General features: G+C 38.4%; 105 protein-coding genes, 10 long non-coding RNA genes and 1 other non-coding gene across 326 annotated transcripts; 58 read left to right on the plus strand and 58 right to left on the minus strand.

Moving 5' to 3' along the window:
- The first annotated feature begins 27,541 nt into the window (after positions 1–27,541).
- On the plus strand, positions 27,542–29,523 carry LOC107219163 (pyroglutamyl-peptidase 1). 2 transcript variants are annotated; one of them, XM_015657265.2, is made up of 3 exons: positions 27,542–27,608; positions 28,541–28,788; positions 29,027–29,523. In XM_015657265.2, exons 2-3 carry the CDS (start codon positions 28,564–28,566, stop codon positions 29,447–29,449), a joined length of 648 nt encoding a protein of 215 aa, XP_015512751.1. In that variant the 5' UTR covers positions 27,542–27,608; positions 28,541–28,563; the 3' UTR covers positions 29,450–29,523. The 2 variants fall into 2 exon arrangements, with proteins under 2 accessions (XP_015512751.1, XP_015512750.1); XM_015657264.2 differs by lacking the exon at positions 27,542–27,608 and adding an exon at positions 27,615–27,931.
- Positions 29,524–29,597: 74 nt separating this feature from the next.
- On the minus strand, positions 29,598–31,729 carry LOC107219205 (integrator complex subunit 14). Its single transcript, XM_015657357.2, has 6 exons — positions 31,553–31,729; positions 31,158–31,482; positions 30,824–31,035; positions 30,455–30,709; positions 30,024–30,359; positions 29,598–29,959 (listed from the first exon to the last, which is right to left on the minus strand). The coding sequence occupies exons 1-6, from the start codon at positions 31,727–31,729 to the stop codon at positions 29,738–29,740; spliced, it is 1,527 nt and encodes a 508-aa protein (XP_015512843.1). The 3' UTR covers positions 29,598–29,737.
- A 675-nt stretch (positions 31,730–32,404) lies between these two features.
- Positions 32,405–34,544, plus strand: LOC107219139. Its single transcript, XM_015657237.2, has 4 exons — positions 32,405–33,652; positions 33,806–34,110; positions 34,175–34,292; positions 34,371–34,544. The coding sequence occupies exons 1-4, from the start codon at positions 32,405–32,407 to the stop codon at positions 34,449–34,451; spliced, it is 1,752 nt and encodes a 583-aa protein (XP_015512723.2). The 3' UTR covers positions 34,452–34,544.
- LOC107219203 (TM2 domain-containing protein almondex) lies at positions 34,459–36,115 on the minus strand. Of its 2 annotated transcripts, none has more exons than XM_046741205.1 (5): positions 35,748–36,115; positions 35,414–35,607; positions 35,126–35,247; positions 34,839–34,937; positions 34,459–34,758 (listed from the first exon to the last, which is right to left on the minus strand). In XM_046741205.1, exons 1-5 carry the CDS (start codon positions 35,830–35,832, stop codon positions 34,623–34,625), a joined length of 636 nt encoding a protein of 211 aa, XP_046597161.1. In that variant the 5' UTR covers positions 35,833–36,115; the 3' UTR covers positions 34,459–34,622. The 2 variants fall into 2 exon arrangements, with proteins under 2 accessions (XP_046597161.1, XP_015512840.1); XM_015657354.2 differs by having other exon boundaries at positions 34,839–34,982; positions 35,748–36,111.
- A 247-nt stretch (positions 36,116–36,362) lies between these two features.
- LOC107219187 lies at positions 36,363–41,847 on the plus strand. Of its 3 annotated transcripts, XM_015657329.2 has the most exons (10): positions 36,367–37,611; positions 37,855–38,156; positions 38,217–38,471; positions 38,587–38,863; positions 39,077–39,363; positions 39,489–39,632; positions 39,718–39,961; positions 40,085–40,227; positions 40,392–40,527; positions 40,634–41,847. In XM_015657329.2, the coding sequence occupies exons 1-10, from the start codon at positions 37,437–37,439 to the stop codon at positions 40,813–40,815; spliced, it is 2,145 nt and encodes a 714-aa protein (XP_015512815.1). In that variant the 5' UTR covers positions 36,367–37,436; the 3' UTR covers positions 40,816–41,847. The 3 variants fall into 3 exon arrangements, with proteins under 3 accessions (XP_015512813.1, XP_015512814.1, XP_015512815.1); XM_015657327.2 differs by having other exon boundaries at positions 36,363–38,156; XM_015657328.2 differs by having other exon boundaries at positions 36,363–38,156; positions 39,077–39,267.
- Positions 41,274–43,722, minus strand: LOC107219153 (eukaryotic translation initiation factor 6). The gene is made up of 6 exons (XM_015657251.2): positions 43,363–43,722; positions 43,182–43,267; positions 42,815–42,990; positions 42,568–42,744; positions 42,265–42,446; positions 41,274–42,127 (listed from the first exon to the last, which is right to left on the minus strand). Exons 1-6 carry the CDS (start codon positions 43,467–43,469, stop codon positions 42,118–42,120), a joined length of 738 nt encoding a protein of 245 aa, XP_015512737.1. The 5' UTR covers positions 43,470–43,722; the 3' UTR covers positions 41,274–42,117.
- Positions 43,723–44,124: 402 nt separating this feature from the next.
- Positions 44,125–46,308, plus strand: LOC107219148 (protein CNPPD1). The gene is made up of 5 exons (XM_015657247.2): positions 44,125–44,353; positions 44,496–44,592; positions 44,717–44,922; positions 45,133–45,261; positions 45,350–46,308. Exons 1-5 carry the CDS (start codon positions 44,309–44,311, stop codon positions 46,100–46,102), a joined length of 1,230 nt encoding a protein of 409 aa, XP_015512733.1. The 5' UTR covers positions 44,125–44,308; the 3' UTR covers positions 46,103–46,308.
- Positions 46,309–46,360: 52 nt separating this feature from the next.
- On the minus strand, positions 46,361–57,470 carry LOC107219191 (transmembrane protein 65). 3 transcript variants are annotated; one of them, XM_015657341.2, is made up of 7 exons: positions 57,338–57,470; positions 56,736–57,031; positions 52,359–52,484; positions 48,076–48,117; positions 47,222–47,289; positions 46,933–47,136; positions 46,361–46,851 (listed from the first exon to the last, which is right to left on the minus strand). In XM_015657341.2, exons 2-7 carry the CDS (start codon positions 56,995–56,997, stop codon positions 46,720–46,722), a joined length of 834 nt encoding a protein of 277 aa, XP_015512827.2. In that variant the 5' UTR covers positions 56,998–57,031; positions 57,338–57,470; the 3' UTR covers positions 46,361–46,719. The 3 variants fall into 3 exon arrangements, with proteins under 3 accessions (XP_015512827.2, XP_046597158.1, XP_015512826.2); XM_046741202.1 differs by having other exon boundaries at positions 48,076–48,108; positions 56,736–57,159; positions 57,338–57,439; XM_015657340.2 differs by having other exon boundaries at positions 56,736–57,159; positions 57,338–57,439.
- A 795-nt stretch (positions 57,471–58,265) lies between these two features.
- Positions 58,266–60,933, plus strand: LOC107219149 (COP9 signalosome complex subunit 5). Of its 2 annotated transcripts, none has more exons than XM_015657248.2 (5): positions 58,266–58,400; positions 58,713–58,884; positions 59,055–59,289; positions 59,424–59,618; positions 59,711–60,933. In XM_015657248.2, the coding sequence occupies exons 2-5, from the start codon at positions 58,733–58,735 to the stop codon at positions 60,155–60,157; spliced, it is 1,029 nt and encodes a 342-aa protein (XP_015512734.1). In that variant the 5' UTR covers positions 58,266–58,400; positions 58,713–58,732; the 3' UTR covers positions 60,158–60,933. The 2 variants fall into 2 exon arrangements, with proteins under 2 accessions (XP_015512734.1, XP_046597160.1); XM_046741204.1 differs by having other exon boundaries at positions 58,301–58,338.
- Positions 60,934–62,623: 1,690 nt separating this feature from the next.
- On the minus strand, positions 62,624–73,511 carry LOC107219181 (AP-1 complex subunit gamma-1). Of its 12 annotated transcripts, none has more exons than XM_046741193.1 (15): positions 73,383–73,511; positions 68,825–68,886; positions 67,861–68,044; positions 67,634–67,780; positions 67,003–67,318; positions 66,718–66,735; positions 65,649–66,059; positions 65,339–65,569; positions 64,988–65,209; positions 64,748–64,875; positions 64,220–64,472; positions 63,868–64,129; positions 63,623–63,783; positions 63,459–63,551; positions 62,624–63,171 (listed from the first exon to the last, which is right to left on the minus strand). In XM_046741193.1, exons 1-15 carry the CDS (start codon positions 73,439–73,441, stop codon positions 63,070–63,072), a joined length of 2,649 nt encoding a protein of 882 aa, XP_046597149.1. In that variant the 5' UTR covers positions 73,442–73,511; the 3' UTR covers positions 62,624–63,069. The 12 variants fall into 12 exon arrangements, with proteins under 12 accessions (XP_046597149.1, XP_046597147.1, XP_046597155.1 ...); XM_046741191.1 differs by having other exon boundaries at positions 64,220–64,493; XM_046741199.1 differs by lacking the exon at positions 73,383–73,511 and adding an exon at positions 70,788–71,614 and having other exon boundaries at positions 64,220–64,493.
- A 440-nt stretch (positions 73,512–73,951) lies between these two features.
- LOC107219160 (ADP-ribosylation factor-related protein 1) lies at positions 73,952–75,758 on the minus strand. Its single transcript, XM_015657260.2, has 5 exons — positions 75,566–75,758; positions 75,303–75,473; positions 74,800–74,881; positions 74,291–74,462; positions 73,952–74,200 (listed from the first exon to the last, which is right to left on the minus strand). The coding sequence occupies exons 1-5, from the start codon at positions 75,656–75,658 to the stop codon at positions 74,101–74,103; spliced, it is 618 nt and encodes a 205-aa protein (XP_015512746.1). The 5' UTR covers positions 75,659–75,758; the 3' UTR covers positions 73,952–74,100.
- Positions 75,759–76,873: 1,115 nt separating this feature from the next.
- Positions 76,874–78,858, minus strand: LOC107219157. Its single transcript, XM_046740431.1, has 3 exons — positions 78,830–78,858; positions 78,476–78,583; positions 76,874–78,392 (listed from the first exon to the last, which is right to left on the minus strand). The coding sequence occupies exons 2-3, from the start codon at positions 78,572–78,574 to the stop codon at positions 77,004–77,006; spliced, it is 1,488 nt and encodes a 495-aa protein (XP_046596387.1). The 5' UTR covers positions 78,575–78,583; positions 78,830–78,858; the 3' UTR covers positions 76,874–77,003.
- Positions 78,859–81,745: 2,887 nt separating this feature from the next.
- Positions 81,746–83,848, plus strand: LOC124294428. Its single transcript, XM_046739407.1, has 7 exons — positions 81,746–81,875; positions 81,994–82,116; positions 82,202–82,371; positions 82,456–82,721; positions 82,944–83,203; positions 83,274–83,480; positions 83,548–83,848. The coding sequence occupies exons 1-7, from the start codon at positions 81,799–81,801 to the stop codon at positions 83,708–83,710; spliced, it is 1,266 nt and encodes a 421-aa protein (XP_046595363.1). The 5' UTR covers positions 81,746–81,798; the 3' UTR covers positions 83,711–83,848.
- Positions 83,849–84,169: 321 nt separating this feature from the next.
- LOC107219140 (tetracycline resistance protein, class D-like) lies at positions 84,170–88,262 on the minus strand. Of its 2 annotated transcripts, XM_046741253.1 has the most exons (7): positions 87,421–88,262; positions 86,760–87,020; positions 86,239–86,588; positions 85,877–86,156; positions 85,337–85,519; positions 84,419–84,566; positions 84,170–84,342 (listed from the first exon to the last, which is right to left on the minus strand). In XM_046741253.1, the coding sequence occupies exons 1-7, from the start codon at positions 87,515–87,517 to the stop codon at positions 84,321–84,323; spliced, it is 1,341 nt and encodes a 446-aa protein (XP_046597209.1). In that variant the 5' UTR covers positions 87,518–88,262; the 3' UTR covers positions 84,170–84,320. The 2 variants fall into 2 exon arrangements, with proteins under 2 accessions (XP_046597209.1, XP_015512724.1); XM_015657238.2 differs by lacking the exon at positions 84,170–84,342 and having other exon boundaries at positions 84,436–85,236.
- Trnav-aac lies at positions 87,938–88,010 on the plus strand. The gene has a single exon. It is a non-coding gene; the product is annotated as a tRNA-Val (tRNA).
- Positions 88,263–88,322: 60 nt separating the features above from the next.
- LOC124294698 lies at positions 88,323–88,983 on the plus strand. The gene is made up of 2 exons (XR_006904625.1): positions 88,323–88,533; positions 88,807–88,983. It is a non-coding gene; the product is annotated as an uncharacterized LOC124294698 (long non-coding RNA).
- A 138-nt stretch (positions 88,984–89,121) lies between these two features.
- LOC107219199 (protein dj-1beta) lies at positions 89,122–90,500 on the minus strand. Its single transcript, XM_015657351.2, has 4 exons — positions 90,202–90,500; positions 89,780–89,941; positions 89,445–89,634; positions 89,122–89,349 (listed from the first exon to the last, which is right to left on the minus strand). Exons 1-4 carry the CDS (start codon positions 90,286–90,288, stop codon positions 89,222–89,224), a joined length of 567 nt encoding a protein of 188 aa, XP_015512837.1. The 5' UTR covers positions 90,289–90,500; the 3' UTR covers positions 89,122–89,221.
- Positions 90,501–90,833: 333 nt separating this feature from the next.
- LOC107219154 (UNC93-like protein) lies at positions 90,834–94,106 on the minus strand. Of its 5 annotated transcripts, XM_015657253.2 has the most exons (8): positions 93,618–93,780; positions 93,141–93,535; positions 92,742–93,028; positions 92,460–92,682; positions 92,176–92,335; positions 91,807–92,074; positions 91,614–91,685; positions 90,834–91,532 (listed from the first exon to the last, which is right to left on the minus strand). In XM_015657253.2, exons 2-8 carry the CDS (start codon positions 93,401–93,403, stop codon positions 91,426–91,428), a joined length of 1,380 nt encoding a protein of 459 aa, XP_015512739.2. In that variant the 5' UTR covers positions 93,404–93,535; positions 93,618–93,780; the 3' UTR covers positions 90,834–91,425. The 5 variants fall into 5 exon arrangements, with proteins under 5 accessions (XP_015512739.2, XP_015512738.2, XP_046597207.1 ...); XM_015657252.2 differs by lacking the exon at positions 93,618–93,780 and adding an exon at positions 93,856–94,106 and having other exon boundaries at positions 90,834–91,685; positions 93,141–93,467; XM_046741251.1 differs by lacking the exon at positions 93,618–93,780 and adding an exon at positions 93,856–94,106 and having other exon boundaries at positions 90,834–91,685.
- LOC124294699 lies at positions 94,009–96,378 on the plus strand. The gene is made up of 3 exons (XR_006904626.1): positions 94,009–94,142; positions 94,289–94,350; positions 96,224–96,378. It is a non-coding gene; the product is annotated as an uncharacterized LOC124294699 (long non-coding RNA).
- A 1,030-nt stretch (positions 96,379–97,408) lies between these two features.
- On the minus strand, positions 97,409–119,476 carry LOC107219168 (E3 ubiquitin-protein ligase HUWE1). Of its 6 annotated transcripts, none has more exons than XM_046741243.1 (50): positions 119,257–119,476; positions 118,364–118,595; positions 116,936–117,014; positions 116,574–116,792; positions 115,923–116,162; positions 115,664–115,726; positions 115,187–115,483; positions 114,790–115,061; positions 114,421–114,697; positions 113,623–114,303; positions 113,272–113,541; positions 112,659–113,168; positions 112,135–112,578; positions 111,885–112,034; positions 111,549–111,683; positions 111,144–111,430; positions 110,820–111,057; positions 110,579–110,701; positions 110,202–110,465; positions 109,765–110,085; positions 109,549–109,680; positions 109,166–109,420; positions 108,703–109,070; positions 108,393–108,633; positions 108,146–108,299; positions 106,756–107,995; positions 106,390–106,525; positions 106,202–106,307; positions 105,829–106,107; positions 105,529–105,682; positions 105,274–105,415; positions 105,026–105,152; positions 104,766–104,915; positions 104,518–104,649; positions 104,183–104,395; positions 103,867–104,056; positions 103,575–103,751; positions 103,247–103,475; positions 102,817–102,997; positions 102,361–102,730; positions 102,094–102,270; positions 100,660–101,974; positions 100,308–100,548; positions 99,933–100,208; positions 99,631–99,819; positions 99,343–99,530; positions 99,077–99,210; positions 98,811–98,976; positions 98,545–98,735; positions 97,409–98,337 (listed from the first exon to the last, which is right to left on the minus strand). In XM_046741243.1, exons 3-50 carry the CDS (start codon positions 116,978–116,980, stop codon positions 98,235–98,237), a joined length of 12,792 nt encoding a protein of 4,263 aa, XP_046597199.1. In that variant the 5' UTR covers positions 116,981–117,014; positions 118,364–118,595; positions 119,257–119,476; the 3' UTR covers positions 97,409–98,234. The 6 variants fall into 6 exon arrangements, with proteins under 6 accessions (XP_046597199.1, XP_046597198.1, XP_046597203.1 ...); XM_046741242.1 differs by having other exon boundaries at positions 119,155–119,476; XM_046741247.1 differs by having other exon boundaries at positions 111,918–112,034; positions 119,139–119,476.
- A 348-nt stretch (positions 119,477–119,824) lies between these two features.
- LOC124294700 lies at positions 119,825–127,630 on the plus strand. Its single transcript, XR_006904627.1, has 3 exons — positions 119,825–120,311; positions 120,453–120,606; positions 127,503–127,630. It is a non-coding gene; the product is annotated as an uncharacterized LOC124294700 (long non-coding RNA).
- LOC107219198 (phenylalanine--tRNA ligase alpha subunit) lies at positions 122,308–126,097 on the minus strand. Of its 2 annotated transcripts, none has more exons than XM_015657350.2 (8): positions 125,785–126,097; positions 125,209–125,549; positions 124,912–125,133; positions 124,680–124,795; positions 124,382–124,566; positions 123,836–124,197; positions 123,449–123,550; positions 122,308–123,113 (listed from the first exon to the last, which is right to left on the minus strand). In XM_015657350.2, exons 1-8 carry the CDS (start codon positions 125,926–125,928, stop codon positions 122,453–122,455), a joined length of 2,133 nt encoding a protein of 710 aa, XP_015512836.2. In that variant the 5' UTR covers positions 125,929–126,097; the 3' UTR covers positions 122,308–122,452. The 2 variants fall into 2 exon arrangements, with proteins under 2 accessions (XP_015512836.2, XP_046597205.1); XM_046741249.1 differs by having other exon boundaries at positions 125,209–125,539; positions 125,785–125,893.
- LOC107219190 (girdin) lies at positions 126,274–134,161 on the minus strand. Of its 4 annotated transcripts, none has more exons than XM_015657338.2 (23): positions 133,488–134,154; positions 133,273–133,361; positions 132,860–133,169; positions 132,530–132,643; positions 132,269–132,456; positions 132,102–132,183; positions 131,674–131,852; positions 131,441–131,567; positions 131,232–131,358; positions 130,793–131,127; positions 130,436–130,717; positions 130,251–130,357; positions 129,971–130,162; positions 129,691–129,853; positions 129,301–129,483; positions 128,906–129,193; positions 128,618–128,818; positions 128,392–128,537; positions 128,141–128,233; positions 127,990–128,053; positions 127,779–127,890; positions 127,522–127,634; positions 126,274–127,428 (listed from the first exon to the last, which is right to left on the minus strand). In XM_015657338.2, exons 1-23 carry the CDS (start codon positions 133,536–133,538, stop codon positions 127,153–127,155), a joined length of 3,822 nt encoding a protein of 1,273 aa, XP_015512824.1. In that variant the 5' UTR covers positions 133,539–134,154; the 3' UTR covers positions 126,274–127,152. The 4 variants fall into 4 exon arrangements, with proteins under 4 accessions (XP_015512824.1, XP_015512822.1, XP_046597204.1 ...); XM_015657336.2 differs by having other exon boundaries at positions 127,770–127,890; positions 133,488–134,153; XM_046741248.1 differs by having other exon boundaries at positions 127,305–127,446; positions 133,488–134,161.
- Positions 134,162–134,586: 425 nt separating this feature from the next.
- On the plus strand, positions 134,587–145,293 carry LOC107219184 (transcription initiation factor TFIID subunit 3). Of its 6 annotated transcripts, XR_006904738.1 has the most exons (12): positions 134,587–134,899; positions 135,339–135,549; positions 135,667–135,909; positions 136,055–137,217; positions 137,311–137,868; positions 138,003–138,182; positions 138,354–138,451; positions 138,646–138,758; positions 141,349–141,443; positions 142,286–142,470; positions 142,759–142,859; positions 143,001–143,021. XR_006904738.1 is itself a non-coding variant. In XM_046742098.1 (11 exons), the coding sequence occupies exons 2-11, from the start codon at positions 135,384–135,386 to the stop codon at positions 143,134–143,136; spliced, it is 2,853 nt and encodes a 950-aa protein (XP_046598054.1). In that variant the 5' UTR covers positions 134,589–134,899; positions 135,339–135,383; the 3' UTR covers positions 143,137–145,293. The 6 variants fall into 6 exon arrangements, 3 of the variants coding, with proteins under 3 accessions (XP_046598054.1, XP_046598055.1, XP_015512808.1); XR_006904739.1 differs by lacking the exon at positions 141,349–141,443; XM_046742098.1 differs by lacking the exon at positions 142,286–142,470 and having other exon boundaries at positions 134,589–134,899; positions 143,001–145,293.
- On the minus strand, positions 143,855–148,955 carry LOC107219151 (CCR4-NOT transcription complex subunit 11). The gene has a single exon (XM_015657250.2). It carries the CDS (start codon positions 147,570–147,572, stop codon positions 146,205–146,207), a length of 1,368 nt encoding a protein of 455 aa, XP_015512736.1. The 5' UTR covers positions 147,573–148,955; the 3' UTR covers positions 143,855–146,204.
- Positions 148,956–149,099: 144 nt separating this feature from the next.
- LOC107219177 (protein MON2 homolog) lies at positions 149,100–159,772 on the plus strand. 3 transcript variants are annotated; one of them, XM_015657300.2, is made up of 25 exons: positions 149,100–149,573; positions 149,975–150,106; positions 150,498–150,680; positions 150,948–151,184; positions 151,278–151,403; positions 151,606–151,803; positions 151,949–152,201; positions 152,295–152,448; positions 152,613–152,855; positions 152,943–153,235; positions 153,456–153,826; positions 154,105–154,317; positions 154,453–154,628; positions 154,751–154,913; positions 155,035–155,182; positions 155,335–155,588; positions 155,734–155,868; positions 155,972–156,222; positions 156,306–156,468; positions 156,631–156,774; positions 156,885–157,198; positions 157,315–157,499; positions 157,584–157,827; positions 157,951–158,033; positions 158,165–159,772. In XM_015657300.2, the coding sequence occupies exons 1-25, from the start codon at positions 149,451–149,453 to the stop codon at positions 158,332–158,334; spliced, it is 4,956 nt and encodes a 1,651-aa protein (XP_015512786.2). In that variant the 5' UTR covers positions 149,100–149,450; the 3' UTR covers positions 158,335–159,772. The 3 variants fall into 3 exon arrangements, with proteins under 3 accessions (XP_015512786.2, XP_015512788.2, XP_015512787.2); XM_015657302.2 differs by having other exon boundaries at positions 157,957–158,033; XM_015657301.2 differs by having other exon boundaries at positions 152,946–153,235.
- LOC107219192 (1,4-alpha-glucan-branching enzyme) lies at positions 159,457–164,733 on the minus strand. The gene is made up of 10 exons (XM_015657342.2): positions 164,490–164,733; positions 163,265–163,434; positions 162,933–163,180; positions 162,552–162,761; positions 162,167–162,474; positions 161,783–161,983; positions 161,338–161,690; positions 161,041–161,225; positions 160,561–160,849; positions 159,457–160,464 (listed from the first exon to the last, which is right to left on the minus strand). Exons 1-10 carry the CDS (start codon positions 164,600–164,602, stop codon positions 160,457–160,459), a joined length of 2,085 nt encoding a protein of 694 aa, XP_015512828.2. The 5' UTR covers positions 164,603–164,733; the 3' UTR covers positions 159,457–160,456.
- Positions 164,734–166,167: 1,434 nt separating this feature from the next.
- LOC107219141 (cubilin) lies at positions 166,168–186,513 on the plus strand. Its single transcript, XM_015657239.2, has 53 exons — positions 166,168–166,330; positions 166,556–166,685; positions 166,792–166,980; positions 167,262–167,321; positions 167,456–167,596; positions 167,683–167,786; positions 168,005–168,152; positions 168,227–168,469; positions 168,553–168,871; positions 169,024–169,349; positions 169,429–169,782; positions 169,870–170,032; positions 170,149–170,339; positions 170,527–171,046; positions 171,139–171,364; positions 171,492–171,809; positions 171,973–172,133; positions 172,236–172,574; positions 172,663–173,013; positions 173,127–173,656; positions 173,801–174,071; positions 174,248–174,505; positions 174,605–175,119; positions 176,505–176,706; positions 176,798–177,151; positions 177,248–177,447; positions 177,518–177,672; positions 177,784–177,972; positions 178,084–178,262; positions 178,352–178,573; positions 178,755–178,910; positions 179,024–179,102; positions 179,185–179,302; positions 179,970–180,132; positions 180,218–180,442; positions 180,841–180,923; positions 181,163–181,410; positions 181,501–181,698; positions 181,811–181,946; positions 182,296–182,629; positions 182,715–182,903; positions 183,019–183,181; positions 183,358–183,532; positions 183,635–183,877; positions 183,965–184,127; positions 184,215–184,438; positions 184,524–184,604; positions 184,689–184,753; positions 184,882–185,131; positions 185,250–185,412; positions 185,503–185,747; positions 185,866–185,977; positions 186,062–186,513. The coding sequence occupies exons 1-53, from the start codon at positions 166,236–166,238 to the stop codon at positions 186,064–186,066; spliced, it is 11,271 nt and encodes a 3,756-aa protein (XP_015512725.2). The 5' UTR covers positions 166,168–166,235; the 3' UTR covers positions 186,067–186,513.
- Positions 186,514–191,370: 4,857 nt separating this feature from the next.
- LOC107219176 (WD repeat-containing protein 81) lies at positions 191,371–199,856 on the plus strand. 2 transcript variants are annotated; one of them, XM_046740001.1, is made up of 15 exons: positions 191,371–191,852; positions 192,087–192,246; positions 192,452–192,707; positions 192,839–193,001; positions 193,209–193,622; positions 194,010–194,210; positions 194,283–194,428; positions 194,556–194,743; positions 194,819–195,836; positions 195,985–196,281; positions 196,374–197,639; positions 197,721–198,756; positions 199,041–199,190; positions 199,310–199,416; positions 199,490–199,856. In XM_046740001.1, exons 1-15 carry the CDS (start codon positions 191,637–191,639, stop codon positions 199,719–199,721), a joined length of 5,850 nt encoding a protein of 1,949 aa, XP_046595957.1. In that variant the 5' UTR covers positions 191,371–191,636; the 3' UTR covers positions 199,722–199,856. The 2 variants fall into 2 exon arrangements, with proteins under 2 accessions (XP_046595957.1, XP_015512784.1); XM_015657298.2 differs by having other exon boundaries at positions 196,374–198,756.
- Positions 199,845–208,195, minus strand: LOC107219142. Its single transcript, XM_046740002.1, has 22 exons — positions 208,048–208,195; positions 207,502–207,664; positions 207,310–207,422; positions 206,056–207,185; positions 205,594–205,821; positions 205,441–205,482; positions 203,871–204,367; positions 203,350–203,435; positions 203,063–203,216; positions 202,833–202,864; positions 202,613–202,738; positions 202,425–202,499; positions 202,268–202,339; positions 201,932–202,100; positions 201,803–201,852; positions 201,388–201,459; positions 201,088–201,199; positions 200,977–201,008; positions 200,739–200,865; positions 200,570–200,598; positions 200,379–200,441; positions 199,845–200,277 (listed from the first exon to the last, which is right to left on the minus strand). The coding sequence occupies exons 7-22, from the start codon at positions 204,356–204,358 to the stop codon at positions 200,030–200,032; spliced, it is 1,935 nt and encodes a 644-aa protein (XP_046595958.1). The 5' UTR covers positions 204,359–204,367; positions 205,441–205,482; positions 205,594–205,821; positions 206,056–207,185; positions 207,310–207,422; positions 207,502–207,664; positions 208,048–208,195; the 3' UTR covers positions 199,845–200,029.
- On the minus strand, positions 206,135–206,503 carry LOC107219143 (glutaredoxin-C4-like). Its single transcript, XM_015657241.2, has one exon. It carries the CDS (start codon positions 206,501–206,503, stop codon positions 206,135–206,137), a length of 369 nt encoding a protein of 122 aa, XP_015512727.2.
- Positions 208,196–209,058: 863 nt separating the features above from the next.
- Positions 209,059–214,638, plus strand: LOC107219195. Its single transcript, XM_015657346.2, has 4 exons — positions 209,059–209,580; positions 210,139–210,273; positions 210,456–211,492; positions 211,633–214,638. Exons 1-4 carry the CDS (start codon positions 209,244–209,246, stop codon positions 213,481–213,483), a joined length of 3,360 nt encoding a protein of 1,119 aa, XP_015512832.1. The 5' UTR covers positions 209,059–209,243; the 3' UTR covers positions 213,484–214,638.
- LOC107219206 (serpin B6-like) lies at positions 214,464–218,666 on the minus strand. Of its 2 annotated transcripts, none has more exons than XM_015657358.2 (8): positions 217,785–218,666; positions 217,437–217,518; positions 217,035–217,217; positions 216,606–216,816; positions 216,262–216,476; positions 215,955–216,143; positions 215,549–215,684; positions 214,464–215,279 (listed from the first exon to the last, which is right to left on the minus strand). In XM_015657358.2, exons 2-8 carry the CDS (start codon positions 217,515–217,517, stop codon positions 215,155–215,157), a joined length of 1,140 nt encoding a protein of 379 aa, XP_015512844.2. In that variant the 5' UTR covers position 217,518; positions 217,785–218,666; the 3' UTR covers positions 214,464–215,154. The 2 variants fall into 2 exon arrangements, with proteins under 2 accessions (XP_015512844.2, XP_046597803.1); XM_046741847.1 differs by having other exon boundaries at positions 216,606–216,828.
- Positions 218,667–218,794: 128 nt separating this feature from the next.
- Positions 218,795–224,544, minus strand: LOC107219167 (antichymotrypsin-2). 3 transcript variants are annotated; one of them, XM_046741846.1, is made up of 9 exons: positions 222,753–222,909; positions 222,383–222,505; positions 221,973–222,155; positions 221,622–221,832; positions 221,284–221,498; positions 220,966–221,151; positions 220,614–220,749; positions 219,800–219,936; positions 219,051–219,188 (listed from the first exon to the last, which is right to left on the minus strand). In XM_046741846.1, exons 2-9 carry the CDS (start codon positions 222,449–222,451, stop codon positions 219,183–219,185), a joined length of 1,143 nt encoding a protein of 380 aa, XP_046597802.1. In that variant the 5' UTR covers positions 222,452–222,505; positions 222,753–222,909; the 3' UTR covers positions 219,051–219,182. The 3 variants fall into 3 exon arrangements, with proteins under 3 accessions (XP_015512766.1, XP_015512767.1, XP_046597802.1); XM_015657280.2 differs by lacking the exons at positions 219,800–219,936; positions 222,753–222,909 and adding an exon at positions 224,326–224,544 and having other exon boundaries at positions 218,795–219,188; XM_015657281.2 differs by lacking the exon at positions 219,800–219,936 and having other exon boundaries at positions 218,795–219,188; positions 222,753–222,908.
- Positions 224,545–225,371: 827 nt separating this feature from the next.
- On the minus strand, positions 225,372–246,364 carry LOC107219166 (antichymotrypsin-2). Of its 15 annotated transcripts, none has more exons than XM_046741830.1 (9): positions 242,997–243,126; positions 241,783–241,895; positions 241,454–241,636; positions 240,941–241,151; positions 240,654–240,868; positions 240,163–240,348; positions 239,886–240,021; positions 227,302–227,443; positions 226,702–226,962 (listed from the first exon to the last, which is right to left on the minus strand). In XM_046741830.1, exons 1-8 carry the CDS (start codon positions 243,067–243,069, stop codon positions 227,307–227,309), a joined length of 1,254 nt encoding a protein of 417 aa, XP_046597786.1. In that variant the 5' UTR covers positions 243,070–243,126; the 3' UTR covers positions 226,702–226,962; positions 227,302–227,306. The 15 variants fall into 15 exon arrangements, with proteins under 15 accessions (XP_046597777.1, XP_046597784.1, XP_046597786.1 ...); XM_046741820.1 differs by lacking the exons at positions 226,702–226,962; positions 227,302–227,443 and adding exons at positions 233,232–233,428; positions 234,123–234,234 and having other exon boundaries at positions 242,997–243,130; XM_046741827.1 differs by lacking the exons at positions 226,702–226,962; positions 227,302–227,443; positions 242,997–243,126 and adding exons at positions 233,238–233,428; positions 234,123–234,234; positions 246,208–246,364.
- A 2,213-nt stretch (positions 246,365–248,577) lies between these two features.
- On the minus strand, positions 248,578–252,274 carry LOC107219144 (sperm mitochondrial-associated cysteine-rich protein-like). 2 transcript variants are annotated; one of them, XM_015657242.2, is made up of 4 exons: positions 252,202–252,274; positions 251,840–252,063; positions 250,961–251,228; positions 248,578–250,461 (listed from the first exon to the last, which is right to left on the minus strand). In XM_015657242.2, the coding sequence occupies exons 1-3, from the start codon at positions 252,251–252,253 to the stop codon at positions 251,034–251,036; spliced, it is 471 nt and encodes a 156-aa protein (XP_015512728.1). In that variant the 5' UTR covers positions 252,254–252,274; the 3' UTR covers positions 248,578–250,461; positions 250,961–251,033. The 2 variants fall into 2 exon arrangements, with proteins under 2 accessions (XP_015512728.1, XP_046597804.1); XM_046741848.1 differs by lacking the exons at positions 251,840–252,063; positions 252,202–252,274 and having other exon boundaries at positions 248,578–249,701; positions 250,225–250,760; positions 250,961–251,032.
- Positions 252,275–252,512: 238 nt separating this feature from the next.
- LOC107219186 (ovalbumin-related protein X) lies at positions 252,513–255,859 on the minus strand. The gene is made up of 8 exons (XM_015657326.2): positions 255,672–255,859; positions 254,434–254,552; positions 254,146–254,328; positions 253,863–254,073; positions 253,522–253,736; positions 253,234–253,419; positions 252,963–253,098; positions 252,513–252,846 (listed from the first exon to the last, which is right to left on the minus strand). The coding sequence occupies exons 1-8, from the start codon at positions 255,679–255,681 to the stop codon at positions 252,710–252,712; spliced, it is 1,197 nt and encodes a 398-aa protein (XP_015512812.1). The 5' UTR covers positions 255,682–255,859; the 3' UTR covers positions 252,513–252,709.
- A 4,609-nt stretch (positions 255,860–260,468) lies between these two features.
- On the plus strand, positions 260,469–263,378 carry LOC107219146 (odorant receptor 4-like). 3 transcript variants are annotated; one of them, XM_046741838.1, is made up of 7 exons: positions 260,469–260,678; positions 260,784–261,867; positions 261,972–262,186; positions 262,289–262,394; positions 262,649–262,753; positions 262,893–263,048; positions 263,184–263,378. In XM_046741838.1, exons 2-7 carry the CDS (start codon positions 261,313–261,315, stop codon positions 263,232–263,234), a joined length of 1,188 nt encoding a protein of 395 aa, XP_046597794.1. In that variant the 5' UTR covers positions 260,469–260,678; positions 260,784–261,312; the 3' UTR covers positions 263,235–263,378. The 3 variants fall into 3 exon arrangements, with proteins under 3 accessions (XP_046597794.1, XP_046597792.1, XP_046597793.1); XM_046741836.1 differs by having other exon boundaries at positions 262,893–263,043; XM_046741837.1 differs by lacking the exon at positions 260,469–260,678 and having other exon boundaries at positions 260,766–261,867; positions 262,893–263,043.
- A 416-nt stretch (positions 263,379–263,794) lies between these two features.
- On the plus strand, positions 263,795–266,764 carry LOC124294779. Its single transcript, XM_046741818.1, has 4 exons — positions 263,795–264,049; positions 264,667–265,036; positions 265,145–265,433; positions 265,556–266,764. The coding sequence occupies exons 2-4, from the start codon at positions 264,692–264,694 to the stop codon at positions 266,419–266,421; spliced, it is 1,500 nt and encodes a 499-aa protein (XP_046597774.1). The 5' UTR covers positions 263,795–264,049; positions 264,667–264,691; the 3' UTR covers positions 266,422–266,764.
- A 1,881-nt stretch (positions 266,765–268,645) lies between these two features.
- LOC107219161 (farnesol dehydrogenase) lies at positions 268,646–270,085 on the minus strand. Its single transcript, XM_015657261.2, has 5 exons — positions 269,725–270,085; positions 269,477–269,603; positions 269,250–269,379; positions 268,989–269,138; positions 268,646–268,831 (listed from the first exon to the last, which is right to left on the minus strand). The coding sequence occupies exons 1-5, from the start codon at positions 270,080–270,082 to the stop codon at positions 268,790–268,792; spliced, it is 807 nt and encodes a 268-aa protein (XP_015512747.2). The 5' UTR covers positions 270,083–270,085; the 3' UTR covers positions 268,646–268,789.
- Positions 270,086–271,749: 1,664 nt separating this feature from the next.
- On the plus strand, positions 271,750–272,877 carry LOC124294780. The gene is made up of 2 exons (XM_046741853.1): positions 271,750–272,036; positions 272,230–272,877. Exons 1-2 carry the CDS (start codon positions 271,829–271,831, stop codon positions 272,349–272,351), a joined length of 330 nt encoding a protein of 109 aa, XP_046597809.1. The 5' UTR covers positions 271,750–271,828; the 3' UTR covers positions 272,352–272,877.
- Positions 272,878–273,246: 369 nt separating this feature from the next.
- On the plus strand, positions 273,247–277,375 carry LOC107219197 (alaserpin). 3 transcript variants are annotated; one of them, XM_046741839.1, is made up of 8 exons: positions 273,247–273,697; positions 274,242–274,334; positions 274,495–274,677; positions 274,882–275,092; positions 275,330–275,544; positions 275,628–275,807; positions 276,153–276,288; positions 276,469–277,375. In XM_046741839.1, exons 2-8 carry the CDS (start codon positions 274,251–274,253, stop codon positions 276,624–276,626), a joined length of 1,167 nt encoding a protein of 388 aa, XP_046597795.1. In that variant the 5' UTR covers positions 273,247–273,697; positions 274,242–274,250; the 3' UTR covers positions 276,627–277,375. The 3 variants fall into 3 exon arrangements, with proteins under 3 accessions (XP_046597795.1, XP_015512835.1, XP_015512834.1); XM_015657349.2 differs by having other exon boundaries at positions 273,248–273,697; positions 274,231–274,334; XM_015657348.2 differs by lacking the exon at positions 273,247–273,697 and having other exon boundaries at positions 273,744–274,334.
- A 717-nt stretch (positions 277,376–278,092) lies between these two features.
- LOC107219159 lies at positions 278,093–279,975 on the plus strand. The gene is made up of 2 exons (XM_015657259.2): positions 278,093–278,754; positions 279,026–279,975. Exons 1-2 carry the CDS (start codon positions 278,273–278,275, stop codon positions 279,822–279,824), a joined length of 1,281 nt encoding a protein of 426 aa, XP_015512745.2. The 5' UTR covers positions 278,093–278,272; the 3' UTR covers positions 279,825–279,975.
- Positions 279,976–281,125: 1,150 nt separating this feature from the next.
- Positions 281,126–282,877, plus strand: LOC107219150. Its single transcript, XM_046741835.1, has 3 exons — positions 281,126–281,142; positions 281,221–281,768; positions 281,946–282,877. Exons 2-3 carry the CDS (start codon positions 281,275–281,277, stop codon positions 282,748–282,750), a joined length of 1,299 nt encoding a protein of 432 aa, XP_046597791.1. The 5' UTR covers positions 281,126–281,142; positions 281,221–281,274; the 3' UTR covers positions 282,751–282,877.
- Positions 282,617–289,706, minus strand: LOC107219193 (X-ray repair cross-complementing protein 6). 3 transcript variants are annotated; one of them, XM_046741817.1, is made up of 11 exons: positions 289,475–289,706; positions 288,972–289,136; positions 286,999–287,145; positions 286,679–286,850; positions 285,981–286,422; positions 285,642–285,741; positions 285,168–285,414; positions 284,923–285,084; positions 284,596–284,826; positions 284,363–284,499; positions 282,617–284,182 (listed from the first exon to the last, which is right to left on the minus strand). In XM_046741817.1, exons 3-11 carry the CDS (start codon positions 287,050–287,052, stop codon positions 284,072–284,074), a joined length of 1,656 nt encoding a protein of 551 aa, XP_046597773.1. In that variant the 5' UTR covers positions 287,053–287,145; positions 288,972–289,136; positions 289,475–289,706; the 3' UTR covers positions 282,617–284,071. The 3 variants fall into 3 exon arrangements, with proteins under 3 accessions (XP_046597773.1, XP_015512829.2, XP_046597772.1); XM_015657343.2 differs by lacking the exons at positions 288,972–289,136; positions 289,475–289,706 and adding an exon at positions 288,335–288,434 and having other exon boundaries at positions 282,617–283,551; positions 284,064–284,182; XM_046741816.1 differs by lacking the exons at positions 288,972–289,136; positions 289,475–289,706 and adding an exon at positions 288,335–288,433.
- A 484-nt stretch (positions 289,707–290,190) lies between these two features.
- LOC107219175 lies at positions 290,191–291,500 on the plus strand. The gene is made up of 3 exons (XM_015657297.2): positions 290,191–290,347; positions 290,757–290,886; positions 291,169–291,500. Exons 1-3 carry the CDS (start codon positions 290,315–290,317, stop codon positions 291,309–291,311), a joined length of 306 nt encoding a protein of 101 aa, XP_015512783.1. The 5' UTR covers positions 290,191–290,314; the 3' UTR covers positions 291,312–291,500.
- Positions 291,501–293,066: 1,566 nt separating this feature from the next.
- LOC107219174 (farnesyl pyrophosphate synthase) lies at positions 293,067–303,937 on the plus strand. Of its 7 annotated transcripts, none has more exons than XM_015657295.2 (7): positions 293,067–293,575; positions 297,975–298,143; positions 298,367–298,507; positions 301,200–301,403; positions 301,586–301,750; positions 301,874–302,086; positions 302,201–303,937. In XM_015657295.2, the coding sequence occupies exons 1-7, from the start codon at positions 293,424–293,426 to the stop codon at positions 302,399–302,401; spliced, it is 1,245 nt and encodes a 414-aa protein (XP_015512781.1). In that variant the 5' UTR covers positions 293,067–293,423; the 3' UTR covers positions 302,402–303,937. The 7 variants fall into 7 exon arrangements, with proteins under 7 accessions (XP_015512781.1, XP_046597796.1, XP_046597798.1 ...); XM_046741840.1 differs by having other exon boundaries at positions 293,438–293,575; positions 298,262–298,547; XM_046741842.1 differs by lacking the exon at positions 293,067–293,575 and adding an exon at positions 296,873–297,017 and having other exon boundaries at positions 298,262–298,547.
- LOC107219147 (leptin receptor overlapping transcript-like 1) lies at positions 298,560–308,055 on the minus strand. 5 transcript variants are annotated; one of them, XM_046741850.1, is made up of 5 exons: positions 307,062–307,413; positions 306,885–306,959; positions 306,437–306,635; positions 306,145–306,290; positions 298,560–298,578 (listed from the first exon to the last, which is right to left on the minus strand). In XM_046741850.1, the coding sequence occupies exons 1-4, from the start codon at positions 307,094–307,096 to the stop codon at positions 306,177–306,179; spliced, it is 423 nt and encodes a 140-aa protein (XP_046597806.1). In that variant the 5' UTR covers positions 307,097–307,413; the 3' UTR covers positions 298,560–298,578; positions 306,145–306,176. The 5 variants fall into 5 exon arrangements, with proteins under 5 accessions (XP_046597806.1, XP_046597807.1, XP_046597808.1 ...); XM_046741851.1 differs by lacking the exons at positions 298,560–298,578; positions 307,062–307,413 and adding exons at positions 303,259–305,399; positions 307,907–308,055; XM_046741852.1 differs by lacking the exons at positions 298,560–298,578; positions 307,062–307,413 and adding exons at positions 303,259–305,399; positions 307,578–307,839.
- Positions 308,056–309,366: 1,311 nt separating this feature from the next.
- LOC107219179 (transitional endoplasmic reticulum ATPase TER94) lies at positions 309,367–317,130 on the plus strand. Its single transcript, XM_015657306.2, has 13 exons — positions 309,367–309,516; positions 311,043–311,402; positions 311,482–311,674; positions 311,886–312,120; positions 312,252–312,385; positions 312,939–313,187; positions 313,286–313,450; positions 313,588–313,710; positions 313,846–314,058; positions 314,175–314,483; positions 314,563–314,724; positions 314,813–314,967; positions 315,361–317,130. Exons 1-13 carry the CDS (start codon positions 309,500–309,502, stop codon positions 315,449–315,451), a joined length of 2,406 nt encoding a protein of 801 aa, XP_015512792.1. The 5' UTR covers positions 309,367–309,499; the 3' UTR covers positions 315,452–317,130.
- LOC107219178 (WD repeat domain phosphoinositide-interacting protein 2) lies at positions 316,361–327,910 on the minus strand. Of its 4 annotated transcripts, none has more exons than XM_015657304.2 (11): positions 327,641–327,910; positions 326,366–326,448; positions 326,116–326,282; positions 324,796–324,990; positions 324,594–324,710; positions 324,357–324,511; positions 323,980–324,147; positions 323,673–323,780; positions 323,343–323,443; positions 321,095–321,151; positions 316,361–318,995 (listed from the first exon to the last, which is right to left on the minus strand). In XM_015657304.2, exons 1-11 carry the CDS (start codon positions 327,775–327,777, stop codon positions 318,886–318,888), a joined length of 1,398 nt encoding a protein of 465 aa, XP_015512790.1. In that variant the 5' UTR covers positions 327,778–327,910; the 3' UTR covers positions 316,361–318,885. The 4 variants fall into 4 exon arrangements, with proteins under 4 accessions (XP_015512790.1, XP_015512789.1, XP_015512791.1 ...); XM_015657303.2 differs by having other exon boundaries at positions 321,089–321,151; XM_015657305.2 differs by lacking the exon at positions 321,095–321,151 and having other exon boundaries at positions 327,641–327,909.
- Positions 327,911–329,480: 1,570 nt separating this feature from the next.
- LOC107219180 (monocyte to macrophage differentiation factor) lies at positions 329,481–337,738 on the plus strand. 3 transcript variants are annotated; one of them, XM_046740980.1, is made up of 5 exons: positions 329,481–329,650; positions 330,851–331,067; positions 334,689–334,934; positions 335,027–335,279; positions 335,406–337,738. In XM_046740980.1, the coding sequence occupies exons 2-5, from the start codon at positions 330,982–330,984 to the stop codon at positions 335,652–335,654; spliced, it is 834 nt and encodes a 277-aa protein (XP_046596936.1). In that variant the 5' UTR covers positions 329,481–329,650; positions 330,851–330,981; the 3' UTR covers positions 335,655–337,738. The 3 variants fall into 3 exon arrangements, with proteins under 3 accessions (XP_046596936.1, XP_015512793.1, XP_046596935.1); XM_015657307.2 differs by lacking the exon at positions 329,481–329,650 and adding an exon at positions 329,674–329,824; XM_046740979.1 differs by lacking the exon at positions 329,481–329,650 and adding an exon at positions 330,147–330,224.
- Positions 337,739–339,031: 1,293 nt separating this feature from the next.
- On the plus strand, positions 339,032–345,477 carry LOC107219202 (katanin-interacting protein-like). Of its 4 annotated transcripts, XM_015657353.2 has the most exons (16): positions 339,032–339,792; positions 339,971–340,102; positions 340,236–340,756; positions 340,887–341,240; positions 341,670–341,824; positions 341,957–342,154; positions 342,266–342,403; positions 342,475–342,606; positions 342,684–342,816; positions 342,915–343,177; positions 343,373–343,556; positions 343,627–343,791; positions 343,892–344,031; positions 344,186–344,287; positions 344,380–344,495; positions 344,730–345,477. In XM_015657353.2, exons 1-16 carry the CDS (start codon positions 339,704–339,706, stop codon positions 344,875–344,877), a joined length of 2,970 nt encoding a protein of 989 aa, XP_015512839.2. In that variant the 5' UTR covers positions 339,032–339,703; the 3' UTR covers positions 344,878–345,477. The 4 variants fall into 4 exon arrangements, 3 of the variants coding, with proteins under 3 accessions (XP_015512839.2, XP_046596917.1, XP_046596918.1); XM_046740961.1 differs by having other exon boundaries at positions 341,957–342,403; XR_006904593.1 differs by lacking the exons at positions 344,380–344,495; positions 344,730–345,477 and having other exon boundaries at positions 341,957–342,403; positions 343,627–343,750.
- Positions 345,478–345,836: 359 nt separating this feature from the next.
- Positions 345,837–357,685, plus strand: LOC107219137 (glucose dehydrogenase [FAD, quinone]-like). Its single transcript, XM_015657234.2, has 13 exons — positions 345,837–346,371; positions 346,765–346,823; positions 353,327–353,398; positions 353,575–353,774; positions 353,944–354,055; positions 354,133–354,267; positions 354,360–354,472; positions 354,595–354,762; positions 355,042–355,195; positions 355,478–355,638; positions 355,723–355,900; positions 356,053–356,257; positions 356,362–357,685. Exons 1-13 carry the CDS (start codon positions 346,337–346,339, stop codon positions 356,564–356,566), a joined length of 1,797 nt encoding a protein of 598 aa, XP_015512720.2. The 5' UTR covers positions 345,837–346,336; the 3' UTR covers positions 356,567–357,685.
- On the minus strand, positions 348,949–353,123 carry LOC107219169 (RAD50-interacting protein 1). 2 transcript variants are annotated; one of them, XM_015657285.2, is made up of 13 exons: positions 352,980–353,123; positions 352,631–352,804; positions 352,259–352,497; positions 351,952–352,125; positions 351,654–351,788; positions 351,297–351,558; positions 350,953–351,178; positions 350,585–350,750; positions 350,346–350,511; positions 350,045–350,265; positions 349,804–349,969; positions 349,575–349,708; positions 348,949–349,297 (listed from the first exon to the last, which is right to left on the minus strand). In XM_015657285.2, the coding sequence occupies exons 2-13, from the start codon at positions 352,757–352,759 to the stop codon at positions 349,120–349,122; spliced, it is 2,196 nt and encodes a 731-aa protein (XP_015512771.2). In that variant the 5' UTR covers positions 352,760–352,804; positions 352,980–353,123; the 3' UTR covers positions 348,949–349,119. The 2 variants fall into 2 exon arrangements, with proteins under 2 accessions (XP_015512771.2, XP_015512772.2); XM_015657286.2 differs by lacking the exon at positions 352,980–353,123 and having other exon boundaries at positions 352,631–352,896.
- On the minus strand, positions 356,642–367,979 carry LOC107219171 (forkhead box protein J1-B). Of its 3 annotated transcripts, XM_046740982.1 has the most exons (5): positions 362,842–364,487; positions 362,724–362,776; positions 361,559–361,810; positions 360,703–360,881; positions 356,642–360,100 (listed from the first exon to the last, which is right to left on the minus strand). In XM_046740982.1, exons 3-5 carry the CDS (start codon positions 361,782–361,784, stop codon positions 359,723–359,725), a joined length of 783 nt encoding a protein of 260 aa, XP_046596938.1. In that variant the 5' UTR covers positions 361,785–361,810; positions 362,724–362,776; positions 362,842–364,487; the 3' UTR covers positions 356,642–359,722. The 3 variants fall into 3 exon arrangements, with proteins under 3 accessions (XP_046596938.1, XP_015512778.1, XP_046596937.1); XM_015657292.2 differs by lacking the exons at positions 362,724–362,776; positions 362,842–364,487 and adding an exon at positions 367,606–367,979; XM_046740981.1 differs by having other exon boundaries at positions 362,724–364,487.
- Positions 367,980–369,655: 1,676 nt separating this feature from the next.
- On the minus strand, positions 369,656–374,293 carry LOC107219170 (dual specificity mitogen-activated protein kinase kinase 4). 9 transcript variants are annotated; one of them, XM_046740974.1, is made up of 9 exons: positions 373,823–374,293; positions 373,080–373,148; positions 372,528–372,639; positions 372,092–372,169; positions 371,815–371,992; positions 371,402–371,521; positions 370,877–371,176; positions 370,435–370,661; positions 369,656–370,318 (listed from the first exon to the last, which is right to left on the minus strand). In XM_046740974.1, exons 1-9 carry the CDS (start codon positions 373,863–373,865, stop codon positions 370,153–370,155), a joined length of 1,293 nt encoding a protein of 430 aa, XP_046596930.1. In that variant the 5' UTR covers positions 373,866–374,293; the 3' UTR covers positions 369,656–370,152. The 9 variants fall into 9 exon arrangements, with proteins under 9 accessions (XP_046596930.1, XP_015512775.1, XP_046596928.1 ...); XM_015657289.2 differs by having other exon boundaries at positions 371,815–372,004; XM_046740972.1 differs by having other exon boundaries at positions 371,815–372,022.
- Positions 374,294–374,875: 582 nt separating this feature from the next.
- LOC107219172 (28S ribosomal protein S7, mitochondrial) lies at positions 374,876–377,164 on the plus strand. Its single transcript, XM_046740983.1, has 5 exons — positions 374,876–374,995; positions 375,752–375,940; positions 376,232–376,463; positions 376,778–376,915; positions 376,990–377,164. The coding sequence occupies exons 1-5, from the start codon at positions 374,922–374,924 to the stop codon at positions 377,134–377,136; spliced, it is 780 nt and encodes a 259-aa protein (XP_046596939.1). The 5' UTR covers positions 374,876–374,921; the 3' UTR covers positions 377,137–377,164.
- Positions 377,165–377,278: 114 nt separating this feature from the next.
- On the minus strand, positions 377,279–378,315 carry LOC107219173 (transmembrane protein 186). Its single transcript, XM_015657294.2, has 2 exons — positions 377,812–378,315; positions 377,279–377,663 (listed from the first exon to the last, which is right to left on the minus strand). The coding sequence occupies exons 1-2, from the start codon at positions 378,089–378,091 to the stop codon at positions 377,344–377,346; spliced, it is 600 nt and encodes a 199-aa protein (XP_015512780.1). The 5' UTR covers positions 378,092–378,315; the 3' UTR covers positions 377,279–377,343.
- Positions 378,316–384,548: 6,233 nt separating this feature from the next.
- LOC107219200 (transducin beta-like protein 3) lies at positions 384,549–392,466 on the plus strand. Its single transcript, XM_015657352.2, has 15 exons — positions 384,549–385,902; positions 386,200–386,251; positions 386,417–386,624; positions 386,920–387,094; positions 387,429–387,599; positions 387,990–388,162; positions 389,252–389,451; positions 389,654–389,857; positions 390,041–390,230; positions 390,317–390,438; positions 390,500–390,658; positions 390,735–390,900; positions 391,057–391,281; positions 391,610–391,737; positions 392,126–392,466. Exons 1-15 carry the CDS (start codon positions 385,877–385,879, stop codon positions 392,318–392,320), a joined length of 2,394 nt encoding a protein of 797 aa, XP_015512838.2. The 5' UTR covers positions 384,549–385,876; the 3' UTR covers positions 392,321–392,466.
- Positions 392,467–393,482: 1,016 nt separating this feature from the next.
- On the plus strand, positions 393,483–400,545 carry LOC107219207 (pH-sensitive chloride channel 2). Of its 2 annotated transcripts, none has more exons than XM_046740969.1 (9): positions 393,483–393,828; positions 397,183–397,375; positions 397,535–397,749; positions 398,070–398,152; positions 398,274–398,429; positions 398,539–398,694; positions 398,940–399,105; positions 399,189–399,375; positions 399,466–400,545. In XM_046740969.1, exons 1-9 carry the CDS (start codon positions 393,740–393,742, stop codon positions 399,736–399,738), a joined length of 1,518 nt encoding a protein of 505 aa, XP_046596925.1. In that variant the 5' UTR covers positions 393,483–393,739; the 3' UTR covers positions 399,739–400,545. The 2 variants fall into 2 exon arrangements, with proteins under 2 accessions (XP_046596925.1, XP_015512845.2); XM_015657359.2 differs by having other exon boundaries at positions 393,484–393,828; positions 397,520–397,749; positions 399,466–400,544.
- Positions 400,546–404,358: 3,813 nt separating this feature from the next.
- LOC107219155 (kinesin-like protein KIF19) lies at positions 404,359–412,894 on the plus strand. 5 transcript variants are annotated; one of them, XM_046740964.1, is made up of 14 exons: positions 404,359–405,091; positions 406,631–406,702; positions 406,827–406,937; positions 408,159–408,362; positions 408,932–409,081; positions 409,219–409,428; positions 409,675–410,138; positions 410,206–410,372; positions 410,439–410,593; positions 410,655–410,868; positions 410,927–411,077; positions 411,208–411,252; positions 411,406–411,550; positions 411,746–412,894. In XM_046740964.1, the coding sequence occupies exons 1-14, from the start codon at positions 404,990–404,992 to the stop codon at positions 411,770–411,772; spliced, it is 2,217 nt and encodes a 738-aa protein (XP_046596920.1). In that variant the 5' UTR covers positions 404,359–404,989; the 3' UTR covers positions 411,773–412,894. The 5 variants fall into 5 exon arrangements, with proteins under 5 accessions (XP_046596920.1, XP_046596919.1, XP_046596921.1 ...); XM_046740963.1 differs by having other exon boundaries at positions 404,368–405,091; positions 411,398–411,550; XM_046740965.1 differs by lacking the exon at positions 404,359–405,091 and adding an exon at positions 405,388–405,406 and having other exon boundaries at positions 411,398–411,550.
- On the minus strand, positions 412,653–415,204 carry LOC107219156 (elongator complex protein 6). Of its 2 annotated transcripts, none has more exons than XM_046740978.1 (3): positions 414,893–415,204; positions 414,596–414,715; positions 412,653–414,284 (listed from the first exon to the last, which is right to left on the minus strand). In XM_046740978.1, the coding sequence occupies exon 3, from the start codon at positions 414,266–414,268 to the stop codon at positions 413,414–413,416; it is 855 nt and encodes a 284-aa protein (XP_046596934.1). In that variant the 5' UTR covers positions 414,269–414,284; positions 414,596–414,715; positions 414,893–415,204; the 3' UTR covers positions 412,653–413,413. The 2 variants fall into 2 exon arrangements, with proteins under 2 accessions (XP_046596934.1, XP_015512742.1); XM_015657256.2 differs by having other exon boundaries at positions 414,648–414,715; positions 414,893–415,203.
- Positions 415,205–416,414: 1,210 nt separating this feature from the next.
- Positions 416,415–425,128, plus strand: LOC107219185 (mitochondrial dicarboxylate carrier). 10 transcript variants are annotated; one of them, XM_046739743.1, is made up of 9 exons: positions 416,415–416,559; positions 416,649–416,703; positions 419,217–419,373; positions 420,651–420,806; positions 420,975–421,141; positions 421,268–421,475; positions 421,603–421,683; positions 421,746–421,802; positions 421,896–425,128. In XM_046739743.1, exons 3-9 carry the CDS (start codon positions 419,278–419,280, stop codon positions 421,998–422,000), a joined length of 870 nt encoding a protein of 289 aa, XP_046595699.1. In that variant the 5' UTR covers positions 416,415–416,559; positions 416,649–416,703; positions 419,217–419,277; the 3' UTR covers positions 422,001–425,128. The 10 variants fall into 10 exon arrangements, with proteins under 10 accessions (XP_046595699.1, XP_046595703.1, XP_015512810.2 ...); XM_046739747.1 differs by having other exon boundaries at positions 419,276–419,373; XM_015657324.2 differs by having other exon boundaries at positions 416,430–416,575.
- Positions 422,111–429,582, minus strand: LOC107219194 (diacylglycerol kinase epsilon). Of its 5 annotated transcripts, none has more exons than XM_046739739.1 (11): positions 429,373–429,582; positions 428,643–428,817; positions 428,375–428,546; positions 427,717–427,847; positions 427,497–427,644; positions 426,731–426,948; positions 426,480–426,625; positions 426,220–426,388; positions 425,924–426,104; positions 425,520–425,656; positions 422,111–425,428 (listed from the first exon to the last, which is right to left on the minus strand). In XM_046739739.1, exons 2-11 carry the CDS (start codon positions 428,805–428,807, stop codon positions 425,309–425,311), a joined length of 1,587 nt encoding a protein of 528 aa, XP_046595695.1. In that variant the 5' UTR covers positions 428,808–428,817; positions 429,373–429,582; the 3' UTR covers positions 422,111–425,308. The 5 variants fall into 5 exon arrangements, with proteins under 5 accessions (XP_046595695.1, XP_046595693.1, XP_046595694.1 ...); XM_046739737.1 differs by having other exon boundaries at positions 428,643–429,040; XM_046739738.1 differs by lacking the exon at positions 429,373–429,582 and adding an exon at positions 429,212–429,264 and having other exon boundaries at positions 428,643–429,040.
- Positions 425,600–426,171, plus strand: LOC124294489. Its single transcript, XR_006904365.1, has 2 exons — positions 425,600–425,662; positions 425,787–426,171. It is a non-coding gene; the product is annotated as an uncharacterized LOC124294489 (long non-coding RNA).
- Positions 429,583–429,967: 385 nt separating the features above from the next.
- LOC107219204 (DNA topoisomerase 2-binding protein 1-B) lies at positions 429,968–439,285 on the minus strand. 3 transcript variants are annotated; one of them, XM_046739735.1, is made up of 26 exons: positions 438,807–439,285; positions 438,474–438,585; positions 438,113–438,252; positions 437,738–437,873; positions 437,282–437,389; positions 436,987–437,190; positions 436,097–436,313; positions 435,864–435,995; positions 435,576–435,652; positions 435,315–435,484; positions 435,082–435,223; positions 434,883–435,012; positions 434,563–434,757; positions 434,246–434,430; positions 434,010–434,176; positions 433,626–433,834; positions 433,196–433,329; positions 432,766–432,990; positions 432,624–432,692; positions 432,376–432,542; positions 431,505–431,626; positions 431,205–431,275; positions 430,992–431,111; positions 430,701–430,901; positions 430,316–430,545; positions 429,968–430,192 (listed from the first exon to the last, which is right to left on the minus strand). In XM_046739735.1, exons 2-26 carry the CDS (start codon positions 438,582–438,584, stop codon positions 429,970–429,972), a joined length of 3,885 nt encoding a protein of 1,294 aa, XP_046595691.1. In that variant the 5' UTR covers position 438,585; positions 438,807–439,285; the 3' UTR covers positions 429,968–429,969. The 3 variants fall into 3 exon arrangements, with proteins under 3 accessions (XP_046595691.1, XP_046595690.1, XP_046595689.1); XM_046739734.1 differs by having other exon boundaries at positions 437,738–437,870; positions 438,474–438,609; XM_046739733.1 differs by having other exon boundaries at positions 438,474–438,609.
- A 262-nt stretch (positions 439,286–439,547) lies between these two features.
- Positions 439,548–444,477, plus strand: LOC124294485. Its single transcript, XM_046739720.1, has 3 exons — positions 439,548–439,698; positions 439,881–440,028; positions 440,184–444,477. The coding sequence occupies exon 3, from the start codon at positions 440,263–440,265 to the stop codon at positions 441,502–441,504; it is 1,242 nt and encodes a 413-aa protein (XP_046595676.1). The 5' UTR covers positions 439,548–439,698; positions 439,881–440,028; positions 440,184–440,262; the 3' UTR covers positions 441,505–444,477.
- A 765-nt stretch (positions 444,478–445,242) lies between these two features.
- Positions 445,243–453,774, plus strand: LOC107219188 (DCN1-like protein 4). Of its 8 annotated transcripts, none has more exons than XM_015657330.2 (5): positions 445,243–445,404; positions 446,128–446,378; positions 451,641–452,007; positions 452,122–452,329; positions 452,675–453,774. In XM_015657330.2, the coding sequence occupies exons 1-5, from the start codon at positions 445,243–445,245 to the stop codon at positions 452,758–452,760; spliced, it is 1,074 nt and encodes a 357-aa protein (XP_015512816.1). In that variant the 3' UTR covers positions 452,761–453,774. The 8 variants fall into 8 exon arrangements, with proteins under 8 accessions (XP_015512816.1, XP_046595678.1, XP_015512817.1 ...); XM_046739722.1 differs by lacking the exon at positions 445,243–445,404 and adding an exon at positions 445,664–445,780; XM_015657331.2 differs by lacking the exon at positions 445,243–445,404 and adding an exon at positions 445,826–445,988.
- A 144-nt stretch (positions 453,775–453,918) lies between these two features.
- LOC107219158 (protein FRG1 homolog) lies at positions 453,919–456,998 on the minus strand. The gene is made up of 5 exons (XM_015657258.2): positions 456,815–456,998; positions 456,619–456,698; positions 456,153–456,445; positions 455,598–455,797; positions 453,919–455,473 (listed from the first exon to the last, which is right to left on the minus strand). Exons 1-5 carry the CDS (start codon positions 456,871–456,873, stop codon positions 455,326–455,328), a joined length of 780 nt encoding a protein of 259 aa, XP_015512744.1. The 5' UTR covers positions 456,874–456,998; the 3' UTR covers positions 453,919–455,325.
- Positions 456,999–466,232: 9,234 nt separating this feature from the next.
- On the minus strand, positions 466,233–529,820 carry LOC107226307 (serine/threonine-protein kinase MARK2). 23 transcript variants are annotated; one of them, XM_046741873.1, is made up of 18 exons: positions 506,785–506,931; positions 502,910–503,057; positions 501,027–502,247; positions 498,372–498,702; positions 493,144–493,368; positions 492,436–492,814; positions 491,766–492,001; positions 491,358–491,469; positions 489,990–490,102; positions 489,570–489,771; positions 489,233–489,433; positions 487,490–487,691; positions 485,492–485,659; positions 482,974–483,088; positions 482,608–482,696; positions 471,975–472,016; positions 471,169–471,280; positions 466,233–470,748 (listed from the first exon to the last, which is right to left on the minus strand). In XM_046741873.1, exons 3-18 carry the CDS (start codon positions 501,938–501,940, stop codon positions 470,530–470,532), a joined length of 3,660 nt encoding a protein of 1,219 aa, XP_046597829.1. In that variant the 5' UTR covers positions 501,941–502,247; positions 502,910–503,057; positions 506,785–506,931; the 3' UTR covers positions 466,233–470,529. The 23 variants fall into 23 exon arrangements, with proteins under 23 accessions (XP_046597829.1, XP_015522556.2, XP_015522562.2 ...); XM_015667070.2 differs by lacking the exon at positions 506,785–506,931 and having other exon boundaries at positions 502,910–503,302; XM_015667076.2 differs by lacking the exon at positions 506,785–506,931 and having other exon boundaries at positions 491,370–491,469; positions 491,781–492,001.
- Positions 529,821–552,990: 23,170 nt separating this feature from the next.
- LOC107218188 (macro domain-containing protein CT2219) lies at positions 552,991–555,899 on the minus strand. Of its 2 annotated transcripts, XM_015655975.2 has the most exons (6): positions 555,598–555,897; positions 555,372–555,507; positions 554,561–554,830; positions 554,290–554,406; positions 553,884–554,092; positions 552,991–553,705 (listed from the first exon to the last, which is right to left on the minus strand). In XM_015655975.2, the coding sequence occupies exons 1-6, from the start codon at positions 555,610–555,612 to the stop codon at positions 553,619–553,621; spliced, it is 834 nt and encodes a 277-aa protein (XP_015511461.1). In that variant the 5' UTR covers positions 555,613–555,897; the 3' UTR covers positions 552,991–553,618. The 2 variants fall into 2 exon arrangements, with proteins under 2 accessions (XP_015511461.1, XP_046597842.1); XM_046741886.1 differs by lacking the exon at positions 555,372–555,507 and having other exon boundaries at positions 555,598–555,899.
- A 3,014-nt stretch (positions 555,900–558,913) lies between these two features.
- Positions 558,914–636,811, minus strand: LOC107218191 (ensconsin). 20 transcript variants are annotated; one of them, XM_015655980.2, is made up of 17 exons: positions 610,022–610,866; positions 608,819–609,294; positions 578,337–578,405; positions 577,718–577,783; positions 577,215–577,404; positions 576,574–576,920; positions 575,133–575,342; positions 573,364–573,831; positions 569,091–569,270; positions 568,381–568,712; positions 567,869–568,187; positions 567,656–567,777; positions 567,236–567,477; positions 566,914–567,037; positions 566,383–566,816; positions 560,321–560,592; positions 558,914–560,003 (listed from the first exon to the last, which is right to left on the minus strand). In XM_015655980.2, the coding sequence occupies exons 2-17, from the start codon at positions 609,042–609,044 to the stop codon at positions 559,990–559,992; spliced, it is 3,615 nt and encodes a 1,204-aa protein (XP_015511466.1). In that variant the 5' UTR covers positions 609,045–609,294; positions 610,022–610,866; the 3' UTR covers positions 558,914–559,989. The 20 variants fall into 20 exon arrangements, with proteins under 20 accessions (XP_015511466.1, XP_046596057.1, XP_046596059.1 ...); XM_046740101.1 differs by having other exon boundaries at positions 609,955–610,866; XM_046740103.1 differs by lacking the exons at positions 608,819–609,294; positions 610,022–610,866 and adding exons at positions 590,875–591,365; positions 593,489–593,632.
- Positions 636,812–637,638: 827 nt separating this feature from the next.
- LOC107218204 (acetyl-CoA acetyltransferase, cytosolic) lies at positions 637,639–641,951 on the plus strand. Its single transcript, XM_015656002.2, has 8 exons — positions 637,639–637,913; positions 638,870–638,991; positions 639,266–639,378; positions 639,603–639,802; positions 639,981–640,210; positions 640,348–640,536; positions 640,679–640,841; positions 640,983–641,951. Exons 1-8 carry the CDS (start codon positions 637,865–637,867, stop codon positions 641,099–641,101), a joined length of 1,185 nt encoding a protein of 394 aa, XP_015511488.1. The 5' UTR covers positions 637,639–637,864; the 3' UTR covers positions 641,102–641,951.
- LOC107218199 (U7 snRNA-associated Sm-like protein LSm10) lies at positions 641,395–646,117 on the minus strand. Its single transcript, XM_015655995.2, has 3 exons — positions 645,969–646,117; positions 645,765–645,882; positions 641,395–642,278 (listed from the first exon to the last, which is right to left on the minus strand). The coding sequence occupies exons 1-3, from the start codon at positions 646,115–646,117 to the stop codon at positions 642,096–642,098; spliced, it is 450 nt and encodes a 149-aa protein (XP_015511481.1). The 3' UTR covers positions 641,395–642,095.
- On the minus strand, positions 642,478–645,466 carry LOC107218198 (5'-nucleotidase domain-containing protein 1). Its single transcript, XM_015655994.2, has 2 exons — positions 644,078–645,466; positions 642,478–643,622 (listed from the first exon to the last, which is right to left on the minus strand). Exons 1-2 carry the CDS (start codon positions 645,086–645,088, stop codon positions 642,957–642,959), a joined length of 1,677 nt encoding a protein of 558 aa, XP_015511480.2. The 5' UTR covers positions 645,089–645,466; the 3' UTR covers positions 642,478–642,956.
- A 233-nt stretch (positions 646,118–646,350) lies between the features above and the next one.
- Positions 646,351–650,418, minus strand: LOC107218206. Its single transcript, XM_015656006.2, has 8 exons — positions 650,240–650,418; positions 649,741–649,887; positions 648,951–649,576; positions 648,219–648,457; positions 647,782–647,923; positions 647,461–647,623; positions 646,861–647,334; positions 646,351–646,718 (listed from the first exon to the last, which is right to left on the minus strand). The coding sequence occupies exons 1-8, from the start codon at positions 650,248–650,250 to the stop codon at positions 646,556–646,558; spliced, it is 1,965 nt and encodes a 654-aa protein (XP_015511492.1). The 5' UTR covers positions 650,251–650,418; the 3' UTR covers positions 646,351–646,555.
- Positions 650,419–651,802: 1,384 nt separating this feature from the next.
- On the minus strand, positions 651,803–658,969 carry LOC107218189 (Golgi pH regulator A). 2 transcript variants are annotated; one of them, XM_015655976.2, is made up of 10 exons: positions 658,905–658,969; positions 655,340–655,469; positions 655,095–655,212; positions 654,344–654,507; positions 653,866–653,972; positions 653,356–653,766; positions 653,051–653,232; positions 652,684–652,869; positions 652,476–652,541; positions 651,803–652,364 (listed from the first exon to the last, which is right to left on the minus strand). In XM_015655976.2, exons 3-10 carry the CDS (start codon positions 655,134–655,136, stop codon positions 652,164–652,166), a joined length of 1,359 nt encoding a protein of 452 aa, XP_015511462.1. In that variant the 5' UTR covers positions 655,137–655,212; positions 655,340–655,469; positions 658,905–658,969; the 3' UTR covers positions 651,803–652,163. The 2 variants fall into 2 exon arrangements, with proteins under 2 accessions (XP_015511462.1, XP_046596078.1); XM_046740122.1 differs by lacking the exons at positions 655,095–655,212; positions 655,340–655,469; positions 658,905–658,969 and adding an exon at positions 654,628–654,957.
- Positions 654,771–659,686, plus strand: LOC107218190. The gene is made up of 11 exons (XM_015655977.2): positions 654,771–654,781; positions 656,065–656,190; positions 656,401–656,527; positions 656,659–656,803; positions 657,049–657,324; positions 657,699–657,873; positions 658,064–658,246; positions 658,451–658,652; positions 658,934–659,169; positions 659,287–659,472; positions 659,550–659,686. Exons 2-11 carry the CDS (start codon positions 656,073–656,075, stop codon positions 659,636–659,638), a joined length of 1,737 nt encoding a protein of 578 aa, XP_015511463.2. The 5' UTR covers positions 654,771–654,781; positions 656,065–656,072; the 3' UTR covers positions 659,639–659,686.
- Positions 659,687–662,893: 3,207 nt separating this feature from the next.
- On the plus strand, positions 662,894–684,496 carry LOC107218193. 2 transcript variants are annotated; one of them, XM_015655990.2, is made up of 4 exons: positions 662,894–663,645; positions 678,028–678,284; positions 678,375–678,525; positions 678,621–684,496. In XM_015655990.2, the coding sequence occupies exons 1-4, from the start codon at positions 663,504–663,506 to the stop codon at positions 681,794–681,796; spliced, it is 3,726 nt and encodes a 1,241-aa protein (XP_015511476.1). In that variant the 5' UTR covers positions 662,894–663,503; the 3' UTR covers positions 681,797–684,496. The 2 variants fall into 2 exon arrangements, with proteins under 2 accessions (XP_015511476.1, XP_046596071.1); XM_046740115.1 differs by lacking the exon at positions 662,894–663,645 and adding an exon at positions 677,518–677,661.
- LOC124294534 lies at positions 669,853–695,928 on the minus strand. Its single transcript, XR_006904418.1, has 4 exons — positions 695,764–695,928; positions 695,134–695,308; positions 669,986–670,112; positions 669,853–669,895 (listed from the first exon to the last, which is right to left on the minus strand). It is a non-coding gene; the product is annotated as an uncharacterized LOC124294534 (long non-coding RNA).
- LOC107218194 (cysteine-rich PDZ-binding protein) lies at positions 684,249–685,575 on the minus strand. Its single transcript, XM_015655991.2, has 2 exons — positions 685,390–685,575; positions 684,249–685,088 (listed from the first exon to the last, which is right to left on the minus strand). Exon 2 carries the CDS (start codon positions 685,072–685,074, stop codon positions 684,772–684,774), a length of 303 nt encoding a protein of 100 aa, XP_015511477.1. The 5' UTR covers positions 685,075–685,088; positions 685,390–685,575; the 3' UTR covers positions 684,249–684,771.
- Positions 685,123–690,951, plus strand: LOC107218174. 4 transcript variants are annotated; one of them, XM_046740116.1, is made up of 10 exons: positions 685,123–685,444; positions 685,603–685,796; positions 685,928–686,142; positions 686,392–686,535; positions 686,795–687,426; positions 687,518–687,744; positions 687,927–688,062; positions 688,197–688,356; positions 688,548–689,024; positions 689,218–690,951. In XM_046740116.1, exons 3-10 carry the CDS (start codon positions 686,132–686,134, stop codon positions 689,378–689,380), a joined length of 1,950 nt encoding a protein of 649 aa, XP_046596072.1. In that variant the 5' UTR covers positions 685,123–685,444; positions 685,603–685,796; positions 685,928–686,131; the 3' UTR covers positions 689,381–690,951. The 4 variants fall into 4 exon arrangements, with proteins under 4 accessions (XP_046596072.1, XP_046596074.1, XP_046596075.1 ...); XM_046740118.1 differs by having other exon boundaries at positions 685,603–685,722; XM_046740119.1 differs by lacking the exon at positions 686,392–686,535.
- On the plus strand, positions 691,140–695,042 carry LOC107218205. 2 transcript variants are annotated; one of them, XM_015656003.2, is made up of 8 exons: positions 691,140–691,353; positions 691,438–691,584; positions 691,788–692,422; positions 692,505–692,716; positions 692,976–693,117; positions 693,329–693,500; positions 693,589–694,068; positions 694,155–695,042. In XM_015656003.2, the coding sequence occupies exons 1-8, from the start codon at positions 691,343–691,345 to the stop codon at positions 694,285–694,287; spliced, it is 1,932 nt and encodes a 643-aa protein (XP_015511489.1). In that variant the 5' UTR covers positions 691,140–691,342; the 3' UTR covers positions 694,288–695,042. The 2 variants fall into 2 exon arrangements, with proteins under 2 accessions (XP_015511489.1, XP_015511491.1); XM_015656005.2 differs by having other exon boundaries at positions 691,788–692,254.
- Positions 695,929–696,078: 150 nt separating the features above from the next.
- Positions 696,079–697,148, plus strand: LOC124294532. The gene is made up of 2 exons (XR_006904416.1): positions 696,079–696,257; positions 696,350–697,148. It is a non-coding gene; the product is annotated as an uncharacterized LOC124294532 (long non-coding RNA).
- Positions 697,037–702,207, minus strand: LOC107218197 (neutral alpha-glucosidase AB). Its single transcript, XM_015655993.2, has 8 exons — positions 702,100–702,207; positions 700,805–700,900; positions 700,122–700,529; positions 699,705–700,031; positions 699,284–699,536; positions 698,550–699,148; positions 697,458–698,416; positions 697,037–697,334 (listed from the first exon to the last, which is right to left on the minus strand). Exons 1-8 carry the CDS (start codon positions 702,114–702,116, stop codon positions 697,222–697,224), a joined length of 2,772 nt encoding a protein of 923 aa, XP_015511479.1. The 5' UTR covers positions 702,117–702,207; the 3' UTR covers positions 697,037–697,221.
- Positions 702,208–702,411: 204 nt separating this feature from the next.
- LOC107218201 (KICSTOR complex protein ITFG2) lies at positions 702,412–707,265 on the plus strand. 2 transcript variants are annotated; one of them, XM_015655999.2, is made up of 8 exons: positions 702,412–702,694; positions 703,160–703,202; positions 703,861–704,239; positions 704,332–704,563; positions 704,655–704,974; positions 705,056–705,795; positions 705,944–706,178; positions 706,991–707,265. In XM_015655999.2, exons 3-8 carry the CDS (start codon positions 704,093–704,095, stop codon positions 707,174–707,176), a joined length of 1,860 nt encoding a protein of 619 aa, XP_015511485.1. In that variant the 5' UTR covers positions 702,412–702,694; positions 703,160–703,202; positions 703,861–704,092; the 3' UTR covers positions 707,177–707,265. The 2 variants fall into 2 exon arrangements, with proteins under 2 accessions (XP_015511485.1, XP_046596077.1); XM_046740121.1 differs by lacking the exons at positions 702,412–702,694; positions 703,160–703,202 and having other exon boundaries at positions 704,106–704,243.
- LOC107218202 (mitochondrial inner membrane protease subunit 2) lies at positions 703,358–704,061 on the plus strand. The gene is made up of 2 exons (XM_015656000.2): positions 703,358–703,663; positions 703,861–704,061. Exons 1-2 carry the CDS (start codon positions 703,358–703,360, stop codon positions 704,059–704,061), a joined length of 507 nt encoding a protein of 168 aa, XP_015511486.2.
- Positions 707,266–713,668: 6,403 nt separating the features above from the next.
- On the plus strand, positions 713,669–714,223 carry LOC124294429. The gene has a single exon (XM_046739409.1). It carries the CDS (start codon positions 713,669–713,671, stop codon positions 714,221–714,223), a length of 555 nt encoding a protein of 184 aa, XP_046595365.1.
- A 5,201-nt stretch (positions 714,224–719,424) lies between these two features.
- Positions 719,425–727,938, minus strand: LOC107218177 (alpha/beta hydrolase domain-containing protein 17B). Its single transcript, XM_015655957.2, has 3 exons — positions 726,159–727,938; positions 723,948–724,080; positions 719,425–721,365 (listed from the first exon to the last, which is right to left on the minus strand). Exons 1-3 carry the CDS (start codon positions 726,806–726,808, stop codon positions 721,282–721,284), a joined length of 867 nt encoding a protein of 288 aa, XP_015511443.1. The 5' UTR covers positions 726,809–727,938; the 3' UTR covers positions 719,425–721,281.
- On the plus strand, positions 724,076–725,090 carry LOC124294533. Its single transcript, XR_006904417.1, has 2 exons — positions 724,076–724,714; positions 724,816–725,090. It is a non-coding gene; the product is annotated as an uncharacterized LOC124294533 (long non-coding RNA).
- A 174-nt stretch (positions 727,939–728,112) lies between the features above and the next one.
- LOC107218178 lies at positions 728,113–734,575 on the plus strand. Of its 3 annotated transcripts, none has more exons than XM_046740124.1 (4): positions 728,113–728,158; positions 731,920–732,177; positions 732,521–732,922; positions 733,156–734,575. In XM_046740124.1, exons 2-4 carry the CDS (start codon positions 731,941–731,943, stop codon positions 733,867–733,869), a joined length of 1,353 nt encoding a protein of 450 aa, XP_046596080.1. In that variant the 5' UTR covers positions 728,113–728,158; positions 731,920–731,940; the 3' UTR covers positions 733,870–734,575. The 3 variants fall into 3 exon arrangements, with proteins under 3 accessions (XP_046596080.1, XP_046596079.1, XP_046596081.1); XM_046740123.1 differs by lacking the exon at positions 728,113–728,158 and adding an exon at positions 729,290–729,510; XM_046740125.1 differs by lacking the exon at positions 728,113–728,158 and adding an exon at positions 729,290–729,510 and having other exon boundaries at positions 731,920–732,165.
- On the minus strand, positions 734,319–736,319 carry LOC107218179 (mitochondrial thiamine pyrophosphate carrier). The gene is made up of 4 exons (XM_015655960.2): positions 736,004–736,319; positions 735,757–735,909; positions 735,490–735,692; positions 734,319–735,277 (listed from the first exon to the last, which is right to left on the minus strand). Exons 1-4 carry the CDS (start codon positions 736,145–736,147, stop codon positions 734,827–734,829), a joined length of 951 nt encoding a protein of 316 aa, XP_015511446.1. The 5' UTR covers positions 736,148–736,319; the 3' UTR covers positions 734,319–734,826.
- A 262-nt stretch (positions 736,320–736,581) lies between these two features.
- LOC107218180 (ATP-dependent RNA helicase p62) lies at positions 736,582–742,910 on the minus strand. 5 transcript variants are annotated; one of them, XM_015655961.2, is made up of 8 exons: positions 742,826–742,910; positions 742,556–742,670; positions 742,397–742,488; positions 740,291–741,340; positions 739,882–740,060; positions 739,602–739,661; positions 737,590–737,841; positions 736,582–737,479 (listed from the first exon to the last, which is right to left on the minus strand). In XM_015655961.2, exons 3-8 carry the CDS (start codon positions 742,468–742,470, stop codon positions 737,376–737,378), a joined length of 1,719 nt encoding a protein of 572 aa, XP_015511447.1. In that variant the 5' UTR covers positions 742,471–742,488; positions 742,556–742,670; positions 742,826–742,910; the 3' UTR covers positions 736,582–737,375. The 5 variants fall into 5 exon arrangements, 4 of the variants coding, with proteins under 4 accessions (XP_015511447.1, XP_046596082.1, XP_015511449.1 ...); XM_046740126.1 differs by having other exon boundaries at positions 742,397–742,501; XR_006904419.1 differs by lacking the exon at positions 736,582–737,479 and adding an exon at positions 738,273–738,746 and having other exon boundaries at positions 737,704–737,841.
- Positions 742,911–743,260: 350 nt separating this feature from the next.
- On the plus strand, positions 743,261–747,579 carry LOC107218181 (DIS3-like exonuclease 2). Of its 4 annotated transcripts, none has more exons than XM_015655965.2 (8): positions 743,264–743,928; positions 743,998–744,767; positions 745,060–745,321; positions 745,392–745,912; positions 745,996–746,287; positions 746,486–746,679; positions 746,889–747,171; positions 747,266–747,579. In XM_015655965.2, exons 1-8 carry the CDS (start codon positions 743,668–743,670, stop codon positions 747,386–747,388), a joined length of 2,706 nt encoding a protein of 901 aa, XP_015511451.2. In that variant the 5' UTR covers positions 743,264–743,667; the 3' UTR covers positions 747,389–747,579. The 4 variants fall into 4 exon arrangements, with proteins under 4 accessions (XP_015511452.2, XP_015511453.2, XP_015511451.2 ...); XM_046740129.1 differs by having other exon boundaries at positions 743,723–743,857; XM_015655966.2 differs by lacking the exon at positions 747,266–747,579 and having other exon boundaries at positions 743,261–743,928; positions 746,984–747,153.
- Positions 747,580–748,517: 938 nt separating this feature from the next.
- On the minus strand, positions 748,518–752,857 carry LOC107218183 (E3 ubiquitin-protein ligase MARCHF6). Its single transcript, XM_015655968.2, has 7 exons — positions 752,710–752,857; positions 751,813–752,244; positions 751,402–751,732; positions 750,908–751,302; positions 750,166–750,822; positions 749,598–750,051; positions 748,518–749,516 (listed from the first exon to the last, which is right to left on the minus strand). The coding sequence occupies exons 2-7, from the start codon at positions 752,197–752,199 to the stop codon at positions 748,768–748,770; spliced, it is 2,973 nt and encodes a 990-aa protein (XP_015511454.2). The 5' UTR covers positions 752,200–752,244; positions 752,710–752,857; the 3' UTR covers positions 748,518–748,767.
- Positions 752,270–754,087, plus strand: LOC107218185 (uncharacterized protein C7orf50 homolog). 2 transcript variants are annotated; one of them, XM_015655970.2, is made up of 4 exons: positions 752,270–752,512; positions 753,002–753,297; positions 753,400–753,577; positions 753,773–754,087. In XM_015655970.2, exons 2-4 carry the CDS (start codon positions 753,131–753,133, stop codon positions 754,058–754,060), a joined length of 633 nt encoding a protein of 210 aa, XP_015511456.1. In that variant the 5' UTR covers positions 752,270–752,512; positions 753,002–753,130; the 3' UTR covers positions 754,061–754,087. The 2 variants fall into 2 exon arrangements, with proteins under 2 accessions (XP_015511456.1, XP_015511457.1); XM_015655971.2 differs by lacking the exon at positions 752,270–752,512 and adding an exon at positions 752,544–752,684.
- A 151-nt stretch (positions 754,088–754,238) lies between these two features.
- Positions 754,239–755,624, minus strand: LOC107218186 (thioredoxin, mitochondrial). The gene is made up of 4 exons (XM_015655973.2): positions 755,496–755,624; positions 755,187–755,364; positions 754,643–754,766; positions 754,239–754,543 (listed from the first exon to the last, which is right to left on the minus strand). The coding sequence occupies exons 2-4, from the start codon at positions 755,354–755,356 to the stop codon at positions 754,424–754,426; spliced, it is 414 nt and encodes a 137-aa protein (XP_015511459.1). The 5' UTR covers positions 755,357–755,364; positions 755,496–755,624; the 3' UTR covers positions 754,239–754,423.
- A 581-nt stretch (positions 755,625–756,205) lies between these two features.
- LOC107218184 (adenosine 3'-phospho 5'-phosphosulfate transporter 2) lies at positions 756,206–758,217 on the minus strand. Its single transcript, XM_015655969.2, has 4 exons — positions 757,630–758,217; positions 757,344–757,559; positions 756,714–757,070; positions 756,206–756,624 (listed from the first exon to the last, which is right to left on the minus strand). Exons 1-4 carry the CDS (start codon positions 757,801–757,803, stop codon positions 756,280–756,282), a joined length of 1,092 nt encoding a protein of 363 aa, XP_015511455.1. The 5' UTR covers positions 757,804–758,217; the 3' UTR covers positions 756,206–756,279.
- Positions 758,218–758,682: 465 nt separating this feature from the next.
- On the plus strand, positions 758,683–764,859 carry LOC107218200 (cyclin-dependent kinase 14). 4 transcript variants are annotated; one of them, XM_046740131.1, is made up of 7 exons: positions 758,683–759,307; positions 760,510–760,599; positions 761,100–761,231; positions 762,322–762,518; positions 762,596–762,981; positions 763,598–764,142; positions 764,486–764,859. In XM_046740131.1, exons 2-7 carry the CDS (start codon positions 760,521–760,523, stop codon positions 764,554–764,556), a joined length of 1,410 nt encoding a protein of 469 aa, XP_046596087.1. In that variant the 5' UTR covers positions 758,683–759,307; positions 760,510–760,520; the 3' UTR covers positions 764,557–764,859. The 4 variants fall into 4 exon arrangements, with proteins under 4 accessions (XP_046596087.1, XP_046596088.1, XP_015511483.1 ...); XM_046740132.1 differs by having other exon boundaries at positions 758,683–758,869; XM_015655997.2 differs by having other exon boundaries at positions 758,684–759,596.
- Positions 764,860–766,928: 2,069 nt separating this feature from the next.
- On the plus strand, positions 766,929–772,493 carry LOC107218195 (puromycin-sensitive aminopeptidase). 2 transcript variants are annotated; one of them, XM_046740128.1, is made up of 5 exons: positions 766,929–767,479; positions 768,765–769,012; positions 769,072–769,222; positions 769,522–770,385; positions 770,707–772,493. In XM_046740128.1, the coding sequence occupies exons 1-5, from the start codon at positions 767,060–767,062 to the stop codon at positions 771,919–771,921; spliced, it is 2,898 nt and encodes a 965-aa protein (XP_046596084.1). In that variant the 5' UTR covers positions 766,929–767,059; the 3' UTR covers positions 771,922–772,493. The 2 variants fall into 2 exon arrangements, with proteins under 2 accessions (XP_046596084.1, XP_015511478.1); XM_015655992.2 differs by lacking the exon at positions 769,072–769,222 and adding an exon at positions 769,266–769,416.
- Positions 772,494–775,707: 3,214 nt separating this feature from the next.
- LOC107218187 (DNA-binding protein inhibitor ID-2) lies at positions 775,708–778,093 on the minus strand. Its single transcript, XM_046740167.1, has one exon. It carries the CDS (start codon positions 777,070–777,072, stop codon positions 776,626–776,628), a length of 447 nt encoding a protein of 148 aa, XP_046596123.1. The 5' UTR covers positions 777,073–778,093; the 3' UTR covers positions 775,708–776,625.
- Positions 778,094–789,773: 11,680 nt separating this feature from the next.
- Positions 789,774–816,990, plus strand: LOC107218203 (exonuclease 1). 3 transcript variants are annotated; one of them, XM_046742401.1, is made up of 5 exons: positions 789,774–789,887; positions 792,211–792,335; positions 811,050–811,445; positions 811,538–811,621; positions 811,739–816,990. In XM_046742401.1, exons 3-5 carry the CDS (start codon positions 811,104–811,106, stop codon positions 813,980–813,982), a joined length of 2,670 nt encoding a protein of 889 aa, XP_046598357.1. In that variant the 5' UTR covers positions 789,774–789,887; positions 792,211–792,335; positions 811,050–811,103; the 3' UTR covers positions 813,983–816,990. The 3 variants fall into 3 exon arrangements, with proteins under 3 accessions (XP_046598357.1, XP_015511487.1, XP_046598356.1); XM_015656001.2 differs by lacking the exons at positions 789,774–789,887; positions 792,211–792,335 and adding exons at positions 809,138–809,216; positions 809,374–809,634; XM_046742400.1 differs by lacking the exons at positions 789,774–789,887; positions 792,211–792,335 and adding exons at positions 809,153–809,206; positions 809,374–809,634.
- LOC124294850 lies at positions 797,679–800,499 on the minus strand. The gene is made up of 2 exons (XR_006904793.1): positions 800,233–800,499; positions 797,679–797,812 (listed from the first exon to the last, which is right to left on the minus strand). It is a non-coding gene; the product is annotated as an uncharacterized LOC124294850 (long non-coding RNA).
- Positions 816,991–817,967: 977 nt separating the features above from the next.
- Positions 817,968–839,906, plus strand: LOC107227550. 10 transcript variants are annotated; one of them, XM_015668735.2, is made up of 18 exons: positions 817,971–818,872; positions 820,101–821,230; positions 830,615–830,710; positions 830,838–831,017; positions 831,217–831,423; positions 831,851–832,098; positions 832,347–832,536; positions 832,728–832,923; positions 833,325–833,419; positions 833,543–833,566; positions 834,023–834,067; positions 834,230–834,305; positions 834,383–834,550; positions 835,753–835,897; positions 836,024–836,131; positions 836,245–836,397; positions 836,895–836,927; positions 837,800–839,906. In XM_015668735.2, exons 2-17 carry the CDS (start codon positions 820,529–820,531, stop codon positions 836,920–836,922), a joined length of 2,661 nt encoding a protein of 886 aa, XP_015524221.1. In that variant the 5' UTR covers positions 817,971–818,872; positions 820,101–820,528; the 3' UTR covers positions 836,923–836,927; positions 837,800–839,906. The 10 variants fall into 10 exon arrangements, with proteins under 10 accessions (XP_046598359.1, XP_015524221.1, XP_046598360.1 ...); XM_046742403.1 differs by lacking the exon at positions 836,895–836,927 and having other exon boundaries at positions 817,968–818,872; positions 835,771–835,897; XM_046742402.1 differs by lacking the exon at positions 836,895–836,927 and having other exon boundaries at positions 817,972–818,872; positions 820,049–821,230.
- A 21,879-nt stretch (positions 839,907–861,785) lies between these two features.
- Positions 861,786–870,538, plus strand: LOC107220346. Its single transcript, XM_015658909.2, has 28 exons — positions 861,786–862,031; positions 862,147–862,408; positions 862,517–862,760; positions 862,839–863,013; positions 863,216–863,377; positions 863,461–863,668; positions 863,746–863,965; positions 864,076–864,259; positions 864,368–864,500; positions 864,748–864,876; positions 864,991–865,157; positions 865,256–865,448; positions 865,518–865,709; positions 865,777–866,034; positions 866,098–866,441; positions 866,512–866,690; positions 866,753–867,091; positions 867,202–867,467; positions 867,564–867,849; positions 867,928–868,060; positions 868,125–868,321; positions 868,387–868,633; positions 868,727–869,010; positions 869,140–869,275; positions 869,341–869,579; positions 869,656–869,920; positions 869,997–870,297; positions 870,363–870,538. The coding sequence occupies exons 1-28, from the start codon at positions 861,786–861,788 to the stop codon at positions 870,536–870,538; spliced, it is 6,165 nt and encodes a 2,054-aa protein (XP_015514395.2).
- Positions 870,539–871,726: 1,188 nt separating this feature from the next.
- On the plus strand, positions 871,727–880,078 carry LOC107220347 (fork head domain-containing protein FD4-like). Its single transcript, XM_015658910.2, has 3 exons — positions 871,727–873,045; positions 876,929–877,512; positions 877,952–880,078. Exons 1-3 carry the CDS (start codon positions 872,827–872,829, stop codon positions 878,439–878,441), a joined length of 1,293 nt encoding a protein of 430 aa, XP_015514396.1. The 5' UTR covers positions 871,727–872,826; the 3' UTR covers positions 878,442–880,078.
- Positions 880,079–882,082: 2,004 nt separating this feature from the next.
- LOC124294505 lies at positions 882,083–884,017 on the minus strand. The gene is made up of 3 exons (XR_006904381.1): positions 883,787–884,017; positions 882,960–883,430; positions 882,083–882,422 (listed from the first exon to the last, which is right to left on the minus strand). It is a non-coding gene; the product is annotated as an uncharacterized LOC124294505 (long non-coding RNA).
- A 2,063-nt stretch (positions 884,018–886,080) lies between these two features.
- LOC107220352 (aspartate aminotransferase, mitochondrial) lies at positions 886,081–889,271 on the plus strand. Its single transcript, XM_015658914.2, has 8 exons — positions 886,081–886,189; positions 887,081–887,240; positions 887,323–887,451; positions 887,578–887,796; positions 887,888–888,044; positions 888,120–888,218; positions 888,287–888,603; positions 888,924–889,271. Exons 1-8 carry the CDS (start codon positions 886,173–886,175, stop codon positions 889,044–889,046), a joined length of 1,221 nt encoding a protein of 406 aa, XP_015514400.1. The 5' UTR covers positions 886,081–886,172; the 3' UTR covers positions 889,047–889,271.
- Positions 889,272–895,880: 6,609 nt separating this feature from the next.
- Positions 895,881–899,415, minus strand: LOC124294386. Its single transcript, XR_006904293.1, has 2 exons — positions 899,305–899,415; positions 895,881–896,678 (listed from the first exon to the last, which is right to left on the minus strand). It is a non-coding gene; the product is annotated as an uncharacterized LOC124294386 (long non-coding RNA).
- Positions 899,099–904,866, plus strand: LOC107220357 (aspartate aminotransferase, mitochondrial). 2 transcript variants are annotated; one of them, XM_046739337.1, is made up of 8 exons: positions 899,099–899,296; positions 900,825–900,984; positions 901,135–901,263; positions 902,094–902,312; positions 902,553–902,709; positions 902,802–902,900; positions 903,045–903,361; positions 903,552–904,866. In XM_046739337.1, the coding sequence occupies exons 2-8, from the start codon at positions 900,868–900,870 to the stop codon at positions 903,672–903,674; spliced, it is 1,161 nt and encodes a 386-aa protein (XP_046595293.1). In that variant the 5' UTR covers positions 899,099–899,296; positions 900,825–900,867; the 3' UTR covers positions 903,675–904,866. The 2 variants fall into 2 exon arrangements, with proteins under 2 accessions (XP_046595293.1, XP_015514408.1); XM_015658922.2 differs by lacking the exon at positions 899,099–899,296 and adding an exon at positions 899,393–899,588.
- A 12,643-nt stretch (positions 904,867–917,509) lies between these two features.
- Positions 917,510–919,990, minus strand: LOC107220353 (luciferin 4-monooxygenase). The gene is made up of 3 exons (XM_015658916.2): positions 919,649–919,990; positions 919,383–919,590; positions 917,510–919,309 (listed from the first exon to the last, which is right to left on the minus strand). Exons 1-3 carry the CDS (start codon positions 919,841–919,843, stop codon positions 918,045–918,047), a joined length of 1,668 nt encoding a protein of 555 aa, XP_015514402.1. The 5' UTR covers positions 919,844–919,990; the 3' UTR covers positions 917,510–918,044.
- Positions 919,991–938,876: 18,886 nt separating this feature from the next.
- On the minus strand, positions 938,877–944,392 carry LOC107220348 (hepatocyte nuclear factor 3-beta-like). 2 transcript variants are annotated; one of them, XM_046739336.1, is made up of 2 exons: positions 944,131–944,392; positions 938,877–941,300 (listed from the first exon to the last, which is right to left on the minus strand). In XM_046739336.1, the coding sequence occupies exons 1-2, from the start codon at positions 944,194–944,196 to the stop codon at positions 940,206–940,208; spliced, it is 1,161 nt and encodes a 386-aa protein (XP_046595292.1). In that variant the 5' UTR covers positions 944,197–944,392; the 3' UTR covers positions 938,877–940,205. The 2 variants fall into 2 exon arrangements, with proteins under 2 accessions (XP_046595292.1, XP_015514397.1); XM_015658911.2 differs by having other exon boundaries at positions 943,486–944,390.
- Positions 944,393–948,193: 3,801 nt separating this feature from the next.
- On the plus strand, positions 948,194–976,862 carry LOC107220355 (COP9 signalosome complex subunit 2). 4 transcript variants are annotated; one of them, XM_046739334.1, is made up of 9 exons: positions 948,194–948,633; positions 974,671–974,865; positions 974,947–975,072; positions 975,256–975,432; positions 975,579–975,753; positions 975,820–975,958; positions 976,068–976,284; positions 976,360–976,500; positions 976,568–976,862. In XM_046739334.1, the coding sequence occupies exons 1-9, from the start codon at positions 948,460–948,462 to the stop codon at positions 976,685–976,687; spliced, it is 1,464 nt and encodes a 487-aa protein (XP_046595290.1). In that variant the 5' UTR covers positions 948,194–948,459; the 3' UTR covers positions 976,688–976,862. The 4 variants fall into 4 exon arrangements, with proteins under 4 accessions (XP_046595290.1, XP_015514404.1, XP_046595291.1 ...); XM_015658918.2 differs by having other exon boundaries at positions 948,195–948,633; positions 975,256–975,423; XM_046739335.1 differs by lacking the exon at positions 948,194–948,633 and adding an exon at positions 974,112–974,326.
- On the minus strand, positions 948,848–964,906 carry LOC107220356. Of its 6 annotated transcripts, none has more exons than XM_046739331.1 (6): positions 960,528–960,824; positions 959,487–959,597; positions 954,908–959,349; positions 952,811–954,703; positions 952,608–952,708; positions 948,848–951,671 (listed from the first exon to the last, which is right to left on the minus strand). In XM_046739331.1, exons 3-5 carry the CDS (start codon positions 959,255–959,257, stop codon positions 952,616–952,618), a joined length of 6,336 nt encoding a protein of 2,111 aa, XP_046595287.1. In that variant the 5' UTR covers positions 959,258–959,349; positions 959,487–959,597; positions 960,528–960,824; the 3' UTR covers positions 948,848–951,671; positions 952,608–952,615. The 6 variants fall into 6 exon arrangements, with proteins under 6 accessions (XP_046595287.1, XP_015514407.2, XP_046595285.1 ...); XM_046739329.1 differs by lacking the exon at positions 960,528–960,824 and adding exons at positions 963,364–963,411; positions 964,274–964,906 and having other exon boundaries at positions 948,849–951,671; positions 952,608–954,703; XM_015658921.2 differs by having other exon boundaries at positions 952,608–953,532; positions 954,859–959,349.
- Positions 965,701–973,905, minus strand: LOC107220354 (neuroblastoma-amplified sequence). Of its 2 annotated transcripts, XM_046739332.1 has the most exons (19): positions 973,658–973,905; positions 973,158–973,395; positions 972,645–973,063; positions 972,064–972,447; positions 971,677–971,887; positions 971,368–971,588; positions 970,940–971,272; positions 970,644–970,849; positions 970,233–970,529; positions 969,828–970,164; positions 969,337–969,746; positions 968,964–969,263; positions 968,565–968,853; positions 968,180–968,482; positions 967,691–968,111; positions 966,688–967,577; positions 966,475–966,603; positions 966,015–966,339; positions 965,701–965,905 (listed from the first exon to the last, which is right to left on the minus strand). In XM_046739332.1, exons 1-18 carry the CDS (start codon positions 973,772–973,774, stop codon positions 966,064–966,066), a joined length of 5,781 nt encoding a protein of 1,926 aa, XP_046595288.1. In that variant the 5' UTR covers positions 973,775–973,905; the 3' UTR covers positions 965,701–965,905; positions 966,015–966,063. The 2 variants fall into 2 exon arrangements, with proteins under 2 accessions (XP_046595288.1, XP_015514403.2); XM_015658917.2 differs by lacking the exon at positions 965,701–965,905 and having other exon boundaries at positions 965,986–966,339.
- A 40,997-nt stretch (positions 976,863–1,017,859) lies between the features above and the next one.
- LOC124294487 lies at positions 1,017,860–1,025,413 on the plus strand. Of its 5 annotated transcripts, none has more exons than XM_046739726.1 (6): positions 1,017,860–1,018,476; positions 1,019,972–1,020,043; positions 1,022,734–1,022,950; positions 1,023,132–1,023,952; positions 1,024,627–1,024,796; positions 1,025,010–1,025,413. In XM_046739726.1, exons 3-6 carry the CDS (start codon positions 1,022,749–1,022,751, stop codon positions 1,025,050–1,025,052), a joined length of 1,236 nt encoding a protein of 411 aa, XP_046595682.1. In that variant the 5' UTR covers positions 1,017,860–1,018,476; positions 1,019,972–1,020,043; positions 1,022,734–1,022,748; the 3' UTR covers positions 1,025,053–1,025,413. The 5 variants fall into 5 exon arrangements, 4 of the variants coding, with proteins under 4 accessions (XP_046595682.1, XP_046595680.1, XP_046595681.1 ...); XM_046739724.1 differs by having other exon boundaries at positions 1,017,871–1,018,476; positions 1,024,640–1,024,796; XM_046739725.1 differs by lacking the exon at positions 1,019,972–1,020,043 and having other exon boundaries at positions 1,017,871–1,018,476; positions 1,024,640–1,024,796.
- Positions 1,025,414–1,025,807: the final 394 nt, after the last annotated feature.

The following is a 1,025,807-nucleotide window of genomic DNA, read 5'->3' on the forward strand; positions in this document are numbered from 1 at the left end:
GGTCGGATTTTCACGTTTCTGGGTCAATTTCAAGATAAGATCAGTCTTAAAGTAGCCTCAAAGTTTGAGCTCAGTCGGTTCAACGGTTAACGAAAAATCATTGTCTGAATTTTAAAAGGAGAGGCTCAAATTTCAGCAGTTTCTTCTTTTTTTTTTTTTTTGCAACGTTACTACTCAAGAGTTACCCTCTACCGAAAATCGTCAACGTGAAGTAGAAAACATGGTTTTTACGATATTTTATCGGTGAATTCAAACGCTCGTAATGCTAAGACAAGATGGCCGCTGGTAGACTCACTTGGAATTTAGTTTGAGCTCTAGGATTATTTCTGTCGGTCGTTCGCGGTGAACTGTCATTTTATGCCAAACAAGATGATGGCTAGACTTACTGGAGCCTTACTTGACCTTCGATTAATTCCAAACAACTGAGAATTCATTCCTCAAAATTTGCTCGTCCAAGCGACCCGTGTCACGTAGGCGGCTGAGAAACATCGCTTAGGTTATTACCGTTAGTCAGGATCGTAGATTAATCCGCATTTCTTATACCCTACAACTGTATATTCTAAGACAGTTGAAATATTCACTGCTTTGAAAATTACACCGGATAATGTTAAATCAACTCTATTACGGGATGATATGCTGGAATGATGCGTAAGTATATAAGCAGATAAGCTGACTGCCTTTCGAGTTAAGCTTCCGTCCGGTTTTCGAAAGACTGTAATAAAGTGTCCTGAAAATTCTGCTTCCGGTGTGCGAAGGTTTCTGCCTATAACAATAAAATCCACATTACACCAGGGAAATTCCCAAGCCACGAAAAAATTTCATAAGCACCTGACCGCGGGCAAACTCCACGAACATTGTCCCAAATTCGAAATAAGAACACGACTTGACGTCACGGTGCAGAATTTGAAAAAAAATCGTTAATCCAATTCCAAGCCTATACATATGTATGACGCATCAATGTATATCACGCGTATCATTTATCGTGGATAAATGACTGGAATTAAGTTGGCAAAGGAGGAGATTATAATACGGGAATCCTCGCAAGGCGAAGAGGGATCTGAAGTTGGCGCGGGAGGACGGAAAAGGTGGGGAGATCGAACGGGGACAAAGAAGGTGGGTAGATACAGTTCACAATAGATTCAGCGAACCAAATCAAAGATCAAACGGACCGAAGTGCGCATTCAACGCCCATAATTGACTGCCATGTTGGAATGCCACTTCGAACTTTGGAAATATTTCAAAAGCTGTAAGTGTATACGTCTACATATACGTCTGCGTGCGAAATACACGGATACACTTATACGTGGCCCGGTTGTGTCGGTTACAATACAATCGTATTCAGCGCGAGGAGGTTATACCTTTATTGTAATTTTCGCGAGGGTGACCCCGACGATAACAAAGCATCGCACCTATCTCCTCGGGGTGTGCAAATCGTGTGCTTCGTACCGGGTACGCGAATAATGGCTACCATAGCTACAGTCTCATTCCTGAGAATTTTCGACTCCGAGACTTGCTCGGAGAAACCGAAATCCTGTTTTTGCAAATTTAACACCCTTGAAGGTTCTAAATGTCAATCTTTGCCTACCAATGGCTCTCGATGCGCTCTCAGACCCCAGTTTTGAGCCCAGTATTCGATCTCACAATTATTTGTTATCGGGGGTTTTCAGTGAAACTGGTCAATCAAAGCTCGCAGACAGTCAACTGTGGCTACATTCCGCATTATCACTTATTCAAAATGTAGCTACGCTTGCTTTGTTACTGTCGTTGTACGGCAGATTTCACATAAAACTAGGTATCGGCGTTTTGGGTATGAGGTTGTGGCCATTGCAACATTCTTGGCCAACTTTGTAAAATGTTTTACTTGTTCGCGGTAATGTAAATTCATCCAGTTGCATTCGTTATGAAAACATACCTTTCGTATGATACTAACTTAAACTTGTTGAAAATAAATTTTAACAAAAGTAATGTCGGCAATAATCAAAGCTAATTGAAAAGTTTTATACCATTTGTGGCCATGTCCTCGTTTTACGTGGCCACAAATGGATCAATGGATTTGGCCACAGACCTTACTAAGGTGGCTAAAAGGGGTGCATATACGCTTCTCATTGGACCTCAGAAATAATTTTCTGTAATATTGTAAGGATGAAATGACGGTCCTTAGTTAAGGGTGCGAATAAAATTTGGGGGGTTCCGAGTCTCGGCGCTCCTCGCTTTAATCAGCATCTGTTTTCGCTGAAAATCAAGAGATACTCATTTCATTCACCCTCGGCACTTGAGGCGAGGTAACATCGGGAACTTCGCCGAGCAGTGAAAGAACTCTCAATCCTTTGTGTATAATATTTATACATCTCTTTCAGATGAGAATTTAACTCGCAAAAAAAAAAAAAAAAAATCACCCAACTGTAACGGACAGGATTAAAATTTATAAACTTTTTTACACGTTATTGCAGAAAATGTCTCTAAATGAAAACCAGATTGCTAAACAGTGACGAGAATCTATTTTCATCAAGAAATCCGTTCGACGGATCAAATCTTGCTGCAAATCGAATTTGTCACGCGAGGATGAAAAAACTTTCGCACTGTAATATCGGCACGTAAACTGTGACGTGTATGATAATTATACTCGAATAATTATTATCGCCTTGTTTACTTTTTCGGTAATTTACCAGCACTGGGATTATCGACGTTAAAATTTTGTTGACAATTTCCGAAAACGATATAAAACAAGCGGAACATATGAGATCGTTATTATCGGCAACAATTCGGTACATCCACACATGCTCGTGCGTAATTACGATTTTTCATTGCATCCAATCCGCTTGATTCGGATTTGTACCGCACGTCCTTCGCGGATTAATTTCCACGTATCCACGCCGTGTCAAACACGCCCAGTGTACGTACACGAATGAATTTATACACTCGTCGGGGGTTGAAATTACGGATAATATTTACGCCCCTCAATTCCCGCCGCTCGAAAACCACCCTGCATATCATGCACTCACTTGGATGTTTATATTTATTGTCAGATAGGGGCAGAATAGACGGAGACGAAGAGCTGCTGAGCTGCAGCTGAATTCGCGAGGAACAACCGCGGGTATTAGAATCGTTGTTATTGAGCCTTCGGGCGGCGCTTCGTGTCCCTCGGTGACTGTAGCCGTCCGTTGCGTGTCTCTCAGCTAGCTGGATAGATCTGTAGGTGCAGGAATTGTATACCATCCCCTGTTCTGCTTGCTGCATCGTTCGGGCCAGAAACCTTTTCCAAAGGTTATTTGAGTGCGGATGAAAAAGAAAAACAGGACGACGTAAAGAACGAACACAAGGCTACAGACGCTTTCATTATTACTGCAGGGTCGTTTTCGAAGCACAGGGAATAAGTATCTTAATACGAAAAGTTACAGGGAGTGATTAAATTATAACTTGAGAGAAGAATTTTCACTATGTTTGAAGAATGATGACAAGTGCAGTTCGATGTATGTAATATTCTGACAACTTTTTTTTACAATTTTATTGCTCGTCGATATACGTTATACACGACAATCGTGACTAAACTTTATTTCGTCTATGAAACCCTGCGAGGATTATCCGCGGTGGAAAAAGTTCGACAGCTTTAGTCGAAACCGGAAACTCAAGCTGACGATGAGTATTAGCGTAATTCGTATGGGGCGAGGCTCGGAAAGCAGATAGACCAGCAAATTAAATAATACGAACATCGAATTTCGAAAGATGCGAAAATATATATCACAGTGATATAAAACGTGAAAATGTAGAAATATGAAGTAAACAGAATATATCTAAAATCCGTAGAATTCTACCATTATTCTACGTTTTGACTATCTATATTTCTTATTCATTCTGAACTATGACGTTTCTATATTTTCGCTCTCTATTATAAACTTTAAAATTTTTAAATGTATTACTTTTCCATGCATCGCCTTTCTACTACCAAATCCTTATACAATATACATTAGTAATGGTAAAAAAAGAAAATTCTTCGTTTTTTTTTGCCCAGTCTAATATACATACAGATTTTTGATTCTCTGAAAATTCGATATTTTCACCCTTCTAATCATCTAACCATTTCACTTTCAGAGCCCCGCCATGAAACATTCGTAAAAAATAAAAAAAAAAAACGAAAACAGGTAACTGCTAATTCATGGTAACCTAACCCATCCCAACCAAAACACGAGACTTTCGGTTTGACAATTATAAAGGTAATGAAAAGCTAGATGTTAGTGGTTGACGCGGATTGCATCTAACGAGGGATTGGGCCGCGTCCTCGTCATTCGCGTGTACCCAGGGCAAAGAGAACGCGAGAGAGAGAGAGAGAGAGAGAGAGAGAGAGAGAGAGAGAGAGAGAGAGGGAGCCGGTTGGTAGCGAAAGTCGGAGGGACGAAGGACATACAGACAAACGGCCGCGGGCTAAGCGACGCTACCAGATGAGATTTTATTAACTTTTGTAGGAGGGGGTCAAGCCTTGGGGCCGAAGAGGGGCGGAGGAGTTGGGGGGGGGGGGGGGGGAGAAGAGAGACGGAGCGTGAATCAGCGGCCGCCTGCAGCCACCCGCCGCCCGCCCACCAGTCGACGAAAACCCGAGCCAAACGGCCAAATAAAGAGCTGGCAATTATTGTGTTTGCCGACGGTTTATTTCTCGGCATTTCACGACAACCGCGAAAGCCGTTGCATAAAGATTCAAGAGAATCGTACCGTTTTCATCGTTTGTACCTCATTTGCCCAGTTACGTCGTATACGAATATGAGAACGGGTTTTGTTCAACTTACGGCAATTCGAAAGCGTTGATACTGTTCGATATTTGAAACGCTGACGGCGATTAGCGCCTAGCTTCACGCCACTTCGGCATGAACTAAACCTAACCTAAAAAAAACGGCTTGCCGCAACCGACGCGCCAAAACGGCTACGAAGAGCTGGTGAACCGTATACGTTGCGACGAAGAGCATGTGCGCCAGGTTTTACGCTGCAATGAAATACATAAAAGCATTTCGAAGTCAATTAGACCCATTGGCTTTGATCCGTGTAACACGGCTGGAGGGAGAGGCGGGAGGACGCCACCCTCGTCGCACCGACGCACGTGCCTCCCCCCCCCCGCGCCTCTTCACTCACTCTCTCTCTCTCCCCGCTAGCCGGCATCCCCACCCGGGGATCAAGGCCCCCACCCCCCAACCCTGGAGCGACGAGACCGATTCAATAGGCGCTCCAAATGACGCCGAGATAACCGCTCACTTATATCAATTCAGCGGCGCTCGCCACCCTCTTCCTATTCCCCTTCACCTTCCCCTTTCCTCTGGAGCGTCGATGGTGTGGCGGGTCCTTTTTCACCGCTGTCGACGAGCATCGACGTGCGATTGATACGAACGCGCGTGCCTCACAACTCGACGTATACACGTATCATCTACCTCTGAACGCTATGAAGAGTGGAAGAGTCAACTACGCGAACGCCGGTTCGGTTTTGTATACCAGATAACGAAATTGACTTGATTCTAGGGAACGTTTTTTAGGTACCTACAGGAGATTGTAAGGTGATCTCGAAATTGACGATTTGTCGCAGGCTCAGGAACGAATTATTCGATTGTAGATTTTTTTTAATTCGAGCGGGTTGTTTTTTATCCTGCGAATTCGTAGGCCATGTTTGACGCAGTTTTGGATGACGAGAAACTACGATTTGGGATTTGATAATGTGTACTTTGGAATTTAGCCACGATAAATGACGAAGTTCGCAAGCATATTTGATTATTGTCATAAATTATGCAATTATTAGTATGTAAATGGGGCTAAGTGATTGGCACTTGTCAGACGAAACAATTATTAGAATATCATCAAATTCAGTTACCTCTTACAATTTCTTCAGAGCATATAGTATTTTCGATGAGTTTCACAAGTTCTATAACTTAGGCAATCCTTATTGTCAGTATATTTTCCATTTTTTGGAACCGAAAAGTTTTTACCGTAAAATCAATTTCACGTGTCTTATCCTACTATTTGGTACCACAGAAACCTAGACAAGCTACTTATAAAAGCATTCACCACACCTAGGGGGTTCAAACACTGCAAGCGGCTTGCATATAGGCATAATGAACTGCACATGGACCATTATAGCCGACGATCCAGGCGAAATTTTTCACTAATTGCATATTGTGCCAATTTAATATTTCAAGCACAACGTGTTTACTCAAACGATTAATGGGGCCAGCATGAATCGGCCCGAAAGGTTTTGTAACGGTAAAATTTGACACGTGGAGTTAATCCTTCAGACTAATGTCTTTTGATTTCAGGTTAACAGTTATTCCAACTGATTGAAATCCCGGTCAGGATAAGAATAAAATTTTTTTTTCCTGAATATTGAATGAAGCGATATTTGGTAGGGATTTCAGTGAATCGGACGCGTTATAATTATCATGTTATCCCGTATTTCCCGTCATCGCCCCTTGCGGATAGCTATGAGTGCGATTGACTTTCTATAAAGGTTTTCGAGGGTGGAGAAACACATGGTCCAACGCTGAGTACCTGATACGGGGCTAAGGTTCCACCAGCAATAACAATTCAAGGAAATGTTTTAACCATCCAGGACACAACTCGGTACAAATCATTTCACACGGTAAAGTTTATAGGGGCCTACCTACCTACAGTCTTAAACTCAGGTATTGTCCAAATATCTGAAACCCAACCCTATGTTTAGCGAGGTAGTCGAGTAGGGTAATTTTTCTCTGAAGTGATAATACTGATTGTTGAAAATTAACGACTGCTTGCGGAAGTACTTATTCATCGGAACAGGGAGCGATTACCACACCTGGATATCCAAGCAATTACCCCCGAAACGTGGAGTGTGTTCGGAACCTTCAAACATCGCCGGGGACCTCGATAAGCTTGATATTCAGGCACTTTGATGTGACTGAAAGTGAGAACTGTAATTTGGATTACTCGAGGTACGGGTAGTGAATGGGGCTGGAAGACTACTCGATGTGTATTGCAGCAAAACGCAAGCACGATAATTTCGCAGAAAACTCTTTCACTCTGATTATTCACAATGATTACTGATTGCAGTTGGAAAACGGCCACGCAGTCTCGTCCCCTCTCCTCGGTGATGGCAAATATTGCGGTAGCACACTTCCAGCTCAGAGTTTGCAATCAACTGGGAATTTTTTCCACCTTTCAAAAACTGGGAACCTTTCCACCTTTACAAAAATTTCAAATTTGGTATTTCCGTGGTTCAAACTGTAAATTGCGATTCGACTCACCTTTGGTCGCGAAACGTTCGTCGATTTCACTGCTTATTAGCTAGGCTTAATTAATCCTTGTGTTTCCTGACAGGACCCCTAAACTCCGTACCATTCCTCGAATTACAAAATATTGACGAAGTATAGGACATCGATAAATAACGGAGGTACGGGATGGATTAGTGAGTTCCAAGCACGTCATCATGGTGAGTAACAATGAAAATTTCTATATCATGATTTAGACTTCACTCTCCAACCCTAAGGCGTGGTTACTTAAAATGTGTCTGTGAATGAATTGCAGAGTAGAAAACCTGCGAGTACGTTGTACGCTCACGCTGAACAGTCCCTGCACATAGAGCAAGTCTTTGACACTTCGTGCTGATGAAAGCTCAACTAATCGAAGAGGAGCTGATGTACAATGAAGATGATTGAAGACTGCGAATAGATTCTTTAATTTAGAACATCGTGGGATCGATTAATGGAAAGCTGCGAACAAATTTTGCGAATTTACGAATGTAACTATCAATGCGTAGATGGCAGTGACTGTGAACTATACATGATCGTTTTCTTCAGTGAGATAACGTCGTTGTTGCGTCTGAATATTTTAATACTAGCATTTGTGAAAGCGACAAAAATTAAGATCAATAAATCCGAAAGAATAAACCTATCTTTTTTGCCACTTTTGGTGGAGTTGACTGTCCTCGTTTCGAGAGGGAAACTTTGCGTCTCAGAATGAATTCACAATGATTTGACCCTTGATACACTAATTAGACCCCTAAGAGTACAAAAAGGGTATTTGGTGCGTGGTAAAACTAACAGCGGAGAAAATGCGACAAAAATACAGTGGAAATTAATTATCTTTTATTTTATTCCAATTAACATAAAGTATTAACAATACAATATTATATACGTAGTATCCTGCAGAGGTGCATTCCATTGGGACGCGAGCCGCGACTTAAATACCACTGACTAACTACAATAATAATACCTCACGCAACATTGTTCATATTCTACTTAAAGTAGTGTTGATTGCGCTTGTGTTTTCTATGTATGACACAGACAATTATTGTATACAATTCGTTCATTTTTCTACAGTATTTTTTGACGTTTAGTTCAGTACTATTTGAACACTTCTTGAGGTAGTATACACTGACACTTGAACACTTGTACTATATTTAGGTCATATTGAATAAACTAGATGTGAAATTTTCTACTTTTGAGTTTTGTGATTTTCCTTGCCGAACTCTTCGAAAACCAAACGTAGATTCTGTGTTTTCCAGCCGGAGGTTTTGGTACATGGCTCGCAGCGACTGCAGTTTCGGCGCAAAAGATTCATCTCGCACGATTACGTCGATACGGCGCATCAATCGATTTGTTCCAGCACTTTTCAAGATCGCGAAAATTTTCGCCGAAAATACAAAGGGGTTAACCTTCCTTTTTTTTTGACCGAAAAATTTTCCGTCTCAGAATTGATTTGTATGACCCTTTCTTGACCAATTGGACCCCCAGGAACTCAGAAAACGCAGCGAAAAGAGCGTGGGACCAACAGGAGAGAAACTACGGAGGAAAAAGCACCTGCTGAAAAGTGTCAAAAATACAGGTTCTCGTTTTTTGGCTGTAACTTCTGATGCGTTGATCGCAGCGTCCTGGGACTGCGCCCAATCGATTTCTCTCGCAAAATTACGTCGGATTAGTGTCAGAAAGAATTCATTCCAGCACTTTTCAAAATCGCGAAAATTTTCGCCGAAAATACAAAGGGGTTAACCTTCCTTTTTTTTTGACCGAAAAATTTTCCGTCTCAGAATTGATTTGTATGACCCTTTCCCGACCAATTGGACCCCCAGGAACTCAGAAAACGCAGCGAAAGGAGCGTGGGACCAACAGGAGAGAAACTACGGAGGAAAAAGCACCTGCTGAAAAGTGTCAAAAATACAGGTTCTCGTTTTTTGGCTGTAACTTCTGATGCGTTGATCGCAGCGTCCTGGGACTGCGCCCAATCGATTTCTCTCGCAAAATTACGTCGGATTGGTGTCAGAAAGAATTTATTCCAGCACTTTTTAAAATCGCGAAAATTTTCGCCGAAAATACAAAGGGGTTGACCTTCCTTTTTTTTTGACCGAAAAATTTTCCGTCTCAGAATCGATTTGTATGACCCTTTCCCGACCAATTGGACCCCCAGGAACTCAGAAAACGCAGCGAAAAGAGCGTGGGACCAACAGGAGAGAAACTACGGAGGAAAAAGCACCTGCTGAAAAGTGTCAAAGATACAGGTTCTCGTTTTTTGGCTGTAACTTCTGATGCGTTGATCGCAGCGTCCTGGGACTGCGCCCAATCGATTTCTCTCGCAAAATTACGTCGGATTGGTGTCAGAAAGAATTCATTCCAGCTCTTTTCAAAATCGCGAAAATTTTCGCCGAAAATACAAAGGGGTTAACCTTCCTTTTTTTTTGACCGAAAAATTTTCCGTCTCAGAATTGATTTGTATGACCCTTTCTTGACCAATTGGACCCCCAGGAACTCAGAAAACGCAGCGAAAGGAGCGTGGGACCAACAGGAGAGAAACTACGGAGGAAAAAGCACCTGCTGAAAAGTGTCAAAAATACAGGTTCTCGTTTTTTGGCTGTAACTTCTGATGCGTTGATCGCAGCGTCCTGGGACTGCGCCCAATCGATTTCTCTCGCAAAATTACGTCGGATTAGTGTCAGAAAGAATTCATTCCAGCACTTTTCAAAATCGCGAAAATTTTCGCCGAAAATACAAAGGGGTTAACCTTCCTTTTTTTTTGACCGAAAAATTTTCCGTCTCAGAATTGATTTGTATGACCCTTTCCCGACCAATTGGACCCCCAGGAACTCAGAAAACGCAGCGAAAGGAGCGTGGGACCAACAGGAGAGAAACTACGGAGGAAAAAGCACCTGCTGAAAAGTGTCAAAAATACAGGTTCTCGTTTTTTGGCTGTAACTTCTGATGCGTTGATCGCAGCGTCCTGGGACTGCGCCCAATCGATTTCTCTCGCAAAATTACGTCGGATTAGTGTCACAAAGAATTCATTCTAGCACTTTTCAAAATCGCGAAAATTTTCGCCGAAAATACAAAGGGGTTAACCTTCCTTTTTTGTGGACCGAAAAATTTTCCGTCTCAGAATTGATTTGTATGACCCTTTCCCGACCAATTGGACCCCCAGGAACTCAGAAAACGCAGCGATAAGAGCGTGGGACCAACAGGAGAGAAACTACGGAGGAAAAAGCACCTGCTGAAAAGTGTCGAAAATACAGGTTCTCGTTTTTTGGCTGTAACTTCTGATGCGTTGATCGCAGCGTCCTGGGACTGCGCCCAATCGATTTCTCTCGCAAAATTACGTCGGATTGGTGTCAGAAAGAATTTATTCCAGCACTTTTTAAAATCGCGAAAATTTTCGCCGAAAATACAAAGGGGTTGACCTTCCTTTTTTTTTGACCGAAAAATTTTCCGTCTCAGAATCGATTTGTATGACCCTTTCCCGACCAATTGGACCCCCAGGAACTCAGAAAACGCAGCGAAAAGAGCGTGGGACCAACAGGAGAGAAACTACGGAGGAAAAAGCACCTGCTGAAAAGTGTCAAAGATACAGGTTCTCGTTTTTTGGCTGTAACTTCTGATGCGTTGATCGCAGCGTCCTGGGACTGCGCCCAATCGATTTCTCTCGCAAAATTACGTCGGATTGGTGTCAGAAAGAATTCATTCCAGCTCTTTTCAAAATCGCGAAAATTTTCGCCGAAAATACAAAGGGGTTAACCTTCCTTTTTTTTTGACCGAAAAATTTTCCGTCTCAGAATTGATTTGTATGACCCTTTCTTGACCAATTGGACCCCCAGGAACTCAGAAAACGCAGCGAAAGGAGCGTGGGACCAACAGGAGAGAAACTACGGAGGAAAAAGCACCTGCTGAAAAGTGTCAAAAATACAGGTTCTCGTTTTTTGGCTGTAACTTCTGATGCGTTGATCGCAGCGTCCTGGGACTGCGCCCAATCGATTTCTCTCGCAAAATTACGTCGGATTAGTGTCAGAAAGAATTCATTCCAGCACTTTTCAAAATCGCGAAAATTTTCGCCGAAAATACAAAGGGGTTAACCTTCCTTTTTTTTTGACCGAAAAATTTTCCGTCTCAGAATTGATTTGTATGACCCTTTCCCGACCAATTGGACCCCCAGGAACTCAGAAAACGCAGCGAAAGGAGCGTGGGACCAACAGGAGAGAAACTACGGAGGAAAAAGCACCTGCTGAAAAGTGTCGAAAATACAGGTTCTCGTTTTTTGGCTGTAACTTCTGATGCGTTGATCGCAGCGTCCTGGGACTACGCCCAATCGATTTCTCTCGCAAAATTACGTCGGATTAGTGTCAGAAAGAATTCATTCCAGCACTTTTCAAAATCGCGAAAATTTTCGCCGAAAATACAAAGGGGTTAACCTTCCTTTTTTTTTGACCGAAAAATTTTCCGTCTCAGAATTGATTTGTATGACCCTTTCCCGACCAATTGGACCCCCAGGAACTCAGAAAACGCAGCGAAAAGAGCGTGGGACCAACAGGAGAGAAACTACGGAGGAAAAAGCACCTGCTGAAAAGTGTCAAAAATACAGGTTCTCGTTTTTTGGCTGTAACTTCTGATGCGTTGATCGCAGCGTCCTGGGACTGCGCCCAATCGATTTCTCTCGCAAAATTACGTCGGATTAGTGTCACAAAGAATTCATTCTAGCACTTTTCAAAATCGCGAAAATTTTCGCCGAAAATACAAAGGGGTTAACCTTCCTTTTTTGTGGACCGAAAAATTTTCCGTCTCAGAATTGATTTGTATGACCCTTTCCCGACCAATTGGACCCCCAGGAACTCAGAAAACGCAGCGATAAGAGCGTGGGACCAACAGGAGAGAAACTACGGAGGAAAAAGCACCTGCTGAAAAGTGTCGAAAATACAGGTTCTCGTTTTTTGGCTGTAACTTCTGATGCGTTGATCGCAGCGTCCTGGGACTGCGCCCAATCGATTTCTCTCGCAAAATTACGTCGGATTGGTGTCAGAAAGAATTTATTCCAGCACTTTTTAAAATCGCGAAAATTTTCGCCGAAAATACAAAGGGGTTGACCTTCCTTTTTTTTTGACCGAAAAATTTTCCGTCTCAGAATCGATTTGTATGACCCTTTCCCGACCAATTGGACCCCCAGGAACTCAGAAAACGCAGCGAAAAGAGCGTGGGACCAACAGGAGAGAAACTACGGAGGAAAAAGCACCTGCTGAAAAGTGTCAAAGATACAGGTTCTCGTTTTTTGGCTGTAACTTCTGATGCGTTGATCGCAGCGTCCTGGGACTACGCCCAATCGATTTCTCTCGCAAAATTACGTCGGATTGGTGTCAGAAAGAATTCATTCCAGCTCTTTTCAAAATCGCGAAAATTTTCGCCGAAAATACAAAGGGGTTAACCTTCCTTTTTTTTTGACCGAAAAATTTTCCGTCTCAGAATTGATTTGTATGACCCTTTCTTGACCAATTGGACCCCCAGGAACTCAGAAAACGCAGCGAAAGGAGCGTGGGACCAACAGGAGAGAAACTACGGAGGAAAAAGCACCTGCTGAAAAGTGTCAAAAATACAGGTTCTCGTTTTTTGGCTGTAACTTCTGATGCGTTGATCGCAGCGTCCTGGGACTGCGCCCAATCGATTTCTCTCGCAAAATTACGTCGGATTAGTGTCAGAAAGAATTCATTCCAGCACTTTTCAAAATCGCGAAAATTTTCGCCGAAAATACAAAGGGGTTAACCTTCCTTTTTTTTTGACCGAAAAATTTTCCGTCTCAGAATTGATTTGTATGACCCTTTCCCGACCAATTGGACCCCCAGGAACTCAGAAAACGCAGCGAAAGGAGCGTGGGACCAACAGGAGAGAAACTACGGAGGAAAAAGCACCTGCCGAAAAGTGTCGAAAATACAGGTTCTCGTTTTTTGGCTGTAACTTCTGATGCGTTGATCGCAGCGTCCTGGGACTACGCCCAATCGATTTCTCTCGCAAAATTACGTCGGATTAGTGTCAGAAAGAATTCATTCCAGCACTTTTCAAAATCGCGAAAATTTTCGCCGAAAATACAAAGGGGTTAACCTTCCTTTTTTTTTGACCGAAAAATTTTCCGTCTCAGAATTGATTTGTATGACCCTTTCCCGACCAATTGGACCCCCAGGAACTCAGAAAACGCAGCGAAAAGAGCGTGGGACCAACAGGAGAGAAACTACGGAGGAAAAAGCACCTGCTGAAAAGTGTCAAAAATACAGGTTCTCGTTTTTTGGCTGTAACTTCTGATGCGTTGATCGCAGCGTCCTGGGACTGCGCCCAATCGATTTCTCTCGCAAAATTACGTCGGATTAGTGTCACAAAGAATTCATTCTAGCACTTTTCAAAATCGCGAAAATTTTCGCCGAAAATACAAAGGGGTTAACCTTCCTTTTTTGTGGACCGAAAAATTTTCCGTCTCAGAATTGATTTGTATGACCCTTTCCCGACCAATTGGACCCCCAGGAACTCAGAAAACGCAGCGATAAGAGCGTGGGACCAACAGGAGAGAAACTACGGAGGAAAAAGCACCTGCTGAAAAGTGTCGAAAATACAGGTTCTCGTTTTTTGGCTGTAACTTCTGATGCGTTGATCGCAGCGTCCTGGGACTGCGCCCAATCGATTTCTCTCGCAAAATTACGTCGGATTGGTGTCAGAAAGAATTCATTCCAGCACTTTTCAAAATCGCGAAAATTTTCGCCGAAAATACAAAGGGGTTAACCTTCCTTTTTTTTTGACCGAAAAATTTTCCGTCTCAGAATTGATTTGTATGACCCTTTCTTGACCAATTGGACCCCCAGGAACTCAGAAAACGCAGCGAAAGGAGCGTGGGACCAACAGGAGAGAAACTACGGAGGAAAAAGCACCTGCTGAAAAGTGTCAAAAATACAGGTTCTCGTTTTTTGGCTGTAACTTCTGATGCGTTGATCGCAGCGTCCTGGGACTGCGCCCAATCGATTTCTCTCGCAAAATTACGTCGGATTAGTGTCAGAAAGAATTCATTCCAGCACTTTTCAAAATCGCGAAAATTTTCGCCGAAAATACAAAGGGGTTAACCTTCCTTTTTTTTTGACCGAAAAATTTTCCGTCTCAGAATTGATTTGTATGACCCTTTCCCGACCAATTGGACCCCCAGGAACTCAGAAAACGCAGCGAAAGGAGCGTGGGACCAACAGGAGAGAAACTACGGAGGAAAAAGCACCTGCTGAAAAGTGTCGAAAATACAGGTTCTCGTTTTTTGGCTGTAACTTCTGATGCGTTGATCGCAGCGTCCTGGGACTGCGCCCAATCGATTTCTCTCGCAAAATTACGTCGGATTAGTGTCACAAAGAATTCATTCTAGCACTTTTCAAAATCGCGAAAATTTTCGCCGAAAATACAAAGGGGTTAACCTTCCTTTTTTGTGGACCGAAAAATTTTCCGTCTCAGAATTGATTTGTATGACCCTTTCCCGACCAATTGGACCCCCAGGAACTCAGAAAACGCAGCGATAAGAGCGTGGGACCAACAGGAGAGAAACTACGGAGGAAAAAGCACCTGCTGAAAAGTGTCGAAAATACAGGTTCTCGTTTTTTGGCTGTAACTTCTGATGCGTTGATCGCAGCGTCCTGGGACTGCGCCCAATCGATTTCTCTCGCAAAATTACGTCGGATTGGTGTCAGAAAGAATTCATTCCAGCACTTTTCAAAATCGCGAAAATTTTCGCCGAAAATACAAAGGGGTTAACCTTCCTTTTTTTTTGACCGAAAAATTTTCCGTCTCAGAATTGATTTGTATGACCCTTTCTTGACCAATTGGACCCCCAGGAACTCAGAAAACGCAGCGAAAGGAGCGTGGGACCAACAGGAGAGAAACTACGGAGGAAAAAGCACCTGCTGAAAAGTGTCAAAAATACAGGTTCTCGTTTTTTGGCTGTAACTTCTGATGCGTTGATCGCAGCGTCCTGGGACTGCGCCCAATCGATTTCTCTCGCAAAATTACGTCGGATTAGTGTCAGAAAGAATTCATTCCAGCACTTTTCAAAATCGCGAAAATTTTCGCCGAAAATACAAAGGGGTTAACCTTCCTTTTTTTTTGACCGAAAAATTTTCCGTCTCAGAATTGATTTGTATGACCCTTTCCCGACCAATTGGACCCCCAGGAACTCAGAAAACGCAGCGAAAGGAGCGTGGGACCAACAGGAGAGAAACTACGGAGGAAAAAGCACCTGCTGAAAAGTGTCGAAAATACAGGTTCTCGTTTTTTGGCTGTAACTTCTGATGCGTTGATCGCAGCGTCCTGGGACAGCGCCCAATCGATTTCTCTCGCAAAATTACGTCGGATTAGTGTCACAAAGAATTCATTCCAGCACTTTTCAAAATCGCGAAAATTTTCGCCGAAAATACAAAGGGGTTAACCTTCCTTTTTTTTTGACCGAAAAATTTTCTGTCTCAGAATTGATTTGTATGACCCTTTCTTGACCAATTGGACCCCCAGGAACTCAGAAAACGCAGCGAGAGGAGCGTGGGACCAACAGGAGAGAAACTACGGAGGAAAAAGCACCTGCTGAAAAGTGTCAAAAATACAGGTTCTCGTTTTTTGGCTGTAACTTCTGATGCGTTGATCGCAGCGTCCTGGGACTGCGCCCAATCGATTTCTCTCGCAAAATTACGTCGGATTAGTGTCAGAAAGAATTCATTCCAGCACTTTTCAAAATCGCGAAAATTTTCGCCGAAAATACAAAGGGGTTAACCTTCCTTTTTTTTTGACCGAAAAATTTTCCGTCTCAGAATTGATTTGTATGACCCTTTCCCGACCAATTGGACCCCCAGGAACTCAGAAAACGCAGCGAAAAGAGCGTGGGACCAACAGGAGAGAAACTACGGAGGAAAAAGCACCTGCTGAAAAGTGTCAAAAATACAGGTTCTCGTTTTTTGGCTGTAACTTCTGATGCGTTGATCGCAGCGTCCTGGGACTGCGCCCAATCGATTTCTCTCGCAAAATTACGTCGGATTAGTGTCAGAAAGAATTCATTCCAGCACTTTTCAAAATCGCGAAAATTTTCGCCGAAAATACAAAGGGGTTAACCTTCCTTTTTTTTTGACCGAAAAATTTTCCGTCTCAGAATTGATTTGTATGACCCTTTCTTGACCAATTGGACCCCCAGGAACTCAGAAAACGCAGCGAAAGGAGCGTGGGACCAACAGGAGAGAAACTACGGAGGAAAAAGCACCTGCTGAAAAGTGTCAAAAATACAGGTTCTCGTTTTTTGGCTGTAACTTCTGATGCGTTGATGGCAGCGTCCTGGGACTGCGCCCAATCGATTTCTCTCGCAAAATTACGTCGGATTAGTGTCAGAAAGAATCCATTCCAGCACTTTTCAAGATCGCGAAAATTTTCGCCGAAAATACAAAGGGGTTAACCTTCCTTTTTTTTTGACCGAAAAATTTTCCGTCTCAGAATTGATTTGTATGACCCTTTCTTGACCAATTGGACCCCCAGGAACTCAGAAAACGCAGCGAAAGGAGCGTGGGACCAACAGGAGAGAAACTACGGAGGAAAAAGCACCTGCTGAAAAGTGTCAAAAATACAGGTTCTCGTTTTTTGGCTGTAACTTCTGATGCGTTGATGGCAGCGTCCTGGGACTGCGCCCAATCGATTTCTCTCGCAAAATTACGTTGGATTAGTGTCAGAAAGAATCCATTCCAGCACTTTTTAAAATCGCGAAAATTTTCGCCTACAATACAAAAGGGGTTAACCTTCCTTTTTCTCTTTTTTCTCTCCTTTTCGTCTCAGGATCAATACACAATAATTCAACCCTTTATACACTAATCGGACCCCTGAAAGTACAAAAAGGGTATTTGGTGCGTGGTAAAACTAACAGCGAAGGAAATGCGATAAAAATACAGTGGAATTTATTTATCCTTTATTTTATTCCATTCAACATAAAGTATTAATATTATATTATATAATACAATATTATATACGTAGTATCCTGCAGAGGTGCTTTCCATTGGGACGCGAGCCGCGACTTAAATACCACTGGCTAACTACAATAATAATACCTCACGCAACATTGTTCATATTCTACTTAAAGTAGTGTTGATTGCGCTTGTGTTTTCTATGTATGACACAGACAATTATTGTATACAATTCGTTCATTTTTCTACAGTATTTTTTGACGTTTAGTTCAGTACTATTTGAACACTTCTTGAGGTAGTATACACTGACACTTGAACACTTGTACTATATTTAGGTCATATTGAATAAACTAGATGTGAAATTTTCTACTTTTAAGTTTTGTGATTTTCCTTGCCGAACTCTTCGAAAACCAAACGTAGATTCTGTGTTTTCCAGCCGGAGGTTTTGGTACATGGCTCGCAGCGACTGCAGTTTCGGCGCAAAAGATTCATCTCGCACGATTACGTCGATACGGGGCATCAATCGATTTATTCCAGCACTTTTGAAAATCGCGAAAATTTTCGCCAAAAATACAACGGGGTTAGCCTTACTTTTTTTTCATTTTTCGACCAAAGAATTTTTGGTTTCAGATTCGATTTGTATGGCCCTTTCCTGACTAATTTGACCTCCAGGAACACAGAAAACGCTACGAAAAGAGCGTAGGATCAACAGGAGAGAACCTAGGGAGGAAACCGCACCTGCTGAAAAATGCCAAAAATACAGGTTCTCGTTTTTTGGCTGTAACTTTTGATGCGTTGATCGCAGCGTGTTGGGACTGCGAGCGATCAATTTCTCTTGTAAAATCACTCATGAACAGCGTGTTAAGAAATTTATAGACACTATCTCGAAAATCGGCTAATTTCAACTGAAAACATGCCCCGCTCTCACTTCGATTCTCAGAGCTCGGAAACTTTTCGTCACTGAATCAACTTGGGCTTTGCTCTCACAATACTTGAACGTCTGGGAGCGCAGAAGGACTCGTCAGGAACGTCATAGGATCAATGGCCCCAATAATATCACAAATTCCTACGTTTTGTGCCCTAAAGTTTGGAACCGTTCATCATAGCGATCTAAGCCTACACGCAAGCATTTAGAGTCCCAGAGCGACGTCGACACTGCTTATCGAACAATAAGTTTTATTTGTTCCGTAACGGTTTCAAGTCTCTGAAAATTAAACGTATTTCAAAGAATCGATTCTAGCTATTTCTAATCTGCTCAAATATCTCCAAGCCAGTGTAGCGGAAATCAATTTTTAATACACCTTTTCTCCCAGCCAGATTCTTGCCAATTACTTCTCAACAGCCATCTTACACTCCAATGTGCCCTGTCAACGTATTAAATAGTTTCATCCATTAATTCCTATCCAGCCGAATTGATTCACAGAATCCAATCTGAAACTATCATTTGTAACATATAAGTTACAACGTTCTGAAGACTGATTCAGCATCACTTATGTATTCAAAAATATGCAATACTCCTAACCCTACTTAAATGGCCAGAGCAAACGAATAATCGGGGATGATGGTAAGAACGGCGATGGATAAAAAAAAGTTTCATGAAAACGTGAGGTGGACTGAGACACTGTGGTGCCAACAGTACGTACGGTATACACATAATTGACCAATATCAGATAATAAAGAGCTTCCGTCACAAATCGTAGTTATTTCCCTGTATAGAATGAGAATTACCTGCGGAACGATACAAGCGTGAGATGAAAAGGTCCGATCATCTCCTTGTGGAAAGAGAGTGGATTGTCGATACTCGAGAAAAGTGGTGTGGAAACTTGCACGACGCGGAAAGCTTCGATGTCCGCACGTTATCGCTGATATCGATACTTTCAATATCTTCTGTGAGCAGTGAAACAAAAAAAAGCTTACGTTTCAACCAGATCCCGAAACCATTTCACGCGCAATTAGCCCATAGCCATTGTTTACGCGTTCACATCCTACTGTTTCACGATCATTCGCCACAAACCATCAAACCATTGTACGACTACATCACGATGTCATTAATGACGTCACTCAATTGGACTTCTCCTCAATTCCTATTCGCCAGGTGAATAATGATTGTATAAATTTTCTTCACGAATGTTAGTTTTCTTGCATACGTCGAAAGAAACGGCGACGTGTGGCTAAGTTTTCAGGCACCGTTGAAAATGGCGAAGAAGTCGATGCGCGGGGTGACTTAAGTTCGACTGTGCTTGAAAGTTTTCAAGTTGAGTGTAATGGAGCCTATGTACTAGCTCCCTCGATTGGGGGTGCGCGCTCTGCACGAGTGTTACTTAGCAACAAAAGGCACTCCAATCGTTGCGCCTTTTAAAGTTTTATTCCTCGTTTTAGCCTCGTCTCGCACACCGATAAGCACCCGTTAACGCATATCGGCGACGACTTATGCATATACACCTGCGCTTAATGGAAAAAATGAGGTAAATGCGTGATTGAAAAACCTTTTTATTATCGGGTCAATACGGAGTATTGATTCTCATTGTGTATTCTATTCTTGAAATTAATTTATCATACGCGGATTCGTAATACTTCGGTTAAAGAATCGTTGTCAGCACAAATGATGTACCGAAAGCTGTACAAATTTCACCTGTAAGAACAGAATGACTACGAGAATCAGTTTTATCATAATATCACTTTGAGAGTTCAAAGTGGGCCAAATTCACTTGCAATCTTTATCGCTGTTTTTGAAAACTTGATGACGCCGTATAGGAGAGCTGAAAGTGTAAGAAGCACGTGAAAGAAGATTCAATAACACCGCGCCAAGGGAGTAATCGCTTGTTGAAATCGTACACCACTTTAGAAACCAGTCAGTTTTAAAACGCTTGAAATTACTTGATATCAGTTGAAATGACATTTAATCACGTGAAATCATGTGAAATCAAGTAAAATCACTTAACATCGCATGAAATCGCATGAAATCACGTGAAATTGCATGAAATCGCACGTATATCTACTTGTTAAAATCGCAAACCACTTTGAAAAGCAGTCAGTCATTTTTAAATCACTCGAAATGATGTGAAATCGGTTAAAATTACTTAAAATCTCATGAAATCGTTTGAAATCACTTGAAATGCCTTGACATTGCTTGAAATCGTTCGAAATCATTAATTTTATTCATGTATCAATTAGTTTAATTTCAATCGCTTGTCAGCCGATCTATGATCGAATACCGCCTCGCGCCGCACGATACTTGTTGGAATAAGGACGGGTACCTATTTAGAACTTGGAGGTCTGCAAGAGCGACACAGCAGCGTAGCTTTTGCTGCTGATGACACATTGGTAATGATACATCCCCGCAGCTATTCATCGGCGAGTAACATTGTTAACTTGCTAATAAAGGGGGCGAAGAGTGGTGAGATGGAGAGAGAGAGAGAGAGAGAGAGAGAGAGAGAGAGAGAGAGAGAGAGAGAGAGAGAGAGAGAGAGCGGAAAGAGAAGGGCGGTTAAGCACCGGGGTGGCGAAGAGGTGAAAGGAAGCTAAAGCGAGATGCAAAATGGAGGACGACGGGTGATCGAGGCTCGGCCACAGCCGCCAAGCCTCCGCGACACCGCGCCGCATCTCGGGATGATAATGACTTGACATCTGCACTCGGACCCCCGCTGAGAGGAAACGCAATTAATATTCGTAATTACGCCATTCCCGACCTTGCTCGAAGATCCACATTTAATGAGGAGAAAAAACTTACTTTTATTATACAGCAACGGCTCTTTCATGACCGTAATAGTTATACAGTTAGTATGTATTGGGATGTTTCGAATTTTTTTTTATTTTCACAATTTTACAAGCGGTTAAAGATAATCCTTGCTTCCTGATCTAAAAGGAAGCCTCAAAAATACTGAGCAATGTATAGCACCAATTTTAAGGTGCGATGAAAACGATTTTTGAGGAAGGAGAGAAATCGATATTAACACCCCTTTAACACCTATCGTCTCTTTTATACTATACAAAGAAATCCGGTAATTTGACAGAAAAGATTATCTAAAACGCATTGCAGAGAAACGCTGATATCGAAGGAACGTCAAAAAAATTTTACTTTCATTTTTATAACATTATTTCTTTTATATTTCATGAAGAAATGCATTGTGGCATTTTTTGCGAGCCATCTGTATCATCATTCCTCTGTAATGCGCTTTTGATAATTTTTTTGGGACTACTTTTAGACTATGGTCACCCCCTGCAGCTAAAATCTGTCAGGAACAGCATGCAAAGTTCAACGGACACTGGTTTCGTGTTTCATGTATAATTACATAATTACCGTCTAAACATGGAATACAGCAAAAATATTTATACCGATAACAATCACAGATATATCGCGCAAGTTATTTTCACTGCAGTCGGATTAATTCTGTAACAGAAAGTTCTTTTCACTAGCGAACGCTACTTCCAATGCCCTTTCTTACTTCGAAACTCTGCAATATCTATTTAACAAAGGATGAAACAGTAAATGAATAAATCACGACCAAGGAAACTCGACAAAAGTCACTACAGATTAGACTTATCAAAAATTCTCAGCCATTTGCCGAGGTTGCATTGGACGTGAAAGTCTCTAAAATTGTCTGGATAGAAACTACGTGTTGAATTCTAAATTTGACTACTGTAAGTGAAAAAAAAACCAGAAAAAAAAAATTTATACTGATATTTCTCGCGTTGGACGTTTATTTTAAATTATCAGTCGGGTATATTATTGAAAATAAATTTTCTCTTAACTTTACATCCTTCCCTAGATCGATTTATAAATATATATACCTACAAGGATAGTAACACCGTTAAACCCGCTTTTGGAAATGAGAAAATAGAAGAGAGCCTGCAACGATGCACGCGAATTGCACAAAGCGCGTTGCTGCGAGCGTTAACGTGTATAGACATTTCGCTACATGTCGTACTTATAGATGGAGAGGGTCGAGTCAAAAGGAAGGGACGCGTAGCGGCGTATCCGCGCGGGGAAGTTCTCAAAGCCGGTATGATGATCGGTGAGATATTATCGGTAAATGGTGGCAATTATGATAATGGGGGGTAATTCCCTGCGAAATTCGTCCTGTGCGGAATCACCACTTCACGGGCGAAGAAGGGAAGAACGGGGACATGGGAATTGGGATTGGGGGTGGGAATGGGGGCGGGGGGGTGGGTACCCGTACGTACGAACCGAGCACCGAGTAGACTCCTAATAAAGGAAACAGTTAGATTCAAACGAGCTCTTCGATAATTATTCTCGTGCCCGTTCTTCCACCCCTCAAATACCCCTGACATCTCACCCCGCTGCAACAGGGTACCTACAACCTCTGACAATGCGACAAATTGTTCACACTTCCCTCTTTCGGGGCCACAACGATTAGCTCAAGCCAATCACCGCGCAACTTTGGGTTATAAATCTCTCACGGAATGGATTAATATACCTTCTTGGTTGTCTTGCACTTAATCCTGACGAGAATAAAGAGATTTATTTCGGGTGGTTCGAGTACTTACTCGTTATGTGGCTGAGGGGGTTCTGAAGTCGGCGATCAATTTTTTTTTGTTTACAATTTTATCACAGTTTTGTCGAAACCAATAATAGGATTATAAATCAACTATTGTTCACCTTGAACTAACCTTTGGTGAACGGTGAAAATTCTGGTGCATTCATTCCATTTCATTCTTGTTAATGATGGATTATTATTGTTCGGAAGACCATTGTTTACAATGCTACCACGGCAATTTTAGATTATAATTATTCAGGATTGCAATGATTTTGATTTTAATCAACACATATACCACTTTGAATTCATTAATTGATAGAAAAAAAAAACAAAAAACTTCTATCACTGAGAATTTTCTGAAGAAACTTTTCCGAACAATATAATTAGTCACCGTGACAGTGAAATCGGACGAATCTACCAAATTTTCGTTGTAACGAGATATTCGAAAGAATATTGATTCTCAATGATACAACCTTCAGCCTAACGAGAAAACAAATATTGGTAAATGATCGACAGTTTAGGTATTAGATTCGCTAATAAATTCTGTATGCAATAACAAACCATTTGTTCATCGGCTTGCAGTTTGTTGCTTTGCGTATCTATATATATATATATATATATATATGTAAATAGGTAGGAAAGTATACATATATATAAATAGGTAGGAGTATATAAAAAAATTGGTAGGAAATTATATTATATAAATTATATTAGTTTGGAATAATATAATTTCCTACCAATTTTACAGCGTATTAACGCATACCCAATTAGAGTGAAAACAAGAAGAACTTTTATGTCTGAAATTATAGGCGTACATCGACGAATGAGAGGTGTTACAGCGGAAAATTCGTCAAGTTGAAAAGAAAAAAAAAAAGTTTTTCACGGACGCCGGTGTCTGTTAGAGGATTTTTTTTCCGCACCCGAGTTCGGCTGTAATGAAGCTACGTTATTAAAAAATTCATTTCAGGCACACCGTGGCGTGGTACGGGTCCTTCAAAAATACAACCCCGTAACCCTTGACCGTGGAGTAAATATATAACTCCGTGCACGTATGAGTTTCGATAAATAAGGGACCAAGAAACGGTTTCGACAGTAAAAATCTTTACTTACAATTTTTTTTACCAATAATGACACTGTTTTACAAAATCATGTTCCCCCGTCACGCGTCTGCAATTATTCATTCGTAGCGACTGTATAGCGGCAGCAGCTGCACTTGCAACAGCCATGCATGCGGTATAAGTATTAGCTCAACTAATTTGATGGTTTAATCAATTTCCACCACGACCCGTCGAGAGTTTAATAGTGACGTCATCATTTCCAACGGGCACAATAGGGTTAATCTCGCTAGGACGGGTTAATATTCGGTGAGTTAACAGAGTTTCAAATCCAGACAGGGCCGTACGTCCCACACTCGGAACTATAAGCCCCCCTCCCCCCCTCTCCGTTCTCCCGCATACCCGGTGAAAACGCGAATGCAACGCATGTTCCTTCGCAACTCCGGCTACTTGCTGGATTTCTACGTGGGACACAATTGAGGATTTGGAAAAAAAAGTATAACACGTCAACTGAAATAATGAAAAATGTATTAAATCTCATGACTATTACGGCGGTACTGTTATTACCAATGATCGAAAGATTACGTAAACAAAGACGTGATTACGACGAGGAAGAAGCCAGGAAGAGGGGCTGAAAAATCAGGACTCGAATAACGGAGGAAAAGTTGGAATTTGGGATTTTTGGTGTTTCGTTTAGTTCGTCCCTGAATGCAGATTTCGAGCTCGCGTATTAGGTAGGTACGCAGTTAGGCAATAACCGCTGTCAATAAAGGAGGAACCCCGCGGAACGGTAAAGCGGCGGCGGGACCGAGAAGAGCGACGAGCGAAGAGGGATGATGGCGAGAGGCGAGGAGGGAGGATGAGGAGCAGAGGCTGGCTGCCGCTTGGAGTGGTCCGCGCACTCGAAAATGCTACTCGCTAAATTAGGTGGGTTATATATGGGTTTCGTTTCATTTGCGAGCAAACTTTAATAAACGCTAAAATTGCGTAAAAGAGCAAGGTTTTCAAACGGTGAATTGAGGGCGCTGATTTCACTGATCCGGACTATATTGAGTTTCTGTAGCTATGCGGCTACGTAGACTGCATACACACGGACGTTACGTACTCTATGCCTCACCCACGCCTCAACTTTTAGTGTTACTGTAATAATGTAGAATTGTTTCTTGACCTCGATTAAGATATGGAAGTCCGTGAGGCGAACAATTTTTTAAGCTCACGTTTCGACCCACCTCAGAAAGATTGTTTTATTTGTTTCACATCCGTTACAACTAACTGTAATAATATACTACGTAATAGATATTTTTTATGGGACAGATGGCAGGGCAACCGCGTAATGTTTCGTTTAATGCACCAGGATGATGTTCTTTGTAAGTAGTCGATGAGCGTACTCCAAAGACAATAAAGAGCAAAATGGCGGACGTTGACACGCTTCAGATTTCTTTTACCTTATAAAATCGTTTTTAGCACTCGCTAGATACCTAGCGCTACTTCACTTCGCACATAAAAATGGCAAGAATAGGTCGATTATGGTTCCAACTTTGACCACGGCATAAATCGCCAATATTTATCTCGCGAAATTTTTGCTAGAAAGTGTACGGATGCAGACTGTTTAAATTAATTATTCATTCAAACATTCAAGCGTACATTACTCTTATACTCACAATAAGAAGTCCATAAACGGCTCAAAGGTAAATTTACAATAACCGCGATTGTGGTGAATTTGAACATTGTCCAGGGTTTTTTAATAACGCAACTATTTTATGGTCGTGCAATAAAACAATTGAAGACTCCTGTGGACGGTTGAATACAGTCCTAATAGCTCGATAATCACCCAAAAGACTAATAATCCGCTGCAGCGATTTTAAGTCCTACTAACTTATACCATCGGTATGAGCGGATTCCACTAATTGTTTGCCAGAAGCGTTTAAGCTTATCGTGAAACAAATGAACGCGGCCTCGTTAAAACCATTTCGAAGATTATCTCTCAACATTTATTATTTAGATTTCAACACATCCTTGGAATAAGTGTCCAGAAGTTTTGTCTTTCACGTAATGCGTGACTGGATTACTAATAACTCAGAATTACTAAGTACTTTCCTTAAAAGTATCTAGTTTGTACCTACATATAAATTGCAAATTTTTGAATGTTGGTGAAGGAACGGCGTTTAGGCAAAGAATGTTTCGTGGGTTCGTCTGAAACAGATTTGCAGGCAATAACCATTCTCCGACATATCGTGATTTGACTCACCCAGAATAAGGCAGATAATATGTGTAGAGAAATTCATGAAATTCAGGGTCTATATCTTCGTATAGATAGAACGTATGTATACAGGCGGAATAAAATGCCTCATTCAAACGGAAACATCAAAGAGCTCAGTTTTCACATAGGAATGGAAATTATTAAATTCATGGAATTAAATCAGAGTTGAAAAATATTCTCAATTGTGACTATTGGAAACGTGCCCGACAAAGGAATCGAACGTGCCGCTGCTGCCTCTATACATTCTACCAAAGTGGCGACTGCTGTCTGCTCCCAACATTCCCAAGTCGTCTGCAGCATCGATTTAATATAATGTAAAAAAAAATCAAACTCCTCCGACTGAGTGCCTAGACATTTTTATTCCCCTCTTAGATTTGATATAAAAAACTCTTCTTCTTTTTTCTCATCGTTTTTGAAAGGATTTTAAAGAAAATTTCCACCACAGTGGACAGCCGCGATTACTCATACTTGAAACTGAAACTGAACAAAATTTGAGATTCGAGCAACATTTCCTTTCATATAGTAAGAGCAAGAACGAGTGAAAATTATTACCGACTTAAATTTGGCGTAAGAATATAATTCTGCAATCGTATGATTCCAGGATACACCAATAATGTTATGAAAATACGATTAATCCGAAGTAGTAGAACTTGGATTAAAATAACATTCCATTATACAGCTGACGGACCACTAAAATGCTTTTTTTTATAAGTATACTCGGGTTCCAAACTTGACTATCTCACTTTAATAGTGAATGGGTCCCACAGTCTGAATCAAAAGATAGGAAACGAAAAAAATCACCTTTTGAAAAATGTCCTGCCAAATCATTGGCACCAACGATAGTCAAGATCTATTAATCGACATCCTACTATGTAACAGAAATGAATTTCAGCAGCTTTGAATAGCAGAAGTTAAAATATTAACAATTTAAGAATGTTTTTCATAATTAGAACGTTCAAAATAATTATACTCTAGTGTTTTTTAATCCAATCTTAATGAGTTTGCGAACATTTTGACCGCTGATTAGATTCCCACAGATACTTTGAAAAGCATCCCAGACGTCTTACAGTATAGTATAGTTATAACGCGCAAATATAATTGTAACCAACTCTGTTGCACAATGTTTACACGAATCTATTTTTATCCACTCTGGGAATTAACTATTTGTAAAGAAAATGAGCCGAAAAACGATTAAACCGAACCAAAATCACCAAAGTATAATAATTGTAAACGTCCTAACTTAAACACTTTATCTGCAATTGTCGATATCTCAGCCTTGCTCATTCAAATATGCGCAATTCATTGGCGCAAATATTAATGCTAAATAATTTTAAGAGTTTCTTTTTTTCCAATTTTTCATTCAGACTGTAGTGTCCATTCGTCCCTAAAGTTTGCCATTTCATTGAAAGAGGCGGCCCCAGAGTCTGGAAAATCGAATCGAGCGCTAGGCGTAGAAAATTATGTATAGGTCAGACATACCTCGGAGCGTCAGAAGCGCTCATACGGAATAAAAGGGAAGTTGATTGGACGAACAGGACGCGTTAAGTCCGCTACTACTTGCCGCGATGGTCAGACCACTGAGTGGCAGATAATAAGTAGTAAGTATCGGTTGTTGATAGACGGACCTTAGTTTTCAAGCACGCGCCGAAACGTTGCATTAGGCGAATGGCCACGTGGCGCAAGCTGCAGCGAATCGCGAGTTAATCAGCGATCATGTAGTGGAATTTCCTCGTAGATCGTGGAACTCGTCTGATCACACGCCCCGTTGAACGTAAAGGGATAATCGGACGCGGGTGTTTCTCAGTATCCGATATAACTGTAATATATGCATACGTTGTCGGTCGTAATCGGATTTTTTTAAAGCTTGTCTTTTTCGGCGCTGCTTCCCAACAATAAACTGAATTACCATCGAAGCAAAAAGGTGGGTAGTCGAAGATTCAGATATTTTCCGTCATCGATAAGTGAAGATTCTTGCAGGGTAAAAATTTTAGTGCAAAATTTCGAAATTTCTTATCGAATTTCTTCGTTAACCTTCTGCAAAGAGATGCGATTCACGAAATTGGATCGACTTTGTTAGAGGAAGTATTTGGAGAATGTTTTAATAGAGTTGCAGAGAATAACTCCCGCCAAAAATATAAGAGGAATGATGGAACGGATAAACGCTGCTTAGTATACTTTTCAAATATTGCAATTCTTTCTATTCGTGTCACAACTCCTGTATCCAGTCTAACGTAGCTAAGGAGTGCTTCTGATTTGTTGAAATACAATTAAAGTTTATTTCGCGGTTTTGGATTTTGATCGCGGTATCTTAGTTTCGGGAAAAACGTACGGGAATGGCAAGCGATCGAAATTGATCCAAAATCATTATAACTGTCATGATTTTCGAAAATTAATAAACAAAATGTCACGAAGTAAACGATCGTTGCGTCCATCGAATCGACTGCAAGTCGCCTGAAGATTTAATAACGGTAGAATCAAAGGAGAGAAGATATCGAATGAAGTATCAAAAACATTGAAATATACGTTTCAGGGAATAATCATCAGGAGAAAATCATGACTGACAATGGGAATAATAAGGGAAATCGCGTTGTTTTAGTAACGGGATTTGGCCCGTTCGCAGGGCATCCGAAAAATGCGAGCTGGGAAGCGGTTAAGGAACTCAAAAATTCGGATCTGGAGGATGTCTGCAACGTGACCATGGTCACAATGGAAGTTCCGGTAGCTTATGAGAGTGTCTCACATCTGATACCGAAACTATGGTTGGAGCACAAACCCATGGTAATCACATGATCAAACACCGTGTAATCTAATCTCTGCGGAGTTATTTGCACGGAAAATTTCTGAACTTTGACCAAATTTTATTCAATAAAGTAGATAAACCGAATCTTCTTTTTTCATTCCTTTCAAGAGACAAAAGTTACCGAGCGGAAACTTATTTGATTTTTGGTTTTTAATCCTTTTCTTCGTTTCACTGATTAATCTATCTTATCTATTTTTCCCTATTTTTTTTCTGTAGCTTGTGGTGCACATTGGTGTTTCCGGCATGGCGAATTGTCTGGAGTTGGAATGCCGAGCGCACGGAAGTGGCTACAATAAATTGGACGTGTTTCAAAGCCTTCCGACTGCGGAAAACGAATTACTAGAGGATCCCGGGGAAGTTATAGAGACCGGTATAAACGTAAAGAGAATTTGCGACGAGCTGAATTGCCGCGATGATTCGATATCTTCCAACGACGAGGGCTGCAGAGCCGTTTTGTCAAAAGACGCAGGCTTGTATCTCTGCGAATACATATTTCGCAAGTCTCTTGAGATACGATCTGACAATACGATTTTCGTTCATGTACCCGACCTAAATGTCTACCCCGCAACTAAAAGCGCCAAGGGATTGTACCACGTGATACGACTGGCTCTCGAAGAGCTTGACGCTGCTAAAAATTGATCTAATCTTAGTAAAAAAAAAAAAACGATCGAGACAAAGGGAAAAGTTTGTTTCGCATTGAATTTAAAATAATCGGCGAAAGGAGATAGTAGAAATAATCGAGTAAACCCAACGTGCATCACGTTGATAAAAAGATTTTAAGTATTATCCTCTTGCATGTAATAAAATATTTTTTATAAAAATGTTTAATGATTATAATTAAATTAAAATTCACCAAGTTACTCGTGCATTCTTTGTATGGAACAAAAGAAATGATAAATTGGATATAGGTTTCTTTGAACGTATGATCTAGTCGGGATGAAATTTTGTTCGAACAGGAGTTATATTGTTCTTCAGTTCTCGAGAATACGGCTTTTTCAGCATCTCGGCAACGTGTCCCATCTGTATCGTGCAGTCCGGATTCAAGTTGGCGGGAAGAAGTGTGCACTCTCTTTCGAATATAGACGCCAGGCCATCCAAAAGTTCGACAAATCCCATCGACAACGCAGCTCTTCTTAATCTGTTCAATTCCTAGATGAAGAAAGAACATAACTAATAGATATATTCTAATCCCAATCCACAGTCGAATACCCACCTTATAAAAATTCTGTGTCTTCTCAGGCAACTTTCTGGCATGCCTCAAGATCTTTTGAATATCCGACTGTAGTCCGACCTGGCGTATCCAAGAGGGCGCGTTCTGGGAGTAGCTCCTTTTCTCAGTCGGTTTTACAGGAAATCCGCTTTCTCCGTCTTTCAAGATGCTCGCATCGACTGGTCCCAAATTATTCAAATTTCCTAGCCAAGGTATAACGTCCGAACCCGGCTCTAGCACAGTCAGCATTAAGTTAGACTTCTTCTTGGTGTCTGCCCAGGAGTAGATGAAACCATACCAGTCGCTATTCAGCAAACACAGAGCTGCCATGTTTTCGACCTTCGACCACAACGGAAAGAAGAGAGAACGAGATGCAGTGTTCGCTCTGTGTCCAGAGTGTTTCCGGAATATGTAAGATCATTCGATTCATTTACCTTTAGCGCGCCATGCAGCAGGACACAGAACGAAGGCGTTTTTCCCTCATCCCCGTTGTCGTCTGTGTCAGAGTCTTCCTCGAGGTTTATTCCCTGCATACTCGTTGTTCTTTCGGTAGGAAGCGGCAGGACCAAATGCCTCGATATCGCGTTTGGGCTTCCGACATCGACCACGGATATGAAGCCGCAAATTTCAAGAGTTTTTGATATCGTTTGACCAGTCAGTATCTCAAAATCAGTCTTTTTCGTGTAGGGCTGCAAAATTGTTAAGAAGCTTAAAATTTTTTTAATATAACAACTTATAAAGATTTCTGCCAAATATTATGGGGCTCTTTTTAAAACTCTTTAAGGTGAAAGGTATATAGATACCAGAGGTGGTGGAGACAGGAGAATGCGAGAACCCAATTGTCCACATTTCAAGTACCCTTGAAAAGAGACGTAATTAACCTCAGCCAACTTTTGAAAACAGTTTGTCACTGAGTTCCTCGTCAATGGTCCCTCAGGAACTAAGACTATGCTGTTGCCTCCCGCCAACTCGACTAGTCGCTGATACAGCGGCATTCCAATAGCCAGTCCCGGATCTAGAGCACAAATTAAATCGAAAATAACTAGAGGAAAAATTACATAAATGTAAAAGCGGCCGCATAAAAGTCAGAAGAGTTAATACATCGTTTTACAAAGGAATTTTTTGAACTATATATACCTTGTTGTGACGAAATGCAAACAACGGTCAATTTCCCAGGGTAAGGAAACGGTAGAGGAAACAGATTCGAGTCCCGTTTAACGGTCAGCGAGTTCAGAGAGTCTCCCAGTGACATTGGGCCAACTCCAGGGTTGCCGTCAGTGACAAGAACTACCTGACAAGCCGTTGTGTTGCCCCATTCTGCCATAACTACGGTATTAACGCCATGCAACGCAGTCTCGACACAGGTCTTGTCGCACTCTTCGATATTCTGCAGCTTTGCTCTGATGCTATCATAGTCTCTGGTGAACGGACAGATGACCTCGTACAGCGAGGAGAATACAACCTTGTGGAATAAGCGGTGTTATTCTCTTCACTTTTCCATCTCAATAGTGTCAATGAACAGAGATACTCACCAGTGCAACAAACTCCAATTTAGAGTTAACTTGTAGATAATCGATGAGAGCGTTTATTCCAGCAATGGCGAGGTGATGCCGGGTGAGTTGTTCGCTCTGCGTTCCGTCTGGTGTGACCGAACCAACGACAGGGCGTCGCATAGACAGGGAAACATCGAGGGCTATTACAGTTGGCATCTTTGGCTTCCTGTCTAGCTCATAGTTTTAGTAGATCGACTAAATGGCCCTGTCGAATTCTGTTTACCAAGCAGGGGAATAGACAGTTAGACAGTTAGGTTAGGTTTCAAGTAACTCAACGATCTCGTGGTTTTCACGCTCACCAAATTGACGAGTGTGTTTTTTTAAGTCGCAACGTTTTCTCTTGACAAAGATTCACCTCACTGATATTTGTCTGCGATGGGTGAGCAGTTTTCAACCGAAACTACGCGTTTCGTTACTTGCCAATGAGACAACGGTTAGAAGGTTGACGTTTGTTTTCGATTTTATAGGTTATAGGCGATGATTACATCCGGAGAAGATGATGAGAGAGGATGAAACCCAGACCAAACTTCACACATTGAACAAATGATTGTTTCGCTGACTGGAAGTTGCACCTGATTTTACAATGAATACTTCTATACAAGTCAACTTTCCTTCCAAACGATCACAGAATGCAGTCGAATAGTTGTCACAATTATTGGCAGTCTCATGATTGAATCATTTAATTTTCTATATTTTTGGATCAATCGATTCCTGAAACCGTTTGGCGATTTGTTTTAGTTTTTTGAGATAATTTCTTTCCCCACCAACTTAAATTCATACCTATACACATATTTCAGATATACATCGTATATTTCATTTCCAGAATTCGAAATGCAGTCTTGTTTATACAGGAAATTATTCTGCTATTTTGTAAATAGAAATAATAGAATTACAGCCAGTTTGTATCATGCGAAGGAACGATCGATTGACGAATACAAAGAAGATGGTCAAAGAGTAGAAAACTTGCACAACACATTTTTGAATTATCTTCAAGTAAACATTATGTCGAAATCAAATTTGAAAAAGTATATGATGAGTTTGAACATAAAAACACCAGAACGAGAAAGTTTCATAGCCAGTGAATTGAGAAAGAATCAACTTACACCGCTTGATGACATCAAACAAAGCCCAAATAATACCTCAGTTACACAAACTGCGTCAAAATTGCTTCCCATACTAATCATCATAGACATACTGGATAAGGAACCTAATAATGCGCAATTCCTGTTCCTGCTTAAGAGAGTGGATGAAACTTGTAGTCGCATGTTGTGCGATTTGTCTTTTGATGAAACTCTAATTCTTTTAAATGAACTCGCCCGAACAGCACCAACTAAAGTGATGTTGCTGGGCTTTTACTTGGAATCGATTAAAACACTGCGCTTACGCCTGTCCGAAAACAAACAAAGCTCCCTTCAAATCATGAACTTGTTGTTTCTCATGAGCCTAAGAAAGACGGAGGCATTGTTGGACGTTAGATACACGCTGAAGTATCTCTCAGACTTTGAAAAACTCTCTATAATCGAACAATGTATCGTATCAATAGCTGCCTTTAAATGCGGAGTCAAACTTGACCGACAAATAATTCACATCATAGAAGGAACGGTGCAAAGAAATGTTGAGAAATTGCTAAAGAATCAAAAGCTGTTTGTACCCCTATTAAAGGCTATGCGGCATGCCGGTCCATCGCGCGAATTTTCGTTAGATCATTTGAGTAAAAGAATCCTCGAGCATAAGGAAAAATACAAAATGTCACTCGCAGTACCAATTTTGGCGCTATACGCAGAAATCCTGCAGGCTGACTCCAAGGTGATAAACCGACTAGTCGGAGACGCTTTCTTGCAAATGCGTAAAAGCGGATCAATATTAGAAGATAATATCGCAGCCGAAGATGCGATCAGAGTAAAAGATATTGATAGATTACTGTGGGCCGTCAGCACCCTGAACCATAAATTAACCCACAGTCAACTCTTATATGTGGAGAAATTTTTGTCAGATAATTTAGACGCGTTTTCCAGGTATCCCAAAGCATTCTGTGGCTCACTTTTGGCCCTCTGGATACTGGGATCCAAATGTCGTCAGGTGTGTATACTGAGTTAGTCTGAAAGCCAGAATCATAAATGAAAATCTAAATGCTTTCAGAACATAGGGAGAATATAATAATTGCGCAATAACTTTCAGGCGTGTTTCATGGATGACTACATATTCAAATTCGATGCAACCATTTTGTTACAGATCATAGAATACTGCTTTCGCGTTAAAATTTTCCACCGACTACTCCAGAACTCTTCAGAAGATTCTGGGAGACTGGTCGTGCTATTGGCATGCATAAAAATTGAGGCACCCACAGTGGTAATTCCATCCAACCTCATCTGGGACACAAACAAGGAACCATTGTTAAATGAATACAGCGAGCTTGAATGCATCAGTAGCATATTGAAGTGTTTGGAAAGTCAATTGGAATTGAGCGAGATTAATGTTGACTGCCCAGTTAATGAGATACGAATATATGGGATCAGCGCAAAGCACGAAACACTAGGGTAGGGATAACAAGTTGTTATAGATCTACGGTTCCGTTAAGAACAGATGACTTTTTGTTTCTAGATGGCTTCACGTCGATTTGTTGAACAATTACACGTGTTTGTGTAAACCTCGGAAACCACATGGATTAATGAACTTGAAACTTAGGCTAATCAAGACACTGGGATACACTTCTATACTAGTAAGTAAACATTATGTCTTTTCACGAGTAGTTATCAAATTTCTGCTGTACATGTATCCCGTATATTTATTTTGCCAGGTTGACAATATTGGACCGTTGAAGGTGGAAAAAGTGGTCACAACTATCGGGGAAGCTATTGATGAACTTATGAGAAAATAACACAAACGAATTGTGATCATATATTGCTAATAATAAATAATAATGTCAATACAGTGTATAATGAAATGGCTTAATTAAAAATTAACAATCAAATCTTCCTTAAACATTATTCCACATGGCGATGATGAATTTAAGCATGAGTTCTTGAAATTCATGGAATCTATTCGTGATTCAAATGTACAACGAACCATCGGCAGGACCCAAATAACGCATGGAAATAAGTACTACGTCAATTAATGTCCAAACTCCAAGACCCCCAAAGCTGAACAGCTTTCCCGTTCCTTCCTGCCAGTGACCCAAATAAAACCTGCGAATATTTACCCCAACATTATTAATAATAGAAAGACAACTAATCAGAAATGCGAGCAAGTGAGAAATCCATCTTACCTATCAGCTCCAAATCCTCCCAAAGTAATACTCAGTATAAGCGCGGTTGACCATCTATATCCGCCTATCCAATTGCAAGGCAAGTTTTTCATGAATCTTCTGTGACCCAAACAGACAATGTCGCTATTGACTGTGCAATTTGTACTTAAACATGAAATAATTAATCAGATGTACTGTAGTAGTATCAATACTATCATAATTGCAGATTTTCATATTCCCAGTTCAACCTTTTACTCAATCCGAATTAATTAAGAATAACAGTAACTAAGAGGTGCTTTAATACGTACCGATAAAACTGTTGAGGAGAGGCAACTGAGCTGCAAGTAGCTTTTTGATGACATTTATGCTCCCAGTGCTCAGTCTGATAACAGTAGCGGCAAATGTAGTCTTTTTTAAAAGTTTGTTCACCCTGATGGATAAGAAATTGAATAAAGTGACGAGTAATTCTATAGTAAGTTATCGTGATGCTGTAAAAAAGTGAAGAAAATAAGTGACAAAAAAAAACCATAATATCATAAGTTGTTGTCATCTGTCCTACTGACTTGATTTTTAATTTTAATCACAAATCAACATACCACACATTTGACCTCATTGCGAACTGTACACGTCGATGTAATAGTCTTGCCATAGATGCACCCCGGATCTGTGGTACAGTTGAGGCATTCCACGCTTAATTCTGAGCATTGTTTATCAGCCGGGCAATCTTCTTGGAGGGTAGAATTTGTGTTCCTCTTTTCTCTTTCATGCTTCACGAAGTCTGCCATTCCACCTGAAATGTTTGTAATCGGAACTCTGACAATAAGTCCAGTGCAATAATCGTAGCAAGTACATTGTCAAAGCAATGCCGCTTATTCGGTTACGAGTTAGACTGGGTTAAGTTAAACAAATGTGAGTAAACAATGCACCCACCCATTTGTGCCTCTTTGACAGTACTCAGTAGCAGTGCAAATATTATGTAAAATACATTTTTCTTATTTATCCTAACGATATTCATGCCTGCTCGACAAAATTTCACCACTTATCGGCCTTCGGAAGACACGAAAAATTCCAACCAAATTGTTTATTATGATTTACTGGGAGTTGACACTTGACACCCAGTTTGTTTCACAAACGTCATGTACCACGTTTCAATTATAGAAGCATTGAATTTGTCAGGTCACGTGCTTAACATGGTTTGGTACCGATTATTTTCAAGATCTCTACTAGATGGCGCCACTGACTATTTATTCTCATGAGTTAAAAATCACAGTAATGAAGCCTCAGATATAAAATACCCCCGAGTACAGGACACCTGCAAAAAAATATTCCATGGATAAAAAAAAAAAATACTTTTTCCTATCCATTATCATACAGACTTCAGCTTTATTCAGATAATAATTTAGGCGCATTTTTTCTAACTTTACAATAACATGCCTCAGGCATGAACGATTAGTTCCGCATCACCTGCGTACAGACGTACAATACAGTTGAAAATCATTGAAAATTCAACCACCAGGTGGTCATGTAAGCAGTGAGTATAATCAGCTGATTCGAATGAGGCTTGATGTTATTTGAACGAGCTATACGTTGTTTCGATGTTGAGTTTTGTGACAGTAGAGTAGGGTATGTGTTATGATTGAAAAAGAGAGAAAGAAAGAAAGAAGAAAGAAAGAATAAAAAGGAGGAACAGCAATTTAACCAGTTTGCAGTGGTTATATAAAAGGGAATTCCTCTCGTCGGATCGGCTATTTAACAACCCCGCGATAATTTCGTGGCGGTGTTAAAATAACGTCAAGGTCCCGGGATGCGTTGCGGATCGAAAAAGAAGATGAAAAGAAAGGGATAGAATAGAAGGCGGTAAGAAACAACGAAACACGGTTAACTCGAAGCCACACATCGCACGGTGTGTGTGTCACGAACCGCGACCACGGTGTGTGTATCAGTCTCTCTTATGTATATATATAACAACGTACATGCGTACAGTACACGATGCCATGCATCTAATCGTAAGTACCGTGGATGCGGTGCTGTTGGTAATATAAAAAAGTATAATCAGTAACAGCAGCAGTAGTTCGATCTGTATTGATAACTGTGATCGGATTTTCGGTACATACAAAAGCAATTGGACACAGAAATCAGGTGATAATCGGGACGATATTAATCTTGCGGATGAAACGGACAGGCGAAACGGGAAAAGAAAGAAAGGTCGGAAGACCTCTCGCAGTGTTTCCTTCTTCAACCCCAGTTTAACCTTAGCCAAGATTTTATAACACATCACTTTGCTACGGCATTTATTTATCCCCTTGTTATTTCGTCCGTATGAGGAATTGGAGATTTGTAGACTGTTTTAAGCCCATCAAGATCGCTTTTCTGAACTCCTAGTTTTGTCTTCTCTTCTTTTGGTAATCTGAAAATAAAAATACAATACTCGTCTGTCACTATTGCGACGGCCAACGACGAGATTCGCGATATATTTACTCAGATTTGGGAGAGTTTCAAAATCACCTAGAGGATTAGAAGACATCGGTCATCAAATCACAACTACGATGACAATGATCAAAATTGTAACATTGACACCAGCGTGACAAGCTTTAGGAGCCTGAATCACACGTTGACAAAATGAACTCGAAGGAAGACAGCAACGGGCAAAGTCGCCCTAACGGCGACACAAGAATCGAGGGTCAACAGGAGGCAAACGAGAACAGATCTTCGCAGTGTGAGGGGGGCTCACATCAGGCAGCGAAGATCCCGAACAGACTGACCAATGATCAGTTTAAAATGAATAATAACATAGGTGAGGAAAATGAGGACTTGCATCTCTCCCCACAATCATCCTGCACCTTTGCCAACGGTCCCCAGAACCCACAGACCAATAATTCAAGCAGCAATATGGGTCCCGATCATTTAAACACAAATTCGACCTGCACTGCTTATTTAGATACCTCTCAAAGTAACGCACATACTAATATGACCAGTCCGTACATCCTCGTCTATCCTAAGTCGACCCCTAGCTACTCGAACTCGGTCTTTCCGTCAGCCCAAACCAACGTCGCCAATGTGTCGACAAGCATGGCTGAAAACGGATCCAAGGAAGACACCGACATCAGAAACAATGTAGATTATGGATCTGGGATTGAGAAATGTCCACCTAAAGTTGCCTGTAGTGCAGAATCTAGTGCCGACGGCAATCCCATTTGGAACTCTACCTCTTTCGTGCCTAATCGAGGCATGAACAACTTTGGAAGCAGCATCGGTTCGACCAGCCAAGGAACGTGCTGCTTTTTAAGGCCCAATATCAACGGCAGCAGAGAAGCCGCCGGACCCAGCGGATTGCAGAGAGTAAGTTCTGTGCTCTGTGTCAATGCATTTATTCACTTGTTTATATTGCTCTTTTAATAGATGTCTCCAAGGGAAGGCGACAGACGAGATTCCAGTTCTGGAAATGAGGGGGACATGTCGGATGGCGAGGATTGCTGCTTTTATACTTACAAAGGAATGGATGATCCTACGCAATTGGATTTCAGGCAGCAGTTGGGGCCTATAGAAGGACAGAGAGAGGAGAGAGAGGCTGAACCCCAATATCACAGTGGGAGTTCAAGTCCAGAAATGGACTTTTTGGAAATGGATTTCGATCCTGGTCCTTCTTGTGAGCAGGTACTGCAGGGCTATTCGTCTTTCTGATATGGTTTATACGTCTTTTCTTCCTAGCAATAACAATTTTTTTACATACATAGCAAATTCTTAATTCTAATCTGATTTTCTCCCACAGGATACTGGAGACAGCGATATGGCATCGATTAACGAGGATATTCAGAATATCGCGTTAGATAGCGTTGAGCCTGATCCTGTGCCACTGAATGATCTTAGCAGTGGAAGAGTCGCCTCCAGGCTTGACAATGTACCATCAAATCAACAACCTACTCAGAATTCTGAAATATTGAACCAGAGAGCTACTCAGTCCTGTTCTAATCAAGAATGTTCCTTCAATCAAATTCCAAACCAGCCTAGTTCATCACACTGGATGCCGAGTACCAGCAGTAGAATAGGTACAATGTTTTCCATGCTAAAAATGGCTCTTCATTGTTATCCAAGTTGTACCAGAAAACCAGTAATCGAGTATTTGATTGAGGTTTTTGACAAAAACTTGTACATAGTTAAACGAAAAGTTCTGATCGACAGAATGTTTACCATGAGAAATCACGTGAGACTAAATTTCAAAAAAGTAAATTATGACAAAGTGTATTCTCCCAATTTTGCAGATAAGTGGGAGGCAACAGGACTGCATCGCGCAACGCTATGTCCATTGCAGGAGTCTTATGGACATCACAATACAAACGGTGATTTGATATCGCCTGGAGATAGCAGAGATACGGATGCTGAGTTATGGTCTCAAGACACAACAGGGATCGGAGGTTCAATACCTGAGAGTTCTAATTTGGATTCTAGAAAAGTAAATCTCAGTTCTACCCTTTACCACCGCATGATGGCTAAGAAACTAATGCTCAACAAACAAACTGCTTTTAATCAAAGTGGCGACTCAAATCTCGTAAGTATTCCATTGCGCTAACTCAATACAATCGCGAGGAAACTTTTAGAGAATGATACAAAGTGAGTAAAGAATTTTTACCGATATGAGATTTTCGTTTTCACTAAATTGCCCCTCATCCACAGGAAAGTGAACTTGGCTCGGAGAGATCTCAAGATCTATTGCCTGTAGAGAAAATTATGCTTTGGAGCGAACAGGAAGCTACAGTGAAGCAAGTTACTCAAATTGCAACATCGGCTTGCGGAGCAACCGCAGCTATCAACGCGCTTGTAAGTGTACAGAATAAACATCAACAAAAAGAACTCTGGCATGAAACTTACAAGTTACAAAACCGAAACCTTCTTTTTCCTATAGCTCGCTTTGGATGTAGCATTTTCCCTCGAAGTATTGGTTCGTGGCGTAGCCACCAGGCTCAGAGAGCCAGGCACACCTTTACCAATGTATTTAATGAGCCGTTCAATGGCTGGAGCAACTCACAAAGATCTAGCCCGAGGAATGTCTTTGGCTACCAGTGGGGCAGTGGTAACGAAATTCTTTGCGTTATACCCAGAAAGGAAGATCTCGTTTTCGCACTGGTTGCACTACTGGATATCTAAGGGTGAGAAGTTGGCCGACAAAATCACACTAGAATTTTCAGTAAAACCACTGCCTGTCCTCGATATCCATCAATAAACTCGGATATGCACGAGAATTGGGTACATTTGTGCTATAAATGTTTCAGGAGCAGTGCCGATTGCCACTCTGAATCTCCAACACTGTGGGGAAGGAGCAAATATCCCTGATGCGTGGCATCATCAAATGATTTTCGGCGTCGGACCCGCTGGAATATATTTGTCCAATCCCTTGCAGTGTTTATCTGAACAGGTTGGTCCCAGTACTCTTACCTTCTGTAAAAACATACATTAGTATTCTGCCAAAGCATACCCGCCTCATTGCAAATTTTCAATTCTACTTTCTTCACATTTCAATATTTTTCCGTGAAAACAAATTTCATTAAAGAATTCAATATTACCAAATATTAACTACAGGCAGTCTGGCATCAACTGGTCAGTCCGAGTATTTTGTTAATAAGAAGACAAGACGTCTTGGCACACTGGAGTACAAACACAGATCTAAGGCCACTTAGCCAATTAGGACAGCGTTGGCGAAAATTGAACGTCCTGGGTAAGATTCTTGAAGCAACAAACTAAAATTAATTGAACTTTCGGAAGTAGTTTTGATAAACCGTTGAAATTGTCTGGTTTTTCAAGAAATGTCTTTTTTTTGACAGGACAAATAGTGAACCTGGTAAGAGAAACGATGGGCCAAAGGAGGCAGAGTTCTGGAATAACAACGAGCATAACGCACATCCGTATCCCAGCTTCATACAGAGCTGGAATAACTCTGGTTATGCGATCAGACGCCGCCGGAGCAGCAGAGTTGCTGCAAACAGAACAGTTACCTGTTCTCTAGTCTAAATAATCAAAATTATGAAAACAGAAGAGCAATGAGCGAACTACGACAAGATATATCAACTTTACTCAAACTTTTGTCACATTTTGACAAACTCCTGTTCGGAAAGAAAGGCAGGTTTATCCGCGAAAATGCTTCAAACTGCCTACTTGCAGCACGCAGCATACCTCGAGTGGGATTTGTAATAAAATATAGCTATAATTCTAACAATTGATCACAAGAATAAAGAATTATTCTGTATTCAGTTACTGTGCAAAAACTTCAGTTTAAGTATGGCTAACGTTGCTCTGCTCGTTGAATGGTGATTGAAGAGGGCTTAATAATTGCGTATTAGGTATATACATATGAGTACATATCTTGAGATATTTCACGACAATTAAAAATATAATAATGATTTGAATTTTATTATACCTTCTTGTTTCTTATTCGAATATATATTTATTTATTTTTTTTTTTTCGAAAATTTTGCACTATATTTTTGAGAAACAGATAGAGCATACCAATTTATGTAACGACTAGAATCGCAATTGTCTCAAAAGTGCGTAAAAAATATTCACTGTGTTGCGTACCCACCTAGACTGCTTTGTACAGAAGAGCCACCCCCTAACTTTCATGCAATTCAGGCTTCTCAGGCATGCCTATGCACGATACATATTGTACAGCCAGAGTATAAAATTCACTCGGGTGCATTGGTCTGATTTATTATATCATTGGACTGTTGTGCCTTGCATTACTACAGGAATAAAAATGCTCTAAGAATTAATCAATCTCCGTTAGTCTCGCACATTGTATTTATTTGAATAGAATAATAATAATAATAATCTACGAAAATCAAGTGAAAATAATGATAATTTGAAGATGTATTTCTTTTTTTTTTCTTTTATGTTTTCATTATCTTCCAAGTTGTACTTGTTCCCTTTCAATTATATTTCTATTTTCATGTATCCTGTACAGACCAACAATAGCTATACATAAAAAATAATTAGACTATTTTTTAGTCTGGGTAAAAATAAAAACCAACTGGGAACCAAAGTGTCTTTCTTCATTTAGTTATATAAATTTTCAATATACCGAATTATACTTCACAATTCTGAGAGACGAACACCATGCAATTTTTCATATGAAAACTATCAACTGCTATAGTCATCGTGCCCAACAGAATTAGAATGATAAGTCTATTTTGAACGAGAAGTTTTAGTATCCTTGTTGATCAATTCCCACGGTCCACGTATCCGAAACAGTACGGAACATATGCACCGTACAGTCATTTACGCAACTCGCTTCTCTTCATCACAATGTCATTTAGGACATACTGAAACAGTTGAAAATGATGTTCAATCTCATATTTTCTTGAATCTCAAAAAATTCTGCCCTTGGTAATAAAAAAAAAAAAACAAATAACTAAATTTAGACAAGAAGAATCCAATATAATTATCAGTAATTGTAAACCTTTCTATCAATGAGGCACGCATTGTGGATGCAATTGCAGCTGGTGTAGATTCGTTCAGCTTAAAAACGCTCTCTATCACCGAGAGTTCGGTCGAGGTTGTGTCTGTGCCACAAAAGGATGCCCAATCATTGACAACCATTCCTGCAGCAATAACTTCGCTTCCTCTGTTTATCGTACCTGCCTGAAATACAGATGAAAAGCTGTTGGTGCAATGTATACAGTGTAACTTTTTCAAATATTGCCTTTTACGTGTTTCATTTTAAACTAAAACACCACAAAAGTACTCTTTCCACAAGACTTACAACTAACGGTACTTGTAGCAGCGATGAGAGCTCGTCTTGGTCCTGGATCGAAGTTTGTGGATGTACAAGGCCACCTTGATTGGAGAGAACGCAGTAAGATCCAACAAGTACATTACTTGCAACTGTCTGCCTGAATACTTCGACATTCAAGGTATCAGCTAAGATCTCTTCAGTTTCCTATGTAATAAATTCAATAAGACAAGGTCCATTTGACAATATCTTTTGGATATAGGGTGAAAAATATTACTCTGTCCAAATCTGGGTGAACCAGAGCCACATAATCATTGCATGCTATAACGTTGCCCAGGGCAGAAAGCCTCTCCTCAACTCGCTGGAGCTTCACATTGTCGGGTAACGAGTTACGTATGTGTTGCAATTCCGTGTCTGTCGTACTGCTTGGCACCAGCATTCCATTCTTGTTACCTGGTCAATGGGGAAAAACAAGTAACAATTTTGACAGATTTACCTTTTATGGCCCTGTCAAAGTGTCCGACTACAAGAAGCCAACTTGTACTATCAACCTGGACGTATTATCACAGTTGTACAGTTGTAAGTAGTATGCAAAGCGTTTCGACTAGTCCATTCGAATTGCACATATGAACGTAACAACTTACCGACGCACAATCGTCCGATGATTCGACACCCCGCGATCGACGTGTGGACGACCGGTATTGTTTCGGCCAATTCAGCTTCGAATACGCTGTTGACACGAGGATGTATTAAGGTTGTTAGTCGTTTCAAGAATAAGGAAGAATTAAAACGAGCGGAAAAAGGAGATTGAAGGAAGCAACATACCTATAGAAATTCTCGGAACCGCCGATAGCGACGAGACAGTATGAATTTGTCAATTTTGAAAATACACCGACCTCATTGTTGTTTTCAAATTGCACGCGTACCGCCATTTTTGACACTTTACAATCACATAAGACAATAAAGAGCGAGCCTCAATTAAATATCCACTTCTCGTTTATTAGATGATATTCTTCTTAATGTACGATTGTCGATTGCACGGAAGCTAACCAAACTTCAATGCACGAGCCACGAGGTACTCAACACGAACGGGCGAATAACAGACTCGAGATACACGAAAAGAGAAGTTTGGAGGGATTCTGGTCAGTGAAAAATGGACGTCGCAAGGGAATGCAGATGTTTAGATTACCGACGCGTCGGTGAGAAGAAATCGAAACTGTTCGAGGCAACCATAATGTATGAAAATAAATAAGGCGTGCTTTTCTGGCGGATGCATTTTCATCTCATTCTGCGCAGCCCATATAAGTCCTAGACATATTTTATTAATAAGAATCAAAATATAACCCCTTCGTTCTTGTCTGGCATGCGCGACTAGACAACGACATGGATGAAACATGTGGATTTTCACACTTTAAAATGTGCGCTAAATTATCTCGAATGCGATTGGTTTAAAATCCAAGACGGCCTTCCATGGTCCGGACAGGCGATTAGTTCGTAAATACGCCTGCGCAGTAATACCTTATCGTTCTTACATCTTGGAGGCAACGCCTTTCGCCCTCTCTTCATCTTCCCTACATCCTTCTATATACGTTTGCTACTCTATGCTAAAAAGGGTCATTTCGTGTCTCGGTCAGGCACCTTGATCTCTCGTAAAATTAGGTTACTTTTTTTTAAACTTATATTTCAAAGATTCGAAAAGTTTTCATTATTTGACTTGGCAACTTGACTGCTGATATTGGTTCGGTTGACTTGTTGCAATAATCGGTCAACCATGACTAACATCTCAAAGCGTAGAAAATCATCTGCGAAGTTGAAGGTGAGCCATCTGTTAATTAATTGCTATGCATTATTCACGGTATAAGATGAGCAATTACGGGCATTCCAAGGACAATTTTTATCACCTCTCGCATCTTCTTCAAACGACATTCGTATCATTAATAAATTATTGATATTTACAGACTATGGGCGATCACGACGAGTTCCTTAGTCGAATAACGAAATCACTTTACTATTCGAAATTGCCAATGACCGACTGCCTCAGCCTCCCTGTGACAGGTGAGTTACACCAATTGTACCCATTCCAAAAAGCGGCACATTTTCGCCCATGACTAAGTTTCAGAAAATTTAGTACTGGAGCTATTTTCAAATTTATTACATGCGAGTTTTTGATGAATTATAGAATTAGCTGCCGAACTTTTCACGGAAGTGAAAAGTGGTCGGACACTGGAACGCCTCGACGTTGAGGAAGCAAGCCGCATATCTCGGAATGCTTGTGTCTCTCCTTGTTCTCTTGTCTTGGCACTGCTCTATTTGGAACGTCTCAAAGATTGCAATCCAGAGTACTTGCAACGTGTGGCCCCATCTGAATTATTCCTTGTTTCTCTGGTCAGTAAATATTATTCTATTAAAATTTTATAAAAATGATGTAATTATTGTACTGAGACATAACGATGATAAAGTATATCATAGCCTGGTCCCAATTAAATAAATCTTTGCTGTGATAAATTCATACTGGTCTTTTATCTAGCTGTGCAAACAATCAAAATTGACAATTAATCACTTAACAGCATATGATAATGACTGCCCTACTTTCAGATGGTTGCCAGTAAATTTTTACACGATGACGGGGAAGAGGATGAAGTGTTCAACACAGAATGGGCAGAGTCAGCAGGCTTAACATTATCTGAAATAAATAGTTTGGAAAAGGATTTTCTTGTCTCAATTGTAAGTTCATCGTCGTTACAGTTCACAGCAATAATATCAATGAGAACCAAAATGAGTCCTTATATATTCTTTTTTCTTACTCCAACAGGATTGGACTATATTCGTTTGCAACAACGATTTCTGGGACCGTTTACAGAGATTAGAGAGAGACATAGCTTACAAAGAAGGTCAGAAGAGAGGTTGGTTCTCCTATACAGACCTTAATTTTCTCATGGACTCGACACAGCTGATGGCAGTGATTCAGACAGTGATGAGTGTGTCTTCCATCTGCCTTGCAACTTACGCTGCAGGGATAGCAACGCTTTTGGGATCAGCCTTAGTAGCGAGTCAGATGCCAGGAACGTCTCTGACACCTAGACAACCGGTCGTTTCGTCTAAAAATACATTAGAGACAAGCCAACTTCTCGTACCTGATCCTGGACCCATTCCAGACGACATATCGTCAGTCAATGTTCTCACGAGCGAATTTGTAATAAATTCTTTGAGCTGCAATCGGTCCTATTTAAATTTTGAGCAAACTGAAAATAGAAACAGAACGAGCAACGATATCGCAGGGTGGGAATGGTGGCTGAGCTCGCTCATGACTTGGCTCCCCGATTACTCAGGTTTAAAGTCAAAGTTAAGTCCAATCAGCGAGCAAAACATGGAAGAGCAGACCAGGAATTTCGTGACAAACACAAAATCAGTATTCGATATCGGCTCACATCCTCAAACCAATCGCCACCAAGTGACTGAAATTAACTGGAAGGAAACGTTGAGTCTAGATTTGGAATTTGAATTGCAAGATTGGAGACGTTACGCGGGATACATCGCTAAAGTAACACTCGGTCACAGACACTGATTAGGAGTATAATGACTGACGATTTGTCTACCCAGTCGAAACGGCGAAGATTTAGTCCATCGATATCTTTATTAATTAATATATAGTAGAAAATTTGTCAAATATATTTTTTGTACTAACTCCTTACCGTGTAAACCTTAGTATTTCACTGCTAATCATCAACAGAGTAATTTTATACAATAAAATTAACCATATCCACGCCGTTATCGAGGTGCTCGCAAAATTCACTTACCCTTCAATGACAAAATATACCCGTAATACTTTAAGATCCGCTAATTCGGTTTAATATCGTTTCACATCTCTATATACATACATACATTAAATACATACATATATGCATAGGTTGTAATAATTTAAAAAGAAACCTGTGCTGTTTTTAAGTGGTTGATAGCGATACCAAAATTGTATATAATACAATTATTTCGAATTATCGTAATTTCTTCATAAATAATAATCTACACATACTTGAATCACCAGTTGATCGCTAAAATCGTTGCTTTCTTTCGTCACGCGATCTCTTTTTGTACAATAATCATATTACAAAGTAGTGCTGCGCTAATTTGAAAAAAGAGAAGAAAAAAAAAAATACCGAAAACCCGAGAATCGGGTTGAATCTTCTAAGCTATCGCCACTACCGGCTCTTTCCCGGCTATCGACGTTTTGGCCTCCTTATCTTTTCCTCCCTTGTGAAGTATGAGCAAAGGCGACATCCCCAGCAGGCAACCGATCGTCACTCCGAGAACACGACCCTGAAAAAGAGATCAAAATCAATTATTCAAAGGACTCGGACGACGTTTTGTTTATTCATTTTTTATTTCGGATCAATTCACCAAATTTGCGGCTCTCCTCGACTTGGGCATGTCCATTTGAATTGGCGTCAATTTCGGCGCCTTGAAGCCGATCTTCTGGACGAGACGTTCGACGTAGAATGCCGAACCTATTCCAAGGATATCGGAAATTGTGTTTCCGAATGCCGCCGCTGCCATGGTCGAAAGTGATATAAAGGCTCCGAGACTCGTTTCAATTTGATCGCCCTGTAATTTCGATGTTGATTTACAGAATTCATGGGGAAATTACAATATACGTCAAAATACGCGTATTGATTGAATCTATACATACGGCTATGATCATGAAGAAGTTGTCGAGGAAACCAAATCCGATGAACGGAATAGCGTTCGTTATCGACACTGAAATTATTCACATTTTTAAACACCTACCAGCAATTGCTTTGTAGCTAGTCATCTCTTAAATCGTTCAAATAATACACCCAAAGTAGTGCTGGGCGATTAATCGGCAGTTTCGATTAATCGTTCTTTCGATTAATCGACCCTTTGAATCAACAGTTTTTTCCAATTAATCGATTAATCGACGGTTTCGATTCATATACCGATTGACCTGCCGAATTATTACGAGGCGATCGATCAATCGATTAATCGAGACCGTCGATTAATCGATTAATTGGGAAAAACAAATACCCGAAATCGTTGATTAATCGCATAGCACTAATACAACGTATTATAGATGATAGAAGCGAAGATCGGAGTAAACGAATCAATTGCTGTAATGATCGTAAAATTTATTCGCACGAATTAATAGAGTTTGTAAAACATTCGCAAGAAATGATTTGTTGAAAAGATTTATCCAGAGTTAAAATATTGATTCGTTTATCCCGATATTGCTTGTACAAATGCACTTTGTATTTTATTATTTCAGCCAATTTTGTATAGTCAGTAAAATCGTTTTCGGGGATCAAGAAACGCAGAACCTTTAATGATTAGAAAGATTCTTGTCGCTGCGAAGAGTAATTTGAAAATTGTAGATCATGAGCGTTCGATTATTAATTAAATAAATAGATAAATAAACGAACGAATGAATACAGTGGATTAGAAGATTAGATAGTCGTTCGAGACGCTTAAATTAAACAGTATATACCAAAATATCCAAAGCGCCTCGCTGTTTTGCAAGTTACATACCTCGAATCAAGTCCTTTCTGGTCGGTTGCGGTACTGTTTCAGCTGTAAAATAAGATTATTCAAATAAAAAATTTCCAATTTTTTAATCAATCTCTACAAGTCTCTACGCTAAATCACCCATGTGTTTAAAATATTTCTAATTACTTACTGCTTAATTCTCAGAGAAATTAGTATCATGCAAACATTTCCATGCAAGTTGCCGAGTGAGTTTTGCAAATTTTCAGATATACGGTAGCTCCGTGCTGTAGAGTTAAAGTTATTTTCACTAAGTATACATGTTTATATTATCTAACGAACAGTCGCAAGCAAAATCATAGCACGAGGGTAAGTGTACAACAAAGATAACCCTTGTAGAATTAGCTTCGACCTCAAACGCAAATAGCATTGTGGGTGGCCGTAAGATAATCAATTACCCACTTTCCGATAGTCGGAAAGTCAATTGTTCAATCAGTTTTTCAATGATACCGAAAGAGAGACCAACCATGCAAATTTTTAAAAACTATATAAAATCAGAAATGCATAAATTTTTATTTTTATTATTCTCGTGACGTTGTATCCGAAATGTTTAGAAAGAGTAATTAAATACGGCAAATACAATTCGCATGCATTATTCACCATAGATTCATTCTTCTTTGCATACCCATAACAAACTTATTAAGGGGGGGGTAACGTATTAAATTTTTTTTTTTTTCAATTTTTTTTTATTTTTCTAATTGATTGCACAATATGTCAAGAATATTGTGTTTAAATTTCAAGTCGATTGAAGCAAAATTGAGGAAGTTATGAGTAAGCGTCCGTTGCTCCGGGATGAGGTTTTATACCTGACCGACAGTTACGCGACGCGCTCACCCGGCCCAATTAAAACCGAACGGGTCTGTTCAGGTAGAGTCAAGAATATTCGAGGCATGGTATATACATCAGTTAAACACTGTACGCCGTGCTGAGCAGTAACAAGTGACGCTAAAATTTTGACTCTGTTTTCCTTCAATTCGTACATCGAAAGTGTTACTTTGTTATCGTTCGTGTTCGTACATCGAAAAATGCCCCGAAAAATTAGCCAAAGTCTGTCAGTGGCACCGCTACAATCGTTGAAATTGCAGCTCATGTAGCTGCATGTACTTTCAATGAAGGTTCTTTTGCGTTGCTGGCCTTTATGCAAGAGATGCACATCCCGACAGGGCCAAGTTCTCACGAATGGGCACGACAAGCTGACGAGTTGCGAATTAGTAAAGCAGAGGAGCAAGCAGCGCGTGACAGTAAAGAAGAAAGAGTTTTGCGTAGACAAATGCAAAAAGATGCTCTAGACCATCTTGATGGAAGCCTTTTGCTCTACGGACCTGGCATCGACGACTCTGTGGGAGTATAGAAAAATTATCGAATTTTATGTTGAATTTTTCAGTACGCAAAACTCTAAAGCGTTTTTCTGAGACTTGTCATTTTTGAAGTCCGTGCCCACCATAACTAAAAATCTACTGGACCAATCGTTTTGAAATTTTGCACAGTGTTTTTTCACATTATTCACCAGGTATTGTCGGGAGCTTTTTTTTTTTTTTCAATAATTATCAATTTTACAACAACAAATTAGACGTTTTTTTTAGCGAAAATCTGGTTTTTGGCTTCCAAGTGCTACGAAAAATCGAAAAATCGAAAAAAAAAAAAAATCCTCCCGTGAATACCTCGACAAAGATCTCCTTTAACAAATGCATTTTGATTTTTTCGTTTCACATGATTTGGTTGCGAGTTATGATGGGCACCGCAAAACAACTTTTTCTCGAGGCGCCTCCGGAGATTCATCGTCAGTCGCTCAATTTTTGATATTTTGCAATGAAAATTTAGGGAAATATTGTTCAGATGTTACATTATCATGTATGGATTGCCTGAATAAACTAACACCATCCGTATTGCCAAAAAAAAATCTTAAAAACATGCTTTTTTTTCACCGAATTAACCTTACCCCCCCCTTAAATAAATCCTTATTTCATGGTATTATTGAGTATTGTGAAAATGATTTATTGAACTCGGTATTTGTTGCGTAAATATTATTCTTGGATATGAAGATCAGAACAAAACGGTTTTCTGTGTTAACGTTTCAGCCCGGATGGGGGCGCTCCTCAGAACAAATATATTTAGGAACATCTTTCACGAACAGAAAATTATGTAATACAAGTTAGTTATTACAAAATTAATATGTAAGAGGCTTATGTGATAAGCAAGGCTAATTAAGCTGATATAATTAAATGAGAATTACCTGATGATGACATGGAACTTGCAATTTCGAAGAAAAAACAACACGTGGAAGTAATAAACAAAGGGTAGAATTTATAAGCCTCTTACATATTAATTTTGTAATAACTAACTTGTATTACATAATTTTCTGTTCGTGAAAGATGTTATTAAATATATTTGTTCTGAGGAGGGGCCCCCATCCGGGCTGAAACGTTAACACAAAAAACTGTTTTGTTCTGACCTTTATATCCAAGATTAATATTTACGCAACATTATTAAGTATTGTTGGTAGGTGATGAAAAGGCCAATTTTCGAAAACAATCTTTTCCCTGCTGGAAAAGAAACAAACGATAACGGTGATTGTTTAGATGCGTATAATAATAGAATACGAAGTGTCGCGTTAGTAGCGATAAATAAATGATAATATATTAACATAATAAAATTGCATGCCAGGGTAAAATTTTCTTGAAAAAAAAAAAATCATATTCGTCTTTCACAAAACAATAAAATAAAATAAGAAGAAATTACTCAATTATAATCATGCGATAGTTCGTATATTCGTTGCTTAATAATGGTTAGAAAACTTACAGGATATCGAAATTTTCCAGGGAAAGAGAAAGCCAGTAAGAGAAAAAAAAAATCATCACAAGTAATTATTACATATGATTTAAAGAATGACGAAATATCGAATTACTTACAGAGAATACAAATAATAATTGTATTGAAATAATTGCGAGAAACCCAGCTGAAATGATTCTATAAAAATTATTATAATTATTTTTTTTTTCAAGTAATATAAACATATACCAATTACGTTTTTATGTCTAATGCCACGTTTTAATATTCGTTTATTTCTATTTAGAAACGGCAGCTTTTATAAAAACAATTACTACTCTAATTTTTCTCTATAACAGAGCCAATTCCCGATTAGTTCGCTATTTTACCTAACAGGCTAACAGTCACGAATGCGCATTATCAAATGACTATACATAATGCATGGTATCAAATATATATATATATTTATAAAATTTTCACAGTCTACCCCATGCATTTCGTTTATTATATGCCCATAATATTCTTACGTAATGCTTTCATCTGAAGTTCCACTGTGCAGTAGAGCGTGATAAAAAATAAATCAGTAATAAGTAATACGTTAAAATAAAACGTAATTTAAATTATTCTCAAACTGACCGAATAAAAATGATCGATCTGCGCCGAATTGAAAGACGGTTGATTACAATTTAAAAAAGAATTTCCTACTTTCTCAGATTTTTTTTATAGATTCGACGCAAGTTAATACCTTACTATATTATCTACGCGCATTTAATTGAACAATTACTCTACATTCTAGCTGCTATAACAGACATTCAGAGAATTATTAAAAATTAGCCAATGTTTGAATATGATAGGCGACTATTAATGAATGACTGAATGAACAAAAAAAAAATAACATACAAGCAACTAAACAAAGTGTTGACAGAACAACATTAAACTTCATGATCTCCTTTTCACCGTCACCCAATTTTCATTTCCATTCACAGCATTAAATCCCGATCTCCTTGTCATGCTGTTAATTCTGTTAATCTTGTGTTAAGCTGCGGAATCGATTAATTAAACGGGTATAACAAGCAACGCGATATAATTCAATCACCTCAACAAGAAGCTGTACTATATAACGCATACAAGATGAAAATCGCGCGATACGTGTAATTGTAAAATTTTTTTTTGCCAATAATCCCTCATTTATTTCACTCTAGTGAAAATTTTTTCAATTTTAAAAAATTCCCCAAATATCCAAATTTACGACCGTTAAAATATGATTTCCGATATAAATATAGGAACATAAATCGAAAAAAAAAAAGAAATTTTCACCATCGAGCAAAATAATTATCAGCTGCCGAAATGTGGAAGCGGGGAAATTGGATTTATGGATCGAAGAACACGAACTGGCAGACAAGCGGAAAAAAAAACAAGCAACCTTTGCTGGGCTCTGTAAAATTCAGTATGTTATATATCATGTATATATCTGGTTTCCGTATCTGAAGTCATGCGCGTACCATACTTTCGCAGTAACCAATCCTCTGGCACAGCGCAGTAAGTTCCTGTGGGATCGACGTCTCCCAGGCTGGGTACTCGGCTGGGTCGTCCAAATTTGCTCCTCCAACGAAACGCCGCCAGTTGACCTGTGCCGTGCGACAAAAAGAGCAATAAAAATGCTTGACATTGAAACGATCGTATATAACAAACATGCAATATGACGATAATAATTAATATACAGGCATATGACGTAAAACGAACGTATAATGATGACGATTTTTCGTGTTATTGTATTTGTAGAATACGTTAAATACACAGCTATAATAAACCTAAATCTGCAAGTCTGATTATCGCTCATGTCCACACATTCCATTTCCGTCTTGTTTAATCCGTATGTGTACATATAGATATTGCATAATGGCACCGATTTAACAGGATATATAAGACTTGGATGAACGTTCCTGGTATTGACCCAAAGGCTCCGCAAAATGGGCTTGAATATTCATGAAATTCATGGCCTACCAAGTATCCATGTACGTTGTTAAACGACATTTCAATTCTCGCGTTTTTTTCACATCATTATTACCTAATGTTATTGATAATTGACGAATTTTCCAAGCTTGAAAACGTGCGCTAATTTTAATTAATCTTCGTGATAAAACAAAAAAAAAAATTTTTAAATAAAAAATTGTTCAGGAAACTCAAATCTAAGACCGTCGGCAGAATTAGTACAAAATGTACGGTAGTGATCCTAATCTGGTAAAAATATCTCTTTAAATATATCACTCGTAACTCAAACATTGCCGTAGAGAGTTTCTAGACTACTTTCGCGCTCAGAGAACAAATAAATCCTGCAAGCTCTGGCGTGTATTGTGAAATATTTCACGGATATCGAATCACTTTGAAGTTAGTGACGTTATTGTAAACGGTGCGTTTTGAGGAAAACCGTTATTTCGGGAATTTTTAACTGTTTAAAATTCAGTAATTCGTATAATAAAGCAAGTCACGCTCATATTTTTTAAATTCCGTTCCTTCGGTCATTATAAAATTGGAAAACAACGATTTTTTTTGTCCGATAATAACGTTACTAACTTCAACCTCGTGATATCCAGGCATTTGATCTTATAAAGAATAAGAGAAGAAAAAAAAACACAAAATGGTATCGGAATATCATGTTGAAGTTAGTAACGTTATCTTAACGATCCATGCTGAGGAAAAATCGTTATTTCGCGATTTTGGAACTGTTACCGTAACAAAACAAAAGATACTCAAATTTTACAATCTTAGTTCCTTCAAAATCATTATAAAAATAAGAATATAGTGATTTTCCCCCAACGTTTCGTTACGTCAGTAACTTCAGCGTCGTGTTGAGATAAGAATCTTTAAATATTTACACTGTATTATACGTGCACACGGTTGAAATTTCAGGGGTTTGAAGTTAGTAACGTTATCGTAACGAAACATTGAGGAAAAAAATCACTATTTTCTTAATTTTACAATGATTTTTAAGGAACTAAGATTTCGAAATATGACTATTTTGCGTTACATCACGTTTCACTGAATTTCCAACAATTCTAAAATGACGGAATAACGGTTTTTCCTCAGTACGAATCGGCACGTTAACGTGACTAACTTCAATGCGATGAAACCTCATATTTTTTTCTCCCACTCGATCTGATAATGTTAAAATTTTGATACGTAAAAGCATATTATCCAAAACATGATTTCACAAACGATTATAGGAAAAATAATATATTTACAGAGGATCTGATAATCGTCTAAATTATCCGTGTTACAGCAATCTTACTTCTTCTTCTTCGGAAGCTAATAAATTCTCTCGTATAAGGTATTAGATAGGTACATATAAACAGATAAATGTATACTACATTCACGTGTTACGATTACGTTATTCCAGGGGATTCTGCCGGGGAGCGAGTTGCAGCTTTACGATCGTCCCAAGTCCTACGTGCCCAACGTCACGTTGCTTTAGGTTAGAAAGGGCTTTTTAAATACTGCGAATGGTTTCATGGCCGCAGTAAAACCGTTGCGCCATTGAACCCTTCGGAGTACAGTTCAGGTAAATTGGGGTTTTACTTTAAGGCTACGCAGTTACGCTGCAACAAGCGTGCAGATGTACGGAGAGATACCTTCGAGTGTGTCTGTCCTTGTACGAAATTCACACGTTCGTAAAATATACACAAGATTTCTCGACGAAACGAAACGACACGACCTACCGCATTGTCATCATCGCGTCGCGCAGGTATTGCATCATCTTATTTGTGAAGACAACGTCTGGACCAACGAATTCTTTATTACAGAAACAAGTGCAATGTCTCTTGACACACAACGTCAGAGAATTAACTTGCAATACTACTATACACCGGAAATCCTCTTACAGCTATAAATATTCGAATGATCGTATAATTACACGCGGTAACGATTGTTCGAGTAATATTCATCATCTCTTCGTCAAATTAACGTTATCTTAAGATAATTTTCTCGGCTAAGAAAAATATTCTCAACCATGAATGAAAGTTCAAATGCATTGATTGAAGTAAATTCGCAATTTACGCGTAGATAGATCATTGAACGAAATTTGACATGAAACCGTGTTTTCCATTAAATCTTGTGGCGAATGGATTTTATAGTTGTAATAAAAGCTGAGAAGCCGATATAATCCGACTGTTAATCAAAAACGTATACGTACACGCAATCTTAGCTTTGAATCAACGTACACGCGTATCGATTCAGTTCTTAAGAACCTCGATGAATAGGCATTATTTATTATATGTTACATCGGTAACTCGACTTTATCGCTAATTCTGAGAGGATTTCCATTATCCAATATCAATAAAGGTTCGGACCTGATTCAGACGGAAGTTCATTATCGAAACAGGCATCGACCGATCTATAATCATCAGTCCGACGAACGTAGTCAAAACGCTATGAACGACTAGTCACGTGTATGACACGTATGTATAATATGTGTACGTAAATCAGCCAGCATGGCAAGGAAAGCTATTAATTATAGAAACTGTGACGAAAAGAATGCCAAGGACAAATATTTAACCCATCACGGTCGCGGTATTGGACTGAGGTTACTGTCACAGTGCCAAGTATAATTATTATATATACGAGTAACGCATAATACGATGGACGCGTGAATTATTTCATTTGTACGCTTTGTATTAACCAATTTTTTCCCCAGTACAGCCTTTAATCCGATTACGCAGGGGAGTGTGTTTCAACCCGTACGAACCAGCCAGCTCATAATTACCCGCGATTTCGGTTCATAAAAGATAATTAATACGTGTAACGTGTAATTAAATTAAACACGCTGCATCGTGTATAACAAATTTTTAAACTACAATTCTACCAATTTGTGTTGTGCAAACAGTTACAAGTCTAACGAAGGCGGCAGGTGTGTTTATGATGTCATAAATGCGATAAACGTTAAGTGAACTGACTAACTCTCAAGTATGACAAGCTAACTACACCTCCTTAGGTAAATGGTTAACTTGACACACATTTTTTCCCTTCAAAGAGAAATAAAATTAAATATTATCAAGTTTAATTCAATAATTTCGATCTTTTGCACATTCCGAGAAACTAACAGCGATTTACCGCCAATCAATGACGACATCGACTGTCTATAGATGTTTGGTTTACTTTCACCCTCCGCAAGGGTTCTTGGGTATACTTTGAAATTCTCTATGTCAGACTGCAAACATTTGGCTCGACTTTGGATACACTCAAATAATTAGCGGCAACTCCAATCTTTTTAGACGCCAGTTTATTTTCATTACGATGTCACTTTCCGTGACGTATGTTGTGACTAAATTGAAGATAGACAAACTGTACAGTAAAATTACGAAAGTCCGGGCGGTATTGGCGTCAATGACGCGTCAGTGAGGTCATATCCACCTGGCTACCCATCCGGGAATTACACCTCGCTTCGGACCTGACATGACTTTTCTATATGCCTGAGTACACACGCACGCACGTGTTAAAGCCGCGCGTAACGTAGCAACGGTGATTTTTCGACACGTGAGAAAATTAGGAATATCCATAATACTGATCTACTATTACGTATCTTTGTTGTGAATTTTTTTTTACATCTGCGGAGTCATTAACAATACCAAATTACTCAGGGTATCAATTTATAGGATTTAGAACAACAATACAGACATATTATCGTAAATGAGTGAACACGGAACGGGTAAATCGCTTCGACATTAGAAAGAAAGAAAGAAAGAAAGAAAATGAAAGAAACGCATGTTTTATGTATAACGAGGTCGCCTCTCTTTCTCCCCGATTCGTCTTGGCAAGCTACGCACTACATTTATCACAGGGGGCAAATACATCCAGTGACATCGTCGAATCGGTATCATTCGTACCTTCATACTCTGCTTTTACTTTTTGAGACTGAGTTTCCTGCAGTGCCGATATGAGCACGTCCCTCTCCTCGGGTGTCAGGCGTACAGCGAGATCCCTCGCCTGTTGCTTAGATAAAATCGGCGGGGTCTCGGGGGTCTCGACGTTCCGTGGAGCACCAGCAGTAGCAGTACTTGTGGTAGCTGTAGTAGCCGAGGGGGAAACCCCCGTTGTCATAGATGCCCGCAATCGGAGGTCCGTTGACCCCCGTGACGTCGGTAACATGCGCTTATTCGGAGTCCTGCAGCACGACGACGAGCTGCTCGAGGATTTTTTAGACATTAAATATAATTCACTGCCACAGCACATGGTATGGGAATAATTGTCATATATCGACAGTTTTCTCAACGTTGATGCACCGATTCCGGGCCCAAACTTCGCCAAACACTGCAATGACGTCACAGGTCCACTCATTCTCGTTTCGAAACTTTTTACTCTACTCTTTTGATTTTACAACCAATAATATATTCATTCGCTTTTCAATACTATCTATGCGGCACCTATTTATATCTATGGCACTCTTTATCGACTGAACATTTACGTTGCACGCTCGAACACAACTCACCGACTCTGCGAATCTGGGCTCACTGACTGACTGACTGACTGACCGGAGTCTAGATCCCCTGCGGTGACCTACGCTCTCTACCGGCATCAGCCGCTCGCGTCGATGCGACGACTCCTCCCCCTCCCCCTCCCCCCACCCCTGCCCTACCCATTCTGATTCGTCGGTGATGTATACATATTCAAATTTCCTGGATGTATGTCCACGGAGTTGATCCAATTCCCTGTTCTGCGATCCCTTCATTTCTCGGATGAGTACGTGGGATTTTCGATTCTTCCTTATGTATTATTAGTATATAATAAATTTCTGTCTTCGGTTTTCCCTATTCTTCGTAGTTTAATGCCGTAAGGCGGGATCCAAGTAAACCAAAATGAATTGAATAGAATTGAGTACGTCCAAAAACGCAGTTAATTAGAATTAATGCAAATTGAAATGTTTTATGGGCTAATTCTTTTGAATTTGTTATAATTCATGTTAATTCCTATTTTACCGTGTGCAATTCGATTTAGTTTACTGGGATAACACAACTCCGGCTATGCTTCCATATTTGCCGTATTTGACGAAATGGCAATAAAAAAATTAACGTGTATGAAATATCCAATCTGCAATGATATCGTTCAAACGAATTTTAATTACAACTGCGATAACTGATACAACGAATTAAAACCTTTTTAATTAATTCTCAGTCACGAATGATTCACGCAAAAGCAAATCGCGCAATGATAAAATTTCATTCATGATTCCGTTAAAGAAATGAATTGTAAAAGGGAGTAATAAAATTTAGAGTACGCAATATAAGTACAACACTGATCAGTAATCTCTGCACAGAAAATACACAATGAGATGACTAATTTCATGATGAGTCTCATTTGTTTTTCAATTTGATTTACAGCGCCCTCAGAGCGAGCAATTCGTGACGGATTTTTTTTGAACTAAGCATCGACAACAGTGACCCCTACTGCAAAACTAGTGGATATGCGAATTCGAGAAGATATTTAAGTTAGGTTTGTTTACGACCGTCGAAGAGTTTCTTTTCGAAAAGATTATTTTCAAGAAGTATATACGGGTATGGATTTTAGTCAACTGTTCTGATCCATAGTTTTCTACAGTTTGGCTAACTACTCTGTCGATATTTGATACGAATTTTTATAATAAGTTTACTTTACATAAACTCAACTGCCGCACCGTATTTCTGTTCGATATTCACATTTCACGTTTTTGCGAATTATTTTCCGTTAAGTTCTCCACAAATAATAAAAGCGATCAATTTATAGTCATCCATCCATCCATCCATCCATCCATCCATCCATTTATCCAGCGGTATTAGGCAGATAGAAAAATCCGTTTATGTTCATCAAATGTCAATTTCTGTTTCCAGGATAAAGAAGATCGTTAATAATGGCAAGCACGTCGAGCGATCAGTCGTCCACGGCACAGAAAACATGGGAAATGACAAATAACGTTGAGACCATAAGCACAGCAGATGAAATCTATCGATACGATCGTCAGGAGCAGCTTGATATACTCGCTGCGAAACCATGGGAAAAAGAGTATGAACTATGCCTGCTCAGTTATTTCAATATCCGAGAGAAAATCCACTCATCAATCTATACTGAACACGTCTGCAATTTTTTTTTCGTGTTTTTACCATATCCGTCTCTAATTTAGTAATAACTATCAAGTAACTGATCTATTATTGACTAAAATTTGATCTTTTCAGTCCTCACTTCTTCAAAGACATCAAAATATCGGCGCTAGCTTTGCTGAAGATGGTTATGCATGCCCGATCCGGCGGAACTCTTGAGGTCATGGGATTACTCTTGGGAAAAGTAACGGCGAATACTATGCTCGTCATGGATTCGTTCGCTCTTCCCGTTGAGGGTACTGAAACTCGAGTCAATGCCCAGGCCCAAGCATACGAATATATGACCGCTTACATCGAGGCTGCTAAACAGGTAATGGTGAATCAATATTTTTGGGTTGTAAAATGTGCCAAGACTTTCACCTCCATTGGCTGAATCAATACTGATACATTCTACAACTGTATTACAGAGTAGACAAAAAAATGGGACTGACGACATTTTTTCAGGTTGCCCGTCACGAAAATGCCATCGGTTGGTATCACAGTCACCCGGGTTACGGATGCTGGTTATCAGGAATTGACGTCTCCACTCAGATGTTGAATCAAAATTTTCAAGAACCATTCGTAGCGATTGTAATTGACCCTGTTAGAACTATTTCAGCTGGAAAAGTATGCCTTGGAGCTTTCAGAACATATCCCAAGGTTAATATAATAAATGATTTGAACACAATTACTAGGAAATTATACCTGAATTTTTTTGATTTAATTATTTTCGTGCCGTTTAATTCCCACAGGGTTATAAACCACCCAACGACGAGCCATCAGAGTACCAAACAATACCGTTGAATAAAATCGAAGACTTTGGAGTACACTGCAAGCAGTACTATTCCTTGGAAGTAACGTATTTCAAATCCTCCCTTGATCGTCGACTGCTTGATTCTCTCTGGAATAAGTACTGGGTTAACACGTTGAGCTCGTCCAGTTTGTTGACGAATGCCGACTACACGACTGGACAGATATTTGATCTTTCCGACAAACTGGAACAGTCTGAAGCAGCACTTGGTCGAGGAAACATGCTCGCCGGATCTAATGATCCTTACGACCGTCGGAGCGAGGACAAACTCGTCAAAACGACAAGAGATAGCTGTAAAACTACAATTGAAGTTATACATGGTCTTATGGCTCAAGTTATCAAAGATAGACTTTTCAATCAATTTGGAACCGGCAAAAAAGACTCTTAAGCTTATTTTCTCTTACAGTGCAGTTTTTCTATTGTATACCTATTATTAAAAAGATAAATAAATAATAATATTGTGATTTGCAACAAATTTACTATGTTCAATACGAAAATCATTCCAATCATAATGAGAATATTACAAATCAGAGGTGATAATGTAACTGGTTACCAAATCGTAACTACTTCTGTCCCTATACATTATTTTATTTAAAAATGCAAAGTTTACTAGATGTCAAAATTTTTATAAGAATCTGTTATGACTTTGTAGTATCCTACTCCACATATATTCCAATGAATTATGACTTGTACAGTTGAAGCTGCTGAGTTGCAGTAGTATATTCATGAATTCACACACAGGCACAAACTTCCCAATAAATTCATTTTGTCTTTCAGCGCAGTGCTTTTAAACAGTAATTACAGTAACAAGTCAAAGTTTTATGTAATACAAAGTAACAGTATTCAATTATTGTGGAATAAAAATACGTTTTATTTTCACACCTTGACTCACTAAAAAGTATATACAGCATCTTTATCATTATCCATTATCATTGTAACCGATAAATATACACACATTTACACATAGGTATGTATATACATATATTTATAAATGCGTATATATTTATATAAAACTCAAATAATTATGAGAACAAGTAGGCAGGGTTCATCCCTATTGGAGGGCTGAAACTTCTTTGTCAACATAATCATGCATACACTCAGTTACACGTATCCTGCAGATTAACTGCAATCACCCGTTACGAACACAATTCACAAGGGACGGACCTAATATACGAAAAATCCTAACTACCGATAAAATCGGTGCAATAGTGCATGTCCACAATCCTTTGTAACCAAGCAGTAACTTAAAGTTACAAGATTAATATGTTTTTTTTTTGTAAATTTATCTTTACAATACTTTAAGTACAACCTTGCCATTAATATTTAATTGCCAATTTCCAGGCACATATATGATTTCTTTCAACTACAGCTCAACTGACATCATAATTACCTCTCTCTGCCTTTCGATAAACAACACTTAAGCAAATATTGAAGCAAAATCTTTTTTTTTTGAATTTGCAAAAGTGCCTAACGCAACGATGTAAGCATACAACAGCGATAAAATAAATATTATACGTATTCATACATTATATTAAACGCGTGAATTAGCGATTCATTGGTGCAGCTAAATGAATATATAATAACAAATATTAAAAATTATAGTCCAAATACAGTAATAGTGGAGACGAGGTACGATAGAATTTAAATGTAGCAGAATCCAGAGAGAGGAAAAACTTGGGATTGTCAGGGGGATTCGGTACAATACAATGCTGTAATTTATAAAGGGAATCCTCGGTCTTCAAGACCTTAATAGTTCCCGCATTTGTTACGTACATACGTATAATTTGGGATGTAAAATTATGACATGAGTAGCAAATGTTTTAATATTCAGTCCTCAGCCCTCCAATGATAATAATTAATCAAGGATTCTACGTCTAACAAGGATTCTAGCAACTCATTCCTATTAGTTGGGTGAATCGCATTAAATCATTTTATCCAACATAACTTGATAGATAGTTATAATTGTACATAAAACGATTGTAGCAATGTTATTTACGATAATTAACAAAATTATCATACACGTAGTACTACAAATATCCCTCCCCCCTGGCCCCCTGCCAAAAATTAAAAATAAACAAAAAAAAAAAAACAATGTTCATGAGCCCCAATTATTTATTGTATATAATATAGTCACGTTTGGCATGACAATTTCTATCTAATATGTACAAAGTAATTGAGTTCATTTTCAATCAAAACGAAGAAGGGAAAACCGAGTCAAGTATCAAATCAACAGAGCGGGGCAATATATTGTGGATGGTTGTGAGAGTAGTAAAAGATATTATAAAAACAAGCACCCTTCACCCGCACTTTCCAATCGACTCGTCTTCGCAGATAATAATATTTTTTTCTCTTCTTCTCTAAATGTTTCACCATTTTGATTCCCTTACTTGATGTGGCAACTTAAAGCGAATTGTATCGACGATTCCTCTGCGAGTTTAATCGTCACCGAAGTTTATAGTTAAACTACTATAATTTGCAGTGATTTAACTGTGTGCACCTGTACGTGTTATCATTAATCATGGCGACAATACACTTAATTTCAATGGTCAAATCGTATATGAAAGTAATCGATGTCCAAATATAAAAATTCAATTTTTACGTTTTCTTTTTGCAATTTTGTTTTGTATCATCAATAATAAATAGCTAATGCAAGTCATGAGATAAATATTCAAAAATTTTATTGTAATGAATTTACTGCGTTATTTTGATTTTTGATGTTTCATCTTATAAATACATGCTTGCATAGCGTAACATAATCCATGTTTTGTATTGCTTTCAAAAAATTCATAAGGGAATAAATCCGGTATCACAGTAATAATACTAATGATAATAATAATAATAATTTTACACGTTATTATTAATATAGTGGTATCTTATATTGATTTTTATAGTACATACACAACGGTTCTTCTTGCGTACACGTGGAGAGTTAGAGCGACCAATCCTGTAAAAATTCTTGAAATTTTTTTTACAAATATTATTTTGAATCTTCTTTCTCCGCAGGCTTTGTTGTCAGATTCACTCGTATCACATTTCACAGATTTTTCTTATTATTATCATTTGTTTTTTGTTGCTTTTTTTCCTTTCATTGTTTTATAACCAACGATCAGGTATAATTTGAGAATATAAATTTCTTATATGTATATCTATATACCATGAGCCTTTTGTTACACTCGTCCAGTTCAATTTGATTGTTAGGTGATCGTGGAGGTGAGACGGTGTGGGGAGGGGTTCTTCAGTCTGATCAGACTTGTATGATTAGGCAGACATATGTACAATTGGTTTTTCTATAGTGTCTTGTCACTGCCATGCCAGCGGCGGAAAGTTGTTCACCTCCGTTTGTTCCAATACGGGCCCCGAATCTCCCGTATACGAAATACGCAATCGCATCCTAAGCGCTGCCTGTAGTTTGACATAGTTGAAGGAAAAAACGTTTATCAGATAGTCCTAGTATCGATTAGAATTACCACACGAGTCACTAAAAAGTACAGTTTCTTCTGTCACGCATTAAAATACACGGAAATGTATTTCAGATGTGATTTTCATTTACTCAACAGTTAAATAATTACTAGATTATCATGTTCGTGAATTATTCTGATTGGAACAGCAATGCGTCTTGGAAAAATAGACTACTTTTTATGAGACTCGTTTGAAGCAATAAATTTCTCTGAACGATACTGCAGACTTACTTTGTTGATGTTTGTTACTTTCATAACTTGAGTTACTTGACCCGATGGAGGTATGACGGTGCCTGAAGGTGACAGCATTTGTAATTGGAATGTCTAAAAAAGTTTTAGGGAATTGATTTACCATTTCTTTCAGAATCTAAATAAGGTTTACAATGAATTTATACCTTGGGAACTGCGGCTTGGAATAAGAATTCGGTCAGTTCCATAGAACCAACATTTTGAGCCAACATGTTGATCACCAACAAGTCTGGAGTCTCTGATGGTCGCTCTAATTTGAGTACGATTTTAAGGCCTAATTTATCAAAGGCAACCAGACTTGGTATTTCTGTAAAGAAAAAAATTACTTATTTTCCATCGATAATAAAAAGTCTTAATTTAAAGAAATATACTCATGCTTCAAGTTACGAACCATTTTGAACCGGGGACGAGTTGAGAAGGCCATCGACAAGGAAATTGGACGTATTGGTTGGGCTAAAGATTTGTGGAGTCGATTGGACCTGTGGAAAAGAAGGCGGAGCTGAAATAGGTGTGCTCAGATCTAACCCTCCAAGTAGATCGAGAAGGTCATTGTTATTAATGACTGGCGCCGCAGTAACTGGAATATTGTTATCCACCACAGCTGGGATTTCAGTATCAAAGTCCGAACTTCCAAGCAAATCCAGCAGAGCGCTCTGTAAAAGAAATGCAAAATGAATACATAATTACAATCTTCATCCTGAATAAGGTTCATTGATGTCTACAGTAGGAATAATTCAACTTACCGAGTCTGATGGAGCAGCAACAGGTAGCTGTTCCAAAATCATAGTTTTATCTTCCTCGATTTCAGACTCTCCGTTAACTAATCCGATGATTCCATTTGCCTGTGGTTTGGCAGTCTCCATAGGAGGCATTCTTTCCAGTAATGCGGTCCTCAAGTGTTCATATTTTCTAAATAACTGCGAGAATTCAACTCCGCGTTGCTGAAGCTCAATGTGTAAATTGCTCCCAAACGTATCAATAATTTGTCGAATTTTTCTGTAAAATGAAAGTGGCATACTGCATCGTGTTACTTTGGTAGTAAAATAAAAACCATAACTGGGACATACATAACGATAAAATTAGATTTTTAAGAGAAAAAAAATAAAAATAAGAAAAGAAAAGAAACAACCATAGTTCGCCACATCAGCTGTAATAACTCGCGAGATTACTCTGTTCTAATGATTAAAAATCGTGTGTCTGAGATTAAATTTACTCTTGCCTTGAGCACTTTCAAAGTGGCTGAATACAAAAGAATAAGCAACTATACTTACTCGTTGCCTTGTTGGAAACGAGTGCTGAGTTTCGTGAGTGACAGTAAAGTGTACTGTTTCGTAACTACGGTATTTTGTGGACTCCACAGTAACCTTTGATAGACATCAATGACTTCATCTTCAGTTAGCTGGCAAACACGTAGACAGGTATAAATGTTAGCCATGAATTCCACGCCTTCTGGGTCAAATCAATAAGTATGACCATTAACCTGATCTTAATTCCCTCTAAATTTAACTCACATTTACAGGTGCTTCGACGTCTTCACTTGGCGGACCATAAAGTAACAAATCACCGTACTCCCCGATGCACCAAGTCGCCACTTGAGCCAATGGCTGCTTATCGGCAGTATCCCTTTCCAAAGCGCGCCAAAGTGCACAAACCGCATATCCTTGCTGTGCCTGTGCCTCCGATATCAACTGAATTGTACAAGCGACGACGTCATCTCTCACGTAATTGCCGGCCTGAGAACAAACGAGTTCTATAATAGAGCATCGATAATTTATTAAAAAACAGTTCTGATGAGTTAAAAATCTTTCAAATCTCATAGTAACTTCACGTCCACTCATTACTTTGGAACACTATTCACTCACTGCGACTAAAACTTTGAAGAGCGTTTCAAGGTGCCAACGTTTGTTAGGAGCAAATCTTTCCGCCGACATGACGATGTTGCTACTACATTGAGCTTTGAATTCAGGATCGGCTCGTTCTAGAAAGAGCAATAATTCTTTCATCATAGTTCTTATGTTGTTTGAGTTCACTAGAGCGAAGCTAAGCTCCATTGCACGCCGCCTTATCGAAACATCAGGATCCTTTAGGCACTCCTGCAAATTTATTTTATGTTGTGAAATAAAAGCATGTCTCGTATGGATATTTAGGATAAAGGAACGAAAATCGACATACCAAAATTGTGGAACGGTGTCTCTGCACAGCACTCGTATCAACATACACAGTCTTCAAAAGGGTGTTTAACGCGACGTAACGAATATTTTTATCGTTATTCAATAAAAATCTACCGAGAATATTGACGGCCAGAACTCTCAAGCCGCTCTCTGACTTTATATCCATAATAGACAGAACCGTTTCGTACAATATCGTATTTCCAACGTTCTTACTGGTTTCCGTGTTTGTTGCCACTTGCGCCAGGATATCATTCATAGCTTCCGATGCATCGACATCGTTTCTTCCCAAAATTCGTAAAAGTCGCAGAATTTTCACTTGAAGGAAAGGATCTGATACTCCAGATACGTCGTGCTCTGGAGAATATCCAGCAAGTATTAAATTCTTTAAAATCCGTACGAGGTTGGGAACAATCTGAAATAAACAGATTTTTTTTCCTCACAATTTGTATACATAAATGTGTATTAAAACAGTAATATATAATGTAAAACACTATTTTTTAACATTATTTGCGACACATATTGACATATATTTTACATACCTAAAAAGTAAACAGCAATAGAAATGAAAGGTAATTGAAGCAGATGATCTTTGCTTTAACAGATCATATTTAAATTTATAACAAAATTTTGCTATAATTGATTAAATGAGACGATCAATCAACCGTTCAATCAAGTTCATTTGCTGTTCAATATTACCTAGTAATGTTTTACTATTTGATTACTTATAGCAGCGTTTTGCAATGCATATAAAAACATATAACCGGAAGTTTTCGCAGTGTACAACCGCCGAATACCAGGAAGTTATAAAGAGTCTGCTTTGATTAGATCACTTTGAATTCTCGGTTGCGGATCAAAATGGAAAGCAACTGGCTCACGACAGTTAACTGTTGATCGTTAGTATACACTATTTGTATTTAAAGTATGAAAATAATTCTTACAGTAAAGTAAGAACTTCGGTTCAGGATCATAGCAAGATAACATAAAATTCAAACTATGTACGAGGATAAACCAAGAGAGAAACTGTGCCATGCCTAACATGCACTAACACAGTATATTTCAAAATAATTTACCTCTCGATGGCCGCATTCCTAAATAGGACAAAACTTAATTTAAGGATCATTGAAGTAGTGAAACTAGTCAGTTATTCATTACTATACTCACAGCTGACGATAATGATAGGTAACACAACATTCAATGCATGCTTGATTGGTTCAGATAACATTAGAAATCAGGAATTACAGAATAATGACCTCGGACAGAAATCGTGTATTGTCAACGCAAAAATACTTTGTAGGGTAGTCTTTTTCACGCCGAGAATTCTACTATTCGATCAGTAAAAATCACATTTTCCTCACCTTTTTGAAATGATTCAAAGTGTCAATGCTGTTTTCACACATTTCCGTAATCAGAGTAACTCCAGTGATTAAAACACCGTGATTCTTTTCCGTAAGTAGACTGCGAGTGGCTGGTAAAAACATTTCCATCAATTCGGGGACACGTCTGATTATTCTGAACGCGCACAGGGCTGCTTTTTTTCTAATATATGCATTGGGCGATTTCATAAGCCTCTCGACTTCAGCTGCCAGATCTCTTGCCATCTCTGGTGATGCGATTGCACCTAGAGTGCACAGGGCAAGCCCAATTACGAACTGTGTAGAACTGTTCAAATCGCTGTAAGAACGTCGAGATATTATTTTCATCGTTCGCATCTCGTAATGCTAAGAGAGTGAAAAATGTTGTATTGCTCAGGTGCGACAGGTGTTTGTTAGATTCTGGTTTTCATTTCAAGTTTGCTATTGAAGCAACAAGTTCTATGATGTTTATAGAATGAAATGCAGCTTCCTCAATAATGAGAGAAAGAAAAAGACGAATGTTATAAATAAAAACTCATTCAAGAGTTGAGAGAATGATATTTCATCCTCTCAACGCACAATCAAAATCTGGTAAAATATATTTTCTGCCGTAATGATCACTTCTTATACTTGCTTTTTCAGACAGTTGGTAATCAAAAGGTGAACATCTTGTCGCTCGTCGAGCAGCAGCATAGCCCCAAGATAGCCGATTCTTTTGTCTGTAAACCTCGGCGACGCTATCAGCTTCAAACATTCGAGCTGTCCAAAATGCGCCGGATATCTGTGAATTTGATTGAAGCAAATTTTCAGCTTCAGAAGTTATTCCGATTTTCTTATAACGAAGAATAAATTTTTACAGACCCCAACATGTGAATGTAAAGCAGTTTAGCAATGTTGCGACACCTCCAGACGCTGTCCTCCTCCCTGAACGTCGATCGAATGTATGCGCATTCTTTGTTGACGACTGTACGTTCTTCAGCGGCAGTTCTTGCCGCTCGTATTTGTCTGATCAAATCGCGGAGGCGTGTAGGAGCTGGCATTCTCACTGTCGAAACTTTTAAATTAACATTATGTTATCAGTGCACTGTGTTAGCTGGGCGGCGGTGCGTTAGTGTAAAAAGCTAAGCACTGCACTGGACGAACTAATCGCTGCATTACAGGGACGTGATTGGACACATAAAATCTGTGCGATATATTCAATTTTAAAATAGTGGCGACTATAGGACTGTGCGAATAAGTGTCATAAACTTCTGAAACGATCGTTGACTTTATTCAGAGCTTTGCCAAGTTCCAGAGCTACAAAAGCCTGAATGAATCAGGCGTGTGGCAGTAATTGAAGATTTAAAGGATGAATCATTTTTCGAAAAGAAAATACCTGCATATTTCATTGAAAATATCTGGTACAAGCCTTGACAAAGCTCTGCATTCGATTTACCAAAAGAAATCCTCTGGCACTTTAAAATTTGTAAAAGAGCTACAAACCGAAGCAAAGATTGAACGGACTGAAAAAGCTTGAAAGAAGTTCTCTGTAAGCTCAGAATAAGCAGGATATAAAAAATCAAATACCACACTCTGAATTCCAATTTCACAGTCACTATAAATATAAGCGCATAGTACAGAAGCTGATGACATCGAGGAAGAGAAAATAGATCATACATTACGCAGATGTAAAAGAAATTGATGGGAATTATAAATCTAGTTAGCGAGTGTGACGCCGAAGCTCATCTTTAGGTTCTTTTGCTTTTTTCTCTATTCTAATTGCAACCTGGGGACGTGTGTAAAAAGCTAGGGAAGGATGATCAATCGCACAATCCGGGATACCCACCTCGCTCAACAGCCTCGTTGATAGCCTGCTTTATGGAGGCCATATTGAAGGCTGGGTTAAACCTGAAAAAGTCACACCATGCTGGTTTAGAAAGCACACCATAAATGTCTTTTAGTTCAACTTAGTAATATCTATCTACATGCATTGACACCTTTAGTACCCAATCGTTTTTTGATCGCATTAGAACTTGACACAGTTTTTTTTTAATTTGAGGAATTGGAAAAGGAAGATAACAATCCGATGCAAAATGAAAACCTCCAAGTAGTGATAAGAAATAATCGATTGTTAGATAAATTATCTAAGTTTAAAATCAATGTCAACGAGTCGAGATTTTATCTATAACACAGTATTTCATCTGTTATAATAATATGATAACGTATTCAGGTTGTCCTATTTAATCCCCACTGCTCTCTATTTTTAGATTCTCTTATAGAAGAATGGTTCAATTGTTCTTGAAATTCAAAAAATATGTCGACTGTAACAAATTTTTGCAATTATAAACAAGATCAATAAAATAAAGTCACAGCTTCTTCCGAAAAATTTATTTCAGTAATTATCCGTAGAACTCTCTTTTTGCAATCGAGTGCAGAAAAGTGTCCGAATTGAATACAATAGGATTAAGAACAACAAAAAAAACACAAGAAGAAAATTAAAAGAATCATTTTCAAATCAACCAACAAATTTGAAAAGAAATCTACTCTTTCCAAAACTTTTGAAATAAATAAAATCAATTAAAGATAGAAAAATGTTGACTATTGTAAAAATAAATTGGCATATAATTTGCTCTACTTATTTTATACCATTGAAAAAACTTTTAGACAGTAAATATACGTTATTTCAATAAGAAAATAGTAGTAGTCTTATTACAGACTATGTTAAAAATTTTTCAACAGAGATTAAAGGAAGGACTGTACGCAAGGGCTGAATACAATAAAATTCGAATCAAACAAACATTTGTACGGAACGAAATACTGAAATGAACAAAAAAATAAATAAAATTACCCATGTTCTGAGGCATTCATGATTTCTCAACACCGTTTAGAAATTTTGTGTTTTTTTTTTTGTTTTCGGCTGGCAGCTATAGCAACAAACTGGATTACTGCAGCAGGCTGTTAACCACTCGACACACACACTCTTTACTCCTTTGTATCGCCGCTATGCTCCTGTTAGACATATCGTATTTGTTTTTTTTATGGTTACATCGGCGTTATTCCTTTTGATATCAAACTCAGGGACAGGGCATGGGGGTTACAATCCTAATTATACGTTAAACGCAAGCTTTGTATGTACCTATTCACATGTCTCTATAACAATAAACAGAGTCGACATACATTTGTGTGAGTTTATATGCGTACGTGTCTGTATTACATAACAGAAACATTCGCATCTTCCAAGATTAATTTCCCGACAAATATATCACACGATTTACACTGCCATTTCTGTCAACATAATATTATTTGTTTACAGTAAATACTTGTCAGTTTTAGATTTTTCATTCTACGCAAGAAATTGGCAATGTTTTGAAAGGCTTGAAAATTATGTTTAATGTAAGATGCTGATGAGTTACTCGAGTTTACTATGTTTTATGATTTGCAGGTGTAAAATGTCGGAAAATAAGAGTGGCTAAAAACAAACTCAAACTGTATGAAACTAATCTTGTATTGTAGGAAAAAAAAATGAAAAAATAAAAAAAAAAGATACCGCCGAGAAGAGTGAAAGATAATAGAAGAAAAGAATTGACTAACTTTGACGCTAATCGATGCTGAATAATGCGAGTGTGGTATGTAAAGAGTAGTGGGCGTTAGATGCGAAGGTTAGCTTTTGGTAAGCTGTCAAATGTGTGCGTAGAATTGGTAAATCACATCGAATAAACTACGGTGGAAAAAGAATCGGGCGAAACCGAAGGTTGCAGGTGTACAAGATCGTTGAAAAGCGAGGTTGAGCATGTAAAATACATACATACGGCAGTTATAAGCAGGCAGGTGAGAAGAGTTTTTGTCCAGATGCACACGGTGGTGTCAAACGACGGAAACGTGTCAATCGCCACCGTGTCACCTAACTTCACCTGACGAATGAGATTTTTAGGTGAGAAAAAAGACAGGAACAAACCGATGCACGGATCCGAATGAAAGACACACCACTCAAAGAGAAACACGGGAGGACGGAAAGGCACTGATCGGCAACTCCTCTCGATTCTCGAGCCGTGTATAACTTGGAATTGGAACTGCGAGTAGGTACAAACGCGAGTTTAGTGAACCACTCGTCGAACAATGCCGCACCTGCCCTGCCGAAACTCTGTTCCACTTTCCAGCTCACTAGTCAACTTTGATCACTGGATAATGTATTCAATCGAGGTTTTCTAACGTTGATACCTACCGCCTACCACAGAGTTCGAGACCAGAATCGTATTGTTGTGGGCGAAGGGTGGTGTGTTGTTTTAAATCATTAGAGGAGGAAAGAAAGGGACGATAAAGGAAAGAGAAAATTTGACGAAAAGAAAAAAATGGCAAACAATAGTGGAACAGGGGTATTTATCACGAATCGATTATCGGCGCATCAAGGCGATCATTATTAATCGCGCATATGTTAAATTACGCCGCCGACCCACCCCGAACGTACGACAAAACACTCGCTTGTCTGCAATTCACCAATCTACACTAAACCAACGAACTAATCTCCGCCGTCAGCCATACGTGCAGTGTTGCCAGATTAGCAGAATTCCTACTAAATTTATGAGGAATTGGAAGCTTCCGGAGAAAAAATATCTAGGAGTTTTTTCAGGACGAATTTCAAGAATTTTCAGATTTATGCTTCGCTCGTCGACTGTTACAATTTTTACTGACTTTATTTGTTATTTTTCTATGCGACAAGTACGGTGAGCGAAAGGCGACCACTTGCGTGGGGGATGAGATTCTATCGGTAAAGCAAATTCCAGAATTGCTGGTAGGGTCTAAGCTGAATTTCAGATATTATAGGAACAGCTTATTGTGAAAGGTGAATATTATTTCTACGTGTCAATTATATGCATGATATCGTGCAAACTTGATTCAAGGTCATTCTGTCCTTTAAAAATTTTAGGAGGAAATTTGGGAAGATTTTCTTTGTGGGTTAGGAGATTCTAGGAGAATTTCAAAGTTACCCTAGGAGGTTTCTGCAACAGTCATCTGGCAACACTGCATACACCAAAACTAAGATGGCGGGACGGCCTCAATTGACGTTGGCGGTCGGCGGTACATCGCTTATTTAACAAAATTGGGCACATGCTTTACAGGTTATACGTTCGCACCGTTATTAAAGCGACACGCTTCACTTGATACTGCATTTTTTTAATAAATATACCCTATCATTCGACCCTTGATACATCGCTGGAGGGTAATAAAGGTGTCATTGCACAACGTAGTTGACTTGCTCTGGTATTTCATACCTATATGCGGTTGTCGTTTGAAGGATATGAAAAAACTGAAAAGATCACTTAATGAATTCCTGTAGTTTTGTTAATAAATTTTGCTCCCCGGGTAATTGCATGTACTAATTGTGCACAATGGTATCTCTAACGAAACGATCGTAGAAACTATTAAAAACCGATCACGCTTCGAACCGACCATCAATATGTTCGTACAAGTAAAAACTAGACTGTAAGTTGGTACATTGCATCGCAATGCATGTTTTGCATATTTCATTTCGTCAATCAGCTTCATCAATACGCGATATTTTTCGTTATCTTGTACCGTATCACCAACGATTGGATGTATCGAGCATCTGTGATTCATGCAGACGCGTCACACCTTTGCATTCATACTTCTCTCCCATTTATCTCGACGCGTGTATTTTATCATTGCTTCTTTTTTTCTCCTCCCTGAATTTTTTTCCCTTCTCCCCATATCGGCTTACCTGATTGCGGGTTCGCGTCACGTTACAATACTATAACTCGTTTGAAATTTTCCCTACCCGAGTTATAACGAGATACATATTACACAAGCACATCTCCGTATGTGTGCATACAATGTAATTTATACGAACGACATATATTGTACATACATATATATATATGTACATAAAAAATGCGTATTTGCCGATCGTAATTATACTCGCAAATAACAGCTTCACACCACAGGCTTATCAACACTGTGAATTTGCGACCGGCAGCAACTTAAATCTGCAACGTGGACGCTTATCACCGCGCCGATAATATTTTACACAAGAATATATTAATTCGATCACTGCATTATGCATGATGCACCGTACATTTTTCACTAAATACTATCTGCAGCTGATGTAATCTTATACTGTATACCCACTTCGTTTTTTCGTTACCAACAATTGTGAAAAAAGAATGAAAAAAAGAACCAAAAAAGAAACGCGTCTTAAACCTTCGAAAATAAATTATGGACCATCACCTATCGAATCAACTATAAGAACGGACAGTTTTGAATTTACATTATTCTACTTCATTTACGGATATTTTAGGAATAGAAAATCGGTAATGGAGTGAATAGCGAAATAAGGAGCTTTTAGAGGTCGCATACAATGTTAAGCTGTTATATGTAGTTAAGATTACCTTCTGTTCAGCTCGGGCGGGAGAACACTCCAATCTTCGGTCTCATAATAGGGCCACATGATGCGTAATCTCACCAAACAGTAGGATTTTGCAATTTAAACGAAGCACCGTTAATTCATTGGCGGTATATCATGTGCTATGGTGGCTAGCAGCTAGTATGGCGAACGATATTTATCACTAGCATTATAGAGCGCCAGAAGGTGTGAGGTGTTGCCTTTATCTCTTATCTCACTCTGTGACTCCGCTATCAGCTGACACTGAGCAAGAGCTACCATTCTAATCAACCATCAGATTCAATTTTACTATCTATTTTCTGACGCTTTTTCATTGCATTAAAAACACATTTACCGGTTGGCCGCGAAGAATAATTAATCGTGATTAATTTGAGGATATTTACGGATACAGATTTTACACAATATCAGTGACTTCGATATTGTTCTGCTAATATTATCGTTATTATTTCACCTGTCTTACAAATATTGATCAATCGATATTTCTCCTCGAAGATTATCGATACAGTGGAATGTATTTCCTTTTATTACCGTAATAGTTCAGAAATACGATTAATATTGAAATAAAAATAATTTATTTATATAAATAATAATAAAAATATTAATAATAATATTAACAACGAATTGTCGCATTGGAAAATGTACAAAATATCTATTCTTAAAATTTAACTTATGTTTTACCGTTATTGAAGACAGGAATGTATTTGCTACGACAGACAATTATCGTCCTGATTACGAGGCGGACGGATGTCGTTATTTCTTTTGATGCAATCGACCAGCCAGTGAATTCCTTCGTCTACACCGTCGCTATAAATAACAACAATTATTAGGCCGTTTTGAGCGATCAAATTCAATGAGTTTATCCCTGAGTAACCCCTGCGAAATTATTCTTTTTACCCATTTAGCGCGGAAACCGGCATCACCATGCAATCTCTCCTTCCAATGAGATGGGCATTCTGATTGAAAATCGGCTTCACATCTCTGACTCCCATACAGTCTGGTATATCTTGTTTATTAGCGAGAACCAGCAGAGGTACTCCCATCAAATGCTCCGAAGATATCATCCTGTCTACATAAATCTGTTATAAGCACACTTATTCATCTTTGAAATTTGTCAGGCTGTTCCATGCGAACATACTTTGAATAAGCATATTTTTTGTTCTAAAGAAATCGATAATTTCGACCATGGTAAAACTAGAAGCGTTTTAGACAAATTTACTACTTTCTGAGGATCTTGAGGCACCCTTCAAGTAATACATGTGTTTTAGGTAGCTCAAGATACTTTTAAACTCGCACTGCAAAACTTTATTTTAAGACTATTGTTGGATTTCGAAAAGTAAAATGCACATTGACAGGTTGATGTAACAATAGAACATCCTGCACTTAGGCCAATGGTACTGTCTTACCAAAAGTCTCTTTGGAATCTGGTATTCTGTCTCTGTCCGAAGAATCAACAATGTAAATGACTGCGTGCGACTCTGCGTAATACTGCAAAATATGTTATGTTTTACAAAATGTAATAGCGTTTTCATTGCAAATGATTTAACTTTATTTATAATGAGATGAATGATTGTGATCAGGCTTCAGGCTCGCCTTAGTAACCTTTAAAGGGCCAGCCTGGCTCTTTTAGGGGTCAGCAGATAATTCGGAAACTCCACCATGCGCGTTGACTATTTACATACATAAATCATACCTCTAAAAAAATATCCAATTTCAAGGGAAAAATGCCAGCCCTCTAAGGTTAAACAGAATATTGCCATTGTTGTATAATGAACGTCAGATTGTCAAGCGAATCTTGGTTTATAAAATTTGAAATAAGAATTATGACTTGGGATTTTTTTACAAAAAATGTGAGATATTCTAGGTCGACTGAAGTGAGTGAAAGATGAAATCAGGTTCGACATAAAACCTTATCCCAGAGAGACTGAAGTTCCTCCTGTCCTCCGAGATCCCAGAAGTTTAACCGCACGCCCGCGTGATCAATTTTTCCAATATTAAGGCCGACTGTTGTAGTAATTTTGCTGGGATTCATGCCTTTGTAGTTTTTCGTGAACTTCGTTTTAGCTGCCTCTAAGTAAGTCTGTGAAATAGTTAAACTAGCGTTTAGAAAACTCACAATGTCTCTTCGTACAGAACATAACCTAAGACAACAATGTGTAATGATACTCTTACCGTCTTCCCTGCATTGTCTAAGCCCAGTATCAGTACGTAATATTCGTCTTTTTGCATGAGGTACTTATAAAGACCGTTTAATAATGTATACATTTCAATATTGTTCACTCTTTGACAAGTTTACTTCCGTGTCATAGTAAATTCAATATGAGCCAAGTGGTTGGGTATTTGTCAATGACGACGATTTGTAAGTCGGTATTGCACGAACTCGACATTATCGGTAACAACTTGATGTATCTGGAAATACGTGTAACATCCCGTCGGTATTGTGGAATACCGAACGACCGATGATATATTCGGGACGCAAATTTTACTTACCAGATTGCGGAGTTATAGGACATAAGAAACATGATACACGGTAACTATCGTACACTGAAATAGAATGTCCTATGAATGTTATATCTGTGCTAAAACTATGGCAGTCGAAGATAATTACTAACGAAACGAAAAAAATTACCGCCGTTCCAGGCGACGCCGCGACGATAAGGTTAATCATTTTCAAATTTTCCGTCGGAATACACTGTTCGTTAGTGACATAATTCAATAATGTATTCTAAATTCGTCTTCAACCACTGTTCACTATTTTCAAATAGTTTTTTTGTTTATTTTATTGTCGTTAATTCTGTCAATCTTGCGATGCGTTTAACGCGCCTTGGAAAGGCAACCCAACATACGTCGCAGCAAGTGAGAGCCTGAATGCTCTAACCGGGCGCTCGCTTTACACAAATCAACACTTACAATATAGTTGCGCACCTTATCGCATTTATACAGCCGCCAATAGGATTAGCACTGGCATTGTATTTGCAGTTGGTCCTGATTCACTTTTCGATGTACCTATCGAATAGATCAAATTCCACGAACGCGTCTTGTCACGTCATGTCATCGTAACTACTCCATACATCCGCAGATCCGCAATCAGGAAAGTAACAAAAGACAAGGGCTCTGTCCAATAAATCGCTATGTCGAATCAGTCAGTGTCCAATTAATCTAGCGCTCCATATAGCTTCCGATTATTTTTGCTGTCCAATAACGCTGATGTCCTATAGGATGGTGTCCAAGAAATCACGTAACAGTTGACTATATGATTTTGCTTGCTCTGTATAGATGACTATATGATATTTGATCCAGTATATCTGATAATTCGTGCTTTTGTTTTTCATTACGTGATTTCTCATACATTTTATCGAATTTAGAAGATGAATCATGTAATAAATTACATGCTGAATTCTTTCAAAACACTTTATGATTTAACAAATGAACATTTACAGTAGGGTGGTAATACTGTTGATATTAAAATGATATAAAAGGTTATTTTATAGAGAAGAAATCAAGTATTATTTATTCAAACATATATTAGGTAATTTGAATGAAATTTGGTGGTAAAGTGGCAAATATACATAAGACAAGTATAAGTCAATTAGACATAAACGACTCAATTTTAATTTTGTTGAACGATCTTTTCTTCGGATTCTGACTCCGCTGCTCTCCGGAACCGGAATGATCCTTGTATTCCAACAGTTGGTTCCCACCTTTGGCCCGGGTACTTCTGAGCTCCGCCTGTCGCGCTGATCGAACCATGTTTATTCTCAAAAAGCTTGTGCTGGTAATCGACGTTGTAAGAAGGTCGGCGTTCTGGACCACTGAGATTCTTCTGCCAAGTGGCACGTACGGATCCTTGGGGTTCCGGCTGTGGTTCCGGCGATCTACGGAATCGGAAAGACCCTTGTACTCCAACAGTTGGTTCCCACCTTTGGCCCGGGTACTTCTGAGCTCCGCCTGTCGCGCTGATCGAACCATGTTTATTCTCAAAAAGCTTGTGCTGGTAGTCGACGTTGTAAGAAGGTCGGCGTTCTGGACCACTGAGATTCTTTTGCGCTGTAACGCTCACAGATCCTTGAGGTTCCGGCTGTGGTTCCGGCGATCTACGGAATCGGAAAGACCCTTGCACTCCAACAGTAGGTTGCACTCTCTGTCCTGGATTCTTCTGAGCTCCTGCTGTGGCGCTGATCGAACCATGCTTATTCTCAAAAAGCTTGTGCTGGTAATCGACGTTGTAAGAAGGTCGGCGTTCTGGACCACTGAGATTCTTTTGCGCTGTAACGCTCACAGATCCTTGAGGTTCCGGCTGTGGTTCCGGCGATCTACGGAATCGGAAGGATCCTTGTAGTCCGACAGTCGGTTCCCACCTTTGACCTGGGTACTTCTGAGCTCCGCCTGTCGCGCTGATCGAACCATGTTTATTCTCAAAAAGCTTGTGCTGGTAGTCGACGTTGTAAGAAGGTCGGCGTTCTGGACCACTGAGATTCTTTTGCGCTGTAACGCTCACAGATCCTTGAGGTTCCGGCTGTGGTTCCGGCGATCTACGGAATCGGAAAGACCCTTGCACTCCAACAGTAGGTTGCACTCTCTGTCCTGGATTCTTCTGAGCTCCTGCTGTGGCGCTGATCGAACCATGCTTATTCTCAAAAAGCTTGTGCTGGTAGTCGACGTTGTAAGAAGGTCGGCGTTCTGGACCACTGAGATTCTTTTGCGCTGTAACGCTCACAGATCCTTGAGGTTCCGGCTGTGGTTCCGGCGATCTACGGAATCGGAAGGATCCTTGTAGTCCGACAGTTGGTTCCCACCTTTGACCTGGGTACTTCTGAGCTCCGCCTGTCGCGCTAATCGAACCATGTTTGTTCTCGAAGAGCTTCTGCTGATAGTCGACGTTGTAAGAAGGTCGACGTTCTGGACCATCGAGATTCTTCTGCCAAGTGGCACTTACGGATCCTTGGGGTTCCGGATCGGCTGATCTTCGAAACCGTGGTTTTGGTGGTGGCAGACGATTCTGAAGTAATAAAACGCGGCCATTATACAAACAGTTGGTAATTGTTCCATGAACATCACGATTCTGATGATAATTATACTCACGACATAAGGGGCGGGTCGCCTCGTGTCTCCTATACCTGGAGACGATTCTACTAGTGCCGTTAAGGCGATTGCTAAAATGATTAAAACGGCAGCCCTCATTTTGATCAACTATCTGAAACGAATTACAATCAGTCAAAATTCTGCTTATGACATGTCGTGTAGCATTATCTATTCATCAAAATTTTCAACGGATTTGAATTTAAATACGACTTAACGAATTTAATCCTCATGCTATTGATATTCAAGAGCAAACGTGTTACTTGATAATTGAATAGCTGTTACATCGACAACAAAGTCTACAACACCAAAAAGCACACAAAATAGTAGAGAATCGTAAAGAAATGTTCATCTTACCTGTTCCAACTGAGTATGTCTCTGGACTGCAACTGTGCTGGCTGGTTGTAAGTTATTCGCTTTTATAGGTAGCCAAATGCATGTATGATAAACTCTGGGAAAAACCTCCATCTCTACAATCACTCACACGGTTGAAACTTCCGCGGATTCCCCTTCGGTAGCTTGATAGCTCCGTGCAATCGTGCGTTGTTGTTTACTTCTTATTATTATAATCAAGATTAAAATATGTGCCCAAGGGTTACTCCATGCGAAATTGTACGCTATTTGGAGCATGTTATCGTATTCGTTATAATCGATCTGGGGTCAGATTTTTTCCTCAGTTATTAAAAAATGCTGAAACTGTTTAAATTTTAAATTAAGCGCAGGATGTTCAACACTATTTTTGAAAAATATAAAAGGTACTATTATTAATCAGAAGCTGCTTCCATAAGTGCAAAAAAAAAAGAATTTCCAATTGAACATCATTATTATTCGTAAGATTATCGGATGCTGCCAGAAAATATTTGACATTATTTCAATAATCACGAATTACTCTAAGGAATATGCAATGATTTTTTATCGGACAGTTTTAGAATAAAAAATTTTACGACCACAGTTGCATCATGATGATAAAATCTCCAGATGTCAAGCATATGGGGAATTCCATGCCAACCCAACTAACATTTGAACCTTATCATTTTTGATTTTGATTCAAATTTTTTCTCTAATTGTCCCAACGCTGAATTTTTTCAAATTTTTTATTCAACTATTAAAATTGATATATTATGTTATACAAGCACATGTATAGTGCTTTAGCTGTCGTAGTCGAATACGGCTGTGACCCTGGCTTACGCAGTGCAAAGATCGGGCGTTATTTTTTTCGCTTACGTGTATTGAGAATTGGCACATGCAGAAGTCAGATACACGCGCGGTTGATTACCGATATCGTAACGTATATAACTGCCTGCTGGCAGTTCTTCCCCGCGTCTTGGATTTCCCTCGACAAAAATAAATACTAAGAAACGACGAGTATTTCCAGGCATTTCGCACTCAACTCTATTTGTCATGCTCTATACCAATCAGATTCTTCTTTATTCACTCCGATTTTGTCAGAGTCATTTTTGCATTGTTAATGAGGAGAGAGGGTCCAAGACCATACACAAAGGGCGAAGCACGTAATTGATTAATGTCACTGGGAAAATCTTTCGAAACATAGATCCTTTGAACCCTTTAGTGTCATCAATTTGAGGCTTGCGAGATCCTTTGTACTGAGGGAAAGTCTTGAGAAAATATATACAAGTCCTCAAACAACTCGTAGTTCGGTAGACTTTCATTCGAGAATGTTATTTCGCTTTACGGTGAAATTTCACAACGAATTCGGACATTCGTATTACTAGTCCTCCTCAAATTGTTCCTGACAATTCATGTTGTCTCGATTGAATATAGCTTAGCTGACAATCAATTCATCAGCCGTCACTGCCGTAGGGAGTGGCAAGTAAATTCATAAGTGTCACAATCAGAATCGTGAAACCGTTTTCCATTTTCAGAGTAGACTTGGCACGAATAATACTGAGCAGATGCTGCATGAATTGAACCTGTGAAGCAAAGGTAAACGGACGCAAATCTAGACCAGAGACATTTTCTGTTGACGTTGTTAATCGATGAAAAAACTATGCAAAATGAAAGAGGTATCATTCACTGTGAGTACCTTATACCACAGAGTCTTGAACCTCACAATCAGTCATGCCAAATACTATCGAATCATCAATCGCAGGTGAGGAAGAATCACTTTGTACATTCAATTCTTTTTCCAGAGCAAATCCGTTGTAGTTACTACTTTTCCTTGTTTTCATTCAATTCTCTTTGTTCGCGACTTCACTTCTAACATCATTAGCATTCATCCGATTATCCGGTGTAGCCAAAATAGCCCCGATATTTCAATGCTGATAAATTATGTGAAATGATATAACGATAATTTCTTACCAATCATTCGGACTATATTATTTTTAAACTCATATTGCGATATGTTATTTATACGCACGTGTCAGCTAGCCGATAACAGCAGTGACCCTTGAACCAGCAGCTTGTAATGATCTGTAGGCGTTCCTTTTTTTGGTAGCATATAATTTGGCACATGTAGTAAGTCGGAGACGCGATTTATAACCGATAGTTTGATGTATACGTGTAACACGAACTACACGTACTTGCTGGGAGTTCTTCCCCGCATCTGCAATACCCTAACGCATAAATAAATACTAATGAATAACGAGTGCAGTTGCATTTTTAGGAATTTCACACTCCACTATATTTGTCACGCAATACCAGCCACGTTTTTTTTTATTCACTTTCTCAGAGTCATTATTGCATTGTTAATGAGAAAAAAGGGGCGGCGGCAATCCAACAAAGGATATATTTGATTATAATGATGAAAAAAATTCTCGCATCCTTCGACTCTTTGTACCAAATGTCATCAATTTCAAGCTTGCAAGATTCTTTGTGCTCAGAAGAAGTCGTAATAAAAAATACACAACTGCCCCAAGATTTATTACAAACAACGCGTAATGCGGTAAACTTCCACTGTGGAATGTTATTTCATTTCGTAAGTTGTTGCAGATGTCATGGCAAGACATGAGTTTCATAGGTCATTCCACGTACTTACGTTTTTGATAAATTATATCACCTCGATTAATTGCGTGCCTGATTGAATTCATCAGCAGTAATTGCAGGGAAGACTGACAATTAGTAAATTAACGGGTCTCGTCATCAGAATCCCAACCCTGTTTTTAATTTGCCAAATACACTTGGCTTGAATGAGACGTTGAATAGATGGGTAAACGAACGTAAAGTTGACTCAAGCCCTATCCGTAGAGATTATAGACGCCCACTCCAACCTGATGTTCGAGGTATCGATTCGTATAAAGACTGGATAGCTGAAAAACTTCCCAACGAGTACCCGAAGGATCTTCTCCACTTGCATAAGCATCGCTATCATGCACTTTAAGAGTTCTGCTTATTCCACCTACGACAAGGAGGTTGTGAAACTTCTTCTCCACGTATTGGAATCGAAGTTAGTGTGCGGAATAGTTTCGGTCACATATATTGTGTATAATAATATGGAATATAAACGTATTTTTGTATTCAAAACCCAGGGATTAATTATCACCGGAAATCATTTCAATTTCCAGCTATGACCTGCGAGTAAATTCCTCGATACTGGGACTGGCGAACGGTAACGGAACTGTGGAAGTTACGGGACCCGGTTTAATCGGCAGCGGCGAACACCGAACGTTTCCAATTTTCATTCACCAGTCAGCATAGTCCACCAGTAGTTAATTAAGACTCGACATTATTAGGCCAATGGTAGGTAAAATTGCATGGTCTGTAATATTTCAGGCCAACAATTTATCACAAAATCAACATCGTCAAACGGTCGAAGATAATCTTCCTGGCGCCATTTGCAAATGACGTTTGGTTCGTGCTGGCACTTCTTCTCCTGGGAGTCACCGTCGCCCTGACTTATGTCCTGGCAAGGGAAGTCCGACTGAGCGATTCTGAGACGGCTGGTATTTAACGCTGAGAAAAATTGAGCTTATATCAGTGATTGGCCGAAGCGTCACGGCTGTGATAACGGTTACTTCCGTTTCTAGGATGTCGGCGGAAGGTTCGATGGGAGCTGAGCGAAGTTCTCCTCGTTTCGGTCGGTGCACTTTGCCAGCAAGGCACAACGCTGAACCCGCAAGCTCCCTCGTCCAGGACCCTCTTCCTTGCGATATTCGTAATGGCAGCCCTCGTCTACACGGCTTACAACGCGAGTATCATCGCCATCACGGAATCGTTCGTCAATTCAGGGACAGTCGTCTCCGCACCTTCGCTTTACGCCAGTGATTCGCCCTATTTTGTACTCGACAAGCAAGTGAGTTTATAATTATGCAGTATTTCTACCCTTACCGACCGAGTAGACTCAGAAAATAACATTCCTGAATTTCGCTGCATCGTCGAAATTTGAATCCTTTCCGTTCGTTCATGTATTTCATATGGGTAGAAAAAGGATGAGTTTACTCGGTCGGTAAAGGTAGGAGTACTCCTTACTCCGGTCCTTACCTTAACGGTCGCCTAACGAGTCTTTGATGCGCAGGACACGGAAAAACTGAAACCTCTTTACGGCGCAGCAAGACTTAAGATAACGCGAATCGTTCCATCTCAAGTACTGCTCAATGTTCTCGATGGTTCAGCCGTTTTACTGGCCGACCGAACATCGACCAGAGACATTTTCCATCGACGTTGTCGGTCGATGAAAAGACTGTGCAAAGTTAAAGAGGCGCCATTCGCTGCGGGTACTTATCACAGAGTCCTGAACCTAAGTCACGACAAGTACAAAAGAATTATTAATCGCAGGTAAGGGGGAATCGCTTTTTAGGTACTGTTTCTCCTTGTTTTCGTTCAATTCTCTTTGTTCGCGGTTCAGCCTATTGCGCCTTCGGGAATTCGGACTACTCGAACGGACCAGAAGGTTTCTCTTCAAGACGTGGCCCTTATGCGAGTCCCACGGAGCTTGTTGCAGCGAGGCTATCAGCATCTACCTGGACGACGTTTATCCAGCATTTTACCTACTCGGCGCAGGAGTTGGACTTTCACTTACACTTCTGTCGATCGAGCTACTATTCTTCCAATGGTGATCGCAATGCGCTTCTGATGTAATACAATTGGCCTAAGCATTTTGATAATAAATTTTCCATTAGTTCTAAGTGGTTCAGGAGGAGACGAATGGGCTTTCCAAAATCTCAATCGAGTCCGGATGGATGGTTGCGGTTAAGAGATGCTATACTCTGCATGACCCCTCCAGCAGAAGAAAGTGCTGAAGATATCATAGATCTGCAAAATCGAGCTCGAACAATGTGCTGATTACAAAAAGCAAACATCGTGTTTGCTTTAATGTCGGACAAATATTGAACAAAAGTAGGTGTAATACACAATACTTATAAGTAAGTGTTTCGAATAATCGATGTAATCAGGATAATAGTACGCTATATCTGGATTTATTTGTATGCGAAATAAAGAATAACAGATCAGGCAGAAAAGTTGAGAGTAAAACGATATTTTATTGCAATGCATTACGATAGATATAAGATATGATGAGACAGTATTTCGGTTTTCAGCAGTGGGTCGGTCGTAGTTCTTTTAAAAATCAAAAATTTCTGATCATTCAACGTCGGGTCTCCATTCAATCTTCATTTTTAAAGTATTCGGCGGAACGTCGTCCACGATGCTGAAAAAACGAAGAATAATTTTAGAACGGACGAGTCGGGTTGAATTAAATTTTTATGCATAAATTCGATCACTGAATTACTTACATAAGCGTCCGGCCATCTTGGTTTTGGATTGAAGGGTCCTGTTCCAGGAAACGTGGGAAAGGTTCCACCTGGTCTTGGCCGTCCAATACTGGGTTTATGGATATAGGCCTGGGTCAGCATGACTGAGCCGAGGATCAGCAAAAATAGCACTAGAGCTGTTTTCATCTCGAATTTATTGCAGATCTATTTAGAAGGGAAAACCTCTGTATAAACTATAGCAATATATAGTAAGTATGCAAATCGGTACGATAATTATTACCTGCAGTTATTGCCACGTCTGATCTGGAACTGCGAGTGACGATTCTCGACTCTCCGACAGCTTTTATGGACGCTGATAGCGAAGAGATTTGTTATGTATTCCTCGAGGTAGAAGGGAAATCCCCGGGTCACAATGTAGCTCTTCGCAGCTACCAGGGATTATGGATATGTGAGGTACTGGTATACATTTGCACTTTACAGATAACCCGTTTATTCCGCGTATTTCGGTCTCGGGGATTTACCAATATCGTATTGCGTGATTTACCGACACGTGGCTGCTCAATCATTAATAAAAATTTATGACAAATCAGCAATCTAAATACATATTATATAGGACATACATGTAATACGCAGTTAGTTGGTGTAATGATATTTTTAATAATCATATATGCAAGTATATCAACTTTGCAGATTGTCCCAAGTGGAATTACGGCGAAATGAGAGTTTAAAGCGGCTGTTTAACTTTATTTTGCGTTATGATAAAAAATTATTTAAATTATAGAATGGCTTGTTTGAACATCGAATCTCGCTATTGTTTTACAGGAATGAAACCATAGACATGGTTGAATCTTAACTACCACCGTGAACTTTAATTATCCTCTACAACGACAGGAACGTAACTTATATCGCGAGACTTTCGGATTAGTATTCCTATACCCACTGTGACAAGTATCAACACGGCGAAGAAACTTGTGGAAAGGAGGTAAACGGGCGATGGATAAATCGGTGGTAAATAATGGGAATAAATTAATGTGTAGAGTGGAGCTCCGGCCAACGGACTTAACGTTTCGAGTGATTTGGTGAGGGATAATACTTTGCCTGAAAATTTAGAAATTTATTTTTCTCTAAAACCTAAGATTTCATTTTTCGTTAAACTCGTCGCGTTAATTAATAATATTCAAGCGATGCGTAAACTCACCAATGTCTTTTGCAGGTACGGACTTTGATATTACAGATCGCATGACAGGTTCCACAGCTCCACCAAAAAATCCGATACTAGCCGCGAGATAAATGTGCCAACTTTTCGTCGCGAGAGCTTCTGTGAGCGAACCGCCCAGACACGCTGCGAATGCTATGCCACTTATAAGAGTATCTGAGAAGCCTAAAATTGAGATGAAATTAAATTCATTGCAGGTAATCCAAAAAGTCGTAAAATATATTCGGACTTTTTTCGCATAGGTTTCTTTTTTTCAAATCCTGCTGCTTACTTGAAAAAAAAAAAAAATAAACAAAGAAAAGAAAATAAGGAAACTAATAATTACAAATAAACGTGAAAGTTGAAAGTTGAGTTTTCACTAAATCTCCATGTTTTGAAGCCTAGAGAATCACATTCGATCGTACTTTGCTAGACGTCTGGATGCGTGTTGCTTCAGCTGTGACGAATTTTCGTCCGACGATACGTCAGTTTGCTCGGGCGATAAAGGTAGGACTACTACGTACCCTTAATCTTGGACTTTACCTAAAACGCGACTGAATAATGTGACTCCAATGACCATGCATGGCATACTCAGCATGTAACCAATGCCGCTGTAATAAGAATAATGTTGGACATCCCAGCCCAGCCGCGCTCTTGTAAATAAAAATTCAATGCTGATTTCTCCTTGGAAAACCAATCCAGTCAGAGTAAGGGCGAAAATGGCGAACCAGACAACAGATCGATGAAAACCATCTCGCTTCTGCAAGGAGCTGATAAGAAGTTCTCGAATGGAAGAGATCCTAAATACTTCACGTATCGATTCCTGTTGAAATATCGTCGACATTCAATGATGAATTATGTATAGATAATACGTATCACCGTTTAACGGCGTATCGGATATTCACCTTAGAGGCATCTCTCACTGTTTCTGGGACAATGAAGTAAGTGTAAGTTAAAGCCAATATGCAGCATACCGCCGATGCGCCGAATACAGCTGTATAACCATAGTGTTCGAAAATCCAAGGCGTGATAAATCTGCCGAGTATAATTCCGAGAAACACCGATGCCTGAAGCCAAGTCATGAGCATCGTTCTCTCCTTTTCCGCAGTAATATCAGAGATATGACACATCGCTGCTATCATCACGGCACAAACTCCACCAAAGCTAAATGCTGGGACCGAAGGGATCACCAAGTACCAAGGATTCGTGTCCCAAATTGAAATCAGAGTGTGTGATACGTGCAGTATGGTAAAACCTGTGAAGGTGCAAGTTTGACAATCACACGCTGCATTACTATTGGTTATTATTATTAAGGGAATATAAGGCGAGACGATGCGTTGTTCGGTACTGTTCGCTGTTTAAATAGTAGCCGAGGCAATAATGCACCTACAATTAGACAAAGCTTAGAGAAAAAGACAAAACTCGCCTGCTAACGATAATAAAAAAAGCGGTCTTCTTCCAGCTCGATCGCTCCAAGAACCAAGAAACAGAGAAGCGACTGCTGGCAATAAATTTTCTATCAACGACTTCGCCAACAGGATCATACTTGCGTACGGCTGAACTTCCGCCTCCAACTTGATTGCTTCCGGGCTACTGGCATTGGTTCGAAGGATATTGCACTCGGTGCGATTGATATTCAGTGAGAATAGACAGGTGCGGTACAAAATTAAGTCAGTCAGGACCGTTCCTGCAAATTCGAGTACTGTTTTTTTTTTTAAATTCTACATAATACGGTGTGTATTAGTCTTTAACGATCGAGGAAAAGTGTCATTCTAAAATCTAAAATCTAAATTCTAAAATCTTTTTCTTACAATTAGTGGTAATCAATTACAGATATACATTGTCTGCCATTGTTGTTAACGTTGCAATAAAAACATTTTTGCCGAATGTTGGTCTTCGGCATTATGCAGGTAGAATTAAGCCAACTGTGACTTCTTTGAATCATTAATACTTAAACTTTGAGAATAGTCAAAATAAGTGACAGTTTACAGGGCCGCTCAATCACAGCTGTAAAATTGTGAACTCGAAACTGATGAATCATCGTATGTATATGACAAATAAAAAATAATAAAATTATATTTTTGAACCTGTCAATGCTTGTCCAAACAGTAGTAACGTCACTGGAGGAGCCAGGATGAAAAAACGTACTTTGAATGGTTCCAGTGCGATTTCTGTATCCGTCATTCTTTATTTCATCTCCCGACGGACCGTTTGAAACAAAGAATTAAATACGAGCCTAGAGAATGTACTGCAACCGCTGAACGACTGAACAATAAATGAGCAAAAAAATTCTCTGCAAACACAAAGGACATGAAATTCGTGTAGTTGATGCGCATACAACTCTGCGGTTTGTTTCTTATCTATACATCCGGCGATTATAAAATAAGCAGTATAGATATGTTTCATCTAGGTATAAATATCACATTTTCGAACTGACTATCGCGATGAGAAACTGTAGATTTCTCGTCCCCTCGATTCTGCTATCATTGAAACGTATAATAAAATTCAATAAAATGATATACGGGAGAAAATTCTGGGTTAAATTTAACTGTTCGAGTTGCGAAACTGAAGTGATTTATTTAACCAAAACATTACGAGTATATAGTTTCCGTGGTGTAGTGGTTATCACATCCGCCTAACACGCGGAAGGTCCCCGGTTCGATCCCGGGCGGAAACATTATTTTTTTAAATGGCGTGGACCATTCACGGTTTCTAAAAAGCTAAATTAATCCGATATCAATTTCAGAAGATAGTTAAAATCTATTTATCGTGCCGTGTTACCGTAACTTCCTTGGATTAGGGTAGATTATTTATATACCTTATACAGTTGGAATATCTGCTGCAAGATAATAATGCAAAAATTTTCACAATCTGTAAAATTCTATTTCCATTATCGCAGACGCAATTATCTTTTGTTTATTATTGCATTACGCACGTCGCGGGTATGAATTTCCGCGAATGCAAAGCGACGGGGATCCACGCACTGGTATTTACTCTTGCAAATGTCGAACCCGCATGTGTCAGCTGTGAATGCTGAATTTTCTTTTATTCAATGTCCTTAAAGACTGTGATAACCCGTGCAATAGCACATCTATGGTCGCGAATCCATATATAAACGGACCCCAATACGCTGCATTCAACATTCTGAGCACTGCGGTCAACAAGCATCTGAACGATAAGATACGCAATTCACAGTCAAAGTCTGTAAAGAATAATACATTTTAAATGATTTAGCCAATTTTTGATATCATGTCTGTAGTTAAGTGATAGAACAGTTTGAAATTGTGTAAGATACGAATTAGAAACAAATAATTCTTCAGTACAGTGTTCTAGTGCTCCTAATTTCTGTGAATATAACATACACGCACGTATTTAGAATTGCCTGGTTCAAGAAGTTTTGATAATATTTTTTCTACTCAAAAGTTGTTATAGATGTGAATTTCACCAGTCATAGATATTTATTCTGATTTCAGAATTTACAAAAATGAAGTTCCTCAACGTTGTATTTGTGTTGGCGGCAGCTTTGGTGCTGGCACTGGCGGGATGTGAAGCACAGAGGTTCGATTTTCACATTCCACCATTCAACCCAAAAGACAAAGTCAAGCTTCCTCCAATTAGATTTTAAGCCGTGCTGCAGTAGGATGAAATAATGTAATATGTGAAAAATACAATCGATCTTGTTTAAGAGTTTTCTGAAAACGTTACTTTCTTGTTTCTCTGTCACTATTGCAATTCTTAAGTATAGGAGAGAATCTAATCTTAATAATAATAAAAGAAGTACACGTAAATCTTATAGAAGTAATGTTATTTATTAAAAACTGTCATTCGTCATCCTGGCCAGCCTTCTGGAAAACTTTCTCTTACGTCGCTTCGTCTTGTAGTACCAAATTACTTGTACTCATCACAAAGCATGCCTCGGGCAACTGTAGTTGCTTCTGGTTTTCCTATCAAGGCTTCAACGATTGCCAATCCAAACAAGTATGCAGTCGAAGGTCCCTGGCTTGTGATGAAATTGCCTAAATCATAAGTAAAAATGCATCAATTTACTCTTTATGCATCAAGTTAGCAGTAGGTAATAAATAAGTTTGATGTTCATTGTGCAGTTTCTCACCATCAATCACCACCTTCTCATCTATATACGTATAGTCATCTTGTAACTGATCCTTCATCGATGGGTAGGCAGTGATTTTCTTGCCCTTGGCAAGTCCGTGGGCTTTCAATGCAGTTGGCGCTGCACAAATAGCTGCCACTAGTCGATTTTCACTCGCTTGTTTTTGGAGGATGGCGCCAACTTTGTCCGACTGTGATAAAAAGTACATTGTGTTCAGATAGCAGACAGAAATTTCAATTCAGGTAGGCAAGATTTAGAGGGTTTTTTTTCTTCCGTTTTAGGCTGAAACTATCCATGTATACCTGTAGGTAAACGGAATGTATACATGACCTTACTTTAGCCAAGGCTTGAGAGCCAGCAAGTCCACCGGGCATTATAACAACGTCGTAAGCTTTATCCTTGTGTTCATCCGTCAGTTGTTCATCGGGGCAAATTTTCACACCTCTGCTACATGTGACGACATTGCTGCCGTCGAGACTGGCTACAGTTACTGCAATCTGAAAAAAAATGGAGACGTAGTAATATCCATGCAGCTATTTTCTCATTTTTTCTAGCACTATAGAAGCTTAAAAACGTAGCTCAGGCACTCATCACATTGGTTTCTTTTTATATCATACTTGTCCCAGTTTAATCTTGGAATTTAAGGTTTGAGGTAGATCATTAAGAGGACGAAATATTAAAGTTAAAAAAAATAACAATACCGGTATATCGACGTAGAATCTTGTTGCATACTGTCAAAATAAATGTGCATTCGTACCCCAGCACGTCGAAGAACATCGATGGTGATAACCGCTTCCATTTCCTCCGCGCCTTCGGCCAGGAGTAAAATCGCTGTTTTTGGCATTTTAAATTAGATTTTTGATTCCTCTTCTCCGTGTACTTGTATTCTATACTCGGCTTTAATCTTTAATAGAATTCTAAGCCAAGGTCATCTACGCGCCGCACCGCAACAGCTGATCGCTTGACGAACGTAGAGCGTGAATATAATTGAGATTGTCACTTTGCAATGCGTCATCTAGTAGAAAAAAATCAAACTAATGCAACCAGGTAGCTGAGACATACTGCTGATCGTTGACCGTGTTTTTTCACGTGTGGATAGTAGAACACATATATTACTGGTCGTGTTTAATTAATTTATGTGATACGAGTAATTTCAAACCCCAAGAATTACGATTTGCCTCCATTAAAATTAAAAACTTTGGTTATGTGGTGATAAAATGGCGCTGATAACCAGGCTCTGACGTCATGTGGACAATTTCCAGTAGAAACAGGCGCGCAACGATTCGAGCGAGGATTCGAGAAGCGATTTGAAATACTCCCCGTGTTGCGCGCCGCAGCGCTGCTGCTCTGAAATGCTAAATAAACACGCTTCATAAATAATCAGGAGAATTCAAAAAGACTGGGGCGATTTATTTTAGGACAAAAGTACAAGGAGACGCGTGACGTTTGAAGTCCGTTCCAGGAATCCAGAAAGATACTCGTTGATTCCAAAAGACGTTCGTTGATTTTTGACTAATTAAATAAATACATGCATATTCGAAAGGGGAAACCGTAACAATATTTTGAAAAATGCTTCTGGTTTTTTTTCAGCCGGTTTCAAATGGCACCATTGAATACACTTACACCTTTCACAATTTTACCAGAATACAATTTTCTTTACATACACAATACAACTGATGAAAAAATTGAATTATTTCTACAATTACTTCATGATGATACGGGTTCATGATATATTGGTTCTAGCTAAAATATCGCCAAGTGTTTTCAAATCATTTTTCACCTGTGGCGTACCGCTTTTTAGAGCCATATAACTAGTGTCCGGAACCAATTAATATCACTTTAAGATCGACACTCTCTTAACTATTAAAACATTATACTTTCCTGGATATGCTTCCACCCTTAGTCTCGCCATGCATTTAATATCATATTCAATTTATCACGTGCAAGTCGTACCGATCCTACACTGCTAGTACGGAGTTAATTAGCTAGAAGCTTCTCTAGTTGCAACGAGCTCGAAGTTCTTTCTTTCATCTGTAATGGTCCGACTGGCTCTACCCTTCCGAATGATAATCACGTACCCAGTAACTCCTATACAAAGAATAGCCAACAAAATGTACAACTTTATGTTTGTGCATAAGTAGGGGCTGTAAGCATAGGCTAATACTGAACCGGTTGCTTCCCAAAGTCGGAAGTTTGAATAAGCAGCTTCTTCCTTGCCAGGGAAAAGAATGCCACTCAATGCTGAAAAAGAATAATAAGCGGTATTTCTTCATCCATAAATTAAGATGCGTAAAAATAATAAGATCCGGATAGCAAGTTAACTGATTCTAAATTTAACAAGTCAACTACAATTGTCACTCACCATTAACTTGAACAAGCCAAATAGCATCGCAGACTCCCCACAATCCCGACATCATAAAAAATATGATTCCCTGTTCCGGTGTCGGCTTCCAGAGCAATAGTGCTACTATTATTGCAACATGAAGAATGAATGCGAAAACCATTACCGGAGTTCGTCCAGTGAGTTTTACCACGGACCCCGTGCTTATAGCAGCAATCGCATTTGCCACTCCGTAGCAAATCATCACGTAACCGATATTACTAATACCCCATGCGCAGGAGACGAACGCCTGCGATTAGTAAATAATAAGCGGTTGTGAGTTGCTAGAAGTGGCAGGAAACAAGCAAATTTCATTGGCCATGTTCTCGACTCATTCCTTGGATTACTTACGGCGTTGAAATCGGCAAAAAGGAAAGCTTGCTCAGCCCCGATGAACAGTGTTATCGGTAAAATGAGCAGCTGTCTCTTTTCTTTCAGTAACTTCAAAGTAACAGCGAGTAATTTAAGACCAGACTTCCCAGTAGTTGATCCGGAACGGCCCCTGTCGTACCTGAAATAAAAATTCACGTCACGTTGTAGTGACAGTTGGAAGATCACCGTCATTTCCATGGCGAAAAGATCGGTAGTGGTTTGTCCTTTCACACGGTCCGGACATAGCGTGAGATCCGTATTACCTAGTCAGAGAGTCTACTCCGAAAGCAACAACGAGAATAGCGAAGACCATGCATCCTAGGTAAATACCAGAGATCAGTTGAATTCGTTCAGCAGGGGGTGGTTTTAGATTTGGATTTTCTTCATCGGTCTGTGCTGCGCAGAAATTTGCCCCACAAATTTCAGCGACGAGGGTGCTGTTTATAGTGTTGTTTACTGGCGTGGCATCCAATCCGTAGGACAATACTGCAACAGGTTTTTAAATTTAGCATTAAATCTCACATGTTCCTAAATATTTTTCTTACCTGCCGACGAGATCAGGTTCCCCCAAACCTGCGCCATTTGGTAAAACATGAAGAAGAGGCCGAAGAACCTTGTGACCAAAACGTCCGCGCTCAGTTCCGATACAGAGGCATAAGCTTCGGACACAACCGTGAGATAAGTACATTTTGCACACCAAAGTGGTCCGCCACCCAAGCCAACGGCAAGTCCCGCCGGAATCATGGTGAAAAACTTGGGGTAGAACTGGGCTGCGATGAAAGGCATGTACGAGATAAACGTCAGGGATATGGTCCACTTGCATCCAAGCCAGCTGTGAGATAAAGCAGTGGGTGATCGGTCATTGATCGGGCCTATAGTTGAGGAAATTGTATTACGCTACAAAATGTGGTTTTTTAACCGTCAATTATCACTGTCGATGTTACCTTATCATGAGTACGGGTAGAAAAATGTTGCTCAGGATCAAACTGCCGTATATTGAAGCCAAGGTAAACGTGCCCAGAGATTTGTCCGCGTTAACGGAACTTTGCAGATTGCTGGCGCCCATGAAAGCCGTGAAATGTACCATAAAAGCGAAGCTGATCATCAATATGTTTTTCATGATTCGCCATCTTTCCGATGGCAGGAAATTTGACCTTCCATCTTTGACTTCAATGAAATTTCCTCCCACATTTTCCTTGGATGGCATGCTGTAGGTGGGTTTTTTCGTCTTTTATTTACAGGACACGAAAACCTTTTCTATCCACAGCTTCCTAGGTTTCCAAAATTCATCACATATCATAAAATTTTGTTTATTTAATCGCCAGTGTTGATTGTTTCTCTGAAATTGTACAAAGAGTGATTCACGTCGAGATTTGACATGTTTATTGGAATATATTATTAATATGGACAGAAATTCTCACTATATTTCAAGTCAACTGGAATTAGGCATATTATGAGCCCTTTGTTAACTGTACACTGGTTAAGAGTGCGCGAATGTCCTTTGAAATGTCATCGTGAAGGCAACACTCGATGTCAACTACTATTAAATTTTCAGTTGACTATGAGCAATCAAGACATAAGGACCAATAATTTGCAATACTGCATATCAACTTTAAGGCCAGATTTTTGACGATCTATCGCCATTCAAAAATAGCCCACCTTTGTCTATTTTTTGCCAAGAATGTGTTGAAATTTTTTTTATTGGACAAAACGTCGACTTTTTCTAGTCGAATGATAGTTGGCCTCTGGATAAGAGTGCTAACTGGGTACCAAGATTCGCGAAAGTTTAAGAAATTGCAGTTAGTTTTAAATAACGAGATTACGCGATTAATGTATCTAAAAATAGAAGAATCACGGTTCGTGTTGTGTGAAATTTTAGACACAGGGCAATTAATCGACTAGCACGATTCGACTACTTCAAGACTCGTGATCCGACTAACTAGAAGGTAAGAAAACCTGATCTGTAAATCCGTTCCGGCATGATTTCATATTATTCTGTACTCAAGATCGTCCATTTTTTTCTTCACGCATCAATTCCTGAAACGTCAGCATTACGTAATACATGTATAATAGAATCGCTAATGGTTTAAAGGGATCGCCAAGCTAAGGAATTTGGAATGGGTCAAGGCACTTCTGGACAGCCGAATAATATGTGTAAGATGGCCTTGAATTTGGCATGGACATTTACTAATTATCGATTTGATTAATTGCTGGGCAATCGAGAAAGTCGTATGATCATTGACGTGAGATAGGCTGGATGCTATGGAGGGATACCAAAGTTTAGAGATGAAATTATAAATTGTGTCTAACCGACGATCGGATTAGAATTCAATTCTTGAATCACTCTATGCTGTTATTGGAATATGACATGAATGATGAATAACTATACTGTAATCAAACTATAATAATCACTGTATCGTGCTAAATTGTGTGACTTTCATTCCACTCGGCGATTCAAGTGTGCTATAATAATTATGGATATTATAAGACGGTGAAATAAACAACGCGAAACTTAATGCGTTCTAAAGAGAATTATGTTAAACCATCTCTGTCATAAGATCTTCATTCATTAATAAACATTTCGTATTGAATGTATACCTATGCAAATGTGTATGTTACCAAAAAAGGGAAAGTCTGAGCAACAGCTACAACGTTCATCTATCGGATAGTTAAAGTGGAGGCGTGATAGGTTTAGAAAAATTGGATGTACAACTTGAGACGTCCTTATGTACATAACATCAGAATTGTAGAATACACGCCCAAAATTTAGATTTGAGTCACGTAAATGGTACGTGGCAAAGCGCGGAGGTAAATAACTTCCTTAACGTAAGTCCTATACGATTCGTGTACACTAGAAACGCTTCTCTTAGCTGGATGTAGATTATACCTGCAATATAGCGAACATCGATAAACGACTTTGCCGCAAGCATCAGCATCAAACCATACATGCGAAACAAAGCGAGAGCATCGCTAATAAACTCTAGCGATAAACCAAAACTGCCCGGATTTCGCGGTGATTTGATAAGGTCGATAAGGAGAAGAATTAGGGATACTAAATTTGATACGCTGGAATCATTTATTCGAAAAACGGTTCCCCATGTGTGTCGATGCATTGTGAAAGGAGAGTTACTCACGATCAGAAAGAAAACGTATCACCGGCAGTTCGAGGCCGAGGCCGATGCTTTACATGCCTCTTTATACAGCCATCAGATTATGAATTTCAACATCGTAAACGGCTAATATGGGAACCTGTCGTGGGTGCCCTCCACATCATTACTTTTGCCTGAGAGGCAGAAATACCGATAAACAAAGCTAAAGTGAGAGGCTGCATTCTCAGACTGACAATCGACGATGTTTTCAATACACTTGCTAAAGAAAAGATCGAGACCATCCAAAATCGTCATGGTCGGACACGTAATTAATTTTCGTGTTCGTGAGGAGAAAAAATGCCGCTTCTTCGCTTGTGTCCATGAATTTATATAAATACCAAACGGCTTGCTCGTCAAGCGTGAACAGCTTCAAAATTGTACAGCGGAATTAAGCACTTGTTCCCCACTATATTTAATCGCACATGACATCCTGCAGAGTTATTGAAACCTATCATCGTACAGTACGTGAAATATTCCGGACGATTCGGTAGATTCGGTTACATGTTTACTTGAGCATATTACTGACTGGTTCTTACAGTCTTACCTCACGTAAACAGGCGCAAAATTATCTAAAAAGTTGCGTATTATTGCCTTTGACGAATTTTTCGCCGTGGTTCACTATACATTTCGCTTCCCGCAGTAAATTGAACTGTACCAATCGATTCAAAGTTTTTGAGACTGCAAATAAGAAAGAATGGAATTGGGTGCGAAATAAATAACTTTTGATTAATTCCAACTGGTTTTAATCCGAAACATTTATAAAACTTCGAATTGATCGATTCGTTGTTCCGTTCATTGTCGGTAGCGAGATTATATTTCCCAGATTTTGCCAGCTCAATTCTCATACGCAAATTAATTTTATTTACAAATTATTGCAGAACTGCACTTTACCGTGATACAACTTTTGCTCATTCATCGTCAACATGGAACGGAGGAATAATTGGATCACAGATGCATGCAATAAATAAACTTATACATGAAAATTAAATCAATGCAATTATGTTTAATCTAAACAAGAATGTTTAATACAGATGTTTCAACTCACTGTTTTTTGTTTCTTTATTTATTTACGAATTTTTTTTGTTTTGTCATTCAATCCCGGTGTCACATTACGAATTTAAAATTGCAAAATCCACGGTGCGATCCGCACTATATTACTTTCAATGTATCTTAATTCAATAAGATAACGCAGAGTCTCATGTGTTCAGTAGCAGCTACTACCTTGTCTACTAGTCACAGTCAATGAACTGCCACTTGTTCGAAAAATGCGTTTGACCATGCGGTCGAACTCGAAAGTAATGCCCCACTACCTAAACGCATGGTGAAAAGAATGCCGAGAAAGTTGTCCAAAACACAGTTTCCAGTACTTTGTTTTCAAAAGCGACATTTATTCGTAGAAGTTGGGCTTACCTCATTTTTCACAATTTTAAAGCTACAGTGTCCCTTACATTATGATACAAGTTTTTTTTTCTTAGTCCGGTATTTGCGTATGAAAAAACACAGAACCCCGTAAATTCAAATTAAAGGGGTTTATAGTCGGATTAATTAATAAATAGACACAACGATATTATAAGAAATACAACACGTTTATTTCAGCAAATCCTAAGCAATAATTCCCTAACAATTTGAAAAGGAGCCTGATATAGTTGATTTAATTATTGTTGGTATGTGCACTAATGATATAACGTATGAATTTTGTGTATTTATAGACATACGCGTTACAAAAACATATTAGTTTCAGTCGCAAGCTTCTTCGAGAGTTCCTCGTTGCTACTCAAATTCAAGCAAGAAAAAAAAGGAAACAACAAAACTAAAAAATACAAAAGAACAAATATAAATTATCTCAACATCACATTTGATTTCGAATGATTTTGCTAGTTTAAAATAATCTCCTGAACGATAGAATGAATTAAAAGTTATTGATGTTTTTTTTCTTTCCATTTTTGTTTTTTATTATTTTTAATAATAGTGTACAACCATAAAACTTCTTTGACTGCATCATCGCAAATTAAATAATCAATAATTCAATCGTTATTAGGCTCTTGCTCGTATTTTCCACTTCCTCAACTTTTACCACTTTTAATACCTCGCACGATTTTCTTTCTACCTTTTATTCATTTTTTTCGTTCCCTCAATTTCGTTTTTTTTTCTCACATTTTTTCCGGTTCTTTCTTTATCTTTTTTCGGTTATCGAGTCGGTTACAGAATGCATCCAATTAATTACAGTATATTATAATACAATTTCCATTCTATTTGACCCTTACAACGTACTTAGTGTCCTATCTAATACACTTACATATCAATCTTAATGGCTACGCTTATAGGTAAACTTACTTAACATATTTCTTTTTCATTTATTTTATTCGAATCGTTTTCTTCTTCTTTTAAATCAGTTACTTAATTATTTTCATTAACTTTCCCCGTATCTCGCTTTGCTGGGAATTATCGTTAAGCTCTGTATCTTCTCCCAAGATCTTTCTCAACAAAATAAACTCTAACGTTGGTAGCAATCAAAATATTTACCTTAATAATTACAAGTTATCATTTTATAATTATGGTGTAATATAATATATACATATACGAAATGTTTATACATATATGTATATATTCTGTTTTGTTAATTCATTTATTTATAGTATATAGATCTTGATTGAAGATCAAGCGCGTATTTCCGGTTTTATTACACGTCTTGATTTGTTGTACATACTCATACGATTTTATTCCGTTATAGTTACGTTATGCATAGGTGCAAATAGAGAATCCAGAGACAAAATCACATATAGTCTCGAATCGAGATATTTTTTTGCGACAACAAAAGGCAAACAGACACGAGCGTGTTTACACAGAAAACTTACGTTATGCGCCGTCAGTTACTCGATATTAACAAATCTAAGCGAATCCAAAACCTTCGCTACACTCGTGAATAGCTTTCAACAGATTACTGCGCAGCTTGTCGTACGTTTCGTAAACCGGTAGATCGAGTTGATTGAAGCTGTAGATTAAACGAACATAGGAAAATTAGTTTCAAGGTCACTACTGTCGAGTTATATGTATATTCATGACACCATTCAATTCAGTTTCATTTCACAAATTGCGCGTTCTCAGTTAGTAAGTGTCAGATATTTGATCACTTTCCTATTTCAATGAATCTTTTTCAGTAATAATATTTGTACATGAACTAAATGAAACCAATAATTACCATGTGTGCGCTGAAGGTAATCTGTCTGTTGATCTGTCGTCTCGATGAATTTGGAACTTTTGCACGCCATTCATACCTTCTAAAGCACCGAAGCCTTGTAACGGTACTTTTGAAGTCCCAGTAACAAATTGAAGGAATTTCGCTCTGTCAGCTTGATCGAAACCGCGTAAAGCACGCCAGAACCATTGAATCTGTCCAAAGTATGAAGAATAATCGTTTATAGAACATTCGTTGTAAATTATTAGTGAACAGAAGACAAAACTTACCTGTAACGAAGTTGGACTGTATTTATGATATTCAGTGTTCGATTTGAGATCTTCGATGTCCACGTTAGGTAAACCACTAATTAACAGCTCAAGTTCCTGTTCGTTGAAGATAGATATGAGTCGTTTGGGAATTATGTCATAAAATCCCTCCAAAAACGCGTTCAATCTGAAGAAAAAACAATAAAAATGTAGTAGAACACTTGAATTAAGTTTCTTGATGTGCATTCTGACACGGTCATAAAAAGGAGGTGCACAAAAACACTCACTGTTTACGAATCGCTCCAGTCATTTTCATCTGACAGACCAAACGAATGTATTCTAGTTTAGTTTCCTCTGTAACAACGATATTTCGACCGTTTGGAATCAAGTCTCGTACGTCATTGACCCCAAATTCATTGACCTATGAAGAGCATTAAAGAAAAATTTAACGACTTGAGATATCTCTTCTTCTTAAATCTAATTGCACTTGTTCGTGATTCCCGAAGGAGAAAATTTGAGACAAACAGCTGAATGGAATTGGTGTTTCAGTTACCTCTGCGGAAAACGTGAGTTCGTATCCAAGATCGGAAACGTTATGTTCGGTGAGGTATACCAGTCCTTTGTAAAAGCTATAATCTTCGCTTTCCATATCGGTATGTTTAACAAGAATACCCAAAATGTGTTTATAAAAGCTACGTGTAAAGTAGCATTCCAATAGTTTGTTGTCATAAATAGCCTTAGCTGTAAAGACAAAGTAATAAGTGATTAAGTAAATAATAAAACGAATATCGTTACACAATGGTTTTTCGCAACTATGACTAACTGAAAAATAATTACTCACCAATTACTCTGCCAACAAATTTGTAGTAGCAAAGATGATTTGGATTGCAGTGCGAAGACGAATTAATCATGTAAGTTACTCGATCACCGGGACTCACGGTAAATAAGGCATACATTGGATTGAAGATCTCTCGCGATATAATCACGTACCATTCTCTGAGCAGTCCTCCAGCATCTTGGCCCTCCTCGCCTAAATTAGTCAAAGTTTAATTGCGATATACGTGAATAAAAAAAATATATATATAAAAAAAAAATCAGATCAAATTATTCAAATAAATAAAGCACAGGAATTTCACTGCATACCTTCAAAGACAATGTAGAAGCGATTTTTCCATTCGTCCGCATTTCTACGGTGTAACTCTCTAAAAGAATCTTCAAATATGTGACTTCTGCGTACATGAACAGCTAGTTCTTCTCTTCGTATGCCTTCGTCCATTCGTTCAAGCTCTGTTCTAAAGTAACGCCTCTTTACATCGAAATCTAAAACCCTAGTGTGATCTACAAGGACTGAGAAAGGTCCGTCAGCTAGGTGGGTTGTGGTTTGTCTAAGAATTTGATTCAGAACTGTCCTATGTGTTTCTGTAAAAACGAAGATTACAAATGAATAATTCAAAACTTACATATGCCAAGAATAATCGGGAATCTATAGCGATGAAACACAAAACATCAAAAACGTACCAGCAAATTTCAAGAATTTCAATTGATCCGACGGCAATGTGACTTGTGGTGCCGGAGCCATATCCCAGGAACTACTGATAACAGCCTCGGGCTGTGAAGTACCTTCGTTATCTGAATATATGGGTGAGACAGGTGCCAAATCTGGAACAACGTCTCGTGCCTCAGTTGTTGTATCATTGTTACGTTCGCGAGTCGGTGTGCTGGATGATGAATGAACTAGGAAGAAGGCTTCAACGGCAGGCTATAGTGACAAAGAAATAAAGATCATGTTAGTCGAGGGAAATTCAAATTTGAAATACAACGTTTCAACAACCCCCCTTAATAGTCAATCGATAAAAATGATTGTCCTTACTTGTAAGACTAGGACGGCGTGATGATCAGGTGTATGTTCAAGTTCGAGTAGACAAGCGCTCAAAGTTTCCCAAAGGTTGTCAAGCACCAAGCTCTCGCTCAACAATGGTAATATCGATTTGTCTTCCTCGTCGCGTGCGGTCGAAGCCGAAGGTTCAGTACTGCCGATCGAAGCTTTAGGAGTTTCTGTATTAGAAACGTTAGGCTGCGTTGTATCCATAGCAACAGCCTCGACATATTCCTCCGCTACTGCGACAGGTGGTTGTTGACTCGTGGTACCAGTGTCCATAGCAGTTTCGGCGGTTTGACTAACTTCGGTTTTTTTCTTATGAGCCAAACGAACCGCTTCCCTTATCTGCACGATAACTTTTAGTATACGTAAAAAGAATGCTTGACTAGATGTTTTGCTGACAAGTGCACCCATCGACGGAAGCTGGAGATCGCTGCCTGCTTTAACTTTGCTAGGTGCCGTCACAATGACGTTGTCATTAGTGAATCGATCGTGCAGAATGCCACGACCACCGCTTCCCGAGCTAGTTGATGGTTGTTCTTCAATGGAATATCGTCGGTTTATTTCCCTATTCAATACCTTTAGCTCCATCATGAGATCGTTGATATGTTCGCAAACCATGTTTGCCAGTTCCATGGCACCTTCCAGAAGCAGTTTTAATATCAATTGTCTGGTAGGATCAGGGCAGTGAGAAAGATTGAGAAGCAGTGCAGTAGCATCCTCCAATCCTTCTTCCGAGCAGCTTTTGCTTGTCAGAACTTGGACCGCCAGTCGAAGGTGTCCTTCAGGGGCCGCGACGCTCTGTTCCTTGCCTACGTCAACTTTTTTATTCTTGGCTCCTTCTTGTCGACGGTACGGATTAACTTCTGTGAGACCGATGGATATAAGGGACAGAAGTCTGAGCAATTTATCAGTGAGTTGGCTACTTCTTTTAACCACTGACCAATTCAGCATTGAGATCAATTGTCCGAATGCGGAAACCTCGAATGATGTCGTACTCTGTTCAGGTTCTGATCCTAGGTTTGAATAAGAGTGAGTACGAGCAACAGATTTTCCCTTCTTGGAAGCGCAAGAGTCTAGTCGCAACAGCATGTCCCAGAAATCTGGGAAATCACTCTTTCCAGGTTTAGAAGTAGACTTTGCTTTTGTTCCAGTTTCGTCTTTCACTATATTTGTCTCTTTCTCTTTTTCTTTGTTCTCTTTTGATTCTTTCTCCTTTTCTTTTTCTTCAGCCTCTTTGGATTTCAGGGGTACAAAATATCCCGGGAAACTTTTCGCCAACGATATCAACAGCTCTAGGGTATGTCTGTTGAAAAGGAAGTTTTACGAAATCAGTACAACGATATTTTATGGTAATTTTATCGCAGTAATTCTCCGCCATTAATATTGCCACGAAACTGAAGAATTATCAACTGAATAACTGACCTGCATACGGTTGGCGCTGCTTGTGGATGTATCGCGATAACGTTGCACTGTCTTTCGGATCTCTTACCGCCATGTCTTGTTATATGAAAAACATTTGCTCTGCAACCGAGCGCAGCATCCATGCTGATATTAAGCCAAGACTGAGCACTGTTACGTGTTTCAGCGACCTTCGGCAACCTGTACGGACAAGATATACAAACATCAACGTGAGAAAAAGAGATTATTAATCGCAAAAATTGCGAATAGAACGCGATGACTAACGCCTACCCAAAGTCTATCATCGGATACAATCCTTTTCTTTTAAATTTCCCACCAAAATCAGCTGCAGCATCTTTGTTTTCATCGTTGCTTCGTTCCATAATTGAAAGTAGGGCCCTAACGACCCATTCTCTGGTACTGCCGTGGTAGCACAAGTTTCTTATTACCCTGTGAAGCCGTAACGTGTTGATTTTTGGCTCATCGACAAACAACAATACCAAGAGACAAGCCATAGATTCATGATCTAGAAGTTGACGTCCCCTCAGTCGTAATCCAGCGCCCTGGTGGTTGATTCCACCTTCGCCTCTAGGGTTCCAAGAACTCCACTGCGCTCGCTGAGGCACCGTATGAATTGCATAACGAGCGCCTCCTCCTCTGCCTACACATTATTAATCAATTAATCAAAGTAATGCCTCGAATTTTGGAAATGAGTGGAAAAAATAAATGATGTCATTAGAAACCGACCTCGTCCAGAATTCCTCAATATGCTAGACAACGCAGGATTGCTCTGAGTAACATGACTCAGGATTCTCTCTTGCATCATTCGTCGATTACGAGCTTCCCAATCTCTTCTTAGACTTTGCGCTTCTTGAGCAAGATCTGGGGGTAGTACAGATATTTGTGATTCCTCCATATCGGTGAGTATCTGTTATAAACATTGAAAACAATTGGTTAAATCAGTATTCAAAACCAAAACAAGTCGTCTAATAACAAACAAATCAGTATAATAATCTGTCAGAGTTCAACAACAAGACAAAGTTGCAATTCTGAGTGTACAATTTGCTGATATAATCTCATCAGACTCAACATTCTGAACCGTCATAAAACTGGTCGAAAACTTCGTATTCATTGACCTAAGTTACTTTTAACAAGATTAATCTTTCGATTATCTTACAGCTTGTCGCAGGGAAGGTTGCAAGTTCTGGAAGAACGCTGCAGCGTCAACAGGATCCTCTGGGTTTGCAGATGCAGCAGCATGGCGCTGCTGTTCAAGCCGTTGTTGAGCAAGAACCTCTTCTTGTATAGCAGGTGGCAATGCAGCTAAAAATTCTGGGTTTACTTCCACTGGACCAGTTGGCTCTTCGACGACCGTAGCTTGCGCACGTTGTCTGATACGCTGAAGCCTATGCATGGATAAAAGATGATTGGTAAGAAAAATATCAAGTCCAATAATTAACGTCGTTGCCAAAATATTAATCTAAAAATGAAAAAAATAAACGTACCTGAGCTGTTCTGCTATAACTTCTTCGCGCATATCTTCAGGTAAGGCAGCAAGGAAAGATGGATCGACCCCGTCAGGTAGTTGTTGCTCTTGCTGTTGAGGTGGTTGTTGATTTTCAGACTCTTGTGGATTGTTTTCAGCAGAAGACGAACTTGGACCTTGGCTGACGACATTGGCACTAACATAGCAATAAGAAATATGTTAGAAAGTTGATGAAAAAAAATATATGAATTAACAAAGTAACGAACCAAGTGAGACAAGAAAGATCTCACAAGTTGATTACTGCGACTTACTTTCGCTCAACGTTTAATTGAGTGTCATCAGTCAGTAGTCTTCTAATCCAATCTGTGGGATTACCGCTGCTCTCGATGTCTGTTGGAAGATCATGGTAGACCTCTTGATTGAAGTCAACAAGTATCGGTGTTGCACCACGATTTCTTAGATTTATGGGCGACAAGTCTTCGGGGTTTCTTATGTTTTGCCCTGTATCAAAAATCGCGTATAAACTTTTACGATTTGAAATTTTACAATCAATAGATCAAGTTGATTGAGGTAAACAGCTTTTGAGATATCAAGTTGCCGTGTACGAAACAGAAAATTTCAACTCACGTTGCAGTCTAGTAGCTTCAGATGCGCTTGGTCGTAGAACCGAGTCCACAATACTTTCAGCGAGTTCAAGAGTTGCATTACGAGTTACTGTCCTAGGATCTCTTACTTCGGAAGAACGTTGTTCGGCTTGAGGAGTAGGTGGGGCACGATCCTCATCTTCTTGAACAGTGACTTCCATTTCTCCTGTTACTTCTGAGTAGGGCAAGGAGTTTTCTTTTCAAATTATACAAATATAATTTTACATTATATTATACTTATTATTTCAATATTATTTCAATCATATTTTCGTAGATTTTTACGGAAAGGAAATGAAATGAAACAGCTTCAAATCTTACCGATAATATCGTCTACTGCTTCTACTGCAGCTTCAACAGCCGCAACTAATTGCCTTGTATCTTCTCTCAGTGTGCTGGTACTGGCTGATGTTATTTGTTCATCGGTGGCCACAGTAGTAGTAGCTCCCTCGGCTGCGGAAAGAATTATAGTGATTGTCAAACAAGAAAGAGAAAAATATTAGGTGTGAAAAAGTTTTAAAGGACCATGAAAGATTGATAATAAACATTAATTAAAATGATATACGTACATTCGGTATTACTTGGTTGTTCCTTTTCTGATTTTTCCTCTTTTTCTGGCTCCTTGTCGCCAGTGTTGTGCTTTTTACGCTTTTCTTTCCTTTCTGCTAATTCTATATTTCTGTACTTCTCAAGCCCGGGTATAAGCTTCTGTACAACTCCTGCATCAAAAAATAATTCATGTCATAGATTTCGTGATAAAACTTGGAGAGAAAACAATGCAAAGGTTTGATGCCGTGAGCATCGAGGTAATGATATAAAATATGCTTACCAACGCAACAATCAGGCTGTGAATCTCCATCGAGTAGTTTACTCTCTTCTATCCACCAGTGTAAGGCCGTAGGAATATTGTTTAGAGTTGCGGCGAGACCTGGGCCGAACAAATATCCGGCTTGATCCTGACAGAATTAGTAAATAATACAGATAATGTTTTAGATCGATTCGTTTTGCATTCTATTAGAACGCATGAGTTTTATTTCTCACCATTTAGCTAGGAGACAATATTATAAATGTACTCACAACGAAATCGATTTGTTCTTCTTCCTGATTTGTGAATATTCCAAGCCCATTGTCCATAACAACAACTCGGGTATCTCTAAAACTCGATGCTAATACTTGACTCGTGGCTAACGGCAATGTTTGAGCTGTTGGTCCAAGAAGTCTGAAAGGTTCAAGCGATAAAAAAATTTTGTTTCATTTTAAGCCTAACAGAATTCATTAAAAACCTACTTAATAATTTTGTAAGAACAGAAAAACACAACACAAACAACATACCTCTGTAGAATTACAGGCGGATTGGTATTGCGAGGATTCGCCAACTGGAGGTACTGATAACGACGTTGACGAAGGGTACGTTGAGCTCTGGAAGCTGGCAACGATGCAGCCTCCAAATTATTTCGTGCCATCAGTAAAGGATGTGAATTGATTCCTATTCAAGACAATATTACGTATGAGTATCGATGAGTACAAATGACGGATCTGAACGACTTAAATTTACGAAACAGAATATTCAGTATTAAAATTGGGAGAAATATTAAAACATAAATGAAAAGTAAATTCAGCCATTTTTATTACCGTTACTTTCAACTGCGGTCGGATCGTCAAAGATTCCAAAAGGTAATGGAAAATTGGTATTCCAAGGAAGACTTGGACCCGTCGATGCCGGAGTTGATGATCCATTGTCGTGATTATCGTAACTGTGTTGAATCATGACTACATTCCCGCTGTCCCGATCAGCTGATGGCAGCATGCGGAAAACGCCTTCTCCGACGTCGTCGTAAAACTCCATGCCATCTTCTTCGTAATTTGAGGAACCTTCTTCCTCTTCCTCTTCCTCCTCTTCGTTCTCTTCAGCTATTAAGTCGAATTAAAATTACAGTACAGACAGGAGATTGCTAAGTAAAAATGCTGAAATGCTGAATTCAAATTAGCTTTTTGAAATATTTACCGTCGTCTTCTTCTTCCTCTTCATCGTCATCATCGTCTTGAACTTCATCCTCGTTATCGTCGGATGGATTGCTGTCAGAGTCGGAATCAGAGCTCATCAGGTCCTCCTATGGTTTTAAAAAATTATTTAACATCAAGGCTAAACATTGAGGGAATAGACCAACATTACAGAAAGGATGTTAATCTTACTGTTGTGTCACGTGCAGGATCGAATTCACCTTCTGCTTCTCGCATCGCTAAACTTTCCTCATCAATATCCATTGGTCTGTGAGGCCGAGAGGGCGGCTCCTCCGTGATGGCCGAGCCGTCCCTAGGGAAAAGTACACTACTTGATTATAAATACTGTACTAAAGCAAAGAGAATATATTTTTAAACAGACGAATGTGTAAAAATTCTGAACATCGATTCAAAGTTGTATTTCATATAGGATAAAAACAATGGTTGGATTGATAAGTGCTTTTAAAACAATAAATACGACATCAATAGGCCTAAAGTAAATGGAAACAACTGAGGCATTGAAATTAGAGAATTATAATCGTCGAGACACAATTTTACCTCTCCAAAAGTTGGTCCATAATATCATCCAACGCAGCTTCGTCACCTTCTTCGTGAACATGACTTTCAGAAGTGGGTTCCAAGCTCTCGGCAGTTACAGAGATATCGTGTTCTGTGTTTTCGGCGTCTTCGTTCGGCTCTTCGCCAACGGCATGAGTAGCCTCAGAATTTGTGGTCCCAGTTTGTTCACCGATTCCAGTTTCCTCTTGAGCATTTCTATTGTTCTTTGGTTTGCTGAATTTTGAACTAACAGCGCCAGGCATGGGCTGATTTATAATTCTGGATAGAGTTTCGAGCGGCTTTAAGGCGGCGTTAATAGTCCCAGCCATATTCGGACTAGAAAGATCGAGACTGTGAGGTATTTTTGCCAAATCAGTGACTATGCCCTTCTTCAGCATAATTCTAACAATGTTGTTGACGTTGCTGTACTGACTAAGTTTCAATGATGCTCTAAGATGAGTGTGAGCTGTAGGTGGACAGTTATCGATCATAGTCGATATAAGCCCTATCAAAAGCTGAAGCTGAGCATGTTTCTCGGAGCTCTCAGGAAGCGCCAGAGATCGCGTAAGGGCGGCCTTCACCTCTGTTACAAGCGTGGTTTGCGCATCTGGCGAATGATTACATGAAGCTAGAGCAGCGATGAGCATTCGTGCCATGCTGCTGCACTGTCTGTCACAAGTATTTTCCGGGAGCATTGGTAGCAGTTTGTCGAGAAGAAAAGCGAGGGCTGTCGTATCCTCGACGACGAGTTCGCTTTGTCCCGCGCGATACGTGTGCTCGGTGATGAGATTTGCAACCGCACCGTATGAGCGTACAGCTTCGGCGAGCATTTTCAGTATTGCGGATTTTGGCAGTAGTGGTTTTTTCGCTTCCTCAGGCTCAACTTTACCGTTGTTACTGATATCCGCGTATATTTTCAATGGTGTTAATTGCGACACTTGGTCGTCGTCGTCCAGAGCATCACAGTTAGCCGGTGTAGCACTACTGTTGCGAAGTATGTCTCGACGGGATGTCGAGGCTACACTCGTTGACGATGAGGTCGAATGAGGGGTTGTTTTTTTCTCCGGACTTCCGATTGGTGTCGACGACATAGCCTCGTCCGCTAGCACAGGCATTGGTTTGATCAGCGCGTTCAAAAGGTCTTGGATAACGCCGACCGAAACTTCTTCAACCATTGGCATAGCTGGTGAATGAGTAGGTGGGAGCGCTTTGACGAGTAATCTGTTATCGACATCGTCACCTGGTGAGGAAACGCAAATTCATCATAATTTTTTTATCCCTCTGAACATGCAATTAAGTTGATCAAATATTCCTAATTCAATTGTGGATAACTTATTATTGGTGTGGTTGAAAATTAATTTTTTTTTTCAAACGGAATTACCGAACTTACGTTTCAAGACATTGATATCGACTCTGAGAATATTCTCGCATACTTCTCTGTAGACTTCTGGATTACGACAGACGGCACTGCTGATTTGCCTCGTCATGTATAATATTTCTTTATAAGCAGGTGGAATGTTGGTTAAAGTACGAGCTCGAACAACCTGAAACAATAAGATTTACCACTCGTTAGGCAAAGGATTTATTCTTTGAAAATTCACAGATTTTCAAGTTATCGTGATGCAATTTTTCCTCACCTTTTCCATTGCAAGACAGAGCGTTCGCGGTTCTTCCAAAGTGTGTCTAATCAGTAGAGTACTGAGGCTAATACAGCCGATAAAACTGCTTCCTTGTGTCATGTCGAGTAACAGTTTCACGCCACCTTCTCGGGCGAATACCTCAGCATTTCTATAATCTCTAGTTAAACGTAGGCAGACTTTCATCAAGGCGTGCAAAGCGTCTCGATCGACCGGTATTGCCAGGAGTTTAACACACGCGCTGTAAATGAGTTCAATTAGTTATTATTTGTCTTCCGGTTTGTTTTGAATAAAAGAAACTGGCACATACCGAACAATGTTTGGCGCAACTGCAGGGTCTAATCCCTGAACGACGGCGTTACGTTTATCTTCTTCAGGACTGATAGCGGGACTTGGACAACCCTCGGTATCCATGTTTGATTCGGTAGTGGGATTGCCATCTTCTCCAGTGGAATTTTTCAGTTTGAATTCCATCGTTATGGGTCTTCTGTTGTCGCTGTCTTCGTTCACTTGTGTCATGCATGAAAAAGTGATGAGATAACGACGCCTACCGCAAGTTATTCTAACGTTGGATTCTCCTGCCCGATAAGCATCGTTAATAGCACGGTTATTGATGGCTGAGTACGGTGTCCACTTTCCGGTACTCAGGTCGAACCATTTCCACGTTCGGTTTGTCACCTAACAAGTGAGGTGATGCGGTCAAACATCATGAAGTCTATTTCGAAGTAACTGAGGTATATGAAAAGCGTTACAAAAGCAAGTGTATTGCTTACCTTGTGCATGAGTTGTTTTCTCTGTGTAAGAACAGCGACTTTTTCAAGACGATCTATGAGTAGAAGTAGCGGCGCCAGCCATTTTGGTGTCTTTATATTTGCTGCAGCAGCGTCCTTGTTTTCTTTGGAATTTTTATTTGATTTTGATTCGGTAAGCGGTCCTTCGCTGACTACCAATAGCTTCACAAGTTTCTCTGTGATGCCACATTCTGCCACTATTTGTGCGCAAGGTACGCGCATCTCTTGGAACGGTCCCTACAAGAAATGGAATTCAATCAAAATGATCTAGAAGATAATTTGCAAAAACAAAAGCAGAAAAAGTGTAGAGAATTTTTCTCTGTTTCTATCTTGATTAATAAAGTGATCTGTCGTTTCAAACCTACCTCAAAGAATAAAGTATACAGGTATATGCGACCGGCAACCTTGCTAGCTTCTTCGCACTCAATTAGTCGCGTTCCATTATTTTCCCCACCATTTTCGGCGATATCGATCAGGAAGTCAACCAAATCTGCGATCTAGAGAGAACATAAACCGTAAAAAAATGTATCCAAAATTATGCAAGTTATATTTGTTAGAAATTTGATGTTTATTAAACTTACTTCTCTAATCAGTTGACGTAGAGTGCCATCGCGCCATTCATCACCGTTTCGTTTCGTAATGGTAACCAGGAGATCACAGATCCGATAGACAGTGTCTGGCATGAGATCCAGTAAGTTTAAGCACTGTTCCAGTGTGCTGTGAGTAAATTCGTCGATACTTTTACTCGGTGATGATTCTTTCACAGGTTCTTCTGGGCCGACATATTTTCGAGGATCTGTATCCCCGAGAGACATTGCTATAGCATGCATTATTTGGTCGTCATCCACTAATTCTAGATCCATTATCAAACCTTGTCCACTAGCATCTCCAGCAGGAGCGTCCTGAAAATATAGGATATCAGTTAAGGCGATAGTCGTATAATCGTGAAAAGGCAAAAGCAGAATCCTTCTAGTTTTCTACTTATAATTGTTAATTTAATTACGTGAAATCAACTCACCGTTCTACGCAAAGTCGCCGGATTTGTGAGAAGGTAATCTGTGGCTTGTTCGACATTAAGAGTATGCAACAAGGCCTCGATGCAGTGAGCTCTGCTGAATCCCATATCCATCAGTTGACGCAAGTGTTGAGGATTAACATCTGCTTCAGGCTCTTCTCGACGCTCCGTTGTTGAAGCTGTTACAGTGTTTACAGAACTACTGGCTCCAGTGGTGCCTGCTGCAGTCGAGGTACTCTCTACACCTTCTTCTTTTTCAGCACGTTCCTGTGCGAGATGTTGAGAATGATATGAATTCGAAAACCAGATATTTAACAATTTTTTCCTTTTGGCAACCAATATTACAGAGAACTGATCAATACAGTTGCAAAAGAACTTACCTTGATGATTTTTTCGCCACGAAGAATGTGACGAAGAATAGAAAGAATCGATTCGGTCATGCGTGCTCCATAATTTTTCAATGGTTTCTTACCCCACATAAGCATTACAGCTTCGAATGCTTTCTGTAAATGGAGGTAGAAAAAATGATGGAATTAGATACTCGTTGGAATGAAACGAACAGGTGCTAGTCACGTTAAGTGAAATACCAAATAAAATAGTCTGATAGTATTATAATAGTACCTTGTGGATGTCGGTGAGATATTTTATAGGATCGAACGTTTCGTAAACTCTGTAAACTCCAATATTTTTGGAGGAAACTGCATGTGGTGAATCTAGTATGGCTTTTGGGTTGACCATTTTTTCCAGGAGCATCAGCCAGGCGTCTAAAAATTCGCCAGTTCCATCAGGGAGATTGGGATGCTCCAATCCTTCAGACAAGGGAAATTGCCCTCCGCCCGACAATGCCCAATGAAATGTACTGTGAGTGGATGAAAATTACAAAACAATACAATATCGACGAAAAAACTAATACATTCAAGTATCGTATAAAATTCCATAACGTACGCAAAGAACGCTGCCTGGCCTCCAGAGTGAACAAACGTTTGAAGCATCAAATGATATGGATGTCTTTTTTCATCGAATAACATCGGCGAAGTAAATCCGACGGAACAAATGAGAAATGTAAGCCGAAATTTGGGAATTGGAGAAGGTGGAAGCTTGTCCCATGATAATCCACGAGTCAGCAAGCCATTCAGCGCTTTAGCGACACTGCGAGCTGCTTGAGACGGCAGAGATGGAGTCATGGGAAGCTGCTGACCCCTTCGTTGTCTTATCGGTGATCCAACGCACAGCTAGAAATCAATTCCACGATGTTGTAAATTAAAAAAACAGAAAATTTCAGGAACTAAAATTAAAAATAGAATTCAGCTCTCAAGTAAAAAATAATCGTCTAATTGAACGCTGCCGCACCTTTACAAGAAGGCCAAATAACTCGGCTAAGGCTCTTCCAAGACGTGATGAAGCCCCGAGCAAAGGTTTGATGTACTTTAATTGATGAGTACTTGGTGACGTTCTGCCAGTTACGCTGCTTGGCTTGTCGTCGACCTGTTAGATTTTTAGAACAAGAGAATACAGATATAGATTACTTTATTTCAATGCAAATGCTTCGTAAAATTATTGAAATCCTTGATTTTTTTCTTAATTTTAATGAAGTAATTATTATTTCACAATTATTCTAGTAGTCGAATAACGAGCAAAAAAACAGCTCAAGGATAAAAATTCAGAACCTATTATCAATCAACGAACCCTTAGCGCAATTAATTCCTGAGTTTTGATTACCTCCATCGATACTGGCGGTGGATCTGTACTCAATGCTTCCATAGCGGTCGTCATTCCGTTGCTACCCATATCAGACGAGGTAGTGGCAGCCCATGAGGACGATGGTTCGCCCTCAGTCTGTTTAACAAGTGAATGGAAAATTACATCAATAACAATTATTGAATGAACGATGTGTAACTTGACCAAATTTTATACTCCTAGATTCAAAATATCTCACCCTAAGTTCCAGGGGTACTAATTTGTCCATATCTTCTTTCCCAAAATCACAACCTGCAGGAATGATGTCGTCACTGCAGAGTGCCAATAGGAGTGTACTTTCCCATACAAGTGAGGTATATAATTCGGACAGGCCTTTGAGGACAGTCAACCCAAGATCAGATCCCCAATGATTCATTGAAAGGTTGCGTATTTCACTTTGGCCGGTTCGGCAGACGTGAACAAACATGACAACGTAGCCGTGAGCCGCGTTCATGGCGTGAAGTAGAGGCGTAGCCTGATCGCTGGTAAAAGCAGTCTCTAAATTAGGAGCTGAAGCTAATTCGTGTAGAAGAACCGACCCTCCAGGGGATTCCATGTGACAATGAAGCGGTTTTAGAAGATTCAAGACTTCATTGAGTTGGGACAATCCTGTTTTGAGTACCAAAGGCTCGTGTGCCAAATTCTGTAAAACAAAAATCAATTGAACATAGTTCTAAGTTTGTAACGTCACTGTAAAAGAATTTACCAAATCTTGGAACTAACCAGAATGCTTTTGCAAACCGAAGCCACAGCCTGCGCCGCCTGAGCAACTGGATAGTCGACTGGAAGATTTGGCAATCCCAGGATAGACAGAAGTGGGACCAGTCCTTTTTGGGCTACGAATTCTCGGCAGTGATCGTCAGTCGAGTTGTTGCTCAGTATGGCATCGACGAATTTCATCACATTGTGAATATAGTCGACTAAAGCTATCGGTGTTTTTTCCCGTGGTTGAGGTGGTGGTCCAGGCTGAGCGGGAGACGGAGATGGCTGCTCTTCGCGTTGAGGATGCGAACTAGTGCTTGCTTCTTCCTCATCTTCGTCTTCTTCGTCGCTGCTACTTCCACCCCCTCCTCCGGCGCCGCCACTTCCATCGCCGACACCAACACCGACAGATTGTCCTGAGGACTGACGATTGCTCGAACTCGAGCTCGACGGTGAGTTTTCGGACTTGCTTGCCGCACGCCAACAAACGTAGCGAGGATCACAACCCAAAAGGCAAAGTTCTTCTAGAAGCTGGTGATTTTTAAGGGACATAAATACATGAGTCAGAAAGTTATGCTCGATCCAAAGTGTTACATTTCGTGATGAAAAGTATTTGAAATTACGTGTGTAATACCTTGATAATCGCAGCCGTAGCGTCGACTTTGAGACTAGGCTGATGCCTCATCAATTCATCCATAGCATTACCGAGATTGGAAGCTGTGTCACCGAGCGGATCGGCGCTTCGTCTACGTCGCATTGCAGAGAGATAAACAGGGGAAAGAAGGACTTTGAACAGACGTTCAAACGGCCGACACTTTACGAAAGACTCTAATCCTCGTTGATTTAAACATAATGCACTAAACACATTGGGCAAAGATCCCAATACTTCTCTGGTTGCAGGTACCTGTTGATACAAGTAAAATGTAAGAGCGAAATTCAAAGACAAGGGAAAGTATGAAGTGTATCGAACAATAAATTCACTTACATCTTTGATTAGCAGAGCATGCAGAACGACATCAGTAAGGCCGTTGTCCTGCAGGGAAGACAGTAGCGAAGGTTCTTGAAAAACGTAAACTGTAACAACATCCGTAGCAAGTAAAAATAGGGAAGGTCCGTAGTAGTCGGAGTTGCTAATAATGTGTTTCAATGAGGCTGGCAAAGTCCCTTCCATTACGTGACGTATACTGTCAGTGAATGCTGGATCTTGAATAGCTTTCTTCAGAAAATTGAGCATAGACTTGAGAAGTGCTGCCCTTTGTGGAAGGCAGGTTTTCCCTGTCTTAGCTCCCGAGTAATCGGGCAAAGGTTCACGTTTGTCCTCTACTTTCGAGGCAGCATTTTCATCCTCGGAAAATTCCATCAGGTTCAACGATTCCTCACGGTCATCGAAGGTCTCGTTCATTTGGGGGGCTGTGGGAGGGTTTGAGTCATCGTCCACCTCTGCAGGCCTATCGGCAGGCGATTGCTGCTGTTGCTGCTGTTGTTGCTGTTGATTTTCTTGATTCGATTGCTGCTGAGGTTCAATTTCGAAAGGCTGTTCCTTTCTGCAGACGTTCACTTCCATATCCAATCGATTTATAAAACTAACCAGGCCTCCGTGGGCTTGGAACCCTTGCATGTCGATGTTTGTTATCAAATCTATAACTCGCACAGCTCGTGTGACGAACTGTAAATAGAGAAAATAATGGAACAGTAAATCATTAAAGGCTTTTATTTGGGTAGAAAAGTAGAGAGAAGCTTTCCGTGCCATTAAATTCGTTAAACCTTTTGCTTTAACACTCACTGTAATGTGTTCAAGCTCGCTTCCCGGCCAGTTGATAACTTTCAGAAGACTTTCCATCATTCCGCAACTGACCAAAGCTTCTCCACCAGCTTCATAACTGGCAAGATGATAAAGAAAGCTGAACAAAGCTGTGGCTAGGGGAAGTGGAAAGGGTTGTCCATCGGGTTGTGGCGATGTCAAAGTAGAAATACAAGTTCGCACGAGCACAGGTAGAAAACCATGATACGAACTTGCACCGGTAACATCTATTATCATGTTCAAACGAGAACCTGGTTTCCTTCATTCAAGAAAAACAAAAAAAAACGATGTTTAGTACCACAGTGGATAATTCGTAAAAGATAACAAACCAAAAGACACAAAGGTACTCACTTTGGGAAATGTGGATTACGATCTAGATGTATAATGCTAGTTAATGTCCGTAGGGCTGCGGCACGAATTTCTACAAGGTGAGCATGAGGGAGCTCCAGAAGTTCGACCAGCTCTTCTAACAAGCCAGCGTGCAATAAACTGTGAGCATTTTCTTGGAGAGCGTTACTATATACAAGTACAGAGAGCGCTTGTAATCTTGCCTGAACACATTGCAGACGTCTTCGATAATCTGAGAAACTGTGTGCCAATCTGATATGAGTTAACAAGGCCATCTGAAAAGTGAACACATGAATTTTGTGAAACTTTATTGACATAAAAAGCGAGCACAAAATTATTGAAGAAGTATATAAGTGATCGATAAGTTAAAATGATACAAGTAGTTTAAGTAAATACCAACCTGTCGTTCTTGAGGAACATTGTACGATTTTAATAAATCGTTCATTATTTGTGCCGGAGTTTTACGGAGTTTGTCGACACCCTCGATATGGATATAAGTGACCAAATTTGTCTGACCACTCTTCTTGTTACTTGATCCTCCGCTGGCACTTCCGCTACTTGACATGGCTGGTTCTGTTGCCATCGTTGTTGTTGTTGTTGTTGTCGTTGCTGTCGTTGTTGCTGACGTTGTTGTAAATACGATTGGATTTTCGGCGTAAAACTCAAAGTGCAGAGTAGTCGCACTAGCAGGAAATGGCTGTTTTTCAATTTGAAAATATTATTATATCAGCTTTATAAATAGCAAGTTGAATTGGAGTTTGAGATAATTCGATTAAATTTGGAGTTGGTGATATTTGAATTTCTCTCATAAATGTTATCTTCTACAACTATGAATGAAAAAAATCCGAATGAAAATTCAAATGAAAAACTGTTTTACCTTCTCCGGCTGTTCTTTGCAGCAGTCAGCAAGGCCAAATCCATTCTCTTTTCCACCCCAGCTCTGAAAGGTTATAATATAACACTAAATAACGAACCAGTTCAATACATACGTGTTAAAATGCTAGAAAGAATGTTAAAAAATTACTCAAAACCTACAGAACCAATTTGTATAAATCCATACCTTACATGAATTATATATTTATAAAACAAACTTGAATTTCGCAGCAAATAAAAATAGAAAAAGTAATGTTTCTTACCTCAGCCAAGTGATTCAAACGGCTGAGTAAAGCTTGACGTTTGTCGCTATTTAAACGAGTAATAAAATTACTACGTTTACTAAACATGTAGAGAAGATTCAACACGCCGAGGACAACATGCATGTCGCAACTCGACAATAATGTAACTAGATGTTCCATACTATTGTACAAATGTCGTGAAAAAGAGTGCTCGATCAGGAGGGTGGTGAAGTGTAGTACCCAGAGAAGCAGTTCTTTTGCCTGTAAAAGAAGAGCAATTTGTAATTTTACATGTTACTTAAATATAGCATGAAAACCGTACATGCCTTTTATTATATGTGAGTAATAATTATGCAGATTTCAAACTCCTAGGAAAACCACGCCTTAATTCGGATTATAACTTGTAAAAAAAAATAAAACAATTTCTTATACTTGAAGGATTTAAATTCGAATCAAATAATTTAAATCTATATCAAGCTTCAGGCAAATTATTCCAAATTTTGTTTCAAATCAGACATGAATAAATACTAAAATCTGTAAGTTATCAAGACGTTCCTTTTGCAGTGCATGTATTTATTCACTTACTCATCTATTTAATTTTTTATGAAAACCCGCTGACCGTATCAATATTCGATCTGTATTAGTAGATTTTATTGTTTCTGTTCTTCATACCTCTCTGTTTTGAGGAAGATCACATGCGAGTTCCCATTGGTTATCGGGTGATCTAGCTGCGGCTTCTTCAAGAATACTGTCACTCAGGTCTAATACATCGATCCAATGGAACAATTCGCACTTTCCGAATGTCCAGGCATCTATTTGCTTCAGTTCTTCTAGCAATTCGGCGTGCGAACACGAACGCAACTTGCTTATCAGCGCCTGACATTCGGCAGGCTGAAAATATCCAAGAATATTCATATGATTTCAAAAAAGGTTACATTGATCAGTCGCCTAAGTAAGTCAAAATTCTTTTGTACAAAAGAATTAGAGGTCGTCAGAGTTTTTCAAGTTCATTTCATAATTAATCCATTGCTTACCACTTCGGAAGTGCATTTTTTCAATCTACAACGATCAATCTTCATTTTGAAAGATGTTTTCCGTGTGAATGTTATTTATCTGGAAATAAAGACAAGCAGTTTATTAAAAACCTAGCTCGTCGTTGACAAAAAATAAATCCACTCCCAAATCATCGTCACTTTATTTCTCCGATGTAAAAATAGCTGTCTAAATGCAGCAAAGCCTTACTTTAAAAATTACGACTTTATTAGTAGCTAAAGAATCGTATCCAGCTTTTTGCTCAAGAATGCTATCCTGCATAAATTTGTAAAAAATATTCACACTACAACAAAAAATTTTCGTCGAAACAAACTTTCTTTTCGATAATCAGAGTTGATATCACTGTACTCTTGCTTCCATGTTTCATTGTCATCAAAGGTTAAAATTATTTTTAAATCATAAGATGATGAAACAAACCGTTGCGCATTAATCAGAAAAACTTAAGAAACAGACTTTTGCAATTTACTATGACTTCCAGTAGCATGTTTGAACTCTTATTCATTGCCACAGACTAAAGATGAAAAAGAAAGTTCCTGAACATTCTACAAGCCAGATAAAATTCAAACAAAGCACAATTCTTTAGTGTAACCTAGAGCACCCCTCAAGGCCGTTCTTCATTGTATAAATACTTAAAATAACATGTAATAAGAATGACAAAAGCTACAAAAGTAATCACACAAACCGATCACCGTCACTGACCGAAAAGTTTGACGTTGCGGTTATGCTGAATCGGTGTTCCGTCTGGAGAGGCGTCGAAAGAAAAGAGTTTGATTAAAAAAATGGTTGAAAAATGGTTGCAAGGGGGTTGAAATGGCAGTGAGCCTAATTTACGGTACTTGATTCTGCACAGTCATTGATTATCGAATCATAACCTATCAGGAAAGTGAGCTGTTCACAGTCAAGATAGATAGCATACATAAGGACACGTACAACAACAAAGGTATAAGAATAGCCAAAATTTGAAAGCTTCATCACCCAGTATTAAAAATTTGAAAGTAATAGTCTCAAGTTACGAGCATCGATAACGAAAACTAACTCATTGTCCACTGCAATGAAAATATAGGCGATAAATAAAGACGCGGGGCACATGCAGCAGGCTAAAAAATGCACATATGTACGCGAACGATAGCACACAACACGCAAAAATACACACTCACACATAGAACGCAGATAACGGACGAGAATGAAGTGAGCAACGAGGAAACGACAAACAAATGTTGTAGAAGGAAAGTTCGTTTTCGATTTACTAAAAAAACAAAGAAAAGAATAGTAGAGTGAAGAGAAAGAGAATAAAGGGGGCAAAGATGTAATCGTAATATGGAATGATCAGCGTTCAGAACGGAGGACAAGAAATATACGCGAGGCAAAGGCAGTGAGGCAAGTAGCGGATAATCGTCGCATTTACTTACTTATTGTAGATTATCGTGCGAATTCTGAATCAGTATGTTCAAAGTTTTGGAACGATGGTGTTTAACGATCTTCTTCGAAATGTTTTCACCGATGGCAGTGCTGCACTTGTCGAGAATAGGTTGACGATACGGTGCAGCAGGCATCGCGCCGCTACCGCATTGGTTATAACGTAGGTTTGTGTGTATTAAATGTGAAAATCACTTTTCTTTTATCTCTGTCTTTTCCTTCCTTCTGAAAATAATCGGTAAATACCAGTTATATATCGTCGATTAATATCAAATTGTTGGTACGGACGAAGTAACAGGCGACTTCGCCTCTTTGTAGGGAATAAATTTTTTTTTTTCCGTCCTCTTCTATTCCCTCCGCATTTTTTACTCTCTCACTCTCTCGCCCTCTCTCTCTCTCTCTGTTTCTCTCCACAGATCGTTTATTATAAACAAATGTTACCAACACAAAATCACGCAAGGATTGTCTATTAATCCTTGAACGAACTCTCCATGGATTAAAAACGAATGAAAACAGATATATTTTTAGTGCGCGAAATAGCAGGCGAGTTTATTGTAGTTATTCGATTGTTCGCTCTGCTACTAGTCCGCGGATGTGTTGCTCAGCGCCAATCGTACTACTAGCGCCAGTCGCCGCCATTTTGGTTACGAACTGGAGCCAAAAAGAGAGAGAGAACGACATGGATGAGAAAAAAAAAATAATAATAATGAAAGGAACGAGGGAAGAAAAGAAAGGAGGGAAGAAAAGCAGGTAGTATGTATGTACAACCTCGCGGATTAATTACTATTTGACTCTCTGTGACTTCAATCTCTGTATTACAAAGAGATTATTATTTGTTTGTTGTATATTTCTGTAGATTTAGCCTCGTAATGCTCTTGGTATTTACTTTTCTTTTATTATTCAGTATACCGTCAGGGTATGCGATTATTACGGTATCACCTGGGCGAAGCAAGTGCACCCAGGTATACATTCACTGCACTGGTTCTTCTTGGTTGTATTTTGTTTTTCTTTTATTATTACTTGTTTATTTTTTTTATATACTTTTTACGGAAGATCACCTACGCGACATCATTGTCGTTGAAATCTACGCCACACCACTGCGATTCACGAAACACACATTACACATACGACGAACACGTCGCGCCGAAATCCTCGAACGCCACGGAGTATAAAGCCAGATATATAGATACGCAATAGCAGCCGCTGCAAGTCACGCACACGATTGCAAACAGTTGAAATTTCGACCTTTCCGACCGTTCTAAAAAGCAATTTACACGCGGTACGTGGAATACGGATTGTTTCGATTTATGTCGACCTTGTGTCTGTACGGTAATTGTCAATCCTTCTTTTCGCCTTAGATTTCTAAAAAAATTACGGTTGCCATATCGACAGACTTATCCAGCGATTGATCAGAATAAACCGTTGCTTTTTACGGTAAATTTATTTTATAAGAAATTACTTTGACAGCGGGAGTAGGGAGGAATTGTGGCGCGGTACTGACGAATGAGTCACTGCTTGCTCTCGCGGCGGCGGCCAATCAAACAACGGATAACAAACTGAACTGTACATGATAATAATAAATATTGGGCCAACAAAAATAGGACAATCGTTGCTGGTAGTTGCTTGATGCTCCTTGTGTATTTACGTATATTTTTTCATCGATTGCATGACGATAGGATGATGATTCAAATTACTTCGTGATTCAAATCTTTGTTCCTAATTTTTTTACACCCACCACGACATTGAGCTGAAAAATATAAAGACTGCCAACATTGGTACCAAATTTACGATTCTCTGGGTATTGCTGCAGCTTCCCACAGTACCGACTCATTTAACCGGTGTGTTTAACGGCGGTAGTGGCTTCGAAGGCGCAACTAAGCGCTAAAAAATCAGGGCAACTTCTTTTCATGGAGACTATACGAGGAGTACGAACTCAAATGGGTGAATTAACATAACTTTCCACAGTAATCGTACAAATTAGGTTTATTTTTTGTACCATTAACGTCATTAGTGTTCCTTGCGCACCGAAGTGTCATTGGTTGCAGCGTTGACTGAAGACTATAAAGACAGTTACCCTTACAGGCTTTCGTGTGACAACCGAAATTCGTCGCGCGCCTGTACCCTCTGCGGTGTTTCAGCGGCAGAGTTGGGAACTTATTGCAGAGCATCAGAGGGTTACCGGTCACGACAAGATGTCGGTTGCAATAACCTTCCGAGTAACACAGTCGTCGTAACGGTAAGCTCAAGTCAATATTTAGCTTGTGCGTACTTACCAAGTTATAACGTTACCGAATCGTCAGCGATTCAAGAAATTGATAATGAGAATCAATTTGTTCCAAAATTCGTAGCAAAAACGTGATTCAATTAATGTATAGGTACCCGGGAAAAGTGTGTATACATGGATGATAAATAATGATAGATCAGATGTCATAATGATGCAGAGATCAAAAAGTATATATGTATATGTCCATGTACGATATTGATATATGTGGTCCATACGTGATGCATACTACAAAGTTTATAATTTTCCAGGAGACAAACTAGATTATCTACAATAATACGTTTATAATGAGAAATTAGAACAATTTTTCATTTCGAAATGGGATTCTTTTCGACACACGCTCGATCTATTCCATGACATTAATATTCGTAATTGTCTAACTTCGTTAGTTTTGGCGTATCTATCACCGTTCTCGAGATATTCGCGATTTAAGGTTTGAAAATTAAAATTAAAATCGAAATAAAATTGAGGGATCCAGGGGAGTTCTTACGATGGGCTGATTACCTGCCCGATTCTATTTCCCCTCTGGGGTACCTCCAAAATTTTGTTAGTTTTGCCGTATCTATCACCGTTCTCGAGACATTCGCGATTTAAGGTTTGAAAATTAAAATTGAAATCGAAATAAAATTGAGGGATCCAGGGGAGTTCTTACGATGGGCTAATTACCTGCCCGATTCTATTTCCCCTTTAGGACACCTCCAAAATTTCGTTAGTTTTGCCGTATCTATCACCGTTCTCGAGATATTCGCGATTTTAGATTTCTGTCATCGAAATTCTGTGAATTAATCAGAGTTGTTGATAAAATTAGATGCTATCAGACCAGCAGATCCCGAATTATTGCTATTTTTGCGCTATCTATCACCGTTCTCGAGATATTCGCGATTTAAGGTTTGAAAATTAAAATTAAAATCGAAATAAAATTGAGGGATCCAGGGGAGTTCTTACGATGGGCTGATTACCTGCCCGATTCTATTTCCCCTTTAGGACACCTCCAAAATTTCGTTAGTTTTGCCGTATCTATCACCGTTCTCGAGATATTCGCGATTTTAGATTTTTGTCATCGAAATTCTGCGAATCAATTGGAGTTGTTGTTAAATTTAGATGCTATCAGACCAGCAGATCCCGAATTATTGCTATTTTTGCGCTATCTATCACCGTTCTCGAGATATTCGCGATTTAAGGTTTGAAAATTAAAATTAAAATCGAAATAAAATTAAGGGATCCAGGGGAGTTCTTACGATGGGCTAATTACCTGCCCGATTCTATTTCCCCTTTAGGAAACCGAGATATTCGCGATTTTAAATCGGAATTCAGTAAATTTATGGGAGTTTTGAATTAAATTAGAAAATGGAATTCTGTAAATTAATAGGAGTTTTGAATTAAATTAGAAAATACAAGTACACAAAAATTTACCTACGGGTAACTATCTTTATAAGTCTTCGGTCAACGGTTGCAGGGATGCACAAGATCGACTGACTAATTGATGATCTAGCAATGTGATTCATTGAAAGTACGGGCTTAGTAGAAATTGTACATACACTACCACCTTAATACTCGCACGAGTCGCGGTCTTTGCTCCAGGCTTCTTATATTCGAAATTCGAACATGGAGTATCAGTTAGGGTTTGTTTAGAAGGGAAAAGAAAAAATAGGAATATTAAAATGGTGAAATAATTTATATGTTCAATTTGATAAATCACAATAAAATGCTGTAGAAAAGAAATAATCATTTATAATTATCAATAGTAATAAAATATTTTTTTGTTTCGTTTTATAGAATCCAGAAATATTTACATATAAAACTATTTAGTGTGATGTTTTTTTACAGAGTTCCAAACGATGTCAACAATTGAAAGTTTGCTACCAATTATATATCCGGTTTTTGATTTAATTTGCATAGTGTCTAGTTTGTGCCTTGTAGCACCGTGTATGATGCCATGTATTTTGTCTAATGCCGAGTCTATTTTATCAGCGTAAGCAGCCGAGGTACTTTCGTATTCCAAGATGTTTCTGCATTCAGCTTCAATGAACCGATTCAAATACCGAGCTATGTTGACTTCGCCAACAATTTCATGATTCTGATTAAGTTTTAAAATTGGGTCGACACCAACGATCTTCCAAACGATCGTTACAGTGATGTCAGCGGTATCAGCATTTGTAGATTTCTTAAACTTTGAACAGAAATCTCTCAACTCTTGAGGAAATACCGCAACGTTAGAATGGGTATACGTAGAAACGAATACGCTATGAAATTCATTGATCAAACTCAGTAGAGTTTCTAAAGAATACATTGGTCGACTAGGATCGCAGAATATGACTAAATTTTTTTTTTCAAACGTTGTTGTTGAGCGCCCAACTCTTGGCAATTCCTTCTGTAACTGTTCTAGTTCCAAGAGAATTTTATCCAAACGTTCCTCCAACTGTTCTGCCGTATATTTTGACTTCAATATCCGCGGTCCATTCCTAGGAAAACAAGCCACACCCTATTTTATCTGCATTTGTGACCATTTCTTATCAAGCTTATAACTTATGCATGTAGAAACATCCATGTGATGCACAAATGATTCTGAATGAAGCTAAGGATAGACACTTTTCTCTGAACATAATTCCTGTAATACAAAAACTACAAAGGCGAGGAAACACGTTGTAGGAGATATACGTTATTTGCGGGACTGAAAAAACACAACGGATATTATAAAATGGACAGGATAATAAATGAAACAATCTACGCTCAATAGACGATTTATTTTAAACATGCATTAAATAATGTAGAATGAATAAATGAAATTGATAATTACTTCTCAAGACGACATATGGGATTGTTATGTACCATTTGCAGGTCCACTTTTGGTCCAACTAGATCACGGATATTATTCAATCCATACTTGATCATCGTAGGCCTGTAGGGAAAACAAAATATCATACAGATCAATACCTACTTTCTATCCTCTTTTATGAATGATCTACCAACTACTGGATTAAATAATTGTAATATTTGATGTGAATGATGCGTAAGAATTGCTTAATAAGTTAATTGAAATCCTGAGTCTGAACCAATCTGAATTCTGATCAATATGACTAATGACTGACATTACTAGGAAACCAGTAGTTCTGATGGCGCAACTTCCTTCTTCCCTTGCCTTAGTCGCGAGAAAATTGCTCCAACACTTGAAAAATGGTTTTACCTTTCCAAAGACAGACCCCATGCAATAACATTAACATTTTCGGGCAACCCCATCGGCAGCAGCATCTCAGGTCTGAAAATTCCACTGTTTCCGATCTCTATCCACTTTCCCAAGCCATTATGGAAGCAAAATATCTCCATGCTCGGTTCGGTGTATGGATTGTATGCTGGCTTGAATTCCAGCTGAATGATGCCGAGTTTTTTGAAGAATTCATAGAGTGTTCCTATCAGATCGCCCAGTGTGAGATTGTAGTCTGCAACTACGCCTTCGACCTGATGAAACTCAGCCAAGTGTGTGGCATCGAGTGTCTCGTTCCTGAATACTCTGTCGATACTAAAGTATCGCACAGGCTTAAATTCACCCTAAAATTCACAAAGCTGCAGATTAAGATGCTTCTCAGCTAGATTTCAACAGGATTTACTAGAAAAAATCCTTGGTTTCGTATTTTATCACAACATCAATGCAAAATTTGTTAAATGCATATAGCGTGGCAGCTCATGAACCATTTATTTTCTTTGTAGTCAATACTGAACACATGCAGCTTACCTGCTGCATAAGATTGTAGAGCATTCTGGCGCTAACAGCTGTTGTGTGAGTCCTGAGTAAATTTTTCTGAGCTTCCTCAATTTTCCACTCGTAACGATATCCTTGCGATCCATAGCCGCCTTCGCTGTGCACTTTCTTTACCTTCTCCAAGTAATCCTTAGGAAAATTTGAGCTAGTTCTTGGTTCTGAAGAATTTACAAAAATTAAGTGAGGATCGCTGAGTTTGGACGATTAATGTCGAATGTAAAAAGCATACAAAAGGGGATCCGATGATTTGAAAATAGTAATAATTCCTTACCAGATATGAAAAAAGTATCATGCGCATCTCGCGCAGGGTGTTGTTGTGGCTGAAACAACGCATCGAAATTCCAGAATGAACTCTCAACAAAATTGTTTGTAGGCATTTCGGAGAATCTATAAGAATGAGTGAAGAGGACAAAAGAAAGATGAGTTTCTTTTCAAAGTCAAAGAATTGCATCGCCTGTTGTCAATGGTTAAAAATTGGCATATGCTCAAAAAATGTATCTTACCCCATTTCAAGGAAAATCTTTCTGAATTCAGCTCTGACTTTAAGAAGAGGGTGCAGATGACCGATGTCAAGCGCCACACCGAGAGCATCGAAATTATAAGGCTTGAACTTCTTTTGCTTCCAAGAGTCGTTTGTCAATAAATCTGCCGTAAGATCTGTTTCTAGTTTCTCAATTTTAGTCACAAATTGTAGTCCTTTTGACAACACCATTATCTTTGTTACCCTGCGAAGACAAGTAATTAACTAATGAAAAACTATCAAAATAACAAGTACCGAAAATTCTATCATTGCAGCTTACACTTCCTGCAGGAGTTTTCTCTTCTTGTAATCATTTTTAACATTGTCCGGGATGTTGGCAACATTTTTCAAATGTAACTGAATTGTGTCCGTTATAGAGGGTACTTTTCTCCTAACGATCGGAGTCCCGCTGCTCTTGTCCAGCTCGATCCAGCCAGCTACCAATGCCTTGGAAAATCCCACCTTAGCGTTTGGTACAGTCTTCATAATCTCTGTTTGCGCCACACCACCGTCTGGCACAGCTTTAAAGACCGCAGCCTCGTGGCTCCCATTTTCAGCGACTTGCTGACCCTCTTGCGTCAGTGCCCAACTCTTCTTATTCAATTGTTCAACTGAAATAACCTGTGGTGAATCAGACTCTGGTTTAGAGTAAATAATCAATTTTAATCGTAGCAGTACATTCATAATAATTCGATCACGATCTGACAGTGTAGAACATTGAATAATATTCGAAAATAGTTACAGCTGTTGCGTCATTCTTACTTTGTTTATGTCAAGTTTACATGCAAAAAAGTGATGAACAATTGAATACGGCTCTGAGTATTATTGGAAGGAAACGATAGAGTGCAAAAGTTACATTTTCGAGGGTTTGAAGACTTTTGACAGCGCCGATCACTTTCTGATGATCTTCAACGAATAGCTCAGCCAGATCCAGAGTGCTCACTCCATCGCCACGCTTTGATAAATGTTCAAGTATTTTCTCCGCTAACTCGCTAGCCATGTTGACAAGATTTTATTAACTGTCTCACATCCGATGATAAATCTTTTTTCAATAGTAATTCTTTTCAACCTTTGCTAACCGCCGTTAATTGTGATGAACCGCACTGCGTGTCATGCCACGGCTCAATCCTAACCTAGAATTTTAGAAAATTACGCTGAATCGATCCCTTCATTATCGACAATCAATGTCGAAATTTACATTCAAAGGATAGCTGCTGATTGGCTTTTGTTTATCGAATGCCAGTGATTCAAACCAAACTCATCAAACAGAAAAACGGGATCACATTCCTCAATTCTTCTCTTCTCATAGTTTTTTGTTTGTTAAATATAAGGAACAATGGAAAACATAAAAAATTGGTGGCAGTTGTTTAAATAAAAATTTCGCCGATTTTTATTGTTAAATAACAATATTGTGTAGGAAAGTTTTAATTACACCATTCATATTGCGACTATGCCCGAATTCTAGAACGTAACAAATTCTATTTCTACCAAAGCTGCCGATGGAATTTAACAATGTGTGACCTCTTGAGAGTGTCTGATGACTTCAAGGTGAGAAGATTGATGGAATAGATTCTGTTACGATCTCGATAAATCGGTCTTAGGCTCTAATGATAACATAATTGGTGTTTTTTAGCCTTATCCTAGTTGCATAAAACAGCATTCAATTGATACAGCTGTACAGCTGATCAAGTCTTTGACTCTCACACTTAAAAAAAAAAGAACATTCATCAAAAATAAGCTGAGTAATACTATGAAAGGTGCACTGTTATTATTGCCCCAATTATTTGCGAGGCAAGTAAATTCGTTAAAACACCAGTCTTTTGGAAAATACTACATTGGTAAAACTACGCATGGAAGAGAATTTTTTAAAAAGCAGCAATAGAAATAAATAATAATTTCTACACTCATTCATTAAACAGTCATTTTGTCGCATTATGTAAAAACCGCATACCTTTTACCCCTGTTTACTAACTATCCACATATCAATAGTATTTCAGTTAATTCTATATTCGGTAACTAAAATCAATAAGGTAGGAATCCTCTATTTTTTTTTCTCAACTGAAAGAAAAACAAACAACCAGAACGGTTACCTCTAATCTTGACCAAGTCTAAATTACAAATATCTTGTAAAGAGAACAAAATTAGGTAAGCGCTAATATTTACAATTTGTACTTGTAACGCGATCGGTATAACTTGATTAATTAGTAACTATTCGTTGATTAAATTATACACATCCGTATTCGTACCAAACGGAAGCCGCTTTGGCATCTTTTTCGGATGATCTTTCACCGACGGTTTCAGGAATATTGGCTGGAATATCTTTCTCCGTTGTAGAGATATTTTTCGATTCGTTTATCACCGCTGATACTTTGTTGTAAATCAATACTGGATGTTTACTGTTCTGCGCGTCTAAATCTGGATTTGTGTTCGAATCGATTTGGCCGTTTCTGTTTCTCTCATCTCCTTCTAACATCTTCGCTGGATCAGCTACTCGTTGATCCTGTTTAATGGAAAATCACTATCCTTAAGAATAATGTAATTTTTCATTGGAGTAAAAGAAGTTTCCTATTTCAGATTCATGACACAGACTTACATCCAGAGTCGTTTTGCTCGATGGAATTTCGTCTGTATAGTAAACTGTTCTCCGAGTGCCTGGGTAGCCTAGCGATAAGGGATCGCTTCTCAGCTCCGTGATATCTGGCTGTTCTGAATTGATGAGAAAAAAGAGAAAAAACACTAAATGTTAATATATGGAACAGTTTCGCACCAAACTTGCACCACTCGTTCACTCATTTCTTCAGCTCTTTACTAAGGATCCAAACAGTAACTAAAGCTATGTACCTTTTTTACCTCTTATCGGTCTAATATCTTCTGCACTGGCGTCGGAATCGTTTCCACCAGATTCGGACTCGTATGTTTTGCCATCCAACTGTTTGGTGTCCTCGGCCCAGGATCTACGATTCTGTTAATCGGAAATTAAAGTTTTAGAAACCTGAATTGTAGGATTCACTGGAGGTAGTAACTTCGGCATCTTACATTTGCATATTTTGATTTTTCTTACCTTGTTCAAGAGCTCAGAGCCGGCCTTTCTCACTCTCCTGACAAAACTAGCACCGAATCCTTTTCTAAAGCAGAAATGAATGAATAAATGAATACATGCATAAGCAGAATAGGGTACAATATCAATTTTGGGAATCACAGTCTGTTCATACTTTTTCATCGAACAACTTTCAAGTTTGCGGTAATGCTCCATTATTTTTTCTTCTAGTTTCTCTTTCTGTCGGCAAAGATTGTTTACTTTGTCCCTGTGAATAACAAAATTGTACTTTTTCAATTAAATCAAATAACTACAGCAACAACAACAGATATAACACGGTTAAAACCTTAATTGTAGAGATCAAATAATTAAGTCAAGACAATTTTGATTGATTGTGAGTAAGAGTGATCATGGGTATATACTAACGTGAACAATTTTTCTTCCATATGATAATGTTCCTTATCATCCAAAGAATGGGTCAGCAGCTCGTGATATTGGCTCAGAAGCAAACTGACATGATCCATGAGTGAACGCCTGTCATTATCTAATCCTGAATTCATTTGCAACAGCATCTAAAGAAAGGATAGAAGAAACAGTGGTCAAATTTGTTTTAAAAACGAACCACTAGCTCATAATAATCATTAATACACACTTCGCAGCGCTGGTTCAACTTGCTCAGTTCAAACTCTAGATAAGCACACCTCTCGTCTTTAAGGACTAACTCTCCATTGGTTTCCGTTTGCTTAAGACTCAGCCGATTAGTTTCCATCTTGTTATTCTTGTAATCCTCCTGCAAATTCCTGTATTCGGATTTAAGCTTTTCCGTAGCGGTGAAAAGATTTCTGAAGTCATCCTATGGACAAAAGGAATTTATTTCGTATAGATAGTTTCTAGATTAAAAACGGTGGGAGGCTAAGATTTGATCGAGGTTGTCATTTACCTTAAGTTTCGAATGTTCTCCTCGAAGATTGCTTAAGCTCTTAGTATTACCAATAAGCGTTTCCCTTTCTGCTTGCAAGGCTTTATTCTTCGCTTCAAGACTTTGGCAGGTCTCTCTTAATGCCCTGGCCTCATTTTTAACATCCCGAAGAGTTGACTTCACCACTTCACGCTCAACTAGCAGCTTCTCATACTCATTGTTGAGCCCTTCGTGGAGGATCTGCAGAGCTATTTGATCATTGACCAATTGAGAGTGAATGCTCTCCTGGGATGCACGTTCTTTCAATAACTGTCAAGTAACCATTCAATCAATAGACTCGTAAATATGTGAATGTTAGTTATTTTCAGTTACTCAATATTTCACAGCAAAAAAAAAAATCGATCAAATAAACAAACCTCTTCTTTCTCAGCGACAAGTTGTGAGTTAGCTAATTGCAACGCCGTATGCTGAGTCGTCAGTGAAGTGTTCTGAGACTGTAGTGTCGTTATATTTACTTGAAGCTTAGCCTTCTCTGCTAAAAGATTATCCGACATTGCGTGCGAGGCTGTCAACTCAGCACGTAGTTTTTTACTCTCGATCTAAAGTAATTAAGGTGAATTTATGGTGTTGAAAAATGAAAACAACCTGACTACGCAAGTTTCTCAACAAATGGTGTTAAACAATTATAATATGGATTATTTTAGTACTGTCCGGTTTTCCCCTTGTTCTTCAATCGCTCTCTTTAATATGAAAAAAATTATTGCGGGGCTTTTAGAGAATTAAATGAAAAAAGAATATATTAATACCTTTAATGTCTCCACTGTATTTTGCAACCGATTTTGCTCGGTGATTGTGTTGATATCAGTTGAATTGGAAGACTTATTACTGACTGAGTTATTATCAAGCGGTGGAATTTCGATAGTGACGAATTTTTTAACACTGTTTATAACTTCTGGAACTTGTGCGATTCTGGAATGAATGTGGTGATAATAATTTTAGGACTCGTTCTCGTTTGCCTATTACTTATTTTTAAAGCGACGGCATTAGCTCACTTCAAGGCAAGTTTTTGCAACACTGTATACATACGTTTCTATTATAGTGTCTGTAGGCAGAGATAATAGCATGTTGATGCTAACTCCGAACTTTTCTAAGACAGTTGATAGATGCTGGGTGTTTAATTTTTCTGCAACCAAGTCAGATTGCAATGCTTCCAGAGTTTCCCTATCAATTGCAGCTCTGGAATCCAATTCTTTGCTGGATCTTTCGATATCCCGTAGCCTGTGTCGAATAACACAAGTGTGAAAATTAAATGACAAATTTTCATGTGCAATATGAAAAATTAAAAAATGAATGTATATCATCATACCTGGAAATTTGAGAATTATAATCGTCAACTTCTTGCTTTAATTCATCGATTGTTTTGTTCGCAATTTCAATCTCATTCGCAGCTTTGTCGAGTGCGATGTCTTTGTCCTGCAAGAAATGAGCACGATTATACAATTTCTCTGAAATTGTTTCAAACAATAACTGATTTCTCTATCAGTTGCTTACTTCTATGGTTAGGCGGAACTTGTTGACGTCACGCTGAGCATTTTCTTTTTCTCTTTCCAAGTTTAGAAGCTTAGTTTCAAGTTCGGTACATCTTAGCACCATATCTGATAATTTGCTCTCAGTTTTCTTCAGCTCCTCCAATTTTTGATTTACTAAATCCAGAGATCGCTCTAAGTCTTCAGCTCGCCTTTGTGCGCTTTCTTGGAGTGATTGAATACGCTGTTTTTCTTTCACCACCGACTCATAATTCCTTTCTAAATCCGAGATTTTCGTAGACAGGGACTGTTGAGAAGGATCCTTTTTTTAACACCGTTTAAAGGCTTTACAAGTAAAATGGATGAAACGGGAATAACGTACCTGATTTTCAAGTTGCTGTTTGTCGAACAGCGCACGTTTGTTATTTAAAGAGTCTTGGAGTTTTTTATTCTCCTCCAGAGCATCTCTGCATATTCTTTCAAGGTCCGCATTCTGTTGGGTTAGTCGTTCGCAGTTATCGTTTAACGAATTTATTTTCAGAGTCAATTTTTTCTTGTCTTTTTCCAACTCTAAAACCCTCGTAGAACTCTCGTGGAATGAATTCTCTTGAAGCGAGTCAATCAGTGTTACCAAACGCCGATTTTCCAACTCTAATTTCAAGGCTCGAGTTTGGGCATTGTTTGTTAGTTGCTCAGAGAGGCTGTTGTCTGCTGTTGCTGAAAAAACAAGGTACAAGAATTAGTTATCCGATTGTAAAAATTTCCGTGGCATATAGTTATGTATGTGACTCAAATACAATTTGATACTTGAACAATCTTACCTGGCTCCTCCGAGTCACTCATAGATGGTGATAGTGAAGTTTCCGCCAGATTTCCTTTTGTTATACAGCGTAGCTGCGCGTTTTCATCGCAAATTTCTAGGTACCTCTCCTTGTCGGCCTCTCGTTCCTGCAATATCCATTCTTTAGCATATGATAAGGAGGCAAATTGTAACGGAAATTTCTTAGAGAAATGAGAAATGAGTATTTACCAAAGAAGCATCATTGAGAAGCTGCTTGTACTTTATTATTTCTGATTCTAACTCCGGGACTTTGTCTGAACGCCTTCGTGTCGTCATCAACTGCTCCTCCAGCATTTCTCTGGTCTCCATTAATACCCTGAAGAATAAAAAATTTTGTCGACATGTAAAGTAGAAGAAGAACGTAAATATTGAACTTTTAATCAATATTGTAATATTACAACAGAATTAGACACGTTTATTACCTATTATCTTCACGTATCTCTTCGATTCTAGTTTTGTAAAATTCAATGTCTGCTAATTTCTCCTTGTATCTGGCTACCTCAATTTCAAGCCGATCAGCTCGCTCAGCCCGTTCGATAACTGCATCTAACTCGTCTCTGTATGATTTTGCAGTTCGTGCCTCATGCATGAGTTCTTGATTCTGGAAGAAAATGTTAATGTATCAATCTAACTTTCTTTATTGGGATATTGTAAAAATTCTGCAAATCAAGCTCTGTTGTAGATGTATTGCAAACTGGTTTTTTGTTTCGATTATTATCTTGTAGCGACAGAAAATTCTTTATAGCAGTTCACCACGAGATTCTTTATCTGTATTGGTAAGATAAAAAGCTTATGTAAATCATATATTGTTTCAAATACATTAGGATGGATAAATAAATATGTAGTTTACCTCTTGCCTGAGTTTTGCTAGTGCAGCTTTTGTGTGTTCTAATTCTTCTCTACACTCAAGCAAGCCCTCTGTCTTTTCTTCCCTGTAAATAAAGAAGATAAATCATATATTTATTTATCTTTCCTGAAAAGGTAAATGTTTGGGTACTTTAATTCGTGTTTGCTCACAATTCTTGTCGCTGCTTTCTAACTTTTGATTTCCAATCGGCCAATTCAACAGCGTGATGATGGTTGTTGCTTCTCTCAGATTTTACGATACTGTTTACTTGATGCAGTTTGTTCATTTCTTCAATTTCAATGCTTATGGCTGATTCACTGTTGTCTGCACTTTCAGTTGTTGTTGAGGTTTTCCATTTCTATGAAACATCCAAAAAAGCATAAGTAAATCAGTACAATCATGATCGGCAGAGTTATAAATAAATAACTCACCTCGTAATATAGATCTCGATCGTGAACCAACCTCTTAATTTGATTAAACAAAACACCCATGTTAACATTCTCCATCGACTCTTGAGTGATCACGATATTCTGATCATCTGTTACCTGTGAAAGTATAACAATCAGTGAAGTCATTCGTAAGTACCAGGGAAAATAATATTTCCACTGTAAATGCATTACGAAACTAGGACGTAACGTATCAGGTTTTGGGTTTACAAATTAAATGAAAAACCATTATTCATATGGTAAATTATTTAGTAATTCATAGATTTATGTCATTTGTAGGATTGTTTGGTTTTCAGAAAAAAGTTAGTGGTGAACCTGTTTTATGCAGTCGACAATGGCGAGTTGAACATCTACAGCCATGTCTTTGATTTTAGTGATGAATTTTTCTTTGTTGGGGCATTGAACTGCGCATCCCAGTAGAAGTAACAGAAGTAACTTGATTTCTCCAATAGCAGTTTCGGGCTCTTTTCCCAACTTGACAGTGTCAGGTAACACTAAAACAAGGTGACCCAATTCCTCTTCGTAAAATTGCTTAATGTTTCCAATGATAGCGTTTAAATTCTTTGTTCTCATCGCTGGATTTCTAACACTCGGTACGACCCTGTCATGCATAGGCTCTGGGTTTCTATAAAGGATTGAAAGAGAACATTCGATGAAAATCATTTTTAAAAGTCGAGAATCTAACACATGACAAAACAAAATAGAAGAAATTCTATGTTTGTGTTTACATTTGTAGGAAGACATCGTGCAGTGCAACTCCGTCAACCAAATCTTCATAGTTGACAAGGGCGTCAGGTTCCTTAAGGCAGCTTGTGAACTATAATGAGTAATAACATGTGAAGAAAAACTTACCAAATATTTGGAATGAGACTATTGTAATAGAGTTTATCTAATCTGAGGCTGAAGCCATACTTTGTGTTGAAGTTAGAAAAACAATAATTACCCAAGTGACGAGAGGGCCGGATAAAAAGTCTTCAACACTTGATGTTGCCATAATCGTTGTTTGTTTTCTTGATCAACCAGATAGTGAACGATCTTGGACGTCTATTCAACAAGTCGTTGGATTTTTTGGCAAATGGTAAACGAGTAAAGGGTACTCTTGTAAAAAAGTTCGGAAGACCCTTGATCGGCTCCAATAGCCTTAAAATAGCTCGAGGTATGTGTAAAAAAAATAGTGTCGGTCTATCATAATGAATACACACATATTCTAAATATATTAATCGTGAATGGGGTAGAAGATGCCGTTATCAAAACGGAGAAATGCCTCCCAACGGCACTGACAGTTCGCTGCGTCGCCGAATACAATCGACGGAAGTTATTTTGTTGTGCTAGGTCCCTGAGAGAGAAAGAGAGCCGATAGTTTCGCGATAGTTTCGCTAGGGGAGCAGTTTTGTATGTGTGTAACTCCGTGAGATCATCATGACTCACTCGGTTTTCTTTTTTTTCGCTTCACGGATTTGTCAGATATCAGTGGTATGGAGTAGAGACACGAGTATGGGGTATGATCTGTCCGGCGTTGCCAACCGTAAAAAAATTTCTTTCGGTTCAAGAATTTTGATGTCCGCCGATGAAACAAGAGGAAATTTTTTTCTCAAGAAATGTGGTATTTTTGCCTGAAAATGTAGCGAAATTTTATCACTTTTGAATAATTTTTTTCCCGTGTGGAGTGGATGGAAAGCACTCGGATACGCCATCTGGTGGCGATATTTAACATCTGAGCGAGTAGGTCGAATCGCACAGCTGACTATTGATTTATGTGCAAATTTAAAAAATATCTTGCAATGAAAGTTTCATATTATATTTTGAAATTACAAAAACAAAATGTATTCTTATAAAATTACCCTTATCTACATTTGTTTATGCACAACGTGACTTACTCAAACTAGTGCATATTTTCACCGCTAGGTGCAATTTCTAAGCCACGCCTCTGCCAGAGATCCTAATGGTTCCATTGGCTGGAATTCCGTATTCCGTACGATTAAGTTCGTGTGTACGGTATTGGTATTCCGCTGTTCCGTGGCTGTTTGTCCTCTCTGGTTTGTCGTTAGTCCTGTAAGTTTCGCGGAAAGAGGAACGACTGGGAATGATTTCATATATAATAGATAGTCTATGGCTTGGCAATAGCTACCAGGAATAGTAGAAGTCTATGGTTGACTGCTTGCCAAGACTAGAAATGGTGGCGAGGCGAGTGTTCCGGAGTGCGTTACGCTGTTCTTTTTGTCGTATTTTTGGCAGGTTCATGTATTACGTTTGTGAATAATTGTGCAAAACAATGCCGAGAACTAAGTCTAGGCGAATTTCTGTGATGTCAACGTAAAAATCCAAGTCTCTCAACGGCGGATAAAGTTTTATCAGGTAAGAAGTAATTTCTCGCGTTCACTTTCTGGGGTAGGTGAACTTTCCAACTTGTCTACTATGCAAAGATACGGAAGTCTTTCACCTGTGAAATAATTATTTTGAAAAAAGATATTAGTATTCGATTACTCCTCAGCATTTCGCAGGAGTATATTTCTGTACATCGGGTCACTGCTGCAATGTTGTGAACAAGTTAATTTCCATACATTTCATTTACACAGTTCCTTTGAATTATCGAGAAATTTCCTAAAAAAAATGTACTGACTTTTTTGCTAGGTTAGTTCTGTATTATCGTGCTAGTTTATCTGATTGAGAATATACCAAACTGAAGGTGGAATACCTCCGTAAAATTTTATCCTCACTCACAACGATCTAGTCTGAGTGAGTCACCTAGATTTATCTTTGTAGAAATAAAAGAGGGTTGATTATTGTTTTTCAGGTCATCAGTGTTGTCCTATGAGTAAAATTTTTGAATATTGTCAAAATGGCAGCAGAATACAGTAGAAACGTATTAAGAGTAGTGGTGGCTCAAATATGCCAAACGATCGGATGGCACTCAATAAATTCTACGCCGCTGGAATTCTTGGTCGATCTCATGCAAGAGTACCTAACGAGGACATCTAAATTGACTCACCAATATGCCGAAGTCTGTGAGTAGCCACTTTTGAACTATAAGAATCCTAAATTCAGAAACATAAGGTTTCATAAATAAAACCAAACATTTAATTGTACTGCAAGTGAATTGAAGCATATATGATTAATTTCAGTGGGAAAAACGGAACCGAACCTCGATGATCTTGGATTAGCCTTTCAGCACATGAATATAGACATTCAAGAACTAGCAGAATACGTTAAAAATGTTGATTCAGTCCCATGTGCCATCGAGGTACCTAAATTTCCTGTACCTCGCGAAAGTCATATGAATTTTTTGAAGCCAGGAAGCAGAGAGGTCGTTACTAGGCCTGTTCATGTTCACGAACACTTGCCAGCTATGTACCCTGACACAGAAGGTATGAGTTGATGAGAAATATGCGAGTTACGAAATGCACAAAAACTGATCATTGGATAAGTTTAAAAAAATTAATATTCCCTAACACGAAAACTCTTGATGATTTTGTTCCAATTAAAACTGGGAATCAATATTTCATATTGTAGATGAATATCCTCCAACTAAATCTGAAAACCCATCTGAAACAACTCCAGAAGTAACGCCTTTAAACGGCTCTCCACCTGACGGATCGGCGAACATATCGCCACAAAGTACGTCGCCACAAGTGGTTTTCAAACGCCCTGGAGATCCAGTGTCTCTTGAAAGTCCAATAGCTAAGCGACCAAGAGTAGTCGAGGAAGGTAGACCACTGCGTGAGATTCATAGTGTGATGATGACTACTTCAGGGTTTTTGTCCCCTGCCAGGGAGGGGAAACTTCCCGAAGCTCGAACACCTCAACAAGCTCGATCAGACTCTCCGTCGCCAAGCTCGTATCCAATGGTTCCCCCTGAATTGAATTCCGACAAAAAGCCAAAGAAAATTGTGAATAAAAAGAATGGAGAAGATAGGAAACTTGATAAAGAAAATAAGAAGAAGGACAGAGCGAAGGAGCTCTTTAAACCAGATAAAATTGATGATAGTAAAGTTAAAAAATTAGCTGGCATGAAGGAACTTGCCAAATTGAAAGCCCTAAAGCCAGGTGGTGGCAAGAGCCAAACAGGGATAGCTGGTCCTTCAGCAAGGCCTTCAACACCTAAACTTTCACCTCCAAAACCTGCCGGGAGTCCGAAGCCTCCTAAAGTAGTGCAGCCAAAAATGAAGCTAGAAAAATCTGAACCAACGAACAGTAGTTTGGTGCAAGAAAGGAAAGAAGAGAAGGTAGACAAGTTACCGTCCGAGCCCGACAAACAGAAGCTCAACATTTTCAAGAAAATCTCAAAGCCCCGGGACGATAAAGAAAAGGATACTCCAGAGAATAAACACAAGGATTTGGACTCGCGTGAAAGTTCGCCAGGTTTGATAATCGACGAGAATATCGAGAAGCTGAACAGAAAAATTGACTCAGAGGCGAAAACTGAGGAGAAGAAGACACCCCATACACCCGATGTACATGTACAACCTGATTCCGGGGATCCAACTGGTCTTCAAAGCCCATCCTCTGACATCTACATGTTCGATGATATGTCGCCACCAGGCACTCCTAGTACGCCTAAAACTCCAGAACTTAACGTACCTGTGGTTATAGATCAGAAAAAGAAACGGAAAGAGAAAGGAAAAAAGAAGGAAACCAAATTAAAAAGTCCCAAGCAATGCATTAGTCCCAAAAAGGTAAAAAATTGTCAATGATGTCAAGTAGTTTTTACAAATTACCACCGGTATCTCATCAACCCATAATGACGCTTTGGTTTCATGTTTCTTTAGATCAAAATGTCAAACGATTTGGTGGAGCCGGATACACCGGAGAGGCCAAAGACTCCGCAGGCACCAGAACCGCCACTTAGAGAATTAGGACTGCCTCCGACAATGCCGTTTCCATTCTTTCCAACTTTTCCACCAGCTCCTGGTCTCATTCCGCCTCCCATTGGTCACCCATTGTTTCCAAGGTTTCCTCTTCCACTGAGCAGAGGGGTGCCGCATCCTGCAATGCCTAATTTACCATTGCCCCCAAGATTCGTTGGACTGAACACTAAAGTAGACGACTTTCCACCTCCAAAATCTAAGCCTTCTGAACGGGAGAAACCGCTTCCTATACCAGCGGTGCCCAGCTTACCTATCCCACCAGCAAAGCCCGAAAAAGTGGAAAAAGAGAAACCCGAGAAGATCCCAAAAATCTCTAAACATGACAAGGAGTTTGTGGCGCAACCCATCACCCCAACCTTGCAACCTTCGAATTTAGTTTTACCAGTAATAAATAATAATTTTGTGACCAATTCCTCTTTGCTCACACCAAAGAGCCCGAAAGTTGATAAAATTGACAAGGTAATGTTGTTTTTTATGCTATGGAGTCGTATTGAGAGAAAGTTTGTAGTTTGAATAGAAAATGAACTGTTGTTATTTGCCGGCAATCAATTTTTACACATATTTAAACTATTGCTAACAATTACCTGTTGCAGAAATTGAAAGAGCACAAAAAAGAGAAGAAAGATAAGCTGAAAAAGAAGAAAGAGAAGAAGGAAAAACATAAAGAGAAGGGAGAAAAAAATAAGGAGAAAAAAGAAAAGGGCGAGAAAAAGGAAAAAGCTGAGAAGATTAAGGAAAAGCGAGAAAAGAAAGAAAAACGCAAAGACAAAGACGTAAATAATTTGCTTACACATTTGAATTCTAGATCCCGGTTCGCATCTTCACTCTGAATAAAAAAATACGCATAAATCAATTTTACGAACAAGTTATTGGCGTTTCAAAGAATCTCGGTCAGGTTTGTTATTTCAAACAGTGAACTAATAATTTGGTATCTGATATTTCAGAAAGAGGATAAAGCCGAAGGTGTGCCTAAAATCACGTTGAAACTTGGTCCAGCGTCTCCTAGACCACCAACACCTGATACGACACCTTTGACGAAAATGTGAGTATCCTGAATCCATAAGATACACTTAAATCTGGATATTGCTTACCATCCTGTTTTTCTAAGTGTCCTAGAAACCCTCCAGGCATTGCGATTCAGTGGTGCAGAATTTTCTTTTCAAAATGATGTCATCAAGTTTACAGTAATGGAAGTTGACCGTGACAAATATAATGAAACATTTTCAATTTTTACAGAACGATAAAACCACTGCTTAAGAAACCTGACGACGAAGTTAAACGCGAGCCGAGTCCTGAATTGGCTAAGATATCAGCGTTAATAACTAGGCCACCGAAGCAGAAGTCAACAAGTAAGAGAATGGAGGATGGGCTTTTAGACGTCAGCCCTACCTTTTCTTCTGATATCAATGTTACGGCCCATATTTCCTCAACTCCAACACCTCGGGCTAAAAAATCCCTATTCAAAACACTTCCGCCCAGAGAATCTTCAGTTTTATCCTATTCCAAAACACCCGATATTCCAAGCCCTATGTTACTTCAGCAGCAAGCATCGTTTTACTTCGTAAGTACGTTCGCTTATTATTTTAGCAGTGACAAAAGTTTTATTATTCACTTTTACTTAGTATACTAAACTTCAATTCCAAGCCCAAGTTCTCTGTTTTGCAAAAAATTACTGACACGTGTGTTAAATATAAAATAATACGGACAGAGCGGTTGAAAAACTTTGTCACTGCTTCAGAGATTGCGAGATCATATTTATTCCTTCATCTGCATTTTTTTACACTCAGATCAGTCGTGATTTTTTGATATTAGTCCACGATGTAAATGGATCCAGGAAGGCAGATCATTTTTACATTTTGATAAAATTACAATTCATTCATTCTGGTGGGCACCTCTGAACATTTACTTGTTGTGATCTCGCAGTCTTTTAATTTTCTTCTGCAACCTCATATGTAAATATTTGCATCGAACTCAGAATTTGTCGTCTGATCGTAGTACGAATATCTGTTTATTTTTTTTCCAAATTTTCTCTAAAAATAAAATCGTATCACGCTTATTTGTCGGTGAATGAGAAATTAGTTTGATCTTTCACGTGAGGTTGCAGAAGTATTACAGTTAATGAGTAACGGCCCAACCCATCCAATATAACAAAAACACAGGTTTCAAAACCTCACTTTATTATGTCTCGTCTTCGTTTGCTCTACGTTTTCTATGCATCTAGAACTTATGGTGGCGGTATAGTTTTCAGTTTTAGTTAACGCTTTAAAAAACGTTACTATATACAATTTTAGTTGACGCTTTACAAAACGTTACTATATACAATTTTGTACATATAATTACGTAGATGACATTGGCCAAAATATTTTTATACGTATTTAGAGTTTGCCAAGTAAAAATTATTGTTTTTCTTCTAATTGTTATTTTACACAGTTCTTTTTTTCTCACACTGAAATTCTTTGTGCTAGCTTCTATCAGCGTATTTTCTATCCTTGAAAAATTACCAGTTATCAACGGAAAGTCTTTGCAAATGTTTTTAAAAGGAATCATTGTTAAAAAATCTGTATCTCGTCTCCCGCTGAAAGTATTTGCATATTTATTTTGAATGACATCTTAACTTTGTTTTTCACTCTTATATTCTCGCCAATTTTCAGCGTTTCATTGGTGATTTATTTACTAATTCATTCGATCATTCAATCATTCATTCATTCATCCACGTAATGTTTTAATAACGTCGGTTGTACTTGTCTCTTCTTATTCTGAAATATAGGCAGCATCCCTGAAAGCGAACGTTAATTTACTAGCCGAAAGTAAAAAGTCAACTGCACTTATGTGAATCCGTAACTTTGTCTCTATCGATGCAGCTTTGTCTAAGACGAAGTACTTAACCCGTCTTCAGATATATGACTACGCTGTTTAATCAAATTTAGTTCATAAAATCATATTTGACACAGAAAGAAAAAAAAAACAAACTAATTTCGTGGACACTTTTAAATGGCTGTGACTTTATGTGAACTTCTTTCGGCTTCTTTGCGGTTTCTTCTGTACACCTCAGCGCTATGATGAATTATGATTATAACCATTTATCGTTAAACTCTGTTAGTGCGCACTCTGTAATTTAAAACGTAGCACATTTCTCTACTGCACAGTGTGTATATTTATTTATTTATTTAATTATTTATTTATTTTTTTATTTATCTATCTATCTATTTATTACTCAATCACTTGACTATCATTGTGCATTTTTTCAAGATTCGAATATTTTTTAAGCTAATGCTAGGTAAAAGATTCTTTCCTAGAATTAATATATTTCTTAATAACTGAGCCAATTTAGGTCCTATATAAGCATGAATATAGAAATTGAAAATTTCCCTGTAATTACTCTGAACTAAAAGTATTTATATCTATGTAAGTAAAATTGCACGCTTTTAATCATATATCAAATACGTTCCACTACATTTGCGAAATATGATTTTAACTTGACTGATATGATGGCGCAAAATAACAGTCAAAGTAACAGAAGATGCGCGAACTACGACTTATTTCGTATCCCTTTTGGTTTTGTGTTTTTCTTTCATGCCTCCTTAGAGTTTTTCATTTCTGTATTAAAGTTTCTTTTTACCACTCAATTCTAGCTTGTAGAAGTAAAATAGCTATAACGAAACAAACATCACATTTTTATCACAGATACCGTGAAAGCATGGTTTAAAAAAAAGCGACGTACTTTCTATCATCTTAAATTAAAAACTATTTCAGAATAATTCTAAACGCATTGAAATTTAGAGAAAAATATTTAATACATTGATGTTAGCAATAGCGTTTACAAGGTACTGGCGAAACGGTTTTTTGTAGTTCAAATTAAGCTGCATGCTGCTTGCATAGTGTAATGTGTTTAGCATGCGCGAAGAGTCAGCAATATAACCAAAGGTTTTGCCGGCACAGAGGTGAAAGCAGATGGGATTACGAAGAAAGAGGACATCAAGGAAGATAAAGAAAATGGGGTGAACACTGCGACACCAACAACCGCCACCACCGTGGTGAGTAAACGAGTAATTCACTCCCTACTTGAATGAGAGAGGAGTACGCGGCGATTATCACTCCGTTTTTAATGGGAACAAACGACCATAGATAAGGTACATTGCGTTCCGATATAATATCGTTCGATACAAATGTAAAGCTTTAGGCAGCGCTACGAAATGTTTGAAATACTAATAGGTTTGATGAAAAGTAAAATCTAGCAAAGATGTTCGCTCAAACAATTAATCCCTGTCTCCTCTTGCGGCTATTATCTAACAAAGGTTTATTTTTGCGAGGAGAGATTTGAAATCCACGTATTCTGATTCTGTTGAGACTTGCGCGATTTTTAAACTCACGGTTTGCGAGTTATTTGCGAGCGTGGTTCAATACAGGGATTGTTTAAAAGGCAGGATTAAAGGTGCCTGGTACTTTTAGTTTTATAAAAGTTAGAAAACGCTCAATAGTGTTTTAATTCTTAGGCTTTAGTATTACTTTATTATTACAAAGTTAAAGCTGGAAAATCGATAATACTGTGTGATGCATTCTGCCTCCTTTACAAACAAAACTCCTTTAAAAAAAAGAGCATTGTTGGCTGTTAACTTTGTATTCTGATGCGATATACCTACGTTGGAATGTCAAGGCAGTTTTTTAATCTAAAGAAGAGACAAGTATCGGAGACCAATCTTTATTCATCATATTATCATGTGCTGCGCTACTTTACAATTCGACCCTCATTCCTACAATCATCACTGCTTATTTCAAAAAATTTAAAAAAAAAAGAAAACACTTAAATTAATTCAGTCACACGACAATAATTATAATAACTTCGAAACACGCCATACCTTTTTGGGTATGTCAATAGAAAGACCCGCATTTGCACAGTGCACAAGGAAAACTGCAGAAAACCTTGTCCGGGTGCAGCCGGACCAAGTTCAAATTGTAGCTCGCTGATTCGGCGTCTGAACGAGAGGAGCTGTCTTACAATTTTTTGCAAATTGCCACTTCGGTCCTCCTCAAGAGGCTGGGCTCGCACGCTACGCTACTACAGTCAGTCATGAAAACCATTAAAATTTTTTTGCCTATTTCGACAACCTAGTCATTCATAAAAATCCGTGTTAGGGCGAGCCCAAATGATCTAATGTGACTTACAAATGATTTAATCAATGCTCGATCTTGGATATTCAAAGTTTTGATAAAATATTGTTACATTCGTTGACGCAATTCGAGTCAGTAAAGAAAAAAAAAGGTACACAGGAATAATTTCTTGCTAAATGGGTTGGGTTGTTCTCTAGTTTTTCAAAACGTACGGATTCCATTACTCTACGAGTTTTACAGGATCAAGAGGGAAGACAAGTATGGATATGTCCTGCTTGTGGAAACCAGGACGATGGTACTCCTATGATTGGATGCGACGATTGCGACGCTTGGTATCATTGGTAAGAATTTATTGATATGAATAAGTCATTGAGAAACGTAGAAAAAAAAACTACGACAATTTTCATCAGTCTAAAAACTCGTGAAACTGAGATTTTGCGTAAAGATTGCATCACTATTTAATTTCTTTATAAAAATTTCAGGGTTTGCGTAGGTATGCAAGTACCGCCTGCAAAGAACGAGGATTGGTATTGCCGTTTGTGCATAGCTAAAAAGCAAGAGCTTCATCATGACAAGAAGAAAAAGAAGCGTAAGAAAAAGGTGAAGGTGACTGCCTAGTATAAGCTAACCGGGCCTGGTGGAAGGCCCGGTTTACCCAGCCAATCTACAGCTAAGGTGAAGCTAAAGGGTGGCAACAAAATTAGCATGAAAGGGGTTGGTATGAAGGGAAAAAAGGTGTCCAAGAAGGAACTCAAAGTACAGATGAAAGGGTTTAAAACAAAAACTGCAAAGCCTAAAACAAAGGGTAAAAAGAGCGGATTGAAAATGCAAACAACAGTCAAGAAAGGAAAACGACTTAAAGACATTGCCGCATTGTAGAAAAGTACAAAGACGAAGAAGAAAAATAATGGTGTTGAATATTAGACATAGTTAGCTTAAATTTCAGAAGGATTGAACGTTATTGTTGGGTTCCGTTTAGGAAATAGATCGTAGCTGCACAACTTTGGCATCTTTGGTCTCTAGTTATTCAGAAAAGTTTGTTCTATCACCAGCCTATAATTTCCTAATATTGTGATGAGGTTGAAATCAGTAACGTTAATTTTATAATGAATGTTTAAGAAGAATAGTTTTTTCGCAACTTTAATTTCGTCCGAAATTGAGTAAATCGTAACGAGGCAGAAACGTTTTCATATTTTTAAAACTCAACTCTTTCAAAATCATTCTAAAATTGCAAAGTGATGATTTTTCTTCCTAACGTTTTATCAAGGCAACGTACTAACTTTAACCTCATATATCGGTAGGCGTTGTAATTAGAGTTAATTTTTTTTTTTTTTTAATTTGATATTTTTGAAAAGACTAACAATAAATTATGAATTCCATATGTTTAGTTCTCTGTTTTTTTAACTCAAAATTTACGAGTAGAACCATTTATATTAACCTGATAGAGGCATCTTTGCTGAGCGATCAGGGACCATAAGATTTAAAATCTCATCCGTAGTTGTACTTTCGCAATTTTATAATGTGCGAGGTAACGGCTAAGAGATTCCGACTGACCCGCATTGTTGCATCTGAGATAAATTGAATCGATGAAGTGATCAAATACTTCTCAAGATATCATCATAGTGATTAAGGATTTTTGTACATAAATTAAAGGTACTTGTTGATACCTTTCGTTGATTGAATGATTGAAAATTAGTTGAAGATTGTGAGATATTGTTGTGTTAGATGTTCAATCGAAATTTGATTGATTTACACCTAACCAGAGCGATGAAAAATTCTGAAATTGTTGTTAGTTGCACTTACGAAGAGGAGAAATCAAAAAATGTGCAAGTGCCTGCAACTGTAAAATTACTGCATAGTTATTTATCATTGGGAATTTAAAAGTAAAATTTTTAAATTAAAAAAAATATTAAAAATAAAATGGAATAAATAAATGGCACCGACAGCTTTTTTTAATTCTCCTCTTCATACGTGAATACGATTATTCTCTTTTTGATTTCTTTTCACACGATCTATTTACACAAGCTTTTGCGTCCGCTTGAGATTGCATCAGGATAAAGTATAGAATATTGTACAAATTCGCATAACAATTTAAAGGTGTAACGGTTTTACGTTTACGGTCATAGAAAACAACAGATATGTCACATGAATAAAATGGATCAAATCCAGTCTGACCAAGTTTGGTTTCTAATAAAAATTTTAAAGTCCATTTGCGGTCTCGTAACACTTAATGTAATGTTATACCTATACATGAATTAGAGTACAACTAATTTTCTCTTTAAAAGTCAAATTATATTCTACGTGTATATATTATAGTAGTAGTAGTAGTAATAATAATAACAATAATAATAATAACAATAATAATAATAATAATCATTATGATGATGATGATGACGTTGACAATGATTGTAACAATAGTAATTAAAGTAACACTGAGCTAATATAAATGATTGGAATTGGAAGATAATTTTTAAAAATGTTGTGTATAATAATAACAATCTTTATTTAAAAGATACACGTCTGAGGACGACTCGAATCATGTATCATAAAATATCATACTATAGGTTGAAAGTATAGTATAGGTATAGAAAGTATATGAAATATAAAGCAGTGTCGTAAGCTTATTAGAAAATCGACCAGCTTGAAACAAGACCTGTATTTTCTGTAGCCATACGATCCGTACTTTATGTGTATTGCCTGTAAAAAGACACATTTATGGCTTCAGTTATGCCTATGTCATATAAATATATTTAATATAACAATACAGAAAATTGACGGCACGAATATTTATATTCAATTATTTATGAATTCACTTGAGAAATCAATAGTCGATCAACTACTGATAAAATCATTATTCGCAATATGTTCAGACTATCATTGGTGATTAACACATGATGGTTTCTTGAATTGTTGAAATATAACATTGACGTATTACTTTGTTGCAAAAACTGAATTTTGTAGACTAAATTTTCGTTTCTACCTATGAATAAATACGGGATTTATATAAGTTTTAAATTTATTGCAGGACTTGTTCTAATCACTTTATAGGTGATTCGTTGTGTGCGATAATTTAAAGAGTCAATTTATCATTGGAAATTATTTCCTAAAACTGTTTAACCATAATATTTCATCTATCATATACGTATATAAATATATCTGCACGGGTTAATAACAGCCAGGAGAAACTAGTTAACTGTAAAGTATATATTTTATTGATATTACACTTTCGAATGAAGTCCTTGCCCAATTCTAAGATTGTGTATTAACGTAAGTAAACGTTTTACAGAAATATTAATTATGGAACAAAGAGTTCAAAATTATTGATTTGATGAATTTGTATAAAACAGAACTTATTATACGTATACTTGTAAAAAAAAAAAGAAAAAAAATAATAATATTGTCAAATTTAAACAAAGTTGACTTGAAAAAAAAAAAAAAAACTCATTACCTAGTTCTTCTGCTAAAAAATCGATTGAGTAACAGAATATTTCCTGATCAGTCAATACTTATTATTATTGAATGTTAAAAAAAAATTCGAATCCATGCGGCCCAGAAGATTTGGTTCAATATTTCCATGAAGAGTATACCAACTGAAGCATCTCAACTTTCCAATTGCAATACCACGATGATCCATTTCTTAACTATTTATTACAATCCAAGTTTTCCATTACTTGCAATAACTCTTTTCAGCAAGGATCGATCTTACTCTTAGCCGGCGGGGTATTGAGCCCACCGATATCACCAGATTCAAGTTGTTTAAGCAGCCGGAAGAGCGCAGCAGCTTCTCTAATCCTGCTAAATTCGATGCAAAAGGCTTGTACTTCGATGAAAAGTTCTTGAACATTGATTATCTTGTTTCTGATTAGAGACTGAAGGAACACGCAAACCAGACGGACTAAACGATTTTGCATATATCGATCTTTGATGGTTTCGCAAGTCGATATGCAATTACTGATGTAAAGGTGAACAAACTCTGTTGGTAGATCGACTGTGGTTGTCAATCTATTCACAACTTCCATCGAATGCAAGGACATCTCCATATTAACCAGCACGCTGAAGTACTCTGTTATTTGGCTGGACTGCATAAGCTTCAGCAGGACTTCAATAGCTATTAGCGGATTGTTTTCAACCAAGTCCGGAAGCTTTACGGGGGTCAAACCGATGTGGTAAACGAGTTTTGGGTCAGCGTCTAGCTCCATAAGCAAGTGCTGTTGCTGCTGGAGCGTCAAGGCACTCTTATACGCTCTGCCCATCAGTCTGCGTGCCTCGGCCCCTGCACAATTAGACACACACATGGAAGAATCGTACTCAACCGTGAACTGGCTCGGCTCCTCAACGTTCATCCATGCAAGTTCATCTGCGGAGTGATACAACGGTGGTGTGAGCCTCAGGAATTCTGGCCGATAGCTTTGGCTACAAAGAGGTGGCTCGCCGATCACAAGACTCTCCGCTATAGCTCTGCCAACTGTCTTGTCTATCTCGCCAGCTTTCGAGCGGTCCATATCCGGGAGGATTACTGGATTTCCACATTTGCTTACACTTGGTAGTTCCGACAGCCTTTCGGCTAGTTGAAGCTGCAGACTAGTGAGATCGACGAGAGGAGTAGCCGAGTGAGACATCTCTTCTATGATTTGTCTCGCTGTTTTTTTCATCGTCTCTTTGGCTCCATAGCCGAGTAGGTGGCTAAGCAGGTTCTTCTCGCATCTGGAGAGCGCCGGGATGTGTCCAGAGAAGTTTGGCCGAGACACCGAACCTGAAGCACTCTCATCCGAGGGCTTCAATACCTGGATGAACACTGTGGCAAACGGCGTAGACGCCAGTTGCTCGCCTCGATAAAGGTCGTAGAGAAGAGCGAGCGCCATTATTCGCTGAACATTGTTTGGCAGGAGATCGATGTGCTGAAGAAGCAGCAACAGGGTTGTTCCGACTTTGAAGAGATCCTCCTTTGCAAACGCCTGGTGTAACTGATTAGATAGTGATTCTAAACTGGTATCCAGGTTCTCCTCGTCCAGAATATCAAGCAGGTTTGATAATTGCTTTGGTGTTGCAGACATGACGAATTGCGGACTTTATCGATGAGTTTGTACAGAGTTTTTTGGAGTCAATATTCGGTGAAAGCGTCGAGATTTCATCCACCAATCAATTACAATACTTATCGCCAAAGGTTTCGTACAGCTTCGAAGGGTTTCGAAACACACTTCTAGGCAAATTCAATTTGAATGACTATGTTGTTGTTATTACGGTAACCTTCAGTTTCGGTGGGAAAAAATTTTCTTTGCCGAAGATTCCTACTGATGGAAATGAGTGAGCCCCAGAATTTTACACATATTAGATATTAGAAGGATTATGCACTTTAAATCTACAATATTTACATATTTATTCAATTACTTGAAGTCACTTCAATGTTTCTTAACCTCTCAGCAAAACATTTTTTTTCAAGTTGTCACGGACAAAGTAATTGGGAAGAAAAATGAGGCGTCAATATTTTACGGATCCTGTACCACGTGATGTCATCCAATGTTTGGCGGATAAATCGAGAAGCTTTGCAAAGTTGCATATTGGCTTCGATCATTTTTCGTTTTTGCATTTATTATTTCATAAAATCCATCATATTTTACTTCAAATGATCGAGAGTGTTTTCAAATTTTGTAGACTATACTTGAAAAGCTCGAAAACTGATCAATCGCCAATGTTTTGCTACTTTGAGTATTCGTATCAAGACGGAGTTAACAAAATTCATTCATTATTCATCAATTTTGACGGTAAACCGAAAGCGATACTTCATCATTTACTTAATTAAATTTTAACTCCTGTGCGCCAGCATAGAAGATAATTGTTTTCATCATCGTGGTCTGTAGAGTTACTTGGATTATAATCGTCACGCCAAAAGTAGGTATTTTTAGGTCATTATACTCAGCCTCTCTGCAGTTGAGTGAATTTTATTAGGGGCCATGGTAGTGTAGAATCACTTCGGGATGTCGGGTAAAATTGGTAAAAATGGGTACAGTAGGTTTCGTGTAGTTTTTTTTTTTTTTTATTGCCACCTGAATTTGAAAATTTCTCGAGGTCGCTCGTAGAATTTTAGGATTAGATCGCAAATTGCGGACTTGGGGTATGTTCCGATATACACTGCGAGCACTGTAAGGTGTGTCGTCAATTTAGTATACTGCGAAGCCGTTCCTGTATAGTTAGCTATACTGGTTACTGCTTAAAACGGAACGCAGTACAGTATACTGTGATCGACATTTTTTGGCGTTACTTTCATTTCATACATAATATTTGTTTCACATTGCAATAAAAACAATTTATTCAAATTTTCCATTTTTGTTTTTAACGGCCGATATTTTTAAATGACAATATTCAATAATAATAATTATCAATAGTGGAAGCTGTTAAATTTCTGAACGCTGTTGATCACGTGATCAAAGCACTGAGAGCACCTTACCCCGAAAGCACCAGTGTTCACAGTAGAAAAATGGCGACGATTTATGACGTCATATATTTCCCTATGATACTGCGACTGTATACTGTCGGAACGATTTTCTCCCCAGTAAGAGCACTGAACAGTGCTCGCAGTGTATATCGGAACATACCCTTGGTGTTATTCGAACTCGGCCGAGATGGTGTAGAGTGGGGGTGATACGAAAAGGGCGAGCCTATACGAAACGGTGGTTGGCTGATGGTTGGTTAGCTGACTGGTTGTCATCACGAACTAGCAATAACTTCGTGGTTGTCATTTCTGATAAACGGAGCGATCAGAATGCCAGCTCATCTGTTAATGCGGCATCTGTGATTACGCTTTCTGACGTTCGCTGCAAGGAAACTGTTAAGTGCGAGTGAAATTCATCGAAGTTTAACTGTCATGAAAGAATAATATCCGCCTCACCGAAGGCTCCACCTCGATTTTATCACAAATTACTGTAATCAACAAGATGATGGTAAATACAGCCGTCGGAGGCGGCCAGGAGAACGTTGCCAAATTCCTTGAGTCTTTGCAATCTGATTTAAAGGTTCTGTCATCGGAAACTAAAAAAAAGTATCCACAGATTAGAGAGGTATCGTATCTTATCCATACGCCATCAATTATTCACCATTTAATTGATTATTCTCATTTTAGGTTAGGTCAGGATGTTATTATCTGCTCGATCATAAGCATTCTTTTGATAATGACCTATAGCCTGTTTGCGACTTCAACATAACTTACAACAATTATTGTTCGCGCATCATGTCTTCTTGCTTTACTGTTGCTGAAGAACAAACAAGTCTTGACTCAGAACATTTTGACAGCTGTCAAAACGTTCTAATACGGTCTCAGTAATTTGTTTTCAAACTTTGTTAACCACGAAAAGCTCGCTTCTGAAATTATTTCTGTTTGCCTACCTTATCGAATAATTGACGATTGTACAATTCCATCTGCCTTGATGTGAAATTTTTAAATATTTCTTTTGTTTCACAGTCCTGCGAAGAAGGAATATCTAAGTTACGGACAGCTGCCAATAGTCCTGGAACACCGATATACTACATTGTCAATCAAATATTATATCCTTTGGTACAAGGATGCGAAAGTCGAGATGTAAAGATTATAAAGGTATCAAAAAGCATTACTGCTGGTGTTAGTCTTACAGGAAAAAATGTAATGGCTAGCTTATAAGTTGAAACGTTTATTCAAATTGTTAGTTTGTGATTAGTCTTTTGTGATTTCGTTTCAGCAGCATGAACAGAGGTTTTTTAATTTTAACATATTGTTCAATATGACTTAGACTATCTACTTTATCAATTCTTATCAAGTTGACTTAAAGTATGAATCAACGGACAAGGAACAAAAATAATGGGTGTACTAGAAATCTCAAAAATTAGATAAACTTTGGCACAAAATCGTAGAATTATGGAAGAATATGTACTGAAAAATTCACTGAAAACCAATTATCCAACTTATAGATTATGAAGTTAACTTTTAATTTATCCTGTTTTTATTTCAGTTTTGCTTAGGCATGATGCAAAGGCTCATAACACAGCAAGCGGTGGACACAAAAGGAGCCCGATACATTACAGATGCTCTATGGATGCTGATGGAATCTGGTACAGAGGAAGTGAAAATTCTTCAAAGTGTTACCCTGCTACTAACGAGTAACACTGTCGTTCACGGAGAGACTCTGGCCAGGGTAATTACTCAGTTTCATTTGAAGAAATCTTCTAAACTCTCAATCAGCTGCAATCAGTTATGAGTTGCTGCTCAAAGCAAACCAGGGATAATAATATTCCTAAATTTCTGGCTTTTCGTTATGATGTGATCAATTAATATTTATTCGGTTAATATGTATTTATTATTCAGCATACATGATACATAAGTGCTAGTGTACTTGTCGTCAATCAAGTAATTAGAACTATAGATACAACAAAAATGATTTTGATATTGTTTGTTTTTTCAGAATTTAGTTCTCTGTTTTCGGCTTCATTTTACTAAAGATTCCACAACGATTAATACTGCCGGAGCGACTGTGAGGCAATTAGTATCGCTTGTATTTGAGCGTGTAGTAGTTGAAGATGAAGAGTTTGCCGGCCGTGCCGAACCAGAGGATGTTAATTTAGAAGAATTAAAAGTACCTACAAATCAAGCACCCAAAGGTCTAAGACCATGCGCAGCAGATGCCTACCTCATGTTCCAGGTACCAAATCTGTTTGGTATTCTCTGTGGTCTTTTCCTTCGAATGAAATTTCAGTAACAATAATAAAATGACTCTTTTTGCTTATTTTTTCAGGACTTAGTACAGTTGGTAAATGCTGATCAACCTTATTGGCTGATAGGGATAACGGAAATGACCAGAACTTTTGGTCTGGAACTTCTAGAGTCTGTTTTAACAAACTTTTCATCAGTATTCTTCAAGGTACCCAATGTCTTTATATCAGAATCCGATCTCTTATCAAGGAAAGGGAAAAATTCTTAGTGAAAATAGATGTGCGGAAATGTGAAATGTTTGGCAAAGTGTGGGAAACAATGACGATATTATGAAATGCAAAACTTATTACATGTCAGATTACCGTCACGCCTTCAAATTGGTAAATATTTTAAATTTTCGCTTTTTGCAGCATCCAGAGTTCAGTTTCCTACTGAAAGAACGAGTATGTGCCTTGGTAATAAAACTGTTCTCCCCAAACATCAAATATCGGAACTCTGTGCCAGCATCGGTACAGCAAGCAACTCCACTGGATAAGCCATATTTTCCGATCAGCATGAGACTACTCCGAGTTGTTTCGATATTAGTTCAAAAATACCATTGTCTTTTGGTGAGTTACATCATCTCTTTCTATCATTTTTTACTTTTATTTTTTTAACCCAAATTGTTTCACCACGAATTTACATATTCTGAACGATCAATTGTAATAAAAGAGCTAATTGAGTTCGTAATTCCATTTAATTTTTGCATATTAGGTAACTGAATGTGAGATATTTTTGTCTCTGATCGTTAAATTCCTGGATCCTGACAAGCCTGCGTGGCAGCGTGCCTTGGCATTGGAAGTATTACACAAAATGACTGTTCAAGCCGATCTGCTAACAAGCTTTTGCGAATGCTACGACCTAAAACCTCACGCAACAAACATATTTCAAGACATAGTTAACAGTCTGGGAGCTTACGTGCAAAGTCTGTTCGTAAATCCCCAAATGATGGGACAAGCTGGAGGAGGTAAATTCAGCTTTCTCCTCACTTGAACGGGCGTATTTTGCTCGGCATTCTTTCTGTGAACGAATCACCGATGATTGCTTTCTCATCATTTAGGTACTGGAGTACCTGTTGCTCAAGGACAACCACCTGCATTATTGGCTGGAATGCCTGTCGGTCCTGGCGTATCTCCACAGCCTGGTTTCTATTCTCGAGGGATATGGTTGCCTGTTGTTGCCACTTTCACCAGTGGTCAAGCTAAATCAACGTAGTAAGTTAACTGGAAACTTTTAACAAGACGCGAATATTTCTTTGTTTTGCTCCGGGAACTTGTTAGATTTCACAATTTTGCATGTTTCTTGGAAAGTTCTTGGAAAATTCCTTTGAGTCTCGACGAAAACTTTAAGGAAATTAAAAGAAATAAATCTATTACAGTTTAGAAATGCTGGACAAGATTGAACCGCCCCAAATACCTGATGGCTATGGAATCAGCATTGCTTACGCTTGTTTGTTGGACATCATTCGGTCTGTGGCATTAGCTATCGAGGGTCCCCGTGAGGAAGGGAGAGAACAGAACCGCTATAAACCAACAGAAATTGAGCGCAAGTTGCACACTCAATTAATTATCTCGAGTTGGTGTGGTTTACTCGCAGCTCTCAGTCCATTGGTCGATGCCAGGTAACTGCATCTAAATTTGGTGAACGAAATGTTTAAAAGTTATTGAGGAATGAAGACGTCACACGTAAAGTGAAAAATTTTTGTCAGCAGTACCGACGAGTCAGCCTCTGAAAATGTCCTTAAAGCCATACAGACTTTTGCCTCGCTCTGTGGCTCCCTTGATCTACAGACACCGAGGGATGCTTTCATTACGGCAATTTGCAAGGCCTCTTTACCACCCCATTATGCCTTGACTGTATTATACAGCGCTCCACAAGGAATACCGAGTGCCAGACCTCAGGATCCTGTACAATATAATCCGGCTAATATCAGCGAACCTGACTACAGGCAGCAAGTCGTAGCTGTTGGTACTCCGTTGCCGACTGCGTCGCTACCGATTGGTAAGTTGGCAACTTCGTTTACTCTGATATTGCAATGAAACTTTGATAGTTTTTCTCACATCACATTGACTAATGTCGGAAAACAAATATTGTAACAGAGTTTCGAACAATGCATTACTTAAATGGAGCTAAAAACAGCTCAAATGTAACAGATTTTTTTCGATGATTTGGCGACCAAACAATTTAGCTTTTGTTGTATGATAATTTTTATTGTTTACAGGGGCTCAGCAAGGACCAGTTATGCTGACGGCAAAAAATCTGCAGTGTATGCGGGCGCTACTGTCACTTGCTCACTGTCACGGCAGCATCCTGGGCAGTGCCTGGCATCTTGTGTTAACAACTTTGCAGCACCTTGTTTGGATCTTAGGTCTTAAGCCATCCACAGGAGGGTCTTTGAAGGCTGGTAGAACTACCGCTGATTCAAACGCAGTTATAACTACTGCTGTGATGGCGGATTTGCCTGTTCTTAGCGCTATGCTTAGTAGGCTTTTTGAGAGCAGTCAGTATCTTGATGACGTTGCGTTACATCACTTAATCGATGCTTTATGCAAATTGAGCCACGAGGCTATGGAGCTGGCTTATTCTAATAGGGTAAGACTGAAAAAGCCTATGTTAATTAATTATTTCATTCGTTCTACAATGCCAAATTTGAAAATGATTCTTGGAAATTCTGGGTGTTACGATTTAAAAATCATTCTGAATGGCAACGACGATTATTCGTTGGCTTTGTTCAATTTCATGTGAACTAATCACTAATCTTAGCTGTTAGTTTTTAACATTCATTTTTCTACTTCGTTTCATCAACTAAAACAACTGATTTTTTCCTTGCACGTTGATATAGGTAAGAAATGAACTGATTTCTGTTTCAGGAACCGTCATTGTTCGCTGTAGCAAAACTGCTAGAAACTGGGCTTGTCAATTTACCACGTGTAGAGGTTCTTTGGAGGCCATTGACCAACCATCTTTTGGAAGTGTGTCAACATCCACACATTAGAATGCGAGAATGGGGAGTCGAGGCAATAACGTACCTCGTCAAAGCTGCCCTTCAACATAAATACCCCCAGCCACTCCGGGATAATCAGGTATCAATCGGTATCAATCAACAGCTTACCTCCAAAACTAAAAATAACATATCTAGAAGCTTTTTGATGTTTATGCTGCTCAGCCTTGCCATTTATATGCTTTTTATAAATACGTGCGTTTTCGTCCATTTATAGAAATTACAAACTCTGTTACTGGGACCATTGTCCGAGTTGTCATCGGTGCGTCACGGAGATGTGAGGCAGCGCCAGTTGGAATGTGTTCTACAAGTTTTACACGGAGCTGGAGAAACTTTGTCCCATGGATGGCCCTTAGTTCTTGGTATTATAGGAGCTGTTTCCAATCATCATGGGTAAATTTGACTATTTAAAAACTGCACACAGTACTTCTGTACATGTATTTTAAAGTAGTATTGCATTATGACAGGCTTATAAATATCAAGTTGCAATTACTTTTTTATTCTCTGATTACCAGGGAAGCTCTGGTTCGCATAGCTTTTCAATGCCTACAATTGGTGGTGACGGATTTTTTACCTGTAATGCCATGGAGATGCCTTCCGCTGTGCGTCGATACTGCTGCTAAATTTGGTTCGCAAACTCAGGAACTGAACATTTCCCTCACTGCAGTGGGACTCATGGTAAATCGAAAATAAAAATATAAATAAAACGCTTTTCTTTGGTTTGGGGATATTTATTCACCTATTGCGCTATAATAAATGGTCTATCTCTGCTTTTATAAATTAATTCCGTCTGTTATAGTGGAACATCAGCGATTACTTCTACCAAAATCAAGAAAAATTGTGCAGCTCTTTACAAGGCGATGCTACTTCCGTCTTTCCCGATTTTCCTGGTACCACAAATATGCCACCGTTTGACAAACTATGGATGTGTCTCTACGCGAGACTAGGTAAGATTTGTCATTTTTAAGCGCTATTCAAGAAAATTACTCCTTGCTCCACATGTTTAACTTCCTTCATTCTTTATTAGATTCTGCTTTCCGGTTTATTTTGTAATAAAATGCTAAATGGTATTCATACATAGAAAATTGTTATTTTCTAGGAGATTTGTGCGTGGATTCAAGGCCTGCAGTTCGAAAATCTGCAAGCCAAACATTATTTTCAACAATATCTGCGCACGGAGGATTGCTTCATCAACCAACCTGGCAAGCGGTGCTTTGGCAGGTGTTGTTCCCTTTGCTGGATAAAGTTAGAAGTTTATCCAGTTCTGCAAGTAGTGAAAAGGTCGATACCAGTGGAAATATTCTTATCCATCACAGCCGTAATACTGCTCAAAAGCAGTGGGCTGAAACCCAGGTCAGTTTACATAAAATATCGTGTACCACTCAGATTTTCCGCTCCAAAAATGTTCTAGTATTTGAGATAAAATTAAAATTGAACTGAAAACTGAAAATAAATGAAACTCATTTGAAACGAAAAACTCGAATCTGAACTTTTGCAGGTTTTAACACTGAGCGGAGTGGCTCGAGTCTTCAACACAAAAAGGCAGCTGTTACAATTATTGGGAGACTTTCCGCGGGCGTGGTCTCTGCTCTTAGAATTCATTGAAAACTCTGCATTGAGTAAAAATAACGAAGTGAGTATGGGTCTGAAAATATTGTGAGGTTTCTTTTTATCAAATACAAATATGTACTAAGTAAAAATTAATTCTACAAACTTACATTTAATTCAATGTTCAGGTCTCACTGGCAGCTCTAAAGTCTTTCCAAGAAATACTTTATCTTCAAAAAGGTGGAGATAGTGAGGAAGCTGGTCGATCTAGTGATTCGGAAGCATTGTGGTTGGTTGCATGGCGAGTTTGGCTTAGCATCGGTATGGAAAGTACGACACCACCGAGAGAAGGAGACACTGAACCCTACGTACCTTCGCAAGCCTTTTTGACGGCATTGGTTCATATTTTTCCAGCAGTATTTCAGCACATTAGAAATAAGTTAGTAGCATTTCTTTGCTTCTTTTCCTATTCATTTGTCCTGTAATCAATATCGATGACTGATGATCTATTTTATGCTCCAGGTTTACGGGTACGGACCTTCAAAAATTATGTATTGTCCTAAAAAACGCAGTCGCTGTTCCTGTACACGGAGAATCAACTCCTTACATCTTACCAACGTTGCCGGATATTGTTCTGACCCAGTTGCAAGATGGGGTTCTTCACTCCATGGAACTACTGCAAAAGGTTTGTTGTAAATTTTTGAAGTATGAAAAATTGTAATGAAATTCTACGGAGGATTTGAAAGACTAATGAATTCTTCTCGAAACCTTAGCGAGCCAAATTAATCATTGTTTACTGATGAATGATTCATTAGCAAATTCTTATTTTTGGTTATCATCTTGATAGGAAGTACTCAACGGAACAGACAATCTGAGAACGATGATTGGTTCGATATTCCTGCAGCTGTTAAGTTTTTCAAAGCTAGCTTGTCAAGCACCCACTTACGGAAAAATACCCACAAAGCATATATCCCAAGTCAGAGGAGTGTCTGTGAGTGTCCATTTTCTCTCTTGCCTTTTGTAAAACTTTGTTGAATGACTGAAATAATTTTTCGTGATCAATAATCCAATTGATTAATCCATTACATGTAAACACAATAGGCTGACTGGGTTACCATGAACTACGTACCCTTTGGGGAGAAGGCATTGTCAATGGTCGTAAATCTCTATCAAAAAACTGCTCACGAGGAATCGGTAATAGACGGAAAAGTGCTCGAGCACATAATAGAAGCTCTTCACGTTCCGTTATCCATGAAATACAATTGCCCATCACCTACAACTTGGAAACTAGCAGTCACCAGTCTCTTGGCTGTCCTACACACAGGTTTACCACTGGCAAGAACGTATCCTGAGCAGTTCTCCAGCATGTGGACAGAACTAGCGGATACTTTGGACGATTTTTTATTCCCTAAGAGGTAAATTAATAATAAGTAGTCCTATAATTTCCGCGACGCGAGTAGCACTGAAGAATTTCAGATAGAAGTTAATTTATCTATCGTATAAGTATTTGTTGTATTTTTTAATTAAATAGCGTGATAACTACGGAACGTGGCGCCGAAGAAGTGCAAGCGGATGAAGCGGTTGATTGCCAAGTAATGGAACTACTGAGAGATGAAGTACTGCCGCACTCACAGCACGTACCTCATCAATTTATACTTCGAGTCGTCATGCTGCTAAATAAAGGTTCCATTCATTCAGCAACAACTACAAGTATTGGTAAGGCGCACATTATTATTAAAATTTTTGCTACAGTTTGAGCGTGGCACAGAAACGAAACTTTTTCGATGTTTTGCATAATAGAAAATAGTAACGAGATTAAATTGAGGGAAGAATTTGCAAAGACTTGTTTCGAGACGCTTCTTCAGTTTTCGTTGCTCGATGGCTTGAGCAACGAAATTGAAACGACAACGACTGAAGCCTCGGAATCTGACGAAGGAGGGGTCGCTGGCCGACTAGCTGTTACAGCCCTGCTTCACAGGTTTCAAGAAGTATTGCGTCGCTACATAGAAGATGAAAGACGTAGCGGAAAATGCCCTCTGCCAAGGTAATGTAAACACGTTCGTCACGAGTCAATGAAAATTTAAAAAACCTTGTCCTTGTGTGTGACTGGCAGAATTGACTCGTTAAAGCGTTGTAAATAAGTGTTGAATATGAATCCATGTTCTAGATACAGATTGTCGGAGATATCCTTTGTATTAAAGGCTGTAGCGACTCTAGTTGTATCTTTGAAGAAAGCACCTGCTAACAAAGGTAAGTTAAATTATTTTGAAAAATTCTATTTTCACCTGTGTATTCGATTAAGATTTCGAATTTTTACAGCTGATGAAATATTATAAACGTTCCTTTTCATCTACAATTTCACATTTTATCTTTTATCGCAGTTGACCAATCGGTTTGGGAGCAGTTAATAGGCTTGTATCCATACCTAGTCGAATGTACAGTGGCCACTGCCTCTGGCCAGGTTTCACGATCGCTGCGCGAAGCTCTCCTCCAGTATCACGATTTGCTCAGATCACCGACAAGTAGTTTACCAACTTCCAACGGCGTTTGACCTATGCAAACAATTTCCGAGAAGACTACTAACCATTTTAATACGATACGTCTGAGTCGTGGCTAAACTGTATCTCCTACACTACGCAGATCACTTCCTTGGCTGAACTGCTCAACGATATATCCACTATGCATACCCATGCGGGTGATGTGTTTGGTATCCCTGATCAGTGAGTATTCCCTTTCCCTTAAACTTAAAGAAACAGAGACGGTACAAAATTGATTATAATATAATTCATTTTTCTTCAGACATAATTTAGTAGAGTGAATTTTTAATTCCGCTACCAAAACTATTTTCTCTGATTGTTATTAGGAATTTCTATTGTTTTTTTCGTCCTTTTATTTAGTTATATTCTTACTGAAAATTATCAGGTTATCTGGCTGTAATAATCTTGACTGAAATAGTATTCCTTATTTAACATACCTAAATTACATTGGCCTTGAATTTTCATTTATCAACCACAATAGGTGAGGTGAAAAAAAATCTTTGCACTTGAGATCTGTTATCACTAATGACAAGTTGATGAAAAAAGAAAACATATTTTATAATTATAACTATATTTAATGAGAATATGCAATGTTAAAATGCTGGTAGAATCGAGTAGTACAGTAAACATTAAACAAAGAGGTCAATATTATAATGGAAGATATTTTAGAAGAAATTGATTTCGAACGGTACTGAATTTTTATAACTGTCCAATAGGTTGGATACAATTTTTTATAACCGTTCAATGAAGTCAGGTTTCAAAAACCATACCAAGATATAGGGTAAACAGATTAATAAAAATTATATGGACTGGTGTAAAAATTTTAGCCAGGAAGATAAGAATATCAGTAAAAATTAATATTATGTCATAGTTTGTTTTTCTGTCTTGTTTTTTTTTTTATTACATAATCAACATGCAAAGTAACGTAATTAGTCGTGTTAAATCTTTCTTTAGACTACAACTTGAATCATGTGGAAAATATCTTTCATTAACTAACTGCAATGTTTGTAATGTTCAATTTTCACTGGCGGTATTTAAATTTTTAACATCGCCGTGCACATCAATTAACTATTTTTCCCGAGCGGGTGAATTATCCAGGTATTTCCGTACAAAAACGATCTTTTTTTTACTGACAGACGAGAGAAACACCAATTCTATACATATTGCAATTATCTGGTCTTTTGCGAAAGATTAACCCCCCCTACCCAGTGTAGATATCAATTATTTAATTTCAAAGTGTAGTAATTAACAATTACACAGTTAATTATATATTACTACATAATACCGGCGCTATTAGCATGTTACACGAGTTTCTAGATAATAGACAGTGTGCAATAAACGATTAATATTAAGTATTTGAACTGTAAATAATTAATTGCAGTGCAGGTTTATAAAAATAGAAGTAGTATGGCTTTGTAAAGTCTGATGTAAATATTACATTGATGATAATGATTTGCTAAAGAATTTAGTATACTAATATAAGTAGACAGTTTTGTATACTTAATAACATTGGATTATCCTGCAATCGTCAAATATTCATACATAATACTTACGGGAGCATAAAATTGGAATGATGTAAATAAAGTAGCAAACTTTCAATGCAATTTTGGGCGGTATTTATGTCAAGTTATCATACTTGCGAACTCGGCAATATTTTTTTTTTTTTTTTCATTATAGTAATTTTTGTATTGAAGGATATAGTATAGGTCATTTCATGCACATTATTTCCCAAAAATTTATTATCCTCTTAACAGTAACTTCTCGTATTATACAAGTTTTAAAAAATCGTTCGCAATTAATTTTTGTACAATAATTCTTTGTACATATACATCGAATTTACCATAAGACATGATGTTGTAAAAAACGTAAGTTTTGAAAACTTCGTTCAAGATTTCTTTATAACAGCAAAAAAGAAAACTAAGAAATTCCACGGTTTTGTACCAAGTTCTTTGTGTATTGTCTCTATTATATATTACAGACTCTTCATGCATGTATGCGCGATTGTCAAATACTTACAAAAGTAAGATGAAAAATGAAATTTATGCACATCATTATTTTGATTATTCAAACAAGCGTTACAACAGTTCTGTAATGCTACTCTCAAAATATGAAAGTATCTAATTCACGTAACTATAATCAGGATTCTGAAACATACAAATTAAATTGATCAATATCCCGAATGCGAAGTTTGCTCTTATCTTTTGAAGTCAAGTCAAATCTCTGAAAAATTGATCACTTACCTCGATTTAAAATTATAGCTGTACGACAGGGAACATAGGCATAAAGTCTGTGCGGACGGTTAGCAAATGGTTCTGGTTTACTGAAATGCTTGATGCTGGTATCGATGCGATTTTCGCCGCCAAATTGAGCGTCATCACTGCTCAGTAATATCTGATAAACTCCAGGTTCGTTCACGCCTATAGCGTAATCAGGGAATGACTTCGTCGGATGAAAATTAAAGACAAACACAAGTCCTGCTCGGTCAAATACTATCACTTTGTCATCTTCGTGTTTCCAGCTTACGTAGCCCTAAAGAAAAAAAAAACAATACCTTTTACTTTCAGGTGAAAAAACATAATTTTTGGTTTAGAATAAAGAAATACATTTCGTGTAAACTTTGTTTCACATTTCGATACATGTTGAATTATTCACTCAACATTCAATGTAAAATTGTTAGATATTATAACAACGAAAGTATTAAACTGATTCACATTGCTTACAGGGTTAGCATGCAGCCAGCCATATTTTTCTTCCAAAAGATTAATTTCTCGGTCCCAATTATTCATGTACTTATATTTAAGGATTGGGTCATCTACAAGGTTCCATTGCCGCCTTGCATAGTGGTAACTGTCTCCATTTCCTGCCCGAGGAAAATCTAGCCACTCAGGATGCCCAAACTCGTTACCTGAGAAAAAATGCGTAAAAATTAATTTTTTTTCTTCAATATGCGATTATCTCTTATGAATGGGGGATGAAGTCCCTTTGCTCTTTCCCTGAATTGAAACGCATATACCAACCAATGAAATTGAGATAAGCTTCACCGCCAAGTCCGTGAGTAATCAAAGTAATAAGATTGTGGAGAGCAATTCCACGCGAGACGAGGTTGTTGGGGGGGCTTAGCTCGCTCATGTGCGTGTACATTTCTTTGTCCATCAACCAAAAGGCGATTGTTTTGTCACCGACTAGCGCCTGGTCATGGGATTCGGAATAAGCCACAGTTTTCTCCATCCAGCGACGATTGCTCAATGTCCAACAGATGTCCCCCATATTCCAATCCTCATCTTTACACTCCTTCAACAATTTAATCCACTTGTCAGGAAGCGCCATTCCTAGGCGGTAATCAAAGCCTACTCCTCCCTCTGCAACTGGCCTGAATGGAACGAAAAATCACCGTGAATTATACCGCTCTGAAGGAAAGGTTTCTTGAAGAATGTTGTATGTATATTTTCACCAAGATAGTACCTGCAAATTGCCGGCATTCCACTAACGTCCTCGGCAATGGTTATCATTTCAGGATAAAGTTTATGCAGCATATGATTAGCCATCATTAGATAAACTACTCCTTCAACGTCTACATTGAGACCGTAATATTCGTCGTAATGACCACTGAATCCTTCTCCCATCCCTCTAGAATGGTACAACATGGACGTGACACCGTCAAACCTGTATAACATTGGTTCCACAAAGAATTAACAATCCAGTTTTTAATATTGTGAGTTTTGAGTTTCTAAGTATATCATCCTTCTTAATTTCTATAACCTTGAAAGATAGTAAAGCATCATCTAAGTTTTGTTGTTTTTTTTTTCAAATATTATCAAAGATAATCCAATGCTAGAAAATCGTTACCTGAATCCATCGAATGCAAACTCTTCAGCATACCAACGTAAATTTGATAGTAGGAATCTGACAACCTCGAATTCCGCGTAATTGAATAAGCGACTACCCCACAGAGGATGTTCGCCTCTGAAGCCTGAGTGAAAGAAGCAAGAATCTGTTCCATCGAACTCATTCAATCCATCCAAGGTGTTCTTTGAAGCGTGAGAATGGACTATGTCTAAAAGAACTACCAATCCGTGCTTGTGAGCTTCATCTATCAACTCCTTTAACTCTTCAGGTGTTCCATAACGCGAAGAGGTTGCGAAAAATGAAGTCACCTTGGAGATGCAAAAAGTGAAGAGGTGTAACAAAATTTTAATCATCGTTTGCATAAACATAACTTTTGTCAAGTTACCTGATATCCAAAACTGGCGTAATAAGCATGTTCCATGACCGCCATTAATTGGATGGAGTTATAACCCTGCTTAACAATTCTGGGTATGATATTTTTTGCAAACTCTAAGTATGTCCCGACTCGCAATTCCTGAGTCGCAATTCCGACGTGGCATTCGTATATCCTTAGACTCTTGGGTCGTTTTGGTTTTGGATATTTAAACTTGTAGATCTGCAAAAACATCGATTATAGTTTTAAATTCAACCTAGAATGGAAATGTTGTGCAGAATTATTTTTTCAGTTGAAAAAAGGACATATGCAAGTAATTTACTTTCGAACAAATTAACTGAGGCTCTTTTTATATTTTCAGGTAAGCGTAACTATCTTTTGGAGCAGTTTTACCTTGTCATCAGTTGGATGCCATAGTCTTTGCTTGAAAGTTGTCCCTTCAGAGCGGTTTGGCGGTTGAGTAACGTAAGATGCCCAAGGGCTCAGTCTTTCCAATAATTCGCCATTATTATTTCTCACAATAACTTTAACTTCTGACAAATGTTGAATGGGGCTGGAACCGTCAAGATTTGGCTCCAGTTTCAGCTCCCATTTTCCATAATCGAGTTTCTTGTATGGAGTTTTAGTGCGATCCCAACCATCTGTGTATCGAAACAGACTAAATTATGAACCTGTACAAAACTTATACTCAGAACTGATATTTAATTAGTAATGAAATTTCTTACTAAAGTCGCCGGTAAGAAAAAGTTCTCTAGCTCCCGGCGCCCATTCCAAAGCTGTTACACTGTTGTCTGGGTTAATATGCACTCCAAAGTGTTTATATGCCAGGGAAAATTGATCAAAATCCTTTTCCGCCACCTCAATTTTTTCCACGTAATCTTTGAATATCGCATATCTGTAAATAAACAAGATTGAATTCTTAGTGATATATTTGAAGAATTACAGCAAACACATCCAGATAAATCTGTATTTCAGTACTTTAAAGAAGAGGCTAATCTCGAGGTTGATATTAATTGACAAAATATCAGTAATTGTGATTAGCTATATCAAAGAACCTTTGACCTTCACATTGAATTGCGTTAATAGCGGTCTGATTTTCATTCATTATCCAAATTATATCTGTTAGTTTGCAGAAAACGCAAATGGACAGAGAATTACTTAGTGAAAACAGATGATGTAGTTCATTTTAATTTGGCTATTTCTTTTTTTTTTTTGTGTAAAATTCATCTATTATAAGAACAGTTATATAAGACTACTAAGTTTTATTTTAATGCCAAGAAAGTGCAGGAGTAGTCTGTTTTGAAATCATTTATTCCAGCCATTTTAGTTGGTCTTTTTATTTGCTCTAACATCTTAAATCAATGATTTCCCAATGCAGTTTAAACGTTGTTCAAAAGCAACGAAAAGAAATCCAATTTCATTCTTTCTTTCTTTTAATTTTTGATTTGCTTAAAAATTGCAATATAATATAAAAATAATACATTTATAAACAAACGAAGAATATGGTAGACAGAATGGAGAATAAAAGTTCAGCATGCTGATTTGAAATTGTTTGAATGAAACTCAAGTCACTGAGTTTTCATAATGTTTGGGATAGATTCGTCGGATACCTTATCTCAATTTACAGTTTGTTGTTACTGTCGATCTAATCATAATGTCGTAAAGAAATTTCAGTAACCAATCACCATCTAGTCCGAAATCCAGAATAACATGATCCTGCACGTGCATTGCATAAGTATACAAATATGCAGTATCGAATGAATGTCTGTGATGTAAAATAAGAAGGGAACTAGACGAAAACATTCACGGGTCACGGATCGAAAACAATGAAGGAAAGTGGCAATTTTCGTCGAGCAGGAAGTTGAGTTTTTCAAGAGCAAACGGCCAGTAAATGGGCAAAAAATCACTCAGTATTTTCGTGAGAAATAAAAGTAAAAATGATGATAGAACCTCTTCCGAATCTCCTTTTCGTACGGCGCCAAGTACGGATCCCTTTCTAGTAGAGTTTTCAGTTCAGGTACTTCGATCTGCATTGGATCCATTGAGGACCATTTTCCACCCATTGTTATGAAATTTGTTTATTGTATTATAAATTCACACAGATTCAAGATCGCGGAAATCACTGCTTCAACAATCGCGTGTAGCTGTAATGCCGGCTCAAATACGAATGACATGTCAAGGTGATTCCCCCCGCATCCCCTCAGACCGAAATCAGAATACACTTTCACCATCTGTCACGTTAAAAATGTCCCTAAATTGTGGGATGTTTAGTTTTATACCGAGTTCCATTCATTATAAATAGTTATTACGATAGTTATGAATAGACAGTAGTTATCGTCTGATGGTACGTCGTTGATGGAAAGTAAGATCTACTTCCCGTTGTTTGATAGTAATGGCGGTGTTTTCATTACCGACGTGATTATGACGTACTGGATCGATAATGAAAGTATTTACATTATTGATGACATTCGAGTGAAACAAAATTTACCCCTGATCGTAAGTATGCTGTAATAAGAATAATTTTAGAAATCACAATAAATCTTGAGAATATTTGAAGTAATACGTAGAATCACAATTATTTACGACAAGATCAAACAGCCTTTATTTGTTCGTTTATAATTTATCCCTCTTCTCATAAGAAAAAACTGCGATATCAGAAATGAGAATTTAAATTTTATATAAAATCCAGAATCCCTCGTGGAATCTGTTTATCATTTTTTCAAGGATTTATATCGGAATACATAATATTCCAGAGTTAATGCCTTGTGAAACTTGTAGGCAACTAAACTTACCGTGACCCACCTTGCAGGCAATTCATGTTACAATTTAGGTCTCGACTATTCGGCCCAAGTTTAGAATAATTTCACTTTCTGGATTTCTAACGTTCCAACAACATAAGCCGAATCGATAATGTGAATTTATATCCACTCTCGTATTTTATGATCGATACACATAGTGAACAGAGACAAGTAACTAAAATTCCCATGTTATTAATATAATACTGTTATAAATAAATATATGGCTGCATATACAGCATATATTTATTTATATCGAACTTTATTTAGAATACATTTTGTATTAATTGAACTAGCTAAGAATTTCATTTCTTGTTACTGGGCACTCAGGCTGGAAGGTGCAGACAATGTGTGATCTGTTACTGTCCACTAACGTTGTACCTGTTATCAGTATTACTATTTAATGCATTACGCTACAAACACCAAGCCATTTTTCGCTCGGTTTTAATCACGTACGTCGTAACGCACTGTACTTGTGAATATTGAAAAAAGGTGTTACAAAAATGTAGGTTTTAATTATTTTGAGATGAATATATGCCTTGTACACAGAATGAACCTACTATGTAGTCGAACCGATAGTACAGGAGCATGTTGAACATTGCAAAAAAAAAAAAAGAGGCAAAAACGATTATCCAAATATCTCACATTCTGCATGAGTGGGAATACGGTTTTGGCAATTCATTTGGAGATTCTGAGAATCATTCGGACATTTTATGGTTGTAATTTAATATTGGGTGTTATTGAAAACGCCCACCAAATTGTATGATATCGAGACACTGACGCCTCTCTCGCCTCAGTTAGCTAGCAACAGAGCCTGGGGAGAAATCTATTTATTCTGTAATGCTACCTATTTTGAATATTTATTAAGAGTGGTCGAGTGTTGAAAGGGATTTCGTACGAAATGACTGCAAGGACCCTCTTGCAGTCCCGATGGGTCGTGGCCTTTGCTTTGCTTATTACCTTTGTAAGCTTTTCCGAAACGTGGATGAATGATAGGTGAGGTTTTTATCCTGCAGTAAGAGAAAGCGAACTAATTAATTCGCAAATTTTGGATCAAAAGAAATTCACTTTGAAACAAATTTAAATGTTTACAGTTTGCTTGAATTCACCCCGTACCAGAATGATTGATGTATTGTATTGATACAAACTTTATTCAGTTTACAGACTTGTATTCACGTACCTTACGTAAAAATACATCGCTATAATTTCAAAATTTAACAGGCCGGTGCTGGAAGTTCGCGACGGAAATCTCTTCATCACTAGTGCCCAAGATAAGAACATCACTTTACAGACTCGTGGTACGAGCTACGTCACCGTAAACGGACTCAATCTGGTACAGGTCGCGTCATCGGTGAGTCAATGACTTGCAAATTTTCACTTTCCCATGTAGGAACGTGATGAGTATGATTTTACTCATTTTATCAAAACGTCATTTGAAAATTAAATTTCGATCACAGGCGTACAACGCTTCGCAATTGGTGGAAAGATGGAAATATGGAATTCTCGCAGATGTTGAGTCCAGTCTAAGGGAGATAAAAGGAACGATATACGACGATCGCGTTGGTCTAGTGAGCAGAATTAGCGCGATTGAAGTTGGCGCTGGACAGAACGATACCAATAGTATTCCTTCTGGAAATCAACGTACCGTAAGAATAAACGAAATCATTACGCTCTTCGTCTATTCGGCAGAAGAAACTCCAACTTAATCGTTTGAAGTAATTGCTCATCCAGGGTAAAGGGAACTGGTATGAGTCCCACACTTTCGTCGGGGTCTCGGTTTGCAATGAAATATTTTGAGCACTGCCAAAATTTCACGCATTTTTCATTCGTCGACTATTTCTTCTTTTATTCGTCTTTCATTCGATCAGTTCACCCGCTTCTCATTGACTTTCTTATGGTAAATCTAAGCTCACCTCTCATGTTCTAGGATGGAAGTGATAGTCTTGAAAATTTTGCACGAACTCGAATTCAGCGGCTCACCGTACGAGTAAGTATTATTACCTATTTGCTGTTCGATACAATAATTATTTTCAGCAAGTTTCAACAATTCTTTCGCTTCAATAATTTATATCTTATCACATACGGCTGACTAGCATTGATATGAGTACTTCCATAACCCAGGTACGTCGAACGGAACGCCAGATCAGAGATATCCTGAATAAGTTACAAACCGATGAATGTGCAAGTAATCCTTGCCAGAATGGCGGTACTTGCGAGGATTTGATAGACGGGTATAAATGCCGCTGCATAGAAGGCTGGGAGGTAATTTCTTTTTATTCTTCGCTGCAGCGATTGAGGTGCATTGATGATGTATTTAAAAAAATGAAATGCATTTATTGTTATTCCAGGGGCCGCAGTGCACTAAGGATGTTGATGAATGTGCCAGATACCTCGGAACTGATTTAGGATGTCAGAACAATGCTGTCTGTAGAAATCTCGCTGGAAGTTATCGGTGGGTTTCAAGGAGAAAACCATCTCTTAGTAGACATTTTGTTCGGTTTTACCATAATTTATTATGTATCACCGCGGTGGTGCAGAGGAGCACCATTTACGGAAAAACTGGTTTCACCAGATGCTCCTAACGCAAAACTTGTACATATACTGGATAAAACTGTTCTGGGCAATTGAAACATGATGCAACTGACGAAGATTTTATTTGTTAAACAACAGATGCGACTGTACATCAGGATGGTACGGTATACACTGCACTAAACAGACAAAAGTATGCAACAGAGAAAACTCAAACGAACTGTGTGGGCACGGTGTCTGCGTTGATAATAAGAATACATTACTTGGCTACTCTTGCTCGTGCGACGAGGTAAAAATCTAAAATCGATCGTTGTCGGTACCGGTTTTCTTTGCGCGAAGGTTTTTTAATTGTTCATTGTGTAGGGTTGGACTAGTACCAGTGCAAATCCGGCTTGTGTCGAAGACGTCGACGAGTGTGCTGCCAAGCATCCTCCATGCTCCGTCAGTCCCATGGTACCGTGCATCAACCTGCCTGGGAGCTTTCACTGCGGATCTTGTCCTCAGGGTTTTACAGGAAATGGATACTACTGCGCGGATATCGACGAGTGTCTTACTAACAACGGTGGCTGCAGTCTTTCACCCTTAGTGCAATGCTTCAATACAATGGTATTGCAAGAAACAAAATTATCGGAAACATTGATTCATGGGCGTTATGAATGGTTGACAGTGAAACTGCATCCTTTTTGTAGGGGTCAAGGATGTGCGCATCGTGTCCAACTGGTTATGAGGGCGATGGCGTGACCTGCAACTACGTCGGGCGTTGTAGAATAAATAACGGCGGTTGTCATCCGTTAGCCACATGCATCAATAGCCCAGGCATGGGCGACTGGTCCGTTCAATGTCGCTGTCCGGCCGGTTATCATGGTGATGGAATGGGACCAAACGGCTGCGAGGTGGGATCCGATGTTTTGGGTCCTTCGGCTTGCACCAGCAACCCCTGCAGCCACGGAACTTGTATTCCAAATGGGCTTCATGATTACACGTGTCGATGTCAATCTGGATATACCGGTGAGATATTCTGATACGTATATTGACCTTGATGATTCAAAAGGTTGGCGTTGAAAGCTACCGAAACTGCGTGTATTATATTCATCTTTGAAAAAGAGCTAGTGGATCAAAAGGACACTCAGCGAGCAAGTCGTGCATTTTTCAATGTTTAGGAAGAAACTGCGATACCCAAGCGAATCCTTGCGATCCTAATCCTTGTCAAAATCAGGGTATATGTACCGTTTCTGCAAGACAACGACCAACTTGCAAGTGCACCACAAGCTTTACTGGACCCCGGTGTGAAACTCCCAGAGAGGCCTGTGGAGGAAATATTGAGGAACCAGCAGGGATTTTGCAATTCCCCAGTGACGGTAGTCAGTATCCACATCGCTTGAGCTGCGCCTGGGTTCTTAAGGCCAATGAAAACAAAGTTTTGAATATTACCTTCACGGCTTTCGGCTTGGAATCTTCCACGAACTGTCAGAACGATTTCCTTCAGGTGAGTCATGGAAGACTACTTAAAAGACTAACACCATGTCCGTAGTACATCGGTTTCATTGTACCTAAACAATCCACAGATTCATGACGGCCGCACAGCTGCAGAACACTTCATCGGAAGATACTGTGGCACGAACTTACCCGGAAATGGAAGTATAATCTCATCTGATAGGTATGTGTACCTCTGGTTCCACTCGGACACAAGCAAATCTCATGACGGATTCAGCATCAACTGGACGTCGATAGAGCCTCAATGTGGAGGTGAGGTGAGCGCAGGTATTGGTATGATAAAGTCTCCGGGATGGTCGCGTAGATATCCGCCCAACAGAGACTGCCGGTGGCACGTTATCGTCAACCCTGGAAAGCGAATTCAATTCCACTTCTACACAATGATGCTGGAGGAGAATCCTACTTGCCAGAAAGATTATCTGAAGGTACAGTTATTCTGTTTCGTTCCATCAGTTTATCAAGTACGCTGCGGTACTGCAGTCAGTAAATGAACGTCTTATTCATTGTAACAGATTACGGATGGGCCAAGCGACAGAAGCCATCAGTTGGGACTTTTCTGTAACCACACCCATCCACCACAACTTGTTACATCTGGATCGGAAGCTTGGCTTCATTTTCACTCTGACGATTCGGGACAAGACCTCGGTTTTGAGATCGGTTTCTCGGCCATTGAAGGTGTCAAAAATATTTTAACTGTATCAGTGCTTTTTGCGTATTTAAAACAATAGAAACGCGGGTCACTGGTCTTGTGAGAGTTGTTTTTAGTGTTACTTGAAAAATGATTTCTTCAGGATCACCGGGATGCGGAGGCATTTATACTGCGTCTTCTGGCACCATCACTTCACCCAATTTCGAGACTCGGTACGATCCAAACTTGGATTGTGAGTGGAGAATTCAAATACCGGTTGGAGAACGAATCAAGCTAACATGGGTCAGCTTCGACCTCGAGGGTTCCTATAGTTGCAGGTGGGATTTTGTTGAGGTGCGTAAACTTTGCTGTACATATTTTTCACACTGTCGCCACGCACAGTGAATTTAAATGGCAGTACATGTTTTACAGATTTTCCACTAGCCTTTGTATTAATTTGAAGTTATTGAATTAATGGTGCGCTACATTTTACTCGTGTTTGGGCTACAAAATACCGAATGTATATATTTCTTTGCTACAGGTGCGGGAAGGTATGGACGTAAGAAGTCCATTGATTGGGCGGTATTGCGGCTCCACGCTGCCGCAGTCTATACGATCTGACTCAAATGTTGTACTGATAAGATTCAAAAGTGATCAGTCTTTTCATGGGAAAGGCTTTAAACTAAATTACGAGGTCGATTGCGGCGGAGAATTTGTAGAATCCACGGGCGTTTTGAAATCCCCTTACTATCCGAATCCTTATCCAGCGTCGAGGACATGCATCTACGAAATAATACAGCCACCTGGGAAAGCTATAAGATTGACGATCAATGATATGGATATTCAGGGTTCAGGGCGATCCTATTGCAACTACGATTACTTGGAAATCCACGATGGTCAAAGTGAGAAGGCGACAATGCTTGGAACCTACTGTGGCACTAACGTATCGATTCCCAATTTCCCCATTATGTCAACGCACAACAATATGTGGATCAAGTTTAATACAGACGCCCGTAATGAGACACGAGGGTTCATGGCTACCTACGACGTTATCGATATAAGTAAGCAGAATTTTCCTAATTCTCAATTATCCTTAGATTAAATCAAAGTCGTAACCCACGACTATTCATCATTCATCATTCTTCCCAACTAGGATGTGGAGGTAACTTTATAGCAACAACGGGTATAATTCAGTCCCCCTCTGACGACGGGAAATACGGTCATAACGAGGAATGCACCTGGAACATTCAGGCACCCTCAGGATTTATTGTGCGGCTTAGTTGGCACTCGTTTAATCTAGAATCACATCCAGCCTGCCACCACGATTATGTCAAAGTATACGATTATACTGAGATGGACGTGAAACAGGAAATGGGAACGTAAGTTATATCCGTTGACGAATTCACCACTTTTTTGAGTATATTTCCAAATTCTGCAGAAAAAAAGCTTTCCAAGATTGTGCCAACCGTATGTGTCAGTGTGTGGTAATTCTCTACCTCGTTTCAGGTTCTGCGGAACGGCGATACCTCACGTGATGACGACGCAATCGCAAAAGATGTCGATCAACTTTCATACAGATCATTCCGTAGCGAGGGACGGATTTATGGCTGCGTATACATTTATCGATGCTTCAAGATTCTGTGGCGGGCACTTATCCACGCTGACAGGCGTCATTAAGTCGCCAGGTTACCCCCAGCCCTACCCAACAAACAGAGTATGCGAATGGTTCATCTATGCTCCTAGCAAGCACCAAGTCGTATTGAATGTTAGGAATTTCAGCATCGAGTGGCACCCATCATGCATATCTGACAGTTTCGAAGTTAGGTAAAGTCCACATCCCCTGCTCATATTTTCGTATGCATGTAACGCAATTAGCGGTGCTCGAGCGCCACAAAGTATAAAAGTACCCTGCCACAAAATTCTACTTTCGGAGCCATGGAGATATAGTTGCGTGTTTACATGTTACACGAAATTCCACTGTCCTCAGAAACGGGGGCTCGGATTCATCTCCTCTGATTGGCAGATACTGCGGAACAGAAATACCGAGGCAAATTTCCAGCTTCGGCAATCAAATGTACCTGAAATTTACATCTGATTACTCAAGAAGTGGCGCCGGTTTCAATATAGAATGGGACAGCAACGTAGTTGGTTTGTAATTATTGCCTCATGTCGGGTCATGGACAACAAGGAGGATATACTTCATGATTGAATACATATATCCACTTTACAATATTTTTTAAATCTCAACAGGTTGCGGGGGTGTTTCAACAACCTCAAGTGGGTCGTTCACTTCTCCTAATTATCCTGAGCCGTATTATCACCAAGCTGAATGCAACTGGAAAATTACGGTTGCTCCCGGCAGCATTATTGAATTTATCATAGTGGACCTCCAGCTCGAAGAACATGACCAATGTCGATTTGATTTTGTCAAGATTACTGAAGGGGTTCCTGGACACATCAAAAGCTTGGGAAAATACTGCAGCAGCAACCATCCGGTCTACGTACAGACGACAACGAATGTAGCCAGCATTCGTTTCCATAGCGATTACAGCAACGCCGGTCGTGGTTTTCACATAAATTACCAAACTAGTGAGTGGTATTGGCTTCAATGAATACCATTAAAGTCAGATTATAAATTCAAAAAAATTATTGAAGGAGAGACTTTTAATTTTTACAGTATGCCACCGCATACTTAAGGGTTTCCGAGGAGTGATTGAATCGCCAAATTTCCCGAACAATTACCCACACCGAGAAAACTGTAGCTGGGTGATCGAGGCGCCCCTGGGTAACAAGATAAATGCGACCTTTTCTCACTTCGACCTAGAAGCAGGGCTCGACTACTCTTGCGATTACGATTACCTAACAGTAAGCGAAGGGGATTACAATGTGTCGAAGAAATTTATCAACAAATACTGTGGCATGGAACTTCCACCAAAGATAGTATCTACTCAACGTCAGGTCTTTCTTCAATTCTATTCCGACAGCTACATTGCAAGTAATGGCTTCCGGCTTGAATGGGTTGTAAACGGTTAGTTTATGAAGTCAAGCATATATTTTTTTCATGAAATCAATTCCGCATGTACGGAATTTCATCGAAGTTTTAGGGTAACAATAAATGCTAAAATGTTGATGAATTCATAGGTTGCGGTGGTCTCTTAACTAGACCACAAGGTACGATCACATCTCCAGGATGGCCCGGGCCGTACCCAGCAAATATTGAATGCAATTGGAACATCGAGGTGGACTATTCTCACAGTATAGAAATTCAGTTGGTTGAAGTCGACATAGAAAAGACGTCGAAATGCGGATTTGATAAATTGAGCGTGTACAATGGAGCCGATGATAATGCGATACAGCTAATAGAAACGTGCCACGTGTCCAGCCCGGTGACACTTACCAGTACAGGAAGGCAAATGTTCATCAAATTTCACGCCGACTCCTCTATCGAACGTTCGGGATTCAAAGCTACTTATAGAAGCGTTCCTATCGAATGCGGTGGTAAATTCACCACAGCTACGGGGGTCATACATTCCACAAACTACCCGTTGAACTATCAGAAAAATCAGAACTGTGAGTGGCTCATTCAAATTGCTGAAAACCACCTCGTCAATCTGACATTCCTGGACTTTGATGTTGAGAGGACAAGAAACTGTAAAGACGATTATGTCAAGGTATGTACTAAGTTCTCCTAGTTATTTTCCGTTCTGATTGTCATGAAAGAAAATAGCCCTGATGGCTAAATATTATAGGGCTGTATGAAAATGCACCATTTGCTACGACCATGTTAGATTAACAATGTCTGCATTTCGTAACAGATTTACGATGGTTCAACGCAAGATGCGCGCCTACTGGGAACTCATTGCGACAATGTACTCCCTCCGTCTTACATTTCCTCGAGCAACAGCCTTTTAGTAGTCATGAGAACAGACAGCCTCATCATGGCGAAGGGTTTCAAGGCAAGGTACGATATGGCATGCGGAGCACGCATTGTCACCCGTAGTGCCGGAACTATAACGATGAATTCTGCAATCGGCTTACATACAGATATAGAGAACTGCACATGGACCATTATAGCCGAAGATCCAGGTGAAAGTTTTCACTAATTGCATATTATTCCAACATATCAAGCACAACGTTTTTACTCACTGATTAAAATCCTGGTCAGGAGACAAATAAAATTTTTGATTGTTGAGCATTAAATGACGCGGAATTCGGTAAATCAGACGCGTTATAATTATCATGTTAACTCGTGTTTCATGCAGCGGATCATGTCACTTTAACGTTGACGGACATGAGACTACCGTCATCGCTTGTTGTGGGTAGCGATGAGTGCGATACATTTTCTATAAAGGTTTTTGAGGGCGAAGAAACAGGTGGACTATCGCTGGGTACCTGGTGTGGAACTAAAGTTCCACCGCCAATAACAAGTCAAGGAAATGTTTTATCCATCCATGCCACATCTCAGTACGGCATATTGTACGTGGGAAAGTTTACAGGGGCTTACTCTGTCCTGAACTCAGGTATCGTCCAAATATCTAAGACCCAATGTTTGGTGAAGTAGATAGGTAGGGCAATGTTTCTCTAAAGTGATAATACTGATTGTTAAAACATAATGACAGCTTGCGGAGGTACTTACACATCGGAACAGGGAGCGATTGCCACACCTGGATATCCAAGCAATTACCCCCGAAATGTGGAGTGTGTTTGGAACCTTCAAATATCGCCGGGGAACGCGATAAGCTTGTCATTCAGGGAGTTCGATGTGACTGAAAGTGAGAACTGTAATTTGGATTACGTCGAGGTACGGGAAGTGAATGGGGCTGGAAGACTACTCGATGTGTATTGCGGCAAAAACGCAAGCACGATAATTTCGCAGAAAAATTTGTGGGTCAAGTTCAGAAGTAGCGCGGAAGATACAAAAAAAGGATTCGTAGCTGATTATAGCATTGTACATGGAAATCTGGAGCTGTCAGGACCCAGTGGAGACATTGCGTCTCCGTTATATCCAAATGTATGCATACTGGACGGAGAATATTTCTGGCGTATTACCGTTGACAGCGGATTTACGATACAAATCACCTTCAAAGATTTCTATATCGAAAAATACGGAAGCGAATGTTACATAGCACTTGTTGTGAGTACCTCATAATAGAAGATAGAAAGTAATTTTCGTATTAACCCTAGATTGCCACACCTATTTTTTGTCTACGTCGTTGTCATACTAGAGTCTCGATCATTTAGATTTTTCTCCATAACTATAGTTAAAATTGACATATTTAAGTCTTTTTTTCAAATTGATTGAGAATCTATCAAGGAACAGCTCTATAACGAAAAAAAAAAAATTGATACGGGTTTAAAACGGAAAGAACATCCAGATACGCGAGAAAAATATCGATTTTACACTTTTTTTTTTTTAAATTCATATGTTCTCTCCCAGTAGCACGATTTTGAAACTTCTTTTAGCATTTTAAAAGGAACATTCTAAAGCATGGAACGAAAATTTGGCGACTTGATATTTCAATATTATCAACGAAACTGCATGTTGTCAACATAACAAATTTTTTCATTCTCACCATTCGGGTGACTTGCACGATAGTGTAGAAAACTTTATATCTGCACCTAAAACTTTCGCTTTCACCAATGTTTTCGCTTGTATGACATTCACTACCGGTTCTCTGAAAAATTCATTTACACGTGCATACGTAAAAACATTCAACAATTTCATAAATTAAACACAGGCTGGAAGGAAAAGGCGATATTACAAATATCCATGTGTAATGTGAAGTATTTATTAGTTTCATTTTTCATTCAATACAATGATAATCCATTTACGTTATTACTGGTATAAGTTTGAAGTATCAAAGCGCTCTCGTTGTAGCCGAGAATGAGGTAGCGCTTCTACCTCTTCGCAGCTACACGATTTACTCCGGGTTTGCATATTTTAGACTGTAAAATACGTTAGTGATATTTGCATGAGTTATTGTGTACAAATATTTACTCTGTAAATCTTCAGCTCGAATCTAGCAATAGACAAATTAATCAGTACAGAGCTCTAACCACGACGCATCAATCTCGATTTTTACGATGTTTTCAATTAAATAAAACAAGAAATCATAAAAACGTGGGACAAATATATAATGTTATAAACATAAAATAAATTGAATTAGAAGAAGTATTTGTCCTCAAAAAAGGTACGTTGTTACCACACTGAGGTCTCGGAGACCCCGGATTCACTTCAGACACTCGCTACTCAGCGGTTCGACGGTAATTGATCTCACCGACTTGTATCACTACTGAGGAGACCCCAAACTTTTTTTCACCACATGGTCCCAAGCTCTATTATGGTCCTTCCCATTATTCAAGAGCTAGCCTATGAAAATTACTGTGTGGTCTCGGGGACCCTCGTGTAGCAATCTAGGGTTAAATTATTTACACGGGGGGAAGTCGGGAAAAATCTTACAATAGCAATTCAGTACGATTTTTATAGTTGGTGATTAATTTTTGTTCTTTACGTCGTAGATTTATGATGGATATGACGCGGATGCTCCGGTTTTGATGAGAGAGTGTGGTATGATATTACCGAGTATGGTACGAACTTCCAGTAATGTAGTTTACATCAAGTTCAATTCGATAATATTACAAGAAGGTAGCAAATTTTTCTTAAGCTGGTTGGAAGTTCCCAGAAGTACCATTGGTCCTGAAGATCCTGTTTCGGGTGAAGGTAAGTGCTTGATAAGTAAAATTTGACTACCGGCATGCGCGTTACACATGCGTAAATTCTTTTTATTAAAAACGTGCATTATATGATACAGTAATCGTGTTGACTGCTCTGAGGAACAGCACCTACACTCTCATGTCACCTGGCTGGCCAAATGGTTACGAATCCGAACTCAAAAGCACCTGGACCATCGAGTCACTTCCTGGAACACACTTAGCAATAAAATTTATCAGTTTCGACCTGGAAGAAACCGAAGGTTGCATTGCTGATCAAGTTAAAATTTATACGGGAAATTCTTTGACATCTCAGCAACAGTGGACACAGATAGGAAACTTCTGCTATCGCAACACTACTGGCACGACTATAGAAGCATCAAATTTAATGAAAATCGAATTTAACACCGACTCGTATGGAAATAAAACCGGATTCAAGGCTGTAGTTCGGAGAGGTATCTTTTCAAAATTCTTCATCGATTAAGATCGTTGTGGAAATATTCAACTACCCTACCAGATCATGGCAACATCTAATTATTTTGTGTCACCAGTATGTGGTGGTGAGCTGTACGGACCGAACGGAGTTATAGAAGTTAATCGAACAACGGATTCTGACCCTGATAGTAGATGGTGGCATCATGTGTGTGAATGGAAGGTTACCGTAAGGCCGGGGAGAACTATAGAAGTCAAGTTTACCGAGTTGAACATACAGAGTAGCACTGATGTTTCATGTGCGGAAAACTATGTTATGGTAATTTCTAATTATTCGCATCCCAATAATGTCTTCCACTCTGATTATTCACAATGATTACTGATTGCAGTTGAAAAACGGCCACGCAGTCTCGTCCCCTCTCCTCGGTGATGGCAAATATTGCGGTAGCACACTTCCAGCTCAGAGTTTGCAAACAACTGGGAATTTACTCTATGTCAAGTTCACTGGCTCGAAGATGCGTAATCTCTTCAAACTCACGTACAGGTAAAATTGTCATTCCATTTCTCCGTTCTTTGCTCGTTTCCATTCTTTCGTGTTGCGTTATGGAAGATAATGGCATTTATCGATCCTCTAACCGAAATTAATATTCTTTAGGGAGGTGGGAATGAATTGTGGTGGTGAAATCCTTCTAACGCAGGAAAACCAAAGTTGGAACATAAGCAGTCCAAACTATCCAAACATTCCAGACCCATATACCGAGTGTACCTGGACAGTAATGGCACCGGGTGGAGAACTGATCTCGATTCATTTCCCTGAGAGATTCGATTTTACCTTCGATCCCGAGTAAGTAACTTTTACAACAACTCCGTCGACGATTCTCAATTACTGGATGCGTAGTTTATTTGACAATGTGAAAGATTTGATGATGTCACAAGTAATGCTATTACGTTTCAGTTGCAATAAAGAATATCTTGAAATCAGAGATGGAGGAACTGAGTTATCGACGTCCTTAGGACGATATTGTAACGCGAATCCACCCAGTTTGACCACGAGCGGAAATGTCATGTATCTTCATTTTTATACTGATGTACCCGAACCTAAAAATGGTTTCAAGGCTATAGTCAACACTGGCAGTGAGCGAGTTTTTGAAGATTTTGAAGCTAGTTGATTACATTATTTTTACTCGATTTTTGAATAATTCAATCGATTCTATGGTGCGTAGATCACTGTAACAGAGTTGTACGAGGCACACAAGGAGTGATACAATCACCTAATTATCCAGACCCTTATCCAACTGGGTATCATTGTAACTGGACCATCATCGGCACTTCTACTCACACAGTAAAGCTGCAATTTTTAGACCTCGATTTACCAAGCAGAATGAATTGCAGCCATACTGACTATGTCGAAATTAGTGATTATGTAAGACCTGGCTGGAACGAGCGTAAGTAGTTAAGCCTCATTCCAATTTATCGATATACAGGAGGAGAGTATCGAAAATTTTCTGCATTTCATAAGAATACAATATCAACTCTCTCATGTCGTGTTAAAATTACTAATACTAATAACCACGCGTATATTTTGGCTTAAGAAACAAACAAATAAATTCTTGTCTTTCCATTTAGCTGAGGTGAAGAACAGCATTGGTAAATATTGTGGATATTCGAAGCCTGGAGTGATTCAAACAGTGGGAAATAAAGCAGAGATTGTTTTCACAAGCAATCAAAGTCTGTCCACTAGGTTTAAAGGATTCAAAATCAGATTTACTATGTCTGAAGAAAGTAAGTGAGTTCTTTTGTACTACAGGATCTGCTGAGAATGAGTGGGAAGATTTAGATTCACTGCGAACATGGTACCACGTCAGTATATATTGCCATTAAACGAAACTTTGCAGCATGTGGCGGTGACCTCGTCGGCGAAGCTGGTGAATTCACATCACCCGGGTACCCTCGTGCTACGGTTATAAGACTGAGGTAATTTCATTCTGAATATAAACGAATCATTGACTACATTTTCTTTGTTCAACTAATATATATTAGTGTTTGTCTCTTACAGAGTTTGTCAGTGGAGAATAACAGTGCCAGAAGGATATCGTGTTCAATTCGATCTAATTGATTTTAACCCATCTGCATCGCTTGAAGACATATCACACTCCTTATCACCGGGGATTATAGTACGTGATATCAATGCAAGCTACTCTGTGCATCATATTTTTACAACGTTCGGTTCAACGGACGGGTTAATCACTCCTGAAATCTGTTGTACACCTTTCCGTGAATTTTGCGAAGTCTGTTAAAATCTTTGAAACCGTCTGAAACATTTTATAGTCGATAAAATCGCTTGAAATCACCTGAAATTTTCTGAATTCTCTTAAAATCCACTCAACTCCGCTGAAATCTTCTGTAATCTTTGAAATTTTCTGAAACCTTTAAAAATCTCTTGAATTCGTACACAACCTTTTAAAATTCTTAGAAATCCTCAGGAATCTCTTGAAATCATATGAAATCCTTTGAAATCCTCGAAATTTTGTATAAATTTTGAAATCTTCTGAAATCTCCTAAAATCATTAAAAGTCTTGTGAAACCACTTGCAATCCTTTGAGATCCTTAGAAATATCCTCAAATCGTCTGAGATGATTTGTAATCCGTGAAATCTTTTGAAACCTTTGTAATCTTGAAATCAGATGTACGTGAAATCGATAAGTGATTAAACCCTCGGTTACCATTCTACGATACTTTGAATTTAAATATTTGTATTAACTGTGTTGTTCTTGCCAAGCTCAACAGCTGAGTACTTCATACTTATATAACTCGACAATTCATACAGGTATTTCTTTTTAGTTTTTCAATTCTTTCGATTATGAAGGTGAGATTGGAACCGCGACGAGCACCGGCACGCAGAGGCAATTTCTCAGTAGCGGCAATACGATGCTTGTTCGGTACTGGACAAAACCTCGGTCCACCGGCGGTTTCAAAGCTCGTTACAGTAGCATCGCTCCTGCACGTGAGTTAGGCAATGCCATCAATATCGCTCGTTGTCACATTTAAACTACATAAACATTATTCACAAATTTATATCATTATCGCAGTGTGTGGTGGCAAACTAACAAGCGGTCAGGGTACTTTGATTTCCCATGACGATTCTATCTACAATCTGACGAACTTTTATTGTAAATGGACACTTCGTTCGCCTTTCGTCAATTCAACAGAACAAACCCTTGCATTGAGTGCGTCAGGAGTGCTTGGTGGAGCACTCACTCATTACAGAGGCTTCCAGTGTAGATATTTCGGCCCGAGTCTTATGGTAACTGATGGTAAGTTACGACAGTTAACACAAACTTGAGGCCCAGGTTAATCAATCGACATAGCTATTGTTTTGAAATCCATGTTTTATTCAGTTTCTATGAACTATACGATGAACGTGATAATATGCGAAATAGAGCTTACTTTTCATACAGGGTGTTGAATTTTTTACTCTACTTAAGGTTTTGAACAAATGAATCAGGTTCTTATCTGAAATTTTATAGTCTTTTTAATCTCGTTTTTGTGTTGACGTATAGAGATCCTACCGTATAGATAAGTTCGGAATAGTTACAGACGCAGATCGAATAGGACCAGCATTTTATGTATCCGACATTTTAAGCAGGGACAGTGAAATCTATTTCAGTTTTCTTGTTTTTCCTAAAGAGAAGAACTTTCATTTTTATTCAAGGTGTTGGACATCGACTCGGTCAAATTTGTGGAAATGTAGATGGTATTACCTTACGAAGTCCGTCGCCAAGTAATGTAATTATGGTGAGTAAATATTGACTGGAACGTATTGTACAACAGATAAAGATTGATGAATTTTGACGTCTGATACTTCGAGTGATATTATGGTCGAGAAAGCGATCAATGACTCATGAAAATAAATTTACTAAAAAATTCTTATACTAGCTGAATAACGTACCCGTGCATTCTGTTTCTCGTTATACTAATTACAGTGCACCGAATGAATCAATAATAACAAGGATTATGCATTAATCTGTCGGCAGTTAGATAAAGCAATCAGGTATCATTTAGGAGGAACAGTAGGTAAGGTAAATGCCACGATTAGCTACCGCTGGAATCTGTGCGGTGGATTACTGGGCGGCCCTTCTCAAACAATTACTGCACCAAAAAATCAGACGTACCCGATAGATTGCGTCTGGAAAATAGAGTATCCGGATGCACGAGGGAAATTTCTAATGACTTTTAAGAGATTGAATCTTACAGGATGCGAACGAAACTACCTTACTATAAGGTAAAATGTACGCTTAGCTTCATAAATATAGTATTATATATAAAATTTTTGTTTCTCTGTATTCTATAACTATTTACCCCTTTCAATCAGAAATGGCGGCTTCTCCTCGCCAATGTTGCCCAAATATTGCGGATCTATTGCACCAAATGCTACAACATCAAGATCTAACAAATTGTGGATTGAGTATCACGCCGAAGACCCGAGTGATTTTGAACTACAGTTGGATTCACATGATTCCGCTTGCGGTATAGTGCGCGCGAGAAACCGTGGAGAGATTTCCAGTCCTAAGTGTGCATTATTCAAATTATGCCAAGTTCTTTGACAGTTCATTAACGTTCAATCAATTGTTTTATTTTCGACCACTTTAGCACCGTATCTGTTATGTAGTATATTTTGACAGGTTCCCAACACAGTATCCGAATAATGCTGAGTGCTCATGGAACTTAACAGTAGACAACGGATATCACATAGGATTAGAGTTTGTAGACCGGTTCCAGCTGGAAGAAAGTGCCGACTGTGCCAAGGATTTCGTCCAGGTATCTATTAATGGTCTTACCTTAGACTAACGTATTCGAATCAAATACTGTGCACCAACAAGTAATGACGAGGTTGAAGCAAGTAATATTAACGTAATGCAACATTGAGAAGATAATTACTGTTTTGCAATGCTTAAGCGACTTTGAAGGAGTCAAGTTTTTAGAATTTGAGTAAATTTAAATAAGCCTAGATGTGCGAAATGACAATTTTTCCTTTATATGCTTTATCGTCAGTATAACGTTACTGACTTTACTACTATAATTAATTAGATTTTGTGGTTTCTTCACCAGCAACACACTGAGATCAGTTACCATTTATTATCACGAACAAGTGCAACTCTGATTACAGGTGTTCGATTGGCGCGAGGATCCTACAACCGGGGTTACTTCGTGGTATCCTTACCCAAAACTATGCGGTAGAACAATACCCCAGCCGTTGAACTCAACTTCAAATCGTATGAGAGTTCTGTTCCGGTCAAATGACAAAATTCAAGCGGATGGATTCCATGCAAAGTGGGGCACCAACTGTGGTGGGACCATAGTAGTAACGAAGCAAAGGAAGTATCTCACTTCGCCTGGATGGCCCCGAATATACGGAAGGAATCTGTTCTGTAACTATACGTTTTTAGCGCCGGGAATGAACTTCATTGTACGGTTTATTGAATTCAAGTTGGAACATTCAGGTAAATTGGTTTGTTAAGTATGAATTGCGTGCGAATAATTACGTTTGATGACCCACACCTAAAGTACTCACAATTTCTTCTGCAGACACGATCAGCAACTGTCAGTATGACAACCTAACTATAATAGAGACCAATAGGTATATGAGGGACACTACTACTTGGTGTGGTGATGATGGTCCGCCTACACAAAGAGTTGATTCACGATTGGAAATGCACTTTGCAACGGACCCATATATTCAACGTAGGGGATTCAAATTAGAGTACTACGTCGACGGTAAGTTTCTGAGATACTGCAGTGCGATTCCTTTTTCTAATTTTCCAATCATTTGTTAACGTTTCATCAAAACACCCGCACCTTTGCAACGCAATACTGTAAACAAATTTTACAGAATGCGGCGGCGTGATAACCAGCCCTGCGGACATAACTTCACCTGCGTTAGACGCTAGTGATACTTATTACGGAAGAATTAATTGTACTTGGATCGTAGAGGCCCCACCTGGAAAAACTATTGTTCTCAGAATTGAAAGCTTCGATCTTGAAACCAGTAGAAGGTTAGTAGTTATGTTCACCCTTTAAATTTGAAATATCATCTTCAAAACAAATGAAGAGGAGGAACTGGTAACATACCTATCTTAAAAACGTAAATTATGTTCGAAATATGGTGGAATTTGGTTTTCGTGTAAAATGATTGAAATCGCCAACTTCCTGTACCGTGATGTAATTTTAGGTGCCGGTTCGACTACGTAGCCGTGTACTCCACCCGGACTATGGAGAAAGAAAATAGGTTAATTTTACTGTGTGGTACGTCGATTGGAAACCCCGCGATCAGATCAACAACTGGTATCATGAATATAAACTTCGTTACGGACAATTCCGTTCACGGACGTGGCTTCAAAGCAAAGGCGAGTTGATGAGTCTATATTCGCCCTTTATACCACCGACAATAAAGTGAGAGTGACAAATGTACCTAGAAGGGGATGACATGTGATTTTCTCAATCCATAGGTTTTATTCACTACCGGTATCGCGAATGGATGTGGGGGTGATATCGATCTTTCAGGATCACAAACTTTCCGAACACAAACTAATGCGATTTACAATTCTCTGGAAGATTGTCACTGGTCTGTCCAAGCGGCGAGCGATCATTACATTAGACTGACGATGAATAGCATGGACTTGAAAAATGCAACGTCTCTAGCGGGTGAAAATCGGACAGCAAGCGTGTCATGCTCTGGTGACTATTTGGAGGTAAAAAGCATTCACGAATCTCAGACAATGATCCGATTTCAAAATTTTAGATAGTCGTTAAATATTTTCTTTGCCTCCTTCCCAAAGATACGTGATGGATTGGGTCCGTTTTCCGAACTGATCGGCATATACTGTGGAAATATTATTCCACCACCTATATCGTCAACAACAAATAGAATGTGGATCAGATTTGTGACCGATGGTACACTAAATGGTAATGGAGTGACGGCAACACTTGAAGCACTTCATTGTAAGAATTGTATATAGTTCTTGCGTAATTTCCGCATAAAAATAATACCGGCTACTTACAAGTATACGCAATTCTTCTACGTTACAGCTCCTTGCGGTAATAGAAGTCTGTTGATTGAAAATCATACTCAAAAATTGAAATCACCAAACTTTCCGGGCGTGTACGATGCTGGATTGAGATGTCGCTGGTTCCTCTCTTACCCCGATGGAAGGTTAAACTATTGGAAGAGTTTGACCATACACTTCAAGCACTTTGACTTAGAGAGTTCTGAGAATTGTAATAACGACAAGTTGACTATCTACGATAAAAATGTTTGTAGTTTTTGTACTGTGATTTGAGTTTCCAGATATACTTGTAGGAAATTTCATTACTGCATTGTGATATGTTCTTTATCAGGCTGATAACCACATCAGTGAAGGTTTTGGGGAAAACTTGGTTTACGGTGGTGCAGGAAGGCCAAATAGATACTTCTGGATGGTAATCAGACATTATAGAATATTCATATTTTACACAATAAATGTCTACGCTGATTTATACATAAGCTGTTAATTAATTTTTCAGAATAGCCGTCTGACACAGGAAACTTATTCATACTGTGGTAGTAATCTACCATTCGATTTTCATAGGTATAAATGCATACGTACATTATATTTCGATTAATCGTGTGTTGTTTTGTAATTTTGAGGACGTCTTACCTGTGAAGGCGTGAACGCATCGAGTATGAATATACCGTTAATAAACCGTTTTTTCACAGCTATGGACACGGTATTGAAATCATTTTTGAATCGTCCCCAAATCCAAAAGAAAGCCACACTGGATTTGAGCTCGAATACAGTGAGAGCGTGTGTAATAGGAATTTCACTCGTCCTCAAGGGCGCATTTTTCACCAAGGTTCGGACGAGTGTTTCTTCACGATAACAGCTCCAGTGAATTCCACGATTTCACTTTACTTTAACAGCTTTTCCCTGTCATCCAGTCGAAATTGTTCTAGCCAAGCGTTACAGGTTGGTGTGTTAAGAATGCATACGATGTGACCTTCAGTGTCACGCTATGCGGATAGACTGTGGAAGTTTTCAGTGTTTACGATGGTACAGTGTAAATTTGTAACAAATTTTATTGCAGATATATGATGGGAGTTTCAGCAATACCACCTTGGCTCAATTGTGTGGTTACAGCATACCAGAGCCTATCTTTAGTTCTGGGAACAAACTGAGCTTGCATTCGTGGTCTCAAGCTATTTCATCCTTTCAAAATTACGATATAACGTATACGACGACTGACAAAGGTACTAGGTTTTTGGAGATTGTGTTTATTATTACGTTGTACTTCTGTTCCATTGATTTTCTAATCTATATTCTATTTGATTTTGTTGCAGGAAGAGGCTGCGGAGGAAAGCTTTACAATAGCGAAGGTCGCTTCACATCCCCGCTATATCCGGGACCGTTCCGTAACGTAAGCGAATGCACTTGGGAAGTGACTGTGCCATCGGGTTTTGTTGTGGATTTGGACTTCAAAGTGTTTGACATTGGAGTGAAGGAAACCTGCCCGACAGATGTATTGAAAATTTATAATGTACAGCCCGATGGGCAGGAATTATTTGTGAAAAGTTACTGTGGCGAGGTCAGTATTGCAAACGTAAAAATTAAACTTTGAAAAAAATTGCAAATTCTTCAATTGCAAATCTTTCTATTTTACCACTTATTAGCGAGCTTTAACGAATCTTCGCGTTTTGTTGCAGGATCTTCCAACTCCGTACCGTTCCTCAAATTACAAGATATTGATAAAGTACATGACATCGATGAATAACGGGGGTATGGGCTGGATTATTGATTTCAAAGCACGTCGTCATGGTCAGTAGCAATGGAAAATTTTGAATTATGATTTACACTTCTATCTTAACGCGTAGTTTTTCAAATTATGTGAATAAATTGCAGAATAACGAACTGGCGCGGAACCGTCCGTGCACATTGAACAACCATTCGACAATTTGTGCTACAACGGGCTTGAAAGAAAAGGACCAGATTTACAATAAATGTAATTGCCAATTGCACACGGATACTTATGATTGCAGTTTACCTAAAGTACTTTTAGTGTCACAGCTGTGATGTTGTTGATGGAGTTGGGACAATCCCATCTGTATATTTATTTACATAACTGCGATATTTACGATATGAAAATGATTTTTCTTCTTTTTGAATTATGTGATTCAGCCTGTGAGGTTTTATTGGTTCGACATTGAGCCATCATTCCATGTCATCTTGTATTATGATAATTTCTTGAATCATTATACCCATTCTTCGATATAATTTTCATGTGTAGGTACTATACATCACGTCTGATTGTATCATGTTTGTATTTATAGAGGTGAGTCTTAATTAAAACTGCAATTGGTAAAAAAGCAACTGTGTATTTTGATTGAGTCTCTAGTACTATGAACTTTTCATGTTTTCCAAGCTGCACGATAAGTTATGGGGGAAAAAGTATGGTCGGGGTATACGACGTCAAGAGAGAGAAGCTACTTGGTAGCAGCAACGAAACCAGCAGTCTATATTTCTATATTTATAACAGTCAATGAGACTATAACTTGAAATGAGAGATTAGGGTGGGAATCAACGGCTCAGAGAATACTCCGGCGTTTCTCTCTTTTTTAGAGGTGCAATTCACAACAGTAATAGCAGCGACATGGGACTAGGTATCATAGTGGTCATTCCAAAAAGAAGTCAATAGAGCGAGACCTTGTTCTGACTTTAATACAAATTAGTTCAAATAATTCTACAAGGGAAAAAAGAAAGGCTGATTCTACACTTTTCGCAGATAACTGCATCCTCAAACTCGCAACCTCACATACGATAGTGAGAAGATTTGCCTGACTAACTAAACCCCTGGAAACTCAGAAAATGCACCAAAATGAGCGTGGGACCAACAGTAGAAAAGTTAGGACGGAAATCTATCGTTGTTCGGCTTTAACTTTTGATCCGTTGCTCGCAGCGTATTGAGACTGCGCCCAATCGATTCCTCTCGCAAAATTACGTCAGAATAGTGCACCAAAGAATTTATTTCAGCACTTTTCAAAATCGCGAAAATTTTTGCCAAAAATACAAAGGGGTTAGCCTTACTTATTTTTGGGCCGAAAAATTTTTGGTCTTAGATTCGATTTGCATGACCTTCTCTTGACTAATTAGACTCTCAGGAACTCAGAAAACGCAGCAAAAAGAGCGTGGGATTATCGGGAGAGAAATGACGACGAAATGATCACCAGCTGAAAAATGTGAAAAACGCAGGTTCTGGTTTTCTGCCTGTAACTTTTGATCCGTTGCTCGCAGCGTATTGGGACTGCGTCCAATCGATTTCTCTCGCAAAATTACGTCAGAATAGTGCACCGAAGAATTTATTCCAGCACTTTTCAAAATCGCGAAAATTTTTGCCAAAAATACAAAGGGGTTAGCCTTACTTATTTTTGGGCCGAAAAATTTTTGGTCTTAGATTCGATTTGGATGACCTTCTCTTGACTAATTAGACTCTCAGGAACTCAGAAAACGCAGCAAAAAGAGCGTGGGATTAACGGGAGAGAAATGACGACGAAATGATCACCAGCTGAAAAATGTGAAAAACGCAGGTTCTGGTTTTCTGCCTGTAACTTTTGATCCGTTGCTCGCAGCGTATTGGGACTGCGTCCAATCGATTTCTCTCGCAAAATTACGTCAGAATAGTGCACCGAAGAATTTATTCCAGCACTTTTCAAAATCGCAAAAATTTTTGCCAAAAATACAAAGGGGTTAGCCCTACTTATTTTTGGGCAGAAAAATTTTTGGTCTTAGATTCGATTTGGATGACCTTCTCTTGACTAATTAGACTCTCAGGAACTCAGAAAACGCAACAAAAAGAGCGTGGGATTAACGGGAGAGAAATGACGACGAAATGATCACCAGCTCAAAAATGTGAAAAACGCAGGTTCTGGTTTTCTGCCTGTAACTTTTGATCCGTTGCTCGCAGCGTATTGGGACTGCGCCCAATCGATTTCTCTCGCAAAATCACGTCAGAATAGTGCACCGAAGAATTTATTCCAGCACTTTTCAAAATCGCGAAAATTTTTGCCAAAAATACAAAGGGGTTAGCCTTACTTATTTTTGGGCAGAAAAATTTTTGGTCTTAGATTCGATTTGGATGACCTTCTCTTGACTAATTAGACTCTCAGGAACTCAGAAAACGCAACAAAAAGAGCGTGGGATTAACGGGAGAGAAATGACGACGAAATGATCACCAGCTGAAAAATGTGAAAAACGCAGGTTCTGGTTTTCTGCCTGTAACTTTTGATCCGTTGCTCGCAGCGTATTGGGACTGCGTCCAATCGATTTCTCTCGCAAAATTACGTCAGAATAGTGCACCGAAGAATTTATTCCAGCACTTTTCAAAATCGCAAAAATTTTTGCCAAAAATACAAAGGGGTTAGCCCTACTTATTTTTGGGCAGAAAAATTTTTGGTCTTAGATTCGATTTGGATGACCTTCTCTTGACTAATTAGACTCTCAGGAACTCAGAAAACGCAACAAAAAGAGCGTGGGATTAACGGGAGAGAAATGACGACGAAATGATCACCAGCTGAAAAATGTGAAAAACGCAGGTTCTGGTTTTCTGCCTGTAACTTTTGATCCGTTGCTCGCAGCGTATTGGGACTGCGCCCAATCGATTTCTCTCGCAAAATCACGTCAGAATAGTGCACCGAAGAATTTATTCCAGCACTTTTCAAAATCGCGAAAATTTTTGCCAAAAATACAAAGGGGTTAGCCTTACTTATTTTTGGGCAGAAAAATTTTTGGTCTTAGATTCGATTTGGATGACCTTCTCTTGACTAATTAGACTCTCAGGAACTCAGAAAACGCAACAAAAAGAGCGTGGGATTAACGGGAGAGAAATGACGACGAAATGATCACCAGCTGAAAAATGTGAAAAACGCAGGTTCTGGTTTTCTGCCTGTAACTTTTGATCCGTTGCTCGCAGCGTATTGGGACTGCGCCCAATCGATTTCTCTCGCAAAATCACGTCAGAATAGTGCACCGAAGAATTTATTCCAGCACTTTTCAAAATCGCGAAAATTTTTGCCAAAAATACAAAGGGGTTAGCCTTACTTATTTTTGGGCCGAAAAATTTTTGGTCTTAGATTCGATTTGGATGACCTTCTCTTGACTAATTAGACTCTCAGGAACTCAGAAAACGCAACAAAAAGAGCGTGGGATTAACGGGAGAGAAATGACGACGAAATGATCACCAGCTGAAAAATGTGAAAAACGCAGGTTCTGGTTTTCTGCCTGTAACTTTTGATCCGTTGCTCGCAGCGTATTGGGACTGCGCCCAATCGATTTCTCTCGCAAAATCACGTCAGAATAGTGCACCGAAGAATTTATTCCAGCACTTTTCAAAATCGCGAAAATTTTTGCCAAAAATACAAAGGGGTTAGCCTTACTTATTTTTGGGCCGAAAAATTTTTGGTCTCAGATTCGATTTGCATGACCTTCTCATGACTAATTAGACTCCCAGGAACTCAGAAAACGCAGCAAAAAGAGCGTGGGATTAACGGGAGAGAAATGACGACGAAATGATCACCAGCTGAAAAATGTGAAAAACGCAGGTTCTGGTTTTCTGCCTGTAACTTTTGATCCGTTGCTCGCAGCGTATTGAGACTGCGTCCAATCGATTTCTCTCGCAAAATTACGTCAGAATAGTGCACCAAAGAATTTATTTCAGCACTTTTCAAAATCGCGAAAATTTTTGCCAAAAATACAAAGGGGTTAGCCTTACTTATTTTTGGGCCGAAAAATTTTTGGACTTAGATTCGATTTGGATGACCTTCTCTTGACTAATTAGACTCTCAGGAACTCAGAAAACGCAGCAAAAAGAGCGTGGGATTAACGGGAGAGAAATGACGACGAAATGATCACCAGCTGAAAAATGTGAAAAACGCAGGTTCTGGTTTTCTGCCTGTAACTTTTGATCCGTTGCTCGCAGCGTATTGGGACTGCGTCCAATCGATTTCTCTCGCAAAATTACGTCAGAATAGTGCACCGAAGAATTTATTCCAGCACTTTTCAAAATCGCAAAAATTTTTGCCAAAAATACAAAGGGGTTAGCCTTACTTATTTTTGGGCTGAAAAATTTTTGGTCTTTGATTCGATTTGCATGACCTTCTCTTGACTAATTAGACTCTCAGGAACTCAGAAAACGCAGCAAAAAGAGCGTGGGATTAACGGGAGAGAAATGACGACGAAATGATCACCAGCTGAAAAATGTGAAAAACGCAGGTTCTGGTTTTCTGCCTGTAACTTTTGATCCGTTGCTCGCAGCGTATTGGGACTGCGCCCAATCGATTCCTCCCGCAAAATTACGTCGATATAGTGCACCAAAGAATTTATTTCAGGACTTTTCAAAATCGCGCAATTTTTCGCCAAAAATACAAATGGGTTAGCTTTACTTTCTACTTTTTTTTTGGAGCCTATAATCTTTGGACTCAGTTGACTTCTAGGTCCAATTCTTGACCAACCGAACCCCCCTTCGTCTTCTTCCTGATGGATATCACCAAATGAGGAATGTGCCAAAGTACTCTTTGCTTATGTTATTTATTTTTGATCTTCTTTTTGTTTACATTGATTCACATCTATATTCAGTAATTTAGTTCTTGAACGTTCTTTATACCTCAAATCACTGAGTGGGTATTAATTAAATCTGGACTATAGGTGACTTCCATTCACACCGAAAATATCAAAAATTAAAGTCAAATCACTCGATCATACTTATTTGTATTTGGTACGGTTTTGTATGATTCTGACGACTGTTAACATTAGTTGTTGATGATTTCACTACAACAGAAATTCTTCATTTAGAAGGGCAAAGATCAGCCATTTATGTAGACACCACGCAGTATTTTAAACTAGGAAACGAAACTAGGAAATGTCAACAAGCCGATATAAACTATCACATAGATCGAATTAATGCGTATTATCAATTTATGTGGAGGTTTTGATTTATCAAGAATCGCAATCCGTCGATAAGCTTGGAATGTTCACGATACAGTGTGTAAAAACAGTTAGTTTGCGAACAGTGCGAACTTTCACCTTACCGGCAAATGATGTTATATTTTGACAATTGTCGGTACTACAGCTATTTCTCTTATCTATTGCGGTCACACGAATTATTATACAGATGTCTTCTTTATCGGCGCAGGAAGCAACACACAATTTACGCGTGGCATAACGAATTTTGTGCCGTCCTTTTTACAGCAATTGACAGCTGTGTTTGACACATTGACACAGGCAGTCAGCGTGTCGCGTACTCAAAATATTGTCTGAAACGATAAACAGTGATGCTAAAATTCGCAATGAACGGAGAAAACAGAAATCGTCGATCTCGACACATTAATAAGAAATTACTGAAACCATTAACCTGCACGTTCTATTGAGTAGCGTCAGGTTACGTTTATGAATAAAAATTGGTCATTGAGATTACGCATAAATAAATATGGACATACTCCACGAGCAGCTTGGCATACCAAAAAAATACATTCGCCTTTTAAATGGGCGAATTTCAATTACGGTTCACCGAAGTTGGTTAGCTAATTTACTCAGTGTTGGGTCAGTCACTTTTATCACTCATGATCAGCTGTCTGCAGACGTAATTGCAGCACAACCTTCACTTGATGAATTGGGATCTAACTGGCTCCGAATCTACGCTCAGGCAAAAGACAATATTCACTTTCATAATTTACCAGTTCACTTCCGAGATTCATACTTTTGAAATTCTTGTCATGCGCTATGTATCGTTCAAGCTCTTGTAGTTTAGTATTTTATGTGAAATACAAAACGACTTGTAACTCATATGCGATGAATCACAGAATAACAATTACGTTCATAAAATAAGAATGCAGCTATTATCTGAAGACTTAATCGTCCTTAATTTTATATCCTATAGGTATATCAAAAACAACACAGAAATGCAATTCCCTTACCAAGAGCGAGAAACCTGGGGCATGGAAAGACAGAATCAGAATTAACATTTCCACAGCTATTGCATTATGTTATGGAAACTAATCACCACAATTTATGGAAAGAAGCTTATAAAAAATACTACAGTATGTCGAGCCATCCAATGGGCACAATTACTTATACATTTTTAATATTAGATCAAGTACATTTATTTGAAAATATCATTATTCTACAAATTAGGAATAATAGTTTTGAAATAATCTCAGAAAAGCTATTGAAGTTCCATAACTTTCTGGACCAAGTCTAAGATAAACAGATTTCTGATTTGATTGAATGATGAATCATGGGCAGGTAGATGGAATCCAGCCGAGCAAAGAGAACAGTCGAATATAACGGCAAGCAGCAACGATGTGGCTGTAATGAAAGATGTTATTACTCGCATGTATGGCTGTCCGATGATACAGCTGCAGGATGGCAATGTAGTAACTGTAACCCCAGGATCCACACGAGAGCTGCACTGTAATTTATTACCAGCGTTACTCACCATTGAAACAGAATCTTGTTTCATCACAATTCATGAACAAACTGCCAAATATTCCCTCCAAGAGTAAGCTATGCCATTTGTAACACAATGAAATCTTAGCAGTAAAATAAGCAGCGTGATGTAAACAATTCTAATTTTTATTTTTTTTTATTTTAATTGTTCTTTATTTATGTGCTTTTAATCATCAATTTCAGTTCTGTGACGTACAGTCCAGCAGCCTTATCTTCGAGCCATAGTAAACCTTTGTTCCTCATTTATCAGCTACTCCGTCTATTAAGAGATATGCATGATAGAGGATTAGTTCTTGGAGAAATAACTCTCGGGGATATATTACTCACTGATACTTTCACTATTCAGGTAACTTGGTGTAGTTTGGTTTATTTTTTAAATAAATCTGTATACAGCTTAATCTCAAGCTGAAGAGTAAATCACTTCATAAAATTGTATGCACTCAATTTTCAATTTAGACACATATGGACAATATATCGTTGATATGGATACATATTATTTATTTGAAACCGACAAACATCGAAATATACTAATAATATTTTTAATTTAACCTAGGTCTTACCAAAAATAACTGAGAATATACACTTGAAACCACAACACGAGTGTGGAAGTTCAGCTAGTATTCACGGTCACAGAAAATTAAAGTGTCACGATTACAACAAGGATATCAGCTTGAATTACGAGTATAGTAAAAACTCTGGTAGCCCTTTGTTTGGAATTAACGAAAACATTGATAAACTCTGTGAAATGTGGATTCAGGGGCAAATAAGTAATTTCGATTATTTGACTGCACTGAATAACGTAGCTGGCAGAAGATACGGGGATCCATCCTGCCATCATGTTATGCCTTGGGTGACAGATTTCACATCACGTTGCGGAGGAAATTGGAGAGACCTTACAAAATCGAAATTTCGACTTAATAAAGGTGACCGGCAATTGGATCTTACGTTTGACTCCCATGTAACTGAGGTTCGTTGAAGCTATGAATAAATCATGCATCAATTCTGCTCGTTATTGTCTAGAACCCCGTATTCGTAAAGAATAAATCATAATTTAGAATCAAGCCAGTTTCAATTTTTCCAAACTTTCCAGCCAAATAATATTTGCATTGTCTATAACGTGCATAATATTTTTTTTTGGAACTGAATAAGATGTACGCAGCTTTGTATTTGATCGGTTCTTGATTTTGTATATTACTTCGTATTAAAAAGTGTGATTTTTGTCTACAAACATCTTCAATTTCGCTCTGATCAATAACTTATAACACTCCAAAGTAATTGAGTAATTTGCAATTTGGAAGCTACGCTCATTCTTTCAAAATGATATATCCTTTACAAATATTTTTTTTTAATGCAGGTTGGTCATCATGTTTCGGATGTCCTTTCAGAAATCACTTACTACGTGTACCTTTCTCGTCGCTATGCTCGTTCTGTGCTATGCAAGCATGTGAGACCGCAGTGGGTTCCATGGGAGTATCCCGCGTCTATTCAAAGGCTGCATCATTGGAGTCCTGATGAATGTATTCCACAATTCTTCACCGATCCAAACGTCTTTAAGGTGATGAAATAATTGATGATATAATTCATGTTCTTATGACTTGTCAAGCTCTTTTTTCCTCTTTCTTTCTAGTCCATTCATGAAGACCTACAAGATCTGGAAATTCCAGCATGGGCAACGTCTCCCGAAGATTTTATAGAAAAGCATCGCGAGGCTTTGGAAAGTATATACGTTTCTGAAAGACTACATCACTGGATCGATCTCACTTTTGGTTACAAGTAAATTTACGAAACGTATTTACTAATTAACATCGTAACATTACTATCAATCTATGTTTCCCTTAAAACTGAATATATAGTGATATTCACATGCGTTCGGTATAATTTACATTCCTCTTCTCGACAGATTATCAGGCTCAGCAGCAGTGAAATCAAAAAATGTGTGCTTGCAGTTAGTCGATAATCACAAAGGGTTAACAAATTCTGGGATAGTGCAGGTGTTTACATTGCCACATCCGCAAAAGCTAGTGCCTTCACCTTACTGGAGTAAAAGTCCACCTCGTTTACAGAAACCAAACTTGAGGGAGAGAATAAGTATGTAAGATGAAAAAAAAAACTTATTTACCTCACGTATATTCGTGGAGTTATGACAGCTTATTTATCCCATAGAAAGTGATCGTTCTGGTGAAAGAATCAGTGAAGATGAAGGTCACAGTTCAGGCTTTGAAGAAGACGAATCTGCGGCCAATTCTAATCCTTCAAGGTCATCGCCACTAGCTTTGAGTCGTTTACTCAGTCGATCTCGGAGCTCCTTACTCGCTCCTGACGATATTCCAAAAACTGATAAATCGTCAATGCAAATTATTCTTCCCAAAGACTACAACCCAGTGGCGGCACTTGTGCAGGTTGAAACTACATATGCTTTTCTAAACAAAGCGACTCACCAGACTTATAAGTCAAATCCAATAGCCCATGACAGCTTGACTAACTACAAGCAAATTGTAGCCTCTAGTAGAATCAAGGAACAGCAAATACTTGGGTGTTTGATAGCCGAAATATTCCTTTCTGCAAGATTGAGAGCGTCAACGAAAGCTGCATACATGACATTTAATGAGAGATTCAGTGCCTGTGTCAATTTGTTAAAGGCATCACCGGATGCCCTACCAAGATGTGTGAGAAGCGCAGTAGCCTTGCTGCTTCAGGCTGACGTGATACCAAAGAGCTACAATTTCGAAAGTGTGGATAATAATGACCCTGCTTCAAGTTCGAACAATGTACAGTTTCGTTATCTGACAGTAACTAACGTTGGTCTACCTCCGCCCTCTGCCCATCAATTGCTGCAGTCGATTTTGTCTGGAAGCTTGTTTCCCTTTCCTAAATACTTCAAACGTTTGTTCGGGGTGGTCGAAATGCTGCAAGAATACAATAGCCTTGTTCAAAGTTTGAATCTAGTTACACATAGGGCTCAGGAAAGTGAATTAATGTCTGTTACACAAACTCAATACCTCTGCAAGATCAGCGAGTGTAAAGTCAAAACTGCAGCAAGAGACCTTGAACGACTTCTCCCTGAAATGGGTGATACTTCAGAAGCTTATCTCGAATTAATAGTACCCCATATTCGTCAAATAATGGAGGAACCTTACTGTGCTGTTTTAGCTGCTTGGTACTTATTTGATCCTATTGCCAAGTAAGTCTTCGTTAAATTTTACTCAGTTCTGACCTCTTGAAACCTGTTGATTTCGTTTTATGAACGAGCTCTGATATCTGCATTTGAGAAGAGTTTCCGATAAGGCATCTGAAATCTGTAATAAAAATTGTTTATTGTTTATTTACAGAGTTATAGGACCAAAACATTCCGCAATGGCTCTACTGGAACCAATTGTAAAGTTGTATGAAAATGGTTCCATAATGGATAGTGAATCTGAAATAGACGTTTTGTCTTCCATGTCACCTGCAAAGCACAGGACAGTGAGACTTTACCACCGTAGTTTTCTTTTAAAGCTTATGGTTAGACTTGGACTGCGCAAATTTTTAGACAACTTTATTACACCGTTAGTAGAGGCGGTTGGCGGCTACAGAGACAATTTACAAAACCCCTCTAACGTGAATTACTGTAGGAATGGAAACCTCAAGTACGTACAATCATTTTCACATTTCATAAACTGTAATCATGTCATCAATCAAAGTTTCAATACTCATATAGTTTAAAAAATTTTTGATCAAGGACATGTGATCTTGGCGGTAGCTGTAGCGACGCCGAAGCAATGCTATCACCCTTAGACGAGGATTCTTCTGGTGATTCTGATCGAAACGGTTCTACTTCTTTACGCCAATCAGCCAGCGATTCCAAAGTATTACTTTCAACTGATAACGAAATAGAAGACGTTTTCGTTCTCGAAACAGAGGAAAATTCTCCACCTTCCAATCCTAGTGTACCTTACAACATAGATGTTCATTTGGAGCTGAACTTGAGTTTGAACGATCTCTCTGATGAAGCAAATAAAACCTCACCACCAAGCAGTATGAAATCGCCGACTATTCCGATACCAAAAAGAGTCGAAGGTGGTAAACTAGTCACTGGTTTCAACAGCATCGGTTGTCACGTTGGTAGTAAAACATCCAGTGAAGACATACCGTTCAGCAATTCATACGTCGGGAATGTCACCACTGGAAGTAACAAAGCTGCGGACAGTACAAGCACAACAAATGTTGAAACTTTGAAGGAAGTTACTTTGCATTGTGAAAATGATGATCATCCTGAAAACGTTGACGTCAATGATGAAACAGTTTGCATGGATCTACCGCTACAGAAGTTAGTTCCTATTGATTGCAAAGTGTCTGAAATGAGCGCAGAGTCTGTCATTTGGTTGTCTCATCGTCTAGGACCAGTTCTGACTGCTCGTTATCTGTCACGGAATCTTCTCAGGATGTTAACGCTCTGCTACGCTGGAACAGAAAACTTGACCCCTATATCCAAGAATGAGACAGCAAGACCGGATGACCAGAGTAAATGGCCAAACACAATGCTTGTCGGAGATCGAAATGCATCCAAAGTTTTAGAATGCCTCACTGCTATCGCAGGCTTGTATGGTGAGCAAATAATTTTACTGCAATACTTGGGTCACATGGTGGAATTACTGGCTCTGTGTAAACGGAAGCTGACCCCAAATCTGGAGGGTGGTTTAGTTTCTTGCCTGGCACTCTTGACACACATCATAGGATTCCTCAGTGATTCTGCGCTCATGGATGCCCTTCACGAAACTATATTAAGATCAGTTCTGCATCCGGCTGTGAGGATACTTTCGACAACCCGTTATGCCTTTCCAAATGGTGTAGTGGCACGCAGCGCATTGGCTGACAAATATATTGCAGTGACATTCTGCTTGAGCCAAAGACTAGGATCGGAGATGAGTAAAACGCAGATAGCAGTTTCTATTCAGCGTTTTTTTTTAGCTTTTGACAAAGCGCATGGTCAAATTAGTAAAAATGTGTACGTTGGAGATATAGAGCGAAAAATCGTCAATTCTGCAAAGAAGATCAATCCTAACAAAAAAAATTCTACAACCAACAGTCTAGCTGCATCTTGCAATGAGAGCAGCTACTTCGAAGTGTTATCAGATGGTTCCACTCAGGAATGGGCTGTCAGAGAATTGTCTCCATGTATGCAACAAGTCCAGAACAGCACAAGCGACGAAATCGCCGAATCTTTCTCACCCCCTGTAATCGAAGATAATTGTTTGACGGATTCCAAACGAAACAAAGCACTCGATGAACTCAGAGCAGTCTTCACTATGGAGTTAGCACACAAATCGTATGTAACATTTTATCGTTACATCGGGGATGATGCTATGGAGCAAATTCTGAAAAATCATCAACTAATCAGAGATCTTTGTTACGAATATGAACAAGAAACTCGACCTTCTTGTTCTAACGTTGATTTTGTACCTGTAGATTTCGACTCTGATACAAGGGATGCAGAGAGTTTTGGAAAAATATCTGTTGTTGGAAATCGCATTGAAGTTCAAAGAAAGAGTCCATCCCCGCAAACACAGTCTTCAAGTGATAACGGGTTATCAGTAAGCAGAGAGATGATGTCTACCAGTCGGCACCTTAGAGGAAATTGGTTGGCATATTGGGAGCATGAAATCGGCAGACCCGATAAAGATACTAGATTTAACATTAAGCAAATAAAACTTCAAACATTCGTCGGTCACACTAGTAGCGTCAGATGTCTTCATGTCCTTGACAATGAGAATAGCTTTATGAGCGGAGGGCGAGACAAAAGTGTGAAACTTTGGAGCCTGAGAAGTCAGGGAGATGGTAGTGCGGTATCACAATGTCAATACACTTACACAGGACACAAAAAGTCAATACTTGCCTTAACGTTTCTGGAATCTCTGAGGTATGCGGTCACTTGCGATGGGTCCATTCACTGCTGGGATCCGTTCATGGGTTCACTGTTAGGATCTCCGGAATGCGTCCGTCCTGCACCTGTAAATACTCTGGCAGCTTGTCCTATTCCGTCTACAATGCTGCTTGCTGCTACTACAGATATGACATTAAGAGTTATTGACTGCAGAACATTTCAGTATGTTAATGAAATGAAGGTGAGCAACTAAAAGACGCATGACGTATTTAGTAATAGATGTTGTAACGCAAATACAGATGCCTCTAATAAAAGCATTCCGGTAATGTTTAATTAAATACAAACTGTGGAAGGAATTTCTGTATTATTTCCTTTAAGAACAAATTATGTACTATCAAGTCCCTTGATTGCTGCAGGTTAGAAGAATTGTAACACTACGGAATAATCTCAATTGTTCCGAGGTCTTTACCTTTAGAATATCTATTTCAGATGAGTTTTAATAGGTAGCTACTTCTTTAATTTCAGGTCTCTATGAATCCAACTGGTTTAATACGATGTATAGCGGTAGCTCCTAGTGGGCATTGGATTGCCATGGGTCAGGCATCTGGATTTCTTGCAATTTTAGACATTCGTACTGGACTAATTATAGCATCATGGAAAGGTCACGAATGTGAAGTATGTATTTCTCTCTACCTTACTGTTACTTTATGCTATCATGTAGTTATTTTAACGACTAATCACCTTGTGAACATGAATGTAGCAATACGTGATCAAATTTTAACTACTTATTCCAGGTGTTGCAGTTGGAAGCATTAAACGACACAACTATCATTAGCTCTTCCTTAGACCAGTCTATTGCAGTATGGAGTGCAGTTGACGGAAAATTGAAATTTCATTTGAAGTAAGTACCCAGTATTACAGAATCAACATCTGACTCAGAACCATCTCAATTTGTATTTTGATTGACGTTCCAGAGGGACAACAGAACCGGTACACTGTTTGTCCATCTACGATCAAGAGTTGATATCAGCCACAACTGCAAATCGCATCGGAGTTCACACCTCTGTAGAGGCAACAGCTTCATTTTCTTCGACTAAATTACGATCAGATACGTTTAAAGGTGATCTTACAGCCATGTCTGTACTTCCTCTGAATAGACTTCTTCTGCTAGGTGCTGACAACGGTGGAATTTCCCTACTATGTTAAAATAGGATAGTAACAATTAGATAAATCTACTATTATCCATCGGCATTCATCAGTATTGTCATTCGTTACTACAAAGTTTTCATACTATCCAATATTCATGTGGTAATTGGCAAATAAAAAAGAAGTACGGACTTATTTACACATTTTCTTTGTATGTTCACGCTATTACTCTCAGTATTTTAACATTTATAGTTCCATACACACAACGATTTGTGATGAATAACTTTTCACGGAAACTTGAATGCGTGTATCAGGTAAATTTAATGTGGAAAATTGTAACATGCAAATTATTAGTCAGGTGTTAATTTTTATTCATCTTCGTCAACATTCACATCAGGAGAATCAGTCTCTTCCATTTCTAGGATCCTCTGTTTCCGTTGACTCTGTTTGGAGAGCGGCATGATCACTCTTCCGGATGACGGTGGTGGTTTTGGCGGCCTCATTAATTTTTTTGAATATTGCAACATATCCCTGTCCATTGCTGGTCCACTAATACGATTATAATAACGTGGTTTTTCTATTTCTTCATCTTCATCTTCGCAGCAATAGTCGTGATCTATAATTTGCGATTGGGTACAGTTCTTCGAACATTTAGAACAAGCAAATAGACGTTCGATTTTTTTATAGACTACATCTAGGATCCAGTTGAAGGCTGACCTGATCTTACAGCTTCTATGTAATCCAAATACTCGGGATCAAAGCTTGACATTCTGTTGACATCTAGAAAATACGATTTAGATGTTGGATAGGATGTTGGTAAACTTATATGTAATAACATTTAGAAACAATCGAATCCATGATACGCAATTATCTGAAATATCATGCAACGAATAGCGCTTAATAAATACCTTTTGAACATAGAGACTCATTTCTGCTTCTGTAAATGAGAAATTCTTAATACTAATCGTCAAATTTTTACGAAAAGTCTTATTAATATTTCGTGGTATATAATTCGAAATAAAATATCTGCGTGGCAGATGAATTAATCATCATTATTCCAGGAATCTTTATAATTACGGTTCAGTTTCATCAACTATTTCTTTCCACCGGTACGTCTTTTCGTGTATTTCGGGACGGCGATTTGACGCTTCTCGAGATTTGGCGTATCTTCGTCTCACGACTGCGATTGACGGTTCAATGTCCTCTGTTCGAAAATATTAGCAAGTCAGAATACGGTCAGAAAGTTCTGTACTCAGTTCTCCAAATTCTTCTCAAATTCTCTACTGAGCTAATACCATCATTAAAATTCACTTGCCATTAATGTGGCTCAACCCCGTCTGCTGTTCCCTGTCCAACAGACGAAATATGCAATAATAAAGAGGTATCATAACTGCTTCTTCAATGGCAATTTATATTCTGTATTTACCAACTATCGTGACTGTAGGATCTGTTGTTAGGGTAACAAGATGAGGATCGACCCGGAGGTGACGAGGATCTCTGCGAATGATGTAATTTGGAGGAATGCATTCGCTCTGCAGCTATCGGGAATTTTATTAGTACACCAATTCGAGTCTTTAAAAAATATCTTTAATCGGAAAATTTCATATTTTAAATGCTGAAAGATTCAAAAATGCATCTTGTACATAGACAACTAGTATATTTATCAGGATAAAACCTGTCTACACACAGGGGGATTCATTCTATCGTAACTTAGAATTTTCCTTACCTCGAGGCATCAGTTCTTCAGGGTGTAGTTCCTCGTTTATCGGTGGCTCTTCATCAAAATCTGGACTTCCCCCTATTTATAAATGAACTATCAAGATTATACAAATCTGAGATAAACAAAATGTACAGCGGAGTGGCATTATCATCTCGCTGTTGGGATTGTGACACGACCGGAATAGCAATTCATACTCCTTGCCATTGCGAAGCTAGTGCAGCCCCTAGTAGTAGTTATATGGGAGAGTAGAGAGAGAGAGAAAGAAACATTTCTAAACGGATGGTTTGAAAATCACGAGACGGGGGCATTTGGCCCCTCTTAACCAAGGATACCCTTTAAATATAGTTTCTTGCGTAACTCGTTTCATTCATGGCCGACAAAGGTATAGTCAATATATTAGAAAACACAAATTTGAACCAACCGTTCATCGTCGTGTTTGAAGAAAATGACCTCATCCGTGCTCTCGAATCACTGTTGAAGTAAAAAAAAATTATAGAAGCTATGATTGGCGGTCACTAAACAATATTGCTGGTTCAAAAATTTTACTTACGACCCTGTGAAGGACATTTCTGTAGGATCAGAGAAAGTAACGTGTTCCATGTCCTCAAGCCATTTGAAATTGCCAGATTTTTCTGGATCCAAGTATCTGCTTGTCGTTGTGATATTGTGTATCGATGTATCAACGTCCAACGTACCATCGGTGTCATCGTTGATGGACCCTTAAAAAAAATCTGACACATTCATGCATGACTATCAGCATTTGCATCATTCCTGAATCGCCCGAATACTTAATTTTACACAAGTAGGCAATTAGAAGCTGGTACTCATATCACTAACTACGGAATTAAAAATAGGCGGATTCTTGTCTATTACAAAAAAAATTTACCATAACGAGTGGTATGATCGTTTCGTTGCTGTCGTGGAAATTGCGCTGCATAATATTGACGAGAGTTAATGTCTGAAAATAAAATACATTTTACCACATAAGTCAAGGTTTGTTTGTCAAGCCTACAGTGTCGACTACGGTTAGTAGTCTGTCTTACCATTGATCCTACTATTGCTTGATGTGCGGGATCTGGATCTCCGATTTTGAGAATTGCAACAACTTCCGCTGTCACCTGAAATAGCACGAAATGAGGAAACTGACGTTTGCGGTACTATGTTTTTGTTTGTACATCAATTTAAATACACTCACGGACATTGTTAATGTTTATAGAAAAATCTTACTTACTACCTCCTCGTAGGGACACGCTTGACCTTTCTTCACAAGGATAAAAATCCTGTTCGCTTAGACACATGTCGACACAGTGTGTGTCTATGACTGGTTCCCTTTTTGGACAACAGGTGTACGGTGAACCTTCACAGGAAATAGAAGTAAGGAAAATTTAAAGAAATTTGGGAATCAAATATTAGAAGTACTATTTGCCAGCGACATGATGTCATTGATGTACCTGGAGGTGGCATTGCTTCCCCTGGATCGAGTCTGAAAATTTACAAATCGAAAGATTATTGTCAGTAATTTGAATGCGAAATAAATCTGTCATAAAATTCATCCTACCAGACCAGTAGATAGATGAACTATTCATACATTTGCGTTAGTTTTTCACCGTGAAAATAAAACCAGTCTTGAGCATTTGAAACTTTTTCTATGAACGTAAGGGTATATTATAGACGTACTTACGCACAAGGAGGAAGGTCCATCATCCGTTCAACACGCCGTCTAGTTTCCGAGATAGCGCATGGTCCGTGATTTTCGGCTTTCTTGAAAGTCTTGTCACTTATCCCATGTAGCAACGCATCTGCCTGAGACACGTCAAGATCGGTTGGCAGGTGAGCTGAAAATCAGAGTCCATGTGTGTACAGCGTCTTAGGATATTCTCACTTTATCATACGAAATACTCTGGGTTTATGAACTTTTCAGCTTTCGAAGAAACTCTTTTCAAATGTTTATAAATTGGAAATACTAACGAGACTCGTCAATCAGTCTTTCAAAGTAGCGACTTCTGCCCCATGTTGGCCGGGACTCGAAACCCGCGATCTCCTTCCGATATGACCTAGAATATTTGATGGAAAATAAAAATTCCAACTCATATCACGTCGTTACAGCCTACCGAAACATAAAGAAATAGTATGCAATAGTTCGTAGATAGAAGGCAGCCTGTACATCATTGACTTTGAATACTGAACTCCATTGCAATTTTCGTGTTTAAAAGACTAACAACTAGTTAATGGAAGTTGAAAAAGTAATTTAAACGAAACTTTTCATCATTTTACGTTCAATAAACTATTAATTTGCTTATAGTTGTGTGATATGTGAAACATTAGACTAATGATTCCCTGATCTAAAGACGTGTTTATACTTCTAAAATAACAATTGAATGCATTTCTATACATACAGCGGTCTAGATTAATCGAACAGAGGACTGCACCCTATTTCAAAAGCAAACGTTACTAGAGAATCTTGTAAACTGTATCGAACATTTACTTACTGGTATGGGATTGGCGGGAATGGTACAAACTTAGGTGTTGGCCTTGAAATCCTCTCGCAGTCATTTGGTTGTTTTTTCTTATTTCCAGAACCAGCTTCCGCATTTTTAGGATCGACAAGTTCTTGGGAATTTTTATCAGCAGATTCCGGTAGCTGCTGCTGGGACGCCGGTTGTTGGGATGATGATAACGACGAAGAAGCCGGTTTGTCAGGCTTATTCTTTGAATGATAAGCCTCCTCGGCAAGTTTGCACGTGTCTTTAAAACAATCAGCGAAATGCTTGGGCTTCAGTTTCGCCTTCTTCGCCAAATTCGTACTGGCGTGTGACCACTTGGGCAGTGGCTCGATTGAAATAGCGTAGTAGCCGTGAAGCCCGAAATTTGGAATTTCTTGAACAGCCACAAACTGACAAAGATCACCTCCGACGGATGTGAATACCGGAGGATAAGCCAGCGCCGCTATTTTTCTCGGCTTGACTAAAGACAGCATTTCCGTAGCCTGACGAAGTTGGCAATAAAATGTATATACTGATTTCAACTCGAAGCATTTTTCCTTTTTTCATTTCGCATTTTTTTAATGGATATTCCTAATTTTTAAATAACGAAAACTAAGAGCTAAATGGACTCAGCGAAGTATCTCGATATTCCTCACAAATTATCGCATTTAACTACAATTGACCTGGGGACCTTGTAATTTGGAGGAAAAGCCTGCAGCGGTCCATCGGGTGGAGCTTTTTCAAATATTCCAGCGAGTTTGTTGCGCTGCATGACGAAGAGAAGAAGCTTAAGGTACTCGGTCCGCATGTTGGCTTCTGGTCCGTCAGATTCCATGTCGCGAAGTTTTTTCACCCATAGCGCGGCGATGGTTCGGTCTAATATCGAACAGAACCAACGCCACTTGCAATTTCAAGTTATCACGCGTGGGTATTGCAAAGACATATTTTCAAAATATTTTACTCCGTAAAAGTCAGGTGGCAATTGTATTTTACCTTTTGCATCTGGCAGGTTAAGTACCAAAGGTTTGGCGAATTTTAAATAAAAATTAAAGTCGTCCATGTCTCTAATTATTGCTGTGCAGTGCAACGGCCATCTGCTACGCTCAATTTAAAAGAGGATACCTCTACACACGATAGTTTACTTTTGAAAAACAGTTCCCATGAAATAATGTATGGTTATAAAGCGCAAAAGTTAATGAAACAGACGGGTGAAAAATTAACAATAGAAAACAGCTTTGATATTCTACCTTGTTCGCTCTCGATCGTGCAGTTAAAAGATTCGTACGCGCATGATATTTAACAGACGTATTTATCATATTTTTATAATTATTTATTCATACCAAGCTATGATACCGGGACGCTTACAATTTGTCATATATGTAGAAATTTTGATTAAAGTGCTTTGTAAACGAGTGCAAGATTACACTAAAGCGGAAGACTCTTCTTTTCTTCTCGGCTCTAATACCGAATTACTACTTGTAAGGTCCATCGATCATTAACGAAAACTATGACGTCCTACGATGAGTCACAATATTAGTTTAAATGTTCTGCCTACCCCTAAAACAAAGCTTCATACCTTTTTTGGACAGGTCCAACGTCGTCTTGATCTTCCTTATAGCTGTAACAGAATTTCAGGTACTTAGGTGTTTTTTCTTTTCTTGTTTTCTGCTTCACGTTTATTATCGATGCAAGCGGATAAGTTAATCCTAATAGATAAGCTATACTTTACCTTTGCGAAATGAAGAGCCACGTTTCGGAGAGGATGTAACTGACTTCAACAGATGCCCTTTCGACAGCTTTTGAAAAGCAAACGTCTCCTCGAGAGCTTCTAAAATGACAGTTGCATCAGAAACGTCCGAGAAGGCATCGTTTGGTTCGTACATATGATAAATGACTTTGCCAAGTTTCACCAAATCCGCAGTATCCTCGTTGCTATCTGATTGTGAGTCTCCACAGCCTGGTCCGCAATAATTACAACAAATATGTGTGAGACTACGCGTGAATTACAGCAAGACCAAATTTTTGTTTAATTTGTTCAAGAACTCGCGATCCTGCTTCTGAATATTTATTTCGACATTGCTTTTAAATTCTTTCAAAAAATTTACAGCAGAGGTTGAAAAAGTTGGTAAATCAAAAACTTTTCAAGTAAGAACCAGTCGGTTTTTTTTTTAATTTAAGGAGAGCTCAATACCAAAAGAATTGTACACTCTGCAAGAGGATACAATTTCCTTGGCACAGCGAAATAATTTCAAGAAATTCGTTATAGAATTTTATTCGCAGCCAAGCATTTCCTCAAGTTCGCCACTTTCGTATAATCTCTTGACATCATCGCCACCGCCGATAAACACGCCATTGACGAAAACCCTCGGGACAGATGTTCCCCCGGTTATGGTCCCCATGATTTCCTGAATATCTTCACCGTCGGCTCGCTTGTCCAATTCCAAAACGGTATACGGTTGGTCGAGGTCATCAAAAATATTTTTAGCAGTCTCACAGTACGGGCAGTAAGTCTTGGAGAAGATTATCACCTGTGTATTGTAGATCAACTTCTCCACCATCGACCTCAATCCTATGTTGCAAGTGTCAGACAGTTTGCTTTTGGGTTTTTGTGTTGCGTTCAAAACACTTTTTACAGTCATTACTCATTGTCATTCTCGCAACAACTTAATTACTTAAATCACAAAGTCTACCCTGTAAATGGTTTTCATGCATATTACAATAAACGGTAGACTTTTCACTGGAAAAGCCCGCAGCAGAGTGCACTAAATTGAATCAGATTATGGAGTTCTTTTCTGAAGACGTCCGAATCTCTAAATTTCCGTTTCAGTTTATGTTACATGAATTTTGCGACAAAAATATTCACTGCCGTAATGACTATCATCAATCAGTATAAGGTTTTCATGTTAGAGTGATAATGAAGATTTTTTAATATACCTCCGTATCGCGATGCTTGGGGGACTTGTCTCGATGGTTGCATTTGCTGCGAATGATAATCAGAGCAATAATTCTGATCGTCTAATGACACACTGATATTTTCTATTTCCTGATCGTCATATCCCGCGAAATCATGAAACTCATCGTCTAATTGTAAGGAAGAGTGAAAAGTTTGAAACAGTTCCAAGTGGTTTCGAAGATGTTACCAGAGAAGAACGTCTGCCTTGGTAATATTTATGATGACTTTTTTGGACAAACCATCGCCCCAAAAACTCGACGACTTGGTTCTTTCAAGAGCGGCCTGAATGAACCTCGGGGAATAACTTCCACGAGGATGTTCGTAATCTTCCGTCGATGCCAAATTCCTCATAACTCTTGTATCATATGCTGCAAGTGAACAAAGCATTAGCCTAGGTATTTTGAGTAATCGAAGATTAATTAGAATACCGATATCAACGTAAAGTAGACGTAAAGGAGTGCAGTTCAATTTGGGAGACAAAATTTAACATACCATTCCGATCCAGATAGCAATAATTATCTTTCAATTTCAAGCACGAATGTTGACCAGCAGCTACTGATTTCCCACTGGAATCGGGAATGAAGTATTGTTCGTAATTGCCTTGTCTGGGAAATCAGTTTGATAGTGATCATTTTGCACTAATTAATAAAATGTAATTTTTTATAAAAATGAAACAAAACAGACCCTTCGCAGTGTTGTTCATCGAAGTCATAATTTTCAGATTCAGATTCGTCTAGAGGCGGTGAGAGACAAGATTTATTTCTGTGATCGTGAAAATCATTATAATTCAAAGCAATATATTCGTCATTGTTGTCAAATTCATCCTCTTCGATGTAGTCATCGCAACCTGCATACGAACAGCCGTCATTTCCTGCGTGCATTTTTGGACAAAGAGGATTTAACGGACTTTCAAAAATTCATTTAATATTTTAAAATCATATGACTCTTGACATTGTGAAACACGGGCCACGAGAGCAGCCTCTCAAGTTATTTCCACGGGAAACAAAGAAACGCGCAAATTCGGTGCAACAACATTTTGCTCGCATTTTCTTTTCTATGACTTCAAGTATAAAATCAAATATGCAATGAATACTACCTTTAGCTTTTAGTTAAAGAATTTATAGTCGAACTCAAAAATTTATTTTTTAAATTTCCAATATGTAATGGAGTCCAGCGTAAAATGAGTCTAAATATTCTGTGATAGATTTATTTCTTGTACGTATCACAGACCGACGTAGTATTATTATCTATATTTATATCAGTCGGAAGAAAAATTATATCACAAGCTAAAAACTTTACTACGAAATCAGCTTAAGCCAAAGCACAATATCGTGCATTAGAATTATGAGATTCACGCATGTATTGACGTAATAATTATTTAGAGTCGGCACAGCTCATTCGCATACATTACTTAACGTGAAAGAAAAACACTTCGCATGTCCTTGAACGCTAAGAACGTTGTCATTAAACAACTACAACTGTTCATACATAAATCACTTATAATATTAGAATGGAATTATAACTAAGATTGGGGAACAGCTAATCTTGGTGAAGCAAAGCGTACGAAACTTGCTTAAATGGTGAAAATCAGGCAAAAATGAAAGAAAAGCTTGTAATTTTTTGTACCCATCACAAGCGGTCGGTATGCTCTTTGATGACGCATGATGTAAAGTGTGTTTTAATTTTCAGCAATATTTGCTTTGCATAACTTTTAAATAAATTATAAATTGACAAGTTCAGTCTTTGCGAAAAAGCAGTACAGATGTCATTTCATTGTGTTTGAGTGTAGTACCAAAGTAAAATCGACAGTTCCATTGATTGAAAATCAGGTGAATGTTTATTATTGTAAGCCTGGGTAAGTGTAGATTTTCGGATGCAACTTTGGAACAGCGGGAAATTTTCGGATTTCAGCGTGAAATTCAAGATCCGAAAGTTTTTGAATTTTGGCGGGAAATTCCCGGATCTCAGCAGGAAATTCAAGTTTCGAAAGTTTTTGAATTTTGGCGGGAAATTCGAAATCCGAAAATTTCCCGCTGTCCCAAAATTGCACCCCTAGTTCAAAGTTAACCCTGTTTACGGTATCCTTTCGTTTGTATTTCCGTGGTACGAGAGCTCGTTCAAAGGAAAGAAAAATACGCGAGGCGTACATGCGGGCCCGGACTGTTTGTACGTTCGCTCCTGAGAATACAGTCACAATGGATAGATACTGGGTATGTGGGGACACCAGTGTCAGTGGGAGGGGGCAACCTGTTGCTCTCCCCCACGGTCGAACTTGGACTCATCTTGTTTAAATCTCCGACGGTTGGGTTCAGTAAACGCTGAACGTGAAACGAACGGCGTGTGACGCGAGAGTGAGAGCGAATGAGAGTGGCGTCTTTGTGTTTGTATTTTTTTGTCGATATTTGGCGTACGATAACATAAAAAAGATGAGTGATTCGGGTGAGACTTTAAAGTACAAATGGACACCTGACAGCACGACGTTGTTGGTGTCGGTTTGGACGGACAAGCAGGTGCAAAAGCAGCTTGAATACGCGACGAAGCCGCAATTGATTTGGGATAGCGTCGCTCGTTACATGCAGAAGAAAGGCTACAACGTCTCAGGCAAACAATGCCGATCGAGAATGAAACAGGTCCTCGTTTGCTACCGGGAAGCAAAAAAAACCGGGACTCGCGCTGGCGTTGAACAGTATTACGAATCCATCGACAAAGTCCTGAAAGACAAACGACTGCTTCAATCGAACATCAACGGTGTTGATACCGTTGGTAAGCCTCACCACGTCGCTCTAACACTATTTATCGTTATCTAACGTATATACACACGCCTACCCCTTCCCGATGAAAGTTTAAACTTCGAAAGGGCCGTGGCGTAAGTTACACGCTGGGTCACGAAATGTTTTGTTGCTTTTATTTACTTTCTATACTCCGACCCTTCGTTATTTCTTTGCCCGATCGTAGGAACGTTTTGTACTTTACCATCAACTTGTTGCATGCTTACCATTAGAAATGCTAACGTTCGTAAAGATTGAGAAAAGCTAATTTGTTGCTCGTTTATTCCGATTATTTTTACGAGGCTGAAGTTAGAAATAAGTGTAGGAATAATCGTTATTTCGCACCTCTAGGGAAGTCTGAAATTTAGGAAACTATGATAAATAAAATATGCTCATATTTTGAAAAACCAATTCCTTGAAAGTCATTCTAAAATTGCACAATAACGATTTTTATCCCTCATGTTTCGTTACATTGGTTTTACTAATTTCAGCTTTATGTATTTTTACGTTATATTGGATGGATATATAACTGTGAATAATTTTTCCACGCCAGATGTAGGAGTTAATATAAAATCACCGCCGAAGGATGTCAAGACTAATAAAAACCTGCAAATGCGTTATCAGTATCGCGATCCTGTTGAAACTCTACTCCGTACAGAGGCTCTTTCTCCAATGTGGGAACTTGCACGTACGTAGATTCTCAGGTTTTTGAACAAACATAGGATAGTGGAGAAGCTACAACATGCATATTTTGCTACATTAAGATAATCCTCAATCAGAACTTTGTTTCGTTATTTGAACAAAATGTGTGAAAAATAGAATAGATAATAGAAAAGCATAAAACATATTTGTTTTTCGAATGATTTACAGATGATGAGGAATACCCAGATTCACCAGAATCAAATGAAACAGTTTTAGCGCAACCGTATCGTACTTTTTCGCCAGTTAGAGATGCAGCAACAAATACTATTCAACACTTGGCCCCAAACATGAAAAAATCACTGCGGCAAAATGCAGTTCCGGTTAAAGAAATACCGATACAACAAACATTTCGTCAAGCTTCAGTGCCGAATAATTGCTACAGTGAAATACCCTTTCAAAATACAGTGCAAAACGTGCAAAATCATATAATCCAAGAAAATATGCAACAAAATCAAGCCTTACTTCAACAAAACTTACTGCAGGCAGCTCACAATCACTTGATGCAGCAGAATATGCTGCAAAATAATCCTGCACTGCAGCAAAACTTGTTACATAATACAAATCAAATTTTGCAAAGTCAAATGCCGCCGAATTCGGTAAGAATATCAACTGAAGTACAGCCGAATATTATTTTGAACCAAAATCGTATCCCGCAAAATATCCAACGCACGCAAAATCAATTCCAGCAAAGCTCAGCAGCTATGAATAAACAGGCTATGCCACAGGAACCAAGAAAGGCTTCGTTCAGACAAAACTTAGCGGCTACATATAAACAATATCAGGATGCAATCCCAACTCAAAATTTCAACCATAATGTGAATCAAACAGCTGGCCAATTGTCTCCGAACATTTTTGGCGATATCGGACCAAATTTGAATGATGCATTCTGTGAAACTCCCAAACATGAAAAGCCTCAAAATTTAAACGAAACCTTCAACCAGGCGCTACCAATGTACAACCCGCTTTTTTTGCCAAGTCTTGACGCCACATCTTTAACAACAAATGCTACTTACAATGACGACACATTATCCATAGAGTTCTTGCAAGAATCACCGACACCTTCAGAAAAAGGTCTCAGTAAATCAAAAGACTCTGCTGTGAACACTGAATCAGCCCCCGATGCACCATTTAGGAAAAAAAAAGCACAGAAGCTGGAACAACTTATGATGAGCGCGCTAAGTTCACAGAACGAAGTTGTTAATAAGGTGAACATACTTAAATCATCTGCACTTTGGCTTATTAATGAAACTGGTCCTCCTTAGCAATCGACCTATTTCGGTAGCCTGAACATTCTGAAATTACAAATATTTCAATTATGCTAATAACATGTGACTTATGTTTTCAGATTCTGGCAGCCCAGAGCGATATGGTTACTCGTTTCTTAGACATAGATAGAGATCGTCAAAACAGATTGGAAAACCGGTTGGATCATCTGTTGAATGTAGTTCATGCCTCAGTCTTGAACCAAAGTCCGGAAAAGGAAGCAGAAATACCTCCTCCGCTTCCAGAGCCGAGGATAAGTCGTCTAGCCCCGCCGCCTAAACCAGGAGTTGTTCCACCGAAACTGGATCTAGTTCCACCAAAACCATGTCGTGTGCCATGTACATTACCTAATTCTAAAATAGAATTGGTCAATCAAAATCCTTTGTCGACCAGACCTGGGGTAGTAACTCCGATTACAAGTCCAAGTGGAAAGCCAGGAACCATATGGTCGAAACTTGGTCCAGTTTCGCAATCTCCTTTCGTAAGGGCACAAATGCAACTCGGATTTTACCCGATTACAAATACAGAAGTGAGAACACAGTCTTCTGCTGAAAGACGTATTGCCAAACAAGGCGGTCTGTTTATGGATACCAAAACGCTTATTTCTGAGACTATTACATTTCTTGATGCAGAAAGAAGAGTGGATGAGAAGGTAGAAAATGCAAGATGTCAAATTGAAACAGAGCAGGATACAACATCGGGAAAAAAATTATCCAACCGAATCGAAAATTATGCTGGATCGATTCTTAGTGCTGCATTTATCGAAACTGAAAAGCAAGTTGAAGAAATGATAGAAAATGCAACGCTAGCTTGCTCAGCCACTGTTAATAATCTGAATGTCGACCAGAAAGACAGAGCAGAAATTCTGGTCACAGGACAAGGTGAAGGGTACGAATATCTGCGGCAATTGAATAGCAAGCGACAGTATGAAAATGATCCTATCAAAAGCTCGACTCCGGCGAAAACTGTACTTCAATCAAGGGTAAATGATGGAAATCCACGAAATGCATACACCACGAGAAGGGAGCAAGAGCGACGAGTAAACTTTGATGATAATCAACAGGATAATACTAAGCAAACAATCCAACAGTTGGCTCAGCTTGTAATGAATAGCGCGCGGTGGCGCAATGCTGCAAATCAACATCAACAAGACAAAAACAATGTTCCAAGCGCTGGTTTTCAAAATATTGCAGCAAATGTTGGACCAAGATTCAATAAAAATCAAACGTGTACGAATATGAATGCACAAGGAGCAGGAAACACCTTGAATGATTATCTCCAATCCAGGTCTGGCACAATAAACAGGGACAGTAAACCATTGATACCGAATAAAGATAGGTATTCGTACGGAGGTCAGCCTGCGCATGTCAGACAAGCGATGGACAATAACGTTGGACTATCTTACAATGGACCTGTAATGACAACTCGACCACAGATGGGTTTTACCACCGATCTATTGGCCAGCGATGATAGCGATAACATACCCATGAATCAGTACAGTGATCAGGTCGGTTTTGTTGTTAATCCTCTATTGAACTACAAGCAGCCAAAACGGTTCTTTACAGATGTCGATAAAGATCAGTTTGTGTATGAACAGCAGCAGCAGCAGCAGCAACAACAACTTCGACACGCCTACAACAAAAATTTCACAGATAATAGACGGACCACTCAGAGCGGTCCTCCGTACATGACTAGCAATGGACAAATGGTCATGGCTCAAACTGAAAACATGATTCGCCAATACATTCATAGCAGGAAAGGTAAAGATGACAAGGATACCGATTCGGATAATGATGAGGTATTTCTTGACACCACAGCGAGCATGCCACCGTCATCCTCTCGTCGGAGTTCGCTTACCTCTATGGGAACTGCGGTCTCAGGGATATCTTCGAAGTCTGGAAAAGCAGACGGAGCTAACTGCATAGTTAGCTAGATATATCTATAACATTAATCATTGTATTTTTTTTTAAATTAAGCTTGGTTCGATTTTAACCCAGGTTTTATAGTTCTTCCTTTTTATAGATATGATAAATGTTTTTATTCCACATATAGCGTTAGTTTAAGAAGGTTATTCATCAATTATTATACGTGATACGATACCTGAAATACGGTCACTGTTAATTTTTGCATTCAGCTATTGAGGCTAATAGAATTGTAACATGTTTATTTACTCGTTTTCTCGGTAATCAAAGCCGAGGATTGAATAGAAAACTCAATGCTTGTACCTGCAATACAAATCTCACGTAAACATTGAAGATAGAACAAAACACAGAAAATATTTTTGAAACTTTAGGAAAATCCAGGCAGTACTTATTGTTGCTTTGCGCAATCAGACTTTACCACAGAGTATATGCAATATTTAGTTTTCAGAATTTTCATCTAAATTTTGGACAGTTAAAACATATCCCTAATTAGATATCGAAATTATTAATATCATTTAGTGCCTTGTGTCCTCATTTCAATTTTTGAAATGATTATTCAAGACTTTGTTGTATCGACGTATCTAATAAAACGTGTATTAATGGTTATAATCACAATACGGAGAAAAATAATTGTTAATTTGTTCGTGAAGATTTTCACGTGATGATTCTCACGTGATGTAGTGATCAACGCTTTTGTCCAGTGGTGTTCAATTTTCATGAAACCCAAACAATCTCAAGAGTTTTCAGACATATGCGAGTTCAAGTGAAAAGTTTCCAATATTAAATTACGATAAAAGTATTGTATGAATACGAAAAAAATAGAAATAAGACGAATACGTCTTAGAGTAGTAAAATATAATAATGAAGCTTCCACGTCTCGATTGATTATGAGTAGTGCAATACTTCATTGAATCAGAGATACATTACTCATTACATTGAAATATATCATAATTTTAACAACATTGTTAATTACATTTAAATTTTTATTGAAATAAAATATATTGGAATTATATCTATTGCAAAAATTCATTAATTTATCCATTATATTATCGTAAAAGAATAGATAATGATAGATGTATGTTAAAAAGGTATTTTTACGGATAGAAAGGTTGATAAGTACTTTCAATATAGATGACATCCATTGACTATAGCTTCAGGGGTTACATGGGTCTCAAAGGTTAAAAAAAAAACCATGTTTTTCTTATTTTTTTTCTATATAATAACAGAATTTTTTTATTCAAACTTAAGGCAAAGTTAGCTAGTGATCAGACGAAGGATTTTTTTTTCTTCGATCACAACTTAATTGACAATGAAATACATGGTGTAAATTGTACCGAAAATTGTACTTTTTTGCATAAAACTCTGTAGAAAATAGAAATTTCAATTTTTTTAAAATCCTCCGTCCAATCACTAGCTATACTCACCTGCTAACGGAACATATTTGGTTTTTTGACTTTAGATAAAGTTGGCATGAGTTACCGTGTCTATCGCGAAAATACTGGGTCTCAAATGTAGACAGTTAAAGCTGTTGACTCACAATCGGTAAAACGATTAGTCATATTTACAAGTATAAAGGAACAGGTAATGAAAATTCACCCAACTCATAAAAACTCTGGTGAAATCCTATAACAGAGTTAATTTTCAGTTCGATTTTTCGAACAATGCTCATGATTATATTGTACCTAGTTGGGCTGTTGAACAATGCCATTGAAGAGGGAAATTCCAGTGTTTCGATGATATATTGCATAGTAATAAGGCTGATTAACTTCGAATTCTCGTGGTCCACAACGCTTTGTGATTTGCATTTCTGAAAATCATACATGAACAATGAAGCCATATCCCTTCCATTATTCCAAACTTTGGTAAGCAGAAAATCGACGATGTACATGGACATCTGTTCAAATTGTATGACATAAGCTGGATTGTGTAGGATTTAATGGCTCATAATTTTCTGGGCATTGTTCAGAATTATTATGTACCTTAATTTGCTGTTGCAAAATCAACGGCTTGAACTGCACGAAAATCTTTTATATCTTTGTAATTAAAATAAAGTTATTCCAATGAATCTTCACTCACTTGTAACAGCAGCTGCCTCAGTACCTTCTTCATTAACCTCGATGAATGCCTTTTGAACGACTTTACTAACTTTGAGCGAAAACTCAGCTATACCAGAAAAATCCGCTCCATTTGTAAACATTTCAGTCATTCCCAACTAGAATAAAAATATGTAACAGATTTGAAGGGACAGGTGCTTGAGCCTACTCAGAAACAGAAATTCTACAAATTCTACGGATGCATAAAAATTTGACAACTATATAAAACAGATCATTACAAATTTTTTTTGGTTTTATTTCATTCACATTGTTTTATAAATGACAGTTTCGGATTTATTTGAAAGGAGTAGAATACTGAATGCAACTAAAATTCAATTTTTGACGAGTGAAATGGATGATAGCATATTTTGTAATAATTAAAACTGTACCTTTATCAAAGTATTCTGGAGGTCTAAACTGCATTCAATCTTAAATTTTGGTAAGTATACAACTACATCTCTCAGAGAAATTTGCTGCAATCTTTCTTTGAGATTCACTTCATGAAGATTATCTTCGATCGTTTTTAATCCATTTACAATTTTGTTTGGTAAAATTATAATCATGCTGAGCTCTCCACCCTAGGAAATACGGAATAATATATTGACCTTGTGAACCTTTTTACCCTTTGCACCACATCTGACATGAAATGTACAACGACAGTACATGCTAATTTGCATAAAAATTTACTTTTTATACCTGGTACGGTAATTCAATAAAGCTTGCGTCAAGCTCTGGAAGAGCCTGCATTCTGAATTTATGTTTGATACACATGGTAGGAACATGTTTAGTAGTTTTTTCATCAACATAGAACGGTCTGTCCTGAGTTCGAGAAGGATCAAACTTTCTCTCCCATTGACCTTTGAAGTACACTGCGTTCACCAATACCAACTTTGTGTCTGCACAAATACTGTCTGAAATTACACAAGGATAGAAACACGCAAGTAAAGTAGTAGCTGTAAATAAATTTCTCATGGCTTCTTCGGAATCCATATTCAACTTATAATTTACTTTAGTACACTAGGTACTACAATAATTATTACTTGGTGTAATAACGTCTTTTATGCGATTGTTTGTTTGCTCTTCGCACCAAGTATTTATAATTTTAGCGGCAGTCGATGCATCGCCAAAGTCTACTTCCTGACTCGAGGACAAGAATTTTGCAGTCATCAATTCCTTGTACGTAGATTTTACTGCGAATCCAGAAGCTGTAAATATTTTATTAGCGAGACGCAGTTCAACTCCTTCTGCACTCTGAAACATAAACTTCTTTGATATTCCAAACTTAGGATGAAGTTTGTGGAACGAAAACGAATAGCTATGACCATGGAGTATAATAATGTGAAAAGTAATTATGACATTAAAAATATTGGGTGCAACAGTATCTCCAGTGTAGAGCTTGAAGAGAGATCAAGTACCAATTCATACATACAAATTGATATTAGTGTACGGCGTCTCGATTTGCAACTCACATTCAGAAGTGTAATGAGGGAACGGTAGCCCGATTGGCCAAGACTGTCGTTATCGGGGAGAAGAAGAGCTGATCGCATTTGAGTAGCAGTCTTGCCGTTGGCCCCATAAGCAGCCATGGCCAGTACCACTTGAACACTCAATGGAGACATGATCAAGTTATTGGATTTATCACCTACCAGTACCTGAAAATGTGAAATTACAGTGAGAAAAATTATAAAAAAGAATTTAAATCTATACAAATGTATAAATGAGATCAAACAGTGGGACGATCGGTTCATGGTGTTATAATCAGTTGATTTATTCTTGACAGCTGCAATAAATAACAAGGTCTATTTATAGATAATTCTAATTAATAACGAGTTGTGTTGAATGTAATAATCAAATTACATTTATGCATCTACCTTTAGAAAACTAGTAGCAAAGTGATTGGCAGCCTCCGCAATGGCCTGAAGGCCGTTATTCTCATGTATTTCTTCACCCATACTGTAATAAAGAACGAATGGAAATGCTTTTACTGAAATATACCTAACGAAACAATATTAAACGATGCTTGTATAACAAATACAAGATAGTTCGTTCACTTTTATCAAATTATAGTACAATGCTATTTTTAGAAGAAAAGTTCTAATAACTTTTTAACAATAAGATCATTTCTCAACCAGTATCAATAATTGATCTGTACCAAATTTTACAAGTACGTAATGATGATATTTTTATCTATCATATGTAATTAACAACAAAGCAGTCACCTGTGTATTAAGTTTGTCTTCGTATAAGTGCCGATTTTTTCAGGAAATGCTAAAAGCCAATTCACTGTACTTGCAACGTACAATTCTCGCGAACTTATAGAAACTGATAGATCGAAGTATATAATATTGCGCTAGAGGTCTAAAAGTACGACTATGCGTAATGCATAACGATTCAGCTCACAAATAGATTCGTGTGCGAATACTGGACGACGTTCATTTTCAGAATATGAGAATACAATAAAATTCCGAGACGAGATTCATGCTCATTCACGGTGCGGTGCTTAAAATAAGATCTTTTGAAAACAATTGGTTCTCAATTCGACTGCTAGTTCAGCTGAAAATGTCATGCATCAAGCACGCAGTATTATTTCTGAAACAACTGTTATTTATTCCATATATAAATTGTAACTTGGTATTTTAAATGCGCGTTACAAACGAAGGATCTCGGAATCCTAGACGGCACCAAAAATGAGGGAAATCGCGGTAACATATGCAAATGGAATAGAAAGAGAACACCAGGACGAGGGTCATGCACCCGAAACTCTGAGAGGCTAGCGAGTTGAATATTTCTGGATTTTTTTTTACGAGTATAACGCGTTAACTGTTAAAATTAACTGTCAGAATCACTGCCCCTTGTGTACATAGGTATAAACACCAAGTGAAGTGAAAACACCGAAAGTCTAATTGTATTATTTACTGATATAATTAAGGGATGTTATACTCACCATTGTTTATTATGTTTACTGAGCTTAATTAATCGTTTTGTCAATTTATTTACGTACGTGATAATTCTCGGGACAACTATCCATTCAAATATACTTGTTTCAAAATTACAATTCTTTTCCAATTATTTCAGTGCCACTACTCACCAATTTTTGTAAAAATACATTTAACATTTTTGACTAACAGTTGAATCCTATAAAGACAATTGACAACGCTTTTGACTATCAATAACATGGGAATTACAAAACGAAAAATTACCACAGATTTTAAATTCAAAAAAACGAATATTTAAAAGATGTAAAATTTATTTATAAGCAATGTATTCAATTCAACACTGGTTCGCAGAAATTAATTAACGACGACGAGCACAAACATTAAAAATTATATTTGATGACACGTGGGAGGCATTCTAGCACAAATATCGGTTCGTCACTCATATAGAAATGAAGACGGTCATCTGTATTGCGTTATTAACACCAAAGTGATTTGGCCATCTGTACAAATATCTATGGGGTTATTTACACTACAATGATGGGTCTACCACATGGCCGCTAAACAACGATACGATGTCCCCGTCGTCATCAGAGCTGCTTTGCGTTAAAGATACAATCATGTAAACGAACGGGTGGTCGACGGCTAGTTCAGCTGAAAATATCATGCACCGAGCCTGCAGCATTATTCCTGAAACGTGAACGTTATTTACATATAGTTTGTAATAATGGATAATTAATTTTAATAGTGAGATTGATTTTGATGAATATTAATAAAATGTAGTATAATTTGATTTCAGTTTACAAACTCTGTATGTATCGTAACTACAATAGTTTCTGAACATTATCTATCATAGAATGAATTTTTTTTTTCTAAATCCTCTCACTTGGCTATAATTAACCAGTTTTATCTGTAGCTAATAATTACTTCGATCACAGGTCAGTAAAAATTAAAATCAGTATCTGAAGTTACGGGTAGTCTCATAAATGAAGACAATATCTCTAGTCTATCATATAACTTCATAATGCCATGTAGATAATATCTGTAAGTGAGTTACTCAAGATATCAAGATTTCACTCAATAACAGATAATACTTTATTGTAATACATTTTGTATTAAAGCTAGTTGTTTATATCGTAGTAAACACTATGCCTGTAGAAAAAGTTTCAAATCGCATATATGCACAAAAATGCGCGTGATAGTTTGCGATGCAGCTGAAAAAAAGATCATTTTTCCGAAACAAGCTGGAATGAAATTAAATTTCTATCACAATATTGAGGAATAAGATTAATTCACATTACGTTAGGTTCTCGAATAATTCCGGTGAATAAGGATATTCCAGTGCTGTGATGGTATATTGCATAATGATATGGTCGATCGACTTCAAATCTCAGCGGAGGTTCCTCGATATATGCGCACATTAAAACTAAGGCTACACCTAAACAAAAAAAAAAAAAAAAAATTGTCTTGAAATAGTACATTTCAATCAGTAAGTATTATTATTTATAAATCAAATAAGCAGTATACGCACAATTTAGAGTTTGAAAGACATTTTATAACTCATTTTGTTAATACGAAGATCCAGAAGATTAGTGGTGAATTATGATATTTTTGCACATAATTATATCTACGAAAATCAATTGAAGGCACATGCAAATTAAGTTTAATACATTGAAAATAAATAGTGATGTGTATAATAAAAAAGATGTAAAAATTGCCAAAGCTCTTAGCGTGGTATGAAAACGTACATAAATTATTCGCTAAAATATATTGTAAGAATATGCGATAAGAAATTGTGAACGGAACCAAAAAGTAGTGGTGAGAAAGTTGCATAGCTTACAGTGCAAATTCCCTTTTCTGTCTTCTAGAATTCAGCCTCAGTGGTGAATAAAAAGGAGGCTAAATTTACTGCTGGATCGTAAAACTCGATTGGTATATACAATATTGTTGTAAGACATTAAAACAACGTCTGAGAAAAATGTTCAAAAACTATTGCAGAAAATTAAATGACGCGAAGGCAGAGAGAAATGGTGATATGCGATTCAATGGAGGCAAAAGTACAGGATTAAATTAGGGTCAGTGCACTGCTGTGATGTTCGCAGAACTTTGACTTACCAGTAGCAGCAGCAGCTTCGCTACCTTCCTCGTTTACTTCGATGAATGCTTTTTGGATGACTTTGCTAACTTTGAGTGGAGTATCAGATATACCAGAGAAGTCAGCCTCTTCTCCAAACATGTCAGTCATTCCCAACTAAAAGTAGACGTGTACAGTGGATAGAAAAATAATCAGCAACTCAAACTTCTTATAGTTAGTTATTCTAGGACAGGACTTTTTGAAATTACATGAATTGGACAGAAATTTGGTAGTAAAAAAATTCCAGAAGTTATGTAATACACACAAGTTGTTTAGAGAAATTCCATCAGTTGCTATTTATAATGAAAAGTTGCAATTTACTTCGTATGTTACCTTTTCAAGTGTCTTTTGGAGATCTAAAGTACTTTCTATCTTGAATTTTGGCAAGAAGAGCTCGACGTCGCTGGGATACGATTTTTGCAAACTTTGTTTCAGATTCACTTGATAAAGATTATCCTGAATTTTTTGGAGGCCATCCACTTCGTACGGTACAATGATTATCATACTCAGCTCGTCCCCCTGAGAAATAGAAAAAAAATTAGAATATTTGTGAAGCAGATTATCCTATGAATCTCTGATAGTACATGACTAGACCGAATGATCGATTAACGTCAATATTCACATCTCCAATTGATTCTCAAGTCTCTATACCTGGTACGGGATCTCGATGAATCTTGCACTCAACTCTGGAAGATCGCCAAATCGCAGTTTGTGTTTTATGAACATGGTAGGTACACATTTTGTAGTGTGTTCATCGATGTGGAAAGGTCTATCCTTCGTCAAAGCGGGATTGAATTTTTTGTCCCATTGTCCCTTGAAATATACTGCGTTCACAAGTACCAATTTTGTGTCCGAGTTGAGGCAGTCTATGAACAGGGACTCAGTTAAATATCTTGAAAAGTTCTATAACTCCATAAGTGCTTCCAACTCGAAGAAGATTACAATTCCAACAAAACTTGCCAGATTCGATTGCAGACATAAGTATTTACCTTCAGTAATTAAATCCTTAATACGTTTGTTAGTTTTCTCCTCGCACCAAGTATTGATTGTTTTAGAAGCTTGTGTCGGGTCGTTGAAGTCAACTTCCTCACTCGAGGAGTAAAATTTTTTAGACGTCAACTCTTTGTACTCAGGTTTTACTTCAAACTGAGAAGCTGTGTATATTTTATTAGCAAGACGTAATTCCACTCCTTTCACAGCCTGAAAAAAATTCTGGTCAAATTTTTTTCAAAGTAAATCCGGAGCACACATTCTCACATGCAAGGATAAATAGAGCGGAACTGCTGTCGTGCAGCTTTTAGAAAGTACCAACACCAGAATAAATTATTTGCATTACTTACGTTCAATGTTTCGATAAGAGACTGATAACCCGATTGGCCTACTTCATTCTCAGTGGGAATGAATAAACAAGAGCGCATTTGAGTTGCGGTTCTGCCACCTGCTCCGTAGGCAGCCATCGCCAGCACTACCTGAGCGCTCAACGGCGACATGATTAAGTTGCCAGGTTTGTCATTACCGACGGTCTGAAATTTTCAAATATTGAAAAAACAGTCCATAGAAGCTTACAAAACTAATTAAAATCCCTGTAAGTTCTACCATTTATAAGTTTTGCAGTTCAAAGAGGCACAAAAAATGTAATGCATACGTAACATATAAATGGGTATCAGAGAAGTTTTGTCACCGAAAATAAACTATCATTTCTCACTGGATCATTAAAGAATCTAAGTAAAGTAATTGCGTTTAAACATACCTTTAAGAAATTGTTACCAAATTGGCCAGTAGTTTCAGCTACGGCATGAAGTCCAACGTTTCCAGCCATAATCGTTGGCTCAAACTGCTATCGCAGCAACAATATCGACAGGCGGTAATAATACTGAAACAAGAATCAGAGTTTTGCAGTAAATACATAAATGCCAAGCGAATTCTGTATATGAATTATTTCCGCTTCTTATCCTGCATTGTAAATCGACCAAAAGTTATGACTGCGACGAGTGATAAAAACGAAATTTCATAGATACAGTTACAAGATTCTGCATGCGGTAGCAAGCATAATTACGAATTAGACTGATTAAGCGATTCATGAAAGCGGGATTAAAACGGAGATTATTTTCATTTCTCACTTATCAAGCGTTAATTATCGAACGGTGCCTCAGGCCGAGTGCAAGATAGGCGCATTTATCGGTGATAAATAGGACACCGGTGTACGCCTACGAATCCTACAATCATACTAGGAATGTTTGTGCGCTGTAATTCCTGCGTACGCAGTAGGTTGTGAGTCATCCGGAAAAAACGCGACTCTTCGGCTAGACGGCTACGGAGATAGGAGGGGGAAAAGGCGTCGTTCGGATTCTAGTTGTCTTATATATTCGTTGCTCTACCGCGGAAGGACTTTCTTTACGTACCAGACGAAGATATCAAATCAGAGCGAAACGGGTTTATAGGATAAAAATAGACTAGTTCCTAAATACGTTGGACGGACAGATCGTGGTATAAGAGCAACTGATGATCGCCACTAAAAAAAACTTCTTTGACTTTATACCGGTGAAATTTTTCAACGTTTCATGTATTTTCCGTGCGTATCGCAAGTCGTAAGCGCAGTAACGTTACTTGAAATCGAAGAACCAATTTAACTAAGGTTTTTCCGCAAATAATATTAACTTAAACAAGTCTTAAAAAAGATGACAATGACGTTTATCATTTGTGTCCTGTCATTGAAACCAATAAATTTTTGTCCTTAGAACAATCTGTTCCAAATTTGAAAGGAAGAAACCTATTTGGAATGCAAATTCAAAAGTTTCACAAATCTACTGGAATGTATTGTGTTTCATCACAGCATGTATTCTATAATGCTGATTTAGGTATAGAAGAAGAAAAAATTATGGTGCTGAAATTCACTTGTATGCCAATAGTCTATACAGTTAGGAAAATTATTTTTACCGGCATAGCATTCTCACTGAATTGCGATAAGCCGATGCCAATTGTGTTGCTATTATACCGAATAATAAAAATAAAAATGAAACAAACGATTGTAAGAAAATTTTAATACATCCGCATTATTATTACATGTGCATGCAAACAGCATCACACGATTTCTGAATCAATCCGCGACATTTAGATCACAAAAACGTAGAAATTACGTATCACTAATTTCATTCATCATCTACAGTATACAATCCAGTTGGAATGTACATTTGAAATTGCATTTTTTCGATTCCACTATTTCCTTTTTGTACTCGTTGGGGGGGGGGGCATTGGTAGTCTAAATTCCGCATTTTGGTCAGATTTATTTTATAGAAGCTTCAGCCGCCATCTTGAAATTACGGAGGAATTTGTTTTTGTTAAATAACTCATCCTATTTCAACTTTTGACTGAAACAGTCAGACTAAACTTGTAAGGAACTTAATCGTCTACAACTTTGGTATGAACAAGATTTTGCCTACAATCGATGTTTTCCGACTCAAACCGTAAATTCAAGATGGCGGCTGAAGGCACTGCAGAATCTGGTGGAAATTCTGATTTTCTGTGCTGGATTTAGACTACCAATGCCCCCCCCCCCCCCCCCCCCCCCCGTCACTCCTTCGCCAAATGATTACGAAAAGAATAACGATATTGAAAAATTGTCATTTCAGTTTGTTTTATTTTTGTTTTTGTTTTTTTACAGAGCGGATATTATAATGACACATAACGGCTTACCGTTAGATGATATTCTGCGGTTGAAACAGAGGTGTGTAGAAACTTGCGAAAGGTAGATATCAGAAACAAGAACAGCTTGGCAAATAATAATCCTACGTCCGCAACGCACGGAATACAAAACTGAACTGAGAGCAAATAACGGACTGCTCCGTTAGGTAATCGGTGATTTCGGGTTTAGAACTGTCAGTTTCAATTTCACCGTTTAAGATAAACACGTTTACAGATTACCACACCTTTGATCGAAGATAACTGATCGTATGACGCATCAAAACACTTGAACGCTCTCATTGAAACACTTCTATACTTTGGCAACGACACCGAGTGGATCCATATATTAATTGCTTACACGTCTGCAGTTGAAGATTAGAACAATTCGTAGAGGTGTAAGAGCGTAATATAGAACACCTACGTACGAGAATATAAATACCTATACCAGTTACTGTTCTTTTCAGTACACAATAGATTAACCGGCTTAAAACTCACTCAATAATTTCATGTATCAGATGCGGGTCAGCGCTAACTACGCTTTTTAATTAAACCGTCACGCGTGGACGTTGAGCGTCCGTGTAATACTCGGACAAGAAGTTTTAATTTCTATGCAAATAACATTTTTCACGATCAATGCTAGTATTCGCGAGTAATGATGATATCGTTATGGAAATTTTTAGATATTTCTTTCAAAGAACGACTCTTTTCAAGTTCACTTCTTCCTGTTGGCTGTATGCTAGTGTGAAATGTGCCAAGATTTTCATGTCGTTGGAGTTAAAAACTACCGAATATAAATTCCTGCTATTCTACGCCTTGGCGGTTTTGTCCCCAAGTTTAGCGAAATTGCATTGTTTGATCGATAGATTGATGAAAGGGGTTTAAAATTTTGACAATTTCTCCAACACTTGCAGTCAAACTGTTCTTCAATTCTTTTCCACCTGTCGATCACCTATGATAATATTCATTATTCCAGGGTATAATGATTCGTGAAAATTACATGTTTGCATTTTTATTATACATATATTATAGTTTTATTGACCACAAATAATTGCATAAAATTTCGATCCACTTACGAGTTATATATTTTTCATTTACGGCACATAGTATACTAATAATATTAGCTTTAAATTGACACAACTATTTACTGGTAAAATTTAAGACTGTTCTTATAAGTATCTCGGGATTTCAAATCCCTTTACACTACATAAATTGTTGCTTTTATTCGCAACTATTATAGTCGAGACACAATTTGGCATGTATTGATTACTTATTCTCTAGAGTTTTATCGTTTGGCACGGTTGAGCTGCCGATTCAGGTTTGCAAGATAAAGCTACTGCATTTCTACAAACTTGATTTGGCATTAATAATCTACGTAAATATTCGATGAAAATTATGGCACTGGATTCGTCACACGGCCGGTGAACAATGGCACAATATTTTCTAGCTTGCCTTCGGTAGTTTTGTGCAATAGTACGATCGCATAAAGGAATGGACGGTCAACTGATATTTCATGTGGCATTATCATACACCGATCTTCTATGAACGTTGCTGAAACACAAATATCGTTATTCGTCTAATTAGTATATCGGTGAATCATTGTTTTTATTATTGTTATTTTTTTTTTTTTTTTCTTTCAACGGAAATATTTTTGATAGTAATAGATTTATCCCACTTACGATTAATGCATGCTTGTGAACAAGAAATATATTTTTTTTGTGTACCATAATGGAAGCCGGGTGTTTATTTTCTTCAATTCATTCGTGATTCATGAATGATAATTAGTAGAGAAATCCCAATGGCGTGAATTTTCGTTCGATCTCGCAGTTTTTAGAATTGCGATATCTCGATGTAAAAATTGTTTAATAGCGAATTGCGTGTTTTCTGGGAATTGAGGTGATTTAACACACACGATAGTTAGTCATGCGGTTGAATTTTATTCGTATGTTCAACGATGTATATACCACAAAGCGTAGCATACATCACAGTGGCTGACTTATTTTGTTAAAAATGATGTACTTGAAAACAAATGTGTATAAATATGTCGTATAAAAATTTCTATTGAAAGTGTTTACGACACTTTTATCACTTTTGTCGAGTGATTAGGGTCTGGTGAGCAGGCCAGTGACAATGATTGTTCCGCTTGAAGTATGCCTAATAGCGAACAGTGCCGAACGATCAACATGAAAAGATTCTGGCTGATTTCCTGTAACTCGTGCCATCTTGAAGGTAGCAGTGATACCTGCAAGTATAAGAAAAAAAAATTAATAACAAAGACCCATTTTCGAAGCATTTTTTAACACCCGGACGGCATGTAATAATTTGCGATAGCCTAAATCAGCTTTAGGTTTGTCGTATGAGTGAAAACGTTGATGATTGAATCACGTAAGCTTGTTATTTCGAGGAGTTTATTATTGGAATAATTATAAGCTTCTCCAGAGGTAGTACATAAAATCGATTTGTATAAATTTAAGAGTAGAGGCACGATTATTTATTTATCAGTTCAGCGTCCATGATGTCGCAAAGGAAATGTGACGACGTGAGAAACGAATATCAGAATCCCTCTCCACGTGATGATCGTTAAAAATGGACGATTTATCTTCAGGCGTTGAGTATTTTCGTCGAATAACGATCTGTAGCTCAATGTTTCCCCTAAAACAAATACAGTACACGTTTATCACAGTCTTAGGAGCTTATCGATCAATGCTCAATCGGCGCATTAATAGACTGAGTTGGGTATAAATTACTTTTTCCAAAAGGGAATAAGGAATGCTGACATTGTTGAGTAGACCGAAAATAAAGCCGATGGACGTATAAAAATTCGTAAAATAAGAACCATGAAATTGCAAAAAATTGTTCCTCCTGAAGCAAAACTATAACAAGAGGCCAATTGTCTTACAATTGGAAAAAATTTACCCATGGTTTTAGACGAAGCAACGCATTTCAAGTAAGTGATAAATATTAACTTATCTAATTATCGCATTGTCGTACCTTAATTACAGCCCCTTGTGGACTCCTGCGAAAATTGGTACATTGTGGGTTACAGATTTGATTTCGTAATAGAAGGGACGATCGACCTTGAATTCTGGAGGTTCGGACGGTACGTATAAACTGTAGGCCACTGCAAAACCAGCTGCAAAGTAGCAGATAAAAAAATTACTGTAATTTATTAATATAGGAGAAGAAGACGATAAGACTCACAAGGATAAAAAGGGCAATCAATGAGGAGTTTTGATTTGGTGAATTCTTATTTCCATTCTTCTAAACTCAGCATCTCTGTAGAAACTATGAAACATGCGAGTATAAACTGTTCAATTTCACCAAAAAAAAAAAAACCACGAGAAGCATAGCATTTTCGATAATCAAAAATCAACGCTTCGTGAAGAAAAAAAAGTCGCGGAAATTCGTACCGAGCGATTTTCGTGCAAAGAATTCCTGATCAATTTTAGAAAATATTTTTTCCACTCTGGGATTTTTATGCAAGTTACACGAAGCGGTAGTTTAAACATAAAAAAAAACAAACAAACAATGCTATAATTCATTTATTACGTCAATATATATTTCATGCTGATATCGTTTATGCATAATGAAACTAAAGGTATAACACACGTACAGATGTACCTATTACGTAAAAAAATAATAATAATAATAATAATAACTATATGCAGCTATGTTTCATGTCAACAGGCACATAAAACATTGTGTTATAATAAAGTCGTCGCGTAATTATTGTTGGTCTGGTGAAGTATGTATAGAATTAGCAATAATGAGTAATGAATTTTTAAATACGTTAATTTCTAAAACTTCTAAACTGATGAGTGATGTCGAGAAGTTTCCGCTTCGGATTAATTGGGCCGAGCGACCGAAGCCTCAAAGAGTACAATTCTTGTTCGCAGGTGAGTTATGAATGCTATAAATGGCCTGTCCACTGAGAAGGCATTTGAGTCAAGTGCAACCAACGACATGGGTCGGATGAAAGGTGCTGTAAAGGACAAAAAATGATAGATCTGAACGTGTTCCAATTCACAGAATAATTTTAAAAACACACGAAAACACAAGCGGACCGAAAAAAAATATTTCATCAATTAGCCGTGGAAATGATAAGCAAATGTGTTGTGTTATAATCAGATGAGAAAAAAAAATCAAATAATCACTCCGGAAGAAAGTACTCAAGTTATCGGTTCTTTTGTTTTCTTTCTCTGAGATAAGATATCGCCTCGTTCCAAAATGGGAATTGAGTGATACCTGCAAAATTTATAGCACGAACTCACTCAACGTGTGTATCATTTCATTGATAATACAATTAAAGTGGTAAATAAAACCCGCTACTCGTTGTACGCGTATTATTTTACGATATTTTATACCAATATGGTAAAAGGGTTTTTTAGTTATAAAAATGTGCGTCGGTAAAATTTGATAGAAAAGCTATTTATTAGATAATCATAAAAAGATTGATATACAAAAATTTCACAGGTCGTACAAAAATTTATCTCACATCACCGGTTTGATAATAAATCAATTCATGCTTCGTTCTACGATGCATAAAATCGATGTAATAATAATAGCAGTATTAATAATAATAATAATAGGAAACTTATATTAAGCTCGGTAGTTGAACGATGCCACTGAACAAGTCGGTTTTGTATGGCCGATGACATATCGCATAATAATAAGGTCGGTCGACCGTAAATATTTCCACCTGGTCAGGATTCCTAAATGCGCTTAATGTAAGAGCTTTCATAACTGGAAAAAAATCAAATCATAACAAAATCATCCTAGTACGTTACAATGAAACTAATTGTAATAACAATAACAATAACAACAACAATAATAATAATATCAATAGTAGTAGTAAAAAATTGTTACACCTACAATAAGGAGAAGCATAAGACCACACAGTCCATTTCCATGGCTTGCACAACAGTATGTGCGGTATACAGAGTGAATTCCTAACGATGCACGTTCCGTCGTCTGCTAAAATTCAATGCGCACGGGGTGTAGTCCGATAGCGGCTGTTTGCCAGGGCGACCAACCGTCATAAATTTAGACAACAGCTCGCCGCAATGTGTGTCACCTCAAAGTTTTTTACAACTGTGAATTGAGCAAAACTGCCAGCGAAAACTGTCAAAATTTTTGAGGTTAGCGACGGTTGGTCGCCCTGGTAAAGAGCTCGTATACAATACTCTCGTATTGTAGCGCGTGCGCACTAACCTTTAATAAACAACGAAGCATGCAGTCGTTAAGAATTCACTCCGTGCAACGAATATAACTAGACAAGCTTTGATGGAGCATCTTATCCGGAGTCATATAGATGTGTGTGTAATGTAATGTAATAGAAAGATTAGCGAAATATTTGCGCGAAGCATTGTAAGCATGGAAGCATCGTCAGATTATTGCGTATTAATTGTTCGTAAGAAGACATCGGTGAAAATTGTTAACCAGGCAATTTCAAAGGCATGATCCACGAAGAGATGTCGCGTCCTAAGCGAGGACGGGCCGATGAATGACGCCAGTGAACAAGATTGCGCCCAAATCGCTATGTTGTATTGCATAATAAGCCGGGTGATCAACCACGAATCTGTCTGGTTTCCGGGGCGGGTAACTTATGCTCAGCACTTGAGGTACGACGACCGCTGAAGTAAGAGAAAGAGAGAAAATAAAACTTAACAATAACGAGAAGAAATAATATGCAGGGTCGTAGAAGAAACGCACTAGTGTGAATAGACTGGATTTTTATGGTATCACCTTTCTGGAACTTTAAAAGTATTGTTTTAATAATGCGGAGTTTACAAAACCTCGCTGCAGTGTGTTTTGCTTAATTATACGGTTTATACTGAATTTCAGACATTTATAAAATAGCGAAATAACGGTTTTAACAAGTGAAAAAACCAACATCGTTGTGTTATAGAAAGTTACGATCTTTATTCTTGGACCTTTTTTTTGCTTTAAAAAGCATACATTTTGTCGTGAGAATTGACAATTTGCTGTTGTCATAATTTTAATCAAAGCATAATGGAGTATTATGGGCTGGGAAGCGATTCCGAAAAATCTCTTCAAGTCCGTGAGACGCATATATTTTTCATCTGATATATACTTGGTCACAATAATTCTAAGACGGTTAATTTTTCCGAAGAGTCGGTTACGTTGGCAATGCTGAATCAGTCCGCAGCGCCACCACCGGCCACAAGAGACTCAATTTTTTTTAAACATAACGTTACTGTCACCTGTCTGTATTTTTGTATTAGATTCGACAGTCATTGGTTATGTTACGTTTGACAAGATTGAACTTGTTTCTAGGCCAGCCGGCGATAGCGCTGCGATCTGATACTGCATTACCAATGTAACCGACTTAACGACTCATTTACACAATTATACATATCAGAATCATTGTTACCAAGTGTACATACATCTGAATCGAGATTCGAACAAAGTGCAATAATTGGTATACGCGATTCGATATCACGGCTTAAGCAATGACGGGCTGATGAACAGCGACAGTGAATAAGGGAACGTCCAAGTTACGATGATAAATCGCAAAGTGCGCTGGCCGATCGACGATAAATCTTTGTGGTTCCGGGGGTGGCCAAACGGCACTTGATGGCACGGCGAAGCCCACTAGAATAAGAAATATGTATGTACACATTAACATTCACGACCGATGTATCAAAATTATAACGTACACTTGGTCGCAGTGATTCTAAGACGGTTAATTTTCCCGATAAATCGGTTAGGTTGGCAATGCTGAATCAACCCGCAGCGCCACCGGCGGCCACAAGAGGCTCAATCTTGGTAAACACAACGCAACTGTCACTTGTTTATATTTTTTTTGTTAGATTCGACAGTCATGGATTATGTTACGTTTACAAAGATCGAGCCTGTTTCTAGACCGGCCGACGGTAGCGCTGCGGTCTGATACGGCATTACCAACGTAACCGACTTACCGATTCGCTTGGAAAATTATCCGTCTCAGAATCACTGCTACCAAGTGTACATGCATCTGAATGCAGAATCGAACAGAGTGCAACAATTGTTATACGCGATTGGATATAACGGCTTAAGCAATGGCGGGCTGGTGAACAGCGACAGTGAACAAGGGAAAGTCCAAGCTACGGTGATAGATCGCAAAGTGCGCTGACCGATCGACGATAAATCTTTATGGTTCCGAGGGTGGACAAACGGCACTTGCTGGCCCGCTGTTGCCCACCACTAGAATAAGAAATATGTATGTACATATTAATATTCACGAGCGGTGTATGAAAATACTGTCCATCACCTTGGACGGTGCAAGCAGCTACTGAGAGTATAATAATCACTGCACAGAGTAAATTCGAAAAAGAAAGTCTGTGTTCTGAAAAGCTTATCCAAAAAACGAGTCTTAATTTTTCAGCGCGCAGTGCGGGTGCCTAGATTCTATATACCTAGATATATACTGATTTTTTTTTCCTTTCTCTTTTTCTTTTCATTTTTACGGCTTAGGGGAGATTTCAAATAATTGATGTCCGATGATTATAAGTGATTTGCGATTTATTTGCGATTACGCTGTAGCGAATTAAGCGGCGATACAATAGGCGATAATGTGGATTAGTGCATGCGCAAAACGCTAATTAAAATGAGTTTGAAGTTTTGAACGTTGATATTGTAACGATTCATTTCGCAAAAAATATACGCAATTTTGGAACGATCTGACATTCGGTGAGACGTGACGAAGAAAAATTTGTAAATACATTGTAAATACTCAGCAACTTTGGATTCACTGTAAAGTTGCAAATTAGTGATTTCTTCCGCAATGTTTCATTGCGTTAACGTTACTGACTTCAGAAAGCACATTACAGGTATAACAAAAAATTTGTCAAGCAAATCTCGAAAAATTCATGCATCTTGTCCTGTGAGAAATAACGTTTCGATTAAATGCTGGGAAAAAATCATCGCTGTACAAAAGACTGGGTCGAGCTTTTGCAGAGTATTGTATATATTACACAATACAAAAGAGATGTCTGAAGGATTGCTTACAAGGTTTGACAAGGAAAACGATGATGGAAGAATCCAAAAGTTATTCCAAGTATTCGGTGTTATGGAAATGCATACAAATAAACGTTATTATTGAATGTATACACGAAAAAACGCAGTAAATTGTATAGATAATTATTAGCATCTAGTTTCTGAAAATTTCACACTATCTGTAGAGCGATTTAGTATTGGAGTGATCGTTGAAAATGAACGCGTTATGCAGAGATGGGAAAGTGAAGAACGCCTTTGAACAAGGGTAGGTCCAAGTCGCGATGATGTATCGCATAATACATTGGCCGATCAACCATAAATCTTTCTGGTGGTGGGGGTTGGTAATTGGCGCTTACTGGCAGGAGTATAAATCCTGGAAGAAAAATAATGTATTATGTAAGATACATAACCCAGCGCTGCGTTCATTCATTACACGATGCAATGCATGGCTATCAATGTTTTTTTTTTTTTTTTTTCAAATATGTACTTGTACAATAATAAACGGTGAGTAATAGAATTCTGGACTAATCCTAAATAGTTTGATGCTAGGGTAAAGCTTTTGAACGATTCAACTGACTTGATACGTTTCTGAACATTGGTCAAGAGATTTTTGACGTGAAATTTATACGCTCTGACTGAGAACAGCGGCATGGTAAAATCTTAAATTCCTATTCGATATCTGGGATAAAGATTGATCCAACGTACCTAGAAATTCGACCGAAAGCACGGACGAGATGAGACTTTGGACGAGCATAAATGCTCGGATTACAATTGCGTAGAAAAGCGTATATGTATAAGGCATAGAGAAAATGAATAGTGAGATAGGTTTATTAGTACAATGATTTACGAATGAATATATGCAAGAGATTTAAAAAAAAAATCTTGCATTACCCCGTACACTGAGTATTTGCTAGAATATAGGTATGTATAATTTTGACATAAATTTATCGTAAACTAAACCGTGGAAATACTCATGCGGTTTGAGACACAGGTTGATACAGATTTCCGATAAATAAGACTGCGTTAAAATTCCGATGGTATATCATGTAACAAGCTGGCTTGTCGACGAGGAATACTTGCTGAGGGTTCGGCAACGCCATGCCAGGAAGAACTTGGAGCTCTGGAAAAATCACCCATCATATCACACTGTTTTGTTTCATCGCACATAACATTGAATTTTTTGAAATACCCCTGTAGCGAAAGTCGATTTTGCAATAATTTTCAATGAACATCGGGAAAAAATTTGGCAAAGATAATCGCAAATCCAAGCACAAGTCAAGCGGACATTTGAAAATAGAAGCGCAATATTCGTACACTCATGAATACAAATGTGTATATTCGACACTTTAGGAATAAAATCGGGGTAATAAATTGGACCTAAAACGAATTTGGTGGAAAATTTTGGCCCCCTTCGAATATATTTAACGAGATTATTTTTATTATCTTATTCTAAAAACTTTACGCATGTTTTAGCCGTGCATTTGAAACCAATATCCGAAAACCAAAGAACTACTGATTAAAAATATTTTGTCGGATTTATAGTGATTTTTAGTGTATGGAGCATTCCTCGTCTGTTAAAATTTACGGTAACATATGACGACAAATTCGTGAAGCCCCCAAATTAAAAATATGAAATATGGTATCGGATTAAAAAAATGTCGCAGAAACGACAAGTTTCGTTTTGAAAATAAAAAAGAATAAAAACAATTTGTTAGAAGAGATGAAACGTCAACTGGTAAACAAAAAACGTTCGTCAGATTCATCTCACCGAGGCTCAATTCTTATGCGAATCATTTCTTGGGTCTCGTACTTGCCCTGCGATTATCGGCACGGTCTCTGCCTGACGAAGGAAAAGTATAAAAGGCCGGTTCACGTTCAAGACCGTTGTCTTTTTTGAGATATCGAAAGAACGCCGTCCGCTCAATCCTGTATTACATAAACGTGAGAATATATGTATGTGGTTCATCAGATAATAATCTTAAGAATTGCAACATTACCTAAAGTGTGGATTCCGTAAGTAAATCCCAAATTTCCCCCCCAAAAAAGAAACCGCTCAATAATATCGTAAAAAATGCATCCCTTATGAAATATTACCGATAAGCTTTGATTCAAAGAACTTGAAATGTTCACGATTTTGCTAATAGAAATGGTTAGATAATTTATGTATGTACATCTAATTACATTAATATAACTGAAAAACAAAAAGGATACTGCAAAATTGTTCAATTTTAATTATTCCATAAAATAAGACATCGTCAATTTACGTAAAATCACTGAAAAAATTAGACCCAATAGTCAATATGTTGAGAAAAAAAAATTGTTAACCTGTTGTTGACGAAATGAAGATGTTTCTCGCCAGAGTTGTTCTGTACCCAACGCGTTAAACCTTGTAATGAAAAGATGGGTAAGAAATTGTGAATATGGCTATAAAAAAGCAGTCACTCAATTTTGAACTTTCGAAAAACGTGGTAGTAACGTATTTTAATATAATACCGTAGCTAGCCAAACGTTGGTTTTACATTCCACAGGCCTTTAGTCAGAAAGTAAGAAAGTCGAAATTCGCTGACAACAAATTGAGTTTATAGAGCTGTATGTTTATTTTTCACTGGTTGCTTGATGCAATTAATTTACAGGCTATATACGTACATCATGTAAACACGTGTTGATAACTTTGTAACATGTAACAATTACGGATAACAAGTAATTCACGGTATTGCTGGGCTTGAAATGTGGCCAATAAATAACGGAGAATCCAATGCGCGATGGACGATCGATAACAGGAACGGTCGATCCACTTTCATTTCTTCTTCGGGTGATAGAGACTCGAGCGTGATTGTCAATTCTGTCACAGAAATATTGAAATTCTCAGACACGACTGACATCACGGGTGTGACGGATGCCATGATGAACGAGATATGAAACTAGCAAGCGTCCCAACACATATTTTTAATTCGCAAATATTTCCCACTTTTGCATTCCAGGGAAACCATTGCATTTGAATGCCAAGAGAAATTGGAAATCGATAATAACGAATTACTCTATCGGCAATGCGTTCAGAAATTCTTTTTATTTCTTACGACCTTAAACCATTCAGAGAGTATACACTATAACAATATTATTGAAATTTGACATCGTCTCGGACGGAAACATTGGATAAATTATGTCGTCGTTGGATTCGAGAGTTTTCCATGGAATATCGGAGAAGCCAATTCACGGTGCAGAATCAAGTGGAGGAACGGTCGATCCACTTTGATCTCTTCTGGCCACGACGCCAATGGAGGGATGTCATCAATTTCTACCGCAAACATAATTAAATGCGAAACTATCAGTAAAACGAGAATCGGCTTATGCGCGAACCAATGTGGAGGTCTTATAATAAACCGTGGGCGATTCGATTTCCGAGGGATTATCGATAACTGGAATGAACAGTCCATCATGATTTCATTTATTCCCTGGACTCCAAAAATTAGTTAGCGAAAACTCCCTGCGTAATTCATGCAAATACCAAACTACTACCAGAGCAGATTATCCACATGTTTTATGTCGTCGAAAGGATAAAAATGGAGAACCAGTGGGTGTTTTTTCTACTCGATTGATCGTATCGAAAATTTTGCAAAACAAACATAAGAAGATTTGCACGAATACTACTGAAATTTGATTTTTCACGTTCAAGCAGTTTCTTTATTGCAATACACACTATAAATTTCATTGGGTGTGACAAAAGTAATCTTCTTATATAATACAAAAATGCAGGTATACAAAAAAAAAAAAAAGAAAAAAATCATTTATACTGTGGTGGGATTCAGGACCTGACCGGCGAACAATGTAGTCTCCAATTCGTGATGGAATATCAAACAGAAATACGGTCGGTCCACTTTTACTGTGGTTTGCCAATGAAGTGCACTCAACAGTACATACTCCATCTCTGCAAGAACATGAGAAAATTGAAAAAACAATATTTGAAATGATACACGTATAATGGAAGCAGATTTTCTCTATCACGGCTTGAAACGCATGTCGAAATCACAATATGATAATTAGGGTACCAAATTGAATGGTAAGCTACATACGAATTTCATTTATGTGTCAAAATGACGGTGCTACTGTTACTCAAAGTTTCATGGTTACGCGAGTCAGTACAGATGCAATACTATAAAAATTAGTGAAATCGATGAAAAATATAGGGAAATTTGTCGTACTGCTGATGTGATAAAATGGTAGAAGGAAAATAGAATAGCTATGAGAGTTCTGGGCATAGATCCCTATTACCGACATTTACCGACATCACTCCAACACAACCGTTTTTCTAGAACTCGACTTACTATGTCCTGGAAAAAGATTTGTCGTGATGTCGGTAAGTGTCGGTAACAGGGATCTGTCCAGAACTCTTATAGATATTCTGCTGAGGGAATCTCGAACATTAAGTCAACATGAATGTGGTCCGGGACACGGGCGAGAAGAAACGATGCGATCATAAGACAGAAGATATCCCTGTTGAATAACGGAGATTCCAGTGCTGTATTCACAACCATGCAAAATCACGGTCAGTCTACATTGAATTTCTGCGGTCATAGAGGTGCGCTAATCAACCTCCTTTTCAGGATTGCGACAAAAAGGGTCGTTTGCAACGGCATGCAAGAAAAATTCAGACTAAATTTTGTAAAAAAGTACCGGGTCCCAGACATGGGCGCGAGGAAATCAGGCGATCATAGGACTGTTAAATCAGCTACGCTAAACCTCAAACTACGATGTTTAAAGGCACAACACAACATGATCATTACTGAATCAATACTGGCGATGTGATCCGAAGATGCAGAAGCATCATGACATATCAGACTGCCCGTAACTTCACAAGTACTTCAGATATAACTGTGTAGTTTGCTGATAATTTAGTAATTAGATGGACCACGATTCATGGATTAGTGTAGACAGAAGTCTCAGGGAAACGTTTTCGAACTACTTTCAGCAAATATTGTTTTTGATTTCCATAATTGCAAATTGATGAATTGAACTATTCTGTGAGAATTTCAGCAACGTCATTACCGCGTAGCCATGAAAACAAGTGTAGCAATGTGTGTATATTGAAACGGTAAATTTTTACGTCTGAAAATGACATAAATCATACAAAAACACACGCTTCTAAATTCCGCGATCCCTAAATACGAACCGATTTCAATGAAACCTCTTGAAACGGCTAGCATTATCTATTTTCCCTAACATATATTAAACGAGTTAATATAGTATCGACACCTTGATTGTTTTGGCACAGTGAAATTCATGCGCGTGGTAGGTCAGATATCAATGTACTATATTGTTTCCATTCAACAAATACACAAAATTATTGTCGTCTCAAGAATACAAATCACACTACAGTTGAACTGACAATTTGGCCGTTCAACAACGCAGATCCTACTACGCGGTGTACGATAGAGTAAAGAAATGATCGATACACTCTAATTTCAGTCGATGAGGAAGGTATACATAATTGGCATAAGGATTCTCCCCGTAATTTTGATCTCTGCCACATAAACAATTACTCGACACCAAATACTTGCAATAAATTCCAAAACGATCAACATCACCAACACTGAACAAAAAACTAAACATGGACTCTGCATACGTCTACAGACATGTTATAACAGAAACAAACTCGCACTACCTTCACACTGTTGACTTAATATATCCACAGCCGTGTTATTGGATGGTATCAATAAATCTTTTCAAGTATAGTTTTTCGTGTGACTTCACAGATGCTTTGGAAATTAACCAGAGCTGACGACAGTTGCACGAAAATTGTACACACGTATTGTGTGTCGCATGTGCTATGATATTGAGAGCACGTCTTGGATGACGAAACAAAATTAGCGATATCTGAAAACTACGAATGTCAATACCGTAGGGCTGAAAACTTTGCCAATGAAACATGAATGATCAAGTAAATGAGTGGTTGAACCACTTTGATTGCATATATCTGCGGACGTGAACGCTGCACGAATCCGAATCGTATTTCATAAACAGTCATTCATATGGGCATACAAGTATTTACACCAACATCTTGTTAGAAATGTCATACAAGACATAATAAATGGTCAGTTTTGATGAGATGGCAACTGTAAAATATGAACGTGTCAATTCAGTGTAATTTACAATTTTATTAAGCATGCATATTTAGACGCAGTCTTAAAACCGACAATGAGAATTGTCGAGCGCGATTTCAGTAGGAATAAAAAAAATTGTCGATATTAGATGGCTGTATAAAAAAGATACGGAGAGCGCTTCGTGGAAGATTTGTTTGTCGGTGTGAGGAATAGTGGAATAAAAAATATGTCAAGCGAACAGGGTCTGACGGATTTAAAATTTGAATACTAACTGAAAATTTAGTTTACGCAACGCCCTAACATTGTGCAGATTTTTTACTTTGTTTCAAAAACGATGAAATGCCAAAAAAAAATTACTGGTATGAATAAGGTTTAATGATTATAAGATCGAGGGTTAAATAAATAATACGATAAACCCAATAGCGTGTCTTCTGTCTGAAGAATGAATTTGCATCAAACGATGTCATTATTCTCTATTCGTAACAATCGAGCCGTGAATTGTTACCGATAGCAAAATGAGTTTTCTTTCGGATAGCAGAGTAGAGATTATTATTTCGCTCATTAATAAGCAGATACTTGGATTGATCAAGCGCTGGAAAGTTATATAGTATAAATTCTAGGAAAATTATCAGCAAAGAATCGTTTTGTAACTATGATAAGCAGGTAAAGATCAGAAAATTGTATAACTTACTTTGCAAATTCTTCATTATCTTCTGTCACAATATACGTGATATAGATATTATTCACTCACATAGAAATGGAAGAAAATGATCAAGATGCTGCTCGCACGACGTTGTGTTAATTAAATTTTAATTTACATTTCCACATCAATAATTGACACGTCAAATTTGCAAGTAAAATACCTTCAGTAAGTAGCATGAGATACTTGCAGTATTTCATCGCAATAATTACAGAGTTTAGTTGAGCAAGCAGATAATAATAATCAGATGTTTTTGATGAAATGAAAAATGAATAGATAAGATTTTCTGTTGCCAATTCTTTCAAACAATAGATTACTATGTACAGAAACATGCGATCTAATCCTGAAATTGTGAAGGATGCAAGTTCAACCCGTTCGTACGACGAATTTCTCCCGAGTAATTTGCTAAAAGTATGCATCATTGGTTACATTTAGTGGAAAGAGGTTCGACCTCCAATATTTTTTTTTTTTTTTAACAAGGTATTTCCTAAACGTGTGAAAATCGTTAAACTCGTTACGAACAAGTTGAACAGAGGAATAACATTTCCACCACATGTCTATTTCTGGTATACGTGGCAAGACAAAAATAGCTTCAAATAATTCCAATAGTTGTAAAATGTGTATCCAGAGATGATGGATTTGTAATGAAAATCAAAGCTCCCCATGTTGTTGCATGCGATAAAACGAAGAAAGGAAACAACAAAAGTTTAAAAATTACCGAACGGTAATCAGCTCGACCAAGATTCTCCACACTTTTAAAAAAGGTTCAATTGACTCACCAGTAACAGCGGCTGCCTCGCTACCTTCCTCGTTAACTTCGATGAACGCCTTCTGAATAACTTTGCTGATTTTGAGCGGTGCGTTAGCCATGCCAGAGAAGTCGGCGCCGTTTTGGAACATTTCAGACATACCCATCTGAAACGTAACTCAGTATATAAAAGCACTCGTGTAACCGTGAATAAAGAATAGAAAAAGAAATGAGTAAGAAACGCCACAAAAAAAAAATCAATCAACCTTGTTATATGAAAAAAAATTGTTGATATATTAAAGACATACCTTTTCCAAAGATGGCTTAAGGTCCAATGTTGTTTCGATCTTGAATTTCGGAAGGTACAACATAACTTCATTTGAATACGAGCGTTTCAAGTGGTCGGTTAAATTTACAGTATGGAGATTATCCTGTATTCGCTTCAGTCCGTCGATTTGATTCGGTCGAATGATGATCATGCTGAGTTCTTTACCCTGAAGATGAGAGAGAAATGCTATAGTGTCACGCCTTAAGAATGTATAAAATTTTTCATCTTCCCTAGCTTTACGCATTAGCGCACAATTCAAACTTGTGCAGATCCAGTTCGATTACAGAAATAGATTAGAGAAAATCTAAACGATCCTCTCGACGGTTGTGAAAAATACTTCGTACTGCTATCATGTTGCAAAATTTCGGAATCAAGAATGAAAGAAAGAAAAACGAGACACTTTTGGTTACGAGATAACTGTCTCGTAAAAATGTTGCCATTATCATTGTCTTTGCTGTTTGCAGAACGTACCTCATATGGTAGTTCGATGAATTTCGCATCGATTTCCGGAATATTTCCGAATCGGTAATTTCTCTTTATGTACATGGTAGGGACGTTAATGGTAGTTTTTGCGTCAACGTGGAAAGGTCTATCTTCAGTCTGGGCTGAGTCAAACTTCGTGGCCCAGTTACCCTTGAAGTAAACGGCGTTTACGAGAACCAACGCGGTATCAGGAGTGAGGCTGTCTGTGTAGGAAGAATTGAGAAACAGTAGCGAACATCTAACACGAGTTGATTTTATCTCGTAATCAAACATACCTGGAGTAACTACATCCTTGATACGATGGTTAGTCTGCTCGTCACACCAAGCGTTTATGCTAGCGGCGGCAGTTGCCGCACGACCAAAGTCAAGACTTTCGGTTTCCGCCAAGAATTTTACAGCAGTAATTTCCTTGTACGAAGCCTTTATGGGAACCATGTCTGAAGTGTAGATTTTATTGGCCATCTTCAGTTGAACTCCTTTCACAGCCTGAAACGATTAGTGTCCTTCATTAGCCGAAAGAGTCCAACACAATACTTGAAAGAAAACAGATTAGTTCAAGCAGCGGTGAGTTGCTGTTTCACTTAAATACACCGAGGGTCAAAACATTTTTCAGAACTCATCGATATACAATTAACGCTTACTAAATGCTGCTAACAATATTCTTTACGATTAGTGACCACATCGTCATTCTACCACTTTATACTTCTTTCGTGGAATATTATACAGCAAGTTCTTCCTATAATCATCAACTTGCTCAAATATTGAAATGAATCCCCGTCTCAGCTTACGTTCAACGTTTCAATCAGCGATTTGTAACCAGATTGACCTAATGCGTTGTTGGCTGGAATGCCGAGAGATGTTCGCATTTGAGTGGCAGTTGAACCACCAGCGCCATAGGCAGCCATGGCAAGAACAACCTGAGCACTCAACGGGGAAGAGATCAAGTTGCCCGGATTCGATTCCACGACAGTCTGCAATTTGAAAATACACCTTGCTGAATGTATGAGACATGAAGAAGATTGAATTCGAGCGTAGAAAAGAATACATGGCGAAACATTGATTTTTATTTTGTACTACGAAACCTTTACACTTTATACTAGAATTTTTTTACTCTTACTTTCAAAAATCTGTTGGAGAATCCACCAGTACTCCGGGCAATGATCCGGAGTGGATCGTTACTTGGGTCAGCCATGGCGCAAACAGCGAATGCCGCAGCGGAAAACAACAGTACTGAAACATACGAATATTTGTGAAGAAAATATATTGTATAGAAATGTTCACACGATTTCATCGACGGCATGAAAAGTTTCTGAAACTTTCTAAATTACACAAAACTAATTTGTCGGTGATCACGTGTTTCGGGTAGTGCAATGCATAACACATGGCTTGTGCAGTCAATCGGGTTCAGCTTAAAGATGAAGAAACGGTTTTGACGTTTCCCTTCAATCCCCTTCGACAAGGGCTGTTGAGTCAAAGTACTCAACTGTTTCTGTATAAGCCATTAAAACTTGTTTTGTTAATATTGAATCACTGAGTTTCAAATATGCACATGAAATTTGAGATTCATTTTGGATGGTAAAAAAACGCAAAAGAATTAGACTATTTCATTCTTTTTCCCTTCAAACTTGTTCAGAAGTAAAATCTCGGATAACCGATCACAGTTACTTTCAAATTTCGTATGTAAACACGCGGGATTCAATATCATCTCATTGGTACGCAGCACGATGTAAACAATTCAAATAAAGTTCGTTACATCGAAGTTGTTAAAGGTTTTATCGATGGTCCAACTTCCTTGATGGATGAAAAGACGACTGACATAACAAAATATTTCGAAATATCTTCAAAGATTAATGTGAAATGAATTTTTCTCTACAAATTCAACTACACCGGTTGCCGACCGAACTTTTACTGACCTTTCGATAACACAACTGGGTGTAGATTTCAGAAGTATGCCTGGCTACGACCACTAGACACCGAATGACATCGGACAACTTAGAGACTTTTAGTCTATGCGATGGTGGCTCTACGCGATCGCGCATGCCTGTATCAGACAGCGCCTAGCGGCATAGAGCATCGAAAATTCATCCTTACAATGGACGTGAAGGAGAATAAACACGGAGCATCCACCCATCCATTGGACTTGGGAATCAATATATAGTGTGCAAATTCCACCGTGACATTGCCGCTCCTCGATAACGAGGAAAAAATATCGTTACAAGTTCGTGATAGAAATATGGAACATACCTATAGTGTTGACGTCCAAGGATTTACAAAGCTAACTTAATTAAGTCTGGATGAAAATTGGTTAAACAACATGCTTTATAGTCTAACCTTTGCGAGAATGACGTGTGAACGAGGAAACACCTTTGACAAACCGGCCGGTAAATATCAACCGCTCGAACATGTGGCGACTGAAGCAAAGCTGAACTGACTGACAGAGAATACACTTTCACATTGACTTATACGAGCTGTATATGCGGTGATTTCACGGCAGGTAAACCTAATGGCTGAAAATCACACTCTTGGTTGCATCTGCAGCAGATAGTTCAGAAATTAGTCATCGTAGATAACGCGACTCGCAATCTATGTCGATAAACCGATGACGATTACTCACAGCCCGTACGACCAGAACAACAAGCTCATCATCGCTTGTGCATGAAAGTTGTACAGCATTATCAGTTTGCACGCGATATAATGATGATCGGGTTTCGCAGCCATTCGCCACTCTTCATAAATCAGAGCTGTGGCATGTTAATCGATGACGGCAACAGCGAGTTACTGTAGAGCGATCTTGTAATGCGCCAAGTGAAAAGGAAGGTGCATTTATCGAACGTGCAACCAGAGTCTGAAGGATTGTATGGAAATTGGTTGCTCTTCGTACATACTATACGATGAGCTTCTACAAGTTCGGACAATACGCGTTAACCTTGACTATAACCGTCACGAAATAAAATTGTCTTCCTTGAATATGTATGTATACGCATACATAGAGAGTCTAAACGGGTTTCTCATGAACCAGGTTTTTTTTTTAATTCATCGCTCCTAGGAGGTTACAACGTGTCTTCTTTCAAGCATTATACGTCAGTCGTGCGTTATGTAAATCAATAATGGAAATACCCATTATATACTCGTCTATTTCAGGTGACAGCCAATTTGTGAAGTTAATTAATAAACATCTTTAACGGCTGTATTAACCGGTAATCGTTATGTTATTACTCGGAGAGGAATGCACAATGAGTTAGTCGTGAAATTACTATTTCTACATTTCTAGATTTCCTGAGATACGTTTGTAACCGTCGTGCATCGATGGACGAAGACGCGAATCACCTAATACTTTACCACGAAACACAGCCATGTACGGAAATGTTACCGAGAGACGTTGTTCGTCATTTTTAGTATAATCGAAAGTAGTCACGATATTCGAATTCGATTAAAAATGAAGATGAGGAAAAAAATATCCCGTTATTTATAAAACGACGAATGATCTCACTTTGCACACTTGAAATATGCTGATCACTACGTACCACAAAGAGGATATTAAGACGTTTTATGGCTTGTACATTGGGTACGATCTTTCCTGGGAAGGAAGATTGCAATACGATTACAAACAGGATTTTACTTCCAACCCGTTTTTATCCAACAACTTTTTCTCAACTAGTTCATGGAATACTGTGGTAGCCGAGAGGTGTGGTAGGATCGAAATCACCGATGATTGAGATTCACATATGTACCGACATCGAATTATCATAAGACTTACGGCGATCCAGCGCGATGGGATTCAAAGCGATATATTCAACGAAAAAGTCTCATAGGTCTTCGACCATGAATATTTTTACAGACCGGAGCAACATCGTTCAAGGCTTTCGACGGAAAGTCAACGGAGTTCCGCTTAATCCGCGCACGCAAGCAAAAGTCTCACCTCATCGTTAATAAAACCGAGAGGAAAAAATCCCCGATTTCGTGATGTTTATATTGTCTGCATTCTGGGAAGAATACCAATAAACATTTCGTGTTAACGAGGCCATTACGTGACGTGCATTTACTCCTTGAATATCATGAAAACACTCATCTATACATCGCGGTGTGTTCATCAGTAGAAAAATGAAATTATTAGGTGAACTCACTGTCAACCGGGCAATAGACAGTGTGGAAAGTATGACTGCTTTTAGACAGTATTTCATACATATCTGAAAGCAGTGAAAACATCGCGACATTGCTGACGAAAGAAAGTTTGAGGGTTGAAGTGTATTCGCGAAAAGAAGCAGCTGTTTAGCGAAGATAATGATTCTTTGATAATGCTGAGTGAAAAATAAGGCCACACAACCATTGGCTGTTCGGCGAATTAGTTGTTTATACGCAGGCAAGTAAACGTGGTTCGATACGATATGTCTACATGCAAAGCAACAGGCGACAGTTGATAATAGTTCAAAGATTGCACAATACACGATTCAACAAGGTCGTTATGGTAGTTAAAACATCCCAGTGAAACAATACAAGTTACGTCAGAGGTTGCCGGATCGATTTGGGATGCATGGTGATAAGGGATTGGCATCGTACAAACTTGCTACAAGTTGAACGATGAAGAAATGGTGGTTGCATATATGTCCTAATTAGACATCTGTCAAACTCATAGGGTCCATTTTTTCCGCGAACCAAACAGTGGAAATTTTCACTCCAGTACCATCAGTGATCGACTGTTGTTTGGAAATGGATTCATTCACCAAGTCAAATGATAAAGTCTGGTAATAATAATTGTAAACAAGAATGGTCACGATGTTATCTCAAACCATAGACGTGACGAGCGTGATAAGTCGACGATTTTCAGAGAATATTCTTTTTCTTGTATTATAGATTAGAGCTGCAGCCTGGGTCAATTGAACGATGGGATTCCGTGAATTCATCTTCTACTGAGAAATCAGATATTACAGGCAACTTTGAGAGACCTCACCGATAGTAAGATCAATTACATAAAACAAGATACTCCATTATTTTACACCTGAAATTATCGTACGCAAATTTAAAACGTACAGCTGGTGGTATTAATAATAATTAGACTTTTTTGCCGTAGTAATATGAAGGTGAACAAATCACATATTTTGATCAAGAATAGAATCAATATTTGTGGTACACGTATTTAAGAAACAAAAGGGTAAAATTTTCCTTACAAAATCTGTGACAACTAATACATTTAAAATAGTTAAAATTATCACAGATTCGCCTCCGATGGTTTATCGACAAGTTTTAAACTCAAAGCTCTTAACCAGTGCAAACCATTGATTGGGATATGTTTTCGAGTCAAGTCTTATCAACTCGGTTAACGAAAATACAAATCAATTTGAAATCATTTCCATCGTCAACTTCGCATGGTTGACACCGTTGCAGCAGACGTTATGAGTGCACGTATATACAAGTGTACGGACAGATCATTAACCATTATCCATAACCAATGAATCGGGACGAATGTGACAAAACTTCACACCCAGTCACGTGTTCCTACAGCAAAGTAATGACACGTAGCGAGATATAAGGTGATGTTACTTACGGGTCCGCATCTTGAATTGAGTTGAGGTTCAGTTCAGCTCGGCAACAAGATGTAAACTGAAGCTCACCAGAAAGTGAATGCGCCTCATTATACATCCTCTCCTACCGCCGGTACGAGTATCAAAGTCCCGGCCGTTCCGACCGCGTCCCTCAACGTCTGTCTTGCCTCCCGTCTCATTTTTGTAACCATGCAAAGTTCTGCCTTCCTCTCCTCCTTTTCAAATAAAGAAATTGTACATGTTCGACGCACTTGGGAAATCCCCTCGATGAAGGTGAGCAAATGCTCCTTCCATTATTCGTTTTGTTTGCGCTAGAATATGCGAGCATGGGAGTGTAACTGGCTGTACCGGTCAAATGACATCAGGCTTGACAAGCCGCGTGAAAGGGAAATTCGATCGTTTTTATTCCATAGGCCAGTTTACAGTTCACGTAGCTAGTTAGCCAAAACTCGATATACTTTTTTTGAATTGCATTGCAAGTTAGTCGTACATCGAGAATTTGAATCAAATGTTTATAATGATCCTAAGCCGCAAACTTCTCTTTAAAAATTCAATAGTAGAAAATACTAGAATTATAAACAAAAGCTTGGATCTCGAAACTTCGTTTCATATCGCCTTAAATATTGTTAAGAATCTAGTAGATTCGTTCGAGTTCGCTCTACGATGACTCGTTTTATTTACAAAACCAATGGACCATTTTCTCCAAGGACACTGAAATACATAATAATATGTGTTCCATCAGCAGGCGATTAGATGTTACAATTTTTCAACTGCAAACATGAGCCACTTTAAATGCAACTCGGTCAATGGTCTGTCAGTGATATTTCGAGTGATAAAAATGCGGTGTTGACATTTTTACGACAACGGCTGACCCCAAGTTTTTGAATAACAATCGTACATCGTTACAGTTGGTATAATTATAACCGCAAGGCTGAAAATTAAAATGCAAATGATCATGGAAGCTGTGGTAACATATTCCAAGTCAACGGACGAGAAGTGTTGGACAATAATCAGCAACTACAAGACACCGGGTGGCATGTTGTGGATGGTGAAAGAGTGATAATCACGACTCCAGCCCCCTCGGACTCCTCGAAAAATCGTGAACCGAAACTTTGGGGGTGATAAGAACAAACCGATAAGGCATTTACGACGCGTACATAATGGGCTTCTAAATGTATTCCAAATTGCCGATTCGACAGAAATGTAACGACATGTTTGGGGCTAAGAAATGTTCGTAAACCTTTTTTGAGCTGGTCTTGGTCTCAAAATAAAAAAAAAAAATTTAGCGATTTGAATTGTTTAGGAGCAACGACTAATTGATTCCTAGACGCATCCGCGAAAATTCTCAGCTATGAATTTCGAATGTATCTTTGTTGTATCTTAATATAACCTGACGTCAAAAGGTCCATTGATATCTTTGCGTATGATAACAATCGTAAAAATAACTCTAAGTTGTGTGTGAATTAGATAATCGCAGGTTAAAGCTCCCGGAACATACATTTTGAGTTTCGCAAATTATCGTCCGTTCGTAGGCCTAAACAGTTGAATCGAAAATAAAATTTCATGACAAATTAAACAATCTTGAAAATACATTTTTTTAAACAGTTGAAACTTTTTGGATGATAACGGCATTCGTAAAAGCATGAATTTTTTATTTTATTTCTAATTTCAATTCAATGAAATCACTTCTATAAGTAATATATATTTAAACCTTCTCAGAGTTCTAAATTTTTCAGAACGCTTGAAAAGTTCTCCAAAATTTAATTTTTTTATTTGAATTACTTTATGATTGGTGTCATAATGGAATGGTTTTTGTCTGTTTGAAAAATTGAATAACATAAAAAATTTCCATCGAGCATAAACAATATTCAACATGTGAAAAAATTCATTTGAAATAAAACGAACCTTGTAATAAATTACTTTACTCATTAATCTATCGTTTGAAGCATCTTGATTATTTTCATCGATTAAAATCAAGTTTAGCGATTTATGGCTCTACAAAATTATGAATCAGTTATAAAATGTTAATTTCACCTCCTACAAGATTTTAAAGTGTTTTTTATAGAGAAATAAGTGATTTAGAATTTTCTTAATATTTCCAAAACATTAAATATCAATACTTGTCAAATATAAATTTTGAAATATTTAAAAAAATGGAAAACAAAACGCCTCATCATGAAACCATTCTTGGAATGATCGCAACAAAAAATAACATTTCTAGGAATTTTTATAGATTATTGAAAGGGATGGAACTTTAAAAAAGGTTGTAATAGTTGAAGATTCGAAGTGATGCCATGAATTTTTACTTTTTGTAAAAATATATATTAAATACATGTACAACAATGTCTAAAAACCCGTCAACATCATTGCAGCATCATTTCCAATTATTCCACTTTTCTTATTTATCGTAACTACATCATTTCCTGTGAATACAGTAATATCAATATTTTTCATTATTCCAGGTACGAGTATATATTTTATATAGTAACGAAACGGCATTACCATCGATTCATCGAATCCTCGTCAAATATGACCTTTAAATAAATATGTTTACCGTATATAGAGTGTCTCTTTATTTGCTGGAGCGAATTATCGTATTATTTTACATAGTACATAGTTTAATCACTTCAGATTTCTGGAAAAGCGTAATGTGAATGATTTAAAACGAATGTGGATAACCTGAAATATTCAATTGCAGATGAATAACTTCTCGCTGATGTAATGAGATAATTTTATTTCAAGATAAGCTTGTTGTTGTCTCTTCGAGTCGTCATTATCAAAGTTCCTGGCCCCCAGTGATGGGTGGGTATACATTATTTAGTCGGGCGAAATGTGATTCAACTTTGAAACCGAGTCTAATCATTATAGATAACATCAGGTCCGTTGGATGTTTGCCGGTCACAAGTTCAAACTCTCTTACGTGTTTATCGAACCTATCAAAGATCCAAGAGCCTGGAGAACCTGATTTTTATACTGCAATGTGAAAAAATTTAGCAACTTGCAACTCGTCTTTCTCCGATTTAACCAAAACTTTTATCTCACATAAACATCCTTAATCTCAAAATTGCTTTATTTCATCAGTGCGCCAGAGACGACACGGCAAAATCATTTTCCAAATTTTTCTCTCAAGTTCTCATACTCCTGCACAAAAAAAAACTTGGCAATTTTCACAATGTTAAGCTCTAATATACGCAATTTCCATCAGGAAAGTATCACCGCCAAGGAATGACAAACAGTTGCAACACATTGCATCAAGTCGGGAATCGATATAAAACTATTATTGATTAGTAGAAACCGATCAACAAATTGGCTTCTCCAAGGTGCGACGCACTCGACAAGGTCCACAATCACATATCCTCAAGTGGGAATTATTTTTCTCGTGCTTAGCACCCTCGGCTGTTTCTTTTTCCTTGGTCAATGGACCTTCGAGGATGCGTCTGATCCGACAGGGACTGCAATCACAGCCCGGATTTTCTTTGAAGTACTCAAATCCTTCCTGCAGAAGATGATTCGAAATTATGTGTAATGTAAGAATTTATGAGATGCCCGGTCCGAACAAAATATGAAAAACGTTCGAGCAGTAGACAAGGACAACACTTGAATGAAAAAAACAAATGAAAGAAATAAGTTCATTAAAAAGCAATTACCAACTGCTAAGGTCACGACAAAGTGACTACAAATAAACGGATTCTCGTAGTTATTACAGGACCAAATGTTTGCCAATAAGCACTAAAAACACCGCGATGAAAGCTTTTCAGATGAACCGATGATTAGGGTAAGCCGTTCGAACGATTAACACACGTTGACATACAGCTGTGTTCAGTGTGAACTAATCAATTCGTCTCCAAAGGCATTCGACGAGTCGTACGAAAGGTTTTTTTCCGTAATTAAAGAAAAGCTTGCTTATTGTTTGGTTTCTTTTCAGAAAGTACTGCGGTTGTTTTGACTGGTGCTCATCGGCAATCGTTCAATGATAACGAAATCACAAAAAATGTTTGAGAACGATGGTTGTTGCGAACCGTGTATTCACCGCAGAAGGTGAATTCGCCGTGTGATTTCTCAGGAGGATTTGTCTCTTCTTTCGAACCGCAAGGATTGCGAGAACGCGGACGAGGACAGGAGTCAAGGCTTGGCGAGAGTTGCGGCTGGCAACATTTCCTTTCGCACGAATGCATTACGGATGGTGTTGAGCTGCACGATTCTTCCTTGGATTTTGGGCTGCTGATATCATGCCACTCGAAATGCGGAATGGGGATCTGTGAATCCAACGGTAACAAAATGAAGACAAAATAACCGTGCCCGTTTGGAAAGTCCGATGGTGCGTTTAGGAATAATCCGGAATTTGGAACCTTCAGTGGTGTGCAGAGGAACCAGTCGAGGGGACGTTTGATTAGATCAAACAGCGAAGTTGTATTTCTTCTGCATCGACAAGGAGGGAGTGGTTCTTTGCACGGTATTTTAGGACGTGAAAAAATTTCGTACCCTCTCATTTCCGGGGGTACAATGAAACATTCGGCAGAAGTTTGCGATTCGGAGTTGCATCTACGCGTAGCGACTGCAAAAGGATGTGATTACGCGCTTTTCAATAATTCGATCGGGTAAAAATCCACTCCAAGAAAGTTTGCCGAGGTGTAAGATAATTTCCCTGACCTCAACTAAAACTCGGGTACTAATATTTTTGTTCATTGTCACCTCAAGGAAAAATCTGTGCTGAAAAAATAATGGTAGATTGTTCGGCTGTAGTACTTGACTCACTTATTCCGAGATACCAATTTTTCCAGTCCAGCTCAGTGACTTGTCATCTTTTACACGTCTAATCTCTGACCTCTCAAGCTTTCTCGAGGTTGTTCGGATCTTTGACACCTTTGTGGCAGCTCGGTTCTTTCGGACCGCAACATTTCCCATCTGGGCATTGTTTCTTCTTGCACAAATCGCAGCCGCAAATCGGATCCCTCTTTGGTCCGCGGTGACACTCATCTTCGCATTGCGGAGGAGGCGGACAGCAGCATGGCGCGCAAGGATCCTGATGATATTGAATGATGTGGTGGGTCTGGGTCAAACTTCGGAATGAAGCTGAAGCTAGCAGCCAATGTATTTCACAAAATTTTTATATTCGAACTTCACTTCCTTATGCGAATGAGTATTACAACGCTTGGCTGCTAATTCTGGCTGCTAGCTTCAAGCTCGTAACTTAAAAATGATCAAAGTTCAAACCGACCATTACACAGAATGGTCAGAATTCTGAATGGTCAAAACAAGAAATGGTCGATATTCCCAATGATCAGAACTACTAAAGGTCAAATACCTAAATGGTTATTCTGAATGTTACCAAGTATCATCATCAAGTATGCCATGAAGCGTTGAAAGCTATGTTTGAACGTTGGTACCTTTCGAAGTTTTAACCATCCAAAATTTTGACCGTGCGGTGTAATGGTCTGTCTGAACTTTGACATGACTTAGGAGAACTAAGGATCACATGCTACTTTAAGGATTTACTGAAAGCCAGTAGCATCCCATTGGCAGACCGAGCTTGGCCATTTGTTGTTGGGATCCTCCTTTAGGAGTTCAGCCAGCTGACAACGTGACGCTCGATTGGTACAATTCTTTCTGATAATGAAATCCAACGAATTCTACCTGCATACGGATAAAGCAGCACTCTGGCGGCTTCGGTTTGCCGATATCCGGGCAAAACTCTTCGGGCTGCAAAGGTCTCTTGGGCTCCGGACATCCAGGATGACACTGCGCCGCCGAACTTTTGTTGGATTCATGCTTGGCGTTGCCGTCCATTAACTTGGTAGTACAGCTCTTTCGGTCGTAGGGACAGGTACGTTTTTCACCACCAATGTTAAGCAAGTTGTCTGGCAGTTGTGGGATCGTGAATTTATTTATTTTTTATTTTAATTTATACTTTTAAGATTGCTTTCAGAGGTTTTACTGAACGACGCCGGGAATATTTTGCGGGTTCAAATGCGGTGTCAAGGAGTCGAATTTCTTACCGCTTCCTCCCTCCATTATCCTGGACCACAGACTTTTCGTTGTATCAACCATCCTTGCTTCGAAGTTGCCGAATCTCTTTTAGTTTCGTTGAAGTAAAATGGAAATTATTTTCTAAAAAATTTTGACGTTGACAATTTTGCTCGCATTGACCGAAAAAAGAAGAATGCTTCACTTCCGTTGGTTATTCCAATGTTTCTCTGCTCGAACAAAGGAACATAAAATTCAGACAGTGATAATACATACGAGTATTTTATACATATCAGGAGATTGTACAAAACGAATTTTTACCATCGAAATAAAGTGAACACCATTATCCAAAAATATAAATTTTATTGGATGCACAAACAAGTTTGTTTTTTATTTGATTCATTTGCGTGTACTTTACTACCTGAATGAAAGACATATAATGTGTATATTGGATCGAAGAATGAGTATTACGGATTGAAAAATTAAATTAAAATGATGAACCGTTAGACTTGTAGATATCTGAATGTCCTTATCGAATGATCAGGGCTCGACGAGAAGGCCGCTGAACAAAATTGCGTTGCTGGCAGTGTGACGAATAGCATACATCACTGGCCGATCAACTTCGAATCGAACCACGTTTGGCTCGATTCTAGCGCTTCTGAACATTACGTTGATACCTAAAATAGATAAAACAATTGCATGATGATGCATAACTGGTAATTAAGGTGATTGAATGATTCAGATTTGTAATTGTAACCTCAAGTTAAAAAAGGAAAACACTATTTCGACTCACTGGTAGCAACAGCAGCTTCGCTACCTTCTTCGTTCACTTCAATGAACGCCTTCTGAACAATTTTCTTGATTTTAATTGGAACGTCCGCTATGCCGGAAAAGTTGGCGGAATTTTCGAAGACCTCTGAGATCCCCAACTAAATTTTCGGAAGTAAGTAATAGGAGTAAAATTCCTAATAAACTTATTTACTTTACTGTATATTAATAAATAAAAGTGCTAAATAGGTAATAAGCATACGAAACTGATATAATTTGTAATATTGTTTTGATACCTTCTGCGCCGTCATTTTCAGATCGAATGTACTTTCTATCTTGAATTTCGGTAAAAATAATTCAACCGGACGCAAAGTATTTCGTCTCAACCTCTGGGTCAGATTTACTAGGCTCAGATTGCCCACGACTGTTTTTAGCCCGTTTATTTCATTCGGACGAATTATGATCATGCTCATCAAATTGTCCTGGAAAGAAACCACTTTTGTAAAAACTAACTAAGCTCACTCCGGTATATATATTTTTTTTATTGCTTTTTACTCTCTACGTTTATCAAAGTTGTATCATACTTTGTACGGTATTTCGATGAATCTTGCGTCAACTTCGGGAATATCACCGGTTACAAACTTGTGCTGAACATACATAGTCGAGACATTTTTGGTACGTTCTGCATCGAGATGAAAAGCTCTGCGTTTAGTTAGACGTGGAATAAATTTTCTGTTCCACTGCCCCTTGAAGTAGATCGCATTCACGATGATCAATACAGTATCCGGGGTCATATCATCTGTAAAAACACGTATATTATCGTCGCAGAAAATCCACGTTATAGATTACGACAATATTTATCTCTCGAATTAATCGACTGATGTTTTTGTTTCCGCTAACGCGCGTTAACACAGCCGGCCAATACCTGGAGCGACCAAATCCTTGATGCGATGCATGGTCTGTTCATCGCACCAAGAATTGATGGTGTTGGCAGCAGCATTTGCATGATCAAAGTCCACTTCTTGGTTGGCCGACCGGAATCTAGTGTCAGTCATTGCTTTGAAGTCAGCTTTTACCGGGATCCGAGCGGACGTGAATAACTTGTTAGCGAGACGTAGTTCGACCCCTTGAACAGCCTGAAAAGGACATAGTTCGTCAGTTGTATTCGTTGGTTACAAAACCATGACGATTCCGAAAGTTTTCAGTACGTTCAAAGTATCGATGAGCGACTGATAACCAGATTGGCCGAGCTCATTGTCGTCTGGAATAAAGAGGGCTGTTCGCATTTGGGTAGCAGTCGTACCACCGGCTCCGTATGCAGCCATGGCAAGTGATAGTTGAGCGCTCAAAGACGAGGATATCAGGTTGCCAGGATTGTCGGCAGCAATCACCTGAGAATCGGTCGAATTCGGGAAATATAAGAAAGTTGAAGGTTGATTTTCAGATTTGTGGAATTATGATCTTTTTTAAAGGTAAAGGGTACGTTAAATACTAACCTTTAAAAAGTTATCGGCAAACCTGCAGACATTCTCGGCCATGGCCTGAAGCGCAGCGCTATCGCCATTGGCGGTAACTTGTGCCGATATTGCGAATATTGCAACAAGGAATAACAATACTGAAAAAAGAAGGTGGCTACCATGAATTGTAATAATTTTTGGGAATGATTTGCCCACCTTTTATCGTGGAATCGATTGGACAACGGATTTCGTTAGTGATAATTCCCAACGTGATTCAGGACGTATTAACCGTGTGCAAGTAAAAACTACACACCAATCTTGGATTACCTTATAACTGGAAAATCTGTCTCTTTACGATAATTTGGATCGGATTTTTTGAAATTAGTTTGAGGATGTAATCTATATTTATTCTTAACTATTTTAATTTTGTTGACAAAAATTTTTCATTACTTGTTGACAGTGAGTTGCTGAACAATTACGAATGACATTAATTTAGTCAATTCACTAAATGTCGTAATAAAATAAGTCAAAAGATACTTTTTAAAAAAGTGCACTCTGGTGAGGTTATCAGCATCACGGATTGTCGTGTCAACAATGACCTGTTTGCGATACTCATGACCTTCTGCGAAGACCGATAAATAAATTGAAAAAATAACCGATGACTAGTCGACCAGCAAATCTCGAAAATTTAAAATTTTTCCTTCTCTTTTTCTACAGGGACAATTTTTTAAAATAACAAACAAAACTTGTAACGTCCAAAATGATTGCACATTAAAAAATTTAATATATTTAATGGCTGCTGATTTAATGGACAAAGAAAAAGTAATCTGATACGTGAGGTAAATTTTGAATAAACTAAACGTAACATATGGATGGCCACTCGTATGTCCGCAAATTGATTTTCTTTATATCTTCGATTCGAAACACGTTCGGCGTTCAGATTTCCGGATTAACAAAGCCGAAATTTATTATACGTTATGTAAATTCGGAATGATATTATACATATTTCATCAGATGGAGGACCTCGAGTTATCACTCACTCTCGTGCCGTTGGATAGAAAATATTTTCACCGGTAAACAAAATGCTATTTGGTGAAGCATTGAAGAAAATATTGTGCTTATCCGAATGCCTTACATATAATCTCGATAAAAATCGATTTTTCACACAGTAAAAGATCGTATCGACAATTGGAAGATATGTTACTTTGGGGAAGTTGAGTATAATTTGAAAGCCACACCGAGTTTTCAAATGATAAATACGTCAGTATTGTACTCACGTTTCCGCATGATGAGATCTTCTTATTGAGACGTGAATTCGAAGTGAGCAAAATGCGTTATGTATCCGCCTCTTGCCTGCATCAGCAATATATATAAGATTCAAAGTAATTTCCTCTACGTCTTCCGATTATCAACGAGTACGCGTCATTTTCCTATCAACAAATTTATGTTCCTACGCATCACGGTATTCAAGTGACTACATACTCGTAAGAATACTCAGAAACAAAATGCAGATCCCTACCTTTTTACGCAGTTCAAAAGTGGGGAGTTTCACCGCAGGGGAATGCCAGTTTCAATGGAAGACGTCATTACGTCATTACTTGGCACGTACTCATTACATGCGGAAAATGTATACCAAACAAAGCTGTACCTCACTTTAAGTTGTTCCCGGATTTCATTACGTCACTCAAGACTAACTGTCGACTAATTTATTGACATTGCTGCCTAATCCTTGACCATGGTCGATAAAATACATCGCAATTTACGGTTTTTTTCGCCGCTTTGAATGATCTTAGCGAATAGAACTGTTTCCATCCATACCAAGGTACGGTTCAGTGTACACTAGTCATCCAAGTGAACCAACTTACTCCGTACTGGTCAAATGTGAACTTGGAAAGAAACTGGATGAAAAGAAAAAGAAGAATCTTCTAAAACCTCGTAAGAATTTAAGCTGCGATATTCACTCTCACCATTCACCCATGATATTAATGTAGAGAATTGTGAGCTATGCAATGTCAGTGACATCTGCGGCGACAGCAGCGACGCAGTTTTCTCATACCCTTGCATTCGTCGCAGTAGCAACTGGATACTTTGGCCATTTCACGAGCCATCTGACGTCCCGAAGACGTGAGTTGATTAATGAGGCTGCCGGCCGGGTAAGAGACTTTGGATACGACGTTATCGTCGGTTTCACAGCGTGGCGTGTTGACTTGGGACGGTGATAGGAAAGTAACAAACGTTTGCCAGAGAGCTGATCACGAATGGTCGAGGAGACAAGAGGAACATATACGCTTACTTTGAAAGCCCCATACCTGACGCCAGGAGTTCCTCGGTCTTTTGACTCTGCGATATCATTGTAGAGGTTATTTTTGAACGACAGCAACGACGCCCTGCAGCAGCTGCCTTATTCGTTACTTGTTCTATTCCAGAGGCTTCGGAGTCTTTGACCACCGTGGCAAAGTCGACGGACATGATCGATTACCCCGAAATTATGCGTACATTAGACATTCGAGATTTGACTGGTACTTGTGAATTTTTAGACCACCTCTTGAAAAGCTTTGCACTGATATTTTTTCCTGTTTTTCCTCTTTGGACCAGTGTGACAAGATTCAGGACGGTGAGATTCCTACTGAAGTTAGGCGTAAAACGAGTATTCTAAGTAGATGCAGATAAAGTTTAAAGTGGAGATGAGACGAATATCAGCTGTTGGCTGAAACTTTGCGCCACAATTTCAAATTTAGTACCTTGACCAGGACATGGTGTAGCAATTCTTGAAACGAAAAATTATCCGATCTATTTGGTACTTCGTGTACACTACTCGAAAGTAGAGAGATTGTATACAGTCTTGGGTCTCGTGGCCTAGGTGAATAATGGGCACCTACCATAAATAACAATTCCTCGCGAAGCAAGTACGGAGCAGGATGTATGTACGCAGTTTAGGTATTGAAGGGTGAAACACGGGCGTAATAACGGTGTATGATACATCTGGAGCAACGGATAATTTTAAATAATTTTACATCGAACTCGTGAAATTGCGAAATTATTCACCTACCAGCGGGAAATAGAGACACTTTGAATGCAGCGCTAAAGAAATTCGCCTAATTGCATATTTTTCATCGACCGACCTGCACGACGTATCATTGAATGTTTTTGCCTTAGCGTTGGTCCTGTTCAGTTCTGCCAGTGCCATTTGGCTGACCGCGAGAAAAACTGTAGACAAGATTTAAAACAGGTAAACGATGTCGGTAACGAAAATGATTGATAATTACTAATAAGAAACTCGAACTTTGGACTGCAGGTAGAAGAATAATTGATCTCAGTTTACTTCGTGAACGTAGAGTTTTTCTACGGTTATAATTGAACCGTTGCGTGATCGGGTTCAAATTGGAGTGTAGTAATACCAAAACCGTTAAATCTACCACGATAGGAAATTGAGATCACTTCAGACTGTAAGAGAAGTTGTGATGGCACGATTCTTAACTGTAGAATCAACGCATCCTATTTGTATAACATAAAAATAACGATAGCGTGACCGAAAGACGTTACAAAGTTATGACACCTTGAGTTTTACCATGTTCTTTTACGGGGAGTTTCGGTCATTGGGTTAGCTGTGAAACAAAAGCTTTTTCCATATTTTGAACAAGCACCACTGTCAGGATGCGACTTCCATTCTTAGTCTAAGAACACTGGACTTAAAAAGAAACTAATCCGGCATAATTGCAACCATTTCAGCGGCGCATGATGGAGACTACATCGTGTAAAACAAGGGTGAACAGCATAAACGTCGACAGATATTTCCGAATAATTAATTTCGGTGCTCGCACACTGGGATGTCGTTTGCTAGATTCTGGTCCACTATCCGCAAGAAAGTTGGACAGGTTTTTACGTCTAATAACGTTAAGCATGATGTGCTTCGTTCTGATCCCGAGTTTAGTAGCAACGGCAGAATTCGCTACGGACCTTCAGTACCTCTGTGAAATAATTAGCAACGTATTATCTTTCATCGAAAGTTTCTATATCCTCATCAATTTCTACTACTACGAAGATAAGTACAGAAATCTCATTCGGAAGATACGCCGAGAATTTTGGTCAGAGCCGTTATCCCCGATATTTTTTCAGCATTTTCAAGGATTCGAACGCATTTTTATCAATATAAGCATGTTCGTGGCAATAGTTACATTGCCGGGGAACATTGGTTACTGTACTTTTCCTCTCTGGATTCATAACTTCAACATGTACGCAGATATCAACGCCAAACGACGAACACCTCTCATCGCTAAATATCATTATGACCATCGTGTAAGTCGGAAGATTGGTTGACTGCGTCAAGATTTTTTTAGAAAGGTTTTTACACTCCGTGATTCGCACTAAGACGCGACTTACTGACTGTGAGGCGGATTCAGAAAATTTAAAGTCAAAGTTGAAAGAAGTTCAAACGACTGTAGACAACTTAAAATCATCCACTCTTCGGGTGGACTTTGGCTCATTGTAAACTTTAAAGGTCTTTCATGCGGTTGATATAACCGAGACGAAAACTGTACAGATAATTCAATTAGTATACATTTTGAAATATTCAATGCAAAAGAAGGGAAGAATATTGAAGATTTCTCATGCGTAGGTGAGTCCTTATTACGAGATAACGTATCTGTGTCAGACACTCGGCTCATCTCTTGCCGTCATAATTTTTGTATTGGGAACATCGATCTACGCTTTTATTTGCATGCATTTTTGCGCTAAGCTTCGTCTGATGCAATTCAAATTAAATGATATTGGCGCCTCTACAAGTACCAAAGAGTTTACCGAAATCATCAGCGAGCATCGGTACCTTATCCGGTGCGTGGATATTCACCTTAGTATTGGGAACGAAAATATATAGCTGTGACACCTGGTGGCAAAATAATGCGTTAACGCGAGTGGGCCATATTTAGTGTTAAAAAACTTCCGTCATCGGATCTTTTACGGAATATCGATTCTTTGCGTAACAACTAAAGCTTCACAGCTTGCACGCAGTTTTCTGTACTTTTCTATCCGCGTGATTGACTTTTAAGTTTTAACACTTTGTCGATAGCCCAGTTCTCGCCGCCATATTCCTTAGCCACACCCCCATTTTCGTTCTCAATGCCATATGTGTACAGTCCAAAATCACAAGCGCCACTTTTGTATGTCGATGATGTTTTTTACGTAGATTTGCAAAAGACGTCGAAGATCTTTACAGTCCGATGCTACTTCTGCATATTCTTCTGAGTACACTGCTTATCTGCCTCACCATGTTCAAGATCACCAGCATGACGGTAAGTGACAATACCTTGCGAAGCGACGAATTTGCGTTAGCGATGAATATAATATTATCATTCGTTCCAACAGATACATGATGGCGCTATGGAGTTCACAGTTTCAGCTGTTTACTTTTCAGCCACGTTTTTCCAAATTTTTGTATTCTGTTGGATGGCCAACGAAGTCTTCGTAGTGGTAATAAGCATAATGATAAACTTGGCAGTATGATTATCGCCGTGAAAAGTAATAGGTTAAATTTAATAACGTTCATGAAACATCCGTATTTCGCAACTTCAACATTGTCGGAAATTCAGTAAACCGCGGTTGCGCAAAATATACTCATATTGTGAAAACTTGAGTTTTTCAAAGTCATTGTATAATTGCAAGTCGTTAAGTGCCCCTCATTGTTCAATTACATTAACGTTACTAACTTTGACCTCGTAAAATTGTAGTTTTCCCCAAGATCAGATTCATGGAATCCCGCGTAATAAAAAATTCTACGTACTCGTTTTTACAGAGTGACAACCTGGCTATAGCAGCGTACAATTCCCACTGGTACGAGGCTCCAATTCGTATTCGACGTGGGGTTTTTCTAATGTGCATGCGAGCTTATAAGCCAATCGTTTTGACGGCTGGAAAATTCTTTCCCGTTACCCTGGCCAGCTTTGGTTCCGTACGTAATTAGAACTTCTGAAAATTAGCCACGCTTTGCCTCTATTTATAAAATTTGTCATTCACGTTTGCTTCCAGGTATGTAGTACGGCTGTTTCTTACTACACTCTTCTAAGGTCGATTCAGTAACATATTGATTGGAAACATTCATTGGAAATAAAATACTCGACTGTGCGGAAAATTAATTTAATTTAGTCTAGACGTTTAAAACAAAATATCTAATGGCTGTGTTAAGTTCAGCACATTATCCAACGGCATGGATCAAGTCGCTCTTCTGTCTCGTTCATGTTCAATCCTTATTTCGATATGGCTCTGCTAAGATTATCCACGTAGTCTAACCCGTACGTGAAAGACTGCGGAATGGCGAACGCAGCAATGATACTTTGATGATACTACAAATAGCGTATACTTTTGCATAATTTTCTGTCTAACTCGTAAAATTGCAGAGTGAATAATGCATCGGACACCAGCGAACACGGATGAAAGGGCAGGCTGGTGATATTGGAGTAATTGTATACCTACGAGTAAATTTTTCAACGACCTGATGTGTTGCGCCTTGGGATAAAAGATTGATATCCTTTACTCCTGCAGGCAATTCTATTCAAGACAGCAAAAACAACTCGCCACCGATTGTCAGTATTCGTGCCTACAACAGCCTCATAATATCTATCTTCTTAAACGGCTAGCAACTTGACTCTAAATTTTCACATCAGTAAATAATACTACACAGACCTTGAAATATAGATATCCGTGTTGCAAAAGTGTTTTGTTTTTTGAAAAGTATCTACTTCTTTCACGATTCATTGAAGCTTCATACCAGTATCAAAGACCTTCATAAATGTTGGACTAAATTTCACGACGGAATCAGAGCAAAATAGTTGAGACCAAGTCTCCCTAGAGTATAAAATTTCAGGTGCGACTCGTAAAAATTAGATGATTCATTAAACGTAACGATCTTAGCGTCGCATCATTGAGATGACATCAACTGATAATACGAAATTCGAGAAGGTAAATGTTGATAGACATATTCGAGTGATTAATCTCGGCAGTCGTATGCTGGGTTGTCGTCTGCTAGACGCCAATCCAGTGACAGTGAAGAAGGTGGACGTACTTTTGCGGGTGTTCGTCATGGGCGGCATGTCCTACGTTCTGATCCCAGGTTTAATGGCAATGGTAGAATTTATCAACGATTTAGGTTACGTAGCTGAAATAGGCAGCAACGTGTTAGGCGTGGTTGAAAGCGTCTGTTTCCTCGGGAATAGTTACTATCAAGAATCGAAGTGCACAAATTTGGTGCAGAAAATCCATCGCGAGTTTTGGGCAAGCCCTTTACCTCCGGATCTCTTGAAACACGTCCAATGGTTCGAACGTATTTCCATCGGCATAGGCCTCTACGTTTTCACGGTTTCTCTATTAGCACTGACATTCTATAGTAGCATACCTCCAATCTTCCACAACTTCGATTTGTACGAAGACATCGATGCTATGCGACGGACTCCGCTAATCGGCAGATACTTTTACGACCAACGCGTAAGTCCACTCCGGTCGTAGATAAGGTTTTTCAAAAAACAAAATACACAGCTTGAAAATAACAATGACAACGATCCCAATGAATATCCTGAATTTCTGCCTAGGTGAGTCCCAACTACGAGATAACGTATGCCTGCCAGATGCTCGGATCGTTCCTTACGGTAACGAGTTACGTTATCCTTACTTCAATCTACGCTCTCATCTGCATGCATCTTTGTGCCAAACTTCGCTTACTTCAAGTGAGATTACGCAACATCGACGCTTCGATTAGCAACGAAGAGTTCGCCGAAATCGTGCACGAGCATCAGTACCTTATTCGGTACGTAGCCATGGAGTTCATGCGGTTGTTTCAAAAGATTTTCTCAGTATCTCGACACTTGGACTTTGAATTCTGATCGATTACTGTTCGACCTTGTCGCAGGTACGCCGACGACCTCGAAGATATTTACTCCCCGGTAATTCTGATACACTTTATTCTCAGTACTGGTCTCATCTGCCTTGGTGTGGTCAAGGTAACTGGATTGCCAGTAAGTAATAATCCGAACATTGAAAGGTCAAATAAAGGCATGTCTATGCAACCTAATCGTATCCTAATTTCTAAAAGATGATAAATCGTTACATCAATCAGCCGATCGGTACTTTCGTATACCGTTGTATTGAGTGTTAAATCGGAGTATCCACTGCATGAATGGTCATTGTAAACGGTCCGTTCAACGATTGTCTCATCTCCTGAACGAGGTAATTTGCATCGAGAATGACGAATTGTAATTTACTGCCACAGGTACAAGCGGGTATGATGGAACTCGTACTGTTCATAATGTACTTCGCCGCTTCTTTTTTTCAAATATTCGTATTCTGCTGGATGGCCAATGAAGTCTTCGTAGAGGTAATCTCCCAGATATTGATCCAGATCTATTTCAGTGATAAAAAAACAAACCTCAAAAACTTGATTACAAGAGCACTCTTTCGACCTTGACCATTCGACATATAATTTTGTAAACAATTAAAGGGTGTATTTTTGACAGAGCGATGATTTGGCCAGGGCAACCTACGATTCTCGGTGGTACGAAGGATCGAGGCATGTTCAACGCGGGATTCTTCTGATCCTCTTGCGTGCTCAAAAGCCAAGCGTTTTGACAGCCGGAAAATTTTTTCCCGTTACCATGTCGAGTTTTGGTACGGTACGTGGTGTGGGTGGATAAATTTAGACTCTCTGTAATCAGACCACGATCTAAATCGCAAATACTGTCGACGAAAATTAAATCACTCGAGTTATGATCTGATTAATAAATATGGACGCTACGATTTGCTTGCAGGTTTGCAGTACGGCTATTTCTTACTACACGCTTCTAATGTCAATCCAGTAAATTGTTAACATGCGAATGAACGATGATGACTCTTGCCTACTTGATCTGCACTATTGTAACAAGAAGTGACAAATTTACCGTGTAGCAAATATAGATTGATGTTCGTGGAAAAAAAAAAAAAACAACTGTCATTCGAAATAAAATTACCTCGATATTCGAGTCTAGCTTTATTAAATTCAAAATGAGTTCGATAGACTCTGGTGCGAGTTATATCAATGAGTAAATAAACAAATCGGTAAATTAATTATCTTCCTAGATATCCGATATTGCGTGGTTGCAATCCAACAGGGTTCGTTCTCGTCTCACGTTTCACGAATTAAACCTGCGTTTGCAAGGGCCATTTGTCTATGACCTAGATTTTCAACGCGATAATTAATAAATATGAAATATCGAAATAAAAACGTGTGATTCGCGCCTACCAATTTAATCTCTGGTCCCTACAATGAACAAAATTATACAAGATGAGGGGTACCGTTACAAGTTGTAATCATTACCGGAACTATAATATCATTGTGGTCCAATGAATTTCCCCCATCGAAGATGGGAAGACTCGTTCCATTTAAAATGGTCTAATCGAAGCTTGGCGAAGCCACAGATCGCAGTCAGAATTTCGCGCGAGATGATCGTCAGTGACTTGATCAACATCGCATTCTGAGTTTACGATACTGGAGGACAGGATATACATCGAGGAACTTTAGTGAATAAGTAATTCTTTGTAAACCTGATTAGTTTATCAAGTTACACAACCCCGGATTTTTCACCTCCAGGATTGGCAGAGAAAAAAGAAAAAGTTGTGCAATCGCCGTTAAGAGAATGTAAGTAAAACTATGAATGATTATCATGATTATGTTGTGAATGTTTACAACAAAACGCGGGAAAATATTGTCAATCTAACAATGCGACAACTATAAGTGTCTCAGATTTTCGATGTTGAAAACATCCATTCTTCCGGACCATAATAAACAAAAAATTTTACTCCAGCCTCAATTAATTGACGACCACTGTAATTCAATGTTGAGCTGTCACTGAATGAATCCCTAATTGCGCTTCCGTGTTTTTTTCCTTTATTTTTTCATCGATTCTTTGCACAACCGAAAGTGTGCGGTTTTTTCTCCTCGCTTCTTGTTCGGTAGTTATTTACTCAATCACCGCAATAACCGTTGCTCAAATAAACGCGAATCGAACACTCGAGTTACTTGTTCGTGGGAAAAGTTACTTAGCGTGACGAGGGGAGATGAGACCAGAACTAATCAACCAGAAAGTATCCTAGTATAGTAAAGCCAATCGTGACACGCGACATTACTTCACTTCTTCCGTGTCTGATATTATCCCTTTTAAGTCCATCCACTTAGCCAAATTATTTCGTAAAAAAAAATTGATTTCCATAAAAAGTTGTACTAACTGAACTATGAAAATGATGTTCCTGCAACAGAATCAAACTGCTCCGAATCGTCAAGATGAAGATCATGCTACTCATCCTTCTGATGTGTTGTCTGACTGTCATCTGCTGTTCCGAGATGATCGAAATCAAGAGCCCAATAGAAACGCGTCACCAAAACTCATCCGATCTACTAGACGATGTGATCCTTGGAAAGAATCCCCCAAGTCTTGACTTTGGCAAAATTCCCACCGACACTGGTGACCTGAACCCGACCTTCGTTCCTTGGCCCATCACTAGAAACACCCAAAACGAAAACCAATCGTCAAATTCTGATGACTTGAGGCCCGTAGCGAGAATCTCGAAAAGTCTTTACTCGTCTGCTGTTTTTCCCTCTGCAAGATCTTCTGACGAGCACCAGATTGTGAGTGAAGAAAAATTTGTGCGACATTGTTTTCCTTTCCAAACTAAGTTGGGCAGTAAAGATCAAGAAATAGCTATTGTAATAAATAATTTTCCATGTGACTTATAGATTCCTGTAAGGCAGTCATCCTGGGAGGAAACTTCTTCGATTATCGCTAACAGAACAAACAATTACAATACCGGAACGTCCGCTATCTCGCAACAAAATTTAGACCATAGAAGAACTCTGCGACGCGACAGAGAGCGAAGACGAAGGAACGAGGCGATCAATCATCAGTACCCCAATACAGGATACGGTGAGAACCCGGAGGATCTCGACGCGGACTATGCACCCCAAGAAAATCATTATTCTCCTTCAACGAGTTACGGAGCGGACTACACCGACTCATACTCACCAAGTACGATGCACAACACTCGATGAATTTAGTTGGAAAATTCGATCCAAGAATAAAGTAGATAGAATGGCAAAGTATTCATAAATTGGCGATTTATTAACGATTCGTTTGATTTTTGCTCGCAGGCTTTCCAGATCAAGTAATCGATCACCTACACGGTCCAGAGAAGTACAGTTCTTTCTCCACTGGTTCGGGCTACAGGAGCAACAGATACTACGAGAACAGCGAGGAGTCATCCTCGTACCCCGGAAGTCCGGAGTCCTGGCATCCTCATCACCATCATCATCATCCGCGACCGCCATTGGCCTACCAAAAATTGCCCGCCTACTCTTCGTGCGACAATCCAGGCCGCGGAGAACCGACTCCATCCTTGATCGGCTTGCTCTCAGCGATCGGTTCCAACCTACTGAACCTCTTCAAAATCGGCCTGGGCAGCAGCCTGTCGATAGCGATACCGCTGATAGCCCTCAAGTTCTTCCTGATCCCGTTGAAGATCTTCAAGTTGATTAAAATCGCGAAAATCCTGCTAAAACTCTTCTTCGTCGTACCGTTCATCCTGCGAGTATTCGCCCCGTCTATTTACTCGGCAATCACGCATCACGGGGTTGGATTTGCCGAGAGGATTGCCGAGGTTCGAACGGAGGAGAGCAGAGGCATCTTCGATCAGCCCGGCGATAATTCCACCCGGTGGAACGTCCTCGGAGTTAACTTGACCGAGGGCTTCTTGGCGGAAGCGACAAGTGCTCAAAAATGCCCCAGCAGAGTCGCCTGCGAGTTGGGCTCGTATTTGGCTAGCAGGAACAGGCTACCTGAAAATCTGAGCAGATTTCTTCTTCACGCAAACGATTCTGAGGCGGGCAAAGACTCCCGCATTAACACCGGTAACGAGAAAAAGGAAAGGGAAGAAGTTACCAGCGTTTTTATTACAGCCCTGATCCAACGCTGGACTTACGATCGGTGCAACGTTTATGCTTGTGGAATTTCTCTCTAATAATGATAAAATGCGATAGCGTCTCTATGCTCGGTATAATTATCTCAGCGAGAGAAACATTAATTGTTCTTATACTTGTTATATACATGGAGCATTCCATACCAATTCAACTAGGGTCTCACCCTCACGCCCTTATATTTGGTTCGCGATTTTTTATATTGCTGTTCCAACTCAAAAAAGCAACCCAAATTTTTTTCAGCTTCTTCTAGCCCCCCTGACGTCCCCATTGTGCTTCAAATCATAATATTTTGACAGCGATTGCGACATTTTTTAAAATTATGAATAAAAATGGCATACATTCTGTAGTGTGATAAAAATTTCAAGATAGTTGTTGTGTTAGGAAAGATAGATTGAACCCGGAAAATTAGAAAAAAAAATTGAAATTACTAAAATAGAATTATTATTTTATCAACAAATTTATAGAAAAATTACTGTTTTGCCTGCTCACATAGATTTTGGCATGGATATTTTTGATTTTGGCTACAGAAATTTTTGTAATTTTTTTCATCATTTTCAAAAATATCGCAATCACTATCTAAATATCATCAATTCAAAAGCTCTGGGGGCGTCTGGGGGTTAGAAAAATATAAAAAAAATTTCGATTGCTTATTAGAGTTGAAATAACAATAAAAAAAAACACGGACAAATATGCCCTACATACATATGCATAGGAATCTGCTCAGAACAGTTTAAACACTTTTTTATTATATTATATTTATTATAGCTTATAAGAAATTGTACCTATACAATATATTACGATATACCTATACACTGGCCAGCCCTAACATAACAAATATATTTATACTGTAGATAGACGAAAACAATAAAAACTAACGCTTCGAACTTTAGAATCCCTGAAAATCATGACATGGAAACGTCTGATCTGATGGTTCACGATTCTTGAGAAAAATAGAACAAAAATTGCAACAATATAATGGAATCTTCTCTTCTCTCTCTCACTCTCTCTCTCTCTCTCCCTGTGAATTTTTATAATCTCATAATATTCCATATCCGCAGAACCTCACCTACCAGGCAAAGATTGATCCGACTACCACGCAACTTGACAAAAACAGAAGCCGACTTGACGGTACGTATTATATTTTGCTCATTCGATTCTTTGATCACCTTTTCGTAAATTGACTGATCGTTCCTTCGTACTGGATAAGACCGTGAAGCTATGTTGATAAATTGTGAAGAAATAATATATAAATAAAAAGTATAATATACACGTTATTGATCGATATTTTAATGACCGGACTACGTTTTCTCTCCAATCTAGGTACAGTTTCCGAACGAATAACGAGATCAAGCAACGACGGTCAGTCGTTTCGACTAGACGAGGGTCGTCAGAAAAAGGAAGCGACTGAACAGTTCAGTCAGAAGAATTTGGGATATAATTAGCACGATGTTTCGTATCTGGAGTATTTATCGTGGCGGCAATACCACCGTGAAAATAACCGTCGACCGCGTCCGTTCGTAACACCGGCTTCAAAATCACCGACGGTTTTGACAAACCCCGTAAAGATGCTGCCCAGCCAAGAAACCGCGTAGCTTGTCCCAATTTACGTTGTGCAGAACAACAAATCCGGCGCAGCCGATAACTTTATGGCCTATGGCGAGAAAACTACGACGGTAGATGATAACAAGAACGTCTTGATTGACCTGTTGCACGATAATCAACAGCCGCCCGCATTTACAGGGTCGAGTACACTCAACAGCCTGGAATTTTTTCAGACGAATATTTTATTTTCCGATCCAATTTTTGCCACGTACTTGGCTGGATTTTCGGGCTTCTTCAAAGGCTTGCAAGTTCCCCACTTCGACAAAGATTGCTCCTTGTTAGTCAAAACTTTGCCTATTTTTCTAGTCAATAATTTCATCGACGCGTTGATCAAGATCGGTAAAATGCAACTGGTCAATAGTTTTACGGTAGTTTATAATTTTATACATATCTCTCAAGAGCCATACTAGTCGGGAATTGGCCAGGTTTTGCTAGTTACCCAATTCGATTTCCAAACGGGCTAAAGCAATAGATGATTGCACATTTCAGGTACTTCAAACTTTTGGAATTAGCGCGACTAAGTCCCCCCCCCCCCTTTTACTGGTCTCATACTCATCTCGTAAATCAACTATTCATATATGCCTATATATCTTGTTCTAGACGTGATAGAGAAGAGGTAATTGGGTATCGGATATAGGGATGTAGAGAATATGTTGAAAATGATTTCAGGCGAAATGCGATATAGTTTTTAGGAAAAATCTGTACATTTCCTAAGCGTAACAATGTAGTTTTATAAAATTTCTCTCTGTTCGTGACGAAACTGAAATACAGAGACATATCCTCAAAGTTGACTCATGGATCCATGTCTTACAACGCTTCGCCGACCGGGCGAATCGTCAATTCCGTAACCTGTAAGTTTATAAAATTGATCAAATTTAAAAAACAAAATGTGAGACACTGTTGAACACAGAGATGGAATGAACTATTATGCAGAGCGTAAAACGTGAAACTTGAAAATATACATATTTAAGAAGCAGCGAGGATGAAGCACGTTTTAAATCGTCACCTGAACATGTTCCGGGTTGCCCAATACGTAGATAACTGCCGCAGCTATGTTTTCCGGCTTGAGACATGGAAATTTGCTGAACAAACCCTCGGGGTCAGGAACACCAGCGGCCCGAGCGATGTCCGTCTTGACAACTCCGGGACTGATGCTCTGGAAAAATACCATGAGTCCAGCCTCGCTCCGATTTTTATAATCGTGGTAAGTCTTCCTGACAAAAGAACTACAATTAAGAATTGCTTCCTGACACTAAAGTCTTCTCACCGTAATTTTAATCTTGCTACCAACAGCCACGAGATCCCGTCTCACTGTTTCCGTCATGGCAGTAATTGCGTGTTTAGCGCTTGGACACAGACTGCAAGGGTTCTCGAAGGGGATCCAATGTCCTGCAACGCTGTGGAAACACAATAACATCGTTAATATTCTTTTCGTACTCGCATGTCATCGCTTCTTTATTCACAGAGATGAATCTCGCACGATTGATCGTTCACCTGTTGATGTTGATAATGTGACCCACTACGTTTCGCCTTCGCATTGAAGCCACAGCTTCTCTCACACCTACGGCAGGTGCCATGACATTGAGCTCGAGTGTCTTCCGAAAACCTTCAATATCGTCATCTAAATCAAACAATGACAAAACAATTAGGTACAAGGAATGAGCGATAAACACGTGCTTGGATGTCTGACAGTTATTAGCACAAGTCAAAAATAAAAAAAATCCTCAATTTTCATTGCCTACCAATGAATCGCTTGGGAGTCCAAAGACCAGCATTATTAACGAGGACGTGGACGCCTCCAAATTCGGTATCAACCCATTTAAAAACGCACTGAAATTTTTCCGTGTCGGTAACGTCGCACTGCTTCGGATAAAACTTTCCCTTGGCTCCCTCGAGCCGTTTTTCCAGTGCTTCCAAGTTCTCCAATCGCCTGGCAAGTCCGACGACCAACAATCCCTCCTTGACGAGAGCTTCGGCGATTTTTTCACCGATACCCGCACTGGAACCGGTCACAATTGCAGCTTTCCCGACCCAACGATCCATGTCTTCAGAGTGACTTGAACTACCATTAATGATACGCGTGCACATCTTTATATCCATGTAACTAAAGACTCCACCCCTGCGCAATCAGCGCGTAGACCCCTCTCGTCGCTCGTTTCGTTATCTTTTCGATAAAAAAATCGTCCCGGTAACTTGGAGCACGAATGCCACGAACCGCTGGTCCCAAAAGATCAAAAACCACGAAACGGAGGACCTGGACAGACCTGGGTCCGTCAAACTACGGAGCGCAGGATCTAGACGCCGAAAACCACGAAGCGGAACGACAAGACAAGAACGTCGAAAATTTATTTCAACATGCGTAGAGCTTCGTGTATAAATATATTGTAATTTCGACGAATATGGATCAAATACGAGCTTCTGATTTTCTACATACGGATTATATGCTACGCTCTTTATCTGTTGATTACCAGTCCTCTCTACTTTTTTTCCGTGGAAAGATGTTAAAGCTTGGTAATTAACGATACGTCTGATTCTATTTCAACAGGCGCAGTGTTTCGTGTACAAATGGGTTGTAATTTCAACGTGTATTGATCAAAAACGGTTTCCGGTGATGTGCTTATAACATCATAATAGCCATTTTCACCGTTGCCTGTATATTCAAGTGCAAATTTTTGATGATTTTCTCATCCATATGGATAATCCGAACGCTCAACTATTGGATGTATTTTTAAAAATTTCCCCTCCATTGTGGGATTGATATCTCGGTGTAGGGTTATCTCAGAATAAAAACAAAATTTTGTAAATATCGATACAAATGTAGTTATCGTTGCACACGGCTGTGCTGTACTGTACTGATTTTTTTATTATTATTATTATTATTATTATTATTATTATTATTATTATTATTATTATTATTATTATATGCAGAATGATGACGGCTAGAATAAAAAAAAAGGGGTCTTGTTAATGAAAGAAATTTTAATCCGTCGGCATTTCATGAGTGAAGAAAAAAAGAACAGCCCATATCTTGGTTAATTTTAAATATTTTGTAATCAAAATTTATGTAAAACAAGTTTAATATACACTTAATAAAATACCAACAATCCGATTACTTTAATAATTAGTTATCTCTGTGAAAAATATTCTTAAAAATCTGTCGTTTTTTTCGACCATCACAGTGGCCTTCCCTCTTAATAAATAAGATTAGTTTTTCATATTTTAAACTTATTATTACATATTATCCAATTGCCAATGTATACAGCAATATTAAAGTACCGGGAATAAAGGCTAACTTCGTATATTATGTTATAGCTTATAATAATTTGTACCTATACATTGTATTACGATACATGCACTGCCCAGCCTAAAAATAATAAATATATTTATACTATAGACAGGCGTAACAAAATAAAAACTACCGCTTCGAACTTGTGGAATCTCTGAAAATCATGACATGGAAACGTTCGATCTGATAGTTCGCAATTGTTGAGGGGAAGGGAAAAAAAAATTGCAACACTATAACGAAATCTTCTTTTCTCTCTCTCTCGCTCTCTCTTTCTTCCTCTCCGAATTTTTATAATCTCACAATATTCCGTATCCTCGATTATTTACGTATTGTATAATCTCAGAAAGAGAATTATTTCTCTGTATTGTACAGATGTGACTCGATGTCAGCTAAAATTTTTTACCTGGAATCGAGAGTCTGGCTCATCATAATTACACGGTGTACCAGCTACTACTCAGCAATGGGAGTTTCAGGTGCAGTGCATCATTCTGCCGGCGTATTTCCTACGTGAAGTTACGTTATGTGAAAACTCGGAATAATCTGTTACGATACGAATCGATATGACTTCACCGATCTCAAGCATTATTGTGCTACTCCTTATTACGGCAAATTCTTGTCTCCTATGGCCCCTGACACAAAACGATGTTCCGGAATCACCATCGAACCCGAAGCACCTCCTCGAAGAATTCGAAGCACAGAACCTCACCTACCAGGCAAAGATTGATCCCACTGCCTCGCGAGTTGATAAAAACAGAAACCGACTCGACGGCAAGTATAATATTTTGCTCATTCGATTCTTCGATCACCTTTTCGTAAATTTACTGATCGTTCCTTCGTACTGGATAAGACCGTGAACATATGTTGATAAATTTTGAGGAAATAATGGAGAACTGAAAAATATAATACAAAAATTATTGATCAATATTTTAATGACCGGACTTCCTTTTTTTCTCCAATCCAGGTACAGTTTCCGAACGAATAACGAGATCAGGCAACGACGGTCAGTCGTTTCGACTAGACGAGGGTCGTCAGAAAAAGGAAGCGACTGAACAGTTCAGTCAGAAGAATTTGGGATATAATTAGCACGATGTTTCGTCTCTGGAGTGTTTATCGTGGCGGCAATACCACCGTGAAAATAACCATCGACCGCGTCCGTTCGTAACACCGGCTTCAAAATCACCGACGGTTTTGACAAACCCCGTAAAGATGCTGTCCAGCCAAGAAACCGCGTAGCTTGTCCCAATTTACGTTGTGCAGAACAACAAATCCGGCGCAGCCGATAACTTTATGGCCTATGGCGAGAAAACTACGACGGTAGATGATAACAAGAACGTCTTGATTGACCTGTTGCACGATAATCAACAGCCGCCCGCATTTACAGGGTCGAGTACACTCAACAGCCTGGAATTTTTTCTGACGAATATTTTATTTTCCGATCCAATTTTTGCCGCGTACTTGGCTGGATTTTCGGGCTTCTTCAAAGGCTTGCAAGTGCCCCACCTCGACAAAGATTGCTCGATGTTAGTCCAAGTTTTGCCTATTTTTCTAGTCAATAATTTCATTGACGCGTTGGTCAAAATCGGCAAATTGCAACTGGCCAACAGTTTTACGGTGCCGTTTATCGTCTTGAGTGTGATTAATTTCATTGTGTATTTTTTATTCCTGGAAGAATACTGCCCCCCTACCTTATAATAATAAAGATGTTCAAAGTCTTTTGCGTTTTAAAGACCATTGTCAATGAATATTTCGATGATTAAAATTATCGCAAGTTTTAGTTTATTTAATTTACACAACCGACATTTTTTCCAGTTCAATTTTACTCTAGATGAATCGAAGCTTTTCTCTTGATGTATTTTCTAAATCACGCTTGATCCTGGAATGTTTTTGAAATGGAAAAAGCTTCCTCGGCCTAATTGTTTGGCACATTGATGCGATTTTCTTGATTTTTCAAATCAAGACATCTGCTGTTAGTGATGCCTACAGGCTGAGAAAATAAATCCTTAAATTCGGACCATTCATAACTTAATTCCGAAAATATCACGTGAGCAATGTGCGTCATTGTAAATGGAATATTTCCGTAGGTATTGAACAGCGGAGCATTGCTGAAATGTTATGACGAATGTTACGTAAGTCGAAGAGTGGGAAACTGTTTTGCATAAGACTAATCTTATACTGCAAGAATATAATTCGTTGTTGGCGCATAAAAAAAATGTTATAACGACCCTAATAAACCTGTGTTCACTTCAACCCATCATTATTACGCTGTCCCAAGTTTACTGTTACAATTCTTGGATTTCTCGAGCGGCCGGGACTCGTCGCTCGTCAGTAAATATTTTATATATCAAGATACCTCGCAGCTAGAGTCTGATCCTTCCAAAGAATCATCGACAGCTTTGTGATATTCGTATCGTCGCATATCGTAAAAAAAGGTAATCTAACCGCACCCTTGAAATCGTGTCGAGCACGTAAACCTAACGTTACGATCTGTGAAATTTACTCCGACACTTACGCATTGTAACCTTATTTAGAAAATGACATCTGTCATCTTGACATCCGTCAGCCCAGACTTGCCTCACTGAGCAACGCGATTCTAACCTAACACCTTAGAGCAAATCGAGCTGACCTAACCTGAAAATTCTTGATATTTGAAGAAAAAAAAAGAAAGAAACGCGTCGCGCCGGAAGGCCGATGATCAATCAAAATAATAAAATAGATTCTTATGACAATGCCAATCCTTAGTTTTATAGGTTGAACCATTTTATTGACCATTAGCAGAGTGATTATAACTTGAAGCAAACCGGGCTAACCTAACCTGGAAATTGTTAATATTTGAAACAAAACAAACGCGCTGCACGAGAAGACCAATGATCAATCATAATTATTAGATACACATTTATGACAATGCCAATGCTCGGTTTCGTCACTTTAACCCTTTTATTGACCAACTGTCTCTGTAATGTAGCGTCTTCACAGTTCGTCGAAATGGCATCTGACGAGGAGGACCAAGAAAATATATTTAACCAGATGTCCAAATCCAACGATAAATTTACCACTAGATTTTATTCGGTAAGTTGATAGTTTTATCCAGAATTTGTTCAGCTTTGTAATTTTTGTGGAATAATAATCCGACTTAAAATGCAAAAACTTGTTGAAGAATTGTCCAAATCGATTTGGCGCATTCTAAATTTGGAGGAAAAATGATGACCGATGTATATCAATATTTCAGATGGTTGCACCCAAAGTTGGAGGCAATACTGTCTGTTCTCCGCTAAGCGCTCACATGATTCTATCTATATTGACGTACGGAGCACGAGGGAAAACTGCGGAGGAATTGAGAAGCGCTCTTTACCTACTCAGCGACGACTCTCTGACCCAGAATGGATTCAAGTCCCTTCTACAGTCGTTGAATGTAATTCTTTTGCAATTCCGTAATATCCGAGAACAAAAGGAACGAAACAAACATTATATCCATAAACTGCTGTTCATCGCAATTCAATAGTCAAAAACCCTTCACCACAAATAACAATTGCATACTTTCTTGCCCAAGTTTTTTTAAGTTAAGTATACGATATTATGCAAATTAGTAAATATTTTTCATCATTTTTCTTTCCAGAATGCTACAGGGCTTGAAATCAGTTTGGCAAACGCAATTTATATTCAGGAGGGTATAACTCTGATGCCTGAATTTTTGTCTATGAATTCGAAATACTTTGATTCAGATACACCGAGGGTTGACTTCAAGAACAGTGTGGAGTCCACTCGACAGATAAATTCTTGGGTTGAAAATCAAACCAACAACAGAATCAAGAACTTATTGTCCGCTGGTAATTTGATGCAGTTGCTCAATTCCGATACAGAATTCGCCGGTGATACATAACTGGAATCAATTCGAAAATATTCAACTCATTCCTTTGAAATTTCAATATTCAAGAGTTATCACGCGTCAACTTGAAAAGTTTTAAAATCGTGACAATTATTTTCTGCATCAAGAAAAACTCAATTCTTCGTACACGTCAATTGAAAACCATGAACATCTGTATAAAAATCACATTTTCCATCAGATGCAGTGAATGAATGGACTAAAATAATAATGATAAACGCTGTGTACTTCAAAGGGAACTGGGCGAACAAATTTAACACCGAATACACAGAGAATAGACCATTTTATATAACAAAAGATACTAAAAGACACATTCCTACTATGTATACAAAGTCTGAGTATGCTTACGCAGAGTTAGAAGAATTGAATGCCAGAGCAATTCGACTTCCATACTCAGTGAGTGATCGATACTAAAAGAGCGGCCCTTGGACTGCGTAATTGACAGAGATTTTTTTATATTGATATTATATTTCTTTCAGAACGATGACTTCAGTATGCTCATTATACTGCCGAACGAAATTGAAGGGCTGCCGAATTTAGAACAAAATTTCAATCGAGGAAGTATTGAAAGTACTTATTGGAGATCGGGCAAAGTAGAGTTGTTCTTACCCAAGTTCAAAGTTGAATCCACAATAAATCTTGAAGAAATTTTACAAGAGGTGAGTCCGCAGTTGATTGGTATAAGAGTTCAAGTCTTGGTATTAAAGCCTTTAGGCAATACAATGTTATTTTGTTTTCATTATTTCTGTTCCACCTTAGTCACAATAGTAAAATTTTCTGCATCGAATGTGACATAATTTTCTTGCAATATAACTATTATTACGTAACCTATAGCACCATTACTGAATGACAAAGAATTAAACATAGCAAACAAGGTAAAGAAACTTTGTAAAAAATTTTGAATTTTTTTTATTCGCGCCACTGAGAATCATCTCGATTTGTTCGCATTAGGCATACTGTCTTTATCAAATCATTCAACAAAATTCTATTGCTTATCATTTCAGATGGGGATAAAGCAGGTATTTACCGATTTTGCAGACTTGAGTGGGATTTCACAAGCCCCATTAAAGGTTGGGCACGTCCTTCAGAAAGCATTTATTGAGGTCAACGAGGAGGGATCTGAAGCTGCCGCAGCTACTTGTATGTACTTTATACTAAATGCCAATTAATCTGGAATGGATTCTAGTCTGAAATTTCAAAATTGCTATAAAAATCAGATTATAACTTTTTGCCATACAGTCATTTTACTCTTCTAACACTTCTATCTCAATAATTGTCCAAATAAAATTATTGACATATACAATATTTTTTATTCCACAGTGGTTCAAATAAGATGCAGAAGAATGGCGAGTCCGCCGGAAGTCTTCGATGTCAACAGACCATTCATGTTCGCTATTCAACATAAGCCGAGTAAAATTCCGATATTCGTTGGCAGTATTAGAGATTTACAGATGCTTCCAACAAAAGACGAATTGTAACCAGATTCACTGTTTCTCAAGGGGACAACACGCTAATTGCAATGTTGGTCTTACTGTTAAACAATGCTGGCCTTCAAGTATATGTACTGTCTAATTACAAATCCTATCGCCTTCTGTGGTATTTTACGTATATGTATTCACTGTACATATTGTTACGTTTGAATTTAACAATTTATATCTCAAATTTCAGAAAAAACAACGAAACTCTATTGATCTATAATCAGTATTTACGTATAAACATCTAACATTGTATTTATGCAATTTGATGAATTGCGTTGCTGTATTTGAAATTATTTTTATCAAACTTGCACGACAGTCATAATTATCATGAAACATTCATAACTCCTACAATTGTTCGACAGCTTTTTTCTTTATATTTGTATTGTTATGTCACGTAATCATTTTCACTATCAAATTAAAATCCATATGAGTAATTTAATAATAAATTAGATCATATAGATGGATTGACAAACATTTCTGTATCAAGACAATACATTCCATATCTCTGCTCTATGTATTGATATTATTAACATTACTAATATTGATGTTATTATTATTATTATTATTATTATTGTTATTATTATTATTATTGTTATTATCATTAACTCGAAAAAGTATTCAAATATATTTATTGATCTTGTGTATGTGTCAGAAAAAGAAGCTGTTTGAAATAAAAGACACTCGATGTTTTAACGGCGTGTTGTGTGATCCCAGAATGTAGAACAATAAAATTTGAACAAGTAATTATACAAAATATTTTCATTACTCGGTTACAAAACGGAGTTATAACCACATTAAATTGTGAATTTTCACAAGACTTTCGTCCTCCAATTACAATATGCAATAAGTTGAATCGGAGTAAAAAAGAAATTATTATTGCTTATTAAACTGAATGAATAATAGTTCATCGTCGAAATTAGGAACATTTTAAAAACTTCACGGACCAAATGAGAATTCAATGTAACACATGTCACAGAAAGAGAAAGAATTTTGAAGGAATACATTTTTTCACCTGTCTAAACAGCTTCTCATGGTATAACTTAACTTGGAAAAATGTTTACAATATAACTGTTTTCATTAGTCTTCTAAAATATTATTGTATGAATTTATTTCGGATACTATCACAACGTGCCAAACTTCAGAGAACACCTGCACAAATAACGCAGTGAAGAGATGTATACAGTGAAGAGATACTGATACAGAGTGAAGCTCGATGAACAATTCAACCACTCAACAAAGTAATGGTTATTTAATTTTTTGAGATTTTATTAAAATCAAGCTTAGAGTTAATTTCGATTAAGCCTCGTCACAATCCAAATCACTTCGATTAAGCAATCGAAATACCAATAACGGAAGCCCTTTTGATTACATGATTCAGTGTTTGTTCACCGATCGTAATTAACAAACATTATTGCAGTTGTTTTGCAATTCTCGCGGCCGAGATACTCAAGGTTAACAAAATATAGTAAGAGTTGCTTCATCTTTTATCAGGAAACACTTTTGAATATGTAATGTTGTTTTCTTAACAGCGGGAAGGGTTTCGGCAGGTATGGACACCGTATACTTGCCGATATTTAAATACAAAGTTGCAAACCAAAAGCGTTGCTTGGTCAGTCGCACGTCAAGTATCAAACAACGATAATATCATGGAGGAATACATTCGCGTTGAAGTTGTGCCAGAAATATTGAAGTACTACAACAAAACCGATAGCAAAGTTGATAAATACGAGCTGCGATCTCTGCAAGGAGAGTTAAATAGTTTCAACTCATGTTTGTATGGTTTGAATTTAAGTATTTCAGGAAATGAAGATTATTCTTTCTTACTCAAAACTATAGTAGACGACTTGGAAAGACAAAAGTTATCAGAGAGTCGCATACGATTCACCAACGAAGCTCACATTTACAATGTCGTAGTGCCAATATTCAAAAAACTAATGTTTCAAAAAAATGTCAAGTTCGTACCAGACGTTCCTTACGCTCTGATCAAAGACGTGAGATCAAAAGAGAAACTGGACCCCCTAGATGGTATCATCGTCGTAGAAAATTTGGTAAAACAAGGATACAAAGTGGCGCCGGGGAAAACTCTTGGTATGGAACATTGTGTCGTTGCAGTGGAACAATTGGGAAGGTACGAAATTGAATCTTTCACATTTAATTCATGTAAAAATGTGGATAAAAAATACTCAAATTGAATTTTTATAAAAACATCTACGATTTTTTAGAAAGACTTAGCAAAACAATCCCCTGTCTTTTACAATCGAAAGAAATTATAATTCACCAACCTTTCAAAGGGAAAACAGATTCATATTCATAGCGCATAATCCAACAGCGTCACATTCATTGTTATCGGTATCAAACAAGATGCAATGATTAAAAAATTTGCATTTAACTTTTCACAGATGGCACGCGTTGTCTTTAGCCATGAAAGAGCTAAATTCAGAACAATTTCATCAAGAAGTATTATCTGGATTTGAAGAATCTACCTGGAGCAGGAAATCCGGTGTCCAAGTTCGTGAAACAATAACCATTTGTTTGAAAAGACTTTTCAAGTATGCAAATTATCCAAAAAATTCAAAGACTTACGAAGCAATGAAGACACTGGAGAGGGAGAACGAGGATCTTTTACAATACGTGGAGAAGCTCATTATGAGTAGCAGAAAGTCAAAATTGAGCGTTTTATGCCACGGTGAATACGCTCAAAGTAATCTGCTCTACAAGTACGGTAAAAATGAAACACCGATAAGCGTAATTCCAGTCGATTACCAGCTGACTCGTTTCGCATCACCAGCTTTCGACTTGTCACACTTCTTTTATCTGAATACCAGTCGCGAAATACAAGAAAAATATTTCCTCGACCTAATGAAAAAATATCACGCATCTTTGGTATCGACGATGAGCGAAATTCTGACATACAATAAATGGCCCAAGGATATATCTGCCGTACTTCCATCGCTGGACTCTATTTTAGAAGACTATCACCAGTACGGTGCCTACGGTTTGATTTATGCACTATTTTTTGTCCCATGGATGATGGGTACCGAAGAAGAATTTGTCAACATAAATAAGGCTGGTCAATCGGGCAACAGAATGAGCGCAGAATTTTCAAACGCTGTATGGGCTATTGGAGGTGAAGCTGGGACAAATGCGGTGCTTGAAATTTTTGACATAGCTGTAGCGTTGCACAAAGTAAACATATAACAGATTCACAGAGCAGAAAAATCCAATTTCTGGCATCCTAACAATTGGAGAAACTAAATTTTCCGCACTGTGAAATTTTGAAAGCAAATTTTTCCATTTCAATTTCAGAATGTTGTATATGATTTCGAAAATAAAAAAACTTTTAAGAGTTCATGGATTCTCACTTCACTTATATCCGTATTGTTATTAAAATATTGTTTCAAATGACTAAAAGAAAATGCTGTCAAAGTTCGAGCTCTTAATATTAATATTGAGAGGTGCATCGTCGGAAAAGTTATTTTATGTTGATATTAAGAGCTCAAAATTTTACAGCATTATTTTTTACTTGAATTTTGAAAAAAAAATAGTCAACTTTTTTTATAGAATCTAGTGTACACTCACATTCACAGATGTGAAAATCTTGCAAGTTTTATGTCTCTGGGCCTTACCATTTTCGAGAAATAATTTGATCCATTTAATAATTTTTTCAAATTGGATTTTTATCTGTGAATTTTTAGCACTTTCTGTTCTTGAAAAAAAGACACGACCCAAGGTGTCTCAGCATAAAAAAAAGTTTGATCTTTCCGAAGATGAAATTTATTTTGAGGTAAATCCTCAGGACGGGTCAAAGAACCCTTGGACAGAGTTTTCTCTCCGAATTCAATTCATTTTGAAATTTTTGTCCGCGATAATGGATCCGACAACTTCAATTTTTAAAATCCGATTACAGATTCGTATTCATCGATAACTTTCTCGGAAATGAATTATTCCGTTAATTTACACGATTTTTTTCAATCAATTCGTATCTAACAATAGTATTTTACATTATATCCCAATAATTACTCTCGAGTATTGAAAACCTATTGGTATACCATCAGAATTAGCAAAAAACCGCAAATAAGTACGTTGAAAAGTTCTCTAAATATACAAAAAATGGATATGAGAAAGCGATCGACGTTTACATTATGTTCTTGAATTAAAAATTCATGGTACATTTGTAAAAATAAAAATGACTCACTTTTCATTTAGTTGGCAAAAGTGATGTTTTTTCAGGTGTATTTGCATCGGATACTTTGTATCCCGTAATAAAACATTTTCAATAAGATCGTTTACTTTCTCAAAACTCTGGTCAAAAGTAAACCAAGACCTTTTGCAAGGTTTGGAAGTTCATTAACTATTTTAACACTCATCCATACATTAAGTAACTTATCTCTGATTCACAAAAACCGTAATTAGTAATTATCACGATTCAAGGAACTTTGTTTTAAAAGTAGAAAAAACGAAAAAGACAGTGTACACAGTTAAGTGTATACAGTGTATACAGTTAAAATTCTTAAAGGTGTTTTGGAACGTTTATTTAAACAGTCAATGTAAATTCTTAAGGTGTGATAAAATGTCCTAACGACATGTTTTTCAGATCAAGTTAAGTATAATGAGCCACTTGTGATTGTGCAGTTGAAGCGAACGCATCATGGAAGAATACATTCGCGTTGAGGTGCTGCCAGACATTTTTACATACTATGAAAAAACTGATTATAAACTTGTCAACTTTGAGCTACAGTCATTGGAATCGGATCTACACGGTTTCTCCTCAAATTTACTTGATTTGAACTTGAGTATCCTGGTGAAAAAAGATGGAATTCTGGCAGAAGAAGCTTACTCCCTGCTCGTAAAATGTATAAAGGACGATTGCATAAGGCAAAAACTAATGGAGAGTTGGACCCAATTCTCCAATGAAACCCAACTTTACCGTACCATCTGTCCAATATTCAAGAAACTGATTGATTTCAAGTTATTCCCAGATTGTCCTTACGCTGTGTTTAAAAAGGTTACGTCGAAAGAGAATATGGCTCCGACAGATGGTATTGTGATCCTTGAGAATTTGACGAAAGAAGGGTATAAATTAGCGCAGCAAAAAATTCTTGATATGGGACACTGTGTAAGCGCATTGGAACACCTGGGCAGGTGAGTGAAAACTAATCTTTACAATTTATTTTCGGAAGCAAAACAAATTAAGAAACCTTGTAAGTATGGTATTGTACTTAATCATTGAACACCAAGATAAAGATTACTATAATTAATCATCGTTCGATATTTTATGTAATATAAAATATTTCAAAAATTTCATGTCATTTATTGCAGATGGCACGCACTGTCTTTAATTAGTAAAGAACTGCATCCGGAACAGTTTAATGACCAAATACTGACTGGACTTAAAGAATGTACCTGGACTGAAAAATCAGGTGCCACAGTTCGTCAAATTATTGCCATGTGTGTAACGCGACTATTCAACAATGCGAAATATGAAGAAAATCCGCAAACCTACAAAGCAATGAAAATACTGGAAAGACATACAGAAAATATGAGAGAGTACATGGAAACACTTATAGCGAGAAGTAGCAAATCCAAATTGAGTGTCATATGCCACGGTGATTACTGCCGAAATAATATTCTCTTCAAATACGATGAAAATGAAAGACCAGCGAGCGCAATTGCAATTGACTATCAGTATCTACGTTTTGGATCAGTAGCTCTCGACTTGTCATATTTTATTTACATGAATGCGGATAAAGAAGTACGTGAAAATTCTTTGACGGAACTGATAAAGAAGTATCATGCGTCTTTAGTATCAACGATGAAAGAAGTTTTGATATCGGAAACAAAAAGAAACAATCCCAATGCGAAGTCTTTGGTACTACCATCGCTGGATTCAATTTTAGAAGACTTTCGCCAATTCGGTGTCTTTGGCTTGATTTATGGAATTTCTTTTATGCCAAGCACAATGGGTACTGAAGAAGAAATGAAACAATTAGTCGAATTAATTACGAACCCGAAAGGCACTGAATTTCGTAATGCGATTTATTCTGTCGGAGGTGACGCCGGCACAAACACGATAATTCAAATGTTCGAAACAGCTGTTACACTGGATCAAGTTATTATAGAATGAATTATAAACGTGAGGTTCTTATATAATGCATCTGTTTATATGTATGATGAATTATTGTTTTGTAACATAAGTAATCAAATTCAACTTTGAACATTTCAATCTGATAATAAAAATTCTAAGCTTGCAATCGCAAATCATTTTTTCACCAACTCAGTGTACACTGTTCGTTCATCCAATGATTGTATTTATTCAGGAATTCGCAATTTGCAATGAATAGGCTAAAAAGATAATTCGACCGCTATGACTCATAGCATAAGACAACAATATTCAAGTTGTTTTTGGAATACTTGCATTCAAATTAAGTACAACAAATTATTAACATATTATAATTATGTTACACGAGTGCGCTTATCAGTAAAACTGGAGAAAAACTGCAAACCGAAACTTCCTTCCTGCCAGTTAAACTGAGTATATCATGGAGGAATATATTCGCACTGAAATCGTACCAAAAGTTTTACAATATTCTAAGAAGAATGATTGCAAACTTACTAGATGTGAAGTCCGATCTTTGAAAAATAATGTGATTAATTTCAGTTCCATTTTGTTCGATTTGAATATGAGTATTTTGGTGGAAAATAGTCATACCTTAGTAGAAGAAAATTAATTGTTAATTATAAAAAGTATACTCAATGATCCCACAAAAAGGCAACAATATTCGAATTTAATTCAATTCAGCAACGAAATTCACATTTATAGAACCGTTTTTCAATATTCAAGAAACAACTGTGCCAAAGAAATTTTGAATTATTTCCAAACGTTCCTTACGCCACGATGAGCAAAATTGCCAGGTCAAAAGAGAATCTGAAACGAGACAGTATTGTGGTTCTGGAAAATCTAATGACAGAAAGATTTAAATTGGCGCCTGAATCTATTTTAGACATGTATCACTGTGTTATGGCATTAGAACAATTAGGAAGGTACGAAAGGAAAGCCTACAATCCAAAATACCTCATAAATATTGTATTAATAGAATCCAGGAAATACGTGAAAATTATTTTCTCAAGCTAATAAATAAATATCACGAATCCCTCATATCAACAATGAAGGAGCTTTCAATGAGAAATAAGAAATAAAAATTCCAATTTTTCATCTATCACCCTACCGTCGCTCGATTCTATTTTGGAAGAGTTTCGCCAATACGGTCTCTTCGGCATACTCCCTCGGAATACTCACAAAAGTAAGCTCATGTGATTTTATAAAAATGACAAATAATACAAGGGACATCTTAATTGAAAATGCTGTACATCATTGCCGAAATATATTTCTTCAAAATAAATGAAAAAAGGAAGCAGAAAAAAAATGTTCGTAATCACCTTTACATTTAAGTGAATAAACTGTACACCCGATCTACTAAGTCGTTCTTTCTACCAACTGGATTTTCACCAACGCTCTTCAGGTAGTCTTTCAGTTCCGCTACCGTACAACTCTTCACCTATAAATATGTTATAATACTTGTTAGGAACGATCAATTTACAGAACAGTTTTCCAAGATAAGAAAAATGTGTGTGCGCAGAATATGCAAACACAGGTTAAAATTATTTCAACTTTAGATCCAACAAAGTTTCAAATTCACGAAAGACTGCAACAGCTTACATAAAGATAATTTGCTTACTTGTTTAGCTTGTACAAGCTCTTCGAAATTTAATGTTCTCTTATTAGTATTCTTCGTTTCGCCATGGCTGTCCACTTCAATTTTAAAAAGATCTCTAAATTGACCCAACCTATGACTAGCAGCTTCTTTGTCAGGTACTAGGATGGAGAACAGGTTGTAAGAATTTTTAAATTCTGCAGGTGGTTAAATTGAATGAAAAGTCATTGTCAACGAGATAACTATCATTTACTCACTCGTGGTATCGAACGGGATCTTGCAGGAATCTTTGTCCATTGCCAATGATTCAATGTGAGCCAATTCTGTGTGCAACTTAGGATTTTTAAACATAACAGGATCGTATTTTATGGATGTTTTTTTGATAAAGTTATAACAAAGATCCACCGTTTCATTGTTTATTGGACATTTATTGTCTGTGTCATTATAGTAATACTGGGACAGTACTGAAGAAAAATCTCGTACATTCTCTGAAACATAAAATTTCAATTTCAATTTTAATTTTTAAAGTAATTTAGTCAAATATGTCACCAAATAAGCTATAAAAATTTATACTAAATTCAAACCTGCGAATGGTAATTTGTACGCATAAAAGCCGGTCAATGTGACAGACGGTATCAACGCATACAAGTAAGACGGTGATCGACTACGTAATGTTACCACACAAATAGCCATTACATGTTTGGTATCGCACTTTTGCAGCAATGCAGCAAACAAAGCTTTGCTACCTGAAATTAAGAATTTGATAAATCACAAGAGGATTTGTTAAATGTGGCATCAGTAGCCAGTCAAGTAACGTTTTATTGCTTACCTTGAAGTTGCGATTCATTGTAGGTGACAAAGTTTGGTGCTTCTAAATGATGCGAAAAATCCAATTTACTTATCGGTTTAAAACCAAGCAAAGTGATCCCTGGTTCACGTGAATTACTCAGTTTCGACGATTCTTGCAGTGAAAATCTGATAGATCGTCCACCGAACTGTTGGTAATTGTAGACATTTTCAGAAAGAACTACTTTCTCTCCGATAGACTCTTCATTTTCGTCTGTATCTTCCTCGTCCTAAGCATATTGAGGTTTATAGAAAAAGATTTGATACACCAATTAGCAGAAAAAAATAATAAACTGTAGTGCTGAATTTAATAAGAGAAACATTCACTACACTCAAGATATCTCACTTTCAAATAATGCAGCAATAACGGAACATTATAATCTACAAACTATGGTTCCGCTAAATGGGTATATTTTATGCCTTGGCGTGTTTAGGTAAAATATAAAATAATGCATACCTCTGAGTAACCTGCCTCAGCTTTTCTGTAATAGGAATATGCATCCAATGGCTCATTATTAACTTTACTCAATCGTATTTGCCTGGGAAATTTTGTTTTCCTGTAATAAAATTCTCGAATGGTTAATTGGTAACGAATTTGCCATAAGATTTAGTTAACTAACAGTACATCTTCTGCTCACTGTGAGTAAGAAATTGACTGGTTTATGATACAAAGGACGCACAGATGCTAAATTTTAATTCTCCACCAATCATATCACAACTCCGAGTCGTTAAATCCATAAGAAATACTATTTCCAATTAGAAATTTCCGAAAAACAAGGAATAAAATGCAACATACGCCGTGATAGTGCTGACAGATACTCCTAATTTGACACCATTTCCAAGAGTCCACTGAAGTTTAGCAGTAATTCTGGATGCGTGTTTAATTTCCTCTTCCAAATCAGTCAATAATGTTCTTTCGTAATCTTCAGCTTTGTCAAATTTCCCAGAGTGTACTTCTAATTCGTCAAAAAAATGTGACGGATTCCATTCCGTTCCCAATCCAACGACTGAGAGGCGTATATTCAGATTAGAACAATCATCCGCTTTTAATCTGATACGATGCTTTTCCATGTGATCATTGGCATACGGATTATCGGAACGTGTAAGCAGTACGATATGCCGGAATGGCATTGTAATTTTGACTGCATTAAAACATCGGGTAGCATACCACAATGCATCATAAAGTGGATATTCTGTTGAGGAGCCTACATCATCGTGAAACTTATCTACATTTAATACTGAAACAATAGTTTTAGATTATTTTTTCAACTTTGGCAAATTTTTGGATGAATTTCAAACAGTAACAGAGTTATGTTTACTAGATGAGTTTTTATCATTCAGATCTTATTCAAGTTATCATAGATTCAACAGAATAATTTTACCAAATGAAGTTCCTTACTTTGTTATCTTACTATAAAATGAAATAAACGGTGAAACAAATTATAAGTAGAAAATAATAAATATTATAAAATATATATGAAATAATTTGCTCACAAGCTTCATCGATCTTTATCATTTGATCTATAGAAACTTCCTTGAAAGTTAGCCAGGTGAAAACATGTTTGATTTCTGGATCCTGGTCCCACTTATTTGTACCCATCAATATAATACCCATCCAATCGGTTTTGTTCCATGACAATTTTTCTGCCAATATATTTTTGTATGCCTGCAAGAATAAATAATTTTATATGGATAGATTTGATGATTCGGAGCAAGGAAATACGACAAGTTACATTCTCCACTGGCAGAGACGATTTCCAAAATATATATTACGAAGTGATTTTAATAATTGTTTTGAATATAAACGTACTTACCTCGAGACACTGCGAAAAATACGATTTTTCATGTTCCGGATCAATTTCGAACATCTCTTTCGTAGCGTCGATGATGAATATAACCCCGTCTCGAGAACAATAATTTATTTTCGATTCTTCGGATTCCGGCAGATTGTCGATGTGCAACTGGAAATTGTCTACTTCCGTCATTTTATTTCACGCCAATAGCGACACAAAGTAAGTAGTTACGAAACACGTAGTAAAAGAAATTATTAAAATATTTAAAAAAGAACACAACTTCGTTCACCGCCTTCGCAGCAGCAGTTTGACAGCTGACGTAATCAACGAAATCCAAACAAGTCGCAACAGGTTAATCGTTCGACAGTGAGGTTAGCTCAAATTCGAGCAGTGTTACCAGCTATTGGACTGTCCAGGCCTGGTACAATCAGTTCGATTTCATTTTGTGCGGTAACAAAGATTCGGGGTGCGTTACGAAATTAACTTCCAGTGCCAATCTTTCATCTCTTTTACGCATTCAAATTCATAACTAGTTCTGCCTCTGCCATACAGAGCGCTGCCAGGAAATTCCGGAACGCAACCCCCGGTATCAAAACTAAAACGGCCACGATGTATAGAAAGTGTCAAGAGGGGTAAAACATTGTGGGGGGGAAAAATGTTCATTCAGTCTCGGAACCGCAGGGTATCAAGTTCATGTGAACAGAGCACAGTGAAGCTTGAAAAAACATATATACCTAAATCTTTCACATCATACTTTCGTTGGAAAGAATATGTATGACATCGACCCGTAAATGGCGTAAGAAAATTATTAAACATATCTTCAAAGTGTGCATATATCACATAAGATTCTTAAGCAAAAATTTGTGGCTATTGTGAAGTGAAATTTCAAAGTTTTATCACACCTGTGAATAAAAACAAATTTGAAACGTGTGTAAAAAATTCAATTTATTCACTGGCAATACTTGAAATTTCAAATTACAATACCATTGTATTTTACTCAATAACACATGCACACAGTAGAAAAAAAAAATTCGGAATATTCCCCATCTTTCAAGTCAAACATCATTAGTGTGGATAGAGAGAAGGAAAAAGAAAGAACAAAGCAAAAATAGGTTTGGTGGCATGACGGCCGGCGATCCTCTTCTTCGTAATGTCTCTTCAGGTGCAGCGCTATTGGATTGACGCTGTTGGATAATCAAATATACATATATGGTCTAAATGAATCTCACACTGCATTTCCTTGCCTACTCGGAAAACTCTAGCTATTTCTACCTGTTCACCTATATTTAGCCTACATTTTCCTGTTCTCACCAACACAATCATTCATCCACGATCATACCGTGGTTTGATGACTTACTTTGTTGTTGTATCTGTAGCGGTTAAACAGGTTAGTTTCACATCCTATATTGATTACCGAATACATCCTACAAGTTTTGACTTCAAGAAAAATTTCAAACAATGATTTTAAAGTGTAAAGTAATAGAGAATTTAGTGATCAAGTAATCGAGTTATTTGGTGAACTACGGAATTAAATTTGTGATAAGCAAACTGTGTTCATAGAAAATAATGATATACAGACACGTACGGACTTCAGTTTTAGAGTAAGATCTTAGCATTTACTATTTAGAAGAAAGTTTTACTTTGCACCAAAGTATAGCAACTAATGAAGCTGAATTTAACAGCCAATGCTTGCACTCAAAATTAGTTGACGTCTTTGAAACTAGAAAAATTCAGTAAAATTCTATGACTAACTATGAGTCATAAAATTTAAAAAAATTTTAATCTTTGGATATTTTACTCAATGCTGTAATAACAACGATTTGACTGTAGGCTAAAATATGCAGACATGAATATCGTTTCAATGTTGCCACCATGCCACACAAGCGACAGTAAGAGAGAAAAAGACGGATAAAAGTGTCACGCTCACTCTGCCAGTGTTGAAATATTACGTCAACTGGCAAAGTGTCGAGGAATGAACGACATGCGAGGCTTACCCATCGCCCACCACCTTAGAATGTCATTTCACTCGACCAGGTCATCCTCACAACAGAGAACCACAGCTTATCCATGCCGCTTCATGTCTCACTATGCTGCTACCAACTGATTTGAAATGCTTAACTCTTCTCCGAGTTCACTATCACTATCTCAATGTATATACTCTGAAACAAAAAGAAAGTTGATAATTATATTTGCGTTGCAATTTACAAATTACTCACTGACCAATTAATTATTTACATTAAAAAAAAAAGTTTCACACAAAGCATGAATAATTCCATACTTAAGTAACCTTATTATACCAAAATCAAAACTGCTTGCATCTCATGCAGTAATGTATACATACATCAGCGGACAAAATGGAATGGTCGTGAATTTGGAATAATCGTGTAAAATACAATAATACTACAAAGCATCGGTGAAAATACTGCGATTGTCAGAAACAGGCAGCATCATTACGACAATGTACATAGTTTTCTTTTAGTAAGACTGACATGAATACCTGATCGTCTTACGAAGTCTTCCCGGCCGCAAGCAAAAACAAAACACTGTTCGTGATGTGAAGATATGAAAAAGACGAGTATCATATTTTAGCAGATGTTGTACGTCGAATAATTAAGCACAAAACATATTCATGGGTAACTTCCAAGACGACTGGTTAGAAGAATTTTCGAAAAATCACCGAATCGAAATCTGTGCATTTACAACCGGACAACTCGAACGTGTGCAAGCCGGTTGACATTTGTCTGGCAATAATGCAAGATGGCCGCATATTTAAATGCAAAACCGTTTCTTTACGTCAATTAATCATAACAATAAATCACTTTTATCGTAAAATACGAAATCCTTGTATTCATATTTCTTAGATTCCAGATATTATATTCCAGCGGTTAAAAAAACTCCTTGCGTAAGAAAATTGAACCTGTGTAAAATTTAACACCACCGTTCATTCTGCAGTTCTGCAGAAAACAGGTACGCAAAAATCTGATTTTTGTTTCTACACAGTAGCATATGAGATGTAGTCGTAAAATACCGATATTTATGCCTCGACAACAAAGAGTTTTTTTTCACAACATCTGTGGATACAAGGCAAGATAACAGAACATGACAATTTGACAAAACGCGGACGAGTTGCATTTCGATTACCGATCTCTGAGGCGGCTACCTTCACTGGATATTACTGAAATCGTTGCTATGGTAACGCAATGCCACGAACAGTGCTGCCATATTGGGTAGCGTAGCACTAAGTTGAACTTCATTTCACTTTGCGAATTGTGTAACGAGTTAAACGAGTACTATTGACGTACAAGAGGTTTGCTTTTCTTTTAAGATTCTAGTCAAAATGATGCGGATTTTCGGAAAATCTACAATTCAGGTAGACACATACTAAAGTCATACAACTTATAATTATCGTAGCCATTTTGCTAAAAGAATTATTATGTCAATTGTGACTGCGTATGTATTTCTAACCTCAAATACTATTTCCAAAAATACAACGGCAATATGTTGTAAGAGAATTTGGAAAAGATCTCAAACCCAAAGTTTTAACATTTTTCGAAACTCTTGACGATGCTTCAAAAATTATGCTTGTATGTGAAGTCTGCGACACTTGATTTCAAACTAGAAACAATGAACCTTCTTGGTCAAAAATTGCGAAAATTAAATAGTGCGCTTTTTTCAACTATCTTAGCATCTGCCTCGGTCAAATATCGTTGGTAAAGTTCAGCCTCTAAATCAGAGGCTTCAAAGCTGCATCTCATTACATTGTTTTTTTCCTTCTATAGAAAGTTCAACGAACAATTCTGACTCGACCCTACAGTCCGCAGGCTGGGTCTCGGAGCAGTAGCAATCCATCCGCATCCGCGGCTAATGTACCTGGTCTTAGCAAAAACTGCGTAGATATTCCAAATAATCGTAAGTTCACTAGATTCAATACTTCGGATATTATCATCTTTATATCCAGTGAAAAAATAATTAGTGACTATAATAATGATGATAATAGTTGAAAGATCAAGTATTTGTTTGAATCTTGATTAAATATCTAACTTATAGCTTCACGGAAAATGAAAAATCTATATTTGGGCTGAATTATTGCAAACAATTGATTCTATAAATCGAATCGTCACAAGTTACTAATCAAAAACTAGAAATAATGTATCTGTAGCAACAAGTTCAAATTTCATTTCTCTGCTGCAGCGGTTGGACCAAATGCTTCAAAAAATGGTGAATACAAAAATCCTGAGTACTTCTGTTACAATGTGACCAGTTTTGCGGAGGCAGAAGTTGAAATGGCCAAATTTCGACTACCAGCTCCATCGAATAAGAAGAAGTCTAAGTAATGTCATTTGATGTCTAGCTCTTATCATAAGATACCAGTTTGTTGCATGGTAACTAAACCAGCTATGATGTTTGATGATACATGATTTACTAGGTAGCAAAGTTAGTAAATAATTTCTAATTTAACTGTACAAAAGGTGGATCGATGTTTACTATTCACAGATTAATAAATTTAAATTGTAAATATGAAACTATCCTTTGTCTTTTTCCCGTTATCGCAAAAAAGAATTCTGTTCTTCTAATCTATGGAACATGCATATCATCTTAACAGTAAAATATTCTGCAATACTACTACCATGACAATTAAGTCGGCTGAATTTTGTATATCCATCATTCGTTTTGTCGATCATTACACGAGGATTATGAGTACAGATTCAGTTTTAGATCGATTCAAAAAAATTTCTTTTATATTTTTCTAGCACATGCCTATAACTTTTTTAGGAAAGAAGTTTGTGACCGGGAGGTAGATTGAAAATGAAAGGTTCGTCGAAGTTCCGGTCAGGAAGAAGAATAATTTGTTCCAAATTATTAATAAGCTTTTTTCTGACAAATTTTCATTTCTCTTAAACCAATTTTTCATCTGATTAACCTATCTTCAAATTTTGACACGTAACCTAAAACTGTCACTTTGACAGCTGCGTTAAAACTGTTTAATTTTCACTTAATTCTGTAAAACAACAAATATTGTATTGTTAAACATATTCCATGCTCTCAACTCTGATTTGTTTTGTTGAAGCATCCTATTTTTTGTTAACTATTTAGATTTTATTTCCTGAGGATGGTCGGCAGGGCCCGGCCGAAACGTCGATTTTGTATATTCACGTTTTTCAACTATTAAATTCTTCTTCTTCCTGACCGGAACTTCGACGAACCTTTCATTTTCACATGCCTATAACTGCATATTTCAGCCTTAGTCCAAAATCACTACAATTTCCACTAAACTACCATAACTTATACAATTAATAAATATTTTATACGTTTTTATCCCTCTCTTCCTTGCCGTCAAAACATAATAAACAGTGCAAGTTGCTGTGGTGTAAGCTGTACATGCGTAATATCACCATGTATCAGTGTCCTGTACTTTAAACTGTTTATAGTTCCATTCCTTTATTTTACCACGTTTTTTTTTCAATTTAATCACTTCTACGTTACTTTGTTTCGTCTTCACTAACAGTTTATTCTATGACAAAAATGTGTTAATAGTATTTAGTAATCAACGATCTATTTATTCCGCGATCAGGGCTCGGATGAATAACATTTCCTAACAACGGGATAAAACACGTCCGTGGTTGAATGGCTCGAAACACACTCGAATCTATAGAGATAATGACAGAGTGGGCAAGTGGATAGAACGATAGCGAGTGAAAAATGATTTACCCCCATCTATCCTTACTGTTACTATTTTTGACGTGCACGAAAAGCAATGAGATTAAATTTCAGTCAATATTCATCTACATCTAGCCTTGTCTTTTGCATTTGTAAATTCATGTTCAAACAAGGATAGATTGAATAGCTCGATTTTCCCTTTCTTTCTATACGTACGACCTTCCCACTTATAACCTCTGCATCTTACCGTCTCCGTCGACCGAAGAATCCATCTATGCTGGAATCGCAGTTGAATAAACAATTTCGAATCAACAGCGTTTTCCCGCCATATTGAATATTAATAACGAAAGAAAGGCTGTGATTGGACGGCGTGAAGTTTACCTAATCAATCTATTTATAGAATCTTATTCCAATGCCTGTTCGTGGCTTACTCGTACCGACGGACCGAAGGAAATAGAAATTTGCGTCAGTAACATGCGAGTGCCCGCGGAGCGTACAAGTTACATATCACGTAAGAATATCTGCGTCGACAGTACCAGCAGCGATAAATACACGTCCGAAACAAACGAACGAAGCGCGCTCGCCGTGAAGATTGCAGCGAAGATAATTCTCTTCGACGTAACTGGCGTATCTTTTCACCGCTAATTGATTCAATCCTTAGACATTTTTGATCAGCGTCGTTGCCGCCTCCCGCGTATGTACTTACGAAGGGTGAAAGACAAGACATAACGAGAAATTAAGCATCCAAGATCCACGCCGCACGAGAAATCGTCTCGGTCACAAACGCGATGTCTTCATCCGTGCAACGGTGTTCCGCATTTTTGAACAATACGTTGAGAAAAAGTCTACAGCATTCCATAGGCAACAACTCCACTTCAGCTTCTCTAAACATCCGTAGCCGTATAAATGACGTGACTAAACATCTCATTCAACAATCCAGGTGAGCAATATCGGATGCTGTATAATTCGTACACTTCTCGCACAACAGGTTATAACTCTTTCCGTCTCTTGATCGACTCGATATTTATCTCTCCTTTTAACGCTACCCATTGTCATACGCATTCCTATCTCTATCGACTGTACGTGTTTTTTTTCCGGTATGTTAATCTCACGTCCGTCACGTACAATATCACCTTAGCTTATGCACACCGCCTTACTTACCTGCTTACCGATATTAAGAAACCTGCAAAAATTACGGCACAGCAACAATAGCGTACATTTTTCGCTCCTTACTCTCCTCGTTTTTCTTTTCCCACAATTTGACGTGACATTTTTGTGCGGTAATTCATAATGATACGAATATTCGCGTACGAACAATTGGTTATTATAAACGCAAAAAATAACCTACTCTACCAATTCGAAACAAAACACTGGCATGTATAATTTTTTCCACTAACGTCGCAACGCTGCTTAGGGATTAACTTAATACCACTCGAATACGCAGATTGTTGACTCGTTTTGCATGTTATGCGGATGTGAGCAAAGGTCCTTGAATATTACGCGTGGCACGTGTACAAACACCGGTACTCCGAAATCTCAAACGTGTCGAGAAATCTGCTATCCAACGGAAATTATTGTCTCTTGTAACGTAAACGCTGCGGATACTTTGTGACCTGTTGCTATGTACAGTATTTACCGACTGTTTATTTAGCTATTATTTTTATTTAATCACGCAACAGTCTCAATTGAATATCATCACACTTTCCTTCAATTTATATTAAATAATAACCGCAGTGAGATTAAATTTACTTTAAATTTAGTCATCGTATATCCGTTTTCTTTGTGTACATATTTCTTAAAGATCAAATCATAGTCTATGCCATGAATTATTAAAAATTTTTGGAATTTCGCCAATTCCCATTTAGTTTCAAACTTAAAAAATTACCTAATGAATATCAAATGACTGTAGAGTCCTCCAAATATCGAAAAAATAACTATATTATTCTTTGTAATCGCCGTGTTTATAAGCTAAATATTTATTCTTAAGGATTAAGACAATACAATTTCAGTTGCGAATTGAAATACTTTTGGCAATTTTAACTATCAAAAATTATTTTTAATCTCTATCTCCCATCACTCCATCTATTATTCTCAAGAGCAAAAATATTTAGTCACCCGAATGATAATTCCATTTCTTAGACATTACATTTGGAAGATCATCCTTCAATATTTATTTCTCAAGCCCCAAGGCATATCTTTCCGTTTTTATCAACTGTTGTACGTGAAGCCACGAACATGGATCGACTCTATCATAATTTTCTTGATCTTTGTACGTGTACAATCAATTGCGATTAATTTATTCTTTATAATTTTATTGCAATAGTAAATTTTTTTGCCTAAAATCAGACCTTTAGTTCTGTTTTTATCATTCATTTATTTCCATAGAAATGTTTTAGATGATTGATACAGACATTAAGGTTTGAAAGGTACAAGAATTGACGTTGAAATGCTTCTCTAATGATTAAAGGAAACCTGTGGTTTAAAAATGCCGAACATGCTGTATTTTATACAGAAAACAGGAGTAATTATTACTATAACTCCGTGCAATCGGATACTCAGGTATTATTTTATCCACCGAATTTATACAGAATCAGAAATGGAGAATATTAAATGTACCTGGTAAGAGACAAAACTGTCAGATAAGATTTGATATCGGTGCTCTTCTCTTACGATTAAAGAAGAGCAGTAAAATCATTCCAAACTAATCTACCGTATTATTTTTTTTTCGTCACCAAAAGTCGCACGCAGGCTATGTCAATACCCTCTCTTGATTGAACGTGTAAAAATAATATTTAATCAAAAGCTAATAAAAGAAAAGAGAAAAAGAGCTTAAATTATTATTTATCACTACTTAAGCTGCACGCCTTGCGCTCGTTGACATACAGTATCGAACGAAATATTTTGTGTTATCAGTATGATGTAATAAAACTACTGATTGTCTGTATCAGCTGAATTGTTCTGCTGCTGTTTGAGGATACATCATTTGACGAACAATCGTCTTTACGCATCGAGTTACTACTTGATTGTAGAAAACAATAATCATTGCATATCTGTTCATTCTTACCTTCTTTACGTTTACCATTTCTTTCTTTCGTTCAGCATTACCAATGCTTATTCACCTGATAACTTTAGTTTCGCAATCTTATGCAAATCATATAATATGTATGAATATCTATAACGAGACTCAATCGTTAAAATATGTATAAATTTGGGTATACTATGTATATATGACTACAGTAATTCAAACAGATATACTGAATAAATTACAAGTCTTTCCACCAGATGGTATTTGTGCGAGCTGGTTTTCTATACTTTTTACGATATGGTCTTACTTTAGATATACATAGAAAAAAGATGATGAGGTACTTTTGTATATTTGACCTTTCAATTTGCTAATTTGACCAAGAGAGCAAATTTGTAAAGTTATACAATTAGACACTATCAATAATAAAAATTGATAAAATTGAATTGAAATTTTAACTCGTAATACAGGATTAACAAATTTCTCTATTTGTTCGATATTGAAGCCTAACCCGTTGGTCACACATTATTGTGCTAACTTAACTTTTATAACGAGATAATATCCTATCGTTTTTAGTTCGCTGATTACAAATCTGCAATCAAATTTTACAAAATTCAAGATAGCGGATCCAATATAGTGGGGTGAAAATTAAAAATTTAGTTGAATACGGTAAAAAAACTCTATGCAGCAGTTTTCAGGGTCACTGATTGAATTCGCCATACTGAATTTTCAAGATCTAATATCAGATTCGTAATTAGCCACCTCAAAAACCCACGAACAGAGTTTTTTCTCCGGATTCAATCGAATTTAACGTGTTTGTCCACCATCTTGAATTTTCAAAATCTGATTTCAGATTCGTAATCAGTGATCCTGACTACGATCAATTTATTTCTAACAATAATAATTTACATTATATTGCCATAATTACTCTCCAGTATTGAAAACTTATTAGTATACTATCAAAAATAGCAAAAAACTGCAATGAAATATGTTGAAAAGTTGTCTAAATATACAAAAAATGGATATAAAATAGGTGGTACAAATACTTACCATTATGACTCAAAGGGTTAAATAAATGCGCATACGTGTGCTGACACCATAATTATTAAATTGTAAAACTTTTATCCGACTAGAACCAAATAATTTTCACTTACGTAAGTTGAAATTAACAAGCTTATCAAACTTATATTCTCGTTGTCATGATCATTTCGAGGAAATCATCTTGTGTTAAATTTGGATCGCATTGTATCTCCGTCTGAGTTCCTCTGTGAGTAACGTATTTCACTGCTACTGTCAACGATTTACTGATGTCAGGATCAAATGTCGCTGTATCATCCTGATCAATGGGTCATCGAATAAGGTGAATTACACACACGCCTACAATTTTTCTCAATAATATCGCACCTCTGACTTTTCAGCCACTTTTTCGTCATCTTCTATTTTTTCTCTCGACGATTCATTCATCGACGTAACCTTGTTATATTTTCCTTAAAAAAGCCAACTTATCTTTAACGAAGAAATAACCTCAAGTATTAGTTTACATTGTTATCCAACATTCCATTCATATGTTTCAACGCATACTGTAATCGGGCAAAATTTATTGTCGTTCAACTCTTTCCACTATATATACATGTGTACTTTTACAGTGGTTAGTGATATTGATATTATGATGCATTGGCTCAGGCTAATTGTAAAAATAGACTATGTTGAAATCGGTAAAGTTAATGCAACAAAACGTAAAATGAAGATCTCTGTTTTGTAAATACAGCGTTACGACAAATTTAGATTTGCGATGTAACGATTCTTCTGAAACATACTGTGTTACAATATTATCATAACAAACTTCATTCAGGTAAGAATAGGAACTTTACGTCTTTGTGTCGTTCACAAGGACCCCGAATTAACCTGCGCATTCTTACGGTGAACAAAACATTTTCAATACCAAGGATAAAGTCTGCTTTTACTACAGAAAAACATGCAGCATTACGTATTGAGAAATGTAGATATCACCCTGCCGACCTACTGACTTCGTCGAAATTACCCTACTGTCTATAATTAAAACGTTAGCCACGGTGGAGTTTATCCAACCATATCAGTTCCAAATATCGTTTGTTACGCTTATAACTTGTCTTCACCTAGTAGTGGTAGACAGTCTTTTGAAGAGCCTTGTTCGAAGAATACTTTTCTTGCTGTAAAATGAGCGAGTGAGAAGCGCAACAGGATTTTTCGTTTCGAGCTTTTTAAATTTCCGAATATAATTTGATAAATATTTCACTGCTCTCTGCGTATGTCATTATTTTATTTATTTATTTTTCAGACCTGCAAGTTCGCACTCGGTTAATACCGTCACTCAAGCCAGAAGTAGAACTGTCACCAGCAGGGATGAGAGTCGTGAAATGATGGCTGTGTGGCCGGACGTGGTGAGGGATTTGACGGATGCTGGACGTCACCTCGACGTTCCTCACGCCACTAAATGGATGGCGAAGGTAAATTTAACGAAACTCGTAACAGCAAAGAAATAAACTTTAAACAAATGTTGACCAGTTTTATTTTAATTTTGTCAATAATTGAAAAAGTAAGTCCCATAATTTGTACTAATTCCAGGTCACTGTTATTTTCTCAGCAGTACAATGTCACGGAAATTCTTGAAAATTTTTACTTTCTCATTAATTTCACCGAAGCAAGTTCATCTTATCCCATACTCTCAAGGTTCTGCAGTACAACGTTCCTAGTGGAAAGAAAAATAGAGGACTGGCCGTTGTCTACGCGTTCAAAAAGCTTGCGACCCATGATCAGCTCACTGAAGAGAACGTCAGACTGGCAAGAATTTTGGGCTGGTGCGTCGAGTTGGTATGTCGTGCACTCGTTCGTATATTGGCTATCTTCTAAGGTAAATCCGGCAGCTCAAACACAGTGGTGAGCTAAGACAAAAAGTAACAGCTCAACACCAGCACTATTATTTATGTGGTTCATGACTCACAACTTTGGCTATGCATGAATAACTGGCGTGGCTTATATATAATTACACATAATTCCCAGAGTTCTTAGCAATGGCGCAGTCATTGTATTAGTTTGTTTTATTTGACTTATTACACTGGTACAACATGCGAATTTCACGTGCATGATAGCATGTTAGTAATTACCTCATGGAAGATAATCGTAATACAAGGTAGCAGGTTCGGTGCGTTATTTCTAATATTTCTCTTGGTTCTTAAGACTTTAAAAACGAAGGGTAGAGTTGCAAAAGTTACACGTTCAATTTCTTTCAACGTTGTCATATATTTAAGACTATTAAATATTTATTACCATTAGCTAAAAATGTTGGAATCATTAGTCAGCAAGTATTTTTGAAATCTACTCTTCAATTTGTGATTACAAATAAACCGAATCGCATTTAAAAACTCAATAAATATATAACGTGTGGATTACTAATATTTGCTTGATTTGGGAAGCGAGAAATTAGTCATATTTACTCGATATGCTTCTGCTTCACATGTGATTGCATGCTTTTAATTTAACACAAATAATCTTGTAACGTTGGATGGCAGTTTTACATCTTGTTGAAAAAAAAATAAATAAATAAAAAAAAAAAGAAATTAACAAACAAATATTTTACATCTGTAAGTTGCAGAGGTGGAAATATTTTACGTGAGAATTCAACAGTTATTTGATCCGTTGGGGCAGTCTCAATTTATGTCAACGGATTTCATGCGTATACATTGATTTTACCAGCGTATACAATTTTTCAAAGGTGACTGAATACACGTATCATCGACTGTTTTCTACCAGGGCAAGTGACGGCACTGTCTCTCACACAATGTCACCAATCATTTTTATTTTTATTTTTTTTAAACTTACATTGTCGTTCAAATGAGAGATGCTAGCGGTGCCAATGTAATTCTGCATAAAATACTATATACCGTATTGTTCCGAATATAAATGATGGTTTTATTGTTGTTAACATGACCCCTACAAATCGTCATCAACTTATACGCTGGGTTGACTTGTATTCGGAATTTTCAGAAAATTTACCTTACAGACTGAAATTCTTTTTTATGAATAGTTCAATCATTAAATTAGACGAATGGAATTCACGCTTCGATATTTTTATCTACCTACGTCCCATTGATAAATATAACTCTTGAAAAAAAAAATTCAATTTACAAATTAATATGCAAATATACTGTTGCGATATCTTTTTTTTTTTTTCTTTTTTTTTCTTTACTAGTTTACTTATGTTCAGTACCTAAAAAACAGTCCTGAAATATGCAGTCCGAAAACTAGGAGTTGACTAATATTGGGAACAATACGATATTGATGGGGCTTTCCACGTGAACTCAGTAAACTCAGTTGATCATGACATTTTTTGATTTCATCAAGGATTTTTCCTATGCGACGTGCGGCGTGCGAAAACCTCTCCCAAAAGTTTTCAAATTATTTGAATCGCTTGACTTTAATCTATCAATTTTTAAACCCATCTCAACAACATCTGTTTTTTTTTTTTTTTAAATAAGCAATCGAGAATCGTAGATGCGTTAGGTTTTATAATAGATTTCGAACAGGTACGCAAATAAAAAAAGACTATCAAAGAAGCAGCAAAAATTATTTTAAAAAATATAAAAATCGTTCTTCCACTCTGAATCTTGGGTGTAAATGTTTTGTTGCGAAAATGGAATGTTTTTTTCTTCTTGTCTAAAACAAACCGATTTGGGTGTTTTTCAGATAGATTTAAAAATTCATAGGATAAATACGAGTGATTGAAAAAATTTGAAAAGATTTTCAGGGGTTGTACTAACAAAGGAAAAATTCTTGATGAAATCGAAAAATGTTACAATCAACCGTTAACTACGAGTTTACATGGAAAGCCCTTTAAATATTAAACCTGATCCGTATATTATTGGGAAAGGCTTTGCAGTGTGTGATTGTTCTATTTGCAAGTCCAAGAAATATCGATTTTCTCTTCATCGGCTTATCAATTATTTGGGTTCAGCTATCTTTGTTTATTGGAGCCAATCATGAATCACTATGTCATATGGTGTGTCATATATGTTGCTATTAGTTTTTTTTTCTTCACCGTGTCCTTACGAGTATTTTTATTCGTTCTTTCATTATAGTAATTATGATGATGTTATCGCTGAAGCTAAGAATCCACTACGTAGAGTTTATTTATACTTTACAATGTGTAGAGAATGTTATTTCATATTGTCACCGATGATAAGGCATCGATTACACTCTTACTTCAAATAACGCCACGCAAGTTTTTAAATTTAATTTTAGTTTCCTTTAGAATCATCGGGTTTTTCTGGTCAACTCGATAAGTGTGAGGGAAATAAATGTAATCATTTTAATGCCACGCGACAAGCCTCTCATGCATCATTTTATTCACAAAGTTTGTCTAAATACGAGTTTAAAAAAATAATAACATTGAACACAAGTGATGAAAAGAAGAAATTTTTTTATTCCATTTTTCTCTTGGCTGAAAAGCGGCAGTAAATTGTGACCCGATTGTTATGATGATTGGGGTCGTTGTGTGTCTGTCTAGTACCAAGCATTTTTCCTGGTGGAAGATGACATTATGGACGGTGCGACTACCAGACGTGGTCAACCCTGCTGGTACCGTCAAAACAACATAGGTTTGTCGGCGATCAACGACGGACTTTTACTGGAACAGTCTATATTCCAGCTGCTTCGTACACATTTCAAGGATAAAGCGTGCTATTTGAATCTAGTTGAGGTATTCCACGAGGTGAGTGAACCGTTTCTGCAGAATTATATCACTTCAGATTGAAGCAGCGGAACAAATCTTCGTCTTCCAGCAAACATGATTCGCCCTGCTTCACGGATGAACTTTTCCGATTTTTCAAGACTTTTTTCATATGTCGTACAATTTCAAAAATCATTAAATATGTAATTAATAACAAATTTCAGAATATATTGAAAACTACTATGGGTCAGACTCTCGATTTGATCTCAACCCATTTTGGCCAGAAGCCTAAGCTGGAGCTATTTACAATGGACCAATACAATGCGATAGTTAAATATAAAACTGCTTATTATTCTTTTGTCATGCCAGTTTCTCTCGCCATGTACTTTGTGAGTATTTTGGACTTTTATATTTGGTAAAGATTTTTTATTTGTTTTTTTCCATGGATTCTCAGTGTACTTAGCACCCACGTTAGCCATCTGAGCCTTTTTCTTTTTTCCTAAATATAACAGGCTGGTATTACGGATCCTGAAATGCACAGACAAGCGAAAACGATTCTGCTTGAAATGGGTCACTTTTTCCAAGTTCAAGATGACTTTTTAGACTGTTATGGAGATCCTGAGGTGACAGGAAAAATCGGCACTGATATACAGGACGGCAAATGTTCGTGGTTGGCGGTAGTTGCATTACAACGTGCGACGCCTGCTCAGAAAAAGATACTAGAAGTGAGTAATGAAAGAGAACAATTACACAACTTATGTATAAAGCGATTTTCAAAGTTTTTCTATGAATTCCAAAAGCAGCATATTAAAGGAGTATGAATTATTTTGCAATTTTAGGAATGCTATGGTTCAAGCGATCCAGCCAAAGTCGACAGAGTAAAACAATTGTATAACAGTTTGGGTTTACAAACTACGTACTCCGTATACGAAGAGGAAAGTTACAACTTGATGAATACTCATATTCAACAAATATCACGCGGTCTTCCGCACGACTTATTTTTCAAATTTCTCGAGAAAATATACCGCAGAGACAGTTAAATTGAGGTCCCAAATCTTACGGGCTCATTTTCATTTTAAATCTAATAATTTGCTGTTGCAAAGTATATGCTATACCAAATTGACTTATATATGTTATGTAAAATCATTAATTGATTACAGTGTTTACATGTTATCTTTAGTAGGTATTTATCAAAACTATTTTCACATTCGTAATTTAGTGCAGTAAAAAAAAAATCACGTGCTTTGGCTCTTGGCCCATATCAGTATTTTTGGTGATGAATTATCGATGGGAAAACAACAAATTATTGATATTGTTCCAAACGAAATTCTTAATCATTTTGCAACATTTCTGTTTTCAAAGTTTTGTACCTGCTGCTTTTCGAAGATAATTCTTAATCGAATTACCACAGATTAATATAAAGCCTACAAAGATTTCTTGTTTATTTTAACCGTCAAATTATGATTTTTCCGACTCATTTATTCAAAGAAGGCATTCGGAGAAAACATGGATTATGTGCCAAGAAGATTTAATCATTTTTTATACAAAAAATCGCAAGTGAAACGTGAAGCAGAAGAAACATGTTATCAATAGGAGAATTTGAAAGTTTAAAATACATTGATAATTTTATCATGGAAATATAATGTATGCGAGGATCAAATCCGATAAAATAAAATTTAATGATACACCAGCACCCGAGACACCTACGAGTGTTTAGTTTTGTTGTGGAAAATGAGAAAATATCTGATGTCTATATTTTATAGCTTTTTTAAATTCGTAGCAGCTTTTGACTTATAAATTGTAAACCCGTTCAATCAAACTCAACATTCCAACTCAAATTCCATTCATTAGCAAAGTACTTCCACTTACATGATGAATATTCCATTTTTTAAGGAACTTTTTATGGCACGCATACGTATGAATGAAGAATGAATAGATAAAACCATCAGAACACCGAGCATTATGCTAGACCTTCCCTTATTAAAATTAATCGTACATTCCACTTGTATTGAACGCATGCTATACTACGGGATGCGCATAATCCTAAATTGAACTTATGATACAAGTATTGAAAAACTTAATGATGTAATAATTAAAAAACAAGAAAACCAAAATCAAACGCCTTGCGCAATAATTTCATACAATTGATGGGGCGAATAATGCTACAACTATTAACAAAATTAATGATATATCGATTAAAAAAACAAGAAAAACAGGAACAAACAATCACAAAAATGATTTCACATAGTTTATAATGTGAATATTGATACAAGTATTGAAGACGTTTAACATGCAATGATTAAAAACAAGAGTAACAGGGACGAACAATTTGCAAAATGATTTCATGTAGTTTATAAAATGAATAATCATAAAAATATTGAAGAAATTTCAGGTACTATAATTAAAAGGCTAGAAAAACTGGAACAAACGATTTGCAAAACGGTTTCATAGAGTTTGTAAGGTGAACAATGTACTTTCACATATATTTTGATAGGTACCTATTGTAAATACAATACCATACGTGCAAATATCTTGAATGCGTTATGAGAACAAAATAAATCAAAATTATATAAGCATTCAGTCTTTGCAAACTATTATTCTATTTTCCCTAATATCATTTTTATTCGTTCAACTGAACGAAATTTTTTAATAATCCGTGACAGGCTTCTTAAGTCTTGTACGTATGTATTGATCATATTATTTGAATTTTTTGTAATCTGATGATGCTCTGTTTTCCTGTAATCACTATTTTCATGCGAGTTTGCTCAGTTTCTTTATTCGGTTGAAACAGGTGTTTCTTTCGTCGTATTTAAGGCATACAGTGACATTTTTTTTACCCCAAGAAACCCATGATACTGTTATTCCATCAAATAATAGGTGGTTAAATCGTATTTTCTTTGATGGAAAATTTGTTTGAACATCTGTTATACGTATTTATTTGTGCAAAGTCAGTACAAATGTTTATAGCATTAAGAAAAATGGACAAATTAACGGTTGAAAAATGAACCCACGAATACTGAAACATATTTTCAACCAGCAGCAATTCAAAAGTTCCAAAGTTACAAACATGAGGATATCATAGTAATTTTCTGTAACTGTACTAATATTAAGGTACGCATCACATTTTATGTATCAATGTTAATAACTAGCAGTTCTTTTTTGTAAAGTTTTAACAATAATTGCAACTTCCATGAATTTCTAAGACGTAAACACATAAGAGTTATTCGTTGAGGAATGAGAAAATATCATGTTTGTGATTAATTTAACTCATATCAATTTGTTTTTTTTTTTTTATCTTTTGTATTATAGTACAAAAGTGGACAGGCATGTGTATATATGTATATATGTTATCATTTTTTTTTTTTGAAAAAATGTACAAACAAATCTAATTAAATTACCTTACGATCAATACGACAATGTACCTACATTCTTATGTATCGGCATTAAGTTTGATTTTTGTATATAGTATTGCACGACATAGTACGTTACAAACAAGAGAGTTGAAGCTTTACACTGACCACAATTTCACACAAATAATCTATTTGAACTTAATTATTTTGCCGCGTGATAATTGATCATGTGTGAGTTTCACCGAACGTGAGATTTCTTATCATAAGTTTGTATTATTTTTTATACATGACTTTTACTCGTCATTAAATTCACAATATAGACTAGTTGCATTAAACTGATAAGGACAGATATACATAATACAGTTAATTGCTATTTGTGTTTAGCGATTAATAAAACGTTTATGTATAATTTCACGAATATGACTTGTTTCCGTCGTTATTTTTTTATTTAATTATGGTATTAGTACAAGTTTTACGTGAATCAGTGATACTGAATTTTGCAGTGATACCTTGCCTATACTTTTATGATAATTACCGTTATCAACACGCACAAAATTACACACGTTATACGTGGAAGTAATGTACAATAGCGGTTTTAAACAAAGTCAGAATTAAACGGCGGTCACACAATTCGTTATATTCCATTCTGATGGACCATCTTCGCAGATCTTGAGATAAAATCTGAAAACTATTAGGTACATAAATATGTATATTTTTGAGCCGTATAACTCAGTGGTATATTATTACTAGATAGCATCAATTGTTGTAAGCACTAAGCTGCAAATACACAGATAATTTTGCATAGAAAAACACTTATCACAATATTGAAGTGTTGAATTATAATCACACGCTTGCGAAAATTAGCAACAATAATCATTAGATTATAAATATTTTTAGTAATAATATGCAATACGTATATGTTTGTTATATTGCACTGCAACCATAAAACGTAACTGGAAAGATTTGAACGCGAACTTCTAGAACTAACATTCGTGTAACTTGTAAGTTTTCACGTTCACATGTCGTTGAATACTTAAAATTATGCCAATAATCTATTAAAATTTTTCCTTTATTTGGTTATTTATCAAAGCTCAGATGTATCGTTTACTAATTTTTACCGAAACTTTGCTCAAAGAATTTAAATATATGATTGATAAAAATATTGTAGGATAGTCGTACAAATGATTGCGACGAGATATCATTGCATACTCGCGGTTAACGATTTTACTGATTTTCAGTAATATATGATAAACAGAAAAATACATATCTATGCGTTAAATCTTAATCCAGAATTCAATGTCGCTCTAAAAATAATAAAACACATTTTGACACTGGGTTTTCTGGAACATTCTGTAATCACAGAGCTCCGTCTCGATATGTTATCAGACAATTAAAACCCTACCGCTAAGTAAACAGGTAAATTATTTATCTACCATTTTGGACAACGGCAAGGTATTCAAACAGATCACCACATGCTGTAGTCAGTATCGTCTTGGTCAAAGGTCATGAAGAAACCGAGCAGAGTTAAGTATACCACTACGTTTCCCACCAAGGTCAGGTAGCACGCGCCCCACTTTATCTGAAATAACAATTCACAGGCAAAAAATTTAGATGAATACATCTTACCTTGTAATTTTTTTTAAGCAGTTCAATAATCAGTTTTCTCTCAATACAAGCTTGGCGTTCGAGATATAATTATCAAGTGTTTTAAATTGGTAAACTTACCGTTGGGTCATTCTCTGGTGAACGTGCTAAGACAATAGGCAGAGCAAAGGATGATACAACGAATCCCATCGTAACGAAGATTGCCAATTCGAGGCAAGGATTGCTACTACTTCCGGAATCCTCTGTGTAACGTCTCGCTATCAATGTTGGAATTGGTGATAAGATGTAGAATAATACTACAAAGAGGGGCCACCATGCTCTGAAATATATTCAATGTAGATTCTATTTTTAAAGTATTTTGAATATTATTTTCCTGAGCTTTGAAAGTAACTCAATTTCGATAATTACTGTAAAGACTTATATTTTACATTTTCAACCAGGCATTTTCAACGAAATCTCGAATTATTTTTAAACAAGCTGTATTCACGAATGATGCTTGATTTCTGAAAATTTTGCCAGGTAACTAATAATGTATTAAAAGTATTGAAAACTTATTGGTTCAACTTACTGGTATGCTGGAAGTGCGCAGCCCAAGATAACAAATGTCATGCCGATTGAACCGGCAAATGCCAAAGTGATCAACCTGAGCCCCAATAATTTAAAAATTAATTTTACCTTAACATTTGACAGAGCCTTGAGACTGTATTCTTTAAATGATTATGGTAAAAATAGAATTAATACTTACGCTATTAACCAAATATACCATCGGGCAAAGTACATGAAACAGACATAAGAAAAATAGAATTTATTAATCTGAATACTTTGAAGTTAGGATTTTTGGGAATGGTCGGGGCATCAATTAATTCATTGCTACATTGGTCTATGTGATACGTGATATTGTCTCTTACAGTTAAATAGACTGAAAAAAATTAAGTTATCATAAGAAATAGGATTAACCGAGTATGGAAGATTTTTACACATTTTACGAGGTGTTGTCGAGACATCCTACATTTCAAAACGACAATGATATTGGCAAATAATTTTCTCTATTTGGAAGATATTTAAAATTCGCAAACCATTACTGATTGAAAATAGGTACAAAGTTCAACCAATAAAAGCTGGAATTAGTAGACTAAGAGGTTGAAAATAAAATAGTTCTGTTGCTAGTTGTAAGGATTAGAACTTAATGCGAGCAAAGATACGAGGCAAAGTGATTTTGGTTTCTTGTTGAATGAAAGGTCAAGATATAGGCAAAACCTACTTTTTATCATAGCACTTTTGTTAAATTGACGTAATATTACAACTTGTCGGAATTGATTAATGACGCATGGAGAGAAAAGTTCGAAGAAAAGGGAAGGACACGAAAATCAATGAGCTGCAATTTCTAATCCAGTTATGATTGTGTTAGAAAGGCAGCGAACAAAAGAGACGTGAATACACGGAGTCCGCTGACAAGTGTTGAGGTTATGTGTCAACCCAATGTTATTTACTCATGTTTATGATTAGTCGATTAGAATACGATTTCTGTACGTCATCTACTCGAAAGGAAGAAGATAATTGCATATATTTGATAATCGAGATATTTATCACCTTTGATTCCTGCCATTGTTTGACGCAATCCTTTTTTCAAATTATTGTTCTTGAAATCCTACTCCATTTAGGAATTATCAAGCAGCAAGATGACAGCCAAGCCCTGAATATGGCTGCAAATGACTCACCAGCTCATCCATTTTTTAAGATAACTGAAGATAAAACACTTTTGATTTGAAAACGTGGCCACATTTTTGATATTACGATGTGTTTGGGGTTTCTTATTAACAAGAATTTCTATAGTAAATTGGATCTCCTTTAGCAAGGAGTAATTCCCGCATAATATTATTTGAACACTATTATAATCCGCTGGATTAATTAATAAAATGCTTTTATAGCTCTGTTTGTAGTCGATGTGAATTTAAAAAAAATTGAAGAACAGGCTCCTCATTTCATTTACATGAAACCATCAAAATAAATCTTTGTTTATGGTGAAATTTGCTAGTATAAATTTCATACTCAAAATTTCTCGTATTTTATAGTTCTCAGATATCGGCAATTTCAAATTATAGTTATGTCAAGATTTAAGATTTTCTTGAATTTTGAATGGACGTCGGAAAGCCTCAGATTAGAATAATTTTTCGATCTATGTTCAAATTTCCAGCATTTCGATAAATCGCATCAGGTTTTACTGCAGATGTATGAGAACTGTTGAAGCTGTACCCAGTTTTCCAATATACAATAAATATGACCTGAATGGGTGCGTTTGTTTAGCTTCCCAACTAATACTTATAAAAAACGAAGCATTTAAATGACGGGTCGTTTATAAAACAACAATTGTAACCTAATGATCGTTTATGTACACACTTTACATATATACATAATACTTAGAGCATGTGTATGTATATAACACAGATACAATATGCTCATTGCTCTAACAATAAGGTATAAAATGACGTGCGGCATCAGTAACGACTGGTAATGACACTGAACTGCGTGGCTGTGACACGAAACGAGTTATAGCCAATGACTAATGATTTTTTTTTCTGTCCGCTAAGAAATTTAACGAAAGTCAACGAATGACTGATTACCGCCAGTAATTACCGCGAATTCGGTTTGCAGTCATTCCACGTATGAGACATAATAAATATGAATTTTTCTGAAGTGCTCCGGTGATTATTTGCACTGTTTTTCAGATTGTTCTATTTTTGATCAAGCACGCGTATAGGCAGATGTGTGCTTATTAAAGGTGGATATTACACGACTTATAAGATAAACCTATTAATCATATTCATCGGTTTTCAACCTCTCATGAACAGAATTACTCCGAATATGCAATATTCGATTACCGAATACTATGAAAAATGTTTAATCACAGTTTCTGAATAATCAGTTCGGGATTTCACCGGAGTAAAACAAATCCAAAAATTGCAATTGCGTTATAAAACTTGATGAAAGTTATATGACTGTGCAGAATCGAATATTGGAACAATTTGAGATGGGTTCGCGAACGCGAATAAGCGGCCATGACAGATGTGAGTGGAGGATGTTCATTGGGTTAGCTGGCTGTCTGTGACTCGTGTTAGTTGCGAAGGGGGATCGTGATTGTAACGTTTGCATTTTTTTCCCAAGTTTATTAAAAAAAAATAAGATATGAGTGATCCTAAGAGGTAAGCGTATTGAATAATACAATGGTATTAAGTCCGGTTTCAGCAGGTCGTATTTTCGATAATATGTACACGATATCATCCGATCGGTTACTATTTTTTCCAATACCCTCAATTCACGGCCTCTACGCTTCCAAATTTTACGTTGTCATCATGTCGACGCCGACTCAAGTTTAACGAATTTCTTATACTTTCTATTCTCCCAATTCGCCCGGCTCTTTGTAAAGGTATTCATTATTTCACAATACGGATTAAATTTTGGCTTATTTTCGTGCTGTTTTATACCCATTTATCTTATTTACACCTGCGGACCGTGCGGTCATGGCCGCACAGCAGGCGTAACATGACAAAGGATTTTTCGATGAAACAAAAATTTGACGTGACAAAAAATTAAGCTCAAGTGGACAGAGACTAACTAGGAAGTCATTAATACAGTTTTGGAATTCCTACGTATTTCTCATTGTCAAATTGCTCGTATATTCAATCCTGTTTCACAGTCATTATTGTTATTATTATTCCTGTTAATATTACTGTTATAATAACCTACGTTATCACAATTGCTGCAATTACTACTCGACGATCACTTTGATCATTTATTATGATAGTTAACATTTTTCAACCTTTCTGCAATTTGTCCTTAAAGGATGTATTGTATATTCACGTAGGAATAACTTTTTATTTAGTATCAAAATACCTAGAATCTTGTCTGTATATACTTGCCTTATTTCGTTTCCTACCCTGAAAGTAGAAAAGAAAAATAGACTCATATTGAATTTTTTTCTATTATCGCTCTTGGTCCCAAAATTTTTTATCTGACCTTATACTTATCTGTGTTACCATTGTGTGAGTCTCATCTCGATGATGACATGTTGTATTGAAAGTAATCAATTTTGAGTCCACTTTTTAGTCATTCTAAAATAAATTAAATTCTAAAGATCACAGAGCATCTGTTTCTCAAAACCTGTTAAAACTCGCCGATTTTGTAGTATGTTATTTAAAGTTTTTTTTTATGGCTTCAGCTATTTTCCCCACTTCTGACGCACTGATCGGAAGAAAAATCATTTCTATTTTAAACTCCATGACATGCATAAAGTATTTACTTTCAATTGCGCGATGGGATTGGAAATGTGTATTACTGATTGCTATATCTTACTGTAATTTATATTAATCATTAGAATTATTTTAGAACAATGTGCTCAAGGTAGAGAAATGAAATTCAGTTTCAAAAACTTAGAACCTATTAGGAATACAATCTCTTCATAACGGGCAGACACAAATTAAATAATAAATATACACATAATGAAATTTGATTGTAGACAAAAGTCTTAGAGTATTGAAGTATCTTGAGAATATAGTCAGTATTATGATCGGGACACCTTTCACATATTGCCATTTTTTATTCCAACTTCCAATTACGTCTGACTGTTGAAAACAATATTTGTAAAGTACGATAATATACCGAGCAATACTAAACAATCTACAAAGAATTGGCAATATTTACTTAATTTTTTACCTTACTATTATTCTAGTGGAGATGATCTCGCGACTGCGATTTTGCGCAAGAAGGACAGGCCAAACAGGCTTCTGGTGGCAGAGGCGATCAATGATGACAATTCAGTCGTCGGCCTCTCGCAGGAAAAAATGGATGAGCTACAATTGTTTCGCGGTGACACCGTACTTTTGAAAGGAAAAAGGCGCAAGGAAACCGTGTGCATCGTACTATCAGACGACACATGTCCAGATGAGAAGATACATATGAACCGTGTCGTCAGAAACAATCTGCGTGTCAGACTTAGCGACGTTGTATCCGTTCAAGCTTGCCCGGATGTTAAATATGGCAAACGTATCCATGTTCTACCCATGGACGACACTGTCGAAGGTCTTACTGGGTGAGATATTTGAAAACTTGTATACACACTTATTGGTCTGTTGGCATTCTTACTAACACAAATAATTTTTTCTTGCCAGAAATTTGTTCGAGGTGTATTTGAAACCATACTTCCTTGAGGCATATCGCCCAATCCATAAAGATGACAACTTCATCGTACGCGGAGGAATGCGCGCTGTAGAATTTAAAGTAGTTGAGACTGATCCAGGCCCGTATTGTATCGTTGCTCCAGATACAGTGATACATTGCGAGGGAGATCCAATCAAGCGAGAGGTGTGTACTTGATTTATAATTTGATTATAATGTTTTTATTGCAGATAAATTTAACTAGCTAAAGCATAATTCAATGTGTAAACATCAATGGCTACATAAAGCACTTTCTACACCCGAGTGACTTAACTTTCAATCGTCCAAGATGTTAATATTCGGTGTTAGTGCATCTTACAATGCTTCCAATTATTCTCCGTGCGCTGTCAATTCGCAGGAAGAAGAGGAAGCTCTCAATGCTGTTGGCTATGACGATATTGGTGGTGTTCGCAAGCAGTTGGCTCAAATTAAAGAAATGGTAGAGCTACCACTGCGGCACCCGTCCCTCTTCAAAGCAATCGGAGTCAAACCACCACGCGGTATATTGCTCTATGGACCACCGGGAACAGGAAAAACCCTCATTGCACGTGCAGTTGCAAACGAAACTGGCGCCTTTTTCTTCCTTATTAATGGTAATCATATTGCGAATTGGTTTATAAATGCTTTGATATAACTCTCAGCACTATTCTATGAGCATCTTTGAATGGGATTTAATGTTCAAGTCACATGCATAAAATTAAACCTTATATTCTCATATCGATAGGACCTGAGATTATGAGCAAACTTGCTGGTGAGTCCGAGAGCAATTTGCGAAAGGCGTTTGAAGAGGCTGAGAAAAATTCACCAGCCATCATATTTATCGATGAATTGGATGCTATCGCTCCCAAGCGTGAAAAGGTTAGTAAAATACTGTATTCAAACGTGATATGGACAGTTAGTGACTTTGCTCTTTTCCCTCTAAGTCTATAAATTTGGTGATGGTTCAAATACGTGTTATTGATCATAGACAAGGTGTCTACTGCTCCTGAAATATCCTTAAATCTTGGGATTATCCTGGAAAACACAAATTGCTCCTTTAGTTCTGGAAAAGTCATGAAATGTTTTGATTTATCTTGAAAAAGTTGACGTAATATATTTTTGTTTGTAACTGTGACATATCATTTGTAATACGTGTCCTGATGCGTTGAATTTTAGCCTATGACGGATTATGCAGTCGATAGCAACTCACTCTGTATATAAACTGCTATATAAATTTTATGATTCAACATGTAACCATCCTCTGTATCCTATCCTGAAAATTCATAATCCTATTGTCCCGGAACTAGTCGTGGAATCTGATTACTTGATTGCAGTAGACACATTGCATAGAAAAGAAAAAAAATTCAGCATTTTTCGCAGATTTATCATGTTACAATTTAGATTTATAATTTTTTGACATTTTATTTACCAGACCCATGGAGAGGTGGAGAGACGTATCGTCTCACAATTGCTGACGCTGATGGATGGTATGAAACAAAGTTCTCACGTTATTGTAATGGCTGCGACAAATCGACCAAACAGCATTGACGGAGCTCTTCGTCGTTTCGGACGATTTGACAGGGAAATTGATATAGGTATTCCCGACGCAACTGGACGTCTTGAAATTTTACGTATTCATACCAAAAATATGAAACTAGCCGACGATGTCGAATTAGAAGAGGTCAGTTATGTTAATTTGGATTTTTTTATCAAATAAAAATGACATTTTGTTTTATACCATTTGTTGACACTTATATTGACACTGTCATTTTCTTTCAGATTGCCGCTGAGACTCACGGTCATGTCGGTGCTGATCTAGCCTCATTGTGCTCTGAGGCTGCCCTTCAACAGATTCGAGAAAAGATGGATCTGATTGATTTAGAGGATGACCAGATCGATGCCGAGGTTCTCTCCTCTCTTGCTGTCACAATGGAAAACTTCAAGGTAAATGAATAAATACTATTTTCTCTAGGCTCGATTTACACGAAATTAGACACAGCAGTAATTTGTTTTCGACAACCTTTGAATAACTTAATTTCACTTGTAATTAATATTTTTTTTCCTTTTCCTACAATCTTCAGTATGCGATGAGCAAAAGTAGTCCCAGTGCATTACGTGAAACGATTGTGGAAGTACCTACAGTTACGTGGGAAGATATCGGCGGACTGCAAAACGTCAAACTGGAACTTCAAGAGTTGGTTCAGGTCAGTAATAAAGTCAATTAAATTCCCAAGTTATAAACACCTTATGAGCGTGCATCGAGTCATCTCATTTTAACAATTCGGTCACTGAAAGTCAATTCACTCATCAATAAAGTGCCTATTTTCTTCAAATTCCAGTATCCTGTTGAACATCCAGACAAGTTCTTGAAGTTTGGTATGCAGCCATCGAGGGGAGTTTTATTCTATGGACCACCTGGTTGTGGTAAAACACTTTTGGCCAAAGCTATTGCTAACGAGTGCCAGGCTAACTTCATTTCGGTTAAGGGACCAGAATTGTTAACCATGTGGTTTGGTGAATCTGAAGCAAACGTGCGAGATGTCTTCGACAAGGTACATCTGATTATTAACATTCGGTTAATAATTCTCAACTCAAGTTATGAGCAAATGGAAAAGCGCATGTTCCAAAATTCGAATTTATTTCAATACTTGATATCTTGCAACACTAGGCTAGATCAGCGGCTCCATGTGTATTGTTCTTCGATGAACTGGATTCAATCGCTAAGTCACGTGGCGGAACTGTCGGTGATGCTGGAGGTGCGGCTGACCGTGTGATAAATCAGATACTTACTGAAATGGACGGAATGGGTGCCAAGAAAAATGTATTCATCATCGGAGCAACAAATAGGCCTGACATCATTGACCCAGCTATTTTACGACCAGGTCGTCTCGATCAGTTGATCTACATCCCTCTACCGGACGAAAAGTCACGAGAAGCAATCTTCAAAGCTAATCTACGCAAGTCCCCTGTTGCCAAGGTGCGTCGATCACAGGATAAGAGGGCACTATGCGTGGACCATAGCCCTGCAAATTCTTATCCATGTTTCTCTGTACTAGGATGTCGACCTGACCTACATAGCTAAGGTAACGCACGGTTTCTCCGGTGCTGATCTTACCGAGGTTTGTCAAAGGGCTTGCAAATTGGCGATTAGGCAATGTATCGAGTCAGAAATACGTCGCGAACGAGAACGTGCTGCAAACCCGAATGTTTCCATGGACGTTAGTATTGTTAATATTGTTACAGGCTTCTGTTTCCCCTTGCATTTATCTATTTCATTCTTGTAAGAAAATATATCTCACATCACAGATGGACGAGGATGATCCCGTACCTGAAATCACCAGAGCTCACTTTGAAGAAGCTATGAGGTTTGCGCGTCGTTCAGTATCTGACAATGACATTCGTAAGTACGAAATGTTTGCTCAGACCCTTCAACAATCTCGAGGATTCGGAACGAACTTCAGGTGAGCAAGACCACTTAAGCTATATAGCTGAAGAGTTTTATTTTTGCCTAAACAATTTATCAAAGGTCCCAATAGTATATCTTTCTATTTAACTGTTTATTCGTGTAAAGATTTGACCAAATAATTTTACCCTTGCGTTAATTTTCTTCAACTCATAGTTTTTCCAACCGAAAATCAGGTAACTCGTGTCTTACAAAATTGATGTTATCAGATTGGTATATTAAACGCATAGGTGTTTTTCTTGACACAATCAATAATTATGGAATATTCTGTACATCTTTTGTGTTTATGACAAATTTTACACCGAATCATCAAACAATTTGCTACAGCTTATGTTTCATAGAAGAAATTACTTTCTCATAACCACTTAACTTGGTTTTGTTTTTCTCCTAGATTCCCGCAAAGCGGCACAGGAGGTACGCAGGACACGACGCAGGGAGACCCCACGTTCCAAGATGACGGTGATGATGATCTATATAGCTAAGTCTTCATTTAATCGTATCTCATCTCTCGTTGAGTACATGTGTAAAGGGTCTATATTTGCATACATCGATTACATACACATATATTAGCTCAAGGTAACATCTTTTTCCCATAGTTGGTGGAAAGCCTGAGTAAAAGATGAAGTTAATTAAAATTTGATTGGAATGGTTAAAATAAAAAACAAATAAAAAACTAAATTAATTGAAGCGAATAAAATTTTATGTAATGTATATCAGTAGGTTAAGATTTATTGTAATTGAAATATACATTATGAAAGATTTTATGTATTACATGGTAAAGAGAAAGAAGAACAAACATTGAAAGAAACTCAGAATTTTAATTGAATAATAAACATACAAAAACTTCCTCATATAGAGTTTGTAACGAAAGGAGGAATAATGTTACGCCATGCTACTTTACATCAGGTGTATCTAGTATCCGAAATCTTTTACAAAAGTGCGAATCATGACGATGTTCAAGAGTATTAAAAAATTTGCGAAAAAGAACAACGAAGACGAGAATTTCTAAGTTTTCACTCACATTCATCAAACGTTGGCAAATTTCTTACTCGCAGTTTTATTTTATTCGGAAATTGTACTAAATCATACCATAACTTGCAGTTTATGCTGGCTTACAATTAAACAAATGAGCAGGCGGACTACTTAAAATCGAAGTAAACGATAATTGATAGACCCTTTTTTCATGTACAACCACCACATTTGCTACTCTTGTTATAAGATGAATCATTTCCAAAATGAAATACCAGGGTTCAATTGTAACTGGCGTAGATTTTGCATTGCAATGTGGCTGAACTCTACACGAGAATCCTTTTGCCTCTGAGAGGAAGGAGATCCCTAAGTTTTTTTTTTTTGTTACCCCGAGTGAAACATCTTGGTTTTTTAAATGAAAGATAATTTCTTACACATCTCTATACCAATATTTTGTTGATAGCGCAAGTACCGCTTATCGGCAAATAAACAAAAAATCGAATGAATTCTTTTATTCGAGATTAAAAATTCACCGAGCTTTGTGATTCATACATGAATTGCATGAAAGATGAAATTACCTGCTACTCTGTGAATAGGAATAAGTCCACAATAACTTCGGCTTCTCGAGTATAGTTTGATCAAGAAACATAGACGTGAAATAAAAAAACTATGGAAAATTGGCAGCGTAAGATACAAAAGTATATTGATACTTTCATAGGTATATGATCATAAATGTTCCATCTTGTACACATACTTACACATGTTCTAGTATGTTTAAAACTTTTACATTATATTATTATAATTATTGATTAAAACTGAGATTACACTGAGAGTGTATTATCGTTGATATGTTTTCCATCTCGCTCTCTCTCTCATTCTTTTTCTCCTCCTCCGTGAGTGTTTTTTGAAGTAATTTCGTGTTACGGTGTAATAAAATAACAAAATTTTGAATAAGCGAGTTCCTTTTGTACTGCTGCATAAAATTAGAGGAAGCAAAATAAAAAATGGATGAAACAAAGTTATTTAAAAATGCACTTGTTTCCAATTATAACGGAGAAAAAATTATTATCCCACATTTCGTTCCAGTTCTCAGCAATCCGTATTGTCTTGTCGACTGTTATGTGTTGTATGATCCTCTGGAAGAGAAACAAAAATAAATCAATTCTGTAGCGAATTGTTGGTGGTGAACTAACGCTGTTGTTATGAATATTACCCATCTTATTAGTAATCTTATTCTCATATGAACACATTCATTATCATGTTATAATAACGACAACGATTAGAAGAAGACAAAAAACTGTCCTTCATCATTCGGATTCTTACATGTATTTCACATACAAATATCTTGACGAGATGCGTTTGAGATAATTTTTATTCAAAAATTGTTTTACTTAACGTTTAAATTTTATTCGCAGTGAAAAATAATTACATTACACGTGATTCGTTATAGTAGATATGAACAATGATAATATTAATATGCACATCCTCACAACAGCACTGAATATGGTAGATCCAAATACCATGATCCAGGATGAGAAAAAAAAATAAAAAATAGTTCATCACGATTATTATCATCACTATAATACTCAACTAATACATTAAATATGCCTAGATTTCTCTGATTAAAACCACAAGATACATAATGATATCCTATGTACCTATAGATGAGGTAATCTTAACAAGTAAAAATAAAAATTAGCTACAATTTGCTAGCGTGCTCATACATGTATTGGTACGAAATTATACATAACAGTATTAATACGTAAGCTTTTTTTTTTTGTATTTACAATCGTTATTCGTTTTTTCTTTTTTTTTTTAAACTCCTTTTTATTGTATATTTTTTGAATTAATTTAATCGTAATTATTTTTATAAAATTAAAACTACCAAACAAAACTTAAATTAGTATAAAACTGTCTCAAATTATCGTAGATCTTCCATTACACTGGCCTGGCAAATGACACACCGAATGCTCCCGTCTATTAACCACTAGATACAATAAATCGAGATGCATAGGTCCATCATTTCGTGACATACGGATATTACAGTTACACACAGTAAACACAGTGTTTCTACGTAATGATGTAAAATAAAATTAATAATCGAAAAATATGATCGACTTCATATCCCCAAGTAGGTCTACGATTGGCACCAATTTTTTATTTCTTATTTGTGATTTTTTTCGTTTTTATTGATTTATTCATTATTTATTTATTTATTTTTTTTTGCTTTAGAAAAAAAAAACTAAAATATAATAAACTAGAGAGAGAGAGAAAAATTGTATGTATGTGGAACCGATAGTAATTTTGATACACCTTAAAAACACATTTCTTTTTATGACCTTTACTATCTATTGACCTTTATCTCTCTTTACATATTACTGATAATGATTTAAATTATACTTTTTTAAGGTATGTATTTTTGATAAATTTTGTCTTTGTATTTTTGCTTCAACAGTTTTCAACGTATGTTTAAAAAGGCTTTTTTGTCGTTCGCCTGCGGTTTTAAAATATGAGAATGTGGTCCACTGTGCTCATTGTTTCTTTTTTCCTCATTTTCGTTATTATTTTCAATAGAGTAAATCTATGCCAATATACTCAGCCATTCTTCAATTTATAAAAAAAAAAAAACGTAAATACGTTTATAATCCGTAACCGAGAGACGGCGAAACCTTGTTCTTGTTTAACACAATCCACTGCACAAGAATATTTCATCGTTCATTAAATTTTCTCCAATGGTAAACAATTAGAGATGTAATATTGATTTACAAAAATATATCAGAAGAAAATAATGTGGCTTCTATTAATGGAGTAGCAAGACAAATTTAATCAAAGAAAAACCTGGAAAACTTTCAGAAAGCTGTATGTATCGACATAGACTTATCCATGTTCCACGTGTTGAATTATTTTATCATTACAAAATCCCTTAAAGATATGTCAAAGATAGTTTTCAATCAGTCCTTTGTGTGACCGGTGGAAACTCGGTGTCGTCATCCAAACGAAAACCGCCCTTGGGTGGACTTTCCGTAGCAGCTACCATCTCGTGAAACTTTTCTGAGTCTACAAACGATTATTATTAATTTATTTATTCTTTTTTCATGATCCAAGCTTCAGATATTTGCGACATGTGGATTAAATTGTGCGTGACGGTGTGATCATATAACATGTGCATGTGAGTAGGTTTAAAGACAAAAATATTGGAACAGACAATAATTTTGTCAATAATTATGGAGGTATTGTGTACATATGTGTTATATAATGATGTAGTACAATCGAAAGCATGTCAAGTACCACGTGGAACAAATGTATTGGCTGGATGGATGGACAAAAAAAAATAAATAAATAAATTAGTTGCAACAGTTTTAGAACTTTTTAATAAACGTGTAGACGGTTTTGCAGAATTCAATAATACAATTATCACAGTTCATGTATCCAGTACAATTGATGAAAACAGATAATTTTTTTTATTGTTTTGCATAAATCAGGGTGTATGAAAATCCAGGAAATGATATTTTTTCGAAAAATTAATAGCGCACATTGATGGAAAAATTGATCCCATGTTGTGAAACGAGGTCTCTCTCCCCTTTATCATTCACATACATTAGACACGATGCAGAAAAATATACAAGTACATAAATTAACTAAATAACCAATCATGCAATCGTGCAAAATTTTTATTATCAGTTTTTCACTTTGGTTGTTTTATCGTTATTCTTAATAATCGAATGAGAATTTTTCCTCAAATTTTCATCAGATATATCTATCGCAAAAATATTCGGATAATCGTATGCGGTTAATGTATTTTAATGTGAAAGGGAGAGAATATATGAAAATAATAAATCAAGATGACATGAAATAAAAATTTTATCTTTTGATGTAAAAAAAAACAAGATATCAACAAATACTCGGGGTAATGATACAATGTATATAATGATCAGATAAAATATAAATACCTTTAGAGTGAACATAAATTAGCTGTAATTAATATTTACTTATACAAAAATCTATATCTTTTACATTATAAAACTATAGAGTGTCTCTAATGAATGACAAGACATCTATAGGTGTTACTGCCTTTTTCGAAAATTTTTTTGTTTCTTACTGTTATCGTATGAACGTATATGATGTTTTGTTATCTGGTGTAAAATGTTGTTACATGTTGTATTATATGCGAGTGGTTTGTATCTCGATATGGGATTGATTCGTTTGAATTGGCTGGAGAAATGTTGTGAAGTATTTGCTGGTCCACACTTCGTCAGAATATCATTGAATGTAATTACGTAATTCCATGCAAAAAAAAAACTGGAACTGACATTAATAATAATTTAATCAGAAGCAACAACAATCTGAAAATTCTTCAAAGCTTTCAAACCGACAGTGTAGTGCATTTTTAATTCGATTTCGATTATGCGTTAGCAATTGAAAGAAAAGAAAAAGTGCAAGAGAAATTGAACAATTCATGGGTAGGAAAGAAATAATAGTAATAATAATAATAACAATAATAATTATAATAATATTGAGATACTTGATAGAATTCGTGATTACTCCATTGCATCCTCAATCAAAGAAAAGCATACAGGGACACAAAAAATCTTAATATTCTCCTAGACCAGTTATTTACTCAGAGTTTATACTTTCTACAGGTGGTTTCATTTTCTTTTACTACATTTTCTCATTTCTGTTTCAAAGCACAGCATTAAGCGATATTGTACATATAATATATCGTTAAAAAATCTATAACATTTAACGCAAAAATACAAGCAGCTAATAGTTTATTGTAGCCTAATAATTAAGGATAGTTTTTTTTTTTTGTCTCCTAATATTTGCAATATCAAATTGAAACTACATGCTATATTTCTCAAGTACAGGTGTAATTCTTAATACATCGTTATTCAGTGTTACTGTTGCAAAAATATTGTTCAGAACTTAACTAATCGTGAAATTTCAGCTTTCTCAGTTTAGTATTCGTCGGACGATATTCAAATATGTGTCACGGCTATGGGTTCGATGAGCACTTGGCCAAGGTAAGCATATCGAAGTATGAATGTACAGTGAGACGAAGAGAGAGGACACGAGGTGGTATGAATGATAATATTGATAACCATATTATAATGTAATAAGAAAGTGAGAAGTGGGGGAGAAAGAGGACATACCAGTACCTGACATGGCGTCTGGCGAGCGGCCGCGCAATGCACCCGCGTAGCTATTTATGCAGCCTTCCGTAGATAATAAAAAGAAAAAAAATATATATGTATATATACATCAAGTGTGGTAAACTGAAGTTCTCTATCCCCCAAGAGATCGTCTGTCTCGTAAGGGGGCTAGAAGGCTGTAGAATTTAACATTTCTCAATCGCTAAAAGATTATTCGCAATATAGAAGGTTATCGATTAGTAGCTTTTTGATCATCGTTGGAGGAAGCAACAAAATCCATACTAAGAATAAATATGTGAACATCAAAATTTCTCAAATCTACCAATTTTTAAATTCTAATTCTGTTGTATTCTATGTTCGCTGTACGTATATCTTTATACCAGTGAAATAATAACAACATGCTCGACTACGCCAATGTACGGTTCAAAATATCTTCACCTATACTAGATTAATTTTTGTTCAGGTGCTCAAAGATACCAAAAACTAATGATCATCAGTGGACAGAATGGAAAAATAGTCACCATTAGGATACTACAGACATACACAACTGTTAGATTCAATTACCTAATCTTAATATTATGAGCAATTCACTGAAGAAAATGTGAAACATTCTCAAGTTATGCATATCGAAAAACTTACATCACAGTTTTATTGCGGTTTTTTATCACTAAATAAATCATTAAATGACACGTTCATTACTATAAACTAAATAATAACTGACTATCCGTAAACGGAAGAAATTTATGCACGTTCTAATGATTCTCCTAGTTTTTTCTCTTCAGTAAAATGTTGGTGATAAAACACTGAAACTGCTCATTTGTGAAATCAACTTTACCAGGTATACAATTGATGGATGATAAATTAGTAAGCAAAAGACTTAAGGATTCGTAAATTTTACAGCTTAAATTATGAAGGAAAATTAAAATATATCAATTGAATTGGCAAGCATTTCCTATCAGTGATGCGACAAATAAATTGTTGCGATATTGCTATTTTTTTGTACAGAGGCAGCTAAAATTAAAAAAAATTGGTCAAATGATTATCAAATCACTGAATACAATAACGACAAATATTTTTCTTCGTGTCGTTATACCTCTGTGAGAAAATCAATGGTGCACTTGAAATAACTAGATGATTCATAAAAATAAAATAGCGAGAAAATGGTGACAAAGAAGCGTCAAACTACTTGGCTGGATTTCTAACTAATTGGAGAATAAGTGGGATAGGATATTGCTTCTTCTCTCTCCATCCATCACACTTGACCTTAAAGTTATGTGGTGCAAATATCAAATCAGTTTCATAACAGTGATAACACGTCCGAATTCATTACTAATAAAGGGCTGCTGTTTTTAATATTGATGTAGGTGTTTTTACTCAGGAACAATATCGACGGCCTAATAAATTAAACAGAAAACGTACCTTTCAAACTCTGACACATAAAATCACAATTTTTCAACTTCAGGACATTGTGTTGAGTCAAGTATCTGTGTATGATGAATATTAATTCGATTCGGTATTAGATAACGAACAGAAAAAATTCAACTCATAAATCTCACTAAATAAAGAAGTAAACAATAATGATGAACATCAAACGATAAGTTAGAAAATATTTTGAACCATAAAACAGTCATGCATAAAAGAATTAAAAAAAAAAAAATGAAAAGAAAAACAGAAAGAAACACGTTACTTCTCCAAGTTGTGTATATTTCGTATATATTGTATGGCAAAAAAATAACAGAAGAGGTTCGATTTACCTAATCTGTCTGTGCTTCTCTCACGTTGAATTCTTGACTGATTGCAAATCAGACATTTTCATTGTTACGCTGTAGGTACAGCAAATAACATAAAATGACTGATAGGGTATTTGATTCCTTCAATTTGCAGCATTTAAATCAATTGTCAACAAAGTAGGATGTGCTGCAATTGTATCGTATCTAATCCAAAGGAATAACACTTTTTCAGTACGACAATTAGTTTTAGACACATTTGTTATTGAATTCTCAGACCTTGCGTTGACCTGGTTTCCAGAAATGCCACAATATTAAAATTGATGACACATGTTATCTTGTATGTACACACCTAATCAGTCATCGAACTTTACGTGATTCAAGCATTTTACTATATGCCAGTTTTTACTGTTGGCAGTACAAGTAACTTTTGATTGTAAAATAATTTGAGGAAGTAGGACTTAACACTATATCATGCAGCTCGAGCTGTGAAGCATGAAATTCAGATTACATATAGTAAAAAATACCTGTGTTTTGTACTGTTTGAGCTGCCGCAGGTGTTTCTACAGTTGCAGATGCTGTTGTAGATACGGTTGGACCATCTATTTCATCCGGCTTGCCGTCCAGCCTGCACAAAATTGAAAGCATTTCATAGATGTAAAATTGAGCGTTGTATTTTACAAACGACTTATTTTTTTCTTGCCATCCCTTATTTTCATTTTTTTCTAGTTTATAATTTTTCGGATTTTACCTTCATGCTTTAAATTTTGACTTCCGACAAAGGAAATCAAATGAACAGAAATCCTAGATACAAGGTAACGGAAAAACAATGTTAAATGAATACAAGTACAACTTACCTGTGCTGTTTCAGTAGAGTGCAATCTCCCCCTTCTACCATATCAAGATTATAAACGTAGAGATATCCATCTGCACTGGCCACTAATAGCCTCAACACTTTCTGTATCCTATTTGCAAAAGTACGAATATATTTTTTGTTATTATTCTATAGATATATGTTAATTCCATTAATTTTCTCGCAATTTGCAGATGTTACATCGTTCTGAAAAATTGTACGTAGATAGAAAACTGGGAGAACCTGATGAACACATTTCATATTGTAGAAATGCGATAAGTTCCATCAGAGTCATTAACGTTAGAACTTACGTAGTGATGGCACAAACATTTCTCAGTCCCTGGAAAGGTAGATGTACGCTGGCAAAAGCACGTCCCTGATTGAAAACATCAGTTACCTGAGATGGCAAATAATTCGCTGATGCCGATACTGCTTTTGTAAAAAAGCCCATCCAACTTTGAACTTCCTCTGAAGCTGGTCTAGATTTCCAACAGGTAAAAATTGCAGTAATAATGATTTTACACCCGAGTTAGAAAATTCAGTGGAAAGGAGAGATTAATTGGTTTAAATAAAATGGTAATGTACAGACATTAAATCGACAAATCTTTGCACAAGTCTTTAAACGAATACTGTGACATAAAAAAAGTGAAACGACGATGTCAATGTAAAGAGGCAAATTAATACTTACGCTTCTTTTGGTTCTTCCAGTTTGAAAACGTGCACAGTTTCAGTGTTACTCGAACAGCAAAGAAACAGAGAGTCCATACTAAATGCAAGGCTGCTGATAGATACGCATCTCTTAACACCTCGTCGAAATTCGAATAATTTAGCACCATCGTGTACCTTAAAAATCGATAAATAAGAGAAATAAGACTGCAAGTAGGAACAAAAAATTACTGAAAAATGAAAGCTGTGAATTGCTTACATGGAAAACTCTGATAACAGTTCCTTTTTCTGAAGCCGTCGCTACTTTATTTCCTGATGGATTAAAGGCAAGAGCTGCCAAAGGGCTGTCATGTGCTGGTATCATCGTCTTGGCTTGCTGGAAAAGTAATTTAATGCAATTACAGAACGTGTGCAACATGAGGAGCAGGCATACGTGAATAAGATTTCAAAATTCCACTCACAAGGTTGATGGCATCGAATATCTGTACTTCTCCTATTGTGTTTGAGCCAGGATAGGCGAGGTAACAACTGTCGCTGTTTATGGAGAGCGTACAGAGTCCCGCGAGATTCGGAGGTGTGTCACGGATTGTATGAAGCACCTTCATATCCCTGATATTGTGAATGTAGAGTGATTCCTCGAGACATACCACCAGTCTCTGCATGCAAAAAAGGAATTCTGATAATTTTTCTACAGGTACATAGAAATTAACAAGAAAATAAAAAGTATCCATAAAAAATATTTTTTATCACACATGCGTCCAAAACGCGATTTTAGATACCTGTAACACGTGCCTAAAATGGCCGTTTGCAGCGCTGTTGCGTAGTTTGAATCATATAGAGCATTACGCACGTGCATTTTGTTGTATAGAGCACAGTAAAATCATTTTCGATGCATTTATGATAAAAAATATTGTATGCAATCAGTGACGAAACCAGTTTTCGTCAATTGTTGCATAAAGTACTATTTTTAACACATGTATGAAATAGGCCTTTCTTCTCACATGTAATGTGGACGGACAATTGCTCATTTCGAGTGCGGGCTTCACTTTCGTATCATTTTCTCAGGCAGATAGTGAGTAACGGATTTTCCTCCTCCTAATCGTAATCTTAATCCTAATCTTAAACCTCTTAATCGATTTTCCTCCTCCTAATCATAATCTTAATCCTAATCTTAAACCTCTTAATGGATATTACCTCCTCAGGGAGATAGTAACGGATTTTCCTCCTCCTAATCGTAATCTTAATCCTAATCTTAAACCTCTTAATGGATATTACCTCCCTAGGGAGGTAATGAGTCGATTACCTAATTATCTTCTTAGAAATGTAATGAGTTCATTACCTCATTATCTTCGTAAAGAGGTAATGAGTTCGATATATCCCTAAGAGAAGTAAGATCCATTATCTACCAAGGGAGGTAATCAGCAATCTAATAAAACTGAATGATTTTGTGTATCAATCATTATTCTTATGATTAATTCATATAAGTCAAATCAAATATAAAACATAAATATTTTATTGTATCCTACATGCAGAAAAAAGGACCTATACATGCACTAGTTGAAAAAAACATGTTGTGCAACAGGGAAGGGCAATTACTAGAAATAGACCATTTTCCCCTCCTTGTTGCAAAATTTACTATTCTCAAAGACACAGAATTTAGATTTCTTTTTATCCAGTATTAGAAATTTCAGATATAAAAGAAATTCTAGAAACATAATAATAAGATTACATAACAGAGTTACCCCAGATATTTACCGTTACTTTGGATAAAATTTACTAACCGCTCTATTCAATTTCACAGCCAAAATGGTATTGGAATAACTGTAGTTGCAGATTTCAGTCCCTTTACGAAAATGGCATACTTTCAGCTTACGGGGGGAGGAGAGGCTGACCACTGCCACAAGACTGCTGCTGAACAGCCGCTCGACAATGCATATGTCTTCAGAATCTGTACAGAATTACCGAACAGTTTCAACTGAATAAAATTTAGTTACTTCAACAACCTTTGATTGAAAAAAAGGTGTTACTTACCATTTTCATAAATTTTTTCCAGGTGATCAACAGAGTTGAGTGAGAAGATTTTGTGGCCAGACTTCGTGCCAACTGCGAGGGATCTAATAAATTGATAAAACAATTTAATTTACTTGTATATAACTTGAAAAGAATACATGAACAACTTTTTGTTTCCATTTATCGAAGTACTAATAATAGGTTGATGGAATTCGTACTGAAGATTGGCATATTGTTTGTATTTGACAATATAAAAATTAAGGCTACAAAATATTTACTTTTCTTTTATTTTGAATTTAATTTATCAATTATTATGTCAAAATTTACGACCATTACAAGGTCATAACTAGAAAAACTAATATACAATAAAATGTGTTTGTCAAGTGTTTAATTTGATACGTAATGAAGTTGAAAAATTGTATCAACTGTCATAATAATTGCAAGTAACAAATAACTAAACAGTGCAAGAAGTTCATCACTGTATTCGACATATGTTCAAAGCTCTGAGGTAAAGTACACAAAGGATCATTAGTATTCTGAGTCTGTCATGCCATTGGTCGATGGTATTTCGCAAGATTTGTGGCTGCAGCTTCAGCAATAACGAATGAACAGACACTGCATTTCTTTAATTATTCTTATGACAATTGATAAAAATGCAGATTAGTTATGCATGGGAAAGAAATTTAGATGCACAGCAATGAAAACAGGCAATAATAAATAGATCGAAAAAAAAATATAGATGAAATGAAAAAATTAGAAAGGATAAACAGATAGCCTCGAGCTTTGTGTATGTGCATACTACTACTAAGCATATTTCGTGTTTTTGCACTAAACTGTTGCATCATCGTGTTTCACGAATTACGGTTTTAAGCACTGTTGAACGATGATTGTACTTTGCAAATCAGGAAGATAATTCTTCATGACGTATAGAACGATTATTTTCGTCTCGCAAATTACAAAACAAAAATAAACTAATAAAAATATGACAGAAGTCGTGATGAATTATCACCTTTTTCCCCCAGTGTGCGTATTGTGATCTAATAATAATATTGCGAGGAAAAATGAAAATGATAAAGAAAAAATACACAATAGATATACATATATCTATACGCGCGTACGCGTTCTGTTTACGCGCTGTTAGTGGTCCAGGGAAGGCGAAATTTGGATGTTAATGATTTTCGAAGGCATTTCGTAATTCTTAAAGAAGGTGGATACGATGACGTGGGACTGTGACGAATATGGTATAAAATAATACGTAATAGGTTGGTCATTAGCATTTACGAGTTGTTTACTTACGTGCAATCTTGATTGAAATTAACAAAGAAAACACCACTCTGAGGATCCGAGGTTTGACTTGCAAGGTTCATGAGTCCAGATATTCCGTATTTAAATCCCTGTGTCAACACATCAACGTTGCGCGCTAGATTTTGCATAAATCAGACGACTGCCTTTTAGATATAACTTTCGTTGGATTATACGACCTTGGAAGAATTACCCTCCAAACACGTACGCTCGCTTGGTCGGACTGTTATTCCGTATCCATATTGAACCTGAAACAGCTGACATTCTTCGCTGACCATGGAACGACGAAATTGAAACATCAGATGGCGTTCCGTCGTTCCCTTAGCTGCTATCTCGCTTCTCCTCGTCTTACCGCGTTCTCTCTTTCATTGTCTTCCGCTGGCCTGCGCGCGCAACAGAGACCATGAAAAATATATATAGTAATACTAGAACGATCACTGCCGTGGTGGGGGACTGGGCTTCAGGAGAGAGAGATAGCGTGGTATGAACACTGATCTCTATATAATAGGTATGAAAGTGTCGTCTCCTTCTATCAACTACTGCGCATGCGTGGGAGAGTCTAAGCCAGGGGTGGGCAGTAAATTTTCGCGGTCCCTTTCGGTCCGCTAAATTCCAGGGGCCCTCTGAGAGCCCCGGCCGATTGCTTCGAGAAATCTGGTCGAACGCCAGACCTTCCACGAACAGAACGAAATCACAATAGCAAGCACTCCCTCGATACAGGAATTTTTCGGCTTAGGACTTAACTATTTTCTTTGTGAATCATAAATTTCGGGATTATATTGTTCCTTGGGACTGGGACGGTCACGTAGGTGCTTGTCGGCCTTCAACCTTTTTCCCCGGAATGGGTAGCCTGGCAGGACCAACTGCGTCAGCTGGCCACCCCAGGTCTAAACGAAACAAAGCCCGTGCGAAACATGTGCGAAAGGACACGGATGTCCGATGTAAACGCTTTTTCAAGACTGTACCGGTGCAAGAGAGACAGTATTTCACCACCGAGTGCCTCCGAGCTATCTCTCTCGGGAAAGCCAGCTGCATGTCTTGTAGCCATACAGCAAAGACCCCATCCTTTTTGCCAGCCAGCGACGGTTGCAGTAATATTATATTTTATTGTCAGTGCCGCAGCCTGACCCTGATGCTATCCATATCTGCCACTTATTTGCACAATAATTTTTTTCCCAGGGCAGTTAATGATGTTGAGATTATGTTTCTACAAATTCGAAATAAAACTACCTGATTATTGCTTGACTTCACAGAAAACCCTGCATAAAAACTGATCCCTTTCGATTTAAATGAGACTCGCAGAATTTTTTGATAGTTTGCAGGATCATCCACGGATTTTATACTCGATTGTTTTGTATTGAAAAATCAAACCTTCCCGCCTCAATAGATTTTGTAAGGTAAGATATAACGATGCCGTCTATTGGCCAACACACTGCCACTTCATGCGATGGACATTAATTCATACATATGGATACGTATGTGTAGTTGGTTTGTACGTAGCGCACACCTACATATGTCACAAATGATCTTCGCACGATATCGAATCATTGACATTCATGCGTATGATCGTTATCAGACACGTGTGCACGTATGTATATACACAATATGAGGAAGCACATCACGACTATCTCGTTATCGAATCAATGTATAAATATATTCCGACATCATTTGTTTTCGTACAAATTAATGCGTTCCAATTTCTATTGTTAGAATTCTTTTCCCATATTAGTATAACGCCAAAGCTTCACCCCGCTTGCACCTGCAAAATAATATCAGCTGGCAAGGGCTAAACCAAGGATAGACCACGGATTATTAGATCGGTTATGACGGTTCATTCGTTTTCTTTCTCCCTTTTTCCACCCCTCGACATTTTCTCCCAGTTTCTCTTCCAGCGTCGTTAGTTACAATTACGTTATTGTTCGTCAATTTATCGGACCCGTATCGGCATGAACGTCAACGAAGCGAAGGATGCAATGAAGGGGAGAGCGACATACTGTAGAGCATGTAAGTATAAACCGCGAGTTGAGGCTTCGAGACAAAAGCCGAGACGCTCGGAGCAAGCTCAGAGGTGCTCGCGTAGTCGTGCGGTGTGGAGTGCGTGTCGCGGGTATCAAAAGCCCCGCTGAGTGTCCTGAAAGGAAGGGGCTGCTAGTGTGACATCCGTCGCTAAATTTAATGGTAAAAATGAACCCCGTACACTGCAGATATTTTAATTGGACACGTTATTTCCTCCTTATCTATTGTACGTACATACATATGTATGTACGCGTGATATGTCATTTATTCACGCATTCATTTTGTACATACATAATTAGATCATGGAATAAGATCGACATGCAATTCATAATTATCACGCTTATCTCGATCCACCAGCGATCTGCGCGGCTGGATGTGTATGCACACATGCGATAATGGATTAAATTATAAATGAATACACGATTTGTCCTGCTTTTCAACGAGTGGAAAGTAAATTGTAGGAAAGAAAATTTAATCGCGTTGAGTATATTCACTTTCCTCGCAAACGGTAGACGTCCAGCTGTGCCAACAGCGGCTCACACCTATACTTTCAACATAAAACGTTCGTCTTGCATAGTTTGCACACAATCTATTTCTATTATTCAACAATGAAAAATCGAACGGATGTTTCCATTTTCACACCATACTGAAGTTAGCAATGTTTCGTTTCGTAACGATTCATGCTGAGGAAAAACTATTATTTCGCTATTTTGGAATTGTCTGAAATTCTGTAAACCGTAACAAAACAAAACACCCTCATATCTCGAAATCTTAGTTCCTTCAAGGTTATTGGAAAATTAAGAAAACAGTGATTTCTCACCCAATTTTTCGTTATCATAAAATTACTAACTTCCACCTCGTATTTTCACGCATTGATTTTGGCAACAACGCGATAACGATTTTTCATGCTAATATGTATACGTATATGTTATATGCATGCACGTAATGTGTGAAGAATACATCGCGACTTTTTTTTCTACATACAAAATTGATAATATCACTCTTTATTTCTTTACCAAGTCAGGGAAAAACCAAAAGCTTGAAATTTATGTTATTAATGAGTTATTGTTTACCAAGTCAGGGAAAAACCAAAAGCTTGAAATTTCTGTTATTAATGAGTTATTGTTACATTCATTATTTACTTAAACCTTCCACTATTTATTGACTATTTTTAATCCTTTTCTGCAGTGACGGTATCTTAATAAAACATAAAGCAAAAATGTCGGAGGGAAAGAGGCGGAGAGATGGAGCGTTAAATATGTCATAACGAGGAGATTTGGATTACTTCATCTTTAACATTGGTGTCCATTTGAATTATAATGAATCTCAACATGGATGGATTTCGTCTTCACCATCTGGTCTCTGGCCCTATAGCCAATCTATTGCAGTCAAAATGGATTAAAGAGTAAGACGTTACGTCACGAATTTACATTGGGGATAGTAAATTTTGTATGGTAGATTGACAAGTAAATTGTATACGCTATGTTATACGAATTACAATAAGTGCCCTGTAGGTTTTTGTCCTTCTTTGCTAACAGTGAGGTATTACTAACCAGTTTTGTAATTTTAACTACACATGTTAGAATTTTAGAATATTTCATCGGGTACTTGGACAACAATTCTCGTCTTTATTTTTTAATTTTACGGCTTTTGAAGATCAGATCCTATCCAAATATGTAATCAAATCTACTTAATGATTCAGGTCTTCCACTGAAATCATTGAAGGTCACTTCTTGCCTGCTGAATGTGTACAGAAGATTATAATACAGTATTTAAAGTAGATTTTCTATGCTTCATTTATTTATCAGGTTGAAGTTAGTAATGTTACTGTAACGATTAATACTTGGGAAACATCTTTATTTCGCAACTTTAGGATTGTCTGAGATTTAGTAAGCTGTAATAAAAAATACATACTTAAAACTTGAAAAACCAAATTCTGGATAGCCATTTTAAAATTACACGATAATGAACTTTTCTCTGATGTTTCGTTACGTCACTTACTTCAACCTCATGTTTATGTACATTTCTAACTTAAATCCGAGTAGTTATACCCTTGAGCAAATCGCCTATTCAAATACCATCCCATATTTATACTGGGCACAAAAAAAAACTTTTTTCTAATAGTGACTATAAAAGTTTGCTATTAATTTTTGCCCTTGGGATTTGTGACAAAAACTAATTTCAGTGTTTATTATACTTTAGTTTGGCATTAGGTTTGGTATATGATGTATAGGTATTTGTGATCAAAGACGTCGCTTGTGTAATAAACTCATCAGATTTAAGTTCCTTTTCGTAGTTGATGTAAGATTTATGTAACTTGGTAATATACATGTACCGTCATATCCTGCACAGTCAATCTAATTAGGGGGATAGTGCATGAAATAGGTTTCTTTGGCGCATGATTTTATTACCATTATTGTAATGCAATTCACGTAAATTAATTTAGCAACATGACATTATGTGTGGAAGTTTCAGTTACTGTGGTTAAAACATTTGTAGCTTTTCAGCTTTTAAATACGTTTAGAATTTAGTTTATGCGTGTTTCTTGCGTATGTGAATATCTGTAAATAATTATATTATCAAAGAGCCCTCGATCAGAAAGTTTTATCTCACTCAACAGAAGCTTTCATATGTATAATAATTCCAATTTGTATATGACTTTAGTGAGTAGGGAGAGATTCTGTGTAGTAGATAACGTCATGTATATACAATTCCCCCTCGCTTTTATACATTGATAAATATACATATTAAATTTAGTTAAGTAAATAAACGCATGATCAGCGGGATCATGGAAATACACAAGTTTTGTTTGATTTATTGAATGATTGGTATTATAAACATATGTAAATTTTCGTAAAAATTATTAACGAATATATAACAACACTAAAGCATGGGTGTATGTGTACTTTAAGGCATGCGCTTGCGAATGTACGATATTTCTTGATTTTAACATCCGTAAGCTGATACGTGCATCATAGTGCACAAGATGTATGAGAAAATGAACGTTGATTGAAATGTTTTGTAATCCCAGAGCCACAGTCTTCAGTATAGAATTAGACCGTGTCGCACACACTTTTGAAGATTTCCAAATCGACCAGAACTTGCGCTATTTAGCCCTGTAGTGATTGATTTCTACATAATTCAAATTATGTTGTAAAACATGCCAAATACTTGAAAAATTCTAATACACTATTGCATTTCTGGATCATATCTTTGTCAGATAATTAATCTGGTCCTTTGACCCGATCTTAAGATAATGTGTTCAACAAAAAAGTCTCCAAAAGCTTTTTGCGCTAGTCAACGAGCTCTAGCAAGATTCTTGAATGACAATTAAGTCAACGACCGCAAGGAAAAATATCTTAGTGGTTAGCAGAGGAAACTTGATATAAATACCTCCAGACCTCTTGCCCTGATTTATACAGACTTTAGACATTTATCATTTCCCTCATACGTCTAAGATCATATGATTTTCCGTTTCTACTGTTTTTATCATTATTACAATTATTATCTTTGTCGCTGTGATTATTTCGATTATCATTATCATCGTTGTTAGTGTTACTGTTGTTGTTTTATTTAAATCAAGATAAAATATATATGCTGAAAAGGAATATTGGATGTCAATTGACACATCGTTTATATCATGGCAGCTATTGACCACACATGTTTTCTCTTCGGGGCAATGAATTTACTCCAATTACAGGTAACGTGAGTACCGTTTTATTGTCAACTAATAAGGGATAAAGTTCTGCATTAGAAAGTCATAATATGACTGCCTGATCAGATAACTTCAATATGTATCGTGTTACATTGAGTAATATCTGATGACAAATCAGAACCAACTTGACAAGTAATTACGCAATAATTGTTGCAAATTTAGTGTAAACATCCATGCATTGCAGTACAAATATAAAAAAGAAAATTGTGCAACAAATAAACTGATGAGTAAATCAAAAAATAATTTTACAAATCATACGTAATTTATTAACAAAGATCAATGATGCAGTCAAAGTAATCAATTTCATATACATATACATGTATCTTTGCACTGTAATTCTCGAATAAATTTCAGACGAATAAGCAAATCGAATAGTTTTTCATCAACAAGTCGCGAGAAAAAAAAAAAACTAATAAATTTCAAACGTTAACAAGTAGTTATAAAACGCAAATGCAAGCGAATAAGGATTGCGGAGCGTAAATATACTATAAAGTGAGTATTATTGAATTCACTGATTGTACGAGAAAAAGAAAAAAGTTGAAAAAAAAAAAACAAATAAATATTTAGGTCATAGTTCAGTGTGAACCATTTCTACTGAATCGACAATGCCTCTTTGAACTATCAGCATATCGGAAGATTTTTCTTTTTCAAGCTTGGCGCATGTTTGATATTGTAACACGTGCATTGTGCTCAACATAAATTCTGCGAGAGTGAGGAAAAATGGGGATGAAAAAATGATCAGGCCATTCATACGCACGACATATACGCTAGATCAAGAGCGTGCTTGCATATTGCATGCAAGGTACACGAATGACCAAAAATAATCGATTTTCGATTAAACCTTTTCCCGATTAATCGAGTATAATCGATTATTTTTCCTCATAATCGGTTTTTGTTTTTTACTCCGATGTACGACGCAATACAATAGCAATTTATGTGATTAAAGGATCATTTATTATCATTGTCTTACTTAACAAGTACATATTTGATATATTAAGTAAAATATAAATTAATATTTTTACCTGAAATTGAAAAATACCTCGAATGAAATTATAAATTATCAAAAAACTTTTCTGTTATTAAGACTAAATACTGAAATTTACAAAATTTTGGTTTCAAATGCACCGTTTCACAAAAATGCAAAATAATCGATTAATCGAATAATTTTTAACAATACATTCGAGTCATGTTTGATCTTTATTTTTTACTCGATTAACCGATGCATTATAATAATGTTATAAAAATAACGGTTCTCTGCACTGACATTACGCATGCAACTAACAAAATCTATATTTGTACAATTTGCTCCAGAGTCAAATGGATGAATCCAAGAGCGACGACCAACGAGGCGTATCAACCAACCTCGGTTGAACACATAGCAAATGTCGTTACTCATGGGATGTGGGTAATACCTTCGCTTTTGGCTGGAGTAATGCTTGTCCAACGCTCCTCGACGCAAATGCAACTCATCTCTGCTCTGGTATACGGAACTGCGCTTCTTCTCGTCTTCACAATCTCTACGTTTTTTCATAGCGTACATTACTGCAATCATAACAGGTAACGCCGATGTTCGTTACTTGTGTAACAAGCGTTATTTTGAGCATTCCGCTCTTCGTTGCTTACTCCACCATTTTTACCATTATTTCCAGGCAACTTAAGGATGCGCTCCATCGATGCGATCGCGCAATGATATACGTCTTCATAGCGGCAACCTATTTCCCTTGGTTAACGGTTAAAGATTTTCCAGATGACGGATTATTGATAGCGATGCGTTATCTTGTTTGGATTATGGCGATGCTCGGTATTCTTTACCAACAAGTCTTTCACGAGCGTTTCAAAATGCTCGAGACCATCTTTTATCTAATCATGGGCATCGGACCCAGCATTGCGATCATCAATATTGTAAGCGTTATAAGTTATTTGGTGGAAAAAATTAAACTTTAATTTGTCCCTGTTTTCGAATCTCAAATTCGGACCAAAATTTTTTAAATCAAACAATTATACTACGATGCAATGCTTTTGTTACAGACAGAAATCAGCGGTATAAAAGAGCTCAAAGTTGGCGGACTGATTTACGTAGCAGGCGTTGTATTCTTCAAATCGGACGGACGTATACCATGTGCGCACGCTATATGGCATCTGTTCGTGGCTACGGCGGCAGCGTTCCACTACTACGCAATACTGAATTACCTTTATCCCAGTCCAGAGAACTTGAATCTCAATGTATCAACGGATTCACCTCATTCTGGTGTTTTGGAATCTCACTTGGAGCTTTAAGTTTGAAAATAAATTGTAAATAATAGATAGAAATCAACTATGCAGGATACGGTAAAACCAGATCTGTTAGTCAGCGAAAACGCAATAGTTGGATTATATTAAAAATGCACAGCCTGATCTTCTTGCCACATAGCTCTCTAATATTCGAGGATATAAACCTTGATAATATCATATACTATAGTGCTTACAACTTTGATTTAAAAGAAGCTTGTGTCACGTAAACCGTGAAAAACTATGCTTCAAGATTCCGAGAACTGTGCGTTCTCAATGTTTTTATTCGTATCGTTTCAAACAGTCCTCAAAATTTATTCGAAAACTAACCGACCGTTGACCAATGCCTTTAAAAAAATTACTTGATCGTAAATATCATATATTACAGGTGAAATTTCACGCTGTAAATATATAATAATGTTTTATATAATTGTAGAATTGTTTTCGTCAATACTCACAGGGTATATACCTTCTTAAATCGACAAAAGTTGATGAAGAATTCTCAATTAGATATCGAAGTTTGATATCCATATAGATTGATAATAAATTGCCAAATTTTTAGGATATTTCAGTATATCGAATCATTGCAAATTTCTCAAAGAATAGTAGCTAATACTTTGTTATCCTAGTGTAACTAGTAGAAATGAAAATGTGATTCTTTGCGATAAAATACGCATACTTGCAATCGTTCTATATTCTCTCACAAAAATACGTGAAAAATCATCACTCATTAGTGAAAAAGAAATATATATATATAGGTAGCTGAATTCAAATTTATTTAGTATGTTATCAAAAGCTTCATGCTCACACGATACTGAATCTATATCACTTATAAACTCTTATTTATTATTGGCTCGTCTAGTTAACACACTTCTATATGATTTTTTATTTCTTTTGCTCAATAATACGAAACATATTTACCATCGTCAATCTAGCAGTAAACATTTGTCCTCCATAATAATATACACATCCAAGCAGAAATATTTAATAAGGATCCAATAGTATACATGATAGTAATCTTGTGTTTATTATATTACTTATACTACTGACTTGTTAGATATCAATATTTGAAATGATTATTTTTTGATAAAAATTATTCGAACTTCGCGATTACAAAGGCTGTTTCTTCTGTTTGCCAAAAGTATTTGTTCAAAATCCAGTTAAAATATAGTTTAGAATAATAGATATCATTGTTGTATACTTTTATTTTTATTCTAGCTTATGAAGTTTAATTGCGTCAATTAAGCATATATTTACATATAATAGTCTATGTGAGTCGAATAGGTCAAACCTTACTAATATACTCTCAACGTATTACCAGATGTCCTTTATAGCATGAGCTGGTGTTATTATAGATTTTTTGATTCTTCCATCCGAATATAAATACTTGTAGCAATGTTATAAATACCAAAAAATTACAAACAAGTATAGTTAATGATACGTAATAGTTTGAAGAGCATAATATTTTAGAATAGAATAACTGATGAATTCTCCAATTAATCCATTTAATGGATATATTTGACATTTGTAAATTAATTATTATACATTTATAATTATTATCCAACTTTTAGTGCAATATTTAGCCTATGAGGCATATTCAAGATTCGTATGCTTATAAGTATGTATTCTTGTTTAGTATTGCAAGCCATGTCATTATTATTGCAATTTCAACAGTCAAATTCAGAACGGGAAACGTGAATTACATTGGTTTGGCCAGGCCAGTACATGATTCAAAATTCCTGAGAACTAAACAAAAGTTGCGATTTTCTGTATCGTAACATTTTCCCATATTGGTTAAAAAAAAAGGGGGGGGAGGGGAGGGAGGGGATGGAAACTAAAATGAAGTATATTATTATTTTCACATTGTGTTCATTGGCAGGGTTGTAAATAATTTTATTTTCTTAAGTACATGTTGATTCTACAAATTAGTTGTTAAATTAATATTATATCCATTTAAAAATTAATCAGACATCCATTCCTTTATAGAATCGTTATTTTTTAGTTGGAAAATTGAACAAGAAAAAAAAAAACCTTTAGAGATATAATTTATTTTCTACTTAATTAACTCGAAAAAACATAATTCTCGATAATATGCGACACGTATTTTTTTAGTTATTTCAGGGAAAAATCTTCGCTATGTATTGTATCAAAATGTTCACGAATAGAAGAATATCAAAAAATACGGATTGGCTTTGCAGATGTACTGCTGTATTGTTACAATTCAGTAAAGCGAATCGGAAAGCGAATCTCAAGTAATATTTAATTTTCATTCGCATGTGAGACACGAAATTCGGTTATTCTACATCGTACATCCTTGCGATGCATATATTTATAGGTATATATAAGTATAAATATAAATTTTAAATATAAATAGAAAATTGGGGAACATATTGATTAAGTAATTGATATCTGATAAAATTATGCTCATATTGAAAATAAAATAACCAGCAAAACTTCAAGCTTGTAAAGAACCGAGAGCTTGAAACACAAGCGTATGGTAAACGATGCGTAATCTATATGATTAATTCTATGCCAGAACCAATTTTTTTGACACACAATATGCATATGTAACCGGATACTCTTCGTAGGTACAGATGGATTATGAATTATAATTGAGTCATATGTCCTATATCGTATTGATTTCCATATTCTATATGTATACTGCGTTGACCCATGCGCCTATGAGTTCATTCAATTCTAATTAACAAATCTTGGTTCGAATTACATAGCAAATCGATGATATGAGAGTCATTTAATATTTCAATTGTATGTAAATTTTTTTGATCTAGTCGATGAGTCATTTCACAGAAACATAATAAATGTAGTAGGATAATTTTGAGTTGCGAGTGCCAGGCGTTCTAACGAATGTAATTCAAAATGATCGAATTGATGTTGAAATATCAATCAATATTAATATCGCAATTGGCAAAGTACGTTCAATTCTTTCGGAATTTCATATTCGATTTGCGGACGTTTTTTTGGACACACGTAACAATCCACACGAATGTATTCATGCAGATACACAAATGTGTTATGATTTGTACCAAACATGGAAAAAAAAAAAAAAATTAACAAATTTGTGCAAGTTACAGGGAAAGTAAATAAATGATAATGTAATTATTTATTCGTCTTCATTATTGTCGCAAATCTCAGCATATATATCTGTGTATAAGGGTGGTCCTTAACAGGGTTGTTTTTGAATTTGTATGCTTCCAGGGGCTTAAACGCTTTCAAATTAGTAAAAAAAAAAAATTCACTGAAAATTTGAGTTCTCTACATAAACTCTAAGATATTCCAGTTTTTTATCAAAGTATCTTGTGAAAATAACATGAGGAAATTTTTTTTTTTTTGACCCTTTGAAATTTTATAAGTCGCTGACTAATATACCGAAAATAATGATAAATTCATATTTTGGTAGCAAATTTAACGCTCTACAAAAAAGCTCTGATGCATAAAATTCGTAAATGAAAGCGTTCATGTGTTAATTAACGAATTGGATGTAGAGAGCTCAAATTTTCAGATTTTTTTAAGTTTTTTTTTTCAATTTAAAAACGTTTAAGCTCCTGGGAGAGTAAAAATTCAAAAAAAAACCCTGTTAATGATCACCTTAGCGTGCATAGATGTGTAATAGTGGCATATGACTTAACACTTCTCCATTTCAAATTCTTCATTAATGACCGCACGGTAACCTGGCAACGGATTTGCTTCTCGATGTAAACACACCTGTCACTATTACATTTCTAGAGGCCAAGGAATGCACCTATCTCACAAGCATGGCCGTGTTAGTCGAAAGCTCGATATACGTTTAAAGAAATGAAAAAAAATGTGCCATTTTTTACACACTATTTTCGTACATCTATTAGATTTTATATTCAAAGAAATCCGCCACAACGTTTATTTCTATAATCTTATTCCATCTTAAAATTTACCTGTAATAATAGTTACACGATTAAAATAAAAGTAAATAATGCTTCTAAAATCTGATGTGAAAATTACCTCGACACGTCTGAATAAATAAATAAATAAATAAATAAATTGATCTTCAATTACAATAAACAATGGAGAAAGTAACCAGTGACGATGCCTCGATTTCCGATTCAAATAGAATTTTCAACAAGTTGCCACCATGGCTTGTAGAAATGTCTGAGTATGTTCTGTTATTATAATAATTTTCATTAATTATTTCTCTCACCTCTATTTACCACCTCACGGTTTTGATTCAATCTGTATCAAACTGTTGACTTGATTATCTGCTGTATATGCATTTCCCAATTTGTGCACATTTTTTACTAATGTTAATTACAAAGATTTTGTTCCATTTTTAGGAGTGTGAAGAAACTAAAGACGCCAGAAGAAAGAGTGAATTTTCTTTCGTGCAAGCCATTTGCATCAGACGAATCTTCGATCAGTCCAGCTGTTTCTTCGATGATTACCGGTGTTACAGAAAAAAGCAACAGGTACTTATGATTATTTCTATATCGGTAAATGAATCTGAAACTAATTGCTGCGTTAAAAAATACTGCAATTAAACAGTGGGTAGTTTTTATTTTTTTCATTCAAAATTACAATGCATTCCACACTGTTATTCAGAACAAACGAAGAGCCGCGCCAACTACCATTTACAGTTGAAACTCCCGACGGAGTTGGCGGCTGTATTATCTTACAATCATCGACAACCGCTTCGCTTCCAAATACGCCGAAAGATGAACATGAATTTTCACGAGCCTACTCGGCACTCTCAGCCTTCAGTTTACCGGAGTCGAATGAAAACAAGTTCGCAATGTTGGATAAGTACCTGGAAAAAAAAGATGTCGAGAAAGCTACGGATTCTAAGAGTGGAGTAAAAAGTTGGGAACGCTTACATTCCCCTTTAGAGTCGAAACCATCTGCGGAAACCGAACAGCGGTTAGATCGTAGCGTGCTAGACAGAAAACCATTCGAGAGACTCGCGGCTAATCATTCGGCCATTGACGTTCAGATAAAGAAAACTAGAAGAACGACCCGACAGCAGCAGCAAATCACCGGAAAACCTTCGAGAATTCACATACCACCCTACAGACGTACGAGTACTGATTTATTGGAAGAGGAAACTGGTTTGAATTTACCCATCGGTGAGTATTCGTTAGTTATTACAGTTGAAGTTTGTTTTTCACCTTCCTCAAAATCATTATTTAAAATGTGAGAATTGCATTAATGGAATGAGAAAAGTTTATTTTTATGACGATGTTTCAATTTGCACAGGAGTAGTGAGAAGGAAGCAAGATTATTTAGCCGGAGTTGCGTCGAGAGGAGATATTCGAGTAGAAAGCAGCGACCCTGTTAGGAGCGATGAAAAAATGATAAACGGAAATAGACTAAGAATTGAAACGACAGTTTCCGCACCTGCGTCTATTTCACAGCAGAAAAATGTCAGTAAATTACCGATAACAGATAAAGTTGCAAAATTGAATCTACAAGCTTCTGGGAAACCAGCTCTCACCGAGGTTGTTAAAAAAAGTGTGCAAACAGATTTAAATCAAGCAGAAAGTAGTCCAAACTCACTCTTGTCCAATTGTAGGCGACCCTTGTATCACTACGAGCGATATCCACCAAAAGGTAGGTAATGCTCATTGTATAAAATGGTCCGATGCGTCGCATCAGACTGTTTGTTTCAAGCATGATGTACAATAAATTTACCTTCAAAACAATTAGTATCGCATTTTGATTTAGCTACCAATTAGAATTATGCTATTCAGTTTTTAATCTATCCCTGTGAAAATTCTTCTACGAAATTTTATCACCTGAGAAATTTTACAAGGTATTTGAGCATTGATCAATTTCAGTGAAATATTTTCACCAAGGAGCAGAAGAATTACGTGTATTAAATATAACGCTGCCGTACAAATCCATGTAACGCAAGAATCTTAATTTAAGCTTTGACTTGCGTTATACATAATAGAGAAAATGTTGCTTCGATTTTGGTAGGTAAAAGGATGCTTTGTAACAGTTGTGTAATAGCTACAGTACCTCGTAATTTGATTTCAGAAAACTCTATTGCTTATGATTTCATAATACCTGAACTGCCACGTGGAACAACGCTTGTCATAGATATTTTAACAACGTGGGGTGACAAACACTACGTAGGGCTCAACGGAATTGAGATATTTTCTGACATAGGTGAACCCGTATGCATAAGCAAGGTGAAATTCTCAGTATATCTGCATCCAAAATCATCCTTAGAAAAAAAACTTGCCCTCGCCTACTCCAAATTATGTCGCTATTTTATTTCTATTTTGTATTAAGAAGTGTAGATGATCTCTTTACATTTTCAGATATGGGCTGACCCTACGGATATAAACGTGTTACCGGAGTACAACAACGATCCACGTGTTGTCGGCAATTTAATTAACGGAATAAATCAAACTACAGACGACTACAACTTGTGGCTTGCTCCGTACACAAGCGGAAGCCATCACTACATTCACATGACGTTTGAGGCAGCGGTAAATGTTGCAATGATCAGAATTTGGGTAAGATTTCAATGTAATGGTACGATTGTTTTTCATTGTATTTTTCATATCGTTTCGATTGAGCTGAAAACGAGGAGTTATTGTCACTGCGCTGACTTATTTTCTTCCCAGAACTACAACAAATCCAGAATTCATTCTTACAGAGGAGTTAGAGATGTTAAAATTACACTTGACGATGTTGTTATATTTGATGGTGAAATTGCCAGGGCATCCGGAGGTGTATTTGGCAACATTAATTCGTTTGGAGATGTAAGTAATCGTGTATTGTCGTGTAAATCTTTCCAACATAGTCGATATTCACGATCGTCATTCAATTTTAGACGATCCTCTTCACAACGGAAGGAAACATTTTGGAGCTGATATCGAAACACGATGCGACGTATTCTTTCGGCGCGGGTGAAATAGAATCACCGACAAAGGAAACGGATCGACCAATAACAACTGATACAGGCGTTAGTAGGAAAATTTGATTAACAGTCACTATATTACTTTATGCATGAACATAAAAACTTCATCGCCTAATGAACAGGAAGGACGTCCGCTGACTTGTGCCAGCTCTAATCAATCAAACTCGTCTAACTACAGCAGTAATATATTTTCGTACATTTGCAAAGAGGTCGAATTAGTTCTTCTTTCCAATTGGGGACATTCCGGTCTCATCGGTAAGCTCTAATCTGACCCTATAATTGTTTTTTTTTTTTCTCATTTTATGAGCATTTTTTTTGTTACTTCCACTAATTAATTTTTCTGCGATTCACAGGGCTGACTGGAATAGAGTTGATAGGTGACCAGGATTCCACAATTCCTTTAACACAGGCCTCGTTATCCTGTAACGTTGGATGCAAGCATCTCAATCGATTGATAGATGGAAATAATTTGACTACAGAACCTAGCCACATGTGGGCCACTTATTTTTTACGAGGGGATAACCCGACTTTAACGATTACTTTTCAAACAGAGATATTTTTTACTGGAATAAGAATTTGGAACTACAATGCCTCCTTGGACCTTTCGTATTGCGGGGTCAGTTGTTTACGTCCTGTTTTTGCGCAAGGAACTTATCTCATGATTCATAACTTTTTTGTAATGTGTTATACTATTGTTGTTTTTTCATAGCTGTACAAAGTTATCTGAATAATTTACGTGACGTTATAAAACATTGAACAATAGTCATGAATCTTAACGTGATAAAACATACGGTAATTTATTCATATTCAGGTGAGGCAAATGCTTATTAAATTGGATGGGAAATCGGTGTGTAACGATTGTGATGGTTTTATGTTAAGAAGAGCACCGGGTAGTTGTCACTACGATTTTCTGCAAGAAATTAATTTTGCTAATCAGTCTGCGATATCAGAGCCATTGAAACATCGGATTACGTCAATTGATGCGTTTCTCAAAGGTAAGAATTTAATTACATAATTTGAAGAAACATTCGCCTCATTTCATAATCTTTCATCAAACTCTACCAGCTAATCACATGTGTGACAATGCCGACTACGAAGCTCCGATGATGCCGCAAGGATTCGTCTATCAAGTGATCATCTTTTCAACTTGGGGCGATTCTTATTACGTTGGCCTGACCGGTATCGAAATGTATGATTCTAGTGGATGCATGATTAAATTAACGAAAGACAGTGAGTTTTACACGGATGCAAACTTATGTTTGAACATGTAGTTATTGTTACCTTGTGAAATTTATATGCCTGTTCTTACTTCACACTTGTTGTTTTTTAGATATCACAGCCTACCCAGAAAGTGTGAACGTAATCGAGGGAGTAGACAACGATGTTCGCACTCCTGACAAATTAGTAGATGGTGTAAACGATACTACAGACGGTCATCACATGTGGCTGGCTCCAATTTTACCAAATCAGGTAAATGCTTTTTATTACTTTTCGCTCAAATGGTAACACACAACGTGGTATTTTATCCCCTTAAAGAATGTTGACTACCTCTACCAGTTACAAGTTTTAATATAAAATATATTCAATGTAAGATGTATAGATCAGTGAATATTTTCTTTTTTAGACCAACAGAATTTACATTATCTTTGACTCTCCGGTTATGGTATCTGCTATTAAAATGTGGAACTATAAAAAGACTCCACAGCGCGGAGTTAAAGAATTTGCTGTGAGTAAATTGAGCAGATGTCTTTATTTGAGAGAATTTTCTATTATCTGGATACGAAATCTATAATGCAATGAGAAAATTTTAATCTACAGATATTAGTGGACGATTTGTTGGTCTACAATGGTGTTCTACATAGCCACATTCCTTACGGTACCGTATTATTCAGTGGTAATAAGGATGATGCTTCTGAGAATCACAGTTTAATTCAGTAAGTATAGCTGTAAAACATAACGACATCATTCAAGTCTTGCGTGATGTAGATGGAGTAAAATATCTATATTAAATATGAACCACCGGATACTTCAAATCAATTTATTGCACAGAGAAAACTTGAGACGTCGATAACAAGTTATTTTTCAAACTGTTTGCCTACAAACTCGACATTTTCTTCAAATGCAAACGTGAATGAGTAGCTCTATGAACTTCTGAATGAACTTTTCAGAAGTGCACAAATTGGTCAGGACACCAAGCTTTTAAATTTGGAAAGACGAGCTACGTCAGGTGGCGACTGTTATGCAGATCCATTGCTGCGACCGCATACATCACTGATGCAAGCCAATGTACGCAATAATACAAAACCCAATATGTGATTGATGTTCAAAAAGCATGAAGGTTTGATACACTGCATCCTTTTTGGAACGATTGCGTGATAACGTTTTAACGAGTACGAGCTGTTCACACATATAATGTGTTGAATGGCTAGATGTGTCAGTATCTAAATTTATCCTCGAAACTTGGGACGCCAAATTCTGATGAAGTTACATAGACTTTGACTATCAAAGTCATTTTCTGATATGTATCGGAGGTTGGGGGCACGGTAGAAATATTTCTTTAACACTTGACTATGCAGCTATATCAAAATGTAAAATTACTGTGAATTAGGATTTTTGTATATTCGTAATAGATGCCAATACACACGTATACATGTAGGTATCGATATCAGCCTGGTACTAATCAGAAGTTATTCACTGCCATTACAAAAAATGTCTCCTGTAATAAGTCATATCCCATTGCGACTGAAATTAACATTGAACAATAGTTGAGCATAGATGCATAAGTTTGATTTTGACTTCATTATTTTATTCCATGCTTTTATTTGGGACCTATTACATTATTGGAATGGATCTTATCCACATAAAAGGAAAATGTCTCTCTGCAAATTGTACAAATGTTGTAATAGATAACAATAAATATTGGAGTACCTTGCATAGCCTCCGTTTTCCTCCCTTATGCACCAGCTATTATAGTTATATTACGCAGCTGTATGTACATACCAAAATTCAATCATTTTCCAACTATAAATTTGAATTTTATTCATAGATTTGCATTTACGTTTCAGTTTTATAGAATTCGCTAGAGTAGGTACTGTATTTATACGAATTTAGTTTATATACAACTTTTGACCTTGGGCAAACTGTAGTATATGACGTTGACAACGTATGTGAACGTGCTTCCATTTATTCACTGCATAGGTATGAGTAGTTATGCATCAGTGCATTTTTTATAGTATCGCTACCGAACAACGGAGGGTGACGTACCTCGAACCCAGTCACCTGATTGGCTACCCTCAACTGATGGCGGGCTACACGCGCAGCAACTTCACACGACTCAAATAATCGCCACATCTTTCAGCATTCGTCTGTCACCGATCAACTTTGAAAGTTCGTTCGAGCTCCGTAAATCTAGTGCGTGTGGTATTTGCTATACTGTGCAAGTGTAATTGGAGGCCCAAATCCTTTTACTATCGGATTAATCAAAATAGATATTGTGTCGAGGAATGTTGTATCCTGAACTGTGCAAATAGGTCTTTTCACCGTATCAAAAGACGAAATAAATTTTGGTTCAAAAAGAACGTTATTGTGTTTGGTGAAAAACTTTATTATTTGTACGTTTTGTAGTGCGAGGGGAGACATTTTTTGTACTTTTAACATGTCTTGTGTGTGAAGTGAGTGAACCACGGAGCGAACAACGATTTCCAAGCGACGGCCATCTTGCATAAGCTAAGAAACTAGTTTGGACCTGTTGAGACGTAAGGTGCAGGGACCTGTTATGTCGAGTTCGGCGGGTTCGACTTTGCAGGTCAGGTGATACAATGATTTATTTAAAATTTCTTTGACCGGTCAACTTATACGTTACGAATAGTCGTAATTTTTACTTACGTGAATTATGGTAAATACGGTACGTGTCGGTAAATGTAACTACTGGATAAAATTGCAAACTGTACACCTATGTATGCACTCGTATCTAGTATAGTCTTATGCTTTGCACGTCAAGTTTAAAATTGAGTCTTTGTGAAAATTTCATGATTATTTTATAGTCGAAAATTGTCAAACATTCCTACAATCCCAGTTTGAAGCATTTGTCAATGAAGCTAGCGATTAAAATTTACCAATATTAAATTATGCGTGCAATCATGAACATCAACAAGATTTCCAACTTGTCAATAGAGTCGAAACTGATACTAAGATTCTTTGCAGATTGAAGGACAAAAACCGATTGAAGGAACAACGAACATCCTACAAGTATTCTGCGATGGGTAAGTTTTTCCTGCTATAAAATATTTCGACACTCTGCCACTTGATGGACTGACGAAAGTAACAAATTAGTGAGTTTTTCTGAAAGTGCCGTGTCACATTGACGTCACAAACTTCAACCTGGCTAGTTTTTTATATATGATTAGATTTGCCTGCAACTAATGTATCCCAATACTTTGGAATATTGGTCTTTATAAAATGTGTATACCTATACACACACATATATCACGTATATATGTATATATATATCTGAAGTGACAAGAATCTGTACAAAATGGCTACCGTTCAATTGGCGTGATGGCACCACGGTTAATCCAATCCAGTGTATATATATATATATATATCAGTGGTCGTGTTGGTGTCCGCAGCGCCCACTGGTGGCCGCGAGCCAAACTTTTGAAAAGGGCTGAACTGTTTCAAATTTGATTGAATCTTTCACTCGTGAAAGCGGAGATGAGGGCCGTCTAGACCAATGAAAAGCCAGCTGTAAACGAAAAATCCTTTCACGGGTGAAAAGCGCCATCTAGACAAATCAGAAGGCAGCTTTAATCAGATATTTAACACGAAACTTGTAATGTCAAACATCTGTTGCTGCTTTTGCTGTACATACATGGATGAATATCGCGGTTGCCACGTCAGGCGAATATAATAATAAGTCGGGGAATCCCTTGTCAGACAATGTTGAATTGATTTGTTATGTTCGTATTATTTATAATTCAATTCACGAACTTGAATTTGTACGTGCTGACTGATTATAACTCATAGCATTTTTTTGCACTTACCAAGCATGTGTCGAAATTGTATTATTAGAACGAGATAAGATAAGAAAACAGATATTGTACATATTTTAGAAGAAACAATGTTTTCTCTACTTTCGTTCTTCAAAAAAAAAAAACGCATCGAGACAGTGACTGAAGTGTTGGATTACACAGTCGCCGAAGATGCTTTCGAAACATTGGTCGGGAGCAAAAATATCAAGCCGGTGAGATGCGCTCCAGTATTGAACTTGCCGTATTCATCATCTCAAAGTGAACCAGTAACGATAAGGCTAGTCCAAGGCTCATCAGATTCAAAATCTGCCAAGGAAAAAACAGGAACTTGCAGTCAGCCTCTAAAAAAATCAAGCAGCACAGAGGCGCGATATTCTGTTTCAAATGTAACATCACGGAAACAAGAAGCCATATCTGTTCCACAATTTCATGAGGCATCTTCCTTGCGTGCAGAACAATCGCTCAGAACTGATGTCGCTAGGTTGTATCCAGATTTGAAATCTACGGGTACAAAGGGATGTTCTCAAAACGTGCGAACCGATCCTGGGACTCTTTCAAAAAACAAAGAGAAATCCATACACGATATTGCTGATGAAATAAAGTGCGAGATTCAACAGAGAATCATTTTTTCCAGCGTGATAAAAAAAAATTTCGAACAATTCAAAAACAACACTATTAAAGATGTAACAATAATGATGTCAATACTCACCAACTCGTCGAAATTGGACTATAATTTTGACAAAGAATTGAAAGTGCAAAGTGATTATTCCCATGTTACAAAATACATCAAGTTGCAATCATTCAAAGATGTTCAAAAGCATCATGAGAAACTTAACGAACCTACAAAAAGACAACGGGATGATCCAGCGTTTCCTAGTTATTTTAAAAAATTACGCTGCTACAAGGGAAAAAAGAGTGATGTGGTTGACTGTGACTGACGAAACTTATCTGCTAAAAATTTGTTTACACAATTGTTCGTACTTAAAAAACACCACATGCCAAAATTATTCTCTGCCTTTTTATTGATGGTATGAAGTGTTCTGATAGTTTAGAAAAGACTGCAAATATTTAGTTTAAAATCAAGACAATGTATTATGAATTCGCAAAAAAAATTGCATTACTCTATATTTTAGATATTAGAGTGCAATTTTACTATTAGTTGATTCCATATGCGTGAGAGTCGTTTTTGATTTGGAATCTTGCGAACATATTGATTAAATTTGCGGCATACGACTTGCTATTCGAATGACAGAGAGAAAGCTTGATTGTCGTGTGGTCCGAAGTCGTACTATTGTTTGAATACGTTTACTTATGGATAATTGTATTATTTAATAATAGAAAGAAAAAAAAATGTATCTACGCAGAACTTGTTTTATTTTTTTAATGTTTAATATTCATATATAAAAGAAAAATTTTCAAGTTAAATCGCAATTATATTATTGTATACCCAAGGTGTGAGAATATCTAGGCTAAGCTTATTTTTCTTTATCTATTTACAGTGGAAAATTTATTTTCTCCATTTCGTTAGTTATTGCGAACTTATATCAGTTCTGTTTCGTAGTACTGTTATTGCTATGTCTTCTGTCATTTTATAAATTCCAACATCCGCTAGTACTTCAGCTGTATCTTCGTTACCCTCCAATGCTTCTAACAAGAGCATCGCTGAACCTAAAGCCATGTTTAAAAGAATCGTGGCCTCCTTGATCCTGTGCAATATTCATAAATTAATACAATCACAGAATAATACTAGCGCAAATAATAGATTAATAGATCAAAGATTGATGTTTGAAAAAAGTTCAAGTTAAGAATAAGTTTCAAAATAAGAATCTCTACCTTGGCGATTACAGACTATGTAGCTCGCACTTTCAGTATTTCATGGGGATTAAGATTATTAGGCTATTCGGGTCGTTAGCACGTACATCATTACTACAATCTACTGTTTTGGTTTCCGGACATAACTATTGATGGTTTGAGTATACTTACAGCGGAAAGTAAGCTTCTGGCTTGTTTGTATACAAACCAAAGAGCGGAAGGAGATTTCTGACAATATCATATTGTAATTGAGCAGCTCCCCCAGAGTTGAATTGATTGACCACAGCAATCTCCTCTAGCAAATACTGAAGAAAGAAAATGTCGATTACGTTAATCAATTTTGTCATCTTATAGAAAAATCGTGCACAATGTAGCATAATAAGCTAGGTTTGTAACCTACTTGATCGAGTTGCGCCGCAAGATTCTTCCAAGTCTTGTTAAACAACGGTAGTGCAAGAATGTCTTGAAGTGTGTTAAGACGAGCAGCCAGCTCTTGAAACATGGGACAACCACTCGGGGTTACGGATAACGACGCCAATTCTTTTTCTGATTGCATTGCAAACCATCTACAATCAGTAACTAGGATTAGATATTCAGGGTCAAAAACTTTTATTGTTGCAAGTTGATGTATTTGATATTACTTGTCAGTTCTGTACGGTCTGCTTTTAGCTTTCACATCCAGTGCCACAGAGTTGCTTATTTCGTTCACCAACTCGCGTTCCAACCTTTGTAGTAATGCGAGAGCTTCGTCGAATACAGAATCATCTTCGTCCCCAGGATTTTCAGAAGTTTCAGCCAATTTCTCTACAGACAATTCTGTTACATCTGATTGTTTTTTGAAATAGTGAAGCTGCAAGAAGTGCTGAGAACAGAAAAACAAAACTCAAGGTATTTTACTTGTCTGTTCTTGCACCGCTTGTTGCTTTTCACTTCTTCACTTACAACAGTGGCACCCCATTCTTTGAGAACACTAGATACATAGTGCAGTGTATTCAAAATTCGAGGCATGATAGAAGTCAGCGGATCTTCATAATCCTCGTGCAGCAATTGCAGCAATCGAACACGCCAATCGTCCACCAGTTCTAGCTGTAGTTCGAGAAATTGTAACCTATTGGGTGAAAAAATTGATGGATTGTTAAGGAGGATGTAACAAAGCAAGAAAGTTGATATTTATGACTCACCTGTGACCAGGTTGTGGCAGATGACTATATCTATCAGTGATAGTCATTAGAAGAGTGAGAAAAGCTTCCGCACACTCCGTTACTTTCATGTCGTCTATATCTGTACCCATTAATCTTTCCCATGCGGTCTCAGAGCTCAAAATAGCGTCCATTTTTTCCGTTGCATCTGCAATATAATATTCAAGTCACAATATACGTAATATTTAATTTTTAACACACTTTAGACATCTTGCAAGTCGATTCGTTTACACGAAAGTTACCCTGATTCAAATAATAGTACATTAAGAATTCGTTTTACATACTCCATGGAATATAAAAACGTCTAAGAGTAGAAAAATATTGCTCATTGTCGCTAGAGAAATGCTTACATTTCTTCTCCATATTAACCCATTTGACAAAAATCTGTGCTTGAGTTAGTACAAAAACGGTGGCTGGTTGACTAGCTGGATATAACAACGTGTCTCTTAACTCTCTTTCAAAGCCTAGAGCCTCGTCGATTAGATGTGCGAAGAGAGCATCGTCGTACTGCATGTTGGGTAATTCGGAATATAACTTTTCCACAGCAAGTTGGACCAGCCCTCGCATGAATTCGACCTGGATAAATTATTTATGAAAATGGAACAAAGAGAAAATTAACTGTGAGTTTTTTTTCTCACGAGAATCTAGCCTTTGTTTTGTTATTTAAACACATTTGAAGCGAACTTCTAAATACCTTAGCATTGATGTGATCAAGTCCCAAAGAATTTGCGATTGGTTGAACATTCATCCTCACCCATTCGGTGTGATCTCTGATCCATGTAAGTATCTGAGTGAAAAACCACTCAGGTTTGTCCAAACGGTTAGTTTGTTTTGCACCTGTGAAATGGTATATGAATCTACGTCTAAGGGGACGAATCAGCAGTAAGATTGGCAAGCTCACTGGTATAAAATCGGTTAGAAGCGACGAGGTAACCGCAGGTTTCGCTGTTTCTTCTCTATCCGTCAATCTGAGTTAAGGATCAATTTCAGAGTTCATAGGGAAGTTACATGATTTCGAGCTACATCAATTAATTCTTGATGCAAAGGATACGGTAGCTGCAGTTGCAGCAAGTATTCCGTAACTGTGCTGAACCTTGCCATTGCATCTAGCGAAGGAGTAGTCGACAAATTCAAATTGCTGCCACAAAATGGCCATTTCAGTGCCTTCAGAATTTCGTTGTATTCTCTGTAAAATTTCAAGGATTGTAGAAAAGTAAATACCAGGGAGCTGTGTTACCTTGATCGAATAATCGATGATGATTTTGCCTCGATTTTTTTGACCAAGGTAAACATTTAATAATAATAGGTATTCGTGCTGTTTATTCAAACAATAGCTCGCCTGTACTTACGCTGTAAATTTATCTTTGAGATAATTATGCCAAAAGTGGAGAGTGTCGTGTAGATAAGTTACAAGATGATGACAAGTGGACGATTGTAATTGTGAATTTCTTTCCGTCAAGTTAGCGTACAGAGTTATCGTCAGCTTGTCATCCTTTGCTAATAGAGAACCCTCTATTTCATCACTGTAAAATCAATGATTTTTTCAGTTAGTCGACTGTATAAAGTACAAGAATTTGGAAAAGTTGTATTAGTTTATCGAACGTCGAGTATTTTCTCATCGAGTCAGAGTGTTAAAGCTAAAGTATTGTTTTGTACCATATATCCTCGATGGATTTGACCAAGTACAAGTACGACAACGCTCTTTGTAGCTCTTCTATTTTATCAACATTTTCTCGAATCCCATCAATTTTGGAATCCTGCTGAAGCTGTTCAATGAGAACTTGTTCCAAATCATTGCTGATTTTTACCAATTCTTCTATTTCATTGTTTATCTTATCAACTCCTTCTATAGCTGCTTTAACCTTTGACGGAGCCTCCGTTGATGCCAGCGACAGCTTACACATGGCAAAAAAATAAATGAGAATATTAATCAGATATAATTAAATATGTAGCATTTTCTGTTGAATGATTATTTTTTGAATGATTTCGTGAATGAATATTGAAGTAAGATACTCAATTTTGACTCACCGATTTTTCGATGTTATTTCTCTCGTGTTGTAACCGCTCGTGTAGTTGAGGAATTTTTCCAAGGTTTTTTAAATCCGAACCCAATTCGGCGTTGAATTCTTGTATGACTTTGACCTTGATTGGATCCATGATTCTTATCCCAATTATTATCACGTATCATAGCTCGAACTTTGGCTGAAAACGGTATAATTTAGCTTTCGAAAATACCAAGTTACGGTATGTTCGACATATTGGCTTCGTTGACGTTTCACGCATCAGCGAAACATAACCTAACATAACCTAACCTCTGAACTTGAGTTTCATTCTACGTGTAATTAACCTAACCTAACCTAACATAACATAATCTAACCTCCAAATTTACATTCCGACCTATGCCTAATTTAACTTGAAATTTTGCGCTTCATCCAAATCCGTCGAATATCGATGATTAGTTCACATTGTTTTATACAGTTTTATTAAGCACCTTAAATGATGCGATGCAAATTTACTTTTAAAAATTTCACTCACGGTGACAGTTTTTAGGACATGCGTGCAAAGATTGGAGCCAATTATAACATATATTTACAGTTTATGGCGAGAGAGCATTGAACTGTTTTGACACTTGTTTTTTCGAAATGATTTTCATACTCAAGTACTCCGTTTTTATTATTTACGGAATTTTGATATTTTTTTTTGTAAATTATCTCAAATTTGCAGATATTTATGATAAATACTTCAACTGGTCCTACAATGATATGGAGAATTCAAAACTCTATGATTATGTTATCGGTAAGTTCTTTCTTTCTGCTGTTTCAATCAGAAAGGAATTCTGAAAACATTTATTTAGTTTCTTAGTTTACACAGAATATCTCCTCTTTTATTTATCACAATTTGATTATCCGTCCTCCCAGAGCTCGAGTTCTTTTGCCATATGCATTATTCCAACGATTCTTTAAACATTTCAGTCGGTGCTGGCAGTGCTGGGTCTGTAATAGCTGCCAGATTGTCCAAAGCTGGGGAGAAAACTTTGCTATTGGAAGCAGGTGGTGCAGTTCCTCCATTCTTGAATATCCCTGTACTAACTCCGTTATTGCAACAGTCTGTCTTTGACTGGCAGCATGTGACCGTTCCACAAAAACATGCTTGCAAAGGACTAATCAATAATGTACTCTTCCTTCAGTCGTGGTCAATTGATTCTTTCTCCTCTTCTCCTCGGAATACTTTATTCTGACACTTGGTTTACTTGTTATATATCATTCGATTCTTAAATATCGTGTTCAGAATTGTCAGAATATTTGTTAATTAAATATTGGATACATGGAATTATATTACAGCAAAGCAAGTGGCCGATGGGAAAAATCTTAGGAGGATCGGGTAGACTAAATTATATGGCTTACGTTCGTGGTCACATCGCTGATTACACTAATTGGTGCCCCGATCTTGAGGGTAAAAACTTATCACTGTGACTTTATTTTACGTGAAAAATAATTAAATAATCCTGATGAACTTTTCAATCACCGCAGAGTCCGTAGACAAAGAAACCAGTTCTTTGAATGTACATTGTGATAATTGGTATACTGATTTGTCGGACGCTATATTGAACGGAGCTGCAGAACTGGGACAAAACGTTGGAAATATAAACAGAGATCTAAACATTGGTTAGAACCGTTGAATACTAAAGAAAACAGAAAAGAAAATGGTGCTTATTCTACTTACTGGTTGCTTTTTTTTTTCTTCATCTTTAAATCAGGATTCATGAAAGTGGAATTGACCTCAAAGGATGGAGAGAGATGGAGTACCGACAGATTGTTACACAGGGATATTGAAAAATTAACTGTCATCGCTAATGCTCATGTTAATAAGGTGATGAGACACCATTTACATCAAACTAAAAAGTATCTTTGAACAGTTGATAGCCATTTTGCTCAATGTCAACATCCTAATCATCGATATCGCATGTAATCATTTAAATTTCATTCCTAAAGGTTTTATTGAAAGAAAAGAAAGCCGTTGGAGTTGAATTTGAGAAACTGGGTACTCAGCTAAAAGCCTTCGCCACAAAGGGGGTCATACTCTGCGCAGGAGCAGTTGGCACTCCAAAGCTATTGATGCTGTCTGGAATAGGTCCGAGAGACCATCTTAAAGGTCTAAAGGTTACCGTTGGTTCAATTGCTTGTCAAATTTATTCACTCATCTACTCCAAATGTAGTCAAATCAGATTTCTATTCTCTCAAATCACTTGATGTGAAAAACAATACAGCATTATTCGGTAACGCTGCTCTTCATCAAGCGAACAATTATCCACTTCAAATAGAGTACCTTATTCCCTACAATTTCCATGTTGATCCTTACTTAATGCTCTGGAGTATCTCATCATTGAGGAAATGTAGAGAATATTATTGCAAATACAATTTCAACCATTTGTAACACAGATCAAGGTAGTGCAAAATTTACCCGTGGGTCAGAATTTGGTGGATCATATTCTTACTGGTCTCGATTTGGTCGTGCTCAATACAACCTTACCACTGAACATATTGAATGTTCTAAATCCTCTGTCAGCATTCAACTACTTCTTTCACGGCAAAGGTATATATCAGTATGTGACATTGAAGTATTGCTTGTACATGTTAATTGAAACCATGCGCAAATGTTAATCGGTTTTTGAAAAACAAAGTCAGTAGCGTTTGTTTTCACATCTTCCACTCCAAAGGTCTCACCTGAGTATTGGAGTATGATAGAGGTAACAACTTATAATCAGAACTGATTTAAGTGGTGGAAGTTCTGAAAGTAAATAATCAGTTCGTTTCTCAAGCAGGACTGGAAGAGTCTCGTTTGCGTAGCAAATGAAACTGTGAACTATTCTTCCAGGGCCGTGGACATCAGCGGGTATCGAAGTTGTCGGTACATTGCACAGTACTAAATCAAATCGAAAACTAGATCCTCCAGATATACAATTGATGGTAATGCCAGTTGGAATATCTCAAGACGGTGGTATAGCATTGAGAAAAATCATGGGCATATCAGACGAGGTAAATTATCCCTGCGAGGTTATTCTTTCAATTTCTTGAGAAATATTTGTAGGGTTACAGCGCTGAAAAGTTTCTCTTGTTCAGGTATTTCGTGATTATTTTTCTCCACTGACTCACGAAACAGCTGTCAGCATATTACCGGTTTTATTACATCCAAAAAGTTCCGGGGAGATCAGATTACAAAGTTCTGATCCAGCTGCTCCCCCCATTATCGATCCAAAGTATCTTTCCGTTCAGGAAGACGTGGAAGTTCTAATAGACGGTGATTATAATATTTTTCAATCTTCGTGGATGCTGATTAAAGAATGATCTTCTAAGATTCTCGATTTTTTATCATTTCATAAGTCTCTTTAAACTATTTTTGTTTGTAGACATATGATTCCGATTGTGTCGAGATCTCTTGTGTCGTTTTAGGTATACAATTCGTGAAAAAATTGATCAGAACAAGAGCGATGCAAAAACTGGGCGCGACTCTTTACACAAAACATTACCCAAGCTGCAAGGAATTTTCATTTGACACTTCAGAATATTGGGAATGTTACGTCAGACATGTCACTTTGACATCTTATCATCCTGCAGGAACCTGTCGTATTGGTAGCGTTGTAGATGAATTTTTCAGGTGCGTTGAGGTTGAAGAAACTTTATTCATCAGGATCGATTAATCTTACTAATTATATGTCATTGAATGACAGTGCGTTAGTGAATCAAAGTTGTATTTTTCAGGGTCTATAGTACTGAAAATCTCTACGTAGTTGATGCGTCGGTACTTCCAGTATTACCAAGTGGCAATATCAATGCCGTAGTTGTAATGTGCGCCGAAAAAGCAGCTCGATTATTGATTAACAAAAAGTTTCTGAAGCAGAGATCGCAGTGTCATATGACAGATTTTATGCAATACTTATTCTACGCGTCTCAGGTCAAGAACTGAATCTTAGATAGTTTTATTAATTTTTAGGAATCAACATGCAACTGTAAATATTATAATAATGACAGCTATAATCAATTCACTTCTACATTTTGTATATTATATTCTCATCAGATACATGGTGGAAATTGTTAACATACCGCATTGAGCACTTTTACAATAATAATAATAATAATAATAATAATAATAATAATATTAATAATATTAATAATAATTCATTATCGTAAAATTACAACGTAAATATTACAACCTGCACCTTTAGTGGTGATTTCGTTATTTTTCTTCAATACACCTACACCCATAGTGTGTCTATTGTATTACGGAGACAAATGATTTGATTTATCGTGTTGCCAAACATCGAACTTGTCAAAGATTGAAACACGTTTGTGTCATTACGATAATACAATGCTTGCAGCATAATGACTTTTCTTTTGAGCGCAATATTTTCACTAGATTCCAAGACGGATTGCATATAGAATAGTTATTTTTGATAAATATAGTAAAAATTCTTATCCGAATCTCTTCATTAATATTGCTTTTTCAAGTGGGTTTAATACGATGATATTGAATATACAGTATTGCCTTTTTAAGAATTGAAGAAAATTATCGTACGTGATAATGGAGACTCAAGGAACGAGAGACAAATAAATTCCTCAAAAATATAAATCATGCAGGTGTTGAATACCCAAGGGTCGATAATCCACATACTATAATATATATATATATTAAAAATGTTTAGTATATTAAAAAGAAAATTCAGTTGACCAGAAATTAATTCTAAAATATTATACTACGCAATAATTATTATTACATTGTCAAATTGCTATATAGATTATAAGGCCACTAAGTAATTATTAAATGATTTCTTTCTATTCTTTTTCTTTTATTTTCTTTTTCTTTTTTCCTTCATTTGGTTCACATTATTTTCAAGGCATAAAATGGCACACGTTACATTGTAGGGATATACGTATAATATAGTATAATAGTAAAATGTACGTTAATTTATCCTGTTTGTTAATTAAGTACAATCTTTGATCTCAAATGACTGCAATATTATTCTTAAATATTAATTTATAAATATTTTTATCGCTGGACGGATTCTTAAAGGCGTGAACTAGAGCGCAAAAACACACACCAATTCAAATAATATCACACCAATGTTATCGCTTCAATGAAATTATTACCTATACATGTATATTATACATCTATAATTAAAAACATAAAATTCATTGTCATTATTATTCTTACTATTATTATTATTAATATATTGTATGTATGAAGGTATTTGTATATATTCTCTTATCTACAATAATTATTTGGATGTTGAAAATGATTATTGAGCAGATCTAGTTTGTATGACATGAAATTTCAATTCGAACGTGTTCAATCGTTAATTATTATCAATCTTCGTATTTTTCTTTTTCGCTTTCATTTTGCACTTGAATCTCAAACTTGAAAGAACAAAAAATTAATAAATTAAATCAAGTGATTAATTATATTCACTTTATCGAACAGGTTTACACATTTTACATATATACCAAGGTATGTGTATTGTGTATACATATACTGCTGGTTACATTAACAACGATCAAATATATTATCTAATAATACTTGATAATATGAGCTGGTTACACATTTTCAACATCCAACTCTATACATGTGATATATTCAAATTCTTTTGAAAATATTTTGCAAAAAATGGGAGGGGCTGAGATCCTACAAAATATTCAGACAACTTTTTCTTTTTCCCTCACTAGTTTTTTCTTCATCTTCTTCCACGTTGTCGAATAGTCGTTAATATTTGAGCATCATTTATCTGACATTACATTCCTATAGAAGCAAATCTTTTCTTTTTTTTACAAAACTAACACATCAACCACCTGTTATTAGCATATTTCTCTCACCAATCAATAATTCATTAATTTCAAATCTAACGTAAGTGATTAATATTAAAATCGTATTGAGCTTTTATTAATTAATTCATACTTTAGAGGGTTCTTTTTTAATTTCAATAACATAGAGTACACAGCGAATGTTCATTCCGATTATAAGGCATATTACACTTCTATGCTACATGCTATTTTAATAACTGTGATATCTACATAACAGTTATTCATGCAAGTGTAGCGAATTTCATTATATCTATATTGATAAATGCAAAAACCATGTCTTATCGTTTCTTGGACGGATTTCATTGCTTGAATTTGAGTTTTTTTTCCGCGTATTGTTTGGGTCAGTTCTACTGCAGTATGCCTAATTGTATGTACACTAATTAAAGTAAGAAAAAAATTCTATGGAAATAACTAAAGACTGTTGTTATTAAATTCTCTTTGCAAAATTTGTTAATATTTGATGAAAATAGTTTGAAATTTTCAGCTTCATCACCGGACATCACTTTAGATGTTACGCAATATTTAAGTATACACACCGGGACAATCTTTTGAAACTTGAAGATCAACCGCACATGCACCAAATAATTCAATCTCATTGGTCGGCAAAATCTTCCCGCAGCGATATTCTTGTCTACGATGCAGACGGGCCAACGTACGCAAAATATGAACATACGCTTGAATTTTCAAAGAGCATAAGCATTAAATTCCGACCGTTCTTCGAAAAATCAACTTTCCGACTCGACGTGAAATGCTTCGCAAACCTTTCTGAGTCACTACCACAATTATGTGAGATTCTAACCTCGAAAATTCGTATCAACTACATCGCCGCCAGAAACAGTTTGACGGCTGAATCTCGGGATGGCCAGCCTGCACGAACAAACTCGCGTATGCACATTTGATTTTCAAGTTTCAAGAGATTGTCGCGGTATAAAATGTACGTCGAAATTCCTCTCATTCGCGAATATACAATTTACCTGTGCAAATCACTCGAAGGATCGTCGTGCATATTAAAGTTGGATACAAAAAGGTTGTCTGAATATTTAATGCTATACATGAGCAAACGGTTATAATTAATGTTTTCAGCGTAAATTTACCGCGGGATATTTCTTGAACGATACATCGTATACACCGGGTTATTTCTCGGTAATTTCGAGGAGTCAATCCCCCTGCATTTCGGCAAGTGAGACAACCGTCAAGGAAATAACCCGATACAATAATTGTATGGAGAAGGAAAGAAGTAAGAGGCAAAGAAGAAGAAATATGATGCTTACAAGGAATCTAGTAGAGAGTCGAGAAGATCAAGCTGATTCTCGTCCCAGCCGACGGTTGCGATCAAAAGTCCTGTGAGGTCATCCTCGCTCAGACTGACTTGTGTCGATTCGGGGACTTCCGGCAGGCTGTCTGGAATTGGGGGTGAAACGCTGCTCGGTGGAGTTTCGTACAAGGCTACAGGTGTCAAATTTGTGGTTGGTGCCGCCGTTTTAGTCGTGCTATTTCGGCGGGACGAGACCCGCCTTCGGGAACGTCTTCCTTCCTCTAATCTCTCAAGATCCAATTTCCAAAAACCTCCTTTACCCGGCTCGTCCTTTGATCGTGGCAGCTTCACGAAACACTTGTTCAACGATAGATTATGGCGGATTGAGTTCTGCGAAAACAAACAACAAACTTTCAATTGCTCCAATATATCTTAATGTAGTTCTCTCATAGGTATGGTTATCTTAAGATGATGTTATCGTCAGTCTTTTCATATTCATAGTCAGGTTCATATATCGGTCGTTCTGACTGTTACTTACGCTTACGCATCACTGACGTAAAAAGACAATGATAGCGTCATTCTAACATACAGTGACGAATACGAATCTTTAAAAAAAGTTTTATTTTACGCAACAATTATGATGTCAGAAATTGTATTCCTGTAATTCGATCACCACTTATTTCAGAAATCCATTTCCTGCCGTTATCCTAGCATGGAAATAAAAGATTTTGGATGTTTTAGTTCGGCATTGCATGTAAAATTGCGCTATCAGCATCTTTTTTGCATTAGGGATGCGCAAGTATATTTAACAGTAAAAACAAGTGATATTTCACTTGGTCGGTAAACACTGACTGCAGCATCCTCTCAATAACAAGTTTTTCTCAATTTTGAACATTCTAGAAATCCGAGCAACTGCTTTCCGTCATCATTTGATTGGGATGAATTCCAGAAGCGAATGGACAAGATCGACAAGATAATATTGACATACGAACCTGCCACGCGGGATCGGCATGCTTGTAGTACGTGAAGTTTTCTCTTATCCATCTGTAGATACTCGATAGTGTCAGTTTGTTATTATTAGCCCTCATCGCCAAGCAAATTAATGTTGCGTATGAGAAGGGAGGTTTAGCATCCGAGTCGAGACGGTACTTTTCCGCATTTTCAGCCAGGTCTGAAACGAAACACATATATCTCTTCTATAGCGTGATGCATATTTCAGTTTCAACCTGAGTTGTACCAATTTTCGTCGAAACTCATAATCACGGATTATGAAGAGAAGTTAACACTATTGTTAAGATATATTTTATTGCGTTTTATGAGCGCATACAATTTCCATATGCACCCGTCAAGAGCGATTTTGAAGTTTCACAGGTTTAACGGTGACTTTCTGTACCACGTTTGTATGAGAATTCGAAATAGAGTCTTGTGGATTTATCTGGAAATTGCCAATTTCACAGTCTTGATACCGAGTTGAAGTTCGTGACCGTGTAGATACTATGATTTTTTGATTTCGTTGGATGGCGGTGAGGGTTGGAACGATGCACATTAAGCAATCAATTTTATTTTCTGCACGACGTTTCAAACTTAAAAAACACTGTAAAGTATTTAGATGCAATAGAGATAAATAATTACCTAGCTGTGCAATATTCTTAACGTGACAGTTAGTGAACAAGTGTAAGTCATATAACAATGTGTTATTATTTATGTTAAAGAAACCTGATGATGATAGGCGGGGCCTGCCGAAACACCGTACAGAAAATAAAATTGATTGCTTGAAGCGCATCATTCCAACCCTGACCGCCATCTCACGAAATCAAATATTCATAAGGCTTGATAATCTTTGCATACCTAGCTCAGCTTTAAGCAATGGTGACATTTTCTTTGGTGCATGCTGAGCGATCGGAGGAGGCGAAGGCGAGCATGGTGGAGTCGGTAGATTTGAGGCACTTGTGATGTCGAGTGATTGTAGCCAGGAAAGGCTCGTGAGCTCTGCCTCTACTCCGTAGCTCTCCGTATCCATATTTTCTGACAGTGATCCTTCATCCGAAAGGCCTTCGATAATGTCAATTCTCATTTTTACCGTGTCATATCAGTGTCGGCCTGTACAGACACACAAAATCTTCACATTAATCCCGGGCTCAGGTAGTGACGAAAGTACTGATGGTTAAATTATAACGATCTATACTTATGACACAAACTTTTTTTCTAGTTACATCTCGATGTTATTCCAAGCAGAGAGTGAAACCCCAGAAAAATCCGAAGCTTTTCGTATAGGATAAAGATAAAATAGGTACATTGTAAATTACTTTGCCGATTCGTTTAATATCTTTGAAGCTACGAATAAGAGGGCAATGATACCTCAGCCTGACCAACGTTCTTTATTCAGACTGATCAGGATCGTATGCTTGACGAGAAATTGAATGCGGTTAATTATCGTTAATTAATATCAAATTAACAACTAGATATCTAAAATCAACGTTATTACAGCTCTTTATCTTCGAACCTCCATTATATTTAGGTTTCTATTCGATCACGAGAGTGCATTCGCAATCGAGACGTAAACTATGCATAGATACATACAACGAATTTACAGAAAGTGTACCTTATACTTAGAACGGCAACGGATATTTAACCCCGTCAATAAAACGAGTTCTATTACGCGTACAGAACCGTCACAAAACGCATGCCCCGGTTACACGTAACACGTGAATTGAAATTAATTTTATATACTGTAGTACTGCGATTCTAACGTCGGTAGAATGGTCAATTATTCAATTCGAACTTAAAGTACCAACTCCTTGCACAGCGCAAAAAGACCCCGATCTCCTTTACACTCAATGTATTACCGGACTGTTACAATCGCATCACGTCTACAGAACGATATAATGCGTGTTTTCGAGCATTACAAGCATGTATCAAAATTAGAGAAACAGATCGCGATGCGGTCGACGCCTTTTTGCGAAGCGCGAAAACTACCATAAGAAAAAATAAAAAGAAAAAAAAACTTACTCACCGAATCAAAAGTCCTCGTCGGACTTGATCAGCACACCGTGATGAATGACCGATCTGAGAACCGATCTGACGAATAAAAACGCATCCGATTCTCCAGTGGTGACGTACGAGAGACTTACTTAGACGCGCAACTCGCGATGGACGCGGCTCCCAGATCACGCGGTATCGCCGACTCAAACGGAACTCCCGCGCGCAACCCTCACGGCTTCTACCGTTACCCGCACCTATTTGTGCGCGCGTGCGATGGACAGGTGCGCGAGACCAGGAGCTGCCCTAGCCCTGCCTTCCTGCTTTCGTCGCAGGTGGACCTTTCGCCATCCGACCACCCGTCACCCTCAGCCATAATTTCCCAACCCCGAGTTATCCCTACCGGAAGTTCCGTTGCTCGTGCCCCGATTCCGAGCGTAACGTTGAGCCTTAGTCCATTCTCAACGAGGTGAACGACGAATTCGAACTTCGAACGTTTTTGAATTTTATTTTTTCAAACAAAGACGGAAGGTATAGATGTTAATGCTTTCACTAAGATTTGAGAGTGACAAAGACAGGCACCAGGCTGAAGTTTGTAACGTTACTGTAATGATGCATGTTTAGTAAAAACTGTTATTTTGCAACTTTAGGATTACCTGAAGTTTAGCAAACTGTTAATCAACAAACTGAGATTTTGTAAACTAAACTTCTTCTGTTATTCCAAAGGTGAGAAACAGTAATTTTTTGTTTCAATGTTTCGATACGTTAACGTTACTAACTTCAGCCTCGAGATTAATCTGCCTGTCTTCGATCTGTGAACATTTTGGAGAAAACTGCAAAGTGTCTTTTACTTGCATTCACTCTTGGAATAAATTTTTCTACGATCATCACGAACCGGCTTTGAGTAGGTGACTAATTATAGTCGATATCACACATGCAGTCGAGTGTGCAATTAGCATTGCATGAGCTGAAAGTGTGCTTGAGGCAATTTGGAGGTCCGATTTCGAACTTGATCTTTAAAATCGTAGCTGTAAATGGTTTCGAGCTATATAAGATACCCTTAAACGATGTTATATCGTATGCAGATGGAAGTTGGATAAATCGAAGGTCGCGATGAAATTTGAATTTCGAACGTTGATTCTCTAGTCGTTTCTTCCAGATATATCAGGAGATCGATGAAAGAAGTGTCATTGAACCGTCTCTGCGGCATTTCTTATCTCAACGAACTCGGATAGGACTTAATAGCTTTAGTTTTTCCAAGATTCCCGATAAACTTGAGCATTATAAATTGCGCAGTAGGCATTTCTAATTTTTTACCCTAAAAAAATCTGGACTGATCCACTTTGATATTATCGCGTAAAAACAGCGAAACGAAACAGCCTGCGCAGCAGCAACTGCACGAATGGTGTTACAGCGTTCCAAATATAAAACAAAAGTACGTGAAAATGAGGGGGTGCATAACATAAAGTGTTAAAACAAGAAATCCTGCGTGCTGCGTTGATACGTCTTAAAGGTCGGCGCACAGGGTTGGCAAAGGTTGGCAGGGTTTGTTCAAGGGGTTGGCAGTATAGCGGAAAACTCCTCCTGTGGGTCGATGCCGGTACCGAAAGAAAGGAGTCAGGCAAGGCTGCTGACTGACAATGAGTTCCCCTTTGCTCTTCGTGTCCAATTTTCGTATTCCCATAATTTATTTGTCCTATTCAGAGTCATTCGAACGTTCAGCCGTCTCTCAGAAATAAAATAAAAAATGAAAATTACCGAATCACATCTTTTTTCAATTACAAAAAAGTGCAAAAGATGTGTGCAGAACAATCAATGATCAGGTTTAAAAATTTTCTACAGTTTTTCTAGCATTTTATTCTACCGCGTGAATTAATTTCGAATTATAAACTACTGACGCGTTTATCACGCGAAAAATCGTTTAAAAAGCGTTTCTATAATTGTACAATCAATTGGCCGAATCTCATTTTATCTGCACGTATGGGTACGCTTTTTTTGGATTTCACAAACTTTAGTAATCCTGCAGATCTTCGCAAAACGTGCGATTCGCCATCTGTTTTGACTGTGGTATCAAACCATGATTAGTAATGAGAAAAAAAAGGCATATCTCGGTTCACGGTACTGCGGCATTCATGCGTGCAAAACTCGGTAGAAAAAATTTGAATAACAAGTCTGCGAGACACTGTATAAGTCATACAAGTGAGAGTACATGGCAGTAGTAATAGTCATTTATTCTAGTATAATAATATGAACGTGCTGAACTGGCGTGTTTAAACTTGTCTCACAAATATAGACATGGTATTTACGATGTGCGAGTATGAAGGAAAAATGAACACGTTTTACTGATAAACATAACGACATTTTCGTCTGTTCTCAATGGTACAGAAGGAGAAAAAATAGTTCCTCAGCTCATGTATCATTCGGAAAAATGTAATATTTACTATGCGCTCATGAATTGGTATGCTGAATTGGTACTTTGCTCGGTATACTGTAATGATTATAATTTAGTAACGTTGGCATGACGAGATATCAGGGAAAAAATCATTATTGCGTAATTTTAAAATGACTTTCACGAAGTTGGTTTACTAAATTTCAGACATTCCTAGAGTTGCGTAGTAAAGATTTTTCCTCAACATGCATCGTTACAGTAACGATGCTAACTTCATCTTTATCATTGATGATGGTACATAGGTACTGTATAATCCCGGTATTCGTAGACGCGTGATTAATTTTCGGCAGTTTCATCGTACTCTTGATTCCATTTTACTTAACCTTCACATTTGCGCTTCTGCATTGATATTGATCAATTTCTCCATTTGATTATGTATTTTTGAATATGAAGTTGCCATTCATGCCTTTTTGGATACTTCTGAAACGGTGATCGAGAGGATCGAGAATATTGCGCGAAGAAAAGAACGTCGGTAAAATCGACTGGCGCTCAATCGATAAATTTTGAAAATTTCCACGGTACTTGAGAGCGTATTAAGGAAAGTCGATTAGGTAAAGCCGCTTAGTGCTGCAGCAGCAGCACAGGTGAAAAGGTACCATTTGGTACTGTGCAGGGGTCCCGGTATCTGTTTGTTCAAAGGGGTGCGAGGCATAAGGGCTCGAAGGCTTTGAGTCTTTGGGGGTGAGTGGCTATTTTGTCCGGCAGAAACGGCCGGATCGTTCGCGGGTTGGCCAGGCCGCGTGTCCGTCTGTCAGTTCGACACCAACACAACTTGACACACACTGCCGTCGAGGTATATATAGAGAACGATCAATAATCTCCTGGGAACATCCCCCTGTGCCCAGTTCTGTAGCACCTGCCAGGGTTGCGTCAGGTTGACTCATTGTGCCGGTAGTAATTGAACAGGTTCTTTTCAATCGGTTGCTATTTCTCATCCACTTATAAGGTACCATCGATTTATCGAAATGAGGATTTCACTACCCCCTTGAACTTTCAGCATGTTCGATCGTTTCCAGGCTTCGTCAAATTTTCGGATTCGTATTTCGATTCGATTCTCGGTTCGAGGATCGTTTGGGTAGGAAAAAAAAGCTCATTTTTTCTGGGGTTCAAGCGGCACATCTGGAGTATATGTACCTGCTTGCAAGCACGTCGAGGTGATCATCGGGGACCTGAGAACTGCTATAGGTCAAACTGACTCGGATACGTGGACGTATTTCACTGGGCTGTGAAGTCCACGTAGGTATATGCATGCATACCTCTACAGTCTCTGACGTATTACGTACGCATCACATATACTTAACCGTGCCAATGACGAACCGAATCGTAGGTAGGTACACGACGCAAGCTTCTGGGAAGTAGATTTGCAACGCGGCAAGGCCGGTCACGAGTTTTACGGTGATTAAAGGGTTGGCGGAATTGATAACGGTGGATGATTCAACCTTATTTTTAATCCGATCATTTCGAAGAAATTTTTAATTGATGGAAATTTATGACTAAACTATGGCGGGGAATTTCACAAACACGAACGATTGTGATCTGTTGCGAGTCGTTGAAAAAATATGATTAGATTTGAAATTTTACTACATCTTCATTAATTTTGTAATTTCATTACTTTTATAATAAACCATAGAATAGTTTTGTTTCCATATTCAAAACCAAATGAACAATTATAATTGTACAACTTTCTTGAGGTAAGGAAATTGAATTGTCTATGACGCAAATTAGGTATATGAAGCAACACCTTGACGGTGAAAAGTGGGTGCTGATTCTTCCTGAAATTTGGGAATATAGTTGATCCTTGATTCGTCAAAGCAATCCTTATACGAGCTTCGATGACTCGTCTTACCAAATTGATGAGAAATCATCGGTATTTTTACAAAATTGTAAATCGATACAAAAGATTTTCGTTTTTATCAGGCGGGGGATGAATTTCAAAATTGTTATTCTACATTTTCACTTTTCGTGTTCAGTGATTGTTGACTACATATCAACGACTTCTGTTATATAAATTTGCAAAGGTTTCTTACTCTGTACGCCCTTCAGAGCGTAATGGGTCTGTCTAACCGACCGATAATGGAGATATCGAGGTGATGAGAAAGTGTGCCGGACATTGAGGATGATTACAATTTATTTGTCTACTATATGACCTATTAGTGCGATAGTGTGATACCGGCATCGTTGAACACGAATGTGCAACAATTGATCATGCAAATGAATAAGTGGCGTCATTGATGTGCGAGGTTGACGTTGACGTCAACCGATTAAAAGATCAAGGACCCTTTGGAGCGGAAAGAAATGATCCGATCCCCCCATCGCGTGACGGTCGGTTGATCAAATCTCCCCTTCTTTATCCTCTCATCGTTAGAAATTGAAAGTAAAAAGTGCACAGCAACGAGCCGAGTAAGGCTGTTAATATGATCGAGTCGATGAAAAATCTAACGACTGTAATTTTCATCCGCTCACTCACCTTCGGACAGCGAGCGCGATCCTCGCGGAGCAAAACCAACACCCTCGGTGGTCTGACACACCAGCGGAATACCAAAGATGATCCTCTGGGTCCAGGATCGATATCTGTAAAGCGCGTAATTCACACGCACCACTTCTTCTTCACCCTCTGGGTGGTTTTAATCTATTCTTACTGCTAAGTTTTACTCTGTGCAGTTTGTTCTCACGCAGACAACGCGATAAGGGCGTTTTGCCTGCAGGCTGCTTATTCGACTCGCGAATACCGCGGCGAGCAACGGAACGACGACAGCGTTCTACGCTTCTTCTGGTTCACCGCTTCGCGCACCTCAATGAATCGGCGGGCGGCGGTCCCCTTGGGACCAGCGAACCTACCACCTCCTGCCTCCTGCCTCTCGTCCGGCCGCCATCTTCTTACTTGGCGGCGGTGGCGGCAGGTGTATAGCTACGGTGAATATTGATTGGAATTCTGTCACCCTGTTCGCCGGCGCTACCTGCAGCATACGCCGCGATCATGTCTCCTCCTCCAGCCTCGACGCAGCTGTACCCGCAGTTTTCCTCCTTTCCTTCCTTCCTTCCTTCCTACCTTCCTGTCTTCCTGTCTTCCTCCGATTCGTTTTTTTCCTTTTTCGTTCCCCCTGTCGCTCTGCCTCTCCTCTTCCTCCTCTTCTTTGCATTCAATTCTCCAGGTAATTGCTAATTCCACAGTGTCATTGTCATCCGCTATCTAGTCCTCCGATTGACTCCTGGTTGGTTTGTTGGTTGGTTGGTTGGTCAGTTGGTTCGTTCGTAGGTTGATCTAATACACCTTTGTTACGAGCGGCCGTCGACGCTATGCGGGTACGACGAGGCGTTCACCCTGCCTGCCTACCTCTCGCTTGCTTTGTTATTTTTTCGTCATATGGGTACATACATACGATCCGACGTAGTTCCGCACAGCATATCTGTACACATGAGTGCGATGCATGTATAATTCTAAATTTGAATATCACGAACAGCAACCGACGCTTGTATCTGTATCGAATGTGACATGAGATGGCTTGTAAATTATTGAAACGATTGATTATTTTCTACGCCTATATACCTCACGCTCGGCGGCGGTGGCGGGGATTTCCCAAGATTGAACCAAAGCGTCTCGCCGCCGATCCATCATTATATTTCGCTAAGTGCAGGGTATTGTTTTCAGTTCATTACGGGTATTGATACATTTTACGGATTTTTCTAAAAGATATCCTAGTATTTATTTTTCAAGAGGGTCGTTCGGCCATCTCTTTCGAAAAAATTATCAAAATACAATGGCATCGAGTGTTGAAATAATTTTATTACCATTTTTGACTATTCACTGAAAGAATTTATGTTAGTATTTAAGCATCGGCAAACTGAAGCATTTTTTTATGGCACTGAAGTTCTTTGTTTAGTTCCGAACTGACCACCAGGCTATGCATTATTCTCACTGATGAGAACCAACAGTATTTTGATCATAAATCAGTGTGACGGAATTCTGAAAATTTTTAGAGAGCTGTTGATTTTTACACAGTAAATGAGAAGTATCGATTTGATTTTTGAAAACAAAAACCTAGCGATAAATATCTGTGGTTTGCAGGTACATTTTTGAAATGTTTAGAAAGCTCATATAGGATTTTAATGTTTCATTTAAAAATCAAAATCCGATTGTGTGGATGGTGTTTTAGGTTAGAAACTGAAATTAAAAACAAGTTCGTGTTCGAAAACTGGTACTTAGTTCGCTAATATTTAATATAGAAATATTCCAGTTTCTAGTGCGTGACGTGTGAAGGTGATAGTACTTTTCGAAATTTAGGAATGTATTATCCATGTAATTATTCAACTCGTGTGTAGTTCTGAATCAATTATTATTATTATCATCATTCATTATTTATTATTCTTACAGTACAGTATTTTAACGTTGGTATAAGCTTGTTCCTAATAAAATCGCCAGAACGAGCAATTAGGTACTTTGTACTGTTTTGGCGAACTATTTCCAAGTCATATGCATATATAAAACATGGAATTAAAACATTAAACAATATATACAATTCACAACAATTTTCTTTTCGTGTATTTCTTTTTTTTTTACTATTTAGTTTTTACTCTCCGTTTTTTTTTACGTTTTTCTCGTCTTCTTTTTCGGTGATTGAAATTCGTAATATTACAAGAACTACGGATCGTTCTGGAGATGATATCTAATATATGTTTATTTTTACTTTATGTAAGAGGTACGCCACAGCTGTGTTTTGCGACAGTTCATTTTTCTGTTTGTTTCTCTCAAGATTCGTAGGAAATTATTTTCTATTATATGAATTATCTCCGCGATTGTTTTCCTCTTTTTTTTTCTTTCTCTACATATTAGATACAATTGAATGTCGTTCATTACCTCCTACTCGCTACGGAGTATCCTTGTTTCAAAAGTCCTTTATCAGGAGGGGCCTTTCCGTAATAAAATTATATTCCAAGGGGAACATAGTACATCTTCTACGTTACTTTTACGGAGGAGGTCCATGGAATGCATTTCTTTTCATACAATTTTTTTTTCTTAAGGCTGATTTGTGGTGAACGGCGTCACTCCATTGTTAGCCATACTGTCCAACACTCCGCTGACGTACGCGGCCACGTCTATTTTCGCTTCTTCACCTTTCCTTATGAACGGATGTTCCAAAAGTTTGTTGTATTTTGGACGCTGCGTCTCTTCCTTGATCAAACTGCAAGCAAAAACGGTAAAACAATTTAGAATCTATCTCCAACCCAACATCCTTCATGATCGCAAAGATTCAGCTAATTCTTAATTCGATTGAAGAACTCGCGTTTCAGTCATTACCATGTGTTTACGAAATTGACAAAATCCATTGTGAAACGATTTCCATTCTCGTTGGGTGACAAACGCGGCGGGTCTCCTTGTACCACCTGATATAGTTGTTCGAATACCGAATTCCATTTTGGATATGGAAAATACCCAGTCGCTACTTCCATCAGCGTTATGCCCAAAGACCATACGTCACTCCTGACGTCATATCCTCTTGCTCGTTGGGGATCTATCCTTTCGGGCTGTAAAATTTTTCTTTCTCATTACGTGGCAAAATTGAAAAAAGTAGATAATAAACTCAATGAAATTTCACACTTTTTTTAGTCTAGTACTTCCATTGATTTTAGATTAATATCTCTGCTGATTACAATTACGGTAAAATCGATCGTTTGCGAAAATGCTTTGAACTTACATTTGTACTTGGATCAAAGTTAGTATTTCTTTAGTTATTACTCACAGCCATATAAGGCCTGCATCCGGCGTCTCGTGTTCGGGCAATTGAATCGACCAGTTGTCCAGAAATGCCAAAATCGCACAGCTTGATGTTACCGCGACGGTCGAGAAGTATGTTGCTTGGCTTAACATCACGGTGAATAATTTTGAGCTTCTCCTTAAGATAATTTAATGCCTTAACTGTAGCTACTGTGATTTTTCCCAGTATACTTTCAGGTATCCTCTCGTTTAATCTCTCATATATAAATTTGTAGAATTTGTCTAAAGACGTGTCCATCAGTTCCATACAAATCCAACAGTCTCCCTGTGCAAGAAAAGAAGAGGAACCGTTGTAGCATCACTTTGGTTACAAATGTTACAACAAAATGAGGTCAAAGATATAATTTCAAGATGCAGGTATTATACAACTCGACCAACTCAAAATGTTGGATGAAGGGCTAGAATACCGTTTTTTTTCTACTTGATGGTTGCGAAATTTTCTATTAGCAAAAATTCTACATGTGAATATGTGAAACGAAAAATTATTCACCTCTTTAAATAAAGCTCCATAAAATTGCACGATGCAGGGACACTCGTTGGATTTCATAACAACTTCCAAATCCATTAAAAGTTGTTTCTGTTCTCTTTCATCCACTGTTGAGCGAATCCTCTATATAATGGAAAATAAAAAAGTTGCATTCATAAGGAATCGTGATGAGTTTGCGCAATATGTTTTGGTCTGAACTATTATTGGAAAGGATTTTTCATTGAAAATCAAGGTAAGTTATGGTGGAACACATAAATATATATCATCATTAATAAGACTCGAATGTTCTACGTTGAAGAGTATTTACGAAAATTTTTGTAGAAATACTTTTATTATTTAATTAATTATGATTCGTGACGAAAATTGTTTTTACATAATTACGAAACCTCTGGTCAAAGGGAAATTATTCTTCTCACCTTCACAGCCATGACGGTATTGCTTATCCTATGTATCATCTTATTTACAGTGCCAAATCCTCCGCGCCCGATCTCTCCCAAGTCTTGTAAATCCTCGCTGGTAAAATCATATATCGTGTCAGGAGATAACTGAAGTTTTCCCGTGCTCTGCATTGATTGACACATCCGTAATTTCTCCCTGGAATAATACCTCATATGCACAGAATTACTGCAGTATGAACATCGTCGTTACTTAATTCAGTATAATATATAATCATCTCGCATTCAAGCTTATTACCTTGCTTTATCTGGGAGAAATTCTTGTTGCGCCGCTGGCCGAGGCCTAATCGGCAACTTTGGCAGAGGTAAGGGCAAGCTAGGGCGAGACGACCTATTATTCATAGTAATGTCATTTAGAACTCAGTTTCTCATGCCTTTCTAAAGAATTTCGTTGTTGGTGGAAATCCGGTTGATCGTAAAATTGGGGTACTTATACATTACTACGTTCGTTAAACCTAATACCTCGAAATTCCTTGTAAATGTTCCCGAACCAAAAATTTATTCTCTCCATACACGATTGTACTAATATTTATTTAGAATATACAATTTGCTTGGCAGAATATGATTCGGAAGAACAGCTCTTGGAGTTGGTAAGGAATATTTTTACACATTATTCCACATTAAATTGAAGAAGGAAAAAGTGTTATTGTTTTGTGAGACCGTTGTTTACTTACGGCAATGGTGGGCATGATGACATACTGGTGGAATTGGAGTGGGTCGAGTTTGTGGAATTTGAAAAGGTTAGGCTACCAGATCCCAGATTCATCTTCAACGCCTGTCTTTTCTCTGTTGAATTCAACAAACAAATAAATTAAGGTAATGCGAAAATATGCTTAATGACAATAACAAATCAATTCAAAGGATGAATGAAACAAGAACCCAAGTTGATAAGAGACACGAATACAAACTCTGCCAGTTATTAACACAAAGAATGCCAAAGATAAGATAAAGATTTTAAAAATCCTAAAACTGAGAAACGCACTCCTTCAATTAACATCAAATGATGAAAGTCTTGTACGTAAGTAGGGAGATTTCAAAATATATTGTCATATGCCGTTACTGATCCACCACATTCACACCACATTCGAGTATTAAATTTTACATCGCAATAACTTGCTACATTTTTTCAATTTTCCTCTCATCTCTTGTTATGGATAAATCAGGTACTTGATCCATTGATCCATCAGCTGAATTAATTATTGATGGAGTGAAATCTAATCAGGTACCTGACACTTCATTCTGAATATCGCTATTGGACAGAAAATCCAAACGTGGAAAGAAGTTTCTGCCGGTTCCTGAAATGTTAGATAGACTTAAGAAAACAATTGTTGTTAATAAAAATTATTCACGGACGTTATGTCTGAGGTAGAACTCAGTGTGGTTAACGTTGCTAACCGCAGACATTTGTCTATGTTAAACTAACGACGATAATAACAACAACACTGACTATTACCGTATATCATTAAAGACGTCACAAAGTTGAATTATAAAATGTGCGTGTTCATTAATACGCTACTTTTTCGATTGCGGGGAAATGTCAAAACGCGTCAAAGACAGACGGATGCGAGAAAGAGAGGTAAGAAGGCAGGGGATAGGTGCATGTTTGTTGGGGATCGCGGATCCCGCTGATAAGACAATCCGTAGGCAACAACGTAGGTAGATTCGTCGTAAATCGTATAAAACATGCAAACGAAGGCGGTTAACGAGCAAGCGACGTTTCTGCAGACGATAAATAACAACTGGGTTGAATGAAATATCGGTTAGACCGATTGTTACGGGTTAGTCGAAACAGACGACTAACGATGTGACTGACGACTACCTGCATTTGCAACGACACGAGGACGGGGCATAGAACGAGTAGAGAACGGATTTGGAAGACAATTTTCCGTGGTAATAGATGCGGTGAAGATGAAGAAAGCGATGGGCAACACGTATAACGAGTCAATGAACGAGCGAAGGAAGGACGAACCTTGGTTTATTTGATGCGAAGAGTTTCCTTGATTCTCTGCCATTTTGATAATGTGGTGTTTTTAACGTCCCGTTTGGGTGCGGAAAATTCGTTTCTCCGCCGTATCTTCGATATAAACACAGATACGAAATTAATCCAACACCACCACTTGTCAAGGCTCTCCTTCGATACAAAGGGTTTAGGAGACCTTTTCACACGAACTTATCAATCTAACGGCGAACGTTGTTTTCAATGTACGAATCATTTGGGGGGTTATTTAACGTGTCGTTTTTTTTCCTCTCTCTCTCACTCCCTCTCTACCACTATCTATTTTATCAACGAATAACGATTTCAACGTTTTATTTGTTAACACGTATCGTTTATTTTCATTTCACTCCTCTGTTTTCCTCCTTTCTTTTCTTCCTTCTTTTTCTCGTCAACGCGATTGCTCCCAGGCTGGTTCCTCGAAACCACTACTACTTACTTTTCTATACCGTAAGTTGTGCTGGTTCATACCAATCGTACGATCAAACACCAGTTGGCCTCCCATTGGCTGAGACACCCCGTACACTTGCCCACAGTAATTCCGAGATGGCTAATTTTTCGGACAAGTCTGTTACGTTGGCAATCTAGAGAGGCTGGAAAACAGAATTTGTCATTATGTCATGTTAGGTGGCCGCGACACAAAACTTTGAAAAGGGCTAATACTTTGATTCAAATTCGATTGAATCGTAAAATAAATGATTGACGTACTATAATTATGGACGCATCTCGTAAAATACGAATAAGTAATTGTATTTTACCGGATTGTAAGGCTGAATTCATAAATAATAGTATTTTCCATGTTGGAACACGTCAATTATTTATCTCACGTTTCAATCAAATTTGAATCGAGTTTCAGCCCTTTTCAAAGTTTTGGCTCCCGGCCACTATCAAGGCGCTGTGGACACCTAACATGACGAATATATATCATATGCTATGGTAGCTAGGTTGACAGTTTACACTTTACCGGCGGTGTTGCTGCGGGTTCATTCTGCATTACCAATATAACCAACTTGTCCAAAAGATTAGCAGTTTCAGAATTATTGTGAATAAGTGTACCAACAGTAAGCCAACGAAAATGGCCGCACTTAAAATGTTTCACAGCAGACAATTCGCGGCTGCTACCGTTCGGTCTTTATTATCAATAAACAGGTGCGTCTTGTCAATTTGGGTATAATTTTTCGGTTGTATATATTCTATGGATTTTTTCCATGTCCATTTTTACTATAAGTCTTATAAGTCTACAGAATCATCTTCATTCTTGTCATTAATCGCATAACCTCAAAAGCACCGGGATGTGAGAAAAAAGTTTGATATTTATTTTGAAGAGTTGTAATTCAATGTTGACGAAAGAAATTCTCCTCGATATATGAAGCTGAAGCTAGTAACCAAAGTTAGCACACAAATCTGTTAAACTTTTTGGAAATAAAAAAAAGCAGTTCAGTTTTATCCTCATATTTCTCTTTTTCAAACGTACTGGAGGTTTAAGGTATTTTACAAAATTTTGATTTTCAGACTTGGCTTCACATTATTCAAATAAATATTAGAACTTTAATGCTGGCTTAGAAGGAGCAGTCTTGTTCTTGAAATGGGAATTGAAAATCTTTTTCATAAATATTCTTCGATGTCTTATAACATTCAAGGACCAGTTATCAAGCGCATTCTATTATTTTTTTGATCGTGTGGTATTATCGGAATGCAAATCAAATTTTGTCGTTTTGTATCAATGAATTTAACTGATTGTAAAACATTATTTAGAAAAAAATGAAGTGTACGTTTTTAAAAAGCTGGAGAACATGAGGAATTAAAAATATCATTTTTTAGATTCACTTTATTCAAAGAATTCTAATACACTTCAAATGTTTTTAAATATTTCCAACTCCAGTTTACCATTTTTACTTATTATAGATGGAGCGAAATCAACATCAAGAAAAATGACTACAGCGTTTATCCGCCATACTATGTTAGACCGGTTTATAAGAAGGAGCAGCAAGCTGCTCTCAAAGGAACTGAAGAGGCCGAACACCTAGCACATGCGCCGATTAAAGCAGCTAGAAACAATGAGACAAGTTCAGTTTTCCATGATGAGTTTCTAAGGTTGTGTGTTAATTTTTTATCCATCTCATCAATATAAGAGTTGAAAAAATTCACAATGTTTATATGAATGCAAATAAGGCAGTCTATTGAAATTCTGTGTCTCGATAGAATTGACAGTAAAAAAAAAACTTGTGGACAACTCCGAAAAATGAATGATTTTTTAAAATAATCATGATCGCAATTTTTTCTTTCTAATTTTGGTAGTATAAATTATCTATGAATTTATATGTACCGAAGAGATAAAAAGGCCTCTGCATAATTATAGTTTAAACATGCCTTCATTTTATGCAGACAATTTACCAACTACATTATGAAAAAGGGGAACAAGATATTGGCACGTAGATTACTGGAAAAATCATTAGAGAATGTGAAGAGGATACAGTTGGAACGATACCACAAAGCAGAGCCGCAAGATAAAGTAGGCATGGAACTAGATCCAAAAATAATCATGCACAAGGCTATTGCAAATTGTAAACCACTACTCAAACTGGAACGAATTAAAAGAGGTGGAGCCACATATCAGGTATATTAAATTCAGTTATTGCTGGATAAAATGTTTGAAATCCTAACTGGTTTCATTATATTTGACTAGGCTCGTGTATTTAAAAAGAAAAAACTTAAACCTTATGATCATTATTCTGGAATGTTGAACATGAAATTTGTGGATTTGGCTCCTTTTTTCACTTAGTACTTGATGAAACTATGCGAGTTTTAGTTATAAATAGCTTAATCCAACTCGTAGAGTTTTTGGCTACATTTGCCACTTCTTTTGAATATTCAACATTTTTCTTTAAAATGTTTATTGAACCTGAATTATTCGTTTCCTAACCCCTCAAGGTTCCAATACCAGTAACGGATAAAAATGCACAGTGGGTTGCTTCAAAGTGGATGCTTGAAGCTGCTAGAGACAAGGAAAGTAACGCGCATTTACCAGAAAAATTAGCATATGAACTTCTTGATGCATTTAATAATCAGGTTCTTATTCTTTTTTCAATCATTTCTAAGCCATCAAACCATTGCTTTCAGTTTCTCTCACACCTGTGACAAAGAATGGTCTGATTTTAGGGACGTGTTATCAAGAGGAAACAGGATTTACACAAGCAATGCGAAGCAAATCGAGCCTATGCTCATTACAGATGGAGCTAAATATTGACCATGTTAATTCCCTTCATCGTCAAGCTATTGTAAATTTTTAAACCCATAAAATAAATAATGTCATTCACATATGAGATATATATTGATAACGTTTTCTAATCACTGATGATATCTTTTGGGAATACACAATTGAAAATGATCACGTCAAGGATCAGCTAATTGACTGAATACATGTATATGACATTTGGCAAAAAATATTTATTTATTCTACATACATTTTAAATACTTAGGAATACTTATTTTTAATTCTAACTTTTCTTCGCTAGAGCATTATCACCAAATATTAGTTTAAATTTAGCAGGGTCTTCAATAATTGCATATTTCAAATTGAATTTGAGAGTATCCTTTGTAGAGTAACGTTGCAAGCTGTAATAAGGCAGGATGGGATTGGTAGATATCTCACTCAGAGGCAAAATATCATTTATATCCACCTCAATGTCGACTTTGGTTCCCCAAGTATTTGCATATGAAATTTTTACAGTTTTTTGATCATCCATTAAGTATATCATCCCAACTCGATTTTGACCAAGGAAACCAATCATAAAAAATCCCAAACACCACATGATTCCTATATAAAATATACATTATTGTTGTACAAAATATATTCCAAAGCATGGAAAGGCGAGAGCCATAATGTAAGAATTGAAAAAACTGTGCACATTGCGTTGAACTGTTACACTAAAGGAAACGAAGAAAAACAAAACCCAAGAAATTACCAGTTACTGCAAACACGACGGCAGTCTCTGTAGTGATGATATCTGAAATGGCAAGAACCACTGTACCAGGTATACCAGTAGCGGTTGCAATTGTTTGATACAACTTTAACCGGTTAACGATACTGGAAAGCCGTATCAACGGGTACTTGTAAATTAACTGATAATCGTGAAAACGAGTCAATGTGTTTGACTGAAAACGTACGGGTTGACTGATTTTAGCTATACAAGAAGTCACGCTCCTCAATTTATTGTATGCACCCAGTCTCAGAATGAAAATCATTTTTAGTAATTGTTTAACTGCTAACGTTTGATTTTGTCACTCATTAATTTAGCAATTTCGGTTCAGCTTATGCAATCAAACGTATCATTGTTATCTTGGATACATTTTCTCCTGCAACAAACTATTCGACCCGGCTGTTTAGGTTATGTTAAGTTAGGTTAGATTCTTCTTTCTTTAGACGCAGACTGTAGATGTATAGTATGTTCAGTCAACGATTCACAATGCTGTAAGGCTGGATAGGCTGGATACTTTTGGGCTGGATTTTCACGAGCGTGTGTAGAAACCACGTAGTTAGTTCAGTGGATCTCAATTACATTTTTATACTAAGAATTTAAAAATCTAGGATTCTTAATTGGAATTTGAAAAAATATATCAAATAAAGCAGCAAGGTGAAGTAGCTGATGGCGCAATCCAACTTAAGTATTCTTCAAAATTGGTCAAATTCGACTAAAAAAATCCGAAGGGGTGTAATCTTCCTTTGTTAGCGATTTTCAGAGCCCGGAAACTTTTGCATTTGAATCGTTTTGCTGGACTTTTTTTTACACTAATTGGACCCTCAGGAATGACTGAATATACCTTCGGCCAACGTATTTTATTCGGCTCGAAGTCGCTGGAAAATTTCAGTTGACGCCTGACGCCGCGTGTCATGGCAATTTTTCAAATATCCGACCGTGTTGTGCGCAACTCACATGAAACTTCCGACCGGTCGAAAATTGTTTCCCAGCCCAGCGCGATGTCAGTCGCTTCCGAGCAGCCGTAGTGAAACAACGCATTCCGCAAATCGAGAATTCAAATCGCCTTGTACAGGCTTCGACTGTTCGAGACATGGTCAAGCGCCGATACCTTATGGTTAAAAAAAAGGTTGTTAGCGTTATCCGATCAGTGTATTCCCACGAAACTCATTGTGATTAATATCCGAACAGCAGCGTATGGCCCATAAAAGAACCAAGTTACTGAATTAAAAACAGCCTGCGACATCGAAGGTGAGTTTCGTATCTCAAATTTTCATTATTTTGTGCAACTTCAGTCTTAAGCGATTTCGACCCTCGACTCTCTGCGTCGGCTGTCATTTGTTATTGTTTGCGCGGCTGATTTTCGGTAAGTGCGTAGTTGCATTGTTAGTAAGTTTGATTCAGTCCGTTTAGGCAGCTAGCTACAGCATAAAAAGTGCGAATGGGCTTGGAATCAAGTGTTATTATTACGCTGCATAGTCACAAGCGCTTTGTGACAACAAAATGCCCTGATAATCTTCCGTTGTGGTTTTTTTTTTTACATCATTCTGGAAAAACAGGCCTTGCAGGACGTGACCTTCGTGTGAGTTGTGTCTTGAATTTGGATTCGCAGATCGCGTCTCTCACGTGAACATACGTTCGTGAAATCAAAATTTTATTGCGTTGCGGATTTTGGCGTCGTTTCTTATGTAACAAAAAACTGTAAGCGATTACGTCTGATTCCGATTTTTTTCCTGAGGATCAATCGACAGAAGAATCCTGCGTTTCGTAATACTTTGTTACCATTTAAAAAAAGTTAACGCATCACGGCGTTAATAATCGTTTCGAAATTTCGATTGAATCTAAATCGTAAACTGTTATTGATTCCTCACACAGTTCTGTTCGTAAATTAGGAGTCATTTTTCGAATTTTCGATCGGGATAAAAAGTTTGATATTTTAACCGAAAAAGGCGTAGAGAAATGTTCCAGGTCGTATTGGAAAGTAGAAAAAATCCGATTCATTATCGGTATTTACAAAATTCTCTACAACGTTTTTAGCACTTACTACTTAATGTTGAACATGTTGTTTTTACACGATTTTTATACTTTAATAAAGTCGCCCGTAACTTTTTGGGAAATAGCAAAAGGAATTTTTTCTCACAAGGATTTTCAAAGGGGTGAGACTCAGTTTTGATTCATTTATTTTTTCTACGATTGCGATTTTTTTCCTCAAAGTTATGCAACTTTTTGTACAGTAGTTCAGTTTTTGGAAAATCCATCATAAATCAAGAACTACGGGATTTAAAATTCAATATCAAGGATGAAAAAAGTTCTATTATATTTTATGTTAAATGGGTCAGAATTTTCTTTGAATTCTGTTTTTTACGACAATTCCTGGCTGAAATTCCGTAAGTCGTCTTATCAATTCTATTGCTCAATAGCTACTCTTCATTAAATAAAAAGTTCGCAAGTTTCGATCATCATATTTTATTGATCAATAAACAATAATAACAATCAATAGACGATTGACTGAATTTCGACCAGGAATGTATATAAAAAAAATTTGAAAAAAACACTGAACTATTCAAAATAAAATAATACAACTTTTTTTCTCCCTTAAAATTTAATCTTAGACCTCACAGTTCTCGAATTATGATGGATTTTGCGGCAACTATACAAAAAGTTACATTAAAAAGAAAATCGAAATTGAAGCTGATTTTTGCCCGTTTGAAAGTCCTTCTCAGAAAAAATTCCTATGGCTATTTCCCAAAAAATTACGCGTGATTTTATGAAAGTATGAAAATCAAGAAAAAACAACATGTTTAACATCACCTAGTGAATGCTAAAATGGTAGTAAAGAATTTTGCACAAAATGATAATGAAGCTGATTCTTTCTACTTCCAAACGCGATCTGGAACATTTCTCTGAGCTTTTTCTTGGCTGAGACATCTAACTTTTTGTCCCGATCGATAATTGGGAAAGTGATCCCGAACTTATGAACGGTATTGTACCTAATATGTTCTGGATAACTATAGTGAACTATGAATGCTGTTCAAATCGTTATTAAAGATACATTAAGTACTAACAAAATATCGTGTTATCTTACCTGATTGCAGAAAGAAGCTTCAACAACTTTGATTGACATTAGTGATTACTTAGATTGCAAGTCTCTGTCAATAAATCTTGGAAGACGTCACTCGGTAGCGGAACTGACGAATTTATTACAGAAAAACAACAGGTATAAAACAATCCCAATCATTTCTCACTTGTTTGTGCATATAATCAATAAGATTTTCAAAGCTTGGCATAAATAATTAGCTACAAAATCAAGTATATGGTTGTTGACTTAAATCATATATTAACCAAAATGTTGTGGTTTTGTCCTTCACCTGATTACAGAATTGAACTACTGCAAGAATGATCGAGGTTAACTAGTATCCGCATTAAGTGACCTCAGTAATATACCTATGTTGTAAAACAAAATACAGAAGCTGGACAGGTTGCGATTTTGTAAAAGATTAGAAAACAGGTACATATTTGAGATTATTCTTTTTTACACTTTTCGGCTATTTTCAGTCTGAGAAATTTGTCAGTTAGTCAAATTTGATTGGTTTTAATCCTTCATTATATTTACACTATTATACTACATTATTAACCACAAAATGGTAATTTTTCAACATCTTGTATAATTATTTTGCAAAACAAATACTAATGAAATGTACTTATTTCCTACCTGTTTACAGGGGCACACTACATTCAAGCATTATTAACCACATTTAGCAGTGATTCGAGTGGCCTCACCAAATCAGTCGATCTCTGACAACAAACTAAACATTAAATCAGTCACTATGCAGTGAATAAAACTGAAAGGTACATATTTGATATCATTTTTAATTACCATGTCCTTTTTGATCGTAAATGATTTTAGCTGCTCACTAATTTTAGATATTTATTCAAAATCTGTGTATATTTTATTAGCCTTCTAGTATTAATTTCTGCACTTCATTTATAAATACATGAGAAATCACTGAAATATCATGCAAATAACTTATTTCCACATAGATAGTCTGTAGTGACATCAAATCTGATCCAAGTACATATTATTTTCTTATTTTAGTGTGAAAAGTGTATCACCACCATACAACCTGAGATGGTACGAGAGCTACTACATATACATGTAAAGTGTGGAGCAGCCCGGAGGAGGTAAGAAAACTTATTTTAGTGATTGTATAATAATTCAATGTGGTACATTACCTAATTCTTGTCCTTGCGTAACATTCAGCGAATGAATATGGAAGTAGACAACAGTAATAATTTACCTAAGAATTGAAATCCAGTTTGTTAAATAAATTTGAGCTTCCTTTTTTGTTTTTTCAGAGTTAAGCAGAGACATCCGAGTAACTTCTCCATTACTCAGCAACGTTGGTGAGTTTGCATGTGTTAGGTTACGGGTATTTCCCTGGGACTCCTTTATCATGTGGCGTGGCGGTAACAATTGTTACACAAATCTTCGATATTTTAGCTGCATGGATAGGCTCATTCATGATCGCAACGGTGCTTGACTTTAAGTTGAATAATTTTTTTTTTTTCGTTTGATCCAGCTGACTTACTTTACCATAGTCACTCAAAGTTAGAAATTTTACACGTTGCTGACAATGGAATGAGCATCGCGACAGTTTACCGTCACTTACTTGACATTCACGAGAACAAATTGTGTTCATCTAGAGCTATAATAATCTACCTGTATTTGAATTTTCCAATGATGTCGTTTAAGTGGTCGATAAATCTGAGGTTAGACATATTCCAATGGTTGTTTAATCAATAAGATTTCAAAGTCTGATAGAATGTAACGTAATCAATTTGCTTGATATATCTTGAATCACTTTCAATTTTTGAATACCCAGCAACTATCCAACAACTACAGGCTTAGCTCGCTTAGAAAAATGCTGATTAGCATTTAGGATGTTTCTAATCTGTCTTACAAAAGGTTGATGTACCGATAGTCAGCCGGCAATCACTAAAATAGTATCTTCGCTGACTATGGTACAAAAACATTTTACTCCCCACAGATAATCAACGAAAAAGTAAGTCACCGTGGCCACGGCGCAAATGAGGAAGAATGATGTGTGTTAAAAAGAATGGAGAATCGTTCAGAGCGAATATAGGTAATTGGGTAGGTAGGTGGTCGTTTTGGGATCCGTCGCGGGATTTAATTTGGATGTTCGTGTGAATCTCTTGAATATTTCCGTTGGGTGGTTTTGTTGGGAATTAGGCGAGGGTAAGAAGGTCACGATGTACCGCGATGTTACTAACTTTTATAATCCACAGCGTCAAATGATCACAGTGATTTTCCTCCAGAATCACGTAAAAGACTCGGTGTAAGAGTCTCCGAACTATTGGTAAGCTTTTAAATTTTAACGAGATTCAATTTCGTATTTTTTTTCACTCTGCAATCGTTTTCCAGTCGTTATTCAGTTTAATTATTCAGTCATTATCGATCATTATTTAATTCAATTGATCTCTGTGATTGTTTGAATGGGCAAAATGCATCTCTGGACCATCTATCGCGTTCCGTGGTACGCTAGATGGGGAGAGATGCTGAGCTCGAAGACGTCGCGTCGAAGAGGAACGCCGACCGTCACGCCACGCAATAATGCATGTCCTCCAACCTCCCTCCCGGACTTGACTCGCATCTGAGAACAACAATCTGCATCGCAATGTGTCGAATTTGAAAAGACGCAGATGCCCATTGGATTTCTACAGAATTTTGTGACAAGTCCTAGATATTTAAGGTTTTTTGACAGATTAATCGGTCGCGCTTTTTTGCGCGTAGATTAATCACAGAATTCAAACGCGCCTTTTGCGCGATGATTAATCACGTGATTCAAACTCGTCTTTTGCGCGATGATTGATAATCAGGGTGGTGACAGACCGGGAAAACCGGGAATTTTTTGACGGGAAAAGTTGGGGAAAAGTTATAGAATTATATTTGAGCAAAATTGTCACCACTCTGATAATGCGAATTGATCGATCGTGCTTTTTGCTATCGATTTGGTAAACGGTATATGAAAAAGTTAAGTACTTCCGATGTGTTAAGCCTTCAGCTTTTCAATCAATTCTCTTTTCAACAACTGAGTGTTCAAGTTTAAATTGACTGCGCCTTTTGCGCGTTGACTTGATACCCTTTGGTCCTAAGAGAAAGTGCGGCACTTGCAAGTGCTTGCAAGCCAACAGTCAATTCACGGGGTAAAAATCGCGGAGTGTATAGTGATAGTGAAGAACTTTGTAAGTATTTATAAAACATATATGAGGTGTACAAATATATTTTTTTTAGTGATTGTCTTATTTTTTGTTTCAGGGCGACGAACAATTTTTTTTTTTTTTTTCGTAAGCATACTGAGAAACATTGAGTCTTTACTCAAACAAAATATTTATTTCAATAATTCCAGGTAAAAGATTGATTTTGATTAAAAAATTTTGTAATTTTTTCTTCAATTGTAGAAATGATAGAGTAGAAGGCTGGTTTCACGAATGTTAACGTTGGGCTCGACATAGTTTTTGTCGATACACGCACTTTTGTCATTGTGCTAATCAAAACTTCTTTTAGCTAGTCTAACCTTTTGTCTGTTTCAGCTAATGAAACCTTTTGTCTGTTTCAGCTAATCAAACATTTTCTCTGTTTCAGTTAATTATACGTTTTGACTATTTCAGCTAATCAAAACTTTTGTCTGTTTCAGTTAATCAAACCTTTTGTCTGTTTCAGCTAATTAAACCTCTTGTCCGTTTCAGCTAATCAAACATTTTGTCTGTTCCAGCTAACCAAACTTTTTACCTGTCTCAGATACTCATACCATTTGACTGTTTCACCCAAGCAACCCTTTTGTCTGTTTCAGCTAACGAAACTTTTTGACTGTTTCAGCTAATCAAAGTTTTCAACTGTTCCAGGCTCATCAAATCTTTTGTATTTCTAATGATACTTTTTTCTAACCAACATTTGAAGCGATTCTTGCTACGATTTCTGGAATTGTCAATAAAGCCTTGATAAATCCTGCTAAAACCAAATTGAGGTGTGTAAAATTGCTCATCGGAGAAATATCTCGCCTCAGACTATGTTTTTTGCGGTCAAATATTTCCCCGATCATCAATTTTTTGTGGCACATGCTGATTCGAGTTTTGCAGAACGTATCAAGGGTCTGTTGACAGTTATGAGGATTGTAGCAGAAATTGATTTCGATGTTGTTAACAAAACTTACGTCAAAATTACTTCAGTTCGTATTTCCGATCCATCCCAAGTATTCAAATATTTCCCACGTAACTTCTGGTACCAACATTACTTTAGGTGTTTTGAGTAATTTTGTGTAAACAATAAAAATTTTGCCGTGCATTTTCTTCTCAATCATTCTTGCTGCAACACCATTTGTTAAAATATTCTCGAAGCGAGATGAAGCAGTGCTTGGAGATATAAGAAAATAATCTAATTCATTCTTATTATTCTGGAACCGTAATACCTGCAATGCATTGAAATGAATCAATTATTGATATATTTTCTACTATTGTCTATTGTTCATTGTTCAGAAGAAAGGCCCTAGACACACCGCAAAATTTTCAGTATTCCTATGTGGTAATAAAGTATGAAAAGGCATCTTAATCATGCACGATTCTGGAAGAATGAAAATGAAGTAGATTATTTTTTGAACTCGAGAAACTGCTGTCGTTCTATTCGATTTCCTTCTCACTTCTTCATTTTCTCAGTTTGTTCACACTTCCAAGTAACTATCCTAGATTTTTAAATAGACAAAAACGTAACTGAGAACCACTGACTCGATACGTAGTTTGGACTTGCGGCATTTTGACGTTGCGTTGATACCATGGCGCTGCAGCGTCAATTTGACGCTCGTGAACACTCGTGAAAATCCAGCTTAAGCAAAATTGTTGATGATGAATTAAGCCGCGTGCGTACTTTAGCGTAGCGTGCAAAGTTCCACGTGAGTTCAAAGCAAAGATTATTTATATTTCAAAGTGATTGGTGGCAGTTACTTCGCACGTTACATATTAAACTCCGTTATTTCAAAAAATGAATGGAAGCAGCCTCAAAGAATCGTAAGTTTTTATTATCAAATACATTCGAGCAGGCAAGAAATTATAAATTCAGTAGTATTTGAGGTTATAAAAGTCTACCGCCAATAGTTCAAACAACTGAAAGTTTCCTATTTTATATTGTAATTTTGTTTGCTTTCTGTCATTATTACCAGTTTTGCACTCAGTGATTGTTAACATTACTTTGTCTATTCCAATTAACTAAGAGGTTATGAAAATCTAGATGTACAAAAGATCTGAAATACAAAATTGATCCTCTATCCATTCGATACATTACGAATGTAAATACTGTTTTTCCAGGTATGAGCTTGAATCACAGTATGGACCATTTTTTACTGGAGGAAACATTGAGGTTTGTACTTTTGAGTGATCATCAAGTATCATTTATATCAATTACATTTCTTACATTCATATTGAACAGAAGTCTATTGCAATTGCATCTAGCACTAGCTGACGTCATAAACTAGTGCTCAGCAAAAGGATAGCAGAGCATAACTATGTCTCATATTTTCCACAGTGGAGTTCGGATGGACAGTATTTTTTTTGCCAGAATGGTGGGACGGTGCACGTTCTGTCGCTAGCTACTGGACATGTTGAAAGTATCTTAGGAGAAACTTCAACTGATCAAGATGAAGATACAGTAAACAGTTTTGCACTCGATCCCAGTGATGAGGATGTTATCACACATCATAAAAGTGGACTCTTCAAATTATGGAATTGGAAAGGTAAAGCTTGTTGACATCTTTTTAAGCTTTCTATTCAGATGATTCCTGGCTCTCAATATCCGGAGTGAAAGATGATTATGTATCAGTTCAAACCCTTGAGAATAAATCTTCAACTATGTAAATTTTTTGACGAATCTGAGATTAATTCCAAGTTTATGAACATAGAAAGAATTAATAGCCAATTTCTCATCAAAGGCGTATCAATTGATATTGTTACCGAATTTTGATACAGGCTTCTGTGAATTATATTTTATTGTCAGTTTATTAATATCTGATTTCTAATATTCCGTAACAGAGGTGAAACTCAAGAAAATGTGGAAGGCAATACATAATGGACCTGTCAGCAAAGTTGCTTTTTCTCGCAATAGCCAAACAATGGCAAGTGGTGGCAGCGATAGTAGCGTTAGATTATGGGACCTAGTACACCAAGCTTGCACGCACAATTTGAAGGGTGCTCAAGGAGTTGTGAGGCAAGTTACTTTGGTTGTAATAATCGTTTTACTGTCTTATTGTATTCATTATATCCGTCAGCAGGTTGGATCACTAATTCAAGCTTATAATGTCTTGAAAAGACAGAATTTTCCAGGGTTTAAACAGAATATTCTAACAACAGATTTTTAAGCTGTTAATTAACAGTGTAGATAAGTGTCATTATTACAGACACAATAGGCAAATGACGTACTTATTTATATCATTATGTCTTACATTCTTGCCAGAATAATTTGAAATCATAATTAAGTCTCTAAATTAGTTTCATTAAAAAGAGAAAACATTGTTATCCTAAAGTACACGCTTCTCTTTTAGTGTTTTGGCTTTTCATCCACGACCAGATAAAGAGTTAATATTTGCTGCTGGTGATGATACAAAAATATATGGATGGAATTCGATAACTGGTCAACAAAAAATTGTTCTCTCCGGACATTTCAGCAAGATCACCTCACTTTTGTTTCACGATGATGGGATTCATTTAGTCAGGTATTTGATGCATGTGTTAGAACAGTTTATTACTGTCTAATAACAGTAGAATTATCTGCAAGAATTTTTTGCTTCTAACATATAATCATACGGGTAAATATAACAAATATACTCCGTTTGAAATTCGTACAATCATGCATTCGATTCATCATATTTATGGTGTTTAAAATAGTTTTGTAAAATATTCCAAAAAAGTGTTTTATAAAATCGTTCCTTGCACTTAGTCGTTGAATTTTTGTTTTCAACAAACTCTACTAATAGTATTGCCACAACCTATGAATGTCATAGTAAAGATTAGAGTTTTATCTGGCAAATTGACTTCTGTTTGTTATTTAATTTTTTTAACACTGATCAGAGATATTAATTGTGATCAATGTCCTTTCCTTACAGTTCTGGAAGAGACAAAGTACTTATTCTGTGGGATATTTCCCAAGGAAGTATAGTACGCACTGTGCCAGTTTACGAAGGTGTTGAGGGTTCCTTCTTATTACCTACAAACAGTACAAAACTCATAACTTCTTATCAGTCTGATGGGATTTATGTCGCAGCTGCAGGAGAAAAAGGTATCTACAATTTCTTCGTGTCGTATCCATGCCTATTAGGGTTGTCCTAAAAAAGGTCATTTTTGAATTTCAGCTGTCCCACCCCCTAAATCGGCTCCAAATAATTCAAAAATATTTCCCCAATTATTTGGAGCCGATTTGGGGGGTGAGACAGTTAAAATTCAAAAATAGCCATTTTAAGGATCACCTTAATGCCTATTTAGAATTTATGTTTACACTGCGGCATTCAGAGGAAACTGGAAACTTTATCCTTTAATGACAAATTATTATGCGTTACAATTGATAGCAATGCTTACCAGCAATGCACAAATTAATGCAATGAGCGTTATATTCTTTTTCAATTCTCTTCTATAATTACTTTCTTTTCCTACTTGGAACAACGGCAAGTCGGGTTTCAACAGTTCTTAGTTTATTCAAAGAGAACTGTTTTGCATCTCAATAAGTAACGGCGTTGTAATATACAATAAGATTCGAATGAAAGTAGTTTGATGGGCTTTATGACAAATAAGACCTTCTTATTTGGTAATTGATCTCCTGAAAACAACTATATGATGAAATAAATATTACTATAAACTAATATGGACCTTGACGTTTATGTGAAGCTAAATTAACTCAACCTATTCTCAAAAATACCAATTACTTGGCATGTGAAATGATTTGAATCCTCACATATCGCCAACATAATTTACCGGTCACTTGTGTCGTGAAATTATTTTCATGTGCTTGTTCGTTACATTTTATTCAATTGTACATTTATTTCGGTTTTCACTTTAAACAACAATTGTCGTTGCTCTTTTAAGAATCCAGATGGCTTTGATCACATGCTTTATAGTATTACACTGTTACTTCAATAGTAAAAATAATAATTGTATTGGAACAATAACAATTGGTAATGCATTATCGAAGAATACGGATGATCAATAGCATGAGCATTTAGATTGACAAAAGCTGTTGGCTCATTGAAATTCTATTGAACGCAAATAACATTTTATGGTAATCAATATAATAAACTAAGATAAACGTTTCTCAGATTTCTGTTATTCAGTGTGCATTATTTCAACGCAACAATGATATTGTCTAAATTCTTAGGAGTTGTCAAAGTATGGGAAATGAGGTCTGGAAATAAGGTATACGAGCAGGAAAATTCTCTGGTTGCTTCAGCAAAAGAAGTTGGAGGACTGTCTATTACCCAGCTGTTATACAATCACGTCACTAATAGTTTTGCAGTGGTATCCACAGAGCATAACATTATTATTCATCAGTTAGACACCTTTGAATGCAAGAAACAGGTATGTTTCACACATTTAATGCTTTGGCACATTTTATATTGTACTCAAAAAACAGTGGGACTATTTCACGCTGTAAAAGTTTTACCGATTAAAATTTTTGCAAATCTATTTAGCATGTAGTGATTGAAAGAGAAAACAAATAGATATGTCGAGAACTTTGTATTTATCAATGGAAATTTCATGTATACCAAACTATTTTCAGCTAGTGGGATACAGCGATGAAATCTTGGATGTTGTATATTTTGGTACCAAAGATACTCATTTGGCGGTAGCGACAAACAGTTCTGATATAAAACTTTACGAATTGACGACAATGAACTGTCAACTCTTATGTGGTCACACAGATTTTATTTTATCTCTTGCTACTACGCCAGCCAACTTCAACCTATTACTTTCATCGGCAAAGGTACACACTCGACTGACATTTTTTTTATTTTATAATTTCATAATTATTGATGAAGGATTAAGATCATCAATATGTCACAAAAATCAGCGATCAAGCTAAGAGGCAACAAAATTGAGCAACGAAAAAATCAAAACCAACCGAAAATTATTAGCCAACTTCAATTTCTGCTCTGGTTTATTGTAGGACAATAGTGTTAGATTGTGGCTTATGGATCCGGAAACATTTCAAGTTTCTTGCGTTGCTCACGCAGTTAGACACACAGCGTCGGTGGGATCAGTTTCCTTATCTCACACAGCTGTGAAATTCTTCACATCAGTAAGTCAAGATTTGTGTCTAAAGATATGGGATTTGCCTGAGAAGATTTCATCCAACGGTAAATGATTTATCCAAATTCTATTCATTATCATAGTAAATAAATTGACACGAGTGGAAACAAATGTGCAACCGTATTTATTACAGAAACAGAAAACACGCTAACCGTTCGATGCACGGAATTGGCGCATCAGAAAGACATAAACGCTGTTGCAGTATCACCGAACGATAAACTCGTCGCTACTGGATCCCAAGATAAAACTGCCAAGGTATAATTTTTCAGAGCTACAGGAATGTAGCTATCTTCACATCACATAATTTTGTTTACAGTTATGGACTGCGGAGAGCTTACAACTCGTGGGTGTTTTGCGCGGCCATCGCAGGGGGGTTTGTTGTGTAAGATTTTCACCAATAGACCAAGTGCTGTTAACAACTTCGGCAGATTGTAATATCAAATTATGGTCACTGACCGATCTGTCTTGTTTAAAGGTACGATCGATCATCAGTATCTATGTTTTACTTGCCTGTTTTTAAAATAAACCCATTTTACCAACAATTTTTTCAGACATTAGAGGGGCACGAATCTTCTGTTTTGAGAGCAGAGTTCTTATCTCGAGGAATGCAGTTGGTCACGGCTGGAGCCGATGGGCTCCTCAAACTGTGGAGCGTTAAAACATCCGAATGTGTTGCTACACTTGAACACCATGAAAATCGAGTTTGGGCACTTGCAGGTTTCTAACTATATGTCCTCTTACTATTGCTTCTGTCGAAGGGATCTTGAATCGAAAATAGAACTATCAAAAATTTTACCTAGATGAATTCTTTCCCGCATTCTTGTTGTTTGATGGATCAACTTCTCTATTTTGAAGATTGATTTTTCATTACAGTATGTCGAAACGAAACTCACATTATCAGTGGTGGAAGTGATTCGATACTGGGTAAATGGCGAGATATTACCGAAGAGAAGAAAGCTGCAGCTGCTGCCGAGGCTGAACGCTTGGCGTTAGAAGAACAGAAACTTTCAAATTTATTAAAAGCTGATCAGCTATTAGCCGCTTTAAAGTTGGCTCTTAAACTGGAAAGACCTCTTCAAGTGTTGAAGATTATCGATAGTAAGTAGTTAATACCCTGTCAAATATTTACCAATGCCATTAAAATATATTTGCCAAACACAAATGTTCAATCTTTCATTGCGAATTCTAGATGTCCGTATACACAACTACATCAAACTCATAGCAAATATTACAACGGAACAGCTTAACTTCTTAGTTGATATACTTCATTAATTCTCTATTTGCTACGCTAATGATAGACATTTACTTTGCTACATAGGTCATTCATTATGAAAATTATTTTATCCCCCTATGATTATTTGGTGGTAAGGTTTAAAGGTAGCCAAAATTAATTACAAAAAATCATCCATGTTTAATATACCTCCAGGTGTTATAAGAAAGGGTGGAGATGGTCTGAGAGAAACGATACATCAGTTAAAGCAAACACAGAAAGAATCATTGCTCAGATGTGCAGTGACATGGAATACCAATAGTCGGAATGCTCAATCAGCTCAGGTATTATTTACAGAAAAATTAATACTGACGAATTTTTCGAAACCACAGTTTCTAGGTTTCTAGGTTTCTCAGTAATTTTTCGGGAGATCTAAAAAATGTTTTCTACATTAACTTTACCAAATTTTCGAAAACTTTTCTCCTAGATAATTTTCAATTGATTAGAATTATAGAAATACCTTTAACTTTAATTTGTAAAATTGATGTTACAAATTCTTTCCAAATTACCAGGCTATAGATCAATGTACCAAAATTTTCGTAATGTTCTTTACATTTTTTCTTTTTAATATCATTATCCTGATCTCAACTCCAAGAAATTAGACCAGACCATAAAATCTTTTACAGTCCTGTTGTTATTATCATGCTTATTATTATACTCCGCACATTTCAGCTGGTGATAAACGTCCTATTGGACGAGATTAGTAGTGGGGAACTCAAGGTACCTGGATTAGCCGCTTCATTGGAAGCTATGATTCCCTACACCGAAAGACACTTCAAGAGGCTGACTCAGCTCATGCAAGATCTTCACTTTATTTCTTACACCGTTACTTGTATGCAGCCCCATAACAAGATAAGTCCAACTTGACCCTTGTAAATACTTTTACCTTAAAGACAGACTTGCATCGAAACTATTAACATTGACTGTAATCGAGTATCACTGCTACTATTTGTACTGGGGAAAGAACGTCATTTGCAAAAAAAATGAATAATATACATAATTTATAATAATTATACTACAATGTATGTGAATCAGGAATCTGACGTCGGCTTGTTGAAAAAGTGGCCATTTTAGATAAAAATTCTGTCATCTGTACGAAAATCATTGCAAAAAGCATTCTTGCTATCGCCATTTATTGAAAATTAATTTTTGTTTTCTAATTGCAGTTCTTGTCTTGAAACTATTCTTGAACCATTGATGTTTACGGAAAATTTACTGTTCAATATTCCGAGGTTGGATAACTTCTTCACTGTTCTTAATCATGGCTTGTGAATTATTCTAATTTGTGTAAACGTGAAAAAAAGAGTTGCATTATTGTTTTCTTATCATTTCAGTCCAATTTTCACGAATTCATCAGTATATCTTTGCTGTTTAGCATAAATGAGTGACGCCTTGTCGCTGCTTATATATTAGTCAAACATTCCTATTGTCTTAAAAAAAAAAACATGTTATGTCAGTTCATTACTCTATGTATTAATTACCAATTTCGATTAATCATTTAATGAATCCGATATTTTTATAAAACTTCGTAACTCGCGCAACTGCTGGACAAATCGTTAAAGAAAAAAGCACGTTAAATTTCTTTTCATGGGATTGTTTTTGCAGCACGTGTTGCAATGTGAACGATATTACGTAAATGCGATTCATTTCACATGATTGAGCAATTGATAGTAATCACGTTTTCGAATCTCTTAACTTCTTCCGTTTCTTAAATTTGTTTTCTTCGTTTCGTCTACCTATTTACTAAAGTTTCTCAAATTGAAACTCGCAATTAACGTTTTGTACAAAAGCACGTCGGTCACGAAAATTAAGGCTTGATCAAAGAACACTTTGTCGCGATTTTCAACAACAAATTGTTGTAAGAATAATTGGTTTTTGTTTTTTCTTTTTTCTATCTAGCATTGTATTACTAACAATCCGGATCTTCCAAATTTGCATAACATTAAATGAAAATGTCCTCGATAATGGTGGGCAAAAAAAAAGTTGACTTTTTTTTTTTCATGTTTCTTGTTGTGTTTTTTTTTTTAATCGTATACATACTTACATTGTTGAAAATGATATGTGAAAACGTCTGCAGCTGGTAATCCTTGAGCATACCAAGCTGTTGTTACCCCAGCCTAGTCTTTCAGTATGATTGTGTACTCTAAGCAGAGCACTGTGCCAAGTGGGAGCCACTTCGTTTTGTTGATCATACACCTCTCCTGCAAGCTTTCCAGACTGAATACCAAGCGCCTCTGTGTTAAAAACTGGTCAGAGATAATCTGACTGTCGTTAAAGAAGCTCGAAATGGCTCGTTCGGACGGGTGCATCATCTTCCTTCTCTGGGGGATACTTCTTACATTGAAAGAAATTTGTTTGGTGGAAAGTGTCAATGCGTAAGTCCCTCTCTCACTCTGTTGTCGTTTGTTTTTATTCTTTTATTCCCCCCCCCATCAATTCTTTTATTCCTACAAATAATACTATTGGCACAATTGACTTGTCGGTTATTAAAAATAAATGCTTTGTATAATATTTATTTTATTGTTAAAGTCTCGCCGAGTGGGTAATATTCTTAATCTGTCATAACATATACTCGTGACATCCTACGTGTCAAATACCGAACGATCTTTGTTAAAACACACATTTTTGCACTCGGTTTATTAGTTTTTTAATTACACATAAAACATGTTTACTTGTTGCTATTTTCACATTTTTCAATTCGTCTACCATGGTGACAAATTCTTTTAGCGCGGTACTTCGTGACATTGAAATGAATTTATACTACCTTTGAGTTTGAGTCTGGTGTTGTTGCGCCAAATGTATCAACAATGGTGAACTTCCTGTTGCACGTGGTTAGTACCTAAAACCGAATTAGCGTACGTTTATTACAAAAGAATATTTTATCAAAGACCGAATATTATGTGTATGCATAACATGCACATATTATGGAGTACAAAGATTTGTTATGACCGGTTTGAGAACCTTTTTAGCTCGTCTAAATGAGTATTTCATTGATGGAATTTCACTGTATTTAAACGACTAGGTTCTGACCAATTTTTGAGAATAAGTCGCACGCAAAATTCACTCGTACTGTGGGTAATGATCGTGAAGTATTTGATTACGAAAGGACTGTGGAAAAAAAAGAAAATCTGCACGTGTATAGACTGTAAATTTTGTGCAATACTTTTGTATGATTTAGCAGTGTATTTATTGTTACTGAAGAACAATCGGATCTACTGACTTCCTTGTTACATTAATGACTGTTACGTTTATTGTATGTCCTCATGGCCGTACCAATTCATTGCACGTTACCAATTTCTACCACAATTCTCGATTAGGTACATTAAGCGTTATTGGGCATGGAGGAGCCATCGTATATATCTGTATAAATACCTTATCACCTAGCTAGCGTAAAAACATTTGTTTTATTGAAGTGTAAAACGACGGAAACTTTCAATGTTATTAGAGCGGAACATCCAGCCTTCGCTATGCTCTAAGAAAAGAATAGATTCATGATTCTTATACATGGTGACTATTGTAACAACAGAGTGGACAAACCGATTAATCGAACAATAGTTAATGTAAACTGCTGCACTAATGGTCAAAAAAGAAAAAGAGATAAAATCTCAATAAGATCTCTGTTTTCACAATAACAATGTGGTTACAGTTTTTACAGGCATTCTTTGCAATAATACTCTGAAAAGAAAAGTTTCCACTTTCTCATACCCGTTTTATCGAATTATTCAGGCATGAAGAAAATAAGGAGAAAAAAAAGTACACGGCTAGTTTTTGTCACTTGAGTAGCAATCTGATTCAAGTTTTAACAGGAAAATTATTACAGGATAAAATGTAGGAGAGGAATGATGAGGCGTTGATTGCAAAAAAAAAAAAAAATCAATAATTACTGAGCTTTTACTTTCTGAAATCAGGAATCGACAAGTAGATTTTTTGTCCTCTGTTACGTAGTAAAAATTTCTAAGGAATTATCAAAACAACTGTTGGGAAAAAAAAATAACATCTTTCACATATGCGGAGAACGTGCTCACAATCATTATTTCGTTGTCCTAATTATTAATAAAAAAAAGACATTGACGTGTATTTTAACAATGTCTGGTTATTGAAAAGAAACTGTATATTTGTCTACTAATTAACAAAATTTCTACCAACTGTAGGAATAATTAGGTAACATTCACCTGTGCAAATAAAACTGAATGACAATATTATCGTTGGAATTAACGTTATTTGAACATAGATCCTAATTTTCTAAAATGTTGATAGTTTCCTTAAGAGTTTTATACGAATTTAGAGTTGTTCAAATTTGATTAAACTCAATGAAAATAACGATCCCTATTCTTTCAACTTCTAGACAATTGTTATTTGTCTATTCTCTTTGTACAGGCTGATTTTCAACGTTTTACGGTTCCCAGGTTTACTTAGATAAATGCAGCTCTTAAAAAATTTTACATTATTAAGCCCCAGTTTAAACAGGGTGGTTACCATTGTAGACGCATTCAAGTTAAACAAATGTGACGCAAAGTGAAAACAGAGCTACGTCACAATGTGAGCGAATATTTAGCATGTATATACTATAAATTTCCGGGTGTAATAGATAACGGTTGAAAAAAATGTATCATTTGATGTTGGGCGGTTTTTTTTTTTTTTCTGTTTCTCAATTATTTATTACATTTTTTTTCTCTCTGCCCGACATGGTCACATGTGTTCTATTAAGTTTGTTTTATTTTATCACACGGAGAAAAATGTGTGTTCACTATAAATTATACTACACCATCAATATAAACAAATTGTAAATTTACACTATTGAGCACACACACTTCGTGCTGCGGATTCTCTGCCTCAATTTACTAGCTAGATCTCTAATTGTAAGGTGTACCTTTATGCCACATTTCACCACTGTTATCTTTCGATACACATGCTAAATTAAACAGGTTTGTTTACAGTACACAGGGATCCCGTGATGCACGCTGTTATTGTAGTAGAAAATAATGCGTTATATTTGAGATCTATGATGGCCTCCACTGTCAAATTGAAAATTTAATTCCGATGCATCTTTTGCTTCGCCTTATTTTGCTTTTTTTCATTTCACTTATTTGACATATTTAATTCTTTCTGTGAAATAGTGATTTGATTTTACTAAATTATCGTTGAAATGCGTGACGATGTTAATCCCGATTCAAATAACGTGTCGAAAGAAAAATTAGAATTGGGAATATAATATGATTGCAAATTTTTTCAATTGGTAATCATTCTTTCTTACCGTATCGATATACAGGACCCACACGTATATTTGTGTATATGCGTGCATCATATTCGCTTGTATTATTCAGTCATGTGCTGTAGTTTATGTAAACGACATTTATGTCATCTGGAAACTATACAATGCAACAAAGAACCATTATTTGTGAGAAGATACTTGCTGAATATTAATTTCAGTTTTAGTTCATGCATAGCATCTCATATTTTTCGTTACGCTATTTATTTCTAATTCTACTTTTTTTTTTCCCCCTCCTCAAACGATTTGCCCAGTAACATATGTACGAATATGTTTGGCGGATAAATCTGTTGACCTCTGGGGAAAATAAAATGAAAATGTTTCAAACATGCCTCACTGTCTTTGATTACCGACAGAGGTTTACAGGGAATTTGAGAATGATAATGTCGCCTAGAATTTCTGAAAATACGTGTGGATTGTCCTATGCTAAACATATTCATTGTTATTTTTATTGCTACAGAATGCAGGGGAGTTGTCCTGCGTTAAATGGTGCAAGCAGCTTTACACAGACTGAACTTTTAATTGAGCTAACAAATGATTGCCGCTACGATAAGATGGTTCGTCCACCGGGTGAAAAGAATGATACTGACCCAATCATAGTCGCTTCGAGAGCTTATATATATACGATACAATCGAACATGGCAAAAACACTGGTAATGTAGTTTAAAATTAACGTAAAATATTTTATAACGGCCGATCAGTATACTTATGATAAACAGGCCGACGAATAGATGTATAGATTCTTCCCATTTTGCGATAATAAATTTCTTTCTTCAAAGATAATTTTATAATTTCAGCAATTTGACATACAGATGATGCTGCAGTTCCGGTACCTTGACAAAAGGTTGAGGTTTGCCGAAATTGCTCCTCATTTGCCACAAATTATTGGAGGCAAATCAGCTCATGACCTTATATGGACTCCTTCGGTTTATGTTGCAAATGAACGAAGCTCCGTCATAATGGGTAACGGTGTGAAAGATCTACTTATATCTATCGATCCCAATGGTACGGTTCTCCTCACCTCCAGGTAAGTCAATCATGCTTGAGTAATTTTAATGTCGGATAATTGAGACAATTTATAAATTCATTTGCTGATGCGATAAGAACATCAAAGTTATTTCTTTGATAGATTCGTTGTATGCATTTCATTGTGATTTACTAACGCTGTGACATATTTATACTTTGCTGATAAATTGGTGTCAAAAGCACGAGCAAAATAGTTTAAAAATAGTCTTTCAGATCTCGTCTAACAAGACCGTTGTAAAAATTTCCAGAACAAATTCTGACTGAGTTTTAACAATTGATAACGATTTCCAATCTTTATCGGTAATTATATATGTTTTTCAGACTAGCGGCAACCCTCAACTGTGGCTTGCGACTGGAAAAATTTCCATTTGATGTTCAAGAGTGTCCGCTAAGTTTTGAGAGCTGTACGTTCGAATTATATGAATTCAACTTCAATCTCTTTTTTCTCGTTAGATAAAATTTTTATCCTGAATGTGTTTTAAATATGTTTAGAATCTGTTTTGAAATCATGATTTTTCTCTTCAGGGTCGAACAATGTTCATGAAATGAAATTGGTGTGGGATGACTCTCCAATACTGTTAGCCAAAGAGCTGCATTTAACTGAGTATAGTCTTGTTACTTATTGGGTGAATGAGTCTGACGTTTCGTACACAGTTGCCCAACAGCACTATGGTCATTTTGGTTTGTATTTTCTAAATACTTTAATTGGAAATTCCTTTCTCCTTTTACTATTTACAGCCGGCACATGGAATTATTTACAAATATCATTTTTCACTATGCAATGTTACAGCGGGAAACTTCAGCACCATAAGTATTACCTTCAAGCTTGCTCGCGAGATGGGATTCTTCATTATGGATTATTACATACCCTCGATTCTTATCGTCGTTATTTCATGGGTGTCGTTTTGGCTACACATGGACGCGAGTCCTCCAAGAATTGTATTAGGTATTTCTTCCCACATTATATTACTTTTCATTACTTTTCATTACTTGCATTCTTATGTCATAAATATTAATCAATAATAACTTTTGTGTGTCTAATTTATCATTTACTTTCGACTGTTTTTTATAGTATCAATTTGGATGATAATTAAATAGAATTTCGAAGTAGTATTTCCGTCTAGTCCGTATGCCTTTCCACGAATATTCTGACTTTGTACATTACTATAATTGAATAAATTTGCATTTCAGGAACGAATACAATTTTGGCATTCATGACACTTGCATCCAAAGTCGAAAACTCACTGCCTAAGGTGTCATATATAAAAGCAAGTGAAATCTGGTTTTTGGGCTGCACAATTTTCCTTTTTGCTGCCATGGTTGAATTTGCATTTGTTAATACAATCTACAGAAGAAAGTAATTATTATTATCACTATTAAACCGTATTCGTCACACGCGAGAAACAATTAAATATTTTTTTCACCTTTTTCTACCACCAGGAAAAATGTGCCCCTCAAAAAGGTGAACAGCAAGTATATTCTTAAGTCAACGTTGACACCAAGACTTGCTCGAAAGCAATTTCAGAAAAATACTACCGGTTTGGAACGATCGCGTTCGTGGTCTTCCCTGGATCATGAAAACGCAAATGATTCGGTTTACACAAGTCAAAATTACCTGACTGTGCACGTAAGTGAATCTCCAATAACAGTAGTTCTGGAAATAAGGTAAATTATTTATTTCAAATTTATAATCATACGAACTATATTTATTTCGCAGAGTTTTCCAAGCAGCATGAACATTCCTTCTGTTACAATTGAAGACGACAGAGAGCAAGACTCTGGTGGAAGTATCGTGACTTTGGATACCATAGCTGCACCAGTATCTCCACCAAAGCCACCAACACGACGAGCCACTCTCGCTAATCTAACAACTTTTACCACTATGACACCTCAAGAGATTGCTCAGTGGATAGACAAGCGTAGCAGAATAGTGTTCCCAGTCTCGTTTCTCATATTCAACGTTCTTTACTGGTCTTTTATCTGGATATGAGAACAGCTTTTCCAAACTTTCGTGCATGGTGAATTATTTTCGGAAGACATTCGTACCGGCATGAAATGTAAAAAAAAACCTAATGGACGAAACTGTGAAAGTTTTGAGAGGTTTTTATATTTAGTGATAATTGACAATTGAGTCGCAATCGTTTAGAGAATCTATTTCTCAGCAGCATTAATCAAATCGTAGAGTAATAGGTCTATGCTTATTCGGTACTGTAGCCCTTGGAACATATTCAAGTAGCAAGCAAGAATATTAGTATTTTTTTTCACTTTAGTATTAAATCTTTATTTATTCACGTTTTATCATCTTTACTTTCGATGCATCAAACTTGGTGTCAATGTTAAATTTTACTTATATTTTGACGAATTTTATTATAACATAGTGAGATCGTATTTTCGAATCTTACTTGTTTCTTATATCTGCAGCGTGTGCCACTAGCTTACGTGTGAATGCTTAGATTTAGCACAAATTATTTACACGTAAGAACAACAAAAAGCCAACTCAGAGACTATCGTTCTTTTAAATACTCTACTCATTCGTATAACAGATAACACCGCGATCTAGTATTACTATGCATTTTAAGTATACCCATACCAGTACGAAGTGGAGGAAAATTTCGTTAATTTTGCATATCAAGATCACTGTTGATCCATAACTACTGTAATGTAAGAGTTTAGTCATTGACTCCCACTGCTATTTAGAATAAGCATAAATAATTTATCTTCCGAGAAGATCAATAGTTGTGTAAAAGAAGAAAAAAAACAAATCAAAAGAAAGAAAAACAACGCGTTTGGCAATGTGTAACCCGCCCCATATTCAATTTTTATACCAGACAATCTTCTAACGTGCAAGTTTGAACAGGATTTATTTAAAAGTCTAATTTTATTTTCAAATTCGTCTATCGTTTCCTCATACCTGATAACATCGCGCGCGTGTTTACCTTCTTCGTGGTGAGGAATATTCGGAAATTTAAACAGACGTGTAACACGAAGATCGATAATGCAGACAATGGAATAGTTCCATACATATCTTACACATCACATAGCATATACGTATATATGTTTCAATGTATATACCATATGCATTTTTTTTCAGCCTATTGAGATACAGTTGAAACGTTTTCACGTATGGATGAATTTAAACGGTCTCTCGAATTATTAGAAACCTCAGATATCGTCAAAATACGAAATCATTCGTTTGCATTTGTCGTTGGTTGTTGCGTAAAACTAGGATCTATACCTACTAAGGTGTTGCAAAATTATCAGACAATATCAAAAGTATTCCGGCAGTGCAATTACATACAAAACTACGTAACGAGCAGCGGCATCAACCGCTATCACAAAACGTCTGACGTTATTTTATTGAATCAATTAACTGGAGATAACACAGATGGTATGAGCTAACAATTAAGTCATTTTATTCTCGTGACGTCAGCGCGCCATTTTTGCCCTCATCCAACACCGCCGACGCAATTTCGTTAATAACTAAATGTGGTTTCTTTTAAACTGGCCAATGCATATAAAAAAAATTGGATCATCACACCGTTCCAAGGTGAGAAGGTTTAACGTTTACGTGAATTAGGGCGCAATTAAGTACTCGAACACGCTACATTTTTAACAGCGTTATTCTAATTGTACACACATACAACCTCCGATGTAATCAATGTTTGAAAGTGTTTCATGGCTTCAAGACTTGGTCAAGATTTCGGTAAAATATAGTCTGCGTTGAAACGTGCAATCCTTTTAATAGCAAAATTCTTTAATCGATGATATAAAATTGATAATAATATATAGGATAGTTTCTCAGAGCGAAAAATATTACAATCTAATATAGATGCTGTTTGGATATATTAAACAAAAACAAATTGGCTGAATTCATTTTCAAATATTTCAAGTCCAACCGTGAATAAGAACTGAGATAGTATAAAATTGTTCCTCAATGCGAGGAATGTGTAATCATCTTTTTTCCGTACTCGTTCTTCTGACTCTAGTAGAGGAAAACGATTATATTGTTGAGTATGTGTAAGTACAGTAATGTTCATTAATGCCTTGGGCTTCTGGCTAACTTGTTTTCGATCCGAAACAAAATGCGAGTTCGATTCTGTACGAATTATGTGACATTGCCTGGCGATGCCGCCGGCATGAGATTGGGAGTCGTTGTCACATAATTCGCATAGAATCGAAGTCGCATCTTGTTTCGGACCGAAAACAAGTTAGCCGGAAGCCCAAGGCCTTAATGGACGTTACCGTACACTATCCACTAAGGGTACAAACCAAGAATATTGAGGTACCTGAAAAAACGTTCATATTGTTGCAGGTAATGCTGAAAGTCTGAGGTGATCCTAAATCCGGTGATTAATTGTTACAAACACTGAATTTTAGTCGGTGAGATAGCTCTACGTGTCGGACTATTACTGTAGTATACGAAATTTGAAAAAAAAAACCTGTCCGATATCGTTGAACCTTGGATCGCCCCAAACCGTCGCAATTAATCCCAGCAACGCGAATGTTAGTCTAAGTATATTCATATTATAGTGTACAGGGAACATTTGATGTTTGCGCGGCGGTTGAAGCCACTGAACTATATGGTTGAAACGTGCAGGATAATTGGACCTGCAATATGCACTCTGCCGCTCATTCATATTTCAGAATGTATCCTGTACATTCCCAACTGTTACACCCTAATCGTTGTACCTATAAAGCATTCGTTACATCACGGTACTTGCATTTTTTATCGATTGCCAAGGTGGTGCAAACTATATATAACGTGTTTCGTTTCATGAACAGAACTGGCCGCCAACGGTAACATCGATTATTTCGCGTGTCCCCCCACACATATATCTATGAATATACCTTTTATTTGATGTCCATGCAATGGTGTTAGATTGTCGATGTTTTTAATCATAGCGATAATCATTCTTTGCCGTTAGCAGCCCCTTTTTCCTTTTGCTTTCCTTCAGGCGTTTACTCACCTTTTCCACGACCGTCATCCGTTGCACCAAGGATTCGGTACATATTGGACTTTATTTGAATAATCTTGATCGATCAGTTATCCAAAAATTTTATGTTGTGTTCTAAGAATTGGCATCCCCGTGTCACCGAATCTCACATTAATTTTAAAGTTGACGAAAAATATAAATAATTAGCCACTAGGTAAAATAATAGCTTGTATTCCGAATTTACGAATATACCTGTGAATATTATACAGGTTTCTTTTTGTCAAGTTTACTTTGCCGCGATGTAATAATTAACGATTATATACGCATAATATTTTTCGACCTTCGTTTCGGCCATATGTTATGTATATTCGGACCGAAAGACTGACAGAAAATCAATCATTGATAAAATCGTATGTTCATTGTCAAGTTTAGCGTATAGATTATCATTATTATACTTATGATTTATAAGGAAATTGTACCCGTATACAGCGTTGCGGGTGTCATCATTTTCATAGAGCATATTACCAAAAACATTACACAGGTGGTAACGAAATCGATACTGAGTGTACAACGATTGGAGTGACAATGAGCATCGCTGCAATTTACATGGATAGGTAAATAATTGACCCAGACGTGATCAGAGCTACAAGGCATTTGACTATTTTTTGCTAGTTTTGTTGATATCGTAAGTATAGCTGGTAGGCGTATGTAATTTTACCGCGAGTCAAGTGCAAATATTGACCGCGCGACTACGTGAGGCTATTACTCGCGGAGGAGAAAAAAATATTTAATTTCTCTGCACGCATTTAGACGTGTAATAACATCTTTGCATAAAAGATGAATAGATATGATTTTGAATTCACCCTGTCGCTTAATTATTACAGGCATATGCGGACGCAGTATTACACGGGAGAAACGCGTAAGTGTTCTATTATGAATCGATATTATATACATGTACACGCGATCTGTGGTACATTGACTTGACCTTTCCCTTGGATGGGTATAGTTGTGTTTTTTTTTCCCCCATTTTTTAATTCCCATTTTTATATCGATCAAGGCCCACGTGGATTTTATTTCTTTTCAATGTTTTTTCGTACACGTTCACTTTGGAAATACATATTAAAATGAGTTATGCAATCGAAAAATGATTGTTTCTTTATATCCTTATATCTTTATCTCGAAAGAGATTATTGCGTCAAAAAATTAGGAAGGAAAAAACACGGCTAGGCATTTAAAAAACGAATCACTTGATACTGTGACAAAATGATTTATTATTAAGACGGTTTTGATGCGTGCAGTTTAATAGCAACCCCGTGAACGCATGCGATCCGAATATTATTCTTCTAACAACTATATGTAACAACCGACGCTTATTATTTACTTACAATATGCAAGCTTATACATGTTCACTATAAAATCTTGTACCACGTGAGAGGGGGGGTCACGAAAGAGAAATGCAGACTGGAAATATCGTAAGTTTCATTTTAATTTGTTTACCGATTTTGTCATCGAATCGCTGACACCCTAAATTACATTAATTTTTGCAATCGAAGCAATTTTTCAGTCGTTGAAACTCGATTGAAGGATGAGAATATTGTAAATTGTTGGAATCCCCTCAAGCACCTAGAATAACTAATGGAACAAACGAATTTAAAATGTGCCAGTTGGCCGTCGCGCAGGGCTGAAGTAAAAACCGCGGGTGTTTGGACACGCGGCCAGCACCCCGTGTCCTTGTGAATAACCTGGCAGGTACGCCGACTCGCCCAACCACCCAGTCGATGGGCGTCAAGACTAAGCGAAGCACGAAAAAATTTGCAAAAGTATCGGGGCCAACCTTCGTTGCCTTGAATCGGCCAAAAATTATTATTTTGATTACCGCTGCAATAAAAAGAAAAACTGTCATCGTTCAATTTCAATTATGTACTCCGTTTCGTTGGGATTCAATTTGAACACTGAGTACCTGTATCGAAAATAAACAGATGTATGGGAAAACGAATTGATTAAAATAAAAAAAAAAAAAAACAGAGAAAAGAAAATTAGGAAAAAATTATGTGACCAGTGAGGTGAAACAATTAATAAACAGTGCAAAGGGAAACATGGCGCGGAGTAGAGCGTGGATAAAGTTTGAGCATTAGAACTAGTTTGCGATTATAATGCATGCATGAACAGCACGTGTTGTGTACAGTTGATAAAAGTTTTGACACATTTTATTATTACATGTGATTACATACTTTGGTATAAATGATAGCTTAGGCTTGTCAGCAGTGGTTTAAAATTTTACACATATTGTCCGTATGTAATAAGAAAATGACGCAGTATAGCAGTGGAAGCGGTAGTAGTACCAGCAGCAGTGGTCAACATGACCTTATTAATCGACCACAAAGATCCATCACTGAGGAAAAGTTGATGGTAATTTCATGAGTTATAAGATTGAAGTTCTCGTCAAAGTTTTGTCCTTTTTTTTCCATCGAAATTTGTAGATTATAGGAATTTCAAATTGCCATGGATTGCAAATTGTTTGTAGTGTTCGAAATATTCGTGTGTCGAAAACGTTTTCTCAAATCTATAGAAATCAATGTTGCCATTGAGTTAATTCCTCGCAATTACCTATATATAGAATTTTGGAAGTTTTTTGTGAGAAACTTTTTCCAGATTTGCGTGCAAATTTACCAACGCGTGTTCGAGGTATCTGCACGTGATTGTCAATGAACAGCCTTGTAATCGGTATGTAATCATAAGAGGTGAAATTGATCAAACTATAGATGACGTGTAAAGTTTTCTAACTTACAATGTCAAATTTTCACACGATTAATTATATATATAACATTATCATGTTTGAGGGTATTCAATTTTTGTAAAAATACCGTGAAAATTATTTCATTGGTCCTGATAACGTGTTTCAATTACGGTTAGAGAAAAGGTCCTTGAAATAATCGCGCGTTTCACATTTACCCTTTGTAATAACGCGTTTATTAACGAAGATTTATCATGTCGTAAAGTGATAATATACGTATATATGTACGTGTAGGGAATTTTGAACACCTATAATTAATGTGGTACACATAATAATCGATAGTGAGGTAACGATAAATCGATAGTGAGTCGACAAAACAACAATATCGTCGTAAGTTTACCAAAATTTCCACATCCTGCTGAGCCCCGCGTACAATTTTTCTCAGGAAGTGGGGCTATATATAGTAGTATAGGTACATTATGTAAGCACGATAATAAAGTGAGATTAACGCGTCAAATAGGGGTAAAAAATGTCTCTAATTGCCCTTGTATAAAATCGATAAATTCACATTATACATAATTGATATGCGGGTTACGCATGTAATTGGCGTTAGCAAATATGGTCAGCGATCGCAAGTGCGACCACCATCAATCTTTCAATAATTACGTCGGTCTTCTGCTATGACGGGTATTAATTTGGGGTAGTACATCCGGTTTTGTTAATAATTAGTTATCCTCATTCCTCTTTTACACAATTTCCTATACACGCGTTATTTTGAAGAATACATTTACTGATCAAGTATTATGATTAAAATAAATAGTTCAAGCTTGCAATTTTGTATAAACTCTTTTGCTTTGTTTCACCATACATATCAAATGATGTATTTTTAAACTCAAAATGATTGGACGAGGATAATTCCTCACTACATAAAAATTAGTAGAATAGAAAATCGGGTTCCGAATGCAGACTTTTATTACCGACCCTTATCGACATTTCACCCAAGACTCAAACCCTTTTCAGCGATGACGTTACCACCTCAGTCAGCGCAGAAAAGAGTTTGAGTCTCGGGTGAAATATCGGTAAGTGTTGTTAGTAGGGATTTGTGTCCAAAACTTTCCTTGTATGTTTATTAAAATTATCGATTTTGGAATTCCCGTCGCTTCAAAAAATCGAAATCTTTTATCTAATTTTTAAATTGCCTATTATCGTTTTAGGTTGCAGTGCGCATCAGGCCGCTGAACTCCGAAGATGATGGGACGAGGGTATTGCATGCAATTAATGATAAGGTAGGGTTAAAGTAGGTTTAGGATTAATGGCAGTTATTGATAAAAAAAATAAAATAAATCAGCTCTTTTCTTGAAAGTTATTTCTTGAAAGTCTTGCATCATTTGTCTGTTTGATGGTATACAGATGGTTGTCATGGAGGAAGTCGACGGAGAGAAGGGAGATGTTCTCCGTCAGAAGCGCGGCGCTTCCCGCCAATATCTCTACGATATTGCGTTCGGCGAGGATTCAACTCAGGTAAAAAATATGTGTCGTACTTATATATACATATTTTTTTAAGTGTAAAGTTTCTAGTATTAAATCGGTGTACACATTAGCTTCAGGCTTTCGCCGGTAATGCCATTAGTAGTTTCTGTTTATAAATTCGTCGACAAACATTCACCATTATACCAGTACGGTCAAAAATTTATTTCTTCACAACCACCGTTGGTGTAAAATGCGTAAATATTCCACGTTATCTCGAGTACCGTAACTATTTTGTGTATACTGTATACTGTATACTGTATAACGGTATTGATTTTTTTCCATCAGGAATATTGGCTCGCACGTCAATATTTTCGCGTTATGTACTTGTAATGTGTACGTATGTACGTAACGAATGTAAAATGAAAACAATGGAAAACATCGATAGCAGAAATTTTATATTTCTCTAAGTTTTTTCTTAACTCGTTGTGAAACAGTAAAATTTAGTTAACTCGTTGTGAAACAGTAAAATTTAGAAAAAACTTATATGCGATATTGTGGAACAAGCTTACATGAGCAGATACAAATTTATAACGTATGAGCAATGTATGTCAAATTTTACCTTAAGAGAAGAAAAAAAAATCATCTGAGGATTTTGTATATTTGTTTCTTCCTTTTCGAGAGAAACTGCTTCAGATATATTGAAAAAAAAAAATCGTAATGTTTCCTCTTTTTCTTTTTAAATCCCTCACCGTATATCGAAATTTATATTCCTCACGTCCGGTGGTATTTCCCCATCTAGAACGCGTGTTTAATCGTAATTGTATCTAAACACGCAAAGATATAACGACCTGATTACTAAATTTAAATTCAAATGGATTGCATTGATCTGGGATCTGTTCAACTCCGTAAAGTAATACTGGGGGTCGAAAATTTTGAATTTTTTAAAATACACAGATATATCGCAGCGTAATAGAATAATTGTCACTTGCACGTTGATAATAAGTCACGTGTTCACCAGCGAGGGTGAAGGTCAGCCCCCAGGATGAAGTCAAGGTCGCGAACTCGCCCCGCGCTGTTCAAATTCCAGCATATCGTGCAAATTCTAAACTAACAGAAATCGCCAGATGGTTTATTCGCAAAATTTACAAATTTTATTTCCGATAATCGTCACAAAGTGTTTCGTAATTTTTGATGAATACGTTACTGACAGGATTTTTTATATTATAAACACAAAAACGAACCGTTAAATTTAGTAACACGGACGTTTTTTAGGAAGCAGTTTACGATGGAACAACCAAAGCTCTTGTTCAAGATGTTTTGAACGGCTATAATGCGACGGTGTTCGCTTACGGAGCTACAGGAGCTGGAAAAACTCATACGATGGTTGGAAGCCCATCTGAACCAGGAGTCATGGTCCGAGCTTTGAACGACATATTTCTCGCTGCTCAAAAACTTCCGACAAACGTAGAATTCGCGGTGAGTTAATTAACCCATTATCAACAATCAATTTCGATCACAGAATTGCTGTTTTTTTTTCAAAAAATTCACAATTGTAGCACAATTTTTCATTTGTCAAGTTTGAACCTTGTTCACAACTAACAGCAGCAGGTAGTGAAAATTTTACTTATAAATTCGATATAACTGTAATTGGCGAATATTGGTTATTTTAATTCCAACGGTAAAAGGATTCGCATTCGAATTAATCCTTTAATCAAAAGGTCTGAATTTCAGTAGACTAATTAAGATTTAACAAAATTGTAAATAATTTCATTATGGATTGATTGTGAGTGTGAGAACGAAATATGAAATCAATTTTGTTCGTTTTGCTCTTTCTTCACAAAGCAAAAATCTCGAACCCATTATCGAGTAAAGGTATGTTTTTCTACCGTCAGAAATTTGAAAAGATTTACAATCAGTCTCGCGTCAAGTCGAAAAGTATAAAGAAAAGTGAACTCTTTCGACCGGGAAATTCAAACTTATGTACATTTAAGACTTACAATTATACGGACATTTCTTATCATAATCTTTCGGTATTATTCGTACAGGTAACCATGTCCTACATGGAAATATACAACGAGAATATCAGAGATCTATTGAATCCTGGAACGGGATACTTGGAATTGCGAGAAGATTCGCGCGGCCGTAATATTCAGGTGTCTGGGCTTTCGGAAATCTCAACAAACTCAACTGAGGAGGTATATAACACTTTATTAAAATATTTAATCCTTTGAACTCTAACGGGTCGATAGTGTAATATAGTACACTGATTATTTCAACTGAACTGATCTAATAAGTGAATATTCATTTCCTTTTTTCTTTTCCTATCGTTCAGGTAATGCAGCTTTTGCACAAAGGAAATAGAGCACGAACCGTGGAACCAACTGCAGCTAACAAAACATCCTCTCGTAGTCATGCACTTCTCAGCGTGACAGTGAAACAAACCCATCCAATCCAGGAGGGTGATCGTGCTAGAACTCGCATTAAACAGGCGCGCCTTTTCATGATCGACTTGGCGGGGTCAGAAAGGGCGAAGCAAACAAAGGTGAGCTAGGGTAACGAATCTATTACAGAATTTTCCAATGAATTATTTTAATTGACTGATTAAACAATAATAATTTTTGGATGACCCAAGTCCCCGAAGTTTATTATTCATTCACTAACATTAACACTAAAATTGTGCTACGATGAAAACTTGGAACACATCCATAATTCAACTGTTTCATAAGTTGACTGTAAAGTATTAATTTATGCAACAAAGGAATAAGCCTGTTGAATCTACCTTCTTCAGAATCAAGGGAAACGTCTTCAAGAGGGAGCGCATATAAACCGGTCTCTGTTAGCGCTTGGTAATTGCATAAATGCACTGTCTGGTGGTGCACGATATGTGAACTATCGGGATTCGAAATTGACGAGGCTGTTGAAAGAGGCGCTAAGTGGTAACTGTCGTACAGTGATGATTGCCCATGTTTCACCATCAAGTAGCCACCGTGATGAGAGTAAAAATACCCTGGCCTACGCAGACAGAGCAAATCGGTTATCGAACAAAGTGGAGAGAAACGTTCTCGACGTTAGTTACCATGTTTCACAGTATCGCAATATCATCAGCGATCTCAAAAGCGAGATATCCAGGCTGCGTAATAAGATGCAGGATGACCGTCCCAGAAGTAATTCAGGTGTCGAAGAGCATGATGGTAATCTGAAAAATCTTAGGGAAAAAATCGTATCTACGTTCAGGGAGCAAATGAGATTAAGGTATGTGAATCGCTGAGCAATATATTTCATCACTTTCCTAATGCTTCTTTTTCTCACTCTTCATCAGACGAAAACTTATGGAATTGGATAGCCATCTCCTTGGATTGAAAATGGCAGCGGAACAACAGCATTCTATTATATCACAGTGGGAGTCACGAAATAATAAATTGTACAAAACCACAAGAGGGTCAACGTCGCGTCGCCTAGGAACAGAGAACTACGACGATGACAGAGGTCAGTTCCGTTTTGCGAACAAATTATCTTGTAGATTTATAACTTCTATTGTAAATTTGACAATAGACTTCCTCGAAGAAATTGAAAATGATGCAGCGATGCAACACGCGTGGGCCGAGCTTGCTGAAATTAACAAGGAACAAGAGCGCTACTCTGAATTGAGGGCAGCTGCAGATCAAGAGCTGGAAAACTGCCGTCAGCGTAGCCTACTTCTTGAAGATGTAAGTGAACGATTAGTGGTCAATTATTGTCTTTTATATTAGACGTATGATTTATTTTAAGGAGCTTCCATCCCGAATTAGTTCAGATGACGAACGAGAATTGTTGGCTCTTATGCTGCGAGTTCATGAACTTGAAGCAGATAAAATGATGCTGCAGAGTGAGAGATTGGTCAAACAACACGAGCTTAGAAGACGCGAATTATTAATCTTACGATATGATAGACAGCGCCAAATATCGGAGGAAATTATCACCAGACAGAGGCAACTGATGGAAGGTATTATTCGAACTCCCTTCATGTATTCAGCTTCAATTAGTTAGTTTCATTATTTCAGATGGCCAATTAACTCTACCTGCCGATTTGCAAGAACTGTATTCAATGTATCAGCAAGAAATCCATGCCGCTGCATATGCTGAGTCTAATCTGAGCGATTCGCCTGGCACAAATTCCAGTCTTGGAAGAAAATTACCTCCAATATCTACCAGGTTTACTTTTAGTCTATTCAAATTGTTCGAAGAAAGGTAAACTGTGAAACAAGACCAAAAAATTGTTCTTACAACAATGGTGCTTACACAAGATTTCTATTGAATCGAAAATTATGTGACATTTTTTCAGGTATGGCTATGAAACTACGAGCACCGATTTTCGAGGGAATAGTAGGTAGGTAATGCGGATACACATGTCATTGTAAATTTGCGACATACGCTTGATTGCAAATCGTAATTCTGTAATTTTGCAATGTGATCAAAGTGGTGGGGAATGTAAGGCTCTAGCAGATCGATGAGGTATTGATTAAATGTGATAGTTCAACAGACTCAGATTGGGAACCTTCGCCTTTACCACAAATCGGAGAGCCATCGACCGACGTCAACCAAATAATGGGGGCCCCTGTACATCCGTTAATATCAGCAGCAGGCCTGTTCCCACCAATTTCGGCAACTATTGGCAGCAGAAATTAGTACGTAAATAATATCGTCACTGTATGGTAGAACCTTTCAGATTTGAATTCTCCGTCACACAAACTCTTAAGTAAATTCATAGCAGGTTGCACGTTGCTTCAGTGCCAGAATTGGCAAAGGTGCGAGGAAGATTCTACGATACTTTACTAGCTTTTGAAATTAAAACCGATTGTTGGATTCTATCTTATTTACAGCGACAAAAATCTAAGACGAACAACTAGTGAAAATAGCATGGCTAATTATGGTACGAGCTTCCAAAAAAATAGCACCTGACGATCAAAATACGACCTGCAGTATCCCGGGCGATACGTGAAAACTGTCACAGCCGATTATGAGGACGAAGATGATGCGGAAGTCACAGTAGAATTAAGAGGAACGAATTTTAAACTACTGAACAGATAATGGGTTAGAGAATTCAGAGTATGAGGATATCGCACATGTTGGTAATTAATGAGAATGCAGAATACTACCAGAGATCGTTTCAGAGAATATTTACAAATAAGTGTACGAGCTGGTTTCGAAAAGTGCAGCTTAAGTCAGTCGCACAAAGCGTATGTATCTAACATACGTATACATACGTAGACTTCACTGACTTTATTATACCTAATTAGGCAACATATCATTTACCTTCATGCGTCAAAGCTGGTAGATTATCTTTTGACTATGTACCATAAATATATTGGAACAACAAGTAATTTAGTCCTTATTTGTAATGCAAGGTAAAGTATATCGAGTGGCAAACCAAATGCATACCTGAATATAATGCTATCATTATCGTGAGATTGTAGTATAACTCAACACTGAATACGATATAATAGGAAATTTAAATTTGCTAAGACAAAATTCTAGTTCGGTATAATCCAGAGTCAACGCTGCACTCTTCTTAGTGAAGAGATTGAAAAAAATCAGTAGTCTTCTCTTTTGTATCATAGTTTGAAACAAAATAATTCAATACCTACATACATGCAACGTACGAACTTCAAATGTATACATATCGACATTGCGCTCAATTACAGTTCATATTGCAGTATATCAGTACTGGGATTACTGTTTTGAATTTGTCATGACAATTACTACTTTCTCGTGTATTTTTTTGTTTCCATTGGTTTACCTATACCGGAAAATACCGACTAGCAACCATACCAGTTGATCTTTTATGAATCGGATAGAACGAGATGCTGTGATGATTATTGTTCTTACGTTCTTAAACGTCGACAAATTCGATGTGTTGAAACTTGAACTTCTTCTGACCAATTGTTTGCACATATTTTTGCAGGTCAAAAACGTGTGGAAGGAAATTTCAATATTATATAAAAATAAATAAAACGAAAGTGCATATGGCAGTTTAACGAGTTTTTCTTTTTCTTTTATACTTTTTCCTATATTTCAATAAATACATATAACGTAATAAGTCGGGTAAAAATGTTGAACGGAATTGTAATAAAAAAAAAAAACAAAAAAAAAACAAATCATTGACACTTGTATAATACATCGTTTTCTTCTGTTGTTTTCTCGCTCAAAAGTAACTGTTAAATTTGCAAATGAAAATGATTCTCACAATGCCTGTTGTCGCATTAATGTTTAAAAATACTCGTTACTCTTCTTTATAAATTGCACAACCGTCGCGATTAGAATAAAACGAATCTCAACAGAGCTTTTTATCCATAAAATAAAATGATGTTTAAACATTGTTCTGCGGTATATGAATAGGCGAAAATTTCAATCATTGGCGACGGTAGGCGAAAGAAGAGATGGAGGCGAAAAAAAAATAACATGGAAAAAACGTATGTAAAAGCAAAAAACCGCGACAAAGAACGCGAACAAAGTCAAGAAAATCTTTGACACGGTTCTTTTAATAAATACTACGATAGCGACGACGAACCAGGTGCGAACATTTTCACTTGACGATCTAGCAGCTTGTACAAATAAGTCGTTTTCTCAGCCCAGCGATACTTCCTCCTGACTTCGTCAACTTTCCATCGAATATTTATCTTCCCTGAAACGTCATTCGCATGCCCGGTACTCAGTGGTTCGACGCTCACTATTAAATCGGACATGTGCTTTAGGCCTATAGCTATCATGTCAGGCTGGCAAGTATCGGGATCAGCTTTATACGTGTGGGTCATAATGCAAACGGAAATCATTGGCTCAAATTCCATTAAGGATCTGAGATACCTAACGTAGAACCAGACATCTCTTAGGCTGAGGCTCATGTCAAACAAATGGCTCAGATCGTCGACTATAACATTGACAGATCCCATCGATTTGAGCATTTCGTGGACCTTGTTTCTAACGGGTGAAAAAAGCTGGCGCACAAGCATCGTGTCCAGCTTCATTATATCTGGGATACCGATGTCCTCGGTGTTTGTGATTTTTCGATCAGTTTTTGTCAGATCAACATTAGCTGCGTCCACAGAGTCGTGTCCCAGGTCCTCTACGTTACTCGCCGCTATTTTCATAGGCTCAACAACCGTCACCTGCCCTCTTTCTTTCAGAACCTTCATGTTGTAGCCAAGCTTCATTCCTACATTGTGGTAGTGGCCGAACGTGTTGTGGAAAAGGACCAAGCAGATTCCTTGGCTCTTTTGCAGGGAGCCAGAAACAACAGCGTTTACTATAAAATTTGCATCGCTTCCATGCTGCTCTTCTATCAGTATTGTTTTACCACACATGTCTACTCTGTCAATTCCCAGTGCGCTGCATACGGAGTCAGTCATTTTGTCGATTTTGTTTCTAGAAAAGTAGAAGATACTGAAATTAACTGACAAATTTAACGGGGAAAAGGTCATAGTTTGAAAAATATAATTTCCAAATTTTAACAACAAGCATACGCATCTTCGGAAATTTATTGACAAGTTACCTCTATCTTTTAATTAATTACAAGACAACGTGATGCAATTTGATTTGGTTATTATTTGTGAATTTATAGTTTTGCAAATATATTTGAATTCTATTGTATACAAAACTTATGAAACTGTTTTCACAGAAAAGAACAATTATAATTCAGATTCGTAACTTCGTAATATTTGTGGATTTATAATTACTTGAATTTGCGTGACCGCGTGTAGCCGGAAAAGAATCCAAAGTATTACGCACCTGTCTGCTTAGTTTTGTGATAGATACGCGAAGAACAGCTTCCAGTGTTTTTCTTCTGCCAATCGAATCTGTTCGAAAGTAATATTTGATTGTTAAACGCATTTAATTTCTACTCGATTTTGACAGTACGTCCCTAACCTAACTTAACAAAAATTCGAACGCGTGCACAGTTCAAACGAATTTGACAGTAAGTTATGAGTAAAGACATTAAAGTAAAAAATAACTATATTTCCAAATTTTGTCACCTTTCAATTTTTTCGAACGTTCGGATATTTCCTTCAGCGAAAATTAAATTTTCATTGAATAAGTTATATGCGGGGCAAAAAAAAATTAAAAAAAAAGTAAAACTCTCCGCTGATGAAGAGGTATTTCTTAGCTGTCCAACTTATTGATATGTATGTGTGCTTCTATACGTGTGATTACATGTGTGATTATACGTGTGTGTGTGCAGTTTTTTGACTCCTCGTGGTTGTGTACTCATCAGCCACACTCCACCTGCACGCTCCACGTTTCACGCGCAACGTGAAAGCGAACGTGAGCCGTGAACACGGCTGTAAATGTGCCCGCCATCAGCTGTTTTCAACGTTCGATATTCCTCTTACTATCAGCGTTGCCAATTTTGAAATAGGATTAATAATGAAATCATTCGTATTAATCTATTGTTTCCCCATTAGCATTATGTTCGCATACTATTCATCCGAATTCTGCAGATTAAAAACTTTTTCAAAGTCGTGTTGCGGTTTTCTCCCTCCAGCATTGTTGTGAAATTGATGTATTACATTGTTGATCATTGTTGTCCGAGTATTGCGTGTGATATATAACAAATGTGCAACGCATGCAAGGCAACTAGCTATATCGTACCGGCTGTCAAAAACTTTATAAAAATCTACGAAGAGTAGTTAAATACCGGTTAAACGTCAATCAGTAAAATTTAGACTTCAGATGAAAATATATTAAATTCATACCGGTAGAAAAGATTTTTTATTTTATATTAAATCACTTTTCTTCAAAATATTGAATTAACACTTTTCCATTGAAAAAAAAATTTTGGTGGACTTATTTTCAATTAGATATGTATTATAATTTGTAGACAGTCAGTTATGAGTTTGTGAATTTCGTACGATTCCTTATAGGTAATATATTTCTTTCATTTGTGATTTAAGATTTCTTACGGTGTGGAATGAAACGGAGGCGGTGAGACAAATCATTAAAATGTTTGATAAAAATATGTTGTTTTAAAAAATAGAGTCCTGGTCGATTTCAACGTTGACGTATATATCTCCAAATATCGAAGTCCACGTATTTCAAATGCGCAAACGGGCTTAATAGCCCCATTCTATACACAATTTTGAACAAAAATACTCGAATACAGTTTCATTTGACGCAAAAATAAGGAAATGGTACGGATCCTACGAAATCGCGATAGTAAATTTGTAGAATTCATGCTGTTTCTTTATTTCTGCGTGTCAAGAAAATGAAGTATAGATTTTTTGTTCAAAAATGTGTATACAATGGAACTGTTAAGCTCTTATTTGAGTTTGAGATACGGGGACTTCGATATTTGGAGATATCTAAGTCAGGATCGAACTCGACCAGGACACCCTCTTAAATTCAAAAGGCTTGTAGATTTGTGGATATAACTTCGTCCTGCGGTTGGCAGCGCTGGCTAGTAATCGTAGCAATATGGTTCGAGAGAACCATCGATTTAAATTCGAGATGTGGCGGGGATTTCGTCATTCTTCGGATTTTCTCGTTAAAGCTCCATATTTAAGCGAAGCTATGGCCAGTGATCTCCGTGACCTGGCCAGGCGAGTACGTCAGTGTCCGCTGAGGGAGAAATTCAGACCGGGCTGATCCGTAACTTTGATAAACAAAATATTTTGACGCAACCCAATAACTTGAATGTGCATGGGTGCGTATCTGTGTGTGTATGTCATTTGTTTCACACGTTTATCTAGTCATTACTCAACACCAACAATTCACGTGTCATTTGTTTCATAGGTTTATCAATTATCTGAGTTCGTTACCCGCTACAGGGAAGTTGTTATACCTAAATGTAAGTCTCTCTCTTTCTATATACGTTTTTCATTTTATGTAATTAATACATTGTCCGATTATACGTAGAGTGTCAATTAACGACAACTCCTTATTTCTCAATAATAATTGGCGTGTAATATTCATACATGAATTGAATGAATTTTTGAAATATGTATAATCAAGGTTACGGGAATAATTATCAATTACGATAATCACTCGCTCGGTCGGTTAATTTTACGTCTGCAAAATCTGATGTTTGCATATGATAGGATCGTGCGTATCTGATTTCAGTGTAAAAAAAAAACAAATCAGAATAAATAAAAAAAAAAAATTATATGAAACTCGCGTGGTAACCGTGTGGTAACACAACACATACACAAGTTATCGTGTTTGTGTAAGGCGCACGGCCCATGAAAGCATGAGAGACAAGGTCATAAATCGCTCGGTGCATAAAGTATGAGAAAATTATTATCACGTGCACCTAGCAAACTGGAAGTAGATCAGAGACTCGACACATTCAATGAGAATTCGTGTTCGCGAATAAGACAAAATTTATTTTTATTATAAGATGAATTATTACAGCTTTACATATTAATTAAATAAATCTACAGGCTTGAATTAAAAAATGTTTCTGAATTATCCTAAATCAGATTAAACATAATTGTTTAGAAATAATTGAATTTCACAGTCAGTCGAAGAACTTCTTTTATTTGATAATCATAAAAGTATGTATGACAAATGATTGTAACTACGCTTTGTTTATCCACCTGTATTACGTTGATATTTTACCATTGACTCAGATGTTGCTTCATTTATAATCCCTTTACGTCTTATATGTATTGTTATTTCTTCTTATGCTTTGAAAATCCTTTGGGCATGAATAACGTTCATAATCGGGATAGATATAGCGTATTCGAATATCGTTATAAGTCTAGCTATAATATAAGTATTTAGTAATGTATTAACTGAAAGTAGATAACTTCCTGTTTGAAAAGATGACTAATTTGTCTTAAGAAATTTCGTTTAAAACCCAGTTTAACAGTCTTCAAGTATATAATCAGTTTCGCGTCAGGATATCCGATAAGACGTTGAATTACGTCTTCGCTATATTCAATTAAATATGTTTATTGAGCCATTTTCAAAGTTAACTATATATTATTTTTAATGTTAATCCAATTTAATTCATTAATTCCTATTTTAGTTATTGATTATCCTTATATTCAATACTTTTCTTTTACATATTTGGAAATATATCTTGAGTTCTATATTTTAATATAATAAATTGTACTTCCAAAGACTGTTAAACACCAAAATAAGAAAGTAAAAATTCATGAAGATAGGAATAGAAATTAAGATGGTAGGCGTTACTATTAGGCAGAACTTAGCTGTACAACTTATCTTTGCTTAAAGTGTGAACTGATCTCTGACCTGTAGATTAACATCGAATTTACGTTACATGAAAGAATGAATTCTGCATGTCATTTATACAAACTTGTGTATCCTCAAATTAGCCCTTCAGTTGTGGACTAAATGTCAGTTCAAGCCTCACAATGTTTCTCAAAATATCACAGTCGGGCCTATTAAGGACATCTATTCAATCCAAACGAAAGAAAGAAAAGATGATGCTTCTTTTTACTGAAAAATAAGAAGAATATATTAATCAATTCCTTTAATAGCAATGTCTATGAATAGTATTGTTCTAATTTCCGATGAATGAAGCCTTCAACTAAACTCTCACTGACTTTCCCTCAATGTGATTCTTGATCTCTGATCAAATCACATTCATTCAGACTTGTGCGATAAGGTGCTATTTATTTTTTATTTCTACACTGGCACATAAAAATTTTCCACTATCACAGATACTTTTTATATTATTATCTCTGATTACAAATAATAAGTCCGAAGATTATTTGTATGATGTAATTTATCTTACATCATATTTGAATGTCAAGTGTATTTAGAAGTCAGATGAAAAGCCAGAGATCAAGTAGTAACGAGTACCTTCTGATAGGAAATTATTTTCTCAATATTAAGATTGAAATTCAATTTGGACTTTGTGGCTATGTCAAAATTTGTCGTTATCTCTGAAAATACGACTAAGTTAGAATTGAAAAATCCGTCGCATTTATTGCTTATGCCGTAAGCAGTCTGACGTACTTGCTAATTTTTTTATTTACACCGAAGCGTGGAGAATATTTATGATGCGTTTTACATAAAGCTGGGAAAACACTTCTTGCATCTGTCTCGTGATTATTTTGTATTAACTGGAATTGCAGTTTGTCACAGATCACTTCTTTTGTGTACCGAACAAAAAGCAGCTACAATTAACACTGCTATTAATATTCTTTTCTTCCTCGTCTCATTCGTACGCCTTGATTTACAGGGTAAAAAAGATGGTAAAAAATTGAATCAATCGCAAGACAGCTTTCGAATAACGATACGCATATAGTAGTTCAATTTTTAATTTTTATAATTGTACAAAATTTGTAACTACAAGCAAATGAATATCATTCTCAATAATTTTACTTTCAGTTTCTCATACCTAGTGTTCTTGCCAATAGACGATCGTAAGCGACAGTAATTTTTTTTAGAAATGGTAAAAAAAAATGAAAAACTATCCCGCTGGTATTTTGGTGGATTGGCTTCCGCAGGTGCTGCATGTGTCACCCATCCGTTGGATTTGTTGAAGGTATAGTTGATATTAAAAAAAGAATTTTCTCATTTTTTGTCTTGGATAATCCAGAGAAATTATTTTTCTTTACGAGCGCGTGTTTTTTTTTTTTTTTTTTTCTCCGATACAAAACTACGCAGGAGAAGTATGTACAAAATATTTGTACCTTTGACTTTGAATAATATGCGCTTTCCATCGTTTATCATAATTAATCAACGATGAGCTTGCATTATCAACTTGTTACGTCAAGTGCTATTGCAATTTCTTTTTCCATGCAATATCCTTTACAAGAACGTAGTTGCTATTTATATTTAAAGAAAATCGGTATAGTCGGTAGATACTAAAATATACTTTTCCAAATATAACAGTTATGTAACTACGTCGGGTTGTGCAATCAACTTCTGATCTTTCCAAAAATAAGCGTAGTCATTATAAAGATTCATCTGTAAAATCTATCTGACTATTCAAAGTATATAAAGAATTCGGGATGGTGTTTATTTGGATGTTTGAATTCATCCAACTTTCAAATTACAATGTCTATTTTGGGAATCGGCTCGTGTCAACAGTTTATCTGAAGTTTTGCTTTGTACAAATGTTTTTGAAAATATTGTATTGAATTGAGTCACTCTAGGGGAACAAGAAAACAATCCAACATTAATCTGACTTAAAATTTTATCTGAAAACCAATTTTTCAGTCGGCATTATAGAATTGTTGTCACAGAATCTACCACCATGCTCTGGCTCTGGAGTTCTGGTCGTATTTCTAATTCTATGAATGTACATCCATCCTCAGCTTACGTAATTTAATTAATTTAACAATGTCGCGCACATTATTTTACCTTCACCATTTATGTTAACATGCATGGAAACACTGACCAATTGTCTCAAATTTTGTGCAGCAAGGTGTCAATTAACAAATGTGTAATATAATTAACATAATCCCTCCCCCCTCTTTAACTTGAACTGGCACGATTGTATACGATTTCACAGATAATTCTTTTAGGACTTTGTTAACGAGATATTAGATGTTGATAGACCGTAATTATTAAACCTACAATTAGTCTAATTAGCTTATAGGAAATCATGTTTCAGTTGACTGATATGTATAAAGTAAATTTATTCTCAGTTGGTCACAGGCTTGGTCTAGAACGCCTAGATTCAGGATTAGACAGTTGAAAATTGTTGCTACAGCACATTGAATGAAACATCTTCTTATCAATAGATGAAAATGACAGAATTCGTGGTAAAGGAGAAACTTCAAAGTCTTGTTCTTAAGATTGAAATAAACTTCACAGGTCCATCTGCAAACACAGCAGGAGGGTAAATCATCTGTATCGAAAATAACTTTGAAGATAATCAAACATCAAGGTGTTTTCGCACTTTACAATGGCCTCACAGCCTCCCTTCTACGACAGCTTACTTATTCGACAACCAGATTCGGCTTTTACGAGGTAATTCGAAATTCTTGCCGGTTTTCAGTAAGAAACGATCGAAACGAACTTGCTTCACGACAAAGACGCTATAAATTTATTTTTTCTGAATCATTCTTCTGAAGATTGGTCATCAATTTATGTTATAACGTGTCAGCCTTACTTACCAGCTGTTTATTCAATTCACAGGTTGGAAAACAAGCCCTGGAAACTCCAGGTTACAGTTTGCCGTTTCACCAACGATTATTTTTGGCTGGCATTTCAGGAGCTGTCGGCGGAGTTATCGGTACTCCTGCAGATCTTATTAATGTACGAATGCAAAATGATATCAAAGTATTGCCGGAGCTGAGAAGAAAGTAAGACACAGTTTTAGATCTAATTGAATTGCGATGTCAAAAGAAATTCAAATTCATAATTTACGAAACTGGCGACTATTCTCATCAAAGCCCATTTAACTGCAACGATAAAATCCCTTTTTACAGTTACAAACATGCATTGGACGGCCTGTTCCGAGTATGGAAAGAGGAAGGCTTTCTTCGACTTTTTAACGGTTGCTCGACTGCGACCAGCAGGGCGGCCCTCATGACTATCGGACAGTTAAGCTTTTACGATCAGATTAAAATGCTATTATTACAATCTGGCATGTTCACTGATAGTCCGACCACACATTTTTTGTCCAGTTTATCAGCAGTAAGTGTTTAATGAAATTTTGTTGAAATTAATAATTGTCATTCAAATTTTGTAGTGAGAATACATTACCATCAAAATGTAGGGTAAATGAGTTGAAACTTTTAGGATGAATACCATTTTGTTTTAGGGTGCGATAGCGACAACTTTGACCCAGCCTCTGGATGTCCTCAAGACCAGAGCCATGAATGCCAAGCCCGGAGAATTCAAGGTAAGCAATACATTAACACTTGATCGCAAGAAGAATTTTGTAAAACTTGATTAATATTTCAGAATATGATCGATCTCATACTTTACACCGCTAAACTTGGACCTCTGGGATTCTTCAAAGTGAGTTCTGGAAATTCAGTTAGCTACCCCACCACCAGAATAAAAATTAAATTAAACTTTGATTTGATGCAACGTGAAAATGTTTATTTTCAGGGGTATATACCTGCATTTGTTCGACTGGCGCCTCACACAATCCTGACGTTCGTCTTCTTGGAACAACTTAGAACAAATTTTGGTTTTACACCTAAATTTCAATGAGAAACGGCAATAGGAATACAATATTAATCTAGGTTTATTTAAATATGATTATCAAGTTCAGAGGCATTGAAATCGGCAGGTGTTCCCAGCCTGCTTTTTTTGATTCAGGAGGGAATCAGAAACCGAGTTATCGATATATCAGAGAGGGAGAATTTGACAAATAATCGTTTGTAGAGAAATTGTAAAACTTGGATGTTCCGTGACTACAGTTGACGGAAAAATAATCAGCACTAGCGAATTACCACACCGTATGATGCGATTGCCAAAAACGATTACCTGTATACAGGGTCTGGAGTATAAGTAGAATTGTTTTTAAATGTTGTTATCGTTATTAGTTTAGAATAAGTCTACGGGATGGACTTTGGTTTATATCATTAATCAATTCATTATTCAATATTTTCCAGATGTGCATTCCACAAAACATTATTTTTGCGTATATGCTGGCATATATAATATATACATCTAAATACTTTTGTTGATATTTATTCGAACATATCCGTACCACATATACATATACACACATATGTATATAGATAGATTCTTTTTCATTTAGCAATGTGGCATGTTCCATGCAATTGTACCTAAAAGATTTGATTTAATTTGACAATGTTTTTCTCACTCCTCCCATTTTATTCTATTTCGTTAATTTGTTTCCAATAACAAAAATTATTTTGAAAACAAATTTCAAATGTTTTCCCTGTTAAATAAAAAAAATCTAAAATGGGTGGTACAGAGTAACGTCGAAAGACTGAGCAAAGCGATTTCTCGTTTGTTTGGGCTTCATCCTATTCCGTAATCCAATTATTATCAACCGTTGTTCATCAATATTTCAGGTGCTATATATTTGTCGTGTTTTCATGTCACCTAGTTACATTCATGTTATGGACTAAATTCTTGTAGAGATTCAACGTATAATAATCCATCGATAATCCGTAAAACGGTATCGTAAATGAATATCAATTGAAAGAATAATAGAAAGAAGGAAAAAAATGAAAAATTTCAATGCCGTCTAAAATTAAATTACTATCAAATGTGTAATACAAACTGATGTGCAGGATACATCATTATGTATACATTTCATTATGAGGATTATATTTTTGATACTATTTATCAAGAAGTGATAATACGGTGGTTTGGAACGCTGATACCGATGTATTGTGAGTCTCACAATCGAGAAATTTTTCATAATATCTTGGCCATTCGATATTAATATCTTTTATTATTCGAAAATTTAATAGACAAACTACCGAACAATTTATGCTCAGTTACAGGACCAGTAAAAAAATAATAATTTCAATCAAGGCTTGCTTTTTTGCGTATGCATACATTCATAAATTATCGTTATTGTTTTAGTAATTTTTCTGTCACGTTTTTACAACTCTACTTTTTTTCTTGCTCTGTTTTATCAAGTATTTAACATAATAATATTTACAGATGCATAGCTATTACATCCTTGATTGCTTTTAACATTTACATATGCATTATATTATAAAGCTAGCCTTGATTCTTTGATCATTAATTCATTTTCACTTTCTCTAATGGAATCATTTACATTAAGCAGCTTTGGACCTCGCTATGGTGAAAAATTCATCGTTACAGATCTGTTTCTGTTAATTTCTCTTTTGTTCCATTCCTCGTTTTTTTTTTTATTTTTTCCAGTTATTTATACACTTTGCACACTGATTATCATACTATTATTTAACCAGCAAGGTGTTGCAGAGTAACAACATGTCTATAGACAAGAAAAAAAGAAACCAGTAAGTTATTGTTAAACACTGCATTTTACTTGTTTCGTATTATTCGTAAATTTGCATATCAATACCCACCGGACTATTGTACATACATACATGTACATACCTAAATGCATAGTTATAATCGATCATTGAGTTTATCAATACATTATACGGACGAATGTATATTTGAAGAAATTAAATAAATAATTATTATTATTCCAACACTGCAGGTCTAGTGTAAAAATTAATCATGAGAAGTGAACTATCGGCTACTCACAAAATGTAATTAAAAATGCCGTCTTTGACGATATTGTAATAAACTTGGGTATTGACTACATTATATATGATAAAATCATATTTATTCAGCGAATTTTTTACGTTTTATTGACAAAAGAATAGTTTTTTGTACCTACGTATACATATATAGATCATGCTACATTATCCGTTCGAGAATAGGTTGCAATCAATGTTTTCCCGCTTAAGTGACATGAAATTATATTATATTCCATATATTATATGTAGGTATCTTTTCAACATGTTTTACGTAAAAATTCAAGATTCATTGCAATTTTTGTATCATCAAGATTGTAGTCAAGTGATACTGAATCTTTACATCACATGTAAAAAATCGTGAAAATTTGATACACTGAACATGTGAAAAAATTTAAGTAACCATTTTTCAGTCCTGCTCAAAAAATGACCTTTCATGTGTATTGAGAAATATCAAATACAACCTGGCTGCATTACTTATTATTAACAATCAGATCAGGTCTTTTTACGGAATAATAAACGCCCATTTAATTTTTTGAGACCACATTTGATAATTAGACAATGGTACACTCCGGAACGGAATGACGAAAGTTATATAAGGTGATAACTAATGACTTAAATGAGATTGCTTTGAAAGAAAAAGTAAAGATAATAAAATATATCCAAATTACTTTTACAGAGATTCTAGTCTTTATGAGATTTTGGCTATCTTAGGAACGTTTGAGATAAGAAGACGGAAATGCAAATATCGGTAAACAGAATCAATTCCAAGCCCATACAAATCCTTAAGTATTAAAATACACATCTAAAAATAGGTACATCAATTATTCACAGTACTTGTCTGGTTCATACTTAAAATCAACAAATTAAACTGTCAGCACCACATAGTTTTTAAGTTGTTTTAATGAGAATCTACCAAATCACGAAATCGAAAGTAATCCGAGTTGAGAGAGACAAATTGTTTGACATTGTGGTATTGACTGACTCATAAAGGTCACCGGGACACTCCACTTTAAGTATAATCGTAATCCTAAATATACGCATGAATATTTTCAGGCATATTTCGATTAATGCCCAAAGGGCAAGAATGAATAGAGTAGTTTTTTAATTGCAGACAAAAGATAGCAACGCTTTAAAAAAATAACTATTGTATGTACGTGATGTGTTCTATAATGTGACTAGAGTTTTCTTCTTGATTAAAACTAAAAATAGTACTACAAAATCTGCTTTTGTCCGTTGAAACCGTTTGTTAATACACAATTAAAAATAAGTCAATTGCACAAGCATTAATGCAGGCAATGTGAATTAGTTGTAGTTACTTTTCAACATCGATGCCCGATTGCAGTACGAAATGTTAAATTCACAAGGATGCTGATACCAAGGTTCTCCATCTATTTGTACTGCGCATGAACCAAGCAATTTTATCTGAAATATAAGTAACATAACATTAGCATCTTTACCAAAATTTTAACTGATATGCCATTCTGAATTTCAGTACCTATCACGGCATTCTGACCTTAATATTTGATGCCTGCCCCAGATGATGAGGCTGAGACAGACCCACTTGGAGTTGGGCCATATGAAATGAAGAATATATCGCAACAACTTCTAACTTTCCGTCATTTATGCTTTGCTCTTGAACACCATCAACTCCTTTAGGTATTTAATCGTTAGAAAATTAGTGTGAGAAAATACATTTATGGATTAACACTGCCAATTGAAAGCTGGAAAACTTTTGAATTTTTTTTACTCATAAAGCCTAATCAGCAGCTCATCTTTGTAGAATAGAAAAAAGTGGACAGAATTGAAACTAGGATGAATACTCATATGATTTGAAATGAAAATGTAAGCTAATGAGACCGATTGACAGACTGTGATTTTAAACGATCCGTAATGAATGGTAATTGCGATTAGTAGTACCTTGAGGAATCATATTCCAGAGATCAACACCGGCACCCCAAGAAGGTATGTTAAGAACGACAATACTTTCAATTGATGGTAGTTCTACTTTGTTTCCATCCAAGTAAAGTTCAATTTTTTTGTCCAAATCTCTGCATTCTCTCTCGACAACTTGCTGTGTCCCAAAGCCCAGATAGAGAAGCTACACGACAACACGATGCATAATAGCTCAAAATTCGCAAGGCGTTCTGGACTTGAAATTACCAACACCTAGAAAAACTGCTACAGAAAGACAAGAGATAATGAAAATGTCTCACCTTGTTAAATATTCTGTGACTGAATAAATAGAAACAACTTTCTCTGGCGCGATGAAAACTCAATGTGACCTGTGCATCTACACCAATACTTATGTAGTTGTACATGAAATGATCTTTGCTCGAACCCCTGAATCCAAGACCTCTGAATGGTTTTACTGATACCTGCCATCTGAAAATATTTGAGAATAAAATATAGATGAATGATTCAACAGTTGCTCTTGTACCTCTACTTTTTGTTCTCTGAACAACAAAAAGCTCACCTGTCAAGATCCACCTTCTGGGCGGCTTGTATCTGCTGCAAGGTGGCTGCTGGATCTAGATCCGAATTATGCTCTTTTCCCCATCCCAGAACACGAGACAAGTCATTACCTGTTCCCAGAGGTAGTATTGCCACAGATGGAATCGGCTATGAGAACCAAAATAATGAAAATTTGGATTAATTTGAATGACAAAAATTATCCCTGGATAATAAGTAAGTGTATACTATTTTTATTTAGTATCATGTTCCAACCTTTAGTTGGAGTTTATGAATCGTGTTGAGAAGCCAGGCCACAGTCCCATCACCACCAGCGACAAGAATGTTGCACGAAACATCTCCGAGCAAACGGCACCATTCAAGCACTGCGACAGGATCTCGATCAGCGAGGTCAACAACTTGCGCTGGGTTTAGGAGCCTTCGAAATAGTGACAATATTGCAGCCCCGTCGTTATTACCCGATTTTCTATTGGCTGGAAAAATCATGAGCTGTTACGATTAGCTGGGTTTAGATTTCAGATTAAGGATGTATCAAACGTATGGTCCAGTCGGAGAGCTCTGAAGTCAGAAATATGATATAACAAAAGTTGAAAGTGCAGCTGATGTTATACGAGTTGAATTTGGTTTACTATTCGTCATTTGCAATTATTTCAGTAACCATGTTCTTTTGATAAACTGAGAAATCAAATAGAAAATACGAATTTGTTGATTTATAGAAAATTAATTTACAATCACAATGAGTCTTAGTTCATTAGAATTTTTTAAACGTTGCGATTTTTTCATTGTAGCTGAAATTATTGTTTGCTTTTAAATTTTTCCTTTTCTAAGGGGATACTGTTTCAACTAAATTTAATTCGATGAATTTCAATTGCACTTTCAAACCTTTCTTATATGATATATCTTTCGTTATAGCTCTTCGACTGGACTGTACGTTTCGTAGATACTCAAGTACTTTTTCTGCTCTGCCTGAATTAAGGTAAGTGGAAAATACAGTATCCAGCACACGTTCAATTCAACTGACCAACAATAATTATGGGATTCCAGTTTGGCCACAGTGGAGGTATTATTTTACGGAGTTGAAGTCGACGGCGCATCTTGCTGCGGGTGTTGACTACTTCCAAACTTCCCGGCGGCACTATCATCAGCTTGAATTTCCCAAAGTCACATATCTACAGAGTGAATTCTAGATCAAATATCTTGTCAGTATAATGAACTCGATAATCTTCATGGTTCAAACTTTCCTCTGGTAAATTAGATTTACAGAGATCATGAACGCATCGTTGACACCAACAACACCACCAATCCAATAGCCCTGGTTCAGTTTCACATTCTTCATCACAAACATCGCACATCGCAGTTACTGGCAAGTTACCTGTTATACAAGAGTTCTCTCGTAACTACAAGCAATAAATACCAATGTGGAAAGAAATCTTGGAAATCTAGGTCGATCAAAAAGAAACATCAATTGTGAGTCAATCTTTCGGCCCTTGGTGTGGGACTTCCTCAGGACATGTATTTATTTAAACATCTATAGGGAAAAAAAACGAACAAGAAAATTTCAACAAATCATTCCTTACACAAACAGCGGTGAACAAAGGAAACATAGGACTAATCTTGTTTAATTTTAGACCACGACTAGCAAAGATTCAAATTGTAAATGTTTAAGTAAATGTATGTCCTGAGGTGGGTCCACACAAAGGGCCGAAGGTTGACAAAAAAATTAGTTTTCGGTTTCTTTTTGAGTGATCTACATTTCCAAGATTTCTTTCCACATATAAACTTGAGGTCAAGACGATTCTTATAGTAAGTACCAATTTCGGCAGAATACTATTGTCTGAATGGAAAATCCTTGCGAGTATTTTTCCATCACGAATACAAACCAATAACAAAGTTACCCACCTTTGACCCAATGATGTTTCATTGGTTGGTCACTAGCTAGCGTTATGTCTTTACATTTCAGCTGTTTATCCGCGAGTTTGAAACAGCCTCGATCGGCACAGACTCCACACGAGTCGCAATAAAGACCATCGACGTTGATGAGCAGTGATTCGCATATGCTGCAGAAATGTGCCTAAAAACAATACGAGTTTTTAATAAGGATGCAAAGATTGATTTACCAGAGACTTATCTGGCTTTTCATGTAACTGTGATCGACGTTTTAAATTACCCTAGATATTCTCTTGATTGGTTTCCACGAATGTGATTTAGTCGCATCTCTAATGTGGATGTGCGGCTCAGCCATCAAGTATCTGACAATGTTTATTGTCATAACGAAAATGATCATTGTCGATACTGTAGGTAGAATAACGTCACTCAATTCTCCTTCCCACATCCTGCCTCACCTACGAATATCCAAGTCATCCAATATCGCAATGTCCTTTTATATTCAAACTTCTCTCACTGTTGCGCATCAGCAAGATCTATGTGATATTCTTGCAATAGATGAGTCCTAGTGATATCCGACACGACTGTTTATATATGAATACTTAAAGATGGAAAATATTCAAATTGCGAGATGCTGTTGATGATTTATTTATGGATTCCAACAAGAAGAGTAGAAGTAGCCTAGATAGAAGAGAAATCCAAAGTATATATGTATAAATGTAAGTGGTATTCAAAATGTAAAATAGATACTGTTTTGGCATCCCATTGTCAACTTTGAACTTCAGTGCTACACGTAGATAGAAAAGATCGATTTTTAAATCAAGGGCGGGTTATTGAACAAAATTTATCCACACGAAAATCTAGACCTTCGAACGTTTTTTTACGAATGAAACGATCATTTTTTCAAGATGCCTTGATGAAAATATTGCAATTTATATTGCATGGCATCTCAATCAATTTACGTGTTTGAATTTGACGTAATTACAGAGTAAGCAAACGTCGAGAATCCTAACCTCAGACGCAGCGATCGGTAAGAAATTATCAAAACTGCGGTATTATTTCTCCTTCTTAAACTTCCTGTCGAGTCATAATATGATTAACATCAATTTCTTTCAGATTGAATAACTTATGATTACAGACATACACATGCGCGTATAAGCTATAATCTTGTCAAACTGTCGGATGTCTGCCCCGAAGCAAAGCAAAATCATCTGTCAAACTCATGTTGGATTATTTTGTTTTCAGCTATACAGCCATTCTAGTTCTTCATTACGCCATGGCGAATCGGATTGTCTACGCGGGTAATACTCGAATCTCCGACTTCATAAACCCGTATGCTATTTTGCAAATAAGTTTAATTTCCAACGAATGAGAAAGAAAATTTGCAAAAACCAAGTCTCAACGTCACCGCGAAAAAACCACCAATTTTTTTTTAGATTTTTTAATGTACAGATTAACAGTTTACACCGTTAATGTAAAAGAAATCATTTCTTACGGCATTTTAAACTAGATAGAGCAACGCATTATTTCTAAGAAATTAACAGGAATGAATTATATAATTACTTTGTATTTGTATTAAATTATTATCACTATTTTTTATATAAATACAATTATTTTGGCAAGAGAGAAAGATATTTTCTGAATTCAGGTAATACACAGTCTTTCGGATTGAGCTGTTTTTCAGCCGTCAAATGATCGCTGAGATATTGCGGTAAAAAACAAAGTATTCCCTTGCTTGCCATCATCGCCCAGTCCACTGGCTGGTCTATCTGCTTAACTTGTATAAAACAGTGAGTTACTTTCTTAGACTTCGGACTCGTGTTGTAAGGCGGTCTGAAATCGAAAGCATAAATACATAGTGACTATTACTGTTTTCCTGTTCAGTGTTTAAGCTAAAATATTCAATCATGATTCTGAGGTGAATAGTCTACGTATGATCAAAACCATCAACTTTACCTGGCTTCGACAACTGTTCCCCCACCAGCACAAATTAGTCTTTGAAACTGCTGGCATCTCTCCTTTGGTCCTATGAGCAGAGCAACCATGTCACGAAAAGCACCGCCTGGATTTGTTGTCAATTTTAGCCTCCATCTGTGGGCAGCAGCTGCGATTTGGCTTTCGGTGTCGGTAGTAGGGTTTGGAATAATATTTTCACTCTTAGGATTACCCCACTCGTATTTTTCTTCCTTTCAACAAAAATACACGGGTAAAAGCCATAGAAGTAGATACGCCGTTCGATTAAATTTTGATTAAAAAATGAAAATAAACCATCTAAATAATTGGCACATGAATTTTGTGATCTTTGTAAATTGGTAATGGTTATTTTTCACAGCAAACTTACATCGAGAAACATTCCTGCTTCTTCGGAATCTCTTAAGTAGTAACAGTGGAGTACCCATTTTCCTGCGGCTATACTTGCAAGGAGTTTTTCATTCCGTGCAGGCTTCATGCACAGCAGGTGAGTTGCCGACATGTCATAATTTGGTTCCTTTGAAAAATCACCACCTAATTCTACTATTACTTTTTCGTAATCACCTCGATCCTGTCATCAAATAATTTTTCATTAATTTTCTATCTTGCCAATTAATTTCTTTCAAGGTGTGTGCAAGAATCTTCTAACTGTTTATCTAACCTTTATTCCAGAGAGCATAAATTTGGGTTTACTCCGGATTTCCTTGCCCACGTCTGTCAGAACAGTTGTGTCTGGTGCATTCTCTACATCTTCATGTTCGACATCCTCAGGTATGGTAGACTACATGTTGGAAGGCATTTTATATAAAATGGTTCAGTTAACAGAATTTCAATACAACTATGAAATTAAAATCTCTATTTACAGTTAGTTTACCTTTCGACGTAGCACTGTATGGACTGGAGCCTCCCAACCAACAGTATCAGGCTGTGAATCTTTAACAGGGCCTGAAAGAATTGATCGATTACAGATTCTTTTGTCTGCACGATAACAAAGAAGATTCGTGTTTTCAGTTTCTTTCAATGAGTTTATATGGATTCATTTTTTTCGCACAAATCTGGGGTTGAAAATATTTGTGTGAAAAACAAAACTCAAACATATTTTTACAGGCGAAAAATCATTGTATCAAAAATTATCAATAATCAAAATCAATTAGTGGTAATACTTCAAACCTACACTTTGTTATATGATCGACAGGTTCAGAATCATATATAGGTTGTTTTGCAGAATCAGAAGATGAGGAGGGTCTAGACTCTGGGGTTGAGGCTTGGAGAACTTGATCAAGTTGAGCAAGTTGTCTGTAAAAAAATAATATTTTTCCAACTGACAATAGATATGAAAAAAAGTATGTGTGTCAGCTTCGACGCACGACTGGAGTTTACTCCTTACGAATGATAATTATGAAATATATCGAATAGAGAAAGAGGGTAAATGAACGCATTTTCCAAAATGATAAGAGAAACAAACATATATCTGTAATTATTCGGATTATTTATATTACTTCAATAAAAGTGTAGTACATAAAAATACACGTATCAATGCATAGAAGTACAAGAAAACTTTAAAATCAAAACATTAAAAGTTGATAGTTAGGTTGCTGTTTGTGTACGTTGTATCGATACAATAAATGCTACTATATGTATTTATTATACAGCATGCATACCCTGTACTCGGCAGCAGTATACAAGTTGCGGCAGAACTTCGTAATACGCAGGCACACAACACACATGTACAAAAATACGCACACATTCAACTCTCAGACCAGGGGTAATGAACTATACAGTGAGACTACGAAACACCGCACAAAGAGGAGACCCCAAATAAAGGATACGCTGTGTAATGTATTCCATCTCATTCTTTTGCACGTCCAATTCTACAGATATATATGTTTGTCTCTTTCTACTTAACGTCTCAAGTTTTCGTGTTACACTTGATTTTACTCCTCATATAATTTCCGTACCGGGCCCTATAACTCAAATCGTTTCTTAACGAGTAAACTCCAAAAAAACTATAACGGCCATTTCAGTACCAGAGGAAGATTACTTACAAATTTATTTGATCTGTTTTCGTAGGACTATTCTCGTCATCGAAGGCCAATACTTTTTTTATAGGTGTATTAGTGGACAGCGGTGAATTGCTTGCGTGGTTCCCCTCGACTGGGTCTGGAACATCTTCTGATACATTCGCAGCTTCATCCTGATCTGCTGCAGGATTCTACCCATTTTAAAATCAACAAAAAATATTTCACAAATAAACCCTGCTGTGTACAAATACTCATGCGTGCAAGCAACTTACTTGATCTTCCTGACGTACAAATGGTTTTTTCAATTCCTCCCATAATTGTTTTTTCAGTTCTGAAAGTGGCTGTTGAAAAAAGAAGTATATTATTTTCTCGTGAATAATAACTTCAATCGTTCATTTCTAACAAGCAACTCACGGTACTAGGTCGTCGACGTTTCAACGGTGGTTCCGGCACAAACATATCAGGCAAGTCCTCGGCCCACTTTAGCCACCTTTTCCTCGTTGCTGGAGATGGATTTGGTTTGAAACACTGTCCATACGGTGTATCTGGGGTGGATACATGAAATGGAGATGGTGGAGTTTTGTAATCGCCAAGACTGAGCCTCTTGTTTATGGGTGTCATCTCAGAAGAACAGGAACTCTACAAATATGAATCAATATGAAACAAAAATCATTAAAAATTGAATGAACGAAGAAAATAATGTTCGAATGAAAAGATATGACTGACAAATTTTTTCAGCAATTAATTCACATTTTTAGATACTTTAATCAGAAGTACTCCAATGTACTACGATATTATAAAACAAACTTAAGAGACGTTTAAATTCTAACTAAAATCAACTTACCTGGAGAGATGGTAAATTGCGTTTCGGCGTTATAATTTGTCTTATATTTGGATTCGAAGGCGGTCCCATTTCGCCAATGACTGGATCTATTTGATTTGGTGTTCCCGTTTTCGGATCCTCGGGTCTGTCGTCAGCTGTAGATTTTTGGATGAATAAGTGTTAATATAATTATCATGTTTTATAGACAAGGTTGAAGTTAGTAACGTTAACATAATGAAACATCAGAGAAAAGTTCGTTATTGTGCAATTTTAGAATGACTTTCAAGAAGCTGGCTTTTCAAGTTATGAGTATGTTTTGTTTATAATGGTTTACTAAATCCCATAAAATCCTAAAGATGTGAAGGAATGATGTTTTTTAAACATGCATCGTTACAGTAACGTTACTAACTTCAACCTCATTTTTATACTTATTAATGTTATCCCTAAGCACCTATAATCGTTTCGCCAACAAGATACGGGGTTTCATCTACCCAGCGCTCTTGAGCTAGACAAGCTAAAAGCCAATCAGCAGTTACAGCAGGAAGTTTCCATTTAACTGCTGCATTGTATTTACTTCCTTCTGGTGTTGGACAGACCAGATGTGTACATCCATATGTGTTTCTGTTCAAGTAAGTTTTACGGGCAAATGTATCTTGATACCTGAAAACCAATAAATATTCTTAAAATCTGTAGGTAATTGATAATCTTCCAGAAAATCAGTACACGATTGTGCCAAGTTTCATGAAATCATTGTATTCCATACAATATTTTCTCATCAGAGCCAAGAAAATTCTCGCTATGCAACGAATATTAACAATTATTTACGTTACGTTACCTCGCACCAAGCGCTTCGGCTACATTTGATAAAAATGTTCTCTCCTTTCCCGTGTATGAGCTCATTGCAATGACACAGTTCGTCAACGGTGTAACGTCTTTACTCAAAGAAATTGGCTTGTAATAATACTTGATCTCAACTACTGCCTCCAAGTCTATACAATCTTCCTAGAAAAAGAATCAGACGAATTATCTCTGTAGGGACATATAGTGATCCTTGGTAATTTTTATACTCACGATGAATAAATCTGTAACTATTTCATTCACTGTATGTTTTAGCGGAGCGCCAAATAATGGTACGACACCGTAATCAGGGATTCCTTTGTAGGAATTTGGGACTACTTTTCCTCCCAGTGTAGTTATGCTAGACGATAGCTCAGTTTCTTCTTGATCTTCAAATCCAGTTAAAATAAAAGTTAAACCTGTTGAAGTTGATGATTGTGTTATTTAAACGGGTATTTAATACACTGCATTTTTCGTATATACGTATACAAAATTCTGGTTATTTATAAGACAATACGAACTGTTAAATGTGGTTAAAGACTGAATTTTACCTTCCAGAATTCGGACATTTGTTTCAGATGGTTGTGTTATGGGTATTGTGGAGTCATCGCTTAATTCTGAAACGTGCGGTTCACCTGTGTGACAATTACCGTTGGTGACAGTTTTTGCATCACTGTTTTTGTCGCTTTTTAGTGTCGACTCATTCTGTTGTTGTACAAGTTCTTTGAGCGATTTATTGGCTACACCTGTGAATATTAAAACATGCATTGTTATTGAATGCTATGCTGTATGGCAAATTGGAATTTAAGCACCATATCACAAATTTTATTATTCGTGATTATGAAAATTTCTTAAGGTTGCATTTACTTACTAGATGCATTCGACCTCAGATATTCTTGAATAAGATCAGGCTCTTCAGGTTCTTTCACTTGATTCATTTCCTTGTCAATATTGAACACTGGTACTGGTGGTTTCCTGGGTTTTTGGAGTAATTGTAAATTCTAATGACAAAAAATAACGTAGTTATCACGATGAAAGAATTAAATACGATCGAGTACGATATTTCGAACCTTTTTACTAAGCGGAGATGGTGGTTCCATTTTTTTCTCATGGGATACGTCTTCGCTTAACTCATACTTGAAGTCTTCTTCTGCAGCAGTGCTTTTTATTTTCATACTTTCTTCCAACCAATCTATTGTTAGAAAATACGGACTGTAAAGGAAACGTGTATTAAATGTTTATGTCTTTCATGCGTTGATCAGATTTACTCAATTATTGATATGTTATTTGAATTGACGTTTACCTCAGTCCCATTGATTTCATTGATTTTATTTCAGGCAATGCTTTGCCTGGTTCTCCAACAATAACATGAGTCACAGCATCCGATATGTCGTCTAATCGTGTTGCACTTCCTACATTTAATATGCGGTTCAGCTTTTCTCTGTGATCCAATGGAAATCCGGTCAGGTAGATCTGCAAATACATAAATTCGTACGAAATAAATATGTCAAATATTCGAGTTATTCACGGTGAATCTCGTTCATTGCAAGGTCTGGTGACTTACATTGCAACCATCTAAAAATGATCCTGCCATTTTTGCCTGGTGAATATTAAGTCTGGCCAGCACTTCCACATAAGCAGCTAAAACGTAATTATATAGAAAGCGATAATTAACAAATATTCAAACTGGAATTTTATATATCAACGATTCAGTCAAATCCTGAAAATACGTGTGTACACATTATATTGACAATCAAATCTCGTCATGTCAAGTTGAAGTAATTTTAAAATCACCGTATCAATATTATCTATAAATTTTCCCTACACTAAACTACACATTAAAAAAAAAAACCTCTGTTTTCCAGCGGTGATCGCTCCTGAATTGTACTGGACATTGTTGTCATCATAGTTTCATTGACAAAACCATTTTGATTCGAATCTCCCGGTATGGTACTTATAGTGGAAAAGTTTAATGTTGCATTAACTGCAACAGAAAGGAGATTTTATTGCCATTTCATTATTTCAATATCTTAAATATTATTACGAATATTCTAAACTTCATTTCACGATAGAATTTCAACAGACCATTAGATTTCTCAGGCGTTGAACATTTTTTTGTAGTTTTTACTAAGTAGTCTGAGAACGGCAGGGCATAACCGTGCTTCACACTGTGATGAACCCATTGGGGTGTAACGCAGGCAATGTTATTTTGCAATGCATACTTAAGCTTTTCACTGAGCACTGAATCTTCTGGGGCTACAACGATCTTTACTTTGGCACCATCTAAAGCTCCCATAAATATCTGAAAATTAACATGATACTCAGTTATGATTAAATTTAATTTACAGGCAATAAAAGACTTCCAGTGTCAATGTTACAGAGAAAAAGCAAAGTAATAGAAAGCAGTTAGTAAACGTAAGCAGTAATTCATGCCAATAGTACATCTCTAGACTACAAATCATACACACTAAATTAATAAACGCAGTTGAAAACTGTTTTAAATTATTTATGTAAAATATTAGCTTTTTGTCTCATTGAAAAAATGGACAGAATTAAAATGGGACTAAACATCAACATGCACATAAATATACTTTGTATTAAATGAACTATATATGTAATATTTGTCACAAGTCAAACTTCTGTTTATAACCAAATTCAACTTACAGCAAAATTGCATACTGGGTACAGTTTCCCTAGTTTCCTTGCGTTTCCATTATCTAACCGAAAACTAAGGATATGTACACTCTGTATGTAATTTTTGAATAAGTCTGATTCACCATTGGTTAGCGCATTCAAAATTAAGATTCCATTACTTATTTCAATAACGGGATCCAAAAAAGTTAATAAAGTAAACTTTTCGAGAAGATAGTAGAAAATAGTCAATGATGAGGAAAAAAAAAAATAATAGTTGAAAAAGTAGATCGCTCAAAGCTCTGGGCAATGAGAAACATCACACATTGGATGTTAATACTTACCCCACCATTATCAGTGATCAATTGTTTAATCTCTTTTTTTCGCTTAGATAAATTGGTTGAGGTAACAACTAGATTCATGAAGACAGGGCACTTGTATTCGTCAAATCTACTGCTCGTAGCCCGTATATTTTCCACAAGACTTGCTTCCCATACTGCTGTTACCCAATTCTCAGTCATGACTGGTATTTTTTGTTCAACAGCTTTCTAGAAAAGTATAAATGATATCGAAAATTGCTACAATTCGTGTTTGTAAGAGTCGTTGTTAATGTTTTTAGCCATATATAAATATACAGACCTCGTACTTCTCAGACATCACAAAATTTGCAATCAAATGTGTGACACTGTTTCGCAATTGTCGCGAATAAACACCCCCCATGTATTCTACCTTCCTTCCTATATTTTCCTGAAAACAAAAAAATCAGACTCAGAATAATCGATGATTGAATTACCTTTTGTCAACTGTGAGTATATATATGTTTAAATGTCTTTGTTTGCTTAGGAGCACACAGAAGACAATATTTACGCAAAAAATTATCTGTTTTTCTATAAAACACAAAACGATCAATAAAACTTGAACAATAATTTTCACTGAAGGCAATACAATAAAGAACCCTTGTAATTTTTAAATGATCGCAATATAACAATTGCTATTTCATCGGAACAGGATAGTATCATACAAGCATCACAGTTGTTTGCATACCAACTTGCAATTGCCTCTATAATTTGAAAATAATTCGTAGATAATATGTACTTTTGCCTCTGAAGTGAGACCAGACACACTGACAACCAGGCCTCTCATTGCAGTTGTGAATACTGGGCTGGTTCCTTCGGGAATTGGTTCCCCGGTCATGAAACAGCTCAGTAAACATCGCGGTCCAACTATTCTGCTAAAACATAATGAACCATCAGTTGTTACTAGCAGCTTACGTAATTTTTCAACCGAGTTTTCATCGAGCTTTGATATTTATGTGCTGATTTATTATGATAAGTGAAATGAGTTTGTTTGAAGGAAATATTGTATAATGTAAGAAATTCATGACATGCAGATTCAATTTTCTGATTAGAAATGTAAATGGTATGAATACTGTAAATGTTGCTACAATCAACAGCTGTATTAAATTCTTACGAGCATTTAAATTTTTTCAAATGTGCGAACGTTGACCCCTCAAATTCTTCCAATACAAACACGTCCTTCTTTCCTGGTGCTAAGTTGTCGCATAAATTCTCTTTAATCCATTTTGGCGATAATTCGTGTTCGTCGCAGCTCTATAAAATAAAAGTGTGATCAGAAAAAACTTGGAGCATAAAATTTTACCGTGCATATGATTATACTTTGTAGTTTATCCTGTGAAATCAATTATTTGCACTATTTGCAGAAAATTAAATCTTCAGAATCACAAATTGCATTGAACTGCAGTAGGTGATTTATGGTTGAATGTCAGCAAATACCCATGAAATTTTTAGTATGGTTAAACAGATATACTTACATTAAATGCATGCCACATGTCGCTTGAGCAATCGTTCTCATCTTTCTGATCTCTCGTTATGACAAAATATATGTTCAAATCGGAGTCCACCTGACTTCCTTCGCTGGTCATTCTGTATTTCATAAATCCAAATCAACTGTAATGTAATGAGAATTTGATCTAAATTGAATTTCTGCTCTAAATTGGCATATAGTTAAATCTACCATTGACAATAATTACTTTGTACTGAACATGGGTTGACCATAAAATACAGAGTGTCATGCCTTATTACTGAAAGTGGAATTGAAGGTAAGAAATGTGTTACAAAAGATTTGAAAAACAAAGAGTTCTTACCTTTAAAATTTTAGATCCGAGTACTTGTAAGTCATAAATTATTATTGACAAGTTACTGGAAACTTATACTTGTGTCTTTGATGTATTGAAAAAATTACCCAAGTTCCAGTTCTCGTGTATTAAACTTATGATAACTCGAATTGAAAATGGTCCGGCGTTTGTAATTTTGAACGTAGAAAAGGCTGCAGAATAGGTTATATTCCTAAAACTACAACGATTCTCAAACTCCAGATAAAAATATGATAAATAACAATTATTGTGATGTAGAGCGATGGCTAAATCATAATAGACAAACATCTATATTCTTGATCTGCCGTCAAGTCAAGTCATTTCATAATGACAATCTCTGTGCCAACCCGGTGAATAATTAAAAAACCAGGATAAACTAACTGCCAATTGGTATAACTAGTATACGGCATTTCCCGCGTCCCGGTCGCTGCTTTACGATATTTTACGATGTTTCACGACGGTTGTGTCAGGAGAGTATTTTCATTCGTGAAATGGATAATGTAAAATGGAGTCGCAATACGCATGCGCGTGACTAATGTTTTTTGATTTTGTAATAATTTTTGGTCGTGGTCACTGATCTCTATATAACACAGATCAGTGCCTGAACTCGACAGCACAAATGAGATAAAAGATTGTTGACAGCACTGGGAGCTAATTTCGGAACGCACCCATGGAAAATGGGAAAAGTGTCCTAGGAAAACCATACTTCCAGAACGCTCTCGGTATTAGATTTCAGAACGGAATCGGAACAATTTTCTAAGTCTCATAGGAAGCGTTGGCTAAAAAATTAAAAGACGCTTACCCCTTTCATACTTAGTCTAGAAACGTTTACAATCGTTTCTAAAAGGATTGTTAGCAAATTTCTGTGAGCAGTACTCGGCGGGTAAGTGTGCCTGGGGCCATAAGGAGCCATATTAGCGATCAGGTCGATTTTTTACCGCTGAAAGTTAACACGCAATTCGCAAGCACTCAAAATCCTTTTAACGTAACTGCTTTAACAGCTTTACTCAACGCATAAAGCAATGAATTAGTCGAATTTAACTAATGATATCGCTTTGTGTTAAGGCGTGACTGAAAATCTTGATAAGTCTATGGGGAATACACAACTTCTCGCGCCGTGGAAAAAACCGGGGGAATCCCATCAGTCTTACGACACTTGATCACATCATTGCAGAGTGGCGGTATAGGAGGGAAACGAGAAGCCTGGCCAATTGTGAGCCCGCGTCTTTGCTCATTCCACGCTTAGTTCTTATCGTAGTACTCGTAAACGATATTTTCTGTCCTACAAGAAGGTGGTAGAATAGCGAAATAACTATTTAAAAGTAGTGATTGTTCTTTTAATATTGTGACATTGTTTATTTCAATTAGAAAAAAATCAGTGAAAGTACTAGAAACAGCACCAGCATTGAAGAAATAGCCACAAAGTCACTGACGAAGACAAAGGAACATGGCATCTGCGGACGATCAATTGGAAGATCCTCTCGATTTTGAGACTCCGGAGATTGAGATCAAGTTAACGGAAATGAAGACAGCACGATATTTTACGATAACAACCGACAGCTACATATCGTTGTGCTCTCGCGTTTACGCTGCACTGTGCGCTGAAAACCCAGAATTTTCTGCCAATTTCTCAGAATCAGTTTTTCAATATTATGCTGTCATTCATTTGTGGATGCGGTTTGCAGCGGTTCTTCCTAATTCGATGCAGAGGACATCACATCAGTTTCTGGCTGAAATGTACAAGCTAAACAACGAATCATGGCACGTACCCAAGCCATTGCTAACATATTTGAAGGGAATTGGAAATTTTCGTGATGTTGACAATTGCGAGAGACAGTTTCAGTTGCCAGTATTACCAACCCATGAATCCATCGGTGGAGTCAAATACACATTTGGAAAAATAAACGCCAATACACATCACTCTTATGAAGCTTTTCCAGCCCCTGGAATTGCGGCTCTGCGCATACAGGCTGATATTAAGTACACAGAAAATGTTTGTAATGAAAATTTATTTTGGGATTTACCTGATGATCTTCGTCCGGATGTAATAGATTCTCGTGTAAAATCTTGTAATCCAACTAAAAACCTTTTGGGTTGGGCTCCTGCACAAGAACTGACCTCTAAACAATTGGACCTATGTCAGGGGCTGGATATGAATGAATTTCTAAGCAACAAGGTTTCAACTTTAAGCTCGCATACCCTTGAGCTGTTACGATCAATTTCTAATTACCTGTGCCCTAAAAAAGAGGAAGATGATAGTGACTGTTCGCTGTGCCAAACTTTCGATACTCTTCCTCAGAATGGCTCACTAGTTCAGGGAACATTTGTTGAAAAACATGATAAATTCGTCAAATTCGATAGGTCTGCCATGTATTGCGATGGAAATATATCCTTACGTTCCCAGTTTATGCTGAATGATGATTTGGCTAAGAGTGCAATAATTTCGGGATATCGGATGATTAAAGATTCAATCGGTGATAGACATTGTTGGTCTTGCTATGATTATGACGAGTACACAAATGTTCCCGTTAATTGGATTCGTTCTCGAAACATGGTCTACACGTTTGACTCCACTGAAAAATTTTATGAGATAAGATATATCAGCGCATGTATCTCGAAGAGAATTTTGCAAAATGTATGCATCTTAAACAGCATGATCAACGATAGCACATGGAGCATATACGAATAGAAAAGGAAAACAAAACAGAATATTTCTGTGACATACTTACACAAATGTTTTTCTTTGCATCTTATAAGTTTTTTTTGTAATATTTCATATATGTGCATTCATGTTTTTGTTCTGTTTCTATTTTTGTTACGTAACATAGTCTTCGTTAATGCAAGAATTAAATTTTTATTGAAATTTTCAAGGTGCGTACAAGTTGACGCATGGAGAAGAAAAGACCTTTTATATGAAAAATGACATGCCAGTTGCTTCTGTATCCATTGAGTATCTAATTTCTGAAAGACAGCTGTCTAGGTAAACTTGATGCAGTTTCGCTAAGTGAATTTATGCGTACCTTGTTAATTATTTATTATTATTATTTTTCTATCCTTTTAATATTTTCATTTCTATCATTGTATTATTTCTTAGGGATTGACTATTTGAAAAAGCAAGTAGGATTGTCATACTGAAGTCAATGAAATGAGGATACTACCTGTTTGTATGTATTTCTAATGGCGAAAAATTTTTGTTTGAAAAAAAGTAATTAATAAATACTTTGACCGTCCTGAAAATTACTACAATAAATCAGAACCACATTGTGTCATCAGATGCCTCATTAGTTTAAGGAATGTTTCTTGAAAAACGTGATAAATTCTACAAATTCGATAGATCAACAATGTACTGTGATGGAATTTTATCCATGCTCAACATACAGACTTAATCGAAAACTGACTACCAGTGCCTTAATTTCGGGATACCGGATGGCTAAAGAATCAGTTGCAGATAGATATAATTGGTGTTGCTATATATGACTTTGCCAACTACAAACAAGTTCCGGAATCATGGATTCGTACTTGAAATTCTATTTACACGTTGGGCAATGTTGGAAGATTGAATGAAACGATGTATACTACAGCATCTGTTTCAAGCAGAATAACACAAAATGACTGCATTCTGAAGACTATGATAAAATCGAATGAGAAGTAGAATATTTGCCAGTAATAAGAGAGAAGAAAATGTATTTCTCCATTCTTTTCATATGCCTTACACACATCAACGATTCTGATTTTTTAAATTTTATTCTCATGAAGATTTTGACATCCTTTTTTATGATAATATTAATATTTGCGATCTTACGATTACTTTCTATTTCATTTTAATGCATTTTGCATGTTTTAATCTTACTCCTTTATTTTTATGTTAACATTGTTATAATTTCTTAAAATATTGGTACATTGTTAAATTTGGTTCATTCAAACTTTCCTGTTAATAATGCCAGAAACACCGATGGACATTTTGAAAAGGGAGTATCGATATTTTTCTTTCGTAGCTGTATATTTTTTCTATTAATTAAACATTTGCCCTAATTTTAAAAGTAGTAATAATTCTCCACCATAGATCTCGTGGTAACAAAAGAATTTAGGGCAACTAAATTTCAGTGTGTTGTGTAATTATTTTGGGAGCTTTCCAGCAACGACACAGAGCGACACTGTGTCGAACATGGTGCTATCCAACAACGACACAGTCGGACACAGCTGCGGAGCATGGTTGGACACTGTGTCGGATTCATTGCTGCCAATTTTTTAGTTAGAGATTTTATTTTCGACGCATGGTATTGTTTATATTTATTTATTAAATGCGATGATAATCTACACGCGTTTCACAAATGTTTTTTTTTTCCTAGAGCGCTCAGTGTTCCTAGATTTTTCGTATAATGCATGAGCGGACTCTATCTGCCACCAGCACCAAGGCACAGTGTTCGACCGTGTAACACAGTGTCACACTGTGTCTCCTTGCTAGAAAGCTCCCTTTAAATGTAGAGTTTCCCGTGCAGGATATTTTTCACAGCAATTGCTTGTCTATATGAATTCACTCATTGTCAGTTGTTCTTTAATTTGCAGAATTCCAACTTTCATGTAAAACCTGTAAAAATTGGATAAACGTTGCGCAATTGTACAATTCTCTGAACGTTGTTCATTAGAAACACGTATCCCGTGGCAAATCAGGTATAGGTTTTTGTCGACTTTGATTATTGCGCATGGCAGATCTCTGTCGTGGTTCTCAACTATCCAGATAATGCAATTTCCTTGTCATGCCGATCAGTGTTGCCAACAAGTACCATAATTATGCAATCGTACCATATATTTATCTCACGTACCCGTAGATGTATGTATGTGCCATAATGTGACCATTTCACAATTTATCCTATTCGATAGATGGAAATATTAACTAGTAGACTGGCGCACCAATTATTTGTTTCTTGTGGCTTTTTCAATGATTGTAATAAAAATTGAGTAGGTAATTACAGAAATCTGCAATGCCCCCACGTATCTCTCTCTCCCTGTCGAACTTCGGAAAACCGCACATAGAGCAATTCTATGCACGGTAGACTAAATTCCAGCTGACACGACGCATCACGTATAAATTGAAAGCCTATGGTACAAATGCCTTACATTTTGTTTGGCGTGCTACGTAGCGGTAGCGAGATGAAACAATACATAACTAAAAATTGACGGCCGATGAATTCGTGGATCAGCATCGTGTCGTAGCCAGCATCACTGGAAATAACTTTCCGGGTATTTGAGACGGGGGACGGTCAAGGGATAGTGGCAACTCGGCGGCTAACGTTTAATCAACGAAGTACAAAGGATTAAAATAAAAAACAAAAGAACACGTGAACACGCATATCATATATCATAATGAACGGTTATCGAAAGCATTTAATTTCACCAGGAAAAAAAGAACGAAATTAAAATGTCGAAACCATTCTTCTGAAACAATAATGTTTACTTTATTCATGCATAATATGTTCACACGTATGCCACATAAATCTCGTCAAATTAACAGATCCCAAACACTAGTCGCTCCGATGTGGTGCGAGTAGCTAACCGCGTGCATTCGGTCCCAGTTCACAGTATACACGTTTCAATTTCAGTCTCCAGAGGCAGGTGGGAGAGTCAGCAGTCTCCTTTACAGTCGTGTGGACTTGTGCACACCCAGATCAAATCAAAATTTAAAATATTTATATATATAATTTTCACGAGTATTTAATCTATTACGAGGAGAGAATATACATGGAATCGAAGCTATATCTTGACAGACGTGAAATTTTCATCTAACTGTCAATTCTTCCGTATTCGAACAGAGCTCCCAAGGGTTGAGTATATGAAAAAACAAAAAAAAAAAAACGAACGTTTCTTAAAACCTCACGGACCAAGAGCCTCCCCCCCCCCCTAATCGACCCGCCGACGCCGCCCCATCTCGTTCAATTTCCAATTTCCAAATCGCAACACGCTACCCGAGTCGCGTTGCTCTACAACTTGATATACAGGATACGCGAGTCAGCTGTTTGATGCGTTGATCAGCTTAGCTTATGTCATACATATTTTCGGTATTTCGCTGTAGTTGTCTCAGAGTTCAAGCCTTTTTACCTTCTCATTTTTCTAAAAAATAAAAAAAAAAGAAAGAAAAATATATATAAACAAACACACATACATATGGGTACATATTGCTGGGAAGAGGAATAAAGCCTTCCACGGGAGAAACGAGGAGTTAAAAGAAGAAAAAAACTCCTACAGACGTACGGAGTAAAGAAATTAGGGGATTAACGGAAAGAAAAAAAAAAAAAAAAGTCGAGAAGCATATAAAACAAAAACAGAAGAGTTAAAAGATCAAGGAAAAGAAAAGAATTACCTTGTATATTTTGTATAAGAAAGAAAGTAACGTCGGGTTATCGCGTGCGTACCCTGTGATGATACATTGATGAATCTAACCTCAATATTCTCAAACAATATCGCGGAGGTAAGAGAGCCAGAAGAGGATAGCAGCAGCACTACCAGCAGCTACTACGAAACCAACTACATTACAGATCAGCTGAGCTCTTTTAGTCTATCCAGCGACACGCGGCCTCTCGATAATTATCAGGTAAGGATATTTGACTTCAATATATTACCCCTTCTTTTCCCCTTACCGTAATGACTCGATCTAATAGATTCGTACGAGATCTTATCGTATTCATCTAATAGCTTTGTACATGTTCTATAAAAATGTGTTGATATTGAGACATGTAGACAGGTTACCCGTTCACCTGTTCACGCGCGTGAAAATCTCGCTTCACGGTCCGCGAGATTCCGTGCTTCTCGCATTTCCTTGTTACCTGCAAATCTTGACTCTATTAGGAAAACTTTTATTACTCATCCGTTCGTTTAACATTGATAATCTGTGACTCAAGCTCAAGGACAGTTTCCAAGGTCGATTCAACTCGTCTTTATGTTTATCCTGTCGTGCTGATCTGTCAAAAGTAATCAAAACTTCACAACCTCAATTGTCTTTCATCCTCGAAGTAATGATCAGTTCTTATGTGGATACAATTTTTTTTGGCAGACGGTTTGGAGTCGAGTCATTGCTGTCGTTTTATTTGAGTTGGGAAATTGTATTGGAAAATTTTTTCATATAGATTTATATCAAACTGCTGACAAAAATTTTGCTTATCGTCCACTATGTCTGAGGTTTGAAACTTCTTTTCTGAATATCTGTTCCCCTTTTGTTAAATTTATTCCCTACCGAGACTTGATGTTTCTTGCTATCATTACAATTGATATCAACAAATGGGATGATGACTAACCTTGATATTTAAAAAAATTTCAGACACCCTGGGAGCAATCTCAACAAGGGTCTCACACCGAGCTAGGGGAAGGAAGCGGAGGCAGAAAGCCCAACGAGGGGGGACAAGACCAAGGCCAGTTACTGGGGGCCGGAGGGATGCCTCGCAGTAAGCGGAGAGCGCCCTCCAGCACAAGTCATCACCATCATCACCATTCAACATCAGAAATGGCGCCGAGTGCACACGAAGAAGGAATGGCAAGGCATCCTACAAAAAGGCTCAGGCACACTGCGAAGTGAGTTATTTTATTTTAACGTAAGGTGCGTGTGAAAAATTATAATGCAGTAAATATATTATTCCGTTACCAATGAGGCAAATATGTATTTCGGCAAGATGTGACTGTTCATATCTTGTTCATCTTTTCTGGTTTTTGTTTATTGTTGCTTCAATTTCTTGCTCCTTTATTTTCAATAAGGTGTAGTCAATGAACGATGTGTCAGAATGTTTTTGAATCGTGAGTTGTAAGCTGAATAAGCAGTACGAAACGTTGGCAACAAATCTACAAAAAACTTATCATAAAGTAAAAATCTGTTGGGCCATCAAATTTTTATATTCATTGATGAATTTCAATTTCAAAGTATCAGTTATAATAGTTATACTTTTAGTTTTATAAAATGGTTGAGATTTTTTTCTGGTGCAGTTACTATGATCTTTGATTTTTTTGTCATCTCTGAATTGCTTGTATTTGAATGAATTGTCGGTGATAATATTGTGAAAAAAAAGGGAAATGCTACAATTTCCTTACCTGCCACCTTTTGATATAAATCTACATGATGGTAGAGCTTTAATTTTCGGAATTATCGAAAAAGGTGAAACGTAAATTTAAGAATAGCTTCGTCGTATCCTCCACTTTGCACAAACGCGGTTTGATTTTTTGAATTTCATTGAGTAACAATTGTCGGGAAAATTTAAAAGAAATATGCCACCGAAGTCTTCTGCTCATGAAACTAACACAAGACATGCTCTATTCAATGGAGACTGTGAATAATTTCAGTTTCATTTCCATCAAAACATTCGTCTTATTTCCATCGTGTGCTGTTATTTTTCTCATCATTTATAACAAAACGCAAAGATTGTCCTTGGTAATTAAAATATTCATACACATCTTCCAAAAGCTTGTTGAAACGTTATTTACGCATACATAGTGGCATAGGTGATAATTTGAATGTCTGTAGATAATAATTTTAGATAATTCGTTTTCAGATTGTATCTTTTTCACTCCACATGACGATTAGATAAGATTGGAAATGTATGTATTTGTCGGGTATGTATGTGTACACTAGCGTCGATGTGTGTAGCAAGGTGAAAGTTTTGTATAAGTCATCCATTGAGCAGTCAGCTGATCATTCTGTGCAGCCATCTGTGTCAGTCGTAGAGCCGAGTTGATAAAAGTTTTAATGAATCGAAAAAAAATTTTACGTTTCATTTTTTTTCACTTTTCTTCTTATTACTTATCGGATGTGTGAATCTATGCATACATGTTAATTATAATTGAACTGAAATATTTTTAACTCCGATATAAAAATATAAAAAAACAACCACAATAATAACATGCAAGAAATGTGTACGTTCGCGTTGCATAAATAACAATTCAGTTTGTCGCCGTCACTGTCATCGTTGTCATGATGATCGTTGTACTTAGTGAATCTAACGTATCTTCTACTGTTGGTCGCAAATTGCAAGATAGTCGCAAGTGAAGTATTACGTTCAGTGTCAAAAATTTCAAAACCACACTATCAACGCGAATGAAAAAAATGAAAGCACTGATGTAATTATAATCACGATTACTATATTTAATTTCTATAACTATTTTATAAGTAAGAAAGAATGATATTTGATCATTTTATTGATGACAAGAAAACGTATATTCGTTCGGGAACGAAGATACATTTATTCAGATTTATGGATAAATTTTTTCATTGCACATTACGTTACAGTTACTCGAATTATTGTTCCCCATAATATAAATCTATTCAAATTTAGCAACGACGAAGAAGTTTTGCAAATATTTTTCTTGGTTATTATCATTTAACAGAGACCAGTCATGTCATTGATAAAATGCCTTTGTTATCAAGAACGAATTGCGTCACAACTGAAACAATTATAGTTATGAAAGAATTTTTTACTTATTTTTTTTTTTTTTTTTTTCTCAATAAAACCCAGATGCTATCATCTCAGGTATACTCAATTTGCCATTAAATAAATGACACTTCTTATCTCTCGCTGCGCCATTGTTGTGTTGCATCGGTATTCGGACTGAACGCTATAACTGTCATCTGTTTAACATTGTACAGTCCTTGAGAAATAGTAACGAGTAATTGTGATTGAGCAAGCTTGTTCACATGATTGTATTTAGTAATTTATAATGTTACATGTAAAAACACTTGTTCAGTGTGTATCTCTTTATTACTCGTTGCTATCAAACGGCTACTCATTACCTCTCGGACATCTTTCGCCAGCTTTATGTGTATGCGTGCATTATGGCAATGTGTTGAGAAAAGAAAGCGCATCGTATTCTGGACGTTTTCATTGCACAGAAAAATTCTGCGACACTCAACAACAGCCAACAAACTTTTGATTAGGGCGATGTTTGATCTTCTCAATGCTACAGGGTAACCTAATGTTTCAATTTTATTCGTCTCACATATATTTAATAAATTCTTATTGCCAAAAAATTAAATAAAATGATACGAGAAGAGAATGTAATTGGAAACAGAGAGAATTAAACTTATGTCTGTGTATGAGGTTTTTTTGACTATTGCATCAGCCTGATATACGCGCGCAAATGTAATCCAAACTGACTTCTTTTTTTTGCACTAAAAATTATAACATCACAGTTGGTAACGTTAATGTAAGAAAACGTTAGAAGCAGAATTATTATTTTACATTTTTACATGTCTCTGAAGGGGTTGAGGCTGTAAAGTATGAGTATATGTTGGTCTATTACTGTTTACTGAAGTCCAAACAGTTCTTAAGTTGTAAAATGACGAAGTTTCCCTAAAAAAGGATTTTTCCATTAACGATACAAACTTCAACCTTATTAAAAATTGAATTGTTTCTCACTGACAATCATTCATAGTGCAAACTATATTTCTTTCTTTTTTATTCAGTGATTTTTTTTTGGGTAAATTTGCTTTCTGAACGTCGGATGTTGTTATCTCTTCCTTTTTTGTAAGCATGAAATTTTCAACATTGCTGTTGACGCATGCATTTCGTTTTGGTACGTTTTCTTTTAGAATATTTTTAAAAAGATTTAATTTCTCATAAAGACTGCAGAGCATCACAAGTAATTATCACCACAGTGACACTAAATTTAAATTCAGCCTTGATTTAAAAGAAACCTGTTTCAGACATTTGGTAATTTACAAATGACACTATTCATATGCTCATAGACTTGAAAATTATGTTACAATCATAAGAGATTGACTGTCGAATTGCTCCTGGTATTATCATTCGATTTGTTTTCATATAGAAATGATCACACAAATTATCTACTATATTTTTTAACCCTGGAAAACGGAGACGTAAAATAAAAGAGTGTTGAGATCGGTGTCCTTATGTCCGAATTGGCCTTTTGGCACAGACTTCTTTCTCTAAGCGTATACGGGTTCCTCAATTCGTTTACCAATAGCCTTGACATAAGAAGTATGCGTGGAGCTGACGACGAGGTTGTCTTGCACGTGGTCACAATCACACGCATGCATGCCTATACATATACGTATAGCTAATACAGGCAGACGGTTAGCCAATTCGAAAATAGACATCTCTTACCCCCACCGTGCAATTAACGGCAGTCTGTCTTTTTCTCCCGTCTGCGTTTGTCCGTTTCACAGATTTTCTGTACATAAATACATATGAATATAAGAATATAAGTGGGTGGTGGACATTTGTGTTTTACACTACTTAATATTAAACAAATCTAAGAAAAACTAAAAGACAAAGTCAACTAAAATGAGACAATTACTGCAAGTCATCAGGTATCATAGATTTCTAAACAAACTATTCAATTTGTGCCACTAAAGCGACGGGGGAAGCCATAAATTATTTTTTAAATTATTGTTATTTGATATATTTTAAATAGCAAAATCCTTTTAAATTTTTAGATGTAATGACAGCAAGTAACGTATTTCAAAATATTTCATTTACAATTTCTTAACATTTATTCGCAAGATTAAATGAAATGTAAAAGTGTCATAGCTGATTTTTTAAACTGTTGTAACAGTTCGAAGTTATGAAAGACTCTAAAACAAACATAGTTGAATAGTTATATTCACATCCTTTTAAAACTTCATAATTTCAGTGCTTTCTGACCGCAGTTAATTACAAACGAATTTAAACAATCAAAGGAATCTAGAAAAAATTCGGTGTAGATTTTGTACTGTATTTTAATGTCTTGAGTCGTCTCTACTTCGAGGCCGTTACATCACACACAACCATACATATTAAAACTTTTCGTTGATCAGAATAGGTAGTGTATCTGAGTCATTTGGCACACATTGGAGTTTGTGCTCTGTCGGATGTAGAACAGAACTTGGCTTGGTTCGGCGTAAACAATATTGTGATATTGTTTTTAACCTGTTAAAGGTTCGGTAAAATATTTTGAATAGTGTTAATTTCAGTTGCACTGAACCTAACGGTCTATGTGAATTTCTTCATCAGGAAATAAACAAAAATATATATTGACATAGCGTTAATAAATCTAATCAATACATCGAAGAAACAACAGTGTCACAGTGTATGGATGTCGAGAGGTTCGTTTAATAATTATTTTGCCGTTAGAATATTAACAGCGAATTTTTGTTTCTTGTTTTTTCCGTCGACTTTAATACTTATAATGCTTTTAACGAGATTGAATTATAGATCATACAGTTCAAATGTATATCTACCTTTTTTTTTTTAAATATATATCTAGAAGAATACATAGTTGGATGTTAATCGTTACTTTGTGAAACCATGCTAACTCAGCAGATCAGTGTGTACTTTGTGTACTGTTTTAAAATTCTAATTGACATTTCCCCTGATATTTGCAGGCACCTCTGTTGGTATTAATTCGGCCACGATTCACAGAGTCTATTAATAAAATTGTCATGAGTCATTTGGAGAATTTTAATGCGTCTGCATTTTTTTTTTTCCATGTCTTTATATTTATATTTTCTCGAAGCAGTCCTTGTTCTTCTTCATCGGCTAGTTATAATAATATATTGTCCAATTGAGCCTCAGATCATACATTTTAATTGTGAAATGTGAAACAGGGAAAATTAATTAGTGAAAAGATCTTACTGAAAAAATGACGAAATCGTCGATACTTCAGACGATTCATTCACTGGTACTGAAAGCCCAAAATATGATACAGGACTATTTTTACAATTAGGCATTTCCGTTTTTCAAGGTCAATTTATATCGATGTGAATTGGATAACTTTTAAACCATTTATACTAAAAAATGCAAGAATTCAGTCTGATATTACAATAATTCAATGATATTTTTATACTTTCAGTGCTAGGCGGTACACAAAGTCAGAAGATGTGTCCAGCGCCTCATCATTTTCACAAAAAAGATGCATTTCGTGGTTCAGGGAGTACACGATGCCAGATGATCCAGATATGCTAGGTCCAGAAGGGATGGAAAAATTTTGTGAAGATATTGGTGTCGAGCCCGAGAATGTGGTGATGCTTGTATTAGCCTACAAAATGAATGCTAGACAGATGGGCTTTTTTACGCTTAGCGAATGGATGAAAGGTCTTTCGGAGTTACAATGCGACTCAATAGCAAAAGTACAACAAAAGCTAGAACACCTAAGAAACTTGCTTAGTGAGGCGCAAACATTTAAGGGGATTTACAGATACGCTTATGACTTTGCTAGGGTAAGTTAAAGTATCCCATAATCGAATTTTGTCAATTTCTTTTTACTTCTCACAGGTCCTGCAACACCTTTACATAGTAATTTCTTTGTGGTAAATTCATTTCTTCTTTTATAGGATAAAGATCAACGTAGTATGGATATGGAAACTGCGAAAGTAATGCTTCAGCTTCTGCTTGGAAAGCATTGGCCGCTTTTTGCTCAATTTGCTCAGTTTTTAGAACAGTCAAAGTACAAAGTTATCAACAAAGATCAGTGGTGCAACATTTTGGAATTTTCACGCACCATCAGTCATGATCTTACAAATTACGATTTAGATGGAGCATGTAAGTACTCGTTGTTCAATATGATAATAAACAAATTGTCAGTTAATTGAGTTATACATATACATATATAAGTCACCGTTTGGATTAAAGTCATATTATTGTAACTTTTCGAACAAAAGATTTTCATGGGTCGAAAAGTTTCATTGATCGAACTGTGACAATATTTTTTTCTCTACATATTCAGTAATTATCGTCTGAGCTAGTATTTGAATCCTAGCAGCTCAGATAATCGACGTTTAATTTTTACCACGTATATTATAAAATGATCACCATGCAATTAACTATAATTATAATATTTGATGTTTTGGTTTTTATTTTATTTTGTTTCATTGTCTGTAATTACAGGGCCAGTAATGCTTGACGAGTTTGTCGAGTGGTTGAAAATTCAACGAGGTGAAGGTGTGACTTCCCTAGAATCGCGAGGTAGCTGAAACAACCAATTGAAATGAGACGAGCTCATAGTCAGACGACAAAAGGCCCTCACCAAACTTAAATGAACCCTCCTTTCCTTGTCCCCCCTCCCAATACAATAATACGTTTTTGTGAGTTAAAAAAAAAAATTTTGAATTCTTTGCTAAATTAAATTCTGGCTTGTTCAAAAGTAAAGTGTTTCAGTTGTTATTACTATCACATATTTGTATGTTCATTAATATACGTAGTGGTACTCTTACTTTCATTATTTCTTTTTCTGTTTTGCATCTATTATACTTCAAGATTATTTCTAAACTTTTTTCTGTATCTATAAAATAGATCACAACCACCTGCGAGTACGAACAGCATACACGTATACATATACAGTCCACTCGAAGCTGACTCTGAAGCGTATAGTACATAGTGTATTCAACTCGAATAATTTTAAAATTTAATTCCACGACGTATGTATAATACTATTAATATTTAATAAAAACAAAAAAATAATAATAGAATATAATAATGATAACAATAACGACGATAAATAAGTAAATAATAACGTTAATTGCAGACTGAACGAAGTAGCGATATTACTGTGATGATTCTTCGTTATTACAATTTATTGAACGGAAAATACTGATCCTAAAAAGAAAAAAAAAAGAAAATAAACTTAACAAAAATCATACGGTTTGACTTTAATAATCTCGTTGTAATAATAACAGTAAAGATAACAATAATAATAATATTAATGATGAAATTTTAATTACTACTCTAGTGTAATATTCATCGAGTAACATGAAGTGATTTAGAATTTTAGAAATTTTGATGATACAATGATGTTACACGTCATTGAAGTTTCGTTCACTCAACATCTATTTCGTGATTCTGTTCTGAGCAGCTCGAGTGTTCGAGACTCTTACATGCCATAGGTTTTATTAATTGAAAATATTTTTAAGAATGAAATCTGCGTAGAATACATCAAGCCAACAAAGCATAATTACCCGGATTCTTTTTGTTTGGGTTAGCAAGAAAAAGATAATAAAAGGTGGAATGAATAGCAACAAAACGTTGTTATTGGGCGTGAATCAATGTTTGTTAATTAAACAAGTCGATTTTCAACTATGGATTTTATTTTTTTCTCTTTTATCCCGCTTTTTATAATGTTTTTCTCTCTGTCATGTTTTTCTTCTTTTTACACACAATATTTTTAATATACTAGGTAACTAAGCACTCTATTACCCGTGATCAAAAGGGGTGCAACGTAATGCGTTATAAAAAAACATTATAATGAATTAATCAAATTGAATAGGTATTCATTAATGTGTATTATTAAATTGAATTCGTAATAACATGTATGACAAGCGGATGCCTCTATATTCATCCTTGCGCCGACACGTGTATCGTCGTTTTTCTTTGTCTTTATGTTTGTCATTAGTTTTTCTATTGTGGTTTTCGTTTTATGATTCAAACAGCATGTATTTATGTACAAAGGCTTTGTTTACCTGGGTCAGGATGTCTTTTAGTTAATTTGAATTATAAATAAATGAATAAGCCAATGAATTCGTAAATATGACGTCTTTATTTTATCGATTTATCAATCCCTATATTTTGCAAAACTGTTGTTCTTCTGTCTCTTTATCATACATATACTGTACATATCTTTCTGTCTTGATAACTTTTCAATAACTCATAAATATTGTGCTGCGATTGATAGAACAAAACATGGAATGAAGAAATTAATGAACGTTGAAAAAATTTGGTAGAAAAACGAGATAAAAAAAATTACGTTGGGACATTTATTTTATTTTGCGTTGATTAAATCATTACAGTTGAGTCATATATTTTTTGATTACACAACCTTTGTACATTATTTGATCACCACTTTTATCCCCCTTCAGACGTTCTCTTTAATTGTCATACAGTCGTATTTTCTTTAATGGTTGATGTAAACAGCATAGAAATAGACAAAAACAAAAAAAAAAAGGAATCCAAAATTAATGCACGATAAGGTGATGGGCTCTGAATACAAAGATAAGAGAAGGTATAATTTTTTATTGCCCTACCCGAAGGAGAGACGTAAGTTAACAATTTATTCAGATTTGAATGCCTCACCAGATATTGGTTAGTTTTTCGGATTTCTATTTTCTGTCAATTTTTACGATTATTGACCGACGAAAGAATGTATACGGATAATACGTACAAGCTATATTGAAATAAAATCGTTTGTTTTTTCAACAGATTTACAATTTTTATTTTCTCTACTTCGAGTGAACAAACTTTTGTTGATAAGACTGGATTATGCAATAAAAATTTAACACCGGTCGTACTTGATTAATTTATAGATCACATTGTTTCATTCCCGAAAAAAACAACAAACGTAATCTATTATTCATTCGCTTGAACCAATACCTTAGCGAGAAGTGGGCGATACTGGTTAAGTTGAAATTCAAATAAATATGTATTAAATTCAACAATTTTTTCAAGTATGAGTAATTGTCCGATTTTTTTTTTTCAACATATTCACGATAACGTAGTTTATATTATTTAGTAAGAATTATACACGATAAAAGCTGTTATACTGTTAATTATTTACAGTATCGATCAGCCTTCATTTTACTCCTTCGATCCAACAGCGCTTCGTGAAGGTTCCCCTCATTTTTAGCTTGCTCCAATTCCGCACGACTTTCGACATTGATTCTAAGCTTTTTATCCTGAAACTTTTGGAACTTTCTCCTGAAAAAAGAAATACTATTATTAATATTACCAATCTATTTATTGTTAAGTTATATTCTACTAATTATGCTTGCTAATGGTTGCAATTCATCCCGTTAATTATATAATTATAATAGCGTCATACACATAATTGATTTCGACTTCGGCAAGGGATCCTTGCTCTTCGGTAGGTACATTTTTGCTTGAATCCTGTATTTTTTGCGTCAGGCTTCGTATTGTCAATATTTCTGATGGACCAGCTTTTGTTCTTTCACAAGTTATATCATCGTCGTCTGCGACAGACATGAAACACCCTGTATTACTCAGTAAAGCCAGTTTCCCATCCTGAAAAACAGTTCGCACAGCAGGTTGAAATTTGTAATATTAAGGTAATAATGCATTTTTGGAGAAAATCGATGCTAGTCGTCTAGAGATTTGTTTGAAAATAAGTAAAAGTTAATTTCCAAAATGCTGATTTTTTCATTGCTTCATTACCTCAAAATTACTCACTTCAACTATCAATAATAGTTTGATATTTGAAATGATGATTGGAAATCTATTAGAGAATATTTTACAAATTATTCCAAACCTGTTCACTCTTTCATTTAATACTAAAATTACTTCAGAAAACGCAATTTATTATAATGGGATTAATTTTTTCAAAATAGATAATTTGCTCATTTGAGGAAACAAGATATACTTCAAATATAGGCTCCCATTGCTCCATGGCTCCAACTGCATCACTTCTACCGATGACAACTCCTTTTTTATCAACGCCAATGTATTTTCCGTAACCAGACTTCAATGCAATTTTTGTATCGTTGACTGGAAATGCGGTAAGGATTTCTTCTGGTGACGGACCTTCCTTCTCATCATGAGGAGCACCCAGTGTGAACAATCCATTGTCCAGAGCTTTGACATAGCATGAATTGCCAAATTCGATTGCAACTGTTCCAGTTATCTCTGCAATTGAGGTCGCTTTCCACCAGCCCCCTGCAACACATTGAAGAATAAAATGGAAGAAACTATTTCACATACTGCAACAAGTAAGGCTTTCTAATTTATCAAAAGTTTCAATTATTCGACTATTATGACACATTCCTACAAAGATGGTTAAAATGTATTAGCATTGGGGTGGTATTAGGGTTGAATTTAAATAGACAGACCATGAAGAATAGAATCCTCATCTTGCACACTCTCTGCTTTGTCTTTGTTATGTTGTTTCTTGTGTTTCCGCTTTTTTGATCTGAAATTTGAACCAAGAAGAATACACAAGTTGTAAACGGTGATTTTGAGTAAATATAACCTCAACTAGATCGACATCAGTCTCAACGAGGGGTCGTCATAACAATGTATACTTACTTGGGTTTTTCGCCTTTCAATACAAGTTTACCTATCCGAACTTTATCGTACTCGGACATGTTGAAATAATGACAATTCTAGGTTAATAAACCCAGAAGCACTGAAAACTTATTTATTCCGTGTCAAATATGACAGATCAAGTAGTGTCGGACTTGTAGAAGAGAAAACATACCACAAGATTGCCGTAAGTTAGGCGCTATGGTGGATCCTTGTCACTGAGTGGTCATCTCTCTTGGAGATCAGTGATTTTTGTGGAACGTAGATTCATGTTCAAAATTTTCTGTGAATTGTATAATATAGACCGGTTTGATAATAGCAGTGAGTATTTTTCCGACCTCAATAAAAACAATGACTCCAGACAACTGTCTGAGGAATCAATTATCACGGAGTTCAATCCGCAATGATGATGTTTTCTTCTTCCTTCGCCTTCTAGAAAGTTTTTTTTGCAATTTTGGGGTTTAATAAGTCTAAACGGGATTGTTTACATCGATTCTGGTACGGAAAGTTTTTCGCTCGGAAAACAAAAAGGTTAACCTCTTCGAATTTTTTCAGTTTTCCAAGTTCACCCGATTTGAACCCAATCGATTGCACGAAGTCCGAATACGTTGAGGCCAACGTATCAAGGCTTACAGCCGAAAAACAAGATATTTCACTTGTAATTTCACTACTGTTGGTCCCAAGCTGTTTTGGACATTTTTCCGTATTCCTGAGGGTCCAATTGGTGTAAGCAGAAGAATTCTGAGACGAAAAGATCACAAGCTCTGAAAATCGCAAAAAGCAAGGCTAACCCCTTTGGATTGTTTCGGCCCATTTTTGGTGGAATTTGGAAAATGCTGAAATCGGTTCATTTGTACCATGTACCGACGTAATTTTGTGAGATAAATCCATCGCACATGGTCTGGACACGCTACAAACAACGAAACTCATGGCTGCTAAACATCAAATTTACACCTCGTTTCCAGAGGTGGAAAAATCAAAAACTCATAGCTAAAAAGGTTCAGTTTCGGTTTATTCAATATGCCTTAGTGCTAGTACAAGTGTTTATGTGTCAGTGTGTACTACTTTACCATGTTAGTAAAGAGTATAATTGCAATATGTTACACTAATACATTATACTAATGATGATATGTTACACAACTGATTATTATAATATTATACTGAAACTGATATGTTTAGTATAATATTTCCAATATGATTGTAGTTCAAGACGGCAACAAGTGTAATACAATGGTAGAACATTACATAAGAACTTCGACTACTATTTGGGGAAAAACTGCGATATGCATTGCATTAAGCAGAATATGAACAATGCGTGATGTGATAGTTGGTACATTGTAGTTTGTAAGCGCAGCTTACGTTTCGGCCTGCGTACAGGTGGAATTCACCTTTGCAAGATACAAGATGATCATCGTTGTATTCTTAAGATTTGATCTAATCTGCAATAAAATGAATAATACATACCTCAATTTCTCCGGTTATTCGTCGTATCTTCTCAGGTGTTGGTCCGACGATGCTCGAAATACATTTTGCAAACGTTCGTGGGCCACAAGTCTAACATCGGTCGTTCAAATTGTTAGTGAGACGATATATTGTTCGCTTGGAATACAGGCGAACTAATCCCTTCGGATTTTTGTGGTCGAAATATGTCCGAAGTCGAAAAAGAGTTCGATTCATTCGTTGGTGTACTAGATCAACGTAATTTTGCGAGAGAAATCGATTGAACGCAGTCCCAATACGCTGCGAGCAACGGGTCAAAAGTTACAGGCAGAAAACCAGAACCTGAGTTTTTCACATTTATCAGCTGGTGATCTTTTCGTCGTCATTTCTCTCCCGTTGATCCCACGCTCTTTTTGCTGCGTTTTCTGAGATCCTGGGAGTCTAATTAGTCAGGAAAAGGTCATGCAAATCGAATCTGAGACCAAATATTTTTCGGCCCAAAAATAACTAAGGCTAACCCCTTTGTATTTTTGGTGAAAATTTTCGCGATTTTGAAAAGTGCTGAAATGAATTCTTTTGTGCACTATTCTGACGTAATTTTGCGAGAGAAATCGATTGGGCGCAGTCCCAATACGCTGCGAGCAACGGGTCAAAAGTTACAGGCGGAAAACCAGAACCCGAGTTTTTCACATTTTTCAGCTGGTGATCTTTTCGTCGTCATTTCTCTCCCGTTGATCCCACGCTCTTTTTGCTGCGTTTTCTAAGTTCCAGGGAGTCTAATTAGTCAAGTGAAGGTCATGCAAATCGAATCTGAGACCAAAAATTTTTCGGCGCAAAAATAACTAAGGCTAACCCCTTTGTATTTTTGGTGAAAATTTTCGCGATTTTGAAAAGTGCTGAAATGAATTCTTTTGTGCACTATTCTGACGTAATTTTGCAAGAGAAATCGATTGGGCGTAGACCCAATACGCTGCGAGCAACGGGTCAAAAGTTACAGGCGGAAAACCAGAACCCGAGTTTTTCACATTTTTCAGCTGGTGATCTTTTCGTCGTCATTTCTCTCCCGTTGATCCCACGCTCTTTTTGCTGCGTTTTCTAAGTTCCAGGGAGTCTAATTAGTCAAGTAAAGGTCATGCAAATCGAATCTGAGACCAAAAATTTTTCGGCACAAAAATAACTAAGGCTAACCCCTTTGTATTTTTGGTGAAAATTTTCGCGATTTTGAAAAGCGCTGAAATGAATTCTTTTGTGCACTATTCTGACGTAATTTTGCGAGAGAAATCGATTGGGCGCAGTCCCAATACGCTGCGAGCAACGGGTCAAAAGTTACAGGCAGAAAACCAGAACCTGAGTTTTTCACATTTATCAGCTGGTGATCTTTTCGTCGTCATTTCTCTCCCGTTGATCCCACGCTCTTTTTGCTGCGTTTTCTGAGATCCTGGGAATCTAATTAGTCAGGAAAAGGTCATGCAAATCGAATCTGAGACCAAAAATTTTTCGGCCCAAAAATAACTAAGGCTAACCCCTTTGTATTTTTGGTGAAAATTTTCGCGATTTTGAAAAGTGCTGAAATAAATTCTTTTGTGCACTACTCCGACGTAATTTTGCGAGAGAAATCGATTGGGCGCAGTCCCAATACGCTGCGAGCAACGGGTCAAAAGTTACAGGCAGAAAACCAGAACCTGAGTTTTTCACATTTATCAGCTGGTGATCTTTTCGTCGTCATTTCTCTCCCGTTGATCCCACGCTCTTTTTGCTGCGTTTTCTGAGATCCTGGGAGTCTAATTAGTCAGGAAAAGGTCATGCAAATCGAATCTGAGACCAAATATTTTTCGGCCCAAAAATAACTAAGGCTAACCCCTTTGTATTTTTGGTGAAAATTTTCGCGATTTTGAAAAGTGCTGAAATGAATTCTTTTGTGCACTATTCTGACGTAATTTTGCGAGAGAAATCGATTGGGCGCAGTCCCAATACGCTGCGAGCAACGGGTCAAAAATTACAGGCAGAAAACCAGAACCTGAGTTTTTCACATTTATCAGCTGGTGATCTTTTCGTCGTCATTTCTCTCCCGTTGATCCCACGCTCTTTTTGCTGCGTTTTCCGAGATCCTGGGAGTGAAATTAGTCAGGAAAAGGTCATGCATATCGAATCTGAGACCAAAAATTTTTCGGCCCAAAAATAACTAAGGCTAACCCCTTTGTATTTTTGGTGAAAATTTTCGCGATTTTGAAAAGTGCTGAAATGAATTCTATTGTGCACTATTCAGACGTAATTTTGCGAGAGAAATCGATTGGGCGCAGTCCCAATACGCTGCGAGCAAAGGATGAAAAGTTACAGCCGAAAAACAAGAACCTGTGTTTTTGACTTTTTTTGACTGGTGCTTTTTCCATCGTCATTCGTCTGCTGCTGGTCATACGCTGTTTTCGTTGCGTTTTCTGGGTTCCTGGAAGTCTAATTAGTCAAGAAAAGGTCATGCAAATCGAATCTGAGACCTAAAATTTTTCGGCCCAAAAATAACTAAGGCTAACCCCTTTGTATTTTTGGTGAAAATTTTCGCGATTTTGAAAAGTGCTGAAATGAATTCTTTTGTGCACTATTCTGACGTAATTTTGCGAGAGAAATCGATTGGGCGCAGTCCCAATACGCTGCGAGCAACGGGTCAAAAGTTACAGGCAGAAAACCAGAACCTGAGTTTTTCACATTTATCAACTGGTGATCTTTTCGTCGTCATTTCTCTCCCGTTGATCCCACGCTCTTTTTGCTGCGTTTTCTGAGATCCTGGGAGTCTAATTAGTCAGGAAAAGGTCATGCAAATCGAATCTGAGACCAAAAATTTTTCGGCCCAAAAATAACTAAGGCTAACCCCTTTGTATTTTTGGTGAAAATTTTCGCGATTTTGAAAAGTGCTGAAATAAATTCTTTTATGCACTACTCCGACGTAATTTTGCGAGAGAAATCGATTGGGCGCAGTCCCAATACGCTGCGAGCAACGGGTCAAAAGTTACAGGCAGAAAACCAGAACCTGAGTTTTTCACATTTATCAGCTGGTGATCTTTTCGTCGTCATTTCTCTCCCGTTGATCCCACGCTCTTTTTGCTGCGTTTTCTGAGATCCTGGGAGTCTAATTAGTCAGGAAAAGGTCATGCAAATCGAATCTGAGACCAAATATTTTTCGGCCCAAAAATAACTAAGGCTAACCCCTTTGTATTTTTGGTGAAAATTTTCGCGATTTTGAAAAGTGCTGAAATGAATTCTTTTGTGCACTATTCTGACGTAATTTTGCGAGAGAAATCGATTGGGCGCAGTCCCAATACGCTGCGAGCAACGGGTCAAAAGTTACAGGCAGAAAACCAGAACCTGAGTTTTTCACATTTATCAGCTGGTGATCTTTTCGTCGTCATTTCTCTCCCGTTGATCCCACGCTCTTTTTGCTGCGTTTTCTGAGATCCTGGGAGTCTAATTAGTCAGGAAAAGGTCATGCAAATTGAATCTGAGACCAAATATTTTTCGGCCCAAAAATAACTAAGGCTAACCCCTTTGTATTTTTGGTGAAAATTTTCGCGATTTTGAAAAGTGCTGAAATGAATTCTTTTGTGCACTATTCTGACGTAATTTTGCGAGAGAAATCGATTGGGCGCAGTCCCAATACGCTGCTAGCAACGGGTCAAAAGTTACAGGCAGAAAACCAGAACCTGAGTTTTTCACATTTATCAGCTGGTGATCTTTTCGTCGTCATTTCTCTCCCGTTGATCCCACGCTCTTTTTGCTGCGTTTTCTGAGATCCTGGGAGTCTAATTAGTCAGGAAAAGGTCATGCAAGTCGAATCTGAGACCAAATATTTTTCGGCCCAAAAATAACTAAGGCTAACCCCTTTGTATTTTTGGTGAAAATTTTCGCGATTTTGAAAAGTGCTGAAATGAATTCTTTTGTGCACTATTCTGACGTAATTTTGCGAGAGAAATCGATTGGGCGCAGTCCCAATACGCTGCGAGCAACGGGTCAAAAGTTACAGGCAGAAAACCAGAACCTGAGTTTTTCACATTTATCAGCTGGTGATCTTTCCATCGTCATTCGTCTGCTGCTGGTCCTACGCGGTTTTCGCTGCGTTTTCTGAGATCCTGGGAGTCTAATTAGTCAGGAAAAGGTCATGCAAATCGAATCTGAGACCAAATATTTTTCGGCCCAAAAATAACTAAGGCTAACCCCTTTGTATTTTTGGTGAAAATTTTCGCGATTTTGAAAAGTGCTGAAATAAATTATTTTGTGCACTACTCCGACGTAATTTTGCGAGAGAAATCGATTGGGCGCAGTCCCAATACGCTCTGAGCAAAGGATGAAAAGTTACAGCCGAAAAACAAGAACCTGTGTTTTTGGCTTTTTTTGACTGGTGCTTTTTCCATCGTCATTCGTCTGCTGCTGGTCATACGCTGTTTTCGTTGCGTTTTCTGGGTTCCTGGAAGTCTAATTAGTCAAGAAAAGGTCATGCAAATCGAATCTGAGACCTAAAATTTTTCGGCCCAAAAATAACTAAGGCTAACCCCTTTGTTTTTTGGTGAAAATTTTCGCGATTTTGAAAAGTGCTGAAATGAATTCTTTTGTGCACTATTCTGACGTAATTTTGCGAGAGAAATCGATTGGGCGTAGTCCCAATACGCTGCGAGCAACGGGTCAAAAGTTACAGGCAGAAAACCAGAACCTGAGATTTTCACATTTATCAGCTGGTGATCTTTTCGTCGTCATTTCTCTCCCGTTGATCCCACGCTCTTTTTGCTGCGTTTTCTGAGATCCTGGGAGTCTAATTAGTCAGGAAAAGGTCATGCAAATCGAATCTGAGACCAAATATTTTTCGGCCCAAAAATAACTAAGGCTAACCCCTTTGTATTTTTGGTGAAAATTTTCGCGATTTTGAAAAGTGCTGAAATGAATTCTTTTGTGCACTATTCTGACGTAATTTTGCGAGAGAAATCGATTGGGCGGAGTCTCAATACGCTGCGAGCAACGGGTCAAAAGTTACAGGCGGAAAACGAGAACCTGAATTTTTCACATTTTTCAGCTGGTGATCTTTTCGTCGTCATTTCTCTCCCGTTGATCCCACGCTCTTTTTGCTGCGTTTTCTGAGATCCTGGGAGTCTAATTAGTCAGGAAAAGGTCATGCAAATCGAATCTGAGACCAAATATTTTTCGGCCCAAAAATAACTAAGGCTAACCCCTTTGTATTTTTGGTGAAAATTTTCGCGATTTTGAAAAGTGCTGAAATGAATTCTTTTGTGCACTATTCTGACGTAATTTTGCGAGAGTAATCGATTGGGCGCAGTCTCAATACGCTGCGAGCAACGGGTCAAAAGTTACAGGAAGAAAACCAGAACCTGAGTTTTTCACATTTATCAGCTGATGATCTATTCGTCGTCATTTCTCTCCCGTTGATCCCACGCTCTTTTTGCTGCGTTTTCTGAGATCCTGAGAGTATAATTAGTCAGGAAAAGGTCATGCAAATCGAATCTGAGACCAAAAATTTTTCGGCCCAAAAATAACCAAGGCTAACCCCTTTGTATTTTTGGTGAAAATTTTCGCGATTTTGAAAAGTGCTGAAATGAATTCTTTTGTGCACTATTCTGACGTAATTTTGCGAGAGAAATCGATTGGGCGCAGTCTCAATACGCTGCGAGCAACGGGTCAAAAGTTACAGGAAGAAAACCAGAACCTGAGTTTTTCACATTTATCAGCTGATGATCTATTCGTCGTCATTTCTCTCGTTGATCCCACGCTCTTTTTGCTGCGTTTTCTGAGATCCTGAGAGTATAATTAGTCAGGAAAAGGTCATGCAAATCGAATCTGAGACCAAAAATTTTTCGGCCCAAAAATAACTAAGGCTGTGTATTTTTGGTGAAAATTTTCGTGATTTTGAAAAGTACTGAAATAAATTCTTTCGTGCACTACTCCGACGTAATTTTGCGAGAGAAATCGATTGGGCGCAGTCCCAATACGCTGCGAGCAAAGGATGAAAAGTTACAGCCGAAAAACAAGAACCTGTGTTTTTGACTTTTTTCGACTGATGCTTTTTCCATCGTCATTCGGCTGCTGCTGGTCCTACGCTGTTTTCGCTGCGTCTTCTGAGTTCCTGGGAGTCTAATTAGTCAAGAAAAGGTCATGCAAATCGAAACTGAGACCTAAAATTTTTCGGCCCAAAAATAACTAAGGCTAACGTTACCCTTTGTATTTTTGGTGAAAATTTTCGCGATTTCGAAAACCGCCGGAATAAATTCTTCGTCGCACTATATAGACGTGATTTTGCAAGAGAAATCAATTGGGCGCAGTCCCACTACGCTGCGAGCAAAGGATCAAAAGTTACAGCCAAAAAACGAGAAATTTCCTTCTTCATTACTTTGCTGTTGCTCCTACACTCTTATTCATGTCATTGTCGCAATCTCGAGGGTCCAATCGGTGGGAACGTAGTCCTTCAAGTGGATTCTGCGACGAAAAATTTCTGAGCTCCGTAAATCGCAAAATAGGAAGAAGGCTGTGTCGATAAGTTCTACAAAATTATCATCAATTTCGAGAAAGGGCAAAATTAACTCATTAAGACGCGATAAGTTACAGCCGAGAATCGTCGTCTCTAGTTTAGTCCATATTTGTACGAGAAATCCAATGAAAGCCGCAGCAAATGAACCAACAAAACATGTTTGATTTTTCCAGGTTTTGATCCACGTTCCAGATATCTTTTCTGAATCGTCGGTGGTACAACTTGTCGGAAAATGCTGTCATACCGATTCCACCACTGAAACCAACATATCCCCAAAACAAATCAACACCTACCAAGCCAAGCGCCCGAAACTCATTAATCGTTTTGATGCTCGCAATCAGAAAATCTGACAGATACCATCTGGAATAAGGCTGCACATTCTGCTTGGTTCAACTCAAGTAATAGCTGCTAAGAACGAGAAAAAATCGGCAACACGTTTAAATGCTACAGATAATTAATCCCGAAAATAGTAACTACTAGCTCATTATTTGTTTCCTAAAGATCATGGGATCGTATACGCGTGCAATTCAACAGGTATATAATACAAATAAATCCGTAATGTTCATTTGAAATGAGCCATCGATGACGTCTCTCCTGTTTGTAGCAGCGTCGAACAATTCTTGTTTAAGAACTCGCTTCGAGTGGCAGAACATCTGCAGTGCGTTGATTAGAATAAAATTTATATTTCAAGTGGAAGTATGTAAAACTGATATTGAATGAATCATATAGAGATTGTAGACGAATCCATGACATTTCCATATCCTCCGAAATTAAGAGCTTCATCGCCAAATTTCTCAAAATTAGAAACAAAAAAACTTAAATAAATAGATAAACGGCATACTGGGCGGCAGTTGTTCAGATCTGAGTTTGAAATCGCAAACTAAAATTAAAGAATTCCGCTAGGAGTTGGTATTTCACGATTAAATAAAACCTCTTCCGACCAATAACCGCTCGCGTAGGGGATCTATAATAGGGGAACAATAATTGTCACCATTTTATTAAAAATCTTTATCAGCTACATTTTGCTAGATACCGATCACCAGAAAACACTTAGCAAAGCTGTATGTGTATGACGAATTATGTACCTATCTACAGGTTTGAATCTGGATGTATATTTACATATACATAGGTATGTATACTCCAAATACTCACACACGTATATACATATATTCATAATATATATGTATCTATGTATGTTTGTGATTTTGTTTAGTTTTTCTTTTCTTCTTTCGTTAAATTACAACAGGTTGACAGAGTTATGCGCGCGGTAGAGATATATTAATGGGTTGGTTGCGCGGACACCGATGTCCTGGGGTTATTCATGGTATACAACACAGCAAAGTCATTTTCTACTTTTTCTTTCATTTTCATTTAAATTTCAAGTTAAACGTCGACTGGATTTATATCATTATCATACAGATTGCAATATTAAGTGGCATTTTACGTACACGTTTTTTTTTCCTTTTATTAACTTACTACTTTCACTCGTCTTTAAGATTTTTGTTTGTTTGTTGTGTTATTTTTTTTTTTCTCTCTCTGCTATTTTCTAATCGTTTTTCTCAAGTTACTAATCACATATTAATTCAGGTAGCTCAAAGTTGTCCGCTCAGCCATACATCGTATATAATAATAATAATTATTATTATTAATTTTATCCTTCATAATATTCATATTAAAGTTAATGAGTGTGTGTGTATGTATGTATGGGTGTATTTTTCCTTAACTTGTATATAATAGTTTTTGCTTGCCTCTTGTTTCTTCCGCCTTTTTTCCTCCGTTGTCACTCAAGTATTAATTATTAATTTATACATTTACAATTTTTATATATATATATTTTTTGTTTGTTTTCAAGCATGCGAGCAGAGGATTTTTGTATGTTGATTACACTTATATTATATACCATAATTAATTAATTACCTACATGTGTATCATGGGTTTACTATCAACACTACAAGGATCCTTATCTTATAACAGTGATAATAATAATGATGATAATAATGGCAATAATAACGAAAATCATAATAATAATTATTATTAAATGTATATAGTATGCGTGTATGTATGAATGTACGTATAATTGCAATGTATCACTTTATAATAACTGTGGCAAAGATTGTGAAGTAAGTTATTAATACAGTCGCGATAATGGTTGAATATTTTACTCGATGTAACTGGGTATTTAGTAACTATCAGTAGAATATAAATAATGCTATTCGAATCAATTATGATGCACATTTTTAAGTAAGACAAAGTTAACAAGAAAAGAAATTGAAATAAATAATTTCGAAAGAAGAATGAAACAAAATGAAGCGTTATAAAACAGACGAAAAATTTTCTTCCGAGAAATAAATTTCTATGCAGCAATGCACTTTAGTGAGGATCGCTGAGTCGAATATTCCAACGGATACGTGAAACAGTAAATGTAACTTAATCGGTAATGTGGATAAAATCAAAGTTTCGTTATTCACTTCAGGTGTGTTAAAATCTACTATTCATTTATCCACCTCTCGATTTTTCCGATCGATGATTAATTATACATTGCATGCGATGTTATTCAGTTATTGTAAGGCTCGTTTGTTTTTACGTGAAATTTTTTTTTTGACTACATAAATACGAATTTTTCTATTTTTATTTGATAATAAAATAAGTCGCGATGCCTGCCTATGTTTTACATCTTCTGTCGTCGTAGGTATTTATGCATTCAGAGTGTTTCAAATATTTCACACATAAACGGAATAATTAATCAATAATAAGACAAATTCAATAATTACTAATCTTGTTTATTACTGATATTAAATATATGTACCTATATGGATATTTATCTTTTATATGTGCACTGTGTATGTATGTATGTATATGTATATATGAATGCGAAAAACGTTGAACAACAATGGTAGTGTGTACATGCTTGTTCATATATTCATAACACTGCATTAAGGTGAATTGAAATTCAAAATTGAAATTAATCGTCTTCTTCTATAAATTACGTTCACTGAATGATACTTATACATATTTATTTACTACGAGGAGAAATAAATCCGAAATATGAAGTAACATTAAATAATAATAATAAAACTAAAAAAATACGATGCTATTTCTTTCTTTCATTAATTTTTTGTAATTTCTTTTCACTTTGCTGTTAAATAAATTATTTATCTATACTGGTAGTAAAGTAAAATGTACTGATATAGGTATACTAATTATACGATATTCAAAAGCAGATATAAAACATTCGTAATGTTCTAATACATGTATTCCTGTTTGTTTTCACCATTTTTAAGAGGAATACCGATTTCGTATTTATTTTTTATGCGATTGTTTACTCTCTCTCCCATCACCATTCTCATTTTCACTTTGCTTTTACTGTTGCATATAGAGGAAACCATATTCCGGTTATATTTATATTCTATATTATATACATCGTGGCCCTTGCATCTACTACATATATATGTATATGTATGTATAGGTTCTACTGTTGAAGAAATCACAAGTGTGACCCCTCGTTCCTCATTGAGATATGATAAAAGAAATTGAGTGAAACGTAAGACAATGAAGGAGGAGAAATGAAATTGAAAATAAAAACAAAAATAAATGTAGAAGTTAGTGAATAACGGCGTGATGATACAGCCTGCGTTTATAATACCTATATTTCTATTATCATCATTATATCCTTGGTAAAAATAGCAGATCTTGTTAGTATAACAATGCGGTTTTTTAATATTTATTAATTCATTTATTTATTCACTTATCCACTTGTTTTTGTTAATTTTTTGATGGTTACCTTTGTTTGTTTGTTTTTTTTTTTTGTTTGCGTTTTACGTTCTTGTTCTTCCTTTGAAAGTACGCTAAACTCAATTCGCTCATTTTACTAATTGTACAAAGTAAATCATTGTTGGATACTTCACATTCTCCAAGTTCTTCGTTTTAATCATATCTTTTATTTTCCTATTTAATTATACTTAATTCAACGATAATGACGATGATCATAATGAGAATGATGATAATATTGATAATTATGACGATGATAATTATAATAATTAATTCATTATTGAATTAGTAATTAATTGTCTAGTGTCTATAATGCTGTGTTTCTGTATGCATGTATTGTATGTATGTTTGTTAAACGCGACGAACTGATGAACTTGATATTAAATGACCGAAAATTTGCACAGAAAAATAAGTAAACAACGTGTGAAATCAGAAAAGTAAAAAGCACGGGTCGTGGTATAATTGTAAAACAAACAATTTCTTCTTCTTCCGACGACGATGACGATGATAATGATTATTATGACAATGACGACTACAATGTGGATATGACGATTGCAACGATGTGATTTGGGCACTCGAATTCCCCGACCACCAGTAACCGATAATATCGTGAAAAAATTTCAAGTGCCGAAACGAAAAAAAAAAAAATTGCAACGTGAAATATAAGGAAAAAAAATTTAAAAACAAAAGAAAATTGGAAAAAATACCGCGCAATATCAGTAAGTACCCTAGTTTATGTATGTATTGTAATATGTATTATCATAGTTATATTATGTAAATTTTAGAATAACGTTCAGCGTAATCGAGTCCGATAATCAAGGGGGGCGGGGGTGGTGGTGGTGGTGGTGCTGATGACGTCTTGTTCAGCGCCGAAAATTTCACCTTCGGCGCTCAATTGCGATCCTTATTACAGTTTTGGGGTCGATCAGTCGTTTACAATTATTCGTTTACAGCGGCTACCAGACTGGACTTATATTCTTCCATTTTGGCACTCAGAGTATTAGGATACATACGTATTAGCCAGTAGTAGCGGTGTAGTAGTACTAGATATTAGTTACACGTATTTATATACATATATATATAAATATATGTATAAATGATATATATGTAGAGATAAATCACAGGGCTTAATTTTTAAATTAAAACCGCTCGAGGGTTTAGTGAGGACCTGCAAGTACCAATTTCAGATCACTATATACATAACGACACACTGTTATAAGTAATATGCATTCGTGTGTTTATACACACGATTATACATATATGTATAATAATAATACGTATCTACCGAAGGGAATTTCATGTTTTCTTTCTCACAAATTGCAGTATATCATCGTCGTCTTATCGTATTCGCCGTACTCGGGGTGGGTCTGTCCTTAGAGAGAAAACGAAAGACGAATATCAAAAATGTTGAAGGAAAATTAAAAAAAAAAAAAATAAAAAAACAACCAATATGGAATAGTTATTGATTTATAAATTGCGTTATTATCAATAATAGACGTGTGAAAATTCTCGTTTCTGTGTTTTCTTTTTCTTTGTGTTTTTCTTTTCTTTTTTGATTTTTTATTTTTTTTTTTGTTAAAATGATGGAGAAAAAGAAAAGAAAAAAAACACCAACAACCACCAAAAACAATCTCGAACGTGTTACAAACGCTTGTAACCGACTCCAAACCCACCCACCCACTTACTCACTCACACTCACACTCACACTCGCAATTACACTAACACTCATACTCGCTCGCTCCCTCCCGCCCTCCCTCATCTTCTTCTCCCATGCAGAAACAGGTGTGTGATAACCGAGATGTTATGAAATACTGGGATCTGGTTACGCGAAAGGCTAGACGAATATCTCTTGCTGATCGTCAGAGCCCGAAGCCGAGTCCCAGAAGAAGTAAGAGTAATAGTCGTCGGAAGTGGCTGCTACTTGCTGGCGTGGATCATCACGAGGGGGTTATGGGTTGGCACCAGCCTCCGTGGCGCCTGCAGCCGGCAGTCACAGTTTGAGCTCGTTCGCTATCTTGCTGGCGATGTTTTTGAAGCCGATCGATGTTCCTGATATACGCTTGAACCTCACACCGTTCAGCGACAGCCTCGGCAGCTTGCAGACCTCGATCTCCCACTGTACCTGGCTATCCGTTGCTGCGTCTCCGTGCGCACAGAGCAGCAAAAATCTCTCACGCTGCTCGTACTGGCACTTATTGGCATCCAGCACCTATATTACCACCTTATTAAGCGGTGCACCAAAAACCAATGCCAAGAATTTCTAACTGTTCGCGATTTTTTCTCTTTCATTTTGTTTTTAGAAAACTTCATTTGCTTTTAAATTACTGAGACAATAATCGTGCACAGTGTTGCACTGTTACACGACTGTATAGACTATTTTAACATCATTAGCTAGCAGTTTACAAGTGTTGGAAAAACTATTTCCACAGATTTTTCGTACGCACAAGACGATTGGAATAAGTTCACTCAACATCTACTACAAGTACCAGACTTATGTGCAGATATTTTACAACAAGATGCTGGATTAATTTGGCTTTCGTACACGTGATATTGGAAATTTATTTTCTTTTCTAATTATTATCCGAATGGTAATAGATCAATGCATTATATGTGGTACACAATGCCATACCTTGCGTATTTCCGACATGATTTCATTTGGATCCCGACTGCTGGTCGTTCTCATGCTCCAAGTGAAACGAAGACTGCGTGGTTTTACCTGCTCGTCATTAGTGGTTGCACCACTGCAATAAACAAACCACCCATAAGCGATCCTTGTCCACATTTATTAGCGCAATAAAAATATATTTATATCTATTGTCTCATTACAATATATCCGGATGGATGTAGTATGTAGACATCTGCACAATGGAAAAAAAGTGGTTTATTCGTCGTGGAATTGAAAATTGACAGTTGAGACACAAATAAATTTGTTCGACAATTATAAAGCGTGCAGGAAATGCATACCAATTGATCGACCAGGACTCCGAACCCATTCAAAATGCTATATACTCAAAGCGTATGCATTGATTTGTGGTGAAGATAGAAAAGATATAAGGAGTATTGCGAAAATAGCAAATATTGCATGCACGTGTTCCTGATGAATAAAAACTGCAAAAATACATATATATATACAAAGAGGTTTTGAACAGAGAAATCCACAAAGTGATATTTTCTCAACGATAATCTTACTTTTCAAAATAGAAACGGTTTAGAATAGAAACAGTCGATTGTCGATAAATTTTCAGGTAACTCAGATCAGTATTTTCTCTGCTCTGACGTTGTTTGGTAGGAATAAAAAGAATAAAAAAAGGAAAAGAAAAAAAAAAAAACTGTACAGATAGAACTGAATGAACAGATGAAATATCGCAAACATACATGGATAAGCGTAGGAAAATGGAAGAGTAAACGAATGATTTACAGTTCGTGGCAACGTACCTCACTACAGCGTGCTTGGGAGGTACGGATGGGTCCATGGGGCTGAAATAACAAAACAGACATTGCTAACGAAGTGTTCTGGAATATGATTAAGATAAAAACGATGAGAATGCAGTTGAATTTGTAACTACAAGCCCTCCCACCCTTCCCCGATATAACAATAACTGTGAATAAACATAAACAAAAAGGACAAGGGTTAGAAAAAAAACAAAGAAAAAAACAGGCAATGTCAACGAAAACCATGAAAAGACAATGCCGATAGACATAACAATGATGAAATCATTTGTCTATATTGACAACTAAATTGATCGTTCATTTACAAATCGATTTCCGTAAACATACACATAACTCTAAGACATTCAGCAGACGAAAGATAAATTTTATATTACACAATAAATGCATCGTAGTAATAACTTATACTGTTTGTCCTGCGTATTGTTATGAATGTAAATTGTAAAACGGTATGGTACGCATCCATCAGGCATGTCAACGTCAAACAAAAAAAAAAAAAAAAAGAAAAAAGAAAAGATTATCGATTTCACAGGTGTCGAGTGGTACTGCGGCTAATTGAATAGACACGATAAATGAATTGGTACACAATTTAGTAGACAATTTTTAAATATTTATTATATGTGTGTATATATATATATATATATATATATATATATATATGTACACATATATGTATGAAACTGTTGAATGTTTTTACCACTAGTTAAATTCATTATATAATAACCGTGCTTAGGACCAGATTAAAGACAACAAGTCGTGTATATACAATTTTCCTAACACAAACCTGAGTGCAATTCAAGTTTTCTTCGTTAAATATAAGCAAGGAAGAAGAATTAAGATTTGACCGATTGAACGTTCTATAAAATTTTCGCTTGGAGTCAAATGAGCCGGTTGAGGGGGGGGGGCATGAACCTTTGAGAACGAAAGGAGAGAGCGTAAGAAAAACGATAACAACCATCCCAAACTTGTCATCTTCATCTGTCTGTTGTACAATCCTACAACCCTCCCTCCGTTTCATCATACTTTGCGCGTTATTTAGTGCACTTCAATTATACATATCAATTATTTATTCATTTATTCTATTTTATTCAAAATGCCAACTACCTAAATAATAATAATAATAATTTGTTTAAACAATAGTAATAATAACAACATTAATAATGATAAGCATAGTTGAACTAACTGTAGCATTAGTAGTCGTAATAGTAGTAGTAGTAGTAGTGGTAGTAGTAGTAATAGTAATAATAATAATAACAATAATAATAATAATAATAGTAATTGACTAAAGCATCTCAAGATGACAGAAAATCGCTCTTTTAATGCTTGTAGGACGGGAATACACAGTTGATCGAAGTGCATTGAGTAACGCACATTGTGTGACCCAGGAGGGTATACTTTTACAAATAATATAAAACATTCAGACGCACGCACACACGCACGCATTTCCACGCGTGAACATGTTTTTATGGATAGATGTTGTATGATTTGAAATGTGTGTGTGTGTGTGTGTGTGTGTATTTATTGCTAAAATATTACAAAACGTATTCATTTCATTATTTATCGAAAATATGTGTACATACATGCATGCGTGCGTGTGTCCGTGTGTACATCACGTACCGATATAATTATTAAATAAACTTTTTTTTTTACCTCCTTGTCCCACTCTCTCGCACACACACGCACACTTATAAAATAAATGTAATATACTATAAATACCGAGAGCAGTGCTCAACCCAGTGTTAAAATATCAAATATCAATGGTCATCATTTCGTTACTTAGCGTTCAACAAAAACCAGGTTTTTCAACAGTCACATGCTCAAATTCGAAAGAAATGTAAATCAAAAACGAAGAAGAATAAAAGAGAAAGTGATCTGGATTTTTTTTTTCTGTTTTGATCTTAATGATAATGACGATGATGATGGTGGTAATAACAATAATAATACTATTATAAATCAAAATAGAAGCAAGTCGCGTGAGAATAACATATCACTCTATATTTAATAAAATATTAGTCCGTTAAAAGTCTGGCGCAGGCATTTTAGATACAATTGGAATTGGAAAAAAAAAAAAAAAACATAGATACAGGAGAATATTACAAAAAGGTTACAGAAGGAAGAAAACTAGTTGGAAAAGAAAAACAGAAAAATAAATAAAATGCTCAACGACACGTTATATTGATTCAAACGTGGAAGTTTCCCTCTAGTGGAGTGATTTCAAAAAAAAAAAAAAACCCCAAAAAATGCGTCTAACATTAAGTGGCACAAATCCTGATTTTATGTACAATAATGTAGGTTATATGAAATTTTAGTAGTAACAGTAAGATAAATACGACTACACGGAACTTCAGAGGTCTGTTATGAATCAATATTTTTTTTTTTTTTTCATCGTTTTGTCCATTTGATTTCATTGAGGATCAAACTCATTACTCTTCGATAGAATAAAAAAAAATGAATGAAATTAACAAAAATAAAGCTCATAAAAAATACATAAATGCTTATATAATTTTGGCTATCGTTGTTTCTTTATAATAATGATCATGATCATGATCATGATCATGATGATGATGATGATGATGATGATAATAAAAATAATAATAATACAATACATACTTTCAAGCTGGAAAGGGTTCAGTTGATTGTTTTTTACAAGCTGTGCTTTTATGATGGATTAGTTTGTTTTGTTTTTTTTTCTCCTTGGGCGAATAATTCCAATGCTACTACTGATTATAACAATAATAGAAATAATAATAAATTTGAGTAGTTATTAGATGGTAGGTAGATAGTAATAATAATAATTGGGCTGATTATTATGATGGTAGAATAACTTAAATATTTAAAATTGAAAATTCTAAGTGCAATAAACTGTGCTGTGCTGTTCTGTAGACGGCTGCGTTTAATATAATTAATGATAGTAATAATGTTAATAATAGCGTGCTCAATAAAATAAAATAAATCAACCTAAGATCAATTCAAATAAAATATACTTCTTTTCAATATCTTTTTGTTAATAATATACATATATACATATCATATACGTATATGTGTGTGTATATATATGTATATAGATATATATGTATATTTATATACAGTATTTATTTTTCGATTATCAAATATATCATCGACTAACTACATTGCAGAAGGAGCTACATATGTGTGTGTGTGTATGTATATATATATATGTAGTGTATTTTTTTCAACTAGCTGCAATATCGCGACCGGATATCAACGCCATTCTTACATTCTTATTTAGACATATAAACCTCACGTTTTTTTCAAATTCTGCGACGAATTTGTAATGAAATATATGTCACGTAATTATTATTACAATAAAAGTAGAAAAAAGTATGTTGTTAATAATATTATATAATTGATCAATCACTCTGGATCAACTTCAAGTTGGCAATACTGTTTGGCTGTCATCTGGCCGCACCAACACTACCGATTTTCCTGCAACTTTTCTAATGCCGAATAAACGATTTCGTTCTTTCGTTGAAAATCTTAACTGTTAAATATTTAATATCTGACGAATCCGAGTTCATCAGGCAATCGTTAATTAATACATAATGTGTAATTCAATATTTTCATCTAGTATGCAGGTTTGCCAAGTTCCATATATCATTAAAAAAAAAAAATCAACTATACATATTTTCACTTTCGTTACGAACAACGATTCGTTATTGCTAGGCTACTATATGTATAAGCGAATGAGTTTATATGTATTGTGTAGTTTGCGGATATTATACAGCTCAAATCCTTTCTCTTGTGACATCGAACAATCATTATTTACATGTAAAGAAAAATATAATTTTACCATTTATTCATTTCGTAGTTGCTTGTTTTCTTTGAGTTTTTTTTTCTTTTCTCATATTGCCCTTCCCTCATCAATGAAACATCATGCTTTCGACAAGTAATAAAAACTAAATATGCAATGAAGCGATTATAGCGACGTTAGGTAGATACCAATGTCATCTTCCTAGAACAATTGAAAATTACAAGGAAACACCAGTGTCCAAGGATTCAAATTTTCCAACTTATTTTGGAATTTTTGCAGAGAATTCAAAAGATAGCGCAAATTCATTCGAATAGATAGTTAACGTTGTTGAAAACTGGCCAGGCCACGGCGAGGCATGTAGAATGAAAAAAAAAAAAAAAATGAATAAAGAAATAAATAAAAGCCAATTATAATTTTCAAAATCAGAAACACGATACACTTGAAAAAAGAATCAAAATTTTCTCAACAAACGAATTAACATGAAAGTAAAATAATTTCCGACTTGTTGTTTTTCTATAGTTATTTCACTTACACCATTTTCAAATAGTTAAAACATTTGAAAACGCAATGATTAGATTATCTGTAAGAGTTGACATTTTTTTACAGGCAATTTTTAAATATCATAAATAAGCACTGAACTTTTGACAGAACAGCATGAGGATGATTCGCTAGAGTATGAATTCTTGGTTCACAGATATTTCCCAGCAAATTTCAATTCCACAAAAGATGCTCACACTTTAACAATAAATAAATAAATAATTACCCTGCACATTAGCTCACATTAGGTTACTTTTTTTTTCTTCTTCAATGTCTTTATCAATTTCTCTATCTGTTTATAATTCGTTTCATTTTTATTTTCATTCTTTTGAAATAGCAACATCTGTTGCAGAATTTTTTCATAACTCATTGAATTCAGCTGTACAATAATAACGCACTTCGCAACGGCTAAATGCAGATCCACGTCTGCTAAAAATATTAATAATGATACGGACACGTCACATTGGGGGTCCAACTATAAAAAATTGCATTTTACAAATTTAATTCATCTAACTTTGTGGAAAAAAAGTTACTGTGCATATATAGCTTAATTGTAAATATATATATACATATATGTATACATATATATATATGTATATATATATATATAGATGCGGATGCATTGTTGTAGTTGTGTCGTATCGTTCACTCAGCGTCGCAGTTCCTATCCCATACAAGTTATGTATGCACGAGTTGTGTCTGTGTGTGTGTGTATGTCTACATCTCGCTCTCATTTCAACTCGTGGGAAACAAGGCGAGAACCGCGACCATTGCAGAATCCATCGCATCATCTTTCTTCTGTCACTTGGAAAACCTGCCAATGCATGGATTTTACTCTCTTTTTCTATCCGTTTATCACTTTTTTGTCGTAATTTGTTTTTTTTTTCCTTATTTTTCTTTTAAATTAGTTTTTATTGATTTATAATTTTACTTTAATTTCATTCGTCTAATATGAAGTTTGTTTTTTTTTATTTTTTTTTTTCGTTTCTGAATCGTCGTCCCATTTGTACTAGCTTAAAAATTGCTTTATACAGGCGTGAAACAAACAGGCGCGATAGTTATGTAGGCCGTTATAAAATACAGATAAAATTGTCCACTGGCTTACATATCGGCGCACGAGACGGATTAAGAATCTAATTGAAAATTGCGGTACATAAGGGAGATCCGCAGCTTGGTAGTTATTATTAGTTATTACAGCGTCCACTTTCAAAATTCATCGTAACAGTCCAAGAAGAAACAGATTAGATTATCATTTAAACTCACAGCCAGTCGAGAAAAACAACAAACTAATCTGTTCATAATCGTTTCACAGTTTGGATCACATGCATAGTGATTATACACTGCACAATTATTTGTTCTTGAACTGGAAATAAGTTTTAAACACCTAAATCGAGCTATAAAAATCTAACCAATTCGATAAAACCTTGCCAAACAGATGTCGTGTAGTGTGGTCAAAAGTGAGGTTAAATTTTATTTGGGTATAATCATGGTCACGTTACTCTTTTTAATATTAAAATATCGACATTGAACAATATCATGGCCGCGATTAAGAATCTTTTCCATTCTGTTTTGTTTTTTTGTCTATCACAACCCAACTTCCAACCACACAACATGCGATGCGTTGTACATGATGAAATTTATTTTCCTACCCCATTTGAAAGCAAAGAAAAGAAAATACGCTTGGTCTAAAAAAAAAATGAAAAAAAAAAAGAAAAAGGAATCCATGAAACAATGCTTAAAATTTTGTTACAGATAGTTTCAGTATGCTAAAAGTAGACTAACGATGGTAAAGAGAAAAAAAAAAAGAAAAAAAGAAAACACAAGCTGTAATCTTTGCCCAAATAAGGAACGTAGTGTTATAAAACAATTAAAACTATTTATACGGATCGGGTTGTTGACAGAGGCAAAAATGGTATAAAGGCACAGATTTAAGTGTTATGTCTTAAGAAATGGAATCCTGTCACGTAACTTCCTGCTATATAAAAGCAAGGAAGGCACACGTCCTATTCTGTTTTTAAAATTTCTTTTTTGTCATTGTTTTTTCGTATTTACCATTTCCTTAATAATAATAGCGTTTTGTTTTTTTATACGAATTAAATGCAAAATTGCACATATATACCAATATATATATATATATATATATACATATATATATATATATATACGTATATCATATACCACATATGAATAACATTCATTCGTCCAGCACTTAATCTATATCAACCAAGTGGTCTCATATTTCTAAGAGAGTATATCTTCTAGCCATCGTGGGTTATAAAATAATAACAATAATAATAATAATAATGACAAAAATAATAATAGTAATTAATAATTGATAATCGCGCACCACAGAATAACGCGAATTTATCTAAAATCTATCTGCACACAGTGAACAACGTCTATTACTTAATTGCTTGAAGCGCCTTTTATCGGCGATTATTTATTCCTTTCTTCATCTCTTGAGCATCTTATAACAGGATAGTAGTAGTAGCAGTATTAGTAGGAGTAGGAGTAGGAGTAGGAGTAGGAGTAGGAGTAGGAGTAGGAGTAGGAGGAGTAAGAGTAGTAGTAGCAGTAGTATTAATAGTAGTAGAAGTAGTAGGATTAGTATTAGTAACAGTAGTACTAAATCTGTTCGGTCGTGTGTCTGCGTGTAATTGTGGTTTTTGTTTGCGTGTGTATGTGGGAAGGGATTGCCGACAAATGAGGATGATTTTTCCTCAATTCATCCGTTTCCTGGGTCTCGGCTATTACACTTCTGTGATCTATTTCTATATTTTCTTCAATGCACTCGCGTGCGCTTGGTGGTTGTTTTTAAACTTGACAAAATACGAGTATCGTGTCGGTTGTCTCTAGGGCTTTCATTCGATATCCATTCTCTATCGTGTTCTCTTTCTCTTTCTTTTTCTTTTTCTTTCTCGTATTCTCTCTCTCTTTCGCTTTCTCTGTATCCTTTGCTTTCTTTTTTTCTTTTTCTGTTACTGTCTCTTTCTCTTTCACTTTCACATTTTCTTTCATCTTGGGCACCAGAGACGGAGCCAAGTATTTCGGTTCAAGTCCTGCAGCAGACAAGATAAATACCGAATAGGTATGCGTTAAAAATTCATTACCAACTGGGTTATTAAACTTTCAGTTTAGAGTTCAGAGATGCAACAATGTCTATATAAATCCATTACCCGAACAGTCTATACGCTCGTTCAATGAAAGCGTCTTTGTAATTATAATTAGAAATTTTCTTTTTAATTTTTGGTTTTCTTTCCTCTTTCTTCATTGTTAATTTGTTATGTATTATCATTCCGGCTTTATTTTATTTCATCTATTTTATACATTTATTATCGTTATTTTTTTCAATTAATATTTGTTTTTTTGTTTTCAACTCATTTTGCCGCCAACTTTCGACATTTGCAAGACTTTAGGATTGCAATTAAATCCGCGCAAACGAGAACAGCGACCATTTCGTGAAAGCCGGCACCAAATTGGGGTGCCTGTGATGTTTCTATCTCTCTCTTTCTCTCTCTATCTCATTCATTCGCATCACTCTCTCTCTATTTTGTTGTCAACACGTACTCGCACACGTTATTCTGTGGCACTCTAATTACCCAAATATACATCGACCTTACTACACCCACCTATGAAGCTAATTTTATAAATACGTATTACCTAATGTTCTGTCGGAACGTTAACAACAACGATATTACACTTCTTTTCCTTCGTTTCTATCATTTGTTTGCACTAGAGTCTTTTTACATTTCATTATGCAATAACGACTAGAAATTTCAGATGCGAAAGAAATTAATGAAATTTTTGAGAAAAAAAATAATTAATAAACAGTTAATCATAACCAGAGAAATAATCAAAAATAACGCCTCGCTTGTTTTTTTTTTTTCTTAAATCGACCTGCACGAAAGGGATGCACAATGAGTATGCGAGGTGGCTTATTATTATTATCATTATCGTTATTAATCATAAGCCCTGCCAAGCAGTGTAATCTTTACATTTTCATTAGACAATTTTCTTTTCTCTATTTTTCACTTCTCCATTTTTCACTCTGTAATTTTCATAACTATCAATTGAGGCGATATACACATATTGCAAATAGATTCGTATATATAAAAGTTTAAGTAGACGAATCTTTTTGTATCAGCTTTGCATGGGGAATTGATATTTGTGCCAATGTGACCGCACGTAAAGAGCTTCTCGAGTCAGCTGAGCTCAGTCCCCTCTTTGCGTCACTGAAGCGCGACGCTTGATTCTTTGAAAATGCCCGGTATAAATCGAAATCGAAAGCTCGATACGTAACGAAAATCGTGATATCTTTATACAGGAGGATAGAGGGGCGGGATGATAGAAAACGAGAGCAGAAATTTGCAAAGGGGGTATAGGGAGGAAAGGAGGACACACACGCGTACGTGTACGATATAATAATAATAATAATAATAATAACGATGACAATAACAACAACAATAATAATATAGTATAGCGTAAGACTATATTAAACATATAGATAATAACAATAATATTAATAATAATAATAATAATAATACTGCTGACGAATCGTCTCGCAGATTAATATTATTCATCATTATCGAACAGTTGCAAAATAGGTATGTATTATACATAAATATCGTAAACGTCAAAAGAAATTGGATAAATTATTTTTAAGTATACAGTTGTCAATCAAAATTAAATGGGTAAGTGGGTAAGTAAGTAAGTAAGTAAGTAAGTAAGTAAGTAAGTAAGTAAGTAAGTAAGTAAGTAAGTAAGTAAGTAAGTGAGTGAGTAAGTGAGTGAGCAGGGTGGCCACAAATTTTGAGGAAAAAAATACCACGACATTTCCAGGTTTTCCAGGACCTAAAACCTAGTTTTCCCCAACATTTTCGCAGTTCTAGTAAGTTACTAAAACTAAAATCGTTCAGCTTGTTGACTCTATATTTGGTTCAAATTCAATTCGAATTGAAGAAAAATATAGTTTACAAAAGTCAATCTAAACCAATTTGTTTTTTCGACGAAACAAAGTAAACTTGTCACCTTAAAAAAATAATTTCTAATTCCCACGATAGAAAAGACTGACACGTTTTCAGTTTTTCCATGACCAATTCGAAAATCCCCTGACATTTCCAGGTTTACCAGATTTTTCCGGGTATGTGGCCACCCTGGTGAGTGAGTAAATAAGTAGAAAAAGTAAAACTGGAGAGGCATATTTATACGCATATGCATTTACATATGTACGTATATTCGTAGGCGTAAAAGAAAGAAACAAAAAAGTAAAATCAAATAGAAAATAAAATAAAATGCACGAGCTATGATGTTTAATAGCTTTCACTGATAATGGTCGCTGCTGGCTCATCAAAATTAATAATAATAATTATTCAATAACGTAGTAACGGTATGCACCTAAATTATTATTTGCATTTTCATGTTTTTTTTTTTTTTCCAATTGCTATAGTAATCTGTTTATCAACAGATTATATAAACGTATGCATGTTCAACGCATTGCGGTATAAACGACTGCCAGAACTACATAGTCATTGTGCATCCCTAAAACAGGAATATCATCTGGCATGCAAAACAGTATTGTATAAATATAAATATATCATATTGACAGAAATTCTTATTCTTCGGTACATAAAACAACATCGCAACTCTCGACGTTGATTAGTGTTTAATTCATCAACTACACAAACAGGGTATCGACTGTCAAATCGAACAGAGTTAAATTGGGTTTACTCGAATGATATATGAATAAGATATAATCAATAAGAAAAGTAATTTTTACGTGAGTTTCGAAAAATAACACAAAAACCGAGGACCAAGGAGGTGTACGTTTTTTCAAAATTTTCTTTTACTATAAATGAGAAAAGTAATTCTTCGCTGGGCAATGACAATTTTTGCAAAATATTATTCAACAAAGTCCGACCGCTTCTTTTACACTTTACGTACTCAAAGTTTTTCTCCGATTATTTCAAGGTAGTTTGACACCCTGATGCAATGATATACGTATGCGCGTAAAGACACATGCCCTTTTTCAAAAAAAAAAAGAAAGAAAGAGAGCACAATTACAAATAGATGCAAAAATTACAAAAGAAGTAAAAATCATATCAACGGGAATTTTATTTTCAATAGCTATGTGCTTCTGCGTTTTTGAAAACAGGATACATATCCTTGCATCCGGTGGAAAAGCATGTTCTTTTTTCTTTTAAATAATAAAGTAGAAAGAAAAAACAGAAAAATAAAAAATAAAATGATAATGACAATTCATTGGAAATACGTAATATTATTGCTAAGCAATTTCATAATAAGATGGAAACTTACCGTTTTGAGAACCTGGATGATAATTTTGAAAAGAAAGATGGCCTCGCCAGTGGACTGATAGCGTTCGTGTCCTGTGTATGCGTGTGACCCTGTGAATTGTTGAACCGCTCAAGTTTACTTGAAAAACATTTTTTTTTTTCGCAGACAATCAATAACCGTGGCGGGAGGATGAAAATGAAAAAATTTATCAGAATCTTAGCAATCATGTTTGAAGTATATTCAATTTTAATGCACAATTCAGCAAGCCAATAAAACAAAAATTTATGCGCTCTGAAAGAGTTACAACGGTACGTACAATTACAACGTACAACGACTCTTCCTTCGGCCACGGTATTGAATATCGTCAAACTGACGAGAGTACAATACCTGAGGGTGATTTCGCTGGGCTCTATTTTGCCCAGAATGGAAGGTGCTGCGGCTTGGAACATTCCTTGGGAATGCTGCTGCAGGTACCAGTCTGCTGCTCGGAGAAACGCCAAGGCTGAATAAACGAGAGTTTACAAATATTACCAAATATTATTACCGCAGGTCAAAGAAGTAATTAAACAAAATATAAAACGCGACTTTGGCCGATTGCGAACTTATAATATGCCATTTACAAAGTGACGTTGCACCAATGAGGTACATAATATACATATAAATTGCGCTGAAAATATACCAAGTATTTGAATAATACATTTTCTAACAAATTATGCAATCAAATTGGTGAGTTGTTCCATTGTAACACGTTCGTCGCGTAATGAAAATAAAAATTACAACACGTTCGACTTGTGTACACTTATTACTTGGATTTTTTTTTGTTATTCTATGGTAAATACTTTTCTTTTGTTGTTTCACGTGTTTGTAGAGTGTAACTATTGAACTTTAAATAATGATAATAGGGGAGTATCTGTAATACGGAGTATTAATTATTGCTACTATCTTGCACATGTTTCATAAAAGCAGCTAATTTATATGTATATGCATGTATCTGTGTGTATATGTATTTTTGGCTGATTTTGTTGTTAAGCAGACAGTTTGAAACGTCATTTTTGCTGTAATGTTATGACGAGTGATAACGATTGAGATAAATAATTCTCGAATCCAGATTCAGAATTGCCCACAAATTTGATGTGATTATAAGTGAGAGACTGGAACATCAGAGTGTCGTTCAATATTTGTTATTAAAAACTTTTCAAAAATTACTATAAAATGTTCATGTTCAGGGCTTGCGTTCTCTTTGTATGGATATTCTACTTTGCACTATTACCCAAACGATGTTACCCGCATGTGTAGGATAAGTTTGTAAAGATTTTTGACATTTTAGTGGCAAAAAGCTAAAACTTGATTCACATTCACATTAGAACCTCCTGCAAGCCAACAACTATCGAACAGTATTCTGGAGATATTAGATTTTTTTTTCAGTTCGTTGTAAATAAATATTATTTCTGTACAGAATAATTTTGATAAAATCGTAAGTGTTTTATGATATTTTGTGAATGCAGTATTTGTTGGGTGAGTGGATGCAGCACTTGCTGTTATTGCAACAATAATTATAATACTACTAATTAATCCAAAAATTACCCATGCTTAACGCAGTATTTATTCTACGTGAATTATACATATAATATGAATTTATGAGATGTGCAACGACAAAGATGAATGGACGTGACGAAATTGAAACTGGAAGCGTTGATTGCAAAAATACAAGAATGAAGAAGAAGAAAGAACGTAAAGCAGAAAATTATGGGGAAAAAAAAACAACAAAAAAACAAAAATAAAACATGTACATAAAAATAAAATCGTAAAACCAAAAAATGAATCCCAATTAAATTCATGCATAACAATTTTCTTCGTCGAAATAAATAATAACACATAATGTACGAGAAGGAAAATGGGAAAGAAAAAAAAAAAAAAAATCAAAAACAAGAAGTGATTAATGCGATCGACCAGCAACCGTCCCAGAGATCCTAAACAACGATGTGTCGATTAATATTGGCGCCTGGATGGTATTGACCAATTCTTTGTGTATCGTTGAAACCCGTTCATACATTATAATCCTAAAGTAATTCTCCGTCTGCTATTTATCAATCAGTATATTTTATGTTAGATGTAAAAGGTGTTTCAACCCGGAGAAATAAATTTGTTTTATGGATTCGAAGAGAGTTAGTGGCCCAATAAATAATGAAAAACCTGAGTTGCAATCAAAAAAAGATAAATTGACGAAGGAAAAAAATAACAGGAAATAAATAAATTAGAAGGAAAAAATTGAGCAAAATGTAAATAATTAGGGATACGTCGGTTGGAGTAGTAGCAAGTCACCTTTAATACCTCGCCCAATTCTCACAATCTGCAAAAGAATAGACAAGAAAAAGAAATTGTACGGTTCAAATAAAAAGAGACGGCAATAAATCCGTAACGATCATTTTTTATAGGATGACTTGTTCAAGATTATTGTTTCCCCGTTTTAATCAACAAACTTTATAAATAACGCATACAATTCTTTTTGTGACTCATTTTATTACCAAAATAAATACTTGCATTGTACGTTTTATCACGTATTCACAGACAAAAAAAAAAATATATATCTATGTATCGCTTAACCTGCAGTTTGCAAAATTAGTCTTCGACAAAAGAAGTGAAAAAAGAATAAGATAAAAATTTGATTAAGACCAAAATTAGTTGCGCCAATGATGTTTGCTTCCAGGGAAAACTTTTTTATCGTGTGTCGTGCGCTCTCTTTTTAATAAATCGTGAAATCTTCGTTTTCTTCCTTTTTTTTTTATCTCTCTCTTGCAGGTAGCGAGAAACGAGCCAGTTTTATAAGACAAGGTCAAAGGTGGCTACCCTCCTACCGATTTATAATACACGGAATGTTTTGATATTGGTATTGGTCGCCCTGTACCTCTGCCTAAGAGGGTCAGCAGTAGCGAGTAACGAGTTGTGGGCGTTGCGGGGCTGCGGGTCCAGCAGCGAGTTGTCGCCGGGCTGTACGCCACTCGAAGATCGGTGGCCCGCGCTGATGCTTGCAGATTTGGTGTGACCCCTTGCTGGCCTAGTGCCCTCGCCGAGGCTGTGCAAAAACCAGTCAGAAGACCCGATATTCCCTGGTTCGTTGGTTTTTTTTTTTTTTGGTTTTTTCATAATTTATTTTTTCCATGAGAAAATAGGGAGAAAGAAGAAAGACGAAGAAGCAATAACTGACGGAATTAACACCGATACTAATAGACTCGTCGCGCCTTGTTTTACTTTTTTTTTCATCAAACTTTCATGGCCTTTTTATGCAAACTATATCAATAGGGATACAATTTATTTTTACAACACATAGCGTGTCGCAAGAATTCAAAAATGACACTGCATTTGAAAGGTAAGTTCATTCTACGAAAATAGTATTGAAAACTCTACGTTATTTAACAAATCGTAAAATATAATAAAATCTTTAAAGCAAGTCTAGAATACTATGAAAGTTTGATAGATTCTTTGATTTCAGACTTGTTTAAGAGATTTTATGATATCTTACGATTTTTTATATAACGTAGAATTTTCATTAGATTTTACAAATTTTCAACAACTATCGTCGGAAACTTCGTAAAATTAAACATTAACGATTTACCTAGAATATCTTCATGTTTTCGAATAATTTCGTATGATTCTTGATAAAGAGTAGAATATAACCGAAGTACAGTTTGGGAGACAGTTATTCTTTTTTTTAATTTGCCATGAGTTATTCTCGTGACGAGTAGCCATTGAGAGAATCTATTAAGAAGGTAAAATTGAGATATATTCTGCAAAATCTAATGAGCTCCTTGAACGTAACGACTGAGGACCAAAAATACTACGCGATCCCATCTCCTACATCGTCTGTATGAAAATTTAACAAAATTTGCAAGTGATCGTCTATGCTAAAAATATAGAGAACATTTTTATCTTTTGAAATTGGCCGACTGATTCGGATGAAAGTTTTTTTACTTTTCATTTTGAATTAGTCTTTCTGATCGTCGCAAATTCATCACTCCGTAATGAATGACTTATTTTCATTTTGATTTCCGTTTGAACGATGGGATGAGTAATGATGATGCTAGTGAGGTGCTACCTATACTTAGTTGCTTTTATTTAAACAAGCTTTAGATAACTTGAAACTTGTCGATGTTTTATTTTCCTTACACTCTTTATGATCTACGAGAGGCAAAAGTAGTCGCAATCATTTTTATTGGTTTTGTAAATTTTCTGCCCTAAGTTTCAAGTGAAGCGGCAGCAGCAGCTAAGTAGGTAGTTCAAGAAATGAATGATTGGCAGACAGCACACAGCCAGCATGCTAGAGCAATGCAAGAAACAATAAGAGAGACTGCGGTTGTGGATTTTGTATTAAACATAAAATCGCGCGTTAACGAATATTAATTTCAATTAGAATAGTTTTCTAATGGATTAGTCTACGTGTGAAAACATGTGCTCATCTTCCTATATTTGTCGCTTTGTTAGTTCAAGACAAAACCAAAAACAAAACATAACATTACTTTCGAATTTCAAACAAACACAGGTATGTTACTTTATGAAACGTCGTTGTTGACAACGCTAGGAAAACCATAAACCAAACAAGATTCAGCGCAGAAATAGATATACAATTTAGATTCTTTCCAAAGATGAAACATTATAAATTTCCTCACACTTTCCTCGAAATTATTTGAATTCGGAAAACAGCACTCGAATGAATATCGTAGTCGAAGCCAAATCCAAGTTAGATTTAAAGTTTCCAGCGTTCTTTCCCCAAAAAAAAGACAGGACGTTTGTCGATTCTTAAACAGTACAGACTAAGTGTAGGGACAGAAACAAAAGTTCAGAAGAAAAAAAATAAAAATTGTATTTCATAACTAGAAAGAAAACTTTAAAAATATCGTCGTCGTACCTGGGAACATCGTTGGTTCTCTCCGTGGAAGAGGAAGATGTCTTAGCTTGATCGTAAGAGATGGTACTGCGTCTTCCAACCGAACCTGGCGCTGGAGATGTCAAAGGTCTCCCACTGCCGACGCCGGCGTTCATTGTATTGCTCTTTCCGACTCTCGACTTACCACCAGGACTCGTTCCCACACCTATAATGAACATTGTCACTGCAACCCCAATTAGATACGGCCCAACACAAAACAAAGCAACGTAACGTAACTTAAAATAAATATAAGTAATGTATATGTACAAATGATGAACGTATGAAAGGATAGGGGGTAACCAAATGTAAACCGACAAATGAAGAATTGCGAAGGAAGAGAGAAAAGTTTGAATAAAACGTGGGAAACAGATTTGTATGCATTTGTAAGTACAGTTGAAGATAATAAAAAAATAAAAAAAATAATAGTAAATAAATAGATACAATAAAAATTCACCACGCACCAAGCAATAGTGTAAATGTGTACAGAAAATAAACATTTAGGATGATAGTTTACGTAGTATATTAATTACTGTAAGAAATGATTGTAGTTATTATTATTATTATTATTATTATTATTATTATTATTATCATCATTATTAGCGACATCACCATTGTTATCTAACACAGTAATAATTGCGACACTCAAAGCAGCGATGAATAGAATAGAAAAGAAGAATAAAGAAAAGAAATATAGTTGACAAGTTTGAAATGAAAAAAGGAGTATTACAAGCATCGAAACATAGATGTATCACGATAAAATATTTTATCTCAACTGTGAAGCAAGTTTATTCAATTGTACCATGAATTTGAATTGCGGCGCAAAAAGTGGCAGTGATTGCTGCTGTCATAATGTAAACTTAATTCGTATCTACTTACAAATAAGACGAACAAAGAAAATTTAAGTTATAGTTGAAAGAAAGCAGAAAATAGAAATATCGTTTCTATTTTATGCGGAAAAGAATTAAATTATCCAGTCGTATTTGTCTCCTAGTTTCTCAAACCGGCAGATAAAAATTAATTTTGAAGTTAAGAGGTAAACGAGATAAACAACGACAACGACAACAACAACAACAACAACAATAATTAGAATAACGATTTTTGACCATGATAAACTTTTTCAAACCTAAAACCATGACAATAACATTACCAATAAAGTCTAGTTTGAACAATTCAATGCTCGCTGTAACGTATTGTTATTATCATGCTATCAAATGTGCAAAGGGATATAAAAACCGAGCAGTACAAATGGAAAAAAAAGCAAACCTAAATCTAGACTAGAGTCTAGAAACTAAACGCTAGTTTCTGATCTACTCTGGCAACCTTCAGTTAAATATCTTACTAATATCTTTTACCTGTCATTGAAACTGATGGAAAAAAAAAAAAAAAAAAATTAACCGCACATTGTTCTTATATTAGCGAGAACACGGAGAGATACATAGAAAAAGAGATAAGGATGCGAAACAACATGGAGAGCGAAAAAAAAAGCAAGAGAACGGAACAAAAAGATTCGTAACTTATCGCAGCAGATAATAATAAACCCATGGAATTTAAATTCATCGTCATTTACCAGCGACGAGGAGAGGATTAACGAGTTGGCAAAGAAATTGGGTAGAAAGATGAGAAGATGAAGAGAAATTACGAAATAGAAAATGGACAGAGAAATATAAAATGTACGTATATAGAGAAAAAGAGAATGGTTTAGCAAAAAGCATGTAGTCAACTCACTGGTGTCTAATTGTCCTGGACTATTTTTCGGTGCTGACGGTCTACCCGCAGGTACGCGAGCACTGTTCTCTTTTATTGTTGCCGAATCAACCGTATTTTGACGTTTAAAGTTACTTCCACCGCTACCTGCTAAGGTTCCAGCGCCCGTACCAGTTGTTGCATGATTGTGGTTCGTCGTATTACCAGGACTAGGCGCGCACCCTGAAAATAAAAGACCAGTCGTTATATTTTCAGTAGAAATTGGGAATATTGAATAAGTCGGTAAAAACCTTCAGTCCGTTATTTTCTTCCTTCAGTGTTCCTTCGGCTACATAACTTTTTTTTTATCGATACTTACGGAGTGTCTCACCTCCGGAAGAAGCTCGTCTACTGGGTTTTGGGTTGCTAGCTGAAATACTGCGGTGAACACCTCGATGCGAGGGACTCTGTGCTGCGCCTCCCGTCCCCGTTCCACTGACTCCGCCACCCCCTGATCCTACTTGGGGCGGAATGTTGCGCAGCGACAGCGAACTGCCAGACCGAGAACCGTCGCTTTCAGGCTGTCCCAAAATAACAGAAAAGTAAGAACAAAAAAAAAACAAAAAAAGGGGATAAAAAGAGAGAGAGACAATAAAAGCAAAGGCAAATAAACAACGAGAATTACAGAGTGTGTCGGGGAGAAAGGATGAATTGATGCAATTTCTTCAATTTATAATTTGTTCGCTTTTGTCAATTTTCTTATTTTTTTTTTTCAAGGGCTTGCTGCGCCCGGACTTACGTCTGTGGTCTTTCTTCCTAGTAGTAGATAGGTGGCGAATACATCGTCGTACTTAGCTTGGCCGAGGGAATCTTCTATTTCGCTTCGTGTATATCCCATACTAGCTAGTGCCTCTGTAACAGGATTTTTACAAGAGGCATAGTTAAATCTAACAAACAAAATAGCTATATTACCATTAAGTCATGTACTTACTTCGACAAATAATTACTTTTCATTTCTTTTCTGTACATATTTTTATAATCTGCTTCTCTTCTTTTAATTAAATTGCAACAACTGAATATGAATTATGAAACTGGATCTGGATATAAATTATCGGTAATGAAAATCAAATTCTTTACGTTGCTTGTGAATTCATATACTTTGATAATTGAGCGAATGTATTGTCAGAAATGTAACGATTATATTAACAGCTTCTGTCAAAGCTGTAAAACGTGAAAACATTAGATAATGAATAGAGACAGAAGGAAAAAGAGGACAAATAAACAAGAAAATTTTGGAAATGGAGTAATATTTTCACAGCGAATTTTTGTGACAAATATTATCGTACAACGAATTCGATCGAATGAAAATTTGACCTGAAAACGCGGCATAAAAAAGTACCCAGCCCACGAGTTTGATATTAGTAGATTACCCAGACGATTTTTGATCGATAAAATCTACCTAGATCGATCTATGCCTAACGAATAACGCATGCTATTATTTTGTTAACCATTAAACCATAGGTCGTTGCATGCATAGATATATCAGACTAGAAACGAAAGACAAAACAATAATAGAACAAGCACAAAATTGGTGCGCATAACTGTGCAATGAAAACGGTAAGGTATCTTCATTGTTGCTCAGAACGTATTTTAATACAATAATATTAAACTATTGAATTTCCGATATCTCACGAGGAAAATTTCTGCCAATCCATAAAATATTCGATATATATATACTGCACGTAGCTGGAAAAACGATAGAAAACGTTCATTGCAACAATTCAATCGACGAGGATTCAACTAATCGGGCGTCTGATATATCTCCCGATCTAATATTCTATTCTAAACATACAATCTACTGTCCGAGAGCATTTCTCGTCGTAAAACGGTGACAATTGCTGACGGCAGTGGGCGGAAACGGTGGTAGTTGGAACAAAAGTTCAATATCGTACAGTTTGAGATTAAAAAAATTTCGTTCTTTTATCATTTCACCTCTCATTTAGCAGTGAAGTGTATAACAGTAAACAAGACCAAATTATCGATGAAAAAATAATTCATCAACGTTCTTTGCTTCGCTGTGTCGATATAACGACCAGAGTTTCCAACCAAACACGAAAACACACGTACTAAACATAAAAACGGTAGGTAGTAAGTGTTATGTACATACTGGCAGACTCACCTATCCTCTTGTGGTCCTTGTAATCGGGTTCCGGTTCTAAGTACGGTTTTAATTCGTCTTCCTCGTATCCCATATTCATCCATTTATCTTTCATTATATTCTGTAAACCAGTACAGAAAAAAAAACATCAAGTTAACGTCCCAAAGGGTAAATAATGAATTGCCCACATTCATATCATCGAAAACAAGATAATCAATTGGGACCGTTTGTCGCATGGTAAAATTTGAAAATCTCGAGTAGCTTTTCAAAATTTCATCATCTCTTTTCTCTTTTATCGTCATTGATATAATTTTACACCTCGACGAATCGAGTAGCAAACAAATATCAAGATCGTTAAAAAACGGTCCATGGATTATCCTGCGGGGCTGGATTGCGCGCAAACGAACACGTTCGAACCTTATCGCCACGTACCTCTAACGAGGCCCGTTTTGTGGGGTTGAGCACCAGAAATTTTTTTAATAAATTTTCACAGTCGGTCGACATGTAGAACGGGATTCTATATTTGCCCCGCAATACTCTTTCTCGTAATTCCCTAAGCGTAGATCCGTCGAATGGCAGTGAGCCCGAAACTAACGTGTATAATATCACACCTAATGACCATACGTCGACTTCTGGCCCGTCATACTTCTTTCCTGAAATCAAGTAAAAAATATTTACAGTGAGAAATGTTCGAAACTTGACGGACACTTTCAATTTCATTCCAAATTACATCGAGAGAATCGAATGTCTTGGTGATTTTATTCAAATTTCAATGTAAAATGTCAAACACATCATTTAAACTTTATTATGTGAAACATTACCAAATAAATCATTCAAAAGCTACAACTGAAGTCGATCGATATAAAATTAGAAAAATAAATATCGTTATGTTAGGTTAGGCTTCTACAGCAGGCATTTATAGTATCTAAATTTTCTCCTACATTATAAGAATGTGACATTCAAATAAACTCAACTCGATCTACTTCAGTGGCACCTTCCAAACTTTTTAATTCACAGAATTCACTTTTTCCTCTGTTTCGTCATATTAATATTTCAACTAGGTTACTATATTTACTATGTCACTTACCTTGAAAAAGTTCTGGTGCGGCGTATGGCGGAGAGCCACAAAAAGTGTCAAGTTTATTACCGGGTGTGAATTCGTTGCTGAATCCAAAATCAGCAATCTTGATGTTCATCTCGCTGTCGAGTAGCAAGTTCTCAGCTTTTAAATCTCTATGGATGATCTTTTTCTGATGACAATACTGTACCGCCGAAACTATCTGACGGAATTTAGCCCGGGCTTCCTTCTCCTTCATCCTACCATGCAATACTAGGTAATCAAACACTTCCCCTCCACTCGCATACTCCATTACTAGGTACAACGTTTTCTCAGTCTCAATCACTTGGAACAGTTTGACGATGTTTGGATGGTCCAGCATTTTCATTATCCTTACTTCGCGGAATAACTGCAGCGTATAAGAAAAACAAAGACAAGAACGTAATTAAAAGGCTGTGGAAATAGAAAGAAGAAAACAATGTGAAAGAAATGGGAGTGCAAAAGATTTGGTTTCGCAATTCTTTCGCTAATTTTTAGTTTTCAAAAAGCTATCGATTTGCGTGTGATAAAGTTTTCTCTTCCAAAGAATGAAAAATAGCCTCTGAACGTACTTAATCAATAGCTGAATTGAGACTAAATCTCTTAATAACTTAAGGTTTACAAGAATTAAATACTGAATTTAAAAGTTAAAAAAAATCCAATTCTTTACAATGACCATTTTTTTTCCAGTTTTCTCACCTTTTGAAGGCTACCAGGGTTGAGCTGTGTTTTGTCGATGATTTTGATGGCAACTTCCTTTCCGGTTGGAACATGTTTGGCGAGTTTCACCTTGGCGAAGTTACCTTTACCGATTGTTTTCAATAGCCTGTATTTACCAATGTGAGGTTCCTCCGGTGCTCGGCTTCTTGACGACAATCTTGTGTGATGCGGAACACTGCTCGACACCCCCACGCCATCCCCTGTCTGCAATATCAATAACAATCATTATTATGACTGTATCCATTTATTTATCATTAGCTTCTTCACATTTCTTGGGTTTTTTTATAAATCACGAAATCAAAATTATAAACTTTCTGGTCCTTTCGTGGACGAACTTTACATGTACTTGATATCATCAAACATTGACAAGGTTTACGATGAATGGTAAAATTTTGAACCTGGTGATCTTGATATAAAATTACTTTTTCAACAACATTCATGCAGATTATTCATAACATTAAACTAGAATATGACATGAATTTGTTAGATTTAAAAAACGAAATGACATATTATATTCAATCAATTTGAACAGTCAACAACTGAGAATTTGGGAACTTGGCATTACATGAGAACGAATTTTTTACATTTATGTCATTGATGGATATACGGAAACGACATTCAAGTGTCAGACTTCTCTCAAAGAAACTTCTAAATAGTTCAACTTATCACATTACAAACATTACACGACTCATATGAGATTAGAAAATCTGCAGATTTCTGTGAGCAGCTGGTTCCTTATTTCAAGTTTTTGACTTTTTAAATGTTCATTTCTTTTTTTCCTCTTCATTTCAACCCATAAAAAAGAAAATTGAATGTGCGCCCCTGTACGTTATTATCATTACTTTTTTCTTCATTGATAAATTACCACAATGGTCACCTCGAGATAATTCAGTGACAATTTAAATTCTTATAATTACACTTAAATTACTCTTACAATTACACTTTACGCTTAAATTCACGTTCGTATTTACAATAATTGAACTTTTATCGATTTCTTTTTTTCTCCGTAATAACGGTCACTGTAGAGTATAAATAACAAACTTTCATGCAGTTATTGAAGGTGTATAAATACGTGAGAAAATGCAGGATATCATCCAAAGTGATTAGCTAATTGTATAGAGTGAATAATTGTCGTTATATTGGGTAGTACAACAGCAATAATGACAAAAATTACAATATCGTTACATTACCCGCAAAAGGCCGCGGGTGACCATCTTGCAGGTGGTGGCGACTTTAGAGGCAGCCAGCTTGACGATGATTTTGTCAAAGAACAAGGGCAAGGAGATAATGAGTTACGTAATCAGTTTGTAAATATAACAAAAAGTAGATGAAATAAAGTGAAAACGAAATTCGATTAAATACTTTTTCGCAGAGGATCTGTGCTTGTTAGATATATATTTTTCTAACTCATCCTGTTCGCGTAGATTTTTGCAACACTTACAAACAAAAGAAATAAAAACAAAAAAAAATAAATAAATAGAAAATACAAATAACGCTGCAATAATCACAATTTCCGGTCACTCGATTTGAATCAAAGTAATATTTATTATTCGGTTCATTTGTCCTTCTCAAATGGAGATGTGTGGTTTATAACTGTTTTTTCATTCTCGTACCGCGTAAAATATTCATTAACTTTTTCATAACATTAGACGAGACGAGTGTGTTCAATCATCGCGTTGATCACTCGGACAAGTTAATTTATTAGGTTTGTTAACTTTCACTGAAAACTTAAACTTCTTTTACACAGATGAAACCGCGTCATCCCAATCGATCGATAACTACGAGCAAAATGATCATAATTGTCTTGACTGAGGCTCGTGGTTGTCGAGAGTACGAATAACAAGCATAATAAGGGGTGGGGGGAGGGGGGGGGGGGGGGGGAGGGGAACCACTTGGCGATTTGTCGAATATAAGTAACGACGGGGAATCCTCAAAAGTTATTTAATAATCTTTTTGTCGCTAAGTTTGTTACTACAGGCGATGACGGTGAGGACGAACAGTCAACGGAATAAAAGGACGAGAAGTTTGTCGATGACATTGAAACCACCTCCGGCAGCTGTATTTCTCCTTCTTCTCCTTTTTTTCCTCCTCCTCCCCGACGTCAACGTCGAGAATTACCTCCACGACAATAACTATGTGATCTCTGACGTCCGAGATTGTAAATATCGAAAACACATTCTTCCCAACTTCTGCAGTAAATGAACAACGACGATCGATCAGGAGGGCAGGCATTGATTGATCGATTCGTTCGGTACGAACCCCCGGAGAAACACCCTCGGTTCTCTCAGTAAATTGCTTTTAATATATATCAAAACAAACCGCGACATAATGCTTACTCGCGAATTTCATTCCTCTCGTTTATCACGTTTGATGGTATTATTATTATTATTATCTGTCCCACTCGATTCATTTTGGATTATACGTTCATCAGAGATTTTTAATTGTAAAACTGGAATTGTATAAACCAAAGTAGGTAAGAAAAAATAAATAAATTGAATCAAAGAATATGGAGAAAAAAATTAATAGCCGTAAGGAACGGCAGTAAAAAGTCTTTAAAAAAATTTCTTTCGACTTATTAGCACGGTCTGCAATGTGATAAGTAGTGATTAGTTAGTCGCTCCCGAAGTAAAATAATTAAAATCGGAATATGACAAACGAGAAATAAGAGTGTTAAAATTCGCTGCACGGATCACCGATATCATCACAATCCTGTGTTTCTCACATCACACTGACGCACAAGCATAGAGAGGAGACAAACCGAAAAAAGTTTGACGAGAGACGCCTCAATTATCGCGATTTTTTCCCCTCGGAAAACGTCATAGGCCGAAACCTTAACGATATCTACGAGGGAAGAGCGAGTTTATATTGACAGCGAATGAAGGTGTCTTCTTCCTCCGATCGTCTCTGATTTGATCCTCCTGAGAGGCTGGTTACCGTCTCGCGACTAAAGACCCTGAAGACAAGGGGCGACGGTGGAGGAATCAATACTAGAGCCACCGCCGGCTAGGATACAACACCGGCCGTATTTTCGCTGGGCTAAATATCTTCGCGCCCGCGCAATGACGACGACGAATCGTGGAAGCCACCAAAACCCGCGGCGACGCAAAGCCGGTCACCAACTTCACCCTGCGATGGCCGAATGATACCCAGTTTGAAGAAAAATCGAATAGTCGACGTTCACTTTCGAGTCGAAATACAAATCGAGATGTTTCGAGCGTGGTGTGTCACGTGACCGGTTTAATAGGGTTTTCAACTGGCTGCACTGATTTCCCCAGTTTTCAACCAATAGCGAAGGCGAAATCTTAGGGAAAATGCACTAGGTGAAGACTCAGTGCAGCCAATTGAAAACCATGTAACAGTTTTCACGAGAATCCATCTCATTCTTTTGTTATACTTTTAATCAATTTAGAATTTATCGTAAAGTGTTCGTGCTATTCGTCGGAAAGGGCGGTAACTGGTCAGTTACGGTTGAATAAATATCGTAAAGATTTTTCATATGTTTATTTCGCCGCAAGACACGACACTTTGAGATTATATTTTACGAATTATTCGTGCGTGAATTCATGTGACAATTTAACTCCTGGTTGACCCGAAAGCAATTCCCAGTATCGAAACGATCACGACACAAACAATGTCGAAACGAATCGATGTTTTAGGAGAGAATGAGATGGGTTTTCGTAATGACTCTTAAATCCGTCATGCGACACATTTTTGTTGTAATATCAATTTCTCATTTCACAATCATGATTATAAATTCAACTTTGCGGGTTCCAGACGTTATTTCATGTCGAAGAAATATTATCGTTATTAATTTCAACTCGACCAACCAAACCTTGACTTTATCAATCGTTTACTGTTCGCTTGCAATTCAAGCTAAATTTCTTCGACTGAATAAAACTCTAATCCTTTCGCCATTTATTTGGTTCACGATCAGTCGATCAAAACTGTGAATTTTCAGATAAACTAACAAACTAATTTTACATTCTTACTTTGCCGTCATTTCAAAACTTTCTTTTTATCGTAGCGAGCAGAAATTTTGCTAACCCTAAGAATAATAATTTATTTTTCGCACAAATTATGTTGAAATAAGTCACTGTTCTAAGTTTCAGATTGTGAAGTTCGTAAAATTGGTTCATCGTTATATACCTTCATCCCAAGTTATAGCTATGAGAAAAGTCGGAAATCTGACGCTGATTCAGCTGCTGCTACGTCCCTTTGGACGTCAGCTGATCTCCGACGGTGATGTTTTATAACAACGCGTTCACGGTGCGCATGATCAGGTGAAATTATTTATTTTAGTTACCTGAGAATTTCGCAGACTTTACCTACAGACTGAAATATTCAGTTTTCAATTTACCTTTGGGTGAACGAGTTCTTTTCTCCGGGTAGATATATTTATATACGAGTTAAAAAATTTTAAACAGAGACAAGCGATTTTTTTTTGTCTTTTCGGGGTACAAGGAATCTCAAAAAAAAAAAAAAAAAAATGTATCGCACAACGTGATGGAACAAGACGCAAAACCTAGTCTAACTTTCCTTTTAAATTCTTCGATATTTTCAGCTTCTTTCTTTATAATATAACATACAAGCTGTTTATAAATAGCATCGAGACTCTCTCAAAGCAAGGATAACAAATCTGCGATAAGATAAATACAGCGTAATACAAGTTTACTCAATGCGAGCGAACGACTCGAACCGAGTCGATTTCTCGTCCTATTCGCTTCAACATTTTCAATAAACTTGAAAAGCAGTCATACAATAATTGAAAAATCACACTTTCCAAGGTAACGAGCTTGAGAAACGTTTTCGAGTAGATTCCTCGATAAATTTTACCGTACGATTGTATTTCAATCAGATTTATAAAATAATCGCATGTAATCATACACATAATTGATCAACCAATTAATCAGCAAATTAATCGATCGCTGCTATGAAGGTTATATAATAATATATTACACCTATACGTATATGTACATGCTGTACTTATATTTATAGAATTAGAGCGTATATGTACACGCTCCAATTTTCAAAATATATATGATCATGTTTCAAAAGCATGTTTAAATAGATTGAAAAAAAAATAAAAAATAAAAAATAATAATAAAAATGTTTAAGAAATGCTCACTCAGCTATCATCGCGTTCTCTGCAATTAAATATCAAAAATTGCTTTTTTCGTTTGTTTATTTATCTACTATCTATAATATACCTCTTTTATTCCAATGTTTTGTATCGCCTTTTGAATAACGCTGGTCAGCGGTTTCGGTGTGGAAGTAGCCGTAGAAGAAGTTGTTGAATTTGTACCAATTCCGGCAGCAGCCTCCTGCTGGAGCTGCCTTTTGGTCATAACTGGTCTGACGATATTCCTTGCTTGTTGAGCGCGCGATTGAATTTTCAACGGCATATCCGATGTGTCCCCGTTACCTCGACGCGTGTCCGAGGCTGTACGATTCAATTTAACACCAGCCCTCTTCTTTGTCGTTATACCAGCATTTCCGGTAGAATTTCTCGTCGCTTCGCCACGTTGCAGCGGTGTCGACCTTCGTTTATCATTTCATTCACATGTTCAGTTATTTATATTTATTATACATGTATTAATTATTATAACGTGTTTAAAAATGCATATTTTTCCCCTTTTTTTTCATTCCCCGTTTGTTTCGTACTCATTGCGTTATAGAAGTATATAGAAAACTCTTCTAATCCATTTTTAGGTTCTTTTTCATCTTTTGTGACAATATTCATCCGAGTTTTTTTCCCAGTTTGTGTGTAAATTACGGAATAAACGAGCATCTGCGAGAACGTGGTGTAATTAACGCGAATATGCAATAAATAAAGCCAGAGAGCGCAGATAAAGTAGTAAAATTTAATTGAAAACAAAAAAAAGAAATACACATAAAAGATATGCCTGTAAACGGTAATGTGGCCGTCGCAATAAAATTCAAAACGAGTTATGAATAAGTTTCGACAGTTGAAAAGTGGCGGAAAAACCAAGGACAAAAAAAAAAGAATCATCGAAGAGCCAAGCAAAATATTGAGCGAGAGAATTCGCGTGCGAGAAGTTTAACGATGCATGCCTATTGTTCGCTATTTAGCGTTGCAGGTGCCGAGATCGAAAGAGAGAAAGAGAGAGAGAGAGACAGAGGGACAGATATAAAAAGAGAGCTAGTGAGTTACGAAATACGGGAAATCCTCCATGTTCATGTACACCTGTTATACGGTGAAAATTGTATGCATTATACATTCTACACGAGGATGTATCAAGCCTATTGTACTGCGTAATTCTCACCTCATTTTTTCTTTTTTTTTTTTTATACCTGGTACGCGATCGCGTTACATAAGTAACAACAACGACAGCAACAACAATAATGATGATAATAATAACAATACCGTCAACAACAATAATGGAAAGTGTGACGCGCCTTGATGTTATACTCGTTGATATAATAATTGCATAAATATTGTTATTACCGGTGTAACGAGTCAAATTTCTCACGCGCGGTACAACGAATTTTTCTTTTTTCGCAGCAAGAAAAGAAAAAGAAAAAGGAGAAAAAATTGTAACCAATTGAATTAAATAAATTAATTACGAGTTCAGGTATATACGGAGTGAGTAGCTAACGGTCGGATCAAAGCGTATGGGAACAATCTCACGCGCATGCGCTGAAATTCTAGAGTAGTAAAGCAGTTGTTTTGTCAGGCTGACCAACCGTAATAAGTTCAGATGACAGATTGCCGCAATGTATGTAACCTCAAAAATTTTGTCAGCTATCGGTGGCAGGTGTGCTCAACTTCGTTCATTCTCCCATTAATAATTTTTACGAATAAAAAGATTCGTAATCTGCTCATTGGAGCATCAGAAAGAGTTCCAACAGCCAAAATGTTTGATCTATTACAGATGCTGTCACAATTTTTGAGGTTACATACATCGCGGCGAGCTGTCATCTGAGCTTATGACGGTTGGTCAACCTGATAAAACAACTGCGTTTGTTCTAGAATTTTAGCGCATGCGCGTTAGACCATTCTACTGTTAGCTACTCACTCTGTACAATAATCAGTTATGTATAAGGTAAATTTCCCTGTGGTGAATGACCGTTAATGTTTGCGGTATATGTGCAATGCAAAGTGAGAATTCGACCGTGTTATAAACGCGTAACCTTATACAATTAAATGGCGAGTGTAATAGCTGGTATTGTGTACTTTCCGCGGGTAATAAAAAATTGCGTGACAATTGATCGTTACTTTCGGCCGTTATACGATGTACATATAGACATATAACGATCTACCGATTCGCTAATTACGATAATCCGCATTGACGTAAACTTTGAAAATCTTGCAAATGCGTATATGTAATGGAAAAATTTTACATGCATCAGTGTCGGTGAAATAATTGCGTGTATACACACATACGTGTAATGTGTACAATTTCTCTCAATCTCTCCTTTCTTCTCTGACTGATTACGCGTTTGAACAATTCAAGAAAAATGATCGAAAATTAATTTTTCTGCGATAATTCCCCACTGTCGAATATTATTTGGATCATTTGACATTTCAATCGCGATTCTTGTATAACAGAGTTTTCTGAAATTTACTACAATATATTTGTATACAACATCGTTTCGCGTAGTGTCTCAAAATCTATACCTCTTCATTTCCTCCCCATACGAGAACTTGAATAACACAATCATTACCAACGATAATCGAACGCAATTGAACAAAAAATGGTAACAAGGATTGTATACGTTGATTGAGAAACGACAACGATTATGAAAAGAAATTCCCAGTCCATTTTATCACGATAAAAACCCCTCTCAAGTAAAAAGATACGAATAAAATAAGCTTAAAACAATATTGATTGATTAATTACCCCTCAGCTTCGTCGTCGGTGTTATTGCGAAGTAAATCCTCGTGTTCCCTATACCGCAATTCGATTTCAGGAACAATTTTATCGCTACCAGTATTGCCGACGGGGGAACGATCGTGTTGCAATTGAGAAGAAATATCATCGGACGTGACGTCAGTGCCTGCGTCCTGTTTAAACCTAGCAGCAGCGGCAATGGTTCCTTGTTCTATGGCTTTGACTTGCCTCTCGAGTTGATCAAGCATGTCAATACTGCTCTTGGAATCCGGCAAAACGCTTCCATCACCACCCACTGTATCGAGAGATCGATGATCCTGATCGTTGAGTATGAGATCTAGTTTCACGCCAGTTTTTCCGCTCTGATTTTCCCGTAAAGATCGTCGTCCGTTAGATGTTTGAAACTCACCACCGGTCGAAGAAATGGCATTACCCTTGCCGATTACCGACCGTTCAAATGACCGACCGAACTTCTTAGCCAGAACATTCTCGAAGTCCTGAATATTCTGACTTACTATTGAGTTCTGCGTCCGTTCGTTAACGAATATCGGAACACCTCCGGCGCTTCCTCGCGATCTAAACGACGAGCCTCTGCTACCGGTCATGACCGGCGACCCACTCGCCGAATTAGAATTCGAATTGACGTTCGAATTCCCGCCACCGCCGGTGCTTCGTTTTTCCACCACCCTGAGACCCGCGTCGCCCTCGACGAGTTCCCACTGTTTAAGTCCTTCCGGCGTCGAGGGACTTCCCCTCGGACTGGGACTGCTGGTCCTCGAATCAGTACCGATCATCGGACTGCGTCGCTGCTGGATTACTGTTCCATCCGGGTTCAACGTCTTCCGGAAACTCGACGGTCTTATCGACTTCCTTCCCGGCTGATTTCGCGCCAGGATAGTTTCCCGCTCCTCCCGATCCGCCATGTTGATTTTATACACTATCGCGATCGGCGAGTTACTTTCGTCTGACTCGTTCTCTTTTATTTTCTTTTTCTTTCTCGTTAGCTTTGAAATCAAAACGTGGTGGAAGTTTCACGATTTCGATTTTTTCATATTTCGTTAATCCAACTTTCTTATCTCTTACTATTAGATGTTATATCGTGATCATCGATCCGGGGTTTATACAGTATTTATAAATCGGCAGCCACTCTCCTCTGCACAGCTTTATACTTCGTTGTTTCCAAATTCCGGACGATTAGTACAGATTAACGATCTCGCTCGGTACGCGTCTCTGTTTAGAAAATACATTCACATGGATTTGTTAAGATTTATTATTGTTGAATTTTTTTTTTTTTCCAAGTCGTATTTATCACATCACGTTGCAGAACACGATTAGCGATCGGTGTAATTGTTAATAATTACCCAGAGCTACTGCACCGTGCAATGAAAAAATCGTATACAATGGAGAAAGCTTTAGAAATATATTTTATCTATCCGAAAATAAGAAATCAACTTCTTGGTCGAGCTGTAAAAAATGTATAAATAAAAGAATTAAATGTGAAGAAAATCTGACAGTCGACTAGGACTATTCCTAAGGAAAGAACCGTTCAATTCAGAACTCTTCCAACGCGACGAACAATGTAACTGATTTCCGGTGAAAGGATCTTTATAATACTATAAAGGAAGAAGAAAAAAAATGTAAAAAAAAACCAGACTGTTTTTTTAGCAAGACAACTTTTGATATAATAGATGAAGAAGCAAAATTGTTTTTGGAATGAGTTGAAATCGTGAAAATATTTTCTATGCAATTTTTTTTTTTTGTTTCATTCCTCGACAAGAAAACTGTACTGGAAAATTGAAGTTAGAAATCTTTCATACAACCATATCACCTCCGATGGGTCGAGTTCTGGATAATTATTAACAACACATAACCGATAAATATATGATAATCACCAATATTTCCGCAAGCGCGTCGCATTTATGTAGGTAGGAGGTGTATATATACATTATACATATATGTACATACATATATACGTAGAAAACTTCACTGTTTCACCATAATGCACAACGATTTATATCCCATCTCCGGTAAGCTTATCATCTATTAACAATAACAATAATAATAAAGCATCAACGACATATATAATATTTGACGATAATGTGATAAGTATACAGCACACAATTAGCATTATTATACGTATATGTATATATGAATTTTTTGTGTGTGTCCATGTGTTCGCGCGCGAGCGTTTTTTCCCCATCCATTTTTTTTTTTTTTTTTACCGTGCTGCTTTTGCTGGTTCATTAATTTACTAAAATTACTGCGACATTAACGATATACCTATATTATATGTATATAGGACACAGAACATTGCGTGTATAATAATTTCGAAGTTACAGGCCTGCACGTATATACACACATGTTCAACATGATAAACGCCTCATTTATCGTTTGCATATTATTTCGATTATATTTTCTGTAGACGCGTCTGAAGGATCACCACGACGACGACGACGACGACGACGACGACGAAAATAGTAATATCAATAATAATAACAACAACGATACCAATGATGCAGATAAACAAATTAGCAAACAAACGAACAATTATTTTCTGCAGTCCCAGAGATATAATATACAATCATACGCGTTATTCATATTGTGTATAATACAAACGTGTCTCGCCTCAACAATGTTATATTTTATAACGATACGTGATTGAAGCTGCACTGCACTGCGTGTAGACGACGAAAACTGAATTGAAAGGAGACCGACAGAGAGCGAAAGAGAGAGAGAGAAAAGAAAGAAAAAAAATAATGAAACAAAATGATACAATAGAGAAGCAGACGATTTTTACATAACTCCGCGTAGACGCGAATATACCTACATCGCGTCTCCTTTTTCAATGTGACCATTGTCGCGCATGGGTAAACGGATATAATTCGATATTAAAATGCACGATATCCAGAGAGAGAGAGAGAGAGGGAAAGATACACACACGAAAATAAATACAGAGTCACAAACACTGCATCGGGCGAACACTACATTGACGGAGTAACGCGTGGTTAAAAATTGAACGAGACACACAAGAGAGTCAAACGGAGAGAGAGGCTGCTGCCTAGTTGCGAGAGCGTTTGTACGACAAGTAGCAAACCTGTCAACCGTGGGCCCGCGGCTATGGTGGGATTCAGGAGAGGAGAAGAGAAGCAAAGGGAGGTGAGGAGCGGAGAGAGGTGCGCTCGGTGTGTCAGTAAAGCCTCCGCAAGTAAGTCCATGCCTGCAAAGTGGGATGTACATTATACTATACAAACGGTGCAGCAGGTAGGCAGGGAGGCTAATAGTTCACTGGGTATTTGTATGAGTGCGTTTCAGGTACCGGAGGGGAGCTAAAAAGCGTAGCAGCGTCAGCACGAGGGACCGTTTCGGTCGGTCGCGCGTTTAGTCGAGTCGAGTTGAATTGCGTTCACAAATTCAAGTAACTAGGAGTTTTGCACCTTGCGCGTGTCTGCGAGACTATCCAGTGTCCGATATAATGTGCACGCCGCAAGACAGGATGATGGGATGGAAGAAAAAAGAAAAAAAAAAAGATGCGAGATAAATTAAAGGAAACGAAGGAATGAATTTCAAAACTAGATTTTTCTTCCCGCGACATATTTATCGAAGACTTGTTGCGAACGGTAATTATATTCGCATCACGAAGTTTTGTAGAGTTTGATCAACGGTCTCGAACAACCGAAGAACAAAGTGCACATGCGCCAAGTTTTTCGTTTGTTCAACAGGCTGGCCAACTCTATCCGACTTTGGTTGGAAACTGTCAAAATTCGCCGCTCAAGCGTTTCGAGGTTGTGTTACGTTGGCCCGAATGCAGACTCGTAACGGCAGTTAACGCAATATTGTAACCTCGAAATGCCTTTAGAAATGTCTATAGCTACGAACTCGTTGGATCGGAAACTGAGTCGGTCGGTTCGCTGACAAGAAGACGAAAAATCTCGGTAACGAAATAGGGATTGAATTTACCAGTGGTGTGATTTAACGAATGGTCGTTCATTTTTTCGCTGTTCAATTTTCAGCAGAGACCCGAAGCACCGTGAACGGTACGTTACAGTCTATACGTATTGAAAGCAAAGAACGACGAAGAGTAATAAAGCATGGAATGAATAATCGAAGAGAAAAGAAGGAAGAAATGAAACAAAAAACACACCAACAAAGAAAACAAATCGGAGCTCTGCATAAGCTTAGCACCGCGCTCTTATCTCATACGGCAACAGCTATCTCTCGTCTGACGCATGTGTATATCTAATATAAGTTGGTACTTAATGCCGCGTGCATGCGGACTCTTTGCAAGCCAGCCTGTTGTTATTATACCTGCTGCAATAGCCGCGAATATTAAAATTTATCGGGGTTTATCAAAATTTAATTAGATAAATTTTCATTGTCTTTTCTTTTTTTTTTTTTTCTTCTTTTCTTTCAATTTCCTTCAACTTTACAATTACCAATCTCCACCGACGAAGATTGTGCCGCTGAAAAGGAAAACCGTGCGGATTATAATATTTGAATTGGAACCGGAATGCAAAAAAACACATTAAAGAGTTTGAACGTTTTTGCTAGCTGATGGCTACAGACCATTTCCAAATGACAATAATAATAACAACAACAATAACAATAATAATAACAGTAATGATTGTATATATTCTCCGCCTATTTGTCGCCACGTCTTATACCCAACCGATAAACCTACAGTGACGAAAGCGTTATATTCCACATCAACGATGTTACAGGAACGGTACACAAGGCTTGTTATCGAGAATAATTGATCCCGATAAGCGATAAGATGGTAGTTATCGCTCTCGGTTGACCAGGCTGAGTATATTCAATGCCCAGGATGAACCCGATGGAGAAAGAATAATCCTTCGAAAATAAACTCTGAATCTATAAGGAAGAAAAATTAACACCGACAATCATGAGCCGATAAATCAACAAACGCGTAGGCGTGTGGGATGTGTAATACGATGAACGAACCGGCCAGCATAAGCACGACACAAAAGTATGAAAAAAGTAAAATAACACTGTACCAAACGATTAGCGCAAGGTGTTTCTTTTATTTTCGAATTTTTTATTCTCGTTTCTTTTCACCTATCTTCACACTCCCTCTCGTTTAGAATCGTAGTTTAAAGAACAATACATTTCATCCCGCACGATTCACGATCACTCTGCTTTATCATCACAAACTTCATCATCGTCATCGTCATCATCGTCGTCGTCGTCACGTTCACGACAACAGCAGCTGTTATTATTACATCTCCAATTACGTTCAAAGTATCGACCGTGATATTTAACACACAAATTCACTATGGCGACGAAAAATCCTGAAACCAAGCGAAGCGCTATCCGGTGTTCACTGCAGACGCTCTCGCCTTCGTTCCCGATGTGTAACCAACTATGATAACAGCGATATCAGATCGGTGACAATAATCTCGTTGTATCGTAACACTCGACGTTATCAAAGAGAACCACCATACCCGTTGGATACCATAAACGATCCCCGTTTGTATCGTCGAAAAAGTTTCGAAACCGTCAAAAATCCTGCCTTGCAACAACGAATTTCCGTGGGTCGTCGAAGTCGCGGATTAGAGATATACAAAATACACATCTAAATCTATCTATACATATAGACGGACAGAAAGATAGTTAGACGATAAAAAAAAAAAAAGAACAAAGAGAGAGGGGAGGAGAACTCGCTCTCTCGACCGGCGGTAAGTGGGTAAGTATATATAACCAAGATTTGGAGCAACGTTGATCGCGAGGCCGATGTGAAACTGTACGAAACCTGCGCTATATACGGCTGTATTCTGTTACACGATGGAGTTGCGGTTACGGCGGTTAAGCAGACAGAACCGGGAACCGGGAACCGAGAATGGAGAACCGAGAGAGCGAGGCGGGCGGCGTAGACCAAGTCGGCTGACTCACTGTTTCCGTACTGCTGGTGCTGAAGCGCTTCACCACCGTATCGCCTCCTCGACGTCGCCGGGGCTTCTATACGCGAGTGTGCAAACGCGTGTGCATGGATCCAGACTTTATTATACATGTATTTCAGCTCCAAAGTACGCTCTTTGATACCGTTCGTTTGACTCACAATCAGTCTCCGCTGCTCCAGGGACGTAGTAGCAACACGTACGACAACGTGCCCAATTCATTTCTTGTAAATCATACACGTCTCTTACCGCCGCGCCAAGCTCCAGCGGTATTTGGAAAATCTCACGATAACAACGTTATTAAAAATAACGATCAAGACACCGCCTCTTATGATCAATGATTTACGAACAAACGGATATCGGCGGATAGACCTCGATTTTCTTATATATTGTACTGTGAACATATGTATATTATACTACGTCAATATACACTGCACGAAGCATAAATTAAATATTATCGCATTAACGTTCAACGGATAAAGTGCAGACGCTCATCGGTATCGCGAAAAAGAGAAGAAGAAACCGACTGGTTTCCTCCTTTCGTATCAAGCGTGTATCTTATATATATATATCGTACTTATTTCACGTTTGAAATTACATTACATACTACGGTACAATACAATACGATAACACGGTATAATACGAAACTGAAAACCTCTAGAGGTTGCGAAAATTTTATCAAAATATAAAAAATAAAAAAATTAGTTCAAGTTAATCGGAATTATAATTCGTCTCAAGTTTCTTCACAGTAAATCGCGTCATTGGCGAAATATAAACAACTTTATAACACCCTGTGGAATATCTGAGAATAATTATTGCCTTTAAAATTACCACGAATTTTCTTTCATACTACGTTTCCGGTACTCGATACAATTTTCAGAATCAGCGAATTTATATTAGTTTGGTTCTTGTTTTCTTTTCTTTCCCGTCGATATTATACATGCATGCATACATTTCAACGCTGGATTAAAACAAATATTATCATCGGTTTGCTAAACGTCAGAAGTTTTTTCGCTACGGGATAAAAACAAGTCTCTTTTTTTCGTTTTTTTCCCTCCCCACCTCCACCATCGTCGGATGAAAACGTCACGGGGAATTGACACGAGTTTGTTCTATTGTGCAGTACCAAATGTTTTCCCGCAATTTAAACTTGGCCATTCGTTACTCTGCACCGTGTTTGATGCTTCGTTTTTTTTTTTTTTTTCTTCCGTTCCCCGATCTTCCCCGTGCCTTTCTTTTCCCTCGGATATAACGGTTTACAACCGTATATAGGCATACTGCTGTATAATAGATTCCGTTCTAAGACTCACCGCGGTCCATTAATTCAATTTTCGTTTTTTCCCTTCATCTTTTTAATTTACTTTTTTCACATTTTACATGAAATTACATAATTTATACCCAACGTGCCTGTGTACGAATCCGATTTTTGAATATTCAAAAGAATATTGAAAAATTATACCATCGACCGATGGGTTGTTTTAGGTACATTAATAAATATAACCGCACCTGATCGAGTATTATTTTATGCTTTCACGATGATATATTCGATTCATCAATTCGCATGTACCACGTGCATTACCGTACACAGATGCAATACATACATATGTGCATACACCTACAGGTAAATGTCGGAAAGAAAAATCGACACATATTCAATTCGGTATAACCGCTCACCACTAAACTGTTATGTAAATCATCAATTCACGAATCGATGCACCAACGTCACCAATCACGACAAAAACATTAAACACTTGGCAATTGTTTCCCATATATATATATGTATATGTATATATATATATAATAATTATTTACTTCTCTTTATAAACTCGTGTTTTACGATGGATTTGTCGTCAAACACGTACGCATGTATTTACGTATTTATTACCGATTTACCGGCAATTCGAGTTATAATAAAATGACGGATAAATATCACAGCCGCGGTACCGGCTGTAGGCGCGGCATGCTTGAGACTGTTTCTCCCCCTGAATCGCCTAGAAAGTATATAAGCCGCTGGTTACTGCTGCTGCTGCTGTTGCTGGTGGCAGCAGGAGGCGAACAACGAGCCTCGCGACGACCGCCCACGTTAAAATCAGTGAGTGAGCTGCGTGGATTCGACGACGTTGTATCCGATGCGGATCTTACCGTCGTTCGTCAAGGATAAGGGTACCACTTGTACCGTAAACTGACAGAAATTTTTATTTCCGGTTACCGCTCAGTCCTTGACTATTTTCATTTCTTACCGCAATCGACAAAATATAGTTCTAGGTAGAAAATGAAAATTAGTTTTCTAGCTGTTGCCGGAATGTCTGGTATCCGTTACTATTCTTTCTCATTACGATCGCTGTTGCTAGATTTTCTTGCTATTTTATCTTCTTTCTATAAATATATATATATATTTTTTTTTAAGTATTAAAATTTTACGTATACACTCATAAAAAGAAAGAAAAAGGTTGCGACTACAGTGGCTTCTGTGACTGAAACGGTCAAGTAAACCATAGCCAACAGTACCTGTCAGTATCGTGCGATTAATCGATAGTCGAGTTTTTCTATTGATCGTTTTTCCAATTAATCGACGATTTTGATTAATCGTTTATCCGATAAATCGATTAATCGACGGTTTCGATCAATGACTTTTCAGATTAATCGATTAATCGAAGTTACCTCATAGTAATCCTGTACGTCAATCGGCAAACGAATCGAAATCGTCGATTAATCGATTTATTGGTAAAACGAATGATCGTAGCTGCCGATTAATCGATTAATCGCACAGCTCTAGACCCGTCATACCCGAGTGCACGGACATATCGTCCGGAATGAGCATAGACTGCAATGCAAAGAGATGTTGGCTTGGGCTAGTCGGATATCGAATGTGTCGGTAGAAAAATGAAAGTTTTTTGTGAAGCGGAACGCCATCCACGAGTAGTCGTCGTTACGTACTATATGCGGTGTACACCGTTATCGCTTGGCGGGTGTGGGTGGTTGGTTATAAGTGATTTTGAAAGAAGTCTCGTGGACACGGTTGGCTAGTAAACCGATCGGTATATTCAAGGTCTGAGCGCGAAATATCCCTCCGATGTAGAATATATAATATACTTCACGGACAGTGGATAGGACGATAATAATAACCAGCTGTATAATAAGCCCGAGTGTTTCGATGATGGATCAAGCTTCGACGGAATCGGTTCTCAGGTTGCCCGCATCGTGACTGACAACCAATATTCGATGGTCCGCAGCTTACCGGGTTTCATCGGTTGCTATTGACTCATCCTTGGTCATCGGTCAAACGAAAATTACGGTTAGACTCTTCTCGATAAAAGTTTCGGGTACCTGAATTATCGACCGAGTAGCGACTATTACCTACACGGGACTAAAAGTCGCGATGAAACTTCCGTAAAGCGGATGAGGAGATCCCGTTGGGAACTAAAATGGGGACGTGGCTAATTGTAAGCAATATGGCGGCGAGAAATGGGTTATCGGTAAATTCTGTTTGGTAAATTACGCGAATACGAAAGTGCGGAGAAAGCTCGGTGCAAGCTTTGAAGCTTTTGTTATTTCGCAAGGAATCGATATTACCCAAAAAAAAAAAAAAAATACGACGAAGGAAGTCTTTTAAAACTAAATATGGCCCCGTTAGAGTAACGCGTTATTTTACCAACAGATGTCGCAGCAACGTGTTTTCGTTCCAAACTTGTCTCGCAGGGTAAATGGCGACCGTTTAATGAACACGTCGAACAGCAATGTAATGAAAGTCGACGCCTCGGTACAAAAATGGCAACGATTTGTATGTTGGAAAGACTAGTGTACGGACAAAAAGCGTGACGTAATTTTCACGGGCATAAAAGGTTCGACAAGTTTGACACTCGCGTCAACAACCGTCTGCATACTTGCAGTCGCATTACAAACTGTCGATATATCACGAATTTTTTATCTCTGTCGTATCGCCAAAAATTGGATAACGCGGAACGAGATTTTTTTCGCCATACTGCGTGTTTTTATTATTACATCTCCAAGTTGCATCTTATCTGAATTTAAAGAAAGTTAAAGAAAAAAGGTAACATATTTTTGAGCTACTGTCTGTTGCAGGACAGTAGAATGTAAACACCTATGTTATATCCACAGTTTTGTATTCGCATGATGCGAAAAATTTATCTCAAATATATAAAGACTCCATCTGAAATACAGAGCGAAAACTAAAGTCGGATAAGTAACATGTTGTTTTGAAAGAAATCAGTCGATCTTAATGAGAATACGATGATCGGACGGAGTAGTTGGAAATCGATTTCGTCTAATCGATCAGTGATCACGTCAACTGTTCATCAACTGTGCTCCACAGCAAAAAAAAAAGATAAAAAGGGGTAAAAAAAAAAAAAAATGATCGAGAAGTGAACTGTTTTATCGATTTTGTTATCTGTCGATAAAATCGGATGATAAAATCACAGAAATTTAAGTACAATCTCAGAGAAAAAAAAAAAACACAGTATAACTTTTTGTAAATTTTTTTATAAACGAAAAGGAAAATCCAATTCAATATCAAACGAATACCTGCAGTATCTATAGGGTATTCCGTGCCAAGTCAACCCGGGTTTGCAAAATTAATTTGAGTTATCTAAGATTTAAATAAAACGAACATATAATTGATGAACACAATTTAAAAATCTGAAATAATTCCATACCACGTATGATATATTGTCAAACGCTTTCTCTCTCTCTCTCTCCGCGGTAATTGCGGTAATAAAACATAGGAATTAACGTGCCTTTGAACAAGAGTTTAAAAATTCCACGGCATGTTACGCCCATTGATAATATAATGCAAGCAATTAATTGTAAGACGTACATATAGCATATAAATGCGTGATACCTTGACACGTTAAAATACCAAACTAACCGCCGTGCATGTATGTATATACGCCCGTATTGCAGATACCGCGTGTGATTATGATCTCGTATCATCAGTTCTCGTCGTGAAAGATTACGACAAGGTGGATCAGTAGTTGTAACCAACGGTTGACAGATGGCGACGACGGTCTAATCAAGTTCCTTATCAAGCAAATACGCACCCATGTGTACGGCATACGTTTCATATATACCCTGTGTTTATGTATTTATTACAACTTACGCGCTGTATCAGTCACCTGATTTAATACGACTAATAAAAAAGAAAGAAGTAGAATAGGAAAATAAAAAAAAAAAAAAAAACCAGTGGTTGAAACGTCGGTTCGCTCAACTTGGAAACATTCCGTTACACATTATAGACATACACGTGTTTATACACCAAGTATGTCGTATCTCAATTGCGGGAATAATTAGAAATATTATCGGTACACCGTGAAATAATATGTCACGTTGACAATGTTCGTAAACGTCGGTGATGGGAACAAAAAAAAACCCAAAACTAAAACTACGACTTATATTCCGATAGAAATGCGATAACAAAAGTCGGTAATGTAGAATTCTTTATTTTTTCTATTCAATTTTAACAATTCCTTGTCCCTAAAAAAACACGGAAACTGTATAATTGTACATAATATTGTCGAGTTATCGGTTATACGAATTTTAAACACGCTCGTCTCCTTTTACAGCAATTGTTTGTTTGTTTTTTTTTTTTTTTTTTGTTTTGCCATTTTCATTCGACGTTCAATTTCGTATGATTTTTCATCATCAATTTCATTATTTGAATATAGCTTAGTTGTGTTTGAGTAATAGCCAGAGCCGTAGCCTCATTGACTGACGCATATATTGACACTGTGATCGCATATTGCCGCTTTACAAAGAGAACAAAGAGAGAAGAAAATAGACTGAACTTCCCCCACCTCAAAATATAGGCCAACGATAATTTGTTTTTCCTTAAAACGTGTTGGTAAATTGTTACAATATAAAACGTACATACGTACACGCAAAAAGGTTGTAACGTTAAGGTGAAACAACGTGTATAAATAAGTGACATAAAAATAACAATCAATTATATATACGTATAATAATTATACGTACGAAATGAAAAGAGAATAATAAAGCGAAAACAACTGTATAACATACTTAAGGAGAGCGATTCAGACGACGACGTGACGGATGAGATATGTTGATTGTTGATTATACACTTATGTTATTACAACGGTGAAAAGGAATAGAATAAGTAAAATGCAATGAGACGAGGTAAAACGAGATAAAGAAAAAAAAAAAAAATTAAACAAATAAATTAAAACAGAAATGAAAGTGTTGTAGATACGTATAGGAAAAAGAGAGAGCGAATGAATGCCAAAACGTTCCTACACACTTTTCTCTATTCAATGATATGTTTCCACTCTGGTTAATTTTGGTAAATTTTTCTTTTCGCTGATCATCATCGTCGTCGTCATCATCATCTTCACCCTAATCACCGCAATAAAGCACGTGCGTGCGAAAAGTCATCGTGAGTTTATTACAACGTGTAAAATGATTTATCGCAGGTGTATGTACGTGCCTACGTATAATATAAATCTAAGGCTAATAGAATTATTTATGCGAGTCATATTTTACAATAGCTTTTGATGAGGTTATTTTATACGACGATACAACATATTCACACTCATTTTACACGACTACGATATTCGATGTAATATACAGACCTCACTTCGTGCGAATAATCTGCAAAATTTCCTCAAGTATGAATCATACGTTAATACACGTAAGAATTATAATTATCGATCTCGGTCTTCGTCTCGACCTCTCGTAACATACGAGACGAAATACGAACGAACCGCACATCTCGATGTAACATGTAAAACGAAAGATAAATGTCGCGAGTATATCGTTCGCTCGTTCATATTCTTTGTTCAGTTTCTGTATTTCTATTCTATTTGTTTTCATTTGAATTATATTTTTACACTTATCTCGATACGCGGTTCAGAATAAACGCGGCAGCGACATGTGCATTTTTTTTATCATTTTTTTTTTATTTTTTTATCCCATTCTTTTTCTAATCTCCGGAAGATAAGAATGAGTGGGCGAAAAAAAATTAAGTAAATATAGGTAACGCGGTTAACTTTGTTTCCATCTTGCGCGTGTATGTGAGTCTGTCTTCTTGCCAGCGCTTGTTTTTCAATTCCATTCCACTGACATTCCAACAACTATTCGTGCAAGCTTTTCTGTGAAATTCGTCACACATGCTTGAAAATTTGCAACACAGATATATATATATGGGTAGTTACAGGCGAACCCAACCAACATCTGAACCTCGCCATTTTTGATTTACTTAATAAAAAGTAACGTCTGCAAATTGCCCCAACTCTGAAATAGTATCCTGATTTTTTTATTCAACCGTTTGATTTTTAAAAGGACCTTCCTTAAAATTCTCTAAAACTCTTAGAAGCCGAATTTTCTTTTCAAAACATTTCAAGACCGGGTCCATTGAAGGGAGGATGTTTTTTTTTGTCCCCCCCCCCCCCCCCCCGCTGGGGATTTCTAAGCGCGCATGCGCCAACAACCGAGAGCAAATGTATCTAACCTCAAAAATTTTGACAATTGTCGGTGGCGGTTGTGGTCGATTCGCGACGGTAAAAATTTTTGAGTTTAGAGACAGTTGGTCACCCTGGCAAACAGTCGATCTCGGATTACAGCGCGTACGCAAATTACATTTTAGCAGACGACAGTTCGTGCAGTCGTTACGAATTCGCTCTCTATGTACGCGTGCTGTATCACAAGTGGTTGAAAAAAAGAAAAGAAAAAAAAAAACTTACACAGATGCGATAATAGTTTTTAATTGCCGCAAACTTGGTGTAAACACAGAGGTAAAAGAGACTAGAAAGAAGAACGCAAACGATCGTATCAGATTGATTTCTTTACACTGAAGTGAAAGTCTATGCTTATACGCGATTGAGAAGAGAGTCAAACTACATAATTCTAGGCATGAGAGTAAAAAAAAAGAAAAAAAAAAAAAAACCCTCAATTTTATCGTTTATAACAATAATTAAAAGTGCGAGTAACATTCGATTTTATTTCCATTTGTAAATAATTATTGTCCAGCGATTAAAATCGTAATTATTAGAATGGAGAGGGAAAACGTCGTAAAATGAGAAAAAAAAAAACAAAAAAGAGAGAGAGAGAAGGTAAAAGAGGATTCTACTTATCTCCTTTGATTTCTCTACTACATTTCCCCCAGCTCCCTAGGGATTTTACGATGAGTTTGACAATCAAGATGCAGAGTAAACTGTGTGTTATATCCGATTATAATTAAAAGCACACGTGCGTCAAGACTTGCCTTAAAAATCTCCCCGTAACGAACACACCATGCATGTTTATATGTATGCGGACAAATATTATACCGGTAGATAATACAGGCGCCTGTTCGAATCTGCGCAGCCGAACCCCAAAGTAAAGAATCTCACATTTTCCCTGCACGTTTATTCCTGCTCATACGTGTGTGTATTTGCGAAACGCTTTCCGGTGAATTACGAACGCGGAAAGTATACAAAACGGCGATCAGATAAAGAAGCGTCGAGATTGCGGTTTGCACAGTTTCTTGAACGTTTCAAACGTAATTCATTTAAGCATACAGATACGTGTACATTGATCGTACATAAATAAATCCGTACGTATAATATATAGGTGTTAAAAGTTTGTAATAATGTCGATGTTACAACAATCCAAATCGTAATTAACAAGGCGAAATTTCGACTACTCAAAGTTTACGGAAAGAGAAAACAAAGAGAAAAAAAAAAAACGTAGCAAATATCAATGCAAATATTTTTGTTTCATTGTCGGTACTGTCATTCGTTGATTAATTTTTTTCTTTTTATATCGTTTTATTTCGGTCGCAATTTCACAAAATTTCGATAATTGAACTGATTGAATTTTATTTCCAAATTGTATACAGGGAATTCCATAAAGACCAAAAAAACGTCGGAATCTCGCCATTTTTTGATTTTCATCAAAAAATTTCCTGCAATTGTCGCAACTCTGAAACAGTATCCTGAATTTTTTTTAACACTTTTTTTTTTAACACTCGACTGGTTAATTATTTATAAATATTACGAGCAATTTTGTAAAAGGAGAAAAAAAATTCAAAACCTCCATCTTTCACCCAAAACATTTCTAGACCGGTTTCATTTTGCAACGTCGACATTTATATTTTCTTTATTTATCTCGTGTATACGATTATTGCACGAATTGTTAATTTCTTCCTAACTATAAATCTCGAGATAATTGAAAGAAAGAAATCAACGTTAATAGTCGCTGCACGCTCTGTTAAATAAATACTCATTATAATCATCATTACAGTCGCTATATTACAAAGTCAATTTTCGTTCGTGTATTTAATGTAAAGTTAACGTCCAAAATTTTACTCGAATTCCCTCGCGGTGTTGAAAAACAAATACAATTATTATTGAATTAGCATGAAAACTCATTAGAATTCATTTGAATTGTATGAACAGTGATTCGCGTTGGTATAATTTTGAAAATTTTCTTCAATGTTTCTACAATTTTTACTCTCTCTCGCTCTCTCTCTCTTTGTTACCATTCGCGCGAATTAGATATTTTCCCAACAACACGCGATAATAATCATCAAGTAATTTACCAAAAATTTCAAAGTTTCCGATAAAAAATTCACTGCTGTCAAATTGTTTTCTGATTGGTTAATGTGTCTGCTGTTTGCACGTTTTGCAAATTCTTTGCAATTCTTCTAATTTAAAATTTTACCAAACACACACACACACACACATACTATATATATAAAATTGTGACACAAAAATAATCATGATCGTCGCGACGATAATCGTTATCATCGATCGATCATTATAATTTTACCGAGAGTTCATCGCGATAATATTATGTTATTTATCAATTCTTTTATATAAGAACTAACTTCCTCTACGATCGTGTGATTTATCATCACATTTCTGTTTATGTTTATTATCCACTACTTTACTGATTATTATTCTTATCATATCTACCATCAGCATACACACATTTTCATCTACTTCGCATCGTTATACAATAATATCCTGTAAAGGTATAAATTTTCATTCAACAATCACCGATTTCACAAAATAATATAATACTTGAATACAAAAAATAAATTTTAACATATCTAATCCATCTTTTACGTAACGCATTAAATATATACTTGTAATAAAATCGAAGCAAAGTAAATACGAGTCGTGTCTGCGGAATGCAAAAGACTTATGTAAAAATAATGCAGTTTCTTTTCTTTTTTTTTTTTTTTTTAATTTTTTATACTTGTACGTATAAATTACACGCATTGCGTTGCATGGCTGATGACGTCACGGATACTCGACGCGCGGATTTGATTGGTAAATTCCGCTCTCTGACCTCCAATGGCGCAAACGAACGTGGGCGTATCTGTGTGCGTGTTTCGAATGATAAGAGAATTACGATACTTCTATAGTTCAGCGGTAAAGTTCCATCCGATATATTAAACAGATATCCAATCGTCATAAGTTGGATTATATACTATTTGCAACGAAAGACTTGAACGGACACCTTCGAAAATAATACCGTGTCATCGATAACCGACAAACCAACAGACTCAATTACCGCGGCGGATTTTTTTATTGTCTATTCCTGCAATCATTTTTATTATTTATTTTTTATTTTTACGACTACTGGCACGCGTAAAATACATATATTTATTATTCGCTGATTCGTCAGCGCAAGTAAGATTTATTTAGGGACAGTGGAAAACCAGTTGGAAGCCTGAATACGGTTGAATACGTATCGAAGAAAATAGGGGGAAAAAAAAATAACGTAATTGTAACATTGTAGCAGAAATTCGTAAAAATCTAAGAATGAAAGAAATGATGCAAGTTTGAGAGAAAAAGAGACGCGTAATTTTTCGAAAGCTCCGACACTCCGCTCTTTCTCTTTTTTCAGCAATCTAATTTTATAAAAGTGATAACACAGGGAAAACAATGATAATAGTTTGTCCCATGTATTATTAATAATAATAATAAAAAAAAAAAAAAAACAAAAAAAAAACTCCGCTACACGAAGGGGGGAAAGAATTTCTCTTCCCTCGAGAATGTATACGATTGATGTGCATGGTATGTAAACGGGATTGTATATACATACATGGTACATGTAATACACATGCAATGTAAGTGCCTAATAGAGTTATAAAGAGCGTTACGATTGTCCCATTTATGCGATCAGTTTGCCTGCCTCGTATTATTCTTAGTGATATTATACAAGTCTACATATATATACGTACATATACATACATCAAGTAAAACACAATCAATTATACATGTGATAATGACGATGATGGTTGGCATCGAACATATTTTTTATGTTTTTTTTTTTTCCTCTCTCTTTCGTCTTCTTCTTCACCATTGATATGTGAAACACGTGATTCCGTATCAAGGTTAATTGTGTATGATATAAATAAACGAACAAACGTAATATATGTGGTCTTAGGTCAAAAGATATTTTGCGAGAAAAACTAACGCAGGATGATTGTGATCATCGATCTGACGATGAGACGTATCAACGGTTTTTACTACTTTTTTTTTTCTTTTTTCTTTTTTAATATTTTTCACAAATTTTACACGGTGCTCGAGACGTCGAATTACCAATTATTAAGATTGTTCAAAAAAAGAAAGAAAAAAAAAAGAACCATATTTTTCGTCACTTGAAGTATAAAATGAAAAAATTCAAGTAAAGTGACAAAAAAATAAATAAACATATGTAACATACATATGGAATCGGAAGCGTTGTCAAGATTGCTTGTCATCTGTATTTGGACTCTTTCGACGACGATAATTTCAAGTCCCAATATGCGTAAGCTGACCAACGAACCAACCAACTTGTACGAATGTTGTACATACGTACCGTCTAATAATAAACATGAATCAAAGTGGAATTTATTTGAGAGGGTGACGATCGAATGAACGTTAATGACGATCTGTTTATACAGCCCACTGCAGCAGCATACAACGGTTATTGTATTTATTATTATTATTACAATGTATTACCGACCGACCGACACGATTCGCGACGAGGATAAAAAAAAGATGACGAAGGTATCTTCCAAGTAAATTTTATAACGATCATGGTATCGATATTGTTTGAAACGATGATCGTAATATCCAAAATAACACTAAAATCACGAATGTTTAAATAAAATTTTTACACTTTATTAATATACCCGATATAACCATTGATAATAATGAGAAATCATTTGGAATTTCAGAGAAATTTATCATCATTTCTAATCTGAAAAAATTATATCAAATTCTCTGAAATCACTTTTGTCAAAGTGAAACTTATTTATTTGTCAAAAGTAATCTCCGTCTCGTCAATAATCATCGCTCCGTAAAGTCCGAGTAATCTTAAGAAACGTTAGTAATCGCGATGTAACTATTTTTTTTTTTTTTTTTTATAATCAAGACAAAAAAATTTATCCGAAAATGAAAAAAACTGCAAATATTCCTCGTATCGCGTAATTTTTCGTTCTTTGTTCTTATATTTTCTTTTTTTTCTTTTTTTCTACAATCAAGAATTTCGGTCTCGAATTAAAGAGAACGAGGCCCTCCCTCCCCCCCCCGCCGATTATTTATACCTTATTTGCACGCTTTTGGCATTTTTCATTCTCTTATCGTTATTTCTTCATGCTTGCAGTGAGGATTGTTGCGGCAATCATTTTGCGGGAGCCTCCTTGTCAGTTTAATAAACACTGATTCCCTCATACAATGACGACGATCAACAACCAAGACTTTAAGAATTGACCTCTTGATATAAAAATAAATTCTTCGATTTATCTATTGCAATGCGTGCCCGGGATAGCGATATTATTATTATTATTATTATTATTATTATTATTGTTATTGTTGTTATTATCGTCATTATTAATAATAATATTTATACGTACATCAGATATTACGTTTGCATTCAGTAGCGTCAATGATTGTTTATACATATATATAATATATATGTTTATCTTGTAAAATTTAGAATGTAGTACCGTACGTTACATTTTATACAATGTTATAATTTGACTAAGCGATAAAAGTCGAATAAATAAATATGTGTATATGATGTATGAATTAATAAATTTTCTAAACTATTGTACAGCATGTATTGTCAAATAAAATAATATAATGACAATCGAGTGACGAAATTGGTAACTAGTTTTATTTCGTTGTTTTATTCTTTATGAACTTCGTGGTTTTTCTCCTCTCCCCCCCCCCCCCCCCCCCCCGCCATTCACAATTACGTACGCAATGATTCTAAGAAAAGCAAAAATTTATGAATTATACCTACTCGCAGTTAATTCGACAAAAATTTGACACGTGTGAATCAATGAAAAATACAGGGAATAAGAAAACGTGTAAGCATAAATCTGATGTACACGGGTGTACGATATAAATCAAAGAGTGTCGTTTGATGTTAATTTTATTTTTAAACACAAAGATTGCGAACATTAAAACGATGCAATGTGCGTCGAACGTCTTGAAAGGGAAAAAGAAAAAGATAATTCGTTCCTCTCTTTATCGCGGGAAATAATTACATTTGCAACATAAATCATTTCGCATGCCTGCTGCACCTAAAAATTTTACTCGTCGTTTCTCCTCCTCGGTATCATAAGAAAAAAAAAAAAAAAAAAAATTCAAATTTTCATTTGATAATTTTTACACATCTTTCACATACCATAAACCGCGGATTTTACAACGATTACAAGATCGTTGACAAATAATCGTGTTTGTTCGTTAAAATTTTATTTTTGTAAAATATCGCGTGTCTAAAAGAATAAACCCTTTTTTTTTTTTTTTTGCGATTACGACCTTGTGCCATTTTAGACAGACACGCGATATAATAAACAACGTTAAACAAACCTTTTTCGCATCGATTCATCCGTAATCGTTGCTGCAAATATTCAATCATACTATCGGAAACTACGGATTATTATTGCCGTTGTTATTATTATTATTACACTGTCATATCCTGAAAACATGGTGACGCGGATTGAAAGATATTACAGCGTTGTTACTCACTCTCCCCGAAAGTTTAAAAAATTTTCATACGTACACCTCATCGTACAGATTCGGCTTTCGAAGTCATTCTATACACGTAACTCACACAACCATCAACTGTTTGTATAATATGCACGCGTTATTATACACTGTGTATTTTAAGTAACGAAAAAGAAACTACAGTTTCAAAAAAATACAAGATATATGAAATACTGTACACGAATAACACAATAACCATATTTCTCTATTATAATACAAAATTGTAATTACTTTTGTTACGTTTGAAGAGAAAACAAAAAATTTACTTATTTATTGTCGTTATTATTATTATTATTATTATTATTATTATTATTATTATTCATTCTAAAATTACACCTGAAATTCGTTACGGTTTAAAAATCTCTAAATGTTACAAATAATATGTGTATAAAATAAAATTGCAATTATCGAATAAGAGTAATTTCAAAACGATCATACAGTTTGGATTATTTTCTTATTTTTGATTTTGGTGAACTTTGTTGTATACCTCGAAATGATTGATTTTTACTTCATGTGTAAAAAAAAAACAACAAAATCTCGCCAATTATTTCGCGATATTTTGCGCATATATACATAAATATATATGTCACTTAATAAATACATAAACGTATATAGAAACGTGTAGATAAATTAAACGGCATAATTGCGTATATTTTTATCCCTATAACGAATGACAACATATTACGTAGGTATGTAATAACCACATCACGATATTATACAGCCGGGAAACGAAGCATAAATGCAAAAGATTGTTTCGCAAAACCTATCTGCAACAACGTGGGTGCCTTTTATAACAAGTTTCCATTTTTGTACCAACAAGTTTCTGCTATATCTCGCCGCAATTTATGCGTACAAAGTTTATACGGTGTAGACGTATGGATATTACATATAAAGAAGAAGAAGAAGAAGAAGAAGAAGAAGAAGAAGAAGAAGAAGAAGAAGAAGAAGAAGAAGAAGAAGAAGAAGAACGGTATAAAGATTATTAAAACGTACGAGTATATTTAAGGATTAATCGGCTGGTCGGTACGATCGTCTGCTGCAGTATCAAAAGTCGATAATAAAGATTGGAGGATAGAATTAAAAAAAAACAAAAACCTATTCATTTACAAGTTTTACAATTCTTAATTCAGAATTGAAAGTTTGAAAAATTCGTAAATGAACAAAGATTCGAGCATAGCGTAGAAGGAAGATGTATAAAAAAAAAAATAAATAAATAAATGAATTAATAGTTATATAAACAAATAAAAAGTAATCTAACTATCGTCGATTACAGCAGTGAAGGAAGGTAAGAAAGAAATCGTTAATGCAAGTTACCGTGAAATATCCCGTTAAACAATTATATACGAGAACACTATTAAATCCCTATAATGATACGATATTTCGATTTTCAACGACTAGTTTCTTGAAATTCTCAATATAATATTATACGAGTGTTAAATACCGTATAAACGATGCGTGGAATAATCCCACACGATACGGTCTTCGACTATTTTCAAGTATGTATAAATAAGCAGGTGTGTAAAAGAGGATAGTTTTCTTTTTCACGGGATGGTCTGGAGTGAAGAAAACAAAAAAAAAAAAATTTAAAAAGTCTCGAAAAAACCGAAATAAATTAACGATCAGTTCTATTAATTATACATTATATGAGGCAATTTTATAATGGGTGAATATTTGAGCCAGAGGGCAGGAGGTGGGCTGCTCGGTTTTATACGTGCTGCGCCTTGTTATTATTATTGTTGTCGTTGTCGTTATTGTGTTTGTACAGGAAGAAGAAGGTAGAAATTCGATATCGAATTCCTAAACGAACTCTTTCTATTAAAACGCAACGCGCCATTGCAGCAACATGGCAGCAGTAAAGAGCGCTTAACCATTGAGGAATGACAGGAAGCACCGCGTGCTTAGAAAACATAAACAACCCGCAACGCGGCTGACAGTTATGTACGTATTTTATACGTGTGTATGCACAATATACATATACATACATCTTATAAACGCGTACGCAGTAGTAAAATAATAGTACGCAGCCATCTTGTTTTACATCGCGTATAAATAGGTTGTATACATATTATTATACGTTTAATACAGTCACGTGAAAAGGATAGAGAAAGAGAAGGAAAGAAAATTGCATACGTGTATATATATGTATAAACTTGAAAATCAACCGCGCATGCGCCAAATAATTCAATATAATTGGTCGGCGAAATTTTCCCGCAGCTATATTCTTGTCCGCGACGCAGGCGGGCCAACCTACGCAAAATGTATACGTTTGAATTTTCAAAGAGCGTAAGCATTAAATTCCGATCGTTCTTTGAAGAATCAACTTTCCGACCGGATGCTCAAATGCTTCCCAAACCTTGCCGGTCGCCACCTCAATTATTTGAAATTCTAACCTCGAAAATTCGTATCGACTACATCGCCGCCAGAAACAGTTTGACGGCTGAAAACTCGGGTTGGCCAGCCTGCGCGAACAAACTCGCGCATGCGCATTTGATTTTCAATATTTAAGAGTTTATCCCGGTAATATGAAAAGAAATATATTGTAAAACTGTGATGAATATTCAAAATAACTGCACGACTTGCTGGAGAGTGTTGAAGATTTAATAATAAATTCTGTCGAACGGTTGCAGCAGCGAATATCCGTAGGAGGCTGATAGGATATTTATTAACGCGAATGGGTAATTTGTTGTTCTCCTCATTAGCTGCGGCTCGAGTCGAGACTATACATATATACACACACAATATATAGTCGTAGTTGCACACAAGGTGACATAATGGTCAGAGTATGCATAAAACAAGATAGAGAGAGAAAAGTTAACCTCGATATTATCATTATTATTATTATAGGTATTATATATCAAACGCCTTTCAAATATCTTACGCCAATCAACGCGGGACTTTTTTTTTCACGTACATAGCTTTTCAAATTTGCAAAATAATTTTTACGCCAAAGGGTTCGAAAAAATTTTGCAAAGAAAATACAAAGTATCTGTCCTTCATCCGTCAAAGCACGTTTCTTTCTCTTCGCAGGTTAGAACACAAATTTCTGTAGTTAAATAATTATCTGAAATTTTATACGCTATCGGTATAATTGAAATTCGCGTCGTATTTTTGTTTCTCTGCGTAAAACAGACTGGAACGAAGAATAGATCATAATTTAAATATTTTTAAAAACCCCTAATTTTGTAGAAGCTTGTCCATTAATAGATATGTGATACGTTACGTAATAAAAAAATTGAATAAAATAACAAATCACTCCAACGCCGTATTTTTTTGTTTTTTTTTGTTTTTTCAATCACCGTTAACAGGTCAAATTTCGCTTCACTTTACCCCGTTTTTATCGTTTTTCTCTCTCTTTTCGCAGGCGAACGGCGTTCGCTGAAGGTAATAAAACCGAACGGTCGTATATTACGCGGATGGATATGTGCGATAAATCGGATTACGCGATAATAACAGTATAAGCCTGTTGAAAACGATGGAGGAAAGATTTAGAGAAAGAGATCGATACTTCGCTCATCTCGTATCGCAGCGTTTCCATCCACCAAGTTGAAAACTATCCCGCAGAACATTTGCTGCCGTATCCAATAATTTGAGTTTCTCGTGTAATTGTGACTCTAAGCCGAACGGTGTTCTAAATAGTTATATAAAAAAAAAAAAATAATAAAAAAAAAAAAAAAATGTATCCACGTACACGCATTGCACATGAATATAATACATACAAGAGGAATTAAAAATTAGTTTCGAGGATTGATCATCGAAATATTTAAATATATATAAAAAATCGATGACCAAATAAGTAATTAAACGGTAAAAACCACGGTACTTATAAGTTTAGCCCCATTTTTAGAAGCTGTTAAGCTATGTGATATATATACACAGAGGTTTATTATACTCGCTATTTAAATCGAAGAAGAAGCGTGTATAAGAACGTTGTGATATTTTGAAAAATATGATTGCCGAAATGCATACATAGATGTTATATTACGGAGTTTTGAAAAAAAATTTTATTTCGATATAACGATCAAACAAATACATACGTGTATCGCGATGATACTTCGAGTCAAGAAACATAAGAGTGTATCTGAAGATGATAACGCTGAAACGAGCATACGTCATTCTTTGTTCTTCGTGAACTCTGTTGCATGATTTTGCAATAAAATTTTACATCGAATCAGCAATCGTCCCACTTTCGGTAAGCTCAAAGGATACGTTCAACGTACAAGAGAGTTTATACGCATATTGCAAAATCTTTGAAGCAGGCTACACGCGCGAAAAGAAATGATGAAACGATGGTATCTCACTGTTTACAGCCAGTGTGAAGACCCCCATAAGCGAGGGTATAAAAGATGAATAGATTAATGACAATGCGAATTTCGTCGAATTTAGCAAGCAAGTTCAACGTCAGAATTGACACGTCGACTGCGGATATTGGGGGAAAATAAACAAGGTGCAAAATCGTCGCTGATAAATTATTTTCACGTTCTCAGATGATTGACCAAATTGGTTGTAAATGAAAATCTTGATTTGCTGAGTCGTTACTCAGTTTTACTGTCTCACGAGTTTATCCGTTACACGGGGGGGGGAGGGGATAAAAAAAAAACGATGAAAACTAAGTTCGATAAGAGACATCGACAAGCTTTACATTGTAGACATATGTATATATCTACACTGATACCATCGATCTGAAAAATGATACGACAAAACCGACGTCTCATCTAATTCATTCAACTTTAAGAATAACTTTCAAGCAGTTGAATTTTTTAAGCTGCCTTTTCTTTTGTTTTCCTCTTTTTTTGTTTATTATTTTTTTTTTTTTTTTTCCTAAAAAAATGTACCCTTGTTATACAACATCAACGTTACGTGCGAACTTAAACTTCAGCATCTACTAGAGTTAATTACGTACTACGTACAAATGAAATACGTCGGACGAATTTTGTTTCATTTCCAATGATACATAATTTCGCACCTTTACGATTGTCTGGAATTTAGTAAAGCATAATAAACGAAATATCTGTACGCATAACTTGAAAGAGAGATTTTAAAATTGAATAAAAATAAACTTTCGACATCTGACGTTTCGTTATTGTTAACGTTACTAAACTTCAGCCTCGTTCACAGACTGGATGTCAAACTGAAGACGACGATAATGATGACATCGATTATTCAACATCATTCATTCGTGTCTATTGTCAGGCGTTGTTGTCGTTGTTGTTTGCGTACAAATATAAACTCATCTTTAAACAGTCTTTCGATGACTGTAATGTATTGTTTGTTCAATTTTGTTCATTCAACAAACGTTTTGCTCAATGATCGATTGCTGTTCTGTTTGATTAGAAAAAATCAATTATCAACTCGATGTTAATCACCCTAACCTAACCTCAACGCTTCACAATATCAACAACATTTTTATCAATCTTGGATACAAGAAAGTGCGGCGTACAGTCTTTGGACTGACTTGAAAAAAAAAAAAAAAACTGAGTTTGTTGATGCTGTTATTGCTGTGAATTAATTCCAAGTCCGCATTGCAAAGTGCTAAAAGTCCGGGTTAATTCGAAAAATATCCGCATTTTTTTTTTTTTTGTAGTTTTCCCTCATAAAACCCGGGCGAAATTGGATCTGGTACGATCACATGTTTGCGATGCGTTAATCATCGCATTCTTGTTTAGTTTTCGTCTAATATATATTCACGATATAACTACGTTCACGAGTTCACGCTCACGTTTGTAACTATAAAAGATGACAGTTAGGTACTAGAAGCCATATTACTTCAATGCCAATGATTCGTTTTAACGTTTTCTCAAATACCTATTCAATAAACACGTACACTCTAGAAAAATCACACGCTTTCCACAATTTTTCGAAAAAAAAAAAAATCGTTTGTTTTCTTTCAGACCACTTTTTTTTCGCACAAGACCCAGCGGTCTTAAATCGTCTGGGTGAAAATCGGGTCCACCCAGGGAAATTCCTCGGAGATAAAAATCGAGGATAAATATAAATGGTATGAAATCGTATTCCGCGCATAAAAATACACGATATTTATTTTCATCCAATGCGAATATCTCACCTGAACACGAAGTCTGGTTTTAGCGTAACGTCTGCTGACCGCGGTCCCGGTTCCCCTTGAACTCTGATACTGCGAGGGTGGCGGCGGTGCCGTATGATTGTTGGTAGAATTGCGTTGTTCATGGTGATGATGGTGACGATGATGTCCCCGTAGAACCACACCGTCGGCGGTATCGTTGACGTTGTTGTTGTTGTTCTTGTTAGCATTGGCATTAGTCGTTGCGGTGGTGTTTATAGGAAGATTGATATTCGAAGGTGGATCGCGATGGCTTTTCGTACGTCTCAAAAGACGTCTAACGGTATTTTTTACCGTCGCGGCGATGTGGGTACCGCCTCCACCTCCACCTCCACCTCCTCCTCCGCCGCCGCCATTTTCATTTCCCATTTTGCTATTGTATTCAGAGTTTTTTACCGGATGCTGGATAACTTGGGCCACCAATTTGTGACCCCCTGTATCCATGACGTATAAAGCAGCCACCGTGTTTGTCTATTTGTTGATCTGATTGGATTTTAATCGCTTATTTCGATATATATTTCCGTTTGCTTATTATATATTATATTATTCGATTTGTATTACTTGAAGAAATACCAACGAACTCTGTATAAACGTAGACCTATGATTATATTTCACAGATCGACTTGCTTGGTTTTTAAATTATTCTTTTGCCTTGTTTAGTTTTATTTTATCTCGTTTTACAACGTGGGTGTGGACGAATGTTTCTTATCTTCTTATTTCACCTTTTTTTTCTATTATCACTTGTAATTCTGTTTTAAAAGTTTTTTTTTCTTTCTCTCCTTTTATACAGTTCTCATTGTACAACTTCTTAGTATTCCTCGTCGTCTACTTCACATTTACATCATCATCATCATCATTATCATCTAACGTTAGAAAACTTGCATGGAGTCAAGAATCGTTGTTACATAGATGACAACGATGATGCCGATGATAATACGATTTCACTATGTTTTGTTTTAAATGCCGGCGTGAAATTTTATTTATAGAATACACGTGTCCAACCTCATGTGTACGTGTTGTATAAATAAATTGCGAAAGAGAGAGAGAGAGCCAGAGACAAAGAGAGAGATTCATCCGTCGTTGTATTCGCGTGTGCCGCTGGGAATTAATCTTTTGCGAAAAATTGATACAACTTTTCAAGGTCTCGGATTCTGCGTGAGATCGAGCCGACCAGCCCGAGATAGAGAGAGAGAGGGAGATAAAACGAGGAGACGGAGATAAACAAATGTAAACAAGAAAACAGTGGAAAACTTTAGTCTACATATATACGTAATATGATATACATGTAATGCACATACTTCAATTTTCTCCTTGAAATTTTTATAGACATTGCGTCGTGTGTGAAAGTGTGTATTTTCAAGAATTCTACAATAGAAATATCAAAAATATATATAAGAAGGAGAAGCAAACAAAAAAGGTTATATCAGAGATGTTATATCACTTAATTAAATTTATTAATTAATTGATCAGAATATTATATTGTAGCCACGATTAACACAACAAAAAAGACAAAAAAAAAAAAAAAAAAAAATCAAACGCCGTCGAGCAAAATTCATTTCTCCTTGTGCAACTGTTGATAACTAAATACAAGATAGAGAGACGCGCAAGAAAATGACAGAATGATAAAACAGAAAAAACCATTCAACCGTACAACCACGCGAGTATCTACATACATATGCATAACAACTTGAAGCATAAATAATTTATTAACCAATGCGTGCAGAGTGCGCGTAATCAGGGATTATTTTTATCGTTTTGACATACGCCGTACGACTCGTAACATCTAACAATAAGTAGCTCGAAAAATGAAAACCAACGAAAATCCATCATCTCTATCTCTACCTATTTCTCATCTTCGTTTGTTTGGCCCGAGGGACCGAAATTCTCTCGCAAGTTTCCCTTCTATACAGCGAATGAAACATGACTGACTCGTCGGCTTTTCTGTACAATCAGAATTCAAAGATATTCATGCTCAAGCAGCTCAAGTATCGCGTTTGTTTCCGTTTCTCGTCTGTTTGTCGTCCGCTTTTCTCGCTCACTTGTTTCTCCGGAATAATAAATGGGCGTCGTCTGACTGACTCGACTGAGTAATACAACTACGTATGCATAATCCCAGTCAGAACAACAACACGAATAATGGAGAGTAATAACGACGAGTCGTGTGTACACAGAACGAATTCGAGAAGAACAAGATGAGGGACCAATACACATAATAACGCCTTAACGCAGTTAGCGTAACTGAATTAGTAGCGACGATCCTATGCCGGACTGCGTGGCCCAGATATGCTAGGCTGGATTCTCTAGCTTACTTCACACCGCTGGGTGTAAATCCAACCTAAACAACCCCCGAGCGGTGCGGGAAAATACGGACAAAGAACAGTCGGCGTCTCTCTCTTTCTCACTTTGGTTTGATTTAAAAAAGAAAAATTATTTCTTTTCTTTCACCGCATCACCGGATCACACCAACCTTGGTACGTTGTATACTCTATGCTCTTAACGAGCTAAACACACACGCACCGCGCAGGTTTTTCTTTATTATCACAGCGAAGAAACGAAAAAGTTTTTATTTTACGAAGGTAAGACAGAGGCGAAAAAAAAAAAATCTTTGCGTCGAGCGTCCGTCGGGCGGTGTTGCTTAGCGCCCGATGGCTTCTCGCGGACTGAGTATGCGACTCGAGTGAAGTCAGCGACTGACTGACTGATTCACTCAATGACTGACTGACTGACTCGATGCCGGCGAGTTCTCTCGCCGATCGGAGAGAGCAGCGTCGTGCTTCGCGACCTCCTGAGCACCGACTTGCCTCGACTACTGAGGAATGAGAATCGAGGAACCTACTCTCGGTTCTTGTTCCATGCTGCCGATGCTCACGCCAGCTGGAGACGGCGGTGTGTCGGTGAGTTTCGATGTGTGAGAGTTCTTTCCGACGGTCGCGGTCGGCGGCCATAGGCGAGGAGACACTCGTTCCGCCTTCCTTCTCTAAATCCGCGTCATTCTCGCCGTTTGGTCCGACCCTAGGATGACGACGACGATGATGAGGATGATGATGACGATGATGATGATGATGATGATGATTTTATCGTGGCGGGCGAGGAGATCGAGTGGAAGAATCTTGGGGATCTTGGACCTCCGTTTACAGGGTGGCCACTAAATCTACGTCACGAAATTACCTAACTCATTTACGTTTTACAGATAAAAATCTTGTAATTTTCCCTGACCAATTCGGATAAATTGGTTATGACAATTTGAAAGAAATATATGTATCTGCCATATAATTGTTTGTTTTCTTTATTAAAGTACGAACTGTCACTTGGCTCACACTGTCCCATTTAGCCGATGAGTACAATCGCGTGTGAGGTAATATTTAGGAATATTCAAAATTTGATGAGAACCTTCCGGCGAAGGTAAAAAAAATTTATATTCCATCTAATTTATCTAAGGGTTGAAAAAATTGTGGGATGTATTTGTATGAGAGGAAAAAATATAGTAAACGATTCCCTGACTTTCCAAAAAAAAACCCTGACATTTCCCTGTTTCCTGAGCAGTGGCTACCCTGCACTTATTATTAGGGTGTTTCGAACGTGGAGCGTCACGTGACCGATTTAATAGGGTTTTCAACTAGCTGCACTGATTTTCCCCAGTTTTCAACCAATAGTAAAGGCGAAATCTTAGGGAAAATGCACTCGGTAAACACTCAGTGCAGCCAATTGAAAACGCTGCATCTCATTCTTTTGTTCACGTTTAAATCGATTTGTAATTTATCGTAAAAAATCATCGTGCTATTCGTCGGAAAGTGCGGTAAATGGTCAGCTGAAGAAATATCGTACAGATTTTTTATTTATTTACTTCACCGCGAGACACGACGCTTTGAGGTTATATTTTGCGAATTATTCGTACGGGAATTAATATCATAACTTATCATTCCTAGCTGACGATCACATTACAAAAAAAAAAAAATCGAAACTACGCGATGTTTTGTGAAAGAAGGAAATGGATTTTCAATGGGTCACGTGACAAGATGCTCAAAACACCTTAAATTATTATTACATTCCTGACCTGTGAAGATATATTTAAATATACTAGAATCGTAAAAAAAAGCTTTTACAGATATCGATGCTTGTTTTCAAATCCTCTAAAAATAGTTAAAAGAGCTGATAGATTATTCAGAAATACTATTTTTTATCAATCATTTAAGTGTCGTTAAATGTTAACTTTCCAACGCTGAACCGATATTGAATTCGATCATCAGATGGCAATACTGAACCAACCAAAAAAAAAAATCTGTTTCAGCGAATACGTAGTGAATAGTGTTTTTTTTTTTTTTTAAACAAACGAGCCGTCAAAGAGTGAAATTGAACGGACCTGCTGGGTTATTGAAGCGATTTGAAGCATCAATTTTTTCTATGCTTTCGTTTATAATTCTAATATTTTCGATTTTGGTATTTTTTGAACAGATATTTCCAGCTAACGAGTATAATAACTTTGAAAAAGTGCCTGTACTCACAATCAATGCAAAACCGTATTCGAATAAAATTAATAAAAAGGATCGATCTTTTATCAATCAACCTTCTTAAAATCGTTTCGTAATAATATAATTTACACAAACTTTTAATCCGCAATTCGTAATCGGTATTTCGGTCTTCGACGAATAGAAGAAGAGCAAATCGACGTAAAAAGCGAAATAACCGGTAATACACGCGGAATTCTCGATCGGAGATCGGGGAGGGAGAGGAGGGGGGGGTTACGCCGGAAGATGTTGACGCAAGTGTACCACAAAAATTCTGGATTTGATACCTACATTTCGGCTCATTAGAGTGTTCGATATTCACCGCGAATCTCTAAAGTTGAACATTTATATACGTATGCAATATAACCTTCTATTACACACACCGATTACGATGAGAGGAAATAATTTCATTAAAAATTCAATGAACAATGATCCAGTAATTTGTAATATATACTTTACTTGCAATATCTCGTTAATTAACAAACAAAGAAAGGAATAGAAAAAAAAAAAAAAGAAAAAAGATTAATATTCTTGGAGAGAATCTTTTCCGCCCAATTTTATCCCAACAATTTCAATTTTAAATAGTTGTGTACGTACTGCACTGTATGTTTTTTTTCTTTTTTTTTTGTTCAGAATTTTATCTGCTTCCGCCCACCAAAATGACGAACGATGCCTGTTTAAGCGTACAGCATTTGTCTATGAATTACTCACGGCGCAAGCGCACTCCGAGTGCAAATAAATGTTACCATACGTTGCATAGATAGGTGTGTATATATATATATATATATATATATATATATATATATAAAACCTAGTCTAAACCTACTTAACAAGTATGAAAGGCAAGAGCTACGTGCCGTATGATTAACTATAAATTTTTCCGGAACTTTGGACATACCCCCTCCCCCCCCCCAAAGTATCAAAGACCGCGCCGGCATTAATTGTCATTGCATCAGGCGCTGATCGGGTGATCGTAATAATTTATTTTTACACGAAGGTGTTTAAGAACAAAGAAATATAACGGGTTCGTCAAAACAGACGATCGTTGATCATGGTGACATGGACGTAATTTTCCATTGAAACTAAACTTTATTCATGCATGCCGAATGACATGACGGTGGAAAATTATCCCTGTAACGACTAACAATCAGCAGCAGCAGCAGCAGCTTTGACATTCATTCCGCACTCAATTAGACGAGTGTGCAGCAGTTTATCTCTTTGTCGACGTTTCAATTAGTTCGGTGGAAATTGTTATTTTGTTTTCTTTCTTTGCTTCCTCTTAGTATTTTCTGTTGTTTTTCTTTTCTTTTTTTTTTTCACATCGTCCTCTTCCTCACGATTCAAGTCGCGTTCTAATTGCACGTTTATTTCTCACCACGGTGTATGTAAATATAGGTTTACACATATGTTTATAGATACACACATGTGTATACGCGTTACATGCGGCTGTTAACGACAAATACTTTTTTTGTTAGTCCCGCTTCGGCGATGTTGACGGTTTTCACTGCACTTGCTCGGAAATTAACGAATTGCAACATTTACGGCCATTGAAGAGTTTAGTTTTGTTGTTGGCAAAAAAAAAAAAAAAAATAAAAAAACAATCGTTAATATTCATTTTATTTTAAGATATAGTCGGTGAATGTTTATTTAATTATTACCCTCCTAAGCTACGAAGATCTTTTGGAAAATGTACAAAAGTTTATTTTTAATACCAGAGTTTTATTTTTTTTTATATTTCGATGCGTTAGTTAATCATAGAGTTTGAAAATTCTTTGCAATCATTGAGTTATAGATTCGATCGAATTTCAAGTTTTCGTCCGCCTTATTCGATCCGCCAACTTGAATTTTGTGAATCAGATCATTGTGATTCGGACTTCCAATTCAATGTAAAACATGTACACGTGTAGAGGTGTAACTTTTTCGGAAACGAATTATTTCTTAAATTTTCACGATTTTTTTCAATCCATTAGTTTTTAGCAATAACGATTAACATTGTATCGCAATAATTACTCTCGAGTATCGAGAACCCATCGGTATACTATCGGAAATAGTAAAAAAAAAATCGCAAAAAAGTATGTTTGAAAAGTTGTCTAAATATACGAGAAATCGATATAAAATAGGCGATAAAAATACTCACCAGACTCAAAGGGTTTGAAGGAACGAAAGGCGGAAGAAAGACGAAACCATCTGTTCGACCGCCTTTCTATACCTATGTATATAATAAACTTGTTTGTCTCGTACTTATAATCCGAGTTTCCTGCAGTGTTTTACACATGCGGGTTGTATTATTATTATCATTATTATTATATACGCAATATAGCAAATCGCAGTTGATCCTCGTATTACTAATGAAATACACATCGTGCGCAAAATAAAATAAATTCTTCTTTTTTTTTTTTCTCTTCAAAAACCGCAGTTTTGCTTCAATTCGTGTAATTTTTCTTTTCCGCTGTTATTTCCCTGATATTAGAAAAAAAAAAATAAAATAAACAAATAAAACAATCCATTACAATATAAATATTTCCTTATATTTTTGCCTTCGTTTCCTTAAACTTTCACCCAGCTTACGTTTTGTACATCTGGTCATCTTATTTTTGGGGTTTCCTCGTACTGTCTCTCTCGCACTCTCTCTCTACCTCTCTTTCTCTTTTCATCGCGCACCGTTCTATATCAGCTTGTATAATTCATGTCAGATCCAGAGATTGAATACAATTAAAAAAAAAAAAAAAAAAAACAATCCTCAAGGATATATATATATACATATACCGTGAAACGTGATTCTTAATGTATACACGCAATGTTCGACCTAATTCTGTCAATTTAATCAAAATCAAATTTTCTATTTATACACATGCGTACAAAAAAATCATCGTCATCGACATCATCGAAGTCGTTACAATTAGAAGAATAAAAAAAAAAAAAAAAAATAAGAATATGGTAATGATCGGAGAGTTTAATAAATGTAAACGAAGAAACGCGAATTAGGTGCGATTTCGTTTGGTTCATTTTACAGGTGTGTATATTAAAAATAGGTGCAAGGTGATAATTTTTTACTCCCATCTTTGATGTGTGGACGTAAAAAGTGTTCAGGAAATTGAATTGACCTTTTTGCACATTAGCTTCAAATATGGACAGCCATTTACCAACGACCCTGGATATTCGACACGTAGCCAATGCGGCAAAAATCCACTCAAATGGCGAGCGTAAAAATTTCATTCATCAATTCAAGGCGACGTAAAAGAAAGAAAAATGGAGGAAACAAAAGTAATTACGATTTTCATTTGAACATATTAAAAGCTTGCTTCGATTCGTCTTAAAAATGATTTTGCAGATTATTTTTTTCCAGTGTAACTTAAAACTAAAGCGAGCCCGAAAACCGTCGCACAGAGTTTTTTGACCGGATTTGACTAAATGCGAAATTTTCGTTTGCGCCGTGTTGGAATACCGTCATTTTGAATTTTCATAAATCTGATTTCAGATTCGTAATCAGCGAGCCCAAGATCCATGGAATACTATCTTGTTCCAAAGGTTGACTTACAATCAGGACATTAACGCGTGACTCAAAGCTGTTCAAAAGAAAATTACCGCACGTAAATGAAACAGAGTAAAACGTGAATGATGGAATTGTAAAAATAGATATGACGATACGTGATATGTTAATTTCCGAGTGTGCGAAGAAGCCGAGAATAAGAGTGGAAGAGATGGAAGAAATGAAAAATTCTGCAACGTTGAAAATGCGAATTTCTACAAATCTTCGCCATCTCGCGGCAACGTTTCTCTACATACACGTACGCATAATCGATAAATTTAAATACGAGAACGTACATAAATCCACAATTTACGTATTCAATGATCGGACAGCGTGCAGGAATGATTTCAAGGAGGATCGTCCGTTGAACCGTAACCCGGCCTTTTAAGGATTCGCAAGGTGGAATTTATAATACGTTTCCTGGGATACAAATTATACGCTCGTCCAAAGCCGGTCTGAAAAAAGCTGACAATGAATCGATTGTACCGAGGCGATGTTGAAAATCGTAAGACTTCGACTGTGGAAAGAATGGTGGATGCGAGATAAAAAAAAAAATTAAATATTTCATTGGCTGCGTTAAAAAAAAATTCCAGTCAAACTTGCATCGATGCTATAACAGCGGTTTAAATATTGTCAAAGTTAAGATAAAAAAATATGACAAAAACAACTGTACAATATTAAATCCAATTATAGTTGTCGATGCTACAGATTTTATTTGTAGAAATATATAAGAAGAAGAAGAAGAAGAAAAGGATATTCTAGATTTTTTGACTCGCACAGTTCTAGTATAAAAATTTGTTTTAATTCCATACCGAGGACTAATTTTTCGCGGGTTTGGAAGAAGGAAATAAATAAAATAAAAATAATATTTATAATTTATCATAATTGAGAAAACTAAAACAACCAAAATCATCTAATTTCTTTTGGTTATAATAATAATAATAATAATAATAATGATAAATGAGAATGATATCACAGGTGTTCATTTGTTTCATTTGTTACACACATCTTTTCTCTCTTCTCGCTTCCTTCCTTCTTTCGGTACTTTATATTCCGGCGTAACATCGCGCACCGACCTTCGATTTATTGATCTGTACTAAAAATTCACCCGGTTTACGGTAACGTTTAACGCCTCGCGTAGGATATTAGATACGCGTGATTATTACACGAAAAGACGACGTCGTTTTTACACCGTCGTCCTTTATTTTTTGTTATTCACTTTTCTTCATTTCTCGATTTCATTAAATTTTTCGTTTTTTTTTTTTTATTTATTTATTTATTTATCGTTTTTTTTTTTTTTTTATTTGCAACAGGTTGTCCAGCTTGGTTAAAAATTACGACACCGGGTATCTCCGACGTGGGTAAAAGCCAGTCGGATTTTTCTTTCGGTTCGCATTGTTGCCTCGAACCGAATTACCAAAAATATCAACAAACATTCCACCAAATTTCCCCGCTCTTCAGCCATAGTTCTTAGCTGAACGTGATTTCGGCGGGTTGTTTTGTTTCGTACTTTTATCGAACGACGTTTGAGATAAAATGTAAATAAAAGTAAACACACCAAGTGAATCGATGAATTTTTTCTTACAAGCGCACAATTTATACAAACATTTTAATCCTCACCCCGAAATTAACCTACAGAGTACAGGTTTTGATACATTTTTTTCACTTTTTTTTTTTTTTTTCTTTTCAAATCATCTTCTTCGTCTTTTGCTTTTCAAATCGCACGCACGCACGGAAAAACTTTGACTGGTTTCTTTTTTTTTTTCGTTCCTACTTTGTTTGAGAAAGAGAGTAAAAAAAAAAAAAAAAAAAAAAGAAAGAAAGAAAGAAAGAAAGAACGTAAAATCCAATTCCGCACGGTATGAATTCGTATCGAGAGAGTAAACAATCATTATACCCGTTCTACGTACAGCAGTAACGAAGAATTTCATTTCACGTATCATAACCTATTATGTAAATTAATACATACACATTGGTAAATAGACCGCAAACTCTTGACACATTCGACACGTGTTGCACGTGTTTTATTATTAGAGTCACTTAATATACCCTATACTTTACGCGTATGTGTGTATGTAAGAATAATAATAATAATAATAATAATAATAATAATAATAATAGCAATAATAATAACAACAACAACAACATCCAACATAACACACGACAAACGATTATAATTGCCTTATTTTTCGTTCTTTTTTATTTCGTTTATCATTTTACTGTTCTTCTTCTTTTTTTTTTTTTCTCTCGTCGTCGTCACCTTTATCACCTCAACTTTCAATCGCACATTTCCGAAGACGAAACTTCGAATATGTCGAGTGAAAGAGAAGACTTGGAAAAAAAAAGAATAACGAAAAGTGAAAAAAAAAAAAAAAATCGCACTTAAAATCCTCATTTCCAAACTGAAATTTATGTTTAAACATAAACCGTCCAGAAGTAACAAATAACATGGAAGAATATGTGTTAAATTGAGCATTTTCAACGAAAATATACGGTAAGTATAAATGTATATATATATATATATGTATATACCATGAAATCATAAATTTTACGTAGAATTGATGCATAAAAGAAAATCGAAACTTCCCAATGAATAAACCGAGCCATTGTAAAACATCATTGCGCGTGAATCATTTCACGCTGCATTGAATATCCGCGAACCTCGAATCGTATAAATGAAACCGCGTAAAAAATATTTTCACACATGCCTTGTGCGAGCGTGTGTAAACAATTTCTGTCTGAACGCAGCTACATGAAATTGTGACAAACCTTAGAAACGCGAAATGAATTCCTTTTTTCATTACACTTTCTGAGTTGTTAGTTTGCACGGAAAAGTGTTGAGAGAAAAAAATGTTGAAAAAATTCATCGGTGTGTTTTAGAACCGATGGAACAATTTTAAAAAAAAATCAGCATTCAAATCGGAAATGCGGTATACGTATTGCAATGGATTTTCAACAGGTATGAAAGTAGAAGAATCGATACAAAAAAAAACAAAAAAATATTTATATACATATATATTAGTGATTTAAAAAACAATAGAAAAAAACGAGGTCCTACTCTGAATTTGGTTTCGGAAACGGAATGTTTTTTTTTTTAACGCCTTTCTTGTCCCACAAAAGTAAATTTGGGTGTCTTTGTGACAGGGTTTAAAAAATCGTTGGGAAAAGACGAGCGATTCGCAAAAAAAATTGGAGAAAAAAAAAAAAAAAAGAAGAAACTCTCGGAAGCTTTTCAAGGGCGTGGTGGGTGTTGTCCCCCCCCCCCCCCCCCCCTCCCCCCAACGTAGAAAAAAATCTTTGGCGAGATTGAAAAATTTCATGATCAACCGTTTACTCGGTCGTCGCGAAATGTCCCATATAATATGTAAGTAAGGTTAGCTATGATGAGCGCCGAGTTGTCTAGCGTTTAATTGAAAATATACGTGTATATACATATATATATATATGTGTGTGTGTGTATACAGAAGAAGAGGAAAGGAAAAAGAGGAAAAAAAAAAAAAGAAACAACAGAAAAATGGAGGAAGGATGGAGGGAAGAAAAGAAAAAAAAAAAAAAAAACAAAACAAATTTGTTGTGTAACCGGAGAAGAATTCACGCATTGTTTTACAACGTCGTCTATTCGTTATTATATTGTGTACGTATGTATGTATATATATATACATGTATATATATATATATATGCATATGTAGAGAAGTATACGACACGCGTAACCTTGTCGACAATCCTAACTTGCAGTGAGGCTAATTATTCCGCATGCTTTACTACTTCTATCCGACTTTACTTGTCTCTCTCTCTCTCTCACTCTCTGTCTCTCTGCTATCCATTGTGTATGCACACACGCGCACACACGCATAAATACCTCAATGCAATAATGTACCTACAAACCCAACGCTACGTGTTACAAGCGGTATTTAACGTATGCGATACACGTGCAGGCAGCAGCAGTGAGAAACTGAAAATCATCGCGTTAAACAGCGTCTCGCAAAACGTTTCACCGACATTGTGGGGAAAATTACCCCAGAAATAATAAGGAATTGTTTTGTTCGTCTGTAATTTTTTTTTTTTTATTATCTCCCATTTCTCACTTTATCATTTTTCCTTTTCGTGGTTTGTTGTTTTTTTTTCTCTTCTTTTTTTTTCCCGCAAATCGCCACAGCCGTTTTATTTACAAGAATGAGCAAATGAACGGTGTGAAAAATTTCAATTGTTAATAGTAACTGTTTAAAGTTAGAAAGAAAATTAAAAAAAAAAAAAAAAACGTTATTTCTTCAAGAAACTTAAAATTCCAGTCTTATTTTCGAAATTCCCTGACTTTTACCTGAGTTTTCCCGGTTTTCCAGGTATTCCCTGTGCGTACGAACCCTGTTTATCCCATCTAATCCAAGTTTACCGTAGAATTATGATTGGGCAGTTATTATCATTAGGAAAAAGTAAACCGTCGGTCGTTTTATAATACTAATTATGTTTATGCCGTCAAATGTACGATAACGATCCTGAAATAGTATTGTACGTAGATTGAAATCGGTACAAACGGCAATCTTACCGCTCAGGTATTAATTTACCGTAAAAATTGCGAGAATCTCAAACTACGTGCAATAATTTACAAACACGCGGAATAGTCTCCGGTGGATTATTTTGTCCGCATTAAAATTGCACGCGGATACGTTGCGAACTGGGATGAAGAGAAAAATTTTGTCGACAATAAATGTTTACAAATCGGATGGAAAAGGGAAAGAAAATTCGTGAAACCTAATGATTCGAATCTTACGCTTTTAATGAGGACAAAGGGGGAATAAAAAAAAAAAAAAAACAGAAATATCGCTCAAAATCGAATAATATCGAAATTATTTGACAAATTATAAAAGAAAAATTAATTAACCGTCGGTAAATAATATTTCTTTGTTATAAAAAAAAAAAAAAAAAAAAAAAATTTTGGCACATCGCAAGCTGCCGGCGATAAATTCGTTACGCAATAACAACTTTCAAGTGCAGTTTCGTAAGCGCGTGACAACCGCGCGAATTTCGTTTGCAAAAAAACCGCGTGGCGCTCTCTGTGATCGAATATATGAAACAACGTGAGCAACGAACTTCGTAGAGAACAGACCCGAGAGACCCGCCGGGTAAATACAGGCCGCCTCATTTCCGACTTGCGGAAAATCAAGACTATCTCACGCGCGCACGTTATTATTATTATTATTATTGTTGTTATTATTATTAGTATTATTAAGAATGTTATTTAAAATCGTGCACGGAAAATTTAAAAAAAAAATTAAACAACCGAATAAACGAATGATAAAACTTCGCACCGGAATGAAATTATAAACGGAGATGAGAAAGAGCGGAAGAAAAAAAAGAGCAAACAAAAAGAAAAAAAAAAAATGAAAACTGGTGTAAAAAATCGAGTAAATCTGATTTAAAATCGTACGGGCTGCGTGAAGAGGGGGGGAAAAAAAAAAATAAATAAATGAAACGTCCGATAAAAATAGTAACCGACTCGGTGAAAATAATGAGGTGGAGAAAGAGAAAAAAAAAAAAGAAAAAGAATTTACGAAAAGAAAGTTTGAGCGCGATTGAAGAGGGGGGGGGAGAGAGAGAGAGAGAGAGAGAGAGAGAGAGAGAGAAAACTTTACTCACAATTAACTGTAATTAAATATATAGCGGTATGAAAAATCATCGAAACCATGTAAAATAATCGTAATTATAACAATAACAACAACAACAATAAGTTAATTCTTATATTTCGCAGGATATTGTGAGAAGTATATCGATAACGTCGCCGCGTCGTCGTTGCGACTTTCGACAATCGTCCTTTATACATATATAATGCACCTATATTACGTACAATAGAGATTGCCTGCAAGGTTTTACGGTGTGTTGCACCGTTACCTTGTATGGTTCCCGGCAGGTAGGATACTTATATGTATATATATAATATATATATATATACAACATCTTTTTCTACAGTCGTGTGCGCTCCGTGCAAAATCGTCTCCAACACAAGTCACTGGAATTTTGTATTGTATATATATATTTTTCTCTACTTATTTTCTCTCTACTTCTATAACGGTGGGTTTTTCGTCTTCCTTTTGATGTTTCATGTATATGTATATAATAAGCGTAATTGGATAATCTCGTTTGTTTCAACTTGCAAGTAGGTTGATTGGAGGAAAATCGATATATATATATATATATATATATATATAGTATATATTGCTGATTAAGCTTATTGTACGGAAAAACTGCATTTAAAATGAGAGAGTATAAACGATACTCCGATTAAAAGGGGAAAAGCTTGGATATCGAAGATGATCGATTTGAAGTCGATTTGAAATCGTTAATGAACCTAGTAGATTTGTTTCGACTTCAGTCTACAAATGTATTGAAACACTCCTGAAATTTTTTAAATTCACTAAATACATTAAATTTCGCCACAACGTTGCTTCGGTATTGATCGGGGACAACAATCAATGGCAATGGTGAAACGACTTGTAACGGAGAAGAGAAGATAATGTTATGCCGGAATAAAGAGAAAAAAAAATAAATAAAAAAAAATTCCCAGCGTGATACCGATACCCAAAAATTCCGGTACATAAATGTTGCGAATTTTGTTTTTCATATCGAATATTAATTATCATTTCGGGGATATTGTTATACGCATTACGTAAAGATATAACGTGAATTTTTTCATAATAAATATTACGATGAAATCTGCCCTCATCCAAGTGCCTATAATGTAATTATAAACGTTAATTAGCATACGGCAAAGAGTCGACGCGGTGGTCACAGAGTTTAACGATGAATATATATATATGTATACATTTGTCAGCTGTTTGTACGAAGAGAGAGAGGAGGGGTGGTTTAATTAGTATACTCAACAATTATCGTCGTAACGGATGAGTTTTCTCTCTCAGTCTCTGCAATAGTAGATTCATACATACATACATACACACATACGTATAAACATCTTTCACTGAATTACTCTACGATTCGAGGGATACGAAAGAGCGGTAAAATAAGAAAGGATAATAAAGTAAAGAAAAAAAAATAAATAAATAAATAAATAAATAAATATATACCCACATGCAAGGATTAATATTTGCAGATTTTTTCACTTTGGGCGATGCGCTCATGCTTAATAGCAACCTTGTACAACAACTAATCCGAGTCCGCAGAATGATCACGCGGTCTGTATCTCTAATATTCGCTGACAATGAGAATTAAATTGGTTCAATTAGCAGCGGTTTTAATATCGCCGCGTAGTTCGTACACGTATATATACGATGATTATACGCATGTGTAAATAGACGCGAATACGTATACCTATGCGAATGTGAACTCGTGCATCACCACCGGTTCGCTTCTTCGTCCGCTGAGGCAATTTGTTTCGATCGACTCGATTGAAGATGGACGTTTGTCTCTCTTTACCTATTCTCGCTTCTCTGTTTCTCTCTTATCATCTGTCAACGAGCCCAAGTCACTCAAGTGAATTTGCAAATACACATTGCGTGATGGTATAAGATAATACTGTAAACAAGTTCGTTGTAAAAAAAACCAAGAAGATTTTGTACGGGCGAAAATCGCGCAGTTTGAGAACGGTTTTCAAACTGGAACGTTCGAAAGTCTGGGCCAATCGCGAGGCTCGCTTCCGCGTAACGGTCGACGCTTCCCATCCCCGAAACTCGACCGCGGACGACGATTGGTTGACTTGTAACGGCGTTAAATTACCGACTGTCGGTAATGCAGTTTTCGCACCGAAACAACTGCTTCGAACCGATTCTTCAAGCTCAGCTTTCATTATTTAATAAACGATAATATTATGCATATCCTTAATGGTATATTATTGTAGTAATTCAAATTAAGTATAACATTTAAAAATATTATATATATTACATATAAATATTTCCAGATATGTTTTTTACTGTCTAATATATATATATATTACTCATTGGTTTGTGGGATTATTGTTGTTCTTCTTGTTGAGTTTTTTTTTTTCAAAACAGAATTTTCACGCGTACGTCTACCGGATGAAATATCACGCAAATATTCGTTCGGCAACGTTAGACAAAAATCTGAGAAAACACGCGCCACGTAAAATAAAATAAAGTAATACGTTATAAATGTGTTAATTGGCAATTATTATTCTCTTCTAACATTTTCAGTCAACAAAGATAAACGATGTACGGGATGAGGAATTTCATTGTTTAAACATTCTCACCACCTGTATATATATATATATACACACACACACACAATATTCATTAACGTTGTTAACGTTCCCACGGTGTTAATAAACAATTACGATTTAAATAACAACAAAAATCTCCTCGAGTACAAGAATCAAGATTTCATGCTAAATTCTCCTCTGAATTTTTTCATTTCTTCTTTGACCGACGACGACGATGACGATGACGAATGTAATTACGTATTATACATAACAACAACAGCAAAGATTATTCTATGATCGAAGGAGGAAAGAAGAAACGACGACGACGACGAGTATCAGAGGGTGGAGGCACGAGGTGCACACGTGGAGGGTGAGGAGAGGGAACCCGAGGAACGTGACACTTTGGTTGTTACGCGCAAACACATCGGAGTCAACCTCTCGCAATTCCGTGGTCATTTAGTTAATTGATCAGGATTGGCGTATGTATACCTACAACTCTGCAAAGAACTTGTAACTTAAACGGACGGAGGGCAGCCGACGAACATCAAGGAGACGTCCGTCGTATCGTACGTGTCTGTATACGTAGGTATATATGATGTAGATACGTAATGTACGCGTTAGGGATAACATAGAATCATCAGCTGTTAAATTATTATGAAAGTATAATATGCGCACGAATTAAACCGGTGTGGTTTATATTTTGTTAATGTATATTTATACGTGGGTTATAGCGTCGTATCGTCTGCAGAAATACACGCGATACGTACGTATGATAATATGTACGTGGATACATGATAATGTAAAGTGTGCCAATTCAAGCCGTCGGCAATGAATATAGAAATTCAATGAAAGCAAATTGATATTAGAAATTTAAAAACCATCAACGATGTCGATCGGATCGTTTCTTATAAGCACATATTCATTCGTGTATATTATATGTATTGTAATGCGAAGTTAACTGCGGTATATTAAAAGGGATAACATAGAATAGAAAGATAAATCTGTGATCAACGATCGATGAAACACGCGATAAATAAGAAGGAATGGAACAAAAAAAAAATTACTTAAATAAATCATCAATTCTACGAAAATAATTACAATCAATACAAAATATCACGAATTTTACAAATTAAGATGTAACGAGAAGTTTGGGAATGATATGGACCAGTCTAATATCGGAGAGTTATTAAATTTTACCTGATCAACAATAATCCGTGTTCGTTATACGTATACAAACGATAGTGTACATGAATAACGGATTGTAAATACTTTTAATTCCTGTTCTTCCTTCGCTTTAACTTATTAAAATAAAATAATAATAATTTCGTTACGGCGGGGTTGAAGTTCCGAATTTGAAAAGTTCCGAAAGCGCCTAATTCCGAAACATTTAGTGGCTAAACTTAAAGTAAAGAAATCAAAGCTTTAGGAAATAACAAAGTTCCGAAAGATCGGAAACCCAATGACTCAAAAGTTCCGAAATGCAAGATTCCGAAAATTCAAGTTACGATGAAGCAAAGTTCCGAAAAATAAAATATATTCACACAGCGTAGTTTGCTCGACGAGTGGGTGTAAAGAAAAAAAATCAGAAAAACTGAAAATCACAATGACAACGATTCCGAACGTAAAAATATCGAAAATCCAAAACAACGAAAGATCGAAGCGATGAAATTTCACCGAGCCAAAACTTCACACAACTGAAAATCTTCGATCACTCGGTATTTCGACGTTTCAAATTTTTTAATTTTCTCAATTTCGCACTTTCGGAACTTTGCACTTTCAGAGCTCGGACCGTCGGGTTTCGATCGATTCGAAACTTTGATGTCTCGTCAAAAAATTCGCTTTCTTCACTTCAAGTTTTGCTACCAAAAAATTCGTAATTCGGCTCTTTCTGGACTTTTAAAATTCGATATTTCAACCTCGCCCCATATCGATTACGGAGGCCGAAGTTGGATTAAAAATTTCTTACTGCAGTACCCGATAATAATAACAATAACAATGATTCCAGGCAACTGTAAAATTTAGGTAGAATCTTTGTAGATTGTTTTTTTCTTTACTTGTAAACGATTTAGGTATAAATAAAATCGTGCCGAGGTCAAACGAGGTCAAGTTTACAACCAAGTAGAGGAGCGACTACGCGACGGTCGCTCTCTAAGCGCTTTCTATGTATGCACATGTACATTGTATATTATACACACACACACGCATATAACTGTAGGTTCAACATGGGTCGAGAGAACGGTAATAATACGCGATAGTTGTGTCACACTTTTCGAATAACGATTAGAGGTGTAGACGTATAGTAAACCAATAGAATGAAAGTGTATATCTTGTAAAGTTGACGGAGAAGTTTTTGAAATCATATGTATATACATTTTTCTTGCTTTAAAAGTTTAAAGCATCGTCGTCATTTATTGTTATACCACATTAAGCGCGTATGAATTATAATACGCATTGGATTTTGGTTGAATTTTGTTTTTTCCTTTTTATTCGCATAGAATGTGATTTTTTCAAACATATGGTGTAATTATTGTCGATAATAACGGAGACGGATACATTACGCACATGTGTTTACTATACACGTAAATACAAATATATATATACATAAACATATACGTGGTGTGCGGACAATATGCGAACGAGTTAATACTCATAAATAATTACAGCCCAGCATTTCAGCATTTTCCCGCCCAACGACGAAGGACAATCAGGATATTTCTTTTGTTTTTTTTAAATGCCCCCCCCCACTTCATTTTGAAAACCGAATTTTCAAGCATTTTATCGAAGATGATAATTTAGCGCACGACGTTCGAGACCAATTTATCTCGAATATAACAATACAGTGATTTCAAGTATTCACTTCTATAATCCTATAAACGCGGGCTCAAATCTATATTATATGTATGTTGATATCAATTACTACTGTCCGTGGAAATGTTTCAGGTAAATTGGCGTACAGATTGTGATCCCGTTGCTTCTTTACGAGTGTGAAGTTAGCAACGTTAGTGCAACGTTGCATCTTTCGAAACAATCGTTATTTCACACCTTTACGATGAGGCTGAAGTTAGTAACGTTAATGTAATGATTCACGTTTCGGGGGAAAACCCGTTATTTTGTAACATTAGGAATCCCGGAAATGCAGTATATTATAATAGAGCAAAGCGGTAAGTCATCTTTTAAAAATTTGGCCACTTCATAGTCACTAAAAAATGGCAAAATAGTAATTTTTTCCACCAATCTTTCGTTACGATAACGTTACTAACTTCAGCCTCATCCTTTACGACCGCCCGAAATCTAGTAAGCGATGATAAACGAAACGTTCTTATGTTTTGGTGGAAACAAAAAAAAAAAAAACTATTCAAAAGTAATTCTCAAATTGCGCGATCAAGATTTATTCCCTGATTTTTCGTTACCTTAACGTTACAAACTTCAGCCTCGTGCTTCTTTATTTTTGAGAAATGAAAAACAGAAGGAAAAAAACCAAAAATTCGTGAAGGTTTATCGAATTTGAAACATGTTGCAGACGTCTATCTACCAACAATCACCAACGTGTATATATGCATAACTAATATATATGTACTTAATAATAAACAGACTGTGTATATAAACAACAGAGGCGCACGTTTGATTTACGTTGAAAGCAGCGTGTAATAATGTAACGTAACATAACACCACATAACTTAACAATGATGTATTTGTTCCTAACTATAATAACAGTTATAATAATCACCATTCGTTAGCCAAAGACAGCGCTCTTCTTTTCTAATAGTCTTTGACAAAATGTATAAACAATTGGTTTGAAGACAGAATTTTGTGCAGACTGAAGTAGAAGGAAAAGAATATCGTCGCTAAAACTGAAGGTTTTTACCCAGCCACATTTTCATCGGTACCTGCGATATCAGAATTGATGCTAGCCGCTAATGGTGATCGGTAAAAAAGAGAAATTTCTTGCTACAAGAGCGCTGTCTGGTAGAATGACGATAAAACAATATACCAAAGGCACAAAGAAGTCGGAGACGAACGTTTTTAGTAACAGCAATGAGGAACTGATCAAAATTCCTTCTCAAAGAGAAGGAACTGAATAAAGTTAATATGAATGAAAATGACGAGAGTCACAATTACTTTTGTGTCGTCTAATAGTGAAGAAGCAACGAAGAGGATTTGCGCACCAAAACCAGCTGCGACGCTTCTATTTTCCCCCTACGATGCGAGCTTCATTCATTCTTAGCAAAACTGAATAAAAACGTTCGCCTCTCGGCACGTATTGCAAATTGGTCACTTCTTTATTGCGGGATTTACGTTATTGGGACTTACCTTGGAGTTGGTAACGTGATCGGCAGGCACCGACTCAGGAACAGTTTGCAGGGTGCTCCGCATGCTAGCGGACATCTTCGCCACGGGTTAAAATGCCTCAAACCCACCTCAGTCCTTCCAACTTGAATCTAGCACTCCCTCGTCTGCTACGCCTGAAAAACACAAACAAGATTGCACCGGTTAATTAAAGTCTGGAAATCACAGGATTTCAAATTTACTTCGGCTAAGAATCCAGGAATTTTTCCATAGAGAAGTGTGGATTGATCCATATCAATTCTTACCATTAACGCGGAAAAGGTATGCAACTCCTAGTAACAATTATCGTAGTCACGGTGAAAAAGTATACACAAATTCATTTGTTTTTGAGCTAATTGTTACTTTGATTAGATTTCTCATATTAACTTGACCTAGATCTTTAGAAACAGGAGAGTTTCGATGCTAAATGTTTCTTAGTTTTCTGTACCTATTTAAAAAATCTTTAGACTTACTGAAAGAAAGTGATATTAACTAAACCTCTACAACTGCAACGAGATCACTGTTCGCAATGATTCTTCTCTTTGCGTTTTTTCTTTATTTATAAAACAGAAAGAGAAGAAGTGCTTGCAACAAAAATCATTTACCAACAACATTTCTGGTTTAAAATAAAAAAAGAAAAGTAATATGCCTTTCTTCTTTTCATGTAAATTTGCCTCTGATCTGGCTTCTTGGGGAAATATTATGACTGAAATAAATTATTATAAACCAAACGGTGATATTATTGCTAGGGAGTCGAATGCATCAGGTAAGTAACTGCTGCTGTTCAACAGTTTAACCGGTGTGGTGGTAAAACATCCAACAAGGTTGGAGAAAGCCGTTTGAATCAGAGACTGACTGCTGACCACTCTGTGACTCATCGAAGTCAGTAAAGTAATTACATGTATATTCCCTACTCCTCCCTCTCCTCTTATCCTTGACGAATGCAGAAAGAGAATAAGAAGGAGACGAAGAAGAAGAAAAGAAGAAGACCAACCAGAAGAGAAGGAATTTGCCTGAGGGATTTGAATTTTAAACCAACAAATTAATCACACAGTTTATCGAACAAACGATGACGCAACCTAGTAATTGTAAAATGTGAAGAATAATAAATAGAAAACGACAAAAAGATCTTCAGAGAGTGTCTGAATCGATCATTTGACATTTCATGTCAGTTAATTCTACACAGCAAACGGAAATGTTTTTTGCAGAGATTCGAATATTCAATGAAGAAGCGGAATTCGAAAAGCAATGCCAAACCAAATCTGAATGAAAATAATTTTTAAAAAAATTGAAAAGAGAAGTAAAAGCCAAGAGATCAGGAAAATGGAAAAAGGTTTGCAAAAGTGCAAACGATTAGCAACTGCCAATGGTTGTATTTCCAGAAAGCTGAAGGAAAGGCAAATAAGGTCCTTGAACAATGCTTAGCAAAACATTCAACATAGGTATTAGGTACCTCGCATCGAACCATACCGACAAGCGAATTAAGTTACATTCCTGATTTTCAAAGATAGAATAATGTATGCCTATGTGTAAATACACACGGGTATGGACGAAAATAGACCTTGCAGGATATCGCGGGAGGGGAGATAAAAGGCCGAAATTAAACTTAGAAAAGTGAGGAAAATGGGAAAAAACGGAACATGGTGTTGGGGCGCAAAAAAAAGGCAAAGGAAAGAATGAGAGGGAAAAAATGAACCGAGGCTGTGTTCACGCAGTTCAAAGTATACTTTGCTATACGATCTAATCGCGTTGAAAGTGACGTCATGTCGGAAGTACATTCGCCGTAAAAAAAATCCGATCTTCTCACGATTATTCGAGTGTATAGAAAGTTGAGCCAAATGTTTTTCGGATGATACCGAGAATTTCAAATTACCCAAAAACCCCTGCAAAGTGCTCGACTAAACCGAATATGCAAACGGTACTCTTTTTCGTTGTGTTATTCTCAATGTTTTTGGAGTTTTTCTTTTTTGATTTGACCCTGTCTTATCGACGTAGACGCGAGTCTCGTCGAAGAAGTCGGTTAGGCACGAGACTAAAGTTAGCAACGTTAACGTATCGAAACGTTGAAACAAAAATTACTATTTCGCAACTTTGGAATAGCTGAAGTTGAATTTAAAAAATCTGAACTTGTCGATGCTGTATTAATGGTTTCATAAATTTCAGGTAATTCTAAAATTGCAAAATAACGAGTTTTTCTAAAAATGTATCATTACAATAACGTTGCAAACTTCAGTCTGATGGGTAGGCGAGTCTAGCCTGGCAGAAGAGTTTTTCACGGCTCTGCGGAGATGTATTAATACACACGAACACGCTTGCCCAGATTTGTAACCTGTACATGCTGCATATCCATGTACATAACGTGTGTAAGAAAAACGAATCGCGGAAAAACAGCGGATTAAAATCGATCCAGAAAGGAAGGGAAAATAATGAAACTAACGACGGGTAGATGAGGAGAAAGAGAGAAACAGCGAAAGGAACGTGAAACAGCAAAAAGAAAACATACGAAGGCATTTCGGTAGACGAAAATTCGCCGCTTGACCCAAAGCCGAGACCCTGAAACCCATTAACGAGTGAATCATGAACTAATTAGGTGAACCTATTAACAAGGTTTTATCTTTGAAATTCCCGGTAAGTATTCCTTAGAGTTTTCACGTAGACACGGTGAAAGTTCACCCAAATTATCATCGCGCGAGTTTATTTTTTACAATGAATAAAATGTGAAATTAAACAGTGAACTACAAACGATTATATAACAAATGAAATTATATTTATAATATTTCTCTTCGCGAAATATGAGATTGACGAAGATTGAACCGTTACACGAAGAAAAACGCCGACAGTGTGATGCAGAGTTAAAAACTTCCGTGAAACTAATTCCTGTCTCGTCGTTTCCTTGGTTTCCTTTTCCGTCCGATCGCCAACAACCCCGAACCGAGGTTGAAGTCATGCACGGTTATTCGCAGAGATTGGCTTATCTAACATTGCATGTAGGTGGTGAGAAGCATGAACACGAGGGACTGGAGAGAGAGACAGAGAGAGAGAGAGAGGGAGGGGGAGAGAGAGAGAGACAGAGAGAGAGAGAGAGAGAGAGAGGGAGACACGTAGGTGAGGTATAAGGTATACATGCGGATGGTTGGCCAGGCAGAGACTGTACACAAAACTGCTCTCGACTCTCTCATCCACAATCCCATCTATAGTAAGATCCTGAAGTCTGACACATCGCGTATCGGTAGCCATCAGCATCAGCATGAATATCGCGCGATACGGAGCGCCAAAAACCTGAACGAAAAGAAAGTAGAGAAAAGATTAGGAACTACGAAAACACTACGATGGGGGAGGGGTGAGGTGGGGGATCGATCGAAGAATTAAATACATTAGTTATAGGGATGATCCGAGACTTGCAAGGGTCAGAGATATCGCAACTAGACGTGTGTGTGAGATGCATGTCGCGTGTAAAAACACGTATAGGTAGGTATAATATACATAGGTATGTACGTCGAGTCCGCTTCAGGAAACGCGATTGTGGCCGACAGTAACCTAGAAAGCGAGCAGCGAACAGCCGCCAGCCAGCCAGGCAGCCAGCCATTCACGATTACGGGACTGTCCGTCGGTCTGTCGGTTCGTTTGCTCTGTCGATGCCATGCTACCCGGAGGCTAAAGCCAAGAAGGTGTCGAGAGCCTGAAACTGAACCGAACCAAACTGAACCCAACTTGACTTTACTCGACTGACTTTGACGCTACGTATGCGGCTCCCAGGTCTCCCAGCTAGCTCGCATACTCTTCGGAATTATGCCTGATGCTTTTTTCACGTCTTTTTCTGTCTCTTTCTTTCTCTCCAGTTGGCCACGCAGAGACACAGGCACGTAGTCGAAGGATGAGGATGAGGATGAGGATGATGATGATGACTATGGTGGTAAGGAATTTTAGGAAGAGAGAAGGAAAAATCATTTTTACGATTTTCTACTACTTGCCTCGTTTATCTTGGTCGCATTGTCGGCGTGTGATATCCGGCAATAATGAGGCATTTTAATAATTGCACAGTTGGTTTCGAGAAACGGGACGACGGAAGAGTAAAATCAGAAGAATAAAAAAAAGGAATAAATTGGAAAAAAAAACGAAAGAAAAAAACAGTCAGGGCGAAAGAAAAATGAAACGACAAACGGGAGGATAGAAAGCAAAAAATTGAATACCGAACGTGGCGAAAAGTGAAAAAACAACCGTAAAACCCGTAAATAAACGCGACAAAGCAGCGGGCGAAGGGCGCGATTATATCCTCGAACGTTTTCACTGACACACAGGGCGCTATAACGCGGTGTTTTAGCTACACGTTTGATACTGGGCTGCTGACTGGCGATGGTGCTGTTGCTGTTGGTGCTACCCTCGTAGAAAACGCTGTAGTTATACGAACACGACGAGTACAACCGTGGATGTTTTCACCACACCGCACTCTTTGGTAGCAGTTAAGTTAGCAAGTATACCGGTCGATAGGTTTAACCGCATATTAATATCGCTTTTTTCTCGTATTTGTTATCGGTATATTTACCCATTTGTGATTGATTTTTACCCAGATATGTTAGAAACTTTTTTTTAAAATCATTTACAGCACACACTCTGCCTTCTCGTTCTCTATCCCCCACCTATTACCACATACAGACATTACACACTTCAATTTTTCAACATGGCCGTCGTCGTACTCACGGATCGGGGCGAGACGACGCGGACGAATTCGGAAACTATGGCGCTAGCGTACCGACTCTCCTCTCGCTACCGACACTAGCGATGACCAGTGACTTTCACGCGAACTTCGGACATCGATCACAACCTGATATCGTGACATAGCCATCTATTGCTGCAACTGCGAATTCAGCATAATCATCTCGTACGATGATTGTTCTCTGTCGATAATCGTATTTTAAACAATATTAATATTTCTGTAGGCATTTGTATTGCTGTTATAGGGTCGACACGCACAGGGAAAACCGGGAAGTCAGAGAATTGCGCGATTAAGACTGGAATTTTATGTCCTTAGAAGAAATTAGCATCTTTTTTATAGCTCTTCATAAATAGAACTGTATCGGTTTTGTTAATTCGAAACAAAATTTAATATTACTTGTTATCGATACTTACGTTTTTTTTTTTTACGCAAATTACAGCTTGTTATTAGGAAATAGATTTGAGTAAGCTGGCAATTGGACGATATTAAAAGTACTGTCGGTTTTAAGAAATGTGCCAGTATTAAATAGTATATGATTGGAAAACTCCTATTTTTCAACTAGAATACCTGGAAAAGTCGGAGAATTTCATATTCTAAAAATTGAGGAAATGTCGACCACCTTTAGAACGAATTACGTTCGCACGTTATTTCTTATTACCGTAATATTTAACTTTTTATTTAATACGAAGTCTATTCATTTATGCTCCGAAGAGATTTACGTACATCTACATTTTTCTTTTCTCATTTTGAAGGAAGTTTAGTAATTTACACAATCGTGTGCTCATTTATTTATGCCATACTTTTTCAAAACGTTCAACTGTACTAAATTGAGATTGTTATTCAATTTTCTTAAATTCGTAGGCAGAAGACATATTATTATACTATCATCATTGTTCTTATTAGATAAATAAAGTTTTACAATACAAAATTAAATTCGGATCTTTTGATGTGATAAAATAAAAACAGAGAAACAAGACATAATTATAAAGAAACTGAAACAATACTCAATTCGAAATTACTTTCAATAATCATGTAACAATTTAAAAGCCTAACTATTCGTTAAACGGGAATCCAGACAACTTGAAAAATTCAAATTTTCTTTAACATACAGAATACAACACATAAATCTTGTATACTTGAGATCTTGCAATCTTATTCAAACTGAACTTATCAAATTTAAGGAATATATTAATTATCCTTTCGATCTAATCTATTCTAACCATTTCATCTTCCGCGAAGCATGCTTCTATGCGAAAAACTTTAAAATTTATACAAATGCATTGCGTAGTGTAGTAACTAATTTATATTATCAGATGCGCTGATTTTGGAATAGTGACTAACGCACCCCATGATTCCAACAGATTCATCACTTTATTCCAATGCAAAGAACTTCTGCAATAATTCTTCGTAAATCGTCTTATCTGAGTCCAAAAACACACAAAATATAACCCGGTTGATCTGCAAAGAAGAATTAAAATTATTTTCAAGGCAATCAGGCATAAGGTAATAGGAATTTTCAGCATATGCAAGACATCTGTAGATACGTCTACCTCTGTTTACTGTATGCAAAATCGCAGATAGATTTTCGCTAGTTTGAAGTAAATTTGACCTGAGATAGGACTTGAAAAATTCTTACAACATTGTCGTGGTCTTCTAGGAACTTTTTTACTGTTCCCAGGGCGACTGCAGCTGCTTTATATTGCGGGAATCCGTAAACGCCGGTTGATATGCAAGGAAATGCAATACTTTTAAAACCATGTGTTTGTGCCAGCACAAGGCTCTGCTCGTAACACTTACTAAGCATATTTGGTTCCTCATCCTGAGGTCCGACGGTATGGATTACGTCTGAAGAAGAGAGAAAACAGAAATAAGATTAGAATGAAAACTTTATGTAATTAGATGATGGAAATATCTCCTTCAGAATAACTGGACTTTTACCAACTATTTTTGTATAATATGAAAAGCCTTGAGCACAAGTTGGATATAATTATTAAAATTTTGTTAAAAAAGGTCATTTCATCAATAATAAGTTGAATACTAACAATTAGCTGGGAGAGCATAGGCGCCGGTTAATCTAACTTCTCCAACCCCACAGGGCGCCATTGTCATAGATTCTTGCTTGAGTGTTGGACCGGCCATTTTATGGATTGCTCCATCAACTAGTAAACAAGGATATAATAGTAAGATGCATTTGTAAACATAGACATTGATCTATTTAGTCGTATCAGTCCAAACCTTGTGACTTGAATTCAACTAAAGAATTCCTTACACACAGGCCCTTCATCCATAGAAGTTTCAGGAAAATGTACATACCTCCACCCCCTCCCCGGAGAGAACGATTGGCAGCATTCACGATAGCATCAACTTCAAGAGAAGTGATATCTCCAGTCCAAAGTGAAACTTTTTTTGCCAAGTCATGTTCGACTATTCCAACTTCTTCCCAAGTCGATTTCTTCATGCATGACTTATTACTGTTCCAATATTCAAACCACGTTGGAATTTGGTGTAATGTAACCACATTCTTATTTGCAATTTTTCTGTACAATGCTCGTTTCTCCTCTGATGGCATTGAGAGGAATTTAACTGTTCAGAATTGAATGGACACATTTTAAAAGGAGTTGTTTGTATCTATAAATCATATCTTTTATCAAATCAGCCCAGAAGATTATATAAAATCACTGGCTATTTAAAATTAATCGTCGGCTCGAAGTAGGGACCGAACAACTCTTAAGAAAAAAAAATAGTCTTTGCAAGACAGAGAATTTATCATTGACCAAAAAAAATAAAAATTTGATCACGGTCAACAATGGTCCGGCTTTATAACGAACTAACAATCATAAGAGAATATTATATTTCTTGTATTTTGGTTAATAATTATATGTAAGCACTGATTAATGTCAAAGAAAATTGAAGTTTTTACTGCAATGATATCATTTCGAAATATCGTTTTCAAGCTTCAAAGCTCTTGTAGTCTATATCTAATCGCAAGAAATAAGTTATTGCATTTCTGATTTTAGCCTAACTTTTGTGCAAAAAAGGAAAACGGAAGATTGTTTCTGTCACACATTGAAATGAAAGTGTTCGAACTGAAACAAGTAATTGTTTATTTATTTATGTATCTCACGTTTCTCAACCTCAAATGGCATTTTGATATCACCGGTAGTTGTGGACGATTGTTGAGAATAACGTTGTAACCGCTGGACTAGAGCTGCCGGTGTGAAATTTTTTGCCAGGTACAATGAACGTGTTTTCAACAATCCCTGCGGACACAGAATACGTTCAAGCCGTTCAAGAGAAAAACTTTTGTTTTGAAGACAATGTTATCCTCCACTTTGTTTATTTACACTTACTTTAATAGGGAGCATTGAATTTTGGAGGTTACACCAGTCCCCTGACACACACGCTGCTAAAAGTGGTTCGCAAAATGTCCCTCGATTCTGTCGCCAATCTTCACCACTAGTGGCGCTTGCAGTTGTCTGACAAGCTTGCACGCGGTCATCGAGCGTGTCAGAAGTCTACTAACGCCAGGTAGAGGAACTAAAAAACGGGGAAAAAACGCGTACAATTTTTTTATATACGAGCAGTGGTGAGTGTCAGGGGGCTGGGTTACACTCGCACGTATACACAAGGTATCAGGAGTTGGGAGTACTAGAGTGGAACTTTGGAGTGGAAGTCGCTTCGCGATGAGCAGATGAAACATTAGATCGGCCATATTGGCAGGAGTTTGCGCGCCACATGCAAACGATGCAAACTATACTGTCCCGTGTTACGGCGTTGAATTCAGAGAGATTCAGTCAACGGTAACAAATATGACGGGCGATATAATTCCTTTATTATACATTACGCAATTATAATGAATAGTGTATTCAAAAGAATACGATACTAGTGATGCAAATGTTAAATAATCAGTGATTTCAGTCTTATATTATTAATTTAATTGAAAATTTGAGTTAATCTTAATATCGATTATATATGAATGTAGATCAAGTATTTACGAATGTTAATTCAAGATCATTACAATTAGTTAATACTGTTGTGTTGAATGTAAAGAAATATTCATAGGCATAGAATCATTGGGAGACTGTAATCATCGTTCAGATAAATAGGAATTGTATTTCTTGCAAGTCGATTAAGCGATCGAAAAGTGGATCGCCATTTATATCACTGAATGAATTATGAAATAAAAATCTGAATATATACTAGATAAATGAATATTCATTGAAATACCATACTCGTTTCCACACCACCTTGCGGTAGAGTATGTGGCGCGTTTTTTTTATTGTGGTATCCCCAGTAGGCCTAATCCACAACGTAAAGATCGATCTTGCAACTATTCTCCGTGGACGTTAGTCGTATTCTTTCAACTTCGCAATCATTGAGCATGATCACGAAATCGATAGTAATACGCCTTGGAAAAAAAAAAATATGCGTAGTACGGATGATGGATTAAATGTTGTGAAAGTATTAAGGTTTAATGTCATCTGCAATTTTTCGGATTATACTTGAGGACAGGAGTCCACGACCTGAACACGAAAACTAAAATAGGCACCCAACTACTACCAAGTGAACCACTGTGTTGGTACAATAGTACCATCTGCATATATGAACACACAAACGCGACAAGTAGTTGGACGTTACCTCGACAGTTCGAACGGTAAATATATCTGTAGTGAAGTGAATTGTCTAACTAGACGTCAACGATTGTTGAGGTATAAGTATTCTTAAAAAAAAAACTGAATTAGAAAACATAGGAGAAAAACGTTTGTCATTCAATTTAAAAACACAATTATATTATCGGCAAAACAGATATCTCCATTGAGCTCTCGCATCTCAAAGATGATCAGCTGCTCAGCCCTGCACAGCCTTCCTCTCAGCCCGATGAAGATGCGATGCTCTGCAATGCTGTGCTGCTCTGCAATGCTGCGATGCTCTGCAATACTGCGATGCTCTGCAATGCTGCGCTGCTCTGCAATGCTGCGCTGCTCTGCAATGCTGCGCTGCTCTGCAATGCTGCGATGCTCTGCAATGCTGCGCTGCTCTGCAATGCTGCGATGCTCTGCAATGCTGCGATGCTCTGCAATGCTGCGGTGCTCCAACGAAGGCTAAGCTACAATGCCAGGACTGCAACTACGATGCGAAGACCCAGGATTGATGAGAATGCGAGAATCTCAACGGAGACGAATTTGCTCTGACTGGTGATTTGTCTCTATGAATTAAACAATAAACGTCCCTCCGCTTACCAATTCTAATTTAGTTTTCTAAAATAGAATAATTACTGGAAACACTTCAATCAGTTTTTAACAGCAGTTGACATGTAATTATCAGTCTACGGTTACATTACAGCATTCGAACGGTCGGTGTAAGATCCAACGGTTTATCACGTCGTTTGAGCCGATACAAACATGGCGGAAAAAATACTTCGCAGTATGTCTTTCACCATGCGCATTACGTCTCGTTTGTTAGTACATATCAACAAGATTTTGGGTTACCTGTTCGTAGATGAAAATTGGGTTGCCCATTAAAAGAAGACCCTTTCCTTCCTCGATAATCTCCTTACCTGTACAGGAGAATATCGCCAAAATGAAGAAGCGAACGACCCTCGGAAGGAATCTTCCACCTATCACGAAATGGCCAAGTGAGCCGTATTCGAGACCCCAGGCCACACTAATTGCTTGGATTTTTGTTGTGTATATTTTATGTTTTATATTTTTGGAAAATTGAGTTATTTTACGTGTATTTTCTGTAGCGTCTCGTTTGTGACCGTCAACGTCTGATTTCTGACCACTTCTGACTCTTTGAGCTGAGTAGCAGGGTTGCCAGATAAATAGTACGGCACGCCGTCAAAAGGAGGCGCAGAGGTAGCCAAATATAACCAACCTCCCAACACAAACAACTCCTACATGCATGTACGGAAGATGTACGGTATAAAAATGTTACCACGAGTCTCAAATGACACTATTGGCGAATATATAAAGCAGAGAGAAACCTTATAAAGATTAAGTATTATACTACAAAGCGCAAAATCCGCACGCTGTTTTTTGGGGCCCTACTCTGAATTATTACTTAACCATCGCACGTATCAAAAAGTCGCGTTTCCTACAAGTGCATATTCACTTTTTAAATTAAATGTAGAACTGATCATAAAATGATTCCCCATAGTCTCTACGTAGGTATATAAATGTATGAAAGACTAGAAAACTTCAGAAAAAATTGAAATCTCACAAATTATCCCCGTGCGATGAAAAATAATCGATGCTTTAAAAGTTTTAAATGAGTATACCCCACTTTTCACAGGTGGACATGAAATCAAAAGCAGGCCATAGAAATTAGCAAAAAGATGCAAAAATTTTACGCTCAATTTTGTGTCACATATTTGAGGAACAGGATTTTTCACAACCAGCGATTTTTTTTCATCTACATTAGCTTTGAATTCAAATTTTTTTTATCATCTATGATAATGGGCGGTGTTTGTCAAAGGAAGACACTGAGACAAGACATGAGAACTAACGCTATATTGAAACGCAAACAAGCGGCGATGCACCTGATTGTTTAGCAGATGAAAATATCAGTTGAACTGTAAATTAGTAAAGAGTTCAGATTAAAATTAGTCATAATGGAGACTCCAGACAAGCTATTCTAATGTAAATGAGAAAAGAAAACTTGGTGTTAAGGTTGGAAATATGTCTCGTATTTGAACAAATTCCAGAATAATAGTAATTAGAAGACAACTAGCCACAAAATCAATTACCTAGTTAAATATTATTCTACTGCATTTTTTATTATAATATATCGTGAAATTAATACGATCGTGACGTTTTTTCTATTTTTTTTTTTTTTTCTCATAATACAATCAAATTATACAGGATGTGTATTTTCATTTTTATATATCATAAATAGACGCCGTCGCCGCCACCGTCGTTTCCGTCGTCGTGGGTTTTATATACCGCTTTTACATAACCTTCGCAGGATCGGGCATTCTTAATATTCATATTTTTCCTATCAGTTTGCATTCATGTAAGTGTAGTGGTTATAATTCCGTCCTGCAAATCGCTTTATCTTCATTCAACGTTTATAATAATAATTATTAATATTACTTCATAACGATAATATTATAATTATTAATATATATTATTTTACACTTATTTATTATTATTATATAGTATAATATTATAATGAATAATCAATTGTTATTATCTTTCTTTTTTGCGCTCCATGGGGCACGTTGCGATGTAGACTGCCCTTCGATCTTGGCCTTAATACATAATTATATGCTTTTACAGAGCTGCATCATCATCGTCATCATCATCACCACCATGATCATCACCATCATTACCATCATCATCATTATGATCATTATCATCATTATCATCATTATCATCATCATCACCATCATCATATTCGTCGTTTTCGTCGATAGTCATAATCATCATTTATTTTAAGTATAGTTATTATTACATTATTAGCGTTTATTTACATTACCGCAAACAATTAAGCCGGTGCAATTATTATTATTAATATAATATTATTATTATTATTATTATCATTATTATTATTATTATTATTACTCTCAGCACTTGCACAGGTGGCAAGTTGCAGGTAATTATATTCACTAGAAGAAAGAGAATAAAAACTCTTGGCTTATGCTTTTCATTCACGATTCTTTTTCATTCTCCTATTACTTCATTTATTTATTTTATAATCTCCAGTCAATTATCACCATTCCTTCTACCATGATAAACTGCCTATGATAGAAGATCTGAAACAACAGTAAAAATATAAAACATTATTTTCACTGAATGCTTTCAACATACATATATATAAAATAAAGATAATAGTTTGAAAGACTAAGATTTCCATGAACACAAGTTTACCAGATTAGAAATAAATATCGAACGATTCGTAATTATGTCAATTTCAGAATTCAAAGTTTACTGAAGTACGAGAAATCGTGATTTGGTTAATAAACAGAATGAAATCCGCTTGGACAATGGTATTTTGATAATATCATAGAACTCCAGAAAAGAAGCAGAAAGATATATTAAATATTGCATGGTAGATAGTTTGAGATATTACCTGGTACTTGATTGTTGTCCTGGGTTTTGTTATTCCCAAAAGTATCCTGGAGGAAGGGGTTGGTATTATCATTTGCGTTCATTCCGGTGGTAGCCGGCACAAACGGATTCGCCAAGGGATTGAAAGCTGTAGCCGTGGGATTTAGATTTGAGTTGATAGAATCTTCATTTGCCAGCTTGGGCGTCAGGTCAAGGATAGCACCGCTACTCGTATTACTCATAGTGTCAAACTCCGACAGATCTAAGAGGTTGTTCGTCGCGTTGTTTTGCTTGCTACAAATACAAAAACCAGCAAAAAAGATAACAAATAGCAGATCAATTGTCAGTAGGTAAAGATGAGTCATGAACACAGGCGGGAAAGAAGCGCTACACAATTTTAATAAGTATTCTGCGTTTCTTCTATGTCTACTTTTCCTTTCCATTTTTTTTTTTATGTAATTAATGTCTATCCAACTACGGAGTGCTGTCCACACTGAGTCAGACTTACAATTAATTACAGCTAGTTTCTTCCAAAGTGACAAAGCAAAACAAAAATGGAAGTTTCATTCGCTTATTTCAAGTATACATTTTCTTGAGAAGTCTAATTTTTTCATAATTCAATGCTAAACTAATCACACACACAGGTTCACTCTGTAAAATGTGTCAAGAGAGAGAATGACTAGAATGAAAAATCCATCCCAGGTGTAAGGAAAGAATGACTCGTTAGATATGGAAAACTTCATGTAACGAACAAATACTATGCCTAAGCGTTAGCATACATTCATATTTTTGGACTCCTTTGATAAATGTTCAAAGGAACCTAATTATCCATTGTAAGCCATATTCATAGAAACGTAATATTTATTTACACTAATGAAAATCTACTTCCCCCGCAAAGTAATTGATACACTGACTGATAAAATCTCGACTCTTCTGTATTCGTCACTGCAGTGTAATGGAAGTGAAACAAAAAAAGATATATGAAAAAAAAAAAATAATATATATATATACACAGTATTGCACGTAGGATATTACAGTAGTAGAAATTCCATCAGTCAATGATCGTAAAAATACCTAATAGGCATCAAGTAAGAAAACATGCTATACGATAGTAATGCGTGAAACTGCAGAGGCGAAATTATACCTACGTATACCTTGTTCAGATATCTATACAACAATCTATTTATGTATATATTTAGGTGTATATGTATACATACATGGCAAAAGTAGACGGCGATATATTGACCAAAAATGAAAAACAGAAAACAAACGTTTCGCAATAGTGGATCCGATGAGAAGACAGAACTGATTGTACAGATAGGCTAATATTACGTATGCGTATATATGTAAAACGAAAACGATAAGCCTATTTACTGCACTCTTGACTGTCCCTGTCTCTGCTCTAACAATATTAGCATCAATTGAACAACATGCATCTCATTTTTTATAGCATAAGAACAGTACTGGTGCAGCTTCTTAATTGGTCAAGCTATCTATAGAAAGTTTCCTCCCAATGTAGAAGAGAATTCTCTCCATTCTCCGCATAGAGGGTTTGTCTTTAAATTGAGGGCTATTTAAAAAGGATTGTAGTTAGATTCAGAAAACGATTAGGAGGAGTATTGACAAGTAAAAGAGAAGAATTGAAAATGTGGACAGTGCAAAGTATCAATATGCACAAAATTATCAGAGTTGTCGAAAACTGGTTAGTTCAGCAATCTCATGCATGGAAGAATGAATTAACGATTATTCACTCGTCTTAATCGAATTCCAATTACTATCATTATTTAGATGACTCAGAACCTTTATGCTATTCATCGTTTCTTTTTGTGTCTTTTTTTTTTACATTATGTACACTGGTTATCATTCTATGTATGTAGGTAGGCAATTACTTGGTTAGTTAGTAAGTTAGTTGGTTAGTTAAGTTACGCTCAATCACCGACCGATGTATGTATATGTGTATTATGTATTCAAGTGCGGAATAGAATAGAATTTTCGTTTATTGTTTAAACGTAAATAACATTAATATGATGAATTAGTTAATCGGCTGCATATTGATCATGACTAATAGATTTGTGGCGAAATTTTTATTTTTTTGTTTTGCTTCATCATTAATTACCTCAGAAAGCAGATCAACAGATAATAGCATAGATCGTCAACCCCCTTCATTGCATTTTCTCTCGCTTTCTCCACTCACTTCCAATATGCATCTTTTTGTCAGTAAGAAAGCTTTGCGCAACAAAAAAAAAAAATTACCAGTGGTTTTAGCACAAAATTAATCAATTGACATTATATTATAATTCCACCTAACTACAATTGTTTTTCGTTTATACATGTATATATGTGTATACGTGTCTGTGTGTGTGTGTATATATATATATATATATATATATATACACATACACACCCGAGTTTACATACTTATATCAATAGTTGTTGTAACTATTATATTATTCGCATCTTACACAACAAAATATACATAATTAGGGGGTATGACATACTAGGCAGGGACCAGGACAATATTAATCGAAAGATAATATAGACTATAAGTAGCGATAATATATGTATCAATGCATGTATGTATTTTTGTATGTATGTATATATGACAGTATATGCACAGGTTGAAGGGTATAGCTGTTTTTCTTCATTCTCAGTTTTGGCTAAAAGTCTACGCTTGATGACCTTTGAATGCCCTGTACACGGATATTCATAATCAACCCAACTTTGAAGGAGACAGTTTTAAATCCCAATTGATGTTTATTATTCGAAACAAAAACTGTTGAGTCATTCTTTTTCTATCGAATCGTCCAAATAATTTAACAATTACTAATTAATATTAAATCAGATTTGAATATTGACGCACAAGGAATCGGAAAATACTCGGCTTAAGATTAGATGATCCTAGGGACTTCGTTATTATCAACGTTACAACATTAATACCAACGGTACACAATATGATGAGAATTATTATGGATCGAATCAATTTTTCGTCTCTTTTGCTTATTAATATCATTAATGTTCTTTTTTAAGTTGATAACTTTTGTCATGGTTATGCAGTCAAAATGATTGCTGTATGATTATTACAATAGTTAAATTAGTAAACGTCATTTACTGTATGTAGGTACGCACAAAGCATATCGATATATGTATATTCATAAATAATTGTTGCAACTGATCATTTTTTTTTCTTATTCAACTTTATTCTCTTCTTTCTTTTTTTTGACTACTTTTGCGATGTAAGTATGCATGTACCATGTATGCATGTGTGACCTTATTGGCCAACAATATCTCTTCACTTCAGTCGTCAATATTCTTACATGTGTGTATAATTTTATTTATAACAAAAATGTGCTAGTATTAATAATAGATCGGATGCAATGTCATATTTCTTCGTCATTATTATTATTATTAATATTATTATTAGTAACTTCCTAATCATAGAACCACGTTAATTACAAGTGATGGGAAAAGTTATTTGTTTTAAATAATATTGCATAGGCAGTAGTAGTTCCGCAATTGTGCGGCTCTCCCTGATACTTTCACTCACTCATTTGCACACTCTCTTTCTCTCTCATCGTTTAATTCATTGTAAAGAGTTTTACCTTCACATTTATATATACTGTGCATCGTAATAAGAGTGCTGACCAAAAGATGTGATAAAAAAAAAAAAAAAAACTCAGAAAAATTAAGTATCTAAATGATTTCAGTGTACTTTGGATCTCCCAAGCCTCAAATATATTGATTCCGTGAATCAGTATGAATCTACCATATAATTCAGCGATTCTGAGTTCTGTAATCAAGTTATCAGGTTTCTTCTCTTTTTGGATCTTGCTGTCGAATTTATGTTTCACATGGATGACGGAAGATTTGACTCAGTGTTAACTGCATATAGATTGAAAACGGTTAATCTTCACTTCATGAAAGCCAGCGTCAAGACTTGGATACAATTTTCTATCTCAACTTTATTTGTTCCTCCGTATAAGAATACTGATGATGCGTGAAAGAATGTTGGATTTCATTACCTTAGCAGTATTTGAGACAATCTCGTTTCCGGAAAACTTTTTTGTATTAAGAACAAAAGGGAGGACAATGTTGCGTGTGATACCTGCAACTGTATTTTATTCACGTTTCTTTCTTCTTTTTGATATCGGAAAAGCATTTATTCAGATCTTATTGTGAATTGTTTTGCTGAGTTTAGTATCTAGATCGAACACGTTATTTGATAAATTCTTTTTAATGGAACAGCATTAAAATTTTATTCATAAAAAGCGGAAGTATGGGTTACGCATGTTTTTTTACCTGCGTTCCATACTTCAACTAATCATTTCTGCAACAGTTTAAAGAAAAGAAGAGCATCGGAGTATAAGATAGTGCAGTTTTACGATATACTACTAAAAAGTGTTATGAAAAGAACTCCGCAGTGAAAAAAATGTCTAAATCATACTTTCGTTACATAAAGTATCGTGTGCACTACAGAGGGAGTTGTTTTTTTTTTTTATTGCGCACACGCTCGCCTACAACCCGTATTGCAAATTTATGCTCGGTGTAACGAGACCTACTTGGCCTTCTTGATGCGCAATCTACTATATTACAAAATAATACGGAATTGAAAATTGGGGAAAAACATTTGTATGTCTCTCAGAATTTTTTTTTTTACCGAGTACAGATTATAGAATATCCAATTTCAGAAGAGGAAGCCGAATATTTGAAGAATGGGAGTTAGAATAAAAACTAATGCACCAACTTTCATCACTTCTGTTTTACATTCAAAATTATGTTACGTATGAACCCTGATCCACTAACAATCTTAGAATTAAAATAAATTTTTCCGGAATATTTTCCCGGCTACTTTTTGTTTGTTCTGTCATAATAATTCTTCATACGCATGTATGTAGGTATTTCAATTTATATAGTGTACCTAAGTCATCGGGAGATTATCAAAACAGGCAACAATGACAATAAATACCTATCTAACTATCTATCTATACGTAGTATTAGCAACGATTATTAATGCAAACCTTTTGATTCTGTAAATAAATTTCATTTTTCTTTCGCGTACTTTATTCATTACTCACGTATTAATAGGACGTTGAAATTATCATTATTTCACACTTAAAACCGAAATTCATGACTTTTTTCGTTAGCTGTTTCTGTGCCGCTGCAACGCCGATAAAAGCCAAATGCCTATGCTTCGCTAATAAACACGAGCATCTCTTTTAACGAAGATCGCCAATATTTTATCTTTTCTTTCATAATATGAAAGTTCTCGTTAAATTTATGAAATATTTTTCGTATATATATTTTTCTTTTTAACTTCGTTCTGTTCTGATGTAATGGCAGATTAAAAAGTGATTCGACACGACTAAGCGAGATTTTGCGCCAAGTTAAACTATTCGATCTATAACTACATATATTTGCATGTGATAATATTTCAACAGAAATATCAGTCACGTCCGTATTTTTCAAGAGTTACAAGCTTCTGTTAACAAAGGATTACCATAATCGCGTGAATCATTGATTGATGATTAATCAATCACACGATCACCAAAGTGTTTGTATTGTCTTTTACGAAAATGATCCATTCGTCATGGTCCAGAAGATTGGTATTTCGGCAGAGCCACTGAATTCCACTAAGTTTTTGCATGTGTGCAAATCTTGGCTCAAGAATGCGGAAAGAAATCCTCTGTATGATTGCAGTTACTTTTTTTGTTGAATATTCGAATGAATCGGTAATTGATATAAGATCATTAAGAATATTCAAAAAGAAAAGAAACGTCAGAATATTTTAGTAAAGATTGCGATAGTAAACTTCACATTTTGGACAGCACGACAAGTGTAATTGCTTTGGTAGTTTTGATACAGCGATGTGAGCACACAGTCAACGTTTTCTTTTTTTTTCAATCCGTTCTCATCGTATAACATATTAGCATTAGTTTAACACAAGCTCGCAGTATTTGATGTGTACATAAAAGCACATATCTATATCACGCGCCCTACAAATCTTGTGTTCTCGTCGCATCATCATTTTCATCATCATCATCATCATCATCATCATCATCATCATCATTACAACAGCGTCATACTTACACAGAAGCTGCGTTGTCTAGCGGTATTGGTTCGTTCATGAGGCTATTAACGCCGTTCCCATGATTTCCGTGATTCCCATGATTCGTGTGATTGTGTCCGTTGATTTCACCCTCGCCGTTACCCTGGGCGTTATCGATAAGCAATAAATTATTGCTACCGCCGTTAACGCCGTTGCTGTGAGTTCCGTTCCGCAAAATAGTGTCGGGATTCGGAGCCTGAATCGTAGTACTTGATGTTGTTGTTGTTGTTGTTGCTGCTGTTGATAGCGAATTGTGTTCGATGTGAAGAGCTTGCTGTTCCCCAGCAATAAACTGCTGCGTTGCCTCTGATATCAGACTTGCTGTCATTACATCACCACCTTTCTCTCCAGACATTCCTTTGTTATCGTCACCAGGGCTGTCCTCTTTTAGTTTATCTCCGTCCCCACCTTCACCCTGTGTTTCAAATTAAAGCACGAAGTCGGAGATTTTGAAAGATGCCGAAAATGTTAAGAGCGATTTTGGAATGATCCGTATCAGTGGAAGGACTTACCTTTGTCGGTGTATTGGGTTGATTTTTTCCTCTAGTCCTCAGCATTATTGCTTCGACACGTTTCCGTCTCGCAATTCTTTCCTCTTCCTCTTTCTTCAGGCGTTCAGCCATTTCGATTCGTTGCCTAGTATGGAATGAAACCATTTGTTAACAATGTTTCATCAATGGAAACTAAAGATTATTTTCTTTTCTTCAGTATTTCGTTAGAATTTTAGTAATTATACATACGAAACAAAGGAATACAAGAATATTTCAAGTGTGCAACAAAATTATTAATATCAATTTTTTTTTTAATCTGTCCAATTAAATTTCGTAGACTTACTTTTCAGCTTCTTCTCGAGCCTTTTTCTCAGCTTCTTCTTTTTCCAGCTTCTGGCGAGCCTCCTCTTCTCGTCTCTTGCGATCTTCTTCTTCTCGACGTTGAGCTTCCTCAATAGCCAGTCTTAATCGTTGTTCCTCAGCCTGACGAGCTTCGCTTGCCAATCTTAGTGACTCTTCTTCAAGCCGACGCTGCTCCTCTTCCTCCGCACGCTGTCGCTCCATTTCAAGGCGAGCTTCTTCCTCCTGAAAGAAAAAATTTTTATGCTCAGAAATTGCATTCTCATACACGTGTCATATAGTAACGACAAGTATTAGGGGATTTTCAAGCAAATCCTATGATTGTTGTTCTTTCGAACTTAATAAAAGAACACTTTTGACACCATTATTATAAATAATTAAAATTAAAGTCGGTCATACGCACAATTCTTTGCCGTTCCAGTTCAGCTTCACGCTCTGCTTGCTCTCGAGCAAGTCTTCGACGTTCAGCCAATGCTGCTTTGGCTTCTTCCTCTGTTGTGATTCGCGTTTTAGCTATCATTGAAGCTGTCGGAACATAAATTTACAACTCATTAATTTGTTTTTATTCAACATTCAATTCGAAAGACCAAATGTGTATTTTCATCAATTGAATTACCTGACATGTCGGCGGGTTCGTCGCCTTCTGCATCAGGCTTCAGTTCTGGCTCTGGAGATTTTTTATCCAACTTTTTTTCCTCTTTCTTTTCCTCCTTCTTCTCAGGTTTGACTGCTACCTGTACAACTGGCGCTACTGGTTCGGGCAGAGTTTGCGGAGCTGAAAGATCCTTAGACGGATTTGAGTCCTTCTCTTTCTCCTCCTTAGGCAGCTCCGGTACAATTGTTGGCTCTGTTTTGACAGGCTGAGCATCCGGTATCACATCAGTCGTCACTTCGGTGCTAATATTTGTCTTCAACGTAGCAGACTCCTGGTTAATCTGGTCAACGATAAGAATAAAATTAGACCAAGTGAGGCTGAGTCGAAATAATTTTGTGAGATCTAATAAGGTGTAATGATATTTCATCAAATATTTGGTGAGTAAACCGGAGCTGAATGTAAACCCATGAATCTGATAACTTTTCCCTCTTTGGAAAACATTTAATAGACCGAAGAAAAAATGTTGAACATACGTCTATTTTTTCAGTCCCATGGTCAAGCTTCTCCTCGTGTTTTTCAATGATCTGCTGATCACCGTTTTTAATCTCAGTCTGTTCTTCCTGCTTGATGAATTCAGCAACGTGCGTTTGAATAATAGGAGGATGTTCGGTGCCTGGACTTTGAAGAGGTGTAGCTTTCGGAGTTATTCTAGGTGATGCTTTAGTGGATTTAATCAATTTGTCTATCGGTTTCTTGGCTACATTTTCGCCAGCAGTTTTAGGCGTTGACGGTTTCTTTGGAGTGCTGTGAACTTTTGGCAGTGGTGGCTTCGAGTCTTTCGTCACTTTGAGATCCCCGATAAAGTCTGGGAAAAACGATCGATCGAAGATTAGTAAGAGGAAACAAAAATACTGCAGAAAAGCAAACCAATGAACAAACAAAGAAACAAGTGAAATTTATTTCTCACAGTCATATTTACAGTATTCACAATGTGCAATGCGGATGTACGTATATTGCATGACGCTGCCAGTTAATCGCGTTGCGGAAAGAGAAAGATATAGATAAAGATAAGTAAAAGAGAGTAGGGATAAAAAGAAGTAGAGTAGAAAAATAGAAAAAAAGTTTTGTAAAATAAAAAAAAAGCTACAAATAAAACAAAATGAACAATCCAAAATGCTGATGCTAATACGGAAAGATTTCAGATCGAAGGAAAATAAACTATAAACTATAAAGCCGTGCTCACTGTGTCGCTCTGTGACAGTAACACCGGTTCCGGCGATGGAAGCGGGACGTGGACGACGCGGGGTTGTCGTGCGAGGGCGCAGACTGACATTACTGCTCCCTACGCTGCTCCCACTCTGCTGGCTCAAGGAGCTGTGGGGTCGCGACGGGCTGCTCGGAGTCACCTCCCCGCTGCGAATACCTACACCCACCCAGGTTAAGCCTTATTTTGAAATTTAATCTTTCTACATTCATATATGCAGAAATAATATTGCTGTTTGTATTATAATTTTGAAGATTTACGACCATGCGTAGGCAGTTTGTGTGTAAAATATTGGTAGTGAAGAAAATTGCTATTAAATGGCAGCTCCGTTTTTTTTTTATTTTTTTTTACTTTCTTATTTCATTCATCAGTGCGATATAATTTTGCTGTCATAACTTGCGATCCCACGACAAACGCTTCTCACAGATACGTTGAGACTCTTATACAAGAAGAGGCATAAAAACTATACGTTTTATAGTTGGAATAAAATTTCTATTTTTAAAAGAATTGAAAAATGGTTCGAGTAATAGTATGTCTAGATTCAAGTTTGTAACGAGAACTACACAATGGAGAAAACTTGATCCGACTGATAGCTCATGAATTAGTAACAAAAAATTTTTTTACTACTATGTATCTATTTACAGAAAAGTGAAAAAATACATTATTACTTCAACGTAATATCTAGCAAGCTTTAGCTAGAAATAATAACAACAATATACATTGTGGGTATAATGTAAGAATTAATAGCCTGTGGAATTGATAAATATCTTTCTGCATATACATTTGCATATACGATTATTAAACATTTTTTTGATTCATTATTAATACAAACACGCACATTCTATCCAGTGCGTAAATGATAATTCGAAATATTCATCGTCATAATTTTTTCATCAACAGACTAATGTGAATATATGTAAGGTATATTCAAAGTAAGCCGCCCACCACCATATTCGCCGAAGGGAAAAGAAGAAAAGGAGAAAAAGTAGCTAAACTGGGGAATATGAAATGGAGGAAAATCATTGAATGTATATAATGAACCAAAAATAAACGAACAAGATATTCACAAGACAAATTACAATGTAAATTAGAGGTAGATATACATTTTTATACATATATATATATATATATATATATATATATATATATATATATACACATATATATATATAAGTATAGATATGTGTAAAGTAAAATTTGAATAGCATGAAATTGTATACAGACGCGTGTATAATTCTGTAAATATAAAAATGGCATGATTTATTTGAAAAGAGAAAAAAGAAAATTTGAAAAAGGCTGTATTGCACATTAAATACACACAGGTATGCAAGTAATATGTATATGTGCGTATAATTTCACGTTACGTGTAGGTATGCAAATTCTAAGTAGATATGTACATACATTTTAAATGTGCATCTTACCGATTACATAGTAGAAGTAGCAGGGGTAGCAGGTAGTAGTAGCGTGATACCTTCACCAGCATCGCCAAAAGACTTTATTGTATCGAGCTCAGATTGTTAATTACTTGTATACTCATACTCACGTACGCATTAGACCAAAGTGTTAGCACACGGCGATTGTTCAGCATGATTCGACGCAGAGTTTTACCAAATTTATTCTAACTTTATTAATTGCGTGACTATCGACTAGCATTGTTAATTGTTAGTGAATAGTTTAGAGTCTAAATATGCAGATAGCAGAAATGCCAAAGCCTTTGAAACGCTGAGTTCGACTATATTTCTGAAACTACTGACCGTAATTGGCAGGTACATAAAATTGACGATGTATGTTTCGCAGATGAGCAACTGTTAGGCTTAATATTTTATTTACTCATCCAATGGACGTGTAATTTACTTTTCTGAGCGCCCAGTTTCTACTGAAAACTAACATAGTTACTTAAAAATTTTAAATGTAGTTCATTTTCTTCTAAGCCATGCATCGCCAATATTTTACAACAATCACGCGGTCACAGACCGCGGTCATAGAATTCTAAAACCTCATGAACATCTTGAAACTATGTGGAGGATACGAGCAGAGCCATATCAAGAAATCTGGCCGTAAGTTATGGCACAATTGTATGCTCTTTAGGTGTTGAGTACATACCATAATCAAGATTTAGGTGCTCAATGTTATCAGAAAACTTTCCTTTTTAAATTGCCTTGCCAGGATTTCGAAGATCGATTAAAACAGGTATTGGCCACTGTTTGAGTGCTAATAAGGCTCTGTACCGAAAATTATTCTGTTCGACTTATTCGAAATAAAAAAAAATAAAAAATTGTTTCAGTTAAATCATTTTCAAAATTCTGGTCATTCAGGTACCTATTTTGTGCAAATGCTCTGCTAGCATTTCGTCGTGTTAGCAGAGTAATGTCTCGTTGAAAAAGAAAAAGAATCTAGTACGTAGATCTTGATTAGGGTATGTAATGAGCACCTAATTATGCAGTATCACACGTGGTCGTCTTTTCTGACACAGCTTCGCTAATTGTATTCAAAAATATTATGCATGTTTTCAAGCTATAGATACTGACTGTACAAAAAAAATTTAACAAACAAAGTTTATTTATATTCACGTCGTTTTTTTTCTTTTTTATCAATTTAGTCGTTAGCTCGCATTCTTGCTCATTCTTCATACCAACATATGTGACCCCAACTCATTAAAATATAGATGGTAGAAAATGTCTAATTACATGATAAATTTTTTGTATTGTTTTTTGTTTCAAAAACCGAAAGCTCCAAAAAGTTGTTTACTGAAACATGGGAGTATTTTTAAAGTATACTAAACTTTCGCTAAGTAGTGTGCTAATAGTTCCCCTAGCATTGAAATACGTTTTAAGCTAACGGAAACTACTGATTATACCTATTCTTATGATTTACATTACAAAGGTATCCAAAATATTGACAGTAAAAATAAGAACGGATCTATTGTACAAAAACTCTCTATATTTACTCAAGGAAATATCTATAGTACTGTCAGAAAAAACTCAAAATGAAACTAGTTATCAAATTTGTTCCTACAGTTGATACTCGTCGAAAATACATCAACGTTACATTTATGATAAAATTATGCAACAAAATGCTTGAAACACGTGTGCAAATTCACCAACTTGACCTACGGTCACATTTTGACGAAAATTAGAATGTTTCAAAACACATGATACGATTCGCGTTCAGTAAAATATTGCGACAAGATACCGGTTTCCGTATTTTAGTTGCTTAAAAATGTTCGCTTTGGTATCGGAAAAAATATAGGTATGTGTATATCTATACACACATGACGCGAGTTTCTTTTTTCACGACAACTGTATAATATAATATAATACGATAAACTCAACCACTTAACCGCCAAGGCGTCAAGCCCGCCGTGTCCGTAACTGCCAAAAATCGTGAAATGGCGTAATTCAATGGCATAAAGTAATTCACTGTTTTTGGGTGCCTCGGGTGAATTACTTTTGAAAGCATCTGTTTTTTAGCGGTCGAGGAATCCGATTATGACCATAAAAGCGTATTTTTTCCTCGCGTTCGCACAGTTTTGAGCCCTCGAAGTTGTCGGAATTCCTTCATCATTTTCTCAAATGGCGTCATAAAACAAATTATCATATTCTTTTTTCGAGATGGCTTTTTCCTTTGAAAAACTCTGAACAATAATATCTTCGAGTCGAAATAAGCAATTTCAAAAAATACCGAGTCAATATGATTTACTATAAATTATAACTATAGATTAAATTAGAAAAATGATTCGGTAATTATTGAAATTGCATATTTGGACTAAAACAGATTATTATTCAATATTTTTCAAAAGAATAATTCATCCCGAAGAAAGAAGATGATAATTTGCTCTATGACGGCATTTGAGAAAATGAACAAAGAATTCGTCAACTTCGATGGCTCAAAACTGTACGAATGGGCGGAAAAAATACCTTTTTATGATCATAATCGGATTCCTTGAGTTCGAAAATACCTAAATATACATGCTTTGAAAAGTAAAAATTCACCTGAGGCATCGAAAAACATTGAATCACTTTATGACGCAATTTCGTGATTTTTGGCAGTTACGGCAACGGACGAGCATTTGACCAAGGCTTGGCGGTTAAGTGGTTAAAAGATAAAAGAAGCAACGAGTAATGTATCTCATTTTTTATACAAACTGAAACTATCCTCCCGAAATGATTGACTTTGAAAATACTCCGAGTAAGAAAGCAAATGAGATTAATTGATTTAATGGGAGAGTTGAGTTCGCATAAGTGGTCCTTACCTTGCTGCTGCTGTTGTTGGTGATGCTGTTGTTGTTGTTGTTGCTGCTGGTGCTGATCGCGAGCTCTGCGTCGCAATCTTTCTGCTCTGGTTGGTCTCGGAGTAGGTACTGCGCCTGGCAAAGTACCCATACTACGAGAATTATCGGATCGCTTAAGGGATTTGGTTCCAGCTGCAGCCAAGTGAGACATGCTGCGACTCATGCTAGAAGCCCCGAGTGGCTGGGACTGTTGTTCGGCCAGTGTGCTAAGCTCGCTTGGACGTTTTCTAGGCTGTGATAATTGGTCCAGCCTGGACATGGAGTAAGTCCTACCTGGTGATCGTGCGAAAGCCTTGGCACTGGAGCTACGTCCAGTCGAAGGTACGACATCTCGTGGGGACGGTATGGTCGGCATTAGATCTGTGCGCCGTCTGTTCACTCTGAGGTATGCCGAACTCGGAGTTCCGGGTGTTCCGTCGCTGTCTTCACCTGTAAATCGCGTCTTGCTTAAAGGCGACACCCAAGCTAAACCCTCAATTACCACCTGAGATAAAATGGCTAAATAACGTCGAACACCTCGCGCAATGTTTTTTACAAATTTGGTTTCTTTGGTTTTTCTTCATTCCTTTTTCTTATGAATTATCAGTTTCCTTGGAGATGCAACAGCATCGCGTATACATGTAACGCCATTGCGTGACGAGAGTTCAAAATTGGTGAAGGCAGAGACAATGCCAGAGGATTTAAACGCCAGATGTTGGAATTGTCTCTACCACTTCTTAAAAGCAATGGAATTAAAAATCTAAAAAAAAAAAAAAAAAAAACAAATACTAAATTCATTCTACATCACTTGCATGCTGAGCAACGCACGCGATACAAACCAAAAACATAACTTGCGGCTGATGGTAGATAATCGGATGGTGAATTATTGTTTGGTCCAAGCTTATCGCTCATGCGGGATTGTATTTGGTACGGACAAATTGGGTCATTCGTTGCATTTACGTATTTGGAATAATGGGATTTGGGGGAGAGAGTGGTTGAGAGGATTGAAAACATGTATATCTAGCAGAATCTTTCAAACTCAGAAGAAAACAACAAGCAGATAGGAGCAGCCATTTGGCAAAGAAAACTGCAGAACGAAAAAATCCAAGCAACAGCGATGTCTGCAGCAACAGTCTGACGATCAATACTTTTTCAAAAATATTCTCTATGAAATTGCGTATCGTGTTGTTGAAATATGACGAAGAGCTAATCAACTCGTGAAGCCGTGTTGTAAATACGAAGAAATTTCCAGCCTATTTCAACGAACTAATAAAATTCCACACGCGCATAAACGGTCATTGGTGAGTTTAGTTGAGACTAATCAAAAGAGATTAAATTCGTAGCATCAATTTTCAATCGAACAATATCGTACGAAAGAAATGTTAGTGTTAGATTTCTTCATTCTCTCGGGATGCAACAAAACGCAAGCGAAATATTTTTTCGGGTTAGACTTTTTCTAGCGAACGAACGGTGTTTCGTGTTATACCACGTATTGACATTATTAAACAGTGTGAATTTACGCAAAGATTAAAAGGGGGGAGGTGGGAGAAAAACCAACCCATGCTTCTGTGTTGTAATTTTTTGTAGCCGAGTAGAACAGCTGATACGTATAAACGTTACATTACAGCTATACGATAAGATGAGTGAGCTTGCTTTTTTTTTTTTTTTTATATCATACAAGAGAAAAAGATTCGATGTCGTCATATTTTCCGAGACTTGATGCAGGCATCTAACAGGAGCAGAGAACTCACCGCTGACTGACCGCTGATTAACGATCGTTGCAGGCCTAGAATCTCTACCTTGAACAGCGGTCTTATGGTCGATGTCAAAGACTTCGTTGGTGCATGTAGGAGGCAGAGAGAGGCTGGCTCTCTTTATTTTTGCAGGAGTTAGGGGAGGATGGTGATCGGAACTAGCGTTCCAATTGAACACCTCGTACATTGAGGAGGACATTCGCATATCTGGAAAGAAAACGTCATTCCCGCCATTTCATTATCAGCGCCGACTGGATAAACATCATTGATCGGTCGATGCTGGATGTGTAAAGCAGAAGGAGAAGCTGGACCTGGACCAAAGGAGAACAACAGCGAGACGAAGAACACGTTCAACCCCAAAATCCTCAAAACTCGCCAAAAGTCTATCGAGAGTTTCGTTAGATTTTTCCGGCCCCCGATTCAGCGAGCACTAATCTCAATTAGCTCGTCGATATCCTCAGAGTCGTTTAGTGAACAATGTCCATCATGTTGCATTTCGCATATGTGTCCCAAGGAGGTAAAAGCGTGCCGAACGTTGATACCGCCAAACGAATAGTGAATTTTCTATCTTCCAATAAAACGATAAATTTTGAATCTCACTTTACAATCGAGCAAAATAAAATACAAGAGTGCAACGATAATAACGTTGGTTATACTGCCGCCGTCCGTTACGTCCATACACGTGTAAGAGAGTGATAGAAATAGAAAGAAAAAAAATGTAGTGCGGTTGCAACGAGCGAAATGTGAGCAGATTCGGGATGCTGAAACGAAATAAAAATCAGATATCTGCGAGATGAAAAGTTTTCCTCGACAAGAGAGTGATCCTACAATTATAACAGGGTCAGGTGCTAAAAAATTAAGCACATCAACAACGGGGAAATCATTTGCCACATCTGCATGTTCTATCAATGTGCTGCCAGAAACGATGACTATATGTATAAATATAAGTATAATATATCCCATGCAAGAAACGAGGACAAAAATAAACTATCAGTGCGTTTACCACCATATGTACAAAATTATGAAGATAAATCATAATTCCAATATAAAGAAGGTAGGCCCGATAAAGATTTTTAAAAAAAAGAAAAGGTAAAGTAACCAGGCTAACTTATAATTAAAAACAAGCGATGAGCGGTGTTCACGCGAATAAACCGTACGATTATCATTGTTGTTGTTGTTATTATTATTATTATTATTATTGTTGTTGTTGTTGTTATTATTATACTCTATCGCTCTGATAAGACCGCGAACCGAGTCTGTCGTGGGACTGATGAGACGAAGTACGGAAGAAAGAGAGCGGGAGGGTGAGAGAAGAGAGAAATAAAAAAAAATAAATAAAAAACGAATAAAATTCAGTTACCGCCTTGTTGTAATTTCGATAAACACCTGTGTCTTTAACTGTGAGAGGAAGAGTGTGTGCGATAACGGTTTCACCAACCTTCGCCGGGTTTGCGGTCTAATCCACCGGCAGACGTGGCTCTCTTCTTACTGCCGTCAAGTTCTCTCTCGGATGACCGCCTCGTGAGAGGTTGAGCGGCTGTGAACATCATGACATTGGTAGTAGACGTGGCCCTTCGCGTACCCCAGAATGTCGAACCGCCGGTATCCGCGGGCTCGAGCATCCGGGGCGTCGAGCTACCGAAGGCAAAGACGATCTGTGATTTTTCATTTTTCTTCTTCGCTTCGATCCGAGCCTCTCTTTCCTGATTCTTCCGCAATATAGCCTCGCGTCGTTCCCGCTCCGCCTCCCATATCAATCGTTTCCTTTCTTCTACCTGATTCCGCCTAAGTTGAAAGAACAAAATTCGCCTTGTCACACGAAGGAAGGGAACATTTTTTTCCTAAATATCGACTCGAATGCTCTCCGTCTCATAACCGTCGCGTGGGAATGTAAAAATTCACCTGATACCCGGTGTTTGTTTCTGTTTATTTATTTATTTTTTTTTTTGTTTTTTTTTTTTACAAAACAAGTCTGGCCTACCGCTGATCATCGACGAATCGTACCCCATGATCATCGCCTCCGAATGAGGTGCTTCCATTTTTTTTGTTTGTTTTCTTTTTTGCCTTCGTATTCCTTACCTGTCGTTATCGCGTGACCTAAGCTCATCGATTCGTTTCCGTCGTTCTTCCTCGCGCTGTTCCCTGAACCGTTGGGCAGCAAGGGCCTGTTGTCTAAGCTCCTCAAGCTTACGTTGTCGTTCCTCATTCTGTCGGTCACGGACGAGCTTTACTCTATCCGTATCTTTGGCGCTCCCGACTGACTCCCGCCCTAAACAACGAGACCGGAAATGACAACACACTTCAACTTGAAATGGCGAACACGTCTCTTCGCGCGGGATGATCGCGACCTATAGTAAATGGTCAAGCAAGCAGTTCCGCATGATCGATACAAGCGAAACAAAAATTGTTTTTTTTTTTTGTTTGTTTTTTGTTTCCAACCATTTTACATAACCTATACTCTGTCCCATAATTTGGCATGCAATTATCAAAAATATACCGAATCAAAACTCAATGATGATAACATATGAAAAAAAAAGAAAGAATGACAACACAACGAGTGAAATATCTTCTCGGATGATTACCTTGAACGTCGTAGGAATTGTCACCGTCAAGGGAGTCTTCATCGTAGAGGCTCCGACGCTTCACATCTGTTGATCATAAGAAAAACAAGAAATCAAATCACATTGCGTTGGTAAATTGCACCGATCTCTATACTAAATGAATGACTGACTATTTGCCGATTTGAAGCAGACGAAATCGACATCAGCGCTTCAATAGCTTAAATGGAACTAACGAATCACGTGGCTTACTGTGTATGCCATTGGTTGATGTGACAGAAACATGCGAATAAATATGTTTCCGATAGGCTATCACCCACGTGACCAGTTAGTTTAACATCAGATATCGCAGCGCTGATGTCGGTTCTTCGTGACTTCTAATCGGCACGAGCTGCCGTATGCTATGGCAACGTAGGCATCAACCATTGAGTTATAATACAAATCAGTGGTAAATTGAACTAAATTGAATGCATCGTTGGCTTGCATACGTTGCGTATTCTTATCAACGATACGACAAGTATCGGATCGCAGGTGAGTGTGAGAAGGTCTGTAGAATTCGATCTACCGCAAACGAGGGTATCGCGTGTCGTCATCGTCGTCGACGACTATGATATTTAGAGATAAGAAAGATGGCGCGACTCACCCTTAGGGATAGAGTGGCGATTGTGTGCAGAGCTGGACCTGTGGCTAGCCTCCTCAGGAGCGGCTCCAGCTGTAAAAGAAGAACGCAACGTTTCCGGTTACAATATCACCTAGACTACGACAACGTTCATCTTTTACATTACGTGCTACTGCAGTAACAATTGTTTCTTCATTTAATAGCAATATTAAAGGTATAACCCACGTTACAACAATTCGACAGGAGTCTCCAGTTTACCAAATGAGAATCGTCAACGTCTATACGTGTAAGAGATTGATTTTTGACGACTGACAACCTATACGAAGCTATTAAATCGGATAATTTCCGGTCGTTGGACGGGCCTCGTTGCGTGGGTCAAATTCAATTACTGCCCTTCTCTCTCTCTCGTTGTCTCGTTCGGACACGGGTTCGTCAGTCAACGTTTACTGCCTGACGTGGGAAATTTTTCATTTCCCTGTGATTTACGGCCTCTGGTTGGTGCAGACCATGCAGTGCCTTTAGCCTTTATAAGATCGTGATCGAGCGTGAGGGGGCGCAAGGCCATGAGGATTATCGACCCCGACGTTGGATATTAAGCTCAACTCATCCTCACCGAGATAATGTGATAAAACTCAGAGGTGCCTTATACAAGAGATCGAGAGGAAGTTCGCCGCGAAGGGGCGGCCAAGAGAGCCGACAATTTCCTTCGCGTTTTTCCCTAGAACGATACCACGAGTCAGCAACGGCAGTCCTTAAAATCACATTGACGTAGAAAAACTCGGCGATAACGAATCCCGACGTTATTATATAGGCAGAATCTTCTTCGCTTACGTCAACGGCTATCTCAACGCCTCGTTACACGTCACAGGATATATACATACAGGTATACATATACACACTGAGTAACAGGCGAATATAACGAACAAGAAATTTACAAAATAAAAATTAAAAAAACAAAAGGAAGAGAATAAAGATAAGAAAAAAGGTGAACAATGGAGTAGAGTTTTCTTGGGTTTACACTGCAAGTAGAGAAAAAACAGGTCAAGACTCTCGAAAACGGATGAGAAAATACACCCCTACCGACATCCATTCTCACCTACATACCTATAGCATACATATCATACATATATCTAGGTAGGACCCTCCATTTCCCTGTACAATTCTACGAGATATATATCGACGATACGGATAACACTCGCACGTTCCACCCTGTTTCGAGGATCAAGAGAGGTCGAGAGTGTAAAGTGTTCTCGAGATTTTACCGAGGCTGTGTTTGACTCCGGTTACCCCTGGGATCGGAAAGGTGCGTTACTACGATCAATTCGTCGTCCGTCCCTGCGGGGAAGAAATCGAGGAGGTGGCTAGTAAGTCGTGGATATCAATAAAGCGTTTTCAAGTCCCTTTCCGAGTCGCGGATCCCTTTTCCTGCAGCCGTCTGAAGGCAAGGCTTAATATAAAACGCGGTATGAAACGGGCCGTGAATCAAACCTTAGCATAATTTGAATACGTCGCAACGTCGCGGCGGAGAAACTGAGAATAGAAAAGAGAAGAGACGAAGACACAGAGAGAGAGACCGGTTGAAAAAAGGAAGATTGAACCACCACCGGCAACCCCCTAAAAGTAAAAGTTCACCAAGTGCCTCTTTCCGCAAGCGTCGGTCAATAGACCGAAGCATATCTTCATGATTTTCACCGCTCGGATGTACGTTGTACCAATATACTCCAGATGACGATGGTTGCAATAGAAGCATCTCCAAGTTGTTAAACTTTCCACCTATACGATAGCAGCGTAAAACCTAGCGTCTCTCGGAGGAGGCATTAGCTCAGGGTAACCCAAAAAGTACAAAACGAAGAAGGAGAAAAAAGAATTAACTGATCGGTTTATTGCACACCAGGTGCAACGTTTGTCTTGAAATAAGAGGTGTAACCTTTTATGTCTTGATGTATACGCGAAGTGATGGAGTGTCGCAAGAACTGCTGAAAAAGTGATAAACCACTTCTACAAGTTCTACTGAAAATCAATTCGGTACTGACAAAACCACAATGTAGACTGTTTTATTCTTACATCAATCAATACACCATGTCCAATGAATCGACTTGAATTGGAAATGCATAGGAACAATAATTGCTATGGGTGTAACAAATTCTAAGAATGGATGCAATACGTTTTGGTGAGCAGAAACGTGCGATAAATTTATGCAGGAGACTGATTTATTTTGGATAATTTACGAAATGAAAGAGGAAACAGTATATCTCCATGTATAGGTAACGTCTAACAGAGCATAAAATGTATCGGGTAGGTTGAATTGGTTAGTTATTGCAGACCCTTGGTAGTCGGGATTCAACGTAACTCGCGAGAATGGCGACGTTAGTTTTGCAATGAAATGCGTCTACTAAGTTGTGGGCAAATTGAATTACCATCAACTGACATAAGGGCTAGCAACAGCCTACTGCAAGAGTTCCTTTCCCTGCTCCTCTCGCGCCCTCTGATCGTACATCGTTCTCGCCGGAACATCGAAGAAACGCTTCGTATCTGTTCCTGGGCATAAGACCACTACGGAGTATCCCAAAGGTGGAGAAGGAGCTTCCAATATCGATACTCAAGTCTTGAGTGGGAGTGCTACAGCAAGGATGAAACGCGGAGAGGAAGAATTCGGTCGGTCGGTTGGTCGATCGGCCGGAATTTCACCCTCAGCGAAGCGGCAAATTCTCCTTGAAACTCTGATCTGAATAAGGTATACGATATATACGTGACAAAAAAGTAAAAATAAAAAAAAAAAAGTATAAAACCTGAACCAACAAAGACGCGGCCGATAAGATTCTGCGATTTTTATATGAAAAATATCTCATAACCCCGACACGACACGACGAACGGTCTTAGTTGAAGGCCTCCAGACGAACTTTGGCTAATCACACACGCATCGGAAGCTCTCGTGCGAGGCTTCCCAGCTTTGGACAGGATTCAGTAGACTCTATTCTCGAATTGGGCCACTTTGAAAGCGTCTATTTCATACGTTGACTCCCGAAGTAAATCCCCAAGTAGAGATTTCAAAAAGAAGGTATCCTCGTGTAGCCGGTTACAGCACTTCAATTTTCAACAAGAAGATCTGCACTCGTCATCAGAGGCCGACTTTGTGTCTACCTGTTGAATCGTTCTCGAGTAGTTCGTTTTCGTGCAGAGAGAGAGAGAGAGAAAGAGAGAGAAACGATCCGATCAATGATGTCTCCGAGTTTTGTTTGAAGATCCTCAAACTTTTGCTTTACACTCTCGTCGTCGTCGTCTCTACTTCACTGCACTGTGAACTGCGGGAGAGTTTTGCGTCACGTACAACCCGTACCTACACCAACGATCCATTTATTTCAGTCACTTGGACAATGACGCTGGTTTGACAATAAGGAAGATGGAAGCCCAGCGGTAGCAGGTTCCAAGTAATACGTTCTGAACACTGTACCACGGATGAAGCACGGCCTGCCAAGGTTTGATTAAAAAACTACTGCACCAAAGGACCGTGATTTGTAAAAGCTTCGGTAACGTGAAATAGTATCCCGCACGAAATTCGCATCGCGTTCTTGTTCCATGTTCCGAATAGCCGCCATCGAGTCTGGTAGAGATGTGGTAAAGTTTGACAATGAAATGGTGCTGATCGTTTACCATTGAACGAACAAACAGCAATTCTGTTATTATGACAATTGCAAGATTGCAGCTGTCGCCACAACAAGTACCATGCAGACCATTTCTTTGATATACTTTAAAAAATTTTCAAACTTATCTTACGATCTTCGCTGCTGTCACGTTACATTCCACAATGAAAACAACCGGGTCGAACCTTGGCCGGTTTCAAACTTTTAACGATTTGATCAGTTTCGTGCATCCCTGAATCAAGTTACGGACATGTTACATCACTGTTTTGTAGCGTCAGCAACATCAGGAGCGGCAAATATACGCTAATGCGGTTAGCGATATGGGCTTAATACTGGCGCGCGTTGCCAACCAACCGCCTTCTTCCTTCCTCGTTTCATACGACATAGCGATATATCACACATTGATAGCTTAAACAATCTTTGACGCCCATAAGCCGGTTACGAAATGATGTGGTATAAAGACGAAATGCCTCTATTTTTGGCCGTTGTCACATGCCAATATTGTCACATTTGCATGAATTTGCATATCTACGGAACTGTGTCGTTGAGAGTGTACAACATTGACGCTAACGTGCAGCTCTAATAAAATCATACTGCTTCGCGCGTATTAGGTGCGATAAGATTTATAAGCCCCCAAGCTCGCAAAATCGTAACTGAGAGCGTGACAAAACCTGATAAAAGTCAGGCCAACTGGGGATACGTACGTGCCCTGGTACGAATTGCTCGCCCTAAGTTCCGCCTGATTTAGCGCAGCGATGGGGTAGGTGTTGATCGTTACGACATATCGCACACGTAGCTTTACTACGCTAGTACTACCATCCTTATCCGTAAACGAAACAAGAACCGAGTCGATTCATCGGCTTTAAGGTGAGTGTACCAGCTAATGACACGTTTAGAGCTCATTATCGATCCTTTTATTTTCCAAAATTATAAATTGGGGGCCCAAATTGTGAATTTTTTGACAACTAAAGCCAATTACTAGAAGATTAGATACTACAAATTTATTTTTTTATAACTCAAGAACCAAGGATCAAACAGATACAACCAAAACTAAACGTTTCAATAACTTCTACATTTACCTTAAGCATTGCCGCTTTTGTCGGATCGTCAAATATTGAAAATTCTATTCCTTGCTTTTGTATAACGATATCGATGTTACGTAATTCAACTACGAGTTGGAAGGTTTGGGTATCTATATATATATATATCTGATTATTAACCTAATGGAAAAATCTGCAACTTTTTTCTTCCCTTCAATGTTATTTTTAGACGGTAATGAGCTTATCAATTTCATGAATATCTCCCACTGAATTCACGCTGCGCCAGAGAGTTCAGTACCTCATGCGATTTTCCCACCACTGCGGACAATTTCAACGAACCTTCGCTTATTAATCTTCCAGTTTTCTTTTCCACTTCATTCTTGCCCTGTCACTACTTCCTACTCCGTTTCATCTTTCAATGGAAAATTTCACAGCTATGCATATGATCTAATTCGCCAATATTCACGAGAAATTAATCCCCTTTCATATTATAACAATCCTTCTCGATTAATCAATGAAACACACGAGCGAGTCAAGGTCTTATAAAAACGATAGCTCAGTTGCACCGATGAGAAAGTTTTATATTAATTAACCTGAGATGCTCATTCGAAGGTAATTAATTAACAATTACGCGCGGTCATTAAACCGGGTTTAATAGACAGGATGGTAGTCCAAAGAACAGGATATCATCTGCAAAACATTTCCGTTATCGCGTTTCACCCAATTTTTTTACCCGTCAGACTTGAATTCAGCGTTACCCGTTTCTTTCTACGTGCACTGCACACATTTATACATACATAAAAGTATGCAAATGAATTATTTCAGTTCTATCAGTTCCATGCACATCGGTGAGTCACATTCGAGTTTCTCCGCAAAGTCAATTACTCAAATGAATTGATTCTGGAATCAGTTTTTACCTTTTCTCAACTATGCAACTGAATTAATAACTTGGAAATTCGGTATTGACTTTACTTTCCAACAACGCAGATTCTGGCTGAATAGTAACGTTTTGTTTGTTTTCCCGATTCAACGGTATAGAATCTCGGCCTTGCGGAGAAAATAGTAATAGTAATGTTCACGGTGTTCCATGGGATGGATGCACGTATATCTCATAAAGTGAGAAAGCTTAAATTGATTTGAACATTTCCCGGTGGCGTGCCTACCTAGGGCGATGGTACGATTGTGATAAAATGCTCGATTGTAACGGTGCAGCACAAACTGCTCCACGCGGTAAAGTTTGGCGAAGAAACTTGCGCATACGACCGCATTGCCGGTGAAAAGGCAATACCTTAACATCGTACATAAGTTAGCCTCAGGGGTTGAAATAATATTTGGAAAATATAGGATACGTTATGAATTTTGTGACACGTGTCTAGTTGATCCAAACATTAATATTCAATCCTCAAGTCTTGCCCTTCATTATACGGTACGAGGACGGTAGTTAGGTTATAGTCCCTAACTCATGCCGAAATCTATGGGTAATTGGTATGCCATCGTCATGATGAAGTGGTACCTTCATCCTCTGAAGTTGAAGCCTCATCAATTGGTTCCGGAGATGTACCTGGCGACGGAGTTGTACCGCGAACGATTTCGTTGAGCCTTCGGTCCAGCGAAGAAGCGTAGACGGATCTTCGGGTATCTCTGTACTCGATCCCTGGAGATCTTCTGCCGGAAAAGTCGGTCGGAGTAGCAGACCTCCTTCTACGGTAACCGGGAGAGAAGGGGGAAGAGAGAGAGAGAGAGATGATCTAATTATCCAGCAGACGTTACCGTTGACATGAAGTTCGACCTACGATTCTACTCTTCTTCTTTGTTCATAGGTAAAATAAGATATGCCAGCAGCCCGCGACATGCGACAGAAGAAGAGTAGAACTGTAGCTGAACATTAATAGGTGTTGTGTTTACGACCGCGGCGCGACGTACTCCTTGAATGTGGAAGTTGGCGGCGTGACGACGGTCCTTCTGGATGGAGCAGCGGTGTCCTTGAGGTCTGCGGATGTTGTCGCATTCGCCAATTGAAGGTTGGCAGAGGACTTGGCTTCCTTGGCGGGAGACGATGGCGGCGAGTTCGGCGGCGACGGTGAGGGACTATCCGATCTTCCAGAACTGTAGCATACCGCAGCCTTCCTGAGTGTCTCCCGGCACAACTCGGAGAACATGTCTTATCCCCCATGGCCGGCCCAAGAGGCCACCAACCTCGCCGCCACTATTCAGTCTTCTCCACGACTTTGATCGCTGTATAAAACGGCCCACTCGCTTGCGAGCATAACCGAACACCCTCTACTACCTGGAAGAATATCACCTTCTCCCCATCGAATCACGGACAAACTGCCCTCACTCACTCACGCACTATCAGCGGACGGTGGAACTCTTTCGAAATCCACGTTTCCAAGATGCAGTAAACCTGAACTTAAGTCGTGATCGAGTTGCGAATGCACGTGTATCTTTTGATCGTTCGTTCTTTGATTGCTTCGCAGAGGTTAGGCGCGGAATACTCTCAGTCCTATTGGCCGGATTGCAGAAGCGTCTGCAACCTTGTTCAGCATCCTCGTGTTACGATGGCTTGACATGTTGTCAAAAACGTGGAGTGAACGAGAGGGTGCGATCTCTGGGCGAGGACTGAGGATTTGGTACTGCGCTTTAGGAACGCTTGTAACCTAGAGGGAGGCACCATCGCTGGGGACTCCCCCGCCGCAACCCTCCACCACCAACGAACCTCCACGCAACGCTGTTGCATCGATCAGTTGCGCGCCGTTCGCAGGCGGCTTTCAGCTGCCGTTCCAGGTTCCTTAGTCACCAGGTCGGACGGACCTCATCATCTTCAGCGTTTATATTTCATCCGGTGATACTTTCACGCCTTTAGAATTGCTATACTGGTTGCTTCTGACTACTGGATGCCGATGAGACAAGTCATCTGCACCCCCTCGACTTGCAAATGTTATATTGATGTTGTATCAAGGAGACAATTATCCAGCTGTTTGAAGCGCCTCTCGAATATAGACAAAGGACGATTTTCACATGGAGATCGTAATCCTACGAGTTTTCCAACGACGTAACAAAGAAATAATGGAAAGAATGAATTTCAGTTTGAATATTTCCTGCTTCATGGAACGTCAATTAAACCTTCGTCGTGTTTCCCGCTCGATTTGCTGATCGGTCGAGGATAATGAAATTTCTCAAGTTAATTGGCCGAGATTAGTTCCGGCAGTTGAGTACTATGGGTCGGTAACAAGCCACCGCCATCGTCGTTGTCTGTTATACCCACATCTACTTCAAGAGCGAATGATTTTATTTGAATTCTTTTTCACTCAGAGGTTTTTTTTTTCAAATTAGTTTTTTTTTTCTTCAGTCAAGGGCGGAGTACTTATTTATGTCCGCGCTATTTGATGCTATTTCCACGACAATAGGGGTATCGAAAATACGAATCGAACCGGACAAAAGAGAAGAAATTGAGCAAGTCTTACTCAACTGCCTGCTGCATCGATATTTAACGAAACACAACTCTGGCAATGTCGCAGTTGAAAGTTCCAAGAAACCCTGACGCAGTGTGAGAGTTCGCAGGATAGAGAATCTGGTCTTCAAACTCGGAAACGTTTTACAACCCCCCAGCAGCATTCCCAGTGATAATGGGTAAAATGCAGGGCTACCGGATAGTACCGGGTAGTAAAATAATTTTTCTTTCACTTCCGATTCCTGACACTTTAAGCTCACCAGATGCTCAGTCTTGCATCGCAAAAGACTATCATACCTATACCTACGTATAACCTTAAGTGCTAACTAAACCCAACGCTTAGAATTGGATCGATATTGTGAACAATGGGCGCGGAAATGCGCTGAAGCGTTCAAGCTAATCCTCGACTCTCCGTCGCAACGTTTGTATTAAATTAATTTTCATATCTCCGGGAAGATTCCTCTCCTCTCTCGGACTAGCGCCTCAGCTGAGGTAGTGAATCCGCTATGATGGCATCCGCTTAAATGTATCAAGAGACAATCCGTGCTGAAACATCATCAAGCGCTTCAGGAGACGCGGGGTTTACAATCTGGACGTTCCGTAGAAGATGGAAAGTCTCGCCTCAATTTCAAACGATACGTATATATAGGTGGTAGAACGGTAGCGAAAAGGTCAAGTGCCAATTAAGGTGAGGGTAGGGGGGCAATTTGCCCAGGGCAAGACATATCTCGGCTAACCCATCAGGTTCAGTCTCGCTATCTCGGTATCCTCTCGCAGAAGTCTCGTTGTTTCCCCAGTGTTACAACGGAAGCAAGCACCGCAGGTTTCCCCGAGGGTTTCAGTCACATCCTCCATAACTCGAGATTGCAACACATATCAGCAACAAATAACGAAAACCACGTGAAGTGCAGAAGGTCCATGCCAATCGTGGTACGAAGCAGACGCAAGAAATCACGACTGTAACGATCTGCTAAAGTTCTTTAAACTCAATTCACCGTACGGTCATTCTTCATGCACCATCGCCAGAAATCAGCTGAGTATATTTGGTATTCTATTCCGTTTACGATTCTGTTTCCAGGATTTACTTCCACGGGGTGCATCCATCTATGCACCGAGCATAATATGCATGAAATGTAGGTACATTGGTTTTCTCTCAAGCAAAAGAACGAGCAAGAGCAGCAGCAGTAGCATCTGGATCTATGCCAGGGCGATGTTTTGATGAGAAGAATTCGTCCATCTCCTTGTACTTTTTCAGGAGGCCGAACCACTTCTTTTCCCGTGGCACCGATGACTCTGATTGTGAAGCATTGTCGCTTTAATTTACAATCCTCCCTTAGTTGGAACAAATACGGCAATGCCTCTTGATATTTCGCAGTATCTTTTCTCCACTCTTCCAGTGATGAGGTCAGGGGTCTCTCGAACGCATGCGAAGCCCCGGGGGTGACGTTAAGAGTAGTGATACCTATTCCAGAGAAGGAGGTAAGAGGAGAAGCAGAAATACAGGGAGGGAACCGAAATGAGGCTACTAAAATGTCTTCCTTCACTCCCAAGGCAAACGACTTAAGCGGAGGAACTTTTCATCACGCTTGTTTACACTTCTTCTCGAACGAGTCGCACGAGTGAATTCAAATCCACTGCCTCGTACCGTTCCTTCAATATGTGTACATACACAACCAACCAGCCTCCGGTCGCTAACTCCAGTTAATCTCATCCTTCTCTTATCTTTCTCTGTTCTACCGTTCTCAGCGCTCTTTTCCAACTTTTCACTACTCAGAGCCAGATGAACGAAGTGCGAGAATGATCGCTAAATCTTCACAGAAAGAATAGTTTGAAATACGACCCACCAAATTTACACAGGTCATTACATTCAACCTACTATCTTTTGCATTGTAGAGGTTTAATCTTCGCAGGCTCACAGTGTGAACTAGTCAACATTGCAATTAGGGATCCGAGGTTAAACCCTAGAAGATTGAGGTGGAGAAACAGAGAAACTTTTTCGCGACCGTCCGCACGGATAAGAGAAATAAAATTTAGCCCTGTATCAGCCAGAAGTAGCGGGGATTTCGGGGGTTTTTACCGGGGATATACACATCGAGGGGAGGGGGATTCCCTGAGCCCTGCAGGCCCGGACGGGAAAGCCAGTTGGTACACTTCCAACCGCTTTCAAACCGTTGATTTATCGTCAATAGCGCTTCTTCTTCGTGTGCGCGTCTGCGCCACGCGAGATATGTACTTTGTACCGTTCTCCTCAAGCACCCAAAGTATATTGTGCTAGAAAAAAGTTAATTTCTAGTAGACACTTCCCTGGATAAGAAACAAAAGAGAAACGATATGAAACAACGGTGAGGCCAGCTGGCCTCGGAGTATCTGCGCCTTGCTTTTTCCATTTTATTTCCTCTTTTCCCTTTTCTGGCATCTGTAACCTTGTGTGACGGTGTCGAATCGTTTTTCACACGACAAAATGGAAGCAGTACCGTTATCCCAAGAGGAAAATCCGTCATCTTCACTGCGGGGTAACTGTCACGGTCAGGAAAGTTTTTCTCCGTTTTTTTTTTAATAATTTTTTTTTTTTTATTATTTTTGATTTTGGTTTTCTTTGTTTTGGATAGCAAAATTATACAAATAACGAACGGGAGAACGAATGAATATGGAGCGAAGTCCGTTCGTGATGGATTTACGTGTTCAAACGTTATATCACAGTCCAGTTGCTATACTGTTTTGAAATACCTGAGAGGAAATGATTTACATCGAGAAGAATTCATCAGCGGGAGAGATTAAAAAAAAATAAATAAATACATTTCAGTAGATGACGATGATGATAATGATGACGCGTATTTCTTTTTCCAGAAAGAAAGGAGGCAAAGTTAACGTCAGGTTGTTACCGGGTACGTGAAAAAGTTTTCCACCCCTTAAAAATACTTCATCGATAAAACCTATACTGTCGCGGTGTTTCTCCCTCTCGGCTTGAGTTTATAGATATTACACAAGCCTCCCTTACAAACTATATGAGAGTAACTTCACTCACGGGATAGATACAATAGAATACAGGTGTTTAATATATGCATGCATACAGCACACCTATGGCGAGTTATGTCGCGCTGGCAGTGAAGGGGTTTGAGTAACCCGTAGAGAAGGAACAATGGCCCCTGGATTAGATACACAAATGAAAGAGAGAGCTCGAGCTTAGAGCACCTCTCAGAATTCAGTGGGTAAATTCAACTCTTGGGATCCAAATTCTCGGTGGTCCCGACTCAGCTCAGTGCTACCAGTTCCTTTCAACGCGGCTTCCCCCGGCTTTAATATTCCCGCACTGCTATCTCCATTTCTCCGACAGCCACGGAGGAGGTGCCGAGTGAATTTCCTCCGGCTTCCTCAACGCGGTGGCGGTGGTAACGGTTCTAAAATAATCACCGGCGTGCCGTAGAACCCCCGCGAATGAAAGAAGAAATTTTTTCCCAACTTTTTTCGCTGAAAAAAATTTTGCCATAGATAAGACCAAAACCCGAATCCTCCTCCCTTCCTTCCTTCGCCCATGTCACATCTAGCTGAGATTACACCGAAAAAAAAAAACTCCGCAAGGCAGGACTAAACCTCGGTGTGCATTTCTGTATAGATAGGTTATATGTAAGTGGGTCGTCTTTGATTCAAAGTTGCGTCGGAATGATGTTCATCATGTTCCGAGTCGAGGACGACGGCCAAAAGTTATCGGGAAAAAACGGATTCGACAGTAGAATGTACATGTATGTACATGGATATAATCTCTGAGGGAAACAGTGGTAAAGTGTCGTGTGTCAATACTTCTTTTGTGCTTGAAGCTTTTACCGTGAATTAACATTACACTGCAATTCAAAGCAGGATTTCGTTTCTTTTTCTTTTTCTTTTTCTTTTAAAACAAGTCCCAAGTACGGATAACAAAAAAACGAAGGAAAAATTTAGCACTGACTTTTCCAGATTCTATGCTAGTACTATACTCGGACCTCGTACTGGTAAAGCATTACTTGTTATTTCACAATAGAATGTGGGTCATCGAGTATATAACCGGAAATGTGAAAAAGATTCCTTACAGATGTGATCAGCTGCTGTGACGCGTTGGTATATACGACAGCGAAATGGCCTCGAGAATGAGTTTCGCGAAGTGACGTATGGGCAGGTGGAAATGATTGACCGACCAATCATGGCTCCGGACAAACGTCAAGTTGTCGGACGAACGAATGACCGACTGACTGCCCGTTTGCCGGACTGTCCATCGGACAAGAAAGTCCCTTTAACGAGTAGGATCACTTGTCGTGTATCATACGTTACCCTTTTTCATTGCTTTTCCAGGTGCTAAAATGCACATTCGGTTAAATGGAAATAGAACTAAATTACGATCTTGTAACACGGAGTAGCCCAAAGTTAGTGAGTAACTTGTATCAGATGAGAACAATAACCTTCGTAAAAGTGCACCTTCCTTGTGACGCGTGGTCTGTTGCTGTTGGTTTTCTCGTGTATCGGAAGATCGTGGGGTCCGAGATTTTCACGGGACAAAGAGCTGACGAGGATTCCACGCAGCGTAGCTAAAGTGCTGCTGGGTATTCCCCTGTCCATCTCGTCTGTACCCATTATAAGCTTTGACACTGGGTCACTTTTTGGACGTGTGTGTATATTTTTACGTATCCACCTTTCACCGTGACTCGAGTTAAATAAACCCAACGTTCATCGATTTGACGTCTCACCTCTGTCACCAGTTTTTTTTATACATTCGCCACTTAACCACCTATTCTCCAAATGTCAAAAACTGATGCTTTCCCAGATGTCACGAATTACATGTTTTTAAGCGCGTAAACGCGCATTCGTTAATGTTTTAGTTGCGGATTCACAACTGCACTTGAGTTCAAAACACGCCGTATTCCACCGCCGGAGATTTAAAATAGCACAACTTCTGCGGAAAGGAGACGATACAGATGGCGTTATTGATAAAATTCTAGTTTCATCTTTCTTTCGCAAGGTAAAATATTCTCATCGGTTAGCACGATGCGATAAATAACGCGAACAATTCGCCCCCTCGTAAGTCAGTTCCTGTAATGATATATTGCCCAAGTCCTGAACTCTGTACCGCAGAGATATGAAAATGACATCATAATATATTTTCATTTCCATGCACAAATTACTAATTACTTTGATAAGAGGTATTCATTAACACTAATGAAACGAACTGTGCTGATGCTACGAAAAGAAAAAAGAAAACAATAAACAGTAGTTGTTCAACACCTAGGTGCGTGATAAATGCATGGATGAAAAAAAAGGCACGCGTTGTTATTCTCGTCTAGACTTTAGGAGCCTGAGGGCAAATTGTTTCGCGGCTAGATAGTGAAAGCGCGCAACGACGAGTTCTGCTTACACCGAGCCATGAGTGTCGGTATTTTCCTGTACATTTTTTTTTCTTCTTTATTTCTTTATACCTTCTTCTCTCGTTTCCATTGAAACGTTGATTACAGTCACACGCTGAGATGATTACCCGATTACGTTATACGAATATATGTAATATATTACGACAGAGAGACGCCGCTTTACTGATTCAAACGACCCTTTTCTTCTCACCTGCACATTGCGTCTCTCTGTTACATACGTTTAAGGTATGCCTACTTCACGACAAAAGAGTTTGTCTGCCACCTACGTCATAAAGTCACATGTCGTTCGTTCGCCGTCAGGATGAATTATAATTATTACGACTTGGTAAACAAGATGGATAATAGCATCGAGATAAAGTCTGAACACTCGTCATTATACCCGGTTTGTATTTTTAGGAAGTATTGTAGAATCATCCCGACCTTGCCGTCGACCCAAAAGAAAAACATATATATTTACCGTAGCGCAATTACGTGATGAACGGGAATTAAAAGTAACAAGTAGGCTACACGAATTGTTGTCAAAATATGCGAAGAGAGAAGGAAAGAAAAAAGAAAAAAGAAAAGAACCGATAAAGAAGAAAAAAAGAACAACCGTAGTACTGTGAAAAATTGCGATACGGCGGAATATTGCTGATCGTATGTATATATATTCAATTGTAATAAAAAAAAAAGGCTACACAGCTGGAAGCTATACCTACATGTACGACCTTAAGAAATAGCAGCTGTAAGCGTGAAATGGGTGCGGCGACGTTAAGTTTGCAACAGCAATAGCAGCAGCAGCACCAGCAGCAGCTGGATATTTGAAACTCGAAACAACACTTTATGCAATCGATATACCAACCGATGATTTATTTATGAATATGATAATCAAGTATGACGAGTCTCGAAGCCCGATTAGCACACTTTGAACATTTGGGTCCTAATCAGAGTCGAGAAGAGAGAGAGAGAGAGAGAGAGAGAAAGCGTGCAAAGCTACACCAGTCGTTTGTCAATCAGACCAATTATTGTGTAACCTAAATTGCCGGACTTTCTTTAAAGATGAAAAACCGCCTTGCTTTGACCTCTATCGGACCTCCTCCCAGCAGAGTCGTGCATATAAATTTACGCGTAAGGTAATAAGACACAGATATAACGAAGTATTTAATTATATTCTCTCGATCGTACTTCTTGCTCGTTTAATCCACTAATTTAATTATTCATTGCCAGGAAAAAACTCTCGATGAAAAATTCACCATTAGCTCATCCTGACAAGTATACGAATAACGATGATGCGGTATTTGCCCACGTGACTGGGCTTACTCGTTTTCCGACACGTTTTATGCGTGTCTACGATAAATTGTTGCGCAACACTTTACACCCATATATATATACATATGTATGTATATACATACACTCTCACAATCACATACACTCGTTGCACTGCACTTCTGCAGGTGGCTTCATGTAATCCAAGGTAATATCCGCCGCCACTACTGCAAGATGCACCACAAACGAGGTTTCCCCCTCTCTCTCTATCTTCCAATACTACTACTGGTGTTGTGAACCGATAACTTTCAATGAAATCGAAACACTCGGCATTGCGAACGAGAAATTCGACCGCAATGATGCATCAAAATGGATCGCAAAAGATTGTGGATGAAATTTTTGACCAAACCTCTTCCTCTACTTCTTTCCTCCAATCTTTTACGTGTACAACATGTACAACAAACTCGCGACAAATTGCCAAGAATCGAAGACTGCCGTCGGTACTCGCGGGCGGCTAGACACTGGCTCACCTCGGGAGGCCGTTCGTTGTATAGAGAGCGGTGTCGCCTTCTTTTGCTGCTGGAGCATGAGCCGACGCGGGTTGGCAGTTTGATCGTGAGTTGGCACACGGGAGTTAAAGCGACATGGATAGAGGTACGACACGGTACAGTGTTCACTCGGAGTAGTGGGGAACGGTACGATCGTGCCTTGACCAAGGGATCGGCAACAGCAGCAACAGCAGCAGCAACAGCAGCAGCAGCAGAGGTACATCGACCACCGACATTGCTGCTGCTCCTCCTCCTTCTTCTTCTTTCATACGTCCATAACGCCTTGCATAGATGCGCACCGTGAAGTGCAGTGCGGCGGGGATCTTATTCGTCATCTTAACATTGGCCAGAAATTGTGAATGTATATGAAAAGTGAAATATCCGTCAAAATGACTCGGTCACAAGGATGATGACGAACATCGACAAGATTCTTAAATAAATAATGATCATGGATACTGAAACAACCACTGACGTTCTTGGAAAGACCGAATTAATTGGGTAAAATGTTTACCACAAAATTAAGGGAGGTAGGAGGAAGTAAGATGAGGGCAAAGTGTGCCAAAGAAATTTTTCCATCGTTAGTATGTATGTACAACACATAGAAAGCGGAGAAAAAAGAGAAATGGGGAAAACCGTTAACGACGTTAGTATCGGTTGGGGGTCTGAGCAGCGTTGATTAGTTCTACAACTTTTTGTCGCTCCTACCTAAACGATTTTTTGATTCGATCATCGTTCAGTATAGGAAACGCGAAGAAGATATAGGTATATTGGTTCGAAGTATAAATGTAATGGTACAATAACTATGGTGATAAAGCGACGGGACACAAATGATTGGTGTGTACGGTACTATTTTACCTGATAAGGCGTACCGCTTTTACTCGTTGAGTAAACATCAGGGTTTGAAAATAAGAAAAATTCCATTTCGGACAGGTATCAGCTGATTGTAAGTCCCAGCTAAGCAAGGCCAAGTCTATAAAAGTGAATAGGAGGTGGAGGACGTTGTGGATGGGAATAAAGATTTTAAAAAAATAAAAAAAAAATTGTCAACAAATACATAAATAACCGAATGACTTAATAAAAAAAGAAAAAGAGAAAAATAAAAAATGCCGCGTGACCCGTGATGCGTCGTTGCGCAATGTCCCTGCCTAAAGGCTGGCGATGATCTCTCCATCTCTCTATTTTTTCTCTCTTCCACCTCACCTCCGTTAATGGCTGATGATAGCGCGGATTGTCATGGTCTTAGTTAAGGTGCGCCGCCGCTGTCTATATAGAGGCTGACGAAGCGCCCGTCAGACAAGTCGTCCCACCACCACCACCACCGCCACCACCAGCGTCGTATTCGCATTCCATTTGGCTTTGTCGAAGCATCGAATTGCCAAAGCTTTCCGTAATAGCGGAGTAGGGAATAATTTCACCTTTGGAGGGGAAGTGGTGAATTCGGAATGACGACTTTGGAGCACGTAAATCTAACCATCCACTGCATAACCTAGGGTAGTAGTAGTAATAGTTGGTAAGATCCAAGTATTATTTAGGTCAGAATTTTGCATCAAGTGTGTCATACAGCCAGTACATTCAACCATACACACATGCGACGAGGACACTGTACGGACGTAAATCGCGATCGTATAATTCGTCGCTTGGAATAATTACCACATTGTAGTAACCAATCCTGCATCGCTTCAAGGGACGTCTGCCAATGGCAATCAGTCACTCAATCAGTCATTCAGTCAGAAACGTGTTCGACGATTTTCTTCAGCCCGCCCACGTTCGCCGATGATGATGTAATCGCTAACCAAAGAAGGCAGTCGAGTTCAGGGTGTCCGAGTCCACGTTCGCGTCACATACAAGCTTGTGGCCCATCGATGCATCAATGATTCGACCAGTCCTTGTAGTCCCGTTGCAATTTCTCGTCCAACGCTCTTCAGCTCAAGCCAGACACTCGCATTCACAATTGCCCTCAATACCGCATATGCTATAATTTTTGAGAAGTAATCGTCTGTTTCGGCAAGGTTATCGCGCCTTTTGTGGTATTATTTCTAGGACGCCTTATATCGCGTATCGCAGGTGTGCGGTAAAAATGTAGGTAGAAGAACAGAAGATTATTCAGGTGCTCTCGCTCAAGGTGCCTAAGGTGAGATGATGTCACAACCTCACGACGTTTCGTATTTCTCCAGTCTCCGCCGATCCAAGTCGGCCTTGCAATGTCGTCAATATAACACGTAGACAAGCCTCCTCCGCCTCCTCATCCACATCATCCACCACCATCCAGATTCTCTGCCTCCCGTAAGAGCGTTGCACTTGTTCGATAATCCCCGGATTCGGTTGCCAATATCCGTCCCAGTCCGTCCCTCGCACCTATCGATCAATCCACCGACCATCTAAACGTTCATCTCCTCCACGGTCCGACCAAATAATATCTAGGTCCACGAAATATCGTTCAAAACCATGAGAGATGCTATTTACTTCATACAATACCACACGAAACCTGCCAATAGGTGTGCCGCGAACGTATCAGTTCTAATACAGTTGCTAGGATGAAGACGAGTCACGTGATTGATCGCAAACAGAGTGGGTGATTCTCGCTCGAGTATAGTGACACTTCATCATCTGATGATATCACATGCCGTAATATATATCTGTTATCATATTAACCAAGCCGTAGTTGATTGAATCAAGATTCACGCACTGTGCTGATGCATTCTGTGTACCAAGCTGATTGCTGACTATGCCAACTCCCAACGAGTGCATATTAAATAGAAGGAGGCTGTTACTCCTCCGTTCTCTTAAATAACACAGTGTTCGATAAACCGTAGATTATTGGGCTTTGACACCAGTGCAAACAGGTAGACATCCGTAGTCCGATTGGAGCTTTGGGCATGCATCAATGGTCTGTATTCTCCTCTGAAGATATTGCAGAGACTTTTGAAAATATGCTACGTTGAAAGGACGCAAATATTCAATGTTCCAGAGAGCACGGATCATTAATCAAAGCTCATTCTCTCATACACAAACTCTAATTACAATCCGTACCATATAATAGGCTAGCCTAGCGATTGCTTTAATGTTTAAGCTATATAGCCCTGCAGGTAAGGTTAGACGTCGACCAGAACCGAGTCTGAGCTTGATTAAGAGCTTTGGAGCAACGCATAGGTACCCGATCGCATTTGCATGTACCAACACGTTACGGTAAATTTATCCCACCGTCAACGTTTGACATTTCCACCTTCTCCAGGCTTCCATGCAGCGTTTGAAATCCCGTTCAGTTCGTTTAGTCAAAACGTTTCGTTTATATAACCGCGGTATAGCCGTGATACTCGTACAAGGAAATTATTGCTGCACACATGCATAAGGTACCAGCTGCAGACGTTGGTAGGTAAATGCGGTGACTTTAAGAGAAGGAGGGTCGAGTCGAGGGTTTAGTCGACGCTGCTGCTGCTGCTGCTGCTACATACCGCAATGGTGTAAAGAAAAATTTTTCAAAATAAAACCTACCGCTACTGCCTCCATAGGGGAAAGAGGTATAAGTAAAAAAGGGGGGAAGCAAAAAATAATAGAAGAAAAAAAATATACTGGAGGTAAAAATGAATACCATAAATCTAACGAGTAAAACGCACCGGAGCGTGCACTGGAGTACTAAACTTCATGTACCCGGTGCCCGTTTCAAGAGTAAAGTGAACTTCGCGCTGCAGGCATGGCAGCAGAATAATACATACACACAACCTACTGGGTTCTGCTTACGCGGAGGATGGGTTCAAAATGTGGAGTAAATATAGAAGGGAAAAAAATTATCCGTCCGTTTCGTAACGTCGATATTGGAACCGATTACTACTTCTACCTCTCATCAAAGGTTATTTGGTTTTTTTCTCTTCTTTCCTTTTTTTCCCCCATACCTCTTTCAATTTCAAAACGCGGAAGGTATTTTTTTTCGCGAGGCGGACGGAAGGTGGAAAAGATCGATATAAAAGATGAACGACAAGAACCTGGCTGCGTTATCACTGAACCAAGCGGTGAAGGCTGAAATTTAAAAACCCGATGGAGAGATTTGGGAGAACATTGCGCTTCGTTCGGTTTTTTTCATCAGCTACAGCATATCACCGACGCTCACCACGGATATTCATTTATTATGATTCAATCCTCCTTTGTTTTATAAATTCAAACCCACCATTGTTTTCGCGGGATATTTTATCATTATTTTATATTCAGTTGGAAAAAAAATGGAAAAAAAAATATTGTAACACATCTTTATTGTTACATTACCTACGCGTTTAATGAGGGCGATTCGTGAACCATAAGCTGCAATGCAATTCCCAGTGCACAAAGTAAGTCAGCGTTGTACAAACCAGCCACCTCGCCACTTTGAGTTGAGAACTCTCGGCACGCGTTAGAATAACCGGAACGGTAAGTTTTCCCTACTTTTCAGCGGTGTTGAAGTAATTGAAAAACGCCGACACCGTTTATTGCAAAAGACAAATACGACAGCGAGCCGGGAAGGAAGTTTCAGCGACGCGACGCCCGCCATTATGGATCGTATAACACACGCACACACCTACATGTAAGACAGTAAATATACGGACTCGAGTCACGGCCAGTGCGTTTATAGAGGTACATACGTGTATAAAACGATGAACAATCTATCTGGCTATCTTTTCAAGATTATACACGTGTCGTACCACAACTTTGTTTCATATACAACGGACAGTTGAAAAGCGCTCGTTAAATAACAGTAAATTTAATGCAATTAAAGGCCGCAACTCGGCGCGATTTCAACACTAACCCAGCCAACAACAAGTACAACAACATTAACAACACGTATATCACGTACCGAATGAGAAAAGCGTGGCACGTCAAGGAGAAAGAAGGAAATATAAAAAATAGTCCAACAAGAATATAAGAACGAACGATCTAATCCCGTTAATTACACCGCCACACACGCAGCTGGGTAACTCTGTAGTTATAATGCCCAACTTCCTCCCTCCCTCTCTCCCTTGGCTTGCTCGGTGCATCAGAATAGCGGTATATACGACTTATACTTACATTATACCACCGCATTATATTATACCCGTAGATAACCAATTATTGCTGTATAAACGAAACGGCGAGGCAATTTAAATCTAACCAACAATTTTTTCCCCCCTTCCTATCTTTCTCTTCTTTTTAACCTATATAAATAAAAATTAACAGTTATAAAGGTTCACTGATATATATAGCAGGTATATACGTATCAAACCGTAGAATAGACGAATAAATGAAATAACGAGACGGCGCGTGTGTGTGTATATATACATATGTATAAAGAAGATTCGGAATTACCACCACAAGTGGCTATATTGAACCCTGCACTGATCTATACAATTCGAGTTAACGAAGTCGTTAAATTTTATTTCAATGCATGCGTTTAATTAAGGAGAGCCCTCTCCCAGTTTCGCATATAATCTATTTCACACAATATTATAATAATACCTCTGTATAGCCAGTTATGTGAATTGAATAAATAAAAAAGAGAGAGAGAGAGAGAGTCAGAAGCTGAGAGAAAAAAATTCCCTCGTATAATTTGATGCTTAAGCCGATATGCTGATATATAATGCATATGGGTTAAATCTGAAAACGGAACATTGCAAGGTTAATTGATGATTTATTCTATCTTTTTTTCCCCCTCGATTCCTGCAACACGATGCAGCACCGCATCCGCGGAAGGAGTAGAAATATAGTACAGAGAATACACCTTACGATCAGATACGTAAAATACGTACAGTGGTATAATACTAATATGTTGGCAAGATGGTCACGCACAGGCACTTTCGCGTAAGCTATGCGAAAGTGCGTTGCCCGGTCCTCTCTTTTTCTCCTTTTCTCCTTCTCCCTCCGCAGCCATCCCTATTCCGCTGACAAAACCACTGTGCGCGGTATTCTTTGCGGATAGTCAACCCAAGAAACTCTGTATTACGTGTGTATAATGTATAACCTACAACCAGGTACATATATAGATACGTTAAATCGGCGTCGCAACCTCTGAGTCAACCGCCTACTCGTTACCCTTAATTAGCCTCATAGTAATTGAAATGATACTCATAATTAAAACTTGGCACCTTCTATTGCGTAATGGTTTAGTTACCGGTGAAAAAGAGGCGAGAAGAAGATGGAAGAGGGAAGAGAGTAGAGAAAATTTATTGCAAACTCGACATAGAGCATATGCGATTTAAAAAATCAATACTCCCTTTTCTTTACCACTTCTTTCCTTTCGTTCAACGTTACAAATAATTATAGATACTTGTTTTACCATAAAATTATAAGGTGAAACCTGAGTTGCCCACTGCGGGTAACTGGGATATGATTTGATCGACCGATAAGCGACTGACGGGGAAAAACTGTTTTACCGGCAGTCAAGATGTCGGTAAGATAGACATTGGCGAAAATACTCAGCAAGTAAGACCTACATTGTAGCTATGAAAATTTTTTTTTGCAATTATTTAACGAAACAGAGAACGAACTGTATCGTGGAATGTGTGGCCAGGAATTGAGGTCGATTGCGAGGAGAAATTAATCGACGAAACGGTTGTTCTGGTGTATGACGAGGGCGATGAGATCACGTGCGGTAATTTAGTATGAACGATTCCTATTTATCTCCGACAAATATCCTCGATTAAAACGGAATACGAGAAATCGTTAACGTCAATAATAAAATGATTAATTAATTCCAACGCCCAATGTATATTAAGTGAGCAAGATGAGGAGAGTCTCAAGTCTCGCGTCTCGACTTGAGAGATTTTAATTGAAAAATCATCTGTACGCATTTGAAATGTGTTATCGTAAAGAACATTGCGTCGCACTTATCGTTAGTGGTTGTAAGATAATAATTAATGTCTGTCACGAAGAGGGAACTGCATAACGAATCGTCGAGTGTATTTTTTTGGTCATGCCTGGCATTACGACACGTAGTACATAAATGAAATATGTATACGCGTCCAATTCTAATGAGCCGCGTTGTTCAAAATTCAAAAACAAATTTCAAGGTAAAGATACGCGTACAATTGTCGGTGCAATGTTCACGCACCGAATTATACGAGCATGAGCTGATACGCGAAAGAGAAACGGCCAAGTCTGAGTATTTTGCGTATTACAACAAGCTACAACCAACTATTGAAAAAGAAATAGTTTGGCATTGGGCGTGAGACATGAGTAAGTAGTGGCAAAAAAAAAAAAAATCCAAGAATGTACAAACCTCGAATTACGCGTATATCTGATCTTTTCAGGTCAACCCCACGTGATAATTTTCAGCAAACCCGAGAGTTGTTACTTACCTGGAACAAAAGAAAATTGATCATTAGTCACACATGTATAAGATAGAGAAGGCGATCTATTCTACCTGCGGTCTGTATGGCATTTCATACACATTTAAGATGTAATAACGGGTGCCCTACATTCCGTTTCTGAATAAACATTCTCAGCTTCAAAATCAGAAGAATAAATTTTTAATGTCACTTTCTGTCTTATTCGTTCTGATAACGCCTGCCTAATTTGTACCATACTATAATTTTTCTTCGCAATGATCGCAAGAATCGTATATGATGATATATATATACCGTGGAATTAACAGCCTTGGTGTTGAACTGCGATTCGAGATAACGAAAGATCAGTTGGAGAGAGAAAAAAAAAAAAGAATTAAAACAGATCTCACAAGTTCGACGATAAATTTTGTCAGCTTTTTGATACAACGAAAATGTAGAGAATTTTAATCTCCAATAAACGTTCGACAGTTTGATAACGTCATGTGTGATTTCATTCGGTAATGGAAAGAGAAATAAAAAAAAAAAAAAATAGGTGAAGAAATGAACAAAAATCTTTGATATTACGTACAAGAGAAAAAAAATTCAACTCCACGTTGTGTATAACGCATTTCATTAGTCAGCGAATACATTACACACTGGATACCGAGTCGATATTCTCCGCCTGGTTAACAATCGCTGGTATTTGAATGAATCGCAAGAGGTGGAGACGATAAACCTCAACTTGATTCGCGGTCAAGCCGCTGCAATCAGGTAAAACGAACCTATGTAATTCAATCGGTTTGCAAAGTGTGTAACATTGATGATACGTACCGATCAAAGTGCTGATAGCCAATTGCATGTGTACAAGATTACATTGTGTACATATATATATATTGTTGGCGTTTACTTTACATGTATATTTATACGTTTTATTATATATTGTATATATACGTATAAATGTACATGTAAACGCCAACAATCGCAATTGATTAGCTTGCATAACCGAATCCGATTGGGTTACTGAACAAAGTTTTATTATACCTTCGTTGCTCGCTGAACGGTGAAACGACGCGACGCGCACGTTACGAGAATAAAATTTCAATCGTCGTCCACGGAGTTGTTGGGTTTGTAGAGAGATATAGGATAGATATAGATATATATATATATAGATACATATATACACGTATAATAGATGCTATACAATTTTTATTCATCCATTCATAATATGCGTCACAACAGCGCGAATATCGAGAATTCTTTCATCAATTTCTGGATGACTTGTACACGAGTTACAACGCCATCGATGGTGAAGAAAGAAAGAAAGAAAAAAGACATTTGTTTTTCTTATTTACGTCAGTGAGATATCAAGTTCCCTGAAATTTACCGATTTTCAAGACGAAAATAGACATTTTTCCCGCAGTACTCGTTTCAAACCAACTTTACCATCAAACTCATTTCTTCACGTAAATTAGTTAAAAATTAGAAATCAGCTGTATCAGTCGTAAGTTAAATTATTCCGATGAAAGAAATTCAGTTCAATGTTGCTTAAACTAAATTACCAAACACTCAAATTTAAAAAAAAAACTAACAATAGATTAGTATTAGCAATGTAATTATAAAATATCATACTTATGATTTCATGTATATATGTAAAATATTTTTCAAATCACGCCGGATTGTGGTTTATTTCACAATCACGGAATCATCGTTGCCAACCACACGACTTCCGTGTCTGCAATAAAGCAAGTAATTTGTTTCGTTATATCGAGGCAAAATAACCCCGTCGTCAAAGTGTCGACGTACAAGAGATAATATTCCTCCATCGATTACGTAGTACTTTTTATATCATTATCATTATTCTTGTTGCTATTATTATTATTATTATTATTATTGACCAGACAGGTTCGGTTTTAAACCCAAGCATCCGTGCATAGAAAATGTAGCTCAAAGGGACAACAAAAGAGCTGGATCGATATATTAACTTGTGTATCACCTACATGTATAATTATTCAAAGTGTGTTCGTCGATAGTCAAAGAACGGGGTTGATACCCACATTATAAAGAAGGAGGAGATGAGGTAATACGTGGGTAAAAAGCGTTGACATTGTAACAGAAATGAATTCAACGTCCGCTTGTCACAGAAATGTAATATCATTCGTTGCAAAGTTTTGTTATCAAGTCTGCTGGTTCCAACTAAAAAGAAACGCGTAGCGAGCGATTCTTTACAAAAAATATTTCTTGTAATCCTCTATATGATAACAATTCATTTCTTTCATGTACAGACCAAGATAAGTCCGGCAAACTTGTAACCGAACTGCAATTCCTTGGTATCGCGTTCTTAGATTATTGCAGCTGCTTCGGTTCGGGGTGTTTGTATAAAATATAGCGAATATCGAATATCGTTCATTGAAGCGTTAATTATCGGAGAGGGATATCGAGGACGCGTTGATCGGACCTCCCATGCACAAGGACCTCTCTTCTGGTCTCCTTGGTCCGATCGTAGCCCGTGGTCGTTGGGGAATTCGAGCGGTGGTGAACCCAGCGAGAGGCGAGACTGTCGGAATTGTAATACGAGAGCTAAAAAGTATCCTTGAAGGTATAGGAGCACAGCTGACGGTTAGTATAAGTATTGTGTTACGGTCCAAAGCAGAAGACTAGCGAGGTTATACGCGTAAACAAGAAAAAAGGAAAATGTAAAGCAAGAAAAAGGAAACGAGAGAAAAATTAAATAAATATAAATAAACGAACCGGAGTAAAATGGAATCAAAAAAGATTTTTATCGCCATTCCATTAGGGTGGTCCTCATTTAGAATGTTGACGAATTTATTCCGGATCACCCCACCAAATCAACTATAAATAATTCAAAAACAGTTCAAAATTTTTTTTTTAGAATGTTATATCAACTGTAACCCGTGCCTGTAAGAGGAAAAATTTCTCAATTTAAAATACACGTGTTTCGGACAACTTCTTAGTATATATTTTACTGTAAGAGTAATAATGTTCGAAAAAATCCATGAATGTGAGGTTCTAGCGAGCATTGGTGCTACTATCTGAGAAAAAATTCACATCATCGTACCAGGTAATATAGACAATTGCATTTCTTATAAATAAAGAGAAAAAGTCAAATTTCTAGGATATGCAATTCGTCGAGATTTGTTGATGATGTGAATTTGTTCTGAATTTTTTCTCAGACAGTAGTACTAATACTCGCTAAATCTTCGCAATTACAGATTGATTTGAACATCGTCACTCTTACAATAAAATATATGATGAGAAAGTACATATCTGAAACAGGTGTATTTTAAATGGTGATATCCATTCATTTACAGGCACGGCTTAGAATTGATATAAAAATCTGAAAGAATTAGGAAATTGTTTTTGAATTGTTTATAGTTGATTTGGGGGGGGGTGGTCTGAAAAAAAAATCATCAACACCCTAAGCAAGGATCACCCTAATATACATATAGGTATACATAATTTTAACAACAACGGAAGAGAAAAATGAAGAGAAAATAAATGAATTAACAACTGTGCAGCAGAAATGCCGCGCCCTTAAATATGATAGGTATGAGTCATCTCGTAACGAGCGGTAATATTCGCGCGTCGTTGCTACAGCAAATGTAAGTGTGTCATCGCGATGAACAGTCGAGTATACTGGAGATGCATTGATTTCCGGATGATGTAACGGGTCAAGTATCTCGTTGGGGGAAGAAATCGGTTGCAGCGGATCATTATGGAGTGGGAAAGAGAATTAAAAAAAAAAAAAAGAAAAAAACAAACGGCTTTAGAGTGGCCATGAGCCAGTTCTCTAACTTCCCGTTCTCACACTGCAGGTTCCAAGTTCATAGAGAAAGAAAAAAGAATAACATCCAATTCGAGTTTCAAACTAAAAATTCAAATTAATGATACCTACGATATTATACGAAAGTATGACGATTTTTTTTTCATTTTAGACCACCATATTGGATCCACTAGTACGAATTTTGGAAGACTGACCTTGGTTTCGTTATTGGTGAGCCAAGAAACCTCCGCCTACCAATTTATACCAAAATCAGAATATTTCCAGATTTTTTTCCTACCATATTGAATCGCCATTTTGGGATTTCACAGTCTGATTTCAGATTCGTGATCAGCCGCCCAACAAACCGAGGAGTATCAAATTTCATCAAAATACAAATGTTTTTAGTTTTTTTTTTCAGTTTATTGAATAGCCCAAATTTAAATTTTACAACTCTGACCTTAGATACGTGATTAGCGACCTAAAAAAAACCTCACGGTAGTAATTTTCGTGCAAATCCATTCATCCGTTCTCAAGATGTCATCATTTTTATTTGATTTTTTAGGATTTTGCTATATGAATAATTGAAAAAGTGTTGAACCGATCAAAGCCAAAATCTAATCAGTTCTAAGTTTGGAAAAGCCGCGTCGATCGAGACTAAAATCATTGAAATCCGGTAACTCGTTCTCGAGATATCGTCGAACAACAAAAAAATCGATCACATGCATACGCATGCACAGACGTCGATATGAAAATGATTGGAGGTGATTTTCTGAACTTCAAAACGTGGATGTATGTAGAAAACTGAATTTTCAATTTTCGGGATGATTATAATAAAATCTTCTTTATTTCACTGAAAACAGAGAAACGGCAAGTTAAAAAACCTTGTCGAACCAGCAAGTAAACAACAATTGAATGATCCCTCTGATTGTAAGAAACAAAGAGAAGTGTTTCTACACGAGGTGAACGACCGCGGTAAATACAAACCGAATTGCATCCTCGACGATCGGGAGACGAGGGAGAGTCTAGAATTCGTGTCAGAAAGAAGAAGAAGAAGAAGAAGAAGAAGAGGAAGATGAGGAGGAGGAATAAGAAGAAGACTTAGGTAGGTACGTCGCGAGGCGTGAAATAGTTTCTTGCACAGCCAACGAACGATCTACAAAAAAGTATCTACGAAGTGGAGAGTCCAACATTCGTATTACAGAGAGAGACGATTACCGGAATTTTAAACGCATATCCGTATTTTTCGCAAAATGTCTTATGGCAATAGGAAAAGTCTAATATCTCAATACTACGTTTTCCTAGTTAACCAGAGCAGTTGACATGTAATTCCAGTAAAAAAGATGGGTTCAGTAACCTACGACTAGCGTATGCCTAAATTCTATTTTGAAATTTTGCTGCATAATTTTTCGCAAAGTCATTGGCAAGACTTACAAAAATATCACAATTTTACCACAGTGACTTGTAGTTACAATTGCTCATTTTCATGTACGTTGTGCCATCGTCTTTGGAGAAAAAGTTGTCTCAACTTTCTAGGTTAGATTTCTATGAAAATTGGTAACTTTGTGAATTGGAATTTCCGATAAAATGCAGATACGTCCCTAGACTGTGAATAAGAAAAGAAAACAACTATACCTAACCTTCGTTTCAATAAATATTCCAATAAAATGTCTCCCCGTGCACAATACAGCTTATAACCGCGCATTAAGTGAGCAAAGAGCTTTCACACTCGGTATAAAGAAGAGACATAAAAGAGCATTGAGAAGGAGAAAGAGAAGAAGGAGCCTCGGTAAAAATAAAAGTAACGGTAAACTCGTTGGAGTCCAAGGAGGGAGGATGGATGGATGATAAACCAGGCCGGACGATATGGGACGGGTGGGTCGCGTGTTATGGACACAACGGCGTAATAACTGTAATTTGGAAATGGGACCTCAGTGTCGCAAGGTCAGCGACAAGGTCACGGAATCCCCCCCCTAAATCAGGAGTGGTTCAGGTCCCAGGTTCCTTTCTCCGCAATGCCCGCATGTCTAGAATGCGTTAGATACAAGCATCAACTTCGTGCATGACTCGATGGGCTTGGCTTCTCGTTGGTAGTGGTGCGGTTTTTGACTACCAGTAGGTACAATGGTCGAGTCCGCGTTATTTCCTTGAAAATCACGTGCCAGGTCGATAGGGCCATTCCTGAATGTCCGGACAATTCCAGCATGTTCATTCTTCCATACCCTGGCAAGTGAGTCGTTTCGTAAACCGTGTCGATGGTTTTTATCGCACTGGTAATACTGGACACATACATAATGCACCTTTCGAGCAAATGATCAGAGGATCCACATTGCAATGGAAACACGGATGGTCGTTAACAACGAGAAATCAATTGCCAGTGACATTCTAACGAACGGAAAAACTTCTCGTTGTACATTTCAGACATGATTCGCGAAGTATGAATACCAAGAAGCATACCTATCAACTCCGGATCGTGTTAGAAACGACGATTTATTGCACGTCGTTACTTTGGTATCATTATTTGAGAATCGCAATCAAGCTAGCGATACAGAGAAAAGCACATTGTCGGTATCCCCGCGTGATATTAGAATACGCATACCGTTTCGGAACATTGTGATTAAAGAAACGACGGCTAACTCACGTCGTTAAAATTTACTGTAATAATGATGTTTCAGACGAGTGGGACTTTTAGTTCGAAGTTAGGTTGTAGGACAGATGACTTATCCGACTTTGTTCGCCATCTGTATCTTGTACGTACACACCTATTACCCGTAAGTGCATGGCTTTAAATTACCTACGTCGACTTACTTCCCGGACGAGTTTCATTCTGTACGCTGTGCACACGGTAGCTGTATACACGTATAACCCAGCGCGAATTGCCGCTGCTACTGTGGTCAAGAACCGCGAAAGAAACTCATGATTTATAACTGACATGGTTTTTAAACGCTAACTTTAGCAAAATCGAGGCCCCGTCACTGCACTCTTTCGATGACCGCAAACGATGACTCTTTAGTCACTTGTCCAGATGCTTTCTTACTTGATTTTTTCTTTTTCTCTAATCGACAACTTTCGATTACCCCCCAAACCACAGTTCTGGCTACGATGAGCACTCGATCACTTTCATCGTCATCGAAGCGAGCAAGATAGGACCATTGCTTACGCTTTTAACCGACCATATCTCACATATAGATAGCATATACGAATCCTCATGTTTCTGCAAATACGGTCATTGAGACTCGACATTAGCACCAATTCATCGTGTGGATTTAAATTTCCGCGCAAATGTGCTGCAAATATACAGCGATCACTTATCACCACCCTCAAGTATGAAAAGCCTCAATCACAGCTTTACAGGACAAAAATTAAGTAAATATTTTAACGGTTCTCCAGCCAGTGACGCACATTCAGCAGACTGATTGAAGTACAAGGAGTCCTTGTTGCGTCGATATCCTTATTTTCGCTCTAACACCGACAAATAACCGAACTCAAACTAAGAAGTTTTAAATCTTGAAGTCTTTGAATCGAGGACGTCTTTCAAACATGATTCACTGATTTGAAAACTGTGAAACTCACTCGTCGTAGTGATAAAAGGTGAAGTAAAAAAAAGTCAAATAAAAACAAACTAGAACACAACATTTTACGACCGAACACTAAATGTAACGGGATTTTCTCTTGTACAACCGTACACGAGTCGGTTTTAGATATTGCAGTTCCTTATACAGATAAATTTGATGCTTGAGATATTCCTGTTGATAACCATCATGTGTATTTAAGAGTTGTTGGATTTGGACAGTTTAGAATCCAACAATAAGTATTCCAACAAAACCGATGTGAAATTCCCGGGATTTTTATTCCACTCCATTAACTGTCCAGAAAGAATTTCCACTCGATTTGTATTTCTTTTCCGTTTTTATTGTCTCATTGGAAACAAGCAAATATCAAACACACGTTCAGACACCGTAAAAACTATAAGTAGCGAAGATCACAGATTGGTGAATTAAGATACCAAGACTGCTCAAGTTTGGACTCTTTACTCGGTCTCTTCGATATCCGTGGTTTGTAAAAGATGAGACATCGTGAATTTCAGACTCTAACGGGGAAATAATAAGACACCAAGGAACGAGACTAATCTAGATGGATAAACTCACATAGCCAAACGTTGCCGCGTGGCGCCATGTGGGTCAGGTTAAGATGTAGGTTGAAGTCGAGTCCTTCGAGGTCCTGTCTCAGATGAGTGCTGTCCATGTCCAAGGCACGTTCGGGGAGTAGAAAAAGGTGATCGCTACCATCGGCGGGGCCCAGGGTTCGCGGGGATGTTAATCCGAGGGTGAAACCCCCGGCAGGGGGTGGATTTGCCGATGTTACAGTCAGCATAGTAGAATTAGAAGCATCATCGCTGGGACAGTCTCGCCCTTTTTTCAACACGTTTTTGCCGGTCTTTCCGAGTGCTGAGACACCGTGACGCGCCACGATCACTCGATGATAACCAACTGGAGCGATCCTTTCACCCTTCCACTGGACGACGAGAGGATGGGGGGTCGGAGGAGAGAAGATACGAAGAACATTCCCTCGTGATGATTTGGTGACGCGACTTCACCTTTCGATTTAATTCTTGCGATGCCTCCTGCAGGTTTTAGGTGTGTTTTAGGTAAGGCACTTGGAGCTGATGCATGGATGCCAATATTTTCGAGCATGGTTATGGTTTCATTTTATGTTTTCTTTGCCTTGATTTTATACATGCGTAAATATAAATAATTCGTGGATGGTAAAAATAATTGAACAGACTCTCTTCAAGGTCCGAGACGCGTCGGTAGAGTTGAGGTTAAATAAATTAAGAACAATGGTATAACAAACAGTTGATTGATCTCGCAATTAATGGGTTTCACCAAGTTTTGTACACCTCACAGTTTTTGAAATTGATATTTTCGATTTTTTTTTTTTTAAATTGAAAAAACTCGACGATATTACAGGTATTTAATTATACCCGAATACTTTTTCCGTTGTATAAGTACATTACTGATGTTTCATCAATTCGATACTTTCAGCGATTTTTTAAAAAAGATCCACTCTCCAAAATTCAATACCAAAAAAGAACCCATCAAATAGTCCGTGAGTTGCGTTACATAATATTAGAATATTCTGAACTGTAAACAGTGCGACCGAGCATTGAAGAGTTGAAATATAATGATGACGACGAAGAAGAAGAAGAAGAAGAAGAAGAAGAAGAAAAAAGAATCAAAGAAAGAAAGAAACCTTAACGAGGTTACACATAAGCTGCAAGTACCTTACGTATGGCACAAAATGCGCGGACTATGTCTGACCGATTTTATAACAAGCGTAGCTATATATACCTATGTATCATTAGGTCGAACAACGAAGATTCGAGTTGTTAAAACCAGAACACGTACATAAGTATAATCAATTAGCGGGATACCTCAACCGCGTCAATTGACCCACCAATCGCGTTACATTACACAGATTGTAAAATAAGATAAGGAAAATAAAAAATACAGCGTTTAGGTGAGTTTTTTTTTTCCAGTCACTGCCCAGAATCGAGATTCTTCAATCGTCCCACATATCACAAGACGCGACTATCGGATAAAACATAGTCATGCACACACAAACAGCAAACGGACTGCCGCACGTTACGGTTTAACCGTTAAATTAGACGGTACGTGAGAGAAAAATACATATCATTAACATGACAATGTACGCATGGATTGTCAATTATACGAGAAATTGATAATTGGCATGGAAAGCTCGAACATTATACGTATATCAAAGGTGAACACAACTGTTGCATGTAATATACGTATGCGACAAACAATTCGTATAACTGGAAACTTGGATCATTGTACAATACAGTCGGACAGTCGAAGCCGGAATAAACGACGAGAGAAAATATAGGTATATGTGTATATATATATACAATATGTATACATAAAGGAAAAGATTGAACGTATGTGACTGTAAATTTGAAATATAAATAGCGCGTTAATTGTACGACGATGTTTATTTTTTACAGAGTCCCTTCCTCCCTCCCCCTCTCTCCCACTCTCTCTCTAACGGCGCGAAAAAATTCATAAAACGAGACTCGTGCAGCGCCACGTTCGCGGTTTTGACAGCTGCTTTCTGCTTCAGCGCGTAAACCCGGATATCCAACGACGAGCTGACGCGATCCCGACGACGGACAGCGACTGACTGAAGCACCGCGCACCCAGCGACCGACTGCTGCACCTGCTGATGTCCGAAAGCTTTGCGCAGCGCCGAGAGATCGTGCAAAACAGCGTAGCGCAGACTGGTAGCTTGTTTCTTTCTTTCTTGTTCTTTTTTTTTTTTTGTTTTTTTCATTTATCTATTTAGTTATTTATTTATTTGTTTGTTTCTCTCTAAATCAAAGAGTGCACCGGCGGCAACGGATCGCAGAAGAGAACCGCGGACTTGTGCGAAATGCGCTGAAAACACAAACCAGGTTGCGGAGGGATAACGAAAAGTGGCGGGGGGGGGGGGGGGGGGGGGGATAAAACCGGGAAAGTATAACCGGGATAAAGATCGCGTTTGCTTTCTCTGTAATATCGCGCGTGAGTCAGAATCTGTATCTATAATGCAAAATCTCGGATTTCTTTAATACATTATAAATAAATACGTCAGCAGCAATTTTATATTATACATACGTGTATACGAATTTATATTTTGCGTGCGCGTGTGTGTTTGATTTAAATTTTTTATTAAGATTTAAATATACAAACGATCGAAGGAAATGAAATTTTTAATGAGATCGTACTTTTTTTTTTTTTTCTTTCGTATTTCGTCTTTTTCGTCGTAAATATAATGGAACACTGCCAAGCGGAAATTTCTCGACGTAAAATCTATCTTTAGGATCGAATCTGACGTTTGTTAGATTCGAATCTATACTAGTTTCTAATACATATCCGCGCGTTGATTTATACATTGGACGTATGTATATATATATATGCGCGATACGTATGTACATACATAAACGTAAGTGCGAAATAGGAAGGATTAATTTTGGCAAAAGTCTATTTCGCGAGTCGACGTATCACGGTATACGTACTGGCTAAAATAATACGACTGTAACAGATTCGGAATAACGGAGAGCTGCTGCGCGTATACAAAATTACGTCAGTCCATTTAAAATTAACAAAACTACTACTGTTGTTGTTCATGTTGCAATGTTTTAAAACAATTGTACACGTATTCGCGTTAATTGAACGTTGAAAAAAATCGTTTAAGGCGACTTGGACGAAGTTGAATTATACTTAATGTTCGGTAAAAAATTACTATCCGCAAAATGAATTTAATTAATTTGAAGAAAAAAAAAAAAAAAACTACACTGGTTCCAATTGATTAACGAATATGATCGGTATTCGGGGAGGAAGAAAGAAGAGCTTAATAAATGATACCAGCGACTGTATCAACACGAGTAGATGTAACTCCTCCCCCAGTATGTGACAATTGCAATGAAAGTTGGCAATTATAATTAATTGGAAATAACGAGGTATATAAATTGTTACGGAGTTAGTTTCCGTGGCGCAAGACTGTAATTACAACGAAACTTGCTGCGTTTTACAGCTCGTGCGTTTAAAATTGTCGAAAGTAAATCGCTCGCTTCAACCGCATTGATAATTTCACTGTCAATCCAAGTAAGCGACAGCTTCCGGTACAGATACAGAACAATTTTAATCACCAAGACTGCATAACTATAAATAAATACAATACGAAAAATCGAAATTCTTTGGTGGGGAAAAGTCAAAATGGGCACGTCGAAAGTACGGGAAACATTGCCGAGGATCTATTCCCATCATCATCATCGTCATCATCATCATCATCATCGTCATCATGATCATCATCATCGTCATCATGATCATCATCTCGGTCTATTTCAGGAATTCAGAGCAAACGCGCGAGCGAGCAACCGAACTCAAACTCGAGCCAACTTAGGTCATGCCTCATCGATTTTTCACCACCACGAGTCGGACATGGTGTTCTATAAATTATTTAGCATTTTCTGTCATTGAGGTCTGTAACTACACTTAACAATTATAATTGATACTCGTACTTACATCGGAGCACTGAGCAATTGTTCAACGATTTTTGTAACTGCTGATGGGAATGTTTTAATAAGTTTATGGGGTGTAATTAACATGTCTGAAATTCAGTTCATTTCCAAGGATATGATTTTTTTCTTTTCCAGTCTTTAAAAAAGTACCGAACAAAAGAAAATCAGTTCACTGTTATAAGAATCTAAAAATTCGGGGCGTGTCCCGATTGAACGTCAGATTTTTTTTACAGTTTTTATTCGATAAGATTTTTATTCACATTCGTATATTTTGTTGATAGAAACTGAAAAACGGATTTGCTTTTTTTTTATGTATTTTTCAACTTTTATATCATTTTGTATCACATTTCTTTTTTTTTTTTTTTAATCAAGGATTAAAATTTGCTCTTTTACTTTTACAGAAAATTGCTCGTCGTTTTTGACGTCGTGGCAATTCATCAACCTTTTGATAAAATAAAAACTCCGGAAAGTAGAGTCTGCGAAAATTCTCAAGATGGAGACCACGCCTTGTGTCTACGTTATAGGTTACTCGAGAGCTTGAAAATTTTGAAAATTTTAATTGTTCTTCACTTTAAAAACATACAATTTGAACTACCTGCAATATTATATAACGATAGTGAAGCTGGCAACCTTAAACTAACGATAGATTTTCTTCAAAATCGTTACTTCGCATTATTTTAGAATTCATTGAAATTCAGTAACCGGTAATATAAATAGTGTAGAACATAATAATATCTCGCAAACTCGTCTGCTTCGAAGCTGCACCAAGAATTAGCAAAACAATAACTTTTATTTTATCAACATTTCGTACTTCCAGCCTCGTAACTTTTTTCCCCAGTTTGTCTCACATATTTGCAATCTCCTGTACAATCTATCGTTGCACGAAATTCAAATTATCGCAATAGAAACACAAAAATATGTGTAGCAACATGTGCAAACCGTGTAACCAAACAGTATATATCAAGATAAAACCGGTGGTTAAATTTTCTGCTTACGTAGCCATAAAAAACTATTTTTCATTTAGTACTCGGTACCATATTTCTAAACTTTAATTAGAAAAAAAATGAATGAAAAATAATAAAGGTAATTAATAAACCGTTGATATAGTACACAGTTTTTTTTTTAACGATACCTGTTTTACTAAATTTTTCTAGTTACTATAACAAATGAAATTTTTCTCAGTGTACGCGTACTGCGATAATTTAACAAACGAAATATCTCCGTTTGCGTGAAAAGTCGTCGGACACCTAAAAGATTAGAGTTTAGGACACATGAATAATAAAATTGACCCTCTCAGGATCCGCTCAGCATCAGCTAGCATGCAGATCCGAGACGCATGGTCACCGGGTTTTGCCAGGGCGACGCCATCAGCGTCGGGGCGCCGTGTTGACGCGGTTAAAACAAGGGTCGATAAAACGGAAGGCAGCCGACTCCATAAACTCGGCGCCCGCACGACTGACGTTCTATGTAGACGTACGTAGGTACACAATACCTGCTTTGCCGTGCCTTTAGCCCCCCACACGTCATAAAATATTGCTAGAGCCACTCTCGCCCCCTGAGGTCGTTCCTCCACCACCCCCGCGGCTGCGATTTTAATCTCAGACAGATTGAGAATGATGCAGCAGTCCGGAGTTTAAGTGAGAGACTGAAGAAGCATAAGAGGAAACAGACACGGAGAATCCGAGTCTAGTTCAGAAGATTTTTCTTCATCTTTTTTTTTTTTTTTTATCGTAAGTTGTTTCAATTTTTTTTGTTTTCTCATTTTTCTAGATGAATTATCAAATCTATATTGCAAAAAGAACAGAGAGGAAAGAGGTTTTTCCCCATGAGTGTTTTCCGTACGCAAAGTATCCGTTTTTATGACGGCAGAGCGAATCGGCGAACGCGCATGCGCGGTGTACAGAAAATACCAATTTTAACGCTTTTCTTTACTGCGCGCATGCGCTGTCGCAAAGAAATCTGACATTACGCGACCCTAACCACAATTTTGCGCTTCGTGTGAAAAAAGAATACCGCGTAACACTCTTGTTATGTAAAGAATCATGTGCAACAAAAGGGCAACGCCTTTTTTCACCTCGCGTATTTTCAATATTCGTCTTCAGCTCACTTGCTAATTCTCAGATCACAATTAACAACTGCGTTTGTACAGTTTTGAACCCTCGAAGTTGACGAATTTTTTATCATTTCACCAAACGGCGCCGTAGAACAAACCGTCGTCTTTATTCTTGGGGATCAATTTTCTTTCTGAAAAACATTGAATAAGAATATTTTTTAATCCAAGTACGCAATTTCAATAATTAACCAGTAATTTTTCTCTTACAAGCTATAGAGTTATACTGTATCGTAAATCATATTGACTCGGTAATTTTTGAAATTGCGTATTTGGACACAAAAATATTGTTATTCATTGTTTTTCAAATGAAAAATCCATCCCGAAAAAAGATATTAATAATTCCTTCTACGACGCCATTTGAGAAAATGATGAAGTAATTCGTCAATTTCGAGTGCTCAAAACTTTACGAACACGGTGGAAAAATTACCTTTTTATGGTCATAATCGTATTACTTGACCTCTAAAAATACTTAAAACAAATGGTTTCAAAAGGAAATATTCACCCGAGACACCCAAAAACATTGAATTACTTTATGACGCCATTTCACGATTCTTGGCAGTAACGGTACGGACGGATTTGAACCAAGCCTTGGCAGTCAAGTGGTTCAAACTGTCTTTCAATGTTCATACATCGCCATTTTCCTTTACACTACAGTCGCAACAATTCCATAATTTCCCTACACTCTATCCTCGCAAATTTTTTCATTTTTTTTTCACTTTTCTCTCCTTCTTCCGTATCTACGAAGTCAATCGCGGTCGTAAACCCAGTTAGTAATAGTTAGTTTCTACCCAGCAGCATAAATAATAGTACAGACGTACCGAACGTCCAAGACACAATGGTAATACAACGATAATACCTGTAATCACTAGCACGTTTACCTACCCTATGTACAAACGTGCAGAAGGAACGGCAGACGGATTATACGGAGCTTGTGCATAATCTGTTAACCATCGTACAATAATATCGTCCGTCGGTGCAACGCCAATAACAGTAATGATGATGGTACATAATATACCCTGAAGTAGTTCACAGTTTTTAGTCACATTACAACAGACACGATGCAGTGTAGCAGTTATTCGGCAGCTCATTATCAGCGAGTAGTATGATCAACGAATAAGAAAACGATCATCAAACTGGCCGTAATCACGGGTGAGAAAAAATTTATACCGCTTGGCAATCAGCGACCTGATGATTACTACGTGATTAGCATCTCGACCGGCAGATTGTGGTCCAAGATTTAAATTTACATCTGTCCGTATATAAACGGTCATTCAGCCTATAGCGATAACGAAACAACCAGTCACAGATTTGAGTTAAAACGTTTCAGCTACTCGGCAAAATTTTTTATTTTCATTTCAAATGTTTCAATTTTCAATAATAGTTTCAAAGATTCTTCAATAATTATTTCGCAAGTACAGAATTCGAATAATGATTTCACATTACCGATTTTTTTTTTTTTTTTTTTTTAAAAAAAGCTGCTTCTTCCTGATTTTAACAGTTTTCAATATCAGCTGTAAATTTGATCGTTCGTTAGCAGTGACTTTAGAATCTTTAGTTACTTACGTATAGTAGGTTTATTATCTGTAGAAACATGATCGTTAAATTGAAAGAGTGATTGGCCCCTCGATGAAAATCAACATCGGACAGTTTTCTTTCTTCATTTTTATACATTTTTATACATAGTTAGCGATAAAATGAAATAACAACTGACTCGTGGATATAGATGCCGGTTCGCCCACCCATACTTATAGGTAGGTTAACGATGACAAATAAATACCGGTATCCACAGTTTGTAACAGCTATCGGTCAATGAGAATTGAGACTCGAGAGACGTGAATATCGGATCCATCAAACGCAGCTGATTGGTCTCTCGGTCCGCGAATAGTGCATACGGCGGTAAACGAGGAATCAACAATCTATTGATATTTCAAACGTTATGCAGATATGTATTACACGTACATATGTATAAAAATGCGTTATATACCTACAAAATAGATACGAGTCTTGTAGGTTTTCAATAGTGAAAATTTATACATCGACAAATATTGATGGAGTTTGAGCGAAGTAAGCGCGTCGTCGTGTGATTCTCATGTATTCACGGTGAGTTGATTTTTTATTTTTTTTTAAATTTTTTTACTCTCTAAATTTATACGTTTGCACGGCGAATAAAATAGCTGTTGTAAAAAAATCAAAAAAAAAAAAAAATTAAAATTCGCCACTTCGCAGAAGAGCGAACGATCCTGCAGGATCAATGAGATGAAAAAATAATGGTTTCCATTTCGAGGTGATAGGCGAATGAAATTGAATGGGCGATATATCAAATAAGAATGAAATTTAGCAGCTGCATCCGTACCGAATACGAAGGCAAAATATACAAAACAGAGGGGGAATAAAAAAAAAAAGGAACTACGTTTATCTGCACGGTTGAATTTCGAATCAAATTAGCTGCAAATTACGCAATACGCGTAACGAAAGGAAAGAGGATTTTTTTTTTTTTTTTCTTCTTCACGTTGATTTTTCTTCACCTTTTTGTCTTCAATCTTCGAATAAAAAAAGAGTGACAGCTAGACGGAAAATTGCGCAAAGTATGACTGTGACGCAGTGACGCAAGGCAGTATCACAGGCATGTAGAAGTGCCGCTGGTGACTGTAAAATTCCACAACCGGCAGGTGAACTTTCGCGCGTAAAGTCACGACAGAAAATTGAACAATGAACCGAACTCTGTTATAACTCAGTCAATCGACCGATACAAAGGTTCCGTTTCACTCACGGTTACATCGTTGACTTCTTTTTTTGTCTTCCCTCCCCCTCCTCCACCGTCTAGTCGTTTCGTTTTTTCTTTCATATATACTCAACCGCAGAGAATAGAATGTAGGGAAGATAAAAAATTACAGGTTTCAATTTCAATCGAAGTGGGTACCACAAAATTTTCTGTCATTGATTCTGATACTGTAATCGATACCTTCAACGTTGCTTGAACATTCACGAGAATTGCGAAAAAATTCAACTTCGATAAAAGATATGTCAATTGGTTTCAAGTTTTCATCCGATTGACAAATTGTTGCTGAACAAAAATCTTTTCTACACGTAGCATTGCAACCAGTACAATTTTCTCGCGTTTTACCCGTCGGCAAGATTTTTAGAAAATACACAGGGAAATTTTTATGCTGTCATATATAACAGTACAGCTTTCCTTTCTTTTATTCAACCATTTCTCTTTTCTCGTCTTTTTTTTTTTTTTTTGTACGTCGTGCTCTCTTTTAACCGCAACGTGACAGGCTGTGCGGGTTAAGCCCCGTACGATATAAAAGTCAAAAGCGATACTCGTTGTCGTAGAAAAAGCTAGAAACGAACGTCACGGGCTAAATCCCCATGAAATTGGCCGTGCTGACGACCCGTTAAATCTTGTAGCATGTACGAAAGAAGGTGGCCTACAGTACCGCGGAACGAAACGACATCGTCGTGCCGAATGGGCGAATAATATATCCTTGTAGAGAAGAATCAGTCTGACGTTTCTTGTCTCCTTCCTCTTCTCCTTCGTTTTTTTTTCTACTTCTTCTTCTTCTTCAAATTTCTTCACTTATCAACAGTTCTTCGTCTAATTTTACGTCAAATTTTTTTTTACCCTAGTCAGGTTGCGTGTCACGGACGGAGGACTTATCGGGTCAGCGCAGCCCGGGCCTCCACTACAATCGGTAATTCCCCATTCCGCATGATCGCGCGTCATCCCGGCCCGACTATCGATTCCTCGCTACTCCGACTTCCGTCTCTCGACAATCGACTGTCGACCATCGATTCCCCGTTACCGACCATCGATTCCGTGTTATCGATCGCTCCGTCAGGTAACTGTCGCATCGACCGAGTCGGCTAGTTTCATAATTCGCCGCAACGCAACGCCGCCAAACGGTCGGCGTAACCTTCACCAAAACCCCGGTCGATTTGAACTTTTATACTTGTAGAGAATTTTTTTTTTTTTTCTCATTTTGATTTGCGTTCTTCAACTTCAAAACTTTGTTCGTATGCTCGGTATACGGATGATATGATAATATCAAGCGACATGATTTTATTCTTGCATTAATTATATGCAGAGAGAAATGTCACGACGCGATTTCGATTATAGACACGATAGAGGTGGGGGAAAAAAAAAAAAAAAAAACATTACGACTATGTTATAAAAACATGAAATGAAGTCCGAAGAAACTTTTATAATTTTATAAAATATTTTTACGCTCTTAGACGTGTTTATATCCGGTTGCTTGTAGACCCAACGATTTTTTATTTTTTAACGCGTTTGTGTTCACACTGCAGTTCTCGCGATGAGAAATTTTGTTTACTGAACAATGTATAAGCGACCTCGTAACGATTGAAATTAAACGCGTTGCCGTGTGAAAATTGAAACTTGGCCCGATATTCGATTTTTTTTTTTTTTTTTTTTTTATATATGAATTACGTAATAACAATATCATTAAAACGATAACCGTGATAGGGAATCGTTTCGCTTACTTCTTCTCTTCTGAGAATAAAAACGTACATCCTGGAGCGATATTTTAGCATAGTGAAATTTTTACAACACCAATTTGCTTATCAGTTGATATATAGTCAGTATTTAAGACCCACAGAATCCCTGATTAGACGTTGATGATGTAATGCAGCTTCACATAAAACGAGCAGTAACATTGTAGCGAATAAATTTCTTTATAATTAATTTATCCTTTCATACCCAAATCATTCGAATGGATAAGCAAAACGACTTCACAACGACAACGAGACTGTGCTTGAAACGAACCAAAAAGAAAAAAAATCCACTCATCACACCACAACAACCCTCCGAAAGTTTTCCCTACCGAGTTCAAGGTTCTCTACGCACCCCCATCGTAAAATTAAACAAGGTTAATCTCTTCAGGGAGTACAAAGTGTTCAGGGACTGTTATGCGAGGTCAGTAACGTACGACAGCCCCGTTTAAACAGGAATTATCATTTTTCATTTGAATCTAACGTAACAGCTGACCAAGAAGACAACGGAAACCAGAAAACAGTACTGAGAACATTTTTTTTCCCATCATTTATACCTGAGATATAGATTTCTATTCATCACTTTAACGGGGATGCTTAATTTTTGTATTTATAGTACGTATGAGTACCAAGTAAAAAAGAGTGCAGAGAATCTCCATTCCAAGTAGCTCTACGTATATCCAAAGGGCATTTGCGTTGCCAATAAATCAATTTCCAAGCGATGCCTGAACAACAACAGCAACAACAACAACAGGGCGTTTTAGCTGCCTGTCTACAATATGCTAGACGCTGAACCGAAAGTGCAGAGAACTGACGGTGAGTAAATTTAGCACTTGAAATTACACGAATGATTAGAGATCCTGACCAAGCCTATTTTAGTTCCTTCATTAGCAATGCCTCCTTCTCCTTCTCCACCTGTTTTTTTTTTTCTTCTCGTCTCTGTTATTCTACACATAGAAATGCGAAAAAGACAACGACGATACTTATAACCGCGTGAATAATAAACTTGTTCAGCAGTTTGTCGACTACAGCTTCCCTCTTTTTCCAATACAAAACAGCACAATTCTGGGTCAGAATAATGGACTTGTCCAAAGCGGGTATAACACTACTAAGGCCACCGTTGAGTAGCATAGCTTCAGGCGATTCTCTTTCGAGTTCGATACAAGCTCGTCTACTGTGCTGTTGCAGCCATAACTCATACCGAGGGTGGTGTCAGAAGCTTACATGCTTATACCAAATTAGTATATCGGAATAGGGAATTAGGCATCGAAGACTGGTAGCAGCACCATCGTAGACGACTCATAGGTCGCTGTCGACAATCGATAAAGTAAAAGTACCACATAGTTGTAATCCTTGATTGAGTCTGACAGAGTGGGATGGTTCGTACAGTTCCAACGATCGGCTTTTTCATACCCTTTGTCCATTCCGACTTACGCATTCTTCACATCCAAACTGAACACTGATATAAGAATTATGAACAGATTGATATGGATGGAAAAACTGTGGCAATATCAGCGTTAAATGAAAAATAAGCAGAATATCATGTATTAGGCAATATAATGGAATAGGTACAATTAAAAGGTTGTAACTCTGTCTGTGTATGACTTTCGATCGCCGTTGGAACCATATTCCTCAATCATCGAATCATCGTCATCATCCATGTATATTTTCAACTTTTCATACCTAGCAAGGAAATAATTAATGAAATCACTCAGCACAGCAGCAAATTCAAAGATAATGTTTTTAAATTTAACTTGTAAAATCGATCGATCATAGCGAAAAGCATATGTAGCACATATATACCTAATCGACCTTCGCTGCTGATTTTTTTTTTTCTTTTTCTTGCACGAGTAGCTAAGAGTAACCGGCGAGAGAGCGAGTGGCTCGCAACGTCGAGGTATCAGAGAAAGGTAAATCAAGGAAGAGAAAGAAAGAGAGAGAAAGAGAGAGAGAGCGAGAGAGAGAATTGACCTTGGTCAAAGTCGCGTGCCACGGAATTCCCGACCAGTGAAGAGACCTGCGCACGTGCCCGGAATATTTCCGGTGTAATTCTATCGTTTTTTATTTTTCTTTATTGTCCTGTTCTTCTTCCACACACTCAATCATTCTCTCCGTCTCTATCTCTTCGTCTGTTACGTTTCTTTTTCCTTCTTCTCTCCCGTAGCAACATCATCTCTTATCCAAGTCAAAGTCTGACACGTTTAATCGTCGTCGTCGCCTCTCTCTCTCGCTCTCTCTCTTTCTCTATCGCATAGAAAGTTTATTTTCAAATTTTGATTTATCGTTGTTTCGGAAGCACCGACGCGACGCTTTAGTGTTATACACCCCGAGTCGAGATGAACCCTGGTGTACGTATGTTTGCGTCACAAACCGACAAGTGGAATTACATTAAAATATACATGCAAATGCGATTAAACGGCAATTTGCACAGTGCCGTTAATAGGGCTTCGTCGACACGTAGAGGCACCGCAACCCGCCTCCTATTCGTTTTTCACATCGTCGATAACACATTACACACACCCAACCACCCACCTACATAAAACGATTTACACAACCCAACATCACCGCAAACCCGTCACGCGTTGCTGCTACTGCAATCAAACAGTAACGACAACAAAGTCATTGGACAGTCATTGATCAACCGTTAGGATAATCGTTCCAATGTATATCTTCACTTATAAACTTGTATTGTTCAACATCTACACTAAATTTACGCAACTGCCAATTTTTATTATTTATATATGCATGTATCGTCTGGTGCCAAAACTACAAAAATAGCGTGAAAACAAAAAAAAAAAAAAAATATCAAATTCATCATATCACTCTCAAAATCATATGTGCTAAGTGACCGTTTTCTGTGTACACCGAGTAAAAGCGGCAACAGATTATGCTTGCGCGTGAAGGATCCGATGAATACTGCTATCATAATCGAAATTCAGAAGGTGAATTAAATTTGAAAGAACCACATGTAATGAATATGCACGTTTGAATTGGCTCAAAAAGCTGCATGGTAAGACAGAAAATAAATTTAAAAAAAAAATAAATAAAAATATTGCTTAGTGGGAAGCTGTGATGATCATGATCATGATGAAGAAGGAGAAGAAGGAGAAGAAGGAGAATAAGAAGAAGAAGCAATATCAGAAGCCTAAATCAGCAGCCTTGCCTTTGTATAGCCCTTACAGAACACCTTCGAAAGGATTACGAACCTCTAGTATCTCGGACGATGGTTGTCACAGGCCAATCCGAGGAATCTAACCTTTTGCAACACCACATAATATTTATCGTATCCACGTAAATACTACGTATATACTGTATGTAGTATACTTCAAACGTATCGTATGATCACACCGCACCAGCACCGCCGCCGCGCCTAGGTCAGGGGTCAGAGGGTTGCGATTAAAGGGGGTACAACCGAGACAAGCAGTTAGGTATAAAATGACGTGAGGCAGCTAACGGACTTAATAATGCAATATAGCAGAGCAAGACAAGTACTGTCTCTGACGGTGAGACGGTATTAATCTATACTTTGTACATACGTTGAAAAGAGGACGAAGATGAGGACGAGGATAAGGATAAGAAGGACGCGATGCAGCAGCTGGAATATGTGCGAATGATGAGAAGATGAAGTAGACTTTAGAAGAAAACGGATTATGTATAAGAAAGAAGAAAAAAAAGAAATAGAAATTGGAAACTAATGTGGGGGATGGGCGATGGGGTAGGAAAAAAACCACAACTAAGCAGCGATGGTGTAAATAACGTGAAGGGTGAAAATTACATGTCGATGATAACTCGGTGGTGTGTAGTGACAGTAATACGACGGTTTGCTTAAACCGTTATTATCACGCGGAGAAACACTAACGAGAGCCAAGAACGAGACGCAGGATGAGGGCGAGCAGGATTGACTCGCGACCAGGATTGCCGATGGCCGGCTTCCTCCCGTAGAGGGCGAGAGGACGGACAAAGTGTCGGAGGGCGCAGCGGTAGTTGCCCTCGCTACCACCGAACATGGCGTCCCCTATATCCAGTATGGCGCCACCCGGTTTTGGTCGATAAGCCCGCACCGTTGCTACCACGGCAACTATAATTCACCAAACACAGTCTGCGCTCACTGTCATTCGCCTACACATGTAACACGTGTACGTCGGTGTGCGTAGAAATTTTCGTAGATACACAGAAAAGAAGTCCTACACCCTACGAGTTCATGGGGTGGTAACAAAAGGAGGAGGTATACTTGAGGACTCGGTGACTTTTACGACTCTTCGTGTCTCTTCGAGGTGCGGCATTCGACACCCTGTGCAGACGACGACGAAATGATACATCGTCGGTAATTAGTGAGGAATTGGTTGGCGGTACACTTGATGATAATTGTGTATCATAAAGTAAACGGTAGCGTTTATCACAGTTGTTGAGAAAATGAAACGAGACTACTAAACCCAAATGACCATTACCAATTTATGATAGTTGGTACTTTTATCTAATTGCGAATAAAGATTAAGGTTAAGGGATATATTCTCTCGCAAAATTTCTTATTTTTTTACAATTGCAGATTCGAAATTGAGGTATAATAGAATCAAGATTTTTACCATCGATACAATAACGGTGTCTTATTTTTATGAAGAATCAGAGACCAGAACTACTGTGAACTCAGACTGTAATACGAACCCGGAACAGTACAAGTATGGAATTTATTGTGTCCAAATGAAAAGAGAAAAAAATAATGGTAGATTGTTGTTTGCCTTATACTTACAGCTATGTAACCAACGGCTGTTGATGAATAAACGGAAATGAGTTTGATAAAGCGTGCAGAACCCTCTCTCACAAGCACCCTATACTTACGGATAATTGTTGGAAATGAAAATGGACCCGAAACATCAAAACCATGGGTGGGCTGTACATTCGCGAAGCGAGCAAATAAAAAGTAAACCAACTAAATAAGATAGGTTTTTTTTCGCGGATTACACGGTCGATCGTTGCAGAAGAACACGCGTTCTGGCCAAGAGGATCCGCAGCACGCGAGGAACGATGATCCCAACACGGTACGGACTCTCCCCTGGATTGCGGGTTTCTAAACATAGATTCTTTTCTCTCTTTCACGAAGTAACGTCGCCTCGTCAGTCGTCTAGCTGACGCTCTGCGGCCACATCGACGGCAATGACGGAATGAAAGTGAACCGAGAAAAATGAACAATCTAAATTAGAATTTGAAGGAAAAAATTAAATACGTCGACGCAACGCGGAGGCGCCACCTTCATTGCCAACGTCGACTTAGACGTCGCGTAGCTTCTTGACCTTATACTATTTTAGACACCCGTACGACCCCCATCCATTATACTTATCCCCATTCGAATACACACGTGCCATGCATCAAGGTAGGCACGCTCTTCGACAGACTCGCACACCCCGACCTAGACCTAGATCCAAATTTTTATTAATGAACGTGGATGTTTTACGAAAGGATCAACATTTGATAGAACAATTATCTAGTGCTGGACACAAGAGAAAGCTAACGGACTTGGTGTCGTCTTGATCTTGCCTTGATTTTCGCTGTTTGACAAAGACAAGATCATAATAGAAAAATTCAAAAAGATACCAAGATTAGCCCGAAGTAGTCTCGACAAGAGTCTTGCCAAAATTAGTTAATATTGAAAGGAAAACTAACGAATAAAGTCAGTCATTTCAATGTCCTGAAATTTTATAAACATCTCAAGGTTGAAAATGCTTTGCAATCAAAATACTTTTTATTTTAAATAAATATATAAAGTTTTTTTTCCTCGTCCACTACAATGAGGATTTTTCCAGAAACAACTGTTGCATCGTTTCGAAGATTCAAAATTTATATAGAGTAATACCCGAATAATCGAAGGCCAAGGAATCATCTACCAAGACCAAGACCAAGACTGCAAAATGTCATATCTCGTCTTCACCTCCAGTACAACAGTTATCGTAGTTCTGACTATTCATCGATTGTCATGGACGAACGAAGTGTTACATGCAGTCAAAAAGATGAATACAAGTGTGGAACATCAATTCTTCGTCGAAGCAACACGTACCCACGGCCTTTGATTTTATTTTTGCAAAATCGGTAACCTGAAAATCAGTGATCGATCACGCCGAGAACATGAGCCTCGAGGAATGTAGCCGCATGCAGAACTCCTGACGACGACGACGAGTTATTAACATAATGAGAATTCGCATAACCGTTGCGAAAACGCGGTGCGGTGTCTTTCTTATGGTAATGAACCACCACGCAATACACTATACACTCCGTTGGGCGTGTCCCCTGTATTCCTGTGCTCAGTTCACGAAGAGGCAAACTCGCCATTGCCTCCACCTTCGCTACATATTCGATTCCTCACGAAATTCATTTCCCCCCAAGGTTTCATCGATGCCTCTCTACCACTTCTACACTTTCCTACAGTTTAAAGCCAGAGTTTGGAAAGGAAGGTAATCATTGTTCACTTGATCACGACTATATTTCCGAACGAATGTCGATGAGTATTGAAAGAAAGAAGAAGAAGACAAGTACAATATCAATCCTGTTCACAATTACAGGTTACAAAAACGACGTTTCTTACCATTCCAAACCATTTCGAGCCTCACCAACAACTACTGATCCTAATCCCTTGCCGTAGTGACCTCCTCTATACCCATAAGAATAAAAGAAGAAGTGTTCAAATGAGGTGGAGAAAAACCAGAGTGCTTTACACTGCGCCCAACACCTTCAAACGAGGAAATCTCTAGTGCACGTTGTAATTTGTAAAAGGATGATGAACGTTTAATCATGAGGCGATGGAGTGTCTCCATCTGTATATTAGAAATTCCGATCTCCTCCTCATAGCACTGCAACGTAATCGGCTAGAGCGTATAATTTCTGGTTGCCCACCACGTGGTTTAGAACGTCTGTAGTCACCGTCGTTGTCACTCGTCCGCGATCAGCTGTTCAGAACCAAGCTGGCGCGCACGCGCGAGCCTTTTACAGCACCCATCGCAAAGCGACGTGAAAGTGGGCGTACGTATGCATAGAGACAAATACCAATACACACACAGAGACTCTGTGTAGGTTTTACGAGAAATTGATTTTCCCCATTCGCCACGTGGCCCCGCGTCTCGACCACCACCTCCACTAGATTCCAAGCAGACGAAACCTTACATCAGCAAAGAATCGTTTGCTTACTGCTGCTTTAACGGCATGTGGATACAAAATTCACCTGCGCATATTACTACATGTATATATGTAGGTACACACACGATCGTTAAATCCGGGTGTTATAATAGGGAGAAAAACACGGATCAAATGACACCGAAAATCCTCTCCTGCTGCTCTAGTTTGTCCCCCCTCATCAGAGTATAATTTGGACAGTTCTGGTATAGCCGATATGTGACATAATACGTACATCGGAGTTGACGGTAAAGGTTTGGAAAGAAATTTTGGCAAGGAATTATCCGCCTTGACATATATATTCTAGAGAAATGATAGAATGAAAACAATTCGTCACAGTTCATACTTCGATGCGTGATCTTTTGTTTTAATAAAGTTCCTACGATTCCTAGTTCCATGAAACATATAGTTTTGTCATGGTCCAAGTTTCACACAGAATAGTTTCAAAGAAATCCAATAAGCCGTCGAATTTTTAAGTGAATTCCAGCCTTGACGGTAAAAAATTCATTCATATGTACACATCAATTTTCATTGAGGTCAATTTCACGCCAAGTATTCACAGTACCAAATTCCACGACAATACCAAGGAGTCCATTCATTTTCATGACAACCATGAACATCCTCTAACTGATATCTGTATTAGATATGAGAAACAAACATAGATAACGTCGGTGATGAGGAGAAGGTCTATAAACTGCACAGGTGTTTTCCAGCTACCGAAATAACCATAGAATATATATTATACACAGACTATACACACCGAGGTAGGTATGTTATCGATCCCTGCGCGTTTTTCGAAGGCCCACAACTTACAATACTCTAGAAGTATAATAATCGATGTTTTACTCTGCAGAAATAACGACGAACAAATTACCCACACTCTCTAATCACTCTCTGTCTCTCTTTCTCTATTGTTCTCCGCAGGATTCTTTCTTTATCGTGTACAAATCCTTGTACATCGTGTAATTTCGTTCAAGCATATAATAATCAGGTATTAAAATGTCTTTTGCAGGGTACTTTAGCCGCCGAAAAGTACTTAACGTGTAACATATAGCGACTGTATAATAATAGCACTCCCTGAAGCCGGTTTTTTCCAACAACTCACACAGACTACCTACACAACAACACCACCGCCACATTCTCATTCTCATTCTATTGTTTACACTGTGACTAACCTAACCGGAAATTGCCGAAACGCAGCATTACACAAAACTATACCGTAATGCATTCCGCTGGTGAATTTCGTCCCTGGGACGAGGATGTCACGGGATAAAGTCATAACAAGGCTCTACTCTTGCGGTGTGAATAAAATCAAAGTTTTTCCTCAAACTGCCCCAAAAATTCCGAGATCGTGGTTTTTATTATAAAGAAATAAACGCATCATCGGCTTAAAAACGGACATGGAATCTTATAAAGCTTCCAAATCATAGCGAATGAGGATTACTGTAATCTCCTTACGGACTACTGGGTATCCTGATGATGATTATAATCGAAAGACGGATTGATTATTGGTCACAGTTTTCGAAACCAGAAGCATTTTGAAAGGCTAACGGTATCTTAATCTCTATACGGAAATTGTGATGGGATGTATAAATGCATGGATACGAAGAAAAGCGATCCCGATTCTTCGAGGATGAGGCGATGCTGCTTGTTTCCGCTGTTGCCGCTGTTGGTGATTAAGTCTAGCAATCCGTTAAACGAAAGAACGGTGATTGCTTTAAATTAATCCAAAGCTGTAAGAAGGTTGCAATTAATCCGGTAATTGGCCACTTAGTTCATTAAATCGAGCTAAGATAATTAACGGCTTTGCGATGCGCTCCGAGAACCCCTCGACCGACCATGAGTCCGTCTGACTGAATGACCGACTAGTTGCCCGAAGCATCGTCTTCTCATCTCGCTTGCTCATATTATCTTGTCACGTCGAACCATACGGTACTTATTATAGTCTTCGGTATGCAGTAAGAGGAAACTGCAGCCGCCGAGAAGCGAAGAATTCGGGCTAAGACTGTAAGCTTGAAAAACGGCGTTATGTAGGTACTCGACAAGGGTGCCTTCCAGTTTCTAGAATATGATGCAGATTTAGAACACAACCGTCGTGATTCGCGGACCCAAGAACGCGAGGAACGCGATTTTGCCTCACGAAACACTTCCTCCCCCTAACGAGTAATGGCAGCTAGCCAATTCTGCGCGAAACCAGATCCGAGCAAAACCTCGAGATCAAGATTCCAAATACCTAACCACGCAATGGAATAGAGTAGAAAGTAGAGAAAGAAACCACTCGTCAGTGAAAACTGATTTGTTGTTGCTGTAGTTGGGCCAATTTTCTTAAACACTTGTAAAATCGAAACAATATCGAAAGGACACCACAAGTGTGTTTCGCTTTTCGTATCAGACCCCCGAAGACTTCGTTCAATAACTTCGCCTGTAGCGCACGGATAAAACTTTCAACACCAATACCATGGAAGTCGGTTTTGAAACACTCCCAATCTGGTCAAATATAGAAACCGACGATAACGTGGATAAATATGTACATATTGTGTATGTGTGTGTGTGAAATTCCAAGCTTAAGCGAAAATATGTTCTTCCAACATTCGGTACTGGGGAAAAAAACCCAAGTTTGTTTCAACAATGTTTACTTCGGTGAAGTGTGATCAACATTGCTACTAGGTACAAAGTATAACGACCTCTCTCTCAACTGTCCATGGATGATGTAACTATACTATATAGCTAAGAATCTATTCTATTGACGATGAGAAGAATTTAACGATTTTGTTTTACGATTTTAATACGGACTAAAAAGACGTAAAAGGATCCGGCATTAAAAAAGTTTCGCTTGAAGTATGCCCGTTACAACCAAGAAAAATCGCAATTTGCGCTCAAGTAATAATAAAGTTGCACATTAGGTATACATGCCAGTCATATATGTATGATAAGCGTTCATGCTCCAGGTGCACGAACAGCAGAGTGGGAAATATGTGTACTAGAAAATACTTGTCGGCTTTAAGCGAGCATGAGACACTTAGAGAGCAGATCCGCCTTTCTTACATAACGAAATTGCTGATCGTCAAGTGTTTTGAATGTTGGGATTTCTAATACAGTCGGTGCGCGTTGCAAGTGTGCGGTGATATCTAATCTACCTGACTCAACGGGTACGACATTATCATTTATCAACCTTTCTACATACCTACACTACCAAGCACAACCCAAAGCCAGCAGCCGCCGACTAAAAGATCGATATCCATCCACCTTTCTGGCAGCGCGAGTCTGGGAGTTTTAGGATATGAATTCGGAGTAAATACTTCGAACAACATTACGAGGCAAACGATAAGCTGGATGGACGAAAGTCGGTAACAAGTCATGATAGCCGCGGCGTATCCATTCATTAGGAATTATGTATACGCCATGGTGACTGACTAGGTAATTATGTGATGACCGCATTTCACAATAGGGAAACAGGATGAGAATCAAGGTGATTCGTGCAGACGAGGTTGGTCACGTTTAGATGCCTCTACGGTTATACAAACTTCGGAAAAGTCTGAATAACTAAGTGGGTTTATTCGGAATGGTCAAGTCAGAGAGTATGGTTGAATATGATAACGTAACTGACCCGTCAACAGCAACCATCTCAAGGTACAACTGCTGCATGCTGCAACTTTCAAACAACTGGGTCAAGTGCTGCGCGCAACGTTATAGAAGAGTTTCCTGTATTCGCTCATCATCAATTAGTGTGGCATTCGACGATGATAAGAACTCGATGCAGCTACTTAGATGCATTAAAACTTCGTCAAATTGACCTTTTAGATAGATGAACTGGGTCTAATCGTGTTCAAGAAATACGGTCTCAAGTCACGGAATGCGATTTGCGATTATCGAAATGCGGTCAATTTCCACTTGCGTAACGGTCCTTGAGAATGAGGTTGAACTTAGTAGTAACGTTATTGCGAACAATGCATGTTCGCAACTTTATGATCGTCCGAAAATTGGATAAACCATAATAAACAAAACATCCCTGATAACTTGAAAAGTCAACTGCTCGAAAATTGTTCTAAAATTGCGCAATAATTAACTTTTTTGTGATTCACGTTTCGTTGCTTTAACTTTACTAACTTCAACCTCGTCCATGCGATATGTTTTAATTGAATTGAATACATTTATAGAAGCACTCTTTTAACGTCTCGGAGTGAGAATTCACTCTAATCGAGTGAAAACTGCGCAACTCCAAATCAACTGAAATTTTCACTCCGAGCATTTGGAGTGAAAAAGTTCACTCTTAAAGGGTGAATATTGACTACGTCATGCAAATCGCGCAGTTTTCACTCAAAGGAAATTTAGAGAGCAGCGAGATTCATTCTCTGCAATAATAACTCAAAGTGCGTTAAATTCTCGCCAAACTCTTAAATCCACCTCACGTGGAACAATGTATTATATTGAGACACCTCGTTATAGACATCCCAGTTATTTTTGATCCAATAAAAAGGCGCGCCGTAATGATGAACTTTGTTGCGCAGCAGCAGCAGCAGCGAGGATGAGAATAATTGATTCATCATCATCGACATACGTGTGTGTTTTCTTTTATTCGAACATCAAATATGTGACACGTGCATGACCCGAGTAACCCACAGCAGCAAATGCGAATTAAGGAGTGAGTAATGAGTCCACATCATGTATACTTGAGGCTAAAACTGCACCATATAAGGTGACGAACACGAGCTCAGCTGGCTGATATGTCAGGGGTAAAAAGCAGAAACGAGAGAGAGAGAGAGAGAGAGAAAAAAACACACAATTAAAAAAAGTACAACCACACAAACTTCTCTCTGCACTGTCAGTAACACGTAGGCAGAATCGTCTGCCTGCGAGCCAGCACGCTCGCTCCTATTCCTCAATGAACGTTAACGAGGATGACGATCAAATTTTAGCTCCAATTCCACATCGCATATAATATCCTACCCACGCAGTGGATGATAACACAAGCAAGTATTTGGAGAAAAATAAACGATATACATACATATGTATGTGTATATAGACAATTTGCGTGGGCGTACGTAAAGGTGTAGATATTCTCGAAATTTTTGAACACGTTCCAACTATCTCCCGGTAATGAATACTTTCCAATAATGCGTTTCACCTGTTACTTTTCCCCAATTTAACACCGAACCACGTGATAACGTTAACGTATGATTGCTTATTTCACATTTCGTTAGATTAAATATCTTCATCCCACGCAGACGGGGGGAATTTTTTTCATCGGATCAATACGTTTAGGAATAATAATATTAATCAAAAAGTTCGCGAATCGATTCCATCTGAGTAAACAAAGTTTAACCGCAATTTAAAATCATGATTCCCTGTTCAACGACTCTGAGGGTGCAGGCTGACTGATACCATCGAGGGAGAAAATTCGCAGAGGACGTACCTAAATCAGGGTGGCTGTACTCCGAGTGCATCGCTAAGACCATTCCAACCTCGTCCTGAAGTTCCTCTTTCTGATCCAACGCGAACAACGGCACTTCCCAATGATAAGTGATCACCCTGTCACAGTCTAACACAACCTTTGTGATTGCAGTGCGCAATCGCGAATAGGATAAAAAAGGAACTATATGTGTATACAAATATATATGTATATTCGTCGATAAATTTGTCTGTCAACTTTGTTCCCAACCACGCGGAATTTGAATTGAATAAAGAAGAAGACAAAACGCGAATGTTAAATTGTCCGTAGCACCAAACCACGATCACCACAAAAGTGTGCAACAGGGTAACACTTTATAAGGATAAATTCCGAGCTCAGCCCCGATGAAGCGTTTTCTATTATCAGCAACTTGACCGATGAATGAACAGTGACGCAACGGTTCCAACGGAGTTATAAGTTCATTTGAAAATGATGTATTATTATTCCAATGACATTCATTCTACGAATCATTTCTCTCAAACACCAAGCTCGATTGATGCAGTCAACGGATGGATAGGGTATCACAAGTTTAATATTTGAACGATACTTTACACGCATACACACACTGACGATTTCAAAAGTCACAAACAAAACTTGTGAGGTACACTTCAAGGGTGTTCACAGCAACTCAGCGTTGAACCTCCGCAACGAAGATGATGATGAGTCGTTAAAAAACACCATGTCAAGTACCATTTCGATCCAAAATATAATTCAACTCAAATTACTGATTTACAAAAAAGAAGGATCGTCGCCTCAAGGGACTTGCAAAGCACGTGCGATGGTATCAGAATTTCACTTGTTCGCGCAGATCGTTAAAACAACTTTGGTTTGCTCCCGTGTGCCTCTCTCTCTCTCTCTCTCTCTATCACGGTTCGTCGCAGACGGAATGACCGGGACGTCAATGTGCTCTGCCGTCTACGACGGACGTTCTTGGAGTGGGTCGCGCATAGCTGGTAAACCGAAGCAGCCAGCATCGTCGTCTGGGTGCCTGGCTTGAATCACACCCCACCCCAGATAAAGTGGCGATGCCATGTCGGCGAGGAAGGAATGACGGGGTGCACAGACGTTTTAGAAGCGTCGCGACGCCCGACGTCGGGGATGCGACGAGGATACCGCGCGTGCCTTTTGCTGTCCTCTCTCTTTATCGGACCATCGAGGATGACGGGCAAGGCGTTCCGATTCGTCAACGTTCGTTCGTTTGACGGACAACGGAGAACCGTTCTCGAGTGCTTCTCGTCATCGACAAATGCGTTTCATTTTATTTCAAAACGTTTGCCAGAGCTTGAGCGGAAAGGTTTTTGACGTCGTTCATTCATTTTCTTCTCCTTCTTCTTTCTCTGAACAATCTTTATTTTTACCAACGATGAGACGAGCTCCTGGTATAAAAGAAGAGGAACCGTCACGAATATCTTTGGACGCATAAATTTCAAGCTAGCTATACCTGATCACGATCACAAAACACACATCCACTTCTGTGTTATTTGTAATCTTCGCCGTTGAGTTTGGAACAATGATAATGATAATGATAATGATAATGATAATAATAATAATAATATTGATATTATACTGTAATTAAGAGACAAAGAAGTGATCGTCCGGATCACAAGCTAATTCATTCCGAGTTTAGACTGTCGAGAGAAAACCTATTGCTTGAAAACATATATAGAATAACACTGTTAAAAGATGTTCAATTTATAGCCAGACCACCCAGAATCGGAGCCACGTGCTTTGAAGAGACCGATCCAGAGCATTTTCGAAACTCTTTGTGAGACTACGAATGCGGTTTTTTGGTAAACGATACGATGAAGAACCATATGGACATTTCTTACTTCTCGAGTAATTAATAGTTCATTACTGCATCATCCGAGCTGTGCCTATTTTTATAAAGAAAAAAATCGATCACAACACACAGTAGCGATGTAATTACTTCTTGAAGATACGATCGTAATTGACCTATCTAACCACTTTCGCTCGATTTAACCGACGTACTTTACACGTCGACCGACGTCAAGAATGTGTCTAATTTTCAAGTAAATAGCCCGAAAAAAATTCAATTACCTATCCTAGACGTTGACTTACACCGAATTCTGTGTCGAAGATTTGATTTGAATCATCTGCGACTGCAGTCATGTAATAAATACTTCATACATTGTCATCTCAACGCAAAATGACAACGTAGCGTCAATAATTAATTCACTTTGTAGAAGCTGTTATAAAAAAAAAAAACCGAACGGTAACTATCAAATGTAGAATGGTAAGTTAGTAAGTGAGTTATTTCCACACTTATATCGCAAGAATGAAAAAGATGTTTTCAATTTTCAAAAAGTGGTAACAAAAATTTTTGCTATTGCACGACTAACCAATAATAATTAAGAGCTCATAGCAACGTTACAATCTCAAGACTCTGTGTAGTGAATACATAAAAAATCCCATTTTAGCGAGTTAATAATTCTTTACTGCACACCTTAAAATCTTAGCAATAATCTAGATTCATTATTTGTAAGGTGATATAGATTGAAGTATTTAGCGTTAGAATTTGAGAATTCCAGCAAACCGATACATTTCAGATATTGGTGGCAAGCGACGTGCTTTCTTATACCCTACGATAATCAATTTTAAACTAATTATACTACTATAGATATGATGAAGTAACGTCATTGAAAAATAAACTCAAGTCACTTTTGAGATGCATACAAATTCAAAGAGAGTAATCATAGAGGTTGAAGATATCTCGAGAAAATATCTTGATGACTCAACTATGCTATACTGCATTTGACCTGTCTTTTGATGTAAAATCGCATCGCTGTCAGTATCCATTACCCGCTGCTTCTGATAGTTAGACACAGTCAAGGTAAGAGCAGTTGTCATAAGGAATCGGGTCAACCTCTGCTTAGGATTTAGATCGGCAATCTCTAATTGAGCGGAAAAAAAATTCCCACCTGATCATCACAGAAATTTTTCAATGCTCCAACTGTGAATAGAAAAAAATAAAAAAATTACTCAATCAAACCAACAACTATACAACATTTTTCAGAAGCAAAATTAGCAACCAGTCGTTCTTTGTTTATATGAATCACAACCTCTGTACTAATTTGTCGGATCCGACTAGGTAAAGCCTAAAATAATCTAAATCTAAGCTATAGCTTACGAAATTCTACGATAACTGGTTATACTATAAGAATATTTAGCTATGAGAGGTGACGCTGCATGAATCCAGATGTTTAAGTGATTATTAAATACTTTCAACAGATTCTTCAAGTTCTTTATTTCGAAGCTAGTTCTGGTTCGATATTACAATGCTGGTAAAAAGGTAACTCTTCGTAGCAACATCAATGAATTACACAAACCACCTGATAAAATCAACCGTACTTTGGTTCGTATGAGGAAGAATTTTTACCACTTTCATTTGCTGGGAGCCTGTGTAATATTTTTCTATGGTCAATAAAAATTTACTTTCTTTGGACCCTGTTTCATAAAAGACGACAAACATTAGTAATGATGCTAACAAGGTGACCTTCGCTGCTTAGATATCATTACCATTCCACTAATTTTTTGTCATATGAGTTTATAAAATATTCCCCGCATATACCAAGGTCATCTGAAAATTCTTCTACTGTTGTAAAACAAAATTGGATACAGCCATTTTTTACAGTTTCACTTTTGAATGGTAAACAAAATGTTTAGAGCAGCAATTTGTCAAAAGAACTAGCACTTTTGAATTATTCATATCAGTCGAAGGAAAAAGGTACAAAAGGTAAATAAGAAATATTTGTCAACAAACCAGACTGTCACAGTTAGTCAAGGTGCGAACGTGAGTAAATTTTTTCTTAAATTGGTGCAGATCTCTTAGAAAACTGGTCTAATTGAAAACTTGATGTACAAATTGCACAGTCTGAAATTGAAATAAAGTTTTAGGGTGTGTCGGGTAATTGCAGCAAAGAAAACTGACTTGCTAGTCACTTCGCCTGATACAGCGAAACTCAATGGATAACCGGACTTGTGAGTAAACCAGCAATGAAATAATTACCGAGATACTATTCTAGTCAATCCATCTGACAGGTGAGTATGAGTCGATTATCACAACGACAACGGCAAGGCTGTTGTCACATGACCCTAATGACTAATGAGGATCACTAGCTTGCCATTAAACCGAGTACACCGAAAAACGCGAAACGAAACTGAAAGCATCGCTACGCTTGGTGGAGGGTTACCACTGACCACAGAACCGAACGCATGTGAATACGCACAGATGATTCCAGATTGTGAAACTGCGTGCAGGTAACAAGACAATTGTCTAATCTGTCAATAGAATTCGAAGACAGATAGAGGTGAATTTCGGTGTCAGGAGTCGTCGACGGTCTGCCAATAACCCGGTTAGTCGTCGACGACACGCTCCGGGTTCGCCGGGGAGTCTCGGACCACGGGAGAGCCGGGGTCGATCACGGAGACGGGAAAAGTACGATATTCGCCGGGTCATCGCGAGGATTAACCGCGATCATCGGGATTCGCGGTTCGGCTCGGCCCGTTCGCCGTCGATCGTTCCCTGGTAGCAGGCACAGATCTTTTAATTGCGGGCGTTTGACTCGCGGACGGAACGTGCAACGCGCGGACAACACGCCCGCCGCACTCTCGGGCCCGTCGGGGAGCATCCCGAGGTCGGCAATTATCTCTACGTTTAATAAATACCTCGTTTTTCTGCGAGCCCCGAAATCTCCTCCTTGTTGTCGGCCATCTTAGCACCAGTCACTGACCACAATGCACTATGGGTAAAAACAAACACCAACTTCTCGCAGTGGCGGCCACTCACGGCGGCGGATGATAGACTGGATAGACTCCCGTCTGACCGTAGATCGCGATACGTAGAGCGCCTGTGGCGCCACCTCACGTATTGTTACGGAACTGATAGATCAAGAAACGTGACGTCATCCAGGGCTGTGTCAATGCCCGCCGGGGCCCTTCGGCAGCACTTCGGAATTACATATTGTTGAAACATTACTCAAGTCAAGATTCTCACCAAAAGGATTGAAAATTGTGAACTGATTCGATCATAAGAAATGTTCTGATATTATAATATACATAACTATATTAGTATATTATGAAATTTTCTTTCATCAGATACTCGGATTGTGCGTTTATTATTCCAACTTTTGGAAAGGAGAGGTTTGGATGAAGCTGCTGATTGGCTGATTTTTCAAGACTGATCAATCAGATGAATCTTTGAGTTCTTTCATTTTCAAAATGTGGCAGATAAAACACACCACAAAGTGTTCGGACCGTTTCCGTGGGCAATTCATCGTTGTTGTTGTTGTTATTATTATTATTATTATTATTATTATTATTATTATTATTATTATTATTATTATTATGAACTTGCGCTGCCACTGGTCGCCTTGTACTAAAATATAGTAATACTGGATGCGCACCGCGTAGAAAGGGCGTGTTGCCGGTCTATCCCCACTACCACGTATATCCCCACGCAAAGGTTGAACAAAGATAGAGATGTACTTCCCATTGGTAAAAGAAAGATGGAGCCATCCCAGCTCTATCTCCTTCGTACCCAATCAATAATGAGTATCTGAGAAAGACAGAATCCTCCCAATCTTCTATCTTTCTCGGCGGCACTCTTTCTGGCCAGCGTTCCAGTATTACTATATTTCAGTATCGACCTAGCGCTGGCTGCTGTTGCCGGCTGTTGAATTCCAGAATACTTTACCCCACGGACTTACTTTCACTTACTTTACCCCAAGCTGCCATCGACGTTGGTGGACCGTTGAACGGAAAGTTTGTAGCAGTTCAGTCCGCAAGTTTGAACCGCGTTTTACGGAGGATTCCGGCATCGCAAATTCCATTTTTTGTTTATACAATCGAACTGAGGCCTCATCATGAGCGAACGGGAAGTTGTGATCGTCTCAGCAGTGAGAACGCCGATAGGTAATAATTTACAATTCACGGTTAATCATCAACGGCCGGGTATAAATTCAGTATTTGAATAAATTTTAATGTCAATTTTCGGTTTTTTTTTAACCAAACGATGTTACATCCTTTTGTACGCGTGAATTAAACATCTCGCGCTAACGCTATGCGCACACACGAATTCCATGTCACATCTTCTATATTGGACCTAATTTCAGATCCCATTAATACCCTACTCATCCTAATACGACTTCTAAGTTTCAAAACGCGTTTCCAACTTCACGTCACACCGACCCCGTTGGCTGAAGGATATACTGCAAGTCAGCGCCATTGCTATATGACTTAAACATGACTTATATTCTGCCATTTTTCACTTAATTTACTCGTCGTGTATAAGTACAATTTTAACAATGTACATATACTCTGTCCAGTAAGAGCTGATAACAATGGGTCGATGATAGAGAAATAACGCAACAGTGAGCACATAGCGCGAAAACTAGGAAATGACAATACGTTTTTATATGCAAACAAATTATATTTACTTCGTTATATGACATATAATATTGTTCAATTGCAGAGATAATAAATTTAAAAAAATAACTAATTCCAGAAATTCGAGCTGCAAATTTTGAAACTCAAGAAGTATATATAATTTTTATTTGTTACATTTAGCATTCTATTCAGCTCCGGATGTTCCCATACTTTTTTTTTAACGAAGCTAAAATAATGTATGAAGACGATTTATCATTTTTTTTTTTAAATTTACATTTAAAATAATGTAATTTATAAAAAAAAAATTGAATAAATTCAACATCAGTATTTGAATATGTATGTCAAGCAATAGAGGTAGGCTTGCCAAGTAAAAGGCACTTGATTAATCAAAAACTCATCAATGTGGCATTAGATTATGTGAATGTCCATATATGTTAATCATTTATCTCGTTAGTCTTATAAATATGTTTATAAATTCAAAGGATCGTTTGGTGGATCTTTGTCTACATTAAAAGCATCGGATTTGGGAAGCATTGTAATCAAGGAGAGCTTGAAAAGAGCTAATTTGCAACCAGATGATGTTTCTGAAGTAATAATGGGACAGGTATATGTGTATATATGTATCTACTAATAAATTATATAATATAATTAATAATCAACATCACTATAAATTTCCACATGAAAAACAAATAGATTGTAAGTAGCATTTTTTTTCATTGTGTCTTACTTTTCAAACTAAGTTTTAACGTTATAAAATGCAAAAAGTGTGGTTTATGAAAGACATGAAATGTTAATCATTGTTTGGAATTACTTGAAACACCCTTGAATTTCAGCTTATATTTATTTATTTACTTATGTATACACGATTTTTTTTGCAGGCATTAACAGCAGCACAGGGTCAGAATCCAGCGAGACAAGCAGCAATAAAGGCAGGCCTGCCTGTATCAGTGCCCGCATATGTAGTCAATATGCTGTGTGGCTCTGGACTTAAGTAAGTTCAGTTGACCTGAAGTTCATTTCAGTCACAACAAAAGTGTTTGAATAGTAATGTGACAAATAGACAGATTATGAAGAAGTAAAATAGAATCTGTAACACTGCTCTCCTTTGAACAGCAACTACAAATTTTGTGACTCCAAAAAGTTTGCTAAAAATAGCAAAAAAGATTTTACTGGATACTGCGTGCTTTTTTCATTTCTATCTTTTTTCATCTTCAGAGCTGTGACAAATGGATATCTCTCCATCAAAGCTGGTGAAAATGAAGTTGTAGTAGCAGGCGGACAGGAATCCATGAGTCAAACTCCACACGCAATTAACTTGAGGAATGCTGTGAAAATGGGAAACACTGAAATGATAGATACTATGATACACGACGGGCTGACTGATGCGTTTAGCAACATTCACATGGGAGTCACAGGTGCTTTAAGAGATATCAGAAAAGTTGCTTGAGAGCTGGAAAGAATTTTTCTGCTGTACCCTTGATTTGCCAGATAATATTCTCTGATGTGCTTGATTATAAAATATAAACATACGTTCTGTATGTGTGAAAACACTTGGTAATGTAAACACTAAAAAATTGTTTATCTTTCCACCAGCTGAGAATATGGCAAAGAAGTATAAAGTCACCAGACAGGAACAGGATGAGTATGCAGCGAAATCACATCAGAAAACGGAGGCTGCGGTACAATGTAAACGTTTTGATACTGAAATTGTGTCCGTTACAGTACCTACAAAAAAAGAGTCAGTTGTTGTTTCTAAAGACGAATGTCCCAGAGATGGACTGACTGCAAAGGATCTTACAAAATTGAATCCAGTTTTCCTCAAGGTATCAAAACACGCAAACGACGGTTGCGAATCATAGATAGAATTGCTCATTCAACTCTCGAAGTCAATCTTCTATTCGTGTAACTCCTTTTTCTCAACTGCACCTTCATTCATTGACGAACTTTCCATGCTTCCCAGGAAAACGGTACGGTGACACCTGGGAATGCTTGTGGAATAAACGATGGCGCAGCGGCGGTAGTTTTAATGTCAGCAAAAGCAGCTGAGAACAAAGGACTCCAGGCACTGGCCAGAATAGTAGCAGTTGCCCAAACTGGAGTAGAGCCAACCCTGATGGGAAGTGGACCTATTTCGGCTATCGAGTTGGTGGTTTGTATTTCATGTTCGCTTTCTGAGATCATTGAAGAGTATCATTAGTTTTTCTTTTTTGTCAAGTGCTTCGCAAATTTTATTGATCGGAAGAAGGTCAGAATATTGCCAAGTAAGTGATGAAGTTTTGTATTTTTTACAGTTGCAAAAAGCCAAGTGGACTGCAGAAGACGTAGATGTGTTTGAAGTGAACGAGGCCTTTGCTGCTCAGGCCCTCGCCTGTGTCAGGACACTTGGACTGAGTAGAGTAAAAGTAAATATGAATGGGGGAGCTATCGCACTTGGCCATCCGATTGGCGCTTCTGGTATGCAAATAGTTTAATTATGTAATTTTATATACCCTAATGTGATGCTTTGCTATTATAACATTTTGTATTTTCTTATTTTTGTAAAAGTGGTTACAGTTTTTTTCAACTACTTTAACTCACCTATATGAATTGTTGCAGGAGCACGAATTCTAGTTACTTTGCTACACGCGCTGAAATACTCTGAATGCCAAAAGGGGGTTGCCTCTCTGTGCATAGGTGGTGGAATGGGTATTGCCATTGCTGTAGAACGATTATAATCTTCAATATCATTAAAACTACTGATATCCTAAATCAAATATGTCACAGTACTACTATCACTGTGCAAAATTCACTTACCTTAACTAGAAAGTTGGAAATAAATATCCTAATTATGGGATATATACCATATATATAGTCGTACAAAATTTAATCAATTATTCTAAATAAGAAAAAATTATCATATTGTTTATTCGTAGACATAATTTCATCGTATGATTGTGCTTCGAAAAAGTATCATATTCGTAATATGTTGGAAATTTATACTTTTAGACCAGGTTTTTTTTTTTACACGATGTTTACTATTTCATGAATATTTTTATTTACATTTCTACGGCATGAGACGCATATAATAATATGCAGTCTGAAAATATTTTTCGTATATTTCATCGCCCTACACATTTTCGGGCAGAAAAAGGGATAGCTAGTAACAATATTAGATGTTATAATATTTTTTTTTTTCTCAATCGTCCAAAATGACAAGATAGTTAATTTCAGTATATTTTGAAAGTTTTATTTCTTTCCATGTTAAGTTTACCCTTCTCATAGTAGAAACTAATGACAGGTATTTCCATTTCAGTATTTAATGTTGTTTTTTTATGAAGTTAGTTGAGATTTTTTTACTCTTGAATATACAATACGCATTTAATTCTGAGAATTATATTGTATTATATTCATACTATACTGAAAGTTGTATTAAAATGGTAGAATATTTTACATGTTTTCAGTGTGTTATACAAATAATAGAATTTTCGTCACATCCAAAACAAGGTAACAAAAGAGAAATCTAAGTCTTCAGTTAGTAAAAATATGTATTTGCCATGCATTTATAATAAAATCATCAAAACTTTATTCCCTGTGCTGCTCATAAAATCCCTAAACCAATCTCAAGCTGTACATCTGTCGTGCAATCTCGACCAGCAGGAGCAAAATAACTATCATTGTTATTATTGGTAATCTTTAGAAATTGATCGATTAATGTCACAATTGCGGCATTTAATTTTGTCCTGAATCTTTTGGTACACCATCATTTTGCAAAATTTCTTGCGCAGCTAATAGATCCTCCCGTTGTTTCTGCTGTGCTCTCTTGACTTTCCATGTTCGGTTGGTGCTTTGCACTTCTGTCGGTCTTGCCCGCAGCTTTCTCAGCTGCTCCTCGATAGCAGGGATTATCCGTATCTTTAAAATTAATTTCGAATAACTTTTCAATTATCTGTCCAATAAGAATTTGCAGTGTATGTGCTAATCTGAATGTTTCCATGCCAAATTTGATTATATTGTATGAAACAAGGATCAGGAAGGGTTGTGCATAGATTTTTAAAACGAAAATATAATTTTTTATTGTTTCGATCAACAATGCATCAAAGGCAAATACTCGTCACTATATAAATAAATATTTTATTTATGTACAAGTGTTGCATTACACAACCACGATCTTCAACTTGCTTAAACTGACTTATTTTTATTCATTTATTTCTATACATTAGTACGTAAGTTGTAGGTCTCATATAATTTATATGTAAGCTATTGTTAAAATTATGCGCAGTGTTTCTTTATAATTATTATTATTAATGTTTTTTAGGTTGTTTTATTAGAAAAGAAAAATTTCAAATAATTCCAATTCATTGAGCATCAGTTGTCACAGTTTTAAAATCTTGATTCTTTAATGCTGTTCATCAGTCTGGCAGTGATATTTTTTTTAACCAGCAACAATTGTTTCCGGGCCATATTTTAGTGTAAATTCGAATATTTATTATTGTTTGTGTAAATTGAATAAAAGCTTTAAAAAGAAGAAAAAAACAACACAATCTCCGTAAAAATATAAGCTGTCACAGATTGCTTATAACGTCAAGCTCATCAAAGCGTAACAACGCTCTTTGGCTTTCCAGGATAATACCCGCTTAGTTTTCTGTCCACTTCAAGACCGAAGCTCTTCATTGGAGTGTCTAGAGAATTATTAGCGATAAATTCAACCGATGGTACACATATCTTAGAGTAATTATTTATCACATGACTCCAGAGCGAAGGTGAAACCTTGTTCTTGCTCTCTATGCGAAAGTACGATCCCCAAACTTTAGAGTTTAAAATCTGTTCGTCAGAATGAGACAAACTGTGATCCTGCATCCCTTCTGCAAGCTGTTCCTCAACAACTGCAACCGTATCGCAAAGCGCGTGACATTTCGGTGTGTAGATATCTTGTATCAGGTTGTCTCCGACGTAGAGACAAGAAGGTGAAGTCTTTCCCGTTAGGCTGACGAAAAATTCTTTCAGATCCTTCCAGTTTCCTTGACTATATATACTCCCCCTCTTCAATTCGGATGCGGTCGCAATTTCGCCTTCCAAGTAACCATCCAGCTTGAGGAACGGACGAGAACCAGTGAAGAAGCCCGGCTTCTTAGCGTAACAGACTACAATATCGAATAATGAATTCCAGTCCTTTCCCAGAGCATAAGAGGCAGTAAATTCGGCAAAGTCAGCATTCGAGCCAGTAATAAGATACGTCACTCTGGTCTGCTTGAGATCCTAAATGGAAAAAATTTTCAATAATAAAGTGGGACAAATGCAATGAGCCAAGACACTCTACAAGATGAGAAGTATCTTAAAAATAATTTTGGATTTCTGTAAACCTAAGCTAATTAATCCGATGAAGATTTGGAACCATCAATTTTTTACCCACGACAAAAACTATACGCTTGAGTAGGACTTAGTGGTGATAAGAAAGTTAATCATAATTTGGTATTTCGATGAATCACTCGTGTGCCTAGGCTTTCTATTATGACTCATTTTTAAATATGGTACGGAATTCCAGAAGCTTTCTAATTTCAATATAATGTCTTTGGTTAAAACATATTTTCCGTCAAGTTGTTATTTACATCCTATGGTAGTTATCATTTCAAAAATGACTTATGAGACTCGTAAGATAAAAATTTTCTCAAAACAGTTCGTTATCAGTAAATTAGAGAAAATTGAAGGCAAACCTTTAGCCACGAAATAAGTTTCGGACTGGATCTATGAAGATATTTATCCGGGTTTCCCTTCAGGGAAGGAAAATATCTTCCGTCATCCTTGGCAAAATTTTCTCGATCGAACATGTCGATCAATCCGTCAAGGACGTCGGGCCACACGGTATATTCGCCGGGAGGACTATTTCCGCCGTTATTTTCATCTATTGTGTCGATGGTCTTGGCGAATACAAGGGAAGCTGGCATGTCAAAGTAGTCCAAAAGCGTTCGCATCTGTTCCGACAGCGGGCCATTCCAGGTGACAAGGAGGTCGGAGGTAAAAGCGTCGGTGACATTCCACCGCCGATCGGGGTATACAGCGTCTAGCTCTTCTTCGGAGAGTATTTTTGTCCCGTGACTTGCGCGTAGAATGGTTCCAGTGGGTGAAAAGCGGAGCACGTTTCCCCTGGCAAAGTCGAGGACCAGGCCCTTCTGCATGAAGTCGTAATCTTGGAGAGCGAGCGGTTTGTACAGATACTTTGGATCGTAGCCACGTTTTTCGACGAGAAATTTTGACAAGCACTCGTACTCAAGGGTAACCATATTGGTGACATTGTAGCGAAGGAGGGTGTTGTCCAGGTCGAAGCCGACGCAATCGTAGTCGGAAAATCTGAAGACTCCCATTATTTTTGACGCTTTTGTTGAATGAAGTCTCTTTGCATTTACGTTGGCAATCGGAGGGTGACAGCCTGCATTTATCCTCGTTTTTCTTGTTGTTGTTGTTGCTGTCGGCGCAGTTGTTATTAGCGTTGACAAGCGAGGGAATAAAATTCCAACCGGAACGGCGAGGGCAGAACTACGTGGCGTGGTTGGACGGGAACTCATCGGCGAAAGCGGCGGCAATGAGTTTCCCCCTCTCCAGCTGCTCCATGAATTTGACAGCTGGCTGTATCGTCTGCTACACGGATTGACGATGACGCGGTTAACCTCGATTATTCGGTTGAATTCACTCGCGATAAAGAGGCAGTTTTTCGCACTCGATGTCATTGCCGCAGAATGGTTTTCACGAAGGAATATTCAGCATCCGTGAAACTCAACTGCTGCGAATAAAATGACCGGCGGATTGCGCGAATCCTAAAGTGGCTCAAGGCTGCATACATCAGAGTGCGAGAACTTGAGAACGCGAGGTTATTAATAGGTAGTTTTTTGCAGGGTCGCGGTATCGCCGAGCTGTCAACGCGTTTCGCACCTTTGGACAGCTGACAAGATCTTTTCTCTTGTTTTCCTTCTCTCGAGTTGCGTGCATGTACGACACACATGCGTATAAACGCACCTCTGACACTGGCCTCTACGCGTATCAGTGACATAATGTCACCGACGCGCTCTGTGCGACACAGTCATGTAACAGTCGTGCCGACGTTACATATTAACCATAAATAATACAACTCGAGATACGATACGACGTCGCCACGCAGCGTCGATTGGTCGTAGCCCTAAGCGGGAAATTAAAAATTACAGAACGTATGGATCGTCTATAATCGCACTCGTCGTTAACACGGGAGTCTGAATCAGAAGATTTTGCTCAACATTCGCATTGAAAGAATCCTATTAATAATAATAACAACGTTCAGAACTATCAAACCTCACGTGTAAAGTGTATTTGATGACTTCCGTTGCGGTTAAAAAATTGCAGATGGTTTTCAAGTATTTGCATTACACTCACCTGCGGCGGGATATGGACGTAGCGTATATTGCGAGCATGTACGAAAAAGATATCGTAGTTGAAAGAGTCGCCCCTCGGATCAACGAAGGTGCATTCTTTCATCACAATGTTCATGTAGCTGCAATAACATAAATCAAAAATGAGGTGACACTTGTTGCTCTCTACCCTCTCGTGAATGAGTTCGATATTTCGTTTCACACTAACCCGTCGACTTGATCAACGAACCCAGTGATACAGGCTTCATTTCGAAAATCTACGGTCGTTCTCTGTCCCTCGACAGCCTTCAACAAAATCGCTAAATTGTTGTGAAAATAGTATCGCTCTTGTTTAGAGATACGCTTGTTGGCGGCCATGTTTCGACAACAAAATGGCTGCAGCTTTACGGCAGCGATTGCAGCGATGTTCGAAATTGACTTGAATTCTAGTATCACGACGCGAAATTTGAAATGGACAGCCCCGAAGTTCGGAATTGGAACGATTTCGCAGACAAAAATGAACAAATCTTAATTAATTTTACGATAAATTACGTGTCGAATACTTGGAATAACTGTATTAAATGTGATAGGTATGTAAAAAAAAACAATAATTGTGAAATATACATTTGTTTACAAGAGTTAGAAAAGTAGTTTTTTTTTTTACAATGTTTACAATTTCTTATACGTGGAGAATATATCGGCGAGTAACCGTTAGGTACAATATGATAACAGGCATGTATGCACAGCAATACGTGAATGATACAAAGTAAAGAACAAAAAAAGAATACAATTTAGTGATTCCCACATTGGCACTCTTCACGGTCCATGAGAAATCCGCAATTCCAACTTAGGAAGAAAGAACCCAGGTGGTTCATCTTCATCAATAAAATCTTTGGTGTTACCTTTAGACTCAAGATCCAAAAAGTTTGGATTACCAACTTCATATTGAAATCCTCGACGATTCAATTCGCTTTTTATTCTGCAAGAAACAAATATATATATTCAAGCTCTGAGAAATTCCGAAAGAATATGACATTTTTAAAACGCAATCAAGAATGTAAACGATACAAAGTAATGGAATCTGCAGAACAAAAAATACAAAACGACTCTATTATTTTTACCTGCGTAACCCAATAACCATATTGTCAGAATCGACTTTGGAGATCAACAGATTGATAAACGCAAATGTAGTCAACTTCGTGCAGGTTTGAATCAAATGTTCCATTGACTCCATCAAATTCTCAGGACACGGTCGTCCATCATGATTCCGCACACGAACACTTTCGAGCTGTAAGTTGAAGCTAAGGCAAGTAAGCAGTTCAGAGACTTCAATTATTGCGCACTGGTCCATTGAAAAATCTTTTAAATTACGACAATGGGTTATCATTTCCAGTAAGTCTCTTGTGTAGTTACAGGGATTAGAAAATCCCAGATTATTAATTACTACATTCTCCAAGTGTGGACAGCATTTTCCAATTTCAACCAAAAACTTTCCATTTTGAACAGGTATGCAGCCCAAACGTAAGGTCGTGAGTTTTTTCCAACGTGAAATAAGGACCAGAGCATCTAAGTCCCACTGGCTGAAAACGTCACAGCTGACAGAAAATAAATTATTTTCATTTGTTTAGCTCTCGACTATAAACTTAATCTTATTTGTACACAGTTTGCTCAAGCATTTTTATCAAACACACTGAAAGTATCCAAGATGAATTGTTTCTTACTTGTTCTTGGAGTAAATCGTCAGATCTCTAACATGTGGTGTGTTACGTATTAGAATTTCGAAAGAAGACTCTTTAACTGTAATAGGTTGATTAGATTTTCCAAATGCGGCACCACCTCGCTTAATAAGATGGCTTCTCAAGTAGTTCCTTCTCTGAGTACCTACTGTATATCACCCAATATAATAAGTTTTACTTACTTGGGAAAAATATTTTCAGCACTTAAATTTTTCTCATGATTGACTCTGATTCATAAATTTAATTACTACACTCTTCGTGATTGCTTTGAAAAAATAACAAAAAACTTATGGAATCCCATTTTACCCTTTTCTTTTACTATATGAGATAAAACAAGTGTTGTGAGATTTGGGAATGCCGATGCCAGTAAATGCACATCACAGTCCCGTTCTATGCTATGCTTGAAGTGTAAAAAGGATATCTGATACTTAGAATCCTTTAGCAGCCGCTGAAACATGATTGGAATAAATATTTCTATTGGATTGAATTTCTAAATAATTTTTTACTTCTGTTTAAATATAAAAATTGTGATCATTATCAGATGCCATGAATATCTTTTGAAACAGGTCCTATAAAAGTCAGCGAGGGTCACTGCCTACACCAACACATGTACAACTTTTCCTTGAAAGTATTTGTCCTCTATGCTCAGCTCAGCTAAAAGTTGTGCACGTATTCGCACAGATGGTAAACACGTTGTCTGGGAAGGGCCTATCTCAAGAGAAATTCACGATATATGATTTTACCTTTGCCTCTTCAATCTCCAATAGACATGGCTCTTCATCTATGTATGCAAATTGACGTATTTGACATTTTCGCAAACAACAGAAATTATCTGGTACATCTTCATAATGGATTTTCATTACTTCTAGCAATAATGTTTCCGACAGCAGAAACCAACCAACTGGATAGATATGATTAAGATATGGAACAGTCTCAGTCACATTACTTCTCAGTAATTCCGGACAAAGTTTGACACTTCTTTCTAAAATTACATGTTATTCTCAAGTTTAGATTCAACAACGATATTTCATAAATATATGATAGAAGAACTATGCTCCATTTCCCTGTCCAATGTATACTCCTCTTCGTACAATAATATATCGTAAAACCATAAGAGTGTATGGCATACCTAACTAAAATCAAAAAAGCGTATGAGCCGTTTTCCAACTGTGGCATTTATCCGTAATCAAAGAGGAGAACCATTCTTTAATTACGATTGCATTTGACTTAAATCAAAAGAGTGCATAGGCCATTAACTTTCACGCGATTTGATATAATGTGATCACATTGATGTACGCCCTTTTGTTGTAAAACTCTCTTTTTTGACTTACACGCGCTTATGATTTTAGTCACACAATATCTTAATTTTTAATTAAAGACCACTATAAAGTTATCTGTACTTTCGGTTGGAATGAAACGGCAAAATTTTGGTTCCATAACCATAGAAATAAGATATAGCTATCGTAACAACATACCAAGATAAAAGCCTGGCTGCCTGGTAATATCAACCAGTTGAAAATCTGTCCACACATATCGATTCGGGAGCATATTAATAATGCGTTTTTTGAACCATTGAAGCGTATGCCACCCACGAACTTGAACGATCTGAAGGTTTTTTGGTTTCTCTAATTCCAAAACCAACGGTGTGCTCTCTGGTGTTCGGTTATAAGGCATCCTTGTCACCATACGCAACTCCTTGAGCTCATCAGAAAATTGTACCATAGGAAGAAAATTCCTGGAGTAAGCACTCACTCTTGCAGACAAATAATGAAGCCGTTTGAACGGTTCTTGCAAAAGATCACGGCAAACGACATAACGTTCATCCTCATCTGGCCAATCAATAGTCAGCCTTTTGATATGTATCAGCAATTCCAGAAAAGACTTCAACTCCCGAATGTCTTTAAACTTAATTCCATATACATTAACATCGACAAGGTTTATTGCTTTGCCAATCGTGTTGTTCAACATTTCTCCTGGCTGAATGCAAAGTACGTTCGTTATATTCACTTTAAGTATATATTCACAGCAGTTATCATTGTTAAAATATAGCTGGATATCTTGAATGGTTGTTAGCCGTCCATTTTTTGAAAAATCCAAATTTCTGAAAATATAGAAATATATGAAAATATTTTGATCCTAATTTGTTCCTCAATCACCAAATGCAGTAACATATTGAATTTTCCTGAAATCACGTTTTCGTTGTGAATAAACAGGGTATAACCGTGGCTGAGCAATTTCTACAAAGACACAACATAACAGACTCACCTCAGCAATTCCCTATCGCCGAATACAAGATTATCAAATCTCGTGCAAGTGCAACCCAACGCCACACGTTCTCTGCACTCTAAGCAAAGAATAATAATCACAAGAATTTCATCCGGAAAATAAAGTATGTTGAAGATGTTCGGATCACTGTAAAACATAATAATTCAATTATAATAATCAATTACACATTGTGTAATTCGTAAAAAAAAATACTGATGAGGTAAATGCTGAAGTATTGTTGAATTTAACAATACTCATAAGGGTATAGTTCAAGTCGTTTGCACAAATGAAGCATAAAGTAATTTCATCAGGATAGCGATAAAGTGGCTGAATCTAAACTCCGTAACTTCGGTTAGCATCAAATTCAATTTTCTATAATACCGTTCAACAACCTCAGCAAAATACCAGGTCACTTTCAATACAAAAACACAAAAATTACGTTCCTTAATATTCCAGCACTGACTGATAATATGGTCAGACGTCTGGACTAACTACATACCTGGTACTCATTTTCGTAAATTGTTATTTCACACTAGCAGAAAAATATTATTGCAGATCGAACAGGTAAGGAAAGTTTCATGCATCTTCTGTCTTCTACGTGAGTTGTGCGATGTGTTGTGCTTTTCCTAGGTAAGGCTGGATGGATGTACTTCAGTGATGTATGTACATAAGAAATTCGAATTTTCGATCAACTTTGGTCTGTTTTTGTCATTGGCAAACATCCCACGAAACCTATGTCACGTGACCATGTTTTGAATTGACCAGTGTTTCGTTGGTGTTCCATTTGCTTTTGATTTCCGAGTAAACAAAAACAAACGGAATTAAATACTGAATCCTTGAATTTTTTTTCGACCGTTTCGGCTCAAGAAGATGTATTTTCATTAATAACTATTAAACAAATAAAGAAAACGATAAAATAGTCCGTCAATCGAAAAGTAGTATTCCTTTGAATATGCGTATCGAATTTCAAGTTGCTTCATTGATTACAGCTCGAAATATCGTGTGCGCCATTTGGATAAACGTAGTTTCAAGAAAAATGATCAAATTTTTTTTTTAGTAAATAATATAATTTACAAATCTTAGCGTTAATTTTACTCTTGACGTTTAAAGAGAAAACATGAATCATTTTATTTTGATAATTTCACAGTAGGATAAACCCTTAATTACTTGAAATTTTTATCAGTTTTATGAATTATCAAACCTTTTAAGATCGTTGAAAATGAAAAGAATGTTGATTCGTAACTGAATATTTACAAATTAAATTTATTCTCGAGCATCTGAAGGTTGAGTATCTAACACATTTTTTTTCACGCAGATACTGCCGCATGCCCGTCGACTTACGTTCGTGAAATAAGCCACAGAAACAATATTTAGCTTTTTTTCTTAAGATTACTGATATCTGTACACACTGACATATACTGTAAATATATACACAATATATCACTGAAAAATACGTTTCGATACGTTTGCATTTTTTGGACTATTATGATCTTGCAATTTATAATGATCCCTACACGGGAAATTTGGTACAGTTTCTTGATGTCACAGCTGTTGCAACCCCACTGAAATTTGAAATTTCACCCTTATGGTGCTTCGTGACTCTCTGTGTATATATCTGCGATATATATCCCATAGGGTACTCAAAATTGACTCGACGTGTTACCAACAGCATTCAATTTGAAAAGATCAGCTCGATTTAATTTTAGGAATACTTTTTGGCCTTCACAAGGAAAGTAACCTTTCAGATGAACGAATAATCAGCATCCTTAGGCGCAAATCTCTATGTTATATTTTCGTTCGCCGCATTTAATGTCTTGAACAATTAATAAAAAAAGTAAATATGTAGTTCTTCTCAACTTGTAGTGGAACATATGTTTCTCACTCCCCCCCCCCCCCCCGAAAATTCACGTGCAGCAGTTGGTTTAAGCCAACAGAACTTCTCTGATGCATGTTCATGGTAGGTTTTGATTACATCCTTCAATAAAGCTTCTAATAGAGAAAACCAAGCACCGGAACACTTATTACTAACATTGACAAATGAAGCGTTTGAATTCAGCAGCTCTTAACAAAAGTATTTTTTTCAATTTATTGTTAAATAAGTTGATGCAGGATATTCTTCAAATTTGGAAAACCTTGCCTCTCAGAAGTCCGAGTGTAACTTCCACTACATTCATATCACGTGATCGTAACGTTACTTCACTATTGCTACACTATATAGTTGGGTCGTGGTTTACAGTTTTCTGGTTTAACACACCTTTTATGATCGATTAAACAAGTTTGTTTTTCCCACTCTATCAATATCAAGTTCCGTTATTTATTCGCGTTTTGCCAAAGCGTTTCGGAAAGTTTCAGAAAAGAATTCAACATATATAATAGTTAAGTGTGAATCGTTTGGATACGTTAAAAAATAATTTATTTGTGCTTTAGGCACGCTCCGTAGGAGCCTGCTTATGAGCCAGATATAAAAATACAATAGAAGATAGCGCGGACACAAGGAATATCACATCGAACCATCTGTGATAAAAGTTAAACTGCAGATCACCAAGAACTTGCGTTATAATCACACGATATTCGGCAGGCATGTTCATTCGCATGAGAAGAACGGATGAAACGAAATACATCCCCTGAAAAGGCATGTACACTAAGATTATTGAATACGAATTTGATACTATTGTCCTATAGATAAAGTAAGCTGATTAAACTTACAGGCTCTATTATATTCGAACAAAACTCACCATTATTTGAGCTAATATGAGAACGATTATGTTAGATGATTTGCTGCTTGATATCGCGTAGAAAAACTGAAAAACATAAACACATTACTAAATAAATAGGTCCGAATAGCCATCTGAAGTCTTCTTCTTTTCGTTTGTTGTCTCGTATTACTTACTGTTATGAAAAGCATTATTCATTTTGTTTGTAAAATGTGAACGCTGTGATTACCTTTGTAAGTGTCAGTAGAAGCCCTCTGATGGACGTTACGACTATGCACCCAACTAGATAGAAGGAAATGTGCTGCGACCAGAAAGTCACGTCAATGTCAAATCCGATCCAATGTACAGCAATTTCCATTCCTCGTGTAACGGGATCCTTTTTGCCTACCCGGTCGAAGACAATATTAATTGTAGACTGAAAAGAACGTTTCTCACGTCAGTTAAAAAGAAGAACGTTAACAGATGTTCAACGATTTCGAAACACAATACATCACAATATATCACATATTTTGAGTCAAAACTTCGAAAATAACTGAACTTTGAATGAAGTAAGCAAAAAGTATTTCTAGTTATCCTCTATATTGATTTATTCTTACAATGAAAATCTTCCAGCTGCAATAGAGGGAGAAAAAGTAACCGAGAAAATTGAAGTACTTCCCCTGCCACGTAGCAGCCCACTCGAGTCGTTCTCTGGCGTTTTGGATGTCATGAGCTTCTAGGAATAATTGTCGAGACAATTCTTCCAGTGCCGCAACTTCTTGCTGAAGTTGTTTTATGTCTGGAAGCAAATTCGTCGTCTGATAAACGTGAATAATTCAACTTTAATAGTCTCGAATCTTGGATAATAATCAATTTCTACATCTTTAGTGGACGAAAGAACGGTGAGTGTAGTGACACGCACTTTCCTGACTTCCTTTACTTCCTCCCAAAGGAGCCAGCATTCCCCAGAGGCGGGATCTGACCTCAGGCTGACCAGCGACTTCCCCTTTTTTAGCTAAGGCAATTCTCTTTTTCTTAGCCACTATCATGTCCATCGTCTGAAGTAGCCTCCTTTCTACTGATTGTACATCTGTGTAGGAAACAGGCCGCATAAAATAAGCCATTGATGAATATGGGTAGTTGACCGCTCCAAACCCTGACAAAAGTGCCATCACCGTAACACCAATAACTCCGATCCGACTGACACCTTGTTCTATGGACAGTAGACCCTTTTTGGGACTAAGGATAGGAAAGGGATCTCCGACTTTCCAAAACAGGTACAGGTAAAAGAGGTACACCAGCACCGTTAGTGGCCTGATTAAATTCAGCCTAACTGAAATGTGAAAATGATTTAGACAAAAAATATTTTCCAAAGGTAGCCGTCATAGCAATTGATTTTTAACATTGCTGAAAGTTTCAATTTTCTCCTTACCAAATCTGATGTTACTGATAATAAAGTAGGCTATGTAAAACGGTATCAACACTATCACCATGAACAAAAGCATGTACAGGCCAGTGTTCCAATGGAAATACCTTGAGCTGAAAAAGGAGTTCGAGATATATGAGTTGGATGATAAATCAGAGTAGAGCACGTTCTGCATTATAAGAGAATAACATTAGCGTGTAATTGTTATTCAAATGTTTGAACTTGATTTAGCCTTTCTAATTTTATACAGTAATTTTATAATCTGCGAGTAACTATCTTGATAGATGAAAAGGTATGTAAGAGGTGAAGAGAAAAGAATGGATAGATGAAAAAATATAGCATTGAGTTTTGAAAAAATGTAATCAGATAGCTGAAAGTTTTTTGGAAGGATACTTTCAAACTCTGTCTTATTTTTTTCAAACCGTCAAACTATGCAGAGATTCATTTGATCTAGATATAAGGTTTTTTTACACTGTTGACATACCTGAAATCCAGCACATCGATAATCTCAAATATGATGAGTTCAAACATTGTACAAGATAACGAAAATGTTGTGGAAAAAATAAGCTGCACCAATCTGTGGTGAACTTCGTAATCCCGAAATAATTTCTTTACAAAGAATACCCATCCTCCTAGGAAGAAGAGTATCTGGAACCAAACGTGATAGACTCATTAAAGTTTTAGTTACGCAGTTCATTAAATGATACAAGTTTCAGAAATGAATTACATCGTCAATTTTATACAAAACCCTTTTTCGTTTGTTCTTACATCATGTTTGCTGTTATTTATAATACTGAGCACGACAACCATTGGAGTAGAATATTATTAAATATCTAAGCAGTTGAAGCCGATATTATTCGTACCAGAAAAAAATTGATGATGAGAGTAATTACTGAAAACTGCGGTGAAATTCTGCATTCAGGTACGCGATAAATTAATTATTTCGAACAAAGTAATATGACAGGATCTATAATGAAACCAGCTGTTGATTTCGTCTTCTGCGATAGCCTTGCCAACTTTGATTAAATACAACATTTAAAATTACAAAGTTACTGATTACAAGAAAAATCGCTCAAGGAAATTTAATGCTTTACACACGCAGGCTCCAATAATCGCAAAGTAACTCTGCGTGCATGCAAACGAACAGACTTGAGTGCGTACGTGGAAATTTTTAGGTTAGGATAGGTGAAACGAATGTGAAAAAAATAGACGCTGATCGTATGTTGACAACTTACCTGCGTCCCAAGGATCACACACGTGTCCTCTAAAAAACCCATCTTGGGCCGGACCAGTTTTTTATCGAATTGTCACAACTACGAATTCATTATTCCAAATGTGACAGGTACACAACACCTACAACAATATATGTCTTCTGAACAAGTTTCACACCGGCCGGTATTCGATACATCGATTATACGCATACACGTTGATCCAATTCCAACCTTTAATGTTCGGACGTGAATTTATCAAAGGTTTTTACCTTAATTTTTAAACTTCTTGCCTTCGCATATTCTGTTTTTCTGTCTCCCAATTCCCATATCGTAACCAAGTATGGCACATAACTTCGTAAAATTGCTGTATGAAATACGCGTCTGAGCTCTCCTAGATTCCTTGAAGCAAAATCGGCAAAATATATAATTAATAAATGAGCTGCCTCGATGCGTTATAATTTTTGACAGAACCTCCGAAAAATTTATTTTCTTCGCTTTAAGGTCAATAATAGTAAATATTGCAAAATCATCAGGACTATATTCCAGACATGACAAAGCTGAAAATAGTGTAAAAGACGTTCGAAATCACAAAATTCGTTGGTAGAGAAAACTTCATTTTTATACCGAAGGCTCTAATTATCTCAGAATTTTAGTTCATCTTTTTGACTTGCAACGTCGGTTTCGAGACGACGAAATTCGGACGTTGATCGTCCTTTTTCAGTCTTACTGAGGACTTCTGACATCGGCATTTTTTAGGAGAAATGGTAGGTAAAAGGAGTATTGGTCGCGGGTTACTTCAAAATCAAATAATAAAATCGACCGTGTTCGAGATCTCGATTGATTGTCCGAACATAATCATGAATCGAATTACAATCCCAGATTCAAATCCTAGTTCAAATTTCCAATCCCAAACCACGATCAACGACGGTTGAAACCGTTGAAACACAGTGCTTTGCAATTACATCGTGTGAAAATTTTAATTTTAATCAAACAGAAGTGAAAATGGCCAGTGAAAATACTGGAGGCTTGAGCGGAGCGTCGTCCATAACTCCAGAGTTTGTAAGAACTTTGGAAACTAGTCTGCACCACAATATAGCCCGTCTCGAAAATACCATTAAACGTAAGTCGGGTGATTCTACATATTTTCCACATGAATAATAACTGCCTTTCGTTTTTATTGAAGGTACTTCACTTAAGAATTAGCCCATCAATTTTTATCAAATTAATGTATTTCTTTGCTATACAGTATTTGTGTTACATTCGTATTGAGTATAATAATACCGAACTCAACAATAATTATCCTTTTAAAAATGTATCGTTTATTGGACAGAATACAAAACTAGGAATGCAACTTTGAAACAAGAATTGGAAAGCAAGGCCACTAAATTGAAGACTACGATGCAAGAAATACGAGGTCGGAAAAAAAGAGTCGAAGAACTGAAAAATACCCAGAAAGAGTAAATGTTGACTTTAAGTATGCAGGTGGTGCTATGTTTACATCTGCTGCTTTCAAAAAAAAAAACATTTTCTATATTTTCAAATAAATACGTAAATAGCTCAATCGCTCCTTCATTTTTGTTTTCAACAGCCTGGATCAATCCAACATAGAATTATCTCTCTACGCATCAAAGTTGAAGGCAGACTTGGAGGCGTACGAGAAAGAGAATATCAGACTTCGTAATGAGCACCAGGAAGTCCTGGACAAAGCTGATGCTAAGTGGGAAATTTACAAGGTAAATATAATTCCATTCTGATAATTCCGTTCCAACAACTGTTTTTAGTTACTGAGAACCCATTCTTGTTTATTGCCGAAATGAACAGAGTATCAATATGAAAAAAAATTATCACAGACCATTAATTGCATATATCTATAAACACAATTAAAAATATGTGAAAAATTTTCTGTTATCAATCCAATACATATATTGATTATTTTAGTTTGTAACCAGATATTAAGATTAATCGTTTTTCTATCCAGGCACAGTATGAAAAGCGGCCAATGGTCAAATTGATGAGGCAAGAAGAAGTTAATTTAAAAAAATCCAAGATTGAGCTGATGGTCAAGAAGAATAAGCTGATGGAACTGAAAAAAATGATTGCGACACGCGAATCCATACACATGAAACAGAGGAATTGTCTCGTAGTAGAATGCGCTAACATATATAAGGAGGCTGAATCCGGGAAAATGAAAATACGTTCTGCCTTGAATACTCAAAAAGAGCTGCAAGAAAAATTAAAGCAGCAGGAAGCAATGGTAAACAGCTCCTTTTTCATCATCTTGTACAGTCATAATAAAGAGCAAACAGTATTCAAAGAATACGAACGGAATTGTACCTTTGATTTAAGATTCTCACCGTCTAACTATAAGAGCAGTGATCTTTCTTTTTTTCTTCAGAATTAGCAAGTATAATCATACAAATTACTTATGCTGCTATCATTTGCGATTCAGGTACCTAAAGTTGTAAGAGCTTCACCACTTCTACCAGTATCTTTTTGTGGAATATTTTGAATTTTGTAGATATTAACATTCAAGAATCTCGAAAACTTTAAGAGGAATTATTGATAAAAATCGTTTACTCCATCAAATTATCAGTGTATCATTTCACAGTTGACTCATTTCTTTCACAGATAAAAAGGTTGGAGGATGAGGAAAAGGAGAACTTGAAAATGGCACAAGAACAATTAGCGGCTGGCAAAATTACAAAAAGAGATTATAATTACACTGCATCACAATTCGAGCGTATTACAATTCCTCCCAAAAGCGTCCCACCAACTTTTCCTGACTGGTGGAGCGATAAATCAGGTAAATGCATTGAATTGTCTCACACCAATATCTTATAGAGATGTTTGATCGAGCAGTATTAAAATATGAAAGCTCCAATAGAGGAGCTAGACATTTTTAATACGACTATCCAGTGCTAAAATTTGTGGCAACTTCAACAATATTCTTCATGACCTTCCTTTACTTGAATTTTTTTTTCCCACCTTTATAGACAACATTTCCATCACCAGTGCAATGATCGATGCCCTAACTGAACCAGCTGCACAGCTGCAACTAACCCATGTAACGAATGCTGAAGTAGCTGAAGACGGACAGTCACCCGATCCTCATCAGAGTAGTAGTCAAAATATGGATACTGCTTGCTTTGCAGAGTCTAATGAACAAATAATTCCTGGTACGCATAAATATTACGAGTAATAGTTAATACTCTGTGTTTAGTTGCATTTCAGTGACATACCCCAAAGAGAACTTGTATGAATATATACTTTATTATGTCTTGCAGAATATCCTTATGGAATCGACACACTATGTTCAAATCTTCAAAGTCTTAATCAATGTTATTATTTTTTTTTTCCTGCATAATTGCATTGTATTGCAGATGACGAAAATGGTCAGGCTGCGGCGGTTGATCCGGAGGTAATGAACCCATTGACAGAACCTTCTTCCAAAGATGCAGTCGATAAGAACATATGCGAGCGGACAGAGGCACTAAACGAGGGAAATATTCAGCCAAATCAGATTAGGCAACAAAATTTGAACGAACACGAGGCAGTGGAAGAAGGAAATAGCGTGGGGCAATGGTGAAAATACCTTATACTATTTTCAGGTTTAGTGACAAATTGTGGAACGCCATCTAAATTTCTTTAACATAAATATTCCTTGTAATAATTTTTGCAGGTATAGTTCATTGCTCATAATTATTGTAATGGATGCAAAAAGATATCACTCACAAACTTACTGTACATAGAATTTTTCGGAAAATTCTTAAACATTTATTTCCCTGAATATGAGATATATTCTTCTATAATACACTGAACCCTCGTTTCACATACATTTTTCACAATCATAAAATTCTGACTAGGCTCAACTTGGGTGTCGTCGATTATTGTACACACGAAGAACCTGACGCGAAGCGGCCAAAGGTAACCAGCATTGCATCTGTCAAGTTCAATGTCCCCCCGAAGATGACGGGGTATTCAAAATTGAAACAACAGCCTCCACCATCGCCAGCCTTGTCAAATATCGGATCGATATCCGAATGTAGCTGGAGACCAAAACAATATCCGAGTCTCTCTAGTTCAACCTATTTCCGAGCAGGTGAGTCCAACATTCTAGCTAGCAAAAGAAAAATGTGCAATTTCTTATGAGGTTTTACCAAGTCAAACTAGTTTAACCTATTTAATTAGTTTACCATACCTTCGTTACATTTTGTAGATCGTTCGATTCTCAGCTGTGATCAGGATTCGCAGCAATCTGCGGATACAATGGAGCGATTTCGTTTGATGCTGTCACCGCAGCCGAGTCTAAATGAGGGTGAGAACTGGGATCAAGAAGGGAAAAATCCACATCAGACCCCTCAGCCATCTAGACCTGCATTTCTCACAGGCGAAAAACATGCAGGTATTCGGTTACAGACAAATGCAGTAATTCGAATATTCTAAATAGCAAAGACTTATTCCTTTCTATTTTTCAATCAGCACCTTCGCCTTTCGTCAACATAAGTAACAATGAGACATCGACAGCATCTCGTGGAAATAAGAGCAAATTTTCGCTGAACATGTTTTAAAGGTAAAGAATAACCATTAGAGTTCAGCATATCAAGATGTACTCAAGACATTGCATTACGTTGATCAATGTCTTACATGTTCCTTGATTCTCTAAATTTTTCGCTAATTTAATCGTAATAATATTTTAATCCAGTTACCTATTGGACGTGATACTTTAATACTAGTTTATAACGGTACTGTTTGTTACCATTTTGCAATAGTAGATTACAATGGGTGATCGATAGTAGTTGACTTTGAGTAGGTCGAGTTCACTAACTTACTCTTTGTAACAATGACTGGTAATACTTTTAATTAATTCAAAGTATGTTAAGCGAAAATTACTACTACTAAACCCACACATGTAACCTATGCTCTATCATTTATAAAAGTTCTACCCATTATGCTGAATATCATTATAGTATATATCGTGATGTAGGGTGTACCAATGAATCAACGGGAATAAGAAACATGTAATAATTACTCATAATTTACTGCTAAATCTAAATAGCTCGAGCTAAATTTAGATAAAGAATGATATCATTGTCTTTCACGAGATATTATCTCTAGAAATTTCACATGTGAATTTGTTGACAATAAATTACCATATTCATAATTAAGGATACAGTGGATTTCTCGTTCGAGTTTATGAATCCTTTGGCTATACTGGCACAAGTTGTAGCAATACGTCGGCGCACGTATATATAACTTACACAGACGATTATGTTGTTAGACGAAGAGGTAAACATATGTGTATCATACCTACTCATAACTATCACTAATTAGTTATGTAGACTGTTGTATATCCTGAATGACCTAGTGTAAATGAAATACGCACCGCGACCTTTACCGCGCATATTCTAGAGCTGCACTAGGCCGGTCGGTCGCTTTCTTTTATAATTTAGAGAGGAGCGTGTGAATTCGTACATCGCTCACGGTGGCTGCGAAATATTTCTACGATATACGTTAATTGCTATAAGCTGTTTAATTTTTTTTTTTTATACCAAACTGTTTTACAAATTCTCTTACTCAAATTTTTACCGACCGTAATATCCGATTTTCATTGAATTATATTTATATTATACAGTAGATTTGGTGGTATTTGATTTATTAACGTGACCGCTTGGGAATAAAATTATAAAACGTCACGATAAGCCCAACACTAAATCGCGAACCCTACAACAAGTATTATTTTTTTCATTCCCACGATAATACGCCTTAGAAGTAGAGGGGGAAAAGGAAATTCTCTTACTTCTTTAGCAAATCAGGTGTCATTTAAAGTATCGATTACAAAAGTAAATGTGTGTATGTAAACATGGATATGGATGTTTTTTTATTCAATTGCAAATGAACGTATACTGCGATTGCTAAATTCTTTCGCGCGTTATTACCGCATTATACTTGTATTTCTTTTTTAATATCACAAGTGCTATCATAGAAGATATATCGAGAGACGATTCGTTCTCACTGATATCAATGCTGGAATTTGCGATGCTAATAATACATATCTGCTCATCTTCTCCTCGTACTATTCGATCGAGCCATGTGATTATGTAGAAATGAGAACAACAATTACGACAGCCTCTGCATTCTTGAGATTACGACGTATGTACGCCACTGTACGGTAATGTGCATATTTTCATTTAATCAACCGTTATGCGATCTGGATCCATAATTTTTTTCCGCAGAAGTTTTCGTTTTCCGTTCGCAAGTTTGTACTTTTACCTAATATTACTGTAATTTTTTTCATCATTCTTTACATTCTTTGCTGTCCTATTTACGTGAGGCAAGTAAGTGAAGGAAACGTACATTAATCAAGTAAATTAATTACTCCGAGATCCGTAGACCATCATCAGTAAAACAATTGCTGACTATTACACTTGATGTTGTTGATTAGTTATTCACAATAACGTAGTTAATTATTTAAAAGACTTCGGATCTTTTTAGTCACCAATTATAATTCGTAGTACAACCCGAGTTGTGAATTTAATTAATTTTAATCGATCAATTCCAGATTATAGAGATCCAAATTTCAAATGAGCCAAAAAGAAACGAAACTAAATGAAATCGTAATGAGCTTTCCAAACTAACTGTTCCTGATTTTTCCATCTTGACAAATTAAAAAAAAAATACCTTTTACTCCTTATAAATCTTACAGATACCGGAATTCGTATATGAGCTACGAGTAAAATTCCAAGAATTTTCGTTGCTTTTTTCTTTGACATTCATCATTACACGTACGTTCTTTTGATTTGGTTTTAATGTTGTCTTATTTTTTTTCTTACCTCTGGCAAACTATTGGATCGGGTAAAATACGAATTGAAGAAACAGACGGTACGTATGTGTGCATATCAGGGATTCGTATATAAATTCTATACCGCTACCATATTACGTTATTGCATACATACGCACGAATTCATATCTCTGTCGTTATTTTTCACTCTGTTTGCAAAAGACTCGGGTATTAGAGATGCAAAGTACACGTATATACGTTGTGTTATAAAGTAACGAGCCGCGTATAACGAAACGAGTGTAGTTAGATACTTGATAAGTTAATACGTTACACCTACCTATGATACAATTCGAGGATAAGCAAAAAATATGACGAAAACTCATTCGAACGCAAAGGAGTAAGTTGTTTATTTCTCGCATAAAAAATAGATTATAAAAAACAGACAACACTTTTTCCCACCCCACTCCCACCGACACGTCCAATATATTAACTTTACGTACTCCGCTGTTCTACGCATTCATCTCTCTCTCTTCTTCTATCTATCTATCTATCTATCTATATACCTCTCTCTCTCTCTTTCTCTCTACCCCTCCATCTCTATATCTATCTCGGCAAGAGATTCCAGCATTTCAAGGAGTCGTTCGATCCAACTCGATAATAATTATTCTCCTCCCGGTCTCCTCGCTCCTAGGGCGGGGTGTCGGTTGCTTGCCGTCCCCTGCATCCTTGTCGCTATTCTCTCTTTCTCAACGCAGCTCAAGAGCTCGCGGTGATACCTGTAGATTTCGTACCCACACCCATGTAACTCACCAGCGTTCCATGTACGTACATACCAACTCTCGGGCACGCTGTTCTCGCGTGTCCCGAGTCTCATTCCTCGTAAGGTGGGGACGGAGAGGGGTTTACCTCGGGCGCGGAAGAGAGAGAGGGAAAGGGAGAGGGAGAGAGAGAGGAAAAGAGGAAGGGATATTGCCCCTACCGACGAAAAGCACCTGTTGCGCTCGCCCTGGCGACTCCGGCGCAACCTGGGGCTCCTCAGTTGAGTGCAGAAACTGCGCATGTTATCATCCTCTTAGTGCGTTATTATTTTACGCTAAGGTGCTCAGCAGCAGGAACAGCAGGAGGTCATTTTCTCGTGTATGATGTTATTGGTACCGCGTTTGTCGTTGGACGCCGGTAATCTGCAGCGAGCCCTGAAACAAGACAAATCTCAGAACGAGTGTATAAGTGACAGTATGTCGTGCAGGTAGAAACAACTAAGGAAGTTTCGATCTACCCGTACGTGTGTTGTTGTTGTTGTTGTTATTCGAATTCGAATCCGGGGCAACGGTTTTTTCCTTCGCGATGATCACGTGCCGCGTGCAGCCGAATGCGCTGCAGTGATCGATCAACGGTTCGAAACTTGATGGTTTATAACCTGTGCGCGTGCGGTTGTGATCCTCGAATATCGAAGTTCTGCCCTGCGGCTACCGGTGTCCACTAGCCGTAATAAATTTCGTCCGTTTGTGAAAGCTTGAGAAACGTTTTCGGTCGCTAAAATAGAACCGCTTATCGCGACATGTCGGTGTCCGTTTATTCAAAAAGCTGATACAGGTGCAGCGGATACCACAAGATAACGACGAGGTCAGATTTGCGGTTAGGTGACGACGCTTATCATGGACACGGGGGATGGAAATCCGGATCCTACCTGCTTCGGCAGCGGCAGCATTGCCGGGGCTGTTATCGGCACTTTCTTAACAACGATCTTACTCTTGGCCGTTGCTGCCTTGTTCTACAGGCAGTGGAGGAGACACAAGGGTGAGTTTAGATCGTACTGAAGTTTGCAACGTTACCGGAACGATTCGTGCCGATGAAAAACCGTTATTTTCCGATTTTGGAATTTACTGAAATTTGGTAAACCGTAATAAAACAAAACACGCTCATACTTCGAAATCTTAGTTCCATAAAAATCACTGCTCAATTAAGAAAATAGTGATTTTTTTTCTAACGTTTCGTTACGATAACGTTACTGACTTCAACCTCGTGAGTTTACATCACACAACCGGCCATCGTGCGCCGATATATCGTTCACCAAACATCCGCAGCGACATCGTGAATTAATCCGGCAATTTCTTTGGTAAATGAGACTTTCTGAAGTCAGAAAATTTTCGTCGAATGACACGTTAATTACAAGCTTTGACGAATGGTTTTCACCATGCACGTATAATTATTATAATGGGCGAACTTGGAAGTTTACTTCAACGATGTTCTCGACATTTTATACAGATAAAAACACTACAGTTGTTGAAAACTGTAACTTTTAAATTTTTCTCAGGTCTCCATAGTTTTTGGTATAACACAACAGGGAAAACATCGGAAAAATATTAGTTTTGCTAATTATACAACAACGAATGTATCGCCCGGTGTATAAAAATCTATAATTCAGACTGTTGACTATTTCTGCAGCTATAAGTTTGACTGGTTGAACAGAAAAGTGTACTCCTAAAATATTTTGAGCACCGGGTAACAGATCAAACATTTGGCGTAACGAAGAACTACCTTTTACGTGTCATTTTATTCTGTAAACATCGCAGTGTATACGTCGTATAGCGACTGTTATAAGATGATTAGCTAATTAAATAAAAAATTGTCTAAAAAACATGTAGCTACGATGAATAATCTGCTGCTATAATAAATCGGACAAGTCGAGTCGCACGGAAAATAGTGTACTGCGAGAATGTTACGAGGTGTGAACGCAGGTTTGCGATTTCATGCGAAAGTAGGTTGCAGCTGTGGATTTTTTTCTTTTCTTCTTCTTATTAACCAGGAAATGGAAAGAAGAATTCGTGGTTCGCTTAAAGAATGATGAGGAATCTAATTCACAAAAGTAAAATTCGAAGTATGTCGACCAATAGACCTAAATTTTTCTCAAACCGACGTACAATCGAATTCCGCGTGAGGGTCTGTAAACAGATTTGTATCCGTTTAGCCTGAAGCGGGAAAAAAATTTCCCCAAACAGTTGAAAAATACATGTCTGAGAAAGCTGTCGATGAGCTACGACGACGTATTTTGAAATCATGCGTGAACGTGATCGAAAATGAATAAAAAAAAAATCAATACATTATACACATAGGTATATTTGAGAGAAGAAATGACGAGATGTTACACTTATCACATGCATACACTGAGCTAAGGAATTTTTATTGCCGTAAAAACATCGAGTCGTGGGAATTGCGTAAGCAACGCGTGATATACTCAGGTGTTTAAGTGTATCCGAATTAAAACTGCCTGGTAGAATTATGACGAAACGGCGAAATCGGTTGTACAAGAGGAATGTCGCGCACGACAAGCAGAGACGATGTGTGATCGATATTCTCGTATACAGCAGGTATTCGAACAATGAAGATTAGAGAAAAAAAAAGAAAGAAAAAGAAAAGTGCACGTCCTCGTTCCCGTCCTCGTCAGCGTTGGATACATGGTCGCTTTTAACGACCTCAAACGTCACGATTTACGCTGGACTGATGCAGCGCAGCAGCAGCAGCAGAAAGCAGCCTGAGGCCTGAATAAACGATGAAAGTCGAATTCGCAGGAGCGCCTATCGGCCTCGTGATATATGTGTCCATATAGGTATGCATGCCGCCTATATACGTGAAAATACTCGTAAACATAACTGGGTATAATTTATGCATTTCAAAACGCCAAACAAATTAGATTACGAGAAGATATAGGGAATTCCATGCGAACCCGACCAAAGTCTGACCCGTACCATTTCTCATTTTGTTTAAAAATGTTTTTCCAATTATCCTAACTTTGAAACAGTACCCTGAATCTTTTCAGATTCTTTATACGATCGCTCAATTCTTTATAAATGTTGAGAGTGATTTTTAAGAGGAAAATTTTTCAACGGAATGAAAAATGGTGAGGATCGGTTAGTTGGGTTCGCACGAAATTCCTTGTACATAGAGAGGAGTGAATTGGAATGAAACTAGAAGTCGAAAAAGGATGTTGATGTACAGGTGAATCACCTTCAGACACGAACCGATCGTTGATCTTATTCCATTTCCTCTCAGGCGCCGCACTTTGAAGAAAAGAAGCCTCTTCTGTCACACGAACGAAGGATATTCCGAAAAAAATTCTTTTCTCAAGGTACGTGCAGTTTTACAATTAGTTGGAAAAAACCGTCTCTGCACAATTCGTACAATCAGAATTTCTTTCCTCAAGAGTTGGAACGAGGCTAAAGTCAGTACCGTTAACGTATCGAAACGTTGAACCAAAAAATGACGATTTCGCACCTTTGGAATAACTGAAGAAGTTGAATTTACAAAATCCGAATTTGTTGATGCTGCATTAACGGTTTGCTAAATTTCAGCCAATCCCAAAGTTACAAAATAACGACTTTTTCCGAAGATGCATAATTACAATAACGTTATAAACTTCAGCCTGATAAGTTGGAGGTCTTGACCATGATGCGATGACGGGCCCAAAGTGACTATCTGTTCATGTTTATTTATACCTACGAACCATCAATTAACGATGATTTATGTATAAACTTAAGCGAGCTTGTGAAGTGTGAACCGTGGTTCGTATCACTGGAGACCGTTGTAGAAGGCGTAAAAAATTCTATTTTCCTAACCGCCGTAGCTGGGGCAAGATCCCAGAGTCAATAAACTCTTAACACTTATCTGTGAAATATCTACTGCATTTTCCCATAAGCGTTCCGAGACGCTCTGGGCTACCACTGCAGGTACAAACGTCAGGAAATACCAGCGAGTTAACGGTTGAAAAATATTGATGTGAATTTCTTAATCCTCCGCTGCGATGATGCACATTGGGATATTCGGCACGTGGTTATGACTAGCCAATTTCGGTATTTCTATAATTTTTCGTCGCAAGCAAAAAGAGAGAGAGAGAGAGAGATAAAGAGCGAGATATTAGAGAACTGATTTTGAGTGGTTCACATTTTCTGACGAGTGCTCGAATCGAGAACTTAACAAAATAACTATCAAAATCCGAGTGACCTGAAAATCGGTGCTTACTCACGATGAATAATAATCCAGATATATAGAAAATCTTTCGCAAGAAATGTCGTAGTGTTTTATAAGTGCAAAAGAAAATTTGTAAGGAAGCATTAAAGTATGATTGAAGTGATTTTCATAATTTGCATGATCGCTCGGTCGACACTATACGTATACTTCACGTAACGTATTATGCGTACCGATAAACCGTGCTCAGCGACTGGAAAAGAAAAGGAAAATTCCAAAACGCGTGTAGAAATGATGAGAGTAATTTCAACGAGTACAATCGTTGATAATTACGAGTAAATTCGTCATTTTATTTACCCCTTTCCTTCCCATCCCACAAAGTTACGCACTCCTCGCATGCTTCACATATTCGTGCGTACCGACCAACGCTCGGGCACACATCCATGCATGTAACCTATCGGCTTTCTGGTTCTCTCTGCGAAGAAACGAACGAACGAACGAACGACGAAGCAACGGAGGAACGAAGGCCTTTAGAAAGTGCGGCTTGGTTGGCCCAGCTTCGGCTGCGATGCTGGCAGGTCATTGAGTCTGATATACCTATGGATATCCCATGCGGCACCACCACCACCAACAGCCTCGGCATGCCGCTTCTGCGTCTGTTTGCGTGAGCTAGGGACCCCCTTGGGCCCAACAAGGCCCCGCAATAAGCGTAAGGCCCACGTGATACCCGTACGATCGTATGTACATATGTGTGACACAATATTTTCTGCGCCAATCGATGGATAACGCTTACGTGATTATCCCGAGACACCTGGGAATTCATCGATTTATTTACTCGTCATAACTTACCGAAATAAAGAACGAAATACTTCTAAGATCGGTGAATGACGAAAGATATTCAATCTGTTTCAATGTTGTCGGAACAGTTTTTCCTATCAGAAAAACATTTTTCCGAGTCCAGAATCTCGACCATTAATCTATCAGTGGTTTATTTTTCTTGGCTGCATAATTTTTCTTCGGTTGTAAATAATAATTATAATAACGATAAGAACAGGCACTGAATTTTATATTATTACCAAAAAAGTTTTGGTACAATGTTTCCATAAGTTGTTATGTCTTCTGCGGGACGATAGATAGTCAGAGATGTTTCATCATGCCAAAATCAGTATTTGGCAAAGAATAGAAATTATTTAACCGCAGAAAAATTTAATAAACAAACGAAACAAGTCGAGATAAAAATCAGAAAATAAAGAGCTAAGGCATAACGAAAATAAGGATGGAAAGATGGGCCGGTGACTGTAATTAAGAAAATACATAATAACCGTACAAAAAAAAAAAAAAAAACGAATTCAAAATCTCAGACTTAATTACACACTTCTAACGCGTATAAAAATTTCGTAGAAATCCTACAGCTGAGTAAGTTTGTGCTAAACAAATGTAGAAAATCGTAAATACCGGCGAGGTGAGGAATTAACCAAGTACTTGGAAAAACCATCTCGTTTGATTACTCATACATATAACAAGAGTTATCGTAATATTTCTAGATGAAGAAACAATGCGAAGCAACGAAGAAAACCTTATATTTCAAAACGATAGGGAGGGGGGGAAGGGGGGAGGAGGGATAACTTCCTGGTAACCGTCATCATTTTCATACATGACCGATATCCTTCAGCAATGCAGGTTTTACAGGCACGTTTTGAAGCAGATAGATCGGTAGAATATTATATATATACAAGTTATACACGTATGTCTGAGAGCGGAGTGGTTATAGCTTACCCTTATTTATCTAATGCGTCTACTATTGAGTTACTATACGTCACCGATCATCCCGATGCGCAGTGTCTATCGGCTCTCACAAACGACAAACATGGGAGCGGAATGGTCAGTTCATCTCCGAAGACGGCGCCGCGTAGTTCGATTCAAATTTCAGGGTGGCGATTCCGTGCTGTTCCTCATTACTTTCGACTCGTGATTCATCATTCTACCTCAAATGTATAATTGACGCTGTTTACATTTTTCCTCGAACTTTACTCAAGAGGTTAAGGAATTTGAGCATTCGGTCAATACAGATAGTAACTATCCTATCGCACGCGTGGTGTTAAAAACAGGAGATGAAAGTATCCAAGTATCGAATTTTTTTGAAGTACGACTATCTGGGTTCTGTATAGAGAACCCAGGTGTACAAATACTGACTCTGAAATTCAAACCGAATGATTTTCAAACTCATAGGAGAATCGGTAGAACTGAAGTTTGAGAAACGGGAAAACATGCACGATGTCATTCACGTTGAAGCTGTTTCAGTAAAAGAATTCTTATTTTTTTTCCAATGATGGTGAAACCTCATCAGAAAAGGTTGGATTGGCGTTGAGTCCTTCTACGTTTAAACGTAACCAACAACAGGTCAAGGATACTTTGGATTAACATCCAACCGCATGAGACTGAATTTTTACCTAGAAGCAAAAAGTCTGAGAATCAAAGCCAAGTCTCAGGATCCAAGATAAAATTTCAGTATAAATTGTAACCTGTTTCATTCCACTCTGTGCACATATTGGCTTTCGACTGTAAGTGACAACGACGATCGTCGTTAAAGAAGGTATTTTAAAAATTTAAGACCCTCCAGAGTCCCCAGTTTATAATCTAGCTTATGTCGAGATTCCGAACTAATCCTAGCCAAGGAAGATTTGGGGGTGGTGAAGCTGGTAACACGCACGCTCGAACACCAGGATGAACGAAACCTACACACTAGATGCAAGGTGTTTACCCTGCGTCCGTTGGGAATTTTCTTTATAGGCGTGCTCGCACACATTCGCCAAGCACGTGACAGACGCACCTCGTTCCGTTGTACGTGTTTACCTACCAACACAAGGGCATGGTCTATATTTGGACTTAAGTAGTCCCAGAGCGGCTGAAATCTCCGTCGATAAGCGCGCGGGGTGCGTCAGGTGCGTGAATGCATTCCTCGATCGGACTCACCAAGCTCGAGTGCATACTCCCCGACCTCCTCCTCCTCCTCTTTTTCCTCTTCCTCTTCCCCGCCTACCTGCCTGCCTACCTGCCTCTTTTCCTTCCAACCAACCGATTCTACCTGTTCCAACTCACAGCGTATTATATGTATGTTATACGTACCCTCTATATTCGTACAATATTCGTGCGTATAACCAGAGGAGAGGATCACCTTGCCCTGTGCCTGGTGAAAATTCGAAGACGAACTCGCTGCAGAGCGGCTCATTTTGCCGATCACCATGCCCTGCGTGAATCAGATCGGCATCAATAAGCCTCCTTCTGGTTTGTGGTGCCAAACACTGTAAACAATTTGATGTGAAAATTAATCGGTGTGGATTTATATATAGAACAATTTTTGGGGTAAATCCGGAAATTTCGTACCAAGATAGTGTTATATAGATACCAATACTCTTGAATTGACGGTAAATATTGGTTTCCATAACTCCACACGGGAATATTTTTTACAATGAAGAATGGCCGACGTCGGTTTTTATTCTTCACATTTTAGCCGCAATAATTATTTACGTCACGATGTCATTTCGTCGGTTCACAATTGGTTAACAGGATGTGCCAAATTTTTACTAGGATTATACTCGTTCGGTATTAACCTTTTGAGTCATAGCGGTACCTAAGCATTCTTACCACCTATTTTGTATCCATTTTTTGTATATTTAGAGAACTTTCAAAACATATTTCTTCGCGGTTTTTTTTGTTATTTCTGACAATATACTAATAGGTTTTCAATACGCGAGAGTAATTATTGCGATGTAAGGTAAATTCTTGTAGTTAGAAGAAAATTGATTGAAAAAAATCGTGGATATTGGAGGAATATTTCATTTCCGAGAAAGTTATCCCTCTGTGCACATATGTAAGTTTTACATGAATTATAAGTTTTTGGGGGTTACTGATTACGAATCTAAAAACGGATTTCAAAAATTCAGCACAGCGAATCCAATCAGCGGCCTTGAAAATCCCTGAATAGAGTTTTTTGACCTGAATCGATCAAATATGAAATTTTTCTCCACCATATTGGATCCACCATCTTGAATTTTCAAAATCTGACTTCAGATTCGTAATCAGCGAGCCCAAAAATCCTGGAATACTATCTTGTTATAAAAGTTGACTCAGCACAGTAATGGGTGACTCAAAGGGTTAAGATGATTATACTCTTGTTTGATATTTTTGAGAAAATCGTGTTTACATTCATCGGCAGTACGCCATCGTGATCGTGCACGAGGTTACGCCCTGGTCTCACTTACTGCATGCAACGTTGCAACGGTGCATGGAGCAGCTGCAGTGGGCGCAGATAGCTGCGGCATTCTACAAGTCTAATAACTCGATGAGCGTGTGCAGGGCAGGGTTTGAAGCAGGGCACGTTCGCCAGCGATACTCGTTATGCAACAAAATGATGCCCACGTAAATACGTGAGGCGTTTTTCATACCTATCGACGCAGTTGATCGCTCTTCGAAGCACAAATGCAGTTGGGATTCAATGGAATGGATGGGGAATGAATTCCTGTAAAGATTGCGTTTGAACAAATTTGGAACGGTGAAACCCGGACCTATAAGTGCCTAGGTAGGTAGGTACACCTGTAGTGAATGCTTTGGAAGCGCAGTGCGAAGGTTTTCAAGCCAGCAATCGGCCGTTGGATTAAAGAACCCAGGTATATTGTACCATTACCGTACGTAAAAGGAGAGACGGGGATAGGATGAAAGAAAACGAGATTGAGAAGGGAAAAATGTAGGTATACATAGCCAACGTCAGCATGAATTTAAGACGGTCGCACAATTATCCCTTTACTTTAAAAGACTTTACCTTTGAGGGATAGCTGGGAGCTATTAACGTGCCGTTATTGAATACAGGTAAAGACTAGGTATGCGGACGGTCACTGGAGTAACAAATCCGTGTAGATTTATTTTTACATTCGATTAACGAGTGACGGAATGACTGTTGAGTGACAAGCTTATCGCGGTAGTAATTTATTCGTCTCCACTTTGTTCATATTTTTTTTCCATTCACTTTTTCATTGAAAACTTGTCGCACACTTTATTATACTAATTACCGCGTCGTGAACGTCATCGTCCGGGGTAAATGGGATTTCCCGTTTACGAAGTATCGATAATATACGTAGCATATCAAAGATGCAACATTCCTAAAGCAGTTGTGACGAGTAGCAGTAGGTCTGTCTGTATAAATAATTATTTTGCAACTGGAACATATGTCATAAGTATAACATTTGCATTTCTCGAAACACCGGTCGCGTAAAAAAAGTATGAAAAAGAATAAGTGACTCACTTGTGTATCGTCGGCAATTGTGAAAAACAGACTCGGCGTTCAGAAAAAACAGTGTTCACAACGGGTGCTGTGTGTGTGTGTTCAATTTTCGCATGCAGCGCATACGCGTACCTGCAGAACAAACGATTAGCGGAGGAAGAGTTTAATTTTAACACGCTTTGATACACCGAGATGGTGACGAGCAATCTTGAGATCTACGACGTAGCTAGAAACGAGTTGTACATGTTATGTACTAACTATATCTACGCGGGTCCAGATGATTTCTAATTGCGTTCGATTGACGACGAGCGAGGTGTAGTAATTTTCGTGAGATACTGAAGTCTTTGAGTTATAGTAGCGTGTAACTATTCTTACCACACACCTATTTTATATCCTTTTTCCGTACATTTAGCAGAACTTTTCCACACATTTCTTTGCGGTTGTTTGCTATTTCTGATAATATACTAATAGGTTTTCAATACTCGAGTGTAATTATTGCAATATGATGTAAATTATTATTTTTAGAATCAAATTTATTGAAAAAAGTCGTGAAAATTGAAGGAATAATTCATTTCCGAGAAAGTTAACCCCTCTACACGTATACATGTTTTAAATACATGATAAGTTTATCTTGTCACCGATTACGAATTCGATATCGTATTTAAAAAATTCAAGATGGCTGATTCAATATGGCGGACGCAAATTTCAATTTCTATCGAATCCGGAGAAAATACTCTGTCCAGGGACTTTTGGGGTCGCTAAGTCCGCCACATTGGATCCGCCGTCTTGAATTTTTGAAATCTAATTTCAGATTCGTAATCAGCGACCCCCGAAAACCCTTGAATACGATATGTTTATCAAAGTTGACTCGGCACAATAATGTGTGACTCAAAGGGTTAAACGACAACGAAACAGCCGTGGTTGCATTGCAGTGACGGGAGGTAAACTAAGAAGATGACCACGAAGACTAAGGTGTTTCCGATTAGCGCTATCCTTCGTCTTATCTTCTAAACGCGCGTACCTGCACAGCAGACTGTGAAGAGAAATCGGCGATAAGCGACATACCGCGTCCCGCATACATGATATTCCAGTTGCGTATAGCCGCAGCCAACAGTAGTAGGTATGGTGATGTCACTTGACACCCACCCGTCGCTCGTGCAAAAGCTATGAACAACAATATAGATGTATGTACATAGGTGTGCGTTTCGTACTGTAGAAACACCATTCATCAGTTGCAACACACGAAGATGTTAAGCCACGGATAAACAATCCATGCGTCGCGGTGCTCTTAGTACTTAAAAAGAGCTTGCCACACAGTTGTGTAACAATTGTTTTTCGCAGCATACCTATGTATACACAGCAGTATATGTATATATGGATTTGGGCGAATGATATGGAACACTAACATTACAGCGTAACGGAACGTGTTTTTTGACAAACTAAACGTTGACTTTTTTTAATCAAACATCATGGGACTGTTTTACGGAAAACACGTTTTCGTCGACTCGATCACCGTCAGCATATCGAATCCAGCTGCTTATTGTCACCCAAATTCATGCATGGATCTGTAAGTATTAAGTAAAAATCAAGGGTTCAACTGGCGTACACCTCCTAGTTTAGACTTCAATCATGATATGCCGCGATTATCATGATGGAACGACGCCCGCTCGAGGCGGTTTCAAAGACAGGAATGTCAATAACGTAATTATGTAAACCGTACCGTCAGTGACCCCACGGAGAATCAGATAACAGTTTCGAAAATAACGAAGTAGAAAATGGATAGAGCTGAGCGTAGGCACAGTATGGAGTTATGAGACCTAGGGAAGAGGTCCAAGCCTGGGACAAAACGGAAGTTAACGCATCGCTGCACGTATAGCTACGTGTGGATGGTACAGGTACGTGCATATAACGTAGCATGCCTTTCCGGTACCTATAATCACGAGCATAACACTGGTTGAATTGAAGGGAAAACAGATAGTTTCCCTGATGATTATCACTCAGATACGCCATCTCGTGACTTATATCCGAGTCTAATCAGCTGTAGATCACGAGCGGTTCATTCCGAGTCAGTTAAAAACAGCTTGATACAATTTAGCGATAGTCCGAGAGAACAACCTTGGGAAAAAATCCAACGACCATCGTGCAGTTTACATTCAGTGTGTAAACCGTAGTATAAGCTGATGATTTTCCATTCCAAGGATGGCCAGTTGTCGCGACGTCTGTTCGTTCCAACAACTGTAATACTGGCAATAAAATTCGGAGATGCGATGTTGAGATGAAATGAAACGTGACCTAAGAAGCGACGGAATCGGACGTACACATACTCGGTATGGAAGATGGGATGAAAACAAAACGGAGCGTGGGAGAACCTGATCCTTGGTCCACAACCAAATACGAATTACGATGCAGAATACGAGGAGTTGTCTACAAGAATTGAATTGGGCTTGTGACGAGACACATCTCGGTACCCAGACAAACGATGGGTATGGCGCGGAGTATTCGGGGTGTCAAACAGGGCTCAAGGCGTTCAATCCTGACGGGTAGGGTGCCAGAGAGTGCCAGTCTTCTTTCTTCATCCTTTGACTTTCAACAGTTAACGAACGAAGCCACGCCTTGCATTTCTGCATAATCACGATTGTTGTCATTCCTTTCGTTGTCGCGCCTCGACCGCCTCGTCGTTCGACATTCGTACACGTACCTTATACCTTGTACCATCTCTACTCGGGATCGTCGCGGTGGCTCTTTAGTATTTCCCCACCTCCTCGTCGCGGCCTCTCTTATGGTAGGTGGGCACCAGTCCAGGCGCAAACCGCGGCGTGATATTCCAGCAAGGTGACCTTGAAATACTGGATCCGCGCTCATGGCACCCATCCAATATCCACGATAATTCTCACCGCAATTTACGCACTTAGGCGCGTGCGCCAAGAGTTCCTATACAAGCACCTAGTCGAATATACCTATATATCCATCCACGTGCTGAAATGGGTTTTTTCCTATAACACTGCGTGATTGCTCGTCGATATCGATTTCCCATTCACCTATCCGCTACGCGAGTATTTTTCATACCCATACATACAAGGTGTGTACGACGCCCCCTTTTGCTGTGCAAAGAGAAATTTGATCCTGACAGGCGAAAGAAGGAACCAGTAAAAGAAGGAAGAAAAAAGCTTCACCATTGAGTTGGTACATACACGTGCAGCGTGTCCCTCTTCCACACAGTCCAACTCCAAATGACACGAAATCAAGTTCGGGTGATCACTGTTCGAAATACGGGAGGAACACAGAAGGAACTTGAGGAAGAGGTGGTTGGAGGAAGGGGGCCGCTCACCTTGGCGCCCCTGGTATGCGCACACTGGCGTCTCCTTTCACAGGCGTAGCGTTATTTCTTGAATCCTCGTAGCCCGCGATGCACGAAACAGGTCTTCGAGATTTCAAGAAATCACACATGGTCATTATGCCTGCTCAAGACTCACGCACACGATTAAACGCTCGCCATAATTCGTCGTGAAACGAAATTAACTACTACTCCAGTCGTCAACAACATTACAGCCAGCTACGCCATATTTAAACCACAATTTTTGCTTGTTGGGCATCTGCAGGTGGCCGAGACATGGTCACGGGCGATAAATACCGTGGAGAGGAATTTCGACCCAGAAAACTGCTCGCGTTTCGCTTTAATAGTCTGTCGCCTTTTCATATTTAGGGGGGAAAAGGAAGTATTCGTAAATTCGCAGTATCATAACATTTATCTGGTGGGTGAGGCTCGCATACGAGCAGACCTCTGCCGAGACGACAACACTCGGCGGAAGGCACACCTTTATTAGGCGTCCTTAGATGGAGACCGAAGTCCACATAGGCATAATAATAATGAATTATTCTCACGTCGCACGCGCCGTTGAGAATTTTGTATTAAGTATTTTATTTATTTATTCAAGCCTGTTTTCCACAACGTATGAGGTACATGTATCTCAGATCATTGCTTCTCCGAAAATGGTAAATTCACGACTTCGCGTCTACACATGAAAATATAATGTTGTATACCTGCAACTATGAGAAATTTGATCAATATTCCGATCTAGAATGTCTTCACGACTCATTAATGCGACGTCCCTCCCGACCGGCCAAGTATTGTCATCTTGTTTTGCATATATGTATGTATACCATTACATAATATTGCGAGATCCCTCCTCTCTCTACCTCTCAGCTTCGTTTGCCTTACCACGAGCAGCCGTTAAACAGCGCCCATTTACAAGATAAATGGACAACCATACGGCGAGTCGTACTTGTGTGCGCATGTCGCCTACACCTGTTGCTCGGTACACGTATACAATACTGTATAGATATAACAGAATGTACAAAGGCACAATCAGAAGAGTTATGACATGTTTACGATCAGTGCCGTCTTTAAGAGGCACTTTAGCGAGATCCTGCAATACTCATTATCCGACTGAAAATATCCATGAAGGCTGGACGCACATCGATTATGGTAGTGTACAGGCGGCAAAATTACCAGTTGTAAAAAGTTATAACGCAGAATTGCAGAATGCAAATATGCCCCGAGAGAAACTCGGAGATTGATATAACCGCTAACGAATATTCAGCTACGTAAAAGTACAATTTCCATGAATATATAATTCGCATATTTATCACCTGACTAATTTTCATCGGTCACACGGCAAGGTACCGATACTACCTGTGTACACACTGACCGTGAAGTGTAGTATTTTACCCATAACTGCAGAAACCTTGTCATTACGGGCGATGATGTAATCCTTGCAGTGAAACCTTCGGCACCTTGGAATCCAGGGCCTGAATGTTTGTTGCATGCAAACCGTTCAGTAAATTTAAATCACAACTTTGGTGGAACAACACCTAAAGGTGTATTCTACCTGCAAATGAATTTTTTTTTCCTTATAGTGATCGGTACGCGTAACGAAATGTTATCAGAATGAAATCTGAAATAATTGCTCTCGCAACGAGTGTGACAAAATTTAGACAGTCCCTCGAACCGTCGCGACCAAATGAACTGGCAAAAATATTGGCACCTTCTTCGTAAAAGAAGCGTGGCCGTCGGAATAAGGCGTAACTGTCTGTGATATCTGTCGCGTGCCCGAGGAGTGTATGAAAGAAGTTCCAGGCAAACAATCGGCGTTGAAGTATATAGAGACACGTGGCGCGTTATAAGCAAGGACGAAAGAAAGAAAAGAAAGAGACTAGAGGGAGAGAGAGAATGAGAGAGAGGCAAATTGCGGAACACGGTTCCCTCGGCAAAGAATGCGCTTCCTTCCGGTTCTATCGCAGACCAAACATGGTTACGCAGCGGTAAGCAGGTGCCACAAGTGACTAAACGCGTCCCAGGTTTACCGTGACAATTACGGGGACGCTGTGCCGCACGGTGGTGCTATGTCTCTGCTTTTTATACTTATACCTGTACAATAAAACGCACGTCACGCGTTCCATTAACCTGAAAAACGGGGAATAATAAAGAAAAGAAATTAGATACCATTACCATTACCAAACCCATATTAAGGTCTAACTGCACAGTACGTCATTGGTATCAAGCGCGCGATAAGGTAGATAATACAATTAACCTGGTAATTAGCTAATAACGACCATCCAGTCTATGTCAAAACTATTTCCAGACGCATTTTATTACCTACAATTCATTCATGGGGATTATTGACAATTTTCTATGATCGAAGTATTTTGTTAGAAGCGAAAGAAGATAAGAATCCATTCGATGTGTACTATCAATGCATTTCAAACGAAATAACTGTTACTCCTTCACGAGTTTTTCAAATAATCTTGTCCTAATCACCTCTCTGTCATTGATGACATGATTCTTACATCTGAGGCATATGCTGCTAATTTAATTTTCGCCCATACCGAGTTTCATTCGAATGCAACGGTTTGATGATTTTATTGTGCCCTGATTGCAGGTAAACACCTAGTGCTGGTGACGGATCCGGAGATCGTCGAAGACGCTTACGCGTTCGATAATCCCTGTTTCAAAGATGCGGCAACTCCAGCTGCAATCACAAGGACCATCGAGCGTCCGATGTCAGCAGCGTCAGCAGTATCCGTGGAGACCCCCGTGAAGGACGCAACCCGATGGTCAACGTCCTGGTCTTCCCTAGGTCTGGGTTCTGCAGTTAGGAACGACAAACGACGCACCTTGGACGATTCGTGCCTCGGGGTAACAATTCGACTTTGATTCTTCCAGTTTCTAACGTCGAGTCAATAACGTATTTGGATAACGTGGTCGTCAACCTCAATTTCTTTTCAGCCAAAAGCAATGCGTGTAAGCCTTGTGAGTCTCAGGAGCCGGGACTTTACGGGACTCGGGTTCAATGTGTGCGGGAACATGCGAGAGGGCATCTTCGTCAAAGACCTTCTGAACCGCGGTCCGGCCTCGGAATCTGGTCGAATTCATCCTGGTTAGTACAAAGCCATACGTGCTAGACAGATAATTATTCCATACTGACCTATGTTCAAATTGTTGATTACATTAAATTTTCCTCTGTTTTGGTAGGCGACCGAATCGCCAGTGTTAAGATCAGCTTCAGAAACATGGTCTATGAGGATGCCCTGACGATCCTGAGCTACGCATCACCGTACGACGTTGAATTGGAGGTGGAAAATGGAGGTCCAGGTTCAAAGCCTACTACGCTCCTGAAAAAGAGCGTAAGCCAAAGCCCTATGAGGATTTGTCATCCTCTCTACAGAAGCCAGTCGATTCCAGAATTGACTCCATCTAACAAAAGCACAGCCAAGAGGCTGTTCACCGCAGATCTTAGCGACACGTTAGGCTCGAGTTACTCTACCATGAATTCAACTATGAAGTCTTCCAAGTCAGCGACGGGCAATCAGTCTCTGGAGAGGCGTTCGGTGCCTGCAGAGGATGGCAAAAGCAACCATCACAAGTTCGGAATAAAAGTGCTACCAGCGTTGGACGGCATGGTGCACAGGATAGAGAACCAGAACGAGCACAACACGAACTTGGAACGTCGTAACTCGAAGAAAATGGACGCCGAGGAGATATTGTCCAATTCGAGGAACGTCGTGATCGCCGGTGAGGTGACACCTGAGGTGAAAAAGACGGTTGAGAATCTACAACAGAGAGAAAACAATTTCGACGTTAATTCGAGGATGAAGACGGCTGTGGCTACAAGTCTAGGTCCTGAACTGAACGGGATCGATGTGCCTGACAAGGGGGAAGATCAGGGTAGAATTCCCTCGGAGATACCGGAAGAAGTTCACAACGCTGCGGTTGCGGCACGCAGGAATAGGAGAAACAGCGCAGAGCTTTTGAGCCAATCGAAAACTTTGAACGAGTCGTTCGACGCAGATGATACGGCGGACTCGAAGAGCTCCCTGCAGAAGAACAAAAGGAAAGCTCCTGCACCGCCGAAGGAAAAAACTCTGGCACCGGAGCCAGCCCAATCAGTGAGCAGGAAGGAAACCGTTCAGAGTTCTCCGTTGAACCATAACAGCGACGGCAGTGGAGACAAGTTCGACAGCATAACCGATTACACAGAATCTTTGAACGACTATGTGACCAAGGTCCGCGAAACTATGGACGGGGCCGAAGCACGTCGTGAAAGACTAGCGAACCAGACCTGCCGCCGGAACTCGGAGTCAGACACAGACAGCGAACTCCAGAACAGCTTTACAACCATCGAATTGAATCCGGCAGACATAACGATTCATCATACTCCGGTGCCAGAAGTCGATGACGACATTTATAGGAAAGCGGCTAGCCTCGGCGACCTTTCGAAATACGAGAGCAAAGCAACTTCGACCCTGGAAAGAGCGCAGAGTCTCGACATGACGGATACTGGATCGAAAAAACGAAAGGCTCCGCTGCCTCCGGAAGATATAAACGAGTCCACTGAGGATCTGACGAAACTCGACGACATGGACACCTTCCAAAGGCGGAAGTTAAAGAAGTCGAACGAATGGGGAACCTTGGAGGATGCGATATGGGGAAAAGTGGAGTCTGAGGTTCTTGACGAAGAGGCACCAAGGACGAGAAAGAAGAGCAAGGGAACGCTGGAGAGATCTAAGTCAGCTGTTGAGATGAAGCCGAAGCAAGACAGTTCGTCGACAGGCTTAAAGCACTTTGACGTTTCAAATGTAACCGGCGAGACGAGTATCGAACTGTACAATTTACCGCTTAGCAAAAAACTGACCTACGATTTTATACACGGCGAAAGGATGTTCAATCCTGATCAGGATAACTCGTTAGCCCGGATAGTGAACAACGGGGACGTGGTGAAGAGCCCAACCTTCGAGGAGGTCGAACTAGATTTCAGACAAGCCAAACCTCTCATCGATGACGAGAAAGAAGCCAGACTCGATCTCGATGAAGCGCTGGAGTATTTTGACCTGAAGAGAAGTGCCGGGGAGGCAAAAATTCCGGTTGAAAATATTGTGGAAAAAAGAGAAGCTGTGAAATCGAGCGAGGCTAAGCCAATTTACTATTATAACAACGTCGAAGTTGTTGAAGAGCCGATGACAAAGACGATCGTCGATACTAGCTGTCCTGGCTGCAGACGCGCCCTGAACGGCCACCAGAATGAAAGTTGCAACAAACACAGTGACAGGCCAGATAGCAAAATTCCGGATATAATTCAAACAACAAATGACAGAGACAAAACGAACTCGTCGTTCGCTAACGAGCAACAAAACTATCGAACGGAATCGAACGACGTCAGCGAGAACAGAAGAGCGGACATTACATCACCAGTATTTCAGATCAATCGGCAAAAGTTTGATCCTTTTGATGTGGCAAAGCCAGCCGCTCCAGCCTCGTCATTTCACATACAAAGTACGAAAGTTGAGCCGTTAAACACGGAGGAAAAGAGGGAATCCGTATCAACATTTCAAACAAACCGAACAAAGTTTGAACAGGCCCAAGATTCCTTGGCCAAGAAGACCAAGAGTGCAGTCGACGCGGGCTTCGAAACTCATTTTGCAAAACGGGTCATGAATTTGGCAAACGACAAAGATGCCAGCGACGCATTGTCGTTTGAACCTGGCTCTAACGTGACGGTGAACAGCAAAAGCGTTCCGCTGACGAGTGAAGACCGACACAATATCAGCAACGTCAGTGTATCAAGCAGCGATACCGGTGAGAGCAGCCCAATAAATCCTAGAGAACTCAACCGGCAGGAGTCCGATACAACGCCACCGCTGCCCAGCACCCCGATGCCGTTACCCATACCTCACAAACTGACGTACATAACGGAGATAAAGGTGTCAACCAGTCAAGAAAACCTGAACGACATCGACGGCAATCACGATGAGATAGTTGGGATGATGGAGGGTGGTACGGATTCGATCAGCAAGCAACCACCTCAGCTTGGGGTGACTGTGACCTCCAACGGAAAGCCGGTGGCTGGCAAAAAACCGCCCATACCTCCGCGGAGGTCGGATGTTGCAAAGCTGGCAAAAGAGGAGCTGGAAAAGCAGGTCGTTTATGTTTCAGAGTACAAATCAAGCCCGAGCAAAGACCCTGCAATCCAAGTTGCCGAGGGTGCTGGGTCCGAGATGAGTCGGACGTCTGGAGGCATCGGTAAGAAGTTTGAACAATGGGTATTCTTGGGAGAGAACAAGGATAATGTGTGGGAGAATAGCGGTGGACAACCCCAGCCCGTAACGAACATAGTCCTAACATCAAACGAGGATAAAATGATACACCAGTAAAACGGTACTGCAGTATTAGACCGGATGATCATATGAAGCCTTCCAGGAAGCCCACCTTCTCATCATTGCGTTTCCCTCACAATCTAGCCTTGAGATTATCTTAATTGGCTCGATCACGAAGTAAAATATAATATGTCTAATAGTAAGTTGTGGGCTTTTTTGTAGATTTAAAGTCAAGTTTTAACTTCGAAACGAATTTGCCCAACTTTATATCGAGTTCTATCTCGGTCAATTGACTTTATGTTTTATCCTGAATATATGGGAGAAGTTGACGAACGGAATGGTTATGAGTCGGAGAAAAGGTATTGAATTATTGTTAGATGTCGGAATGGAAAATGACTATCTTCCGTTACTAGGAAGGTAAAGATACGTACCCGAACCTCTCAAGCCACGTGCCATAAGTACATAGAAAGAAACGAAGTTCATGACGGAGTATGGGTATATGAGTATGAAAAGAGTGCGCAAATTATTATTGGTATTGTGATCGTGTGCGGCCTTGTATAGCGAGTAAGGTTGCAATGTATATGTGAATGTATAGGTACGTATAGATTTGAAAAAAGAGTTAGGTAATTTAAACATATTAAAATATAAAACTCGAGTATGATTGAGTTTTTGTAAATAAAGGCCAGTGTGTGCAACGCATGTTATTGTTTATCTTTAAGTATCACATTACAGGCGATGCAAATTTTATTTGATCAAATGTAGATCGTAAATAATAAGTAATTGAGTATTGAACAATAAGGGAGGAGCAGAAATCTTTAAAAACACATACTTTTACAACAAATTTTCTCACCCATGAATAATATAAGGAAAATTACTGTACTGTTATATTTTTTTAGTGTTTCCTTTTTAATTTTTAACTATGATACAAAAGTCAAGTTCACCTCGACCAGATTTAAGTAAGAACGCACACACGGCGTACAAATATTTCAACATTGTATCAAATCAAACGATGCGCTGGTTAATTGTAATTCGTATTTATAATTGTGGAAGTGCGATTAATTCTTGTGATTACTGTATAAGATCTGTGAACTAATTATTAATGTATACCGTATTGTACATACCTACATCGTATATGGGAGAAAATATATACGTCTAGTGTATGTATATTTGCATCATAGCTATAACTAGTCCTCTGTCATACAGCCGTTGAGGAATATTAATAATAACTAATCGACTTAGAAATATATTTACGCCTAAGTTTGAGGGGGTCGTAACATCGGATCAGCAGGTGCGCGGACGTTACCGATAATAGAATACGTTATGCAAACAATTTTATTTTACTCCTAGTGCAATAGAAAATGTGACAATCACCAGAGAACAGAGAAAGGGAAGCTAGAAGTTTGAATTTTTTGTTTTAACGAACAATGAGATTAATGGCCGCTACTGCAGACTCTTAAATAGTTCACTTCCCGACTTGAATCTTTTTGTACTATTGTCAAAGCCAGAAATTGGTGACACTTCAAGTTTCGGTTGTTTCAACGAGAATTTTAGTTCTTGCATGATCGAAAAACATCTATATTACTATTGTTATTATTATTATTATTATTGCTTTTACAAATTTTCTAACTACCGAAAATTTCAATAAGCGAATGTACCTATCATATGCTTTGTAATTTATTCACGCAGTATACCCTTCATGGTGTTTATTAATATGCCCACTTAAATAATATTACGCCAGAATTATACAGATTTTTTATATTTTGTATATCGAATATGTACCCCTGATGGTTAATTTCAATTATTTTTGTTACGCGTGTATAGTAAATACAGATAGTATAATGGTTGGGTGAATATTTGCAAATAGTATAACGAGGAAAAACATTTATACTGCTATATCTTCCATAACGTAGATGCGTTGTTGTTAGGCTTTGGATTCACATAACGCATATATGTATGTACATATTATATATATAACGGAAATTTTTTCGCTTGCGCATTTTCGTTTTTCTTTTGAAAAACTTCATGGTGCCACAGAGAGGTTGTTTTCCAAGAACGCAAATTTGCATAATTTCTTTCAAGAGATTATAAAATGACCAGCTTAGACATTATTTAAATAACACAATTTAATAATGTGTAAGATTGGTTATCAGTTCAGTAAATTTACATGGGTATCTTTCACAAGACTTGATGGTTTTTAACTTGACACAAGCCCGATTCAGTTTCTTTTGTAAAATTTGTTCGTCGCATTGCATTATAGCGAATGAGAAATTTTTACGAGACTAAAATAATATCGGCTAATATGGAAAATATTTTCGTACACTTTTTGGAAAGTTAAAAACCATAATTATTTCAGTAATCTCCAGTTATGTAAGCGACGATAAATACACGTGAAAAAAAAAATTTGTTAGTATGGGTGTGTAAATTCTTTTACTGTGAAAATAAAACTACATAAGGATATGACGATTTTATAAGCGTGAATAACGGAATGAAAAAAAAGACAGATGAATTGTTATGATATTATACAATATTGCATATTTTATTTAATTTTATACAAACATCATGATTTATTATTATTATTATTATCATTGCTTAGTATGTAACAAATGTTTGTATCACAAAATAAATAAATCTCATTGTTTACAAAAAAAAAAATAAGGAAGACAGCAATAACAATTGCAGCGTTAATGCACCAAATATTATACATAATTCATAATCCTTCTTACACCTCCAAGTTTTCAATAACCGATCATCTATGGTGCGGTATTATAAAATCTGCCACCGTCGTGATATAAAGAAAATAAGGTCGTACCTTGAATAAATAAATTACATTTTTGAGGAATCAAAAAACCCTGTATTTTGAATTGCGCACAGATTCTGAATTACCCTGGGACTCTCTGGTTATTCCCTTATACCCCGGCAAAAGTGAAAAGGAGGAAAACAAATCTTTGACTCAAATACAGTAAAGAATAGCTTCATCTTGATGATATTTCTCATGTCTTGTTAATCTTCCGTCACGCACTGCTGCGCACCATCTACGTGGCGGACTGTTTGTAGTTTTTAGTACTCATCAGCTTTTTACCGCACATAGCGCATATGGCCTTTTTGTATGCGCAGGATTGGCAATAATGAGATCCGACCTGGTGAACCTTTTGTCTGCATATTTTGCAGGTTTCGAACTTAGCTGTGTACGGATTAAATCGCGCCTTGCTAGTCGACAGAGCTTTGTTTTCCCCAACTTTCCTTCCTCCACTTTCCACCGTGTTTCTGGCCCCAGATTTCCACGGGTCTGGTGTTATTACGCGACCCAATTTTTTCTCGCACTTCTCGCACACCATGACTCAAAAAGAATCTTGAAATGGAAAAAAATTTTCACATTTGCAGATTTTATGCAGTGAATAAATTGCTAGTTTATGCAGTATTTTATGTCGATTCAAGTGGGACGGTATTTAGCTTTCATAATCAGAAAAAAGATCAGAAACAAGAAAAGAAAAAAGTTTCGGGCAATAATAGAGGATTACTAGTTTATGGTGAAAAAACTGAATTTTTTATGTTGGGTCAGGTAACGCTGGGTCAAGGTTAAGGTTAGGTTATATTTGTGTCGGAATCAAACGAACGCGTCGGCAAGTAGAGGCAGTTTGATTGGTACTTACCGTTACTAAAGCTCTAGAATCGACACAATTTCACTGCAGTACGAATCGTCTGATGGTACGTAGTCCTTGATTTTCAAAAGTTCGTGAACTTGAGAAGGGCAGGTTATGTTAAGATGAAAACAAATAACACCAGTCTTAAGCGTCCTTTTCAGGTTAAAGCTCTGTGAATGCTATTGTTACAATGTTACAACTTGACACGAATTTACACCCTAGGCGCGCTGCTAACGGCCAAACTGGACGTAATTTCGAGTACAGTTGGCAACACTGAAGTCACTATGACCACGCGACTTGAAATTTGTGCGAATTCAAGGGGATTCCTCGATTTTCGCGCGCGTAACTAATTTGAATAAACGTAATATCGACTTATTTAAATTCAATGAAATAATCAGGATTGAATTCTCACTACTGTAAGTGATTCAGCATCTACTACTGAATAACCCGAAGTTCTGTTTATTCAGATTTCGCTCACGTTCTATCGTAATTGTCAAGTCGATCATATATTTGATAACAGGTGAAGTAATGAAATAACGTATTTTAGATTAAAAGTCCCTGAAATAGAAATTCCCGTTTACAAATGTGAGCAATGGGCGTATAGAACACTGGAAGAAGAGCCCCATTATATCATACGCTTATCACCGCTCTGACGTATCTGATTTCCTGATTAGCCGCGAACTGCTAGTCACTATCGATATCGTGCAAATTATCAACAATTGCATACAGGCTGACGAAGACATCGAACAAAATGAGTGCTGGGTATGTAAAAAACCCAAACAAACATTGACAAACCGTATTTACGAAACTGTAGGAATACAATATCGTAATTTGAATAAATTATGTCTTTTTAATCATTTGAATCATGTTTCAAAAAACTGAAATTTAGGAGGGCGTAGCCAGAAAATTTTTGACATCTCACTGTCGAGTGTATTGTCACTCACTAGTGAACAACAAAATATTTTCCATATTTTAATTACGCAAAAGAATTTATATAACAATATGTTTCAGGCCCAGCATCTGTCACATTCTGGATTTTCCCAATGAAATTTTGATGAAAATTATCTTCCATTTGAATGCCAGAGAGCGTGTGCCTTTGGGTAATTCATGCAAAAAATTACACAGTCTTATATTCGAAGAGAAAAAATTATTAAGGTGAATACATAATTCCTATTTTTAATTTACTCTTCATATTTTCATCATTCCATGTAAAAGATTAATATTTCTTATCAAATGAAACAGCTCAGTTGAAGTTAAAAAATTCAATCAACCTAATCATCCTTAATGATTCAGTTGCAAATATTAGAATGGAGCTTACATACGTGATTCAATATATACGTATATCAACGAAAATCCAATTATATCCCACACTAAGCAATATCTGTGATAAGATTTTTCTATCTGTGCATTTCAGGAATTTAGATTTTTCCAAAGACGGGCGCCTGACATCAGTTTCTGACATCCGTCAATATTTTGACAACAGCAAAGCAAGCAGGTACATTCAGAGAGTAAATTTGAGAAATGTAAATTTTATAGAGCCGGAGCAGATGCTTAACGATTACATCGGCAATGCAGTGAACATAGTTGACTTAAACATAAGTGGCACAAGATTTGAAGACGTACAGGGGTTGGGATATTTCCTAAAGTTATTACCACATGTAAAGAGACTCTCTATCGACTGGCCAAGACGAATGGAAGATAACGCTGAACCTTGCTGCAAGGTTCTACGAGGGCCTTTAAGCAAACTCACGTATTTGTCAATACAAATATGGCATCCACCACATACAAAAAAGTTTGTCCAATATTTACAAATGTGTCAAAAACTCAAGGAGCTACGCATGATTGGAAGGAAATCCTGTTATGTTCCTGCAACAGACGACCTTCCGTACTTAAACCACAAAAAACTTAGGAGTCTCGAAATCATTGAATTTTGTGGACCCTGCTACGGCCCCGAGAAGAGATACTTCATGACTTTGCTTCCAGAACTTGAGAAATGGACTGATTTTCACGTTCCCAAGTATTACATTCAGAACGGTTTTTACTTTGGTATGTTTCTGTGATAAATTGATTTCAAAGTAACATTGGCCGCTCAATATCTAATCCCATTTGATCTGATAGCAAATCTAATAATTTTTAGAAAAAAACGTGCCATTTGCTAAGAAGCTACGCAAGACAAATTTGATGAAAAACAATCCTCGAAATATTTACTTCGGCAGCTATTTTGAATTTGGCCAGTCTGTGCTCACAGAACGCCTTTTAACAGAAGTGATTAAAGTCACCCATAAAGACCCGCCAAAATGTTACTGTTGTTTATCTCTACTTCATCAGACAGACATATGTGTTATCAAGATCGAGGAGGCAAAGGTAAAAGTACACCCTAAGTATCGATCAGTTTTTCAACAAAACTCTCAAACCCAATGGGTTGTTATGAATTATTCTAACCGAAATTGACGTCATTTAACAATGACAATATGTTGAGGAACAAGTTATTCGAATTTTTAAGCGACGACGTGATAAGAAATACTTTTATATTCTTAATGTTTCAGCGACTGCTGAAAGATCCAAGTTATGAACTTTCGTATTTACGTATCAATCATAACATAAAAACAAATTGCGATGCGCATTTAGTCGTATCCGCTTTTCCAAAACTCACCGAGCTCATTTTATCCAACATAACAAAAGGCAAGGGAAAGTCTTTCACATAACATTTTTGAACACCGTTTTAGCGAATAATTAATATTTTTGTAATATTTTAATAACTATATATCTACGGTTGACCTCTAATGTCATTGGTTTCCAATTCTGTACAATTATAGTATCGGGTTTTGTACACTCTCGGAAACAACTGAAGAGAAAATATAATAAGGCAGTTAAACAAGAGGGTTATCTGACCAACAAAAATCTAGATTCATCTTTTAGTATGATCGTTCAGAATTCGCCTCACCTTAAACACCTGACGCTGGATACTAATAACAGGTGCGAAAACCTTTATTCTGATTATCCTATGTATCATGATAATTCAATAATTGTACCAGAATCATGATCAGAGTCAAAAATCATAAACATTCGATAATGATGGAAATTTGTAAAATAATGAATACGATTTTCTTTATAAATAATTAAGTTTTCAAAACAAAAAGCGATAAATTATTTAAATGTTGCTTCAGCACGATCGAATATGAAGAAATGTGGGACTTGAACGCTCTGCACCTAATCTCAGGTTGGACAAATCTTAGAACCTTACGTTTGTCATCGGTACCAATCGAGGACGGTATTTTTCTCACTGAAATCGGAAGGGCATGCAAGCATTTGGAGATATTAGACTTGTACGATCTCGGTCCCGGGGATGTTTGCTGCTACATCGATGAACTGTGTCAAATGATTGCTGACCTCAAAAACCTGAGAGAATTTAGAATTCATCAGGACAACATTGGCGAAGTATCTCAAATTTTCGTATCACTCGCCAACAATGTGCAACTCAGGAAAGTTGACGTGATAAGTGATGGCGAAAATACCACCACGAATAATTTAATACCCTCTATCGAACACCTGCTTCAAACTTGTTCAAAATTAACTACATTCCAATGTATAATTGACGAAATATCCGAAGCCGATTCTGTAAAGCTGTCGACCATGTTGAGAAGGTAATTACAACGTGTGCTTGCAAACTGTATATAGAAATGTCCCTGAAGTTTGGAGTCCTAACGAAAATGAAGTACGACTCTCTATAGCGGATAACGATCTATATTTATACGATCCTATTTTAATCAGGGCTTAACAATCAATGTCTGTGACATGTTTTTGAAACTCATTTCACCGTCTGTCATTATATTGCAGTTTCAAGTGCAAACCTGGAAAGCGCGATTTCCAATTCCAAGTTGTTTGGACTATGGATCTGATAATGGATGATTCTGAATGGATGATGAAAGAAGACGTCATAACTGAGGACGCCCGGCTTGTGAACTTCCCCTGCGACATGAGCATGCCACATCATCCATAGAGTGCAAAAAATGCAGCGATTCTACTCGTGCTTACAGTAGAATGTCATTGAAAATTAACTTGTTTTTAGACTTAGGTAAATAGGCAATCAATAATCAACTATCGCGTATCAATTAAATCGAAATATAAATACACAAAAACTATTCTTATAGTGTTGTCCAGTGGTCAGGAAATATCCTTAAATTTTTCTTGTGTCATGGAAATATTCTATTTTTAAATTTTACCGCGAATGATTTATTTATTTGTGTTCACTGAGTAACTGTTTTTAAATTGTCGATTCCCGCCTCGAATCGTGTTTACCGTTTTCCCTACTAACAGCTCGTAGTAGAAATTACGTATACCTCGTACGTCGCACTGATTATATACAGTACGGTCTACCATTTTATACACGTGGTTGATCCAACTATATTTTCTGATTTCTCGATATCCCAATTAATCGAAAGAATGTTAAGTCTCACCGTGGTATTTTGTATAAATAAAAAGAGGAATAGGTAAAGCAATCACGCATGCGCCTGAAAAATAACAGCTTCACTTCCCTGCATCAACGGCTACATGAAGTTATCGCAAAGAGTTCGAATGAGCGCTGATGACAAATATTTTCGTCTTATGATCGCGAACATAGATTACTCTTCTAGTTAGAAAACATCGAGAGTGGATTTGAGAGTCGCGATTCACGAAAACTTTTTCCTCACGAGGTGATGGCAACAAACTACTGCAAACTGCATCGTTACTACGTATTGCACCGATACCCGTCTAATATAAGCGTGTGCATCGGCAATATTCAAAGTTCGTTAGCAATACTTGTGCAAGGCGCGGTTTTGACTAATCGAAATGGGGACTCAAATATCGGAGTATTTGATGATGTACCTACGGAATCTGAGAGAATTCACATTTCACGAGAAAAACGTTGGAAAGGTATCCAAAGTATTTTTCGGGCTTAATACAAATCCAGAAATCAGGAAAGTTAGTGTTAAATCTGATGAAAATCTGCTTCATCACTGCTCAAAGTCGGCAGTATTTTTCTGTGTTTTCGACGGCGTAAACCAAGCATACAATGACGAGCTTACATACACTTTGCAAAAGTAAATTGAAAAATTGTGTTCCAAGTCACGCAAAAATGTGAATTAGTTACACTTTCGTTTCACATGTATCTCCTCTCGTTTTGCAGATCAAAAATTCTGTTAAACCGACTGAATTTCTAGTTTTAAGTTATTACTGATAAGGATTTGATAAATATTGTGTACGAAGACTTCTCACCGCTCAAATTTCTACATAAATTATATTGACATTATTGACTAAATCTGTTACGATGTAAAAGTACCCCTACTACGCATAGATCTTTGGATAATCATTGTGAAGTTTTAGTTACAGAAAAAAAGATTCTAAAATTTCACACTAAAAATCAAGATAAGCAAATGTGATAAGACTTTGATTTCTTTAAATGAAAATAAAAGTAAAAACATGTTTTCACGCAATAATTATCCCTATTATTATCATTGTATTTAGTAGACGCTTAACATATTATTATTCATATGTTATTACGTGTAACAGCGGCGTTCTTTATATGGTTAATAAAGGAAACTAATAATAATAGAAGTTTTTGTTCACCTATTGATCCATTAAACAACTAGCGGAGTGTTCGCAAACAAATTCATTACGAAGTTGACCGATCGCCTCGACGTTCTCTGTACATCACAGTCAAATAGTCGACGGCGTTCTGAACTGGCGGCAAGCGAACCGGAAGTACCAAATCTTTGATACGATTTTCAACTAGCGACTGGAATTAAGTTTCGAAATTCGAAATGTTTGACATTGGACCATGTTTTCTTAACCGCCATAACAGGGATTCCCCTTCCACGTTTCTTTGTATCTTCGCAACTCTCAACAACAACAGTTTTTAGTCCGTATTCAGTGAAATGGTTGAGATCCTTGGTGAAAGAAGTAATTCGAGCTTAATGACGAAATGAGCCAAAAGTAAGGGCTAATTTATTAAACAGTACAAATAGTTATGTATGTGATTACGAACGATAATGTTTTGAATAACCTAATACGTTTCAGTAACAACATCGGCGGCATTGTGTCCCGTATTCCATATGAAATTTGGGTGCACATAATTCTATATTTAAATGCTCGAGAACGTGTGAGCCTTGGTTACTCTTGCCGGCAATTCTACAGAATTGTCTTTAAAGAAACAAAATTGCTGAGGTTAGTACACGCTGTGCATAATTTAATTAACGAATTAACGAAAAACGAACTGACGATTCTGCACTTAGCGAATTAGATTCTAGAAACTGTTGTGATGGAAAGAAAAGAAAAATCACAAACGTATATCTCCAGTTTGTCATTAAATTCTCATTATATGAAATTGGTCAAAGTGTTGAGGACTACAGTTTTTCACACGCTAATAGGGATCTGGACTTTTCGCCAAATGGATACCTGACTTCTGCCTTGGACATCTACTCTTGTTTTAGTAGGCAAAGAAAGAAACACATACGCAAACTTAACATTAGCAACTGTGTTACAGTTGTACTGAGTAACCTATTGAAGACTTACATAAAGTCAGCATTAAACCTCGTCGAAATTAACATACAAGGAATAAAGTTCAGAGATATTCAAGACGTGGGCACATTTTTGCAACCATTGACCCACCTCCAACGGTTATCGTTCGACTGGCCAAGGCAGTTAGGAGCAGTACATTATGAGGAAACCACTGCTGCAAAATTTTTGTACCAACCATTTAGCAGGCTTCGATATTTATCAATAATCTTTGATAACTCTAATTTCTCAGTCGAAGTTGTTACCTGTTTGCAACTATGCCTGGAACTCATAGAGTTGCATTTATTCCAATTATCTCTGCCAGTATATGACTACAAAGGTATTCAAAACTTACATCTTATTCCTCTACCACATCTTAAGATTGTCGAGTATTGCGGATATAAATCAGCGGAGGTATTAAAGATCGTGGAATGTTTTATCCCCGAACCTAGACTATGGACAGATTTTTATATGGGCCCATATGATCGGGTTGATGGCTTCTACTTTGGTATGTTGAAATTTTACAATTATAATTCTTAATCACGTCGTTGAGGTGTGAAAAAAACTGAATAAATTTATCATCTTTACAGAAAAGAATGTCCTGATCATCGACAAATCAATAAATTCTGAGCCTCGTAGAATCTGGCTTATGACTTCACACATACTGCTGAAGACCTTGCTTGTAAAAAACTTTGAAGATGCTCCAAATGGTTACTGTTGTTTATCAGGAGAAGCAATGAAGGCACCGTGTCTATTGAAGATTGACGAGATGAAGTCACATTATATAAATTTAAACAAATCCGTAGGTTTTCCGATTATTTCGAATTTTGAAATTTAGTTATATGTGCAATATACATCCCAAATCAATGCCATCAATGTGTTTCGTCTCTATTGCCACAGTTATGACATGTAGTTAGTCACACCATTCATGTGAAAACACAATCAACATCCCTTTTAATAACTGTTATCTTTTCCTGCTAAAAAAAAGAGGGTGAAAAAGTGAAGGAGCATATAAATTATTCAGTTTCTTTGCAACACGCTGTGCATCTAAAATATTTCAGGGGATGATACATGAAGCCAAACAGCAAATATCTTATCTCAATATGTACCATCCTATAACACCAGAATGTGACATACATTTAGTCGCAGGTGCTTTTCCAAACCTGACAGAACTTGTGCTTTGTAACCTGATAAAAAGAGAATGTAAGTTTATCAATTAAGCTGTTACTGTTTGATTACCAATTAGACATGATGATACATCAAGTGCCAATGGTGTTTTTCCAAATGAAACTGGCTTTTGAAATATGTTACTATTACGTCTAATTTATCAACCCAATCAAATTCTTGAATCACTCATGAAGAATTAATAATCAACCTTCAATGGATATAATGGATTATATTTTCACAATTGCAGCAGTTACTAAGCCAAATGTACATCCTCAGAGGCATCTGAAACAACGTAATGCATCTACCGAGAAAGTTGGTGATCTGATGAATACAAATCTAGATTCATGTTTCAAAATGCTTGTAGGAAATACGCCAAATTTGCGAGAGTTTAGACTAGAGGCTAAACGAGAGTTTATATGGTTTGTTTCAAATTTTTTATTGAAATGTAAATCTTCTACTGTTAGAAAAGATGACCGTAAACTTAGTGACAATTTTCTCGGCTTTCAGTACACGTCATTATCATGAAATATGGGACCTAGATTCGCTGCACCTGATCTCAGGTTGGCGAAATCTCAGAGCCCTATGTTTGTCGTCGATACCAATAAAGGATGGATGGTTTCTCGTACAAATTGGGAGAAAATGTACGCATTTAGAGAAATTGGAGTTATACAATATGAGCACAACGAATGACTGCTGCTACACAACTGAGCTCTCGTACATGGTGATGCACCTTCAAAATCTGAGAGAATTCACATTTCACGAAATAAACGTGGGAAAGGTATCCAAAGTGTTTTTCTGGCTTGGAAGAAATCCAGAACTCAGGAAAGTTAGTGTCAAATCTGAGGAACCACCAAGCGATACGCTGTGTGTAATGACATCCTCTATCGAACATCTGCTTTATTGCTGCCCAAAGTTGGCAATATTTTTCTGTGTTTTCGACGGCGTACACAAAGAATATAGTAACGAACTTACGCATACTTTGCAAAGGTAAATTGAAATATTGTGTTCCAAATCACGCAAAAATTCGAACAATCTACACTTTCGTTTCACATATTTCTCCTTTCATTTTGCAGATCGAAAATTCTGTTTAACCGGCCGAAATTGCAATTTCAAGTAGTTGCTGGCCCTTATCCGCAAAATATCGTTTATGAAGACTTGTCACCGCTCAAATTTCCACATAAATTGACCAGATCCGTTACGATGTAAAAGTACGCCTACTACGCGCAGATCTTTGGATAATCATTGTGAAGTTTTAGTTACAGAAAAAAAGATTCTAAAATTTCACACCTACAATCAAGATGAGTAAATGTGATAAGACTTGGTTTCTGTAAATGAAAATAAAAGTAAAAACGTTATGTTTCGACGCAATGATTATCCGTATTATTACACCGGTCAACACGATTTTTGGGTTTGGTTTCTGTTTGTGAAATTTTGGTTTCTCCTACGTTAAAAATAAGGGAGAAAATTATTTTTCTGATCAAAGTTTGCTTTCGTAGAAACGACATCAATTTTTTGAATTTTCAAGAAAAATGACTGATTTTTATATTTTTTTTGTAATTGTATTTTAAATTACGACCAGAAAAGTTTTTACGGAACATCAAAGTCTTTTTTATTCAAGAATTGTGATAAATAATTATAATATGCAATTTGCAATCGGGATAATCAAAGTGCTACCATCTATTGCTCGTAAAATGAATAAAAATCTTCACAACGTACTTATCGACGTAAATCAGACAAAAGCAAACTTTACAAACTGAAAATGAAAATTCAAGTGTTTTTTAATGTTTAGAATGAGAATCTGAGCATGAGAACACAAACCCAAAGAGAAAAAATTTTTTTGTTGACCGGTGTTATCATTGTATTTAGTAAACGTTTAACATGTTATTATTCATATGTCATTATGTGTAACAGCGGTATTCCTCAGCTGTCGTTTATGTGTTTAATAAAGGAAACTAATGATAGAAGTTTTTGTTCACCTGTTGAAACGGTATTATCACACTGATACATAGAAAATTACCGGAGTATTAAAAAGAAATTCATTGCGAAACTTACCGATCGCCTTGACGTCTGCAGGCTGTCAGCCCGCTTCACTGTTTTGTGCACTCGGTTGCATCGCGGTGACCTTCAGGCTCCAATCAGCAGCTGATTCTTCCATCTCATCGTTTTGTTGTTACCTCGTGCGATCAAATCGTCACTTACACTGCTCAAATGTCCAAAAAACAATGATCTGAAAATTTTGTTAAAAGACTGATTCATTGACCATATGCTGCCGTGTATTATTTTACTTTGTTGATTACTGCACTATGAATCGTTTCACGCATGATATCGCAGCGAAATTCAACAGGCTTCGTAAGGAAGTAGTGTTTGGAAATATAGCTGAAAATTCGGCTTTTCGCGTGTAAAAGAGACAAGACAAGAAAGGTGTTAGGTAAACAAAACAAAGGAAGAATCGGAACAGCGTAATTATGTCATTGTGCCTATGTCGTGATATTTACACATTAATACGTGTAGATGAGCGTGGGATTTCAGTATTTTATACGATACGAATCTATGTTAATTTTTCGTATTAAATACCTCGATACATCCGACTCTCGAAGGGAATAATTCGAACGTTACGACAAAGCTTGTTCCAGCTTTCGCGTAAAAGTTTAACCCTCGAATGAAATGCAGCAAACTGCTTACCTTCAAGATGGAGCAGCTAGCAGCCCTACTTTTTCTTCTAACTCACAGCCATGTTCATGTAAAGGAATAAATAGCTGCAACGCAAATTTCAATGTCCAAGATATGAAAGTACGAATCGACGCGACGCTCACAGCTCGAATTATCGAAGACATGACCGTGAAACATTCGACGACGTTCTGGAACTTTGGCGGCAAAGAGACCAGAAGTACAAAATCTTCGATATGACTTTCGAGTCGCGAGTGGAATAGAGTATCAAACATCGAAATATTGAAATTAGTCCACCTCACTGCATTCTAACAGAGATTCCCCTTCCACGTTTCTTCCGCGTTCATAACTCTCAGTAGCCACGCATTTTAGCCCATATACAGTGAATTGGTTGAAAGAAGTGATTCGAGTTTAACGCCAACTTCCCTCATAATAACTGTTATCTTTTTCTAAATGGTCGTTCAAAACACGCCGGATTTAAAAGATTTTAAACTGGAGGCGAAGAGCGAGTTTGTATTAACATTTTATTCAAAGAAAAAAAAACTTCCTATAAATAAAAATAATAAAGTTAAACTGCACAAACCATTTTTTTCACTTTCAGCCTACTAGAGTGGGACGATGAATGGGACTTGGATGCTTTGCATTTAATTGCAGGCTGGAGAAACTTTCGAGCCTTGAGTTTGTCATCAATACCAATCAGGAATGGAAATTTTTTTATCGAAATTGGAAGACGATGTACTTGTATGGAGAAATTGGAGTTACGCAATACCAATATCTGAAGTAGTTGCTACTACACAAACCAGGTTTTATTAATAATAATGTACTTTTGTAACTTGAAGGAATTCACACCCTATGAGAAAATCATTGGCGAACTGTCTGATGTATTTTTCTGGCTTGACAAAAACCTTGAGCTTGGCAAAACTTACATCAATCTTGAAAGACCACCGTGCAACACTATTAGGAAAATGACATCATCTAAATACCTGCTTTATAATTGCTCGAAATTGACAACATTCATCTGTATTTTCGATGGTTCAGAGGAAGCTTGCAGTGACAGGCTCACAGATAGTTTGCATAGGTAAATTTAAATTATATAGTGTTTAAAACCATACAATCCCGCGGTAACTGCCATAAAAATTTTATGTTCATTCGTACTTTAAGTTATTAAATTTTTCTTTTGTTTTTTTTTTTTTATTGCGTAAATACGTAGTAACGCATTTATGTATTACAAAAGTGTTTTATGAAATATGTTCTCGTGTTGTTGATGATAAGAAAACAAAGAAACGTGTAAATCAATTTGTTCACATCTATTTACATTGTAGCATCTATTTAAACTATGTCGATATTATGCTTTACTATTTACTGCCTTACGTTATTCAGGTGTGTGTTTGTCACTCAGGTGAGATTTGAAAAATCGAATGTAAAATGTTCACTAGAATATAGGTATATCAAGTTTTTGACTTCACTTGTCAACTAATGAATCAACTCTATACTCCATTCCTCGCCCATATTCACTCCAGGTTTACGCACAGTTAGAACATTGTTTCGAGTATTGTATTTGGCCTCCAGCTCGACTATGCCTAGAGCTGAAAAAAGAAGTTTGAATTCATGATTGGAAAATATTCCAGTACAGGCGATATATTTTGATAAAAAATTAAAGTAAATCTGAAAGCTCAGCAAATATCTCAGGATTATAACGTCCAACTCACTTTTCGAGGTCAATTGTGCCGATTTGATGTTCTTTGGTGGATTGGCGATATCTATCCTCTCCAGCCAGCTCTTAGTGTCATAGGTTGCGAGTTTATCCATGAAATTGGATGTCAGCTTGTAACCAGTCAAAGTGAACCTGATGTACAAGTATTTTCCATGACGGTACTCGAAACTGGATTCATCGTCAATGTAGAGAGTGCCTGTAGCGGATCCATCGTCATCTGCGATTACCATCAGCGTGTAGGGATCGTTTTTCATAGCGACTGTACTTCGGCGGGATCTGTTCTTTTTTGGAACAATTGATCCACTCCTTTGATAGACTGGGATTCGCTCCATCGTCACCGGAACACTGACAGCACCAGGCTGCTTGTACGGCTGCATCGTGTCAATGTTGTACCAAGTGATCTTACCCTCTCCAGGGAAGTAGACGCTAACTTCTGTCAATCCAGGCTCTAGAACTGGACGAACGAGGAGCGAATCGCCAACCAAGATTTCGTCGTCGATAGTAAAAGCTGCAGACTCGGTTGGGTAGTGAGCCCAAATCGGCCTGATAACTGGAATTCCGCTGATTTCATGCTCCCTAAATAATGTGTACCACAAGGGCAAATAGGCGTAGCGCCTCTTGAGGGTTTCACGAACTATTCCAAGAGTATTGTCACCGAAAACCCAAGGCTCACGACGCTTGGTCTCGATGTGAGAATGCTGACGCATAAACGGCAGCCAAGCAGCTGCTTGATTCCACCTTATGAACAACTCATTGTCCGGGTTCTTGAAGAAGCCTCCTATGTCTGCACCGCAAAAAGAGAAACCGGATACCGCCAAGGACAGACACATCGGGTAGCTGATACGAAGGTGATTCCATTCACCTGTGTTATCTCCAGTCCACATGGCACCGTATCTTTGCGAACCAGCAAAGAAGGATCGTGTCAATACGAATGGTCGCAGGGAACCGCCAGACCTGGAAAAAAATATTTATCGAATCAAATATCTATCAATTAACTGTATTTACGGGTCTAATTTGGGACTGGAAAAATGAGTTTAGTCAAATATTCTCAATAACAATGTTCAACGTGAAGTAGAAAGTATAATACCTTCGGAATAAAGCCTCGTGAGTCGCGGACGTGAACATCATTCCGTTAATGTTGTGAATATCTCTGTGCTCCCAATTTTCATAATGTATCAAATCCTTCGGCATTGTTACTTCGGGTCCATTAAACACACTCGGTTCATTCATGTCATTCCAAATATAAACGTCGTTGGTAGTTCCCGTGAATTTGTCTAGATTGTACTGCTCGATGTAGTACTGCCTGACTTTAGGGTCGAACATGTCGATGTACGAGGTTGCACCTGGCCAGCACCATCCCTCGTAGTCTTTTCCATCTCTGTGTTTTACATAGTAACCAAGATTTGTAGCGTCGTTGTGGAGAAAGTAGTTCTGGTCTCGCTTGATGTGAGGATCAATAATCACCACCAGTTTTCTACCCTTTTCTGTCAAATTATGGACCATCTCTAGAGGCTGCGAAAATTTACGGGTATCCCACGTAAAGTACTTCTTGCCATCAGTGTACTCGATATCCAGCCACATTACATCCATCGGTAAGTCGTACTTGTCAAAATTCTCAGCCACCTGACGCACGTCGTCCTGGTCGTTATAATTCCACCGACACTGATGGTACCCTAAGCTAAACATCTGAAATGGAATGAATGTCAGAAATTGAAGAAATTTCATTGAGAATTCAACATCACACCACATAGATATGTATGAGTTTTAGTGAGTTTTTTCTACAAAGAAATCTGACGTTTATTAATCGTGAATTCACAATACCTGAGGGAGAGGAGCAGATCCAGTTAAACGTGTGTATTGCCTGAAGGCATCCAAGGGACTAGGTCCTAGCATAAAGAATGCGTCGATTAGGCCTGACTCAGAGATGAAGTGAGCGTCAACTTGGGGCTTTTTAGCAGACCCAGAAACGAAGTTAACGATACTCTCAACGACGTTGTTATCAGCGCTGGATGTTATATCCACCCAAGTTTCAGCTGCATTCTGCCAGTAAACTCCTGACGTTCCGCTTTCCTTACTGTTGAAGTAAAACTACTAATTATAGTTCATTTTAAAATGTAGACTTCATAAATGCTCCATTTGAGGATACTTTTGTATATATCACGAATAAATTTCAAAATTACATTGTAAAAATATCTATCAGTTATTTAATATTATTTATGGATGTTAAAGACGAGGAACTTACCCGTGGCCAAAGACGACAGGAATGGCACCATAGAGCGACATAAAGTCGTCAATTTCGTATTCAAAAACATCCAAATTATAAAGTCTGTAAGGATCAGATTTCTTTGTGGATTTCAACGCAAATGATCCAGCATGCTCTGGAACCCCATAAACATTTTCAGCCCCTATGAAACTGAAATCTAGTGCCACAGCCTCTGGCCCGTAAGGTTTGGAATCGTGATGTGATTTGAAATTCTCCTCCCAAGCTCCAGGATCAGAGTCTGCGCCGTCTCCTGGAAATTCGGGATTAGTTTCAGCAGGCTTTTCTCCTTCCTCACCCTCAGGCTTCCTGTAATAAATGGTGGTCCGATATTAGTTGAATCCTATCATTCACTGGTTAAAACTTCCGTTGTCAGTAGGTCAATGAAAATGAACTTACGGCTCTGGTTTAGTGCGTATGTGTTCAAACCGCATGAGTCCTCTCGCATTGGCAGAGAGAACAAGTTGTTCACCGCGATAAAAGTCAATTCTGAATGGATTGAAAAAGAGCTTAGCCTTGGTATGATCAGTGCCAACTACAATATACTCTGCTGTTTGTTCAATGAGTTTTATTTTCTTTGGCACAGGATCACTCTGGAGTGCAAATGTCGCCTCGAATCTTGGATGTAATGGATTCTTCTCGTTTATCCAAACCCTGTATGTGTTGTCTGCCAATCCTGTCAACCGAAGAATGTATGCAACTCCTGTATCTTGGTTAAATAATTCACCGCTCAGATCCGTCTCTCGAACTTCGACCGTGTTCAGTAGCTTGTAAGGCGTTTTGCCTGGCTCAACTTTTCGGCAACGCCTATAAACAGGTGTAGCAGAATAGAATGAAGTGAAGTTATTTCCAATGAGTTGATTGATAACTTCTATGTTGTACAGAATATATGATAGATACATTTAATGGGCTTGAACTTTGGCGTGGCAAGAGGTTAAATTCAAAACTGATATAATTCGTTATAAATCAAATTATATAATTTTACGATCTAGTAGTTTTTTCATTCTTACTGATTTTAAAACTGCATCATTTCCAACCACAAGTAATTAATTTCTGTCTGTTTTAAGTGTATCGATACTCACCGACAAAAACTGCTTTGTTCGCATGTTTTAAAATTGTTTCTGTCAACTCCGCTGACCAAGTAGACGCAGCTGAGTGCTGCCAGAAACAGCCCAAATCTAAGGAAAATAAAAAAAAAATTTTATATTTGAGCCTTTTATTTCTTTGCATTTTTGTCAACGATTTTGGTGAATAGCCACACTATGAAATATACATTTTTGAATAAAAATTGAAACAAAGAAAAAAACTGCTATTTAAACGGATGCCAATTAGATTCGAAGAGCAATGAGCTACACAGAGGGAAAACTTATATCAGCAAAGATTAAACTCGCGTTTGAACTTCGCCGTATCTAAAAGAACTAATCTTTGTTTACACTGTAATGTATCCATATCTTTTTGTGTATAAACATGCATTTCAGGTAGAAGCTAAACTCTCTTTTCAAGATAAGAGAATTATGCAGAGATGTACTACACCACAAAAATTATTGTGAAGTAATTACGATAAAATTTCACTTTGCTGCTACTGAGCCTCATTCCGATACATGTTCATGGGCCGACAATCACTACTTGTATAAACAGTGAATATATTACTTTTTATTTTTTATTCAAATAAGGATAGCAGTGGTTTCATAATTGGAGGAAAAATTTATCCAACTACGACGTCAAATTACGGCGATATTTTCGTCGTTATCACGGCTAATATTTACTTAGGTACAATCAGGTAATGTTGTAATTAATGCATCGAACGCACCGGAATTCATCGGAATTCCACGTTCACCTGCGTGTGTTGTTTTGGCGTGAAAAGGAATAGAAACAAGGAAACCGGATTCGCAAGGATCTGAATTAGTAACAATGAATCCCAATTCAATTAACTACTATCTTCATTCTCAACAAGGCAGACAAATATCAATTTATACGTAAGCTACATGAGTTGTCTAATTTGATGGAAAATTTTGTGAACCGGTTCGTCAGAGGTGCAAGTTGGACGCACGTGAAGCCAGCGATAAAATGATGATACTACGGCTCCGATTTTAATTAATGTTAGAAAGTATATAAATTTTTTAATTTATTTACTAAACGATTATCACAAACAGCCAAATAACACCGGCGCGAACCCGCGGCGACACGTCAGCGGCTCCACGGTGACTTGATACGATAATCATTACTTCTACGATTTTACGTTTCTGGGGGAATTTTTTTTACGTTTATAATTGGAAGATGGATTTATTGTTTCAAATACATGCTCATTTAATGCACTCGTATATCCATATCTATAGTTAAATACGGATCTTTAACAATATCGTTAAGGGATACTCACCTCACGCCCAGAGACATATTGGTATACTCGGTATACTGCCTGTATACTGGCCGTAGTGTCCGTAAACTGTAATTCCTAAAACGTGGCGGCGCTACCGTCTGCAAAGTACCATGGCGGTTATTCCGGAACGGGTGGCAGGTGGCAGTTGAGGGGAAGTCGGTCAGAGTCGGTACTGGTCGGTACCTTGCAGTGTTGCCAATCGTACGGTCAGGACCGTATTTGCGGGGTAATTTCACCTCCTGTCGGAACATACGGTCCAATTGCTCGACCGTACACTAAGTGTACGGTCCTGGAAACATTTTAAAAATTTAAGCCTTTTCTCGGCTAGCCTCTGATATTGCAAAAGAATTAAGACCTGTCTGTTCCTTGATAGAATAACTAAAATATACGAAAACTATTGAATTACATGCAACGGTTACAATGTTGGCGGGGAATCTCCGCAACAACTGTTTGCACCTGCACTGCATTTCATATGCATTTCATATGCGTTTTATTCATTTCCACAATTGCACCTACGCACTGCGTGTGCAGACGAATCAACGAATGAATGAAAGAGAAGTGAAAGACACGTTAACGAATTCTGCTAGATGTTTAGGTACGCATTACGCGATTCGCAAATTTTTATTTGTGCTGATTTTTTGCTGCAAATTGTATTTCCTTGATTTTTTGCTGGACTATGTATTACCACTGTAGTGCTTACAATAGAATATACAGATTTTGGGTTAACCTAGCCTAAGGTGCCCGAATCTAACCTACACAATACCAAACATAATGTATTGGAACAAAAAATGGACCATAGCTGTATGCCTGGCATAGCGTCTGTATAAAGCGTTGCGATTTGCCGAATTTTATTTGAATTTCTTATTTTGCCACATTTTGTTGATCTTTATGTAATCCAATTTAACCTCACTTAACTTTAAGTATTCTTAACCATTGTCTACAGGTTTTAATTTGATAATTCTTTCTTTTTTTATTATTTAACAACGTACCATTGTCAAGTATCATCCACTATGAAATATATTCAGCTGTTCTACTTAATATTTGGCAATTTTCTTTACAGATTAAAGAGATCACCCGACCCATTGCTTTGTCCAAAGTGATTGGTAAGTTTCCACCCTTGAATGGTATAATTGAATAAACGTAAACAAATTTACCCTGCTAGAGTTGCACATTTCAAATCTGAATAACTCTCACATATTTTTATTTTCTTTCATTTTAAAGCCAAGAAAAGCTCTCATCTTTATTATTCATTGGTTACATGGGGCTACCGCCCTTTCTGCGCAACATCCTCATAGGAATTCCTATAGGGATAACCTTTTTAGACACTGTTGGATATGTCGCGCGAGTTGAAGGTGTTTCAATGCAACCGGCGCTGAACCCTAACTTGAAAGAGGTCGATTACGTCTATCTGAATCGCTGGGCCGTTCGAGGGCTCAAAGTCGAACGAGGCGAAATAATTTCTCTGTCCTCACCTAAGTTTCCTAATCAAAAACTAATAAAGCGTGTAATCGGACTACCTGGCGACGTCATTGGCACCATCGGATACAAGACAGACTTCGTACAGGTCCGGGAAATTGAATTAAACTGCCCGACATTTAATTTTTTATATAATTATAGTTGATTACACTATCAAATTTAAGTTCATTAGCTAAGAATGATTAGATTTCAGGATCCACATGGCATAAAATTATTAAGCCTAATGGATTCTTCATCAATAAGTCCGGACAAGAAGTGCTTCAACTTGTACATCATCATCCGTAGGTACCAGAGGGTCACTGTTGGGTCGAGGGAGATCACACAGGTCATTCTATGGACTCAAATAGCTTTGGTCCAATCTCACTAGGTTTGGTAACGGCTAAGGCTACTTGCATTGTCTGGCCTCCAAATCGTTGGCAGTTCTTAATTCCCGAGGTACGAGAGCATAGATTACCGCTCAACATCCTGAGATCGTCTGTTGCTTAACACGAGAAACTGTACAAGAAAGAGCACCATCATGCGGGCCGTAAGCTTTGTTAAACGTCTGCAATGGGACGTCCCAGGAACAATTTTCAGACATGGTATGACACTAGGCGATGTTGACAACGATGGCGATAACGAATTGGTTGTTGGAACTGCAGAAGGGGAGCTATATATTTTTAAAGTACGTAAGTATGTGTGCAACCTGATACCAATTGAACACCATCGTTTCTTCTTGGTTGATCTGATTGAATACCAGAGAATATTTGACTCCAGGGTTCAGACTTGTGGCAGAAAATAACAGGTCTTGGTCTCATAACTTGCCTAACAGTGGGTGATATTTTTAACTATGGCCGTAACGCTCTAGTAGTAATTTGTGGAGATGGATGGGTCCACATCTTCTATAGTCCTCGACCGGTTAATCCAACTGCAACATCGCTGGGCTCGGTGGGCCATTTGCCTGTAATAAGGGAGTCTACTCTTGGAGATCAGTTCGGCGTACCAACTGGTATGTCCAAACACTATAAATACTGCTGTCACTCCAACTCAATGATTTTTCATGTGCTCTGTTTCTTACTCTAAAATCAACGTGCCAACAGGGCCAACCAGCGTGGACGTGGCCACAGGTATGAGCAGTATGATGCACTCATCAGGTTCTGATCAAATGGACAATAATGTGGAATCGAACGAGCCCTCTGGAAAAATGCAGTGCGTTCACGTTCAACGTATTCCTACAAACACCAAAGTAGTTCTCCTCGCTGATGTAGACAAAGATGGGGCCGTGGAAATGATCCTGGGACTGACCGATCGCGTCGTGCGATCTTACAGATGGTCTAGCAGCGCCGAACTTGGATCTCGCAGACTAATTGGTCTAAATAAATGGGAATGTGCTGATCAAATTGGTACCGTAACTCTACAGGTATTTATTTTTTTTTCCTAATACAATACACTGATTTGCACCAAACTCATAACGACATCTTTTTTACTCCCTGAATTGCAGCATACAGGAGATGGGACACCAACTTTGTTAGTTGCGCAGCCAGGTGGAACGTTTATGAGAATAAAATGCAGCCCTGAAGATTGCAATTTTGACGATCCTGACAGCTCGGAGACAAACAGTGAAGTAGCAGCAAGTTGCGTGGACTATGAAACACTGGGAATATCGAGAATGCGAAACCCGAATATCTCGACAGAGATTCTGGGTGACCTAGAGCCTGGAAAGCAGGAATTTGTGTCTGCGTTGGACACTGAGGTACCAAAGTATCTGGCGAAAAGTGTTTCTAATAAACAGAACACCTTCTCAGACGACAGTCAACTCGGAATGAACATCTTCAAAGCCTCGTCTTTGGAATTTAAGCGGAATTATTCTCAGCCGGAAATGAGGAAGGCGAGTTTAGACGCGGTGGATACCATTCGTAGGAGAGAAATTAACACCCAGCACAACGAAGCTGTGAGGTTTCACACCAGGCACGGCACACCCGGCATCGACACGATCGACGGGAACTTTATCGGCGGTAACGTCGTTCTGGGTGAGTTTGACATGAGGACAGATAAAAAGCCTCTTCTTCCAACGCAGAAGGACTTCTCGCCGTCTCTAGACAACAATAAAGATAACAACAATCGTAGCGAGACTGATGATAAAAACTCCCAGAATTCCGTTGGTGCTAAAAAGGGAAAACCGTATGCTCTGGCCACTCTAGACGGCACAATTATGCTCGTACAAGACGAAGTTATTTTATGGTGAGCCAGACTAGATGGTACCGCTCTATTTTGAGAGCTCAAATTATATCTCTGATTACGACATTAAATTTTATGTGGAATCTGTGAAAGAAAACTAGTCGATACTCCATTTGTTTGTTAATTTATCCATGATATGTTTCTTCCGCAGGGCGATGCAGGTAGATCACCAAATATTCGCTCTATGTCGATTGGACGTTACTGGCGATGGAACGGACGAGATAGTCGCCTGTGCCTGGGACGGTCAGACATACATACTTGACCAGCAAAAAAATAGCGTACGATTCCAGTTCGAGGAACCAGTGAGAGCTTTCTGCACTGGAAAATACAGCGTTGCATCTGGATCGTCGAGCCCCTGTCTAGTGTACAATACATTTCAAAACAAAGTGCGTGGCAAATGAATTTTTCGGACGGTATTTTTTCGGAAATTATGTCGCCGCTAACATGGCTTGTAAATATCCATTTCGTGACTTCACAAGCACTTACAGCCCTTCTGGACGTTCAACGTTGAACTAAGGCTGCTGACTTCATTAGCCAGTTTCGTTAGATCCGACCAACGAAACAGATTTCTTGTGGATCAAGAACGGGCTTCTGTCACATGAAAATTTCCTTGTCGGATCGTGTCATATTTACGGAAAGATAACTGATGGAATGGGTGTTCCCGGATTACGTCTGTGCTTTTATACGTCTCTCTATCTCCCTGTCAGAAGTGAAAGAAATTCTGAAATCGTAGAAGCGATGAATATTCAACAAGTCAAAATACTATCAGCGATCTACGTTAGCAATGACTGAGATACAGACATACACTTTTATTGAAGATACGGTTTAAAAAAATTTATAGTCTGATTCCTACCCCCGTTCTCGCACGATTCGACAAGGAAATTTCCCGGGTTTTGACGTCACGAAATATATAGTATATGATTCGCCGGATCAGCGAGGCCTTAAACGGGCAGATACGTAATTTGAGCAAACTGAGGCTTTACTTTGCAAAAAGGAACCAGCCGAGATCAGTGGAATCGAATTGAATTCATTTTAACTCATTAAACAGATATCGATACATTCCGTTTTATTTTAAGTCAATTTTTATACAAAGTAATAAGCCTGTCCAATCGTGTGCTTTTGGTTCTAATTAGTATATAGAAATCTGCATTGTCACTAAATAAATATCATGACTTGATCCCGTTCAATTTTATTCCAGATATTTCTGTATCACGATGTGATTTTACCGAGTATGATGGTTACCTCATTGGATCCTCTTGACACGCTTGATGACAAAGAGAAAAGAATTTTGGAAGAGTGGTTCAGCAAGGATAGTGAAACAGGAAAACAGCACAAACTGCAGCTATTGACCGAATGGTTACTGTACAGCAATGATTGTTTGTAAGAATAAAAGAATAAACAATCGGTACTATTGTACAAATTATAAAAATGCCGATAGGCTATTTAAAATTAAATAAACTACTTGTTACTTTATGTCATTTCTCTCTTTTTATTCCTCATTTGAAAATCCTTAAAGTAGATGAATTAAGAAATGTGGTTAAAAGCTAAAAAATCACCGATCTCTATCTATAGATCAGCGTAAAAAACAGTAAACAATTCAAATCTTGTGAGATTTGAATTTCGGATTTTCAAACCGACATCCTGCGGGATATTTATGAATTGCAGTGTAAATTAATCTGTGAATGAAGCTCGGATTATGAATGAATTATCACGGTTTCATTCGAAGTGATTTGTCATTTATCAATCGTTCATTCATGGATCAACTTTAAATGATTTATGATACATGGTTGCATATAGTGAGGCGTGCAATTAGAAGGCGTAATAAGTTAAATCTGAATTGTGCAATTAAAAAATGTGAAGATAGATATAATCCGTTATTTGAAAGTGAGTGTAAGTGGAGGAAGTTCATTGATAATCAGAACTAATATTGCGTTGAATTATTGTTTACATTATTAATGTACGTTTGTATATTACAAATTATTCAATTACAGAAATACTAAATGTACCAACTGTACCAAGGGATGCGGTTAATTTAATTATAATTGGTGAAATTTTTTTTGAATGTTGATCGTTTATTCGTTTTATGAGTTATTGTAATTATCGATCGTACTCATGAAGTATAATATATTAATCGGACAATATTTAACATTGTTGTTGAGTAAATGATTTTGTTTTTCAAGTCGTATTAGTTTAAAGATTGTACAACCCCTTGAAAGAAGAAAAAACGAGTCCTGCTTTGTATCACAGTGAAAGGATATCGTATCTATGGATTCGTAATAAATCTACGTCTACATAGAAACTAATTCATTTCTACATAATATTGGTAATAATAATAATAATCATAGTAGCGTAACAATATTTCAAAATACAGGTAACTCCAATTCAATGCCATTTTAATTAACAATCAATAACGATATTTTATGCTTTTTCGCCGTGTTCGACTTTTAATTACTCGATCAATCCACCAATAGCGATGTTATTATTACCGAATTAGCGACTTCGATGATATTTCAATCGCATGTGCATCGAATTTTTTGAATACGTATATTTTTTTGCTGTGTTTACGTTTTCGTTCAAATTACGGAAAAATTCGTTTCGAGCGGTTCAGGTCAATTAGCGTCGAAAATTTCGATATTATGGCAGCACGGCGAGACAACATGTTTGGGAAAATGTCACATCTGATATTACGAGCCATTGTTTAATGTGATTATCATATACAGTGGCACGGTTCTCTATATGGAAATAAACTGGATTCCTAAGTAACAAACTCGTTATCCGGTAAATGCTGTGTATAGGTATAAGTAAACATAAGTTTATTTTATTTTATTGCGTTATTTCGTATTTTATTATTGACAACTGGTGAGAAAATTTTCGAAATTTATACCACGCAGCGTTAATTTTTTTCAAAAGGTTTGATAATCAAGCATATAATACATATGGCAGCACAGTTTATATTAATACTTGATAATAATGGTAATACACTACTTTTGACAATTAATATAACTGGGTATGAAATAATGTTGTACGAAGAGTGTAATACAATAAACATACCGATTCACAGATGCTTATAATTCTAATTTACATTGCAATGGTATGTAGGATAGGTATATAAGACGTTTAATTAACCAATACTTCACAACACTAGTCGAGTACAATGTGTATAATAATAGTAAGGTGTATGTATAGAATATTTATTAATTAGCTATATTCAACGCTTATACCAATATAGATGACTAATTTATGTCGGAAGTATAAAACAATATTATTAATATGTATGTAACCGATTATTTCGGCCTGTTCAGTACAGTGCACTCTCTCAATAGGGCCGCAACTGTACAAGAGTGGAACCGATTTTCTACGAATAATTTTTTTTATTTTTTAGATTTGTGTTAAACTGGGAATAAGTTTGTTTATATGTTCGTAGAAATGACGGAAACATTGCATTTCCTGCGCGGTCCTATTGAGAGAGTGCACTGTAATTGATCTGTCCGAATTATTAGATACCTATGTATTAATTGCAAGTCGTAATGACTCGTAATTAACAATGCACAGGTTAATTTCATACATCAGTTTAATTTTGTTTTTTGTTTGTTTAGATTATCTTTTTCTTCTTCTTTTTTTCTAATTACATTTTCGTTTAATTTGTTGATTTGTTTTTAATATTTTCCTTTTATATCTTTCGCCATATTACTATGCAATGATTTTTCTGTATGATTTTTCACTTATTGTGCCTCATTATACAATATTTATTACACGAGAATTTCCCCTGAAGAGATGCTTTTTTTTCTGTATGATAAAATTAACGATTCATTATTTGTATAAATATCTCGTCAGCTGTGGCCGATTTATATTATGTACCTTTTATGTACTTTTTATTTATTATAATTTTTATTATTATTACTTTATTTACCAACGGCAATTATCATTATACAATTTAAATATTAATTATTATTTTTCATTTCTGTGTAGTTTAGAACATTTTTTACTTTTCATTTCGAATACTTACATCATTAGAATTCTCTATAGTTATAGGCATATGTATAATATATACTATATAATTGTATCAATTATCATATACCACGGTATTATAATTAATTTTTTTTTATTTTTTTTATATATATATATATGGACTTTGTTATCGGTTCCTTAAACTGTACGTTTTTTTACGCGCTATATAATTATATTTACACCATAAAATTATTTATACTACAGAGCTTTTTATTTTATTAATCTTACTGTTATTATTATTATTATTATTATTATTGTGTTTTGAGTACCAAAAAATTAATTCGCTTCAAAATTGAACGAAATCTAGTACGAATTTGCATGCACAACTTTTGAAATGAAACACAATTTATTATCAATATATTCTGCCACTGTAAATGAATACATCGTAATTCTAAGAAATATTTATTTTTCAGGTATGTCAATCTGTTCGCGCCACTTTATTATTATTATATTAGTTTTGTAAATTTATCATAGCAATACTTTAGTTTCGTTATATTTGTACGTTGCACCTATTTACCACGTATAAGGTGACTAAAGAGTCACAACAGTAGATTTACTTTCTTATTCCACATGACGAGTAGTTCAACGTTAGAGTAATTCAAATTACGTACTTATTGCCCACGTCAGAAATTCGTGAGCCGATACTCGAATCGGCAGTTACGTACGTTCGCTTGGCCGGTGAGGGCGCAGCGCAAGTTAGTTAGTCTCGAGCGCTCGAATAGGTAGGACGCGTTAGGTTTTCCTTAGACACGGTCGGGGGAGACGTGTTTCACCCTCCGGTTGGGCCGGGGGTGTCGCGTCTCCCTGGGCGAGCGTCATTGCTTCAGCGTTGGTTCCCGAGACGTCGGGACCGCTGTTTGCACGGCATCGGGCCACCTTGACGCTCCCCACTCCCTGCTTCCACGAGTGCGTGGAAGTTGCGGAGCACGCGTTAGGTTTTCCTTAGACACGCGCGTCGATTATTTCGTCTCGCGTAGTTTTAAGATTTATCCGTTTAACACGGTCGGGGGAGACGTGTTTCACCCTCCGGTTGGGCCGGGGGTGTCGCGTCTCCCTGGGCGAGCGTCATTGCTTCAGCGTTGGTTCCCGAGACGTCGGGACCGCTGTTTGCACGGCATCGGGCCACCTTGACGCTCCCCACTCCCTGCTTCCACGAGTGCGTGGAAGTTGCGGAGCACGCGTTAGGTTTTCCTTAGACACGCGCGTCGATTATTTCGTCTCGCGTAGTTTTAAGATTTATCCGTTTAACACGGTCGGGGGAGACGTGTTTCACCCTCCGGTTGGGCCGGGGGTGTCGCGTCTCCCTGGGCGAGCGTCATTGCTTCAGCGTTGGTTCCCGAGACGTCGGGACCGCTGTTTGCACGGCATCGGGCCACCTTGACGCTCCCCACTCCCTGCTTCCACGAGTGCGTGGAAGTTGCGGAGCACGCGTTAGGTTTTCCTTAGACACGCGCGTCGATTATTTCGTCTCGCGTAGTTTTAAGATTTATCCGTTTAACACGGTCGGGGGAGACGTGTTTCACCCTCCGGTTGGGCCGGGGGTGTCGCGTCTCCCTGGGCGAGCGTCATTGCTTCAGCGTTGGTTCCCGAGACGTCGGGACCGCTGTTTGCACGGCATTGGGCCACCTTGACGCTCCCCACTCCCTGCTTCCACGAGTGCGTGGAAGTTGCGGAGCACGGTTTCTCATGGAGACTTAGATAAGTTGGCTTAAGATCATTGAATGATCATTCAATATAGTTGACAAGGAACGCACCAGCGGCTGTATTATCCTGTTTTATGATAATCTGATTGGCAGTTAATAAACCCTGGTCTTGCTTCGGCTTTTCCCTCTGCATCGTGAGGGTTTTTATGCCGAAGCAAGCGTCTTGTCTTTCCCGCGAAATTGTGTTATTTATTTATCCACCCTCTCACTCACTCATCCCATCCCGATTGAAGTTAGAGAAGAACTCTGATCAAACGACCAAAACATGGTGCCCCGGGTGAGGAGTGAGTGATTGGGTTTTTCTTGTTCGTCAAGTTCGTGTTAACTTGTCACCTGGTACTGGCTGGTGCGTCTTGTGTATCTATGTCTTGTACGTGTGTAAGCCGAGACGAGGCTTAGGGATTAGGATTAGCGTGGCACAAAGGCCTTCACGCGACACTCACTAACAAGCGAGGTATTGTAATACGTGGTCGTATTGTCATCGTGTATGTCCATTACCTTTGCTTTCCTCGCTCAGTTGCGTTTGGTTCTTCGACTGCGATACACGTTCGTTTGGACCTCTCGAGTTATAACAGTTTTCAATCAAACTTCATCGCGACATGGCTCCAGTAGCCTTACAGAAGCTTACTGCATTGCAGCGGGCTCGTGAAGGCGAAATAGAAGGCTTGCGGCAGAGGTTAACAAGCAAACCGCGAGATACGCTTACGAAACGAGTCGTTCAATCGCGACTTGACGCTCTAAATGAAATTTGGACAGAGGTTCGTAAGGCTCACGCTGAGATCATCGTTCGAGAAAACGCGGACGCCGACCCGTACGTCACCGATAATTGGTTCGGGCGAATTCAGGGTGTATACGAGAACGCCCTTGACGAGTTTTTGGCGCTTCTGACTTCCGCGGAAAAGGTGGAAACAGAGGCCGTCACTAGACCCGCGGCGGCAAGCACCTCTGGAATTACCGGAACGGGTGTCGCGAAACTCCCTCGCATTCCTCTTCCAACCTTTTCGGGAAAGTATGAGGATGGGGCAAGTTTTTGCGACCTTTTCACTACGTTGGTGCATGACGTAGCTTCTCTATCTGACGCAACCAAGCTGCAGTATTTGAAGCTTTGCTTGACCGGTAGTGCCGCGGACCTAATAAAGGACGTCGCTACGACCAGTGCGAATTACATCAGCACATGGCAGGCGTTAAAGACTCGATATCACAACCCTCGATTAATAATGAATAAACATTTGGCTTCGTTCATGCGGATCCCGCACTTGAAAAACGAGTCCGCTTCCGAGCTCCGTTCCTTCGTCGACGAAGCTCAGCGAATAGTTCGTGCGTTAGCGAATTTAAAATTACCAGTGGAGCATTGGGACGTCTGGCTTGTCTTCGTGCTCTCTGAACGCTTGGATGCGGAGTCGCGAAGGTTGTGGGAAGCGGAGCTGAGCCAGGGTGACCTCTCGGAGGGTACCAGCTCTCTTGGTTCACTCCCGAAATTCGCGGACTTGATAAAGTTTTTGGAACGGAGAACTCAGGCCTCGACTATGATCGCGCTCGAGTGTCGAACGGAGAAGAGGTCGGCTTCAACACCTTCTGCGGGACCCCAACCCCGTAAGGTTCTCCACCACACTGGTGCTGCGGTCCTGCGGCGATCCTAAATTCGAATTCGAAACAGACGCGCTCGTCCTCCCAAAACTCACCTCGCGTCTCCCATCGGATAGATTTGGCGATCTAGATTTGGGACAATTTGAGGGTCTTGCGCTGGTGGATCCGGACTTTTCGGTTTCCCAAGAGGTAGACGTGATTTTGGGCGCTGATGTTTGTGGCCGGTTGCTCCGTCCCGGCTTGAAACGGTTCCCTGCCTCACGGCTTGTCGCTCAAAGTACGGCTTTTGGTTGGGTGATTTCCGGTATGGTGCGGTCCGACAAACGGCGGGCGGACGGGGCTCGCTCTTCCTTGCCAACACGGGTACTTCATTGCTTGGGTGAGCCGGATTTGGAGCGGGCCCTGCGGCGCCTTTGGTCTCTCGAGGAGATTGCTCCGAATTCGGGTGGATTGACGCCCGAGGACGAGATGGCTGAGCATTTGTTCGGGGAGGCTCACAGTCGCGACTCGCGAGGTCGGTGCGGGGTCCGGCTTCCTGTGGGACCGGAGCATCGTAGGGTGGCTAACGAGACGGATCAATGGCGCTTAAATCTCTCTCTGGTATGCAACGTCGACTGTCGCGAGACGCTAGATTGGCTGAGGCATACGGTAGCTTCATGAGGAACTACGAACGCCTGGGACATATGACTCGAGTCCCGGCCTTAGAAATACGGTGCGAGGACGCGTGGTACCTTCCACATCACGCAGTGATTCAGGCTTCGGGTGACAAATGGAAACTTCGCGTTGTGTTTGATGCCTCTCGGACAACTCGCGAAGGGCACTGCCTGAATAACTTTTTGTGGTCAGGACCCCCCCTCCAGAGCGATCTGTCATTGATCCTCTCAAATTGGCGAAAATACCGTTTTGCGTTTATCGTGGACATGGTGAGGGTGTTCCGGCGGGCTCTGGTCGTGCGCGAGGACCGGGATCTGCAGAGGGGTGTGTGGGCGACGATCGCTGACGCCGGTCCTGTTGATTACCGTTTGAATGCTGTCGCGTGCGGGACGACTTGTGCCCCATATCTGGCCATCCGCACGTTTTTGCAGTTTGTTACTGATGAGGGGGTTGACTTTCCTCTCGGAGCGATGGTGTAAATATTGGCTTCTGGGCAGTCACGGCGTAAGGGGGGAAGTCCGTCGATTCAGAGTTGGACGCGAGTGGTCCTGGGTGCACATGGGGCGGCGTCTGGTTCCCTTCGGCGTGGACACTGGGTGTCCGTGAGTCCGAGCCGGGATTCCGGCGTCTGATTTGATTGGATTACATAGATCGGATTGATTATCACTTCGGGTTATCGGAATCTCAGGAAGAAATAATTGACAGTTTCAGTGGCTCGGATTCGAGTATTTTGAGGAATTGCGATCTAGTAGAACGACTGAATTCGACACGTGTGTTTTGTGAATTTTATTTTGCAGCACGTTGCTTACACGTCATCCGGAAGTACTCGACTAAACTCGGCTCCCGCCGCGGTGACTCTCACGCCCTCTCAGTCTCCACACAATCTGTCAAACATGGCGTACACTCCCAGAGACCTGCGCACGCAGGCGCGGGCGATTCGAGTACGAGAACACTCACTCAACAGTGTGTGCGCCAGATTGTAAAGCGTCATGAATCAGAGAATAAATAAAAGTGTGTTTGAACGAGACAAGAAGTAGCCTCTAGGAAGAATAATCAAACTCCACCCGGGTACGGATGGCCTTGTAAAGGTGGTCACGATTGAAACCGCAACTACCACTCTACGGCGGCCCATCTTTCGTCTATGCCGGCTGACTCTCGAAGATGGCGGCAAAGGGCGTAGGGCAATGTCGGAGGCCTGAGGATTCGTCTGTTGGACGAAGGCGGGCGGGATGTTCGCGCCACTTTATTATTATTATATTAGTTTTGTAAATTTATCATAGCAATACTTTAGTTTCGTTATATTTGTACGTTGCACCTATTTACCACGTATAAGGTGACTAAAGAGTCACAACAGTAGATTTACTTTCTTATTCCACATGACGAGTAGTTCAACGTTAGAGTAATTCAAATTACGTACTTATTGCCCACGTCAGAAATTCGTGAGCCGATACTCGAATCGGCAGTTACGTACGTTCGCTTGGCCGGTGAGGGCGCAGCGCAAGTTAGTTAGTCTCGAGCGCTCGAATAGGTAGGACGCGTTAGGTTTTCCTTAGACACGGTCGGGGGAGACGTGTTTCACCCTCCGGTTGGGCCGGGGGTGTCGCGTCTCCCTGGGCGAGCGTCATTGCTTCAGCGTTGGTTCCCGAGACGTCGGGACCGCTGTTTGCACGGCATCGGGCCACCTTGACGCTCCCCACTCCCTGCTTCCACGAGTGCGTGGAAGTTGCGGAGCACGCGTTAGGTTTTCCTTAGACACGCGCGTCGATTATTTCGTCTCGCGTAGTTTTAAGATTTATCCGTTTAACACGGTCGGGGGAGACGTGTTTCACCCTCCGGTTGGGCCGGGGGTGTCGCGTCTCCCTGGGCGAGCGTCATTGCTTCAGCGTTGGTTCCCGAGACGTCGGGACCGCTGTTTGCACGGCATCGGGCCACCTTGACGCTCCCCACTCCCTGCTTCCACGAGTGCGTGGAAGTTGCGGAGCACGCGTTAGGTTTTCCTTAGACACGCGCGTCGATTATTTCGTCTCGCGTAGTTTTAAGATTTATCCGTTTAACACGGTCGGGGGAGACGTGTTTCACCCTCCGGTTGGGCCGGGGGTGTCGCGTCTCCCTGGGCGAGCGTCATTGCTTCAGCGTTGGTTCCCGAGACGTCGGGACCGCTGTTTGCACGGCATCGGGCCACCTTGACGCTCCCCACTCCCTGCTTCCACGAGTGCGTGGAAGTTGCGGAGCACGCGTTAGGTTTTCCTTAGACACGCGCGTCGATTATTTCGTCTCGCGTAGTTTTAAGATTTATCCGTTTAACACGGTCGGGGGAGACGTGTTTCACCCTCCGGTTGGGCCGGGGGTGTCGCGTCTCCCTGGGCGAGCGTCATTGCTTCAGCGTTGGTTCCCGAGACGTCGGGACCGCTGTTTGCACGGCATTGGGCCACCTTGACGCTCCCCACTCCCTGCTTCCACGAGTGCGTGGAAGTTGCGGAGCACGGTTTCTCATGGAGACTTAGATAAGTTGGCTTAAGATCATTGAATGATCATTCAATATAGTTGACAAGGAACGCACCAGCGGCTGTATTATCCTGTTTTATGATAATCTGATTGGCAGTTAATAAACCCTGGTCTTGCTTCGGCTTTTCCCTCTGCATCGTGAGGGTTTTTATGCCGAAGCAAGCGTCTTGTCTTTCCCGCGAAATTGTGTTATTTATTTATCCACCCTCTCACTCACTCATCCCATCCCGATTGAAGTTAGAGAAGAACTCTGATCAAACGACCAAAACACAATCCTTCTAATTTGCTTTTTTTAAGTTTGAGTTTTGTATTTTACAAAAATTTTGAGCCAACGGAATTATATACCAAACATTCTGAAAGTTGAGAACACGTGTATTATAATACATACATTACATATAATACATTAAATGGTAGGTTTTTATTGAGTTTCTTTTAAATTCTTATCTCTGTCGTATGAGGGATCAATTAGCGTGTTAAAAACTGAACGGTATTGGAATTGAAATTCTTATCACTATAGTCACGAACAGAGTAGACATATGCGTAGCAAAATTGCCATTGTCATTACCTTCGGAAATATCTGATAATCAGCAAATCGTCGAAAATCGCACGAAATAATTATCACCTACGCCTACTAAATATTTATTATCACATGAATAACGCCAATGTAAACAATCGGCTTTAAGTAACATTTCATTAAAATTAATTTACTATCACGAATTACTAATAAATTCGTACCGCGTCAACTTATATCTGCTTAAAAACAGCAAAGATAAATAAAATAACATATAACAAAATAACGGTATAAATAAATTACAAACAGCTATGTGGCTGAGGGAATTTCACTTTCAGATGGCGTTCTAGCGAGAGTTTGACTGTAGTAGATATTTTTCAATTATCGATGAGAAACTCCGAATTTTTATCAATTTTATCTTAAACTCGAGGCCTTACAAATGTCGTTATAAAAATGGTAAAGGAAAAAACGTAAAAAGAATATTATAACGTGAACGGTTTATTATTCCATTGGCTCGTAACTTCTTCCTTGATTGAAAACTGCTACGCACAGTGAACAATAACAACAACAACAGTAACAATAATACCAACAACAACAACAACAACAACAACAACAACAACAACAACAATAGTAATAGTATTTAAATTTCACAGAAGATTCGTAATTACGTGGATTAACTATTGTACAGAAACACTCACACATGCTCATACAGACGTCACATGCGTACAAACGAACGACATGCCTATCATACATACGTCGATATAAAAATACTACTAGCATTAATAATAATAATAATAATAATAATAATAATAATAATAATAATAAACACGTAGGTTATGAAGTTACGTACTGGAACAATAACTGATCAATCAATCAATCAATCAATCAATGAACTAACTTATTTCACATTAACTATAAGGTAGGTAGTTAGCGTATTTTAAATTTGGCAGTTATATTGTCTCTAGCTATTTGCTTCTTCATAGTTATTGTATACCTTACATGTCTATAGATATAATATATATATACACCATTCATGTATAATAAGTAGTTAATCATCGTCGTCTTTATTATTTTAATTTTATTTTACTTCGTATCAATTTTTTTTTTTTTTTTTCCTTTTTTCGCAACTTTATTATCCTCCTTTCACCCTCTCTTTATAAGACACGACATCGCATCACTCACTGTTATAGTATAGTTTGTTATTTGTATTTACGAACCTATTATTATTGTTGTTATTATTCTGATCATTTCTTTCTTTTATTTTTGTATAAACTTTTATACATAGCTCTGTACTTATTTATAAAATGTATACACGTGTATATGTATAGGTATGTGAAGGGGTAGTCTTTTTATGAAATATCAAGCAACGAAAACATAGGAAATAAGCCAGCAACAACGACAATGGTGTAAAAAAATTTATTTTCTAAAAATTCGCTGAACCCCCACCATACGTTTAGAACCTGGATCAACTTTATTCCCAGTCTGTGAACTGACGAATAACGGTGGGAGGGAGGGAGAGAGAATATTCAGTGAAAACAAGGACCACCCTATGTGTTTATATATATATATATATATATATTTCTATGTATACGTCGATTTTACTATTGCATAGATTTGTATTTGCTCAATTATACATATAAATACCCATTTCGTGTCAGGTTTGTATTCACTAATGTATGCGAGATATAACGAAAGAGAAACTTTTACATTTCGTTTTGGTTTTCTTCTTGTTCATACACAATCATATAACAATCCCAATGATGTTAGTAATAACAAAATAGGAAAATAATTTGTTTTTGCAATTTTTTTTTATTTGGTTTTTTTTTAGTCTTTTAAAATTGGGTATAATTTTTCTGATGGAACAGATTCTTATAATAGATAATTAATCAAGATCATACAATTGTGAAAAAATTATTTTCAACACTCGTCGCAATGTTCTGTAACATGGATAAGATTGCTTGTTGCCTCGCCCCATTCTCTAATACTCGAGCCTCTTTAGTAACAAATTACTTTTAGAATGATGAAGAGCAGTCTCCCCGAATAACGACCCTCAATTATTAATGTCTTTCATTACAATCACGACACATATAACACAAGTACGTACATAAATGTATATCATACGTGATATTAAAATTGTTTGATTCCATAATTGTAAGGTAACTGGAGAAATAATCGGTTGACAATCAAAATTTTAGTTTTTTTCATGGTTTTGTTTTTTTTTTTTTTCAATTGTTTCAACGTTAAAATCAGTTTTTTATTCGTTATTCTCCTCCTCATGTTCTATGTATACAACATAAGCCCTTATCTGAATGTACAATATGAAACATAAGTGTACAATGGATATTATTGATGAAAATGACAGAAAACTTTCGGATGAATATACGAAAGCGAAAACTTCAAGTTTGTCCAGTGGCCTGAGAATAATGCACAAATTTTATTAATCACTATACGATAACAAACTAAGGTAAGGTAAGCTGATTAGGATCGATCGGAATTAACGACGAAACGAAACAGAAGAAATTAACGACGATAAGCATCGGACTGCATAAGTCCTGCTGTTCTTGTTTGAACTAAATGTTCCTGATATTATTATCATTATAACGTGAATAGGAATAGTGGAAGAAATACTCCTGATAACGATAGACGTTGTTGATAGATGAAAACTTGATGACAGATACATAGTAAGATTTATTAGGATATAGTTGGTATGCAACACATTTATATTTTATCTGGACTCGTCGACTTTGCTTCTAGTTTTTATGCCTCAAAGTGGTTCAAGTTTGAATTGCGTTGCTCACTTTCTGCTCCTTCTCTTTCCTAAAATAACGTACGGCGAAATTTTTTATAATTAAGTAAATAAAATAACCGAATGATACGAATTTCTATACGACAGAGTATTTAAAGATTTGTTACACCTTTAATTTTACACAAAATAAGTAGAATCTATACAAAAACTCGATTTACTTTACACTATGCAAGTTTTTCTTTCTTTTTCTCTATTTTTTAGAAGTCTTAAAAATTGCCTCCGATAGAATTACAATCTTCGAGTTTCCGCCACCTGCGGATCGTTGACTAACACTTGGTCTCCAGTGTAGTTTTTTTCATTTTTTGAGAGCCACGAGCAACACAATTACCCTGGATCTCACTGACGAGAGTCTGTTTCGACGCGGTATTATCCGCGTCATTGTTTACTACTGCGTTAGATCCCACTTCGTCAAGAGACAGTATTTCAGTTCCAGTCGGAGAGCAGCTAGTCGTAGTTCCCTCGCTAGTAGGCGAGGTAACGCAGCTGTCGCCGACACTTTTACTTCGGGGAGTAGAATTACCCGATTTTTGAAACTGTCTTATATTGAGCGACAGACTGGCCTGAATGGTTACCTTTTCCACCCCTGTCCCCACCTCACGCGATCTTGCCGACGCTGACAAAGAAGAGGTTGACGAACAGTTGCCATAGTTCGATGGACTCCTGGATCGCACAGCCCTCAGAGGGCTCTCTGGACTCGTTGGCGAGTTACTGGACAGTATTTTTGAACTAGCTGCAAGTCTGCTGGCGCATGGTGAATACTTTGATAAATTAACAGTGATCTTATCAGGCTCAATTGTAAGCGACGATCGACTGAGCTTCTTGAACGGACTGCAGGAAGGTTTTTGCTTTTTCACGTCACGTTTATCGCTGACCTTCGAACAGCTTTTCACAGCCTTGTTACCTAGCGAGGATCTCTTTTCTTTTGAGCATTCAGGGTTCGTTTTAGTGCTTTTTGAGCTCTCCGAAATCGCGGATTTCTTAACGCGACTTCTACTATTACTGTTCCTCAAGGACTCTGTTTCCGTCTCAGGTTCGACAGAATTATAGCTTTGAGTCTGTGTTTGACTCTGCGTACTGTTCTGTTTTACCCTTGACGATTTCGCGTCAGTTTCGCCTTCCACGGTGTTGGAACTCCGGCTGGTTTTACTTTCAGTGAATTGCGGACAAGTTTCAATCTGGATTTTGACCAAGCTAAAGTTGCCGGACTGATCACCGGAGGACAATTTCTTCAATATTCCTTGCTTGTTATGTTTCTTTGACGCATCAATGTCGCTGGCCTGATTTCTCTGACTTCTTTTTATTGTACTGCCGTTTTCCGAGACAGTTTCAGCCGGCCTTGGCTCTCTCTTGGCGCAATGATCACTAGCACAGTAGACAGCCTGTTCAGGTGGTGCTACTTCCATGCCTTTTTTTTGATCACACATTGTAATTGAGGAGGGAACGACATCATTGCTGGCTTTTTTAGTCGGGATAGATTTATCCTCTTGGAAGTAGAATACCTCATCGTTTGAGAGAGGCGAGGTATCCTGGTCACAGGGAAGAACTGGGATAGTCTCCCCTGCGGAGGGCGATTGCTATAGAAGTTTTTCTGTAGGTGATGTTGTTGATATTGAACTGGTCGTGTTTGAATTGTTCGAAACCGAGTGACCCTGGTTTCCAGCACGTACATGACCTCCTACTTGCCCCCCCTGACCCTGGGAGAGGCTCAGTCGACGTCAGTTGACCAGCTCTACGCTCACAAACTGCTTCAGTCGTTCCAAATACTGATTGTAAAGCTCCACGTCGTTGTGACCCGCTCCCTGAAACCAAATATACAGATGTAAATTTGTTGACACCATTTTCCATTGTTAGTAAGTTTTCAATTCAACAAGTTCGTTTTTTCATGCTGCGTCGGTGAAAAAGTGTGGAAAGTGTAAATGGCCGTTATAACTTGATCTACGCTCCACCTCACGACTTTGCCATACAATTACTATTAACGATATCGTAGGTTGTAAAAAATTGAGTGCTCTGTCGGTTTGTAAATGCTTGCACAGTCAAAAGCCGTCTACGTTTTCGATTTTTTAACAGCGAATCGAACGCCCGGTTGTAAAAAATAATGCCGTCACCGCTTAACTGACGCCGCCATGTTTGTTCGCGTGTTGTAATCCAGTTTACTGAGAAAGTCACGATCCCAGTATTTCGTATATTTTCGTTGAAAGCAGCAGCGAAGTACGGAAATTCATTGATAATAATTTACGCGACAGATATGCGGTTATTATAAGGCCGTTGTATCTCGGTTTGCGATTCGCGTCATGACACCAGTCTGGATATCACTGAGGGGGTTATTAATCAGCAAAGGCTACGGCATTTCACGCCATACAAACGATCAGTGACAATTATTATGTCCGTTTTTTGAAGTCTCGGAATTCTGCATTGCGAAAAAAAAACCTTGGGATATATGTTGTAGAAATGAATAAAGTTCCCGTTACATACTTCGTTGATTATGGGGCTAATATTAGATTTTTGCCTTCGAGTATCACGAAACTCGTCAATCACGTGCGTTGGAATGTTTGTGAAAGTAAAATTAGGTGTACGTGTACCTAAGGAATCTATTTCACAGATTTGCATCAATATACCGAGTGGAGTATGGAATACCTAGCACACACTCGCGAAGTAATTGCCTTGGAATTATCTGAAGATAAGATAACATGAATGGAATGATTAAACACTTCCTTCATGCATCTAAAGAGAGAGAGAGAGAGAGAGAGAGAGAGAGAGAGAGAGAGAGAGAGAGAGAGAGAGAGAGAGAGAGAGAGAGAGAGAGAGAGAGAGAGAGAGAGAGAGAGAGATAAGATGAATATATAGCAAGACGAGTCATGCGACAGTTTCTGTTGGAATTGCAGATCTCAGCAAATTACATTAAGTTAACACTGATTACCCAACACACATTGTGCACGAAACACACTGAGTGTTTTTGGAACAACGGACGGTTTTCCTTTACCGCGAGTGGAATAATTATTTCTCTGTAAACCGGGTTTACCCGGATTCCAGGATTATTCAAAATTAGTCGGAAGTTATCGAGGAAGCGGTAACGGAAATCTAAGATGGAGATAATAATTGATTCAACGCAAAATTTCTGAATCTTAATCTAATTCTGGACAGTCACCGCGTTTTTATACTATTTATATTACGAGTTAAGATTAGATATTAATTGATCGAAACTGTTATCAGTGTCAAAAATCTATACGTATACAGTGTGCACGCAGCTGTTTCTAACAACGATGTCGTCACCCTAATCGCGTTACGTGTTAAACGACATTACTGGGTGTAACGGCAAAGCTTTGAATTCGCCGATTCTGCGGCAACGTTGAAGGAAAATATTTTTTTTTTAAAAGAGGAAAAATAATGGTAACGATAATAACTTTCACGACGGGCAAGAGTTTAGTTTTTAATTATATTTATCTCAATTTATTCTTTTTCATTTCGGTTTTTCTTTGTCTTTTTCCCAGGAGCGATCCTGATTCGTTAATTCCACCAATTTTTCTTATCAGAATAATCGAATTATCGATTGACTAGTTTCTTCCTCTTAGTGTTAGTCACACGGCGCATTTTCTTCTTACAATCGGTAAAACAATGAAAGCCTTCCTCTGTAATTCTGTCTGCGCGGGACAAGTATTATACGCGTAGGTAATAGGTGTACAGATAACATAGATGTATTCGTGTTGGCGTGTATAAATTATCCAACAAAGAGGTACGCATTCATCCAGCTTTCTGTGACATGTACGTGTGTAAATAATATTGAAATTGTGTTATCATCTCGCGTCACTTTATAACAAAACTGTGCGTCTATTTCTGTCCTAAATTTTGCCTTTTTTTTTCTTCTGTCCCTCTCTCCTTCACATCGCATGGAAGACATCTTTTTCACACCACCAGCATCTGAAATCGTACGCGACAACAACGTATTCTCCTTCTTGTTCGTCTTTCTCATCGTCTTGTCAAGATAACGTATTCTCGTATAATATGTTACATGAATAATTTACTGCTAATATACGTGTGGATATTCGCGCATGCCAGAACTAGACAAGAAAATAAAACAAGGGAATAATAGACAGCGTTAATAGGTGGAAAAAATATCGTGTTGAAGTTAGTAGCGTTGTCGTAACGATTCATACCGAGGAAAACCGTTAATTCGCGATTTTGTAACTGTTTGAAATTTATTAAACCGCAATAAAACAAAACATACTCACATTTTGAAACCTTAGTTCCTTCAAAATCATTGTAAGAATAAGGAAATAGTGATTTTTTCCCAATGTTTCGTTACGATAACGTCATTTCAGAAATTTGTGGTAAACCGATATGCGCACTTATTCACTATAGGTATGATGATCAGTTTTCTATTTACCTCAACCCATAATGGTTCCACAGGTCTTGGACATCGTTCGTAAATCGCTAGACCATGGCTAAAGTCTATAACTTCGTCTTCCGTCCCGTGGATGACCAGAACAGGCGACGTCACTTTTGGAACTTTATCTATACTGTAGCGGAAGAAAGAAAAACAATAATAACGAAGAAAAAAATTCATCGAAACCTGATGAGATCACATTTTTATTTCACGCACGTTATCATAATCTGATCTCTGTCTCACATCTTTCATCGATAATTAATGTATGAAGAAAGGTGCGGAAATAGAATACATATTAAGTGAATAAATGATTGGCGTTCCAGTCAAACGCGACAACTTATTTTTGCATCACATATAACGTTGTACACGGTAGGTAAGGTATATATGTCCCCACTGCAAATATATCCAAGGCAAAGTGTAAAATGCTTAGTACAAACAAATGCGCTGTACACATAACTGCTTGCTGTGTCCGTGGATATACGCGGGTGACACTACATAAGAAGTTTGATTCACTCTGCCTACTGTTACTTCGTTCGTCTGTAGGTAGTTTTGAATATCTGTAAAAGGTGTCCCAGAAAATGTATGCCAGACTACGTATGCTATTTCTCTGCCTCTAACACAAAAGAATATTACGTGGATACTTTCACATTAGCTGTACTTGATATTCATACAATGTATGTGTCTAGCAAAGATATTAATTAGCGCAACGCAAATGTACGAAAATCAAATCATTATTGAAAGATTGAATAGTAGAAAAGTGACTCAAGGTAGGAATGTTTTTCTTTTTCCTTTTTTTTTTTTCTTTAGACATCAGATGCCGGCAATAAAATGAATAACAAACATTAAAAAGATTGTGATTATTTTCCAGATATCAGTTTAGACCGAGTATCTTGGAGAGGATTAATTGGAGGACAAAAAACACCTTCATCATTCTGCATTAATCGTTCTTAGGATTCTTTAAACAATGATTCATTACGTTTGAATATCAGAGCTGTGCGTCAATGATAACTTTGAGAATTGATTGTGAATAACCGTACAGCATGAATAATTATCTCTACCCCGGATTCTACCATGTGGTAGTACGGGGTACTAATAGTTTTATTAATGATGGTGAAAGAACAAAGGAATAAAACGAAAAGTCAAATCCAAAAAATAAGTAACATAGATTGTATTGTAGACAGGGACAGATTTATTATGGAGTTGTGATCGTTGAATGAAAACATGGAACGTAGTTGAAAAAAAAAATTAATAACAAAGAGAGATAGTAACCAACTATACAAGTATCTAAAATAAAGAACCGATTTACGATACCATCGATAAAGTTAAAGAGAATTCATTTAAATTAAACACTTTGCTTTGTGTATTTAGAAGTTTCAATGATTTAATGATTTTCAAACAACTTTCTCATAACTTTCTCTTTCGTTTTACCACTACGTAGGGAAGTGAACAAAGTGACCACAAGGATTTAGAAAGAGACAATCCCAACTTTTCTCTGATCAAGATTAAACGAAATATCCGTCAAAATACCAGAATATTTGATATGGAATCTAGTAATGCAAAAGTCTTTCCGATCTGAAGTATTCTTTGCACTCTTTGTTCTTGTTAGTGATAACAATACGAACAGCAACAGTGAAAGAGGCATTAAGAGAATGGAAAGAGAATAAAGGGAATAAAGAGAGTGCTCGGTGAAAGCATTGAAAGAACACAACGAGATACATGACTGGAGATAGCGGGATGCATTTCATCAGCAAGTCGTCAGCTGCTGCAATCTCAAAATAAGCTGCAAGATTTCCTGGGAAAACGAACATTCTGATAGCTACTGAGAAGAGTTTTCATCGCTACTTGATACAGAAATAACAGCGTATGACTGACATTTCTGGGGTACAAGCCTGAGGTGCTTTGCAAGGAATTCGTTAACCATATCATGTCAATTATTTACATATTCAGAATAATATTAGAAGTGCGACGAATGAGCAGAACTAATTAGGAATTTGGCATTTTAGATTCTATCTAATCGAAAGATAAATATCAGACATTCGATTTAAATTGATAAAGAAAGAAGATATTTCTTTCAGATTAACGGATGAAGCTCGATATCAGTTCCATTTGCTTGAGTAATTTTTCTTCGAGGATAAATTTGAAACGTGACTTTATCCATGTATCGATAAATAAAATGACATTAAGTCAGGTTTTGTTTACAACTTAAATTACCTAGGAAAAGCGTCGAAGAACCAGGTCCTCTTGGTATTGGGAAAGGCGACCCTCATCCCAGACATAAGAGGCGAATGAAGAACGACAGCGCCGACTTCATACCTGGCTGCAAGATCGACAGTAGGAACGGTGCCGATGCTCTGTCCATAGAGGATGATGTTTTCAGGGCTGATGCCGTACCTGGTCCTGAGAGCATGCCAGGCGGCGTCAATATCGGCGTACAAATTCTTTTCCGAAGGTTTGCCACCCGAGACCCCGTAGCCAGAATAATCGTAGCTGAATATGTTGCAGTTTATCCTGGAGCCGAGGCCCAGGTAGAAGCTGGACATCTGTCCGAGGTCGACGGCATTTCCGTGGGAAAATAGTATCGTAAACCTCGCGGTCGCCGAACACCTGACGAACAAACAGGCGATCCGATTCCCGCGGGAGGTGCGGGCGTAGAAACCCTCGACGGATTCCTTTTCGCGCTCCGTATATTGCCACTCGGCACGCTCCGACAGGGCGATGGTAAATTTCGAGCTGGAGGCCTCGTCCTCGGTGAAGGAGTACGTCGGCTCCGGAGGAAGGAAGGCGAGCTTAGCCGCGATCCTGGACGGACATGGGGGGCAGCAGAAAAGACAGCACAACTCGCTCAGGCTGAGGCCGTTCATGTTTAGGGTTCAGGTTGCTCTGTCCAAGGGAATTCGGCTCAGTTTGCCGCGTGTATCGACCGTTCGCGCCTCGCTTCAGGCGACTGTTATCACCTCGAGACAACGGCCGAGGATGAGGACGAGAGCGCGGATGACAAGGAAGGCGAGTCGCTACCAGCTGGGTTGAACATTGGGGCGAGCGGCGGTTCGGGCCGTTCGATTTTCAAAAAACCGCTGGTTCAATTCACCGATCCACTTGTTTTAACTCCCGACGGTTTGCGGGCCGCGAATACGTTCAAGAAACAGACCCCTTGGGGGCCAGCGGCGGTTCGGGGCGTTCGATTTTTAAAAAACCGCTGGTTCAACTCTCAGATTCACTTGTTTTAACACTGAAGGTTTGCGAGCCACAGACGCGTTTAAGATTCATTTGGCTACAGTGCGAGGAGAGAGAAGACCGCCCGTCTATCGACTCATCGTTTTTCCAGGTATACGCGTGACTGCGCGACCTGTACTACCTGCGGTAATTTATACCAGGTATATAAAACGAAATCACGGCTGTTATCGTCGTGGCACGCAGGTGTCGCCTGTCTTCGCGGAGCTCGGTTATTATATTTACGCAATTTTACTTTTCAGACTTTTACGTATTTCTTTCTGTCCATAGTTTCCTTTTCGCGGCGAGAATTCATCGGGGTGCCATGATTGCGCGACGCGACTAACCGCTGCTACCTTATCGCGTTCACTCACTGCTAGCTACTTCTATTCTCTTTCTTTGTAATCTTTTCACACTGCTGTTGCTGCTGCTGGTGCTGCTGCTACTGCTAATGATGATGATGGGCTTCTTTGTATACATACGTGCATGCGTCCATGCACAAGGTGGAGCGCACCTTGTGTGCGCGATTGGTCTGCATGTAAGCGTACGGCGTGTGCTGATTGGATTTTAACTATGCGCTTGTTGGGGCTGCGCTGTATGACACTGGGAAATCACGTATGAATACCCACCCAAGCACACTACTTAGAATATTTAGTACGTGGGGATAGTGGTCGCCTCTCGACCCGCGGTCACGAACACGGTGTAAATAAAGAAACACAGGATTGTAAACTGTTGGCAGCTGTTCCGGGAAAAAAGTCCTGTCGAATCTCGGCTTATGAGCGCACTCTGTTGGCCATCTGCCGCAACAGTGTGCCGCGGCGAATTAAAACCAGACGCTGCTGCCAACATCCCAGACCCAAACATTAGACATAGTTGTCCGGGGAATTTTTGTTCAGTCGGTAACTGGAGCTCTCTCATGCTTCCTTGGAGAAAAAAAATATATTATCATACCTGCTCATCTCCTGAAACCGCACATTCTAGTGCTGCTAATACTCTACCAGGTAAATCGTGAGTTCCATGAAATCACGAATTCAGGAGATCCTCGAATTTGTACCAATCTTCTGTGTTCTGTGTGGCTTAACATATCATCAGTCCCGTCCCCTTTTTTATCGTTCCTAAAATTTGATTTGAAAATTTCGAAATGGTACGAAAGCGCAAGGGGCATTTGGCATATTTTTCCCGTCACAATTAATGTTGAGACGTACAACTAATTGCCTATTGGCAGGCGTTAGGTGACAACATTTCGGATTTCATGTTAATGAATAGATAGAATAGATAAACTATTCAAATACGATCCTCATACGTTAATTTAATCACAATATAGGTATAATAAATGATTTGAAGTACTCATGGTTACGATCGAGACTTAATCATTTATCTATAGTGAAAATATTTTTTCAACTTTAGTGAATCATTACTTGCGAATAGAAACTCCATCGCGTTCTTGTAACGAAATTCACAGTCTCAATACAAATCACATCTTAATACCATATTTAGTTTTCCTCGATCATTATTGTCGCGGATAGTAATATTTTCATTCACGATCTGTCTAATAATCGATAAATAGGAACGATGTTGTCAATATATGGGAAAGATAAAAAAATTGTTCGCGATCCGTTGATTACAAATAAAGTGCTTCATTACGTATGAGAATTATACGAAACTGTAATGGCTTATAATAAAGAAGGTCAACGATCTTAACTTACGGCGAAGAAATAGATCGCGATGCGTGATGAATTGGTATTGAATTATATCAAACTGGAGAGTTTCGTGACTGGCAAAAACGGTGAACCGATAAAATTGGGCTTTTTCGCACCAGATCGAGTATACAAAAGACGATCCGGGATCGCGAAGAACTCGAAGATACCGCTAGACGAAAATTGCGCATTACGATTCCTCATTCTTTCCCGTAACTTCTGAGCTAATTGTCGTCGGAGATTCCGGTGTAACGAACCAAGTTAAAGTAAACAATGCACTCCTGGGACACGATCATGTTCCATTCCAGATACCGCGTCGAACTAGATCTGACCCGATTGCGAAGTACAGGCAACCCTACTCCTCGATTTTCTCGAATAATAGGACCACGTCTACGACCAGCTTCAGTTCTGAAACTAAAGTATACAGCTCTCCTCTCAGACTTTCATTGTTCCCCGTCAAGGCGGAGCGCGAATATCACTATCGAAACTCGCGGCGCTGGGCGAATTTTTTCCTTCGTTAATAGTAATTTTTATTCGGTCTATTCGTTTTTGGGGGAATTTTTAAATACGCTCATCATCCGATTGGCTAAACCTTCGCTAATCAAGTTTCATTAACGGTGGCAAAGATACGATTATCCCTCGCGGCGAATATCGAGGTAAGTGTTGTACATGAATCGACGTCAGAATTCTACTCATCAGGACTAATTTTTATACTACACGAGTGCATAGGTTGTCTGAAATTAAAGGTATCGCTGCGCTGTTGATATTTATTAGTAAAATTTCGCTGAATTGAAAGTGTTCAATTTTATTCGACGGCTGGCTCTCGCTGCTATAATCTGCAGGGTTCATTACCGCGTGTACAGCAGGTGTAACTTTCTTCGAAAGTTTCTTAAAGAGGAACGCGGTATAATTTTATACTGAATCGAAATTAAATAGGGAAAAAATCGTCAGCGGACCGTTACGCTGGTTACGTAGGTTATAATTACGTGATTTTGAAGTTCAGTCCATCAAAGTGTACCGTGTATGTACATAATGCTTTTTGCATTGGCGCTATTTGTCTCTATGTGGAACCTTCTCGACAGACTCAGAAAAAGGACAGTTAAAAAGGGAGAAAGCGAAGCACGCCGGTTGCTGTTAGGGCGAAACGAATGTGCAGTTACATGATAATTATATACCTTTGTGTATCTTTAGTTGAAAGTGATATCAAAAATCGAAGAAAAATAGTCGAATAGAACCCTTCACGTTTTAGCCTTATTTCAATCCAGAACAATTTATCCCGAGCTAGATACATCCGCGTGGAAATTACAAATGCATCAGAGAAATTTAACTTCTACAATAATTGAATAGCCGTAACTCTTGTTGGAAATTTTTTCAACCCGTGTTTCCGTTGATTTATTCCAGAGATATGTATAAAAAGTATTCCTGTTAATTTAGTTGATTTTTTTCGCAATATTGCTGCGGTTTTTCCATTCTTTTTGAAAATACGTAGCGTTATTCTGACGTACTTCTCGAAGTAGGTAAAATTGATTAAGAACATTTGCGCATATCGTGGAATTCATTTTCATCGAATTTTGAAAATACTCAGCCTATAACAATACTTATATTATACCATTATGAGAAATAACATATGGGTCGGAAATGGATTTTATCTCCGACACTGCCGCTGTGGCAACATTTTATCTTAAGAATTGAGTTCCACATGCCGACTTGTGCAACTTTAGTAATTACCTTACAATAGACAATATGATTCAATAGTTGGAATCTGATGTGGCGAATCAATTTCCCGGGCGGGAAGGACTTGTGCCGTGCAAGAGTGATGAAAATACAAGATAAATGCTCATGCAAGGCAATTGCCAAAGTAGGACAACCTGGGCCTAAAGTCCAACGAAGCGCAAAGCCATTGCGAGGCTCGCAAACAGTTTAGCGGCTTAAGGAGCCAAAATTCATTTCAATGATGAGAAAAAAGTGAGGATATAAAATTAAGAATGAAGATTAATTACTTGAAAGATTACGAAATAGCGCAATGGCAGCTTCGCTCGCATGGATAACGATTATTATTATGTTATCATCATTGGACGCTAGTGTTGTATACCTGCGGAATTCAGTCGGTCAAAAATTGTACCTGTTTCCTGGTTTCACCAACTTTGCCGTACGTATATCATACGTGCCCGGGGGTCCGTAACTTCAAGTGTGTCGTTACCGCGGGACGTTTGCATTCATGCTCTGTTTGAGCAAGTGCTGTGAATTCACCGAGTTTCTACAGGATATGGTTCCAAGATGTTTTAATGGGACGGAGCAAGGATGCAACGGTGACACGATTCGCCATTTCCCTATTGTCAATCTAAGTTAATTGTCATGTGCAGCGAATGCGACGTCTCTAGATCGTTCAGTGATTACTTTTCATTCAATTATGCTCATATTACATGGGTATGGTTTAATTGAGGAATAAATGAACATTGTACATTACGCAATCAATTACCGAAATACCAAACTTTAATATAATCGGAGCACCGATCTTTCCGCAATAACGAGACGTTACTTGAAAATTTAATGCTTACAGTTATTTCGAAAGTCGACAGTTCATTTTACTAAAATGTAATTTGATTTGTTATCGGGATAAAAATCATTACCGTCAATTTCACCGGAAATACGCGCGTCGGTATTATATCACGTCAAACAGACATGATTCAATCTATGCCTATGGTATATCTTTAAATTCAAATCAGCTTCAAACCATTTATGTTACTATACGCAGTATTTATTATTTATTATATGGAACATTTGACAGTAGTGGACGGTCAGAGGCCGGAGGCTAATCAGTTGGTCGTAAAATGATCATTGTAATTAATAACGAATCTGCTATATCGTCACGCCTTCTGCTTTCGCGTTCTTTGAACCGGTGCCTGGAGAAAGCTGATATTATAGTACTATATCCTCAAGAAGGATAGTGAATTTCTACGCATAATTCATTAAATGATTAAGAGATTTAGTTGAAAAGTTGTTCACCAATTTTCCGAAGGCTGTATTCAATCTTTTTCAACCGGATTTTATCACCGTTTTCGCAGATCAATCAACCCTGCCTCACAATGGAGGTCAATGTCTTGACGCTTCTTCTCATGATCGCATCGATGGGGTTGGCCAAAGCTACGATCGGCAATTGGGAGGGATGTGGTGGTCGACTAGAACGAGCCTTGGACGCTCTGAGGAGGGACACGACGAGGAGGACGCGCCTCGAAGACGATGAGCCCGAGTCGGGAATCATATATCAGCAAGTCTTACGCTCTGCACCACTGGAAATGGTTGTGTCCCAGGTCAGCGTGAAGGTAGTGTGAATTATCAGAGCCAGGATTATGTCCCAATATTTGAATAGACGAAAAAATTAAAGAACATACGATAGACCGGAATAACTTTGAACTGAGGGCACAACTTTGAGACAGCGGGAATTTTTCTGAATTCGAATTTCCCGCCAAAATCGAAAAATTTCCAGCTCTCTTAAAGTTGCACCCCCAGTCCAAAGTTACCCCGATTTATGGTAAAACGCGAAATCTTATCATTAATAACGTTCAGAAAACTAGAACAAGTCTGAGAACGAAACTTTTTATACCAAGAACGTGATTTGAAGAGTTAATTCATCATTGAATTATTTGGGTTTTCAAATCCTCGCAGCTTCCGCAAGACTCGAGAGGTCGTGGAGGTCCTTGGGCACAGGTAGAACGCTGCGTATACGAGCCAAGCAACAATTCCCTGCAGACGCGACTAGTCTTCAGTGATCTGACGGTGTCAGGGCGAATAACTCTCCTTCCTCTTGATTATCGGGTCGCACTACCCGCGGAATCTTGCAGAATGACACTGCGATTGCGACGCGCTGGAGTTGACTTCTTCACGAGCCCGATCGCTCGGGGACGAGGTCAAATGCGTATTCGTACAGAATCTAGTTTCCTTGAGCCCCGCTTTGCTTCCATCTACGCTTTCGGATGTCGACCGACTCGTAGTGATAAACAAATTAAACGACAGGACAAGTGGCCCCCACAGTCTACGCTTGTGAATGGTCAACTGGCCCCAAATCTTGTAAGTATTTTTATACCCAAATTTTTCTTCAATTCACGCATTACTGTGTGGAAAGCGAAGTCTTAGTGAAACTGATATCATTCAGGTACTAAATTCTCGAAATGCCGTATGTGGGGTTGTTCGAAACTAGGCGCAAAAATCATTAAGGTGTACCTCGAATAGTCTACTAACAGGCGCTCGACCTTGCCCGAAGTCGGGAATTAAGCATGCATTTTATTTCAATCTGAAATCAGGTGAAAAACGTAGCTCCGGCGGGAAATCCAACGGAGAACTATGAGGAGGCGGAACCACGGGAAATTTCTTCAACCACGACGAAGGACGACGCAGTCGTCGTCGAGAAGGAGAACCGGAAAGCGCGTGCCCTGTTTCAAACGGATGCACGACCCGGTATCTGGCGTAGGAGTGACTGGATAACTCGTTCGTCATCGAATAGACAACGAAGAGAAGTCGCTGACATAACGCCACGAGACTTTGCTTTAGCCCTTGCAAAGAAGGCTCGTGCATTGCTGATAGAAGACGCGGAATCCTTGTCGAAGGATTCAGCGAGCGAAATGAGTGCGAAGAGGCAAGTCAAGGCTGATGGTTCGCAAGTTTCAATTCATAAGAATGGAAGCGATGTGGGTCACGGAGCAGCTACAAACTTACAGAATATCGAAGTTAAGGCAAATTACAAACGCGAGACCACGGAGATACCGATCGTCGAAGAAGCACTGAGACCCAGAGAATTGCTCCTAGAAGAAGACCTCGCGGATGATATTAATATTGCAGTTGCGGACGATTTCGAGGGAAGAGCTTGGCACGTGAGGGAAGGCGTAACCAGAGAAATGGAAGACGTGTTTTTGAAAGGAGCTAGTCAGGCGTTGACGAGTTACATCGAGAGGCAATTACACCCAGCCATTAAAGAAACGCTGATGTTATCGATGGGTTACACCATCAGTTATGGATAATGAAACAAATTAAAGCGCATTCTTCGCTCGATCGGCTGTGCGACGCGTCAGAAGCGGGGAGATTATCTGGATGGAAATTTTTTTATTTTATGCAGTGCAGGCCATGGAAAAATAGGAAAACTGGAATATGGTTGGCCAGTAGCCATCGCAATTCAACTCGTGACTTGATCCTACGATTCATATTATCCAGCCATAAATTATGGTACGATTCAGTTTTTGTGTGGTTTGAACATTGTAATGGACGTCAGAAAAGGAAAGCGTATATCCTCGCTTTTAACGCCACGATGCCACGTCTGTGCGATCTGTTTCAGAAAGACTTTATTGACGGTTGTTCGTCGCGTAGTTTATGCTTCTTGAAAAATTTGATACGGAGGCAAACAACTGATTTTATGCAACGTAATATAGGTAGAGACGGAATATGAACGGAGTAAAGTGTAATTTGACCAATCTGGAGAGTGTAGTTATTTATTTAGAGTGCATACATCGGGTGCTATTATGTATACTTTTATGATTAACATATTTTCGTAGCTTAAGTTGAGAAACAAGTAGCGTAATACCTGCGCTGATTCTATAACGTAAGAGATTATCAATTATTATTAATAATAAATGTATTATTCAGAGTACACGTTATACTGTTTTGTACAGTCAACTGATCATTGGCGATTCTTCCATAAATCTTTGGTCGCTTGCAGTGTCAAAAAAATGACAGCTCAAGTAAAAAATTCACGACAATTTGATCAGTACTTGAACATGTAAAGAACTTAATCGCAAGTAAATAGAATGAAATTCAAAATATTAGAGAGACATTTTCATTTTTGGAATAATACAACATCCATCATAATATTGGATTAGTCAAACCGTACATCTGCCATGACTAGAAAGAGAATTCTAATACTTTCACAAGACTTGTTTCGTGTCTTTGATTATTAGATATTCTTTCATGTTGTTGCCAATACGTTATCGGAAAGAATTAAACAATATCAGAGCCTGCTCATATGTTGTAAAATGTAGAGCAGTCGTGGCTGCAGCTTTCAATTGACTGGGCCAAAGCCCCTTGAATAATCCCCTGAGTCCCTCAGTCTTGATGATGACACAGACACAGTCAACGAGTCCGTTGCAACGAAAGAATTTTCCAAAGCCTTTTCTCCCGTGCTCAAAGCCTTGGATCTGTAATCTCTTTCGTGCGAGATCAAGCGGATAAACTGCTGTCTTGGCTACTAGACCAGCCGCACTACCGGCGATCATCGAAGTGGCAAAATTGTGTCCCGAATGATGGGTGTACTGGTTGTAGACATCTGTGAAAAACGCGTAGCAGGCAAACTGTAGCCCTGAATGAGGTGCGATTTGCAACAGAGTTGGCCAAAGTCCTCGAAAAAATGTCCTTGGAGTTTCAGTACGTACAATCTCTCTGAAAATGAATAAACACGGTATACTCTGATGTGTTGTGATGTTTTTTTTTAGATAAATAGCATTGCAAGATATCCGTTTAAAAAGTAGGCAATAATAGTTTTTGCTATCATATAAAAAACCTTATATGAAATACAGAATACAGATGATAAATGAGAGCGATTCTTAAAGCACAGCGATAATTTTCATGAGCAACATGCGAATAACCCTTACATGCCGCAATGTAATATCCCTTGATATACACGATGATTAGACGACTGAGCAACTAATCTTGTTCTTACAGTATCAAATGGGAATGACACGATGGTTGCAAATATGCCGGCACCAGCACCAGCCAGAAAATGCAATAGATGATGCCATCGATCATGAAATGTGTAGTCGTTTGCCAGTTTACTGATAAGGTTGTACGATGAAAACTGTGAACAGATGGATAATATTTTACATTGATGAATCAGAAAAACGTATCCATTCATCTCACACCTTTCCTGTTCCATAAACAACAGAGAGCAGCTGAGCAGGGACGTGGCCTTTCCATAACGCAGAGACTCCTTCTTCCTTTACAATGAGTGCACAGGCCTGCGTTATCGAACGATACTTGCTTATGTAATGATCAGCTATCGGCTCGACTTGGAGCTAGAATAAAAGAAACGATTTGTTTAATAATTTTTACAGTCAGGCAAAATTTAGATTTTTCCTCATGTAAAATTAAATGGATAACAACACAAACCTGAAACCTAATCTTGATAACATCGAGAGGTTGGCACGTGAAACGAGTTACGAAACCGCTTACTGCGCCGGCAATTGCGTGATCAATGTTAGAGTGAGGTAATTGTTTCGCGATTTGCGACGTCTCGCTAATGTCATCATGCATTCTTACGTAGAACTCATGAAAACGTTGATGTTGATACGAAACGACTTTGCATTGACAGAATCAAGCAATATTTACACTTTCGTCTTGACATCGCGCGTCTATAACCTTTATCACATGTTATGACTCCGGCGTTTTGCCTCTCACATGGTTTTGACTGTAGCCGGCGTAAGCGCTTTATGCGCAGTATTTTGCATGGGTAGATTGGAAGCTCCAGCGGTGAATAGCTAAAGCTTGTAGGCGTGATGCTCCTTTTATAAGGCAACTCAGCATACGTAGATGCAAGACAACACAAGAAAGAGAACTTTCAGGAAATTCAAGCAACTACACTTTTATCGCTTTTTCAGGTAATAATCTTGCGTGAACCGTTGAACCACGAAACAATTATTGATTGTAGTGTGAGTTATCAATGAAGGGATAGTCGAATAAGGCGTAAATGCATTGGTGGTAGTTTATTGATCATGTTGTGCTCAAGTTTCGACGTACATACATACTTGATACATACAAGTACGTAAGATCGACATTTAATTAACACCGTTATTACAAGTCAGAAAAATTGAATGATGAAGAAACAATGAAATATTTTGATAAATATAATTCATTCATTTTTTTTCAATCATCGCCTGCATCCTTGTATGTACTCAATTAATAGTCTCTCAGACTCAGATCATTAACCTCGTATCATTATCCTGCAGATCACCAGTCTGCATTCTCGTATGTACTTAATTAGTCTCTCAGACTCAAAATCATTAACCTCGTATAGACTTGTTACATCGATAATGTACGAAAAGTTTCATAGCATAGCTACCTGCAAACTTGTGCAGTTTTATCCTACCAAAGTTTACGAAAAAAGTAATTAATACCTAAGAATTCCAGACTAATTTGGAATGAATACTGAAATGTGAAATATATGCCTCACGTGGCTCCCGACAAAGTTCAAATCTAACATTATTAATATACCATAAATAAGAATTGTCTAAATCAAATAGGATCCCGTTCGTAAATCACTAACTCAAGTTGGGACTATAAATAAAGAGAATTTGGTAGATAACTATGAATGGCCGATATTTAAAGTAGTAAATTCTGGTTACTGTCCTGCCGGACTCTTACGATTTGTTCACTCAATCGTAGTGTCAAATATATATCAATTAACAAGATGGGTAGTCCTTCGGGCAAGTCGAATCATAATATGTATACCGTATACGGCCATTAGGAACTAGTAAAAACGAACTCAATTGTAATTGTTATAACCGTTGCTGCGGCCCGTATCGAACCGCTTGCTACCGCCAGAATAATTATTCTCTCGTCCACGTCCGCCTCCATATCCCCAACGATCTGTAAAAGAGTATTCGAGATTTTCATTTGCGTTGATACATTAAATGGATCGTACGAAACAAACTTAGTTCCATTGGATTGTTCAACGATCTACGCAAAAGGATCCTTACTTCTGCCTCCGTATCCTCCGCCGCCGCCGCCACCACTTCGCGAAGCCAGCTCGCTTAGTTTGGGATTGATAACCTGATTAGCTTCTTGAAGTACATTGACCAAGTCCTTGGCTTGTCTGCCATTCTGTGGGGTGAAGAAAGCGTAGCTTGTTCCTGTACTTTGCGATCGGCCCGTTCTACCGATTCTGTGAATGTAGTCTTCTGACGATGACGGGTAGTCGAAATTGATCACGTACCTTACGTCATCCACATCTAAACGAATGGTCATAATCTAGTCAGTTCGAACCAAAGTGATTTGATTAGAGATTAAATGAAAAAGAATAATTTCCCTCTTTTAAAATCGGAAAAATATATTGTATTGCCACGTTGTTGTGATAATTACTAAAATCAAGGAAATTTTTAGGATTCTAATTTGTTCTGAAGACTAAAAGTAACTGAAGATTAAGTGACAGTAGTTTGAAAGGATGTAACACAAAGCGTTAAGCCCTCAAGTGCCAAGAGTCAAATATTAATATATTATCTCCGAGCTACATGCGAGAGTGCTGCACGATTCTTTTGACATAAATATTTCATTAATATAAGATGTGAAAAGTTGATGCAAATACAACTTTGTTATGTTGAGTTAGTGATTTGGGTTACCTGGAGGTGTAATGATAAGAAGGATGGATTGTGAAAATACAAACCATTAGATATTTTATTCCAGCTAACAGCGTTCTTGATAAACGTTTACCTTCAATAACGAGTCTAGTCGACAAAGTAAGTCCCGTCTTACTGATCCTCACAGAGCAGAGAGTAGCAATAGTAGCAAAATCAATAGATTGTTGTCTCACATTTGCTGTGGCTTGATTATAGAGAGTGGTATGGTTGTATTGACATTTTCAATGTACCAAACCTTCGACATCTCTTACCCATAACCATACAGCGTGGCGTGATTTGTACCTTTGCACCACAATGACACTCGAGTGGTACATAGGCAGTACCAGAGGCACATTACGTACAATTGCACAAACGATATTGCGCTATTACGTACGTTATCTATATATATATATGCATACTAGCTGAGGTAGCATACTATATATAGTTTCTAGGAACACAGACAGTCAGAAATTTATAGCCGTTTCTGAACACTCTTATATCAATCTGTGCACCATGTGCCTCTGAAACAAAAGGGACAACCAGACTGATTAACATAAATTTCTCAGATGCTCACCCTTAAAATTAACGGATTCATGACAAATTACTTAACTATTTATTCGCAACCTTGTGACTAAAATAAACTAGGCCTGTATAGAAAAAAAAAAAAAATTCATCAAAAAAAATAATACGTATACCTACATGTATATACAGGCATTAGACAAACTCGTAACTGAAGAATGATCTGCAATGTACAAACCAATTTTAGTTACTCTGCTTGAAAAATCATTCTTTAGCAATGGGCTGGAATAAATTCAATTGACTTTTGCTTGCAATGAAATATTGAATATTTTGATTTGAGATATTGAAGCTTTGTGGGAACTCATCTCATCATTTCCCAACACCTGTTTTGTCTTTTAAACAAGGCATAGTACTTTTAATTGTAGGTACCAGCCATGGTAGACCTAATAAGTTCAATTCTGCAATGATGAGAGTACAATGTTGTGCGAGTATATAGTTATCATGATAATTTACTTTGGGATGGAAAACCAATTCCTAGAATAATTGATAGACTTTAAGTTTCAAGAGCTTCAGCTCCACTTCGTTATATTAGTTCGTATGTTTTTAGATCTAAATATTACTTTTTGTTAATGTAGTTTAATCGCAACTGCAATAAAAAATAAGCCAAATATCCGTCCAAATTCCAAACAGTGAGACATCGCTTCATATAACCAGTCTGTGCTACTACGCCACTTTGGACAAAATGGTTTTATAGTGATTTGAGAAACTAATCGCGTAACATGGAGCAAGATAAACCCCGATTCTAAATACAGTAAAAATAAAGTTAGGAAAACGGGAAAATTTTTCTTGAAACATACCCAGGCCACGCGCAGCAACATCTGTCGCTACAAGGATTGAACCCTTCTTGTTTCTAAACTCTGAAAAAAAAAGAAAAGAACGCATTGAATACCTTCAATTTTGGACTTACAAAATCTGTGATTAGAATCTATCAGATCAAACGGAACGGACTTTTACATACTGGAAAATATGGAGAAACATATTATCAGATTCCAGTATTTATCAATCTAATTAAAAAAAAAGAACATTCAATTTGTGGAATTGTAGTTTTCACTATACTGAAAATATCTGTGTACATACCTCTGAGAACGTAATCACGCTCTTGCTGCGATTTGTCGCCATGCATACATACTGCTGGCCACCCGTATCTGCGGATGTTTCTTGTGATGTTCTCAACCTTTTTTTTAGTCTCAACAAATATAATTGTCTTTCCGCCATCGTCGTTAACGTTTCCAATTTCTTGCAGCAGGCTTCCCAATCTGTAATCCAATCAATATTCAATTATTTTCAATATCGAAATATTCAAATTATCCATAGACGATTATTTTCCTAACTTCAATAATCAGTTCTTCTAAGACGTATTTATGGTGTATACAAAAACATCACAAAAATTCTCGAAAGCTTGTGTAGTCATTTGACCGTAGTTTGAGTTTGACATGGAAACAGTTTCTTTCTTTCATATGATAACAATACTTGACTATCAGCTTACTTGGTTTCTTTTTCATGCTCTTGGCAAACATCGATAATCTGCAGAATGTTGTGGTTCGCAGAAAGTGTGAGCGAGCCGATATTCAGTTGCGTGTAATCAGTTAAATACTCTTCAGCAAGGTTGCGAACTTCTTTTGGCCAAGTTGCAGACCACATCAGTACTTGCCTGTCAGGTCTGATCTGCTCAATGATTTTTCTGATTTGAGGTTCAAATCCCATATCAAGCATTCTGTCAGCTTCGTCTAATACCAAGTACGTGCATCTGCGTAAATTAGTAGTGCCCCTTTCAAGAAAATCTATCAGGCGACCAGGAGTGGCAATGCAAATCTCGACCCCTCGCTCCAGGTCCCGAGCCTGGCCTCCCTTAGGTGCTCCACCAAATATGCACGTGCTTCTGACATAGGAAAGAGAGCCGAATTCTGTAGCAACCGTCTGAATTTGCTGCGCGAGTTCTCTGGTCGGTGCAAGGATCAGAGCGATGGGTCCATCACCGTGATTCAGAGGCTGCTGATTGTTGATATGAACAATGGCTGGGAGAACGTAACCTAGAGTTTTTCCTGATCCAGTTTGAGCGATGCCGACCATGTTGCGTCCAGACATGGCAATGGGCCATCCCTGAGCCTGAATTGCTGTTGGTTCTGCAAATCCCTGCTTTCTAATTCCCTGCATTACATAGTCAGGAAAATTCCCCTCCTCGAAATACTGAATAGGGTTTGGAATGCTGTCGCCCTTGAGGGTGATCTGCTTGTCTCCTCTGTAAATTTCCACCTCGCGAGGCAGCCGGCTGGATACGTTAGAGTGGGGAACATAGAAGTCTTTTTTGAATGGTTTCAGGTTCTCATAGTCCCAGTTTGGTTTCCTCAGACTGCTGCCTCCTCGACCTCCACCGCCTCCACGGCTACTGCCACCTCCACCTCCTCCTCTGCTGCCAAAACGACCACTGCTACTGCTCCCACCTCCGCCGCCACCACCATAACCATTTCTCTGACCCCCGCCACCTCCTCCGCGACCACCTCCACTACGGTATCCACTAGTTGATCCACCATAGGTCCTGAAACGATGTGCTGACGTTATTTTGTGAGTTGTAAAAAAGATTTAACCCAAGTAAACTTTTCATTGCCCAACCAATACAAGATAATTTTGACTGTCTGTGTGATTTAACCCTTCATTCAGGAATTTATTTTTACCCACAATAACAAAGGTTAAGTTCAAAACCAATTTCTGCTGCTCCAGTAAAATAATTAAAGTTGAAAAAAAAAATAAAAAATACCGTACTGAAATATGACTCGTAAACTTAAAAAAAAAAATCATTTTGCAGTATACCTGAAAAAATTTCTAGTTTTCAGAATACATTTATTTTTAAATTTCCTAGTGTCAACTTGACCTGATATGCACAGTATATAATTTTTCATACATATTCACATGAAGGGTTAATACAGACAAAGCTACCACTTATTACCAGCTTTTTTGTTATCTTTATTACCATTCTTGAAGCAGCATAGACACATATATTGTTATTAAGCAATAAAGCACGCGAAATATCAAATCCCGTTTTCATACTAGACTCATACGAAATATCAAATTTTTTTATATAGATTTTGTCATGCATGGGAGGTATCACAAAGCAACCATTACTGGTAGGTTTGTTTGGTTTTTTTTTTTTTTTTTTTTTTTTTTTAATATATATATATATATATATAGGAGCGAAAATTGAACTGGACAGTCCAATGACTACAAAATTGTGCCACTACACAATTTATTATCTTTGACCAACGGGTTATCATCACTGAAATTGGTTACATTCAAGTTTATCATTGATTGAAACAGCTTTTGCCAATTATTATTATTACCTACGAAATCGATTTTCCATTGTTTGAGTGCCAAAACAACTGCTTAAATCGCTTCATTAGCCACGCAGCGCCATATTGTAAATTTCATAAAAGCGGTAAAGGGAGGAGGGATTCTCTATACTGGACGAGAAATCAATACATGCGGTTGACGTAATATTCTCAATTCGTACGAGATAGCACGATGCGGAAATGATCAATTCTTTGAAAAAATCACAAACACGTATGCGTAACTAAATATAAAATCTGTAAATAATTACGTCGGCAAGAAGCCAAGAACAGCAGCAGCAACATCGATTGTCCGTCGAGTGACGAAAATCCGGTTATTGATCATGTCCGTTTGGCGTTTGAACTAGATTGAAAAACTAATTACAATTGCCACAATAAATACGTACGGAAAATGAAACACCTGTACTCACATCTTTGATTTAACTTGGTCGCTGCTTTCCCGGTCCCGTTAATTACGAGCTGATTGTAAATGCTGAAAATCGAAAATTTTTCAGCGCTCGCTGTTTGTCAACTGCCGCGAGATGTCTGTAAAACAAAACACAAGAGTGGTAATTGATGACAAGAAACGTTAGCGGCTTCTTACATTTCATATCATAAATTCAATACTCAAATACTAATAACGATTAATTAACACAGAACTACGATTATTTACAGCTTTACAAACGCCTCGGAGGTCTTACCTTTCTCACGGCTCGGGACGGAAAGAGGGACCAAACCATAGAAAAATTATAACCAACCTAGAACATCATTCTCCTTCTAGATTCTACTAGACAGTCGTGCACCACCTGGAATATAGTTAGACTCAAGCGATTGCCGGACAAATGCAAAAAAGATCGCATGCTTGTGATCCCGTTCCAAGTAAGCCTGCAAATATCATTATATCTACAAAACTATTTATCTAGTCGTAACGAAATATAGCCTAAAACCTAACAAGACGTTGTAGCTAACCACAGAAAATAACATAAAAATCTGTTCTGCAGTCCGGGAGTTAATAAATTAACACATGGTGAACACAGGGACAGACAGTAGAGAGACGTTGAGTTTGGCACTGTTTGGTATGAGAAGATGAAGGCCGGAAGTTTATGGCTAAGTTCATCTATCATGCACTGGCGTCGCTATAATAAAAGTCAATAAGGCCAAAAGGCAAAAAAGGTCAGGGAACACAGAATAAAGTGACAGCTGGGTTCTCCACTTTGTTTATGAGGTCGAAAGATAAACTAGCCGTGTGTCATTCTGGTGGTCCTAAAATTCCGTGAGAATAATAAAGAAAAAGAAAAAGGAAACATATTTCGATTGCGCAATGTTACGAAAAATTTCTCAGCCATCGATTCCAGTAACAAGTCTGACAGTGCCTGTCAAAGTCGTATAGCCTTTGGTTAGGGGATTTTTTTTACCATTTTTTCGATTTGTTAGTTTCTCCCCATTATACACATTGTATATTTAGCATTTGCTATTTTATACTGAATTTACAAGCTGGCGTGACAAAATTTTGTGAAAATACATATTTCGTAAAGATTATACAATGTCTGACAACGGTGGACAAGCTAATATGTCTGGGAGCTCAGGAATTGCAAAAAAATCTCGCCGAGGTAAACGAGCCAACAACAAACCAAACCCGATAAATGTTGAACAAATGCTTGCTACTACTTTACAAAAGATAGAAGTGCGGCCTAAAAAGAGACCCCCTAGAAGACCAAAGGCCTTTAACCAAGGTTCGAACAGTATTGACAATAACTCCGAAATCTCACCTGCCGTTAAGTTGAACACTGTGCTCCACGAGCAGGTAATTCCACATTTTAATTACGGCTTCTTAACAAAAATATTGTTTAATCATTCTTTTTTATATCAACAGACTAATGCGATAGCTGTCAATCATATTCAAGCACCCATTGTTCCACAAATTATCCAGAATCAAGGTGTGAACTTAATGAATAAAAAAAAGCTGTCAACAAAGTGCAAGAAAAACCATCTCAGTAAAAACCAACAAGTCATCCGAGGGCAGACTGAAAATCTCAGCATGAACATTGCTGTTGGTGATGCCGGGGGAAATAGAAGAAAAAATAAAGTTTCAAACACTCCGGGTAAAAGCACGGAGAATAAAAAAGGGAACAAAACGAGTTTCCCAGATTACATACCTCAAACATTAATAAGAAAGTTATTAGTTAATCAAACTTCGAAGGAAATTGAATATGTAGAAGGAAACATAAGGATAAATCCGAAGTGTTTTAAAGAAGCTTATGTTGCGATGCCTAATGACGAAATGGATATTTTGATAGATGGAATTCATGATAGAAACAGGGCCCTAGAGGGAGATTTGGTTGCCGTGAAAATAAATCCTACGGATAAGTGGCGTAATTTGAAATCAAACAAACCGCAAAAGACTGCAACAGTTGTTTGTATATTGGAGAAAATTCACCCTAGAAAAGCAGTTGGGTTTCTCAAAGTCATGCCTGATAAAAATAATCGGGTTGCTCTATTTGCACCCAGGGACCATAAAGTACCTCGATTAACTATTGATTCCACTTACTGGCCCCCCAACTTTTATAGCGATCCAGAATCTTACGCCAATATTATGTTTTTCGCCGAAATCATATCGTGGAATGATGTCAGATATGCTCATGGGTATGTGTATTGTTGTGAAGCAATTTGAAACAAAGAAGTGAAATAGCATTGTTGGCAGACTATCTGTACGTTAAAAATCTGCTTTAAATTTTATGAATTCGTGTTGATTTTAAATTGTTCCTCATGAGTTACAAGCATTGAATTTAGAGAGAGTAATAATTTTTTTGTAGAATAAAATACATAAAATAGAGCAAAGAAAATAGCAAATTTAATTTCACAATCTATCTTGTATTCTCTAAATTACCAAATCGACATGATCACTTACCCTACTAAAAGCATTTTTAAATTGCAGAAAAATTCTGAAATGCATAGGTAAAACAGGAGATCTCAGGGCAGAGTCTTGCGCAATTGTGCTCGAATATGACCTGGATATGACACCCTACAGTACAGAATTGACGCAAGACTTACCACCAAGTGACTACCAGCCTGTCGCAACAGACATCGATGGACGAGAAGACTGGAGAAAAAAATGTATTTTCACCATAGATCCAGCAACTGCTGCAGATTTGGATGATGCAATGTCGTGCAGTCCCATGGAGAATGGAAACTTTGAAGTAACTAATATACTCTCAAGATTTACCCTTCATTGTTATCCTGATTCAATGAAGTTCTTGCTCGTTACAGGTGGGAGTTCATATTGCTGACGTGACGCATTACCTGAATGCATTTACGCCATTGGACCAGGCAGTTGCACGACGCGCAACGACTATTTATTTGTCAGATAATGTATACCACATGCTGCCTAAACAACTGTGCAACGTGTGCTCTCTTCTGCCAGGCTATGATAAGCTTGCTTTTTCCGTTATATTCGAAATGACACCTGGAGGTGACATAGTCAGGCACAGATTTACCAAGACTGTTATCAATTCATGCTGTCAGTTTTCCTACGAGCATGCTCAAGTTATGATTATGAACCCCACTAAAAAGTGGTCAAATGACGAAATCCCTGTGATCAAAGGTTCCTACACAATATCAGAACTGTGTACCGTTGTAAACAATTTAAATAATCTAGCAGTGAAAATGAGGGAAAAAAGGTTTGAGAATGGCTCGCTTAGGATAGATCAGCCAAAGCTGCATGTAATCGTCGACAGAGAGTCAGGATTACCTATATCGTTTACGCTGGAGGAACAGAAAGACAGTAACAGGTGCAAAGCAGACAAATATACGCTAGAGTTTAGTTTGAAATTTGGCTTAACGTTTGCAATTTCCCGGTTTTTATTCTATGTAGGTTGATTGAGGAGTTTATGCTCCTGGCAAATATGACTGTAGCCAGGCATCTCTATGAAAATTTTCCGGACGTTTCCTTGTTGCGTTGTCATCAGCCCCCTCTAATGCGAAATCTGTCCAAGACTCAGACAATGCTTGAAAAGTTTGGGATCCATATAGATATTGAGAGCGCGGGTGCCTTGCAGGCCAGTCTAGTTCGATACCAGCCAGATCCCTGTGGTAGTACCAAAGATTTTTACCTGGCAAAGTGCAGGGCTGTTGTGATGAACATTCTTTGCGCGAAAACCATGGCAGTAAGTATGATTCTTTTCATTTAAAAATGACCTAACAGTATTTTGGGAATTGGTAGAATGCAGATAGTCGCAGCTGCAATGGTGTGACTAAACAAGCCGCATGTAGCTTAACGAATAAGGGTCACAACTACATCTGATTGGTTATTTCAATGTTTTTTTTTTATTTTTGTCTTTTAAACAATAATTTTCCTCTTATAGCGTGCCAGATATTTTTGTACCTCAGTCAAAATGGACGCTGAAACATTGAAACATTATGCTTTAAATGTTCCTCTCTATACGCACTTTACATCGCCGATCAGAAGGTACTCTGATTGCATAGTGCACCGATTACTGCATGCATCCATTCAGAACGCTTTACCAGTTCCTAATTGGACGCCAAGTCTATGCGCTGAGTAAGTTTTAACATTAAAAATTCACAAATGGGATAATCATCTCCACTCTTTGTAACTCTCTCTTGAACAATTTTGGTTTATTAATCTTTGTATAAGCGTTACTGAATGTGAGTGAATGCAAAAGTTGCAAAGTACGAACTGCGACATTCCGGGAACGATTGTTACGAACTGCATGATCGACACGTAAATGTTATTCTTACAAATTGCAGGATAGCAATGAATTGCAACAGACAGAAATACAATGCCAAACTAGCTCAAGAGGCGTCTAGCGAATTGTACCTGACCTATCTTTTGGGTCTTACAGGGCCCGTAAACACCACTGCCATCACACTTGACGTGAAAGATCGAAGCATTGATATTATTCTTTACGAAATGGGTATTAACTTGCGAATTTACTTTGCTGAGCTGGAAAAGGTCGCCTCAGTTCATCACGTTGAGGAAGATGATATACAAACAGTAACGATTGTTTGGAAAGATTCGAATATGTCGCAAGTAAGTATAGTAATGTTGAATCACCTTTGCCCGATTTGGATATTCGGTACTAGGCTATGCGCAATTGGGTTTAATTTCCACTCGTCATTTGCAGGTGATCAACATATTTAGCATAGTAAATGTTCGGGTCAGCAAAGATCCGGCAAAGAATCGTTTACTCGGAGAGTTACTAGCTCCGATGCCACTTGATATTCAGGCCTCAGTACAAACATTATAAATGACCATTTGAATTATTGACGCAGTTCACTGGAATATAGCACAATCATTGTAATTAATTTCGGAAAGAATTATATACTCACGAGATAATTTTTTTTAGCTATGAATTGACTTCTGCAATTTTGATGTATCCTTAACAAATACTGTATATTTTTATCATCATGTTTTATGAATATATACATATGTTTTTTCGTTTTACCTGAATACTGAATTTTTAGAAAAACAGAAGCAGCAAACAGCTTCTTCACTTTTAGAGGTTGTTTTTTTTTTTTTTAAACAACGCTACAGTGTTCCTGTGATATAGATATGAATTGTCCCCCCGTTTCAGAAATTCAGTTATACAAACATATGTGTTTTTGACTGAGTAATGCGGTATGTTTGTACTGTATGAATTAGCCCCGAGTTTCTGACTTTTGAATCAATGTAAAGTTCATAACAGAAAGTTATTTTCCGCCACCAACCTCGAGCTATTGATATCAGATTTTACAATCAGACAAACACACGCCAGAATACGAAATTGACAGCACCTGTATGTCGTAAGGGCCATAATTAACTACAACGCCGTTCATACAGTTAGAATTATAGCTGTCCAATTCCATTACACAGTCCCAAACATTCTCGGAAATGAACGGATACTTTTAAATTAATCAATCATAAGAAATCAGATCTTGATATAAGAGCATTCACAATAATGCGCGACGTAGTTCAACACGTTTGCAGTCGGTGACTCCACACTTGAGCAAACTTTGATTTAATACCAACTTTTGGAGATTGGATTTCAAGGCTTATTTGGCCGTACGAATAAATTTTTATTTAGTTATTTACACTTAACAATATGATGCTGTATTTCTTCAAATTTTACTGTACAAGAACTCCATAATGTAGTGTCGGGAAAACTCAAGCTTGAGCCAATAAAAAATTAATTTTGTATATCGCATATGAAAAGGTGATGAAATATTGGCTAATCTTTGTTTAATCTTGCGAATACTTATTTTACTTGACTTGGTTATCACAAGAAATACTAAGTATCCATACACATCAGATACGAATTTTCGCTTGATTGCGGAAAGAAAAGATGCAAAATATATGTATGTATCAATAGTAGAAACTTAACATTCAAGAAAATCATGTTCTCTTTTCTATTTTCTTTTTTTTGGAAAAGAAACAGTCTTTGTAATTTATTTAGGTTCGGCTTACATAAATATATATATTAAGAATATTAAAAATTAAATCATGGTTGACGTAAGATATCAATTGTTATAAATTGAATAAGATAAAGGGTTTTAGTTAATTGATTAAGAATGTACACGAAGCTAGCCTACTACGTTGCATTTTTTTTTCTTCTCCTTAATCTCTATGCACAATGTAGGAAACAGAGCGTTAGCTAGATCTTTGTTGCTGCTGTTGTTGTTGTTGCGCTTTGTTGCGATGTTCATAGTTTACAAGACGCTGTCCGACCAAATACTTGTCATTTTTAATATGTTCGTAAAGTTTTTTGAACTGGCGTACTTGAAAGCTTATAAGTATGCATACCAAATTCACCAATAGTAAAAATGGGTAAAGACGTCTGGCGATTAATATTTGAGTTTGTAAGTTGGCGACAAATAGAGGAATAATTCCGTACGCCACTGCGTATGGGATCGCGAGTGCCAGACCAAAGCAGCAAATTACGGGTGCAGCTAGCTCGGTGACTACGAATTTTAAATCCATCTCTCTGATGCCGTCATTGTACGCTCGCTCAATCGCCAATCGCAGCCTCCACTCAGGCCCCATCATCGTCACAGCAGTTGCTATTTTTGTGTAAAGGACACCCAACGCCCAGTCTTGCCACACAAATAAAATCGGGTTCTGTTCCAATGGTACCCTCAACGGCACAACCACAACCAACTCAAGGAGAAGCCCAAAAAGTAAGGGTATTACACCCACTAGAAGGACAAACGCAACAGAAGCTTTTAATCCCAAGACTGCCCAGTGCTTGATTCTGTCCAATACTGCCCTGCGACCTCGAGGAAGCCACGATAAAGCCAGAGCCAATCCTCTAGCTGCAGCCCAGCACACGTAAGTGCCACAAGCTACAGTATACACTTCGTGCACTCTCCCTGAAAGAGTAACAACAGCTTCGCCTCCGTCTGAAAATGTAAAGTACATTCAACATTTTGAAAAATTTGATATTTTAGTACTCTGAAAGTATATTGATCAAAGTTACTTACCAGTCGCTGCTACCGTCGGTGCCATGACTGGTGGCGAAGGTGCGGGTGCACCAACCATCCAAAGAGCCATTACTCGTCGTCCCAGCCATACAGGTAGAGTCATTGCGATGAGGCTTGAAATCACGAGCGATATGCATACACATAGTAAAAGACCAACTAGTCTTGCAGGGAACCATCGCGGCTTGGTGTATGGCTGGTAACCCACTGGTCTCTCCCTCTGTACAAGAGCTTGATGAGCTGCGGCAAGGTGAGGATGCTGAGGTTCATCTATCACCGCAGGCTCTGGCTCGTTACTCTGGTCCCTCAGTAAATAGGACTGGAGGTCCAGAAACCAGGCAACGACTTTGCACCAACCTCGCAACAAAGCCTTCAGCCAGGTACGGGTGTGTGACTGCTCCAACAACGCGGGAAGAATGACTTGCAGCAACAACAATTCGAGCGATAATTCGCTTACCTAGATAAAATGGTTTTGACAGTAGAAATTGAAAATTTTGCAAAAAAAGATCATTTCTTTGAGTTGCTCAATGAATAACATCAACTGTGATTAGAAAATCGGTGTTTGGTTTACCTGTGCTTCACTCTGGACAGTGACGGTGTAGGGCAGAAATCCCGGCCATCCCCACCTGAGCAGCTTCACTGGCAACCAGAGTACTAGTAGTACGACGGTTCCAAATATGACTGCAGACGCGACGAGTCTTCTGGCGTGTCTGAGCAGTGGTAGATGTATCATCTCTTGGATAGGCGAGAAATCCGGATCATTCAAGTTTCTGAGAAACCAGAGAACCCCTGGCCTCACAACTTCTCTTAGAAGTAGAATGAACGAGGCAAAATAATATATGTAAACCATTCCGACAAGCCAGTGAATGAACATTGAAGTTCCAGGCGCCAGCCTGAACGAAGATTCTCTGTCTCTGAGACTGGCGTCAAACATTGCGAGAGAACAGATGTCGAGCCACCAGCCGCACACTAGTGGCAAGACTCCTATCTCTACAACTGACAATAAAGAGACCTTCACGACAACGTAACAAAGGCCTAGAACCCTCTGCGATCGCTGCAAACCTAGAAGAGCTGCTAGTGTGTGCAAAACCACCATAGAAACGGCGATCACACAGTAACCGCAAAGCGTTGTTACTAGTCCCTCGAAATGCGAGGCTGTTACATGTTCTTGTAGACCTAGCCACGCTATTGTGATGTGCCCAATGTGATAAGGGCAGAAGGCAAACACCTAGAATGAAAAATGAATTGGTGATGTAATTGATTCAAGACATCTCAAACATAGCAATGTTCATCTTCAATCTCTCTATGCTCACCATTATGAACAGAGTGTTCAACGAAACCACCCAGAAAACATGCTCAATGAAAAGAAGCGACCCGTCTAATCCCAACAGTCGCTCCCAAGTTAGTTCCTCGGCTGGTCGATCCCATTCCATGGGATTCCAATTTGCCTCTTCAGCCTCCCCCTGGCCTTGACCTTGTGCCCTCCATCCTGCACCAGCCTGGACATTGGGCTGGGCACCATCTATGCCTGGCTCGTCCCTGGGAGGAAATACTGGTTCTTCTTCTTCACCTCTGAGCGCCCCATCTGGATTCCCTATGTTATTTTCACCAACTTCTGGGTTTAATATATATTCCTCTGGATTTTCGGGAGCATTGTTCAGTATGCCTTCGCCTATATCGGGATCCAGTGGAATATCATGTTGGTTTTCTGTGAATATTAAAGAAACATTATCAGTATTTGAAAAAAAATGTTCTTGATCAACAATCGTACAGTAAGATTGTAAGTTGCATCAATTTTAAAAGTAACCTTCGATATTGTGTTGTCTCTCCTGCAAAATGGGAGGTTCTTCAACAAAGGGAGGTACATTATTGTTATCCTGAGCTTGCGGCTGATTATCTGCAGGCTGGTCTTGTCCTGCTTGACCATCCTGCCCATCTCGATGAGGAGGGTTATCAACCGGAGGCAACTGTACATTGTCTCTCTCAAGCCAGTCGGGTCCTCCAGCATGGAGAATTTGTTCACGCAGCCAAATCAGCCCGATGAAACCAAAAAGAGTGCAGGTTACTACGAAGCACCCATGGAACACGTCTGAGGATAAATTTTCTGTCGAAAGCATATCCATCGGCAGCGACATTATCTGAGAAAAAAAATACAATGATTTTCTTTTTCCAAACCATGAGATATTTGGATGGACGTAGATATACTTAGATGACTAACCCGAACTAAATCCAGAGACCCGCTGAAAAGAGTACGATAAGTTCGACAGGCTGTGAGTGGAACAATGCCGAGCCATGCAATGGCGACCAAGGTGTAATGAAGCCAATATTTGACAGCTGTAACGATACTGGAAAGCAGCCCGCCGACAACATCTCGTAGAGGAAGACGTCTGGGCATGTCAGGACTGTAGATCGGCGTGAAGGAGAAGCGGTAGCCACATAATTCACAGTATTCTTTCCGCGAATACCGCATCCACTGCACTAAGCACTCCTGATGTATCCATTTAATACTGCCGGTGCAAATGCATGGATGGAACAGCGGCCTATCCGCCAAACCTTCGGATCTGCAGACCCTGCATATGTCTGACCCTAACATGTCCTCCGTCATGTTGGTTAAGTTATGTTGGTAATATTTGCTTCACCACCAATGTAGCTGAAAGGGAAAGTCATTCCTGTGCAAAAAGGCAGTTATACAAATGTCTTATGCTTTGAAAAATACACGGCTGACATCGCGATTGTAAATGTCGTAACTTAACTCGAGGAAATGATTTCTGTTGAAATTGCGTTATACCAAGTGATATATTCGACGGTAATAATAGCGGAATTTGGCGCATCGTCAGTGGGGTTAAGGGCGGATTGAATGTCACAAAAACATCAAGATATTGCCGAGTGTATATATTTACGTTGTTACGTAACGAACGGTAAGAGGATACCTTCGTATTCTGCTACTCGTATCATGAGAAATGTGCCTTAAAAACGAGTCCTAAAATGTAAGTCGGAGGTGATGTGTAGGCGATGGTATTTTCGTCGTCAAAACATCGGTTCATATTGCAATAATAAAACTATATATTCATCGCTGCGTGTAGTGTAAAGGTACGTTATGAGAGCTCTTACTCACGTATGTGTCTACGTATATTGTATATACGAATATTTTACTTTCTTCTCGTACCAAATTGTGGAACAAAATCGAAAACTATTGATGGATCATAAATGTCGTGACAAAATATCTACTGCTATTTCCAGCTGCTTCTCTCCTCTCACTTGCAGTCGTACCAACCAATCGCGAATGTAGTTGTAGGAACAAAAAACGTCCGTGAAATCGCACTTCCTCTTAACTTCCTCGTCGCGTCGTATGGGTTCGTGGCGCACCCAATCAGAAATAAGTTACATGTTTGCCTGTTCACCTCTAGAGCGGTACCATGCAATATGAGAAAGAAACACGCGGACATCACATACGCGGATGAACAGATTGAACAAGATTTTGAAGGTTATCAACACCGAGGCCGGTTGCTTCAGGGAGAATAGGTTATCAAGTTTGAATGGACGTCGATGAGAAATCACACAAGAAGGAAGCGGGGCGTAAAAAAAGACGACGTAGTGATAAACAGGAGCAGGTTGTCGAGGACCAACAGTCGAAGCCAGGAAAACGAAAAAAGGCAGTGACTGATCCTGTGTTTGAAATCGAGTCGAAGAAATTGCGTCCGAGGTACGCTCTGTTTTTATTAGTAACTAGTTATTGAGAAAGAATCGTTCTCCAAAACTGTACTGACGATAGTGATAAGTGTAATAAGCGAACTTCTATTTCCAGCAAAGAAATTGAAAACGATGACGAGGCTGGAGTATCGACTGAAGAAAGTCCCGCGAAGGAACCTAAGGAACCTTCTAAAAGACAGATGAAGAAGGAGAAGCTGCAGAGGAAAATTGCTGAGCAAAAAGAATCTAGCAAATTAGAAGCAGCTCAAAAAGCGATCACTTATATATCTAAGGTACCTGCGATAGCCTATAATTTTTTTATGTAAATAGTCCTAAGAAGGTGCCCTAGTTGATTTTGACATTGCCTTATAAATCTTCATATATCAAGTTTCAGGTATCTCAAATGCAAAAAATATATATATATATCGTCGTCGAAATCGACCAGGGCAGCCCCTTAATGTTCCTATAGAACTTAATTTAACTTACAGTGGAAGCATGCGAAGAGCGACTGGAAGTTTGAAAAACTAAGACAGATATGGCTGATGGACCATTTGCTCGATCACAATTCAGTGCCAGACTCGATATTTCCTATAGCTTTGGAATATTTTGAAGGTTGCAAAGGAATGGCAAGGCAACAGCTAGTTAAAAAAATGATGCAAGTAGTAAAGAAAGTCGAGGAACAGGTGGCCAGCAATAAAGATGAAACTGAGGCTACAGCCACTTCGGAATACCTGAGAGCTAGACAAATCCTTCAAGCACTCCCCACAGAGGCTTGAAAGATGATACAAGATTTTTACTTTTTATTGAAACTTTTAGGCCTATGGGGGCTCTTATACTATTTGGTAAATTTTTTTTATACCAGATATTGATAGCAGTGACGTAATTTTTTTGACTACCTAATTTCACACATATTTATTTTTATCGGTAATGAGTGAGTGAATGTGAGTGAAAATCTAGTTGCGATAGTTTATTCTTTTTTCCTTTTCTTTTAATAACGTAACATATAATGTTGATGTGTATAATCATTAAATAAATTCATATACATTGTTTACAATAGCTAATTACATTTAGTCATATGAAAAGCCAGAGCATTTTTAAGGACTACGGTTTAAAAGAATTTACGCATTTATTAATGATGATTATTTTGCATCAGCATACTTATTGACGAACTGTCGTAGTTTATCCGTATCTTGAAGTCCAACTATTCTCTCCAGAACCTTACCATCCTTCATAGCAATGAGGACCGGGACGGATTCAACCTATTTTTTTTTTGAGCGGGTGATAGCAAAACGTATGAGTATAATTCATCGCTTCAAACTAGTGTAAATAAATACATTGAGGTAAAAACTTGACCAAACCTCGTAGTCCAAGGCAAGATCGGTGTTTTCGTCAATATCAACTTTGGCCAGTACAATTTTTCCTTGCTTTTCGGCAATTACAGATTCTAATCTGGGTGTCAGCATTCGGCACGGATTACACCATCTGTTCAAAAACAAATTGAAATAAGTGAGTTGATATGAAGTGCATTTTGGTTTGCAACTGTTGCACTCTCAGAGGTTTCTTCTTAACCAAAAACTTAAGCTCCATACAATTTTAAAATCAACTGCATATATGATGTGGCAATAATTATATCCAACATAACACGATTAGGTGATGTTGGAATTATTCTCAGAGTATCACAAGGAAATTTTGATTGCGCTACGAATCAACAAATTGAATTTGACATGTAATCAGGAAATAATTCTTTAGACAGCAGTTAATTTGAGTTTCCTAGATCACGAGTTTTAGATTCTTAGTCGAATTCCCTGATTTCTAGACTCTCAAGGTTTAAACGACCTTGATTTTTAATGCTTCCATAACCTAAAACCCAGGGAAGACATGAGACTGTCCTGAGGGACTTACGTCGCGAAGAAGTCGATGATCACCGGGATTTTCGAGTTCTTAACGCGGTCGTTGAAATCCTTTGGATCTTGAACAGTGAAAGCAGCCTGAACGGCGGGTTCTTGAGCCGGAGCATTTGCAAAGCCTCGTTTGACAGCGTTACACAAGATCCTGGTTCCACCGCGTAGCATGTTTTAGCCTAGAAATAAAATATGATGTGACGATCAACTTAGTATGCGATTAATTGATAATGGCAGGTGATCGCTGCCAAGTATTCTATCGAGTAATTTGAAATGTATCGGTATTTGTCTACGAGACGCATCAAATCACCTGAGTTCTTGATTGAATCTGAACGATGAATAATGCGATTTGCGGGTTGGATCCCTGACACTGCTACCAACATTTCGCCATCGTGAAAATAAAGTAATTTCTTACGTAACCATTTTTGAAGTTTGGAGGAAATTCTACTGTTAATTTAAAAAAAAAAGAAGCTTTAGATTAAACAAATAATCGAGAAGTACGCCGTCCTGGAATAAATATTTTCCTTAATTTGTTCATTAATATTTAGGTATATCTATAGAATTTTGTTACTTGAACATTTGTTTTTATTTTAATTGTATATCTATAAGTTATATTCTTATTGAAATTTGATTATGTAAGCACGTGGAATAGTTCGAGATTTTTTATCATCCAACGAGCGGCAGGGTGGCGGGAAGACGGGTGAGGCCGCAACCGTCCGCTTGCTAACTTGGGGTTCCGAATATTCTTATAAATCACATACTAAATACGAAACACGGACTTCGAAATTTTCTTTTCCATTCCATTTTCATTCTTGATAATACCGGAATTATTTCTCTGGAAATTACTGAAATCTTAGCTTATATATATATATATATATATACACACGCACACACACACACACATATATACCTATATATAGCTGGTCTTGTAATCTCTAATAAATAAAATAATCTACTTTAATCGAGTCTTCGGATTTGCAGGAATTTGGAGAAGCAAGGAATTGAAAAAAGTAAAAATAATTTGACTGAGCAATAATAATTATAATTCATAATAGGAACAAAAAACTTTGTTTGCCTCGTTACTGGTAGGAATATTAAACATTAGTCAGTAATCGTCTTTGTATTCGGTTGTGCTTAATCCAACACTGCTTAAGTCCTATCCATAATTCTCTAAAGCCACCTTTAGTCCCTCCTCGTTTCTTGCTGTAAATATTCAAGTAGATTCCAAGAACGACGATCAGGCCAGACCACACATATTGGAAGGTGAATGGTTTGTAAAAGAACATAAAGCTAATCAAAATCGATATCGCTTTTCTGCATGTCGTAACAGTTGCTGCAACGAATGCTCCGCAGCATTGGACCAGAGTCAAAACAATCTGTATACCCAAGTAACCGGACAGTGAAAAGAGCAGGCCAAGTCCATACGTTTCAATAGGATGCTGAAACAAGTAATAATATATATAAAAATGAACCAAAAAGAGTAACAACATCCACAACAATCTTTAAATTGGGTTGAATGTTTTTTTACCTCGGCACAGAAAGAAGCACCCGTCTGTAGGTCGGATATTGTCAACAGTATCAGGAATAAGTAGACGAATCCAATGCTGTATGAGAATAGGACAACCTCAGTGTTCGACGCCTTGTGCTCGCGCATGGCCTTCTCCTGAATGTTTCCTATAGCCGCATCACATAACAGGGCGCAACTGATCATCATGATGCCGACTGGATCGAATCGAGGGGAAATTATACTGTCGGCAACTGTGAAGAGCGCTAAGCCTATGCACATCAGAATTGCAGCGAGAAAATCCAAGGGGCCGTATTTTTTGCCCTGTATCAAGATACTGCCTATTAGGACTGGGACTAGCTTGCAGCATTTGAATATCACCTAAAGGACATAATTCACAAACGTTTTATAAAGTTAATTGTTATTTGCTTTGCAATCACAAAATTGTTAGATGATTATTTCTCTCAAAAAATAGTCAAATATGCCAATATTCGATAAAACATTTGATACAATATTTCACTGAAAAAAGAGTTACTATTATCATAAATTCTTTCAGCAGTTGAGTTCAACTTGAGTGAAGCTAAATAGTGGACATGCAATTGCAACCGAGGAAAAGAATTACTGGCTGTCAGTCAATCTTGCATTAATTTTTACCTGTGTCGGATAATTCAAATATCCTAATGAGGAATTAGAGAATCCCATAGTGCCAAGGGTAAGGAGAGCAAGTAGTAAATAAGTGCCCAAAGGTATTCTTCGAGTGACTCCTTTTATCCGACATTCGATCCATCCAAAAATTGTATAATATCCAAATTGGATGAGAGTGAGGTACCAACCGAACGGTTGGAATCCATCGAGGGTAAATATCCGCTCCTGTGAAGTATGAAAATTGTATCAAAAGGTACTAACCCATATTATGCATTTTGTGAAAATAGTTTGTTACCTGTAAATATCCGTATAAAAGATAAAAAACGAAAACCCCAGTGGTGCACCATAGAAGTTGGGCCTTCTGGCTAGCGTTAGTTAAATCAAAGCACAAAATTTTGATCTCCCTTTTATCGCCCTGTTTTCTTAGGCTACTGTTCAAATTCTCTATGTGTACGGTTTTAAAATCCATTGCAATGAGCGGGTATCAAGTTGCCGTATACGAGCGTGTGACACTTCGTGGCAACGTCAAAGAGAGCTGTTCAAGAGATTCTCAGATTTTAATCAACTGAACGTCAAGCGTGTTCATATTTTTCGTCAACACTTGAACCGATTGTTTGCTTTTAACAAGAGCATTCATAACTCGCTGACACGTGTTACGTATGTGTGTATAATACGCTGTATTTACATAATTTACAAATGTAATTTACATAATTTCCATTCCCTATTATTTTGACAGTTGTACCGTAGCGCACATACAAATGTTGCACGTCGCACAGATCCGCCGCCGCTCCACGCCGCTCATCGCTTCCGCATACCCTTCGATTAGGTGGAAATGTGAGCTAAGGTCGTAGGCAAAATTCGCGGAGTCTCTATCCTTTTTTACGGACTTACGATAGAAAAGGACACGCATGCATCTGGCAAATTACCCTAGCGTTCAATACTCGTTGAATGCGATTAGTTTGCCAATGCATTAGGTGACAATAATATACTTGCCAATTTTTTTGAAACGTTGAAAAGGTACAGGCGTTGAGTTTCTGGTTCACCGAATAATTAATATGTTGAAACTGTTGGGTATTCTAAAACAGGGCGTAACTTCCAGAAGTTTTGACGTATTCTAAGTTTGAAAACGATCCAAATATGCAAAAAATAATTAAAAACATAGTGTACAAACTTCTGAATTACCGACCGGCACTTCGTCTGGAAGATGGAATCAAATATTGCCTAGAGTTAACTCTTCTCCGTAGTATAGGTCCCGGGTGATTCAGGGCTGCCAACGTGAGCAAAGAAAATCATGATTGAAAGATATTATGGTAGTCAACTCTCTTATATTCATATTCAACGGTGCCACGGAGCGCTCGAGTAGTATAAGCTGTCGAGTGAAGTTTGCTCCTTCTTCGATATCGTTATTCACGGGTCGAAATTTTTTTACGGAGTTAAAAGTCATATTTACAAGGGATTAACATTAGTCATTTAAATTAACATCAGGTATTCGAGTGTGAAGAGAAGGCGGGAAGGAGGTAATTCGTCGGTGTAATGTGCGTGCAAGTTTTCGGCTAACGACGGATAGGTTAAAACAGAGCGTATACTAGAAATATTTTTTCGCTACTGCTTCTTCTTAAGAAAAGTTTCGGGTTTTTAAACGATTGCACTTTGAGGTGGTAACAGTGCGATGCAGGGGGCAGTCGCTCGGTCAGTTTTGTACTTTTCTGTTGTGTAGCCACACGGCACCCACGGCACACATCACAACCGCTCGGGAGAATCGACAGAAGCTGGGGTCAGCTTCGTGTTCGAGATATCAAGTCCAATGATCGTTCACTCGAGATAGCAGTTAATTCTCGAGCGTGGGACAGTAGAAGATCCGCGAATATCCGTGCTTAACGGATTATACCAGAAAGAAAGGAGTCGGGAAGGAAGGAGAGAGAGAGAGACAGAGTGAGAGAAAGAAAAGGGAGAATTTCCTTGCTAAGAAAAAAGTAATATGTAACAATAATCAGTCTCGATAAAAAGTGTCCGTCCTTTGACATCGCGAGTGTGTGAACGTCGTGAGAAAATAGAATGAAGTAAAGCAAAGTAAATCAGCTAAGCCGGAGAGAGGAAATTTTAATGGCGATCGGTTTAACGTGTTGTGACTTTTTACCAAATTTCAACATCGGCTCAATTCGTCGGTGAGAATCGGAACCTGATGTGTCCCCACCCATGTTTGTGAATGAATAATCATGTACTGTCAAGATAAGGGCTCAGTCGCCTCGAAAAGCAAAGAAGGTAAGTCTACCGCACTTGGCGAACCTTGCCGACGAGCACGACCGAGTTTCCTGCAATTTTCCCGGCTGCGATAGTCGTGTGTTGTTTGTTTTTTTTTTTTTCTGTATTGTTTTCTCGATATATTCTTCTTCGATCGTTATTTACCGTCCCGCTAATCTGCTAAAATCAACGGTTAATTTCTTTTTTTTTTTTATACCTCCTTGCCCTTTGTCCGTCACCGACAACGGCAACGAGCGAAAGGCCGGGAGGGGGGAAAACAGAACTAGACGGACGTCAAGTGCCCCGTAAAATGCGGGGGTGGATGACTGGACTAGGTGACTGGACTTGAGAAGGAGACAGCCGGCCAGCCAGGGCATTTCTCGAATACCTTTAAACTCACGCGAACCTTAACAAGATCCGTAAAAAAACATTTGCCGTCGCTCGATTGACTAGACGTCAAAAGGACGCCGTCGCTTCTCGCGTGTGTTTTTCTACTCACACATAAAATTTCAATGCGACAGACTTGATCGCGTTCTGTCATCTCGTAGTATCGAATACCGATTGATTGTTAGAGGAACAAATCTCTAACGTGACAATTGATTTATTAAACTTTGCTTGGCATGATACAGGCTAATTTTCATAATTCATATCACCTACGATTTATTGTCGAGCACTAAATTGGACTGGACTATTCAGCTCTCTTAACGTTATCAAGATTGAGGGCAGGGGCGGGGGGAAGAGCACTGGCATGCCGTTTGTGCAAGTGGTGAATGACGTCACTGTGTATAGTGAATGCTTGTGTGATGGTCAAGCGGTACGATGAGTCGTTCATATGACGTAGTTCTCTGTCATTTCTCGGTATGCGTGCTATAATTTACATTCTGTATTCTTACGATACAGTTGCTTATTACAATTAATTATTAATCGTATCTAGGTTCTGTGACGATGCGCGAAAAGAAGGGAGGCGCCTTAAGCAGAGTCCAAAAGCTCAAGAAACGCCTTAGCCATAGTTTTGGCAGACTTTGTAAGTACCGTTTTATGACTCTTATCGATATGACTAATGTCACACTTCGTATGCACACTCCTTAACCAGCGCCACTTCCTATTTTGAAATTAGTTCCAATGAATTTTATTGTTAAATTATTCCTTTTACAGATTGACGTGCGTCAAATATATAATAAAACATGGAAAGGTCTGATACAAGAATAAATGCTGCCTCAGAAGTAGAATTCTTTGATAGGTTGAATATTGTTTTGCTACCATATCAGTTATATCATGATTAGTTTCCTGTGGATTGTTTTAACAGTAAATAAAGTGTAAACTGATAAGGAAAGAGGCAAGTACGCGGTCTTACCATACTTGGTAAATCTAATAATCCCGGCAATAGCAAATATTCATAAGCAGGGTAGGCGGAAGTGGCCAATTGGAGCATAAGGAGTTAAAAACAAATATAAGTGTATTGTAAGAATTTTGTGGACAGAAATGTTACCCAGTTATTATGTTTCATCATCTTTTTACTTCCAGCAATATCTAAGGAAGAAGCAGACGATGTTGCCACAAGGGAACACCAGTTACCGTATAACGGGTATTCAGAAGAATTTCTCGATCGTTTAGAGCCAAATGGTAACATACCTACCGACAAAGATCGACGATATGGTTAGTAAAGTTTTAAAAATTTGAAAAATTTGCATAAAAATGATCTGCAAAACAAATTTCACTTGTAACATTCAAGGGATTTTCATTTTCTTATATTACTTTGTTTGATCATTTACTGTTAGAGGCATAAAAAATTATTTCTGTTGTACTGCCAGACACGCAAAATTCAAGTAGAATACAGATCGATTCTCATCATGATGTTTGTATCTCCAACAAACGTGTGGATAATCGTACACACATCACGGCTTGTATCTCATCACGTTGTCGATGTTATCAATCACTTGTATTGAGTAAAATGTTGGACGTCATTTCACATTTAGCATACCTGTGAAACTTCTATCGTTATTCTATTCAATTATAAAATAACACTATGGTCATTGTAATATGAACTTGAAAGCTTCAACGTAAATGCTTATGACGCAGTCATAATAGCTGCAAACAAATTCTCATAACATGTCTGGTAAAATTACCAAGTCACTCGATAACAGCGTGTGCATCTTTATATTGGTTGATATCAGACAAGGTGTTAAAATTCTGTTACCACAAGTGTTTTTAGCTATAGCTAGGTAGATACATACATACATACATACATGCGCTGGAGCTGATTTAGAGTTGAGTCAAACTGTTAACTAACGTGATAATTTTCGTTAAACATGCTTAATTATATTTTCGATTGCTTCATTACTATACGGCAAAGACAAGACACGTTCGTATTAATACACGCATGCTAAATACCCGCTTTTTAAAAATAATACCTATTTACCATTGCTGTATACAAATGATAAGAAGCGGGTCATAAAGAAGGGCTATACAATCTACAAATAGAAATATCTGTTTCGCAGAATATGCAACATATTATTTTCTTTTACTCAGTTGCCTTGTGGTAGATCGCAGATATATAAATATAAATAGATATATATATGTATATATATATATATATCTATTTACAATGTCAACTAGTCAAACAGAGCAAGTAGAATAAAATGAAATATTTCGTCACATTAAGTCTTTGTCTTCTTTTCTCTAAGTTTGGTTAGCGATGAAAACGAAAACCTGTTGGGCTAATTAAAAATTATTTTCAATGTTGCAGAGTGGGCGGGTGTCGGTGAACACGAGAGAGTGCATCGACAGCTCTCTGTTTCTAGTGATTCTAAGCTCCTCGATGTAGATATAAGGGAAGAGGCAAGGGTGGTTCTACGGAATCGACGTCCTCCTCGTCCAAAATCCGAGGTTTTCCTAGGGCCCGACCCTCCCCCGAGACGGGCAAAACGTTTCTCTGCATTCGGGGTAAGTTGTATCACCTGTTGTCAATAACTTCGATGAAACTGTTTATTCGAAACCTTAAATATTCTTCATGTTCACAGGGAGATTCGCCGTTTGGTAAATCAGATGCCTACATCAAACTGGAGCAGCTTGGAGAGGGTTCTTATGCTACAGTATTCAAAGGGTACAGTAATCTGACAAACCAGGTTGTCGCTCTTAAAGAGATTAGACTACAGGAAGAGGAAGGTGCACCTTTCACTGCCATTCGTGAGGCCAGCCTTTTAAAGGAGCTCAAACACAGCAATATAGTTACACTCCATGATATTGTTCACACTCGTGAAACTCTTACTTTTGTATTCGAATTCGTTCACACCGACTTGTCACAGTACATGGAGAGGCACGGCAGCGGAGGAGGGGGCCTTGATCCGCGAAACGTTCGGTTGTTCCTATTTCAACTACTCAGAGGACTAGCTTATTGTCATCGCAGGTGAGTTCTTGCATTCTCTGTTAGAGAAGAGTTTTGATTTAACGAACAGATTTTACTTTCTCACAGGGAAAATGAATTTCATACTTTGCAAAGCAAGTAGATTGCTTTACATAGTGATTCAGGGTATCGATGAATTGTGCAAATTATTAACGGGAGAGAAAAATGTGGGAAAAAAATTAGAATTTGTACTTCGCAACAATATTCCAGTATCTTATCTATTGCGTAGTCTCGATTGATTTAAAATATATGAGATTTCTAGAAATGAAAACTTCATACAACTGATAATGACGTATGTTATTAGGTCAAGCTAGATATTCGGTGGATAAATAGTATTTTACATTTACGATTTTTGTATTTTGACTGAGTACAGAATTAAAAAAGAACCTGAATCCGTTCCCTGCTTTTAAACGTTTTTGTTGTGGTATAATAATACCAATTTTGTCGCATACGTCTACTTGAGTACAGGATAATAAATGTCTTGGAAGAATTAAATTTTCCGCTTAGAAAATCTGGAATTTCCAAGGGTATATCCCAGCATGATATTACAGTCAATATCCTGTACACGAATACAACAAAGAAAACAAATGTGACTAATGTTCATAATAACAAATTACAGAAGAGTACTGCACCGTGACGTGAAACCCCAAAACCTGTTGATAAGTGAAATAGGCGAATTGAAATTGGCGGATTTTGGTCTGGCTCGGGCAAAGTCAGTACCGTCGCATACCTATTCACATGAGGTTGTGACGCTGTGGTACAGGCCGCCAGATGTGCTGCTCGGTTCGACGGAGTACTCGACTTCATTGGACATGTGGGGCGTTGGATGCATATTTGTAGAAATGTTGACAGGGCTGCCGACTTTCCCAGGTGTCCGAGATACTTATGATCAACTCGATAAGATATTCAGAGTTCTTGGAACACCGACCGAAGATAGTTGGCCAGGCGTCACACATCTACGTGGATACCAAGCCCACAAACTAGCATTTTATCCATTGCAAAAATTGGGACTTTCCTTTCCCAGGCTGTACGATGTTCCTGAAGGTGATAATATGGCCTCCGCACTTTTACAGCTAAATCCAGATGATCGGATAGGCGCTGATGACGCTCTTAGGCATCCTTATTTTGCGACACTTCCGCCAAAACTTTACGAGTTGCCTGACGGTAAGTTGGTCCTTGTTTCCTGAGGTGGATTTTTCAGTTTGTCAATCTATAAAGAGGTAGTTTTTACCCCTAAACTTGAAGTTCAAAATGAAATTTAAACACATGTTATGCAAAATTCTTATTCCCGAAACATTTATCTGAATTTGCAAGATGAATCAATACTTTCTGTCCTTTATAACAACAGAATGGATATGTAAAATAGGCAAAATCTCCCTGGGTAATATTTAGGTGTCTAAATTTCGTAATAAAGAGGGTAGAGTACCCTGTGAGAAAACTTGATTTTGTCGGCAAGTTGGATATATTCATTTATTTTGATGGTAAAAAACTCTCTTCTTTCTTACAGAAGTGTCCATATTTAGTGTCGAGGGCTGCCATTTATTCACGGAATCGCGGCACTCTGCTCTGAAGACTTGAGACTAGCATAATTGTTGAGTTGTAACAGAGAAAAATATAAGAAGAAATTAGGAGAAGTAATGGCCAATCTACAAGTTCAGAAATATAGGCACCAGTGCGTTGCCTGCTCTCTCTATATCTCTCTCTCTCTGCCTCTTTTAGGGCCACTCGACTTCCAACATACCACAAATCGATGATGGTTTTTTTCTGAGAACAATTATTGCAATCAAATGATAAATGAATCGATGAAAAAAAACCAGTCTGAAGAATACGTATATAAAAAAAAAAAAGCTAACGAAAAAGAACCCTAAGTTTTAACGTAAAGTAAAAGTGAAGGGAAACGAAAACATAAAATAGAAAATTACCTACTACCTACACTACATAAAGGAAATTTCTTTCTCGAAAAAAAAATACTTAAACAATGAAAAGAAAAAAGAATACTAAATTTATAGTGTCAGAAATGCACGCTGAATTTAGAAAGCAAAGCACGCACGACCCATCCTCGCACTTCGTCCAAATACTAGCTTTAGACTGACACCAATCAAAAGTAAAGCCTGTCGTCCCATGTCCCATCAATTTGAACCATCCAAGGCCATGGGGATGGCGGCAATTGACTAGCGAGAATATAATTAAATAAATGATTAAATAAATAAAATTAAATGAATAATTATAACGATATTAGGAAGACCCTAGAGGATTTGTAACGCTTTTTGGGCCAGACAAACCACCTTTGTTACTCTGATCAATTATTTCTATCGTAGGAACCGGGTAATAAGTAAGAGGTGATTGTAGTGGCTATGTGTCAATATTATTAAGTACTAACATACATGCATACACACATTCATAAATACAGAGCCAAGGAAAGTGTTACACGTCTTCTAAATTTTATCTAAGTTACGATATCGACGGATTATTATCGATTAATACGGCGATACATATACTATTATACCTACTCCCTACCCTCCCTTAGTAGTTTATATTTATACCGATTTGCAGCACACTTTGATAAAAAATATCAACGAGAGAAAGACGATGGTGGTGATGATGATGATGATGATGATGATGATTATGATGATTATGATAAGATGATGAGATGATTATGATAATGATGGTGATGATGAAAATGCAAGAATAAGAAATGAGTAACTTGCTGAATAAACAGAAAAATAATATTGAACAAAAGGATTGAACATTATTATGATTACTATTGTCATTAACAACAGCAGACGCGTAAGGTAGAATGTATATAGAACTCCAAGTTTATATTATTCATGACACTGAAATAGCTGAGCTAAACTAATAAATGTGACTTTGTAATAAATTGTAACACACACATCAATCCTTGATCCTATGATCAAATACTGAGCTTTCGCATCTCTTACAAACATTTTCTATAATAAATCAGGTATTGGTAACTTCCCTTATAATTATTACAGAACAACATTACAGTAAATGTTGTGAGAAAACGATTGTTAAAGAAAAAGAAGATAACACATCTATTTGTGGATATGAAGAAAAAGAATATAACATGAAAAAAGTAGTTTGGGATTTCAAAACAAAACTGTATCTTTATGATATTGCTGGTTATGCATAGGAAAGAATGGTTCTGTAAAAAAGCAAAGTAAATTTTAACAGATCTTTCGGTTATGTAAAATTATTTATTTATAGGTATAATCATGATCGTATTATATCTCTGAAATTGAAGTTAATTCGTATGCTTGAAAGAAAACAAAACAACGGCGGGAAAGCCGGCGTCGCTTTCGCTTCACTTCTGCGAGTGGATATCAATCAGCCTGATTCTGATTTATTTTTCAATCCTGAAAGTGGTGATAAGTGGCATCAAGACTAATCAGAAGGCAGCTTTAAACGGAAAATCTTCTGTACATAAAGCGAGCATGTTTTATGCGGTTTTTCATGTATATTTTCCGTACACAAATTATCAGGTCTATAACGGTCGAGTGAGTCTGCGAATGCGCATGCGCGGAGTACAGACAATACCACTTTTCAGTATTGAGCGCATGCGCTGTTGCGAACAGCAAATATTTCACGATTCTAACCTCAATTTCATGATTCATGAAAAACACGCATAACATGCTTTAGTTACACAAAGAATTATGTGCAACAAGCAGTCAACAGTTATTTCGCCTCGAATTTTTGCCATATTCACCCTCGGCTCGTATGCGTGCTCCACCTACTACTCACATTGCAAACTTACGCTCGGTCCGAAAAGACCGAGTTTGCCTCCTTGTTACACAATGTACTATTTCACGAATAAAAAATAAGTGAGAATCAGGGCACGGCTTCCCGGCTTCGTTTCGGTCCATTTTCAAATAGTGGTAGTCGCAAGTCATCGCCGTTCTTTTTTTTTTTTTTTATTTCTTGACCAACAGGTACCAGTCGTCCGACTGTGTTCCAAAGCGTGCATTGGTAGAGTAAGTCGAGTCTGCGTGTGGGCGAATAGCGGGAGTGCGTCGCGCTGGCATACACTGATCGTTCGTACGGTACTCTGGCGACATTGGTGTAGATGTTTTCGCGCAGATTCATTCAGCGTGGTTGGCGTCGCTTTCGGTTGTGTGGTAGTGGTGTTGTGAGTCTGCAAAAAGAGAAAGGCTGTGGCATAAGGAGTAGCAGCAGCAGTTTAGTGCAGCTGGTGTCAGTGGAACGCGGCGTGTTAAACAACGGTAATATCGTCGCACTCTCCTCACTCGCCGTTAAAGTGTTTGGAAAATCCTACGCCGCCGCTAGCAGCACATCGACCAACTTTGTTTGTACGGCGCAAGATACGATGAACGGCGATACGACTCGTACCGATATTATGCCTTCCGCCGAGAAGAAACCGTTCCGTCGTTTACCCACCGATGTACGCCCCTATCACTACGACATTTCGCTAACACCGGACCTTGGGAAATTCACGTTCAGTGGAAAGGAAAACGTACACGTAGATGTGAGTGTTTCCCAATTAGCATAAGCACCCTCACCTACCCGTGAAAAATTCAAACTCCCGATTATCCTCCCTAATTCATATTTTAAACCATATGCTGCACGTGCTCACGTGTGCAAAACCTTGGCGAATACACACATTCACGTTCATCGCGTGTCTGACAATGAAATAGAATGTCGATTGTACATACTCACGCTACCGCTATTCCTAGGTTAGAAAATCTAACAGTTATTTCACTCCCGTTTCACCGGCATTTTATCCTCCTATTCTGATAATCTTCTCAATTTTTCAATGTTTTCCACCACTTCTTTTCCAGAGCCGTTTATCGTTATTTCGCATTATCTATATGTCTATTTGACGAACAGAATTGGTTAATAAATAATTTTCAAAAAGTAACTTGTGACGGAAAAGCCACTGATTCAATCAATCGAGGATTCGCAAAATGTATGCACATTTTTTTGACTAACAAGCTCTTTTTTGCATCCAGAAATAACATCGGATCTTTTTTTACTAACGATAATTCTTTGTAACATAGTAAACATAGTTATCTTTCCTATTCCTAGATGTATGTATTCAGTGCATTCAATTTTGAAAACTTCGCAGCAGTGTAATGAGTTTTATCAGTATCATTAGTCATGAAGTGTGGTATACTTAGTGCTTGAATGATAAAAATAGTAAAATTCATCCAGTCGTAATTAATTAATCACAGGGGAAAAAAAAACTTTAGATGGTTCAAAAAAAAAAATCTGTGGCTCTCAGTTTTGCTGAATCACTTTTCCCTCTTGAAAATAAACTGAGTTTCTCCTTGCATAGAAGAGTGGAGGGAGGAATGATTATATTTCATTCTTTAAATAAATTCCTCCGAGGTAATCGTGCGGTTTTGTAAGAATATTCTCTGCAAACATTTTTGGAGCGAATAATATTGTCAAAGTATAAGGAATGTTGAATTTTGAATTGTGCATTTATATCGTAAATGAATGGCTATATCCACGAATACTGTGTCTTGATCAACGGTTTAATGTTGTAACGTTTCAACTCCGTTTTACATTTAGTCCTTTTCATACGCTCGTCATATGTTAATGTTCATTTACAACCATTTGTGATTTATTCGAAACTTTAACCCGACTAGGTCAGTCATCTGCTTTCATCTCTTTGCTTATAATATTATACCGAAAATTGCTCCAACATGATCAACGATTGATACACATATGTATGTCCATTTAATTAGAATAATTAGTCTCTCAATGTTTTAATAATCTATTGCAGTTATTAATCCCACCATAAACAGGTAAAACAATCCACAGATACTGTGGTTTTGAATTCCTTGGATATTGACATAAAAAGTGCCGTATTTTATGGTAACGATGGAACGACAATCCCTGCGAGTAATATCGAGTTATCTGTGGAGGCGGAAACCGCCACCATAAAGTTTTCCAAAATATTACCGATCGGTGATAAAGTTGGATTCATCGGTTTCGTTTTCACCGGTGAATTAAACGACAAGATGAAAGGATTCTACCGTAGTAAATACACCGGGTAAGTTTGAGTTCTAGTTCATTAATTCGGTCACATCCAAACTTTATAATTTCTTTCAGATTGTCAGGTGACGAAGTAAGTTGTGCGGTAACATTTCTCTGTCCTTGTTCAGCGCGCATGTTGTTTCCATGCTGGGATGAGCCAAGTTTGAAGGCTATGTTCACTCTCACTATTCGTGTGCCAGCCTCCTTGACTGCCCTCTTCAACATGGTATGCATCACTCGTTCCTAATCGATCGATTGTTGTATTTCAGATCCAATGGCGAGGATCAGTTCGCAGCTGTGACGCAATTCGAGGCCACAGACGCGAGGCGCTGCTTCCCCTGTTGGGACGAACCTGCCCTCAAGGCTACCTTCAACATTACGCTAGCTGTTCCTCAGGACCGTGTCGCTCTATCCAACATGGTAAACAGCGCCTTGTGTTTGTCCTTAATTTGCTTGTGCTCGTAATTTCCCTAAGCGTTAATATAAAATCTGTCACCGGCCTCACACATCCAACTCTCATTGCAGCCAGTAAAATCTGAATCAGTTGAGGGAGAGTTCAAGGTGCTAAAATTTGACAGAACTCCCATAATGTCGACTTACCTTGTGGCAGTTGTTGTCGGTGAGTATGATTATGTGGAGGGAAAATCGAGCGACGGAGTTCTTGTGAGGGTATATACACCGAAGGGAAAAAAGGAACAAGGTGAATTTGCCTTGGAGGTTGCAACAAAAGTGCTACCATATTACAACACCTACTTCGGCATTGCTTATCCATTACCAAAAATGGACCTGATAGCGATAGCTGATTTCTCTGCCGGAGCCATGGAAAATTGGGGGCTCGTAACATATAGGGAGACCTGCCTGCTCGTCGATCCCCAGAATACCTCAGCAGTAAGAAAACAGTGGATCGCATTAGTCGTTGGTCATGAACTGGCTCATCAATGGTTCGGCAATCTTGTCACCATGGAATGGTGGACTCACTTGTGGCTTAACGAGGGCTATGCATCGTTTGTAGAGTTTCTTTGCGTTGCTCACCTGTTTCCCGAGTACGATATTTGGACCCAGTTCGTTACAGACACGTATATCAAAGCTCTGGAACTCGACGCGCTCAAAAACAGCCATCCGATTGAGGTCCCTGTCGGACATCCGTCCGAAATTGATGAGATTTTTGATGACATATCTTATAACAAAGGTGCCAGTGTGATCCGAATGCTTCACAGCTACATCGGCGATGAGGACTTCAAGAAAGGCATGAGTTTGTACCTCAAGAGACATTCTTATTCCAATGCTTTGACTGAAGACCTTTGGGCTGCACTTGAAGAAGCTAGCAGCAAGCCTGTCGGTGCTGTCATGTCGACATGGACCAAACAGCAAGGATTTCCAGTTTTGAAGGTCTATAATGCATTATTATTATGCGAGTAGGTATTTGATTAGTCGATGAACGAGTCGTTTTCCAGAAATTGAAATATGAGAATGAATTTTTTTTAGATATCCGTAGTTCAATGTATCTAGTAATTATTGATTTGTATAGTGCTTGATGTCCAGTTTTGCGCGAAATCTAATTCGAAAATAGTACTTTTTTACCTGTAGAGCGAAAGTGGAATGCAAGTGATGCACACTGGAGGACGGCATATTTGTGACTCGACGAAAATTAGTATGAAAATGTAAAAGATATTTCGAAAGCGACACTGTGTAACGATCCTTCAACCACAGGTTGACCAGCGACAGGAGGGAACGTCGCGCGTTCTTTCACTTTCCCAGGAGAGATTTCTTGCTGATGGATCAAAGGACAAGGAAAAAAGCCTGTGGATGATACCGGTGAGCGTTAGCACGTCGCGGGCGCCGCAGGAAGTCGCGATTAGCACGGTAATGAACGAAGCTCAAAAAGAGATCGTTTTGAATGACGTGCCCGAAGGTGCTTGGGTAAAAATCAACCCGGGGACGATCGGGTTTTACAGAACTCGTTACAGCCCCGAAGCGCTTTCTCTCCTTCTTCCCGCCGTCAAAGACCGCACCCTCCCTCCGTTGGACAGACTGGGACTCCTGGACGATCTTTTCGCCATGGTGCAAGCCGGGCATGCCTCAACGGTTGAGGTCCTACGACTGATGTACGCCTTCCAGGCAGAAGACAATTACACGGTTTGGTCGAGCATCGTCAACAGTCTTGGTAAACTGAGCGTTTTACTTTCTCACGTCGATTACGAAGATTCATTCAAGGCCTTTGGACGATCTCTGATGAAGGACATCGGCAGCAAATTGGGCTGGGACCCAAAACCTAACGAGAGTCATCTGGATACGCTTCTCAGATCCTTGGTGCTGGGGCGCCTGGCCGCGTTGAACGACGCGGAGACGATCGAGGAGGCCAAGAAACGCTTCGAAGCTCATGTATCAGGTGCAAGAATTCTTGCCGCGGATTTACGCAGTCCTGTTTACAGGGCTGTACTTTCCGTGGGCGGAGCTGATACCTACGCAACGATGCTGAAATTATACAGGGAGGCTGATCTTCACGAAGAGAAAGACCGAATATCGCGAGCCTTGGGCGCGATAAAAGATGAGAAACTGCTCAAGCAGGTGCTTGAGTTCGCGATGAGCAGCGAGGTTCGCGCCCAGGATACGGTATTCGTTATAATGTCCGTCGCCATGACGTACAAGGGGCGGATTTTGGCCTGGGCATTTTTCAAGGACAACTGGAAGGTACTCATGGACAGGTACGACGGCGGTTTCCTACTCTCAAGACTCGTCAAATTTACGACAGAGAATTTTGCCACCGAGGAAAGCGCTCTAGAGGTCGAACAGTTCTTCGCCGATCATCCGACACCGGGAACTGAGAGGACTGTACAGCAAAGTTTGGAAACCATCAGACTGAACGCGGCGTGGCTTGCCAGGGACCGAGAAGCTATAAAATCGTACCTCTCAGCCCTGCCGTAACTTGGAACAAACCGCATTAACACCTAGTCACTTATTCCTTACATCTACGTTGTTTCGAGAACCTTTTTCTCTTACAACATGTTCAACGTTATTTAGGTTGAATCAAATTGACAAGACTTCGGTGCATAATAATAGTAATAATAATAATTATTATTATTATTTTTACAACTATTTCCTAATATCTCAAGGGTATGTGCAGGCGTTTTTGCGCCGCGGCTAGTGGTTTGGAGAGATATTTAGTTTTCTTGTGTTTCTTTTTGTTTCTGCCAAGGAGAGAGATGAGAAGTCATTTTTGATCTTACAAATAATCGAAAAACTCCATTGATGTTACGTTTCGAGTCATCCGTGTTTTCATATTGACCAATGTTCGCCCCTTTACTTAATGTTTTCTAAACTTCAAACGGCAAATTATGTTCGGTTCCCTTTACACTACGTGAAAAATGTCCGGAAAATGTTTGTCCTTTGTCTTTAGTAAAATTCCGCAGAAAAAACGTATCTTCAACTTGGGAGAAGCGGGTTTATCCATCTGTGTATAGATAATGATTGGTTTAAATATACTTCTTCATATCTGATTGCAAATATTCAATTACCATAACAATATTTTGTACCCGGAACATGGTTTTTTTTTCACTATAGGGCAAAAGAAATATTTTGCCCTTCTGACACTCGCCGCTCCGATGGGCCAATGCAACACCAAAGTTTTTGATATATGTGTGTGTGTGTGTGTGTGTGTGTGTGTGTGTGTGTGTTATAAAACAATATCTGATAAAACACCCTTGTATCAATTATAACATGATTTTTTAAAAAGACACCGTCAAGATACAACAGACAGGTACACGAAACACGCGATGACTAAAGAAAAATTCGTGGGAATCACCCTCAAACTGTTTTACGAGATGAACGATTTTGAACAAACGATGCTGCGACTGTGAATTTTTCCCTTTTTTTACTGAAAAATTTCGTCATCTTGAATAACGTGCAGCTCTACCGGTCGAAATGCTGTGTAAAGAAATCGGTTGCAATGGTCCCAAGTTGTCGAGAGAAAAATACGGAATATGATTTCAAAATATTTAAGAAATCCTCATCTTTATTCACAACAGTCAGTATTGGGATGCTTCAGTGCGTTGAGCTTTCTAATGGTATTTCATTTGCCTAAATGGATAGAAGTATGAAAATTACCCAAATTTGGAAAAACGTTTAATTCGATGTTTCGATAGGGTGTATGGACGATTTATTTTTCGAACAAAAACTATTACGAATAATCTCAAATCGCTGTGATCAACGCTTCAAAAGTTACAGCTGAAAAACTGAGAAATCTCGTAGTATTTTGCGGTCAAGTTCATTCATTGATATAAATTAAATTTAATGGAAAAACGACACATTTTTAACAAATCTAATGATAGAGGAGTGGTATTTTTTTCGAATTGCAACTTTATCGAGTACTTGGAGATTATTCGAAGTATCGAAAAATTCAATATTCTCTGTTATTGCAGGCATGTAGAATCGAAAAACGTATAGAATCTCAAATGAAATCTTAGCACTAGGCTTCAGAGACTTTTATCTTTTTACCGTTGGCTTTATTTGCTAGTTTTCGTTTTTGTCTTCGGTTTCTTTTATTTCGATTCCTGTTTACACTGTCGGTGACGTAATAGCTCGGCGTCGCAGCGACTTATTAAACGCGATAAGCATCACGAGTAGTATCATATTTCTAACGAGGGATGTGTTTATTGTTTATACAGTAATTACGTACGTCTAGCCTTATATCTCGTTGGAGTTGGGTGAGTAGTCTCTCGAAATGCACTCCGCCGTTTAAAACAGGCTCCAAGTGCGGCGGACCTTAAACTTACAGTCGAGTCGCCTCGGTATCCCGCAAGAAGAGGAAGAAGAAGAAGTTGTTTATCTTAATGTAAAATATTAGTTTTCGATAAGATATTACTAACTACGGCGCCTATTAGTCACGCATAACTTACGTGGCACACGTGCAGAGGAAAGTCATGTAAAAATTCAAGCTCTACTCAGTATACGTTTCCTCACTCGTATATATATATATATACGTTCCAATATATATATATTGGAACGTATACTTATAGATCATATCTGTACGAAGATATGTTATACCATCAGAAGCATCGCTTCACGCATTAGACACCGCAGCCGATTATACGTCTGAGTCCTCAACTGCGGGATTCGCCAGACATGTTTCATTCATTCGTTCATTCATACATGGATACACCCATGACGCACAATACCGTCTCTCTATTCTCCAATGACGAAAACCAGACATTACAGAATCCTCCGAGAGCGTTGCTGAACGCAGCAAGACGTGAATTGTGTTTCATTGATCGATTTCTCCGTGACTCCCGCATCGGGAAGAAGATACATTCAAGTTAAAATTACTGTGTCACGTCGTGATCGTTGAAAATTCTAAGCTCGGAATTAGTCTGAGAAATTGATTGAAAATTGGAAATTTAAGACTACGTAAGTATGTCAGAGTTTCATTGAACGTCTCCAAGTACCTGACTACATATTACGGATTACCTAATCGCATCAGATCTCCGGATCACGGATTTTCCTGAAACTTGTATTTGGTAATGAATAATCCGAATCAGTTGAAACTAGGATAAATGTAGTCCATTTGGTACACCGATCTCTGCCGTTAGGTTGATTTGCCGAGGGGAGAAGCAGCCTTTAATCAAACGGTAAATCGTCATTCCTTACACGTGCGTAGCGACTGTGCGCAATCAGTGCTGAGGGGATTCGAAATTTCGCAAACTTGAGAGTGTCTGCGTACAATTCCGGCACCCGCTGCACCCACCAGCAACGACGTGACAACGGGGAGAGAGAGTTTCACCCTCGCAGAACGAGGCCTGCCTGCCCACACACACCGGTAAAGTCCTTGTAGATATTCATACATATACTCCGTACAATGGTGGCGTTCCCTCGCCCTAAAAAAGGATCCGCGCCCCTCGGTATGAATAGAAAGTGGAAGTAGATTGGAGTGGCGAGGCGAGGTGGAAACTTGGGGTGTCTCGGCTTTCCCATCATCATCGGCCGGTTCCCAGTTTGACGCGTGGAAACCTCGCCGCCCCCGCGTTCCCAAGCCGGGTTTCCCGAGACCCGCGCAACGCGCACGCGACTCGGAACTCGGATCAATACCGGCCCAAGCGTTCGGTTCCGCGCAGCTGGATAATAATTACAAAAGGGCAAAGAAACGAATGCCTACCTCTTCGGTCGTCGAACAGCGCGAATTTGGCAAGGCATAATGTATATACGATCGTATACCGCTGATGCTGTTTCATTCTACGATTAAGCGTCGCAGAGTTTGCCCGAAATATTTTTATGAATTTTCGGTTGAAAAATAAAAAGGAAATAAGACTTGCATGTATTGACTCGTAAACGATATGATTGTTGGTAATTATCTTCATCGGTGCCAGACCGCGTTTCTATTATTCGATATGCACTGGTACGAGGTACAAAAAAAAAAAAGTTCACGTGATTGTCAATTTAAGCGTTAAACAACTGCACGCATTATATTCCGAACGGATAATCGTCGATAATTGTCGACGAGAAGATAAAAAAAAATTAGATTTGATTGAAAAATATTATTATTGTCAAGTATGGAAAAAAGCAACAGGATTGATAAACGAAAATGCGTAATGTACACATCATGCACAGGCAATGTTGTTGGACACGATTGAGTTTATTATTATATTATTCATTCATTCGATGTGAGACGCAAACAAATCGTTTCACTCATCGCAATGACCGCATGTTATATATTTACACTTGTATATAATTATTTTTATTTTTCATTTTTTTTCCTTTTCTATATCAATTTTTTTTTTTTTTTTGTCGCTTGTTATTATTATACTTTTTTTTCTCAGTCTTTGTAAATATACACTATAATAGAGTAGGTTTCTTTTCTCTTCTTCTTCTTCTTCTTATAAACGTAATAGTAATGACAATAATAATAATAATAATGATAATATTACAATAATTAATATTAATCATTTTTTTTATTTTTATTCCTTTATTATCTAAACAATTAAATAAAACTATGGAGAGTCAATAACGTGACGATAAAAATTTGTTGAAAAAAAAAAGAAAGGAAAAAACTATCGCTTGTTTCAAAGAATAATAATATTAATAATCAATAATAATCGATAATATTAGCGAAAACAACATAACATAAATTTATATCGTATGTGAGTGTGGTTTTTTTTTTTCTTGTGGAATAAATTGTCGCGTGTCTAATAGCAATAATAATCATAATATTCACAAAATTCCGTTACTATCATGCTTTCGTGCGTACAGAGTAAGTAGGTATGAATAGGTACAACTCCATGTAACAGGACTATCTTCAGACGGAGGTAATAATAATTACCCATTATACATTTCCGTGTATATTAATACCAAGTATGTCGCCGGTTTAGTTTTTCTTCTATTTCTGCAAACGCGTGTGTGTTTGGGTCCAGCGGGGAAGGGGGGTATCTCTTTTTCTTACAACTGAGGAATGACGATGAGTAATATATATATATATATATATATATATATATATATATATGTATACGCGTACATTATATATATGTATATACATAATATATCTATGTACAGTATTTACACTCCCTGAGCACCGCAGCGTGCCATGTAACGCTCGCGTGCTTGAACGAGACAAAATATTTAGGGATTGTCTTTTCGCGTCCGTCACCGTTCGGAAATTTCTGACGACGTTGTTTCCGTCGTCGTGACGATGAGACTCTGCGACGATGCGGGAACCATCATCGTCGTCGTCGTCGTCGTCGTCGTCGTCGTTGTCGTCGAGTTAGAAAGCGGCTGTAAAGGCTGACGTTGTTGTTGTTGTTGTTGTTGTTGTTGTTGCTGCTGCTGTTGCTGATTTTCAGGTGCGTTCGTCTCCTCGAGGGTGGTTTGCAGGTCGCATATGTACTCGATTACCCTCTGTATAACTTCGAGTTTCGAGAGTTTCCTTTTCCTCGGCATGTCCGGCACGAGCGACCTCAACTTTGTCAGATAGGCCGCAACCTCCTCCGCTTCCATATCTCTTCGGCTACCGTTAAGGCCCAAACCATTGTGTAGGATACCGCGGCTAGGCGGCACTCTTCCGCCAACCGGACTCACCACCATCGCCTTCATTGTGCTTTATTAACACTTGTTTTTTTTTTTTTTTTTTTTTGTGACCGTCCCCCCCCCCACCCCTCCGCACGCCCTTTTTCGTTCTCGTTACCGCGGTTCTTCCACCTGCACCAGACTTTCAGTCAGCTCTCTGTACACCCGTAACCGCGTATTTACTTATCGTTGTATACTATATCCACGTTACGTAAATGCAGGAACAGGTGCAAACTGATATATATATATATATATGTATATGTATAAATGTGTGTGTGTATATATTTTTACACCACGTCACCAATCGCGCGCACTCACGCAAACACGGTCTGTTTCTCTCTCTCTCTCTTTTCGCCTCTTCACTGTCACTCGCCCCCGACTTGCTCGGGTATTGATTTCTCACGGTTAGACCTGCACCGCGACTTCGCCTTCTCTCCTCTCCTTTCCTTCTTCCTTCCTACGTTCCTGCAAGTTCGATGACTGCTCGATAATATATCCTTCACGGCGTACAACACTGCAGTTTACAGTAAATATATCCTGCGCTATCTTTATGATCACACAACGGACAATTATTAATGACACTTATCACGGCACCGTAATTGTGTGATTTAATATTGCACCGACGATAATCCTTACCATTCGTTACACTTACTACGTGACGATACGATCGTCTTGGTTATTTATACTGCTACTTTTCGTTGTAGAATACGTTTTTACGACTACAGTTATTACGATTATTATTATTATTATTACTACTACTATTATTCTGTACCTTTCTTACACTTTCTCTAAAATTTCAAGAACGTTACACGAATCTGCTGTTATAATTGACAATGTCTCCGTTGTTTATTTTTAAAAATTTTTATTTAATCGGATCGATTATCCATCCACCAGGCGCCTCAAGCCGGTTTATTTTCTCTGCACAATGAACGATCGTACTTCGTAGCCGTGTCGCCGCGTTGTGTCGAAGAATTCGACTTCTTCTTCTACTCGACGACAAAAACTCACTTGCAACACGCACTGCGCCTGCAGATCGAAGTCGACTAGCCTCCGCCCCTCACCTTCGGGTTTATATACTCGCCTCCCTCCCTTTGGCCCGTTACCCTTCCCCGCGCCCTCCACCGAATGCCTGACGCCGCCAACGTCGTGTCGCCGTACCGCGCCTTTACTTCTTCAACGGCGCAATCGTTGCACGAGTTACGCGCACACAGGCGCACATAAACGTATTCGTGCAATGCCAGCGACGGCATCGAACCGGCGCTTGTGCCGCAGCTTCGAGCTAATTGCGAATCGTTCACTCGCCCGTAAACGGTCGCTCGATTTTCCCTTCCCAGTTTACCGTCTATATCGTCATTTGCAAATTTCTATCGTTTATGGTTATGGACGGTATACGTTTGACCGTTCGTAATAAGTTCCCAGTGGTTCACAATTGTTTTGGAAACAAAACCGAAACGCTTTTACTTTTTATAGAAATTTCATGCGTGATGAACGTATCGTTTGTTATCCAGTCACTTGCGTCGCTATTTATTAGCATGTAAAATTTGCTTAGGAATGAATCTCGTTCCAGTATTGATTCCAAAAGAATAGCGAGCCACCGGGAACCTATTAATGAACATTATTGTACACTTTCCGGCTAATTTGTTCTCGGTCCGAAACAAAATGCGAGTTCCGTTCTATACGGATTATATGACAATGCATCTCATTCTTCACGTCAGCTGCCTCGACAGTCATTATCAAATAATTCGTATACAAGCGAAATCGCATTTTGTTTTGGGGCCGCAAACAAGTTAGTCCGAAGGGGAAGGCATTAATGAATACTACTGTACGGTACAATGAATAAATGCCTTGACCTTTCGGCTAACTTGTTTTCTGTCCGAAAAAAAATTCCAATTCGACTATATACGAATCATGCGACAATGCATTCCATTTTCTCACGTCAGCTGCTTCGACAGCCATTCTCACATAATTCATATAGAATTGAACTTGCTTTTTGTTTCGGATCAAAAACAAGTTAGTCGGAAAATTAAGGCATTTACGTATTTTACTGTACATACATCACACCTATAATCCAGAGAAATAAGAAACTGTTTGCAAAACTTATTGCAGGCGATTTTTCAATGCACCGTCGAGTCTGGTAATTAACAGAAGAAGAACGGTACACGCAACACCATCGGCTCGTTAAAAATATCGAGCTGTTACAGCAAATGAGGCTGCGCAGCTCGCGCTTTAATCCTTTGCTAGTCGGGGGTGTTGATGCCCTCGGGGCGGGTCCCTGGACGAGTGAGGGGAATGCCGAAGAAGGTCGGTCGGCGAAGGGGGGAGGCCAAGTCGAACGTCCGGCGGCGCCAGCCAGTGGCGATCGGCAACCACTCTGCGCGACGTGACGCTCTCCTCTCACATACCTAACTACCTACCTTATACCTTACCTATCTACGCGGGGAAAACGCGTCGCAGGTTTACGCAGACGCATATATATACGTACACCTGGGGACAATGAATCTGAGACGACTAATTTTTTACACTAGACAGTTGGCAACACAGGCAAACCTACATCGCCATAGTCGGCCGAGCACAAAACCACCTCAATCTCAATAAATATAACATAACCCATGACCGTCGTTGACGTGTCAATCCAACAAGTCATTATGTGGCATTATCCCCGTGGTATTCTAAGGTTAGATTCGACGGTCATGGGTTATGTTATGTTTATTGAGATTGAGTTAGTTTCGCGCTCGGCCGACTGTGGCGCTGCAGGTTTCCCTGTGTTGCCAACATAACTGTCTAGTGTAAAAAATTAGCTGTCTCAGATTCATTGCCCCCAAGTGTACATATATACGTGCACCCTGCGTGCCGTGCATGTAGACTCCTATGACGCTTGCTTCGCTCTGCATGCGAGCATACGCGAGGTATAATAAACACGCGTGTCGAGTACTCCACGTCGTGTTGCGCATGCGATTGTGTAGCGTAGAACCCATACGACACGCAACGACGTGTGTGATTCCTTTGCTTTGCACGCGTTGCATTGACTCGAATGAGAATGACTCGCGCCTTCTCACCGTCTCGGCAGCTATAACACTCGCGGCCTTCCCCAGTTAGCGATAGTTCTACTACTACCACTTCTCTACTTCCCCTCGATCCAACACCTAGTTATCGCTGCTGTATGCCTTGGTATAGGAATTGCGTTATTACTTAATTAGTTTATGCACATCGTATCGTGTGCGTAAGGTACAACAGAGGTGCAATAGCTGTGCACACATGTCAATCATGCATTAGATATACATTATATCGCTAGGCGATTTGTGATTGACCGTATCGGGCTTTATAACCGATATTATTTTTCGCTATATGTCTTACAAGTTGGTGATTTTTTTTAGTTTCAAATCCATTTTTATTCCCTTTATTTCCGATAGACACACAATTACTGCTCATTCATATGCTGCTTGAAGACTAAAACATTTTTTATTTTATTTTTTTCCGTTCATTATAACCGCAATTTCCAAGCCTCACATGGTTAAACACGTTTCGTTTCAATTTTTGATTCGAATATCTTCTTTTTCCTCTCGTTTGCAGACCGTCTGATATTGTGGTATGTTATACGCGGCTTCGTTTACACCGGCTCCAGCGATAAGATTATTTCCTTTTATTTCTTTTTCTTTTCTCTTGACCCCTTTTTTAATGGGGTGCATCGATGTATACATATATATACACACACAAACGCACACACGTATGCACCTATGTTCATGTCATAAGTATTGTATGTTTAATCGCATGCCTCCGGTTTATGCAGGGTATATTATACTGCATCTATACACATTATTACAGTGTATATGCAAGCCTGTATATACCGCGGATGTTTATCGTCCTACATATATACATATACATATACATATATATATATATATATATGAATGAATATTCCCATTGATAAACACCTGCAGCGTTTCACCCGAGAATGTTATTTTTTTTTTCTTTTTTTTTCCATTATATCCATAAGGTGCGTATGTGTACACAGTTGCGTAACAATTTTACGACTGTGTATACATATATATGTATATACACGGTACGTATACCTATGCGTATATCTTATACCAAACCGTGATTTACGCGGTAGTTGAAAAATTTTCTACATATCATGTATTTATGTATAATATGCGTGATATATGAATACAGGTGCGCGATAAAGGACCATAAAAAGAAAAATTACAAAAAAAAAAAAAACTAGTTATACACAAGAAGACGAAGAAGAGAAACTTCGCACACGTGCAGATGCAAACTTGCGTCAAGGAAGTAGGAAAATAAAAATGAGTAATCCGTGATGGATCGAAAAGCTGCAAGGAGCGAGGCTGACTCGGCTCGTGCCTCGATCTCTTCTCCAACTCTTCTCCAACAACATAACACGATGATGTATCGCTGACGATGATGAATATTAAAAGGACTGAAACACGTGTGCGTATACATAGAACATGCATATGTAAGAATGTGACGGGAAATCAGAACCGTATAGCATCAAAAGGTAGAAATTTAACTGTCGCCTCGCCCGTCTAACGTGTTAGCGGACCGTCGACTTACGCCCTTTATTTTCACAAACGCGTTCTCGATATTTATGAATGATTCATGGTGCGTGAACGTGTGGCGTCTATAACGCGTCGTGAGCCTAATATCAAAACTCATGTCCGCACGCCGCGATTCTTTTTAATATACCAACAACGTATTCTGTAGATATATATATATATATATATATATATATAGGTGTATATTATATACCTATTTAATTTGTTAATACTACTTCTCGATACACGTAACATCGATTAATTGTTATTACATTACATAGGATGGGGGGATTCGGAGTCCGTACAATAAACAAGTGCAGACGTCAAGAAGAAAACGAAGACTAAGAATCGAGGAAATTATTCATCTGGGTGTCACGCAGGTGTTATAATGTTACAGGTATGATATGTACAGGCCTGTGTTTGTTCATGTTATTAGACTTAAATCGCTGCACAACGTGACAGATTATTTTTCACGTTATAAAAATACTCGCGGATGGGTATGCGGTGTATAACTCGGTATATATGCGTATATATGTACACACACACACACACACACACACACACACATACACGTCTATCAATCGATGGATTAGCTGATTTGACAGCCATCCATTTATGCCAGCTAACCTCGCCTAATAACGTTGGAAATCCCTGAATTACGGACTGAGAGTAGGCATAAAGTGCCTTCGCACCGATTAAGGTGTGTCTTCGGTGCTCTCGCAAGATCGCCTCGTGTTCCAATATGTATACTTACCGACATACAACCCCGTCGCATCTTTCAAACTAGCTTGCAGCGTTCATGCAGGGACGTATGTGTACGCATTCGTTTAATACAAACATGCATCAACGATCCGTTTGAAATTGGTGAAAATTACTGATAATTTCAGCAAACAATCATCTGTAATGATCGATTAACGGCTGTAAATGATAAGAATAGTGTGATAATATTGTGTGATAATATACCTTTACAACACTGAGATGAAATCGGTTATTTTCGTCTCGCTTAACAGCTACGCAAAGTCCCACCTTTCATGCTCGTGTGATAAGAAAGATTTTCATATATTAACAAATAGATATACAATTCAATTCTCGACTAGTGATAATAAAGTGGAATTAAATAATTTTAAAAAAATTCTGGGATACCGGGTTTCAGTGAGTGAAAATCTATAAGAAACAGTATAACAAAACCTGTCCAATTTTTTTGGATGTAGATCTGTGTTATATACCTTTAGCGAGATGAAATTTGGAATTAAGAAAAAAAAAACATTCGTAAAACAATAAAATATCGGAAAATGAAACGTGCTATTCGAAAAATTATAACTTAGTGAATTTTCAATATTTTGTTCTGAAGATTGACTGAGAGTAACTCTCGAGATACTGATATTTAAGCAAAAAAAATATGGTGATACGGCGCGATGAAAAAAGGTATTTATTTGAGTGAGATAAGTTGAATTTACAAAAAAAAAATTAATTAACGATTTTTACGATGTTTCATTATTTATTCTTGAGCAAATCCGGATTGTCTTGCATGTTTTTCATATGGAATTTACGGTACAGATGCCGTGGGGTCATATTGACCCCGGGGTGCAACGTAAGGGTTAATCTACTAACTTATTACGTATACATTTATGCATGTAACTTATGTATTTGCATATCTACACATACGTACGTATATCATTGACGCTAATTTTATAACGCGTGGTAAGCTTGTTTGCGAGTCAATCAGTGATCTGAAACCCATTATTAATATATATATACGTCAGAGTCGAATAATTGGCCCTCTTACGTAAGATCATTAACTAGGTAATACAATAAGCCGTACAGGTACCGTGCATGATACATACGTGTATTACGTCTACACATTAGGTACGTTCGAAACCTTTTACAAAATTTTTGCAAATAGGATTCCTGAATATTTACATAGGCACATTTTCGCGTGGTGACTCTATATCAATGGCATCGTAAAGTTTTGTTTGCAAAGTTTTCTTTTTCTTTACTCTTACAATTTCATTGCCTACATTTTTCATAGCGATTATTATAGTTTATTATTCATACTAACGAACTATATACATACGTATATTGAACAGGAAATGTTTAATATACATTTTTATACGGTATATATATAATATTATCATGAAATTATGATGGTTAAACAGTGCTGGTAAAAAGCTTAAATACATAAATTGACCAAACTTCTAGTTAACGCAAGTTACTAGAATACAATATATATACCTGCATGTAAGCTTGTACATTATACGTATACTTATTCATTCGTTATTTCGACAAACATTTTTATATCTGCATATTACACCGGTAGATTCCTATCTATATAACGTAAATTCATGTGTAATAAATAGATATAGATTATACGTGGTAATTAACGTAAAATATACACTGAGAGATATTTTTAGTTCCGGTTACCGCTCAGTCCTTAACTATTTTCATTTTTTACCACAATCGAAAAATATAGTTCTAGGTAGAAAATGAAAATTAGTTTCGTAACTGTTACCAGAAAGTCTAGTACCCGTTACTGTTCTTTCTCATTACGATCACTGTTACTTGATTTTCTTGCAAATGTTGCGAAAATTACCGCTTGTGCAACAATAAATTGACGTTAAAGCCTTATTTAACTGAAAAAGTAGAGTAAACCTCAGAAACTGATTTTGCGTTGCAATTACCAAAAAAGGATCGACGATAGCGCAAAATGGTTTCGCTTATCTCGTTTTTCGTAATTCCAACGATATTCAAACAGTTTTTTTTAACGATACCTGTTTTATTCAATTTTTCTAGTTACTAGACAAATGAAATTTTTCTCAGTGTAGGCGAGAAAAGAAAAACGAGAGAGAGGTGGAGTGGTGAGGGAACTGTATAATAAATGCAGCGGACTTCCCTTATCTCGTTTTCGTAGCAGCTTCATGGAATCTACTGCGACGAAACCATGGTTTTCAGTATATAGTGTATACGTGTATAGGTATCGTATATATTGTACCTTATACATGTATATACGCTGCACACGAGAAAGGAAGATAACAACCGGGTTTTATAGACACTGATGGTACAAGTTACAAGATACACGGACGCGCGCGTGTTAAATAGTAAGTTACACACTTACGTGCATAAATACATAGATACATACACATGCAGATACGCACTCAGGCCCGTGTCGGGTGCGTCGAGAGTGCGCACAGCTGACCCAGACACCTGGGTACACGGGGAGAGCAGCGGAGCTGGGAACCCGCTCGAAATCCGTGCAACACGCGTGTGATTCATTCGCCCACTCGTTTCGCATCCCAGGGATGATCCTCGGTTCCGTCATGTGGTGCCTGCAGTCTTGTCGCGAGGGTAAAAATATCCCCTATTACGTTATATAATACCGATCTGCGGAAAGATTATTTTACATACTAGGGATTTTTATCCCCTGCAGAGAGTAATCGGCTCGAAAACACGGAAATATAGCGTCAGTCGCCGTGCAGATGATAATCGTTGTACACAGTGAATTCCTAACGACTGCATGGTGCGTGTAGTTTGGTTAAATTTAACGCGCACGCGCTACGGATCCTGTAGTAATTGTTTGACAGGGCGACCAACTGTCTGACGTGAAAAAGAAAGAAAAAAATTTGACAGCTGTTATTGGCAGTTGTGCTAAACACGGAAAACTGCCAAAATATTTGTGGTTAGATGGATGGTAACCCTGGCAAATAATTGCTCTCAAATTGTAGCGCGTGTGCAATAAATTTAAGGCAGACGACCGAACATTTAGTCGTTACGAATTCACTTTGTGCATGTATCTTATCGACGCTTTGTTGTTTGACAATTGAGTATTATACATACGTAACATACAAACATTTATTTATCATTATTTACACGATTTATCTCAACGTCTGAGGAATAATCGTAACGTTTATACGGATCGACGCTATCGTTGATTTCGTCGAAATAGCGACGAGTCGTATAAGAATTGTAAAACGGATATCAATAAGATGACCTGTAGAGTGTCAGGTTACATGTAATATGATAATTCCGCGGTTTTGTTGGTTCAAGTGTGCGATTTATAAACTTCACATAGGTATATTCAGTAGGTAATCGAATTCGGCAAATCATTGTTTCTATTTCTTGCGTGTTTTTTTTTTTATATATCTTTTTTCTACTTCAAACGTCTCTATCTGATTTTTTTTGCTCTCGGAGGTAAAAGGCGATCGCTTCATGAAACTGTTTTGCAAATCGTACGTAGGTACGCATGTAATGGAATTTTTATCGAAGTCTATTTTTGTCTTCGTTGTCGGATCGAGGGTATACCGGCAGTCAACGGCGTGCCGGTGAATTGTTGTACGTACACGATTTTCTACCTGCTGTCTAGCCGTGAGTTTTGCCTCTAGTAGTGCTTCAGTCAGCTGAGTCGATGCATCGCAAGCGCTTCCTGCTGCATGCGTGCGCCTATAATATATCCGTTATACGTGCACATGTACGATTTTATAGTGCACAATGGGCATTTAACTCGTGTATACGTACAATACATACCTATATGTATGCAACAATCACATTATAATACGAGTATGCCGGCACCGGATGAACGCGCGTTGCATGTCGACATGTTAGATTTTATTTTTATACACCGACGTTGAATCGTCAAGTTGTAACATGCGTGCATGTGCTTATACACGATCGATTATGTACACTGTTATAGACTCCACAAGCGTATAATATTGCAGTCATTATAATTATATTTATTTATAGGCGTGTAGATATCCTCTTATCTTTCTCCTTTTCTCTCTCTCTCTTTCTCTCTCTTTCTCTCCCTTCGCCACAACGTACAGGTGGTCACGGTGTCGTGAATTATCATAACATGTATATCAATTACGACAATTATGTACCTCATTTTCAAATTCTGTTTGCGATATATACAGTTTTACTAATGAAGAAGTATCGTGCGACAGAAAAAGAAAGTTTCCCGACTCTCGAATGATGTTGAAAAAGTCGAGTATTTCGGTATATTTCGAGATCCTTTAACAATATCCTTCACATTGTTCTGTATATCATACAATAAACGATAATTTTACAATATTTCCGTGGTATTAGATTTCACCAATATTTTCGACCACGGTGTAGATATTGTACAACCTTCTTTCGCCCCCCCATTTAAATTTCCATAAAATACCATTTGTTCAATACGACAAGGAATAAAAATAAATAAAATAAACAAATAAAGAGATTCGAGCAAAATGTGAAATAAAAAAATTATTCAAAAGCCGGTTAAATCACTGTATTATATAACCGTTCCGACTCGTTTCTTTTGAATTTCATCTTCGTTTCATCAATTTCACGCGCATTTCTGCCAGTCTCCGTAGAGGTACTCGTACGTACGTATATCTTACGTACTGTATACGGACAAGAGAGGCTGCGACGACGAGGTTGCGGTGTCGAGGAGCCGGCAACCCGAGCGGATGGACGAAGAGCGGACGAGTTGATGAGTCGGTTGCTGCAACGTCTGGTACGTTACACTCTCGGTGCGCGCAGCTGTGTCGCACTCGCTTCACTCGACGCGCTACGGTAGCCAGCCGTCGGCTAATCGTGGGCTTCCTGTCCCATCCCAACATCGCAACACCGCTGCTGCACCTTATACCTCCTGCACAAACCGCGCCGTGATAGCAGCTTCATATGTTTCATACGCTCGTACGTCAGTCTGGTAAACGGAATATATATAGTATATAGAGTATGCGTGTAATATAGAAAGTACATACATTTGAAATTGCAATTATTCGATTCCACTATTTTCTTCTTCTTATCGTTGAAAGCTGGCAGAGGAGGGGGTACTTTGACAAGATTCTGCGGTAGTTTGTCCGCCGCCATTTTGAATTAATATTTTGAGTCGAAAAATATGAATCGTTCGACAGGAAATTGTTACATCCGAAGTTGTGGAGAATTAAAGTTTCTACAAGCCTAAGGGTCGTCCATAAACTACGTTGTCAGTTCGAGAGGGGGGGAGCAAGCAAAACCCCACGGATGGTAATGAGGGGGCGTTCACCGAAGTAAGGTTACCTTTCATAAATGAGCAATTTGTGATCTTGTTTTTATTGCCCGTGTTATTTGAATTCGAAAATAAACTTGTCGTCGAAACGGTAAATTTACTCGACGGAGTAACTGCCGAAGCTGAAAACTGCGGTACCGCATTTCACGGACGGTCCCGTTGTTATGATAATTTTCAGTAAAAAATTTGAAAATGGCCGATTTATTTAAAAAAAAAAAACTAAACAAATTCCCCAATAAATTCAAGATGGCGGCCGAAAGCTACCGGACAATTTGGAAGACATTTCGGATTAAGACTATCGACGACCCTCACCTCACAATGATTGATTGGAAAAAGGGAATGGTGGCATCGAAGAATTGCAATTTCAAATATGCATAAATTCCGACTGGATTAATACACACCAGCTTACGTACGCCGTGCATAACCTGTACATATGCAGGTGTGTAGAAGCGTTACAACGAGTCGGTACGATAATAAGAGAGGAGATTTGGAAAAAGAATAATAAACGAAACACGGAATTTTGTGTACACGGATCGGATGCAGGTTTCACGTGTATGCGTGATAACGGTAAACGGTAAATGGCGTAATGATACTCGTCGCTTCGTATGCAGGCACTCGCATATTACTTACAGCTTATGCGTGTTTCGCCGGTGTGCAGCTAAAACGTACGTAATACGTGTAAGAAAAACACAAAATTTCGTCTGTCTGTACAAGCTCTGGAGCCCGCAGCGACTCGCCGAATATTAAATACTCCCTTTATGCATATTTTATAGGTTATATTATACATATATGTATATACATGTGTATATATATATATATATATATATATGTATATATATATATATATATTTATATATATATATGTATGCAATATGCATGTACGGGAGTGTTATGAATTCTTGTTTCCGCCCGTCGATTATTATCGGCCGTTTATACGTACACGCTCGTCATCTCCCTCTGTGTTAAGTATCTCGGTTAATTTCTTTTCTCGTGTGTAGGTGTCACTCTCGCGCTTGTATAGCTGGGACAAATTCGAACCAATTGAAAGTTCAGATCACTTTAATAACACATTATAGTATACTCCATGCAGCGACGCGGCGGCAACGCAGCTGCTTTTGCTACGAGTGACATGTGTTCGTTCCTACGTATATTGTACGTATGCATGGTAGGTACGATCATCGGCCAGCTCCGCATGCACACTTTGAGCCATTATTCTATTCAAGTATTGTACGTATTAACGTACTCTGTATGTATACCTACTGTACATATCGCGCTCGCCTTGGACTCTTGACAGTCTCCGTCGTCGCGGCAGAGTTAAAAAGACGTACGTCTCTTTGGTTAATCTTATTTCACCTCTTATTCTTATTTCCTCCTTTTTCTTCTTCTTCTTCTCTCTGTAAGGCATGTCGGTCGTATACCTATACCCTGTATTTGAACACCGTAGACGTGATCGTATTTGAACGACAATTAAAAAAAATCATGTATCAAATATTTTCACCGTGTATATGTTGTAATATCCATGGCCAAGCGTATTTTACACTTGCGCACGTATATCTCGGTATATAACACGAGAGGGCTTCGATGTTGTTGGCTGTGGCACTGCGCTTCCGGTTTCGACTCGAGATCACCTACAGGCAGAGGAACGAAATCGTCCCAAGTATAATACGTACGACGAATCTGCTGAACAAGTCGTCTTTCCTGTACCTTTAACTCGGTATTTCGTGTCTTTGTACAAATATATGTATACAACAACAACAACATTAACAATGACAATAATAATAATAATACTAATAATAATAATAAAATGAAACGTTCATATATATCATTATACAATACCGTCGAAGATTATCCGATATTTTCGGTACCTGAATTATAAATATAAATGGTTAAGGTATCATGTGTGTGTAAAATAAGGCGAAAAGGTTTTTTCCTTCACTTTGTGTTCTTTAGCTCGATCTTCTTCCTTTTTTTTTTCTTTTTCTTTTTCTTCTTCTTCTCGAATCCTCGACGCAGTCTCTGCGGGATTATTTCGAGCGGTGTATCTTGGCATTCGTGATTACGTGCCAGAGGCTAGAGCCGTGCTTCGGAGTGCACGTGCAAGGCGCACGTGTGAGCCGACCAACCGACCGACCGACCGACCGACCGACCCTTCCCTCGTTTTACCATCCGTATCCCTCACAGCCAGCCAGGCTCTGCCAACTGTGACGTTTTGTGTCGGACGAACATCGCGGACTCGAAGAGTCACAGCCACGTATCGCAATTTTATTGTACGTACCTATCGTGGTTAAGAAAATGCGAAGGCGATGTATCTCGTTATGTTCTCAGGAATGCTTTTCGATTTTCATTACAACTCGCAATTCTTCATACCGCCGTACGTAACGGACTTTTTATACGGAAAGATTCGCGAAGAAGCGCGGCTTCAACTCTGTCGTATAGTGAAAATCCGGTGGAATTTAAGAAATTTAAGTGTTTTTCGCTTTTTTTTTTTTTTTGCTTTGTATATAGATCGAAACGATTCGTCAGGTTTTTTGTCGTTTGAATTTTGTAATAAATGTATTCACAGAAGTCTGATTCATTTGTTATTCGTTGCCGTTATTTATTCTAATTTCGACGCGCGGTGAAAAATATTCGAGTTAATTTTTATACAATGTTCGATTATACATTAGAAACGATAAATGTAACGAAACATTTTTTTCATTAATAGTTGATCATTATTGGTTGGAAAATATGATAAGATTGAGAGAAGAAAATCCGTAATTACATGTGAATTATAAAAATAAAAATGGTCGAGAAGGCGCACGCTCCGTTCTATGTTTACTCGTTAAGTTTCGGTCTGTAACTGATTTCTAATCTTATCTATACGCCCAAGGCGACAACGTCCGTGCAGTGTACAACGAGTATATTATAAAATACATACGAGGCATACATACATACTATATGTAATGTGTATAACTTTTATACACGCGTAACGTGTAAGTAGTAAAACAGTCGTTTAGGTAACAACAGCGACAGGAGTATAAGAAAAATAAAAATATCCACGGAATTAATAATTCACATTGCAAATTTTGTAGAAAGTTGAGATACAGAAAAATCAAAATGCAGAAGGAAAAAATTATACCGGAAAGTCAAGAAATAAAATCGTCCGAATGAGTAAGAATATAAATACATGCATACGAAAGCAAGGCACGGATTCTCCAGAATTCTGCAGGCAATTCCATGTTTTAGTTAATTTCATATCACACCGTGCGCCTTTCTACGTTTCAAAAATTCTCTGAAACGACTTTTTTCACGTTACCGGTAAAACTCGACGTAATGAGTTTTCCAAACTCTCGACAATTTTTCTAACCCCCCTCCCCCGCACCGAGATCATCGGCGGGTGTACGAGTGAGTTTAAAAAAAAAAAAAAAAATGAAAAAAAAAAAAAAATCACGACGTATTAAGCGATCGAAACGTATTTACCTATACATCGGTATTTGTATGTGTATAATAGTTTAAAGATCGTTATGAGCGCATACGAGGCATGGAGAGTGTCTATCTTGTTATATTTACACAGCTGTTCAAACCGGCCAGAAAAATTGTTCGTCATCTGTTTTTAATATCCAGTCTTCTCTCTTAACACTATGTGCTGCCACCGCGGCACCGCGACCATCGTCTTGCGAGGTGTGACCGTGTTTGTCCACCGACGGGATAAATGTTAATTAACCGAACAACCGACCGTCCGAGATATGTCACCTAATTTATGCACAGCAAACAATAAAACAGCACCTATACGATTGCTCTAGTTTATATATATATATATGTTATATATGTGTACACATATGCACGTGCACACACGGATTTCTGCAGCGATTCAGGTGCTGTATAATAGCCATGTGTGTGTGTGTGTGTGTGTGTGCCTATGCGTGCATGCGATGCGGGTAATAATAGCCGGTGCGAATAGCAGCTTACGAGATTCTCTCCGCCTGCACATTCTGCACCCCCGTTATAGCTCGTGCACAGTGTTACAGTAGTTGATTAAAACGAATAATTATCCTCGTTCCCTGCAAGGCGGCAGTAATTCTTACTGCATGCGTAAGTGTACGTACATGCGGGGAATCCCATTCGTATGCCCGACCAACGTCTTATTTTGTTTCAAAAAATTTTCCCAATCGTCCAAACTCTGAAACGGTACACTGAATTTTTTTTCACAATTTTTTATTCAACCGCTCAATTATTTATTAATATTGAGAGCGATTTCGATAAGAACTCTTTCAAATTCTCAACAACTATATTTTCCATTTCAAACATTTCAAGACCGGGCCCATGATGGGCCGACTTTTTTCTCCATTTCTTTTACAGCACTTACAATTTCTTTGAGAATTTTTCGGCAATTTTGAGACCGTTCAAGCAATGTTTTAGCTGAATATAAAAAAAAAAAAAAAATTGAAAGTGCAGAAAAAAATGCAATAAAATCAATCCAAATCGACGTTTGCATTACTCGGTGCGATATTAAAAAATAGAACTAAAGGAAAAAAATATATTATAAACGATAACTTTACCTTGTAACACACGTGTGCAGTTTCCCTAATTGTTATATTTTTCCATTTTTAGTTTTTTATCACCATCGTTAAGAGAGACGGTCGGAGTGAAAGAGAGGTTGCGGCAAACAACAGTTGCGTGTCAAAAAGGCCGTAGTCGTCACATCGTCTGCGACTCAACCACGTCTATACGTATGGGTATGTAGAAGCGTTATAATACGCATATATAACCCAGTTTCACCACGCGCCAACAGTCTGGCATTGATTATTATACGGGCATGGTTCTCCTCTCTATGCATCAGACTGTTCTTTGGTGTCGGGTCAGAGGTGGCGGGGAGCAGAAGTTGGAGGTGGAGGTCGTGAAATAACGAGATATTTTTCAAACCTCGGCGACGCTGCATTATCTGGGCTTTATTTACAACTAAATATACCGTTCCTTTTCTTCGTTGAGGATCGTTAAAAAATTCAAACGACTTCAGAGCGTGCCGAAATTATAAGTACAATCACTTCACTTCACATTGTTTCCGATATAACACGTTTGTTGGTAATTGTTATGGAAATCAGAAAAATGGTCTACACAGGCAATTCTTTGATATATCTTTTGCATAAATTCTCGTAATCGGAAGAATTTTTGTAACGGAAAAACCGAAATTTTTTCCGCGATTCAATGGTTTTATTCTTTTTACAAATGTCGGGGAACAGGAAACCGGTTTTTACTTCTAATAATTAATTGAAATCTGGTAGTTGTCCTGTAACCATGAATTGTACGTACAGTCTACAACTTTGAGATAAATACCTTATAATGTCAGAATAAATTTTTCAGGCGAAAGTAACGTAAGAAATATCCATTTGTTCAAATCGGCGTGTGTCCCCCGATTGTGAGCTAAGAATAAACGTCCGAATACCTGCATTGGCAGAGAAGAGTCGCCGAGCTCGTTTCATTGTCAGTTTGTGCATACGACGTTATATATATATATATACATATATATATACAAGGTATTTGTAGCGAAGGGAATAAGAATTTCGCGAGAGAATTCCGGCTGCGGCAGATCGTTTCCCATTTGGTCCTTGTATAGGTCTATACCTATATATATACGAGCACATAACTTCGTTTCGTGTACTCACTCACGCGTGTTGTACGAATTTCGTTATGTATGTGTATAATATGTGTATACAGGTATGCCTATGCAAGTTGTAAAAATCTGTAAATTGTGAGTTACAAACCGTGGTGTTATTTCGTGTCGAAAATTTGTTGAATCAGTACCTTCGATTTACCGAAATGCTTGTGAAAACGAAAACAGACATAATACTAGTGTAACAATAAACTGGTGGAAGACACGTATCCTGGTCTCCATTGCATACGGAAATAACAGAATTATAGGTGAAAGTACATATAATTTTGGCATATAACTTTGTTTATTTCATTACAAACAACGAATAAGCGAAACTGCACGTAGTTTTATCAATTATAATTAAAAAACGAAACTTACTTTCAACTTTGACACGACGTATATTACCGCACACGTACTATATACTGCATCGATACGTATGTATTTCGCTGTCGCAATTTAAGAATCTCCCCTCTTCGATTCACCGGCAAGTTGTTCATGACGAAAAAAAAAAAGAAATAAAAATTCCACGACAAAATTGCAGTCAACGTGTATAAACGACCACGTAAAATAGATATAATCCACCTACGTCAGGTATACGTATGATAATTACGTGCGTCTCGACGTCGTCACTTCCGATCGGAGTTATTAAAAAAAAAGTCAGTGAAATATCGGGTTGTGTGCAGGCTGTTGACGCTGCCGAGAAAACCAGACAAGTCGAAATACCGGTGGTTTGTACGTATAGCGTCGTACCGCCGTAGGTACGTACAAAACATACATACGTAACTTGTACGTATGGTACACGTCGGACGGGCGAGGAACCGCTTTGGTTGGCCCGTGGGAACGCGTTGGCGGTTCGCCGGGTTGCCGGGCAGCTGCACTGATTGCCGTGAGGACGTGACGTCGTCGTGCCGCGACCTGCGGAGCCACCGGTGGAGGCCTCAGGAGGCAAAGAGGCAAGAGGCAAGATCGCCGAGGCGAGTCCGTCCGTCCGTCTCTTAGCCGCCGCCGCCGCCGCCGCCGCCGCCGCCGTTTCTTCGCCTCCTTCGCCCGCCTCGCCGGCAGCACACAGGCGGGTATGTATAGCTGCTCCGCCGAGGAGTGGAACGACAGAGGGTGAGGAGGAGGGGGAGGGAGGGAGAGGCGCATTCCAGGGAGGCGCCGGCCAGTCTGAGGCACACCTGCGCACCGAGTTGAATCACGACGGCGCCGCGGCACCTAGCCGCCGCTACACGGCTAGAGTTCTCTGGCTTAGCCACCGCCGCCACCGCTCTGCTTCGCTACGCTGCCTGCCTGCCTCTCTTTCTCTCTTTCTCTCTCTCTCTCTCTCTCGCTCTCTTCCTCTCTCTCGCGCCTCTTGCCCCCCCCCACCCCCCACTTGCCGGCAACCGTGCTGCGCCAACCCGAGCTGTGAGAGAAGAACCGAGACCTCTCCGCAGGATCTTTACATACAATCAGAGGCGTGCAGGTGTCCATCCCCGTCCGTTCTCGTCCTCCTCCACCTCCACCGCCGCCGACGACGACGACGACGACGACGACGCATACAACCTCTTGTATTCCATCCTCGCATACGTACGTAGCTCGGTATTTGTATGTGTGTGTGGGTGGGTGGGTGGGTGGGTCTGTGCGTGAGTTTTCCTTCACAGATACTATATACACCTCCCTCTACCGTATATCTTCTTACGTTAGCGCAAGGTAGGACCTGGCAAAAGATCGTTTTACCTTGAATTAACGCGTAACGTAACTCATTCGCGGGATCGTTGGAGTTGGGATGAAATGTGTATTTAGCTGGAATTACCAACGGTTGGTAAGGATTTTTAGGAAGGCTTTCCGGTTGTCAAATTTTGATTTTTTTACACGTTACCGGTGAAGGACAAAAATTGTTTTATTTGATACAGTTTGGTTTTTGTTTCGATGCTTCTGCTACCTGCTGTTTGTAACGTACACCGAACACTTTCGCCGGTTTTTTTACCGATGTAAAAAAAAAAAAAAAAACAAGGACAAACTTTATAAGTTGTAAGTGAAAAATTTATTCATTCAAATATAAATCGCCGAAAAATTTTTTTTTTCTTGTTGACCTGTGTTATACGTACCAAATATTCGGGTTTTTTGTCTTTGTTTTTACCAGTGTTAGAAATTATGGAAATTCTGTAATACACAGTTGCCACTCTTGTATATAATATGTAAACAGTGCTGTGAGAATTAGGACGCCTAAAATCTGTGTCATTTTTGTCATGGTTTTTTTATTCCGTATGGAAAAAATTTTGGAAAATCAGGCCAAAAATTTCTACGACTACTAATTTCTACAGAAACTGAAACATTTCGTATCATTTTGTACAAAATTGTAAATATGCATAGTTCTTTATAAAGAATTGTTAATTTGTTTTACAAATTATAGTGTTTTTGAGATTTCTTAGTGAGAAAATACAGATTTTCGTCAAAGTGTACAAGTTTTTATGAGAAACTATGATTGAAATTTCGAGCTCAAACTTTCATATCGTTTCAACTGTTGTGCAGATTTAGCGAAATAGTTGGATCCGAGTATAAAGTATGCAAGGGGTTTAAAATTATCTAAACGTAATTTGTAAGAATTACAAATTACATTTAGTTGTTCATCAATTAATTTCTATGGATACACAAGAAGTATGTACAAATTGAATCTTCCGGCATCCCGGAAACATTGAAGGGGTGGGGTTGAAGTTCTGAATATGAAAAATTCCGGCAGCACCTAACTCCGAATTATTTAGTGTCGAAACTTGAAATAAAAAAATCAAACTTTTACGAAACAACAAAGCTTCGAATAGTCGGAAACTCAACGACACAAAGTTCCGAATTGCAATATTCCGAAAATTCAAGTTACGATAGAGCAAAATTTCGAGAAAGAAAGTTTGGACGGAGTAAAATTCCGAAAGTTAAAATATACTCGCTCAGTGCAGTTTACTCAACGAATGGGTATAAAAAATCAGCAAAATCGAAAATCAGAATGACCAGAATTCCGAACGTAACAATATCAAAAATCCAAAACAAAGAAAGATCAACGTGGTAAAATTTTACCAAACCAGAAATTCGTACAACTGAAAATATTCCACCATTCAGAATTTCAAGGTTTCAGACTTTAAAATTTTCACTTTTTCGCACTTTCGAAACTTTGACCTGTCGGAGTTATACCGTTTCGGAATTTTCCCTTTCCGACCATTCGAAACTGTGATGTTTCGTCAAGGTTTGACTTCTATCCTCTATGTTTAACGACAAAAAAATTTGAAACCCGGCACTTTGGAAACTTCGAATTCGGAATCCCTCCCGCCTCACATTGGCGCCAAAACGATCGTTTCGTACGTCCATGGAACACAAAATTTTATATCCGCTTGCAGGTAAACATAAACGATAATCGATACGATTCTGTAAAACGTGCGAATACAATATCTCTTAAAATTTCAAACGTATCGAAAAATGCAGAATCAAATCAAACCAAGGTGCGTAAAGCGAAGTTCGGCACCCTTCAACTTCGACTAAGAATCCATAGTACGGCCTGAACACGCGTAGTCGTAATCCAGTTGTTCGGGTTCGGTGGTTGTTCGACGCCGTCGTGATCGTTGGTACCATTCTACTCGCAAACAACAACCCGCAGCCTTTCCTTCCTCCGAGACGACGGTACGGCTCCAGAGGCACCGGAGGGCCACTAGCATCGTGGGAGCCTCTTTCTGGAAGAGACTGCGCCGTGTCATTTCTTACCACCCATACGTATCCAGGTGTATGGGTACCCTACCCATACATGCCTGGTGCTGTACTCGTATCCTCGTCCTCTCTCTCGACACACCGATGCTGCATGCACCGCAGACACCGCGACGGTATGACCAACTTTTACCGTCCCATAAATCGGACCGCCCACGCAACGATTTTATCACGTCAGATCGTCCGAAAGCTTTTTCGTACCTACCTATAGTATACTTGTATGTATAATATAATATAATCGTGCTTCGCGTTGTACCGAGGTGCACGCGCAATGCGTGGAGGTTTATTTGTACGGAAAAAGATTTAATCCTGTTTTCCAAATAACTGTAGGATCGTATGTGCGAAAATTCGTTCATTTTTATCGATAGGAGTATACACAGGGTCAGAATTTATCGTTAAAATCGAGATTAAATACATATACATATTCTACTTTACACGCATACTATAATCGGGCAGTAACAAGCATATTAATTGACAAAAACAGTATTATTTTTTGCTTCATAACGACATATCCGTTCAAATCACGATCAGCCTTTCTTTCCTGCAGCTGGTCATTATACATGTAGGTACATACATAGTTACACACGGTGTCTACGCCTATAAGTTTCTGCAACATATTAGGTAAGCTTCTCGGTTCGTTCGGCTCGTGCACAGGTTAAGCTATGCGTAAATCGTGTATACACGGTGTGCACGTGTGTTGGTATGCGGGGGGCAGGGGGACGTCTGTCGGCGTCTCGGCGCCCCGCTAAATCCCGAACTGCCATTAACCGGCCGGGGGGCCTCCGAGGGTCGTTGCTGCAGGTGTAAGAAGCGCTGCCGACGATCCGTACCCACCTATAATAACCCACGGTGAGAGGTGAGGGAAAAATTCTTCGTACAAGAAAAATTCAAGGGATCGATCTTCCGGCTAGGGATTCCGAAAAACGCACCACCTGCGGCGAATTTGCGTCTTGATATTGTTATTATTATTATTTTTGTCAATGTTGTTATCATTATACCTAAACGGCGTATTGTACGTCGTGCGAAAAGCAATAATCTGTATCACGACGCATTATTATAATCAATATTTGTTTATATAACGCGAGCATGTTCTACACGTCTTTCTACTCGCGTTTACCGTTCGCAAAGTACACTCGTTTCTGTGACGATAGAGTGAGTCTGCGAATGCGCATGCGCGGAGTATAGAAAAGACCACTTTTAACTCCTGGGAGTTAATGCGCATGCGCCGTCGCGAATAAATCTAACATTACGCGACTCTAACCACAATTTCGTACTTCGTGAAAAAACGCGCAACGTACTCTTGTTATGTAAAGAATCGTGAGCGACAAGGAGGCAACGGTCTTTTCATCTCGCGTATTTATGCGCTATATTCGGCTTCGGATCACATACGACTCGTATTGCAAACTTACGTCCGTCCCGAAAAGGCACTGAGTTTGCCTTCTCGTTACACAATATATACGTCGAATTTTATCTTTGCGATAGTAAAAGAAATAATCTGACATTATTGTTCGTTTTATAGCGAATATTTTCACTTTTGAGAGAAATTATTTTATACCGTGTTGAACGAGGTGTAGGTATATACCATGTATTATACACCTCGGTTTGTGTTTATATCGCCATTGTATAATTAGTCGTGTTGTTATTATTATTAGGCGGACAGCAGGTGTTTAGGTAGGTCGAGTTTATCCGCTCGAGTGCTTTGCCATTTACAATTAACGAAAGGGGCTTAAAAGTTGAAACACCTGCGCGAGAATCTGTGCCACACAGGTGTCAGCTGATCGTGTATATAACGCAAGCACATACATGAATAAAGGTATGTATACTTGCGGGCATGTGTACGGGTGTTTACAGTACGATGACATCCGCTGATCCAGCTGACAAGTGATTTTGAAAACCTTAACTATACGCGTCTACATTATACACATGTTTGCACGAAAGTGTTGAGTTATCAAAAAATTACAAGGGACCTTTTTTGTAGAGCGTTTAATTCCGAGCAACAAAATTTAGAATGAAACTTTGATTATTTTCGCGTGTTAATCAAATGGAAAATAAAAAATGGCGTTCAGGAATCACCAAGTGTCAACATTAACGGTTCAAATTTTTACAGGCGTCTTGCTTCCTTTTCCTACAATTGTTAAGCGTGTGACTTTGAAAAAAAAAAAAAACAACAGTCGATTTTTTTGGACCGGTCTGGTATACACGTTAGTCGACGGTACATTTGAGTCCATTATTTTGGCGAAATGCGCACCCGCTTTTATCTTTAACGTGTAACTGTAGGTGCGCGAGTACTCATTATCTTTTAGGTTTATACGAGGTATTCCCCTGCAGGTGGTGGTCCACTCGTAGATATCGCGGTACAAGCGATATATCTACAATAATTCGTCTGATTTCGATCTTAATTGTATTTAAGCACAGCCCACTTGAGAATGATCGTTGGATGTACGAAGATACCGTGTATTTGACACCTGCGTATAATGAAAATTATGTTATATTGTGTATATACGACATATCGCAGATTAATTCAGGCACGTTTTTATATTACAGACAATAAAACTCCAAGTATTTGCACAGGGACAGTTTTAATTCGTCGGGAAATGGTTTAGGTTATATCTAAACGGACGTGAAACTTAACCGTATGACTATAAACACATAAGCGCATTAAACGAGTCGCGTCGACTCTTTGCAATTTCTCACTAACGATACGCGTTTGAATAATCTTTAAAATTCATCGCCCCAAAAGTCAAAACTACTTCGCATTTAATTAATTAATGAAAGAAGGAACAAAAAATATGGGAAAAAGAACGAATGACAAGTAGGCACTCTTTATACGTATTTTTAACGACTTCCCGCCAGATTTAATCTCTCGCAGTACCGGACTGTTTCAAATTCTTAAGATATGCATACGCACGAAACTCGAGTAACGAATTCATTTTCACATACTGCCGCGACGATAAAAAAATTAAATTATTGTTTTCTCAACCAAATCTACATACCCTGCGGTCTCGGTCACCGATTAATTTAATCAACTTATCGAAACCTGACATCGACGATATCTGCATTCGCATAGTTTCGCATTACTTGTGCATACATAACGTATGTGTATTATACAGGACAGTACGTAACGCAACTGATTCTATTGCATGGAAGAAACGAATAGAAACACTGCCTATAAATACAGCGACGAAATGTAAGGAAGGAAGGAAAAAAAAGAAAGATAAAATTGGAAAACCCGCGTCCGTTTTAATTATACCTACCGATTCAGCGTGTGACGAGGACGCGATCAAAGAAGAAAACGGACTGCCTACATGGGCATGCCGCATATCGGTTACTGGGCAACACACGCGACATTCGAGTTGGCGATCGCGTTGGTCGCCGAGAGTTGTCTGTCTGATTACGGCTACTCGTATTGACCAGTGTTGTAACTCTGGTAGGAGATGAATTCTTTTCCCATACAGTCCAAAGCGGCGGCGGCTTCGTCTTGTAGGTAGCCAGAAGAAACCGGCGTACCGTGGACTTCGGGCTCTGACTCATTTCGAACTAGTGGCGCTTAAACGAAATTGATTTACCTAATGTATACAGGCGCGTTATAATCGATGCCCGAGGTGTCCCACCAGCTCGCTCGCAGCTGTGCACATCCGTTAAAAAGGCACGCGGGGTCAGATTTTTAATTCACATACGTCGTGAAAATATCATTCATCTTTCTCACCGCACAGTAGTATTACTTCGCGATGCAGATGCGCGTAGTTTAGTTTCGGTCGGTACGCATGCGTCGGAGTGGTTATTATACTATTGGCGTATATGAATTTACTCTGTCAACGAATCTACGTAGAATATTTAAAATTAGATATAGCTGTATTTTTTCGGTGGAAGCCTGCGGTTCTGGTCATGTTGTTATGATGTCGTATATCTTATCCTGCGGTGACGCATATTGTGGTACGTAGATTTTGATGTGAAAGACAAAAATTTTCTACTCCCGTCTTTATGGATCAAATTTTAGTTAGTTGACCTTAACATTGCAGGAGACTGATGATAAATATATATAGTTACAAGATACCGATGTATGTAGAATTAGATTTTGAGAGATGCAATTTTAACTTCGCAGTCTGGCAATTTATAGCGAAGGTCGAACGAATTCCCCGAAACTTATAGGAATAGCTGTGCAACAATCACGGGCACAGAATTTTCGATAATATGTAATTACAACGTGACTGTAATTGCCTACCGCACCACGGGTTTCTTCTTAAAAAAATCTCGTAGTTGAAAAATCCGAAATGTTCACAGAACAAAGAAAAATAAGGCAATGCATAAGAATAGAAAACAGCGTCTCTAAAATTTGTTTTTCATATAACTGACAGTATCTGAATTCAAAAATGACAACAAGTGCGTCGATAAATCCGCGCGCATTCTAAGGCACAAAATAAATGTACGCAAAACAACGCAGAGAGACGGGAGTCAAGTCACGTGTGCAGTACATAATGAAAAAGCGTGGTTATTGCATCGGATGGCATCGTATTTCGCGTCGCGGGTCTCGCAGTTTCCTTACATCCATGTAATAAGGCAGCGAGCCAATACGCACACGGTTACACGCAGATACGCGGTTAAAGTCGTAACGCGCATACGTAGGCCTAAGTACGACCCACACGTAGCAGCGCAGGGCACGTTACGCGTGTATACGTATACGTCACAGGCGTGCGAGGTGTTAAAGATTATGCGCAAGTACGCATAGGTACGTGCGTACTACCTGTTGCCGAGCGGCGCGGGGGGCGGTCAGACCCAGTCCAAGGCACTTGCGGGGGCCGAGGGCAAGGGGAGGGGGGACTGGCGACAGACTGGCGGGCGCACACCTGCGCTCGCCGCCTCTCGACGCCTCTCGCTCCGCGCCGCGTCCCGTCGCGCCTTGCGTTGCGCTGCGTTTTCGTTGCGTTGCGTTGCGTTGCGTCGCTCCGCGCTGCGCCGACTCGGGGCCCGGGAGCGCACCTACACAGAGCGACCTCTTATACCCTCCGTGACCTCTTCTCCCCCGCGGCGCGCCCTCCGCGTCGCCCATACGGCGACAACAACAACTACCACGAATGCAACAACAATGACTATCATCGTGACGCGGTGATGATTATGGTAATAGAGTGTGCAGCAGCAGCGACAGCAGCAGCAGCAGCAGCAATGGCGGTGACGGACGTCACATTTCGTAGATTGTTACTACGTTTCGTTGTTGTTACTGTTAACGGAAAGAACTCGGGACGAAAAATATGCGGCAATATTGTACAGCAACATTCGCTAATGCCCCTAACCTTACGGCTAACTTGTTTTCGGTCCGAAACAGCATGCGAGTTTCATTCTATACGAACTTTGTGACAATCATTGACTATTTATTATTTAAGATATGCGTCTACGGATCATTTTTATAAAATTTTTACGTAATCGAACTCGGTACTGTGCAGTGGAATCCATAAAAGTATTAATCTTCCGGCTAACTTGTCTTTGGTACGAAACAAAATGCGACTATCGATTCTATGCGAATTATATCCCAAGTGCATCCCAGTTTCTAACGTCAGCTGCATAGCCAGTCATTGTTACATAATTCGTATATAATCGAACTCGCTTTTTGTTTCGGACCGAAAACAAGTTAGACGGATAGTTAACGCATTTTTGCATTTTAGTGTACTATTATAATGTACTTATATATACCGTGAGTTTTTCTGACAGCGAAAGGATCCGTGCGCCTGATTCGGACAACCGGAGTAACAACTCATGTTCATGTTGGACGTCGTATGCCGTCACGGTCATCCCAAAGGTCAAATATTATTTGTTTCGACTACCTTGGATATGCGGTACTTGTTTTGACATCATTTCGGATGGCCGTGGCGGGATTCGATGCTGAACCTGAACATCATCCGTAACTCGGGTTGCCTGGATCAGGTGCCACGGATCGTTTCGCTGTTAAAAAAGCTCACGGTATAGTTTGGTCTGAAAGGGAAATGAGTAATGAAAAAGGCGAAGGCTAGGCTCGCCGAACGACTTTAAGGGCCCATTTGTTACCCCTTATCTTCTCTCGCGTCTCTCGTTTATAGGTATACGTTCGGCATCCACTCCGCGGTTGACAACGCGTTTCAAATCCTCTACATTCGACGGAGAATGTATGGTTAACTACACACAACCCTAACCCAACCTAACTCGTTCCGATGCGGTGATATCGGATTTCGATGTTCCCGCAGACTACGTGTAGTATTGCGGTCCCTTTTAATTAGGATTCCTGGCTTGTTACCGATCTTGGACGAGTTGAAGCAGAAGAAGAAGTTGGAAGAGAAAAAAAAACAACGATTTCAATTCTCCGTCGAATATACATTCCAATCAATTCGAAACATCATCTGCCCATCCACGTGTTCTCAATTTCGAATCATCAATATCATATTACAACTATGCTAATTGTAGTATGATGAATTGAATTCGCCGATTCCAATTTTCTTTCAAGAAAAAGAAGAATCTTCGAAAATAATTCTAAACCCCGAGGCAGCTGTTCCTAAGTACAGTATTTATTTCTGATTAACAATAAGATAAGCGCGTTCTTGCTGTCGGGACTGTTTCCCGCCTATAAATCGACAATACATTTATCTATCGATGTTGTGCAGCCGACAATCAGGCGTAACCCTAGCTACACGTAGTCGCATCATCTATATCTACGAAACTATTTTAATAGATAGGTATTGCGTTATGTACAAACATAGCGACATTTCGCCGGACGGGTGATAACGCCGTCACCTTGGCCTACCTAACTTCGTTACGGCCTTTGGGCCAGTCCGCCAGTCGTAGAGCGCGGAATATACCGGGCAATCACGACGATAGGTACATACGTACACATACGTGCGCGATATAACTCACGGACGCAGCGGGCATGTGTACGTATATTTATAATACAAATCACACCCACGCCGTACCGTGTACTGGAGGATATAATAAATCTTGTCTAGTTTAGCATTCCCTCGTGCCGTCCGGGCTAACTCGACTCTTCTTCTTCATCTTCTACTTCTTCTTCTTACTCTTTTTATTATTTTCCTCCTTCTCGTCTCTGTATAACATCTTACGCATGGGTATATAGCTGCGTATAAGCTGTGTGAGAGATTATGCATAGGACTTATGACCTGTGTGTATACGTATACGTACATACGTGTACGAATATATTACATGCCTTATGTGTACCCATATAAGTACGTATATACCTACATGCGTTGTATGCATACTGCATATACTCATACCTATATCCATACGTATTGGTTGGTCGAGAGGGTTTTATACTAATGCTCATATATATTTGACTTGTCAAGAGAGGAGCGGCCCGACACTCCACGTGCTTTTACATTCGTGAAGGCTTCGTCGGGTCGCCTTCAAATGGACCAAGAGCTCTCAGAAAATATCCATGATACGCTCAAACGAAATTCGTGTTACGATATACTAGAGATATTTTTCGGGAATAAAATCCTCGGAATGCGAAACGAATTAGGTTCTAATTTGATACGGTTCGCGTTTTAGTATATCGTCGAAGAAAATCTTCCGCTATGCCGAAGGCGAACCTTGTAACTTACTATACCTGTTACGTAATTATTGACCGTGTGGAGATCGATCGATCGATCGATCGCGCAGGTGTCCGCGAGATCGGCATGTTTCAACGATTAGAATCGCTGTGTAATAAACGCGCGATAAGTAAGCGAATCTTGAACGTTCGTGCACATCTTGTATGTATCGGTATAAATAGTATGTAAATTTTGTATAAATATATGTATCCTCATTATCCTGCCCAAGTGCCTTGGTGCCATTATACATTTTGCCGTTTGCTAGCTGTCGTCCTCTACTTTCAAAAAGTATAATCTTACGATTAATCGCAGTCCAATGTTATTTATGCCACTCGAATACATTATATTTATTTCCGATGTACATAATTCCTGATTTTTAATTCAAAATTAGTAAACGGTTCGGCTCGAATCGAAAAATAAAAGCGGAAAAAATTATCGTCAATAAAAAGCAGAAACTATCCGTTTGAAAAGAAATTATTTTTATAGAAAATGGATACCCACAACGAGCAGCTGGCCAAAATTGGTTTGCCACGATCGTTACTTAACAGGCGAACTTTTTCTACCAAGTTGGCTGTATTTTTAATCGAGGAAGTATAGAGTGATATAATTTTTCCATCACAATTATATTCGCGTTTATAGTTTTATACCGAGATTTCATAACACCCGAGGAGATATGCAAGCCTATAATGTGTAATATTTAATAGTTCGTGCAGCATTCGCAAATTAGCGCTTAACGATGCGAGCGTAGATTACGTATGCAAACCAGCTGTACTGCACGATACGCGTGTATGTGTGCTAACCAACTTCCGGTCACACAGTTGATTCGGTTCCCGAGGAGTTTATTCGAGGTATATACGTGCGAGACTCAGAAGTGACGACTCGTTATACTGTAAAGCGCTGATTTGCGAGAATGAAATTCGAGCATTGCGGTCGTGACAATTACCTGACAAAAACGAGGAGTTATAGTTTTTTGTGGAACTCGCCTCTCAACGCCAGCAGATATGCAACCGAAGCTGCATTTCGCAAAGTTACACGGTCAAAATGTAGTTTCGTTTGCCTATAATCTGTTGAATTTCGAAAAACAAACTCCGATACATTAACAACAATGCCGAACATCCAACGCGACTTCCACGCTCATACGGTAGCGTTTGACAATTTATATATTTTCTTCGAGTTAGCGCATCGTAGAAAATTTTTACTCGCACGATCTTCGAGGTATTCAAGATTGCGTAAAACGTGGTTTTTCACCTATTCGAAAAATGCTTACCAAGGATAAACGACCAGCTTCCTCGACTGGGTCACAGTAAAACGTTGAATAATATCTATCAAATACCTGAAATACATTAAATTTATTCAATTTAACCGAACTCGATGTGCTTGTCTATCGGAAAAATTAAATTATTAAAAATTTTGATGGCTAATTTTTCAGAATTGGATTTCTTACGAGTTAATTAAATGGCGCATACATATTCCAGATGCGGTACCGCTTAAAAGAATCGCACGCGATTTTCTTGCACGAGGTTCAATGTTACGTTAAAAACTACGATTTCACCAAGTGGGAGATTGAAAAAATTTCGTTTTTTTTTACGCAGTCTAACGGATATATTATCAGTTTTTCACAGCAGCCATTTTTTTACCGTGGCAATTCAAATTGCATTCAGCAAACATCGCGTTGCGTGGTTAGCTTGCAGAAAAATGAAGCGTGGATAAGCAATCGCGTAAACACTACAGTGAACCGTATCTTCCTCGTTTTTTTTTTACTCGATAAATTTATTTATTTATTTTTTGTCGGATTACTCGTCATTGATTGTACCGTTCACTTCTCGCCGATACAGTTCTTATCTGACCCTGTTGTGGCCGGTGCGTGAGTACCCAAGATACGATTGACACCTGTTTCTAATTGTTCAGGAACCCGAGTGCAATACACCCGATATTATTGTGTAGTTCAGCTGGTACATTTGGTTTGGTTGAATCGGTCCGATAATCTTATCTGCGGTGTATATATTTTTTTTCTTACTTTTCTTAATCCTTACTTTTTTGCGAACGCCACAATCTCGTGGACCTTCAATTTTCTATGAAACTCGTTATATTTTCATCTCTAACAATCGAGTTACATCTGAAATTTTAATTTCGAACGAGGCTGAAACATATCGAATTTTTAAGTCACCCGTGCGCCCCTGATAGAGGAAAAAGAGAAAAATTTTAACCGCATCACTTCCACGTATATATTTGTGTTTCCTGTGAGATAATTAGTTCGGCTGTACCAGGGTGCTCCGAATAAGTTTGATACGATCATGGCATGCGTTCGAACGTTCTCATCAATCACGATTTACGTTCTGATTTCAGCTCTCATAATCAGCTGTTGAAGCATAAATGCATCCACGTGTAATAAGACCCATGATGTTTTCTTCATCGCGAAGCGGTGAAACTCTTAGAAATAATCACAACAACGATTATACGATATTTATTTCCCGTATTCGATAACTGTGATATTTCGATATGTTCGTCATACACTCGGATCACTCACTACCCACAACTGATGGGTTCAACTGATCAAAATACCCATGAAAAGGTACACGTACAGATAGGTATTCCTTTCATATTTTCTTCTCCGGCGTTTATAACGCGGCATATGCGGTATACCACACCAGCATCAGCTATTTATTTTCTACATACCGGATGTGGTTGTTTGAAGAAATCCGTCTCTCTATTCACACCAAGGTGACCGGCATGTGCATGCTGGTACTGTACATACCTACATACTCACCCACACATACACACACACACACACACAGACACACGCGCGCTTGGTCACACGCGCCTATATACCAACCGAGATAGTATCAAATTATAAATGTGACGGTGCATGTACCTATTTACAACGTTTGCGGTTACTCGCGAGGCTCTGATTCTGAACAACCGTGCTGAATTCTGGATCTACTAATCTCACTCAAGCCTCGTTCCTTCGTTTCTTCTTTTATTTTCTCTACAACGGTAGCAACGAGGTCGATTATGTTACTGCAGTGATATACGTATACCACGTTATACCATTGACTCCGGTATAACACGGATGTGCTCATTGTTATGTTCCGTTCCCCCCCGCCCGCCACGTCATATCTCCTCCATCAGGTTTAACCGTCTGCATTAGCTTTTATTACTATCATTATACCCTCTGGTTTTACTTTGCCTGGATAGGATCATAAAATTGTTGTTATACAGCGACCATTACTGGGAAAGTTATGTGTTTTGTATATCTAGTACGTATTGTATTGTTCGTTCAGCTCGTATTTACCGTTTCACAAACGATTATTATGGTGAGATGTTGAAATTATATGGTTATCCTGAAAATCTACGGATGATTTTTTTTTTTTCGTTACGAAGATAAAGAAAGTATATGCGTATACATGTACGGTCTTTGTGGCCTCGGTTTCGGTGCTTTAATACAGCTTCATTTAAAAACTAAAAATAATTCTGCGCGTGCAGGTGGCTATGCGAAACGCTCTGGCAGTTGTAGTTCAAGGCTGAAGCCTGCGATTGTTCCTTATTTAAAAAAAAAGTTACTCGTACTTGACCCTAATATAATTCTGTTGAAAATATATAGGGTGTTGTCGAATTAATAGAAGTTGCGATTTGCTAATGAACTGCTTGTTAGGCTGACTGTGAAAAATATTTAAAAAAATAAATTTTAATTCGTCTTTAAAGTTTATAGACAAATAATAGAGGTACGTAACTTTCGTTATAATTTTTTTTCATCCATTTTGTTAATTTTCGAAAATTGCAAAGTTGAAGATATTTGATTCTTGAATTCAGGCACGATTATGTCATGATATTATATTCCGAATCGGGATTACTATATTTCGATAAAATTAGAAGAGAACATTTTTACATCGATAAAATCTGGAAACGATTCTTGAGAATACAAAGCAAAAAAAAAAAGTGGAACATTCTCATTGATAGCAGAACTTTGTTATGCGGAATGCACTTATCGACATGTTTACTGAGAATACAGTTGTAACAAGTGGGATACGTGTATTGTTACGAATAACTGGCCACTTGGTGCCATCTATAGCCATTCTAGATTAGTGCGCTTTCTGGAGTGTCGGCATGAGATAGGCCTCAAATAAAACCACCTGTTGATGAATGAACGATCAAGCAGACTAAGTAAAGCCGGAAAGTGAAAACGCCTTTTCGGTTTACTGGAAAAATTATAAAAAACTTGACAAATTTCAGATGATATCTATAAATTAGATACGGTATTGACATAGTCGTAAAATCTCTTGATGTGATATCAATAAAGCATAATGGTGTTTTCTTCATTCGTATATTTCTATCTATAAATTCTTTACAACCGAATGCGAAGAAAATACTCAACGAATAGTGTTACAGTATTGTTTTTATTTACATTCAGGATGGCTTATGGAAAGAATGTACATAATTTTTCAGTCGGTCAAGCCGGGTGGTTTGTTACCGACCGAACGCTCTGCTACGAAGCCTCGAATGTCTAACCGTACGACTAACTATCGGCTCCAAGTTAGTATAACAAAAAAATCACAGAGCGAGCTGTGAACTGTGGACTTTTTGGGTACGACGGCAGGTCTAGAAAAGGTGTTCGTGATCCGTGCAGACGACAGATCGTGGACGACACTTGACGTCTGGCGAGAAGGTAGTGTGAGGTAGCGATTCAGTGATACATCTTTCGCGGAAGTATAAATTCCGTGTATTTATTTAAAACCTTTGCAATAAAAACGGGCAATCGACGATCATAATTTTTCGGTGTGAAGTATTGTTTTTCCACTGAATACAAAAATAACAAAGATAAAATTTTATCAGATGGAAAACAGAATTGTCCCGAAGAATTAAGAGCGAAGGGTTGTACCAGATATCGTTCAGGTATACAGATATACAGTACGTACATAAGTTAAAGGAAATTCTTGTTTCTTCGAAACGAGACTACTGACTGTGACGCATTCCTACATATCGAAGGGTTATGAGGACGCGTAATTTCCAAATCGTCGAGGACTCGTTCTACCGTTTAAGTTACCCGTTTTATTTGACAGCTGACACAACACGATGGCCGATGAAAAGTGCAAGGTATGTACGTTCAGATCTCTAAAAAAAAACCTTTAAAAACTACAAAGACATTTCTCTCACGACCGTATTCTCTAACAATAAAAACCCAATTCAGAGATTCCGACGCCCCCTTATCTGCCAACGAGATCACTTCCTCCACGTACATCATACACGACGACGCTCTTTACCGACAACCGACGCTGCAGCGGGATGACGTGACGCCTTTTTATCATAAGCCTGAAGTTAGTAACGTTATCGCAATGCTTAACGTTTCGAATAATCGTTATTTCGCGATTGCGGAAATGTCTGAAATTCAATAAATCATAATAAGGCAAATTGTAGTCATATTTTGAAAACTTAACTACTCAAAAGTTACTGCAAACTTGTAAAATACTGACGTCCCTCCCCGCAAATGTTTCATTGCGTTACTAACGTTACTAACTTCAGCCTCATTTTATGTCCCTCATATACACTGTGTCTACAATCTATAACGACATTTGTATCTGTTTTTTTTTTCATCTTCTCCAACGTTTTAATGTTGATTGTAGTCCGTGGATGGAACACGCGCCTTGATTACCCCAGCGGCAAACATATTGCATACATGTACTTCCCCTCGATGCGGGAAATCGTAGTACGGAATATGGGAAATTCAAAACACGCACGAAATCCTCGGGTTTTCCGCCACGTAGATAGTCGTTGAAAGATGTTCAGCTTCAAATTTGTACATTAGAGGATGATTATAACTTCTCCAGAACCGACAGAACTCCTTGAACTATTCGTTTAAGAGCCTTTCATTTTTCTTCGTCGATTGGAAGACTTTTTATACAGATAAACTTACTTTGTATATAGATAAATTTACTTTTTATAAAGACTCCTGTGTAGAGGGAAAATTTTTGATCACGGAATAAAAGTTGCAGATAAGACGAAGACGTCCGAAGCTGTTACATTCTTCCATTACAGTATGATACGATTTATCCTTGCAGTTATTTTTATCCCAGACTATGGCTATTCATGTGACAATTCAGTCTTTAGAATCGAGATTAAAATTTGTATATAAAAATCTTCTTTTAATTCCAATACAGTTTGAAACTTCTTTCAGTTTTTATTGACGATTGAAAGTCCGAGAGTATAAAATTTATTTCTACTCTGAACCGGCTATCATCAAGGTCGTTGGAATACTCTAAATTGGCTATAATCCACGAGATTGTCTTAAAGAGTTATATCCTTCGAAATTAAACTATTCACTCATGTGAAAAGATCATTAAACAAATAACGACCTTGTCTGCATCAGTGATTCGAATTCGTGATTACACGAAGTCTTCAAGTAACATTGTCGTGTGATGTTATGCAGTCACTCAAAAAGAATTCTTATGTAATTTAAGCTGGATGTTTATTATTTGTGTGTATTGTGATTTTTTGTTTTTGTTTTGTTTCAGGAATGCGGATGCATTTGCGCCCAGTGCCGCGGCAACGTCGAAAATCATGCCGACATGCACTTGCACGTTGAAATAGAACATCTACGGCAGAGGCTGCTCGAAAGAGATAGCCACATAGTCACTATGGAGACTCAATTTCTTAACGAGGCTGATAGGTTTCCTAACGGCGAATTGGCTTCAATGAGAGAGGAAATGCTCACGTGGCAAGATAAATATGCAAGGCTATACGAGGCCCACAAAAGAGTACAGAAGGTGAATCAAAATTTGGAGGATAAGCTGCTGAGGATAGTGGATAAATGCGAAACGGAGAAAAGCGCCTTCACCAAGGACATTGCAACCCTTTCCCACCGATTGGCTGATGCCAATTATACGATACACCGATTAACACAGGACAATGTTAGAATACAGTATAAAAATCGATTACGATTTCGCGTGAGATTTGGTCTTTCGACGTCCGCTTTCTCTAATAACGTAATTGTTCATTTCAGGAGAAGTACAGAAACGACGTGAACCTTGCCATCCAATTGCTGCAGTGTAAGCCTTCGAATTTCGTCAGCCAGAGATACGATTCGGTACAACGTCTGCTAATGCTACCTCAATTTGTTCAATGCGTAGATTCCAATATTTGAAACAACTTTAGTGGTTGGCAGAAGCGACGACGATAATAGTATATATAATTTCGATTTCAGCTCCCCTCCGAAGTCCAGGCGAAAGTGAGAACGTACGTTTCTCAAAAGAGGGTACCAAATGAGGCCGTAGCTCCGCCGGATGTCAAGAGTATAACGGTGCCAATATCGACCTTTCCGCCAACGGCGATGGTCTACAACGTTACGAAGACCAACAACGTCGAGAAGGACAGCGATGACGAGAGCGACGACTCTAAGCCACCGGTTGACATAGTGTCGGCTGCGATAATGGCTAAGGTATTGGAGGAACGGGAGCGCGAGAGAGTGTTCGCGAAACATTGTGACACTTGCACGTGTCACAGGAGTATACTGACGAACGACGTGGAAACCCAGACATTGAACATCCATCGAAACGAGTCGGACAATTTCACGAGTCAAAATTTCATCCCGGAAAATATGTCCCATTACAATAACGGTGCGGAGTTGAAAGGCCAAAATGAAATCTCGAACCAAAGCGAAGATAGCAGGTCTAATTTAAGTGTAAATAATACCGCGAAGCGTGCCGCTCTGCAGTTGCAGTACGTGAATGAGAGGGGCAGCCTCAATCATATCTCGATGAGGAAAGATGCCGCTCAGTCGGTCAAGTCGGGTGACAACGGTCCGCAGTCGAAGAAGAAAAACGAGGCTCAGAAGGACAGTGGCACGAAGAAGATAGCCTCTCAGTACAGTCCGATGAAACGGGCGACGTTCAACCAGAACCCGGCGGAAAGATCGTCGAGGCAATCAGCGAATTACAGAGTTTCGAAGAAAACTGAGTCTCACGGTAGTTACAGACTGTCATCTAAGTCCGGCAGCGAGTGGACAAAGTACGAGCAGCTGCCCAACGAGATCGATCTCATCGACCTAAAGCAGAACTCTCTACCGCAGCGGCAGATAGACGTGATAAACGACAGAATATGGAAGAACGATGGCAGGTTGAGATCGAATGGGGGGCTCAAGTCCAGCTCCGCAAATTCCAGTGTTGACGCCGGTCCGGATCCGGGGAGGAGCGAAGCCAGCGATCACACGATAGACGTGATAAACGACAGGACATGGAAGAGTAACGTGAACGGAGGAGCGAGGACTGACGGCGGAATCGCGAAGCCGCGAATGACGCTGATCGAGGTGAAACCCTTGACGATGGATTCGACGTCCCTTCACATGCAGCACCACCAGCAACAGACGGACACCAGACTCCAGCAGTCGGAAGACACGGCAAGCCCGAGTTTCAGCAGCGACAGTTTAGTCATATCTAGTTCCGATCCGCCGAGCACCTCGAGCGAGCTTGGCAGCAACAGGATAATGCTGAGCAAGTTGTCGGTGAACAGTATGAATAACAATAATATAAACAACAGTAACAGTTTGATGTCCAATTGGCAGGACAGAACTACGGGTCCTCGTGGTTGTTCGATGAGGATAACACCCGGTTCGAAAAACATCCTACTGGACAACGCGGGACACTATCAGACGATACTTTACACCAGCGGGACCAACGGGGGAAACGGAATCGGGAGACCGAACACAGCGCTTGTTCACAGCACCGCGAAATCGTCGAGGTCTGGCGGCTCGACGTCGACCAGCAGCGACGAAAATTCGCCGGTATTGCCGAGCGATAATTCGCAACTCCAGAGGGTCGCAGAGTGGATAAAAGCCTCGGGTCCGATCGAGCGAGAGGTTGGCGTTAAGCCGGTGGATTCGGACCGGAAGTCGAATGACGAGATGTCCGTCAAGACGCTTAACACGGCCTTGACAAAGATAAAGGACGGAAAATCAGAGCTGATGGACATTGGAAGCGACAATAATACGCCAAATGGAACACACAGACGTTTCATGGACCTGGGCGGGAAGAAAACTGAAGCTGGTGATGGGCAGAATTGCAACGCCAGTCGCGGACGAACGAGAGACTCTCATCACTCGAGGTCCAGCCATCCTCACAGTCTTCAGATAGTGAAGGACGGTCACGCGGATCTGATTAGCTTCGAATCTCCAACCGACGACGGTGATGATTATCATCAATTCTCGTCGAGTAGCGAGTGTCTTGCGGTTGGTGACGGTGTTGCCATAACTTCCCTACCGAAACCCACGGATGTCAAAGTTACCAGAGAAATGGAAGAGACTTACCTCAAACTTGCCGCTAGCCTTGATCCGACTAATTTGGGACTTTCGGACTCTCAGCGCGCCGATATTACTATTGAAAAATATAGGAAAGAGTACAAACGCACTCACGGACAAAAATTACCGGAAAAAAACTCCGGGTCGACTTCATAATATTACGCTTTTATCTACTTTTTAGCGATCAATGCGAATAATTCTTATCATTCTACGCTTCAACAGGAAATAGAGTTTCAATTATTATTTTAAACTGCTGACCCGCAAAAGTCCGTGCCATTACTTCACTTTTTACTGGTGGTCGAGTTGGAAAAAAATTGATTGTTTATACGGCGTACAGTAGTCTAGTCAAAGAAGCGTTGAAGTGACTAACCGACGGAATGACCGTGTAGATAGTGCAAGTGAAAAAAATCGATACGAATTCGATTAGACCACTTCTGCTTAAGCTGGGATAGCTTTCAAATAAAGGGAAAACCCGCAATCTTGACCACTACATCTCTCATAAGGTATTGTGATGTCTGTTTTTTTTTTAAATTTCATATTCATTAACTGTTGTTTCTATAAAATTCAACTTGATCAATTTCCGGCATACCTACGAACCTCGACTGCATATTTTTTTCTGACATATTTTTGGCTAAAGACTGTAAACGTGCAAAACATTGATTGTTTGGCCGAATGGAATTCTTGCCGTGACTGAAGTAGTTAGAAAAATGGGAAGTAAAAAAAAGGAAATATAATAAAATTAAGCTATCAGTTGCAGCTGTATATACACACCATCCGTCGTTAAGTGAATCATAACGGGAAATAGCGAGACACGAGTTTAGTTAGACGTTATAAAGATAGTAGCTAACAGCATAGAAATCTATGCTCTCAGTACCAATGGCCATTTCTTAAGCGCGATTTCAGTTGGCTCACTTTCAAAACGCCTCGAAAATCTGATTTTTATTGATATGGAAGTTGTAGGTTACTATAAAAGAGATTCTCAACTGCTCCTTTTCTTTCTGTAATAAATCATCGCATAATCATTTTTACATACACCGTATTCACTGTTCAGCAATCTGTATATGGTAATTGTACAAATCATTTAATTAGTTTTATGCTACTCCAGTGTTCATTTAAAAAAGCATATTTTCATCAACTTTTAGTTTATTTCTAGTTTTAATTTTTTTTTTTATTCAAGTAGTCATTCACGTAGCCTTGGCTGGGAAATGTCGTACTGAGACCAGTTATAAGTCGGAAATATGTTACGTGGGATGCATTTAAAAATGTACGAAAGTCATCCTGGGATCCGAAAACAGTACACATTTATTTTACGTATCTTGCAAGTCCTATTTATAACCGAAAAATGTCGACCAAAAGTCACCGGAAAAGTTCATCAGCTGCAATAAAGACTTGCGTTATATAGTTTTCATTATTTTTTGGGGATCCTTACGTTTACCGATCACTTCCAGGATTTAAATGTTTATTGTTTTCAAACTGGGATGTTTGAAAACTCGAGTTCAATTTCTTTTTCTTGGACTATTTAGACTTGAAACTTTTTCAAAGCAGCTTCGACAAACGTGATAATTGATAATTGTACTATTTGATGCTTGTTAAATATGCCTGTTCATCAGCACGTCGAACGATACTCGCGTCGTTTGATAATAAATTGATTATTCGCATGATATTGCGAAACACCCATAAGTATGGCGCAAAACGTGAAGTTTAAATGTACATATGATAATTATGAAACTACGTAAAGACAATACTGAATACTGAACTAATTGAGATATGCCCCTATTACTATTATTATTAATATTATTAAACGAAGAAAATAAATGTCTGTATATCAATCCTGATCAGCGTATGAAACATAAGTAACTATTATATCTATACCGTACATCAGAATTATTTAGCAGCTGAAATGCAAAGAAGAAGTAACAAATGAGTAAGGAAAAAATGGTACAGAAAGAGAAAGAATAAATGTGAGAAACGTAATATCATTCCTAAGCAATCCCGTGAAATGTTTATGTCGTATACATGTGTCATTATGGTGCTACTGTATTAATAATTGATATACGATTTGATTTTTACTGATCTCCAGTACTCTAATTACTAATATACGTGCATGTATATGAATCTATGACAATTATATCGAGACTGGTCGATAATACCGATTGCTGCGACGAAATATAACAGGCGATGAGAGAGTAAGATTTATTGTTATTCGTTAAGATGTATGCCACGACGCATTAACAGCAGCAGTACAAAATCAGTTAGGTTTCTCTGACTGTGAAATTTGGGTTCGGAATGCGGCGAGTGCGGGTGCCGAAGTATATCTCAATTCGCCGTTGTAAAATTAGTACCTAATAAATAATGTAATCGATAAATCAATACTAGCCAGTATTAGTCTACGAATTACTACGCGAGAGCGCAACCAAAACTTGTATGCATTGCATATTATATATATATATATATATATATATATATATTTATTATATTATTCTGTATAAAAAAGTTGATTATACCAAATTATCACAGGTTTATGATATGCCTATATATAATTTTCCACACGCTGCAGGCTTATACGGTTCATATAAATAATATAGAATTCACGCAATTGTTTATTCAATGATTAAAAAGTCATCGTCGATTGGCTTCAATTATTTTTTACGTAACTGCTGACTTTTGGTTAGCGCGAATCTTTGAGAAAATCAACCATTGCGAAAAGTTGAACATGGTCCGACGGCGTCTATGAAACACGATAGAAACAATTTTGCAAATTCTTTGGTCCGGTGAAATTGATTGATAATTTGAAAATACATTTCGTCATACATAAAGACAAAGTTTCGATAAAAATCTTCGTCACAAGTTATCGGTACGATAGTTATTTTTTACTCTGGTACACATTGACTGGGTGTAACAGGTACTCGAAATTAGCGAATTGCGTTTTGAAAATTGTTAGATTTGTCTGTAATACTGTAAATGTAGCGAGGATAAGAAGGAGAAGGAGAAAAAATGAAACTGAATTTTCAGCGGTATATATTTTATTACTCCGTACTGCATGCGCTGATAACTGATTCGCCTATTGCTATCCTACATACGTATATGGATCACTGCAGGCTAACGAGGTTATAATAACTAGACAAATAATTGAGTGAATAAATTATACACACAGTATCGGAAGTGAAAAAGTATGTATATCTTGTGGCATGGGAATGTACACCGTGGTTGATAAGTTACATTATTATATCTACGCGTATAAAATCGGGTTGGACCAAAAATGTGTGTAATGTATACTGTTATAACCGTATTACGCTATACCATAAAAGGTTTCTTGTATACGTTTAATGTGTACGTGATATTTACACGAATTCATATGATTACACATCGAATTATTATTTTCACAACCGTTATCCGATATATATGTGTATATATATATATATATATATATATATATATATATATATATATATATGTATGTATATATATATATCCTCCCCCCCCCCCCTGTATTCCTATAATGTATAACTTGTACTATACATTGCCTATCTTTCCCTAATATCCAACGTGACTTTGATTGTGCAAACTGTAAATAATTATAATGATATGCTAGAAATAAAATATATTTAAACGGGATTAATTATAGCCTAGTTTGTACCGGTTCTTTTCATTGTTCTGCAGTGAAGATTTGCTAATGTTGATTTAAGTTTTTCAAACACGTTTAATAAAACGTGCAACTTCGAGTGGGAAGAGTTACCGAAAATAAAAACTCCGAGATTTTGACCGTGGCAATGCATGGTCCTCGAGTAAAATAAGTACATAATTTTCGGTGAGAATAGAACAGATGAAACGAAAGTGTGCGACTTGAGAATGATTTCTGAAAAGTCAAGGATTAAGTTGTAACGCTAGGATTTTGAAGATACATAATTCGTTACATGTATGTACATACACATCTTCCCACGGAAGTCAACACATTAGAAATGGAAAGGAAAAAATTGTATTCAAACAGCTATTATGAAAGTCAAATGTCCAAGGTAATATCGTCGATGATGTTATACTCGATACGGAGACGAGGCGAGTGCCAAGAAACCGTATACACACTTAAGTATCGTAAACAGTCTGCCGCCGAATTGGGTGATCGCTCGATATCCCAATGGCACGTGAATTCATTTGCGTAAACGTTAAAGAGACTCGCGTTGACGAATTCACTTCCGGGCTCGACGACGTGAAAATAAAAAATTGAAATAAATAAAAACTGACCAGAAGTCGCCGGTGTGGAATACTACGTAAGAATTTTTTCAAGTCAATAATTCAGAATTCGAAAGTCAGACGGTGTTGGATCTACGTAAAACAGTGTTCCATGGAAGTCCGTACCGCGATTATTTTACACCTTACAAACACGTTTAAAATGTTGTATCTCGCGGATGAAGATAATGCGGATATCTCTTTAGCTCTGCGTCAAATCGTGCGTGTGAGACGACGTATCATACCGAAAACACAACAGTGCATTACGAGTGCGTCGAGGTCGGTGTAGGTGGATCGATACTCGGTCGTCGGGACGGCGTCAAAGGTTGGCATTCGTGAGGCACAAGGAAGGGGGTCTCTCTTCGCAGTCGGTCTCCGGGAGTCGGCGTGTTGAAGGTGCGGAGTAGTTTCCGAGCAGTCGAACGAACCGGTACTCGAACGAATGGCAGCGGCATTGCGGTTTGCACAGAGAGTCGCGAGTTCGCAGCTTTGATGCGGCGCGGTAGCTGGTGACCGAGACTTTTTATCGTAATCTCCGTTGGCGATTTTAGTCATTTCCTGCGGGCACGCGAACACCGGAAGCTCTGTTATTCCGGTTAGGGAGTTTACGCAGCTGACAGATGCCGCATGGTCGGGATAAAGTGGAGATCGACCGCATGGAAATAGTGCAAACTGTGGTCCGTCACTCGAGTGGCAGATAGAGATCGACGATTTTTACCCCACGCGGAGATGATGGTCACGTTCGGGGTGCGGTGCTGATGCGGAGAGGAAGATGCTGCGGTTTATATCGGTAGTCGAATCTCATTTCTGCACATTTCACAGGTATACCATTCGTTCGTAGTTGAGATGTGTTCGATGCACTGTAGTCAGATTTACATTGTTGTGACATGAGCGATCGGTCATTGTTTCTGAAAATATCGATGAGAGATAGGGTTCCAATAATATCACCGACACCGCGATTATTTGTTCGTTTTATCTGATGAATTGAGAAATAAATTTTTTTCGCCAAGTGCAAACCGTATGGGATACTTTTATCAGATACTACGAAACGTCCAGGCTGACCACGTGTTCAAAGCACCACATGAGTTTGACACACTGAGAGAAATTTTTAGTTCCACCTACCGCTCAGTCCTTAACTATTTTCATTTTTTACCACAATCGAAAAATATAGTTATAGGTACACTGAAAGAAATTTCATTGCAATATTTGCTTTTCCCCGTACACAAAAGTACAATAAAATATAGCATTTTAGGGACAATCGGCGGTACAGTCGTGAAAAGTACGATAGTGAATAACGAAATGCACAACATTTATAACAATGTTTCAAAGATCATATAGTAATTCTTGCTTGTCAAGATAATATTAATATATATAGAAATAGTATAATGTCCTATTATTCTAAGAATGTTTATGATTGTACCTCGGTTGTCCCTAAAATGCTATGCGGAAAACCAAATATTGCAATAAAATTTCTTTCAGTGTAGAAAATGAAAATTAGTTTTCTAGTTTTCTGTTACCGGAAAGTCTAGTATCCGTTACTATTCTTTATCATTACGATCAACGTTAGTACTCAATTTTTCTAGATACTGTAACAAATGAAATTTTTCTCAGTGTACACACAGCTTTTGTCGGTTCGAGAATAGGATTGCCGATTAGTTCCAAGTCCCAGAATGTGGTAAGAGAAAACTTTTGAAATTAAAAAACTGGCATGGCGGTATCCCTCATCCTAGCATTCTGCTGTGATGGAAAACATTTGGAATTCTCGACGCTTTCGCTTTCAAATATCATACGGCATTCACTTCTCCGAACTTCACAGCTTCTTCGCGTTTGAGAAAACGACTGTCTCTTCGGACACAGTTAACGTTCAGTACCAATTTCAAGTAGCTCGTGCACTTACTTGGAATTTACATAAGGAAATTGAATCTACTTAACATTGACATCGATCGTGAATCTCGTGAACTTTTATATGTAGTGTATTATACAATATTACACATACAGGCGCCGATCGACGTAAGTTGATTAACGATCCAGGGCCCTGGACTGTTCGCAGATGGTGACATGCCGAGTTCATATCGGGTAAGTTTTCCTGTCGGTGAAAGTGGCGACCAGCAAATTGATAACCGAGGGAAATCCGATGAGAATTTGGGTCATCGCAAACGAAGCAGTTGCAGCAGTGCCTTACGCCGCGGTTGATTCGCCGATGGAAGCGAAACGTTCCGTTCGATAACAAACACCGCACGAGGGTGAAGTGCTTGAAACTTGACAGATGCCACGTGCTCGGATCGAGTTTGAAACGATCTCGTCGCTGGTTCGTCAGCATCGCAATCCGCATAACCGGCGCCGGTAGCGCGGAGGAGAAACGTGAGATCCGTCCGGCGAGCAGCCCAGGGTGCAGGAAAGGGTATAAATAGGCAACGTGTTGGTTGGCTGTTTGGTGGGGGCCGGGAGACGGTTGCTCGTCGGTGAAAATAGAAAAGAATGTTTTTGGATTCCAATTGGACTTGGTTGGCAGAACGATGGGGCAATATGGCCGACTTGGCCGAGCGGGTGGACGATCTGATATGCAGTTTTGACTCGGCCGGTGACACTACCATGGATACACTATCGATGTTGGTGTTCGGTTGGATGCTCTTCGGGCTGATAGTGCTGTGCGTTGGTAAATACGTTTACAATCGGTTCGCCCTGAACGCCATCGGGGCGTCCGGATCCGTTAAAGACGGTCATGGATTCGCGGCGCACGCAACTGTGGACGGTGTTGTCACTCCCGGTGCTGGTGCTAGTGTCGGAGGTCCTGGTGCCGGTGGGCTCAAAGGGAGTGCCCAAAATTCGCGGAACGCGTCCTCTCCGGTTTCAGTTTCACTGAAGTCTTCGTCGATCGGCGCTGGTCCCGGAAATTTGGCCGCTGGTCCCGGCGGAGGTGGGGGTGGATCTTCGGGGTACGTGCCGCCGACACCACCGGTGAGGAAACGGCTCACACGGAAGACTTCCGGTCCCTTGATAAGCCCCGCGCGAAGCTCGAGGGCTCTTCATCTTCCAACTGCTACCGGGGCTGACGCCGAGGCTGTGCGATGGGTGAACGAGCTGATAGTGTGGCTGCACTCGGACCTTGTTATCCTCAACGAGCTACTCGCCACCTGGGTAATTTCACTCAACGAATTCACCGCCGGCTCTGTCGAGGAGGTGAGTCAGGCCTCTGGATCACGCCGTTTGTTTCGGAAGGCGATGTTCCAATTAAGTGCCAATTATTCTTATTGCTATTTCTCTCTCCTTTTGCTATTTATCCCCGACTACGTGTCGTCTGTATGTATATATGTGCGAATGAGGATGAAATAACGAACGAGCCTTTTGTGTGCGGAACGAGCTTCGTGGGCTCGGGGCATTTGAAAGATCGCTGCCGAGCAAACGTGACTTGAATAAGAATAATCACGACAGCTCCGCAGATAATTACGGCTACAGTTTGGCATAACGTGTAACCCGGTCTACTCGGCACGTACGTTCTTAGAAAAAAAAAAATTTCGTTTACGAACACCCGCTCAGTCTCTGTAGTGCATTTGAAGAGAGTTGAATTCAAAAGTTGTGCGAAAGGGATCTTACAGAACGACGTTTCAATTCTGACTCGGCTTACACGGTTACGTTTACTATATACGTGACGGTGTTGCAGTTCTGGAGCGTGTCGCAATTGGCAGACTTTGAGTAATCAACAGCGGCGTCGACTTATGTCGAAATTGACTTGGACGTAAGAAACTTGAAAAAAAAAAAAAAAACAAACAAACACAAATGCTTACGAGATGATTTTTGGCTTTGAAAATTGCCAGAATCGATCGTGTATCGCGTGTTGCAACGTAAAGAACGTCCTTGCATTTATTAATATACTCGGTTGCCGGTGTGTAGGTAAGAACCAAGGAGATGTTCAGCTTCTCCGAAAGTGTGAATTTTCACGTTACGAACCAACAGTGAAGTCAACTTCTTTCCTTGCATCCGTTGAATCCAGAATCACCGAGATATTCTCATCGTCAAGTAATTCGGACGATTCGAAGTGAACCATGAGAAGTATTACAAATTTTACACTGTCAGAGCAGCTGGACTTGAGGCGATTCAACGCAGTTAGGGAGACTCGCTCGCTTGGCCCACTTACGAGTTGCGTTAGAGACTTGTTATCGAATGCAAACAGAGGCGTGCATTGTTCGCTATGGAATTTAGGGATCAGTTTCATTTCAAGGGGCCGGTTGAGAGATTTGGCTTTACTGCGAATGCCGGCGATGAATCGTTCGATCAGTTTTACGACCGACACAGTTGGCTGACCAGCTGTCATAATATAACAATCTTGTGTTTCATTGCCGGGCTGATAAACAATTATAGGTGAACACAGGGATGCGTATCGATCTAACTTTTCCTCCTCAATCAAGATTTTGCAAATCGTACAACAGCCGCGTACTTCGGTGTCTACCAGCAAAATTTATACGTATAGACTTGAGGTCTTATGGGACGTGTATGCGTAACTAAAAGTGAGTCTCGCTGACAATATTGAACACTTCGCAATTTTTGGAAAAATGTATCAAAAGTCCTGAATTTTTGGAACAGTTTTCGTAAAATCGTTATCCATTACACTGAAGAAGTTTTAGAGACTTGAAACAAATAGTTTCATAAATAGAGCATTAGAGTATTTGGGAAAGGGGAAATTTCCAAAACATTCATACCTATTCAGTAGAATAATTTAATAATAATAATAATAATAATAATAATAATAATAATAATAATAATAATAATAATAATTCATTGCCAAAATTAATTTCGAATGTACAGTAAGCTTAAATGTGAGGTCCCTACAGGGGGTATGAAAAAAACTGCCAACTAATATTAAATTTAAAGACAACAATTAGACTACACAAGAAGATCTATCGTTTAAATGATTCTACTCAATAATAAAATACTTAATATTCGTAAAACCACAAAATCAATTCATTCTATACGAAACAAACAAAAAGGTCACTAGAGATTTGTTACACAAATCTTTGTTTAAATAATTTATTAATATCTTTTTCGCATTATTAATATATAAAACGAATTTTATTATTATCTTGGTTGTGATTGATTTTTTTGAGACTTTAATTTCATTGCGAAGTATTCAATATTCTCACCGAGACTCACTTTTGGTTTAGAATATATACGTCCCATAAGACCTTGAATGATTGATTCAGAACACAGTTTTCGGAAGAGCCTAAAGTTAGTAACGTTATCGTAACGAAATATGGGGAAGAAAAATCTTCATTGAGGAATTTTAGAACGATCTTCTAGGAGTTGAATTTTAAAAATGTTAATATGTTTTGTTTATCATGGCTGACTAAGTTTTGGACAATTCTAAAGGTAGGAAGTAACGATGTTTCCGAAACACGCATCGTTACTGCAACGTTATTAACTTCAACCTCGTCTTCTCGGAAACGCGATAGCTTCAAGGTACTGTTCACGGCGAAGTCTTATCACCGGAAGTGAGGCGGTATCGGTCGGTCAAGTATTCACTAACCTTGTTAATTCTAACCTAGATTTTTCATTCGAGAAGAAAGCAATAATACTCCCCCCTTCTTTCACCTTGGAAAAGCTTTTATGATAATGTAAACGAGTTCCGGAAGTATTTGCTTTGCACAATATTAATATGCGCGTAGGCGCGCTTTTGATTAATTTCGAAGCATTGACCGCACACCACCAGGTGCCAAAATATAAACATATGCGGTACATGTATTTGTATACACATGTAGGTGTAGGTATATTTATAGCTGGGTACGTTTGGTGAAATTAATAACGCAAGTAAATAACGTGTTTTCATCTGCACTATAATTACGTGAAAGCGTACTTGTACTGGCCTGGTCGACAGCTGCATAGTTCGATTCGTTTCTCTTGCGAGACAAGGATAACTCGCTACTCAGCCTAGCGGTGAAAGATGTCACCGAGTTCCCTGTTCCGATGTTAAGCCACTTACAAATCGATGCGGCGCCACCTGGTGGAAATAATTTAGACGCCTAACCACAAAATTGGTTTTGCTAATAAGTAGAGAAATTCGGAAACTTTCGTAGTTCTGACATAGAATTTTTCACAGGTTATCGTCGGATTTTATAAACAATTGCAGATTCGCAAATGGATATCATTTGTTGTCGAATATTGTGAAATTCTTGGATTAGAAAAGTATCAAATGTTTGTTACTTTCACAAGACTCGCATATTGCGACAAGGTGAGTTTAAAAATATACGACAGATTTTCTAAATCCGTCTGGAATATGTTCTAAACATAAGATCAGTTTTTGAATGCAGAACGAAATTCTGCTAGGTATTTTTTTTTAATTGTCTGCCGTAAGTTTTCCTCGTGAGAGATATACGACATCTAGCGGTGGTTCAAAAATTCATGGAGTTCAGAAGAACTTGCACTTTCCAACGGAATTCTAATAATACTACGAGAGAAAAATCTATTTTCTCCGTGTGGGAAATTGTTAATCATCTTTTATAGAAAGTTGTGAATTCTTATAATTTTTCGTAAAAAATTTTTTGATTTTATATGCAAAATATTACAATTTTCGACGCCTTTCGACAATTCCCTACGATTTTCAACGAACTGCACTTTATCGTAGTTTGGCGTAGAAATTATTTTCACCAGGGGTGGAACAATTTTCGACGATTCTGGTGTAATTCCGACGTTTGAAATTCTAAGGGAAATTTCACGGAGACCTTTAGGCTGGAAACTTTTTTTATATCGTGACGTCATCGCGTGGCACGAGGCGCGTTTCGAATCGATAAGCGTCGCAGCTGTGACGTCACCGCAACCCCTTATACGCCTGTATCCATAAACGTATAAAACTCACCGAACCACCGCGGGTAAATTATCATAAATTTATAATGAGGTTCGTACCTGGATACGCGTACAACATAGGTATAGATAAAATCGCGCTTAACGATCAAGCTCGCGCTTTCGATCCGAACCCTTTGTAATCGTCGAAACGTGATTATAACTTTGAAATAGAAAGCTTTAGTCAATATTTTATACTCTAGGCTGGGTGCTCGGCTAGATGTGCTGTCTAATCTTCTCTGACCATTAAGCAACTGTTACTTTCAAACTGTCTGCGGGAATCTCTTGCTAGACTCGAGAAATATACGTAGAAGCGAAGTAATTGCCAGAAAGAGAGATCTAAAATGAATTACTGTTCGGTGGGTACCGCACCGGATGTGCAGGGTAGGTATATGAGCGTTAGAATCTTGGAAGCTAGCAAAGTATAAGAAGCCGTCTAAAAACAAACTTGAATCACCGCTGTATGATATTTTAATCGTCATTGGTCGAAGATCGGGAAAACTGTTGGTAAACGTTTTTTGAATTCAAATTTCTTTCTTAAATTTCGTGCAATAGCGAAAATATTTTTAAAAATGACGAGAAATTCTTTCGTTTAGATTTTCGGATATCAATTTTCCTGTAATCACGGGGGACGTAGCTGCGTAAGGAGAACTCGTTACGTACGTCCAATTTACGACGATGTGTGAACTCCTTTTAACTCTTTGCCTATGCCATAATGTACGTAGACAGAACATACTTATATCTATACTTACGTCGCTTTTATGTACATACATACATATCGCGTGCAGAACTTTGAGCGCACATGCGCAAAGACATGTGGTTATTTCGAACGGATGACGTCAGCGGCGGCCACTCGTGAGGCCACTGACAGCCCGTGACGAAACCTTCGCCTCTATACCGTCTGTTTCTGATGTAATGAAAAATAAAATAATCCTCGCCGAAGCGATGACGCCGCCGGTCTGCACTGTATATGTACACTGAGAGAAATTTTCAGTTCCGGTTACCGCTCAGTCTTTAACTATTTTTATTTTTTACCACAATCGAAAAATATAGTTCCAGGTAGAAAAAAAAAAATTAGTTTTCTAGCTGTTACCGGAAAGTCTAGTATCCGTTGCTGTTCTTTCTCATTACGATCGCTGTTGCTATATTTTCTTGCAACTGTTGCGAAAATTTAACGCTTGTGTGACGATAAATTGACGTTGAAGCCTTATTTAACTAAAAAAATAGAGTAAACCTCACAAACTGATTTTGCGTTGCAATTACCAAAAAAGGATCGACAGTAGCGCAAAATGGTTAGGCGCACCACGTTTTTCGTAATTCCAACAGTATTCAAACAGTTTTTTAACGATACCTGTTTTACTCAATTTTTCTAGTTACTGTAACAGATGAAATTTTTCTCAATGCATACACGTCGTTGAAAATGAGACCGGTTATCTCAACTCGGCTTTGGGGATGTATAAAAATGTTTTTTTTTTAAATGTTGCAAAAATACTAAACGAATGAAAAGATACTTTTATTTGCTTCCGAAAGTTCGTTTTCTTCTTTAGGAATTCCCTATCTCAAATTTGTCTCAAAAAAATCTGGCTTCAAAATTTCGGAAGCAGATACACACAATACAAATATTTTTACAGTATCGCAGGGTTGATTTTTGGCAACGGATTGATTACTGCGAATTAGAATGCACTCAGCGTGCGGCGCAAAGACTTCCATGTCATTTGTACCCAAGTTCTTATTAACGTCACGCGACTTATATTTATACATTATCGTTAGTTTACATTCGCTATGGAGGAACCGCGCTGTAATGAGCGAATTAATTATGCGCGTCGCGCACGTGTTGGAATTCATGATTGAGATGTGTATATGTTTTGACATCCCTACGCATATGCACGTCGCGATTAGTGTCAGCTCCGATTATAAGCCCGCATGTGATTTTTCCGTACTTTCACCAACTCGACAAAACGTAACATAACTCGTTTCAATAGTATACCTACATTTCGATGTTGGGAGTATTATCAATAACCCGTCGTAGACTGTGCGTCAATCAATAACATAATTATAGATAAAGGTAGTGTCAATAAACTTTTGGAAAGCCAATTAATTCGGATAAGTTTTCCTTGTTGCCGCATCGAAGCGTCGAATTCCATCGGCGGGTCTCCAATACTTTGCGCTTCATTGACAGGGGATGAACTTATAGCTGTGACCAAGGGCTGTTACAGCTTTGAAAGCGATCGATCGACGGGTGGAGCGTCATTTTCCTACTCGTAGGGTCTGATAGGTTTGTTCCTTCGCAGATTGAAGCGATAGATCGATAGGATAAGACAGGGACGTGGAAGATCAGAGCCTCTGATATTTTTAAGGAAATTCATGTATATGCATGGGTCAACGAGCTGATAGTATGGTATGGTACAAATTGTCAAACAAATTTTGAACATGGCTGTTTATACTGAAGAAGAAATAATCGCGAAAACTGACGAGATAATGTTGAATATGTGATATTTTCTCTAAGCTAATTAACGGATATATCACGTACATAAATAATGTAGTACGATAATGGTTCGAATTAAAGGAAAGAATAATATGAGTCACGCATATACGCGGCAGTAGCTGGAACGTAAAAATTTATACGTAACAAGTAGAGAGCCTATGTCATCGGCTATAAATTGCTCCAAGGAGTGGCTGCACACTGACCACCAATTATACCTATATAATGTTGCTTAACGATAATGAAATTGTGACGCAATTATAAAAGCAGATATTCGTATAAATTCGATTGAAATGCTTATATCATTACGCGAAATAGCTTGTTATAAAAAAAACGATTAACATAGCATTTAATTTTAATTTGTTCAAACGGCGCAGCTTTATACCCGTTTTCAGGACTTTTTACGTATTAGTATTACAAATTGAATCAACAGACACCGTACATACATTGAAAATTTAGATTACCTCTGCGAAGAGTAAAGACGGTGAACAATTATTGTTCAGAAAGCAGTTCTCTGGTTTGATTCATTATTTTTAACACTTTCAGTTTTCCGGGATATTGAATGGTGCCGGTTTTTTTGAACGGTGTATGAAATTATTGTTTCTCTTAGTGCCAAGGTTGTAGCCGAGCGTAAGAGGAATCCAAGGATATGCGACAAAGCATCCTTCCCATGCCTTATTCGTGAGTTATTGCGTATTGAATAAGAACGCCAGAACGGCGTTGCCCCAACTAGCGGTCGGGCACTAGCGCGATCGGCTCGCGCGCTAGTCACACTTTCCTCGCTGGCTACTCTCATGCTTCCAGACGCGATATGTCCTCACAGAATCGTCAGAATGTCGCTTTGTTAGGTATCGTTGGAATCCTCTCGACGTCCGCTACAAGGTCCACGTAGACAAGCGCCTCAATTTTTCACCCACGAAATTTTTATAGCTCAAATACCTGATTCAAAATGCCTAATCCTTGGCATATACTACGGCACGCGGTTTTCTTTGGCTATAAGAAATATTCAATGAAAATACGCAGATCGGTTTGCGGATCAGGGTGTGAAGATACGGTTCGAGAGTCGTGGCGTGTGTTACGGGATCCAGTGGATGATAGACGGTCCGTAACCCGTTTTCATTTTTTACCGAATTTAATTCTGGATCCCCACCACACCAGAACCGGCCAAGGTCTCTCGTTCGCTGTACGGTTCGCGATTACTCAGGCGACCATGGTTTCGGCAGACGTGATATCATGGCTAATTAAAAACCTGACCGCAGGCATGCATGTAACTATGAATTTCTAATGTAACAACGCTAAAAGTTGGTGAAAACTAATTTTGTGTGCTCCGTATTGACTTTCTGCTTATGTCACTGCTACTCTACGGAGTTCCGTGCGATGTTCAGCTGTGCGTGAAAGAGAAAACTAGGAACCACGAGTGAACGGAGAACTGCGATCCGTTAGGTTTGGATTCAAGCGCACCTTTCCTTCTGTATTATTATACTTACGGCTTACCAGTCGTAGAGTAGAAATTATCGTCCCTGAACCATTTTACTTTGCAACAAGGTGGCAGCTAGATTAAAGCGGTGTGGACTTGTTTGATTCATGCGGTTCATTTCAAATGAAATTTGTTGGCAGATTGTCTATCTGGTTAAAAAATTGTGTCAATCGTATAAAATTGTGATATCGTGCATTTTTTTATGCCTATACGCCAACCGAAAAATTTCATTACTTTTCTCTTTAACATCAACTCATGTTCCATACCACTACAGGAAATTCAAAGGAATCTGCAGCGAAACGTGATATTGTAATAAAACAAAGCCTGTGCTGTTTTTGCACGCCGTTTACATGTCTGCATACACAGTTTGGATAAGAAGGCGTTGGTAAACAAATTAAAAGGAAGCTAAGAATAACTCAAGCATTTTATCTTCAGTCGCGACCTCATTATACGTACATGCCAGTCGCTGACACGCATTTACGTCCGTTTCTGATCACTTCACTTTTTCTTATACCGAAGGGCCAAAACTTACATAACACTGAATGATTGACACACATAATTTTACTCGCTAAAAAAAAAACTAAACTAGTTTAAGTGCAGTTGGATGTTATTATTTTATATCTTAGTTAGGCAATCATCACAAATTTAGCCTCAATGATGGCAATGAAAACAGATTGTTATGATAACAAAAGTTCAACCATGGAATTGACATTTTCCAATCACTTGTGTATCTCATCAATCGAACTCGTTAGTGAACTCAAAATTTTGACACGTAGCAAGTTGAAAAAATGTGAATTTTTTTTAAATACAACAATTCCTCGAAGATGAATCGATCATTTTAGAATAATTTCTCACCTAATTTTTTGTACATACGGTAAGAAAATAAACAGGCTTAAAGACGAAATTAATGGCCGAGTAAATAAATCTTTCTTCAAACTTCTCTCGTATAAAACAAAGTTCCATTATATATAAACATGTTCCAATTTCCATTTTTTTCTTTAGTTCCCATGTACTGCAGTGTAAAAAAAATATATGAGACGTATATTTGTAATGTGGATTGCGTGTGACCTTTACAGTGGCAATTGCAAGAGGCAGTATTAGGGATAAGGATAACGATTCGAGGTTTGTGGTTTCTGTGGGAACATCAAATCAACTAGTCGTTCCCACAAATCAATTCCTTTGTTTACATTATTCGTGTGTAGAAATTAGTCGGGTTAGAAATCAATGTCCTACATGTAGGCCATGGCAGCGGATCACGCGATGTAAAAATATGGTGAATTCTCAGAGCTATGTTACAGTTAACGATCGATCATGCATAGAAAATGGGAAGTTGGCGCAGTCGTACGGTTGTAAAGATGTGCATACACCGAATTTGAAAAATTACGCTCGTGCAGAAGGGTCATTAGTTACTGTTTTTCACTCACAAAAGATGGATTCGTGTGCTTTTTAAAGTTAAGCACAGCAAAAGAAACCCAATGTTCAATCCGTATAGATTTACTAAACGTGTCTCGCTGCAGGATTGGTTTCCTGGTTTTTCTTTTTTCTTTTTTATTATTTATATCCTGTTACATCTCGAGCGAAGTAACTAGATCCAACCAGGTACTGTAATTACACTAATTATATACATTCGGGTACCGTACACGAAGCGATGAAAAACCATTTTAGTCTTGGATGCACGAAACTGTTTAGCGTATTTGCAACTCGATCCAGTGTACGCAGTTACATACGATATAGTCCATTTGCTCCAACTTACCAGCTAATTATCTACTTTCAGCATGGTGTCGGTGTCGAGTTCGTGCGGGTTCTTCCCGAGACGCATTCACCTGTCCTTTCGAACATCTTCTGCGAATGCGACTCGAAGGACGACGTCGTAAGTGTGTTTTAACCGAATTATAAATAACGCTCCAGCGTTGAATAATTGTCATGATCGATGACGTAGCATCATCTACCCCTGAGTAATTATTCGTTGACAATTGCTTGACGTTGTGTATTTACAGACAATTACCTGCGACTGCGAAGCGACGCCGGCTCTTCAGCTAAAAGCGTTCCGACAGCGAGGTGAAAAGGTCGAAGCCAGTCACTATCGCGTCAACGTTAACCGTTTCCGAGCGCGACTTCACTTGGTCTGTATCACAGAAAAGCTGCTGCTGGATCTGAAGTGCGACGGATGGCCGGAGGTTCGTTAAATGTTTACCTAGTAGTTGACTATACCAAGTAAATCTCACCCTCGTGCTCTTCTTCTCCTGCTACGGAGCACTGCCAATTAGTCATCATTGAGAATTTCAGTGACGAACCTTTACCAACGCGGTAGACTTCGCCTGTTCATTCAACCGATTGAATTGTCAACGAAATTGTTACCGAACGCTTCACCCCTAGGTCAAGGTGTCTCTGGCTCCGGTTGGAACCATAAAGAAGGACCTGGACGAGAGCCAGCTGCAAGAGGTCGTGACCGAGATCGTCGTCGGTGCGCTTCGTGGCACCAACGTTCATCTGAACCTCGTACAGTACCCAACCTGCCCCAGACTATGGAGAGAACCACCACCGCAGCCGGGATTCTCCCTGCCTCTTCACTACGACAGTATGGTGAGCAAAGTTTTTTAAAGAGGTAAGAATTAGTAGGTGGTTAAAAAAGTGGGCCAATTCTGGGAACTTGTTTATCCACCACCATTGCAAAGATTCAATTTGATAGGGGTTTGTTTTATTCAAGAGGTTCCTTTTATTCACAAATTTATAATGGCAAGGAGGGTAAACTATCCAACAACGCTTTCTCTAAATTTGAAGTAAATCGGTTGAACCGTTTCTGCGACATCGCGCAAACATTGCACGTAGTTAAATGGCCAACGTTACTGCGAATGACATGGATTCCAAAAGTTCATCCTCCTTTTCAGTCCCCTATACACATTCGTATGATTAAACCTCCTCGATTTGGTGCGATTCTCATGTATCCTCTGTTTACCGGCGATAAATAAACGAATAAACGAACACGTTCTCCAATTCGCTTTGCTTGTAGAATTATTCGAATACAGTGACAGATCAACAACATCTTCAGATCCACCAGAGGCACTCCCCTACAATGCAATACGCCCGTGGCGACCGACGACTTTTGGTCAAGATTGTGAAGGCATCCGATATCGGTGGCGCCGAAGGGTGCAAGGAACCCTACTGCGTTGTAGAACTCGACGAACCACCACAGAAAAATCAAACTTCCATCAAAAAGGACAACGTCAACAATCCGCATTGGGACGAAGCTTTCTTGTTGTAAGTCTCATGTATTGAAATACCATCGGTGGGACAGTCACTTATACGGTTACTCGATTCGTGTAAATTAACCGCTCGGACGAAGGTGTTGAATTCTCGTAGCTATTCATTAATTCTCTAAATACCCCCAAATCCACAAAGTCATGCGAACGTTTTTCGTGCCGGATTCTTTGCGGTCTCAAAGAACTTCCGGGAACCCTGGGAGGTCTTTGTTGAATGTCTTATTGTGAGATGAAATTTCTTTTCAGCGACGTTAGTCAGAACACGTCGGAGGTGCTGTTGGAGGTTTACGACCACGTTAATAAAGGGCAGCGTTTCCTGGGACTTGGGATCGTGGGTGTGGAGGAATTGCTGATCAACCCTAGTCAGAGACAAATCATACCTCTGCAGGCTCGGCCTTATGAACAGGACGAAGTTACGGGGACCCTGACAGTCGAGGTAGCATGAGGCGTGTCACTGACATTCCCTTTTTTCGACAGGGGATTTTTGGGCTTCGCTATGTACTGTACCGAGCATCGAGTCGGACCGATGTCCTCGCATTTGTTCGTTGCTCCTACAACTTTGTTCCGTTTGACCATTGCGAATGCTTCGATGGTGCGGCTAGTCTCACTCGATATTTCGACTTTCAGTTCCTCTTCATCGAGGGCGCCGAGGTGCCGCAGATCGGGACCAAACCGTACAAAGTCAAAGAGAGCATTAAGCCGGTCCAATCGCCGACCCGTAGCTACACACCAACAAAACATCTGAACAACACTAGCTTAAATTACAACAACGGTAACAGCACCTTTATCTTATACGATTCTGGCAGTCAGTCTCCAGGGGGTGGTAATTATGATATACACAGTCGATTATTCCGTGTGGTCTACCCTCTGATCGTAGTACGCCGCCAACAGTTTTTTTTTTTTTTTGTCATAGTTTTTATACTTTCCAACCTCTCCCATTACATCCGTTCTTATCGTACCTTTCCATTTATTAATTTCTCAATTTTTAATTTCTTATCGTGTTCACTTTTTGTCCATATATATGATTACTCGGTTTTGTACCCATGTGTTGTCTTTACCCCGTTTTCGTTTTTTAACCTCTCTCTTTTCCTTATGTGTTTATTGACTGGTCGTTGTATAGAATTTGGGGAAATCGACATTAGACTAGACTTCAGTTTATCCATTTTTGATTGCTTGACGATCAGAAACCAGAACGTTGCATATGAAGTTTCGGTCCAATTTCAGATTACCTCTCCAATGGGAATGGGCTCGATTCTCCGTACAGGACGGGCCAATTCAACGGGAACAAAGGGACGCTGATAGTCCACAGCCAGCAGAGAGTAAGTTTGGTTTTGTTCAGCTACAGACTAAGAGTGGAATCATTGAAATTTGTTTGATAAAAGATTCGGATCCCATTCTGTTGTCATTAACAAAAATGCATACATACTGTTTTCTCTTTACAGCAGCCAGAGCGACAGATCGTCAAGGTACGAGACATTACACCATCATCATCTTTTGAATTGTTGTCTAAAATTTAAATTTGCATCTTGTGTCTGTGGAATTTCAAGAGTTTAGCTTCAAATCCCGTGTACAGTAACAAATGACGCATCTGCCATTTTGTTTTATCTTATTTAACAAGCAGACTTTTGTTGGTATACATTATCTCTGTATTGTCTTTTTGGATATATGTTGTACTGACTACTGGGTTTGAAACGTGCGGGATTCCGTTGACGATTAAAAAGATTTTGGAAAGTACGATCGAACAGGTTTTGAAAAAATTTTGAAATTCTGATGCCGACTTGAATAATTCATCGGTATTTTTATTAAAATCAGCTGGCAGCTAAGGTAGAGAACTCACCAGACGAGAGACTGACTTTCCAAACCTAAATTTCAGAGCCTAATAATAACGAATGCTGAGTGCCGTGTGTTTACTAATCCAACAGGTTGCACTGACGGAAGCTGGAAATTGGCAAGAAGTCTCGCCTGAGGTAATTGCTTGTTGTTTTTCCTTTCCTCTCCCGTTTCATGTACTCTGCAGCTAAAAATCTTTAACTCTTGCAAAAAGATAGCCGATCGATGTCGTGCAGTCATCATTGGACACATATTTTTCGTCACTCAGAGCCATTAAAAAAGCCTATTCTATCTTTCAGCACGGTACAAAAGTCAACAGCACGGGATCGGGTCCAGAAAGCACTCCGAATTCCTCAAATTCTGAAGGACTCAGAGGTTCGTAAGGTCGCGAGTTTTCTCGCCGTTAATTATTTAAACGATAATTTTTTACCAAGCCAATTTTATTCTCGCAGAGAGAGGTAGGACGCGGAGAAAACGCCGGGACTTTTTTGGGACTATAAAGAGGCGCCTTGGCCGATCAAAGAACAGGAGTCGGTCTGTCGGACCCGAAGGTGATGCGCCGTACGAAGAAGCCCATTCGAGGTCGATATCAGCCGACAGAGCTCGCGATCCTGGCTCAGGTGAGAATACCATGAACATAACGCGAACAAAAAACAATAATTTCTATAGTATAAAATAATCGCAGACTGTCGTTATTATTACGTTTTCGTTCAACACTGACTTAACACTCGGGATTTTTGGCACATAAAATTTCATACACTTTGTCATAAGATGTGCATGAAGTATCTGCGTACATGTAATTGTTATGCGTTAGTTTTAAAAATGACAAATCGGACGTTTCTCTTCTTCATTTATCTCGTGATTGATGTGTAGTTTTACTAGGATCGATTTAGTTTGTAAAGAAGATCTAGTGTCAGGTGGGGAAAAAAAAAACGAAGAATTACGTACAGAGATCGATTAAGAAATACTAATGTCAAAGCATCATTCAATTGAGTCCATTTTTCTATTGTAGTATTATAGGAATTTTTCAATCACTCGGTAGAGTCTCGCGCCAATCGTATCACAACCTTTCTACGTAATTTGATTAACATGAAAAGCTCTGTACATGTTCGCATTGAATAGCGGGCTGTACTTTTGTGTACATAAATATTATTGGCTGCCGGAAATATTGTTTTGCCTGATAAGTGTCAAACAATAAGTACATATGGAATGTGTAAATGAAAGTGAATAGTTGTATGTAAGATTATTTCATTTATTCACATAACTTGACGTAAATAGTTTCTCTTATCATCGTTTTCATACTCACTGTACACTCTCTGTTTTTATTTACATATTATAACCAAAACGGCACCTACTCAAATTGGTAAGTTCATTTCACAGTTGTATATAAAAATACATTTGATACATTTATCGTTTCGCTTTTAATTGAATTGCATTTTTGTATAGCTGTTAGTAATTGAATAGGGTATATACTTATATGTATACCGAACCTGAACGTGGAAACAAGCCGTCTCGGCGCCTGCAGACAGGCAGCCCGAGTTTCAATCTGCCATCTTAGGAACGATATCGTAACGCCCGGTTGCCTATATGCAGGCGCAGAACTGGTCGATTCCACGTTTAGGCCCGTTTTACACGATTTATACCTGCCCAAAAGTAAAGTTTGGAGGACAATAATATTGTGTAGGTGTATGGAAATAGAAATTTTGAGGGTATACCGCTAGAGATTACTAGAAATGTTCGTCCATCGAGTGAAATCTTCCTGTGAAATTGTAAATTTTCATATGGCAAACTCCTGGCGTGTAATGCAAGAACATTTACACAGGTTTGCTGTCCGTACCAGGAAGAGAAGAACAGTCTAGGAGGTCGAGTCTGAGCGAGGCTTCTGCAGTGAGCGGAACTTCGACGCGAACTTACCTGAACGAGGCTTCGACCCTCGTTCTGGAAACCCTGGAGAACGGGATAAAGAAGTGAGTAAAAATTAGAGTAATATTTTTAAAAAAAGTTTCCTTCGAATGTTCATTTTGACAGTCGATCTCAGGCTTTGTAATCCATAAATTTCGAGTCTGAAATTGTAAACTTTCGATAATTTACAGACACTACCTCGTGCCGTTGTCTCTCGCGCAAAAGAGTAAATGGAGGAAAAAAGGCACGAAATTGCACATCTTCAACGATCATACCTTCATTGCGAAACACATGCCAGGGTAAGATTAAATTGTCAAGTGACCTGCGTTCACTTGAGAGAAAATAACGAGGGGGGAAAGTAAGGGGAGAGAATTGGTAGCGTTATCGATGAATTTTTTTCTGCAATATTCAGAGGCACAATTTGCGAGGTTTGCAAGCGAACTTTGGCTCGAAGGTTGGGTAAGCAGGGCTACGAGTGCAGGGACTGTCAGCTTAAATGTCACAAGCATTGCCACGTCAAAGTCGACTCGACTTGCTCATCGTCGACCATACAGAGCATCGAATTGTGAGTAAAACGAGATGATTTATCATTTGAAAAATAATATCGTAGTTATTCATTTATTTATTTACTTGATCGATTTTTATCTTAAAATTATGACAATAAAGTCGTACAGAATAAAAAATATTATATATTTTCGTGCGGAAGGAAAAAGGAACGGGGTTGCATACATTTTTTAATAATAAGTGATATTTCGATTCGATTAATTTGACGAAACGATATTTTATTCAAATCATATACTAATCAGCAAATATTGTGCATTTTTTTCATAATTTTTTAATTCTACGTATTATACAAGCTTCTTGAGCTTTTTCTTTAATTTCTTCATGTCCTTCAGGTGATTTTCAATTTTAACTTTATTTACTCGCATCTCTTTATCTAATAACAATAATATTCATCTTAATAATAATAATAATAATTCATAATTAAAAAAAAATAAAACTCGCAGTAAGATATTTATACCACAATTTTTCTAATGCAATTTTATTTTGACCTTTGAAAAGGTCCCTTCTGCCAGTACTGAGCGAATAGGATAGGTAAGCTGAACAAATAATAAAAGAAAAAAAAAAAAAAAAGGAAACAATCCCAAAAAATAAACTAACAATCAATTGACAATTCTCTCCTACGTTTCTCCTGTGCATGATTTGCTCCGCATTTATGTAACTGCAACCTGTATAATTTTTAAACAATCAGACATTTTTCCTGCTCGTGTTTTTCCGTAGCTATGAACCAACGCATAATGTTTGGCAAGGCTTCTTTGCTACCCCGGAATTAATTGACGATATTTTGTCAGTGATAATTACGACGACTAATCGCTTTTCATTCTATGTTTTACCTATCCTATATTATATATTTTGTATGAATATTTGGCAGTATGCGTGAATTTTTGGCAAAGCTTTAAACAGTATTTCTCCCTCCTTTATATAATTATTCTTGCAAGTACAATTCTTCGACCATTGCGAAAGTCGAAATATGCAATGTTTGAGCGATATTTTAATAGACTCAGCGTACGTTATGAATATATTTTAGAACTATTTTGAGATATGCACTTGTTCATTCCTTTCAACACTTTTTTTCAGTACAGCAATTTACACCTTTATTTGGATTCTGAAACGTCTAAGGTCTTCTCGATGAAAGTTGTTCCCCTAAAATATGTAATCGCGATGTTTGTATGATTTTGTTATTCTGTTTTTTCTGAAGGATAATTTTCATCGAGGTGTATGTCAATCTTTCTCTTCTGTTGTGCTACTAATCCTTGCTCGTTTTATTACCCATGTAATTTTTAAACAATAATAATTGCATTCATAATAATACTTACCCGTCGGTATTGATTGTTGATATCTATTGTAAATACACAGACTTGATAATTGTGCAACTACTGCGTACTAATTTATTCATATGATTTCAGAACGTACATAAAAAATACGCAACACGAACGAAAGCCATCGACTCGACTATGCTAGTGAGAAGTTGTAAATTAAATATTACGATACAATTACATTAATAACATTAATAATAATGATAATAATATTAAAATTAATTTATGATAACGAATAAATAATCGATAACAATCACGTTTATTATCCAGAATACGAGTCACAGAATTAACGGTAATAACACACTGAAATATAATCTAAAGAAACACAAAGATGTGAATAATATTAATGATTACAATATTATTAATAATAGATACATATATATAATAATATATTACAAACAAAGATGGAAATATAATTTCAATATGCCTAAAGTGATATATGGACGTATATATATATATATACACAGGTATGTTTCAAACAATGACCTGTAACGCGTTGTTCCTTTCATGGATCAACTTTTGACAACGCAATTATGCGTCATTAATTAAACTGAATGAACGTTTGACTTATGCACGATAAAATTATCACTTAATCTTTGCAGAAACTACCAGTCTCTCTATCTATTTCTCTAATCGTTTATACCAATCTCAATTTTCCGAGTACACGTTCCTGTAACACACTCGGTCATCATAATTATACAATGCCAATTCGGGTATTAATTATTTTTACATCGCCTATAAAATGTGCTACGAAAATTATTGTAACAAAAATCCTCGGTACGCTGGAACGGAAATTGCAATTAAAAAAAAAAAAGAAAACCCGACGCTCAATTTTTTTCTTCTTTGGAGACCCGAATCTTATACTTATTTGTTTAAACAATTCTAGTGTTCGTCGTAAATTATCCGTACAAAGTTCACGCACCTGTGATTTTTGAAGATATAATGCGTAATTAAAAATTACACGCCAGTGATTTAGGCCACTAGTGACAATATTTTATAATTAGATTAATATAAATGATGATGAAAAAATGAGATCCTGCAAATTATATACGAGGTATAAAACAAATTGAAAATCATTATGAATAAATATATATATAATATATTACACTTATAAATAAAGAAGCTAATGAACGATGACTGCGAATAAAGAATTAGAATCGTTTTGTTAAATTCAAAGTTGAGAATATAATCATATAATCTTTACGTAATATATATACAAATCATGCAATCAACTATAATTTGATGCAGTTTTTCAATTTTCTATACGATATGGTATCTCTATTATACCTAGATACGTCTTACTATATTTCGCTGTAAGATATTAATTATACTCATTAGGTACACATACATACATACACACAACACGTACATTTAATTCTCTGATGCTTTTAATTCTCCGCTTATCTGTCTCTCTCTCTCTCTCTTTCTCTCTGTCCCTGTCACTCTATTTATTTTTTGTAAAGCTTACTATATTGAAAAATATATACAGATATACATCTACCGTTGCAAATGAATTATTGAGTCAATCATTGTTGAAATTTTCTTATAATTTATTTAATTTTAAACAAGCGTATACCGAGTGTCTCGAAAAATGGCTATTATATAAATGAAGTATTTCACAGAATTTTTGGAGTAATTATAGAATACTTTGCACAAGCTAATCAACGTACACTCACAAGAAGATGCGAAAATTGCGTAACCATTATTTATGATGAAACAATTAACGTACGGGTACAATTGAAGCTGTTTTTGATTGTTTACAATACGCGCAAAATGTATGCCTAATTTTTTCTGCCTTCCCTGGAGTATATCAGTTACTGAAATGGATCCATCCGTACATACACTCCTGTAGATACTTTAATAATTTTTGCTCTTAATTAACATGACATTTTGCATTCTGACAACATAAAAGAAATTACAGCAATAGTTAAGATGATGAGGAATCTCATTATTTATATCCACATTTCAGTATATTATGTACATAATACATAGCTTTTTGAAATGTAAGAAAGTAAGAGGAATAGAATTGATTGAATTATATATACGATCTAGTGCCTATTTACAGATACTTATAATATATAATGCACTTTGCACATGTATTATTGATGATACTATGCTTTGTAATCTGTACTATGTAACGAATTGTATGTTCACGCTCATCACACAAGACAAATAGTAAAGAATGGGTAAATGATTATTCGTAGTGTTTCACCTTAGCATTGAAAATTCTATTTGACACTTCTGTAATTATTTATGGATTCGAATGATTTCTCGTTTTTTGCCTGTAACTCTTTATCCACTACTCACAGCGTATTGGGACTGCATCGAATTTGCATGACCTTTACTTGACTAATTAGACTCCCAGGAACTCAGAAAACGCAGCAAAAAGAGCGTGGAATCAACGGGAGAGAAATGACGACGAAAAGATCACCAGCTGAAAAATGTGAAAAACTCAGGTTCTGGTTTTCTGCCTGTAACTTTTCATCCGTTGCTCGCAGCGTATTGGGACTGCGCCCAATCGATTTCTCTCGCAAAATTACGTCCGAATAGTGCACGAAAGAATTTATTCCAGCACTTTTCAAAATCGCGAAAATTTTCACCAAAAATACAAAGGGGTTAGTTAGCCTTACGTATTTTTGGGCCGAAAAATTTTTGGTCTCAGATTCGATTCGCATGACCTTCTCCCGACTAATTGGACCCCCAGGAACTCAGGAAACGCAGCAAAAAGAGCGTGGGATCAACGGGAGAGAAATGACGACGAAAAGATCACCAGCTGAAAAATGTGAAAAACTCAGGTTCTGGTTTTCTGCCTGTAACTTTTCATCCGTTGCTCGCAGCGTATTGGGACTGCGCCCAATCGATTTCTCTCGCAAAATTACGTCCGAATGGTGCACGAAAGAATTTATTCCAGCACTTTTCAAAATCGCGAAAATTTTCACCAAAAATACAAAGGGGTTAGTTAGCCTTACGTATTTTTGGGCCGAAAAATTTTTGGTCTCAGATTCGATTTGCATGACCTTCTCTCGACTAATTGGACCCCCAGGAACTCAGGAAACGCAGCAAAAAGAGCGTGGGATCAACGGGAGAGAAATGACGACGAAAAGATCACCAGCTGAAAAATGTGAAAAACTCAGGTTCTGGTTTTCTGCCTGTAACTTTTCATCCGTTGCTCGCAGCGTATTGGGACTGCGCCCAATCGATTTCTCTCGCAAAATTACGTCCGAATAGTGCACGAAAGAATTTATTCCAGCACTTTTCAAAATCGCGAAAATTTTCACCAAAAATACAAAGGGGTTAGCCTTACGTATTTTTGGGCCGAAAAATTTTTGGTCTCAGATTCGATTTGCATGACCTTCTCTCGACTAATTGGACCCCCAGGAACTCAGGAAACGCAGCAAAAAGAGCGTGGGATCAACGGGAGAGAAATGACGACGAAAAGATCACCAGCTGAAAAATGTGAAAAACTCAGGTTCTGGTTTTCTGCCTGTAACTTTTCATCCGTTGCTCGCAGCGTATTGGGACTGCGCCCAATCGATTTCTCTCGCAAAATTACGTCCGAATAGTGCACGAAAGAATTTATTCCAGCACTTTTCAAAATCGCGAAAATTTTCACCAAAAATACAAAGGGGTTAGCCTTACGTATTTTTGGGCCGAAAAATTTTTGGTCTCAGATTCGATTTGCATGACCTTCTCTCGACTAATTGGACCCCCAGGAACTCAGGAAACGCAGCAAAAAGAGCGTGGGATCAACGGGAGAGAAATGACGACGAAAAGATCACCAGCTGAAAAATGTGAAAAACTCAGGTTCTGGTTTTCTGCCTGTAACTTTTCATCCGTTGCTCGCAGCGTATTGGGACTGCGCCCAATCGATTTCTCTCGCAAAATTACGTCCGAATAGTGCACGAAAGAATTTATTCCAGCACTTTTCAAAATCGCGAAAATTTTCACCAAAAATACAAAGGGGTTAGCCTTACGTATTTTTGGGCCGAAAAATTTTTGGTCTCAGATTCGATTTGCATGACCTTCTCTCGACTAATTGGACCCCCAGGAACTCAGGAAACGCAGCAAAAAGAGCGTGGGATCAACGGGAGAGAAATGACGACGAAAAGATCACCAGCTGAAAAATGTGAAAAACTCAGGTTCTGGTTTTCTGCCTGTAACTTTTCATCCGTTGCTCGCAGCGTATTGGGACTGCGCCCAATCGATTTCTCTCGCAAAATTACGTCCGAATAGTGCACGAAAGAATTTATTCCAGCACTTTTCAAAATCGCGAAAATTTTCACCAAAAATACAAAGGGGTTAGCCTTACGTATTTTTGGGCCGAAAAATTTTTGGTCTCAGATTCGATTTGCATGACCTTCTCTCGACTAATTGGACCCCCAGGAACTCAGGAAACGCAGCAAAAAGAGCGTGGGATCAACGGGAGAGAAATGACGACGAAAAGATCACCAGCTGAAAAATGTGAAAAACTCAGGTTCTGGTTTTCTGCCTGTAACTTTTCATCCGTTGCTCGCAGCGTATTGGGACTGCGCCCAATCGATTTCTCTCGCAAAATTACGTCCGAATAGTGCACGAAAGAATTTATTCCAGCACTTTTCAAAATCGCGAAAATTTTCACCAAAAATACAAAGGGGTTAGCCTTACTTATTTTTGGGCCGAAAAATTTTTGGTCTCAGATTCGATTCGCATGACCTTCTCCCGACTAATTGGACCCCCAGGAACTCAGGAAACGCAGCAAAAAGAGCGTGGGATCAACGGGAGAGAAATGACGACGAAAAGATCACCAGCTGAAAAATGTGAAAAACTCAGGTTCTGGTTTTCTGCCTGTAACTTTTCATCCGTTGCTCGCAGCGTATTGGGACTGCGCCCAATCGATTTCTCTCGCAAAATTACGTCCGAATAGTGCACGAAAGAATTCATTCCAGCACTTTTCAAAATCGCGAAAATTTTCACCAAAAATACAAAGGGGTTAGCCTTACGTATTTTTGGGCCGAAAAATTTTTGGTCTCAGATTCGATTTGCATGACCTTCTCTCGACTAATTGGACCCCCAGGAACTCAGGAAACGCAGCAAAAAGAGCGTGGGATCAACGGGAGAGAAATGACGACGAAAAGATCACCAGCTGAAAAATGTGAAAAACTCAGGTTCTGGTTTTCTGCCTGTAACTTTTCATCCGTTGCTCGCAGCGTATTGGGACTGCGCCCAATCGATTTCTCTCGCAAAATTACGTCCGAATAGTGCACGAAAGAATTTATTCCAGCACTTTTCAAAATCGCGAAAATTTTCACCAAAAATACAAAGGGGTTAGCCTTACGTATTTTTGGGCCGAAAAATTTTTGGTCTCAGATTCGATTTGCATGACCTTCTCTCGACTAATTGGACCCCCAGGAACTCAGGAAACGCAGCAAAAAGAGCGTGGGATCAACGGGAGAGAAATGACGACGAAAAGATCACCAGCTGAAAAATGTGAAAAACTCAGGTTCTGGTTTTCTGCCTGTAACTTTTCATCCGTTGCTCGCAGCGTATTGGGACTGCGCCCAATCGATTTCTCTCGCAAAATTACGTCCGAATAGTGCACGAAAGAATTTATTCCAGCACTTTTCAAAATCGCGAAAATTTTCACCAAAAATACAAAGGGGTTAGTTAGCCTTACGTATTTTTGGGCCGAAAAATTTTTGGTCTCAGATTCGATTCGCATGACCTTCTCCCGACTAATTGGACCCCCAGGAACTCAGGAAACGCAGCAAAAAGAGCGTGGGATCAACGGGAGAGAAATGACGACGAAAAGATCACCAGCTGAAAAATGTGAAAAACTCAGGTTCTGGTTTTCTGCCTGTAACTTTTCATCCGTTGCTCGCAGCGTATTGGGACTGCGCCCAATCGATTTCTCTCGCAAAATTACGTCCGAATGGTGCACGAAAGAATTTATTCCAGCACTTTTCAAAATCGCGAAAATTTTCACCAAAAATACAAAGGGGTTAGTTAGCCTTACGTATTTTTGGGCCGAAAAATTTTTGGTCTCAGATTCGATTTGCATGACCTTCTCTCGACTAATTGGACCCCCAGGAACTCAGGAAACGCAGCAAAAAGAGCGTGGGATCAACGGGAGAGAAATGACGACGAAAAGATCACCAGCTGAAAAATGTGAAAAACTCAGGTTCTGGTTTTCTGCCTGTAACTTTTCATCCGTTGCTCGCAGCGTATTGGGACTGCGCCCAATCGATTTCTCTCGCAAAATTACGTCCGAATAGTGCACGAAAGAATTTATTCCAGCACTTTTCAAAATCGCGAAAATTTTCACCAAAAATACAAAGGGGTTAGCCTTACGTATTTTTGGGCCGAAAAATTTTTGGTCTCAGATTCGATTTGCATGACCTTCTCTCGACTAATTGGACCCCCAGGAACTCAGGAAACGCAGCAAAAAGAGCGTGGGATCAACGGGAGAGAAATGACGACGAAAAGATCACCAGCTGAAAAATGTGAAAAACTCAGGTTCTGGTTTTCTGCCTGTAACTTTTCATCCGTTGCTCGCAGCGTATTGGGACTGCGCCCAATCGATTTCTCTCGCAAAATTACGTCCGAATAGTGCACGAAAGAATTTATTCCAGCACTTTTCAAAATCGCGAAAATTTTCACCAAAAATACAAAGGGGTTAGCCTTACGTATTTTTGGGCCGAAAAATTTTTGGTCTCAGATTCGATTTGCATGACCTTCTCTCGACTAATTGGACCCCCAGGAACTCAGGAAACGCAGCAAAAAGAGCGTGGGATCAACGGGAGAGAAATGACGACGAAAAGATCACCAGCTGAAAAATGTGAAAAACTCAGGTTCTGGTTTTCTGCCTGTAACTTTTCATCCGTTGCTCGCAGCGTATTGGGACTGCGCCCAATCGATTTCTCTCGCAAAATTACGTCCGAATAGTGCACGAAAGAATTTATTCCAGCACTTTTCAAAATCGCGAAAATTTTCACCAAAAATACAAAGGGGTTAGCCTTACGTATTTTTGGGCCGAAAAATTTTTGGTCTCAGATTCGATTTGCATGACCTTCTCTCGACTAATTGGACCCCCAGGAACTCAGGAAACGCAGCAAAAAGAGCGTGGGATCAACGGGAGAGAAATGACGACGAAAAGATCACCAGCTGAAAAATGTGAAAAACTCAGGTTCTGGTTTTCTGCCTGTAACTTTTCATCCGTTGCTCGCAGCGTATTGGGACTGCGCCCAATCGATTTCTCTCGCAAAATTACGTCCGAATAGTGCACGAAAGAATTTATTCCAGCACTTTTCAAAATCGCGAAAATTTTCACCAAAAATACAAAGGGGTTAGCCTTACGTATTTTTGGGCCGAAAAATTTTTGGTCTCAGATTCGATTTGCATGACCTTCTCTCGACTAATTGGACCCCCAGGAACTCAGGAAACGCAGCAAAAAGAGCGTGGGATCAACGGGAGAGAAATGACGACGAAAAGATCACCAGCTGAAAAATGTGAAAAACTCAGGTTCTGGTTTTCTGCCTGTAACTTTTCATCCGTTGCTCGCAGCGTATTGGGACTGCGCCCAATCGATTTCTCTCGCAAAATTACGTCCGAATAGTGCACGAAAGAATTTATTCCAGCACTTTTCAAAATCGCGAAAATTTTCACCAAAAATACAAAGGGGTTAGCCTTACTTATTTTTGGGCCGAAAAATTTTTGGTCTCAGATTCGATTCGCATGACCTTCTCCCGACTAATTGGACCCCCAGGAACTCAGGAAACGCAGCAAAAAGAGCGTGGGATCAACGGGAGAGAAATGACGACGAAAAGATCACCAGCTGAAAAATGTGAAAAACTCAGGTTCTGGTTTTCTGCCTGTAACTTTTCATCCGTTGCTCGCAGCGTATTGGGACTGCGCCCAATCGATTTCTCTCGCAAAATTACGTCCGAATAGTGCACGAAAGAATTCATTCCAGCACTTTTCAAAATCGCGAAAATTTTCACCAAAAATACAAAGGGGTTAGCCTTACGTATTTTTGGGCCGAAAAATTTTTGGTCTCAGATTCGATTTGCATGACCTTCTCTCGACTAATTGGACCCCCAGGAACTCAGGAAACGCAGCAAAAAGAGCGTGGGATCAACGGGAGAGAAATGACGACGAAAAGATCACCAGCTGAAAAATGTGAAAAACTCAGGTTCTGGTTTTCTGCCTGTAACTTTTCATCCGTTGCTCGCAGCGTATTGGGACTGCGCCCAATCGATTTCTCTCGCAAAATTACGTCCGAATAGTGCACGAAAGAATTTATTCCAGCACTTTTCAAAATCGCGAAAATTTTCACCAAAAATACAAAGGGGTTAGCCTTACGTATTTTTGGGCCGAAAAATTTTTGGTCTCAGATTCGATTTGCATGACCTTCTCTCGACTAATTGGACCCCCAGGAACTCAGGAAACGCAGCAAAAAGAGCGTGGGATCAACGGGAGAGAAATGACGACGAAAAGATCACCAGCTGAAAAATGTGAAAAACTCAGGTTCTGGTTTTCTGCCTGTAACTTTTCATCCGTTGCTCGCAGCGTATTGGGACTGCGCCCAATCGATTTCTCTCGCAAAATTACGTCCGAATAGTGCACGAAAGAATTTATTCCAGCACTTTTCAAAATCGCGAAAATTTTCACCAAAAATACAAAGGGGTTAGTTAGCCTTACGTATTTTTGGGCCGAAAAATTTTTGGTCTCAGATTCGATTCGCATGACCTTCTCCCGACTAATTGGACCCCCAGGAACTCAGGAAACGCAGCAAAAAGAGCGTGGGATCAACGGGAGAGAAATGACGACGAAAAGATCACCAGCTGAAAAATGTGAAAAACTCAGGTTCTGGTTTTCTGCCTGTAACTTTTCATCCGTTGCTCGCAGCGTATTGGGACTGCGCCCAATCGATTTCTCTCGCAAAATTACGTCCGAATGGTGCACGAAAGAATTTATTCCAGCACTTTTCAAAATCGCGAAAATTTTCACCAAAAATACAAAGGGGTTAGTTAGCCTTACGTATTTTTGGGCCGAAAAATTTTTGGTCTCAGATTCGATTTGCATGACCTTCTCTCGACTAATTGGACCCCCAGGAACTCAGGAAACGCAGCAAAAAGAGCGTGGGATCAACGGGAGAGAAATGACGACGAAAAGATCACCAGCTGAAAAATGTGAAAAACTCAGGTTCTGGTTTTCTGCCTGTAACTTTTCATCCGTTGCTCGCAGCGTATTGGGACTGCGCCCAATCGATTTCTCTCGCAAAATTACGTCCGAATAGTGCACGAAAGAATTTATTCCAGCACTTTTCAAAATCGCGAAAATTTTCACCAAAAATACAAAGGGGTTAGCCTTACGTATTTTTGGGCCGAAAAATTTTTGGTCTCAGATTCGATTTGCATGACCTTCTCTCGACTAATTGGACCCCCAGGAACTCAGGAAACGCAGCAAAAAGAGCGTGGGATCAACGGGAGAGAAATGACGACGAAAAGATCACCAGCTGAAAAATGTGAAAAACTCAGGTTCTGGTTTTCTGCCTGTAACTTTTCATCCGTTGCTCGCAGCGTATTGGGACTGCGCCCAATCGATTTCTCTCGCAAAATTACGTCCGAATAGTGCACGAAAGAATTTATTCCAGCACTTTTCAAAATCGCGAAAATTTTCACCAAAAATACAAAGGGGTTAGCCTTACTTATTTTTGGGCCGAAAAATTTTTGGTCTCAGATTCGATTCGCATGACCTTCTCCCGACTAATTGGACCCCCAGGAACTCAGGAAACGCAGCAAAAAGAGCGTGGGATCAACGGGAGAGAAATGACGACGAAAAGATCACCAGCTGAAAAATGTGAAAAACTCAGGTTCTGGTTTTCTGCCTGTAACTTTTCATCCGTTGCTCGCAGCGTATTGGGACTGCGCCCAATCGATTTCTCTCGCAAAATTACGTCCGAATAGTGCACGAAAGAATTTATTCCAGCACTTTTCAAAATCGCGAAAATTTTCACCAAAAATACAAAGGGGTTAGCCTTACGTATTTTTGGGCCGAAAAATTTTTGGTCTCAGATTCGATTTGCATGACCTTCTCTCGACTAATTGGACCCCCAGGAACTCAGGAAACGCAGCAAAAAGAGCGTGGGATCAACGGGAGAGAAATGACGACGAAAAGATCACCAGCTGAAAAATGTGAAAAACTCAGGTTCTGGTTTTCTGCCTGTAACTTTTCATCCGTTGCTCGCAGCGTATTGGGACTGCGCCCAATCGATTTCTCTCGCAAAATTACGTCCGAATAGTGCACGAAAGAATTTATTCCAGCACTTTTCAAAATCGCGAAAATTTTCACCAAAAATACAAAGGGGTTAGTTAGCCTTACGTATTTTTGGGCCGAAAAATTTTTGGTCTCAGATTCGATTTGCATGACCTTCTCTCGACTAATTGGACCCCCAGGAACTCAGGAAACGCAGCAAAAAGAGCGTGGGATCAACGGGAGAGAAATGACGACGAAAAGATCACCAGCTGAAAAATGTGAAAAACTCAGGTTCTGGTTTTCTGCCTGTAACTTTTCATCCGTTGCTCGCAGCGTATTGGGACTGCGCCCAATCGATTTCTCTCGCAAAATTACGTCCGAATAGTGCACGAAAGAATTTATTCCAGCACTTTTCAAAATCGCGAAAATTTTCACCAAAAATACAAAGGGGTTAGCCTTACGTATTTTTGGGCCGAAAAATTTTTGGTCTCAGATTCGATTTGCATGACCTTCTCTCGACTAATTGGACCCCCAGGAACTCAGGAAACGCAGCAAAAAGAGCGTGGGATCAACGGGAGAGAAATGACGACGAAAAGATCACCAGCTGAAAAATGTGAAAAACTCAGGTTCTGGTTTTCTGCCTGTAACTTTTCATCCGTTGCTCGCAGCGTATTGGGACTGCGCCCAATCGATTTCTCTCGCAAAATTACGTCCGAATAGTGCACGAAAGAATTTATTCCAGCACTTTTCAAAATCGCGAAAATTTTCACCAAAAATACAAAGGGGTTAGCCTTACGTATTTTTGGGCCGAAAAATTTTTGGTCTCAGATTCGATTTGCATGACCTTCTCTCGACTAATTGGACCCCCAGGAACTCAGGAAACGCAGCAAAAAGAGCGTGGGATCAACGGGAGAGAAATGACGACGAAAAGATCACCAGCTGAAAAATGTGAAAAACTCAGGTTCTGGTTTTCTGCCTGTAACTTTTCATCCGTTGCTCGCAGCGTATTGGGACTGCGCCCAATCGATTTCTCTCGCAAAATTACGTCCGAATAGTGCACGAAAGAATTTATTCCAGCACTTTTCAAAATCGCGAAAATTTTCACCAAAAATACAAAGGGGTTAGCCTTACGTATTTTTGGGCCGAAAAATTTTTGGTCTCAGATTCGATTTGCATGACCTTCTCTCGACTAATTGGACCCCCAGGAACTCAGGAAACGCAGCAAAAAGAGCGTGGGATCAACGGGAGAGAAATGACGACGAAAAGATCACCAGCTGAAAAATGTGAAAAACTCAGGTTCTGGTTTTCTGCCTGTAACTTTTCATCCGTTGCTCGCAGCGTATTGGGACTGCGCCCAATCGATTTCTCTCGCAAAATTACGTCCGAATAGTGCACGAAAGAATTTATTCCAGCACTTTTCAAAATCGCGAAAATTTTCACCAAAAATACAAAGGGGTTTACGGGCCTTACGTATTTTTGGGCCGAAAAATTTTTGGTCTCAGATTCGATTTGCATGACCTTCTCTCGACTAATTGGACCCCCAGGAACTCAGGAAACGCAGCAAAAAGAGCGTGGGATCAACGGGAGAGAAATGACGACGAAAAGATCACCAGCTGAAAAATGTGAAAAACTCAGGTTCTGGTTTTCTGCCTGTAACTTTTCATCCGTTGCTCGCAGCGTATTGGGACTGCGCCCAATCGATTTCTCTCGCAAAATTACGTCCGAATAGTGCACGAAAGAATTTATTCCAGCACTTTTCAAAATCGCGAAAATTTTCACCAAAAATACAAAGGGGTTAGCCTTACGTATTTTTGGGCCGAAAAATTTTTGGTCTCAGATTCGATTTGCATGACCTTCTCTCGACTAATTGGACCCCCAGGAACTCAGGAAACGCAGCAAAAAGAGCGTGGGATCAACGGGAGAGAAATGACGACGAAAAGATCACCAGCTGAAAAATGTGAAAAACTCAGGTTCTGGTTTTCTGCCTGTAACTTTTCATCCGTTGCTCGCAGCGTATTGGGACTGCGCCCAATCGATTTCTCTCGCAAAATTACGTCCGAATAGTGCACGAAAGAATTTATTCCAGCACTTTTCAAAATCGCGAAAATTTTCACCAAAAATACAAAGGGGTTAGTTAGCCTTACGTATTTTTGGGCCGAAAAATTTTTGGTCTCAGATTCGATTTGCATGACCTTCTCTCGACTAATTGGACCCCCAGGAACTCAGGAAACGCAGCAAAAAGAGCGTGGGATCAACGGGAGAGAAATGACGACGAAAAGATCACCAGCTGAAAAATGTGAAAAACTCAGGTTCTGGTTTTCTGCCTGTAACTTTTCATCCGTTGCTCGCAGCGTATTGGGACTGCGCCCAATCGATTTCTCTCGCAAAATTACGTCCGAATAGTGCACGAAAGAATTTATTCCAGCACTTTTCAAAATCGCGAAAATTTTCACCAAAAATACAAAGGGGTTAGTTAGCCTTACGTATTTTTGGGCCGAAAAATTTTTGGTCTCAGATTCGATTTGCATGACCTTCTCTCGACTAATTGGACCCCCAGGAACTCAGGAAACGCAGCAAAAAGAGCGTGGGATCAACGGGAGAGAAATGACGACGAAAAGATCACCAGCTGAAAAATGTGAAAAACTCAGGTTCTGGTTTTCTGCCTGTAACTTTTCATCCGTTGCTCGCAGCGTATTGGGACTGCGCCCAATCGATTTCTCTCGCAAAATTACGTCCGAATAGTGCACGAAAGAATTTATTCCAGCACTTTTCAAAATCGCGAAAATTTTCACCAAAAATACAAAGGGGTTAGTTAGCCTTACGTATTTTTGGGCCGAAAAATTTTTGGTCTCAGATTCGATTTGCATGACCTTCTCTCGACTAATTGGACCCCCAGGAACTCAGGAAACGCAGCAAAAAGAGCGTGGGATCAACGGGAGAGAAATGACGACGAAAAGATCACCAGCTGAAAAATGTGAAAAACTCAGGTTCTGGTTTTCTGCCTGTAACTTTTCATCCGTTGCTCGCAGCGTATTGGGACTGCGCCCAATCGATTTCTCTCGCAAAATTACGTCCGAATAGTGCACGAAAGAATTTATTCCAGCACTTTTCAAAATCGCGAAAATTTTCACCAAAAATACAAAGGGGTTAGCCTTACGTATTTTTGGGCCGAAAAATTTTTGGTCTCAGATTCGATTTGCATGACCTTCTCTCGACTAATTGGACCCCCAGGAACTCAGGAAACGCAGCAAAAAGAGCGTGGGATCAACGGGAGAGAAATGACGACGAAAAGATCACCAGCTGAAAAATGTGAAAAACTCAGGTTCTGGTTTTCTGCCTGTAACTTTTCATCCGTTGCTCGCAGCGTATTGGGACTGCGCCCAATCGATTTCTCTCGCAAAATTACGTCCGAATAGTGCACGAAAGAATTTATTCCAGCACTTTTCAAAATCGCGAAAATTTTCACCAAAAATACAAAGGGGTTAGCCTTACGTATTTTTGGGCCGAAAAATTTTTGGTCTCAGATTCGATTTGCATGACCTTCTCTCGACTAATTGGACCCCCAGGAACTCAGGAAACGCAGCAAAAAGAGCGTGGGATCAACGGGAGAGAAATGACGACGAAAAGATCACCAGCTGAAAAATGTGAAAAACTCAGGTTCTGGTTTTCTGCCTGTAACTTTTCATCCGTTGCTCGCAGCGTATTGGGACTGCGCCCAATCGATTTCTCTCGCAAAATTACGTCCGAATAGTGCACGAAAGAATTTATTCCAGCACTTTTCAAAATCGCGAAAATTTTCACCAAAAATACAAAGGGGTTAGCCTTACGTATTTTTGGGCCGAAAAATTTTTGGTCTCAGATTCGATTTGCATGACCTTCTCTCGACTAATTGGACCCCCAGGAACTCAGGAAACGCAGCAAAAAGAGCGTGGGATCAACGGGAGAGAAATGACGACGAAAAGATCACCAGCTGAAAAATGTGAAAAACTCAGGTTCTGGTTTTCTGCCTGTAACTTTTCATCCGTTGCTCGCAGCGTATTGGGACTGCGCCCAATCGATTTCTCTCGCAAAATTACGTCCGAATAGTGCACGAAAGAATTTATTCCAGCACTTTTCAAAATCGCGAAAATTTTCACCAAAAATACAAAGGGGTTAGTTAGCCTTACGTATTTTTGGGCCGAAAAATTTTTGGTCTCAGATTCGATTCGCATGACCTTCTCCCGACTAATTGGACCCCCAGGAACTCAGGAAACGCAGCAAAAAGAGCGTGGGATCAACGGGAGAGAAATGACGACGAAAAGATCACCAGCTGAAAAATGTGAAAAACTCAGGTTCTGGTTTTCTGCCTGTAACTTTTCATCCGTTGCTCGCAGCGTATTGGGACTGCGCCCAATCGATTTCTCTCGCAAAATTACGTCCGAATAGTGCACGAAAGAATTTATTCCAGCACTTTTCAAAATCGCGAAAATTTTCACCAAAAATACAAAGGGGTTAGCCTTACGTATTTTTGGGCCGAAAAATTTTTGGTCTCAGATTCGATTTGCATGACCTTCTCTCGACTAATTGGACCCCCAGGAACTCAGGAAACGCAGCAAAAAGAGCGTGGGATCAACGGGAGAGAAATGACGACGAAAAGATCACCAGCTGAAAAATGTGAAAAACTCAGGTTCTGGTTTTCTGCCTGTAACTTTTCATCCGTTGCTCGCAGCGTATTGGGACTGCGCCCAATCGATTTCTCTCGCAAAATTACGTCCGAATAGTGCACGAAAGAATTTATTCCAGCACTTTTCAAAATCGCGAAAATTTTCACCAAAAATACAAAGGGGTTAGCCTTACGTATTTTTGGGCCGAAAAATTTTTGGTCTCAGATTCGATTTGCATGACCTTCTCTCGACTAATTGGACCCCCAGGAACTCAGGAAACGCAGCAAAAAGAGCGTGGGATCAACGGGAGAGAAATGACGACGAAAAGATCACCAGCTGAAAAATGTGAAAAACTCAGGTTCTGGTTTTCTGCCTGTAACTTTTCATCCGTTGCTCGCAGCGTATTGGGACTGCGCCCAATCGATTTCTCTCGCAAAATTACGTCCGAATAGTGCACGAAAGAATTTATTCCAGCACTTTTCAAAATCGCGAAAATTTTCACCAAAAATACAAAGGGGTTAGCCTTACGTATTTTTGGGCCGAAAAATTTTTGGTCTCAGATTCGATTTGCATGACCTTCTCTCGACTAATTGGACCCCCAGGAACTCAGGAAACGCAGCAAAAAGAGCGTGGGATCAACGGGAGAGAAATGACGACGAAAAGATCACCAGCTGAAAAATGTGAAAAACTCAGGTTCTGGTTTTCTGCCTGTAACTTTTCATCCGTTGCTCGCAGCGTATTGGGACTGCGCCCAATCGATTTCTCTCGCAAAATTACGTCCGAATAGTGCACGAAAGAATTTATTCCAGCACTTTTCAAAATCGCGAAAATTTTCACCAAAAATACAAAGGGGTTAGTTAGCCTTACGTATTTTTGGGCCGAAAAATTTTTGGTCTCAGATTCGATTTGCATGACCTTCTCTCGACTAATTGGACCCCCAGGAACTCAGGAAACGCAGCAAAAAGAGCGTGGGATCAACGGGAGAGAAATGACGACGAAAAGATCACCAGCTGAAAAATGTGAAAAACTCAGGTTCTGGTTTTCTGCCTGTAACTTTTCATCCGTTGCTCGCAGCGTATTGGGACTGCGCCCAATCGATTTCTCTCGCAAAATTACGTCCGAATAGTGCACGAAAGAATTTATTCCAGCACTTTTCAAAATCGCGAAAATTTTCACCAAAAATACAAAGGGGTTAGTTAGCCTTACGTATTTTTGGGCCGAAAAATTTTTGGTCTCAGATTCGATTTGCATGACCTTCTCTCGACTAATTGGACCCCCAGGAACTCAGGAAACGCAGCAAAAAGAGCGTGGGATCAACGGGAGAGAAATGACGACGAAAAGATCACCAGCTGAAAAATGTGAAAAACTCAGGTTCTGGTTTTCTGCCTGTAACTTTTCATCCGTTGCTCGCAGCGTATTGGGACTGCGCCCAATCGATTTCTCTCGCAAAATTACGTCCGAATAGTGCACGAAAGAATTTATTCCAGCACTTTTCAAAATCGCGAAAATTTTCACCAAAAATACAAAGGGGTTAGTTAGCCTTACGTATTTTTGGGCCGAAAAATTTTTGGTCTCAGATTCGATTTGCATGACCTTCTCTCGACTAATTGGACCCCCAGGAACTCAGGAAACGCAGCAAAAAGAGCGTGGGATCAACGGGAGAGAAATGACGACGAAAAGATCACCAGCTGAAAAATGTGAAAAACTCAGGTTCTGGTTTTCTGCCTGTAACTTTTCATCCGTTGCTCGCAGCGTATTGGGACTGCGCCCAATCGATTTCTCTCGCAAAATTACGTCCGAATAGTGCACGAAAGAATTTATTCCAGCACTTTTCAAAATCGCGAAAATTTTCACCAAAAATACAAAGGGGTTAGCCTTACGTATTTTTGGGCCGAAAAATTTTTGGTCTCAGATTCGATTTGCATGACCTTCTCTCGACTAATTGGACCCCCAGGAACTCAGGAAACGCAGCAAAAAGAGCGTGGGATCAACGGGAGAGAAATGACGACGAAAAGATCACCAGCTGAAAAATGTGAAAAACTCAGGTTCTGGTTTTCTGCCTGTAACTTTTCATCCGTTGCTCGCAGCGTATTGGGACTGCGCCCAATCGATTTCTCTCGCAAAATTACGTCCGAATAGTGCACGAAAGAATTTATTCCAGCACTTTTCAAAATCGCGAAAATTTTCACCAAAAATACAAAGGGGTTAGTTAGCCTTACGTATTTTTGGGCCGAAAAATTTTTGGTCTCAGATTCGATTCGCATGACCTTCTCCCGACTAATTGGACCCCCAGGAACTCAGGAAACGCAGCAAAAAGAGCGTGGGATCAACGGGAGAGAAATGACGACGAAAAGATCACCAGCTGAAAAATGTGAAAAACTCAGGTTCTGGTTTTCTGCCTGTAACTTTTCATCCGTTGCTCGCAGCGTATTGGGACTGCGCCCAATCGATTTCTCTCGCAAAATTACGTCCGAATAGTGCACGAAAGAATTTATTCCAGCACTTTTCAAAATCGCGAAAATTTTCACCAAAAATACAAAGGGGTTAGCCTTACGTATTTTTGGGCCGAAAAATTTTTGGTCTCAGATTCGATTTGCATGACCTTCTCTCGACTAATTGGACCCCCAGGAACTCAGGAAACGCAGCAAAAAGAGCGTGGGATCAACGGGAGAGAAATGACGACGAAAAGATCACCAGCTGAAAAATGTGAAAAACTCAGGTTCTGGTTTTCTGCCTGTAACTTTTCATCCGTTGCTCGCAGCGTATTGGGACTGCGCCCAATCGATTTCTCTCGCAAAATTACGTCCGAATAGTGCACGAAAGAATTTATTCCAGCACTTTTCAAAATCGCGAAAATTTTCACCAAAAATACAAAGGGGTTAGCCTTACGTATTTTTGGGCCGAAAAATTTTTGGTCTCAGATTCGATTTGCATGACCTTCTCTCGACTAATTGGACCCCCAGGAACTCAGGAAACGCAGCAAAAAGAGCGTGGGATCAACGGGAGAGAAATGACGACGAAAAGATCACCAGCTGAAAAATGTGAAAAACTCAGGTTCTGGTTTTCTGCCTGTAACTTTTCATCCGTTGCTCGCAGCGTATTGGGACTGCGCCCAATCGATTTCTCTCGCAAAATTACGTCCGAATAGTGCACGAAAGAATTTATTCCAGCACTTTTCAAAATCGCGAAAATTTTCACCAAAAATACAAAGGGGTTAGCCTTACGTATTTTTGGGCCGAAAAATTTTTGGTCTCAGATTCGATTTGCATGACCTTCTCTCGACTAATTGGACCCCCAGGAACTCAGGAAACGCAGCAAAAAGAGCGTGGGATCAACGGGAGAGAAATGACGACGAAAAGATCACCAGCTGAAAAATGTGAAAAACTCAGGTTCTGGTTTTCTGCCTGTAACTTTTCATCCGTTGCTCGCAGCGTATTGGGACTGCGCCCAATCGATTTCTCTCGCAAAATTACGTCCGAATAGTGCACGAAAGAATTTATTCCAGCACTTTTCAAAATCGCGAAAATTTTCACCAAAAATACAAAGGGGTTAGTTAGCCTTACGTATTTTTGGGCCGAAAAATTTTTGGTCTCAGATTCGATTCGCATGACCTTCTCCCGACTAATTGGACCCCCAGGAACTCAGGAAACGCAGCAAAAAGAGCGTGGGATCAACGGGAGAGAAATGACGACGAAAAGATCACCAGCTGAAAAATGTGAAAAACTCAGGTTCTGGTTTTCTGCCTGTAACTTTTCATCCGTTGCTCGCAGCGTATTGGGACTGCGCCCAATCGATTTCTCTCGCAAAATTACGTCCGAATAGTGCACGAAAGAATTTATTCCAGCACTTTTCAAAATCGCGAAAATTTTCACCAAAAATACAAAGGGGTTAGTTAGCCTTACGTATTTTTGGGCCGAAAAATTTTTGGTCTCAGATTCGATTTGCATGACCTTCTCTCGACTAATTGGACCCCCAGGAACTCAGGAAACGCAGCAAAAAGAGCGTGGGATCAACGGGAGAGAAATGACGACGAAAAGATCACCAGCTGAAAAATGTGAAAAACTCAGGTTCTGGTTTTCTGCCTGTAACTTTTCATCCGTTGCTCGCAGCGTATTGGGACTGCGCCCAATCGATTTCTCTCGCAAAATTACGTCCGAATAGTGCACGAAAGAATTTATTCCAGCACTTTTCAAAATCGCGAAAATTTTCACCAAAAATACAAAGGGGTTAGTTAGCCTTACGTATTTTTGGGCCGAAAAATTTTTGGTCTCAGATTCGATTTGCATGACCTTCTCTCGACTAATTGGACCCCCAGGAACTCAGGAAACGCAGCAAAAAGAGCGTGGGATCAACGGGAGAGAAATGACGACGAAAAGATCACCAGCTGAAAAATGTGAAAAACTCAGGTTCTGGTTTTCTGCCTGTAACTTTTCATCCGTTGCTCGCAGCGTATTGGGACTGCGCCCAATCGATTTCTCTCGCAAAATTACGTCCGAATAGTGCACGAAAGAATTTATTCCAGCACTTTTCAAAATCGCGAAAATTTTCACCAAAAATACAAAGGGGTTAGCCTTACGTATTTTTGGGCCGAAAAATTTTTGGTCTCAGATTCGATTTGCATGACCTTCTCTCGACTAATTGGACCCCCAGGAACTCAGGAAACGCAGCAAAAAGAGCGTGGGATCAACGGGAGAGAAATGACGACGAAAAGATCACCAGCTGAAAAATGTGAAAAACTCAGGTTCTGGTTTTCTGCCTGTAACTTTTCATCCGTTGCTCGCAGCGTATTGGGACTGCGCCCAATCGATTTCTCTCGCAAAATTACGTCCGAATAGTGCACGAAAGAATTTATTCCAGCACTTTTCAAAATCGCGAAAATTTTCACCAAAAATACAAAGGGGTTAGCCTTACGTATTTTTGGGCCGAAAAATTTTTGGTCTCAGATTCGATTTGCATGACCTTCTCTCGACTAATTGGACCCCCAGGAACTCAGGAAACGCAGCAAAAAGAGCGTGGGATCAACGGGAGAGAAATGACGACGAAAAGATCACCAGCTGAAAAATGTGAAAAACTCAGGTTCTGGTTTTCTGCCTGTAACTTTTCATCCGTTGCTCGCAGCGTATTGGGACTGCGCCCAATCGATTTCTCTCGCAAAATTACGTCCGAATAGTGCACGAAAGAATTTATTCCAGCACTTTTCAAAATCGCGAAAATTTTCACCAAAAATACAAAGGGGTTAGTTAGCCTTACGTATTTTTGGGCCGAAAAATTTTTGGTCTCAGATTCGATTCGCATGACCTTCTCCCGACTAATTGGACCCCCAGGAACTCAGGAAACGCAGCAAAAAGAGCGTGGGATCAACGGGAGAGAAATGACGACGAAAAGATCACCAGCTGAAAAATGTGAAAAACTCAGGTTCTGGTTTTCTGCCTGTAACTTTTCATCCGTTGCTCGCAGCGTATTGGGACTGCGCCCAATCGATTTCTCTCGCAAAATTACGTCCGAATAGTGCACGAAAGAATTTATTCCAGCACTTTTCAAAATCGCGAAAATTTTCACCAAAAATACAAAGGGGTTAGTTAGCCTTACGTATTTTTGGGCCGAAAAATTTTTGGTCTCAGATTCGATTTGCATGACCTTCTCTCGACTAATTGGACCCCCAGGAACTCAGGAAACGCAGCAAAAAGAGCGTGGGATCAACGGGAGAGAAATGACGACGAAAAGATCACCAGCTGAAAAATGTGAAAAACTCAGGTTCTGGTTTTCTGCCTGTAACTTTTCATCCGTTGCTCGCAGCGTATTGGGACTGCGCCCAATCGATTTCTCTCGCAAAATTACGTCCGAATAGTGCACGAAAGAATTTATTCCAGCACTTTTCAAAATCGCGAAAATTTTCACCAAAAATACAAAGGGGTTAGCCTTACGTATTTTTGGGCCGAAAAATTTTTGGTCTCAGATTCGATTTGCATGACCTTCTCTCGACTAATTGGACCCCCAGGAACTCAGGAAACGCAGCAAAAAGAGCGTGGGATCAACGGGAGAGAAATGACGACGAAAAGATCACCAGCTGAAAAATGTGAAAAACTCAGGTTCTGGTTTTCTGCCTGTAACTTTTCATCCGTTGCTCGCAGCGTATTGGGACTGCGCCCAATCGATTTCTCTCGCAAAATTACGTCCGAATAGTGCACGAAAGAATTTATTCCAGCACTTTTCAAAATCGCGAAAATTTTCACCAAAAATACAAAGGGGTTAGCCTTACGTATTTTTGGGCCGAAAAATTTTTGGTCTCAGATTCGATTTGCATGACCTTCTCTCGACTAATTGGACCCCCAGGAACTCAGGAAACGCAGCAAAAAGAGCGTGGGATCAACGGGAGAGAAATGACGACGAAAAGATCACCAGCTGAAAAATGTGAAAAACTCAGGTTCTGGTTTTCTGCCTGTAACTTTTCATCCGTTGCTCGCAGCGTATTGGGACTGCGCCCAATCGATTTCTCTCGCAAAATTACGTCCGAATAGTGCACGAAAGAATTTATTCCAGCACTTTTCAAAATCGCGAAAATTTTCACCAAAAATACAAAGGGGTTAGTTAGCCTTACGTATTTTTGGGCCGAAAAATTTTTGGTCTCAGATTCGATTTGCATGACCTTCTCTCGACTAATTGGACCCCCAGGAACTCAGGAAACGCAGCAAAAAGAGCGTGGGATCAACGGGAGAGAAATGACGACGAAAAGATCACCAGCTGAAAAATGTGAAAAACTCAGGTTCTGGTTTTCTGCCTGTAACTTTTCATCCGTTGCTCGCAGCGTATTGGGACTGCGCCCAATCGATTTCTCTCGCAAAATTACGTCCGAATAGTGCACGAAAGAATTTATTCCAGCACTTTTCAAAATCGCGAAAATTTTCACCAAAAATACAAAGGGGTTAGCCTTACGTATTTTTGGGCCGAAAAATTTTTGGTCTCAGATTCGATTTGCATGACCTTCTCTCGACTAATTGGACCCCCAGGAACTCAGGAAACGCAGCAAAAAGAGCGTGGGATCAACGGGAGAGAAATGACGACGAAAAGATCACCAGCTGAAAAATGTGAAAAACTCAGGTTCTGGTTTTCTGCCTGTAACTTTTCATCCGTTGCTCGCAGCGTATTGGGACTGCGCCCAATCGATTTCTCTCGCAAAATTACGTCCGAATAGTGCACGAAAGAATTTATTCCAGCACTTTTCAAAATCGCGAAAATTTTCACCAAAAATACAAAGGGGTTAGCCTTACTTATTTTTGGGCCGAAAAATTTTTGGTCTCAGATTCGATTCGCATGACCTTCTCCCGACTAATTGGACCCCCAGGAACTCAGGAAACGCAGCAAAAAGAGCGTGGGATCAACGGGAGAGAAATGACGACGAAAAGATCACCAGCTGAAAAATGTGAAAAACTCAGGTTCTGGTTTTCTGCCTGTAACTTTTCATCCGTTGCTCGCAGCGTATTGGGACTGCGCCCAATCGATTTCTCTCGCAAAATTACGTCCGAATAGTGCACGAAAGAATTTATTCCAGCACTTTTCAAAATCGCGAAAATTTTCACCAAAAATACAAAGGGGTTAGCCTTACGTATTTTTGGGCCGAAAAATTTTTGGTCTCAGATTCGATTTGCCTGACCTTCTCTCGACTAATTGGACCCCCAGGAACTCAGGAAACGCAGCAAAAAGAGCGTGGGATCAACGGGAGAGAAATGACGACGAAAAGATCACCAGCTGAAAAATGTGAAAAACTCAGGTTCTGGTTTTCTGCCTGTAACTTTTCATCCGTTGCTCGCAGCGTATTGGGACTGCGCCCAATCGATTTCGCTCGCAAAATTACGTCCGAATAGTGCACGAAAGAATTTATTCCGGCAGTTCTCGAAATCAAATACAAAGGGATTAAGGTTTCCTTTTTGTTGAGCGGAAACGTATCCGTACTGAATTGATTCAAATACCCGTTTCCAGACCAATTGAACCTGAAGCGCTGCCTAAAGGTATTTGTAGCACCATTGCATCAGCGTCCGAGGAGATAGGAAGAAAATATGGAGAAATGCATTTAGGTATTAGTATTTTTATTCGAGGTCACATAAAATACTATCAATACAATATTATTACATACATCTAGTATTTTGCAGAGGTGCATTGCACGTTTACGCAGTTCCGAACTGAAACTGCGCTTACAAACTACAATAATTACTTTGTCAGTCAACATTGTACATTTTTTCCTGTCTGCAATGCATATTGCAGTTTCACTCCGTATACATATAGTAGTTAAACTTATCATGTAATGTTCGTTCAATGTATTGCATTTTTTTCATGTTACGAAATGCAATACTATTGGACATATTCAACTAAGTACATCAGTTTGTAGGTTATATCATCATAATATTATGTATAATATATTACTATCAGTATAATGTTTTACTATATATAACATATTTTAATCACTCCATTCGGAAATTTGGCAAGGTAGTATGTACCGGCACCACTTTATTTGTATTTCAATTAAGGCATATTGAATAAACTCGAACTGAACCTTTGTACCTCTGAATTCGTGATTTTCTTACACCCCTTCGAAAACCCAGTGCAAATTTGTTGTTTTTCAGCCGTGAGTTGTGATTCGTTGTTCGCAGCGTGTCAAGATTGTGCGCAATGGATTACCCTCGAAAAATTACGTCGATATAGGTTATGGATGAATCGATCACAGCGTTTCTCAAAACCTGCGGAAAATGGACTGAAAAAATCCAAAGGGGTTTGTCTCACTGTTTTCGCGGTATTTAGAACTCGAAAACTTACCGTCTCAGAATCGATTTTCAGGAAAAATACTTCGCGACCAACGCACGATCAACAGCTGAGAAAATACGAGGAAAATACAATGCTGCGATTGTTTTGACGTATAAATTCGCGTGATATATCTTGATAGATTTTTACATTCCAGCACAAAGAGATCATATTTTTGCAAAACAAATTGGTCACACCGAACAACAAAATCTCGTTCTTCCACTTGTCTGGATCGTCAGATTTATTTTCAACAATCTTATTCATTTCGAGATTCCTGCGCTATCATAACCTGATTTTGAAAACGGTAAACGTGTCGCTTGTATAAAGTAAAATGTGATACAAAAACTTGGAGTTCGAATTGAATCAGAATGTCGTCAAAGAAAATCGCGAGGCATAGTATTGAGAAAATGACCCATCGATCGGATTCTACCAATTTAATTACGTCTAAAAATACCGAACCAGAAATCGAGATCGCGGATCATCTTGCGGATAATGAAAGGCCTTTGCGCACTGTGATTATGTTACATGCGGAACCAGTCTGGGTCGCAGTTATCCTCGTGACGATAGTGGCGGAGTTTCAAATCATATTGTACTGCGTAACCTTCAGAGGATTTCTGCTGGATATCACAAAGGAGCCCAGGAGTACCCCCTTGGTTCGCATGTTTAATTTCAATCCGGCTCTCTTAGTCTCTTTCAGCAGCTTTATTCAGAAAATCGGTTCTGCTTCTAATAGCAACATGTCTCACATCGTGTTCTCACGCATTTAAGCAACCTTATGTGATGATGATGGAGGCTTTGTACTGTGCCGACTTCCTCTTGGCGTTGTCGTACAGGACTTGGACCTCGATATCTGTTGTATCAGGAATCCAGCCACGAAAAAGACTCGGGCTACTACTAGACGTCGTATCTTTAATACCCGTCGACGCATTCCTTTGGTATGGCTCAGACTTGGCGCTCACAAATCCCGGAGTCTTCCACTTGTGGTCCCTCAACCATTTGATACGAATATACCGTCTTTACTTGTTTTTCGGTATACATTGGCCAACCTCTAAACTGTGTTCATTACTTGCCGAGCATTATCTTTTAGAGGGTATGCTAGGCAGGAATCTTCAGTAAAAGATTCTAAAACTATTTTTAGGAAAATCCACGAATGGTATCACTTGGGTTTCGATTCAGATCCATTTGGTGCAAGTCCTAACCATTTTGCTGGTAATTTCGATGCTCGCTGTTGTGATAATGTTCAAGTGGCGGATTGACATTGAAAAGGAAGAATACGGGTGGTTGCAGAATGTAGTTGATCGTTTGAAGCCGAACAATTACAGGTCCAACGACTGGTTTTGGATATCGTTCTACGTGATCATCGGTCACGTATCTTCGCACGGGCAAGTCGTTGCATTTTGTACTTTATATTTGCAGTATTAACCTGAGAACAGACATATCATAATTTGAATTTACTTCAGGACCATAGAACTGCCCGTCTCGACCGATCATGTGCTTTTTGCTGTCTTTGCAATGATCGGCGCTCTTGGTATTCGTTCACTCCTGCTCGCCTATATGGTCGATATCATTCAACGGAGAGACTACGCCAAGAGTATTTTCACGCTGAAGAGATCGATTCTGGACGAGCTCATGACGGTATTAGTAGATTTCACTGAACGGAATTAATTTTTTTTATATGGTTAGATAAAGGATATCAACGGTAGCTTAAAAATAAAAAAAACGGATTATATTTATTGACAAGGAACGTGGCCGCCTTGTAATAGGCAGCTTATTATACGTTGGAGTGTTTCGGTGTCGTTAAGTAAGGCGCGTTAAAGTTTAAGGTTGACGTTTTAAGCCTGCAGTAACGATTCAGACGCGTCATCAGATCCACAAGTATTATGATTCGTTTTGGGAAACAGAGGGTGGTCAGAAATTCCGGATCAGCGATTTCATCATGTATCCATTGATATTCAAGGCTGAATGCAGTCTGGAGCTGTCGTGGGCTACCTTCAAACACGTCAGTATCTCAATCAGTTAAAATGACAAAATGACAAGTCATAATTAGAAATGAAAGCTTACTATTGTATGTGCTGAAAATAGTCTAAGCTGTTTCGCCACATGCCGGTGCCATTTCTCAGGAACGTGTCGTTGTTGTGCGAGCGGAAATTCGTCTCACCGGGTGACTATATCTTCAGAAAGTTCGATATCAAAGATCGGCTTATTTACATCGTGAGTGGAAGTGTCCACGTACTCTCAGAAGAGGACAATGAGACTCCAATCCTTTCATTTTCCGGTGGGACGATTTTCGGTATGTAGATTTTCTCCCTTTTCAATTCTCTTCGTTCTATCGAGTCAAGGTTTCACTAACGATTCCGAACCGCACAGGTGAAATCGCACTCCTAGCAAGCTACAGGAGTGGCGTTAGCGTCCTAGCCTGCACCCCTTGCGAACTGAACGTTCTCGAGCGTAACAAATTTGCTAGGATAATAATTCCTAGCTATCCAGAAATATGGAGTGAGATTACATCGGTGATCGATACGCGTCTAAAAGGTGCAAAGTTTATGACGGAACTTGGTGTTTATTTGCAGAAAAACCAAAATGTCATGTTAGTACGGCCGCTACATTAATTATTGCATCGAATACCCCCAACGGAATCCAAATCGCGCTCTCTCTATTTCACTTGAACTTTGTCTCCAATTCCACATTTTATTCCAGACAAAATAATCGTAACACCGACGTTGCTTGGCTCAAAACAAGCCTCAGTGCTCTTCAGGGTGCGCAACGAGTCGATGGAGGCATCAAAGAAATGAAGAAACGAGCAAATCTTATGGAGCAGGTCTATGCCTCTACGGATATTCGGTACACCTTCATGTACCTGGATACACTCGTGCTGTCCGATGTACGATTCGTTTAGCTTCGCTTCGAAGGCTGGCGCAATATAAAGGAAGCCCGAATATTCATTGAAAGAAAGATGAAACATTGATCTTCTTTCCTTATTAACTTTTAGAACATAGCTCTGACCTCGGATGCCGTGTTTTTGCAATCTTCAAAGTGCCCATGGATATTGAAGCCTGGCTCTCCGGTGCTTCAGCTGTGGGATACGATCGTTTTAATCTCTACAATAACGTTATCTTATACACGTGAGTTCGAGCAAAGTAGCTCAGATAGTACGCAGTATTGCAGAAGCATTTGTACAGTATTTCTACCTATACTGCAACACCGTTTACAATATTGCGAAAACATTGCACGGTGTATTTACAGTATTGTAAAGCTTGCAAAATTAAGTTGCTGCAACTTTTATACAGCATTAGGAGCTGTATGAGAAAAAAAGTTGATGACATGAGTGTAGAGTGTAGCAATAGCTCAGTTGATAATTTTCATGTACAGTTACGGTAAGTATAGCTTTTCAAGAGTTTGAGACGGACGTCGTTCACGCTTGGACCATTTTTATCGGTCTTGTACTGACAGCCGACTTGTGGGTCGTTCTTTGCACTGCCATACAGAAGAACGATCGGAGTACGTATGTACCTCTTTCGCAATTCAAGTTTCTAGATGGTCCATGAATTACTGAACAAGAATGAGTCTGCAAAGGCGCCTCGCTTAATTTAAAATAATGATTATTATTCGTAGTTACCATTATCAAGGTGTCACAGATCCTTAAGATTCGTCTCCACGACTGGACTTTTTGGTTTGATCTTGTTGCCGCCGTACCTTGGACGGTTCTGGTGAGTGCCATGCCTGTTGAATACAGTTTCTTGAGATTATTGAAACTACTTCGAATGCTGAAATTATACAAGGTACGAACTATGGTTTGAACAGAAAAACTCAAACAGCGTAAGAAACCTGCTGTTTTTTCAATTACCGGTAACAGTAATGCTTTCATGTCGAGTTACAGTTAGAGATCATGTTTACGAGGATAGAGAACTCTCACAAGATATCACTGGTCGTTCTTCGAATGGTGAAATACAGCCTCTACGTTATTCTGATCAGTTTCTTCTTTACCGGCATGCTCTTGTTCTCAACTTGCCCCGCCAGACTCGGAGTCGATTCTTGCCCTCCGACGTCGTGGATTTCGACCGCTCTAACCGGTGAGTCGGATCTGCTGTATACTTGCAGAGCAGATGAATGTTTATCCGATTGAGCTCGATTTTTGACAGGTCATGAGCAGCTGACTCACAAAGTGTTCAGTTACTCGTTATTGGTCGTCCTTCAGATAGTGCTCGGCATTGGAACGCCTATAGCCAGGCCAGGGTCCTCGATGGAATGTGCATTCTGGGTGATCCTGATGATATTCGGCGCCTTATTGTACATATTTTACATGGCATCATTAACGTCTGTCCGTATTCTAGGTAAAGTAAAATTAAACCTTAGTAGAAGCAATCCGGTAAATGGCAAAGCTGTTCAATTTGTCCACAGGGCAGGTTATATATGCCCGGCATTACCATCTTAGTCAGGCTATTCACTATCATTTAAACAAGACCACGGTACCAGAGGCCTTGAAGAAACGAGTCGACTCGTATCTTGAGACAGAAATGCGATACGACAGGGGCTACAGAGTGGTGACCAACGAAGATGTGCTAAGCACACTGTCACCAGAGATGTCTGCGAATTGGAAATACGAGAGATTCAACCGTCTGATAAGTAACGTGCCTCTCTTCACGGAGATGGATCAAGGTATGAAGAATATCTGCAATTTCATGAACGCGAAAGCGACTGGTACTCGTTTTTCTGAGGCAGGATTCATCCGGGATATCTGCTCCATTGCTTCGATCACTGTTCTTCCTCCGAGGGAACTTCTTTCCTACGGTGGGCGGCATTGCACGGAGATGTATTTAATCGAAAAGGGCTACTGTGAGATGATTCACATGGAACCGTCCATCCCCCATCGCAAGGTTGGCCCTGGGACATCTATATACGTTCTTGAAATGTCTCTGCAGCTCCCGGTTGTCCATACGGTGGTCACCTCCACTTACGTGTCGTTCCTCACGATAAGCCGAAACGATTTTCTCCGTGTATACAGCAACTATCCCGAAGAGAAGTTCGAGTTCGACCAGCTACTGGCAGAATTTCATCGAATGGAGGTGAGTGCGGATTGATTAAAAATGTTTTCGTACTCGTTGAACAGTTATCATTGACATTTTGGTCAAATAGCAAGTTCTGGAACTGCGAGAGCAGGCCAAGGAGCAACCGGAATTCGTCGAGGTGCTCCATACGGTGCGACCGCCAATTCCATCCTTCACTTTCTTCGTGTACACCATAAATAAAGAAGATCCTGAATACTATGTGATCAGCGAGCCATTTGAGCGGCTAAAAAACTTGAAATTCCTCAAGTGAGGGATTCGAGCATCTGTGATTCGAGATGCAAATGACTTATCGGACACTTTCTTACCAGGTGGTGTCTCCTACGTCTGACTATTCGTCCGGACGGAAGGTTTCTGAAATACTACGAGGCTCAGAGGTGCATTTGCGCTATTATGACCACAATTTTGTATACCATGCGAATTATCGTCCAGGCTAGTGATTCAAGAACATTCATCACCCGGGTAATCACCTTTTTAAATATCGCTGCCCTCTTGGATATCTATGTCAGAATGCACGTAGGGTACTTCAACGAAAAAGGGTTATTGGTCACGCATCCACTGTCCACTGCTTCGCAATACATGACGACATCGATGTTCGTCGACCTCCTCGGCCTACTTCCGTTCGAGCAGCTGATCCTGCGGAAGATGATGTAAGTTAGCGGACGAGTGGAAAATGTCACACGATTGAATTTTCACTCCACAAAATTCGACGTTTCCAGTATCGCTTTTATATATAATCTGACTCTAAAATGTCCGCCAGCTCCTCCAAGGATCTATTTTTCTTCTACCTGACGAGAGTTCTCCAACTTCACCGTGTCATTGGAGCTGTAAACTATCTCCAGGAAACAGATTCGTGGTCCAAGGTCATAAAGTATGGGAAGTTCCTACCCATTCTTCTCCTGATTGCGCACATTTTCGCTTGCGTAGTCCTCTACACCAGCTGTATCTTTGATGCAAAATACGAGGACACTGCGGAGTTTAAGGCAGGTCTTCGGTGCCCACAGTGGCACAGCTTTATTGAAGCGAGTTAGTGAAACCCAAAATTTTCCAAAATAATCTGTAAAGCTGCTGCGACTTCATGGCGGTAGTAAGATCAGTAATTTCTGCGATTTGACTCCAAAGGTACCAAATACAAGCTCACCGATTGGATAGTTTACCGAAGATCATTATACATTGCTGTTAGTACACTGACGCGCGTCGGCGTCGAAGAGTTACAGATCAAGACACCGTCGATGATGAACGTGTTTTACATAATGTCAGCAGTAACGTTCACGGTTCTCCTGCTTCTGATGGGCCAGGTAATGGCTGATTCGGCAATACGAGACGTCGAGTTGACGGCCTACCAAGACCGGATGACAACGTTGGTCAACTTCATGAACAACAAAAAGATCGGCCCTGAACTACACGAGTACGTCTAGGTTTCTGGGACTCGTCGCAACCATGGCAAAATGCATGTATAGTCTCGATCGCGTTCCGATTCTTACAGCGAAGTCATTTCCTACTTCGAGCTCGCTTGGAGGCACAAACGAGGCCAGTCCGTCGATCGGCTCTTTGGCGCCTTCCATCCCGCCCTTCGAGAGGACGTACTCTGCGCTTTGTACAGCGAATGCTTGTCAAAGGTACATTTTCTAATGGATTAGAAATCACGTGTCGTCTAGCTACGGATGATCTTGTGGTCTTCAGTGTCCCGGATTGGCTGACGCGAGCGAAACCTTCTATCGATACCTTCTGATGCACCTTAGAGGAGTCTGGTTTTATCCGAACGGTTCGGTCATTGTGCATTACAACGACGTCGTCGATCTTGTCTGCGTTATTCACACAGGCAGCGCCGAAGTCGTAGCACCGGATGGATCCTACGTAACGACACTGGGACCAGGCAGGTATAATGACACTGTATAGACGCGTGCTTGTAATTTACTTCTAAAGATAATGATAGGTAATTTAGTGTTTATGGGAACTTGATCGGGTCGACCACCGTACGAATGCCTGTAAGTATCGTCGTCACGGCCCATATGGAAGCGCTAATTTTTGACGCCGATGAATTTTATCGCGCCTTGACCATTCACCGTAAGGCTAAGCATATTTTCATGAATGCCATGGAACTCAATACCGACTACATTTCGGCCAACTTTGACGACCAGGTGGTCGTCGTTACAACCGGGGATTCATCAACCGACGAACAATTTTACAAGGTTTGTTGCACCTTCCGTGAAACTGTGCAGCTAGCGGGCTTCCTTATTGTTATGTCCTACCTTTTTCCTTGCTGCCTTGCTTCTCTTCCGCAGGGCACGAGGCTATTTGGATTTCTTCGTTTTTTGAGCATGAGAGTCGTCGATCCAAATTGGCTACCAATAGTCCTCTGGGATCGAAACGTATTGTTTTTTTCCTATTACTTGAGCCCATGCGCGATCATCTATCAAATTGCTTACGGTGAATTCAACATATACTGGATTAGTTTCCAGTACTTTACTGATTTCTTGTTCCTCGTTACGATGTACATCAAGGCCAACAGCGCTTTTGAGGATAAATCTGGTAACGTTGTCAGAGACAAAAGACGTATATGGATGAGGTGAGTTTATCCTAGTAAAGGACCAGCGAGAAATTATCGCCAAAGTAACAATGTTTCAACAGCAATGAAACACCGTGTAATTTTAAAATGGGTACCATATCATAGCGTAAACTATGTAATTCTGTCAAGGTTCGTTAAATCTCCGATGGGTTTTTACGCTCATCTGGCATCAGTCGTTCCTATCGAAGTGATATCGTTTACTTTTCGGGATAGAACAATGCAAAGACTGTACGCGACCTTGCGTGTCAATCGAATTCTCAGACTGGTGAGTACTTTTGGAAAGTAACGCTTCAAGAATAAGAAGTTTACGTCCGCTAATTTCGAACTCAGGCAGTAGTTGTCGATTTCTTCAACGTTCAGTGCCAAAGGCTGAACATAAACATCTTCAACATGCGGTTAACTTACCTGATCGCGATACTCCTCTTCACTGTACATCTTGCGTCATGTATCCTGGCCTTTATGACCATCAAGGAAGATATCTACGACTTGGACGACTCGACTCGTCGAACTGTGTACTTTAGCAACGTGTTTCACGTATCTGCTTTGTATGGAGGGTCCACGACACGGCGGTACGTAGAAAAATATGACCAGTATAACAGCGAGAGTTCTGCTTTGTGTCAAACTGCTTGCTCTGATATCTTCCAGGTTGCCAATAGCCAGTTCCTGGTACTACACCTGCTACATCCTGATGCTAGAGATCATAATGTTCGTTATGTTCGCTTTGATCGTTGGTGACATGTGCGCGATGATAAATGTCAGTCACTACGTGATGATAACGTATGAGCGAATAATTAAGCGGTTTAAAATTTACATGGAAACGTGCGATCTGACTTACGTACTGCGTCAGAACATGTGGACCTACGGGTGCAACTTGTGGGATTTCAACAGGGGTCGACAAGTCCCTCATCTGGTACCCAAACATTCAGACCACGTGATCAGAATACTCGTTTCCGAGATTGCAACACTCATATCAAATTACATTCAAGGTGTTGGAGGCTCCTCGTTATTTGCGAAGAGAGATCAAAAATGCTCTCTTCATCCACCATTTGGAGAACCACCAGATATTCTCTGGGTGTCACGAGGATTTCTTGCGTCAAGTCGCTGACCATTTCATTCTGTTAAACTTTTTCGCTGACGATCTGATTGTCAACGCGGGCGACGTAAACGGTACCATGTACTTCATCGACAGCGGAAAAGTACTAACGATACATCACGATTCCAACAAAAACGCGAAGGAAGACAGAACAGAGATTTTCGAAGAAGGAGATTCGTTCGGAGTATTATCCGGTATCACATCGATAACGATAACGCGACGTCGTAATGATTTAATTATAACTATCGTCCTGTTGCAGGTTTGTTCCCACGATATCCACACAGAATGACGCACCGGGCGTTTGGAACGTGTAAAATACTGAAGTTGAATGGAAAGAAGTGGTTCTACTTGCTGCAGCATTTTCCTGCCTCCCGAGATCACCTTTACGAAATAGCGAGTGAATTGAAGGCGCAGGCAGGTCCGATAAGGAGTTGAGTTCGTAAAATATCCACCTGAATGTAATTACCCGGATAATTCATACGCAAAACTACGTAGTTCCATTCCGCAGTCGGAGGTGATTACCATTAAGTAGTTCCTGCTGCAGCATCGGTTGCTTAGTGCAACTATTACATGTACTAGAACTTACATCTATGTCTTATTTTCTTACTACTGGATCGGGGAGGGGTGCAAAAACTTCTCACGACCGTATGTGCAGGAGGTGCGGTAATTGAGTTAGTCATAGGTGAATAACCGTTATCTCGTAATTAGAAATAGCGCATTAGCCCGAAGGCCGGAGTGTGTTCCGCCAGTTTTACGTGTATCAAATGAACTGTAACCGTCCAATAAAAGTATTCGCGATTGCGAATTGAATCCTCAACCGCTAACGCATTCCGCGAGAATTTCGCGTGTAGACGTCCGATGAAATCGTGGGTATACCCAAGGTGTTCGAGCATTTGCAGAACGGAAGATAACCGTGCAGAGCGTACTGCGAGGGATCGGGGATCGGTTTTTCTCCTCTTCTCATCCTCTGCCCTTACCCCTCCGTCTCACCGTTCGGTAATCACCCGCAGCGTCTAATAATAAACCGAAGAACTCTCGAGGCCGACATACGAACCGACGGACGGACAATGCCCATCAGCGAGCCATTATGTATGGAAAGGCAAGCGGCGTGCGGCGCACGGTGAACCGTCAAATTAGTGGATTGATCGATACCGCGCGCGGCGTGTCTGCTCGTTCTTTGTGAAAAAGGTAAAAAACAAAATGGAGGCTGCGACCGCCCCGTTCCGCCCCATGGCGGTAACCCCCTTAGCCACGCCTCAAGACCCAGGATCGACTGGGCGCCGAGAATTTCCGGGTCCAGGATCGATATCGCCTCGCGCGCATTGGTCTCACTAAAATTGTAGAAATTCCAAAATCCTCGTCGGTCAGTCGAGCCTTTATTGCGGCCCACCGGTTGCCGTGGTTCGCATCCTCTCCTCGTTTTCCAGAGTCCTCCTTCGCTCCCGGGGCGACGTTCCCCCCCGACATCCGCCCCTGGATCGAGGGCGTGGCTCCGCTGAGGCGTATCAAGGTCGTATTTCCGTTGCAGCGCGCGGTCCGAGGGCATAATGCCGCCTCCCGGAGAACGGGGGGCGTACCCCACGGTGGGGCACATAGACAGCCGCAGTCGCAAGCCGGCCTTAACTTCGCCCGCGTGCCATAAGCTTGAAGTGCGGAGTGCGCCGAGAGACGAAACTCCCCGATACGATTTTCGCGGGGCACGCGACCCCCTTGCGGTAATTTAATTGATTCGCGATATCTGCGCGAAAATAATCAACGGACACTGTTGTACCTTGTATATTTCTCAGCGAGTATCCCGTCGGACACGTTTTTCAGACTCGCTCTCACCGCCTTGCAAGCCGATTATTATCCCACGCGTAGAAAGGCGCCCCGGCCTTGTTCTCTTCGTACCCACGCGATTTTATAACTCGTAAGAGACAGCAGCCGAGTGCGGCAGTGTGATTACGTGCAGTTCTTCGTCCTTTGTTTAAGGTGAAGGATACAAACGCGACAGCGGATCGTCTCGTGCTCTTACGAAAAACATAACATTCGTGGTGTTTTTACAGCATAAAGAAGATCGTTCGAACGTTGAAATTTTCCAATTTTCCACCACTGTTCGAGCACCGAGTACATGGGATATTTTAACGCTCGCCGAAAGCTATCCGGCGTTTCTTCCGAGTGACAATTTCACTTGGGGTCAGACCAACCGCCAGTGTAACGTACGTGCAGGTTGCATGTGAACGGGTAATTAAACCCCCGGGGTTAAAGAATATAAAAATCGTTAAAGTTGGCCGTCGAGTATCGTCAGTTCGGTTGTGACGGTGCAGCGCGCGGTTTTTACTCAGTGCGAGTCGAATGAATCCAGGTCGTGACTTGGCCAGGTTTAGCCACAGTTACAACCCGTCGAAGACGTGAAAAGGCGAGGAAACAAGAAAGGAAGTCTCTCATCAAAAGGCGTCGGTCGTTCAATCACCACCATGTAACACTTCGCACGTTGTTTCAAAGTGTCTCTGCCCGATTACTTCGCAAAAGAACAGGTCGTCCTGCAGACCTCGGCGTGCAGGAACCCCGCGCAATAACCTAAAGACGAAGCGAAACCCGGAGTCAAATTTCACCGTCATAAGATGAGGCGACCGATCGCGGCGGCCGGAACGAGCTGGTAGATCGTACACATCGATTCGGAATATCGTCATCGGCGCGGTGGTGGAGGAATATCGGCATCAGCGGGCGTAGCCGAAGATAAAATGCCAAGACCATCGCGCGAGTCATACGGCGAACAGAAGCCCCCCTACTCCTACATCTCGCTTACGGCAATGGCGATATGGTCATCCCGTGAAAAGATGCTACCACTCGCTGAGATATACAGGTTTATTGCTGACCGATTTCCGTACTACCGCCGGGACACGAGACGGTGGCAGAATTCTCTGAGGCACAATCTATCGTTCAACGATTGCTTCATCAAGGTAAGACGTTTACGGTTGCTGATGACGATTCCCGACGATTTCCTCGGCCGTGATGGCGCACCATTTTTCTTCCTCTTGGCTCGAGAAGCAAGCACGATAAGTTCGGGAACGCGGTCGTATACCGATCGTTATTTACAGGTGCCTGTGTCACTTTGTCTACTGCACCGCGATCGGACGCTGTGTACAATGTTTTTTCTGATGTAATTATCTCCGCAGGATACGACGTCGTCGCCCGACGGAGAAGGATCACGTAGGTCCGATACCACTTTTTGAAATTGACGTTTAGGCAGGATTTCGGGACTATCTCGTTCTTAATCCTACGATTTTAAGTGCGGGAAACAGAGCGGAACGTCGTATTTGAAGTGAAATATGATTCACGGTTTATCAAAATGGTACCCCATTCATTCTCTCAACTTTCTACAACATTATCAAAAACCGATGGAACAGGCAACGGTGACTGATCCGCGAGTTCAGTAATTATACCAGAAAACACTTCCTATGCTCGACACTAATTCCCTCCCGAAGCATGAAAGTAGAAATTGAGCAATTCTCTACCAATTAATCTACGATTGTTTCATGCCCTGCAGTGGCAAACCGAAATGACGCTAGGAGTCGTAATAATCTAGCATTTCAATAGTTTGTTTTTAAAATCAGTCACGCTACACCGTAGACGGCAGAAAAAGCTTCGGGCATATATATTATACGAATGTTAAAAATTCTTCCGTACCAGTTGCCATGCGGGAACGATGAAAACACACAGACACTCCAAAGCTTGAGAGTAAAAATCTTACAGGTATAAGATCGAAGAGCGCGATCGAGAGGATGGACTGAAAACACCTCTAGGGTGAAAAACATGGTGTATACCAATGCATCGGACGCATGTGCACAGATCAGAAGAAAAAAAAACAAATAAATAAAATAAAAGAACGTACCAAGGTATAAATTCGAAAGATTAGCCAGCCAACGCCGTGAAGACGAGGGCCCGGTGTGAAGGCGGCTTCGAGGCCTGTCATTATTGCAACCTGTGAGCCACCTGTAGACGATCATCATCCCGCGGCCATCTACCGTGTAGTTCTATTTGTCGTCATCCTAGACCCGGCTAGACCTCGAATCCGTTGGGTGTATGTAGAGACCCATGGAAAAAGACTCGAGAATCTACATTATTACACGCTCTGTAGAGTGCAGGGACTATCGGCCGGTCGTCTAACGTGTGTGAAAGTGTCAAATGAGAGCAGCTGCGACTTCCGATACGCCTCTTTCTAAAAATTTAACCGCTCAGGCTGCGCACAGAACCCCCGACTATTAGCACCTAGGAAAACCTGGCTCGCGCTCCGCAGGATTCAGGGTGGAGATTACACGGGTACCGTATCATTTTCTACACCAATTTCGGCGTAATCTTACCGCCGTCATTAAACTTGTGTACCCTACGCACAGACGGTCTCGCTCTGGTCATAATTACACTCATTAATCCTAAATTGAATAATTGTTTATACGTTATTCTCCTATCGCCTCATCTTATCTCTTTCTCATCTCATTCGATTTTCTACTTGGGAAGACAATGCGACGTTTAAATACCGGCCACCATGGAACACTGTAGTTTCAAAATGCGTTAGATGTTACGCGATGATTAGTTGGAAGTAAGATCGTTGATTCAGTTGCAATTCAGACACTAAATGCTGTTTGAAACTGTCGTGTGGAGGGCTGGAGATTTGAATGCTCGTGCAGCCGTGGAGGCTGGACTACAGCGTGTGTTAAGATTGCGTATCAAGTTGCATACTAGTAGGAATGCATTTATAATTAAACTTTTCTTTGATCGCAACGATGCGATTGTGCCGGTGAATGTCACAATACCGTTCGCCTTACGGCAGCTATCTAAATCACTTCACGTCGTGTTCGATAAAGGCTTGAATGTATATATTGTGACGCGGATGGTTCGCGCCAGGATATCGGATTACCACTCGTCGTTTCTTGCGACGAAATGCCAGCACGTATAAGTAGGTATTAGATCAAGGCAGCACTGAAAGCTCTGCTCGTAGGCTGTAATTCAAGCGACAGCTAGTCACATTTCATTTCGTTTACTCTCTTTCTCTCTCTTTAAAAAGGAAACTTACGATTGCAACTAGCTGGTTGAATCACATGCCGAAATGGTATCGCGTCTGGTGTCATTTTCGCAAAGCCGCAATTTCTGTTCAGTCGCCATAAATATTCGTATCTACTTAGACTCCGCGATCGGTACTAAAATACAGAGAGTCCGCGCGCAGGTCATCGATCGAGATCGGTTTGCGGCATAATAGTATACTGTAATTACTTTTTTGGTCGTGACAGTGAGCCGCAAGTTCGTTGGAAAAGTGTTATACAATCGCAGCGAATGATTGAGAAAGAAGTAAATCGCCACACAGCGCGTCCGATCGCAAATGTAACAAAAACTTACCGATATGTATACAATATTCTTGGAATCTTTGCTACAGGTTTTCTCTGTCTTCTTTTGTTGTTGTTTCTTCTTCTTTCTTTTTTTTTTTTTTTCTCTTTTTTCGATCACCGCTGCCATTCATCCGACCGCTAAGTCCCCGGCGAGAATATAGCAAAAAGCAAACCCTTCCTTGGCATCCGAAATTAATGTAAAAGTCAACGTATCTACCTATTTTGAATTACAAGAGGCGATTTATCCGTACGTGAAGCGGTCACACCGTCAACTGCAATTACAAGTTTCACCGTTTTTTTTTTTTTTTTTTAGTCACGATTCAAGAGAACGGGAGCAATTTCAACACCTTTGATAATGTAACGCGATTTTTTTCGCCGACCATATTGAAATTACGTCAAGTTTTTAACAATTATTCGTGCAGATCAGAGGAGATAACTTGATGAATAATCGTCAAGTGTCGTGACTCACTTCGACGTCTGCAGGGATGATTTTCTTAGTGCATATCCGCTTGTGGGGTTGTTTTGTAGGCATTATCGTGAGACGGTCTATTAGGAATCAATATAAATATTTGACATTTCGTGAAAGTAGGTAGCGACTGGACAAAGGATTAAATTCACGAGCTGCAGGCGCTGCAGACGAGAATTGACGTGGAAGGAACATGCGGGGGTAAATTCTTCATGGGTTATTTCGCCGTCAAAAGGCTGATTTCAGTTTGCACACGCACTCCGTGAGGGAACAATGCGACTGACGCCGGCGTTTTGTTAACAATGTGTATCGGGTGCAATCGGACAAAAGCACCGGTCTATGGCAGTAAAATAACTGTAAACGGGAGTAGATCAAAGGATCTGCGGCCGTTCCCCCTTTCCTCCATTTCTCGATTCTAACCAATAGGCATTTCGGTCGCCGGTCGAAAGCCTCGCGAGTTCGATCACTCGCATTTTGCTTTGATGTGAGGGGCTGAGCGAGCAGCTCGTCTCACCAGCCCCGGGGGCTTTCTTCTCTGATTGCGAATCGATTAAACTTCCGTACGAGCTGCTCGAGCAGTCAGAAATACCCGAGAAGCGCACCTGATTTTGAGCCGGCCTGACCCACGCTCCTCCGTACGTTGCTTCTACCTATACAGACGCTAATATCGATTAATGAACAAATTTGTACCACGGCGAACAATCATCACGCTAGTACCGTCAAACTTGTTTGATTCACATTTGCCGGTAATACGGACCCAGGCGTCGCTTCTACCTCGTAAACAATTTCGCAGAGTGAGTTGCCAACGTCCGTACAAATTCAAGCTCCGGAAGTCCATCCATAATCGTTTCGTTCGTTGGATTCAGGTTAGCTGTTGGCCGTTCGAAGCAAAGGGTTCAGCCATTTTTCATCTGAACTCCCGTTTCCGTTTTCTTCTCGAACCACTTGAAGCGCACTTTCCGGCTGAGTGTCTGACGCCCACTTTTTGTCTTCCAGGTTCCCAGGGGTCCTCACACCCCGGGCAAAGGTGCCTACTGGGCGCTGCATCCAGCGGCGTTATCGATGTTCGAGAACGGTTCGTTCCTCCGTCGTCGGAAGCGGTTTAAGCTCCCTAAGGCAGCGAAAGCCGAGAGCCAGGCGTTGGCTGAAACGGCGGCTAGGTTGGCTGCGACGAACAACTGCAGCGGGGCCGAGAGCTTCGGACCTTCGATTTCGGACAACAATTCCGGATCATTCCACCATCACCAAGGAATCAGCCTCACGCAGAGGCAGATCGACTTCCTCCAGGCGACTTCGAGCTTGGCGGGTCTTCACACCCTTTATCCTGTCGCTAGAGACCAACGAGCCATCTCCCTACCACCCGAGTATCACACTCCTCCAAGGAGCGAGTTCTCCACCGGGTACAACGTCAAGGAGTTTGGCACCTTGGCCCAGTCCGGCACGACTATTCTTCCCGGCACTGATTCCGACTCCAGGATTCTACCCAAACGACCGAAGCCGCTCAATCCGGCCCACAAATCTTTCAGCATCGAGAGCATCATCGAGTCCTCGACGGATTCAACCGCGAGTCGGTCTTCCAGGTATGGGATTCGATAGTTGTAACCGTGCCAATCAATCACTCGCCGTACTCGCGACGATCTATCAAAGATGAAATTTCACTCGGGAAGCATGTATCACACTTGCTGCACTGGCGTTGTACTCTCCATTCGCAGTTCGATATACGATGCACTTATTGTTGTTAATCTGTAATTACTAGTTGATTTATCCAAACAGTTTCTCTCCTCCGAACCTAATCATAACTACCGGTGATTAACCGGAGGATGCTCGAACGCATCCATCAAGCAGTCGTAAGTGCTGTTGGTTTGGGATTCTCGAAGAGTTGCTTCAATTCTCAGTAAGACAAAAAACCTCACGAGGCACGAAGCGACGTTCTGAAACCCATATCCCTATGATTAACGACCATCAAAATTTGTCCACGGACGTTCTTTTCCTAAATTCATTCTTGACGATTTTCAACAGGACAGCGGGACTGTCGAGCCTGAACCCGCTCCTCTCGACCTCGACGTCGGTCGGACTTCTACCGCCGTGGTGCGGACCCAGCATCTACACCTCAGGTATGACGACGTCGCCCAGTGTCTACCCTTTGCACCTTCACCAGGCAGCCGCCGTTTACGCCACGGCTTTGGCCACGGCGAACCTCTTTGGTTCTCATTCGGGACTCCAGGGACCCGGGAAGACATCGTCGAGCTCTGCACCGACTCCGGCGTCCACCGCGTCCCTCTACGGCCTTTACGCTGCCGGATTTCCCGCTATGCTTGGACTCGGTCCTGCCGCTCCTATTCCTGACACTACCCTCGGCCTATCGGTGCCCCATCCCATCAGTCTCCCACCGACCCCCACGACATCCCCGACCATTCTTGCCCTACCCCAACCACCCCGTGGTCCGGACAGCTCGACGACCTCCAGTTACAGTCAGGGTCAATCTTGCAGAGATTTGGCGTCCACGTAGTAGCATGACTACGTTTGTTGCGGACTTGTAACTTGAATTGGGCGAGACACCGAAGTTGGAGACACGAAAATGGTTACCAGACACAATTAGGGTTACGAGTGTAGTCCCGTATTTTGCTCGATGCATTAAGCGATTTTGGTACTTGAAGACATTCTTCCGTTTGAAGACAATGGAAGCCCGTTGGACTTTCGAAAACCATCGGTTCTTTTATTTTCCTCCAATTCCTTTACTCCTGGTCGATTTCTCCGCACTGGCGGATGTTCCAAACCAGTCCTTGTTCAGAATGCGATACGCGCTTATAGTACCTATCCATTTTTCTTCGCTCCGGGTCATGTGCGCAATTGCAGTCGTTGATACTGTTCGGACTCGACGGTGAGACTGAGTCACGTGCAGAAATACTTCCAGATTACAGAGCGAGTGCTGCTCCGTGTTTCCTCAGGCTTCTTAGCATCCCGAGGCGTTTGTGGGAAATTCTAAACATTCGTCAAGGCTCGTTAAGAGATACTTTCAAGGGAAGTTGAGCCCTGGATTCGGTCCTTCGAGAACTCGTCTCCAGTTCATAACGAGCAATCTTTGAACATTGACTCTCCGCGGCATGTGACGCGGATCGGGATTGGATGGTTTAAGAGAACTTGGATCTAATACCAGGTAGTGAATCCCGGCGGTATTCTTGCAGGCCAGTTTACGACTATGGGAACGGGTTAAAAATCGGCGTGCCAATTTGCCGGGAGCAGGTATAAGGCATAGAGACTTTACGGAGCGTCAGTTGAGGAATATCAGCAACGCGCTGCGATATCAATTATCGTTACTTAGCAGTAAAGCGCACCGGCAGCCAATAGAAGGTTGCACCGCGCGCGCTGAGGAAGAAAAGAAGTAGAGGAAATTAAAGGAAGCCCGCGAAAATGAAACGCAGCAATGAGAGAGGAACTGGAGGAACAAAGGAGGGAGAGGAGAGTTCGAACCTCCCTCGTTCCGTCCGCCCGGTTTCTGCAGACCGTGCGAATGGGTCAGATGGGTTCCCTTGGAGTCTAGTCGTTGCGGTTTACGATCGCGTCGCCTCGCCTAAGTATCACGTATTTCGCGTTGGCCAATGAAAGGTCGTTTTAAAACCGGCACCTGCCAATCACAGGGCCCGATTCTGGGCCGACCAAGGAAAGTCCCCCTCTTCTCCCTCCCCTCGCCCCAACCGTTACCGGCAAATCGATGACCCGGAGACCCTGCGGATTCAAAATATTGTTAATCCTGACTTTTAACGGGATGAAATCATACATTTCTCTCTCCATGGTGTTAGGGTATTCCGTTACGTTACGTGAAAACACGAAAAAAGAAAAAAAAGATAATACTAAAACAACTAGCGGTGATTTATAGTCAAATTGTAATTTAGGAAAATTCTCATAGCGTTCGTGTATTTGTATCATATACCGTACTATACGAATAGAAGAAATACATACTGTTTCTTACATTTCCCAGCGGCCGTTCGAAAACCGTAATATATCGCATTATACATGTTTACATTCACCTGTATACGACGATAATAATAATAACAATAATAAGAATAATGATAATAATAATAAAATTAATAATACTAATAATAATCATAACATAATTGTACAAATAAATATTAAGGGTGAATGATTATTATTCTCATCTTCATCATTATCATTAACATTATTGTTGTTGCTGTTATTATTATTACTTTTCTTACTGTAATATGTAAATGTATATAAATATGTATATGATATTATATAAAGTTTGTTTCATTAAACGTTGATTATACAACTGAACATGATACGATGAAACTATTATTATACCTTTTATATACCTTTTCCAATATTTTTCCGATACAATATCTGATACTATGCAGTAAATGTATAAGGAATATGTAGTGAAAAAAAAATTACTATTCCGATAGTTGTATAGCGAAACATGTACTATTTCTAGTTTTTTCCATTAAATTATAACGGGAGAGATTTGCACCCAGAAAATAATTTCTTCAACGTCTGAAACAATTATTCCCCTTCGGGGTTGCATGCGGTCTGAGAAATTATTGTACATATATATATATATATATATAGGTATGCTGCACAATTAGATTGTTAATAAGCACCGCATATGGAAAATGGGCGTCGGGATATTTTTCCCCAGCGAACGTATTACACGTAGTACAGGTAGGTATTAAGCCGTGACTTATACTTGTTGCTTTTTGTTCACTTCTTTTATTTCCAGCGTACAATGTATATTTTATTGCGAAACATCACGCGGCAATTATATAATATTATACAGGCGAAATATCCAACGTATATTATATTCGTGTAAGAGCAGATGAGGGTTGGACGCCACGCGACCGCGAGAATAATCGTGGTTAATTCTCCAGAGCACCGGCAAATCGAGCATAGCTTGTACACGATTAAGCGTGATGATTATTTTTCACCGTGTTTAGGTAATACGTACGGTAGGTATGTATTTATACAGAGTGAATTTCTAACGACCGCATGATCCGTCGTCTGCAAAAACTCAACGCGCACGCGATAGGATCCTAGAGCATTGACTGTTTGCCAAAGAGGCCAACTGTCTATGATTTAAAAAATTTCGACACTTATAAATTGAGCACAACTGCCATTGACAATCGTAAAGATTTTTCAGGTTGGATAAATCGCGGGGAACTTTCGACTAAATTTATGACGGTTAGTACCCCTGGCAAACAGACGCTCTCGTATAGTAACGCATGCGCATTAAATTTTAGCAGACGACGGACCGTGAAGTAGCTAGGAATTCACTCGCATATACACGTGTCTCGTAACGTTGATCGGTGATATTTTGAAACCGCTGTTTTACTAGACGTGTTTAATTTTTTATCTAGTCCATAATGCATATTTTTTAGTATCTCTCTGAGGTGAGATGTGGCGGGCGTATATAATATAACGATATCAATTAATCTCCCCATCGTTCACGGTCTAATTCCGATTTGCAGCCAAGATCTGGAGCTCCTAATTTTCGTCGAATAATACCTGTACAACCGATCTGTACGATGCTTCTACTCTGTTAACGGTAATTAAAAAGTAATTAAGAATACAGAACAGGCCGCGTGCTGCACAACTCGCGCTCTCTCCCTTGAAACGCCCACGACGTTGCCGTGCGTCGTTCACGGTTAGGTATCTTCGGATCCTTGTAACCTCCCGACAACGCAACCGCGCCTAATAAGCGGAACAAAAACAAAAAAAAAATTAGAGAAATGAAAAATACCGGCATACAAGTGAAAAAAAAAAAATATATATATCTCGACAAGTTATGTTTAGAAACATGACGAAAACCGTCTCTTCAGGCATAATAACAAAGGGCTTTTGATCTTGGAAACTGTAAGAAATTGACAAATAATTGAAGATGGTAATTAAGAAAGACTGTAAGTGTGATTTTTTCTTAAACTCAAGCGGTATCTAAATATGCGCAAAAAAAAAAAATTTTTTTTATTGGAGGCAGTTACAACCTTCTTCAATTCTCCTGTTCAATTACTCGATCGGTTCTGTAACGAGTTGCTGTCACATTACATTTTCATTTCACGATTTTACAGTTTTAGATTTCGATTTGATTCAGGGTAAATTCTTCAATGCATGGGAGGGGAGGGGGAGACGTAGACGCGGGATTTTATTTTACATACCTAATCAAATCGAAGCTGCGGTGAAAACGTGGTCGGCTAGACGGAATCGGGGATGGAAACAGACTTGGGCGATCCGGGGGTTTCAACCGAAGAATGAAAGGGGACGAAAGACATATAATATTAAATTATTCACAGGCAGTTACCGGCTCGTCAGAGAGCTCCGCCTACCCCTGTTTTTGCTGGACGGTGCACCGCCGGCTCGCCTATACAAAGTCGGATACGACTATCCTGTTTCACCCCGATGAATGCGTCTCCCATTCGCCCTTTCCTGCCACCCCAGAATATGCTCGCCATGATCATCGTCACCCCCTTTGGCTTTTTAACGGCTTGGAAAAACATGACGCAAAAATTATCTCGCTTATTCATGTAGGTGTACGTGTACCGATTTTTTTTTTTCGTGAACTCGTCACTCAACGCCAGCAGATAGGCAACCAAAGTTACACTTTCAATATGTATAAACAGAAGACGTGACTTTGGTTGCCTATTTGCTGGGGTTGAGTGGCAAGTTTCACCGTTTATTTTCCGTACAACAGTTCTTGCGGGTGATGATAATTATAATCGCTGTAGGTACAAGAAGACAATGAAAAGGGAACCGGAGGTTTGGCGTAAATTAAACGAGAATTCATGAAAATCGAATGCAAAGTTTTTGTTTACAGACTTATATTTCGAGTACATCGAAGCTTGTAACGTCATCTAGCTTCTTGCGAGTGCGTTAAGGGTGAGTTTCTTTCTACATGGAGTTAAAAATTAGAGACCGATATTATATGTACAATGGTTTTAGGAAGCAAGATAACGGACATAGTCGAGACAACGACTTTAACGACTGATCGTTGATCGTTTACCCCGAAATGACGAAGACTTACCTTTATTTTGAAGTTTATTTGTGTCTTCTACGGCAGGCACAAAGCTTTTTTCACCTTGTTTCAGCCGATCTGCTTTAGTCGCTGGCTGCGGCGTCGGCAATTCGACGCGCGACGAACCGTCGAAACCTCGAGGATCGGCGGGGTCTGTCCCGTGATCCGTGATCCATTCGTACATTTAGATCCCAGGCTGGCCGACGTCAATTTGGTGTAAAAAAGAAGAGGAAGAATGGCATCCACCGTTGGATACCCTGACGCCTCGCGCGTGGGAGCGAAACTACCGCGGTGGTCTTCCTTATTCGACTGAGAATTACTCACACTTTCCTCGAACTCTGTCGTGTGATTTCAAGAATAACTCGTCCGTTACCTTTATCACAACATAACGACAGCAGCGATAGTCGACTGACTAATTTCGTTGTTAAAATCACCCGCCTCTGGGGGTAAATTATCGGCAGAGCTGAATGACTCTGCGATCTGTAAATTAAATATCGGTAACGATTCGGTGAAAGCCTCATGCACGGTGTATCGGTCTGCCCGCCGGTCTGAGGGAAAGACACGTGTACTCGGAAGAAAAAAAAAAAAAAACATTCGGGGGAGCGGGAAAAAGAAAAACTTTGGGAAAGTAAGCGTCAACTTATTCGGTCATGCGGTGACTGTGCGGCGGTTGGTTTTCTACCGCGAGCGTATAAGACAAGACCTTACAAAGTGGGGTCCACCGCAGCGTCACTAATCCAGTTTACATGCCGTGCGAAGCATAACCATTATACACCTGCAAACAAGGGGCCCACGGCTGGTTTTTCCTTGAGATGCGATCAAAATATTATACCTACCGTATTATACACAGCCGTACCCTTACAGGAACGGGATGAATCGGGTCCTGCATCCGTCGACACTCGTTGTCAGTTATTCTTGACGATGATTCCTCATATTCCCGAGATCCTATAGTCTTCGAATTTTAAATCGGGGACTCGGAATCAGCGAGAGACTATCTCTGAAGTGAAAAAACGAATAATTAGTCGTATAGAAAAGTAGTTCTTTTTCTTTCTTCTAATAAGAATTCCATGACGTATAGCTAAAAGGAATAACGATACTGGTAATTTGAATAACTTGTATACATTGTTATTTGAAAAGCTAATCTTAGCTTTTGCCTGCACCGAGACATTTCTCTTAAATTCTTTAAGTTTTATTCATGTTTTGCCACAACCAAAAAATACGGTTCCGAGTACTAATCCAAAATGAGTTTCGTACGTAATTTTAGGCAGATAACACCGGTCACTAAAAAAATAATTTTTCTTTTAGTTTATATTCGAATGAATATATTTTGATTCTATACTTCGAATAACAAGCAAAATCTTAATTTATTACTCATAAAGTTTGCTTTTGACTTTTTTACGTTCATAAATAACACCGGTCAACACGAATTTTGAGTCTGGGTTCTAGATGTAAATCTATCTGGATTGTAAATGCTAATTTTTCTTAAAATCCGAAATAATGTTCTGTTCCTACAAAAGCAAACTTTATCCAATAAAACTATTTTTTCTTTTATTAGTTACGTGGACGAAATAAAAATTTGACATCAGTTGACCAGTGTAATCTAGCATTTGTTACTTGTACGTTTTGATTGCGATTACTCGTAACTATTGCGATAATTTGATGCTTGTGGGAAAACAATAAATTGACATTGAAATCTTGTTTAGCTGAAAAACTAACGTAAGTTATATAAATTCGTGTCGGAGAACGCAGCTTGTACCGAATTGGCGCATTATGTATGATGCAAATTGCAAAAGCCGTGCAGTCAAGATGGCGGAGAACTGAGGAGGGCGGATCAGTGCATGGGAAGCAGAGGAGCTTGTTCACTGTGAATAACGTTATTAGACTGCTCCCAGAAACTTGCTCATCCGCTTATAATGCACTCTCGGTCGATGACGTGCGTCACTTACTTCCAATGATCAGGCATTACCATATGATCAAGATTTTCTCATTCCCATTACGTCAACAAGAAATAATCTACCTTTACTTGTATTCGGAGCAGTTATCGTCGTAACGATAACTCAGTGCTGATGGAGTTTCATCGTCGGATTCTCGCACTGATTTTCTCGAATTATTCTTGACGTTCTTTTCAACGTATATAATATTCGATCAGTGAATCGTAAGTATGAGTACATTGTATTTTTTAGATTATCAATATTAAACTAATAGCAGACAAAGTAGACTTTGGTTAGTTTATACTTTACTACGCATTATGAGCGTAGTGTAACTTATGAAATCACTGTGAACACAAATCGCGGGGATTCGTGAGGTTAATTCAATATATTCTGCTAATCGGTAGCGGTCATCGCTCTATGTGATAATCAATTATTTTCGCCCACAATTCCAATGTAGTCGAAGAATGGAAATTTCTTACTAAGACCCGACGTTGCATGACTACGACTGTTTTCACGAGCTAAGTACCTTACAAAATTTCTCGCTATTGCTATTCGACGTTGATCTATATTATACTCTGGCTGAATGGAAACAGTTTTTCAGATTCGAACCCAGCGTTCGGTTGCAGGGCTGAATTGCATATGAATTGGATGACATTTTATTTTAAATTTCACTTTCCGAGGAAAATTTTTATATTTCCATTACATCAGAAAACACGTTACAGATATTTACGCTATTCTTGGGCTGAATTAGAAGGGACGATACCGCTAATTCAATGTAGTCAAGTGACGTCTAATTGTAAATCTAAATGTTTATCCAACGAGTTGTTTGGTACGTAGAGTAGCAAAACAGACACGTATAGACATCTTACCTGTGCGATTTATCCATTTAGATTTCCACCGTGAGCTTCATAATACAATTAATGAGTTGAAAACAAATTATCCGTCAATTTGCACCATAGATGGAGATAATTGAAGCAGTTCCAGCAGAAATCGATGGATAAAAATTAAAGTCGTGATACCAAAGTGTCGAAACCGATAAATGAATTAGAAAGACACACACGTGTGATGTCATAGAAAAGAGAATAAGTGTGGGAATATTTGACGTCGTAGCTCGAGCGGTCCAAAGGCGTTCCTAAATTGTTTACATACGTCAAGTGTATCGTCAAGTTAGCCGGAAGTTCGTATCTAAACGGTTATTAGAACAACCGGTATACAGAGGGGCATTCTAATAGAGCCGATATTAGTTACTCGCTGGACAACGTACCAGTCGTTTGGTTGTTCCGAAACTATCATGGTGTTTGTCTCGAGGTAAGTGATCGAGGATATGAAAATCCGGGCAAGCATTCCTTGTAAATGCAATCGCAAATGAATGTCTACCGATCTTTGAAGATTTAAGTTAATGGAATTTTAAATACGTCGCTAATGATTTTTCAACCTTGTCAATTCATTCGAGAGTGAAAGCGTGTAGACGTAAAGTATTATCTGAGTCCAGTAAACGGCGTCTGCTTTATCGAACGATGAACGTGAATATGTATGATGACTTACGTTGAGGATCCATAATATTATGATTTATTTTTGGAATGTCATCGGCGGTACTCGAATTCGTTATTTCTTAATTTATTTCTTTACTAGACCGGCTTATTCATCAATTCCACTTATACCATTCTCTAAAATGTGCAAAATTATTCAGGAATGTTTCTGTCTACAATTCCTACTGCCGATCATTAAATAAAATCAACAATTTTTCATGCACTCGGGTTGTCGGTGCGGAAAAAATTACTTGCGTCTTAATGTTCGGAGAGTACTTGAATTGTTTGTTGTTGATCGACGAAACAAGTTCCAAGAATGCAATTTCTCACGAAACCGAACACTGATTTTTGTCGGTGTAATAACTTTTGTTCACGATAGAAACCAACGCTTGTTGTTTCGTAAGTTATTATTTTCACGAGAACAAAGCCGTTGTGATTAACTGAGGTACGCTCGTGTTTGGAGAGTGTTTACATCTATGGTACAGCTCCTGGGTGTTCTTCTTGTGAACGAACACCACCAATGAAATACGTTTCCATCGATCGCATTCACGGAATCTTAGAATATTTTTCTGGCCAAAGTGAGGAAACTGGTCGAGTGCAAGGAATGATTCGAAGTCGTTGTCTTTCGGGTTTGATAACTAAACATGATAGTGGTTCTGTTCAATTTCAGTGAATCCTGGTGGAGTCATGTGTCCGCTGCTCCTCCGGACGTGATGCTGCAAAGCGGGGAAGCTTACACGAGGGATCGACATCCTGAAAAGGTGGATCTGACCGCTGGCGTCTATCGAGATGATTCAGGGAATCCGTGGGTGCTGCCTTGCGTTCGCCAGGTAAACCGTTGTTGTGTTCGAATTGCAACCGAAACCGTAAAAACTTTGGAACCATGCCACTAAAGCCCCGGGTGATTTTCAGGCCGAGAAGAAACTGGCGGCGAAGAACCTCGACAAGGAGTATCTGCCCATTGACGGTTTCCCGGACTTCTGCTTGAACAGCACCAAGCTGGTGCTCGGCGAGGACTCGGAGCTGTTGGCTGAGGGCAGAGTATGCGATGACTATTTTATTAGGTGGCACGAAATATGAGGCAAACGGATGGAAGGAATCTGTCTGAGTTTGTATTTACTCGAAGATTCATTAGCACTAGTACCCGGATTCTTGACGTTATTTCAGGTCGCGATGATCCAAGCAGTTGGTGGCACTGGTGGACTTCGTGTCACACTAGAATTCATGTCCCAATTTTACAGAGGTGTTAATGAAATATGGTCCAGTGATCCGACCTACGGTGCTTACGAGGGGGTTCTGCGACATTTTAAATCCGTTAAAAAATACCGCTACTACGATTATCACAAGAAATGTCTCGACTTCACTGGGTTCCTTGAAGACATCGGGGTAATTATTAACTTTCGTGAAATCGGTAATACCGAACGAGTTTCGACGCCTTGTTGCCGTATGTTGAATTCTTCAAACCAAAATGTTTCAGCGAATGCCAGAGGGATCGATTATCCTGCTTCAACCCTCCGCGCACAATCCCAGCGGCGTGGATCCGACTCTGGAACAATGGGCTGAAATATCGGGGGCGTTGAAGAAAAGGCGAATTTATCCAATTATCGATGTGGCTCACCTTGGCTTGGCAAAGGGTAGTTAACGATGATAGACATTCTAGGAAAGAGACGAATATCCTCGAGTTAAATGACACTGTTTCTGCTTCACAGGTGACACAGAACAGGACTCTGCTTCCGTAAGGTTGTTCGCCCGAGATGGTCACCAGTTTACAATAGTACAGACCTATTCCAAGAGCCTCGGACTTTACGGTGAGGAAATAATAAAAGTATAATATGTATTCGCTTTTCTTTACTTTGGTCCGTTTTTCACGATTCAGGGGAACGCGTCGGTTCCTTGAGCTTTGTCACTGCCAGTGCAGATGAAGCGGTCAGAGTGAGATCCCAGCTGAAGGTCATCATGCGCGAGATGTACTCCTGCCCCCCTGTAAACGGTGTCAGAATTGCTAACGAGATCTTCGCCGATCCTGATCTAAAAAAGCAGTGGATCAAGGACCTGAAGACTATGACAGACAGGATAAACTCCTCTCGAAAGGCGCTCAAGGAACACCTAGATAAAACTGGCACGAAATTAAACTGGGATCACGTTACCAATCAAGTCGGAATGTGTTGTTTCAGTGGGTTGACTTTAGAACAGGTAATTCCCCAGCACACTTCATCTGTTTCTCATGGTTCAAGTATGAATTGAATTCAAGCACAGTATATTCATCCCCGAGCAAGTGAATTTCAAGTTATCAATTTTCGTAACTCAATCGAGGGTCAAATCGGTCTCGAACTATTCTTTCCATCATTTGATCAGGTCTGATGTGACGCTGAAGTACAGGGGATAGCTGGAAGTTATCGTAGAGACGAAATAAAATCGCATGCGTGTAAACGGCAGCCACGTTTAAACTGCATTTATAGGCTGATGTCTTTGGTTACTTTCCTTCATAAATAATCGAAACCAACGATTTTCAGGTGAAAAGATTGGGCAACGAACATCACGTTTACGTGTCGGTGGACGGTCGGATTGCAGTGGCTCGTATAACTCCTGGAAATGTGGAACGCGTCGCCAGAGCATTGCACGAAGTTACCAAATGAAGATTTCATACAACTGTTTGAGCGAGTTTTTTGCAGTAACAACGTCTTTGCCCTGACGGAAAAAACCATCAACTTTGGTGTAAATTCGCACCCTCAACTCATTGATAATGATAAAATTCTACAAGAAAAAATTCGAGGGTTTCTTCCCGTGAAGGTGTAGTGTGCAAGATGTTGATAATAAACGTTTATAAAATAAAATGTATGGTCATGTGTAGCAATAAATGGCAGCATCAAATTTTCAAATATATCTTGTCGGAATTCATTCGTCCTGAACGTTACTCCTGACGACGTGATTTGAATAATTACATAAAGTCGTATTCGATTACTGGTGCCTCGAGATCCAACGACGAGTGGAAAAAAAGGAACGTGGTAAGATGTACTTTGTCAGGTTCGACATGAGCCAGAGATCCTAAATCGGGACGGTCATTATAGATTCGGTAATTAGAATTGGTGGATGCGTAATTTGCCAAACGTGAGAAAACCACGCGTGTCTAAACGTGTCCTGAGAATATAACAGAGTATTCCATACCTTGTACACCTGTACACTGTCCAGCGGAGGCAAAAATTGTACGAGTTCTTCTCGTTGTCACAGCGACTCGATCGTAAGGCATAACTAACTCGTTTAAATCGCTTTTTCCTATCACCCCCTCTCCCCGCAATTCGAGGATTCAGAGCCGTTCGACGCTGCTGCGCGATGTTATTTCCTTCTCATTGCTTTTTTATGACCAGCTTTTTTCGTCAAAGTCTTGATTTGTTTTTGTTGAAAGACATCGCGTGGGATCCGGTCTTTCGGTCATCCTATTGAATTAGTAATACGAATCAAATGGCGGCTGACCGTGATTCCTCGATCCATCGGACCACCTTAAGATGATACATTTCATATAAAATACAAATTCCTATTGGCAGATTTTTGAAGTCACAGAAATGTAAAAAATACAATTAAACGTCGTCTTAAATGTGCCAGTGAAGATGAATCTAGAAAAGTGTAATTTATGGAAATAATTAAAGTTCCCGACTGGGGAGAGACTATAATCGGCACAAGATATTGATAACATGGTTGTAGAAGCATGCATTTCTCATTTCTTTTTTACCTCAGCTACTGAATATAAATTCTAGTTTATCGGAAACCATAATTACATCCTACATGTTTCTGTTATTATGTACATACCTACTCGTAATTAAATTAATTGTAGCCAACGTGTTTGATTAATAGGCTAAGAAAGCGACCTAGCCATGTAATAAAATTATGTGTATCTATGAAATTATTCCAACTCGTCGGCATTTACATGTGCGGTATAAGTATTTAGAAAGTTAGTAACAAATAATAATAATGATAATAATAATACTCTGAATGGTCGATTCGACTATTATTTCTTCGCCGACTCTATATAACGAGGCCCGCGTAAATTTGTTATCGGACATAGGTACGAGTTAAAAAAGATATAGCCGTAAATGGATTACAGCTGGGATTGAAACGAATAGTAACAATATACACGTAAGTATAAGTAAGTCAAATTCGATTTTCATACAGATATTATTTATATCGACGCATATACGCGATCCCTCGTGTGGTCTAGCGGACGGTAAATTAACAATATAATATCGTAATATCGTAGAATCGAAAACGACAATCGACGATATGCCTGCAGGGGGATTGAAGAAAGCGGGTGGGTAGAAATATACGAGGGTATAACGGTGTATGAGTACATAATACAAATCGAAGCGATCGATCAACCCGGTCAATTCCTGGTGCAATTACGAAGGGGAACAATCAATTATGCACACCTTGGCCCGCGCTGCTCGTCGCGGTAACAACACTCCTCGGTGTGCATCGAGCCGTAAGCCTGCTTACAGCACGATCGGTGAGTGAGCACGAGTTCGAACTGGAACTGGAGACTCGACCGCTCGCTGCCCTGGACCAGCGGCTCGACCAAAACTCTGCGGGTATTTTATGGAATTACAGAAGCCTTGCCCTCGCCTCGTGTTGCGTGTATGCGATTGATTGCCCACGCACAAGCGGTTGTAGCGTTTCGGGCTCCCGAGAGCGCGGACCTAGAAGAGAGACTCCCGAGAGCGCGGACCTGGAAGAGAGACTCCCGAGAGCGCGGACCTGGAAGAGAAACTCCGCGGCTGCTCGAGACACGAGCGTAGCCGTGACGAAGCGTGAGCCACGGTCACTCGATGCCCCTCGATACCTCTAGAAAAACCGAGTCACAACGATCAGGATCAGTCTTATTGGTATTGGGAAACACCGCTGCGGGTCGTTTTTATGCCTACACGATTCTCTCGGTCGCACGCTGACCGTTGATCCTCGGGTGTCACCTGATTGCATTGTATAATCTGAGAGAAAGCAGGGCAACTTCAACGCTTTACCTATCTTCCGAGAGGCAACAGTGCATTACGAAAATTATTATCAATTTTTTTTCTCAACGTCGCATCTTTTTCACACGCGATATTGAAATATCAGTATTTCATGAAACGCGTACACGAAACTTGTACAATAGAAAACTCGATTTGCTATTTCGATTTGAAACGTAAATTAATGCTCAATACAGGTGAGGGATTAAATTCGGAGTGATTTCGAGGGTCGTCTTGTATAAGAATTCTTAAAGATCGATTTTGAAGTGTGTGTAATGTATAACTTACATTACCTGACGACGAGTAAACGAGACGTGTGATGGTCATCGCACCAACTTCGCGGAAGATCCTGTGGGTAGATATACGAGCTCGGTTGCGTGGCGAGTACATAAAACGAGGTGAAATAAGATGATATAATATTGTATCTACAAGAAGCAGGTTTGTGTTTCGAGTAGTAGCGTGATACCGAACAACGCCGCGAGTTCAGACATTATAGGTACAAAGCTTTTGAATTAATGTCGGTTCATTGTTGGTTGATAATAAGGAAGGCGGGCAGGCAGCGCAGGAAGGGTATTCAGAGAAGCGTGTATACATAAATACCCGTGTATAGCGGGGTGTATAGATACGCTTTCGAATGCGCGTTGTACTACGTATAGGTAACGAACCTCTGGGAACATTCGTTCTCCGGTTATGCCGGGGTACAGGCTCGCCGTATTCAGCCGAGAAACCATCAAAGAAACATCAAAGCGTTAATAAATTGATCCCGCCTATCCGTGACTGAATTGCTTTTTGCATCGTTTAGGAGTATTATTAATCATATCATAAACTCGAGCTTCATGATACGTTGCAGTGCGGGGCCATCCATGGTCAGTTTTAACAACGCGATATCAAGGCAGTAACTCATATTAAACTGTCGTATATTCATGTCTTACGTCTACTAAAATCTCCCGTTTTTTTTACTTTCAATTACTTTTTTCAGGCTAGTCCTCAATTATTACAGGTACCTTGAAATTTTTTACTTTCATACGCGAGATCTTTACCGGGGGAAAAAAAAAACGGAGGCTCCTGCTGTACGAAGTATTTAGCGCTGTCTAATATAAGTATAACTGACGTCAAAGTCTTCGACGTTTTTCGATTAATCGGCTTACCCGTATTATCTCGTTTAAAAATTCAACAAGGGTGACTGAATAGGTAAGAGAGATTTCTAGTTCAGGATCTAACAGGATAAAGGTCTTCGCGCCACTTTCGCATCCTGATTCACACTGCAGCGCAGCTGCAGACGGTATAAATTTACGAAAATTGAAAGTGATAAGATCGATTTTAAACACGGGTGATGGATTACACAGCTCTTGCAGTGCGGAGGAGCAGTTCAGCGAGAATATAAGCAGCGGCAGCAGCAGCAGCAGCAGCAGCTCGATTAATGGCGTGTTTGGTAAGTTGCGAAGAGCGTATATAATGCAAGTTCACATTGCATATACATTATATATATATGTATACACACGCGCGTACAAGCGACGTTAAACCACGTGCGTATAATTATAATTGAAGGTAAAATTGCAGCAGCACACTTGCGTATACATAGATTAAGTTTACGTTATATGTACCCAAGTGATTTACACACACACACACACACACGCGCGCAGATATACACGTATTCCTACCTAGGTACGCGTGTTACACGGATTCAGGTACATGACTATACAGCCCATGTATACCTCTGCCATCTTTCGCCGTACATACGCACATATACACGTACGTGTATTATAGTCGCGGTTAATATATATCTTAGATATATAGTACGACCGCATGCGCAAGCCGGTAATTTAATGGTACTAAACATGCAGACGATTTGCATAATTACACACCGCGATAAATACTTATATATTTCTATACTCTCTCTCTTGTGATGCCCGGCCCGCCGCTTAAAATACTTACACGGAGAAGGAAGAAAACAAAATGGCGGTTCCATCCACAGCTCGCCCACGTAACCGACCATCTAACCACATTTCCACATTGTTACATACCTAGGCGGAGGTACAACGTACCTACGTCTCAAAGAAATATATCGACTTTGGACAGCTCGGCTGCGATATATATGCTCAAGTAAATAAAACTGACCGAGTAGTTGCGCGAGATACTTACGGAGATAAATAAATCTACACGGATATCTGGCTCAGCAGAAATTGCACACGTATATAATGAAATCTGATGATCGTTCTTCATCTACAACGATAGCTGTAAGAATACAAGACGTTTTTATAAACTTGGCACGGAGTGAGAAATTATACGTATAGGTATATATCACTCGGTGAAAACTTGGGTTATTAAATTATTATTTATTTTTAAATTACGCAACTTCGTTATTACATTCTTTCAAAATTTACCGCATGTTTTCTAATTTTACACGCACTTAACGTACCTGTGTCCCTCAGTTTCTTACGAATTTCGCTGGCATTGGACGGTTTAGTTATCAGACATTCCTTTTTGGCCCACTATCGAAATGTCAAATGATCAACACTCAACTACGTGTCCATCGCGATGAACATGAAAAAAAATCCATATCTCAGCCCAAACAATATAACAATTAAGCCCCGCACTGAGGAAAATTTCATTTGTTACAGTAACTAGAAAAATCGAGTAAAACAGGTATCGCTAGAAAAAACTGTTTGAATATTGTTGGTGTTAGGAAAAACGAGGTACGCCTAACCATTTTGCGCTACTGTCGATCTTTTTTTGGTTATTACAACGCAAAATCAGTTTCTGAGGTTTACTCTACTTTTTTAGTTAAACAAGGCTTAAACGTCAATTTATTCTTGCACAAGAATTGAATTTTCGCAACAGTTGCAAGAAAATATAGTAACACTGATCGTAATCAGAAAGAATAGTAACGGATACTAGACTTTCCGGTAACAGCTAGAAAACTAATTTTCATTTTGTACTTGCAAGTATATTTTTCGATTGTGGTAAGAAATGAAATCAGTCAAAGACCGAGCGGTAACCGGAAATAAAAATTTCTCTCAGTGCGAGATTGCGTTCGAAGTAAACAAAATTGATTGGGTAACAAGCTCGCTGCAGTGATGGGGGTGTTGCGTCGTACATATTTCGGCGGCAAATAACGGCTCGCAATTGGTGTACAATCACGGCAGAGGTATAAAACATAACAGTTCTGAACCAACGAGGTGAGGATATACGCATTTATATATTATAGTCGCGTGCAGACGCGGTAGCAACTGTGTGAATCAGGTATACGCATGTGTTTGTTTGAGTGATACTTGACGGATGAGGATGTGCGCATTCTTATTCAAGTCGATGATCCGCGGGGTGAAATCGGGCAGTGTGTAGTTTATCCTGACAACTAAATGACCGGTCGGTGTACCGATGTTAATGCCTTTTCAGCCGCGACGCCGATGCCGCCGTATTCTTACATCGACGCCCGGACCGTTCGAGACACATATTTCCGATCATGTTGCATATGATTTTAAAACTTGAACAATGACCGGTGGATCCACGGACTGAATGGATATTCAGAGGCCAGTCGTCGGTTCGTTATGCGAATCGTACCATCGGTCATCTCCTGCACTTTGTTAAACCCCCGAAGCGAAAGATTGATTGTCTGCGTGTATTTACACACTGTGTATAATATCGGTGGTCGGATATTCGTAATTGTAAATTTACGGAACGGATTTTGCTAGAAAAAGCATCGATTATCTTGGGCATATTCCAGTTGCAGGGAAAGAACACCTTGTGTCGTTGAATCAGACGATAAGCAGTCGTTACATCATTGTTTGCCTTGGTTAATTAAAGCGATGTCAGTTACCCGAATGTACTTCACTCCCCGTTTACAGCTCCGGTTACAGTAGCGGCCATATAGATAAGACGAAGTATCGTCAACTAGTTATACGATGTCTGAAGAACAGAATAGTGGGAAGATTAAGTGAGCGTCTCCTACGCGTCATTAAAATAGAAAACGTACGACTATGGGCCTGAGATTGTGAAATTTCCGTCTGCCGTTTAATCGTTGGAGATTTTTCACCAACTCACTTGCAACCGTGAAAGTGCAAATTCGAAATACGCGTATATGCGAGATGAAACTTACCTACTTCATGTTGGTTCGGGTTTTGTTTTCGGTTTGGATACCTGATGTATAGGGATGAGTGTAGCCCATGGCGCATCATGTGAGCTGGGCAGCTGCATCAGACATCCCCAATAATTTGAGCATCGCATTATGCATAGCGTGCGAGGCGTCGATGAAGAGAGGATCCCGACTATACACGGAAATCGATCCTCGATTCGATCCCCATTAACTGGCGGCTCGCGCGAAAGCGTAAGAGTTAAAGTTTCATATTTTCGACTGCAAATATGGTTGGTTTGGAAACAAGGATTCGTAAACATTCGCGATGCATATTGTTGCAAAGATTCCAAATTATTGTAAAATCGGTCTAGTTTTTTACCTTTACAATCCGGAAACACGTGGCGTCGATAAAGCATTTTCATTGGTGTAATTTATTTGCGTCTGTAATATTTATACATCGTAAGAATTTCCCTGGAAGTTGGCTTGCTGAAAAACGCTTTCACCGAGGATCCCAATTACTGCAGCCTCTTCGCGTTGACTGTTATTTATTAAAATACTGCCTACCTACTGATTTACTCGATGATGAATCGTCGAGCGTTTCCGAGTGCAAGCGACGTGAAGTGATCGCCGGAAACAGTCTCCCCTTCGTACGCTTCGGTCTCTTCCTTTCGTGCCGATAAAACTGACGAGTGAGTATAGCTGTTGTTGATTTGTCGAGTGGTCGTACCGAGCTGTAAAGATATTCGATGACGCGCCATGAGGTTTGCGGAGTCGAATAACTTCCGGAGCGAATCTTGAGAGTGACGAAGAATAGTCGGGTCGTTATTCGGTTATTCGTACGTAATATTTTCTCCTCTTTCTCCTTTCACGCAAATAACGATCGGCGATAAATTTTTGCCGATTTCGAAACGTCGGTTCAAGGAAGTGGTCGGATGTAGGAATGACGTTCGTATCCTGTTTCTCCTCTTGGTTTTTGACACGTTAAAACCGACATTCACGACCAGCGGGAGAGACGCATCGACGTCGAGTATCCGAAGCCTTAATTATAATAAGAAAACTTGAGTCTCGCCGCAAACTGCTCCCCTGAGGATGTGGTCGTCTTTGTTCATCTTGGTCACGCATTTCGCCATTCCTCGGACCTCCGATGTTCCGTTACCCGAATCCAACGCTATATCAGAATTCGATTGTCCGCCAAGTCGTCCCTGCAAGGAAAAGTGTCGCATATAAATATTCATCGACGTGTATCAGCATCGGCTTATCGTATCAAAGAGGAAAAATATCGGCGAGTAAAATCGAAGGACATTTGTAATACACGTCGCGCCGTGAGGTTTCCGCCGTTTTTCATCGAGGACGCAGAGTGGAGCGGCATCGGGGAAAGAGTGGCTTCGCTTACGATGACAGGCATATGTCAGTCGATGACAAACGCACGTAGCGTGCAAAAGTACGAACGAGTCGCATATGTGGGCAGAGAGTGCAGTATCAACATCGCGAGACCGCATAGGTGGCTGATTAAATGGATTGCAGGTAGTTGCCGGTGGTCGCCATACGCTGAATAGCGGACCCTCTGCACGTGCACCAAGCAGGATGATGTGTGCCCGTTCATGTCGGAGTGGAATACGGAACGCGAACACGGCGAACGCCTCTTCCTCTCGCACTAACAAGATATCCCCCTTCGACGTCGAGGTACGGAAAGGACGAACCCTCCTCCTCGATGCCCCGTTGCATCCTCCATGATCCCGCGCGCGGTGCGGTTGCTGCACGTGAAATTACTCCGCGTATTCTTTTCATCCTCCCTTTCCCTGTTTCACCGGTAGCCAGAAGGCCAGAACCCTCGATGCAGATTGTAGGTACTCCGGAGTCTCTAACTACGTGTAATCATTAACTTCTTATACCCAGCGACATCCATTTCCTCCATGTAAATTATACCGAGTATATAATATGCGACGACTCCCGCCTTTCTTACCCCGCTGCACATGTTACGACAATTAGTCATACGTGTCTACGCACACTGCTGAAAGATGACCAAGAAAACTCGAGCTTTTATCCGTATTTAAACGCGCCCGGGTGAACTATCCAGTCCCACGATTTCTCTAGTATGCGCACGGAGGAGAGAAGAAGAGCAGGTTTTACTCGACACGTCACAGTTTCTTGTAAAAAAAAAAAAAAAAAAAAAAAAAAAAAAAAAAAAAAAAAAAAAAAAAATACCCATGTGAACTATATTTTTCACCAAATGCTTCCCACGTGCGAATTTTCCTCGAAACGAAAAGATTCCTTTTCCTTTTTTTTCTTTTTGTTTTTGTTTTCTTTTAATATTGCTGCTTTTGTGGTCTAACGATAAGTACACGAATTTTTGTTCGCGTCCAATTATAAAAGAAATAATCCATCGATTGACGACTGCTACAATCTGTTGAAGAATATTTGACAATGTCACAAAGTATCTAACCCTAAACACTGGGTTGAGCAAACTGTGTTAAAGATGAAGTTAGATAAGGTTACAGATGTGTTGACTTAAAGTGAATTGGGCAATCCTGCACTAAGAAAGTAGTAATTAGTCTATTATGGGCAGTAAATCACCAGCAATTGCTACATAGTGCGCAGACCGAGCGAATGTGATAAAAGTTGAATTATTGTCCCTCTTACACGCGCGTGGCAGAATATCTAGTCCCAAATTTGATTATTCATCAATGGGGTGAATTAAGCGTACGTAGAAAAAAAATAAATAAATAAAAAAATAACGTGGGTACGAAATGACTGAAATTAACTCTCGTTAAAAAATGACTCAATGAAAATTACGGCTTCTGTTGTTATGTAGAAATTTTTAATTCTGTTTGTTTCGACCGATGACCTATCCGTTGCTTATATATATACATATATCTGCGCATTTTACGTCACGTCAGTGATTACATATAACAGTGGACAAGGAAAATTAATATTACCGAGTAACGCCGATAACGAGTCAAGTGTACAAACATCGTATCAGTGTTCGGTGCACTGAGAAACTCGTTTTTAAAAAATAACAAAATAGATTCCCTTAGTTTTAGTCCGAACGTGAAACGAAACGAAATGTGAGAATATAATTTTCACAGGTATACACATATAATACAGATAAATTAAATCCGTATGAACACAAGTTCAAGCATTGCTGGCCAATCGTTCTAAAAAGACATTTGACTTTAAAGTCGAGGCAATTTCGCGTGTGGAGTTGAATACGGAATTTCCAATACTTAAAGGTGAAAAATTACTCGTGCTTCCAGAATGAACGATGCGAATACTTTATCATAAAAAATAACCGTTATCCTTTGTGGTTTCTTGATATTTAATGAAAAAAATGGGGTTGCCAAACGTATCGAAGATCCATTAATCAACAAACGCGATTCGATTTCTGGGTCAATCGGCGGTTGACGGATGTGAGAATCGGCAACGTCGCTTCGCGGACATTTCTCAATGATTAATAGTTATCTGGTGTACGTCCCACTGTTAAACATATTTCGATCACTGTAAAACTGAGTAATCAATAAATTACAAACAACAACAACACCAACAACTTCTTTATTTTTTATGACTAAAATAGCGACAGATACGAGCTTATTTACGCTCGAACATCTTGCGTAGCATTTCACTGCTTGTGCTCGGACGTGCGATGTTGTAAAAGCTCTCTCCGACAACGTCGATCGAAATAGATTGTACCCATTTTTTTATTTTCAATCGGGTTCAATGTTCAAAATATAACCGATGTATTATTAGCTGAGAATTAAGGAGTTGTTGAGAATACACGACATTCGTTGTTAAAAAAATAGTGTCTAATATTAATGTGAAACAAGTACGTACGTTTTATGAAATTCATCGCTTGACTGGTGTCAAGCTCGTGTTACTTAGAACTGACAATGAATTAGCCGCGCGATAAGGCCGAGCGTCAAGTAAAGTAATCTCAAAAGTTGATGAATACTAAGAAAGCGCGTTTTTTCCCGGCGTCACATTTATACCAGAAACGTCGTACAATATGATTCGTACCGTGGCGACGATCCTCGGGAATTTATTCAGTTATCAGTCACTGTCCGTTGCTCGTCCGGTTAACTTCAGCCGCCTGCATCTGCAACAATGAAAGACAAAAGGTATAAAAATACTGACATCATAAACCGCGGGATATTTTTTAATTGTACAATTCTACTCGCGAATCGTCGTGAAATTACGCAAATTCTATTGTTTATCAGTTTTGGCATCGGTCGAATTTATACTTGGAAATATGTCAGTTGATTTACTTGTCGTAAAAGTTATCGGCGGCAATTAGTGGTGCATTTAATTCTTTCTGTGTACGATTCATTGTTTTTTCTTTTTTTTTTTTAATTGCAGAGGAAAATTATAAAAGGCTCTGAGTGGCATTTTTTCTTCCAGATAATATTTGTTGTTTTTTTTTTTTTAGAGAAAATTTTGGCCTTCGCATACGCATACTTTCTAAGAAGAATTATTTTTTTGAAAAGAAAATGGCACTTACAGCCTTCTTCAATTCTTCTTTACAATTTATAATTAGTACCGCGGTATCACAGTTATTTCACTTGTAACATCGCAATGAGTGCAAAGCAAATATTGAGATCCCATCGTCGTGTTGTGATCAAAAATCATACTTCAAATTATAGAAACGGTACGAGGTTTTTAAGATTTTTAAAAATAGCATTCTCAGAATTGGTTTTTTGATTTGTTAAGATCTCACACGTGGTACAAAAAAATCTGAAAAGAAAAGCCGAGACCCTTTTGAACCAGCAAGAACATCATACTACATGGGCTGCCAATTTGACATGGAATGCCCCATATAAACCAATTACTCAGTGACCTTTCACTGATATTTCCCTGATTTTATCGAGTGATGTACTTATAACGATCGTAATAGTACACTGAGAAAAATTTCATTTTTTATAGTAACTAGAAAAACTTAGTAAAACAGGTATGGTTAAAAAAAACTGTTTGAGTGTTGTTGGAGTGACGAAAAACGAGGGACGCGTAACCATTTTGCGCTATTGTCGATCCTTTTTTGGTAATTGCAACGCAACATCAGTTTCTACGGTTTACTCTACTTTTTTAACTAAACAAGGCTTTAACGTCAAATTATCGTTGCACGAGCATTAAATTTTCGCAACAGTTGCAAGAAAATATAGAAACAGTGATCGTAATCAGAGAGAATAGCAACGGATACTAGACTGTCCGTTAACAGCTACAAAACTAATTTTAATTTTCTACCTAGAACTATATTTTTCGATTATGGTAAAAAATGAAAATAGTTAAGGACTGAGCGGTAACCGGAAATAAAAATTTCTCTCAGTGCACGATGACTAAAATTTTCCCAATTCCTTCAGCTGTCCGTGGTGGAATCACGTCGAGGCTGGGCCTCCGGATTTGATGTTGAAAATTGGCGAGGCCTACAGCCAAGATCCGAATACCGATAAGGTTGATCTCAGCGCGGGTGTTTATCGGGACGAATTGGGGCAACCATGGGTGCTGCCGTGCGTTCGTCAGGTAATCCGGAAGGCTAATTTCCTCTGTAATTACCGATAACAGTCGGTTTTACTTATCACAGAAAGCTCCATCATTTACGGCCGTGATCTATCGAGACACGGCGAGGTAATCAAAACGTGTCGCCATGTTATCTGTGCGCGTGATTTTCAGGCAGAGAAAAAAATCGCCGAAAAAAAACTCCACAAGGAATACCTTCCCATTGACGGTTCCGCGGACTTCTGTTTAAACAGCGTCAAGCTGGTGTTGGGAGATGATTCCGAGCTGATAAAGCAGGGGCGAGTAAGCGGTGATATTTATTTTATTAAGGGGGCGAGGATATCGATCTGAAGAATGAGAATGGATTTTAAAGGGTTATAATTAGTCAGGAGGCCGAAAAAACGCGATTTTCAAAGGATTCTTTATGAAGAGACGTTTCAATTTTTTATTATAAAAATTTATACACGTACTGGGGTAACATTGAGCTTCGTTCTCATATTTTTTATTTCTAAACATATACAACGACTTTCATAGCTGATATAACCGATCTTCGGGAGCACCTCTAAAAAAAGGTGTCTTGCGGTGAGCGAGATATCTTTGGAATGGATCATCCGATGAAAAAAACAAAAAAGATTCAGTCAATACAAGGTAGTACCTGGTCTTTGATCGAAGGAACAAGCAAAATATTAATTTTTAACAAAACGGCGACTTTTAAAATAAAAATTGCGATTTTTCATAAAAACTTTCGTCTCAGCTTGATTACAAAACGGAAAATATTTACTGGCGAAAAAAATCCTTCGATCAAGGACTGAAAAATATATTCATAAAGCTTGTGTAAAAATTTGAGACTGATCGGTTTAGCCGTTTTCGAAAAATCTTGCTCACCGACTTTGAAAACATTAGTTTTGAGAAAAACGCGACCAAAGTTTCAAATTCAAACGAGCGCGTAACTTGGAGAAATTTTCTGTGCATATACTTGAATATTTGTACGTTATGAAATTGGAATTACAAAAAAAAAAAAAAATACGAATTTTGATGGATCCTGACTAGGTATAACTTTTTAAAACTGTTTCTTGACTCCGTTGCGAAGCGGTAATATTTTTACCACACAACATCGATTTTCATTTATCCAGATTGCGGCGGTACAAGGAGTTGCCGGTATCGGAGCACTTCGCGTATGGTTGGAATTTTTTTCAAAATTTCACAGAGGCCCGAATGAGGTCTGGATCAGCGATCCAAGCTACGCTGCTCACGCGCCGATATTGGAGCATCTTGGACCGGTGAAAATGTACCGGTATTACAATTACGAAAAGAAATGCTTCGACTACGAGGGAGTTCTTCAAGACATATCGGTAACCGCATAGTCGTCAGCATTACGAAGATAGTTGCTCAATAAATAAATGACGAAATCGTTTTATCACAAATTTCATAAAAGTATGAAAGTTTATTTCTCCCGCTGTTACAAGTAAGCGGAAACAAAAACGAAGCAAAGCTCTCGGATGAGTATAATAAGTCAGGTGCGGTTACCCGCCGTTTTAGAAATGTGGAAATTTTTACCCCGAGACGAGAATATCCCAATTTTTCATTTGCAGAATATGCCCGAAGGGTCGATTATCCTGCTTCATCCGTCCGCGCACAACCCCAGCGGTGTGGATCCGAGCCCGGAACAATGGGCGGGAATTTCAAGGGCGATAAAAAAGGGGCGATTATTTCCACTGATCGATATGGCGTACCAGGGCTTGGCAAGTGGTAATAAGGAACATTGGATGCTTAAAAAAGTAACACCCAGTTTCTGACAGTTCAAAGTTTGAAAAACAAAATCCTCGTTCTTCGTGCTCCAGGCGACCTGGATGAGGACGCTACTTCCGTCAGGATTTTCGCTCGCGATGGCCACCAATTCGCACTCGTGCAGACCTATTCCAAGAACCTGGGACTTTACGGTGAGACAAGACATCGAATAAACTTCCCTAGACAGAAGCTTTCGAACCTTCCGTTCGACCCGTTGCACCAATACGAAGTGAACTTTTACCGTGATTCCACTCTCTCCAACATCAGGGCTGATTGATGTTTTCTCAAAAATCCAGGGGAACGCGTCGGTTCCTTGAGCTTTGTCACTGCCAGTGCGGATGAAGCTGCCAGAGTGAGATCCCAGCTGAAGATCATCATTCGTACGATGTACTCCTGTCCCCCTGTAAACGGTGTACGGATTGCGAACGAGATCTTCATCGATCCAGATCTAAAAAGGCAGTGGATCAAGGACCTGAAGACTATGACAGACAGGATAAACTCCATTCGAAAGGCACTCAAGAATGAGTTGGATAAAACCGGCACGAAACTTAACTGGGATCACGTTACCAATCAGATTGGAATGTTTTGTTTCACGGGAATGACTCCGGAACAGGTAATTGAGCAAGTTTGTGTACCCAAACAAAATACGATCCATTGGTATTTTTTCTTCCCATGATCGTTCCTTTAACCGGTTTAGAGATGTTGCTTTGGTTCTGTCTCTGAAACGGACTTCGGATCCTCTCAGTCGCCTTATACACCCGATCAATGAAACCGCACCGTTTTTTTATTTCATTTTTTTTCAGGTCAAAAGAATGAGGGAGAAGTACAGTGTTTACGCATCGACAGACGGCCGGATATGTATGGCCGGTGTTAATTCCAGAAATGTTGAACTCGTTGCCAGAGCATTGCACGATGCTACAAAGTGAGGTCATTACGGCTGCTGCAGCTTGTAGAAGAATTTTAACAAAGATTTTGGGATTCACTGATATTATTATCTCCATGGATATGTACGGGCGTATTATAATGTGTCGCGACAATAATTGGAAGGCGAATGAATAGAAAAAAAAAATTTGTGTGCAAAACACCATTGCAATATACAAATGTTTAATTTTCCACTCGCACAAATGTCGCACTCGATTACATGCAATCTGCAGACTATTTCGCACGGACTAGATTCATCTACGTCGGATACAGTCTGAAAGAAATTTCTGATTCCGATGATCTCAGGATTCCGTCGACACTCCACCCCAAAGCAGACTCCGACCTCCATTAGGGGCTGAACAAATAGCTTTTTTACGGTCCCGAAGTGTTTTGCCACCGAACAGGAGAAACCTCGAGATAAAATCTTGGCTTCTGGGGTGAAGGAGCCCTTTGTCTTTTCCCGATTCGTTTTCCTTCCATTGTGTACATATATATATATATTTATTTTTTCTATTATTTGTCAAGAAAGTTGCGTTAAGGGAAGAAACAGAATAGAATTGCCGTATCATTTTGCTACTGGCGGTACAAACGGCGCGCCTTTTCAAACACGCTGTATTCACGATCGAAATTTTTTAGTCCTGTGGTATTCGAATCAATTGACAAGTGTGCAGGTAGCTGAGTAATTGTTTTCAAAGAATCATGTCACACCCTTACGCGACGCGAGCTGGTGGCGGGTACAACGGGAGAGGCGTCAAATGCTTTATCGGTCATTAAATTAATTAGATTACCCACACTGCAGCCGGCGATGATAAATTAAAAAGCTGACGTTTATGGCCTCCTTTGTATCTTCGACGAAAAGACGGCCTCCTGGCCCGCTACTCAGGTACGGCAATGTATACCTACATCGCCCCCCCCCCCTCTCCCTCTCCCTATCCATCGGCAGGTATAGTAATCCTAAAATAGTGTAAAATACTGTTCTTAGCTCTTTAGACACGCTGCATTTTTTATCCTATTTTCTCTAACGTATTCTTGTTACTCAAAGGACGTAACCTCGATAATTAAACCGATTTTCTTTCTCACGTATCCGACCACTTGACGCAGCTTAAGGTAAATTACCTTCGCAGTATGTATCGCTTAACTTTATAACCACGTCTACTCAATATGCTACACCTGTTTAATAAATCGCTTAACACATCACATTGTTACCGGATCGTTACAGATTCAGGCACAGACTTGCCGATTTTAGATCATTTCCACTTGACGATAATATTTTTTAGACATTTACATCGCATTACAGTTACATGCCGATCTCGGTATTCATTGAATCAATAAACGGTAGATTATACTCAAAGTCGCTCATTTTCTGTAACCGATTGCCGATTTATATTGTTACTGTTTAAGGTAAATTACCTTCTCAATATGTATCGCTTAGCTGTACTTGTTTAATAAATCGTTAAATACGTCAAATTGTTATTAGATCATGAAGGATTTATGCATCGACTTGCCGATTTCCGGTTACTTACAATTGACGACGATATTTTTTTAAGACCATTTACCGATACTCACGATCTCAGTATTCATAAAATAAATAAACAGTAGATTACGCTCAAAATCGCTAATTTTCTATCACCGATTTCCGATTTATATTGTTACTATTTCGATATTAGGATTTTATAACATTTATAGATACACGTGTCTTCATATTGCTCGAGTCAATCACCGTTCGGTTCCAATGAGATTGTACCCGAAATTGGTAATTTTTGTTATTACCGATCGCTGTTTTCTGATGACACTTGCCACTTGATGGAGATTTTGTTAGTTGGATACCCGCCACTATATGCTGACATAATTTCACCAAAACTTGAATAGTCCCGACCACCGATTCCGCTGGTATTCCCTGCATTATTGGAAGCAAATGACGTACATATATCCTTCGATGAATAATCATTGTCCGAAAGGTGATGATCAAATTGGGAAAAAAATTATACGTCGGTGGTGCGAAGCGCCGATTTTCCGTCGGTGTTATCCATTGCCGGGTGGAGGGCCTTTCAGGCGTAGAGGAACGTGTACAAAGGAAACTCGAAGGTGTGAAAGGTGTGAAAGGTTCGGCCCCCCAGGTGGCGGAGACCTAATCGCGGGCAGGCGGAAAACAAGTGTGATGAGTTGCCGGTTTTTCGGGTACGGGGGATCGGTGCGACTAAGAAAGGTGCCCGCCTTCCGAAAACTCTCTTATACGCCCCCAGCTTTTTATTTAATAACATTAAACTGCAGCGTGCAGCATGGACGAGTCGAGCGGCGTACCGATTTCGCCGTATCGAGTGTCACGTGGTCGAATTTCCGACGAGATTTTACAAGGAAACGTTAACAAACGTATCTGTAGATAACAAGCGGAGTAAAATAAAAGTATGATCGATTTTCAACCAATTTTAGACATCAATTTTACCGAATAATCGTCAACTGTTTAGTCCGAATGCAAAACAGGCGTTCAACTTTCTAAGCGTAAGAAATATTTATTAACTTTTTGTTCGAATATCCGGTTCTAAACGTGCTTCTAATTGCATGAATTTTTTTCGGATTATTTTTATAAATCCTCGTACGACCGGCGCGCTCTAATTAGTTTAATAAATCGACACGCTTAGAGAGGCAGAGCGCAGTTATAAACAAGTAAAACGGTGTCTTACCAAGACTGTAATAATTGGTCTCGGCAGTTTCGAGAGCGTAATCTGCGCCGATCTAAAATTTTCACGAGCACAAACGCACAGTTGTACATATAATACAATATAACAGACGATTTTTTTTCTTGCTTTTATATCAGATGATTATATTAATACGGCCAAAGAACACCTCGTATCTTACACGTATGTATTCCCATATCTACTACCCGGTATTCATAAATACACATGCCTGCAATAAATATGAGAAATATACTTTACCGCAGCTGCCGTATAAACGAGACAGATGAAATCTCGATCTACGAAATAGCAAAATGAGGCTTAGAAATTAATGTAAATTACACACAAGCAGGCTACTGGTTATGCAGATCAGAACGCGGCTGCCGCGATCTGTCGTTTCTGTGTCGGCTCTTTTCCGCTAAGACTTTTGCGAGTAAAAGAGCGCCCGCACGATTTGACTACCGATCCCCCCCCCCCCTTCCCTGTCATAGTCTGTGCAAGAAAAAAAACAACAAAAAAAAAAAAAAAAACGGACTGAACCGATTTCGAGTTGAGGTTATTTTGATCTCGTACAGATTAATCAGAGCGTTTTTACATGGAACTGTAAATATTTATTATCGCGGGAGATAAGAGGGGAAAAAAAAAAAACAAGCAGAATGCAAGCGAAACGTGAAAGCCTTTCATAGCCAAATCAAAGTTTGCGGTGAAAAATGTTAGTCAAATAAAAATCTGCTCCTGGTTCTTATTCGGCGAGAAATCGGCGGTGCCGATTTACGTGTTGCTAATGGCTGGTATAATGAATTTTCGGTTATGCGGGTTGTAGGTATGTGTAACGTATATATGTATATTTAGATGTGAAGGCTTGTGTGCCAATAAAATTGTGGAATCGATTTCACCGCAGTGTGGATTAGTGTGAGGAACGCTTAACGCGACTACGGGGGAATGGGAGAACGCGGAGGTGCCGCAGCGGAGAAGATCGGTATAAGAAACGACTTGCGAGAGCCACCGCACTAAACAGACGCACCACGTATAATTTATGAATTATTATTTTGTAGTATAATGTCTGCCGAGCTCGCTTGCTCGTTCAACTCTCCCCGTACCCTACCTACACATCTTTGCCGCGGCAAAGAACAGGCGCGAGAGAGACGAGCCGAGAGGGAGAGAGAAATCGACGGACTGGCAGTGGCGTACATGCTTCGTTCCATCCTCACGAAAAAAAAAAAAAACACATCTCACCTCACGCCAAATCCTTCGCGGACTTTGTCTTGGCAATATAGAAAAAAAAACATTGTAAATATAAGATGTATATACACAAGTATCAAAAAAAAATCACTCAATAACGATTCGTAAACTCTGTAATTAGTCGTCGGAATTGGATACACAAGAATTGAGTCTAATTAATTATGACCTTCGTACCTGTCTGTGGATGTGGACTATAAACGAAAGAAAAAAAATCGGTCATCGTGAAGGCTTAAGAAGAAATCGGCGACAAATCGTTGAGGAAAAGCCTCAATTTTATTTAATTTTTTACGATTTTATTGAGTACGTTATATCCGGTTATGAATAATTATTTTTAAAAATTGAACGCTTACCGATTTTCTTAGCACAACGGAAATGTGTAAAAGAGAACATCAGCAAATGTTCATAAGATCCTGGAATTTTCAGTTTGAAGGAATTCGACAAAGGTTGGATAAAAAATGTCAATTTCCGAAGTGAAAACCACAGCTGCGGTGGATCAAAAGGATGATCGGTGCTTACGGATGGATGGAGGGATAAAAAATCGTCAGGGGATCGATTCCCCGGGATATGACGCCGCTGCGGGTGCTTCGGCAACGAGGCATGGACCGGGCCTGGGGTATCCTATAATCACGAGTAACTCAGCCACATTTGCGTTGATCCGACACCTTAAAGATAGCATTTAGCGGCCCCTTTCATCTCCGCGGCAAACAAACCAATTTATACCACAGGCCGCTTTGTGCTCGGGGAGGGCGTGCCCGAAGCCCGAACTACGAGAGCCTCTTCTTCGTCGACCGGGGGAGGATCTTCCTCCTTTTACTCGGCCAAACGCGCCTCCGTGGCTTCGACGATCATACCTAGACACACGTATGCGGACGGAGCTGACCCACGTTTACATGCATCAACAGCGTCAACCCGATAGTCTTGAAAAATATCCAAAGCCTTGCTATTCGTGCTGCAAAGCCCATGAGACATTAGCAGACCACACTTCGTGCCGATTCTTTGGGACCCGAAGTTGACAAGCTTGTGCGTCACGCAAATTTGTTCCATGTGACACAGTCTCGAGTATTTTTCTTCGTAATCATTGCCGATTTTTTGGCGATTCGTCAAGATCGGTATCGATAACAACTAACCGATGATGACTGAAACTTTTTTAAAGTCAAAAACTTGCGACGGTCCAGAATTTCGAACAACACCGCTCATGATCGGTAATAAATCGGCGAGAAATGACATTCGTTCACACTTCAAGTCCAGGTTCAACTCCGAAATTAAGGCCAAGCAGTTTTCTGTAAGACCGAGTTACGAGGATCCGACGTCTAGCTAATCACCGATGTACGATCCTGTACGATCCTTATATGAATTTTGGTGCCACGATGTCGTATTCAAGGATTAGCATGCGCGGTATTCAGCCCGACGTCCTACCGTAAACCAAAAATAATCCGTGAACGGTATTCGGTTAAATAAATATCTCCAAAAGTTTTTTGTTTCTCCTTTCACTTTGGTTCGGCCCGTTTTTTCACCCCGTTAATGTGTGTAGTTATGTTTTATCCACAAAACTGACTCGGGAACGAGGTAATGGAAGGGAGTCATGGTTAGATATGGGAAAAAACGTTGTATCCGACACGATTTCGTCCTTTTCTTCTTCTTCTTCTTCGGTTTCTCCTTCTCTCCTCCTCTCGGGGTGAGGAACGAGCGGTTTTCGGGTTCTGCCATAACGCTCGGTCCACCTAGTATGCATCCTGCACACTTAGCCTCGCGCACAGATTCGGCCGTTCCACTAACTCCACAACAAATTGGGAGTGGCGGCCCTCCGAGGCACGGCATGGCGAGGCAACCAACCACTTTAAGGCCGTATAAGCCCTTTCTTGTTTCCCGACGCTACCATACACGTACACCACGCCGCGTCCAAGGCGAAGAGTGAGGTTTACGAGGCGTTCGGAATTGTTGAAATATCTCTGCAGGGAGAGCACCGATGCCGATCCTGACGGGGAGCAGAACCGCGAAGAAGAGGATCCACCTCACACCCTTCCTGCGCAGGAGCGGCAAGGCTCGTTCGGAGATCGGTAATAGTGCTCGACGAACTAACTGTCGGACGATCAAGACTTTTCTAAAGTCGTCAGCTTGGCCAAGGTATTCAATTGTATACTCGGCTGATCGATCTTTTACAGAAATTATGAAAAAATTTATTGCGGAATATAAAGCGTTGAGAGGAATCCCAAAAAAGATTTTTTAATTGACCCGATTTCACCTGCGGTGAAGTCTTGAGGATACCGGTTTAATCGCTGTAAGATCGATCTTAGGAAACTATTCTTGTACAACCGAAGTAAGTATCGGAGATAATTACATATCCAGACGATTCGATCACGGTGAGGAGATCGGTTCGTCTCTCGCCTGCCATGAAATCACTTTCGCGCATTAAACCAAAGTCAAATATATATTGACGTTAATTGGTAAATTAACCGATTCTCCTCTTTTCCTATAGTATATGCTGGTACATACGGTTATGGGTATATGGAAGGAGGGATGGAGTTCCAGCTAGCGGCGGGAATTGCGTGTCGATGATTTGGCTCCGTTTTATCGTCTAAATTACATTCGGTTTGAAAGCATCCTCTTGATATTCATTCACAAGTCATTCGGAGAATATAATCGCATGTATGTAGCCTCGCTGAAAGATCGGTTGGGAAATCGACGTGGCCGGTTTGAATGCGTCGGGAATACATGTATTTCTTCACAAATTGGCCGTAAAATCGGTTAAGAAATCGGTAGTTGAAAGAAAAAACCTGTGTATTCGATATCAATTATTAGGTATATAACGATGTCCATCAGAATCGATTTATGACTAATCTAATTGATCAAATACTTACTATGGAACCCGTGCCATTTTGAAAAATTCGAGATTTCTTGAAGATTGAACATATATTTTCACCGGCCAGAGGGTTGGTCCCTTGACTCGAATATTTGAGAGCCGGTGAAGAATCCGCAGCTTGGTTTCGCCGGCAAGCGTTCGTCGAACCCGTTTCTAATTTCATTTCCGATCAGTTCGGGTGGATCGGACCTGTTGCAACCGATCCTCGGATCGGCGATACTGTCCGAATGTTGGCGAAGTTTGCCGACGGTGAAGCGAAGCGAACATAGAATGCTTGCGTCAGTCCCGTCGCGGGGTGGTCTTCGCTCTTTCCAAAAGAAATGGGACCGCGGGAGAGAGCGAGAGAGAGAGGTCCGAAGGATCGTCAGTCACGGGCCCAATTTCAAATCGATTAGCCCGCCGAACTGCGGGAAATATAAGGGAATGAATAGTGGGTCCCGGCGAGAGAAGGACAGAGGGTGACCATCTTCAAGGTGAAGAGTCTACCAAACTGTACCAGGGTCACGGTTGCCTACCGAGGTATACACCGCAAGGATCCGAAGTGAAAAACTGCTTGTCGGTGGTCTCTGGGAATTTCTTTGCGAAGCATTGTTTGCTCGGCTCAAAACCGGGCCCCCCACTATCCACGAACCGTACAAATATCGGTGTATGTGTATGGATCTATTTATTTACCTCTGTATTATACGTTTACAAATATTTGTTTGTAAGTAGTTTCATTCTTTTGTCGTGGTCGATGCTCCAGCTACGCACAGGACAGGATTGTCACAGATATTCTAAAATCGTTATGCCGATTGGAAAGCCTGAAGTTAACTCCTGGAGTTCCCAACAATAAGCTGCGGTTCGACCACCCCTCCGCACGCGACGTTGCAGTCAACGACACTCCTCGTGTAATCCGATTTACGCCGATTTTATGCTTTTGCGATTTTAGCCGCTTTTAAACAGCTGACTCGCCGGGTTAAACATGCTTGAATAATCGCACTTCAATTTGTGGATAGATAAGGAGTCGGTTGGAAGAGAAATCGGTTGAAAATCGGTGGAAAAATCGGCAAAGAAACGATGTGTGGATTGAAGTTTCGACTTTGTAACGAGGGTTCGATAAGCGGCGGAGCGAGCTTGACGTGTGAAAAAATCGGCAGTATAAAATACCGATGCATGCATAAAATCCGGTTCAACGACGCAATGACAAAGCGAAATTCTCTCGCGACGTGCAGGTTGTCGTTATCGGTGCAATTGCATTAATATATCATTATAATAATTTTAATCAATCAGTCGGTGGTGAGGGGTGGAAGAGGGGGAGAGGATGTGTCTAACAAGACACGTTTACCTCGTCACTCGTCACGCAAGATATACGAGTGGTCGAGTTGAACATTTAAAAAAGAAAGCGTAATTGTATATGTATACACGATGCAGGGGGATCTCGTTGCCTGGGAGTTCTCGACTCGTGATTGTGACGATATGAAAGGAGGGCTAAGTGAAGGAATCGGCGTGCAGGTTACAAGTTAGGGAACAGAATGGGGCGCAGTACAATAGAAGAACAAATTTGTTCCCAGCCTCCGGGTCCGGCGGTCCCGCCGCTGCAGCGTGCAGCGCTTCGATCTTTCTGCTCCTCCACGTGGGCCACGTGTTTGACTAATAATCGAATGTTTTCACACCGCAGCCCGACCGAGGAAAACCAATTTCAAATGTCTTTCGGTGCCGTTTGATGTGGTCGGCATCCGCAATGGCTCCGCGGCTCAACTTTTATAATTTTCGTACCTTCTTCGCCGCTTGCACTCCTCGCACTCACACTTACCGATTTCTACATACATGGACTCGCGCGTTTTCACAACCACAAAACCAGTTCCCATCCCGCAGGATCTCACCCGCAGTGGCGTATGTCAAGAGTATTGTTACAACTTATCGCTTATTTTCCCGGTGTGTCAACCGTATGAGAGCCCGAATTCACGTTATACCGCAATTCTTATCACCCGAGACGAAATTGCATCGCCAATAACGAACAGCGTTGTAATACGAAATTAATTGCAGGAAATGTTACGTACTGATTGAAAACTGACACCCTGATAATATACGTTGTCAGAATTACAGACGTTTATGAAAATTTAGAACATCGGTTGTAAAGTAGGCGTGCAATTGGCAGGAAATGCGAGAAGAGCTGCAAACTACACGATAATTAATAGAGACACGTGTCTTTGAATGTCAAAGAAACATCTTCCAACTGAGAACAGGTTTTTAAAAATTACTCATCACTTTTTTTTTGCGATATGAACAGCAGCGGTTCATGCGTCGACTCAAACTTTTGTAGTTTCGATAGTTTCAGACGAATTTCAATTGAATTTTGAACAACTACCGGTTCAGTTTTTTTTTTTTCTTTAAATTTGTACTTATTTTTGATATCAAAACTTCATCCATTCAAAGTATAGTATCTCCACAAATTGTCGATACTATTATCTATCGACATTATCAGACTTTAATCAGAATTGTTGAGAAATTGAAAACTTTGGAACAAAACGGTTATAACAATAATTTTTATTCACAGCCACAGTCTAAAAATGAGTTACACCTTAGTTGTACACAAAAATTTTTCACCCTGCAGCCAAGTTTCACGCTTTGACCAAAATGATCGTAGATATTTTTTCCGCTAGTTGCTTGGGCCGAATTTTTCTTTACCTGAACTTTTTCGTCAAAGAAGAGTGAAAAAATGCGGTTTGAGCCAAGGTTTGAGTATAGGTTTCATACCGCATTCCCCGGACGGAGGCGCCTATGCAGGAACAGACTGATGTTTAGGTTGTTTGACTTAGCGGTCCGACAGCGCTCTGTAATTATCTCGCCTGGTTCGTAACTGGCCGCGTATCTGGCTGTCCAGCTGTATATTAGCCGAGCGAGTAACCGGCCGAGTGAAACGACCGTGTATATAGGTGAAATGATTTTATAAATTTTTTCGCTCCCGCCCGGATTCCCTGAAGCCTAAAATCCAACTACCTACGTCTCAATTTCCATCACGTTCCGCAAACTCGGCATATGCGAAATCGTTACATTCGGTATACTTAACGGACGTAGATACTCTTGGAATAAAAAAGTATACGAGGTAACGAGAACCGGGAGATTTTTTTCATACACCCAACGACGCGTGGAGATAATGCTTTGGGAAAAGCTCGTTGCGTTCCAACGGCGTGACAATAGTCGCCACCCAGTATAGAGAGAGTCGTGTTGCAGAGTATGCGCTGGAGGGTTTGGTGATGGCTGATGGGTGGCTGCAGTTTCTAGCCAGGATCAGGAGGAGGAAGAAGAACCCGAGGGGATCAGAGGTGGCGTCGGCTACACGGGCTAATCACAGGCGGTCGAGCTATCCGCCAATTAATACCTTCGCCGGCAACACCTCGGCCGGTAGAATATATACGGCATGTGGAAGCCTGGAGCGTGGATGGAAGCCCCTGTCCGCATTCGACGGTGTGCGTGGCATGAGCGCGTGTAAGTATCGGCTGTAGGAACCGAAAGAAATACCCGCTAAAGAACCCGCGAAGAAGAGATACCTACGCATTCAGGCACGTATCGCCTATTATGCTTTGCCAAGATTCCATATCGCGCTACGTGACTCTACGCAGTAAATCAATTGTTTAAACGGTCAAATAACCGAGGATGCATTCTCAAAACTTCCAAGCAAAGAAGGCTCTCAACAAAAATTGTCAACGTCGAGATGTCGCAATATATTCGGTGTACGAGGCTAAAAACAGAAAGCTGCATGTGCAGGGTACCACTGATGACAGCTTGATTCAATTCATTTGAATTCATTTGAATTCAAGTACCGGTCACGTGTTCGCCAGGTCAGATGAGATGTTTTATAGACTCACATAAGCTTGAATTTACATGAACTTCAATTGGAAGAGAGGTTACTCGATGTATTTGAAACTCTTTGTGGATTCGCGAGGGTGGTTTATGCGTTGGAACGACCGACATCAGAGTGGAATAATTCGGGGGTTGAATGCCGACGACATATGTGGGTCTGCGATGAAGTAATGATAATGTCCCGGACGCATGAGACTGAATTCAGGCGTTGTGGGGTGAGAAATTCGAGGCGGGACGGTTAATTCGGTATTTGAAGTGGCCGCATTTTTCCGGATAACGACCAGGGAACGTCCACTTAATTTCATTTTCCTACGGGTGAAACCGAAGCCCCGTATAAGGATCGTAATGGAGTTATTAGAAAAGCATTAGGCGAGTCGGGTATCCCCCGCATGTGTAATTCGCCCTACAGACATCGACTCGAGTGTATAACGCGCAGTGCATAATTCGAGCGAACGCCCGAGTTCCGACTTACCTACCGTACACCGATAGAAATTCACCCCGGTATAATGAGTCATATCTTGATACTCACGAGCATCGAGACACGTGCTACGTGCCGGCACGCACCGACGCCCAAATCGCTTGAATTACAACATCCTAGAGCCGTCTTTAGTCCAAGACGGCGTTTACGCTCACACGATGCTGTCGCTACCGCACAAATTCACCGGTCGGTAAGAGAGGTGGGGGTCAGGTGCTCCAGATGACTATGGTCGTAATCGAGGCCAAACAGAGGGACGAAGTACCCCGGAACTGTGTTTTACTGTCGTATCACTTATTCCTCGCAGGTTTCAGTCGAAGCGGATCAGAACCGAGCTGTTTTGTTTCTGTAAGATGGGTCCGAAAGCGCGAGGTGGAATCAAAATGGCGCCGCGCATTTATACCCAAGTTTTAATATTCATACGGAATATCCCCTATCGGTGGAGATGAATCTTGAGCAATTTCTCGAAAGCCGGTCTCTCTTTGATTCTTTGAACTCTCACCGCTCTGGCTGACCGCGGCTCGTGGTAATCAGGCGGACGGTATTGCCACGCCCCGAAAAACACCTTCGGCTCATCCGCAATCTCGACCAATGAATCTGATCCTCTAAATATGATCGGGCTTCGATCTTTACCTCGCGCGCGGCCAATCGATCCGACTGTAGCTCGCCCGCCTGCAGCTGCTGCTCCTCTCTATACTCAGCTCATCCATGCAGTGTGGAAGAACGGTAAAACGATAGGTTGGTGCGTCTCGAACCCATTAGACGGCTATCGATCGCCCCGTGAATCTGGATCATTTCAAAATTCAAAACATATCAAGCATTATTCCGCAGTGTTATTTTTTTCCAGAACAGATGTAATTCTGGAATAGCGAATCGCCACGGAAAGGGTTCGCAGCTGCAGCTTTTGACCTTTTGTGAATAATACTTAACGATGAAACGACCACGGGGCTTCGTCATTTACCCGGGGACGGTTTTCTTCAGGTGCCATGGCCTTGATCCGTAATACTGAAGCGATTGACCCGAATATAAATGGTTTTATAAATTAGTTTGGTCGGGCGGTACCTGGAGGCAGCACTTCCCGCCACCCATCAATCACCCCTGGGCGTTATAACGCGAGGAAGAGTCCTGAAGCGATCAGCAAGGAACTAGGTGAAGAATAAAAAAAACACGAAGTAGATGTGGAAGAGGGAGGAGAAAAAACAATGGAGATTTCAAGTTGACCCGGAGTATGAACGAAGCTTGTGTGTAGGTATGCGGGGTTTGCCTCCGGCTTGCGCAAGCCTGCGGGGCGGAGAGGAGAGGAAAGAGAGAAAGGCGAGTGGCTTTGTTCGGCCACTTTCATTGGACAAAAGGCCTTAGGTGAGTCTAATTAAAATTGACTCCTCTCCCGGTAATCTGGGAGGACCGTCTAATTAATAACGTCATTCCCGTCTTCCCTCTCTCTCTCTCTTCCAAAGTTCTTCTTTTCGGTAGATTTATGATATCGGAGTTGCCCAGGCCGGAGTGGGAGTCGCGGGATGGAGGGAGATCGTCACGAGCCTCACTCTCTCTCTCTCTCTCTCTCTCTCTTTCGCTCGGCTAGTAAAAATCCTGACTATGCATCGAGGTTTGGTTAATAAAAGGTAGATTGGAGAGTGATGGACGGTGCCCGATGGGCCCCGTCAAAATAATGATCAGCATAAATAATGAGGCCAGTTATACGGAGATTCGAGGCTCGTAACAACCCTGATGTGAATAAGAGACCCTCACGAGTTCCCGATGATTGGATCGCTCATACGATCCTCATTCTCATCACTCCCAGATTCATATCCACATCCGTGCAATAGAGTCGCACTACCGTCCGCCCATTGTCGAATTACGGAATTGAGATGGCATGAGCTCACAGAATTTCATCAACCCGTGCGAGGTCTCAATCAGCTTCATGGTGGCGTGGTTGGAACTGCTTATCAAAAAATCTCACGTGTTTACCGTGAATGTACTTGAAGAGAGAAAAAATGATATCAGGCCAAGCCGGAACTGACCGAAGCGACGAGGAAGGAGACTGGAGATCGATGATCGATGATAGGGTATGGAAACGCGTTTGTCAAGTGAAGATTGAGAGACAGGGGTAACGATACATGTGGTTATAGATTAAAAAATTTGTCTACGCAGCGCCAGGAATCGGAGCAATAAATTCCAGCTCCACCCTGGGGGTTGAACGGCGGGATCCAACGCCGACGGTATCCAACATGATCCACGCACGAGTGAAGGAAGGAAGGTACGCACGCACTCACCCGCACAATTTACCCAGCTTAAATCCGCCCCGTGTGCATATTTCACGCAACCGAGTGATTAATGCTGATTTAATTAACTCAGGGCAGTTTTATATGGGCACGAAGAGGGGCTGCCGAAACCCCGGGTTCCCTGATTTTCACAGCAGATTTTAGCCCTGCAATTACTCCGAACTCCGTACAACCGTTTTTGGGTTACGTGAACCGGAACCACGACGCAGCCTTGAAAAAAATCTCACATCAGATTTTTTCCCCCTGTAATCTCTACGTGATTCAATCACATTTGATTATACTCGTGAAGCTGATGATCTGCACTTGGTTATTTATATCGTTGTTTAGAGTAAGGAATGATAAGGATGATAAAAAAAGCGTTCAGTTATATCAATTGATCATCAGTAAACAGACACTTCCGTCACTGATCCTGATCATCTGAATAACGACTGTCTCGTATGATCTGTTGATAAAGTATCAGTATTTACTTTGATAAATCACATAATCAACAGACCAAGAACATTTCGTAACGACTCGAAATTTTTTTCTTCCATCGATTGAAACATCTGTATAACCGTTGACAGAAACGATCAATCCATTACGTACGCTAATGTGATCAATTGAATTTTATCATTATTATTCAACTAATTTTATTCTCATCGTCAGTCAAATAAAATATGGTTAACGTATATTTACGAATTGTTAAACCGTATTTCGCACCTCGGCCATTAATGAATCAGATACTGTGATTGTCAGAAGGGGGTATTATCGGGCGAAGATGAGCCAGTATGCGATATTGTATTTTTCGTATGCGAAAGGGAGAGAACCGGTATGTCTGTGAGCTAAGGAGTTACCACTGAAGTAGAAGTTTCAAAGTCAAAGATGATAATTACAAGTAGCCTAATTCTAAACACGTATAAATCCAATCTCAAGTTGTTCATCTATATATAAAACACACACACAATGCATACAAATAATTCGGTAAAAAGGTTATCCATCTTCCGTTTCCCGTACTTCAGTATCTACCCCTCGTTCTTAAGTATCTCCTTAAGAACAGTGCGTTTCGGTTTTTCGCTCGGAGTCAGAGGCATTTTATCGATGAATCTGACGCCGCCCTTCAGCCGTTTCCTTTCGATGACTTCGGAAGCGACTAGATCGACGATATCCTTCTCGGTGACCTCGGTACCCGGATTTTTAACGACAAAGGCAACGGGATGTTCAACGTCAATTTTATCCGGCTTGCCAACGACGGCGCACTCCTTGACTCCCGGGTGCTTCATTATTATGCTTTCGAGTTCAGCGGGGGCGATCTGGTTCCCCCTGTACTTGATCATCTCCTTCAACTTGTCCAGTACGTAGATCAGACCGTCGCTGTCATAGTACCCGATATCCCCGGAGTGTAGCCACTTGTCCTTGTCAATGGCTTCCGCGGTCGCTTCCGGGTCGTTTCGGTAGCCCTTCATGATGCACGGACTCTGCCAGCAGATTTCTCCGACCTCATCTGGACCTAGGATCTTTCCGGTCGAGCAGTTGATCACTTTGCAGGCAATGCCGTAAACTGGACGTCCGCAGGATCCGGGCTTGGAATTGGCGTCCTGGATGGTGGCGGCTCCTCCGAGTTCGGTCATCCCATATCCCAGGATGACGATAGTCTGAGGCAGAGCGGCCTTGAGCTTCCCGAAGGCATCGGCAGTAATGACGCCACCACCGCCGGATATCTTCTCGAGTGAAGACATGTCGTACTTCTCCAAGCACCCGGAGTATATCAACCTTATGAGAATGCTCGAGCCCATTAGGACCCAGTTGATCTTGTACTTCTCTATCAGCTGGCTGCAGAAGTCCTCCTCAAACGCGGGTGTTATCACCCGCTTCATGTTGCCTGCCACGCAGAGGAACATGCCGATCAGACCGGATATCCAGTAAAGTGACGAGAACACCGCGCAGGTCTTGTTCTCCAGATTGAGCAGCCTAACCGCGCCGAACTGGAGCAGGACTGTTCTGTGCGTGTGCTCGACCCCCTTCGGCAGCCCGCTGCTTCCGCTGCTGCAAACGATCAGGGCGATTTGGGAATCGTCTTCGAGTTCCGAGCATTTGAAGTTCTCCACATCTTCATCCGTGTGGAGATCCAGCACGGAGCGAAAGGACGTGCACTTTGAATGCTCTCCGAATACCACGACCTCAGCGTCGTTGTTAGACTCCCTTAGAGCGACGAGCACCGTGCAGGCGGACTCCTCGTCGCAGAATACAATCCTTGGTTGCGACATCCCGTTCATGTACTTGAGATCCTCTGCGGGAAGGATAATCAATGGAGCATTCGGTGATGCCACGGCGAAAAGATGGTCATGGAAGTCGATACTCACTGCAGTTCATGATCGGATCCCAGGGTGCGACGGCTCCACCGCAGTAGAGAGTAGCATACATCGGTATCACAGTATCGCAGTGATTATGGGTACAGATTGCGACAACTTCCCCGGCCTTGATGCCCTTGTTCCTTAGCCAGATCGCCGTTCTGACACTGCGGTCCAACATCTGGCCGTAAGTATCCTCGACACCGGTTACAGCATCGACCTGTATAGGACACCCTCGATCACCGGTGTTCAAAGAAAGAAAGAAGCGATTCGCTTACCTGTGCGACGAAGTCCGGAGATGCCTTGAACTTCCGGAGGATGTATTCTCCGACACTTGTTCTCGGCGGTGGGACTAGAAAGTTTGGAGCCGGGGCCCTCAGTATCTTACTCTCGACGTCGATGCTATTCGTATCACCGTTCGCCACAGTTTTGCGAACCGGATTTGGAACAAGGCAGCTGAAGCACGACGGCATGGTGATAAAGCGTCTACTACTGACGTTCGAGATGTGATATTTGCAGCGGTATGTACTTGACGCCCAGGGATTGGGGGAGGAAATTCCTGGAGGAACGTCGGGACCACCCAGCAAGCTTTTACTCTAAAGGTTGACTGATCGTAAATCTGGAGAGGCTTGTTGAGTGGGCGATAAATGTTTCACTCGATTATCTTTCATTGGGTTCAACTGATAATGAGCCATCCAATCCGCATCGGCAATTTGACGTTACTATAAGTAAATGCTTCCGTCAAGTTCGAAACGTTAATCCATCCGCAACCTTGTGATGCATTACTTCTCCATGCGTCAGAAATTCGAGCGTCGAGTAATTTCCAGCTTCAATAAATAAGACGGACCGATTGCAGATGAAATTTTCTGCAGGGGGTGCAGCATCGGCGCTCCTCGACTACTGACCTTCATTTTTAACCGAAACACTCTCCCGGGGTGAATTCAAACAGTTGCCACTCGAGCGGATCCAATATCGGAATGAGAAGTGCCCACGAATTGAGGGATATGGCCATCAGGGCGCCCCGCGTGTCCACTAAGAGAGCCCATTCGCCATCCATGCTCCATTTCCAGCGGTATTGCAGTTGCGCTGGACGCGCGTCTTACCAAGGGTCGCACGTAACCCTGCATCGTCGATTACCCTTATACTCCATCGCCTAAAAGCCAGGGTCACGATGCTTAGAGGGTGTCCAGTTCGTAAGGTTCTCCGTGTGAAAGATAAAGTGTGAGAATGACAGTGCGGAAACTATTCCAGCAGACATTTCAATCCTTTGAGTCGAATCCGGATGGTAGTTGCGGTGACGAGTTATAGTTTGACTTGTTGTTAATCTTATACTCCGGCGAATGATCGATCTACGCCGGAAAAGAGATGATTATAGGCTTATCTACGTGTGGTCCGGGAATCACAAATTTATAATCAGGGATTTCTATTTAATATCTGGTGCATTGATTAAACCAGATTAACCATATAACGTTATTCGGTTTCATAGGTGCCTACGTACCTGATCAGTACACGAATCAAAAGGCACAGTTTTCAACTCTCGAAAAAAAGTTCTAACCAATCGTTATACGCCTATTCTCTGCGCATTTTTCGTTTTGTCGGAATTAAGTGTCCAGGCAAGACAGAAATTATGTGATCGATTCGAGACGTTGCGTTGTCACTCAAACCTATCTGAGTAGAACTTCTACATTTTTTCACGCGTGCACAGATGGTTTTCGAAACAAAGAATGATCACATCTGCACTTCTGAAATTTCTATCATAGATTTGCAAAACCAAAGAACAGGATCAAACATTACTATGCTATAGACAGTGTAATTTATTTTTACGTATCGTAATATCAATCATGACGGGATGTTGAATGTCAATATAAATGGAATGACAAAGAGATTTGTTTACTCTTTTGAACACTTTTTACGTAATTAGATACACCTGCTTTAAGAAGTGTATTATAACTGATAATTAATTGCTCGTTGTATAATAAGAAGGCTTTCAAGGTGTCTTCATCGTTTTACTCAACGCGCGGCACCAATTGACGGATCGCAAACAGGATTAAAGTCTCGAGTTAAACCACCTTTGCCAAATCCCACGTGAATCTGCATCAGATTTACCGAACTTTTGGTGGCGGTTTATAAATAAGATCAATTAATGAGAAATGAATTCACACATACGATATTCAGTTTTGGTAAATACACGTATTTATAAACATAGAATGAAAGATGATTTCAAAAGACAGTCGATTGCCATCCGAACACATATAAAATGCATTACATAACAAAACTATAATCATAGATGGACGTAATAATTATCAATTCTCTTGCTAGGATTAACCGCGAGACGGAGAGGTTGAGTGATTTATTACAAAGCGTACGTTATCGCGAATGACAAATCTCGCAAAATCGGAATCAAATGAACGTCAAGTCCGCATTAGTGGTTAAATTCACACTCTGTATCAAGTGTAATAATGTTTGGCGTTCCTACGATTTAACAAATCACTATAATAACACGAATCACGTTCAATGCACGTAGCTTTGACTGATTACACGTTATTTTTTCCGGAATAGATTATCGCGTACCTCTTTCGATACACTAATTGTGCAAAGATTAGCCATCCGGATTAAGTGTAACAAAGTCAGGGTGACTACCTACAACTGTCGGGAGAATTACAATCTTCACCTTTCGGATTCTACAAGTGAAATTGAAAAATATTTCAATTTTGTAAGAAAAAAAAAAAGAAAATGAGAGACTATTCGTTAGAAAATCATTTGCAAAATATGAACATCGTCAAATCAAGTTCGGAATCGATGGCAAGACCATTTTTCACAATATACTTGCAACATGATGCAAAAAATATTATACATTAATACCGAAACGTAAAGACAATCGAATTTAGCTTGACTTCACGCTGATTTTCAACGTTTCGACCCATGCGATGTCGGGCAACAAACCGAAATGTTTTGTCGTTCGTGGCGAATCAGTCGTCACGGGTTAAACGCGTCGTGCGAATGCGAATCGTTGTTGCTGCGTGAATTTTCCCCTGCGGTGTGACTCCATTATATACGAATTACAGGCGCGTTTGGGGCAACAATGCCGGAGGCATATCGCCCTTCTCCCCCTTTACAGGGCCAGGATTACATCGGTGGGATATGGATGGGGTGGCGGTTTTGATTCTGCACGGCGTTGACATATGCGGCCGAACAGAGCCGCGACCTCCTGCGGGACAACCGCGTCAAATCGGACACGAATCAAGCGTTTATTTAAAATAAATTGTCCCTTTCCCCTGGCGTGTCTAATCCGCAATTGCCTTCTTCGTACCGCAGCTACTAATCCCGACTGTCTATTCCATTCCTAGGTAGGTATGGATCGCACACTTTGTAATGCGGGGAAGTACAATAAACGTGCCATCACGCCTCGTCGATCTTGCTGCTTATTTTATTGTCGGTGACTTGTTCACGGGGTTGATAACGTCGATAATAACGAGGTGTTGTTTGTTTGTAGCTTGAAACAATCAGCAATCGAAATCAGAACAACCCCTTCGGAACATATTTTAGATTTCGTGCTCTTCTGGAAATGAATCATAGCCTATGCAAATTTAGCAACATTTATGTTTACCTACACCGGGAGAAATTTTTTTTGCTATCAATTTTTATTCTCGAACCTCGAGATCAAAGGGTATGAAATCGGTGCTTCGCAAGCTTTGCTCAGAAAAAAGCAAAGTGTAATAATACTTGCTATTTGATATATCGCATCAACACAAAGAACCGGGTATTTGCGTTCGCAGGACAAGTTTAAAATAATTATAAAAGAAAATCTCTGCGGACAAATAACTGCGAAACTGTGGATATAACAGTGCAATGAATCGTACGACTGCGATTAAGCCTCGAGATCATATCCATAGACAGAAAGGTGCACAACAGTTTTCAATGAATTACCATCCCTGGCGCACAACGTTAACGTTCATCGTTATTATTATAACGTAGTATAGTACAGAAATGGCAGGAGGCACGAGGCCTGATCCTCGAGGACCTAGGGAGATAGGGAGGCCGGCGTCGTATACTTACTCAAAGAGGGCATTAGCCGGGGTAGTAAAATAAAATCCTGCGGCCGTTCTTCGCTCCGGCAAAATTATTAACGTCCAGGTTAGGTGTAGGTTAGGTTATATAGGCCCTGCTACACTGCACTGGACGTCCCTTGTATACGTTATTATCTCGATATATGTACGTGCACGAATACATTGTTGGTAGCGGTAAAAGCGGCGGCCATTACGCGGTAAAATACATACACAGCGGCGCCATCTTGTTAAAGATGTTCCGCAGAAGCCATCATGTACCGAAAATACGTTTATGCATACAAGTGTTGTGAAAAAGTTGAGAAAAAATCTTAACCGGTTTTCTATCACCTTCTCACATGTTTTGTAACGACGGGAATGTATCGGAAGAAATATTTTTTCGCATAACTTATACTCCAATTTTTGCAGTTGGTTTACAGACATCGAATTTTCACGTTTGATGTTTGTAATATTGTTTTCATTTCTGGTCAGACTTCGTAAATTTCGAACTCGATGAGCAGCGAGTAATTTTAGTTCAAACACTTGAAAATTACTCATTTATACACAACTAATCATACTATTGTCAGTGTAAGCTGATTACGGCTGCAGACGAAGAAAAAAGAGTTTTATAACTAGCTTAATGCTTTGCGATTAATGGCCCCATATTTTTAAGGGTCTTTGGCTTGACCCATGCATCTTGTTCCAATATCTTATGCCTTGTATCAAGAATCGCCACTTTATTGAAGCCCTGTAGTTATCATTATCACTAACTTTTTGTACACGAACCCAGCCTAGCGACGCTGTTAAAGAATTATAAACGTTTCCGATCATCCGAATCGAAAACGCAGAAAAGAAAAACCGACTAAATAATCTGCCAATGATAGTGAACATTGTATGTACGTAAAAGAAATGAACATGATTAAAATCAAGTAGGTAACACGATAAGCTAAGATATCAATTATTTGAGAAAAGATTTCGCAATTAGAACCGTTTGTGCTCACCATGATCACTGAAATGAAATTTTACATTACAGCACATTTACAACGTGCCAAAAATAATCTGTCGCACCGTACGCTTCGAATAATTTATTTTAAACCGACGCCGAAGACTCGTTGCAGGTAATTTCATGGCGGATAAAATAATCCCAAAAACATTGGAATCGGATGAAAGTCGTTGCCGTTTTTCCTCCTTACCTAACTCTTGTTTCGCACATCGTAGCCCATTAATCCTCGACACTTACACCATAAAGTAAGTATCGTTGAGAGTCGAACGAACTTGCAGAAGGTACGTAACACGTATATTTTATTATTTCATATGGCGTATTGTAGCTAATGCCCAGCTCCCGCCCCCGGAAACAGGGGTGTGCAGGGGACGTTGGTGTTGGTTGAAATTTTCTAAGAGCGTAAGCGTGTCACGGCGAGGACCCGTGACCTCCGCCCCCTTTTTGCGAATTATTCTTAACGCTGGCAAAGCGCTGAGGCTGATCTCTGCCGTTATACGGGTGCAGCGGTGTTTGCACGTTTCACAGAATCATTGCCATTCTTCTCGGCACGTGGCCCTCTTTCAATTATACATGGCATACGTTTCGTGTGCGTATATACATGTATATATGTGTGTGTGTGTGTGTGTATGAGTGTGTATCCGTATAATAAAAGCGTGTGATTGTATCGGTAATTTATCCATTCTTCAACTGAACCTGCGCCCTGTACATTGTAAGGATATCATTAGATTTTAAATAATGCCGCTTAACATAGGTATAAGAAGCTCTTTTGTCTAGAACAAGGGGGAAAAGAAATTGCCCAGGGCTTTGTCGTAGACATTATAATGAGTTCGAGTCAAGGGTTCGAAACTTTATGGCTTATAGTCTGATCGGATGATTGGACATATTTTTGATTTTTAAGTAATTTGAGCGCTCCGGGCTTGCTGAGGATTCAATTAACGCAAATTAGTTCTAAAATCTAGATGTATTCGAATTTCTTTGCCAGGAAACAACGCTTTCGAAGATATTCAAGCGTTGATAAATCGATGAATAATTATTTTTCAACCGAGTTTCCATGCAGACACGCAGGCAGTGGAATCGTCGATTTTGCTGTTTTTTTTTTGTTTAGAGGTTTTATTTTATTTAGACGTTGCCTTTTTGTTGCACATTATGCTTTATGTGACAAGATTACGTTCCGCATTTTTTCACGAAGCACGAAATTGAGGTTAGGATAGCGTAATGTCAGTTTTGATAGCGACAGCGCATGCGCGCAGTACAGAAAAGACTACTTTTGACTCCTACGAGTTGGAAGTAGTACTTTTCCGTACTCCGCGCATGCGCATCCGCAGACTCACTCTGCGTACGGAAAAGACGCATGAAAAACGGCGTAAAACGTGCTTGCGTTTGTACAAATGTCATTTGATTAATTGAAAACAAGTGATCGTAACGATAATTTGGATCGTCAAATGAAGCCATAGATATTTTTCAGAGTTATTCAAGTAGAGTTGGAAATTGCATAAGACAATTACTTTATTCCGGAAAATCTAAAGGTTTACACCAAGTCCATGATGATATTAAGCTGCAGACTCAAGAATAATTTTGTCGATGTGAAACATTGAACCGAAGTCTGGCAAACAAAATGTCATAAATAAGCGAAAAATAGGGGCGTATATAGAGCGAGGGTAAAGTATAATGGAGAGAAGTGGATGAAGCGGTTGCAGATATCAGCGTCGGAAGCCGAGCCAAGCGGACAGAATTGATGTTCGTACGTCGTCGTATTAATAATCCGTGGCAAGATCGCATGGCGTGATTCTGGCTTTGGATGGAGGCGATGGCGTTGCCGTACGGACGACGAAGAAGAAGAAGAAGAAGAAGAAGAAGAAGAAGAAGAAGAAGTCGAGGGCCCCACGGTGGGTGAACACGCTGACTTTGCGTTGGGGCAAAGCTGGCGGGTTTTCGCTTCGCGTTCGTCGGCGACGGCGACGCAACGTCTAACCGACGCGTTAAACGACCCGTGTAACTCCTTTCTCGGATTGAAATTGTATTTAACGACGTGGATGCAGCGAGGTCCCAGCCATACTTAAATCTACTCAAGTATATTACTGCGGCTCTGCAACTTCGAGTCATTTTTTTACCTCGAACTTCGCATAGCTGAGGGTCAAAACTTGTAATTCCCGCCATTGCGGAACGAGCTGCGGGTTGGGTTGTTTGCAGCCGTTATATGTATACGTTCTTACAGTATTGCAATAAGTCGAGAACAATTCTACCTACGAGTAATTTCAAGTGTTTGCTATAAACAGCGCGAAATGGCAAGGAATTTAATGCGAATTTTTTGGAGAAATTGGTATTTCATACTCGAAACTTTTACCATCGTTCGTTAATTCTTAAACCTTCAGCCGAAGTATTTATAGCACAAATCTGTGTATATGTGATTCAGTTTTAAATAAAAAAATTTTGATTCACGAGTTTAAAGTTAGCGAAATATAATTTTTAATGTTTGTTCAAAATTTTTTCTTCTTTTAATTATGAAAGGCACAAGATGTCTGAAAAAATTGCAATTTTGAATCTGGTAAACATGGAAAAGTCAGGATATATTACGTTCCAAAATTAATAACAAGTCTACAGTTATACAAACGAGATAGTAAGACCATTGAAATTGATTTAGTTCAAAATTTGAGAAAAAATTCACTATTCAAATGTAGAGTTGTATTTGTATTCATGTCCTTAACACCGAATATTCCACGCATAATTTGAATAAGGTCGAGAATTTTTTTCGTTTTATTTAAATGTAGAATTTCCTTATTGTTAAATTGAGGAAATACAATTCCTATGAAAGTTTGAAATTTCGAATAGAGTACAGCTACAATCGTCTCTTCAACGAACAGCGACAATTCAAATAATCAAAAATCCGTACAGTAACAGCAACTGAATAACTGTGATGAAAAAAATGTGTCCCCGTCTTTTTCGCGTTTCATATTGGACAGCGAGATCAAATCTACGGGTGTTGCAAGTGTGCAAGATCAATGTGTACTAAAATATTCTTCTTCTCTTCCTGATACTACAATATTGCACGTATGCCTATATATGCGTTCGCATACCCATAGTTTTGGCTCGGTGAATTCCCTGTTGCGGTTATTTTTATTGGGATGCGGAACGCGGTTCTGCTATAGTCATAGAGTCGAGCCAATATCTGCGGCTCATTACACCCAGGAGGTATAAGAAAACGGGGGAGAAAATCCCGCGTTTCGATGCGGCATATACGCGGGTATACATGTATAAAGTACACTGGTTCGCAATGATTCTGAGACGAATAATTTTTAGGACAAGTCGGTTACGTTGGCAATGCGGAATCAGCACGCAGTGCCACCATCGGCCGGCCGTGAAACAGGATAAATCTTCGTAAGCATAACTTAATCCATGGCATGGAATGGCATCGATAATACAGAATTCGCGAAAGCGTCTCAATCTTTGTAAACAACACAATCCATGACCGTCGATTCTAACCTAAGATTAAAAAACTTAAGAATTGAGGCTCAATCTTTGTAAATACAACATGACCTATGGCCGTCGATTTTACCCAAAAATACAAAATTCGACGGCCATGGGTTACGTTATGTTTACAAAGATTGACTCTGTTTACAGGCTGGCCGGCGGTGGCGCTGCGAGCTGATTCTGCATTACCGACGTAACACCGACTTGTCCAAAAAATAAACTGTCCCATTGTTGGAACCCCTGCGGACAAGTGTACCAACTACATGAATCGGATATATCAGGCGATGCACGTAACCTATAACCCGTAACCTGATCTAATAGCTTCCTCTTTTTCATTCTCACAGTCGAACTTCTGCTTATCTCCGGCTTATTTTCTCCCTCCTTTTTTACTTTCTTCTCCTCTTCATTCGATTCGCTTGAACACTTTTACAGAGATACAAGGATCTAACACAACAGAACTTTTCTTTAGGTGATAAAATAAATGACAGAAATAAAAAAAAAAAAAATGAGCGGTCATCATGTGTCGATTCGCCTCGTGATTTGGCATAACGCAACCCTGGTGCTGCAACTTTGGTTATACCGAGGACTTGTACATAAAACGAGAGGAAATGTTGAGCAAGTCATTGGGACTGGGGGGCGTCTCTCGAAATTTTCGTCGACATATTCAAAAGTCAATAAGCGTTACTCGGCAATTTCTATATCGAGTCGCCTTTAGCCTTAGCTTGATACGCGGATACGAGCATGGAAATAAATGGAATCCGTGAATACTTAACGGCTTAGTTCTTTGCGCGTAAAATGTGTAGATTAATTGATCATTAAAACGGGTAGTCACCGACTTCCGCCGTCCATCTCGGAAATCATCGTCGGTAAAAAGAAAAAAAAAAAAAATAAATAAAACAGGGGCTCAAAATTCATACAACATGATAAACAAATATGCGTCAGCCCGACGCGATGCCGTGCCCGTGATCATGCATAAAGACTGAATTCTTAACGACTGCACGATCTGTTGCCTGTATAATTTAATGCGCACGCGCAACAATCCGAGAGTAAATATTTGCCAGAGCTACCAACCGTCATAAAAATTCTGACAGTTTTCAGTGGCAGTTGTGCTCAATTCACAATTGTCGAAACTTTTCAACGGCTAAAGACAATTGTTGGTCACTCTGACGAACAACCGATCTCGCATTGTAGCGCGTGCGCGTTAAATCTTAGGAGAGACGACGAACCATGCATTCGTTAGGAATTCAGTCTGTATACAAAAAGGATTGATCACGTTTCCCGCGTCCCCGATCGAGTTCGGATGGTTTCTCGATCCCTGCAACGGGGATGACTTGCCGAGCGGGTGGGCCGATCAACAATGACCGTTTCGAATCAAAATCATTACCGCCAACGCCTCGAACAAGAGGAACCAGCGTTGCATCTCCGCTAATAGACGCCTCGTCTCGGAGCCTTGGAGCGACGGATAGAAACGAGCAGTCAAACATTGGATTGGCGTTTGATGGGAAAAATGAAGGGTATGAAAATGGTCGTAAAAGCAAGAGAGCATGGTTCAAAAAATCTGTTTTCACCTACCGCGCTTCGTGTATCAAGGAATAATTGTAATGAATTCGAATAAACGAAATTCGTACATTCAAACTTGATCCGATTTCCCGCGTCTCGTTTCTATCGCTGTCAACTTCAGCGCTGTCTAGGAGGCCTTGGACCACGGAGATGGGTGGGTATCTATCTCCGGTGTTCCCCAGGTGGGTGAGGTAACGACAAACAAGCTTTGTGGCTCGCATTGTTCGGCGTAAAGCACCGCGACGCCCCGGAGAACCAACGCCTTTCGGTTATACGTGTGTAAGAGGCGATGCCGACCTCGTAGGGTGGTCCGAAAACGATTCTCCTCCCTTTTCCCTAGCTTTCAAAAAAAAAAACCCGCGGCTATCATGCCACGCATTCTGCGAGAATGCACGGTGTAACAATTGTCGAGCAGTGTCAAGAATCAAGATCTCGTTGCTTCTTATCTTCTCGCGAAAAACGATACTCCGTATCTTTTGTTTGTTTTAATCGAATACTTCAACGTACGGAATGCAAATTGAATTTCCCGCAAACTTTTCGCACTTCCAGTTTGAGCTGGGGAATCGGTATTCGCAACGTCGTAAAATCTTACCGAGAGATTGACTGAAACGAATCGACTGAACTCTTTCAAGTTTTGAAAGTGTCTAAGGGGCAGATAATAATTCATTAATGAATCTTCATGAAATTTCGTGCTTATTCATTTGGCTTTTAGTTTCAGTTCGATTGCTCGATTTACGATTAAGTAATAAATTCGGATTTGACAAAACTTTTCAATACTTGTTGCATTTTATTGTTTGAAAATTAGAGTTTGTTTGTACGAGGTCAAAGTGTAACTCTGTACCATTTATGGCCATGACTTTAGGTTAAATATTGTGTAACGAATATTTAGCCACAACTGGATTAAACGATGTACAAAACATGTAGATACTAAGGCCATCAAAACCGGTACATGCACCATGAAATTGTTTCTTCGATAATTTGTTATTTATCTGAAAGTGGTTTCAGTTTACTCGCGTATTTGGAATCGTGACTGAAATATTCTTGTTTTCCTAAACGTCGGAAAAAATTCACAATTTTGCTGATTGGAAGTAGTAACAATGGTTTACCAAAATGCGAGAGATGAGCTGTCGACCAAATACCGAGTTACAAACGTGTAACAAACAATTAGTCACATCCCTCCATCTATCAATCCACCCACAGGTGGATATTCTTAAATTTCTGGCGATGATAGAAAAATAAGAGAAAAACGACGCATGCACGATGGTGTAAAATATCTGAAACGGTTTTAAGGTATTTTGAGTACGGAGTAGCGTAACCGATTGAAAAGTATTTACGAGACTCGATCCTATTTTTTCGAAAACATTGGTTAAACTTGAAATTTTAAAAGTAGCCCAAAAGAATTCCCAAGTTTTTCCCTAAATATTCCCGACCAAATCACAATTTTCCGAATTTAAAGTGCGCTCGATTCAAATATCTATTAAACAAAGCTGCGAGTCGAACGGTATTCAAAAACACGTTTACGAAATTATATTAAATGATTGCACGGGACCGAATGGGTCGAAAAAATGAAAAGGTGATAAAAAAATTCCCTTACTTTTCCTCAACCTTACGATTTTCCCTGACCACTGACGACCACGAATAAACAACGGTCTCACCTAGTCTCAAAGCGGTTTCCACACCTGACCCCGTCCCTCTTCGGGCCCCTCGCGATAGGGGTCCGAGCAAAAAGTCAACTTGTTGCGGGGGGTGAGCGATAGGGCGTCGTCCCTGGCTGGCGTGGCTCTCGCGTATGTGAGAGCGAAGAATCGAGGAGTGTGCAGTCATCGGGTAAGGTGAAGGGCCCGTTGAGCGGCTGGCGATGGGCCTCGGGTGGGTGGGGTGGGGGGGTCGGGCCCACGGAGGCACGGGCCCGCGGGGGCCCCGAGAGTGATTTATAGAGGCCGCCTTTGTGCGGCGTTGTTTCGGTCAGGCCGTGAGCCGAGGCCGGGAAGCGGCGCGGTGAGATTCTCATCCGAAGATGAGGAGTGTAAGAGGGCCCGACGGAGGAGTCCCTACATCCACGCTTTTCGGGCCCTACATACCGCAGACAAAGACGGAAAACCAAACTCCAGACAGCGTGGCTCGCTGCGCAGGTAGGTATAACTTACACATATGCGATGTATATATACTATTTACTCTGCGTATACGCAGCTTGTATATAAGAGAGAAAGAGAGAGGTCGCCCACAGGTGTGCCCCTAGGCTCGCGCTCTTCGCAGTGTGCCTTAAAACCCATTACTTCTTCGACAAATCCCAAATTAACCCGACGCGTCCCCTCAAATAATAACGAACCGTTTCCTTTTTGCTTTCACTCTTGTTTCATTTTTTTTTTTTGGTTCTTTTTTCGATTTTTTTTTTCTCTCTCTCTCTCTTATCGCTATTTCGGTCACTCTCCGCGGCAAGCTTTTGATACCGCTTCCATCCATCGTGCTTGCCAAATTCTCGGGTATCGTCCCGACATGCAACGCTCGATTTGTCACGAGCTTGTTGATTACACTTACATACTACCGTACGTCTTACTTTATCGAGGATAGCTGTTTCAATTCATCGCACTATCGAGTAGGATACGTACGTATAATGTACAGCATAGAGAACAGTCGGTCATCCCGTGTTCTTCTTGTCCATTGATGGTGGAAGGAGATATTGTGACCGGTAACACTTCCGTGACCATTGTGCGGTTGAAGTGGAAAAGAGGATCACCTTTCACAACAACGTAAAAAGCAGACGAGTGATTCCACTTTGAAATTGAACATAGAAAAAAATAACTCACCGGAGCAGAAAATTTCAGTGTCAATGTGGTCACACCTCAAGATCAACCAGAATCTTGCAAGTTTTAGCCAACGGCTTTGCCACATTCGAAATCCACTTGATTCCATTCGCAAAACCTTTGCCGTTGTATCGAAACTTTTCGTTTCGACGATTAAAATCTTGCAGCGACTATATTAATATTTTCTGGTCCAGGGATTTCTTTCCCGTCCGTGGTCCAACTAAATTGAAGTGTTCCAACCGATTCCAGTTAACGGAGCATAGAAGACCACGCCAACGGAAACGGGTAAAAATAACATCGAAGAGTTGGATGCGTGTCCTGGGACGATCTCTAAGGGGGTCAACCCTGAGGTTGGCCAAATGGTCAGGTATATAATATAGCCGAGCAGTTTCACATCGCTCTTAGAGAAGATCCGCCCGGGTCCTGAAAAGGTGTTAAACCATTCGGACTACAGAGGCAATTCTTTCTGGTTCGGTTTTTTTCGCGGCACCGCTGCAGATCGGCTAGGAATTTCATCCATCAGCCTGCCGGACAAGGTTATATACAGTCTCTCTTAAAGCCTCGGGGTTTTGGCGAGGTCTCTCGGAGGATCCGAAGGATCCGAAGGATCGGTCTTGGCCTCAGGTGTTGATGACCAGACACTACGGCGGCGTCTCTTCAGCCGGTATACCTTTCATCTTCTCTCTCCCTCCCTCTTTATTCTTTTTTCACTTTTTATCCTCTCCTCTTCCCCCTCCCCTCCTCCTCCTCCTCCTCCTCCTCCTCCTCTTCAACCCCCGTTGTTCTCCCTCCTCCTCTCCCTCCTCGTCGTCGTCGACACCGCCCTTATGCCACGGAGGAACGAGAAAAAGGCCCCAAAAAAAAAAAAGAACGATAACCAAAAAATACAACATTATAGTCAGCTCGCATCCACTTATTGCTGCACATGCGTTGTATATGTGAACATCTGTAAACTTGTCTGTATAATATTTACTCGCACGTCGATGATCGCCGGTCCGGGGTGTAAATCATTAGAAATATTAATTAAACTGTAATACCTCCGTTCCTTATACGCCCCACACTTTGAAAAACGCCGTTTTATATTCAAACACGACTGTAATTAAATACAAGTCTTGCACATCGCCCCCGGGACATTTTTTTTTATACCGCGTATAAGCGAACACCGAATTTCTTTGATGCACGCGTTTATTGATCTCGCCTTCACAACGGAGCTTACCTAAGTACCAGAATTTTTTCTATACCTTCTAAACAACGGAGATCGTTTGTTAATCGCACGATCCAGAGTCAGGTAGTTGAAAAATTCGAATTTTGAAAAAATCGAAAATTCGAAACTGTTCAGGGATATCAAATGATACCTTCTTCCTGCACTGATATTGTACGAGACAATTGATTTGTAATCAATGCAAATTAGCGAACCTCCAAGATCTGTATCGTTAAAAATCGAAAATTCGGACAAATCTCTGGTAAAATCTAACGATCCTAAAAGACGCTGCGTTCGTTTCGAATTACAAATTCTTGACGGTGAATGGAAGGAATTTACGCGTTACAGTAAAAAGCACTGTAAGAACTTTTTTAAACTACGACGCCGCAAGCCAGAGAAAACTAAATTGAGGCTCAGTTGGTCAAAACCATTCTCACTTATGAAATCGATGATAAGTATGAGTGAGAAATTGGTAAGTCGAGTGATATTACTGAGTGGGTATAACTTTATGCTTCATTCTACATCCGCGAGGTTGAGAATTTCATTTTCTCTTTTATATTGACGGGCTGCTCTGATGCTCGTAGAATATTTAAGTGGTTACGGCATTATTCCCGCCTTTACAAGCCGCTGTTCCTTACTAAAGAACGAGATCTCAACAAGCCTTGAAGCCCGAGAAGTAACTCCATCTACCCCCCGTCTCCCTCTCTCTTTCTCCCTCTCTCTTTTTATTCCTCGCGTCGATTATAACACCGTCTTTCTCCGGGTAGAAGGAGGACCAAGAGCGAGAGGCGCATGGAGGGATAATTCATTTGTGTATTGTGTTTCGCATTATACCCAAAACTCGGTGAGCTACAGAAGTACAATGGCTACTCTGGCACCAACTGGCGGAGTGTTCGGTCATTGAAATGAACTGCACGCAACTTGCGCCGCGTCGCTATATTCTACGTTACGTTTCATTTTCATTTCCATTTTTTTTTTTTTTTTTTTTCAACTCCATCTCCTTCCCCTCGACTCGCATTCTTCGGTCGCTTCACATTTTGCACATCGCAGATCTATCCGTCCACTTCAAGTCCACCTTATCAATTCGCACGCGAATTTTATTATCTTAAATTTCTCTTCCTTGTACGATCCTTGAATGATGAAAATTCACTTCTGATATGATATTCCATTTACGATGACCTCGTCGATGTCTTGACCATGCTGGTGCACTGAGAGAAATTTTTATTTCCGGTTACCGCTCAGTCCTCAACTATTTTCATTTTTTACCACAATCGAAATATAGAGGTTCTAAGTAGAAAATGAAAATTAGTTTCGCAGCTGTAACCGGAAAGTCTAGTATCCGTTAATATTCTTTCTCATTACGATCGCTGTTTCTATATTTTCTTGCAACTGTTGCGAAAATTTCATGCTCGTGCAACGATAAATTGACGTTAAAGCCTCGTTTAACTGAAAAAGTAGAGTTGCAATAACCAAAAAAGGATCGACGATAGCGCAAAATGTTTACGCGTACCTCGTTTTTCGCAATTTCAACAATATCCGAACAGTTTTTTTTTTTAAACCATACCTGTTTTACCGAATTTTTCTAGTTACTATAACGAATGAAATTTTTCTCAGTGTGACAGACGCGATTTCTAATTTTTTTTTACTTCTTTCAGAGGCGTTTCGATGAAGACCATCGGCAAAAGGTGATGCACTCCAGGTACGGACACGTCGTAAAGAGGTGAAAAATTCCTGCAGTTCAGTCCGCAGATAGCTGTTGGCTTCGTACTGTATGTATAAAACGTGTATGTATGTAGAGAAGAGCGGCGGGTTGGATAATTTCTTGGGTATAGCGAACGTTCGAGCCGTGAAATATGGGGATAAAATTCTATTCTTTTGGTATACAGCATTTGATTATACCAACCTCTCAAAGTCCATTAAGTGAGGGGCCAACAGTTATTAAATAAAACCTTCGACCGATAAAGGGAACATTAATTTGAGCAGATTGGAGCCGGTTGTCCGTCCCTTGAAATATCCTCCAATTCTCCACTACACGAGAATGAAGGATCCGGGGGACGGACCGAGGCCTCGTCCTAAATCCAGTGCCGTATCAACCGATCGGTAGAATATCTCTTCCCTCAAAGTCGATGTCTCGGGTAAATTTTTTTGCGTGTAGATAGAACGACCGTCGAATCACGACGAATTTTGCGGGAATGCGGGACGGTTCGAAAAACGCGAAATTGGAGACAACTCGGAGCGATACTCGGATAGTTGAAAATAAATTTACCGTAACAAGTTACGCGGCTGCAGCAGGAATTGGTTTCGCTTCAATAATAATTCCGGCAATTGACCGCATCGACGATTTATTGTACCTCATTAACAGGCTTTATTCTCTGCCGAGATGATTTATGATTTGGAGAAAATAACGTTTATAACGTGATTTTGGTAATTGAAAATTGAACGCAAAGAAAAAGAAACAATTTTTTTTTAAATTAAGAAACCCGATCAAAAACAGTTCAACGGTTCATTTCCGGTTGAAACCAATTATCGAGTGACTAAATGTTGTACTGGAATTATTTTCGCGTTAAATGATTATAGTTTTAACCCCATCGTTTCTATCCCGTTAATGGCGAATGTACTTTTTCTCCTCCGCGACGGTGCGTTCAAAATCGACTGGATCACCGTATATACGAAATGTCGGTGGTCCATCCCTGCACTAGCAACAAAGAATCTCTGAACAATCTCCACTGTGACGACGTAATTTCCTACGATGCGTGAAATCAATACACTTTTCCATTTAATTGACAAACGCATTGTGATCCACCCCCTTCAGTCATCGCTGCACTGATCCACGTATTCGATGATCGTCAAGATTCGAAGAAATTTAGTTTCTCGATCGTTTTCACGGATTCAAGAACAGAATTGACTAGAATTTGAAAGAAGAGAAAAAAAAAAAACACTATTGGAAACAAACCTTTTCTGATGAGAATATATATTTCTTTTTCTTTGAATAACAATTATCCGATAGACAATGATCGCGAGGATCAATTTCAATTTCAGAAAATAATAATACTGATAAAATTCTTGGCTTTGAAAATCGATCGAGCATCAAGACCAATGGCAATAAGAAAGCAACGGAAAAATTTAATGATATACTATATAATCAGAGAACAAAATCACCGATAAAGTCATTTTCACTTTTAATCAGCTAAGATTAGACACTTCGACATTCTTTTCGAGCAATGGATGCGACCTCTCTTTATCATGATCGATAGATGCAGAGTTTAGATGAAATCGAGGCAGCCTTGGAGAAACGGAGAAAGCTTTTAACGGATAAACTAAATAATAATTGTCGCAATGAATCACGGAACGCAGTGCAGAAACTTCAAGTGAATCCGACCAAGGATCGTAATTTTTTTCCGAAAAGCTTCTCGATGAGAACATCAAGTTTTTTTTTTTTTTCACGACAACTTAAGTTATTGTACGAAAGTTTTCAAAGCGCATTGCATTGATCGCTTTTGGCTTGAGGTGGTTATCTTATGAAATGATCGTTATCGTCCCTGAGTTAACGGGTGTCGGATTGTCCAAAGTGATATTTTGACAGAGGCTTCATTTTCGCAATTATCTAAACGTTGAACTCGATAATATATAAATAACCGCGATCTATTTAACGGATACATGACAACCGCTCATTTATACCAGATAATTCTCACTGCTTAATATCAGTCCCGGTTTAATTAACTACAACTATTTATACACGCTGTGTACCAGCTTAGTTTCATTCGCAATCCGTCTAATTATTATTGTCAACAGGAGAAACTGAATAGATAAAAAAAAAAAATAAAGGAACGAGACCAACGAACATAACGAATGGCTGTAAATAGTGTGACTGATTTATTGCGTAAAAACTAATGTCTCGTTGGATATAATTACCGCTGTATAACGCGTATCTTCTACAGAAGTAATCCGCGTGTTTTTCTTCCGAATGTAATTTACAATAATAATCGGTATATACAAACAATCGGTCGACTCGTGCAAGTCATGAGTAGATTTTTGTTTAAATCATTCAAGACACTCGAATCAGCGACACGAATGGATGAATAACACTTTTGTACAGTTCCTTACCGTGTCAAAGAGGGTGAAATTTTTCTTCGACTTCGCATCGTTGACACGCGGCTATTGAAAAAAATTTCGACATAGAATTCTCGCGATTGGAGTTTGTGAATTGATCGTTACACCTCGACTCGTTACATCGTTCCGTAAGGATGAATAAAAAAAAGCGTAACGGGAAAAAAACGTCGAATAGTAGAAAAAAAAAAATCGATCACAATCGTGAATTACATTTAGAAAAGAGAATTGAAGAATCGGAGGTCGGTTAGACGGGGATAAAGAGGAAACCGAACGGCGGATGCAAACAATGGTCGAAAGGCAAGCTCACCAAACAAATGATACGCGCCGAGCTAATGATGATTTGTTGAATTTATTTTCAACGGCGCACTGACGTCGGTCAGTATTGGTAGGTGGATGTTATCCATGGATGTTCAAGACGAGGCCCCGTTGGGGTCCCATTGAGAGGCCATTGAGGTTGAAGCCCCCATGAGAGATGCGGAGGTGCGGCGTATTCCAATTCCTACCAACAATAGGCAACTGTAAATCAACTCTCAACAATGGCATTAAACACCGCCGGTGTATGCTTTGCGGCATTCGTACGTCTAATGATCGCCTCTCTCAGAGCTCCGTGTAAGGTGGTCACCGTCCTTTCTTCTTTACTGCCTCATCCTCGTCCTCATCCTCGTCCTCATCGACTTCTCACCTTGGTCTGGCCATAATCTCCTATCTTACTTCACCACCGTCTACCAAATCAACCAATCTTACACACCTAGGCGCGTCTACTGCGCAGATAATTTATTTCTAACCGGAATTTCATCGACCCTGAAGACAACTGGTTGGGGAACCGTAACGAGGATAGAGGAAATTCTGTTCAAACGGTGCTGAAATTTATCAGCAAGAATCCGAAGAATCGAACGCCATGTTTAACCGTTGCATAGATTGAATTCGGAATGCAAATAACGAATCGCGGCCTTTTTTCAACGACGGTTGTTAAAATCTCTCTTTCGTTCGGTATATTCCGATCGTGCACATATATCTGTTATCAGATGTTCGAATCACGAGGTACTTATTTACCCTGCAATGACAGAATGTCGTTTTAGTATCGACTAAAAGTCGTAATTTACAACAATTATGTATAATCTGAGTAAATAATATGTCGTTGATGGATAAATTAGTAAATGTGGGTAAGAACGAAGTTTACGCAGGTAAGTTAGTGTCGATTTATCGTTTCTGGATTACGTAAATCTCAACGATATATGCATGTATTTATGTATATGTATATATATTTATATATGTATATTTTCGTTATTTATTTACAATAATTTATTCATCGTTGTCGATAATAATATCCGTATAATGTAGAAGACGCGCGCGGTTCCTCGCATCGCGGCGTCGTCTCAATTTCTACTTGTTTGTTTTTTTTTTCGAGATTCGTAAATGTTACATACATGTACCCATAATATACAAGTGTAATATCGTAGGCTCTCAAACTTCGCACCGAAATTATTCACCCATATAATAATATCATTAATATCACGATCATTATACATACATAATTATTTTTTTCCTTATCTTCTACCTGCACGTATTACGGGTTATATTATTATTACATAATGTGTAATATAATTATATTGCATTATACAGATCGTTTAATCATAGTATCGTAATATTCGTTTAAATATTCAATTATTTATGAAATAAGTTATGCACATTTCGTAACACTACTACCCGAGCGTTTATAATTATTTTTCGATTACTAGTTTATTTATAAATTTATTTACAAGTATTATCATGCCGTTATAACAGTCCTCATTTTCTTTTTTTTCTCTCTTATACTCGACTCAAATATGTTCCGTACCTTCAAGTCCAAGATGTTTTTAAAAAACTGTTACCAGCCCAGAGGAAAAGTGAATTTTATTTTCCTTAAACTGACACCGAATATCGAAAAACAAGATTTTAATCAGCGTATCTCTGATTTATCCGTATACATCACAGATTATAAAATCCTAACATTATGCCAGCAGATTATTAATCGTCCCATCGATAACGGAGAGATAACAGAACTATCGGACACTGCGATGCCCCTGAATGAGGTTGACTGTCACGATGTCAGATTAAAGCCGAGATTCTACCGATAGAATCTGTTTTCTTTCAACTATTTATTTATGCGGAATTCTTACTGGCTAATCGTTACAGTTATTTTCTCTCACTACGAGATAACGGCTTGTGGAAAATAAACTTCATTGACCATTATCTGTATCGTTAGAAATTTCAGACAATCGACGTTTGTTCAACAAGTTGTGAGTACGATGCGATAAGGCGGTAGATATTTTGAATGCAAAAAAAAAAAAATGTAAATTGTTGTAGAACAAAAAAAAGTTAACGGTGATTAGTCGTTTCGAGTTATTGCCTGAACTTGAATTGAATTAACTTCACGAATTCAAAATACTCGGAATAGAATTCCAATTATGTACTTCAAATGGCTCTACTTTACTTTACATGGTTTGACGAATAATTTCAAGTGAATTCAAGTGATTTCTCAACAAATATACATCTAACTTGATGTGTGATAAACACTGTACTTCGATAAAATAACAATGTTTTCACTGAACAAATTCGTTTGTTTAAAAAAAAAATCGTATCATTACGAGTGAATAAGAAACCGAATCAGTATCCGGGATGTTTCTGAATCCCAGAAGCGGTCAAAGCAAGAGGTTGAATCTGTGCAAATCCGGCGTAAAGCGGCCTGGGAGCAAAAGGTCGAGACTTTCCGGCAATCCCACGCCGTTCGAAAGCCGTAGAATCATCCGTATCGTCGTTGTCAGGTGCGATGATGTTCTCAATAGTGAATGGTTTCTTTTTTCGCTTGGTTCCGTCGCAGGGTTGAATAACGGTAGTGGCGCCACTCTGCGGAGAAACCGGCCTGTACAGTGGCGCCCTCGCTGCGGCAGCGCCCTCGGTCGGCGAGACCTGAAGCCCGGTGTAGAATTCAGCGGGTTGTTGGGGCCTAATTTTGGCGAGGTGCTGCTGACGCTGTTGGTTCTCCTTTCGGTGTTTGGGAAAGCGTTCCCTGCGCTCGTTGGCCGCCTCCTGCGCCGAGGGTTCGAAGCTCCTTGCGAAAGCGGCGGTCCTGAGGAGGCGGTGATCCTCCGTGCCGAGCGGAAGCTGGACGCTAGAATTGGCGATCTGGAGGCGAAGATCGGCTTCCGGTCGGTCGGGGAGCGACTGTTGGTGCGGAACGAGGAAGGGCTGCATCGAGTGAACGTAGGCGGTGGTAGAGAGGCCCGCAAAGTCCCAGGCCCATGAGGCCCGAGTCGTGATTTCGGGGCGCTGGTCGGAGGGCTGGAGGTGCGTCGTAGAGCCTCCGAGTCGCTGTTGCGCCTCAGGCGAGATGAAGTAGAAGCCGGTCGAGTCGTGGTTGGTTCCTGGGAAGGCGTAGCCGGTGGATCCCGAGGCCGTCGCAGCTGCCATCATCTGCTTTTCCTGCATCTCCCACTGGAGGAGGTCCTCCTTCAGTCGATGGAGGTTTGCCGCGCTCAGTCCTCCGGTTGAGGATGCTCTTGAAACGGCTTCCGTTGTAGCCGTGGACGGAAACGTCGAGGCCAGTGCCTGGAGTTCGGAATTTAGAAGCTCCTTGTCCGGTTTGTGAAGCTTGAACCGCTTCCGCCGACGGAGCAGGGAACCGTTTTCAAACATCGATAGCGCCTCCGGATGTAGGGCCCAATATGCGCCTTTTCCCGGACGATGAGGACCTCGAGGTACCTGGAAATTATTCATTCGCGTTTTAACCTGGGTGGTTGGACGTGCGAAGGATGTTTCGTTGCGTCAGTCAGTTTTTCAAGCACGTACATGGCACTGTTCTGACATATTCGTATGAATTACCGTTAGTCCAAGTTGTGCATCGATCAAACGAGGTGATGGCTGTATAGAGTGCAGTAATCTTGAGGGTCGTTAAAGGAAGAATAAAAAGTCTGAAGCATTCAATCGAAACAATGGGACCTCTCAATAGCCGCTGAAGTTTGCGTTAAAAGATCATCGAATTGGTTAATTTTTCAACCGAGACCGAGCAAAAGATCAGGATTTACAAGTCGCAGAATACATTATATTTCACTTCACGATGGATAGTCGAGAAAAAAACCACCTGCTAGATGCATTGGCAGTGGACCGAGAGTTGCTAATGAAGAGTTATTAGTTCTTAGTGCGGGCAAATTACGTGTCCAAATGATGTTGATTTTGGTCATTATACTGTTACAACGGAGGAAATGTACTATAGTTAACATCACATCGGTAAATACGACATTATATAATACGACGTACTGTTATTGACAATAAATCGTTTTCTGAAATCACAGGATATACACCTCAGTGGTATCTGGATTTAACTCGGTGAAGATATTTCAGTTAAGCACTACTCACGATGACAGAGGATCAGCTGATTATTTTCCTGTTTCTGCGAAGAAGAGTTGGAATTTGGAATATTCGATACCTTGACTAACTAATAGAAGTGACTAATTAGTGACACAGCACATTAACCTTGCGTTCAAGTCCTTAATGAAGAGATTCCCAATCCATTTAATTTCCCGATAGGCTAAATATAAATTCCAAGAACGTTGTTCAAGTACACGATATGATCAGTACGCGGACGACGTTGAACTACTTACATTAGCTAAAGTGGAAGTGAAATGAATTTCTGACGATCAGACCACCAAGCTCAAGGTTGTTCTGGCACGTTACCTATTTCGAATTCTTCGTTATTCACGTCACGGATCAAAGCGAGTGATCCCACCTCCACGGTGGTATTTTTTTGCCCATTCTCGGAGTCCCTTTTTCAGGCCAACTAATAAGCTCGGTTTCGGTTTGATTAAAAGAGGAAGCTATGCGTTTCAGTGCCAACCCCTTTTCCCAGATGTTTCTTTGGTATGTGTGGTACACATTCAGACTGACGTAGGTATACGTTCATTGCTTGCACGAGTATAGCCACACCTACCGAATAGATTCGTGAGTATCTCTTTCGGACCTCCGAAGCGGAGGGTCTAGTTAGCCGTTGTTGTCGGACGAATTAGAAACGTACAAAATTAATTACCGCGTACTTGATGCATTTGACAGCCAAGTGAGATATGAGGATCCAAAAAACCTTGTGGCGTTTACCGCGTTCTGTAACGAGCTTCTTTTGGAAAGCGCGATTGGCAATGGCGGATGCATCGCATTTACACTTCGGTTCATTGTCAGAAAATATTATCAAGATTCCAGAAACGGATGCAATCACGTTATCCGGAAAATCAAACGACATAGAGTAATGAAACATGGAAAAATTCATGAGGGTCTCAGTCAAGGAAACCAGACTATTTATGATATTGATTGGATAACTACGGTAATTTGTACCGTGCAGTACGGTATGGCCAACACACCCGTACCCAGAATACACTTCAAAGAAAGAGAGAGAGAGAGAGAGAGAACGAAGGTGGGCATCCATTAGCGCATGTGTACAGCGCCCATTGTGCAAGGCACGAACCCTGTAACCTGATCCTTATTTCGAGATAATCAAGGCAATAAGAGATACTCGAGACTTGAGTAAACAATCTATATTCACCTGCAGTACATAACCTATTCCATACTACTTAAGCGCTTCCAAGATCTAACTAATATCATCGTCTAGATATGAATGGTTACTGTTTTCGCTGAATTGGAGATTGACAAGTGTTACGGTTTTCTAGATTCTTAGTCAGGTTGTATGAATTTCGAATGACAGACGTTTTCGCTGGTTTGCAATCCGACCGTTCAGCGATTGGACTCAACTACTGTCGAGAATCAGGATTAAGTTTCAGTTATGAAAGTATTTGCCTCGTGTTTTCGTGTCTACAGAATTCAAAATGCCTTTACCAACAAGAGGATACTTGCAGCGGTAATTCCTCCAACAATTTACCAATTTTAACGTACGACCAATTACCTTGATGAAACAATCGTTGAACGATAGATTGTGTCTGAGGGAGTTTTGCCAACGGCGCGTGTCCTTTCTGTAGTACGGAAACCGGTCTCCGATAAACTTATAGATCTCTGCTAGAGGCAGCATTTTGTCACGTGAAGACCATATCGCCATTGCGGTCAACGAGATGTAGGAATAAGGCGGCTTCTGGTCGCCGTAGGAGTCGCGCGACGGCCTCGGCATCGTTTCGCCGATTTTAAAAACGGTCCCTTCAACTGTCAATCTTCGTCGACCGTCGGTTAAATCGGCTTTCTCTCTCCATGGCTAGTCGCTTCGCACGATAAACATGGAAAACCCCATGACTGACGATAATTCGAAAAACGTGTATATATATATATATACATACAATTACTGGCCACTATTTCAAGTCCTTTTTGACACACTGTGTATATACACCGATTGCCGATCCGACGATCACATCCTATCGGTGAATGTTGGCGAAATTTTTTGACCGATGAAGATGAGGATGAGTATATGTGGGGTTCAGTATCTCAACTCGTCCAACCGACTTCTCATCGTTACTTTGAGCTGGCAGTAGACTGATCACTGATTTCAATACCGATCACAAACCTCTGCACAACTGGCTAGTTATCACCACATTGAACTCACATCCAGGTTATATCCAATAGATTGCACTGTGTTTCTGGGTGTTCCCCTTGCCGTTGAGCGAGGCATTAGAAAGAGCTCCTGATCCTGGGATAAACGCGTGAGATGCAACCTCTGAGGCAGGGGCCTGTCGCCTACTGACGCATCGGCATCCCCACACCCCAGAGTCCTGAGGATTCCCCCGTTTGTAACCTCCGGGCGAAGGAGGGTGCGAGGATTAGACTATGGCTACGACCACGCCCAAGGTGCCCAGTCCGTTTCCCATGGACAGGGGAACCAGTAACCAGGGGACCCTTTAGCCTCTCGCCAACCGGTACGTCGGATCCTGGCCTCGCCTCCGAGGCGGTTCTCCATCGGGAGGAGCGCCGCCTCCGAGGGAATAGAGGAAAAAACGAAACAGAGAGAGGGAGAGTAGGAAGCGAGGCGTAATGGCAGTTGGAGAAAGACGGATAATGGCCAGTAAGTCGTGGCTGGTCGGCAATGCGAGGTTCAGCGATTGTTAGCCAGGACTCTAGTTACAATCCCCGAAGCTGGGAATGATCGATGTTGCAGGATCATCGAGTGGAGCGGGACGGGCGCTGCGTCGGTCCGCATAACGGGCACTTATGCAGCGCGGAACCTACCACCAACCACCCAGACCACCTATCCTTAAGGCTCGAGAGTGAAGCATCCGTCCAACGTCATTATATGCGTATCTGTATAGAATGTATATACATATATACATCGCACCCTGTAGAGTGCACCATGGCTAAGAGAACCATGGAGGTCTTGGAGCTCAGAGTTGAGATGCTGCGGTACGCGTTTGTTCCCGAGCTTTTGCTAAAGGGTGTCGGTTTACGAGGGCCCGATACGTGATTGCTGGGGCAAACTGAAACTGGTTATGACCCTTAGAGATAAATGCAACCGGCATCGCTCTACCTACCGAGGCTACCTCTTCAGCTATTGGCGGAGGATTAAGCTCGGACCGTTTAACTTCCATGGTAAGCTATATACACCACTCGACTAATTTATCATCGACAAACGCAATTAGGCGTAATTTACTTACTCAAAGGCCTAGTTATATTCTCGTTCCTCACGGTATCATTTCCTCGGGCTAATCGTAACATTTGCGACACTTGAAATTTCGGACGGTTGTTTAGTTTTTTCTTTATTTTTATTATTATTTTTTATTTATATAGGTTTCTATTCAGCGGTTGTAATTATTATAGCACTACTTTTGAGTACCAGATTTCCTCACCGTGTTGCGGTGCTCCTTAAACTCTTTCATCATTTTCAATTACTCGGCTTCTGTTCAACTCGATTCACGACTATCGTTAATTTTTATTTTCCACTGTTTAAACGTTTAACGCGGGCACAAGCTCTGCGCTCTGTGCGCGCTACTATTTTAAACTCGAAACCATGGTAATAACGTTTCTATTTTGCAACGTAACTTCTCTCGGTTATTGCTCCGTAATTTGTTCAGCTATGAGATACTTGTGCAGATAGAAACGCGAAGTTCAACTCACAACTTCCACAAACACTGCAAAGAAACTCGTTCTAGCATTTATCTGACGATTAGTTCGATACTTTCGCTTTTGGTTCAAACGTGAATCGGAACGTTGCGTCTAATCCAATTTTATCGAAGCAAGGAATGCTAGAACAGTAACAATATTTAAATTCCAGCTGTTACTATTTATTTCATTCTCAGAATTAAACTATAACCATACTATAAGTCGAATAAAATTAATTTTACACGGAATTGCAGGAGTGGCCGGCCATTTGTTTACGCGGTGGTGTAACATAATCAAATGGCTTTGACTGGGTAGTGAAGAATACGCGAAATTAATTCTCGACAGAATTACAACATATTATACTAAAAGTCTGAGGAGAGCTTTTCAATTACGTATAATCGCTACAACTGCAATATTGCCAATCTCCCAAGGCATGATATTTGATTGATTCGACACTATAATTAGAGGGTATGATTGTAAAATATCTTAATCAAGGATAGCGTCTGTGCTTAGACAATGACGTCGTCGCTTTTGCATTGATTTTCATTAGGCTATTAGTGTTAAAAGATCGTAATATAGTAGCGTTGTTGTAACAAATTGATTTCAACACACAGGTTTCTGACAAATGTCTTATTTCGAGGCAGCCGTGGTTTTAAAAGGTTCGCCTCTAAAAATTCATTCATATACAATGTTTATGTATACTTATTTATATATGTATTACTCTAGCCTGTCAGATTTAATGTGTGATAAACTAGCCGTAAAAACCACCAATGATTATTATAATATGACAAAGGGAAGAAGCGGACATCATATACCTAACTCATACGAGTGAAACCGATGGTTCAAATAATAAAGAGAAATTAAATTAGAGACATGAATCGTGTATGAAGAACACTGATATATTCGGATTAGGGCGCTTCTGTTCAACGAAATAAAGTCTTACGATGATGTTACAAATTAACGATATTTACAACGTCCACGTATGCATGTAAAATTAATTTACGTAATTAAATTTATCAAAAAATAGAGTACAACAACGTGACGTTAACTCGAGTTCTTCCGAGTCTTGAGAAAGTTTTCAATAATCACATCAAATCAATTCCTCACTAAAATTGCGTCCGATGCAATTTCCCAGCTGAAGTAGAAAAACAAGACGATAAAATACCCGGTGTTTAGAGAGCTATTAATCCATCCTATATATAACCTGAAAAATGCAACGAAGATAAAATTTATGCAGTCATAAAGTTGAAAACAGTTGGAAAAAAATTCGGCGAAGTACATGGAAGAGAAAAACAAAAGAATAAAACTAGCAAATGCAACCTAGTCAGATTCCGAGGAAATTTCTAACGTGAACCGCACTTGTAAAGTCTCGAAGTCTTATAACGCAAGTCGTCGGGCATTAAGCATCCGCACCAGCGGCAGCACCTCCCGTTAACTTGCAATAAGTGCCTCTTCATCATGACCTCGGTGTGTCAGCCCTACGAAGTATACGAAATAGGCGTGTTCTCTACGGGCTCCACCTCCGTTTCCGTTTCATCCCGTGTTTCGTTGCCTATGGAGGTTTCCGTCTCGTGGTTTGCAACGGTTTTGACCAACCCGACGCTCTGTCCGATTCGCCGAGTTAGAGGCATGCGCCTGAAACGCCTCAACCCGCGCAACTTTCCGGCATTCTCGCGTCCCGCTCGCAGGCGCAATTTTCAATGCAAAGAACGCGACGCCTAATAATTCGGGGGCTAAAAGTAATTCGCGGTGTAGCGAGGCGCGCGCTTTTCGACTTGTCGAAACGACCATCTTTCACTATCTCGGATTATCCTTTTTATTCTTCTTTTGTTTTTGCCTAACTCGTCCTTCTTTACCCCCGGTCACAAAAATTATCATAAGCCTTCTGCACGCGCCTCCGATTGGCCGTTTATATCCCGTTAAAAGGGGCAGATCCTCTACAGGGTGGGAGAAGGGAATATCGTGAGTGGAGAGGGGAGTCAGGGCTAGAGGGGGAGAAACAGGGAGAGAGAGAGAGAGAGATAGAGAGAACGGAGGTAATTGATTTCACGCGTGGGTAACCCGTCTTCCATATACGTATCCAACATATATGAACAAGCATTATGTACACGCCGATCCATGTGTCTGTGTGTTTTGGAGGTGTATATTCCAGGCGTATAATTCCCTCTGAAAGACGACCATACTGTATTGTATATCAGACATCGTGTATTCCGTGTTTCGTCTGCATAGTTACGTGCATGAGGTATCGCAATTCGTGTCTTCACGTCGGATGTGTGCGATGGTGTAAAAGTGTTATACGGTTACGTGTTTATACATTTTTTCCCGTCTCTGGCTTCACTTTATTATTACTATTTATTTTTATGATATAAGTATGTAACGCGTGTTGTGTATACAATGAACTTATGAAAATAAACACACTTGTTAGACACTATATGTTTGCTTATTGTGTTATTTATAACACTTTTTGTCCCTGTTCAACTTGTGTACAGTTTTTACGAACGGAACACGGTTCGAAACGGACGTTTTGATTGGTCAATATTCAGTCGAATGCTTCCTTCAAATCGTATTCTATTTCGAAAGTTGGCTGGGTACCCAAACCGTGAATTATTAGTCTACTGTATAAGCCAGTGAAGTTCGGAATAATCGGAGATTTGAACGACTATGTTCGGTTATTTTATCAATTTTGAACTCAGTGATTGGCCCAAGAACTCTTCCTCGCAGACTGATCTATATTGAAAACGTGAAAATCTAAGAAATTGACAATTTTCGACTGACATAGTCCATTGCATGACTATCATATCGCAATTACAGATATCATAGGATACAGTGAAATACAAAAGATATGGACCCTTTTCACCACAACACGTGTAACTGCAATTGCGGATCAATGGTGGGGCAGCCTAAAAGTATTCACCTTGTCCATGTTTTAACCGTTACGGTTTTTGCCGTTAAACGAAACGAAGTGATTGTTCCAATGCGTCGCACGCCATCTACGGAATTGATTGAGGTTTCGTCGGTAAGTAAGAGAATCACGCGTTTGCGGGTGGAGTATTATTCGGTAACGGTAAGAAACTAGCTACGAATGTTATTGCAGAGATGAGCCTTAAGAGAGTCCGTAGTGCCGTTTTACGTGTCCGTCATTTGGTAGCGCCCTCTGACATGAGTAGGGTTTTATAACCTAATTTTCGAAATACCCCGAAGGGTTACCGACCCGTATTCTAAGCGCTACTAAAAAAACAGCGAATAGTTTGGAGCACATTTGCCGTAGCAACGTGCTACGGTAGTGCTCGAAAGGACAAAATATTGTCTATACTGCATGGGAGTTTTTTGGCGAGTTGCTGTCATAGCTACCAAAATGAACCAAAGTTTAGTTTACGTGACACACAATATTGTTCTGGTACACCTACACCATGGTTGCTATGTCAGGGGCTCGCCAAAACGTGCCTCGTTATAACGATTGCCCTCAACAAAATTCACTCAACTTTAGTGATGCCGATTATAAAAGACCTAACTCAGGCGTGACGATTATAATGAAATTAGTAACTCCACGGAGTCCAATGATAAAACAGGTAACTGCTGCGTATAAGCATAGATGATAATTGTTTTATTAGTCAATTTTGTGGGGATTTTGCCAAATCTTACGTGGGATTCTTATGGGAACTTCATGGGATTCGTAAATCTTTTACGGGGGAATCCTCAAAGAATTTCCCCACATTACGACCTTGTGCATCCGACTTTTTGAATGCAGGAGTTATTTTATTACATTTATGCATTTTTATTCATTCGTACAGCAGAGATTGAGAATCAAAATGTACGACGACTTGTTTCACACGAAGCTTTTTCTAGCACGAACGATCTTATCGAAATATAGACAGCCGACATATGAAAACGGCACGGCATCCATGGGACTTACTAATCTTCAAACGCCTGTTATCGAGTTAATTCTCCTTGTTACGAAGCTTCGAAGATTTGTCAATTTTCAGTTTATAGTTTATAATATTCCTTGTTACTGCGATATGAATTTTGGGTGCACAATTCAATTAAGAATTTGATTTAGAAAATTTGTCGAATAATCAACAGTTTATTATTGGTCGTACAAGTTGTGACACGGATTTTTGATGCACTCGGCAACCCGCAGAAGTTACAAAGTACCTCGTTCACTATAATTCGGCGAACCGCGATGATAGCTTTAACATTTATAAGGTTTTGTTGGGCACGTGGCGTAATCAACACGCCTCTCAATCTCCACCGCTGGTTAATTTTCGGCTGCCCACGACAGTATCACGGGGTGGGGAAGGGGTCATGTTTCGGAGAGACAGGAAGAACACTCGTTGACGCAACACAATTAAACAAAATAAAACCAAAACATTGATATATTCAGTGGAATAATATTGATGCAAAAAAAAAGGAACAAAAGGGTCCCAATATGTAATGTACAAATTGCAACGAATTTCGAAACTAAATTCGATACTCGCGAGACAAGATCAAAATGCAAGCTAACAAAAGAGAAAATTATTGATGACAAAGCTTATAACTAAATCCGCCAACCAATAACAAGAATGATAATACTTAACGCGTCAATCGTGGTCCACGAAAAAGGATCTCAAATGAATATCCCATTTGAAACGTCGTAAGCAATTCCGTAATTAATTATTTCAAACATTAACGTTTCTCGACAGCGATACGTGATCTATCCTTGATAGGTGACACTGCAAAAATACGCTAATGTGACTCAACCCCGTAGAGCGGAATTAGGCTGTACGTAATTAGCAATGAATTTGCCTTGATTTGAAACCGTAACTCGTCTCTACAATTCTCAAAAAAACAAAATTGACTGCGGTTGTTACCGCAAAACTCAGGATACGTCCATCAAGCACAGAGATCAGCTAACGAATTTAGAGAAATCGTAAACACGTGAATTGAAAAAAGTTCAACCCTCTTTCTTCTCTATTTTTCTCGAAATCCGATTGCGAGAATACAGTTAGCGCTTGACGGTTCGCAACCACACCAAAAAGCTCCTCACTTTTTCTTATTTCATTCCATTCGTTTCGTAACTCGATCCAATGACGTCATCCACAACTTTTTTTCTCACAATCTCTACATCCAATTATCCCACCAAAAACCAAAGACTATCTATCTCATGAAATCACGAGAAAAAGGGTGAGACGTCGAAAATTCGAAACATAAGCGCTGTTAATCGCAAGACTGTCCGATTCTTATTGGTTGTCGCTTCCGACATTCTTAAAATCTAGCGTATTGCAATTGTCGCAGAATGCTCGTTGGCTGATGAATTTGTCGATGTACCATCCCTCGACATTGGCGTGGTGGTGTCTTCGCGATGCGTCGATGACTAAGCGGCGGGAATCTCATCCACCTTCGTGTCCCTCGCGGCAGAGCTGACGGTCATGTAGTAGTCCCGCTCTTACCGATCGAGCAAACTCTCCCTTTCTTCTTCCCATATTAAATTTAAAAAACCGATCAGAAAGGGTTAAAATTTCGACGGTGCATCGCTCTTTTGTAGCGGGATTCAGGAAAGTTACTCATATCCCGTATATCTTGAAAAAAACATGTGGTTATTTGACACGTGTTACTATTCCCACATTTCCCGCATTTCAAAGGCCAGAAACTACATAGCTGAGATACTTTTCACAATTTCGGAAAAAATGAGAAGTAAAGTGAGCCATTGTCAGACTGTTTTCATGCAATTTTGAGGCTGCTGGACGAAATTTTGGAATTGCAATAATTTTCTAAATAAAATGCTCTGACGATCAGCTGGGCGCACGGCTTAGCTTTTTTTTGGGTGCTCGGTCGGTAGGGGTAGGAGTACTGCATGACCTTGAAGTTGGCGCTTCCTCCGTAGCCTCACGTCAGTCATCAATGATGTCACATCAGCTGGTCAGCTCGGTCAGCTCGCGTCTGTAGCTACGCACGTACTGGACGTCCTTCTCTTTCAAAATACTCGCCACGTCCCCGTCCGGTGATTTAGCTAAAGTCGCCACCGATTTTCCGACTGGTGCTGCAGAACCTCGAAAACGAAAAAAATTAACAAAAACTCTGAAACAAACGATATATCCACAACTTAAAATTTCTGAAAACTGACTTCAGATTCGTAATTAGAATCAGAGATCCCCAAACCCTAAAGACCAAGTTTTTGTGCAGAATTATTTAATGTCTATTTTTTGTCCACCATATTTGATCAACTCTTATGAGTTTCCTATACCTAAACTCACAGTTGTAATTAGAGAGCCCTAAAACCCCTGAGAGCAAATTTTTGGGCAGAATCATGTAATTTTAATTTTTGGTCCGCCATATTGAATCCGCCATTTTGCATTTTTTTAAAACTGACCTCAGATTCGTAATCAGCGACCCCGAAAACCCTAGGTACAAAGTTTATGCGCCAAATAACGTTTTTTTTCAATGATTTCGTTCGCCATCTTGAATCCGCCATTTTTGCTTTTCAAAATTTTCATAATTTTCGAAATTCAAACACTGAATCAAGGTTATATCCAAAGTTGAACCCAAGATATAAGAACTAGCTCGAGAAATCAAGCAAGAAACCATTATTCAAATTTTACGTAAAATTTCACGCTCTTCGAGCCGCTATTTTGAAAATAATTGATACGAAAAAATTCCTAACCAATAGGTTTTTAAAGAAGAGATAAAAATTCCACGATTTTTGCAGAAAAGCGTCTGATTTGAATATTATAAAGGTTCGATTTAAATAGTTTTTCAAAAAAACTACACCAAAATTTCGCTGTTTTTTTTTTTAAGTGAAAATTTTTCATAGAAAATCTAATTTTCATGGCTTCTAACCTCGATATTCTGAAAGAGCACCCTTGAAAATAGTCGGGTAGCAATTTTTATTAAAATCCCATTATCCTAGCGTTGTTGGCAATCAGTCAAACATGACTACATGAAAAGTGTCATTTCGGGCGTTAATGGGTTAACATATTATTCCTTAGCCTTGTCAGCTTCATGTGATTTTCTTACCAAAATATCTAAGACGTTATCATCGCTTCTTTGCCTTCCGCCAACCACTTTTCTACTTCCCAGTTCCCACTTTCAATAGCCACCTGCAGCAGTGATGTCCCCGAATTATTTTTCGCTTCGACGTCGCAGCCCTTCTCGTTCACCAGCCACTTTAGCATTTCCAAATTGTCATTTTCAGCGGCTACGTGCTGCAATGTTATCCCTGAATCATCTTTCGCTTTGACGTCGCAGCCCCGCTCGTCCACTAGCCACTTCAGCATTTTCAAATTGTCATTATCAGCGGCTACGTACTGCAATGTTGTCCCCCAATCAGTTCTCGCTTTTACGTCGCAGCCCCGTTCGTCCACTAGCCACTTTAGCATTTCCAAATTGTCATTTTCAGCGGCTACGTGCTGCAATGTTATCCCTGAATCATCTTTCGCTTTGACGTCGCAGCCCCGCTCGTCCACTAGCCACTTCATCATTTCCAAATTGCCATTTGCAGCGGCTATGCATTGCAATGTTGTCCCCAAATCAGTAATCGCTTCGACGTCGCAGCCCTGCTCGTTCACCAGCCACTTTAGCATTTCCAAATTGTCGTGTTTAGCGGCTACGTACTGCAATGTCATCCTCGAACCAGTTTTAGCTTTGACGTCGCAGCCCTGCTCGTCCACTAGCCACTTCAGCATTTCCAAATTGTTAGTTTGAGCGGCTACGTACGGCAATGTTAACCCCGAATCAGTTTTCGCTTTGACGTCGCAGCCCTGCTCGTTCACCAGCCACTTTAGCATTTCCAAATTCTTACGTTCAGCGGCTACGTACTGCAATGTTTCCCCCCTACCAGTTCTCGCTTTGACGTCGCAGCCCTGCTCGTTCACCAGCCACTTTAGCATTTCCAAATTGTCATTTTTAGCGGCTACGTACTGCAATGTTATCCCCGAATCATCTTTCGCTTCGACGTCGCAGCCCTGCTCGTTCACCAGCCACTTTAGCATTTCCAAATTGTCATTTTCAGCGGCTACGTACTGCAATGTTTCCCCCCAACCAGTTCTCGCTTTGACGTCGCAGCCCTGCTCGTTCACCAGCCACTTTAGCATTTCCAAATTGTCATTTTTAGCGGCTACATTCTGCAATGTTTCCCCCCAACCAGTTCTCGCTTTGACGTCGCAGCCCCGCTCATCCACCAGCCACTTCATCATTTCCAAATTGTCATTTTTAGCGGCTACGTACTGCAATGTTCTCCCCGAATCAGTTTTCGCTTTGACGTCGCAGCCCTGTGCGTCCACTAGCCACTTCAGCATTTCCAAATTGTCATTTTCAGCGGCTACGTACTGCAATGTTCTCCCCGAATCAGTTTTCGCTTTGACGTCGCAGCCCTGCTCGTCCACTAGCCACTTTAGCATTTCCAAATTGTCATTTTCAGCGGCTACGTACTGCAATGTTTCCCCCCAACCAGTTCTCGCTTTGACGTCGCAGCCCTGCTCGTCCACTAGCCACTTCAGCATTTCCAAATTGTCATTTTCAGCGGCTACGTACTGCAATGTTTTCCCCGAATCAGTTTTCGCTTTGACGTCGCAGCCCTGCTCGTCCACTAGCCACTTCAGCATTTCCAAATTGTCATTTTCAGCGGCTACGTACTGCAATGTTTTCCCCGAATCAGTTTTCGCTTTGACGTCGCAGCCCTGCTCGTCCACTAGCCACTTCATCATTTCCAAATGGTGATATTTAGCGGCTACGTGCTGCAATGTTTTCCCCGAATAAGTTTCCGCTTTGACGTCGCAGCCCTGCTCGTTCACCAGCCACTTCATCATTTCCAAATTGTGATATTTAGCGGCTACGTGCTGCAATGTTTCCCCCCAACCAGTTCTCGCTTTGACGTCGCAGCCCTGCTCGTCCACCAGCCACTTCAACATTTCCAAATTCTTATTTTCAGCGGCTATGTACTGCAATGTTATCCCCGAATCATCTCTCGCTTCGACGTCGCAGCCCTGCTCGTTCACCAGCCACTTTAGCATTTCCAAATTGTCATTTTCAGCGGCTACGTACTGCAATATTTGCCCCCAAATAGTTTTCGCTTTGACGTCGCAGCCCTGCTCGTCCACTAGCCACTTCAGCATTTCCAAATCGTCATTGTCAGCGGCTTCGTACTGCAATGTTATCCCCGAATCAGTTCTCGCTTTGACGTCGCAGCCCTGCTCGTTCACCAGCCACTTCAACATTTCCAAATTTTTATTTTCAGCGGCTACACACTGCAATGTTATCCCACAAGAATCTTTAACTTTGGCATCGCAGCCCTGCTCAACAATTAGCCATTTGAGCATCTCCAAGTTTCCACTTGCGGCTGCCATGTGCTGCAATGTTTTTCTCTCACAACATCGAGCTGTTACATCAGCATCTCGCTGACCTGCCAGTAATTTCAAAATCACCAATTGCCCAGTTAGAGCAGCTCTGTGCATTGGTGTATTTCCGTCACGATCAGTAGCATTAACGTCAGCTTTTTGCTTCAGCAACCATTCAACAACTTCCAAGATGTTTGCATCTGATGAATTCGGATATGTTTTATAACGATTTTCCTGAATCACCATATGCATCAGAGTTTCCTTAGTTCTTCGCTTCCTGAGCTTAATGTTAATCCATTCCTGTGAATTTGAAACATTTTTCACAAGCCGAGTAAAAAAGAATTTCATGAGCTTATAGTTACTTTCATTCACAGCGGTCTCAAAAATGTTGAAGCTGGTTTCGTTATCTACGATGTCCGTCTTTTTTACCTCCCATGGAAGAGGATCAGGTGTCGAGTTTACTGGCGGGTTGGATAACAGATCGTTCAGAAAGGCGCGAACTACGTAGTATCGTGACTTCCGGAGAATTTCATGTAAAATGAACGTTTCTAACTGCCTGGTTGAGTCGTTCTCTTCAGATATTCCGAGGTGTTGAAATATGTAGCTCGCTACGAAGTATTCCATGAATGTTCGATGGATAAAATGAGCTCTCTGGTTGATTACATCTGTCACGATACCAGTTCGCCGTGAACCTCTACTTATCTTGGCGATCAATTTTGTCACGTTCTCAATTTCGTTCCGAGACAAATTCCAAGTAGCTGAATTTTCTTCTTCGAGTAACGTGTACATAGCTAATCGTCGATATTCCTGAAGAAATTTTGTCTTCAAATCCTCAATATGTTCTTTTGTTCCAGGATTGCTTAGGTCGTATTTATTCTTTTCTTGATAATATATTTCGAACTTTTTGTCAACGAACATTCGATACAGATCAGCTATTTTGACATCATCTGACACATTCGGCTCCACTGAAACCATATCGTCACTATCTCGAAAGAATACTTCGGCAATCATACGCGTTTGCAGAGGAACACCAGCAAATTCGTTCAGACCATCAGATCGAATTGCAGTTGCAAATTTATTCAACACAGCTTCAGCACGTATTCTCAGCTGCGTTTCGGGGGCTACACCACCAAATTTTCTGTAAAATCCGACCAGGAAATTGATTTGATCTTCCTGAGAAAACGGTTTCAAGACGTGAGAAAATGTTTGAAGCGTTTTTTCTAACAAACTCTGCCTGTGAGGTCTGGTGGTAACGACCAACTTCACTGCGTTATATCCTTTAATCGCTTGCAGTACGGCTATCACCGTATCATCGTAGTCCGGACTTATTTCATCGAATCCGTCGAACAACAAGGCCACGCCACCCCGTTTTGTGATCAATTCTTTCAAAATTACCCTTTCCAATTCAGCATTAAGATTTAGTAAATGGTTGATGAGAAACTCGACCGCGCTTTCGTTATATCCTATTTTGACATTTCTTGATTTTTTTTCCATATTCAAAACATGTGTAAAATCGTTTAAATTAATTCGGACCACCCACATTTTAGGATTTTTCTCTTGTATTCTCTTCGCGAAATGAGTTAAGATCGTTGTTTTTCCCATGCCCGCGGTATCGGAAACAATTACGGGCCCCACATCCTGAGAAGACAGTTCATCAACCAACGCATCAAGGGTTGTTGTTTTACACACGTCGTATTCGCAGTCATGAGAAAATTTTTCCCTAGTGTCTCTGTGGTCCACTAGAGTAGTAATACTACCTTTTGATCGTACCCATGATAATTCCTTCTCTCTGGCGATAAGCCAATGAACGTTATGGTTCGGATATGTGTTACACAGCTTTTCGAAATGTTCCTTCTCTTCACCACGGTTCAATTTGACGAATCCGGGAACTTGCCGTTCCAAGGAATCAATTTCCTGAAAACGTTTTGTTTTTCCAGTCATTTCTAGGTATCGTAAGTTATTCTGGTCGGCGTGGCTGACAGCGTAGATATCGGATGTGTTTAACGACTCAAGAACGGTGGCCTTGATGATAACTCGTCGATGGAATGTACGATCGATAAAATAATTTTCGATTGAATCCAAACTCTCCAAGGGTGAGCCTATTTTTATATTATCTCCGTTAATGATCAGCTTCTCTAACGTTCTTGAGTCTATCGCGTTCCTGAAGTTTTTTAAATCATTCGAATCTATGTTCTCTAGTGCACGGATTCGGAATAATTCTGCAAAACTCATGCTTTCTTTTTGACCTTGCAAACTAACGATCGGTTTATCCAATAATTTTTTCTGTGACTCATCCGTAAGATCGTTAAAATTTAATTTACAGCGAATCTGACTACAGTTTCGCAAACCTAACTCCATTTTTGTAATAAAAATCAGTTTTTTATTTTCACACCCGTCATTCATCATTATTTTAAGTAAATCGTCATACAATGTACTCAATGCCTGTTCCTGGCCATCGCACCGTTCAGATACAACGACCAGACAAATATATCGGTCCTGCATTCCAAATGTATCGATTACATGTTTTCTGGTCCTGGGTAACAACATATAGTTGAAATGAATGATCATACTGTCATATTTGTTTCCAAGCCTGGGTGCTTTCTTGATCGTTTGGTAAACTTCGATAGCCGCTGTAGTTGTCCCCTCGGTTGCAACAAAATTCAAGGCTCTGTTCACGTTGCACAATTTTTCTGGAGCTAAATAGGCCGTCAATTCCCGATTTTCCTCTCTGAAATTAATCCCGTAATTCTCCAGTTTCTCCTGGTGCACAAAGCGCAACCCTGACGCCACGATTTTGTTCTTGGTTTCATTCAGGAATTCAAGTCCACTTGTGTTTGTTAAAGATGATCTTTCTTTTTGCAAAAACCACTTTCGCATGTCCCGTTCAAACAATTCGATAAAAATATCGGCATGACCGAAATCTGATATGCAATCGCCCAACTCGTTCTTCAATATATCGCAAAGTTCACGATCGTTCGGCTGTTTTACCGCAAGTATTAGTTTGTCAAGGAAACCGGGGATTTCTTTGTCGTTGACGTTACTCTTGGGAAACGTGCTCATCGAAAGTATTTTCTCTTCCAAAAGAGTGTTGTAATTAAAAATTTCAAACTGATATTTGTCGAGATCGTTGAATATATCGCTCATGTTCGACTTGAAAAGTTTCTTTAATTTGAAGATGCTTTTGGGCTGCTTGACAATCTTGACATCATCGCTTAAAAACTCTGGTCGAAATTTAATCTTGCCTAGAGTAGTTTCGGTGAAGACGTATTTCGACAGCGTGACGATATTGCCTTCAATGGTCGGTATAGAAATCTTTTGGCTACTTTTCTGTGAGATACTTCTTTGCCACATTCCTATTCTGACTTCTTTGTTAACAGCATATTGTAACAAATATTTGAATTCGTCGGACAATTCTTCAATATTTTCCAATTCTGAGTCCGAAATGAAACTGGCGGAGAATCTGATAGACTTACTTCTTATCTCGTTCCATACTCTTTCTGGGTAGGCGTAGTCTTTTTGTAATCCCATTTGAAGTAAGAGCTGAGAATAAAATTCATTGCGGAAATTTTCCGCCCCATCGGACAAACCTTTTCCTTCAATGAAATCGTCGGAAATTCTTTCCTCGTTCACATTAATAACTTCCCTTGTCAGAGCAATGCGATATTTTTCAATAATTGCAATTTCATTGGATAATTTCTCCGAATTAAGAACTTTTTTAACCAATATTTGCGCCAAGTTATACGCTTCCGATGCTAAATTTTCATAAACTTTTGACGGGCCTATGTTGCTAAGTCTGTATCGTTTGCTTTTTATTTCATTAGTTTCGGTATCAAGAAACTCGTCAAATTGGTTATCCGCAATGAGTTTGATCTCTTGTAACTCAAAATTTTTCTCTACCAAATCGATGTTTGTGTAAATAATGAAATCTTTCAATTCGTCTTTATCAAATATGGGATCGCTCTTCATCTGACAGTAGGAATCAAAGTACTTTTTCAATGCAAAGTCAGAGGCTGTATCGAAAAGATCCGCGACATTGATTTTCCGGGACTTATCCTGGCTATGTTTTACTTGAACGAAGTATGCCTTCACGTCGGTATCAGCGTCGGATTTATACCTGAGCAGCAAATCGTCAAAACTTCTTGCGGCTTCCATTTCAGTTACTAAGGAAAATTCGAGATTTTGTCGTATTCCTCGTACCATAAAAAGCATCAATACTTTCAGCTGATCATGAAAGCCCACCAGTCGCCCTTGTCCTCCCCTTACGGCGTACGTGCCATCATCACTGAGTAACGAATCTCGCGTTGCAGAGTTCTTGTCATTGTTTTCGTCCATCTTTGAAATTTCTTACTTTGTTACAATGGCAATGGCACTTTATGGTTGTCAAAACATGACACCTTCAGGCAGCTCGTTCGTCAATAATTATCCTTAAAAAAAACAATGATCAATCAATGAATAAGCCTTGGTCACAGCGGAGAAAACATTTGTTGGAACCGTGAGCATGGTTCGATACTGACTGATTACGATTTACTTATCGGAAATGAATATATTTCACAAATGTTACCTTTCAACAGTTTTTCTTTCTCTGATACGCGTATTTCTCCGACAATAAAGTTTTCCTGCCTGTTATCACTTCTGATGATTCTCCGGCACGGCATAAACGGGATGGTCGATTCTGATGGAGAAAAAATTCAAGATTTTTCCTCAACATCTAGCATTGGTCGCGATAAACTCGTAGAAAATATATCTTACGTACGATTCATAAAAAAAAAAAAAAAAGAAAATAATTCTTGTGGTGGCATAAGGGGGGGGGGGGGGGGGGAAGTTCGGCTGATTAAGGAATCGAAAATACCATAATCGTCTAGGACTTTTGGCAAAGTTCGGTAAAAACCCAGACGGTAAAATTTCATCGATTAAACAATCATGCGAATACGATTGAACAATCGTTGAAATGTGTTTAAACCTCAAGTGAATCCACCGCTTAAACGACGTCATTGGTAAATTCAAACGTAGCTTTATTATATCAGTAGCTGAGCACAACTCATTCTCATAATTTTTGTCTTTCTATTTGTTTTCGGAGTCTCGCTGTCAGTTTGACCGTGCACGGAGTCTTAATAAACTTTAAAGAAAGCAAACATACCGATGGTACTTCTAGATATTGCGTTCTACAACGTTTTTTGGTAGTCTGATCCTGGTATCCTTGAAAATAAGTTTGTCTTTTCGTTTAACGGAATATTTCTTATAATAGAGTAATAACCGGTTTCAAGTTGAATTCGTTAGTTAGATTTTCGTTTCTTTTTTTTTGAAGTCAATAATGTGGCCATAGTTGAGTCGGAAATGAAGTCCTACGTATATAACTCAGGAATATCATTCGCCTTCATTCCCCTGTTACATAATATACTATGTTACGTGAAACCCGGATAGGCTAGCCAGACTGGAATCTCAAAAAAGTGAAGCGTATTTTACTCCAATCAATGCGAACAGAATCGATCACAGTTTTGATGCGAGACGATAAATACGCGTAAAGCTCTTCAATCGTCGCTGTGAAATTACAAACAGCCCGCTTCATATGCGCCTGAGAAAGAGAATTAGCAGAAATACATACCACGTCAAATTCCCCTGCCTCTGTCGTACGTTTGGAAATGAACGCCACTCGGTTCAGCGAGTCCGGTAAACTGTCAATTTGTTCGATCGGCGATCCGTTGTCACGTGCGTTCTCAAAAAAAAAAAAAAAATCACGTGGCGATGATACTTCTTATACGCGAAAAACGTCGTTCAATCAATAATTCCGATACATAGATTTTTTCAAATTCAATCAAACTCAATCAAGTATCTTGTTCAGCATGAAAACGAGAAGTTATAGCCGTCACGAGAACAAGTCTGACAATGAGAGAGAATGAAAGAGAAGGCTACGTTCGCTCGAATACATTATTGCGATAAGTCCACCACCCCTCTCTTTCTTGCGGTACGACTCGTCCAGATTTCATCCGACAACGAAACAGAAGTCTGCGAGGCGCCGCGTTTTTTCCAATGAGGCAAACTCGTGGGTTCTCACCACAAACGCGAGAAAGAAAGATAACAAAGAGTACGATAACAAATCGTCATGAAATATAATGTAGAGAATTTAAATCATTCAACTTTATAGATTTGAGGAATAATTTGATGTTCTGGCATTTTACGCACTAGGAAATTACACTGAAATGAATATCGTTTTAATTAGAATTTGCGCGTATGATTAGAATTACGCGATAATATCTCAAACACTAATATATGTTGATAATTGTCCGCCGCGCTTTCGGTAATGGTAATAAATTTTCTCAAACAGATGTAAAAGACCACGTATCTCTTTCTTAAATAAAATCGAGGAATAGCGCCGTCTTCTCGTTTTTCAAAAATAATAACAATTATCAGGTATTTATGCGATAACGAGTATTTGGGAACCTCACTTTAACTACTCAAATGTAATACTTCTTCAATTCCTTGTAGTCTTTAAATTGAAATCATTATTCCATGCAAGATCCTTGAATTCAGATCATTATATACGCGAACTACAGTTTTATTCCTGTTCACGCGACAACGTCACCTTCCTATTTAACGGGAAGCGGTTATTATCGCAGTAAAAGATTAATCACGGTTTCAAATGCACGATGGTCTGACTTTTGTGTCCGCAATTCGTTCTCTTCTAAAATTTCAAAGAGAAAAAAATTTGATAAATGGAAAATTCCGTGTGACGGTACAAGTGTGAATCGATGCGAATTTTCGATTCTGAGGCAGTTCTCCGTAATCAAATCGTAGATTGATTCTTATGTTGGTGAGTAAACGTACGACGTTTGATTCAAACGCATTTGGTGTAAAATAATATTGTACGTAAGCGCGTAAATAACGATAACATCACAGACCGTACAAAATCATTTTTGGTTTTTCTTTTGTCACGTGTTATATGTGAACAGTTTTAAAACTTTGAATCTGACCAACGCAAGACAATTGAAATATTTATTTACCTTTTGTAAAAGCCATTTTTTATTGGCAATCGATACAGCAATATGTACTGCAGGTTTCTCACTAACCCCTGGTGGCAGGCAAATTACACCGGTCAACATGATTTTTGGATTTGGTTTCTGTTTGTGAAATTTTGGTTTCTCCTACGTTAAAAATAAGGGAGAAAATTATTTTTCTGATCAAAGTTTGCTTTCGTAGAAACGACATCAATTTTTTGAATTTTCAAGAAAAATGACTGATTTTTATTTTTTTTTTATAATTGTATTCTAAATCACGACCAGAAAAGTTTTTGCGGAACATCAAAGTCTTTTTTATTCAAGAATTGTGATAAATAATTATAATATGCAATTTGCAATTGGGATAATCAAAGTGCTACCATCTATTGCTCATAAAATGAATAAAAATCTTCACAACGTACTTATCGACGTAAATCAGACAAAAGCAAACTTTACAAACTGAAAATGAAAATTCAAGTGTTTTTTAATGTTTAGAATGAGAATCTAAACATGAAAACACAAACCCAAAGTAAAAAAAATTTTTTTGTTGACCGGTGTTATTAAAAATTTTAATCGGGTACTGTTACTTTCTTACGCGAATACTTTGAAATGCGTAGAGTGTTTCGTACACAGTAATTAGCAGAAACTAATGATCTAAGAGTTCGCAAATTGGTGCAGTCGTGTGGTCACCAATCTAAAAATGTGTCATCAACGCTGCAGCGCTGATGAGCAGCCGCTCGTGCGCGTCTCCGTTTCCTAGTCTCTGAGATAAAATATCTACTTGATAAGATGTAAATGGAAAAAAAATTTTTTTAAAGAAAATAATTTTTTTTTTAAAAAAATTCAAAAATTCATATTTTGGAAAAATCAAAAAACACAGTTTCAAAAATTTTAGGATCTCTTAAGATTGGTTCAAGGTAGTATACAAAAAAATTTGAGTCAAATATTTATTGTCGAGCGTCAATTTTGAGAACTTTTAAAAATTCAAAATTTCACAAATTTGAGATTTTTCAAAATTTTTTTTCGAGAAATTTTTCTTTCACAGCCCCAAGTATCCCCTTTGAAAATGACCACTGATCATTTCCTAATTTGCAACAGTTTTAAAGATATTTAAAATATAAGTTTAAAAACAGGAAAAATTGTGAAATTTTGAGTTCTTCGTATCTTATGAAAAAAATTTTTTGCATTTTTTTTCCTTCGGCAGAACTTCGTTATAGGATAAGAGAAAACTCCTGACCAAAATTCAGCCAAATCGAAAGGGGTCGATTTGAACTATTGGTCGATTTGACATGGAATGAGCTACAGGTAAATCGCAACAAAGAAAAAAATAGAATGATTCGACTGAAACGCACCGTTGCGATGCATTGTGTTACAATTGTTACAGTCACGCCACGTGACAGAAAGAGTCCCAGGGAAATACCCATAACCCAAGACATGCAAACTCACCAACGTTGCCGAGTAATGAAGAGTTTACTCGGATGTCTCTGTTTAATTCTGTAAAAAAACAAAAAGGAAACTCGAATTAATTTAGCAAACTGGACTTTTAGTTCAAAACTTATTTACTACTGTTGTCTACTTCCATATTCAATTTTTCACGGTCAGTTTTTTGCTGTCGCAGCGTCGCAGCTACCGCGGCATTTTATTACCCGTGAAAATGTACCCTGATCGAGCGCGTGGCTCGCGTGCAAGTTTCAACAATGGTCTAAACCGATTGGAGGAGTTGAGCGAGTTGCGCGCAACGCAGTCAAATGTTTACCGAATTGCCGTTGCACGCGGGATCAGGCGTAAATTTGAATTCTACGACGACTTTCGGGCAAATAAAACATGAGTAAAAATAAATGAAAATGAGGGGGGAAAAATGCAAAGCTTGTCCCTTCTTAATTTGAGATATTAGAGCGGTCTTTAAAATAAACTTTTTGGAATTTCGACCCAGTTACCTCCCATATCCGTTCCAAATACATGAGTATATAAAAGTCTTCCAAAAACACAATTCTCTCTTTCTCATCCCTAAAATCTCGCGCGGGGAGGGCAGATTACGTCATTTAAAATACGTGCGTTATCAATTTAATTTCAGCATATTTCAGTATATTTTGTCGGGTAATCAAATATTTTCAAAAAATCCCTCACCATGTGACGTAAGTGAGTATTGATTCTACTGTTTGATAAACACATCAACATCGGTTACGAAGCACTCCATGTTAGAGGTTAACATGATGTTCAATATTTTCGTAGAAATTGGAAAGTTAAACTAGATCGTCAATTCTTTGTTATGAACTACGACATTGTCGATTATCGTGCAGAACTTATCCACAAATGGTAAACACAAATTCAAGATAAATAAACAATGCAATAGTACCTTCGATACTTTTAATCAGATGATCTCGTTGCGGTCACTCGTTTTTCCCACCTATAATCACTGCCACGTCACTTTATATACACTGTTTGTCGTCACAGTAAAGCTACACTTTTTACATTATGCACCACACTTTCAACATTTCGATACAAACAACGCGACGCTCAACTGCGTAGCTTCCCGTACGCTCGTCGTGTGCGAATGAAGTCAGAAACTCGTGCTCCAATTTCTGCTAGTTCAAATTGCGCATGCGCGTACTCGGATCACTCCGTTTCCTTATCTAGCACGTGTTACACGTAAATTTGAATCTCACAAACTGGACCGTGCGTTAATATGTCTTTTTTACGCCGACAAATGATTTATACATATGGAGGATTCCACGTCAAATCGAATGAAGAACTCTGAACACTTTTGATGTTTTCACCCTTTTACTCACTTGAAGTTCGTTTTGAAAGTATCAAATCTGAATTCTTTCAGATTTTTTTGACTGAGCATGTTCTTACCACAGCTAGTCGAAACTTCAGCTTTCTACGATTTTTCACCTTTTCAAGTCAACATAGCTCGAAATTCAGATGACACAAGGAAAATGTTCTTGTACAAAAGTTTCGTATATTTTTATGAAATTTCTAAAAATAATTTGTGCCATTTTTCGTAACCTGTTAAAGTATAGTTTTGATGAAAAAACTTTGATAATCTTCTGTAACAAAATAGTGCTCTAATCGAATTAGCCGAAATTTTTACGAAGCATGTCTTTTACAATACCAAAGATTGTTTATAAGTTTCGTAGTGGGCGGAAAAGTGTTTCAAAAGTTACGAGTAATAGTTTGCATGGAATTGTGAAATTTATCATTTGTACGTAGTAATACATACTATAATGTGGCGGAATGAATGGTGAAAGTTATAATGTCGGTAGTACGATCCGTAAATAATATTGTCCGGCAGTACAGAACTCACATATCATGTCAGGAATCGTAATAAATGATAGACTGAAGTATACTCCTCAAGAAAAAGTCGTCAACCGAGGTTATAAACAACACGCGTAACAATTGACGATCGCGTTCGAATGCGCAGCAGTGCCACGCGCAGGTTAAGCAAATAGTTGGCCGCGCCGCAAAGTTTGAACCGAATTCTCGCCACTGTGTGAATATTTGTTGATATATCTTCTGAACCACTGCACCGCCCACTACGAAGTTTTCAAACAACCTTTTGCATTGAAGAAGGCACGCTGTGTACAAATTGTAGCCCATTCGATTAGGGCACTTTTCAGTTACGAATAATTTGCGTGCATTTTGTATCAAAACTACACTGAAACGGGGTATGAAAAATCCGAAAAAATACTCTTGAGAAGTTCACAAGAGATTCTAAAATTTTTAAGAATGAACTTTCTTCATACGTCGTGCAGGTTTTAAGCTAATTAGTAGCAAAAAATCAAAACATTGTTGAAATCAATTTATTAGATGAGTTGTCGCGAAGAAATTGTGTGTAGAAAAAATTTGAAAAAATTCAAAGTTCATCCTTTCAATACGCACTTTGATTGTGTGAAAGGGCAATCGGATTAAAATGGGCCAGGGAAACCGACCGTTCGATTTGACGTAGAATACCCCATATACTCTGCTATCGAAGTCCGTGATTTCTCTGACAATGAAACACAAGAAGTACAAAAATGTAAAAATAATGTATACGTTCATCTGTAAGCATTGATAAAAATTTTCAGGTTGACTGTACAAATAAAATTTATATTTACAACAATAACTCCACCGTAATGCTTAAGTTAGCATGTGAAAGAATTCAATTTATTCCACGAATAAAGTACCGAGCCCGGCATCAAACGTCTGCAATGACCGAGGTAAACCATTAATAAAATTTCTCAGGGCAGCTGCTTGCGGTAGACATCGTTGTACGACTAATACGTCGCTCAAAATTTTCAAATTCTCTTCAATGTCGACCAAGTCAAAATTGTCAATTACTTCATCGAGAATTAGCTTATAAACGATGTGGTTTGGATGAAATGATCCAGTAAGATTTTTGAAGAACAACTCTTGAAGGATCGGTGGCGACAATTTCATGTCCTACGAAAAAAAAAGAAAATATGTAACCATTGTATTACGTTCTGTAAAATGGAGCATTAATAGATCCAATCAATCTGGAGAAATATCAATTCACAATGAGAACTCGAAAGCGACAAACATAATGTATCTGATCACCTGATATCTCTCTTTTATTATTTGTACTGCCTCTTCTTGGAGCGATTTCTGATTTGAGCGTAAATGAAGATAAATGTTTAGTTCCAAATCTGAGGAGACGTGTTTCTTACTCAAATATTCTCTCAGTACCTGATAAAGATTTATTAATAAATACAATGAAAGGTTTACTGATTCTATCAGACAAAAACCAATAAATATCGATCAAAGACTCACGGTTTCGGATACAATTTGATGGGCCATAATTTCCTTACATTCTACCAGCCTCTGACTAGTAGAACAATCATTTTCCTCCGTAACAAGTACTTTAGTTAAATCGATTAATCTTAACGCCGGATGCTTATCCACAGTGGTAAATTCGGGGTTTTCAAATGTAGGCCACGAGATTAGTTTCTCTTTCATTCTCAGATATTCATCTTTGCTGCTAACCTGGCAAACCAAATTTTCGAATTGTGCGAATCGATCTCCTTCCGTCATTTCAGTGTCGGAAAAAACTACTTCGCGCCGTTCCGATTTTTCAACTGTGTTTTTCTCGTCCTCGTCACTTGGGTCCGAAAAATCACCCCAGTCATCATCCCACCCCGTTTCTTCCTCGTTTGATTCAAAGGATGAAACTTCAATCGAAAATTTGTCGAACGATTTTTTGTTCAAGGATCGCGACGGAGACGACGCTTCAAGTTGTGTGCAACTTTTCTCTTCCTGCCGCTTCGACTCATAAACAGGATTCGAATTATCTGTCGGGTTTTGCTCACTCTCCAAGTCAGCTAATTCGTCTTCAGCTTCGTAATCTTTGGCATTTAACAAGCGCGAAGACCAGTATATCAGCCCTTCAGCAATCGGACAGTCTTGCATGTTAGCAGCAGCTTTGGTCATCCTCGATATTAACTCTAACGGATCATAATAGTAGCCCACCTTGTCTGGCTCCAGTTTTTTGTACAGTTCTAGGGAGTAGAAATAGGCAGCTAACTGCAGTCGCAGATCTGCGTCGGGTATATCGTCAAAGGCTGGTCTGACGAAATCATTCTCACTGCTGCTGAGACTCAACAGGTATGAAATCCCTAGCAAACAGTCTTCCGTGAAGACATGACGAGCACACTCGACGAATACTGAAAAATGAAATGATTTCACCGGATGCGGCAGAATTTTACTGAGAGTTTAGAGCTGTCTGATAGTTTTCATCAGGATTCCTAAATTTTAATACGACTTGTACAGAACTTACGATGATCAATGCTGCTAATTTCAAATCCGTAGCTGGCGCATTCTCCAAGTAGGGCAACCCTGACTAGGTTTTGGCATAATTTGAATTTCTTATCTTTTATATCCGGTAGCGAGTATTTTGTGTAATTGGTATCTAAACTGCTGATCGAGCAATCCCTATGCAAACTTTCGTAGAAGCAAGAAAAACTCTGAGGGTTCTTTGCTACAGTGTCTAATTTTAGTATTTGGTCATCTGCTTCGCACGAGTCACTACTCTGTGTGACGAAATTCAAGTTTAGGGTGTTTTTCCAGAAATTTCTATTTCCCACGTTCTTCAGCAATGAGTACGTCGACTTTTTCACCAGCTCAGCAGAGCTAATGACCATTTCGGTCGACGTTCCTATAATGTTTGGCACTAAGAACTCTTTGGACTCGACTTGAGGCTGAAAAAGTAATGAAACGTTTACAACCGTTAGATACACCATTGATATTCAATAAAACGGATGCTCACTGTAGTCATTGCATCTGTAAATTCGTCATCACTGTCCACCATTGTATCAGAAACTTCGGAAGGCAGTAAGTTCTGCAGATCTTTGTGGAGTATTTGTATCTCGATTAAATGCATCCGTTGCAATAAAGTCTCTAACAAATCAGTTGGTCCACAGTTCATAGCGAAGGACAGGCACTTTTGCCTGAACTTGAAGTCTTGGTATTCGTCATCATTACCCAAATCAAAAACTATCTTCCATGCTGATGAGCTATTCTGGTCTATAAGCTGCTGGCAAATAGTCGCACAAGCGCTGTAGTCTCTCACCTGAAATGAATTATAATAAAGTGTGAGAGCACGTTTGATTATGAGAGAATAGCGACTGAAAAAGAATCGTCGTTCACCTTACCTCATAGGCCTTTTGCGCGACAAGTTCCAATACCTTGCCATCCCTGTTTCTGGAGTTGTATTTCTCGATCCTCAAGTATCTCGCCAGGTTAAGTAATCTTTGGGTACTTTTGTAGGCGTCCTCCTGATTGTTCAGACAGCTCTCAATCAACTTAATCCTATCTTGGCTTAATCGGACTTGAAGTGGCAATACGTTTACGTTGAAGTCGTTCAAAATTTGCAGCGAACTTATCAGCTCGTATTCCTCTTTTATTGCCGGATTATCGTCCTCTATGAGGTAGAGACACGCCCTGAGGAAGAAAAACTTTGACTTCTCGCAATAATTTTGAAACACGATAAGTTGTGTGTATTTGATAAACAGACGAGAAAAAATCGGGCTTTAGCCACTATAAGAAATTACTTGGCCAGTTCCATGCTACTATCGGTCAAGCTTTTCGAGCTATTGAAGTACTCGGTACTTGCTTGCAATACCAATTCCACCGCTTTATCATAAGGCACTTTCAGCATAGATTTTTCACATTTCTTAGTCTCTATGAGACTTGTGCAGTTCTGAATGGTCGTTTTGTCCCCCGAAGTTAATCGAGCTGAGACACATATCTCAAAACACACTTCGATGTCGAGACAGGAAAACGTTGTTTCGTGAAGTTGAAGTATATCGTTTAATAATTGAGGCCACAATTTTTCGCTTGGAGGTAACGCGCTGTAGAAATGTCAATTGTTATTAACAACTGATACATTCATTTATAACTCATAATAATCAAAGTATTACTCACTTTACGTATCTTGCCATTTGAGTGAGCAGCATTTTAATAGTCTCACGATCAGTTTTGTTCTCTTGAATGTATTTCAGCGTAGTTTTTACATTGTATTCGCTTAGTACTCTCAAGCACTCAAGTTCCTGTTCCAGTTCCTCGATCAGACAATAAATCTTTCCTGATCCCACGTTTTCTAGACTGAACGGAATGCATTCAAATATACACTTGGCCTTTTCATACATCTTCAAATCTTTGCAAGAGTAAATGCAATCCAATGCCAGTTTCATAATAGCTTCCAAGTCTCTGATTATCTCTGTATTTTGTGTCTGTTTTAAATGTTCAAAGAATTTCACTGGCAATGTCAAGTCGTCTTCACTCAAGGACACTAAGTAGTCGTGTAATAGTTGCTGATGAGAACATCCTTGAGGCTGTGAACGCAAGTGAAAGAAAATTAGTTCTAAGAATCTATTATCTCGGAAAATAGAGCAGTAAATACATTATTCACTCACCGAGAGCCTCTCTTTTCTATGGATATAAGGAATGACAAGGGTTTTAATGTTATCTACAAAATTTTTCTCATCCGATTTGCTCATCAATAGTCTTATCTTGTCGAGGTCAGAAAGTTTCTCCAATTGGGCTAGAGACATGTCTTCCATGTTTACCTTGTATATCAAATCGTCCAGCGTCTCTAATTCGAACATGAAATTCTCCAAGCCTTTGATATTTCGAGATTTGCCGATTCTTATCAGACTCAAAGCATTGTCCACCATGTAACTGTTTCTCTCTATTTGATACGCGCGAGATTTGTACCATTTTTTAAGCAGTTCTTGGGTGAGCGGCACATTTCTGAAATGAGAATATAAAAAAACTCTGTTTTCAAATAATCAATAGCAGACACAGTGATTGATGCATACCTGTAAGCTCTCAAGGCTGGATCACAGTCATAAATTAATTCGGAGCCGTCGTCATCGGACAGGCCTAGCGTCTTGCTGAATTCACTTTTTTCCGACCAATCTTTTTGACGCAACTCTAGCTGATCTGGTAAGAATAGTTGGCCTTCGTTGTCGCATTCTGGTAACAGTTTTTCGTAATCCGTTGGTTTGAGAGTTTCGGGAAAGAAGCTTATAACGGCAAGCCAGTGCGGCAGTATTTTAGCACTGTGATAAGTGAACATGATATCCACAGCCCGGTAATTACTGTCCTTTGCAAATCTGTACAATTGAATAATTTAGAACAAACTCATGAAGTGTAAAAAATAATTATTTGGATTAAAATATTTCAAGTACTGGAGAGTTTTGAATGCCAGTTGGTTTTTATTTATTTACCTAATAGCATTTTGTAGGGCGCTCAGTTTTCGAAATTCTTCGTAAAAATTTTTATTATACATCGAGGGAGCTTCTAGTATTATTTCGTAAGTTTGTAATTTATCCAGATGGTCTAAAAGCTTTCGTCTATACATCACCATTTCCTTCTGACCCTCAGTCAACTTCTCAATATTTATTTGATCTAATATTTGATTTTCTTTCTGTATCTGAAGCAAATAATTAATGAAATTAGGAAAACGCGACCACTTGAGTAATGAGATTCTGTACAAATAAAGGATATTAACAAAATACACTACCTGTCTTAAAGTCGCACCGATTTTATCCAATTCTTCGTAATCCTCATCCTCTATATCGGCAGGTGTGAACTTGCCGTCATCCTTTACACCGATGGCTAATAGAGTTTCTAAATTTGCACCTCCAAGTCCGAAATTAAGAAGCTCTCGGGATGCTTCGATTGTGTCAGGGACACGCGTTACGCACTCGTTCAGAACCCAAGACCTCTTGCTCACTTTACTCAAATGATTTTTAATCGCGTTGAGTGAAAACTCAGACTTGCGCCACTGCGTTTGGTATACCAAGTCGGTGTCCAGGTTGTAAGTGTTTGCCAAAGCTAGTGCCTCGCCGTATTCCTATATTTCATTATGTAAAATTCTAGTTAAACTCGTTTTGTTATTTTTTACGCATTCCTTTAATTTCATATTAAAATGTGAATCAGATACTTTACTTCGATGTCAATCTTTCTAGTGTACAACTCCTCTGGAGTCGTGCTCTTCAATCCCAATATTCTATATGTTCGGTGAATCAGTTTCGATTTTTTTCTCTTTGGCTGAAACCTTTCCATATCAGTTATGGAGTAAAGAGCACTTTGAAACAAACTTCCTGCGTATTTCAGAGCCGTTGGTCTTTCGTTTTCTTCTTCTTCTTTTTCACTCTCCGACGATGAGTCTTCAAAAAAATTTAAGCATTGTAACAATCATGGTAAAAGGTTCTGAATTATTGGATCGAAGTACGTTTTGAACAAAAATCGTGGTACCTGAATTTTGGCTCTCATTTGTCGAATCTCTGCTCCTCTTTTTGCTCGTCAAGAATGTCTCGCAGTCTAAACTGAGGAAACCACGGTCTGGGCAGAGTTCAGATATTTGTGGTTGTCCGTATAAAAATTCAGGACTGGCACCTAGAAGGTTGCGCAAATTCTTGATCGAGCAAACGGAAACGGAACCACAGTATCTTGCTATTATAACAGACTGTAAAAAATTACTAACGTTGTATTAAATTATTATATTATGATTTATAATGTTAATATTAGAAACAAACCAATCCTTATTATTGGTTCATTATATTGAATAATTTCGAAGCAGAATTATTTTGCGAGCATAAATGTCTTTATAAATGGTAAAGACAACGTTCTTGAATATCTTACATGATTTGACCACCAATTGACGTCAATAGGATGAAATTCTGAAAATCCAGGTGGTAATTTTCTCAATTTAACAAGACCAAGGGGGTTCACAGCATCGGCATCTGGTTGCTCATTGGACCCCCACTTTTTGTGGAGCCTTAAGCTTGGCAAATTCCATATTGTTATTGAGCCATCAGTATGTAAACAGGCAAGCAGATCTCCGTTTGGTGATATACTGTTTTTAAATATGACAGATTCGATTTGGGAATGCAAAGTAGGCAGATAATTCCAAATTGAAAAACTTGAATTTGCACCAGTGCTCTCTTCGTTTGCAAACGACAACTTGTAATATGGATAATCATTAAGGATGCGCCACGATGTTAGACCAGATTTTGAAGATATAGTCTGAAACACGTAAGTTAGTTTTACACAATACCAATGCTTTACAGTTATCAGCAAAGATGCAGTTACGACATGACACGAGTTGTAAATAACAAAAAAAAAAAAGAAGAGATTCCAAAGATCTAGTTAAATAAAATCTAGAGAAATAAGTACTGATTACATTACAACTTCAGCAATGAGTAGTCAGTAATGAAACTCACATGCAAGTTTTGCGTGATGTTACTGCCAGCGACAAAGAGTAAATTGTGTCTATCGTTATAAGCGACGGCGCTGACGCCGTTTCTGTACAAGCTGCCGAATGAAAATTCATGGCTTTCCTCGAATGCTTCAGTAGCTGATACGTAATAGGCCTTTAATAATCCGCTGTAAGTAATGACAAGAAATTCATAGGCCCATTTCAGACTCTTAACTCTGGTTTTAACGAATATCATTGAAGCAACGGCATCGCCAGCTTCCAGAATATTCGGATTTTGGGACAAGTTCTTAGGACTTATATTGAACACATTGTTTCCCAATGAATTGTAGAATGACAAATAGCCGTTGCTCGATGCGACGACGAGCAGCGAACAGTCGGGGCTCCACACGACTTTACGCCATTGCGGAAAGGCATCTTTAGGTACTGCGAATCAAAATCAATATGTGAAAGTATTGAGGGTTTATAAAGATTCTGCTGTGAGGGTAAATATGGATTGTTTAAATGGGATTTTGCATACCCGACGCTTTGCCAACGACGGAAGAGTACTCGTCTTTGGATTTTCTTATTTCTATCAAATTATCTTGCAAGATGGCAAGCAGGCTTCCTTTGTCTCCGACAGCAAATTTCCATTGTAACGTTAGTCCGATTTCAAAGGATATAGACTCGGGCAACGAGTACCTATTGTTCAAATATCTCAGGGCAATTTTTATCGTTCCTGTAGCTGGCAGGATGGCTGCGGTGTCGTTTTTGCATCTCTGAAGTAGCAGATATACGATCGGAATTATTAATTTCTGTAAACTGGGTTGTCAGAGGTAGAAGAAAAACCCCGCACGACTGATTTCTGAATGTAGACCAATCTGATGATTCTTTCTACTGTTTCATTCACGATAAAAGACGAATAAAATGCATATTCAGTCAGGATGGGTTAAAGGTTAAGTGGTGCTAAACGCCGGAAATAGGTTAGAACTTGACATAGGCTTAAGCAGATTTTTTAATAACTTCATCACGCAATCTTACCGATAATTCGGGCTCTTGTTTGCGCACATAATATTCCAAAAGTTCGTATAATATCGACTGCTCATCACACTCCTCGGTGCCGTCAACCCCCATGTTTTGATCTGGTTTTACAGCCATCAGCTGTCAAGTTCGCGAAGTTAAGTTTTAAGGTTAGGTTTGGTTACATCAAGGATGAATTCTGCGAATTCCGTTGTTTCTATCACATCCCCAACTCGCATGGCGCAAGGGTAAATGACATGAAGGAATTGTTAGTAGCCTTTTACCAGAGTTACACTCTGTCTCTCTCGCTCTGCACTGTGATTGGCTATATGCTCCCCTATAGCAAATCACGGCGCAGAGCAAGAGAGAGAGAGTGTAACACTGAACATTGGAATGTTGCCTCTTTGTGCTTTATTTGCATATAAGTTCGATGGCTAGTTCAGGATTCCGACACCAGCTGGCAGCAGTCGCCAGCGTGATTAAATGCTGAGCACTGAAATGGTCGGGTACTGAGATGGATACTGAGTAGGTTAATAGGAGGTTAATCGGTGTAAACAAAACTCAAGGAAGACTGCGGATTATTACTTTAACAGTTGTATTTCTACAATTTTCCGGCTTTCTTGTTCAACGATTGAAATGTCGGATGGTGAGGACGACTTCATGTGCGAAGAGGAAGAAGATTATGGCTTGGTACGACTTTACTTCAACCACAATTCTCCAGTCATTCATCGATCTTTTTTATATTGAGGTTATGTTCTCACCCTGCGCCGAAATAACGTCAAAACCGTTTCCGCTTCATCTCAATAATGAAAAACCACTTGGAAAATCCGCTTGCCTTCTCTGCCTATCCTTTTGTTATCTGCATTTACCCGTTTTATTGTCTTTGGTATTTCCTGTAATCATATATCTCTTGAACTGAACACACTGCACACCGATGTAAAGATTAACTAAAGTTGCCATCAGAATGCAAATTTTAGCCAGAAACGCCGGGTGAAATCAATTTGCTCTTCATGTGCATTATGTTTTTTTTTCAGGAATATTCAGAGGATTCCAACTCTGAGCCCGATGTAGACTTGGAAAATCAATATTACAACAGTAAAGCACTCAAGGAAGATGATCCTAAGGCGGCGTTGCAAAGCTTTCAGAAGGTACTGGACCTGGAAGGTGGCGATAAAGGAGAATGGGGATTCAAGGCGCTCAAACAAATGATTAAAATCAACTTCAAACTGGTGTGTCTTTATATCGAATAAGACAGCCTCATTCTGTCGTATGGGTGGTATTGTCTAAACACATCTCTTTTCTTATTACAGTTGAACTACAAGGAAATGATGACTCGATACAAGCAGCTCTTAACGTATATTAAAAGTGCAGTAACGAGAAATCATTCAGAAAAATCAATCAACTCGATTCTGGATTATATCAGCACTTCAAAAAACGTTTGTACAAACTTGAACACGTTTCATGTAATTTTTTTCAAATAAATAGCTCTGGACATCGGTATAGTTGGAATTGAAAGCAAATAACTTTAGAAAGTGTACAAATATGTACAAGAGTTTTAATTTAATCTTTCGCCAACTATATGCAAGCAAATGATAGGATCTATTTCCTCATTATTTCAGATGGAATTATTGCAAGACTTTTACGAGACAACTCTAGACGCACTAAAAGATGCGAAAAATGACAGGCTCTGGTTCAAAACGAACACAAAACTTGGGAAGCTATATTTCGATCGATCAGATTTTAACAAATTGGCAAAAATACTGAAACAGCTTCATCAGAGTTGTCAGGTAGGTATTGTAAGAAAATTTTCTCTCAACCACCGCTGCTGAAAGGATTCCTTATTTTTTGCTTATTTTTTTTGTAAAATCCTTCGCATGTTCGTCGCGTTATTGACCAACACCCAACGCTTTTCGACGAGCTCAAAATTCCTTCGTTATTTCAGACCGATGACGGAGAGGATGATCTCAAAAAAGGTACACAATTACTCGAAATTTACGCTCTCGAAATCCAAATGTATACGGCACAGAAAAATAACAAAAAACTCAAAGCTCTATATGAACAAAGTCTCCACATCAAAAGTGCCATTCCGCATCCGCTCATCATGGGAGTAATCAGAGGTAATTTTTCAAAGGGTAGAATTTCATCTTATTTGCGAACATATCTCCAACCTTATCTTTGTACAGAATGCGGGGGTAAAATGCACCTCAGAGAAGGAGAATTCGAGCGGGCTCATACGGATTTCTTCGAAGCGTTTAAAAACTACGACGAATCTGGTTCCCCGAGGCGTACGACGTGTTTGAAGTATCTGGTTTTGGCTAACATGTAAGCATAAGCTCGTATCGTCCATGCAAATGAAAATTTTAAGTTTTTGCACATTTTTGTGGACATTGTTGTTGACATTTTTTTCAACTTGACTCTGTGTTCCGTTTAGGTTGATGAAGTCTGGTATAAATCCGTTCGACTCTCAAGAGGCAAAACCCTACAAAAACGACCCAGAAATACTCGCAATGACTAATCTGGTCGTCAGTTATCAAAACAATGACATCAACCAATTTGAGTCCATTCTAAAGCAAAATAGAAACAACATAATGGACGATCCCTTCATTCGCGAACACATTGAAGACCTTCTGCGCAATATTAGAACCCAGGTGAAGCTAAATGAACATAATTTTTGTCGACTTTAAAACAAAATGGGCTTGTTAATAAAATTTGTATACTTCTAGGTGCTTATTAAGCTTATCAAACCGTATACAAGAATCCACATACCCTTCATCAGTAAAGAATTGAATATCGACGTTTCCGAGGTCGAGAGTCTGCTGGTTTCTTGTATTTTAGATAGCACAGTACGCGGTCGCATTGATCAGGTAAGGATTTTCACCGCGAATCACGCGTCGAAAAAAGTATTATTTTGCTTTTTTAATTTTTTTTCAGGTGAACCAAGTCCTCGAATTAGATAAAAAATCCGTCTGCGGCGCGCGTTATACCGCTCTAGACAAATGGACGAATCAATTACAATCATTGCACGTAGCCGTCGCTAATAGAATGTCGTAAATAAATGCAATTACAGCGAATCGTCCGTGATACGTTGTGAATGATTCAACGAAAATATTGTACCATGGTAATAACGCATATAATTATATATTTGTCATTAATCTTCTACAATAACATTGCAAGCTGCATTCGATATCGATAAAGATAGTTTCGAATAAAATTTAACGTGATATTTTCAAAACTGTTGTACTATTTTCTTACCCCGATGACAACTTTCGATCGCTTTCGATCTTTTCGGACGGCATTTAATCACTAGCATTCGCATTTTATTTCGTCAAATTTTGTCGTTGCTTGCATAAAAAATTACTTACAATTAGACGTAGTTGTAATAATATGCTTACGTAGCTGCGGTTCCTCCAGACACGACAACTAAAAGCTGAAAGAGTCGCGTTACATGCCAACAAGGACTGGATATAAGCGCGGGTATTCCACAGGGGTTTTCTTTTTCTTCGAGGAAATACACAGTATTATACGGGGGCGGCGGCATTAAGAAACCATTACTTCCGACCTGGGACAGTTAAAGTCCTTGCAGCTGCTGGAACACGTTCCATTTTTATGAGAAAGAGTTTCCTACGCGTATAATAGAAGTGTTTTCATGTTATATAACTATAACTACAATCCTCACGGATTGTTCCCCGTACGCATATGATGCCGAACAGGTTTTACCACTTTATCTTGCGTACAGAATTAAATTAGTTGCTATTTTCGTTTTTCGTTTGGATCAATATAAGCGTTACGATGGAACGGAATTTTTACGGTGAGTGGATATTATTAGGATGTTTTGTTTCCAAGCGACAACTTTTTCGTTCCACCCTCAAAAACTTTCTCTACATCCCAATAGAAAAAAAAATTCTTACGGAAGGATATTTCTTAAAACGAATTGTAAAATGTTGCTTTTCGAATAACATTGGCTCACTGTTATTTTAAAAAACTTTTTATTCTCGCTAGCGTTTTGCACAGAATTAAATCCATTACCTCTATCCTTTAAAAAAAAAGTTTTTGTACGAATTTAGCCATGTATACAGATACCGAACGTACGATATTTCTTGACAAGCATTTGGACCTGCAGGAGATTAATTTGCACTTAACGCAAATTCAAAACAAGAATTTTCACTTCAGTTCGCGAGGCATAATATTAAAATCTCCTGTGACATAATCGGCTTATCTTTTCCCTGTCACCATTCTGCTGCTATTATTTTTACGCATTCCGATGAACGCGTATATCTGTAGGATTAGTCGGAGATTAAATAGCAGCGGTATATATATTTTCGCATAATCGCGTAACCGCGATTTTCACCGTATCACACTTTCAAAACTCCATATTTCCGCACAAGTGAACATTCATGTGTTCATTTTTTGTTCGACGCTTACTCTCTACGTACGTACCTACGTCTCTCAAGTTTTATTCCCGTTCCCTGAGCACCCGAGGGTTCGTATAATATAAACTCGTTTACTTTTTAAGATTTTAATTGGCTGACAGCGAAATTTTCACTCTGGTTTTAACCGACGTAGCTTTTTTCCTTCGTGTAACATACGTGGTATAGATATCCATGTGTATCATGTATAAGGTAGGTCCATGTAAATTTTGATATGAAAAAAAAAGAAAATTATTTTTCCGTCGCTTTCCCTCCAACACACAACTGACAGATCGTACCGTCAGCTTAATACGTTTTGCAAAAATCTTAATACGGGTACTGCGCGTGCCGATGGAACTTTTTGTATTAAATTCCGTTTTGGATTTCGCATAAAATTTACATCAATTAATCCCCGGAGGGCTGTACAAAATTTTTCTCCCATAACATGTTATATCTTTCCTTTTTTTTTCACCGGCGATTAAAAGAAATGAAAAAAAAATTCCATACCCGTAGTTTTCCGAATCGTCGTCATTGGCTGAAATAGACGCAGAAGGGGGGAAAAAAATGACGAAAAACAAGGAATTTAATAATTATACGACAATTAAAACGTTTGTTTTGGTAAATCGGTAGGTACGTGATTCGAATTGTTCTACTAACGAGGATTTGCTTTTATCCGTTTTACTTTTTGCTTGTTCGGTTTTTTTTTTTTTTCTGCCCCTTTTTAATCAATGTTATTATTGATCTTCCCTGTATTCTTGTATATCTATATTGGCAAATTTGCCTCGCTAAATTGCAGCGGCACAGGGATTATATCGAACAGCTAACCGGTTACCTGCAGAGCCTGCACTATTCATACCTACGCATAGCTTTGCCAGGGCGTCCAGACAGGGACCGAAACAATTCTATTAAAATTTCAGCTATCTCTGCTGCAGCTTCTCTATGGGAATTCTGGATTATATCTATGCGCACATGCATATTTATACGACTATACATAGATAGTAGGCAGTTGGCGCGAGGCGCGTTACTTGTTCCGTTTACATATTGCATAACGTGTGTTTGACAAAAATAAATATAAAGTGTAACATGCACGCTCATAGGCGATAATTTTTCCTCCTTCAAACTCGTAAGCGATTAGAAATTCTAACGTTCTACATATGACGATAAAATGACGCACGAATAGCGCACGCTTTTTTCCCTTATATCGCGGTTTTATTTTCTTACACATATCTCGCTAGATTACTTTGGCCGTGAACCCAAACGACGCTTAAACCGTGAAGTGGTATTCATCCTAAAGAAAATTAATTCGGAGCTGAAGGTGAACTAGCTGTTTATGAGTATAGAATACAGGGCGTTCCAGTTTTCGTTTAATCGTACCAGAAAATTTTGTTCAATTAAATTACCGACGTCAATGCTGGGATTTTCACATCAAGGCTGCAATTTAGTTCGATCCTTGTGACGAAATTTTTTTTTTCACAGCTTTCACATTCGCTGACAAGATATAATGATCGTAGTGGAACGATTATACCAGGACACCCAGTAAGCTCTAGACTTTTCCAGGGTGAAAACGTTCTCCTGCTGTTCGTTTTTCTTACCACTGTTCTTTCTTATCCTACACACCTATAATTAACGCGTGCGAGGGAAACCTTACAGGAAATTCGAGATACGAACCGCTCGAGTATATCTTCTTAACTTTTTCGCAGGTCAAGTTGTAGGTGTTCTTGAGATTACTTTTATATCCGCGATATACCGTCGTTTTTACCCTAATGCGATTTTATCAAGGCTTGACTGGTTTAGGTACACGGAAAAAAAAAGATGTAAGAAAGAAAATCGACAATTTTTTCGTACATTCTTTTTCACCAGTTTCGTGCAGCATGGTACAAACCTTCGAAGCTGGGAATCGCAGCCGAACACTGTGTGAAACCAGTGAACGATCAAATGCTGACGTCGATATGAAAGCGGAGAGAATAGGAAAAGGAGAAAAGTAACGAAAAAAAGGAGCGAACGAGAGAGAGGGAGAGGAGAGAGAAAAATCAGCGAGCACGTCACCGACCGACTGCCTTCCTTCGGTGGCCGAGGGTCAGATCGGGTCAGAGGTCAGCAAACTTTGCGTAAGTCTATTTGAAACTGCCTAATATTATCCCGGTTTCTCCCGCTATATTTACGCGTATCCCATTTCCTGTGTTTTATACACTTAGATTACGCACCTATGGATCCACTACTTGACAAAATTCAACCCCAGTCTATATTCCGCGTTCAACTTCGAGTTTTTAGTTCCAAAACGTATGTCGGTATACATTGCCGTACTTATTAATTCAAATGCTTGGTGTGAAGTTAGCTTCAACATGGCCGATCTGTCCACCCTGATATGAAATCAATATGGCCGCCGTTAGTACACGCTTCAGTTTTTATTTCCTCTACACGATTAATTTTATGACTGATCAGTTATCGATTTTTGTTTTACGCTAGTCAGAATAATGGCAAGAACAGTTTGGTTACAATTTCAACATCGTTGACGATTCGATAACTCGGAGATTAGTTCGCAAGACTTACTTGGATACTTTTGCTCGCGGGTCTATTCATGAGGAGGGTTCGTAGCTGGCGGAGAAACTGCAAATAGAACGAATGGGATGATTGAATATCTGAAAGCAGATTGAAAGAGAAATGGCAGTTTTTATATTTCTGGGTACTTATGCATGGGGGCTATAGACGGCAACCATATTGGTCTGGGTTCCGGTGAGCGACCAAGCTCGACGGTTTCTCTTTAAATCCCGGCCCGGTAAGCCAGTTGGGATACTAAAAGTGGGTGAAAACTATAAAGATATAAACTGTAAATCCGTGCAGGCTGGATGCGTGTTATATATTTATGTATCTGCCGTATGTGTGTATACGTACAGCCGCATTATACAAGCTCGAGATAATAATTTAAAACTTCTCTGAGGATTTTCCCCACGATTAAACTTCTTCGCGCATGCATAATATTTCGCGAAGGTGATGAAAAATATGCGGTTGCACAGCCGCAGTGGTATGATATCTTTTATTCTCTCGCCTAGATGCAGATATGACCTGAGAACCACTCAAGCCATCCGCCGGGATTCAAGTCAGCTGACAACGAGCCATAAAAATCGATTGTCGGATTTATTCATTACGAAGTCAGAATATTTCAATTCTGTAATAATAAGAAGAAAGAAATAAAGAAATCATTCCACCCTCGATAAGAACCATGTCGTTTTTACCGTGTCGGATATATGTCGGATACGAATGTTCAAATGGTTTTGTTGAGAAAATATTGCAAAGCACAGCTGCCTGTGAGCTCGTGAAATTGAAGCTTTCGTTCCGGTTTCCGGAACAATTATACACATACGTTAGGTGCGAGAAGTAAGTGAACAGGATGAACTGTTACGACTCGAGTAATCATTTGGCTGCAAGAATAGGGGTTTCAGGTGAAATTCCAGAGCCATTACATAGACGATGAAATCGGTAATGGTACGGCTTCTCTTGTAGAATCGCGGTAGAATTTGATACCGTCGCATTATACGTCGTGAGCCACCCTTGCGGTGTTCAAAACGTTGTGCGTGTGTGTGTGTGTGTTTAAGCAATTTAGTACGGAAATCTTGCGAACAAACCATCGTGAACAACGCGTTATGATGAAGACGACAGAATTGGGTATAGCGGAACAGTCACACACGCTTTAATCCACGTTTATGTATACAAAGTTCAGCTGTGTTTGTGTCGTTGCGATACCAGGCGTACCGTATATACGATATTTATGTATGCACGTACGTACTTATGTATGCCTGTATCAGTGTATGCAAGGGCGTATGTGTACGCACAACGGGTGAGGGAAAGACGGTACGTTTCCTGCTCTGTTTCGAGGATTGTTATTCAGGCCGCGTTCACGGCTATGTAAATGTTAGCTAACCCACACTGCAGAGGGGGACCCCCGCCCTCCTCTCCACCCCCGGCGGCCACCCCGACTCCCCAGACGCCCCCAAGGCATGATCCTACCCGCCATTTCCCCCATTTTTCCTTCTCCTTTCACCCAAGGGCGCCACTGGGAACGTGGGTCCGTTTCAAGGTTCATTTTTGTTCTGTTTTCTTTCCTTCTTTCCCTCTTTTCTGTCCACTTTTTTTTTCTCCAGCAACCCCTACCATCGTCCTTTGCTCTCTTCTGCTACAGCTGCTTGAACACTTTTTTTCTGTATAATGATCCATTTAAGCATTACGCAACCTGTTTTTCGCGAATTTCACCTTGTTCCATCCTCCACCGCTGTTATAACGCACCATAATGCTAGATCAACTTAATGGGGTGATTCACACTAAAAAGTATCTAATTTCCGAGGGACGCGTTACCCGACAATGTTTATTTATACATGTACAGTCACTGCGTTTACACGTGGTTTTATTCATTAAATTTTCAACCATTATTCCAGCCGCGCTAGAAAGGTCAATCCCAGTGCAGAATTGACTCGTTTTACATCAGGAACTTTGGATGCAGGCGAGAATTATTTAGTAAGCAAACTCGTACGCGGTAATGAAAAATCAATCAGGTCAGCACTGTATAATCAGCACAGACTGATCTGCGCTAAATTTTTACTCAACTAATCGTTTGACCATCACTGACGTCCAAATACTTGAAAGTCTACGTCCTGTGCAAAAAATCGAAAATGATTATATATTCAAAAAATGTATTACAGACCATTCAATCGAAATACATGTATGGGTAAGTAAGCAGAACTCCGAGAGCTTGTAGCATTAATATATCGGTATTCGTATAACCTGTTTACAATCAGCTAGCTTCCCTTTCGGACGCCATGTTGCTCAGCAGGTAAGAAACTTAAAAGTTATACTTACCAACTCGAAAGACGAGCAGTGGCCAGATTTTGATTTACAACGGCAAAACTTGGGCTCGGTTTTCCTGCCGCTTGAGTCCGTTTCTTACTCGGGTGATCCCACCGAGCGTTGTCACGGTGTGCAGTGAAGTACCAACACTAAACCTACACCTAGTCACTGCCTGGTCGAGTGCAGGGTAGCGAAAGTCGGTTGCGGCGCAGCGAGCGAACCCCTTTTGATAAAAGTTCTTCAGGAAGAAAGTTAATTTAAGTGAAAACTCTATTTTCCGTGTGTCCCTTTCCATCGCTGTGCAGGGTGAGAGTGCCCGGTTTTATGTATCTATACCTCGGATCTCGAAGGTAAAAACTGAAGTCTTCCCCGGGAATTTCATTCGCCTCGTTCTGGACGAAAATGAAGCGTCGAACCGATCGCTCGGACGACAAACCTCGGTTCCTTTGGATCACGCCTTTGGAAAGTAGGAATTTCCGGACGCGGAACTATCCTTCGAAGAAAAGGGGAACCAGAGCGGCGATTATTAACCGATCGAGATTAACTTCGCGGCAATTAATTATCTGAATAAATTAGGCAACGAGGAAATGAATGGCATTTGTTATAGGCGGTAAGCACTCGCTTTGGGCCAGATTGAGAAATGGTCCCGGAGCCGGGGGCGCGACGCTGGTTGATAGCTGAGCACGGTACGTAGCTCGATTCGTCTCATGAAATCCCGGTAATACGGCGCCCTTTCAATTGGCACTGAAATGAGCTCAATGAAGCCCGGAAACCAGCGAGCCACCCGCCCCTCTTATTCCGCTCTCTAGCCACCCTATCAACCGAGAATGTCTATAGCGCCTCACCCTCCCCAAACAGCCGGCTGTTTCCTCTTTGAAATTAGCCTCTGTGCAGCTGCCGCTCGTCTGTGTCACACCCGCAGAAATCGGCCCGCAAGACCGCGCAACCGCATCTCCGTATTTTGCAGACAAGAAAGCCTAATTGCTGTTTTGCGGCGCTAGAAGCGGTTGCCGAACTGGCCTTTAAGGGTTGTTACAGCGGTTGCAAACACGATATGGAATGCCTGCAGCGCGGAAGTTGTTCAGTTGCAGCTTGGAAAGCGCGTCAAGTTTCAACGGCACAATTGCCGAGTGTGCGTACCATGCAATTCCCTGTGAATACCGGTGTATGCTCTTCCAATTCAAAAGCTCATGCATACTGATTCTCTCAAGCTTTCTTTACCACGGCTTCACACTCTTCGTAATGATAAGTACGTTAACCTCGGAAGACTGTTATTATTTTTTCATTAAGGGGGTTACACCTAGTTAAGAAGTCGAAAAAATGCGATTTTTTTCAAGGATTTTTTACGAAGAGGTATTTCAATTTGTTAATATAAAAATGTATGTACATATCGGGGTAACGTTGAGCTTCATTGTGATATTTCTTATTTGTAAAAATAATGATATTTAAAGCTGATATAGCCTTTAAAAAAAAGGCGTCTTATGACGAAAAACAAAAATGATTTAGTTAATATGAGGTATTATCTGGTCTTTAATCGAAGGAATAAGCACAATATTAATTTTTAACTAAACGGCTACTTTTCAATTAAAAATGTTCGCCTTATTTGTTTATGATATATAAAATATTTATCGGTGAGAAAAAACCTTCGATCAAGGGCTGAAAAATATATTCATCAAGCTTGTGTAAAAATTTGAAACTGATCGATTCAGCCGTTTCCGAGAAATCCTGCTCATCGACTTTGAAACCATAATTTTGAAAAAAAAACACGTTCAAAGTTTCACAAGCACTTTCAAACGCTCGGGGGCGTCTTTGAAAATGTGCGCGTAACTTGGAGAATATTTGTCAGATCGACGTGAAATTTTCTCTGTATATACTCGAATGTATGCGCATTACGAAAATGAAATAAAAAAAAATGATTTGCAAAAATCCTGACTAGGTATAACCCCTTAACCGATGAGCTTTACTCTCTGTAAAGTTGAGCGAAAATGTCCTATCAGAGACAGTGCCAGTCAGCTTTACCACTTTGTAACTATTAAATTATCATAAGTTCGAAAATCAGGCGACCAGCATTGACTTCACGTAGTACAACGTTACGGAAACTATCGGTTATAATATATGGGAAGAGTGTGAGCCATAGTCATAGAGGGTCGAGAAGATAGGAGAACCGTTGGAAACGTACCGAACAGTACCTAACCAAGAAGCGAGGAGGCGTGGATCGAGTGTCGATCGGAGCATGGATTTTGGATTGAATTGAAACTTAGCAATTAGAAGTTATTGGTACTGCCTTGGCTACGCCAGCCATTCTGCACTAAACTTTGTTCCGCTGATTCAGACGATACACAACATGTAGTGCATACACCGCAGTCCTGTAGCCTCGCCCTGCGGTGCCATCCTCCAAAGTTCAGAGTCCCGGCACATCGGACTGGAAAAGCACAACAAGCGTTTTTCAAGCGTCGAGTTTTAAATTCGGAAAAGTCCGTTCCTGAAGATCGGCAGTTTTTTGGAGTTAAGCCAATCCCACGGAGAGAATCGGGCCGCTCGCTTAAGCGAGGGAATATATATGATTGCATATTGTGGCGCAGTAGGGAGCAGCCATTGGACGCTTAGTGTCTCTGGCTTTGATCAGCAAAGCTTATGATTAATTATTGCGCCCTCTGCCCCCCGGGGCTACTCGCCATGCTGTTCCTAATTCTCCAACGGTGCGTAGACAGCTCGGATGTTCAGATCCAAGTGTCACCTGCACTTGACGCCGCAAAGACAGACAAGACAGTCATCTTGCATCCCACATTCCCGGTCCCATGTGCCATTCTTTGACAGTACCGCGTGCCATTAATCTCCTCAGGAATATCAGTCGGTAAAACCAAGCTAAGAGCAAGAGGCTGTGCGAGAAAATGCTGGTTCATCGGTGTAGGGTCGACATCGTCCTACTAAGAATTTCCTGAATCAATATTTCCCTCGAAGCTTCGGTTGTATATTTGAATTTGAGGATCGGTGTAGTGGACCGGTTATTTGCCCCGCTACCGGGAACGCGGATGTGAAAAGTTAAACAGCGAGAGGGTGCCGGTTAATTTTATTATGAATTTTCCGAGTAGAGGACCCAGTTTAGTCCTCTTCAAATATTACCTCGCCAAGTGTGAACTGCGACGTTATCACACGGTATTATATTATATATTATGGTAAAGGGCCTTCAGGTTCGGAGGAAGTTGTACGACCCCGGCTTATAGGGCACTCGAGACGCTATCTGATGCTAATCTTCACCCCCAGCTGTAATCTTAACGACGTTACAACCAAGTGGAACAAAGACGTAATTTGACTCCGCGCCTTATTCTTATCCTGTCAAGCTTTCGCGCGGTTATATTAACCGCGAACAAACGTGATGAACATAATAGAGCCACGCATACGTGATGCTGGTTGTCGGAACGCGTTATCAGGACTATATATGTTCCAACGAATCACACGATCCGTGCAACATCCACCCGCGAATACTCTTGCATAATTAAATTGCTGTTCCGCGTCGCGATGCACGAGGTGCGATGAATGTCAAAGACGACTTGTTTCAGACCCAGATGCCGTGCGTCATGGGTGAGGTGTTTCAGATCATTATCCGTGTCTTAACACGGTCGGCTTCGGGAGGCTGGCATCGTCTGAGGAACCATAAAACGGTCCGGATTAGAAACCAGAGAGCTCGACTCTCCCGGGAAATAAATTTCCTCGAGTCAATCATTTCGACTCAGTCGCTCGAGGTTTCACAACTTTTGTACCAGACTTTTTGACTTCGAGAAACTTGAACGGGACGACAAATTAAGGTGTCAAGTTTGTACGATGACGGTTACGTGCGTCTATTCGGTATCTAGAAGTTTCTAAAAAAAAAAAAAAAAAATGAAGCATCTACGTCATTATTCACGTTACATTCCAAACATTGTTTTGGGGAACCATGCAAAGTGAAGGGAATCCCACAAAGAGACCTGAAACTACACCACGAATCGGAATCCATTTCCATAAAATCAACTCGTTCCTGCTTGAGGGTGCTTAGATTGCATACAGATGCTTTGCAGTAAAAACAAGAGCTGCGGAATATTACCTGGTTGAATGCAGGTGAACGGCTCAGCGTTTGTTGCGGAATAATTTGCGAGGAGCACTTTGCTTTAGTTGGAAAACAGACGGGTCGATGGACGGAGGGTAACTAGGGGAACGCGAGATCTTTTATAAGCTAAATAGACGTGAAGGAAATAAAAAGTGAGGCAGAGAGTGAGCTTTTTAACTGACAAATCTGTGTCGACACAACGACAACAACCGGCGGCCAAACGCAACGACGGAAACCGTTCTTTAGTTTTCCCGTTTATTTTTACCATTTATACAAGACACTGATAGGGCTAGCCATCTCTTTAACCGCAACGTACAACCCAGAAGACATTTTGATCTCGTTTAGCCGGGCGATTCTTTTGTCTCAGTCGCCAAGGATCGTCGCATTCCTATATGGACAGTATTTTTCAGCCACAACGAAGGTATACGGTGTCAGCTTCCACCTTAAGTGAGTTACGGGACAGAGTTAGTTTCCACCCCTCCATCCCTTCATCCCTTCCTCCATCCCTTCCCTAGCCAGTCGCTGTTTTTACATGTTTCCTTTTTTCCACTCCTATTTGTCACCCCTTTTTATTTATCGCTACGGCTCGTGTATACGCCGTTATTTGGACGCATGATGCTCACGGGTAAAAACGCTGCTACAAGTAAGTACGTTTTCTCACGGTGAGCTTAACGGTATGCGACGTGGAGGTATACTTGTCCCTGGGAATCGTGAGTTCGATTTCTCTTCTTCCCTTTTCTGTCATCTTCTTGACGAATGTTTTACCCCTCAAGGAGCTTCTGTCAGGTTATCTTCGACGATGTGCTCAACTCGAGTTTCAAAATTCTCGAGGGGCGCTTCCATCACTTGTTTGCTTCTTTATTCCACTTGTTTGAAAAATTTACACAACCCATACGACGGATGGGTGCTACTGAACTTTTGCACCCGAGAGCTGCTTTTTCTCTACGATCAAAGGACACGCGGTAAAGTTTTTCGAAACTTGATGCCTCAGTGTTACGTAAAAAATGCTGCTTTTGAAACAAGCTAATGCCGTTTAGACCGACAGCAAATTACATTATAAATTGTCAAGTCCACACAGTATCCTTCTTATGCGGTATGGATAACCTGCACATGTCGTCGAGTATATTTCATGCACCCAAATTTTCCCTTCCACCGGAAGTGAGCGTCGAAAAAAGTGAAGTTTGTCCAATCCGGACAATAGGGTGACGCAAGGACGCCACGCGTCTTGCACTCCGCATTCAAATTCCAGGCATATGTGGACGCGTCCCACCGCTGCCACCAGTTTCTCGGGATTCGCAATCCTCGGGCTCACTCATACTCACAGCGTGACGCATCTGGGGTTTGGACTTAAGCCATATAAGATGGATGGTTCGGCTACAGTGGCAGCCTAGTGTCTCTCACTCGGAAGACGATATGATGTATGGACCTAGCCGCTAAAAACTGACGGAAAGCTCACGCGGCGGATTTCGTATCCCTGGGACTATTATGTACCGGTTTGCATGTACCTGAAAACATCGCCGAGACGATCTCCGGATTACCAAGAGGAAAAATTACTCGAAAGTATGCCGAGGCAGGGCGATCGGCATTGAGACGTCGTCGGGTATGTTTTACTGAATGGAGGAACGCGGGGATGGAGGAACTCGAATACACTTCTGAACGGTTTACATTTCTTTCACCCATCCCCGAGTCTTCTTTTCTCGCTTTTTCATCTTTACGCCTTTCAGCTCTTTCAACCCCGTTCCGCTACTTGATCGCGACCCTGGTGATCGCCTCGGTTAAACCTGGACCGGGATCCCGTATCCTCGAAGAGCCTACCCGGATGTACGTTAAGCCACGCACCCACCTTTTTCCCACACAAATATTCCACCTCGGGACAACGTTTTCTTCGCATATGTATCACCCTACCAGTCCAACGTTGGGTTAATGGACGATGGAGAAACGATAAACGGATATCATTAGTAGCCGAGAATTAAATCTCCCCAAGCTATTGATCGCGAACTTATCCTTGATAGTCAATCGAAACAGTTTCAGACTATCAACACTTGGCTTCAAAAGTCGTTGGTCACACAGGAACAAAAAAACGTTGTCTTGTCCGGTGGACCGCACCATCATACCCCAGTGTTTTTCGATATGCTGAATCCGAATCCGGTGTCAGAATCTCTCCGTTAATCCCCAGACTATATTTTTCCAAATCCCGAAATGTTTTCAAACAGAAATACCAAAAATCTGAGACCAAATTGGATCCAGCACGTCCAAAAGCACATGGAATTTGAATACAGTGATGTCTCGGTGTGATTGCGAACCTTATTTCAATACAGTAAATATTCTATTCACATGTATTCTATTCGCGAGATGTTGCGTACGTGGGCTGATAGATAGAAGGTACTCACTCGGTCGTATTGACACGAGAAGTGTCGTAACAGCGAGATCCTTGAAGATGGTGGTGTAGAGGGAAGGACGCACGTCTAGTCTATGGCTGTTGTCTCGTCGCCTCCGAGCCTGTCAGTAGTTTAGTTACAAATTCAAGGCGTATCCGTGATAAATACATCTGAATAAATCTGGGAACCAAGTCGCGTGGTTTCGTGATGTCAGCGGGCTAAGAGGGCGGTGAATTGAGCCCGGCAGCCTGGTTCCAGGTATATATATATATAATATATATATATAGAGAGAGAGAGAGAGAGGGCGAAGGATCTGTTTGTTGTATCGTTTCGCCCACCAGAAGCACCTGCGACTATCTTCGCTTATACGTCCCTCAACTTGGTTGTTTGATCTACGACTAATTTCTGATGAACAATTCACTCATCCCCAGCAGCCAGCAGACATCAGCTATTATACGCATTCTAATGATTCTTGAGGATCAGAATTTCACGGTATACAAGCTGGTAGCACGGAGACAGAACGTCGACACGTGACGCCGAAGATCTTCCGATGTGATTAATAACGTTAAACTCTAACGATTATTCCTTATTTGAAGAAATTTTCCGTCAACGAAAATTTAATTTTTTAATTTTTTTCGAATTAACAATTAAAAAAAGAAAAAAATTTTTGCTTCTAAGATTAAAAAAAATGATTGTTGATGTGAAAAAAAGAAGTAGTAAGTAAAAATAAATATAGTCGCTTTGTAGACTTCTAATCTATATAAACATTTCTCCTAATATTTGTAGTTTGACTAACTATTATTTGAATAAATCAATTCTTGTCATTAAGAATATTTGCCAATATGTTATAAAATGATTTAAGAGATCATTGCATGACGTCAAACACATCAAACAAAAAAAGGTGAAAAACCTTACATTGAAGACACAAGATATAAACTATATATAAGAAAATCGTTCAAACCTGTATTTCTACATATAAAGTCAATAAATATTGTTTTATCGTAAAAATGTCGAGTGAATTATACTTATTTACGTGAAAACTGTACGTACCTTCTTTTTTGTTTAGCAAATAAATAAATAAGGGGTGTATAAATACTATAAATAAAATTGTAAATACTAATTATTTTCAATCATTCGTTCGTCCATGCATTCATTAATAAGATTAGATTCAAATCATAACAGTCGTTTGTTTTTTTTATTTTACTTACCTTTTACTTTTCTTCATTGCAGTGCAAGAAGGTTCCGCAGTTTTCGTTACACAGATCTAGTTTTCGTATATGACGTTTCACTTTTCACTGTTATAAACTTCCTAAACTTGTTACACTTTGACTCATAGTTATGGAAAAAAATGTGACCAAACTTTGTTCAGTTGGAGAAAAAAAAAATGTATGTTGTACAATTGAACAGATCGGCAAGGGAAATAATAAATTGAAACGTGGACTACGAAGCGTTAATTCGATGTTGCTTCTACGCCGTCTTATTGTAGAGTGCTGACCGGAGAACCTCGTTCCTTCATCTACGATACACGACTATTTACTTATTCGAATTACGCAGCAGGCGCGCAATTTAAACTGTTACAAAACCTACGTGACTGATGAATTTCAAGACTGCTTGATTGAATATTTTGTAAAAACAATAAAATAAAGGAAAAAAAAAAAAAAACGATAGTCAGTCAAGCTCGTACATAAGTAACCCTCATAAATAAGGAGAATTTCTTCAACAGCAGGTTAAAATTCAGAAATAACAACAAAACAAGTCTCAATACATTTCAGTGGCGAGGAATAATAAAATTTCCTTGATTCGGGAATCGCAATTGGAATGAATTCGGAATTTCTTTGGTCAGCTTGTGGTCCGCGATTTTTCTCTCCGCAGAATCTCGCAATTCATATACAGATATCTTCGAAGATATTTTCAGAGAGAAAAATGTCACCGTTACGTCTCTGCGGAATAATTTTCAGCCCCCGTCGTCACTTAATGTGTGTATATATACATATATATAAGTTTTGAGGTTTAAGTTGTTTCAAGCTTCCAGCTCGTCCTCTGAAATTTGGATCGAGCTTGGGGATCGCTGATTTTGCGCGAGGACGTGTCCTGGAGAGAAACGTTCGGCTCAACGAAATTTCTCTACGTATCTGCATTATGGGAAAGTTTTCAAGTGTAAATTGATTTGAAATCTACTTTAATTAAACGCCTGTACAAGACCGCGGCTTGTCGCAATTTCGCAATTTATACAGCGCTGAGATACAGGTCATTTATGAACAACTAAGTCAAACTTAAAAATGTATATTTAAGTAACGGAATCTCACCTGAGCATGGAAGAAATAAATAATCGCTAATTTCGTTTTAATTATTGTTTATAATTTTGGAGGAAACTTAACGTTATTGTTTCGTTTTTTAATGAAACTATCACGCTGCTCGTGTAATATTTATTGGTAAATATTAGGAGTCGTTTGGTAATTCGTTCATCATTCGATAAAAAATTGTGAATACAGCGGAATTCCTCTGAAATTATAAATAACATGACGTTCAAAATTGAAGTTTGTGAGTTTCAAATATTTTTCTGTATCGGAAGATATGTTTTTAATTCAATTCATAATATTAACTTGAAAGTGAAAGCCATTTTATAGATATCAGGATTAATTGGCCATTTCCTTTTTCATTGTTGAAAAAATGACGAATGCAACGAAATTTCTCTGAAATTATAAATAATCTGACTATCAAAATTAAACTTCACGAGTTTCAAATTTTTTTCCATATCAAGCACATATTTTTTATCTTAAATTAAACGAATTGAAAGTGAACGTCTATTTATAGATATCAGGATTTATCGGCTAACTCGTTTTTCGTTGTTGAAAAAATGACGAATGCAACGAAATTTCGCTGAAATTAAAAACAAACTTGCTTTCAAATTTGAAGTTTAGGTGTTAAAAATTTTTTCACACCTCAGGCAGACATTTTCGTAATGAAATTCAACCGGGTTTGAGCTTTTCTTCCACCACTTACCGCGGATCCAATTATATACACATCCTTGATACATAATTTCTGTCTCCAAATAGAAAATTAATTCCGCGCCCGTCCTCCCGGGCGATTCGACGGCACCGGAAGTTCGGTGTACCAATCGGTGCCGGACTTGCAGCTCAGCTCGGAAGTTTTTGATTGAGTTCCAGCCGCATGCAAACGAACGAATTCCCGCTCTCCGTCCTTCCACTGTTTAAGATAAACCTAACAGGGATTATGCAATACGTGATTCCGAGGACGGCACGGGGTTTGTTTTGATAGGGAATATACACCCTGGGATTACCACCAAATTACACAGGATTACCAGCCTCATGGTTCGGGATTCATCCGAGTCCTTGATCCCACCTACCGAAGTGCTACCGTCGCCTCAATCCTGCAGGCAAATTTCGCCGAGCAAAACTTCCGTTATCGCACCTTAATTGTCCGTCCGATTCCTAAATACAATATAATCTGCTCAGCTGTTTCTCATCTTCTTCGTTCCATAAGTTTACCCGTACAATACCCGTCACCTGTTTCATTCCGTTCGATTCCTGCAAATTAGAACCGTTTTTCTTTTATCCCTTTGCTCGCTTAATTACATTTTACTACCTAATTCCACCGTACGTTTCAAAGAGAAAACAGAACTAAAAATAGAAGAAAAAAAAAGAAACATACACCAACAATTCACGTGATCAATTTCATTTGCCTCATTCGTTTGGTTTGATTGGTTTCACGGTAATTAATTGTTTCAACGTTTGTTCCAAACGGTATCGCATTCCGTGTTCATTTGTAATTTGAAACCAGGCAAAATAGTATAGTAAAAAGAAATTTTTATATCGAGAAACAAAAAAGAAAAAAAAAAAAAAAAGGAAAAACTTATCGATTCATATGACAAATTGTAGACTATGCGATTTTCCGTGCAAATTCTGAACTGAGAAAAAGTGAGTGAGGGAAGACTTCTTTAATAACATAAATTTGAGCATAATAAGAAAATATTATTGTTATCTCTGTTTAGGGTTCCGTGTCTTAGAAAAGAAAGAAACGGAACCCTTACAGGATCACTTTGTTGTCCGTCTGTCAAGACCATTTTTCTCAGGAACAGGTAGAGGTATCAAGTTGAAATTAATATCAAATACTAAGGTCAACGGTCCCTTGAAGGTGTAAAAAAAGTCAAGCTTCCAAGTCAACGCAATCAAAAGTTATTGCCATTTATGTCACATATTTTTATACTCTCAAACTCATTCATGAAAACCTGGAAAGGTACTTCCCATTGTCCTAGAATCATGAAACTTGGAGAGAAGCAACATCTCACAGCACAAGTACTCAAAGGAATAAGTTCGAAAATATTTAATTTGTAGCCATATCACATAAAAAAAAAAAAATATACATATACAAATCAATAACAAAGTTTGCACGCGGAAACCTCAAGGCGCGATTTCTGCTCGCACTTGTGAGTTTTCTTTTTTTTCTTTTTAGTTTGTTTCTTTTTGCGTTCTCACCTTTTATTGCAAAACGCATCGATACGTTTGGACAGATAAAAAAATATAACCCGCGGTGGAGGAAGTCAGGGATTCGCGACGCGGCTTTAGGTACGTACAATATATTTCAATCGGATTAATATTGCACGTACACAACCGAAGCTATGCGGTCTCGACCGGATTGCCACAAATCGTCGATTTTACGATGGAAGTGATCCTTACGTGTCCCATGTGCGATGAGAAAATTTACGGATATGTATGTCAGGAACGCGGGTTTGTGCAAGGACACGTACGACGTGCGGAGTGCGGATAGTGATCACATGTTTGTACAAGGTGACTGCAAGAATGCAGAATATTAGACAGAAGGTGATGCGGAATCGGTGCTTTAACCATTACAAGTGTTTGGGATTCGTGGATCTACAAAGAAACGTAAGAAATTTGCAAATCGATCCTTTTTTTTTCATTATTTTATTACGAGATCAAGTTATCAAATTAATACAGTCGTAAGTGACCGGAGTTTTTTTAGAAATGTAAAAAAACTTATTCGGATCAATGTCATGAACACGAGGTAAGATAATGATGCTCTAACCTCAAATTGTTTCGAAACGGTGACAAATCTGATATGTTTACTTAATTTCGCTCTGCAATGTTAGTTAATTTATTCAGAAAACAAATTTCTAGTTTAATTTTTCAAGGTTTCACTGATATCGATTTTTCCCAACAAATATCAATATATCGAATTGAGTACGTCGAGAAGGAAGAACCGTTTTGGTTCATTTGTGAGAAATAGTTTTCTGAACAAAATACACCGTCATGGAATGAAATTAAACAAATTTCCGAAACGTTCTACCATTCTCAAGGGGCTTAGGATGAAAAATCGATACCGAAGCTTTGTTTCATAATTTGATTCTCTTATTTTTTTTCTGCAATTCGAGAATAATCACCGTAGCTTACAAATGTACTAATAACCGATAGACACTCAACCGTATCATGATCCCGTAATAAAATGACGAAAAAAGTAACGACTCTCAACAGCACAATCAACTGATCATTCTAAATGCATTTAAAATCAACCGATGGTAAGAAAAATAATAAAAACAATAACAATAATAGCAATAAACTTTATTTCTTACAATTTTCTTCGTAAACAAGAGAGTAACGGAGTATTACCATAAAACGTTGAAGTCAACCGAGAATCCCGGTAATTTCAACATTGTTACAAATCATTCCCGCCATTCTCCGGGCAAAAGGTAAAAAGATTCGCAGCTAGACGAAGAAGGGTGAAAAATTGAGCTACAAAACAGGGTCAGACGAAGGACGTACGGAGCTGGATGGTTACCTTGTGTAGTGCATCGGAGAAGCATAAGTCCGGAGCGGTCGGACATGTCTGGCATACACTACTAGAGCACCGTCTGCAGCGTTACAAGGTAGAAGGTATAAGGTGGAGCTGATAGGTACCGTGATGCCCTGCTGCGTGGCATCCTCCCCCCTCCTCCATCTCCCCGACGTCGTGGACTTTTCCTAACCCTATTCAATATTGCAGCGAACCAACTCCGTCGGCCATGCAGTACTTTTTACAAAATTATCACTCACATCTCCCTCAGGGATCATATACCTTATATATTCTTGGTTGAAATTATTAAGCAAATTTCCTGTAGAGGGAATTCGAGAGACCGACGACTTTAAAATTAGTGAAAATATGCGAGGTCAGACGGTTTTCATAATTTTCGCGTTACGTGTGAATGTTTTTTTTAATCATCAGAAAATGGGAATCGTGTCGATTGGGGGGCGGAAATTCATCGGTTTGTTGGGTTGATGTTTTTTTGGCGCAATCGGATCTTTGATCGTCGGAATGTGTAGTCGGTTGTTTGAAACTGTGAAAATAATTTAGTTGTATACGTGTTATTATTAAAGGAGCTGGTTAATAGATATCGAATAGATAGATAATCGAAACTTTCTATCTATTTAATTACAAGATAATCTATCGTTGATTATTCATCGAATTTATAGTATATTTGTAAGATACTATGATACGTTCAAAAATTGAAGTTACGAACAAGGTTGGTAAATTCACGGAAATCAGTTTTTTGTTTTTTTGCGTAATCAATTTAATATTGTCATTCATCGCGGGTCATAATTAATATCGGTAGAACGTTTCAATATTAAATATATGACAAAGCCAACGTGATAAAAAAAACAAAAAAAGTAGTTGAAACGGTGTTGTTATAAACAATAATTTCCCGGATGAAACGAACCGTCGTAGAGTAAAATCGAACGAATTCATTGCGTTTTTAATCGTCACATAAACACCAAACGCGAAACATTGATATCCAAGCTTATTCACCTTGGGTTTGAAATCCCAGTATTTGCGATCTTGTATTTTGATAGAAACTATTCGCGCCACTGCTTCATAAAAGAATTGATAAAAAGTATCGATTACCGCCCGACCAGCCTTCCTAATTGATCAATAATAAAAACATCCCCTGAAATTAGGTCCTAATTACAATTTCCCGAGAAGGGGTTGTAGGATATATCGTTCCGGAATGTGAGATACACACTTTGATACTCCGGCAAGAGAGGGAGACTATCGGATGACGTATATAGGTATACCTCATACTGCAACAGCGGTGTGGTAAACTCGTAGATTACAACAGCAAAAGGGCGTGATAGAAGAAGAGAAAAGAAAGAAAGAAGAAAAAACAAAAAAAAAAAAAAACAAAAAAAAAATGGCAAGTGGGTAGAAAACAAGGTAAAGAAAAAAAAAAATAGCGGCGAGGGGTGGTGGGGGGAAAGAAAAACACCACCACCACCACCATCGTCGCCACCGCCGCCAACGGATATACAGGAAACGAGAAAGAGGCAGCGGGTGGCGGCCGAAGAGGGAAAGTTAAAGACAGGGTCCCGGAGTCAGTCTTGTAGCTAACTATGTACGTCACGTCGGGGTTCTGGATTACATTTATACCCCCGGCAGCCGAGGGCCAACCTCGGGTGTATCCTCTCCCCTCCCTTTCCCGTCTTCTTTTCCCCGGTTTTGCCCCGGATCTCTTCCCCTCGTCATCCACCCCGGGCGTTGAGCCCGAGGGGCCGATGCGCCAATACGTGCCTATAATCTCTACCGACTCCCCTATAACCTATACCTGACCTATAGGTATGTACGTTGCCGGGGGGTTGGTACGCCTGGCGCGGGGCGCTGCGATCGTGCGGCCGCGGCTGTAGATCTCGGGTGTCTTACTGCCGTCCATTACACCCCGGGGATCCTTAACCTCTGAGCGATGGCTCATCCATGCCCGCCCGCCTCTGCCTGCAGCGCATTTTTATTTTACAGTTTAATCGCGGTTTACCGCACCCGCGAGACGACGTCGAGCCATCAAACCGTACACTTGCAACACCGAACGTGCGATATCACTGTCCTCGAAAAATCTCTCCACGATCTTTTATTTTCAACGATTAGCGCGACTTGCTTGCTCGGAAAGTTACCCTGCTCGATTCGTCAACCGAGTTGGATTTTACGGAAATTGATTTTATACCGTAGAATGCTGAACATTCGATCAACTCTTTCGTTGAGTACGAGAAATTCTGACGGGTTTGAAAAATTTATTCTTGCGGTTCACCCGTTTGAAAATCGAAAGCCACATTTTATGCAATCGACTCACGAACGATTCATAAGTCAGCAAATTAGTTTATATTTTACATCGTTAGTCCAATTTCACTTCGTAAGGCACTTTTATCTTCCGAAGACTCGTCTGCAAGAATTCTCTGACTTTTCATTCATCGCTGAGCTTTGAACAAAATAACCATACATTTTTTCTCCATTTTCCCGAATTCTAGTAAATAGACGATAATTTCTTCGTTCAAATTTTTTTCGTTAATATCCTGCTCGAGTTACGTCAACTGTAAAAATCTTCTCATCTCTTACATTTTACTCCGTATCGTCTCAACGTAGCTAAACACGAGCCTGACAACTTGCACATGGTGTTCCGTGCCTTTCTGTTAATGTAATTCACCTGAAACGATCAGCTGATAAGCCGGTGCGGCGCCATCTTGCGTTCTGGCAACCCCCGTTCTTTGAATCTCTATAAGATGCGGTTTCTATTACGGAAAGAAATGAGGTCGATGTCATACGATTCTCATTTTGTGCGGGAGAAGAAAGGAAAACAAAATAGGTTTTACAAGCAAAGACACAATGAAAAATGAGAAAAAAAAAAAAAAAAAAACAGTAAATTGTACAACATCAAGGCAATATTCTCGGTGCTTATCAGCAGCATTCTTCGCGCCGTTAATATTGTGGTTCAAATTTATCCCGCAATTTCCCGTGATGACATTTTCATCCCTCTCGCTTACTCGTACTTTTCCGATTCCCTTCCCATCTCTCTTTTAATTTTATCGTCGTGGTAGTTATCATCCTGCTCACAGCTATCATTGATTTGTGAACTCTAATTCGTAAAATCTTGAAATTTTTATTTTTCTAAACAGCAATAAGGATTAATTTTCCGTTCCAAGATGCCAGAACTGTGGTTTTTCTTCAAATACCGAAATACTGCGGGCATTGAGAAATTGAAAAGAGATTTTCACCCCGTTTCGCCGCAGGAGCGGGAAGCTTCTTTCCAATTATTCATGTCTTATACACACTCACCCATCCACCAAGAACTCCGGGTCTGACATCCATCCAGGAGGATAATAGCAGTTGTGTCCCAGGTTAACGGGTACTCTCAACCTGAGGGTCAGGAGCAATTTGTTTTCGTTTGTAAAAAATTTCAATGTATTTATGCGTACGCCCTGCCTCGCTCCAGACTCTGGCATTCCTATTTTCAGTTTAAAACTTCTTGCATTTCTTTTTGTCTTCAAATTTTCGTTTTTTTTTCTTTTTCGCGCAGTAATGAAATTTTTCAAAAGATTCTCCTTCGGACAAAAGAGAAAGAAATTAAAATATCGCAAAAATTTCCACAAGTTGTGAAAACAGCAATATTCTTCCTCACGGATTTATCCGAAATCGCAATACGCATGAAAACTGATCCGTCTGATCGATTTTAACTATACATCTGTGCGCAAAAACAAATAGATCGAATGCCACAAATACCAGGAAAATTTTGCATTATATTGGAATATATTCGTTACGCGTATGAACAACTGTATAATAAAAATCGTTATGTCACGCACCGCGGTGTTGTGGTAAAACGTTTTTTGGTCTCTTGCGTATGTAGTTTGAATAATTTTCGAATAGCACAAAGTAAAGTGAAGAGGAATAAAAAAGAAAAGGCTGGTTAAAAAATTTTTTTGCCGCATATTTTGACCATCCCTTTTATACGTGAGTGTGATCGTTTGAAAATTTTCGAACCGAAAGAGGAACGCGAATCGGGTCGCATTATAATTGACTGTTTGGTTTCAAACCTGCAGTAGCCAGAGTGTGATTTATGACAAGGACTTAACGCCAACCCTCTGGTTTGTTTTTATCAATAGTTAATTCTCAATTTACATCCGTTTAAATATTCATACTCTCGCTGTGCCACCAGACCCTGCTGCCTCGAGCCGGGTAGTTAGAGCCACCGCGGGGTGGCAACACACACCTGCAACTACGTTCACGTAGTTTCATACGCGCATGGATTTCGTCCGGGGTTTGGAGAGGCGTGTAGAGATCAAAAGAGGGAGAAAGGTAGGAGAGAGCGAATCGAATGACGGCACATAGGTACACAAAACCGTAAACGAAATCAAATTAGACCACAAAAAATCGCATCGCGTGTTAGGAATGAGGTAGAAACGGTTCGAACCACATGAGAGAAGAATTGGTTACATCCAAACTTGAAGCTTCTTTGATTTTCAACATAATTCAACCAGATTGCAAACCAGTATATCGCGTACGAGAATAAATGTTTTCTCAAAATTTCAACCTATTCGAAGCATTATCTGCGAAGATATACCGCGTAACGCTTCTAAATATGAGAATTTAATTCGAAATCCTAACGTCGGAGCGTAATCATCTTCCAATTCCTTTGCGAACAAAGATCACTCACCGAATGTTTTCACCAGATTGAGGGAAGAAGAAATTATATTGATAAAATTTTCGTCTCTAATAATAAAGGAAAACACGGATTTATAAGAAGTCTACTAATTGCAGTTATCTTCAGAGCATAGAAAACCTCTCCGCCGCCGGTATGGGTAGTCCAAACGGTGAGATTGAAGTCCTTTTCAGCATTAGAAGATTTTCTTTTCACATTCCCGGTATCTTCGATTGCGTAATTAACTATTGGTTCGCAAGAGTTACGCTCTAATAAGAATGGTACAAAGTAAAAAATAAGAAAAGTATAAAAAAATTAATAATAGAAAACGATCGTAATACCAAAAGAAGGTAAGAAAAGAAAAGCACTGCTTATAACTTTCCGCGATATTTAATATAGCGCAGTATTGCACAGTTTTTTTTCTAAAATTCAACTTTTTTTTCTCTTGTTTTTGTATTCACCGATGTGAAAAAGAGGTAAATAAATCGTGATTAACATATCTCGCTGTTTGAAAGAGTTTGACAAAGTTGAATAAATTTTCAACGCGGTGTTCGCGTATAACTATCCTCGTTCTATTTTTTTTTTTTTTTAAAGTAGATTAAAAAAAAACAACGTTCAAGCAAACGACGAAATTTCTTGTTTCAGAGAGACTGTGAATTATCAAAAATTGATTTCTATCCGTCCCATCCTTCTGTTTTTCTTTCGCACTTTCTTCTCCGCTTTTTGTTTCCCTCTCTCTCTCACCGGCTTCTGACAAGTCCGTTCGAACGTTGCGTTATTATCGTTTTCGGTCGTGATCCATATTGATCGGGATTTCCATCCCTCGGTAACTAAGCGTCGACAATCAACGTGAATCCACAGCTGCGTTAATACGCGTAGGTAGGGCACCTTCCATGTTATACGTAATCATAGAGGCACTGGAGGGAGCAAAGCTACAGCTTGCAGTTTGTACCTGTACACCCTGCATCCACATGCCTGGTACAGGTATGTATACGCGATATTGCGGCGTTTGTTTCTGGCTCGTAACAACGTCGCTCGATCATTGTCGCTTTAATTATTGTGGTCATTACTGACGCGCATTTGTATAATTGCACCTCGGGTGCACGTGCGTCTCCCTGACGCACAGTGGTTCCCATGTTTACTTCCGCTTACCACATTTTTAACCCCACTTTGAATTTTGTCCTAATTCCTTTATAACTCACAAAGCGTCAAAAACAAAAAAAAAAAAAAAAAAAATTTTCAAAATCAATACACCCTTTCGATTTGTTTCGAAAACGTCGGGTCAAATTTTCAACACTAAATAAATCCACGATTCGTCCTTTTTTTTTTTTTGTTTCATTCAAAAAACATTCCGACTGTGACAACTTTTTTTCTCGTAAAATTCATTTCGCATGTAGCTGTATTGAATTTTTTGTTACACCTTAGAGGCGTAAATATGTTACCACGACGTTGATAAAAAATGTCATCCGATCGGATTTCTTTTTTCTTTTTTTTCTCTTTTACTCTCTCTCTCTCTCTCTAATGTTTGGGAAACGGAGAAGAGAATTTGACCCGACGAAATTTAACTACAGTGCCACAACATCGAGGAGCACCATCTGCAGTAGAGTTAGAAACGGGAATGCAGCCTGGGATATGGTCCCCTGTCATCTGTCAATTCTCTCACGCGTTTAGCCGCTGCGCCAAGCTACTCGACCGAGGCTAAGCCGTTAATTGAGCTTTTGAATAACTCTAGCGATATAATCCCGGGCAAAAATTTTCAAATCAAAGCCAACAGGTACGAAGAACTGTGCTGCGATTTTTCCTGAATTGAGAATATTATTATACATACACGTGCACCGGATTGTGAGAAATAGTTTCGAGTGAAACTGTGTTTATTTTATCACAGAAATAATTTGATTTTCAATGAAGTTTTCAACCTTGGGTCATGCGATATTCACTCAAGATTCGGCGGATGAATTTTTTTTTTTACGATTGCAAGAATTTTTATTATAACGATTGAAAAGAATTTTTGTTCCTCAAAATTAATAAAATTATACACGATTCTTTTTGGCGAAACTATGAGACAGGTGTATGATGAAAATGGACGTAAGATATTATGCCAATATCCCATGTCTAATCGTATAAAGTTATAAGCGCCATTTTACGAACTTTTGCTGTGAAAAGATTTTTTTTTTTTTTTTTCATGTGATCGCAGCTTATTTTACAAGGCAATAAATCGAATTTCAATCTTTTGAAAAATCCTTTGATTACAGACAGGCTATACTCACCTACTAACAGAAGATATTTGGTTTTTTGATTTCAGATAAAGCTATTACGAGTTATCCTCGTGTATTGAAATTTTTTCGATGAAAATTTTGCAAAATATTGTTCGAATATTGTTCATTTATGGGTTTAAGGTTTGAATAAAGTGATTCATTTATTGTATGAAAAAAAAAAATGAGAGAAAATGATTTTTTTCCGCCCTTCAAAACCAATATAACCCCTTAATCTTTTTTTTTCATGTGTACTTGCTAATGGAAAAAGGTTGTACCTGCCTAACACGCGACTTTTTGCATATTCATTTTTAATCTCTTGATTTCAATTAAATTAATACGTTTCGATAATTTTCAAAGCGAATACTGAAAAAAAAAAAAATGACGCGCTCGTTTGCAATTAGATCCGCATCTTTGGCGGTTAGATAATTATTGTAAACGTGTAATTAGTAATGCTTCTCTATAGTTTTCTTTTCAATTTCATCAAAAGTACGAAATTAAGAAATACGCTTCGATTTCAGGTGTATATATATATATATATATATATATATATATATGTAATATATATATCGAGCCTTGTAAGATCCGCTTTGGCGAAGCGTCGGGAACCTTCAAGGAAATCACCAGTATACCAGTAAGAGATAAAGCCTTTCGGATTAATTTAATTTCCCCGTGTCATTCCCGATTCCGATTTCCCTGCAGCTGAACAAGGAAACGCGATTACCCGGGGGTGAGATAATCCCGTAAAAAGGGGGTGCGAGGTAAGGCGCTCGAATCGGCGTCAACGCACAACGAGGGTCGAAGGGGCGACAGACAAACGGTAATACCGCAGTTATCTACCGGCAACACATCCGCATGCCGAGAGCCGGGTTACCCCGTTCCCGTTTCGGTTCCGGGGTGCACCCTGCACGCGTCCCGAGGGATGAAACGGGGGCGAGAGGCGTCCGCGAGCCCGTTCCATTCGCATTGACCTCCGTAGTTTATAGTGAAATTATACTAAATCCCATTCTATATTTTACCCTGGGGTACGGGGTGGGTCTGCAGGGTCGCCGGGTTGCCGCGGTATCTGAAAAACGGAAAGAAACGAGAGGAATCATAATAATACTAATAGCGAAAAAAAAAAAAATGTCCTCAAATTGTAATAACAACGATGATAATGCGAGTGGGAGCGAAACGGAGTTTAAAAAAAAAAAAGGAAAATCCCCGGTTTGCGAGCTTGCGAATATATTCACCCTTTAATTTTTACATATTTTTCTTCGAGTATCATCACAGGTGGTCGGAATACACGTCCGATCGAATGTTTATGTTGATTCGAAAAATCTGGACGCCCACGTGTCGACCCATTTGCCATTTTCGTCAAACTTGATGAATTTTTTTTTCGCTTTCATAAAAGTTCAGCAGAGAAGAATTCGAGTGAAATGAAAACACTGATGAAAGAGGATTATAAATATAATCTATACTGATTCGCACTAGTGTGATTTTTTTTATCTAGGTATGTTTCTTCGAAGTAGTCTCAGAACCTATTCAACTGATTTCAGTAATTCTTTCACTATTGTAAAGTGTATTTCTTCCAGATATACACGAGCTATATTCAGTCCCCGATTATTACTGTGATAAACGGAAATCGCTTGCACGGTTGTGTTCGAGGTAATCTGAGAAACTTACTCAACCAATTTTGGCATCACTCCCTGACCATTGAAGAGTGATTTTCATCCAGATTGACACAAAGCATTTAGTTAAAGCTGAAATTAAGGTTAACGTTCGAATAAAACCAGTCGCTTAAGATTATCCGGATAATTTCCGAGTACGTACACTTTGAGACAATGAATCTGATACGGCTAATTTTTTACACTGGACAGTTATGTTGGCAACAATGAGAAACCTGCAGCGCCACAGTCGGCCGAGCGCGAAACTAACTCAATCTCAATAAACGTAACATAACCTATGACCACAGAATCTAACCTAAGAATTGACGTGTCAATCCAACAAGTCATCATGTGTCATTATCCCCGCGGTATTCTAAGGTTAGATTCGACGGTCATGTGTTATGTTACGTTTTTTGAGATTGAGTTAGTTTCACCCTCGGCAGACTGTGGCGCTGCAGGTTTCTCCGTATTGCCAACATAACTGTCCAGTGTAAAAAATTAGCCGTCTCAGATTCATCGTCCCAAAGTGTACCTTTAACCGCGGGAAATCCAAGCGTCTAACGCCATCTGGTGAATTTCGCCGAACTAAAAACCAAAAAAAAAAATAAAAAAAAATAAAAATATACACCGCAGCCACGAGTGCATAAATCGCGTAAATTTTCGTTAAATTTCCAATTTTCGACGGTGGGCGCAACACGGATAAATAGCTCGGTTTCGGATCCAGCACAGGGCTCTTTAATATCAACCGAGCGCGGACGCCTTCCCGATGCAACTATATCCAAGGATCAGTTAATTTTGGGGCTTGCAGTCCGAGCGAACCGGCGTCGAGTCCCCGAAGTCATTAGCTGCGGACAATAGGAAGCCGGTCTTGATGACGCTGTCGCTACCGGCAACCCCGGCACAATCGGTTCGCCGGCTCTTGCGGCATCCCTGCCGAAGCGACGCCGAGGGGAGCGACGGAGACACTCCCGACTATCTCGGGGCAAATGGATGGATTCCTAGGTGGAGAGAGAGGCTCCGATAACAGGGTTAACGGCTGAGATTAACGGGGATGCAAGGAACCCGGCCGTGTCTAAGGCTCGCAATAAAAGTCGCGGGTGGCGAAATGAGTTTGGGAAATTAGCGCTTCGCAGCTGGGTCATTTTTCATACTTTAAATGCATTATCTTTACCACCACTTTTTTATTCGATACCGTTCGACGAGATCGCGTTTCATCGGGGTGGTCTCCGCACGCACGTGGAAAGCCTGAAAAATCCTGGAAGTATCAGGGGATTTAAAAGGGGTCATGGAAAATCGGGCATTGTCAGAGAATTTTTATTTTCGTCATGGGAAAGACTGAAAAATCAGTTTTCTGTCCTGGGAATTAGAAATGATTTTTTGAGGTGACAAAGTTAATTTTTTACATCGAGAAAAAAAATTGGCTTACATCGATGTTTTGGACATTATATATTTTTTTTCAGTTCTAATTGAATTTAAAACGAATGTAGAGTCAACAAGCTCAACGATTCAAGTTTTAGTTACTTACTAGAACCGGGGAAATGTCAGGGAAATCTGGGTCTTAAGTCCTGGAAAAGCTGGAAATGTCATGGGATTTTTTTCTCGAAAATTTCTCATCGGCGTCGGGCTTTCTGTTTATTACAATAATATCAAGATTGCCAACGATGAATTTTGGATACCGAATAGAATCTTTCGAGTTTTTCGAATACTTTTTGTTCACGTTAAAGTTGAAATATTTAACATAAGGTAATTTAATCTATCGTTAAAAATCGTATTTTATTTACTTTAAATTTTTCGTACAACCTTGCTTGGAATGTTTAAATTATTGAAAATCGAATTTGACAAACCACGTGACGCGGTGCTTTCGGGGATATAAATTCGTTTTGACGAACTCTGAGTTACGTGTAAAAACCCTGGGTCAAGCTTTTGATACTGAAATTCTCATGGAATCGGGCAAAAAAATATAAAACCACAAAAGAGAATTTGAGACCGCATAATTTCAACAGCCTAATTATAAATCTTTTCAGAGCGATTAGACTATCTTGTAATTGTTTCAATACCCAAAAATTTACCGTTCCACCGGCTTCGATGAGTTCCAGTTCAACTTGCCGGCTGATGCTTTTGAATTTCCGTCCCACGGAACCTCATGCTGAATATTTCAATACGCCCTTATGGCGGCAAAATCTTCCAAGGTTGAAAAATCGTCGGTTGCGCCGTTGTGTTCACTCAGCCCTTGCTATATATATGTATAAGCAATGTTTGCAGGAGCTTTGGACATACGTCTCAAGGGTGCTCGTGGATGGAGGTTCTTTCTCAACTGCCACCCATTTTCTTTATTTCTTGGCTGAAGCCCGGGAAAGATAAATGCCAGACATTTACCCACCCCATCACACCCCTGAAAATGGGTAATTATTTAATTTAGAAAAATCGCCTGATTTAGAAAGCGCGTAATTGATTCCGCGGAAATTGCACTCCGTCGATATTTCTACAAAAATACAGTCAGAGCAGACAATCCGCAAGAGTGAACCAATAAATTCTATATTCTCGAAAAAATTTATGCACTGCACAGCTTCTGCGGCAATAATTAATTCTATCCAACTAATTACTGAATAATTTCGACAGTTTTACTGAAAAATTTTCACCTCCACCGCTACACGATTATTTTTTTGACAATATCTGTAAATTTAGGTTATATACCGTTGAATTTTATCAAAAAATTCGAAATTCATCCGAGCTTATATCAAATCTAAATTATTAACACTTGCAGAGATATTCGTGATTTGTTTGAATGGGTTCTAGAAAATTTTTTCAATCCTCTCACAGAATTACTGTATATTATTTTCCTACGTTTTTCTACAATAATAATTGTATTAAAAATTGTCTGAAACTGTTTACACCGTTTCAATTTTGGAGCAATAAAATCGGGGAAAAAAAGTCTTAGTTTTTCAGATATATTTCGAGACGATATTACCACTTTAGAAAGTTCGCTAAACGTCCTCTGGATTCACAAATTTTTCGAATACCCCCGAAGAAATTCTTACTCTTTATTATTGTCAATTCTGCAGCGGAGCGGCATCCGCGAGTTTTTAGAGTAGGAAAATTTGTTAAATTTTTCGCAAGCCGGCCGGTGAAACAGAGTGAAAATATTCCGAATATTTTGCATCGAATAGCTGAGGAGGTGTTATCGGGATTGCGAATCGCGGTTTTCACCCGCCCCAAGAATTCCGCGTGTAATATCAGCACCTCAATGTGCGGAATGTCTCCGCTCATCTTGTTCCACGCGCAGCTTCTGCAGGGCGATATAAAACCTGTAATCAACCGGCTGATTTAAGTGCAATGAAAATCGCAAGCAAACCGCTAACCAGACCCGAAAAAAATTTATTACCTTTCATAATTGGTACCGTAATGCGAGAACTAATCAACTCTTTATATTCAAAAGATCCTCCGACGAGTAATTTCGCGTTGCGATTGTATCGCCAATTCCACTGGTTGAATCGCAATTAAATTTGCGAAACTTCACATGGCGATGAAATTAACGATTGGCAAATGAGTGAAAAATTGATTAAAAAACAATGCTCATTAATCGCGGATGATTATTGTCGTTTTTGAAAAAAATTTCCGGTCATTCGTATTCGGTTTTCAATAATATACAGCTAGGTGAAATTTTTCGCATCACTGAAACTTGCCAGCTATTTTTTAAGATATAATCAACGATAACCAGAACTGGTAAATCGGATCAAAAATACTGAAATATTTCAGTTCTGATGGAATCCCACTTCTCGGTGCACGAACCATCAAATTAAAGGGATTTATAAAATGTGGTACGCTCCATCAGTCACATACATCATACACATGCGGACACACGCGAGAGCTAATGGAAATATTGTACACTGGATTAAAAAAAAAAAAAAAAAAATATGAAGCTTGCATGAATAATAAATCACTATCTGTTTTGGTATTCAATAAAAATTTCAACAGCAGTTTCGAAAATTCATCGCGAGAGAACATAATCATTGGTTTATTTAATTCCTTTTTGCGAGGCACGAATTCAGAGTACATGAAACGCTGTAAAAATGAACACAATTTATATGTCATATAATTATTGTTCTACGATCTGGCAAAATTATTTCGGAGTCATTTGATGTTAAAGTTTAAGAGTTCGTAAGACGAGACTGTTGGTCTTAAACTCATACCAGTTTTTTTTTTTTTTACATTCAAGTACTGGTTTTATGTCAACTCTTACGGCTACCGAAGTCCATTTTTCAAATCGCATTGCACGAATTGTTTTTTTCGAAAGTTAGATCCCTTCACGCTTCGAGTACCTGTTTAATAATTTCATCGATCGAAGGTATAATGTTTTATATTTTAAGAAATACGAAGTTACAGTATTAGCAGAATACTAGTAAAATTCAAAATTTACGACGCAGAAGGCAAGAAAGCTCAAATGGTTTCGTTTTTAATCCGTGCCGTGATTTATTCGAATCGTTGAAAAGCTTTACAGTGAAAAATCAGCGAATTTATGAAGCTCGCGTGTACATGTATAATCCATACAAGTGATCAGGGCGTACTATTAATCTACAATATCGCGAGGCGTACAGATAAGTCCGATGTGTAATTAATAACGGATCATTTGACGTCGAAGGAGGTCGAAGCGCCCGGAAAAAATCCACTGGCAAATCGGTTACACGAAAGAGAGAGAGAGAGAGAGAGAAGGAGAGAAAGAGCGGGATAAAAGGTAGGGGCGAAGATCAGGGAGGACTCCGGATCCGTCCTTTGAAGGCGAGGCGAGGGGTGTGCGAAGGCCTTGATAAATATGTTATCGAGGCATCTTTTGACGGCTACGTGCGTGTCGCGTACCCCTTGATAATATATTTTTCAGTCAATATTTACCGAGCAGTCCGGAATTCCCATTCCTCGAATTCACTTCCTCTCTTCGACGCGTGGAAGTAGCCTCGCGTTGATGGATAAAACGGGGATTTCCGGCCGGGATAAAACGATGGAAAGAACGTGAATAAGAATGAGAGGAAAAAAAGATCGGCTCGAATCCGGAATCAGAGAGCTTGAAGTCCTGGGACCGCCATTTGGCGTTGGGTGATAAACTGAACTGAGAGTTTAGATGTACCCTCGTATTTGATTACACAAGTTCTTTTTTAACAAGGTTTTCACTCCGGCTCAACTTTGTATACTCGTACATCTCATTGTTTGCACAGATTTTCGTGTCCTCATATTATCACGGTTTACGCGAAATATGAATCAGCTGATCGCTTTCATCGCCGCCATGTTGCTCGCGCTCGTCCTTGTTCCCAATATTAGTCACTGTGCTCACTAACAACACGGCAGGAGTGTTTTTATGTATACCATTTCGTCAGGTTTCGAGAATTTTACTTTTAACCGAGAACACATAATTTCATTCCCACAGTTATGTCGTACAAGCGAGTGACGAGAAGCGACTAAACCTTCTCTCTCGACTCGGAATCCGAAAGGGTGGGCGAGCAGTCTAACAGCATCTGAAACATCGTAAAACCGATTACCCCAAAAGGGTGTCATTTCCGTTAGCTGCACCTTCGCTTCCGTATAATATTCACCCCTGCCATGCAGTTTGCGGAACTCCGGCTGCCAGACGAGCCCAAGACGCACGATAATTGACGGTATCTTATACTATAGGTACCTGGCGATGCTTCAATTTCCGCATGAAATTAAAAGGCGCCAGGTTTAATCACGAGACGCTCGAATCAGATTGAAAAATCTGATAATGAGAAAGAAATCACACGGTTCGAGCCCGGGTTGAGAGCTTTGTGATATTACAAATCACGATTAGCTCCAGCATTTACACATAGACCGAATCATCACTGTGAACTTCTGATCCGTGAAAAATTGTACTAGAAACTTGTTCCAGATATAACTGGACTGCTGAAGGAAAAGATGGTCGAAAAACGTACTATTTTCGGATTTCTAGACCATATTTTTAATCAGACAAATTACCGCAGGGCTTAGGGTGAAACATCGAAGAAATTTGTAATGGAGAATTTATTTCAGTGTACATTCTCTTCTTTTACCTGAGAAAATAACATGTTCCAGTTTCGAATAATTCTGTAATATTACGATTTCGGGGCTTCCCGAACTAAGATGGATTCCGTGTATAAGGCATGGCGAGTACCGGAGCTTAAAGTATCCCGGTGTTTACATGGTACTTTCTACTGACAAAATATTTGGGAGTGGAACAAATATCGGTAAAACAGATCTACCGAGTTATCGATAAGCAGCGCGTTTGAAATCCTTGCGAGTGAGCTGGAATTGCCCGTGTTGCCAAGTCGTGTGGATTTGGCCAAGCAGTTGTTTCTTCGTTTATAACCTATGCTGAAGCGTTTAGTGATCACGTTCCGAAGTCACGTTAAAGTGATTATATGACCTGGCTCTTCTAAAAATTTATTATGATTCGGTAGGTCTGTTTTACCGATATTTGTTCCCCTCATAGGTAGGCAACTCAACATATTACGGCGTTTACTTGCTGACGCCCTGTATAGTACTGAATCGGGTCGGTACCTACCTGCTTACGTAATTCCGCAGTCGACATTGGTCCCAATTTCACCCCCGTCAAATTTGTAATTCCTTTGAACTCTCAACCAGCTTTCAAGGCGGAGGGTGGAAGTAAAAATGAGAAAAAAAAACAGAATCGAATTTAAAAAAAGTTGGAAAACAGATCGTCGCCGGCAACATTATCATTTATATGAAAACCCTGCTGGTGCTTTGCACGCTTTATGCATAGTCATCAACCATCGCTGCCTTGGAGAACCAGCTTGCGCACACATTCATGGATGCATTTTCATCTCCGGCTCTGCTCCTTTACTCCATTTTTCGCTCATCATGGAAAAAGAGTCACAAAATTGGATATAAATAGAGGATTAAAGAAGGAAAGTATAATTTTTCTGACCTTCTTCTATTTCGATTAGAGTGGCTTTCTTAATTTGCAGTTTCGAGTTCACTTATCTCCCTTTTCGGGACGAGAGCTAAAGATGTGAGAATAAGATCAGAGATTAGAAGGGTTATAAAACATCGAATTTTTGCACTCGTAGATCCATTATGCAGAATTTATAATTGTAAAAATTCAAAGTACAAAAAACAAAAATTTAGTATCGTCAGAATTTTGGTACGATTCAGCGATATGACTATATTAAAGTTTGAAAAATTGATGTCGTGATCCTTCTATTTTATGGTCTTCCCCCATTTTTACCCTTCGTCGGTTTTTCAATTCTCACCACCGTCCGTACAATTATCAGCTATTGCATAATCGGGATCGTGCGGCAGGTGGAATATTCCCTGGAGTGATATTATGCAAGAGGAATAAAAGAGAAGGCGTTCGCCGATAAATTACAAATCAATCGCCACGGTTGAGCCGACGTTCCTGTAATAAGTACCTATACCCTAAAAAGAAAAAGAAGAAACGAATGGCAGAGGGGCTTGGAGGGGAAAAAAGAATTATTCAAATACAGTGACGCCCCTCGGGAATCGGTCACTTCTTTCTTACATTATGCGACGGCATCCCTTTTTCTATCCACCCCTTGATTCTCACTGGATCAGGTTTTATCCCGCACAGCGGGGAAAAAAAATTCTTGGTATTATCGATCGTCTGTAAAAAGTGACATAAATTTTACAAGCAAACGAATTAAAAACATACCAAGGAAAGTAAAATAATTCATAAAAAACACACAATGATTTTTGGTTTAAAAAAATCTCATCTTTCCGGTGAAAAGCTCGAGAGTTTTCGGTAATCCGCGAGACTCGCAAAATCAGTGACTGCAAATGATTGCTAATTAGCAATATTTTCAAAAATTAAGACTACGAACAATTAATCTTTCGTTATTTTATTTTCACATGTTTGAAATTTCGATGTACCGGCTGTTCCAAATATCAATTCTTCCAAGTTTTTACCTCTACCCTTATTGTGGCTGTTTTAACTGTGATTTCAGTGGAATCGGTGAAAACCAATCAACAAGTCACGTGATCAAGAAAGAATTTACAACACTCGCTGTAAAACAAAAATTTAAATTAACATCATAGCGCAGCCGATCCAGAAAATAAAATCTACTTGTTTTACTGCAGCTTGCATATAATTTTAAATAAACGTAAAGTAAATCAATTTTAATATTTCCAAGGATTGGGAACATGAAAAAAAAAATCATAGCGTACATTGGCACTTGTCCCAACGGGATATAGCCGTAAAGGAAGAAGAAGAAGAAGAAGAAGAAGAAGAAGAAAATTGTTCTGCCGCGAGAGTATCAAGGAGTCTGTACAAATCACCAGCTGTTGCAATCCATGAAACTTTCTGGAAACTTGGCTCTGATGTACCACCTCCATGTGTATATATGTATATATTATATATATTCAGAGTCTCGCAAACATCCCGAGAACTTTACTCAAGCCAAAACTAAGTTCCCAAATTTGACCCTGTACAAGGAGCATGTCGTAAACATACAATAAACATGTATTATATACATATATACACATCGTAGAATTGAGTATATTATCACAAGCTCAGTTTCTCTGCCTCAAAGAAGATATAATATTTACACATACCTACCTTGCGATTAGTAATTAATTATAAACAGGGTGAATTTCTAACGACCGAACGGTCTCAAGTCTGTTAAAATTTAATGCGCACGCGTCACGTTTCAAGAACAGTTGCTTGCCTCGGAGACGAACCGTCATCAATTTAAACGACAGTTCACCACGATGCACGTCACTTCAAAAATTTCGACAGCCGTCGGTTTTGAGCACAATTGGCTAAATACTGGAGGTTGCATTCGCTACGGTTGGTCACATTGGTAAACAATTGCTCTGGCATTGTAACGCATGCGCGTTAAACTTTAGCAGACGACATACTATTCGTTCGTTAGCAATTCACTCTGTGCATATACAAATCAACGTGCTGATAATAATTTCAACATCTTGTTTTTTTGTTTTTTTTTTGTATTTTTTTACGGGTTAGATTGATTCTTTCGTTTTTCTCCGTGAGATTTAAAAATGTTCATTTTATTTTATCGCAAATTTATGTATATCATGTATACATAGGAATTCAATTCCTACAACTGCAGACGATTTTTATAATCGTTTTGAAAACTTGTGTGTGTGTGTGTGTGTGTGTGTGTGCTTCTTTCAAACGAATACATGGATCAACATAATTACGTTTATACATATATGTGCGGTTAGTTGATGACGGTTGAACGAGAACGACCGAATGAATTTGCAGGGCGAGCGCTATATCATAATCGATACCGGTATTGTTACAATTATTACTATTATAATTATCATTATTTTTATTATCGATAATGTTAAATTTATCATTAATTATCTACTCACGCAGCGACACTGAGTTCCATATGATTTTTTCCAGGTTACTCTGACGTCATATTTACATGTACATTGAAAGCGTTGTTACGAATTTTACTCCCTCTTCTTCTTGTTCTTCTATCGGATGCTGAAGTGAAAAAAAAAACAAAGAACGAAGACAAAAATGTTTCATTTGAAAAACGGAAAGCCTACTATTATGTAAAGTTTCAGTGGTAAAATACATACACAGTGCGTTTGTATTGTTGAATCTGCCGATATAATTGACGGTGTATGAGTTGGGTTTTAGGAATTTTTTTTTAATCTGACAATGTCGTATTTGAATTTAATTTTTTAACGTTAATTTTCTCATCTCCACAACTCTTCGCACCTTCGTACAATATGCATCGCCAAGTTCAAATTGCGGCAGATTCAAATTACAACGCCTACGTTGTAGTTCTCAATCTTCATATATGCCTCCTCGTATTATAATTCGTACATTTAAATACATATCATATTTATAATACACCGTACGCAGGCGCGTTTTTCATTATTTTGCAACGTACGTACGAGGCGGTCCACGATGACTTTTTTTTTGTGTTCTCTTAACTCTGTCGTGAGAAAATTCCAACGACGAACGATAATATCAGCAGTAAAAACAAGGGATAAACATTTCGTTGTAAAAAAAAAGTTCGTTTTTCAAAAATTTGGAGAAAACGAGAGTAGAATAAATTCGTTATTGATCGTAAGTAAAATAGCAAACAAAGATTGTAACGTCTTGTCCAAAAAAAAATTTCAAACCTCTAAAATTACAATGAGAAATCATATCCTTAATTGGCATCGCGTTAAAGGTTCGTCGGGAGAAAGGTTTGAATTTAATTCTTTGAAAAATAAAAAAAATTGGACAAAAATCTCTCGCGATTAAGAAGTCTGTTGATTTTCCAAATCGTATCTTAAAAAATTACCCGATTTTCTCAGATTCGCTTTACTTGAACTCCCTTTCATCTTTCCAGTTCTTCCTTTGTCACGTGTTTGGTGGATTTCTTACACTTCGAAGTGAAATAAATTTGAATTGATTAATAAGCGAAGGTCAGATGTGGCGAGCTTTAAGCGTTGCAGATCATGTATTATCAGAATATTGTACGTGCCATTTTGAAACGCCTCGCGCGTTCTGTTTTAGGCATATTATACATACCTATGTGTATCTATAATACAGGAACACCATGTACTCTTATTATGTATATTTATATTTATAATTACAAGACATGTATGTATAATAATCGAGTTACTTACAATTAGTATTAATCAATTTTTGTTATCGTTATATTATGTATCGTTAATTATTCTCATTATTCTTATTATATTATTTTTATAATCTCTCATTTATAGCTACGTTTTATTCATTTAACTACGACTCTCGCGATTTTTCATTACCATTTTTCACTTCGCCTCGTTCTTGTTTTCTCAAACAATTCGAAATTGACTAGATTTTTCAGGATCTGCGTTCCGTCGCATTTTATTCTCTACAATAATTTGTAACCATCAACTTCGACGAAACCAAGTTTTGCCCCTTGTTTTTTCGAAACCTGGTCTCTTCGTCCTCGCTTTTTAAATAATTTCTGTGAGCATGATCATTTACTTACTTTTAAAAGATTTTAATCGATGATCCTGTTACATTAATACCATTTTTTAAATGATCAGGAGACAAAAATGCCTGGATTGGATTGTTTTTTTTTTTTTATTTTTATTTTTTTATTTTATCCGCTTATCCTTTCTCCGCAAAGAGTAATTTTGGAAGAAAAAACCGAACCTTCTCAGAATAAATACGATCAATTTTGACTGCGTCAGACAAGCTGCAGATGCTTTCTACACGTTTGACTTGGTCTCGGTATTTAATTTCTTGGCGTTTCAAAAAATATACGCTTTGAAAATAAGTGTTTTACGAATGAAATTTATTCGCTCTGCCACAATTACTCGATTTACGGTAGTAATTAACAGAATAAATGCAAGGTAATGTGATAATTTGGTAATCTCGTTTTTTAATTTATACACGCATGACATTGTAATATTTATACGTATACGTGTACATTTATATGTCTGTGTTTATTAGCTGATTACGCATATTTATTTTGGCACTTTTTATAATAAAACTTATTTACAGGTAACAAGAAATAACATCGCCTATCAACAGAAATATTGTAATTATTATTATTATTATTATTATTGTTGTTGTTGTTGTTGTTATTGTTATTATTATCATTAGATATGCAATGATTTTGCAAGATTGCCCTATAAAATAATAATCGATTTATGTGTATTATACCTCATAATCGCTGTTCATTTTTCGTCTATCAATTTTGTCATTATATAATCAATGTACAATAAAAGTGAAACGAAGTTTTTACATTAAATTATTTACATTCTTTGTCAGATTTATTTACTTACCTATTTATTCATTAAGTTACTTATACTTCTTATTACTGTTTTCTTTCCTCTCTTTCTCGATTCGCACAAGGTTAGGCATTAATATATATTTATATACTATCGTTATGTATACCTATATATACGTTCGTGTTTTTCGTAGAACAGTACCTAATTGAAGGCGGTATTTATTTCGCTTATACACACCTAAACGAATGCGTGTGACAAATTGCTTTCAATGAAAATTATTACTCTCGATAATTAGTTGCTGTACCATACCCAATAAACACACACCAGTATAAATTTCGTATATGAAACGTCGAAGTCGTTTAATAATGGTATAAGTATAAAATTCAACCGTATCACATATACTGTAATATTTCGGATGGATATTATTCGTATGATTACTCTGTTTATTATGCGTATTTCATTATACAGAAGTTTAAAATACGTATTATTATAGCAAAAGCAACGTATAGTATATTTGTTCATTATTCGTACGAAAATCGTTTAAAACTTATATGTTTAACGATGTTGGTACTCCATCTTTCAACGTTTTATCAGAATCGTTTCATTTGAATTTACAAATTACGAGCTATTAACGTTCACGAAATTCGTTTATGATTTTGGTAATCACAACATATAATATTCATTCATGACACAACTGCCAGCAACTTTAATTAGACGTTTATCATACTTCCTATTCACCATTGCACAGCAGTATATTGATTGTTTTATGAACGTATATCTTCGACTATTATAATGTACGTTTTATTGGTATTTCTGATCTACGCGTGATAGACGTTTATGAAATTCATTTTCAATCTTGGTGTCTACAACATCTATATATATATATATTAGGGTGTGTCGAAAATGAACTTTTTTTTTTTCTTCGCTCCTACCACTCAAAACTTTAGGTTTTGACATTAAAGAGGTCCTCGTTCAAGGAGGGCGCTGTAGCTTGAAGTTTAGAAGTCGCTCAACGAGGATTTAGGTTTCCCATCTAATTAACACGTAAAAAATATTGTTTTTCGTTCAAAATGATGTCAGGCAACCATAAAATTGGCGATGTCTGTATTTCTTGGCTTATTTGAAAGCATGACTCATCCCCTAAACGATGATAGGTCGTTTTTCGACTTACCTTGTTCCAATTTTTTTTTACGCCACTTTTCGACCACAATAGTCACTTTTTCAAGTTTACAAAGTCTCCAAGGTATCAATGAGTCCAAAATGAATTGCTACAAGTATTGATTCTTGATTCGAATATAAATAACCAATTCTAAAAATTGGTAAATTCCGTATCTTCAATTTTATTCAAAAAACCATGTTTATTTTGAGAAATTTTGTATGTTTCACTAATTTTTGGAATTGGTTATTTATATTCGAATCAAGAATCAATACTTGTAGCAATTCATTTTGAACTCATTGATACATTGGAGACTTTGTAAACTTGAAAAAGTGACTATTGTGGTCGAAAAGTGGCGTAAAAAAAATTGGTACAAGGTAAGTCGAAAAACGACCTATCATCGTTTAGGGGATGAGTCATGCTTTCAAATAAGCCAAGAAGCACAGAAATCGCCAATTTTTTGGATGCCTGACATCATTTTGAACGAAAAACAATATTTTTTACGTGTTAATTAGATGGGAAACCTAAATCCTCGTTGAGCGACTTCTAAACTTCAAGCTACAGCGCCCTCCTTGAACGAGGACCTCTTTAATGTCAAAACCTAAAGTTTTGAGTGGTAGGAGCGAAGAAAAAAAAAAGTTCATTTTCGACACACCCTAATATATATATATATATATATATATATATATATATATATTGTACATTCATCATACAACTACCAGCAACCCCAATTAAGCGCTTAATTATTGCGGTTTTCCACTATTGCACAGAAATATATTCATCGTTTGATGAACGTATTTTTTCAACGATTATTGTTCACGTTTTACTGCTACTTGTGATCTACGTTCAATAACCGTTTATGAAATTTATTCAATATCGGACTATTTTCAAGATACATTGAATTGTATAATATGTATATTTGATCAAATGGGTTCATACTTGTTTTACTTCAACACGATTGAGGAAAATTCAACGTTGAGTACAATATTCAGATTATGAACGCACTTTTAGTATTCATGTATGCGGAACCGCCTGATGCCAAGCGGTGGCCAAATCAGTTGATTATCTTATAATTAGTTTCCGAAAAATGGACTTTAATTACCCGTTATTTTGATGCCAATATTATGTGGTAACTAAAGCTGAACACTGATCTTGTATTCATTTACCGGTGCATGGAACATAGATATAACCAATAAAAGGAAGAGAATAAAGAAGTGTCCGAAACGTGAATAATTTCGTACCAAGAATAATAATTTATTGTACATTTTTATAATTATTTCACAATATTGGTTATCATATTATAATATATTAAATCTCATTATTTGGCACGAATTACGTCAAGACTTCAATATCTTGTATGAGTACTTGCTAAAACAAGCGTTCATCATATCCTGTCGCATTTTTAACGTCGTTTGTACGTTTATTTTTCGCGCTATTTTATCGGAGTTCTGTGCGTTATACATTGTGTCACTACTGATATATTATTCTCCTGCTCTGGTGCGTCAGCGTCGGTAACGCTGCAAGCTAGAGTAAGAGCGCAATAATTATATGTAGAGACAGAACTTATCCCATGGACCGCGCATTCATACAGTAAGTGTAAGTATAGCGAGTGGTAAGACAAGGACAGCTCGGAATAACACGGGCATATATGGCAAAGTTGATTCCCTTTTGGGCACGATCTCTCTGTCGCTCTTGCGTCTCCTCTATCTTTGTCTTTGTCTGGGAGCCTATATTCATCCCCACCCTTGCAACTGGCCTCAGGCGCTGGTTATGGCGTTATTCGTCAACCGAATGCGGAGGTGCTCGGATCGATCGGTGATCGTGTAGCAAAAAAGGTGAGAAGCTATTGTTAATCTGCGGCCTAGACGGAAGAAGCAAATTCGTCATTAAATAACGCTGGTAAGTACAACTACATATTTTTCCAAATATGGTGGTATTTTGTCTTAATACATCGAGCATTCTTGGTTGAAAAAATAATGTGTTTTGCAACTCAAATTCTGTCTCTTCTGTATTTTTTTCTTTCCTTTCTTTTCTTTCTTCAAAAGAAACTATGTGTAATGTTCTGCGTCTTTTTCTCTAAACCAAACGATGTACCATAAAAATATGGAATAGTTTATTGTTTATTATATAACGTTCATGAATATTTTTGAACTGTTTTTAAACGTTATTTATATGTGTTAAGTTTACTATGATACGTATATTATAGGTTAATTATATTAGTTCTTGTCGAATTTGAGGAAAACTTCATGTTAATAATCATCCCATGTGATCATGCGGTTATTAGTAACTTTTGCTCTGTATTGTTTGAAATCGGTTTCGTGTTTATTATTTTTTTAGATACCGTTTCAACATATCTATAACATACATATGAACTCGTAGCATCTTCCAAAGTAACAAAGTATAGTAATACAGCCACGTAAATATTTCTGTGCCATCGAAATCACAGAAATATTATTTTGACAATATTTTTTATTTTCTTTTCCCTTCAATTGAAAATAACAATTATTATCCATCAGAAGAAGACGGTCATGTTAGACAATAGAGACAATAGAGAAGATCCGTAGCAATAAAGCTTTTTCACCAGTTAGTGCAACAACTTATATAGAGGTTTATTAAAAATTATGTATTTTGATCCAAAATTCTGTTTTGTGTATATTTTCTTGGATTTGGGCTGAATAAATATTAAAAAGGGATTTGCACCTGAATAATTTTGTAAACACTGGTAAAAATAGTGGTCATCTACCCATCAAACGTATATAATACGCAGGAAATTCGTAACAAGTAATTTTATTCCATTGGATTTGACTTTGATCTTTACCGATAAACGTATAGTATACTCATGATTTACGTTCAGTAGTAGGCGTCATGATATACTATTCGAAAAGTATTAGAATATAAGCAGGACATCGGCCCAGAATTGGTTCAACGTTAAACTACGATCTTGTTTAATTTGTAGTAACAATAAATAGCGATACATAGAACTATAAGTACTATAGAATAATAATATTAGTAACAGTACTATCTAGTCCTGAAATATATCACGATTCCTACTACTGAACGTAAATCATGAGTATACTATGCGTTTATCGGTAAATGTCAGAGTCAAATCCAATAGAATGAAACTACTCATTACCTGCGTATTATATACGTTCGATGGGTAGCTGACCACGTTTTTTATTCGTGTTTACAAAATTGTTCGGCTACAAATGCCTTTTTAATATTTATTTAGCCCAAATCCAAGAAAATATACACGAAACAGCATTTTTGATCAAATTACTTAATTTTCAATAAAATTTTATATAAATTGTTGCGCTAACTCGTGTAAAAGCTTTATTGCTATGAATCTTCTGTATTGACTCACGTACTACGTTCATTAGGTTCATTTAACTTTTAGTTTTCAGAGTGGTGTGCGGATATTTACGACAAATAAGGCAAGCACGTTAAAGCGTACATCATTTCTTGTCTGGTGTGTATTATTATTTAGTTTTATAACATGCCTCATGATTTAAAAGTTCTGAGTAAACGACATTTGCGTCGCAAAACAGCTATAAATACTCGTAAAGTATTACTGAGTATTGCAGGCAATAATTGTGCACTCGAGCACCTTACGAAATCACAATTAAAAGATGCTAGTCATGAACATGTGTCTTGTATCGGAGAATATGTGCACTCTATAGATAGCGATTATGATGTTGATCATATCCATCAAAGTAATGAACAGAATGAAGAAAACTCTAATTCGAACCGCGATAATAAAGATTTCAAAGACATCGAAAGTGACATAGATAGCATCAAAGCTACGTTGTACAGTTCTGAAGATAATTCAAGTTCCGTCAGCGATGAAGTGCATTTAGATGATGAAACGAACTTTGTTGAAAATTTGCGCGACTGGGCATCTTCAAATAACATCACACATAACGCGATCGATCAATTGCTAGCATTATTGAAACCAGCACATCCTATCTTACCCTTAAGTGCTAGGACTCTACTTCACACGTCACGACGTATTGAAACGTTAAATTTAGACAACGGAGAAATGTGTTATTTCGGTTTGGAGAAATGCTTGAGACAAAAACTCGAGTCAGGTCTCAAAAAAGGACTGTCACCTGAACATACGTTGCGAGTTGATTTTAATATTGATGGGATTCCCGTTTATAAAAGTAGCGGAACATCATTTTGGCCAATTTTGGGACGCAGTATTTCAATGATCGATGATAGCCCATTTGTAATTGGTGTTTATTATGGTACGGGTAAACCGATGCCACTATCTTCATATTTACGAGATTTAATTAAAGAAACGTCACGTTTAAGCACCAATGGTTTTGAGTTTAATGGCACCAAATACTTTGTCAGAGTTGGTTTATTCGCGTGTGACGCGCCCGCGAGATCTATGTTGAAAATGTGTTTAGGACATTCGGGTAAGGATGCTTGCGAGAGGTGTAAGATTCGCGCAGTTCATCTCAACCGTAAACTGTGTTATCCATGTGACACCGAATTCCAGAAGCGAAAAGATAGTGATTTTGTTGCACCTAGTGAAAACGATCGTCACGTTAAAGGACGTTCGCCTCTTTTAGATCTTTACGTGGGACTAGTCTCCCAATTTCCTTTAGATCCCATGCATTTAATCTACCTGGGAATTTTGAAGAGGTTGCTCCTTAAATACTGGGTCGAGGGTTCACGTGATTGCAAATTGTCTAAGGATATTTTGTTAGAAATTGAACGTATAATGAAACTATTGGCGCGATATGTTCCGGCAGAGTTTCCTCGAAAGCCCCGTGGATTTTTGGATTTGCATCGATGGAAAGCGACAGAATTTAGATTTTTCTTGTTATATTCCGGCCCTGTTGTAATGCGGGATGTGCTAGATCGAAAAAAGTACAAACATTTTTTATTATTGTCTGCCGCCGTGTATATTCTATCGAATACAGCCTTGTTCTCGCGTTTTCGAAACATCGCGCAAGATATGATCGAAAAATTCGTTACTCAAGGTGCTAAGATATACGGACAAAACTTTGTCGTATATAATGTACATTCGCTGCTGCATGTCATAGACGACGTAGAACGATTTGGCCCATTAGAAGAATACAGTTGCTTTGTGTATGAAAATCATTTGGGCCATTTGAAACGACTTATTCGATCGAAACGCTTGCCGCTGCAGCAGCTGAGTAATCGACTTGAAGAACTAAGTTCTATTCGTAAAACTAATTGTCAGGAAAAATTTATTCCTAAACCCAAATTTATTGGAAATTCTCGTGAATGTCAGGCTCTGGAAACGAAAAAATTCAAAATATCAATAAAAAGGCCGGATAATGTAGTAGCTTGTGGGACAGAAATATTAGTGATCAAATCAATCCTTTTCATTGCCGGAGAATATAGAATTATAGGTACTCCGTTCAAGTACAAGCGAGACCTTTATCAGAAACCTATTAAATCTTCCAAACTAGGGATTTTTTTCGTAAGAAGTTTCAACGTAGCGAAATCTTATCGCGTCGATGATATATTACATAAATTCGTCTGTCTTCCATTTAAAGATGGTTTCGCAGTAACTCCGATACTACACGAAATGAAATAAAATTTTTATTTTTTGTTAAACATCTCAACGAAACGAGCTCTCGACAAAAAACAGATGATGAACCTACGATTCTCGGCAATGTGTACGAGGAAGAGGGATTCGTTCAAGACATGTATAGTATGTCTATGTCTACCTCGCACACATTCCCGAGAATCGTAGGTTCATTATCTCTTTTATATTAAAAGTTTGCTTCAATTGAGATGTTTAGCAAAAAATAACATTATCGTATACCTATTACCATATACCGTATATGCCGAGTCTAATTTACCTAGTAGTCCAATATACCCAACTCTACCATATGTTCATAACATCACTTTTGAGCTGATTTATTATAGTTTTGTACGTCACATTGACGTTCAAGTATTGGTTAGACATGCGTTCCCAAAATCTTCATAATGTTTCATGATCGATTCATCTTTTAACTTATATACTACCTTGCATATTCCTATGTTGATGTCCTAATTAAAAACTTTTAAACTGGCACTTTTTGCTCAGAGTGGAATAAAAGTGCTTGAATTTTGATCAAATATAAATTTATACACCAGACTAGAGAATATGATACATTTAACGATGTTTTTACTCAGTCGTGCTGCAGAACTATGTATGCGGTGATTGAATTCTTGGTTGGCGAAGATAGAGAATGCGCATTGGTACCAGTTCTTTGGCTGGTCGAAAACAACACCCAATGTTACTGGCCACGGACAAAAACTGAAGATCATTTTACAAAACTTGTAAAATCAAAGGCTGCCTATGAAAAAACATGGCCAAAGTTTGCCATTCACAAAGTACTGCATACCGGAGGTGATTATTGGAACGTAGAACTTTTTTTTACAATTGTATACGGATTGAATGTTTCAATCATATTAATTTTCACTTGGATAAGAGTTACGACGATATATTTTGATCATATTGTACATTTGTGATTAATTTTGCTAATCAATGAGCATTCGGTATTGATTGATATTCCTTGATTAACTAACAGATGACTACCACGACACCGAAGCAACGATGGCGCGCCTACTGGAGCTGGGCACGTCCGATGAATCCGGAATAATTCGCAACATCGCTAAAAAATCCACTGTAATACCTCAGCAAGATATTACCAATGACGTGGACGAGAATGAAGCTACGAACAGTGATGATGTCGAACCTGAGCCGCAAAAGAAAAAACGTAAACACAAAACCGACAAGAAGAAGGCTAAAAATCGACACGTTAGTAACAAAAAAAAAAAAACGAAGCGTTCTCGTGAAAGTTCAAGTAGTTTAGGTTACACCTCTTCAGCTGACGAGAATTTGCCACCGTCCGAAGTCGATGAATCGACTTCTAACCGTAATAAGAATACTCGCTACATTAACTCAGCCAAAGGATCTACCAAAAATCAGACACCAAAGAAAAACTTGGCCCACAAGATCGTACAGCACCAGTATAATGATAATTCCCATGAGTCACCGAATCAGTTGTCTGGATATGAAACATCAAATAGAAACATTTCTAGTAGGATCATCAGGTCTACCACGCAATATGACTTATCAAGATCCTTTTCACAACTTGAACCTTCAACCCCGACCACATCACGCGAACAGAATACCTTTGAAGAAAAAACTCTGCAGTATTTAGAACACATTAAATCCTACACTGAACAAAACCATCTGCTACTACGTAAAATCTTCTCAAAACAGAAGGAAGTCAGCATCGACGTAACAAAGAAACCAGCCGAATTCCCAAAACTTCCTCTTAACTCCATGGAAGACTTCTCCAACCTCGAAAATATCCTGAAATCCGAAGAGCATCGAACTTATTTAGTGAGTAGACCTTGCAATCATATTCAAAATATGTATGTCATGACATACGGATAGGTACTAATACCGAGCGTATTCTTCAATGAGGGCCAACCCCCTCCCTAGCGCAAACCAACACAGGCACATGAGGCTCGGCCGGGAGGGGATAGAATGCCAGTGGCCATGTTAGTCTCCACTCGACCGAACTTCACGTACGCGTCATGTGCCTGAGTTGGCTTAGCACTAGGGAGGGGGTTGTCTCTCATTGAAGAATACGCTCGGTATGTGTTGACTGCAAAGGAATAATGAAAATTACTACAGGCATACAGAATTGCGGTTCGTAACGTTTTAACCCTCTCGGACCGTATGTTGCTTCTACGCAACACGCACTTTGAGGCTTCATAAAACTGTATCGGTCGCAAGGTCAGGGTTCTAACTGCATAGTTCCATTAAGCAAGGTCAGATGGCCTTATAGATACTCCTAAACCCTGAGGTAAACTGCTTTCACCCATCGAAATATCAATATGGTGAGAGATTTTCATTCAACATGAAATCGGTCTCGGTCTGATCGAGAGGGTTAACGTTAAAAAATGCTGAAAAAATATTAGGAATCGACAATCTCCAACTAGTCAAAATTGTTATCGATGTTGATAACAGTAAGAATATTTTGAATTCAATTCGACATTCATTCATTTTAGTATTTTGTTGCAGACCGGGAAACTGGCTTCTATTGGAGGGACAAGCGGTCGCCAATGTGTGTTGGCTATAATGAGGTCACTACTCACAAACGAATTAGCGATGCAATTCAATTGGGCAGGGAGGGACAAAGTCTCATTTCAAAAGACATTGACAATGGAAACTGTTTACGGTAATGAATAATTCATGAAATTTTCGAGAAACAGTTATTACTTGGATTTATCGTGTGAAAACAATATTATTCACACATTATTATTCAAATTATGCAAACTGTTAACTTTTTTCCCAATATATTCGAGATTCATCACAATTTACATTGAAATTATTCCTTATCAGTTATCAATATCGTGATATTGTACCTTCCTTTTGATGTATTTTTTCTCAGAGGCTGTGAAACAAACCTTTCTTGGCAAGAAGGAAATTGGTGATGCAACCGAAACCAGTGTTTCGTGTGCCGTGAAAGACTGGTTAAAACTAGCTCGATCACGGCATACCTATGTACGAAAGAAGGGCTAAGAAACTGTGGTAAACGTCAACTAATTTTAAAAACAGTCATATAAAAGTACAAATCATACAGGCATATAAATATTTCTGATATAAGTGTAATATTCTTAGCGTTTTCTGTTAGTTGTAACTACCGTGAAGACGAAAGTATAGTGTAGGTTGAGCTGTGTCTATGAGCTACAAGATGTACCTTTTTTTTTGATAAATGAGTATTTATAGATATAAGATATTTGTGTAACGTTCTAACAAAGATATAATAAAATCGATTCACATATATAAACTAAATTCGTACGCTTTCTAACTCAACCCAGACTTGTTTCTAGCTAACGTGAAATGATCTTCCTCTATAGCAGTGTACTATATACGCTTTCAATTACACATCCAAGATACGTTATGTATTCAAGTCTAGAGGTCCAATTAAAAACGTTTTTTAACACTGTATAATATTCGTTTAGACATAAATAATGAAAGATTAAAGCGTCATTAACAGAAAACATTTTGTCACGTTAGTTAAACGGACATTGTCAACACATTTTAATAGAAAAAATTTCCTTCATAATTTGAGTTTTAAAACGTACTTGCGAAACGTCTCTTAGTAGTCATCAATATCCAAATATTAGACGATTACCATAAATATTAAAATAACGGATTTTCGATACGTTTTATCAACAAATTGAGA

This window comes from Neodiprion lecontei, chromosome 5 (assembly GCF_021901455.1).
Source record: "Neodiprion lecontei isolate iyNeoLeco1 chromosome 5, iyNeoLeco1.1, whole genome shotgun sequence".
Classification (NCBI taxonomy): Eukaryota; Metazoa; Arthropoda; class Insecta; order Hymenoptera; family Diprionidae; genus Neodiprion; species Neodiprion lecontei.

What these genes read in the sequence shown, in the direction of transcription:
- LOC107219139 (XM_015657237.2), top strand. Translation starts at nt 32,405, where the DNA reads ATGCAGTCTTGTTTATACAGGAAATTATTCTGCTATTTTGTAAATAGA. An exon ending in GCAAAGCACGAAACACTAGG is followed by an intron (nt 34,111 to 34,174) that starts GTAGGGATAACA and finishes TTTTGTTTCTAG; the next exon opens with ATGGCTTCACGTCGATTTGT. An exon ending in TGGGATACACTTCTATACTA is followed by an intron (nt 34,293 to 34,370) that starts GTAAGTAAACAT and finishes TTATTTTGCCAG; the next exon opens with GTTGACAATATTGGACCGTT.
- LOC107219154 (XM_015657252.2), bottom strand. Translation starts at nt 93,403, where the DNA reads ATGCCATCCAAGGAAAATGTGGGAGGAAATTTCATTGAAGTCAAAGAT. An exon ending in GAACCTGATCTCGTCGGCAG is followed by an intron (nt 92,683 to 92,741) that starts GTAAGAAAAATA and finishes AACCTGTTGCAG; the next exon opens with TATTGTCCTACGGATTGGAT. An exon ending in TTGGCTTGTTCAAGTTAATG is followed by an intron (nt 91,686 to 91,806) that starts GTGAGTGACAAT and finishes ATTCTTTTTCAG; the next exon opens with CATTGAGTGGCATTCTTTTC.
- LOC107219176 (XM_015657298.2), top strand. Translation starts at nt 191,637, where the DNA reads ATGGACATACTCCACGAGCAGCTTGGCATACCAAAAAAATACATTCGC. An exon ending in GGCTCCGAATCTACGCTCAG is followed by an intron (nt 191,853 to 192,086) that starts GCAAAAGACAAT and finishes TATATCCTATAG; the next exon opens with GTATATCAAAAACAACACAG. An exon ending in AAATTGAAATTTCATTTGAA is followed by an intron (nt 199,417 to 199,489) that starts GTAAGTACCCAG and finishes TTGACGTTCCAG; the next exon opens with AGGGACAACAGAACCGGTAC.
- LOC107219197 (XM_015657348.2), top strand. Translation starts at nt 274,164, where the DNA reads ATGACAATGCCAATGCTCGGTTTCGTCACTTTAACCCTTTTATTGACC. An exon ending in CCCTTCTACAGTCGTTGAAT is followed by an intron (nt 274,678 to 274,881) that starts GTAATTCTTTTG and finishes TTTTCTTTCCAG; the next exon opens with AATGCTACAGGGCTTGAAAT. An exon ending in TGAAGCTGCCGCAGCTACTT is followed by an intron (nt 276,289 to 276,468) that starts GTATGTACTTTA and finishes TTTATTCCACAG; the next exon opens with TGGTTCAAATAAGATGCAGA.
- LOC107219141 (XM_015657239.2), top strand. Translation starts at nt 166,236, where the DNA reads ATGACTGCAAGGACCCTCTTGCAGTCCCGATGGGTCGTGGCCTTTGCT. An exon ending in TGGTACAGGTCGCGTCATCG is followed by an intron (nt 166,686 to 166,791) that starts GTGAGTCAATGA and finishes TTTCGATCACAG; the next exon opens with GCGTACAACGCTTCGCAATT. An exon ending in ACTCTTGCTCGTGCGACGAG is followed by an intron (nt 168,153 to 168,226) that starts GTAAAAATCTAA and finishes TTCATTGTGTAG; the next exon opens with GGTTGGACTAGTACCAGTGC.
- LOC107226307 (XM_046741873.1), bottom strand. Translation starts at nt 501,940, where the DNA reads ATGGCGGATCGGGAGGAGCGGGAAACTATCCTGGCGCGAAATCAGCCG. An exon ending in AAAACATTGGAATAAAAGAG is followed by an intron (nt 493,369 to 498,371) that starts GTATATTATAGA and finishes TTGATATTGCAG; the next exon opens with ACAGGGGATGGCGTGGGGGT. An exon ending in TAGAGGTACGTGGCGATAAG is followed by an intron (nt 491,470 to 491,765) that starts GTTCGAACGTGT and finishes ACTGGTTTACAG; the next exon opens with AATATAATGAAAGATAAATG.
- LOC107218191 (XM_015655978.2), bottom strand. Translation starts at nt 585,152, where the DNA reads ATGTTCTCCGAGTTGTGCCGGGAGACACTCAGGAAGGCTGCGGTATGC. An exon ending in TCGCCACTCTATCCCTAAGG is followed by an intron (nt 577,784 to 578,336) that starts GTGAGTCGCGCC and finishes TATGATCAACAG; the next exon opens with ATGTGAAGCGTCGGAGCCTC. An exon ending in TACTGTCACAGAGCGACACA is followed by an intron (nt 568,713 to 569,090) that starts GTGAGCACGGCT and finishes CGTTTTTCCCAG; the next exon opens with ACTTTATCGGGGATCTCAAA.
- LOC107219163 (XM_015657265.2), top strand. Translation starts at nt 28,564, where the DNA reads ATGACTGACAATGGGAATAATAAGGGAAATCGCGTTGTTTTAGTAACG. An exon ending in GGTTGGAGCACAAACCCATG is followed by an intron (nt 28,789 to 29,026) that starts GTAATCACATGA and finishes TTTTTTCTGTAG; the next exon opens with CTTGTGGTGCACATTGGTGT.
- LOC107219192 (XM_015657342.2), bottom strand. Translation starts at nt 164,602, where the DNA reads ATGGGTGGAAAATGGTCCTCAATGGATCCAATGCAGATCGAAGTACCT. An exon ending in TTTTCTTACCGGCGACTTTA is followed by an intron (nt 163,181 to 163,264) that starts GTAAGAAATTTC and finishes TTCGATACACAG; the next exon opens with ATGGTTGGGATCGCACTAAA. An exon ending in TTTGCATTCGATGGATTCAG is followed by an intron (nt 161,984 to 162,166) that starts GTAACGATTTTC and finishes AATGTTATACAG; the next exon opens with GTTTGACGGTGTCACGTCCA.
- LOC107219174 (XM_015657295.2), top strand. Translation starts at nt 293,424, where the DNA reads ATGTCTTCATCCGTGCAACGGTGTTCCGCATTTTTGAACAATACGTTG. An exon ending in TAGTTGAGGTATTCCACGAG is followed by an intron (nt 301,404 to 301,585) that starts GTGAGTGAACCG and finishes AACAAATTTCAG; the next exon opens with AATATATTGAAAACTACTAT. An exon ending in TTTCTCTCGCCATGTACTTT is followed by an intron (nt 301,751 to 301,873) that starts GTGAGTATTTTG and finishes TAAATATAACAG; the next exon opens with GCTGGTATTACGGATCCTGA.
- LOC107219149 (XM_015657248.2), top strand. Translation starts at nt 58,733, where the DNA reads ATGGCAAGCACGTCGAGCGATCAGTCGTCCACGGCACAGAAAACATGG. An exon ending in ACATCGAGGCTGCTAAACAG is followed by an intron (nt 59,290 to 59,423) that starts GTAATGGTGAAT and finishes ACATTTTTTCAG; the next exon opens with GTTGCCCGTCACGAAAATGC. An exon ending in CTTTCAGAACATATCCCAAG is followed by an intron (nt 59,619 to 59,710) that starts GTTAATATAATA and finishes TAATTCCCACAG; the next exon opens with GGTTATAAACCACCCAACGA.
- LOC107218180 (XM_015655961.2), bottom strand. Translation starts at nt 742,470, where the DNA reads ATGATCAATAACCGGATTTTCGTCACTCGACGGACAATCGATGTTGCT. An exon ending in GTTCTTGGCTTCTTGCCGAC is followed by an intron (nt 741,341 to 742,396) that starts GTAATTATTTAC and finishes ACATCGTTTCAG; the next exon opens with GACCTATGGTGGATCAACTA. An exon ending in TGTTGCTGCGCGTGGCCTGG is followed by an intron (nt 737,842 to 739,601) that starts GTATGTTTCAAG and finishes CCATTCGTTTAG; the next exon opens with ATGTGGATGACGTAAGGTAC.
- LOC107219171 (XM_015657292.2), bottom strand. Translation starts at nt 361,784, where the DNA reads ATGAGAATTGACATTATCGAAGGCCTTTCGGATGAAGGATCACTGTCA. An exon ending in ATTGCTTAAAGCTGAGCTAG is followed by an intron (nt 360,882 to 361,558) that starts GTATGCAAAGAT and finishes GTTTCGTTTCAG; the next exon opens with ACCTGGCTGAAAATGCGGAA. An exon ending in ATGCCGATCCCGCGTGGCAG is followed by an intron (nt 360,101 to 360,702) that starts GTTCGTATGTCA and finishes TTGTTTTCGCAG; the next exon opens with AACTCAATCCGCCATAATCT.
- LOC107218177 (XM_015655957.2), bottom strand. Translation starts at nt 726,808, where the DNA reads ATGAACGGCCTCAGCCTGAGCGAGTTGTGCTGTCTTTTCTGCTGCCCC. An exon ending in TTCTTCGACGCTTTTCCTAG is followed by an intron (nt 724,081 to 726,158) that starts GTAATTTAAGTT and finishes CTTCCGCTACAG; the next exon opens with TATAGATAAAGTTCCAAAAG. An exon ending in TGGAACCATTATGGGTTGAG is followed by an intron (nt 721,366 to 723,947) that starts GTAAATAGAAAA and finishes ATTTGGTTTCAG; the next exon opens with GGAGCGGGTCACAACGACGT.
- LOC107219167 (XM_015657280.2), bottom strand. Translation starts at nt 222,451, where the DNA reads ATGGCTGGAAACGTTGGACTTCATGCCGTAGCTGAAACTACTGGCCAA. An exon ending in TTGGTAACAATTTCTTAAAG is followed by an intron (nt 222,156 to 222,382) that starts GTATGTTTAAAC and finishes TGAAAATTTCAG; the next exon opens with ACCGTCGGTAATGACAAACC. An exon ending in TAAGGATTTAATTACTGAAG is followed by an intron (nt 221,499 to 221,621) that starts GTAAATACTTAT and finishes CCCTGTTCATAG; the next exon opens with ACTGCCTCAACTCGGACACA.
- LOC107220346 (XM_015658909.2), top strand. Translation starts at nt 861,786, where the DNA reads ATGACCCATCGATCGGATTCTACCAATTTAATTACGTCTAAAAATACC. An exon ending in TTCCGGTGGGACGATTTTCG is followed by an intron (nt 863,669 to 863,745) that starts GTATGTAGATTT and finishes CGAACCGCACAG; the next exon opens with GTGAAATCGCACTCCTAGCA. An exon ending in AACGTCTGTCCGTATTCTAG is followed by an intron (nt 865,710 to 865,776) that starts GTAAAGTAAAAT and finishes ATTTGTCCACAG; the next exon opens with GGCAGGTTATATATGCCCGG.
- LOC107218202 (XM_015656000.2), top strand. Translation starts at nt 703,358, where the DNA reads ATGGGGCTACCGCCCTTTCTGCGCAACATCCTCATAGGAATTCCTATA. An exon ending in ACAAGACAGACTTCGTACAG is followed by an intron (nt 703,664 to 703,860) that starts GTCCGGGAAATT and finishes CATCATCCGTAG; the next exon opens with GTACCAGAGGGTCACTGTTG.
- LOC107219137 (XM_015657234.2), top strand. Translation starts at nt 346,337, where the DNA reads ATGTCGAGTTCGGCGGGTTCGACTTTGCAGGTCAG. An exon ending in GGTTCGACTTTGCAGGTCAG is followed by an intron (nt 346,372 to 346,764) that starts GTGATACAATGA and finishes GATTCTTTGCAG; the next exon opens with ATTGAAGGACAAAAACCGAT. An exon ending in CTACTTCTTTCACGGCAAAG is followed by an intron (nt 355,196 to 355,477) that starts GTATATATCAGT and finishes CTATTCTTCCAG; the next exon opens with GGCCGTGGACATCAGCGGGT.
- LOC107219178 (XM_015657303.2), bottom strand. Translation starts at nt 327,777, where the DNA reads ATGCAAAATCTAGCGCGCAACGTTGATGTGTTGACACAGGGATTTAAA. An exon ending in AATTTCAATCAAGATTGCAC is followed by an intron (nt 326,449 to 327,640) that starts GTAAGTAAACAA and finishes TCAATTTATTAG; the next exon opens with ATCCCTCGCAGTTGGCACGA. An exon ending in AATGTTTGTGCCATCACTAC is followed by an intron (nt 323,781 to 323,979) that starts GTAAGTTCTAAC and finishes TTTTGCAAATAG; the next exon opens with GATACAGAAAGTGTTGAGGC.
- LOC107220355 (XM_046739334.1), top strand. Translation starts at nt 948,460, where the DNA reads ATGGACCCTTTTCACCACAACACGTGTAACTGCAATTGCGGATCAATG. An exon ending in CATCATGGGAGTAATCAGAG is followed by an intron (nt 975,754 to 975,819) that starts GTAATTTTTCAA and finishes ATCTTTGTACAG; the next exon opens with AATGCGGGGGTAAAATGCAC. An exon ending in TATCTGGTTTTGGCTAACAT is followed by an intron (nt 975,959 to 976,067) that starts GTAAGCATAAGC and finishes TGTTCCGTTTAG; the next exon opens with GTTGATGAAGTCTGGTATAA.
- LOC107219172 (XM_046740983.1), top strand. Translation starts at nt 374,922, where the DNA reads ATGGCCGCACTTAAAATGTTTCACAGCAGACAATTCGCGGCTGCTACC. An exon ending in TTCCATGATGAGTTTCTAAG is followed by an intron (nt 375,941 to 376,231) that starts GTTGTGTGTTAA and finishes CATTTTATGCAG; the next exon opens with ACAATTTACCAACTACATTA. An exon ending in GAGGTGGAGCCACATATCAG is followed by an intron (nt 376,464 to 376,777) that starts GTATATTAAATT and finishes TAACCCCTCAAG; the next exon opens with GTTCCAATACCAGTAACGGA.
- LOC124294487 (XM_046739724.1), top strand. Translation starts at nt 1,022,749, where the DNA reads ATGTATGCGGTGATTGAATTCTTGGTTGGCGAAGATAGAGAATGCGCA. An exon ending in CAAAGTACTGCATACCGGAG is followed by an intron (nt 1,022,951 to 1,023,131) that starts GTGATTATTGGA and finishes ATTAACTAACAG; the next exon opens with ATGACTACCACGACACCGAA. An exon ending in GACAATGGAAACTGTTTACG is followed by an intron (nt 1,024,797 to 1,025,009) that starts GTAATGAATAAT and finishes ATTTTTTCTCAG; the next exon opens with AGGCTGTGAAACAAACCTTT.
- LOC107219185 (XM_046739741.1), top strand. Translation starts at nt 416,578, where the DNA reads ATGTCATTTGTTTCACACGTTTATCTAGTCATTACTCAACACCAACAA. An exon ending in CCAGATTCGGCTTTTACGAG is followed by an intron (nt 420,807 to 420,974) that starts GTAATTCGAAAT and finishes TTCAATTCACAG; the next exon opens with GTTGGAAAACAAGCCCTGGA. An exon ending in TTTTGTCCAGTTTATCAGCA is followed by an intron (nt 421,476 to 421,602) that starts GTAAGTGTTTAA and finishes ATTTTGTTTTAG; the next exon opens with GGTGCGATAGCGACAACTTT.
- LOC107220353 (XM_015658916.2), bottom strand. Translation starts at nt 919,843, where the DNA reads ATGCCGTCGTGCTTCAGCTGCCTTGTTCCAAATCCGGTTCGCAAAACT. An exon ending in CTCCGGACTTCGTCGCACAG is followed by an intron (nt 919,591 to 919,648) that starts GTAAGCGAATCG and finishes TGTCCTATACAG; the next exon opens with GTCGATGCTGTAACCGGTGT. An exon ending in GGATCCGATCATGAACTGCA is followed by an intron (nt 919,310 to 919,382) that starts GTGAGTATCGAC and finishes TCCTTCCCGCAG; the next exon opens with AGGATCTCAAGTACATGAAC.
- LOC107227550 (XM_046742402.1), top strand. Translation starts at nt 820,529, where the DNA reads ATGTTTTTGGATTCCAATTGGACTTGGTTGGCAGAACGATGGGGCAAT. An exon ending in CGGGGACCCTGACAGTCGAG is followed by an intron (nt 832,537 to 832,727) that starts GTAGCATGAGGC and finishes TTCGACTTTCAG; the next exon opens with TTCCTCTTCATCGAGGGCGC. An exon ending in CTGGAGAACGGGATAAAGAA is followed by an intron (nt 835,898 to 836,023) that starts GTGAGTAAAAAT and finishes GATAATTTACAG; the next exon opens with ACACTACCTCGTGCCGTTGT.
- LOC107219203 (XM_015657354.2), bottom strand. Translation starts at nt 35,832, where the DNA reads ATGAATATCGTTAGGATAAATAAGAAAAATGTATTTTACATAATATTT. An exon ending in TGTCAAAGAGGCACAAATGG is followed by an intron (nt 35,608 to 35,747) that starts GTGGGTGCATTG and finishes CAAACATTTCAG; the next exon opens with GTGGAATGGCAGACTTCGTG. An exon ending in GCAATGAGGTCAAATGTGTG is followed by an intron (nt 35,248 to 35,413) that starts GTATGTTGATTT and finishes CTTATCCATCAG; the next exon opens with GGTGAACAAACTTTTAAAAA.
- LOC107218198 (XM_015655994.2), bottom strand. Translation starts at nt 645,088, where the DNA reads ATGACATCGAGTGCGAAAAACTGCCTCTTTATCGCGAGTGAATTCAAC. An exon ending in AACTTATTTCGTGGCTAAAG is followed by an intron (nt 643,623 to 644,077) that starts GTTTGCCTTCAA and finishes TTTTCCATTTAG; the next exon opens with GATCTCAAGCAGACCAGAGT.
- LOC107219159 (XM_015657259.2), top strand. Translation starts at nt 278,273, where the DNA reads ATGGAGGAATACATTCGCGTTGAAGTTGTGCCAGAAATATTGAAGTAC. An exon ending in GCAGTGGAACAATTGGGAAG is followed by an intron (nt 278,755 to 279,025) that starts GTACGAAATTGA and finishes AACTTTTCACAG; the next exon opens with ATGGCACGCGTTGTCTTTAG.
- LOC107219198 (XM_015657350.2), bottom strand. Translation starts at nt 125,928, where the DNA reads ATGGCTAGCGAGTTAGCGGAGAAAATACTTGAACATTTATCAAAGCGT. An exon ending in GTCTTCAAACCCTCGAAAAT is followed by an intron (nt 125,550 to 125,784) that starts GTAACTTTTGCA and finishes GATTCACCACAG; the next exon opens with GTTATTTCAGTTGAACAATT. An exon ending in AAGATTTTCCTTGAAATGGG is followed by an intron (nt 124,796 to 124,911) that starts GTAAGATACATT and finishes TCATTCTTATAG; the next exon opens with ATTCTCCGAAATGCCTACAA.
- LOC107219194 (XM_046739739.1), bottom strand. Translation starts at nt 428,807, where the DNA reads ATGTGGGAAGGAGAATTGAGTGACGTTATTCTACCTACAGTATCGACA. An exon ending in TTCATAAACTCCAACTAAAG is followed by an intron (nt 426,626 to 426,730) that starts GTTGGAACATGA and finishes TGGTTCTCATAG; the next exon opens with CCGATTCCATCTGTGGCAAT. An exon ending in GTCACAGAATATTTAACAAG is followed by an intron (nt 426,105 to 426,219) that starts GTGAGACATTTT and finishes GTTGTCGTGTAG; the next exon opens with CTTCTCTATCTGGGCTTTGG.
- LOC107219156 (XM_046740978.1), bottom strand. Translation starts at nt 414,268, where the DNA reads ATGACTGACTCCGTATGCAGCGCACTGGGAATTGACAGAGTAGACATG.
- LOC107219150 (XM_046741835.1), top strand. Translation starts at nt 281,275, where the DNA reads ATGGAAGAATACATTCGCGTTGAGGTGCTGCCAGACATTTTTACATAC. An exon ending in GCATTGGAACACCTGGGCAG is followed by an intron (nt 281,769 to 281,945) that starts GTGAGTGAAAAC and finishes CATTTATTGCAG; the next exon opens with ATGGCACGCACTGTCTTTAA.
- LOC107218206 (XM_015656006.2), bottom strand. An exon ending in GCAGCCAGGCTTTTATCTTG is followed by an intron (nt 648,458 to 648,950) that starts GTATGTTGTTAC and finishes ATGTAATTTTAG; the next exon opens with AAAGAAGTGTCAAACTTTGT. An exon ending in ATGGTTATTGGGTTACGCAG is followed by an intron (nt 646,719 to 646,860) that starts GTAAAAATAATA and finishes TGTTTCTTGCAG; the next exon opens with AATAAAAAGCGAATTGAATC.
- LOC107218200 (XM_015655997.2), top strand. Translation starts at nt 759,551, where the DNA reads ATGTACTGTCAAGATAAGGGCTCAGTCGCCTCGAAAAGCAAAGAAG. An exon ending in CCATAGTTTTGGCAGACTTT is followed by an intron (nt 760,600 to 761,099) that starts GTAAGTACCGTT and finishes TTTTACTTCCAG; the next exon opens with CAATATCTAAGGAAGAAGCA. An exon ending in CGACAAAGATCGACGATATG is followed by an intron (nt 761,232 to 762,321) that starts GTTAGTAAAGTT and finishes TCAATGTTGCAG; the next exon opens with AGTGGGCGGGTGTCGGTGAA.
- LOC107219143 (XM_015657241.2), bottom strand. Translation starts at nt 206,503, where the DNA reads ATGACTGTAAAAAGTGTTTTGAACGCAACACAAAAACCCAAAAGCAAA.
- LOC107219155 (XM_046740963.1), top strand. Translation starts at nt 404,990, where the DNA reads ATGACGCAGTATAGCAGTGGAAGCGGTAGTAGTACCAGCAGCAGTGGT. An exon ending in CGACAAACGTAGAATTCGCG is followed by an intron (nt 408,363 to 408,931) that starts GTGAGTTAATTA and finishes TTATTCGTACAG; the next exon opens with GTAACCATGTCCTACATGGA. An exon ending in GATTTTCGAGGGAATAGTAG is followed by an intron (nt 411,253 to 411,397) that starts GTAGGTAATGCG and finishes TAAATGTGATAG; the next exon opens with TTCAACAGACTCAGATTGGG.
- LOC107219206 (XM_046741847.1), bottom strand. Translation starts at nt 217,517, where the DNA reads ATGGGTGAAGAAATACATGAGAATAACGGCCTTCAGGCCATTGCGGAG. An exon ending in TTATTGAATTACCGTACCAG is followed by an intron (nt 216,144 to 216,261) that starts GTATAAAAAGTA and finishes CGTATTTCCTAG; the next exon opens with GGTGGAGAGCTCAGCATGAT. An exon ending in TGAGGCAGCTGCTGTTACAA is followed by an intron (nt 215,280 to 215,548) that starts GTGAGTGAAGAT and finishes TATGATTTTCAG; the next exon opens with AAATGCAAATCACAAAGCGT.
- LOC107219170 (XM_046740970.1), bottom strand. Translation starts at nt 373,865, where the DNA reads ATGGCAGAGAATCAAGGAAACTCTTCGCATCAAATAAACCAAG. An exon ending in TCATCATGCCCACCATTGCC is followed by an intron (nt 372,185 to 372,527) that starts GTAAGTAAACAA and finishes TATGAATAATAG; the next exon opens with GTCGTCTCGCCCTAGCTTGC. An exon ending in GTCAATTTCGTAAACACATG is followed by an intron (nt 370,319 to 370,434) that starts GTAATGACTGAA and finishes TTTTGCTTGCAG; the next exon opens with TTTGATCAAGGAAGAGACGC.
- LOC107219184 (XM_015657322.2), top strand. Translation starts at nt 135,384, where the DNA reads ATGGCAGCAGAATACAGTAGAAACGTATTAAGAGTAGTGGTGGCTCAA. An exon ending in AAGTTGATAAAATTGACAAG is followed by an intron (nt 137,869 to 138,002) that starts GTAATGTTGTTT and finishes TACCTGTTGCAG; the next exon opens with AAATTGAAAGAGCACAAAAA. An exon ending in AGCAAGCATCGTTTTACTTC is followed by an intron (nt 138,971 to 142,758) that starts GTAAGTACGTTC and finishes CGAGTTTTACAG; the next exon opens with GATCAAGAGGGAAGACAAGT.
- LOC107219181 (XM_046741191.1), bottom strand. Translation starts at nt 73,441, where the DNA reads ATGTGGCCCTATTATGAGACCGAAGATTGGAGTGTTCTCCCGCCCGAG. An exon ending in CTTTACATTCACATGTTGGG is followed by an intron (nt 67,781 to 67,860) that starts GTCTGTAAAAAT and finishes TCAAATTCACAG; the next exon opens with ATATCCGGCGCATTTTGGAC. An exon ending in CTCGTCCCCGGTTCAAAATG is followed by an intron (nt 63,784 to 63,867) that starts GTTCGTAACTTG and finishes TTTTCTTTACAG; the next exon opens with AAATACCAAGTCTGGTTGCC.
- LOC107219140 (XM_015657238.2), bottom strand. Translation starts at nt 87,517, where the DNA reads ATGACGGATACAGAAATCGCACTGGAACCATTCAAAGTACGTTTTTTC. An exon ending in GTTTGGACAAGCATTGACAG is followed by an intron (nt 87,021 to 87,420) that starts GTTCAAAAATAT and finishes TCGAATTTGCAG; the next exon opens with GAACGGTCCTGACTGACTTA. An exon ending in ATTATTCAGTCGCGTTTTAG is followed by an intron (nt 85,520 to 85,876) that starts GTAAAGTCCAAG and finishes TCTCAATTTTAG; the next exon opens with GCTTCTCAGATACTCTTATA.
- LOC107218187 (XM_046740167.1), bottom strand. Translation starts at nt 777,072, where the DNA reads ATGAAGGCGATGGTGGTGAGTCCGGTTGGCGGAAGAGTGCCGCCTAGC.
- LOC107218194 (XM_015655991.2), bottom strand. Translation starts at nt 685,074, where the DNA reads ATGGTGTGCGAGAAGTGCGAGAAAAAATTGGGTCGCGTAATAACACCA.
- LOC107219144 (XM_046741848.1), bottom strand. Translation starts at nt 250,695, where the DNA reads ATGAGAGGGTACGAAATTTTTTCACGTCCTAAAATACCGTGCAAAGAA. An exon ending in CCTTCTGCGGTGAATACACG is followed by an intron (nt 249,702 to 250,224) that starts GTTCGCAACAAC and finishes CATCTTCTGCAG; the next exon opens with GAAGGATTTGAGTACTTCAA.
- LOC107220352 (XM_015658914.2), top strand. An exon ending in AGCTGTTGGCTGAGGGCAGA is followed by an intron (nt 887,452 to 887,577) that starts GTATGCGATGAC and finishes ACGTTATTTCAG; the next exon opens with GTCGCGATGATCCAAGCAGT. An exon ending in GTGGGTTGACTTTAGAACAG is followed by an intron (nt 888,604 to 888,923) that starts GTAATTCCCCAG and finishes AACGATTTTCAG; the next exon opens with GTGAAAAGATTGGGCAACGA.
- LOC107219200 (XM_015657352.2), top strand. Translation starts at nt 385,877, where the DNA reads ATGAATGGAAGCAGCCTCAAAGAATC. An exon ending in CGCAGCTGCAGGAGAAAAAG is followed by an intron (nt 388,163 to 389,251) that starts GTATCTACAATT and finishes CTAAATTCTTAG; the next exon opens with GAGTTGTCAAAGTATGGGAA. An exon ending in AGTGTTGAAGATTATCGATA is followed by an intron (nt 391,282 to 391,609) that starts GTAAGTAGTTAA and finishes ATATACCTCCAG; the next exon opens with GTGTTATAAGAAAGGGTGGA.
- LOC107218195 (XM_046740128.1), top strand. Translation starts at nt 767,060, where the DNA reads ATGTTTTCGCGCAGATTCATTCAGCGTGGTTGGCGTCGCTTTCGGTTG. An exon ending in AGGAAAACGTACACGTAGAT is followed by an intron (nt 767,480 to 768,764) that starts GTGAGTGTTTCC and finishes CACCATAAACAG; the next exon opens with GTAAAACAATCCACAGATAC. An exon ending in TACCGTAGTAAATACACCGG is followed by an intron (nt 769,013 to 769,071) that starts GTAAGTTTGAGT and finishes AATTTCTTTCAG; the next exon opens with ATTGTCAGGTGACGAAGTAA.
- LOC107219157 (XM_046740431.1), bottom strand. Translation starts at nt 78,574, where the DNA reads ATGAGGGCTGCCGTTTTAATCATTTTAGCAATCGCCTTAACGGCACTA. An exon ending in GGCGACCCGCCCCTTATGTC is followed by an intron (nt 78,393 to 78,475) that starts GTGAGTATAATT and finishes TTATTACTTCAG; the next exon opens with AATCGTCTGCCACCACCAAA.
- LOC107218203 (XM_015656001.2), top strand. Translation starts at nt 809,614, where the DNA reads ATGGCCGATGAAAAGTGCAAG. An exon ending in TGGCCGATGAAAAGTGCAAG is followed by an intron (nt 809,635 to 811,049) that starts GTATGTACGTTC and finishes GTTTTGTTTCAG; the next exon opens with GAATGCGGATGCATTTGCGC. An exon ending in ACCGATTAACACAGGACAAT is followed by an intron (nt 811,446 to 811,537) that starts GTTAGAATACAG and finishes TGTTCATTTCAG; the next exon opens with GAGAAGTACAGAAACGACGT.
- LOC107218174 (XM_046740116.1), top strand. An exon ending in TCAAGATCGAGGAGGCAAAG is followed by an intron (nt 687,745 to 687,926) that starts GTAAAAGTACAC and finishes TTAATGTTTCAG; the next exon opens with CGACTGCTGAAAGATCCAAG. An exon ending in CTGTCGACCATGTTGAGAAG is followed by an intron (nt 689,025 to 689,217) that starts GTAATTACAACG and finishes ATTATATTGCAG; the next exon opens with TTTCAAGTGCAAACCTGGAA.
- LOC107219173 (XM_015657294.2), bottom strand. Translation starts at nt 378,091, where the DNA reads ATGATTTTCATTCTGAGACTGGGTGCATACAATAAATTGAGGAGCGTG. An exon ending in CGTCGTGTTTGCAGTAACTG is followed by an intron (nt 377,664 to 377,811) that starts GTAATTTCTTGG and finishes TATTTTATATAG; the next exon opens with GAATCATGTGGTGTTTGGGA.
- LOC107218189 (XM_015655976.2), bottom strand. Translation starts at nt 655,136, where the DNA reads ATGGGTTTTTTAGAGGACACGTGTGTGATCCTTGGGACGCAG. An exon ending in ATCGATGTGCTGGATTTCAG is followed by an intron (nt 653,973 to 654,343) that starts GTATGTCAACAG and finishes CTCCTTTTTCAG; the next exon opens with CTCAAGGTATTTCCATTGGA. An exon ending in AAGTAAAGGAAGTCAGGAAA is followed by an intron (nt 653,233 to 653,355) that starts GTGCGTGTCACT and finishes ATTTGCTTCCAG; the next exon opens with ACATAAAACAACTTCAGCAA.
- LOC107219191 (XM_015657340.2), bottom strand. Translation starts at nt 57,424, where the DNA reads ATGCCGGTAGAGAGCGTAGGTCACCGCAGGGGATCTAGACTCCGGTCA. An exon ending in AGTAAAAGCAGAGTATGAAG is followed by an intron (nt 52,485 to 56,735) that starts GTACGAATGATA and finishes CGCACGGCACAG; the next exon opens with GTCAACTGGCGGCGTTTCGT. An exon ending in CGAGGAGAGCCGCAAATTTG is followed by an intron (nt 46,852 to 46,932) that starts GTGAATTGATCC and finishes TCTCTTTTTCAG; the next exon opens with GGTCGTGTTCTCGGAGTGAC.
- LOC107220354 (XM_046739332.1), bottom strand. Translation starts at nt 973,774, where the DNA reads ATGGCTGTAAAACCAGATCAAAACATGGGGGTTGACGGCACCGAGGAG. An exon ending in GCCCTACAAAATGCTATTAG is followed by an intron (nt 970,530 to 970,643) that starts GTAAATAAATAA and finishes TCAATTGTACAG; the next exon opens with ATTTGCAAAGGACAGTAATT. An exon ending in ATAGAAAAGAGAGGCTCTCG is followed by an intron (nt 969,747 to 969,827) that starts GTGAGTGAATAA and finishes TTGCGTTCACAG; the next exon opens with CCTCAAGGATGTTCTCATCA.
- LOC107218188 (XM_015655975.2), bottom strand. An exon ending in TCTCCGGGGAGGGGGTGGAG is followed by an intron (nt 554,407 to 554,560) that starts GTATGTACATTT and finishes CTTGTTTACTAG; the next exon opens with TTGATGGAGCAATCCATAAA. An exon ending in CTATGCTCTCCCAGCTAATT is followed by an intron (nt 554,093 to 554,289) that starts GTTAGTATTCAA and finishes TCTCTTCTTCAG; the next exon opens with ACGTAATCCATACCGTCGGA.
- LOC107219205 (XM_015657357.2), bottom strand. Translation starts at nt 31,729, where the DNA reads ATGCCAACTGTAATAGCCCTCGATGTTTCCCTGTCTATGCGACGCCCT. An exon ending in TTGCATTTCGTCACAACAAG is followed by an intron (nt 31,036 to 31,157) that starts GTATATATAGTT and finishes TTTGTGCTCTAG; the next exon opens with ATCCGGGACTGGCTATTGGA. An exon ending in TGCTGCATGGCGCGCTAAAG is followed by an intron (nt 30,360 to 30,454) that starts GTAAATGAATCG and finishes TTGTGGTCGAAG; the next exon opens with GTCGAAAACATGGCAGCTCT.
- LOC107219179 (XM_015657306.2), top strand. An exon ending in ACTGTCGAAGGTCTTACTGG is followed by an intron (nt 311,403 to 311,481) that starts GTGAGATATTTG and finishes TTTTCTTGCCAG; the next exon opens with AAATTTGTTCGAGGTGTATT. An exon ending in GCAAGTCCCCTGTTGCCAAG is followed by an intron (nt 314,484 to 314,562) that starts GTGCGTCGATCA and finishes TCTCTGTACTAG; the next exon opens with GATGTCGACCTGACCTACAT.
- LOC107218181 (XM_015655965.2), top strand. Translation starts at nt 743,668, where the DNA reads ATGTCTGACAACGGTGGACAAGCTAATATGTCTGGGAGCTCAGGAATT. An exon ending in ACACTGTGCTCCACGAGCAG is followed by an intron (nt 743,929 to 743,997) that starts GTAATTCCACAT and finishes TTATATCAACAG; the next exon opens with ACTAATGCGATAGCTGTCAA. An exon ending in TTTGCGCGAAAACCATGGCA is followed by an intron (nt 746,288 to 746,485) that starts GTAAGTATGATT and finishes TTCCTCTTATAG; the next exon opens with CGTGCCAGATATTTTTGTAC.
- LOC107218190 (XM_015655977.2), top strand. Translation starts at nt 656,073, where the DNA reads ATGGCCAGTGAAAATACTGGAGGCTTGAGCGGAGCGTCGTCCATAACT. An exon ending in TTCAACCTATTTCCGAGCAG is followed by an intron (nt 659,170 to 659,286) that starts GTGAGTCCAACA and finishes TACATTTTGTAG; the next exon opens with ATCGTTCGATTCTCAGCTGT. An exon ending in CACAGGCGAAAAACATGCAG is followed by an intron (nt 659,473 to 659,549) that starts GTATTCGGTTAC and finishes TTTTTCAATCAG; the next exon opens with CACCTTCGCCTTTCGTCAAC.
- LOC124294779 (XM_046741818.1), top strand. Translation starts at nt 264,692, where the DNA reads ATGAAGATCATGCTACTCATCCTTCTGATGTGTTGTCTGACTGTCATC. An exon ending in CTTCTGACGAGCACCAGATT is followed by an intron (nt 265,037 to 265,144) that starts GTGAGTGAAGAA and finishes TGTGACTTATAG; the next exon opens with ATTCCTGTAAGGCAGTCATC. An exon ending in CACCGACTCATACTCACCAA is followed by an intron (nt 265,434 to 265,555) that starts GTACGATGCACA and finishes TTTTGCTCGCAG; the next exon opens with GCTTTCCAGATCAAGTAATC.
- LOC107219204 (XM_046739733.1), bottom strand. Translation starts at nt 438,596, where the DNA reads ATGAAATACAGAATGACCAGCGAAGGAAGTCAGGTGGACTCCGATTTG. An exon ending in ACATGTGGCATGCATTTAAT is followed by an intron (nt 438,253 to 438,473) that starts GTAAGTATATCT and finishes TTTATTTTATAG; the next exon opens with AGCTGCGACGAACACGAATT. An exon ending in AAAACAGATCAAATAAATTT is followed by an intron (nt 431,627 to 432,375) that starts GTAAGTAATCTT and finishes ATTTTTTTACAG; the next exon opens with ACAACTTGCTCAACTTGATC.
- LOC107218199 (XM_015655995.2), bottom strand. Translation starts at nt 646,117, where the DNA reads ATGGCCGCCAACAAGCGTATCTCTAAACAAGAGCGATACTATTTTCAC. An exon ending in TTCGTTGATCAAGTCGACGG is followed by an intron (nt 645,883 to 645,968) that starts GTTAGTGTGAAA and finishes ATGTTATTGCAG; the next exon opens with CTACATGAACATTGTGATGA. An exon ending in ACGTCCATATCCCGCCGCAG is followed by an intron (nt 642,279 to 645,764) that starts GTGAGTGTAATG and finishes TTAATTTTAAAG; the next exon opens with ATACGGATAATCCCTGCTAT.
- LOC107219142 (XM_046740002.1), bottom strand. Translation starts at nt 204,358, where the DNA reads ATGCTGTCTTTAGTCAAGCCGAGAAAAATAGCGGCGCTGGCTTATCCT. An exon ending in AAGACTGATTGACGAGTCTC is followed by an intron (nt 203,217 to 203,349) that starts GTTAGTATTTCC and finishes TCTGATTTTCAG; the next exon opens with CTCACCTGCCAACCGATCTT. An exon ending in GGAAGCAATGCCACCTCCAG is followed by an intron (nt 202,739 to 202,832) that starts GTACATCAATGA and finishes TTTCCTGTGAAG; the next exon opens with GTTCACCGTACACCTGTTGT.
- LOC107219195 (XM_015657346.2), top strand. Translation starts at nt 209,244, where the DNA reads ATGAGTGATTCGGGTGAGACTTTAAAGTACAAATGGACACCTGACAGC. An exon ending in CAACGGTGTTGATACCGTTG is followed by an intron (nt 209,581 to 210,138) that starts GTAAGCCTCACC and finishes TTTCCACGCCAG; the next exon opens with ATGTAGGAGTTAATATAAAA. An exon ending in AGAACGAAGTTGTTAATAAG is followed by an intron (nt 211,493 to 211,632) that starts GTGAACATACTT and finishes TTATGTTTTCAG; the next exon opens with ATTCTGGCAGCCCAGAGCGA.
- LOC107218183 (XM_015655968.2), bottom strand. Translation starts at nt 752,199, where the DNA reads ATGACGGAGGACATGTTAGGGTCAGACATATGCAGGGTCTGCAGATCC. An exon ending in GAGACAACACAATATCGAAG is followed by an intron (nt 751,303 to 751,401) that starts GTTACTTTTAAA and finishes TAATATTCACAG; the next exon opens with AAAACCAACATGATATTCCA. An exon ending in CTGTCCAGAGTGAAGCACAG is followed by an intron (nt 750,052 to 750,165) that starts GTAAACCAAACA and finishes CATTTTATCTAG; the next exon opens with GTAAGCGAATTATCGCTCGA.
- LOC107219175 (XM_015657297.2), top strand. Translation starts at nt 290,315, where the DNA reads ATGATGCGGATTTTCGGAAAATCTACAATTCAG. An exon ending in TCGGAAAATCTACAATTCAG is followed by an intron (nt 290,348 to 290,756) that starts GTAGACACATAC and finishes TTCCTTCTATAG; the next exon opens with AAAGTTCAACGAACAATTCT. An exon ending in CGTAGATATTCCAAATAATC is followed by an intron (nt 290,887 to 291,168) that starts GTAAGTTCACTA and finishes TCTCTGCTGCAG; the next exon opens with CGGTTGGACCAAATGCTTCA.
- LOC107219151 (XM_015657250.2), bottom strand. Translation starts at nt 147,572, where the DNA reads ATGTCTGCAACACCAAAGCAATTATCAAACCTGCTTGATATTCTGGAC.
- LOC107218193 (XM_015655990.2), top strand. Translation starts at nt 663,504, where the DNA reads ATGGACACGGGGGATGGAAATCCGGATCCTACCTGCTTCGGCAGCGGC. An exon ending in TGGACGATTCGTGCCTCGGG is followed by an intron (nt 678,285 to 678,374) that starts GTAACAATTCGA and finishes ATTTCTTTTCAG; the next exon opens with CCAAAAGCAATGCGTGTAAG. An exon ending in ATCTGGTCGAATTCATCCTG is followed by an intron (nt 678,526 to 678,620) that starts GTTAGTACAAAG and finishes CTGTTTTGGTAG; the next exon opens with GCGACCGAATCGCCAGTGTT.
- LOC107218204 (XM_015656002.2), top strand. Translation starts at nt 637,865, where the DNA reads ATGAGCGAACGGGAAGTTGTGATCGTCTCAGCAGTGAGAACGCCGATA. An exon ending in AGCAGTGAGAACGCCGATAG is followed by an intron (nt 637,914 to 638,869) that starts GTAATAATTTAC and finishes ATAAATTCAAAG; the next exon opens with GATCGTTTGGTGGATCTTTG. An exon ending in TGAATCCAGTTTTCCTCAAG is followed by an intron (nt 640,211 to 640,347) that starts GTATCAAAACAC and finishes CATGCTTCCCAG; the next exon opens with GAAAACGGTACGGTGACACC.
- LOC107218179 (XM_015655960.2), bottom strand. Translation starts at nt 736,147, where the DNA reads ATGCATGATGACATTAGCGAGACGTCGCAAATCGCGAAACAATTACCT. An exon ending in TTGTTTATGGAACAGGAAAG is followed by an intron (nt 735,693 to 735,756) that starts GTGTGAGATGAA and finishes ATCTGTTCACAG; the next exon opens with TTTTCATCGTACAACCTTAT. An exon ending in GGGATATTACATTGCGGCAT is followed by an intron (nt 735,278 to 735,489) that starts GTAAGGGTTATT and finishes ATTCATTTTCAG; the next exon opens with AGAGATTGTACGTACTGAAA.
- LOC107219147 (XM_046741850.1), bottom strand. Translation starts at nt 307,096, where the DNA reads ATGTACTTTGCCCGATGGTATATTTGGTTAATAGC. An exon ending in TGGTATATTTGGTTAATAGC is followed by an intron (nt 306,960 to 307,061) that starts GTAAGTATTAAT and finishes ATTGGGGCTCAG; the next exon opens with GTTGATCACTTTGGCATTTG. An exon ending in TGCGCACTTCCAGCATACCA is followed by an intron (nt 306,636 to 306,884) that starts GTAAGTTGAACC and finishes AATATATTTCAG; the next exon opens with AGCATGGTGGCCCCTCTTTG.
- LOC107219180 (XM_046740980.1), top strand. Translation starts at nt 330,982, where the DNA reads ATGAATCTCAACATGGATGGATTTCGTCTTCACCATCTGGTCTCTGGC. An exon ending in CAGTCAAAATGGATTAAAGA is followed by an intron (nt 331,068 to 334,688) that starts GTAAGACGTTAC and finishes AATTTGCTCCAG; the next exon opens with AGTCAAATGGATGAATCCAA. An exon ending in GCATTGCGATCATCAATATT is followed by an intron (nt 335,280 to 335,405) that starts GTAAGCGTTATA and finishes CTTTTGTTACAG; the next exon opens with ACAGAAATCAGCGGTATAAA.
- LOC107219168 (XM_046741243.1), bottom strand. Translation starts at nt 116,980, where the DNA reads ATGAAGATTGATCGTTGTAGATTGAAAAAATGCACTTCCGAAGTG. An exon ending in ATGCTCTGCTAATCAAAGAT is followed by an intron (nt 113,542 to 113,622) that starts GTAAGTGAATTT and finishes TTGTATCAACAG; the next exon opens with GTACCTGCAACCAGAGAAGT. An exon ending in GAAAACAACTCATGCACAAG is followed by an intron (nt 109,071 to 109,165) that starts GTAAGCAATACA and finishes CTCACTTGTTAG; the next exon opens with GTGACAAACCGAACGTGGAA.
- LOC124294485 (XM_046739720.1), top strand. Translation starts at nt 440,263, where the DNA reads ATGGCATCTGCGGACGATCAATTGGAAGATCCTCTCGATTTTGAGACT.
- LOC107220357 (XM_015658922.2), top strand. An exon ending in TGCTGCCGTGCGTTCGTCAG is followed by an intron (nt 900,985 to 901,134) that starts GTAATCCGGAAG and finishes CGTGATTTTCAG; the next exon opens with GCAGAGAAAAAAATCGCCGA. An exon ending in CGGGAATGACTCCGGAACAG is followed by an intron (nt 903,362 to 903,551) that starts GTAATTGAGCAA and finishes ATTTTTTTTCAG; the next exon opens with GTCAAAAGAATGAGGGAGAA.
- LOC107219202 (XM_046740961.1), top strand. Translation starts at nt 339,704, where the DNA reads ATGGAGAAAGTAACCAGTGACGATGCCTCGATTTCCGATTCAAATAGA. An exon ending in TGGCTTGTAGAAATGTCTGA is followed by an intron (nt 339,793 to 339,970) that starts GTATGTTCTGTT and finishes TTCCATTTTTAG; the next exon opens with GAGTGTGAAGAAACTAAAGA. An exon ending in GTTACAGAAAAAAGCAACAG is followed by an intron (nt 340,103 to 340,235) that starts GTACTTATGATT and finishes ACTGTTATTCAG; the next exon opens with AACAAACGAAGAGCCGCGCC.
- LOC107220356 (XM_046739329.1), bottom strand. Translation starts at nt 959,257, where the DNA reads ATGGACGAAAACAATGACAAGAACTCTGCAACGCGAGATTCGTTACTC. An exon ending in CCGCAAGTGGAAACTTGGAG is followed by an intron (nt 954,704 to 954,907) that starts ATGCTCAAATGG and finishes GACGATTTGGAA; the next exon opens with ATGCTGAAGTGGCTAGTGGA.
- LOC107218178 (XM_046740124.1), top strand. Translation starts at nt 731,941, where the DNA reads ATGGAGGTCAATGTCTTGACGCTTCTTCTCATGATCGCATCGATGGGG. An exon ending in TGTCCCAGGTCAGCGTGAAG is followed by an intron (nt 732,178 to 732,520) that starts GTAGTGTGAATT and finishes AAATCCTCGCAG; the next exon opens with CTTCCGCAAGACTCGAGAGG. An exon ending in GTCAACTGGCCCCAAATCTT is followed by an intron (nt 732,923 to 733,155) that starts GTAAGTATTTTT and finishes ATCTGAAATCAG; the next exon opens with GTGAAAAACGTAGCTCCGGC.
- LOC107219148 (XM_015657247.2), top strand. Translation starts at nt 44,309, where the DNA reads ATGACTAACATCTCAAAGCGTAGAAAATCATCTGCGAAGTTGAAG. An exon ending in AATTATTCCTTGTTTCTCTG is followed by an intron (nt 44,923 to 45,132) that starts GTCAGTAAATAT and finishes CCCTACTTTCAG; the next exon opens with ATGGTTGCCAGTAAATTTTT. An exon ending in AGGATTTTCTTGTCTCAATT is followed by an intron (nt 45,262 to 45,349) that starts GTAAGTTCATCG and finishes TTACTCCAACAG; the next exon opens with GATTGGACTATATTCGTTTG.
- LOC107219199 (XM_015657351.2), bottom strand. Translation starts at nt 90,288, where the DNA reads ATGCCAAAAACAGCGATTTTACTCCTGGCCGAAGGCGCGGAGGAAATG. An exon ending in ATGTTCTTCGACGTGCTGGG is followed by an intron (nt 89,942 to 90,201) that starts GTACGAATGCAC and finishes ATTTTTTTTCAG; the next exon opens with ATTGCAGTAACTGTAGCCAG. An exon ending in GCTCTCAAGCCTTGGCTAAA is followed by an intron (nt 89,635 to 89,779) that starts GTAAGGTCATGT and finishes TTTTTATCACAG; the next exon opens with TCGGACAAAGTTGGCGCCAT.
- LOC107218186 (XM_015655973.2), bottom strand. Translation starts at nt 755,356, where the DNA reads ATGCTACGCGGTGGAACCAGGATCTTGTGTAACGCTGTCAAACGAGGC. An exon ending in ATCATCGACTTCTTCGCGAC is followed by an intron (nt 754,767 to 755,186) that starts GTAAGTCCCTCA and finishes GTTTTTGAACAG; the next exon opens with ATGGTGTAATCCGTGCCGAA. An exon ending in ATCTTGCCTTGGACTACGAG is followed by an intron (nt 754,544 to 754,642) that starts GTTTGGTCAAGT and finishes AAAAAAAAATAG; the next exon opens with GTTGAATCCGTCCCGGTCCT.
- LOC107218205 (XM_015656003.2), top strand. An exon ending in AAAGAAACAAAATTGCTGAG is followed by an intron (nt 691,585 to 691,787) that starts GTTAGTACACGC and finishes ACACGCTAATAG; the next exon opens with GGATCTGGACTTTTCGCCAA. An exon ending in GCTAAACGAGAGTTTATATG is followed by an intron (nt 693,501 to 693,588) that starts GTTTGTTTCAAA and finishes CTCGGCTTTCAG; the next exon opens with TACACGTCATTATCATGAAA.
- LOC107219153 (XM_015657251.2), bottom strand. Translation starts at nt 43,469, where the DNA reads ATGGCGGTACGCGTGCAATTTGAAAACAACAATGAGGTCGGTGTATTT. An exon ending in CATCGGACGATTGTGCGTCG is followed by an intron (nt 42,991 to 43,181) that starts GTAAGTTGTTAC and finishes CCCATTGACCAG; the next exon opens with GTAACAAGAATGGAATGCTG. An exon ending in TGCTACAAGTACCGTTAGTT is followed by an intron (nt 42,447 to 42,567) that starts GTAAGTCTTGTG and finishes TCTGTATTTCAG; the next exon opens with GCAGGTACGATAAACAGAGG.
- LOC107219207 (XM_015657359.2), top strand. Translation starts at nt 393,740, where the DNA reads ATGGCTCGTTCGGACGGGTGCATCATCTTCCTTCTCTGGGGGATACTT. An exon ending in ACGGTTCTCCTCACCTCCAG is followed by an intron (nt 397,750 to 398,069) that starts GTAAGTCAATCA and finishes TATGTTTTTCAG; the next exon opens with ACTAGCGGCAACCCTCAACT. An exon ending in AATACAATCTACAGAAGAAA is followed by an intron (nt 399,106 to 399,188) that starts GTAATTATTATT and finishes TTCTACCACCAG; the next exon opens with GAAAAATGTGCCCCTCAAAA.
- LOC107219193 (XM_015657343.2), bottom strand. Translation starts at nt 288,400, where the DNA reads ATGTATTCGGTAATCAATATAGGATGTGAAACTAACCTGTTTAACCGC. An exon ending in TCTGTCAGCACTATCACGGC is followed by an intron (nt 285,742 to 285,980) that starts GTATGTTGCATT and finishes ATTTTATTACAG; the next exon opens with GAAAACAAAATTTCCCAGGC. An exon ending in CTGAGGCAGGTTACTCAGAG is followed by an intron (nt 285,415 to 285,641) that starts GTATGCATTATT and finishes CAATATGCTTAG; the next exon opens with GACGAGGAAGATACAGACGA.
- LOC107219158 (XM_015657258.2), bottom strand. Translation starts at nt 456,873, where the DNA reads ATGTCCGAGTACGATAAAGTTCGGATAGGTAAACTTGTATTGAAAGGC. An exon ending in TGAGGATTCTATTCTTCATG is followed by an intron (nt 456,446 to 456,618) that starts GTCTGTCTATTT and finishes AATGTGTTGCAG; the next exon opens with GGGGCTGGTGGAAAGCGACC. An exon ending in AATGGGAGCCTATATTTGAA is followed by an intron (nt 455,798 to 456,152) that starts GTATATCTTGTT and finishes ACTGTTTTTCAG; the next exon opens with GATGGGAAACTGGCTTTACT.
- LOC107218185 (XM_015655970.2), top strand. Translation starts at nt 753,131, where the DNA reads ATGGACGTCGATGAGAAATCACACAAGAAGGAAGCGGGGCGTAAAAAA. An exon ending in TCGAAGAAATTGCGTCCGAG is followed by an intron (nt 753,298 to 753,399) that starts GTACGCTCTGTT and finishes TTCTATTTCCAG; the next exon opens with CAAAGAAATTGAAAACGATG. An exon ending in CGATCACTTATATATCTAAG is followed by an intron (nt 753,578 to 753,772) that starts GTACCTGCGATA and finishes TTTAACTTACAG; the next exon opens with TGGAAGCATGCGAAGAGCGA.
- LOC107218184 (XM_015655969.2), bottom strand. Translation starts at nt 757,803, where the DNA reads ATGGATTTTAAAACCGTACACATAGAGAATTTGAACAGTAGCCTAAGA. An exon ending in TTTTATACGGATATTTACAG is followed by an intron (nt 757,560 to 757,629) that starts GTAACAAACTAT and finishes CATACTTCACAG; the next exon opens with GAGCGGATATTTACCCTCGA. An exon ending in ATTTGAATTATCCGACACAG is followed by an intron (nt 757,071 to 757,343) that starts GTAAAAATTAAT and finishes TATGTCCTTTAG; the next exon opens with GTGATATTCAAATGCTGCAA.
- LOC107219188 (XM_015657330.2), top strand. Translation starts at nt 445,243, where the DNA reads ATGAATCTAACCTCAATATTCTCAAACAATATCGCGGAGGTAAGAGAG. An exon ending in GGCCTCTCGATAATTATCAG is followed by an intron (nt 445,405 to 446,127) that starts GTAAGGATATTT and finishes AAAAAATTTCAG; the next exon opens with ACACCCTGGGAGCAATCTCA. An exon ending in AGGCTCAGGCACACTGCGAA is followed by an intron (nt 446,379 to 451,640) that starts GTGAGTTATTTT and finishes TTATACTTTCAG; the next exon opens with TGCTAGGCGGTACACAAAGT.
- LOC107219169 (XM_015657285.2), bottom strand. Translation starts at nt 352,759, where the DNA reads ATGGATCCAATCAAGGTCAAAGTCATACAAGAATTCAACGCCGAATTG. An exon ending in CTCAAAGATAAATTTACAGC is followed by an intron (nt 351,789 to 351,951) that starts GTAAGTACAGGC and finishes GAAATTTTACAG; the next exon opens with AGAATACAACGAAATTCTGA. An exon ending in AAGAATGGGGTGCCACTGTT is followed by an intron (nt 350,266 to 350,345) that starts GTAAGTGAAGAA and finishes TTCTGTTCTCAG; the next exon opens with CACTTCTTGCAGCTTCACTA.
- LOC107219187 (XM_015657327.2), top strand. Translation starts at nt 37,437, where the DNA reads ATGAACTCGAAGGAAGACAGCAACGGGCAAAGTCGCCCTAACGGCGAC. An exon ending in CTGGTCCTTCTTGTGAGCAG is followed by an intron (nt 38,472 to 38,586) that starts GTACTGCAGGGC and finishes TTTCTCCCACAG; the next exon opens with GATACTGGAGACAGCGATAT. An exon ending in GCACTACTGGATATCTAAGG is followed by an intron (nt 39,962 to 40,084) that starts GTGAGAAGTTGG and finishes TAAATGTTTCAG; the next exon opens with GAGCAGTGCCGATTGCCACT.
- LOC124294428 (XM_046739407.1), top strand. Translation starts at nt 81,799, where the DNA reads ATGCACTTTAAGAGTTCTGCTTATTCCACCTACGACAAGGAGGTTGTG. An exon ending in CTCCACGTATTGGAATCGAA is followed by an intron (nt 81,876 to 81,993) that starts GTTAGTGTGCGG and finishes TTCAATTTCCAG; the next exon opens with CTATGACCTGCGAGTAAATT. An exon ending in ATTTTGTACTCGACAAGCAA is followed by an intron (nt 82,722 to 82,943) that starts GTGAGTTTATAA and finishes TTTGATGCGCAG; the next exon opens with GACACGGAAAAACTGAAACC.
- LOC107219146 (XM_046741836.1), top strand. Translation starts at nt 261,313, where the DNA reads ATGACATCAACTGATAATACGAAATTCGAGAAGGTAAATGTTGATAGA. An exon ending in GAGCATCAGTACCTTATTCG is followed by an intron (nt 262,187 to 262,288) that starts GTACGTAGCCAT and finishes ACCTTGTCGCAG; the next exon opens with GTACGCCGACGACCTCGAAG. An exon ending in CGTTACCATGTCGAGTTTTG is followed by an intron (nt 263,044 to 263,183) that starts GTACGGTACGTG and finishes ATTTGCTTGCAG; the next exon opens with GTTTGCAGTACGGCTATTTC.
- LOC107220347 (XM_015658910.2), top strand. Translation starts at nt 872,827, where the DNA reads ATGCCAAGACCATCGCGCGAGTCATACGGCGAACAGAAGCCCCCCTAC. An exon ending in TCAACGATTGCTTCATCAAG is followed by an intron (nt 873,046 to 876,928) that starts GTAAGACGTTTA and finishes TTTGTCTTCCAG; the next exon opens with GTTCCCAGGGGTCCTCACAC. An exon ending in ACCGCGAGTCGGTCTTCCAG is followed by an intron (nt 877,513 to 877,951) that starts GTATGGGATTCG and finishes GATTTTCAACAG; the next exon opens with GACAGCGGGACTGTCGAGCC.
- LOC124294429 (XM_046739409.1), top strand. Translation starts at nt 713,669, where the DNA reads ATGGCGCTTAAATCTCTCTCTGGTATGCAACGTCGACTGTCGCGAGAC.
- LOC107219177 (XM_015657300.2), top strand. Translation starts at nt 149,451, where the DNA reads ATGATGGTAAATACAGCCGTCGGAGGCGGCCAGGAGAACGTTGCCAAA. An exon ending in AGTATCCACAGATTAGAGAG is followed by an intron (nt 149,574 to 149,974) that starts GTATCGTATCTT and finishes TTTGTTTCACAG; the next exon opens with TCCTGCGAAGAAGGAATATC. An exon ending in CCCAAGTCAGAGGAGTGTCT is followed by an intron (nt 156,775 to 156,884) that starts GTGAGTGTCCAT and finishes TAAACACAATAG; the next exon opens with GCTGACTGGGTTACCATGAA.
- LOC107220348 (XM_015658911.2), bottom strand. Translation starts at nt 943,704, where the DNA reads ATGCCGAGGCCGTCGCGCGACTCCTACGGCGACCAGAAGCCGCCTTAT. An exon ending in TCAACGATTGTTTCATCAAG is followed by an intron (nt 941,301 to 943,485) that starts GTAATTGGTCGT and finishes AATAATTTCCAG; the next exon opens with GTACCTCGAGGTCCTCATCG.
- LOC107219186 (XM_015657326.2), bottom strand. An exon ending in CAAGGATTTGGTCGCTCCAG is followed by an intron (nt 253,737 to 253,862) that starts GTATTGGCCGGC and finishes GTGTTTTTACAG; the next exon opens with ATGATATGACCCCGGATACT. An exon ending in CGAAGCTGCTGTTGCTACCA is followed by an intron (nt 252,847 to 252,962) that starts GTGAGTCGAAAT and finishes TATCTATTTTAG; the next exon opens with GTATCAACGTAATGTTCAGA.
- LOC107218201 (XM_015655999.2), top strand. Translation starts at nt 704,093, where the DNA reads ATGCGGGCCGTAAGCTTTGTTAAACGTCTGCAATGGGACGTCCCAGGA. An exon ending in GGGAGCTATATATTTTTAAA is followed by an intron (nt 704,240 to 704,331) that starts GTACGTAAGTAT and finishes ATTTGACTCCAG; the next exon opens with GGTTCAGACTTGTGGCAGAA. An exon ending in TTGGTACCGTAACTCTACAG is followed by an intron (nt 704,975 to 705,055) that starts GTATTTATTTTT and finishes CCTGAATTGCAG; the next exon opens with CATACAGGAGATGGGACACC.
- LOC107219161 (XM_015657261.2), bottom strand. Translation starts at nt 270,082, where the DNA reads ATGGATATAAAGATGTGCACGCGTATCATTAATGGTAGTTCAAGTCAC. An exon ending in CACATTATCAACATCAACAG is followed by an intron (nt 269,380 to 269,476) that starts GTGAACGATCAA and finishes GTGTTTCCACAG; the next exon opens with CGTTGCAGGACATTGGATCC. An exon ending in GTAGCAAGATTAAAATTACG is followed by an intron (nt 269,139 to 269,249) that starts GTGAGAAGACTT and finishes GTATTTTTCCAG; the next exon opens with AGCATCAGTCCCGGAGTTGT.
- LOC107219190 (XM_015657336.2), bottom strand. Translation starts at nt 133,538, where the DNA reads ATGGCAACATCAAGTGTTGAAGACTTTTTATCCGGCCCTCTCGTCACT. An exon ending in ACAGACACTATAATAGAAAC is followed by an intron (nt 129,854 to 129,970) that starts GTATGTATACAG and finishes CATTCATTCCAG; the next exon opens with AATCGCACAAGTTCCAGAAG. An exon ending in CGAGCAAAACGACTCTGGAT is followed by an intron (nt 127,429 to 127,521) that starts GTAAGTCTGTGT and finishes TCCATTAAACAG; the next exon opens with GATCAACGAGTAGCTGATCC.
- LOC107218197 (XM_015655993.2), bottom strand. An exon ending in GATCTGCTCCTCTCCCTCAG is followed by an intron (nt 699,149 to 699,283) that starts GTATTGTGAATT and finishes ATTCCATTTCAG; the next exon opens with ATGTTTAGCTTAGGGTACCA. An exon ending in GGCACAATTGACCTCGAAAA is followed by an intron (nt 697,335 to 697,457) that starts GTGAGTTGGACG and finishes TTCTTTTTTCAG; the next exon opens with CTCTAGGCATAGTCGAGCTG.
- LOC124294780 (XM_046741853.1), top strand. Translation starts at nt 271,829, where the DNA reads ATGACTTCACCGATCTCAAGCATTATTGTGCTACTCCTTATTACGGCA. An exon ending in AAACAGAAACCGACTCGACG is followed by an intron (nt 272,037 to 272,229) that starts GCAAGTATAATA and finishes TCTCCAATCCAG; the next exon opens with GTACAGTTTCCGAACGAATA.
- LOC107219166 (XM_046741820.1), bottom strand. Translation starts at nt 243,069, where the DNA reads ATGTTCGAGCGGTTGATATTTACCGGCCGGTTTGTCAAAGGTGTTTCC. An exon ending in TCATCGAACTACCATATGAG is followed by an intron (nt 240,349 to 240,653) that starts GTACGTTCTGCA and finishes TCTCATCTTCAG; the next exon opens with GGTAAAGAACTCAGCATGAT. An exon ending in ACCGTGCCGATAATCGCAGG is followed by an intron (nt 233,429 to 234,122) that starts GCAAGTACGAGA and finishes TGATTTTTCCAG; the next exon opens with AGCTCCAAGTTCTTCCTGGC.
- LOC107219160 (XM_015657260.2), bottom strand. Translation starts at nt 75,658, where the DNA reads ATGTATACATTATTAAACGGTCTTTATAAGTACCTCATGCAAAAAGAC. An exon ending in TAGACAATGCAGGGAAGACG is followed by an intron (nt 75,474 to 75,565) that starts GTAAGAGTATCA and finishes ACTATTTCACAG; the next exon opens with ACTTACTTAGAGGCAGCTAA. An exon ending in AGATTCCAAAGAGACTTTTG is followed by an intron (nt 74,463 to 74,799) that starts GTAAGACAGTAC and finishes AGATTTATGTAG; the next exon opens with ACAGGATGATATCTTCGGAG.